At 40.4% G+C, this 854,855-nt stretch overlaps 5 protein-coding genes and 1 long non-coding RNA gene across 7 annotated transcripts; 4 read left to right on the forward strand and 2 right to left on the reverse strand.

Annotated features, from left to right (window-relative positions):
- The first annotated feature begins 50,437 nt into the window (after positions 1 to 50,437).
- Positions 50,438 to 63,983, forward strand: LOC124150124. Its single transcript, XM_046522048.2, has one exon. The coding sequence runs from the start codon at positions 58,794 to 58,796 to the stop codon at positions 59,958 to 59,960; it is 1,167 nt and encodes a 388-aa protein (XP_046378004.1). The 5' UTR covers positions 50,438 to 58,793; the 3' UTR covers positions 59,961 to 63,983.
- A 27,694-nt stretch (positions 63,984 to 91,677) lies between these two features.
- Positions 91,678 to 154,528, forward strand: LOC124150125 (transcription factor Sp4-like). The gene is made up of 7 exons (XM_046522049.2): positions 91,678 to 91,812; positions 91,940 to 93,668; positions 97,242 to 97,452; positions 102,278 to 102,373; positions 105,347 to 105,447; positions 120,803 to 120,928; positions 149,216 to 154,528. The coding sequence occupies exons 1-7, from the start codon at positions 91,750 to 91,752 to the stop codon at positions 149,389 to 149,391; spliced, it is 2,502 nt and encodes an 833-aa protein (XP_046378005.1). The 5' UTR covers positions 91,678 to 91,749; the 3' UTR covers positions 149,392 to 154,528.
- A 48,416-nt stretch (positions 154,529 to 202,944) lies between these two features.
- On the reverse strand, positions 202,945 to 795,369 carry LOC124150126 (dnaJ homolog subfamily C member 13-like). The gene is made up of 56 exons (XM_046522050.2): positions 795,124 to 795,369; positions 790,995 to 791,068; positions 787,047 to 787,122; positions 784,280 to 784,429; positions 769,576 to 769,617; positions 762,787 to 762,933; positions 760,970 to 761,023; positions 753,464 to 753,606; positions 738,765 to 738,924; positions 736,453 to 736,544; positions 735,435 to 735,532; positions 729,068 to 729,136; positions 728,157 to 728,239; positions 714,691 to 714,863; positions 684,663 to 684,762; positions 683,730 to 683,837; positions 682,051 to 682,206; positions 660,991 to 661,047; positions 660,162 to 660,283; positions 649,094 to 649,169; positions 640,882 to 640,977; positions 639,298 to 639,405; positions 634,858 to 634,983; positions 634,597 to 634,741; positions 634,278 to 634,350; positions 632,802 to 632,961; positions 624,526 to 624,588; positions 623,780 to 623,881; positions 585,065 to 585,169; positions 577,722 to 577,924; positions 567,425 to 567,509; positions 562,751 to 562,951; positions 480,746 to 480,900; positions 447,120 to 447,321; positions 429,546 to 429,661; positions 419,912 to 419,990; positions 417,894 to 418,026; positions 402,190 to 402,374; positions 394,398 to 394,472; positions 393,810 to 393,926; positions 389,193 to 389,372; positions 371,425 to 371,598; positions 368,992 to 369,105; positions 368,102 to 368,218; positions 367,940 to 367,993; positions 365,639 to 365,765; positions 359,243 to 359,334; positions 312,568 to 312,667; positions 304,854 to 305,129; positions 297,598 to 297,679; positions 285,365 to 285,581; positions 270,063 to 270,242; positions 261,301 to 261,441; positions 229,851 to 229,991; positions 227,876 to 227,975; positions 202,945 to 206,500 (listed from the first exon to the last, which is right to left on the reverse strand). Exons 2-56 carry the CDS (start codon positions 791,060 to 791,062, stop codon positions 206,394 to 206,396), a joined length of 6,705 nt encoding a protein of 2,234 aa, XP_046378006.2. The 5' UTR covers positions 791,063 to 791,068; positions 795,124 to 795,369; the 3' UTR covers positions 202,945 to 206,393.
- LOC125372484 lies at positions 555,217 to 555,749 on the forward strand. Its single transcript, XR_007218150.1, has 2 exons — positions 555,217 to 555,252; positions 555,571 to 555,749. It is a non-coding gene; the product is annotated as an uncharacterized LOC125372484 (long non-coding RNA).
- A 36,028-nt stretch (positions 795,370 to 831,397) lies between the features above and the next one.
- Positions 831,398 to 832,639, forward strand: LOC124150114 (uncharacterized protein F54H12.2-like). The gene has a single exon (XM_046522039.1). It carries the CDS (start codon positions 831,398 to 831,400, stop codon positions 832,637 to 832,639), a length of 1,242 nt encoding a protein of 413 aa, XP_046377995.1.
- Positions 832,640 to 839,240: 6,601 nt separating this feature from the next.
- On the reverse strand, positions 839,241 to 842,101 carry LOC125372389. 2 transcript variants are annotated; one of them, XM_048382271.1, is made up of 2 exons: positions 841,275 to 842,101; positions 839,241 to 840,724 (listed from the first exon to the last, which is right to left on the reverse strand). In XM_048382271.1, exon 2 carries the CDS (start codon positions 840,348 to 840,350, stop codon positions 839,388 to 839,390), a length of 963 nt encoding a protein of 320 aa, XP_048238228.1. In that variant the 5' UTR covers positions 840,351 to 840,724; positions 841,275 to 842,101; the 3' UTR covers positions 839,241 to 839,387. The 2 variants fall into 2 exon arrangements, with proteins under 2 accessions (XP_048238228.1, XP_048238229.1); XM_048382272.1 differs by lacking the exon at positions 841,275 to 842,101 and adding an exon at positions 840,822 to 841,251.
- Positions 842,102 to 854,855: the final 12,754 nt, after the last annotated feature.

Consider the following 854,855-nt stretch of genomic DNA (forward strand, 5'->3'; position numbering starts at 1 on the left):
CCGTTTTTTCCCAAGCGCCTACGAAAAGTAGATCATAAAATAGAAAGAGTTATGGGCATTGAAATTATTCAAGGAGACTGCTATGTCAAGGTCTCATATAAAGATTATCCTAATCAATTCACATGCTATTTTGAAAGTGTTCCTCCCCACCTCATACAGCGCTACCTTGATGATAGCTGGAAGGATCTCAGTAAGTGGTCCTGTCTAGAAGATAATCCTCCATATGATCCAGAGGAATAAATCCAAAAGGGTTATTTTTCCACATAAAGACTTTGGAAACATCAACACCTTTTCCTACCGTATTTCACTCACAGACTGTATTCAACCATACCAGGATCAACTTGCCATACATACCGAAAGCTGCCAATTGAACATATTCTTGATCAAAATACCAAATCTCCTGAATAAACGGTGAAACAGCTACTAGCTGTATCTTGTTATGTTTTCTTGTGTCCAGTCTTTTCACTATGGGTTGCCAGTTGAGAACAAATGGCATCAGCCTGATCATCTGAGTTATTTGTATCACAGCAAATTTTGAGCATTGACCTGATCAACCAATCTCAAAAGCGAAGTGCAATGACACAAACCAAACCATACTGCGAATTGCACAGAAACCTATCGAAGCGAAGCAAACCATACTGCGAATCGAACCAAAACCGTACCAAAGCGAAGCAAACCATACTGCGAGACGAACCGAAACCGTACCGAAGCGAAGCAAACCATACTGCGAATCGAACCGAAACCGTACCGAAGCGAAGCAAACTGTGAATCGAACCGAAACCGTACCGAAGCGAAGCAAACCATACTGCGAATCGAACCGAAACTGTACCGAAGCGAAGCAAACCATACCGAAGGAAAATAAACCAAACCCTATCGCATTGAACCGAACAAAAATCAAAGAAAAGGCAAACCAAATAGTTACGAAAACTAACAAATAATTCTAAAAAGGATATACATAAGTTCTAACACCTTTTGTATACCTTATTAGTGTAATAAATCAATGCACTTGTTATATGCACATGCACATACATGTATATATAATGCGTCTAATGATTGTATCCAAAAATAGAAGGATATTTTATTAATATTTTTTTTTTTCATGATATACTTTTGTAATTTGCTGCCAATACATTCTTCCTGGCCATGACACCATTTAGTAATAATTATGTACTGATCTTTTACATCGTAATCATCATATTTGTTTTATTTTCTAGTTATTACAGAAAAACGGAGGAAGTATTTATATATGACATATTATTTGAACATGCTAACTCTCTTTTCTTTCTTTCCATGTAAAACCCCTAATGGACACAGCCAACTATCTTACAACCCCAATCCAGGATGTGGAACTCAAGGCCTCCTACATCACCCATAAAACCACCAGTACAGAGTGCCAAGACAAGCCAGCTCCACATCCAGAATCCCTGATGACAGCATTTTTATATTATGTTTCCTTATATCAAAGAGACTCTATAATAATTGTTATTTACTATACTACCAGTTTAACTTAATACATTGTCCATCTAAGCCATAATTATTTTAATTTTTACACGTTTGGGGTCCAAACTTTTTCAGACGGAGGCGAAGTTATCATGGTATAACATTTATACTAAGTTATCCTATAATAATTAGATCCACATCAAGTGCTTTTATGAGTTATCATGGTGTAATATTTATACATCATTTCATATAATTATAGTTTAGCAAGTAATATTTATCATCAGGTAAAATGTATATATAAAATATCAGTAGTTTCAGTTATAGCTTTTTAGATAGATGCTAGCCTAAGGTAATGGGAGCGCATCTAGACATACTATTCAATAAGACAAGAGTTACGTCTACATAGTTTAATAGATTTGAAGCTTTTAGATAAATGCTAGCCTAAGGTATCAAGATCCCATCTCCCAGACAAAGGATATGTCTACATAGTCTTATAGATTACCTGGAACTATTTTATTTAAGTATATCTGTCATCACCTACCGGGGTATATTAGAATAACATTACTTCAATTAAGACTCATTAAGGATTAGCCCCCATACAAGCTCGTCTACAGTGCATTAAGGATTAGCCCCCATACAAGCTCGTCTACAGTGTATTAAGGATTAGCCCCAACACAAGCTCATCTATAGTGACACCATAAACTCTTTCAAAACATCCAGTAAATATGTCAACAAGATTAGTGCCAGTCCAACAGGATTAACAGGATTTAGTATTCCCCTCTGTTTAGCCATCCATTTAGCATAGGGCACAACCAATCGTGTATCAACCAATCCTATTCCTTTTTATTGTTCAAATTTTTGTTAAATACATACTGTAGCCAGGTTTTAGGCAGAGAAGGGGTTTGACTCTCCTACCAAGCAGACCTCTCTCCCACAGCCCAGAGTGTGTACCGACTCACTGTGGCACCCTCAGTTATTTTCTAAGATATTGTAAATTGTTAATTGTTCTTGTAAATAAAATTGTGATTAGTCTCCTGTGACTCTGGCTCTTTGCTGACTAATTCCCCAAGAAAACCAGCACGCCATTCGGAAGGTATTGTTCACCCAGAACAGTTCCATGATAATTCTGTTAAAAGCCGGACTGGCTATAAGTTTCCTGAGTCTTTCTTCCTCATTAGATCTGACTAATTTAACATCAACACGCTTCCTTAGATTCTCCATAGTTTTACCAAATACTGAGTTATTCATGAGCTTATACAGATTCTTTACGAAATCGCTGGTAGCTATCTTTCTTAAATCTGTGTTCAACCTTATATAGGGCTCCATTCAAGGGCTTTGATCAAACTTTAGAACTCCGTGTATTTTCTTAAGTTTCATACCTAACGATAGATATAACTGGAGATTTCTGTAGTGAACTATATATTTTGTCTTATCCATCAAATTTGGTACGAGTTTTTCTACGTTAGCTAACCTACTATTACCCATCAAGGAGCGTTGATATTCCGACATCCAATCTTTATTAACCATTAATCTTTCGGGAGATAGCGGATAACTGTTATGATCTTTATGTAACCAACTTGGATATTCCAAGTCAACTTCTAGTATGTACCCTTTATTCACATCATTATTATGGATATCAATATCATCGACCCACTCAAAACCACCCGTGGGTAAAGGTTGACTCATAGCCCATCGATATACCACCTCTTAATCCTTTCTCAATAAACAAGTGCATATCGTAATCTGTGAGTAGTTTTAGGTCTTCTTCAACAATGCATCCCACGATAGTCCGGGACTGGAATAGTACCATGCCGGGTCCAAGCCGTATTGTTTTAAACATGTTTTTCTAAATATCTCGAATATATCGGCAAGTAACAGTACATCGGTTTTTAAGTACAGATCGTGATAATCGCCTAAATTCTTACAACCTAATTTATCCCAGACCGTCAGAGCGTGTTCATAATCGGCATCTGTTACTTTAGATTCTGTTAAGTTACTATAGAATGATTCGAGGGGTGGTAATTCAGTTTCTTCGAATCTAGACCAATCATCCATATATTCGTAAGGATATACACCTTTTCTCAGCAACAAATGACGTGTTATCTTATCGGTATATTTATTTGTTATCGCAAAGTCATCGGGATTGTTCGCATTAGCTAAATTGTCCAGGGAAGATAACAGAAACTGTGCGGAGTCTATGAATCTAAGCCCATTACTTTGCTTTATTCTAGATTTCCCATCCTTGTCCCTATAATGTATAGGTTTAGTCAACGAGAACGATATGTATTTTTCCATATTATTAGGAATGCACGTTAAACCGCCGTCGGTCTTTGAGATAGCTTGCACAATGAGATGTGAATCGTATCCCCTAAGGTTGTGAAACACAACGGGGATGGGTTTTGTTTGAGAATTCATTTGTAGTTTCAAGTTACACTCGATATGCGCGGCTCCCCGATAATTACCCGTGACGTGACAATGATCTCTTACGGAATCCCCATCCAGGGGTTTATTACAAACGTAACAACTCGTTGACTTCTTATGGGCCCTCCAATCATCCCTCGTCATTCGAATGGGTTTCTTACACGATAAATTTTCCCTTATTATTCTCTCTTCGTTTTGTAGATATTCTAGGAACTTTCCCGCTGCATCGGGACCTCTGTAAATCACGGGAGTGTTTGTTTTCCCATCATACCTAACAACTATATATCCAAACCCACAAGGAATATGTTCTTGAGTTTTGTACGTAAAACTACTATCTTCGGATTGCTTCCATTGGTATTTTCTATGGGTTTGATAAGCGCTTCGAAGTCGGCGTAAATTACGTACGGTACTGGCATTTGATTACAATAATGTTCAAATTTTAATATATTTTTTCCCTCTTTAGGCATATCGATCCTGATAGCGGTCTGTCCAACACCTCTACAGTCTTCTTTATGCGCTTCTAATAGATCTTGTCTGCTGTACCCATGTAGGCATCTTTCGCAGAAATATTTCTTTCCCTTATATTTAGTTTGATCGTATAATAGCCTGTTTAAACTCTTTATCCACGTATAATGATATTTTCCATCTTTTTCGATCAGAAATGAATTGATTCTGGGGATATGTTCCGGAGCGGAGCTTATCCTGTGTACAACAATTCCTTTAGAATTTTCGAAAACATTTATAGCTAAATTATTTTGCTTTTCCACCTTATCAATTTGTGATATTGGTGTAGGTTTGTCTATGCCATCGAAGTTGAGTCCATCGTTTTGGGGATAGCTAGAAGGTCTATTTGCAATTTTAGAATTTACGGGGAACAATGCAGATCTTATCATCATTCTGAAACAGTCATCAGATTTATTTTTTACGTTAATTATGGCTTATTTCTTCTTATAATACGGGGGTAAATCTATATAAGATCCACCTTTGAAGGGCATATAATTTGCTATATCTAAATATAAACTATCGATTTTATCCACACCCCAACCCGAACCCCTATTAGTCCAGCGTTCTAAAGTTTCCTGTATTCTCTGAATTGATGTATCTAATGATGCGTTTATAGTATCGGATTCGGTTATAACTTCTTGATTGCTTCGGAAATATGGTTCAGTATATTCGGTGCTATCGTCTGTGTTACTTTTACTCAATAACATTTTAATTGTCAGCTGGTATTTTATACTATGTAAATCATCTAACTCCTCGTTAATTTTACTCCATATGATGGGCTTAATATCGTTAACATCCATGTTGGAATTAATATCCATCTTCCAACCTCTTAGATATTTACCAACGTCGGAGGATGTGGGTACAAATATTAATTCTTGTTGTTTATTCTCAACATCATTATCAATATCAACATTATTATCATTATGTTCATCATCATTATTATCTAGTAAAGCGATCAATTCAGTTCTTCTCATTCTAGAATAACCTTTCAGCCCACTGTTTCTCGCTTGAGCTTTGAGTTCCCTAACAGTCTGGGGTTTGTTGTATTCCAAACCGAGTAAATCAATCAATTCAGCTTTTCTCATTCGAGAATAACCACGTAGGCCACTTTGCTTTGCCATAGCCTTAAACTCTCTGACAAAAACCATTGTGGTTGAATGGTATATGCAAAATGAGTCAAATGTCTACACGTATAGTTTATGTTTCCGCGCCTGATGTAATAATTGTGTATGCCGCACTAAATTTCAACACAGCGTCGGTTACATAGAGTCGTCTTACCCATGAGTGTAAATATGCAATTATTCATGGTTATACATCTATCATATCATTTGTCTAAATGCAAATCACATCTACACTGGTGAGATATTGATTAGGCTATTTATACATCACCTAACTCGGTCATGGTTTATTCGTAGCCACAGCTGTCACTCTGGTTATTTATGCGTAGCTATTGTATAACTGAAAATCAATAGAGCAGATAACCCCATAATCACAAATTTTACCTTGCGGTTCTTTTGAGCCTCTGACGGTGTATAAAACTGACTCATTGTTGGTCTCGGTATTGGGTCGAGTTTTTTCCCATAAACGAGGAAGTATTCGTGCATGGCAGATTCGACATCCTTAAACGTTTGAATTGAATGTCCTTCCTTAAGCAGTTTTTCATGAATAAAGTCTAATCTCTTCATTCTCTGCCAAGTATATTGTGACTGGGCTGCTTGGAGTTGTTCCATTGCTTCGTTATGTCGTTTACGCTCCTCTTCAACTTCTTTAGCGTTTGATTCCCTCATACTAGAAAATAAAAAATTACTCCCCGAAAAAGCTAGAGCATTAACAATAGCTCCACCGACCATCATTGTTGCCATATGTTTAATAATATAATATATTCAAATGTTTAATTAATAACTTCATTATGTCTTCCGGGATAAGCCCTTGTTTGATGAGCATATCCTTCGTTGCCATTGCTAATCCAATATCCAGAATCATCATACCAATATCATAACTATTAAAATCTAGCTTGGGAGGTGTGGCTTAAGTAATCATTTTAGCTATACGGGCATAGCTAATGGCAAAGCCGGTGACCACTGCTGAATGATACGTTGCGTTTACCAACATTTTACCATCTGTAACTGGAGTAGTCATGCTTCTTATAGCATTATATGGGGGCTAACCTCTAATTGAACTTGTTGTTGCATTGGGGGTGATGTTTTCTCTTCTCCGGTCTTATAAAAGAACCATACAGCCGCTATAGCAACAACTCCTACTAGTGCCCATGTTTTAATCGGATTAATATTTGAATTATTTATTAATTTCGCTTTCCTCGCAAGTCCTCCCTTTCTTCCAGCTGCTATTTTCAAAGGATTCTTTGTCACTCTGGCTTTTAGTATTTTCTCATTCACATGTGGTGCAATCGCTGGTGGTTCCTCATTCACTCGTTGTTCCTCGTCCACTTGTTGTTGCGTTTCCGGAATCTGTTGTGCAGTCTCGTTTACAATCTGTTGTGGTGTCACCTGTTGAGTCTCCATTATTTATTTGAACTTCGTTCTTTAAGTGGGCACGTATGTTTAAATTGACAATACCTAGCAGTTATTAAAGCTGTGGTGAACGGAGCTAAGAACATTCCGTATCTATGATAAAACTCACAGCTCACTGTGCTTATAGAGTGTTCAATGAATGGGTCGTTCTCGAGAGATTCGCATAAATACATGCGATGTTCTGCCGGGATAGGGAGAAACGTACTAGCTACGACTGTGTATAGTTGTAATATAGCCGAATCTATCGTTTTAGTCATGGTAGCTCCCAGTCTAGACTCGTAACGCTCGTACAGTTTTTTAATTTCTCCGTCGGTCATGTTATCAATTTTTTCGATGATATAATTTTGTCCCAAATATTGGGAACATTTTCCAAAGCCACGAGTCTTTCTCTATGTTTATCTAAAGATTTATCTAAATATTTATCTACATTTTGATCAGGCTCAGATTCTTTGAGCATTTGTTCGATGAGTTCGTCCCATTCCATAATGTAATACCTAAGGAGATATTTAAGTCTAACATAATATAATATGACATATCCAATACAGCCCGCAATAATGAACTGTTGCGCAAGAATGAGTATTTCGAACCACATTTTATGTCATATTAACCGCTAATGTTCAATTTGCTACATTTTGCTACATTTTGCTATATTTTGCTAAGCAATTGCATAAGCAGCTGGTTGATCAGTTTTTAATACGAGTTTACAGTGCTTCGTTGCCGCTAACAGTTTTCTGACTTTACCTCGCTTGAGCTTGGTATAGATAACGTCATTTTCGCGTAAACATTCCTCGAATGAATCTCGATCTTTGCAATGAAAGAGTGCTACCCATTTGGTTTGCTCTCTCAGATCTTTCAGGACAGAGTTGTATTTTAGAGTAAGTACCCAAACGCTATGCTGAGTATGCCTTCCGGAGAATGCTAAATACGAAAGCATATCTTTCTTTTTTGTGAGTTCTTTACTTGCGCTGCAGTCGTCTATTACGAAAAGGGTTGATTCTCCTTTGTATTTTTCGTGACATACTCGGAGGCAGTCTTGTAAACAATGGCCCAGATCGACTCTGTGTACCCCGTCGTCATTCATTACCCAATCTCTCGATAGGTATGTTTTATTAACGCTTATAGTCGGGCACAGAATAATGATATGATCGAAAACGTCCCTATAATGATTTTGTAAAATATCTAGAATAAAAGCTTTTTTTCCGCAGCCCGTTTGCCCGCATATGATAGTGCAGTGTGCGGATCTTTAGGTAAAAGATTATTAATAGATTGCTTGCACGAATCTTCCATTCTGTTTATTAAGTTGCGCATCCATAATGACGTACAAATATATGTTTAATTTACCAGCCGTTTCCTGGAGCTTCGTTATCTGTATAGTGACACCCTCGCTAGCATTTTCTATTCTCCTCCCACTGCCCTGTTGTTAGTCATCATCCGTTGTTCGCATGTCGAGCCATAGCGCGTACTTCGTGGTGAGGTATTCACCCATCGATACACTCCCGAGAGACAGATCTTTCACGACCGCGTTAACTTCCGGAGAACGTTTTATAGAAGGGAGTTTTTTAATCTCATCCCACTGGTGATACGCTAGCATTCCTTGGCTATATAGTTGATTAGGAACGCCCTCGATAGTCAATTCTACTTTTGTAATCTTGGGATGGTAGAACTTCTCGGTATTTCTTTTAAACGCATCGGAGGGGTCCTCGAACAACATTAAAATACCCTTCAGCGACCTCGAGGGAACGTTTAGATTTATATTCCACATCGTATCTTTTTTGTCCCTCGTGATCTTTCGATGTCGCAGCACGCAATCGTACAAAATGGCTAAACTTCCTGTATAATGATTACGAATTTGTCTGGCTAATTCGGGATCCGTTATCATATCATACTCCAGCGAGATATTGTCAGTGGAATAGCTAGCATCTACACCACCGGTTCTGATTACTCTACCGTAGTCATTAAAAGTGAGTTCGTATTCTAACCTATCGCCTAGGGATGCTTGATAAAAGGGCATGTGGGAATCTAGTAATTCAAAGTCTAGGGGAACATAGAATCGGTTACCTAATGCGTCGGCAACGGCCTTATCTTTTACGACGGTATCATCACCATTTTCAGCGCCCACTCGCAGTATCAATGTGTTCTTATTACAAATACCTTGGTACTGTAAGTTTTCCAGCTCTTTATCCGTTCTCCAGCTCTTTATCCGTTCTCCAGAGATCCATGTAACAATAGTATACATCGCTATCGTCGATACTCAAAACCTCATTACCGCTAATTTTAATGGCGATTTTCTTAACGATAGCACGACCTATGTTCTAAACTGGCTCCCTGTTAACGTCGGTAGAAGTCAAAATAATCGTAAATGCTAGTCGGACAGTTCCCAGAACTAACACATCAGTAGTATAGGTAATGATGGTTCTGGCTCACTTCCACTGGAGCCGTATTTATATACCTATACTGCTACTACAGAGGGAATTTTTTATGCCAAAATGATGATTTGATTTAATGATAGTCATGAGATTAAGCTAAATTGACCCCAGCTCACCAATACCTGGAGCCAATGATATAAATTTTTATAGGTAATGGGGGTTCTGGACCACTTCCACTGGAGCCAGATTTATATACCTATACTGCTACTACAGGTGGCATTTTTTATGCGTAAATGATTATGTGATTCAACGATAGTCATGAGATTAAGTTAAATTGGCTCTAGCTCACCAATACCTGGGGCCAATCATTGCTTTAGATGAGTCTAAATGGTAATAAAAATATTCTTTATTATTTTTATCGATAAAGCGATATTCAACATTTTTATTAAGTTCTTCGTTCATTTTACTAGGAGACCAGACAATATAACTACACTCTTTTTGTAAATTGATAAGAAACAATTGATAACCGTATTTGGTTGGTTTGACATCACTGATATAATAAAAACCTTGTGGTAATTCTTTCCATTGAATAGCTTTCTCCATTATCATATATTTATGTTAGCATTTGTCTAAATGTAATCACACGATAGTAAACAATCTATTTTTAATCTCCAACCGGTTCTTTGGTTTTGGCACGGAATAATTGACACGCTTGTTGCCTCCCCTGTTCTATGAACTTTTTTTTCTCGTCTTCACTTATACCACTGGTCTTACGAGATTTTGATCGAATCTCCTGCTTCATTTCGTTGTATTTGGTGAGTTCCGACAGCACTAAACGAAACTCATCCTCGGATATCTTACAATCGACCATTGCTGTCGAAATATGATCCTCAATGCTGTTCAACTTTGCTTCGGCGAGTATCCGAATACTATCGTGTTTTAATGCTTTCTTTTGTAACCTACGAGAAATGAATTTTATCGCTATTCCTGCCAGTCCCGAGACTACAGCGGTTATTTCCATGCCGAGCACGATAGGCGCGGCGATTATAGTTGATAGTTGATACCCGCTACAGCGAGTCCCATGCCAGATACTAAAAGCACGGTGTCAACTCCGTCCAGAGCATTCACGGCTCTGCGATACTTTTTATACAATCCAAGTCTCAACTCCCCATCCTTCCCTATTCGATGTTTTATGTCGCTTATTTGATGTAATCGAAATCCATCAACAGTATCCATCTTTTCAAATGCTTCACCGAGCGTCGGATATAAACTCATAGTGTATATTACGATCATATAATAGTCTTTAATTGGTCTTGCTTAAATGTTTTGAGACTATACATCAATCTTATCAAATGTATATTATACGGCAAGAATATCTTAGTAAGAGAAATGCTACCACTTTTAATAATTTAGACCCCCTCGAGGGTTGCAACGGGTGATGCTCTGATATGAATTATACTGCAACGTTGACGCTCGTGTTTCTTGAGCCATTTAATCGATAGACCTGGTAATATATCGAAGGCATCTTCCGGTGCATCTCCGAACAAGACTTCAATAATAAGCGTAGAAAGATTAGGTATTGCACTCAGGTTAACTTTAATATCTTCGAATTCAGTAACCAAATTTAAAGTAACATTTTTTAAGGCCGGACGACTATATAACATATGACCTGGGTTTTCTGGCAGGGGAGTGACCAACACACTTTTTCGTTTTGACGGGATATAAGCCGCGAGTACGATGCCACTATTTATTATCTTAGTTAAATTATGTCCCTTACCCATCATCACATAAGGTGGGGTAATGACGATATTCAGTAGCCACTCGATGTTTGCTTCGACCATAGCCCATTTATTATCATCGTTGCGAGTAATATTGTACGAAGTGTTTTTAAGGAGTCTACTAACGTCGACATCGCTTAAATCTTCTAGATTACACGTGAATGTGACTTCTTTCCGATTGTATACATTATCGTGTAAGTGTAAAGCGTATAACTTACCATTGGTACCGGGTTTATCAAATCCTTCTGTGTCTCCGAGATCGGAAAGCGCAATTGTATTACATTGTCTGAGCGTTCCAGGGCCTGATGCATCAACCATTATTTTTAATATGGAGTGTTACACTTAAGTATCCTATATGTACAGGTTGGTGTTTTACATCTAATACAGAAATTTTGAGGTCTGAAATAATACCCCGCTTTAATTTTTTATATTGAAATGACGAGAAAGATTCTGTTCTGCCGCTATTGTATTTTTCATTTTTCACTGGAACACTTCTGAGCAGAGTTGAAGGACTTTCTTGTTGAATATTATCCGTCGTGCTTATTTGATCAAGATGGATGAACAACTCTTTATAGGGAACTAAATCGGGTAATTTAACTCCCTGTGTTGTTATGTTGGGTTTTATCTTGTTTACCGGTATAGATTTAGAGTCGTCCTGAAATCCAAGTTTAGGTACTAAGTTGAGGCCAATAATTAAACCTTTTTCTCCAGTGGCTAATTTCAGCATCCCATTCGACTCATTTTGTGTGAGACTCATTCCATTAGGCTTAAAAATTTCATCATTGAGTGAGCATACGCTGTAATACCCATCAGGTATAGTAATTAATCTGTCAATTGTACGTTCGTTTATCAGTAAAAATATCTCATTATTTTCTTTTGCAGCACTTATATTGGTCCACAGTGGGTAATACGTTACGTCGCATAGAGCTACTTCGAGTTGTCCATCAGAGTTATCGATAGTATGAAGCAGTTCAATAGACTGACCATTTGTTATTCCCGGGAGTGTAACATACATATTAAATATACAATGATACTATATCATAACTTAAATATGAAATCGACTCACATTACTAATCAATCGATTATAGTAACTGCCTCCGGTGCTGAGTTTACGGTTAAATTCCACGTTATCTTTGAAAAATACAGTTTCACGGCAACTAACGATAAAATGATTGATGATTGGTTTAACCGTCCGATGCAATTTTGGCAGAATCAGTTAAACTTTGCCGTATGGTGTGCCACAACGGGATGTGGTGTATCTGTTAATGCCCCAGGATTTAAACTATATAAGTCTGTTATATTATTTCACGTGTACTACCAGATTAGACGTATACTTAAAGAAATTAGTGCTCCATTACCGATGGATCCAGCATGGAATCATGCAAATAATCATTATAATAAGAGGGCCTTCGAACGTATTTGTAATGAATTTAATGTTTCTACGAGTAAAGATTGGCGCATTAAAGGACCTAGCCATGGTCTAGGTATTCCGTACAATGGACAAAGAACTATTAAAGATAAAAGCGATTATTTAATTAAAGCGGGTGTGATCACTTCAGGCTTTGCTCTCTCGAGTAAACAGTTTAGAGCAGATCGTATGAACTTTGAGAGTGGCATCCAAACGATACAACAGATGCTTGGAATGAATTTCTTTATGATAAAACGGAAAATAATTTTACTAACCCAGGATTTGAAAGAGTTAATGAATCGATAAGAACTTATGTATGGGCAATTCTCGGAGCACAATCGCAAACACGAACGTCCATTATCGGTACTGTGACGGCGTTCGATGCGCAAAAACAGTTTGTCTCAAACGTGGAGGACGCCATTAATTCACCAGTTGACATACCATCGTCTATAAAGCGTTTTCAAGATGCATTACAGTACGCTCAATCCAAAGTGGACTTCGTTTATGCGCCGGGACTATACATGTCTCCGAGTAATATGGAACTTAAGATCGGTCAAGTGATAGGCTATAATAATAAAATTGTTATCGCTACCGATCAACAAAAACCAGGTATAAATTCAGATATTAACGTCGAATTAATAACGCAAACGATCACGGGCGAAAAGGGAATAGTCAAGCCGCAGACACCAACTATCGCACAACCATCTACTAACGCTCACGCACAAGTACCACCGCATATTGAGGCTAAAAATCAACAACATATCGATGAAAAAACAGCGCTTGTAGTGGGTGGAGTCTCGGTTGGCTTACTCATGATTTGGTGGTTAAATAGTTCTTAGCGAACTGATTTGGTGGATAAATAGTTCTTAGCGAATACGTACAACAGCCCTGCAATTGCTACGATCAGCCCCCACAAGTTTTGACTAAGCCAAGTGGTGGTCTTAGCTAATAAATTCAATAGCCAGGAAACAACACTCCCTATTATACCGGGAAGTGCGACCGCGGCTTTCTCAGCGAGCTTTCCCAGTGCTGAACCTAATGCTTTTAAATGCTTTTTTATCCACTCTTTTATACCATTTTTATCGTTAGGCGGTGATCCTCCACCACCTGTACTGCCACCTGTTAACAAGAGAGTCAAAGTCGATATATTAAATCCCAACGCGGTTAAAATACTGGCAATTGTTATTCCCTGTTCTCTGAACGATGTTTTAATTTTATCGGCCAGTGTAGTGTCATCGTTGAGTACTTGATCGATAGTTTCTCTAATACGACTGATTTGCGAACGAAGTGCCTTTCTATTACTGGAAGCTGCTTCGAGGCGGGCCGATCTTTCGTTACGCAATCTTTCCGCTACGCGGCGTCTACTGAACTCATCGCCCGCCTGTTTGAGTTTTGTTTTCTCTTTAGCTATATGCTTGTCGATTTCAGATATCTTGGCTATATTATTGATGAGTTCACCCCGCATTGTTCGCATTGCCTTGTCAAGACCTCGTAATTCCCTAATACTGAACTCTAATAGGTAATAGGTATCTAAGATTTCTCCGAGTCCGTTCGAGGCCACCATGGAGGCTGCTTCCAAATCATCTGTATTACCGAGTTCAGTACGCACGGTCCTAAGAACCTTAGTAGTCTTCGCGGAAAGTCGTCGGTAGTCCACAAAACCTAATTTATCACGAACAGTGCTGATGTCGTGTTTAGCGGCTATCGTAGACAAGGCTAGGGGCTTACGAGTAAGAGAATGCATAAGATCAATATCCGGAGCGCCACGCAGTCGCAATATTCCTTTACTATCTATCTCAAACTTTGAATAGTCACGACCTATTGGGGTATCATCTTTTAAGGCATCGTAATAATCATTGACGGACGATTGTAAAAGTTCATCGTTAAGATTCGTGCCACCAAAGTTGGTTTCATCAGTATCTTCGTTTGGGTTATCAAAGTCATCAAAGGTACTTAGATCAAAGTCATTAATATCAAAATCAGTCATTTTTATATTAAACATAGGGTACATAATTTCAATATAAACAATGTCTTCGCAATACGGACGCAAGTTAAACCCACAACGTAGACTTCGAGATCCATTAGGGGTCAAAGCAATTCGTCAGTCTGTAACTATAACTAATAACCCTAGTACCATCGATCAGAATCAAACGCTTCTGGTTCGCTTTCCTAATCTCGGCGCACACGATGTGTTAGTTCCGGGAACTGTCCGACTAGCATTTACGATTAGTTTGACTTCTACAGACGTTAACAGGGAGCCCGTTCAGAACATAGGTCGTGCTATCGTCAAGAAAATCGCGATTAAAATTAGCGGTAATGAGGTTTTGAGTATCGACGATAGCGATGTATACTATTGTTACATGGATCTCTGGAGAACGGATAAAGAGCGGGAAAACTTACAGTACCAAGGTATTTGTAATAAGAACACATTGATACTGCGAGTGGACGCTGATAATGGTGATAGTACCGTCGTAAAAGATAAGGCCGTTGCCGACGCATTAGGTAACCGATTCTATGTTCCCCTAGACTTTGAATTACTAGATTCCCACATGCCCTTTTATCAAGCATCCCCAGGCGATAGGTTAGAATACGAACTCACTTTTAATGACTACGGTAGGGTAATCAGATCTGCTAATGAAGATGCTAGATATTCCATTGACAATATCTCTCTGGAGTACGATATGATAACGGATCCCGAATTAGCCAGACAAATTCGTAACCAGTATACCGGAAGTTTAGCCATTTTGTACGATCGAGTGCTGCGACACCGAAAGATCACGAGGGACAAAAAAGATACGATGTGGAATATCAATCTAAACGTTCCCTAAAGGTCGCTGAAGGGTATTTTAATGTTGTTCGAGGACCCCTCCGATGCGTTTAAAAGAAATACCGAGAAGTTCTACAATCCCAAGATTACAAAAGTAGAATTGACTATCGAGGGCGTTCCTAATCAACTATATAGCCAAGGAATGCTAGCGTATCACCAGTGGGATGAGATTAAAAAACTTCCTTCTATAAAACGTTCTCCGGAAGTTAACGCGGTCGTGAAAGATCTGTCTCTCGGGAGTGTATCGATGGGTGAATACCTCACCACGAAGTACGCGCTATGGCTCGACATGCGAACAACGGACGATGACCAATTACACGGCAGTGGGAGGAGTGTCATGGAACTGTTCTGGGTGAACAATACCTTCCAAATGACGTGCTGGTTTTCTTGGGGAATTAGTCAGCAAAGAGCCAGAGTCACAGGAGACTAATCACAATTTTATTTACAAGAACAATTAACAATTTACAATATACTTAGATAATAACTGAGGGTGCCACAGAGAGTCGGTACACACTCTGGGCTGTGGGAGAGAGGTCTGCTTGGTAAGAGAGTCAAACCCCTTCTCTGCTTAAAACCTGCCTACAGTATGTATTTAACAAAAATTTAAACAATAACAAGGAATGTGATTGGTTGATACACGATGGGTTGTGTCCTAAGCTAAATGGATGGCTAGACAGAGGGGAATACTAAATCCTGTTTATCCTGTTGGACTGGCACTAATCTTGTTGACATATTTACTGGATGCTTTGAAAGAGATTAGGGTGTCACTATAGATGAGCTTGTGTGGGGGCTAATCCTTAATGCCCTATAGACGAGCTTGTATGGGGGCTAATCCTTAATGAGTCTTAATTGAAGTAATGTTATTCTAATGTACCCCGGTAATGTACCCCGGCAGATATACTTAAATAAATATCCTTTGTCTGGGAGATGGGATCTTGATACCTTAGGCTAGCAAAGCTTCAAATCAATTAAACTATGTAGACGTAACTCTTGTCTTATTGAATAGTATGTCTAGATGCGCTCCCATTACCTTAGGCTAGCAACCATCTAAAAAGCTTTAACTGAAACTACTGATATTTTATATATGCATTTTACCTAATGATTATTATTACTTGCTTAACTATAATTTTATGAAATGATGTATAAATATTACGCCATGATAACTCATAAAAGCACTTGATGTAGATCTAATTATTATAAGATAACTTAGTATAAATGTTATCCCATGATAGGAGAATAGAAAATGCTAGCGAGGGTGCCACAATACAGATAACGAAGCTTCAGGAAGCAGCTGGTAAATTAAACATATATTTGTACGTGATTATGGATGCGCAACTTAATATACAGAATGGGAGATTCGTGCAAGCAATCTATTGATAATCTTTTACCTAAAGATCCGCACTGCGCTATCATATGCGGTCAAACGGGCTGCGGAAAAACAGCTTTTATTCTAGATATTTTAGAAAGTCATTATCGGGACGTTTTCGATCATATCATTATTCTGTGCCCGACTATAAGCGTTAATAAAACCTACCTATCGAGATATTGGGTAATGAATGACAACGGGGTACACAGAGTCAATCCGGGCGATCGTTTACAAGACTGTCTCCGAGTATGTCACGAAAAATACAAAGGAGAATCGACCCTTTTCGTAATAGACGACTGCAGCGCAAGTAAAGAACTCACAAAAAAGAAAGATATGCTTTCGTATTTAGCATTCTCCGGTCGGCATACTCAACATAGCGTTTGGGTACTTACTCAAAAATACAACTCTGTCCTGAAAGATCTCAGAGAGCAGACCAAATGGGTAGCACTGTTTCATTGCAAAGATCGAGATTCATTCGAGGAATGTTTACGCGAAAATGATGTCATTTATACCAAGGGGGAACAAGATAAAGTCAGAAAACAGTTAGCGGCAACGAAGCACTGTAAACTCGTATTAAAAACCGATCAACCAGCTGCTTATGCAATTGCTTAGCAAATTATAGCAAAATTATAGCAAAATTATAGTAAATGTAGCAAAAATGTAGCAAAATGTAGCAAAAATGTAGCAAATTGAACATTAGCGGTTAATATTACATAAAATGTGGTTCGAAATCCTCATTCTTTCGCAACAGTTCATTATCAGGGTTGTATTGGAAATGTCATATTATATTATGTTAGACTTAAATATCTCCTTAGGTATTACATTATGGAATGCGACGAACTCATCGAACAAATGCTCAAAGAATCTGATGCAGATCAAAAAACACATCAACATGCTGAAGTAGTTACAGATAAACATAGAGAAAGACTCGCCGCTTTGGTAGCCGGTGGAAAATGTTCCCAATATTTGGGAGAAAATTATACCATCGAAAAAATTGATAACATGACCGACGAAGAAATTAAAAAACTGTACGTTCGTTACGAGTCTAGACTGGGAGCTACCATGACTAAAACGATAGGGTCTTCTATATTACAACTATACACAGCCGTAGCTAGTACGTTTCTCCCCATCCCGGCAGAACATCGCCTGTATTTATGCGAATCTCTCGAGAAAGACCCATTCATCGAACACGCTATAAGCGCAGTGAGCTGTGAGTTTTATCATAGATTCGGAATGTTCTTAGCTCCGTTCACCACAGCTTTAATAACGGCTTGGTATTGTCAATTTAAACATACGTGCCCACTTAATAATATAAATGGAGACACAACAGATTGCGGAAACACAATCACAACAGGTGACACCACAGATTGTGAACGAGGAACCACAGATTGTGAACACACAACAGATTGCGGAACAACAAGTGAATGAGGAACCACCACCAGTGAATGTGAATGCACCACATGTGAATGAGAAAACAAAAAAACAACCCAGAGTGACAAAGAATCCTTTAAAAATAGCCGCAGGAAGAAAGGGAGGGCTGGCGAGGAAAGCAAAATTAATAAATAATTCAAATATTAATCCGATTAAAACATGGGCACTAGTAGGAGTTGCTGGTATAGCGGCTGTATGGTTCTTTTATAAGTCTGGAGAAGAGAAAACGTCACCCCCGCCGCAACAACAAGTTCAATTAGAGGTTAGTCCTCATATAATGCTATAAGAAGCATGACTACTCCAGCTACAGACGGTAAAATGTTGGTAAACGCGACGTATCATTCAGCGGTGGTCACCGGCTTGGCCATTGGCTATGCCCGTATGGCGAAAATGATTACTAAAGCCATACCTCCCAAGCTAGATTTTAATGGATATGACATACCAATGATGGTTCTGGATATTGGATTAGCTATGGCAACGAAGGATATGCTCATCAAACAAGGACTTATCCCGGAAGACATAATGAAGTAATTAAACATTTGAATATTTATATTCATATAAAGATTTGAATATGGCAACAATTGCGATGATGGTCGGTGGAGCTGTTGTTAATGCTCTAGCTTTTTCGGGGAGTAATTATTTATTTTCCAGTATGAGGGAATCAAACGCTAAAGAAGTTGAAGAGGAGCGTAAACGACATAACTTTAGAACAATACCAAGCAGCCCAGTTACAATATACACAGCAGAGAATGAAGAGATTAGACTTTATTCATGAACAACTGATTAAGGAAGGACATTCAATTCAAACGTTTAAGGATGTCGAATCTGCCATGCATGAATACTTCCTCGTTTATGGGAAAAAACTAGACCCAATACCGAGACCAGCAATGAGTCAGTTTTATACACCGTCAGAGGCTCAAAAGAACCGAGAGGTCACATTTATTATTATTGGATTGACTTCTCTATTGATTTTCAGCTATACCATGCATAAGTCAGAGTGACAGCTGTGGCTATGATCTATAAATAGCCTAATCAATATCTCACAGTGTAGCTGTGATTTGCATTTAGACAAATGATATGATAGATGTATATACCATGAATAACTGCAAGTTTACACTCATGGGTAAGACTACTATTTGTAACCGACGCTGTGTTGATTTTTTTTACTGCGGCATACACAATTATTACATCAGGCGCGGAAACATTAACTATACGTGTTCTGTATGCGGGATAGGGGTCAAAGGTCGTTATTGTTTATGTAAGGAACACGGTGCTGATAGGGTCAGGAACCAGATTATTTATGCTAGGAAGAGAGATTACATCAATGAGAGGAATAGGTTGGGGAGAATATGTATTTAGATATATGAAAACAACCAATTAGACATTTGTCTCATTTTGCATATACCATTCAACCACAATGGTTTTTGTCAGAGAATTAAAAGCTATGGCAAAGCAAAGTGGACTGCGTGGATATTCTCGTATGAGAAAAGCTGAATTGATGGATTTACTCGGTTTGGAATACAACAGACCCCAGACTGTTAGAGAACTCAAAGTTCGAGCGAGAAACAGTGGGCTGAGAGGTTATTCTCGAATGAGAAGAGCTGAACTGATCACTTTACTAGATAATAATCAACCTAATGATAATGTTGATATTCAACCTAATAATGTTGATAATCAACATAATAATGATGATGATAATCAACAACAAGAATTAATATTTGTACCCACATCCGCCGGCGTTGGTAAATATCTAAGAGGTTGGAAGATGGATATTAATTCCAACATGGATGTTAACGATATTAAGCCCATCATATGGAGTAAAATTAACGAGGAATTAGATGATTTACATGGTATAAAATACCAGCTGACGATTAAAATGACATTGAGTAAAAGTAACACAGACGATAGCACCGAATATACTGAACCATATTTCCGTAGCAATCAAGAAGTTATAACCGAATCCGATACTATAAACTCATCATTAGATACATCAATTCAGAGGATACAGGAAACATTAGAATGCTGGACTAATAGAGGTTCTGGTTGGGGTGTGGATAAAATCGATAGTTTATATTTAGATATAGCGAATTATATGCCCTTCAAAGGTGGATCTTATATAGATTTACCCCCGTATTATAAGAAGAAAAAAGCCATAATTAACGTAAAAAATAAATCCGATGACTGTTTAAGAATGATGATAAGATCTGCATTGTTCCCCGTAGACAAAAATCCGGATAGACCTTCTAGCTATCCCCAAAACGATAGACTCAACTTCGATGGTATAGACGAACCTACACCAATATCGCAAATTGATAAGGTGGAAAAGCAAAATAATTTAGCTATAAATATTTTCGGACATTCTAAAGGAATTGTTGTACACAGGATAAGCTCCGCTCTGGAAAATATCCCCAGAATCAATTCATTTCTGATCGAAAAAGATGGTAAATATCATTATACGTGGATAAAGAGTTTAAACAGGCTATTATACAATCAAACAAAACATGCTAGAAAGAAATATTTCTGTGAAAGATGCCTGCATGGGTACAGCAGACAAGATCTATTAGAAGCGCATAAAGAAGACTGTAGAGGTGTTGGACAGAATGCTATCAGGATCGATATGCCTAAAGAAGGAAAAAATATATCAAAATTTGAACATTATTGTAATCAAATGCCAGTACCGTACGTAATTTACGCCGACTTCGAAGCGCTTATCAAACCCATAGAAAATACCAACCATAGCAATACTGATAATAGTTTTACGTACAAAACTCAAGAACATATTCCTTGTGGGTTTGGATATATAGTTGTAAGGTATGATGGGAAAACAAACCCGCCCGTGATTTACAGAGGTCCCGATGCAGCGGGAAAGTTCCTAGAATATCTACAAAATGAAGAGAGAATAATCAGGGAAAAATTATCGTGTAAGAAACCCATGCGTATGACGAGGGATGATTGGTGGGCTCATAAGAAGTCAACGAGTTGTCATGTTTGTAACAAACCCCTGGATGGGGATTCCGTAAGAGATCATTGTCACGTCACGGGTAATTATCGGGGAGCCGCTCATAACGAGTGTAACTTGAAACTAAAAATGAACTCTCAAACAATACCCATCCCCGTTGTGTTTCATAACCTTAGGGGATACGATTCACATCTCATTATGCAAGCTATCTCGAAGACCGACGGCGGTTTAACGTGCATTCCTAATAATATGGAAAAATACATATCGATCTCGTTGACTAAACCTATACATTATAGGGACAAGGATGGGAAATCTAGAACAAAGCAAAGTAATGGACTTAGATTCATAGACTCCGTACAGTTTCTGTTATCTTCCCTGGACAATTTAGCTAATGCGAACAATCCCGATGACTTCGCGATAACAAATAAATATACCGATAAGATAACTCGTCATTTGTTGCTGAGAAAAGGTGTATATCCTTACGAATATATGGATCATTGGTCAAGATTCGAAGAAACTGAATTACCACCCCTCGAATCATTCTATAGTACAGATGCCGATTATGAACACGCTCTGACGGTCTGGGATAAATTAGGTTGTAAGAATTTAGGCGATTATCACGATCTGTACTTAAAAAGCGATGTACTGTTACTCGCCGATATATTCGAGATATTTAGAAAGACATGTTTCAAACAATATGGCTTGGACCCGGCATGGTACTATTCCAGTCCCGGACTATCGTGGGATGCATTGTTGAAGAAGACCGGCGTAGAACTAAAACTACTCACAGATTACAATATGCACTTGTTTATTGAGAAAGGATTAAGAGGTGGTATATCGATGGCAGCTAAAAGGTATTCTAAGGCTAATAATAAATTAGTGGAAGGATACGATCCCAGTAAACCCGACACGCACATATTATATCTCGATGCCAACAATTTGTACGGATGGGCTATGAGTCAACCTTTACCCACGGGTGGTTTTGAATGGGTCGATGATATCAATGTTATTAATATTCATAATAATGATGTGAATAAAGGGTACATACTAGAAGTTGACTTGGAATATCCAAGTTCGTTACATAAAGACCATAACAGTTACCCGCTAGCTCCCGAAAGATTAATGGTTAATAAAGATTGGATGTCGGAATATCAACGCTCCTTGATAGGAAATAGTAGGTTAGCTAACGTAGAAAAACTCGTACCAAATTTGATGGATAAAACAAAATATATAGTTCACTACAGAAATCTCCAGTTGTATCTATCGTTAGGTATGAAACTTAAGAAAATACACAGAGTTCTAAAGTTTGATCAAAGCCCTTGGATGGAGCCCTATATAAGGTTGAACACAGATTTAAGAAAGATAGCTACCAGCGATTTCGAAAAGAATCTATATAAGCTCATGAATAACTCGGTATTTGGTAAAACTATGGAGAATCTAAGGAAGCGTGTTGATGTTAAATTAGTCAGATCTAATGAGGAAGAAAGACTCAGGAAACTTATAGCCAGTCCGGCTTTTAACAGAAGCAAGATATTCGATAACGACTTAGCCGCGTTGCATATGCAGAAGAGTAATATAAAATTCAACAGACCGGTGTACGTCGGTATGAGTATTCTCGACTTGTCAAAACATTTAATGTATGACTTTTATTACAACGAACTTAAGAAGCAATACGGCGATAGATGCGAGGTGTTATATACCGACACAGATTCTTTGTTGATGGAAATACAAACCGAGGATGTGTATAAAGATATGGCAGAAAAAATAGATATGTATGACACGAGCGATTATCCTAAAGATAATCCACTGCACAGCGTAGTAAATAAAAAGGTATTAGGTAAGATGAAGGATGAATGTGCTGGGACCCCTATAGCGGAGTATGTAGGATTAAGACCTAAGATGTATTCTATAAAGAAGTCCGATAATGGAGAGATAAGAAAAGCTAAGGGCATTAAGAAGTATGTTGTAAAAAAGCATATCAAACACGAACAGTATAAAGAATCATTATTTAACGGTAGAACGTTCAAACACGAGATGAACTCTTTAAGAAGTTACAATCATAGGATATATGGATTAAGAATGAACAAGACTTCATTATCCCCCTTAGATACAAAGAGATGGATTGATAATGATGGTGTAAATACCTATGCTTATGGTTATGGTGGTAATACCGTACCGTCGGGAACTATGAACAACTCTTCTCGTACAAATGCCCTACCCGGTCCATCTTGAGGATAATAAAGAATAGGCTCTCCTTCTTTCGTAACCAATCGACTAATGTTATACGTCTGAAGGGACCATATGGGATCGGTTGCGCGACGTAGGCCTCCTTCGAGTTCACCGGCCTGGTATAAATATCTTACCCTTACTCTATCCGGAAGTTTTCGTTCTTTGCCTCTCCTCGGTGCTGAAGATTCGGAAGTCACTGATTTCATTTTAATAGCATCGGATGGTTTCTTCCCTATTAATCTCGTTACTTCATTATTCAGCGCTGATACAACGGCTGATAATCGTGTCACCCATTCGGTTGATCTCAATCGTTCTGATTTCATTTCGATCCCATACTGATAGCCAAACAAACGTTCCGCTAATGTCCTGTTAAATTTTTCGACGATAGCTTGACTGCGGTGGGCCTCTCTTTCACCACGGACGATTTCGACATCGTTCTTTGTTAACAGTTTAGTTACCGATCCCATAAACTCGCGACCGGGATCTACTTGAAATAGCTTAGGCCATTTTAGCGGTCCGCGTTTATATATGCGACTCAGTGCATTAGCTACCTCTGTTGATTCTTTCGAGGTTAATGGCTCAGCCTCTTTGTATCGACTAGCCACATCCACTACCGTTAAAGCGTATTTATACGTTTTGCGTTTTACCTTATCGTGGGGAAGAAACAAGAGGTCAGCCTGATGAACTTCATTCGTCGTAAAAATATCAAACTTTTTCCTCGGTATATAACGCGGTGCCGGTAAATATATCTGCCACATCGCTTGTTTCTTTAACCAATCCTTAGCCACATCTTTATATACCTTAGCCGCGGTGGCTAATTTTTTTATTGCTCCTACACCTTTCCAATATCCTCGTGGGCTATAGTAAATTTTATCCATTATTAATTAATATTGATGTTTCTTTTAAAACGACTTTCGTTGAATCGCATCATCATTTTCATACTAATAGAAGCAATGATTGGCCCCAGGTATTGGTGAGCTAGAGCCAATCTCATGACTATCGTTGAATCACATAATCATTTTGGCATAAAAAATTCCATCTGTAGTGATGGTATAGGTATATAAATCCAGCTCCAGTGGAAGTGAGCCAGAACCATCATTACCTATAAAAATTTATATCATTGGCTCCAGGTGGTGGTGAGCTGGAGTCAATTTAACTTAATCTTATGACTATCGTTGAATCGCATCATCATTTACGCATAAAAAAATCCCCCTGTAGTGGTGGTATTGGTATATGAATCCGGCTCCAGTGGAAGTGAGCCAGAACCATCATTACCTATACTACTCATCGTGTGCGCCAAGATTAGGAAAGCGAACCAGAAGCGTTTGATTCTGATCGATGGTACTAGGGTTATTAGTTATAGTTACAGACTGACGAATTGCTTTGACCCCTAATGGATATCGAAGTCTACGTTGTTGGTTTAACTTGCGTCCGTATTGTGAAGACATTGTTATATTGAAAACATGTACCCTATGTTTAATATAAAAATGACTGATTTTGATCTAGATACCTTTGAATGAATGAATCTTAACGATGAACTTTTGAACCCAACCGCAAATGATGAACTTTTGAAACCAGCCGTTGATGATTATTACGATACCTTTAAAGATGATAGTCCTATTGTTCGTGACTATTCAAAGTTTGAGATAGATAGTAAAGGAATATTGCGACTGCGTGGCGCTCCGGATATTGATCTTATGCATTCTCGTACTTGTAAGCCCCTAGCCTTATCTACGATAGCTGGTAAACACGGTATCAGCACTGTTGGTGATAAATTAGGTTTTGTAGACTACTCACGACTTTCCGCGAAGACTACTAAGGCTCAAAGTAACACAGATAATTTGGAAGCTTCCTCGAACGTGGCCTCGGACGGACTCGAAGAAATCTTGGGTACCTACTACGATAATTCCACGGTACCATATTCGGAGTTCAGTATTAGGGAATTACGAGGTCTTGACAAGGCAATGCGAACAATGCGGGGAGAACTCACCAATAATATGGCCAAGATATCCGAAATCGACAAGCATATAGTTTACGAGAAAACAAAACTCGAACAGGCGGGCGATGAATTCAGTAGACACAGCGTAGCGGAAAGATTGCGTAACTTAGAAGACGAAAGATCGGCCCACCTCGAGGCTGCTTCCACTAATAGAGAGGCACTTCGTTCGCAAATCAGTCGAATTCGAGAAACTATCGATCGAGTCCTCAACGATGACACTACACTGGCCGATAAAATTAAAACGTTGTTCAGAGAACAGGGAATAACAATTGCCAGTATTTTAACCGCGTTGGGATTTATTATATCGACTTTGACTCTCGCGTTAACCAGTGGCACAGGTGGTACAGGTGGTAGCGGATCACCACCTACATCGGATGGTATAATAGAGTGGATAAAAAAGCATTTAAAAGCATTAGGTTCAGCACTGGGAAAGCACGCTGAGAAAGCCACGGCTGCACTTCCCGGTATAATAGGGAGTGTTGTTTCCTGGCTATTGAATTTATTAGCTAAGACCACCACTTGGCTTAGTCAAAACTTGTGGGCACTGATCGTAGCAATTGCAGGGCTGTTGTACGTATCCGCTAAGAACTATTTAACCAAATCAGTTCGCTAACCAAATCATGAGTAAACCAGCCGCGACTCCACCTAATACAAGCGCTGTTTTTTCATCGATATGTTGTTGATTTTTAGCCGCAATATGTGGTGGCACTTGAGCGTCAGTAGATGGTTGAGCGATAGTTGGTGTTTGTGGCTTGACTATTCCCTTTTCGCCCGTGATTGTTTGTGTTATTAATTCGACGTTAATATCTGAATTTATACCTGTTTTTTGTTGATTGGTAGCGATAACAATTTTATTATTATAACCTATCACTTGACCGATCTTAAGTTCCATATTACTCGGAGACATGTATAGCCCCGGCGCATAAACAAAGTACACTTTGGATTGAGCGTACTGTAATACATCTTGAAAACATTTTATAGACGATGGTATGTCAACTGGTGAATTAATGGCGTCCTCTACGTTTGCGACAAACTGTTTTTGCGCATCGAACGCCGTCCCAGTACCGATAATGGACGTTCGTGTTTGCGATTGTGCACTGAGAATTGCCCATACATAAGTTCTTATCGATTCATTAACTCTTACAAATCCTGGGTTAGTAAAATTATTTTCCGTTTAATCATAAAGAAATTCATTCCAAGCGTCATCGTTCAGTTGTACAAATTTCTTTCGGTTTTATACCGATTATCATATAATCTTGAGTAAAGTTTGCTGGTACTCCGCAACTTATTAAAATTAACATGAGTGAGTGAGTTGGTTTTAACGCCGCTTTTAACAGTATTCCAGTTATATCGCGGCGTGTCAGCTTAATGTTGGAGGAAAGCCCGAAGTGATGCAGGTCTCAGACGTTTACCACTTCGGTGAAACCCACGAGCACGGGTATGGTGCTGACAAACCTAGAAACATAATCGGGGCGAACCTGGATTCGAACCCACAATCATAGGTTTCTGGCGTGCCCAAGGGACGCAACTCTGCACAGCGAATCGTGGCGCCTTAGACGACTGGGCCACCCGTGCCGCCCAGAATTAACATGAAGTTTATTAAGTTCTTTATATACATAATCGCTTTCTTCTTTGACGGTTATTTTTTCCTCTGTGTAAGGAACTCCTAGACCATGGTTTGCTCCTTTAATACGCCAATCTTTACTCGTAGAAACATTAAATTCCTGACAAATACGCTCATACGCGGACCTATCATAATTATTATTTGTGGAATTCCACGCTCGATCATGCGGTAACGGAGCATTAATTTCTTTAAGTATACGTCTAATCTGATAGTACACGTGAAATAATATAACAGACTTATTTAGCATAAATCCTGGGGCATTAACAGATACACCACATCCCGTTGTGGCACACCATATGGCAAAGTTTAACTGATTCTGCCAAACTTGCATCGGATTGTGAAACCAATCGTGCACCATTTTATCGCTAGTTGCCGTGACCCTGTACTTTTCAAAGATATCAGGGATTTTAACGAAAAAATCAGTACCATAGGAATTTACCATAATCGATAGATTAGTAATGTGTCTCGATTTCATATTTAAGTTATGATATAGTATCATTGTATATTTAATATGTATGTTACACTCCCGGGAATAACAAATGGTCAGTCTATTCAACTGCTTCATACTATCGATCGATAACTCGGATGGACAACTCGAAGTAGCTCTATGCGATGTAACGTATTACCCACTGTGGACCAATATAAGTGTTGCAAAAAGAAATAATAAGATGATTATACCAGGTGAAAACAGGGGTATGGAAAAATACATTATTATACCTGATGGGTATTACAGCGTATGCTCACTCAATGATGAAATTTTTAAGCCTAATGGAATTAGTATCACACAAAATGAGTCGAATGGGACAGTGAAAATATACACTGGAGAAACAGGTATAATTATTGACGAGAACTTAGCAATTACACTTGGATTTGGACAGCCAGTAGTATTACCAGCAAACAAACCAGTGACTGTATATGCATTACCCGATTTAGTTCCCTATAAAGAGTTGTGCATCCATCTTGATCAAATAAGCACCACGGATAATATTCAACTAGAAAGTCCTTCAACTCTACTCAGATCTATTACAGTCAAAGATGAAAAATATAATAGCGGTAGAACGGAATCTTTCTCAACATTACAATATAAAAAATTAAAGCGGGGTATTATTTCAGACCTTAAAATTTCTGTATTAGATGTAAAACACCAACCTGTACATATAGGATACTTAAGTGTAACACTCCATATTATAAAAAATGGTTGATTCCATATTTAAGTTATGATATAGTATCATTGTATATTTAATATGTATGTTACACTCCCGGGAATAACAAATGGTCAGTCTATTCAACTGCTTCATACTATTGATAACTCGGATGGTCAACTCGAAGTCGCCCTATGCGATGTAACGTATTACCCACTGTGGACCAATATAAATGCTGCGAAAGATAATAATAGGATAATGCTATTATATCCATTTGGTACTAGCAAATCCATTACTATACCTGATGGGTATTACAGCGTAAGCTCACTCAATGATGAAATTTTTAAGCCTAATGGAATTAGTCTCACACAAAATGAGGCGACTGGGAGAGTGAAATTCGACAATGAAGAAACAAATATACTTTTATTGGACCCATCAGCTACACTTGGATTTACACACTTAATTGGCACAATATACAAGTTACCAGATCAGGAGGTTAAATTACCTGATTTAGTTCCCTATAAAGAGTTGTGTATCCATCTTGATCAAATCAGTACGACAAATAATATTCAACTAGAAAGTCCTTCAACTCTGCTCAGATCTGTTCCAGTGAAAAATGAAAAATATAATACCGGTAGAACGGAATCTTTCTCGTCATATATAAATAAAATTATAAAAATATAAAATATAAAAAATTAAAGCGTGGTATTATTTCAGACCTCAAAATTTCTGTATTAGATGTAAAACACCAACCAGTACATATAGGATACTTAAGTGTAACACTCCATATTAAAAATAATGGTTGATGCATCAGGCCCTGGAACGCTCAGACAATGTAATACAATTGCGCTTTCCGATCTCGGAGACACAGAAGGATTCGATAAACTCGGTACCAATGGTTAGTTATACGCTTTACACTTACACGATAATGTATACAAGCGGAAAGAAGTCACATTCACGGGTAATCTAGAAGATTTAAGTGATGTCGACGTTAGTAGACTCCTTAAAAACACTTCGTACAATATTATTCGCAACGACGATAATAAATGGACTATGGTCGAAGCAAACATCGAGTGGCTACTGAATATCGTCATTACCCCACCTTATGTGATGATGGGTAAGGGACATAATTTAACTAAGATAATTAATAGTGGCATCGTACTCGCGGCTTATATCCCATCAAAACGAAAAAGTGTGTTAGTCACTTTTCTGCCAGAAAACCCAGGTCATATGTTATATAGTCGTCCGGCCTTAAAAAATGTTACTTTAAATTTGGTTACTGAATTCGATGATATTAAAGTTAACCTGAGTGCAATACCTAATCTTTCTACGCTTATTATTGAAGTCTTGTTCGGAGATGCACCGGTAGATGCCTTCGAAATATTACCAGGTCTATCGATTAAATGGCTCAAGAAACACCAACGTCAACGTTGCAGTATTATTCATATCGGAGCATCGCCCATTGCAACCCTCGAGGGGGTCCAAATTATTAAAAGTGGTAGTATTTCTCTTACTAAGATATTCTTGCCGTATAATATACATTTGATAAGATTGATGTATACTCTCAAAACATTTAAGCAAGACCAATTAAAGACTATCATTTGATCGTAATATACACTATGAGTTTATATCCGGCACTCGATGAGGCACTTGAAAAGATGGAAACTGTTGATGGATTTCGATTACATCAAATAAGCGACATAAAACATCAAATAGAGAAGGATAGGGAGTTGAGACTTGGATTGTATAAAAAGTATCGCAGAGCTGTGAATGCTGTCGACGGAGTTGACATTGCGCTTGTAGCAGCTGGCATGGGACTCGGTGTAGCTGGTGTCGGTTTATTATCAACTATTTACGCCGCGCCTATCGTGCTCGGCATGGAAATAGCCGCCGGAGTCTCAGGACTGGCAGGAATAGCGATAAAATTCATTTCTCGTAAGTTGCAAAAGAAAGCATTAAAACACGATAATATTAGGATACTCGCCGAAGCAAAGTTGAACAGCATTGAGGATCATATTTCGACAGCAATGGTCGATTGTAAGATATCCGAGGAGGAGTTTCGTTTTAGTGCTGTCAGAACTCACCAAATACAACGAAATGAAGCAGGAGATTCGGTCAAATTCTCGTAAGACCAGTGGTATTAGCGAAGACGAGAAAAAAAAGTTCATAGAACAGGGGAGGCAACAAGCGCGTCAATTATTCCATGCCAAAACCAAAGAACTGGTTGGAGATTAAAAATAGATTGCTTACTATCGTTAAATCACATTTAGACAAATGCTTACATAAATATATATAATAATTGAGATCGAAAAAGCTATTAAATGGAGAGAATTACCACAAGGTTTTTATTATATCAGTGATGTCAAACCAACCAAATACGTTTATCTTTTGTTTCTTATCAATTTACAAGAAGAGTGTAGTTATATAGTCTGGTCTCCTAGTAAAATGAACGAAGAACTTAATAAAAATGTTGAATATCGCTTTATTGATAAAAATAATGAAGAATATTTTTATTACCATTTAGGCTCATCTAAAGCAATGATTGGCCCCAGGTATTGGTGAGCTAGAGCCAATTTAACTTAATCTTATGACTATCGTTGAATCGCATAATCATTTTGGCATAAAAAATGCCACCTGTAGTAGCAGTATAGGTATATAAATCCAGCTCTAGTGGAGTTGCGGCAGAACCCCTATTACCTATACTACTACTGGAAAGGATTCGTCGGTCCACTTGTTCAGGCATACAATAAAACAATTCACGAATCAATGGGCTACTCCCCATTTTACCTGATGTTTGGTAGAGAAGCACGACTACCCATTGACCTTGCCTTTGGGATTGAGATTAATAAGGACAAGCAGACACTGACGTCCTATGTCCAAGCCCTGAAGACAAGCTTGGAACAGAGCTACAAGATCGCCACATCTGCATCAAGCGAAGCCCAGAAGAAACAGAAGACAGGGTATGATGTCAAAGCCAGAGGTGCAACAGTCCAGTCTGGAGATCGCGTCCCGGTGAAGATATTAGCCTTTGAGGGAAAGCACAAGCTCTCTGACAAGTGGGAAGAGGATCCATACGTAGTTCTTTCTCAGCCAAACCTGGGCATACCAGTATTTGTTGTGAAGAAAGAAAACGGAGAAGGAAGGAACAGAACTTTACATCGTAACCTCCTCTTACCCACAGGATCTTTACCAGTTGAGAGAATTGAAGAAGAACTAACAGCTCCGACTCCAGGACAAGAGAACCATAAAGAACTAGAAACAGAGACAGAAACATCAGTGTCGGATCAAGATGAGCGTGGGTCCATCTCAAGCCTGCTTGTTGAATTTCCAACAGAGTCTGATGATACCGCTGTCATCAACGCAGGATCCTTGGAACGAGATTCTACCTCACAGTTGGAGGGTGACGATCTGACGACTGGAGAGGTAGGCAGCCATTCTTCTGGTGGCGACGGCCACATGCCACGGGAGTCAGAGAACCCTGGTACAGGAGAAGCGGATGCAAGAGAAGAAGCAGCAGATGCTAATGTCAGTGAAGAACAGGACACAGACCCAGTGGTAGGAGCCACTGCTCCTGTCCCATCAGATGACCGACCAAGGCCAAGACCAAAGCCGCCAACAAAGGAAATCACTCCGGCAGAGACGGCCACCGGAGTGGCAGCGCTCAGGAGATTATGTGATGAGTCAGACAACATCAGAGGACAGGGATGATCGAACTCAACTCATCGAACAGCTTGCGGCTGCTGCCATCTTTGAGCGAATTGGTGGTGTGATGTCACAGCTCATTGTCACTTTACTTAATAACACCAGCAAATGACGAGGACGTCATTTGGGTGCAGGGGGAAGTATGTGGCAGGCTCAAGTCCTTATGTACATAACTTTTAGTTAAGATTTATTAGTAGGTAGTAAGGTTATATTGCCTTGTTACCATTTTAACTGATTAGTTTATTACGATATTTACATTATAAGAATATATTATTAGTTATAATATTAGTTATGTTTTATACCTTAGTATTTTATACATTAAACATTTATTCCATTGCTCTGTAACATTAAGTAAGCTTACTCTCAGTCTAACTCCCACTAATTGTCACACTGCAAGCTTTTGACTTACAGCACTCTTTGCCCCAGTGTGCCCCGGCCCAGTCTATTGTCTTGTTGATAGGCCAAGCTGGCCATAGCTACAACAATGTTTGTTGTTGAATTTTACAAATTCAGTTGCTATTGTCACCTCATGGAAAGACCATATACATTCATTTCTTATGTGAGGATTTGGATTTGTGAAGGGATTTATTCATACTTAAGGTTAGTTGATTATTTATTTTAGGATGTTGTATATATGAATGGTTTCTAATTATTGCGATTAGAAATAATATATATTGGAGAATGCATTCTTCATTTAATTTATTAGAAACATAATGCATCTTGTATATATTTATAGTTCTTGATGAACTCACAGTTCAGTGAGTTATTATTATCTGTATAAAACAGTATTAAACACGAAACCTAGATATATATATAAACTAAGTATTATAAACCCCTCTGTACAGTAATGGAAAGTAAATGTATGTCTGTATGCTTGATGTATGTTGGTAAGTGCAGGTGTATGAGTGTTGTATGTCTGAAATGAGTGGCTGTTGTACTATATATTTTTATACACTATTTTACCATAGGATATCACTTGAATATAGTATTCTGCATTTGTATTTCTTTATTATGCAGATTTCTCAGTGGCAACGTTCACCGTACAATCATTGTTATGGTTTTACCAGTTCAGGTTTCACCTATCTGGTATGTAATGTTCATTATCACTTTATTATCATATTTATATATTTTGTATCTGTGTATTGATGTATTGTACGGATATGTTTGATGTATTGTGTAATGTAAAGTAAATGCTATTCATTTAATGGAGGTGATATGATAAATTTAAAGAGTAACTATAACGGAGTGTATATATTTATTTTACATTTGCTTATGTTGTACTTTCATTGTTTCAGGCTGAATTAAGTACGTACATTCGTACCTATAATAAAATTAACGTCATCAGCCTCACCCCCACAGCTGTTTGTGATTATTTGGCCAGTAGATCACCTACTCCACTATCGGCCAACGCAAGCATGGTTGCACTTAGAAGGCGTAACAGTATTTGGCGTCACGGCAGTCAACGAGACCAAAGTCTTATCTGAAAACATAACGGTAAGTCGGTTTGCGAGTTCAACTCCAAGCATGGTTGTAGCCACCTATCACAGTGTGCGGAGCTTTCACTGGTGACAGTAACGGCATATCGCTGTGAGGAGCATGCGATGTTTGTATTGACTAGGTTCATGTCTACCTGAACTCGTTAAAGCGGTATGCTTGCATCGCGTATCAACAGTGGAACCAGTTAAATGTTTGTATGCGCCGACTATGCTCCTGTCTACCTATAAGCTTGCGTCGCGTATTGTAGCGCTGTGGCCTGGTCTGGGAAAGGGATATATACTGATGCGTCTAGTCTGTCTTACAGACCCCGATACAAATATGTATCAAAATTAGCCCATGCAAGTCTATAATGTTTGACAAGTCTAGATTACTGCAGTATCTGAAAATGAAGAGAGTCACTGGGCTCCCTTTTATTATATTTTTATTAAGATAACTGAACAACTGGGTTTTTTCTGTACGATATGTTCATTTCAGAGAGGGGCGGTCGGGTAGCCTAGTGGTTAAAGCGTTCGCTCGTCACGCCGAAGACCCGGGTTCGATTCCCTACATGGGTACAATGTGTGAAGCCCATTTCTGGTGTCCCCCGCCGTGATATTGCTGGAATATTGCTAAAAGCGGCGTAAAACCATACTCAGTCAGTCAGTCATTTCAGAGACTAGATGTTAGTCTATGACGCGGCCGTATTAACAGGTAGTATATAATGCGCCACTACACGCGTCAGCGTTCGCTTTTGTTTATTCCAACTTTTGGTTGAACTGACACTTCCGGTTCGTCTGTGGATGTTATGGTTGCAGAATAAACTGCATTGAGTTGAGATTGCGGTGTTGACTAATCCTTGGCGTGGTGGCAGCGGTGGTATCCACGCCGGAATATCATTCCAACACAAAGGAGTGACTTTTCAACCGTACACCCTCAAATTATCTCAATCAGTGAGCAATTCATACATCAAACGAACTGTCAGTCAGCCGTTGTATCGTAGTGCACGTAAGTTCGTTATAGTAGATGCAAGTGTAGGAACTCGCATTGTGTCAGCATTATGGCCCAGCAACGTGCACCAAAGCAGTGGCGGTTAACGAAACGAGAGACTATCAATTCCTTTGAGAATTGGCGCCAGAATTTGATGTACATTTTATCACTTGATGAATACTTTGCCCCATTTCTCAGTAACGAATGTACTTGGGAGAATAGACAGCTACCAATCTAAACAGAGGTCTTACGGACGACAGTGAAAATGTCCATGCCGCTCTTAGAAAAACTGCAATTCAGAAAAATGCTCAGCTAGACTTGATGCTAGGCCAGATTGCTAATTTTCTGTCCTGTTATTTCACGAAATTCTATTACCAAAAACTCAACATCCGTTCAGGATATTTTGCAGAAAATAAGGCAACATTATGGTTTCCAGTCTACTGGTTCCCATTTCTTGGACATTGCTGATATTAAGTGTGGTATTAGCTAAACCCTAAGTGGGCCCCATCCTTAAATGGGCCCCAGCCAAAGACATGAAGGGAGATCACTCTCACGAGTATGCTGCTGGCTGGAAGCACATGGCTTCAGCCACACTCCTGTACACGGCTACACTTACAGTGAATAAACACACTTAACGAACGAAGACATCTTTGTCATATTGCCACATGGTGTCAGAAGAAGGATTTTGTCATGGCAAGCTTTCAAATAACTCCTCCTGAGCAATTTGATTTCTCTAACACGGGGGGATGGACAAGATGGATCCGTCGATTCGAGCAGTATCGCATCACCTCCAAGCTTGCTACAACAGACCAAGAAACCCAAGTAAATCAGCTCATATACCTGATGGGAGCAGAAGCTGATGACATTTTGCCGACTTTCACTCTCTCTGAAGAGGATCAGAAGAGCTATACTATTGTCAAAACTAAGTTTTATCAGTACTTTTCTGTTCGTCGAAATGTCATATTTGAGCGAGCTAAATTTAACTAGCGTGTACAGAGAGACGGTGAACCAGTTGATAGCTTCACCACAGATCTCTATTCTCTTGCAGAAAACTGTAATTATGGTGCTCTTCGTGATGACAGAATTGTCGTTGGAATCCGTGACCTCAAATTATCAGAAAAACTTCAGCATGACTCTGAATTAACATTACAGAAAGCTGTCACAAGTGCCAGACAATCTGAAATTATCCACAAGCAGCAACCTGTGATTCGAGGCAATGTGTCTTTGAGTACAGCAAGTGTAAATTCAAGAGTTGAAGAACTTGTCACTCCTAAAGGCAAAGGCATGTTCATACTGTGGTAGAGATTCACACCCAAGAGCAGAATGTCCTGCAACCAGGTCAACCTGTCGGAAATGTCGTAAAGTTGGACACTGGGATGTAGTATGCAGGAGTCAACGGTGGGGTCTATCAGAGATTTGTCCAACAATGAGTGTACTAACGAGAAGGAATATGCGTTCCTTGGTTCCATTAGTGCTGATAGTGCAAGCTCCGATCCATCACAGCCTTGGCTTGTAAATCTTGAGGTTAACTCACGACTAGTTCGTGACTTTAAGATTGACACTGGTGCTGACTTCACCGTCATTCCCTATGACCTTTATGTGTCTAAGCCTTTTCCAAAACTTCAGCAAAGTGGCAAGAGACTGTATGGTCCAGCCAACTCAAGTTTGTATGTTGTTGGAAAATTCAGAGCATAACTTAAAACTGTGTACGGTGATGTTGTGACTGAGCAGGACATATTTGTCGCCAGAGGTCTTACTCGTTCTCTGCTGGGTAGACCCGCAATTCAAGCTCTCAACCTTGTCAGCCGCATTGATAGCATTGTTGGGGACAAATGGAAAGACATGTTTCCCGAACTGTTCACTGGGCTAGGAAAGATGGAAGGTGAATATACTATCAGGCTCAAAGAGGATGCTAAGCCTTTCTCTATCTCAACACCCAGACGTGTGCCTCTACCTCTCATGAAGAAAGTGAAACAGGAGCTCCAATCAATGGAAAGCAGTGGTGTCATATCTAAGGTGGACTGTCCTACCGACTGGTGTGCTGGTATGGTGGTCGTCCCAAAATCTTCAGAGAAGGTCAGAATATGTGTTGATCTGACTAAATTGAACGAGTCTGTGAGGAGAGAATGTCACCCTCTTCCTGCTGTGGATCACACACTAAGTCAGTTGAGTGGAGCTAAAGTGTTCACAAAACTAGACGCAAACTCTGGATTCCACCAGATTCCATTATCCACAGATTCCTCACTACTTACCTGTTTCATCACACCCTTTGGCCAGTATTGTTTTAACTGCCTACCTTTTGGCATCTCGTCAGCACCAGAACATTTTCAGAAAAGAATGCAACAGGTTCTGGAAGGTCTAGATGGAGTTGTGTGCCAGATGGACGATATCCTCATTCATGGTCATGATGAAAGCAAACATGATCAGCATGTAGCAGCAGCCTTGTGCAGATTGCGTGATTCAGGCATAACACTTAATCATGAGAAGTGTCAGTTTTCAAAGAAGAAATTCCTTGGACACATAATTGACAGCACTGGCATTTATGCAGACCCAGACAAAATTCATGCTATTACCAGGATGAGAGAGCCACAGAAAGTCTCTGATATCAGGACATTTCTCGGTATGGTTAATCAGCTGGCAAAGTTTGTACCCAATCTTGCATCTAAAACACAACCTCTTCGCAAACTCCTTGGGTCTGGGAAGAACCACAGCGTTCTGCGTTTCAGTCTATCAAGGACCAACTGACATCTGCTCCAGTACTCGGACATTATGATCCAAATGCAGAGACTTGTGTTTCAGCCGATGCTTCCTCATTTGGATTGGGGGCAGTAATCTGTCAGAGAGACTGCAGCTGAGTATATAAAGCAGTAGCCTACTGCTCTAGATCAATGACCGAAAAAAGAAAGGCCCTACGCACATGTGGAAAAGGAGGCATTGGCAATTACCTGGGCTTGTGAACGTTTTCGTGACTACCTGCTAGGTAAACAGTTTCACATAAACACTGACCACAAACCACTTCTTTCTCTGTTGGGAAACAAGAGCTTGGACCAATTGCCACCTCACATACAGCGACTCAAGATGCGCCTCATGGCCAATTCCTGTACTATATCACATGTACCAGGGAAACAGCTTTGTTCAGCGGATGCACTCTCTAGAGCGCCCATGGATATTCCACTCTCAAGCCAAGAGTCTTGTCTTCTGAGGGACACAAATATCTATGTTGATTCTGTTCTTGCTACATTACCTGCAACAGATCAATGACTGGATGAGATACGTCTCAAACTACGTGAAGACCCGGTATGTGAACTCATAATGAAATACTGTACTGATGGATGGCCAAAATACACATCTCTGCCGGACTGTGCACGAAACTACTGGCCATATCAAGGGGATCTCACTGTAGTAGATGGGCTACTCATGATGGGAGTAAGACTGGTAATTCCAGCTTGCATGAGAATTGAAATTCTTGACATTTTGCATTCTTCTCACCAAGGCATTACTAAGTGCAGGGCGCGAGCAAACGAGTCAGTTTGGTGGCCAGGCATCAGCACACAGATAGAACATGTAGTTAAGGGTTGTCATATATGTGCGCGATTCCGACCAAACCCACCTGAACCTCTGAGATCTTCAGAAATTCCATCACGCCCATGGAGTAAAGTGGGGACAGACCTATTTGAATTGGATTCCATACCATGCTTACTTGTAGTGGACTACTACTCGAAGTATATTGAGATTGCAAAACTTGACAGTACTACCTCTGCAAGTGTGATAAACCATCTGAAATCTATTTTCACAAGACACGGTATTCCGGACATTGTGATTTCTGACAACGGTCCACAGTACTCGTCCTATGTTTTTCATAAATTTTCGGAGATCTATTGCTTCACTCATATCACAAGTAGCCCGAGGTACCCACAAAGTAATGGTGAGGCAGAGAGAGCAAATCAAACTGTGAAGCAACTTTTGAAAAAATCATCTGATCCTTACATGGCACTCCTCACCTATAGGAGTACACCGTTACAGAATGGATTCAGGCCATCTCAGCTCTTGATGGGACGCAACTTGCAGACAACACTCCCAGTTCGTACATCTCAACTTCAGGCTAATCAACCATCTTCACAGGAAGTGAAGTCGTCGTTTACCAAAATCAAACAGCATCAAAAATCAAACTATGACTTTCATCACAGATCACGCATTCTTCCCCAGGTGAAGGACGAAGATACGGTGCTTGTTAATGACAGTGGATTCATCAGAGAAGGTCAAATCCACAGGGAAGCTGAAACTCCCAAGATCATTCTACATCAAGGCAGGTGATAGCATTCTGCGCAGGAATCGTAGACACCTCACTCCTGTGCCAGAAAAGCAGCCAACAAACACAGACGCCAGGTCACAGCCCTTGGATGTCTCGTCTGGTGTGCCATCAAGTGTGCAGCGTGACATTCCACCTCATGTGACTCTGACCAGATCCGGAAGGGTTTCAGTTAAACCTGACAGACTTGATTTGTAGAAAAATGAATAGTAGTCAGTTAAGAAACATTATTGTTTCATGTTAGTAGTTAACAGTTCAGTAGATTTAAATCTACATTGTGTTTGATTTCAGTAAAAGACACTGAGGATCAAATGTATGTTTACTCCAAAAATGGAAAGGACATTATTATTTGTGATGTATAGTTTAACATCAACAGTTATTCTTTTATTACTAGTTTTTGTTGTTAGAGAACTCTCAACTTGCTTTTGTGTTTAACAAAGGGAGATGTGGTATTAGCTAAACCCTAGGTGGGCCCCATCCTTAAATGGGCCCCAGCCAAAGACATGAGGGGAGATAACTCTCACGAGTATGCTGCTGGCTGGAAGCACTTGGCTTCAGCCACACTCCTGTACAACGCTACACTTACAGTGAATAAACACACTTTAATGAACGAAGACATCTTTGTCATATTGCCACATGAAGCTACAAACGGATGAACGTCCTGAAGACCTGTATCAGAGGATCATGGCATTTTTCGAGGATAACCTCCTGACAACTACCTGTGGTATCAGACACCATGGTCAAGCAATAACTGTTGATGAGGATCTCACAACTACCATGGAAAATATGATAGTGACTTTGTGGTTGCAGTTTGTCCATCCAGGCCTCCCTTCTCTTGTGAAACAGAAATACGGGGCTGAACTCCGCAACCATACTTTGGCTTCCCTTAAGCCTGAAATCTCCCAGGCTTTGTCATCATTGCTCGATGAATTACGCAGTATTGAAGACACCAAGGCTTTACGAGCATACACATCAAGTGGCTACCCAAGGCAAAATACCCAATTTCGTGGAGGAAAGCCTGCATCCTCGAGTAAGATGTGGCAATGCATCCTCTGTAGGACGGCAGGGCGTCCTTCTTATAACACACACTCTCTGAAATATTGTCGGTTCCTTCTAGAATCTGACAGAGGTGCATTGTATGGCCGTTCCCGCCTTGTCCCCGATGAGGAAGAGGAGAATGCATACCGTATTGGTGAGGAAGAGACTCACGATGAAACAAACTTGCTCATTGACCACCATAGTATCAAGCGTGTCAATGTAGAGCCTTTGCCATACCTGAATGCATTCTATGGAAGTCATCCTGTTCGTCTTACTTTGGAAACTGGCGCTACCACGAATATGGTTCGGGCCTCTTTTGCATCGGCCATCAACCTCCCGATCACTAAGGCATCCCAACAAGCCTGTCAGGCCGATGGTGTCACCCCATTAGAAGTGGTAGGCCAGGTTCAGTGTACTCTAGGTCGTGGGGACTTAGATTTCCAACTGGACGCCCTTGTTGTGAAACAGCTGGATGTAGATGTTCTTGCAGGGAATCCATTCCTCAAGCTTAACGACATTGCGGCTAGACCAGCCAAGAACCAAATCGTCATTGGAGGATCCAAGGTTGTCTACTATGGCCAGCAATCGGACACCAGTGCTTCCGTGCGACGTACTCAGGCCTTCATACTGAGAGCCCCATCTAGACAGACAATCATACTGCCTGGGGAGTATATTGATGTGAACATTCCACATGATACCCCATCCGACTTACATTGGGCTTTGGAACCTAGACTGGACAGTCCTAGCAACGTGGGTGTTCCCACCTCAAAAACATGGCCCCCATATCAGGATGTGATGTCTATTGGTCACATGATTAGAATTGCAAACACAACTGATAATGAAATCACGCTCAAGAATCATGAGCACTTTTGTCAAGTGAGACCAATTATAAGTCCAACTCCCATGGGGGATTCACATCCTATGATGAACGAGCCAAACCCTCCACCAACTGCAGGTACCTCCAGACGTTTTTCCAAGTGTGTATCAATAGACCCAGATTCCATCCTTCCTGTTGACATGCGTCAAAGGTTTACCACCCTCCATGAAGAGTTCGATGATGTGTTCAACCCTTCAATCTCCAAGTACAATGGAGCAAGTGGAGACATAAAGGCTGTGGTTAACATGGGACCGACACTTCCCCCTCAACGAAAAGGCCGTTTACCACAGTATAATAAGGAAATGATGGACACGTTACAAGCAAAGTTTGATGAACTTGAGACACAAGGGGTATTCACCAAACCGGATCAGGTCAACGTCACAATTGAATACCTAAACATGTCCTTTCTTGTTTAGAAACCTGGAGGCGGAAGTCGGTTGGTTACATTGTTCGGAGAGGTTGGCCAATACTGTAAACCCCAACCTACACTGATGCCACATGTGGATAAAGTCCTTCAAGAGATTGGGAAATGGAGGTTTATTGTCAAAACAGACTTGCTCAAGTCTTTCTATCAGATACCTCTATCCCACAGTTCGATGAAGTATTGTGGTGTTGTGACCCCCTACAAGGGCCTACGTGTCTATACCCGCTGTGCTATGGGCATGCCAGGATCAGAGGCGTACCTGGAAGAGCTGATGAGTCGAGTTTTGGGGGATCTTGTCCAAGATGGTAGAGTGATCAAACTGGCAGATGATCTGTTTTGTGGTGGTCAATCTCCGGAAGAAACCCTCTCCAACTGGCGCATGGTCTTGTCTGCCTTGAAAAACAACAACCTCCACCTGAGTGCAACCAAGACTGTGGTATGCCCGAAATCTACCAATGTTCTTGGATGGATTTGGTCGGATGGAACCTTAAAGGCGAGTGCTCACAAGATATCCGCCCTTGTTGCTGTTCAGCCACCTCCTACAGTACGGGGGTTGGGCAGCTTTATTGGGGCATACAAGGCTCTGAGCAGGGTTCTGCCTGGACATGCATCCTTGATAAATCCCCTTGACAATGCCGTGGCTGGTAAACAATCCTCTGACAAACTAGTGTGGACTGATGATCTCAGGACATCCTTTGAAAGTGCCCCGTCTTGGCTGGCCTCCTGCCAAACTATTACCATACCTCGTACATCTGATCACCTGTGTATTGTCACTGACGCCTTTATCAAATCACAAGGAAATGCTGCAACTTTGTGTGTCAGCAGCGTTGGAAACCTTGAACTTGCAGGCTTCTTCATTGCGAAGTTGAAGAAACATCAGTTGCAGTGGTTACCATGCGAACTGGAGGCACTTGCAATCGCCTCCTCGGTCAGACATTTTGCCCCCTATATTACAGCCTCTCAAAAGCAAACTCATTAGACAGACAGTCATCCCTGTGTTCAGGAGCACAACAAACTGTTGCGAGGTGCCTTCTCTACAAGTTCAAGAGTGACTACATTTCTCTCTATCCTGAGCAGATATCAGATCTCAGTGGCACATATTTCAGGTGCTACTAACTTGCCGTCAGATTATGAAAGTAGACATCCTGTCGAGTGTACTGATCAGACCTGTCAGGTATGCAAGTTTGTCTCAGAATCTGTGGACTCTGTCATCATGTCACTCTCCGTTAAAGATGTTGTGGATGGTGGCGCCAAGATGCCTTTCACAAGTAGGGCAGTATGGCAGGCTACTCAACAGGAATGCCCATACCTCCGCAGAACTCACTCTCAGCTGTCACAAGGAACCAGACCGTCAAAGAAAATTACAAACATCCCGGATGTCAAACGCTACTTGAGGGTAGCTTGCATTGCCAGTGATAACCTTTTGATTGTGCCAGATGAGAAACCATTTCAACCAAAGCGTGATCGCATTATAATACCAAGGACTGTCATCAATGGTTTCATGACTGCCCTGCACATTCGCTTCAATCATCCATCATGCTACTGTGAGGTTGTTCCCGGTACTGGACAGCTTCGCCCGAACGCAACGGTCCCCAACAGTAGTGTGTGGCTGCACGTGGAATCCTAGACTACGACGCGTGATCCGATTTCGATTGTACCCAGTCTCGTTATTGTCCTTGTCAAGTAAACGTCTTGTGTTCGTACCTCTGTGTTGTATTTTATGTGGGCCAGAAGACCTTACAATGGTGGCAGCGGTGTTGAAGCTTGAACTCATGAAAGAACTTTGAAGAAAGTGCTACTTTAAGGAGAAATTCAAGGAATGTGCTCTTCATCGAACTGTAACGTGATTTTGTTCCATTTTGCCATTTTGACCTTGTGGTTGAACTTTTTCGTCTACTTTGTGATTGACTTTGAACATTTGAGCAAGAATACTATTCCATTCATCATGGCTGAATGTGGTACAAGTCAACAACATTCTGGTGATATCAAGCTCTTCCGAATTCCTTTGTTTGATCCAAAACAGTCAACTTTTGCGAACTTTATTGAAAATATGTATGAAGTGAAAGCTTGGGGCCTTAATTGGAACTCTGAGAAGAAGTTACGTGGTTTAGCTTTAGTACTTCCTGCAGGGTTTTGCTCACGGGTATTTAACGATATCCCTGACGATAACAAAGCTGATTATGCAACTCTGAAAGCTGCTTTGATTAAAGAACTTGATAAGGCTCAAGAGCGTACTCAAACTGCTGCTAGGGAGTTCAGAGACGTGTCAAAAACCCCATGAATCTATTGATGATTTTGCCCACCGTCTTCAGATCAAGGCTGATGAAGCGTACCCCTCATTCGCAAAATCAAACAAAAGTGAACTTTGTGCTCAAAGTTTTTTTGATGGCTTGTCTAGTAAGAAATTTAGAGAACAACTGAACGTTGCTATTTGTCAGCAATCTAAATCTCCAAAATTTGATGCTCTAGTAGACATAGCTAGACGTTTAGCGGGTTCTCTGTGTGAGGACAATGATAAGTCTGTGTTTCTCATCAAGTGTAATTATTGCAAGAAGCCAGGTCATAAAGAGCGACAGTGTTACAAAAAGAAACGAGATTTTGGTTCATCAAATAGTCACAGCAGATATACTTTTTCAAAATCAGCGGAAGCTGATGGTCGTGATTCAGAGTCAAGTGATATGTCAAGGTATAGAAACGTTCGGTGTTATAACTGTCGAAAATATGGACATATTGCGACTAATTGTCCAGGTAAATCCCCGGTACACTGTGTTTCTTCAGATACCAACAGTAACTTTTCCCCAAACCCTCAAAATTCACCAACCACCAAAATCAGTCTTGGTAGCGAGTCTTTCACTGCAGTCATAGAACCCTCAAAATTCACCAACCACCAAAATCAGTCTTGGTAGCGAGTCTTTCACTGCAGTCATAGATAGTGGAGCGAGTGTCTCGTGCATAAGTGTGTCTTTGCTTAAGAGAGCTTTTCCAAATGGTGTTTGTCTAGAAGAGACAAAATCTAAATTGACTGATTTGTCTGGTTCTTTGTGCATTATCGGTGTGTTCGATACAACTATACAGATTAGTGGTGATATCTATGATTGTAGATTCCATGTGTTGGATGTTCGTGATGACCATATGTTGCTAGGATGGGACTTTATGTGTAGGTTTGAGGAGATAGTGTTGACATCAAAGGAAAAGTCAGCCGACTTTAGAAATCTGGTTACTGATTGCAGTGTACACAAAGTTCATATTGCTGAAAGTACTACTATTCCACCTAGAAGTCAAGCAGTCTTGAGAGTAGCTATAAGTCAGTCAAATGTGGCCAACATGTTATGATAGAAAAACATTCTGAGTTTGAATCTAGAACAGGTTTGTTGGTTGGTAGGTGTGTTTCTAAAACAGATGATGCTCATGTTGTGTTATGAATCCCGATGTTGTCAGCAAGCGAGTCTATAGGTGTCAGCCAATAGGTCAGGCATCTAACATTGTCGGTAATCAGCCTGTGAATGATTCTGTGTCCTCGGATTCTTGTTCCACAAATTGGAAAATAGGTCCTATTGACAATGAACATAAGTTAAAATTATGCAGTTTGTTGAAGCAATATGAGAAAAACATATTTTGTGGGTTAGGTTTTGTGAAAGACTTTACTTATAAACTGAATCTTAAGGATGCTGCTGATCTCAGTCAAGTTAGACATGGTCGACGACAATTCGGTCCTCATATTGATGACATCATCGACAAACAGACACAATCTATGATTGAGCAGGACATAGTTGAACCAAGCAACTCTACTGTGTTATCACCAATAGTTTTGGTACGCAAATCTGATTTATCTCTGAGATCTACGTGCTATTAATAAGCAGTTAAAGATGAAATTTTCCCATTCATGTCTCCAACTGAAGCACTTAGGAGAGTTAGAATTCCAAATATTTCAGCACTCTTGATATGAATGCAGCTTACAATAAGATATATCTTGCTGAACAATCTCGTCCTCTCACTGCATTTCAGACAAGCTCAGGTGTCTACCAATTCAAACGAATGTGTTTCGGGTTAAAGACTGCGCCATTAGCCTTTCAGCGTATGATGCATGTTGTACTAGGTGGCTTAACTCGTGATCATGTATTGGTGTATTTGGACGATGTGTTGGTCCATTCCCCTACAGCTGATGAGCATTTGAATACTTTGCGACAGGTATTTGAAAAATTTGCATCCACTGGTGTTACTTTGAAGGCAGACAAATGTTTCTTCTTCATGGAAAGTGTCCAATATCTTGGTTATGAGATTTCTGCTTCAGGTGTTAGTCTGGGTAAGAAAGGTTTAGAAGCAATCATGCAGTTTCCGGTTCCGACTTCGTGGGAAGAGGTTCGTTCGTTTGTAGGTCTTGCAACGTACTTTCAGAGGTTTATTCCAAATTTTTCAGATCTTATTATGCCTCTCAGTCATATTGTTGAAAAGCGTGTCTACTGTTGGCAGTCGCCACATCAGGAATCTTTTGAAAGGCTCAAGTTGATCTTGACGTCTAACCCTGTTTTGAAACATCCTGATTTCAGTGCAGAGGCGTCGCAATTCATTATACAAACTGATGCAAGTAAGACAGGTTTAGCGGGAGTACTTTTGCAAGATGGCCATCCAATCAGTTATACTTCAAATACTGAACGAAATTATTCCACAATCCACCGAGAAGCACTGGCGATAATTTGGGCTGTTAGAAAATTTCGACCCTATGTGTTCGGGAAGATTTTTCGCTTGAGAACTGATCATAAGCCACTGACATACATTTTGACATCAAAATCTGAGAAATTCGCCAGATGGAGTTTAGAACTTTCTGAATACTCATTTGACATTGATCATATTCCAGGGAATGAAAACATTCTAAGTGATGTTTTGAGTCATATGCCTGTTGAAGATGACTTGCCTGTATTTGCTGTGACTAGAGGTCAAGATAAACGACATGCTATTATTCGTAAAGCTCATGAATTGGGTCACTTTGGTGTAAAAAGAACATGGCAATTAGCACAGAAAGGTGATTCTTCAATTACTCAATGTGAGGTAGCTGAAATAGTGGAGAAATGTACTGTGTGTATAGAGGGTCCACATGCTATACCTAGATCTCCTTTAGGTGTTACGGTTACTGCTTCGCGTCCTTGGGAGGTTCTTCATTGCAATTTTGTTGGCCCACTTCCACGTTCATCTTGTGGTTATGTGTATGTGTTTACATGTTTAGATGATCTGAGTAGGATGTTTTTCGCCTTTCCAGTTCGTACGGCGACGTCATCTAGTGCTGCAAAAGTGTTGGAACGTCTGTTTTCCATATTTGGTCCGCCCAGTGTTTTACATATGGATAATGGTACTGTCTTTACATCAAAAGAGTTTAGTATGTTTACTTCCAATTGGGGAATTAGATGTAGTTATACTCCAGTTGCTAGACCACAAGCTAATCCAGTCGAAAGAGCTCACAGAACATTAAAAACTTCGTTAGTGAAAACAGCAGAGTGTGAGAAAACATGGGACAGAGTTTTGCCAGAAATTGTATTAGCACATAATTCGCTGTTAAATCGCACCACTGGTTTTGCTCCGTATTTTGTTATGTTTGGTCGTAACAGTTTGATTCACCAGTTAGTGTCAGACGATTTTTCTTCTTTTGGGGAGGATATGGATGGCTGTGTAGAGTTATGGGATAAGTGTGTCGAATCTCATGAATCAGCTAAATTACATCGTGAAGAACAGACATCTGAAAGAGTTTCAAGGATGTTTAATGTTGGTGATCGTGTTGCTGTGAAAATATTAGGAGGACATAAGTTCAAGAAACAACATTTCAAGTCTGCATTTGTGATATCCAAGTGTAATGGTGAGTTCCTGCAAGTCAAGTCATCAGATCGTTCATCGAGAGAAACAGTCGCCGTAAGTGTTGATCAAGTCGTGCCAGACCTTTCTTGAGAGGGGAGGGATGTGAGGTTGTTCCCGGTACTGGACATCTTCGCCCGAACGCAACAGTCCCCAACAGTAGTGTTTGGCTGCACGTGGAATCATAGACTATGACGCGTGATCCGATTTCGATTGTAACCAGTCTCGTTATTGTCCTTGTCAAGTAAACATCTTGTGTTTGTACCTCTGTGTTGTATGTTATATGGGCCAGAAGACCTTACACTACCAACTGAAACAACTGTTTAACAGGTATTTCTATGCACTTGACATTGACAAGGCAATCACTGATGCTACTGCTTCCTGTCACCATTGTGCATCTTTGAAATCCATACCATCACAATTGTATCCACAGTCAACAACTTGTTCCCCGGACACTGTTGGCACTCACTTTGCAGCTGATCTCATTAAACGTTATGGACAGTTAGTGTTTGTGTTGAGGGAAGTTGTTTCATCCTTCACCCAAACCTGTTTTGTACAGAACGAATGACATGACCAGTTACGCAACGTCATTCTTATGCTTACTGCTGATTTTAAGCATTTTGGCCCAGATGGTTGCACAATCAGAGTGGATCCTGCCCCTGGATTCATTTCACTGGCCAAGGACCAGATATTGTCACAGCATGGCATTCACCTAGACTTGGGCTCCCCTAAAAACATAAACAAGAACCCTGTCGCTGAACGAGCTATTGAAGAACTGGGTGTCGAATATCTCCACTTGAGCCCAGAAGGTGGTCCTCTTTCTCCAGTTACTCTAAGCTTGGCTACAGCCAACCTGAGTACAAGGATTAGAAAGGGTGGGCTGTTGTCTCGAGAGGTGATCACTCAACGAGACCAGATAACTGGGGTTCAGCTCCCGTTATTTCAGCAGCTTTCCAGACAACTTAATCATCCTTCAAGCAGTAAGTCTAAGGCACATGGGCATCTCCGTTCAGACCCTGCCAATGTTACTATTGGAGATCTAGTATATGTCTAGTCGGACACAGACAAGACACATGCTGGAGACAGATACATGGTCACTGGACTTTCGGACCATGGCTTTCAGATCAGAAAGTTTACTCAAAATCAGTTTAGATCCAAGGTTTATGATGTTCGTCCCACTGATTGTTACCCTGTGAGACCCACAGTTCTTGCGTCTCAACCCAGAGACCAAATTAGAGTTCTTATGGAGAAAGATAATGTTGTTGAAGAGTTAAGACCACAATCATCAACTGCCGATGAACCTCCTTCAAACGGTGACAGTGATGCTTATGACATGACCATGAACACTGATGGATCTTTACCTGGGACCATCAGTTATCCCGAGGATGAAGAGAATACAGACCTTGGTTGTTCTGTTCCTCTGGACAGCCAACGTAGATCCCTGAGACAGCAGTCAGCACCATCGTGGCAACGATCTGGCGACTGGATAATGACATTATGACTCTAACATGCCATATACAAAATGACCCTTTATCAGTGTTATAAATGCACGATGTTGCATACATTTCATTTGGACTTTAATTGATGTTTTGTGTATTGTTTCAAACATTCTGAACTTCATTGTGAAGTTGGAGAGGGAGAAGAGTGGTTACGCCACTACACGCGTCCGCGTTCGCTTTTGTTTATTCCAACTTTTGGTTGAACCGACACTTCCGGTTCTTCTGTGGATGTTATGGTTGCAGAATAACTGCATTGAGTTGAGACTGCAGTGTTGACTAATCCTTGGCGATGTAAAAACTGGTGTGCATCCGGTAGCGGATTTACGATAAAATGTGCTCATCGGTTTTTACGTTTATAACTCCATAAGCTCAAAAATATATTGAAGTTACTTCGAATAAATAAATAGGCCAACAAAACAATAATAACTTCACATATTGCTTATTCATTCATTAAAACACAAACAAACTCGAGACAATGAACAACAATACAAGAAATCAGTGACATCGCTCAGCGCACTAACACAACACAAGCCCCTCCCGTTCTATTATCACCCAATCAGTGAACAATGGACATTAGTAGGCTTGGTCTAATTTATTTTTTCGGTTTAATGAAACATAAACACAAATGTTTTTGCTTGGTTAACCAATCAAATACCACGGAATCACTTGTTATTTATTGATGTGAAAAGCAATACTATTATCAACGAGGTTTTTTATTAGTTTTCATGAGACATGGCAGAAGTGACAGACTAATTTACTTAACCAGTTTCACGAATGTGATTTTCAAGGGTACAGTTATTCCGTTACGTTAGGGATGAGTATTCTTTAGAGAGAAGTAACTAAACTTTTAAAAGGAAACTTTATTTTTGTCTCACATATATTCTTCAAAAAAAAGGAAACGCAATGCCAGATTTATGTGAGGTAGGAAAATACATTTATACGAGGAACTGTACAAGGTATTGAGCCAAAATGTTGTGGAGGGGACACTTAGTGATTGTAGTCATCTCAGTTATGGGGAAATAGGAAAAGTCTAAGGTGAAGGTCAGCTACCATCAATAACGCGTAGAGATGAGTATGTGAATCATATCCTGGGGCATGGTAGCCCACTCGTCCTGCAACACAAAAGCCTGCAACGCAAAACTGCTGCAAAGTCTGGGGTTGTGATTGACGTCGGCATAGCCGTCTGTCCAATTCATCCCACAGCTGCTCTATCGGGTTCAAATCCACGGATCTGGAGGTCCAGGGGAGAGCATCAACGTTGTTGTTGTGTAGACAGGCTTTTGTGATCCATGCTGTATGCAGTCGAGCGTTGTCCATCTGGAATACACCGTTGCCGTTGGCTGCAATGGAAGGACTTGTGGTAGGAGAATTTTGTTGATGTATCGTTGCGCCGTAAGACTGCCCTTAATATGGACCAAACCTGTCCTTCCATGATGAGACATAGCTGCCCATGTCATAACGCTACCCCCAGTTGAACGCAGTTCGGCGCAAAACGCTTATGTCGAAGTCGGTATACACGTTTTCTTCCATCCCATCGTTGAACCAAACCAGTCGCCATTTCCTGAGATCCCATGCCTGTACTCTGTTGCACCACCGGACCGTCATTGACGGTGTAGACGTCACAAGCCAGGTCAAACTTTTGTTTGTCTCGCTCGAATTCCCACTTTCCTCAGACGATTTCTGATGGTTTGGTCAGAAATTCTTCGCATACAAGGCACCTGTCCTGCCGTGTCCGTTGCTGTAGCAAATCGATTCTGAAGGTGATGCAACCGGATGTACCAATCCTGAGCAGGGGTGGTCACTCTTGGTCTTCCACTTCTGGGATGACCTTGAGTCGAATTAGTGCGGGTATATCGATCCAATAGTCAGGATGTGGTGCTTTGGTGAACGTTGAAGTGTCTTGCAATGGCAGACTGGGACTCCGCTGCTTCCAAACGTCCAATGGCGATATTTTGGTCAGCTGCAGTTAATCTTTCTCCGTTCACGTCAGAAAATTTGTAATGAACTGATGAATTTTGTACGGTCTTTTATAGTCAGTGTCTCTACTCTTGTTTCCAACACTTTGCACGTGCATTGTGCTGAAAACTATTCCTGAAAGCAATTTCCGTGCATCCTTTGCATTTTTGCTGATAAACGTTTACAAAAAACATTTTGAGATGTGGTTGCACGCAATGCACATGACATGATTAACGGATATCAAACATAAGAATTGTCTGTATGACAATCTAATTGGAATTCTCAAAACTTCTATGCGTTTTTTTTTGAAGAGTGTATTATCATAAGCGAGGTAACTCTCACAGAGAAGTATGGTTCGTGGTTAAAAATACCAAATGCACTCACAACATTGTGGGTTTCAGGTTTAACAAGATCTGCATGACCCCACAGATCTACTTCATTATAAAATAATATTACAACAATGTAGATATTACTTTGAAAAGATGAATTACGAAAAACTATTTATAACTTTAACACTGTAGATATATCAATGTCAACAGTATCATGTATACCTCTATGATTGTGTCACCTAAATACCACCCCATGTTCCTTGAAAACAAATATTTCAGGAAATCATTGTTGTGAAAACACATCACTAGTTTTTCTTTCATAATATATTTGTTTTCTACTTTTCTATTGGATAAATGTTGAAACTTAATTTTGCCATATTCTTATTCCTTATTCTGAAGGTACCACATGCAAATTATATTTTTTTTATCTTCTATCTGACACCAATAGGTAGTAAAGGTTGTTTTGTACAACGGCACCCAGGGCAGTTGGCGACTCAGACGGAGCCTCTTGGTCAAAGTTCATGTCCTCATCACCAAGGTCAAGGATATCCTTGTCTGGAACATTGGTAGCCCTGGGAGAATTTATAAATTTGATTTTGTTAATTATGAATGTTTACATTTCGATATAATTGGCATAGGTGTAAATCAGAGATATCCATTTCCTATGTTATTACAACAATAACATGTCATATAAGTCTCGTTAGTACTAATGGTTGATCCAACATCTACCATTAGGAAAATAAGACATTATGTCTCATGCGTTCTAAATGGTCATTCTCTGGAATATCTACTGGAAAGCGTCCAACACACCCAAATTTTAAATCCAGATAGCATCAAGGATAAATAAATCAATAAGAACCAATTAACAGAACATACCACATCTCATCCATGTTTACACCTTGACATAGGCTATTGTAACTGCCTTTGAATTGTTTTATATGGTTTGGTTTTGCTTTTGTTTTCTAAACTAATTCTCATCTCTGAATGTTTCAGCATGGCTGACTGGGAGGTATTCACTCAATCTTTATACTCAGGAGTCCCCCATGTTGGTGGGTCATTACCCTCATACGGTAACAACCGGTCAACATGAACAACCCTGGAGGAACTATTTGGACCATTTTGAATACGATATGTGATGTCATCAATTTGCTTAGTGACAACCCAACCTTGACACCACTCCGAAATGAATTTGTAGCCTTTGTGGGGGTTAAACAACCATACTGGCTGTCCGACCTTTAGTCGTGATTCCTTGCTCCCCAGGTCATATCATTTTTTATGCACTTCAGAAGAATGTCTGAGATTTCTCCGAGCAGACTCAAAAGCATGTTCAAAATGTTGTTTGACCTCGCTGACATAGTCATCTCTTGTCAAAGGATTCTCGTTAGGATTTCCTGTGACCAGGTGGTAAGGCATTCCCACTTGCCTACCGAGCACCAACCGGTTTGGTGTATAACCTGTCGGCTCATGCTTTGAGCTTCGATTAGCAGCCATTACAAAAGAGAGATGTTTGTCCCAGGACCTTGGTCTCCCTTCAGTATAAATGCTAAGCATGACTGCTAATGTTCGGTTAAACCCCTCGACCTGGCCATTTGCCTGTTCTACCCGAACTATCACCACATGCATTAGTGTCTGTCTCGCCAGATGGTACAATTATTGCACCTGGCATCTTTGTCTCATAAGTCTGTCCTGACACCATACCACTCTTGGTCGAAAGTTTGTCACCTTCAACAATGTCTGTAGCGATTCTACCTCGAAGTTGATCAAAATGGCTACGACAACTCCTGTCGCCAACATCAACTTCATAATGTCTCTCTCCATATTTTGTCAAAACTTGCCCGGGTACCCATTTGTCATGTGCACGATAATCATGCCCCCATACCTCCTGGTTTACTTGCAGTTGTCTAGTCTCAGCTGGATCACTCATTTGACCTGCCAACTTAGATGACATAGCAGACTGAATGTCTTGTTTCAGCAAGTCTAACTTTGTCCTTAATTCTCGACCCAGAAACAACTTTGCTTGAGTTTCACGGGTAGTGCAATGAGGAGTCGACCTGTAAGCCAGCAGAAACTGATCAACCTTTGTCAATACAGATCCACCGTCTTCCTTAGCTGCCTTCATGGCCTGTTTGAATGACTGGACTGCCCTCTCAGCTTGTCCATTAGTAGCCGGATGATATGGAGCTGACAAAATATGTTTGACACCATTGCATTTCAAAAATGCTTCGAACTCTTCTGACACAAATTGCGGTCCATTATCTGTAACCACTTGATGTGGCAAACCGAACTGTGCACACAGCTTTCGTACTTCCTTCACTGTAGCACTAGATGTTGTAGAATTCATTTACTACAATTTCTGGCCATTTTGAGAATGCATCTACAATTAACAGAAACATGTGACCCATAAATGGCCCTGCAAAGTCAAGATGAATGCGGGTCCATGGACATGACGGCGGAGCCCATGGGTGTACAGGGGCTAACTGTGGATTGTTGTGGGTGTTCTGGTATGTTGAACATGTCTTGGCAATTCCCTCTATTTCACCATCTATCCCAGGCCACCAAATGTAACTTCTTGCTACAGATTTCATTTTCACAACTCCAAAATGTCCTGTGTGTAATTCTTGCAACACAGTCTGTCTCAGTTTAGAGGGAATTACTACTCTCATTCCCCACATCACACAGCCCATATGTACAGTGAGTTCAAACCTTCGACTGTGATATGCTTTCATCATGAAATCTTCCCCATGCTCTCATGTCCATCCATTCATCACCGCTGTGTACACTTGAGACAGTAGAGGATCACGTCTTGTTTTGTTTCTAACATCAGCAGTAGTAACTGGTAGTTGCTCAAACTGTCAGTTGTAAAACATCTCCACGTCATCTAGTGATTCTTTCTGCACCCTGGTAACATTGACAAGTGGAAGTCTGGATAACACATCAGCATTTGCATGCTTCTCTGATGCCTTATACTCAATCTCATAATCATATGCACTAAGGAAGAGTGCCCATCTCAGCATCCGAGCAGCCGCAATTGTAGGCACCGGTCTTCCAGCTCCAAACAAAACAGTCAGTGGGCGATGATCTGTGATTAATGTGAAATGTCTGCCATAAATGTACTGGTGAAACCGTTTTACACCAAAAATAATCCCCAAAGCTTCTTTGTCTATTTGAGAATATCCACTCTCAGCTTTCTTCAGTGTGCGGGAAGCAAATGCAATGGGCCTTTCCAAACCATCCCTTGTAACATGTGATAGTACTGCCCCAACACCATATGACGAAGCATCACATGCAAGGCGTATGGGTAGTGAAGGATCGTAATGACATACCACATCCGAGCTGGCAATCATGCACTTGCATTTCTTGAAAGCTTCTTGACAATGGGAAGACCATGCCCACTTCTTATCTTTCCTCAGTAAGTCATTTAGTGGATGTAGTACCGTAGATAAATGCTCCAAAAAACGCCCATAATAGTTCACATCACCCAAAAATGAACGTAGTTGCGATATATTCTCTGGTGCTGGAGCATCAGTTAAGGCCTGTACTTTATCCTTAGCCGTTTGAAGTCCTTCACTATCGATCACATGACCAAGATACTTGACTGAATCGACAAAAAACTTGCACTTTCCCCTCTTCACTCTCAAACCATATTCATGCAACCTTTTCAACACTGCCTCTAGATTTCTGAAATGTTCTTTATCACTTGATCCGGTCACTAAAATGTCACCTTGATGACACACTACTTTGTCCAAGCCTTGCAATATCTGGTCCATTGTGGTCTGAAATATGGCTGGTGCAGAGGCGATGCCAAAAGCAAGACAGGTATACCTGTAAAGTCCCTTTGGTGTGTTAATTGTCAAATATTTCTGACAATCTAAATCAACTTCCATCTGTTGATATGCATGTGCTAAGTCTATTTTGGAAAATGTTCTTCCACCAGCCAGAGTAGCAAAAAATCTTCCATTTGTGCAATGGGTACTTGTTAACATTCAACACTGGGTTCGGGTGTAGACTTGAAGTCCCCACAAATTCTCACTGATAGATCCCCTTTGATAACAGGTACAATCGGAGTTGCCCACTCACTGTGATCCACTTTAAACAATACCCCATTCTTCTCCATTCCTGTAATCTCTTCCTTCACCCTGTCCTGTAAAGCATAAGGTACAGGCCTTGCTTTCATGTCTTTGACAGACAGGTGAGCTTTAATACCTTTTATTCTAACAATTTCTTCTGAGAAAACATCTCAGTACTTCACAAGTATCTCTTCCAACTTTTCCTGACTTGAATATTCGCTACACATGTGAATGTCATCACCTAGCTTTTTCAATCAATGTCCACATATGGTAGCCATGCTCTACCTAGCAGAGGGGGCACTTCCCCTTTTACAACATGCAAATCCAACTTGTTCACGTCATTTCCATTTGCAACATCAACTTTCAGTATGCCAAAGTTTGTAACACGCTCACCTGTGTAAGTTCTCATAGGTACTGTGGCCTCGACCTAGTGACATCCGTTAAAACGATCCTTGTACACTTCTTCAGTAATGATGGAATTTCGCGAACCAGTATCCAGTTCCATTTTTAGGTCAGTACCGTTTATGTTGACTGTGACCCACATAACCCCAGAACTTCCGGGCATGGCAAACATCTGATTCAAACACTCTGATAGATCATCGACAATGAAATCATTATCATTGTCAGTTATGTCAATGGCATTTACGCGAGAATTTGGTTTCTTACTGCCATTGTTTACATTTACATTTCCAGTTGACCTTGAACTTGATCCTGGGTCACGACCCGAAATCTTCATCCGACAAACTGCCTGCAGATGGCCTCATTTGCCACAGAACGAACACACTGTATCCTTAAATCTGCAATTGTTCGCAAGGTGAAATGAGTTACCGCAACGATAACAGAACTTAGTATTTCCAGTCCTAGGTTTGCTGTTGAACGAAAACACTTCGGTGGATCCGTGTCTCTTGTCGCCGCCTCGGCTAAGCTCATCACAGACCTTGGCCGCTTATTCCATCGAATTTGCAATTGCCAATGCCTGGTCAACAGTCAGGTCATTTTTTTGCTAACAATTTCCTTTGAATCGGAATAGTTCTCAAACCAAGCACAAGTTGGTCCCGCAGCCTGTCATTTAATGTAACGCCAAACTCACAGTTTCGCGAAAGTCCCTTCAATGCAACCAAATATTGCGCAACATTTTCACTTTCACTTTGCATCCGTTTGTGAAATCTGTATCTTTCTGCAATGAATAGTGGTCTGGGCATGTAGTGATTCTGTAGACGTGTCACTAAGTAATCCAATCTGTGGTCTTGCGGTCTCGCAGGCAAAAGTAAAGCTTTTAGCACTCCATATGTTCTGCTGCGAGCATGGAAAGAAATCCGGGCACTCGTCGTTCGTTCAGAATTTCATTTGCGTCAAAAGAACAGAAATATTCTTTCTGCATACGACGACCAATCTTCCTTATTTTCGTCAAATTGTCCAACTTCACCGATGACGCCCGCCATTGTGATGATCATGAGCAGTCCCACTATCATTTGCCAAAAAAACCGCACTGCTGAATAAAAATGTGTATCAGCAAAGGCCAATTGTAAAATTCATCCTTGCACGTAATATTTCCGTAGTTTGAAGTTTTTATCCTCGTCGCCACTGTAATATATTTGTAAAACTGCACATCATGCTCAGGTACTTGTACGACCCGCACCTAGGCTGGGAGGAACATCAAGCAACAAGACGTCTGAACTGAACAATGATTTATTCCTAACTAACTGCAGGTACATAGTCATGACGTCACTCCCAATGCTGGGGCATGTGACTTATGACGTGGTAGTGCGTGCACATTGGCACTCACCATATGTAAACAAACATAACACAACAACACTGACACTGACCAATAATTCTTCCCTTAGCTAAAGTGTATTTGGTATCAAGAACATTGATAACCTTAACTGTAGCTGCCTAATTACAATTGGTGACTACTGAATTGCCAATGATTATACCATGTGTGAATAAAATCTCCCTGCAGGGTTCTATCAGGATCGAAGACCGTTCCCAATAACGTTTAGGCAAGCTCACTTGGATAAAAGATACAGAAAGGGGCGGCAAAGAGAGATCATCTGCAACGATGACAGTGGTTTCAGCCCAACAGTTGGTAACCACCTGCCCATCAACCAGATCCTGACCCAGGGATGTTGATCAGACCCTCCAGTCCATCCAGTACATCTATACCCAGAATGCCGTAAGTCGGCAATTTTCTCACTGGACTTACGGCTTCGCCTCATCAGCTCTTCATGTTTAACATCTGGAATACTGTTCCATACCGCCTGTGCAGAGTGTCTGAAAGTCACTGGTAATCCAGTCACTCCTGCTCAGGAAGGCCTGCATAAAACTGCTGGGCTACACCCTCCATAGCACATCCCAACATTTGGGCTGCCTGGGTATTATCCCAGCATGACTGTGCAGCCAGATTCTTAAACTGTGCTTCGAAAGCACGATAATCTCCTTGGCCATTAAATTTAGGTAATTCGAGAGATATTCTTTCAATTGAATGATCTCCCCTTGGGGGGTATCTGTCCAGAGTGTGCAAGACCCAGCACACTACTGGACAATTGTGACACTAGACCAATTAGATTTTTGTCTGAACTCACCATTGGTGGTGGAGCAAGTACTGGGTACGCGGTCTGACCAGTGTATGGGTAATTATAACTAGTCTGTGAAAACTGATTCTCAGGGTACACACTAGGAACATTTGGCAAACAATCTTCACTGTGTGACCTGGATGACAAGTATTCACTGACCCTAGGGTCAGAATATTCTGGTTGTCTCGTTACCTGCAGATCATCTTGAACTCTACCTACAGAAATAACAGCAGGTGAATTTTCTGGACTCACAGCATTGAGTTGCTCAGACAGTTCATGTCTGGATGGTTGAGCAAAGTCAACATCTGGAAACCGAGTGCTAGTTTTTTCACCAGAACTTAGCTCCGAAATATTGGACACATGGCTAGAGTGTAAATTTCCAGCCCGACCATTAACATGATCCACTCTCCTTGACAGGGACTTGATAGATAATTATTTTCCATTTAATTTTTCCATATAATTTTTTGTCACAAAACATTTATCTTATGGAATCTTATCAATTTGGAATATTTGTGAAATATTATTCTTACTTTATTTATATATGAGATCAACAACGGATCCCATTGCTGCCACCATAAAACTGTAATGGTTCAGGGGGTGGTTATTGGGGTAGAGCTTTGGGTAGCAAATGGTGGATCACTCCCAATACCACCAACCACACAGTTTTAATTATTTAACTTATTGTGGTTGACTGGGGGTTATTATGGGTATGGTATATATAAATATATAAATTTAAGAACGTAGTGGGAGGGTTAGTTTAAGAGGGAGTTGAACGGCTGACGTAGTACCTATCTTTGTAGTCCTTGTGTAGAAGCTTATGCCCACACGGGCGTAATGGCTAGGAAGACGTTACGATGCCACGTTTCTTGCAACCTCGGCTCGGCCATGATTGGGAGAGCCGAGATGTAAGGAGCGTGTTCTCCTGGTCACATGGTCCTCGTGTTGGCTTTATAAGCCTACCCTGTGTAGGGAATCGTCAGTCGTCACTAACCAGTATCTGGTAAGGAACGGTCGACTCCCGCATCCTGAACCAGGATCATTTATTATTTATTATAGGGCTTTCGTTGAGATGTTAGATTAACAGGTATGGGTAGGGGAAAAGTAGAGTATGTAATGAATAGGTTTGTTTTATAGACGTTTTACTTTTGGGAGTTAAGTTAGAGGGGTAGTTAAGAGTACAAGTTTAAGTCATAATGTTGAATAGGTTTTCGTAGGTAGGGAAGGGGGAAAATTACGTAGGTAATAGATAAGAGAAGGATTTTGCCCCTGTTGTTTTTTTTCCTGTTAAATAAACTTTAAATTCAACGTCATTCTTTGTGTTTTGTTTATAATTAGAACTGGTAAGCCGATCAGGAGCCTCCTAGAACGTATAGACAAAAGAATACTGCACAGGGAGAAAAGAACACAATGCAAAACACAGCAGTACCTTTTGTCAACTATCTCTATAAGTCTACTGTCACTGGGCACCTTTTACAGGCTTTAGAGGGCGCCCATTACAGATTTGGTGCCGAGACCAGGATTGGGTTATATTTTTCAATTTCTAGTTATAGTCAGCTTCTGAAAACTAAATTAAAATTCAAGTGAAAATATGACTGAAGGTTCAGGTTAAAATTGGTCAGTTTTGTCTGAGACTGATGATGATCATTTTCTTGGTAGTGCCGGTGTTAATCCACAGGAACCACTTATCGATATGACAAGTGAGTTACCACCACCTCGGCAAAATATGTATCCTACATCTACACTGTACACACCTCTACCTGTTGTAGGAGATGCTGTCGGTTTAAGAAGTGGACAGGCTGGCAGGGATACATATTTGGGGTCAGGCTATAATGCACCTGCACATCGGAACGCTGATTATCGGTGGTTGGGTCACTCTTTACCAGACGTTCATTTCAGTACACCAGAAATACCACAGGATAGGTCAAGGGTTGATTTTCAGAGTCCCAGAGGATTTGATAGTGTAAGGCCATTAAATACAGCAGGCACTGTTTTGTCAGAATTTGAGAAGACTAGGGTTTCTCATCGGGAAGTTAGACCTGACAAATTTGACGGGACGTCATGTGATTGTCAAGATTATATTGTTCATTTTGAACAAGTTGCTTCATGGAATGGGTGGACCGAGTATGAAAAGGCTCAACAACTTAGTATGTTTTTGAGAGGCGCAGCACAAAAACTTCTGAGTAATCTTACGTTAGGACAACTCAATAGTTATCAGGCAGTCAAAAGTGCATTGAGTAAGAGTTTCTACCCAGTAGAACATAATGTAGCCTATAGAAGTGAATTTCGAAATCGTCGACAAGGTCATGATGAAACCGTTTCGGATTATGGGTATCAGCTCCGTAGATTAGCAAATTCAGCTTATCCTACCAGCACTTATTCATCACTTGAGGTACATTTAATTGATCAGTTCTTAACTGGCCTGCATAGCTTTGACATGAGGAAACATGTCACCTTTGCACATCCCCAAACACTTGAAAATGCTATTTCATACGCCATTGAGTTTGAAGCTGTCGATGGTAGCAGGAGAAAGAAACCTGAAACTTTAGACAGGGGAGCAGGAATTAATCAAACAGTTCAACCAGTTGGTAGTACTGGGATGGCACTTGAGACAGTTGCTAAGATGATAGATGATCGTCTGGAAAGTTTCAAATGTAGCTTACGTAGTGTTACGCCCAATACCTGCTATGTCTGCAATCAACCAGGTCATTTTCGTGACAGGTGTCCTAACTTATCAACGCTTGGTTTACGGGATCAGTCTGTTACTAATAAACCTGAATCGGGAAACTACATGAGGCTGAGATCGAGGCTGGGATTTCAGCCAATGTTGGGCAGATGGGTAGGCCATGCGAAGATGTAGTTCCAGTGAAGTTATCTTCACCTGATGTGAAAGACAAACCCATTTTAACTGTTGATGTTGGAGTGCAAGTAGATTTACTAAAGTTGGTAGGGAATAGTGTAGATCCCTTGGTGAAGCAATCTTCACTCCATGGTGTTGGGTTGGGAGAGAGGTTATCTTTGTCAGCATCAGGTGTAGGGAAACCGATGAAGTCATCTTCGTCAACACGGACTGGTATGTCTAGTCCACGGGAGAAAATTGTTTTGCATTCTTTGAAGCCTCAGAAATATTTGTATATAGAACGTTCTGATAAAAGGGGTTACCTCAAGGCTGTTGTTCCAGTCTCGATTATCTCACAAGATGATGTCCTTAAACTGGGTTTACAGGATGATAAACTGAAGGAAGTTCATAAAGATTTCTTTACGGCCAATGGTACACCTATAGTTGTTCCAGGTTCTGCTTGTTTTGAGTTTTGTTTTGGAAACGTGCAGTTTCAACAAGAGTTTGTGGTTGCAGATTAGGGTACTATTGGTAGTATTCTTGGCATGGATTTCCTGGAGGATTATGATGGTGAGGTATATTTGAGACGAAAGACACTGTCTACATCTAGAGGTAGGCTCAAGTTGTACAAATTGAACACAAGCAATTGTGCACGGGTCAGAATTATTGATAAGGTTATTGTTCCTGAGAATTCTGAGAAATTAATCAAATGTATTGTTGACGGTTCATTTGGTGCTGATTTGGGTTTGGTTGAGCCAAAAATTATAGGAGATACAAGGGAATTTTTGTGGCTATGAGTCTTGTCCAACCTGACAAGGATGTAGTAGTCATTTCAGTGCTGAATATGAATAGCAAGAGGGTGACTGTAGATAGTTCATCAGTAATGGGTACAGTTTGCATGGTAGAACAGATGGTAGCATGTGAGGATGTTGTTACCGCTAAGGCTGAATGCCAGGGCTTACCAAGTCGCTTGCCGTCACTGGTTGATCACTGTTCCACTGATCTTTCAGAAAGCCGAAAACAGTCTGTTTCTGATTTAGTTGGAGAATTTCAGGATGTTTTCGTCGGTGAAGATGGTTTGTTAGGGCAGATGGATGAGATTACACATACCATCAAATTACCTGCTAGGAGGGTTCCTTTAACTAAGAAACAGTTAGTAGAGGAGGAAATTGACAAGATGTTGCAACAGAATATTATAGAGCCTAGTAGTAGTCCTTGGTCTGCTCCTGTTTTTCTAGTAACCAAGAAAGATGGATCCTGCAGGTTCTGTATTGATTTTAGGAAATTGAATGACGTCACTTTACAAGATGCCTATTGTCTGCCCCAAATAGATGAAACACTTGAAACGTAAGGTGGTTGTCATTGGTTTAGTACCCTTGACTTAGCTTGTGGATATTGGCAAGTCAAAATGAATCCGAAAGATAAGCATGAAACCGCTTTCGCAACTAATGTCGGACTCCATCAGTTCAATGTCATGCCGTTTGGTCTCACTAACGCTCCAGCTACTTTCAAGAGATTGATGGACAGGGTACTGGGAAAATTAAAGTGGAAAAAGTGTCTGTGTTACCTGGACGATGTCATCCTTTTGGGATCATATTTTCAGTCTGCTTTAACCAAGCTTAGGTTAGTTTTCATTCAGTTTCAGTTTCAGGCAAATTTGAAACTCAAACCTAAAAAGTGTATGCTCTTTCAACCTGAAGTTGCTTTTCTAGGACACATAGTCTCAGCCAATGGTCTTAGATGTAGTCCAGAAAAGGTAGAAGCTGTCAAAAATTGGCCTAGAACGGAAACCCGGTCAGATATTCGCAGTTTCTTAGGTCTTGTAGGTTACTATAGGCAGTTTGTAAATAACTTCTCGGATATCGCTTCTCTTATGGTGAAGCTCACTCGAAAGGGTATACCATTTCAATCGACTAAGGATTGTGAGAAGGCGTTTGATCAGTTGAAGCAGTGTCTCGTAACTGCTCCAGTACTTGCTTTTCCTCAAGACGAAGGACTTTATGTGCTTGATACGGATGCTAGTGGGTTCGGTATAGGTGCAGTATTGTCCAAGGTGCAGGAAGGAGATGAAAAAGTTCTTTCGTATGCAAGTCATACTCTGGGACCGTCACAACGCAACTATTGCACAACCAAACGTTTGCTTCTGGCAGTGGTAACATTCCTTAAGCACTTTAGACACTTTCTATATGGCAGAAAGTTTGTCCTTTGATTTGGCTGCAAAACTTCAAGGATCCAGAAGGAATATTAGCCAGGTTGCTTAGTGTTGTAGAAACCTATGATTTTGAGATCTAGTATAGGCCTGGTAGAAAGCATCAGAATGCAGATGCGATGTCACGTAGGTCACAGCAAAGGTGTACTTTTGAGAAGTGTCTTGATTGTGATTCTCCGGATTTGGCTTGTAGTCAGCATGATAGTCAGTTGGTCTCATCAATAGAGCCTATTGATGATCTGCAAGTTGCAGAAAGCCGTGTTCAGTCACCTGAACCTGTCAGTCCGGTAGAAGTAGAGGAGAGGAATGTTATTCCTACTGATTCGGAGGAAAATGGGAATTCTACAGATGACAGCTGGAGTAGGTTGTAGACTATTCAGTGACTCTGCAGCCCCTGGCAGTGTGGCTAACCGGTTACCAGTGTGGACTCGGGATGAGTTGCTCGATTGGCAACTAGCTGACATTGGCATAGGTCCACTATTGAAGTTGTTGTCAGTTGATTGTGAGCAACCTGAGAAATCAGAAATCATAGGTTGGAGTTCAGATGCACAGATGCTATGGGGACAATGGCAAGATCTTAGGCTGGAGAACAGACTGTTGTACCCCAAGGTAGAATCTGATATTTTTGGATCTCGTTTTACAGTTGGTAGTACCAACAGCTATATGTACATCAATTTTTGAATATTTGCATACTTCACGTACAGCTGGGCACTTCAGTTGAGATAAAACTATGACATCTATCAAAACCAGATTTTATTGGCCAGGAATGTCTAAAGACATTAAAAGATAGTTGAAATCTTGTGACTTGTGCGCACGCTGTAAACAAGGTCCAGGACGAGGCAGGTCTCCATTACAACAGTTTACTGTACGGGTTCCTATGGAATGTCTGGCCATAGATATTGTTGGTCCTTTACCTATAAGTAGAAATGGCAATGAGTACATTATGGTAGTTGGAGATTATTACCCCAAATGGAAGGAAGCCTTTGCATTGAGAGATCATACAGCATTAACTGTCGCCGACAAATTAGTGTCTGAGGTGATCTGTAGATTTGGATGTCCTGAGCTGATTCACACTGACCAGGTGAGAGAGTTCGAGTCCCATTTATTCAGAGAATTGTGCCATTTTGTTAGGGATTGATAAAACCAGAACTACCCCTTATAGACCTCAATCAGACAGGTTAGTTGAACACTTCAATAGGACCTTAAGGCAGATGCTGAGCATTTACTCTGATCAGGAACTCTCAGAATGGCACGACCATCTATCGTACTTACTCATGGCGTATAGAGCCTCCGAACACTGCTCACCCCACCTGCAACTGACTGTGACCGTTGCCCTATTCAATATGTGAAATGGTTGAGGGAGACCACGCAAGGCATATTTCAGTTTGCAAATGACCAGCAAGGTAGAGCCGCTCAATTACAGGAGAGAAACTATGACCACAAGTTGAAGGCAAGATCATATGAAGGAGGCTCCTTTGTTTGGCGATGGTATCTGCCTAAGGCCAATCAAAAGCTAGGGTTAGGATGGGATGGGCCCTATTTGGTAGTAGGCCATCTGTCCCCTACTACGTATCGAATTCAGAGGAGTCAGGAGAAGCCAGTTATCAGCGTCCATGTAGATCAATTAAAACCTTTTGAGGGTACTCCATGTCCCAGGAATTAGTTGAATCAACCAGAGGATGACCCCGCTGCTTCGGAGGTCCAAGACCTCACATTTGCGGATATGGAGGGATCCTATTCAGAGGGGGCAGTTAGAACACCAGTCGCTGTTAGAACTCGTGCGGGGCGGACGGTAAAACCACGGATAAGGTTTAGTCCCAGTTAGATGGGAGGGGGTTGGTATTCAGTAATTTGTAAATAGTTTCAACTGTTGTTTGATTGTGTTGCTTGTTTTTTTTTATTTGGGGGGGGGGGGGGGGTTCCTGATTGGCAAATTTTACCACTATATTTCGCACTGGGAATAAATGTGCTTATAAAGTTCTGCTTTCAGATGGAATTCCAAATAGGAGTCAGTCAGGCTGAAATGGCCGATTTTGCTGAAAAAGAGCGTCCCATCTGGCCTGATGAGGGCATGACTTGTGCCGTGCCGGGGTGCAACACGATACACTTTTATAAATACTGGCAGATGGTGGACCATTGGGTCTGTGCACATCGCCCCAAGCATAACCTCAGGGAGTGCTCCATCTGCCAGAGAGTGTTCCAACGGAAGCAAGAGGCAGAGCGGCACGCAAGGACTCATTCATTGCCAGGCATCATAGCCACCGTACAGAGACGGAACCGCCGATTCCACGATCCTCGACACTGCCTTCTTCCCCGGAGAGACCCTGTTTCAGGGACTAGAAGAACTGAAGGGGAACAGGCTGCCCAATCACGGTCTTCGCAGTCAAAACGACGCCTGAGGCGCGAGGCTCAGGAGGAAGAAGACCAAGAAACCTTGGCGAACTTCTCCAGTGATTGAGAAGTTCACATTGTCGCATTTTGACCATATTGTATGGGCCTGAATCCTTTTATATATTTTTAATATACTATACAGGTTTTTCTATATATTTACCCTTGTTGATCTATTAAGATTTGTTTTGTTCTTGTATTTTTGAAGGGGGCAAAAAGGGTAACTTTTTTACTTAAGGGGGGGGGGGGAGAATGTGGTCGACTGGGGGTTATTGTGGGTAAACATATATATATTTAAGAACGTCGGGCGTTGGTTGGTTTAACAGGGAGTGGAACGGCTGACGCAGTACCTATCTTTCTAGTCCTTGTGTAGAAGCTTATGCCCACGCCGACGTAGTGGCTGCGAAGGCGCTTCTTGCATGCTCGGCTAGGTGGAAGCCATGATTGGGAGAGCCGAGATGTAAGGAGCGTGTTCGTTGGTTGTGTCTGTTCTCCTGGTCACATGGTCCGCATGTTTGCTTTATAAGCCTACCCTGGGTAGGGAATTGTCAGTTGTCACTCACCAGTATCTGGTTAGGTACGGTCGACTCCCGCATCCTGAACCAGGATAATTTATTATTTATTATAGGGCTTTTGTTGAGATGTTAGATTAAGAGGTATGGGTGGGGGAAAAGTAGAGTAGGTATTTAATAGGTTTGTTTTATAGACATTTTACTTTTGGGAGTTAGAGGGGTGGTTAAGAGTACAAGTTTAAGTAATTAGGTTGAATAGGTTTACGTAGGTAGTGAAGGGGGAAAATTACGTAGGTTATAGATAAGAGAAGGATTTTGCGCCTGGTTTTTTTTCCCTGTTAAATAAACTTTAAATCCAACGTCATTCTTTGTGTTTTGTTTATAATTAGAATTGGTAAGCCGTTCAGGAGCCTCCTAGAACGTAGAGACAAAAGAATACTGCACAGGGAGAAGAGAACACAACGCAAAACACAGCAGTATAACATCTGACCTTTTGTCAACTATCTCTATAAGTCTACTGTACTGGGTGCCTTTTACAGGCTTTAGAGGGCGCCTATTACATTATCAATAACAATTTCACCATTAAGAAATACACAATAACATTTATTACATTACAAAAATATAATTATTCTTTTCAGTATTTCATTCAGTTAAGAAAATATATAAGAAATATAAAATACGTGAATGACAACTCACATCTCTCGGATCGAACCGGCAATCTCTCTCTCGCCTTTGAATTTTTACAACTGATAAAACTGTCAACAAAGTGACGTCAAACCGGAAGTAGTCTCTCGCACGAGGATACGGTCGTTGCAGGGACGTAGGAAAATTGCATTCCACCAGTGACAGAAGTTATCCTACTTCGTGTCACGGCTATGGCCATTTTGATGGTCTAGATGCAATTTTGTAGCCATATAGGCAGATTAAAGCCATTATGCTACAAGAAGTAGTTTCGTGGAACAGACTCACGAATATAGGTCACGTCACACGAACTATCATGTTGCCAAATCGAAATAGGTGATTTAGAACGTGTTCACATTTTGTTTTTGCACATTAAACAAACAGTCAGTAAGATCAGTGGTGATATGTGTTAATTCATGTGGCAAAAACGTATATCTTTACGGTTGTATGCTGTATCATGTACAACATGTACAATATGATTATCTCACTGTATACTGACCGAAATATACAAAAGGCTTGTACATTACATCCCCTTAATCATAAACCCCCTTTGGGCTGTGAAGCACAAAATGATTATTAGAATAAATAAGTGTGGAAGAGGGTATGTTGTCAGGGACAACCTTAGAGAGTCAATTGACATGCCCATAAACAAAAACGAAATCAAACTAAAACAGGATGCCCAAAAGTGGCTTAGTTATGTCAGGTGTGCTGTACAAAGATCACCAACGACCAGCTTTATCAAATTGTCTGTCAAAACCCAAAGAAAATCGCTCAACAATCCTGTCAGCGTTCAGGTGCAGATGAATGGGCACAACCAACACATGAGTAGTAATACTCACATTACTAGGTCAGTCAGTCCCCGACCACCACCACATTATGCAACCAGCCACCCAAGTGCAAAAACTGCTCCCGAGTTTCTTGCAGAGAAAACAGCAACATATGGTGTACAATCTGCAAGAAAGAGGGTCATTCATCCTTGGCGCCAAAATGTCCTAAACACATTAATAAAATGCCTACTCAGCAATCTGAATCTGAATCTGTCCAACCCAATGAGGTCTAAAAAAGCAAAGCAACTACTGATCACTGTACTGAGCAAACAATGGAATCTGCGAGCACTGAGCAAACAATGGAATCTGCGAGCACTGAGCAAACAATGGAATCTGTGAGCACTGAGCAAACAATGGAATCTGAGAGCACTGAGCGAACAATGGAATCTGTGATCACTAATCCGCTTGCTCACAGACACAAAGTCACTGCAAAACGCAAGGGGAAAAAGAGCCAAGCTCCCCACATCAAACCCTATGCCTTTTTAATACTCAAACTGAGGCACACAGCCAACAAGTCAGTCAAGGCAAAGAAAACAGCAGCTCATGGTAGACAAAAGGCTCAGAACACAAACAAAATTGTAGAGTCCATTGCCACGGCATTGATCCAAATTACAAGCGGGAAAATGAGTGCCAAAGCCAACTGCATCCTCAAACTGGCTTCCAAAATACTGAAATACAAAGGAACAAAGAAACAGTTCCAAAATAGTGTATGCCCTAAAACTCAATAAACGCTTATCTAAATGATCATGGACTTGCTTTTATTACAGTGGAACGCAAATGGCCTTTAGAGCAACGCCAATGAACTGAACTAAAAAAATAGGTGATAAAGCCGCATGTCATTCTAATACAGGAGACTTTACTCAGCGAAAAAGCCAAATTCACACTACCTTGGTACACACAATATAGAAAAGACAGAAAAAGACTTATGCCTAGCAACAAGGGAGTAGGGACAAGGGACTTATCAACCTTGTTCACGACAGCTGTACCGCCAAAAATATTAAATCAAACATAGGAAACCTTGAAACCCAAGTAATCTTGCTAAAACTGGCAAATGGAACCAGCTCAAATGGGATAATCCATGGTGACTTTAATGCCCACAGTCCTTTAGAGGAAGACAGGAATGATTCATGCAAATATGGCAAAAAACAGAGAAATGGGCTGAAGACGACAATCTCATAACTGAACAACAGCAGAGTCAACATTATGACCATGTCCAAAACATGTGGAGTTCAACTGACCTCACAATTGCAACCAACAACCTCGCCACACATTGCCGATGGCAAGTCCACAATGACACTTTGGAAGCGATAACCTTCCAATTATCACGGAACTGTTCTGGGTGAACAATACCTTCAAAATGACGTGCTGGTTTTCTTGGGGAATTAGTCAGCAAAGAGCCAGAGTCACAGGAGACTAATCACAATTTTATTTTCAAGAACAATTAACAATTTACAATATCTTAGAATATAACTTAGGGTGCCACAGAGAGTCGGTACACACTCTGGGCTGTGGGAGAGAGGTCTGCTTGGTAAGAGAGTCAAACCCCTTCTCTGCCTAAAACCTGCCTACAGTATGTATTTAACAAAAATTTAAACAATAAAATGGAATGTGATTGGATGATACACGATTGGTTGTGTCCTAAGCTAAATGGATGGCTAGACAGAGGGGAATACTAAATCCTGTTTATCCTGTTGGACTGGCACTAATCTTGTTGACATATTTACTGGATGCTTTGAAAGAAATTAGGGTGTCACTATAGATGAGCTTGTATGGGGGCTAATCCTTAATGCACTATAGACGAGCTTGTATGGGGGCTAATCCTTAATGAGTCTTAATTGAAGTAATGTTATTCTAATATACCCCGGTAAGTGATGACAGATATACTTAAATAAATATCCTTTGTCTGGGAGATGGGATCTTGATACCTTTGGCTAGCATTTATCTAAAAGCTTCAAATCAATTAAACTATGTAGACGTAACTCTTGTCTTATTGAATAGTATGTCTAGAAGACGCGCTCCCATTACCTTAGGCTAGCAACCATCTAAAAAGCTTTAACTGAAACTACTGATATTTTATATATGCATTTTACCTAATGATAATTATTACTTGCTAAACTATAATTATATGAAAGGATGTATAAATATTACGCCATGATAACTCATAAAAGCACTTGATGTAGATCTAATTATTATAAGATAACTTAGTATAAATGTTATCCCATGATAACTTCCCCTCCGTCTGAAAAAGTTTGGACCCCAAACGTGTAAAAATAAAAATAATTAAGGCTTAGATGGACAATGTATAAAGTTAAACTGGTAGTAGTGAATAATAATTATTATAGAGTCTCTTTGATATAAGGAAACATAATATAAAAATGCTGTCATAAGGGGTTCTGGATGTGGAGCTGGCTTGTCTTGGCACTCTGTACTGGTGGTTTTATGGGTGATGTAGGAGGCCTTGAGTTCCACATCCTGGATTGGGGTTGTAAGGTAGTAGGCTGTGTCCATGGAGGTTTTACATGGAAACAAAGAAAAGAGAGTTAGCATGTTCAAATAATATGTCATATATAAATACTTCCTCAGTTTGTCTGTAATAACTAGAAAATAAAACAAATATGATAATTATGATGTAAAAGATCAGTGCATAATTATTACTAAACGGTGTCATGACCAGGAAGAATGTATTGGCGGCAAATTACAAAGGTTTATCATGAAAAAAATAGTAATATCCTTCTACTTTTGGATACAATCATTAGACACATTATATGTGCATGTGCATATAACAAGTGCATTGATTTGTTACATTAATACGGTATACAAAAGGTGTATATCATTGTTAGTTTTCGTAACTATTTGGTTTGCCTTTTCTTTGTTTTGGTTCATTTCGGTTGTTAAGTTTGCTTTATTTGAATTTGGTTTGTTTCGCTTTGATTTTCCTTCGGTTCAATGCGATAGGGTTTGGTTTATTTTGCTTCGGTATGGTTTGGGTTCGATTCCCAGTATGGTTTGGTTCGCTTCGGTACGGTTTGGGTTCGATTCCCAGTATGGTTTGGTTCGCTTCGGTACGGTTTGGGTTCGCTTCCCAGTATGGTTTGGTTCGCTTCGGTACGGTTTGGGTTCGCTTCCCAGTATGGTTTGGTTCGCTTCGGTATGGTTTGGTTCGCTTCGGTACGGTTTGGGTTCGTGTCATTTCACTTCGGTACGGTTTGGGTTCGCTTCGGTACGGTTTGGGTTCGATTCCCAGTATGGTTTGGTTTGTGTCATTTCACTTCGGTACGGTTTGGGTTCGCTTAGGTACGGTTTGGGTTCGATTCCCAGTATGGTTTGGTTTGTGTCATTTCACTTCGGTACGGTTTGGGTTCGCTTAGGTACGGTTTGGGTTCGATTCCCAGTATGGTTTGGTTTGTGTCATTTCACTTCGCTTTTGAGATTGGTTGATCAGGTCAATGCTCAAAATTTGTTGTGATACAAATAACTCAGATGATCAGGCTGATGCCATTTGTTCTCAACTGGCGACCCATAGTGAAAAGACTGGACACAAGAAAACATAACAAGATACAGCTAATAGCTGTTTCGTGATTTGCACCGTTTATTCAGGAGATTTTGTATTTTGATCAAGAATATGTGCAATTGGCAGATATCAGAATATATGGGGAGTAGATCACCGTATGGTTGAGTGGTACCACATTCTGTGTAATTCAGATATGATTCACGGTAGAAAAAGGTGTTGATATTTCCAAAGTCTTTATGTGGAAAAATACCCCTTTTGGATTTATAAATTGGTGCTTCCTCTGGATCGTATGGAGGATTATCTTCTAGACAGGACCAATTTCGGAGATCCTGCCAGCTATCATCAAGGTAGCGCTGTATGAGGTGGGGAGGAACACTTTCAAAATAGCATGTGTGGACAGTATCAGGATGTTCTTTATATGAGACCTTGACATAGCAGTCTCCTTGAATAATTTCAATGCCCAGAACTCTTTCTATTTTATGTTCTACTCTTCGTAGGTGTTTGGGAAAAAACGGATGTGGTTTGACATTTAATTCTATGCATGGTTTGGTGTTGTCTTGCTTGACATTTCCTGACATTGTATTCCCTGACAGAACAATGACTGATTTATTGTCTAGTGCTGATTCCTTTTGGTCCAAAAACTTATGATTCTTCAGTGGACGTTTTCGTCGTTTTCCTGACATACTTCTTTTGAGGTGAAATTCTCTCCGAATGGAGTCTGGAATGCTGCTGCCATACTCCCTTGTGTTTCCTCTTTCTGGATCCTTCCATTTTACTCTGTAGTAGATTTTGCCATTAGCTCTCTTGGAACTAACAATTGAGTGGATGTCCTCTGGATTGAAGACCTGAGGGATGTCCTTGGTTTGATAACCTGATGTTGGACTTGGAGGTTGTACCTGGCTGTCGTCGGGTTGTTTTCTGGATTTGGGCTGGTGATGCTTACTATTCACTCCTCTTTTCCCTTTATTTACCTTTTCATTTACCTTGGTTGGAGCACTAGGACCTGGTGTGGCATGATTTTCCTTCATGGTTGCCGTGGGACTGGTAGGTTTTTCTGTTGTACTTGAAGCAGGGTTTTTCTTCTTTGTTGGGGTCTTTTGCTTCTGACTCTTGTTGCTGGAAGTACCTGCCTTTGTTTTGGAATTGACCTTCTTACCTTTCTGTTGTGGAGGTGATTGATCAGTAGCCTGGTAAGTTGAACTTGTTGATGGGGAATTGTTGCTGTCAAACTGAGTATCATTGACTGGTTCCTCGTTGTCATCCATGACTCCTGAATCTATGTCACTGGGGTTATTGAGGTATGGTTCTGGAGGATACTGTGGATGATCAGCAGGATCAAAATATGGCTTCAGACGGTTGGCATGGACCAGTGGTTTGTGTATTTTGTCATCAGAACTTCGGCGCAGTTTGTAGGTATAATTTGGACCTGTATGGATGATATAATAGCTACCATACCACTTTTTGGTTAATTTGTTGCAAAGGCCTTTTTCAACTTTTTGACAGTAAAGCCAAACTCTTTGACCTGGGGCGAATTCTGGTTCTTTAGCATTTCTATTATATTGTTCTGAATACACCTCCTTAGCCCGAGCAGTGTTTTCAGCTGCGATTGTTCTAGTGATTTCAAGCTCCTCAAGCAAATTGGAAAGATAACTTTTGTTATTGTGGCCTAAATTTTCTTTTGGAATTAATGATACATCTTGTGGAGCTCTCATTTCCCGGCCGAAAAGCATAACATATGGGGATTTTTGAGTTGATGAATTTGGAGCCATCCGATAGGCCATCATGATGCCAGGAATGAAACGGGGCCAATCATTTTGAGACTTGTTACAGTAGGCTCTTAGTGATTGATTGATATAAGAGTTGAGCCTTTCTACACAGCTGTTAGTTTGAGGATGGTATGGGCTGGTATGGGTAAATTTAATTGCCAAAAGTTCACAAATTGCTTTGATAAGTTTGGACATGAAGTTCTGACCTCTGTCTGAAATTAAGGTCCTTGGAGCGCCATACCGACAAAATATTTCTCTGACGAGAACATCTGCTACTTCTTTGGCTTCTTGGGTCCGAAGTGGAAAGGCTTCACACCATCTAGATGATGCATCTGTGATGACCAAAATGTATTTGTACTTATCTGGTGTTGTTGGCAGGGGACCGAGAATGTCAACGTGCCATCGGGTGAAGACCTCTTCTACAGGTAGTGGACGAAGTGGTGCCTTCTTGCCATGGTAGTGCCTCTTGGTCTGTTGACATACCTCACATGTCTGGACATAAGTAGCAATATCGCTGTACATTTTGGGCCAGTAGTACTTAGGTCTCATGGTGTTGTGCATCCTTTCTTTCCCATGATGGCAACCGCCAAACTGAGTCATGATAGGATTGCAGGACTTGATTTCTGAGGGTTCTTGGGACTGCCAGCTGTTTAATGAACTTGTCTGCGTGGCCTTTCTGTCTTTGTGGAACGAATCGGTATAGGATGCCTTCATCAATTTCAAAAGTATTGGCTTCAATAAGAATCTTTTGACGATCCTTTTCATTTTGTGGAAGGACTTCATCCTCTTTGTAGTCAAAGATTTGGATGAAATCTGGACAAATCCTTTGTAGGTGACGTAAATTTGGATGTTCTTTTATACTTACTTCAACCAATGTGTCTTGGGTAACATCAGCATTTGTAGCATGTAATGCTGCGACAACATTAACTGGTACTGACTGATAATCCTCTTCATATTCAAAGGTGACTGACCAATGTGTTGTCTGTGTGTCTGATTCTAAGTGATTGACAATAGGTGTGCAAATATCCTCAGTCTGAGTTGTCTGTGTGACTTGTGTGGATGAATGGGTGTTTGGCAAGATTGTGGTACTGCTAGTTGATTTGCTTTGCTGAGTTGAAGTTACTGAGAAGACTGTTTTCTCAGCATCTTCTTCTGTCTGATCATTACAGTTAATATTTTCCTCATATTCCCTACGTGAGAGAGCATCGGCATTCCCATTGGCTTTGACGCTGCGGTGAACAATGTCAAAAGTGTAGGTAGAAAGTTCCAAAGACCATCGTCCTAACCTACCTGTGGCATCCTTGATGGATTTCAGCCACTTCAATGCTATATCATCAGTGTAGACTGTGAATTTGGAATTTGCAAGGTATGGACGAAAGGATCTAATGGCTTCAACTAGAGCTAAGCCTTCCTTTTCTGTAATGCTCCAGTTCTTTTCGCTGCCATGAAGAGCTCTACCACCAAAAGCTATTGGATGTTCATTATTCTTCTCGTCTTTTTGACTCAAAACAAAACCTATGCTCATATCACTGGCATCAGTTGCGAGAAGAAATTCTTTGTCAAAATTTGGATAAACCAGAACAGGTGTATTGCTCATAGCATGTTTGAGTGTGTTGAATGCCTGATCACACTCAAGTGACCATTGGAACTTTGGTTTCTTTCCTACTTCTGCCTCTGAATGCTTCTTTAGCAAGGCATTCAGTGGAAGCGCTATGTGAGCGTAATTTTTTCACATACTTCCTGTAGAAGTTTGTGAGACCTAAGAAGGAGCGAATCTGCTTTTGTGACTTGGGCACTGGAAAGGTTCTAATTGCTTCAATCTTTTTGTCATCAACTTGAACACCTCCACATGATAAAACATGACCCAGAAAAGATACTTTGTCCGTTGCAAAATTGCATTTGGATGGCTTTAGTGTTAATTTTGCCTGTTTCAGATAGTAAAATACTTGCTCTAAATGTTGAAGATGCTCTTCAAAGTTTTTGCTGTAAATTATCAAATCATCAATGTAGATCAGCGCAACCTTAAAAAGCAATTTTCGTAGCACTTTGCTCATGAGCTGTTGAAAACAAAGTGGAGAATTTGTCAAACCTTGGGGCAATCGTTTGAATTGATAAAGGCCTTGATGGGTGACGAAAGCAGTTTTATGCTTTGAATCTTCATGTAATGGCACTTGGAAGAAGCCATTAGCAAGGTCTAAAGTTGAGAAGATCTTGGCTTGTGCATTGGCGATGTTATCAACAACATCATCAAAAACAGGAAGAGGCCATGACATTGGTAAAGTGACAGAATTCAACTTTCTGTAGTCACAAACAAATCTATATGAGCCATCACGTTTCTTGACTAGGATAATTGGAGCTGAATACATAGAAGTTGACTCCTCGATCAAATCATACTTCAGAAAATCATCTATAAGTTCTTCAGTGACTTTTTGGAGATGAGGAGATTGACGATATGGTCTACTCTTAACGGGTGGGTGGTTGCCAGTGTTAATGGTATGATGGTGCAGGTCAGTCTTACCTAAATCTGCAAGACTTGTTGAAAACATGTTTCTATTTTGTCCCAAAAATCTAAGTAGTCTGTGTCGTTGGTCTGGAGTCAGTTGTGTATTGGTCAAATCAAATCCCAACTCCTGTGCAATTTTGACATAATCCCTGGTGTCATTGTCTCTCTTCTCATTGTCGGTGTTAATGGTACTGATGAATGGTTGGTCAGAGCCGATTTCAAAAACAGAGTCTTTGTCAATGTAACTAAATTTGCCTACAACTGTACCCTTGTCAAGAACCTTTTCTTCTTGGGAGGGATTCATAAGCCTAAATGTAGCAGTCTTGCTTTTTGATTTAGAAAGAGTTCTACCGCCTGCTACATTAGAATGAGCAGTGAGGGAAGCAATGGGTTCAATGAGGATGAGGGAATCCTCTTTGGTCTCTGATAGTCTGACCTTGAAATGAATTTCACTCTGAGGGGGGATGTAAATCTGATCTATTGTTTTTGCTAATCCACTAATCTCACGCACTGAATTGGCTATGAAATTGATATATTGCCTATCTGAGGTGCTGTTGTTGAGTATCAAGGAATGACAGCTATAATCTAAGACTGCATCATTGTCATCAAGGAAGTTCTCACCTAGTATCACTGCCTTCGGCAGTGTAGGCAGTACATAGAATCTTTGAGAAAATTCCTGATCCTCAATGACAAAATCTAACACAACTGAACCTAACACTTTATGCAATTCGCCGCCAACACCTTTTACCTGTGGAAAGGGTGAGTTTCCAAGAGTAAGGTTTTCAAAAGCTGTGCTCAGAAAAGCAGACGAAATACAACAAATGGATGCCCCTGTGTCTACTAAACAATTTGTTGTTGTTGTGCCAAATTTTGCCTGAATTACACTTTTGGCAAGGGGCGTAACTAAAGACACTGTTGGAATTTCACTTTCAAAGTTACTTTCCATACCAGACTCCATATTTGCCATGACACCTATTAGTATGTACCGTACTAAATTAAAGGATGACAAGAAATCAACAATGTATTACTTACAATATTTGAAGACTTTTTCTTCCTTTGTTGGTGTCTTTGGAGGAGTTGGTTGTCTTTAATCCAGTGTTGAGGTCAGAGGTTGATGCAGCTTGCTTGTTATTCCATCAGATGATCACAGTTGGACATGTCCTCCAATGGGTTCTTGTAGCTGGTCGTAGTTAGTTCCTGGACTCTGTGGTTCCGAAAACGATGATTCTCCGCCAAATTATCACAGAACTGTTCTGGGTGAACAATACCTTCAAAATGACGTGCTGGTTTTCTTGGGGAATTAGTCAGCAAAGAGCCAGAGTCACAGGAGACTAATCACAATTTTATTTTCAAGAACAATTAACAATTTACAATATCTTAGAATATAACTTAGGGTGCCACAGAGAGTCGGTACACACCCTGGGCTGTGGGAGAGAGGTCTGCTTGGTAAGAGAGTCAAACCCCTTCTCTGCCTAAAACCTGCCTACAGTATGTATTTAACAAAAATTTAAACAATAAAATGGAATGTGATTGGATGATACACGATTGGTTGTGTCCTAAGCTAAATGGATGGCTAGACAGAGGGGAATACTAAATCCTGTTTATCCTGTTGGACTGGCACTAATCTTGTTGACATATTTACTGGATGCTTTGAAAGAAATTAGGGTGTCACTATAGATGAGCTTGTATGGGGGCTAATCCTTAATGCACTATAGACGAGCTTGTATGGGGGCTAATCCTTAATGAGTCTTAATTGAAGTAATGTTATTCTAATATACCCCGGTAGGTGATGACAGATATACTTAAATAAATATCCTTTGTCTGGGAGATGGGATCTTGATACCTTTGGCTAGCATTTATCTAAAAGCTTCAAATCAATTAAACTATGTAGACGTAACTCTTGTCTTATTGAATAGTATGTCTAGAAGACGCGCTCCCATTACCTTAGGCTAGCAACCATCTAAAAAGCTTTAACTGAAACTACTGATATTTTATATATGCATTTTACCTAATGATAATTATTACTTGCTAAACTATAATTATATGAAAGGATGTATAAATATTACGCCATGATAACTCATAAAAGCACTTGATGTAGATCTAATTATTATAAGATAACTTAGTATAAATGTTATCCCATGATAATTCTCACCTACATAGGTAGTTCACCTCAATTAGAGGAACAGCCCGCTCCTCAGCCCACATGGGAGTATGCAAAAGCTGATTGGCCCAAATTCAGGAAGGAATGTATATCATTAATTAATCGTTCTGATACAATTATTAATAATTTTGACCTAAAATACGGTCATATATCATGCCAAATTATCCACTGTCGCCTTAGGCTCGGCTGCAGTGACCTAAACTCTGATAAGTTTAGACGACATGTATCAGACATATCAGACTGCACTTGTGGGTATCACTTTGAAGACGCAATTCACTTTTTCTATACCTGTCAAAATTACCATAATATCAGAAACACTATGTACTTCTACACACATGGGTATGATTTAAAAACGGTATTACATGGCAATAGTTCAGTTAGCAGTTCTACAAACATGACTATTCTTAAATCAGTTCACGATTTCATTGTTAAAAGCAAAAGATTCGAGTAGCTTAATTTTATGCATGTAGTAATGGAAAACTGCTATATCTTATTTCACAGACACCACTTGTATTGGCTTCATATATTTCATTTGTGCATTTAGTATGTTTATGTTTAGGACTATTTTACATATAATCTGATATATAACCAGCTGTTGTAAAGTTATTACCTGGAGAGGTATTTACATAAGCAAGTTTTGCTTGTTTACCGATCCAGATATCTTTTGAAATAAAAATATGTTTAAACCAATGTATATCATGCAAATCCTCAGTAATTGCCTTGGAAAATCCTGATTTTATTTGCCGAAATCTCACCTCAGCATTTACTGCCGCAGCTGAAAAATCAATTTGTGGTATCATGGTGGGACAGGGAAATAGCAAAAGCTAGGAGAGTGAGAAAGAAAGCCCCTAAATAGGCTAAAAAGGGATAAATCAGCTTTTGCCCAAGTCTGAGCAGCCAGGACAAACGTAAGACAGCTCATAGACGATTCTAAAAAAGAGTTGAGGCAGACGTTCTGCAAATCTCTAAATGAAAAAACAACTGCTAAAACAGTCTGGAACAAAATAAACGTAATCAGGGGTAAGCGTAAACCTACAAAAATTCCCAAGTTAGCCAACGCCCATACAGTCCAAGAAAAGGCTAACATTTTATCTGTGAACTTATTTGCCAACAGCAACAGAAATTGCAGCAAAGAATTCAAACAGGAAAAATGCCTATGCTTTAGGCATCAAAAGGATTCAAACAGGAAAAATGCTTATGCTTAAGGTATCAAAACAGCCGCAAAGCAAGCATCTGGTATCAATAGACCATTTACCGATTTACCAATCTCACTCACCTCAAACATTTGCAAATCTATGGAAGCCATGGTCACAAAAAGGCTCATGCCTCACCTTGAATCTGGCAACCACATCAAACCTGATCAAAGGAGCTTAAGGAAGGGACACTCATGTCTAGATCATATTCTAAGACTGGAAAATGAAATAAAAAAAGCGCAGTTGAACAGACAATACCTAGATGCAGTATTTCTGGACTTCAGCAAAGTCTTCAACATGGTATGGCATGACAGACTCCTTACAAAACTATCACAAAATGGAGTAGAAGGGAACATGGCATACTTCATAGACATGAGACAATCAGTTAAAATAGGGAACGATCAATCTGATCCTATGTCACTTGACAATGGCATCCTACAAGGCAGTATTATAAGTCCAACCCTATTTAACATCATGATCAATTATCTCCTACCCAAACTTCTAAATTCGCTGATGACGGAACAAAATGTGTAAAGCACAGAGATATTTCACAAATCCGAAAATAAACTCCAGTCAGCCCTCGGCAGAGTAGATCAATGGTGCAATAAATGGGGGTTCACCCTTTCAAGTGAAAAAACTGTTGGAGTTTTATTTAAATGCAGGGGAAAGAAGCTATGATAACTTATCTTTCCATAAAAGGCAAACCAATCAAATTCGAAAAATATTTCTAGGGGTGATCCTTGATCAATACCTTACTTGGTGCAAGCATATAGAATATGTAGAAAACAGATTTGAAAAAGACCTGAACGAATTACGGGCACATTGAGGGACACTCACCTTGCCTTTCACTCAGCATCAAATAATGTCTTGAGCCGCCTCGACAGAATACAATACGAAGCACTAATGCTGGCCACAGGTGCAGCAACAGACATTTCACCAGAAGCACTACAAGTAGAAACAGGAGAACTCCCATTGAAACAAATAAGAGTGCAGGCAATATTATCATTCTGAGGACGCACATCAAACCCTTTGGTGAAAAAGATGTGGTAAGACAAAAACACCTAAGAGGAAGCCCTAGCTCGGAAAAAAATCCCTCACTAATATCACTGGGATATTATACTCTTCAAAACAAGAAACCCAATACGGATATTTTGGGCCATGCAAACCATTAGTCCAGAAACACGTACGATTCGGAAAAACGCACACAGTGCCTTAACAAAAGGGCCATGGAGCTGCATGTACTGCACGTGCAGCAACCCTTATGAACAGTATTTAAGTGTAGGGTTTTTGATTGCCTGGCATCTGCGTCAATCGAACAATGACAGTTCAACAACATGCCAAGATTAACAGAAGTGCAAAGAAACAACGTCAGAGGCCACTTGCAGGCAGGAGAATCCCGATCAGCTGTAGCTAGGGTTTATTTTAGCGCCCAGCACCATCACAAGGCTATTGGATCGGTTTCAACAGCATGGGTCAACACGTGATCGGCCAAGGTCAGGACGACCAAGAGTAGCCCAAGATTTTTACATCCCACTGCGCCACCTACGTGAAATGAGAACCAGAGCCACATCAACCACATCCCAAATACCCGGACTGCACAGAATCTTCAACCAGACCATATGAAACTGTTAAAGAGCAGCAGGTCTTCAAGCAAGACGTCCTGTTCGATGCATCATAGTGAGTCAACAACGACTGCATTGGTGTCGTCAACATAGGGTATGGCCTCAACTGCAATGGAAAGATGTCCAGATCAGCGACGAATCAAGATTTCTCCCCTGTCAAGGGGATTGAAGAGCACGGGTCTACAGACGTCGGGGAGAAACTGGAAACGCTGGAAACTGCGTACAGGAAGTGGACAGGTTTGGTGGGGTTAGCGTTATGACATGGGCAGCTATGTCTCATCATGGAAGGACAGGTTTGGTCCATATTCAGGGCAGTCTTACGGCTCAACGTTACATCAACTAAATTCTCCTACCACAAGTCCTTCCATTGCAGCCAACGGCAACGGTGTATTCCAGATGGACAACGCTCGACTGCATACAGCATGGATCACAAGAGCCTGTCTACACAACAACAACGTTGATGCTCTCCCCTGGCCCTCCAGATCCCCGGATTTGAACCCGATAGAGCGGCTGTGGGATGAATTGAACAGACAACCACCATAACAAACCCAGACTTTGCAGCAGTTAGCTTTTGCGTTGCAGGACGAGTGGGCTACCATTCCCACGGATGTGATTCACATAATCGTTTCTTTCATGGGCAGGAACGTTGCTATATAATTTCAATAATCTTGGACGCGACGTTAAACCCCATTTCACCTCACCTCACCATGGGCAGGAGATTTCAGGCCGCTATAGATTCCAACAGGGGACATACGCATTATTGATATTAGCTGACCTTTACCTTAGACTTTTCCTATGTACCGATAACTGAGATGACTGCTATCACCAAGTGTTCTCTGCACAACATTTTTGCTCAATACCTATGGTTCCTTGTATAAATGTATTTTCCTACCTCACACAAATCTGGTTTGCGTTTCTCTTTTTTGAAGAGTATAGTTTAACGTCAGAAGTCACTAAAAAAGACAACGCAACCCGACTACGATCAGTAGCTATCACTAAAATTCAAACTACCTGGGACAGCTGGGCCCATATATACACTGATGGATCCAAGAATTCTATCAAGAACAGTGCTGGTTACAAATTCATATCCACAGCTCCAAACCCCATGCGCGTTCGGTTCGCCTGCCTGATGGCCAGTCTGTATTCACTGCTGAATTGGAGGCAATTCATAATCCACTCAAAATCATACCGGAACTACCGAAAGCAAAGGCAGTCATCCTATCAGACTCACTATATGCACGTCAAGCCATCAGCGGCAGAAACTCAAACTCCAGGCCAAACAAAGTCAATAATATTCCATACGAATATACAAAACTATCGGACCAAGGGCAACAGGTGGAGCTGTGTTGGATTCCATCATTCCTGAAAATGAGAAAGCAGACACACTGGCTCTAGACAAAGCGGAGATACAGCCTGTTCCCTTGACATAAAAAAGCAAAGTTAAAGCCTCCATAGCCCAAAGATGGCAAACCCAGTGGGACGCAAGTAAGATCAGCAGATGGCTACACAAAATTCAACCCAAGATCCACCAGAAAAGCCATACTCATACTCAAATGAAAGGAAAGTCGATATTCCCATCTTACGCCTCAGAATCAGTCACAAAAAGTACTATGACAAGGTTAGTCCATCTTGCAATCAACCTGAATCCATTGCTCACTTGTTACTGGAATGTCATGACCATGTCCCAGCCCGGGCTTGGCTACAACAAGAATTGCATTTAGATCTGCTACCTGTCGTAGATCTCCTAAAGCCAAGAGATGCAATGGTGAAGTTGGAATGATACAAAAACTGCCGTGACTGATTTCCTGGAGAACACTTAGAGCTTGACAACTCCCAGTCCTATTGTCAAGTTCCGTGTCTATAAGGACTGGTCTCTGTGCTGGATGCTGCAAAACAGAAACTGACAGATAAAGAGGGACTGCGTGTTGCTAATGACAACACACAGAGAGTGATGTGAGACAAGAAGTGTGCTTATACCACACATGGTCAAGGCGAGGGAGGGGGGTAAGGCGGCGTACTTGACAAGTTGGTTATTGAGGACAAGATATACACACCAAACACAATGACATTACAGAAATGCGAAAACATAATTCCAACAGCACTGATAGTGTTCAGATAATGAATTCGACACAGGGTAAGCGCACAGCATACAACGTTTATTATCCCCCTGGCATATAATGCGTGGGATATAGCGATCAGCCAGTCTGTCTGTCCGTCCGTCTGTACGTCCGTATTCATTTCCTTTTCCGAGGCAGAACTGAAAACAATTCAGTGTAGTTTGCAAATCTATCAGTCACATACTGAAGTTATGCCTTTTGCTATTTAGGAATTTTAGAATTTTTTATTTTTTACGTTTCCATGTCAACAAGTTGGACTTAGGTTCTATACAAGTGGTGTTCATTTCCGGAGCGCAACTCAAAAACCGTTAAATACTTTCTTACAAAACTTTGCATGTCTACCAGGCACCTGCTGAACTGGTGCCTTTTGCTATTTAGGAATTTTAAAAGTTTTTATTTTTTACGTTTCCATGTCAACAAGTTTGACTTAGGTTCTATAGGGTTGAGTTCGTTTCCGGAGCATAACTTAAAACCCATTCAAAACTTTCTAACAAAACTTTGCATGTCTATCAGTCTCATGCTGAACTGGTGCCTTTTGCTAGTTGGGAATTTTATAAATTTGTATTTTTTACGTTTCCATGGCAACAAGTTGGACTTAGGTTCTTTTAGGGTGGTGTTCGTTTCCGGAGCGTAACTCAAAAACTGTTAAATACTTTCTTACAAAACTTTGCATGTCTACCAGGCACATACTTAACTAATACCTTTTGCTATTTAGGAATTTTTTATTTTTTTATTTTTTAAGTTTCCATGGCAACAAGTTGGATTTAAGTTTTAATATAGGGTGGGTTAACTTATGGAGTATGACAAATAAACTGTTAAATATTTCCTTTCCAAACATTACATGTCTATATATAAAGCACATACTGAACTGGTGCCATTTAATATTAAGGAGTTTTAGAAATGTTTATTTTAGAATTTCCATTGCAGCTATTTTGACATGGGCTCTGAGAAATGTTGGGTCAGGTACCTGGTTTGGGACCATAAGGTGTTAAAATGGGCGGGGGATATAGATGACCTCATTGACTATACGCTTGTTTAGTTATTGTTTCTTGTAATTTGTCATTTGTTTGCATAAAAACCCCACAGAAACACACTTATTTTACTTTCCATTTCATATTGATGCGACCATGGTGGATCTTTTATGGGTAAACAATGTATGTTTCTTCAAGAACATTCAACTCTTGACTCAATACATACAGAATTGCACATTTACTTGTGGTTACTTTACAGACAGCTGCCGGGGGGATATGTCATCTTTCTGATGACTCTTGTTTCAATTGCAATGTTGGTGATGAGTCGGATGTTGGCCTACTGCAGCTAGGTGACATGTATGCAACTGACACCTTTGGTAAACCTGGTGCAAGGCAGGGCCCTGAAAGAAATCGATTTGAATCGTGTCTGTTGGACGTGTGTTGAGTTGGGAAATTCACATTGTCAATGTATATCTAGTGGCTGTCAACGCATACAGTGGCGGCACGTTTAATCATGGCAACACAGTGATTACGCAATGAAGGACAATGAACATATCATACATAAATCGCTGAGGGGCGATGTGTGTGAGTAAGCTCGCCATACAGACTGACATGTGAATGTTACCATGAGTGTTCTCGGGTCCTACAATGTAAGTCATTCGACTTTGATAGTGTGGCTGCTGCCGCGAGAGAAGGCCAGAAACCACGTGCTTTCCATGTACAACTGTTCATAGAGGAGGCAGGTTTGCCAGCCGAAGTGGCTGATGTGTTAAATCATGAAGGTTTTGATACGAATATCGCTTTGCTAAACATAAAACAAGAAGATTTTGAACTAAAGGTAAAAAGGGGGCACATCAGGTGATTTCAAAGTTTCCTGACAGAGTCAGTGCCAGATAGGGTTTCGTTGGGGGTCAGAAGGACAGCATTTAAGTACAATGTATCTGAAAGAGAGGATAACGGCTGCAACTAAGCTTATGAAAGAGACAATAGACCAGTGAAACGTGGTGGTCGATCTCCAGTGAAGGAAGTGTGTGGACAGTTGAACAAGGGCAAGTGAGTGAGTATGGTTTTACGCCACTTTTAGCTATATTCCAGCATTATCACGGCTTCACACATTGTACCCATGTTGGGAATCGAGCCCTGGTCTTCAGCGTGAAAAGCGAACAGTTTAACCACTAGGCTACCTGACCGCCCCACAAGGGCAAGTGCAGCTATGGTAAGAGGTGCAATTTTGACCATGTATGCAATGTACCGGTATGTGGAAAAGATCATCCACAAGTTGAAAATGGCGGAAAACCACCCGAGGGTTCGGAAAAAAATCAATAGGATCCAACTGTCACTCCCTTATCTAATTTGGGACCCACTCACTACTAAATATCTAGGGAATTGTAATTCATTTTCTACAAAAGGTGAAACTTGGAAGAAAGAACTGGAGAATGGTCATGATCAAAACTATTTGTTAGATGGCAAATGTACGGATTTAAGATCACAGATTCAAACTCCACTCCAGTAAAGGTATCTTCGCAGTATGGTAAATCTGAAGTCAGTAAAGAACTTGTGGAGAGAGAATTAAAGGAACAAGTAAAAAGTGGACATTATGTTGTTGCCAATGAGAGTCCTACAGTGGTCATTCTTTTAGGGGCTATACCCAAAGATGGGAATCGTAACTGCATGGTTTCAGTGTTGTACGTCAGTCCCCATGGTGCTCTTAGACTTTGAAAATTCAATGTCTCTGCAGTCAATGATATTTTTGTATTGCAGATGGGCAGAGGCAATTGACAGAAGAGCTCACCCAGGAAGTTTCTGTGTATTGTGCTTCGAATTCGACTTGCTCAGAGAATACTGTAAGAATATACAAGTCTCATTTGAGTACATATCTGAAGTTTTGTGAGTTAATAGGAAAGGCTCCCATCCCAGTCACAGTGTGGCATATTGTGCGCTATGCCACCTTTCTAGCATGAAGATTGAGGCCTACTTAAATCAAACAGTATTTGATTATTGTGCGAATTTTGCATCTTGATTTTGGGAATGAGCACCCATTTCAAGATAGTTGGCTTTTGAAATCTACTCTCATGGCAATTTAAAGAATTAATGGATGTGTTGTACACATGAAAGACACCAATCATGTTGCTACAAGGGAGTGCTTTAACTCAGCAATATTTCACATGTTAACTTGTGGGCGGCTATGATGATCATGCTTTTTTGGATTGTTTTGCAAGGCAAACCTTTTTCGGGGCTCAGAGAAAATTTATTCAAGCACGAAGCATTTTTCAAGAGGAAGTGCCGTGTCATACTCAGACTGTTCAGTTGGAGTGAAAGTGAATTGGTCCAAAACGTATGTAGGGATACTACGATCTATTCACCCATATTTCCTTTGTCCGGTTAGAGCTACCCTTCACCAGTTTTCCTCAATTACCAGGGTAAACCAGTTGTAATGACCAGCTCAAAATTCACTACAGATCTCAAAGCTCTGCTTCCAAGGCCAGGGCAGAGGGAAATGTGTCAAGTCACAGCTTCAGGCGAGACCTTGTTGACAGGCTTATATAGTTCAAAAATATTTATTATGTATAACCTTTGAAAGTCACGATATGACTGAAAGACTGCCGATGTGACTTTTAATTTTAACTCACTCACTCACTCAGGCGAAGCGACGCTACCCTGGGTTTGGCTGTGATGTGCCTGCGAAATTGTGAAGCTCGTGGGTGATTGGAAAAATGCTGCTTACTTGGTGTACGTTTATCAAATTCCTGACATGAATAAAACATGTCGGAGAAAGTATTCGGCGTTGTGTTTTGTTTTAAATTTTAAATATAAACTGACGGCCAAAGAAACTTTACCACTTTAAAAATGAAACTGCAAAAATTTAAAAGCACAAGTACAAACTAAATCACAAAGTCACAACACAACAATGCTCAATGCAGAAAGTGATAGTGGGCAGCCGAAACTACACTTGCAATAAGTGTCTATAAATGATATGGACGGCATGTCCGACACTCACACTGATAAAAAAAACAACCCACAGAATTACCACGGCTGAAACCCGAACATCGCGAGGGGGCCCTGGGTATGATACAGATAGGGGCCACCCGTGGCCATATTGCTAGACCTTTTGGTTGCTCCCCTTTTGCTGTAACTAACCTGATGCAACGTTACAGACAGAGCGGGCAGACATCAGACAGGCCAAGAACAGGCAGACCCAGGCTAACAACGCCAAATGAAGACCGATACTTGCGTACTTTGCATCTCCCAACTCGATTCCTGACTGTGAAGTAATCAGCGACGAATACTCAAGGGCATCTGGTTAGTGGACAGACAGTGGCCAGGCTGAGGGAATGGGGGCTTACAGACCTTACAGAGGACAGTGATTGACTGAGCAATTTCAGATGTGTGTGCCCTTTGTCCATTACGTTGAAGGCTTACCCCGTAAAGATCCGCAGCAGAATTGGTCTTCAGCTACACATGCTTGCCGTAAAAGGCGACAAGGGATCGGGTGGTCAGACTCGCTGACTTGGTTGATGCATGTCATCGTATCCCAAATGCTTGGATCGATGCTCGTGATGTCAATCACTGGATTGTCTGGTCCGGACTCGATTATTTACAGACCGACATCATATAACTGGAATACTGCTGATTGCGGCGTTAAACAACAAAAAAACAAACGAAAGCTTAATTTTGCTACCCAAACTCAATTGAGGCAACTGTCATGCCAATATTGGATGCTGTATGACTGTCATTATAAATGTTCTTATTGTGAACATTTTGATTGTTTCACTACATTTTACTTTATCCATCTATCTTTCGTGGTTTTGAAACTAGAGTGATTTAAAACTATACACAAAGAAAAGAATTAAGCACACCCCTATTTCTGAATCATGACAAACGGCAAAAATCATTGCATGGGATGACTGACCACAGGAGCTGGGAGATACCAATGTAATCGGATAGGACAAACATTTGACAACAAATAAAGATATTGCTGAGTTGTGATTGAAATTTAATGGTAACACAGGTACTGTTTTTGACCTTAGACAATACCTCAAAAATGTATGGAGCTGCAGGATTAAGTAAACGAGTTACGTTTGATGTTTCATGTGAAAATGTTCCTTAAAGTCTCTACTTGACATGACACCGCCACGTGCCCGGATGACGCATTCGACCGGATGACGTCTCATGCCTCCAGTCAGACGTTGGATCTGTTCATGGGTCATCAACAACCACTCCTCATGCAATGCTGCTTCCAATTGGCCTAATCTTGTACAAGTGGCTCTCGTACCTGTATGCGCCGCCCCAGAGTATCCCAAACATGTTCAAGAGGGGTCAAATCTGGGCTCATTGCTGGCCAGGGTAGAGTCGTTGTTGCATTGGCCCTCATGGAATCCACGACTGCATGCGAACGATGAGGCCTGGCATTGCCATCCATGTACTGAGGTCGAGTAGCAAGAGGGTGGTTGTCAAAATGAAGAACTACGACTGACCTCAAAACGTCCCGTATGTACTGAGCCCCTGTTATGTTGCCCCTTTCGGTGACCAAATCCAACTTCCAACATCATGAGAGATACACCCCAGCTTTGTGGTGATCTCTCAACAAGGGACGCTTTATGACTCGTCTAGCACTCAGCCCTGCTGCTTTCAACCGGTTCCTGACGGTTCTGGTGCTGAAACGAAGAGGGTCCCTGTCTTCGCGATGTGTCGTCAGAGGAGGTCTTCCGGATCTGGGACGGTCCAATACATCACCGGTTTGAGCATGTTTCTCGACTAAACGGCTTATGACAGTGTGGTGATACCCCAAATTCCGACCAATGGCATTTCAAGACATTCCTGCGTTATGCATGCCGATTATTTGCCATCTCGTGGCGTTTGATAATCGCCTTCGTTCCATGGTCACACAATGTCATGGAATAACTATTTAAAACCGAGCTTAAGAAAGCAATTTTAACGTTTGGATATACTCCTTTTAGAGATACTCGAGGGTAGCATGCTGCACGGGCATACCATGCATGGCACGTGAGCTTGACTTATTACATCATCTCGAGAAAACATAATGAAATATATTAGGGTGTGCTTAACTTTTTTTCTTTGTGTATATGTTAAAGTTTCTTTTGGCCGTCAGTTTATATGCAAGAAAACTTTTGATGCTATGCATCAACACGGCGGCAAACCCTTGTTCGTTAAATTATATTTACAATAAAATCATTCCCCCAACATATTTAATCAAGATATTCAAACGAATTATTTCAAAATTTGTAGAAGAAACCTCTCGCTCTAACATACAGTACACTAAAATGACACTGTCGTATAAAAATCAGCATTAAGCACATACAGAAAGTATTAATTGGAAATTAAGGTAATAAAAATTACTTTGGAACAACCTTAATGAGTGACGTACATAAATTTTGGCTTATGAAACCAGATAGGGACTACATTTTTCCAATCCAATGTCTTCAGTTAAATACCAACTATATCAAAGCTGCTGTATGCAGCATATAATTTTGTTACAGCTACAAATCTTTACTTGAATACATAATCGAGACTTGACCAGACAAACCAGTAATTGATACTGTACGCAACGATCGACACCGTCAGGGTACGATGGCATACAATCAACCAGTTCACCAACCATGACCACCCCAACCATGCACGACAAGCAAAGGCCACTTTGGAATCCTCACAGGGTTTGAATATTAAAATGGTCTTACTATGTTGTTTGTATGTATTTAGAAGTATACTTCTATACATATCTGGACACAATGGATAAGACATTCCTCCATAAAGTTACTTTAATGAACACGTTTAAAATTCGATACTATTTGTTAACAAGTGAAAGTATATTTGCATTTGAGGCCCCATGTGTGCTGTTTATAAACGTATATATAGCATATATAGTGAATATTACAGGAATGGATCACTAAATATCAGCAAAAACCGTTTTAATGTACAGCATTATGGGAAATATCGCTTTCTCGCACCATCGCTTTCTCTAATGACTAAACAGTCTTATGAAAGAATCGGGTGTTCTTTAACTTCTTTTGAATAGTATGTACTGTAAATCTTGAAATTAACGTTAGAGTTAATTATAAAGGCAAAACAAGATAGTAGACTTAATTAATTAAACTTTGCATTTATGTCTCAGAAATGACTGTTGATAAGACGGCTTCACTGCACACTTTGAATAGCGGAAATACCAAGTTTAATATAAAACCAATCAACTATCTATTTCCACATTATGGTTACTGAGAACAAATGTCATCCAAAAACTAGAAATTACACAATGGACATCCGGTAGAATAAAAATTGCTTGGGTGAGGACTTCCATGTTGATGACATCTACTCCGCAAACAGAATAAACATTGATATAACCTAAGTGTTGTTTTTAGGAAAACACTATTGTATTTTAGGAAGTAATCTACTCAACGCTAATGAGCGGTGTTGTTTTGATAACTTGGCCTGGGAATCCAATAAAAACTCCTAAAATAGGGCCATACATCAATCAAATTCTTTTTTACGCAGAAATCCGTGGATTGTTATAACAGCACATATAACAGCATGGAGTTGCCCTCCATAGATTTCTTTGATAGAAAACAATTTTATTTGAATCATGAAAATACAAGTTAGGGACAAGTGATACTTGTACAAATATTGGCAATTGGGATACAATGCCATGCATCAACCAAATCAGCAAGCCTGACCGCCCGATCCCGTTAGTCGCCTCTTACGACAAGCGTTGTCGCTTTTATGGCAAGCATCGGTTGCTGAAGACCTATTCTACCCCGGATCTTCGCGGGTCTAGTACTTTTAGGGGTTGAGTCCCATCCAAGTGTCTGGGAAAACACCACTATCGAGAAGTGCATTGAATACTATTTCAAAATATGGTACCAATATTGATGCCTTCTTAATACATTCGGGAGTTTTTGAGTTATTCTGGATTGCATGTCTTTTCTGCAGTTATCGAAAAAATTACGTTCAATTTTGATTCTACGTCTGACAATCACAATCGCGGAAAACAGGATATACCAAATACGCTTTGTAATTATAGGATGTTGTATTACATGACTTATGTTTTATTTGCTTCCCCTTAGTCTTCAGAGCTACGGGAGGGCGGTGGGTGAGTGAATTTGGTTTAACGTCGCTTTTAACATTATTCAAGTTATATCACGACGTCCCAGCTTAATGAGGGAGGAAACCCCGAAGTGATGCATGTCTCAGACGTTTACCACTTCGGTGAAACCCACGATCACGGGTATGGTGCTGGCAAATCTAGAAACATAATCGGGGCGAACCGGGATTCGAACTCACAATCATAGGTTTCTTGTGTGCCCAAGGGGCGCAACTCTGCACATAGAATCGCGGCGCCTTAGACGACTGGGCCACCCGTGCTCCCTCCGGTGGGTATAGCCTTATGTTGAAAGCTGTCGCTCGTCACGCCAAAGACCAGGGTTTGACTAAGTTCCCTTCGTTCGATTCAACACATGAGTACAATGTGTGAAGCCTAGTTCCCCGTGTCCCTCGCCGTGATATAACTGGAATATTTATGAAAGTGACGTAAAACCATACTCACTCACTCAGAGCGAAGGGTGTGCAATTTATGAGGATAATCAACAAGCATAGTCTACATACACATAAACATTTTGGCCAAAATCGGACCTCTGTTTTCTGAATTACAGGTGGTTAAGAGACGGCGTATTTCAGACCCAGAACCCGTGTTTGATACATGAGCGGGTCGCAGAAACACATTAGAACAAGTTTTAGACACAAGGACACATTTTAAGTAGTTTTGTCTAGTTCCTCTTTATCAGGCTGTATCCGTTAGCCGTGGTTCTACGGCCGAAATAATTTGTAGTTCTGTCTTCGTCCGGATATGGGATATCTGACGCACAGAGGAGCAGATTTTGGCAGACAAGTACTAAGAGAAATGGTAAAATCCATGGCCAAGGGAAGTGGGAAGTCGAAGCTAAATTGATGGGCAAATGATGCTGCTGTGACATACTAAACTTGGAAGCCACCGGACTATTGGTTTATGATATAGCTGCTGCTAAAATTCGGTTTAGTGAATTAACTTTGCTTGATCTGCCCTTAGTGATTGAGCCTAGAGCCTTGAAACAATTGGATTGTTTGGGCATCACATTAGTTCAGATGGTCATAATTGTTTGGAGAGATTGGCTTGGACCCCTTAATATATTTGTGGATGAAGTCATTCGTTGTTCGTGACGTCACAAACAATGAAATATGAAGTTCAAAAAGAATACCGCATTTTTTACATTTTCTCAGAAAAAAGCCGTGGGTAATAAAAAGAATAATCTACTCGTAATTACGGATTATACATAATATATAACCACGAGCATGAATTAAGGCATGCCCTGTTCCACACAGATAACGTGAGAAATCGACTATATACCTAAAGCAGTTACTTCCCTTTGACGGCAAACGCATTGGTTACACTGATTGATGCTTATTCGGGACTCTCTGAAACTCCCCTACCGCCCCTAGCGCCTGCCTCTTAACGGGTAATCAATAAGCGTCACATCTATTTTTAGCAGATGACAACCCCACGATGGTTGAGTCGACCACAACAATAATATCCACATGATGAGGAAGTAGATCTACGGACAAACATTTATTTCCGTTGCTCTATCAAGACTAAGTGCTGTTTCTTAGTGCATGAAGAAATGATTTCAAAATAATCTACGGCTTTCAATATAAAGACGTCATTCCAAACATTTGCGGTATTTCCACATTCAACGTTTTCTCAGTTTGGTCTGTCACATGTTGTTTGCGCTGTAAGTACATGATGCTAGTGTTGACAATTAGACCGCATATATATATACCCTACATACATAGGGTCTCCATAGATCTACGTACATACACCGTGAACGCAATTTAGCATTACTCATAGTTATACATGTATATCGCTTGGGCTTCCAAACTCGTCAAAGAATATTTGAAACTTGAACCCTTCGTGTGTATTGTACTCTGCCCAGTATCACGACCCAAGAGCTGTTTTCGAACGGGCACGGCATTACTGTGGGTTGGCCTGTCAATCAAACTAAGCTTGCTGCTTCACGCATTGTGTTTATAATTTGTGTATGCGCGACTGAAAATAGTGCGCAAGGTACCGCTTCTCTCTGTGTTAATGTACTGCAAATTAATGTTCATTGTAACATTTGTTTCACTCTTATAACCATAGTTGTGCAACAATAACAGTCAACTTCAGCAACATGTTGATTTCGTCCTGCAAAATATATATCAAGACAGGTGCCTGTGTAGTAATACGAATTGTTCACAGCCCCTTCGAGTCGATACATATACACGATATGGGAAAGTGAACTGTCGATATTGAGTCAGTGGGACTACGATGTCCACATTAACTGTTCGAAATTCAAATCAAGAGTATGTAGTGCCGGCGAGTTCATCACAGGTAAGTCACGATTTTGTAGCTTTTAAGTCTTCTTAATTACTGCGTGTAATGGCATTAACCATTATCGTTCTACGTTGTATGTGACCGCCATGTTGATAACCACCCACTCTCTGGCTCCGCCTTTCAGGATGTCCAGCCGTCCCCTTTAGCCCTTCTGGCTGCGACTTGCAGTAAGATCGGAGCCCCTCCAGAAGCTGACGCCTACAATCAGGGAGGGGCCCAAACAGTGCGCGTGTTAGGGGCCGGACAATCAACTACAGCGCCAGGGGAAATTGTTGCTCCTAGTTGGGTGCAACTGCCAACAGGTGCAGTCGTGGACGCCAACGCTAGTAATGGAGGAAAACAGACTGGGACTGTCGCGAATCTTGCGGCGGCAGGACAGCTTATTCAACAAAGTCCGCAAGTTGTGGCAACGGTTGGACCAGGTGGCAGTATCACGTACAATGTTATCCCATCCTTCCAAACAGTTTCAGTGGATGGTCAGGAAGCAATTATTATACCAGCAGGGTCATCAGGGCAAGCTTTTTTTGCTGCTGGAGGGATTGGAAATCAGACTATGGTTACCCCTACAGGTCAGATTGTAAGAGCACAAGGTCTCTCTGGTGCCAATGTGATATCAAATGTGGGGTTTCCAAACCTTACAGGGAATGTTGTAAATCTTGGAGGTAATGTGCTTAACCTGGCAACCGCCGCAGGTATGCAGTCTGCAGTGCGTGCTGCTGCTCCAGGAGTGGTGCAGACAATGCAACTACCACTGAATCAGGTACAACAAGTTCCCAACATGATTCAAATTCCAGTGTCAGTTGGTGGGCAAACAGCAATTCAAACTATCCAGTTGCCTCTTCAGACATTCCCAACTGGATTACAGACCGGTTTACCCCAGGGTATGGTGGCAGCTACTGGGGCAGTAGGATCTTTTGGGACTGCTGCACAGGCATTGTCACAGAGTCAAATGACTTCCTCTACCCAGGTGCCACATTCTGTTTCAACTCCTACATGTGTGTCTGCTCAAACTGCATCAGAGGAGGTCCAGGCAAAGTCTGAAAAGGTGGTCGATGAAATAAAAATATCAGCTGGACAAACATTATCGTCAATTAATCAACAACAATTATCAGCAGCTCAACAGACTGCCAATAATATTCAAACTGCAATTGCAAATCAGGCAGTTGCAAATGGTAATTTTGCAAATATAGCTATTGGCCCTAATGGCATACCAACTTTAATTCCATTAGGAGCAAATATGCTTAACACAGGTACAGCTCAATTAGTGCTACCTGCTTCACAACCAGGTGCAGTTTCCCAAAACCCAGTATCATATGCTGTAGCTTGTTATCCCCAGGGTGGGACAGCAACCACAACTACTACAACCACATCAAGTTCTAATGGTAACCAAAATCTGAATTCAAATGTTGTTACAAACATTTTAAGCCCACAACAGATCATGCAAGGTGTAGGACAAAATATTAATGTAGCTAACCTTCAGCTGGCAGGACAGAGTCAAGTAATCTCTCAGAATATTTGGCAGCAAGCACTCAATGTAGCTAATGTTAGACCAACTAATCCACAGACTGTTCAAGTCCAGAATCTTCAAAGTCTTCAGAACATACAAAGTTTCCAGACAATACAAAATCTTCAAAACATGCAAGGTCTGCAGGCTGTTGCCCCACAAGGACAAATCATCAGTGGATCTTCTGTGCAGAATCTTGGTGCAGTGACACTGTCATCTACTGGGGCAATCACTGGTATAACTCAAACCCCCAACCTGCAACAGTTGAATCCCCAGGTACAGGCTATCCAGGGCATTGGCAGTCAACAGATGTCTACAACACAATCAGCAAATGGAACACACATTATTGGTGAGATATCTGTACAATTAACATCAGGGTTAGAAATTCTTTGAATTATAGTGCCTATGACACAGTTATGATTGCAGTGGCATGTTAAAAATGTGTTCCTGGTGCACAATAAAAACTTATATGTTTTTAACAACAAAAGTTTGTGTATAATATATGAAGCCAAGGATAAGTGTACTTTTGCAACAATTAAGCGTCAACACATGGAAAAATTAAGAAATTATGAGAAAGCAGGTAATGCTGTAGTTAACCAAATAAACATGGGGTTCCAGACATTATGAAGGGTGTTCTCGATCACTAGACAATTCTTTGCTTATACATTTGTATGGGAAGTATGCTTATTAGCCAAGATGTTATTGACAAAACAACTTTCTTTTCCGCCACTGCCAAATGGGGTTAGCCACAACCGTGAAGGTTCCTAATGAAACCATTTCTTAGGAGAAGAATCCTGATGCTTCATAGGTGCAGTACCTGTTACGAACCACTTTTATACATTGATGTAGACGCAGAGCTCCAGATAAGCTGCGTATCTGCGTGAAATACGCATCAGAAATGCAGAAATACACAGTAAAATATAATCCAAGCGTTTCAAATACGCAACGAACATTACAGATACGCTACAAAAATAAAACTTGTGCGTATCATCAAAATATTGTGAAGTAACCCTGCGTATTCGATTAGCAAATCAACAACTTATTTTGAAATTAGGGGCATTCCGTCAACCTTGCCAAACTCCACGATGACAGTTACATCATGATCATTTGCCATCACACTTCCTTGTGGAAGTATCGTGGTATTTTTGAGTCCTATAAAGCTCTCGAACCCACACAACACCAGTTTGCAGGGACCAGATGAATAGTGTTTTTGAATATTTAACTTAAATACCCACGTGTAAAAACTAGTGGGTAACAGAAATTTGAATACGCAGGTAGAATTACTGATACCCAATGATTTTAAAATGCATGGGTAAAATACCCACAACACCAAAAGCTTATCTGGAGCTCTGAGACACCTCCGTGGTCTAGTGGATCTGCCCGGAGAGCGGAAGGTCAGTGGTTTAATCCCTGGCTGCGTCATACCATTAGACATTTAGAGATGGTATTTTGTGTACCCTGCCTGGCACTTGGCATTTAGGGGATAAAGCAATGACTGATTGGCTTGGAGTCTAAGTGGGGTATTCATGTAAAAAAATGGTGGCATGGCATCTCATTATGCTTTCACTATAAAACTGTCAGTAGTCCTGACCAATACAACCAGACATGTCTGCACACATCAGTTCATAATTGCAATATTTTGAATGCAACGTTAAACTCCATTTCACTGCACCTCTTGCATTGATGAAGCATGCACAGAAAACCGCTTCAAAATCGGAATTGCCGCTGGAAGTTCTGCAATTTAGAATATTTAGCTTCTGAGATAGAATTCCAAGATAAAATGTTGGACAGAATTTTTTTAAATATTTACATTAATTGATAGATTAATAATGTTTATGAGATGAAGAATGCTGGTTCTGTATTATGGGACTGATGTTGATAGGTCAGGTCACATCATGTTTTTTAGAGTGTAACATGTTAAAAGGCTTTTTCAGTGCAAAACCTCATCAAAGAAAAGTTTCTACTTCCTGTGTAACATCAGGTATGCAACATGTTATATTGGGTATGGGAGTAATGATAAAAGGTGGTTCATTTTGAGAAAAGTGAAAATATGTTTAAGAATTTTGTTACACACATCTAGCTTTGTTGAAGTAACTGCTAATCAGTTGTTGAAGTAACTGCTGATCAGATCATCTTATCCGAGTCAACATGTCAATGTTTTATACTTGTTAAAAGAGAAGAGATGTCCAGATGTGCATTTTGACTGCAACATTTGCTCAAGGAATATGAACTTGTGAGAGTTGTGCTGTCACCCGTAACAGTATCGTAACAGTATAAATGGCTTCAGACACATTCTGTCTGAAAAGGGATAATCTTTTAAAAACAAATTTAGTTATCATGGTTATGGTTATATTTTTCTGATCAGAAATAAAAAGTTCAGACTGTCCATGTACAATTTTCCACTCTCAACATTTGCTGTGTTTTGTCTCAAACCAGGAAATATATGAACAGTAAGACTTCAGATGATGCACATTGCTATGAAGTCATATCACTCTTGGAATCATAAATGTGCTAGTATGAGACTAGTTTCATTCTTGAAGAACAAGATACTTTAACTGTCTGATCATTTTTACTGACAAGTGCAAATAAAGACAAGATGAATTTCTAACCCTGGGAAGTCTAGTGCAGGGGTTGAATTAACTGTTGGCCCATGGCCAGTTAAAATTACAAAGGGCTTGCTGGAACGTAAAGTAGATGGATTGCCTGGGTAGACAGAATTTCACCCTACTCCTTGTATGTTTAATTTTTTTTAATTGAACACTGCTCGTGAATCGTGTCATTTCAATGAGAACATTTTTAGGGGGGTGAGGTTGTGTGAGTGGTTAACCCAAAGAAAGATATATGTTGATCATCTTGGTAGAATGATAACCAGCCGCTTTTTTGTAATGTGTACAACAACAAATGAGGCAAATGGAAGCCAAGATTTAATCTTGGAGTGCAGGGAAAGGCTTTTCAGGTTTCAGAGTTCAAAAGTTTTAGAGCCCCGCTAGGTGGCTACATGACCACAGGTTTGTCCACTTCACGGTCTCCGTCGCAGTCATCTACCCCTGCAAGTGTTGTATGCCACCTGTCACAAGCCTTTTTTCTCAAAAGGTATTCGACTGCATCCATGGTCTCGTGGATAGAGTGGTTGGATCGGGTGGTTTGAACCCAGGCCGTGCCATACCAAAAGATATTAATAGATGTATTTTGTTAGCATTGAGAGGATAAAATAAGAAATGGTCTGCTGTCAATATGCTGGGGTATTCATGTTAAAAAATGATTGCATGATATCTCAGTCGGCCATCACCATAAACATGATTACATCAGCATTAGTCCAGACTAGTACAAACAGCCACACACACAGGTGCATGCATGTTGCTATATAAGTGCAATAATCTTAAATGAGACATAAAACCCCATTTCACCTCGCCTCAAGGTATTTATGCATTTATCATCAAACTTGGGATATACCTTCTCTTGGATTTGATTTGCCCCCATGGTCTGGTTGGTAGAATGCCAGCATGATAGAGAGCCTGTCATACCAAAAGGTGTTAGCATGGTTAAAAGCTGGTACTAGTTGTTACCCTCCATGGCGCTGGGCATTAAGGGGATAAAACAACGACTGGTCTCTGCTGGAATTTGTCTGGACTAGTACAAGCCGACACACATGCATACACTATAGAAGTGCTATGATCTATGATCTCTAGGATGGGGTCCTATCTTCAAAAGGTTTTGGTCAAGATTGAGATTAGTCAGAACGTGAAGCATTCAATTTTTGTGAAACATGGTTATGTAATTGTAAGTTTCTGATGCATGGTTACCTCTACATGCATGAAATTTATATATATTTGTATGCTTCTTCAAGCTTTTGTGTGTTGATTTTGATATTCATAAGTTTGTCTCATGATTCCCAGTTATAACAACTGAGCGTTTTCTGCAGCAACCACAGCTACCGGACAACAAGTTCCTTTCCAGCAGGATCCGAATGATCCAACAAAATGGCAAGTTGTAGCCACTTCCCCAGGGACACCTATCAGCACTCTTAGTCCAACACAAGTTTCGTCACAGTCAGTGGCTTCTGACACACCCACTCCAGGACGCAGACTGCGCCGTGTTGCTTGCACATGTCCAAATTGTCAATCTGACGGAAGGTTAGTTATTTTCATGTGTGACTTATCATTTCAGAGAAAGGGAACTTAATAGTCATCACTGCAGTGGTAGAAACTAACATTTTAGTCAAAAAGTCCTTATAATGATAACATACAGCAAAACCCCTAAAAATGGCAAATTTCTACTTCTCCTTATGATACCTTAACTATTGGACAGTTTGGTAATGGATTAGTGCCAATTTTTATCTCTGCACAGATGTATAAGATTTAATGAATTGATCACTGAAATCAAATGGAACCAATAACGTAACAGATTAATACATTCAATTATTATTCCAATCTGTCGGTCTTGCATGACATCACTGGCTGCTTGTATCATTATTGATGAATCCTGGCTAAGGTTCGTCTGTCCTGTCCAGAAGTTCTCAGCTCACCTGACTGAAGGTCAAGTAAGCATATGTTGTGGCATGTTGTCCATCCATCTTCTTCTGAACCACTTATAGGAAATTAATGCAATTTGACTGGAAGCATCCCTAGTATGTGGGGATTCAAAATTGTACAAATGGTGGGCTGAGGGGCAGGGACAAATTGGGGTAATTTCGCTATATTCCTTTAAACAACTTCTTCTCTGGACCTAAGTGATAGATATCAATCATATTTGGTTGGAAGCATCCCAAGGTGGTGGGGATTCAAAATTGTACAAATGGTGGGGCCAAATAGGCGTAATTTGGCTATATATATTTTTTTTTCTTTTCTTTTATTGTTTTTAGAAAGACGCACCTGTTACATAAATGGGCTTCCGCCCAGGGTAGCAGAAAGCCCATGACATAAAGCACAACTTATCAGTACATCTTACTTTGTTGTTTATTTTACAGAAAATAACATACTTCTCACTCACACATTCACTCTTGTTTATATATCATATTGCAGTTTAGGAAAGTACATGGTCTCAATTTGGCTATATTGCTTTAAACGACTTCTTCTCCTGAGCTAAGAGATAGATATCAACCATGTTTGGTTGGAAGCATCCCTAGGTGGTGGGGATTCAAAATTGTACAAATGGTGGGGTTCACCCTCCCCCCCCCCCCCCCCCCCCCCCCACACACACACACACACACACAAAGAAGTTAGAACCTTGACCATAACATGCAAACCGATATTATCCCACCCTATAATAAACATACATTATATACATTTGTTTGTTATGAAGAGAATAATACATTTATGCCAATAGGATTCGCCCTGGGGTCCAGCCTTGCCTCTGGAAACTTAGATCCTGGATCATAACATGGTTCAGATCATTATGCTACATTTGTATTGAGAGAAATACACATTCATGCTGTCAGATTTGCCATCCTACCATTTCAAAATTAGTCAAAATCAAGTAAAAATTACGAAATATTTGCAGTATTATATACCATGTATACATGTACAATGCACTTGTATATTTTGTCATGATTGCATAATATCCAGGTGAGCGATACAGGCCCTATGGGGCTCTTGTTTTTAATATGGCACTTGTCACCGACACAGTACATCGATATATGTTGTTGATTGGTATTTGACAACCTCCTGGTAGGGTGCGGAAATGGGTGTGACAATATTTTTTTCAAAATAACAAATGTTTACCTGATGTAATATTGGCAACTGCATGATGTATTTGAATAAGTACTCAATAAATATTTTCAGTTTTAGTTTGATATAAAAATTTGGACTTATAATGGTATTTGTTCTCACATTGAATGGATTTGAAAATTTATAACAATTCACAATCCACTTTGCGTAACCACACACCAGCTTCAGTTTCTTTTAAGACCTATAACATCATCTTGTTTCCGTCAGATTAGTTCCCCTCTGAACAGTGTGGTTCCCACTCCAGATCCGCATCAACCAACCTCTGCCTCGCTTCGCGATCCGGTACGAAAGGACAAGCTTCTCGGTCGTCACACTTCACCTGCCTCTTCCTTCAGCAGTTTTGACACTGCAGATCCGGCAATTGTCCCTATCTTGGTCGCGGATGAACTCCCATCTCCCAAAGAGTACTTCAACAGTGGAACATTTGTCCTCCTACGTTGTCCCTTCGGCTACTTCGCCTAGTATTACGCTTTCTCACAGGCTGGTCTTATCCGAGATTGTGTCTAATGTGGACACGACTTTTGGGTCTTGCCGTCGATTTCAGGATCGCTTTCAGTCTCCTCGTTTTGTGTTGACCGAGACAGGTACTCATGGCATCTCTACCCTGGCCCCTGAACTGGACGGGGATATTGCAACGCTGGAATTCAAACATTCATTCTCCTGTTCTTCAGTGGATGATTTATTTCACCTTGATACTTAGGTTCGTAGAACACTGCCCCTAGTCTCTACCATTGTTTCAATGGTGGAGGTTCTCCACTCGATACTGGATCACGCCTCTTTTCCTGAAGAAGCCTGCATTTTTCTTGGCGTGGTTAACCTCGTCAAGATGGCTGGGATTCTGGATCTTTTGGCCCATTATGCAGGGTCCATCACAACTTTACGTCAATGTGGTGTTCTCCCAACATGCTTCCTGGGATGACTACTTCAAAAATTGACTTTATCGATTGCCTTGGTCTATCCCCTCCTTGTTCACGGCATGCATCCAAGAGAACAATTTGTTGCATTTACAGAGGAATCAATTAGAAGAATAAAGGCAAGGCTGTAAGTGACCAATCCCACCAAATCGGATCTTCTAGAAGTGCTCAGTAGTAGATCCAGCTGCTTTCAAGGCCGGGGAAGAACAGGTGGACATTTTGTCTTCTTTTCTGGATGCAAAATGAGCGGCGAGTTTCCCCAAGAAGGGAGACTCATTATCAAAGTGACTTGGATTTTCTACACCTTTGGTTTCTTCCACCCCCAGATGTTCTGTTGTTCCCATCACCTGTCGGCAGAAGATTGGGTCTCTTAACAGAGATGCCCCTCATTGCGACGCCACCTACAACATGTGTGCCTCTTCCTTGCAAATATCCAGATAAACAGCATCCGATACTCAAATAATGCGTTATATAGATACGTTACTAACATAAGAACACCATAAAATGTCTGGGCATGGTGCTGACAACAGTGAATGCTTTTCTGTTCCTTTTCCTTGGCACCCCATTACCAATGGAAGGTGCTCCTGTTTGGAATTTCTCTGGCCCCGTGACTATTTACCTGTCTCACCAAAGCCATCATCAAATTCCTACACATTTAAAGAATCGTCTTTGAATCGTGAATCGTAATAGACGATTGCATTCAGGCCAACAAAGATCCAGACACACTGTATCTGCATCTAAATTTCACACAGCGTCTACTTCATCAAAAAGTCTGAAACAATCCCTGTTCAACATCTCCAGTTTATAGTGCCCTAGGATGGTTGGACAACACCAGGCGAGGTAAGCTCCATCTGCGACCCATCCAGTGTTTTCTCACACCCTATCTCCAGAATAACGATTGTCAGACCCCAATCTCCCTGCCAAACTATATACGTCCTCATCTCCAATAGTCATTGCTTCTGTAGAACGTCTGCGAATGGAGTCTCCTTGCTGCTGTTGAAATCAATTGCACAAATTTAACAATTTAAAAAGGTTCCTAACGTGAAACTCAAACCACCTTCAATAACGTAATTCAGGTAAGTTCAAGAAATTTTACATATTTTGTATTCGCTTTGGTCTCAACCTTTGAATGATTGAAAACATTAGGATATTTTTATGTGGTAAAGTGTAGTTTTCTATGAGGAATAAATGTGCCAAATATTTCTTCAGTTGGTCTTTTTTTCTATGAGGCACCGACTGTTTGAAATAGTCCACCCTCTATACAGCGCCTTATTCTAAAAGAATTCAACAGGTTAAACAGTTGCATTTTAAAAGGAAAGAATATAGATATAACTGTCATGATTAAGTTTGTTTGAAATAACTTCTTGCAAACATACTTCTCCTGCTTGTCATGTGACCTCTCGCTTCCTTAACATGAATAGCTGGAAATGCCAAATAAGTCAATCAACAATAAATGTGAAGCTTATGAGTATTGTTTCACAAGTTCGTATGATCTTTTGAACTTAAATCATATCAATGTGCGATGTTATCTGCTGATTGAGCATGGTCACGCCTGCTGTTAATGAACTTGGCAATGTCACTGCTTGTATTCACAGTATATTGTCTTCAGTGATAAGATTAGGCAAGCAGACTTTGTATTTATTTGGGCCGTATCCTGATTATATCGTGGGGTCGGCCTTTCTCAAAGGCAAATCATGTTGTTAGTGAGTCCAGCTTGGAGGTCGGCCTATTTTGGTAATATACATTATATTTAAGGTGCTTCAACAAAGGACACACAACAGAATGTTTAGTTGACAGCTAATTCAGATATAAATAAGAAATAAATGCACAATACCAAAAGTTACATGAAGCCTTATTCCAGGATTTATGACAACCAAGCACACAGTAAAAATTAATACCTGTAACATAATCAAACAAAGATGAATGTTAATAATAACAATATATATATATATATATATATATATATATATATATATATATATATATATATAGAAACAAGATGACTTGATTGAACCTGCTGGCCAGTCAGATTATTACAATTATTCATTCACGTTGAATGAGCACCATCTTGCTAAGATTTATTTCTAGCATATGGGATTTCCAAATTTCGATGAATTATTGCCTGTAAACTTTGATCTATTTCTTGAAATTTTGTGATGTGCTAAATACTATTGTTATTAGCATACAAAAAGCATTTGGTTGCAAAACACATGCAAATTATTTCATGTGTGTTTTGTTCTTTTTATGGATGAAACATACATGTTTCTGCGTTTACACTAACACTAGTTATCCTGATAATAATATTTTCTGATCTTTAGAAATACAGGAGAAAACAAGAAGAAACAGCATATATGTCACATGCCTGGATGCGGAAAAGTATATGGGAAGACTTCACATCTACGCGCTCACTTAAGGTAATCTATCGACACTCTTCTTAAATTTTTAAATAGTAATTATGGTGATTAAGCAGCACCCTGTAATTGTTACTGCATATGTATTTGCTCAAATTTGACAACCACTGCATGCCATTGTGGCAGATGGTAGAGACTTCATACCCGATATGCCTTCTTATACCCCTAAGTTAAGTATGATTGTATGACATTGAAGATCACTCAGTAGGAACTGTGTGTCAAAACATAATGTGTAGAAAACAGAGAGTATTTTTTTTTGGAATTTGATGTAACTTAATATGATTTCTAGGGTGAGATCATGATAAACATACAATTCTTGGGTGACCTCTGTAGAAGGTCGAGGTCACTTGAGGACATGGCTCAAATTTCAGGAAATGTTAGTTTACTTTATGAAAGATAGCATTGAAGATGAACTGAAAATTAATGCATTAACACAAACCATAACATTGCTATGTTAAATTAGATGATATTGAAGGTCAAAGTCACTTGATATGAACACAATATGCATGATCTCTATTGTGAGGTCAAGACAACATTCATTTTTGATGACCCAGTATAAGGTCAAGGTCACTAGAGGTCTAATTGTGAAACATGGTTCGAATTCAAGAAATTTCAGAATACTTCATGAAAAATCAAAGATGTCACTGTCAACTATCCATAACCAGTTGTGCAAGTTATAGTATCCTGCTCCCCAAGCATCTTGGGAAAGCATAAGGCCGGAATCCTTAGCTCTTTCCTGTGTGTGCTAGCAGCAACATCTGATTTTTCACTGAGTATCATCCAGCATGGTATTGGTAGTTTGTCACTCTGTAGTTAATCTGTATCTTCCAGTAACATTTACTAGTCGCTAGTAGTTAGGATGTGACATCTTGTGGGGCTGAGGTGGCGTCCCCTTCATTGCCAATGCCAGCTGCTGCAGGAAATGTGGTAAATACAAGATCTCTGGGGACTCCTGTTCCACCTGCTGTAAGTGCAAAGATACAATGTGCACCAGGCACCTCTGTGTCTGTTATTTGCAAAGTTGGCAGACTCTTGGAAGAAGGCCAAGAAGAAGCCTTTACGTCACTTTCTGCTGTCACTGCAGACATATGTGCTAGGCCGAAAGAAGAGTTGTCTAGATCAACTAAAGAGGCTCAGAATTATTCCCAGTCTGACTTCACCCGATGCTCTCTGTTGGTGTGCATCCAGAAGCATTCCCAGGCCAAGAGGCCATGAGGGGGACACATTGATTTGGGGGTCAGTGTCAAGGTCCACAGTGGCTTCACCTCTTAGACCTCTGGATGGGCACCTCAACCTCTCTACCCCCACACTCATCAGGACCACCAATGCAGCTCGTAGTTGTTTTTCAAGATCACTGCATGGACTCCGACGAGCTATATGTATACTAGAAGTAGCTGTAGATAGATCTAACATTACGGATACCAGGTATATCACATGCTCTGCAGGGAAGGCTAAGAAGCGTCCAGTCTCATTTACGGTCACCAGCAGAGAAGCTAGTCTTACATTAGACCCACAGCTTGCTTCATTCAATCATGAGAGACAACTGTCCTTGTAAATTGCAAGTACGAGGCAGGTCAGCAGTCCTCTACTCAAGCTTCTGTCTTGGCTGAAAGCAGGATTCAATCTGATCATGAACTGCACAGGGAGCAGCTGGATTACTCCCTGCAACTGGGTTAAAGACCATAATTACTGGTAGTTACTGCCACACAGAACTATCAGCTCCTGTGTTGGGATCATTTACAGCACACAAGATTAGAACTCTATTTACCAGCCAAGTACTTTGAAACTTGGTCTCTATAGAACAAGTGGTCTCCAGTTGCCAGTGGAAGTAACACAATCCGTTCACAAACTTCTACTTGCATGACTTTCAACCTGATCTGCTTAGTCGTTATTCCCTGGGTCCAAAAGTGTCTGCCCAGATTGTAAAATCTGACAGCTTGGGAAGGTGAGGTAACCTTTCAATCATTATTGTCAAATTTAGAGTAGGCCAGATCATAGGTTAGCAGCTGGAATCACACTTGGAGGTCACAGCCACTGGAAGTGATGTCTTCAGAGCCAGAAGGGACGTCACTGGCGTCAGGTCTGGAAGACATTCTGAAAGGTTCATCAGATGTCGTTGCAAGAATGATGGTAGATGGAAGTATCAGTGGAAGTATATTATATATTTTCTTATGTCCCTGACATCTTTATGAATTATTCCTTTTAAGGTGATTTGGTTACTATGTTTGCCTAATTTTACTCTCATGTCAATTTGAAGAACTTTCAAATTATTAGGTACCAATGAACAACTGTTAACTATCCAAGGGTTTGCTGGATGTCTGTATCCATCAATCTCCTGATGTAATAGAGATTTTGTTTTGCAGGAATTTTCGAACAATGATTGTTTATAACAATTGTTAATAAAAATAATAGTTGTTAGTAATTCTAAGAATACTACCTCTATTTCATCAACAGTAATCCCACCCACCTTCCCCAGTATCTAAATAGCTGATTTTGGAAAGAAGTGAGCTTTCGCACCGAGTGCAAAGTGGCATGGGCATCAAGATACTATTACTTGTACAACTGGTCATGGATAGTTGACAGTGAAGAGAACTTTCTTTGAAAATCTAAGTATTTCATAGTGTGAGGCATCCTAAGTAGAGGATTTATAGCTATGATGTAATAGATAACAATGAGCTGTTGAGTTGTTGGATAGAGACATTTGTCCATCATTCTGGCTACTGAACTCTGTAGGATGAAAGGAAAACTATTTTCCAAAACAAAGTAAAATACAAGATATTTAAAGTTTGAAAAATGGAAATCAGTACATATATTGGTACTTGATGTCCTGGAGCATGTGTTTTGACCATGTTGACTTTCTTATCATTGCTTAAAATCTAGCTAAAATATGGATCATAAAAAATTTTGGGAAAAAACAACAAAGCAGCTGTGCACAACCAAATAACTGGAGTTAAGATGTGATTGTTTTATGTGCAGATGGCATACTGGAGAACGACCATTTGTATGTAACTGGTTGTTTTGTGGCAAGAGATTCACACGTTCTGATGAACTGCAGAGGCATAAACGAACACATACAGGTAAGTGATGAATTTAGCTACCAATGATATAGGTAGATTATAATAACTCTGCAGACATAAGTTTCTGCAGCTTTGGAATTTTGAGATTTTGAGTAAATATATATTTTTAAACTTATCCTATCTCACACTATGCATTTCTTATTCTTTGATCTTGGTGTGGAAACTCCCAAAGTTTCCAGATAAAAAAACACCAATCACCCCAACACATCCCATATATCGCCAAATCACCACTGTGATCATAGGTCACATGCCACTAAAATCCCATGCGACACGACCCAAGCGACCTGATCACCTGACATATCCAGCACCCTCATTCTCAATTCTATCGCTATGGTGTTTGGATGCTATACTTGAACAGAGAATCTGTTGTTGTTTTTTCTATGTAAAATTTAAATACACGACTTCACTTCTAAAGTTTACCATTTACCACGAAGAGTGTGTGGTATTAAAAACGATGTTTACAGTGTTTTACCTCGTCAGAATTGAATTTTAACTTACTTTGCAAAGTGTTATGTATAGACGACTGTTCACCGGTTCAAGGATTTGTTTACGGTTTTAGTGAATGCCTTTTTCCTCCGCTTTGGCGCACAAACAGTTGTGTTAATCCTGCGGGCTGTGCCTTCGTCTTCTTGCTTAACAAGATATTAGTCCATTCGACGATGGTTACATCGCTTTCCGTTGAGGATCGCCCTCCGTCTCGTTTGACTGCCGTAATTACCGCTGCTGTGCGGACCATGCCCTGTGCTATTAATGGCCAGTGGACTGTTCTGTCGTCTGTATCTCTTAACCTAGACTATAGTCTGGAAGTTAATTTAAGGTACCGACGTTTACTACAATATCTGAAAAACTATTGAACCTACTCCAGTCAAAGTTGGTATGAGATTATTAAACAGTCATACATAACTGGATATTACATTTAAAGACAATCGGTGCATGAATAAAAAATCTGTCTATTTAGCTATCACTATATTTCATCAACAACCAGACCTGTTCCTCACTGCATAATGCTACCCCTGCGTCACAGGGCCATATGACACAGTTGAACCAATCAACTCAACTCGAAAGGCTGCATGGGAATCACGCACGCATGAATACGGTCTTAGCGTTGGGCGTCTCAAGCAGTTATTTAATAATATTTATCCAATTATTTTTGCATTTTTTTTCAGGTCAGTGTTATTGACTTGAATGTATCATTCCTTGCCACATTATTATATTTCATGCATCATGTTATTAGGTGTAATATATCATACATAATTATTCATTCAGACAAATCATTGCTTTATGGTTTCGAAGAAAATATTTTAATATTTTCGTAGATGATTTGATACTTTCGGGGCTGTTTCGGGTGAAAGAGAATCAAATTTTGAGCCAAGAATTGCACAAAGTGGACAAGATCTGATTACGACATGTACTACAAAGCCCGAACCTGAAATTCATAGACGATTCCTAGAAATTCTTTGATAAACAAATTTTTTCTCACGAACTACAAGAATGTTTGGCAATCAAATAAGATATATTTAAGATTCTTAAGAAATGATTAAGAATATGGATGAATATGTAAGAATTCATATCCATGGTAATTCGGGCTATTACATGTCGTAGTGAAACAGGGTTATATGTATTACACTATTCTTGGTCCCACGAAATGCCCTCGTCATCAGATTCGGAGTCTGTGCTGTCACCTAAATGAACAACAACAGGCTGGACAGTTTCTGGTCGGATACAGTCTTGTTTCCAATACTCTTCCTCAACTTTGATAACATGTTGGACACAGTTTGCCCAATGTACATCTACCTGTAATTTCTCCCATCCCTTTTAAGACAATCTGCTTGATGTCGGCAAGCTTGAAGGTCTTATTTTGCCGTGCGACCATATTTTTCAAATCACCCCAGATTAGTTCGATGGGATTCAAGTGACAATGGTAAGGAGGAAGTCTAAACACTTCGTGACCGTGTTCTATCAACATGTTGTCAATTAAATAAGAGGGTGGGGGTTTGTTCTGAAGAACCAGTTGGTAGTAGTCAGTTTTTTTGGCTGTCGTGGGCCGAGTAATGCGGTTGTTGTCCAACCACTGACATGTCTCACCTTTGGTGTAATTTGAGGTTGGACAACGGTTAATAGGATCTCGACAACTGTGATAGGGAGCATTGTCCATAACCACCAAGGATTTATCAGGCAGTGCTAAGAGGAGCTGCTCCTCAACATACGCAGTGAAAACCTGACTATTCATCTCGGTATGGTAGTCTCTGCCATCTGTAGATCTGGATCTGAACACTAGATCACACCCAGGGAGGAAACCTCTGTGGAAGCCTGCATGGAGGACAATCAGGCGGCCTTTACCAGGGGGGATCTTGCGCTGTGGCTCTCTGGTATCTGGGTGAGACCATTGGTAAGCCGCTGTGTGGCAGGCGTTAACCCAGGTTTCGTCCAAATAGACAGGCTCATAGCCTTCTTCTCGTTTCTTTTTAATAGTGCGCAAATAATTGATACGCAAACGAATGATATCTGGTCGTTCACACATTGCTAGTTTCGACTCTTTCGTCTTTTTGTACTGATATCCAAATTTGGAAAGGAGTTTACAAATGGTCCATTGGGAAATATCTAAGTCATTCTCTGTAAGGAGAATTTGTTTTAGTTCTCATGTTGAAATAAATTCATTTTCTCGTGTTAACCGCTGAATCACGTCCCTGACAACTTTCTTATCAAAGGAATCTAACTTTAATTTCCTATCCTGTTTTGAGATGCCCCCTAAGCGATGTGCAGGGGAGCATGTGTTTTTATGAGAGTTCAAAATCTTAACTACGGTTTGTTTGGGAAGCTGTAACGCATGAATTGTTCTTTTCATGTACTTTGAAATGTCAAAGAAGGGTGAACATCTTTCACTTTCAGCCTAAAAGTATTCAAATATTTTAACAACGAAACCATTCGCATCAGCGGAAAGATGCTTGCGCATAGACATCATAAAATCTAATGCTAACACTGTATTCGTGCGTGCGTGATTCCCATGCAACCTTTCGAGTTGACTTGATTGGTTCAACTGTGTCATATGGCCCTGTGATGCAGGGGTAGCATTATGCAGATGGCTGTTACAATGAATGCTCGTTCCATCCGTGACGAACAGGTCTGGTTGTTGATGAAATATAGTGATAGCTAAATAGACAGATTTTTTATTCATGCACCGATTGTCTTTAAATGTAATATCCAGTTATGTATGACCAACTTTGACTGGAGTAGGTCCAATAGTTTTTCTGATATTGTAGTAGACGTCGGTACCTTAAATTAACTTCCAGACTATAACTGCAAGTCTATGAAATCTTATTAAATCATACAGGACAACCATTACTCAGCTTTAGGAAGCTGCCAACTGAGGGTTACCTCTTCCCCCTACTAGCTTGTTACTCGGGTCATCATCACTTCTGCAGTGTTCCGAGGATACAGCTACACCTCTCTGGCCTACTAATGGCAAAAACCCTTATGACCGAAAACAGGACAATCGTCTTTGAGGAAGTTATCCTCGACTGACGGCGGATCTTCACTCACAGGATCGTCATCCTAGGTTGGATCGTAAAAGGCTGAGTGATCGAGGGATCTACAGATCACCATACTTCACCTTTATCATGGAGGATCGACAGTTTGCCTCTTCTACAGATGGATACCCAAAGGGGTCTCCACTCAACGATACAGACCAATACATCGACACATCGATTCATCGACCCATCCACTTGTACGACTTCAACTGCAGGTGGGTTAAGGCAGACTCACACGGGTTGGACCGTTGAATCGATATGCCGAATTCGACCGAGTTGTATCGTCTGAGTGATTAATCGAATTAGACAAAAGAGACAAATCGACCGCTTGAACCCACATCGATTGTGTCGTGAGAGTAAAGAGTCTGTTCTAGCTATTCGGCAAGTTGGATGTGTTGCTCACTATTTGAATCACGAAACCCTGTGGAATGTCTCAAGCAAGGATTATTCCAAAAGAGATGGCGTAAAATGTTGTAATAAATCTTATAATAAATCTTATGAGTGGTAGCAAATAGATTAGTCGATATTCGTTACAACCACCGAACATGTTGTACAATGTATGGGAATCGTCAGGTCATCATAAGACGTGTCGACCTGTGTGAGTCGCGCATTAGATCACTGACTCACAGACTCACTGTTTGCTGGCAATAAGGTCCTTTAGACAGTGTTGGTTCCAATCCCGGACGGGCATCTGTACTTTACTGAGAAAATGTTATCCTAAATATAACATTTGTTATAAAAACAGAAGAATGACGGATCGTCCTCAGTCATAGGATCGGTTTTCTTCCATGGTATCAACAGACATCTGTCCCATTGTGCATCGGACAAGGCCTTCGCTGCATTCTGTTGTCTAGATCTGACAATCCAGTGATTATCATCATGAGCATCAAACTTGGGATACGATGACCTGCAATGTCAGTGAACTTGACCAACAGGTCTCGTTGGTCTTCTCTTAAAGGCATAGTCACCTCGTAAAGTGAGCTTGAGATACGTCTCTTCTCTACAGGGATCTTCAGGGATCCGGTCCACCTGCCTGCCAGTCATGAATCATTTTACGATACTCTCCTTTGAGTAAATCACCATTACAGGTTATGAAGATCGAGACAATGCACTCCCTCTATTCAGATTTGAATTGTCAGACAGACGATATCATCCTGAGGGTCGATATCATCACAGCTGATATTTATCATCAACGCTCTCGATCTCATCTTGATATTCCATCATAGTTTTGGCACATGTCTTATCTGCCCTCAACTAGTCAACCTATACCATTCAAACAGAAGATTCAACGGGGGAGTTCGTCAGCTTTTCATTGGTACAATCGGCAGGTGTTCGATGTCTGAAGATGGTTTTTAACGTCATATGGGGCTCACCTTAGTACTACACCGATTCGCCCCATATTGTACAAGGAACTGACTGCCTACACAACGGTTGTTTTCGTTACTTGGGACACCACTTGTGTGTTGGGAGTTTTTGACCATGTGTTCGGAAAAACTGCCGTATTTCATATTCTGTGCATGGATGAATTACACATCACGTCGAGATTGCGGTTTGTAAGTAAGACTACCATGCTGACTTTGGTACAGACTGTACTCATGCGAGCCGTGCGAAGCATTTACAGTAGTAATCAATGGCTTTGTGTGCGGGCTTTCACATCTTCACAACTCTTTTTGTCATCACCTCGATACCGGAATGCACAGCACTTTTCTTGGGCCTACAGGATTGAATCCATCGTCTCTTTACCTATTCTACGCGTTGCCGATCAACCGGATAGGACAGGTCATCCCTCCCTTACTCAAGGCGAGACTTGGTGAATATCCACATTTGTTTCGGTATATGATCCTAATGTTCTCTACGTCACTTCAAGGCACGGTTTCTGCTACTACCGCACTTCCACGAGGTCCCGATTACCCTGCTTCGTACTATCAGTCAACCTGTGAACTATATCTTCAGCCTCGTCTTCTACTAGATACAACTTCGATTTTATCACAAGCACGACCGTCAAGATTTTACTCTGGCTTTAGAACACATTATTTGTGTTATGTGTGCTTGGATGTCGATCTACAGGCGAACTTATCTCCATGTCAACAACTCGGAAGTTCAACGTTCTACATATGGTAATAGCTATTACACTTCGGACGACCTCTCCGCTACCCTTTATTCCAACTGTCTCCAGTCAACAGACGACAGCTTGGACTTTCACAACTGGAAGGAGATACCACCCTTCATTGTCACTGCCTGAACACTACCCTTTGGAATTGCTTCGACCCCCTGGCTATGTACACAAGTGACTAAACCAATTGGATTCACACAGGAATCCTTGATACATTTTCCCTGGACGAAGGGATTTAAGCCCAAATATAAAAAAATACTCAGACTACAACTAAGTTTCACCCTGAAATTATTAACTCAACTACCGTATATCGCTGTGTATAAGGCGAGTTTTTCGTACCTAAAATGAGGGGGCTTATACACGGAGTCGAAGATCTCACATTTTTTTCCACTGGCGATGTCAACCGGCGTCCGATAGCCAGCCCAGCATTTGACAATAAAACTTCGCATTTCGTCCTAAATAACTGTTCCAATAACTATTTCCATACATAAACATGATTTGTATCTCTTTTCCTTGAATAAAGTTTAATAATTTCTGCAAATAAAGTTGAAATGACCCTCGCCTCGATGCAGATTGTCAAACCACCTGACACGGTAAAACAATACCTCCGTGAGTAGAGAGCCGGAAGTACCGGTAAGCATTTGCATATTGCACATGTGACCTAACATGTGATAACCGGTGAAGCTGAAATCAATTCCCGCTGTTTTTACAGTTGTATTAACAAGTGTTGGAGACGGTGTGTACAAGTGATTGTGGAATAAACACGCTGAATGTGAAGCAAACATAAGCCTAGTTAGTTACAACATAGTTAATTGGCGATTAAATTACTCACCATTGTCTCTTATATGTTATTACTTCATAAATGAATTTTATTTTACGGGCACCAATTTGGTGTCGTACCGTGTAAACACAAAATGGCGAAGTGTGCTGGAGTTACACACGCGACCTATCATTGTAGAAAAAAAACAACGCAAGATAAACATATTTTTATTGCATATATAAGGTTTGTGTGCGCACTTGTGATGTGAAGTATAGGATTTTGGGTTGATTTTTAAGGCGTGTACAGGGGGGTCGTCTTATACGTGGGGTCGCCTTATACACAGTGATATATGGTAGGTTGATTAATAAATTATCAGAAGTCCGTCTTACAACCGTTCCAGGATCTCCATTCCTTGGGATCAGGTTCCAGGTTTTTAAAGCCAGACTAACATCCCAGCAACAGAACACATTGAGGAATCACCTCTTGTGATGGACAGTGGAATCGATTGTGTGCGCAGGAACTTGTTTAAACAAGCCGTATTACAACAACCACCTAGCCATGGATGCCTAACTTCAAGGTTAGGGAGCTCACTTCAACTTGCGAGTAACATCAGGCCTATGGTCAGAAGCAGTAAAGCTCTACCACATCAGTTATTTGGAATACAAGGCAGCAGTCCGTGCAATATTTCATTGGGCCCCACCAACGTCTGATGATCAGGACACACAATTCAACTGTGGCATACACTATAAATCTTCAAGGCATGATGAAATCAGAGGCCCTCCTGCAGTAAACTTTTCACCTTAACTATGAAGGCAAGACATATACCTGGAGCGGCAAATGGATTAGCAGACACCTTATCCGGACCAGCCAAACCATCACCAACAGAATGGAAGCTACAGCAAGCATTCCAACTGGCAATAAAAAAAAAGGTTGTCCTCTAATGACCCATTTGCAGATAACAGTGCGTCACCAGTGCCGAACCCACTAGCCTGGTCAGTCGATGCTCTGTCAATATCATGGGAGGGCCTAAACATGTATGTGTTTCCCCCACCAGCCTTGATACAACGGATACTACAAAGATCCTGCACACGAGCTACCTACAACAGCTCTTGGTAGTGCCTTCTGACCGACAAGAACTTGGTTTCCAGATATAGATCTAGATTGAATTAGCAGGGAGTCCAAACTGGTCACATCTAATGCGACATCCTAACTCCAATCAGGCCAATCAAAGACCAGAATTATACGAACTTCACGTATGGAGCTTATGAAGAGCAGTCTCTATTCTATTAGAGCAGCTAAGGTAGATTCCTTAGCACTTCGTCAATCATCGAGAATCTTTATGATGATAAATTGAAAAGTTTTCACCAGTTTAAAGATCCCAGGTTTTTCTGCAGCCAATTTACCTACCACAAGTAGCAGATTACCTGTGCATTTATGAAGTACGAGGAATCTTCAAGTTCAACACTGGGCACTTACTTGGCAGCGATCAGATCTCACTACTACTCACTAATGGGATAAAACTTACTATATTTCCCGAACCAATAGATCTACTCAGATGTTTCAGACTGCGAGTATTTCAGTCGTTACCATGACTTCGAGCTCCAAGATTTCCGCTGTCTCTGACCTGCAGACAATGTTTCGCTCATACTGCCTTTAACTCTTTCATCCCTGGCTGCCCCAGAGTTATGTCCCTTGAAACACTGCAGTCCCTGACACTGACAAGGCCTGCACACTGGCCTCCCTGGCAGTATTATTGGAAAATCACACTATCATTTTTGATGCACTTTTTCTACCAGAAACTTGCTTTTAATATACATTTATCATATACCATTGTAAAGAGGATTAAGTATACTGTAATATTCTTTGTTGTTATTGTCTCTAACCTTTGTTATTTTCTAATTACAGGTGTTTACAAGTGAAATAAAACTTGAAAAAATGAAAACAGACAATGAATTTTCGCTCAAATTGTATTAAAAATCACAAAAATAAATCACAGATACAAGGTAAACATAACACAGTGGTCTTGTCATCTTGGACGGCACAGGTAAATTCTCTTCATGCACATCTGTAAACAAATAAACAAGTTTACAACTCTTGGTACTGACTTTGTTTTCTATACTGATGTCACATATTACTTATGATACACTTACAGCCTCTTAGGTAAACTCGTTAACACAGGTAAACTTGTTAAAGCAGGTAAACTCGTTAACACAGGTAAAAACACAAATATTTGATTTATTTTGTTCTTTTTCAGGATTTGAAACAAAAATTAAGTTTTTAAGTTTTTAAATAGTAATTTATCACATTACCTGAACATTGAACCACAACTACTATAAGAATGACATCACAGAGAAGATATCACAGATTGATCTGAAAGGAGGGAAAGATTGTAAAAGGACAGAAAGATCGTAAATTCAAGTTCTGCAAATATACAAGTTGTGATAACATATTTACAATACACTGCTATTTACAATTGCATAATAAATTAAATCAGTACTCTATTACATCAATTAATAAATAAATAATTATTACTGTTACTAAAATTTAAATTAAGATGTAAAAAACAAGAAAACAAACATGAATATGGAAATAAATTTTATTCAAATTGAGCGAAATATAAGGACATACAACAAACCGGCAAACTACAATTCGGATTGCGATCAGAAAATTAAATTTAAAAAAAAAGAAAGAGATACGTCATGCCACTCACCTTTGTTGTTGTTGTGATCGCTTGTTCACCTGTAGGCTGCATTCTCATTCGTCGCACTGATAATCTGTTCAAACACAGAATCATTGTAAAACAGTTGGAAAAAATCAATAGCACGATACTTCACTCACCGTGTCAATATATATTCTTGAGTCCGGTCGCCTCTTCAAAATCCCTCATGTCTCCACCGTTGTGGTCCCTCTGCCACTCCCATTCTTGAAAGTTGGCGGGGGGAGGGGGGGGGGGGACACCTCGTCGAAACCGTCAAAATCTTCACCAAAATATTCACGAAATTCCCTCTCCCCTTCGCGTAAATTATTCAAATCAAACACATTATTATTCCCGATAGAGTCGTTGTTAGTCATCTGATCGCTATCCGAATCGTAGTTGGCCGCCATTACGCTAGATTTACGATTCAAGCGAGAAAAATACCTGTCGATTTATCGGGCAGCCGTGTGTGGGACTTGGACAGTAGCCGCCCGATTTTTCGGGCAGCCGGGTACTGGGACACGGTTTATGCTGCCCGATAAATCGGGCAGTCGGGGCGAAAGGGTTAAGGGACTACCACCCCAGCTGCTTCCAATTCCCATGAGACAAGGGCAGTGACTTCCACCTTGGCGTTGCATAGTAATTGCACACTCTCAGCCATCATGGAGGGATGTTTCTGGTGTTCTGATATGGTCTTTGCCTCCCACTCCTTTTGGGAATCTCAGTCGCTGACGTCCAAGGTCACAGCAGCACAGATGAGGATGCCCAACGGACTCGACCCAAGTCTGGTATCCTGTATATACTGCAATAATTTCATTTATTGCTTATGTTAATCAGGTTTCCAGGACAAGCTCCGTCAGCGAGGGTATATATGCTTGTCTGTTGGGACTTCGGTCTGTCAATAGAAGCCACCATCCGGAGAGGCCATTGGTTAAATGGTGTCCCAATCTTCTACCTGCTCACCTCTGTCTTTGCGCATGTGATGTCTCAGTAGTTGATTGATGACCTGTGTGAAAAACGGGTATCATCGTTGAGTAGGTGTCGCCAGGCTCTTAGTTACGCGGTCGTTTCTTAAAACGGTGTCCTGTGTGAAACCATGGAACACATGATTCCCTGATGTCATGATGTATATCTCTTGGTAGCTTAAAGAGGGTTTTTTGAAGCAACCCTTACACGAGTTTATCACTAATCCTTGTAAAATCCTTTGAATTTTCTTGATTAGTTCCAGACGGTTGAGGTCCTTACAGGCTAGGATATCTGTGCCCCACCATCCAACTGTGGGGTAAATGTATAGGATAAGTTTAAAAATTTGTATATTTTCTAATAAATTGTTTATTTATATACTTATCCTATCTCACACGCTAAATGCCAACCCAACCATCCCAGCATCACAGTTACACCAGCCTGTACTCTCTAGATTGAGAATGAGGGTGCTGGATATGTCAGGTGATCCTTGTAAAATCCTTTGAATTTTCTTGATTAGTTCCAGACGGTTGAGGTCCTTACAGGCTAGGATATCTGTGCCCCACCATCCAACTGTGGGGTAAATGTATAGGATAAGTTTAAAAATTTGTATATTTTCTAATAAATTGTTTATTTATATACTTATCCTATCTCACACGCTAAATGCCAACCCAACCATCCCAGTATCACAGTTACACCAGCCTGTACTCTCTAGATTGAGAATGAGGGTGCTGGATATGTCAGGTGATCAGGTCGCTGGGGTCGTGTCGCACGGGATTTTAGTGGTGCGTGACCCATGATCACAGTTGTGATTTGGCGATGTGTTGGATGTGAACTTTGTTCTAGGGCGTTTCCACACCAAGATCGAAGAATAAGAAGAAATGCATAGTGTGAGATAGGATAAGTATATAAATATACAATTTACAAGTATGCTTAGTTAGTAACATGTTTTTTTATTATCCCCCGCCGCGCGAAAGCGCGAAGCGGGGGATATAGTATTCACGACCGTCCGTACGTCCGTCCGTACGTCCCACCTGTTCGTTGCCGCGATATCTCAAGAACTAAACACTGGATTGTCTTCATATTTGGAACTATGGTGTATATACAGACTCCGCAGACACCAGTCAGTTTTGGTGACCTTGACCCCATTTTAAAGGTCACAGCAGGCATATCTGCTTTTGGAGTTGGAAAACAGTGTTGCCGCGATATCTCAAGAACTAAACACTGGATTGTCTTCATATTTGGAACTATGGTGTATATACAGACTCCGCAGACACCAGTCGGTTTTGGTGACCTTGATCCCATTTTCAAGGTCACAGCAGACAAATCTGCTTTTAGAGTTGGAAAACGGTGTTGCCGCGATATCTCAAGAACTAAACACTGGATTGTCTTCATATTTGGTACTATGGTGTATATACAGACTCCGCAGACACCAGTCGGTTTTGGTGACCTTGATCCCATTTTCAAGGTCACAGCAGACAAATCTGCTTTTAGAGTTGGAAAACGGTGTTGCCACGATATCTCAAGAACTAAACACTGGATTGTCTTCATATTTGGAACTATGGTGTATATACAGACACCGCAGACACCAGTCGGTTTTGGTGACCTTGACCCCATTTTCAAGGTCACAGCAGGCAAATCTGCTTTTGGAGTTGGAAAACGGTGTTGCCGCGATATCTCAAGAACTAAACACTGGATTGTCTTCATATTTGGAACTATCGTGGATATACAGACTCCGCAGACACCAGTCGGTTTTGGTAACCTTGATCCCATTTTCAAGGTCACAGCAGGCAAATCTGCTTTTGGAGTTGGAAAACGCTGTTGCCGCGATATCTCAAGAACTAAACCTCTCGATTGTCTTCATATTTGGAACTATGGTGTATATACAGACACCACAGACACCAGTCGGTTTTGGTGACCTTGACCCCATTTTCAAGGTCACAGCAGGCAAATCTGCTTTTGGAGTTAGAAAACGGTGTTGCCGCGATATCTCAAGAACTAATCGCTGGATTGTCTTCATATTTGGAACTATAGTGTATATACAGACACCGCATACACCTGTCAGATTTGGTGACCTTGACCCCATTTTCAAGGTCACAGCAGGCAAATCTGTTTTTGGAGTTGGAAAACGGTGTTGCCACAATATCTCAAGAACTAATCGCTGGATTGTCTTCATATTTGGTACTATGGTGTATATGGCGGGGGATATTTCGTCACTCTGTGACAAATATTTGTTTGATTTTTAGTTTTGCAAACAGAAAATAAACATGGGGTGCCATGGTGGCTATTGTAGAAATCATCAAGGGTGATTTAAATTGTATGAAATTTTAATGAAGTTACTGGTAAATTTGACATGGATGCTTTGTTTTGGGCCATTGTTTAGAGATAACTAGTTTGTGGATATTGGCATACATGGCATACAAAATACTTGTATGCAAAATTGAATATCAACAAATCTTCAAACACAGTTGTTTCGCATTGCTTTTACTACAGGTTACTGTTGGTAGCAGTGGCAGTTTAATACACACAGTTAATACCGAATGATCTAGAGTTCCTTGGTGTCAAGTGCAATCTTTTTTTAGGAGAAATGCTTTTTTTAGTTTCTGTATCTGCCCAAACTATAACAAAGAAAAGTGATTCACACTCGTTGTTTTGAGGTAACATTCTTGCATCAATGTAGAAACATGGCTCCCAAAATGTACTTATCTATAACCTGTGCTTGCTGTGCTTGCTGTGCTTGCTGTGCTTGTCATAAGGGGCGACTAGTGGGATTGGGTGGTCAGGCTTGCTGACTTGGTTGATACATGTCATCATATCCCAATTGCGTAGGTCAATGCTCATGTCGATCAGTGGATTGTCTGGTCCAGATTCGATTATTTACAGACCGCCATCATACAGCTGGAATATTGCTGAATGCGGTGTTAAACAACTAACAAACAAACTTACATTTTTTATCCCAGGCATCTCAAAAAACATTATCAGCTGATCACAGCAAGCACGTAACACTAGAAATACCAGTCAACATATTCGAACTGAAGTATGCAATTTTAGTCCCTTAGTATACTATTTTGTTATAAAAACATGTTCATTGTGTATCTGGACTTCTGTTTGTAATATATTTTATTAAGTTTATTCAAAATTTCATTCAACATTGTTTCAATTCATTTAGGCGAAATCCTATGTGAAGTGATTGGAAGATCGCACAACTCACCGTTGTTTACAGCAACCATGTTCATATTACCACAATTGATGCTTTGAAATGAACTTTAGTGTATAGAAAATGGATATATACTAGTATATCATAAATGCCACACACTGACTCGCTGAAAGTCATATTTGTTGTAGTTTGACTATTATGTGTCAACAAAAAGTTATTGCGGGTGCGGGAGTGGGCGTGGGAGCATCGATGGTGATTGGTCAAATTGTTCCATACGAAAAAATATCCGGCAATAGCAATCACCTGTATCATAGTGCTACACTTATGGTTATTAATTTATTTTACATATATATATATATATAGTAAAGATGCAACTAAAATAACATGATATTGGAATAAATTCCTGATAAAAAAATAGTTTCAGATACAATTCTTTCGCTCATTGTATCAACATTTTTTAAAGTCATATTATTACCGTATCATCAGTAGATTCCGATGAACGTGTGTACAGCCGATTGCTACTTCCGGCTTAGTTTGCAAGAAAATACACACAGTAATCTTAATCTCTGCATATGAAACAATGACAATCAGAACAGGATATACAATTTAATCGATAAATCATCATGTCTAGTGATGTTTTATCTCAAATTTCAAATTTGAATTGACCAAGTTTGATTGTTATTATCTGTTCGTATCCCTGAATTCGCTGAAGGGATACGATGTAATATTTTTCTGCGGAAGACAAACACGTTTAAATTTCAAATGTTGGGATTTTGTATGCTTTGGTGACGTGCTTCATTCTGATTCGCTTTATAGACAGGGTATATAAATTAGCATCAATTTCACGCTAATTTTTACGAGACAAATACACATGTAAATCTTAACCTCTGTGTATGAAACATTGTCCCGCATACAGTACACAAATACCATTGAATATCTAAAACATCATGTCTAGTGATGTTTTATGGAAAATTTCATGTTTTCATTGACAAAATTTGCCAACAGCAAAACAAGCACACAAACTCCCATTGCCACCATGGCCATAACGGTGTCTAGCCGGGAGAGCCACATTTCAGAAATGGCTATTGCCGGTAGAGCCACATTTTCAGCTGAGAGCATTTCACCTATTCTAGCGGGTAATTAATTAATCCGATTACCGATACCTTTAAATGAGTGTCCCACATTTAAATTACATCCTCATCTTCACTACAGAAAAGAACATTGAACATTTCCTGGGACATTAGTTAGAGGGTGTTTCTTTCACTTCACCCAATGTATCTGGAGGAGGGTGCAGAAAGCAGGTCTGGTGATGGACTATTTAAGGAAGATAAGGAGGTGAAGAAGCTAGTGAGAAGAGCTGCTGTCCTCCCTCTAGTACCTCGTGACAAAGTGGATGATGTGTGGCTTGATCCAGCTCCTGAACCAACACCTGAGTGAGATGGAATATGCTGACCACGTGGACGACCTCCTTCATCTGCAGTAATGACATTAAATCCATTATGATATTCATATGCTATTCATATTCAACAATGTAAAGTTTTGATGAATATGTTATCCTTGTTGAATAAAAAATGAGAAAACAAGACTTGTTTTGTTATATACGGTAACCTGTTAGAATCACAAAGCATGTTTTGACAGCATAGCCGCGAGAGCCACATTATACACTCACGCAACCATAACCATTGCCGCGAGAGCCACATCAATTTGGGCTATCTATTTTCGAAATGTGGCTTTGCCGGCCTGTAACCGCCATAACACATGAGATGCGCAGTAAAGTAGTGCGCATGAAAAGGGAAGTAACTGCAAGCTGTAATGGATTGAATTGTTTTTAAGTATTGTAGCATTTCACTGTTGGGGTTGTGTGTTTAGGCGCAGAATATTTAAGGATTTTTATTTGTTTTGAAAATGGCAATTAAAACGAAACGTGTGGCGGACTTTGTGATGATGAGGCAGTGCCTGAGAACCAATAATATTTTTTTTTAGCCTTAATCTCTGCATATAAGACAATGCCTTGGAGAGGAGGAAAAACAATTTAAATGGTAAATCATGTCAAGTGATGTTTTACATCAAATTTCATATTTCTATTGACTATGGCACTCTAGTTTGCTCTCTCTATGATGCTCTTTCTTGTGTATTATAGGTGAGAAAAAATTCCAGTGTTCAGAATGCAACAAACGCTTTATGAGGAGTGATCACTTGTCAAAACACATCAAGACACACAACAACCGCCGCAGTGGTCAGCAGAATGCAGTATCTAGTACTCAAGGTAAATATTTCTAACGTCTCAAGTTCATTTGTTCTGGAAAGGTACCCCATTATTGCAAGCATCCATAAACTTTCCAAGTAATCCTAACATACTTTGACTAGTGGATAGAGTGGAAGGTAAGTGGTTTGATACCTGTTTTTTCCAGGCCTTGTGCTCGAAATTAAGGGATAAAACTGCAGCATGGTATCTCAGTGGGCTAGCACTGTAAAACTGGCATCAGCCACATTCACACACACACACAATCTGTTTTAATTAAGAAATTCATCAGTATAGGACATCTATAAGGTATTATAACACTTTAATGTATTTAGCAGCCTAGTTTAAGGTTTGCATGACTTCTGAGCGGGATTTTTCTCATGTCCACTTCACAAAGATTGACATTTCCTCTATAGACTTCTTCTAAATGGGGTTTTGAAAATGTTTTGGTGAAGATTTAAGTCAAAGGTTAAGGTCAGTGCTCAGGGTTTTGTAAAACACCTCTAGTCATAACTCATATTTTCATACCAACCTTTACGGGTCTAAATGTGAGCGAACGCTGCTAGGCCCAGCTAATGTGGCCAAAATTGCATTGCCGACCATAATTATTAATCCATAATTAACAAATGCTGAGGCCTAATTGTCGGAAACGTTGCCACCCAACCAACACTGTGTGTCTAAATGAGAGTGAACCTGGCAAATTGCATTGCCAAATTTAATTGTTACTAGATTCCAGAGTGAAAACCTTAGAAAGACTGGGTTCCAACTGGTAAGAAGGTAACCCAGCCTAATTATTATATATATTAATATAAATTAGGATGACATAGGAGGTAGCCCAGGAAAATCCCGCCCCTTATCCCTGGGCTGTGGATGATGATAAGCCTGTCCGTCATGATTGCCTCATAAGAGAGATGTCTAACTTTTATTTATGAACAGTCAGTGGCAACTGTTTTGGGATGGGGGATGGATGAAAAGTTTGTTATATCCCGGAGACGGTTGGCTAGCCGCCTGTTTAGCTTAGATCGGCTCATTGTCATAAGAAGCGACTAACTGCATCGAGTGGTCAGGCTCGCTGAATTAATTGAAGCATGTCATCAATTGAATTTAGCTGGAATATTGCTGAGTGTGGCGTTAAACAACAAACAAACAAACCAACCATTTCCACCTTACGTGGGTCACGGCATTGTGCCAATAATGGCATGGAAGAATATCCAAAAAACAAACAAGGGATATGGCAGGTGCGCCTGGATTCACTTGATGGATGTCTCCATATCAAGGAGGAGCTGGCTTGTCTTGATCATGTTGATGGTGCCCAGGTGTATAACCAGAGCTCAAGGGCTGCACCGCGTTTCCTCAACCTGAGCATCTATGAACTGGTCCAGTTCATTCCACCTCAGGCCACCCCTCGCCTGTAAGGCACCAGCTGAGGATGCTGTTAGGATAGCTGTTGCCTTGCCCTTGACATGAAGCTTGATCCCACCATCCAAACTAGAAAAAAGTGTACTGTAGTGGCATTTGGCAGTTATTAGCTATGAAGTGGAAAGGGGATATAGGAATGGGTGCCGTCCGTCCGTCACATTTCGTTTCCGGAGCAGATCTTGAAAACCGTACCATATTTCTTCACCAAACTTGGCACATAGATAGACCTAGTGGTGAACTGGTGCCTTTTGATAGTTTGCGATTTAAAAAAATAAAAAAATTTGAGTTTCCATGGCAACGACTTTGATTTAGACTGAAAATGGCGGTAGTCCTCGTTTCTGGAGCAGATCTTGAAAACTGTACCATATTTCTTCATCAAACTTGGCACATAGATAGATCTAGTGGTAAACTGGTGCCTTTTGATAGTTTGGGATTTAATTTTTTTTTTAAAATCGAGTTTCCATGGCAACGACTTTGATTTAGACTGAAAATGGTGGTAGTCCTCGTTTCCGGAGCAGATCTTGAAAACCGTACCATATTTCTTCACCAAACTTGGCACATAGATAGATCTAGTGGTGAACTGGTGCCTTTTGATAGTTTGGGATTTAAAAAAAAAATTTTTTTCGAGTTTCCACGGAAACGACTTTGTAAATATTTAGACTGAAAATGGCGGTAGTCCTCGTTTCCGGAGCAGATCTTGAAAACCGTACCATTTTTCTTCACCAAATTTTGCACATTGATAGGTCTAGTGGTGAACTGGTGCCTTTTGATAGTTTGGGATTTGTTAAAAAGTTATTTTTTTTAGTTTCCATGGCAACGACTTTGACATAGACTAAAAATGGCGGTAGTCCTTGTTTCCGGAGCAGATCTTGAAAACCGTACTATATTTTTTTACCAAACTTGGCACATAATGTCATCTCACAGTATTGAATACATTTCCTTTCTTGTTGGTAAGTTCTGCATTGCTTGAGTGTATGTTCCTCCAAAAGTGTCATGGACACAGTTGTTGCATTCACTGACTAGCTTTCATACAGAAACACAACTCATTACGAGTTCAACAGTGTAACTGATCTTAAACCTACTCAACTGTATTAACAATATATATTCTTGTCAACCATACTCTGTACTTCACTTGCTTGATAATTGTGTTAGAACCTACACCGAAACCATCGCTCCTAATTGTAATAAAGAAGTTGTTCATCCATATGTCTCATCCTTACTCATTACAAATTCAGTAACATATTCTATCATAAACTGCAGATGGAAAAACAACACCAGTAATATCTTTTTTTTAGTGCTGCAATTAGGCCATTTACAAAAAGGCCCAGTGAACATAGTTCACAGGAGCTAATGCATTGCACACACCCGATATGTCATATTGGCGGGGGATGTGAGTATTTCATGCTTGTTATTTCTGTCCTAATTATGGCCAACTAACGTGAAAAATTATTTCGCAGTTAGACATATATAGTCTCAAAGATGCTAAGCATTTATCGAGGTACAATTAACCTTCCAATTGAATACCCAGCAGTTCGAAATCATGTGGGTGCATTGGTATATTTCTGAATGCTGACTTGATGTAAAACTTTGCAAGCAGCACCCCCTGTCCCAAGTGTTGCACCATTTGTACGGCTTCTCTGAACTTGGCATACGAGATGGAACATGCTTGCAGATCTATGTGGCTGTTTATAGATCCCCCTTTGGGATAGGACAAATGATGAATTAGACGAAAATCATTGACTTACTCACCTTGGCATTGTTGTGAGTCTGACAGTTTCTTTGGGATGAGACCTATTGGAGAGACGTGCAAGTTAACAAAGGGCATAGCATTGCCATTCTGTTATGATCCAGTTCTTTTTTAAGCTTTTGTCTGACAATATCTATCCTATCTTCATGAGTCACTGACTGCTACGGGTTCGTGGGAGCCCCTGTCCTTGAAAGCTGGTCGTGGCACCATGAGACATCTTGCTGCACTTGCTGCATCTGTGGGAGTATTCATAGCTGTACTTTTTGCACCCATGATATATGTTGAATGTGTAGCATATGTTGAGTGCTGGGTCTGAAACACTTGCTGAATTAACCATGGACCTGTTGATGCCCCCGACTGCGGGATCATTTATAGCTCACCGTCAATTTTGTCCCAACATCAGAGAGGGTCTCTAGCCATTCTATGTTGGAATTGCTGGTCATATTGAACCCAGGCATCAGGACCAAATCTTAGTGCTGCTGAACAGTTTGTCTCAATGTAAGAGAGTAGACCTTGCACCATATGCAGAGTGAAATTTTGGCGAGGTATATATTCATTTAAATAGGGAATGCGCATGTCCAGCTTCCAAGTGGAATGTTTTTTCGTTGGCACTTTAACAGGTTTGAAAATCACCTTACCTGCTGTATCGGTGACCATTGTAAGAGCTTCACCCACTTTGATGCCACCGTCATTGTGTAGAAGTGTCCCGATGTCAACAGTCTCACGCGACCATACTTTTTCCCTGGTTTGTTGTTGCAACAATAACCTCGGAGTTGAAGGCAAAGGATTCCCCTGAAGGAAGATTTTCATTGGTTGACATGTACAGCATTGACACGTCACCGGGAACCTTGTTCTGAAAAGACGGGTTAACCCCCATGGCCTGCATGCAGAACGAAAATGCTCAGGAACACTAGCAGGGCCAATAATTCTTACAAATCCTCTACCTCTTTTACATCATTGCCATATATCCTGTATTTTGGCTGCAGTAACACCAATCTGAAACTTTAAGATTTTCAACTGGAGTCCCCTTCACTATACAAGATGTGTTGTCCCCAAAATAGCACTAGCAGCTCACAGCTCTTATGTGTGTAAGGTGGGAAAAACCTTCACTTCTTTCCTGTGTGTGCTGGAGTGAACACGTCCCAACAAAAGTAAATGATCTCTCTAGCACAGGGTTAGAATTTAATTTTTATAGGCACAAGCAAATTTTTGCTTGTGGTTTTAAAAGTTACAAGCAAAATCAAAAATCAACAAGCAATTATTTTTTCTCAACTCAAAACTTCAAAATATATATCACAAGATTGCATGATCATGATTTATGCTGCATATAAATAATGGCTGATTATGCATGTTATGACATTCAGATAACAAAGTAATTAAATTACACTCATAAAACATTTATCAAAGAAAATATCTGCATGTTTGTAAAACATCTTTGCTACCACATATTATACATCATTTCAAGTTCCAATCCTATTGTTTATAACATATGTTATGTTTATCACATTATTTAGATAATGCATTTACAACTTAATTATGTTCGTTGTAAATAATGAAAATGTAAACACATTCATAACGTCCAGATTAAGGACCAAGGAAGCGCAAAATTGACGATATTTGCAAACAGAATCTATAAGATTTCATAAAAAACGCAATTCGAAAAATATTTTTAAAAGAATTGTAAATACATCTGGTATCTGCCATCACCCATTTCCCGATAACAGCGGCTGTCCGTTCAGTAACATGAAGAGATACCTCCGTTTTCAAATAACACGTTCGTCGAAGACTGCCATGTGACACGTCGCTAGAAAGCTTCGATAAAATTGGTTTCTAATGACTCTGTCTTTGCCAAAATCTGCTACAAGGTTCGTGACTGGTCAAATCTGAGCACGTGACCTAAGTCGGCCAATCAAATTACATCTATGGTATGATAAATTTCAGAATTTGACGAAAGAATTTTGTTAAATCGTGTTATTCTGAACGTTTTAAGCAGGAAATTGCGATCTATATTAGAAATATGGAACTTCATAGATGTAATCGTGCCAGGTTACGAGCTGTGACAAAGATTTTTCATGCTTATATTTTTGCATTAAACATCGTCTCCGAACCGAGGAAATTGAGACGACGAAAGCCGAGATGTCATTTGACTTACATTACACGCGATCGCACGAAAAGATGGAAATAATAACTTATATGTAAGTTTGACAACTTTAAGATATATTTTTAAAATTGTATCTATTACTTTGTATAATATATAGCTTGAAATGTCTTTACATTGCTCTTTGACATGTTCGATGTGGACCCGTTGTCGAAAAGTGTTTTCGAGATTTTATTTTCAATAACATTGCGGGAAATAGCCTAGTGAATATTTTTTAATTTATCGATAAGAAATGATAAATTGAAATGGAATACGTATTTAAGACATTGTGAAATGTGATAGATTAAATAAATTAATCATAGGACAGGTAGGTTAATAAAATTATATACTATTTTGACGTGCCTACGGGTGTCGTCTGGGATTCGAGGATGGCATGTCATCTTAAAATAAGAAACGACCTTGGGTCAATTGAATAAATTACCGATGACATAGTTTTTACGGCATTTGATTGGTCTCCCGAAAATAGACATACGTCATTTGCATAATATTAATCTCCGTGCTATATGTTCATTGGTCAAAAAGAGCTCGGAATAGTCCGCGTTCACGTAAGTTGAAAAGAAGTAAAAGTTTTTCCCGGAAACGCGAATGGGGAGGTTACTCTAAATTGGAGGTAAACAAATCAAGGATAATCTTCGCGAAATCAAATGTTATCACGGTGAATTTAGAAATTTAGGTATTTCTCAACCAATTGTTAAACGGAAAAAAGCAAGACGCAAAAAATATCGTCTTTATTTTGATTTATAGACGCAAAATCATAAATTAAGACGCATTTTGCGTCTTAGCGTCCCTAAATTTCGAACCCTGTAGCACTTAGCTATTATCACATTCGTTGCTATACTTTCAGTATTTTGTTATTCTAAATTAATATATTAGTATATATTGGTTCTGGGCTCAATCCATGTGAGCATTGATTGTGATTGTGTTTGTTGTTTTCCATAACGACCCTTCACAATGGCGTCCTCTCCCCTTCAATCAGCCTGTCACAAGTGTGGCAGTTTTATGATTTCCGGCAACCCTCATCACAAGTGTTGGAAATGCAGAGAGCCTTCTTGTACAGAAGATGATAGTTGCACACTCTGTCTCCCACTCTCCAAGAAGGCATTCTCCAAGCTCAATGATGCGCTCACCACTGCCAAGGTGGAAGACGACATGTCGCAGTCTGACAATGAGACCCCTCCACCAAACAAACAAACCAATTGCCCACAGCTGTCTGTGACACCGAAGCAACCCACATTTCCAATCGCTGGCTGGAGCAGCTTTTTTGCTCAGCAGAAGGCCGAGATGTCAACTCTATTTGAATGTCGTCTTTAGGGCTCTATCACTGGAGGTAGAACGACTGAAAAGAATTGGTTGCGAACAGACACAGAAGAATCCCCAAGCCAAGAGGCCATACGGCAGATTCCCATCAACCTTCTACCTCCAGCGCTACAGTCTCTTGACCTCATACCGAAGTAACTAAATCCATGAATCTTTGCAGGTCTGAGTGACCCAGATTCCCTGTTGATCGGCATGCCAAGTGTCATTTGCATAAGGCCTTCCATATTTTTTGTATGCTTTTTCTCACCTCAAACCTCAACTCACTAGAGAGCGGGCGGACGAAATAAAATAAAAAAATGATAAAAAAAAATGTCTTTCAATAATTGAATAAGTTATTTTATGACATTTTATAAAAGTGTAAAACACTGGGTACTAGAACCATAGTCTATAAATTAATTTATGATGTAGATTCTAGATCGAGTCGCTTTGCTTCGGAAATGAATTTTTAAATAAACAACTGAAGAAAGATAAAGTTGACCTTGTTCATTTGTGACGGTGCAATGGTAGATCTAGATCCAGTAGAATTTTTTTTGTTAGATAGGTGCCCACTTTTCCACAATCTCATTAAAATCAGACCTTAGTTCTCACTACCGCTAAACAAAGATCTGAAGACATCCCATTAGGGGTCACGCCAGAACGACCTTTCATCCGACTAATCAGAGGGTCGCTTACCAGATTATGAAAGTGACAGTCGGAATGTGATTTCTAATCATGCAACCTCGAAAACTTTAACATGGTGTATTCCGGTGAATCCTTACAATCTAGACCATCTATTAGCCATTCCAGAATGTTTTGTAATCGAGAATTTGCCAAAATATGTTTCGCAGCATAGTTGCCAATTTGAAATTAGTGCCTTAAAGCAAGAGAAAGCAGCCTTCTGGTCATTCCATTGTTCGGTCTAAGTTCACGCAAAGGTCGGTCTGACGTGACCCGAAATGGGATGTTCTCGGATCATTGTTTAGCGGTAGTGAGAACTAAGGTCTGATTTTAATGAGGTTGACTTTTCCACAGCTTCATGAAAAATTGAGACACAGAAACTTTATATTATTTCACGTCGGAATAGAGATGGGGAACTCGGACAAAACACGGACAGCCTCACATACTTCAAATGTTGATTATGCAATTTTAGTATGGTGTGACTGCAGCCAAAAAACAGGTTTTATGGCAATGATGTAGTATAATATAGCTACGTGATAAATCACAAAGAAAATGAAGAACGGAGCGGGGTTTATTTCACGATCAAACATTGGTCTATCGTCATGTCATTTCTGGAGATTCGAATATGCGCTCCCGACTTGATGATGTAGTATAAATGACAACCTTATTTTTGAGAGAGGAGTGTCCAGTGAGTTGGTCACTATGGATCTAGATGGGTGACGAAGATGCATGCCAAACGACCAAACCCCAAAGTGTGAGAAATATGACAATCGGTATTGGGAGAAAAGGTACAGGTAATCGAGGATTCTGAGAATATCCGGAAATACCTACCTGTGCATAAAATGGACTTGTAGACTTTGCTGTGGTCGGATTCTATTGGGGGGTGGGATGGGGGGCAGTCATCGTTATTTAAATGTGAGTAAATATTTTTATAGCATATGAATTCTGTTTTTGTTTGTGCAGTGATAACATATATTTTCTACATTTCCCCATGTTCCTAGGTTCACAACGTCCCCTGCCATGTCCTGCCATAAATATATTTGCTCAATATCCACTTACGTATACATATCACTTATTCTCCATAGTAATTCCCAGCTCACTTCCAACTCCCCTCACGTTAAAGCCCCACCCTGACTATAAATAGCCCGCAAGGTGGCGGTGTTTCAGTTTCCAACAATGACTGACAATGTAAACACAACCGAGTGTCGGGAGACGTTTTTTGAAAACCATACGGGAACCAGATCACCATTGACCGTCAAACTTCGTATCAACTTGAATGACAAACCATGGATACAACAAATGGCTCCATATCAAGATATAAGTCAATAGATTTTCTGTAGTTTTATCATAAAAAATCGTATCGATCGTGTTTGGCGTCTGCATCAATCACAGTGGGCGGAGCTTATTTACGGTTGCGCTATAAATAGCAAAGCACATGGTCATGTGTACATGTGACACATTCAATGCATTTGTGGTCAAAGTGAATTGTGTTGCATATTTTTACTGCAGAACAGCAGCAGAACATCAGTTTCGGTTAATGTAACAGTAACGATATTTAAATACGAAATTGACGACGCGATTCTTTGAGTTCAATCCGAAAATTACAGATATTTGTTTAGTTTTGGTCATTTGCATTCAACAGTTAGATTTGTGCCACACAATAATCAGTTTATATTTATAAAACCTAAATTATTACACAGATTTTTCAACTAGTGTTTTGGAAGGGGCCTAATTTGAAGCACCAGAAGTTGCGCCAATATTTCTCAACTTGACTACAATAGATGAATATGTCACGTGTATCAACATAACAATGCACATAAGCAACTGGTAAATAAGTAACGAAATATACTTGTTGTTTTGACCTACTGAAGGCGTATCCGGATAATATTGTACTTACGATAAACGAAAACTCCAATACACATATTCCAAGACAACTTTAATTATGAATTTCCTTTTCTTTCACAGAATTTTCACACACAAAACTGAGTTTGATCATTAGATCCACACTTGTCCCATGTATTTTTTGTTCGGGGTATTTGGATACACTTCGCGCACAAGTTTTAAAATATAATCTGGGATCCCTTTCCCGTTTTATCCACACCGATCCTTCATCTGCTGCAACGTTTATTTCCGTTTCTTTAAGTCCAAGTATCTACGATCTCTCCAAACACTTCGTTTATTTAGCTCAGTCCAGAAGCAATGTGTTCGAATCTACGAATTTCTGCAACATGGTGGCCGCACCATTCCCTAACTGCGATTGCCTGTGCCGTGTCACGCATGGTTGACATAAAAGAAATGTGAACATACATATTCGGCTTCATCTGGTTCCACAATGAAATCTAGCTGTGACACGGATTCACTAATCCCAAGAATCGGCACTGAATTTATCAAAGTTTCTGTTGCACTTGCAAGGGCGGGAAGAGAGGCGCCATCTTGTCGATTCGAGTTGTGAATCGGAATGATGTCATCTTGAATTGGAACTTTCTCCACGATAAAGTCACCAATGTCATAATCGAAATTACCTAAGGCTCCCTGATTATCTTGAACAATTCTTCGTCAATTTAGGCTTCACATGAAAATGTTCTGTTGCTCTTATTGAAGACAAGCGAAATTGCAAAGTTCTTGACAGTTGTAAGCAGCAACTCGATGCGCTCATGGGGCGCGGTTGCTAGGAGATCGCGTGGTCAGAGAGGCGAAAATACAAAGTTTTAGAAAGTAATAAAAGAAATGCCCAGTGCAATCCAAAAGTACCATGTACAGAATATTTTTTTTAAAAATATTCACGAAAACAAATCTTTTTTAAAAATGCAAAATAATTTATTAATTTATCTCAAGGTCGTAACCCTGATCACGTGGTGGGTATTTTGAAGGAATCTTTGCGATGATGCCGTGAATGAGGCCGTGTGTATAACATTGTTGAAATCAGCTGCCCAGGAATGTTGAGGCATTGACATTAGGACAGAGGTTCGTCATGGATGGAGAGAAAAATGTATCTGAGAGAAACATTGTTGCTTTGAGCTTCGAGACAAAACATGTGTTAATGCCGAAGTAGCCAGCGACCTGAATGTAAGCTTGATGAAAGTAATGTTGAAACCCACTTTCACGCACATGACAGAATTAATGTGAACAAATATTTATTTGAACATCGTTTCGAAGTCTGTGAGGCTGTCCGTATTTGAATATTTTTATCTCCATTCCGACGTGAAATAATATAATGTCTTCGTGTCTCAATTTTGCTGCCGCTGTGGAAAATTGCGCACCGATCTAATAAAAGAAATACTACTTGATCTACAATTGCACCGTCATAAAAGAACCAGGTCAACTTTATCTTTGTTCCGTTGTTTATTAAAAATTCGTTTCCGAAGCAAAGCGAATCGATCTACATCATAAATTAATTCATAGACTAGATTCTAGTACCAAGTGTTGAACCTTTTTTTAAAATGTCATCAAATAACTTACACAATTATTGAAAGACATTTTTTGATAAGTCATATATTTTATTTCGTCCGCCCGGTCTCTGATTAGTTGAGGCTTGAGGGGAGAAACACAAATATGGATGGCCTTATGCAAATGACACTTGGCATGCCAATCATCAGGGATCTGGGTCACTGGGACCCGCCAAGTTTCACGGATCGAGTTACTTCGGCATGAGGAGCTTCATCGGACAAGTGAGACTTTGCCAAAATACATTGCTACTGGGCAATGAAAAAACGACAAGAAACTACTTTGATCACTTGAAAATATTTTTGACCATTACCAGGGTTTTTTACACGATCGTTGTCATCCAGATTCCAGATGAGGCAAGACGAACACAACGAAGAAAAACATTGTTGAAATCACCGATAACTGTATATATTGTGAGAAATGCTATTTATAAACTGCAGATATACCGTACACCACAGGATAGCGACTGGTGCCCCAACACATATTATGTTTCTTCATTTACACTGCTCATATGCATCACGACAAACGTATTTCGTTCTAGTCCAGAGATCTAGAACTATAATTTGTGTGTTGGATAAATCGTGGACATTCCACGGTATCATTTTATGAAGATGTGAAGACGACATGGCAGGTAGGTTTTGAAACCAAAGACGTACGCGTTTGTTGAAAAGTCTTGGAATCGTTTGGTAGATATTTATATTACCATTAAAACTTACGTCCTTGTTGTCAAACGACCCACGTGGGTGGGTGTTTACATGACGTCACCCGTTTACGCATTAACCAATGAAATGTATGTGTTATCATGACGTCATATTGACCTGTCAAATCACTTGTATAAGCTCCGCCCACTAGAGTGCGGTAGTTACTACCGCAGATGGGGCTTTAAAAATACTCTGTATGATGTTACATTTAAGCTATCCCACAATGCACCATTTTATCCTCTGCTCATGCCCAGAACTACGGACATGACATCACAATGTTTTCTTATATTAGCCCCAACAGCCTCGATATCGTTTACCTATATCTACTATTGTTTATACCAGCTGCAGTGATACTCCTAATCCCACGCAATTCATTGTTATCAGACACCATCCGTCAGCTATTCATGCCTTCATGTGGCTTTGATACCTCATCATGGCTGATAAACGATCCAACAAAGGTCGGATCACGAGATCAAGTTCAGCAACCCCCGCTAGAGTAAACAACAATGGTTTGATCTCTCAACCCGATCAAGATGGCAGCCAACCTGTACAGAACTGTATCAACCGAAGTGAACCTTATCGCACAACTGCAGATTTACGGGGGTTATTGGCCAGACGAGTTCTCGTACTGGCATCATGGAACAAACGTTTTTTTGCTGCAGTTGCTTATTGAGAACCTACACCATAGGTCGCTGGGGGACAGTACGATTACGACATCTGCCAACCATTCTGACCCACATCCGGCAGCAGAGCCTACACGCATGGAGATAACAGCGGCCGACGTAAACAGTCCATCTTTGCATCCTGACATGTTAATGAACATGCATGATCATGAGATCATCCAAACAGGTCAGACAGCCGTGCATAGTGCGACAGTTGAATCACTGCAACGTGAGATTGCTGAACTCAAGTTAATGGTGTATGGGTGCTGTCAACAAACCACAGGCCATTCACAAGTCAACCAGACAGAAAGTTGCAACTTTACAGGAATTAATCCTATCACCAATCCCCCCAGGATGGATGTGCCAACGGATTCCATGCCACATATCAACACAGTGGCACCAGCAGTTAAGAAGAAGATTCAAGAGGGTAAATACTGAAAGTAAGCATTGTTACTTTCTACCTACCCAAGACGCTGTAGAAGCCAGGGTGTCGGAATTTGATGGGAATGTGTACCAACTAAAAGATGACCTCAGGACTAACAGATCACTCACTTTGGGAGAATTATTAAGGCCTTCGGAATTGTGATGACTTTGGCAGCTACAACAAACACTTGGCTTTCCGGGGAAAGGTTGTATTCTCTCATTACATGTCAATACACTCAGTCAAGTGTAGTCGGCAGCCATGTGGTCTGCTAGCGCACAACACACACTTCCCGCGCTGTTACACGTGCGCACTCATTTATATAGAGACATCGTATGGATAAAGCGAGTGACTGGTTATATGATACTAAAACGCTACATTCCTCCCCCTTTAGTTAACAACTTGTTGTTTAAGCAATTAGTGAACAATGTTACTAACTCATCAGTCACTGAGAAAGAAATAGTGATCAACTCCAGAGGTTCAAAGGAAATTTTCCCATAAAGTTCACTGAAGTATTCTTGAACACTGAAATTCACAAACTTAATGTTCATTCACTTGGTTTCTGAAATAAATGAATTGAGCATGCACCTTAAAGTTCAATCTGAAAAAACCCAAAACACTTAACAATGAAATACAGTAGTTTACAGATTTAGTCTATCTGGAGCTCGACGCTCACGAGTCGATCTTCTCAACTCAACAGATGAGGACAGTTCTGGACTAGTGTCACATGAAAGTAACCTGGTACGCGGAAATGGCGAGTCTGCGGGTGATACTGGTACAGAACTAGGCTCTGGGAGCTCTGGTGAGAAAGTGATGACAGACTTCGACACTTCACTTTCTCCCAACAATTCTGGGGATTCTGGTTTCACAGCATCAGGGTCCACATAACGCTTGATGAGGTGATCTACATGTCGCCTCGCAATTTTGTTATTTTCCAAGCTGACTTTGAAGGAGATAGGACCTGTACACTGGATTATCTCCCCTGGTAACCATTTAGGCTTACCAAGAAAGTTCCTGACGTAAACAAGATCACCGACAGCGAACTCCCGTGACTTTGTATGTCTATTGTGGTAGTTTGCCTGCTTCTCTTGTTTATGTTGAACTTTAACACCGATGTCAGGGTGAAGCAAGTCAAGATGGGAACGTGGACGTCTTCCCAATAGTAACTGCGCTGGAGATGACCCTGTCGTAGTCTGCGGAGTGTTACGATACCTGAACAGGAATCTTGACACCCTGGTGTTGATGGAACCGCCGCTGAGCTTCTTAAATCCCTGTTTGAACGTCTGGACACTCCTCTCTGCCAGTCCATTGGACGCTGGATGGTAAGGGGATGTACAGATGTGTTGAATACCATTTCTCTTGATGAATATAGCAAATTCATCACTTGTGAAACATGTCCCATTATCAGACACTATTGTCTCAGGTAGACCATGAATGGAAAATGTTCTCCGAAGACACTCAAGAGTGGCACTCGTAGTTGCACTGTTGACAGGGAAAACATCCATCCACTTAGAGTGAGAGTCTACGATGATGAGGAACATTTGACCTTGTAAGGGACCTGCATAATCAATGTGCAGACGTGACCATGGTTTGGACGGCCAGTCCCACGGATGTAACTTTGCTTCGCAGGGTGAAGAACGACTCTCCTGACATATGGAACAAGTCCTGACCTTGTTCTCCAGCTCTGAATCAATGCACGGCCACCATACAAGACCTCTGGCAATAGCTTTCATCCTCGCTATTCCAGGGTGAGCTTCATGCAACACATCTACACACTGTTTCCTACCCTGAGGTGGAACCACTACTCTGTTACCCCACAGAATCACACCATCCTGAACACTTAGCTCAGTTTTCTTCTGAATATATGGCTTTAGCTCTGTATCTGGCTTCAGGTTTTCTGGAAAACCACATTCCACTAACTTCTTCACTCTAGCTAACAAGGGATCCTTCCTTGTCCAAAACTGAATTTGTCGCACATTCACTGGGAATTCTGCCATGTTCTCGAGGAGCATTATTGTGTCTCCTGGAACAGGCGGCACAGACACAGACGTTTGCAGAGGCAATCTGCTCAAACAATCTGCGTTTGCTAACTTTGAGCCTGGTTTATACACAATACTGTAATCATACGCTGCCAGCATCAAGGCCCATCTCTGGAGTCTGGCTGACGCCATCACTGGAATGCCTTTCTCTGCATCAAGTAGACCCATGAGGGGTTTGTGATCTGATAACAGCTGAAATTTTCGTCCGAACAAATACTGGTGGAATTTCTTTATGCCAAACACTATTGCCAGTGCTTCTTTATCAAGCTGTGAATAGTTCTTTTCTGCAGGTGACAAGGAACGTGACGCAAACGCCACAGGCTTCTCAGTACCATCTGGCATGATGTGTGACAGGACGGCACCTACTCCATATGGAGAAGCATCAGCTGCTAAGTTGAGAGGAAGGTCTGGATTGTAGTGAGTCAAGACCTTACACGAAGACAAGTGAGATTTCACCTTTAGAAATACCGTATCATGCTTCTTGGTCCATGACCATGGAGCGTCCTTTTGTAGTAACCCATGTAGTGGCACTAACGTCGTGGAGAGATTTGGCAGGAATCTCTGGTAGTATTGTACCATCCCAAGGAATGACTTTAACTCTGTCACATTCTGAGGAGCTGGTGCGGACACAATAGCGTTTACCTTCTCCTCTAATGGATGCAGTCCCTGTGCGTCAATCCGGTGTCCCAGGTAAGTGACTGAGCCTTTCTTGACGTGACACTTTGAAGCGTTTAGACGCAAACCTGCTTTCTGCAATCTGTCAAGGACTTCATTCAGATTCTTGTTGTGTTCTGCATCATCAACACCTGTGACGAGAATATCATCGAGGTAGACGCACACATGTGGCAAGTCGCTGAGAAGACATTCAATTGTCCGCTGGAAGATAGCAGGAGCTGCCGACACCCCAAAAGGTAATCGTTGGTACTCGTATAGACCTTTATGGGTGTTAATTGTGGTGAGTTTCTTGGAATCATCGTCCAACACTATCTGCTGGTAGGCATTACTCATGTCCAATTTCGTAAACTTGCGACCACCTGAGAGTGATGCAAATAAATCCTCAATCCTGGGTATTGGGTAACAATCTGGTTTAGCAACCTGGTTGACTGTTAGTTTGTAATCTCCACATATGCGCACTGAAGACTGATCCGACTTCAACACTGGTACGATGGGTGCTGCCCACTCTGAGTACTGCACTGGTTTTATGACACCCTGCTGCTCTAACCGTTCAAGTTCATTCTCAACCTTGTCCCTCAAGGCATAGGCCATGTTCCTGTGCTTGTGGAAGCGTGGTTGTGAAGGAATAGATATGTTAATCTTCACTTTTGTATCTTTCAACTCACCAAGTTCCTCCTTGAAGACATCGGAATGGGAGTTAAGGATACTTTGCACATCATCACAATCTACTCTGAGGATTGTTCCCCAGTCTAGACGAACATGTCGCAGCCAGTCGCGACCAAAGAGATTAACTCTTCTCCCTTTCACTACAATCACTGGCAGTTCTGCTGACTGTTTGCCGTAGTTCACTTTCACTGAGCATGAACCAAGCAGAGGTATCTTCTCACCTAGGTAAGTACGTAACAAGGTATGAGGAGGTCCTAGTTTGGGTGGATCTTTCCCTAACGATCTGTAAGTGTCCTCATTAATCACTGAAAATGTTGCACCTGTATCCAGCTCCATGCTTAATGGCTGACCATTAAGTGCTAAATCAATAAACATTGGTGGTTCCTTCTCTCTCCTCCCAACAAAAGGTGTAGAGCTAGTCTCCATCTTGTAAATGTCATATATTTCACTTTCAACATCATCATAGTTATCAGGAGTGACCTGATTTGTCGCTGAACGCTTGTGCTGACCCCGACTTCGACCTTGACCTCTAGATCGATACGAGCCACGTCCACAACGAGAACCTTTACTATTCTGTGACTGACGACATACCTTCCCAATGTGGCCAATCTTACCACAATTGTAACACTTTGAGGTACGAAAATGACAGTCCGGAGATTTGTGATTTCGTAAACCACATCTGTCACATGGCGGGTAGACAGGAGCATGTTGAGATGATGACATCTTGTGCATGTTACCCCCTGTAGCTGCTGAAACACTTGAAGCACCAACTTTAATATCTTCTACATTCTTTGCTGCCAATTCCATTGACTGTGCTAGTGTAAAAGCCTTATTGTAATCCAGAGCTTTCTCTGCTAATAATCTCCTCTGTATTGCATCATTATTAATGCCACAAACTAGTCTGTCTCTAAGCGAATCATCAAGAGTAGTACCAAAGTCACATGTACTTGCCAGTTTGCGCAACTCGGAAGCATACGCTGCAACACTCTCTTGAGACTTTCTATCCCTCTTGTGAAATTTAAGTCTTTCAACTATCACTGACGGTGTTGGGTGTTGATGATCGCGCATGACTTTCACTATCTCAGCAAACCTCATTTCCTTAGGTTTCGTAGGAGCGCACAAATTCCGGAGAAGTGTGTAGGCTGTCTTACCCATTTCACTAAGCAGAATAGCCCGTTTCATCACATCATCCTCGTCATCAACACCTCTAGCCGTAAAGTACAAGTCTAACCTCTCACAATAAATGTCCCAGCTGTCAGTCTCTGTATTAAATTCGTCGATCTTCCCGGAGGTAGACGACGCCATGTTTATGGAGCGAGTGAAACACGACGGACGTTAATCACACAAAATGTCCACAAAAAACGCTAAGACATCCAGTTTTACCTCGTCGCCAATTTATGTGATGACTTTGGCAGCTACAACAAACACTTGGCTTTCCGGGGAAAGGTTGTATTCTCTCATTACATGTCAATACACTCAGTCAAGTGTAGTCGGCAGCCATGTGGTCTGCTAGCGCACAACACACACTTCCCGCGCTGTTACACGTGCGCACTCATTTATATAGAGACATCGTATGGATAAAGCGAGTGACTGGTTATATGATACTAAAACGCTACAGGAATATTTAAGGATGTGTACTGTGAGTGTACTGTCTTCCCCAAACGTGATTTAGGTTCTAGCAGTCATCAGTTTACCGATCCAACACTGAGGCACAGTCTTGTAAAATATTGGACAAAATTGAGATCCAAGATTTATAAGTTTATTACTCCTTGCACGCCAGTGTGCATGGCTGTATTTGGTAAAAGGCTACAACAAGACAATACAAAGGAATTACCCCTTATGCAATAAGGAAAACACACATGTACGTGGGTACTTATACTACTGTGTGGTGGACTTCATATAAATCCGAATCATCCTAGCATAGCATTAATACTGAAAGAAGCATCAGAGCAATCATTAAGCTTCAGTGAACATCTATAAAAACTATGTGGTGATTTTAAGTGCGCATCATAAAATTTACACTTGGTTTCTGATGCTACACGACACAAGAATTTTCACATACTGAATAAACACAAAATATAACATCCAAAACATATCTAAAAGGTTCTTAACGATATAATTAATAAACTTACTCTATTGATGGCTGAAGTTCGACTTGATAAAGCATGCAATGCTAAAAACCAATGTGGTGAACCCACGTGACTAATGTTGCTGTTGCGACCGATGAACGTTCTAAAACTAGCACTTCCGGTCCTAAGTGAAGAGCATGATTGAGAACCACTAAACAAAAAATCACTGTTACTTGTAACGGCACACTCCCCGCTTGATATATTACAAATATATCACACATACAACCATGCATGAATAACACAATAGACATACTTGAGTACGTCGAGCCACACAATATAATGTTCATAAAGTCATTTGTTTGTCTTCTCTGCAGACAGCAGCACCATCATCTCTGAGATGGGACATGTATATGTTGTTGCTGATTTCTCTCGGATAACACGGACAACAGCCTTTTGCACTTTGCCATCTGTACTCGAAATAGCCTTCTCTATTACACCAATAGGCCATTCATAGTATTCTTTTCCTTTAAGAGAAAAACATTGTCTTGTGAGACATTACAGTTCATCCGAAAACCATTTGTGTCTACGCTGCAAGGTATGAAGATATTCATTCTACCAGAACTAATCAACAAGGGACTGCACTTGTTTCCATTGTGACTTATACAAGTCTTTTATCTCAAAGTCTGACACCATTTCCTCCACATGTTCAGTTTTCAGAGTCAACAGAGTAGAGGGTGTCAGTATGCCTGGCGATTCTGGGTCCGATGAGATAGGTACGATTGGTCGTGCATTCACAATTGCACAAACCTTAGCCATTAATGTTGTCAACACTTCATGTGTAAAGTTTTTCGATGACACATCAGTGAGCATGGAGTCGAGAATTCTTCGTGAAATGCCGATCATTCGTTCCCAAACTCCACTCATATGCGATGAATGTGGAGGATTGAAAATCCAACTGGTTTTGTTCTCGCACAAAAAGCTCTAAATCGGCTCATCCTCAACATTGATAACATGTACATTGAGAATGCCTGCTGCGCCAATGAAGTTGGTTCCGTGTTCTTTTACTCTACCTCTGATAAATGTGAAGCGCCTCAGAGCATTGATAAAAGCAGAGGTGCTCAGATCTTAAATAACTTCAATGTGAAATGCTTTCACAACAAGGCATGTAAACAGTAATGCCCATCTCTTACTGTTTGCTTGACCTCCTCTTGTGCGCTGTGTCAACTTGCAGATTGGCCATCTTCTGCTGGGCTTCTCGACCACGTAGTTTCCGACATTTCATACATTTGTAGATCAAAGAATTGATCAAACGTTTTCCACTTGTAACCCATAGACCTGCAATTCTTACAGCTCCTTCAGAAAAGTATCAGCCCTGATGTTTTACTTGTTCATGATAATGGTGAACGAGGAGAGTGGCAATGTGATGATGACCAGGGATAATAAGAGGATGTTTGTGACCAGTACACAAATTTACTTGACCGAGACGTCCACCTACTCTCAGCATACCTTCCTCATCAACCACTGGATTCAATGTCCTTATTGAACTATCCTTCGGCAAAGGAGATTTAGATCTGATGCAGTCTATCTCTGTTGCATAGACTTCATGCTGAACTTGTTGAATGATAAGACCTTCAGAGGCCATGTAAGCTTGGCTGCCAACAATACCTGTGCACACATGTTTTGATTCACGTTTCGATTTCCAGTTGTGAGTCCTCACCAATTGACGAAGAAATGCTATGGCTTCAACAAGTTTCTTCCAATTTGAGAATTTCTCATATCTGTGAGAATCTAGCTGTTCATGTTTGTGTACAACACTGGTAACACATGAGGTCACTTCTGTCAACAGTTCTGTGTTATTTTCCTCGTCTTCGCTAAACTCAGTGTGTTGATCTTTCTCAGGGAGTTGAGATTGACCTTGAAGCCATGAACTGTTTCCAACTAAGTTGGCTGGAATTGATCTTGCTGCACAATCTGAGGGATTTAAATCTGTTGTAACATAATTCCACTGTTGTGAAGATGACAATTTTCTGATTTTGGGTACTCTATTGGATACATAAACAGAAAAATCTCTGGGTCTTGTTAGAAATATACCCAAGTACAATTCTGATGTCTGTGGAATAACTGACAGATGTCAATGGAATGTTTAAGCACTCACACACCAAATTCTCAATTTCTACGGCTAGCAAGGCTGCGCTCAATTCAAACGAGGAATGGTGTGTCCATGGGTCGGAGCGACCTTCGTCTTGCCTAACAAAAATCCCATCTGTCTTTTTCCAGTCTTCTCACCCGCCATCAGATAAGCTACAGCCGCAATAGCCTTTTCGGATGCATCACAGTATACACATACTTCTTTCTTCTCATACTTTTGAAGAGACATCGGCAAGAATTTCCGAGGAATTTGTAACTGCTCGAGTAACTTCAAAGAATCTCTCCCGTTCTCCCATTCTTGTCAAAGTTCCTCGGGCAACATGTCATCCCATTCCAATTTTTGTGATATGAACTCCCTGAGGAAAGTCTTTCCTTTGATAATGACAGGGGCGACGGAACCCATTGGGTCATTCAGACTATTGATGGTTGAGAGCACTCCACGTTTAGTGTAAGGTTTTGCTTCATCTGACACTCTAAATGTAAATGTGTCAGATTTCACATCCCAGGACATCCCCAGGCTACGCTGTAGAGGCAATGTGTTTTCCTGAAATCTTTAGCAACATCCTCAGATTGGAATGCTTCCACAACTTGTGAGCTGTTGGATATAATTTTGTGAAGTCTTAGGTTTCCAAACTCTCGCAAGGTTTGCTGTGCTCTCTTCACAAGATCTACAGCCTGGTCCACAGTTGGTGTAGACGTGAGTCCGTCATCAACATAGAAATGAATGAATGAATACACATTCACCAGGATTGTTTTGGCAAAAGATTTACCATTGAAAGCTTCCCCACATATCTGTGTACATTTGGAGGAAACAGGACCTCTTATCGCACTTTTAACTATTGTCTAATCCTTCTCCTCGCTTTGTTATCCAGCAGTCTATCACTCTGGACAGGGGGAGGATAGTCTATGTGCAGGGCTGTTGCATGTCTAGGGTCATTGCACACTGAACATTTTCCTGGCTGTTTACACATCCTGGCAATGTGTGTTGTTGCCATGCAACATCTGTATCAAAGTCGATGTCTTTTGATAAACTCCTTCCTCTCTTCAATAGGTTTTTCTTGAAAAGCCTTGCATTCATTTAAAGAATGTTTCGTCTTGTGCAAGGAGCACAAGACTACTTCTTCTGTTCTATTTTCTTTCTGCGACTGTTAAACTTCTGTCTTCCTTGACGAGATCGCAGGCTTTACTGTTTTCTGTGTCGGGTAGGGTTTTTCTTTCTGGACTGAAACACTCTGGCCTGACTCATACACAAAACTCAGATCATTTCTGACCTTGTTGACTCCTGAACAAACTCAACAAACATCGAGAAAGGTGGAAAAGAGACACTGTTGCGTTCTTTATACCTGAATGCTTGAGTCGTCCATCTTTCTTTTAGAGAAATTCGTCAACTTGTGTACAATCGGATTCACCCCTGTGGATGAATCAAAGTAAGATAGCATTGAGCTATACTTCTCACAGTTCTTCACTGATTCTATCTCACAAAGTAAATCAGCAAGTTCATAAAGTCTCTTGTTATCTCTGTTCTTCAACTTAGGAAACTTGGTCAACCTAGATTTAAGAGATGCTTCCACCATCTCAGGTGACCCATATCGCTCATCAAGTCTTTGCCACAATCTTTCAAGTCCCTTCTGAGGGTCCTGAGCATTAGATGCTCTGAGACTAAGGGCATGTGTTGTTGATTCTGGACCCAACCATTTTGCTAATAAGTCCAGTTCCTCCAGGTGTGTAACTCTCAATTCGCCCATCACACTCTGAAATGCATACTTCCAAATACTGTATGATTCTGGCTGGTCATTGTAATATCGCAGTCTAGACAGCAGCAAATCTTTCTTTAAAAGAAAGCGTGATAATTCTTCAGCTTGACAGTCTTGAGTACTTACAAATGGTGCAGCTGACTAGAAAACTGGAGCTTTTGGGTCAAGTGGTCTATTCCTTGGTCTAGCACTAGCTTGACGATCGAGCAGTGACTCTGCACCAGCACGGTCACGTTGTGTCCGATTGTTCTGATCTTGTGTCATTTCTCTAAGCTGTGATACATACACTCGTGTCCGTTCCTGCAAGTGTTTTAGCAAGGAGTGAACTACCTCTTGACGAATGAGAATCAGAACCTTTTGACTTACCGATTTTGTTTTGCTAGTCCGATGTGAGAACTTCTCCAATGCTTCTTGAATACAGCAGTCAATGTGTTTAGCAACAGTCTACTTATAACCTCAAACTGTACACTTTCAGATTATGAGAATCTAAATCTTGCTTACTCTCTTCTGTACCTGTCCTGGAAAAAAAAGCAGCAAGTTCATTTGCAAGTTCTTGAAACTCCTCAAAGGATTTGGTTAGCTCTTTCTCACAAATTCTTAATAATATGAGGTCACCATAACTTGCATTTCTATTGTCAATTTGAAGTTGAACACCCTTCCATAATGTTTCCAGTTTAATACTGAGCTCTTGTCTGGTCGATTCATAAAGAATTTGTCCCTTTTCAGTCAATGTCCTCTTGCGCTTGTCATCTTGGACATCACTTTCTTCATCGGCTTTGCCTTTAAGGGTGTCTACACTCTGTTCCATAACTGTAGTTTCCATCCATCTTCAGCAGTAGTCGAAATCATTTCCTTGTACTGTCTTCCCCAAACGTGGTTTAGGTTTTGCAGTCATCAGTTTACCGATCCAACACTGAGGCACTGTCTTGTAAAATATTGGACAAAATTGAGATCCAAGATTTATAAGTTTATTACTTCTGCGCAGGCCAGTGTGCATGGATGTATTTGGTAAAAGGCTACAACAAAACAAAACAAAACAAAGGAATTACCCCTTATGCAATAAGGAAAACACACATGTACGTGGGTACTTGTACTACCGTGTGGTGGACTTCATATAAATCCGAATCATCCTAGCATAGCATTAATACTGAAAGAAGCATCAGAGCAATCATTAAGCTTCAGTGAACATCTATAAAAACTATGTGGTGATTTTAAGTGCGCATCATAAATTTACACTTGGTTTCTGATGCTACACGACACAAGAATTTTCACATACTGAATAAACACAAAATATAACATCCAAAACATATCTAAAAGGTTCTTAACGATATAATTAATAAACTTACACTATTGATGGCTGAAGTTTGACTTGATAAAGCATGCAATGCTAAAAACCAATGTGGGGAACCCACGTGACTAATGTTGCTGTTGCGACCGATGAACGTTCTAAAACTAGCACTTCCGGTCCTAAGCGAAGCGCATATTTGAGAACCACTAAATAAAAAATCACTGTTACTTGTAACGGCACAGTGAGCATAACGATGCTAAGAGGAAACAACTTGATGGCCATGTGCAAACTGTCTTTGAATTGTCTACTATTTATGGTGGTATACACATTATGACTATCATAAACTATTCACATCGAGAGTGGCATTGTATGCTGAGAAAGGAGTACACATTAGATGGGATATGTGACCAACGCCTGTACAGTTTGTGTTCTTTAGGACTGCGCTCTCGAGCATGTGCCATGTGTCACAGTATCACTCATGGAACGGATCTCTGTCCCAACATTGTCGAGAATTCCTATCGGAAACCACCCATAAAGCAGGAACGGACTATCATATACGACAGGGAAGCAGGGACTCCAGGGGCAGACCATGAGTTCAGAAATATGTGAAAGAACTGTGCAATAACTTCAATGACTTGGGGTGTTCACGCAATCCATGCCCCTTCCTCCACATGTGTTTGGCTTGTAATTCCGACAAACATGGCCACAAGAACTGCAAGCCTGAGAACAAGAAGAAGTATTGGGAATGGGCAGCATGGTATGCATCATTTCTATCAATTAGACCTTACGGCTGTCAATGTTGAAGCTCTTAAACATGAACTGCAACTACATCCTGACCAGTCATTTGCAACCTACCTGACGCAAGGTTTAAAGCACAGTTTCAATCCCATGATTGGATATATCCCGCAGGAGACTGTTGAGTGCCGAAATAATCTCAGTGCTAGGAAGGAACCTTTATCTGTGTCCGAGGCTGTTCAGAAGGAAGTTGATCAGTTATGTATCAGACCTTTGATGTATCACCTTACCCCATCTAAAGGGTCAGCCCTCTTGGTCTTGCCGAGGGCAAGTATTCGAAAAAGAAGCGCCTGATATTGGACTAATCAGCCCCTCATGACAATGTAGACATTTCTAGTATTAATGGACTTAGGATAATGAACATGACTCCTTATCGATATGTGACAGTAGATCATGCCATCTCAGTGATCTTACAGCTTGACTTACCTGTAAGCTGGAGTGACAACTCTGTTCAACGAGGGGGACGGTCGGGTAGCCTAGTGGTTAAAGCGTTCGCTTGTCACGCCGAAGACCCGGGTTCGATTCCTGACATGGGTACAATGTGTGAAGCCCATTTCTGGTGTCCCCCGCCGTGGTATTGCTGGAATATTGCTAAAAGCTGCGTAAAACCATACTCACTGACTCACTCACTCACTGTTCGACGAGGCCAGTTCCGGAGCCTTAAACAGACTACAAGCCTTGATGAGGGTATACAAGAAACTGCAGGCAACTTCTTCCAGGAAACACCTTCCTATCTTTATTAAGTAAGATTGTGTACCAACTAGTTTCAGGTATTTTCTGACCTCTTGATGGCTTTGTGTTGGAATGCGTGTGTGTGACAGCCTTCCTTGGCTTTCTTCGATGTGAAGAATTCACCTGCTCTACTAAGTTCCATCAACGAGTTCATATTATTATGGGCGACATTGAATTTGATCATTATAAGAGAAAATGTGTCCTAATGCTGAAAGCTTCTAAGACCGATCCCTTCCAGAAAGGAGTACCCATTTCCCTGTTTGGCTACAGTACTGGTATTTGTCCATATACTTGCTTGAAGAGACTTCATCACATTAACACACAGTGCCGAACCAAGCCTTCAGATCCATTGTTTGTTAAATGCAACCTTGCACCCATCAGCAGAGCTTCTTTCTTGTACTGGCTGAGCATAGACTTAGCTAGGACAGGTCTTGATTCCAAAGAGTACTCTGGACATTCTTTCAGAATTGGTGCACCTACTACGGCTGCCAGTGCATGCATCGAAGACCACCCCATTAAGACGATGGGCCGTTGGAGTTCAGATTGTTTTACTCGATATATACGGACTCCGGAAGCCACTCTGAGCCAAGCCCAGAGATCTTTGTGTAGAATGTAGACTTGTCATTACTACGGACTCTTGTGTTACTGTGTTACTTTATGCAATCTGTTGATAGCCTACTGTCCCTTAAAGTATAGGAGTCAGCATTCCACTAATTATAAGGACTATGTGTCACGCCTTTATGTTTGTGTACCATGGTGACTATCTTGTGTTTATACTTTGACTGTAGTCTACTCAATGCTGGACATTATGATTATAACGCTGTGATGATCATGTGTGGGCTTAGGCCCATATCCCTCGTACAGACTTACAGGACTGTGTTCGTTGAGACCCTTCATCACACCTTGGACTGTGCTAGACTTACCCTGGTGTGTTTAGACCCATTTAGTGTAGATTCCATGTGTAGATCATGATCTTCTCGAATTCCATCCTTTAGGGGTTCATTTGGGCTTCACAAATCATTCCATGTCCTGCATACTGCATAGGAATGGCTTGTGGCCCCCAAAGTACCTTTCTTCCAAATTTACAGTGCAGGGCCAGCACGGTCTCAGGACTTGTTCATTACCCGCAGGGTAACTAGCATTCATTTAATCAGGTCGGCATGACCCTTACCTCTTCATTCATACTCGCAGGGTTTTTCATTCATACCTGCAGGGTATGTCTTTTTATGTAGCAACTGAGTAGCCCCTAATAATATATTGCAAATGTTTACAAAATGTAAATTCTATATCGTCACGGTAGCGCTGTCCATTGAGATTTCCCTCTACCACTATCAACCAGGTCCTCTGTCTTGCTGTCATCCCACCCCATACCATAACGCTGCCACCCCTGAACCGATCTTCTTCCATGACACAATGATTGACGTAATGTTCACCTCGACGTCGGTACACTCGAATCCGTTCATCGCTGTGACTGAGGTGAAAACGAGACTCGTCAGTGAATAGAACATGTCGCCACTGCATGGCCGTCCAGCGCAGACGCTGTCTGCACCACTGTAGGCGTGCTTGACGGTGGTTTCCTGTCAAAATGGGACGTCTGGCGGGGCTTCTGCCGACAATCCCTGCACATCTGAGGCGACGATGTACGGTTTGTGAAGATATTCGTCGAAGGCCAGGGATGCTTCTTGCAGTCATTGTTGCTGGCTGGAATTGATTTTGTAGGTGTGTTGTTCGAATCCAGTTGTCTTGTTGATTATTGGTTACGCGATGCCTGCCACTCCGAGGATGGTCTATGACTGCATTCGTCTGTTGCCAACGTTGCCACAAACACCAAATGGTGTTTCTGTGGACGTTAAATTGTCTTGCAACATCACGTTGACTCGATCCTGCTTCAAGCATACCAATGACTCTCACACGCTCATTTTCGGACAGGCGTGGTATTTCGTAATGTTGAATAATTGTGTAATTTTGTTGTTTTTCTGAGTGGTTGTTGTCAGCACGATGCTAAACAATGCCTATGGAATCCCGTTAACGCACATGTTTTTATACCCATTCTTGGGTAGTGAAATGCATGGGGCTTGCATAAAAGTCAACATTTGCATGGAATGCATGCTTTTCTGTAGCAGTTGCGTTTTTGTGACATGATTCCATACATGTACTACAATATTGAAAATCAAACTTTACTTGTTTGAAAAATACACTAATATATTGGTGTCACAGGAACTTTTGTTGTTGAGTATATTTGCCCAATATCCACTTACGTATGCATAGCACTTATTCTCCATAGTAATTCCCAGCTCACTTCCAACTCCCCTCAGGTTAAAAATACTGTGTATCATGTTACATTTAAGCTATCCCACAATGCACCATTTTATCCTCTGCTCATGCCCAGAACTACGAACATGACGTCACAATGTTTTCTTATATTAGCCCCAACAGCTTCGATATCGTTTACCCATTTCTGTCATTGTTTATACCAGCTGCAGTGATACCCTCCGTCCATCCCCTGTCTCCACCTTTGGGCTATTCGGTCTCATATATTTATTCATTGTAAGAGCTTCAAAAGTCATGTTTTTCTAATAACTGTGCTACTAAAGGTGTACCAGCTAAGTTTTTAAGATCCCATTTATGCTTACTTCCGGCTTTCTACTGCCTGCCATATATTGATATTTTGCACCGTGTCAGCTGGCTAGGCAATCTAGATAAAGGCAAGGTTCATTTGAACTTTACTTTGCAGAAAATATATTGTATGAATAAGCATGAAAGGGAATAAGATACAAATGATGTATATATGTAAATAAATCACTCTGATAGTTTTTTTGGACGAAATGCAAAGTTTTACGATAAAAGAAATCAGTGCTGGTGCAAAAGACTGAAACATTCCCCACGCAAGTTCTTCCTCACCCCTGGCTAGACCTTTCCTCCTCAATTGAGGTGGGGGAAGGCTCATCCTAGGCCAGTTCTACCCCACCCCTGGCCAGACCTTTCCTCCTCAACTGAGGTGGGGGAAGGCTCATCCTAGGCCAGTTCTTCCTCACCCCTGGCCAGACCTTACCCCCTGAATTGAGGTGGGGGAAGGCTCATCCTAGGCCAGTTCTACCCCACCCCTGGCCAGACCTTTCCTTCTGAATTGAGGTGGGGGAAGGCTCATCCTAGGCCAGTTCTACCCCACCCCTGGCCAGACCTTTCCTTCTGAATTGAGGTGGGGGAAGGCTCATCCTAGGCCAGTTCTACCCCACCCCTGGCCAGACCTTTCCTCCTCAACTGAGGTGGGGGAAGGCTCATCCTAGGCCAGTTCTTCCTCACCCCTGGCCAGACCTTTCCTTCTGAATTGAGGTGGGGGAAGGCTCATCCTAGGCCAGTTCTACCCCACCCCTGGCCAGACCTTTCCTCCTCAATTGAGGTGGGGGAAGGTTCATCCTAGGCCAGTTTTGTGAGATAATTTTGTGTTTGTCTTGTTTTGAGTTGTTGGGTTCAAAGTTGATTCTATGGTATCCATTTGCTTCATTCCAGTGACTTTTCAATGTTCTGCCATTGTAAGTATCTACTGTTGTCCTTCATAGCATATAAATATGAAAGGGTATGCTACATGCAAACATTTTATGTTCTGATTGTTTTTCAGTGACAACAGAGGAGGAACCAGACATTGAGTACAATGAAGAACACGATTCTATCCAAAATAGTCATCAAGTGGAAAATGCAGAAGACGATGATGATGACGATGATGACGATGAGGATGAGGGCAGTGACTCTGCAAGCATGAAATTGATGGTTGAAGATGTTACACAGCAGCTTTAGAGTCAATACTGATTCAGTTCACCATGTGCGATCCAACTATAGGCATAACAATTACAGTCTGTGACTTAAGCCACTAGTCAAAAGCCAAGGTCTGAAAGTCCATGTAGTTCACGTTCAGACTGGTAGACTGAAGTTTTCTGGGCGGAGACTGCATTTGGCTCAGCTTTATGTATCAACCATATCTCATAAACATGAGAATAACTCACAAACTTATAAATATCTTCACTGACCTCTTGAGAATCTAGTGGAACTCCATTGTTGACGTACCACTGTATAAATAAAGCTGAAATGTGTTGTATATAATTCAAGCATTGTCATTACAGTAGACTGATCTTCTTAATAAAGACAGTTATTTTATCCCATTACGTACAGAAACGCATGCATTAAATGAAAAACTCTAAAAGAGCATGCATAATATAAACAGTGAAGCTTTTTCAGCATGCGTGCAACGGAGCTAATTTACGAAACACAATTACAAGCTAAAGTACTGACGGGAATGCTAGAAAAATGCTTTTTGTCCGTTAAAAAAGGATAGAATTTTTCACAGACTGTTGCTATTGAAGTATCGAGTAACTACCGATTAATCGACCTCTGGTTTGAAGTATTTCAGTCACAAGGAGTCCTATCGACAAGTTAACAGTAAGTTCACATTTATTCTAAGTCCAATGATGGCAATCTAAAATGGACTATAGAAATATGCGCTCATGACTCTGTTATAATGATAGTAATGTAGTCTTCATAAAACATCTTATCCACACAAAAAAATCATATCGAGAAAGTTCTAGATGTACAGCTTCTAAAATAACAAACTGTTCCCATGATGCATGTTACATTACACTTTCATAGCCATAGCCATGGTACACGACATAGAGTTTGTACTAGGAAATGTATACAAGTTCTTTACTCTTCAGAGAGATAGGTGAAAACCATTTATTAGTTAAGATAGGGTGATTTACCGAATTGCCCAAGCTGTTGGGTTTTAAATTCATGCCATCAAGTTTACGGTATGATAAGTAAAACAAAAACGGTATAGGGGTAGTCTGAAAAAGAAAACCGAGACATAAAAGGATATTAGACAGCTTTGATACAGGGTGATTAGGCGTGTAGTGTACAAGCTTGAATGAGCAGAAGGTACCCCTGACTTGTAGGAAAATTTGGGAGGAAAAAAGACATGATTAATGTTTCCCGGACTGCACTAACAATTGCTCTCCACGAGATGGGATTTCGATACACTGTGCGTGGCGATGACCAAGCAATTTTCAGGGAAAATTATTTCATCCTGTCTATGAGATCACATTCTCTCCGCACCATTCATAACTGTCGCAGTCAGGGCTTCCAGATCATTTACCTTGACAACAACATGTGACTTCATGTGGCTACCATCAGATGGACAAAAAGCACACATGGTACCATCATTAAAGGTAATCATTTCATTGTTTTGTATGCTGGAACCCCTGATCTGTGGCTTTTTGATGGCTAGTTTTCAAGGCAAAAACAACAACTGGTGATTATCATAAGGAATGAATAGTGATGTGTTCAGAGAGCCCATTTTAAACATACTCAGAGTAATTGTCATTGATAACACCAGTTAATATAACGTCCGGGAATCACATAGTGTCGCGCCAACCATCAGCAGTCTGAAGGCGACCATACAGGAATATATGACATAATTGACTTCAGACCATCTGAAACAAAACTTCAACTCATGGAGAAAATTCAGCTGAATAAGAAAACCAGTAAAGTACAAGACATATTTGCTGGCCGCACAACAAGGTCACGTTGTCTTACGTACGTAAGTCAGACATTGTGATCTCAACCCTATTGTGCAAACCAATTGAGCTAACTGTGAAGGCTTCATGGCAAGATATAACACAACATTCAAACTCACACATGTCAAAGATAGGATCAACGCAGTCTTTGCTAGATATCAGCATTGTTGAACCAGTTATCATACCTTTGGGTGACAGTACAGATTCATACACGTCATCAGTGTAGATAGATGCTACAACAAGAAATCATCTGTGGAACAACAAATACTTCTTGATACAAAAAACGCAACTTTCCAATACTCATCCCGTTTCATAGTTTTTGAGTATTCCATCATTTTTCTCAAACAAATATAATGCAGTACATATCCAAAATTGCTACCCCATCAAGGCACATTTCAATTAAGTACAATAACAGCAATATTGTGAGACCACCCCCAACTCTGGTGACATTTGCACCTGTGAGAATGCACGGGCCTGTGTGAGGCCATCACCTCGAGAAAGGTGTTGGGTAATTACCTCGGGTTTTTGGCTGTTTCATACATGCATAACAACACACGAATATTTTCTAAGTTTATCATCATTTTACCTGTAAAAGTACATCTTAAGGGTAATCACAGTGTCAGTTAGGATAGGCTAAATTAGGTCAATTTGCGTTTGCTTTGATATATAAATGTAGCGAACGCGAGGCCCATCAATATGTGGACTATATTTTGGATGAAGTTATTTCCATGTGTCCAAGGGGCGGTCGGGTAGCCTAGTGGTTAAAGTGTTTGCTCGTCAAGCCAAAGACCCTGTTTCGAATCCTGACATGGGTACAACGTGTGAAGCCCATTTCTGGTATACCCTGCCGTGATATTGCTGGAATATTGCTAAAATCGGCGTAAAAACCATACTCACTCCTTGTGTCCAATCTCTGACTGCTTGATAAATACTATTTTGAGAAAAGTTATTGACAAAGTGCACGGAAAGAAAAAAAGACACACCTGCGTTAGTACACGAACAAACGCAGAATGGAAAAGAAAGTTTCCAATTCTTTAAAATAAGGGTGAGCTGCAGTTTGGTTAATTTCAATGTCGTTTCATTAATGCGAAACATTGTGTGGGCTTAAAAAATTATGGAACCAGTAACATTCAAAAGTCAAATATTACTAGACACAATGAAATTACTTGTTTTGTTACTTTATTTTGAGTAAATGAATCCGATGAATCACCTCCTAAATAAAATAATGCAGTTGTCTTGGTCCGAGTTACTGAGCAGAACATTTTCAAACATAGTGCATTTTTGGCAATTACTTTTCTGCAAGTTTCAATGCAATCCAAATACCACAACATAAATACAGAAATTTTATCCTGCACTATACAGGGTACTGGCCTACTTGATATACTGAAATACAGTTGAAAGAGATTTTTTTCTTAAACAAAAACATAATTTAATTTTTTTGAAATGTTGAAATGTTGATTCATTTTGGGGAAAAAAACCCAATAATGATGAACAGATGAATAAAATTTATTGGCTACCCAATGAAAACTGTAGTAACCAAATTAAAATAGAAACCTTTGAGTAAAATCTCAATTGCTTAAAAATTTATCTGAAGCTCTGCATTGCTATGACCATTACTCACAGTTATCCAGAGTGACTACAAGAGAGAACTCAGAATGTTGACATTTACCTCACTCCCAATTAATTCCAAACATTAGCAACAAGTCGCCTCTGTGATTGATTACACTGCTATGGCATAAAAAGGGTATGGCAGTGGAAGGGAGGGGTGTCTTGTGGAGATGTGCTCAATCTATGGAACTAATCCTGGACGATTTTTGGAGACTCATTCAGTAAGCTTTTGCAATTGAGTATTTTATGGCTCACCAGTCCTTGAAAGGCAATGTGAGATATTGTCATCACATGTCGTCAGTTAACATCACAGTTTGTTTTTTTTAATATTTTCTGCTCCTTCCCTAAAATAGCTACATGGATGAGCTGCTCTTTTTGTAAAAAAAGGGGTTAAAGTTTGTACAAGGTATCAAAACTAGAATTTCAGGAAGGCCATTGGGTAGCATCTTTGGTTTCAAACAAGACAATATTTTAAATTTAGTCAAAAACTTAATGGGGGCTGCTCAAGGCATCTTGATTTGGAATCAATGTGGCTGCCAGCATCAATATTGTAAAATACAAACAAAAACAAAACCATCATTTATTTGTCATACATTATTTCATCATTCCTCAGAAACAACTTCATCAATGAAGCTGAAACTTAGCATGCTTATTCTTGCCAATGATGACACCTGAACTTGTTCAAGAAGTTCAAATCTGATGTTCAGTATGGAAGCCATATTGAAAAAGCTATTTATGTCCATAGTTCAACCCAATCGGCTCAGAATCTTCTCTGACCCGAGAAGATCCGGGGTAGAATAGGTCTTCAGCAACCCCCCCATCGCTGTAAAAAGCGACTGCTTGTCGTAAGAGGTGACTAACGGAATCAGGTGGTCATGCTCGCTGACTTGGTTGATGCATGTCATTGATCCCTATTGTGTGGATCGATGCTCATGATGTCAATCACTGGATTGGCTGGTCCAGACTCCATTATTTACAGACCACCGTTATATAGCTGTGATATTGCTGAGTGCGGTGTTGCTTGATGTTTGAAAAGTCCATTTATGGCCATTTCTCATTCTTGTTCAGAATGTCATGAAATGTGCATTTAGTAGTTTAGCAAACATATTTGTTCCAGTTTATGCAATATTTTATATTTTTACATGATTTGGCATTTGCACTTTCACCATGCTCTTACATGCTTGAAAACTTCATGTGCTTGTTCCCCCCAATAATGCCACCTGAAGTTGAAGTTGGAATATCAATACTGACAGCAACTTTTGTTAGTGTCTGTCTTAACAACATTTTATACTGTACTACATATTCAGGTGAGCAACAGTACCGTGGCACTCTTTTGTTCAAGCGAAAATAGCAATGGTATTCTGAGTGTGCACAATTCTTCTCTTTTAAGAAAGAAACAATATTTGTACAAATATGTTTAAATAGGACACAAGTTCAAGGATGTATATTTGGCCTGGCAAAACATCTTATATCTTTTAAAACAGACTTTAATTCCAAATTTATTCTTTGTTCATATTGTTTTTTTGCATATATGTTATATTAAATAAGTATATTATAATAAAATTGGAACGTCTATATATCAATAAATATTGATAAAATTCACTCTATATTGTCATATGTCTGTATTTCTTTCTTTTTTGAGCTCCCTGTAGAGTGTATGCTGGTATTTGTGCTCAGCCGCTTTTGGTTTTCTCAACCATGCACTTATGACAGATGTTGGAGACTTACCTGTAGTAAGTGAATTAAACTATGCATGCAGATACTGTTTTGTGCATTTTTTATCTCCAGAGGTCCATTTTCAACTCAACTCATGATTCAATTAAAGTAACAATGGCAATATGGGTTGCTGTTCTTGAAATACAAACAAATATTTGATCTTTGTTTAGAAATTATTTCATATATCCGTCAGTGTTGTTTTTCTACATGATTGACAGAAGGAAATAAACACAACATCTTTGCATTTTCTATTTCATTTGATTTCTGTCTCCAGCAACTTTTCAAATTGATGAGGGGGCACTAACAGTGACCCAGACATATAAAGCACAATTCACAGTGCAGAGCTGCATCTCTTAGATGTGCCTGAAACCAATGATTACGTTCCTACATTTGTCAGCACCATACCCCTGCTTGTGGGCTTCATCAAAGTAGTAAAGCCTTAGATCTGCAACACTTCAGGTCTTTCTTCCACATCAAGTTGATCAACCCAGGAATATTATCAAAAACAAGAGAATACATTTTCTCAATCGTAGCAGCTAGATAATATACATTGTACTAGTAAGTTGTAGCAGTACCATGAGGGGTACATGTGGTTTTATGCGTCCCTCGTTAGGTTTTATACAAGCCAGCTTACTTATTATTAGTATTATGGTGTGAACAAACTGTGTGAGCATACCGAGCATCATGTTTTATTTAAAGACTGTTGTCGGTGATTCAATAAATTCTGATCAACAACCCACTCAAAGCACTGCACTTAACTATGCCTCTTCACTCAATGTATTTGCCAACACCAGTCATGGTAGAATGGAGATAAACATACTGGGTTTTTCAATGTAGAGCTAGTTTACTTGTAGATTAAACCGCGTTAAATTTAACATTTGAATCGTCGCACTGCACATTTGGTTCCAAATTCAATTTAGCACCTTTAACTCTACAGGTAACCTAGCTCTACATTCAAAAGTATGTTTATCTCCTAATTAGATTTCTGAGGGATCTCATGAAAAAAAAGAAGAATTATATTACAAGCATTGAAAAATCTGTCTTTTTAATTTTTTTTTTTTTAAAGTTGTTTGCATACCAAATATTTTTGTGATTAATTTAAAATTTTCAAAAAAATGGCATTGCAGACTTATCTATGCAGATAACATTATTTTAGAGAAGTGCCATTTTTTAGATCACAACAGCCATATTGAAAAAACTATTCATGGCCACATTTCAGCCATGTTTGCCCAAAATTAACTGTAATGCTCTAAAATTAATTCAAAATGAATCTTTTCTGAATTTGTGCAACCACGGAAGCTGAATTTTGGCTTGACGTCGCTTGACAATAATTGTTCAATTCATAAGGATTTTGGTTGACCCACCAGGTAGTGACATCCGCTCCTGTTCACCTAAAGACAATCGTGCTCCTCCGTTGACCGTGGCGAACAAAGATTCTGCTGCTGATTGTCAGGGTTCATCTTCTACTAGAATTTAAAGAAGTAAAGATTGGTCCCACTCCTCGCCCAAGCATTGATGTTCCAAGGATAGACAATCGACGCACGAGGGACTGCTCACCCAGGGATCGACATTCTTCGGTTCAGCGTTATGGCTCTCGGGATCGGCACTCCTAAGATCAACATTTTCAGAATCGGCACTCAGGAGTTTGACATCTTCCAAATTTTTACTCGTGTTCATCCTGATCATTGTCGAATGCTACTGTGGTTGCTACCTGGCCTCGCATTATGCAGATCATCATCAGCACGGAATTCCTCTTGATAAGGCGCTTTTGTGTACCAAACACTTGGATGGGAGAGCTGCACCACACACTTGGCTTCGTCATATCCTGACTTACGATCCCACAGTGGATATTACCTTTCTCCTCAGGATCTACCTTTCGATCAACTTGACATAAAGAGCCTTGTCGATCCTCTCCCACTTGTAGACGTTCCCGTGATGCTCCCTCCACCTGTGCAGCCGCTCCCATCCTCATGGGACCATAGTTATCCATTACCGAACCTTGAATCGTTTATTCATGAAGTGAGCACTGCCTTCCAGCATCCTTACAGGCTACAGGCGGCTCCTGCTTTGGATTGCTGGACTCCCACACACGCTCCTCCTGGTACAATTGTTCCTGACATCTGAATCGTGTGCCAGCTAATGAAGATATGGATAATCAACCATCCCCTGCATCACCTGAGAGTTTTGAACCTGCTGACCCTTCACCTATCCTTCATTGGATTGTGGACCAACTTTGACTCCAGTTTAGTACTTCGTCGGATGATCGATTATTGTGCTTCCCTGTTTCCTCTCCGGGCTCTTCATACAGCGCTTTTGCGTCTCTTCGTGGATCATGCATTTGTCTGCAGTCCTCTATTCTCTTTCAGATTAAATCCTCCTTGGGGCACTTATTGGATTTCCTTGCTCAAGAAAATCAGCGTTTTTGTATGATATATGACCACCCCAAATGGGGCCTCATCCTCTACAGGCGACACACGCCAAAGGGAGAGACTCTCACCCAAATCACTTTTCCTTATGTCATCTGACTGCACAGACGTACTTCTAAGACTCCTGAGAATTTAACTTCATCCTACTTATCGTGGAATACCGAAGACATGGCTCAAACTGTATGTGTGGTATTTTTCCTTTTCTTTCTTGCAAAGGCGTAATTCCTCGCATTTTATGGTTTTTATATGTTGTAACTCGGCCGCCACGTGCACGTGCCACGTTTGTTTCACGTAATGGCGGCCACTGTGTAGCTTATTCTGTTCTGGTAAATTCCATGTTCGTGTACAACCGACATGGCTTTTTTATCTTAACATTATTTCACTACATTGTTTCCTTTTCAACCCGGCTGTAACTTTAATAAATTGCCCTGCGGGCGCAAGTTACTGTGTGTTTTTTTCCGCTCAGGGGAAGGTTTACTATGCTCCCTTTATATGTTACAAATGTATACACGGCCTTTGCTATCGATATTGCGTGTCGCATTTTCGTTACGCCTTTGCATATGTTGTGTTGTAATTAAGCATGTACTGCAATTTTCACAATTCGCACCGATACATATCCCCCCCCCCCACCGTTCCCATCCGCATCCCTTCCTGTTCCATCTACTTCCTCTCTCACCGAGGAGTCGGAGACTACCTTCGGCTCGGAGTCGAGGGATGAGGAGTGGATGGAGGAGGGAGGGGATGACTAGGAGGCTGCGGGTAGTTTTTCCTCCGCATTCTCGCGGAGGCATGTCAGGGATAAGATTGTCCAAGTACTGCCTCAGGTGGCTGCCCATATGTTCGTCTCAGATCCGTCTGAGTTCCGCCCTCCGGGGGGACGCTTTTGCTCCGTGCAAAGTGCCCCAGGTGCGGTTCCGCATTCTGTCCTCGCTGGTACACGAGGTCATCGGTCCTCTGCTGTCGGGAGGCCGTAAAAGGTTTGTTCTCCCCAAACTTACTAGTCGGTACCAGTTGGCAGAGGACTGTGACTTCGAGGTGCCTTGTTGGAGGTGCCTAGCACCAAGCTGCACAAGCGGGCCTCCCCCCTTGCCTCCTCCAATGCTGAAGCGCCAGATCGGAAGTCCAAGCCTGCTTGGAAGCAGCCGCTTCCTTCAGGCAAGGGCGTTGGGAGGGGCAAAAAGGGCAAGGGCCGGGGCAAGGCAGCCATTTTGCGGGGTTCCCAATAGCTCCTGCCCAGCCCCAGGTGGCCCCACAGTTGACAGTCCTAGGGCTGCCGACTGTTGCCTGAAGTTCCCGTGGGTGGCCGACTCTCTCTCTTCCTGTCGGAATGGGAGAAGGTGTCCTCCAATCCCTTAGTCATGTCCACACTCAGGGCCACTTACCTCAGTGGAAACTTCTTCCGCCACCCTTCTCCGGGACTCCGGTGCCCGCTACCCGAGAGAAGGCGGACATACTTCATGCCGAGATTGTAGCACTGCTAAACAAAGCTGCTATCGAGCCGGTTCCATTGGGACAGGAAAGCGAGGGCTACTACTCGACTTATTTCCTCGTCACCAAAAAAGACGGAGGGTTCAGACCTATTCTCAATCTTAGAAAACTGAACAAACTCATAGAGGTACCGTCCTTCAGGATGGAGACACTGCGCTCAGTGATCTCGAGACCCAGGAGTGGCTCATTGCACACCTTATGTGGTGGACCGAGGATGGGAATCTGTCTCGGGGGCTCCCCCTCGACACTCCCGTTCAATCTCTCACAGTTCAGAAAGACGCGTCACTCTCTGGCTGGGGAGGCGTTCTGAACGATAACACTGCCTCGGGACTGTGGTCCCAGCAGGAGATCGCGCTGCACATCAATGTGCTGGAACTGAGAGCGGTCAGGTTGGTGTTCCAACGATTCTTGGATCTGCTTCGTGGCCAGTTGGTTCGTCTAGAAATGGACAACCAGACGGCGATGACTTACATCCGGAAGCAGGGGGAACGGTGTCTCCGTCGCTTCTCCAAGAGACGTGGCAGTTCCTCCTATGTTCCCAACGTCCGCGCGGACGCTCTGTCTTGCCGGATCCTCGCTCCTCACGAGTGGAGGCTTGACCTGGGGATATATGGGATTATCTCCCGATTATACGGGTCGTTCCAGGTGGATCTGTTTGCGTCTGGGGTGAACCACCAGACACCAGTGTTCTGCTCCCGAGTCCCCGACCAGAGGTCGGAGGCACCGGACGCCTTCCAGCTAGATTGGACGGACAGAGTTCTGTGGGCCTTCCCACCAGTTCCTCTGATTCCCAGGGTCCTTTCTCAGCTAGCCACTCAGCCTGCGCGGCTTCTTGTGCTACTGGCACCTCTTTGGTCGGCGCAGAGTTGGTTTCCCGTAATACTCAGGTTTCTGGCTCAGCCTCCTGTTCTATTACCTTTACGACCAGACCTCCTATCCCAGAACAGGGCACTCCACCCGAATCCCAGGATTCAGTAGATGGCTTGGCCACTGTCAGGAATCGCCTCCAGGAGAGCGGTATTCCTGCACGAGTTGCAGACACAATACTGGCTTTACGAAGGGATTCGACAAACGTTTAATATGAGGATAGATAGGCCTGCTATGCGCGCTGGTGTGTCAATAGAGGGCATGCAGATCCCTTTTCTGCAGATCTAGTCGCGGTGTTAGAGTTCCTCCAATCACGACTTGATGCCGGCCTGGCAGTCGGGGTACTCGACAGCCATTGCGGCTTTTCACATCCCTATCGACGGGGCACTTCTGGGTGCACACCCTTTAGTGAAGCACTTTTTGGCAGGCGTGGTCAGGATCCCCCTTGGGACTTGTCAATCGTTCTTGATTGGCTGTCCGGTCCTTCCTTTCGGGATCTGTCGTCTCTCTCCCTTCAGCTGTTCAGCTGGAAGGCAGCGTTCCTTGTGGCGGTGACGTCAGGTAGACGGGTAGCGACATTCACGCAATGTCCGCCGATCCCGGGCTGACCGTCTTTCACCGGGACAGAGTCAGTATTCGCCTACCGGACTCTTACCGTCCCAAGGTCGCACAAGCTATCCACGTGACAGCTCCTATCGAGCTACCTGCTCTTTCACAGCCTTCCTCGTCGGGGACCTCTGCAAGACATGCTCATGTCTTGGATGTCCGCAAGGTTCTCAAGGTCTATATCAGCAAGGCTAAGGATATCCGTAAGGATAACCAATTATTCTGCTGTTACGGCAGTGGGAAGGCTGGCTCCCCTGCGAGCGTTTTATGATAAAGGCCAATACTGCGGCTTTTTCCATAGCATATGGTCAGACCACGCCCTGTCTCAAGCCCCCGGTGGTGCCTCATGATAAGGTGGGTTCCATTTTTTAAATTCTCTATAGTCTTGTGTGTTTTTTTACGCTTGTTGCAGACGGATGCCACTTCCTTTATTATCTTTAGGAGTCTATCTTGATTCAATAAGTGCCCCAAGGAGGATTTAATCTGAAAGAGAATCGTACAAACCTGTAAGGTTATGGATTCTCTGATAAAATCCTCCTTGGGGCACGGCCGCCCGTCTGCTACGAGACATTGGAAAAGTGATTTGGGTGAGAGTCGCTCCCCTTGGTGTGTGTCGCCTTTAGAGTGTGAGGCCCCGTTGGGGTGGTCATATATCATACAAAAACGCTGTTTTTTGTGTAGTAACATTTTTAATTAAGGAAAATGGTTACAACTATGTCATGTAGATTTTCTTGAGCAAGGAAAATGCAATAAGTGCCCCAAGGAGGATTTCATCAGAGAATCGACCACCTCCGTGGTCTAGTGGTAGAGCGTCCGCCTGGAGAAGAGCGGAGGGTCCGGGGTTCGATCCCCGGCCGCGTCATACCAAAAGACGTTAAAAGATGGTACTTGTTGTTACCCTGTCTGGCGCTCGGCATTAAGGGGCTAAAACAAGGAGTGGTCGGCTCGGAGTCCGTATACTGTGTCTGAGTGGGTTATTCATGTTAAACTGCGGCATGGTATCTCAGTGAACTAGCACTATAAATCGGCATTAGTCCGGACTAGTACAAGCAGCCACGTACACACACGTACATGCACGTCGCTATATTAGTGCAATAATCTTGGACGCGACGTTAAACCCCATTTCACCTCACCTCATCAGAGAATCCATAACCTCTACAGGTTTGTACGAGTTTTTCTGTGGAGTATTCCGGCTCCCATGGCATCTCGAAGACTGTTTCAGCTCCTGAACTCTATGGCGACCCTTTGCCCTAAACATTCGTTGACTGCATCGACTGTGGTGGATTGTAACTTGGCTCATCTCGATTCTACGATTAGGCAGATGCTCCCTCTGATATCCACCATCCTTTCGGTGACAAGGGCTCTCTTGACTTTGATGTCTTACGCAAAATCACACCAAGAGTCGGTACTTTTGATTGAGGACAAGATCACTGCTATCTTGGATCTCCCCTCCCATCACGTGGGTTCACTAACATTCTATGACGCAGAGGCGTTCTCCAACATTGTAATTTGGATGACACTTTCAAAACCCATTTGTCCCAGCTCTTTCGATCTCTTGTGTCTACAGAGACAACATGCACCCTCACTTTATTCCCGCCATACGGGACCTTCGAGAAGATCTCAGTGGACGATCTGGCTATTTTCGTGGCCATAGATGAGACCATCATTTGCTGGCAAGGGTCCCAAGTCCTCCTCCGGACATACTGTTTCATTCTCCAAGGACATCAGTGAGTCCGCCAGAGCAAATCGATTCCCCACATGGGTACAATGTGTGAAGCCCATTTCCTGGTGTCACCAGCCGTGATATTGCTGGAATATTGCTAAAAGTGGGGTAAAACCATACTCATTCACTCACTCCATGGGAGATAGTGTTAAGTCCTGTCTTGTAGCATCGATCGACTTGAGACCCTTTCCGGATCAATTGTAAGTGGTACACAGTATTGCACGTTTTTTACAGCTATGCGGTTGTTAATGTAACGATGTCATCCGTGAAAACACTTTCCTCATGCTATACTTATTCATTATTCCTAATAGATGACACTGACTAACATACCAGAATCGTATCACCAGTTTTAATGCGTTTTCTTACTCATGAGTTACCGGTACTCCCATTTACCACACAAGGCAGTGTTTTAGATAGTTTATTTATTACACTGTTTAGCACTAGTTTCCTCGTTTTATCATTAAATTTACACATATATATAGAGAGAGGGAAAACGCAAAAGAAACGTCACCCAAAGTAACATTGCATGAAAAGTTGTCATTTAAATATCAGGGTAATTTTTGTCAAAGTTTCTAAAATTAAACATTACCTTGTTTGGAAAAATGAAATTTGATTTTAAAAAAACAAAGCAGGTGACAATAAAACCGATCGCCCAAATGCATCGGGGCAAAGGCCATGGTAACCCGATACACGTGAGTTCCATGCAAATTGAAATGTACATGCGTTCCCCCATTTCTTGCCCTTTAAAAATCCTGCCAGATCGGATAACATTCATTCGTTATTTTACCACCCGACGTCAGGTTGTCAGATTGTGCAACAGCATCTTCAAGATCGCTTTGTTACTGCTGCGGAAACTGCTCGACAGAACATGGGGACACACCAGCGACACATTAGTGCGGCCACCTCCACTGTCACAGGCCACACTTGAGGGCCCATTCTGACACCACGTCATCGCCGGGTCTTCAGTGGGCAACACAGCACCAGCAGCGGAGAAGAGTCCTCTTCACAGACGAGAGCCGTAACTGTATCTCAACAGCAGATGGCAGAGAGTCTGGCGACGCCGTCGGGAACGTTATTCGGATGCTTGTGTTGTTGAGAGAGACTCGTGGGGTGGTCCGAGCATCATGGTGTAGGGTGGAATTGGTCTTGCACAGAGGGTCGGCCCTGTGGTCTTCAAGAACATCGGTCCAGGGAGAGGCAATGGTGTCACAGGAGCTCGGTACATTGATCAAGTCTTGAGACCACACGCCATGCTTCATTTAGCACGTCGTCGCAACCACGTGTTTCAGCATGATAACGCCCTTGCCCACTCTGCGAGAGCAACAAGAGTCTTCCTCCAGCAGAATGGCATCAGAACCATGCAGTGGCCTGCCCTCAGTCCCGATTTAAATCCCATTGAGCACCTGTGGGACGAGATTCAAAGACGGCTGAATGACGTCCAACCAAGGCCGACAACTGCAGCTGAATTGCGTCATTAGTTCCTCAGTGTGTGGGCTCGTGTCTATGGCCTTCATCAACCGCCTCATACATTCCATGTATCGACGTTGCACGGCAGTCATCAATGCACATGACGGACACACGAGATACTGACTTGTGATGCCATTTTCTCAGAGACTAGTGTTGTTTCACTTTAAGAACATTTGACACTTTAATTTCAACCTTGATGATCAGTTTTGCCAAGTTTCATCTATTTAATATGTCTCAAAGTATGTTTATAGTGTTTGGACAAATAGGTTTCTCATATACTGAACAACAAAAGTTCCTGTGACATTGAATAAGATTTAATGCAAAGTTATGTTTTTTACCAATCTGAAACAATTTTGGTTTGCAACCGATAAAAGACTCCTGTAAGTGTTCAAATGGTTTAATTTGCCATACTGACTTCAGAAAATATGTGATTTCATCAAAAAACATGAACATGCCAAAATGTCAATTTACAAATCCAAAGCGTGTGTGTCTCTGGTTGCGATGCAAGCAACACATCTTCGTCTCATGGAATGGACCAGGCATCACACAAAGTCCTGTGGGATATCTGTCCATATCTGCTGGAGCATGTTTCAAAGTTCCTGGAGTGTCTTAGGAACACGTGGTTGACGTCGAAGGCGCCGATCCATCTCATCCCACATGTGATGTGGTGAGAGATTAGGGGAGCGAGCTTGCCAGGGGATGACATTCACGTTGTTTTGTCGAACGGATTCCTGAACAGGTTGAGCAATTTGAGGCCGGGCGTTGTCATGTTGAAAGGTAATGCCTGGGCCATGACGACGCAAAAACGGTAAAACAGGACCGGTGTCTCGTCACGGTAGCGCTGTCCATTGAGATTTCCATCTCCCACTATCAACAAGGTCCTCTGTCTTGCTGTCATCCCACCCCATACCATTATGCTGCCACCCCTGAACCGATCTTCTTCCATGACACAATGATTGACGTAACGTTCACCTCGACTTCGATACACTGGAATCCGTCCAACGCTGTGGTTGAAGTGAAAACGAGACTCGTCAGTGAATAGAACATGTCCCCACTACATGGCCGTCCAGCGTAGATGCTGTCTGCACCACTGTAGGCGTGCTTGACGGTGGTTTCCTGTCAAAATGGGACGTCTGGCGGGGCTTTTGCCGACAATCCCTGCACATCTGAGGCGACGATGTACGGTTTGTGAAGATGTTTGTCGAAGGCCAGGGATGCTTCTTGCAGTCAGTGTTGCTGGCTGGAATCGATTTTGTAGGTGTGTTGTTCGAATCCAGTTGTCTTGTCGATTATTGGTTACGCGATGCCTGCCACTCCGAGGATGGTCTATGACTGCATTCGTCTGTTGCCAACGTTGCCATAAACACCAAATGGTGTTGCTGTGGACGTTAAATTGTCTTGCAACATCACGTTGACTCGATCCTGCTTCAAGCATACCAATGGCTCGCTGGCGCTCATTTTCGGACAGGCGTGGTATTTCGTAATGTTGAAGAATTGCATAATTTTGTTGTTTTTCTGAGTAGTTGTCAGCACGATGCTAAACAATGCCTATGGAATCCCGTTAACGCACATGTTTTTATACCCATTCTTGGGTAGTGAAATGCATGGGGCTTGCATAAAAGTCAACATTTGCATGGAATGCATGCTTTTCTGTAGCAGTTGCGTTTTTGTGACATGGTTCCATACATGTACTACAATATTGAAAACCAAACTTTACTTGTTTAAAAAATACACTAATATATTGGTGTCACAGGAACTTTTGATGTTGAGTATATATCTATCCATGGTGACGTTTCTTTTGCGGTTCAGTATACTAATCCTATCTCACAGGTCATGTGCCCTCCAAACCATCACAGCTACCCTTGTCTGTTAGCTCTTCGGAAAGAGAATGATGTGGCAGGGGTGATCAGAGGTGCGTTCAATAAGCCTTTGGTAGCCGATGCGCCAGCAAGCTCCAGCTAGTGCCTCCGAATATTTCCTAATGGACGAAACGCATGATGTGCGCGCTTTCTTGCGCCTCGGCGAATACTGAGGAGGAGGCAAGCCGAGGGACAAAGATGGCGAACTTGGACAAGTGCCGAGCCTGTAAACATTACATTTTTTATATGGAAGAACTTGTTAGACATACATGCCCTCTATGGTGAAGTTTAATACCTTCACATTAGTGATTACATTTATTGGAAGACTTGTCACTTGTTAAAACAAGTGAAACCCAATTGTTTAAGCTGCATTCAGAAGCCCCTCGCAACACGGGGTATTTTTCCTTGCAACCCATGATAATTTCAATACAGAAAAAAACCCTTTTCATGCGTCTGTTTGTGAACACGATACATGTATGATAAAATTTGGTATTAAATGATTTCTCTTTGTAAACATTGGACATATACTGAGAGGCATTAAACACGCACACCAGTCAAAATCATGCGACAATGACAAAGGTCATAAAGCCTGAAATGGAGGTCAATCTTGACAAAATGACGTTGTGACCTTCCATTGCACCTGCAGAGCTTGAGTTAACTCAGCGACAGTATGTGGTGGTTGCAACTGACGTCGAACCCTACGGCCAAGTTCGTCCCACAAATGTTCATTTGGATTCAAATCTGGTGATCGAGACGGCCAATTTAACACCTGAACATTCCAGGGTCACGCGGGCTGTATGAGGTCGGGCATTATCATGTTGGAAGACCAGTTGGTTTACACCACGTCGACGTCCTCTCAGCAACGGTAAGAGCGCTGATTGTAACGCTGGGCGTTGAGATTTCCACGAATCCCAACCAAGTCAGAGCGAAAGTTGGCATTCATTGCATCCCACAACATGACACCTCCACCTCCAAAACGATCATGTTCAGTAACGCAGTTTCGAGCAAAACGTTCATGGTTCCGTCTGTATACACGGATGCGGCCATCTGGGAAACTGACGTTGAAGCGTGATTCATCTGAAAAGATGACATTTCTCCATTGCCTGGGAGCAAGATAACCACCTGCAGCTGCCCAACGTTGACGTGCAAGGCGGTGTGCGTGAGTCAACATCTGGCCACCATAGTGTCGACGGCACCGGATGTTTCGTGAAGCAAGGCGACGTCGGACTGTGCGATCACTGATTGGTCGTCCCCTTGTTCCCATCATGCCAATGACAGTCTGTCGTGCTGTTCTGAAGCGATCCCTAAGGTGACTCACAATGATGAGTTGGTCCTGCCTCCGCGACGTCACAGGCGGCGTACCTGATCGAGGACGGTCGGCAACAGTTGTCCTGTGACGATGCTGCAGTCGGACAACAGTTGATCGATGGACGTTGAAGTGCGCAGCAATGGCTGTCGGCGTCTGGCCAGCTCCCAACATCCCTATGGCTTGGTTCCTCTGTGCGTTGCTTAACCGTGGCATCGTGAATATGCATGATACCCTGGCCGCACTGTTTTTTATAGGGCCCAAGTCCCAACTTTGCACGTGCATCATGACTTTTTTCAGATCTTCCTGATTTCCCACATTTCACCTTTATGGTTGCGTTTTAGTCGTCAAGCACTGCGTTCATGGCAGTTGGGATTCAAACTCAAACATTTGATGTTCGACATTATTCTGTATACCCATTTACTTCATGTCAGTTGTAAGACACACAGACACAAATAACGCTGACTTTTAGCATGATAATGGGCGTGCGTTTTTAATGCCTCTCAGTATATATCATTATGTGATATAAACCGTCATTTGTCGAAACTCAAAGAAAACGTAAATTCATACATTTACATAGGTGTTTGTCTTTTCTTAAATAAATCTAAAACATTGCAGTTTGTTGGTTTATTTGTTTGTTGTTTTGTTTGTTGACCGCTGTTGTAGAAAACTACTATCGTCAGCTATGACGTCATTTCTAGTTTAAGAATAAGACGCCAACAATATACCAGTGCGCGTGAACGATATTGCACCAGTGCACATACGATTTTTATTAACTCGGTTATTTGTAAAACTGTGGGTAATACATTATTTTTTATCTGATTTGTGACACGTTTTCGTGTCGTTTTGGCAGTATCGTGACATGTCTCACCCGTTGTATTTAATTTATTCACCTTGTCCCGAATATACTCAAATTCAATAAATACGAATATTAACATCAAACCTGGAATGCAATTTTAAGAAATAAGATTTTATTTGGTTTATTCAATCCACATCGTCGATTATAAGGCATCAATAATGTTTTCTTGTAGGCCTAATCATTTAAATTTCTCCCCGACGTCGGCAAATCTGGTGATTCATAATTTTATTACCCACCCATACACAGCGGAGGAACTCGATGATAGCGTGTAAAACATAACATAATATACTGAACCACAAAAGAAACGTCACCATGGATATATATACTGAACCACAAAAGAAACGTCACCGTGGATAGATATACTGAACCACAAAAGAAACGTCACCGTGGATAGATATATGAGTAACCTTATTTGTCCAAACACTGTAAACATACTTTGAGACATATTAAAAAGATGAAAAATAGCAAAACTCATCATCAAGGTTGAAATTAAAGTGTCAAATTTTCTTAAAGTTAAACACAACACTAGTCTCTGAGAAAATGGCATCACAAGTCAGTATCTCGTGTGTCCGCATGGTGCATTGATGACCGCCGTGCAACGTCGATACATGGAATGGATGAGGCGGTTGATGAAGGCCAGAGGCACTTGAGCCCACACTCTGAGGAACACCTGTTCAGCTGCAGTTATCGGCCTTGGTCGGACGTCATTCAGCCGTCTTTGAATCTCGTCCCACAGATCCTCAATGGGATTTAAACTGGGACTGAGGGCAGGCCACTGCATGGTTCTGATGCCATTCTGCTGGAGACTCTTGTTGCTCTCGCAGTATGGGCACGGGCGCTATCATGCTGAAACTCATGGTTGCGGCGACGTGCCAAATGATGTATGGCTTGTGGTCTCACCCAACAATTCTCTCTCAACAACACAAGCATCCGAATAACGTTCCCGACGGCGTCGCCAGACTCTCTCTCTCTCTGCCATATGCTGTTGAGATGCAGTAACGGCTCTCGTCTGTGAAGAGGACTCTTCTCTACTACTGGTGGCGCCAATTCTGGTGCTGTGTTGCCCACTGAAGACGGTCGCGGCGATGACGTGGTGTCAGAATGGGTCCTCAGAGTGGTAGCTCAATAACTACTCTCATATACAGATAGACAGATTAAATAAAAGTTCCCTCATCAATTTAGACTTAAAGTAGGAGTAAGATGATTTCTTTCGAATTTGTGGTGGCGGGGGGATTTGACATCTTCTGGTGACTCTTATTAATACTTCTGAACTCAGAAATGAATGCAGAAAGTATCTGAATAGCAATGCTGACATGAGCTTCAATTATTCAACTGTCTTTGTTGACATTTTCTGATGTGGCTACGAATTGAGGTAAGCTCCAGCGCTTTTTTTTGTAACTGCGAGACATTTGAGTCATTGCATTCAATGCAATAATATATAAATTCAAACCTTTTGCGCATTAATGGGCCTGTAATCAGTGTGATATTTCAATGTGCGAATTATGACACTAGAGATACGACTTGGAACTGAAAATAGGCCTATGAGAAGAACCACATAAATTCTTGAAGACTTCTCATTTTGAGAACACATCTGCCACTTATCTGTAATTAGGCTGGATGACATGATGTGACTTTGGGAGCCTTGCTTGCAATGGTGTTGTTGGGGCTCTCATTAATCTGCTCGACAGCCATCTTTTCTGCAGGAGGCATGACCCTTTTATACCTCAATAAGTTGAGGCTTCAAATTGTTGTTCAGGAGTGGACGTTTGTATGGGAGATTTTAGTGCAAACTCTGTCCTGTTTCACCAGGATTACCCAAATAGTGTGTTCACATGCAACTAAAATCTTCAGCAGATATTTGATTTTACTTAAGCCTGTGTCACATTTCTTTGTCCTTACATCATACCCAATGAATTATACCCAAAAGTCAGTTGCTATGTGCCTGACATCACTAACAAACATGTGACCAATAATCAGTCAGATCACCTGTCGAAATGAGGTGAGGTGAGGTGAAATGGGGTTTAACGTCGCGTCCAAGATTATTGCACTTATATAGCGACGTGCATGTACGTGTTTGTGTTTGTGTGGCTGCTTGTACTAGTCCGGACTGATGCCGATTTATAGTGCTAGCTCACTGAGATACCATGCCGCAGTTTAACATGAATACCCCATTCAGACACAGTATACTGACTCCGAGCCGACCAGTCCTTGTTTTAGCCCCTTAACGCCGAGCGCCAGACAGGGTAACAACAAGTACCAGCTTTTATCGTCTTTTGGTATGACGCGGTCGGGGATCGAACCCCGGGCCTTCCGCTCTCCGGGCGGACGCTCTACCACTAGACCACGGAGGCTGTCCCTGTCGAAATGAGAGCATCTGACCAAACCTGAAACGTTACAAAATGACAAAAACAAATTCATTGTCCAAAAACACAGTTCTCAATAGTGCTAATGTGATCCACTTGAGGCGATCACAGCCTCGCACTGTTATCTCATACTCGCAGTAAGTTTCTGGATAGTTGACAAGGGAAGATTGTTCCAAAGCACAGTAAGTGCATTGTCGAATTGCTGGATTTGTTTTTCGTTTGCTTGTTGTTTAACACCGCACTCAGCAATATTCCAGCTATATGACGGCGGTCTATAAATAATCAAGTCTGGACCAGACAACCCAGTGATTGACAACATGAGCATCGATTCACTCAATTGGGATACGACATGCATCAACCAAGTCAGCGAGCCTGACCACCCAATCCCGTTAGTCGCCTCTTACGACAAGCATAGTCGCTTTTTATGGTAAGCATGGGTTGATGAAGACCTATTCTACCCCGGATCTTCACGGGTCCCCGCTGTGTGATGGAAAGCTGTCGACCACTTGCTTGTTGCTGATTCAAAAATCTGGGTTCAATTCCATGTCCTGCTGATCACACTTTGCCTGACACCAAGGGCGTTTGCAACGTGAGGTGTTGACCCGGTTTCAAGCATGCCTATGCATCTGCCATATTCTTTGGTTGTCTTCAGTGCATTCAAGTGTTTCTATCTTCAGTAGCAAATGTTGTTGTGCCCTCTGAAAATGATGTGCAAAGATACATGTCAATTCTGTAACAACACATCCAAACAGGTTTGCAAGCACCTTGTGCACATCATGTTCATGCCTTTGTAGTTCATAATAAAATTGAGGCAACATAGGGGTTACCCAATTATTGTGTACCGGGATTTTTCAATCTTAATTTGTTGGATGATTTTTTTATATCATCAAAACACGATCCTTTGCCAGCTTGAGTGATATAGATGGCCGAGATTGTATGTCAGTACTTCTCGTGAGCTATGGAAAGTCTCTAATCCGTTTCAAATGTTTATGGCATTGCAGCCAGTGACAGACGATGATCTTAACGGAATCACCCATACAGTCCCGTACTGTCGTTTGGAATGTCTCGTGTAAACCCTTCACATGATTAGAAAACACGTTCAAACTTTCACTTTAATAGCACAATTGGTTTTCTCAACCACACGCTTAAAAAGACTTACTACTTGATATTACTTCCTATATGATTGGAAGACAAAGGTCAAGGTCACACAGTATAAGAATAGAAATGTCTAAAAAGCAACAAGGGAATGGCCATGTTAAGATACCTGGGACCAGAATACACAATACATACAGAATCCAAACACTATTGCGCTAAATAGACAGTGGTAGCCATAGCCTGCTACAGGTGCTGATGCTATTGTATATCAACAAAAACATGGATCCTGAAGAGCTAGGGTTAGGTTTTCTACCTAAAATATTGCTTAGTCAAATTAATTTGTCACATCAATGCTACAAATGCAAGTGTTGCCGCATCTGAACAGAAACAATGATCATGAGCTAGGGTTAGGTTTTCTACCAAAAATATTGCCGATAGACAAAGAACAATAGTTATCATTGTTAATAATTCTAAGAATACTACCTCTATTACATCTTTGCCATAAATCCTCTATTTTGGCTTCAGTCACACTAACTAAAATTTTCAGATTTTCAACAGACGTCCTCATCACGGTCAATCACGCACAACAGTTGTTCCCAATATAGCACTATAGCAACCCAAGCTATGACGTGCGTAATGGCGGGAATCTCATTTCTTTAATTTCCCACATCTAACCACTAGAGGTCGATGAATTGGGGAGGTTGGTGGGATTCCTTCTGATGTAATAAAGGTAGTATTCTTAGAATTATTAACAATGATAACTATTGTTTGATAATTATTGAGAATCCTCTACCTCTATTACATCTTTGCAAGAATATACCAGAGGGACCAGGAGGGATCTGCCTCCAGTAACTGTAATTGACAGTAATCCTCTTCTGGAAACCATTTCTTCACTAATTCTAATCCTGACTCGAGATAATTTCCTCTGAAATTCCTCCTGATGACTTGAAAATCAGAATGCATCAAGAATCAGTCAAATACGTGATACCTTCACATGAATTACCGTTATATTTACTGATCTTGTAAGTAATAGTGATGTCATTTCAGATCTAGTTCTACGCAATAACGTCATTTCTTGTTAAATTTGGATTTGTGACACTAATACCGGTGCTGACGTCACTTCTGGTTCTGAGGGTGCTTGCGGCTGTGACGTCACTTCAGGTTTGTCACTTCCCTTTTATTGGAAAATGACATCTCTTATGGTCTATCTCTACCAAAAGACGTCATTTCCTGATTAGATGGACTTTGTACTGCTATTTTCGCAGCTGACGTCACTTCCAGTCATGATCTCACTTCCGGTGATGACGTCACTTCCGGTTACTGCAGGCAGTTGATACTCAAGGTGCTCCTAATCTATCCTACACCTAATAGACAGGATAAGCAAGGGTGTACTCACCCCCTGATGCTGCTGGTGTTGGATTCTCTTGGTGGATGATAGTTTGCGCCGCCACAATGGCCCCAAGGGAACATATGCCCTCTAGGTCCGGTTGCACGTCACGCAAGCAAAAACTGGTGAAGGTGTTTTGTAAGGCCCACTGACAGCAAGAGACACTACTTATTCTACTGAGACGAATGTCCATGAAGCGAGACCCGTGGCTAGGGTTCTAATCGCATCAGCCGAGCAGGATCGAGACACAGAGTGAAATTCTGTGCCTTTGTATAACTCGCTGCAATGGTAGCCTTAAGCCAGCCTTTGTGATGTCCTTATTGGAATGAGGCTTGTAGGATATAAAAAGTCTCCTTCGATGGCATATATGTGGGTCTGTATCTGAGAGACATAAAAGTCTGTCTGGATGATCCACTGTCGGTCAGGAAGGTATAGTGCCTATGGCCCAAGGGTCCCATGGTGGTAGACTGACTTTTAGCTACAAAATCTGGGAGCGATCTTAGAGCGATGGAGGTCCAATGTTGATCATGGGTGAGACTAGAATAGTCCAAGGCATGGAGTTCTGAAACTCTAGCTGCTGTCGCCATGGCTAGGAGGAAGGATGCTTTCCTGGATTTTTGGAGTTAGGTGGCCTTAGCCATGGGCTCGGAAGGTTCCGTTAAAAGTGCCGAGAAGCTGGGGAAGATACGAGGTGTGAGTCCGTCATGTTGTAGAGTGAGTGACTGAGTGAGTTACGATTTAAAGTCACATCGGCAATATGTCAGCCATATAGTGACTAAATCAAGTTATACATTAATACATATAGACATTAAAATCTGTCGACAAAGGACAGTAAAAGCACGAGACTATCACAGATGTAAGTTTAAAACTAGCATATCATCATAAAATTTGAACTATTCACAACAGTACACAATAAAAATGGGCTATAGATCACCAATAACCAAAGGTAGGTCACCATACAAGGTACCATGGGGACTTACGGTACTTCTGCTACCTACATGGTACCTCAGCAGGATTTACACCATCCCCCTGGCCACCGATGATTGTTAGTAAGTTTTAGCCAAATCATTAAAAAAAAAAAGAATTCTACGATTAAAAACATACGTACCCTCTCAGGGGGACAATAATTTTACGTTACTTCAACCCTCTTTGAAGGCACAGCCACTAACAATCACAGTTATATCATCATTTTACCAAATTAAAACCACATGCTGTAGAACAGAGTGAAGAGCTATCGTCCCCTGTCAGAACTTATTGTCCTGACATATACTGAGTCAAATTAAAAACTTGACATTTTAAAAAGTAATCCCATATATGATTTACAACGGACAAATGTATCAGAGAAGGTAATTTTTAATCATTAATGTCCAAAGAAGGATTTTAATTAACGGTGGTAACCATAATTTGTTCCAAGCACCTACGGTATTCGGTAATCACATCAACAGTTTAAATCATAAGTCCCAAGCACGAGAATCTGATGGCACACAAGTTCAGTAGCGTGTATGGCCACCATGTGCGTTGACAACTGCCACACAACGCCTCCGCATGGACCTAGTGATGCTTGTGAACACATGATTGGGAAGACGACGCCATTGTTGCTGCAAAATGGTGCCAAGATCTTGCAAATTCTGTGGTTGGTTCTGGAGAGTGCGCAGACTTCTGCCAAGAGCATCCCAGACGTGTTCGATGGGATTGAAGTCGGGAGACCTTGACGGCCAGTCTGTAAAGCATACGGCGCGTCTGTAAATCATAAACAGTCCGTCGACTACAACCCATCGTCCTTGCGACTTCAGCTACGAACGTTCCCGTCTGCAACATGCCGATGGCACGTTCACGTTGCACATTTGAAAGGCGTGGCGTGACAAATGGCCGTAAAGACTTTTGTTTTCTTGTGTTTTTCTTTTTTTGTTAATGACTGCTAACAAGTATGGCTGAAAACACGTGCGGTATTATGGCCATGTGACCAGTTGCACGTGAAAAACAACACTATAGTGCTGTGCGCATGATTTTGATCGATTCACCTGCACAAAAACGGGTGTTATCTGAAGACAATACGTGGCCATTACTGTTTAAATACACAATAAGGGCCCACAATGATAACTGGTCAAAATGTTAAAATTTTAGGATTGTGTAGTTTTTAATTGGTTCAGTATATATGTAGTAGAAAGTCCGCTACCATAGGGATGGATATTGTATTAGTCATAATCCCTTGCCGTCTTCTCCACTTGACAAACTTGTCCCATCTGTTGTCATATAAAAGGGAGGATGAAGGTCTCCATGATCTTGCCACACCTTCTGAGGCAAGCTCAGAGTACCCGGATGTCTGCATCTTTTGCGTGATAACTTCCAGGCGGTTAGATGTAGGCTGGACAGATTGTCGTGGAAAATGCTGGGCTTGGGCTGTCGTAACAGATCTCAACGGAGAGGTAACTGGATAGGTTCCTCCATTAAAAGACTTAATAATCTGGGGAACAACGCTCTGCTGGCCAGATTGGTGCTATCAAGATTATCATGCAATCCGTCTCCTCCACCTTGTGGAGGACCTTGTCTGGGAGAGACCATGATGGGAATGTGTATGCAAATAGACCCGTACAATCCATCGATAGTGCATCGATCTGGTGAGCCCTTGAGTCGGGAACTGGACAGACATTGGGTTCATTGTTCTGGCAGGTGGCAAAGACATCTAGGTGTGATGTGTCCCATAACATGGTTATCCAAGCAAAGATCTGGTGATGTAAGGTTAATTTTGTTGCCACGATTCTCCCTTGCGAAAGGCTGTTGGCAAGGATGTTCAGCTTCCCGGGAATATGACTTGCTTCCATCTGGAGAGTGATGGAGTCTGCCAAGGCAAACAATCGTGTAGTCTCAATCATCAGAACACTGGATCTGGTTCCTCCTATTTCTGGATGTATGCCACTACTGTGGTAGTTGATCCATGTCTGTAGAGGACATAGCATCAACCTTCCTCTGAAGGTCATATCCTGTAGAGATGTTAGGTTGCCTTGAAGAGACATCAACCATCTTAGAGACCTGCTGGGTTGACTAGATAGGGATTGAATCATCCTAATAGTCTTGAAAACTCAATCTTCTGGTGGACATTTCTTGAAATGCAGTTTGTGTCCGTGAGCCAGGACGTCTAGAATCCAGCGGTTGGGTGTAATCTGCTTCCAATTTTCGGCGTATGACAGAAGACGCTGTCCCACTGGAAACGGAAAATACTCATGTTCCTTAATTTCTAAAAAATAGCAACTTTCGGTGTAACTAATTGTAAACAAAAACAATCTGAATCGTAACATCGTCGATTGGATGGAACTTGTACGATCATGGCAACGGTAGTAAACAAACAACTCCACATGCATAGTTACCCCGTTAGACTATATCAATTATTTTGTTACATCTAGCTTAATTTTCTATAATTATTGACACACATGTATAAATCTTTGCAAAAAGAATCATTTTTTAAGAGTTTGCAAATGATTTCGTTTGATCAGAGACTCTGGTTTGATAAACTTTCGGACACGTATTGGCGTGGCCTAACTCGCGATTTGTTGAGTTGAACAAAGTCAACAAACACTGCGAAAAATGACAAATATTGGATGATTCGCAAAATCTGAACTGATATACATTCTAGGTAAACCATTCAATAGCAAAATAATGCAGTTTACGAGAAATAATCAAAATACTTGCAGTTTTAGCTATCATTTCTGAAACCGGAAGCATGTGACACATAGAAGCAAAATATGCAAAAGTTGTTAAGCTATTATAAAGAAATTCCGAAATAGATTCAAATTCAAAAGAAAATACATAATTTACTATTTAACCGGAAGCATGTGACACATAGAAGCAAAATATGCAAAAGTTGTTAAGCTATTATAAAGAAATTCCGAAATAGATTCAAATTCAAAAGAAAATACATAATTTACTATTTATCGTCAACTATTTACTATTTATTGATCTGGAGAGCTGGCTTCACTCCTATTTGTTTCATATTTCTTCGTGATTGTCACCATGAAATGTGTCAGTCTAAATCCGAAACCGTAATGGATTTCACGCTCGATGATTTTAATTTAAAAATATTTTCTGAAAACGAACGCAACGGAGAGCGATATAACGTATTGATATGTCATAATAATAACAACATAATATCGTTATTGGTCTAACATTACAAAAAGAACAATTTAGAATATGAAAGATGTTGCTGAAAACTTTCTGAGAACCCCCCGTCCTCTGAACCGATTAAAATTTTGGTACACGACTGTATGGAGGTAGTGTAAATAAATATAGGCTCTTATATGTGATCGATTTTGTACCCAAAACAAATTAAATTGTACCCAAAATACTTTGTGAATTTGTACCAAAGAAAATAAGATCTATAGTTATATTTATGTTTTCATGTAGATGAACAGGACACATAATAAAATATGATTATGACTGTGATCCTTGAAATTGATAGTTTGGTTTTGAGAGAAAATTGATGTCTTGTCACTGAAAAAGAGGCCAGTTAAGTCGGTAAACCTAAGTTAGAATGTATTGTTTTGATAGGAAAGTGATATTATGTTAAGTTTAAGACACCAAAATTAATGTATATCTTTGAAATAATTCTAGGTAGATCTACAAAATCACATACCCATTTGGGTACCAAATCACTAGAAATTTTGGGTACAAAGGTCGCTACTGTACATTTCAATTGGTTTTCGTGAATCAATGGGATAAAAACAAATTCGTCTGAATGATTCCTTTTCTCATTTTAAGACAAGAATTTGTTTTACGTAACAAAACAGGCAGATCTAAACGGCTCACGTTTTGTCCTAAAAATATATAAAAATGTGAAAAATATGGACACCTCAGAAATGAGGGCTTTTAAAGTTATAATTCTACCTAACTTGTGACATGGTTTGACTTAGGTCTATCTAAGAAAAGTCCTTATGAAAATCTCTTTTTTTAATTAATTCTTATTGTGGCAGATACATATTATTGTATTATATAGTTATGTTAATATTAGTTTTAAGTCATTTAAGCGTTGCATTGATATTTGTATTATGACAATTGCTTTAAGAATTGCAGGTATATTATTTCCGATTTTAACTAATGAATGTATTTTTTCTATCAACAGGTTTAGTCATTTTTGATACAGACTATAATTATAAGAACACAGAAGGTTGGGTCTATTATTAGGTCTATAGTTAGTTTCATTCTAATGTGATTAAGGGTAGATAGGTAGGGCTACCACATTATTACGTGGCCTGATTTAATGAACACCGATTTGATCATTCAAACTCTTGCCCTCTTTCCTAATTCAAATCTGCACTTCACATTCACCCTTTGCACCATCAGGATTGTAATGGAGTCATAAACAGATGCAAATACCTCACAGGTTAGTTTAATCTTTTACATTGGTTTATGAGTGTGTACACTTTATATGTTATATTTGTATTGTGTGGGTATAAATAAAACCAGTAAATTCAACCTGACAATGGTAAATCTAACCTAAATGTAAATAACACTTTAGTCAGGTTTTAGTGCATTTAGGAGTATGGAATTCATACAAAAACTATCAAATAACTCATATAATTCATTCAGGTAATTATATTTTCCCTATGAGTGAATTGTTGCATGTTTGAGTGTTTGATTGATTGATTTCATATATGAGAGGAAGAATAGTGTATATGTGAATGTAAGTATGAATGTGATTTTAGCCTAAGTTGTTTTGATGTGTTCCATGTGTTTGTAATGATTATAGATATGTTGATTTGTAGTTACTGTAGAATTAATGTTGTATATTGTTTACACGGATTTTAGGTAGGCTTGGTATATATCTAAATTGGCGGAGCTTGGTGAACGTCGTGTGCACCCTAGTGCCATACACCGGGTAGGAACTATGTTATTTTGCATTCTCGTATGTTTATGTGATACTGAGTATCACATCTATTCCATTTGATATGCGTATTGCATTAAGACGTCTGTGTCATATTTAATTTGAAGATATTTTGAAGATATGAGTTAATCAAGGAGTTATCTCCCCTTGTTGTATTGTCATACGATCTGTCATTTATGTTTCACCTAATTTGTGTAATGGACTGTTTTTAAGCCTCAAGAATATTGCATGACGCTGTATATATTGAATGGTATATAATTGTTTTAGGGTGTGTTAATTGACCGGAATAAAACGTTCTCACCCCGTAACCAGTGTCTTGGACCTTTGATGTTGCCTCCACACTAAAATCGGTTACAAAATTGGGCCCCCAGTGAGGATCAGCATTCCATAGAAACGCACATCCAGTAGTACAGCCAGCCAAGCCAGTGTTGATTCCAGTCGAGTGATTGTTCATCCACAGAGATAATCGATACTGAGGAATATTCTTGACCCCATGTGACTGGTGCATGTGAATTGTGTTGTTGACAGTGTTGTTGACATTCAAGAGACAGTTTATATGACTCCCATGAAGGACATGCTAGCTATGTAACACTGCCATTATGCTTTTGTACCCTGGGTATACCTTTGTTTAGATAATTCATTGCTGCAGCTCTTGTTTGTATTGTAAATTATGCATCGCCGGCTTAAGATGTAATGTTTATGTTGGTACCAACACTTAGTTATTAGATAGCTTTCACCATATTAGAATAGATTTTGGACTTAAGTTTATTTCTTACCTCCTACCCAAGCCAAGCAATAAAGATGTAATTATTTCTGTTATTTAGTTGTTTACTTCACATCATGTGTTTAATTTAGACATAGGTCATCTACATCCATCATAGTTAGATTATTTCTTTGTGTGGTTGATTGTGAGTATGTGATTTAATTTGATTCCTCTTTACACCTTATACCTTGCCTACTTAAAATAATAATAAAAAACAACAACATATATTTATATATCAAATATTGCAAATAAATAAACATTAAACCATAGTAAACTATTGTTAGTAAAAATTTATATAGCCACCATATTATATAAGCAAATAACACTCCTATAACACTGCACTTGACTTTGCACTGGTATACCAATACTTACTCTATTCATATATTGCAGCTTTGGGTTGTGTGTATTGGTTGGTGATTCATTTAGGCTCAACATTGGTTCAGTAGATGCTGTGATATTTAGTTCTGTTTAACTTTGTTTGTCTTGGTGAGATAACATACATCAGTTGATTATTGCCAATGAGCTAGGTGTTCACTTAGTCTGCTACAGTCAAGTTTTGGGGTTTGGTTTCGCTGGTTCCAGTCTGCTTCCTTCCTTCCTGCATCAAGGTTGGCAACTGATGAATTTATTAAATTGTTTCATTCCAGGTGTGACTCCGTTGGGCAACATTAATGCTACTTGTTTTCTTTCAGCTTCTGTCTTGCTGTTACCATAGTGCCACTAGTTGTTTTAGGTGTTTACTGGTAGCTAGCTATACACTTATCTAACCTTATCTGAAACCTTCGTACCTGTATGTGGGTGTTGTCATATTACCAAAGGGTACGTAGCCCTGTGGATACAGTTCATCTTTGAATGAACCAGTTCATAGCATCATTTTGCTTGCCATTTCAAGCTTTGGTTTTTGGTAACAGTGAGTTACTTTGGGGTAATTGTGTGCTTTCAGTAAGCATTTGCTTCCAACTATTATATTAACCTTGTCTACCAACCTGCACGATGGAACTCAATCAGGAGGAACTTAAGAGCATGCTAACCATCTTCGAGAAGATGGGAATGGCACCAAAGATTGACAACACTGAAGAATTTTAAGACTTGGCTCAAGGACACGTCCAAACAGGAAGGTTTACTCATTGGACCAGATGTCAAGCCACCTCTTCCACCAGCATCAGTCAAGGAAGGACAAAATCCCACTGCTTCATTTCATTATTTTCCCAGGATACCCTTCTTCAGTGGAGAAGCAGGCAAAGATACTCCCTATGACTTATGGCGATTTGAAGTTGACTGTCTACTCCAGTCTAAGACCCACTCCCATGATGTCATTCTGCAGGCTATTAGGAAATCTTTAAAAAGGTGAAGCAGCTCTTATTGCCATGAAACTTGGAAGGAATGCTACAGTTGACAACCTGTTATCCAAGATGAAGAGTGCCTTTGGAACGTTACGGAGGAGAGCTACTCTCATGTCTGACTTTTATAGTTGTGTTCAAAGAGAGGATGAAGTTGTAGGCTTGAGAATATGTTATACCAGATAACGGAGCACCACCCTATTCAAGAGGAAGAACAGGATGAGATGTTGAGGACTCGTATGTGGGATGGACTCAAGTCTGGAATGAAGGGTGTTGCTGCTCATAAGTTTGATGCCATCAACAACTTCGATGACCTACGACTTTGTTTGAGAGAGATAGAGTTTGACCTAAAGAGAGACAAGTCTGGAATACCAACAAAGAAGCAGTCAGCCACAGCTAGGATGGTTACTACTTCGAGCGCTTCTGGTGCTGCAGCAACTAAGGAAGAAGTCACAGATCTCAAAGTCATGATGGAGGAGATCCGGAAAGAGATATCCGAGTTGAAGGAGCAGAGTCAGGCTCAAGCACAAGTAAACCAACAAGTTTACAACAACCCTTCCATACCTCAGAGACTTCATGGTCAGCCAGACAGACATCAAGGAAACATTACCAAGCCACAGCGGAAAGATGCCCATCCAAGCTATAGCCCTTCACCACAGGACAGGTACTTTCAACCTCAGTCTGCTTTTGGACCTTTTACACAGGTTGAAGGGGATCAACAGCAGCCAAGACGAGATGTCACTTATGAACCTGGTTCATATCCAAGCAGATACACACAAGTGCAAGGTCCACCTAGGTGCTACAGGTGTGGATATCTTGGCCATATCTTTTATTAAAAGATATGACGTAAACGGTGACGTCATCCACGTTAGCTTTCTGATTAACGCGCATCTCCGCTTGGATAACCGCCCGCTCCAGACGTGTTTTGCCCTGTCTCATTTTAGCAACTTAAAAGGACGCAAAGGGATTGAGGACTTTCAGTTCTTTTCAAATCAAATCGTAAGTACGATCCTTTCTAGCGTCTTAGTCTTGTTGGATCGTAATCATGGATGTGTAAAAAATTCAGCTACATAGAATGCCTGGGTCAGAACGTATTTTGATTGTAGGACATTCTTTTATTGCTAGGCTGAAAAAGCATATTGCTTGGGGACATGATCGTTTTAGATATGATTTTGGATTGACAGGGCAAAGTAGTGTGTATTGGTTTGGGATCGGGGGATTGACACTGAATCGTCTGAAAACCATTTATTTGTGTGATTTCGAGGAGAGATTGTATCACTACAACCCAGAAATTCTTGTAATTCAACTGGGTGGCAATGATTTGTGTCGTTCGGACGTTGACCCTCTAAGACTCGCTAGGGAGTTTGAGGACTTTTTTCAAGAGATAAAATCAAAATATAACATCATCAAGCTTGTCATCTGCGAAGAATTCCCTAGGTCTTCCGATAACGCTGTTGTAGTTGGGTATGAGAGAAAACGCCTGCAATTTAATCAGTACTTGAGTGTTATGCTACCGGAGAGAGGCATGTGTTTTTGGAAACATAAGAAAATTTTTCATTCTTCCTTGTCTATTTTCCGGAAGGATGGGGTACATTTGACTGATGATGGCAATTACAAGTTGTATAGAAGTTTGCGCGGTTGCATAATTGCATATTCGGATCTGAAGGGTTTTAGCTAAGTATGGCTATAAAAGCGAAGTCACGATATTTGTATATTTGTAAGACAAATTTGATAAGTTAGATGTATTTGACGTATTTGGCTATGAATTTGTACTAGCAGAAGTAAGCATACCTGTATTTTTTACTATTTAACCATTGCTTGTTAAAATGTTGAAAGATAATCTATTTAGTGTTCGCGGGGGATAACAGAAGTGTTGTCCTTCGCTAGAATGCAACTCTGCGGTTGATGCAATTTTCTGCCCTGTGGTGGCATTGTTTTTTAATCTGCCCTGTAGTGGCAGTGTGTATATTTTTGCTCTCGCGGTTAGATTGTTGAATGACAATCTATTTAGTGTTCGTGGGGGATAGCAGAAGTGTTGTCCTTCGCTAATGCTACTCTGCGGTTGATGCATTTTTCTGCCCTGTGGTGGCATTGTTTTGTTGTTGTTTTTTAATCTGTCCTGTAGTGGCAGTGGGTATATTTTTGCTCTCGCGGTCAAGAGTGTTGAATGACAATCTATTTAGTGTTCGCGGGGGATAGCAGAAGTGTTGTCCTTCGCTAGAATGCAACTCTGCGTTTGATGCAATTTTCTGCCCTGTGGTGGCAATATTATTCTAGTTTCCTACTTCAGTCTACAGGTTTACGTTGTCTTTCAAGGATTTTGCTAAATTGTAATATACAGGGTAGCAACTCTTAAATGCCTTTGATCACATTCACGTTGTAAAACATAATTAGTTAAAAGGTCTCAAGTTACAATAAGTCAGAGTTACTTCGTTGTGGGCGATTAGCTAAGCGTTCTCTTTATAATAGTGAGTTAATAAAGTAACTCACAGTATTAGTTCTTTTGCGCAAACCTTTGCTGGTTTTTGTACTTCGTTCCAAGGTCCATTCCGGTCTGAGATGCCCCTATCCGCTAGAAGTCGGAAACGTTCCAGTCAGACTCCGAACAACACAGTCGGCGACGTGGACCTCTGCCAGGATGAGCTTGCAGGTGTCAGTTCGTCCAAGAGACCCACTAATCGTCAGCGGCGGAGCGGGCGGGCGGAGATGACCGAGCATCCAGAAGAAAGGACTAATACCTCAGCTATCAATGACATCAATATTGGAGAGGGTGAGGCGGTCCTTAATCCTTTTGCGTCCAATAGTATAAACCAGACTGAAATGCAAGAATTCAAATCTACGTCCATACCCTTAGGCTTTGGGGTAGGAGACAAACTTAAAGCTAAAATTTGGCAAAACGAATTCGTTGAAATATCCTCACTTTTGTCAGGTGATACTCACGACCAAAATCTTACAATTAATGTAAATGGTGGATCTGTCAATGTCTCCGATTCATCAAAGAAAAGGTTTTTGTCTATTGACAAATGGGTTTCTGCAATCCACATTTTTATGTCGGTTCACATTCAGAAATATCCTGAGGATGTTCAGGCTATGTTAAAGTATGTTAGTACAATCAGAGAGCTATCCCAGAAAGGGGGTAACTGGTATGCCTATGATACCAAATTTCGGAAGTTGAGGTCAGAAAACAATTTGGATTGGGGAACAGTACACTGGGAATTATGGTTTAGTGCAATTACTTCAAATTTGTAGAATTTTCGTCCCTCAAACCAAAGGCAATTTAAGGCAAAGACCTCAGGGTCTGCCAAATCTGACATCCCAAACGGTTTCTGCTTCAGCTTTCATCTCGGACGGGAATGCAATGCCAAACCTTGTAGATACAGTCACTATTGTCCCCAATGCGGAGGTGACCATGGCTACAGTAAATGTGGGCAGAGGAAAGAATTTGGTAGACCAAACCGAGCAAACCAACCTCCCAACCCCTGTAAACGTGCATAAGCTAGAACATTGGCTTGAAGGTTATGATAAAGAAATCACTGATTATCTATTAGAGGGTTTCAAGTTTGGGTTTCGCATTGGATACGAGGGTAATTTAAAATCAGGAGATTGTCACAACTTAAAAAGTGCTTCAGATAACATAGACGTGGTCCAAAACAAAATCAGCAAAGAATTAAGACTACCGGTAGGTAGAATATCAGGCCCCTATAAACAGTTTCCACTGAAGGATTTTCATCTATCTCCCCTAGGGGAATGCCCCCAAAAAGTCCCAGGTCAATTTAGAATGATCCATCACCTTTCTTATCCTTACGGTAACTCTGTCAACGATGGTATACCTGAAAAGGCGAGCAATGTACATTATGCTTCCTTAGATGAAGCAATTGACATTATTGTTAGGATGGGCTCGGGGTCTTATATGGCGAAGTGCGACATTGAATCAGCTTTCAGAATTGTACCTATTCAGTGAATAGTATTCACCCTCACGATTATCACCTACTTGGTTTCACCTGGAAAGGAGAATATTATTTCGATAAGTGCTTGCCAATGGGTTGTTCGTCAGCATGCAAAATTTTCGAGACGTTTAGCACTGCGTTGAACTGGATTGCAATTAACAAGCTCGGGATAGGACATATGCTGCATATTTTAGAGGACTTCCTCATTATTTCTCAGGGCAGGGGCAAGTGTCGTGGAGAACTTGAAGCATTTTTAAACATATGCGGAGATATTGGGATTCCTTTTGCGCCGGAAAAAACAGTAGGGCCTGCCAACTGTCTCCAGTTTCTAGGAATCGAAATAGATACTATTGCTATGGAAGCCAGGTTACCTTCAGACAAATTAGTTAAGGCTAGAAGCTTGACCGCTGATATGTGCAAGAAGAAGAAGGTTAGACTTAGTGAGCTGCAATCCTTATTAGGCTACCTTAATTTCACTTGTAAAGTTGTGGTACCAGGTAGGGCTTTTCTTAGGAGATTGTATGATTTAACTGTCAGGACCCAGAGACCCCATCATCGGATACGGTTAAATAAGCAGGCTTGGGAGGATCTTAAATTGTGGCTGCAATTTCTAGGTCAGTATAACGGAATATCCGTATTGCGGAAACAGGCGTGGTTGTCGAATAGTGCGCTTCATCTCTTTACCGACGCTGCAGCGTCGTTAGGGTATGGAATTGTTTTTAGAAGCAAATGGGCGTATGGAGTTTGGCCAGGCTGTTTGAAGTTGTTTAACATAGGTGTCTTAGAGTTTTTTCCCATTGTGTTGGCAGTTAGATTATGGGCTGAAGAGCTAAGAGGAAAATGTATTCTGTTTCATACAGACAATATAGCTTTAGTGTCCGTTATCAACAAGCAAACGTCTAAAGAAGTCAAGTTGATGTCCTTGGTGAGGGACCTTGTTCTTTCGTGTTTGAAATGGGATATAATTCTCAGAGCGGAACACATACCGGGAAGACATAATAAGTTGGCAGACCTACTTTCTCGTTTACAGATATCAAAATTTCTCAGTCAGGCACCATGGGCAGACAAGCAGGAAACGCGGATTCCTCTGCCCCTACAACCCGAGAATTATCTATTCACTTAGATACTTTATTAGGGGCAGCTCTATGTAAGAATAGTCAGGCTACATATACCAGAGTGTGGGATTTGTACAATGAATTCTCCCGGGATTGTCTAGGTATTTCGCTGGCGCTACCGATAGCAACACCTAACTGGGCACTATTTTTGGCGTATATGTTACATTTAAAGTTAGCACCTTCAACAATGAGGACCTACAATTCAGCGTTAGGTTACATACATAAAATTCGCGGTTTAGAGGACAAATCAAATTCTTTTCAAGTTCAGAAGTTGTTACATGGGGCTAAGTGTCTAAACTCTTCAGTAGACCAGCGTCTACCAATCACAGATGACAAACTGGGCAGGATGATTGACTCATTACCTGTGGTGTTTTCCAACCCTTCAATCAGACTACTTTATGACACAATTTTTTTAATCGCCTTTCACAGATTTTTTCGGATTGGTGAACTGACGGTGCGTAGTTCGGATGAGGAAGCGGCCTTGCAGGTGCAGGACGTTTCACTTTCCAGCTCCGCGGCCTATCTTAACATATCGATGTATAAACACAACAGCGGTAAAGCTAGCAAGATCGTCACACAAGACAAGTTAGACAGTAACCTATGTCCAGTTGCTGTGCTCAAACGTTACCTACGACAAAGGTCTCTCTTCCCAGGCCCTCTGTTTTGTGACAGATGCTTTAAACCGGTAGCAAGATCCTCCTTTAACGAGGCACTCAGAGTTGTATTTAACTTCTTAAGGTTAGATTCTACTAGATACAAAGGACACAGTTTCCATATAGGTGCAGAATGCTCGGCAGCAAAGAAAGGCTGGTCTGACGCAAAAATCCGGCAAAGGGGCCCATGGAATTCAGATGCATTTAAAGCATACATTCGTGTTCAGCTGTAGAGAATAAGGGTTGTTGTCGGTAGCGTAGCTCAGCAGCAAAAGAGCCTATTCGCTGAATAGGACCAATTAGCAAGGGCAGTTTGGCTATCTAGAGTTTTATTTATCACTTAAATGTGGGGAAAATGCGATTGTTATTGATCTACTCTTACAGCTGCGATTACAGAGTAGAGTCTGTTGTTCAATGTATCACTTACTATGTTATAATGTGTGTTAACTTGTTATGGTTCATTATGCCAAGACAGGGAGTGTGGTGTTTCGCATGGGCAGACACTATGCTTCATGGTCAGGCGAGTTTGTTCAATTAAAGTCTGTCATTAACTATTTTTTTATTTTTAGTAGCTACATGTAAATATTTACACGTCCCAACTAGGGGCCTTATGAATTACATAGTAGAGTTGAGTGTTGTATGGTTGCATTTTATACCTTACCCTTATAATAAGTGTTAAGACAGGGGTGTGGTGTCTCGCATGAGCAGACACTATGCCTCAGGGTCAGGCAATTTGCTCAATGAGTTTCATTATTTAATTCTAATAATTATTAACATTAATAATTTCATGTTCCATCAAGGAATCTTTTACGATTTCCATTTCGTGCGGGCGATCTCAAGTATTGGTCTGCACCAATAATTAACTACAGCTGTTTTAGATTACATTGTTTACGAAATGTAGGCCTATATAGTACGTCATGATACAAAATATTTTATGATAAGCTAGATAAGAGATACTGCCACCAGTATTTACGTTTGCAGGCAACAGACGTTACCGAAGACGAATCCCCAGGTGGAAGTGAAGAGACTCGGGCGAACCGGTCAATACATAGCACTTTCTTTGGACCTGGAACTCTGTGCTATGTTTGTGTGTTTGTATCAAAGATACTCAATCAATGCAGATCAAGTTACATGGAACATTTTCCTTGAATCCGGAAACATTCTTGATCAAAGTTGCAGGACTCTTTGCGGGCCTGGTAAGGCAGTGAACAATAAACTTTCACAAACATTCCATACGTAATTTAATAGCTTGCACATATCATATTTCCTGCATAGAGTTAGGGAGGAGAAAGCTGCTTTAAATTTTATTGATACGTTTCTAAAACTCGTCCCGAGACTGTCGTCGGGTGGGGGCATAGTGTTCCACTATTGTGGCGTCGATTTCCTCCACCTTTGTGGCTTATTTCATACAATTTCGGATTGGCGAATTATACGCTTAAGCGTTTATATATACCTTGTAATAAATCTGTCCGCCTTTTGTGCGGGCCTAAACAACAATTTTCATTGTCTGTAATTTTTGCCACAAATGAACTGGACGTTCTCGGGTCTAAGGGTTTTTGAGTATAAAAGGGATTTATAGAAGTTGGAGTAACAGCTGCAGATAGAAGAGTTGCAACAAAAGAGGAAATATGCTGTTTATTTCTCATTGTACCAGACACAATATATAATGCTAGAGTCCCAGCTTTACTTGGAACAAACATTTTGAGATGTTTACTGGATGACTGTAAGAAGTCGCATGGACACCAATTTTTACAGAAAGCTGATTTACATACCCCATGGTATTTAGCATATCGGAGTATAGTCTTGCATGACAAGGATCTTTCTCGGAATGATGGGAAGTTGGGACTGGTTAAGAGTGCAGAGACAAGGAACATGGTGATTCCTGCGAACAATAATGTCATTATTAGAGGATACATTACAAGAGGACTTAGGTCACCACCCGTCTGTGCCCTTTTACAGCCAACTCTACACTCATACCTTCCAGATGATGTTGACATAGCCCCTATGCTCATTTCATATGATGGGTCAAGTTCAGATGTTGTAGAGGTTCATGTTGTAGTACCACCCAGGTCTTTACTTTGCGAGATACAGCCAGTCACTCTTCAAGGTCCACCAACTTGTCTGCCAGTAGACTCTACAACACTTATGGACCAAGTGGAGATAGAAAAAGAGGGACTTACGTCTGATGAATTCCAGAAAGGACTTGATGTCATCATGAAGTTTAAGGACATCTTCTCTAAGCATGATGAAGATCTTGGACACTCTGACTTAGTTCATCATGGAATAGATCTTGAGAATTCCACTCCTTTCAAGCAGAGACATAGGCGCATCCCTCCAGCCATGTACGAGGAAGTCAGAACACATCTACAGGAACTTCTATCAGCAGGAGTCATCAGACCTTCGCATAGTCCTTGGGCATCTAATGTTGTTTTAGCAAGGAGGAAGGATGGCCGCCTGAGGATGTGCATCGATTTTCGCCAGCTTAATAATTGGACAATTAAGGATTCCTATGCTTTGCCATGCATTGAAGAACTGTTAGACTGTTTGGGTGGGATGAAATACTTCTCTGTGCTGGATATGAAAAGTGGATATCATCAGGTTAAACTTGAGGAGGCACACAAACAGAGGACAGCATTTACTGTTGGTCCACTTGGATTTTTCGAATATAACCGGATGCCCTTTGGATTGTCCAATGCACCAGCCACGTATCAAAGATTAATGGAACAGTGTCTAGAAGGCCTACATCTCACGTTCTGTTTAATTTACTTGGACGACCTCATCATATTCTCAAGGACATATGAAGAACATGTAGAATGGTTGGAATTGGTCTTCCGGAGACTTGAGCAGTGTGGACTTAAACTTGCTCCGAAGAAGTGCAAGTTCTTTAAGCGCAAAGTCCGATATGTTTGATATATCGTCTCTGAGGATGGTATTGAGGCCGACCCAGAGAAAGTAGAAAAGATTAAAGACTGGCCAACACCAACAACTCCAGAGGATGTCCGACGCTTCTTGGGATTCGCTGGCTACTACAGAAAGTTTGTCAAAGATTTCTCAAAAATTGCAAGACCATTGTCAGAGCTTATGCCCAAGACTGGATCCAAGAAGTCACGTCAACAAACTAAGAAGGTTGATTGGAATTGGGGACCTGTCCAAGAGGATGCTTTTAAGACCCTGAAGACAAGACTTACTACACCACCGGTGCTTGGTTATGCCAATTATTCAAAGCCTTTTGAATTGCACACTGATGCTTCCACACAGGGTTTAGGCGCTGTTTTATATCAACGACAAGAGGACCATCTGCGTGTCATTGCGTATGCAAGCCAGAGTTTAACTCCTTCTGAAAGAAACTATTCGGCGCATAAACTTGAGTTTCTATGTCTCAAATGGTCAGTCTCTGAGAAATTCCATGACTACCTGTACGGACATGACTTTGAAGTAGTGACAGATAACAATCCTCTCACCTATGTCCTGACTACTGCTTGTCTAGATGCAACAGGACATTGATGGCTTGCAGCCCCTGCAAGTTACAACTTCAGCATAAGGTATAGACCAGGTTCAGCCAATACTGATGCAGACACGTTGTCTCATTTACCCGGTTGGAATGGATCAAAACAGATGGAACAGATTCCTACCGACTCTGTTAATGCCATTTGTGGAGCCATTCATACTACCAGTTTAGTGGAGAGTTTGTGTCTCTCAGCTTCTATAGTTGGAGATGAGTGAGTGAGTTGGGTTTAACGCTGCTTTTAACAGTATTCCATTTATATCGCGGCGTGTCAGCTTAATATGGGAGGAAAGCCCAAAGTGATGCAGGTCTCAGACGTTTACCACTTCGGTGAAACCCATGAGCACGGGTATGGTGCTGACAAACCTAGAAACATAATCGGGGCGAACCGGGATTCGAACCCACAATCATAGGTTTCTTGTGTGCCCAAGGGACGCAACTCTGCACAGCGAATCGCGGCGCCTTAGACGACTGGGCCACCCGTGCCCCCTTCTGCGATGTAAGACCGCTACTACAAGCCGTGCTCCACTAGTAAACATTCAGACATCACAGCCACTGGAGTTAGTGTGTATGGATTATCTTAGTTTGGAACCTTCCAAAGGTGGACAACATGTTCTGGTAATCACTGATCATTTCACACGCTACGCTCAGGCATATCCAACCAAGAATATGACAGCAAAGACCACAGCTGAAGCTTTCTTTAACAATTTTGTTGTACACTACGGATTACCAAGGAGGATTCATTCAGACCAAGGTACCAACTTTGTTGGGAAGCTGATGTCAGAGTTATGCCAAATGTTAAAAATCGACTAGTCACGTACCACCCCTTACCATCCTATGGGCAACGGAATGTGTGAACGTTTTAATCGCACGCTTTGCAACATGCTTGGTACTTTGGATCCAGACAGCAAGAAGAATTGGAAGGCACATGTAGGTCCATTAGTCCATGCTTACAACTGTACCCGCCATGAGACAACATCACTATATCCATTCTTCTTGATGTTTGGGAGACCTCCTCGGTTGCCAGTTGACCTCGCATTCGGACTTGATATCGATCCTGGAACATTTAGGTCAAAGTTGGATTATACCAGATCTCTAAAGGAACGTCTAAAACACGCCTACGACGTAGTTTCATCATCAGCAAGAAAGGCTCAGTCTAAACAGAAGACCTATTATGATCATAGGGCCAGAGCTGCAACAGTAGAGCCTGGGGACAGAGTTCTGGTGAAGATCGTTGCTTTCGATGGGAGACACAAACTGGCGGATAAATGGGAAGAAGATGTCTATATCGTTTTGGATCAACCTACCCCTTCCATACCAGTGTATGTTGTTGGTAAGGAGAATGGGGAGGGGAAGAAGAAGACACTACATCGGAATCTCCTGTTGCCAGTTGGGTCTCTTCCACTTCAAGAAATACCAGTTCCAAAGCATAGAAAACCTAGGATAACTTCACCTGAACCAGAATCAGCCACAGAAAAACCTACACCAGTTCCAAAGCCTAGGAAACAGAGGAAAACTTCACCTAAACTTGAACCGGATCCTGTTACATCTGATGAGGATGAAAATGGAGATGAGTCGGTCATCTATGAATAGACTGACGATACAGCTGACAGGCCAGCTGAAGATGAGACAGAACAGGCACCAGACTTGGGAGAAACGATAATTCTGTCATAGAAGGTGAAGAGGTTGATGAGGCTGACCATGACTCGCATGGACGGAATCCATCTCCAGAAGATGTTGATGACCCCGACCCTGACACCCATGGACAGAATCAGTCTCCAGACCATCTGATACTTACTGTAGATACAGAAGAACAGCAAGAACCTCTACCCCAGATGCAGACTCCTACTCCCCATCCACGGCGGTCTACCCGAGCTCGGACACAGCCTAGGTGGATGTCAGGAGGAGAGTTTGCCTTCTCTGCAGTGGCTCAACCGGATTGGCTTGTGCGAGCTATCTACCTCAGCTCACTCTTAGCTGAGGGCGTATTCGGCTGCCAACAACATGCTATTTTGGATCTCATCACCCGTAAAGGAAAATGACGAGGACGACATTTCCTTGTGGGGGGGAAGTGTGTGGCAGATACATATTATTGTATTATATAGTTATGTAAATATTTGTTTTTAGTCATTTAAGCGTTGCATTGATATTTGTATAATGACAATTGCTTTAAGAATTGCAGGTATATTATTTCCGATTTTAACTAATGAATGTATTTTTTCTATCAATAGGTTTAGTCATTTTTGATACAGACTATAATTATAAGGACACAGAAGGTTGGGTCTATTATTAGTTCTATAGTTAGTTTCATTCTAATATGATTAAGGGTAGATAGGTAGGGCTACCACATTATTACGTGGCCTGATTTAATGAACACCGATTTGATCATTCAAACTCTTGCCCTCTTTCCTAATTCAAATCTGCACTTCACATTCACCCTTTGCACCATCAGGATTGTAATGGAGTCATAAACAGATGCAAATACCTCACAGGTTAGTTTAATCTTTTACATTGGTTTATGAGTGTGTACACTTTATATGTTATATTTGTATTGTGTGGGTATAAATAAAACCAGTAAATTCAACCTTAACAATGGTAAATCTAACCTAAATGTAAATAACACTTTAGTCAGGTTTTAGTGCATTTAGGAGTATGGAATTCATACAAAAACTATCAAATAACTCATATAATTCATTCAGGTAATTATATTTTCCCTATGAGTGAATTGTTGCATGTTTGAGTGTTTGATTGATTGATTTCATATATGAGAGGAAGAATAGTGTATATGTGAATGTAAGTATGAATGTGATTTTAGCCTAAGTTGTTTTGATGTGTTCCATGTGTTTGTAATGATAATAGATATGTTGATTTGTAGTTACTGTAGAATTAATGTTGTATATTGTTTACACGGATTTTAGGTAGGCTTGGTATATATCTAAATTGGCGGAGCTTGGGGAACGTCGTGTGCACCCTAGTGCCATACACCGGGTAGGAACTATGTTATTTTGCATTCTCATATGTTTATGTGATACTGAGTATCACATCTATTCCATTTGATATGCGTATTGCATTAAGACATCTGTGTCATATTTAATTTGAAGATATTTTGAAGATATGAGTTAATCAAGGAGTTATCTCCCCTTGTTGTATTGTCATACGATCTGTCATTTATGTTTCACCTAATTTGTGTAATGGACTGTTTTTAAGCCTCAAGTATATTGTATGACGCTATATATAGAATGATATATTGACCGGAATAAAACGTTCTCACCCCGTAACCAGTGTCTTGGACCTTTGATGTTGCCTCCACACTAAAATCGGTTACATTATGACATATGTTTTTGATTGGAAATGTGACTTTCTTTTATAATTCTTGTTTCATGATGACAGGGGAACTTTTATACACACCAGCTGAGGAAGTTGTGAGACTGTGATTGCATACAAATGAAAAACAGGTTTGCAGCAGTACCTGTATATGCAAAATAGACCACATTAGGTGAATTAAAGTTATCGGGCGTGGCTGACCAGAAAAAATACATCTGGCAAGGGTAAACATGTATACAGGCACTTTTCTTTTCATTCCAACCAGAAGACTGAGATAGCATTTTCTTAGAAACATATGGCTAACTCACAAGCTTATGTGCCACCATGGTTCTTGTGATTAAACAAACAAAACTTTCATATACTGTTACACGTACTGTTACTGTTATAAATGTATCAAATTCCTATTACAATTATGTTTCAGAATTGTTTTATTTGGAAACAAACCACTTAATGCACAAGATTAATGTCCATATGAGTTTAGTATGTATATGTTTAGGATCTGATTAATGTATTCATTATTCATAGAATACTAAAATTAAAATGATGACATCAGAGAGTTACTTATTCACATATATGATTTTCAGAGTGAAAGATAATAATTGTTGAATAAATATGTTAAAACTAAAGATAATAATTGAAGTTTGATCAGTTACACTGTCCTGATGCAAGACCAATATTTAGTGTCCAAACACACAATCATTGCAGGAAAAAATAACTACTAAATATAACTTAAAATTTCAAGGTGAGGTGAAATGGGGTTTAATGTTGCGTCCAAGATTATTGCACTTATATAGTGACGTGCATGTTAGTGTTTGTGTTTGTGTGGCTGCTTGTACTAGTCCGGATTTATAGTGCTAGCTCACTGAGATACCATGCCGCAGTTTAACATGAATACCCCATTCAGACACAGTATACTGACTCCAAGCCGACCAGTCCTTGTTTTAGCCCCTTAACGCTGAGCGCCAGACAGGGTAACAACAAGTACCATCTTTTAACGTGTTTTGGTATGACGCGGCCGGGGATCGAACCCCTGACCTTCCGCTCTCCGGGCGGATGCTCTACCACTAGACCACGGAGGCGGTTTAAAATTTCAAAACCTGTAAACAGCAGTAAATAATTAAACAATTACAAATCTATCATCAATACGCAATCATGGTGGTCTTCATATTTTTGAAATAAATTTAGAAATGCTTCGTGAAATTGTTCTAAAATCATGCTAGAATCTATGAATGTATTCCTGAAAGGAAAAATATCCCAAATGTAATGTGGAACTAACACCGAAAATATGTATGTAGCATTTTATTGCTTATATATATCCTATCATATATTCAGCAACGAGGGGATATTATTTTAAAACACGTTTTGTCAAGCCCATTTTCGCGCACCTGTTGTAGAGGGTGATCTTGATGATCAACGATATCCATAGAAGTAGTTGAGGGCGACGGTACAAAACAATATGATTGTTTTATAGGGGAGGAACCGGATCGAAAATCACTGCTTCCTGATTGGTCCAAAACGCAGCGCACTGATTGGTCCATTCACGTGCCTGGCCTGCACCTCAGTATTCCAAAAAGACCCGACCCTTGTGTTTCTTTTCCATAGGAAATTTGTTTTTGCCATGGGAGAGAAAGCACAACTCGGCTCGGGTGCTGTCTTCTGATTGGTCGGTGCTGTCTTCTGATTGGTCGAAAACCCAAGCCTCTGATTGGTCACGTATCGATATTGTTTTGGGGAAGGGTTGTCTATAAATCTGACGTTCAGTCAATCTTATAGTGCAGACGTTCATCAGGCACTCATCGCCATCATGACGGACAAGCAGAGTACACCCTATCATTTGGAGAGGAAAGACACGACCCGATCCAGACGGTTAAGAACCTCTAACCATACGTATCGTTTGACATTCAACCCAAACTACTTGGAAACCGTACCACCAGACCTTGTTTCCATTGAACTGCCGTCTTTATTTGACAGGGTGATCGATGACTTCTATCAACAGATGTCAGGCCAGGAGGGAGATCGTATTGGTCTAGGTATCGACCACCCTGCTTTGAACACTCCCATATGGATTCCCTTTCGTCGCCTTGAAGATCTCCATGGGCTAGATATCTTGCATGCCGTGCAAAAAGTCCAACAGTCCAACAAAGCCCTGAACATCGATGCCACCATGGTTGTGACTTTAGTACACGTAGCAGATCCCGACAGGGTAGGATCAGGCAGTGGTGGTCCCCGTCTGAAAAACGTCGTTGGACTTAAAGTATTTTTAAAACGCAAAAGCGGCATTGTAAGAAGATCAATCCTGTTTGGCAAGGGCCCTTGTGGTGGCACAGCATTATGCCCACAAGCCCAACCCTCTGACCCAAGAATGGGACACCCAGAGAAAGAGACTGACGAGAACGGATCGAGGCAGGGACGTTCAAGGCAAACAGGGACGGAAATTATTTCGGCGCCTTGGCATTCCTGAAGGTCCCTGTCGGGGCCTAGACGACCTAGCATGAGTGGGACGCGCCTTGGCCCACATCAATTATCAACTGAAAGTCTACAGTCAAGAGATGGACCAGAGACTGATGTACAAGTGTGATGAGGCTCCACCCAACGCCACCGTGCTGCACTTATTCCATCATGATCACCACTACTATGTGATCACTTCCATGCCAGCCTTTTATGCGTCTAGCTATTACTGCCAACGCTGTGACCACCATTATGAACATCCCGAAAAACATCCAAGCAATACCGCTGCCACTGTTGCCTCCACTCTAGCTATTGCGGGCCCAAGGAAGAGCACGGGATCCCTTGTTTGACATGTCAACGTTGGTTCCCAAATCAACAGTGTTACACCTAACATCTCCAGTCACCGTCAGAGGGAAAACCTAGTGCCTGTCAATCGATTCACAGATGCCCGGCCTGTTTTCAGCTGGTCCGCGTCTTGGAGACCCTCATGGCTCATAACGAGTGCTCAGATGAAGAACATTCCTGCTTAGTGTGTCGAGAACCCATGACCCCAGACCATTGCTGTTACATGACGCCCCTCCGTGAAGCCCACGAGGAAGAGGAGGGGGAGGAAGAGGAAGAATGCTACAGCCAAAACCGACGAAACAACATCAAATACGTCTCCTATGATTTTGAATGCATGCAAGACACTAGAGAGCACATCCCAAATTTGTGCATGGTGCAGTTAGGACGTGGACGATGCATCGGTGAAGCGACCAAGGAGTTGTGCAAACACTGTCCATGGAGAGAAGAAAGTTATGGTCCCAGCCGCGAGATTGTGTTTCCAGACCCCACCACGCGACGCAAATTGTGTGTCTGGTTGACGACTCTGGCCGAAAAACCCAAGAAGAACCAAGAGGAAGAGGAGGGCAACACACGTTAAAGAAAACAGGATGGAACCCTCTCAACTCATTCACCAACAAAACGCCAGCGACGTTCTTCACCCCAGGAGGAGGAGGAGGGCAAGGGGGAGGAGAAGACAAAGAAGATGAAGAACACCACTGTCCAGAAGGAGGAGCTCATTTATGTGATGGCACATAATGCACGATCCTATGATTTGCACTTGATCCTGAAGGGTCTGTACCCACATCTGGTGAAACTCCACACCAAGATGCACTGGTTAAGTTATTTCATGGAGACTGACACCTCCAGCACGCCAGGAATCGAGGTGAAAAAGAGTTCACGTGTGGAGAGGGCAAACATCAGTACAGTGTGGATGGCTACGATCCAGCGACAGGCACCATCTACGAATTCCTGGGGTGTTTCTGGCATGGGTGTCAGACATGTCACAAGACCAAACGTGGAGAACCTCATCCTCTCCTGGGCACGTCGATCGGAGCACATTAAAACGACACCCACTACCGCCTGAGTCTCTTCAACCAACACTCCATGAAGCCGTGAAGAAGTATGGCTACAAGGTGCTTCAGATCTTCGACGTTTGGCATTTTGACCCCAACACCCAGCAAGAAGGACTCTTTGACACCTATATCGACCTTCATTTCAAGGATAAGCTCGAAGCCAGCGGATACCCCGAGGGATGTACCGATCATGACGCTTACATCCAGGAGATCTATGACAAAGAAGGCATTCGGTTGGACAAGGATCGCATCGAAAACACTCCAGGACTTCGCACTATTGCCAAGCTCTTTCTTAATTCGCTCTGGGGCAAGTTCAGACAACGGTTAGACTATAGTCAGAACGTCTATATGAACGATCCTGCGCAGTACTTTGCCTTTGTAGAGGGATGAATGAAATACCATCAAGGATGTCACCGTCGTCAACGAACACATTGTGGCGGTGACCTATACCCAGAAGGAAGAATTCCAAACCCCTCATTCTCATTTCAATGTCGCCATAGCTGCTTGGGTCACCGCACAAGCACGTCTCAAGCTGTACGAGACCCTCGCCCTGGTGGGTCGCAGGGTCTTGTACTTTGACACGGACAGCGTCATTAACATTCATCGACCCCACGACACGAATCCAGAGCTGGGCCATTCGTTGGGTGAGTTTACAGACAAACTGGACGGAAACACCATCAAGACATTTGTGTCAGGAGGCCCCCAAAACTATGGCTACGAGTTAATGAACCCCAGACCCGATGGAACGCGCACGACCAGCAAATGCGAGGGTTCACCTTGAATTACAGAAACCAACAACACCTCAACTTTGACACCATGAAAGGACTGATACTGGGACAACGGCCTGGGAAGGAGGGGGAGAAAATCAGCTTGGATTACCCTCATCAAATCATTTGTAAAGGACCTCGGAACGGGAACGCTCTTGTGGACCGACCCACCCCGAAAAGACTACCGCACCGTTAACGACAAGCCCTTTGGGTACAGAGACGACTAGATCATTTTTATTTCATACCATTGGGGTGTTACAACGGATCAAAAGTGAATCGACATGGACGCTAGAGAAAAAAAACAGGATCGAAATCTGACTAATCAGAAGCCTGGGTTTTCGACCAATCAGAGGGTGCCTTTGCCCTGGGCGGCCCTCTGATTGGTCGAAACAAGGTTGTGCTTTCTCTCCCATGCTACAATCCTGACCCTATGGAAAAGAAACACAAGGGTCGGTCCAGTTTGGAAAAATTGAGGCTCAGACCAGGCACCGGAACGGACCAATCAGGAAGCAGGGTGTCAGTGTCTTAAAACTGACAGACGCTATCCGGTCATCACTTTTCACTGAACGGTCCAAGCAACATCATCGTCCCTCTGTTTGATGTTCCTCACATTGTGTTGGCTGTTGGCGTTTTGTCTGGAAGAAACGTGTTTGGGGAGAGTACCATCAAGTGTTGACACACATCCGTGAAGACTTGGAAAGAAACAACGAACAGAAAATCCGGACAACATCATGTCGAAACTGATGAATTCCAAGACACGGAGCGACATGGGTGGTAAAGGGAGTGGAGATGGGAATGACTGCTGAAGTGTACGACATGTTGTGTGCGAAGATAAAGGCCGACCACGTGTACGCCAAGATACGTTCGAAGATGAGGAAACTGACTGAACCCAAGAAAGTAGCACCGAAGAAGACGATAAAGAAGACCCAGAAGAAAAAAACAAGCAAACCAGCAGCAGCATCAACAACAGCAGCAGCAGCAACCACCACCACAACAACAGCAGCAGACACCGAAACGAAAGCTACATCCTTTTTGAAACCTGCAACACCTGCAAAAAGACGACCATGGAAGAAATTGTCTCTGAAGATCCCTAATCAAGAACAGCTGTAAGAACCATGCTATTCTTTGGGATGTGTATGCCGTTATGATGATGATGATGATGATCTGGACACACCCATCCTGCTTGATGCTTCTTGGTCACGCGCATCACCGGTGGATTTTGATGTTCTCTCCTCAGGTATGCCCATGGTTTGCAACAACGACGACGACAACATTGACCAGGATCCTTTTGGAGACTCTCAACTCACTCCCCTACAACGTGAATGTAGTGTCTGCTGACACAACAACATGTTAAGATACATAAGCTGCAACAGTGGTCAAGTGATGTGTCATGTCTGTTTCAGGGAGGCCAAATGAGAAGAGAAGAGAAGAGTCGAGTGTCTTGTTCACCCCTAGTGACAAAGTTTCTTTTTTCCAAAGTTTACAGACGTTCACCCCCTCTTGGTCACCCTAGTGTTCACAAAAATCACAGGGACGCCCTAATCCTGTGACTTTTTGTTTTGTTGTGTTTGTTCATGTGAGCAGGGGAATAAAAAGTTGAACAAACATAAGTGTTGTGTTGTCTTTTTTTTAGGATGGAGAAAAAAACCAAAACAGGATCGAAATGCACACCAAAGAAAAAAACGGATCAAAATCTGACCAATCAGAAGCCTGGGTTTGGGACAAATCAGAGGTCGCGCTCGGACCGTGCTGGACTCTGATTGGTGGAACCGGGGTTGTGCTTTCTCTCCCATGGTAAAATCCATTTCCAATGGAAAAGAAACACAGGGGTCGGTCCGTTTTGGAAAACCGAGGTGCAGACCAGGCGCCGGAACGAACCAATCGGGGGCGCTGCATGGCGAACCAATCAGGAAGCGGGGTGTCAGTCCCTTTCCTATAAAACAAGAGCAAACTCACACACACTGCATTGTATGAAATCAACCATGTCATCTCGATACAACTGCATGAAGTGTAAGACCGACAGTCACAGTTACCTGTACTGCCATGAAGTGTCATGTATCGAGTGCCACACTCAAGGTCACCGCCACTATGACTGTCCGAAGATAAGCAGTCAAGATAAGCAGAAGACTCCCCAGGGCCCATGTTACAACTGTCAGGTGGGTCATTTCGCTGCAGATTGCCCAGAGCCCAGTCGAAAGAAGACTTCAGCAGCACTGTTCATGTCGACACCAGTAACACCAGTGACACCAGTGACACAAGTGCTTCATCACATAGAAGCCATGCATATTGATGTCCGTGCCCTAAAAGAATGCATTGCACAACTCCCTGCGGGCATCACACCACGTCTAGGGAAAAGAAAACGGGACAGAAGCCCCTCAAGAAAGCACTTGTCAAAGCGCCGACGACGTCATCAGTCTGAGGAGGAGGAAGAGGTAGAGGATGAAGATGATAGATCATCTGAGCAAAGTGACTAACGCATGGGACATGCTGCTCCACTGTTTTTCCAGTTTCCAATCGTTTCCAGTTTCCAGTTTGTTTTCCAACGGCCCTTTTAAGGGCCACCCATCTCTCCCGAAAGAACGCGTTCATCCATGGCTTTGACGACCCTCAAACCAAACCAAAGAACCCACCACCACCACCACCAACAACACCTCCCACCACCATCACTTCTTTTTCTTTTTAAAAAAAAGAAAAAAATGAACATAAAGGATTTTACATGCGCTTCTTTTAATTTTGATATTTTCATATTGTATGAGTGCTTCTTATCGTCGCCGCCTCCCCGGAAACGGATATGTCACCCTCTTGGAGGTGCGTGCGCCACCGGAAACGGAAGTGCCGCCATCTTGGATGTGCATGCATCACCGGAACCGAAACCAGAAGTGACGTCATTGCTCATGCGCAGGCCCGTGACTGGTCCTGTACCGCCGCCCTCAACTACTCTTAGACGTACAGTGGGATACACTTATAATAGTGATACTTATCAGGGTGTAAATCGCAGAAATATGAATCATGTCCCATTTATATTCACCTTAACATTGAATGGTGATTCTTAAATATCAACAGAAGTTCCAATAAAAGATACCGAGAAACTTGCATGTGGCATGTTGATTTATCGTCTACCGTTTCCGGGTCACGGGTATTGGCTGCCATTCGGTCAAAAAATACAAAGTTGAAAAAAAGGACGAAAGTACGCAATTAAGGTCAAATATTACGAATAAAGAACTAAATGTTACTACTTAAGGTCAAAATACAAAACAAACAGACACCGGTTAAACATACACGGGAGCATGCAAGGTCAAATGGATAAATAATACGCGAATTATATCGTCAAAGTCACATTTTTATTTCATGTTAGTGGTGATTACTAATACTATGTATTGACTTGTTTTTGCTGTATGTGATAGGCGAAATATTTCAAAATTTACTGTAATTGTTTTGTTACGAAAGATTATCAGCAGACTACCCGTCTGTGACATCACATCCGGTGACCTTTGCACTTACTGAAATATTGCTGTCAGAATTCACGATCTTTATTTTCGTTTTTCTCTCGTCATATTTATCGGAAAATGACGAATAAAACATTCTATGATTGAGAAGATCGTCAACTTTCGCCAAGGTATATCTAGAAAGGCAATGTAAACTTTGTTGATATTAAAATAGCAATAAGTTATGCAGAGGTCGGGCGAAGCGCGCCATGTTTGATTTTAGGACGTCTGCTAGCATCATGACACAGGTTTTCTATTTTTGTATATCGTATTTTAACAGTATTCCAGTTATATCACGGCGTGTCAGCTTAATGTGGGAGGAAAGCCCGAAGTGATGCAGGTCTCAGACGTTTATCAGTTCGGTGAAACCCACGAGCACGGGTATGGTGCTGACACAACTTTGCACAGCGAATCGCGGCGCCTTAGACGACTGGGCAACCCGTGCCCCCCGACTGTTTGAAATCAGCCACCCTCTTTAGAGGGCCTTATGCTAAAATTAATCCAGCAGGCAGGGGTAAAAGAAGTGTGAAAATAATTCAGCAGGCTAAAGGTTAACTTTCTTCTCAGCTGCTTCACGCCTTCTAGCTTCAGCTAGCTTGGTGAAGGCTTTCTTGGATAGCTTTGAGCACTGATATCTTGCCTCATCTGTACATATAGCCTCTCTGCACTCCCAGCAGCCGCTATGAGGATCTCCCATGATTACAAAATGACAACACTTCTTGCAACCAGGAGTAGGAGACTCCATTATGACCTCACAACATTTTATACTTACGTGAGTACGATCGTCACTACAGGTAGCAGCACTGAATATTGACTAAATGTGTCTGTTTTATAGAAAACTATTAGAACAATCTTCGACTAATGTGACTACTACCAAGTGCAAGATCGTTACAACTATAACAATAGGTGTTGACTCGAGCACACACAGGAAAGAAGTGAGATTCCCTTCATTATGCACGTCATAGCTTGGGTTACTTTATTGGGAACAACCATTGTGTGTAATTGACAGTGGAGTGGACGTCTATTGAAAATCTGAAAATTTTAGTTCGTCTGACTGAGCCAAAATATAGGATTTATGGCAAAGATGTAATAGAGGTAGAGGAATTGCAAGAATTATATTTATTTGTCTAAGCTAGGCTTCCGGTTTCTACAGTTTTCTTGGCTGCCACCTTCTTCTTAGCCTGTTTTACGAACCTGCCATCGTGGCAAATAACTCCATATTGAGCACATCAGATCTCTGCACTCCCAGCAGGGGTTATGGTATGATGATGGCCAAAATATAGGATTTATGTCCATGATGTAATACAGGTTTGGTATTTGCAGGAATTATACTGCCTATGAGACATTAAATTTTAACTTGAAGCTTCATTAAACCCAACTCAGTCATTATTACCAATTCTGACTTCAAGGTATATTACACCAGAAAGGCAATAAACAACAAACAATGTATCACATATGTCAACAAATTTATATCTTTGATGATTTTAACATACTTGATGCAGTACTAACAAATTTGTACATTGGATCATGTCCAGTCCCTAACAAACACACTTCATAAAATAATTGTATGAAAGCTAAAGAGCTTGCGCATGTTCCTACTTCAATGAATATGAATGGACATAATCATGACAGGTATCATCTATCAACAGATAAACTGCATCATTTTGCTATACACAAAGTATATACAAGATAAAGGTAATAGTCCCTGTTTTACTAGAACCAAATTCTCAATCTCTATTACGAAATGAGTCGGGCCTTGCTCGTTCCCTTACATCCTCTATCTTGACCTACAAAAACAGGATCATGTGGACATGATTCTATGATGTGTACGTATAAAAAAAACAAAGTCACAAGTAGCCTACCAACAGTAGATAGAAATAGAGAAACAAAATACTTGAAATTTATCAGGAGCCTCTTTGTGATACTGTCCTAAAATGTGTTCAACATCAATAGTGTCATGTACTGTATTTTCTTGAGTATAGTGCGCACTTTTTTTCCAAAAAACACAGCTGTGTGGAAGGGGGTGCGCATTATACACGAATTATGAGTTTGGATGTTTTTTTCCCCCATGGAAAGACATTACCGTGAGCACGAAACACCGGAAATACCATGTCAACAAATCCATACTGAAGTACGCAAAATAATCATGTAATTACACTGTCTGGCTATAAAAAGTGTTATTTGTATATCGGGACTTATGTTTGTAACTTATTTCATTAATTTTATTCAAAATTCCTTTTAATATTGTTTTTATTTACCCGTTCTTTTCTCCATGTACCAAGTCACAGACCTACACATAGTTACTGTCAAGTCGGTTTGTTACCTTGTGTTTGTTGTCTAAATACCAGAATATGGTAACCACAACTGTTATTGTATTTCACACAATTACTATCAGCAGACAATTTTAACATTCATATTAACATGTAAATTTAAGACAACAGTTCAAATTTTGTTGTTTTTCAAGGTGTTATTTTTTTTTTGCAAGTCAAGTGATGGATCATTTATTACAAAACATGAAACATGACCTCAAAACCTTTCTTGAAAATGACCATGAAGGGCAGAGTTCATCCATGCACAAAAAAGGAACAAATGCTGCATGCCTTGCTTAATTTACATGAATTTTCAATTTGATAATGTTGCACAACCTGACAAGTGAGGAGGGATCCAGCTTAAGACCTTATTGATTATTGATTTGAAGCAAACATTTTATTACAGTTTATTCTTGAACAGTTTTATTTGATGCATAATACACAGAGTAGTTAAGTTGAAGTGAGGTTCCACTGTGGGAACAACTGGAACTGTAAAGGTAACTGCCCTGCAGATAAATACATATACAAACATTTAACAATGGGATATTCTGATAATCTGTAACTGTTCATTGGCTTGTAGGAATATGAAAAAATTGCCTGGAACTGTACCTCTCTTGGATATATAGATTAAAATGTCAACCACTTGGACGTATGAAGTGAGATACCTGTGTATTTCCTTAAGAATGCCCCACCTAAAAGTCTGGACATGTTATTACAATTATTTGATGCAGTATTCATAAGTGGCTCTTATCCAGATCAGCTGTCTTATGATGTCATACTTCCCATCTTGAAGAAGGGTAATCCAAATGATCCCTCTAATTCTATTACATTTTTTTAAGTACATGTAGCAGGCACATTTTTTGCAAAATTTGTTTGTAACAGACTAAGAAAGTGGTCTGCTCTTGAACATTTTATAACTAACAAGCAAGCAGGTTTTAGAAAGGGTTTCCAAACTTCCGACAATATTTTTATTGTTAATACTTTATTAGATAAATATCTGTCTCAAAAACGTGGCAGGACGTATGGTGCCTATATAGATTTGAAAGGAGTGTTAGGCTCTGTGTATAGGAATGGCTTACTCTTTACATTGTGGATCTTTCAAGTCCTGTATTTCTCTAGAGTGTGTATATACACAGTTCTTCAGGTGCTACTCTGGTGTTAGACAGGGATGCCAACTGTCACCTTTTTTGTTTTCATGTTTCACTAACGGTATTGTGAAATATTTTAATTGAATTGTGAGGGAGTTCATGGTGCAACTACTAAGTCCATTGGAATAGTTTATTTTATTGTTTGCAGATGACATAATCCTGTTAGATGTAACAGCTAAGGGCCTACAAAAATGTCTTGACCAACTCTCCCTATATCGTGATAAATGGAAATTGACTATTAATATTTAAAACAGCCAAGTGATTGTATTCAGAAATGGAGGCAAACTTAGATATTATGAAAGGTTTAGGATTGGAGATTCCGTCATTGACATAGTCCCTAGTTATAAATATCAAGGTGTGCAGTTATCGTCCTCTGGTTCTTGGTATCTTGCTCAAAAGACTTTGGCAAGACCAACATTGAAAGTAGATTGACTACTACAATCAACACTGGGAAAATTCTCAACAATCCCAGCTGGTGTCAGTTTTCATGTTTTTGACATAAAAGTATTGCCAATCTTAAATTATGGAGCAGAGGTTTTGGGATTTCATCCTTCACCTGATATTGAAAATGTAAACGGTTGTTTCTGTAAACTTGTTCTGTGCTTGAATAGAAACACCCCTAACATAATTGCAAGAGGAATTGTTAAAAGAACATGAATCAAGGTTTTGCATTACATAAAAGTTATAACATTCTGGTTAAGGTTATTGTCACAACAGGTTAATGTTATCGTGAAAGGTTCTTATGATCTTCAGTATAGAAGGCAGAAAATGGTAAAGCCTGTTGGGCTACTAATGTTAAATCACTGCTGTATACATATGGTTTTGGGGAGGTTTGGTTACAGCAGGGTGTTGGAAATATAAATGCATTTATATTGTGTTTTAAGCAAAGATGTAAAGATATCTGACAACAAACATGGAATAATAATCTAGAATGTTATTCTAAGCTGGAATATTTTTGCTCTTTCAAGGAAAGGGTATTATGAACATCTAACCAATTGTATTGATATAGCCATCTATCAAACAACACTTGTTAGGTTTCAGTGTTCTGGTCATAATTTATTGGTAGAAGCAGGTAGGCATTATACAATACCAAGGCCAGAACGTCTATGTCCCTTTTGTATTGTGCCATTTTGGAAACTGAATTCCACTTTTGTCTCGAGTGTTCATTCTACTCAAATTTGAAGGAACATGTACTTCCTAAATATTATTACATATGTCCAACTCTTGATAAACTAAAACAATTATATAGCTGCAACCTCTATGTTATAAGAAGATTTGCAAAGTATATATTTCTTGCTCTCAAGAAAAGGAACTCTCTTCTTAAAGATGTGCCAGTTTTGTTGTACGATGTCACTGTAACAATGTTAGCCTAGTTCGGCAAGGGTGGAAACTGGACTTTTAAAGTCAGTTAACTCTCTTCCCTCGGGAAGATGTAATAGTTAGTGCTCTGTACAGGTGAACTGATCAAACCAATGTACTTAGTATAATGGGCTGGTGGCCCTTTACAGAATGAACTCATTCATTCATCACCAATGATCAAAGTACCATGGGTACTGAGTCTTATCATACACTCATTAGAAACATTTACCTTCCATTGCATAAGATACTGTTATTTCGTTTAGCGATAAGAGAAGAAAGGCCTTTTATCTCACATAAATAAAAGAAATAAGAATGTTTTACATAACATCTATCCTGCATGTACATTAATACACACTGATACATGAACAACTGACTGAGTAGAGGAATAAAATTAGGTCAAAGGTTGAAGCTTGGCCAAAACCAATTAATGAGCAAAGAGCATATTGATTCACAGGTATCTTTGTGCAGGTGCTGCAACTGGGCAACAAGTAATCAGGAGATATTCCTATAAATCATATTTAAGTGGCGCTAAGTGGAAATGTTTGTCAATACTTATTGAATTCTATGTAGTTGATTTGACTTACACCAAATAACTCTGATCAATTAGAACCATATTCTGTGCCATGTTCATTATTCAACCTTGCTTGACAACAGCATAAGGATCATTACCAAATGTTTCCATTACAGTAACATAAAGAAGTTGTTACAATATATTATGTCTACTTATTCAGAACATATATACTTGTAACTAACTATAAGAGGACACATGACATACTATGTCAAATTTACTGCCTTTGCATTTCGTATAAAATAGTCCATCACATCCAAGAGGGTAGCTTATTATATAAGTCAATTAAGAAATAATATTGGCACTGATGACATAATATCCAAACTTATGACAACAGCATTTCACCTCAATATTGTGTGTGATATGATAAACATCCTACTGTTGTTAATGACTGAACAATGAATTTGGCATAGTAATTTATCAGAAAGTTATTGTTCAGTGGTATTTCAAGGGACTGCAATTAGTGCAGGTCATCTTGGTGAACAGTGTCGAGAGGGGGTGGGACATCTGGCATTGTCATCTTGGTTCCTGCAGTCAAGTAGCCTGCAACACTTGGTCCTGTAGGCCCTGTAAGAGAAATAACTCTGCATTACAAATACTGTAAAGTACAATCAGTAACATCAGTACATTAAAAAGTTATATATTTTAATAGCTGACCAGCACATCTCCACATCATAGTAACTGATGTAAGATGTGATAATTGAGTAACTGACAAGCACACCTCCACATGGTAGTAACTGATGTAACATGTGATACTTCAGTAACTGACAAGCACACCTCCACATCGTAGTAACAGAAGTAACATGTGATACTTGAGTAACTGACTAGCACACACCCACATGGTAGTAACTGATGTAACATGTGATACTTCAGTAACTGACAAGCACACCTCCACATGGAAGTAACATGTGATACTTGAGTAACTGACTAGCACACCTCCACATGGTAGTAACAGAAGTAACATGTGATACTTGAGTAACTGACTAGCACACCCCCACATGGTAGTAACTGATGTAACATGTGATACTTCAGTAACTGACAAGCACACCTCCAAATCGTTGTAACAGAAGTAACATGTGATACTTGAGTAACTGACTAGCACACCTCCACATGGTAGTAACTGATGTAACTTGTGATACTTGAGTAACTGACAACCACACCTCCACATGGAAGTAACATGTGATACTTGAGTAACTGACTAGCACACCTCCACATGAGAGTAACATGTGATACTTGAGTAACTGACAAGCACACCTCCACATGGTAGTACCATGTGATACTTGAGTAACTGACTAGCACACCTCCACATGATAGAAACATGTGATACTTGAGTAACTGACAAGCACACCTCCACATGGTAGTAACATGTGATACTTGAGTAACTGACAAGCACACCTCCACATGAGAGTAACATGTGATACTTCAGTAACTGACAAGCACACCTCCACATGAGAGTAACATGTGATACTTGAGTAACTGACAAGCACACCTCCACATGGTAGTACCATGTGATACTTGAGTAACTGACAAGCACACCTCCACATGATAGAAACATGTGATACTTGAGTAACTGACAAGCACACCTCCACATGGTAGTAACATGTGATACTTGAGTAACTGACAAGCACACCTCCACATGAGAGTAACATGTGATACTTGAGTAACTGACAAGCACACCTCCACATGAGAGTAACATGTGATACTTGAGTAACTGACAAGCACACCTCCACATGAGAGTAACATGTGATACTTGAGTAACTGACAAGCACACCTCCACATGGTAGTAACATGTGATACTTGAGTAACTGACAAGCACACCTCCACATGATAGAAACATGTGATACTTGAGTAACTGACAAGCACACCTCCACATGGTAGTAACATGTGATACTTGAGTAACTGACAAGCACACCTCCACATGGTAGTAACATATGTAACATGTGATACTTCAGTAACTGACAAGCACACCTCCACATGGTAGTAACATGTGAAACTTGAGTAACTGACAAGCACACCTCCACATGATAGAAACATGTGATACTTGAGTAACTGACAAGCACACCTCCACATGGTAGTAACATGTGATACATGAGTAACTGACAAGCACACCTCCACATGAGAGTAACATGTGATACTTGAGTAACTGACAAGCACACCTCCACATGAGAGTAACATGTGATACTTGAGTAACTGACAAGCACACCTCCACATGGTAGTAACATATGTAACATGTGATACTTCAGTAACTGACAAGCACACCTCCACATGGTAGTAACATGTGATACTTGAGTAACTGACAAGGATACCTCCACATGATAGTTACATATGTAACATGTGATACTTGAGTAACTGACTAGCACACCTCCACATGGTAGTAACTGATGTAACATGTGATACTTCAGTTACTAACTAGCACACCTCCACATGGAAGTAACTGATGTAACATGTGATACTTGAGTAACTGACAAGCACACCTCCACAGGATAATTACATATGTTACATGTGATACTTGAGTAACTGATAAGCACACCTCCTCATGGTAGTAACATATGTAACATGTGATACTTGAGTAACTGACTAGCACACCTCCACATGATAGTAACATGTGATACTTGAGTTACTGACAAGTACACCTCCACATGGTAGTAACATGTGATACTTGAGTAACTGACAAGCACAAATCCACATAGTAGTAACATATGTAACATGTGATACTTGAGTTACTGACTAGCACACCTCCACATGGAAGTAACTGATGTAACATGTGATACTTGAGTAACTGACAAGCACACCTCCACAGGATAGTTACATATGTAACATGTGATACTTGAGTAACTGACAAGCACACCTCCACATGGTAGTAACATGTGATACTTGAGTAACTGACTAGCACACCTCCACATGGTAGTACCATGTGATACTTGAGTAACTGACAAGCACACCTCCACAGGATAGTTACATATGTAACATGTGATACTTGAGTAACTGACAAGCACACCTCCACATGATAGTAACATGTGATACTTGAGTAACTGACTAGCACACCTCCACATGATAGTAACATGTGATACTTGAGTTACTGACAAGAACACCTCCACATGGTAGTAACATGTGATACTTGAGTAACTGACAAGCACAAATCCACATAGTAGTAACATATGTAACATGTGATACTTGAGTTACTGACTAGCACACCTCCACATGGAAGTAACTGATGTAACATGTGATACTTGAGTAACTGACAAGCACACCTCCACATGGTAGTAACATGTGATACTTGAGTAACTGACTAGCACACCTCCACATGGTAGTACCATGTGATACTTGAGTAACTGACAAGCACACCTCCACAGGATAGTTACATATGTAACATGTGATACTTGAGTAACTGACAAGCACAAATCCACATGGTAGTAACATATGTTACATGTGATACTTGAGTTACTGACTAGCACACCTCCACATGGGAGTAACTGATGTAACATGTGATACTTGAGTAACTGACAAGCACACCTCCACATGGTAGTAACATGTGATACTTGAGTAACTGACTAGCACACCTCCACATGGTAGTAACATGTGATACTTGAGTAACTGACAAGCACACCTCCACATGATAGTAACATGTGATACTTGAGTAACTGACAAGCACACCTCCTCATGGTAGTAACATGTGATACTTGAGTAACTGAGAAGCACACTTCCACATGGTAGTTACATATGTAACATGTGATACTTGAGTTACTGACTAGCACACCTCCACATGGAAGTAACTGATGAACAATGTGATACTTGAGTAACTGACAAGCACACCTCCACATGATAGTAACATGTGAAACTTGAGTAACTGACAAGCACACCTCCACATGGTAGTAACATGTGATACTTGAGTAACTGACAAGCACACCTCCACATTGTAGTAAGGTATGTAACATGCGATACTTGAGTAACTTACAAGCACACCTCCACATGGTAGTAACTGATGTTACATGTGATACTTGAGTAACTGACAACCACACCTCAACATGGAAGTGACATGTGATACTTGAATAACTGACAAGCACACTTCCACATGGTAGTTACATATGTAACATGTGATACTTGAGTAACTGACAAGGACACCTCCACATGGTAGTAACATGTGATACTTGAGTAACTGACAAGCATACCACCACATGGTAGTAACATGTGATACTTGAGTAACTGACAAGCACACCTCCACATGGTAGTAACGTATGTAACATGTGATACTTGAGTAACTGACAAGCACACCTCCACATGGTAGTAACTGATGTTACATGTGAAACTTGAGTAACTTACAACCACACCTCAACATGGAAGTGACATGTGATACTTGAATAACTGAAAAGCACACTTCCACATGGTAGTATCGTATGTAACATGTGATACTTGAGTAACTGACAAGCACACCTCCACATGATAGTAACATGTGATACTTGAGAGACTGACAAGCACACCTCCACATGGAAGTAACTGATGTAACATGTGATACTTGAGTAACTGACAAGCACACCTCCACAGGATAGTTACATATATAACATGTGATACTTGAGTAACTGATAAGCACACCTCCTCATGGTAGTAACATATGTAACATGTGATTCTTGAGTTACTGACAAGCACACCTCCACATGGTAGTAACATGTGATACTTGAGTAACTGACAAGCACAAATCCACATAGTAGTAACATATGTAACATGTGATACTTGAGTTACTGACTAGCAGACCTCCACATGGGAGTAACTGATGTAACATGTGATACTTGAGTAACTGACAAGCACACCTCCACAAGATAGTTACATATGTAACATGTGATACTTGAGTAACTGACAAGCACACCTCCACATGATAGTAACATGTGATACTTGAGTAACTGACAAGCACACCTCCACATGGTAGTAACATGTGATACTTGAGTAACTGACAACCACGCCTCCACATGGTAGTAACATGTGATACTTGAGTAACTGACAAAGACACCTCCACATGGTAGTAACATGTGATACTTGAGTAACTGACAAGCACACCTCCACATGGTAGTAACATGTGATACTTGAGTAACTGACAAGCACACTTCCACATGGTATTAACTGATGTAACATGTGATACTTGAGTTACTGACAAGCACACCTCCACATGGTAGTAACATTTGATACTTGAGTTACTGACAAACTCAGCTCCACATGGTAGTAACATGTGATACTTGAGTAACTGACAAGCACACCTCCACATGATAGTAACATGTGATACTTGAGAAACTGACAAGCACACCTCCGCATGGTAGTAACATGAGATACTTGAGTAACTGACAAGCACACCTCCACATGATAGTAACATGTGAAACTTGAGTAACTGACAAGCACACCTCCACATGGTAGTAACATGTGATACTTGAGTAACTGACAAGCACACCTCCACATGGTATTAACTGATGTAACATGTGATACTTGAGTTACTGACAAGCACACCTCCACATGGTAGTAACATTTGATACTTGAGTTACTGACAAACTCAGCTCCACATGGTAGTAACATGTGATACTTGAGTAACTGACAAGCACACCTCCACATGGTAGTAACATATGTAACATGTGAAACTTCAGTAACTGACAAGCACACCTCCACATGGAAGTAACTGATGTAACATGTGATACTTGAGTAACTGATAAGCACACCTCCACAGGATAGTTACATATGTAACATGTGATACTTGAGTAACTGACAAGCACACCTCCACATGGTAGTAACTGATGTAGTATGTGATACTTGAGTAACTGATAAGCACACCTCCACATGGCAGTAACATATGTAACATGTGATACTTCAGTAACTGACAAGCACACCTCCACATGATAGTAACATGTGATACTTGAGTAACTGACAAGCACACCTCCACAGGATAGTAACATATGTAACATGTGATACTTGAGTAACTGAGAAGCACACCTCCACATGGAAGTAACTTATGTAACATGTGATACTTGAGTAACTGACAAGCACACCTCCACATGTTAGTAACTGATGTAACATGTGATACTTGAGTAACTGACAAGCACACATCCACATGGAAGTAACTGATGTAACATGTGATACTTGAGTAACTGACAAGCACACCTCCACATGATAGTAACCTGTGATACTTGAGTAACTGACAAGCACACCTCCACATGATAGTAACATGTGATACTTGAGTAACTGACAAGCACACCTCCACATGATAGCAACATGTGATACTTGAGTAACTGACAAGCACACCTCCACATGGTAGTAACTAATGTAACATTTGATACTTGAGTAACTGACAAGCACACTTCCACATGATAGTAACATGTGATACTTGAGTAACTGACAAGCACACCTCCACATGGTAGTAACATGTGATACTTGAGTAACTGACAAGCACACCTCCACATGATAGTAACATGTGATACTTGAGTAACTGACAAGCACACCTCCACATGGTAGTAACATGTGATACTTGAGTAACTGACAAGCACACCTCCACATGGTATTAACTGATGTAACATGTGATACTTGAGTTACTGACAAGCACACCTCCACATGGTAGTAACATTTGATACTTGAGTTACTGACAAACTCAGCTCCACATGGTAGTAACATGTGATACTTGAGTAACTGACAAGCACACCTCCACATGATAGTTACATGTGATACTTGAGAAACTGACAAGCACACCTCCACATGGTAGTAACATGAGATACTTGAGTAACTGACAAGCACACCTCCACATGATAGTAACATGTGATACTTGAGTAACTGACAAGCACACCTCCTCATGGTAGTAACGTATGTAACATGTGATACTTGAGTAACTGACAAGCACACCTCCACATGATAGTAACATGTGATACTTGAGTAACTGACAAGCACACCTCCACATGGTAGTAACATGTGATACTTGAGTAACTGACAAGCACACCTCCACATGGTATTAACTGATGTAACATGTGATACTTGAGTTACTGACAAGCACACCTCCACATGGTAGTAACATTTGATACTTGAGTTACTGACAAACTCAGCTCCACATGGTAGTAACATGTGATACTTGAGTAACTGACAAGCACACCTCCACATGGTAGTAACATTTGATACTTGAGTAACTGACAAGCACAAATCCACATAGTAGTAACATATGTAACATGTGATACTTGAGTTACTGACTAGCACACCTCCACATGGAAGTAACTGATGTAACATGTGATACTTGAGTAACTGATAAGCTCACCTCCACAGGATAGTTACATATGTAACATGTGATACTTGAGTAACTGACAAGCACACCTCCACATGGTAGTAACTGATGTAGTATGTGATACTTGAGTAACTGATAAGCACACCTCCACATGGCAGTAACATATGTAACATGTGATACTTCAGTAACTGACAAGCACACCTCCACATGATAGTAACATGTGATACTTGAGTAACTGACAAGCACACCTCCACAGGATAGTAACATATGTAACATGTGATACTTGAGTAACTGAGAAGCACACCTCCACATGGAAGTAACTTATGTAACACGTGATACTTGAGTAACTGACAAGCACACCTCCACATGTTAGTAACTGATGTAACATGTGATACTTGAGTAACTGACAAGCACACATCCACATGGAAGTAACTGATGTAACATGTGATACTTGAGTAACTGACAAGCACACCTCCACATGATAGTAACCTGTGATACTTGAGTAACTGACAAGCACACCTCCACATGATAGTAACATGTGATACTTGAGTAACTGACAAGCACACCTCCACATGATAGCAACATGTGATACTTGAGTAACTGACAAGCACACCTCCACATGGTAGTAACTAATGTAACATTTGATACTTGAGTAACTGACAAGCACACTTCCACATGATAGTAACATGTGATACTTGAGTAACTGACAAGCACACCTCCACATGGTAGTAACATGTGATACTTGAGTAACTGACTAGCACACCTCCACATGGTAGTAACATGTGATACTTTAGTAACTGACAAGCACACCTCCACATGATAGAAACATGTGATACTTGAGTAACTGACAAGCACACCTCCACATGATAGTAACATGTGATACTTGAGTAACTGACAAGCACACCTCCTCATGGTAGTAACGTATGTAACATGTGATACTTGAGTAACTGACAAGCACACCTCCACATGATAGTAACATGTGATACTTGAGTAACTGACAAGCACACCTCCACATGATAGTAACATGTGATACTTGAGTAACTGACAAGCACACCTCCTCATGGTAGTAACGTATGTAACATGTGATACTTGAGTAACTGACAAGCACACCTCCACATGGTAGTCACTGATGTAACATGTGATACTTGAGTAACTGACAAGCACACCTCCACATGGTAGTAACTGAAGTAACATGTGATACTTGAGTAATGACTTAGCACACCTCCACATGGTAGTAACTGAAGTAACATGTGATACTTGAGTAACGACTTAGCACACCTCCACATAATAGTAACTGAAGTAACATGTGATACTTGAGTAACGACTTAGCACACCTCCACATGGTAGTAACTGAAGTAACATGTGATACTTGAGTAATGACTTAGCACACCTCCACATGGTAGGAACTGAAGTAACATATGATACTTGAGTAACGACTTAGCACACCTCCACATGGTAGTAACTGAAGTTAAATGTGATACTTGAGTAACGACTTAGCACACCTCCACATGGTACTAACTGAAGTAACATGTGATACTTGAGTTACGACTTAGCACACCTCCATATGGTAGTAACTGAAGTAACATGTGATACTTGAGTAACGACTTAGCACACCTCCACATGGTAGTAACTGAAGTAACATGTGATACTTGAGTAACGACTTAGCACACCTCCAAATGGTAGTAACTGAAGTAACATGTGATACTTGAGTAACGACTTAGCACACCTCCACATGGTAGTAACTGAAGTAACATGTGATACTTGAGTAACGACTTAGCACACCTCCACATGGTAGTAACTGAAGTAACATGTGATACTTGAGTAACGACTTAGCACACCTCCAAATGGTAGTAACTGAAGTAACATGTGATACTTGAGTAACGACTTAGCACACCTCCACATGGTAGTAACTGAAGTAACATGTGATACTTGAGTAACGACTTAGCACACCTCCAAATGGTAGTAACTGAAGTAACATGGTTTCTTAAGTCAGCATGATGACTTTTGGATAAAATGATCATTCCAATGTGCAAACTAACTTGTTTCAAGACATTTATTTAATTTACTTGACGCATGCTCATTTTACCACCAAAAAACATGTCTGCCATCAAAAGAAATCACCACAACCAGCATTTCCTAATGCATAAATGACATCTTGAGAAGAAAAATGTGGCTGTGCTTTGTTCTTCTGTGGGGATCTGTTACTCCTTAAATGAGTCTGCTTTTATGGGTTGGCCACTACTCTAATATACATGTAGTATACAAGTGAATATAAACTATATGAAAGAGACCTAAAAAGCCTAAAGAAGAGACAAGCACTTAGGTGACATTTATTTCTTGGTTTATGGATGCGCCGCTCTTTCAAAGTCCAAATGTTAAAAAAAAAAAAAATGAATTTTTTTTATCATTTTTTAATCTATAGATTAAAAATGTATTCACTTGACACTATTTCCCGCAATGTTATTGAAAATAAAATTCTCGGACACACTTCGACAACGGGTCCTCATCGAACATGTCAAATAGCAAAATAAAGACGTTTCACGAGCTGAAACGTCTTTATTTACAAAGTAATAAAATCATCAAAAATATATTTATAAAAGTATTATTTCCAACTTTTCGTGCGATCGCATATCGTAAGTCAAATGACATCTCGGCTTTCGTCGCCTCAATTTCTCGGCTCGGACACGATGTCTTAATGCCAAAATATATGCATAAGAAATCTTTGTCACAGCTCGTAACCTAGCTCTATGCATCCATAAAGTTCCATATTTTTAATATTGATCGCGATTTCATGCTAAAATGTTCAGAATAACATGATTTAACCCAAACCTTTCGCCAAAATTATCGTTGCTGTAATTTGATTAGCTGCCTTAGGTCACGTGCTTAAATTTGACCAATCACGAACCTTGTAGCAGATTTTGTCGGTGAAACAATATAAGTTTTTTTAATGTATACTGACATGGCAGGACGTATGTGTTATTCATACGAAGCTTTGAAAACCGAGGTATTTCCTCATGTAAGTGAGCGGACAGCCACTATCATCGGGAAATGGGTGATGACAGATATTTTTTGTAATTCTTTTTAAAATAATGTTCCAACAACGTAAACAAATGAAAATTAAAAAGAAATAGGTACTGGTAAGTGGATTTTATGAATTCTTACATTTGCCGAAAAAATCGTTAGATTTGCGCTAAATTTGGACGTTATGAATGTTTTAGCTTACATTATTATTTATTTAAAACGAACTTTATTTAGCTGTTCATGAATTATTTAAATAATGAAATACACATAACTTTCATATTTATAAACAATAGGATTAATTAGACCTTTCAAATAGTGTATGGCCAAACATGTAGTAGCAAAGATGTTAATTTCAGCAGATAATTCCTTGATACATGTTGGTTTCATCTATCACACAACAGTCTCTGGGAACTTGGTGTCACAGCAGTAATCTTCTGGTTGGCTGGTGTTGAAAGAGTTAAACGTTGCCCATGCTGCCAAAATAGCAGCGTCTTTCATGCATTTCCACCCATGACATGAATATTAAATTGTTATGTTGCCATCCTTGCACAAGCTGAGTGCCAGGGATATAAAAAAAATGTTCTTGAAAAATTGAGTTATTTTACTTTTATTACGCCAGGATATTTTTTTTCATACCTACCTAACTTTTTAGGACAAAATTCAGGTAAAAAAAATGTGAGAGGCTTTTTTTTTTTTTTTTTTAATTGGCCTGCCTCACTTTTGAAATGAGTTTGAAATCCGTAAACCAAGAAATAAAAAAAGTGTCGCCTTAATGTCATCAGAAAAAATTGTAAATTTTCTAATAAATTGTATATTTATATACCGTATATCGCTGTGTATAAGGTGACCCCACGCCTTCAAAATCAACCCCAAATCCTATACTCCGTGTATAAGGCGACCTGGAAGCACATCACAAGTGCGCACACAAACCTTATATATGCAATAAAAATATGTTTATCTTGCGTTGTTTTTTCTACGATGATTGGTCGCTTGTGTAACACATCCCACACATCAATGTGATCATGGTTCACGCACCACTAAAATCCTTTGCGACACGACCCCAGCGACCTGATCACCTGACATATCCAGCACCCTCATTCTCAATCTAGAGCGTACAGGCTGGTGTAACTGTGATGCAGGGATGGTTGGGTGGGCATTTAGCGTGTGAGATAGGATAAGTATATAAATATACAATTTATTATAAAAGTTACAAATTTGTAAACTTATCCTATCTCACACTATGCATTTATCCCACGGTTGGATGGTGGAGCACAGAAACCCTAGCCTGTAAGGACTTCAACCATGAGACATACACGAGTAGGCTGGAACTAATCAGGAAAATTCAAAGGATTTTACAATGATTAGTGATAAAATCGTGTAAGGGTTGGTTAAAAAAACACTCTTTGTGCTACCAAGATATATACATCATGACATCGGGGAATCATGTGTTCCTTGGTTTCACACAGGACGCCGTTCCAAGAACGACCGCGTAACCATGAGCCAGGCAACACCTACTCGGTCACAACTTAACCTCACCCCGGCTAGCAGGAGGTGTTTTGTTTCAAACACCCAGTACCCGGCGCAGGTTCTACAAGACAGACCTCACACATACGCTCCCAAGGACATAAGGTGGACCAGCTTGGGATCTCTTTTATCGCTCCGTCAATCTATCAAACTCATGTAGAGATTGAATAAGGTAAGAACGAGAAGAGGAACGATTGACGATACCACTTTATCACACAGGTTGTCAATCAACTACTGAGACATCACATGCGCAAAGACAGAGGTGAGCAGGTAGAAGATCCGGACACCATTTAAACAAATGGCCACACCGGATTGTGGCTTCTATTGACGTAGACCGAAGTCCCAACAGACAAGCATATATACCCTCCCTCTGGTAGCTTGTCTGGGAAACCCAATAAACAAGCAATAAATGAAAATATTGCAGTATATACAGGAAACCAGACTTTGGACTTGTAGTCTGCTGGGCTTCCTCATCTGCGCTGTGTGGCAGCTGTGACCTTGGACGTCGGCAACTGAGATTCCGAAAGGAGTAGGAGGCAAAGACCATATCAGAACGCCAGAACATCCCTCCATGATGGCTGAAAGTGTGCAATACTATGCAACTCCAAGGTGGAAGTCACTGCCCTCGTCTCATGAGGATTGGAAGCAGCTGGGGTGGTAGTCCCTCAAAGGTGTAGACCCCGAGGATAGTAGAACGTAGCCAGTGGAGATGGTGGTTCAAGATACATCAGAAGTTGCAGCCGTCGACAAGTGTATGAAAACATGCTTGCGACAGCGACAGATGGTCTGAGATGCCTTCAAGTAGGACTTGTAGGCTCAGGCTTGATAAAGTGAGACGTCTTCCATGACATCAGCTCTCAATCAGTGAGAGTGGTGGAGGCTGAAAAGACGATCCGGTTCTCTTTGAATGCTATCCTATTGAAGACACTGGAACCTGCCTCAACCGACGTCTGAGCACGAGTCCCTCTAACACGAGCTGTAGGAGCCAGCGCAAGCAGGAAGACTGTCATGAACTTAAAGTTTGAGGTTTTATCAACAATTGATTTATAGTCAGTCAGGAGAAGTGACGGAGGAATACAGGGAGATCCCATGCTGGAGGGCCAAATCTGGAAGATTGGTCCATAAGGTGGTATGAGCGAATCAATGTCCAAGGTCAGCGACATCGGAAACCTTGGAACCTGAAGTCATGGTAACGCCTGAATTACTCACAGTCTGAAAGATCTGTGTAGATCTATCGGTTCGGGAACTGTAGCAAGTTTTATCCCATTAGTGAGTAGTTGGTACAGAACTGATCGCTGCCCAGTAAGTGCCCAGTGTCGAACCATAAGATGCCTTGTACTTCATAGGTGACATAGGTAATCTGCTACTTGTGGTATAGTAGCTTGGCTGCGAAAACCCCTGGATCTTGCAAACTGGTGAAAACTTTTCCATTTATCGTCACCTAGATTCTCATTGATTGACGAAGGGCTAAGCAAATCCTCTTATGAGACTGCTCTTGATATACTCCATACTTGAAGTTCGTATAATTCTGGTCTTGGATGGACCTGATTGGAGGGAGGATGTAGCAGTAGATGTGACCAGTTTGGAAGTCTTAGCGGTGGAATCCCTGCCAGTTCGATGATCTCTGGAACCCAAGTACTTGTCGTCAGAAGGCGCTACCAACAGCAGATGTAGGTAGCTCGTGTGTAGGATCTTTGTGGAATCCTTGGTATCAAGCCTGGTGGGGGCAACGCAAGGCAGTCAGGTCCTCCCATGATATCGTCAGACCATTGATTGACCAGATTTGTGGGTCTGGTGTTGGTGACACAATGTTATCTGATGCAAATAGGGTTACTAGTAGACAACCTCTTCTTTTATTGCCTGTTGGAATGCTTCGGCCGTAGCTTCCATTCTGTTGGCGATAGTCTGGCTGGTCTGGATAAAGTGTCTGCTAATCCACTTGCCGCTCCCAGTATATGTCTTGTCTTTATCTGTAAGTTGAGCTTGTCTACCAAAGGTGAAAGGTCAACTGCAGGAGGGTCTCTGATTTCATTGTGCCTTGAAGGTGTATGCCACAGTTGAAATGAGTGACCTGATCATCAGACGTTGGTTTCTTGACTGTTTTGTCTTATATAATAAGTGCATTTATAATGCGTCAGATTCCATTCACCAAGTGGATGCTCATAGCCCTACACTATTATTATCCCGGTCAATGGATCAGTGAGCACTCGATATTCATTCTCATCTCCCTGGGGAGTATACAACCCAAGCTGCCTGTGAGGTGCTAGAAGGTTAACAGCTACATTACCATCTCATCCTACCGGGTACCCACTCACTGCTGGGTGAAAAGAGGCACATTGCGAACAAAGTCACTTGCCTAAGGAGACACCACATGTGGTACATGTGCTTCAGTGAGGGGCAGGATCGAAGTCCTAGAATCTCTCAGGAGTCAAGCTGCTTAACGTGGTCACCAATCCAACTACTCTCCGAGACTGACGTTGCTTAACTTCACCTGATTGTGATCTGTGCGCTGTGCACAGGACCACGTGCCACCACTGGTCCAAAGAAATACTGTCCGGATTACAGCCTCATATTCGAGATAATTGATGTGGTGGAGCTGTCTGCTTCTGACCATAGGCCTGTTGTTACTTCCAAGTTGAAGTGAGCTCTCCGACCTTGAAGTGAAGCATCCATGAACAAGTGGTTGTTGTAGTCCGGCTTGTGTAAACAAGTTCCTGCGCACACGATCGATTCCACTGTCCTTCACAAGAGGTGTTTCCTCCATTTGTTCTGGTACTAGGATGTTAGACTGGCTCATTAGACTTGATCCCAAGGAATCGAGATCCTGGAATGGTTGTAAGTGGGACTTCTGATAATTTATTAACCAACGTAGTTGTGTTAATAATTTCCGGGTAAAAATGGTAGTCTTGAGTAATTGTCGATATCCTGTGTGACGAACAGCAATTGGTTTAGTCACTTGTGTACATAGTCATGGGTCAAAGCAATTCCAAAGGGTAGTGTACTGCCAGTGACAAGAAGGGTGGTTTCCTTCCAGTTGTGTTAGTCCAAGCTGTCGTCTGTTGACTGGTGACGGTTGGAATGGGGTAGCGGAGAGGTCGTCCAAAGTGTAATAGCTACTACCATACATAGAACGTTGAATGTTGATGTGGAGATGAGTTCGCATGCAGATCGAAAAATTGTTTTCTAAAGCAATGGTAAAATCTTGATCTAGTATTTAGTAGAAAAAACGAGACTGAAGATGTAGTTTACCGGTTGATTGTACGAAACAGGGTAATCGGGACCATGTGGAAGAGCGGTTGTAGCAGAAACCGTGCCTTGAATGGACGTGGAGGACATTAGGATCATATACCGAAATAAATGTCGATATTCACCAGCTCTCGTTTTGAATAAGTGAGGGATGACTTGTCCTGCTAGGTTGATCGGAGACGCGTAGAACTGGTGAAGAGACGATGGATCCCATCGCCTTAGCACCGGAAAAAGCGCTGTGCATTCCGGTATCGATGCGACAACAAAGGGAGTTGTGAAGATGTGACAGACCGTACGTATAGTCATTGACAACTTCTGTCAATTCTTCGCACGGCTCGCATGAGATCAGCCTGTAACCAAAGTCATGATAGTCTTGTTTACAAATAGCAATCTCGGGGTGTGAAGTGCGCAGAACAGGAAATACAACAGTCTTTCCGATCACATGGTCAAAAGCTCCCAACACATGAGCGGTGTCCCGAGTAACGAAAAACACCGGTGTATAGGCAGTCCGTTCCTTGTAGAATATGGGACGCTTAAAAACATCTTCAGACATCGAACAACTGCCGATTGTATCGATGAAAGACCGATGAACTCCCCCGTAGAATCGTCTGTTAGAATGGTGTTGGTTGACCATGGATAAGGCGTGCCAACTAATATGGAATATCAGGCTGAATTCGAGGGCGTCGATGTTAAAGGTCGGCTGTGATGATATCGTACCTCAGGTTGATGTCGTCCGTCTGACAATTCAAATCTGTATAGGGGAGCGCGTTGTCTCCAGCATCATCACCTGTTATGGAATATCAGGTTGAAATCGAGGGCGTCGATGCTAAGATTTTCGTCGAGCCTCAGGATAATGTCTGTCTGATGATTCAAATCTGAATAGGAAGGCGCGTTGTGTTGAGCTTCAAAACCTTGTAATGGTGATTTCTCATAGGAGAGTATCGTAAGACGATACATGGTTGGCAGGCACGTGGACCGGATTCATAAAGATCCCGGTAGAGAGAAAAACATCAGTATCTCAAGCTCGCCATACGAGGTGACTATGCCTGTAAGAGGCCAACGAGACCAGTTGGCCAAGTTCGCTGATATGGTTGGTGCAGGCCATCGTATCCCAAGACCTAGACGGATGCTCATGATGACAATCACTTGATTTTTCTGATCAAGACAACGGAATGCAGCGAAGGTCTTGTCCAAGTAAGCGACGATTGTAGTGTTTTCGGTCAGAGGGGTTGTCATTAGAAAGCCGGAGAGGTGTAGCTGTATCCTCAGAGCGCTGCAGAAACGATGACCCGAGTAACAAGCGTGTTGGGGGAAGAGGCAACCCTCAGTTGACGGTCTGACTTCCCAGGCTGAGTAAAGGGCCATAGTCCAACACGATGAACTGGCCATTTAAAAACGGGATGAATGTAGAAGCCAGGGAGCGGGCACGTGGACAGGGGCTTGGTCCGCACATAGGCGGGAGTCGCAGTAGTCAAACGAGACCGAAAGTGATCCTCCTCTATGTAAAGCGATGTAACCATCACCAAAAATGACTATAATATTTGGTTAAGCAGGAAAATGAAGGTACAGCCACAGGGGATAACACAATCGTTTGGGTTTCAAAGCAGAGGAAAAAAAACATGCACGAAAACCGTAAACAACGCCTTTAACCGACGAACAGTCGCCTTTATCGAACACTAAGCTAAGTAAATTGAGATCCAATTCTGGCAAGGTGGTACACAGTAGACATCATTAATAATACCACTCTCTCTTCGTGGTAATGGTAAACTTTAGTAGTGATGCTGTGAATTTTAATTTTATACATAAAAAAAACCAAACAACAAAACAAACAAACAAAGATTTTCTGTTCAGCATATGTGCATTCCTCTCATTATACTCAGCAATAGTACATATGGTTATACGGTTGGGATCTTAACTGTGTCTCAAGTTACAAACTCTTTTTGGCCCCGCCCCTCAGCCCCTGGGGGGTTCAGCAAATCTGTTTGTACAACTGTGAATTCCCACCACCTGAGAATACTTCCAACCAAATATGGTTGATGTCCATCTCTAAAGTTCCACAGAAGAAGTCGTTTAAATCAATATTGCGAAATTACCTTTTTAGCCACGCCCCACAGTCCCCGGGGGTACTGGTGGGGTTCAGCCCCTCCATTTCTCTAATTTGAATCCCCACCATTGGAGAATGCTTCCAACCAAGTATGGTTGATATCTATCTCTTAGTTCCAGAGAAGAAATCGCTTTAAGCAATATAGCCAATGGCTGCTGTTTCTCTGATCCTGCGGAGTTGAAAACGAATGCATTTGGCAAAATGCAGATGTTGACATTTCCATTTATTGTGTTGTTAGACAAGATATTAGACAGGAAACTTAGTTTTGCCATTCGGTTTGATGTGATGTGCATGGAAGTGGCTGTGCTGGAAGCTGACATTCCTGATGTGACAGTTGATGAGGCACTTGGGCCGCTTAATGTCATCAGAAAAAATGATTGAATGTCACAGTTGATGAGGCAGTTGATGTGTGCACGTTGGACAATATCTGCTATACTTTCTCCTGCTGCCTGTGCTTCATGTAGAAATATTTCCTGATGGAGTTGGTATTCTTGTGACCTGAAGGGAGTTTAATACATGTATTTAGAATACTACTTTTATGTTTCTTATAGTATATAGTTTTCTAGTATTGATATGAACACAAAAATCTATATTTGTTGTATTTATGTCTATGTATGATGACATTTCAAAGTAACTTCATGTCAGTTAACTTTGTAAAGCATGACTGTTATTGGATAGCTAAGAAAGACAAAAATTGTTATGTTTAACTGCTATTTCCATTGTTTGATTTGTGGCAACTCCTTCATCCAAAGGTTTCTTAACTATGTGCTTTCTCATGCTGCAAAAAATAAGTAATTGATGCAAATTCATTTGTTTTTCTTAATGTGTAAATTTATGAATCATTGAAAATTTTACAGTAAATTTTATATTTATATACATATCCTATCTCGCTATGCATTTCTTCCTTCTTCTTTCGATCCATGTATGGAAACGTCCTAAAACAAATTCCAGCTTCTAAAACCATTTCGCCTGAACTCCCCTCACACCATAGTTACCACCCAAACAATTGGGTCACACACTACAATCCCATGCACTGTGACGTACATGGTTTGATCACCTGACACCCTATGCCAGATCATTCTCTCTCTTGGAGTTGACACGCTTGGATGGTTGGGCAGGGTTGGTAGTCGTAATGGTAACTGTAGTCGGGGTAGCGATGTCTATGGCCCCTACTGTGTGTTTACCTGGAGTAAATGATAGACGTTGATGGTGATACAGGTGCTGGGGTTCAGGCAAAATGGTTTTAGAAGCTGGAAACTTTGTTTTAGGATGTTTCCACACAAGGATCCAAAGAAGAAGGAAGAAATATATAGTGAGATTAAAATAAAAGTTTTAATTATGTATTATGATATCATTTATTGCCTTCAATATTACTTAAATTTTAATTTTAATCATCTGACATAAACATGACAAATAACTAGATTATTTATTTATTTAAATTATGATTTTTTTAAAGTATATTTTTTGTTAAATGAGTCAATAGTAGGTATAATTTATTAAAACTTATTTTGTGAGACATTTGTTTTTTGTGATGTTTGTTCCATCCTACATGTCATTCATGATACTGTATAATTTGTTCAAGGCCATCAGTGAACTCTAGTACCAGGCACAGTCGACTTTCCCGAAGTGGTTGATTGGCAAGAAGTGGATGTGTGTCGGTTGTACCTGTACTTGTTGAAGCAGGCCACTGGATTCTGATCGGGTTCATCAGGGATGGCAAAGCGGTGTCCTGCGAATGTCACTTGTGTTTTCTCCAGAATGGGTAATCGAGATAAATACCAAGTACTCTTCCTTGTTGTCATCATCTTTAATTTTGACACACACACACACCCATTTTGTCTGATGTACCTATTTCCTAGTTCTCATCCCAAAATAGAAATGTACAGAGAGCCCACATTGAATGTATGAGGCTGATTCTGTTGGACAAGCATTGAGAACCTGCTTGATACATGGTATCAAGGTTCTCATCTGTTATCTCATCAGAGGCCTAGGATTTATTTCCCTTTCCTTGTGCTTTAAGAATATTTTGTTCTGCTTTCAGCACTGATCTCGACTTGGAAATTCATCACTTTTAAATGACACTGAACCCTTATGCTTTCCTTTTAAGGTGACGCTCAAAGGAAGACAGAAAATTTCAAAAGAGATGAGGGTTCATACTCTGAAGCATCTTTCTTGCGAATTGAGATGAGGAACTTGCATATGAGGTCATCGAGAACAAGGGGCTCTATTTCTTCAACTGGTCTTTCCTTCCCCAGCAAGAGAAGCAGCAAGAATCTTCAGGTACGTTGTAAGCAGTCTTCTTTTTTTTGGTGTTTTCATTTTCTTGCTTATCAAGAAATCTGTCAACATCTTTGTAGAAATGTTTGGGAGGAGCTTCTTGATGTTGTTCGAACATACTAAAATCCATTGAAGTGAGTAAAAGGTCAATATAATCCATCTTCACTTTGATGTTCTTTGATTAGCATTAGCATAAGATAATCTGTTTCAGGGGGAGATAATTCAAGTACAGGGTTAAGGGAAGTAACTCTTGTGTGGAAAGTAGTTCCGTCAAAGTATTTTTTTCACTGCAGAGACACTTTTCTGTCACTACTGTGGAATATCACTTTTCTAAACTTTAGAATTCTCAGTCTTTCACACTTAAGAATACACATAAAAAAAAGTTAAGCACCCCCTAATATTATGTATGATAATACACTACCATAGTGCTTAATGTTGATGGCAATACTAATTACGATATTAATGTTGTTTTGTCCGAATAATGTGACTGTTCATGCGTGATGGTGACGTCCCAATTTCCTGTGTTTTGCACGTGCATCATGCCTCCCTAGCACTCAGCAAAAGACAGTATGTCCACGCAGCAAATACTGGTACTGAAAACGGTGTAAATTGATTTGTGTAGTCGTCAAGACAGAAATGGCAAGGAGGAGAGTATGTGATGCACTAAGATGGAGAATCATTGGTATGCATGCCGCTGGGATGTCTATCAAGGGGACTGGACCTCAACTGGGTTACCATTACTCAGTAATCAGCCAATGAGTGTGAAAACACGCCCAAACCAATTCCGTAAAGTACCTGCCACGTACGGGACGCCCTCCTGTGATGTCTGGATGTGAAAAAAAGGATATTACTGCGATTAGTGCGAAGAAATCCATTTGCAACGAGCACCTACCTGAGGCGTAATTTGTTACCCAATAGACATCTGTCTGGCCAAACATTGCGGAATCGTTTAAGAGCTGCTGGAATGAGGGTCTGAAGAGTCGTCAAACACCACAAACTGGTACAACGTCATTGGAGACTGCGATTACAGTGGTGTTTGGCACACCAAGGGTGGAGGTGAGGTGAAATTGGGTTTAATGTCGCGTCCAAGATTATTGCACTTATATAGCGATGTGCATGTTTGTGTAGCTGCTTGTACTAGTCCGGACTGATGCTGATTTATAGCGCTAGCTCGCTGAGATACCATGCCGCAGTTTAACCCCACTTTGACAGAGTATACGGACTCTGAGCCGACCAGTCCTTGTTTTAGCCCCTTAATGCCGAGCGCCAGACAGGGTAACAACAAGTACCATCTTTTAACGTCTTTTGGTATGACACGGCAGGGGATCAAAACCCGGACCTTCCGCTCTCCGGGCGGACGCTCTACCACTAGACCACGGAGGCGGTCCACCAAGGGTGGAACCTCAGAACATAGAGACGTATCCATTGGTCAGATGAAAGCAGGCTTCAGCTGCATGTGAATGATGGCCGAACGAGAGTACTTCAGTAGTTTCTGAGAAGAGTTGTCCCCATTCAAGACACTATGTACAAAGTAAAATAACATGGATCAAGGACCATAACTCAGTTAAAAAAGTATTTACGACACCAATTTGAGTAACATCAGCGTGTAAAATTTTATTTCTCTAACTTGAATAGTTTTTTAAAAGAATTGTCCCCTGTGAGAAGCGGACGGACAGACGGAAGGAAGGATGGACAGACGGACGGACGAACTCTGTTCCTATATCCCCAACCCCACTTTGTGGCAGGGGATAAATACTGTTTGGTCAGGATGTGTTATGTTATACTTTTTGAGCCTGAAACTTCAGTTCACTGCTGACACATGCAAACATGCAATGCTGTGACGTAGTATAAAGGGAAGTAACCGCATTGCAATCACATTCAGTTCGTAGAACATTCGTAATTCAAGAAATCATTATGCAATTGAGTTCAAGGCAAATGCCGGTTTAAGGCCTTTTAAAGACAAACATTAGAATTCAAGGGCAATTTCCATACCATGATATCACATATAGGGTGAATTATTTTAAATTTGTGCTCTCCTCCCTATTCATCATTATCACCAGAAGTGGGCTGCAGTGGCAACCATATTGAAAATTTGATTCTAACATTTTGGGTTGTCATCAAAGGTTGGAACAAGCATGTGAAGTTTTATCTTTATTGTCAAGTGGTTTCTCAGGAGGATGACAAACACTTTTTCAATAAACAACAAACTTAAACTTAAACTTAAAGAACAAAATATTATCATGACCATCTGGCCATCCAAGTTTCAGGCTTCAGGTCCTTTATGTTATTTTCCTTTGAATCAAAGATGGCTTGCTACCTGGCTGCCGCAATGAAATTTAAATATTGAAGTTTGGAACAAACTTGAACCGCTTTATAGTAACAAACATCCACACAAAATTTCATCTGAATCATGGAAAATGTTTACTGGATTACACCAATGACCTGTGGCTGATGGACTCACTGAGCACCACTGTTCACATATATATGCAGCTTCCATAAAAGTCTCAATGGGCTAGAGAAAACTATGTCATACCTGTGAGATAGCCTGATATGTTGGAGTCTGTGATGAATAGGTCATGCCTTTGATCTTTGTAGTCCTTCCATACTGCTGACTTTTCAAGGATTCCTGTAATCTGTGGACACAATAGCAAGCAAGGTCATAGTACACTCCAACACAGAACACTAATTCCATATCCAAACAAATTATTATAAACTAGAAATGTTTTATAACATGCGAAAACAGAAGCAGCCTCATCCCCACCCTTTGCTAAATTCCCCCAACAACATTAACAACGACGTTATAAGCACTTCCTGTAATGACATCATTTCAGAATGGGAAAAAATATGCCAAATCTGGTACAACTTTTAAAAAGAGAGTCTTTCTCTAGTTATCACAAATTTATTAACACTTACAAGCACAGACAATCTGCGTATGGTTATTTATTTTTACGTTTTCCACTGTAACCAAGAGAATTCGTTTGGAATGCAGATAAATACTGTGGTTATGTATTCAAAGAAAATGTACTATGTTCTAGTTCAGTCAAAGAAAATATTATTATCATTTGGAAATCAAAACCATGTGTCTCCCTTATACTACCACAGATCAGATCAGCTATTTGATGTTATGTCATCCATGTGAGAACCATGTGCACCTATCAAGACAACAATTCACAGGGGCGGGAAATCACAGACTATTAGCTAGTCTATTAGCCTACACAAATACAATTACAAATTGTAACGTCATTGAACGAAAAACCAAAGCTTTTAAGCTAAAGATAGATAGTCATACAATAATCAAGAGTACACACTACATCAATAATTTGTAAATCTAATATTAATAAATATCCATTGCAGAATGTTGGAAGTATGAATATTTCCTGAAGAGATTTATAGGTGAGGTGAAATGGGGTATAACATCATATTAAAAATTAGTGCACTTACATTGCGATGTGCATGCATGCGAGTGGCTGCTTGTACTAGTCTGGAATTATGCTGATTTTATAGCGCTAGGCCACTGGATACCATGCCACAGTTTAACATGGATACCCCACTAAGATACAGTATACTGACTCCGAGCCGACCCGTCCTTGTTTTAGCCACTGAATGCCGAGCGTTCTACCTCTATACCATGGAGGCGGTCAGGATATTTAGAATGTGTATTAGATAACATGTATTTACAAATATCATTAGCTATCAGTTCTCTTGTACAATTACAGCATATTACCATAGTACCATATAGCATCAGTATCAGAGTTTCAATGAATGGAAAACAAATCAAACTAGAACTTTACAGCAGTTGACTCAAACACAAAAAGGTGAAGTTGACATCATTTTGGATGTTAAGTTAATATTTTCAGTTGTTGTATTATTGTTGCATTGTGTGTATCATCAACAGAAAGTAGGGATGAGGTACCACATGCGAAACTCACCTTGACACAATGTGTTTACAATATGGCAAGATGTCGTGGCCATGCTGTTGATTACCTGCAGATTGGCCATTTAATGTTTATTTTTTTATTGTAAACCTACTGCCTCCAAACATTTCTTGTACCACATTAATATCAAAGATCATAGCTGTCTTTACATAATTTTATCTTAGATTAGAATATTTTTTGACAATAAGCCTCATGAAAAGACTAACAAACCTCAATATCATTTAGTCTCTGGTGCCGTGCTAAATTGCCATGCCACACAGTCAATGAAAATATGCAATACGTGTAAATAAACCTTTCCTTGCAGACTCACATCAATAGCATTAACCAATAACTCTACAGCTGGAAAAAGTAAATCTTTTTTAAATTGGTCGTCTGATACCAATATACATAGTTACATGTATGTGACAAACGCATGAAGTTCAAACTTACCGGTAGAAGAAAAAGGTTGCCAAGTGCAGTAAGCACATATTTGGTCTGGTTGGCACTAAGGGGGTGTGAATAGTGAGGGGCCATATATTGTCCAAGAAGTTAAAGATAGTTCAGTGCTCCCAGCAACCATATGATCAACCATACCTGCTCTCCATAAAGTAAACTCCTCTGCATGGCTTTCAGTGCTTTCACAATCTGAGCTTTAGTAGCTGCAGGGTTCTCAACAGCCTCAAGGCCTCCTTCCAAAAGTCGAAGAAGGAATGGCAGCAAATCATTTTTTAGTGCCTGAAGAAGAAAAGGTAATACCTCAGTTCACATAACTGTATATGTTCCCAGAGTAGTGTTACTGAACAGGGAGAAATATACTCAAAGAGATACATCCATGTCTACACTTCACAACCATGCAGTTAGTTGGAAGTAGTATGCATGAATGTGTCTAACATACAAGTAAGAAAAGTGTAGTTATACAAACAATTACATTGATTCATCATTTTGCTGCATAATGTAATCTTTTTATACCATAAACTTCCGCTTTTAAGACAAGCTTATTGGCACCAGAACAGGTGCTGGGGGCTGGGGGCTGGGGGCTGGGGGTTGGTATGATGGGGCAACATAATACACATGAGCTGCAAGATCTCATCCATTTCTTCCAGTAGTTACAGGTTCCACCGACAATGTCAACTGGAACATGATGTTTGACATTAAAACATCACAGCATTATCACTATCCCCTGCCATGGGGCACATTAGAATTGTGTTTGTACATATAGTAGTGAATACTAGGGAACTTAATGTTAACTATAAAACAAGTATCTCTCATAAGCATGCAAACTTTCATGTAGTTTCTCAGGAACCTTGTCCCCATTGAAGATAGGAAGCAGAAACTTGAAGCAAGTGAAGTAGCTCTGAAAAAATCATTTAAGGCTTCAATTTTCAAAGTATTCTTGATAAGTATCTCTTGTATAAGCTTCCACAGTTTCATTCAAGTAACTTCAGTTTCAGAGAAAACTTGTCCCCATTGCAGACACTATGCACTTAGTAAATAACATGGATGAAGGGCCATAACTGTGTAAAAGAATAATTTACGGCTTCTATTTTTGAACTCAAGTCTTGACAACTATCCCTCATATAAGCATGCAAACATTCATTAATATAACTGTTTCTGATAAAACATTTTCCTTTTCCATTTCATGCAGTAAATTAAAACACTGCATTCATGACACCAATTTTTCTTTTTTATCTCATTTGAGATCATGACCAGTAAAATCAATGTGAAAATTTTCATTTCTCTAACTAAAATAGTTTTTGAGAAAATCTGTCCCCATTGAGAAGCTGACTAATGGACGAACTCCATTCCTATATCCTTCTATGTAATAACTATTACTGGAGCAAATTTTGTAAAACAAATGCCATTTTTATCAGATCTATTTATTTCATGATGTATATACAATTTATAAATTCTGCAAATAAAGTCTAAATATGCATTCGGCTCACCTCGATCTAGACTGCCTAACCAGCTGGTGAAAAAAATTAATCAGGACAAATTGTCACCAAAGCTGCTTGGCGAAAATGGCACCAGATTTAGTTGGCGAAAACGCAACCACAAAGATATATTGAGATGTTCTGAGTAAAAAGGGAAAACTAATAATGATTCAGCATTCGCAATGTACTAAAGCAATGACTGTTCTCCATTTAAACACCTTCCTTGAAAGTATGCAGTCCATCTCAGCATTCACCAACAAATTTAGCATTTTTTACTTGTGCACTTTCTACGTTCTCTATTATTTCTCACTCATTATTCTTTCAGTCAATATTTATTCATATGTACAAACATTTTCTGGTTTTTCTTCTCATACCAATCAGTAAACTGTTGTTGGTTCAATTATTCTATGGCCTTTGAACTTCCCTAATACCAGTCAACAGAATAAACATATAAACTGTGTGTTGTTTTTAGGAAAACACTGTATATTGTTGTTGTAGAAGTGCTCTACTTGGTGCTAAGGTTCTGGGCCGGAAGAGACGAAACCTAGCCATAATCAACTCTAAAATCTCTTCACTTTCGTGAGGCTACAGTAAGACTGGTCACGCTACAGTAAACATGGGATAATGCTATACCGGGACTCTCAAATTACAAGAAAAACACAGAAATGCGTATACCGTAATCACAGTAGTAATTTATTAGATGCTGAAGTATAGTATAGTTGCTCAAAAGTACTTTACATTTAACAAATTTAATAACTCCAATACTTTAATATTTCATAGATGTACATTATAATTTCTACAAAAACAACAATAACATATCTTAAAATATAATGGTAAATACATAAATACACTCTATAATAAATTTGCGGTTGCACTGGCATACACGTTGTGTTCAAGTCATTCACTCCAAGTGGATCAGGTCACCAACGTGATCTGTGTACTCAACTTCGCCGATGACGTTGTTGACGAGATTGTCTTTCAGAGCCTGAAGACGGTTGTCAATCAGCCGGTATCTTCTCTTTCTCGGTGGTGCTGACCAGTGGGCTCCAATTTTCGTTGAATGGCGACTTCTACGTTGGATTGTTCTCTTTGAAATAGCGTAACAACTTCAAAAATGTTTGGATGGCTCTTCCTGGCAAGTTTGTTGATATTCCACCCATCGATATTATTGTTAGTGCGATGCCCTTGGTTACCAAAATGGTTCCAGATCTCAGGTCAGAATTGGCCTCCTTCCACCCACGTTGTCATGACGTAGTCCATGAAGGCTGCGACCTTGGGACCCGCGGGACTGTCAGCGATGGCTTGGAGCCAGACGTCGTCGACCTTGTCCAAGGGAAGCAGAGGCAAGGCTGCGGCTCTTCACACCAGTCGTTGCACTTCATCATCGTTCTTGTAGTCCGTAGCCAGACCTTCCTTCTGTACTCGACGCCAAATGCACTGGGTGAAGTGAAAATAACAGTCCCTGATCAAAGTGTTGGGAAAGGCACTCCGTACAGCATTGTGGGCAGCGATTTCAGAGTCTAACTGGAAAGTTCTTGGATTGAAGTAACAATTCTGCTATTGAGCCATTAGACGTAAATGTTCAAATGCCCTGGTGTACGTATCTTCGGACTTGTTCGGAAGCAGACAGTACACAAGCGGGAACATGTGGCCTTGGAATTCAGCATGTAGTGTGTAGATCTGCTCAAACAGTCATGAAGCTGAGGAGAAGGTGCCGTCACCAAACACTTCATCTGCTGCACACAGGTGCTCAATGTTCTTGCTTGTGGTGAAGATGAGAATGTCGTTGTCGATGCGATTAAGGAAGTGTTCTCCTGCTTCGGTCAATGTCCACTGTCTTTCAAGATGAATCTCAGGTCGGGTGGCAGGAAGTTTAGGAAGGGTCTTGTGGCGTTGTCGGTACAGAATGGTCTTCAGGGATGCAAAGGAAGGAATTTCCTTAAGCAGGTCGTCTGGAACTACGTCGTGGTGGCGGCGAAGTCTGGAAATCTCATCTCCGTATATGGTTGGAATCAGCGTTGTGTCCGTCTTAGCACGGTGGATGAGCTTGGACTTGAAAGATTCCACTTACATCTCATATGGGATAGTTTGGTGGGTATGGTTCACCTGCAATTAAATAATTGCATTTTAACTAATATTAACTATAAACAAATACATACATGTGACAAATACCTGTGGTATCTAAAAATAAGTAATAATAATAAGTAAAATAAATAACTGAATAGTTTGTTAAGCAAAGTCTTTTGAGTTTATGTCTTTAAGATTATTATCATCATGATCATGTGCATTATTTTCTTACCTGCAAAGCTGCTTGAAGAATGCCGTTTTCAGTGATCACCGATGCTCTGCATGCAGCAAAAACGCAGTTCCAATACTTCTTCTCACGGACCGTTTTCTTACAACAAAACTTGAATCCCTCATAAAACAAGTGCTGACCACCTCGCACAGTATCAACCATGTTCAATCAAACTTGTGAGTTAGCCATTTTGACCATAGATAAATAAGTTGCACTCTTTATATATACCATCAAATACATACTGTATGTATTCTTAAGAAACGACTCTCCTCTAAACTCATCGGTATCATAACCCATATCAACTAAGAAACTAATTGTTTGTTCAATTAAGAAACTGATCATCTCTTCTCCTGTGTTTAAACATGTATTATTTTTTACGAAACGACTCTCTAGTAAATCTCCTCTCCTCTCCTCTCCTCTCCTCTCCTCTGTTTGAACAGCACGGGCGCTAATCTTAACTACGGTAATCGGGTGTTTTTATAGCAATTACTCATTTCTCGCTTTCGTAGGACAAATACCCCAACTTGGGTTTTCGCTTTACTGATACTAGGGAAAATTGGATTTTCGCTAACCAGGCACGACACCGGTGCTAATAAGTGGTGCTGTTTGCTGTTTGACAGGATTAAGGTAAGGTTGGATTAAGGTAAGGATTATAAGTATCATTCCACTGGGGATGGGGAGGGGGGAGTCGCATTGATATTGAGTCGAAATTTAAGCTAAAGGTCAGCAGTCATATAAATTTGGAGACCCAATAATTTCAAAGGAAGAGAATATATGGATCTCAACTTCCTTATTATGAGGAACACAACAGTTTGGACTATGGCACGGGCATAGGGCCCCTGTCGAGTAGTAAGAAGTCAGCACAATAGGGTTAATGTTCTCGGCATCGCAAACCATGATGTAAACACAAATAGCCTCGAAGCCAGCCAAAGTGCTGGCAGTTCCAGACAAAATACAGTGCAATCCAGCAATCAGCCTTATCTCACAGTATCTAAAAGTTACGAAGACAACATGGTGTTTGTGTACCGAAGAATTGGCCAAGGAAAACCTTGTTGCAGTTGCTTCAAGAAAAGCCACACACGAGGCCAGTATCAGCGACTGTGACCTCTTCTTTTCTAGTCAGCTTACTCTACAGGTTTCCAGTGTTATCTTAAGTTTATGCTAAAGTTTGTTTTCCATGCTGGGTGCTAACAGTGTACTGCCACCTATGAATGAAGCTTACCATCAGTACTTCAAAGCCCATTGTTTTGGCATCCTCAAACCTGACACTGTTAACACTTACCTGGCAGGTATCGGATTCATATATCTGCAAGCGGGCATCAGGACAGTGTTTGATGGCATCTCAACAGGTGCATTGAATAGGATTCAAACCCTACTAAGAGGCTACAAACATGCCCAAAGACCAGAGCAGAGGAAGAGACTACCCGTGACTTACCACGTGTTAAGTATCATTGTCAAGCGGCTCAGGGCTGTGTGTTTGCTCCTTACAATGATTTTGTGATGGAATGTATGTGTCTTACAGGTTTTCTTGGATTCCTTCACATGCTCTGCAAACTTTGATCCCAATGTGAACATCACCATGAATTATATTAGTTTTGATCTTCACAAGAAGAAATGTACCATTACCTTAAAAGTTTCCAAGACTGATCCCTTCCGGCATGGTGTTTCTATTTCACTCTTAACTACTGATACCATAACAAAGGAAGCCAACAGATGATTGGTGCTGCTAGGTGCTTATCAATAGAGAATGGAATTAGCCAACACTTAAGTTATCATAGCTAGGTAATTGGTAATGGACACTGGGCAAATGGGGTGGGGGTGGGGGGTAATTAGCACTGATTGGTGTAAGAATGGACATAGAAAGGGGCAAATTGAAGCCAGCTAGGCAATTAGCCCCGACAAAGATCAAAGTAATACATCCCATGCACTAGGCAGATAGGTTCTCCCTGGTCACAGTTCATGGCTGACTGGTGTCTCCTGATGTCAATGGCTTCTAGTAGTTTCCTTTGTGGCCAGTCGTTGTTGGTAGACAGGTGTTTTGTGGCTTCTATTATGGTTCTGTTCGGATGAACAAAACCTTCCAAATGGTGTGCTGGTTTTCTTGGGGGAATCAGTCAGCAAAGAGCCGGAGTCACAGGAGACTAATCACCATTTTATTTACAAGAACAATGAACAACTTACAATATCTTAGAATATAGGTGAGGGTGCCACAGAGAGTCGGTACAACCCTCTGGGCTGTGAGAGAGAGATCTGCTTGGTTAGAGCGACAAACCCCTTCTGCTTTACATTTTGCTTCTGTGTGTATTTAACAAAAATTAGAACAATAAAAGGAATATGATTGGTTGATACACGATGGGGTGTGTCCTATAGTTAATGAATGGCTAGACAGAGAGGAATACTTAATCCTGTTTATCCTGTTGGACTGGCACTAATCTTGTTGACATATTTACTGGGTGCTTGGAAAGAGATTATGGTGTCACTATAGATGAGCTTGAATGGGGGCTAATCCTTAATGAGTCTAAATTGAAGTAATTGCTGAATGTTCTGATGATGATGATGATGATGTTTATTCTCATAAATCACGGCAGTGATACAGAGATGGAATTAGATACAATAGGAGAAAACATGTCAGTAGAACATTTTCATACATGATCTTATATAATTTCCCTGTTTTAATAGAATTGGCTTATAAGTAATGGACATCAAATGAGAGAATTTTATGGCAGAAGGATACATACAGTAGTATTGAGGCAAAAACTTGTTTCTAATTTCTGAGAGTTTTGGACATTCTAATAAAAAGTGCATTTCATCACATATCAATTTTTTACGCAATGTACATTTTCTTTCCTCTCTTACAATATTATACCATCTTCCTGTTTCAATTGGTAATCTATGATTTACTGTTCTAAAACGAGCAAGAGAGATGCTTAAGGTGATTGGTAGTTCTAGGAAATAAGGTTCTAGGGATGGTAACTCTTTACACATGTTATAATAGTAACCTTCAGATGAATTTTCCTTTGATTCTCGCCATCTTTGCAGAAAATTATCAATGAGAACATGTTTCACATTTTGTTTCAACCAAGCGACACTAATAAAGGTCTGAGACAACCAAATGTAATTGAAGCCTATATTTTGAAGAACACATTTTACTTCTTTTAATAGTGGGAAATGGTAATTTGGATTTGCAATGGACATTTGAAAGTTTAACAGAGGTGAACAGAAGTAATGAGGCCAGGAAAAGACACATCACAACAGAGGGTAGTGAGGTATATGGAGACACAACATGTAAAAAGCAGAAAGGTGAGACGAGTGATTTTCCTGTGCCCGATCGTAATGCAACTGAAAACTTGAACTATTCGCCATCGTGTTCGAAATCAATCAATGATGTGTTGGAGGCAATACAAACACTAAAGCTACGTGTTGATGAACGTTTTAATTCTATGGAGGATAGGATAACTGCCAAACTGAAAACTAGTTTCGAGGAAGAGATCTCAAAGGTGAGAAAAGATTTTGAATCAGACATTGTTGATGCGAATAGACAGTTGACCCAGTTGTCTGATCAGGCCGTGGAGAACGAGAGAAAAGCATAGACAGCCTGCATAGCTCACAGTCTTATGCAGACGCGGCGAGTTCAGAAGCAATACATCTGAACATTGCTATTAAGAATCTTCCCGAATCTAGTAACGAAAATGTGGTGAATAAAGTTCAGTCTCATTAAGGAAGGGCTGAGTTTTCGTAACATAAGCATTGTTATTGCGGAGAGGAAACAGTCAACTAACAGAAGGTATGCAGGAGTGATCATTGCTAGATGTCGTAGTTTGGATGATAAAAAGCAAATATTGAGTGACAAAATGAAACTGAAGGACAGTAGAAATTACAGGGACGTGTTTATTGTGAGTGATAAACCCCTACATCAGAGAATTCAAGAATCAAATCTGAAAAAACTGGTTGATGCAGTGGGAGGAAACCTGAAGATGAACGGAGGAAGGATCCAGGTAATACACAACTGGGAGAACTCTAGTCAGGACTCGAGGCCGAGGCGAGGAGACAATTATTCCCAGGGTAGGAGGGACAACTACGACAACAAGCGGACACACAACGGAACCGGTGATCTCAACGGTGAGAGGTGACAAACCGACGTAAACAACACTACCGGGCATTGGGAGTACAGGCTTTGTTGACAAACAGCGACCACGTGGACTGCCAGCTTATCGGGTTGGAGAACGCCATCGGGACAAAGGTGAAAGGTCTGGTCGTGACACCTATACCCACCGTAACTCCGTGACAAGACAATAACAACTAGGTTGTATGCTGGTTTTGGAATGTGGCCGGCTGGACAACTGATGTTTTAAGTGATAATTTTATTGTACGTGAATCGTTCATCAACTTTCTATCAACTGTCCCATCTCATTAGTAGCACTGAATTACATGTTGATAACTATACATGGTTTGGGCACAACAGAGTACTACTTCACAGAAGTGCCAAATGTGGTTCTAGGGGGGTTGTTTTTTTAGATAAAAACACTGTATGTGATTTATTTGATGTCAAGTTATTAGACAATATGTATGAAGGTATCCTGTGGTTGCAGTTGAATCATAAAGTAACTTTCTGTGTGTGTTACTGGCCGCCTAAGAACTCCACTCGACATGTTGATGCGTCAGAGTTTTTAGATACCTTACTGTCTCAGGTGTACCTATATCAGACTCAGAAATTCTGAGTCAGAATATTAGGTATATATGCGGAGACTTCAACAGCAGGTGTGCAGATCTACGCGACCACGTGGAAGGTGTCGACTTGCTGCCTGAAAGAGACTGTATTGATAACACACTGAATAACCATGGGCGTTTGTTTTGTGATTTTCTTTGTAATGCTAATATGTGTATTGTGAATGGACGGAAAGGAGTGAATGATTTTACGTTTGTAACCCCGAGAGGTAACTCTGTTGTTGATTTTTGTATATGTAACTATGAATGTTTAGAGAGCATTACTGATTTCTGTGTTGTGCATCCTAGTGTGTTGGTTGAGGAAGCGAGGCTAGTTGGTGTGTTAGACACTGAGGCAGTGAGTAAACTTGACCACTCTGTGTTAGTGTGGACTATGAACTTGGACTCCTTTGTATATAATACCCCTGTAACAAAGGAGGATAGTGGATCAGGTTTTACACTCAAGTGTGATTCTACCAATATACCCGACAATTTCCTAAAATCTGGAGAGGTTCGTGATCGGATACTGGACGGATAGACAGTATCATATCAGTGCTAGAATCATCTAATCAAGAACAGTGTGACATGGACAATGCTTTTAACCTATTTCAAGAAACTGTTTTAAGTGAAATGTACAATGTACTTTCAAAGAAGCATGTTTTATCTTCCTATGTAAACTCTAAACAGAAAAAGACGAAGAAGGCGTGGTGGACAGAGACTCTGACTGAGCTATGGAACGATATGTGTAGAGCGGAACGCACTTGGTGTAAATCCCGTGGTCCAAGATTTGTTAGTCTGAAAGCTATATACGTGGGGAAACGTTCAGTGTTTGATAAAGCGGTTAAACGTGCTAAACGTGAATACAGAAACAAGACTATTAGAGAGATAGAGGACATGTGTGATTCGGGGACAAGAGAGTTTTGGAAAAAGATTGGAAGAGTTGGGGTTGGGAATGATAGAAGAAAACAGATTCCTATGGAAGTAGTTACAGAGGATGGAAGGGTTGTAAGAGACAGAGAGGCTGTGTTAAACACATGGACACAAGCGTACTGCACACTTCTCAACACTAACTCTAACAGCACCGAGGAGGAAGTTGTGCACCATAGTGACGTCACTGACATTAACCCCCATCTTAATGAAAAAATAACGCTACAGGAGATACACCATGTCATGATGCAAGCAAAGAAAGGTAAAGCTCCGGGATATGATGGTATACCTGTGGACATTTTGAAAAATGAAGAAAGTCTTAAGTTTTTATACAGAACTTTTAACTTGTGTTTTCTTACTGGTAAAGTTCCAACTGACTGGTCAAAAGGAATCATTAATCCCATACCGAAGTCAGCAACAGATGACCAACATAATCCACTCTCATATAGAGGCATAACGCTTGCCAAATCATCTTATGAATTGTATTGTGGAGTTTTAAGCAATAGATTGACAGAACATGTGGAAGGGGTTGATATTTTATGTGATGAACAAAATGGTTTTAGAAGAGGACAATCAACTACAGAGCACATTTCTACTGTGACATCCGTAATAGAGACACGTAAGAGTATGGGGAAACAAACTTTTGCTGCTTTCGTGGACTTCAAGAAAGCTTACGACTGTATTGATCGAGGTATTCTATTTAGTAAATTGAGTCACATCGGGATCCAGGGGAATATGTTTAATGCTATTGTCTCACTGTATCGGAATGTTCAGGCTTGTATGCGGATTAACAGGTCGTTTACGTCTTGGTTTAACATCAAGAGTGGTCTATGCCAGGGATGCCTACTTTCTCCACTGTTATTCAACCTGTACATCAATGACCTCATAACTACGCTGAATGCCTTAGAAGTTGGTGTAACTGTTGACGATGAATGCATTTGTGTTCTGGCTTACGCTGACGACATCATTCTTCTGGCTGAGAGTGATCAGGACTTAAATATACTTCTTAACGGGCTTGGGCAGTGGTGTACGACAAACAAGATGTCAATTAATCCCAACAAATCGAAGATTGTGCATTTCCGGAGCCAGGCAGTGACAAGAACGGATAGTTTATTCCAGTGTAGCGGCATTAGTTTGGAAATAGTGGAGAGTTACTGTTACCTCGGTTTGTTACTAACAGAACATCTGGACTACACTCGGATAGGGAATGCCGTGGCAAGTGCTGCAAGTCGTGCTCTGGGACTTCTCATATCAAAGAGCAAGATTCTAGGAGGGATGGAGTACAAAACATTTACCAAGCTGTATGACTCCATGGTGTGGGCAACAATAGACTATGGAGCTGCGATATGGGGAGCTCATCACATTCCAGCTATCAGCACCGTACATAACAGGGCCATGAAGTATTTTATGGGAGTGAGGAAGTCAACCCCAAACAGCGCTGTATCAGGGGACATGGGATGGGAGCCACCGGTTGTATGGCTATGGAGAAGTGTAGCAAGGTATTACAAGTGATTGTGCGACGTGAATCCTGACAGACATGTATTTAAAGTGTTCAAGTGGGCAGACTCAGCGGCGTCATTAGGCACACGTAACTGGAATCTCCGTGTCCACAAGAAACTACGAAGTTTACAGTTAGACCATTTTATCCCTATTGGAAACACTTTTTATATACACTTTTTAACGAGTAACGTTGGAGAGAAGATAAAGCAGAACTTCATACAGGAATAGAGTAAGTCAGTCAGACAGGAGGAAAGTAGACATGGAACAGGAAAGAACAAGCTCCGACTTTATCGACATTTTAAGACAAGTTTTGAAGTTGAACGGCATTTGCAGTTTCCCCTACACTGGTCTCACCGCTGTGCTCTAGCTCTATTTCGCTGTGGTGTTGCCCCGCTCCGTGTCGAGACAGGTCGCTACAATAATATACCATTGAATGAACGGGTGTGTTTTAACTGTCATGAATGCGTGGAGGATGAAAGCCATGTTTTATTTCATTGTCCTTTATATAAAAACATTACTGATAGCCTTTTAACTACATGTGCGAATCTCAAGTTCTATCTGATGTTGATAAGTTCTCTTTTATTTTGTCCAATGATGATTTGTTGTTTCTAACGGCCAAAACCTGCAAACTTTTACTTGAAAAATGCAAGAATATTTTATATAATGCTTAGATTTACCTTTGTGATATATTTTATCACTTATATATTCTACTTGTATTTATTTTTATGTGACCTCGTCTCTCATAACTCATATTGAGTGGTTCTGTACTTTTATCTTTGTTCTATGTATATAAGTATGTAGTATGTTGTACAGAAGTGAGACGTTAATAAACAATTGTCTTGTAAACGATTATTCAATAGTGTAGTGAACCATTTACCTAAACAGCTTAGGATAGAAATACCTCTGTAATTGTCTGGGTCAGCTTGGTTTCCTTTGTTTTTGTAGATTGGTTTAATTTACCAACAAGCCAAGCTTCAGGTAAAACTCCAGTGTCAAAAACGAGGTTAAAAAGCCTTACGTAAACCGGCATCATAACATGAATAGAGCTTTTAATGTACTCATTGTAAATACTATCCAACCCACAAGCCTTATTGTTCTTCAATGCACTGACCGCTGACATAATTTCTTCTTCTGTAATCCTACAATCTAAGATATCATCATGATCATCATAATTTATGTTATTGACAAAAACATCGTCATTATCATCAGAACTTTGATAAAGATCTTTAAAAAATTCAAAAAAATTGTCCATACTGATTTTTTCTGCTTTTCTTTGGTTCAAATGATTTTAAAATTTCCCAAAAATTCTTAGGGCTACTATCCTTACATTCCCTCAGTTGTTGGACACATTTGTTTTGATATGTCTTAAACGCCTTCTTTAGGGTTTTACTATAAGCTCTACTTGCTGAAATGTACATAGCTTTGGTATTACTGTCTTTAGTCCTTCCATATATACGTTTACGCTTGTGGTAAAATCTACGTGATGATTTACATTTTTCATCAAACCAGGGTTTATGCTTGTGCTTATGTACAGAGTGTCTAGAATTTTTTACAGTACCTAGAGTAGTTTCAGCCGCAGTAACCAGCGTCTGAGAGATTTTATTAACAATTTGGTTAATGTCATTTGGCTCTATTTGGTCTTTACATGCATCTAATTCTGTACACTGATGGGTAATGGCAACCTTATCGATATTACATAAAAATGTTTCACTTTTATCAGGAATCCATCTCTTTACAAATTTATGTACATGTACATCTTTGTTATCATCTATAGCTGGAGACAGTTGTTGTGATGTACAATCTAACGTAAACGATAAGCCACAGTGTACATCGGACGAGATCGGGTCAAACTCCTGCACCTCAAAATCTATTAATAATGGGAATGTTTCTGCTGATGCAATACAATAATCGACAACACTGGCATTTCTGCATGTCAGTTTACCAATACCCTTGTCTTTGCCTAATCTCCCATTTACAATATACAATCCGTTATTTTTACATAAATCCAGAAGTTTATACCCGTTACAGTTTGTTTCAGTATCCATTGATATTCTATCTAACTTTACACCGTTGTCAACTAGATGTTGAACATTTGAAAACCACAATTCCTTGCAATAATATCCTTGTCATATTCGTCCAAAATGATAAAATCCGGAAGATTTTTAGTACGACAATTCATATCACCAACAATACACATGTACTGTGAGCAGTTTGACATACGAATGATATCATTTTCTAGTGTTGTAAATATTTCCGGTGAATGAAATCTACTTTGCTCTGGTGGTATATACACAGTTCCTAGGATAAGGTCATCGTTAACATGCAGGAAATCACTTGGTATCCTACACCATAAAACAATATCATGTATCTTTTCGATGACGCTCACCTTGTCAAATAGTGTCTTTTTGATGGCTACAATGATCCCGCCAGATACACATGTGTTCAGTACGTTAGTTCTGTTATTCATATGAACTGAAAATCCTGGGATGTTCACAGCATCTAAATCACACGTTTTAGTTTCAGTCAGACACAGTATATCGTATCTGGACACATCGTTCACAAAATTGGGGTTCAACAGCTTTGTCCTAATACCACACACATTAAGAGACAGTATCTTAAGTTTCTTGTGGGAAGTAAGGTTTTCACTGTTAGACGACTCACGGGTTTGCTGACCTCCGTTATCTTCCTACCGCAGCCTGTTTTCTCCCGTGTCCTCAGTCCTGGCCATCTTGTTGGGTTGTCTGTTGTCTGACCGACCGACGGCACTCGCGTATGATCTCCTGCTGGGGGGGAGCGCCTCGTGGGGTGAGAACTATAAACGGGTCGTCTCCTGGGTACACACATCTCGCGTCTATATACAGTCAGTCTACTGTAAGGTTAGACTTCAAACCACGCCTCCTTGCTTCCTTGATAATGGGGAGTAGATCTCTTCGTCTCTGCACAATGTCTTGAGGAAACTGTTCACTAACACCGAATTGCGTTTCTCTCAGCTGTCAGGATTTCCCACCGTTTGTCGGGATTTGCAAATTTTGCCACTATAGTATGTGGTCTGTTAGATAAGTGAGGGCCAATCCTATGTACACGTAAGAGGTTGATGTCTGTGTCACACTTCATTTCTTTCTTTAGGAAACCTTTAATTACCTCTTTAGGTTCTTCTCCAGGCATTTCCGGGATCCCGTGAAAGAGTAGATTATCTCTCATAGAGCGTGTTTTCAGGTCAATAACAGATTCTTTCAAGTCTCGCTGTTGCTGGTATATGGAGTCTATTTCATAAAACACGTCTTCTACATCTCTCGACAACCTGTCCCTATCATCGGTACTCTGTGCTGTAAGCTCCCGTAGCAGTTGTTTCAGCTTTTTGTTTTCTGATGCAGTCTCTCTCACACAGGCTTCAAGCTTATCAACGCGAATTATATGAAATGATGTATAAATATTACACCATGATAACTCATAAAAGTACTTGATGTGGATCTAATTATTATAGGAAAACTTTTAAAACGTATAAATGTTATATCATCATACTTCCCACATGATGTTATGGTTTATGTTCTTTGTAAGCTTGTACCCTTTGTTATTTTCCACCTTTTGTTTTCTTATTAATTTTGTTGTCCTTACATGTACATATATATGCTCTCTGCCTCATGGCATTCATTCACCTGATGAAGGAGTAAGCATACACTCCAAAACGTTGTGTTCCTCATAATAAAGAAGTTGACATCCATATATTCTCTTCACTTCTAAATGCCTTTCAAAGACCCATTAATTTCAAGATTTAAAGTAATACACACGGATTGGTGAAAGAAATCCATATGGTAAAAACATGTTGCACAAGTAGCTGCACATCAAATGTCAATATAGTTATTTAGTAGTTTATGCAACAATAACATTCCTACTGCATCTATACTTTCGTATTTGCCATATTATCTTTCTTACTTTCAACCACATGTGTCACATAGAGTTACGTCCCTTCTTTACCCCATTCCGTCGGGTACTAAACTTACTTGTTTGTTTATACATTGCAGCTAGAGTTTCTTTTTTTTATTTACCTTCATGCCACATGCATCATGTACATTACAATTCACTATGGCCTAATATTTCTTGTATTCCTGTCTCTATTAATAAATAATTACACTGGAACATTGTCCCATAATGCACTGCATTTCCGCCCAGCCTCGTCTTCACATTCCATTGTTGTTTCACATCGCCATCTTGTCTATACGTACACTGCTAACACTTGAAAAAACGTGACACATGACTGTAAATTTTCTCGGTGATCGTTATCAGGCCATCAATCTAACTGCCCCACAGCTGACGCAAAGCTGTCGGAAGTACCAGCTAGTGCATTCCGGCTACGAGCAAGTCTGCTTAGCATGCATGACCTCGTTTTTAGGTCACCATGGAAGGGTCGTCAGGTCGGAGAGGCAGAACCCGCTCAACACGAAACCGCAGACAGAGGAATGCGCCTACACATCAAGACCGACCAGTCGACGTCTGGGATACCGACCGACCAGAAAACTGGACAGCTGCCCAGTTGAAGGATAAATTGAAAGAACTTAGAGTATGTGTTCCTGACAACATGACAAAAAAGTTACTGTTACAAATGTATGTGCTCAACCAGCCAAATCCAAGTGATAGCCAAACACGAAAACCCTCCACAACAACAAACCCCTCAACGTGTAAGCAGACGACAACCAACAGCTACCATTTCCAGGGCAGAATCTGATAACCAACAGGGGCAAGGAGGCGTGACTCCACAACGCATATCTGGAGATACTCAGCATGCTGACCTGAGTCTCAACAACTCGGACTATGTGGTACACTCCCCGCCAACGCCTGGGACTTCTTCCAACATTACCCCGCCTAACAGCCTACATGATGACCCTAATTACACGATCAGTGAGGTAGTCAACGAGATGAGACAACTCAGACAGATGGTACAGAGCCTACAACCTTCTCCACCAGGTAATAATATACCCGCATCGGCTAGCAATCCACCTGATTTCTACAGAAACTCGAATGCTCCGATACAGGGCCAGCCTGTAACATCAGACACTTTACCCCACATCGACAGTGTCAGCCCAGCCCTACGACGTCAAATTGTGGAAGGTAAAGCCATTAACCTAGCCTTGCTCCTGCGACCATCGGCCGAAACAGGAGAATATCGAACGACACAAATTGCAAGTGCAACAGGCGAGGACGACAGTGTGTCTATTAGAGACGACCTACGACACAGGAGTCTATCCTTAGGTGAATTTATTAAGGCTTTTGGAATTTATAAAGCAATCTTCTGTGAAGCCTATCCTCAACGCAGAGAAGAAATGGACAGGTATGAGAGATTACTAGTCGACATGGCATCACACTATGGAGGAACTCTCTTCTACGAGTATCATAGAATGTTCGCAGCTAGATCAGCAGCCTATGTGTGCAAAGGTACTATCATCGACTGGAGTATCTTGGACACCCGAATTTACACCACTGTTACTTCAGGGCGTGGCACAAGGGCATGTGGTATATGCCATAGTTTGTCTCATTCTACTGACACTTGCTTCATGGCCGTTTCTCGTCCAGCAGAACGTGGACAAAGGTACACTCCTTACCAATCAGATCGTCCTAGAGACCATAGAGATCCGAACACCGATTCCCATGGCAGAAATAGAGTGGTTTTCAACGGTGTCGAGGTCTGCAACAATTACAACGACCGAGGCTGTAGCCGAGACCCGTGCCAATTCGCCCACCAGTGTATCATCTGTCGCCAAAGAGGACATGGCAAACAAGAGTGTCCCAGAGACAAGGAGAGCCGGAAAAAACGTGACACAGGACTATCACCATCCACACCCATTGACACCTGTAGATTGGCAACAGACCTAACAGGCCATCAGGACAAACAGTTTGTTCACTCTCTAATCACCGGACTGACAGAGGGGTTCAATCCTCTAATCGACCCTGTACCTCGCACCTCATTCGAATGTGTTAACAATTTTAGTGCCAGAAAACAACCGGACATCGTCACAGAGCTAATCGCAAAAGAGGTGGATAAGGGGTATGTTACCGGGCCATGGTCAAAACCACCCTTTTCCTTGTTTAGAGTCAGCTCCCTTGGTGTAGCTGAGGGGAAATATAGCAAGAAGCAAAGACTTATTTTGGATTTGTCAGCTCCACATAATGCAGAACAGCCTAGCATCAAACAATTAATAGACAAAGATTCATGTTCTTTAACATATGTGACTATTGACCACGCCATAAATATCATCAAGAAATGTGGACAAGGTGCATGGTTATGCAAAGTGGACATTTCCGATGCCTTCAAACAAATCCCAATCAATCAAGACTTTTGGAAGTTTTTCGGCTTCTAATGGCAGGAAAAATACTACTTTTACACAAGATTAGCATTCGGTTGTAGGTCCAGTCCTTGCCTATTTGATATGTTATCTACAGCTTTAGCTTGGATAGCTGAACACAAATATGGCATCAAACACATACTGTGGCTGTTGGATGATTTCTTAACCATAGACCCTGTGGACTTTGAGGCAGAGCGTACCATGGCACTATTGTCACTTCTGTTCAACAGTCTGAAGGTACCACTGGCTACGCACAAAACGGTCGGCCCTGTCCAAGAACTGGAGTATCTCGGCATCATTTTGGATACGGTGAGAATGGAGGCTCGATTACCCGTCAACAAAGTACACCGCATATGTGAATTTATCACAGGATTCTTGCAAAAATCTGCTTGCAAAAAACGAGAACTGCTTTCGTTATTGGGACACCTAAATTTTGCATGCAAAGTGATAGTGCCAGGACGCTCTTTCGTGGCTTTCTTGATTCAACAATCAAAGAAAGCATCTGAGCTACATCACTATGTGACCATTGGCAAAGAGCGCATCAAAGACCTACAAATGTGGTTAAGATTCCTATCTGGTTGGAATGGAGTTTCCTTCTTCCTTGACAGTCACACAACAAGTCAAGTCAAATTGCAATTATTCACGGATTCTTCTTCCGTAGGATTCGGCGGAATTTATGGATCCCGATGGTTTGCAGACACCTGGCCGGTCAACTTGCCACTGAAGAAAAACACAGGACTTGCTATGTCATTCCTAGAATTATACCCTATCGTCGTAGCTGCAGTACTGTGGGGTCATGAATGGCAATCCAAGCGTATTCTTTTTTTGTGCGACAACAGTGCGACAGTTGCCATTATCAGGAAAGGCAGGTCTAAATGTACTAACATCATGCAACTCATGCGTAGACTTACCTGGTGTGCCGCTAATCATAACTTCATTATACTAGCCACACATGTACCTGGTGCCTCAAACAATATAGCTGACTCTCTCTCTCGATTGCAGATGGCCAGATTCAGGCGGCTGGCACCACTAGCAGACATCACCCCCCACGAGTGCCCACCAACTCAGCAAGTACTTTGGAATTAGATACCACACTACAGACACTCTGGGACGCAGCAGTAAGTCGTCGAACAAGAGATACCTATGCCGTAGGATATCAGTGCTTTGTGAGATTCCTCATCATGTGCCAGCTACTGAGATATTCCAGAAATAATCTTCCGGATCTGAGTGAGAACGTACTTATCCTATTCGTAGCCTACTGTTTCAAAACACTCCAGTTAAAATATGCAACTGTCAAAACTTATTTGGCAGGGATCAAGTATGAGTATATGGTTCATGGTGTGCATTGTGTGTTTGACGAAGCTAGCTTTGGAGCTATCAGTAGACTTTAGACTGTCCTCAAGGGATACAAAAAATTGAATTCAGCTCCTACACTACGACGTCTCCCTATCACTTATGAAATCCTTTGTGATATGGTCGACACACTACGAGGAGGAGTATTCGGCCCATTTAATGACCTCATCATGGAAACCATGTGTACAATTGCTTTCTTTGGCTTCATGCGCTGTAGTGAGTTTACTTGTACCTCTGACTTCGACCCGGCAGTAAATATGTGCATCAGTGATGTCAGCTTTGATCATTCAGTGAAATGTGCCAAAGTATTCCTGAAAGCATCAAAAGCTGACCCATTTCGGAAAGGTGTCTTCATTACCTTATGCCATACAGGCAAACGTGTGTGTCCATATACAGTCCTCTACAAATGTGTCAGTGTAAGACTAGCTAGCAATGCTATACAAACCGATCCTTTGTTCATTAATTCAGATGGTCAAACGATTAACAGAGCTAAGTTCCTGCAATCGCTCAGAAGCTTACTTCGAAGGATCCGTATAGATTGTGATCTATACAATACACATTCCTTTCGGATAGGAGCTGCATCCTCCGCAAGTCAGGCCCGTTTAGAGGGCCATCTGATTCAAACGCTTGGACGCTGGTAATCGGAATGCTACACGAGATACATTCACGTATCTCATTCTACAATACAGTCTGCACAACAAGCCATGTGAGTGTACTCGCACCAGTAGACTTTGCTTGAATGCATGCCAGCGAACAAACTGTATATCTATTATCATACCTACAAGTGATGCAAGAGCTCATCTGTATATTTCTATGCATATTCTATGCATACCTACTATAATACCTACTATGATGCAAGAGCTCATCTGTATATTTCCATGCATATTTTGGGGGGCATTCATTACATTCAATCTCCATCAATTTCATTCATTCTCCTGGGCCTCAAAACATTCTCCCCTGGAGAAACTGTTTTGGCCCCCCCCAAAATTCACAAGTAATCGGGTCGCTAAAGGGTAACCCTAGGACACAGTCTGGCGCGTTACCACTTGGCCCCAGGGTACCATCTCACTTTTCCTGCATACAGCCCCCCATGTATGCCAAACTTGTATATATGTACATCTTAATAAATCATAATTTACTTTACATCTGTTGTGTTATTGTTGCATAAAATGTCAATATAGTTATTTAGTAGTTTATGCAACAATAACATTCCTACTGCATCTATAGTTTCGTATTTGCCATATTATCTTTCTTACTTTCAACCACATGTGTCACATAGAGTTACGTCCCTTCTTTACCCCATTCCGTCGGGTACTAAACTTACTTGTTTGTTTATACATTGCAGCTAGAGTTTCTTTTTTTTATTTACCTTCATGCCACATGCATCATGTACATTACAATTCACTATGGCCTAATATTTCTTGTATTCCTGTCTCTATTAATAAATAATTACACTGGAACATTGTCCCATAATGCACTGCATTTCCGCCCAGCCTCGTCTTCACATTCCATTGTTGTTTCACATCGCCATCTTGTCTATAAGTACGCTGCTAACACTTGAAAACCCACCCACCTCCCTTACAACTTTACACTTTTTCTACACATGGCTCATGTACCAGACGCCAACAGCATTCAAACCTTACAACTCTCATTTTCCCACTATGCATCTACTACTTGCCATCCTCCTCCCATCCAAAGTTCAACTACTTAATTTGGGCACTCATGGCAGCAGCCAGCACCATTCATCTTATTGATTAATCATTTCACATTTTCTTGTAACTACCTCTTACTTCGGGACTGTATGCAGATATGGGCCTCAAAACATTCTCCCCTGGAGAAACTGTTTTGGCCCCCCAAAAATTCACAAGTACCCGGCGCGCTACAGGGTAACCCTAGGACACAGTCCGGCGCGTTACCACTTGGCCCCAGGGTACCATCTCACTTTTCCTGCATACAGCCCCCCATGTATGCCAAACTTGTATATATGTACATCTTAATAAATCATAATTTACTTTACATCTGTTGTGTTATTGTTGCATAAAATAACAAGAGTCATCAGAAAGATGACATATGCCCCCGGCAGCTGTCTGTAAAGTAACCAAAAGTAAATGTGCAATTCTGTATGTAATGAGTCAACAGTTGAATGTTCTTGAAGAAACATACATTGTTTACCCAATGGAAAGTAAAACAAGTGTGTGTGTGTGTGTGTGTGTGTGTGTGTGTGTGTGTGTGTGTGTGTGTGTGTGAAACAATAACTAAACAAGAGTATAGTCAACAAAGTCATCTATATCCCCTGCCCATTTTAACACGTTATGGTCCCACCAAACCAGGTAACTGACCCAACATTTCTCTTAGCCCATGTCAAAATAGTTGCAATGGAAATTCTAAAATAAACATTTCTAAAACTCCTTAATATCAAATGGCACCAGTTTAGTATGTGCTTTATATATATACATGCAGTGTTTGGCAAGGAAATATTTAACAGTTTATTTGTTATACTCCATAAGTGAACCCACCCTACATTAAAACTTCAATCCAACTTGTTGCCATGGAAACGTAAAAAATAAAAATTTATTAAATTCCTAAATAGTAAAAGGCACCAGTTCAGTATGTGCCTGGTAGACATGCAAAGTTTTGTAAAAAAGTATTTAACGTTTTTTGAGTTACGCTCCGGAAACGAACATCACCCTTTTGAACCTAAGTCCATCTAGTTGACATGGAAACGTAAAAAACAAAAATTCCTAAATAGCAAAAGGCACCAGTTCAGCATGAGTCTGATAGACATGTAAAGTTTTGTTAGAAAGTATTGAATGGGTTTTGAGTTATGCTCCGGAAATGAACTCTACCCTATAGAACCTAAGTCCAACTAGTTGCTATGGAAACTAAAAATTTCTAAAATTCCTAAACATCAAAAGGCACCACTTCAGTATGTGACTGATAGATTTGCCAAGTTTTGATCAAATACACTGAACGGACAGACAGACAGACAGACAGACAGACTGGCTGATCGCTATATCGATAAAATGTGTCTGATTGGATGCAGTCCTGTCATATCCATATGCATCATGATGACTGATGATGCCAGAGGCCCTGCACATCTGTGGTAATGAGGTCCACCTGGCACCGCACAGCAACGTCCAAGTTCTACATTGTAACACAGATCTGCATCATGTCAGTAATACAAGGTATGGCCCGGTACTGTCTGTCAATAACTATGTGAACAGTTACAAGCGACACATATACTTCTAGGTTTGCACTAAGGTGGCTTCTGAACTCCTGATATACCTTGCAAAACAGTCTGAATTCCACCTGCCTGTTGTCTTGATAAGTTTATCTTCAATGTTTATTTACTATGGCTGCCGTCATAGCCTCCTCATTTAAGAATTGAACGTCAGTTTGGATGTTCAAACAGTTTAATAGGGCTTCAACGAGTACTCGAGTACTCGGGGCCGGGTCGGTTTAAGTGGGAGTCGAGTCCGTTATCAAGGACTTGAGTACTCGATAAGGGGAGATCACTCTGTTTTAATATCGTTTGAATAATGTTTTCTTTGTAGAAAGTAGATGCACATTAGAACAAATGAGAATGTCACATAAAATAGACGTAATTATTGTTTTTCCTTCCCGACTTTAAGAAATTGAATGTATCAAGGCGATTATTGCTTCTTTGCTCCGACTCAAATGCCAAGTGTATTCCCTTACACAGATTAACAACTGATTAGCTGGTATATATGTGCTATTTCAGTGCTTACAAATCAAGTGACAGGTCGACAGTTTGGTACAGTTCGAAAACGTGACCAACTCATGAATGAATGAACTTATAGTACTACATTTCCATATTTAGCGGCCTTAGTCTTGCAGTCCAGCAGCTGAGTATACGTGTATGTCACGTGATGCACATTATCGATTTTCTTCCTGCGAATTATTGTTCATGCTTGTTGGCAGGTGTGGAATGAAACGCTGATCGTCAGAAAAAAAACTTGGTTTGTGTTCAATATGTATTGTAGTATTTGTAGAAGTGACGTAATGTTTTTTAAGGTTGTGATTAAGATTAGTGCAGTTACAAGCAAACATTAACACTGAACACTTCCATACACTTGGACAGATAAACTAGTTCCATGGACGCTTTCTATTTACATTTCAGTGCAGTTCAATTACACTTATAACATGTTTTAATAATTTTAGATGGCAATTTTGATCTAATGAACCAATATTCTTAAAGGACGTCCTATTTTCGGGTACTCGAGGACGAGTCGAGTTTCACCCCTTAAGGTACTCGAGCCCAAAAATTTGGACTCGTGGAAGCCCTACAGTTTAACCAGCGCTTTTAAATCGTTCACACTTCAATGAACTCATCCAAACTGAAGTTCAATTCTTATAATTTCATACTTTGTACCAATGTTTGCTTAAATTTGAAGTCCTCTGGTTTCGCCGAAGAACATTACAACAATGTTACTTTATCAGTATTTGCCGGCTCTTGGTCATATACGTTTCCCCACTCATACTCAGTTACGCAAAGAAAAATAGTTCTTTGATTATATACAATTTAATCTAGAAATATATCAACATAATTTCATTCTCTGAACAAATTTACAAACAATAATTGGGATTATCAAATCTTAAAAATAGGTTACAGGAAGTTGAACAAAAATATAAACATGACCTCGATGCGTCGCGACAAGGTGAGGTCAATTTTCAAGCACAGATTTATACATGATGTCACATAAGTTTGTAAAGAGGTGTATTTCAAGTCGAATGGGAGCATGAGGATGTAATTTATAATTTATACTTACTGCTGTTGAAAATGATGTTCATGGAGCAGTTATGGAAAACACCCCGACGTGTGAACCCTCTCATGGCACTAGCAAATGTGGAATATCACCGATATATGAATGTGTTGCTTGTGTTTCGATAATCGCAAACTTATTCGGATGATGCGGAATGGACTGGTGGGGGTTGAACCGAGTGCTCTGAAACTTGTGTGTTTTTGTGTTAATTTTCAACGTCAGGGTGTGTTATATTTGGAGTTTGGGATTTGTCGTGTGTGCTGTAATACTATCCTTGGCTGGTGTTTCTTGTCACCTGAGATGGACCTACTGTATGACCTGATGCCAGCTTCATTACTGTGCCACCGCTTCTCGGCCTAGAATGCACGCAGATGGTCGGCCAACTCAGAAACTGGAATAGTAGATTTCTAATTCCGTCTACGGATATTTTCTCGACTCCGATGACCAATCGATAAAACAGGTAGGCAAGTTTTGGATTTTTTTTAATTTAAGTTTCTTTCCTTACCTTTTTATGTTTTATGGTTTCTCAAAATCTTAGATTTTTTCCCCGATACGATAGTAAATTGGATTTTAGTTTGGGATTGATCAGGAGCAGTCGCGTTTGCTCTGTCAGCGGCCACATCTGAGCAGGGTACGATATTGTTTTCATTGGTGCAAGATTCCTGTCATTTCCGAAAACAAGGTGAACAGAAGGATGACAAATCATTCAAATACATTCGCGGGAACGCACCACTTAAGCTTGTTAAGGTGTGGTGTTCTGGACAGCAGCACATGGCACACGGGCGGCATGCGCAAATGTGTGCGGAGGGGAGCTCTGTCCCTAGCCTTGTCACTTTTTAATCATGCTTGGTAGAGAGCAGCCACGTTGCCGGTGGCTGCCTCTGACAGTGTCAAATCAGGGCACAATTGTAGTATTTGTAAAGTCAAATGAGGACTTTAATAAAACCAAAAAAGGGTTTTACATAGTCAAATAAGGACTCAAACATTGTCAAATAAGGACAAATCGTGGTAAGTAGTGATTTTAGAAAACGTTTCTGAAATCGTGGGTTAATTCAAATATGGTGTAAATTTGAGTTTCAGTTATTAAACAGACATTAACTTTAAGTTTTGTTGAGTAATTTTTTAAGACTTCCACTGTGTATAACAAGGCATCAAAGTCAATATCCCCCAACAAATCAAATTCGTTCACCTCAGTAATTTTACAGCATTAGTTTTTCTTCACTTGCGTTATTAGTATTGAAAAATAGCCATTCCATATCCAAATCATCGCATGGACAATCCATTTTGTTTCATGTAGCAGCTAGACGACATCAATCACTAGAACCAAAGCATTTATTTATTTATAAGTCAGATGAAATGTTACAAGACCAGGCAAAAATACTAAATTAATTATATTGCTGATAAATGCAGGTATTAAGAAGAAAATAGAAAAACGAGTTGATCGTAAACACGATCGAGAATTTGGGGAAACCCCGGAAAGTAGTTCCAGCAAACTTTCACACGATCAATTTCACAAAAAATTGTTCACATGATGTAAACCTTTTTTGGTCCGTTCACAGGTCTGTGAACTCCAAATATCAGATCAGGTGACTACCCCTTCACCCAATCACCATGAAAGAAACAGTGTAAACTTCAAAGTATGAAATTATTCTGTAATGAATGTCCCCTCACAATCGACAAATAAAGGATCATTGTTCACATCACTGCACTGCATTCTTATAGAGGACAGTCTGCACAAGGAAAATAAGGACATGTCATGGTATCAGTAGTTAAGAGTGAAATAGAAACACCATGCCGGAAGGCATCAGTCTTGGAAACTTTTAAGGTCATGGTACATTTCTTCTTGTGAAGATCAAAACTAATATAATTCATGGTGATGTTCACATTGGGATCAAAGTTTGCAGAGCATGTGAAGGAATCCAAGAAAACCTGTAAGACACATACATTCCATCACAAAATCATTGTAAGGAGCAAACACACAGCCCTGAGCCGCTTGACAATGATACTTAACACGTGGTAGTCACGGGTAGTCTCTTCCTCTGCTCTGGTCTTTGGGCATGTTTGTAGCCTCTTAGTAGGGTTTGAACACCAAACAACAAACACCATGTTGTCTTCGTAACTTTTACATGCTGTGAGATAAGGCTGACTCCTGGATTGCACTGTATTTTGTCTGGAACTGCCAGCACTTTGGCTGGCTTCGAGGCTATTTGCGTTTACATCATGGTTTGCGATGCCAAGAACATTAACCCTATTGTGCTGATTTCTTACTATCCGATGCCCGTGCCAAGTAAATTTTAGATGTCAGGCGAGTAATATGCGTTTTCTAGCATGCCCATGGACAAGTAGAGCACATAAAATGAACTGGGTCAAATTTCATGAGAATGTAATCATGTCATCATGTTACGATATTTCATTGGCTAATGTTTATCTAGTGTCCCAGACTGGCAATCTAATTTGCATAGAGTTACACCAGTCAACCAATGGATTGATATAACACTTCGATGTCAGGCAGGTCAACAATGAGAACCAGGCTTATTTCATTGATAAATCGTAGTAACGCTTCCATATATGGCACATGCTTCTTGGAAATTGAATGACAGACAGTCTTCGTTTATTTGATACACCAGCCACTGCGAGGCTCACGCGCTCTCAATCACGAAAACTTTGTTGACACAAAAGTCAAACTACAACAAATATGACTTTTATCAAATTTGACTTCTGTTAACAAATTTAAGATATCACGAAATGAATTAATGATATGGTGAAGCTTATTACTTATATCTTGAAAAGAATTGCTGATATCTTAAATTCCATTAATGATTTCAAAATATGATTTACAGATATCAAAAAGTCATGTTTTGTTATATCAGTAATTCAATTCCTGATATCTAGAAACTAAATACAGATATCAATAATAATAATTTCCATTATAAAAAACTTTCGCTTATTTATAGATTTCTTCAAATACTTCAGTCTGTTAAATACTATGGGTAATGTTTCTAACCATGGCGGAAAATTTCTTCTCACTACGGAGACCATGTTTTCAATTTGATCACTGCTGTCATGGTCAGTCCCATCAACTCCTCTGTGAATAGCTTGGCGTGCTGTTGAGACTAGTTCCTGCACAAGTGGGGCATTGTTTGTTGCCATTTTGGAACCGGAAGAATTTACGGATATTCCGGAAGTATTTGAAGATATCTGTAAATCATTTCCTGCACTATTGGGGACTGAAATAATTCTTTTACCGTTCCTTCATGTCACATAAATTATATTACAGATATCAACAATTGATGTAAAGATATCTTCAAAATTATCAATGATATCTTTAATTTGAACTTTGATATCAGTAACGGTCAGAATTAATGATATCTCTAATTGAATTAATAATATCTTAAACAAATTAATGATATACGTAACACATTTGTGGATATGTATAACTTATTTCAAGATATCTTGAATTGAATTTAAGATATCTTGAATCATTTCTAATATGATTATGTACAATAGGATGGTAACACCGGAAATACCTTGTCAACAAATCCATACTGAAGTACGCAAAATCATCATGTAATTACACTGTCTGACTACAAAAAGTGTTCTTTGTATATCTGGACTTATGTATGTAACTTATTTCATTAATTTTATTCAAAATTCCTTTTAATATTGTTTTAATTAATTTTGGTGAAATCGTGTGTGAAGCGATCGGAAGATCGCACAACTCACCGTTATTAACATCAACCATGGTCAGATTACCGCTACTGACGCCTTGAAACGAACAATAGTTGACAGAGAATGAATACATATATCCTAAATGCCATACTTTGACTCGTTAAAAGTCATATTTGTTAAAGTTTGACGATTCTATGTCAACACGTAGTTCTCGCGATCACGCAATCACGTGAGCCTTGACGGTGACTGGTGAGACTGGTTCCATCAGAAAAATAATAACCGGCTTCGCTTAGGTTTATTATTATTTAAAATATGTTTAGTAAAAGCTGCAACTAAATTAACAAGATATTGGGATATATTATTCCTGCTAAAAAAAAACAGTTTCAGATACAATTTTTGCTGATCCTTGCATTAAAATCCTGTAAAGTTATATCATTGGGTGTGTCTTGACTGAATCACCGGTAGATTCCAAGAAAACGTGTGTAAAGCTGATTGCTTTTTCCAGCTTAGTTTACGAGAAAATACACAAGGTCATCTTAATCCCTAGATGTAAAACAATGCCTAGCAGAACAAAAAATACAATTTAAACGGTAAATAAACATGTCTGGTGATTTTTTTGTCAAAATTTCAAATTTGTACTGACCAAGTTTCTCATCACACGTTCATTTACCGGAATTCGTTGAAGGGGTAGATCTACGGAATAATTTTTTTCTGCACTTGACATTTGATTTAAGCACATTTGATTCGAAATACTGAATCCGCTATAGGGGGGTGCGCATTATACATGGGTGCGCACTATACTCAAGAAAATATGGTACCACTATAACTATAACATTGAAACCTGTGGTTGAGCATCAACCTTAACCAGACACAAATTACATGCCCAAGTATTAGGAGCAACTACCCGCATATAGTGCTGCATGTATAGTGAGTGAGCATCACCGGAATGAGAAGCTGCTTGACTGAGCATTTGTCATTAGTTACACCCATCGGATGCAGTCGAGTATATGACCTATGTTTCTGACCATCAGAAGAACACATAAATATGTACACCAATGAATTATGGGGGAAATATCCCCAGAAACATTATGGATATTTAACTACCACAATGATCAGAAATAACTGTGTTATTAACTGAGGATACCCCTAACATGAAGGAGATGGTTATGAACAAAATTACAATGATAAACATGTAGGACAATCGCTATTATTCCAGCGAGCACAAATAATGACTTGCAGTGTACCTGCTAACATTTATGACAATCTACTTGGCATGCTACACATAGCTTTTTGAATGTGAGCTATGGTATTCTGGGAGGTACCGTACATAACAATCTGAGGACCAATGTCAAATGGTTCTGATATAGGTGGGATCTGCCTCTAATAACTCCCTGTGTAGTTGACAGCAATCCAATACTGCCTGCTGGAATGACTATATTCGGTACCAGATCGTTAGCCTGGTCTCGATGGTCCCATGAAGTAGGTAGCAGCTGTGTGGATAAAGGGAATGTCACAGGAGTGGCGGAAGAGGAGCGGCTTGGAGAATGAGCGACCGACAGAGACAAACCTCTACAAGAAGGAGAGGGACATGGATGCTCTTCATTGCAATGGTGATCAAAGGGTCGATAAGGAGAGCTGTAATAATCAGTGAGAGGATGAAGCATAAGGATAACCACGCCAGGGAGGACATGATTCCAAGTGTGAGGGTTAGCTCTCCTAGCCACCTGGGCAGGGGTCCGGAAACTTTATAATCCCAATCAGACATTTGCATCTAGGCCACGTCCCCTTCAAATAGTGTATTTTAGTACGACTTTTCACACACATTACAAGTTGTTACGTTCAGTGTTCCCTTGTTATTGCACGCTTCAATATTTTGCTAACTCGGTTATAGCAACACTGGAAATACCAGTCAATAAATCCGAACTGAAGTATGCAATTTAATCCTATTATGATGATATCTGGTAATACAAAAATTGTTCATTGTTTATCTAGACTAATGTTTGCAATATATTTTATCAATTATATTAAAAATTGAATTCACTAATTGTAATATTGTTTACAATAATTTCGGCGAAATTGTATGCGAAGTGAACGGTAGATTGCACAACTCACTGTTTATTCCTGATAAAAAAAATAATTTATATCAAATTTCATACTTTTATTGACAAAGTTTGTTATACAGTCGTGCCTCGTTTATACGGACACTTGCGTCATGTCACAATTTGTCCGTATAAACGAATTTCCGTATAACTGAAACCAGCTTATTACTGGAAGAGTTACTTCCCTTCAATTATGCAACTCATGACAGATGACAGAGCAAACAAATACATCCACTCAATCGTTATTCAAGACATACACGATCTCACGAATAAAAGGATTACCACCAGCGGAAGTGTATTGTCCGGGTAAGTGAGACAATTTTGTGTGCATTTCAGTGTTTTGTGTATGAAAATGACCATCCGGTTCCGGAAACTTTATATAGTAATTATTTCGTTTTGAATGAAAATCGTCCGGGAACCGAGGATTCCGGATATCTGAAATCCGTATAAGCGGGACATGACTGTACCTGTTTATTCACCTGAATTTGCTGAAGGGATACGATAACGCTCATCAATTATTTGGACCCTGTTTGTTTTTTAAAATGTCTGGACAGAAAAATTTAGATGTCCAGTAAGCAACATTTTAAACCAGACATTTGAGATTCCCAATCAGACATGTCCGGCACATATGGCCTGTTTCCGGACCCCTGAACGTGGGTTGTCTGCATAATCGCTGTACCAAAAGGGATCTTAAGCATGTTTTAAGTCCAGTCAATGATGATAATCATCAACTGGCACAATCTCGATGAAGTAACTGTGTAACTGGAGGACACGGAGCTACCAAGTAGAAGAACATTCAGACAAGACTGTACAGGAACTATCATCTGAGTCATGTTAAACAGGAGTGATACATGAAGAATCCGCAGTGTCCTTGCAAAAGAAGGTAAATCCTGAGAGAGTTGATCTCAAGAGATCGTGAGGTTAGCAATCTTTCGTGGAGCGATTGTGTGATTGTGTGTAAATACATTTTGAAGGAATCTTCCGTTAGATGTTCACACTTTGAACAACACTTTTCAACACTCCACCAGCCACAGCAGTTACAACATAAGTCATGATGGTCAGAGTTGGAAAAAGTATGCCTACACCTCCGACAGGGAATTTTCTTTGTTCATCCTCCCTCAGAAAGGAACATAAATCTATATGATGTTGTCTCAAATCATCAAAAGGCACCAGTTCAACACTAGACTGATCTGCATAGAAAGTGTCAACAAGAAATATTAAACAGTTTAGGAGTTCTGCTCTGGAAATGGAAACGGGCAGCTTGACATGCTGATCACTATATTCCCCCCATTTTTTAAAACAGGGGGATAATAAGGATCCAAAACATAATCCCAATTGAATTTTGGTCCAAGTGATGTGGCTAATTGTAAACAACACGCAGCCACGTTACCTGCTTTGGCTATAGTCTGTTTCATAATCAATAATTATATTTAGTGAATAAAACATTTACACCTGATTATTATTCCTGCTGACTATTTTACTTGAAATATGACATTGTTATTGTAAATAAATAATAACACTAAATAATAAACATCTCCAGGGGAGTACAATAAATTGATGGTATTAATAACGCGTGGGGTCTGACGTGACGTTGATTAATGAATAATTTGCATACTCGTATATGCAAGGGGCCAACGTATGGTTCTCAGTAGGAAGTGACAACTTGGTGACGATGGCTTGCGGTATATACAGTTTTACTTTATACATGTAGATATATACATACAAAACGCACTATGTGCCAGGTCAGCACATAGTGGTAGTGGTTGTTGTCTAGGTGCCCCGGAGCACCCAGCCTAACCCTAGCTACGCTAAGGGTAAGACCTTTCTTTTTTCTCTTTCTTTGGACCAAGGCTTATATAGCCAAGGTCACCTGACATTTAGTAAGTAATAAATATAAATGTAAACAGTAAATCATCAGTGACATACTTGCACATCTGGCTCAGGATGGCAGACGGTCGATGTACACAAAAATTGGGATTAACAAATAGGATTAGCATCTTATAAATAACAGCAATTAAGTGTTTCAAGGCATAAAGATGTCATGGCTCCAGGGTAATGAGCCTTTGCAATTAAATGTTCTTCAGACGATGGGTGTCGTAAATCAGTTGCTTTGACAGTATCTGGAAGCCATGGATTCAAAACAACAGTTTGTCAAAGCTTATTGTATTGTTCATAAAGGAAACAAAATGTTTTCTTATGTTACTGTACCATCTCTTTACCTTTGATAAAATATTTATTTATCATTTCAATTTATCAGGCAGTTTAATAAAATCCAAAGATCTGCATTTAAATGAAGTGATTGCACTTTATATATTCATACAAATAAAAATTAATTCCAGCTTGTATTTTCTTCACATGAAAGCTTTCATAATGTTTGCAATATACACAGAAGTGAATATATTACAGGGACCTACATTAATAACTGTTCAGGTAGGAGACAAACCTGTGACACCAGTTCTTCTTCCCCCTTGTCAAACATCTTAGACAAAGCTTCTGCAGCCAATGCGATCATGTCTCTTCTCACTTTCATTGCAAGCTTCATGGCACCAATGCAATCTGTGGCGGCCATACTCCGTATGCAGAGCTGACATTAGAACAAAAACACAAGAAGAAAGACATTTAAGGAAATCCTTTATGACTTCTTATATGCTTAATGAATGAACTAGGAAGATGTTTGCATTACATGCAAGGATAACAAAGATATAAATAAACACTTCTGGTTTAAAAATCTCAATGCTTCTGTCAAACCCTTTTTGAAGAGTGTGTTGCTAGCCGTGCATCTGCAGTCTCTTATATTACGTAAGACATGTTCAATTTTCTAAATATCAAAACCTTCAGAAGTTTATGTTCCTCAAAAAGAAAATCCTGCGAGTTTCTTGGCATACACCCACCAATAACGGCCATTGTTGACTTGAGGCACTTCCTTGAGTGGCATGCATTCCAACGGTTTCTATATAATGTTATCATTTTTTCTTCATTTGACCATAAATTTGTATCATAGTTATATTTTAGCATTGTTTTGTTTGGCAACAATATCGAACAATAGTTATAATTGTTAACAATTCAAAGAATACTACCTCTGTTACATCTTTGCCATAAATCCTGTATTTTGGCTTCAGTCACACTAACTAAAATTTTCAGATTTTCAACAGACGTCCTCTTCACTATCAATCACACAACTAGTTGTTCCCAAATAGGATTGTAGCCAATCAAGCTATAACGTATGCAATGGCGGGAATCTTCACTTCTTCCCACATCTAACTACTAGAGGTAGATGAATTGGGGAGGTGGGAGGGAGTACTTCGGATGTATTGTAATAGAGGTAGTATTCTTAGAATTATTAACAATGATAACTATTGTTTGATAATTCTTGCGAATCCTCTACCTCTATTACATCTTTGCCAGAAAATATCAGAGGGACCCTGTGGGATCTGCCTCTAGTAACTCCCTGTGTAATTGACAGTATTCTCTCCTGGAAACCATTATTCTCTGATTCCAATCCTAACCCGAGATAATTTCCCTCTGAAATTCCCCCTGAGGATTATCGTTATATTTCCTGATCTTGATGATAAAAATATAGTCATTTCTGGTCTATTTTTACCCAATGGCGTCATTTCATGTTAAATTTGGATTTGTGACACTAATACCAGTGCTGATGTCACTTCCAGTGCTGACGTCACTTTCGGTTTGTCACATCCGTTATCGGATAATGACGTCTCTCAAGGTCTCTTTCTACCAAAGATGTCATTTCCTAATTAGGTACTTCCGGTTATGATATCACTTCTAGTGATGACGTCACTTCAGGTCACTGAAGGCAGTTAATACTCAAAGTGACCCTAATCCATCCTACACCTTCTATTAATAGACAGGATAAACAAGGGTGTACTCACCCTCTGATGCTGCTGGTGTCGGATCCTGGCCCCCCTCCCACACATTCTATTTCGATAGAAGGGGGAGGAAACTATTGGTGGATGATACTTTGCGCCGCAACGATGTGCCCCAGGAAATATATGCCCTGTAGGTCCGGCTGGACGTCTCACAAGTAAAAGCTGGTGGAGGTGTTCTGTGAGGCCCACTGACAGCTAGACACCACTTGTTCTACTGAGACTGATGTCCATGAAGCGAGACTCGTGGCTAAGGTTCTTATCTCATAAGCTGAGCAGGATCCCAAACATGGTTTGGTATTATGTGCTTGTGTGTAACTCTCTGTAACCGTAGTTTTAAGCCATCCAGCTATTGTAACCTTGGTGATGTCTTTGTTGGATTGAGTCTTGCAAGATATAAAAAGTCTCCTTCGATGGCGTCCATGAGGGTCTGTAGCCGAGAGATAGAATTTTAGAGCTCTGATGGGACATAAAAGTCTGTCTTGGTGATCCACTGTTGGTCAAAAAGCAGGAATGGTAAAGTATCTATGACCTAACAGTCCAATTGTAGCAGACTGATTCTTGGCTACAATGTCTGGGAGTGATCTTAGAGTGACTGAGGTCCATTGTTGATCATGAGTGAGACTAGAATAGTCCAAGGCATGGGGTTCTGAAACTCTTGCTGCTGTTGCCATGGCTAGAAGGAAGGATGCTTTCCTGGATTTTTGGAGTAAGGTGGCCTTAGCCATGGGCTTGGAAGGTTCCGTTAAAAGTGTCGATAGTACTACAGATAGCTGGGGAAGATACAAGGTGTGCGAACATCTTCGAGTAGTAAGGATCTCATTAGTCTGTTTAGAATGGGATGGTTTCTGATTGAGAGTCTGTCATGCTGTAGAAAAGAATGAAGAGCCGATCTGTAACATTCTATCGTCCCATGTCAGAATTTATTGTCCTGACGTAGATGTATTAGAAAATCTGCTACCATTGGGATAGATATAGCATTAATTTCAATCTCTTGTCGTCTTCTCCAATGGACAAACTTTTCCCATCTGTTGCCATATAAAAGTGAGGATGAAGGTCTCAATGATCTTGCAACACCTTCTGAGGCAAGCTCAGAGTACATGGATGTCTGCATCTTTTACGTGATAACTTCCAGGCGGTTAGATGTAGGCTGGGCAGATTGTCACGGAAAATGCTGGACCTCGGTTGTCTTTGCAGATCTCGACGGAGAGGTAACTGGATGGGTTCTTCCAGCAGTAGTCTTAGTCTGGGGAACCACGCCCTGCTGGGCCAGATTGGTGCTATCAGGATTATCATGCAATCCGTCTCCTCCACCTTGTGGATGACCTTGTCTAGGAGGGACCAAGGTGGGAATGAGTAAGCAAGTAGACCCGTCCAGTCCATCGATAGTGTGTCGATCTGGTGAGCTCTTGGGTTGGGTACTGGACTGACATAGACCGGAAGTTGACGATTCAGGCAGGTGGCAAACAGATCTTGGTGAGGTGTGTCCCATAACGTAGTTATCCAAACAAAGATCTGGGGATGTAAGGTCCATTTTGTTGCCAATATTGTCCTCTGGCAGGAAAGGCTGTCTGCAAGGATTTTCAATTTCCTGGGTAAATGTCTCACTTTCATCCGGCAATTAATGTAGTCTGCCAAGGCAAACAATCGTGTAGTCTCCGTCATCAGGGAGCTGGATCTGGTTCCTCCTTGTTTCTGGATGTAAGCCACTACTGTGGTGTTGTCCGTGGCTGTGAGGATGGATCATTGAGATAGACGTATCTTTCATGCTAGGATGGCGTAATAGATGGCCTTCATTTCCTTGCAGTTGATATGAAGGTTCTTCTCTCATGTGCTCCAAGATCCCTGTACCGTGAAATTGTCCATATGAGCTCCCCATCCCGAATCTGACGTGTCTGTGAATAGATGGTGTTTGGGCATAGGATAAGTCAGAGGGATGCCCTTCATCACATGTTCTCTGTGGGTTCACAAATGCAGGTCTCGTACTACTTTGGTAGGTGACTGAGTCTTGAATTCTTCCTTCCTCTGAAGGTCATATGCTGTAGAGACGTTTAGTTGCCTAGAAGAGACATCCACCATCTCAGTGACTTGCTGGGTTGACATGATAGTGATTGAATCATTGTGATGGACTTGATGAATCGATCCTCTGGTGGGCAAAGATATCCCTTGTTTAGTTGGAATCTTGCTCTGATGTATATGATGTCTTGAACCGGAGTAGTCTCAGACTTGGATGGATTGACTAGGATAAGGTGGGCCAAGAATATCATGTTCTGGTGTAGCTGAGCTTTCTCTTGGTCTACAGCCAGGAAATCGTCCAGGTATCCTTGGATTCAAACCAGCTGGGGATGGGCAAACCTGATGACTGGCGCTGTAATCCTGGTGAATAGCCAAAGGGCTATCGATATTGCGAATGGTGAGACCTGGAACTCGTAACGTCGACCATTGATTGTGAAGCGTGGATATTTGCGTGATGATGGGTGTATCGGGATGTGAAGAGAGGCATCCTGTGGATCGAGGATCTGGAATTTTGGCGGAGGTACCAGGAATTTTGTGTTCAGGATCTTTAGGTTGATTATCATTCTCAAGTCGGTCGTATTCTTCTTCGGGACTAGGAATACCGGAGAACAAAAGCCCTGGGTGTTGTTGGTCTCCGCTTGTCTCTGAATGGCTCACTTCTTTAGAAACTTCCTGACGACCAGATCTGCTGCCGCCAGCTTGGCTCTGACTAGATGAAATCTGCATCCGACGGCTTGGGTCTTCAAGATAGGATGTTTCTTGAAGTGCATGTATCTGTCAATTAATCAGTCAGGCAAAGTTTGCTTCCAATTTTCGGGTTATGACCACCTCTCACTGGTCCCGGAGTCGGTATTATGGTGAAAGACGGTAGGCGTAAATCTCAATCCATAGACATAACCAGGTCGAAAGGGTCTATAATGTTGGCGTGGGTGGCAGGGAAGTCAGAATCTGCGTTTGCCTTTTTCCACTAGATCTAGATCACGGCGATAGGATCCTTGTTTGTTGTAGTCTGGCTGGCGAAAGGATTCCTGAGAAGACTGGCGCTTCCCGGAGGGGAAAAACTTCTTCTTAGGAGGCTGTTTGTAAGATGAGTCTTTCTGGTCCCAGGAATGCTTCTGGGGGTGGGAATTTCCATGAGCCTTGGCAGCTAGGCTGATAGTTGGTGCTTGGAATCATTCGTATCTTGTCTGACTTCATGTATTTCTTGTCCCAAAATCCTGTTGAATGTTGTGGGAGCTGATATGGGCTGTGACATGATCAATTTCTTGGTTTGGTTAGAAACATCTATAGAACGAACCTGAGCTAGAAGTTGTTGACGCTGCAGCCATAGTAGCTGTGAAGACATCTAGACTTTGGTGGAAAGTAAGTCTTCCTGCATTTTTGCAATAGTATCTAGTAGGCTGTGAATGAGTCCGACTTGATAGTCATGGGCATATCTCTGCTTATGCCTTCATATGATGTCTGTAATGGTTGAATGATGTGTCTGATTCCGGCGACATAATAATAATCATGGTAGTCTGCCATGTAATCCCTGTGTGGTTCATCCGCTGCCAGTGTCCAGGAATTTCGGTATGATTAACATCCATGCGGCTTGTGATGGCTGCCCGTGAGTAACAGGTCCCGTACGGTGATCCTCCTCTCGTTCAGTATAACGGTTGGCTGGACGGTCCCGTGTGGTCCGTGTGGCTGGCTTGAGTGACGTCTGCTTATGAAGATCATACGGAAGGCGGATCGACTGGACGGTAGGTGGATTAGCCATAGAGTCTGTGCTGTAGTTGGTTGGCCAGCTGGGTTATCCTAGCGTCCGTGTGGTGGCCGTAAGGTGTCTTAACGGTTGGCTGTGTGGACAGCCGGTTGGACAGTGTCATGTGGTCCATGTGGCAACCGTACGGTGTCTTGACTGGGACCCAAGAGTCAATCTAGCTGTCCGTGTAACACGGTAAGGAAAAGCCTGCAGGCTTATACCCGGCTGGTCGCCAGGCTGATCGGACGGCTGGTCAGTCAGCAGGCTGTACGGCTGATCGGTTGGTTGTACTGGCTAGTTAGTTGTCTGGATGGTACGGTCCACTGGGGTAGGCCCTATGGTCGTAGCAGACGGCTGTGCCCATGTGGTCTCTTGACCTGGGGACTCTTCTTAGCCAGAGGTGCTTGCTTAATCTTCTTCATTTCTTTGTTGATTTGTGAGAACTTCGTCTCAAACATTGTCTTCATCATAACTTGTTGCTGTTGGAAGAGATCATGTATAATGCTCATAGAGAGTGTAGGAGATGGTTCTGCTGGCGGTCGACTTTGGGTAGAGGGAGGATGCGCTGGGGAACAGTGTCAGTAGCCATGATACCCTCTACTTTCTTCTTAACCACTTCCCGCCTCTCAGCCTTCATGATAGCCTCAGCCTTCTGGAAGGCCTTCTTTGAAGTATGGGCGCACTGCTCACACCTAACCTCTTCAGTACATACAGTACCTCTGTACCTCATGCAGTTAAGATGAGGATCTCCTGTGATCATGAATCGACCACGCTTCTTACGACCTCACAGCAACACCAAACACCAGCTTATACTCACATGCGTGCGATCGTCACTCCAGTAAGCAGCCTTATAAAGATCTACTTACTGTGTCTGTTTTATAGAAACAGAATTAAAATAATAGCAACTATTAGAATAATCTTAGATTAATGTGACTAAATACCAGGTGTCAGATCGTTACAACTATATAATAGGTGTTGACTCTAGCACACACAAGGAAGAAGTTCCTGACATTCCTTTGATTGGTTACGATGCTATTTGGTAACAACTAGTTGTGTGATTGACAGTAAAGAGGACATCAGTTGAAAATCTAAAACTTTTAGTTAGTGTGACTAAAGGCAAATACAGGATTTATGGAAAACATGCACGTATTGAATATAAAGTCTTAAATTAACTTTGATGTATGGTAGGACTTTAAGTAAATGTAATGACATTCCATGAAAGAATATGACTCGAAAATTCAATAAATAGTACTGTTTAAGTGATGTCCGGGTACTACCTCGATGGAAAAAAGTGGAAAGGGAGTACTGAGACATGTTTTTTTTAAATTTATCAATTAAAGATAGTCACATTTTAACATATAATACTTTATCTTTAGTATACATAGTGACATATAAATAATTACTACTTAATGCATGATTTATGAAAAAAAATGGAAATTAAATCTTTATTTGCGTATATATCATAAAGGAATTATATTTAGATGTCTAAATTCAACCTATTCATAAAATAAAGTAGATTTTCTTTGAAAACATTCTTAATAGTCTGTGTGTCATTATCTATTATTGCATTTTAATTTTATGGATTTTTAAAATGTGTATAGAATCTCTTCTATTTATTTCGATATACTAACATATTTTACCATATTTAGTAGGGTTGGGAATTGGACCAAAAAGTGTATTGCGATATATTGCAATATTTCAAAAACATATTTCAATATTATTGCAATATATTGGGAAATAATTTCTACCAAGAAAAAAGCTTTTTTTCATATCCCTTTGACAAATATTAATATGAAAGCTGCAATGTTAACAATTTGGTCAAAATTATGAACCAATTTTAATAAATTGTACTATTATTTTTATCTACAATCAAATAAAGAGTATGAAGCATTTGTTTTGTCTTTGTTTTGATTTAATAAGGTAAGACTATACATCATGGCAAATACATGTCAGTCACAATTTGAATAATGAGGGAAAAACCGATAGGCCAAAAACGTATCGCGATACGTATCGTGATGAATTTGTATTGCAATATACCGGTATACCAATAAAACCGCACATCCCAAATATTTAGTAATTTTGAGCCAACTTAACGTAAACCTTTGTTTGAAATCTAAAAAAAGGACGTTGAAGCAGTAACCGCTTGCTGTGTCTTATGTTATTCCTCAAACTAGACTCTGTGATAAATGATACAAAAAGTGGGAATGGAATATCAAAAAGAGGAATAGGATCAACACGCCCACTGGGTTACACAAATTTCAAAGATTGGGTATGGTCGTGCCAAAATAGACTCATTATAGTGTTGGTCATACATGTATGTCAGGTATATCAAGACACATATACACGTATCTATCATATATAGATAACTGTAGTATTTACATTTGCATCTTACATTTATATGAATTACCTAACATGATTATATTGCGGCATATGTATGTTGTGTGCGAGATACAGCTGAAACACTACTCGTTATTATAAACTTAAATACTTGTATATTTTCTTTCTTTCGATAGGTATTGTTTCATTTTCTTCACTTGTTCCCCCTATATTCATGGCCTTGATGGTGGTTCTTGAACCCGACATCAGGTTTGACAGGAATGCAATGTAAAATCATGATGCAGAGGTGCGACCACCATCACAGAGACTAGTAGTCTGAGATATTGCTGGCGTTATGTCGGTTGTGTAACAAGACAGTTGTTAGCTCAATATTTAGGACAACATTATCAGTATAACCCTATTGTACACCGAGAGGGTGACTCAAATTCATTGTTTACCGCATGTACAGTCAATTGATGAACCAGCTATGTTAAACTAAGGCTAAACAAAATAATAGTCTTGGTTCTCAGGCAACACCCGCATCATCATAAAGTCTGCAGCACGTTTTGTTTTTATTTCCATATTAAAAAATATATATAAAAATCCCAATACTTAAACACAATGCACAAAAAAAATTGAAAATGGAAAAAAAGACGAAACATGCAATGAACTTTATGATGATGTGGGCAGTGCCTGAGAACCAAGACTATTATTTTGTTTAGCCTAAGCGTCTGTAAAATAACCAGTCATGTATGATAAGCCATTCAATTTTAATTCCATTGCAATTAATAAAAAGCAACTTATGAAGTGTCTGACTTCTGACTCTGCTGTCCGGGTACAGCCGACTGTGTCCAAGTACTACCGAAGCTGTCGTCAAGTTAACAGTATCCAGGTTCAGGCCTGTTGGTCAATTTTGAAACCACCAGCAGTTGTCTCCCTTTATATCAGCAATTTTCCATTCAAAGCTGATGATTAGTTCATGTGTTGCATTGCGATGATTGTTATGTGTCTGGGTATTGCCTCCCCTGCACTCTATATATACCAGTATATTGCATTTTTGTATTTCTGATAGACACAAGGATATGCCAGGAATAAAATAATTCTTAAATGTCTTTCCATTTTCCCAGCAGAAGTATTTTGCTGTGTTCGAGAGATCTATAAACCTAAAACTCAAAAATGCGTTCCCTGTGCCTACTTTAAGAAATATTTGTTGTGTTGGAAGCTTTTAATAAAAGAAACACTTACCTCATTACAAGCCAGCTGATAAGCAACCTGGATAGCTGCTTTGGGGATTGCATTATTTCTTGAAGACATCACCTGGAACACCCTTGGCACATAACCCAGCTGTGGCACTTGATCTAGTAATGCCTGTTGAGTTTGGAAGAGACACACCACTGCAGTTGTCACTGTTTCAAGTACCTCTCCCTGAAATACACACATTAACACATTTTTCACAAGAAGAACAAGGATTAGATGATACGGTTCTACTTTATGGCAAAATGTAGGCCTACCTTGGGGGCTCTTGGTTGAATGCTACCTCGTTTTGGGGGATTTATAGTCCTTTCCATATCAGTATAATGTGGAATGGACTATAGGTCCCTCCAAGTAGTGGTAGGACGCCACATCTGGGATGGTCCAGGTCCACGACCCCAGGATTTACACATTCCAGGGATATTCCTGCGTTCATGATCCAGGACAAATAACATTCCAAGAGACCGTCCGAGTCCACGACATGAGGCAACATGTCTCCACGCATTGAGTCCTACTGCTGCTTCATGGTTCATGACCTCCGACAGTTCATGACCACTGCATTACTATGCAACAGAGTCAGCCCCCTAGCACCAATGAATTTCCTGTTAATAAATATTTATATGTATTATCACATTATGTTGTTGCGGAACAAGGGGACACGGGTGGCCCAGTCGTCTGAGGCGCCGCAAGTGCTGTCCAGAGTTGCGTCCCTTGGGCGTACCAGAAACCTATGATTGTTGTTTCGAATCCCGGTTCGCCCCAATTATGTTTCTAGGTTTGTAAGCACGATACCCGTGCTCGTGGGTTTCACCGAAGTGGTAAACATCTAAGACCTGCATCACTTCGGGCTTTCCTTCCACATTAAGCTGAACACGCCACGATATAACTGGAATAGTGTTAAAAGCGACGTTAAACCCAACTCACTCACTCACTCACTGTTGCGGAACAAACCGGTGAAACAATGCCCTATTACGTCAGCCTAGCAACAGAGTTGCTGGGGTCATCGAGTGTGCATAGGCTCCTCTCAGTGATCCATCACCTCTCCAGTGTCAGTGAATAAGCCCAGCGATGTTGAGAGTTTTGAATATTTATTAACTAAATATAGCCTATGGCGGAGCATTTTTTTAGCAAGCACTAGTTTATGAAAGCAATTATACTTTCAAATAAATTTAATACTTCGGTTGTAACTTATTATATGGGGCGAAAAGGATTATAAAATGGGAACTAATATACATAGGAGTAATGTATATTTTGATTCATTAATTTTCATTATTATGCACAGGATTGGAGTTTATTAGGTATATTATATTGACACTACACACTTCCAAATGTTGCCGGTCCTAACACTACCTTCGGAAAACTTTTGAAATTTACATATTACATTGTTGCAATGCAGAACAGTTAACTACAAATTATACAAAGTTTCAACTCTGATTCTGTATGTGCCTTTTGAGATTTATTTTTCTTATGCCATAAAATGTTTCCAATCATTTTATTACTGATAAATGTATGATCTTAAGGCTTTTCATTGAACTAAACCTCATAAAAAATATGGATATTACAGTCTGCAGTATCTAAGAAAACAGAGACTAGAAATGTTACACCCCAATCACCACCTTTCTTCTAACACTGACCAAAAGTTTTTCAAAGAGGAAGGTATATCAGTCAGGTTTTGAGGCGTACAAGGATGCATTTAATGGACACTCGTTTTGGATCTGGGCAGCGGTGAGGGCCAACATTCCAGATCACATGATCCAGACCTTAGGGCAATGGTCATTTCAGTGCTATACATGGTATATCCACACATCCAGAAACTCCATTGCCAACGCCCACAGACTTATGGTTATTATCTCTTGAATTTCCTCTCAGGAAGTCATATGCTAGGGGACCAGGGCATACTACATGTCATTCATGATAAGATGATCGTTTACGTTTACCCCTCATGTCAGTGTGTACACTCAGAACTTGGTAAGGCTCTATGCCGCCTATTGTTAGGGCACATTTGTCTGCATGTGGCCAGGGCATAACTAACTATTCACACATATCTCTGTTATCATTCTTATCATGATATTCAGGTTTGTGTACACATTCAGTTTATTCCATCCACGCACATCTCAGTATTCATGATTTAATATGTTTTCTTGTTTTAGTAGGTGCTTGTCAGTATAGGACAAGCCGTCTCAGTATTCATATGATTGACCCTGTTTTCTTGTTTAGTAAGTACGAGTCAGTAGGACGAGCCGTCTCAGTATTCATATGATTTACCCGGTTTTTCTTGTTTAGTAGGTGTTTGTCAGTATAAGACAAGCTGTCTCAGTATTCAAATGATTTACCCTGTTTTCCTGTTTAGTAGGTGCTAGTCAGTAGGACGAGCCGTCTCAGTATTCAAATGATTTACCCTGTTTTCCTGTTTAGTAAGTATGAGTCAGTAGGACAAGCCGTCTCAGTATTCAAATGATTTACCCTGTTTTCTTGTTTAGTAGGTGCTTGTCAGTAGGACAAGCCGCCTCAGTATTCAAATGATTTACCCTGTTTTCGTGTTTAGTAGGTGCTAGTCAGTAGGACGAGCCGTCTCAGTATTCAAATGATTTACCCTGTTTTCGTGTTTGGTAAGTACGAGTCAGTAGGATGAGCCGTCTCTGTATTCAAATGATTTACCAAGTTTTCTTGCTTAGTAGATGCTTGTCAGTACAAGACAAGCCGTCTCAGTATTCATATGAATTACCATGTTTTCTTGTTTAGTAGGTGCTTGTCAGTAGGATAAGCCATCTCAGTATTCATATGATTTACCATGTTTTCTTGTTTAGTAAGTACCAGTCAGTAGGACGAGCCATCTCAGTATTCAAATGATTTACCCTGTTTTCCTGTTAAGTAGGTGCTAGTCAGTAGGATGAGCCATCTCAGTATTCAAATGATTGACCCTGTTTTCTTGTTTAGTAGGTGCTTGTCAGTAGGACAAGCCGTCTCAGTATTCAAATGATTTACCATGTTTTCCTGTTTAGTAAGTACGAGTCAGTAGGACGAGCCGTCTCAGTATTCAAATGATTTACCCTGTTTTCCTGTTTAGTAGGTGCTTGTCAGTATAAGACAAGCTGTCTCAGTATTCAAATGATTTACCATGTTTTCTTGTTTACTAAGTACCAGTCAGTAGGACGAGCCATCTCAGTATTCAAATGATTTACCCTGTTTTCCTGTTTAGTAGGTGCTAGTCAGTAGGATGAGCCATCTCAGTATTCAAATGATTGACCCTGTTTTCTTGTTTAGTAGGTGCTTGTCAGTAGGACAAGCCATCTCAGTATTCAAATGATTTACCATGTTTTCGTGTTTAGTAAGTACGAGTCAGTAGGACAAGCCGTCTCAGTATTCAAATGATTTACCATGTTTTCCTGTTTAGTAGGTGCTTGTCAGTAGGACGAACCGTCTCAGTATTCAAATGATTTACCCTGTTTTCCTGTTTAGTAGGTGCTAGTCAGTAGGACGAGCCGTCTCAGTATTCAAATGATTGACCCTGTTTTCTTGTTTAGTAGGTGCTTGTCAGTAGGACAAGCTGTCTCAGTATTCAAATGATTTACCCTGTTTTCCTGTTTAGTAAGTATGAGTCAGTAGGACGAGCTGTCTCAGTATTCATAAGATTTACCATGTTTTCCTGTTTAGTAGGTGCTAGTCAGTAGGACGAGCTGTCTCAGTATTCATATGATTTACCATGTTTTCCTGTTTAGTAGGTGCTAGTCAGTAGGACGAGCCGTCTCAGTATTCAAATGATTTACCCTGTTTTCCTGTTTAGTAGGTGCTTGTCAGTATAAGACAAGCTGTCTCAGTATTCATATGATTTACAATGTTTTCTTGTTAACTAAGTACGAGTCAGTACGACGAGTCGTCTGAGTGTTCATAGGATTCACCATGTTTTCCTGTTATTGGGTGCTAGTCAGTAGGATGAGCCGTCTCAGTATTCATATGATTTACCATGTTTTCTTGTTTAGTAGGTGCTTGTCAGTAGGACGAGCAGTCTCAGTATTCATATGATTTACCAAGTTTTCTTGCTTAGTAGATGCTTGTCAGTTTAGGATGAGTTGTCTCACTATTCAAATCATTTACCATGTTTTCTTGTTCAGTAAGTACGAGTCAGGAGGACGAGTCGTCTCAGTATTCATATGATTTACCAAGTTTTCTGGTTTATATTTTGTATTTATGGTGATATGTACTGAAATTGAGTGTAATGTATTAATGTATTTATCACCATTCTCCAGCTATTGTTAAGTTATGTTTGTCAATTTATTATGTGACAAATATTCTTTAATATTTAGAGCAATATAAGATAAAACTAATTACGACTGATCATAACAATGTATATGATCATATATAAGATTCTAATAATTGTTAATAAGTTATTATGTAATGTAATGTTTTATTTGTATGTGTAGGTATTGTGCAGATTTTAACTCTGTGTATTTATTTTCACAGGGCCTCTGTTCATTACTTCAATTAAACAACTGTCATCAACAAATCAACCTGTGTTTAGTGATTCATTCACCTAAACCACTCCGGTTACATAAGCACGTGTACGGATGTAGTTAAAATTATTAACATGCGCAGTCACCCAATTCCAAGGCAAGAGCATGCGCACGCATCCACTTCCGGAAGCAAGCGCATGCGCAGTCAGCAAATTCCGGTGCTTTTTTATCGTACCCACCACCACCCTCATGCTCTTTTGTGATCTGATTACTGTTTTGTTTCATATCATGCCATATCCAGGCTTTTCATTGTGTTAGGGTTTTCAAATAAATTATTAGTCGGAACTCATCCTCATTACATCATGTGGAATACATAGGGAGCACTTATCCACATTACATCATGTGGAAAACATAGGGAGCACTTATCCACATTACATCATGTGGAAAACATAGGGAGCACTTATCCACATTACATCATGTGGAATATATAGGGGGCACTTATCCACATTACATCATGTGGAATATATAGGGGGCACTTATCCACATTACATCATGTGGAAAACATAGGGAGCACTTATCCACATTACATCATGTGGAAAACATAGGGAGCACTTATCCACATTACATCATGTGGAAAACATAGGGAGCACTTATCCACTTTACATCATGTGGAAAACATAGGGAGCACTTATCCACATTACATCATGTGGAAAACATAGGGGGCACTTATCCACTTTACATCACATGGAATATATAGGGGGCACTTATCCACATTACATCATGTGGAAAACATAGGGGGCACTTATCCACTTTACATCACGTGGAATATATAGGGGGCACTTATCCACATTACATCATGTGGAATACATAGGGAGCACTTATCCACATTACATCATGTGGAATAGATCACCCCCATATGTTCGTCACATACATTCGGTCATTCCAACCATATCGTTAATTCCCCATCAGCATTCCGGTCGACCAGGACCTGGGTTATCAACAGGCTAACAGGCTAATGATCAACACGACTGAATTCTTTCAACACCGAGTCCACAGACACCGCGCAGCACGGTAGACCAGCCAAGATGTAGTCACGTCAAAATAGTATTGAACTAGATTCTATATGAACCTACCTGTCATATCATTCACTAATTACATCTGTCACATTCACAATGTCTGATATATGTATTTAATTTTATTTTATTATTTTTTATCAATAGATTAAAATATTATTCACTAGATCTATTTCCCGCAATGTTATTGAAAATAAAATTCTCGGACACACACTTCGACAATGGGTCCACATCGAACAAGTCAAAGAGCAAAATAAAAATGTGTCAATCAAATCTTTAAATATTTTATACAAAGTAATAAATAAAATCAACAAAAATATTTATAAAAGTTGTCAAACTTACATCTAAGTTATTATTTCCATCTTTTTGTGCGATCGCTTGTAATTTGAGTCAAATGACAATGCGGCTTTTTGTCGCCTCGATTTCTCAGTATGGACAATGTTTTTAATGGCAAAATATATGCATGAAAAATCTTTGTCAAAGCTCGTAACCTGGCACGATACATCCACAAAGTTCCATATTTTTAATATCGACCGCGATTTCCTATTTGAAATGTTCAGAATAACACGATTTAACAAAAACCTTTCATCAAAATCTGAGTGAGTGAGTGAGGGAGTTTGGTTAAACACCGCTTTTAACAGTATTCCAGTTATATCGCGGCATGTCAGCTTCATGTTGGAGGAAAGCCCGAAGTGATGCAGGTCTCAGACATTTACCACTTCGGTGAAACCCACGGGCACGGGTATGGTGCTGACAAACCTAGAAACATAATCGGGGTGAACCGGGATTCGAACCCACAATCATAGGTTTCTGGCGTGCCCAAGGGACGCAACTCTGCACAGAGAATCACGTCGCCTTAGACAACTGGGCCACCCGTGCCCCCCATCAAAATCTGAAATTCATCATACACGAGGACGATACAGTTGCTGTAATTTGCTTTGCTTCCTGAAGTCACGTGCACAAATTTGACCAATCACAAATCTTGTAGAAGATTTTGGCAAGAAAGTGTCATTAGAAACCAATTAAATCGCATGTTACAGTAATGTAAAGACTCTAGGTGAGTTACTAGATGACAAAATAAGCTTTAAAGATAATATGATGTGTCCCATGGCATGTGTTATTCAGATATTTCTGCATGCTACAGAGTGGACAGCCACCGTTAAACCGGGAAAATGATGACAGATACTATCTATAATTCTTTTTAAAATAATTTTCCGATTACATAAACAATAAAAATTAAAAAAACAAATAGGTAAGTGGATTTTATTAAATCTTATATTTGCTGAAAATTGTCAAATTCAAATGGTGTATATCATGTAGTAGCAAAGATGTTTTACAAGCAGATAGACTGAAATCCTGGACTCCTGTGTGTGTGTGTGTGTGTGTGTGTGTGTGTGTGTGTGTGTGTGTGTGTGTGTGTGTGTGTGTGTGTGTGTGTGTGTGAGAGAGAGAGAGAATCTTGAGACTATTTTAATTGGTATTGCAGTATTTAACTTAGATTCAAAGGCAAGAAGTAACCAGAAAGGAGTAACTTTAGTGATGTGTGTTTGAATTTTCTGATTAATCATTCATTCTAAGTTACATTTGACTTGAATAAACACTATGACAGTCACTTGACTTGTATTTGAATTATGATTAACCATTAAAACAGCCAATCATCTAACAATAGTTATCATTGTGTATAATTCTAAGAATTCTACCTCTAATACATCATAGCCATAAATTCCTGAGAACCACACTACAAATTTAAATAAATTTTCAACAGACGTCCTCTTCACTGCCAACATATCTAATAGTTGTGAGGAAAACCCTATCCCTCGTCAGAGATGCCACCGTGCATTTGCAAGGCGGGAATCACCTCACTTCTTTCAACCCATTATCCTCATCAACTAGATGCAGATATTTGGGGAGGTGGGAGGGATTAATTCCTGATGTAATAGAGGTTGTATTCTTAGAATTATACACAATGATAACTATTGTTAGATAATTCTTGTGAATACCTTACCTCTATTACATCATAGCCAGTATACACCAGAGGGGCCGGTGGGATCTGGTATCTAGTATCCCTTAGATAGTTATCTGGTATCTAGTATCCCTTAGATAGTTGGCTTTTGTGAAGTGGGAATACATGAAATGTATACAAAAGGGACCAAAATGGAGTATGTCTAATAACCTAACTTCAAGGCTTGACATAGAAAACACGTCATAATACACATATATTTAGCCATTAATGTGATACTTAGACATTTTATGACATCACTTCCGGTGATGACATCACCTGTGACATCACTTCCGGTTGTCATTCTATGACCTCGTTTGTGATTATATGTCTTCTATGACTTCATATCACTTCTCATGACGTACATGTAGTTTCCGTTATGCCTTTTTGGGCAACAATGCAGTTTACTGGGCGCACCCCGAGCTCTACCATCCGCTCAGTTACCGCGCTATAGTGCCACCGCTGTCTCGTTATACCATTACCGTGCTTCACGATCCAACACCCGTTCTCGGTCTTAGGGAAACTTACACGTCTTTATGATCCAACACCCGTTTTTCGGTCTCAGGGAAACTTACACGTCTTTACGATCCAACACTCGTTTTCAGTCTCAGGGAAACTTACACGTCTTTACGATCCAAAAGCCCTTTTCGGTCATTAGGGTAAGCTTGCTTTGGGCAAGGGTTAGCCATAAATTCTTACCTTTTCAAGCGTTAATCCGGTTAATCCCATTGGTCGGTCATGTTGACATAAACAATTGCGGGTGCGGTTTTAAGAAAAGATGAATGGGAGAGCGGACCATGACGTCACACGCATGTGCAATTCATTGTTTACTGAATTACGCATGCATGTCAATTGGGATTCTAATGACCCATTAAACGAGCACTGATTACATGTGATAGCGCCTGTGGTCCAGTGGTTGAGCGTTGGCTAATTAACGCATTAATTAGCAAAGCAGGTGAGCCTGCGAAGCGCGTTCGAGCCCCCACAGCGCTTATTGGATCTGAAAAAGTGCGCCCGGTAAAGGGCACTACTCCCCCTTTTGGGATAGTGATATTTAACATATTTTGACGTGAAGTCTCCCATGACGTCACTTCCGGTGGTAGTACATCATACATCCTAGGTTAATTATCATGTACAGACCATATACATCACTTGTATCCCTTCGATCTATGATTTCAGTGTTGTCACTTGACTTGCTTACTATCCAATAGCAAACTAAGTACAAAGGTCAACTTACCCTGAGTTCATGAGGTATTCTGAAATCTTCACCCCAGCCACATCCCCCTCCCCAATGTTCCCGAGAGAAGAAGGGGTGGCAAGGCTACTTGGAGACCATCACCTGGGCTGCCACCAAGGGTCCCAGTGTGTATAGCCCTTCCAGATCGGTCTGTATGTCTTGTAAGTAAAAGTTTGAGAACGTGTTATGGGACTTCCACTGGCAGCTAGCTATGACTTGTTCAATGGAGACTGTATTCCATATGGCTAGACTTGTTGCAAGGGCTCTGATCTCATGAGGCCTGCAGCTTCCCGAAATTGGTGTGGAGACTTGTGCCAGTCTGTAGCTATCTGCAATCACAGATCTGAGCCATCCCGCTACAGTACCCTTGGTTATCTCCTTTTCTGACGAGGGTTTAAAAGATATAAAATCTAATTGTAATATCGCACTACTCTTGGGTTCTTATAGATAGATAGATCCCATTTTGGAAATATCTGTGGTTTTTTAATGTCTTCGAGTGCAAAAGACCTACATGAGTCTATTCAGTACTGGGTGTGTACCTATAGATATGCCATCATGTTGTAATACCAATGCCAGGGCGGATCTATAGCCTTCGATAGTGCCATGTCGAAATTTCTTGTCTTTTCTGAGATAGCGCAAGAATTCGGCAAGAATTCGGCAACTATAGATATAGTTATCTCCACATCTAAAGAATTTCTTATTCTCCACTTGACGAACTTGTCCCATCTGTTGTTGGTAAGACGATGCTGGTCTCCATGCGCTTGCCACTCTTTGTGCAGCTGATTTAGAGTAACTGGTGGCTTGCATCTTATTCTAGATAACTTCCAAGCGTGAAGGTGGAAATTGTCGAGGCGGCTGTAAAATATGTCCGTTTTCGGTGTCTCAGTAAATCGTGATGTACTGGGAGTTTCAGAGGTTCTTCCATTAGGAGGGGTAGTACACCTTGGAAAGCAAGCCCTGTTTGGCCATGCCGGGGCTATTAGAATTATGACACAGTCTGTCTCTTCTATTTTCCTCAGAACTCTGTCTAGAAGAGCTCATGGGGGAAATGCGTAAGCGAACATTCCCTCCCAGTCCATAGAAAGAGCGTCGACCTGGAGAGCTAGCGGGTCTGGTACCGGGCTGATGTAGACTGGTAGTTTGTTGTTGAGAAATGTGGCGAGTAGGTCTAGGTTTGGAGTATCCCATAGGGAGGTTATCCACTTGAATATTTCGGGATGTAGTGACCATTCCATGGGTACTATCTTGTTTTTCCGGGATAGGTAATCTGCTAGGATATTCAATTTGCCCGGTATGTGTCTTGCTTCGATCCTGCAACTCACTGAGTCTACCAAGGCAAATAAAAGTGTAGCCTCCTTCAATAAAGGTTGAGATTTTGTGCCCCCCTGGTGCTGTATGTAAGCAACTATGGTCGAGTTGTCTGTAGCAATCTTTACTGACGAGTGGTGCAGATGATCTCACCATGCTATTAGAGCCAGATATATTGCTCTCATTTCGAGGCAGTTGATGTGTAACTCCTTTTCTCGGGTGGACCATTTTCCCTGTATTGTAATATCGTCCATATGGGCACCCCAACCCTCTCCTGACGCATCTATGTAGAGTTGATGTAGAGGGGGGGATATGAGAGTGGAATACCAGGCATGACGTTCTGACGAGTTAACCACCAATGTAGTTCTGAGATTCGAACTGGTGGGGGTTGAATTAATGTTTCTAGCTCTAGGTCTTTGGTGGTGTTCATCCAATTTTGCAGGGGACGTAACTGTAGTCTGCCTCTGTAGGTTAGATCTTGGATGGAGGTGAGTGTGCCTAGGCAAGACATCCACCAGCATCTTGATTTGATGATCTTGTCGAGTGCACTTGATATCATGTCTTTTACTTTGAATATCTGTCCTCTGGAGGGGCTACTATGCCCGTGTTGAGTAGAAATCTTTCGCCTATGTAAGTGATGTCCTGTGTGGGTACCAATTCTGATTTTTGAGGGTGAACCAGGAAACCTAAGTGCATTAGTAGCTGAATAAGGCATATTGTATTTTAATGTGATTTGCGACTTGTCCTGATCAGCCGATAGGAAGTCGTCTATATATCTGTGTAACCAAAAGCTTTAGATGGGCGAATCCGATGATGGGATTGGTGATCCTGGTGAATAACCATGGGGCGATGGATATCCCGAATGGCAGTACTCTGAACTGGTATCTCTGACCGTTGACTGCGAAGCACAGATATCGACGATGACTTGGATGGGTGGGGACGTGAAGATAGGCATACTGGAGATCTATGCTTATCATCATATCTGCTTGTCTTAAGGTATTCTTCAACAACTTCTTGATAGATTCCATCTGGAACTTGGGAGGTTTTCCCAGATAATCTTTGTCCAGACCTTTTAGATCTATGATTAATCACATCTCTGAAGAATTCTTCTTTGGTACCAGGAATACTGGGGAGTAGAATCCGTGACTCTTTTAAGATGCTGATAGCTCTCTTTGCAAGTAACTTGCGTATGGCCACATCTGCTGCAATTAATTGTCATCCTGATAGATGGAATCAAGGTCCAGTAGGATGGATAACTAGTCTTGGGCGTTTTAAGAAGTGAAGTAACCTTTTCTTACTACTTCGAGTAGACATGAGTCATCTGTGATGGCTTCCCAGTTGTCTGCTTACTGCATAAGACGACCTCCGACTGGTCCCGGAATAGGGGGAGTGCTGAACTTGGGCAGTCTTGACTCCATGTCTATGAGCTAGGCTAGTTCGACGGGATTCAATGTGGTTGTAGCCTTGATCTTCTGAAGTTCTAAATCGTTATCCAATGGGCAGGTAATGTCGGCAGGGTCTGAAGGAATCTGTAGATCTCTGGTTGAGTCATTTCCGGCAGTATATCCCTCGGAGACCTCCTCTGCCTCTACCTCTTCTTCTTTGTGAAGTGGGGTGATCTTTGGAGTTTTATTCTTGGAGTGAAACAATCTGTCCTTCCGTGTAGAGGCCCAAAAAGAATCCCGACCAGAGTTCACATGACGAGATTTAGGATTCTGTTGTTGATGCTGGAAATCTGCAGGCCATTTCTGGATCTTGGATGCCAATGAGATTGTGGATTCTTGAAACTTCTGACTAGTTGATTATGCAATGGCTTCTTCCACTGACTTCAGTCTGCCGTTGAATATCTGTGGAGCTGTAATAGGTTGTGATAGCATGGATCTTCTTAGCGGCTCTGGAATCATATGATGAACTTGTTGTAGCAGATGATTTCTTTGCATGAGCAGGAACTGTGCTGACATCCAAACTTGTGCTGATTGAAGATCTTCCTGCATCTTCAGCATATGGTTCAATGAGCTGTGAATAAACCCGGCCTGCTGTAGTGTCATCTCCATGGGGGTGTCTAAGGGGAGACCTTCGCTCTGATTGTTCGGGGGGATGATGTGGTGAATTCCAGCTGCAATCCAGTTAATATATGAACTGATATGATTCATCTGTTTATTGATGTTGTCGAAGTCCCTGATTTTGGCCATGTCAATGTGCATCCTGGTGTTAGGTTTCTTAACAAGATCATAAAAATCTTCATGAATACTAGGCTGTTGTGCTAAAGGGGCATCGTGTGTCTTGTAAGCACTTTTATTAATAGCAGGCATACCAGCACTGATATTATGCACTGATGAAGCGTTCAATGATGCTTCGATTTTCTTGATGATGTCATCAATGTATGATGGACAGGGAGGGTATGAAATTCTTCAGTTTTGCTGACAGGCTCTTCATACCCAGCATGTTCTAACAAGGGTTTGGTAGCCGTTTTATCTTTGCTATCTGGTTTTAAGGCCAGCATCAGATTATAAAGTTCTGCAATGATGTCTTTAATGGAATAATTATTTGGTTTGTAATTATCCCCCGTAGTAGAGTCCCCATTGCATGAAGAACCAGTGTTAGCGATAGAACCGCAACCCCTGTTCAGGCTGCGCTGGGGATAGGAAATATGGGGTAGAATAATCCCGGTCATCTGATGTATGGCTAGTGGAGCGGGAATCACGTGTTCTATAACTGTATGATTGTGACGTAACATCCGCTTCGCTTTCCCCGCCCGTATAACTGGACTGTGTGACGGTATGGGATGGAGCACGCTTGGGAAATCTATCATGATTTGCACGAGTTTTGTTATCAGCTCATCTATCATAGTGGCTAGAAGATGACTGGTGTGTATTTCTGTGCTCACTGTGATGCGATGTCCGTGATTCACGATCTACCCTATGATGTGCGTGGTGCGTGGTAGGGAGGTAGGGAGGTCTTTTTATGACTCTCCTACTGTCCTCATAATAATCTGATTCAGCTTGACTGTGTGCGTGTCTGCTGTGTGAGGATGCCCTGTCATATTCAGCAAAGATCTCTTTTGAATCTCGTGTTGTGCGATGGATTCTTTTAGATATGAGATTTCATGAGACATTGCATACGTTTGGCAATCATTACAGACATGGAATTGGTTATTTTTTCCGTGAACTCATTTAAGTTAAAGGGGAAACGTGGCATAGAGGGGAGATCGTTTGCTTCTTCCAAGCCTAGATTATCCGCCTTACCAGATGCTTCCGGATGTACGTGACTGGTTACATTAAAACCTGAAAGGTACATCGGTTCCTTAGCTATATTGGGAGAGTGGGATGAGCGACACACAGGGTAGCTTTTTTACAGGAAGAAGATGAAGATTTTGCTGACGCTCTAGTGTTCTTTTTATAGTCAGGGTCATTGAGCCATGCCTTATAAAGTTTTTCAAACTTCCCCTTGGACAAAGGTTCGCAATAACTGCACCTTGATTTTTGCGTGCAATTGCTTTTCTTGCATGATAGGCACGTAGGGTGAGGGTAACCAGTGATTTGATATTGCCCACAGCCTGAACAGACAGGCAGGCGTCTGTTTTGGGGATAAAGTCCTCATCCCACAACACATTCTCTGACTAATTACTTACAAGAGCCTTCTGCAATCTTATACCCCTGTTCTCTGCTTGTAGAACCGCTCACTGCTTGTCTTTAGTGAAGCTTGCAATGATCTAGTGTGGCTTGTAAGTGTGGAACAGCAATCACGTGTACAGATGTATGTAACAAAAGAATGTCCTTGTTGTCATCTGGACAAATAGGAAAGAAGTTAGGTAATTCCTGCCTTGTGCATGCACGGTGGCGTCTCTGATGAGGGATAGGGTTTCCCTCACAACTATTAGATATGTTTGCAGTGAAGAGGACATCTGTTGAAAATTTATTTAAATTTGTAGTGTGGTTCTCAGCATAAGAGGAATTTATGGCTATGATGTAATAGAGGTAAGGTATTCACAAGAATTATATATTTCGTGGCACACCTAAAAATGTGATGGCACACTTAAATTTAGCATAACTCTGCCCATTGGCACACTTGAAATAATTTTAATTTCGATCACTGTATTGTCTGGAAAATGTGTTTAATAAGTTTTCGTTTTCTAAACAACAAGCAACAAGTGCATCTTAGAACTCTTGTACCTACTGACAGAAATATAATTATACACTGCCATTTTATATATCCTTCTCCATGTATGCATAGTTATAAATTTATTATAATAAAAATAGTTATAAACTGATAGTATCAGAGCTCCAGATAGCATTTTGTTGTGCAATGGAGTTTTCTTTACTCAAAGGTTTCTATTTTAATTGGGTTACTACATTTTTCACTGAGTAACTAATAATTGTTCACTCATCTATTCATCACTATTGGTTTTTTTTCTCCCAAAATGAGTAAACATTTTAAGATTAAAAAAAAAGGAAATTATGTTTTTGTTTAAGAAAAAGGTGTCTTTCAACTGTATTTCAGTATATCAAGTAGGCCAGTACCCTGTATACTGCAGCATAGAATTTCTGTATTAATGTTGTGGTATTAGGATTGCATTGAAACTTGCAGGTGCTGACAAGTAACTGTAAAAAAACACCACCTTTGAAAATGTTCTGCTCAGCAACTCGGACCAAGCCAACTGCAATATTTTTTTTTCTTTCTGTGCACATTGTCAATAACTTCTGTCAAAATAGCATTTACCAATCAGTCAGAAATTGGACAAATGGAAATAACTTCCTCCAAAATAAAGTCCACATTTTGATGGGCTTCTTGTTTTGCTACATATTTTTCTGTGTCGTTTGCTGCCATCGATTTTCTTCCATGGTGAATGGAACCCACCACTTCCCCCCAACATGTGTTTATAACAGGAAGTCACATGTCTGGAATTCATTTCAAGCTCGTGACAGCGAAGTATTGGCGATCATCAAAATAAGAGAAAGCACTATCATGTAGCATGAGTATGTAACGGCTAAAAATATAGGCTTGACTCGGAAAGGATATTGTAAATAAGCTCCATTGTATGAATGCTGAAAAAGCTTCATTAGGTATTATGCATGCTGTCTTTATACATTTGAGTTTTTCATTTAATGCATGTGTTTCTGTACGCAAGTTACTTGAAAGTAATTAGGTTTTGAATATATTTTTGTTTTTTTTACTCAAATACATAGATTATCTGTAGCTATGTAGTATAACAGCCCTTATCAACTCACGTCTGGGTTTGTCATGTCCGTTAACTGTGTCCACTTCTCCAGCAGCTCTGTCAGGAACTCCTTTGGTCGACGCAATACCCATCCTGGATTGGAGATGAAGAGTCGAAGAATCACTCCACCAACAATGAGCTCTCCCTCAACATCTGTATAAACCACTGCAAAGTCCTCTTTCAAGCTCCATTTTGTGTCTGCATCTTCTCGTTGGGCTTTGTAATGCCTATGGTTTCAGTACACAAAATATATAATATCAACAAGCAAAACATTTTGATCTCTCTTATTGATATAAGGATAAACATAATACTGGCATGACAGGAATATCTGCAGTGTGTGAGTAGAAACTATTTTGACAGAAAAGTAGCCTTGTTTCATCCATCTAAGTTTCAATCACAAATGTTAATATCATGATAGTCATTACAGCTCAACTAAAACATCATCTGCACAACTGTCAGCATTTGATCAGATTGATAAAGATTTATGGAAGCTAATAGTCATCATAGCACTTTTGAATCTAATTTCACCACTGTCTGCAACTGTTATGTCCCATCATGCACAGGATCAACGTGCTACAGCAGTCTGGCAGGGATATATTTCTAACCCACATGATTGTGGCTCACTCATAGTTGACCGTCAACAACAGGCTACAGGCAAGGTGGCTATGGATCCCAACTGATCTTACATGGATCTATCGCCAGTGGTGTAGAGGTGGCAGCACCTGTCTGTTTATTCCAACTGGATATACATTTATGGAATTGATACATTTATTGATTTGAGTTGTCATCCCGTAGGTCTGTACACCCAGAGTTCATGGACACACCATGAACATTCCACATTCAACCTTGACCTTCATGCACCAACAAAGTCATTCATCGTGCAAATGGACTTAGACGGATGACAAGTTACCCTTGTCTCCTAAACCACTCACGACTCACCGTTCACTCAATTACCAGATATTCACGATGACTTCTACAGTCTAGTGAAGACACCTTCTACCAAAATGAGCATCTCTGTTCAAGGAGATGGAGAGAGTCAATTGCCTCATGATGTACATTGGAGCATATGTTAATTGGTTTTAGTGATGTCAGAGAGGAGTGACATCATTCAGGAGTGCCAATGAAACGTTTTTTACTGTGCAAGTTTTTGCAAGCAAAATAGAAAAAAATCTCAAAGAAGATGACTACACAGTTTGAGCTCTCCACTTTTCTCTGTCTAGTTGTGACCACACAAACATCCCTTGCCAATTCAAGGACATGTAGAGGATGCAGGTCTGGTACTGGACTGACATGGACGGGGAGCTTGTTGAGGCAAGTCTCAAACAATTCGAGATGAGGTGTGTCCAAAGTCGTTGAAGACTTGCGAATGATATTGCTGGGTTTGTGGTCATGCCAAATATAAATATAGTCTCTTTCAAAGTGCTGAGAGAACTGTGGGGTGATGACTCGGGCATTGCAGATGGCTGTTAGTTAGGCAGCAGATGATATATTTCAATTCTATCAATTCCATGTGTGTGTGTGTGTGTGTGTGTGTGTGTGTGTGTGTGTGTGTGTGTGTGTGTGTTCAGTGAAAGTGGCCAGAGTGTGGTGCATGTATCTGTTGCGTGCATTGTGCTGCATGTGGTTTGTGTGCATGGTGTGCATCTATCTCATTGGTGTGGTGTGCATGGTCTGTGTGTCTTTGTCTCTGTGCAAAGTGTAAAGTTGCAAGCTCTGACAATCATACAGTTTGGCCCTCACTCTGTGAATGTTCATACTACAATGAACTCACACAAAGTGAAAGTCAGTTCTTAAATCAATTTAAGTTAAGTTTTTTTCACATACATTTCCGTATTCGCAACAACATTGCGACTTAGTTACGAGGAAGTGATGATCACATGACAGTGACTCCTTGGAACCAGCATTTTTGGCTCCCCGTCGGAAATGCAATTCGACAACTGCAGCTGCCATCAATGTAAACAGCCAAGATGGCAGACTTTGTTTGGATGTTCACAAGAGATACAAAAATCCTGACTTGGTAACGAATAAACATTGTAATAATCCTGCCAACTGGTATGTTGCGGAACTCCGAGAACACAACACACGTGACATCAGAATTTTACACCAGCCAAATTCCATGCCAAGAGGACATTCATTCTCATTCAGTTTTACATCAAGAATGTGCCATGAAACGTAACACTACCAACTTCAGCTACCAGCCAAGTCAGACAAGTTATATTCCGAACACTTATAATTCAGTGGATATTTGGGATGTCAGAGAACTAAATGAAATTCCAAATGAAGTACTGGGAAGGACTCTGCCTGTGACATAACCAATTGTCATGGCGTTGACCATACAACCAGACTTGCAGAGTTTAGTTGCGACTGTTCAAGCATTTCAACAGTCACGAGAGTTTCACTGCCACACAATATGCAGTCTACCCTGTCAATCACCATTGTCAAGCAAGCCGCCACCGCTACTCAACCATTGCAGTGATTGCACCCCAAAACTCTGTCGGGACCGGAGACAGTATCTTCAAACCTCCAACAACAGATTCACAAGGGTAAGGATATTAACTTGGCTTTATTACTTATCCCTGATGATGTTCACTGTGGTCCACGTAGCATTCACATAGCAGATGGACAATTACAAACAATCATCAAGTCAACAAATGACAGATGGCTACAGAAGGTGTTGGGTATCAGAGACTTCCTCAAAGCATTTGAAAGATTCAAAAAGATAATGTTGGAGAAATTCCCCAATCGCTCAGCCGAGTTGGACGAATATCAAGACATCATTATTGAACTCAGTAACGAAACAGATGACAATGTCTTTTACACATACGAGATGTTCTCGGCACAAGCAGCAGCAACCATCAAATTACTAAATAGACCCATATACTAGGGCAGACTGGACCAGAAACTATACTGAACAACAAAAGTTCCTGTGACATTGAATAAGATTTAATGCAAAGTTATGTTTTTCATCAAATCTGAAACAATTTCGGTTTGCAACAGATAAAAGACTCCTGTAAGTGTTCAAATGGTTTAATTTGCCATACTAACTTCAGAAAATGTGTGATTTCATAAAAAACATGAACATGCCAAAATGTCAATTTACAAATCAATAGCGTGTATGTCCACCTCTGGTTGCGATCTGATAAGAGTTTTAGCATGTAATGAAGCCTGATGGTGTTATCAATATTTTCGGTTGCATTTTGGAAGCTCCAAGTAAGGCGACATTTTTTTTATTTCTTGGTTTACGGATGCGCCGCTCTTTCAAAGTCCAAATGTTAAAAAAAAATAAAAATGAAAATTACCCTTTTTTTTATTACCGCCGATGTTTTCGACAAAAAGTTCAAACAAATTAAAAAAAGATTTCTTTTCCTCGTCAAGCGTAAAGCAAAGGTAAGTCACTCTGATATTTCTTGCTGGGAACCTTCTCTAATACCATCAAAGCTTGTCAAAGCAAAGCGCAGTGGTGACCAGTTTAACTATTTCAACACTGTTGGCCGTTCAAAGCCACAAGTCACACCGCACGGTAGACCGTCCAAGTCACGTCAAAATAGTTTATAATTATATTAACCTACTTGTCATATCATTCATTTATTAAATCTATCACATTTCACAATGTCTGAAATACGTATTCCATTTGATTTTATAATTTTTTTATCTATAGATTAAAAATGTATTCACTTGACACTATTTCCCGCAATGTTATTGAAAATAAAATTCTCGGACACACTTCGACAACGGGTCCTCATCGAACATGTCAAATAGCAAAATAAAGACGTTTCACACGCTGAAACGTCTTTATTTACAAAGTAATAAAATCATCAAAAATATATCTATAAAAGTATTATTTCCAACTTTTCGTGCGATCGCATATCGTAAGTCAAATGACATCTTGGCTTTCGTCGCCTCGATTTCTCGGCTCGGACACGATGTCTTAATGCCAAAATATATGCATAAGAAATCTTTGTCACAGCTCGTAACCTAGCTCTATGCATCCATAAAGTTCCATATTTTTAATATAGATCACGATTTCATGCTAAAATGTTCAGAATAACATGAGATTACCCAAACCTTTCGCCAAAGTCTGAAAATTATCGTTGCTGTAATTTGATTAGCTGCCTTAGGTCACGTGCTTAAATTTGACCAATCACGAACCTTGTAGCAGATTTTGTCGGTGAAACAATATAAGTTTTTTTAATGTATACTGACATGGCAGGACGTATGTGTTATTCATACAAAGCTTTGAAAACCGAGGTATTTCTTCATGTTAGTGAGCGGACAGCCACTATCATCGGGAAATGGGTGATGACAGATATTATTTGTAATTCTTTTTAAAATAATGTTCCAACAACGTAAACAAATGAAAATTAAAAAGAAATAGGTACCGGTAAGTGGATTTTATGAATTCTTACATTTGCCGAAAAAATCGTTAGATTTGCGCTAAATTTGGACGTTATGAATGTTTTAGCTTACATTATTATTTATTTAAAACGAACTTTATTTAGCTGTTCATGAATTATTTAAATAATGAAATACACATAACTTTCATATTTATAAACAATAGGATTAATTAGACCTTTCAAATAGTGTATGGCCAAACATGTAGTAGCAAAGATGTTAATTTCAGCAGATAATTCCTTGATACATGTTGGTTTCATCTATCACACAACAGTCTCTGGGAACTTGGTGTCACAGCAGTAATCTTCTGGTTGGCTGGTGTTGAAAGAGTTAAACGTTGCCCATGCTGCCAAAATAGCAGCGTCTTTCATGCATTTCCACCCATGACATGAATATTGTTATGTTGCCATCCTTGCACAAGCTGAGTGCCAGGGATATAAAAAAAATGTTCTTGAAAAATTGAGTTATTTTACTTTTATTACGCCAGGATATTTTTTTTCATACCTACCTAACTTTTTAGGACAAAATTCAGGTAAAAAAAATGTGAGAGGCCTGCCTCACTTTTGAAATGAGTTTGAAATCCGTAAACCAAGAAATAAAAAAAGTGTCGCCTAAAAACGCAACATAAAAAAATGAATCAAATAGTATCAAGCAACACATCTTCGTCTCATGGAATGGACCAGGCATCCCACGAAGTCCTATGGTATATCTGTCCATATCTGCTGGAGCATGTTTCAAAGTTCCGGGAGTGTCTGTGGAACACATGGTTGACGTTAAAGGCACCAATCCGTCTCATCCCACATGTGCTCGATTGGTGAGAGATCAGGGGAGCGAGCCGGCCAGGGGATGACATTCACGTTGTTTGTTGAAGAGAATCCTGAACAAGTCGAGCAATATGAGGCCGGGCGTTGTCATGTTGAAAGGTAATGCCTGGGCCATGACGACGCAAAAACGGCAGAACAACATGATCTCGACCCGGTAGCGCTGTCCATTGAGATTTCCTTCTACCACCATCCTCTGTCTTGCTGTAATCCCACCCCATACCATAACGCCCCCGAACCGATCTTCTTCCATGACACAATGGTTGACGTAACGTTACCTCGACGTCGGCACACTCTAATCCGTCCATCACTGTGGCTGAGGTGAAAACGAGACTCGTCAGTGAATAGAACTTGTCCCCACTGCATGGCCGTCCAGCGTAGACGCTGTCTGTACCACTGTAGACATGCTTGACGGTGGTTTCCTGTCAAAATAGGATGTCTGGCGGGTCTTCTGGCGACAATACCTGCACATCTGAGGCGACAACGTACGGTTTGTGAAGATATTCTTTGAAGGCCAGGGATGCTTCTTGCAGTCACTGTTGCTGGCTGGAATCGATTTCGTCCTTGTGTTGTTCGAATCCAGTTGTCTTGTTGATTATTGGTTACGCGTGGCCTGCCACTCCGAGGATGGTCTCTGACTGCATTCGGCTGTTGCCAACGTTGCCATTAACACCAAATGGTGTTTCTGTGGACGTTAAATTGTCTTGCAACGTCACATTGACTCGATCCTGCTTCAAGCATACCAATGGCTCGCAGACACTCATTTTCGGACAGGCGTGGCATTTCATAATGTTGAATAATTGCATAATTTTGTTGTTTTTCTGAGTGGTTGTTGTCAGCACGATGGTAAACAATGCCTATGGAATCCCGTTAACACACATGTTATTATACCCATTCTTGGATAGTGAAATGCATGGGGCTTGCATAAAAGTCAACTTTTGTATGGAATGCATGCTTTTCTGTAGCAGTTGCGTTTTTGTGACTTGATTCCATACATGTACAACAATATTGAAAAGCAAACTTTACTTGTTTGAAAAATACACTAAAATATTGGTGTCACAGGAACTTTTGTTGTTGAGTATATATATCAAGATCTCCACATCCAGGAAAGTGAACGCATTGTGCAGTGAATTGCATCATGCAACAGAATTCTGCCCGTTGTCACTCGACGACCAACTCAAATCATCCTTAGCACCCAGAAAGCTGCAGCAGACAAAGAAGAGCAACTCTGATAGAACAGAATCCACCAAGTATGTCATAACTTATTATCAACCATAGGACCCATCAATGCCAAAATTGTGACAAAACTTATCAATGAAGAAAAGGACAAAGGTTACTAAATTATGGTAATTGGATATTTTAGTTTGTGCAACAACAACAGTACGCGTTCATATTTAATATACCAATTACAGGTCAATCACCTCATTACGTTTATATTCAACACGATTTCTGAACTCTGTCACCCGAACATGTTTTTTTTTATGCCGTCTGGATCATGTTACAGTAATTACATCCCACAATGCACTTCTAAACAGTCTGCGCATGCCCAGTAAGACGGACATGACGTCACAGTGTTTACCTTTATTAACCCTGAAGCCCCGCACGAGGCTACTTTCTACATTGTCGCAAGCCACTCAACTGCGTTACTCTCATCTGCTTCGGTGCTAAATCACGAGTCCAGTCAAGCCATCCGATCTCAGGTTTAGCGATACTCAGCGAACCAAGACTAATAATGGCGGAGAGGAGACATAGACGAGCCAGAAGTCAGCGCAATCGGGTTAATGTTCTCGACTCCGCACAGCCTGAAGAAAATCCGGATAGCCTCGAACCCCGCGCCAATGCTGCCAGTGCCAGTCGTACTACAGGGAGAATCAGCAGTCAACCATATCTGACCGTGGCCCAGCTACGCAAACAACTGGCAGAGCGGGGCGTGAGGGTTCCAAATAATTGGCCTAGGAAAAGCTTGTTGCAGTTGTTCCAAGAAAACCAACAACAACGGCCAGCAGCAGCGACGGTGACCTCGTCGGACAGCTACGACCGGAGTGCCATTTCGTCTCCGGCGGCCACACTTCCGGGGGTGGGCGAAGCCAGCATACAGCACAGGAACCCAGATGCCCTCGTTAGCGGGACCACACTACCCTACAGTGTTGTTTCGGACTTTGGGGACGATGTTACCAATTCCGTGTCACCTGTTAGTGTTGCCAGTCTACAACGCAAACTTGCAGAGCTGAAACACATGATAGCCAACATGACCAGCCATAACGCAGTGACCACCGAGTACGCAGCTACAAGCCTACCGGATCAACTCAGCCATGATGTGCCGTCGGACTCGTTGCCCCACATCCACACAGTCGCGCCGGCGCTCAAGAAGAAGATAAAAGACGGCAAGTACTGTAACCTTGCCTTGCTATTGATACCTAATCAAGACACGCTAGACGCTAGAATGGCCGAATATGATGGCAATGTGTATCATTTAAAGGAGGATGCTAGGCTAAATCGCACTCTTACACTAGCAGAATTTATACAGGCCTTTGGCATTTACAAGGACATTCTGTGTGACATCAATAACGCCAAACGGAAACAATTGGATGGACACGAGCAAACTGTCATCGAACTGGCTACGTTGTATGGGGGCTCTGCGCACTATGACTACCACAAGTTATTTGCTGCCAGAGTGGCGTCCTACGCAGAAGAAGGTTGCAGCATTCGCTGGGATATGAGGGACACACGTCTGTACGGGCTGTGTTCTTCGGGGCGCCGTTCCAGATCGTGTGCGATTTGCCACAGCATCACCCATGGTACAGACTTGTGTCCTGAGCGACGTACTGATACAGTTAGGCCTACCCTGTTCTCGGACCGAAGTGGCAGCTCCGACAGGATGGGGGCGACGGACAAAAACGACACCAGGGGACGACCTAGAGTTAGGTCAAACGGAAGGGAGGCCTGCAATAATTTCAATCACCAGGGCTGTGTGAGAGTGAACTGTGCATACCTTCATGTATGTCTCAATTGTCATGCCCCAAACCACGGACAGGCAACTTGCGCCAAGGCTCCCAAATTGATATAACCAGAGAAGAGGACGCAGGCACCCTAACAGTCCAACTCACTCCCATCAATGTTCAGGCTATACAGGCAGAACTCGCCTCTCATCCCCATCCTCCATTTGCTCCATATCTCGTCAACGGCTTGCAACATGGCTTCGACCCCTTAATGTCGGATGTTCCACAGTCAACAACGGAATGTAACAACAATCGTAGTGCTACATTAGATCCAATAGTTGTGACTAAGGCAGTGCAAACAGAAGTCGATAAAGGATACGGGCACAACATGGGGGCTGCCTCGGTTGCCTAAGAGACCCTGGGGTCGTGGAGACCCGGGTAAGATAACAATGTCCTGGGGTCTTATGGACCCGGACTGTGTAGCTGTGAGAGGGATATGCCGGTCCTGGGGTCCGATGACCCGGACGATCCCTAGAGTTAAGCTAGTACTGGTCGTGCTGACCGGACAGTACCGAAATAGCGTAAGTTCTTTGGGGGCCACAAGCCTTCCATGCTCTGAGTATGGAGTGGCTTATGACGCCGAGGCAGCCCCAGGAGATAAGGTATATACACAATATATATATATATATATAGGCGCCTGATAAACAGCCATGGAATGGACGCCAATACATGAGTACTAGCGAATGCACAAGGAATCACGTTCGTGATGCTCGTGAATACATTGGCCATGAAAGTCAGGAGGAACTAAGGGGTGGCTGGAGGGTAACGCAGTTGAGTGGCTTGCGACAATGTAGAAAGTAGCCTCGTGCGGGGCTGCAGGGTTAATAAAGGTAAACACTGTGACGTCATGTCCGTCTTACTGGGCATGCGCAGACTGTTTAGAAGTGCATTGTGGGATGTAATTACTGTAACATGATCCAGACGGCATAAAAAACATGTTCGGGTGACAGAGTTCAGAAATCGTGTTGAATATAAACGTAATGAGGTGATTGACCTGTAATTGGTATCTTAAATATGAACGCGTAAGTACTGTTGTTGTTGCACAAACTAAAATATCCAATTACCATTTTGTGCCACAAACAACATGAAATGTATTACATAGCAGGAAGTTTTATTATATACAGATATTTACATAAACATTTGGCACAACATGGGGGCTGCCTCGGTTGCCTAAGAGACCCTGGGGTCGAAGTGACCCGGGTTGACACCCTGGGGTCGTGGAGACCCGGGTAAGATAACAATGTCCTGGGGTCTTATGGACCCGGACTGTGTAGCTGTGAGAGGGATATGCCGGTCCTGGGGTCCGATGACCCGGACGATCCCTAGAGTTAAGCTAGTACTGGTCGTGCTGACCGGACAGTACCGAAATAGCGTAAGTTCTTTGGGGGCCACAAGCCTTCCATGCTCTGAGTATGGAGTGGCTTATGACGCCCAAACGAGGTTAGCAACCGAGAGCCCCCAAAGAATTAATATAGGTAAATAACATGAATATGGTACTTAGTGATGGTGACACATAGCCTTGTGGGCTTGCCCTAAGGTGGATCAGTCAATACCTGGTGTGACCACCATTTGCATTGATCACTGCCACACATCTCCTGTACATTGAGTGGATCAGACGATTTGTGAAGGCCCTAGGGATCCTCCTGCACACATCCAGAGCAGCTGTGCGTAGTTCATTTGTAGGGACTGGGCGCTCACTGTGCAGACGCCTTTGAACCTCATCCCACAAGTGTTCGATGGGGTTCAGATCAGGGCTGAGGGCTGGCAACGGTAGAACAGGGATATTGTGTTGTTGCAGAAAGGCCATGGTAGCTCTGGCAGCATGGGGACGAGCGTTGTCCTGCTGGAAAATGTGTCGTTGATGTTGTGCAAAAAATGGAACAATGTGGGGTCTGATCACTTGGTTGATATACCGCTGAGCAGTGACGCTGTGTCCCCGACCTTGACCAACATTCAGAAAGCACATGGGTCCAAGTCTCACATTAAGTCCAATCCCTGCCCATATCATGACGCTAGGTCCACCCCATGGATCCCTTTCCACAACGTTTCTGTCAGCGAAACGATCACCTCGACGCCGCCAAATTCTGACTCTTCCGTCTGCATGGGAGACACAAAAGCGACTTTCAGCGAGAAGATGACACGCCTCCACTCACGATGACGCCAATTGTGATGACCCTGTGCCCACTGAAGTCGTGCTTGTCGATGCCGTGGTTGGAGAACAGGACGACGTGCTGGTTGGTGACATCTGATTTTGTTGGAATGGAGACGTCGGATCACAGTGTCCCGGCTAATGTGTCGATTATATGTTCCTATGGTTCTTATGGCACTTTCACTTGCAGTTAGGAACGGATGTCACTGGTGTTGAGGGGTAATCTGCAGATCTTGTCGAGGTGTGGTGACCCTAGGACGACCGCTCCGAGGAAGGTCATCTGTGGTCTGTGTAGCATTGTATCGATTCAGGAGATGGTAAATTGTGGTTATGTTAACCTTGAAATGACGGGCAACATCTTGGACGGACTCTCCAGCTTCCAAACGTCCGATAGCCTGGTTTCTCTGAATTTGAGTTAGGCATGGCATTGTTGACCAAGGAGTGGTGGGTCCAAGAATCGGACACAGTTTTATACCCACTACAGTTCGTGACAGTTTGTGCATTTTCGATTTTGCAAGAAATGGGTGCATGATACGCACATATTCATTGAAATGGCGCGTTTTGGCGATTCATTTTTTTATGTTGCGTTTTTACTTGGAGCTTCCAAAATGCAACCAAAAATATTGATAACACCATCAGGCTTCACTACATGCTAAAACTCGTATCAATTTATGGTTCCGTGTTGGGTACCTATTTGCTTAAAACCACTTGTGTTTCTTTTGCATGTGAGTATATGTTCGGTTGCCCATTACTAGGTCAATACGTACCAAGTTGTGTTACCTGGTATTTTTCGCATTCCTCAAAGATAGATTCAATTCGCATGTCAATTTGTGTTTTAATTCAGAAGTTTTATTTGCTAGCGATTTGTCACTCCTTACACTCACTGATCCATTCTGCAAAGGTGTTAACATTGTGCTGCACTGGATGAATACTGCAATTTGCCCAGTAACAAACATGCTGACCTACATGTATCACAGGAAACAATCTGGAACTTCCCCTCATGACCCCTTATTTGTGTCACCCAGTGGTAGTGCCTTATCCAGGAAGTTCTTTATTCAGTGCCTCAAAAACTTGTTAAATATGGCTGGGTACAAAGACAAAGTCTACAACGGACATTCGACCTCAGCGTGTTACACTCGCTATATCAGAAAATCCCAACCTTCCATATGTAAAGCCCAGATATCAATGGCACAAAGGTGACAATAATGTAACCATACTGACTATGCTAATGTGGTATTCATATGTGAATTTAACCAGTCATCAAATAGGATTTGCACAAGATTTGATTCTGTACCATTACATAATGTTCATTTTTTTATCTCTTCTGGTCTAATTACTTTTGGGGATTCTCATCAATTCAACTGCACAATTATCATTAATAATAATTTGGGTAATCTATCCACTCTATCAGATGGTAATTCAGGTGGATACTATTCCCCCCTCAAGTAATTTAACCTTAAGTCATTCATCATCATTCGTCTACTTGGGTATAATCTGGTATAATGTTCAACATCCACTTTCACATACTCAGTCAAGTCTCCCTACGCTCAAACAAGTATGGAGTGCGCAAGTCCTATTCAGGAATACGCTAAAGTAAAGTCTTTCATAGTAACCATGTACTATTTTAATGTGTATATGTATATAATGAGAATACCCATATGCCCCAAAATAATGAATGATACATTTTTTAGCTATTGTTGTGTTGATCTTGTCATTATCCTGTACTTACCCATCTTTGCGTTTGTGCACTGTATATAGGGCTAAAGAATCCTGTACTTACCCATCTTTGAGTTTGTGCACTGTATATAGGGCTAAAGAATCCTGTACTTACCCATCTTTGAGTTTGTGCACTGTATATAGGGCTAAAGAATCCTGTACTTACCCATCTTTGAGTTTGTGCACTGTTTCAGACACTTTCTCCCGTGCTTCATCATTCCAAATCAACTCTGGGTTTTCATGAGAGCCTAGAGAACAAAATCAAACCTACAGAACATCTTATGTATAAGTATAAATCATTACAAATGCATTTTCATTATGTTTCCTCTTTCATGTGACATATGTTTATGACCTAATATTGATAACTTAGTTTACCCTACCTGTTGCATATGCATCACTAATGATTTCCCTATTGGACAAATTAAATTGGGGCAGGGGGATGAGGCTGGAGGCTGGGGATAGAGGTGGGGTTGCTTGAAGCTCTCACTTCTTTCCAGCAACAGCTACTTTGATGCAGATATTGGGAAAGGATGTGTGTGATTACTCCTGATGTAATAGAGGTAGTAGAATACTTTAAAACAATGATAACTACTCTTTGATAATTCCTACAAATACAAAACCTCTATTACATCATTACCAGAATATACCTGAGGAATCAGTGGGTTTTGACATCCAGTAAAACCTTGGAGAGCTAGCAGTTATACTGAATTTACAAAGGAATTTTCACCCAAATTCCATGATTCCAGTCCCAATTTGGTCTTCTTTCTTTTAAATCCAGTATTTCGGGATACTTAATATGTCTCCAACCAAAACTCTTAGTTTCTATGGACCAATATTAGGTGAACATAATCCTGAAATCACCTCAAAAGGCCTGTATTCGGAAAAATGTGAAAGACACATGTGTTAAACTTCCAACAAACTACCTTTATATTTGCGTCCAATTTCCCAATTTATGTGACATCATCAATCCCTACTAATCAGTCAAGGTCCAACACAACATTCCAGACCACTGCATCACTTCCAGCAGCTTTGACATCATTGCTATGACTTCTGAGAGGGATATGACAGGAGATAACACCCCACCCAAAGAAGGAAGGGGGAGCTACTGGTTGAGGGTTGCATGAGTTGGGACCACTGGCACTGTGCTAAATATTCCTTCCATGCCTCGTTGTACATTTCCTCGACAGTACGTAATAAAAGTGTTTTAGGTGTGCCACTGACAGATGGAGACCTCTTGCTCAACTGAAACTGTTTCCACGAAACAAGATGTGGAAAATACTCTGATCTCATAAGGACTTAATGTACCAAACATAGGAGTGGGTATCTTCAGGTAATCATCTTCCTCTGTCAAATAATTCCTCTTTGATGTTGGAATCGGGTTCCAATATAAGTTGTCTCCTGTACCGGGTTGATCTCTGATTTGGTTGGATGTGCCATAAACCAGAGATATTACAAAAGTTCGATTTGGAAGATTCGATTTGGGAGAGTCTTGTCCAGAGTGGTCGAGGCTCATCATCCTCTCCCCAGTCCCGAGTGAGGAGCATTTTTTTTGTCTACTGATTCCATTTGGAATAACCACGGGCATTAACAAGTATTTCAGATTTATGATCATGCATATATCGGTGGTGTTTTATTTTTTGAAGATTGGAGAATAAAAACTATGGCTGTGATCCATATCTTCTGGTTACTGCATGACACACTTGTCCAGTAGTATCTGAATGGTCAAAGAGGATGCTGTTAGCTTGGAACCTTCCAGATGGAACTGGTGACCCAGTGGAGGAGATACAATTTCTGGTTGTTGATGCAAGTGTATCTTGTGTCATCCTCAAACAACTTGAAGAATCCTGGAGATAAGTATACCTCTGGAGAAAAGGTTTATTACAAACGTCGTGATAGCAGAAAATGGAAAGGACCAAGAACTGTGATTGGTCAAAACGGGGTGGTTGTTTTCGCTAAACAGGGTGGTTTATCTATTCGAGTACATTGTCAACTGCCAAGTGTCAAATAGGAGAAAGTCATCATGAAAATTTGATACCGGTGAATATGTCAAATGAAATCTTGAAATTGACAGTTCAAACCATGCAGATTCCTCTTGTCAAAATATCTGGCATGTCCGCAGCCTAAAAAGCGGCTATGCGTTGTACCAGCAGGCTCATTCCCAGACACACTGTGTGAGTAACCGTGATGTAGGTCAAGTTCTGCCACATCCAAGTTCTGGGTGGAGAGGCAATAATTTTTATTTTTTTGATTATTTACTGGGGTAATTGCTTACTACCTAATAAAACTTCCCCATGTAAAATAAATAGTAGAATGTTAATTCATAAAGTTTCTTGGAGAAATATATTGGTTAAGAATTTTTAATACTATTTCTACAACCTTTCACCCCTACAATGGAAATGGCCTACTCAATTTCCAAGAAATGACTTCTCTCGCTGATTTCCAAGAAATGACTTGTCGAGTCTGAATAGTGCATCTATCTTTGGACTAAGTTTGGTGGGTTATTTGTCATCGTCTTTTTGAACACATATTTTGAACTTTTCAAGACTATGGGTATTTCAATGTTGAACTTTATTTATTTGGTACACATATAATTACCTGTGGTCACAAGAATACAGGTATCCAGCAACCTATGCTTGTCTGCTGTGGGGATTCCAGGTAAGAATACAGGTCCCCAGCAACCTAGGCTTGTCTCCCCAGGTGGGGATTTCAGGTAAGAATACAGGTCTCCAGCAACCTAGCCTTGTCTCCGCATGCGGGGATTTCAGATAAGAATACGGGTCCCCAGCAACCTATGCTTGTCTCCCCATGTGGGGATTCCAGGTAAGAATACAGGTCTCCAGCAACCTATGCTTGTCTCCCAAAGTGGGGATTTCAGGTAAGAATACAGGTATCCAGCAGCCTATAATTGTCTCCCCAGGTGGGGATTCCAGGTAAGAATACAGGTCCCCAGCAACCTATGCTTGTCTGCTGTGGGGATTCCAGGTAAGAATACAGGTCCCCAGCAACCTAGGCTTGTCTCCCCAGGTGGGGATTTCAGGTAAGAATACAGGTCTCCAGCAACCTAGCCTTGTCTCCGCATGCGGGGATTTCAGATAAGAATACGGGTCCCCAGCAACCTATGCTTGTCTCCCCATGTGGGGATTCCAGGTAAGAATACAGGTCTCCAGCAACCTATGCTTGTCTCCCAAAGTGGGGATTCCAGGTAAGAATACAGGTTCCCAGCAACCTATGCTTGTCTCCACATGCGGGGATTTCAGGTAAGAATACAGGTCCCCAGCAACCTATGCTTGTCTCCCCATGTGGGGATTCCAGGTAAGAATACAGGTATCCAGCAACCTATGCTTGTCTCCCCATGTGGGGATTCCAGGTAAGAATACAGGTCTCCAGCAACCTATGCTTGTCTCCCAAAGTGGGGATTCCAGGTAAGAATACAGGTTCCCAGCAACCTATGCTTGTCTCCACATGCGGGGATTTCAGGTAAGAATACAGGTATCCAGCAACCTATGCTTGTCTCCACAAGGGGGGATTTCAGATAAGAATACGGGTCCCCAGCAACCTATGCTTGTCTCCCAAAGTGGGGATTCCAGGTAAGAATACAGGTATCCAGCAACCTATGCTTGTCTCCCAAAGTGGGGATTCCAGGTAAGAATACAGGTCCGCAGCAACCTATACTTGTCTCCCCAGGTGGGGATTCCAGGTAAGAATACAGGTATCCAGCAACCTATGCTTGTCTCCCCATGTGGGGATTCCAGGTAAGAATACAGGTCCACAGCAACCTATCTGTCTCTCCATGTGGGGATTCCAGGTAAGAATACAGGTCCCCAGCAACCTATGCTTGTCTCTCCATGTGGGGATTCCAGGTAATAATACAGGTCCCCAGCAACCTATGCTTGTCTCCCCATGTGGGTATTCCAGGTAAGAATACAGGTATCCAGCAACCTATGCTTGTCTCCCCATGTGGGGATTCCAGGTAAGAATACAGGTATCCAGCAACCTATGCTTGTCTCTCCATTTTGGGATTCCAGGTAAAAATACAGGTATCCAGCAACCTATGCTTGTCTCCCAAAGTGGGGATTCCAGGTAAGAATACAGGTTCCCAGCAACCTATGCTTGTCTCCACATGCAGGGATTTCAGGTAAGAATACGGGTCCCAAGCAACCTATGCTTGTCTCCCAAAGTGGGGATTCCAGGTAAGAATACAGGTCTCCAGCAACCTATGCTTGTCTCTCCATGTGGGGATTCCAGGTAAGAATACAGGTCCCAAGCAACCTATGCTTGTCTCCCAAAGTGGGGATTCCAGGTAAGAATACAGGTCTCCAGCAACCTATCTGTCTTTCCATGTGGGGATTCCAGGTAAGAATACAGGTCCCCAGCAACCTATGCTTGTCTCCCAAAGTGGGGATTCCAGGTAAGAATACAGGTCTCCAGCAACCTATGCTTGTCTCTCCATGTGGGGATTCCAGGTAAGAATACAGGTCCCAAGCAACCTATGCTTGTCTCCCAAAGTGGGGATTGCAGGTAAGAATACAGGTCTCCAGCAACCTATGCTTGTCTCTCCATGTGGGGATTCCAGGTAAGAATACAGGTCCCAAGCAACCTATGCTTGTCTCCCAAAGTGGGGATTTCAGGTAAGAATACAGGTCCCCAGCAACCTATCTGTCTTTCCATGTGGGGATTCCAGGTAAGAATACAGGTCCCAAGCAACCTATGCTTGTCTCCCAAAGTGGGGATTCCAGGTAAGAATACAGGTCTCCAGCAACCTATGCTTGTCTCTCCATGTGGGGATTCCAGGTAAGAATACAGGTCCCAAGCAACCTATGCTTGTCTCCCAAAGTGGGGATTCCAGGTAAGAATACAGGTCTCCAGCAACCTATGCTTGTCTTTCCATGTGGGGATTTCAGGTAAGAATACAGGTCCCCAGCAACCTATCTGTCTTTCCATGTGGGGATTCCAGGTAAGAATACAGGTCCCAAGCAACCTATGCTTGTCTCCCAAAGTGGGGATTTCAGGTAAGAATACAGGTCCCCAGCAACCTATGCTTGTCTCCACATGCGGGGATTTCAAATAAGAATACGGGTCCCAAGCAACCTATGCTTGTCTCCCAAAGTGGGGATTCCAGGTAAGAATACAGGTCTCCAGCAACCTATGCTTGTCTCTCCATGTGGGGATTCCAGGTAAGATTACAGGTCCCAAGCAACCTATGCTTGTCTCCCAAAGTGGGGATTTCAGGTAAGAATACAGGTCCCCAGCAACCTATCTGTCTTTCCATGTGGGGATTCCAGGTAAGAATACAGGTCCCCAGCAACCTATCTGTCTTTCCATGTGGGGATTCCAGGTAAGAATACAGGTCCCAAGCAACCTATGCTTGTCTCCCAAAGTAGGGATTTCAGGTAAGAATACAGGTCCCAAGCAACCTATGCTTGTCTCCCAAAGTGGGGATTTCAGGTAAGAATACAGGTCCCAAGCAACCTATCTGTCTTTCCATGTGGGGATTCCAGGTAAGAATACAGGTCCCAAGCAACCTATGCTTGTCTCCCAAAGTGGGGATTCCAGGTAAGAATACAGGTATCCAGCAACCTATGCTTGTCTCTCCATGTGGGGATTCCAGGTAAGAATACAGGTCCCAAGCAACCTATGCTTGTCTCCCAAAGTGGGGATTCCAGGTAAGAATACAGGTCTCCAGCAACCTATGCTTGTCTCTCCATGTGGGGATTTCAGGTAAGAATACAGGTCCCCAGCAACCTATCTGTCTTTCCATGTGGGGATTCCAGGTAAGAATACAGGTCCCAAGCAACCTATGCTTGTCTCCCAAAGTGGGGATTTCAGGTAAGAATACAGGTCCCCAGCAACCTATGCTTGTCTCCACATGCGGGGATTTCAAATAAGAATACGGGTCCCAAGCAACCTATGCTTGTCTCCCAAAGTGGGGATTCCAGGTAAGAATACAGGTCCCCAGCCACCTATCTGTCTCTCCATGTGGGGATTCCAGGTAAGAATACAGGTCCCCAGCAACCTATGCTTGTCTCTCCATTTTGGGATTCCAGGTAAGAATACAGGTCTCCAGCAACTAATGCTTGTCTCCCCATGAGGGGATTCCAGGTAAGAATACAGGTCTGCAGAAACCTATCCTTGTCTCTCCATGTAGGGATTTCAGGTAAGAAAACAGGACTCAAGGAACCCATGTTTGTCTCCCCAGGTGGGGATTCCAGGTAAGAATACAGGTCCCTAGCCACCTAGCCTTGTCTCCACATGCGGGGATTCCAGGTAAGAATACAGGTCTCCAGCAACCTATGCTTGTCTCCCCAGGTGGGGATTCAGGTAAGAATACAGGTCCCCAGTAACCTATGCTTGTCTCCCCATGTGGGGATTTCAAGTAAGACTACAGATCCCTAACAACCTATGCTTGTCTCTCCATGTAGGGATTTCAGGTAAGAAAACAGGACTCAAGGAACCCATGTTTGTCTCCCCAGGTGGGGATTCCAGGTAAGAATACAGGTATCCAGCAACCTTTGCTTGTCTCCCCATGTGGGGATTTCAGGTAAGAATACAGGTCCCCAGCAACCTATGCTTGTCTCCCCAGTTGGGGATTTCTGGTAAGAATACAGGTCTGCAGCAACCTATGCTTGTCTCCCCAGGTGGGGTTTTCAGGTAAGAATACGGGTCCACAGCACAAATACACAAGGTAATCTTAATCCCTGGATGTAAAACAATGCCTAGCAGAATAAAGAAAACAATTTAAACGGTAAATCAACATGTCTGGTGATTTTTATCTCAAATTTCAAATTTGTACTGACCAAGTTTCTTATCAACCGTTCGTTCACCGGAATTCGTTGTAGGGTAACAGTGTAATTTTTACTGCGCATATTTTTTTATTTTTCCCCCCGAAATACTGAATCCACATTATACTTGGGTGCACACTATACTCAAGAAAATATGGTAGGTGTTTGTCTCTCCATCGAGATTTCAGGTAAGAATACAGGTCCCCAGCGACCTATGCTTGTCTCCCTATGTGGGGATTTCAGGTAAGAATACAGGTCCCCAGCAACCTATGCTTGTCTCCCCATGTGGGGATTTCAGGTAAGAATACAGGTATCCAGCAACCTATGCTTGTCTTTCTGTGGGGTTTCAAGGTAAAAATGCAAGTCCCCAGTAACCTATGCTTGTCTCCCTACGTGTGGATTATGTCGTATGACACTGACGTGGAATTATGGTCATGATGTCAATTTCTAGATTGTCTGGTCAGAATTTGAATTTTTCATATCTCTGTCACATTGTTGTAATATTGCTGAGTGTGGTGTTAACAACAAACAAACAAATCTGACAATGTGAATTGATGAAAAGACACAGACAGAACCACAGACGATAATTCAGGTGACTATTATTTATGTTCAACCGGCTGTAAATTCTCAAATTTCTACTCACCTTCAAACATGTGCACACTAGCTTCAGGTGAATCACGCATGGCATCCATGAATATTGCAGGAAGGAACTTGTTGAGAATAATGCGGACCTTTGGACCAATGAGTTTGTCTGCTAACATCTTTGCAAACAGCTCAGCTGTTTTTTCTCGAATCTGTGGATGTGTAGCATTACAGAAGAGATCCAACAGATAGATAAGGGCTCCCTTGGACATAGCTTCTTTCACTATCTTTGTGCTTGACATTAGGGCGAACAAGCTCTCCAATGTCAATAAACGACCTGAAATTACAAGAATAAAGGACTATATTTACCAGCTTGTTTCACACATATATCACAAGTAATAAGGCCATGATAACAAATATCTGTTTCAGGCAACCAGACCCAGTAATTGGAAGTTGAACTGGTAGGTGGGGAATTAGTAGTAGATTATATTTTTTCAATCAGACTACTAAATGACCAGAAAAATGTTTGAAAGTACTTGCAGAAACAGAAGCAGTCCTCTCTGAGCCATTACTGGTTTGGTGAAATGCATGTCTACAATAACATCCTACCATATTCCAAGTACCTATAGCTAACATAATGAGGAACCTGAAGGGATTTCCCCTGTAATGACATCACTTCCAGTTTGGAGAAACACATGTCTAATGTAAGACAAATTGAAAACAGAAAGTACTGTCATGCATAGAGCTACCAAAATAAGACATACTTTGGTTGTGTCATAGCAACTGATTTGGGACAACCATTGTCTGAAGAACAATTGATTCCAAAGGCCAAGTACCCTGTAGCCATGACATATATATGTCTTCATAACTTAATTGTCGTTATGCATAAGGCGCTAATCCCTGTTGTTAATTCTCACCAACATTCCATTGTATATTGACTGTCAACCAACCTGGGCTACCGTATCACTTCCCGATAATTACTGTTATTTATTGTATGACAATTAGTGCCTTAATTGATCATTCCCTGAGCTGTGTCGGTTCATCACACCCGTATGTCCCATGTCCAGAGCAACGTCATTGTCTCTTTGTCTGTCCATTGTTGTTCATTACTATATATCTGTTATATGTGACATCATAGCCTTAACCCGCTGGATGTCGAGTTTTTTTTCTGACGCACATTTTCCTAAGATTGGAAAAGTCAAGGTTGTGCGAGAATTGTGCTCACGTGGCACTTGATCTACCTAAAGCTATAAAATTACGCAGAGGTGGAGAATATTAAATTTCCAGATATTAAAAGTTAACAGCAAATATAAAACCGGTTTTAAAAAAATACACTTCCAAGTGTTGTCCGAGAATTTATTCTGTGTTGAAAAACAGTAAATTTCTCCGCTTTTTATCGTACACCGATAAAAGTACTGTGCAACGATTTTTTTTATTTAGAAGCCTTACGGAAACTGTGAGTGAACAAAATACTGCCTAATATCTGAACGACATAGCTATATATCAAATGGAGTTATATGCGTATGTATAACGACATACATTCAATGCCAAAAATAGCATGCCGTAAATGACGAAAACTGATTTTTCTCTATGACGTCAAAAGGCGGCATAGAGGTTACACACGTATCAAGAAAAGGGGGCATAGCTCTGCTATGCTTAGCACTAGTTTACTGTAACTCAGGTCACTTGGTGAGAATTTGCTGTGGGTAAGGATAATATATTTTAGTGGTGTTTTTTTCACAAGGAACCAAACTATTCCAACACAAATATCGATAAATAAACTGTATACATTTAGTTATAAAAAAACCCATAAGAAATGATGAAATCATAAATTATAAAAAAGAGGTAATAGAGAAATGGATGGCCCTATGTAACCTATAACTTAGTCCTTAGATTCAAACATTCTTCTGAATGTGTAAGTGTAATTTGACTAATGTCGCACCATTATTAATGGAGCACTAGCCTTATCATCAAATGTAATGAAATACCAAAAACATAACACCATTCTATTTGACGTCATGGCTGGTTTTATGGCTTTGATAACATAGGAGAAAGACAACAATGGTATTTTGATTAATATATATCTCCCCTAATTTTCGTTCATGGTATGGAAAATCTCGATGTGTAAAACAGAATTTGACGCTTTTTCGACACAACATAAAATGACTGCTTTCACCAAGTAAATAATGTCTTAAATATGTAAACAATTAGATAGTTTATCGTGTATCTTAATTGGACCAGACATGCACCTGTTTGGCATCAATGTACGTAATGAAATACCCAAAAGAATATTTCAAAACAACCAAAATTATATTCAATATTGGACACATATTTGTTCATTACTATGTTATCATTTCTTGTCATCTCATCTCAGAATTACACAATAAAAGATGCGAAGAAAGCTCTATTGGCATAGAATTATCACGATTATCGTTTAAGGTTGAACCAATGGGGTACCTGGCATGGATTATATTTTTATACATTTTACAATTCCTGGAGAAATAAAGTAAACAGTATAATATCCTGTGATCACAATATTGAAAAAAGAATGAACCCATTGATTATATAATGCAAAACGAGAGGAATATATCGTAAATTGTTTGTGACTAACGCGCACCTGGCGAATCGTTAGATATCACTGTTCTGTGTATCAAACGACATAAAAAACAAGACCAAGACAATTCTTTCAGAAATGTGTGCATATATTTTAACGAAAAATATTATCCATTTTGTTAAAGTAATATATTCAGTTTTAGTTATAAAATAAAATGAAACAGCTATTCAAGGACATTGGTTATATGAACTTATAATATTGACTATTACACATCCCAAGAAATAAGTACATGCTGCAGTTACATTTACACTTCATCTTGTAACACTTGTCCAAAGGAAAGAAATATCGTATTCGACACTAAAAACCTATCAATTGTTATGTAAACAATGTTCAAACAAACAGGAGATTATCAAAGGTTCGTTCATACATGCTGTGGCCTATATTTACATATGATATTATTTTGAACATTGACAAATATCCAAAGTGAAATTAATTGTGTGAAAAAAATGTATAAAAGATATGCAAAATCTACATCATAACTGAAACTGTAAACAGCATGATACAATGATCGTATGCACTCTCATTCAAGGACCTTTACCGCAAAGAAATTACCAAATATATACAACAATGTTGACGTATGACATCACTACCTGTGACCGACTTTTACAAAATGGCGTGTTCACTGTCAACAGTACGCAGGATTTTATGAGGGGACTTTCGATGATTCAGGGATTGTATATACATAAATGTGACATGTAAGTAATCAGAAACATTCTGCCAAGCTATGTACTGTTATTTATTGTTATAATTTTCATTGAAACAAACTGAAATAGTCAAATATTCCGATAAATACCATTGTTGTTGTGCATGATTTTGCGTCAGTCATGGCGTCACACAGGACGGTAACTTTGACAATTTATGTTGCAAATAGCAAATCATTGCAATGTAACTATTTTATATTCCTTAATTTTTCCTACTATTCTCTTCCCATGCTTATTCTGAAAATGTTTAGCCAATATGTTGAAAGAATAAACAAATTGATAGCTCAAAATAGGAGAAAATGCTACACTGTGTAAAATCTGTATTTTGCTTTGTTTACATTTCAAACAAGTGCAGTTTTTCGAGCACAGCGTTCCTTTTCACACCTAACACATTTTGCTTCATTTCATCCAGCCACTTTGTATTAGTGACAAAGACCATTGGTCATTTGATTCTAAAATGTATGAGGAATTTAAGGATGTGTGTATGACAGCTAAGTTTGAAATATACATGATGTTACAGGCACCTCATAACCAGTGTACCTGAAACGTGATTTTGTAAACACTATCCAATATGGCGGAAAGTTCACTTCGGCGTTCGTGTTTGCGTATAATTATTGACACAGTGATGTAATTAAAATTTGTCACTATTCACAACTCCTATTTTGATTTTTCTATTGTTCAGTTGTATTTTCGATCAGTTTTATATGTATAAAAAATCTTCTCTAGTATTTATAAACCAAACACAGTTCTGTGTTGTGGGTAATGCTATGGCTAACATTACAAGCATGAGATGGAAGCCAGATGAAACTCTTGTCCATAGTCTCTGATCGAGTATATCCCACCTAATGCTGGTACCTTCCTCAGAAAAGGCTGCCACTCTTACTGTGAACAAGTGGGCTGTCCCACCATACTGCGTGGCCAAATCAATCACTGTCTGTTCATGGCCGTCCAGTTGACATCGTTTCTCTGCATTGCCAGCAAAGTATATATCCTCGTATATTCAAAATGCCTTGATGAATTCTCCAAGTGTTAATAAGCGATTAATCCTTAGTTCATCACATAAGTTGAAAGTCTGTCCATCAAAATCTGACACTCTGTCTAAATTGTCCTGAAGAAGCAAGGCTAAACTGACATATTTACCTTGTTGTACCCTCCTTTTAGAGTGGATGAAATGTGTGTATGTGTGGCAGTGAATCCGAGGCCACATCCCTGATTAGCTGTCTGGGAACATCACTACTTGCTTCTGTGGCTTGTCTTGACTCCTCTCTAGGGTTGTCACTGGTGGTGGTAAATGTACATGTAGGAGGTTGTAATTGTTGTCCCAAGTTCATGACAATAGACTTCAATTCAGCGATCTCCCTTTGTAATGAAAATACTGTCACTGTATTTTCTGTGGCACTAGCAGAATTTATCAGAGCAAAATCCTGTGAATTGTCTCTCTGTAGCGGCACATCACCGCCTTGATCTTGACTGACTGGAGCTGGTTGAGAGATAGTAGCGGTGGTGACCGTGTTGTTGGTGCCTATCATCACCCTCGGATTTTCATTGTAGAGCTGCATTAATGTCCGTCTGGACCAGGAAGTGGGCACATTACCACCCATGTCTGTCAGACGTTGAATATCAGCTGCTGTCAAATATGGAGAGCTTCTGTTTACATTCCTGTGAGAGGAAACTTGGCTGTCTGTCAGCCATTGTGACGATAGCAACAAACAGTTGTACCTCATAACACAACAGGATGGCAAAGGATTGTTGTAGATTTTCCTTGGATGACGGTGATTCATAATGACAGCTGAGAGAACAATGGAAACAAGCTGAACGACATTGAGGCTCTTGTTGTTAATATAGATAAACAAAATGACGTCACATCCGTAGTACTGAGCATGCTCTGCAGAAAAAATATTGCATACTGCATAGAAAATAGTAACTTGATACAGAGAGGAAATGTGATCGTTCACGGACGATTCTGAATGATAAATGACACCTGGAAATAAAAAGAAAAACCTTACGTAGGTGACAAATATATACATCTGTTGTGTAGACATCAATGTTAATAATAGGTGAAAGGCCATGTTGATCACTGCACAAACAAAAATATGAAATTAACATTTTCCAGATTTATCCCATTGATGTAATCTGATTCAGTGATTGAATACCTCTGGATAGGGAGACCATTCTGTTGCCACAACCCTGTTCTCCCAGGAGTAACTGTCTGCCACTCTGGTGGTGTCCGTAGCTACCAGAATTGAAGATAGGTCCAAAGATACTTCCATGTCTCGATGATGTGTTAGATTGCGGCAGTGTATCTCGAGGCAGTTGACCCTTCTCTTGAGACTGCCTAATGAACTGTCCATGTAACAGGTAGTTATCAGGCACTAGAAAAACTAAAGAAATTCCCATCATTAGTTCCACTGTGCAATTCCACCAATTTAGATCCATCATCAGGTTTGCCAGGAACTGACCGTAGGTGTCAAACTTGGGTGATCATGCAAAATTTATCCATGCATGGAGTGGTCTTAGCTGAAGTCTTCCCCAGTACGTTAACTCTTTCAGGGGCGTCCCCAGACAAAACATCCACCAACAAAGCAACTTGTTGGGACGATCCCATACTTTTGTGATCATGTACAGGGTCTGTAGGTATGAATCCCCTGGGAGACATAAAATTCCCTTGAGAAACTGGAATCTGGCACAGACGTAAATTATATCCTGTACTTGATTGACCTTGGACTTGGTTTGATGAACAAGGAAACCCTTTATGTGACAGTAGTGAATGCAACATGTCATGTATTAATAACTTACAACTTTGATAACCAGCTGTCAGTCATCATAATTGGAATTGTCGTTAGGTTGAAGTAGTAGTGGAGAATCTAAGCCAGGTCTATAGGATTTGATCCGAGATACGTGGTTTCCTCTTGCGCCGGGACTCCCTCTGTTGCCTCCGACTCAAACTTTCTGCTTAAAATGTCGAGGGCTATCCCTTGTTTCGGTGCTGATAGGTCATGGCTACTTCCCTGTGTCTCAGGTGGTGCAGTCAGAGGCTTCACCTGAGGGTGGGTGCAATACTTTGTCGAGGCTGTAGATGATTCAACCTCACTAGATCACTTTGCTGCCTACTTCCAGGCATCAGCCAGTTTGGCAAACAAATCCACTGAGAGCATCTGGCATCAACTAAACAGAGTGACCTAATGCTTCACACACTCTTTGCAAGCTGCAGGCGACAACTGTGAGGGTGATGCAATCCTTTCCCACAACACGCCAACAGTAACTCCTTATGTGACCAAAAGCGAGAAAAATCAGCCCAAAATAAGATATGGAGATTAACAACAGTGTCACAACTACCAAGGTGTGATTGACAAAAACATTACAAATGTTAACTCTAGCGGTGAGGTTTCCTGCCTTGCACACATGCAGGAGCAAGAAGCAGCAGAACAATATTGTCTGAACAACTTATTAGGGTTATTGACAGTGAAGAAGACTTCTGTGGAAAATCTAATGATTTTTATCGTCTGATGGCAGCTAAAATAAAGGATTTATGGCAATGATGTAATACAGATGGGATAGTCACAACACATTCTGTTCCTGATAAGCTGATGTGAGTCACTCTGTATGAAGATATGTACAGTAAGCCTCATTTGCAATCCAATATGGCAAATTGTAAAACAGGTCAATAGGTCACCAATGTGATAGTGATAGATCTGCAAATTGGGCCATCTTCCTCAGAGCATTGTAAAACTGCAAGTCGCCACAATCAGAGAGAATCTTTTGGGGGTTCTGAAGATTGATATCTTGTGACAGACTTACTTTAACTCAGCAAAATTGATTTTCACCATGGAACAAAAGGGAATCCAAATGCCTTTTCTTTCCCTTGTCAATCCTGACTGATATATTCTCTTAGATCTTACTTTTGGCACTGTTGGCGCATGAACTCATTCACTGAGGAAGCCAAGTAACTATGGGTGAGTTAACATAACCATCCACATCAAGAATAAGAGCTTCAAATTCCCAAGTTAGAGGGTCAGAGACAGGAGAGACAAACAGTGTGATAGGATTTCTCCCATACCAAGAATAATTCTCCTGAAAAAGCTGTGTCACAAGGCATGTCTGGATGGCTTCCTAGTCTTCTTCAAAATTGTCATAGCTCACTGACCTTAAATGAGAACATTTGTAAGTGTAGTCTGTAGCCAACCATTACCTTGTAGGACAATTACACTTGCATGATCAGTGTAAGAAGATCTGTACCAAAATGTCGCATAGGAAAGAATAATTAGGTTGAAAACAGTAAAGTCAAACATGCCTTTAGAGTTCAAGGCCTATTCAAGATTATTAATCATGAAGGGTCATACTATCAGTCCAAAAATTAAACTGCTAAAAAGCAATGTAGCATGTAATTGCACATGCCAACAAGTCATTAGGGCAGTTGATATATTTTCCTGCATTTGTACTAATTTGTTTGTTATACTCACACTGTGGTATGCTCTGCAGTGTAAGGAGGAGGTATGACAGCACCTCTGCTGCTGCAATGTCATTTACACACTCCTGACATCCAGTCACACAATTGATTACCTGAAAAACAAGCCACAATATATTATACAAAATGTCCCATGTTTTAAGTATTGTCAGTGAACCTTTGACATAAAAATAGTGCCATGACACTGCTCACCAGAACATTTCAGTCAGATGACAAGAAAAATAGAGCCTGTAGCTCACCTTAATTATGAAGAAACTTATTATGGTGACATAAATTAACAGGGAGTTAACAACATTGGTGCATAAGATACGAAAAATATCTTCATGTTTGCAATATCATCTGTGGCTCTTATCTTGAGTGCAACCTCTTGAAACTTGGTGTCATTGTGACTCCCTAGCTGTGGTAGTAATAGGTCTTTTGTGGGGGGTCAATTTTACAAAATATAAATTGATGTCAGAACTTGTAATAAATCTATTTTTTAATCTAAAAATATTATCTTGTTCTACCAATCCTGCTTTGGAATCAAGCTTTTATGCTTGTCACCCGCAATAATTTCTTTCTGAAGATATTGTCGGGAGTCAGGTCTGCAACTGGCGGGCCCTCAGATGTATTAATGCAGGATAAGTATGCAAAAGTAAAAACATATTTAGATTTTACTCAGTTTATCCTGCATTACTTCTTAATGCATCTATATCAGACGGTACTGTCAGATGTAATTCTCAATATGGATAAGCTCTCATAAGACACACGTGTCAAGGAAACTGTATGGTGTGTCAAGCGCCGATTGGTATTGCTTGCTCTATCCTGTCAACAGATAGAAAATGAGTGTTGACGATAAGTCCAGATAAAAAACAATCAGAAGAAAATAGCGAGTGCTAAACTCTTAAAACTGAATTACCGGGCCATTACCGGGCCATCCCCATAACAGGCATGTCTAAACACTGCGCGAGTCGGGTAAGACTGGCTCTGGAATGGAGTTCATTATTTGTGTAGGGGGTTGGTTACCTGCTGGGCTATAACCAGAGTGCTATATCTCCAGACAGTGCTGGACCTCCAAAAACATCATTCCATGATTGCCCTTATAGCACAATTGCTATACAGAGCCATGGTTGAGGTGATCGCCAGGATCTCACGAGGACTGTTCACTCTCGGAAGATCAAGGATAGTGATCTCGTATGCCAGAAGGATGACTGTGCATAACTATAGAGATATGGTGTTGCAACTGACTTGGGTCTTGGACATCTGGGATACTGGAATAAACAGCTGTTTATATGTACAACGACTAGTCTTGGAGCGACGGATAAAAACTCGTAGTGCATGCACAGTCACAGGGCACAATAAGAGTTCTTCCTCATCCCCCTCAATCGTAGAGATTGGTGGAATGGTGAAGGGCCTGTTGGGTTGTCCTGGTAGCTGATTCGTAGCTATAAAATCCCAGCACATCCTCATGTGAACCTTTCCCTGTATACCACGCTCGAAACGGACATGGATAATATCAAGTGTATGTTACTTGCTAACCTTTGTCACTGTTAGCGATACAAACTTAAGGGTAATTTTAAAATAGGGATAACTGTTAGGGTCAAGACATAAACATTATCATGCATAGCATTGTCCTGTTTTCGTTTATCTTCTGTAATAGGCACTTTTCCATGTTAATTTGTGGATAACATTTGTGTTTATGTCAGTATGAACTTAACAGTTTAGGGATTATGTTTATTTGCTGTAAATTACATCAAATTTGAATTTCGATGAGTTCATAGAGCGACATCCCAGGTTACTGGGCTGCGCCATTTTGAATTATGATGTCATTGTTGTTATATTAGTCATATGCATTGTTGCTATAAAATAATATCAAAGGCTGAGTGCATATTTATTTGATTTACCAACAAAAACTGTGACGGATCTAGGGGGTTCGATTAACCGGACATGGTATCACAGTTTGATTTTAGACGCCAGGAACTGCTGTATTGGGCGTATGTGCAGAGGCCTTTTATTGTCAAGTCCTGGGCTTATGTGTGCAATCCCGGCAACACTTGCCTCTAACAAGGTGTAAGCTGCTGTTGAAGAACAGGTAGCGAAATAGGATGTCTACAAGACTGTTAAGGTGAAAAATCTACTACAGGAGGGCTTCTAATTGTGTCTTGTCTTGAAGAGATGTGGAAAATTGTGTTCATATGTGAACCAATGCCAGATCCCATGTAGACTAAATAAATGCGCTTCCCAACCAATTGCCTATGTACAATGTCGTACAAGCGGTCTCAATCTTATATTGAGGTGATGATGAAGGGAGGTGCCTCGTTACTGCTCAAGTTGGCATCGGATGTCTACTGAAGTTCGTGACTTGGGTGTCGTTGTACAAAACAACCTTAGCACTACGACAGTCATAAGTCTGGAGTGGGAGTTATGATCACCTTAGTGCTAAGATTGCTTTGTACAACAGCACCTAGGTCACATTGATGTACAGCGACAGGTGTCTGATCGAATGGTTGCAGCATTAAGTACCAGTAAGCATGCAAACCAATCTGGTACAATGACCCTGCATGGCTAACATTAGGTCAGTTGACCTAATTCCGGTAAAGTCAGGATGTTCTCAGTTAGAGAGTCCTTGACCCGTGACATTTAAATCACGATGCACAATAACCTTGAATCCTGCATTTTGTCGGAGACGAGGTTTGAGCTCCTGGCAATCCACTGTGAACTGGGTGGTAGACAGAAATGTGGTGTCCCCAGTTCTGTGAAGGATGTGTGCCCTGGCTGGTGTTGTTACAAGTTGATGTCCATGAAAAAATGTGATATCTTCACTAGAATTACCGTTACATTTGCTGATCTTTTTCGCCATGATAAGTCATTTCTGGTCTATTTCTTGTTAAATTTGACACTAATACCGGTGCTGACGTCACTTCCGGTTTGTCACATCCTGTATTGGATAATGAAGTCTTCTCAAGGTCTCATTCCACCAAAGACGTTAATTCTTGATTAGTTAACCTTGTACTGCTATTTCTGCTGCTGACGTCACTTCTGTTTATGATCTAATCCATCCTAAACAGGATAAACAAGGTAGTTTGCGCTGCAACGATGGGCCCCAGGGCATATATGCCCCCTAGGTCCGGTTGCATGTCACGCAAGTAATAGCTGGTGAAGGTGTTCTGTGAGGCCCACGGACAGCTAGACACCACTTGTTCTACTGAGACTGATGGCCATGGCGCAAGACTCATGGCTAGGGCTCTGATTTCGTGAGCTGAGCAGGATCCAAAACATGGTGTGGAGTTCTGTGTGTGTATAACTCTCTGCAACAGTATTTTTAAGCCATTCCGCTATTGTAGTCTTGGTGAGGTCTTTGTTGTCTTGCACGATATGAAAAGTCACCTTCGATGACATCTATGTGAATCTGTAGACATGAGATAGAACTTTAGAGCTCTGATGGGACATAATAGTCTATCTTGGTGATCCACTGTTGGTCCCAAAGCAGGAATGGTATAGTGTCTTTGACCTAACGGTCCCATAGTGGAAGATTGATTTTTGGCTACAAAGTCTGGTAACGATCTTAGAGTGACTGAGGTCCTGTATGGATCATGAGTGAGACTAGAACAGTCCAAGGCATGATTCTGAAACTCTTGGTGCTGTCGCCATGGCTAGAAGGAAGGATGCTTTCCTGGACAATTGGAGTAGGGTGGCCTTAGCTATGGGCTCAATAAGGTTCCGTTAGAAGTGCTGGTAGTACTACGAATAGATTCCACTTGGGAATGATACAAGGCGTGCAAACATCTTCAAGTAGAAGGGATCTCATTAGTTTGTTTAGGATGGAATGGTTTCCAATTGAGAATCTGTCATGCTGTAGAACAGAATGAAGAGCCGATCTGTAACCTTCTATCTTCCCATGTCAGAATTTATTGTCCTGATGTAGATGTATTAGAAAATCTGCTACCATAGGGATAGATATAGCATTAGTTACAATCCCTGCTGGGCCAAATTTGTGCTATCAGGATTATCATGCCGATGTGGATGACCTTATCTAGGAGGGACCACGGAGAGAATGCGTAAGCAATAGACCCGTTCAGTCCATCGATAGTGCAACGATCTGGTGAGCTCTTGGGTTGGGTACTGGACTGACATAGACCGGAAGTTGATGTATCAGGCAAGTGGCAAATAGATCTTGGTGAGGTGTGTCCCATAACGTAGTTATCCAAACGAAGATCTGAGGATGTAAGGTCCATTCTGTTGCCACTATTCTTCACTGGCAAGAAAGGTTGTCTGCAAGGATGTTCAATTTCCCGGGTAAATGACTCACTTCCATCTGGCAATTGATGTAGTCTGCCAAGACAAACAATCGTGTAGTCTCCATCATCAGGGAGCTGGATCTGGTTCCTCCCTGCTTCTGGATGTTAGCCACTACTGTGGTGTTGTCCGTGGCTATGAAGATGGATGATTAAGGATAGACGTATCTTTCATGCTAGGATGGCGTAATAGATGGCCTTCATTTCCTTGCAGTTGATATGAAAGTTCTTCTCTCGTGTGCTCCAAGATACCTGTACCATGAGATCGTCCATATGGGCTGCCAATCCCAAATCTGACGCATCTGTGAATAGATGGTGATCATAAGTCGGAGGGATGCCGTTCATCACATGTTCTCTGTGGGTTCACAAATGCAGGTCTCATACTACTTTAGTAGGTAACTGAGTCTTGAATTCTGGGGTCTTGGATCGTAGTGAATTGATCCATGTCTGTAGAGGACATAGAATCAGCCTTCTTCTAGAGGTCATATCCTGTAGAGACGTTTAGTTGCCTAGAAGAGACATCCACCAACTCAGTGACCTGTTGGGTAGACTTGATAGTGATTGAATCATCATGATAGGAATCAATCCTCTGGTGGGCAAAGATATCCCTTGTTTAGTTGGAATCTTGCTCTGATGTATATGATGTCTTGAACCTAGGGAGCCTAGGGATGTCATTGGTTGGACCAAGAATATCATGTTCTGGTGTAGCTGAGCTGTACGGATTACATCTGGAATTTCGGTGGAGGTACCAGGTAATAATTGTTGAGGATCTTTAGGTTGATTATCATCCTCATATCGATCTCATACTTTTTTGGGACTAGGAATACCGGAGAGTAAAAGCCCTTGGTGTTGTTGGTCTGTGCTAGTCTCCGAATGGCTTACTTCTTCAGTTGCTTCCTGACGGCCAGATCTGCTGCTGCTAGTCTGGCTCCGACTAGATGAAATCTGTGTCCGATGGCTTAGGTCTTCAGGACAGAATGTTTCTTGAAGTGCATTTTTTTATCCATGAGCCACGACGTCTAGAATCCAGTGGTTGGGTGTAACTTGCTTCCAATTTTCAGCATATGACAAAAGGCTGGTCCCTGAGTCGGTATTATGTTGAAAGACAGTAGGCGTAAATCGCAATCCATTGACGTAACCAGGTTGAAAGGGTCTATAACGTCGGCATGACTGGCAGAATGTATGTTCGCCTCTGTCTCCAGGTCTTCCACGTCGATTGGATCCTTGTTTCTTGTTGTCTGGCTGACGAAAAGATTCCTGAGAAGATTGGTGTTTGTCGTACCACCAACTTGGTTGGAATGAATCCTTCCCGGAGGGGACAAACTTCTTCTTAGGAGGCTGTTTGTAAGTCGAGTCTTTTTGGTCCCAGGGACACTTCTGGGATTTGGAACATCCAAGAGCCTTGAGAGCTAGGCTGATAGTTGATGCTTGGAATCTTTCCGTTGTATCTTGACTGACTTTGCCTATTACACGTAGCAGTATTATGTTGAATGTCGTGTGAGCTGATATGGGCTGTGACATTATCAACCTCTTTGTTTGTTTGGAAATGGCCTTAGAACAAATCTTGGCTAAGAGTTGTTGACATAATTGCTGTGAAGACATCTGGAAGTAGAGCATCGTTTGTCTTATTTAACTTCCGTTTCAATGGGGGTAAGGGTAGTCGACCCTCATGTCTAAGCTTGAGCAGATTGTCAGACATCTGGTCTACAACCTTGCCTGCGTAGCTTGGCCAAGGTAATGTCTGGTGGATGTGTTGAGAAGACATGGGAGCATGATATCCCCCTTATTCCGGCATCTGAGGTGGCAAATTGTCTGTCACAGGTGCTTGGAGTGCAGGCATGAGGTGAAATAATTCCTCAATGAGTTCTACAAATGTATAACCCTCCGTAAAATCCTGCTGAGGTGTGTTGTCAGCCTGATTTGTATCTTCATAGTACTCCTCTTCCACCTCTGAGTGACCATGGGTAGCTCCCGTGGGGAGTAGTCCTCAACGTAATTCCCGTGTGGTTCATCCTCTGCCAGTGTCCAGGATTCCGGTATGATCAAAGTCCGTGTGGCTTGTGATGGCTGCCCGTGAGCAACAGGTCCTGTGCGGTGATCCTCCACTCTGTCTGTATAATGTTGGGCTGGACGGTCCAATGTGGCCCATGCTTCTGGCTTGGGTACAGTCTGCTGATGAACATCATCCAGTAGGCCTATCTACTCGGCAATGGATTAGCCGTGGAGTTGTGTAGTCATAGCCGCACGGTGATCTAACGGTCGGCTGGGTGAATGACTGGTCACCCGGCTTAAATATCCTGGTGTCCGTGCGGCGACAGTAGGGTGCTTGTGGTGCTTTTGGCCTTGTGGTACCCTGCTGGGACCGCAGATCTGTTGGCTGGCCATATGGCTGTACTGGTGTAGGCCCTACGTTGTTTTGAGAGAACTTCGTCTCAAACATCATCTTCATCATATATTGTTGCTGTTTGAGAAGATCGAGTATCAAGCTCATCAAGGGTGCAGGAGATGGATCTGCCTTTCGACTAGGGGTACCCCGGACCTTCAACTCTCCGGATGGACGCTCTACCATTTGGCCATTGAGGCAGTCTTAAGTCGCTAAATCAACATGTCTGGTGATTTTCTTTTCAAATTTGTACTGTCAAAGTTTCTTATCACCCTGTTGTTCCAAAATTCGCTTTCGAAGGGGTACGGTGTAATTTTTTTCTTCACATACTATTCGAAATATTTTTTTCTCCAAAATACTGAATCTGGAAACACCCCGTCCCCGGCGTAGGTTCTACAAACCAAACCTCACACATACGCTCCCAAGGACATAAGGTGGACCAGCTTGGCATCTCTCTTCTCTTCATCAACCTATCAAACGATACCAGTTTATCACACAGGTCTTCAATCAACTACTGAGACATTACATGCGCAAAGACTGAGGTGAGCAGGTAGAAGATCGGGACACCATTTAAACAAATGGCTGCACCGGATGGTGAATTCTGTTGATTTAGACCTGTTTATCACACAGGTCGTCAATCAACTACTGAGACATCACATGCGCAAAGACTGAGGTGAGCAGGTAGAAGATTGGGACACCATTTAAACACATGGCCGCACCGGATGGTGGCTTCTATTGACGTAGACCGAAGTCCCAACAGACAAGCATATATACCCTCCTAATGGGAGCTTGTCTGGGAAACCCGATTAACACAAGCAATAAATGAAAATATTGCAGTATATACAGGAAACCAGACTTGGGACTTGTAGTCCGCTGGGCTTCCTCATCTGCGCTGTGTGGCTGCTGTGACCTTGGACCTTGGCGAATGAGATTCCAAAAGGAGCAGGAGGCAAAGACCATATCAGAACGCCAAAACATCCCTCCATGATGGCTGAAAGTGTGCAATACTATGCAACGCCAAAGTGGAAGTCACTGCCCTCGTCTCATGAGGATTGGAAGCAGCTGTAGCAGGTGTAGACCCTGATGATGATAGAATGCAGCCAGTGGAGATGGTGGTTCAAGATACATCAGAAGTTGCAGCCGTCGACAAGTGGAAGAAAAACATGATTTCGACAGCGACGGATTGTCTGAGATGCCTTTAAGTAGATCTTGTAGGTTCAGGCTGGGCAAAGTGAGACATCTTCCATGACATCAGCTGTCAATCAATGAGAGTGGTGGAGGCTGAAAAGACGATCCGGTTGTCCTAGAAAACTTATCTTGTTGAAGACACTAGAACCGGACTCAACCGACGTCTAAGCACGAGTCCCTCTAACACGAGCTGCAGCCAGCGCAAGCAGGAGGATCATCATAAATGTAAAAATTTGAGGTTTTATCCACAAGAGGTTCATAGTCAGCCAGGAGAAGTGACAGGGAGATCCCATGCTGGAGGGCCAAGTCTGGAAGATTTGTCCATGTAGTATGGTGGTATGAGCGAATCAATGTCCGAAAGTCAGCAACAGCGATGAACCTTGGAGCCTGAGGTCATGGTAACACCTGAATTACTCGCAGTCTGAAAGATCTGTGTAGATCTAACGTTTCGGGAACTATAGCAAGTTTTATCCCATTAATGAGTTGTTGGTACAGAACTGATCGCTGCCCAGTTAGTGCCCAGTGTCGAACCATAAGATGCCTTGTACTTCATAGGTGACATAGGTAATCTGCTACTTGTGGTATAGTAGCCTGGCTGCGGAAACCCCTGGATCTTGCAAACTGGTGAAAACTTTTCCATTTATCGTCACAGAGATTCTTGTGCTAAGGAGGCTGCCTTAGCTGCTCTAATGGAAAATCCTCAGCGAGACTGTTCTTGATATACTCCATACGTGAAGTTCGTATAATACTGGTCTTGGATGGACCTGATTGGAAGGAGGATGTAGCAGTAGATGTGACCAGTTTGGAAGTCTTAGTAGTGGAATCCCTGCCAGTACAACGAGCTCTGGAACCCAAATTCTTGTCGGTCAGAAGGCGCTACCAACAGCAGTTGTTGGTAGCTCGTGTGTAGGATCTTTGTAGTATCCATGGTATCAAGGCTGGTGGGGGAAACGCATACGTGTTTAGGTTCTCCCATGATATTGTCAGAGTATCAACTGACCAAGCTAGTGGGTCCGGCGCTGGTGCCTCAATGTTATCTGATGCAAATAGGGTTACTAGTAGACCACCTTTTCTTTTATTGCCAGTTCGAATGCTTCGGCAGTAGCTTCCATTCTGTTGGTGATAGTCTGGCTGGTCTGAATAAGGTGTCTGCTAATCCATTGGCTGCTCCCGGTATATGTCTTGCCTTTATCGCTAAGTTGAGCTTGTCTACCAAAGTTGAAAAGTCAACTGTAGGAGGGTCTCTGATTTCATCGTGTCTTGAAGGTGTATAGTGTATGGCACAGTTGATATGAGTGTCCCGATCATCAGACGTTGACTGTGGGGTCCAATGAAATATTACCCGGATTACAGCCTCGTATTCCAGATAAGTGATGTGGTAGAGCTGACTGCTTCTGACCATAGGTCTGATGTTACTTCCAAGTTGAAGTGAGTTCCCCGACCTTGAAGTGAGGTATCCATGAACACTTACAGGTGGTTGTTGTATTCCAGCTTGTGTAAACAAATTCCTGTACAAACAATCGATTCCACTGTCCATCACAAAGGTGTTCCTCATTGTGTTCTGGTACTAGGATGTTAGTCTGGCTCATTAGACTTGATCCCAAGGAATGGAGATCCTGGAATGGTAGTAAGTCGGACTTCTGATAATTTATTAACCAACGTAGTTGTGTTAATAATTTCCAGGTAATTATTGTAGTCTGAGTAATTGTTGAATCCCTTCATCCAGGTAAAATGTATTACGGATTCCTGTGTGACGAACAGCAATTGGTTTAGTCACTCGTGTACATAGCCATTGGTTATAGGAATTCCAAAGGGTAGTGTACCGCCAGTGACAAGAAGGGTGGTTCTCCTTCAAGTTGTGGAAATCCAAGTGGTCGTCTGTTGACTGGAGACGGTTGGAATGGGGTAGCGGACATATTACCATATGTAGAATGTTGAACTTCCGAGTTGTTGAGGTGGAGATGAGTTCGCCTGTTGATCGACGTTCAAGTACACATTGCACAAAATTTGTGTTATAAAGCGATGGTAAAAACTTTACGGAGGTGCATGTGATCTAGTATCTCATAGAAAAACTATTCTGAAGATGTAGTTTACCGGTTGGCTGATCGTACGAAGCAGGGTAATCGGGACGACATTGAAGAGCGGTAGTAGCAAACACCGTGCCTCGAATGGACGTGGCTAACATTAGGATCATATACCCCCCCCCAAAAATGTCGCTGTTCACCAATCTCGGCTTGAATAAGTGAGGGATGACATGTCCTGCCAGGTTGATCGGTGATGTGTAGAGCTGGTGAAGAGACAATAGATTCCATCGCCTTGGCACCGGAAAAAGCGCTGTGCATTCCGGTATCGATGCGACGACAAAAGGAGTTGTGATGATGTGATAGACCGCACGTATAGTCATTGACAACTACTGTAATGCTTTGCACGGCTCGCATGAGATCAGCCTGTACCAAAGTCAGCATGGTAGTCTTGTTTACAAACAGCAATCTCGGCGTGATAGGTAATTCACCCTTACGCAGAACAGGAAATTACAGCATATTTTCCGATCACGTGGTCAAAAGCTCCCAACACACGAGCGCTGTCCAGAGTGATGTGTGTTGGGGGAAGAGGCAACCCTCAGTTGACGGCTTGACTTCCCAAGCTGAGTAAAGGGCCGTAGTCCAACATGATGAACTGGCCATTTAAATACAGGATGACTGTAGAAGCCAGGGAGCAGGCACGTGGACAGGGGCGTGGTCCGCACAGAGGCGGGAATCGCAGCAGTCGAGACGAAAAGTGATCCTCCTCTACAGATAGCGATGTAACCATTGCCAAATTGACTATAATATTTTGTTAAGCAAGAAAACGACGGTACAGCCACAGGGGATAACACAATCGTTTGGGTTTTAAATCGGAGGAAACACAACATGCACGAAAAACCCTAAACAACACCTTTCGCCATTATCGAACACTAAGGTAAGTGAGTTGAGATTCAATTCTGACAAGGTGGTACACAGTAGTCATCGTAATTAATACCACTCTCTCTTCGTGGTTATGGTAAACTTTAGTAGTGAGGTTGTGTATTAAATTTTATATATAAAAAAACAAAAACAAAACAAAATTCTCTGTTCAAGAATAATGTCCGAACACCATAGCGGTAGAATTGAGAATGAGGGTGCTGGATATGTTAGGGGGTCGTGTCGCACGGGATTTTAGTGGTGTGTGAACCATGATCACAGTTGTGATGTGTGGGAGGTGTTTGAGTGGGTGGTGTTTTTGAAGCTGGAAACTTTGTTCTACTACGTTTCCACACAAAGATCGAAGAATTAGAGGAAATGCATAGTGTGAGATAGGAAAAGTTTAAAAGTTACAGTATTCGGGTTCCCAGAATGAGGCTTCAATGGAGAAGCACACAAAAAAACTTATCTGTAGAGACTGTAAAAAAGACTACCATCACGAAGTTGGCACAAGACGAGCCCGTTTCGACAGTGTTCCAGTTCCATTATCAGCCCACATCTGCCTTGAGCATGTGACGCAGTAATGATTTGAAGATCCTCTTATGGATATTGTCAATCGTTTCCTCATCTTGTCAAAGCTATTCAATACTGCGACAGGATTGATAAAAGAGCTTCCACAAAGTGTAAAATGGGATGCCAAACAAATAATAGTCAATAGAGAGTACGGACAACTTTGTTTGTAGAACTGATTGACTGGAGACCCCTTCCGAATTGGTTAAAAGTCATGGCTCAATAGCTTGCCTAATTCAAAACCATGTGGTCGTCATTGTACTATGCGAAAACACACAAGCGTATGTTACACCCGAAGACATATTCATGTGTCCCAGTAGCATAAAGGGTTTTTCAAGATCACTCTATGGCAGTGATTCACCCATAGAAAACACGAGTAAATCTCCAGACGCGGATGTGTGACAGTCCCAGGATTGAAGCATGTTAGCACCAGCTTCCTCAGGTACATCTCATGGTTACAGACGAATACAGACTAGGGTAATCCAACCATGGGATAAATGTATAGAGTGAGGTAGGATAAGTTTTAAAATTTGTAAATTTTACAACAAATTATATATTTATAATACTTATTCTATCTCACACGATCTATGCCCACCCATCCGCCCCGCATCACAGTTACACTAGCCTGTCAGCTCCAAGAAAGAGAATGATGAAGCAGTCAATGAACAAGATTGAAGACAGCGTGCTGCATGAGATCCGGATGCACGACCTAGATACCAAGGTGGTCGTCATGGTGATGCATTGGTGGCTGGGCAAATGAGTGAGTGACTGAGTTGGATTTAACACCGCTTTTAACAGTATTCCAGTTATATCACGGCGTGTCAGCTTAATGTGTCTGATCCAGGTCTCAGACGTTTACCACTTCAGTGAAACCCACGAGCACGGGTATGGTGCTGCCAAACCTAGAAACATAATTGTGGGCGAACTGGGATTCAAACCCACAATCGTAGGTTTCTGGCGTTCCCAAGGGATGCAACTCTGCACAGCGAATCGCGACGAATTAGACGACTGGTCCATCCGTGCCCCCGATGGCCAAATGAAGCTTAGAAGCTGGAAACTTTGATCAAGGACATTTCCTCGCATGGGATTGAAAGAAGACGGAGGAATGCATAGAGTGAGATATGATAAGTATCATAAATATACAAGTTATTGTAAAATTTACAATATTTGTTTCTTTAAAATATATAGTGCTTAACACCTTAAATCTGAATGAGGTTTGAATATAAAAACTGGCTTGTATGTTTAATGCTGCTCTTAGCGATATTCCACCAATACGTTGGCTGCCCGTACATAACCGAGACATCACCAGGCACACCAGTAATTGATATTGTAAGCAACAATCCATGCGGTCGAGGTACAATGGTACCTGACTACCCCATCCACTGAGTTGCCTCTTACGACAAGCATAGCGCTACTTGGGAATCCCCACAAGGTTTGAATAATAACATGGTCTCACTCTGTTGCAGGTGTATGTTTAGAAATACTTCTATATATCTCTTAAGACATGGTGGATATGGCATTCCTTCATAATTTTATTGTAATTAATTCACATAAAATGTGTGTACTATTTGTTAACGATGTCCCTGAAAGACCAGATTCAGTCATTAAACAAATGAGTTTCAAAAATGTGTTTCGAGCTTTGAAAATACAATGTCAAATTTGCCACATTGCCATAATTAACTGAATATGTCAAAGAAATTCATTGTTGAAATTACTTAAATCCTAAAATCCAACCTTTTCTTTTGTCAGTTTTCTACATCTAATTTCATATCTTATTTCAAATTAATAATTTGCAAATAAAAGATGAACAGCTGGTAACGCCCTACCCAAAGTAGAGGGTTGTGTGGTGAGAACTGGGGATTGATGGCAGGAATCATCCTGCGAATCCTACATCCTTCTAGCGTGCATCTTCCCAAGGCAAGGGAGTTAACTGACTATAAAAAAGTCAAGTTTCCAGCCTTGCCGAACTATGTATCTCCTATTGACCAATCCTTCGGAAGACGTCTAGCATGCCAACAGGACTGCTGTATTAGGCTGCGTTCACACAGTGCCTCATATGGTTCCCATTTGAGATCAGACAGCACTACGACATAGAAAGTGAAAAGTCGTATTACTATCCTCAATGATCTGGAATGTCCTATAATTGTCTGATCGCATTCGTATACATTCGTAACAGAGTCCTACGGTTCAGGAAAGGTCCAGAGAGGTCGGCCAAGCACTCCCGACAGTATGGTGCGTCCCTTGACATTCGGGAAATGCAACCGATTTTGTCTAGTCGGATTACAACCTTGACTATGTCGTGACAGATTCTGCTGTATCTGATCAAAATGGTAACAATGTCCTGTGTTGTCTGGATGGTGTCCTGTGGATCGGGACGCTGTTGTGATAATTGGGCATGGGAGAATTTTTTTCACTACCGTTTCTTGTCGATTGAGTCCAGATTGTGTCCAGATCTTGCTGAATGCAAACCGTCTTTGTCGATCTCTGTTGGATCGAATTTACCATGCAGAAACAACAAATCAGATCCGATTCGGATTGAGAACAGGAGAATCGGGACGAATTCGGCTTGAAACGGCTAAATCGGGACACTTCCTGAACAATATCTGATTGCTGTCGTGATTAAATAAATGTTTTTACAAATTTGTGAATTTCCGCCACAAATCATAGGATCTTGATCGGTCTTTTGACAAATTTTAATCGAGAATGGTCCTATCAAGGAAGGCAGTAAAAATCCTGAATGTGTGACTGAGCCCTTATACATTTATATGAAACCTGTCTGTACGTTGAAAAACTTGATGGGGAGAGAGGTGAACAAAAGCTACATTTCAAATTCGGAGTGGAAATTTGAAGGCAATCCAAACAACATGGGTGTGGGTCTTTGCAATTTGCAACAACAGTTCATGCAACGCACAAGCGTAAATCATGCATGAAAATTGAAGTTGTACTGTGAAAGTAGTTAAATAAACCAAAGTTTAAATAGGAAAAACAGAGTTTAATGTGTTCAATAACAAGCATGAAAAATGCTAATATTGGCTAAAGTTATTTATAAAATGTACAACATAATGCCAAGCCAACAATTGAAAATTGTAACAACCACCCCGAAATTGAAAGCAATCCCAGAAGAAATTTAACGTGGAAGCCGTGGAAAACAGTTGGCCCAAACATTTTAACTGAAGCAGGGAAACATACTCTTACAATATAGATTACAAAACACAACCAGTCAACCAGAAGCAACATGTCAAACACCATTTAAAGGTCTAATCCTGCTGTTTATTAATACAAAAGTTATGTTTACAACGTTATATAAATATGCATTTATGATATAATTAAGTTCTTTTTTAATAAAAATTTCAGATTACACATTCATAACGTCCACCCTAAGAACCAAGAAAGGGAAAATAATGGCAATCTTTGGCAATTTAAATTTTTTTATGACAGAGCTATGCACTAACTTAATTCTTTTGATATTTTCATTGTTAAAGTAATCAGAAAATGATAAAAAGAATTTTAAGTACAATCTATCATCACCTATTTCCCGATAATGGTATCTTTCCGCTCAGTGACATGAAAAAATAGCAGGAAATACCTCCATTTTTGAAGCTTTGCATAAATAACATATTCGATGTTTGGTATTGTTAGAAGCTCTGAATATCAATAATATTACAATAACCTCGCCAGGAGTAATTTCGTAGTTGTAACATGCAATTTTACTGGAGAGAAATTGGTTTCTAATGACACTTTTGCCATAATCTAATATAAGGATCATGATTGGTCAAAAGCAAGCAAATTACCTAATGCTACCATCACACCAAAGTAGTTCTATCCCGTTCTAACCCGTTCTAAAGAAAATACTAGAACGGGCTGTGATCAGGGTAGAACAGTAGTTTGGCTTAAATACGATGCTAGTTTGTTCATAAGCAGTCCTCAATATGTCCATCTTGTTCTCATCTCGTTCTTGGCCAGTCTGCAGTCCGTTTGTATCCAGTTCAGATCATGTAAAAGTGCCTGATCATCTCATCTCGACAACATTTTGAAGCCATTCGAGCCCATCCATAGCCGTTCTCAACCTGTTCTTAACCAGTTCAACCTCGTTCTACCTCGTTCTACCTCGTTCACAATACATGTACGTCCAAGCCAGTTCTAACTAATTCTTAACCCGACCAACTCGTTCGCAGTACGTCCTCATCTCGTCCCAAATGCGTGTGTATTCGCGTCCTGGCCCGACTCCTATGGATACTGAGCGTGTTGTAGCCAGTCTTCATTCAAGTTTAAGGCTCCAAGCTGTACACATCATGCCTCCAAAGAGAAGTCGACCTGGTCGGTGTGCTAACGTACTGAAATTTATGTCCAACTGCACCACGTTGTAACACGTCCCTAGTAGATTCGAAGTACGGCAATTCTGTTTCGTAATACGTTTTTCTCGTTTTAAGGATGTTGTCAATCCGACTAATTGCAGAATGGGATGGACGGGATAAGATATTGAGCAGACTCAAAGTTCTAGAGCACCCTCCTTGTCTGAGCCCGTCCATAAAGTTCGTAAAAAGACTGTCAATAGTTTGACTGTATACAGTTGGACCCTGTTCGACAACATTTTCACGAATGTATTGAGAATTAGTTTGGAGTGATGGGGGTATAAGGCAGTCAATCAAATTACAGCAATTAATACCGTCATGTGTATGATATATTTCAGATTTAGATGAAAGTATTTGGTTAAATTGTGACATGGCTACGGTGTGGCTGGTACACTGGCATGCAGTGTCTAAAGAGATTACGAGCGGAGGCCCAGTTTCACCAAGCAATCTCAGTGTGATTCATTTGCCATATTTACAGCTCAAAATAAACTGCAGGCTGTAAAGGTCTGCTGGAACTATCTGCCCGAGAACAAATCTATAAGCCTCGGGCCTACTGGTCGATGTCTACTTCGAACACTGATACCAAACATCCATTAGTTGTAAATCTTTATTGAGGACTCCATAATTTTCAAACCTGTATTGTGTGTTCATTCATCTCTTGTTAAATCTATACGGGTATGTGTTATGGATGTGACAAAACACAGAGGTATGTGTGTAGGAGTGACGTAGATAACAAGATATTGTAAATCATGAAATAAGTGCGAGTATGAAAATAATGCGAAAAATGCAAGTGTACACATTCTTATTGAGACATATTGTAGTATATTGTCGTGTCTGGTTCAATTGGTAGAAACAAAGACACATTTAACAAAGCTTACAATAAACATTGAACATTGAGCACAATGATAACATGTCAGTTCTAACTACATTGTGTGATATATTTACATTCGAGTGTACTGGAAGTGACCTCTGAACTTGATGAGTAAGCATGCGTGAGCGGCACGGAATAATTGACGCGCTTGTTGGCTCCCCTGTTCTATGAACTTTTTTTTCTCATCCTCGCTAATACCACTGGTCTTATGAGATTTTGATCGAATCTCCTGCTTCATTTCGTTGTATTTGGTGAGTTCCGACAGCACTAAATGAAACTCATCATCGGATATCTTACAATCAGCCATTTCTGTCGAAATATGATCCTCAATGCTGTTCAACTTTGCTTCGGCGAGTATCCGAATACTATCGTGTTTAAATGCTTTCTTTTGTAACCTACGAGAAATGAATTTTATCGCTATTCCTGCTAGTCCCGAGACTCCAGCGGTTATTTCCATGCCGAGCACGATAGGCGCGGCGATTATAGCTACACCGTGTCCCATGCCAGATACTACAAGCGCGGTGTCAACTCCGTCCAGAGCATTCACGGCTCTGCGATACTTTTTATACAATCCAAGTCTCAACTCCCTATCCTTCTCTATTCGATGTTTTATGTCGCTTATTTGATGTAATCGAAATCCATCAACAGTATCCATCTTTTCAAATGCGCTGGATATAAACTCATAGTGTATATTACGATCATATAATAGTCTTTAATTTGTCTTGCTTAAATGTTTTGAGACTATACATCAATCTTATCAAATGTATATTATACGGCAAGAATATCTTAGTAAGAGAAATGCTGTCACTTTTAATAATTTGGACCCCCTCGAGGGTTGCAACGGGTGATGCTCCGATATGAATAATACTGCAACATCGACGTAGGTGTTTCTTTAGCCATTTAATCGATAGACCTGGTAATATTTCAAAGGCATTTTCCGGTGCATCTCCGAACAAGACTTCAATAATAAGCGTAGAAATATTAGGTATTGCACTCAAGTTCTGTTTAATATCATCGAATTCAGTAACCAAATTTAAACTAACGTTTTGGATTGCCGGACAACTATATAACATATGACCTGGGTTTTCTGGCAGGGGAGTGACTAACACACTTTTTCGTTTTGACGGGATATAAGCCGCGAGTACCATGCCACTATTTATTATCTTAGTTAAATTATGTCCCTTACCCATCATCACATAAGGTGGGGTAATGACGATATTCAGTAGCCATTCAATGTTTGCTTCGACCATAGTCCATTTATTCTCACCGTTGAGAATAATATTGTACGAAGTGTTTTTAATGAGTCTACTAACGTTGACATCGCTTAAATCTTCTAGATTACCTGTGAATGTGACTTCTTTCCGCTTGTATACATTATCGTGTAAGTGTAAAGCGTATAACTTACCATTGTAACCAGGTTTATCAAATCCTTCTGTGTCTCCGAGATCGGAAAGCGCAATTGTATTACATTGTCTTAGTGTTCCAGGGCCTGATGCATCAACCATTATATATAATATGGAGTGTTACACTTTAGTATCCTATATGTACAGGTTGGTTTTTCACATCTCATACAGAAATTTTGAGGTCTGAAATAATACCACGCTTCAATTTTTTATATTGTAATGACGAGAAAGATTCCGTTCTACCGCTATTATATTTTTCATTTTTCACTGGAACAGATCTGAGTAGAGTTGAAGGACTTTCTAGTTGAATATTATCCGTCGTGCTTATTTGGTCAAGATGGATACACAACTCTTTATAGGGAACTAAATCGGGTAATTTAACATCCCGATGTATGCTAATTAAGCGACTAAATTCCCATGTAGCTGATTGTTCCAATAAAATTATATTTGGATTTCCAGTGTCTAATTTCACTGTCCCAGTCGCCTCATTTTGTGTGAGACTAATTCCATTAGGCTTAAAAATTTCATCATTGAGTGAGCTTACGCTGTAATACCCATCAGGTATAGTAATGGATTTGACAGTACCACGTGCGGATAATAGCATTATCCTATTATTATCTTTTGCAGCATTTATATTGGTCCACCTCGGGTAATACGTTACATCGCATAGAGCAACTTCTAGCTGTCCATCCGAGTTATCGATAGTACGAAGCAGTTGAATAGACTGACCATTTGTTATTCCCAGGAGTGTAACATACATATCAAATATACAATGATACTATATCATAACTTAAATATGGAATCAACCATTATATATAATACGGAGTGTTACACTTAAGTATTCTATATGTACAGGTTGGTGTTTTACATCTAATACAGAAATTTTGAGGTCTGAAATAATACCACGCTTTAATTTTTTATATTTTAATGTTGAGAAAGATTCCGTTCTACCACTATTATATTTTTCATCTTTCACTGGAACACTTCTGAGTAGAGTTGAAGGACTTTCTTGTTGAATATTATCCGTCGTACTGATCTGATCAAGATGGATGCACAACTCTTTATAGGGAACTAAATCAGGTAAATCGAGTCCCTGATCTGATGTCTTGAGTACTGTTATTTCTCCTCTCCATCCAAGTGTGTTTGCTAAGTTCTCGTAAAGCTTTACATCCTTTTTTCCAGCGTTTAAAATCAGTATCCCATTCGACTCATTTTGTGTTAGACTAATTCCATTAGGCTTAAAAAATTCATCATTGAGTGAGCATACGCTGTAATACCCATCAGGTATAATGTATTTTTCACCATTTATTTCTGTCTCATTATTATAACCCCTCGCAGCATTTATATTGGTCCACCGTGGGTAATACGTTACATCGCATAGAGCTACTTCGAGTTGTCCATCCGAGTTATCGATAGTATGAAGCAGTTCAATAGACTGACCATTTGTTATTCCCGGGAGTGTAACATACATATTAAATATACAATGATACTATCTCATAACTTAAATATGAAATCAAGACACATTACTAATCAATCGATTATAGTAACTGCCTCTGGTGCTGAATTTTTCGTTAAATTCCCCAATATCTTTGAAAAGTACAGGGTCACGGCAACTAGCGATAAAATGGTGCACGATTGGTTTCACAATCCGATGCAATTTTGGCAGAATCAGTTAAACTTTGCCGTATGGTGTGCCACAACGGGATGTGGTTTATCTGTTAATGCCCCAGGATATATGCTGAATAAGTCTGTTATAACATTTCATGTGTATTATCAGATTAGACGTATACTTAAAGAAATTTATGCTCCATTACCGCAGGATCGAGCAAATAATAATTATGATAGGTCCGCGTATGAGCGTATTTGTCAGGAATTTAATGTTTCTACGAGTAAAGATTGGCGTATTAAAGGAGCAAACCATGGTCTAGGTGTTCCTTACACAGAGGAAAATATATCCGTCAAAGAAGAAAGGGATTATGTATATAAAACACTTAATAAACTTCCAGTTAATTTTGGTAAGTTGCGGCAGGACAGCAAACTTTACGCAAGAATATATGATCATTGGCATAAAACCGGTGATTGGTATAAAGGCTGGGAACTTTATAGTAACGATTGGAGAGGGGATATTATGAGTTTTAAGAGTGGGTCTATTTATATTGTTAAAAAATTTGTACAACTGAACGATGACACTTGGAATGAATTTCTTAATGATAAAACGGAAAATAATTTTACTAAACCAGGATTTGTAAGAGTTAATGAATCGATAAGAACTTATGTATGGGCAATTCTCGGAGCACAATCGCAAACACGAACATCCATTATCGGTTCTGGGACGGCGCTCGATGCGCAAAAACAGTTTGTCTCAAACGTGGGGGACGCCGTTAATTCACCAGTTGACATACCATCGTCTATAAAGCGTTTTCAAGATGCATTACAGTACGCTCAATCCAAAGTGGACTACGTTTATGCGCCGGGACTATACATGTCTCCGAGTAATATGGAACTTAAGATCGGTCAAGTGATAGGCTATAATGATAAAATTGTTATTGCTACCGATCAACAAAAACCAGGTATAAATTCAGATATGAACGTCGAATTAATAACGCAAACAATCACGGGCGAAAAGGGAATAGTCAAGCCGCAAACACCACATGTTTCACAAACATCTACTGACGCACAAGTGTCACCGCATATTGTAGCTAAAAATCAACAACATATCGATGAAAAAACAGCGCTTGTAGTGGGTGGAGTCACGGTTGGTTTACTCATGATTTGGTTAAATAGTTCTTAGCGAACTGATTTGGTTAAATAGTTCTTAGTGAATACGTACAACAGCCCTGCAATTGCTACGATCAACCCCCACAAGTTTTGACTAAGCCAAGTGGTGGTCTTAGCTAATAAATTCAATAGCCAGGAAACAATACTCCCTATTATACCGGGAAGTGCAGCCGCGGCTTTCTCAGCGAGCTTTCCCAGTGCTGAACCTAATGCTTTTAAATGCTTTTTTATCCACTCTTTTTTACCATTTTTATCACTAGGCGGTGTACCACCACCTGTACCACCTGTGCCACCTGTTAACGCGAGAGTCAAAGTCGATATAATAAATCCCAACGCGATTAAAATACTGGCAATTGTTATTCCCTGTTCTCTGAACAATGTTTTAATTTTATCGGCCAGTGTAGTGTCATCGTTGAGGATTCGATCGATAGTTTCTCGAATTCTACTGATTTGTGAACGAAGTGCCTCTCTATTAGTGGAAGCAGCCTCGAGGCGGGCCGATCTTTCGTTTTTTAAGTCACAAAATCTTTTCGCTACGCGGCGTCTACTGAACTCATCGAGCGCCTCGCCAAGTTTTCTTTCCTCTTTAGCTATATCCTTGTCGAGTTCGGATAGCTTGGCCATATTATTGTTGAGTTCTCCCCGCATTGTTCGCATTGCCTTGTCAAGACCTCGTAATTCCCTAATATCGGCCTCTAAGGATGGTGATACCTGTAACTGAGGATCATCAATTGTGGTCAAGATTTCTCCGAGTCCGTTCGAGGCCACCATCGAGGAAGCTTCCAAATTATCTGTGTTGCCGAGTTCTTTCCGCACAGTCCTAAGAACCTTAGTAGTCTTCGCGGAAAGTTTTGCTCGTCCGTAGTCCACAAAACCTAATTCATCATGAACAAATTTGGTGCCGTGTTTAGTGGCTATCGTAGACAAGGCTAGGGGCTTACGAGTACGAGAATGCATAAGATCAATATCCGGAGCGCCACGCAGTCGCAATATTCCTTTACTATCTAGCATAAAATTTGAATAGTCACGAACAATAGGACTATCATCTTTAAAGGAATTGTAATAATCATCAACGGCTGATTGTAAAAGGGCATCATTTACGGTTGGGTTCATAAAGCTGGTTTCATTAGTATCTTCGGTTGCATTATGGTTATCAAAGTCATCAAAGGTACTTAGATCAAAATCAGTCATTTTTATATTAAACATAGGGTACATGTTTTCAATATAACAATGTCTTCGCAATACGGACGCAAGTTAAACCCACAACGTAGACTTCGAGATCCATTAGGGGTCAAAGCAATTCGTCAGTCTGTAACTATAACTAATAACCCTAGTACCATCGATCAGAATCAAACGCTTCTGGTTCGCTTTCCTAATCTCGGCGCACACGATGTGTTAGTTCCGGGAACTGTCCGACTAGCATTTACGATTAGTTTGACTTCTACCTACGTTCAGAACATAGGTCGTGCTATCGTTAAGAAAATCGCGATTAAAATTAGCGGTAATGAGGTTTTGAGTATCGATGATAGCGATGTATACTATTGTTACATGGATCTCTGGAGAACGGATAAAGAGCGGGAAAACTTACAGTACCAAGGTATTTGTAATAAGAACACATTGAGACTGCGCGTGGGCGCTGAAAATGGTGTTGATACCAACGAAAAAGATAAGGCCATTGCCGACGCATTAGGTAACCAATTCTATGTTCCCCTAGACTTTGAATTACTAGATTCCCACATGCCCTTTTATCAAGCATCCCTAGGTGATAGGTTAGAATACGAACTCACTTTTAATGACTACGGCAGAGTAATCAGAGCTGCTGAAGATGCTAGCTATTCCATTGACAATATCTCGCTCGAGTACGATATGATAACGGATCCCGAATTAGCCAGACAAATTCATAACCATTATTTGGGAAGTTTAGCCATTTTGTACGATCGTGTGCTGCGACACCGAAAGATCATGATGGACAGAAGAGATACGATGTGGAATATAGATCTAAACATCCCCACGAGGTCGTTGAAGGGTATTTTAATGTTGTTCGAGGACCCCTCCGATGCGTTTAAAAGAAATACCGAGAAGTTCTACAATCCCAAGATTACAAAAGTAGAATTGACTATCGAGGGCGTTCCTAATCAACTATATAGCCAAGGAATGCTAGCGCATCACCAGTGGGATGAGATTAAAAACCTTCCTTCTATAAAACGTTCTCCGGAAGTTAACGCGGTCGTGAAAGATCTGTCTCTAGGGAGTGTATCGATGGGTGAATACCTCACCACGAAGTACGCGCTATGGCTCAACATGCGAACAACGGACGATGACCAACTACACGGCAGTGGGAGGAGAATAGAAAATGCCAGCGAGGGTGTTACTATACAGATAACGAAGCTTCAGGAATCAGCTGGTAAATTAAACATATATTTGTACGTGATTATGGATGCGCAACTTAATATACAGAATGGGAGATTCGTGCAAGCAATCTATTAATAATCTTTTACCTAAAGATCCGCACTGCGCTATCATATGCGGGCAAACGGGCTGTGGAAAAACAGCTTTTATTCTAGATATTTTAGAAAGTCATTATCGGGACGTTTTCGATCATATTATTATTCTGTGCCCGACTATAAGCGTTAATAAAACCTACCTATCGAGAGATTGTGTACCCCGTCATCATTCATTACCCAGAGTTGATCCGGGCGATCGTTTACAAGTCTGATTACGAGTATGTCACGAAAAATACAAAGGAGAATCAACCCTTTTCGTAATAGACGATTGTAGCGCGAGTAAAGAACTCACAAAAAAGAAAGATATGCTTTCGTATTTAGCATTCTCCGGACAGCATACTCAACATAGCGTTTGGGTACTTACTCAAAAATACAACTCTGTCCTGAAAGATCTCAGAGAGCAGACCAAATGGGTAGCACTGTTTCATTGCAAAGACCGAGATTCATTCGAGGAATGTTTACGCGAAAATGATGTTATTTATACCAAGATTGATCGATAAAGTCAGAAAACTGTTAGCGGCAATGAAGCACTGTAAACTCGTATTAAAAACCGATCAACCAGCTGCTTATGCAATTGCTTATCAAATTATAGCAAAATGTAGCAAAATGTGGCAAAATTATAGCAAAATGTAGCAAAATGTAGCAAATTGAACATTAGCGGTTAATATTACATAAAATGTGGTTCGAAATCATCATTCTTTCGCAACAGTTCATTATTACGGGATGTATTGGATATGTCATATTATATTATGTTCGACTTAAATAAGGTATTACATTATGGAATGTGACGAACTCATCGAACAAATGCTCAAAGAATCTGAGCCTGATGTAGATAAATCTTTAGATAAACATAGAGAAAGACTCGCCGCTTTGGTAGCCGGTGGAAAATGTCCCCAATATTTGGGAGAAAATTATACCATCGAAAAAATTGATAACATGACCGACGAAGAGATTAAAAAACTGTACGCGCATTACGAGTTTAGACTGGGAGCTACCATGACTAAAACGATAGGGTTGTCTATATTACAACTATACACAGTCGTAGCTAGTACGTTTCTCCCCATCCCGGCAGAACATCGCCTGTATTTATGCGAATCTCTAGAGAAAGACCCATTCATCGAACATGCTATAAGTGCAGTGAGCTGTGAGTTTTATCATAGATTAAGAATGTTTTAAGCTCCGTTCACCACAGCTTTAATAACGGCTAGGTATTGTCAATTTAAACATACGTGCCCACTTAATAATAATGGAGACTCAACAGGTGACACCACAGATTGTGAACGAGGAACAACAGATTGTGGAACAACAAGTGAACGAGGAACCACCACCAGTGAATGAGGAACCACCACCAGCAATTGCACCACATGTGAATGAGAAAACACAAAAACAAGCTAGAGTTACTAAGAACCCCCCAAAAATAGCTGCAGGAAGGAAGGGAGGACTGGCGCGCAAAGCGAAATTAATAAATAATTCAAATATTTATCCGATTAAAACATGGGCACTAGTAGGAGTTGCTGGTATAGCGGCTGTATGGTTCTTTTATAAGACCGGAGAAGAGAAAACGTCACCCCCGCCGCAACAACAAGTCCAATTAGAGGTTAGTCCTCATATAATGCTATAAGAAGCATGACTACTCCAGTTACAGACGGTAAAATGTTGGTAAATGCGACGTATCATTCAGCAGTGGTCACCGGCTTGGCCATTGGCTATGCCTGTATGGCTAAAATGATTACTAAAGCCACACCTCCCAAGCTAGATTTTAATGGTTATGACATCGGTATGATGGTTCTGGATATTGGATTGGCTATGGCAACGAAGGATATGCTCATCAAACAAGGACTTATCCCGGAAGACATATTGAAGTAATTAAACATTTGAATTTTTTATATTCATATACTATGGCATCAATTGCGATGATGGTCGGTGGAGCTGTTGTTAATGCTCTAGCTTTTTTGGGGAGTAAATATTTATTTTCCAGTATGAGGGAATCAAACGCTAAAGAAGATGAAGAGGAACGTAAACGACATAACGAAGCTTTAGAACAATTCCAAGCAGCCCAGTTACAATATATGCAGCAGAGAATGAAGAGATTAGACTTTATTCATGAAAAACTGCTTAAGGAAGGAAGGACATTCAATTCAAACGTTTAAGGATGTCGAATAAGCCATGCACGAATACTACCTCGTTTTGGGGAAAAAAATAGACCCAATACCGATACCAACAATGAGTCAGTTTTATACACCGTCGGAACAAAAGAACCGCGAGGTCACATTTGTGATTATTGGGTTATCTGCTGTATTGATTTTCAGCTATTCACTAGTGTAGATGTGATTTGCATTTAGACAAATGATATGATAGATGTATAACCATGAATAATTGCAAATTTACACTCATGGGGAAGACGACTCTATGTAATCGACGCTGTGTTGATATTTACTGCAGTATACACAATTATTACATTAGGCGCGGACACATAAACTATACGTGTTCTGAATGCGGGATAGGGGTCAAAGGTCATTATTGTTTATGTAAGAAACACGGTGCTGATAGGGTCAGGAACCAGATTATTTATGCTAGGAAGAGAGATTACATCAATGAGAGGAATAGGTTGGGGAGAATACGTATTTAGATATATGAAAACAACCAATTAGACATTTGTCTCATTTTGCATATACCATTCAACCACAATGGTTTTTGTCAGAGAGTTGAAGGCTTTGGCAAAGCAAAGTGGCCTACTTGGATATTCTCGTATGAGAAAAGCTGAATTGATTACCTTACTCGGTTTGGAATACAACAAACCCTAGACTGTTAGAGAACTCAAAGTTCGAGCGAGAAACAGTGGGCTGAGAGGTTATTCTCGAATGAGAAGAGCTGAATTGATCGCTTTACTAGATAATAATGATGTTAAACCTAATGATGATGATGATGATATTCAACATAATGATAATAATCAACAAGAACAAGAATTAATATTTGTACCCACATCCGCCGGCGTTGGTAAATATCTAAGAGGTTGGAAGATGGATATTAATTCCAACATGGATGTTAACGATATTAAGCCCATCATATCCAGCAAAATTAACGAGGAGTTAGATGATCTACATAGTATAAAATACCAGCTGACGATTAAAATGTCATTGAGTAAAAGAAGCGCAGATGATAGCCCCGAATATACCGAACCATATTTCCAAAGCAATCAAGAAGTTATAACCGAATCTGATACTATAAACGCATCATTAGATACATCAATTCAGAGAATACAGGAAACTTTAGAACGCTGGACTAATAGAGGTTCTGGTTGGGGTGTGGATAAAATCGATAGTTTATATTTAGATATAGCGAATTATATGCCTTTCAAAGGTGGATCTTATATAGACCCCGTATTATAAGAAGAAATAAGCCATAATTAACGTAAAAAATAAATGCGATGACTGTTTAAGAATGATGATAAAATCTGCATTGTTCCCCGTAGACAAAAATCCGGATAGACCTTCTAGCTATCCCTAAAACGATGGACTCAACTTCGATGGTATAGACGAACCAACACCAATATCGCAAATTGATAAGGTGGAAAAGCAAAATAATTTAGCTATAAATGTTTTCGGACATTCTAAAGGAATTGTTGTACACAGGATAAGCTCCGCTCCGGAACATATTCCCAGAATCAATTCATTTCTGATCGAAAAAGATGGAAAATATCATTATACATGGATAAAGAGTTTAAACAGGCTACTATACGATCAAACAAAACATAAAAAAAAGAAATATTTCTGTGAAAGATGCCTACATGGGTACAGCAGACAAGATCTATTAGAAGCGCATAAAGAAGACTGTAGAGGTGTTGGACAGAATGCTATCAGGATCGATATGCCTAAAGAGGGAAAATATATATTAAAATTTGAACATTATTGTAATCAAATGCCAGTACCGTACGTAATTTACGCCGACTTCGAAGCGCTTATCAAACCAATAGAAAATACCAACCATAATAATCAAGATAGTAGTTTTACGTACAAAACTCAAGAACATATTCCTTGTGGGTTTAGATATATAGTTGTAAGGTATGATGGGAAAACAAACACTCCCGTGATTTACAGAGGACCCGATGCAGCGGGAAAGTTCCTAGAATATCTACAAAATGAAGAGAGAATAATCAGGGAAAAATTATCGTGTAAGAAATCCATGCGTATGACGAGGGATGATTGGAGGGCCCATAAGAAGTCAACGAGTTGTTATGTTTGTAATAAACCCCTGGATGGGGATTCCGTGAGAGATCATTGTCACGTCACGGGTAATTATCGGGGAGCCGCTCATAACGAGTGTAACTTGAAACTAAAAATGAATTCTCAAACAATACCCATCCCCGTTGTGTTTCACAACCTTAGGGGATACGATTCACATCTCATTATGCAAGCCATCTTAAAGACCGACGGCGGTTTAACGTGCATTCCTAACAATATGGAAAAATACATATCGTTCTCGTTGACTAAACCTATAAATTATAGGGACAAGGATGGGAAATCTAGAATAAAGCAAAGTAACGGGCTTAGATTCATAGACTCCGTACAGTTTCTGTTATCTTCCCTGGACAATTTAGCTAATGCGAACAATCCCGATGACTTTGCGATAACAAATAAATATACCGATAAGATAACACGTCATTTGTTGCTGAGAAAAGGTGTATATCCTTACGAATATATGGATGATTGGTCTAGATTCGAAGAAACTGAATTACCACCCCTCGAATCATTCTATAGTAACTTAACAGAATCTAGAATAACAGATGCCGATTATGAACACACTCTGACGGTCTGGGATAAATTAGTGTAAGAATTTAGGCGATTATCACGATCTGTACTTAAAAAACGATGTACTGTTACTTGCCGATATATTCGAGATATTTAGAAAGATATGTTTAAAACAATACGGCTTGGACCCAGCATGGTACTATTCCAGTCCCGGACTATCGTGGGATGCATTGTTGAAGAAGACCGGCGTAGAACTAAAACTACTCACAGATTACGATATGCACTTGTTTATTGAGAAAGGATTAAGAGGGGGTATATCGATGGCAGCGAAAAGGTATTCTAAGGCTAATAATAAATTAGTGGAAGGATACGATCCTAGTAAACCCGACACGCACATATTATATCTCGACGCTAACAATTTGTACGGATGGGCTATGAGTCAACCTTTACCCACGGATGGTTTTGAGTGGGTCGATGATATCGATAATATCAATGTTATTAATATCCATAATAATGATGAGAATAAAGGGTACATACTAGAAGTTGAGTTGGAATATCCAAATTCCTTACATAAAGACCATAACAGTTATCCGCTAGCTCCCGAAAGATTAATGGTTAATAAAGATTGGATGTCGGAATATCAATGCTCCTTGATGGGTAATACAAGGTTAGCTAACGTAGAAAAACTCGTACCAAATTTGATGGATAAGAAAAAATATATACAGTGATCGCTCGCTATTGCGCTCTTCGATAAAGCGCTACCTCGGTTACTACGCGCGGTAACACATGGCTCCCCAAATTTATGTACACTTTTATTACTGAGAGTTTTACACAGACATAATTGTATTGTTGTTCGTTGTTCATTTGCACATAACGCTACTCATTGCATAATCAAACGTTTATCGCTGAATGGAGTTCTAATAATCTGTTTGAAAACATCCGCGGCAAGTCCCGGAAATACGATTGTTCAACTAGTTAACTTTTCACACTATACATCCTTTGATCTTAGAAGCGCATGCATGCAATGAAAGAGAACCACAAGCGAAGTTTATAATCTTAATTAGTGGGCAATCCAATTTAAGGCTAAACTGACACACACATGTAGTTGCTGTCACAACACGGCGGTCATTCATTTCGTAATCGCGCTTTCGTAACATCGCCTGGTTTTTTTCCGTAGTTATAACAAGCGATTTCATTGAATTAAAATTTGTTTCTAATGACGCTTTCTTGCCGAAATCTGCTACAAGTTTCGTGATTAGTCAATTTTGAGCACGTGACCTCAGGCAGCCAATCAAATTATAGCTGTGATACCAAGCTCGTGTTTGATAAATTTCAGAAGTTAGCGTAAGATTTTTTGTTAAATCATGTTATTCTGAACGTTTTAAGCAGGAAATCACGATATATATTAAAAATATGGAACTTCGCGAATGTATCGTGCTAGGTTACGAGCTGTGACAAAGATTTTTCATGCATATATTTTTGCATTAAACGTTGTGTCCGAGCCGAGAATTCAAGGCGACGAAAGCCGAGATGTCATTTGACTTACATTACACGCGATCGCACGAAACGATGGAAATAATAACTTAGATGTAAGTTTAATTACTTTTAGATATATTTTTGTTGATTTTATTTATCACTTTGTATAATATATTTAAAGATTTGCTTAAAATAGTCTTTATTTTGCTCTTTGACATGTTAGATGCGGACCCGTTGTCGAAATGTGTGTCCGAGAATTTTATTTTCAATAACATCGCGGGAAATAGTGAATAATTTTTTAATTTATTGATAAAAAATGATAAATTAGAATGGAATACGTATTTCAGACATTGTGAAATGTGACAGATTTAATAAATGAATGATATTACAGGTAGATCTAGGTCCATAAAAATATATACTATTTTGACGTGACGTGAGATAAACACATATTGATGATTTGAGATTTGCGGAGCGCGCTCCCCCGCCTCGGCCTCGGTTAAACGGCTCATCGTCTATAACGCCCACCAATTATTTGGACCCCATTGGTAGCGTTGTAGCGAGCGACCACTGTAGTTCACTACAGAAATCTCCAGTTGTATCTATCGTTAGGTATGAAACTTAAGAAAATACACAGAGTTCTAAAGTTTGATCAAAGCCCTTGGATGGAGCCCTATATAAGGCTGAACACAGATTTAAGAAAGATAGCTACCAGCGATTTCGAAAAGAATCTGTATAAGCTCATGAATAACTCGGTATTTGGTAAAACTATGGAGAATCTAAGGAAGCGTGTTGATGTTAAATTAGTTAGATCTAATGAGGAAGAAAGACTCAGGAAACTTATAGCCAGTCCGGCTTTTAACAGAAGCAAGATATTCGATAACGACTTAGCCGCGTTGCATATGCAGAAGAGTAATATAAAATTCAACAGACCGGTGTACGTCGGTATGAGTATTCTCGACTTGTCAAAACACTTAATGTATGACTTTTATTACAACGAACTTAAGAAGCAATACGGCGATAGATGCGAGGTGCTATATACCAACACAGATTCTTTGTTGATGGAAATACAAACCGAGGATGTGTATAAAGATATGGCAGAAAAAATAGATATGTACGACACGAGCGATTACCCAAAAGATAATCCACTGCACAGTGTAGTAAATAAAAAGGTGTTAGGTAAGATGAAGGATGAATGTGCTGGCACCCCTATAGCGGAGTATGTCGGATTAAGACCTAAGATGTATTCTATAAAGAAGTCTGATAATGGAGAGATAAGAAAAGCTAAGGTTGTAAAGAAGTATGTGGTAAAAAAGCATATCAAACACGAACAGTATAAAGAATCATTATTCAATGGTAGAACGTTCAAACACGAGATGAACTCTTTAAGAAGTTACAATCATAGGATATATGGATTAAGAATGAACAAGACATCATTATCCCCCTTAGATACAAAGAGATTGATTGATAATGATGGTGTAACTACCTATGCTTATGGTTATGGTGGTAATACCGTACCGTCGGGAACTATGAACAACTCTTCTCGTACAAATGCCCTACCGGGTCCATCTTGAAGATAATAAAGAATAGGCTCTCCTTCTTCTTTCATAACCAATCGACTAATGTTATACGTCTTAAGAGACCAAATCGGATCGGTTGCGCGACGTAGGCCTCCTTCGAGTTCACCGGCCTGGTATAAATATCTTACCCTTACTCTATCTGGAAGTTTTCGTTCTTTGCCTCTCCTTGGTGCTGAAGATTCGGAAGTCACGGATTTCATTTTAATAGCATGGGATGGTTTCTTCCCTATTAATCTCGTTACTTCATTATTCAGCGCTGATACAACGGCTGATAATCGTGTCACCCATTCGGTTGATCTCAATCGCTCGGATTTCATTTCGATCCCATACTGATAGCCAAACAAACGTTCCCCTAATGTCCTGTTAAATGTTTCGACGATAGCTTGAACTGCTGTGGGCCTCTCTTTCACCACGGACGATTTCGACATCGTGCTTTGTTAACAGTTTAGTTACCGATCCCATAAACTAGCGACCGGGATCTACTTGAAATAGCTTAGGCCATTTTAGTGGTCCGCGTTTATATATGCCACTCAGTGCATTAGCTTCTTCTGTTGATTCTTTCGAGGTTAATGGCTCAGCCTCTTTGTATCGACTAGCCACAACCACTACTGTTAAAGCGTATTTATACATTTTGCGTTTTACCTTATCGTGGGGAAGAAACAAGAGGTCAGCCTGATGAACTTCATTCGTTGTAAAAATATCAAACTTCTTCCTCAGTATATAACGCGGTGCCAGTAAGTATATTTGCCACAACGCTTGTTTCTTTAACCAATCCTTGGCCACATCTTTAGATACCTTAGCCGCGGTGGCTAATTTTTTTATTGCTCCCACACCTTTCCAATATCCTCGTGGGCTATAGTAAATTTTATCCATTATTAATTAATATTGATGTTTCGTTTAATACAACTCATGACTATCGTTAAATCGCATAGTCATTTTGGCATAAAAAATGCCACCTGTAGTAGCAGTATAGGTATATAAATCCGGCTCCAGTGGAAGTGAGCCAGAACCCCTATTACCTATACTACTACAGCTGTCAAGAGCTGCCAATGTTGTTGTTTATATTCTCCATGCCTCAGACAAGTTACACGAAGCAAGATGACAACTCCGATCTATGATGTGGTTCATCATTACGCTGTAGATTTACTGGGAATGAGCCTGATGCCAGAAGATTGCCAGTGGAACCGGAGCATGACTGAACAGTACTCTTTTAGGTGGCAGATGGGCAGCTATTTGGACATGTCAATTTCAAGATTTCACGAATTAGACGCCAGCAAGTGAAACAAATGTGACATTTGTGGCCCATAAACAGTGGTTCGTGTATGATTTGCTTAATTGTGTGTGTTCTGAAATGAATTTCATCAAGTTTGATTAGTTGTGCTGTGACTTCATTGATGTCTAGACATTGTCTTGTGGCTTTTCGAAGGGAGGAGTTCTTACTGGTGAGTTTTCAAATCCAAATCCTCACGATTTCCTGCCAAATCCTCACGATGGTGGTTGACAGAGATGGCAATGAATATTGATCACGAAAAGGTTTGTAAACAACACGTAGTCATGAATAAAGTTTTTTCAAACACTTATAAAAATGTTATATTTAACATTCATTGTTGGTAGTTTCAATGAGGAAATTGCCTGTTCCAAATCTGTTTGCCATTGAACATGTCACAGTTTCATAAACATTATAATTTGTAAGCTGAAAGATATGCCTTCATTATGTCTTGTAATCTCATCATCAAAGCAGACAGGGCTACGACCTAGAACATCATATTGTGACCAAATCATCCGATTTCAAACTACCATGTTTCCTCTAATAGACAATAAGCTGTCTATTACTTTCGCGAGAGCCGCTGACCCTGCGTTATTAGAGACCTGGCTTGTAATAGAGGTAATATCGATACATTTTACAGTTCCTGTGGGTGATTGATTGGCAGCTATTTTTTATGAATTGATTTGTAGGCAATCAATGTATTCATACACATGTTTTTTGTGCGAAAAGGTTTAATAGAATAATATAGACACCAACAATATTATCAATGCCAGGCATCATGACAGAAGTTCACTACATTTTCTTTCAGCTGGTTGAGCTGAGATCAAGTATTTGATTGTATCTTGACACCATCATGCAAATGTAAATTCTATTTTTGTTTGTGCAGTGATAAGATATATTTTCTACATTTCCCCATGTTCCTAGCTTCACAACGTCCCCTGCCATGTCCTGCCATAAATATATTTGCTCAATATCCACTTACGTATACATATCAGTAGTATAGGTAATGGGGGTTCTGGTTCACTTCCACTGGAGCCAGATTTATTACCTATACTGCTACTACAGGGGGGATTTTTTATGCCAAAATGATTATGCGATTTAACAATAGTCATAAGATTGGCTCTAGCTCACCAATACCTGGGGCCAATCATTGCTTTAGATGAGTCTAAATGGTAATAAAAATATTCTTTATTATTTTTATCGATAAAGCGATATTCAACATTTTTATTTAGTTCTTCGTTCATTTTACTAGGAGACCAGACTATATAACTACACTCTTTTTGTAAATTGATAAGAAACAATTGATAACCGTATTTGTTTGGTTTGACATCACTGATATAATAAAAACCTTGTGGTAATTCTCTCCATTTAATAGCTTTCTCCATTATTATATATTTATGTAAGCATTTGTCTAAATGTGATCAAACGATAGTAAGCAATCTATTTTTAATCTCCAACCAGTTCTTTGGTTTTGGCACGGAATAATTGACGCGCTTGTTGCCTCCCCTGTTCTATGAACTTTTTTTTCTCGTCTTCGCTAATACCACTGGTCTTACGAGATTTTGATCGAATCTCCTGCTTCATTTCATTGTATTTGGTGAGTTCCGACAGCACTAAACGAAACTCATCCTCGGATATCTTACAATCGGCCATTGCTGTCGAAATATGATCCTCAATGCTGTTCAACTTTGCTTCGGCGAGTATCCGAATACTATCGTGTTTTAATGCTTTCTTTTGCAACCTACGAGAAATGAATTTTATCGCTATTCCTGCCAGTCCCGAGACTCCAGCGGTTATTTCCATGCCGAGCATGATAGGCACGGATATTATAGTTGATAGTAAACCGACACCCGCTACACCGAGTCCCATGCCAGATACTACAAGAGTGGTGTCAACTCCGTCCAGAGCATTCACGGCTCTGCGATACTTTTTATACAATCCAAGTCTCAACTCCCTCTCCTTCCCTATTCGATGTTTTATGTCGCTTATTTGATGTAATCGAAATCCATCAACAGTTTCCATCTTTTCAAATGCATTATCGAGCGCTGGATATAAACTCATAGTGTATATTACGATCATATAATAGTCTTTAATTGGTCTTGCTTAAATGTTTTGAGACTATACATCAACCTTATCAAATGTATATTATACGGCAAGAATATCTTAGAAAGAGAAATGCTGTCACTTTTAATAATTTGAACCCCCTCGAGGGTTGCAACGGGCGATGCTCCGATATGGATATACTGCAACGTTGACGCTCATGTTTCTTGAGCCATTTAATCGATAGACCTGGTAATATTTCGAAGGCATCTACCGGTGCATCTCCGAACAAGACTTCAATAATAAGCGTTGAAAGATTAGGTATTGCACTCAAGTTATCTTTAATATCTTCGAATTCAGTAATCAAATTTAAAGTAACATTTTTTACGGCCGGACGACTATATAACATATGACCTGGGTCCTCTGGCAGGGGAGAGACTAACACACTTTTTCGTTTTGATGGGATATAAGCCGCGAGTACGATGCCACTATTTATTATCTTAGTTAAATTATGTGCCTTACCCATCATCACATAAGGTGGGGTAATGACGATAGCCACTCGATTTTTGCGTCGACCATAGTCCATTTTGTATCGTCATTGCGAGTAATATTGTACGAAGTGTTTTTAAGGAGTCTACTAACGTCGACATCGCTTAAATCTTCTAGATTACCCGTGAATGTAACTTCTTTCCGCTTGTATACATTATCTTGTAAGTGTAAAGCGTATAACTTACCATCAGTACCGGGTCTGCCGAATCCTTCTGTGTCTCCGAGATCGGAAAGCGCAATTGTATTACATTGTCTTAGTGTTCCAGGGCCTGATGCATCAACCATTATTTTTAATATGGAGTGTTACACTTAAGTATCCTATATGTACAGGTTGGTGTTTTACATCTAATACAGAAATTTTGAGGTCTGAAATAATACCCTGCTTTAATTTTTTATATTGTAATGACGAGAAAGATTCCGTTCTACCGCTATTATATTTTTCATTTTTAACTGGAATAGATCTGAGCAGAGTTGAAGGACTTTCTAGTTGAATATTATCCGTCGTGCTTATTTGATCAAGATGGATGAACAACTCTTTATAGGGAACTAAATCGAGTAATTTATTTCCAGAAGCTATTCTAGGTATTAAACTCATAGAACTGTATATACCACTTGGTGGTGTTGCAAATCCAAGTGTAACTAATAAGTTCTCGAGAATATATATATCTTTTTTCCCATTGTCTATTTCCAGTCTCCCAGTCGCCTCATTTTGTGTTAGACTAGATCCATTAGGCTTAAAAATTTCATCATTGAGTGAGCATACGCTGTAATACCCATCAGGTATAGTAATGGAATAACCATCAGCTAAAATAATATCTCTATAAACTTCCGAAGCATATATATTGGTCCACAGTGGGTAATACGTTACATCACATAGAGCTACTTCGAGTTGTCCATCCGAGTTATCGATAGTATGAAGCAGTTCAATAGACTGACCATTTGTTATTCCCGGGAGTGTAACATACATATTAAATATACAATGATACTATATCATAACTTAAATATGAAATCGACTCACATTACTAATCAATCGATTATAGTAACTGCTTCTGGTGCTGAGTTTATCGTTAAATTCCCCGATATCTTTGAAAAGTACAGGGTCACGGCAACTAACGATAAAATGGTGCACGATTGGTTTCACAATCCGATGCAATTTTGGCAGAATCAGTTAAACTTTGCCGTATGGTGTGCCACAACGGGATGTGGTGTATCTGTTAATGACCCAGGATTTATGCTAAATAAGTCTGTTTTATTACTTCACGTGTATTATCAGATTAGACGTATACTTAAAGAAATTAATGCTCCATTACCGCTGGATCGAGCGTGGAATGCATCAAATAATCCGTATAATAGGGGGGCGTATGAACGTATTTGTAATGAATTTAATGTTTCTACGAGTAAAGATTGGCGTATTAAAGGAGCAAACCATGGTCTAGGTATTCCGTAAGCTGGTGCACCCTCTGTTAAAGAAGTCAGCGATGATTTACTGAAAAGGGGTCGGCTCCTTCCGAGCTTTGCTCTCTCAAGTAACGAGTGGAGAGATGATCGTATGAACTTTAAGGGTGGTGTTGCTTTCACCATCCAAAAGGTTGAGCAACCACCTGGAGACGCTTGGAATGAATTTCTTAATGATAAAACGGAAAATAATTTTACTAAACCAGGATTTGTAAGATTTAATGAATCGATAAGAACTTATGTATGGGCAATTCTCGGTGCACAATCGCAAACACGAACGGGAATCATCGGTACTGGGACGGCGCTCGATGCGCAAAAACAGTTTGTCGCAAACGTGGAGGACGCCGTTAATTCACCAGTTGACATACCATCGTCTATAAAGCGTTTTCAAGATGCATTACAGTACGCTCAATCCAAAGTGGACTACGTTTATGCGCCGGGACTATACATGTCTCCGAGTAATATGGAACTTAAGATCGGTCAAGTGATAGGCTATAATAATAAAATTGTTATCGCTACCGATCAACAAAAACCAGGTATAAATTCAGATATTAACGTCGAATTAATAACGCAAACGATCACGGGCGAAAAGGAAATAGTCAAGCCACAAACACCAACTATCGCTCAACCGTCTACTAACGCACAAACACAAGTGCCACCGCATATTGAGGCTAAAAATCAACAACATATCGATGAAAAAACAGCGCTTGTAGTGGGTGGAGTCTCAGTTGGTTTACTCATGATTTGGTTAAATAGTTCTTAGTGAATACATACAAGAGCCCTGCAATTGCTACGATTAACCCCCACAAGTTTTGACTAAGCCAAGTGGTGGTCTTTGCTAATAAATTCAATAGCCAGGAAACTATACTCCCTATTATACCGGGAAGTGCGGCCGCGGCTTTCTCAGCATGCTTTCCCAGTGCTGAACCTAATGCTTTTAAATGCTTTTTTATCCACTCTTTTATCCCGTTTTTATCGTTAGGCGGTGTACCACCACCTGTACTGCCACCTGTTAACGAGAGAGTCAAAGTTGATATAATAAATCCCAACGCGGTTAAAATACTGGCAATTGTTATTCCCTGTTCTCTGAACAATGTTTTAATTTTATCGGCCAGTGTAGTGTCATCGTTGAGGACTTGATCGATAGTTTCTCGAATACGACTGATTTGCAAACGAAGTGCCTTTCTATTACTGGAAGCTGCTTCGAGGAGGGCCGATCTTTCGTCTTCTAAGTTACGCAATCTTTCTGCTACGCGGCGTCTACTGAACTCATCGCCCGCCTGTTCAAGTTTTGTTTTCTCTTTAGCTAAATGCTTGTCGATTTCGGATATCTTGGCTATATTATTGATGAGTTCTCCCCGCAATGTTCGCATTGCCTTGTCAAGACCTCGTAATTCCCTTATAATAAACTCCGATACCTGTAACGTGGAATTATCGTAATAGGTATCAAAGATTTCTCCGAGTCCGTTCGAGGCGACATTAGAGGCTTCTTCCAAATTATCTGTGTTACTGAGTTCTTCCCGCACAGTCCTAAGAACCTTAGTAGTCTTCGCGGAAAGTCGTCGGTAGTCGACAAAACCTAATTTATCACGAACAGTGCTGATGCCGTGTTTAGTGGCTATCATAGACAAGGCTAGGGGCTTACGAGTACGAGAATTCATAAGATCAATATCCGGAGAGTCACGCAGTCGCAATATTCCTTTACTATCTATCGTAAACTTTGAATAGTCAGGGCCTATTGGGGTAACTTCTTTTAAGACATCGTAATAATCATTGACGGACGATTGTAAAAGTTCATCGTTAAGACTACTAAACCTGGTTTCATCAGTACCCTCTTCGTTTGGATTATCAAAGTCATCAAAGGTACTTAGATCTAAGTCATTATGTTCAAAATCAGTCATTTTTATATTAAACATAGGGTTCATGTTTTCAATATAACAATGTCTTCGCAAAACGGACGCAAGTTAAACCCACAACGTAGACTTCGAGATCCATTAGGGGTCAAAGCAATTCGTCAGTCTGTAACTATAACTAATAACCCTAGTACCATCGATCAGAATCAAACGCTTCTGGTTCGCTTTCCTAATCTCGGCGCACGCGATGTGTTAGTTCCCGGAACTGTCCGACTAGCATTTACGATTAGTTTGACTTCTACAGACGTTAACAGGGAGCCCGTTCAGAACATAGGTCGTGCTATCGTTAAGAAAATCGCGATTAAAATTAGCGGTAATGAGGTTTTGAGTATCGACGATAGCGATGTATACTATTGTTACATGGATCTCTGGAGAACGGATAAAGAGCGGGAAAACTTACAGTACCAAGGTATTTGTAATAAGAACACATTGAGACTGCGAGTGGGCGCTGATAATGGTGTTGATACCAACGAAAAAGATAAGGCCATTGCCGACGCATTAGGTAACCGATTCTATATTCCCCTAGACTTTGAATTACTAGATTCCCACATGCCTTTTTATCAAGCATCACTAGGCGATAGGTTAGAATACGAACTTACTTTTAATGACTACGGTAGAGTAATCAGAGCTGCTGAAGATGCTAGCTATTCCATTGACAATATCTCGCTGGAGTACGATATGATAACGGATCCCGAATAAGCCAGACAAATTCGTAACCAGTATACGGGAAGTTTAGCCATTTTGTACGATCGCGTGCTGCGACATCGAAAGATCACGAGGGACAGAAAAGATACGATGTGGAATATCAATCTAAACGTCCCCACGAGATCGTTGAAGGGTATTTTAATGTTGTTCGAGGACCCCTCCGATGCGTTTAAAAGAAATACCGAGAAGTTCTACAATCCCAAGATTACAAAAGTAGAATTGACTATCGAGGGCGTTCCTGATCAACTATATAGCCAAGGAATGCTAGCGTATCACCAGTGGGATGAGATTAAAAAACTTCCTTCTATAAAACGTTCTCCGGAAGTTAACGCGGTCGTGAAAGATCTGTCTCTCGGGAGTGTATCCATTGGTGAATACCTCACCACGAAGTATGCGCTATGGCTCGACATGCGAACAACGGACGATGACCAACTACACGGCAGTGGGAGGAGAATAGAAAATGCTAGCGAGGGTGCCACCATACAGATTATATTATGTTAGACTTAAATATCTCCTTAGGTATTACATTATGGAATGCGACGAACTTATCGAACAAATGCTCAAAGAATCTGATGTTGATCAACATACACATCAACATGTAGATAAACATAGAGAAAGACTCGCCGCTTTGGTAGCCGGTGGAAAATGTTCCCAATATTTGGGAGAAAATTATACCATCGAAAAAATTGATAACATGATCGACGAAGAAATTAAAAAACTGTACGCGCGTTACGAGTCTAGACTGGGAGCTACCATGACTAAAACGATTGGGTCGTCCATATTACAACTATACACAGTCGTAGCTAGTACGTTTCTCCCCATCCCGGCAGAACATCGCATTTATTTATGCGTATCTCTCGAGAAAGACCCATTCATCGAACACGCTATAAGCTCGGTAAGCTGTGAGTTTGATCATAGATTCGGAATGTTCTTAGCTCCATTCACCACAGCTTTAATAACGGCTAGGTATTGTCAATTTAAACATACATGCCCACTTAATAATAATGGAGACTCAACAGGTGACACCACAACAGATTGTGAACACACAACAACAAGTGAACGAGGAACAACAAGTGAATGAGGAACCACCACCAGTGAACAAAGAACCACTACCAGCGATTGCACCGCAAACACAAAAACAACCCAGAGTGACAAAGAATCCTTTGAAAATAGCTGCAGGAAGAAAGGGTGGGCTGGCGCGCACAGCAAAATTAATAAATAATTCAAATATTAATCCGATTAAAACATGGGCACTAGTAGGAGTTGCTGGTATAGCGGCTGTATGGTTCTTTTATAAGACCGGAGAAGAGAAAACGTCACCCCCGCCGCAACAAGAAGTTCAATTAGAGGTTAGCCCGCATATAATGCTATAAGAAGCATGACTACTCCAGTTACAGACGGTAAAATGTTGGTAAACGCAACGTATCATTCAGCGGTGGTCACCGGCTTGGCCATTGGCTATGCCCGTATGGCTAAAATGATTACTAAAGCCACACCTCCCAAGCTAGATTTTAATGGATTTGACATCGGTATGATGATTCTGGATATTGGATTAGCAATGGCAACGAAGGATATGCTCATCAAACAAGGACTTATCCCGGAAGACATAATGAAGTAATTAAACATTTGAATATTTTATATTCATATAAAGATTTGAATATATTATATTCATATAAACATGGCAACAATTGCGATGATGGTCGGTGGAGCTGTTGTTAATGCTCTAGCTTTTTCGGGGAGTAATTATTTTTTTTCCAGTATGAGGGAATCAAACGCTAAAGAAGTTGAAGAGGAGCGTAAACGACATAACGAAGCTTTAGAACAATACCAAGCAGCTCAGTTACAATATACACAGCAGAGAATGAAGAGATTAGACTTTATTCATGAACAACTGCTTAAAGAAGGACATTCAATTCAAACGTTTAAGGATATTGTATGTGTCATGCACGAATACTTCCTCGTTTGTGGGAAAAAACTTGACCCAATACCGAGACCAACAATGAGTCAGTTTTATACACCGTCAGAGGAACAAAAGAACCGAGAGGTCACATTTGTGATTATGGGGTTATCTGCTCTATTGATTTTCAGCTATATCTTGACTACTCATAAATAACCACAGCTGTGGCTATGCATAAACCATGACCTAGTTTAGAGCGATCTATAAATAGCCTAATCAATAGTGTAGATGTGATTTACCTTTTAGACAAATGATATGATATGTGTATAACCATGAATCTATGCAAATATACACTCATGGCGAAATCGATTCAATGTCAGAAGCCATCGGTGGGTATTTACTGTGGCACTCACACTTATAACATCAGAAAGGGTTTTAAAAATTACGTTTGTTCTGTATGTGGGATTGGAGTCAAATGTAGTTACAGTTTATGTAAGAGTCACGGTGCTGATAAGGTCAGGAAGCAGATTATTTATGCTAGGAAGAGAGATTACATCAATGAGAGGAATAGGTTGGGGAGAATACGTATTTATATATGAAAAACAACCATTTAGACAAATGAATCATTTTGTATATACCATTCAACCACAATGGTTTTTGTCAGAGAGTTGAAGGCTATGGCAAAGCAAAGTGGCCTACGTGGATATTCTCGTATGAGAAAAGCTGAATTGAATACCTTACTCGGTTTGGAATACAACAAACCCCAGACTGTTAGAGAACTCAAAGTTCGAGCGAGAAACAGTGGGCTGAGAGGTTATTCTGGAATGAGAAGAGCTGAATTGATCGCTTTACTAGATATTAATCAACCTAATGATGATGATATTGATAATGATGTTGAGAATAAACAACAAGAATTAATATTTGTACCCACATCCGCCGGCGTTGGTAAATATCTAAGAGGTTGGAAGATGGATATTAATTCCAACATGGATGTTAACGATATTAAGCCCATCATATCGAGTAAAATTAACGAGGAATTAGATGATTTACATAGTATAAAATACCAGCTGACGATTAAAATGTCATTGAGTAAAAGTAACACAGACGATAGCGTTGAATATACGGAACCATATTTCCGTAGCAATCAAGAAGTTTTAACAGAATCTGATACTATAAACGCATCATTAGATACATCAATTCAGAGAATACAGGAAACTTTAGAACGCTGGACTAATAGAGGTTCTGGTTGGGGTGTGGATAAAATCGATAGTTTATATTTAGATATAGCGAATTATATGCCTTTCAAAGGTGGATCTTATATAGATTTACCCCCGTATTATAAGAAGAAAAAAGCCATAATTAACGTAAAAAATAAATGCGATGACTGTTTAAGAATGATGATAAGATCTGCATTGTTCCCCGTAGACAAAGATCTGGATAGACCTTCTAGCTATCCCCAAAACGATGGAATCAACTTCGATGGTATAGACGAACCTACACCAATATCACAAATTGATAAGGTGGAAAAGCAAAATAATTTAGCTATAAATGTTTTCGGACATTCTAAAGGAATTGTTGTACACAGGATAAGCTCCGCTCCGGAAAATATCCCCAGAATCAATTCATTTCTGATCGAAAAAGATGGTAAATATCATTATACGTGGATAAAGAGTTTAAACAGGCTACTATACGATCAAACAAAACATAAAAAAAAGAAATATTTCTGCGAAAGATGCCTACATGGGTACAGCAGACAAGATCTATTAGAAGCGCATAAAGAAGACTGTAGAGGTGTTGGACAGAATGCTATCAGGATCGATATGCCTAAAGAGGGAAAAAATATATTAAAATTTGAACATTATTGTAATCAAATGCCAGTACCGTACGTATTTTACGCCGACTTCGAAGCGCTTATCAAACCCATAGAAAATACCAACCATAATAATCACGATAGTAGTTTTACGTACAAAACTCAAGAACATATTCCTTATGGGTTTGGATATATAGTTGTAAGGTATGATGGGAAAACAAACACTCCCGTGATTTACAGAGGTCCCGATGCAGCGGGAAAGTTCCTAGAATATCTACAAAATGAAGAGAGAATAATCAGGGAAAAATTATCGTGTAAGAAACCCATGCGTATGACGAGGGATGATTGGAGGGCCTATAAGAAGTCAACGATTTGTCATGTTTGTAATAAACCCCTGGATGGGGATTCCGTAAGAGATCATTGTCACGTCACGGGTAATTATCGGGGAACTTGAAACTAAAAATGAATTCTCAAACAATACCCATCCCCGTTGTGTTTCATAACCTTAGGGGATACGATTCACATCTCATTATGCAAGCTATCTCAAAGACCGACGGCGGTTTAACGTGCATTCCTAACAATATGGAAAAATACATATCGTTCTCGTTGACTAAACCTATACATTATAGGGACATGGATGGGAAATCTAGAATAAAGCAAAGTAACGGGCTTAGATTCATAGACTCCGTACAGTTTCTGTTATCTTCCCTGGACAATTTAGCTAATGCGAACAATCCCGATGACTTTGCGATAACAAATAAATCTACCGATAAGATAACTCGTCATTTGTTGCTGAGAAAAGGTGTATATCCTTACGAATATATGGATGATTGGTCTAGATTCGAAGAAACTGAATTACCACCCCTCGAATCATTCTATAGTAACTTAACAGAATCTAGAATAACAGATATGCACTTGTTTATTGAGAAAGGATTAAGAGGTGGTATATCGATGGCAGCTAAAAGGTATTCTAAGGCTAATAATAAATTAGTGGAAGGATACGATCCGAGTAACCCGACACGCACATATTATATCTCGACGCTAACAATTTGTACGGATGGGCTATGAGTCAACCTTTACCCACGGGTGGTTTTGAATGGGTCAATGATATCAAAGTGAATGATATCAATGTGAAAGATGTGAATAAAGGGTACATACTAGAAGTTGACTTGGAATATCCAAGTTCGTTACATAAAGACCATAACAGTTATCCGCTAGCTCCCGAAAGATTAATGGTTAATAAAGACTGGATGTCGGAATATCAACACTCCTTGATGGGTAATAGTAGGTTAGCTAACGTAGAAAAACTCGTACCAAATTTGATGGATAAGACAAAATATATAGTTCACTACAGAAATCTCCAGTTGTATCTATCGTTAGGTATGAAACTTAAGAAAATACACAGAGTTCTAAAGTTCGATCAAAGCCCTTGGATGGAGCCCTATATAAGGCTTAACAGAGATTTAAGAAAGATAGCTACCAGCGATTTCGAAAAGAATCTGTATAAGCTCATGAATTACTCAGTATTTGGTAAACCTATGAAGAATCTAAGGAAGCGTGTTGATGTTAAATTAGTCAGATCTAATGAGGAAGAAAGACTCAGGAAACTTATAGCCAGTCCGGCTTTTAACAGAAGCAAGATATTCGATAACGACTTAGCAGCGTTGCATATGCAGAAGAGTAATATAAAATTCAACAGACCGGTGTACGTCGGTATGAGTATTCTCGACTTGTCAAAACACTTAATGTATGACTTTTATTACAACGAACTTAAGAAGCAATACGGCGATAGATGCGAGGTTTTATATACCGACACAGATTCTTTGTTGATGGAAATACAAACCGAGGATGTGTATAAAGATATGGCAGAAAAAATAGATATGTACGACACGAGCGATTACCCAAAAAATAATCCACTGCACAGCGTAGTAAATAAAAAGGTGTTAGGTAAGATGAAGGATGAATGTGCTGGCACCCCTATAGCGGAGTATGTTGGATTAAGACCTAAGATGTATTCTATAAAGAAGTCTGATAATGGAGAGATAAGAAAAGCTAAGGGCGTTAAGAAGTACGTTGTAAAAAAGCATATCAAACACGAACAGTATAAAGAATCATTATTCAATGGTAGAACGTTCAAACACGAGATGAACTCTTTAAGAAGTTACAATCATAGGATATATGGATTAAGAATGAACAAGACATCATTATCCCCCTTAGATACAAAGAGATGGATTGATAATGATGGTGTAACTACCTATGCTTATGGTTATGGTGGTAATACCGTACAGTCGGGAACTATGAACAACTCTTCTCGTACAAATGCCCTACCCGGTCCATCTTGAAGATAATAAAGAATAGGCTCTCCTTCTTTCGTAACCAATCGACTAATGTTATACGTCTTAAGGGACCATATTGGATCGGTTGCGCGATGTAGGCCTCCTTCGAGTTCACCGGGCTGGTATAAATATCTTACCCTTACTCTATCCGGAAGTTTTCGTTCTTTGCCTCTCCTCGGTGCTGAAGATTCGGAAGTCACGGATTTCATTTTAATAGCATGGGATGGTTTCTTCCCTATTAATCTCGTTACTTCATTATTCAGCGCTGATACAACGGCTGATAATCGTGTCACCCATTCGGTTGATCTCAATCGTTCCGATTTCATTTCGATGCCATACTGATAGCCAAACAAACGTTTCGCTAATGTCCTGTTAAATCTTTCGACGATAGCTTGACTGCGGTGGGCCTCTCTTTCACCACGGACGATTTCGACATCGTTCTTTGTTAACAGTTTAGTTACCGATCCCATAAACTCGCGACCGGGATCTACTTGAAATAGCTTAGGCCATTTTAGCGGTCCACGTTTATATATGCGACTCAGTGCATTAGCTACCTCTGTTGATTCTTTAGATGTTAATGGCTCAGCCTCTTTGTATCGACTAGCCACATCCACTACGGTTAAAGCGTATTTATACGTTTTGCGTTTTACCTTATCGTGGGGAAGAAACAAGAGGTCAGCCTGATGAACTTCATTCGTTGTAAAAATATCAAACTTCTTCCTCGGTATATAACGCGGTGCTGGTAAATATATCTGCCACATCGCTTGTTTCTTTAACCAATCCTTGGCCACATCTTTAGATACCTTAGCCGCGGTGGCTAATTTTTTTATTGCTCCCACACCTTTCCAATATCCTCGTGGGCTATAGTAAATTTTATCCATTATTAATTAATATTGATATTTCGTTTAATACAACTCATGACTATCGTTAAATCGCATAATCATTTTGGCATAAAAAATCCCCCCTGTAGTAGCAGTATAGGTAATAAATCTGGCTCCAGTGGAAGTGAGCCAGAACCCCCATTAGCTATACTACTATATCACTTATTCTCCATAGTAATTCCCAGCTCACTTCCAACTCCCTTCACGTTAAAAATACTCTGTATCATGTTACATTTAAGCTATCCCACAATGCACCATTTTATCTTCTGCTCATGCCCAGAACTACGGACATGACGTCATAATTTTTCCTTATATTAACCCCAACAGCCTCGATATCATTTACTATTTCTGTCATTGTTTATACCAGTGTTCTTCCTACTTTTGTTTTGTCCATTCCATGTGTAGATTTTAATCTTCTCCAATTCCATCCTTTGGGGGCTCTCGGTTGCACACAACCTCATTTGGGCTTCACAAATCATTCCATGCCCTGCATACTGCATAGGAATGGCTTGTGGCCCCCAAAGTACCTTTCTTCCAAATTTACAGTCCAGGGCCGGCACGGTCTCAGGACTTGTTCCTTACCCGCAGGGTAACTAGCATTCATTCAATCAGGTCGGCACAACCCTTACCTCTTCATTCATACCCGCAGAGCTATTGCCAATGTTATTAATAAATATTTTCATGAATCCTATTGTTTTGTTGTTACTGCACAAACCAAAAAAACTGTTATTCTGCCCACTAAAACAGTTCATACCTCAAGTGCAAACTGTTGTAATTTTGCACAGTCATCTAGACGAAGCAGGGCAAACAGAAGTTTGAAGTGTCCAATACACTGAATCTCAACACCTGCAATCAGAAGGTAAATAGACATTATGATTTAGCATTCAACCTTTTTCATAAAGAAGTCCATCAGAACGTGAACAAGGAGACAATGTCCTTAACATCCCCAATCTTTCAATTTTCACAAAATAATAAATATAGTATATATATATCATTATGCACAAAATGAAGACTTTGAATGGCATTTAGAAGTTATACACATAGGAGAGAAGATTTATGTATGTCAATTCTGAGTAAAAAAATGTTTAGTATATGCTTGCTCCTTATATTCCTGGCCTGTTAACAATCAAGACTTTCAGTCAGGTGAGCCAACAATTAGATGTAAGGGGAAATGTTGATATGTTTGTTTGATTCTAATTTTGCAAAAGTTAAGGTCTTGTGGGAAATAACACAGGGGTTTGTAAATTAAGTGTATTATTTTATTGATGTATTACTCCAGATTGTCAGTTGTTTTCAGACGTAGAAAGGCTGGGACAATACACAATTGTTCACAGTGTTATCCCCTTTTACCTTCCATCCTGAACAAAAGTTATCTTTGTTAATAATTCTAAAAATACTACCTCTATTACATCTCTGCCATTATTCCTGTATTTTTGCTTCAATCAGATTTTCAACATACATCATCTTCACTGTCAATCACACAATAAGTTGTCGCCAAGTAGTCTCGTAACTACTCAAGCCATGATGGCAACCTCACTTTTTCCCCTCATCTACTACTGGAGGTAGATGAATTGGGAAGGTGGGAAGGAGTACTTTGGATGTAATAGAGGAAGTATTCTTAATATTATTAACAATAACTATTGTTCGATAATTCTTACAAAACATCTATCTCTATTACATCTCTGCCAGAATATACCAGAGGGACCCTGGATCTGCTTCTAGTTACTCCCTGTGTAATTGACAGCAATCCTCTTCTGGAAACCATTATGTACTGATTCTAATCCTACTTGAGATAATTTCCTCTGAAATTCCCCTTGAGGACTTGAAAATCAGAAATGTGTCAAGAATCAGTCAAATATGCGACATTCTCACTAGATTTACCGTTATATCTGCTAATCTTAATTGTAATAATGATGTCATTTCCAATATATTTCTGCTTTATTACGTCATTTCTTTACCCTAATAACGGTTATGACGTCACTTCCGGTATGTCACTTTCCCCTTCTCAAGGAAATGACATCTCTCTAGGTCTAATTCTACCCAAAGATGTCATTTCCTGATTAGAGGATCCTGTTCTGTTATTTCTTGTGCTGACATCACTTCCGGTTATTCTCACTTCTGGCAATGACATCACTTCCTGGCTAATGGAGACAGTTGATATTCAAGGTGCTTCTAATCCATCCTACACCTAATAGACGGTTAGATGTAGGTTTGGCAGATTGTCATGGAAAATGCTGGACTTGGGTTGCCGTAGCAGATCTCACCGAAGAGGTAACCGGATAGGTTCGCCCATTAATAGTCTTTTTAGTCTGGGGAACCATGCCCTGCTTGACCATATTGGAGCTATCAGTCTTATTACGCAATCCGTCTCCTCCACCTTGTGGATGACTTTGTCTAGGAGAGACCATGGTGGGAATGCGTAAGCAAATCCCTCGATAGTGCGTTGATCTGGTAAACTCTTGGGTCTGGAACTGGACTTACATAAAATGGTGAGTTGGTTGTGTCTTGCAGGTGGTAAATATGTCCAGGTGTTGTGTGTCCCATAACTTGGTTTTCCAGGCAAAGAGCTGTGGATGTAAGGTCCATTTTGGTGCCATTATTCTCCCCCGGCGAGAAAGGCTGTCGGCCAGTATGTTCAGTTTTCCGGGTATATGTCTTGCTTCCATCCGGCAATTGAAGTAGTCTGCCAAGGCAAACAATCATGTAGTCTCTGTCATCAGCTGGAGCTGGTTCCTCCCTGCTTCTGAATATATGCCACAACTGTGGTGTTGTCCATGGCTATGAGAACAGATGATTGGTAAAGATGTATCTTCCATTTCAGGATGGTGTCATAGATGGCCTTCATTTCCCTGCAGTTGATATGAAGGTTTTCTATTCTGTGTTCCACAATCCCTGTACTGTGAGGTCGTTCATATGGGCTCCCCAACCTGAATCTGACATGTCTGTGAATAGATGTTCGAGCGTCTGATAAGTCAGAGGGATGCCGTTCATCACATGATCTCACTGATTCCACCAATAGATGTCTCGTAGTAATCTTGCAGGTAACTGGAGTCTGGAACTCTAATTCTGTGAGATCGTACAGAGTTGATCCTTGTCTGTAGAGGATGTAGCATCAGCCTTCCTCTGAAGGTCATATCCTGTAGAGACGTAGAGTTGCCTAGAAGTGATTGAATGATCTTGATAATCTTGATGTCTAGCTGGAATCTTGCTCTGATGTATATGTTGTCTTGAACTGGTGTAGTCTCAGACTTGGAGGGATTGTTGAGCTTTCTCTTGGTCTGCCACTAGGAAATTGTCCAGGTAATCATGAACTAACTGGAGGTGAGCAGATTTGATGACTGGCACTGTAATCCTGGCGAATAGCCAAGAGGCTTTTGCTATCCTGATGGTAGGACTTGAAATTCTTAGCATCAGCCAATGATGGCAAAGCGTAGATATTTATGTCAGGACGTGAAGATAGGCATCTTGTAAATCTAGGCTGTTAAGCCAGTCTCCTATGTTCAACGTCGACCATAACTTCCGTATGGATTCCATCTGGAACTTTGGCTGATGTACCAGATATCTTTTCTCGAGGGTCAACAGATCGATGATAATCCTCATTTCTGTTGTATTCTTCTTCAGGACTAAGAAGGCCAGAGAATAAAAAAAACCTTGGTGTTGTTGGTCTCTGTTAGTCTCTGAATGGCTCGCTTCTTATTAGCTTCCTGACAGTCAAATCTGCTGCCGCTAACTTGTTTCTTGAAATGTAGGTGATTCCTGAAAAGACTGATGGTTGTCATATCCCTGACTCGGTTGGAACTAATCCTGCCCGGGGGAAACAAATTCTTCTTAGGAGGCTGTTTATATGACGAGTCCTTCTGATCCCTGGTGCGCTTCAGGGGGAAGAAGATCCGTATCTTGGCAGCTAGGCTGATAGTCAATGCTTCGAATTGTTCCTTGTATCTTGTTTGACTTTGCCTATGATATGTCCCAATTTGATGGGTGAATGTCTTAGGAGCAGAAATTGGTTGTGACATCTTGGTTTACCTGGAAACAGCTCTTGAACGAATCTCTGCTAGTATTTGTTGATGCTGAACTCATAATAGCTGTGAAGAAATCCAGACTTGGGAACAATCAGGTCTGGACCCGACAATCCAGTGATTATATCACGAGCATTCTGTCTATGGTGTCTAGAAGGCTATGGATGAGTCCGACTTGATCAGTACTAATAGTCATGGGCATGTCTCCGGTTATTCCCTCATAAGATGGCTGTAATGGTGGAATGATATGTCTGATTCCAGCGACAAACCAATTTAATGTAAGTGCCAATATCCATAGAGTATCTGGAAACTGATGTCAGATCCTTAATCCACGAAGTAAGTAACATAATGCTAGTGTTGGGGTTACATACCAACTTGTAGATATGTTCGCCCATTCTTGGGAATTCCGTAAGTGGAGCCTTGTGCATCCTATATATCTTCCGCTTAATTGGAGGTAAAGGTAGTCGTCCATCATTGCTTGAACTTGTGTAGACTGTCAGACATCTGGTCCACTACCTTGCCAGCATCATTGGGCCAAGGTAATGTCTGATGGATGTGTTGAGACGATGTTGGAGCATGACATCCCCCATATTCTGGCATCTGGGGTGGCAAATTCTCTGGGTAGCCGAACGGTGTCTGTAACGGCTAGCTGGCTGGCTGGCTGGCTTGTCGGTCGGCTAGATTGCCATGAAAGGCAGGCCCATGGAGTCTGTGTAACCACCGTACGGTGTCTTAACCTGGCTGGTCAGAGGGCTGGGATGGCTTGGTTGCTGTGGAAAGCTGGTCCATGGATATACTGTGTGGCTCCCGTATTGTGTCATGGTAGAGCAAAGCCTGCTGGTTTATACCCAGCTGGTCAAATGGCTCTGGGTGGTCGGCTGGCTGGCCGTACGACTCAGCTTGCTGGTCATCTGAGGGGTGCCTTGTTTAAAGAGTGGACAGATGACATTCCCCTCTGTGGTCTTGTGACCGGGGAATTTTTCTTTGCCAGAGCTATCTCCTTGATTTTTGCCATTTCTTCGTCCAGCACTGAGAACTTTGTCTCTAACATGCTCTTCACCATCTCCTGTTGCTGCTGGAAAAGTTGGTAAATAAGACTCATACAGAGTCCAGGAGATGGTTGGATATCCGGAGAGGGAAGCGCTGGGGTGGAGACTGATTTCTCAGCCGTGATGTTTTCCACCTTCTTCTTAGCAGCCTTCCATCTCTAGGCCTTAGTTGCCAGTAGTGCCTCTGCACTTCGTGCAGCTTTCATGAGAATCTCCCATGACCATGAAGCGGCCACACTTCTTACACCCAGGGGTAGCGGGAGACTGCATGTTGACCTCACAAAGAGCACCAAACACCAGTTATACTTACGTGCCTGCTATAGCTTCCAGCAGCAAAATTAATGTATACTTATATGTCTGTTTATTCATAGAAAACTATTTGAATAATCTTAGATTAATGTGACTTACTACCAAGTGCTAGATCGTTACTACTATGATAATAGGTGTTGACTCTAGCACACACAGGAAAAAAGTGAGGTTGCCGCCATTGTGACGTCATGGCTTGGGTAGTTACGATACTACAGTGGTCCCTCGACTTAACGCTCCTCGATGTACCCCTACTCCGGATGCACCGCGGGGTAAACCATGGCTCCCAAAAATGCATGAAGAATTTTCCCCTAAAAGCGCGTTAATGCGCGTTAAAGCAAATAAAGTTACAAATAAACTGATGAAATTTAATTCCAAGTCGATGTACACGTGTGTGTATTTGTAAAACAATTACGTTCATTGTATCCGGCTGAATGTGATCGAAACCATTCTGCCTTTTGTTCCGGTTGTGAAAAAACATATCGTACACAGATCTGGCATTAAACTCACATAAAATCAAATCACAGCAACAACAAACATAAGCCGCATTGTTTCATTTAATACTCATCTCAGCTTGTTGTGATTGGTAAGACAACATATGAGATGTCTTCGAACTTCAAACCGGCCGCGTGTAATGCAATAACAACAATCGACACAATGGCTTCCGGTATTTAATCTGGACTTGAGTAACCGTGAGAGACCTATAAAAAAACATTGGAACTTCATTGTTTAAATAGCGTAATTACGAAGGGTATAAAATAAATCTTAGTTCATTTAATCAAACTGTCCCAAGATATTCATGGCCCTGACGATTTTCCCTTTGCAAAATTATCATTATTAACAGAACTAAATATATCTCTTATCCACTCAAATCTACATTTGTGTTTGATTTTTATAAATCGCTCAAATGACCGTACATTGTACATAAAGTGCATACAGAGAGCCGGCCGTGTCCGGGTTTTTCATAACTTTGACACGTCATTATTTATTAACCAATCACAGCCTTGGTTGCACATTAGTTTCGTTACAAGGCTGGTTTGGCTTTGTAATGTACTGTCATCGATCGATAATGTGAGTAGGTCGGTGATCGGACCAATTTTCTCCCGAAAAACTTAAAATATAACAACATTTATTTAGATTCTACATGTATAACATCCAGTCGTAAAATAATACAGACTACTTTGATTAATTTACACAAAGTATTTTTATTTTTTTACGCATGCAGTTTGAATCATCATCCACGATCGGTGTTACATAGATCTACATGTCCCATGCCACTGTGAAATAATTGCGCCACTGTTCCATTCACTACCATCATTACGTAATGTGAACCTCAGCAAGGAATATCTGTACACCGCTCTTTCCTACACCGCGGGGTCAGTTTCTTGGACCCCGATGACAGCGGTATATCGAGGGATCACTGTACTTGATGACAACTAATTGTGTGATTGACAGTGAAGAGGATGTCTGTTGAAAATCTGAACATTTTAGTTAGTGTGATTGAAGCCAAAATACAGGATTTATGGCAGAGATGTAATAGAGGTAGAAGTTTTGTAAGCATTATGTCAGCTGGGGGTTTATTTGCAGAAAGAACAAAAACTGCTATTTCTTGCAAATGGAAACCATTTACACTTGGTTTGGTCTCTGCATGTCTTTAAAGTCAATTTTGAGAACAATGAATAAGTCACCATGAATAATTTCTTGAAAAGAAAGGAGGCTTATGATGTAACAATAAGATTGACTGGATGACATGAAGTTGATTTTGAATCCATGTACCTGGGTTGTTCTTGATAACATTCCGCAGAGCTTCTAAGGCCATTTCTACTTTTCCCAGACGACCTCCCTGATCTGAATGAGTGGATGCTTTTTTCTGTTGTTGAAGCATCATCAGGGAATGTAAGTACTGAAAACATATGGATGACACGCCTGCAATGTAGCACTAATATAGCTGGAAAAGAATTCATATAAAGGCAAAAATATATGCCATTTCTTTAATAGTTCACCTGAATGTTCAGGAATATCTTAAACATAGAAAACTAGCATTTAATATAACTCCATTTTCTGCAATAGTCATAAGGGACATACAGTCACCTTGACACAACTACAAGTGCTTACAAGTATACCTCCAGAACCTTTTTTTAGGGATCCAAGCAGAAGGGTGGAAGCCCTATTGTAATTGTCAGATTTATTATTAGGGCTCCAAGCCAGAATGGAAAAAGAGCCTTTTGGTAATTGTTCTGTTTACCCTATTTTTATCATTATTAGGTTTCCAAGCCAAGATTTTACAAGAGGACAAAGTCATCTATATACCCCACAATGGTAAATACTTGTTGTGAATATGTCAACTAGTTATCTATATATTTTGTTGCAATGAAAACTTTGAAAATTAATTTTTCAAAAGTCCAAAACTATCAAAAGGCACCAGTTCACCACAAGACCTATCTATGTGCCAAGTTTTGTGAAGAAATATTGTACAGTTTAAATGATCTGCTCCGGAATCTTTCATGGACGGATGGATGGATGTCCATTTCAATTAGGAGAGAATTATACTGTGTTTTCAATGTAGAGTTAGGTTACCCGTAGATTTAACCATGCAAAATTGAATTTGGAACCGAACGCACAGCTTGAGGTTTCAAATGTTAAATTTAGTGAGGTTAAATCAACAGGTAACCTAGCTCTACATTGAAAACACAGTGTGTTTATCTCCATTCTACCATGATTAAATAAAACGTGAACTCTTTGGTCTTAGCAAATATACTGAGTGAAGCGGCATGGGTTGAGTCCAGTGTTTTGAGTGGGTTATCGATCTGAATTTAGGAATCACTGAACAAAATATGGCGCTGTATATTGAATATTGTAGTAACCATATCTGTGCATTTTGTAACCTGTAATTGTAGATATAATTATTTAAATATGCCTACCAACAATGACTGAAAATAGTACTATTCTATGAATATTAGCTTCTGTGGTCATGCGTTCGTCAAACCAGCTGTTTCAATCAGAGGGGGTTTATTGTGATTTAATAGCCTCTGATTGACCAATCACAATCTAGTAAATTCGAAATTCATGGTATAATTTCAATTATTATCATAATTTTTGTTATTCTGCTGATTTAGGACCAAAGATAACACAATAACCAGCTGCCAGATTCCATTCAAATTTTTTAAATGTATGTGGACTGTACAAGTTATCCCAAAGACCAAGGGCAGTAAAACTAAAAAGCAAATAATTTTTGAAGACATATTTTGCCCTATTGCTCCGTAACCGCTTGTCCGAATACCATCAAACTTTAAGTGCATTTGCCGCTTTAGGTGCTAAACATTTTATGTTGTTGAACTTTGGTCATTTGTCACATTGTTTGGCAGCCATATTGGATTCAACTTGTAAGGTATAGAAAATATTTGAAATTTTGCATGAACTTTGGATGCCATATGTTTCACATTTTTTGCTCTTGTTTGCATGTCAAAAGTAACATGGCACGATGGCCATATTGAATTCAAGATTTTCAGAGTATAGTTCACTTTTTTGGGGTACATGTCTTCAAAACCCTCCTCCTCTGAACCTACTGAATAAAATGCTCCTAACTTTCAGAGATTTATCTCCATACATTATTCATCAAACTATTTTGGAATATCCATTTTTGTTGTGACCATATTGGATTTTACTTCTAATAAATTTTTTCTCTTTAATTTACAAATCATATTTTGCTTCATCATAGAAAATAATGAAATTTTGTGGAAGTGGTGTTTGTGTGTGCATGCATTTTTGTGTGTGTGCTTGCGTGCGTTTGAGCGTGAGTTTGAGTGTGTGTTTGTGTGTGCACGTTTTTTTTGTGCTTGCAAACATTTTAGATGCGCTTATTACATTCAAGACACTGATTATTATTGTTTTTAAAGTGAAAGAGTTGGAAGAATGAGTGGATGATATATACACTCTCACCTTCATGTCTTTTGATATCAAATATATCAACACATGTCAATTAATTTTTATAAACCTTTGGCAAGACTCGGAAGTTCTAATCTCTTATATTTCAAAATAAAAGTCACTCAGGTGAAATTTCTCTCTATATATACTTACTTGAGCCTGTGATCCCAAATAATCTAATAAGTCAATGGTGAATCCCTTGGCATTCTGGAACAAAAATTGAGCGCTGTTAATTGTCAAGCGAAAAGGTAGAGATGAACATATCATCGATACATTATCACCTTTAAACATTTACTTTTCACAAATTCAACTTACATCCAGTAGAAATGTTGGTTGTTCGTTGTACACTCTTACAAATACTTCTCCAACAATCAGTTCCTTCGCATAAATATCAAACACAAAGTTAGCTCCATAGCTGCTGTCACATTCTCCCTGAAAAACAAAAGATAAAGATAGTGCAAGCTAGTTTTATTCCACAATGATGAGAGAAAAAGAAATGCACTCTCTTCATCTGATGACATCACAGCAATTTTATGGTATTAGGTGTAGCATTAGGTGTAAGATCTTTACAGTACATTTTGAGAAATTGTCAGATTTTAAATCGCATCAACACTTTTGAACAAATTGAGGTGTCAACAAAGGTGGGAACAAGCATGTGAAGTTTGAGATTCATTAAGAGATGATCTTTACAGTTAAAGGAAATTTTGAGAGAATTTAATTGCATGGTTCAAAGTGCAAAGGTCAAAAGTTTCAATATTAAAACAACTGGAACATATGTGCTGAGCCCCACTACTAAATAGGTTTTCCAACATCGCCTATATATTGGGATTCCAACCTTTTGAACAAATTTGGTTGTCATTTGTGGGAACGTGCCACAGGCTATACACAGTGGCCATGACATAAGCTCACAAGCTGACTTTCAGTTATGTGAGGAAAAATATCTAAATGTGCCCCAAAATGCTTGTTATTATTCTTTTTTTTATAAGGCTGGAAAAAGAGTTTTCAAATGCTAATAGACTGATGGGAAGATGGAGAGACAGCCAGACAGAAAAATGACAAATATCCATGTCATAAGCTCCTTTCTGGGAACAGTGTCACAGAATGTTGCGCTATTTGCATTACTGGTGAGTTAACATAGCAGATGGGAACATACACAATAGGACACAACACTTTGCTAAAAATTGCCAAGAAGAAATGGAACTTACAGTTTTGATCATCATTTGTTGCTGGTCAGCAAGGTACTCATTCAGCTGTGCACGTGTCGCATTGTCCCAGATAAGGTAGGGATTCTCAGTGTTACTGTTGAGAATCTTCAATAACTGCAGACAAGTATAAGGAACATGAAACTGCATTGCATCAATTTTTAGTATGCACACATTATACAATCAATATCTATATTCATTAAAATGTCTGGTTTGCCTATTGTTCTCACAGATCTTTGTGAATCTCAATTTTAATATTTATCGTATTTCTTCATATCAAACCAAAAAAAACAATTCAAAATAAGTATTACAAACATTTGAGACAAGAGTCAGATTCTGGAGCTCTTCTTGGTGTCATATAGTTGGTGTAATAGTTTAAGCTTTGGAGATTAACTGGTAAGGTGTTTGCATTACATTGATATACAAAAGCAGCCCCATCACTATTTTTTCCCAGATGCCCCCAAAACTCTCCCATCAGAAGTGTATCATGAATCATTTTGACTTGACCACCTCAGATGACCTTTTATGTGCCTGATGCAATATAACTATGAAACAGATAGCCTCTACCTACCTTTATCACAAAGTCATAAGAAACTTCTGGTTAAATAACATCACTTTCAGTTTGGGAAAACATATGCTCAATGATCAATGCAGTAAACTTTAAAACACAAAAGACAATGCCTGAAGCTACCTAAACAAAGTAAAAGCATTTTCGGTTTAATAACATTACTTCCGATTTGGGAAAACATATTCTCAATACAACTATATTCTATAAACAAAAAGGTGTGAGACGCTAGCTGTATGCCCTGATGCTATGTGTTCCCTCCATGTTTTGATAAGGTTTCCTTCTTATCTTCAGTTTCTGTACATCATAACACCTGTTAGTGTTTGGCTTTCAAATCTGACCAAACAGAGCCAAAAGTCTCAATCAGAAAAAAACATCTTTGGTGGTTAAGAAAAATGAAACTAGATAACTAACAATTATCTAACTACAAATAACTGCAACTTTGTGAACATATTTCAATCAAATGTATTTTATACATAATCTCCTGTAGCTTCATGTGTGAATTAAAAAGAACAAAAACAATTTCTGACAGAAGTAAACATGTGTATATGTTACTGTCAAAATAATATACAATTTGCATTTGTATTTTATTTTTTTCCAAATAAACCAACTAACCCAAACAACTAACAAGTTAGTTTGGAGTATTTTAAATCCCATTATTTCGGTCTGCTGACTAAACTTTATGACAGATACTGATATTCCAGTTAATGGAAGTAAATGATTTATTGTCTGAGTCTCAAAGCAGGGTTCCGACCAAACGACTCTACTGTTGATAATTTGTTTGTTTTACAAGCTCTTTGTTCTAAATATTTGTGCAAAACCAGAGGCCGTTTTTATTGTGTATTTACTGACTTAAAAATTCTTTTGACTATGTAAATAGGAAAGAATTGATGGATTTACTTATTACTAAGGGATGTCATGGTCTGTTCTTTTTAAAAACATGTATGCATCAGTATAAAGGTCAATAATGAAGGTACGGACTGCTTTACAACATCCTCCGACAAGGTTGTGTTTTAAGTCCGTTGTTGTTTATATTTTTTCATAAATGGACTTGCTATAGAACTGCAAAATAGTTGTTAACATGGGATATTTGTAACACAAGAAATAATGGACATTATGCTCGTTCTCTTTGCTGATGATGTTGTAATTATTTCCTATTCTGTAAATGGATTGCCAAAAAAGTTAAATGTGTTACAGAGCTACTGTTCAAAATGGAGTCTTGTAGGAAATCAGAATAAAATCAATGCTGTAGTTTTTATTCAAGGTGGTATTGTTCAAAACATGAAAAGTGTTTTCTTGTTTCGTCTGCCTTGAGTGTAATCACTAACTATAAATATTTAGGTATGATGTTTTCCTCTAGATTGTCATGGTCTATGGCATGTAAGCAATTAGCTGTTGAGGCATCGAAAGCCATTATATCTCTATATGATTTATTCAGGAAAAATAGTTGTGTGTCTTTTTTCACAACATGTACCATTTTTAAAGGCAAAAATATTCCTATACTTTTCATCCGGAGAAGAAGAGGATGAATACCATGTCTTGCTTATATGTGAAATGCATTTCAATTTAAGGTATAAATTTCTCCCCTTGCTGCAAGGCATTTTTAAAGAGCGTCAGTTAATGATAAATCTGCTAAACTCTGGAAATCCTGATATGATCCATGCTGTTTCTGTATTCTTAAACATGTCTTATAATGAGGAATGTGTAACTTGATTTAAAATCTAATCATATACATCACGTGAAAAATGTTAATATCCAATCTGCATTGTACTATGGGCCTTGATGCCTAAATTACTGAAAAAACTGTCTGTCTGTTTACGTTACAAATGGTACTAATGATATCCAGAAGGAGACAATACAGAACTGCATACCTCTGCTGGATGTTCATTGGACAGTTTTCTGGCCAAGTAGGGTGTCAACATAGCACCAAGTGACTTCTTGACTGTAGGGTTGTCGGGACTAGACAATGCGCTATCATTGTTGTAGTAGCCACCTAACCTGGCACATGCTTGGATACTGAGTCTAGCCAATTCATTTGCTATTTCCTGAAACAGATTTTGGTTTGATTAGATAAACTGAAGCCAGTAAACACAGAGTACTATACAATTACACAAGCACAGTTGAGCAATATCGACGGATAATTGGTAGCAGGAGAATTGCAGTGATGTATCCAAAGTATTCAATATGTTACAATGGATGCACAATGACTGCTTCATGTGGCCATTTGATATGCAGCAAAGATGTCCAGCAATATCCTCTATAAGAGGACTAGTCCCAGTATTGTGAAGGATATCTGACCATACTTTGAGGAACCACAGTCAGAACTTTTATCGTCAATTGTGTCATCAGTGGAGATAAGCACACACAGTATGGTCTAAGCAGCAATGGTCAAGTGTTCGGGTCTGCATGAGTCAAGATTATGCTGAATCAAGCTGATGGGTGAGCCAGGGTATACCAATGTTGGCATGAACGTTTAGCTGCCAGCTTCAAACAGGAGGTCAACAGATAGTGGCAGTGTTGCTATTGTTGCTTATTGTTGCTATTGTTACTTAGTTGCTAATGTCTAAAAGACCAAATCGTCGAATTCAGGTAGATTTAAAATATATTCTTAAAAAAAACAACAACTCTAAATCGAGATTGCAACTGGGTTTATTTTTCAAGTTTAGATTTCATAAACAGGGCTAGAAATTATCAGTGTCATCGTGCCGAGGACACACCTGAAACTATAATGGCACGGTGAATTCATTAGCTGCGTGCCCCTATGGCAAAATTAACTTATCGATGAAAGTGACTGATGCAGTATTTCTGTTGATAATTATGACTCATGAACAAACTGAATTTCTTTTTGTGAAAACGATGATCAACACTATTTAACTCTTTCAACACCATAGGCGGGTACACCGGCCAAGAAGTCTCTAGGCCAATAGACCAGCCAATCTAGCTGTAGTCACGTCAAAACAGTATATAATTTTATGAACCTACCTGTCACATCATTCATTCATTCAATCTGTCATATTTCGCTTTATATTTTTAATATAGATCGTGATTTCCTGCTTAAAATGTTCAGAATAACACGATATAACAACAACAACAAAAAATTCATCATACACAAGGACGGTACCATTGCTGTAATTTGATTGGCTGCCTTAGGTCGTAGCAGATTTCGGCAAATAAGCGTCATTAGAAACCAATTTTTATGCAATATGCATGTTACAGCTATGTAAAGACTCTAGGCAAGTTTAATATCATGTAGATGACAAAATAATTTTTGAAGATAATGTAATGTTCCGATTACGTAAACAATGGACATAAAAAAGAAATAGGTAAGTGGATTTTATGAAATGTGAAAATGTTCGCTTCCTTGGTCCTTAAAATCTGGACATTATGGATGTGTTCGCTTTGATTTTTTTATTTACAACACCATAATTTTAGTTTTAAATTATTTAAATAATGTGATAAACATAACTTGCATATGTATAAACAGTAGGATTATACCTTTCAAATGATGTACTGTAAATCATGAAATTAATACGTTTCCAAAAGAATGCGACCACTGGCCCCTAGCCAAAAATGTGACTCAATATGAATGTGACACCTCCCTCCTCTCTGTGGATTTGTATCTAAAGAAAATTTGCCTCTGTCAGGTTTAATCCAGTCATACACCAAATAGCACCGCTTATTAGCACTGAGTAGAGTACTTCTGCTAAAACAGTACATGCGCGCTGGCTCATGTCGGCCTTTGACGCAGTCGCAAAGAACAAAGACACCGTGTTGCGTGGGTGGCGTCTGTCTGGACTTGCAGGTGTGATCAGTGATGACATTAGTGAGTGGAACAATTCACAGGATGTAATTAGTGTTTGAATGACATTGTTCATATACTTGTTACAAGTGCTGCTCAATAAAAAGTGATGTGGAATACATGGTTGTTTGTTTTCAGTGTATGTCTAAGTTGGTATTTCTGCTATCCAAAATGTCTTATTGTTGATATAATTACAATGTTTAATAATGCGAGCAAAGACCACTTGCATTTTTGGCATTTAATTCACTCTCGCATTAATTTCAAGATTTACAGTATAACATGTAGTAACAAAGATGCAGATAGGCTGAAATCCCAGAGGAGAAGAGGGCCAGTTGGACCACACCCTATGGACCCAGAACAGCTACAACTGTAACTGATCAGTGCAAAGCTACTACCAGTTGTGAACAGGAGCTCTTAAATCTTGGAACTATTATAATTGGTATTACAGTAGTTAACTAAGGTTCAAAGGCAATGAGTAACCCATAATGAGTAACTTGAGTGATGGGTGTTTGAATTTTCTGACTGATCATTCATTCTAAGTATAATTTGACTTGAATAAACACTATGACAGTCTCTTGACATGTATTTGAATTATGATTAATCATTAAAACAGTTTAGAAGCCAATGTTTTTCCTGGCACACCTAAAACTGTGATGGCACACTTAATTTGGCATAACTGTGCCCATTGGCAAACTTGAAATAAATTTAATTTCGAACCCTGATAAATATTATGAACAGTGGAATGTATAGGTAAATTATTGCTGTACAATATGCACTTAACAAAAACTGGTGCAAAGACAACCGGGGTAGGTGGAAAGTCAGTAACGATTATGGCCTCCTCCAGCTGCTATCACCTTATGGCAGCGACTGACCATAGACGCGATCAAAGTCTGAATATCAGCCCGGGGGATGTTCTGCCACTGCTGCTCTAGTGTCACAAACAGTTCCTGAAATGTCTGTGGCGGTGGTTGATGTTGACGGGCACAACGATCCAGCATGTCCCACAGATGTTCAATAGGGGACAAGTCTGGCGAGCAGGCAGGCCAGGGTAGCGTAGGCATGTTGTTCTGACGCAGAAACTCTGTGCATACACGTGCAACGTGGGGTCTGGCGTTGACCTGCTGAAAGATGCCACCATTGACGTTGATGAAGGGGACAACATGGCGCTGCAGGATCTCGTCTCGATAACCATCCACCATCCACAAGTGCTGTCCGGCCTCTGTGATGAATGATTTCCCACACCATGACGCTTCCCCCTCCAAAACCATCCACTTGCTGAACACAATTTTCAGCTTAACGTTTGTTATGATGTTGGTACAACAGCATGTCTCAGCCCAAAACAGGACTCATCTGTGAACAGAACATGTCTCCATCTTGCTTGAGGCCATGTGACTCTCTGACAATACCACTGCAGATGTTCATTGAGGTGATGCGACCATGCCTTTTCAATTGTATGTGTCGTCCAGGTACTCTCTGTGTTTCTGATTTCCCATCATGCTGTTCCCTGAAGGCAATATAAAAGCACAGAGCACAATCAGTCCGCACTTTTCACTCCAAATCATTTTGTTGATAACATTGTTTGACACGAGGGACAGAGCGCCATTTTGTGTATGGGTGAGACAGGGGATGTGTCAGAGGGGGCCGTATCCAAAGGTAGTCAGCTGAGGGAACCAGCCAGTGACTCAACTGCGAGTTCTAGTTCAGAGTCAGAGTTGGCATTGGAAAGTGAAGAGAAGCACCTGACTAGATCCCGAAGAAAACAATGTCTCCAAGCTGAAATAAAGGAGCTACGTTCTTCAGTGGAAGGTTGAAAGTTCAGTAAACCGGCAAGGGAAACCGTTTCCACTAGACAGGTCAACCCAGAGGCAGAAATTCAACATGTCACCCTTGACCAACTTAGGGATATGGAGGACTTGGACTTGAAGGTCACCACACAGATGAATCTATGGGACTAGAGCTTTAAGACAGTGACTCTGATGACAGTGCATTGGAGACCAGACACAGGAGTGTTTCCAGAGGTTAGCAGTATTGGCAGGTATTGATGCCAGATCCGCTCAGTCAGTCATAGCGCTGCAGATATGGCCTAACACTGTCCTAAAGCTGGAGTAGGATACTCAGGTGGTTAGGTTTAAGGACTTAGACTTTAGACAGGAGAAATAGAATTTATTACAAAAGAGTACAGGAGAAACAAGAAAATGTTTGTGGCTAGAAGTCTAGTTCAATCTGACTAGGATGTAGTAGTCATTTCAGTGCTGAATATCAACAGCAAGAGAGTGCCCATAGATAGCGGTTCAGTATGATAGAACAGGTGGTTGCTGGTGATGATGACCTTGTAACCATTGATGCAAAAAGCCAGGACTTAGCAAGTCATTTGCAGTCACTAGTAGTCTGTTTCTGCTTTAGTGAGGAATTTTGTGATGTTTCGTCAGTAAAGATGGCTTGTTGGGGCAGACGGATGAGATTATCAAATTACCTGCTAGGAGGGTTCCTTTGACTAAGAAACAGATAGTAGAGGATGAAATTGACAAGATGTTACAACAAAACATTATAGAGCCTTGCAGTAGTCCTTGTTTAGCACCTGTTCGTTTATTAACAAAATATATGGATGCTGCTGGTTCTGTATTGATTTTCGAAAATTAAATTGACGTCACTTTAGGAGACGTCTATCCTCTGCCCTCAATAGATGAGGTTGTCAATCGTTTAGTACCCTGGACTTAGCTGCGGATATCAGCAAGTCAAGATGGATCCAAAAGATAAGCATAAAACTGCTTTTGCTACTCATGTAGGACTCCATCAGTTCAATGTCTGCTGAGGCTAAGTCTTGTCTAACATCTTCAAGAATGTAATTTTTAGGCATTTTGGTCGACACAAATCATCTTTCTCTTGAAATAGTTGAGGCCAGACTTATAGAATGCAAAGAACTCTTCAGCAGCTGGCTCGATAAAGGAAGAGCAACTCTGAAGGAAGTTCAATCCCTGATAGGAAAAATTCAATTTCTATCATAATGTGTTAGACCCGGTAGAGTTTTCTTTCCAGAATTTTGGCCTTGCTGTGTGTGTTACCAAGAGAGGAAGGGCGACCATTCTAGGAGCCTGAAGAGGGGACCCTTTTCTTCAATCCTGCTTACATCAGCTTTGCTTAATTGCAGCTATCTGCAAATTTGAAGTCCTTGCAAAAATTATCCCCAGAGTAGGGACCTGCTTTCAAAGGGGCACTTTGGAAAAAGCTTCCAAAGAGAATTCTGGCACCAAACAGAAGATAGACATTTCTCCTTTTGCGATCCTGATGGCCACTTGTTCTCCTTTGATCATGACTGGTGATAAATTTTCAATTTGTTGCAGGTTCCCAGCTGCACACACTTCACAAGAAACTAAGAAGTTCACAGAGGGCAGCCTTCGCACGAGGCGCCAGGAATAACATGTACAGTGGAGAAGTTTTATGTTATTTTGTACCTATTTCCAGTTTCAATTTTGTCCAGACGCAAAAAACACGGTGTGCCTTTATGCACAATTTTTGTTCAGGTCCTTTAAGGCACATTATCCATAAAGAATTACCTTAACGGAGTTAAACATTTACTTTTAGATGCTCCAATACATCTTTGGGACAACTTTGAACTCAAGCTGGCTCTCAAGGGAATGGCTAAAGCCCCATTTACCACGACAAGCTTTACCAATTACCCCACCCATCGTATTGCAGTTTCTTTCCTTTTTAGACCACTCCAGGCCTACAGATTGGTGTTTGTTTTTGTTATCCTTTTCCTGATGGCTCGTAAAACAAATTTAATTCCTCAATCAGCCACTGGGCGCGGTCATACTTCAAAGGTCCTGAAAAGGGAAGAGGTTCGTAAGCATGACCATGTGACTCTAGTCTCCATTAACTGGTCTAAAACAATTCAGTTTGGAGAAAGAAAACTCACACTTCCTTTGCTTGCAGCCCCAGGATCCCCTCTGTGCCCTGTTAAGCCTTTCATTGCAAATGGCACACAGCCTATCAGATACCCTATGTTGCATTACAAAATAAAAGCCTTGATTGCTGCCACAGGTCAGAACCCAGAAAGCGTTTCTTCCCATAGTTTCTGCAGAGGCGGGTCCACATGGGCCTTCAGATCTAAGGTTCCAGATGAGCTTATCCAGCTCCATGGTGACTGGCGCAGTGATGCATATAAAGTTTATCTACAGTACAAGTTGCAGGACAAAGCCAGGGTCTGTGTGGCCATGAGGAGCAATATACCCCTCTGTTAGGATGCTAAGATTGGCTGGTGTGGTTTTTCATCATGACTTTCCCATTGAGGATATCGGTGTCCAGGCCTGCTGACCCTTCCACTATTTGGCCTTACCGTTACTTTTATTGCCTTCAAAATACTTCACGACATGGGCTCAAAACACACATTAATTTTATCCCGAGTTCAGTTATCTGAATATGTCAGTCCCGTAGAGGTAGAAGAGAGGAATGTTATTCCTACTGGTTCGGAGTGAGATGGGAATTCTACGGATTTCAGTTCTGATAGTTTCGGAGTAAGTTGTTTATTATTCAGTGACTCTGCAGCTTCTGGTGGTGTGGCTAACTGGTTACCAGTGTGGCCTCGGAATGAGTTGTTCAATTGGCAATTAGCTGATATTGGCATAGATCGGGTATTGAAGTTGTTGTCAGTTGACTGTGAGCAACCTGAGAAATCAGAAATCACACTTGTGGACATGGATATGTCATATTCATGGGGAGGAATACTAACTCCAATCTCTTTGTAGAGGTTCTGAATTGGATACTGGGACATCAAAAAAATTTTGTTTGCAGCATTTAATAAATGGTTTCTGAATTAAAGCTTTCTTCTTCAAACTTCCTGAGTAGCTCATGAAATGAGAAGGTAATATGTCTCGAAATACTTTTGCCTGTACAGTAGTGGTGTAATGAAACAGCAATACGGTATCTTATCATGATACGAAACACACAATACTATAAATTGATTGACAAATCCTGTATCCCAATACATACGATACATTACATTTCAAGTTATATTGGAGTAAAACCCTGTGAATAACAACAAACTGTTCAGGAACCAGCTTACACAGATTCTCTAGTATTTGCCGGTTAGATATAAATAGCACAACATTCACTGCGTCCTCTAACCTGTAAGTTTTGTGCCCTACAATTTCCCATCTTTGCTCATGGAAAACTAGAAATGAATGATTCATGGTTGTGAATCACCTGGAAGTATTGTATTGGGATATGAGTTGTTTCGCACCCATAGTATCGGGATATGTACCGTGTCGCTGCCCCACTGTATTGTTACACTTCTACTGTACAGGTCAACAAGTGACTGGAATCGAATCTGTGTTGACTTGATCCTTCATCGATTTTTTGTATATTCCACCATCTTGTCGAGATAGCTGGGGCTTCTCTGTCACTGAGTCAAAGGCTTCTTCATTTCTCTGGCTTCAGTAATGGAGTGAAACTGCTGCTGCAGAATGTCGAGCATGTCGTGCATCAGTGTCAATATCATGTGTCGATAAGGACAGTTGCTCTGACATGTGAGGCCATTTTCAATCCAAACTAAATGCCAAACCGTTCCATGTGCAACAAGATCACCAGCTATTCCAGAGTATTCACCTTTTCCATCTGTGTTTATTTCACTTAGGGTTTCCTTGATGGAATCATAGTTCTCAAGGGCAGATGAAAGTGAACCTGTTCTCTCTGTCCAACGTGCTGGGCATAGCGGTTTCAGGTTGTGACTTACTTTCTACTTTTCCATCTGATAAGATTTCCTCAAATTGTGCACATGCTAATTTTGACAGGAACAGATATTCACATTTTGGGGGATTCTTTATCTACTTTGTGCATCCAATGTAATATTAACTGCATCTCTTGGTGGCTTACATTTTTTTACATCTTCCCCTGGAGCACAATATTAATGCAATGTGCAGGGCAGAATGATGGCAGAAGGTTCTGGAATGTGGCCAGAACAGTTTGTCGCTCCATCATAAACTAGATCCATTCCACAATGTATGTCTTTTATCATATGGAGAGAAGCATCAGTTTTTGGAACACTATAAAGTCCAATACAATCCATATTTTATCCACCCATCATATGCATATTACCAGTTTTCATTGTTGGCAATGTCACATGCTTTATCTGCCATGACAGCAAATCATATTGAGAGTTTAATCACCTCTAATATTTTGTTGAGGATGTTTGAGCCAAGAAGCAATAGCTGTTCATTCACTATGTCACGTGACACACAATGTTTATCATGGGGCCACGTCTTAAGCTCATGTGTCTGCCGTACTTGTAGTTTCATCAGCTTGATTAAATTGCTTTGGGTCACTGTAAATAAAGCAACAAAACCCTTTCTATACCCAATTAATCTTTGCATAAAGCAGAGTTGATTGTACAATGAGTATGTGTTTATGAATCACTATCAAATAGTAATGATACTAGGTGTTCGTGAAAAGGTGTGCATATCCTGCCCCACCAGTGGCACCTATCACATACACATGGAAAGGCAAGTCAATTGTTCATCTGAAAAAATATGGGAATATATGGTACAAGTCAAAATAGGGAATTGCATCTGACATCATTTTTGTTACTGATGCGTCAAATTTGGAAATGTCCTCAACATATCTAACTTTTTGAAAGCTTCACTGAGGCCTTGAATATTGTAACCTTGATCAAACAACTTCTGAGCAAGCGTCGTATGACGCTCTTTGAAATCTTGGTAGAAAGAGCATGCTGGATTGTATCTCAAAAGTTTGTGAAATGTAAACACCAAAGGCTGTAGCTGCTGGAATATTCCTCAACATAAAGGGTAGGTTGACCATTGGAGAGTTGAAGTCATCCCTCTTGTCATACAGTCTTGTGGAGAGTGTTTTGTCACTTTGAATATCTATGTATAGATATAAATATGAAACAGATGAGGCGGTCTCACTTGTTTCCTTTATTTCTAGTTCAGGTGGGTAAATCAGTGGAAGGGAATTGGCTATTTGATGGTTATTGGAACGATATCAGATCATCGATATACCTGAAGCTTAAGTTGAACATCTTGGGCAAATTACCTCATTTTGATGTTGCCAATCCGAGCAGAAATTCTGATTCATATCCATAAGGAAACAGATCGGCAAGAAGGGGAGCACAGTTGGTGCCCATGGGGATACCTTCTTCTTGCCAAAATGTCTTGCACACAAATCTCTTTTTTACATAGATGCTATCAATGAGGAAGTCCAGTATTTCACATATTGTATTCTCAGTAAACTTCAGATGGCATTTGCTTTCATTTTTCACAAATTGTCCTGAACCTCTGAATATAGATACGTAACTGGATCCTTAAGTTTGTCATGTGGGATAGTGGTGTACAAAGTTGAAAAATCAAATGTTTTGATAGAATGGAATTTGGTTGGTTTTTTTTGAGATTGCAAAAGTCAAGCAACTCCTTTGACTTTTTAAGAAACCACTTGTCTCAAATACTTTCTGTGAATATAAAAGAAGTCCTTTCTTGATTGTATTAAGGATGATTGTCAGTCTTTGAGACAGGGATTTGAGGATACATTTGCTGGACCCAGCAATATATCTGTTTGTATGGATTTTTATGGTGCTGTGGAATCCAGTACAAAAGAGGAATGGTCATGTCTTGAGGTTTAGAGTCAAGTCAAAAGTTGAGAGTACTGATTTATAGTTTTGACAGATTTCTTCCCCAGTTAACATACTGGCCTTATATGAGACATTATTTGATATGCCACTTCTGTACCAAGTTCTTTGATCAACAATTAATGTAGTGATGCCCACATAATATAATGGTTATGTTATCTGAGGCCTTGTCAGTGGGAACAACTACAAACCTTTCATGTAGGGCAGCCAGACTTTGGATAACAGCTGGCTGGGACAGAATGGGTTTATTCCAATTCCGTTTCCTCTCTTTAAGTTTGTGCATTCTACCAGTGACTTCACACACTGACTTAACCCACTCTGAAAGACATTCAATAGGTTCCTCTTCTCTTAATGATTTTAAAGTTGTGATCCCAATTGGCAGGAGTTTGCTCACGGTATTTTGGTCCATATTTGAATAACTGACGAAGGTTGTTATTGTCAACAATAGAGAAGTCCCCTGTGGTTATATAACCTGCAGGTTTATAGCAGTATGATGAGTCTTGGCAGCCACAAGTAGTGGAATTTACATCATGAGCTGCCAAGTCCACGTTCTGCAACACGTTCCTATAATGGAACAACCTGGGTGAAATTATGTTCGTATAGGAAAATGAAATTGTTGGGGGTTCCTGAAATTTGAAATATTTTGGGGCACTTTGGGAAACAGATCTTTGTCTGAGAATGTTACTTTAACTTAAAGTATCAATTCCCTTGTTTGCAAATTTAAAATTCAAGAAATTACACTCTCCTTGACATCTCTTCTTATTCTAACATGGCTGTTGACCGTAGCGATACAAACCTGGTTTCATCTGAACTATTGCCCAGTTTTGTCCAGTGAAATGGGGTCAAACGTCCCGGATGTGGCTCTTTGTACTAGTCGGAAATGATGCCACTTTTATAGTGCTGCAGTTTAACATGAATACCTCACTCAGACACAGTATACTGACTCCTAGCCAACCAGTCCTTGTTTTAGCCCCTTAATACCGAGCGCTAGGCAGGGTAATAACAAGTACTATCTTTTAAAGTCTTTTGGTTGACGCAGCTGGGGTTCGAGCCCCTGGCCTTCTGCTTTACAGGCAGACACTCTACCACTTGATCACGGAGGGTGGTCCTTGAATGGTATTGAGACTTATTGGCCTGTGGTGAGTTCCAAGAGTGTTTCTTGCTGTACTGGCTGCCTCGAAGAACTGATTCCGGAATTAACAATATAAGGATGCTCTTGGTATGACGTCGCTCAAGAGCAACTCCTCTGAGCACGGTTATTGACATTCTTTGTGAGGTCGTGACGTTGCAGGAGTCAGTAAACAGTTGACTGGTGAACTCCATATTGACGGGCAACACGTTGAACAGTCCACTTGGCCTCAATATTGCCCTGTTCCTGTCATCAGTGCTCAAGCACATGCATGTAGCAACACTAACTTTTGTCCACATTTATCACCCTGTGTATGCTTCTTCTCATGCTCATGATTTCTGAACTTTACACGCTAATCCTGCACAAATATTGAGGAGAATGAACAACAAAAGCATATGCTAATCTTGTAGAATTTTCCTATTCGGAATATTCTATAAGTAATACATTACCACTGTTAACCAAGGCTGTTGTCTCCCACAACTGCTGCTATAGCGAAATCTACCAGAGAGATCCCAATTACCTCATGCAGCACGTGCGTAAACCACCTAGCTGCCATGTGACACCCTTCGCTCTTGTCTCTTGCGAGAGCAAGTGCTCGGGGGATGGACGGGCGGGCAGCAGCCCAGTGGTAACGTATTACTTAAAGAATATTCTGAATAGGAAAATTCTACAAATTACATTAAGTAATACGTTACCACTGTTATACCGAGGCTGACTACCACAGTAGGCGGTGGGGAGTACCTACAACCCGAATCCTGACTCCTAGCGTCCCTTCCGACCAGCGGAAGTAAACACCAAGGCGGAAGCACTCGATGCGCATGCACCTAGCTAGGCGTTACCCTATAGGAATACCAAGGCACTGTCAAGCGCATTCCGTAAGGCTCAATCGTCATTGCCAAAACGATTGGTGACTCCAAACAGCCCCACTGGATAGGTATTTCATCGCCGCAGCGGATGAGAACACTGTATCCGAGTGAGCTAAATCTTAGATCAGGTTAAACAGTCGAAAGAGTGAAATTAATTTCATTCAGATCGTATATCCCAGAGCAAGCCTACTTAACATATGCATTAGGCGCGTGACCTAATTCCAGTATTCGTAAGCATGTATCGCAAGATTGGAATACACGACAGACAATTAAATGCATAATTGTCAAAATACAAATAAGGACAAAACACAAAAAGCCGCCTCACCTGCGGTGTGAGTGCGCTGGTTTGCAGGACCCCCACTCCTGTACCCATGGCGTGGGAACATTGGAGACGACCCAGATTGACCACCGTGCAAGGACTGACGACTGTGGAGTTTGGAATTGTGCTGGACACACCCCCTAGATGACCGCTTGTGCCGCGATCAGCGGCCCAAGACGGTGCACCCCCTCCACGTCTTCATCAGAAACCTTTCTGAGGTAATGATTGGCAAAAACCAAGTCAGAAAGACCAGTAACAACCTCGTAATATTCTGTGAACAGAGATATTCGAGTGTAGGGCAAATGTTGCCACTAGCGCCCTGATCTTGTGCGGGTTTGATCCCGCTACCGGTAACCCCCGAGACCAGTACCCAGACTGATGACAGAACGAAGCCACAATCGAGTTGCGAGTTATGTCAACCGTGCCATTAGGGTTACACGAAATGAACAGACGGTCACGCCCTTGTCTACGTTCATTCGAAGCCTTAAGATAATACTTAAGGGCCCTAACCGGACACAGCGCTCTGTCCTCAGTATCAGCAGGATGTAAGATTTCTTTGAGTGATCTTACAGTGAATTCTCTCTCCGTTTGCCCGATTCTCTGATTCTTGGCAACGAAGCCCATGAGCAGGCCCAGGCGGACCGCTCCTTCGTCACCCCTATCGAATCGTACCTTGGCGACATCGAGTGCATGAATCTCAGATACACGTGCCGCCGTGGCAAAGGAGAGGAGAAATGCTGTTTTCCAAGTCACATGCCGGAATGAAGCACTATGCAAGGGTTCATACGGAGCTTCTGTAAGTGATTTCAACACTAGGGAAAGATCCCAGGCCAGTGCCCAAAGGCGGCCCTTCTTAAGATCGTGCTGTTTGAAACCCTTGATAATACCCCGTATTACCGGCTCTTTGGAGAGACTGGTACCCATAGCAATGTCCCGTACCGTAGCAACAGACGAGACATAGTTGGCAATGGAACCCCCGGAGAGTTTCCGGGTCTCACGCAAGTGAGATATGAAACGAGCAATATCCTGCACAGATACCTTATCTGGCGAATGAATGTGGTGTTTACAACACCACTTCGTGAAAATAACCCAACGTGCATTATATACCTTCTGGGTAGAATCACGATGCATACAAACGTATGCCCGAGACGCCTGACGAGAAAAACCTTTACTCCTCAGACGCTCGGTGACAACAGCCACGCGTGCAGATTGAACTGCCCTGCGTTTGGATGAAGCTGACGGGTGTGAGGGTGGATCAAGAGATCCGGTCTCACAGGCAGTGGAAGTGGCGACTGCGTGACCTGGGTCAGCAAGTCAGGGTACCACGATCTGTTCGGCCACATGGGCGCGATCAGTAACTCCTCGGAGGCGAACTCCTCGGAGGCGAACTCCTCGGAGGCGGCTTAGAATGTGTGGTTTCGACGCTGTCGGCGGGTAAGCATAAGCGTCCAAGCCCGTCCAGTCTAACGCGAGAGCATCGTGATCGATGGCCCTCTGGTCCGGGACTGGTGATACAAACAACGGGAGTTGATTGTTGAACCGTGTTGCGAACAGGTCGACCATCGGACGACCCAAACATTCGCACAGCCACTGAAACACTACTGGGTTCAGCATCCACTCTGTTGGGCTCGGATCCTGAGGCCTCGATAGAGCGTCGGCCAGTACGTTCCGCACACCTGGGATGTGACGGGCGCGTATCTGGCACGGGACACTGTCCACCAGAGCGTAAAACTCGAACGTGAGATCGAGTAGCGAGTGACTGTGGGTTCCCCCCAGTTTGTTCACATAGGACACTACCGTCGTGTTGTCGGTCGCCAGCATGAGCCGGGCGTCGACGAGACGATGCTTCCAGTGATTGACTTCGTTTATCACTGCTGAGACAATTGATGTGAGGACCTAGTTCGTCTACGCACCACAGCCCCGAGCTCACCTCCCCCTCTAGATGGGCGCCCCAGCCCACTAGAGGCGTCTGCATACAGGTTCAACGTGGCCCGTTAGGGCCGCATAGAGACTCCTGATAAGACATTGTAAGGGACCGTCCACCACTCCAGATGCGGTCGGAGCCGATCCGGGAGGGCGACGGTCGCACTGTTCACCTCCTGTGCTAACAACTGGATTAAAAAACGTTGCAGCGGGCGGAGTTGGAGTCAACCCTGTTCGGTGCAGTCCTGGGCTGATACAAGTAGTCCTAACAGCTGTTCCCAAAAGTGAACAGTCTGTTGCAACTCTAAGACTTTGGCAATCATCTCCTGAATCTTGTGCCACCGGTCTGGGGGGACAAAGAGGCAATGGGACACCGTGTCGAACCGACCTCCGATGAACTGCAAGTTCTGAGAAGGGGGTTAACTCGCTCTTGGGGAGATTGATAATCCACCCCAATTGCTCCAAGAGCCGACGTGCGAAAACGAGATGGCGTGACAGGGTGTCCGTCATTCGATTTGCTACTAGCGAATCGTCCAGGTACGCGAAGTACCGGACACCCCTCTGGTGGAGGAACCCCACTATGGGGGTGGTTAACCGGGTGAACAGCCAGGGAGCAGATGAAAGACCGAATGAGAGGACAACCCACTCATAGTGCCTGCCTTGAAAGACGAACCTGAGATACTTGTGATGATCCGGGGGAATCGGAACATGCAGATAAGCATCCTTCAGGTCGATCGAAGCGAGCCAGTCGGCCGGCATGATCAGTGCTTTCAGGTTCGCCAAGCTCAACATTCTGAACTTGGGCGGCTTGCGCAGGTAGAACTCATTGAACGATTTCAAGTTGTGAATCATTCTGAGTTCGGCACTGTCCCTCTTGGGAACGAGAAATATCCTGGAGTAAAACCCCGGTGTTATTTCTGGTAGAGCTTACTCCCGAACTGCCCTCTTCTCCACCAACCTGCCGATGGCATCGGCAAGGAAGGGAAGATCGGTTTCCGAATAGAAACCTGCCGACGGGGCAACGGTGAGCAGTGGATTCGCTTTGAGATCGAGCCGATAGCCGTACCATATCGTGTTGACCACCCACGGGTCGTCGAACACTTGTTCCAAATTTCTCCCAGTAAGTCTGAAGTCTGGCTCCCACTGGGGAAGGAGAGGGGGGCCTGACAGGCTGCGGCAGGCACAACTATCCAGGGCCAAGTGACTCGGGTTCCCCGACGGGCGAACCGAAGTTGGTGCTGTCGGCATACGAACCCCTCCAATAAGAGTCACCTGGAGGGGCCCTTGCCGTCCTTAGACGTCTTGGGCTTCGCCCAGTTCCCCTTCTTCCCGCGAAAGGGCTGCTGAGAACCCTTACCGGAGCCCTCAGAGCGGGGCTTCTTCCCGGAGGAAGAAGAACCCGACCCCTTAGGCCTGCCGGATGTCACCCAGGCGCCTATGCAAGGACCCCACAAGATCCAGTGTGTGCCGAGAGGCCTCGGCAGACACAGCGGCCTGTTGTTATTTCAGAACCCCAGGGATCTTGTTCTTAAACAGGGTCCGAGCAGACCAAGGCTGCGAAAGTAGCATCTCCTGATTGGCAGCGTCCAACCCTGAGGCAACCAGATACGACTGGCGCCGGAGAAAATGGCACGTGCGGGAAATAAAGGCCGAAGCCCCAGCAACGTACTCCAGGGAAGCATTTAAACCGAGCAAGCAGTTGTAAATGCGCTGGTCTCGGTCCGTGGGAGAACCTTCGACCAGACTGGCCGCTGCAGCCAGGTATGTGTCTCCGCGAGACATTGCTAGCATGGAGTGTCGAGTGAGGGTGTCCAGCTGTTGCAAGGTACCTTGTGGTACCGTGGCAACCGGTGGGGCACGGACCCCCAAACGCTCCACATGGGCTTCCGCGGAAGGACCAGCCTCGGGAACGGCAAGGTCATGCACGGGGAAAGACCCTTTTCTCCACGACTGTGGAGGTAGCGGGAGACCCCGACCGGAGGCAGCCGCGAAGGCCTTTTCCAAAGAAGGCTTAATCCCGCGCAGCAAGGTTGATGCCGGGAAAGCCTTGTCGGACGTCTCGTCGTACACCTCGGAGGAACCCACGGAGCCGTGGATTCCCCGCGGTATCGGCAGGGGCTTGGGCATGTCCTCGAAGAGGTCATAAACCATGGCCACGCGGTCCTTAACCGATAGCGGAAGCAACGGTTCGGGGGAAGGACCGGTAGCCACGGCAGCCGCCGTCGTACCGGTGGACCCCGCGTCCGAACCGCGGCCACCGAAGAGGCCGCCAGCTTGGAGTCCACAAGTTTAGACAACAATACGGCGACGGAATCCCCGGAGAGCCCGAGGGCCGCTAAGGGATCCGACGCAGCCGAGGAGGTGGTACCCGCACGGTGACCCTGACCGGACGAACCGGCCACCACAGGGGTGGAGACGGACTGGACGTACAGTCGGTAACTCCGCAGGCCCCAGACCTTTGCACAGGATGCACTGGGTGTCCGCGCAAGGAACCCTGCACCGCGGGCAACGATCGTGGGGATCCCGGGACAACAAGAATTTGCGGCACACTCCGCAACACCGAGGAGCAGGGGTATTTCCATGTCAGACATGTTTGTTTAATTCTATGAACAAAGAGCAAAACATGGTTACAACGCACGCATCACAAACGAGCATATTCACAAGAAAATAAACGAACAATGTGAACATATAACATACACATATAACATATAGAGAAATAAGTGATGTTAACCCCCAAAACATACAAGAACAGGGGAAACGTAAAACACAATGTGCATACGCGAACCCCACAAGTATGTAGAAAAAAGGGCGGGAAAAATTCTCCGTTAGGTGGGAAAATTATATCCAAGCGTAGCTACCGCAACGCCCCATAAAAGCACAGTTTATTAGAGAATAAACTATAATAAAAATCACCGAATATTCGAGGAACGCTTCAGCAGAGGATTACACGTCTTGCTACGCAAGTGAAGGAGACAAGAGTGAAGGGTGTCACATGGCAGCTAGGTGGCTACGCACGTGCTGCATGAGGTAATTGAGATCTCTGTGGTAGATTTCGCTATAGCAGCAGTTGTTGGAGACAACAGCCTCGGTATAACAGTGGTAACGTATTACTTAATGAAATTTGTTCTTAACATGTAAGTTCTGAAGAGACATTTACCAAGGTGACATAGCTGCTTCACATTTTGAATGCTCTAAGTACAAGTTTAAAGACATTTTTCTATATAGGCATAAAATGGACACTTCATAACAAAATGAATTTCTTCTTCAATACAAATTATACATCTTTTTTCGAGAACATTAATACTGATACTTTCCATTTTCTATGCCAAATTGTGTGAAAAAATAATATATACAGTATCCCAAAGGACATACAATAATATTCATAGCACTAACAGTGCAATAAGAGCAGTTATGGGTATCTGTTTTTTCGTCCATCAATCATGACCATTGTCCACATGATAATTGATTCATACCAGGCTCTGAAGTAATCAACTCCACCTACAGTACACTCCACCATTTCATTACCTTACAGGACCCTCATATTGCCCATAAGGAGCCTTAAAATGAATTATCGGGGGTCCCCTTGAGCCCAACTTTTGTACGTTTAGGTAAAACCCTGAATGTATAAATATCAACAATATTCTAACCAAAAATTAACATCCAATGGGTGTCCAATGCCTATGCATATGATACAGGTAGTGATTTCCCTCGGTTAAATTGTAGGGGTCGACATTTACTCCACGCTGACAATGCGCCATAACATATGGTGTATTGAATCACGCACAGATAAATACTTCCTCACATGGCTACATAATGAGCCCGATTGACATGTCAAAGTGGCTGCTATGGTGATCACAAAATATTTTGAATTGGAATGTTATGAACAGATTTCACAGACATCATTCATCAGAATTACATACTCAAAAAAATACATGCACTGAAAGGTTGAAAAAGGAGTAAGGCAAACCTGTTGATTAGTCTCTCCACTCTTCTGCACACCACCTTCTTCCAGTGTGTAGTCGTAGTTGAAAAGGTACAGAAGAAGATGCCAGAGCACACCAGCCTGATGAAGGTTGGTTTGTAGCCAGAAGTCCACACAAAATGCACTTACACTCTCACAGACAACACAGCATAGCTTTGTCAGGTCCTGCAATAACAGAATGTTTGAATCAAACAGAACATGTAAAGTAAGCATTTGCAGTGTATATAGACCTGCAGCTGGCTACACATAAAAAATGTGTTTGGTCAAAGAAATAAAAAAACAAATAAAGCAAAATAGCACTAATGGTATATTTCCCATTCCATCCCTATCCTTAGGAAACTGATACAATTCGTTAAAGGGGCACTGATCTACAGCAATTCCCCGGGACTGGTTGTTGCCTTTGTTATTGTTTTTTTCCCCCGTGAGTACCCGGATGATACACAACACAACTGAGCGTGACAAAAGACTGGGCTACCGTCTGCAAGGACAAATAAAAAACTTGGAGCAAAGACCATATAATATATGGTGTCTGCTTGGAGGCAATATTTGTTTTACCCATTTTTGAACACTGATTGGTTAACCGCGATCTATAAAGATTTCGACAAAGGGCGCATGTTAATTAATTTCTAAAGCCTAAACAAACAGACAAAAAGAACGGTGGAGCTCATTGGTTGTCGTCATTTGGGAATACCTCTGATTGTTATAGTATCAATGCAGTGAAAGCATTTTCGGATTTCGGATTGAGTCGATAATACGATTACTACTCCCTTGTTGTCATCCAAGTTTTCTGGTATAACCCTACACTTGTGTATTTGTCGTCATTCACTTGATGCTCAGTTAATGAATTTATTACAGGTATAATTAGTGGTAGCACCACTCCGAATACCTGCCGAAGATTCCCATTTGGCATTTATTGTATCTGGGGTAATTATTCAATCTAAATCCAGGTTTGAAGTGAGGTGAAATGTGTATTATGTAATATGCATATGGCAGCCCAGCAAGAGATGAATGATCAGTTGATTTACTTTTTTTGTAAATCAGCGGATTGTTCGTAGTCATCAAAGGATTAACAGAAAATACATTGATTGATTAATCACTGTTATCTTTGCACCATGGATATGTCAAAAGTGAGTGTTTACATGTCTAGGTTTACTAAAACAAAGGGAATACACTCATATCCTTGCGTGAAGTGCTGATGTAAAAATAACATACATGTACTTTGTTCAAAGGGTTAACTGCTAATACGTTGATTAATTGCTCATTGTTATCTAACTCAATGGATTTTTTTAGGAACCGTGGACGTTATGAAAATAGTTGTCACGTGGGCTTTCTCAGCCGACCTTTGAGACTTGACACCTATGTGAAGCACCTGAAACAATCTAAGTGATCAGCTGAGAAATGAACACGGGTTATAATATCCCAAAACGATATATATATTTTAAAATATTTTATTGTTACAGAGACACGTGACATTGAATACGTTTCTTTGTACAGCTGCAGACGTGTGGGATATTTCCTTTGTGTGGATATTCATGGATACATTCTTCGAACATGGAAGCTGCCTAAAATTATACACATAAGTTTGGTAGGTTGTAATTATGATATTCGCATTTTGTTTTCCTTCATTTGCAGTAGCATTGGACAGATTTATTCTTGTTCCTCTACGTCTTGGTTGGGAAATTCTTCGATGCGCGATAAACATTGTTTTCACAAGTCCTTTCCTTTGTATATTACAGTCAATTTGTAAAATGTGAATCTCTCAGGCAATTTATAAAATGTGTAAATATTTCAGTCATTTTGACTGAAAAATCTGTCCATTTCTTTAACAGATTGATCAAAATTGATAAAGATGATCAATAGGGCCTAAAAACATCACAATAGATTATTATGTAGGATTAGAAGCCAAACAATAATAGAAATGTACTTTTCATCGCAACATTTTTAGTCTCTTGGTGATGATATTAAACATAAAAATGTTTGGAATTCGTTGTCATAATAATACAGAAGGACATATTTTTCAGTCAATTTGTAAAATAACTGAATATTCAGGCGTTTAATAAATTCCCTAAGTGAAAATTTTGCACATTTTGACTGTAAAAATATAAACATGATAAAATAAGCAATGCTCAGGAGAAATATTTACTTTGTGTTGCAAGTCAAAATAGTGTAAACGAAATTCGCACAATTACCAAGCAAGTGATTTATCAAAACTTCATCACCATTACCGATGCTACCCACAAATATACCTACATTTCCTTATTATTTCCAAAACTGTATTTCATTTTGTTGATCAATGTGACCATACGCCCTTATACTATCAATAAAAGTGACAAATGAGCTTACCAATTGTGCAGCACAGGTCGCGAACTAGTCTAGGTTTCTGCTATATCATTCGGGTACTCACAGGGAAAAAACAATAACAAAGGCAACAACCAGTTCCGGGGAATTGCGTTAGATCAGTGCCCCTTTAAGTGACGTGTTGGCTGATATGCTAGACAGGGAAACCATCCAATTACTGTATTTTCTTGAGAATAGTGCACACCTTTTCCCCAAAAAACACAGCTGTGTAGAAGGGGGTGCGCATTATACACGCCATTATGAGTTTTGATGTTGTTTCCTCAAAGACATTACCGTGAGCATATAACACCAGAAATACCAACAAATCTGTACTGGAGTACACAATGTTTTCTTGTAATTACACTGTCTGGTTATAAAAAGTGTTCATTGAATATTTGGACTCGTGTTTGTAACTTCATTAATTTTATTCAAAATTCCTTTTAATATTGCTTTAATCAATTTCGGCGAAATCGTGTGTGAAGCGATCGGACAATCGCACAACTCACAGTTATTACCAGCAACAACGGTTGGCACATTTTAAGGAACTTTAGTTGACAGAGAATGGATACATATAACATAAATGCCATACTTTGACTCATTAAAAGTCATATTTGTTGTAGTCACGATTCATGTCAACATGTAGTTCTCGCGATGACGTGCGTGGGAGCCTCGACGGTGACTGGTCAAATTTTTCCAAGTGAAAAAAACAACAACCGGCAATAGCGAACAGCTGCACTGAAGTGCTACGCTTAGGGTTATTATTATTTTAAATATATTTAGTAAAAGCTGCAACTACAAATAACATTATATTGGAATATATTATTCCTGATAAAAAAATAAGTTCAGATACAATTTTTCCCAAACCTTGCATCAAAATCCTTTAAAGTTCTATCATTGGGTATGTTTTAACTGAATCACCGGTAGATTCCAAGAAAACATGTGTACAGCTGATTGCTGTATCCAGCTTAGTTTACGAGGAAATACACATGGTAATCTTAATCCCTGGATGTAAAACATTGCAAAGCGGAACAAAAAATACAATTTATACTGTAAATCAACATGTCTGGTGATTTTTTATCTCAAATTTCAAATTTGTACTGACCAAGTTTCTTTTCAACCGTTTGAAGGGGTACGGTGTAATTTTTTTCTGCGCATAATATTCGAAATATTTTTTTCCAAAATACTGAATCCGCTGGAGGGGGGTGCGCATTATACTTGGGTGGCACTATACTCAAAAAATATGGTATACATGCTCAACTGGATGACAACCATTGGAGCTGGGGGGACAGGTAGCAAGATATTTTTAGGGTGCTTCATTGATTACACAATACACCACTTTCACATGGAATTCAATTCCACACTACCGGTATATTGAGGAATCCTTGATTATACACATTAACACAGGGACCAAACAGATGACAGGTGCCCAAAATGGGGTTTTCATTTTGGATGCTATGGCCATCTTACCTAACAATACAGACTTACCAAAATGGGCATGAGGGATATAGGTGACAATTCTTTTCAGTAATTCTCACTGACCATTATAATTTTTGCTTTATACTGATTGGCTAGTTTGTGACATTTCTTTTCACAGTTTGTGAAGAGGCGCATCACAACTTGACGTCATATGAACGCATTGTCGCCAACAATGAAAATAATGTTTCTAACAAACCAACGTCATAACAAACTGATCTCCATTAATAACTTTAAGAATAAACTTTGATACAAGTACAATACACTAGTCTCTATCAACTTGTCCAGCGTTAGAAATTGGCACTAGTTCTGTTGTCCTTACCCAACTGCCCAATAGTAAAGGTATCCTAAGGACTAGTAGAAATTGGCCCATTTTAAGGGTTTTGCTATATGTTATCATTATAAGGACTAGTGGACAAAAACTGTTAGTTTCTAACCCTGTTGTCCGCATTATACCATTAACCACATATAAAATAATGTATCTAGGCATACAATATAACATGTGAGACTGAATAGAGATAACGAACGAAATTATCACTTGACACAAAGACAAAGACCCTGATATTGAGTAATTAACATCCGGGAAGATAATTGCATGTAGAGTACATGCCATTCAAATATTACAATCAGTTCATAGGACTACAGTCATCCATTTTTCATGACATCACAAAAAAATGTATGCGAACTTACAACATTTATTCATTTGGGGCGATCATCCCTAATTCTGCTGTTATCGTCAGAGTATTCTACACAACTATTTTACAGAATATTGTTACAAAAACTCAGGTTTACCTTGTAATACAATATTCTGCAAAGATCTTTGATGATGGAAGACACTTCTTGAATCTTTTCCCTACAACCTTCAAACTGAGAGGCAACTGCATAGCACTTTCCAACATACATGCAGACCTGCAACAACAAGGAAGCATTTCTATCCATCTATGCTAGAATGGAACCTGTAATATGCATTGGTCATTTGAATCATCTAACATTTGGTTGTTTTGAAAATAAATCTCATCTGAAGTTGTACAAATAAGTTTCATTATTCTCAGATGACATAACATTTTATATTAAGATCAAAAGTGGGAAGGCACTGATGCCCACCAGATCCTTATAGTTATATACTTGACTTTCAATCAGGTGAGTCATAAATATTAAGTCACATACTACTGAACAAACTGTTGACAAATTTCGTCTTGTGTGAATGACCATAACAGTGATCCTGACCTTTATCTTGAAACAAGAATGGTAAGGTGTCCCAAAAAGGATGTGCCATGTTTCTTAATGTTCAACAGTCTCTATATCACAGCTGAATAATTCAAACATGGAAAACATTTGCATATTTCCAGAAGGGCTGCTGATAAAATCTGATATACTGACCTGAACAGCTGTGTCATCAGCCTTGCTTGACTGTGAGAGGACATTCACACAACGTGCAAATGCTTCTTGTAGCACCTTCAACACAGTATGAAGTATATGCCATAACTCTGATGTTTATGTGAAAATATCTTTGATAAAAATCATGGCACAAATTTTTGTGGCAGTGTTATAGGTTACAATCTAAGATATTTGAAACATATATCATTTGATTGTTTGTTTGTTTGTTTGTTGCACTCAGCAATATTCCAGCTATGTGACGGGGAGTCAGCGAGCCAGCCCCACCCAATCCTGTTAGTTGCCTCCTACGACAAGCATAGTCGCCTTGTATGACAAGCATAGTCGCCTTTAAGGCAAGCATGGGTTGCTGAAGACCTATTTTCAGTTGAAAATACATAACACGGAGAAGAAATGCATAATGCAAAGGCACAGAAGTTCACCTTCAATGGATGAGTTAGTTTTTGAGAATAAGATTTTAATAATATTAATGAAATTTGATTTTTAAAATATCTTTAAACGTAATTAAAATAAATAAAGTCAAGATGATTTAAACTTAACAAGATGTCTACATAGGAAACGTTAAATTTCAGCTTCATTGGTCGAGTGGTATCCGAGAAGGTATTAAGAGTAGGGTAGAAAAGCAACTGCAAAGGTCAGTGCTGGAGTTTCTGGGGTCACAGGGTCAGATGCCATTTAAGTAGTCTGTTATATGTATACATATACATATATTTGGAACGTGGAACATGGAACAGAGTCCCACTTCTAAAGATCCAAACCAATTCTACTAAAAATATTGTCACTGCACTGTAGAAAACCTAGATATCCAAATGTTGCAGAATCAATTGTTGGAAAAAAAATGTTTTTATCTATTTGAGGTCCTTGAGGTAATTTCTGTAATATTATGTTAAGCTGTTAGTAAAGTAGTTTCTTAGTTTAATATCTATTGTGGGCTCCTGGATGAGTTGACTTATTAAGTAGAGGGTGGTTTGGTTAGTCCATGTCTATGTCATTGTTTCTTCTCTTGCTCGAACTAAAGCACTTTTCATCAATCACACAACACCACTTTGGAAGTAAGCTAACATTTTGGACAATGAGAGATCTTTGGATAAACAATTCAATAATTAAGGAGTGTACTGATAGCTGCATTGCTACCACTAAAGGTGGCTGCTTTGAGTGGATAAACACCCCAGTGTCACCAATAGGGGGGTCATTATCTGCTCCACTAGCAAAAAAGAATCACACCCGTAGCCTGTGTTGGACAGTGTGTTTTCCATCACAAATTCGGTTACAAAATGGAGTCCCCAATGAGGATATTTGCCTTAGAAACGTCAGACAGCCTCTTTGAGAGATAGACAGCTCTCCCTCCTTTCAATGAACATCCACATGTAGTGTGATCTGCCAAGCCATGTGATTCCATAAACTTTAACGGAATCTGTGATTGACTTCTGTGTATTGACATTTGTGGATATTAAGTTGTGTATTTTGTTTCTATAATGTAACTTGTCTGTTATTCCCGTAAACATAGCATATTTCTCATACATGTATCTGACAGTTTGTAAATTTGGAATCAATCATGTAATTTATATTACTGCATAGTATCTTTTTGTAATATAGATCTACATCTTTGCCAGCTTAAGTTTTTCCCTATTGTATTCCAATTATCAGTATCCATGTAAGGTTTTCGTAATTGTAATTACATTCAACATTTATCTACATTTTTAATTCACGATATTTATCTGGGTACTAATATTTGTTATGATCATTTTTGGGTGATCACCCAGCTTGTATACTTTGGAATTATGTCTGTTTGCTTATGGCATGTAGACATAGTTTATTAAGATTAGTTTAGTTCAGTTAGTTTCATATTTAATTATAATCATGTGAGTATGTGTGTTGGAATCAGTTCTATTTGCTTTTTTTACCTCTCTACACTTATGTAAATAAACTTGGATAGGTATTGATTTAAAAATATAACGTAGGAATTAGTTTTTTTGACTGCCTTACGACTAAGTTTGAAAACATTATCCCAATCACTTATTTTCACATTTACTCAACAGCATGCTGTGATCTATTCCTTTGTGTTGTCTTGTGGGTATTATATTCATACCGGGTATTAGTAAGCTTGGGTACTTTCATTTATCCCAGATGTTGGTCTTTTTATTCTGAGATATATTATTGTAATCCATTTTTTAATTTTTTTATTCCATTGCAGCTGTATTTATTTCAGATTGCAGTTGTGACTCGGTCATCAAATCTATTCATTTTCAGATTTCAGTTATCAATGGGTGATCACATCGATCTATAAAATCTGCTCCTGTGCATTGAAACATTTCATAGTCTTTGCACATCTTGTTTACATGCTTTTGTGATCTTCATTTGGATTTTGTAATCCTTCCACTGAACTGCATTCAATTCTTTCATCATAAATCTTGAAGAATAGATGAAAAGTTTGTTGACTTTGTTAACAAAGATGGGGCTGTCTCCAAAGGTTGAGAATCCAGACGATTTTAAAGACTAGATTCAGAGAATGGCACAACAGGATGACCTATTGTAAAAGGCACCTCCTCAGCAACTTATCCTAAACTGACTGTTCCACCTTCAACATCTGGCATTACATACCACCACTTTCCCAAGATACCATTCTTTAGCAGTGAGACTTGAAAGGACATTCCAATTGACTTGTGGGAATACGAAGTTGACTGTCTCCTACAGTCAAAGACTCTTTTTCCAGATGTGATACTCCAGGTTGTCAGAAAATCTTTGAAGGGAGAGGCCACACTAGTTGCTATGAAGCTGGGACACACTGCCACAGTGGAGGACCTCTTGTTCAAAACCCATTCTGCTTTCGGAACTTTGAAACCCTGATGTCACAGGTTTAGATTACTTTCCAAGGAAATAAGGGAGATGTTACTGCATGGGGTTGCCGCCTGGAGAACCTGATGTACCAGATAGCCTCCCAATGCCAGATGAACTTAGAGGAACAGGACAAAATGCTCCGAAGCAAGATGGCCTGAAGCCTGTGCTGAAGAGCCTTTGCTGCCCATAAGTATGATAATATTTTCAACTTTGATAAGCTCCGGCTGTGTTTGAGGAAAGTTGAGTTTGATATGAAGAGAGATCAAACTCACAGCACAAGAAAGAAGACAGCTACCATCCAGATGGCCTCTATCTCTGACTCTTCTACTGCTGCTGCCACAACTCAGGAAGAAGTGATGGACCTTAAAGCCATGATGAGGGAAATCAAGACAGAGCTAGCCGACCTGAAGGAGCAACGTCAACATTCAGAACAAGTTTTTCTTCAACAGCCTCATCAACCATTACCAGCCTCTCAAGGCATTCTGCAGACTTCCTGGAAGAGGAACAGCAAACACTATAGGAAATGGAATAGACCATCACATTTGATAGCCTCGCTCCCTACGCATGATGCGATCTGTTATGCCTCAGCAACAGCCCTCTTACAGCCAGCATGTGCCCCTGAGTCCACAAGTGCCATATAAGCCCCAGCATATTCCACCACCACAACCACCTCAAGTTGATGGATATGGACTGCAGCCAGAACCACAGGAGCCTATCTATTTTTAATGCTGTGGATACCTTGGACATATTGCTGTTGGGTGTAGAGTGAAACTGCCAAGGGACCTGCTTTACTGGGAACTGATGTGTATTTCTTTGATGAGTGCAAACAACAACATGAAACACGTTTTCTTCGGAAGGCCAACCTTCACACTCCTTGGTACCTAGCCTACAGGACTAGAGCATTAGGAGATACAGAACTGGAGCGACCAGAACACTGCCTTGGATTTGTTGGCAGCACAAATAACAAGAACCTCACAGACATCTTCTCCAAACATGATGATGACATGGTAACATGGTGCATCACAGGATAGACATTGTTGATGAACTTCCCTTCATACAGAGACATTGTCGTATACCACCTGCAATGTATGATGAAGTCTTCAAACACTACTCTCAGCTGAATTTATCAGGAAGTCACACAGTCCTAGGGCATCCTATATTGTACTAGCTAGAAGGAAAGATGGACGTCTCAGGATGTGTGTGGATTTTCGCCAGCTTAATGACCAAACCATTAATTATTCCAATGCTCTGCCAAGGATTGAAGATTTATTGGATAGTTTGGGTGGAAACAAGTTCTTATCAGTTCTTGACATGAAAAGTGGCTATCACTAAGTGGAGACAAGGAAACTCATTAACAGAAAACTGCCTTCACTGTTGGACCTGTAGGATTCTACGAGTACAATTGTATGCCATTTTGACTTACCAACGCTCCACTTATCAGCATCTAATGGAACGATACATGGACTTCCTTTCCCAAGAACCTGTAAAGGAAGAATAGAACATGTCTTGGTTGTGACAGATCACTTCACTCACTTTGCCCAAGCTTACCCAACCAAGAAGATGTCAGCAAAAACAACAACAGAAACCTTCTTCAGCAACTTTGTCATCCATCAAGGTCTTCCAAAAAGAATCCATTCTGATCAAGGAGCCAATATTACAGAAGAGGTGATGCAGGAACTGTGCCAGCTTATGAAGACAGAAAAGTCCCGGACAACGCCATACCATCCAATGTGATATGCTTGTCACTTTGGAACAAATAAAAAAAAGAACTGGAAGGCGTATGTAGGTCCACTCGTCCAAGCCATGAGTCAATGACTATAACCCCATTCTTCTTGATGTTTGGAAGACATTCAAGACTGCCAGTTGACCATGTTTTTGGAATGGACATGGAAATTCAGGAGAGCAAATCCATAACTGAGTATACCAAATCCTTGAAAGACCGTTTGAGGCAAGCCTATGGCCAAGCAGAAGACTATGACCAGAGGGCCAGAGCTGCAATGTTGAACCAGGAAATCGAGTCCTTGTGAAGATTGTGGCCTTTGATGAGAGACATAAATTAGCTGAGGTGGGGGAAGATGTATAATGTTGTGCTGCCCAATCCCAAGCCATCAATACCTGTCTTTGAGGCTGGTAAAGAGAATGGAGAGGGAAGGAACAGAGTGATACATCGGAACCTCTTGCTGCTAGCTAGTTCTATGCATGTCAAAATGCCACCAGTAATTAAACCCAGAAAACGACAAGTACCTAAACCTGTGCCTAAGTAGAGGAAGAACATAGCTGTCGAAACTAACTAGGATCCGTCTGATGAAGCATCAGCAATTGGCTACACCCTTTCTTCAGAACCTTCAGTTCCTACTGAGATCCCAGGGGAAAGGCCAACTGAAGAAGAGTCATCAGAGGCTGAAAAAGGAGATGAATATCCTACTGAAGAAGGGGAGGAAGAAGAATAGCCAGCTGAAACTGTTGTTCACCAAAACGAGCAAGGTGAAAACAGATCTGAGACTGGGGCCACAAGTGGTGAGGATGACAAAAAACAACTTGCTTTGCAGCCAGAAGATGCTTCTCAGCCATGGCAGTCAACCAGAACCAGGTCACAGCCCAGCGGGATGAGAAGTGGAGAATATGTTCTTTCTGACATAGCTGATCATGGAAATCCAGAATGGCTTGCCCGAGCCAACTGTCTCAATTCTCTGCTAGCTGATGATAGATTCAGGGATTAGTGACACCGAGTGGCTGATACTCTCCTCGATCTTGTTAGCGGCAAGGTCAAATGATGAGACATCATTTTCCTGTGGTGGGAAGTATGTGGCAGACACAAGTAATGGCATACAGTTTGGTTGTAAATATGTTTTTATCTATTTGAGGTCCTCTAATTTCTGTAATATTATTTTAAGTTGTTAGTAAAGTAGAGTGGGCTTCTGGATTTGTTTACTTTTAAAAGTAAATGGTGGTTGGGTTAGTCTATGTTTATGTCATGGTTTCTTCTCTTGTTCTAACCCAAGCACTTTTCATCCATCTTGTACTTGACACAACACCACTTTGGAAGTCAGCTAACATTTTGGACAGTGACAGATCTTTGGGTAAACAATTCGATAATTAAGGTTAGTAATATATAGAATTGCTAGCATATAGTTATGTATGTATTTGTATAATAATATAACTTATGTTTTCTAAGTTATGTGTAATGTTATTTCAGTATCTTTGAAATCTCTGGTATGGTGATTGTGTCTCTATATTGATAAGTTACTAAGTAAATATGTCTGTGCGAACATTTTTAAAACTCCGCATGATTTTTTTTATATTTCTGTGTGTGAATGTTTATTGAGTGAATGTGTAGATTTTTATAATTGTGTAAATACAGGATTTGTATGCAATGTCAAACATTGTATGATAGTGTGTAGTTGGTATGGATTCAGTGACATTTTCTATGATGCTTCAACTGTATTATATATTGTATATATTTATTCACAGTTGATTGTATATATAGGAGTGTACTGATAGCTGCATGCATGGCTTCCACTCAGGGCGGCTGCATGGAGACGATAAACACCCCAGTGTCACCCACAGGGTACGAGTAATTTACATGTTTGTCATGTCTCTAAATATATATTGTAAATAGTGTATCATGCCAAATGTATGATCAGTTACTGATAGTAATATAATACTTACCAGAAAGTGGTAACTGTATTTGTAATCTTTAATGTATTTTACAACCATCTTTATAGTGTAACACATAAGTAAGGTCGGGATTGAGTTATTGCACTAGATGAAATGTTTGTTAAGGATTTTATATATCATTGTTTATTATCTTCCTGTTCATGTACAGGATATAGACATTTGTTTAAATGAAATGAATGTTCGCTTTGTATTATATGTATTTGTATTAAACCTGTGTACTATTGTTTTTATAAAGTTATTGTTTTGTACATTACAGGGTGTCATTATCTATTCTACTGGCATGAAGAATCACACCTGTAGCCTGCGTTGGACATTGTGTTTCCCATCACAACCCTGTTACACAAATATTTTCTGCACAATATGAGGATTATTTGATCAACATATTTGATCAACAAGAAAGTAATAATTATATTTCACCAATGCTTCTGAATCTGCAACAATATTTCTCTTTTTTTGTTTTTTAGAAAGTTATTTATTTTGTTGATTCAATCACTTCAACATGCCATGATGGAGGCAACATTTATGCTGAGTTCAGAAGGATTGGGTCATCTCGTTAAAACAAAAATACTTAATTGTTTTAGTGACTTCATAATGGTGTGTGTTTATGGGATACGAAGCCCACGATACAATACATCGATTTACAACCTCAAAATCACGATACATACAATACATTTCGTTACAAGTTATTTTGGTGTAAAATATGTGAATATTAACAGAAACTGTTCAACCTACAGTTTTCACAGATTCTCTGGTATTTCATGGTTTGACATAAACAGCATAATATTTACAGTGCCCTCAAAGCCAATATATTTCTGCCCTACAATATCCCATCTTTGTCCTATACAATTTAATAACACATGATTCAGGGTTGTGATTCAACTGCAAAATGAAAGAATATCAATTAGTGAAATAAAAGTACTGTATCAGGATACGAATAGTATCACATATATATACCAAATTTCATAATAAATTGTGAAAAAAATGTCTGAATAATGGCCTTAAAAGGATTTTTCATTTTCTTGAACAAATTCAGATGTGATAAATTAGTATTGTTACTGATAATTGGTGGGAACAAGTATATGAAATTTCAACTTGATAGTTCCAGTGGTTTATCAGCAAAAGAAAGAATCAGAACCTTTTAACATTTAGTGAGAAATAAGAAAATGGTCTTGATGCAATGGCCATATCAAGGTAAAACTTTAAAATATTGCAAAATTGTCGAATGTTTCAGCATTGTCAGGTGAGGTAAATTTATAAATACCTGAATTCCATTTTCCCTCCTAAGCTCCTCAGCATTTAGTGCTGAGCAATTGACTGTGTGGTAAGCCAGTTCACTGGCTGCTGCAAGGAGTGGAGCAGACTTGGAGAACAGCTGATCATCAGATGTCTCCATTTTGATCGTCTTAATTAGCATTGGGTAGCCAGCATACTTGTAAGGTTCCAGGTCTGGAAAAAAACATAATTTTTCTCATTGTGCAAATTAAGTCTATAATACAGTAAAATCCTTTTAAGTTTATGCCCAATATGCTGCTCAGGTTATTGTATCATTTGGATGAAATACTCAATATTATACCAGAGAGCTATCTGACCATGCCACACCTTAAACACTTGCATACCTGAAAGAGTGAAAACAGCACACAAACATTGTGACCTTTGAACTTGTTTAATAATCACTGACTTGGCAAGTTATCGCACTATGTATGATTTTACATACGACAGATCCACAACTGTTTATGGCAATTTTGACTTAAATTCATCAATATTTGTTGAAGCTGATGAGTGTTCTCATTCAGTTCAAACCTAACTCAAATGAGAAGCCCTTTGACGTGTTTAATATTATCTGATTTGGGGCTTTTGCATGGCCAGTTCCTCAAATTATGACAGTACAGTGAATCTGTAAAGATAACATTCAGACTTTTGTAGATCTCTATCAATGTTGACCAATATAAAAGTCCTGCATTTAATTGATAATTATCACCACAATTAAAACAATGGCTGTCGTTGTTGACAATTTTTTTAATACTACCTCTACTACATTATCGCCATAAATCTTGTATTTTGTCTGTAATCAAACAAAAACTAAACTTTCAGATTTTCAACAGAAATCGAACAATAGTTATCCTTGCAAATAATTCTAAGAATACTACCCTAACATATCTTTGCCATTAAATCCTGTATTTTGGCTTAATTTCACACTAACCAAAATGTTCAGATTTTCAACAGACGTCCTCTTCACTGTCAATCACACACAATTAGTTGTTTCCAATATAGTATCATGGGATAACATTTATACTAAGTTATCCTATAATAATTAGATCGACATCAAGTGCTTTTACAAATTATCATGGAACTGTTCTGGGTGAACAATACCTTCCAAATGGCGTGCTTGTTTTCTTGGGGAATTAGTCAGCAAAGAGCCAGAGTCACAGGAGACTAATCGCAATTTTATTTACAAGAACAATTAACAACTTACAATATACTTAGATAATAACTGAGGGTGCCACAGAGAGTCGGTACACACTCTGGGCTGTGGGAGAGAGGTCTGCTTGGTAAGAGAGTCAAACCCCTTCTCTCCTTAAAAACCTTACTTACTTACTTACTTATATTAGGAGATTTTACGTGCGCTTTCCGACTGGAGCGTATTTCGCACACGGGCCCGGCCGGGCCATTTAGTGGTATAAAAGTGGTAGCAAGAGGAGTGCAACCAAGGAGGGGGGTTTAGTGGTTGCTTATATAAAGTTTTGAAATTTTGAGATTTGGAATACATGCCTTGGGGGAGTGGTTGGGACTAAGGGAGTGTGTGGGGGTGAGTTGATGTTTTTTGGATGTTTAGTGTTGGTGGTTTAGTGAAGTTTTAAATACGGTTAATTAGTTCTGTTTTGGTTAGGTAAATGCCTAGGGCTTTGAAGTTTTCTATTTTATTTTGAGGGTTAAGGATTGCTTCTAAGGTAAGAGCGTTATTTGGATTTAGGTTGGTTTGTAATGTTGTACGTTGTGTGAGGTAGTGGGTGCAATGTAGTAGTACGTGGTCTATTGTTTCTGGGTGAGTGCAGTGTGGGCACTTCCCGTTTGCGTGTTTTTTTAGTTTTAGAAGGTGGTTATTTAGTTTGGTGTGTCCTGTTTGGAGTTTGGTGATTATTCTATCGATTTTTTTGGAGGGATGGAGGATTTTTGGTTTGGTGAGGGGTTTTTTGAGGGTTTTTAGGATTTGGGTTTTTGTGTTTTGATAGAGGTTATGCCATTTTTGGGTGATTTTACGTTTGTTTATACTTTTGATTTCTGCTTTAGATATTGGTAGCTTAAGGCTTATGTCTGGTATTTTTAGGGATTGTTTTGCGGCTCTGTCTGCGTTTTCATTCCCGTAAATTCCTACGTGAGCTGGTATCCAGATAAGTTGTATGTTTTTGCCTGCCTCTGTTAGTTTGTTTACGCTTTTGAGAATTTGGTTTAATAATTTGGGGCGGTTTTTGGTGTTTTTGTTTTGGAGGGCCTGAAGTCCGCTTAGTGAGTCTGAGAGTATTAAGATTTTTTTTTGGTTTTTGGTGTGATGGCTGTGGAGCGCCGTGGCGATACCCATGAGCTCTGCGGTGAATATAGATTGGTTGTTTGGGAGTCGGAAGGATTGAGTATTTTTGACTGGTTGGGCTATATGGACTCCGAAACCTGTGTGATTTGTGATCGGATCAGCGGATCCGTCTGTGTATATGTGACACCAATTTGGCCATTTTTGATGGATGTAAGCTAGTGATGTGCTTTTAGCTAGGTTTGGGTCGGTTTGTTTGTTTATTGTGTTGGCTAGGGATGTGTCTATTTTGGGGATTTTAAGTTTTGGGGTGAATACGTTTGATTGTTTGCAGTTTTGTTGTTGGTTTCCTATTTGGTGTTCGTTATGGTAGTTTATTATTCGTTGGGATATTGGGGTGAGTAGAGGGTGTTTTCTAGTTAGTGCCTGGTTTTGGGGACGTATGTTTTGGTTTAGCATGTTTTGGAGAAGGGGGTTTGATTGAGATGCTGCCCAGAAGTTTAGTGTTTAGTGTTGTCTACGTAAATTTAGTGGCATTTCTCCTGTAAGGGCCTGAAGTGATGTGAGGGAGGTGCCATGTTGAGTACGTGTTACTAGTTTGAGGGCTTGATATTGTATTGAATCTAGTTTTTTGGTTAGGGTTTCGTTTAGGGTATCGTATATGGCACAGCCGTAGTCTAGTTTAGATCTGATTAGGGATGTGTAGAGGCTGAGGAGGGTATCTTTAGAGGCTCCCCTGCCTACAGTATGTATTTAACAAAAATTTGAACAATAAAAAGGAATGTGATTGGTTGATACACGATTGGTTGTGTCCTAAGCTAAATGGATGGCTAGACAGAGGGGAATACTAAATCCTGTTTATCCTGTTGGACTGGCACTAATCTTGTTGACATATTTACTGGATGCTTTGAAAGAGATTAGGGTGTCACTATAGATGAGCTTGTGTGGGGCTAATCCTTAATGCCCTATAGACGAGCTTGTATGGGGGCTAATCCTTAATGCACTATAGACGAGCTTGTATGGGGGCTAATCCTTAATGAGTCTTAATTGAAGTAATGTTATTCTAATATACCCCGGTAGGTGATGACAGATATACTTAAATAAATATCCTTTGTCTGGGAGATGGGATCTTGATACCTTAGGCTAGCATTTATCTAAAAGCTTCAAATCAATTAAAGATGCCAGAACGGTCTGGCGCAAAATCCACGCCATCAGAGGCTTAAAACGACATAAAAAAACCCCTAACATTGACAACTTAACCAACCCCGCCCAAAAAGCAAATAATCTCGCCAACCACTTTTCGGCCGTTAGCAGTAACACCAACTTCAGTAAAAAATTCCAAGATAAACTTAAAACAGAAAACAAACCCACAAAAGAACCAAACAATAACAATCTAGAAATAAATCAACCCTACACAATGGAGGAGCTCCTCTACGTAATCCAAAACAGGAAAAAGGGCACAGCCCCAGGATTAGACCTAACTTCTTACCAAATAATTAAAAAACTCCCCCTAAAACTACTCCAGGCACTACTCAAACTATACAATCTCATCTACCTAAACGGACAGGTTCCTACTCCCTGGAAACAGGCCCTAGTCATACCAATCCCTAAACCTAATAAACCAGCTAATCAAGCTAACTCATATAGACCAATATCCCTAACTTCAAACTTATGTAAAGTAATGGAATCAATGGCTAAAAATAGATTACAACATTACTTAACCCAAAATAACATCATAAACCCAGATCAAAGTGGTTTCACTCCTGGCCGCTCAACCCTAGATAACCTCACCCGACTAGAACAAGATATTAAGACAGGACAGCTAAATAAACAATATACCACAGGCATCTTCTTAGACTTCTCTAAAGCTTTCGACATGGTATGGCACGATGGGCTAATACAAAAACTTAAAAAAATAGGACTCAAAGGTCAGATAATAAACTACATCCAGGACTTCCTAAACAATCGTAAAATAACCGTGGGTATAGACCAAACTCTATCGGACCAATGTCCCCTAGAAAATGGTACTCCACAGGGCAGTATCCTCAGCCCCACCCTCTTCAATATAATGATAAACGATCTATTCGAGGGCCTATCCCCTAAAGTAAACACATCAAAATTCGCGGATGATGGAGCCGCACTAAAAGCATGAACATGGTCCAAAATTTACTCCAAAAATCTCTTAATAAAATACAACAGTGGGCTGACAAATGGGGCTTCTCCCTTAACTCAGAAAAAACAACAGGAATAGTATTCAAACATAAAAACATGAAACCCGCCTCCCCAATCCTCCAGCTAAACAATCAAACAATCAAATTTCAAAAACAAACCAAATTCTTAGGACTTATTTTCGATGAACATCTCACCTGGGATGCTCACATCCAAAACCTAACAACTAAATGCAGTAAAGACCTAAACACCCTAAGATGCCTAACTGGCTCTAACTGGGGAGCATCCAAAGATACCCTCCTCTCTCTCTACATATCACTAATTAGATCAAAACTAGACTACGGCTGCGCCATATACAACACCCTAAACAACTCTCTATCTAAAAAACTTGACTCAATACAATATCAGGCTCTCAAACTAATTACACGCACCCAACATGGCACCTCCTACACCTCACTTCAGGCCTTAACAGGAGAAATGCCACTAAGTCTACGCAGGGAACAGCTAAGCTTAAATTTCTGGGCCGCGTCCCAATCAAACCCTCTCATCCAAAACTTAATAAACCAAAACATTAGCCCCAAAAACCAAGCTCTAGCTCCTAAACACCCCTTACTTACCCCAATATCCCAAAGAATAACAAACTACCTAAATGAACACCAAATTAAAAATCTTAAACAAAACTGCAAACAATCAAATATCTTCACCCCTAAACTTAAAATACCCAAAATAGACACAACACTAGCTAGCCAAATAAATAAACAAACCGACCCAAACATAGCTAAAACTACCACACTAGCATACATACATGAAAATTGGCCAAATTGGTGTCACATTTACACGGACGGATCCTCAGATCCGACCTCCAAACACACAGGTTTCGGAGTCCATACCACACAACCAACTAAAACCACACAATCCTTCCGACTCCCAAACAACCAATCAATATTCACGGCAGAACTAATGGGCATGGCCTCAGCCCTCCATAATCAAGAATCCAAAAACCACAAAAAAATCCTAATACTTACCGACTCCCTAAGTGGACTGCAAGCCCTCCAAAACAAAAATACCAAAAACCGACCTAAATTAATAAATCAAATACTTAAAAGCTCCAACGACCTAACTAAGGCAGGCAAACAAATAACCTTCTTGTGGATACCCGCCCACGTAGGAATATACGGTAATGAAAACGCCGATAAAGCAGCTAAACTATCCCTCAAAATCCCAGAAATAAGCTTAAACTTACCCATCTCAAAATCAGAAATTAAAAATGTAAACAAGCAAAAAATCACCAAAAAATGGCATAACCTATATCTAAACTCAAATAGCCAAATCAAAAAAGTGCTCAGCAAACCACTAACCAAACCAAAAATTCTCCATCCATCCAAAAAAATCGACAGAGTAATCACTAAACTCCAAACAGGACACACCAACCTAAATAACCACCTAAAAAAATTTAAAAAACACACTACAGGTAACTGCCCACACTGCAAACAACCAGAAACCCCAGAACACGCACTCATCCACTGCACACACTACCTAACACATCGAACCGCATTACAAACCACCCTCAATCTAAACAAGGCTCTAACTCTAGAAGCAATACTAAACCCACAAAATAAACTAGAAAACTTCAAGGCCTTAGGCGTATTCTTAATCAAAACGGAACTAATAAAACGCATCTAAAAACACAATAACTCACCAAATCAAAATCACATAAACAAACAAACATCCACCATACCAGACTCCCTTAGTTCTCCTCCCCAATCCCATCGGCATCTATTCCAAATCTCAAAATTCCCAAATTCTATATAAGCAACCCCTAAAACCCCCCTCTTGGGTTGCACAGACCACCTTCGCCCCTTTCGGAAACACATTAAATGGCCTGGCCGGGCCCGTGTGCGAAATACGCATCAGTCGGAAAGCGCACGTTAAATCTCCAAAGTAAGTAAGTAAGTAAGTAATCAATTAAACTATGTAGACGTAACTCTTGTCCTATTGAATAGTATGTCTAGATGCGCTCCCATTACCTTAGGCTAGTATCTATCTAAAAAGCTATAACTGAAACTACTGATATTTTATATATATACATTTTACCTGATGATAAATATTACTTGCTAAACTATAATTATATGAAATGATGTATAAATATTACACCATGATAACTCATAAAAGCACTTGATGTCGATCTAATTATTATAGGATAACTTAGTATAAATGTTATCCCATGATAATAGCACAAAAGCAACCCAAGCTATGACGTCCATAATGGCGGGAACCTCACTTCTTTCCAACATCTAACTAATAGAGGTTGATGAATGGGGTGGATGGTTGGGAGTACTTCTGATGTAATAGAGGTAGTATTCTTAGAATTATTAACAATGAATCATCGACCTCTATTACATCTTTGCCAGAATATACCAGAGGGTCGTGTTGGGATCTGCCTCTAGTAACTCCCTGTGTAAATGACAGTAATCCTCTTCTGGAAACCATTTAATCACTGATTCTAATCTTGACTCGAGATAATTTCCTCTAAAATTCCTTGTCATTTCTGGTCTATTTCTACTAAATGATGTCATTTCTTGTTCAAATTGGATTTGTGACACTCATGTTTCTTGTGCTGACGTCACTTCTGGTTCAGACATCACTTCCGGTTTGTCACTTCCCTTTTATTGGCTAATGATGTCTCTTATGGTCTATTTCTACCAAAAGACTTCATTTCCTGATAAGATGGATCTTGTACTGATATTTTCAGTGCAGACGTCACTTCCGGTTCTATCTTTAGGGGTCAGACTCACTTCCGGTCATCTGCACTTAGTACTCAAAGAACTCCTAATACATCCTAAACCTAATAGACCACCACTACACCCCATCCCCCACCCACTCCCTTTTTTTCGATAGCAAGGGGAAACTATTGGTGGATGATAGTCGTTTGACCCGCAACAATGGGCCTAAGGGAATATATGCCCTCCAGGTCCAGCTGCACGTCACGCAAGTAAAAACTGGTGAAGGTGACCGCTATAGACACTACTTGTTCCATCGAAATGGATGTCCATAAAGTGAGACTCATGGCTTGGGTTCTGATTTCGTGAGCTGAGCAGGATCCAAGACGGGGAGTGGAATTCTGTGCCTGCGTATAACTCGCTGCAATGGTAGCCTTAGGCCAGCCTGCTATCGTAGCCTTGGTGGTGTACTTGTTGGTATGAGGCTTGCAGGATATAAATAGTCTCCTTCGATGGCGTCTATGTTGGCCGAGAGATAGAATTTGGGAGCTCTGATGAGACATAAAAGTCTGTCGGGGTGATCCACTGTCGGCCCCGAGGCAGGAATTGTATAGTGTCTATAGCCCAACAGCCCCATGGTGGTAGATTAATTTTTGGCTACAAAATCTGGTAGCGATCTTAGAGTGACTGAGGTCCAATGTTGATCATGGGTGAGACTAGAATAGTCCAAGGCATGGAGTTCTGAAACTCTAGCTGCTGTTGCCATGGCTAGGAGGAAGGAGGCTTTCCTAGATTTTTGTAGTGAGGAGGCCTTAGCCAGGGGCTCGTAAGGTTCTGTTAAAAGTGCCAATAACACAACAGATAGATTCCACTTTGGGAAGATACGAGGCGTGCAAACATCTTCTAGTAGAAAGGATCTCATTAGTCTGTTTTGAATGGGATGGTTTCCAATAGAGAGTCCGTCATGTTGAAGTACAGAGTGAAGTGCCGATCTGTAACCATCTATCGTCCCATGTCGGAACTTTTTGTCCTGACTTAGATGTGGTAGAAAGTCAGCTACCATAGGGATGGATATTGTATCAGTTATAATCCCTTGTCATCTTCTCCCCTTGATGAACTTATCCCATCTGTTGTCATATATAAGGGAGGCTGAAGGTCTCCAAGATCATGCCACAGTTTCCTAGGCAAGCTCAGAGTACTCAGATGTCTGCATCCTTTCCATGATAATTTCCAGGCCGTTAGATGTAGCCTGGGCGGGTTGTCCTGGAAATGTTTGACTTGGGCTGTGTAAGAGATGTCAATGAATAGGTTCTTCCATTAATAGACTTAATACTCTGGGGAACCCCGCTCTGCTGGGCCAGATTGGTGCTATCAAGATTATTGTGCAATCCGTTTTCTCCACCTTGTAGAGCAGAGCCACTGGATCGGGAACAGGAATGACATAAACCAGAAGTTGATGGTTCTGGAAGGTGGCAAAGATATGTAGGTGCGGTGTGTCCCATAAGGTGGTTATCACAGCAAAGATCTGGGGATGTAAGGTTCATTCTGTTGCCACTATTCTCCCCAGGGGGAAAAGGCTGTTGGCAAGGATGTTCAGTTTCCCGAGAATATGTCTCGCTTCCATCTGGCAACTGAATGAGCCTGCCAAGGCAAACAATGGTGTAGTCTCCATCATGAGAGAACTGGATCTGGTTTCTCCTTGTTTCTGAATGTATGCCACTATTGTGGTGTTTTCCGTGGCTATAAGGATGGACGATTAGGAGAGACGTATTTTCCATGCCAGATTGGTGTAATAGATGGCCTTCATTTCCTTGCAGTTGATATGTAGGATCCTCTCTCCGGTGATCATTGTGCCGTGAGATCGTCCATATGGGCTCCTCACCCCGAATCTGACGCGTCTGTAAATAGATTGTGTTCAGGCGTCGGAGGAGTCAGAGGAATGCCGTTCATCACATGCTCTCTGTGAGTCCAACAATGCAGGTCCTTTAATAGGTTGGGAGGTAACTGAGTTTACGTGAGGGATTGTAGTGAGTTGATCCATGTCTTTAGAGTACTAACATCAACTTTCCTCTGTAGGTCTCATACTGTAGAGACGTTAGGTTGCCTAGAAGAGACATCCACCACCTTAGAGACCTGCTGGATTTCCATGACTAGGGTGTTTGGGGACGTGAAGATAGGCATCTTGGAGGTCAAAACTGAGCCAATCTTCTGTCCTCCAAGTCGACCGCAACTTCCGTACAGATTCTATCTGGAACTTTGGAGGAGGTACAAGGATTTTTTTGTTGAGGATCTTTAAGTCGACTATCATCCTCATGTTGGCCGGATTCTTTTTCAGAACCAGGAATACCGGAGAATAAAATCCTTTGGTCTTGTTGGTCTCTGATAGTTTCCGAATGGCTCGCTTCTTTAGTAGCTGACGGACAGATCTGCTGCCGCTAGCTTAGCTACGACTAGAGGAAATCTGTGTCCAATGGCTTGAGACTTCAGGATTGGATGCTTTTTGAAATTCAGTTTGTATCATGAGACCCAGCGGTCAGGCGTAATCTGTTTCCAATTTTAGGCGTATGACAATAGATGCCCTCCCACTGGCCCCGGAGTCAGCATTATGTTGCATGACGGTAGGTGTAAATCGCAGTCCATAGACATACCAGGTCGAAAGGGTCTATAACGCTGGATAGGGTGGCAAAGACGTCAGAACCTGCGTTCATCTCTGCCCCTGGATCTGCCTCGGGGATAGGATCCTCATTTCTTGTTATCGGACTGATGAAAAGACTTCTGAGAAGACAGACACTTGTCGTACCTCCAACTTGGTTGTAACGAATCTTCCCCGGAGGGGACAAAGTTCTTCTTAGGTGGCTGTTCATATGACGAGTCCTTCTGATCCCATGAACGCTTCTGGGGATAGGTAGATCCATGTGCCTTGCCAGCCAGGTTGATAGTTGATGCTTGAAATCGTTCAGTTATATCCTGTCTGACCTCGTCTAAGACATGTCCCAATTTGCCGTTGAACATCTTGGGAGCAGATATTGGTTGTGACATTATCAATCTCTTTGTTTGGTTGGAAACAGCTCTTGACTGAATTTTTGCTAGTAGTTGTTGATGCTGTACCCAGAGTAGCTGTGAAGACATCCAGACTTGGGTGGTGAGTAAGTCTTCCTGCATTCTGACTATGGTGTCTAGCAGGCTGTGGATGAATCAAATTTGATCCGTCCAAATATTCATCCGGTTATGCCGTCATATGATGTCTGCAACGGTGGAATGATGTGTCTAATTCCGGCGACAAAACCAGTCAATATAAGCACCAATGTGCATTGAATGTCTGGAGGCCATAGACAGGTCCTTGATCCGTGAAGCAGGTAACGTGACATTACCGTATATGACCGCAGATAAGCCAACCCCTGGCCCGTAGATAAGCGAGGTATTAACTTGACCATAGAAATATGAAAGAACATGATATGACCCGTAGATAAGACAAACCAGGAAGTGAGAGGAAAAGATTGTTTGTTTGTTTGTTGTTTAACACTGGGCAATATTACAGCTGTATGACGGTGGTCTGTAAGTAAACAAGTCTGGACCAGACAATCAAGTGATTGATATCATGAGCATCTATCCACGCAATTGGGATACGATGACATGCATCAACCAAGTCAGCATGCCTGACCACCCGATCCCGTTAGTCGTCTCTTACGACAAGCATAGTCGATCATCACTACAATTAGCAGCTCTTAATATGACTTAATATATCTGTTTTAAGAAAACCATAAAACAATCTTTGATTAAATGTGACTAAACCAAATGCTAGATTGTTACAACGATAACAATAGGTTGAGGTTCTCGCAATTATGCACGTCATACCTTGGGTTGCTGTAGTGCTATATTGGGAACAACTAATTGTGTGTGATTGACAGGGAAGAGGATGTCTGTTGAAAATCTGAAAACGTTAGGTAGTGTGACTGAAGCCAAAAATACAGGATTTATGGCAAAGATGTAAGTGAGGTAGTGGATTTGCAAGAATTGTCCTCTTTACTGTCATCCATACATAACTAGTTGTTATGTTACAGCAGCTGTTCTGTAACAAAGGCAGGAAAATCCTCACTTCTTGCCAAACTTCAATCAAATAGAGACAGATGATTGGGGAGGTGGGAGCACTCTGAGCACTCTGAGTATTCTGAGAATTATTAACAATGATGACTCATGTTTTAATAATTATTACAAATCCTCTACCTCTACTAGTTCATTGCCAAAATATACCAGGGATAAAAGGCGGGTCTACCTCCAGTATACTCCCTGTATAGTTGACAGCAAATCCAGTAAATTCTTATTATACTATCTATGAGATGACTTCCAATTATTTACCTCCAAAGGACTTGAAAATCGCAGCAGAATAATCAGTAATATGTGGGAACTTCTCTTGAATTACCATTATATTGCTGATATTTTATTAATGATCACCTTTAAACCTTTCTAAAACATCATTTTGCTAATTAATTTTGATTCAGACATCACTTCCAGTCGTTCTACTTCAGCTTTTGATGTAGTTTCAGTTCAATGCTGCCTGTTCCTTCCTTTGACTTCATTTCCAGTTCTCTTTGATTTCTTTGATGACATCACTTCCAGTTTACATGTTGTCATTGATGATGTCACTTCCAGTTATGATGTCACTTCTGGTCTCATTTCTCTTCTGATTGTGACATCACTTCTGTTGTTAATTTCTAACTGAATTGATACATGGAATTCCTTACTATATGTTTCACTCAGAAGATAATGAATAAAAAGTGGACATACCTTCTGTAGCAGCTTGCAAAATCCTCGATCAGCTTCCCCGCCCCTTTTTTTTTCCATAGTTGGGAGGAAAACTAAGGCCTGACAAATGACTGATCTGTAACAGCCTAGCAAGTATATGCCCTGAAGGGCTTCTGTCTCTCAAGTAAAAGCTAGAAATGGTGTTGTGTGAAATCCATTGATATCCTGCAACAACTTGTTCTACAGAAACATGATGATAGGCTGGTAGCCAGAGCTCGAATCTAGGCAGAACATGAGCCTAGAATACATGAGGAATCCTGTGCTTGTCATTAGCTTGAGGTTATGGTGGACGTAGCCATTCCTCAACAGTAGCTTTGTCGGAATGGCTCTTTCATGATAAAAAAAGTCTCTTCAGACAGCATCAACAAGGGTCCCTTGCAGCCAGATAGAATATCAAAGTATGTATAGGACATACTAAGGTTGAGCTACAAAATGTCCAAGTGCAGGGATGGAGTAATGTCTAAGACCTAGGGGACCATAGTAGTAGACTGGTTCTTATGAAGAAAGCGTAACGTGATAGACTTCCAATCTTTATCATGAGTGATGTTCGAATAGTCCAAGGCATGAATTCAGAGACTCTAGTGGCAGTCGCCATGGCTAATAGAAAGGCAGCTTTCTTAGATTTTTGGAGCAATGTAGCATTTGCATCAGGAACATCCTAGGGGTGTGAAGTCTTCAAGGAGGAAAGAACGCAAGGTGGTACATGGAAAGAGCTATCCCAGGAATGCTCACATGGTCTCTTAGATAAGAACGATGAACAATGAGCCTTGACAGCAAGCTTAATGTTGGAAACTTGGAATCACTCGGACGTATCCTGTCTGACCTTGTCCATAACTTACCAAGTTGGTTGTTAAATCCTTGGCCTGAGTTGAGACAGCCTTGGAACGGACTTGTGCCAAAAGTCATTGCATCCACCGGAAAAGGGAGGAAGTGCAAACATGTGTAGAGAGTAGTTTCTCTTGCATGTGCACAACAGCATCCAGGAGACAGTAGATGAGGCCGACCTGATCCATGCATATCGATAAAGGCATGTCTCGATGAGCATCATCATCATAGGAGGGATAGCATGGGAGTATTTGTTTGCCATGGATAAGTCTTGAATAGCAGGTAAGAAGAGCTTCATATTAGGATTCTTTATCAGTTTAAGAATCATCATCCACAACTTTTGAATCCGGGAATGATAAGTCATGTGTTTGATATAACTTTCTCTTCAAAATGAGTAGAGGAAGTCTGTTGTCAAGACAGAGTTTCCTGAATTTATCTGGCAAGTGATCAACAAGATACAGCATTATTACTATCCCCCGCCATAGGGCACATTAGAATTTTGTTTGTTTGTATAGTTGTGAATAACATGGAAGTTAATGTTAACTATGAAAAAAAAGAGTCCTTTACATCCTAAGAAAAGAGGATGCTTTATGTCATGAGAAAATCTGATTTTCGAACTCAGTCTTGATAAGTATCTCTTAGATTGGTTTGCAAAGTTTCATTCATGTAACTTATATTGTTGTTTCTGAGAAAACTTTCCCCATTGCAAACAAAATGCACTAAATAGAAAAAAAATACATGGATCAAGGGCCGTAACTGTGTATGCACAAAATCTAAAAACATGTAGCAAGGGATGTTACTCTGCAAAAATAATAATTTCAGCACTAACTCAGTCTTGACAAGTATCTCGTATATAAGCATGCAAACTTTCCTTCATGGAATTTCTGTGAAAAATTAAAAAGCACAGAACCCAGGCTATAACTCAGGACACCAATTTACAAAGTCATTTATGATCATGACCAGTAAGATCAGTGAGAAAATTTCATTTCTCTAACTTCAACAGTTTTTGAGAAAAATTTTCCCCATTCAGAAGCGAACAGATAGATGGACAGACAGAAAGACAGAAAGACAGATGGACAGATGAACTCCGTCCCTATAGTAACCTTCTGGGTATAGCTTGGCCACGGCAGGGTCTGGCAAACTTTGAAAGACAAGACAGGGTTTGGGCAGCCCGCAGATTGAGGCATCTAAGGAGGAGCCACCTGGTCCCTACGGGATGGAAGTGATGGAATAATGTGGTATAGTGCTTCAAGCAAATCTACAAAAGATAGAGTCTGAATCCCCTCAGCGGTGAGGTATCGGTTGGGGTAATAATCATCCCCATATTCCTGAACAGAGTTCGTAGTTGGTAGGAGAGCCCAAAGCAAGAGCCATGTGGATGCTGATAATTCAGGTATTCAAGAGGATCCACGTATTCCCTTTGCTGGTTGTCATCTAACAGTGTCCATGACGAGAGGTGTCCGTGCGGTGGTCATGTGAAAGACTAGACGATAACCCTATGGCCGGGAAGCACGTGCAGGAACCGCACTATGGCCTTGATGATCCTTTAACCATAGAGAAACCTGTGTGATATGAGCAGTAATCCAAATGGCGAGCTTCTGACGGTTGATCCATATGGTCCAGAAGATTACTTTCTTCTTGGCCACTTCATTCCTTGCTGATGGATTTGGAGCGCTTGGAAACAGTCTTCTTACATAAAGAGTACAGAGTTTGCATCATTTCTCCACAGTGCAGTTCACATCTCTGCATTTCTTTTATAGGCATTTAGAAGTTGGAGTACTAAGTAAGGATAAGAATTTATGGATGAACAACTTCTTTACTACAATTAAGAGCGACGTTTCGGTGTAGGTTTCACTTGCTTGATAACGGTGTTGGAACAGGAAGCATGAGGGTTTTTGATACCATGAAGTGGAACAAACGCCAAACACCAACTAATACTCACATAAAACGTGCCCCAAATAAAAAATCAAATAAATTACTTTCAGCAGTATGAATAGTAATAATACACAGCGGTCAAGAATTAGTGTGACTACATAACCATGTGCCAGAGCGGAGCAACTATATAGGAGATGTTGACTCTAGCACACACAGGAAAGAAGCGACGTTTTCCCTGCCTTTGCACACAGGAGAGCTGTTAGCTGATAGTGCTATTGCGAGAGCTAGTTATGTATAGTTGACAGTGAAGAGGACTAAATTAGTTTTAGTGTGATTGCAGTCAAAATACAGGATTTATGTCAATGATGGAATAGAGGATTTGTAAGAATGATTTTAATCCAGACTTCATTCAACCTGGATTCTGGATTGAAATTGAGGGGCCTAAGAACCAATTGATCATGTAATTGATGCTCCCCAATCAAGACTAACATTTTACGAACGGTACTTACACATCTAGTAAGCAGTTCTCATCAATCAATCAGCTGCTGTATATTAAGGGGGTATTGCCAAAATATTACGCTAACTTGAGCAACAACGCCTTACAATGTTTGGAGGTTGACCTGACCCGTCTCATATAAATATTCATGTAGCATATTTCACCATTCCTGCCATTTTCTTTATACAACTGAGATCACAGGTCAAGCTAGCAGGAGGGATTTAAATGCTATTATTAATCTCATTTACTTTCTTTTCCTATCAATATAACCATCTAAGATAAACATAACAGACAGACAGATGATAGCGAATCATGCCTCAGACTCAGTTGGACCTGCAGTCCTTTGGTGGGCAAATAAAAGAAACATCATTATAATGTTTTTGTTTACTTTCAATCTTAAGTGTATCCACATGCTTTGTAAACATTACAATGAAAGTAACATTCAGATTATTGTATGCAAGTAGGCCCAGGCCATTATAACACCTCAGTCTCCTAGAGGTTGAACTAATCACAGCCTCCACCAGAATATTAGATAAATAAATAATGAACCTTACCTTCTCTGTACCTACTGAAGAGAATGGACTGGGCCTTGAGTATCAGCACTATGTTCTGAGGGTCAGGTCCCTCTTTCACTTTAGATTTACTACACAAGAATTCATAAGCTTTGTTCACTCGTTCAAAGACATCCTGAAAATACACAAATAATAGAAACTATAACACATAAAGTTGTGCCACTATGACTTAAAATGTTCACAAAGATTGCCACTTCATACAATTGTTGTTTTGAATGTTGCATGAATATTTTACTGTCTTTGAGTTATATGTCCATTTCCACTAAATTATAGGTTGCATCGACACCTAACAGTGCATGTGTTATAAGTTTTACGTATACAAGACAGCAAGGTTAATACTTCTTGATACGACTCATCAGGTCAGTGATCAAGTTCATAAGAAAAAAACTGTATTGGTTACATTTCTTCCTTAAGTATTAAAGTTATTGCTAAACTTGGAAATTACTTCATACTGAAGATAGGATAACTACTTACATGAAAAGGTTTTGGTCAAGATGTGAGATAAGAAGGTGTGATGATGGGGCTACTCCTGTATTTGCACGTGCTGTTACATTTCTAGAATTTATTGTCCCTATCATTCAAATAATATTTTGACTCTCTTCTGAAAACAGGTTGTTGAGTAAGGCTGAACTCTTCTATTTGTCTTGCTATTTTAATGACATAGTACATGTTGGTTTGATGAAGCTTCAACCTTATAATGGTGACAAACATCCAGGCTCAGCAAGGTGGAAGCAATGGGTTGAAGGAAAAATAGTAACATCATCAATGTCAACATTCTTTCAGAACAGTAAGTCCATATAATGTAACACTTCTTTGAACAGCATTCCATTCTTTTCATAGGAATATCTAAGGAAATCCTGATGTGATACAGGTCTTAGCATAATAAATGCTTACCATATAATAATGGTGAACCCATGACATGGCTACGATGTTGCCAAATCAAGGAACATAATCAGGGCAAATCTGCAATTCGAACCCACGATCATAGGTTTTTGGCTTTGTACAGAAAAATTCAGTGCACTACACGACTGGGCCAATTGTGCCTCTTTGCAGAACATATAGTGCAATGTACTACATATAGTTTTGCAACATTGTCTACCACACTGAAGTTGAATGCTGGTCCTGACACATACACCTTTAACAAACCTGAATCTACTTACAGCAATGAACATTCATTCTAAGTTTCAGCTTTCTAAGCATTGTAGTTCTTAAAGAACTTGTGAAATTTGATTTGTATAATATTTATGACAAACAAAACTAAAGACGAAATAAAAATTATTTGAACAAAATATCATTCGAAGGAACATGCATGCTAAACTTCAACTTGAGCAGTGGAGGAGTTTCCCAGAAGATGTTTACAGAGCAAAGAGATACTTCCAGGGCATTGTAAAAGTGTATGGGTTGAATCAAGGCCAAAATTCAATAATATTGCAAAAACCTTGAACATTTATGTGAGTTCCCTCCACTAACTCTACATACCATACTTGCCATATTAAGTGCACAACTCCAATAATGTTTTTAAGTGCTCCTGACTTAAGTCTACATTTTCTTGTGTACATGACAGCATTTTTTTACAAAAAAGGTATAGAAGTGCCAGGTAACTAATATAAAAAAAAGTTGAAGTTTCCTCAATTTTTTTTCTCTACTGCTCAGTTTCTGAAAATATATTAAACTTGTTATTTATTACTTTGAATATGCATTTCCCCTTTGTGAATATTTTTAGCACCCAGGTCTCTTATGGCAAATACGGGGCACCAAATGTCCATTGAAAGCTGATATCTAGTTATGGCAATTAATGGGTTTCTCAATATGTCTGCCATGGCGGTTTGGAGCCTCTTGAACAGATTCAACATTGCTTGGAACATGAATGTCATTTTTCAAATTTATTTGTCCAGCGGTATCCGAGATATTTACAGATGCAGCTGTGGATAATGATGGCCATTGGACAAATAGGCCAGGACATATACCTAATAAAGTAGTCTAGTCATTCCAATACTTACTCGTCCCTCCGGATTTTTGTCTGGATGGTATTTTTGGGCTAACTTAAAGTAGGCCTTTCTGATTTTAGCCTCATCATGCCTGAAATGAAAATAAATTTGGCATTAAAATGAGAAAGATTGGAATATAAATCTGAACAAGATTTCAAGAAGTTCAACTATACTGGAAGAACTAGAATTTTCAAGTACCGGTACTTGAATTCATTACAAACTATTGAAAATTTCAAGTTTGATGAAAACACCTTTGATGAAATACAGTTGGTCTACTTAACCCCATCCAGGTCTCCAGTTAACATACTGAGGAACCTGAATACATCTCTGGTCTAATGACATGTCTTGTAGTCATGGCCTGGAAGGTCCCATGGCTCTCACTACTGCCATAAGAAAGTCATGTGCCATTTTGGTCCAATACTATCACTTCCAATCACATTTCTGATTTGTGAAATCAAGGACATGCCCAATGTGGTTCAGATTTAAAGTCCTACATAAGTTACACAGCTACATTTATAAGAAAGTAAAACAGAAGTCATATATTGTTTATTTCGTAACAATGTAGGCCATCAGCAGAAATTCACAGCTTATCATTGGTCCAACAGTGACCAAATATGGTGTACAGAACAAATTCAAGAAATACAGAACATAGTTTGCTTATAACCTAAGCTTATTGCTCATATGTACATAGCAAGGTTTTTAATTACCTTTACATTGGATGAAGAGATTCATGAATTAAATTTAAACAGTGTTAGATGAATAACAAATTTATTTGGTACATATTTTCCTCATAACAAACTGGAACAAAGCTATGCTAAATTTTGCAACGGCAATTTCTTTCTGATATTAATTCTACATTAAGAAGTGGTTGAAATGTGGTTGAATATATTTGTGTTTTAGATTTGCTTGACAATAAGAAATGCCAGTCCTGTTCAAAAGTACATTTAAGTCTCATAACAAATTCTGAAAGAAACTATTCTTTTAATGTAACATTTTGATCTTCCCATACATATCCAAATGCAAAACGATATAACAGGGATTTAAGTTTGGAAACCCATTTATATGTAAAGGGTGAAGAAAGCACATTTCATTCACCTTGGACAACATAATTTGGAGTACATTTCTGTAGCGATGGAGAGGTCTTGATGATAACAGAGACCATTCACTGCCGTGTGAGGCCAAGCAGCATTTTCATGTGAGACTGTGTGATATTGGGAGATTTACATGCAAGGATTTCCTGTGTTTACTTAATCAACTGTTTATCCCTTTACATATTTGTAAACATTGAGTTTTATCAGTTTTCTTGATTTGGACATATATCACTCATAAATAAATATATGTACACAAAGAAACTATTGGACAGTATCACTAAAATGATTACCTCATTAATTTTTTTCAACCACACTTACCCTACATCTTACAGTATATGTATCTTGGTTAAACATTGTTGTAATAAACTAAAAGTCTATTTTAACATTTGACAATTATTTTGTGCATGCTCCTTATGAAGGATAATAGTAATAGCATATTAATAAAACTTAAATTGTTTTTTTAACCAATTAAAGTTTTATTAAAATGCTATTACTATTACTATTAAAAATAAATTGAATATTTCAGGTGAAAATCATCTTGAAGAGATAGTCTTTTCTGACATTTACATTTTAAAGACCTTATGTTTGGATTATTTTTTTATCAGATTTATTTTGTTTGTTAGTTTGTAGTTTAACGCTGCACTCAGCATAGTCCAGCTATATGACAGCGGTCTGTAAATAATAGAGTCTAGACCAGACAATCCAGTAACTGACACCATGAGCATCAATCCAAGCAAATTGAGATACGACGACATGCAGATGTCAACGTGCATGTTGTGCAACAAATATACCTATGCAATGACGGTATGAAAGTGATCATCTAGCCAATTTGATTTAGTGCCAGTTTGAAAGTGATCTTTGTAATGTGCAATTTCACTACAAGGTAATTACCGTTTTGAACAGATTCAATAAATATATCACTGAAGGTTCTTTGAATTCAGGAGTCTGGCTTGGCGGTGCGACTCAGTACCGAATTATGATAATGAATAATGTCATAATAAGTACAAATTAAACATCTCAGCAAATATTTCCCAAAATGAAATTTGTAACCAGGAGTCTAACTTTACCCCATGACTCAAACGGTACTTGTGGGTACTTTTGCCCTTTTAAGTACAATGGGGGTCTTTGACGGAGCTTGCCCAGATATTGTGGTTGCAATGCCCAAGAAAAAAAATAATCCTTAATTCCGACATCAAAACTGAAATGCTGAATACTGCTGTGCTGTTTATTACTTAATACTGACAATATACATATGTGTGGGGGTGGCTTACCCAAGAATATCCCTATTCTGAATTCAAAGTCCTAGACAATACATTCAATTTTGTACTAAACTGTGCACATTAATAACCTGTAACAAATTACAAATTTCGTCATTTAGATTTTTGAAATTACGAGTCTAGCTTTAAGGTGTGACTCGATAACCCTACAGCTTAGGTTTGTCTGGGCCCTAGCTGTATCTATATGTCTGGCGTGGCCTGGGGACATTTCAAAGATTCCCTACACAATAACTTAAAAAATTTAGCTTGAATAAACATGGAATTTGGAGTATATTGCACATATACCAAAATGAATTTTGGAAAGACACATTTTGGCATTAATATACTTGCTGTGATCAAACATACCTCATTGCACTTAGCAACAGTCACACAATATATATATATATATGGATTGAGTCCATGTAAGTAAACACAAGTTAGTAAGTCCCAATGAGATATATTGTACACAGTGTCCATCTTGTAGGTGCCTGTAAGGCGGTTTCTGTATGATGCAGGGTCTGCATGATGATGGCTGTGATCAGGATGTCTGTGGGATAGGCGTGTGTACTTCTTTGGTCCTGTGTAGGAACGAAATCTTGAAGGGGAAATCTCATCAGGAAAGTTTGCATCGGAGAGATTCTTCTTGTTTTCTTCAATCTTGTTTCTTTGCTCTTCATGACTTGAGTTGATGATTGTTGATGATGGTAGGCATATAGAGAGGTAACTGGATCGGGAGTAAACTCAAGAGTTACTCCAGCCAGGTTCTAACACCAGATGTCAACAAAGATGTTGACAGGGAATTAGCTCTTGGGGGAATAAAGGACAAAATCGACATCACTGTCCTGGAACGCTTTATGCACAACATGTAAACAATAAACAACAATTGCACAATGAGTGGAATACCTGCTCTGACAACACAAACACAGCGATGAGCAGACCTTCCAGCTCAGGCATACAAGAGATGAGCGGAGCGCCAGCTCAACCTCAGGACGTTTCCTACTAGTGGCACATCCTGCTCGAGGTCGTCCCTACACCAGCACTAGGAATACCAAACTGACTAACAGTGTGATGGTAACACATATATAGTAATGAACAACAATGGACAGACAATGGTGTTGCTCTGGACATGGGACTTCTGGGGGTGATGAACCGACACAGATCAGGGGATGAACAGTAAAGGCAATAAATGTCATACTATAAATAACAGTAATGAACGGGAAGTGATATTCACGGCTGAATTGGAGGCAATTCATCATGCACTCAAACTCATACCGGAACTCCCGGAAGCAAAGGCAGTCGTCCTATCAGACTCGCTAAGTGCACTTCAGGCCATCAGTGGAAGAAACTCAAACTCCAGGCCAAACACAGTCAACAATATTCTATACGAATATACAAAACTATCGGACCAAGGGCAACAGGTGGAGCTGTGTTGGATCCCCTCTCACATAGATATTCATGGAAATGAAAAAGCAGACTCACTGGCGAAGCTAGCTCTAGACAAAGCGGATATACAGCCTATTCCCTTTAGTAAACTAGAGATAAAAAGCAAAATCAAAGCCTCCATAGCAAAAAGATGGCAAACCCAATGGGACGCAAGTAAGATCGGCAGATGGCTATACAAAATTCAACCCAAGGTCCAACAAAAGCCAAACTCATACTCAAATGAAAGGAAAATTGAAACTGCTATCTCACGCCTCAGACTTGGTCACAAAAAGCACTATGACAAGGTTTGTTCATCTTGCAATCAGGCTGAAACCATTGACCACCTGTTACTAGAATGTCAAGACCATGCCCCGGCCCGGGCTAGGTTAAAACAAGAATTGCAGTTAGATCCGCTATCTGTCATAGATCTCCTAAAGCCAAGAGATGCAATAGCGAAGGCCAAACTAACTCTATTTCTGAGAGATGGACAGCTGCTCGAACGTATATAAACAGAGCAGCCAAGGATAAAAATGAAATCATATCAATATAAGAAAATAGAAATCATATCAATGCAAAAACAGAAATTATGTGAACACCGAACTCACAATAGATATGTGAACCCTTCTCACACACAGGAGTCCCAAAGAGGGACAGGTCAGCCGAAATTGCCTAGGCAGAAGGCGACCTCTTAAACACCTAATGCAACAACAACAACTCTATTGTTCTCATTTGGGATTCAATCTCATAAACAGGGACGTTATAATATCCCCGGGATATTTGCTGTATAATATGTTATAACATCCCTGGGATTTTATACAATATCCTAGGGATTTTATTAACACAACTTCCGTTTAGATTGTAACATATGAACACAAGGTAACGAAATGTAAAATCAATGACAAATGTTTTCTGAAAATTCCTGAGGATCGAACACGCGCCCTTCGTATCTGTAGCCCAGTGAGTGTACCACTAGGCTACAGATACACTGATATATCACAATGCTTTTAAGAATGTCTTTTTTGAGTACTATAAGCCAGCAACAGATATTTTATGCACGTTTCCTTAGGTTCATGGAAAGTATGTTTAAAACAAAAATATGTTGATAAAGTTTCTTTTTTCAGTTTATAAGTTAGATAAAACACTTCCCCTCATGTTTTTATGAAATTTAAACCCTTAAATTCCTGGGTTATAAATATCATAAAAACCCTCAGATGTGCTTCATCCTACATATAGCACATGTTATCCAGATATTCCTGCTCAAGAGCGATAAGTCATATTCTCTTTTAAATAAGATGGTCGTGAGTGTTATTGAACGGAAGCTGCTGATATCCCAGGCCCTCCTGACAGCCACTGAAAGCTTATTCCATAGAGCAGCGGCAGCTCTGCTACAGGTTCTGTTTCATTACATTGTTGTTCAGGTTGGCGGCACCACCATCTGTTGTGGGCATGTACATTGTAATGCTCGAAAAACCAATGCAGTTCTTCAAGGACTGGTGTTATATGTTCACACATTCAACTTTGTATGATAAGCCTGGCAGCTGTATTCTGATTGCTTTTCCTGATGAATTTGCCGAATGCCATGCAGGAGACTGTTGCAATAGTATAATCTTGACCTGACAAATTCAAGGACTAAGCATTTGACAGAGTATATGTTCACATATCCACTGATTTGCGTGATGCTCCTTATCTTATAGTATGCACTTTTGCAGATGCTATTCAAATGGTTTCAACTGAATGTTGAATCAGTGATCATGCCTAGATTTCTTGTGCGACTGCTTGGCTGAACAATACTGGAAAGTTGGATCTTGGGCTACATGATGATCAACTGATGATCAACTGATGATCAAACTTTCAGCTTTGTCATCATTCAGTTTTAGATAGTTTGACATCATCCAACTTTCGATATCAAGGCTGGCTTTGAATGTCTGGAATGTTTCACAAACTGATGATGGTGACAATGGTTTGAATCCTGGAAAGGACTTAGTATCATCAGCATACAGATGAAAACAGAGCTCCCGAGATTTTGCAATTCTTCCAACTCATCGGGTGTATATATAGTGAAAAGTATTGGGACAAGAACAGATCACTGTGGCACTCCAAATTTCAGATTGCTCCTATCTGAACTGACTTCATCAAAAATCACTTACTGGTGGCATCCTTTGAGATATGATGTGAACCATGATAGAGCCTCACCAGTAACACCCACCTCTGTAACCAGTGTCATGAGAAAAGTTGAGTGGTCTGTTGTGTTATATATGCTGCTGACAGATCAAGAGGACAAGAACTGCTGCTCCCTTGGTATCAACAGCATGAAGTAGGTCAATATGCACACATAGCAGTTTGTGTGCAGTGACCTGTCTGGTAAGCCGATTGCAGGACATCTCCCAGATTGTTGTCATGCATGTGTCTATGCAGTCTAGCCGATTCTACTTGCTCATTCAACATGAAAAGGAAGGATAGATTTGAGACTGGGTGACAGTTCTTAAACAGTTCTTGATTGAAGATTGATAATACACACATACAATGAGATTTGATGTTTAAATTTTCCCAATGCAAAACCGGGAATAGAATGTCAGCAAATCTGGTTTTCAACAGAGTTCATTGTATATGTATATCTGACCCTTTTTATTCAAAATCTTTCAAATTCTTTCTTTTGAAACAAACCCTGGTTCATTTGTTTTTGCTTGTTCGTTGTTTAACGCCGCACTCAGCAATATTCCAGCTATACGACGGCGGTCTGTAAATAGTTGAGTCTGGACCAGACAATCCAGTGATTGACATCATGGCCATCAATCCACGCAATTGGGATACAATGACAATTGCATCAACCAAGTCAGCAAGCCTGACTACCCGATCCCGTTAGTCGCCTCTTACGACAAGCATAGTCGCATGCTTTACTGCAAGCATGGGTTGCTGAAGGCCTTTTGTACCCCGGATCTTCGCTGGTGAATCCAAGTTGACAGAGAATTGATACATGCATCATATATGCCATATTTTGAACTGTTACACATCATATTTGTTGTACTTTTACTATTATGTGTAAGCATCAAAGAATAGTTATTGTGTATAACTTCAAGAATACCACCTCCATTACATCATAGACAATCCCTGTTTTGGCTGTCAATCACACCTTTTCATGACATATACCAAAGGAATTCCCCTTATTTAATCTATTTGTTTTAACTAAAGTACAAAAGATTTTACTGTAGAGCATATGCACACATCATGTCTTAATTTATAGAGCTTTCTTCGTGTTTGGGAACAGATGGAAGTTTGGCGGCATATCATGAGTACTGAAGGAGTTCAAAGCCACACTCGTGGATTGTAGCCATGGCTATGACTGATTTCTGCACTAGCACATTATCCTGATGGAAGAGCGAGCCTTTTCACAACTTCCAAAATCCTGTGGCCTTAGTTTCATCCCATAATTGCCTCAAAAGTGCAGCAAAATAATTTGACCATTATTTTGTGCATGCTCCTAAGATAAAAAACAATTTGAGCTTATTTCTAATTTTCATGTGATTTTTAGAAATACATGTACATACTGAATATTTCAAGTGAAAATCATCTTGATGAAATGTTTTTTGACAATTACCTTTTAAAGATGTAATGTTTGGGTTATTTTTAATAATAACAATTAGGTAATCAGTGAAACAAATTGGTTTGGTTTAAATACACAAAAAAATATGTTATCAATTTTACCATAACACATGGTGGAAGAGCACACTTTTTCGCATGTTCCGTTTATTTTCTGGCCTCTTTGAAGATAGTCCACCATGATGACACCCTCGGCATAACATTTCCAGCTGATGGGACAGTCTTTGCCTTCTTTAGTTAGATTATCAAAGACAGGGGCGTAATGTGATTTTGAAGCTTTTGGAACCCTAAAGAGCTGATATTTTCTTCATTGCCAAAACTTCTGGGATAATGGAATGTGTTCTCTCCTGGGAAATGCCTACTGAACTAGCAATAGGACACTCCATCATTTGCTAGTTGGTCATCATGATATGGATTCTCTGGATCATTCCCTGTGTTGCTGATGTCGCAGGCTTTTCAGGACGGATTTATCTTCAAGGCTCTCTCTGCTGCCCATCTCTTAATAGTAATCTTGAGTTGTACTCATCATACCTCTTTATGGATGTCTTTTGGCGAAAAGCCCTTTTTCTGCAAGTACCTGATCACGGCACATTCCTCGATTATTTATATATTCCAGTGGTCACAGACCCCTGATTATTTCCTGAATTGTCACAGGAAAACAATTGGCTCAAACTGACTCAAGTCTTTGAAGATATTGGTCTGTATGAAGTAATGTCCACACCAAAACATTTAATTTTATACAATTCCTTCAATGTGAGGCTCAGAACCAATCAGTCAACCCTTGTAATATTCACATTGATCCCTTAACACAGAACCCCAAATCTCCCACTTCATGTGTTGGCAGTTTCAGTCACCTTTACTGGATCCCATATTTTTCTCTCATCATAGAGTTTCTTGTATATATAGAGGATATTTCATGAAAGGGGGGAAGGAGATGAAAGAAACATGATATTTCACTTGACACATGGAATATGCTATTTATTATGTACTTTTTGTGAAGTTGTCTACCAAAACTTTTGTTGTTGTTGTTTCATTACACATGTAAAACCTTGAAACTTATATTCTCCCTACCTTACACACAGGGACACCACCCCTTGTAATTGCTTAAAAGTAGTTCAGATTCTGCAAAATCTTTAAAAATATAAACAAAAGTCTAAAAATATATTTAGGGTCATTAAAATTCTTAACCATAGATTTGAATAAGATTATATAGAAAATCAAATCTTGAAAGCTACGAGACTGCTGTTGGAAGCGAAAGAAATACACACTGGTCAAGTAACAAAAACGGTGCTTTGCGAAATGAACAGTCTCATGAAATTTGCAGTTTATAACGACACATTTTTGACAGAATAACAAGGGCAAGAAGCAATATTAACTCCACTACTGAACATCTGTCCTTATTTTGCCTTGTCAAAAGGACGTCAGTTTGTGTCCGGGGTAGACACTTACGGTAAAGGGAGATAATTTGAGGGGAGTAACTCTTGTATGACAATAGTTCGATCAAAGTGTTATGTTCACTGCAGTGAAATATCAAGAGTTATGTTCGATTCAATAAAAATATCACTTTTCTCAACTTAAGAATATTCAGTCTTTCACACTGAAGTATATAATAAATATTTACTTGTATAAAGCAAACTTGTATATACAGCATGCCATCGACTCCATGTTGTCACTTCCTAATGAGAACTGTACACTAACCCCTTGCACATAGGAATATGTAAATAATCTTATCAACGTCATGTGTGTCTGTAACCAACATATTCACTGCTGTTGTTAGCTCTGTGAAACCTCAGAAAACGATTTTAAATTTTCCTCTTTTTGAAGCTTTTGACACAAGACGTTTTCTCATCTGGCATCTGTTACTTACTTAAGACAGCTGTTGAAAATCTGAAGATCTTATAGTGATGACAAAATTAGTGGCACTGATGTTTTGTATTTGCAAGAAGTATGCAAAATTTCAATATATTTTGAAAAAAAGATTGCAGAGTAACTGCCATGAATTGTTTTGATTTTTAATATTTCAAATCTCTTGAATAAATTAAGGTGTCATCTTTGGTGAGAATAGGCATGTAAAGTTTCTTTGGTCCAGTAGAGAAGATGTTTCAAGATAACTCAGGGGAGTAATTTTGGCCACAATTAAATTAATTTTGATTCAAGGATAGTTCAACTGATAGATATAGAGTAACATATGATGGATGTGAGCTCTACCTGTCAACAAACCAACTAATGAAGCTGCTCTGACATCAAAACATGATACCAAAATAATATTCTTTGTCTTACCCTCCAACTCCCTTTTGAAGATTGAGAACCTCATAAGCTTCATCATTTGACATAGTGGGAGGTTTCTTCTCAACCTCTTTCTTCCATGCATCCAAAATATTCTTCAGGAGTCGAACCTGCATGAAACAATATAGCATTTTTAAGTTAGCATGGACATTCCTTCCACATATCCTACAAAAATAAAATCAATGCGATAAAGGTTTCCAGGCTTGAAGCAAATGGTGCCACAACCTCTGTTGCTCACCATTGAGCTGATGGTATGTGTAGTGAAATTTCTAGCCATCAAGTGAGGACAGTGTTGCTATTAATTGGCTTTGTGATTTAGTCTGTCTGATGTGAATGGACATTGTAATGTTCCTCAGAAAACCATTGTTATGGTACCAATAATTCACGTACCATTATCACATTAATTTTGGTAAAGTAGTTTCTTGGATGCTTAATATGTAATTTTCTAAATATTGTGAACAAGTTGAGTGCAGATGATGGTACCTGTTTAATCTTAATGCCATTATTAACTCTGAACCCTATTGTCCCAGTGTTACAAAACCTACCAAATCAGCAGCTTCCTGGGCCATTTGGTGAATACTATACATGGACGTTTCATTTTCTAAAAATGTTAATAGACTAGCGGAGTTAACATGTACTTGCAGAAGCAGCCCCATCATATATGTACATATAATGTACCTCAAGACACTGACCTAAACCAAAACAACTTATTACTCTCAAATAATGACCCAAATCTGAAGATTATACAGGTAAATGTGCAACAGTAACTGGCAATGGGTATGTAATAGCCTTGGTCACAGTTGATTGACAGCTGGAGTCTTTTGATGTTGATGGCTTCTTGTAGTTTCTTGATCTTGAAGTCTTTAAGGTTGGTGGTGTGGGCTGTGACTCTCTCCCACTGAATGCTGTGGCTTGGGTTGTCACGGATGTGGTCTGATAGAGCTGATTTAGAGTCATCTTTGGAGACAGAGCTTTGACAGTTGTAGTTTGTACTCCAAGCGAGCAACACCTCCCAAGCCAGCACAGAGCATTGCCTGATAGCCAGCCAAGGAGAAATCCATCATCGGTAATTATCACGTTATCCTTTCAGCCTTATTCACATACTCTTAAAATCACTCTCATCGTTTGTTTGTTTGTTGTTTAACGCCGAACCTAGCAATATTCCAGCTATAGGACAGCGGTCTGTAAATAATCGAGTCTTGGCCAGACAATCAGTTGCAGTTTGTACCCCAAGCGAGCAACACTTCCCAAGCCAGCACAGAGCATTGCCTGATAGCCAGCCAAGGAAACTCCATCATCGGTAATTATCACGTTATCCTTTCATCCTTATTCACTTACATCACTCTCACCGAATTAATCACAAAACCCCTAAATCCTTAAAAACAACAACACTCAACTCTTATAAATAACCAACACCTTATCCTCCCCCATCTCCCTAACACAGCTCGCACTCATTTCTACTCACAACCCACGCCCACCACTCAAACACACCCTTTGACCCAACTCCTAAAAACAAAAAAACACCTAATCCCCCCTTCTCCTTAACACAACGCACGCTCTTTCCTACTCACCACCCACGCCCACCACTCACATACCTCCACTCCTTCAACTAAATATCTCCTAATCCCCGCTTTCCACTTGTTTCACCTAATCCCAGCCTTCCAGCAACAAAATAAATCTTTAATAATTAATCCATTTCCCAAACCCTCCTACTAAAACCAACAACAAATAACCACCGCAACCTCCTCCGCCTCCTAAACACAACTCACCCAGTAAAAACAACAAACCAACTCACCTCCCCAAAACACCACTCCCACTCCACCACCACTCACCAAAACACACGCTCTCCAACTCTCCAACGCAACACCCAAACAACATGACTGACACCCGCAACGCCACACTCGCAGACATTCCAGCTCCTTACTCACCCACGCCTGCGGAAGCGCACAACACTTCCGGGAGGTCACTCGAAAACATTGTCCCGACCGAGTATGGCGAAAACACGACACACACCACCCCCACCAAACCAGCAAACTCACCACCTCAAAACACCAAAAAACGCAAACTCGACACATCCACTCCACCTCCATCGCCCACACCCTCCCCGGCCGCCTTCCTCACCCCCTTCGCCCTCTACTTCTTCTCAGCAGGCTCAGGCACCACTCTCTCACTAGAACTTTCAGCAGATAAAATAGGACTTTGTTTTAAAAGAGAAAAAATAAATTACAACAATATTAAAAAAAGCCAACAAAGGATACCAGATAATCTTCCCTAACCGAGAATCTTACAACGCAGCAAATAAAATAACTCAAATATTCCACGTCACGGTAATAAAAAAAACACCTAATTGGCAACAATATACACGAGGCGTAATTAGGGTTAACCCAAGGGAAACAACTGAGGACTTACAATTATACTCTCTAGAAGCTAACATAAACCAAGACCAAAACCCTCAACCCCTAATCACCAGCACGCGTAGAATAACCTCAACTAGAAAAAACAGAAAAACGGTCCCAACCTCCATTGTCATAATCAACTTCAAAAAGACCGCTAAATTCCCTGAAGCCCCCAAACACATATCCTTCAGAGCCCACACCAACTTAGAAGTCAAACCCTATATAAAGCAGGTTAAGCAATGTTCAAAGTGCCTCAAATACAACCACACTGCCTCCCAATGCACATACCGTAAAACTAAATGTAAAAAATGCGCACAAACAGACTGCCCAGGCACCTGCACACCCTGGTGCATCCACTGCAAATCCACCCAACACACTTCACTTTCAAACCAATGCCCATACAGACACACACTCACCCAGCAGGCCAACAAACACATAAACATAGACACGGCTAAAATCCAAACACGAAAATTTGCTACACCTGCATCTAAACCACTCCTCCCTACACCACACCCAAACACCATCCCACAAACAAACACCACATCCATAACCGACAGCGATGTCTGGGCTGGGGTACCGTCTGCAAGGACAGCTAAATAAACTTGGAGGCTGGAGGCAATATTTGTTTTACACATTTTTGAACACTGATTGGTTAACTGTGATCTATAAAGATTTCGACAAAGGGCGCATGTTAATTCATTTCTTCAGCCTAAACAAACAGACAAAAAGAACAAGGGAGCTCATCGGATGTCGTCATTTGGAAATACCCCAGATGGTTATAGTTTAATACTAAAAACAGTATCCATGCAGTGAAAGCATTTTCGGATTTCGGATTGCGTCAATAATACGATTACTACTCCCTTGTTGTCATCCACGTTTTCTCGTATAACCCTACACTTGTGTATTTGTCGTCATTCACTTGATGCTCAGTTAATGAATTTATTACAGGTACAATTAGTGGTAGCACCACTTATGTTACCTGACAAAGGTTCCCATTTGGCATTTATTGTGTCTGGGGTAATTATTCAATCTAAATCCAGGTTTGAAGTGAGGTGAAATGTGTGTTATGTAATATGCACGTGGCAGCCCAGCAAGAGATGAATGATCAGTTGATTTACTTTTTTTGTAAATCAACCACGGATCGTTCCTAGTCATCAAAGGATTAACAGAAAATACGTTGATTGATTAATCACTGTTATCTTGCAAAGTGGATATGTCAAGAGTGAGTGTTTACATGTCTAGGTTTACTAAAACAAAGGGAATACACTCATATCATGGCGCGAAGTGCCGATGTAAAAACAACATACTTTGTTCAAAGGGTTAACTGATAATACGTTGATTGATTGATCATTGTTATCTATCACTCAATGGAATTTTTAGGAACCGTGGACGCTATGAAAATAGTTGTCACGTGGGCTTTCTCAGCCGACCATTGAGACTTGACACCTATGTCAAACACCTGAAACAATCAAAGCGATCAGTTGAGAAACGAACACGGGTTATAATATCCCGAAACGATATATATCTTTTAAAATATTTGATTGTTACTGAGACACGTGACATCGAATAAGTTTCTTTGTGCAGCTGCAGACGAGTGGGATATTGTTCCTTTGTGTGGATATTCACGGATACATTCCTCGAACAAGGAAGCTGCCTAAAACTTATACACACAAATTTGGTAGGTTGTAATTATGATATCTGCATTTTGTTTTCCTTCATTTGAACCGATTCGTTCTTGTTTCTCTACGTCTTGGTTGGGAAATTCTTCAATGCGCGATAGACGTTGTTGTCACAGGTCTTTTCCTTTGTAAGCGTGTATATATTACCGTCAATTTGTAAAATGTGATTCTATCAGGCAATTTATAAAATGTGTAAATATTTCAGTCATTTTGACTAAAAAATCGGTCCAGATTGATCAAGACGATCAAAAGGGCCTACAAACATCACAACAGATTATTATGTAGGATTAAAAGCCAAACAACTTAGAAATGTACTTTTCAACGTTACATTTTCAGTCTCTTGGTGATGACATTAAACATCAAAATGTTTGGAATTCGTTGTCATAATAATACAGATGGAAATGTTTTTCAGTCACTATGTAAAATAACTGAATATTTAGACGTTTAATAAATTTGTTACACATTTGACAGTAAAAAAATATACACACTATAAAAAAAGCATATGCTCAGGTGAAATATATACTTTGTGCTGCAAGTAAAAATAGTGTAAACGAAAATCGCAAAATTACCAAGCAAGTGACTTATCAAAACTTCGTCACCATTACCGATGCTACTCACAAAGATACCTACATTTCCTTATTATCTCGAAAACTGTATTTCATTTTGTTGATCAATGTGACCATACGCCCTTATTACTACCCATAAAAGTGACTAATGCGCTTACGAATGGCGCAGCAGAGGTCGCGAACTAGTCTAGATTTCTGCTATACATCCGGGTATTCACTGGGAAAAAACAATAACAAAGGCAACAACCAGTCCCGGGGAATTGCGTTACATCAGTGCCCCTTTAACCTCCATCTAAAAGAACTCACCGAATAAAATAAAAAATAAAAAATAAAAAATAAAAAATAAATCACCAATCACCCGAACACAATAATGGAAGGACTAAATATTTTTCAGTGGAACGCCAACGAACTCACCTCCCACGGCCATGAACTAAAAACTTAATTTAAACTAAATAAAGGCCCTCACATTGCTTGTATACAGGAAACCAAATTCTCAAAAAAATCCAAATTCACACTACCTAACTACAACTCAGTTAGAACTGACAGAGCTAAACCGAAAACAAAAAGCGCCGCAGGAGGACTAATCATATTTATCAGGGAAGATATAAATTACGAAGAAATAAAAATAGACACGCCAAACCTGGAAGCCAACGGCATTAAAATCACATTAAATAACCGAAACATAAACATCAAAAATATTTACCACTGGGCCGAACAAAAAGTCCAACCTGAGGATCTAAACAAACTACTCCAAATAAGCGATAAATCTACTATATTCCTAGGAGACTTTAACGCTCACCATCCTACATGGAGCATAGATGATAAAATAGATAATCATGGCAAATTAATCTCCGAATGGATAGAAACAAACGACCTAGTACTCCTAAATAGCAACCAACCCACGAGGTACGATAAGATAACCCCAAAAATGTCGGCTATCGACCTAACCATATGCACCGCAGATCTAGCCCAAAGTACTCAATGGGAAGTGCACGATGTCCCGCTAGGTAGTGACCACTTCCCCATAAACATAACCATAGGAAATACAAACGTACCAATCCAAACAGAAATCCAAGAACCAAAATTCCATTACAACAAAGCTAACTGGGACCAATTCCAAGATATCTGCAACGAAGCTAACTTAAACGAAATAGAAAATAATGATCCAGAAACCTATTGTAAAAACCTAACAGACTATATAATAAACGCAGCCAAAACCTCCATCCCCTTCAAAACATCTAAGACAGGCAAACCGACGGTACCATGGTGGAATGAGGAAATAGAACAGACTAGACGAAAACGTAAATCAGCCTTCAATAAAGCAAAACGCGACTACAAATATTTAAACATAGCCCACGAACTAAACCACCAGGTTCAAAAACTAGTCCAAATAGCCAAAAGTAGAGACTGGAAAAAATTCTGCGAAGGTATAAATAACCGTACAGATGCCAGAATGGTCTGGCACAAAATCGACGCCATCAGAGGCTTAAAACGACATAAAAAAAACCCCTAACATTGACAACTCAACCAACCCCGCCCAAAAAGCAAATAATCTCGCCAATCACTTTTCAGCAGTAACACCAACTTCAGTAAAAAATTCCAAGATAAACTTAAAACAGAAAACAAACCCACAAAAGAACCAAACAATAACAATCTAGAAATAAATCAACCCTACACAATGGAGGAGCTCCTCTACGTAATCCAAAACAGGAAAAAGGGCACAGCCCCAGGATTAGACCTAACTTCTTACCAAATAATTAAAAAACTCCCCCTAAAACTACTCCAGGCACTACTCAAACTATACAATCTCATCTACCTAAACGGACAGGTTCCTACTCCCTGGAAACAGGCCCTAGTCATACCAATCCCTAAACCTAATAAACCAGCTAATCAAGCTAACTCATATAGACCAATATCCCTAACTTCAAACTTATGTAAAGTAATGGAATCAATGGCTAAAAATAGATTACAACATTACTTAACCCAAAATAACATCATAAACCCAGATCAAAGCGGTTTCACTCCTGGCCGCTCAACCCTAGATAACCTCGCCTGACTAGAACAAGATATTAAGACAGGACAACTAAATAAACAATATACCACAGGCATCTTCTTAGACTTCTCTAAAGCTTTCGACATGGTATGGCACGATGGGCTAATACAAAAACTTAAAAAAATAGGACTCAAAGGTCAGATAATAAACTACATCCAGGACTTCCTAAACAATCGTAAAATAACCGTGGGTATAGACCAATGTCCCCTAGAAAATGGCACTCCACAGGGCAGTATCCTCAGCCCCACCCTCTTCAATATAATGATAAACGATCTATTCGAGGGCCTATCCCCTAAAGTAAACACATCAAAATTCGCGGATGATTGAGCCATCTGGATCCGCACTAAAAGCATGAAAATGGTCCAAAATTTACTCCAAAAATCTCTTAATAAAATACAACAATGGGCTGACAAATGGGGCTTCTCCCTTAACTCAGAAAAAACAACAGGAATAGTATTCAAACATGAAAACATGAAACCCGCCTCCCCAATCCTCCAGCTAAACAATCAAACAATCAAATTTCAAAAACAAACCAAATTCTTAGGACTTATCTTCGATGAACATCTCACCTGGGATGCTCACATCCAAAACCTAACAACTAAATGCAGTAAAGACCTAAACACCCTAAGATGCCTAACTGGCTCTAACTGGGGATCATCCAAAGATACCCTCCTCTCTCTCTACATATCACTAATTAGATCAAAACTAGACTAGGGCTGCGCCATATACAACACCCTAAACAACTCTCTATCTAAAAAACTTGACTCAATACAATATCAGGCTCTCAAACGAATAACACGCACCCAACATGGCACCTCCTACACCTAAATTCAGGCCGTAACAGGAGAAATGCCACTAAGTCTACGCAGGGAACAGCTATAAGCTTAAATTTCTGGGCCGCGTCCCAATCAAACCCTCTCATCCAAAACTTAATAAACCAAAACATCAGCCCCAAAAACCAAGCTCTAGCTCGTAACCACCCTTACTTACCCCAATATCCCAAAGAATAACAAACTACCTAAATGAACATCAAATTAAAAATCTTAAACAAAACTGCAAACAATCAAATATCTTCACCCCTAAACTTAAAATACCCAAAATAGACACAACACTAGCTAGCCAAATAAATAAACAAACCGACCCAAACATAGCTAAAACTACCACACTAGCAATCATACATGAAAATTGGCCAAATTGGTGTCACATTTACACGGACGCATCCTCAGATCCGACCTCCAAACACACAGGTTTCGGAGTCCATACCACACAACCAACTAAAACCACACAATCCTTCCGACTCCCAAACAACCAATCAATATTCACGGCAGAACTAATGGGCATGGCCTCGGCCCTCCATAATCAAGAATCCAAAAACCACAAAAAATTCCTAATACTTACCGACTCCCTAAGTAGACTGCAAGCCCTCCAAAACAAAAATACCAAAAACCGACCTAAATTAATAAATCAAATACTTAAAAACTCCAACGACCTAACTAAGTTAGGCAAACAAATAACCTTCTTGTGGATACCCGCCCACGTAGGAATATACGGTAATGAAAACGCCGATAAAGCAGCTAAACTATCCCTCAAAATCCCAGAAATAAGCTTAAACTTACCCATCTCAAAATCAGAAATTAAAAGCGTAAACAAGCAAAAAATCACACAAAAATGGCATAACCTATATCTAAACTCAAATAGCCAAATCAAAAAAGTGCTCAGCAAACCACTAACCAAACCAAAAATTCTCCATCCATCAAAAGAAATCGACAGAGTAATCACTAAACTCCAAACAGGACACACCAACCTAAATAACCACCTAAAAAAAAAAAAAAACACACTACAGGTAACTGCCCACACCGCAAACAACCAGAAACCCATGAACACACACTCATCCACTGCACACACTACCTAACACATCGAACCGCATTACAAACCACCCTCAATCTAAACAAGGCTCTCACTCTAGAAGCAATACTAAACCCACAAAATAAACTAGAAAACTTCAAGGCCTTAGGCGTATTCTTAATCAAAACGGAACTAATAAAACGCATCTAAAAACACAATAACCTACCAAATCAAAATCACATAAACAAACAAACATCCACCATACCCAGCTCCCTTAGTTCTCCTCCCCAACCCCATCGGCATCTATACCAAATCTCAAAATTCCCAAATTCTATATAAGCAACCCCTAAACCCCCCTCTTGGGTTGCACAGACCACTTTCAGCCCCTTTCGGAAACACATTAAATGGCCTGGCCGGGCCCGTGTGCGAAATACGCATCAGTCGGAAAGCGCACGTTAAATCTCCAAAGTAAGTAAGTAAGTAAGTCAATTAAGACTCATTAAGGAGCTCGTCTATAGTGCATTAAGGATTAGCCCCCATACAAGCTCGTCTATAGGGCATTAAGGATTAGCCCCACACAAGCTCATCTATAGTGACACCCTAATCTCTTTCAAAGCATCCAGTAAATATGTCAACAAGATTAGTACCAGTCCAACAGGATAAACAGGATTTAGTATTCCCCTCTGTCTAGCCATCCATTTAGCTTAGGACACAACCAATCGTGTATCAACCAATCACATATCTTTTTATTGTTCAAGAAGGGGTTTAACTCTATTACCAAGCAGACCTCTCTCCCACAGCCCAGAGTGTGTACCGACTCTCTGTGGCACCCATTAGTTATTATCTAAGTATATTGTAAATTGTTAATTGTTCTTGTAAATAAAATTGTGATTAGTCTCCTGTGACTCTGGCTCTTTGCTGACTAATTCCCCAAGAAAACCAGCACGCCATTTGGAAGGTATTGTTCACCCAGAACAGTTCCATGATAATTTGGCGGAGAATCATCATTTTCGGAACCACAGAGTCCAGGAACTAACTACGACCACCTACAAGAACCCATTGGAGGACATGTCCAACCGTGATCATCTGATGGAATAACAAGCAAGCTGCATCTACCTCTGACCTCAACACTGGATTAAAGACAACCAACTCCTCCAAAGACACCAACAAAGGAAGAAAAAGAATGATGACTGTCAGCACAATATCAATAGCCAAAATGATCTTACATATGATGACTCACAAGAGTGGATGAAATACACATGGAATGAAGATAGACATTTAGACTTTTGCTTGGACTTAAACAAACCTATTCCAGAAGAAGAAGTTTATCACTGCATTAGAAGTCTGAAAAATAATAAAACTCCTGGACCAGATGGGATTGCAAATGAATTTGTGAAGTCAACCAGAGACTATATCACTCCACTACTTACAAAACTCTTTAATTACATGTTTTTTACTAACACATTTCCAGATCTTTGAGGTCAGAGCATTATACATGTATATCAGCTTCATAAAAGTGGACCGGTGCAGGAGCCTGGAAACTATAGAGGCATATCTCTCATTGACCCCTTTTGTAAGGTATTAATAGCAGTGATAAACAATTGACTCAAAGACTGGTGTGACTGTCACAACATGCTATCAGAAATGCAAGCCGGCTTTAGATCTACATATTCAACAGCGGACCATATTTTCACTCTGCAAGCAATGATAACAAAATATCTTTTGAAGAAAGGGGGGAGATTTTACTGCATCTTCATAGATTTTAGTAAAGCGTTTGACTGTATAAATCATGATGTTCTTTTTCAAAGTCTTCATGATGTAGGGCTCAGAGGAAACTTCTTAAATTTTATTACATCTATGTACACCAAACTTTCTGCTCGTGTGAGGACGATTCTGGTTTGTCTGATTATTTCAAATGCAGCACTGGTACCCGTCAAGGCTGTATAATGAGTCCTCAAATCTTTGTGATTTTCATTAACCAACTTGTGATAAAATTGGAGGAAAAGAGTAGAAGAGGAATTTTTATAACTAGTGATATTCAAGATATATTCGCATTGATGTATGCAGATGATGTGTCAGCTGTTTCAGACTCAACAAATCAACTTCAACAGAAAATTAATGTACTAGAAGAATTTTGTAATTCAACAGGAATGAAGATAAATCTCAATAAGACTAAAATTATAGTGTTTAGGAATTGTGGCCCACTGAGAAAATGTGAGAAATGGCATTTTAAAGGTGAACAAATAGAAACAGTGAGTTGTTATAAATATCTGGGAACTCTCTTCACAATGAAACTTTCATGGACTGAAAACACAGATATGTCTAGCCGCTCAAGCCACTAAAGCTTTATTCTCACTTCAACAATTTCAACAAAAGTTTGGATATATATTCCTGTTGGAGAAGTTTTTAAAATGTTTGACTCAATGATAACTCCCATTTTATGCTATGGATCTGAAGTATGGGGAATTAACTACTGTAACACTATTGAGCAAGTGCATCACAGATTTTGCAAAAGATATTTGAAACTTTATAAATATAGTAATAACAACATGGCTCTAGGAGAATGTGGGAGAGTTCCGCTTCAAAATCATTATATGTCCAGAGCAGTGAGTTACTGGTGCAGAGTGATCCATATGGAGCCTCAAAGATTACCATATCAGTCCTGTTGTATGCTCAAGTCACTTGATGACTCTGGTAAAACCACATGGGCATCACACATCAGGAATATCCTGTTTCAACATGGATTTGGGTTTATTTGGATATATCAGGTGATAGCAAATTATTGATGATGAAATTTAAACAGAGGTTGTATGACTGTCTTTCTCAAAACTGGCATCTCTCCATAGAGCTCTCATCTAAATGCAAATATTAATCACAGTACAAATCTCTCCTTAATGTAGAAAAATACTTATTATCATGTGAAATCTCTGCTTATTATAAAAGATTAATATGTATGTTCAGGTGTAACAACTTTAAACTTGCAGTTGAAACTGGAAGACATTCTAAAATCCCATATGAAGAACGTGTGTGTTTGTATTGCCACTCCAAAGGTTTAACTCTAATTGAGGATGAGTATCATGTATTGTCAATCTGTGACAGATACCGAGCTGCAAGAAGAGAATGCTTTGCTGAAAGTGAAATCAACTTTAGCACATTTCAACAGTTTTTAAACCTTATGTCAACAAACTCCACAAGAACTTTAAAACACATTTGACTATTTCTATCTAAAGTTATGAATATACGTAACTCATGACTGTTTTAACGTATTCTAAAACTATTTGTCTTAACATATCGCCATAGTATATAAGCATATATGATCTACATTATGTCAACATGTATTATGGGCTGGAGGCCTGATTACTGAATAAATCTGTCTGTCTGTCTGTCTGTCAACGGAGAGGTTTACTGGATAGGTTCCTCCATTAAAAGACTTAACAATCTGGGGAACTACCCTCTGCCGAGCCAGATTGGTGCTATCAAGATTGTCATGCAATCTGCCTCCTCCACCTTGCGGATGACCTAGACTAGGAGAGACCATGGTGAGACCAGTCCAATTCACCGATAACACATCGATCTGGTGAGCCATTAGATCGGGAACTGGACTGACATAAACCGGAAGTTGATGGTTTAGGCAGGTGGCAAAGGGATCTAGATGTGGTGTGTCCCATAACATGGTTATCAAAGCAAAGATCTCGAGATGTAACGTCCATTCTGTTGCCATTATTCTTCCCAGGCAGGGAAAGGCTTTCGGCAAGGATGTTCAGCTTCCCGGGAATATGTCTCGCTTCCATCAGGTAACTGATAGAGTCTGGCAAGGCAAACAATCGTGTTGTCTCCATCATCAAAGAACTGGATCTGGTTCCTCTTGATTCTGAATGAATGCCACTACTATGGTGGCAATGAGGATGGACGATTGGAAGATATATTTTCTATGCCAGGATGGTGTAATAAATGGCCTTCATTTCCCTAGAGTTGATGTGTAGGATCCCCTTTCCGGTGTTCCCAGATCCTTGTTCCGTGAGATCGTCCATATCGGCTCCCCATCCAGAATCTGACGCGTCTGTAATAGTTGTTGTTCGGGACAATCTAGTGGTTGACATCATGAGCATCGATCCAAGCAATTGGGATACGATGACAAGCATCAACCAAGTCAGGCTGCCTGACCACCCCTTTCGTTAGTCACCTCTTACAACAAGCATAGTTGCCTTTTCGGCAAGCATGGTTTGCTGAAGACCTATTCTACCCCGGATCTTCATGGGTCCTCCTCATATAGGTCTGTTTCCGCCTCAGAATGACTGTGGGTAACTCCTGGGAGGGGTGGATGTTTGACATAATCCATACACTCAACATGTTTCCCGTGCAGTTCATCATCTGCTGGTGTCCAGGACTCCTCTATGAGTGAGGTCCGTGCGGCTTGTGCTGACTGCTCGTGTATAATGGAACCCGTACAGGAATGATGGTCCTCCATCAAACCTGCTAGGCTGACCCATGATGTAATCTCTTGTCTCGGTCAGTAGATCCTCAATGGTCCCGTGCTGTCGACTTGGGTTCCGCCGATTGATGGTGACTATGCGGTTGAAGTGACGCTCCTGTAACGGTCTGCTGGCTACCATGGGGTTCAGTGCGGACTGTACAGTGGCTTAGATGAGGAAGAAGGCCTTGCGGTACCATGACTGGACCCAAGCGGAGATTTAGATGCCCTTATCTCACGGGAGGGTAAAGCTTGGAACTTCTACCTGGCTGGTCCTTATGGTCATCTGGGGTAGGCTGTACAGACGTCCCACATGCGGCCTCTTGGTCGGAGGACTCTTCTTAGCCAATACTTTCTGCTTCTTACATGTTCATAGAGAACATAGAATTAGGTTCAATCGATGGAGTAGAGATGCTGAACTCTTCTTAGCCAATACTGTCCTGTGAGGATCTCCTGTGATCGTAAAATAGCCACACTTCTTACAAGCAGAAGGAGGGGGAGACTCTATGGCGACCTCAAAAACACCTCACACCAGCAATACTTATGTGAGTACGATCGTCACTACAATTAGCAATTCTTAATATGACTTTATATATATATGTTTTATTAGAAAACCATAAAACAATCTTAGATTAAATGTGACTAAACCAAGTGCTGTATCATTACAACTACAACAATAGGTGTTGACTCAAGCAGACACAGGAGAAAAGTGATGTTTCCTGCCACTACGCACGTCATAGCTCTTGGGGAACAAATTATTGTGTGTGATTGACAGTGAAGAGGACATCTGTTGAAAATTTCAAAATTTAGTGAGTGGGACTGAAGCCAAAATAAAGGATTTATGGCAAAGATGTAACAGAGGATTCGCAAGATGGATTCGAGGATTGGATATAAAAGTCCTTGTGCAAGGAATGTGTACATGAGAGTCAGGGGCTATACAAAGGTACCCAAGCAGGGAGGGTCTACATGAGAGTCAGTGACTATAAAAAGGTACCAAAGCAGGGAGGGTCTACATGAGAGTCAGTGCCTATACAAAGGTACCAAAGCAGGCAAGGTCTCCATGTCAGTCAGTGGCTATACAAAGGTACCAAAGCAGGGAGGGTCTACATGAGAGTCAGTGGCTATACAAAGGTACCAAAGCAGGGAGGGTCTACATGAGAGTCAGAGGCTATACCAAGGTACCAAAGCAGGGAGGGTCTATATGAGAGTCAGAAAATATACAAGGTGAGGTGAAATGGGGTTTAACGTCGCGTCCAAGATTATTGCACTTATATAGGAACGTGCATGTACGTGTGTGTGTTTGTGTGGCTGCTTGTACTAGTCCGGACTGATGCCGATTTATAGTGCTAGCTCACTGAGATACCATGCCGCAGTTTAACATGAATACTCCACTCAGACACAGTATACTGACTCCGAGCCGACCAGTCCTTGTTTAAGCCCCTTAATGACGAGCGCCAGACAGGTTAACAACAAGTACCATCTTTTAACGCCTTTTGGTATGACGCAGTCAGTGATCGAACCCCGGACCTTCCGCTCTCCGGGCTGATGATCTACCACTATACCACGGAGGGGGTCAGAAAATATACAAACGTCCCCAAGCAGGGAGGGTCTATATGAGAGTCAGGGTCTATACAAAGGTACTAAAGCAGGGAGGGTCTACATGAGAGTCAGAAAATATACAAACTTCCCCAAGCAGGGAGGGTCTATATGCGAGTCAGTGACTATACAAAGGTACCAAAGCAGGGAGGTCTACATGACAGTCAGTGGCTATACAAAGGTACCAAAGCAGGGAGGTCTACATGACAGTCAGTGACTATACAAAGGTACCAAAGCAGGGAGGGTCTACATGAGAGTCAGTGGCTATACAAAGGTACCAAAACAGGGAGGGTCTACATGAGAGTCAGTGGCTATACAAAGGTACCAAAGCAGGGTGGGTCTACATGAGAGTCAGTGGCTATACAAAGGTACCAAAGCAGGGAGGGTCTATATGAGAGTCAGTGGCTATACAAAGGTACCAAAGCAGGGAGGGTCTACATGAGAGTCAGAAAATATACAAACGTCCCCAAGCAGGGAGGGTGTATATGAGAGTCAGAAAATATACAAGGTGAGGTGAAATGGGGTTTAACGTCGCGTCCAAGATTATTGCACTTATATAGGAACGTGCATGTACGTGTGTGTGTTTGTGTGGCTGCTTGTACTAGTCCGGACTGATGCCGATTTATAGTGCTAGCTCACTGAGATACCATGCCGCAGTTTAACATGAATACCCCACTAAGACACAGTATACTGACTCCGAGCCGACCAGTCCTTGTTTTAGCCCCTTAATGCCGAGCGCCAGACAGGGTAACAACAAGTACCATCTTTTAACGTCTTTTGGTATGACGCGGCCGGGGATCGAACCCCGGACCTTCCGCTCTCCGGGCGGATTCTCTACCACTAGACCACGGAGGCGGTCAGAAAATAGGAAAACTCCCCAAGCAGGGAGGGTCTATAAGAGAGTCAGGGTCTATACAAAGGTACCAAAGCAGGGTGGGTCTACATGAGAGTCAGTGGCTATACAAAAGTATCAAAGCAGGGAGGGTCTACATGACAGTCAGAAAATATACAAACGTCACCAAGCAGGGAGGGTCTATATGAGAGTCAGTGACTATACGAGGGTACCAAAGCAGGGTAGGTCTACATGAGAGTCAGTGGCTATACAAAAGTATCAAAGCAGGGAGGGTCTACATGAGAGTCAGAAAAATACAAATGTCCCCAAGCAGGGAGGGTCTATATGAGAGTCAGTGGCTATACAAAGGTACCAAAGCAGGGAGGGTCCACATGAGAGTCAGAAATTATACAAACGTCCCCAAGCAGGGAGGGTCTATATGAGAGTCAGTGGCTATACAAAAGTATCAAAGCAGGGAGGGTCTACATGACAGTCAGAAAAATACAAATGTCCCCAAGCAGGGAGGGTCTACATGACAGTCAGTGACTATACAAAGGTACCAAAGCAGGGAGGGTCTACATGAGAGTCAGTGGCTATACAAAAGTACCAAAGCAGGGAGGGTCTACATGAGAGTCAGAAAATATACAAACGTCCCCAAGCAGGGAGGGTGTATATGAGAGTCAGAAAATATACAAGGTGAGGTGAAATGGGGTTTAACGTCGCGTCCAAGATTATTGCACTTATATAGGAACGTGCATGTACGTGTGTGTGTTTGTGTGGCTGCTTGTACTAGTCCGGACTGATGCCGATTTATAGTGCTAGCTCACTGAGATACCATGGCGCAGTTTAACATGAATACCCCACTCAGACACAGTATACTGACTCCGAGCCGACCAGTCCTTGTTTTAGCCCCTTAATGCCGAGCGCCAGACAGGGTAACAACAAGTACCATCTTTTAACGTCTTTTGGTATGACGCGGCCGGGGATCGAACCCCGGACCTTCCGCTCTCCGGGCGGATGCTCTACCACTAGACCATGAGAGTCAGTGGCTATACAAAGGTACCAAAGCAGGGAGGGTCTACATGACAGTCAGTGGCTAAACAAAGGTACCAAAGCAGGGAGGGTCTACATGACAGTCAGAAAATATACAAACGTCCCCAAGCAGGGAGGGTCTATATGAGAGTCAGGGTCTATACAAAGGTACCAAAGCAGGGAGGGTCTACATGAGAGTCAGTGGCTATACAAAGGTACCAAAGCAGGGAGGGTCTACATGACAGTCAGTGGCTATACAAAGGTACCAAAGCAGGGAGGGTCTACATGAGAGTCAGTGGCTATACAAAGGTACCAAAGCAGGGAGGGTCTACATGAGAGTCAGAAAATATACAAACGTCCCCAAGCAGGGAGGGTCTATATGAGTGTCAGTTACTATACAAAGGTACCAAAGCAGGGAGGGTCTACATGAGAGTCAGTGGCTATACAAAGGTACCAAAGCAGGGAGGGTCTACATGAGAGTCAGAAAATATACAAACGTCCCCAAGCAGGGAGGGTCTACATGAGAGTCAGTGACTATACGAAGGTACCAAAACCGGGTGGGTCTACATGACAGTCAGAAAATATACAAATGTCCCCAAGCAGGGAGGGTCTACATGAGAGTCAGTGACTATACGAAGGTACCAAAACCGGGTGGGTCTACATGACAGTCAGAAAATATACAAATGTCCCCAAGCAGGGAGGGTCTACATGACAGTCAGTGGCTATACAAAGGTACCAAAGCCAGGTGGGTCTACATGACAGTCAGAAAATATACAAATGTCCCCAAGCAGGGAGGGTCTATATGAGTGTCAGTTACTATACAAATGTCCCCAAGCAGGGAGGGTCTCCATGAGAGAGTCAGTGACTATACGAAGGTACCAAAGCCAGGTGGGTCTACATGACAGTCAGAAAATATACAATTGTCCCATAACAGGGAGGGTCTCCATGACAGTCAGTCAGGGGATATACAAAGATACCAAAGCAGGGTGGATCTAGCAGTCGGGCTATACAAAACTCTCAGAAAACAGGTTCTTACAGACTGTCAAGGTGAACCAGCAACGCCCTTAAAATTCAAACAGTATTTTATATCTAACTCACCGGATCTTTGATAGGCCAGTTTGGGAACCTGACTGTATCACACAGGTGTTTGAGGTAGTAGATGTTACAGAACAGCTCATTCTCTAACTGTGGGAAATTGACAACAGGGATGGGGCAGTACTGATACAGGGCCCGAGTGTTGCTCTGCAGGCGTGGACTGAAGTCAGCCAGGTGAGATGCAATCTTTTCAATCATCAGGCGTCTGTAAACAAAGGATGATGCACAACATATATCAGCATTATGAACCCTCATCTTCAGAAGACAAAATATAAAGATGGTCATATTAATTCAAACATGATTTGATAGCACTTATACACCTATTTCTTGTTGACATCTATTTCAATGTCATCCCCAGCTCAGGCTATTTTCATCATATTCCGTTGGAATTGGCCAGAAAGAGATGGTGGTTCAATGGCTGCTATTGACACAAGGATGGCCTGCACACATGATGAAGACACTGCCTGAACAATCTGGGACACATTCTGAAACATTCTGAAGCCTAATTCAATGTGTGTGTGTGTGTGTGTGTGTGTGTGTGTGTGTGTGTGTGTGTGTGTGTGACCCTCTGAACAACATGAATGATTGAATGACCCTTGTACATGACAGTCTGAATAACATGAATGATTGAATGACCCTTACATATGACAATCTGAATAACATGAATGATTGAATGACCCTTATACATGACAGTCTTAATAACATGAATGATTGAATGACCCTTACATATGACTGTCTGAATAACATGAATGATTGAATGACCCTTACATATGACTGACTGAATGACATGAATGATTGAATGACCCTTACATTTTCAGTCTAAGTCAAAGTCGTTGCCATGGAAACTCAAAATATGTTGGGTTTATTAAAATCCTAAACTATCAAAAGTCACCAGTTCACCACTAGACCTTTCTATGTGCCAAGTTTGGTGAAGAAATATGGTATGGTTTTCAAGATCTGCTCCAGAAACGAGGACTACCGCCATTTTCAGTCTAAGTCAAAGTTGTTGCCACTGAAACTCAAAATAGGTTTTCTTTTTAAAATCCTAAACTATCAAACGTCACCAGTTCACCACTAGACCTTTCTATGTGCCAAGTTTGGTGAAGAAATATGGTACGGTTTTCAAGATCTGCTCCAGAAACGAGGACTACCGCCATTTTCAGTCTAAGTCAAAGTCGTTGCCACTGAAACTCAAAATAGGTTTTCTTTTTAAAATCCTAAACTATCAAAAGTCACCAGTTCACCACTAGACCTTTCTATGTGCCAAGTTTGGTGAAGAAATATGGTATGGTTTTCAAGATCTGCTCCAGAAACGAGGACTACCGCCATTTTCAGTCTACCCGGTAAGTCAAAGTCGTTGCCACTAAAACTCAAAATAGGTTTTCTTTTTAAAATCCTAAACTATCAAAAGTCACCAGTTCACCACTAGACCTTTCTATGTGCCAAGTTTGGTGAAGAAATATGGTACGGTTTTCAAGATCTGCTCCAGAAACGAGGACTACCCCTATTTTCAGTCTAAGTCAAAGTCGTTGCCATCGAAACTCGAAAAATAATTTCTTTAAAAATCCCAAACTATCAAAAGGCACCAGTTCACCACTAGACCTATATATGTGCCAAGTTTGGTGAAGAAATATGATACAGATTTCAAGATCTGCTCCGGAAACTAAATGTGATGGCATTCCTATATCCCCCTTCCACTTTGTGGCGGGGGATAATAACGTGAATGATCCAATGACCCTTATACATGACAGTCTGAACAACATGAATGATTGAATGACCCTTACATATGACAGTCTGAATAACATGAATGATTGAATGACCCTTGTACATGACAGTATGAATAACATGAATGATTGAATGACCCTTACAAGTCTGCAGCAAATGTCAGTAAAAAAATCCCAAATTGGAATTTAACATTTCCCAATTCATGTTGATAAAGTTACAACTAACGATAAGACTTTGTACAGGTGACTTGTATTTCACAGGGTCAATTAAAGAGGAAGAAGCTTAATGCTCAGCAATACAATACTATATGGAATGCAATGTCAAAATACCCCAGAAGTTAGGAAATTTCAACTTTAAAAAGTCCCAATTTTGAATAAATTTTTTTTTTTCCCCAATTTGCTTCCCAATGGTACCCAGCTATATGGCTATCTGAAACCTACATTAATGACTACATGATGCCTAGATACCCAGCTATATCAAACAATAGTTATCATTGTGTATCATTCATAAGAATACCACCTCTATTACATCAGTGCCATAAATTCCTGTTTATGCTGAGAACCACACTATAAATTTTTATAAATTTTCAACAGACGTCCTCTTTTCTGCCAACATATCTATAGTTGTGAGGGAAACCCTCTCCCTTGCCAGGTGCGCCACCGCACATGCGCAAGGTGGGAATCTACTCACTTCTTTCAACCCATTATCCTCATCAACTAGATGCAGATATTTGGGGAGGTGGGAGGGATTAATTCCTGATGTAATAGAGGTGGTATTCTTAGAATTATTCACAATGATAACTATTGTTTGATAATTCTTGCAAATACCACACCTCTATTACATCAGTGCCAGTATACACCAGAGAGACCGGTGGGTTCTGGTATCTAGCATCCCTTAGATATTTGGCTTTGTGAAGTGGTAACCCAAGGAATATATGCCAAAAGGGGTCTCAAACGGAATATGTCTAATAGTACTAGTCTACTTACAAGACTAGACAAAGAGAATTTTCAAACGTCATATGATCGGTATATATATATCCACCCCTGTGATAAGCTTGGCCCCGTCTCTAATATCACAATATAGGAGCCGGTACAGGCCAATGAGATGATGGCTGTGAACGCCTTCGAAATATTAGACATACACAATGTTATGTAATTGTTATGTCGACATATACTGAACCAAATTAAAAACTTCACAATCCTAAAATTTTAACATTTTGAGCAGTTATCATTGTGGGCCCTTATTGTGTATTAAAACAGTAATGGCCACGTATTGTCTTCAGATAACACCCGTTTTTGTGCAGGTGAATCGATCAAAATCATGCGCACAGCACTATAGTGGCAAAAGTGTTTTTTCACGTGCAACTGGTCATGTGGCCAAAATACCGCACATGTTTTCAGCCATACTTGTTAGCAGTCATTAACAAGAAAAACACAAGAAAACAAAAGTCTTTACGGCCATTTGTCATGCCACGCCTTTCAAATGTGCAACATGAATGTGCCATCAGCATGTTGCAGACGGGAACGTCCGTAGCGACCACGTCGACCACGTGTGACGTCACATGCAGAGGATCTAAAGATTGTCTTACGTCACCTCCGCAACCGATTTTTGACGGCTACATCAACCAGAAATAAACTGTTTAGGGGTAGACTGAGTGCGCAAACTTTTCGAAACCGTCTGAGAACTGCTCACCTTCAAGCACGACGGCCATACTGCGGGCCGATTCTGACTCAATTACACAGACGTCAACGTCAATTGTGGGCACAGCGACACTTACGATGGACTCAGAGGAATTGGAATCAAGTCGTCTTCAGTGATGAATCCTGATTCAATCTTCGATTTGCTGATGGTAGGGCGAGAGTGTGGAGGTGCCGTCATGAACGTTACGCCCAGTGTTGTGTACAGGAAGTTGACAGATTTCGAGGCGGAAGTGTCATGGTGTGGGGTGCTTTCTGTGGCAATGCACGTTCCAGGCTTCTTGTCATCCGTGGCAACCTCAACGCTGCTGCTTACCGCGACCAGGTACTGGCACCAGAACTTCTGCCTTTTATGGCAGCACATGGACCCGGTTTGATCTTCCAACACGACAATGCCAGACCCCACATAGCAATTTTGACAAGGAATTTCCTTCAGAATGCGGGAGTCAATGTCATGGACTGGCCGTCAAGGTCTCCCGACCTCAATCCCATCAAACACGTCTGGGATGCTCTTGGCAGAAGTCTGCGCGCTCTCCAGAACCAACCACAGAATTTGCAAGATCTGGGCACCATTTTGCAGCAACAACGGCGTCGTCTTCCCAATCATGTGTTCACAAGCATCACAAGGTCCATGCGGAGGCGTTGTGTGGCAGTTGTCAACGCACATGATGGCCATACACGCTACTGAACTTGTGTGCCATCAGATTCTCGTGTTTGGGATTTATGATTTAAACTGTTGATGTTATTACCGAATACCGTAGGTGCTTGGAACAAATTATGGTTACCACCGTTAATTAAAATCCTTCTTTGGACATTAATGATTAAAAATTACTATCTCTGATACATTTGTCCGTTGTATATCATATATGGGATTACTTTTAAAAATGTGAAGTTTTTAATTTGACTCAGTATATATAGAGCCACGCATACAATATAAACTTTGCCTTTCCATTCCATGACGTCAAAAATGTTTATGTTTAAGTGGGTTTGTGTTCCATTTAAGGAATAAGGAATAGCTCGTTATAAATTTATATATGATGTGACTCTTCTGACTGTGACAAAATAGAAATGTGTTGTACGACTCGTATATTTATAGCATGATTACGTTTAAAATGATGAAACTTCTGTTGAAAACATTGAAATTGGAATAGAATAGCAATAGACCATGGCCGATGTTGATATTTTCTAGCTATACTTTTTTAAATAACATTCTAATGCAAAACAATTATTAATACCAACGAAATAAATCAATGTCCATTACTCAACAAATGGGCAGAATCATAATGGATGGTTTCTATTCATTCACCCAGTCATCACTTCTAACTTTGTACAACATGGTAGCTGAGTGACAGCAGTATGAAGGTGACATTCATTTTCAAAGTGTTACAAATAATACCATAGTAGTAATGTAGTCTAAGATTGCACCTGGGTGGGGTCAGGTATTGATTTTCTTTTAAACATGGATGGTATTTAGTAACTATTTACATAAATCAAACCTGTGATTATGTTGATAATTTTCAAGATCGTTGGAAAGATGGTATGGGGTCTTATGGTATCCGTTTTAGAAAACTGCTTTCCATCATACTGAACATGACAGACATGGGCATCCTCCTCAAAAGGAGTTATCTCTGTGACATCGAACCTTTTATTAATGCATTACAACTATCCACAAACAATCAGAGAGAAGAGGTTCTCTTACCTCGTCTCGGGCATTGCTGTCTTGCTGCATATGTCAATAGCATTATAAAGACATTTCTGCACATTGTACTGTTCATTATAACTGCATTGTCAAAAATATGTGGCTCAAGGTAAGGTAATGATGTAACACTTGTCCAAATTAAAAAAATGTGGTATACGACACTATTAACTGATCAATTTCTCATGTAAACAATGTAAACAAACAGGAGATTATCAAAGGTTCATACAAACATCCAAAGTGAAATTAAATATGTGAAAAAATGTATAAATATGCAAAATCTACATAATAATTATAACTGTAAACAGCAGGATACAATGATCGTGTGTGCTTTCTTTCAAGGACCTTCACCTCAAAGAAATTACCAAATATGTACAACAATGTTTGTGTATGACATCACTACCGGTGACTGACTTTTACAAAATGGCGTGTTCACTGTCAACAGTACGCGGGATTTTACGAGGGCACTATCGTTGATTTAGGGATCGTATATACATAAATGTGACATGTAAGTAATCAGAATCATTCTGACAATCGGTGTGCTGTTATTGTGATATTTTTCATTTAAACCAACGGAAATAGTCAGAAATTCCGATAAATACCGTTGTCGTTGTGCGTGATTTTGCGTCAGTCATGGCGTCACACGTACAGGATGGAAACTTTGACAATTTATGTTGAAAATATCAACCATTGCCATGTATCTATTTTTAGTTCCCTAATTCTTCATACGATTCTCTTCCCTAGCATATTCTGAAATTGTTGAGCCAATGTATATTCAATGAATAGATGAATGGACAGTTCAAAATAGGAGGAAAAGCTACACTGTGTAAAATCTGAATTTTGCTTTGTTTACATTTAAAACAAGTGTATTTTTTCGAGCACAGCGTTCGTTTTCACACCTAATTTATTTTGCTTATTTTCTTCTAAACACTTTGTATTGGTGACAATGACCATTTGTCATTTGCTTCTACTCGGTATGATGAATTCAAGGATGTATGTATCGCAGCTGAGTATGAAATTAAAGTGATGTTACAGGCATCTCATAACCGGTATACGTGAAACGTGATTTTTTAAACACTATCCAATAAGGCGGAAAGTATACTTCGTCGTTCGTGTTTGCGTATTTTCAAAGACATTCTAAACGATTCTAGGGCTATCGGCGACGTTTTGGAATGATCATTCGGGATTTGATCAAAGACAGATACCCGTGATTACTAATATGCTACTTTTTAAATTCATTTCTCCGAGTAAATATCCGAAATTATTAGATTTCTATTTCAAAACATGCTGTAAATAACGCCGTTAGTGGTAATTTAGTAATGTATAAGAAAATGGCGACATTTACTATGTACCTAATTTTCAGAGGTCATTTTCAGTACTTTTACTTGGCCCAAAATGCCAATGGATGATATGACCAAACAGAGAAATTCCCACAGTATTCAAAACTGTGAAGTGTATCTAGATCTATGTGGTGCAGTTTGAATTTTATTCGACTTCAATGTGAGGGTTGAAGAGGAGGGACATATATGGCCATCTGGCAGGTTTTCTACTTCATAACATTTTTAGGAATTTTGTAAGCCTTCATTATGGACAAGGTGTAAATGGACCTCGTTGCCGAAAATCTATAAAATCTTCAAAGATCAATCAATCAATCATTAATCAAAGATTGCAGTCTACTTTTTATATAATATTTACGTTAACTGTTCTTAGGACTGTGTTGCCCTGTGTGATTTACGACGCATCTTAGAATAGCGACCGTGACAGTTACATTGTACAGTGGTGGTATGGTAGAACTATCCATGAAACGTGATAGCTTTCTATATTGTCAATGGAACATAGATTTTTTAAGAATTGACTTCAATAATTCAGTTTATGCAGTTATTTGAAAACGAAACAGCTGGAGTGCAAACTTTGTGTTAATCCGCAAAAAAATATAGAAATGAATTCTTGTAAATAAATATGTCAACAATAATAACTTTGCAGCTATACTAGCCACATAAAGAAACTGTGCACGGAGAAAATATATTCTGGATTAAAATACAACACAGCAAGAACAAAATGATGCAGACGCTGTAGCAGCTGAATGATCGGACCATAAGAAAATGTCAACGGGACCTGAATAACATCTGTTACGATGACGTCAGAAGATCAAAATGGAGTAGGGGGTCAAACGACAAAGTCACAAAGTCAATAACGGGTATGACCACCCTGTGCGTGAATCACAGCAGTGCATCGGCGACGCATGGAGTCCACCAAATGGGCATGGAAGGCCTGGGGAATGGCCTGCCATATCCTCCTCAAATCCTGTGCCAAGTCACGGACGTTATCTGGAGGATGTGGAAGACGACGCAGACGGCGCTCCATTTCATCCCACACATGCTCTATTGGGGAGAGATCTGGAGAAATTGCAGGCCATGGCAGTAACATGACATTGTTATGGTGAAGGAAATCCAGTGCGACCCTAGCCGTGTGAGGACGAGCGTTGTCCTGTTGAAATGTCAATCCCGGGCCATGACGTTGCAGGAAAGGAATGACCACAGGCCTCAGAATCTGATCTCTGTAGCCAACACCGGTGAGACTGCCCTGAACAACCACCAAAGAGGTTCGGTGCCGTGCTGTTATCCCACCCCAAATCATCACAGAGCCACCTCCAAAACGATTCCTCTCCACAATACAGTTGCGTGCATAACGTTCTCCCAAACGCCGGTAGACACGTTGGCGCCCGTCACTGTGGGAAATGTTGAACCTCGATTCATCTGTAAAGACAACATTTCTCCACCATATTCGAGGTTGGCGAACATGATTTCGACACCATCTTAGACGGTTGACTCGATGACGGTGTGTCAGGATGGGACGTATGGCAGGGCGTCGTGGTCAAATCATGTACTGACGTAAACAATTCCTGACAGTGTTGGGATGGATACGGCGCAGTCGAGGAATTGTCTGGGACGTCGTTACTGCCGTTTGGAACCTGTGTCTGAGATGTGTAACTCGAATCCATCTGTCCTGTCTTGGCGTCGTTACTCGGGGACGTCCTGAACGTGGGTGGTCGGCAACGTCATTTGTGTTCTGATAACGCCTCACCAATGCCGATATCGTGTTACGATGGCATTGGAAATGTGTTGCCACCTGTTGTTGCCTCATTCCTGCTCGGATCATTCCAATGGCTTCATGACGCTGTGCAGCTGTCAATCTTGGTATGATTTGCTTGTGATATGCTTGTGTCCATAGGCCCCCATCAATGACGTCATATCGCATGGCACGTGCATGAGCGTTTGAATGTCTCCAATCATTGCTGTGTTCAAACCTATCTTTCATATATTGACGGTGTGCCCTTATATCTATATTTTCTCTGTGCACAGTTTCTTTATGTGGCTAGTATATTTTAACCATTTAGAGGGCATGATCTAATTGTTTTAGGTTTATGGGAATATACAAAAGCAAACAAAATCATCGAATGTCAGAAATACATTTTTTTTTAATTGTCTGTCTTCACTTCAAATTCAACCCATGAACCACTTTTAATGCGCCGTAGCACTCCAAAAGATTAGCGAGACTGTTCTCAGTTGGATTTTGTTGGTCTAGTTTCCACCCTATAAAATTGCCTGCCATCAGATTTTGGTTTTCGACAGCAAACGCAAGATGACACGCTTTTCACAGGTGTGTCGCTCCCCTGTATCGGCATAAGCGTAGCCATTTTAGAAAATCACCGGATGTGACGTCAAATAAACACGCTGAGTGTTTTTAATTTTGGCCTGTACCCGCTCCTAGCTTGGCGCAAGTTGACGACGCGCATAGGGAGCCGGGAACCAGCTTACCCCTGTGATACTCAGACATATTATGACGTCACTTCCTGTGATGACGTCATCTGTGACGTCACTTCCGGTGTCATACCATGACCCTTGTGGTATATGTCTTCTATATTCTCGTATCACTATGACGTGGTTTACCATTATGCCCTTTTGTATAGTGATATTTAACGTATCTTGACGTTAGTCCGGTGCGATGTCACCTTTGACGATACCTCACATCATGTAGATTACCGTATATCACTTAATCCTTCGATTTCAGTGTTGCCATTTGCCTTGTTTACTAATTCAATAGTACAACCCAGTACAAAGGTCAACTTATGAGGTTCATGAGGTATTCTGAAATCTTCACACACACACACACACACCCTCTTTTTCCCTTTGTGGAAGAGGAAGGGGAACAAGGTTACTTGGAGACTATCACCTGGGTCAGCCACCAAGGGCCCCAGAGTGTATAGTCTTTAGATCGGTCTGTATGTCTTGTAAGTAAAAGTTTGAAAAAGTGTTGTGGGACTTCCACTGGCAGCTGGCTACGACTTGTTCAATGGATACTGTATTCCATGTGGCTAGACTTGTTGCAAGGGCTCTGATCTCATGAGGCCTGCAGTTTCCCCAAATCGGTGTGGAGATTTGTGCCAGTTTATAGCTATCTGTGATAACTGATTTTAGCCATCCATCCCGCTACAGTGCCCTTTGTGATGTCCTTTTCTGACGAGGGCTTGCAATAGATAAAGAGGCATTTTCTCTGCTTTCTTTGGGGTTGAGTTGCTGTAATGAAGTATCGCAAGGCTCTTATGGGACAAAGCAATCTGTCCGGGAAGTCTACACTTTTACTTAAGGCTGGTATTGCATATTGCCTGTCCGAGTGGGCCGAAGGTTGACGACTGGTTTTGGCAATAAATTCTGGGAGCGATCTGAACGACACTGATTTCCATTCTTGGGTATGAGTTACAGTGGAGATGTCAATAGCGTGTAATTCTGACACACGAGCCGCCATAGCCATGGCTATGAGAAAAGCAGTTTTCCTGGAGACTAATAGTAATGTCGCACTACTCATGGGTTCATATGGTGCTTTCATCAATGCTGACAATACTATAGATAGATCTCATTTTGGGAAAGTACGTGGTACTTTAATGTCTTCCAGGGCAAAGGACTTTATGAGTCGATTAGTACTGGGTGGGTACCTATATATAGACCATCGTGTTGTAACATGGATGTCGTAATTTCTTGTCGTTTCTGAGATAGAGCAAGAATTCAGCCACTATTGGTATCGTTATTTCCCCGTTTAACTGCTTTTTCATTCTCCCTTCGACAAAACTTGTCCCATCTGTTATTGTATAGGGCAGATGATGCTGGTCACCATGAGCTTGCCACTCATCATGCAGCTGATAGAGTAACCTTGCATTTTATTCAAGATAACTTCCAAGTGTGAAGATGGAGGATGTCGTGGCAGCCGTAAAATATATCCTTTGGTCTCAATAGGTTGTGACGTACTGGGAGTTTCAGAGGTTCTTCCATTTAGGAGGGGTAGTAACCTTGGAAAGCAAGCCCTGTTTGGCCATGCCGGGGATATTAGAATTATGACACAGTCTGTCTCTTCTATTTTCCTCAGAACTCTGTCTAGAAGAGCTCATGGGGGAAATGCGTAAGCGAACATTCCCTCACAGTCCATGGAGAGCGCGTCGACTGAGACCTAGTGGGTCTGGTACAGGGCTGACGTAGACTGGTAGTTTGTTGTTGAGACTTGTGGCGAATAGATCAAGGTTTGGAGTATCACATAGGTGGGTTATCCACTTGAATACTTCGGGATGTAGTGACCATCCCGTGGGTACTATCTTGTTCTTCTGGGATAGATAATCTGCTAGGATATTTAGCTTGCCCGGTATATGTCTTGCTTCGATCTTGCAACTCACTGAGTCTACCAAGGCATATAAATGTGTAACCTCCTTCAGTAAAGGCTGAGACCTTGTGCCTCCTTGGTGCTGTATGTAAGCGACCACGGTCGAGTTGTCTGTAGCGATCTTCACTGACGAGTGGTGTAGACGATCTTGCCATGCTTCTAAGGCTAGATATATCGCTCTCATTTGAGACAATTGATGTGTATTACACATTGTGTAACTCTTTATCTTGGGAGGACCATTTTCCCTGTATGGTAACATCATCCATATGGGCACCCCAACCCTCTCCTGATGCATCTGTGTAGAGTTGATGTAGTGGGGTGGGGTAAGTGAGTGGAATACCTAGCATGACATTCTGACGATTCAGCCACCAAAGGAGTTCTGAGATTCGAACTTGTGGAGGTTGGATTAAGGCTTCCAGCTCTAGGTCCTTGGTGGTATTCATCCAAATCTGCAGGGGCCGTAATTGTAGTCTGCCTCTGTAGGTTAAGTCTTGGATAGATGTGAGCCTGTCTAGGCAAGACATCCACCAGCGTCTTGATCTGATGGGCTGATCGAGTGCGCTTGTTATCATGTGCTCTACTCTTGCATATCTGATTTGTGATTTGTTCTGATGGGAAATCGTCTATGTAACCGTGTAGCCTTATGAGCTTTATATGGACGAAACCGATGATGTGATTGGTGATCCTGGTGAATAACCATGGGGCGATGGATATGCCGAATGGTAGTACCCTGAACTGGTATCTCTGACCGTTGACTGCAAAGCGACAATGACTTGGATGGATAAGGACGTAAAGATAGGTGTCTTGGAGGTCTATGCTTATCATCCAATCTGCTTGTCTTAAGGCATTCTTCAACTTCTTATAGATTCCATCTGACATCCACCAGCGTCTTGATTTGTTTGGCTGATCGAGTGCGCTTGTTATCATGTGCTCTACGCATATCTGTCCTCTGGAGGTGCCATTATGCCCTTGTTGAGTAGAAATCTTGCGCCTATGTAGGTGATGTCCTGTGTAGGTACTAGCTCTGATTTTTTAGGCTGAACCAGGAATCCTAAGTGTGTTAGTAGTTGGATGAGGCACACTGTATTTAATCTGATTTGCGATTTCTCCTGATCAGCCGATAGGAAATCGTCTATGTAACCGTGTAGCCTCTTGAGCTTTATATGGGCGAACCCGATGACGGGATTGGTGATCCTGGTGAATAACCATGGGGCAATAGAGATATGCCGAATGGAAGTACCCTGAACTGGTATCTCTGACCGTTGACTGCAAAGCGTAGGTACCGACAATGACTTGGATTGATAGGGACGTGAAGATAGGCGTCTTGGAGGTCTATGCTTATCATCTAATCTGCTTGTCTTAAGGCATTCTTCAACTTCTTTATAGATTCCATCTTTAAACTGGGTGGTTTCTCCAGATAATCTTTGTTCAGGACTTTTAGGTCTATGATTAATCGCATCTCTGAAGAATTCTTCTTTGGTACCAGGAATACTGGGGAGTAGAACCCGTGAGTGGTGTCTGACTCCTTTAAGATGCTGATAGCCCCTTTTGCAAGTAGTTTTTGTATGGCTACTTCTGCTGCAATTAACTTCGGTCCTGATAGCTGGAATCAGGGTCCGGTAGGATGGATGACTTGTCTTGGTCGTTTTAAGAAGTGAAGTTTGTATCCTTTTCTTACTACTTCGAGCAACCATGAGTCGTCTTTGATGGTCTTCCAGTTGTCTGCGTACTGCATAAGACGGCCTCCGACTGGTCCCGGGGTAGGCTAGTTTGACTGGATTCGATGTGGTCGTAGCGTTGATCTTCTGTAGTTCTAAATCATTGTCCATTGGGCAGGCGATGTCAGTAGGGTCTGAAGGGGTCTTTAGGTTTCTGGTTGAGTCACTTCCGGAGGAATCCCCTTCGGAGACTGCCTTTCCTCTGCCACGCCCTCTCTGCGAAGTGGGATGATCATCTTTGGAGTTCCTGTGCCTGGGTTGATCCGATCTGTTCTTCCATGTAGAGGCTCGAAAAGAATCCCGGCCAGACTGTACATGACGAGATCTAGGATTCTGTTGTCGATGCTGACTAGCTGCAGGCCATCTCTGTATCCTGGACGCCAATGAGATGGTAGATTCTTGAAACTTCTGGCAAGTTGACGATGCGATGGCATCCTTTACTGACTTCAGTCTTCCGTTGAATATCTGCGATGCTGTAATAGGTTGTAACAGCATGGATCTTCGTAACTGCGCTGGCATCCCATGAGGAACTTGCTGTAGTAGATGTCTTCTTTGCATGAGCAGGAACTGTGCTGACATCCAGACTTGTGCTGATTGAAGATCTTCCTGCATCTTCAATATGTGGTCCAGTGAGCTGTGGATGAATCCGGTCTGCTGTAGTGTCATCTCCATGGGGGTGTCTAAGGGTAGACCTTCGCTCTGGTTGTTCGGGGGTATGACGTGGCGAACTCCTGCTGCAATCCAGTTAATGTATGAACTGATATTAATCATTTGTTTGTTGATACAATCTAAGTCCTTGATTTTTGCCATGTCAACGTGCATTTTGGTGTTGGGATTCTTAACCAGTTGATAGTAGTCTTCATCAATGCTCGGCTGTTGTGCGAATGGGGCATCGTGTGTCTTGTAAGCACTCTTATTAATGTTGAGCATACTCAGTCTAACTGCATGTTCCGATGAAGCATTCAATGAATTTTCAATTTTCTTGATGATGTTATCAATGAATGATGGACAGGAAAGCGTATGGAATTCTTCGGTCACACAAACCGGTACCTCATACCCGGCACGTTCCAACAAGGGTTTAACTGGCATTTTGTCATTGTTATCTGGTTTTAAGGAGGGCATTAGATTATAAAGTTCTGCAATGATATCTTTAATGGAATAATTGTTTGGTCTATAATTATCCTCCGTAGTAGAGTCCCCATTGCATGAAGAAACAGTATTAGCTATAGATCCGCACCCCCTCCTCAGGCATAGTGCGATGCGATGCCCGTGATTCACGATCTGCCCTATGGTGTGTGTGTTAGGGAGGTAATCTATGAGATTCTAGATCTCTTTTAATGACTCTCCTGCTGTCCTCATAATAATCTGATTCAGTGTGACCTTGTGCATGTCTGCTGTATGAGGGTGTTCTGCCATATTCAGCCTTAGATCTCTTTTGTATCTTGTGCTTATCAATCCCTGTTTGGCCATGCCGGGTTTGTGCAACGGAATCTTTTAGATATGAGATCTCTTGAGACATTGATTGCATACAATTGTCAATCATAACAGACATTGAATTTGTTATTTTCTCCGTGAACTCATTTAAGTTAAAGGGGGAGTGTGGCAGAGGGTGGGAATCAGATGCTTCTTCCAAGCCTAGATTGTCCACCTTACCAATCACTGCCGGATGCGCGATGCAGGCTACATTAAAGCCTGGACAGTACATCTGCTCCTTAACTTTATTGGGTGAGTGGGATGAGCGACGCGATCTCTTCTCCTCTTAAGGCGAGATGGTATCCTCCCGCGACACTCGCTTGTTACCCTTGTGATTACTAGTAGCCACAACCTAATCAATTTTTTACTTGATGCTCTAGTTTTCTTTTTGTAATCGGGTTCGTTGAGCCATGCCTTGGAAAGCTTGTCAAACCTCTCCTTTGACAACAGCTCGCAATAACTGCACCTTGATTTTTGCGTGCAATTGCTTTTCTTGCATGCTAGGCATCTAGGGTGAGGGTCACCAGGTAACTGATGTTGCCCACAGCCTGAACAGACGGGTGTCTGTCTTTGAGATGAAGAACTCATCCCACAACACGTTTTCTAACTAATTACTTACTACAACTTTCGATCTTCTTATACCCCCGTTCTCTGCTTGTAGAACTGCTCACTGCTTGTGTCTATTGAAGCTTGAGAAGATCTAATGTGCTTGTAAGTGTGGAACGCAATCACGTGTTCAGATGTATGCAACAAAATTTTTCCTTCTTGTCATCTGGACACACAGGAAAGAAGTGAGGAGATTCCTGCCTTGCGCATGCGCAGTAGCTCCCCTGGCAAGGGATTGGGTTTCCCTCACAACTATAGATATGTTGGCAGTGAAGAGGACGTCTGTTGAAAATTTATAAAAATTTATAGTGTGGTTCTCAGCATAAACAGGAATTTATGGCACCGATGTAATAGAGGTGGTATTCTTAGAATTATTCACAATGATAACTATTGTTTGATGTTGTTTACACAAACACTTTCAAGTTGTGGGTGCTTAGCGATTGTGTTGGGAGTAGGGGCTTAACCCTCTTGGTGCCACGGGACCATATATGGTCCCTCACTTTTCACACCTGCATAGTGCCAATGGACCATATATTGTCCCGAGAAAATGCCCTTTTTAAACCGTGAATTTAGATATCAAACACTGAGTGCACAAAGTCAAAATTATGACCATCATCACCCCAATCATCTTAGCTTTAACATCATGCAACTCATACTTTATACAATGCTACGGATTAGTAAAATGGCTACCGCGCTTCTCAGCCTTTTTCTGCCAGGTTTGAACACCAAGCGAAGGACGGCGATTTTTTATTATGCACCAATGTCACATACACGTAAATATTTTCAGACAAAATCCTTGTTCATAAGAAATAATATGACCAGAGTGGTCAGAAAGACATGTTTCTCACAACTGTATACTTATTCACATAAATAGATTTCTGTTCACTCCTTTACGAACAAGTTTATTTACACGTTTTGTATATTTTTATCAACTATAGGTAATGGCGGAATGGTCGGTACACATGAGAAAACAACAGTGTATATTTCAATTACATTTATGACGTTCATTGAATGAAATTATAACCATCATCACCCTTATCATCTCAGCGTTAATATTGTGTAACTCATATTTTATGCAGTGCTACAGATTGCGAAATATGGCGAGATTAGTAAAGTGGTTACCGCGCTTATTGATCTTTTTCTGCCATGTTGAATTTTTTATTATGCACCCATGTCACATACACGTAGCTATAACTATATCAGACAGGCAATTTGAAAAAGAAATCTGATCGGACTCGTCAGAAAGATTTACTTGTCCCCACTGTACAGTTATTGGCGTAAGAGTACTACTAACGTTTAGTCGGCCACGGAAGTATTGCATATGTTTATCTACTGTGTGTCATGGTGATTTAGCACGGCGCTAGAGACGAAACGACAGTGCAGGTTGTCTTTTTGTTTATGATGCTGATTTACAGAAACTTTTCAAATCCAAGATATGGAAAGATAGCTATAATCGGTAATATTAAGATGGTATAGTGTATATTTATGGGCAGGAAGTTCATGATCAAAACCTAAACACTGAATGGCCAAGCCCGAAGTGATCGACACGGCACGTTCGAATCACATCTGTGCCGTGATTTCTTGTCTACCGGTTGTCCTACATGCTCGCCTGTTCAGACAAATAACTGCTTCCTTTTTCACATGAAATGACTAAGAGTCATGCGTGATTGCTCAAACTACCTGACCGTGTGAGTGACTTGCCCTAACTGTTTCACATTTTGTCGCAAATGGAGATTTCAAAAGTGTGGCCACGACATCTAACGTGAGTCGACGCCATATTGTAAACAAATTGTGTCAAGGTCGGTTCCACATGTAGTAGCTCGGCACCCGTTTCTGTCCATGGTACACGCGATACAAACATAATACAACTACTGAAAACATCAACATAACTTCTACAATGATGACAGCAATACCTTTTGTATTTGGGTTAACCGCTTATGGATACGCTGTGCTGTTAAGTTCGATTTCGATTTGTTTTTCCTTTCATTGAAACTGTGATGATGGCGCAGTGATTGGTTTGCTGAAATAGTATTTTCCGTGAGTCTAATGTACATGGTACATGCTGTGATTGTACAAGACAATTGATAACCAATTGTGTATGCATATATATATTCAAATACACATTACTAATCTCTTCAGAAAATGAAATATATTATCAGCTCGTATTTCCAACATGATGCCATGGATATTCGATCTAATATCAATATTAGATTTACAAATTATTGATGTACACTGTACTCTCGATTAAAGTATGATAATCTATTGCAAGTCTTCAACTCTTATTTAATATGTCATCTGAAATTTTATTTCGTTACAATCTGAAATTTTATTCGAATAGGCTTATAGACGGTCGGTGATTTCCGGCCACTGTGAATTTGTCGTCTGGACAGGTGCGCGTGATTTGACCTCGCGTGTTGTGACGTGGATGACGTCACATGAAACAGCTGATCTAATGTTGTGGTAGAGTAATGGATACAGGTGGTTCCAAATAACAATATTCTCTTTGACTGAACTAGAAAGCATATCTAGTACATCACGATTGGAAAATGACTACGAGTGAATGAGACCACTTATCATTTGACTAACAGTGTTAGAATATTTGGCGCAGTTTTCTAATTTTTGCATGTTGACATGTCCTTTTCATATCTGTTTGAAGGCTTGATATTCCAAAAATATAATGTGCATTTAGTTGCGTAAGGGAATGTATTTTTTTACAGTGAGAAAGCAGTCAAAATGGATCCAATATTAAACAACCTAGATTTTTAATATTTTAGCTTCATCTATTAGAATCTCGAATGGTTCAATTTATAACATCAACAGTAAAAGTAATTAGATCTACTCACAATATATAGATAATCGATTTCTGAAATTTGTCTAAGGGCAAAATCAAAGCATTCTTGTGGTTCTTTTTTCACCATGTTAATTTGTATATAACTTCCCTCCAAGTTGTAGTTTAGCTAGGCAAAAATTAAGAAAAAAAGGAAAGACATAATAACTGATAACCTTTTATATTAAGGATTTTGCTGGTTAAATTTTCGAAGTTCAATACCAAGAATATATTTTTCCTTTTATGACAAATAATTCCATTACTTTCATTGACCTATGATCATTATCTATTTCAAACTTTTCCTTTAGTAGAATGGGATGGAATGGGAAACTAGTGGAAATAAACTATCACGTATGTCCTTAAATGTACATGTACATACCTAGCTAGGTGTAAATACACTTCTAAAGTCGTATTTATAAATCAATATGAAAGAAAAAGTGGAATTTCTTTGACTGGCCATACAAGTATATTTTGAGCAATGGTCTAAGTAAGGCAGCCAAGTGCGAAATACTTGCTGAGACGAGGATGTGTTTTCTGGTGGTCATAGTGAAACAATGACATATGGCGCCCAAGTTGTGAGTGATCGAAAATAGGTTTGTTGAATAGATTTGCTGCCCATGAAAACGTTTCAACAATTTTGATTAAATCTACATGTACTTACTCTTGGGTGTTATTATGTTAGTATAATCTTGTTAATTATTAAGAAATAATAATGATGCCCGATATTGAGCGATGTCAATTTGAATATTGTGAGGGCTGTTTAGCGATCTTTCACATTTTGTCCATTGAAAATGTACGATGTCAATTTCCCCGAAGTTGTGTTTTATCACTAATAAAAGAGCACGGTCATTGAAACATACATGGACGTAACGAGGATTTCTTCAAGAGATACATTCCAAACTGTCATTCGTATTGTGACATAATCTTTGAAACAGTCTGCGTATGAATTAATCTCGACCACTTCTGTCAATTTTGTTTTGACGTCAAAAACACACACAATTTCATCGGGATTTTTCATCGGTAAATTATAACTCACGGAAAATTCTCAGTGAATGTGTACTTCAACATAAATGTCATATGTCTATCACTGTTAGGACATGTACTTGCCAATGATATGAATTATTGGTCATTTAGATTTCAAACAAGTGCGCTTACTTGACTTTGCTTGCCATATTCAGGTGCGTCCATATTACGATTAATGTGGAAAAGTAGGAAACTTATAATACCAGCACTTTTATCGATGGCTAGGCAGTGCATATATCTTTTGGATTTGGTGACTTTAGATACTGATGGAAAGACAATCAACTCGAGTCGCAGGTTATACAATTTGGTTACACTGTGTGAAGAAATAAAGACGTTGTAACACTTTTGATACAATGTATACATTTTTGAAACAGCAACATCATCACAGTGCGGCACTGAGGGGTATGCAGGCTGACTGACGTCCAGGTACCATGAGGGTTAATTCCTTTGTTTTCGAGAGATTAGTTTAATAAACAGGAGAAGCTTGTGGGTATAAAAGTTGGTATATATTTACTGTCTGACATTTCATCATGAGTTTGAAACGAAAACGCCATGCTTACGATGCTGCATTCAGACTGCAAGTGGTCGCTCTAGCTGAGACATTTTCTCACGGGTTCATAATCCTACATACATCGATTCACAAAATGGCATTTTATTGTTGATGGCAACATAATGATCATTATGACGTTAAAAAAAGACAACAGAAACAGCTTCCCTCATTAGGGGAGTGGATGACTGGTTTGTTAATCTTTATTAGAAATTATAATGACTTTTTCAATATAATTGTTTTTCATCTTATATTACTGAATATCTGCAAGTACTGGTACAGTCTTGCAGTCAAACTTCACAGTGTCTTTGCCTTTCACTTCCTGGTTCTGCTTATCTATGGGTCATATGATGTTCTTTCATATTTCAATGGTCAAGTTAATATCTCGGCTTATCTACAGGTCGGCTTATCTGCGGTCATATACGGTACATTAATGACCCTTACATTCCCAGCTATATGACTCTCTGAAACCTACATTAATGACTAAATGACCCTTACACCACAGAGCAATATGATTGTCTGATACCTACATTAATGACTAAAATACTCTTACACACACAGCTATATGATACTCTAAAACCTACATTAATGACTAAATGACCCATATTTAACCAGCCATATGACTCTCTGAAACCTACATTTAGGAGATAAACCTGTGTTTTGAAATTTGATGCAGTCTCACTGTAGAGTAGATACCTCTTTAGTTTAATTTGGAACAGAGGTATCTACTCTACAGTGTGACTACATCAAATTTCAAAACACAGTAGGTTTATCTCAATTCTACCGTGACGGCAACACCTCTTTGAAAACGGCGCTCTCTTGCAACGCGTAACAACACAGGTACACAGGTTTGCAATCTTAAAACATTATGAAAAGTGGTCACAGGTAGTTATATATGTAACAATTATTACTAAAGTTCAAGATTAGAAACACCATAGTCGTGAGTAGTTCAAAATAATTGTTCAAAACACATAGTTTTTCAAAAGAAGTTGACAAATAACACTCCAAACTTAGTCTAAAGACAGCTGTTTTCATTTCTACCAAGCTGTTGTACAGTTTGGACTGACTGCCATTTCTTGGAATTTTGCGAGAGAGGTCATTTCTTGGAAATCGAACATGCCATCATTTCTATTGTAGGGGTGACAGATTTTAAAAATGGTTTTAAAATGCTTAACGAATTTTATTGTTACAACAAACTTTATGAATTAACATTCTATTATATATTTAACATGTGTAAGTGTTATTAGTTAGTTAGCAATTACACCCAATAAACAATAATAAAATCAAAATAAATGCCTCACCACCCCGAACTTGGATGCAAACTTGGATGCGTCAGAAGTTGACCTACATCACGGTTACTCACACCTCACAGCTGTCAATGGCTGACAATCTTGTGTTTACATTCTCCGTAACTAGTTAAACAAAGCAAGATGACAACCCTGATCTATGATGTGGTTCAACATTAACCTGTAGATTTACTGGGGTTGATCAAGCCTGCTGGTACAATATAATTACCAATGGAATTGAGTATGAGTGAACAGCGGCTTTTTAGGCTGCAGACGAGCCGGATATTTTGAAACGAGGAATCTGCATAGTGTGACCGGTCAATTTCAAGATTTCACCGATCCAAAGCCAGAAAGTGACAAAACTTAGACATTTTTGGCCCTGAAATTATGGGTCATGTATGATTTTCTTAATTGTGCGTGTTCTGAAATGAATTTCATTTCAGGTTGATAAGCTGGCACTTCAGTTGGGACATTTTTTTCGTGGACTTTCGAAGGGGGTTGTTTTCTGATTGACTTTCAAATCCCCTCCTGCCAAATTCTAACGGTGGACGGAGATGGCAATGAATATCGATCACAAAAAGGTTTGTAAACAACATGTTGTCATGAATAAAAAAAATTTCAATTTTTTACTTTCATTGTCGGTTGTTCCAATAAGGAAATAGCTTAAATTGTTCTGATTCTGGTCACCATAGAACATTTCCCTAACAGTTTCATAAACATTTCATTTGTATGCACAAGATATGCCTTCGTGAAATCTTTTAATGTCATCATCAAAGCACTCAGGGTTGTGGCCTAGAATGGCCAAAACATCGGATATCAAACTACCATATTTCCACTATTTCATCCAAGTGGCTTGTTAATACATAACATCACGGTCATGGGTGACATCATCCGAAGAACTGTTTACTACTCATAAATAAGGTGATCCTTCACAAAAAGGTTTCCGTTATATAAGAAACGATTAAAGAAAAAGCTGGATGCTGAGTTGATCATTTTTCACCTAAAAAATTTACCACTTCTATGTACACTTCTGTTTGACATCACTACCGGTGACCGACCTACAAATTGGCAGTACACAGGCTTTTCAGAGGAGGATTTTCTTTGATTGAGGAAACAATCCTGTTTTCCAATACAACCAAGAGAATTTGTCAGAAACGCACACAACTACCGTCGTCATCGTGACACACAATGGAAACTTTCATGATTTCTGTTGAATTTACCTGATCATTGTAATGTATATATTTCTGATTCCATAATTTATGCTAAGATACTCTTTGCAAGAATATTCTCAAAGGCATGAGCCAATGTATGGAACAGTTTGAAGAATGGATCTCTCAAAATAGGAGAAAATGATGCACTGTGTAAAATCTGAATTTTGCTTTGTTTACATTACAACAAGAACTGTTTTCCAAACACACTGTTTGTTTCCACACCTATTTTTTTCACTTGATTTCATCTAAATAATTTGCATTGGTGACTAAAACCATATGCCATTTGCTTCTAAAATGTATGAGAAGTTTAGGGATGCATGTATTGCAGCTGAGTTTTGAAATGTACGTGATCTAAAAGGCATCTCATAACCGGCATACATGAAAAGTGATTTTGTAAACACTATCCAATATGGCGGGATGATCCTGTTTGCATATTTTCCAAAACATTATTTGATATATCAGCGATGTTTCAGAAGTATCATGGGTGATTTGATAAAAAAAAAAAATACCCGTGATCACTACTATTTTTGATATTCAATTCTTCAAGTAAAAATCTGATATTTAGATTTCTCAAGACACAGTAAATAACGCTGTGAATGGTGATTTATTATTGTGTCAAAAATGGCGAGATTTATGATGTACCTAATTTTCAGAGGTCAGTTTCAGTAAGTTTGCTTTGCCTAAAATGACAGTGAATTATCACAGAACAGGGAATTTCCCACAAAATTCAAAACTGTGAAGTGTATTAGTGTGTGTGATGTTCTTTTAATTTGATTAGACTTCGAAGTGAGGTTTGAAGAGGAGAGACACATTATCTCGCTGTGGCATCCAGGGGTTTTACAAAAAAACCATAATGACGTAGGTGAACATGCAACTGAAGCATGAGCAACTTATCAATGATTTGCAATCAGGAAAGTAGTCCGTCATAATCTGACCCCAGTTCATCACCATGGAGTAGCCAATCACGGGCCTGGCTTGATGAACAAGCCTATGTACGTAGACTTGGTCGTCACATGCATATCACCTTTGGCACTCTTTCATAGCCATTTGAATTCTGTAAGCCATGCAAACTGGAATTTACAGGCATATTTAGACCTCTTGGGTAGTTTTTTGCTTGGAGAATTCTTGTGTTTCAGCATAGTGAAATTCAACTGATGAAAATATCTTTCGTTTGTCATTTATTGCATAATTGAGAAAATCATGCCATACTCGACTAACTTTCACATGTGTATCATATACGAATTTGTGATTTTAACAATTAGTGCTTCTTAATATAATAGTAGCTGACGTAATGTTGATCTACTTGTGTCGCCATCTAGGCCTAGTGGTTACCACACAAGACACCTTTCCAACTATATTATTTAGTTTGTGAGTAATATTTAGATGTACTTTTTGGCTGTATTTTTCCCGATAGAAGACATGTGCATCAGAAATATAACAATTTTCTATAATGAAAAAAAAGTACTTGTCGCCAGGACGACATTGAGTGACAGGTGTTGTATGTTGTATGTAACTTTTACAGGCTTCGCTTAACATTTATTCTCACTAACTCCATGAATTCCATGAATCTTAATTTCCACTTGTATTTCCCACAATCCAAGAACAAAGCCAGCACAACCTAGCAATATTACTTTGATCAAAGATTATCCCAGATAAACGCAAACAGCTATATTAAAAACAAACGAAGGGTAGCTCGATCAATGATATGTTCATTCCAACCAATGATGTATTTCATTGTTATTTTGACTACCAAATCAACCAATCACACATCATGTCAGAGCTGGTGCATGCTGGTCATACTTCGTTTTTATTTCCGAGAGTTAATGGCATTAGTTTGAAGGTTTAAGTTACCACGGTTTCTGATACATTTTATAACAGTAAAGTCATCAAACAATAGTTATCATTGTTAATAATTCTAAGAATACTACCTCTATTGCATCTTTGCCATAAAACCTGTATTTTGGCTTCAGTCACACTAACTACAATTCTCAGATTTTCAACAGATGTTTTCTTGACTGTCAATCACACACCTTTAGTTGTTCCCAATATAGCACAAAAGGAACCCCAGCTATGACGTGCGTAATAGCGGGAAACCTCACTTCTTTCCAACATCTAACCACTAGAGGTAGATGAATTGGGGAGGTGGGTGGGAGTACTTCTGATGTAATAGAGGTAGCATTCTTAGAATTATTATCAGTGATAACTATTGTTCAATAATTCTTGCGAATCATCGACCTCTATTACATCTTTGCCAGAATATACCAGAGGGACCCGGTGGGATCTGCCTCTAGTAGCTCGCAGTGTAATTGACAGAAATCCTCTTCTGGAAACCATTTAATCACTGATTCTAATCCTGACTCGAGATAATTTCCTCTGAAATTCCTTGTGAGGACTTGAAAATCAGAATGCATCAAGAATCAGTCAAATACGAGATACCTTCACTAGAATTACTGTGATTTTTGCTGATATTGTTAGTAATAATGATGTCATTTCTGGTCTATTTCTACCAAATGACGCCATTTCTTGTTAAAATTGGATTCATGACACTATTTCTGGTTCTGACCCCACTTCCGGTTGTGATGTCAATTCCGGTTTGTCAATTCCCTTTTACTACATAATGACGTCTCTTATGGTCCATTTCTACCAAAAGACATCATTTCCTGATTAGATGGATCTTGTACTGCTAGTTCTGGTGCTGACGCGTCACTCCCGGTATGATCTCACTTTCGGTGATGATGTCACTTCCGGTTCTATCTCCTTCGGTTCGGACATCACTTCCGCTCATCCATCTGCACTTAGTACTGTAAGCAAGGTGTTCCTCATGCATCCTACACCTAATAGACAGGATAATCAAGGGTGTACTCAGCCTCCTATGCTGCTGCTATAAGATCCTCCACCCCCCCCCCACCCCCGGTGGAAAAGGTTGTCTGCAAGGATGTTCAGCTGTCTCGCTTCCATCCGGCAACTGATGGAGTCTGTCAAGGCAAACAATCATGTAGTCTCCATCATCAGAGAAGTGGATCTGTTTTCTCCATGTTTCTGAATGTATGCCACTACCGTGGTCGTGGCTATGAGGATGGCCGATTGGGAGAGACGTATCTTGCATGCCAGATTTTTAAAATAGTGAAGATAAGATAATTTCCAACTTTTATTTTTATTAATGTTATTAAGAAAACCAGATATTTTAAAACAATGAATAATTAAAAACTTCTTATAAATTTCCGTTTGCATTTTCCTCCTCCAAGAATAAACCTAGCACAATCTACCCATATCACTTTCGTTCAAAGATCATCTCAGATAAACGCAAACAGATATTGAAATTTAACAATCAGTAGCTTGACCAGTTGATGATGTGGTTAATCCGACCAGTTGTCAGGTTTCGTTTTGATGCAGGTTTTCTGAGTATTCGGCACGAGTTTGGTTACAAAATAGGCCAAAGAAATATCAAGTGCATTTATCCTGACGCAACGTGATCGCCCCTAATTTCAATAAGATATATTGTTTATTTCTGTCTGTTGACAGTCCCATTACTTCACTAGAAATGTTCACATTATTCCATGCCAAGAAATGTATGCCATATTTGGAAGCACTATTACGTTTTACTACAATTAGTGAATGAAATGAGTCTCTTTGTCGTTGTTGACCTTCCTGACCTTGACGTGTATTAATCTCATTTGTTGACGAGTACTTTTGTATGCAAATTTGATCTGGGACGCTAGCAAACTATTAGCCAAATTGTGTAAAATATATCACAGAATACATTCTCGTGAAATTTGATAAAGTTCTATGTATTGATATTTCTGTGCACACAAGTCACGATGTCAGTCAAAAGGAAATTTATAAGTTTCACTTTAAACTTTGACTTTGAAACCCTAGTTATGTGGAAGCCTGATCGTGTAACACATTTATTTCGACTACAGAATCAACTAATCACGCATAGTGTTGTTTCTGAAGATGGCGCTTGCAGGTTATATTTTGTTTTCATTTCCAAGAGTTTAATGACATAACTTTGAGGTATATTGATGTTTTGACAAAGTTTCTGACAAATCTAAAAACCAATTAAGTCATGTATAACTGGACGTTCTTAAATTATGGAAGAATAAACACGCTAAGAACATGAAGACAACAGTTCATTTCATGAAGTGATAAATACTCGGCTGATTATTTATTTAAAGTTCAACCCTTCAGGTACCTGTTAGGACTATCTGAGGTTTCTTTACAGTTTAAATTGTTAAATCATTCACCATATGAATTCAATTACCGGTACCAGTTGATTACTAGTCAAAGGCCCATCTGGGTCCCCCTGTGGGTGGCCGTGATAGCAGTCGCTAATCTGGAAGCCTACTGGACAGATCGGGATGTAAACTTCCCGTTCTTTGTTTTTACTCACAGGACAATGGAGGCGAATTTTTAAAATAATGAAGAATTCTGTTTTGCGAAAGAAATTGTCCATCATGCGGGAGACTGGGAGATTTCATCAAATTGCGGGGTCCGGTAATAAGTTGGGAGGTAACTGAGTCTTGAACTTTAGGGTGTGGGATCATAGTGAGTTGATCCATGTCTGTAGAGGATCTTACATCAACCTTCCTCTGAAGGTCATATCCTGTAGAGACGTTAGGTTGCCTAGAAGACCTTAAGAGACCTGCTGGGTTGACTTGATAGGGATTGAATCATCGTAATAGTCTTGACAAATTGATCCTCTGGTGGACACAGATATCCCTTGTGTAGTTGGAAACGCGCTCTGATGTATACGATGTCTTGAACCGGAGTGGTCTCGGAGGGATTTACTAGGAAGCCTAGGTAGGTCATAAGCTGGAGTGAGTGAGTGTGTGAGTGAGTTTATGCTTTACGGTGGAGTGGGTGGCAAAAAGTCAGAACCTGCTTTCACCTCTGCCCCCAGATCTGCCACAGCGATAGGATCCTCATTTCTTATAATCGGACTGACGAAAAGACTCCTGATAAGACCAACACTTGTCGTACCCCTGACAAACTTCTTCTTAGGTGGCTGTTTATATGATACGAGGGCTGGCTGAAAAGTTCTAAGCCTAAGTGGGATATCTCAATCGGATTGAAACAAACTTTTGCCACCAACAAGTACAATCATTTAATAAATCATAGACATAAGAACTGCAACTGTAATGTTATTATTGTCTTTGTACCAGACCATCTTGTGAACATACCCATGAAATCACCAGAAATGGACAAAACTGGCTATAGGGCAGTCATCAAGTACCTGCAACTGAAAGGGCTAACTCCAACACAGATGCCCCTTCTTTTTCCACTGTAAAGAAGTGGGCTGCGGAATTCAAGTGGGGCAGAGAGAGCCTTGACAATGACCCGCGTCCAGGAAGGCCTTCAACAGCAACCATTCCGGAAAACATTACCTGGGTGCATGACATGGTGATGGCTGATCGACGATTGACCACTCGACATATTGCCAGTGTTGTGGGCATTTCTCATGAGAGGGTTGAGCACATTATCACCAACGAGTTAGGAATTACAAAATTTTCTGCAAGATGGGTGCCAAAGATATTGACAATGCTCCTGTTCACAAATCGGTGGTTGCCATGTTGGCGATCCATGATTGTGGCTTCAAACTCATTGACCATCCCCCTTATTCACCCAATTTGGCCCCGTCAGACTTCCACCTGTTTCCCAAAATGAAAAACTAGCCGGTCGCCATTTTCCTAGTAATGATGACGTCATTTCCGCTGTGAATGACTTTTATAGGGTGGCTGAAGAAAATGTCTTCTTGACCGGCATCCAGGCCTTGCAGCATCGCTGGCAAAAGTGTGTAAACCTGGAAGGGGACTATGTGGAGAAATAAATGAAAACCATCGACTTGGTACGGGTCTTTCACAGTTAGGCTTAGAACTTTTCAGCCAGCCCTCGTAAATTCTGATCCCAGAGCGCTTCTGAGGATATGAAGATCCATGTGCCTTGGCAGCTAGGTTGATAGTTGATACTTGAAATCGTTCCTTGTATCTTGTCTGACTTCGTCTATGTTATGTCCCAATTGCCATTGAACGTCTTAGGAGCAAATATTGGTTGTGACATTATCAAACTCTTCGATTGGTTGGAAAACAGCTTTGAACGAATCTGTGCTAGTTGTTGTTGATGCTGAACAGGTTGGAGTACAGGCATAAGATGTTATAACTCCTCAATGAGTTCCACAAAGGTGAATAATCCCACTGGGGTGAATTGTCAGAATGATTAACCTCCTCATATAGGTCCGATTCCGCCTCAGAATGACCGTGGGTAGCTCCCGGGAGGGGTAGATGTTCATCATAATCCATACACTCAATTGGAGGGGTGGATGTTCGTCATAATCCATACACTCAACATGTTCCCCGTGTGTGTCATCATCCACTGGTGTCCAGGATTCCGCTATGAGAGAGGTCCGTGCGGCTTGCGCTGACTGCTCATGTATAATGGAACCCGTACAGGAATGATGGTCCTCCATCAAACCGCTAGGCTGACCCATGATGTAATCTTCGTCTTGGTCAGTTTGACAGTCCCATGCGATCCGAGCAGTCGCCTTGGGTACTGTAGGTTGATGGCAACCATACGGTTGAAGTGCTCCCGTACGGTCGGCTGGGTTACCATGGAGTCCATGCGGTGACCGTACGGTGCCTTAGCTGGGAAGCTTGGCCTTGTGGTACCCTGACAGGACCAAAGCGGAGATCTAGATGCCCATGTATAATGAGAGGGTAAAGCGTGAGAGCTTCTACCCGGCTGGTCGGTATGGTCGTCTGGAGTAGGCTGTACAGCCATGGCTTTGGCAAAAACAGATGGCTGTCCCCCATGCGGCCTCTTTGCCGGAGGACTTTTCTTAGCCAATACTGTCTGCTTCTTTTATGTTCATAGAGAACGTAGAAGTAGAATCATTCGACAGAGTGGTAGGTAGAGACGCTGTGGTCTGAACAGATGGCAGTCCCCTATGCGGCCTCTTGGCCGGAGGACTTTTCTTAGCCAATACTGTCTGCTTCTTTTATGTTCATAGAGAACGTAGAAGTAGAATCATTCGACAGAGTGGTAGGTAGAGACGCTGTGGTCTGAACAGATGGCAGTCCCCTATGCGGCCTCTTGGCCAGAGGTCTCTTCTTAGCCAATACTTTTCTGTGAGGATCTCCATGATCATAAAACGTCCACACTTCTTACAAGCAGGAGGAGGGGGAGACTCCATTACCACCTCACAAACACCTCACACCAGCTTTATACTTACGTGAGTACGATCGTCACTACAATTAGCAGCTCCTAATATGACTTAACATATCTATTTTAAGAAAACCATAAAACAATCTTAGATTAAATGTGACCAAACCAAGCGCTAGATTGTTACAACTGTAACAATAGGTGTTGACTCTAGCACACACAGGAAAGAAGTGAGGTTTCCTGCCCTTACGCACGTCATAGCTTGGGTTGCTATAGTGCTATATTGTGAACAACTAATTGTGTGTGATTGACAGTGAAGAGGACGTCTGTTGAAAATCTGAAAATTTTAGTTAGCGTGACTGAAGCCCAAATACAGGTTTTATGGCAGAGATGTAATAGAGGTAGAAGATATGCAAGAATTATGTATATTAGGCTGGTCTTATATATTTATACTTGTGTAAATGTATTACATTTTGCAGGAATAAACACGCTTAAAAACATGAAGATGAGAAACTGTACAATTGAGAAGTGATAAGTACTTAGCTGATTATTCACTTCAAGTTCAACACTTTATGAACCTGAGCTTTTGTTACATTGTTAAATTGTTCACCAAATTGATTAATTAACCAATTAATTAAACAGGCCAACCGGCAGAAGACTGTTGTACGGGTTGCTAACAGCAGACTCCCAGACATATCAGGAGATAGCACATGTATGCATTGGCCTTTCACTGACCTTATTGTCTGTCAATATATACAGCAGCAGGCATTACGATGTAAGGTATGTGGTCTTACATAAAGACCATCCTCACAGCTGCTCTCAGATTTGGCAGGGATGCTTGGTCTTCAGTCAACAATTCTGTTTCAGAGGAACCCATCCAATGGTGGATGTCCAAAATTAATTATGGTTCTCAGTGGAATGACACCCTGGCTGCAAAGTTATTCAAAGATTAATCATAAAGATCCACAAGTCCCATGACAATCCAGGATTTCTCCAGGCAGGTCAAGAATGTTTCACTGGTCCCTTTGAAACGGAGGTATACTGATAAAAAAAACGTAGGGGATATTAAAAAAAATAACAGAAGATTACAGAAATACTAAGATGTATGGTTCGATAAGAAAAATGGTCAACATGCAATGTTTCAGGCGTTTGGGGCACAAGGTTTTGGTTTCCGAAAGCGCTCTCAGGCAGTCATTTTTCAAAGGTGATCTTTCTTTTGACAATCAATCATAACATTTACTGTAAATATGGATAGTTTTGTGTTTGAAATTGCTGCAAGTGGCTAACAATAGCCTTAACTGTGTCTGTAAAGCTTTGTGACGCCCTGTTAAGATTGGCAAATATCAAAGCAGGAAGTAGCATGATGAAATGGTAACTCAGTGTCAGTCAGTGATTTTTCAACTGTTGTTGTTGTTGTTGTTTAAGTGTTTAAGAGGTTGCCTTCTACCTTAGCAATTTCAGCTGACCTGTCCCTCTTTGGGACTCGTGTGTGAGTAGGGTACACATATCTATTGGTCCGTATTGGAAGTTGTGGTATTCATAGAATTTCTGTTATTGTATTGATATCATTTCTATTTTCGTATATTGATATCATTTCATTTATCTTTTGCTGCTCTGTTCATGTACTTTTATCATTTAGATGCATGTGTTGTTGTAGTTGACAAGGGAGGTGGGAGTAACAGTGGCAGGCGTATGTCTGCATTACTGGGCGTTACGTTAACAACTTGATTAGATGTGGCAGGTTAGTGAATTAGACTACCGTATTCGACGTAATCAGCGCCCAGCGCGCTCTCAAAATTAGAAATAGGGGGCTCTTATTAGAATATTATTTCGGTGAAAAAAACGGAGTTGAAAGATAAATTTCGTGGTTTATGCCGACAGCCTGAAATGTTTATGTACGACAGATATATTTTTCCAGAATTTAATTGCCAATTACAAAGGGTGCATATATCACACGAGTGCGTATTATATGCGAATAGGGGAAGGAAGCGGTGCATATTATATGCGAAAAGGGGTCGGAAGGGGTGCTAATTGGGATTGTTCACTCGCCAATATATTAGCAAATCTTGACGTGGGCAAGCTTGACAAAATGTGAAAGTGAATTCAAGAAATATCAAACAATAGTTATCTTTGTTAATAATTCAAAGAATACTACCTCCATTACATCATAGCCATAAATCCTGTATTTTGGCTGCAGACACACTATAACTAAATCTTCAGATTTTCAACAGAAGTCCTCTTCACTGTCAACAAAACACAACTAGTTGTTCCCTTAATTGCACATCTGGCTCACCAGCTCTCCTGTGCAAAAAGGCAGGAAAAAGCGTCACTTCTTTCCAAAAACATCTAACCACTGAAGGCAGATGAGCTGGGGAGGTGGGTGGGAGTACTTCTGGTGTAATAGAGGTAGTATTCTTAGAATTATCAACAATGATAACTATTGTTTGATAATACCTGCCAATCCTCTACCTCTATTACATTATAGCCAGAATATACCAGAGGGGTAAGGCGGGATCTGCCTCAAGTAACTCCCTGTGTAGTTGACAGCAATCCAATCCTGTCATAAGAGTTCTTGTATATTACCGGATCCAAAGGAGGTAATTACTCTAGAATCTCTCTTAGAGGACTTGAAAACTGGTATTATGATGATATCAGTCAATATGAGATACCTTCACCTGAAGTACCTCATTATTTGCTGATAATCATAAAATGATTTAGTTCTATTCTAACTCATCATTTATCTCCAATTATGAGATTGACGTCACTTCCGGTTATGACGTCCCTTCCAGTCTATATTCCTTCTGATTGTGACGTCACTACTGGTAGATCTGTTTTTCAGCTGTACTAATAGGTAGCCCTTGAATTCCTTACGTATGCTAGTAAATCAAGGTAAAAGGTGTACTCACCTTCTGTAGTTGCTACTGTCAGATCCTCGCTCTCACTCTCTCTTTCCCCCCCCCCCCCCCCCTTTCTCTTGAATGTAAAAACTTGTGAAAGTATTGTGTGACCCCCATTGGCATCCTGTTACAACTTGTTCGATGGACAACAGATGACCAGGACGCCATACACGTTGCCAGAGCTCGGATTTCGTGGGCAGAGCTAGAACCCATACTAGGAGGTGTATCTTGTGCCTGCCGATATGCTGCTTACGGAATTTTTGGAGGAGAGTAGTGTTTTCACAAGGTTCGTATGGAGCGGCTAGTAGAGCAGACAGGACGACTGATAAATTCCATTTTGGAAAGATCCGGGGAATACGAACACCAAAGTGAGTTCCAATCAACAACCCATCGAGCTGGAGAACGGAAAGGAGGGCAGATCTATATATCCTTCAATGGTTCCATGTCCAAGTTATCGAGCGGCTAGTAGAGCAGACAGGACAACTCATAAATTCCATTTTGGGAAGATCCGGGGAATACGAACACCGGAGTGAGTTCCAATCAACAACCCATCGAGCTGGAGAACGGAAAGGAGGGCAGATTTATATCCCTCAATGGTTCCATGTCCAAGTTATTATCCTGTTGTAAGTGTAGAAGGAACTTAACAACCATGGGAATGTCAGCTGTGACATTTGTTAGACCACATCTGTGTCTCCACTGGACAAATTTGTTCCATCTGTTGTCATAAAGTTTGGTGGATGATGATCTCCATGATCTTGTGACAGCAGTATAGGCAGCTTGAGAGAACCCGGAGGCCTGCATTCTCTGCGAGATACTTTACGAGATACTTTACAGGCAGTTAGATGGAGACTGGGAAGATTGGTGTAAAATAGGCTCGACCTGGGTTGATGCAGGAGATCTTTGCGATGTGGAAGAGCAAGCGGCTCGTCCATCAGGAGCGACAGTAGTCTGGGAAACCATGTCCTGTTTGGCCAATTTGGAGCAATGAGGATGACTGTGCAATTGGTCGCTTCCAAATTCTGTATGACCTTGTCTAGGAGAGACCATGGAGGTAATGCGTAGGCGAACAGGCCTGTCAAATCCATGGATAGTGCATTTATCTGGAGAGCTCTCGGATCTGGAACCGGACTGACGTAGACTGGAAGTTGATGGTTGAGGCAGTTTGCAAAGAGGTCCAGATGCTGGGTGTCCCAAAAGGAGGTTTTCCAGGTAAAGACATCTGGGTGAAGAGTCCACACAGTGGGTATGATCCTCCCACTCCGGGATGATAAGCTGTCTGCTAGTATGTTCAGTTTGCTGAGCTAGATGTGCAATTTGGGGGACAACTAGTTGTGTTTAGTTGACAGAAAAGAGGACATCTGTTGAAAATCTGAAGATTTAGTTATTGTGTGTCTGCAGCCAAAATACAGGATTTATGGCTATGATGTAATAGAGCTTGAAGATTCGCAGGAATTATGCGACTATTGTTGGATGTCGGACTGCCAAAATAACTGCATCATGAAACAAATGCGAGTTTGCAGCTCACAGTTGTCGCAGTACTTTCAGGCTTGCAAAACTTACCAGATTTACAGATTTTACAGATTTATATTTCATGATCCCCTACATTTTCTGGAGTGTTTGTTGAAATTTTGGCCTATTGTAATTTAAGTGGCAGTGGTTTTAGAAGTACAGTTATAGCAAGTACAGCAACATAAATGAATCTTCTATTTAAGGCAAATGTCTGCAGGATGCTACTTTGTCACACGGACATGTTCTCTTGGGCCGTCTACTCTGTAAACAAATTACCATGCAATAATTTTATACATCTTCCTTGTGTTTGGTACCTGCTTTTCAGTGGAAAACTATTCTGGGTTCCCTACTTCTGAGGATAAATCTGGTTCTTCAGGTGCTTTTTAGCTGGGGAATCCCAAGGTCCTTATGACAGTCTGCTTAGTTAACACTTATGTTTGGCAATTTGTAATTCAGGCCAGCATATTGTACAACCCAAAAAGAGAGCAAAAGGAGTACAAGCTGTGAAATAACCTCATCTGTAAACATGTACAGCCCAAACCATACTGACCTCATTTCACTGTTCCAGATAGCCTCTGGTGTGTCAAATTCTCCAAGGAAGATCTCAGAAAACTTCTCAGCAGAATAGTTTTCTAGGTAGCATACCATTGCTTCAGGTAATACATGGCCACATATACTTCGCAGCATTATGTCTGAATTCTGGTTCTGGAAGACAAATATCAGTAAGAATGACAGCATATACACCACATATGAACATGGATTTTTTTCAACTGAAATACATACAGGTACATCTGCACATCTGCAAATGACTAAAATAAAAAAAATATATATATTGCCACAGCACTGTAGGTCTCCTGGATATTTACCAGTAGTCAAGATTCGAAAATGTGAACAAAAGTTTCTCAAATATTTTCTGAAAAAATACTGAGCACAAAATTATTAACAAACATTATTAATATAACTAACTTTTGACAAAGTTTCTAATTCTGCAAGCACAAATGTATAAAAGTAGAACATTGTTGCAAGAAAGACCACAGGAAAATTGACTTTATACACATTTTCAACTCTGAGATTAATACTCCATCTAGGGAGAACAATTTATCTAATGCCAAACAGTTTTGGAAGTATTTCCCCAAATTCAGAATATATACCCTCCAAAAGTAGTCAAATAGTAAATATCTGACAAAGTGTTGACGATATCCATATCAAATTAATACCAAATATGAATTGGTCATTCCTTCATGGATTGGAATGAGTTGTTTGAAAAAATGATGTACTGCAGAAATTTGAAAAATCTAAAAAACACAACCATGTGAGAGCCCTGTTCTGAAACACAGCAACATGACATGCACGTGCAACTTCATTTGCCGGGCTATAAAAACCTTGGGTTATCATTTGCATGCCATCACAATCATACAGCAAGCGAACAGTGAAAACATGCCACTACTGATGGAAGCCCAATGCAACAACGCCATCGGCTGACTGCATACAGGCGAATAATCTTTGGCCGTAGCTAGGTTTTTTCATGTAGCCCCAAGCACCCTTACAAGACTGTTGAACCGTTATCTGACACACAGGACTACATGTGGCCTTCCTAGATCCGGTCGACCACGTATCACTACTAGAGCACAGGACAGATTCATTCGGCTATGTCATAACAGGAAAAAAACCACCATGGCAATCTATACAACTACGGCAACATCAGGAATTAGAAGGATATCAGACCAGGGAGGAGTCGTTTACACGCTGAAGAAATTCATGCTTAACGACCAGTTTGAGGGGTCCTTTTGACAGACCAAAATCATCAGCTGCGAAATCATTGGTGTCAAGGTCATTGCATATGGCCACAACTGCGATGGAGACAAGTTTGGTTTAGTGATGAGTCACGTTTTATGCTTCGCCATGCGGATGGGAGACGTCATGTTAACAGGCGTCATCGGGAACGTTATGCCCGAAACTCCATACAAGAAACTGACAGATTTGGTGGTGGAGGTAGTGTGATGATGTGGGCAGCTTTCTCCTACACTGGAAGGACAAACTTGGTGCAAGTTCAAGGGAATTTAACGGCAAAATGCTACCCGAATGAGATTCTTCGACCACATGTCCTTCCCAGCTATATCACAAGCTAACAACATCCAGGTCCTGCCAGGTCCCAATCGAACATTTATGGGCTGCACTGGATCAAAGACTGGGAGCATGTCAGCAACAACCACAAGCACTGCAGGAAGAGTGGGTGAACATTCTTCCCCAGACCAATATTTGGGAGTGCTTCAATGCGACGATGATGCCAGTAATTTCTTGCGCTCTAATGGTGGCCATACAAGATATTGAGCACAGATGAACCTCACCTTGAAAATGTACTGTTCCATGTGTGACTAGACTAAAATCTAGTCTCTGAAATGAACATATCGTACATAAAAAAACCAGTTGTTCAGTTATCTTAATAAAAATATAATAAAAAGGAGCCCAGTGACTCTCTTCATTTTCAGATACTGCAGTGATCTAGACTTGCCAAACATTATAGACTTGCATGGGCTGTATTTGATATATATTTGTATCAGGGTCTGTAAGACAGACTACATGTGTGACATATGGGTCAATGAGAATGATATGTGCACACTTTGAACAATTGATTAGGATCTGTTGATTATTCATATGGTATACAAAATATACATCAAAAATCACTTTTGCTGGGTTGTTTTGTAGAGTATATAAAAAAATCCTAATGATTTGAACAAAATATGTGACCTGTAATGGGATGTCCTCGGAGAAAGCGAGAACTTGTATCTGATTTTAATGAGACTGAGGTAATCAAAGATTGTGATTAATCCTGTTTTCTTTATTTAAAGCATTGTTTATTGTTAAGCAAGTTTATCTCTGCAGCCTTTGTCATATGCAGCTACCAGCCGTCTCGCATCAAAACATGGGCTGTGTACTTGCGCACAGATGACCACGGCGTACGCTGATCACTCGGATTAACGAGACTGATTAATGAGTGATTTCGATAATTTGTTGCAAATTAGGTGTGTCAGAGTCGGAGTGTGAGACTGTCGGAGTGGTTACAGGCCGGCAACGCCACATTTCGAAAATAGATAGCCCAAATTGATGTGGCGCTCCCGGCAATGGTTATGGTTGCGTGATTGTATAATGTGGCTCTCACGGCTATGCTGTCAAAACATGCTTTGTGATTCTAACAGGTTACCGTATATAACAAAACAAGTCTTGTTTTCTCATTTCTTATTCAACAAGGATATATATTCATCAGAACTTTACATTGATGAATATGAATAGCATATGAATATCATAATGGATCATAACTGCAGATGAAGGAGGTCGCCCACGTGGTCAGCATATTCCATCTCACTCAGGTGTTGGTTCAGGAGCTGGATCTTGAGGGACGCAATACGTGCATCGATTGCCTTGTACTTCTTTCTTCGTGAAGGTTCTGACCACTGGTGAGAGAGTCTCAGGACTGCAACCTCTTTGAGTGACTGCTCTCGCTGAAATAGCTTCACTACCTCGTAGATGTTCGGGTGGCACTTCTTGGCAAGTTTCTTTATCTTGTTGTGCCACCCTTCCAGGTGATTGTTGGTACGGTGGCCTTGGTTTTCGAAGTGATTCCAAATCTCTGGGATGAAGGCCTGTCCTTGAACCCAACTGGTTGTCACGTAGTCCATGAAAGCAGTCACTTTAGGGCCAGCAGGAGAGTCAGTCGTTTCTGTCCTCGCTCTCTCCATCAGTCTTGCCTTAAAGGCATCAACCTCAAACTCGAATGGTAGTGGGTCGTTGGAGTGACCCATGATCTCAATGGCGTGGAGCAACTCACCCAGAGTTGTGATCCTTGCAGTGCACTCCTTGACAATACAGGACCAGTATCTTCTTTCACCACGACTGCTCTTACACCGAAACTTAAAGCCATCATAGTATAAATGTACGCCTCCTCTGACACTTTCAATGAACTTTATTTGAACTTGTGCGTTTGCCATGGTTATGATATGGAGTGAACACGACATCACTTAAATATGTTATGAATAACAGGATGAACTCAATATCAATTAAGACGGCCTTTGATCTCTAAAGAACACCACGCTTAGTAATTTAAATGTGGGACACTCATTTAAAGGTATCGGTAATCGGATTAATTAATTACCCGCTAGAATAGGTGAAATGCACTCAGCTGGAAATGTGGCCCCACCGGCAATAGCCATTTCTGAAATGTGGCGCTCCCGGCTAGACACCGTCGGAGTAACGGGTCTAAATAGCACTGATTTAATCAGTTCCCATCATAAGTGTCGGATAAAGCCGATTGTCGAATTAACGAGTGTTGGATTAACGAGAAATGACTGTACGATGTTATCATAAGGAGAAACATACAGCTTTCCATTTTACGTATGGAACAGTTTTATAGCGAATGTCGCTACATGACAGTCAAACTACAACAAGTATAACCTTTAACAAGTCCAAGTGTGGCAATTATGATATATCCATTCTCTGCCAAATTTATTTCTGACAGAAAACTACACATTACTACATAGAAATATAACCTGCTGTTACCAAGGATAAGACCAAAGCAAACATAAAATTTGTAAGTTTTCTTGAACTTACTGAATTAGGTTATTAAAGGTGGTAAGCGTTTTGTATGTTAGGAACCTGTTTAAATCGTAAAATTTGTGCAAATTGATTTCAATAATTATGTCTCCAATATCTTGAGTATCAATAAGTGAGTATAAATATGATTTCTTTTTTAATGGCAAATATCAGCGAGATGGTAAATTATGAACTGTTTCAGTAAATTCATTATTCAAAGGTTAAACAGATTAAAGACTTAATTTTCAAGGTCATCATGTCAGTTGCAGAAATAAGAACATTAGGGTTAATCTAATGTGTCATGTTATCAAATTTGCAGGATATAATAAATGACTTATAAATATTAACCGATCCTAATTCCAAGGGTTTTCGTTGAATATTTACGATATACTAAAATACAAATCCCACGTTGTGATGCTAGCAGACGTTCGAAAATCAAACATGGAGCTCTTTGTCCAACCTCAGCATAACTTACATTATAAATCAACAAAGTTTACATTGCCTCCATATATATGTCTTGCCGAAAGCTGACGATCTACTTAATCAAGGAATGTTTCATTTGTCATTTTCCGTTTCATATGACGTGTGAAAATGAAAATAAAGATCATGAAAATTTACAGCAAATTTCAGTAAGTGTAATGGTCACTATGGTGTCACAGACTGGGGTAGTCTGCTGATAATCTTTCATAACAAAACAATTACAATAAATTGTGAATGATTTTGCCTGTCGCATCCAGAATAAACACAAATCACTACATAGTATCAGTAATCACCACTAATATGAAATAATAATGTGACTTTGATGGTATAATTGGTGTATGATTTAATCCGTTTGACCTGATCTGCCTCTTTGACCTGGAAACAGTAGACGATGAATAAACATGCCACTTGCAAGTTCCTCAGTACCTTTTATTTGAACTTTTGTTGATATTTAAGGATCACCAATCGATGTTACGTTGAATGCGATTTACATGCTAATGATTTTGTGTTCACTATAATAATTGTGTCCCATGCAATACATCTATAGATATCGCCGATCGGCAATGATCACACTCCACAACTGGTGCAAAAAACAGGTTGTCACAAAATGTGTTTAAAAAAACCATTCATGCGTTGCTGAATATAAGATATAAGCCACTGCGTGATGTACATATCAATAAAATACTATACAAATATTTTCAGTGTTATGTTCGAATTAAATTTGGGATAGTTAAAGGAGTTTTGCTTTTAAATTCATAGATATATTTTTTTATTTAGTATTTATTTTATCCACAATGACTAGGTGTATATACACTAAATATTGGCCAATGTATCAGCACAGCGAAACTGATCAATCTTCAATTATTATTTTTCACCTGATCATCAAATATGTGAAAAATCGAACAACAGTTATCATTGTTAATCATTCTAAGAATGCTACCTCTATTACATCTCTGCCATAAACCCTGTATTTTCAGTGTGGCTTCAGTCACACTAACAAAATTTCAGATTTTCAACAGACATCCTCTTCACTGCCAATTACACACAACTAGTTGTCGCCAAGCAGTCTCGTAACTACCCAAGCCATGATGTCATATAACTGATGGGAGGGAGTACTTCTGATGTAATGTAATAGAGGTAGTATTCTTAGAATTATTAACAATGATAACTATTGTTCAATAATTCTTATGAAACTTCTACCTCTATTACATCTCTGCCAGAATATACCAGAGGGACCCGGTGGGATCTGCCTCTAGTAACTCCCTATGTGAGGTACATCCCTTGAGCGAGTAGGCACCTTGCTCGAGCGGTCCACAGAAAAACATCAAATATACAGAGAGCAAAGGCAACTATAACATCTGGTTGGTACAAATTGGTTTCTAACTTAACCGTGACGCGTCGTAGATATCTACCGAAACATGGAGAGTTGGAGATCGAGAGTTGGTCAGTTTACTCACCCTCCTGGGACTCGTCAAATCAGCCATGTTGGACAGTATACACCATGGACGAAATGGTCGCTAAACACTTTTTCATTTCTATACACTATGGTGCAGTTACGTGCTGTAGCATTAGTGATTCAAAAATGCTTGCTACTGTCTGGTGATGTGGATCTAAATCTGGGCCCCTCAAAAGTTGATAAAAATCAGATAAACATCGACATCATGCAAGAAATTCGAAAAATGAAAAATGATCTGTCAAGAGAGATTCACGATGTCAAATCCGACACACGAAAATTAAACATTAGTATGGATGAGTTGCAGTCAAGTTTAGAAGAAATGAAACAGACGCAACACACTATGAGACTTGTTGATATAGATGCCATATGGACCGTCTTGACATCGTGGAAGAACATGCCGATTCTGCTATCAATGACACCGTTATATCAACAAAATTACATGCTGTAGAAAACAATATTGACCGCCTTGAACAGTACAGAAGAAAACAAAATGCTCTCCTCTATGGTGTTTCCGATTCAAGCATTGAAAATACAAAATCTTTGAAGTCAACTGTATGTGAGACCTTGAATTCTGTAGATAGTGATTCACTTTTTTTTACTGTCACTGATATTGTGAATGTGCATCATATGAAAACATCCGGGTCAAAGCGACCTCACCCACTCATTGTTTGTTTCACAAATCTGGATCGTAAGATACAAGCTATTTCATTACGATTCTGTACTCAAACATTATGGAATAGGAATTTCAAATAATCTTACAAAACACCAGAGACAAACTCTTCAACAATTGAAACCACGAAACAAAAGAGGTTATTACAAAAACGATGGGTTAATAATCTCAGGCTTAACACGCCACAAGACTGGCTCCAATGTGCCACCAGAAATGTCACAGTCGGCTTTGTGTCAAACACCAGCGTCCATCCCATCCGACAACGTGGAATTGTCAACTTCTAACACAGACCACAGCTAGGGGTGTGGCCGCGGCCCTACACGCTCTGATGACCACAGACATCCCATCAACATATTATTTTGAAACATATCCGGACTTTCGACCAAAATTGATGATCTACATTTCATCAAACTCATTAAACGGTATGATTTTATTTCACTTAGTGAAACATGGTGTAAGAAACCGCTTTGCGATCAATATTTTTCTGATTATCAGCAATACGTTCTACCAGATAGTAAAGTTTCTTTATTTGGAAGACTGTGTGGGGGTATTGTGGTATTGATTTAAAACTCACTTATTCAATACATGAAAAGCCATGCTATCGTCCTGAACTGCATATTCTTTATCTGAGATAAATCTTTGCTCAATCTGGAAAAGGATATTTTGATGGCATGTACTTATGTAAGACCTATTGGGTAGGTCTTGGTATACTGACAAGCATCCACGTGTGGTATAAGCCTACTGTTGGAGTCTCTAATAAATGTACTGAATGACTATGGTGATTTACACCTGTTGCATGGAGGCGACCTCAACGCCAGAACAGGTACAGATCCAGACTTTTTCTATGATGACATTGCTGAACGGTTAGGAATAGAAGATTTCTCTGATCTCAGTGACAACGTTAACATCACATGATATTCATGTGATAAAATAGTGAATCATTTTGGATAAACACTATTATACTTTTGCTGTGCCATGAATCTAAATATATTAAATGGCAGATGTGGTGATGATGCTGGCAAAGGTGAATATACATTTATTGGTGCGAATGGAACAAGTGTCATTGACTATATCATTTCAACAACTCGTTTGTTTGCATTGTGTTCTCGCTTCAATGTTGAAACTAGGTCAGAATTGTAACACGCGCCAATCACTTGTACATTGCAGTCACGTGACCTTGATCAACGGGAGCATCTTGAACAAGACGCACATGCAAATAATGCAGTTTGTGCAGTAACAACAAAACAATAGGATTCATGAAAATATTTATTGATAACATTGGCAATATATTAGGGGCTACTCGGTTGTTACATAAAAAGACATACCCTGTGGGTATGAATGAAAAGCTCTGTGGGTATGAATGAAGAGGTAAGGGTCATGCCGACCTGATTAAATGAATGCTAGTTACCCTGCAGGTAATGAACAAGTCCTGAGACCGTGCTGGCCCTGCACTGTAAATTTGGAAGAAAGGTACTTTGGGGGCCACAAGCCATTCCTATGCAGTATGCAGGGCATGGAGTGACTTGTGAAGCCCAAATGAGGTTGTGTGCAACCGAGAGTATAGCTTCATCTGGAATGACAACAAAGAATCTATATTTAGAGATAATCTCTGTAACACTGATTCAGCATCCCAGTTTGAAAAGTTCACGGAAGATATGTTCTGGAAACTTTGATAATGCGGTTCATACTTTATCTGAAGTCATCAGTTCTGCTGCAGAGTGCATGAAAAGACCTTGTGGTACTCACGTTTATAATCACAAAGACAAAGACTGATGTTATCACCGTTCAGAGATACTCAGACTACTTAAATCCTTTAAACGAATGTTACTCATGAAAAAAAGAAACATTATCAAGAAGACATCAGAAGCGCAATAGTTAATAACATAAATAATGGTAAATTGTTCAGGTCTTCGTTGAAGCGTTTATCTAATACTCAGCCTACACCAAAACCGGACATTAACATAAACCAATTGATCAAGTACTTTCATGGTATGTTTACAACTAAATCTGATACAGTCACCGAAGATGAACGTATAAATACGAACACCGATCAGCTTGCAGAGTCTATTCTTGACTCTCCCATTCTCCAAGAGGAAGTTATTAATTCTATTAATTCATTAAAATTCTGTAAATCAGCTGGTGCAGATAAACTAAAAACTGAAATGTTTAAATATGCCCAGGATATACTTTGTCAAATCTTGACTTTATCATTTAATGCAATGCTTGATGCTGCATATTTTCCTTCTATGTGGACACATGGAGTTATTGTTCCCCTCCAAAACAAGGGTGATACTAAAATACCAGCCAACTACAGAGGTATAACAATACTGAGTACTTTTAGTAAAGTCTACACTAACATATTAAATAAGAGATTATAGTTTTGGGGTGAATCATGTGATAAATTTGTCGAATCCCAGGCTGGCTTTCGTCGGGGCTACTCTTCAGTTGACAATATTTTCATATTGCAATCTATCATTCAGCGATATTTAGGTAAAAAGAGAAGCAAAGTGTACCGTATATCGCTGTGTATAAGGCGAGTTTTTCGTACCTAAAATAAGGGGGCTAAGAAGGGGGGTCGTCTTATACACGGAGTCGAAGATCTCACATTTTTTTCCACTGGCGATGTCAACCGGCGTCCGATAGCCAGCCCAGCATTTGACAATAAAACTTCGCATTTCGTCCTAAATAACTGTTCCAATAACTATCGGTGTGTACAAGTGATTGTGGAATAAACACGCTGAATGTGAAGCAAACATAAGCCTAGTTAGTTACAACATAGTTAATTGGCGATTAAATTACTCACCATTGTCTCTTATATGTTATTACTTCATAAATGAATTTTATTTTACGGGCACCAATTTGGTGTCGTACCGTGTAAACACAAAATGGCGACGTGTGCTGGAGTTACACACGCGACCTATCGTTGTAGAAAAAAAACAACGCAAGATAAACATATTTTTATTGCATATATAAGGTTTGTGTGCGCACTTGTGATGTGTGCGAAATACGCATCAGTCGGAAAGCGCACGTTAAATCTCCAAAGTAACTAACTAACTTCTGATGTCTGTGTGCGAAATACGCTACAGTCGGAAAGCGCAGGTTAAATCTTCTATATCAGTCAGACTTGTGATGTGTTTCATTCCCGGTCGCCTTATACACGGAGTATAGGATTTTGGGTTGATTTTAAAGGCGTGTACAGGGGGGTCGTCTTATACGTGGGGTCGCCTTATACACAGCGATATACGGTATACATTTTTTGTAGACTTCTCCAAGGCGTTCGACTCTATTGATAGATCAAAATTGTGGCACGTATTAAACGTACACAGAGTCTCGCCAAAGATGTATAAAAATATCCAATCTATATATAAATACCGGTATGTCATCTCCTGCGTTAAATATGAAAACAAACTTTCAGATTTTTTTCCGTGTAATGTTGGAGTCCGTCAAGGCTGTATACTAAGCCCCTTTCTGTTTAATATGTTCATTTATGACTTGGCTCTAGAAATTGAATCTTGAATTGAATTGATCTTCAACTGTTTTTATTATTGTTTGCGGACGATGTTACTCTAATTTCCGATACTGTATTTTGCCTACAGAAGCGCATTGATGTTATTAAAGATTTTTGACATAGATATTCATTAACTGTTAACTTTGATAAAACGAAAGTAATGGTGATCAGTAAAGGAGGAATATTGTCTAAAAATGAAAAATGGTATTATGGAGATGTTTGATTAGAATGCGTTTCTTCTTACAAATATTTAGGTGTATCATTCTCAAAAACTTTAAATTGGTCTAACCATGTCTGCAATGCTGCACTTCAGGCCAAAAAAGTATTGTTTGGTAATTTAAAATCAATCAGGAATGTAAAACCATTTGATTATAAAGTATTTTTCAAGATATTTGATACCAAAGTAGCACCGATATTGTTATATGGAGCTGAAATTTGGGGCTTTAATATAAACAAAGAAATTGAACAGATCCATTTATTAGCATGCAAACAATTTTTAGGCGTTAAGTCTTCGACACCTGATCATGTCATATGAGGCGATTGCGGTTGATATCTTTTGTACATTTCAGCATTTAAGCGTTGTATTACTTACTGGTGTAAGGTTATATCTATGCCTAATAGTCGTTACCCAAGGAAAAGCTATAATCTGTTGTATACTCACACGCAAAAGAAACGCAAGTCGAGTATGCAGTATACATGTTATTTATTTTCAACAGTAAAGACAAGAAATACTAACAGGGCAAGATTGACAAAAATTTGACTGAAGACAGTTTAATGGATTAAAAGGCAATTGACATAATTGTTTTTTTTCAATTGTTAAAGGCTTACACGGTTTCGGGCAATACCCAAAATGTCAGTCAATACCTGGTGTGACCACCATCAGCATTGATCACTGCCACATATCTTTTGTACATTGAGTGGATCAGACGATTTGTGAAGGCCCTAGGGATCCTCCTGCACACATCCACAGCAGCTGTGCGTAGTTCATCGGCAGTTGTAGGGACTGGGCACACATTGTGCAGACGCCTTTGAACCTCATCCCACAAGTGTTCGATGGGGTTCAGATCAGGGCTGAGGGCTGGCCACGGTAGAACACGGATGTTGTATTGTTGCAGAAAGGCCATGGTAGCTCTGGCAACATGGGGACGAGTGTTGTCCTGCTGGAAAATGTGTTTTTGATGTTGTGCAAAAAATGGAGCAACGTGGAGTCTGATCACTTAATATATGAGCAGTGATGCCGTGTCCCCGACCTTGACCAACATTCAGAAAGCACATGGGTTCAAGTCTCGCATTAAGTCCTGTCAGCGAAACGATCACCTTGACGCCGCCAAATTCTGACTCTTCCGTCTGCATGGGAGACACAAAAGCAACTTTCATCAGAGAAGAGGACACGCCTCCACTCACAATGACGCCAATTGGGATGTCCCTGTGCCCACTGCAGTCGTGCTTGACAATGCCGTGGTTGGAGAACAGGACGATGTGCTGGTCGGCGACATCTGAGGTTGTCGGAACGGAGACGTCAGATCACAGTGTCCCGGCTAATGTGTCGATTATGTGTTCCTATGGTCTGTCGAGCACTTTGACTTGCAGTTAGGAACGGATGTCGCTGGTGTTGACAGATAATCTGCCGATCTTGTCGAGGTGTGGTGACCCTAGGACGATCGCTCCGAGGAAGGTCATCTGTGGTCTGTGTAGCATTGTATCGACGCAGGAGATGGTAAATTGTGGTTATGTTAACGTTGAAACATCTTGGACAGACTCTCTAGCTTCCAAATGTCTGATAGCCTGGTTTCTCTGAATTTGGGTTAGGCATGGCATTGTTGACCAAGGAGTGGTGGGTCCAAGAATCGGTCACAGTTTTATACCCACTACAGTTCGTGACAGTTCGTGCATTTTGATTTCGCGAGAAATGGGCGCATGATACCCACATATTCATTGAAATGGTGCGTTTTGGCGATTCGTTTTTTATGTTGCGTTTTTACTCGGGGCTTCCAAAATGCAACCCAAAATATTGATAACACCATCAGCCTTCACTACATACTAAAACTCGTATCAATTTATGGTTCCGTGTTTGTTACCTATTTGCTTAAAACCACTTGTGTTTCTTTTGCGTGTGAGTATATAAAGAAGCTGTTACTGGCAAGATTAATTGGGTATCCAAGGTTAAAATCGCCTTATATAAATTGGTTTCAGCTATGTTTGGGAAAACCAATCAGTTTCTTATCCAAAACTAATTTTTTTTTGAATTTGTATCATGATTAAAATATATGCATGAAGAAGAATGGCATTCAGATATTGCTAGTAGTCCAAAAATGCATACTTATTCTTTATTTAAATTACATTTTTGTGTTGAATGTATCTTCTAAATATCAATATCAAATTGGCGATTTCCATCCCAGACTATTCTTTCAAAAGTATTTTGAATCAGTTATACAGTCCATAACTGTAGTTTTTTTAGTTAAACTGTAGTGGTTGCATGATTAGAAAACATATTCCGCTGACAATATAACACAACAATATGAATATTTCATTTTCCTACGTGTTAGCATTGTTATCTATCGTGTAGTTGTCCAATTTTCGATCACGAACGTTTATACTACCTAATTTTGTTTATCCGACATACTCGTTAATCCGAGATAATCATATGCAACCAACAATGTCGGATTAACGGGACTTGACTGTATAACAATCTTAGAAACAAATATATTCTGGGAAAATATTATGTCCATCCTACATTACATAAAATTAACATACTGTTGTCATCATGCCATGCTGAAACAATGAAAAACCTCTCATTATATACTCAACAACAAAAGTTCCTGTGACACCAATATTTTAGTGTATTTTTCAAACAAGTTAAGTTTTGTTTTCAATATTGTAGTACATGTATGGAATCAAGTCACAAAAATGCAACTGCTACAGAAAAGCATGCATTCCATACAAAAGTTGACTTTTATTCAAGCCCCATGCATTTCACTACCCAAGAATGGGTATAAAAACATGTGCGTTAACGGGATTCCATATGCATTGTTTAGCATTGTGCTGACAAAAACCACTCAGAAAAACAACAAAATTATGCAATTATTCAACATTACGAAATGCCACGCCTGTCAGAAAATGAGCGTCTGCGAGCCATTGGTATGCTTGAAGCAGGATCGAGTCAACTTGATGTTGCAAGACAATTTAACATCCACAGAAACACCATTTGGTGTTAATGGCAACGTTGGCAACAGACGAATGCAGTCAGAGACCATCCCCGGAGTGGCAGGCCATGCGTAACCAATAATCGACAAGACAACTGGATTCGAACAACACAAGGACGAAATCGATTCCAGCCAGCAACAGTGACAGCAAGAAGCATACCTGGCCTTCGACGAATATCTTCACAAACCGTACGTCGTCGCCTCAGATGTGCAGGGATTGTCGCCAGAAGACCCGCCAGACATCCTATTTGACAGGAAACCACCATCAAGCATGTCTACAGTGGTGCAGACTGCGTCTACGCTGGACGGCCATGCAGTGGAGACAAGTACTGACCAGTCTCGTTTTCACCTCAGCCACAGCGATGGGCGGATTCGAGTGTACAGACGTCAAGGTGTGTGTGTCTTGGCAGCTAGGCTGATAGCTGATGCTTGGAATCCTTCCTTTGTATCTTGTCTGACTTCATCTTTGATATGTCCCAATTTGCCATTGAATGTCATGGGAGCAGAAATTGGTTGTAACATTATCAACCTCTTGGTTTTCCTGGAAACAACTCTTGAACGAACCTCTACTAGTATTTGTTGATGCTGAACTCATAATAGCTGTGAAGACATCCAGGCTTGGGAATAATCTGGTCTGGACCAGACAATCCAGTTGTTGATATCACGAGCATCAGACTTGGGTGGAGAGTACTAGCTTCATAAAGTCTTCGTCCAAACTTTGATAACCTGGAAGTGGAGTATCATGTGTTCTATACACCCCCGCTTCAATGGCGGTAAGGGTCGTCATTCATCATGTCTGAGCTTGAGTAGACTGTCAGACATCTGGTCTACCAGCTTGCCTGCATAACTCAGCCAAGGCAAATGTCTGGCGGATGTGTTGAGATGATGTGGGAGCATGACATCCCCCATATTCTCGTCATCTGGGGTGGCGAATTCTGTGTCATAGGAGGCTGGAGTACATGCATAAGATGGTAGAGTTCTTCAATCAACTTAGGAAGGGTGATTCGTGAGCCTGATCTTTGGACTCCGTTGATGTAATAGAGGTAGAAGTTTCGTAGGAATCAGAGACTTTTTGATGTTTTAATTATATTAGGTGGTGAGGTGAAATGGGGTTTAACGTCGCGTCCAAGATTATTGCACTTATATAGAGACGTTAATTATATTAGTATTCCATGAATAATAAATGAATACATAAAATCCTTTACATATACAAAACTCATATATAGACGTGAATATTATGTATTGAGTGATTTGTTTCCAAACAAAACAATTCTAAACTAAAATTGTAAATATGATACATTAATTTCTTGTAACAGCACATGAGACAGTGACTCTCATGCATGTCCCAAAAGGAACATGAACCATTGTGAAATGTGGTCAACAGGTTTTGGTCTATCAGTCAATGTGATGTACAAAAATTCAAACTAAATGCAGATCATTACCAGTCTTGCTTCTGACTCGCTTGATTATTTGATGGGTTTTTGAATATCTTTGATGGGTTTTTGAATATCCAGTCAGTGTATATCATGTTCTGTGTGTCTCAGCCTTCTGGGTGGAGTGAAAAGAAATGTCCCTGTATACATGATTACCCTTGTCAGATGTATTTTGTCCAGTCAGCCACACCACCTGACTTTATGTCACCTTATGTGGTTTATTTTGTGCATACATGTACTGCTGCAAACCTGTTTTTCCCTTGTATGCAATCACAGTATCACACATTCCTCAGTTGGTGAGTACAGTCAAGTCTCGTTAATCCGATACTCGTTAATCCGACAATCGGCTTTATCCGACACTAATGATTGGAACAGATTAAATCAGTGCTATTTAGACCCGTTAATCCGACAATCTCGCACTCCGACTCCGACACACCTTATTTGGAACGAATTACCGAAATCGCTCATTAATCAGTCTCGTTAATCCGACACAGTGATCAGCGTACTCCGTGGTCATTTGCCCGCGAGTACACAGTCCGTGTTTTGATGCGAGACGAATCGGCTTGTAGCTGCATATTACAACGGCTGCAGAGATAAACTTGCTTAACAATAAACAATTAATGCTTTAAATAAAGAAAACAGGATAATTCACATGCCTAGACTACCTCAATCTTATTAAAATCAGACACAAGTTCTCGCTATTGACGGGGACATCCCATTACAAGTAGTAGTATAGGTAATGGGGGTTCTTGACCACTTCCACTGGAGCCGGATTTATATACCTATACTGCTACTACAGGTGGCATTTTTTATGCGTAAATGATGATGCGATTCAATGATAGTCATAAGATTAAGTTAAATTGGGTCTAGCTCACCAATACTTGGGGCCAATCATTGCTTTAGATGAGCCTAAATGGTAATAAAAATATTCTTCATTATTTTTATCAATAAAGCGATATTCAACATTTTTATTAAGTTCTACGTTCATTTTACTAGGAGACCAGACTATATAACTACACTCTTCTTGTAAATTGATAAGAAACAATTGATAACCGTATTTGGTTGGTTTGACATCACTGATATAATAAAAACCTTGTGGTAATTCTCTCCATTTAATAGCTTTTTCGATCTCCATTATTATATATATGTATGTAAGCATTTGTCTAAATGTGATCAAACGATAGTAAGCAATCTATTTTTAATCTCCAACCAGTTCTTTGGTTTTGGCACGGAATAATTGACGCGCTTGTTGCCTCCCCTGTTCTATGAACTTTTTTTTCTCGTCTTCGCTAATACCACTGGTCTTATGAGATTTTGATCGAATCTCCTGCTTCATTGCGTTGTATTTGGTGAGTTCCGACAGCACTAAACGAAACTCATCCTCGGATATCTTACAATCGACCACTGCTGTTGAAATATGATCCTCAATGCTGTTCAACTTTGCTTCGGCCAGTATCCGAATACTATCGTGTTTTAATGCTTTTTTTTGTAACCTACGAGAAATGAATGTTATCGCTATTCCTGTCAGTCCCGAGACTCCGGCGGCTATTTCCATGCCGAGCACGATAGGCGCGGCGATTATAGTTGATAGTAAACTGACACCAGCTACACCGAGTCCCATGCTAGCCGCTACAAGAGCGGTGTCAACTCCGTCCAGAGCATTCACGGCTCTGCGATACTTTTTATACAATTCAAGTCTCAACTCTCTATCCTTCTCTATTCGATGTTTTATGTCGCTTATTTGATGTAATCGAAATCCATCAACAGTTTCCATCTTTTCAATTGCTTCATCGAGCGCCGGATATAAACTCATAGTGTATATTACGATCATATAATAGTCTTTAATTTGTCTTGCTTAAATGTTTTGAGAGTATACATCAATCTTATCAAATGTATATTATACGGCAAGAATATCTTAGAAAGAGAAATACTACCACTTTTAATAATTTGAACCCACTCGAGGGTTGCAATGGGAGATACTCCAATATGAATAATACTGCAACGTTGACGCTCGTGTTTCTTGAGCCATTTAATCAATAGACCTGGTAATATTTCGAAGGCATCTTCCAGTACATCTCCGAACAAGACTTCAATAATAAGAGTAGAAATATTAGGTATTGCACTCAAGTTCTGTTTAATATCTTTGAATTCAGTAACCAAATTTAAAGTAACATTTTTTAAGGCCGGACGACTATATAACATATGACCTGGGTTTTCTGGCAGGGGGGTAACTAACACACTTTTTCATTTTGATGGGATATAAGCCGCGAGTACGATGCCACTATTTATTATCTTAGTTAAATTATGTCCCTTACCCATCATCGCATAAGGTGGGGTAATGACGATATTCAGTAGCCACTCGATGTTTGCGTCGACCATAGTCCATTTATTATCGTCGTTGCAAATAATATTGTACGAAGTGTTTTTAATGAGTCTACTAACGTCGACATCGCTTAAATCTTCTAGATTACCCGTGAATGTGACTTCTTTCCGCTTGTATACATTATCGTGTAAGTGTAAAGCGTATAACTTACCATTGTTACCGGGTTTATCGAATCCTTCCGTGTCTCCGAGATCAGAAAGCGCAATTGTATTACATTGTCTGAGCGTTCCAGGGCCTGATGCATCAACCATTATTTTTAATATGGAGTGTTACACTTAAGTATCCTATATGTACTGGTTGGTGTTTTACATCTAATACAGAAATTTGGAGGTCTGAAATAATACCACGCTATTATATTTTTCATTTTTCACTGGAACAGATCTGAGCAGAGTTGAAGGACTTTCTAGTTGAATATTATTTGTCGTACTGATTTGATCAAGATGGATACACAACTCTTTATAGGGAACTAAATCGGGTAATTTAACATCCTGATGTATGCCAATTAAGCGATAAAATTGAAGTGTAGCTGACTGGTCCCATAAAACTATATATTCTTCTTGGTCGAATTTCACTGTCCCAGTCGACTCATTTTGTGTTAGACTAACTCCATTAGGCTTAAAAATTTCATCATTGAGTGAGCTTACGCTGTAATACCCATCAGGTATAGTAATGTATTTGATAATAGTACCAGATGAAGTTATTAGTATTATCCTATTATTATCTTTTGCAGCATTTATATTGGTCCACCGTGGGTAATACGTTACATCGCATAGAGCGACTTCGAGTTGACCATCCGAGTTATCGATAGTACGAAGCAGTTGAATAGACTGACCATTTGTTATTCCCAGGAGTGTAACATACATATCAAATATACAATGATACTATATCATAACTTAAATATGGAATCAACCATTATTTATAATATGGAGTGTTACACTTAAGTATCCTATATGTACAGGTTGGTGTTTTACATCTAATATAGAAATTTTGATGTCTGAAATAATACCCCGCTTTAATTTTTTATATTGTAATGTTGAGAAAGATTCCGTTCTACCACTATTGTATTTTTCATCTTTAACTGGAACACATCTGAGTAGAGTTGAAGGACTTTCTTGTTGAATATTATCCGTCGTACTGATCTGATCAAGATGGATGCACAACTCTTTATAGGGAACTAAATCAGGTAAATCGAGTCCCTGATCTGATGTCTTGAGTACTGTTATTTCTCCTCTCCATCCAAGTGTAATTGCTAAGTTCCTGTAAAGCTTTGCATCCTTTTCTCCAGCGTTTAAAATCAGCATCCCATTCGACTCATTTTGTGTGAGACTAATTCCATTAGGCTTAAAAAATTCATCATTGAGTGAGCATACGCTGTAATACCCATCAGGTATAATGTATTTTTCACCATTTATTTCTGTCTCATTATTATAACCCCTCGCAGCATTTATATTGGTCCAACGTGGGTAATACGTTACATCGCATAGAGCTACTTCGAGTTGTCCATCCGAGTTATCGATAGTATGAAGCAGTTGAATAGACTGACCATTTGTTATTCCCGGGAGTGTAACATACATATTAAATATACAATGATACTATATCATAACTTAAATATGAAATCGAGACAGATTATTAATCTATCGATTATGGTAAATTCCTATGGTGATGATTTTTTCGTTAAATTACCTGATATCTTTGAAAAGTACAGGGTCACGGCAACTAGCAATAAAATGGTGCACGATTGGTTTCACAATCCGATGCAATTTTGGCAGAATCAGTTAAACTTTGCCGTATGGTGTGCCACAACGGGATGTGGCGTATCTGTTAATGCCCCAGGATTTAAACTATATAAGTCTGTTTTATTATTTCACGTGTACTATCAGATTAGACGTATACTTAAAGAAATTAGTGCTCCATTACCGCAGGATCGAGCGTGGAATTCCACAAATAATAATTATGATAGGTCTGCGTATGAGCGTATTTGTCAGGAATTTAATGTTTCTACGAGTAAAGATTGGCGTATTAAAGGAGCAAACCATGGTCTAGGAGTTCCTTACACAGAGGAAAATATATCCGTCAAAGAAGAAAGCGATTATGTATATAAAACACTTAATAAACTTCCAGTTAAATTTACTAAGTTGAGGAGTGACAGCAAACTTTACTCAAGAATATTTGATCATTGGCATAAAACCGGTCATTGGTATAAAGGCTGGGAACTTTCGAGTAACGATTGGAGAGGGGATATTATGAGTTTTAAGAGTGGGTTAATTTATATTGTTAAAAAATTTGTACAACTGAACGATGACGCTGTGAATGAATTTCTTAATGATAAAACGGAAAATAATTTTACTAACCCAGGATTTGTAAGATTTAATGAATCGATAAGAACTTATGTATGGACAATTCTCGGTGCACAATCGCAGACACGAACATCCATTATCGGTACTGGGACGGCGTTCGATGCGCAAAAACAGTTTGTCGCAAACGTGGAGGACGCGTTTTCAAGATGTATTACAGTACGCTCAATCCAAAGTGGACTACGTTTATGCGCCGGGACTATACATGTCTCCGAGTAATATGGAACTTAAGATCGGTCAAGTGATAGGTTATAATAATAAAATTGTTATCGCTACCGATCAACAAAAACCAGGTATAAATTCAGATATTAACGTCAAATTAATAACGCAAACAATCACGGGCGGAAAGGGAATAGTCAAGCCACAAACACCAACTATCGCACAACCATCTACTGACGCACAAGTGCCACCACATATTGAGGCTAAAAATCAACAACATATTGATGAAAAAACAGCGCTTGTATTAGGTGGAGTCGCGGTTGGTTTACTCATGATTTGGATAAATAGTTCTTAGCGAACTGATTTGGATAAATAGTTCTTAGCGAATAGGTACAACAGCCCTGCAATTGCTACGATCAACCCCCACAAGTTTTGACTAAGCCAAGTGGTGGTCTTAGCTAATAAATTCAATAGCCAGGAAACAACACTCCCTATTATACCGGGAAGTGCAGCCGCGGCTTTCTCAGCGAGCTTTTCCAGTGCTGAACCTAATGCTTTTAAATGCTTTTTTATCCACTCTTTTATACCATCCGACGTAGGCGGTGTCCTACCACCTGTACCACCTGTGCCACCGGTTAACGCGAGAGTCAAAGTCGATATAATAAATCCCAATGCGGTTAAAATACTGGCAATTGTTATTCCCTGTTCTCTGAACAATGTTTTAATTTTATCGGCCAGTGTAGTGTCATCGTTGAGGACGCGATCGATAGTTTCTCGAATACGACTTATTTGCGAACGAAGTGCCTCTCTATTAGTGGAAGCAGCCTCGATGCGGGCCGATCTTTCATCTTCTAAATTAAGCAATCTTTCCGCTACGCGGCGTCTACTGAACTCATCGTCCGCCTGTTCAAGTTTTGTTTTCTCGTAAACTATATGCTTATCGATTTCCGATATCTTGGCCATATTATTTATCAGTTCTCCCCGCATTGTTCGCATTGCCTTGTCAAGACCTCGTAAATCCCTAATACTAAACTCCAAGGATGGTACCTGTAACGTGGAATTATCGTAATAGGTATCAAAGATTTCTCCGAGTCCGTTCGAGGCCACATTAGAGGCTTCTTCCAAATTATCTGTGTTACTGAGTTCTTCCCGCACAGTCCTAAGAACCTTAGTAGTCTTCGCGGAAAGTCGTGAGTAGTCTACAAAACCTAATTTATCACGAACAGTGCTGATACCGTGTTTACCGGCTATCGTAGACAAGGCTAGGGGCTTACGAGTACGAGAATGCATAAGATCAATATCCGGAGCGCCACGCAGTCGCAATATTCCTTTACTATCTATCTCAAACTTTGAATAATCACGACCAATAGGGGTATCTTTAAAGGTATCGTAATAATCATCAACGGATAGTTTCAAAAGTTCATCATTGACGGTTGGGTTCAAAGTTTCATCGTTAAGATTCATAAAGCTGGTTTCATCAGTATCTTCGATTGGATTCTGGTTATCAAAGTCATCAAAGGTATCTAGATTAAAATCAGTCATTTTTATATTAAACATAGGGTACATGTTTTCAATATAACAATGTCTTCGCAATACGGATGCAAGTTAAACCCACAACATAGACTTCGAGATCCATGAGGGGTCAAAGCAATTCGTCAGTCTGTAACTATAACTAATAATCCTAGTACCATCGATCAGAATCAAACACTTCTGGTTCGCTTTCCTAATCTCGGCGCACACGATGTGTTAGTTCCGGGAACTGTCCGACTAGCATTTACGATTAGTTTGACTTCTACCTACGTTAACAGGGAGCCCGTTCAGAACATAGGTCGTGCTATCGTTAAGAAAATCGCGATTAAAATTAGCGGTAATGAGGTTTTGAGTATCGACGATAGCGATGTATACTATTGCTACATGGATCTCTGGAGAACGGATAAAGAGCGGGAAAACTTACAGTACCAAGGTATTTGTAATAAGAACACATTGAGACTGCGCGTGGGCGCTGAAAATGGTGTTGATACCAACGAAAAAGATAAGGCCGTTGCCGACGCATTAGGTTAACCGATTCTATGTTCCCCTAGACTTTGAATTACTAGATTCCCACATGCCCTTTTATCAAGCATCCCTAGGCGATAGGTTAGAATACGAACTCACTTTTAATGACAACGGTAGAGTAATCAGAGCTGCTGAAGATGCTAGCTATTCCATTGACAATATCTCTCTGGAGTATGATATGATAACGGATCCCGAATTAGCCAGACAAATTCGTAACCATTATACAGGAAGTTTAGCCATTTTGTACGATCGCGTGCTGCGACACCGAAAGATCACGTAGGACAAAAAAGATACGACGTGGAATATCAATCTAAACGTCCCCACGAGGTCGTTGAAGGGTATTTTAATGTTGTTCGAGGACCCCTCCGATGGGTTTAAAAGAAATACCGAGAAGTTCTACAATCCCAAGATTACAAAAGTAGAATTGACTATCGAGGGCGTTCCTAATCAACTATATAGCCAAGGAATGCTAGCTTATCACCAGTGGGATGAGATTAAAAACCTTCCTTCTATAAAACGTTCCCCGGAAGTTATCGCGGTCGTGAAAGATCTGTCTCTCGGGAGTGTATCAATGGGTGAATACCTCACCACAAAGTACGCGCTATGGCTAGACATGCGAACAACGGACGATGACCAACTACATAGCAGTGGGAGGAGAATAGAAAATGCTAGCGAGGGTGTCACCATACAGATAACGAAGCTCCAGGAATCGGCTGGTAAATTAAACATATAATTGTACATGATTATGGATGCGCAACTTAATATACAGAATGGAAGATTCGTGCAAGCAATCTATTAATAATCTTTTACCTAAAGATCCGCACTGCGCTATCATATGCGGGCAAACGGGCTGTGGAAAAACAGCTTTTATTCTAGATATTTTTGAAAGTCATTATCAGGACGTTTTCGATCATATTATTATTCTGTGCCCGACTATACGTGTTAATAAAACATACCTATCGAGAGATTGGGTAATCAATGACGACGGGGTACACAGAGTCGATCCGGGCGATCGTTTACAAGACTGCCTCCGAGTATGTCACGAAAAATACAAAGGAGAATCAACCCTTTTCGTAATAGACGACTGCAGCGCGAGTAAAGAACTCACAAAAAAGAAAGATATGCTTTCGTATTTAGCATTCGTCGGATGGCATTCTCAACATAGTGTTTGGGTACTTACTCAAAAATACAACTCTGTCCTGAAAGATCTTAGAGAGCAGACCAAATGGGTAGCACTGTTTCATTGCAAAGACCGAGATTCATTCGAGGAATGTTTACGCGAAAATGATGTCATTTATACCAAGCTCGAACGAGATAAAGTCAGAAAACTGTGTGCGGCAACGAAGCATTGTAAACTCGTATTAAAAACCGATCAACCAGCTGCTTATGGAATTTCTTAGCGAAATGTGGCAAAATTATAGCAAAATGTAGCAAAATGTAGCAAAATGTAGCAAATTGAACATTAGCGGTTAATATTACATAAAATGTGGTTCGAAATCATCATTCTTTCGCAACAGTTCATTATTACGGGTTGTATTGGATATGTCATATTATATTATGTTAGACTTAAATATCTCCTTAGGTATTACATTATGGAATGCGACGAACTCATCGAACAAATGCTCAAAGAATCTGATGCAGAACAACATGTTACAGATAAATCTTTAGATAAACATAGAGAAAGACTTGCCACTTTGGTAGCCGGTGGAAAATGTTCCCAATATTTGGGAGAAAATTATACCTTCGAAAAAATTGATAACATGACCGACGAAGAAATTAAAAAACTGTACGCGCGTTATGAGTCTAGACTGGGAGCTACCATGACTAAAACGATAGGGTCTTCTATATTACAACTATACACAGTCGTAGCTAGTACGTTTCTCCCCATCCCGGCAGAACATCGCATGTATTTATGCGAATCTCTAGAGAAAGACCCATTCATCAAACACGCTATAAGCTCAGTGAGCTGTGAGTTTTATTATAGATACGGAATGTTTTTAGCTCCGTTCACCACAGCTTTAATAAAGGCTAGGTATTGTCAATTTAAACATACGTGCCCACTTAATAATAATGGAGACTCAACAGGTGACACCACAACAGATTATGAACGAGGAAATAACTGCACAACCACAACAGATTGCGGAACAACGAGTGAATGAGGAACCACCACCAGTGAATGAGAAAATACAACATGTGAATGCACCACATGTGAATGAGAAAATACTAAAACCCAGAGTGACAAAGAATCCTTTGAAAATAGCAGCTGGGAGGAAGGGAGGACTGGCGAGGAAAGCGAAATTAATAAATAATTCAAATATTAATCCGATTAAAACATGGGCACTAGTAGGAGTTGCTGGTATAGCGGCTGTATGGTTATTTTATAAGACCGGAGAAGAGAAAACGTCACCCCCGATGTCACAACAACAAGTTCAATTAGAGGTTAGCCCTCATATAATGCTATAATAAGCATGACTACTCCAGTTACAGACGGTAAAATGTTGGTAAACGCGATGTATCCTTCAGCGGTGGTCACCGGCTTGACCATTGGCTATGCCCGTATAGCTAAAATGATTACTAAAGCCACACCTCCCAAGCTAGATTTTAATGGTTATGATATAGGTATGATGATTCTGGATATTGGATTAGCAATGGCAACGAAGGATATGCTCATCAAACAAGGGCTTATCCCGGAAGACATAATGAAGTAATTAAACATTTGAATATATTATATTCATATAAATATGGCAACAATTGCAATGATGGTCGGTGGAGCTATTGTTAATGCTCTAGCTTTTTCGGGGAGTAATTTTTTATTTTCTAGTATGAGGGAATCAAACGCTAAAGAAGTTGAAGAGGAGCGTAAACGACATAACAAAGCAATGGAACAACTCCAAGCAGCCCAGTCACAATATACGCGGCAGAGAATGAAGAGATTAGATTTTATTCATGAAAAACTGCTTAAGGAAGGACATTCAATTCAAACGTTTAAGGATGTTGAATCTGCCATGCACGAATACTACCTTTGGCAAAGCAAAGTGGCCTACGTGGATATTCTCGAATGAGAAAAGCTGAATTGATTACCTTACTGTTAGGGAAATCAAAGCTTGAGTGAGAAACAGTGGGCTGAGAGGTTATTCTCGAATGAGAAGAGCTGAATTGATCGCTTTACTAGATAATAATGATGTTGATGATAAACAACAAGAATTAATATTTGTACCCATATCCTCCGACGTTGGTAAATATCTAAGAGGTTGGAAGATGGATATGAATTCCAACATGGATGTTAAAGATATTAAGCCCATCATATCCAGCAAAATTAACGAGAAGTTAGATGATTTACATAGTATAAAATACCAGCTGACGATTAAAATGTTATTGAGTAAAAGTAACGCAGACGATAGCACCGAATATACCAAACCATATTTTCGTAGCAATCAAGAAGTTATAACCGAATCCGATACTATAAATTCATCATTAGATACATCAATTCAGGGGATACAGGAAACTTTAGAACGCTGGACTAATAGAGGTTCGGGTTTGGGTGTGGATAAAATCGATAGTTTATATTTAGATATAGCAAATTATATGCCCTTCAAAGGTGGATCTTATATAGATTTACCCCCGTATTATAAGAAGAAAAAAAGCCATAAAAAAAGGTAAAAAATAAATCCGATGACTGTTTAAGAATGATGATAAGATCTGCATTGTTCCCCGTAGACAAGCATCCGGATAGACCTTCTAGCTATCCCCAAAACGATGGACTCAACTTCGATGGTATAGACGAACCTACACCAATATCACAAATTGATAAGGTGGAAAAGCAAAAAAATTTAGCTATAAATGTTTTCGGACATTCTAAAGGAATTGTTGTACACAGGATAAGGTCTGCTCCGGAACATATCCCCAGAATCAATTCATTTCTGATCGAAAAAGATGGTAAATATCATTATACGTGGATAAAGAGTTTAAACAGGCTACTATACGATCAAACAAAACATAAGGAAAAGAAATATTTCTGCGAAAGATGCCTGCATGGGTACAGCAGACAAGATCTATTAGAAGCGCATAAAGAAGACTGTAGAGGTGTTGGACAGAATACTATCAGGATCGATATGCCTAAAGAGGGAAAAAATATATTAAAATTTGAACATTATTGTAATCAAATGCCAGTACCGTACGTAATTTACGCCGACTTCGAAGCGCTTATCAAACCAATAGAAAATAATCAAGATAGTAGTTTTACGTACAAAACTCAAGAACATATTCCTTGTGGGTTTGGATATATAGTTGTAAGGTATGATGGGAAAACAAACCCGCCCATGATTTACAGAGGTCCCGATGCAGCGGGAAAGTTCCTAGTATATCTACAAAATGAAGAGAGAATAATCAGGGAAAATTTATCGTGTAAGAAACCCATGTGTATGACGAGGGATGATTGGAGGGCCCATAAGAAGTCAACGAGTTGTCATGTTTGTAATAAACCCCTGGATGGGGATTCCGTAAGAGATCATTGTCACGTCACGGGTAATTATCGGGGGGCCGCTCATAACGAGTGTAACTTGAAACTAAAAATGAATTCTCAAACAATACCCATCCCCGTTGTGTTTCATAACATTAGGGGATACGATTCACATCTCATTATGCAAGCTATCTCAAAGACCGCGGCGGTTTAACGTGCATTCCTAATAATATGGAAAAATACATATCGTTCTTGTTGACTAAACCTATACATTATAGGGACAAGGATGGGAAATCTAGAATAAAGCAAAGTAATGGGCTTAGATTCATAGACTCCGTACAGTTTCTGTTATCTTCCCTGGACAATTTAGCTAATGCCAACAATCCCGATGACTTTGCGATAACAAATCAATATACCGATAAGATAACTCGTCATTTGTTGCTGAGAAAAGGTGTATATCCTTACGAATATATGGATGATTGGTCTAGATTCGACGAAACTGAATTACCACCCCTCGAATCATTCTATAGTAACTTAACAGAATCTAAAATAACTGATGCCGATTATGAACACGCTCTGACGGTCTGGGATAAATTAGGTTGTAAGAATTTAGGCGATTATCACGATCTGTACTTAAAAACGGATGTACTGTTACTAGCCGATATATTCGAGATATTTAGAAAGACATGTTTAAAACAATACGGCTTGGATCCGGCATGGTACTATTCCAGTCCCGGACTATCGTGGGATGCATTGTTGAAGAAGACCGGCGTAGAACTAAAACTACTCACAGATTACGATATGCACTTGTTTATTGAAAAAGGATTAAGAGGTGGTATATCGATGGCAGCGAAAAGGTATTCTAAGGCTAATAATAAATTAGTGGAAGGATATGATCCCAGTAAACCCGACACGCACATATTATATCTCGACGCTAACAATTTGTACGGATGGGCTATGAGTCAACCTTTACCCACGGGTGGTTTTGAATGGGTCGATGATATCGAAGTGAATGTTGCGAATAAAGGGTACATACTAGAAGTTGACTTGGAATATCCAAGTTCGTTACATAAAGATCATAACAGTTATCCGCTAGCTCCCGAAAGATTAATGGTTATTAAAGATTGGATGTCGGAATATCAACGCTCCTTGATGGGTAATAGTAGGTTAGCTAACGTAGAAAAACTCGTACCAAATTTGATGGATAAGACAAAATATATAGTTCACTACAGAAATCTCCAGTTGTATCTATCGTTAGGTATGAAACTAAAGAAAATACATAGAGTTCTTATGTTTGATCAAAGCCCTTGGATGGAGCCCTATATAAGGTTGAACACAGATTTAAGAAAGATAGCTATCAGCGATTTCGAAAAGAACCTGTATAAGCTCATGAATAACTCAGTATTTGGTAAAGCTATGGAGAATCTAAGGAAGCGTGTTGATGTTAAATTAGTCAGATCTAATGAGGAAGAAAGACTCAGGAAACTTATAGCCAGTCCGGCTTTTAACAGAAGCAAGATATTCGATAACGACTTAGCAGCGTTGCATATGCAGAAGAGTAATATAAAATTCAACAGACCGGTGTACGTTGGTATGAGTATTCTTGACTTGTCAAAACACTTAATGTATGACTTTTATTACAACAAACTTAAGAAGCAATACGGCGATAGATGCGAGGTGTTATATACCGACACAGATTCTTTGTTGATGGAAATACAAACCGAGGATGTGTATAAAGATATGGCAGAAAAAATAGATATGTACGACACGAGCGATTACCCAAAAGATAATCCACTGCACAGCGTAGTAAATAAAAAGGTGTTAGGTAAGATGAAGGATGAATGTGCTAGGACCCCTATAGCGGAGTATGTAGGATTAAGACCTAAGATGTATTCTATAAAGAAGTCCGATAATGGAGAGATAAGAAAAGCTAATGGCGTTAAGAAGTATGTTGTAAAAAAGCATATCAAACACAAACAGTATAAAGAATCATTATTCAACGGTAGAATGTTCAAACAAGAGATGAACTCTTTAAGAAGTTACAATCATAGGATATATGGATTAAGAATGAACGAGACATCATTATCCCCCTTAGATACAAAGAGATGGATTGATAATGATGGTGTAACTACCTATGCTTATTGTTATGGTGGTAATACCGTACAGTCGGGAACTATGAACAACTCTTCTCGTACAAATGCCCTACCCGGTCCATCTTGAAGATAATAAAGAATAGGCTCTCCTTCTTTCATAACCAATCGTCTAATGTTATATGTCTTAAGGGACCATATGGGATCGGTTGCGCGACGTAGGCCTCCTTCGAGTTCACCGGCCTGGTATAAATATCTTACCCTTACTCTATCCGGAAGTTTTCGTTCTTTGCCTCTCCTCGCACAAGACCAAATAGCGTCCATTCCAATTTGGAATGAACGTTGGAATGCTTTGGAAAGATCGATCATTCCAAACTTTCCAAAGCTTGGAAAGATCGATCTTTCCAAAAAATCCAAAATTGGAATGGCAACATTTCCAAACATATTTCCAACACTGGAAATGTTTGGAATGACTTGGAATGGTTTGGAATAGTTTGGATTTGTTTGGAAATATGGTTAGAAGGAACAAGTTAAAATATGTTTTATCAGTAATTTGAACAATAAAAAGACTATGAATTAGGGTCTTTAGGGGTTGCTTATATAGTAATTTTGAAATTTTGAGATTTGGAAAGAATGCCAAGAGTGGGTGGGGGACGAACTAAGGGAGCTGTGTGTGTTGGGTGGTTGTTAGATAAGGTAGGTTTGGTTTTATGATTTTATTTGGGGTTTAAATGCGACTAATTAGTCCTGTTTTAATTAGGTATAAACCTAAGGCTTTGAATTTTTCTAATTTATTTTGTGGATTTAGGATTGATTCTAGTGTAAGTCCGGTTTTAAGATTTAGGGTGGTCTGTAGTGTTGTTCGGTGTGTTTGGTAGTGTGTGCAGTAAATGAGTACGTGTTCTGGTGTTTCTTGTTGTTTGCAATGTTGGCAGTTTCCTGTTGTGTGTAGATTAGCTATTTTACGGTGATTATTTAGTTTGGTGTGGCCTGTTTGTAGTTCAGTAATTATTCTTTCAATTTTTTGGGATGGGTGTAGTATTTTTGGTTTATTTAGGTTTTTTTGAGTACTTTCCTGATTTGGCTATTTAAGTTTTGGTATATATTTTGCCATTTTTTGTTGATCTTTTGTTTAGTGAGACTTTTGATTTCTGATTTTGAGCTGGGTAAGTTTAAGCTTATTTCTGGGAGTTAAAGGGATAATTTTGCTGCTTTATCTGCCTTTTCATTTCCAAAGATTCCTACGTGGGCGGGGGTCCAAATGAACTCTATTTGTTTACCTGCCCTAGTTAAGTTGTTTGAGCTATTGAGTATGGATGGAGTCGGTTAGGATGATGATTTTTTGTTGTTTTTTAGATTGCTGATTGTGTAGTGCTGAGACAACTATTGACTGATATAGAAGATTTAACGTGCGCTTTCCGACTGCAGCGTATTTCGCACACGGGCCTGGCCAGACCATTTAGTGTATTCCGAAAAGGGTGAAACAGGTGTGTGCAACCCAAGAGGGGGCTTTTAGGGGTTGCTTATATTGAATTTTTGAGATTTTTAAATTTGGAATAAATGCCGAGGTGGGTGGAGGAGGGAACTAAGGGAGCCGGGTGAGGTGGGTATTTGTATGTTTATTGGATTTTGGATTGGTAGATTAATTATATTTTAGATGCGCTTAATTAGGTCTGTTTTGATTAGGAATACGCCTAGGGCCTTGAAGTTTTCTAGTATATTTTGAGGGTTTAGTATTTCATCTAGAGTAGGAACCTTATTTAGATTGAGGGTGGTTTGTAGTGTGGTTCTGAGTGTTTGGTAGTGGGTGCAGTGGATGAGTGCGTGTTCTGTGGTTTCGGGTTGTTTTTGTTTGTTTACACTTTTAATTTCTGATTTTGAGATGGGTAGGTTTAGGCTTATTTCTGGTATTTTAAGAGATAATTTAGCTGCTTTATCGGCGCTTTCGTTGCCGTAAATTCCTACGTGGGCGGGGATCCACAAGAAGGTTATTTGTTTGCCTGCTTTTGTTAGGTCGTTGGAGCTTTTAAGTATTTGGTTTATTAATTTAGGTCGTTTTTAAGTATTTAAGTTTTGGAGGGCTTGTAGTCCACTAAGGGAGTCGGTGAGAATTAGGATTTTATTGTTGTTTTTAGATTGTTGGTTATGCAGGGCTGAGGCCATGCCCATAAGTTCGGCCGTGAATATAGATTGGTTGTTAGGGAGTCGGTAAGATTGTGAAGATATAACTGGTTGTGTGGTATGGACTCCGAAGCCTGTGTGGTTGGAGATCGGGTCTGAAGATCCGTCAGTGTATATGTGACACCCATTTGGCCAATTTTCGTGTATGTATGCAAGTGTGGTGGTTTTAGCTATGTTTGGGTCGGTTTGTTTATTTATTTGGTTAGCTAGCGTTGTATCTATTTTGGGTATTTTGAGTTTAGGGGTGAAGATATTTGATTTTTTGCAGTTTTGTTTAAGATTTTGAGTTTGGTGTTCATTGAGGTAGTTAGTTATTCTTTGGGATATTGGGGTGAGTAAGGGGTGTTTGCGAGCTAGAGTTTGGTTTCTTGGGCTATGTTTTGGTTAATTATGAGACAACTAATAGGTCTCAAGATTAAGTATTCGGCTGGATGGCAGCTGCCATTTAATTACAAAACAGACAGTCGTCTAGACGGCTCACATGTAAGTGCGCCGACATGTGCCTAAGATCATAAAATGGACAATCTTTGGTAGCATCTAATTTATTGTTGTCTCACGCCAGAGCTGTGAATAATTCTGTTCATTGAACAATTGGAATTCAGGAAGTTATCAATAATTGTTTTACTTAACATAAGATAAGATAAGTTGTTTACAATATAATATTATGATGTCAGGACGTACTACAGTCAAAACCATATATTTTAAAATCAATTTAATGACAGACTATGATTTCCAAGTCCCGATTAGCAAATCAATGAGGTATCAGTTTCACCACATGTGCACAGACCGCCTATACTTATATATATATTTTTCATAACTATTCTCCAGTTAAAGTCCTATCCTCTTACAAAAAAATCTGTGAGAGTGATCATCATTAACGAAACTCATTCTCGTCAAAGAATACAGAACAAATGAAGAATCAGATGCATACATTTATTGCCATGCTTCATTCATCACGAAGTAGATTTACATACATTTGTGAATAGCACTTAAACTGTGATAATGAATTTTACCATTGTCCATATTATATTATAAATATTAACCATAATATGGATTTCCGAATATATAAACGACTCCAAACGTTGATATTTCAGACAAAAACAAAGTCAGCTGTCTTTTAATGTTCAAGGGAAAAGGGTTTGCTTTCACAATTGAACATTTGTTTTCACCAAAGGACAATCAAATCAAGCCAAAAACAGTAAAAATACACATATATGGTTAGCGACCGTCATTATACAGCGAGGGGGGAAATTCGTCTGCTCTAGGTGCCTTCACAAAAACATTCCAGCCCTTAATTACCGAGGCAGCTGTGACGTAGTAGCATTACATTCGCTGCGTTTGCAGCATATAAGATGTGTAATCTGTGGAGTGACTAAAGTAATATTACGGCTGAAATCTTACTTGCATGGTTGTTTTTATAGAAAACTTACGGTTTAAAAACACAATTGTTCTTATATAATGTTTTTAGGTTTGGTTTATAAATACAAGAGAAGATTTTTTATACATATAACACTGGTCGAAAATACAGATGAACAATAGAAAAATAAAAATAGGAGTTGTGAATAGTGACAAATTTTAATTACATCACCGATTGATTCCGTCAAACAACTGTCAAACCATTTATTGCCATGTACGTACATGTACACAGGAAGTCGGCGCTGTCGGAGGCTCAAGGTAAATAAACATCGTGGTTTTATGACGGGAGATCAGACGAACCGTGAACCAGGGGCATGCGACGTAATTACACCTAAAGGTGGTAGAACCAGGGTATTGTCTCTATGACTGGCTACCTGACCGTACGTATAATTGGTAAATTTATTCGTTTTGACACCCGTGTTTCATGCGCATCCCGGCTCATAAGCAGAATACAGACAAATGAGGCCCCGTGATCAGCGGAGCGTGAACAACATGGATGCCGCCTTTCGGCCGTACCGAACAGTCAAGCTGCAATCTCGGAACTGAATCCAACTGCAAGCGGAGACAAGATTACTTCCCTTACCCAAACATGATCGTTGCTCAGAAATGTTCAAATCTATCTTCAGTAAATCATGAAATTAATGCGAGCATGACATTTATACGAAAAATGCGATCGTCAGTCCCTCTGATTATTTTAATATGTTTCATTTCATCATGATAAAAAAGTTAGTCACTTATAAGGTTACCACGTTGAAAATGGAAACGATCGTTAACAAAAACAACAAAATGTATTCTCTCATCACTCAGCCTAACAGTGATATAACTGCAAATTAAACAAGTATTTGTCACAGAGTGACGAAATATCCCCCGCCATATACACCATAGTACCAAATATGAAGACAATCCAGCGATTAGTTCTTGAGATGTTGTGGCAACACCGTTTTCCAACTCAAAAAAACAGATTTGCCTGCTGTGACCTTGAAAATGGGGTCAAGGTCACCAAATCTGACAGGTGTATGCGGTGTCTGTATATACACTATAGTTCCAAATATGAAGACAAGCCAGCGATTAGTTCTTGAGATATCGCGGCAACACCGTTTTCTAACTCCAAAAGCAGATTTGCCTGCTGTGACCTTGAAAATGGGGTCAAGGTCACCAAAACCGACTGGTGTCTGCGGTGTCTGTATATACACCATAGTTCCAAATATGAAGACAATCGAGAGGTTTAGTTCTTGAGATATCGCGGCAACACCGTTTTCCAACTCCAAAAGCAGATTTGCCTGCTGTGACCTTGAAAATGGGGTCAAGGTCACCAAAACCGACTGGTGTCTGCGGTGTCTGTATATACACCATAGTTCCAAATATGAAGACAATCCAGTGTTTAGTTCTTGAGATATCGCGGCAACACCGTTTTCCAACTCTAAAAGCAGATTTGTCTTCTGTGACCTTGAAAATGGGATCAAGGTCACCAAAACCGACTGGTGTCTGTGGAGTCTGTATATACACCATAGTTCCAAATATGAAGACAATCCAGTGTTTAGTTCTTGAGATATCGCGGCAACACCGTTTTCCAACTCTAAAAGCAGATTTGTCTGCTGTGACCTTGAAAATGGGATCAAGGTCACCAAAACCGACTGGTGTCTGCGGAGTCTGTATATACACCATAGTTCCAAATATGAAGACAACCCAGTGTTTAGTTCTTGAGATATCGCGGCAACAAACAGGTGGGACGTACGGACGGACGTACGGACGGACGGACGGACGTACGGACGGTCGTGAATACTATATCCCCCGCTTCGCGCTTTCGCGCGGCGGGGGATAACAATCAAGTACGCTAAAGTATTACACATGGTGGGTGGAGGACCAGGGGCACTTTGAGTTTGACAGGTGTCATCAACTGGTCAAGTAACATCACGGTTTGTATATTCACGTTGATTGGACAGTCTAGACTGGCGCCAACTAATCATGACGGCGTCTTCAGAACAGAACAGAACTTTATTTCTCCCAGGTTTAGGCTTACGTGGATAACGGAAAATTTTGTTTTAGTGATAGCACATTTTTAATTCAATCTAATATACTTTCCTTGATTGAGTATATGACTGCGGTCGTAGATCCGGATGTATCTAAATATGCTCAGTAAATACACAGGATTTATTGTTATACTATTAGGATTAATAGATACAATTGAGTATTTACACCCTTGATCATAAAGTTAGTCACTACTTTTATTTTCACATGTTCGATTTGTATGATTTGGGTTATGGTTAAATTGACAAAATAAGAAATCATTCCGTGTATATGTGTATTATATTTGTACCCCAATACGTAATTAAATTGTGTATAAATAAAGACACTAGGTTAATTACTGTAATTGATTATTTGATAAACATATTCACCTTTAGTTGCGTAATATGTCACAGAGGTAAAGCTAATTCATAACAACTAATTGTCCCATTTATTTGGCTTCTATCTTTTATTTGAAACAAATGCTATAACGTGGGGTGATAAACTTCATTGGCAATAGACGTAGCATATAATTGTCCACATGAACAGTCTACTCTGTTCCAGATATGTTTATTCATTTTGTCAGCATTTAAATCGTTGCATTCCTGGCTCAATGATTCATTTGACGAAATCTTGTTCCCTGTTTTGAATTACCGTCAGATAGTTCCAGAACAATTATAAAATTTTCAGCCCTATGTGTTGCGCATAATTCCGAGATAATTCGAAGTTCATATTCTTGTACGGCACTTATCAAAATTCATTTATACCTAGTACTATTATGTACATATGTATATTAGTTCAAATTATAATAATGAGGCCCTCTATATTCTCGAAACGGTCTTTGTTCTACGACAACCGTAAGTCGGTATGGGAAAACAAAATATTTGTTTAATTGTTCAAAGTTCAAAGTCAATGTCATATGATTATAGACAAGGAAGATAAGAAATTAAATATAAAGAGTAGCCACTTTAAATGACAGAATTTCTTTTAGTTAACTTTGCTCATGATTTGGTCTTTTCGTGGTACATAGTGCCAAAATACTCTTGATTATTTACTTTCATGTCATTACTAATCTCACATAAGGTCAAAAGTTGTACAACTTTTAACAGATATGATTATGACATGTTGTATCCAAACATTTCCAAACAAATCCAAACAAATCCAAGCTTGGAAATATGACCTTTCCAAATATTGGAATGGTCATATTTCCAATTGGAATGGTGGTATTTCCAAGTTTTGGATTTTTTGGAATGGATGATATTTTGTCCAGTGTCGGTGCTGAAGATTCGGAAGTCACGGATTTCATTTTAATAGCATCGGATGGTTTCTTCCCTATTAATCTCGTTACTTCATTATTCAGCGCTGATACAACGGCTGATAACATGTCACCCATTCGGTTGATCTCAATCGTTCCGATTTCATTTCGATCCCATACTGATAGCCAAACAAACGTTCCGCTAATGTCTGGTTAAATCTTTCGACGATAGCTTGACTGTGGTGGGCCTCTCTTTCACCACGCCTGATTTCGACATCGTGCTTTGTTAACAGTTTAGTTACCGATCCCATAAACTCGCGACCGGGATCTACTTGAAATAGCATAGGCTATTTTAGCGGTCCGCGTTTATATATGCGACTCAGTGCATTAGCTACTTCTGTTGATTCTTTCGAGGTTAATGGCTCAGCCTCTTTGTATCGACTAGCCACATCCACTACTGTTAAAGCGTATTTATACGTTTTGCGTTTTACCTTATCGTGGGGAAGAAACAAGAGGTCAGCCTGATGAACTTCATTCGTTGTAAAAATATCAAACTTCTTCCTCGGTATATAACGCGGTGCCGGTAAATATATTTGCCACATCACTTGTTTCTTTAACCAATCCTTGGCCACATCTTTAGATACATTAGCCGCGGTGGCTAATTTTTTTATTGCTCCTATACCTTTCCAATATCCTCGTGGGCTTTAGTAAATTTTATCCATTATTAATTAACATTGATGTTTCGTTTAATATACAACTCATGACTATCATTGAATCTCATAATCATTTTGGCATAAAAAATGCCACCTGTAGTAGCAGTATAGGTATATGAATCCGGATCCAGTGGAAGTGGTCCAGAACCCCCATTACCTATACTACTCAAGTCACGTCAGAACAACCTTTCGCGAACTATGACCTACCAGTGAAATTACCAACAGGAAGGCGACGTTAGCCACTTAGAAAGCAGCTTTTGTAAGCTTTGGGAACCAGTTTCAAAGTTGCGACTTCCATTCCAGACTATGCTTTTTAAAGTATTTTGAATCGTTCATACAGTCCGTAACAGTTGTTTTGTGTTAAACTTTAGAGGTTGCATGATTTTTAGAAAACATATTCCGCCAACAATGTAACATAAGAATAAGAATATTTATTTTATATTTTTTATTACGTGTTTGAATCCTTATCTATTGTGTAGTTGTCTGATTTTCAATTACGTCCGTTGATACTACTAAATTTCGTTTATCCGACATACTCGTTAATTTGACATAATCCCATGCAACCATCGATGTCGGATTAACGGGACTTGACTGTATATATGTTATATATGTGCCATCGTGAAACAAGAATTGCCACCCCCTCCCCCCACCCCTCTCCCTTAAAGTTGTATTTGTAATACAAAAAAATGATATGTCATTCCTTAAATACTCTTTGGTTAAGTGCTTGAAATTTTCAGTGTTATAAAAAAAAATAATTCAATTTCATAAGGATTTTTTGCTGTTAGACATACATCAAATCAAAAGAATTATAACATTAAAAGCCCTCATTTCTAAGGTGTCCATATTTTTTCAGAAAAAATTCTTTTAGGACAAAACATGAGCCTTCTGCAAAGTAGGGATAATTAATGGATAACAACATATATTTAAAGGCCACATTTCGGTACAGATCCTTATATTGTTGTGCCAAGGCTGAACCTAAGGATCTATACAGAAACATCACCTTTACAGTAAGTGAAGAAGTTGTTATCCATAAATTAAAATTAATCCTAAAAGTGCTTCTATGAGGGTTTATGTGAATTATGTGATGACGATCCTTGGATCGCAATGCATGCCATCCTATATCAAGGAAACCTTTAAGCCAAAGGGTAATGAAAATATTCTCTAATATTGTCACTCAGATGCATACCATTATTACGGACATAGTGATATTCAACATTTTTACTGAGTTCTTCGTTGACTTTACTAGGATACCAGCATTACCAGACTGTATACTATTCTTCACAATTGGAAAGAAACAATTGATAACTGTATTTGGATGGATTGACATCCATGATAAGATATACAACTTATGGGAATTCTCGCCATTTGAAAATGTTATTCTGGAGCATAAATGCTTCGATAGCTTTTTAAAGCTCTTCTTTTGTTGGCTTGATATTACATTTCTCTAAATGGAAATATTTCGTTGTATTAAAGAAACATTAAAATTAATAACATTTACTGTAGCCCATGAGGATATTGGAAAGGTATAGGGGTAACACAAAAACTAGCTGCAGCGGCTAAGATATTTAAAGATGTTGCCAAGGATTGGATATAGAAACAAGCAATATGGCAAATATACCATATATTGGTCATTTACCAAGGGAAAAAATTTCTATTTCCATAACTAATGAAGTTTATCAGGCTGACATCAGCATGATAAGTTTAGCCACAAAACATATAAATATGCTTTAACCGTAGTGGATGGAGCTAGTCGGTACAAAGAGGCTGAACATTAACCTGAAAAGATTCAACTGAAGTAGACTCATGCCCTGGACCCCATGCATATATACACATGCACAAAAGTTAAGTGCCACCCACCATATTGGTGAGCTGTTACTTTTTGCACTGAATGATGACTATTATAACGAGTTGTACAATTGTTATAAGCCGTATATGTAAACCTCATGTGATGCAAAAGTTGTCCAAAGGCAAGTTTATCTTGTGTTCCAAAAGAATATGAGCAGAATGGAATTTTAACGAAGACCAGAAATTGAAGGATAAGAAAACATTGAAAAACTTTTTTTGTCATGTAACTGTCATTATATCAGCAGACCATATAGACACCCTAGGGAGTGCAGAGTCTATTGCAAGACAGAAACGTCAGTAACGTGTGTATGATCCACGGACATTGACCACAGCTTCAACCCTATGCCTCATACTCATTACAAGTCATTGAATGCTTCTCTGAGGCAAACAGATCCATTCTTCATGAAGTGCGGCTTCAAGTCCAGCAAGATTTTGAACTGGGGGATCATGATGTCTGATTTTCCGGCCAAGAATGTCCCAGAGACACCCAATCGGATTAAGATCCGGACTACAGGCTGGCCAAGGAAGAGTGGCAATAGCTTCTTGACGCAAATAAGCCAAAAATGCCCGAGATCTGTGTGGTCTAGCATTGTCGTCCATGTAAACAGGTCTGGTCTGAAGAGGATGGTTGTCAAAATGAGGGACTACCACTGGACGAAGAATGGCATCTTGGTATTGTTGGCCATTCAGGTTTCCATGAATTGTCACCAGCGGATGTTTGCAGCCGAAGGAAACACAACCCAATATCATGACAGACCCCCTGCCACATGCTAAGGTCTTCTGGATGTTCCTTGGCGCAAAACGAGTGTTACGTTGCCTCCAAACACGTATTCGACCATCATCAGTTCGTAGCAGCATTCGACACTCGTCAGACCAATGGATCCTTCTCCAGTTGGCCAAGTTCCATTGACTACGGGCACGACACCATATCAGACGATTCCGCATGTGCCTCTCAGTCAGTTGAGGACGTTTTACTGGTCTTCTGGCGTTATAACCAGCCGCTCGTCGAGAGTCTCTGATGGGTAATCCACTGCAGTCTTAAATCTGTTGAAGTGGCAAATGGATTTCGTCTCACTATCCTGAAAAGACGTCTATCCTCTCTGTTAGAGGTCTTTCTTGGCCTACCAGACCTATGCCTGTCATTGACATCATTGGTTTGACCATGTTTGACAATCAAACGAGTGATAACACTGTGATGACGACCCATTTGTCTTGCAATGGCCCTGCATGACATGCCATCATTTTTCATGCCTATCACTTGCCATCTTTCAGCGTTCGTTAACTTTTTCCTCACCATGGCTGTTTTTCAACCTCTATTGGAAGGGGAATCTCACACAGGAGCAAAATGCAACCACGTGTCTGAAACTTGAATTTCACTATTCATAGGGTAGGGGAACTGCAGCAACACATAAAGCACGCTTTCCTTGTGATATCTGGACAAATTTGGGTTCATGAAACTATGGAAGCCTAATTCAGTCATAAATCATCATATTTCGTATTTCCGATTCCCACACGCGAAATCAAGAGACTATGAATATGGTGGCACTTAACTTTTGTGCATGTGTATATAAACGTATAATGACCTAAGTTATTTCAAGTAGATCCTGGACACGAGTTTATGGGATCAGTAACTTAACTATAAACAAAGCATGATGTTGCAATCAGGCGTAGCAAAAAAGAGGCCGATAGTAGCCCAGCTATTGTTGAAAGATTTAACCGAAAATCAGCAGAACGTTTGTTTGGATATTAGTATGGGATTGAAATGAAATCAGATCGGTTGAGATCAACGGAATGGGTGACAAGATTATCAGCTGTTGTATCAGCACTAAATAATGAAGAAACAAGATTAATCGGGAAGAAACCATCCAATGCGATTAATATGAAATCTGTGACTTCCAAACCTTCAGCACTGAGGAGCAGTAAAGAACAAAAACTTCTGGACAGAGTTAGTGTAAGATATTTACACCAGCCCGGAGGCCAACAGCGTGCAACTGATCCTGTGTGGTCTCTTAAGCCGTATAACATTAGTCGACTGAATAGGAAAGAAGGCAAGCCTTTTCTATATTATCTTAAAGATGGGCTGGGCAGAGGATTTGTATGAGAAGAGTTGCTAATAGTTCCCAGCGATACAGTATTACATCCTTCAGTAACCATATGCATAGGTAGTTATCCATCTTTATCAATCCATCTCTTTGTATGTAAGGGGGATAATGGTGTCTTGTTCATTAATTCTTAAGCCAAAAATCCTGTGATTGTCAATTCTAAAAGTATTCATCTCATGTTTGAATCTTCTACTGCGGAATATTGCCTCTTTATACTGTTCATGTTTTATATGCTTTTTTACCACATACTTCTTTACACCTTTAGCTTTTCTTATCTCCTCATTATCAGACTTCTTTATAGAATACATCTTTGGTCTTAATCCAACATACTCTGCTATATGGGTCCCAGCACACTCATTCATGCTTAGTCTTACCTAATACCTTTTTATTTACTGTGTTGTGCAACAGATTATCTTTTGGGCAATCGCTTGTATCATACATATCTATTTGTATGATACAATACATTTGTATTCGTCTGTTGAATTTTATATTACTCTTCCGCATATGTAATGCAGCTAAGTCGTTATCAAATATCTTACTTCTGTTTAAAGCCGGACTAGCTATAAGTTTCCGAAGCCTTTCTTCCTCATTTGATCTGACCAAAGTAACATCAACACGCTTCCTTAGATTCTCCATAGTTTTACCAAATACTGAGTTATTCGTGAGCTTTTATAGATTCTTTTCAAAATCGCTGGTAGCCGTCTTTCTTAAATCTATGTTTAGTCTTATATAGGGCTCCATCTAAGGATTTTGATCAAACTTAAGAACTCTGTGTATATTCTTCAGTTTCATACCTAATGATAGATATAACTGGAGATTTCTATAGGACTATAAATTTGTCTTTCCCATCAAGCTAGGTTGATATGCTGACATCCATTCTTTATTAACCATATATCTTTCAGGAGCTAGCGGATAACTGTTATGGTCTTTATGTAACTCTGTTGGATATTCTGTCAGAATTTTTGGGAATATTATTCACATCAATATTGTCTACCCACTCAAAATCACCTTTGGGTAAAGTTTGACTCATAGCCCATCCGTACATATTGTTGGTGTCAAGATAAAATATGTGTGTAGTAGGTTTACTCGACCACCTAAATTCTGACTGCCAATTTTATCCCTCACATTGAGAGCATGTTTATAATCAGCATCAGTTATTTAAGATTCTGATTCTGAGTGACAGGTGGTAATTTAGTTTCATCAAATCTCGACCAGTCATACATATATTCGTAAGGATATATACCTTTTCTCAGCAACAAACACCAAGTTCGCTGATCAGTATATTGATTTGTTATAGCAAAGTCATCAGGATTGTTTGCTTAAGCTAAATTGTCCAGAGAAGATAACAGAAATTGTACGCTGTCCATGAATCTAAGTCCATTACTTTGTTTTGTTCTCGCTTTCCCATCCTTGTCCGTCTAATGTATAGTTTTCTTCAACGAGAATGATACGTATCTTTCCATATTACTAGGAATGCATGTTAAACCCCCATCAGTCTTTGAGATAGCTTGCATGATGAGAAGAGAATCATAAGCTCAAAGATTATGAGACACAACGTGCATTGGTATTGTTTGAGGATTATTTTGAGTTTCAAGTTACACTCATTATGCACGGCTCCTCTGTAGTTACCCATGACGTGGCAATGATCTCTTACGGAATCCCCATTCAGGGGTTTATTACAAACGACAACTCATTGACTTCTTATAGGCCCTCCAATCATTCCTTGTCATACACATTGGTTTCTTAAACAATAAATGTTCCCTGATTATTCTCTCTTCATTTTGTAAAGATTCTAGGAACTTTTCCGCTGCATCTGTACCTCTGTAAATCACAGGTGCATTTGTTTTTCTGTCATACCTTACAACTGTATATCCAAACCCACAAGTAGTATGTTCTTGGGTTTTGTTTGTAAAACTACACTCAGTACTGTTGTTCGGTATTTTCTATCCATTTCATAAGAGTTTCAAAGGCAACATAAATTATATATGGCCCTGGCATTTGATTATAATAACCATCAAATTTAAATATATCTTTATCTTATTTGGGCATATCAGTCCTAATAGCAGTCTACCCAACACCTCCACAGTCTTCTTTATGCGCTTCTAAAAGATCTTGTCTGCTGTAGTAGTATAGGTAATGATGGTTCTGCCGCAACCCCACTGGAGCCGGATTTATATACCTATACTGCTACTACAGGTGTCATTTTTTATGCCAAAATGATTATGCGATTCAACGATAGTCATGAGATTAAGTTAAATTGACTCTAGCTCACCACCACCTGGAGTCTATGATATAAATTTCTCTATTATTTTACAAGTAGGCCAGATTATATACTCTTCTTGGTAATTGATGATCGTATTTGTTTGGTTTACTGATATAATATATACCTTGTGGTAATTCTCTCAATTTGATAATTTTGTCTATGAACATAAATGTTTTGTGTTCTTCATTTGTTGGTTTGACATTACGCATATAATAATTTTGTCCATGAACATAAATGTTGTAATTCTCCATTATTATATATTTATGTAAGCATTTGTCTAAATGTGATCTAATGATAGTAAGCAATCTATTTTTAATCTCTAACCAGTTCTTTGGTTTTGGCACGGAATAATTGACGCGCTTGTTGTCTCCCCTGCTCTATGAACTTTTTTTTCTTGTCTTCGCTAATATCACTGGTCTTACGAGATTTTGATCGAATCTCATGCTTCATTCCTTTGTATTTGGTGAGTTCCGACAGCACTTAAACAAAACTCCTCCTCAGATATCTTACAATCAGCTATTGCTGTCAAAATTTGATCCTCAATGCTGTTCAACTTTGCTTCGGCAAGTATCCGAATCTTATCTTTTTTTAATGCTTTCTTTTGCAACCTACGAGAAATGAATTTTATCGTTATTCCTGCCAGTCCTGAGACTCCGGCGGCTATTTCCATGCCGAGCATGATAGGCGCAGCGATTATAGTTGATAATAAACCAACACCTGCTACACCGAGTCCCATGCCAGCTATTACAAGCGCGGTGTCAACTCCGTCCAGAGCATTCACGGCTCTGCGATACTTTTTTTACAATCCAAGTCTCAACTCCCTATCCTTCTCTATTCGATGTTTTATATCGCTTATTTGATGTAATCGAAATCCATCAACAGTATCCATCCTTTCAAATGCTTGATCGAGCGCCGGATATAAACTCATAGTGTATATCACGGTCACATAATAGTCTTTAATTGATCTTGCTTAAATGTTTTGAGAGTATACATCAACCTTATTCAATGTATATTATACGGCAAGAATATCTTAGTAAGAGAAATGTTGTCACTTTTAATAATTTGGACCCCCTCGAGGGTTGCAACGGGTGATGCTCCAATATGAATAATACTGCAACGTTGACGCTCGTGTTTCTTGAGCCATTTAATCGAAGGCATTTTCCGATGCATCTTCGAACAAGACTTCAATAATAAGCGTAGAAATATTAGGTATTGCACTCAAGTTCTGTTTAATATCATCGAATTCAGTAACCAAATTTAAACTAACATTTTTTACGGCCGGACGACTTAATAACATATGACCTGGGTCTTCTGGCAGGGGAGAGACTAACACACTTTTTCGTTTTGATGGGGTATAAGCCGCGAGTACGATGCCACTATTTATTATCTTAGTTAAATTATGTGCCTTACCCATCATCACATACGGTGGGGTAATGACGATATTCAATAGCCACTCGATTTTTGCTTCGACCATAGTCCATTTTTTATCGTCGTTGCGAGTAATATTGTATGAAGTGTTTTTAAGGAGTCTACTAACGTCGACATCGCTTAAATCTTCTAGATTACCCGTGAATGTAACTTCTTTCAGCTTGTATACATTATCTTGTAAGTGTAAAGCGTATAACTTACCATCGGTACCGGGTCTACCGAATCCTTCTGTGTCTCTTAGATCGGAAAGCGCAATTGTATTACATTGTCTGAGCATTCCAGGGCCTGATGAATCAACCATTATTTATAATATGGAGTGTTACACTTAAGTATCCTATATGTACAGGTTGGTGTTTTACATCTAATACAGAAATTTTGAGGTCTGAAATAATACCACGCTTTAATTTTTTATATTGTAATGATGAGAAAGATTCCGTTCTACCACTATTATATTTTTCATTTTTCACTGGAATAGATCTGAGTAGAGTTGAAGGACTTTCTAGTTGAATATTATCCGTCGTGCTTATTTGATCAAGATGGATGCACAACTCTTTATAGGGAACTAAATCGGGTAAATCACGTCCCTGATCTGATGTTTTGATTAATGTTATATCTCCACTCCATCCAAGTGTAACTGCTAAGTCCATATCAAACATTACATCCCTTTCTCCAGGGTCTAATTTCAGTATCCCATTCAACTCATTTTGTGTGAGACTAACTCCCAAAGGCTTAAAAAATTCATCATTGAGTGAGCATACGCTGTAATACCCATCAGGTATAATAATGTATCTTTTACCAGGTAAAATACCTGATTAAAAAAACGGGTTATTACCTCTTGCAGCACTTATATTGGTCCACAGCGGGTAATACGTTACATGGCATAGAGTGACTTCGAGTTGACCATCTGAATTATCGATAGTATGAAGCAGTTGAATAGACTGACCATTTGTTATTCCCGGGAGTGTAACATACATATCAAATATACAATGATACTATATCATAACTTAAATATGGAATCAACCATTATTTATAATATGGAGTGTTACACTTAAGTATCCTATATGTACAGGTTGGTGTTTTACATCTAATACAGAAATTTTGAGGTCTGAAATAATACCCCGCTTTAATTTTTTATATTGTAATGATGAGAAAGATTCCGTTCTACCGCTATTATATTTTTCATCTTTGACTGTAATAGATCTGAGTAGAGTTGAAGGACTTTCAAGTTGAATATTATCAGTTGTACTGATCTGATCAAGATGGATGCACAACTCTTTATAGGGAACTAAATCGGGTAAATCACGTCCCTGTGCTGATGTCTTGAGTACTGTTATATCTCCACTCCATCCAAGTGTAATTGCTAAGTTCCTGTAAAGCTTTACATCCTTTTCTCCAGCGTTTAAAATCAGCATCCCATTCGACTCATTTTGTGTGAGACTAATTCCATTAGGCTTAAAAAATTCATCATTGAGTGAGCATATGCTGTAATACCCATCAGGTATAATGTGTTTTTTACTATTTATTACTGTCTCATTATTATATCTTGAAGCACTTATATTGGTCCACAGCGGGTAATACGTTACATCACATAGAGCGACTTCGAGTTGACCATCTGAATTATCGATAGTATGAAGCAGTTCAATAGACTGACCATTTGTTATTCCCGGGAGTGTAACATACATATTAAATATACAATGATACTATATCATAATTTAAATATGAAATCGAGATACATTACTAATCAGTTGATTTTAGTAACTGCCTCTGGTGCTGATTTTTTTGTTAAATTCCCCGATATCTTTGAAAAGTACAGGGTCACGGCAACTAGCGATAAAATGGTGCACGATTGGTATCACAATCCGATGCAATTTTGGCAGAATCAGTTAAACTTTGCCATATGGTGTGCCACAATGGGATGTGGCGTATCTCTTTATGCACCAGGATTTGAACTGAATAAGTCTGTTTTATCATTTCACGTATACTATCAGATTAGACGTATACTTAAAGAAATTAGTGCTCCATTACCGCAGGATCGAGCATGGAATTCCACGAATAATCCGTACAATAGGTTCGCGTATGAGCGTATTTGTCAGGAATTTAATATTTCTACGAGTAAAGATTGGCGTATTAAAGGAGCAAACCATGGTCTAGGTGTTCCTTACACAGGGGAAATAACCATCAAAGAAGAAAGCGATGATTTATTTAAAGAAGTTAATAAAAAAGAACCATTTAATGCAATTAATTTGTTGTATACCAGCAAACTTTACATAAGAATGTATGATTATTTTATAAAAATCCATCATTGGTATAAAGACTGGGAACTTTAGAGTAACAATTGGAGAGGGGATATTATGAGTTTTAAGAGTGGTTTAATTTATATTGTTACAAAATTTGTGCAACTGAATGATACCGCAAACGCTTGGAATGAATTTCTTAATGATAAAACGGAAAATAATTTTACTAACCCAGGATTTGTAAGAGTTAATGAATCAATAAGAACTTATGTATGGGCAATTCTCGGTGCACAATCGCAAACACGAACGTCCATTATCGGTACTGGGACGGCGCTCGATGCGCAAAAACAGTTTGTCGTAAACGTGGAGGACGCCATTAATTCACCAGTTGACATTCCATCGTCTATAAAGCGTTATCAAGATGTATTACAGTACGCTTAATCCAAAGTGGACTACGTTTATGCGCCGGGACTATACATGTCTCCGAGTAATATGGAACTTAAGATCGGTCAAGTGATAGGTTATAATAATAAAATTGTAAAGCAACCTATCACTTGACCGATCTTAAGTTCCATATTACTCGGAGACATGTATAGTCCCGGCGCATAAACGTAGTCCACTTTGGATTGAGCGTACTGTAATACATCTTGATAACGCTTTATTGCAAGTTTTGTTTTCTCATAAGCTATATGCTTGTCGATTTCGGATAGCTTGGCTATATTATTGATGAGTTCTCCCCGCATTGTTCGCATTGCCTTGTCAAGACCTCGTAATTCCCTAATACTGAACTCCGAGGATGGTACCTGTAACGTGGAATTATCATAATAGGTATCCAAGATTTCTCCGAGTCCGTCCGAGGCCACCTTCGAGGATGCTTCCAAATTATCTATGTTACCGAGTTCATCACGCACAGTCCGAAGAACCTTAGTAGTCTTTTCGGAAAGTTTTGCTCATCGTGAGTAGTCCACAAAACCTAATTTATCACGAACAGTGCTGATACCGTGTTTACCGACTATCGTAGACAAGGCTAGGGGCTTACGAGTACGATAATGTATAAGATCAATATCCGGAGAGCCACGTAGATAGTAATATTCCTTTACTATCTAATTCAAACTTTGAATAGTCACGAACAATTGGACTAACATCTTTAAAGGTATCGTAATAATCATTGACGGTTGATGGTAAAAGTTCATCGTTAAGATTCATGCCACCAAAGCTGGTTTCATCAGTACCCTCTTCAATTGTACTCGGGTTATCAAAATCATCTAGATTAAAATCATCCATTTTTATATTAAACATATGGTGATATAACTTCAATATAACAATGTCTTCGCAATACGGACGCAAGTTAAACCCACAACATAGACTTCGAGATCCATTAGGGGTCAAAGCAATTCGTCAGTCTGTAACTATAACTAATAACCCGAGTACCATCGATCAGAATCAAACGCTTCTGGTTCGCTTTCCTAATCTAGCCGCACACGATGTGTTAGTTCCGGGAACTGTCCGACTAGCATTTACGATTATTTTGACTTCTGCCGACGTTAACAGGGAGCCCGTTCAGAACATAGGTCGAGCTATCGTTAAGAAAATCGCGATTAAAATTAGCGGTAATGAGTTTTGAGTATCGACGATAGCGATGTATACTATTGTTACCTGGATCTCTGGAGAACGGATAAAGAGCGGGAAAACTTACAGTACCAAGGCATTTGTAATCGGAACACATTGAGACTGCGTGTGGGTGCTGATAGTGGTGATAATACCGTCGTAAAAGATCTCGCTGTTGCCGGCGCATTAGGTAACCAATTCTATATTCTGCTCGACTTTGAATTACTAGATTCCCATATGCCCTTTTATCAAGCATCCCTAGGCGATAGGTTAGAATACGAACTCACTTTTAATGACTACAGCAGAGTAATCAAAACCGGTGGTGAAGACACGGCTAGCTATTCCATTGACAATATCTCGCTGCAGTACGATATGATAACAGATCCCGTAACCAGTATACAGGAAGTTTAGCCATTTTGTACAATCGCGTGCTGCGACATCGAAAGATCACGAGGGACAAAAAAGATACGACGTGGAATATCAATCTAAATGTCCCCACGAGATCGTTGAAGGGTATTTTGATGTTGTTCGAGGACCCCTCCAATGCATTTAAAAGAAATACTGAGAAGTTCTGCAATCCCAAGATTACAAAAGTAGAATTGACTATCGAGGGCGTTCCTAATCAACTATATAGCCAAGGAATGCTAGCGTATCACCAGTGGGATGAGATTAAAAAACTTCCTTCTATAAAACGAAGCCCAGAAGTTAACGCGATCGTGAAAGATCTGTCTCTCGGGAGTGTATCGATTGGTGAATACCTCACCACGAAATACAGGCTATGGCTCGACATGGGAACAACGGACGATGACCAACTACACGGTAGTGGGAGGAGAATAGAAAATGCTAGCGAGGGTGTCAATATACAGATAACGAAGCTCCAGGAAACGGCTGGTAAATTAAACATATATTTGTACATGATTATGGATGCGCAACTTAATAATGGAAGATTCGTGCAAGCAATCTATTAATAATCTTTTACCTAAAGAACCACACTGCGCTATCATATGCGGGCAAACGGGCTGTGGAAAAACAGCTTTTATTCTAGATATTTTAGAAAGTCATTATCGGGATGTTTTTGATCATATTATTATTCTGTGCCCGACTATAAGCGTTAATAAAACATACCTATCGAGAGATTGGGTAATGAATGACGACGGGATACACAGAGTCAATCTGGGCGATCGTTTACAAGATTGTTTACGAGTATGTCACGAAAATACAAAGGAGAATCAACCCTTTTCGTAATAGACGACTGCAGCGCGAGTAAAGAACTCACAAAAAAGAAAGATATGCTTTCGTATTTAGCATTCTCCGGACGGCATACTCAACATAGCGTTTGGGTACTTACTCAAAAATACAACTCTGTCCTGAAAGATCTCAGAGAGCAGAGCAAATGGGTAGCACTGTTTCATTGCAATGATCGAGATTCATTCGAGGAATGTTTACGCGAAAATGATGTTATTTATACCAAGCTCGAACGAGATAAAGTCAGAAAACTGTTAGCGGCAACGAAGCACTGTAAACTTGTATTAAAAACCGATCAACCAGCTGCTTATGCAATTGCTTAGCAAAATTAAGCAAAATGTGGCAAAATTATAGCAAAATTATAGCAAATGTAGCAAAATTATAGCAAAAATACGATAAATTGAATATTAGTGGTTAATCTGACATAATGTGGTTTGAAATCCTCATTCTTTTGCAACTGTTCATTATTACGAGATGTTTTGGATATGCCATATTATATTATGTTAGACTTAAATATCTCCTTAGGTATTACATTATGGAATGCGACGAACTCATCGAACAAATGCTCAAAGAATCTGATGCAGAAGAACCTATGACAGATAAATTTTTAGATAAACATAGAGAAAGACTCACCGCTTTGGTAGCCGGTGGAAAATGTTCCCAATATTTGGGGGAAAATTATACCATCGAAAAAATTGATAACATGACCGACGAAGAAATTAAAAAACTGTACGCGCATTACGAGTCTAGACTGGGAGCTACCATGACTAAAACGATAGGGTCTTCTATATTACAACTATACACAGTCGTAGTTAGTACGTTTCTCCCTATCCCGGCAGAACATCGCATGTATTTATGCCAAATCTCTAGAGAAAGACCCATTCATCGAACACGCAATAAGCTCAGTGAGCTGTGAGTTTTATCATAGATACGGAATGTTCTTAGCTCCACTCCACAGCTTTAATAACGGCTAGGTATTGTCAATTTAAACATAAGAGCCCACTTAATAATAACGGAGACTCAACAGACACCACAGATTGTGAACGAGGAAATAATAACCCCGACTGCACAACGAGTGAATGAGGAACCACCACCAGCGATTGTGAATGAGAAAATACTAAAACACAGAGTTACGAGGAAAAACCCCCCAAAAAATCTCTGCAGGCAGGATGGGAGGACTCGCTCGCAAAGCGAAACTAATGAATAATTCAAATATTGATCCGATTAAAACTTGGGCACTAGTAGGAGTTGCTGCTATAGCGGCTGTATGGTTGTTTTATAAGACCGGAGAAGAGAAAACGTCACCCCCGATGTCACAACAACAAGTTCAATTAGAGGTTAGCCCTCATATAATGCTATAATAAGCATGACTACTCCAGTTACAGATGGTAAAATGTTGGTAAACGCAACGTATCATTCAGCGGTGGTCACTGGATTGGCCATTGGCCATGCCCGTATGGCTAAAATGATTATTAAAGCCACACCTCCCAAGCTAGATTTTAATGGTTATGATATCGGTATGATGATTCTGGATATTGGATTAGCAATGGCAACGAAAGATATGCTCATCAAACAAGGGCTTATCTCGGAAGACATAATGAAGTAATTAAACATTTGAATATTTTATATTATTGAACATTTGAATATTTAATATTCATATAAACATGGCAACAATTGCGATGATGGTCGGTGGAGCTATTGTTAATGCTCTAGCTTTTTCGGGGAGTTATTTTTTATTTTCTAGTATGAGGGAATCAAAAGCTAAAGAAGTTGAAGAGGAGCGGAAACCACATAATAAAGCTTTAGAACAACTCGAAAAAGCTCAGTCACAATGGGCGCGGCAGAGATTGGAGAGATTAGATTTTATTCATGAAGAACTGCGTAAGGAAGGACATTCAATTCAAACGTTTAAGGATGTCGAATCTGCAATGCACGAATACTTCCTCGTTTATGGGAAAAAAATTGACCCAATACCGAGACCAACAATGAGTCAGTTTTATACATGTAGCAGGTGTATATATTTGTATTTTAGTCTTTTTGTAAATAAATCTATTTCAAGTTTTGTTTCTGTTGAACTTTATTCAACAGAGGAGTGTGTTTGTTTTTATCCCATCATTCTAAGTCCAGGCCTCAGTGATCAGCACAACCCAAGCTCAACTACATTCTTTGTCCAGCCCTCTGCTGATCAATCACACCCCAAGCGATCCTGTGATAGGCCAAAGTAATTATATTTACATTGAATCATATATTTCTATTAATGTTGATGTTTTGAATGAATGTGGTTTAGAGGCTGAACTTTAAACCTAAGCAATAGTGTATTTTAATATTATCTTGTATACATGCTAAGTTATATCTACATTACTGGAATTGCATAAACTATGCATTTTGTTATTTATTTCATTGTATTTAGTCACAGTATTTATTCCTGCTCTTTCTTCTGCAGGACAGACCATGAACGGTGACATTTGAAGGGTGTCACGTTTCACACCCTTGTGCCACACATAGGGTATGTTTAACCATTTTAGTTAATATGTATTGTAAGCCATTTCTATCATATCATCTAATAATACTTAGTTGTAAGTAATAATAGAAATGATTGTATTGCTTTGATGATGATATGATATATATTATGTTTTAATATGCATATACTATATTATCTGTTTCTTATTACAGGGTGACTATCGTGATTATCAATAAACATAAGCCTCACACCCCGTAGCCGTCTTGATGTCATCTGTTTAAAATAATGGATAAAGCCAAGAAAACCCGGTTACATACACCGTCAGAGGCTCAAAAGAACCGCGAGGTAGCATTCGTGATAATCGGGTTGACTGCTGTATTGATTTTCAGCTACACAATAACTACGCATAAACCATGACCTAGTCATAGTGACAGCTAATCAATAAATCACCATGACTGCTAAACTATAAATAGCAGTGGAGATGTGATTTGCTTTGCATTTAGACAAATGATATGATAGATGTATAACCATGAATCTATGCAGATTTACACTCATGGGGAAAAAAATTCAATGTAACCGACGCTGTGTTGATATTTACTGTGGAATACACTCTTATTACATCAGGCGGGGAAATATAAACTATACATGTTCTGTATGTGGGATAGGGGTCAAAGGTCGTTATTGTTTATGTAAGAAACACGGTGCTGATAGGGTCAGGAACCAGATTATTTATGCTAGGAAGAGAGATTACATCAATGAGAGGAATAGGTTGGGGAGAATACATATTTAGATATATGAAAAACAACCAATTAGACAAATGAATCATTTTGCATATACCATTAAACCACAATGGTTTTTGTCAGAGAGTTGAAGGCTATGGCAAAGCAATGTGGTCTACGTGGATATACAACAAACTCCAGACTGTTAGAGAACTCAAAGCTCAAGCAAAAAACAGTGGGCTGAGAGGTTATTCTCGAATGAGAAGAGCTGAATTGATCGCTTTACTAGATAATAATGATGTTGATGATAAACAACAACAACAAGAATTAATATTTGTACCCACATCCGCCGGCGTTGGTAAATATCTAAGAGGTTGGAAGATGGATATTAATTCTAACATGGATGTTAATGATGTTAAGCCCATCATATCGAGTAAAATTAACGAGGAGTTAGATGATTTACATAGTATAAAATACCAGCTGACGATTAAAATGTCATTGAGTAAAAGTAGCACAGACGATAGCACCGAATATACCAAACCATATTTCCGAAGCAATCAAGAAGTCATAACCGAATCCGATACTATAAACGCATCATTAGATACATCAATTCAGAGGAGTAGTATAGGTAATGGGGGTTCTGGACCACTTCCACTGGAGCCAGATTCATATACCTATACTGCTACTACAGGGGGGATTTTTTATGTCAAAATGATGATGCGATTTAACGATAGTCATGAGATTGGCTCTAGCTCACCAATACCTGGGGCCAATCATTGCTTCTATTAGTGATGTGATTCAGCGAAAGTCGTTTTAAAAGAAATATCAATATTAATTAATAATGGATAAAATTTACTATAGCCCACGAGGATATTGGAAAGGTGTAGGAGCAATAAAAAAATTAGCCACCGCGGCTAAGGTATCTAAAGATGTGGCCAAGGATTGGTTAGAGAAACAAGCGATGTGGCAGATATATTTACCGGCACCGCGTTATATACCGAGGAAGAAGTTTGATATTTTTACAACGAATGAAGTTCATCAGGCTGACCTCTTGTTTCTTCCCCACGATAAGGTAAAACGCAAAACGTATAAATACGCTTTAACCGTAGTGGATGTGGCTAGTCGATACAAAGAGGCTCAGCCATTAACATCGAAAGAATCAACAGAGGTAGCTAATGCACTGAGTCGCATATACAAACGTGGACCTCTAAAATGGCCTAAGCTATTTCAAGTAGATCCCGGTCGCGAGTTTATGGGATCGGTAACTAAACTGTTAACAAAGAACGATGTCAAAATCGTCCGTGGTGAAAGAGAGGCCCACCTTTTAGACAAATGATATGATATGTGTATAACCACCATGAATCTATGCAAATATACACTCATGGGGAAATCGATTCAATGTCAGAAGCCATCGGTGGGTATTTACTGTGGCACTCACGCTTATAACATCAGAAAGGGTTTTAAAAATTACGTTTGTTCTGTATGTGGGATTGGAGTCAAATGTAGTTACAGTTTATGTAAGAGTCACGGTGCTGATAAGGTCAGGAAGCAGATTATTTATGCTAGGAAGAGAGATTACATCAATGAGAGGAATAGGTTAGGGAGAATACGTATTTATATATGAAAAACAACCATTTAGACAAATGAATCATTTTGTATATACCATTCAACCACAATGGTTTTTGTCAGAGAATTAAAAGCTATGGCAAAGCAAAGTGGACTGCGTGGATATTCTCGTATGAGAAAAGCTGAATTGATTGATTTACTCGGTTTGGAATACAACAGACCCGAGACTGTTAGAGAACTCAAAGTTCGAGCGAGAAACAGTGGGCTGAGAGGTTATTCTCGAATGAGAAGAGCTGAATTGATCGCTTTACTAGATAATAATCAACCTAATGATAATGTTGATGATATTGATAATGTTGATAATGATAATGATGATGATAATCAACAACAAGAATTAATATTTGTACCCACATCCGCCGGCGTTGGTAAATATCTAAGAGGTTGGAAGATGGATATTAATTCCAACATGGATGTTAACGATATTAAACCCATCATATCGAGTAAAATTAACGAGGAATTAGATGATTTACATAGTATAAAATACCAGCTGACGATTAAAATGACATTGAGTAAAAGTAACACAGACGATAGCACCGAATATACCGAACCATATTTCCGAAGCAATCAAGAAGTTATAACCGAATCCGATGCTATAAACTCATCATTAGATACATCAATTCAGAGAATACAGGAAACTTTAGAACGCTGGACTAATAGAGGTTCGGGTTGGGGTGTGGATAAAATCGATAGTTTATATTTAGATATAGCGAATTATATGCCCTTCAAAGGTGGATCTTATATAGATTTACCCCCGTATTATAAGAAGAAAAAAGCCATAATTAACGTAAAAAATAAATCCGATGACTGTTTAAGAATGATGATAAGATCTGCATTGTTCCTCGTAGACAGACACCGTCAGAGCGTGTTCATAATCGGCATCTGTTATTCTAGATTCTGTTAAGTTACTATAGAATGATTCGAGGGGTGGTAATTCAGTTTCTTCGAATCTAGACCAATCATCCATATATTCGTAAGGATATACACCTTTTCTCAGCAACAAATGACGAGTTATCTTATCGGTATATTTATTTGTTATCGCGAAGTCATCGGGATTGTTCGCATTAGCTAAATTGTCCAGGGAAGATAACAGAAACTGTGAATCTAAGCCCATTACTTTGCTTTGTTCTAGATTTCCCATCCTTGTCCCTATAATGTATAGGTTTAGTCAACAAGAACGATATGTATTTTTCCATATTGTTAGGAATGCACGTTAAACCGCCGTCGGTCTTCGAGATAGCTTGCATAATGAGATGTGAATCGTATCCCCTAAGGTTATGAAACACAACGGGGATGGGTATTGTTTGAGAGTTCATTTTTAGTTTCAAGTTACACTCGTTATGAGCGGCTCCCCGATAATTACCCGTGACGTGACAATGATCTCTTACGGAATCCCCATCCAGGGGTTTATTACAAACGTGACAACTCGTTGACTTCTTATAGGTACTCCAATCATCCCTCGTCATACGCATGGGTATCTTACACGATAATTTTTCCCTGATTATTCTCTCTTCATTTTGTAGATATTCTAGGAACTTTCCCGCTGCATCGGGACCTCTGTAAATCACGGGAGTGTTTGTTTTCCCATCATACCTTACAACTACATATCCAAACCCACAAGGAATATGTTCTTGAGTTTTGTACGTAAAACTATCTTGATTATTGCGTTTGGTATTTTCCATGGGTTTGATAAGCGCTTCGAAGTCGGCGTAAATTACGTACGGTACTGGCATTTGATTACAATAATGTTCAAATTTTAATATATTTTTTCCTTCTTTAGGCATATCAATCCTGATAGCATTCTGTCCAACACCTCTGCAGTCTTCTTTATGCGCTTCTAATAGATCTTGTCTGCTGTACCCATGCAGGCATCTTTCGCAGAAATATTTCTTTTCTTTATGTTTTGTTTGATCGTATAGCAGCCTGTTTAAACTCTTTATCCACGTATAATGATATTTACCATCTTTTTCGATCAGAAATGAATTGATTCTGGGGATATTTTCCGGAGCGGAGCTTATCCTGTGTACAACAATTCCTTTAGAATGTCCGAAAACATTTATAGCTAAATTATTTTGCTTTTCCACCTTGCGCATTCCGTATCTATGATAAAACTCACAGCTAACTGCGCTTAAAGCGTGTTCGATGAATGGGTCTTTCTCGAGAGATTCGCATAAATACAGGCGATGTTCTGCCGGGATGGGGAGAAACGTACTAGCTACGGCTGTGTATAGTTGTAATATAGAAGACCCTATCGTTTTAGTCATGGTAGCTCCCAGTCTAGACTCGTAACGCGCGTACAGTTTTTTAATCTCTTCGTCGGTCATGTTATCAATTTTTTCGATGGTATAATTTTCTCCCAAATATTGGGAACATTTTCCACCGGCTACCAAAGTGGCAAGTCTTTCTCTATGTTTATCTAAAGATTTATCTGTAACATGTTGTTCTGCATCAGATTCTTTGAGCATTTGTTCGATGAGTTCGTCGCATTCCATAATGTAATACCTAAGGAGATATTTAAGTCTAACATAATATAATATAACATATCCAATACATCCCGTAATAATGAACTGTTGCGAAAGAATGAGGATTTCGAACCACATTTTATGTAATATTAACCGCTAATGTTCAATTTGCTACATTTTGCTATAATTTTGCTACATTTTGCTACATTTTGCTACAATTTGCTAAGCAATTGCATAAGCAGCTGGTTGATCGGTTTTTAATACGAGTTTACAGTGCTTCGTTGCCGCTAACACTTTTCTGACTTTGTCTCGTTCGCCCTTGGTATAAATGACATCATTTTCGCGTAAACATTCCTCGAATGAATCTCGATCTTTGCAATGAAAAAGCGCTACCCATTTGCTCTGCTCTCTGAGATCTTTCAGGACAGAGTTGTATTTTTGAGTAAGTACCCAAACGCTATGTTGAGTATGCCGACCGGAGAATGCTAAATACGAAAGCATATCTTTCTTTTTTGTTAGTTCTTTACTCGCGCTGCAATCGTCTATTACAAAAAGGGTCGATTCTCCTTTGTATTTTTCGTGACATACTCGGAGGCAGTCTTGTAAACGATCGCCCGGATCGACTCTGTGTACCCCGTCGTCATTCATTACCCAATCTCTAGATAAGTATGTTTTATTAACGCTTATAGTCGGGCACAGAATAATAATATGATCGAAAACGTCCCGATAATGACTTTCTAAAATATCTAGAATAAAGGCTGTTTTTCCGCAGCCCGTTTGCCCGCATATGATAGCGCAGTGCGGATCTTTAGGTAAAAGATTATCAATAGATTGCTTGCACGAATCTCCCATTCTGTACATTAAGTTGCGCATCCATAATCACGTACAAATATATGTTTAATTTACCAGCCGCTTCCTGGAGCTTCGTTATCTGTATGGTGGCACCCTCGCTAGCATTTTCTATTCTCCTCCCACTGCCGTGTAGTTGGTCATCGTCCGTTGTTCGCATGTCGAGCCATAGCGCGTACTTCGTGGTGAGGTATTCACCCATCGATACACTCCCGAGAGACAGATCTTTCACGACCGCGTTAACTTCTGGAGAACGTTTTATAGAAGGAAGTTTTTTAATCTCATCCCACTGGTGATACGCTAGCATTCCTTGGCTATATAGTTGATTAGGAACGCCCTCGATAGTCAATTCTACTTTTGTAATCTTGGGATTGTAGAACTTCTCGGTATTTCTTTTAAACGCATCGGAGGGGTCCTCAAACAACATTAAAATACCCTTCAACGACCTCGTGGGAACGTTTAGATTGATATTCCACATCGTATCTTTTTTGTCCCTCGTGATCTTTCGGTGTCGCAGCACGCGATCGTACAAAATGGCTAAACTTCCGGTATACTGGTTACGAATTTGTCTGGCTAATTCGGGATCCGTTATCATATCGTACTCCAGCGAGATATTGTCAATAGAATAGCTAGCATCATCATTAGCAGATCTGATTACTCTACCGTAGTCATTAAAAGTGAGTTCGTATTCTAACCTATCACCTAGGGATGCTTGATAAAAGGGCATGTGGGAATCTAGTAATTCAAAGTCTAAGGGAACATAGAATCTGTTACCTAATGCGTCGGCAACAGCCTTATCTTTTTCGTTGGTATCAACACCATTTTCAGCACCCACGCGCAGTCTCAATGTGTTCTTATTACAAATACCTTGGTACTGTAAGTTTTCCCGCTCTTTATCCGTTCTCCAGAGATCCATGTAGCAATAGTATACATCGCTATCGTCGATACTCAAAACCTCATTACCGCTAATTTTAATGGCGATTTTCTTAACGATAGCCGACCTATGTTCTGAACGGGCTCCCTGTTAACGTCTGTAGAAGTCAAACTAATCGTAAATGCTAGTCGGACAGTTCCTGGAACTAACACATCGTGTGCGCCGAGATTAGGAAAGCGAACCAGAAGCGTTTGATTCTGATCTATGGTACTAGGGTTATTAGTTATAGTTACAGACTGACGAATTGCCTTGACCCCTAATGGATCTCGAAGTCTACGTTGTGGGTTTAACTTGCGTCCGTATTGCGAAGACATTGTTTATATTGAAATTATGTACCCTATGTTTAATATAAAAATGGCTAATTTTGAACATAATGACTTAGATCTAAGTACACTTGATGGCTTTGATAACCCAAACGAAGAGGGTACTGATGAAACCAACTTTGGTGGCACGAATCTTAACGATGAAATTTTACAATCAACCGTCAATGATTATTACGATGCCTTAAAAAATGATAAAAATTATGTTATCCCAATAGGTCGTGACTATTCAAAGTTTAAGCTAGATGATAAAGGAATATTGCGACTGCGTGGCGCTCCGGATATTGATCTTATGCATTATAGTACTCGTAAGCCCCTAGCCTTGTCTACTATAGCTGGTAAACATAGTCGCGAGTTTGTTCGTGATAAATTAGGTTTTGTAGAATACGGACGAGCAAAACTTCCCGCGAAGACTACTAAAGTTCTTCGAACCGTGCGTACTGAACTCGGTAATACAGATGATTTGGAAGAAGCCTCTAATGTGGCCACGAACGGACTCGGAGAAATCTTAGATACCTATTACGATAATTCCACGGTCAGTGTATCACCATATTCGGAGTTTAGTATTAGGGAATTACGAGGTCTTGACAAGTCAATGCGAACAATGCGGGGAGAACTCATCAATAATACAGCCAAGATATCCGAAATCGACAAGCATATAGCTCAAGAGAAAACAAAACTCGAACAGGCCGGCGATGAGTTCAGTAGACGCCGCGTAGCAGAAAGATTACGTAACTTAGAAGACGAAAGATCGGCCCGCCTCGAAGCTGCTTCCAGTAATAGAAAGGCACTTCGTTCGCAAATCAGTCGTATTCGAGAAACTATCGATCAAGTCCTCAACGATGACACTACACTGGCCGATAAAATTAAAACATTGTTCAGAGAACAGGGAATAACCATTGCCAGTATTTTAACCGCGTTGGGATTTATTATATCGACTTTGACTCTCTCGTTAACAGGTGGCAGTACAGGTGGAGGTACACCGCCCAACGATAAAAATGGTATAAAAGAGTGGATAAAAAAGCATTTAAAAGCATTAGGTTCAGCACTGGGAAAGCTTGCTGAGAAAGCCGCGGCCGCACTTCCCGGTATAATAGGGAGTGTTGTTTCCTGGCTATTGAATTTATTAGCTAAGACCACCACTTGGCTTAGTCAAAACTTGTGGGGGCTGATCGTAGCAATTGCAGGGCTGTTGTACGTATTCGCTAAGAACTATTTAACCACCAAATCATGAGTAAACCAACCGAGACTCCACCCACTACAAGCGCTGTTTTTTCATCGATATGTTGTTGATTTTTAGCCTCAATATGCGGTGGTACTTGTGCATTAGTAGATGGTTGATCGATAGTTGGTGTAATGCGCCAATCTTTACTGGTAGAAACATTAAATTCATTACAAATACGTTCGAAGGCCCTCTTATTATAATGATTATTTGCATGATTCCATGCTGGATCCATCGGTAATGGAGCACTAATTTCTTTAAGTATACGTCTAATCTGATAGTACACGTGAAATAATATAACAGACTTATATAGTTTAAATCCTGGGGCATTAACAGATACGCCACATCCCGTTGTGGCACACCATACGGCAAAGTTTAACTGATTCTGCCAAAATTGCATCGGACGGTTAAACCAATCGTCAATCATTGTATCGTTAGTTGCCGTGAAACTGTATTTTTCAAAGATATCGTGGAATTTAACGGTAAACTCAGCACCGGAGGCAGTTACTATAATCGATTGATTAGTAATGTGAGTCGATTTCATATTTAAGTTATGATATAGTATCATTGTATATTTAATATGTATGTTACACTCCCGGGAATAACAAATGGTCAGTCTATTGAACTGCTTCATACTATCGATAACTCGGATGGACAACTCGAAGTAGCTATCTGTGATGTAACGTATTACCCGCTGTGGACCAATATAAGTGCTGCGAGAAGAAATAATAGTATAGATATAATAGGTGAAAACAATGGTATTGAAAAATTCATTACTATACCTGATGGGTATTACAGCGTATGCTCACTCAATGATGAAATTTTTAAACCTAATGGAGCTAGTCTAACACAAAATGAGTCGAATGGGATAGTGAAAGTCGACTCTGGAGAAAACGTTGTAGTTCTTAGACCATACTTAGAAGTTACACTTGGATTTCATCATAGAATAGGAATTATAAATTCTAACAAACCACGACAGGGAATTAAATTACCCGATTTAGTTCCCTATAAAGAGTTGTTCATCCATCTTGATCAAATAAGCACGACGGATAATATTCAACTAGAAAGTCCTTCAACTCTACTCAGAAGTGTTCCAGTGAAAAATGAAAAATATAATAGCGGTAGAACGGAATCATTCTCGTTATTACAATATAAAAAATTGAAGCGTGGTATTATTTCAGACCTCAAAATTTCTGTATTAGATGTAAAACATCAACCTGTACATATAGGATACTTAAGCGTAACACTCCATATTAAAAATAATGGTTGATGCATCAGACCCTGGAACAGTAAGACAATGTAATACAATTGCGCTTTCCGATCTCGGAGACACGGAAGGATTTGATAAACCCGGTGACAATGGTAAGTTATACGCTTTACACTTACAAGATAATGTATACAAGCGGAAAGAAGTCACATTCACGGGTAATCTAGGAGATTTAAGCGATGTCGACGTTAGTAGACTCCTTAAAAACACTTCGTACAATATTACTCGCAACAACGATAAAAAATGGACTATGGTCGAAGCAAACATCGAGTGGCTATTGAATATCGTCATTACCCCACCTTATGTGATGATGGGTAAGGGACATAATTTAACTAAGATAATAAATAGTGGCATCGTACTCGCGGCTTATATCCCATCAAAACGAAAAAGTGTGTTGGTCACTCCCCTGCCAGGAAACACAGGTCATATGTTATATAGTCGTCCGGACTTAAAAAACATTAGTTTAAATTTGGTTACTGAATTCGAAGATATTAAAGTTAACCTGAGTGCAATACCTAATATTTCTACGCTTATTATTGAAGTCTTGTTCGGAGATGCACCGGTAGATGCCTTCGAAATATTACCAGGTCTATCGATTAAATGGTTCAAGAATCATGAGCGTCAACGTTGCAGTATTATTCATATCGGAGCATCGCCCGTTGCAACCCTCGAGGGGGTCCAAATTATTAAAAGTGGTAGTATTTCTCTTTCTAAGATATTCTTGCCGTATAATATACATTTAATAAGGTTGATGTATAGTCTCAAAACATTTAAGCAAGACAAATTAAAGACTATTATATGATCGTTATATACACTATGAGTTTATATCCGGCGCTCAATGAAGCATTTGAAAAGATGGAAACTGTTGATGGATTTCGATTACATCAAATAAGCGACATAAAACATCGAATAGGGAAGGATAGGGAGTTGAGACTTGGATTGTATAAAAAGTATCGCAGAGCCGTGAATGCTCTGGACGGAGTTGACACCGCTCTTGTAGTATCTGGCATGGGACTCGGTGTAGCGGGTATCGGTTTACTATCAACTATAATCGCCGCGCCTATCGTGCTCGGCATGGAAATAACCGCTGGAGTCTCGGGACTGGCAGGAATAGCGATAAAATTCATTTCTCGTAGGTTACAAAAGAAAGCATTAAAACACGATAGTATTCGGATACTCGCCGAAGCAAAGTTGAACAGCATTGAGGATCATATTTCGACAGCAATGGCTGATTGTAAGATATCCGAGGATGAGTTTCGTTTAGTGCTGTCGGAGCTCAACAAATACAATAAAATGAAGCAGGAAATTCGATCAAAATCTCGTAAGACCAGTGGTATTAGCGAAGACGAGAAAAAAAAGTTCATAGAAGAGGGGAGGCAACAAGCGCGTCAATTATTCCGTGCCAAAACCAAAGAACTGGTTGGAGATTAAAAATAGATTGCTTACTATCGTTTGATCACATTTAGACAATTGCTTACATAAATATATAATAATGGAGAAAGCTATTAAATGGAAAGAATTACCACAAGGTTTTTATTATATCAGTGATGTCAAACCAACCAAATACGGTTATCAATTGTTTCTTATCAATTTACAAAAAGAGTGTAGTTATATAGTCTGGTCTCCTAGTAAAATTAACGAAGAACTTAATAAAAATGTTGAACATCGCTTTATCGATAAAAATAATCAAGAATATTTTTATTACCATTTAGGCTCATCTAAAGCAATGATTGGCCCCAGGTATTGGTGAGCTAGAGCCAATCTCATGACTATCGTTAAATCGCATCATCATTTTGACATAAAAAATCCCCCCTGTAGTAGCAGTATAGGTATATGAATCTGGCTCCAGTGGAAGTGGTCCAGAACCCCCATTACCTATACTACTAGAGGATACAGGAAACTTTAGAACGCTGGACTAATAGAGGTTCGGGTTGAGGTGTGGATAAAATCGATAGTTTATATTTAGATATAGCAAATTATATGCCCTTCAAAGGTGGATCTTATATAGATTTACCCCCGTATTATAAAAAGAAAAAAGCCATAATTAATGTAAAAAATAAATCCGATGACTGTTTAAGAATGATGATAAGATCTGCATTATTTACCCGTAGATTCTAAAATTGCAAATAGACCTTCTAGCTATCCCCAAAACGATGGACTCAACTTCGATGGTATAGACGAACCTACACCAATATCACAAATTGATAAGGTGGAAAAGCAAAATATTTAGCTATAAATGTTTTCGGACATTCTAAAGGAATTGTTGTACACAGGATAAGCTCCGCTCCGGAACATATCCCCAGAATCAATTCATTTCTGATCGAAATAGATGGAAAATATTATACATGGATAAAGAGTTTAAACAGGCTATTATACGATCAAACAAAACATGCTAGAAAGAAATATTTCTGCGAAAGATGCCTACTTGGGTACAGCAGACAAGATCTATTAGAAGCGCATAAAGAAGACTGTAGAGGTGTTGGACAGACCGCTATCAGGATCAATATGCCTAAAGAGGGAAAAAATATATTAAAATTTGAACATTATTGTAATCAAATGCCAGTACCGTACGTAATTTACGCCGACTTCGAAGCGCTTATCAAACCCATAGAAAATACCGAACGCAATACAGATAGTAGTTTTACGTACAAAACTCAAGAACATATTCCTTGTGGGTTTAGATATATAGTTGTAAGGTATGATGGGAAAACAAACCCGCCCATGATTTACAGAGGTCCCGATGCAGCGGGAAAGTTCCTAGAATATATACAAAACGAAGAGAGAATAATAAGGGAAAATTTATCACGTAAGAAACCCATGTGTATGACGAGGGATGATTGGAGGGCCCATAAGAAGTCAACGAGTTGTCATGTTTGTAATAAACCCCTGAATTGGGATTCCTTTAGAGATCATTGCCATGTCACGGGTAATTATCGGGGGGCCGCGCATAACGAGTGTTACTTGAAACTAAAAATGAATTCTCAAACAATACCCATCCCCGTTGTGTTTCATAACCTTAGGGGATACGATTCACATCTCACTTTACAAGCTATTACAAAGACCGACGGCGGTTTAATATGGAAAAATACATATCATTCTCGTTGACTAAAACTATAAATTATAGGGACAAGGATGGGAAAGCCAGAATAAAGCAAAGTAATGGGCTTAGATTCATAGACTCCGTATAGTTTCTGATATCTTCCCTGGACAATTTAGCTAATGCGAACAATCCCGATGACTCTGCGATAACAAATCAATATACCGATAAGATAACTCGTCATTTGTTGCTGAGAAAAGGTGTATATCCTTACGAATATATGGATGATTGGTCTAGATTCGACGAAACTAAATTACCACCTCTTGAATCATTCTATAGTAACTTAACAGAATCTAAAATAACCGATGCCGATTATGAACACGCTCTGACGGTGTGGGATAAATTAGGTTGTAAGAATTTAGGTGATAATCACGATCTGTACTTAAAAACGGATGTACTGTTACTCGCCGATATATTCGTGATATTTAGAAAGACATGTTTAAAACAATACGGCTTGACCCGGCATGGTACTATTCCAGTCCCGGACTATCGTGGGATGCATTGTTGAAGAAGACCGGCGTAGAACTAAAACTACTCACAGATTACGATATGCACTTGTTTATCGAGAAAGGATTAAGAGGGGGTATATCCATGGTAGCGAAAAGGTATTCTAAGGCTAATAATAAATTAGTGGAAGGATATGATCCGAGTAAACCCGACACGCACATATTATATCTCGACGCTAACAATTTGTACGGATTGGCTATGAGTCAACCTTTACCCACGGGTGGTTTTGAGTTGGTCGATGATGTCGAAGTGAATAATATCAATGAGAATAAAGGGTACATACTCGAAGTTGACTTGGAATATCCAAATTCCTTACTTAAAGACCATAACAGTTATCCACTAGCTCCCGAAAGATTAATGGTTAATAAAGATTGGATGTCGGAATATCAACACTCCTTGATGGGTAATACAAGGTTAGCTAACGTAGAAAAACTCGTACCAAATTTGATGGATAAGACAAAATATATAGTTCACTACAGAAATCTCCAGTTATATCTATCGTTAGGTATGAAACTTAAGAAAATACACAGAGTTCTAAAGTTTGATCAAAGCCCTTGGATGGAGCCCTATATAAGGTTGAACACAGATTTAAGAAAGATAGCTACCAGCTATTTCGAAAAGAATCTATATAAGCTTATGAATAACTCAGTATATGGTAAAACTATGGAGAATCTAAGGAAGCGTGTTGATGTTTAATTAGTCAGATCTAATGAGGAAGAAAGACTCAGGAAACTTATAGCCAGTCCGGCTTTTTAACAGAAGCAAGATATTCGATAACGACTTAGCAGCGTTGCATATGCAGAAGAGTAATATAAAATTCAACAGACCGGTGTACGTCGGTATGAGTATTCTCGACTTGTCAAAACACTTAATGTATGACTTTTATTACAACGAACTTAAGAAGCAATACGGCGATAGATGCAAGGTTTTATATACCGACACAGATTCTTTGTTGATGGAAATACAAACCGAAGATGTGTATAAAGATATGGCAGAAAAAATAGATATGTACAACACGAGCGATTACCCAAAAGATAATCCACTGCACAGCTTAGTAAATAAAAAGGTGTTAGGTAAGATGAAGGATGAATGTGCTGGGACCCCTATAGCAGAGTATGTCGGATTAAGACCTAAGATGTTTTCTATAAGGAAGTCCGATAATGGAGAGATAAGAAAAGCCAAGGGTGTTAAAAAGTATGTGGTAAAAAAGCATATCAAACACGAACAGTATAAAGAAGCATTATTCAACGGTAGAACGTTCAAACACGAGATGAACTCTTTAAGAAGTTACAATCATAGGATATATGGATTAAGAATGAACAAGACATCATTATCCCCCTTAGATACAAAGAGATGGATTGATAATGATGGTGTAACTATCTATGCTTATGGTTATATAGGGCGGTAATACCGTACAGTCGGGAACTATGAACAACTCTTCTCGTACAAATGCCCTGCCCGGTCCATCTTTAAGATAATAAAGAATAGGCTCTTCTTCTTTCGTAACCAATCGACTAATGTTATATATCTTTCGAGACCAAAAGATCAGTTGCGCGACATAGGCCCCCTTCGAGTTCACCAGACTGGTATAAATATCTTACCCTTACTCTATCCGGAAGTTTTCGTTCTTTGCCTCTCCTCGGTGCTGAAGATTCGGAAGTCACGGATTTCATTTTAATAGCATGGGATGGTTTCTTCCCGATTAATCTCGGTACTTCATTATTCAGCGCTGATACAACAGCTGATAATCGTGTCACCCATTCAGTTGATCTCAATCGTTCCGATTTCATTTCGATCCCATACTGATAACCAAACAAACGTTCCGCTAATGTCCGGTTAAATCTTTCAACGATAGCTTGACTACGGTGGGCCTCTCTTTCACCACGCCTGATTTCGACATTGTGCTTTGTTAACAGTTTAGTTATTGATCCCATAAACTCGCGACCGGGATCTACTTGAAATAGCTTAGGCCATTTTAGTGGTCCGCGTTTATATATGCGGCTCAGTGCATTAGCTACTTCTGTTGAATCTTTCGAGGTTAATGGCTCAGCCTCTTTGTATCGACTAGCCACATCCACTACTGTTAAAGCGTATTTATACGTTTTGCGTCTTACCTTATCGTGGGGAAGAAACAAGAGGTCAGCCTGATGAACTTCATTCGTTGTAAAAATATCAAACTTCTTCCTCGGTATATAACGCGGTGCCGGTAAATATATTTGCCACATCGCTTGTTTCTTTAACCAATCCTTGGCCACATCTTTAGATACATTAGCCGCGGTGGCTAATTTTTTTATTGCTCCTACACCTTTCCAATATCCTCGTGGGCTATAGTAAATTTTATTCATTATTAATTAATATTGATGTTTCTTTTAATATGACTCATGACTATCGTTGAATCGCATAATCATTTTGACATAAAAAATTCCCCCTGTAGTGGCGTATAGGTATATAAATCCGGCTCCAGTGGGGTTGCGGCAGAACCATCATTACCTATACTACTGCTGTATCCATGCAGGCATCTTTCGCAGAAATATTTCTTTTCCTTATGGATGGTTTGATCGTATGATAGCCCGCTTTAACTCTTTATCCATGTATAATGATATTTACCATATTTTTCAACCAGAAATAAATTAATTCTGGGAATATTGTCTCTGGGGACAAAATTATTTTGCTTTTCTACCTTATTGATTTGCCAGACTGGTGTAGGGGCACCTATACCTTCAAAGCTGAGTCCATCGAAGGCCTATCTGGACGTTTTTAAGAATCTGCAGGAAACAAGGCAGATCTCTATGCCCAGTTATCATCATTATTTGTAACGTGAATTATGGCTTTTTTCTTCTTATATTCTTCAGTATATTCAACGCTATCATCTGTGTTATTTTTACTCAATGACATTTTTAACTGTTAGCTGGTATTTTATACCATTTAAATCATTTAACTCCTCATTAATTTTGCTCGAAACAATGGGTTTAACATCATTAACAGCCATGTTGGAATTAATATACATCTTCCAACATCGTACATATTTACCAACGGCATGATCTGTGTGTACAAAATCTTAACTCTTCATTTTTAATAACTGGTTCATTGAGTAAAGCAATCAATTCAGCTTTTGTCATTCGAGAATAACCTCTCAGCCAGCGATTTCTCACCTGAACTTTGAGTTCTCTGACAGTCGGGGGTTTGTTGCAGTCCAAACCGAGCAAGGATATCAATTCAGCTTTTCTCATTTGAGAATAACAATGTAGACCACGTCGTTTTGGAAATGAGAGAAGATGCAAAAAGGAAAACCTGAATAGGTGACAAGAAATAGAATGAGGCGGGTAGCCAAAAACCAGAACTGACCTAAGAGCGAATGTGGTAGAGCCCTCTAGTCTGGGTGTTAAACACCAGAGAGGTTGACAGGCCCCGCTCAGGGTATCGCAGTATCAGTGGCATCAGGGATTGGTGACCTGTTGGGCTACAACCAGGTGACCAAAACTGTGAACGCCGGCGACATCTTCCAAGACTACATCAAGGAGGTAATGGCTGGCGAAGTCGGTGTCAGATCGCCAATAACAGCCTTCCATGATCGACTTGATGGAGCAGTTACTGTGAACAGCCATGGTAGATGCGACCGTCCTGATCTCGTGTGGGTTGTTACAGCCTAATAAAAGCTCCACCTCATCATCGGCGAATGATCTATCAGGATGTCCTGGGAGTTGATTCTTGGCTATCAAGTCCCAGCACAGCCAAAGATACACAAGGCATGAGTACTGCGTTCGAACCAGACACCTTGGGGGCATGAAGCTCACTGACCCATGCAGTGGGAGTCAGAGCCAGTGGGAACACCATCATCTTCGTAAGGTCATAGAAGGAAGACGAGTGGTTCGAAGGCAGCTGTCTGAAGAGCCAGTAAAACCACATACAGATCTCACGCAGGCGGTGAACTTGAAAAGCACAGAGTTAATAGTGACCAAATACATTAAGATGGTAGAGCCTTTCAACAAGGTGATGCACAAATAAAGGAGAAACTCAGACAGAAACTGTGATGACGCTGTCAACGGATCCTGGCATTTGTCTGAGCAGAGGGCATGGAAGAAGAAGCCTTTGTCGAACGGCTAAAGCAAAAAACTTGGCAGTTCAAGCCGAGTAGCCCGTGGCTAATAGGGCTTTCGGCAGAAGCGTCAGGTGTGCATAAGGAACCAGGCGGGGTTCGGGTGTGGCAATCTGCTGTGATGGTGTAACAGGAGGTTGAGCCACACTGGAAGGTCTAGGGGGTTGCAAGGGCTCAAAGGACAACAAACCAGTTCTTCCATGGCTACCAGGGCACGACCAAAAACAGTGATCGAGGGCCTGGAACATATAAAGAACCCTGAGAAGGAGAGCTGGAGGCAGAAAAGCGTATGTAGATAAACCTCCCCAGGGAATGCAGAGGGATGGAATGGTCGTGGGAAGAATTAGAAAATCAATGCTGTTTCTGGAAGCCAAGGCTGAAGATATAAAAATGACATAGTCTGAACGATCATACCGTATGAAGTAAGACGATCTTTTCTATCCCTTGAAAGCACTCCCGTTCTAATAGCGAGGGGGTGAAGAAATGTGGTGCCTCGCGACTGTCGTGTTGGTAGCAGAGGTCTACGGTTTCCATCATCTGCACATGGATGCACTACTACAGGCATCTGATTGAGTGTTTGCACCATGCCTTCAAGTTAGCGTACAAACCAATCTGTAGAAATACATTGCACTGCTCCCAATAGGTCAGTTGACCTAATTAAGCTGTTTACTGTTTACAGTCAGAGTACTTAAGCTTGACATGTTACATGTAAATCACCCTGTAGCCGAAAAAACGCATTGTAGCCGGAAATGAGGTGCGAAATGACCAGTCAACGATTATCCCGAAAAGTGGGTGCCCGGTAGCTTATGACGATTGGGTCAAACAGGCTAAATGAGCGTGAACTGAAGTTCTCTGATACAGATGCTGTCCACCAGGAGCCATGTGAACCCATTTTGAGAGAACTGATTACTGATGAGACAGGACAGGCCAGGAATCATTACCACACCCTCACCACGAGGCCAGGGTTACGTATTCGATTGAAACCGAGCATGTTTCGGCCAAGTGGTGTAGGAGGCTGTGAAGAAACATCTTCAATGAACATGTGAGCTCCTTCAGGAACTTCCAAGAAGTGAACCTGCAGGTCATCTCTCCTAAAGCATGGTGCTTTAAACGATGGGGGTTAAGAAGAACGTCGCAAAACAAAACCTCGTCATGACAACCAGTCGGCATGTTGAATAAAACTAAATGTCTACTGGTTTGAAAAGATTACTTTCAGGAAGTTGAATGATAGTCACGATCCCGACGACGGACAGGGGAGCAGCTACAGGAGTGGTGGCGACCAAAATGATATGGTTTCTCCTTGCTGTTCCATCTTGACTATCTTGACTGATGAGATTCAGTAATAGAAGGAGATGCCAGTGGCACTGGTGAAGCAATTCCCGATGGCGCCATTGGAGCTGTGGAAGCCAAAGTAGCTGATGGTGAAGTAGAGTAAAGGATAGATGTGCCGGAGAGGCTGAAGCTGAGATACCAAGGCAGCATTGGTGCCGAAGAAGCCGTGGAAACGCTTCTCTGGAGCGCTGGTAGCATTGCTTTTCTGGAGCGCTGGTGGCATCGCTTCTCTGGACGCTGGTAGTGTTGGTTGGTGATTGAGTCTTATACTCTAGAATGTGGGATCGTAGTGAGTTGATCCATATCTGTAGAGGACATGACATCAACCTTCCTCTGAAGGTCATATCCTGTAGAGACATTAGGTTGCCTAGAAGAGACATCCACCACCTTAGGGACCTGCTGGGTTGACTAGATAGGGATTGAATCATCGTAATAGTCTTGACGAATCGATCTTCTGGTGGACATAGATATCACTTGTGGTGTTAGAAACACGCTCCGATGTGTACGATGTCTTGAACCGGAGTGGTCTTGGACTTGGAGGGATTGACTAGTAAGTCTAGGTGGGTCATAAGCTGGTGTAACTGAGCATCTTCTTGGTCTGCTGCGAGGAAATCCTCCAGGTACCCAAGTATTCGGAGATGGGCAAACCTGATGACAGGCGCTGTAATCCTGGTAAACAGCCAAGGGGCTATTGATATCCTGAATGGTAAGACCTGGAACTTGTAGCGTCGACCATTGATTGCAGGTCGAGGCTGATGTCCTGTCCTCAAAGTTGATCGCAACTTCTGTACGGAATCCATCTTGAACTTTGGAATGTTTTGTTGAGGATCTTTAAGTCTATTATCATCCTCATGTCAAGCGAATTCTTCTTCGGAACTAAGAATACCAGAGAGCCGGAGCGTAAAAACTTTTGGTCTTGTTGATCTCTGATAGTTTCCGAATGGCTCGCTTCTTTAGCAATTTCCTGACGGCCAGATCTGCTGCCACTACCTTGGGTCCGACTAGACAAAATCTGCGGCCGACAGCCCAAGATGCCAGGATGGGATGCCTCTTGAAATGCAGTTTCTATTCATGAGCCACAACGTCTAGGAGACAGTGGACGGGCATAATCTGCTTCCAATTTTCAGCGTATGACAGAAGACATCCTCCCACTGGCCTACGAGTCAATATTATGTTGAAAGATGGTAGGTGTAAATCGCAGTCCATAGACAAATCCATGTCAAAAGGGTCTATAATGGCGGAATGGGTGGCAAGCAAGTCAGAACCTGCATTCACCTCTGCCCCCAGACTTGCACCAGCAATAAGATCCTTGTTTCTTGTAGTCAGGCTGACGAAACAAATCCTGAGAAGACTGTTGTTTGTCGTATCCCTGACTCAGTTGGAACGAATCCTTCCCAGAGGGGCAAACTTCTTCTTAGGTGGCTGTTTATACGATGAGTCTTTCTGATCCCAGGAACACTTCAGGGTAAAGGAAGATCCATGTGCCTTGACAGCTAGGTTGATAATCGACACCTGGAATCGTTCAGTTGTGTCTTGTCTGACTTCGTCTATGACACGTCCCAATTTGCCGTTGAACATCTTGGGAGCAGATATCGGTTGTGACATTATCAACCTTTTCGTTTGGTTGGAAACAGCTCTTGAACGAATCTGTGCTAGTAGTTGTTGACGCTGAACCCAGAGTAGCTGTGAAGATATGCAGACTCGGGTGGAGAGTAAGTCTTCCTGATGTCTATGATGTCTGCAACGGTGGAATGATATGACTGATACCGGCGACAAATCAGTTGATATATGCGCTAATGTCCATTGAATGTCTGGACGCCATAGACAGGTCTTTAATCCGGGAAGCAGGTAACGTGACCTTAGTATTAGGTTTGCGTACTAGCTTCATAAAGTCCTCGTCCAAAACTTGATGGTGGAGAATCATGGGTTTGATACAAGTTCCGCTTCAATGGAGGTAAGGTTAGCTGGTCATCATGTCTGAGCTTGAGTAGACTTTCAGAAGCCTGATGTACCAGCTTGCCTGCATAACTCAGCCATGGCAATGTCTGGTGGATATGTTGAGATGATGTAGGAGCATGACATCCTCCTTATTCTGGCATCTTATGTGGTGAATTTTCTGTCATTGGAGGTTGGAGTACAGGCATAAGATGATATAACTCTTCAATGAGTTCCACAAAGCTGTATCAATCTGTATAATCCCGCTGGGGTGAATCGTCAGAGTGATTAACCTCCTCATATATGTCCAATTCCGCCTCAGAATGACCGTGGGTAACAGCGCGGGAGGGGTGGATGTTCATCATAATCCATACACTCAACGTGTTCCCCGTGTGGTTCATCATCCGCTGGTGTCCAGTAAGGTCCGTGCAGCTTGTGATGACTGCCCATGTATAACGGAATGACGGTCCTCCATCAAATCGTTAGACCATACGGTGTCTTAGATGAGGAAGATGGTCTTGCAGTACCCTGACAGGACCCAAGCGGAGATCTAGATGCCCATGTCTCACAGGAGGGTAAAGCTTGGGAGCTTCTACCCGGGTGGTCTGTATGGTCATCTGGGGTTGGCCGTACAGCCGCGACTGTGGTCTGAACAGATGGCTGTCCCCAATGCTGCCTCTTTGCCGGAGGACTCTTCTTAGCCAATACTGTCTGCTTCTTCCTAAGTATCTACATCTCATGAGACACAGCCGAGGAGCGGGACTCAAACAGCGACTCAATCATCTTCTTCTGCTGGTTGAAGAGCTGTTCCAACATGTTCATAGAGTACGCAGAAGTAGATTCATTCAACGGAGTAGTAGGTAGAGACGCTGAGACAGGGTCAGAGGCTAGGTCTGTGTCAATAGCCGCAATCACGTCTACCTTCTTCTTAGCAGCTTCTCTTCTTCTAGCTTTAGTCAAGGCTTCTGCTAGTTTGTTGAAGGCCTTCTTAGACAGAGTAGAGAACTGATCACATCTTGCCTCTTCAGTGCAATTGGCCTCTCTGAAATTCCAGCAGTTGCTGTGAGAATCTCCCGTGATCATAAAATGGCCACACTTCTTACAAGCAGGAGGAGGGAGAGACTCCATGACGATCTCTCAAACACCTCACACCAGCAATACTTATGCGAGTATGATCGTCACTACAATTAGTAGCTCTTAATATGACTTAATTTATCTGTTTTAAGAAAACTATAGAACAATCTAAGATAAATGTGACTACAACCAAGTGCTAGATCGTTATAACTATAACAATAGGCGTTGACTCTAGCACACACAGGAAAGACTTGAGGTTTCCCGCCATTGCACACATCATAGCTAGGGTTGCTGTAGTGCTATGTAGGAGATAAATTTTTCGTTTTGTAAGATTTGTGTGATGTTATGCTGAATGGATGTACGGGAATTTCATTTAAACACGACGCCGTAAGGCAGAGTGTTCAAATGAAAAATTTCCGTACATCCATTCAGCATAACATCACGCAAATCTTACAAAACGAAATGTTTATTGACATTGTAACATGAACGTTAATTAAATCGATATTAAGGAGGAACTAATTTACTGAGCGCATGACACAACAAAACTGTCATTAGCAATACGTCTCCTCATGCTCACCTTCGAAAGGATGCATGATATGGGGTGCCGCGAAACCGATCAACGGTTTCGAGGTACTCCAATAATGATGGTTCATTTTACGAAAGGAGTCCACATGTTCAAGCCCATTTCTCAGAAAATAAACAAACAACAGGAAATATCACAAATTCAATTCTTTATCACAGTTCCTCATCTTACTTGTAATTTGTAGTTATGCGTATCTATAAAATACAAATAATCAAAATTAGAAAAGCCGTACATACTGTTTGGCCCCTATACAAGAAAGTGTCAACTCGCTGAAGTAGTGACAAGAGAGGTCAAACATGTGCGAGATTTTAGATATGCAGCTTAGCTGGGATGGAAAAAGTTGTTTACTGTCACAGTGGAATTACATATGTGAAAGAGACCATGGGAATAAGCAGAAGAATTAACCTGGAAGTTATTCACGGGAGCAGTGGACAGTGGCAGGATTTTTGTATCTTGGACAGGTACCAAATTACGTACGTTAGCGAGCTGCTGCTGTCCCTGAAGAATGTTCGAATAATGTCGTTTTTGAGCCGAGCTCGAGTCAATCGGTTTTGTGGCCGGTAATTTTGCAAATCTCGCGATTTTCAATGCCTGCATTTGACAGCAAAGTAACAGCAGTTGCCCGAAGACAATGGTTTGTATACACTTTGAGACCAGCGTTGGTAGAAATTTCTTTCATCATGTTGCCAATGACATTTACACCAACTGGCCTCGTGGTGTACCATTCGGTGTCGTCGACGTGGACTCGTCTCTTGGGAGCCTGGTAAAAAGCACCATTGTTGGGATTGAGGAGAGACATGTATTTTTTTAATGAAAGTACAGGACAGAATTGGTCCGATGTTGCATAAATGCGTTTGTTGGGCCCATTTGAGTCTTTGAGGTCCCCCCTGTGATTTTTTGTGACTTCGGAGTGTGTCATTTCAATGAACTCAAACCCCTGTTCATCGGTGGATACACGAAAGGAACATGCAGTTAATTCCCTTTGGTTTTCTTTACCACGACGAGCGAAACCGAGTGTAAGGTAGAACCACACTTTACGAAGCAAGCCAGAAGGAGTTTCCATATCCAAATGTTCACGAATTTTTATTAAATCATTCTCGGGGATAGCAGCATGATGTGTTGTCTGGTCAAGGCCATCGCGCTTAAGTTTTTTTATCATGGACAGAAAAACATTGTTTGCAATGTGAAATTCCCGGTCTTGGATAATGTTTATGCTGCGCTCAAATGGCGGTCCCGTGATGTGCCTGTGTATGGCAGCACGCAACCCAACAAAACTCGATTTTCAGTAAAGATCTCCCTCAGCATTTCTGACTTCGGCATAAAAGAACCTCAGTCTCTCATTCAGTTGAGAAGCAGGAAGCTCTTTGAACTTAGGTTCAAAACCTTGGAAACCAAGCCATTCTAGAAGTGAAAAAGATTGCCTTGTTCAGGGTACAAATGTGACAGTAAGTGGGAGTAATTTGTTATTAGTCCTATTACGGCGACATGTTTAAATGAAATTTCCGTATATCCATTTAGCATAACATATCTCAATTCTTACAAAACGAAATATTTAATTTACGTTAAGATTTTGGTCAATCTCGTTATATTATTGCCAATTTTTGCGATGACACATTGGTCACGCTTTACATTGCTATCATGGCAATGGTGTAAGGGAGGTAACTCTCGCTGATGTTGATCGAATCTGCGTAGGAATTTTAGGTATTAGTTTATGTATTCTTTTATGTTTCAATGGCTTACGTCGAAATATTTTAACTCCCCAGGAGGTATTACGCCCAGTAGATTTGGAGAGGTTCCCATCCACGATGTCCTGTACTGCATTTGCATCAAGGGACGCGAAGCGGTCACTGGACACTTGAACTTTTGGCTCTACGGAAACACTGGCTGTATTTCCTAGTTCAGGGGCCATCTCAGAACGGTTTTCAGCTTCAACAGCTGTTGTGAGTGATAATAATAACAAAATTATGTGGGTGTATGAAAGTCATAACTATAATAGAATTGCAATAAATGTTTTTACTCTGTTAAAAAATGATTTGATTTTATTTTCCCTTTGGCCAAGCCCAAGAAAATTACATCATTTATGATTATGATTGGGTAATTAATGAAAATAGGTAAATTTCATTTACCTTCAAATTCTTGAATTATCTCAGAAAATGTCTCGTCGTCCCAATCACTCAATATTTCATCGAAATCTCCGATGTGGAAGTCAGGGTAAATTTCCATCTGTTCCTCCATGTTGATGATTTCAAAAATAGTTCCATTAATTAATGTATACATACACGGTGATGAGACCCCAAAAATTCAGCGATGTTATGCTCATTCGACAACAATTTTTAACCAATCAGATCAGAGAACATACCTACTTTTATGTTACAATCAAGAACAACTAATTGTGTGTAGTTGACAGTGAAGAGGACAACTGAAGAAAAAATTAAAATTTAGTTTGTGTGACTGAAGCCAAAATACAGGATTTATGGCAAAGATGCAATAGAGGTAGAGGATTCAGAAGAATTTTCCAGTATACTGGTTACGAATTTGTCACACTAATTCGTGATCTGTTACCATATCATTCTCCATATTATCAATGTAATAGTTTTTTGGTCACCAGTGGCTTTGATTACTGCATTGTAGTCATTAAAAATGAATTCATAGTCTAATCTATCACCTAGAGATGCTTGATGGAAGGGCATGTGACAAGTAATTCAAAGTCAAGTGGACTGTACAATTGGTTACCAAATGCATCGCCTATAGCCTTTTCTTCTAAGCCACTATCACCACTAGCAGAACCTTCAAGCAGTCTGGTAGAATTCCGATTAGTGCTTGTGTCAACACCTTGAAAAAGTAAGTTTTCCCTTTCTTTTGCTGTTCTCCAGAGATCCACGTAACCAAAGTATACATCGCTGTTGTCAATACTCAAGACCTTATTACAAAAAAATTTAATCTTGATTTTCTTTATAATTGCACGACCTATGTTCTGAAGATGCTCCCTGTTAACATCATCAGAAGTCAAACTAATTGCAAATGATACTCGGGCAGTTCCTGGAACTAACACATCATGAGCGCTGAGATTTGGAAAGCGAACCAGAAGTGTCTGATACTCGGGTTACTAGTTATAGTTACAGACTGGCGAATTGCTTGGTGTCCTAATGGATCCCAAAGACTACATTGTGGATTTAACTTGCGCACATTGTGAATACAATGTTATATTAGAATTATGTTTTCTCATGTTTAACATAAAAATGGATGATATTAATCTGATAACCTAACAGATATTACTACAAATGAAGGAGAGACTGATGACACCAGCTTTATTTGACAAAGAATAAATCTTAATGAGGAACTTTTACAAATTAACTGTTAATGATTATTATGATGCCTTAAAAGAAGATAAGAAATATGTTACTCCTATTGGACATGACTATTCTAAGTTTACAATAGATAGTAAAGGAATATTGCGACTACGTGGCTCTCAAGATATACAAAAGTTTTCATTGTTAATAATTCTAAGAATACTACCTCTATTACATCATAGCCATAAATCCTGTATTTTGGCTACAGACACACTGTAACTAAATCTTCATTTTTTCAACAGAAGTCCTCTTCACTGTCAACTACACACAACTAGTTGTTCCCCTAATGGCACATCTAGCTCACCAGTGACCCGTGAAGATCCGGGGTAAAATAGGTCTACAGCAAATCAGGCTTGTCGTAAGAGGTGATCTTACGGGATCAGGTGGTCTGGCTCGCTGACTTGGTTGAAGCATGTCATCAATCCAAATTCGATCGATGCTCATGATATCAATCACTGGATTGTCTGGTCCAGACTCGATTATTTACAGACAGCTGTCATATAGCTGGAATATTGCTGAGTGAGGCGTTAAACAACAAACCAACCGACCAACTGTGCATAAAGGTGGGAAAAACAGCACTTCTTTCAAAAAACATCTAACCAGTGGTGGTAGATGAATTGGGGAGGTGGGTGGAAGTACTTCCTGAAGTTATAGAGGTAGTATTCTTAGAATTATTGACAATGATAACTATTGTTTGATAATTCCTGTGAATCCTCTACCTCTATTACATCATAGCCAGAATATACCAGAGGGATAAGGCGGGATCTGCCTCAAGTAACTCCCTGTGTAGTTGACAGCAATACAATACTGTTGTATGAGTTCTTGTATATTACCGGATCCAAACCCTCTCAGGAGGTAATTACTCTAGAATCTCTCTTAGAGAACATGAAATCGGGTATTATGATGATATCAGTCTATATGAGATACCTTCACCTGAAGTACCTCATTATTTGCTGATAATCATGAAATGATGTCTTTAGTTCTATTCTAACTCATCATTTATCTCCGATAATTAGATTGACGTCACTTCCAGTTTATCAACTTCCGGAAAAAAATAAGTGCTGATAATACCACAAATAGATTCTACTTGGGGAAGATACGAGGGGTCCTAATATTTTCTAGTAGAAAGGATTTCATTAATCTGTTGAGAGTGGGATGGTTTTCGATAGTTAATCCATCATGTTGAAGTACAGAATGAAGGGCTGATCTGTAACCTTCTATCGTCACGTGTCTGAATTTATTGTCTTGACGTAGATGAAGAAGGAATCAATCCCTATCATAGGGATTGATGCAGCATTATCAATAATCCCTAGTCACCTTCTCCACTGGACAAACGTGTCCTATCTGTTGTCATATAAAAGGGAGGATGATGGTCGCCACGATATTGCCACAGATTCCGAGGCAAGCTCAGAGTAACCGGATGTTTGCATCTTTTGAGCGATAACTTCCAGGCGGTTTCATGTAGGCTGGGCAGATTTTGCATGGAATATGCTGGACCTGGGCTGTCGTAGCAGATCTCGATGAAGTGGTAACTGTATGGGTTCCTCCATTAGAAGCTTTAATAGTCTGGGGAACCATGCCCTGCTGGGCCATACTGGGGCTGCCAGTATTATTACGCAATCCGTCTCCTACACCTTGTGGATGACTTTGTCTAGGAGAGACCATTGTGGGAATGCATAGCCGAATAGATTCGTCCAATCCATCGACAGAGCGTCGATCTGGTGAGCTCTTGGGTTGGGAACTGAACTGACATAAACTGTGAGTTGGTTGTTCTGACAGGTCGCAAATAGATCTATGTGTGGCACGTCCCATATCTTGGTTATCCAGATGAAAATCTGTAGATGTAATGTCCATTCTGTTGCCACTATTCTCCCCCGACGTGAGAGGCTGTCGGCCAGTACGTTCAGTTTCACAGGTATTGCGGGGCTGTTGTATGTAGACGCTAAAGACTATTTATCCCGCTGTGACTCCACCTAAGCGCCTGTTTTTTCATCGATATGTGGTTGATTTTGAGTTACAATATGTGGCTGTTGTTCAAGTACTTCTGTGTTTGGTTTAATTACAGTCAATGACTGTGGCTTGACTATTCCTGTTTTGCTTGTGTTTGCTTGCGTTATTAATGCAGTGTTAAGATCTGTATTGATATCAAGTGTTTGTTTGTTGGTAGCAATTACAATTTTATTATTATAACCAACAACTTGGCCAATCTTGAGTTCCATGTTACTCGGTGACATGTACAGGCGTATTTCAAAAACATAGTCTACTGACAGTCTGCTGAATTTAAAAAGAAAAATAACCCAAACACCATGATTCCAATCCAAATTGGGTCTTTTCCCTTAAATCTAGTATTTATAGGGAACCTAATTCTTCCAAACAAAACAATTCTAGTTGTTTTGACCAACATTAGCTGCACATTGTTCTGAAGATCTCCTCAAAAGGCTCGTTTTCGGAATAATGCCAAGGACATATGTAAATATGTCAATTAAATTACCATGATATCACATCCATTTCCTCAACTGTGACATCATCAATCAATCCTTGGCGGCTTTGGACCCACATGACCTACCAGACCGTAACGCCCATGACATATTACTTCTGGTTCTGAAGACGTCATTACAAGTTATGACATTAACTCCAGTGGCCTTGCTAAACTGGAATGGAATTTATTGGCTTGATTGTAGTGAAACTAATGGCTACTATGAGTTATGTCCCTTCTATGTCCTTCCTATTGACCAATCAGGTTCTACCTCTCATATCAATAGCATTTGCTTCAAACAAAATGGCGGCATCCAGTCAAAACAATCTGATCAATAATCAAGATCTTTATTGTTATAAAATTGGTCTTTAATTGAAAACATGCAATGATTTGGAAAGTACTTGTCAATACGCATGAATTTTGCAATCCTGCAATCAACCAAAATCTTCTCAGCAGTCACCAAGGTTTTTTTTAACTGAATGTCGATTTCGTTATGTGATTTTGATTGTACTATACATAGACTCACTAGTCCAGCCAAAATATAACTCCATAATTTCAGCAAATGTGAAAAATGGACATTTATAGTCAGTTAACTTCCTTGCCATGGGGCGAGCCTATGACCTCTCCTACACCTAGTAGACAATATGGTTCAAAAGGTTAACCTACCTTCCCACACTGTGGCTGCTTGAAACTTATTGTGGGAGTGTCACTAGCAACTTAAAGGGGCACTGATCTAACGCAATCCCCAGGGACTGGTTGTTGCCTTTGTTATTTTTTTTTCCCAGTGAGTACCCGGATGTATAGCAGAAATCTAGACTAGTTCGCGACCTCTGCTGCGCCATTCGTAAGCGCATTAGTCGCTTTTATGGAAACCGGTTAGAATAAGGGCGTATGGTCACATTGATCAACAAAATGAAATACAGTTTTCGAGATAATAAGGAAATGTAGGTATCTTTGTGGGTAGCATCGGTAATTGTGACGAAGTTTTGATAAGTCACTTGCTTGGTAATTTTGCGATTTTCGTTTACACTATTTTGACTTGCAACACAAAGTAAATATTTCACCTGAGCATTGCTTTTTTTTATAGTGTGTATATTTTTTTACTGCCAAAATGTGTAACATATTTATTAAACGTATAAATATTCAGTTATTTTACAAAGTGACTGAAAAACATTTCCATCTGTATTATTATGATAACGAATTCCAAACATTTTTATGTTTAATGTCATCACCAAGAGACTGAAAATATTACGTTGAAAAGTACATTTCTATATTGTTTGGCTTCTAATCCTACATAATAATCTGTTGTGATGTTTGTAGGCCCTTTTGATCATCTTAATCAATCTGGACAGATTTTTTAGTCAAAATGACTGAAATATTTACACATTTTATAAATTGCCTGAGAGAATCACATTTTACAAATTGACGGTAATATATACACGCTTACAAAGGAAAAGACCTGTGAAACAACGTCTATCGCGCATTGAAGAATTTCCAACCAAGACGTAGAGAAACAAGAACGAATCGGTTCAAATGAAGGAAAACAAAATGCAAATACCATAATTACAACCTACCAAATTTATGTGTATAAATTTTAGGCAGCTTCCTTGTTCGAGGAATGTATCCGTGAATATCCACACAAAGGAACAATATCCCACTCGTCTGAAGCTATACAAAGAAACTTATTCGATGTCACGTGTCTCTGTAACAATCAAATATTTTAAAAGATATATATCGTTTCGGGATATTATAACCCGTGTTCGTTTCTCAACTGATCACTTGGATTGTTTCAGGTGTTTCACATAGGTGTCAAGCCTCAAGGGTCGGCTGAGAAAGCCCACGTGACAACTATTTTCATAACGTCCACCGTTCCTAAAAAATCCATTGAGTGATAGATAACAATGATCAATCAATCAACGTATTATCAGTTAACCCTTTGAACAAAGTATGTTGTTTTTACATCGGCACTTCACGCCATGATATGAGTGTATTCCCTTTGTTTTAGTAAACCTAGACATGTAAACACTCACTCTTGACATATCCACTGTGCAAGATAACAGTGATTAATCAATCAACGTATTTTCTGTTAATCCTTTGATGACTAGGAACGATCCGTTGATTTACAAAAAAAGTAAATCAACTGATCAGTCATCTCTTGCTGGGCTGCCACGTGCATATTACATAACACACATTTCACCTCACTTCAAACCTGGATTTAGATTGAATAATTACCCCAGACACAATAAATGCCAAATGGGAACCTTTGTCAGGTAATCTATGTGGTGCTACCATTAATTGTACCTGTAATAAATTCATTAACTGAGCATCAAGTGAATGACGACAAATACACAAGTGTAGGGTTATACGAGAAAACGTGGATGACAAGGGAGTAGAAATCGTATTATTGACGCAATCCGAAATCCGAAAATGCTTTCACTGCATGAATACTTTTTTAGTATTAAACTATAACCATCTAGGGTATTTCCAAATGACGACATCCGATGAGCTCTGCTGTTCTTTTTGTCTGTTTGTTTAGGCTGAAGAAATGAATTAACATGCGCCCTTTGTCGAAATCTTTATAGATCACAGTTAACCAATCAGTGTTTATGCAAAAATGCGTAAAACAAATATTGCCTCCAGCCTCCAAGTTTATTTAGCTGTCCTTGCAGACGGTAGCCCAGTCTCTGGTCACGCTCAGTCGCGTTGCGTATCATCCGGGTACTCACGGGGAAAAAAACAATAACAAAGGCAACAACCAGTCCGGGGAATTGCGTTAGATCAGTGCCCCTTTAAGACGATTTGGGTTTTTTCCAAGAAGCGAGACTGGTAGACAATGCCCTGATTTTATGAGCAGTGAAAGAAGCGAACATGGGAGTTGCCAATTGGGCATGCTGGTGACTATCTGTCAGAAATGTCAAAAGCATGAGGTTCAGAAACTTATCAAACCATTCTCTCACACGGGACCATGCATACATAACATTTGGTTAAAATCCTTTGATATATGTTAGAAAATCAAACTACTTTCATAGATCTACAGGTTTAAATACTGCTTTCATTTGGTCATGTAGCCAACAAACAAGTCCTGTTACCTTCAGAATGTGGCAAGTTTGAACCTACCTCTTCGGATCTGAAAGCCTGTTTGAGGTGTGTGTACTTGAGGAAGCGAGAGATGGGCAGAACATTTGAGCCAGTATACATGAGTATGAAGAAGAAGACACCAGTGAGGTAAAGTCTTGAGATGTTTGGGTTGTCCTGCATGATCTCAAACAGAAGTGTTGCCACCTTCTCCACCAACACAGGGTCAAATGTCAAAAGGAGCTGTAATACAAATAAAACATCTTCAAAAACCAGGAAGCACCTGTAAAATGCATCCATTTCAAAAAGACAAAATAGAAGCAAGCTGATATACATGATATAGACTAGTTACACTCATGCAAAACCAGCAGCTCTTCTTTGCACTCAGGAGGAAGGCAGTTACAACTTGCCCCTAGAAAACCTTTTGAACAGATTCGGATCAACAACAAAAACTTTTACAAACCTGTAGAAGTTATGAATTCTCTGATGAAATCCTCCTTGGGGCACTTATTGCATTTTCCAGGCTACAGAAAATCTACATGACATGTTGTAACTATTTTGTTCCTAATAAAATATTACCACACTAAAAAACAACGTTTTTTTGTGTATGATGTACGACCACCCAAACAGGGCCTCTCCCTACTTTGGCGCCAAATGCCATGGGAAGCAACTCACACCCAATTCACTTTCCATATGTCTTCTTGCAGACGGTATGTTGGGCGGTGGGTGGCCGTGCCCCAAGGAGGATTTCATCAGAGAATTCATAACCTCTACAGGTTTGTAAAATTCTCTTTCTGATTAAATCCTCCTTGGGGCACTTATTGTATAAAGACAGACTCCCAAAGATTACTTAGGTAGCGGCATCCGTCTGCAACAAGCGTAAATAACACATGGTTTTAATAAGAGAGTTCCTTTATTTTTTTTAAAACCAACCTTATCGTATAGCTCCACCGTTGAGAGGCGGGGGCTGAAGACAGGGCGTGGTCGTAACCAAAGTTGATAATTATACTTTAGTAAATATTGAGAACTCAAATACACACCCCCCCTTTTTTTTCACCGTATAGGAGTGAATTTTACGGGGACTTCGAAAACTATAGAGAATCCCTAAGTCAGACTAGAGGGTCCCCGTAGTATCGAACGAGTGCTTTTAGAAACGAGTGTAGATCGTTGAAAGATGACGTAATAGATGGCCAGTTTAGTATAAAAACAGGCGTCGTTGAGTCAAAATAATATATGACTGAGAACTTTACCATCACGAAGGCTCAATCGGCTAGAGACGTAGAGTTCCTTCCAGTGCGGAGTTTGTCGAGTTGGTAATGCTTGATGAACGTGCTCGGACGGCTCCAAATAGCCGCTGAGCAGATCTCCTCAATGCGCAGAGCCGCGGCGTACGCTTTAGATGTAGCTACTGCTCTAACCGAATGAGCCTTCAACCCCTCCGGGGGGTCCCTCCCTTTGTGTTTATAAGCCATACAAATAGTGGAGACAATCCACCGCGAGATAGACTGTTTGCTCGCAGGGGAGCCAGCCTTCCCACCGCCGTAACAGCAGAATAATTGATTATCCTTACGGATACCCATAGTTCTGCTGATATAGACCTTAAGAATCTTGCGGACATCCAAGACATGAGCATGTCTTGCAGAGGTCCCCGACGAGGAAGGCTGTAAAAGAGTAGGTAGCTCGATAGGAGCCGTCACTTGGAAACGTGTGCCACCTTGGGACGGTAAGAATCCGGTAGGCGAATACTGACTCTGTCCCGGTGAAAGATGGTCAGCTCAGGATCGGCGGACATTGCGTGAATGTCGCCTACCCATCTACCTGACGTCACCGCCACAAGGAACGCCGCCTTCCAGCTCAACAGCTGAAGGGAGAGAGACGATAGATCCCGAAAGGAAGGACAGGACAGCCAATCAAGAATGATTGACAAGTCCCAAGGGGGGCTGATCCGCCGGACAGTCGGTCGGATCCTGTCCACACCTGCTAGAAAACGCTGCACTAAAGGGTGCGCACCCAGAAGTGCCCCGTCGATAGGTACATGAAAAGCTGCAATAGCCGTGGAGTACCCCCTTACTGTCGATGCGGCCAATCCGTCGTCTAGTCGTGACTGGAGGAACTCCAGGACAGCTACTAGATCCGCAGAAAAGGGATCTGGAACCCCCCTATCGACACACAATCGTGCATAGCAGGCCCATCTATCCTCATACTGAACGTTTGTCGAATCCCTCCGCGAAGCCAGTATTGTGTCTGCAACTCGTGCAGAAATAGCACTCTTCTGGAGGCGATTCCTGACAGTGGCCAAGCCTACCACTGAATCCAGGGATTCGGGTGGAGGGCCCCGTTCTGGGATAGTAGGTCCGGTCGTAAAGGTAATAGAACAGGAGGCTGAGCCAGAAACCTGAGAATTACGGGAAACCAACTCTGCGCCGACCAAAGAGGTGCAAGTAGCACAAGTAGTCGCGCAGGCTGAGTGGCTAGCTGAGACAGGATCCTGGAAACCAGAGGAACTGGTGGGAAGGCCCACAGAACTAATCTAGCTGGAAGGCGTCCGGTGCCACCGACCTCGGGTCGGGGACTCAGGAGCAGAACATTGGTATCTGGTAATTCGCTCCAGATGCAAACAGATCCACCTGGAATGACCCGTACAACAGGGAGATAACTCCGAATATCCCCGGGTCGAGCCTCCACTCGTGAGGAGCGAGGATCCGGTGAGACAGAGCGTCCGCGCGGACGTTGTCTACCCCCGGGAGATAAACAGGTATCACCCTGATGTCGTGGGTATCGCACCACAGGAGGAACTGTCACATCTCTTGGAGGAGTGACGTAGACACCGTTCCCCCCTGCTTCCTGATGTAAGTCATCGCCGTTTGGTTTTCCATCTCTAGACAAACCACATGGCTCCGAAGCATATCCTGGAAGCGTTGGAACACCTGCAGGGGTCTCCGTGCCTTCCTCTCCCTCCTCCATCGACTCCTCATCCCTAGTCTCCGAGCCGAAGGTTAACTCCGAATCCTCAACCCGGGAGGAAGTAGACGGTATCGGTAGCGGACACTCAAAGGCCTGCGACCTCTGATCTCCCGGCTGTCCCCGGCCCGAAGCCGAATCCCGGTCCCGAGGTGCTGGGGGTTAGGAAGAACCCACCTGACCACTGGGCGTGGAACCACAGGTCGAAGCCTCGGCCCCCGAGAAGGCTTCCGGCTCCACCTGGGAAACAGGCACGGAGGAAGTGAACGGGCCGGCGCCCGCCACCCCTCCGCTGGAGAGCGATCTCGATCCCGAGCCTAAGCCCGGTCTCGAGTCATCCCCAAGACCAAGCCGCCTGCCACGGCCGACGCCGGGCATTCCACAAGGCCCCGAGGCCGCTTCTGACACCCGATTTTCAGGAAGCCCTGCCCGTAACTCCTTGCGGAGCTGGGACTTGACCTCCTCGAAAACATGGATGTCATCTGCGACCTCAAGATGGCAGAAATATCCGCCAGATTAACAGAAGGTGCAGGTGTAGGTGACTGTTCTACGGGAACCCTACTAGACTGAAACCCCGACTTCTTAGGCTCCCCCGAGGAAGAAGACGCTGGACCTTTACCCTTATTTCCCCTACCCTTACCCCCTTTACTTTTGGAAGGGGGGGGGGACTGACTTACCCCTTATGTCTGCCCCTGCCTCAAGAAGTCTCTTGTAGTGCAAAAGATCAGCATGGCGATTCTTGGACGCCTTGGGGGTGAAGCTGAGACAGACGGGGCAAGTTTGGTCATCGTGACCTAGTTCCGCTAGGCAGCGAATACACTTGTCATGATTGTCCTGAGTGGGGATACTGGCCTCACAGCCGGAACACAATTTGAAGGCCTGTAAGAGACCGTAATTTATTTGAGCCGGTGTGCATGTATGTTTCATGTATAAGTGCAAGAGATATAACAGAAACAAACATTAATGTGCCGTGCAAAGGCGTAATGTAATATACGATATAATATATATACATTATAAAGGAGCTAGTATTTAAAAAACAAGCTTCTGACGTCCGATATACGGAGAAAGCCTGAGTTAATTTATTGAGAAGTTAAGGGTCTCCTATTAATTTAAAACTTCAGGTTATAATAGGAAATACGTAGTTTACATTGCAATGATAATGAACAACCATGTCGTATTTATAAACGATCATGAGTTAGAGTATCAAAAAACAATGATGACTACCAAGCGGCGGCCATTACTTGAATGGACGTGCCACGTACGCATGGACGCCGAATTTACAACATCAATCTTAAAGGAAATGCGAGGTGTTACGCCTTTGCAAAAGAAAAGGGAATTTACCACACATACAGTTTGTTCAGCCATGTCTTCAACTCTTGTGATCGTTCAATCGATTTGTTGACAGAAGAAAAAATTTTCTGAGCTCTCTCATGTACGTCTTCATTGACGGATGACATATGGAAAGTGAATTGGGTGTGAGTTGCTTCCCTTGGCGTTTGGCGCCAAAGTAGGGAGAGGCCCTGTTTGGGTGGTCGTACATCATACACAAAAAAACGTTGTTTTTTAGTGTGGTAATATTTTATTAGGAACAAAATAGTTACAACATGTCATGTAGATTTTCTGTAGCCTGGAAAATGCAATAAGTGCTCCAAGGAGGGTTTAATCAGAAAGAGAATTTCAAGTTGTACAAGATAGTTCAGGCTTGTCAAGTGACCATGGATTATAATCAATTCCAAGAAACAGGTAATACTGTACCTGTACAATATGTGGGAGACAGGTTGCTTCAGAAAGAATCCTCTTGACTCTTGGAAGTGGACGAACAATAGCACCATCACAATCTCTGGAATAGTAGCAACACTTTATCAGCATGCAGTAAAGTGTCTATCTGCACACGTATGGGATACAGCCCAGTGGAATCTGCAAGAAACTCATCTCACATGATAGATTTTTCATGTACAGTTTACCACTAGAAAAGTGTTTGCAAGTACATCCTGCCATGTCTTCTAATTCCTTGAAATTACCACAATCACATAAAGCATAATCCTCTTGATAATAAATCTCCAACTAGCCGACTCATGACTTAAATGCAGCACTACAAATCTAATGTGGTTTGAAAAAAAGAACATTTAAAATATACAGCTTATGCATCTAACTACCTTAAGTAGAAAACTATACTGAACAACAAAAGTTCCGGTGACATTGAATAAGACTTAATGCTAAGTTATGTTTTTTACCAAATCTGAAACAATTTCAGTTTGCAACAGATAAAAGACTCCTGTGGGTGTTCAAATGGTTTAATTTGCCATCCTGATTTCAGAAAATGTGTGATTTCATAAAAAACATGAACATGCCAAAATGTCAATTTACAAATCAATAGCGTGTGTCCACCTCTGGTTGCGATGCAAGCAACACATCTTTGTCTCATGGAATGGACCAGGCGTCGCACCAAGTCCTGTTGGATATCTGTCCATATCTGCTGGAGCATGTTTCGAAGTTCCTGGAGTGTCTGTGGAACACGTGGTTGACGTCGAAGGTGCTGTTCCATCTCATCCCACATGTGCTCGATTGGTGAGAGATCAGGGGAGCGAGCCGGCCAGAGAATCCTGAACAAGTCGAGCAATATGAGGCCGGGCGTTGTCATGTTGAAAGGTAATTCCTGGGCCATGACAACGCAAAAACGGGAGAACAACAGGGCTGATGATCTCGTCGCGGTAGCGCTGTCCATTGAGATTGAGACCACTATCAAACAGGTCCTCTGTCTTGCTGTAATCCCACCCCATACCATAACGCTGCTGCCCCCGAACCAATCTTCTTCCATGACACAACGATTGACGTAACGTCGGTACACTCGAATCCGTCCATCGCTGTGCTGAGGTGAAAACGAGAGTCGTCAGTGAATAGAACTTGTCCCCACTGCATGTCTGTCCAGCGTAGATGCTGTCTGCACCACTGTAGACGTGCTTGACAGGTGTCAAAATGGGACGTCTGGCAGGCTTTCTGGCGACAATCCCTGCACATCTGAGGCGATGACGTACGGTTTGTGAAGATATTCGTTGAAGGCCAGGGATGCTTCTTTGCAGTCACTGTTGCTGGCTGGAATCAATTTCGTTGGTGTGTTGTTTGAATCCAGTTGCCTTGTCGATATTTGGTTACGCGTGGCCTGCCACTTCGAGGATGGTCTCTGACTGCATTCGTCTGTTGCCAAGACTGCCATAAACATCTGTGGACGTTAAATTGTCTTGCAACATCACGTTGACTCGATCCTGCTTCAAGCTTACAAATGGCTTGCAGACACTCATTTTCGGACAGGCATGGCATTTCGTAATGTTGAATAATTGCGTAATTTTGTTGTTTTTCTGAGTGGTTGTTGTCAGCACGATGCTAAACAATGCATATGGAATCCTGTTAACGCACATGTTTTTATACCCATTCTTGGGTAGTGAAATGCATGGGGCCTGCATAAAAGTTAACTTTTGCATGGAATGCATGCTTTTCTGTAGCAGTTGCGTTTTTGCGACTTGATTCCAAACATGTACTACAATATTGAAAACTAAACTTTACTTGTTTGAAAAATACACTAAAATATTGGTGTAACAGGAATTTTGTTGTTGAGTATATATATATGCATTTCTTTATTTGTTTAAAGCAAAACAATGCTCCAATGCTTGGCCGTCTAGTTGACACGGTATAATCACCATAAGCCAGTTAGCATTAACTACCCCAAAACCCTGTGCTGCGGACCAGTGAGTGAGCACCTCGTTCAAAGTCAATCTTCACATTTGATTGGATGATGCTTACTTAAACCTTTAACCTTACAAATTTGTCTGTGTTTGTAAATGTGTATGTACAATTATGTAGTTATGTACGTCTATGTAATATTTTCGAAACAATGAAGTTCAGTTCATATACTCAAAACAGCAACAGCCCTTATTTTTCAGGCATATTGCATAAAACAATTACTACTCCCTTCATGCATGTTTCATGGTGTAAACCCTACACCTGTGTATTTGTCATACACAGTATGAGAGTATAATTAGACCAAGAACCACTCAGATTACCTGACAAAGACTATGCAAAATAACTCTATAACTATCACACCTGCCTCTGAGGGTGGCAAGAAGAAATAGCAATCAGTAGTTCGCATTTTTCATTTCTCGCGTCTGGGGTAATTATTTAATCTAGGATTGGGTTATAAATCTAGGTCTGATGTAGCGAATGTATTATATTTTAGTATATGTAATATGCATGTGGCAGCGCAGCAATAGAGGAACAGTCAGTTGAGTTGCAAATACATTGATCAAAGGATTAACCGATAATACGTTGATTGACTGATTATTGTAATCTTGCAAAATGGAATTGTCAAAAGTAAGTGTATCCTGGCGTCATCAGTTTTCGCTCGGATAAGACACACGTGCTCATAAAATACAAACTCATTTTAGAACAGTTATAATATGTTACGTATCTGTTGATATGGTCAATGTCATTTTATTCGAATGTTTAATTTGAAAGTCTATGAAGTGAAAGTCCTTATCGATGACTTCCGAAGTTCCGAGCGGGGCCATGACACTTTGTTAACTCTATATGAATGTTGAGGGAACAACATAGATCAACATGAGATCTCTTCCACAGCTGTTCACAGTATCATCTCAATATATCCTTGGTATGTGAAAACCATCTGTGGTATAGTATATATCTTGAAAAGATGGCATATGTCCCTTACTATCATCCAAAATAGTCTCTTATGTTTCCTGTTCTGGCATTACAATGACCCACAATCACAAGCTGCATGTCATCCCTGTCAGTATGAGATGCAAACACATAGCTCTCCAATAGTCCCTCCCCTTCATAGCTCTAGTATCTGTCTTCAGACATCATGTCAGCAAGACAACCATATTTGGTTGGTGCATCTACAGAAATGATACCAAACACGATTGATATAGAAACACATTATTAGTTCTATTGGTCTCATCTCAACATATAAGATAGCTACGCAATAAATCACAAAAAAACATGAAGAACGAAGCATGGTTTATTTCACGATAAAACCTTGTTCTTTCATGACGTCATTTCTAGTGATTCGAACATGAGCTCGCAACGTGATGACATCGTAAATTTGATCGTGTTATTTTTTAGATGGAAGTGTCTAAAGAGTTGTTCCCCATAGATGTTGCTGGGCAACGCAATATGAATGCAGTGGCTGAGTGATTCACATTCAAAAGTAGGAAAGATATGACAATCGTTATTTGGAGAAACAGTACAGATAATATTCGTGAAACTTGTGGGAACATCAGGTAAATACAAACGTAACAACCCTGTTAATAAAATAAACTTGGCCGACATTGCAGAGGAGGAACATACACAAAAGCAATGTAGAACCTGCCAACAAGAAAGGAAATGTATTCAATACTGCGAGATGACATTACATCACACTGTTCTTGAAACTTGTTGAAACATACACAGCAATGCCATGTGTTTTGTCTCCTGGATAGACGTGATATCCTGGCAGGTCTCTTTCATTGTAATCATTGATGTGTGTTTCTGTGAAACACAAAACATCAAGCACACCAACAAACTTGTCCTTCTTCGCATTTTTTAAATGAGCACTGAGGGATCGAACATTCAAGTGAGCCACCTTGAGTCCATCGCCATGACTGTTCTCTACAGGGTGTGTCCAGGTGAACAGTCTTTCATTCTACAATCTAGTCATCTCATCCAAAGCTTTTTTGTTTATTACAATTTTGGGTTCAGCAAAACCTACAAGTTATAGGCCTTTCCTTGATTTGACCCTACCGAGCATCATATACACTTGACCAGGCTAGGCTTTAAAATTACTTCCTTGTGTATTTGTCATGTTCCCAATCATCTGCTCACAGGTGCTCCCTTGAGACTTGTGGATTGTGAGGCCCCATGCTAAAGTTCCTGGATACTGTTTTCTTTCAACCATGACAGAATATTGTACGGTTTTCAAAATTTGCTCTGGAAATGAGGACTACTGCCATTTTCAGTCTAAGTCAAAGTCGCTGCCATGGAAACTCGAAAAATATTATATTTTTTTTAAATCCCAAACTACAAAAGACACCAGTTCACAACTAGACCTATCTTTGTGCCAAGGGTATGACCACCCTGTGCGTGAATCACAGCAGTGCATCGGCGACGCATGGAGTCCACCAAATGGGCATGGAAGGCCTGGGGAATGGCCTGCCATATCCTCCTCAAATCCTGTGCCAAGTCACGGACGTTATCTGGAGGATGTGGAAGACGACACAGACGGCGCTCCATTTCATCCCACACATGCTCTATTGGGGAGAGATCTGGAGAAATTGCAGGCCATGGCAGCAACATGACATTGTTATGGTGAAGAAAATCCATTGCGACCCTAGCCGTGTGAGGACGAGCGTTGTCCTGTTGAAATGTCAATCCCGGGCCATGACGTTGCAGGAAAGGAATGACCACAGGCCTCAGAATCTGATCTCTGTAGCCAACACCGGTGAGATTGCCCTGAACAACCACCAAAGGGGTTCGGTGCCGTGCTGTTATCCCACCCCAAATCATCACAGAGCCACCTCCAAAACGATTCCTCTCCACAATACAGTTGCGTGCATAACGTTCTCCCAAACGCCGGTAGACACGTTGGCGCCCGTCACTGTGGGAAATGTTGAACCTCGATTCATCTGTAAAGACAACATTTCTCCACCATATTCGAGGTTGGCGAACATGATTTCGACACCATCTTAGGCGGTTGACTCGATGACGGTGTGTCAGGATGGGACGTATGGCAGGGCGTCGTGGTCGAATCCCGTACTGACGTAAACGATTCCTGACAGTGTTGGGATGGATACGGCGCAGTCCAGGAATTGTCTGGGACGTTGTTACTGCCGTTTGGAACCTGTGTCGGAGATGTGTAACTCGAATCCATCTGTCCTGTCTTGGCGTCGTTACTCGGGGACGTCCTGAATGTGGGTGGTCGGCAACGTCATATGTGTTCTGATAATGCCTCACCAATGCCGATATCGTGTTACGATGGCATTGGAAATGTGTTGCCACCTGTTGTTGCCTCATTCCTGCTCGGATCATTCCAATGGCTTCATGACGCTGTGCAGCTGTCAATCTTGGCATGATTTGCTTGTGATATGCTTGTGTCTGCGCCTGAGAAGTTTTGAATTTTTGAATGACCACAGATCATGCTTTCCAAAGTGACAGCGAATTTTGAGTTGCACATGCTGTGTACAGCTGAACAGGATGCACGTGCAGTAACACATTGCACGTCCATAGGCCCCCCATCAATGACGTCATATCGAATGTCTCAAATAATTGCTGTGTTCAAACCTATCTTTCAGATATGGACGGTGTGCCCTTATATCTATATTTTCTCCGTGCACAGTTTCTTTATGTGGCTAGTATAGATAAACCCTTATCGTTAATACTCACTCTATCCTGTGTACAGAAAGAAAATGAGAGTTGTGGATGAGTCTAGCTAAAAAACACTAAGAAGAAAATAGAGAGAGCTAAAATCTAAAAACTGACTTACCAAGCCAAGGCTATGAGGCTATGAGCACAATAATCCCCCTAACGCGCATGTAAAAACACTGCGCAAATCGGGTAAGATTGGCTCCGGACAGGTGGAGTTCATTATTTACGTAAGGCTGTAACCAGGGGGACAAATCTAGGAACACATTTGAAGTTTTCAAGTGCCACATCTCTTGGGTAATGACAAGCGAAGACAGTGTCGGACCTCCAAAAAACATCCTTCCATGATTGCTCTAAAAGCACAAATGCTATGTATATACATGGTTGAGGCTATCGCCATGATCTCATGAGGATCGTTTGCTCTCGGATCAAGGTTAGCGATCTTGTATGCTGCAAGGATGACTGCTCATAACCATAGAGATACAGTGCTGTAACTGGCTTGGGTCTTGGACGTCTGGGATACTGGAATAAACAGTTGTTTCCGTGTACCACGACAAGTCTGTCTTGGAGCGGCTGAAAATACTCATAGTGCATGCACAGGGAACAATATAGAGATTGGTGGAATGGCGAAGGACCCGTTGGTTGTCCTGGTAGCTGATTCTTAGCTATAAAATCCCAGCACAGCCTGAGGTGAACCGCTCCCTGTTCAAGAACGGATAGGGGTAATATCCAGTGCATGTAACTCCCTAACTCTTGCCACTGTGGCTAAAGTCAAGAGAAAAATTGTCTTCTTTGTGAGGTTGAAAAAGGATATTGCATGGATGGGCTTGTACAGAGGCCCACGCACACCCCGAAGTACCACATACAAATCCGCTGCAGGGAGACGAAATCTGGTCTTCTGATCTTCAAGCCTGAATGAGCATGGGAGGGCCTGTATTTCCCGAACTTTGATCATCTTATGATCCTCCAGAATGGCAAAACACTGAATTAAGAGCCACCAAGTATGTAGTTATTGTGCTACCATTCAAGTGTCGTTTGGTATGCAAGTGAAGGAGGTAACCGGCCAAGAATTGTGGTGACGCTGTAGATGGATCTTGATTTTCCACTTCACAGGAGGTTTCAAATAATCGCCACCAGGTCCGACCATATCATAGTGAGGCTCTTGGTTGCTTTTATTCTGTGTATCACTCTAGGAAGTAGTACAGCTTTTAGCCCTTCCCAGGAGATGCAGAATGTGTAACATCATTCGCTGGTGGTTCTGGTGCGTGACAAAGAGGTCGATATTGGTTTGACCGAACCGCTGATGCACCAGTTGAAACGCCTTTGTTTCCACTCCGTAAGAGCCACCCTGTCTGGTCTGGATAATGCATCTGCCAGAATGTTCCAACATTCGGGGATGTGCTGGACTAGAAATTGTAGATCCAGTCGATCCACCAGATGAAAGAACAGAAACGGCTGTTGAAGCAAGGAGTGAGAGTGTGTTGTCCCTTGGTTGCGCAGGCACCAAACACAGTGTCCGTGGAGATGGGGAGTTGAGTGTTATGGAAATGCTCCTGCCAATGTGAAATTGCCAGAATGTGCACCTTCAAGGTTGTTGATGTGCCACATGTGCTGTGCGGCAGACCACAGCCCTGAAGCTGTCTGGTCCTGAAGATGTGCACCCCATAACTGTAGAGAGGAGTCTACGAACAGGTGTATCATTGGGAGTTAGTTTTATAAAAGGAGACGCCTCCTTAGACGTTCGACTCCAACAACTGAGATGTGTTTTGAGGTGAGATGACAGACTGATGGCAACGTACAGGTCCTGACATCTGATGTAAGATGCCAGGAACTGCTGTACTGGGCGTATGTGCAGACGCCCTCTGATTGTCAAATGCTGGGCTTATCCTGAGCAATCCCAGCAACACTTGCCTCTGACAATGTGTAAGCGGCTGTTAAAGAGTGGGTAGCAGATTAAGATTGGGTTGTTGACAAGGCTGTAAAGTTGAAAAATCAACTGCAGGAGAGCTTTTGATCGTGTCATGTCTTGAAGAGACAGGAAAAATTGTGTTCATATGTGAACCAATGCCAGATCCAATGTAGACTAAATAAATGCACTCCCCAACCAATCGCCTGTGTACAATATCGTACAAGCGCTCTCAATCTTATACCGAGATAACAATGAAGGGAGGTGCCTCGTTAAATCTTGTGTTGTCATCGGAGGTCCTTGTAACAGTCGTGGAAAGAATTATACAGTCGGCGCTCTATCTAGTAGATAAAACCGAATAAAAATAATTCTCAGGTTAGAAAAGATCTTATGAAGTAAGAACGTTTGCATCCTCTTGGCATCGTATAAGTGCTCCCGTTCTTATACTGAGGTGACCATTAAAGGAGGTGTCTTAATACCGCTCATGTTGGCATGGGAGGTCTACTGAAGTTAGTGACTCAGACACATTGATGTACAGCGACATGTGTCTGATCGCATGGTTGCAGCATTATGTACAAGTAGAAATGCAAACCAATCTTGAACAATTACCCTGCACGGCGAGCATTAGGTCAGTTGACTAATTCCGGTAAAGTCGGGATGTTTACAGTCAGAGAGTAATATTTAAATCATCCTGCGCAGTAACCTCAAATCCCGCATTTTGCTGGAGACAAGGTTCGTGCTCAACAAAAGACAATCCACTGTGAACTGTGTGGTAGATAGACAAGTGGTGTTCCCAGTTCTGTGTAGGATATGTGCCTTGGCCGGTGTTGGCTCAAGTTGACCTCCATGAAATTGGTTACGACTTATCCTGTGTACGATGATCCCAACAGGTAGCATATGATGATTCTGTCAAATGTCTACTTGATTGTGAATGTGAGATGATCTTCCAGTTTGGTACAGATCATGTCTACCAGAAGGCACACGAAAAACAATTAACCTGAGGACTAAGGCCTCTCCGTGGAATAGATTAGCCAACGTTGAACGTACATCGATAGACGGGAGAATTGGTGAACTTTCACAGAACCCTCACCATAAGGCCAGGTGCTGCTGAAGGCTGAAGGTACGTCTGACCTCTGTTGTATGCAAATTAATCATGTGTCCGATGTCTGGTGATTCCTCATATGGTCTATTTGTCTCTGCTGAAAGTCTACCACTGTCTGTTAGTGGTCTAGGTGAATGGCTTTGGTCTCAGTCAGGTCTTGTTCCAGCGAAGGCTGACAAAGGCTGAAGTGAGCGCCTGACCTCGGTCTTGATAATGGCAAACCTAACATCTGGGATCTTAAGCATGGTCGGCTTGGATGAGCTACTCATCCCCTGGGGGTCCTCCTCCAAGATATGCAATTGGTCAGCCACTCCAAAGGCATGATTAGGAAAGTCTTCTTTAATGCTGGTGCAAGTGTTAGCTTGGAGAAATCTTCATCTATCGCCTTGACAGTATTCCTGAGCATGGGATCCAGTGGTATCGACGTAGGGTGGGACCAAATGGTGTCTTTCTTGTCAACTGTTCTTGTCAACAGACAGCGTTCAAGTCGACGTGGAAGGCGCAGATGGTATCACAGGCATCTGATGTACGGCAGGCGCTGATGTCATCATAAGCGCTTGTATTGTCTCCGGCACTGGGGTAGCTGGTGGCGCAGGTGGCTGATACACAGGCGCAGGATACATCTGTGTCATAGACTGCTGCCATATGGACTTCATGAAGTTCTACATCCATGCAGTATCCGTGTAATGGGAGGCGTTGCCAGGAAAATGGGAGGCACAGCAGCAATCTGACCTTGTGCAGACAACAGCGCAGGTGTGGAAGGCAACCTTGAAGATATAGACATCATATGTACTAACAGTAAGGCATTCCTCGTGGGCGCAGTCGGAGTAGACATTGGGTCAAGGCACCTGAAGGCATTGACAGTGTTGAAGGGTGGGCTGGCGGGGATAAGATGGGGAGTGAGGTGAACAAAAGTTACATTTTAAATTTGGAGTGGAAATTTGTGCGCAATACCAACAATGTGGGTGTGGGTCTTTAGCTGACTTTTTGCTGACAGTTAATGCAACGAGCAAGCATAAATTATGCATGAAAATTCAAGATGTTTTGTGAAAGAAGACATGCAAACACCGATGTATAAACCAAAGTTTAAATCGGAAAAACAGTGTGTTAAATAACAAGCATGAAAAACCACTAGTGGCTAAAGGTATTTATAAAATGTAGAATATAATACCTAGCCAACAATTGAAAATGTAAATGGCTGTCACGAATTGAAGACACATATAGCCAAATCAATATGGCTGGAAAACAACAAGTCACGTGAATAAAGAAGACAACGGTCTTCCCACATGGAATAAATACATATTATTACATTAGATAAGATATACCCCACCCGTCGCAGGAGAAATTTAACGTGGGAGGAAAGTACAAGCCACAAAATTGAAGCCAAATATTGAGGACCAAGGCAAAACACATGACTGTATGGTGACAATTTAAGCGGGAATGTGGTGGGACGTGACGTCTCTCCAGTCGATCATGTGACAGCTGTCTGAGTTGGTCCTCAGACAAGTAGATTTGAATGGAAACAACTATTTCTTCAGTTTTTGTACTGTGATTTGTACAGACTAACCACATACCAGCTATTGGTGGTGTACTTGGCATGACAACACATAAGACCACAAGTGTCTGTGAGTACCCACCTGCTAGGATAGTAGGCAGCCATTTTGATAAGCATGTTGAGTATGAGAGTGGCAAGGTCACTTTCGTTCATGACAGCTTGACCAGAGGCCAGCAACGTCCACTTAAGCTGCGACACTGATTGCAAAGGTCGCCATCCGTCCATTCCTTGTGCCCAGCAACGTGTCTTGGCATGGATAGTTCCTTCAGCCCAAAACTGCTTCATCTGAAGTTGAGATAAAAGCATGCACATTCATTAGCATCAACATTTGTCAAAGGGCACTGGTGAACCTCCTTAATTTTTAAGCAAGAAATCAATCCTTTCAAAAAGTTATATGTACTGAATTGTTTTGTATTAGGAAATATAGTGTCACCTTTAAACCTTCTTAATTTAGTTCCCCTTACAAAAAGAATATAATGCAGCCTTGTCAGAAAGTGTTTCTGATTAACGAAGGACCTTCAAGTTTCACATAAGTCTTTAACGTGTCTACAAAAGAAAATGATTCAGAGTTTCTGAATATTTATTTAGATCTTATACACTACAAATGACTCTCAACAGGCACGTCTGGACAAGCTTCAGCTCATTCAACCTTTGTGGATGCCTCTTTCAGGCGATCACAGATTACTACCACATTACACACACTTCTTATCATAACTGTAGATTTGCTTCAGTAGAGTTTGTCACAAAGAGCCACAAGTAAGAACTGAATCCATGACACATACACACAGGGGATGCCACAAGTAAGAACTGAATCCAGGACACATACACACAGGGGATGCAACAATTAAGAACTGAATCCATGACACATTCACACAGGGGATGCCACAAGTAAGAACTGAATCCATGACACATTCACACAGGGGATGCCACAAGTAAGAACTGAATCCATGACACATTCACACAGGGGATGCCACAAGTAAGAACTGAATCCAGGACACATTAACACAGGGGATGCCACAAGTAAGAACTGAATCCAGGACACTTACAAACAGGGGATGCCACAAGTAAGAACTGAATCCAGGACACTTACAAACAGGGGATGCCACAAGTAAGAACTGAATCCAGGACACATTCACACAGGGGATGCCACAAGTAAGAACTGAATCCAGGACATTTACAAACAGGGGATGCCACAAGTAAGAACTGAATCCAGGACACTTACACACAGGGGATGCCACAAGTAAGAACTGAATCCAGGACACATTCACACAGGGGATGCCACAAGTAAGAACTGAATCCAGGACACATACACACAGTGGATGCCACAAGTAAGGACTGAATCCAGGACACATACACACAGGGGATGCCACAAGTAAGGACTGAATCCATGACACATACACACAGGGGATGCCACAAGTAAGAACTGAATCCATGACACATACACACAGTGGATGCCACAAGTAAGAACTGAATCCATGACACATACACACACGGGATGCCACAAGTAAGGACTGAATCCAGGACACATACACACAGGGGATGCCACAAGTAAGGACTGAATCCATGACACATACACACAGTGGATGCCACAAGTAAGAACTGAATCCATGACACATACACACACGGGATGCCACAAGTATGAACTGAATCCATGACACATACACACAGGGGATGCCACAAGTAAGAACTGAATCCATGACACATACACACAGGGGATGCCACAAGTAAGAACTGAATCCATGACACATACACACAGGGGATGCCACAAGTAAGAACTGAATCCATGAGATATATATAAACATGGGATGCCACAAGCACTGAATCCATTAATTTAAAAACAGGAGAATCCACACACTATTTCATTACATAGTTTATTACTGACTATTCTTTACCTCATCTACATTTTAATTTTGAGTCATTTCAACATTATCGATAATAAAATCAAATATAAAAACAGAAGAGGAAAATAGAAATGATAACAAAGGAGGAAAATATAATAGATCTTTTACCTCCTTCTGTGGGATATGAATTATCTAGCAAGTTAAATAATACACAGATGGGGTAGCCAAGTGGTTAAACCATTTGATTGTCAAGCTGAAGGCCGAGGTTGAATATGTAAAGTCCATTTCTGGCGTCCCCAATCTTGCTGGAATATTGCTTGAGGTAACATAAAACTATATGCACTGACTTATACTACAGTAATAAGCAGTTTCGGTCAGATGATGCTACTTCTGGTTTACACAAAAACTTTCTGCATTCCAACCTAAGACTGAAAATCCACTATATATTCTATAGTCACTAACATACGCTGCTGTCCATACTAACTCAAAACCTTCATCCATAAATATGAAGGAATAATAAAATTAATAACAAGGAGAATTCTGATGCATGATTTAACTCCCCGCACAACTGGCATGCATTGGCTTTCCTGGATTTTAAGATCTTACTATAAAGTTCTCGGTCCAGGCTGCCCCAGTATACTTTGTTTGTTTCTTGTTGTTTAGTGCGGCTCTCAACAGTATTCCAGCTATATGAGGACGATCTGTAAATAATCAAGTCTGGACCAGACAATCCAGAGACTGATATCACTTTGCATCGATCTACGCAATTGGGATATGATGACATGTATCAACCAAGTCAGCGAGCCTGACCACCCGATCCCATTAGTCGCCTCTTGACAAGCCTTGTGACAAGCATAGTCACCTTTTACAGTAAGCATGGGTTGTTGAAGACCTATTCTACCCCGAACTTCACGGGTTGACCCAGTATACTGGTCGATTGAGTAGTTCAATGGCTGCAGCCGCTTGTGCCGAGAACATCTTGTGGTAAGTGTAGAACCCATTGTCGTCTGTTTCGTTACTGAGTCCAATAATGATGCCTTGATATTCGTCCAACTCGGCTGAGCGATTGGGGAATTTCTCCAACATTATCTTTTTGAATCTTTAAAATGCTTTGAGGAAATCTCTGATGGCCAACACTTTCTGTAGTCGTCGGTCATTTTTGGTTTTTAGATGTAATTGTTTTTAGATGCTATTTCAATGCTATGTGGGCCACAATGAACATCATCCAGAATAATAAACAGAGCCAAGTTAATATCCCTATCCTCATGAATCTGATGCCTGAGATTTGCAGAAACAGGGTCTCCAGTCTTGGCAGTGTGTAGGGGTCCAGTGGTTGCGTAGCAGTGGCAGCATGGTTGGCAAAGGCAATTCACAGGGTGAATTTCCCGTGTACTCTAATTTCTCCTCTGGCTGTTCAGATGGTGACATTACATTCCCTGGCACATTCTTGGAGTAAAACTGAATGAGTTGTCCTCTTGACATGGACCTTGGAAGGTGTAAAATTCTGATGTCCTGGGCGATGTCCTGTCAGAGCTCTGCAACTTACCAGTTGGCAGGATAATGAGAAAGTTTGTTTGCTGCCGAGTTCGGATTTATTTCTGGTATCTCCTGTGAACATCCGAAGAATTAGACCGAAGTCATGTTGGTACAGCGGGTCAGCCATCTTGGTTGTTTACATCAAATGCAGCTTTGTTTGTTGAATCGTGTTTTCAACGAGGAGCCATAATATTTGTTCCGAGGACGGTCACCTCCTAGTTACTAGGTAGCTATGTCGTTGCAAATCCGGAATGTATGTGACAAAAACTTCAGTTAAGACCCGACCATTACGAAGCATACTTGAATAAAACCATGCGTTGTGATCTAGACAAATGAATTGCTAACGACTGACTACGCATGCACTATGGCATAATTAAGTTTGGGCATGTGAGAGAAATGGAATACGATTGTGACTTACTCAAGTTTTCTAAGCTGAATTAACTACAAATAAACTCCAATTGGAGTATAACCTGATAACTATAACAGTATACATATGCATTGCACAGGTTAGCCTGTTAAAATTAATATCTAAAATGGACAAAAGTTTTAATAGAAAATTATCATATGGTATGGTGCATGTAATGAATAACATTCGATGGTATGACATAAAAACTAAAAACAAACAGTTGTGTACAATCATCCTGGAAAGGGCCTCCCTACATAATAAATACACACATACAATGATTTTGATATTATTTCACAACAAAGATGTTATCGTGAGCACACGTACAACACCAGAAGAAGCATGTCAATAAATCCATAAGTACACAAGTCAGTCCTGTTATTACACTATCTGGCTATAAAAGTGGTCATTGTGTATCTGGAGATTTCAATCAATATTGTTCACGTTAATTTTGGCAAATTGTGTACCAACTGATCGGCAAATCACATCAACTCACCATGAACTCACCTTGAAACGAACATTAGTCGTTAGAGATACAAAGTCTTCTTTTCAGTAACCAATTGGCAATGACATTAAGTATTTTTTAAACTAAATAACCATTAGATAGGGGAGTAAATGTGTGAACAGCTGACGGCTATATCCGGCCATTTACGAGACAAATACACATGTAATCTTAATCACTGCGTATGAAACATTGTCCGGCATACAGTACATAAATATAATTGAATTTGTAAATAATCATGTCTAGTGATGTTTTATGGAAAATTTCATGTTTTCATTGACCAAATCTCCAAACAGCAAAACAAGCACACAAACTCCCATTGCCGCCATGGCCATAACACATGAGATGCGCAGTAAAGGAGTGCGCATGAAAAGGGAGGTAACTGCAAGCTGTAATGAATCGCATTGTTTTTATGTATTGTAACATTTCACTGCTGGGGACGTGTGTTTGAGACTTTGAATATTTAAGGATTTTTAATATTTTTTAAAAAATGAAATAAAAATGAAATGTGGGGCAGACTTTATGATGATGCGGGCATTGCCTTAGGGCCAAGACCCTTACCCTTTGTTTTGCAAGCGTTGCAGAAAACTTTTACTTTTTGGGGCCATATAATGTTGACAACAATTAATCATCCACATCAAGTATCAAAATATTTCAGTCAACTGTTCGTGACAAAATATCAGAAGCTAGAAAAGTGTTTTATTACATAACATTTGAAAATGGCAGAATTTCCACCAATGTCCCTTCCTGAATAAACCAAAATTCATGACACATATCATGTCTAAAGCTTATATAATGAGAAGTTTATGTGTATTTGAATTTCCATACCAAATAAACATGACTACTAGGACATCAAACCAGTGTTCCAATACTTCTTGCTTACTCAATGTCATATGCATCAATCCTCTCAAACTGATGACATGACTGCCTGGTTTGGAATACATCTGCAACTGTGTGCCTTGCAAACTTAACTAGTTTGACAATATAGGCACTGCATGAAAAGGACCCAAATAAACATCACTTACTTATGTGAAATTCTAAAGATGAAACAACTACCAATCAGCTTGTGCCAAAACCTTTGGAGTCTACTACCCAGAACAAGGCTCTTAACATAATTTTCAGAAGATTTAAGTGTTATCATATGGACTACTTGTAACCTTACTAGACCACACGGAGTTCTACTAGATTCGGGCTTTGGACTAGTGGCTAAAGTTGCAGACGACCAAGAGTGAGAGAGTCATTTGGTCTTAAACTTCTAAATGCTATTCAACCCATTCATTGGGATTGTTCTTAGTGCAATATGTAAAGGTGGACCCATTTGATGAGTGACACTAATAGGATAAAAACATGACCAAATAATTAAATTTTTCGACTGTTCATTGTAATTTCTGCATTCTGATTAGCTGAATTGATTATATGTTATTGCATTCATTTCCCAATGAATGTAAAACAATAAGCCACGCCCACCAAGCAAACTACTTTTATTATTATGAAATGTTGGAGAATCCCAACATTACAGTCGAGGGAATTCCCTTTCTGCTCACGTGTATCTTCATGCACAGGACATTTAGCGAAATTCATGCATACCGATATTCATTGTCCCAAATACCATTTGAGACCGAAGGCCGAGAAGGAATGAAACAGCAAACTTGCAGGCTCACGCGCCTCTTTGTCTCCGCTCGTCTGGGTTCCACACATTTCATTTCTTTGGGTGTTATTTCTAACCCACATTTTTCCAACTGTGTTTTCCTGTTCTCAGGGCACTAATGTACGAGTCTGGCGGTAACTAACAATGTCATTTGAAACAGCTGCCTTCTCCCGGACATATTTGTTCCAGTTTGTTAGTCTGACAGTTGCAGTTCTTCTCACCTCTTGCTTTGATTGACAGATCCCATGAACTCTGTTTTGATCCTACTCTCCGTTGTTGATTGGCTTTGTGGGCGTGTCAAGTTATGTGCATAAATCAGAGTTTCAGATGGACATTGGTCACCAGTCATAGACCGATAAAATTTCAATTTGACTGATGGTTTGTTTAGGTTGTCGGACTATTGACTGATAGAAGTGCTAAGCAAGGAATCACATGTTTCATAATTAAAAAGTAAGTAGTAAGGATTAGTCCTCCTTACAGTATCAATTACAGTATCTTACAACAAAACAATGCACAGCCATCAAACTTCATAACTGAAACTCTGGGCAGCACATGTCTTTGCATCATACTTTCTGTATCATAGAGAAACGCTTTCAGGAGCTATAGTGACTTAGTGAAGCACTTTACTTTTTGTATATATTCATCCAATCACAAACTGTATTGCATTGATTTGTTGTTATGGTCCATCCGCCATTTTTGTTTATTTGACTTATTGACTTTTGCCATTGACGTATTACATTTCTCTTGAGTCCAAGTCATTGACCTAGATACAGCCTTTTGTGTCAAAATCACTGTAAATTAAACAATCACCTGATTCATGTCACATCCACAGTATGTATTCCTACACCTTGAATGTTTATCAGTCTCGTCAACTGTGTCTGCTTTGATATATACGACTGTTTTTGGTTAAACTATTGTAGATTGTTTGCACATTGATTTTTCGATTCAAACCTCAATGAAAAAAAAATCCACAGTCAATACTTAAATAAAACACATAGAAAAAATACATAATGAACTGAATAAAAAATGATGTCATCCAAATAAGAAACATACATGCCAAAGTGTGACAATTTTAGAGAAAAAGATAACCGACAGATATGCATTATGAGATAAATTAAGAACTTAATTTTGATCAAGGTCAAAATGTAGAAAACCCACAACAAATATGTTTACTACACATAACTAACTAAACAAATACTGAACTAATGCCATGTCATGGTCATAAATTGCTTAGTTTTAATGAGTTCGCAAATGATTGTGTAACAAAATCCCATGGGTATTCGACATGTCAGTATCCACATTGGCTGCACCCCTGGATAGGATATAGGATAAATGTTTCAGTTTCCTGTCATCTCTCTGTAGGATAGGTCTGCAAGATTTTGGCTTCTATTGGGCATGGTGAGATTATTGAAAGTAAGTATAGTGACACCAAATATCTTAGATAAGCTGGACTCATATCCCAGAAGACAAGTTTGTGTCTTTGCATAGAACTTACCTCACTAAAGCTGTATGGCCCCAGTCTTTCCTTGTCTGCATTTCCAAAGTACCACTCCTTCTCACTGTCACGCCTCATGTCAGGCGAGGCCTCGATCACATTACTCTACAAAACATAACACATTATTTTCCAAAGGTTAAACAAATATACATGTTTGTCCACCAACACAACCAACTGAATACCTACAATATACCTACATTAGACTACCTTTAACGCTGCCGTCTTTATGCATCACACACATCAGTGTTTACTCACTACCCTATCTCCAGCTATTTCTCCTTTCTACCCCATTTATTCTTTTGGGAAATGTTGTCGGAAAAAACAGCACAGGGCAAAAATATAAATACCATCAATACCGTTAACTTAGTGCATTGGCACTGTAGCTCACTTGACATGTCAAAATGTCACCAAAGACAGATTTAAAATAAGTTGTAGTCAGCACTGCTATTGAAATATTTTCTTCATACTGAGGTTAAAGAATTAACAAATATAAAACAAGTAACTCAATTTCCACAATCTTCAAGAATGAATGTACTATTGGAGAATATTGTTTCAACACAAAAAAAACTTACATTTACTTTCCATAAAGTTTCAACTCTGTTGCCTAATGTACCTGTTATTACTTTTAAGAAGACTTTCAGATGCAACAAAAACAATTCAATTGTTTCATGAAGACCATATTAAAATCCCAAAATTTTGACAAAAATAGGATGTCATCATAAGGCCAAACATACACGACCAAGTTCAGTTTTCTCAGTCTGGCTTCATTTTGAGAGCATTAAATTACATTTTGTGCAACAACAACAAAACAAGTAGTATGATAAAAATACAAATTTATTAATATTTTAGCAAAAATGGGGGCGGACTCGGTTGCTGCTAATGAGAAAGATGATTTGGAAGAGAGCGCCACAGAGAGGTGTCGGTGTCCTGGGGTCGACATCTTCCCGAGGCAAGAGAGTTAACTGACTATAAAAGTCCCGTTTCCACCCTTGCCGAACTAGGCTGGTATTATGGAGTTACATTTTGTCTGAACTAACGAGTCTATGCATAGTCCAATCAACATCGCACGCCGAAATCGAAATCCGGTTCATAAACTGTAGTGCAGATTTCGGTTGATTGCAGGATTTGCAAAGCATGTGCACCACCAACTCGTTATCAGCAGATATGTTCCAAATCTTTTCGTATTTTTAATCAAGGTGCTCACGTGATTTGATGCATTTCGCGATGTAAGACCCGTTTTATCACAATATAGATCTTGATTATCGATCAGATCGTCCTGACTGGGCGCCGCCATTTTATGTGAAGCAAACGCAAGTGATACGAGAGGTGGAATCTGATTGGTCCATAGGAGAGGCTTAGAGGGGACATAACTGGTAATAGCAACTGGTGGCGCTGCGATCTAGCCCAGTAATTCCAGCCTAGTTCGGCAAGGGTGGAAACTGGACTATTAAAGTCAGTTAACACTCTTGCCTCGGGAAGATGGGGGTCGAAGACCCGGAAAACCTCTGCATTGTGACCTGGGGTGCTCCTGACACGGACTAGGGATATCCGGACCTGGGGTCACAACAACCCGGTCATCCCAGGGATCTTCCGGTCCTGGGGTCACAGCGAACCGGACTTTCCCGTGGTGTGAATGTGGCTGCTCCCTATGAGTTTGGAAGTTTGTAAGAATGAGCAACCGAGAGCCCCCAAGGAATAAAATATAATAGAGAAAAACATGGTAGAAGAAATATATATACAGTATAATAGAACAAGATGTAGGTGAGTAATGGCACGATGAAGCCTTGAGTAAAGGCTGATGGGGCATAGTAATGCAAAATAAATAGTGGTGAATGAAATACTAAAATTACACATGACTAGTAGATTGCTGTAAGTCCTAAAGGAGTATACTAGGGCATATTACACATTGCTAGCTATGTTTGCTTGAAAGCATAGCCTGAAGTACAAATGTACCTATTGAAACAATCAGACGACCAGTGCCCTAAAGTCTTGATGAGATGAAGTTGCAGCTCCTTTACAGGATGAACGCCCTGTAAAGCCTTGCGAATTAAGTCCGGAGCGACGCAATGTAATGGCTTGCCAGGATAAAAAATTTGTCCTATTGACTGGTACAGACTTTAAGTCCACGAATAATGGGGCTGTTGAACTAGCCCCATGTACGTGCCTGATCTTGATAAGCCGTTGCATACAGCGGAAAGGACACACATAAGCTTGTGTGGCAAAGAGTCGAATGTCAACTCCTTTCTGAAATGGATCTGTTTTTGAGGCTTTCAGTCGCAATGTAAAACACTTACGAGTTGTGTCCACAATTATGGCGTTCAAACACAAGTTCGCTTCTGGGTCAAAGGTCTGAGAGCATGTGAACTCTCCACATCTGAAAAAGGCGAAAAAGGCCAGGGCACACATAGTTTCGATCAACAGATCCACATAGGGTCTGAAGAGACCTCTCCTGAGTGTTTAAACAAGCCTGCACAAAATATGGTAGGTAATTGGTAAGCGCTTGGTTTTTGACGGTGGACTTTGCATCTTTTTATATCCCTGAAGGATAGTTTGTAGACGCTAACCATCCAAACTAAACACCGGCTAGCTAACATTTGACAGTTGAATATTGTTGTTTGAGTGTTCCAAATCTGTATGCCACAAAATATTCAAGTAGTGTTTCATTCACTGGCAGAGACCGTATGCTGTAACGCATGGATATGATGACGTTGAAATGCACAAGAAAGTTGACGTAAGCTTGTAGTCCTGTATTGTAGGTTGTCCGTGTCTGACGGCTGATGGATGCTGACCATAGGTGCTGGAGATGAGAATTCACGGCCACATCACTTCTGAGCTTGGGGGGAAGGTGTCGGTCGTAGGTTGGCCAGAGGCGCTAGGGTGTGGAACTTGGTGATCTGGAAACGAGAGAGAGCATTGGCTATAGCGTTTGTTGCACCAGGCACATGAGTAGCAGTCACAATAAAGTTATTAGAAGCAGCTTTCCAAGTCAGCGTACGCATAAGCACCATTATTTGTAAACACTTTGATCTGCCCTTATTGATAATGTGGACAGAGGCAAGATTGTTGCAGCGAAACAAAATTCTCTTCTTGGACCAAGAATGGCCCCACAGCACAGCTGCAATGACTATAGCTGATTTGGATAGTTCGATGAGATAGGATATGAAAGATCTTGCATTTGAAATTACTGAGGAGATTGGCTATACGAGATAGCTTGTCTTCTAGAAGTCGTGCTGTCATTGTTACAGAGTTCAAAATGATACCCAGGTACTCGACTTCTGTAGTCGGTCCCGTTGTTTTATGGGAAGCCACGCCGCTGCGGGATCTAATGTTGGAGAGTCGATTGTGAGGAAATCATCTAGTAGGTGCAGGATGAAGTGGACGTTGTGGTTTGTTTGTAGGAGCCAGCAGATGGTAGACAGTTTGTCGAAGATTACAGGGCTTGATCGGCAACCGAAGGCCAGACGAGTATGAAAATAGTACTTCTCAGGCCACTTGAATCCGAAGAACTGCCAACATCTGGATTGAGAGGAACTTGCTTAAAGGCAACCGAAATGTCAACTTATACACATCCAAGCGCCGATACCTGAAGGTTTGAGTTTGGTGATAGCATGGTCTACTGATACGTTGGTTGACGAGCAAGCCTCTTTATCAATAAGTTCATTGATACTTGGAACATAAGCATTGTCATGGGGGGCCTGATAAATCCAGTATCAGCCTCTTCAATAGCAATACCAAGTGGGCTAACTCGGTAAATTAGGAATGGGGTCTTGGTAAAGGGAACCAAATGTAGAGCAGTATCTGGATCTTTTCTTGCACTGAGATTGTTACCACATTCTTTAACAGTGTCAGGTAGGGGATAGACCATGGGGTCGAATCCATAGGTAAAACCTTGTATAATGTAGTTAACGAAGTTTGTTTCTGGATAATTGACTCATTCAGCAGACAACCTGTCGACCTTCACTGGTGTTAACACAAAACCGTCAGGCACTATACTGGGTAGTCAGTTGCTGAATGAATGGGCTTTCTTGCATTGGGAAAGACTGTGTCGTGCAAAACAATTGAGGCATAGGTGGGAATATTGGCAGTTCTCACGATTGCACCCGGAGTAATTGAAATTATTACACAGTCCTTCATGGCGCACTCTACGGCAACCTCATTTCCACTCTGCATTTTGGGTATGGGTTGCCATGGTTGCTTGGTACTGGGTTTCTCGAGTGCTCGTTGATGTTAGGACACATTTCTGTTTGATGAGAAAGACTGTTACATACACCACAGGCTTTGGCTTTTAATCCAGCTGTACAAATTGTCCAAATGTTTTGATCTCACACACCCAAATCAATAGGTTCGTCAAGCTCAATGTATGCTGCTACTCGTTGAGCGAACATCATGTGATAACTGTAGAAGGCTGGGCCTTCGAACAGTTTAGCCAACTGGATGACATTTCTCTGGTGTCCGTCTAACTGTCTGCGCAGTTTGACATCTCTGCCACAGAAAATGTCGTGATAGATGTCTAAAGCCTCCAGAAATTCCCTCAACGTTAGCTGTCTGGTGAGGCGACTGTCTCCTTTTAGATGGAAGACTTGGCCATTGAATTCGGTTGTATGTGGCCCTACAAATTTCTGATTGGGTAACAACAGTAATGCTAAGTTGACATAAGTACCATCCAGAATTTTCTTTTTGAGAGCTGGAGAAACTGGATGAATGAAGGCTAGAGAATCAGATGGGACCGCCCTCTTGTTTCCAGGTCGTTAAGTGACATGTCCAAGTAACAGGTGGGACATTTTGCCGGGCTGTGTGGTTACTTGCGGCTTGCACAGAAGTCTTGTCTCTTTCTCGGAGGTATTGCCTCAATTCTTGCAATTCATTGTGCAGGTCGGCAACTGTGTGTTGCTGTGATAACATGCATGGCGAGAGATCTAAGCTGTTCTCTTGAGGTGGCACGGTGTTGGAAACGGGAGGGTGCGGCCTGTTAAATAGTTGCAGATCTTCGACATCAGCCCTGGAGCTGGTGACCGCATCTAAAGATGACCCCTGGCTAGGGAGGCGACTGATCTCCCTCTCATCAGAATTGTCGCTGTTTTGTGATGTCATGGTTGCTGTTGGCTGGCTTTGGCCTTTGTAGTTTTCTTGGTACAATTGGATAATCGTACATCGAGTCCAGGACGCTGGTACTGACACGCCCCATGTAGATAGTTTGGCTTGCAACTGTGCGGTGGTTAAATAAGGATCAGATCTGGGCGTGCAGATCAACGTGTTTGTCTAATTGCCCCTTCCACTGACAATTGGGGGTCATTTGGTGTGACTTCACAGTTGCTGGAATTTTTACTTATTTTCCGTGCTTTGATCCGATTAGAAGTATGTGATGCCATCTTGTGTGCTAAAGATCACATTCGTTGAATGAAAACGCATCGATGGTGAACTGGGACACAGATAAATAAAAGATTTTATAGCATGAGACAAATGTGTCTAAATGGCGACACAGCATGAACAGGAAGGGATACAGGAAGGATACCTGCGCATGTGCCGGCTATGTAAACACAAGGATGCTGGGAAATGATATTTATAATAATAGAAATCATTGCTAATAAAACAATGAAATAGCCTTATTCAGATGTACAAGAAAAAGTGGTAATATTTTAAAACTAAAAGACATAAGTCATGAATAGGAATTTCTCAGTAGGAGAATATGAAACTGACTGGTTAAAAAACGGAAGTTAGATACCATACCAATTACGAGCGATGAGGTTGATGGAGGGAATTAAGATGAATGAATATTTAAAGTGTTTTGGGGAAGAGATATGTAATGAGAAGATGAATATATATTTTGGTGAAAGGTGAGGTAAAATTGATGAAGTAGATATGGAGAAGAAATATAAAATTGGATGCTTGACAATTGAAACATGCGAGGACACAGGTGTCAACAACGGTGGGAGCATACAAGACCTTGCATGATGGATGACTGATTCTGGATATGTCCTCTAGGGTAAATGTGAAAGGAAATATATGAAACCATTTACTGATTTTTCATTATGTGAGTGGCCCTAAATAGGCAAGAAAAAATCCTTTGACACATGGATACTGTAAAAGTTTGTTGTGTGTTATCTTAATATATTACTTAAGTTGAGTATCATGCAACACTATGGTCTCATATTAACACTCCCCTTGTCTGGTCAAGGTATTTATCAAACTAGGCAATTGTTCAGATATGACTTGCAAAACAAATTACATTTAGCTGAAATATTCCATCATTATTTGTCAAAGCTATCATATAGGAACATTAGACAAATCATTTTTATGAAGAGAGATCTTTTACATTGCTATTACAGACTGATTCTGTTGGTTAACAACATTTGACATATGTTAAACATGTAAAAGGAACTTACAGCAATAGTAGTATAGGTAATGGGGGTTCTGCCGCAACTCCACTGGAGCAGGATTTGTATACCTATACTGCTACTACAGGAGGAATTTTTTATGCCAAAATGATGATGCGATTTAATGATAGTCATAAGATTAAGTTAAATTGGCTCCAGCTCACCACCACCTGGAGTCAATGATATAAATTTTTATAGGTAATGATGGTTCTGGACCACTACCAATACCTGGGGCCAATCATTGCTTTAGATGAGTCTAAATGGTAATAAAAATATTCTTGATTATTTTTATCGATAAAGCGATATTCAACATTTTTATTAAGTTCTTCGTTCATTTTACTAGGAGACCAGACTATATAACTACACTCTTTTTGTAAATTGATAAGAAACAATTGATAACCGTATTTGGTTGGTTTGACATCACTGATATAATAAAAACCTTGTGGTAATTCTTTCCATTGAATAGCTTTCTCCATTATTATATATTTATGTTAGCATTTGTCTAAATGTAATCACACGATAGTAAACAATCTATTTTTAATCTCCAACCAGTTCTTTGGTTTTGGCACGGAATAATTGACGCGCTTGTTGCCTCCCCTCTTCTATGAACTTTTTTTTCTCGTCTTCGCTAATACCACTGGTCTTACGAGATTTTGATCGAATATCCTGCTTCATTTTATTGTATTTGTTGAGCTCCGACAGCACTAAACGAAACTCATCCTCGGATATCTTACAATCAGCCATTGCTGTCGAAATATGATCCTCAATGCTGTTCAACTTTGCTTCGGTGAGTATCCGAATACTATCGTGTTTTAATGCTTTCTTTTGTAACCTACGAGAAATGAATTTTATCGCTATTCCTGCCAGTCCCGAGACTCCAGCGGTTATTTCCATGCCGATAGGCGCGGCGATTATAGTTGATAGTAAACCGATACCCGCTACACCGAGTCCCATGCCAGATACTACAAGAGCGGTGTGAACTCCGTCCAGAGCATTCACGGCTCTGCGATACTTTTTATACAATCCAAGTCTCAACTCCCTCTCCTTCCCTATTCGATGTTTTATGTCGCTTATTTGATGTAATCGAAATCCATCAACGGTATCCATCTTTTCAAATGCTTCACCGAGCGTCGGATATAAACTCATAGTGTATATAACGATCATATAATAGTCTTTAATTGGTCTTGCTTAAATGTTTTGAGACTATACATCAACCTTATCAAATGTATATTATACGGCAAGAATATCTTAGTAAGAGAAATACTATCACTTTTAATAATTTGGCCCCCCTCGAGGGTTGCAACGGGCGATGCTCCGATATGAATAATACTGCAACGTTGACGCTCGTGATTCTTGAACCATTTAATCGATAGACCTGGTAATATTTCGAAGGCATCTACCGGTACATCTCCGAACAAGACTTCAATAATAAGCGTAGAAAGATTAGGTATTGCACTCAAGTTATCTTTAATATCTTCGAATTCAGTAACCAAATTTAAAGTAACATTTTTTAAGGCCGGACGACTATATATCATATGACCTGGGTTTTCTGGCAGGGGAGTGACCAACACACTTTTTCGTTTTGACGGGATATAAGCCGCGAGTACGATGCCACTATTTATTATCTTAGTTAAATTATGTCCCTTACCCATCATCACATAAGGTGGGATAATGACGATATTCAGTAGCCACTCGATGTTTGCTTCAACCATAGTCCATTTATTATCGTCGTTGCGAGTAATATTGTACGAAGTGTTTTTAAGGAGTCTACTAACATCGACATCGCTTAAATCTCCTAGATTACCCGTGAATGTAACTTCTTTCCGCTTGTATACATTATCGTGTAAGTGTAAAGCGTATAACTTACCATTGTAACCGGGTTTATCAAATCCTTCTGTGTCTCCGAGATCGGAAAGCGCAATTGTATTACATTGTCTTACTGTTCCAGGGCCTGATGCATCAACCATTATATAATATGGAGTGTTACACTTAAGTATCCTATATGTACAGGTTGATGTTTTACATCTAATACAGAAATTTTGAGGTCTGAAATAATACCACGCTTCAATTTTTTATATTGTAATAACGAGAATGATTCCGTTCTACCGCTATTATATTTTTCATTTTTCACTGGAACACTTCTGAGTAGAGTTGAAGGACTTTCTAGTTGAATATTATCCGTCGTGCTTATTTGATCAAGATGGATGAACAACTCTTTATAGGGAACTAAATCGGGTAATTTAATTCCCTGTCGTGGTTTGTTAGAATTTATAATTCCTATTCTATGATGAAATCCAAGTGTAACTTCTAAGTATGGCCTAAGAACTACAACGTTTTCTCCAGAGTCGACTTTCACTATCCCATTCGACTCATTTTGTGTTAGACTAGCTCCATTAGGCTTAAAAATTTCATCATTGAGTGAGCATACGCTGTAATACCCATCAGGTATAATAATGAATTTTTCAATACCATTGTTTTCACCTATTATATCTATACTATTATTTCTTCTCGCAGCACTTATATTGGTCCACAGCGGGTAATACGTTACATCGCATAGAGCTACTTCGAGTTGTCCATCCGAGTTATCGATAGTATGAAGCAGTTCAATAGACTGACCATTTGTTATTCCAGGTAGTGTAACATACATATTAAATATACAATGATACTATATCATAACTTAAATATGAAATCGAGATACATTACTAATCAATCGATTATAGTAACTGCCTCTGGTGCTGAATTTTTCGTTAAATTCCCAGATATCTTTGAAAAGTACAGGGTCACGGCAACTAGCGATAAAATGGTGCACGATTGGTTTCACAATCCGATGCAATTTTGGCAGAATCAGTTAAACTTTGCCATATGGTGTGCCACAACGGGATGTGGCGTATCTGTTAATGCCCCAGGATTTATGCTAAATAAGTCTGTTTTATTATTTCATGTGTATTATCAGATTAGACGTATACTTAAAGAAATTAGTGCTCCATTACCGCAGGATCGAGCGTGGAATTCCACAAATAATAATTATGATAGGTCCGCGTATGAGCGTATTTGTAATGAATTTAATATTTCTACGAGTAAAGATTGGCGCATTAAAGGAGCAAACCATGGTCTAGGTGTTCCGTACAGCGGACAAAGAACTGTTAAAGAAGTCAGCGATGATTTAGTTAAAAAAACTCATCAACCATTCAATCCATTTAAATTCTTACAGAAAGACAATCTTTTTGTAAGATTGCATAATCTTAATCATGGCTGGGAACTTTCGAGTAACGATTGGAGAGGTTCCCTTATGAGTTTTAAGTGTGGTTTGGCTTATATTGTTACAAAATTTATACAAATGAACGATACAGCAAACGCTTGGAATGAATTTCTTAATGATAAAACGGAAAATAATTTTACTAACCCAGGATTTGTAAGATTTAATGAATCGATAAGAACTTATGTATGGGCAATTCTCGGTGCACAATCGCAAACACGAACGTCCATTATCGGTACTGGGACGGCGCTCGATGCACAAAAACAGTTTGTCGCAAACGTGGAGGACGCCATTAATTCACCAGTTGACATACCATCGTCTATAAAGCGTTTTCAAGATGCATTACAGTACGCTCAATCCAAAGTGGACTTCGTTTATGCGCCGGGACTATACATGTCCCCGAGTAATATGGAACTTAAGATCGGTCAAGTGATAGGCTATAATAATAAAATTGTTATCGCTACCGATCAACAAAAACCAGGTATAAATTCAGATATTAACGTCGAATTAATAACGCAAACGATCATGGGCGAAAAGGGAATAGTCAAGCCACAAACACCAACTATCGCTCAACCATCTACTAATGCTCAAGTACCACCGCATATTGAGGCTAAAAATCAACAACATATCGATGAAAAAACAGCGCTCGTAGTGGGTGGAGTCTCGGTTGGCTTACTCATGATTTGGTGGTTAAATAGTTCTTAGCGAACACGTACAACAGCCCTGCAATTGCTACGATCAGCCCCCACAAGTTTTGACTAAGCCAAGTGGTGGTCTTAGCTAATAAATTCAATAGCCAGGAAACAACACTCCCTATTATACCGGGAAGTGCAGCCGCGGCTTTCTCAGCGAGCTTTCCCAGTGCTGAACCTAATGCTTTTAAATGCTTTTTTATCCACTCTTTAATACCATTTTTATCGCTAGGAGGTGAACCTCCACCTGTACTACCACCTGTTAACGAGAGAGTCAAAGTCGATATAATAAATCCCAACGCGGTTAAAATACTGGCAATGGTTATTCCCTGTTCTCTGAACAATGTTTTAATTTTATCGGCCAGTGTAGTGTCATCGTTGAGGACTTGATCGATAGTTTCTCGAATACGACTGATTTGCGAACGAAGTGCCTTTCTATTACTGGAAGCAGCTTCGAGGCGGGCCGATCTTTCGTCTTCTAAGTTACGTAATCTTTCTGCTACGCGGCGTCTACTGAACTCATCGCCCGCCTGTTCGAGTTTTGTTTTCTCTTGAGCTATATGCTTGTCGATTTCGGATATCTTGGCTGTATTATTGATGAGTTCTCCCCGCATTGTTCGCATTGACTTGTCAAGACCTCGTAATTCCCTAATACTGAACTCTGAATATGGTGATACCTGTACCGTGGAATTATCGTAATAGGTATCTAAGATTTCTCCGAGTCCGTTCGAGGCCACGTTAGAGGCAGCTTCCAAATCATCTGTATTACCGAGTTCAGTACGCACGGTTCGAAGAACCTTAGTAGTCTTCGCGGGAAGTTTTGCTCGTCCGTATTCTACAAAACCTAATTTATCACGAACAAACTCGCGGCTATGTTTACCAGCTATAGTAGACAAGGCTAGGGGCTTACGAGTACTATAATGCATAAGATCAATATGCGGAGAGTCACGCAGTCGCAATATTCCTTTACTATCTAGCATAAACTTTGAATACTCACGACCTATTGGGATAACATAATTTTTATCATCTTTTAAGGCATCGTAATAATCATTGACGGTTGATTGTAAAATTTCATCGTTAAGATTCGTGCCACCAAAGTTGGTTTCATCAGTACCCTCTTCGTTTGGGTTATCAAAGTCATCAAATGTTCTTAGATCTAATTCATTATGTTCAAAATTAGCCATTTTTATATTAAACATAGGGTACATAATTTCAATATAAACAATGTCTTCGCAATACGGACGCAAGTTAAACCCACAACGTAGACTTCGAGATCCATTAGGGGTCAAGGCAATTCGTCAGTCTGTAACTATAACTAATAACCCTAGTACCATAGATCAGAATCAAACGCTTCTGGTTCGCTTTCCTAATCTCGGCGCACACGATGTGTTAGTTCCGGGAACTGTCCGACTAGCGTTTACGATTAGTTTGACTTCTACAGACGTTAACAGGGAGCCCGTTCAGAACATAGGTCGTGCTATCGTTAAGAAAATCGCCATTAAAATTAGCGGTAATGAGGTTTTGAGTATCGATGATAGCGATGTATACTATTGCTACAGGGATCTCTGGAGAACGGATAAAGAGCGGGAAAACTTACAGTACCAAGGTATTTGTAATAAGAACACATTGAGACTGCGCGTGGGTGCTGATAATGGTGTTGATACCAACGAAAAAGATAAGGCCGTTGCCGACGCATTAGGTAACAGATTCTATGTTCCCTTAGACTTTGAATTACTAGATTCCCACATGCCCTTTTATCAAGCATCACTAGGCGATAGGTTAGAATACGAACTCACTTTTAATGACTACGGTAGAGTAATCAGATCTGCTAATGATGATGCTAGCTATTCAATTGACAATATCTCGCTGGAGTACGATATGATAACGGATCCCGAATTAGCCAGACAAATTCGTAACCAGTATTCGGGAAGTTTAGCCATTTTGTACGATCGCGTGCTGCGACACCGAAAGATAACGAGGGACAAAAAAGATACGATGTGGAATATCAATCTAAACGTTCCCACGAGGTCGCTGAAGGGTATTTTAATGTTGTTCGAGGACCCCTCCGATGCGTTTAAAAGAAATACCGAGAAGTTCTACAATCCCAAGATTACAAAAGTAGAATTGACTATCGAGGGCGTTCCTAATCAACTATATAGCCAAGGAATGCTAGCGTATCACCAGTGGGATGAGATTAAAAAACTTCCTTCTATAAAACGTTCTCCGGAAGTTAACGCGGTCGTGAAAGATCTGTCTCTCGGGAGTGTATCGATGGGTGAATACCTCACCACGAAGTACGCGCTATGGCTCGACATGCGAACAACGGACGATGACCAATTACACGGCAGTGGGAGGAGAATAGAAAATGCTAGCGAGGGTGCCACCATACAGATAACGAAGCTTCAGGAAGCGGCTGGTAAATTAAACATATATTTGTACGTGATTATGGATGCGCAACTTAATATACAGAATGGGAGATTCGTGCAAGCAATCTATTGATAATCTTTTACCTCAAGATCCGCACTGCGCTATCATATGCGGGCAAACGGGCTGCGGAAAAACAGCCTTTATTCTAGATATTTTAGAAAGTCATTATCGGGACGTTTTCGATCATATCATTATTCTGTGCCCGACTATAAGCGTTAATAAAACCTACCTATCGAGAGATTGGGTAATGAATGACGACGGGGTACACAGAGTTGATCCGGGCGATCGTTTACAAAACTGCCTCCGAGTATGTCACGAAAAATACAAAGGAGAATCGACCCTTTTCGTAATAGACGACTGCAGCGCGAGTAAAGAACTCACAAAAAAGAAAGATATGCTTTCGTATTTAGCATTCTCCGGTCGGCATACTCAACATAGCGTTTGGGTACTTACTCAAAAATACAACTCTGTCCTGAAAGATCTCAGAGAGCAGACCAAATGGGTAGCTCTGTTTCATTGCAAAGATCGAGATTCATTCGAGGAATGTTTACGCGAAAATGATGTCATTTATACCAAGGGCGAACGAGATAAAGTCAGAAAAGTGTTAGCGGCAACGAAGCACTGTAAACTCGTATTAAAAACCGATCAACCAGCTGCTTATGCAATTGCTTAACAAAATTGTAGCAAATTATAGCAAAAATGTAGCAAATTGTAGCAAATTGAACATTAGCAGTTAATATTACATGATATGTGGTTCGAAATCCTCATTCTTTCACAACAGTTCATTATTACGGGTTGTATTGGATATGTCATATTATATTATGTTAGACTTAAATATCTCCTTAGGTATTACATTATGGAATGCGACGAACTCATCGAACAAATGCTCAAAGAATCTGATGCAGATCAAAATGCTGATAAATCTTTAGATAAACATAGAGAAAGACTTGCCGCTTTGGTAGCCGGTGGAAAATGTTCCCAATATTTGGGGGAAAATTATACCATCGAAAAAATTGATAACATGACCGACGAAGAGATTAAAAAACTGTACGCGCGTTACGAGTCTAGACTGGGAGCTACCATGACTAAAACGATAGGGTCTTCTATATTACAACTTTACACAGCCGTAGCTAGTACGTTTCTCCCCATCCCAGCAGAACATCGCCTGTATTTATGCGAATCTCTCGAGAAAGACCCATTCATCGAACACGCTATAAGCGCAGTGAGCTGTGAGTTTTATCATAGATACGGAATGTTCTTAGCTCCGTTCACCACAGCTTTAATAACGGCTAGATATTGTCAATTTAAACATACGTGCCCACTTAATAATATAAATGGAGACACAACAGATTGCGGAGACACAATCACAACAGGTGACACCACAGATTGTGAACGAGGAACCACAAGTGAACACACAACAAGTGAATGAGAATGTGAATGCACCACATGTGAATGAGAATGTGAATGCACCACATGTGAATGAGAAAATACTGAAAGCTAGAGTTACTAAGAACCCAAAAAAAATAGCTGCAGGAAGAAAGGGAGGGCTGGCGCGCAAAGCAAAATTAATAAATAATTCAAATATAAATCCGATTAAAACATGGGCACTAGTAGGAGTTGCTGGTATAGCGGTTGTATGGTTCTTTTATAAGTCCGGAGAAGAGAAAACGTCACCCCCACCGCAACAACAAGTTCAATTAGAGGTTAGTCCTCATATAATGCTATAAGAAGCATGACTACTCCAGCTACAGACGGTAAAATGTTGGTAAACGCGACGTATCATTCAGCGGTGGTCACCGGCTTGGCCATTGGATATGCCCGTATGGCTAAAATGATTACTAAAGCCACACCTCCCAAGCTAGATTTTAATGGATATGACATACCAATGATGGTTCTGGATATTGGATTAGCTATGGCAACGAAGGATATGCTCATCAAACAAGGACTTATCCCGGAAGACATAATGAAGTAATTAAACATTTGAATATTTATATTCATATAAACATTTGAATATTTTATATGGCATCAATTGCGATGATGGTCGGTGGAGCTATTGTTAATGCTCTAGCTTTTTCGGGGAGTAATTTTTTATTTTCTAGTATGAGAGGTTCGGAGCAGAAAAGACATAATAAAGCTTTAGAACAATACCAAGCAGCCCAGTTACAATATACACAGCAGAGAATGAAGAGATTAGACTTTATTCATGAACAACTGATTAAGGAAGGACATTCAATTCAAACGTTTAAGGATGTTGAATCTGCCATGCACGAATACTTCCTCGTTTATGGGAAAAAACTAGACCCAATACCGAGACCAACAATGAGTCAGTTTTATACACCGTCAGAGGAACAAAAGAACCGAGAGATCACATTTATCATGTTGGGATTGACTTCTGTATTGATTTTCAGCTATACCATGCATAAGTCGGAGTGACAGCTGTGGCTATGCATAATCAATATCTCGCAGTGTAGCTGTGATTTGCATTTAGACAAATGATATGATAGATGTATATACCATGAATAACTGCAAGTTTACACTCATGGGAAAGACTACCCTATGTAACCGACGCTGTGTTGATTTTTTTTACTGCGGGATACACAACTATTACATCAGGCGCGGAAACATCAACTATACGTGTTCTGTATGCGGGATAGGGGTCAAAGGTCGTTATTGTTTATGCAAGGAACACGGTGCTGATAGGGTCAGGAACCAAATTATTTATGCTAGGAAGAGAGATTACATCAATGAGAGGAATAGGTTGGGGAGAATATGTATTTAGATATATGAAAACAACCAATTAGACATTTGTCTCATTTTGCATATACCATTCAACCACAATGGTTTTTGTCAGAGAATTAAAAGCTATGGCAAAGCAAAGTGGACTGCGTGGATATTCTCGTATGAGAAAAGCTGAATTGATGGATTTACTCGGTTTGGAATACAACAGACCCCAGACTGTTAGAGAACTCAAAGTTCGAGCGAGAAACAGTGGGCTGAGAGGTTATTCTCGAATGAGAAGAGCTGAATTGATCGCTTTACTAGATAATAATCAACCTATTGATAATGTTGATAATGATAATGATGATAATGATGATAATGATGATAATGATAATCAACAACAAGAATTAATATTTGTACCCACATCCGCCGGCGTTGGTAAATATCTAAGAGGTTGGAAGATGGATATTAATTCCAACATGGATGTTAACGATATTAAGCCCATCATATCGAGTAAAATTAACGAGGAATTAGATGATTTACATAGTATAAAATACCAGCTGACGATTAAAATGACATTGAGTAAAAGTAACACAGACGATAGCACCGAATATACCGAACCATATTTCCGTAGCAATCAAGAAGTTATAACCGAATCCGATACTATAAATTCATCATTAGATACATCAATTCAGAGGATACAGGAAACTTTAGAACGCTGGACTAATAGAGGTTCGGGTTGGGGTGTGGATAAAATCGATAGTTTATATTTAGATATAGCAAATTATATGCCTTTCAAAGGTGGATCTTATATAGATTTACCCCCGTATTATAAGAAGAAAAAAGCCATAATTAACGTAAAAAATAAATCCGATGACTGTTTAAGAATGATGATAAGATCTGCATTGTTCCCCGTAGATTCTAAAATTGCAAATAGACCTTCTAGCTATCCTCAAAACGATGGACTCAACTTCGATGGTATAGACGAACCTACACCAATATCACAAATTGATAAGGTGGAAAAGCAAAATAATTTAGCTATAAATGTTTTCGGACATTCTAAAGGAATTGTTGTACACAGGATAAGCTCCGCTCCGGAAAATATCCCCAGAATCAATTCATTTCTGATAGAAAAAGATGGTAAATATCATTATACGTGGATAAAGAGTTTAAACAGGCTATTATACGATCAAACAAAACATAAAGAAAAGAAATATTTCTGCGAAAGATGCCTGCATGGGTACAGCAGACAAGATCTATTAGAAGCGCATAAAGAAGACTGTAGAGGTGTTGGACAGAATGCTATCAGGATCGATATGCCTAAAGAAGGAAAAAATATATTAAAATTTGAACATTATTGTAATCAAATGCCAGTACCGTACGTAATTTACGCCGACTTCGAAGCGCTTATCAAACCCATAGAAAATACCAACCATAATAATCAAGATAATAGTTTTACGTACAAAACTCAAGAACATATTCCTTGTGGGTTTGGATATATAGTTGTAAGGTATGATGGGAAAACAAACACTCCCGTGATTTACAGAGGTCCCGATGCAGCGGGAAAGTTCCTAGAATATCTACAAAATGAAGAGAGAATAATCAGGGAAAAATTATCGTGTACGATACCCATGCGTATGACGAGGGATGATTGGAGTGCTCATAAGAAGTCAACGAGTTGTCACGTTTGTAATAAACCCCTGGATGGGGATTCCGTAAGAGATCATTGTCACGTCACGGGTAATTATCGGGGAGCCGCTCATAACGAGTGTAACTTGAAACTAAAAATGAATTCTCAAACAATACCCATCCCCGTTGTGTTTCATAACCTTAGGGGATACAATTCACATCTCATTATGCAAGCTATCTCGAAGACCGACGGCGGTTTAACGTGCATTCCTAATAATATGGAAAAATACATATCGTTCTCGTTGACTAAACCTATACATTATAGGGACAAGGATGGGAAATCTAGAACAAAGCAAAGTAATGGGCTTAGATTCATAGACTCCGTACAGTTTCTGTTATCTTCCCTGGACAATTTAGCTAATGCGAACAATCCCGATGACTTCGCGATAACAAATAAATATACCGATAAGATAACACGTCATTTGTTGCTGAGAAAAGGTGTATATCCTTACGAATATATGGATGATTGGTCTAGATTCGAAGAAACTGAATTACCACCCCTCGAATCATTCTATAGTAACCTAACAGAATCTAAAATAACAGATGCCGATTATGAACACGCTCTGACGGTCTGGGATAAATTAGGTTGTAAGAATTTAGGCGATTATCACGATCTGTACTTAAAAACAGATGTACTGTTACTCGCCGATATATTCGAGATATTTAGAAAGACATGTTTCAAACAATATGGCTTGGATCCGGCATGGTACTATTCCAGTCCCGGACTATCATGGGATGCATTGTTGAAGAAGACCGGCGTAGAACTAAAACTACTCACAGATTACGATATGCACTTGTTTATTGAGAAAGGATTAAGAGGTGGTATATCGATGGCAGCTAAAAGGTATTCTAAGGCTAATAATAAATTAGTGGAAGGATACGATCCCAGTAAACCCGACACCCACATATTATATCTCGACGCTAACAATTTGTACGGATGGGCTATGAGTCAACCTTTACCCACGGGTGGTTTTGAATGGGTCGATGATATCAATGTGAATAATATCGATGTGAATAAAGGGTACATACTAGAAGTTGACTTGGAATATCCAAATTCGTTACATAAAGATCATAACAGTTATCCGCTAGCTCCCGAAAGATTAATGGTTAATAAAGACTGGATGTCGGAATATCAACGCTCCTTGATGGGTAATAGTAGGTTAGCTAACGTAGAAAAACTCGTACCAAATTTGATGGATAAAACAAAATATATAGATCACTACAGAAATCTCCAGTTGTATCTATCGTTAGGTATGAAACTTAAGAAAATACACAGAGTTCTAAAGTTTGATCAAAGCCCTTGGATGGAGCCCTATATAAGGTTGAACACAGATTTAAGAAAGATAGCTACCAGCGATTTCGAAAAGAATCTGTATAAGCTCATGAATAACTCGGTATTTGGTAAAACTATGGAGAATCTTAGGAAGCGTGTTGATGTTAAATTAGTCAGATCTAATGAGGAAGAAAGACTCAGGAAACTTATAGCCAGTCCGGCTTTTAACAGAAGCAAGATATTCGATAACGACTTAGCCGCGTTGCATATGCAGAAGAGTAATATAAAATTCAACAGACCGGTGTACGTCGGTATGAGTATTCTCGACTTGTCAAAACACTTAATGTATGACTTTTATTACAACGAACTTAAGAAGCAATACGGCAATAGATGCGAGGTGTTATATACCGACACAGATTCTTTGTTGATGGAAATACAAACCGAGGATGTGTATAAAGATATGGCAGAAAAAATAGATATGTACGACACGAGCGATTACCCAAAAGATAATCCACTGCACAGCGTTGTAAATAAAAAGGTGTTAGGTAAGATGAAGGATGAATGTGCTGGGACCCCTATAGTGGAGTATGTGGGATTAAGACCTAAGATGTATTCTATAAAGAAGTCCGATAATGGAGAGATAAGAAAAGCTAAGGGCGTTAAGAAGTATGTTGTAAAAAAGCATATCAAACATGAACAGTATAAAGAATCATTATTCAACGGTAGAACGTTCAAACACGAGATGAACTCTTTAAGAAGTTACGATCATAGGATATATGGATTAAGAATGAACAAGACATCATTATCCCCCTTAGATACAAAGAGATGGATTGATAATGATGGTGTAAATACCTATGCTTATGGTTATGGTGGTAATACCGTACCGTCGGGAACTATGAACAACTCTTCTCGTACAAATGCCCTACCCGGTCCATCTTGAAGATAATAAAGAATGGGCTCTCCTTCTTTCGTAACCAATCGACTAATGTTATACGTCTTAAGGGACCATATGGGATCGGTTGCGCGACGTAGGCCTCCTTCGAGTTCACCTGCCTGGTATAAATATCTTACCCTTACTCTATCCGGAAGTTTTCGTTCTTTGCCTCTCCTCGGTGCTGAAGATTCGGAAGTCACGGATTTCATTTTAATAGCATGGGATGGTTTCTTCCCTATTAATCTCGTTACTTCATTATTAAGCGCTGATACAACGGCTGATAATCGTGTCACCCATTCGGTTGATCTCAATCGCTCGGATTTCATTTCGATCCCATACTGATAGCCAAACAAACGTTCCGCTAATGTCCTGTTAAATCTTTCGACGATAGCTTGACTGCGGTGGGCCTCTCTTTCACCACGGACGATTTTGACATCGTTCTTTGTTAACAGTTTAGTTACCGATCCCATAAACTCGCGACCGGGATCTACTTGAAATAGCTTAGGCCATTTTAGCGGTCCGCGTTTATATATGCGACTCAGTGCATTAGCTACCTCTGTTGATTCTTTCGAGGTTAATGGCTCAGCCTCTTTGTATCGACTAGCCACATCCACTACGGTTAAAGCGTATTTATACGTTTTGCGTTTTACCTTATCGTGGGGAAGAAACAAGAGATCAGCCTGATGAACTTCATTCGTCGTAAAAATATCAAACTTCTTCCTCGGTATATAACGCGGTGCTGGTAAATATATCTGCCACATCGCTTGTTTCTTTAACCAATCCTTGGCCACATCTTGAGATACCTTAGCCGCGGTGGCTAATTTTTTTATTGCTCCTACACCTTTCCAATATCCTCGTGGGCTATAGTAAATTTTATCCATTATTAATTAATATTGATATTTCGTTTAATACAAATCCGGCTCCAGTGGAAGTGGTCCAGAACCATCATTACCTATAAAAATTTATATCATTGACTCCACCTAGAGCCAATTTAACTTAATCTTATGACTATCATTAAATCGCATCATCATTTTGGCATAAAAAATTCCTCCTGTAGTAGCAGTATAGGTATACAAATCCTGCTCCAGTGGAGTTGCGGCAGAACCCCCATTACCTATACTACTGCAATACTAAGTATGTCATACATTATATATACTACCGACAAGAAATACGGGAAATGATGAAAGGAAAGTGAAGATGTTTTGACGATAAATGTCTGTAAAAATAATTTCAGGGGTGTAGATCAATATCTGGTGTGTCCACCATGTTGTGTGATACATGCACAACACCTTGATCACATCCTAATTAACGTGTGTATGTTTGCCCTTTGTATTGACACCAGTCTGCCTGAAGAGCTACCCCAAGTTGGGCCATGTTGTCGGGTGCTGGGTCTCTGGCGTACACTCTTTGCCTGAGAACATCCCACAGAACGTTGCAGGGATATGTCAGGGGACTTAACGGGCAAGTCAAAATTATGTGCGCCTTATTTTCAGAGATAATTGGTGAAGATTTGGGCACGAAGTGTTCTGGTATTATTAACACAAAATTTCGGCATTATTGCACAATTGCCAAATCAATTATCCTGTTGTATAAGAAACAATCCCCCTATGCTGATCATAGTCAAGAATTGTTGCCCTTGCATACAACGCGCTGTGCACAGCCCATCCCTTGGTTTCACTAGTCCATCCCCTTCTTTGCCGCCTATGGTAAGCTGTTAGGGTCACACCCTTCACAGGACACCTTGCTTTCAGACAGGCAAATTTGCCTTCATTAATGTACATGTACAGCAGTCTCTTTTGAAAAAAAAGCAGATTTGGTTTATACAGTTTCTGATGTAGTTGAGATCATCATGGTTTACAGTTTCTGATGTAGTTGAGATCATCATGGTTTACACAGTTTCTGATGTAGTTGAGATCATCATGGTTTACAGTTTCTGATGTAGTTGAGATCATCATGGTTTACACAGTTTCTGATGTAGTTGAGATCATCATGGTTTACACAGTTTCTGATGTAGTTGAGATCATCATGGTTTACACAGTTTCTGATGTAGTTGAGATCATCATGGTTTACACAGTTTCTGATGTAGTTGAGATCATCATGGTTTACACAGTTTCTGATGTAGTTGAGATCATCATGGTTAACACAGTTTCTGATGTTGATGAGATCATCAAGGTTTACACATTTTGGCTGCAGACACACTATTACTAAATCTTCAGATTTTCAACAGAAGTCCTCTTCACTGTCAACTACACACAACTAGTTGTTCCCCAAATAGCACATGTAGCTCTTCAGCTCTTCAGCTCTTCTGGAGGCAGATGAATTGGGGAGGTGGGTGGGAGTACCTCCTGATGTTATAGAGGTAGTATTCTTAGAATTATTGACAATGATAACTATTGTTTGATAATTCCTGTGAATCCTCTACCTCTATTACATCATAGCCAGAATATACCAGAGGGAAAAGGCGGGATCTGCCTCAAGTAACTCCCTGTGTAGTTCACAGCAATACAATACTGTCGTATGAGTTCTTGTATATTACCGGATCCAAACCCTCTCAGGAGGTAATTACTCTAGAATCTCTCTTAGAGAACTTGAAATCGGGTATTATGATGATATCAGTCTATATGAGATACCTTCACCTGAAGTACCTCATTATTTGCTGATAATCATGAAATGATGTCTTTAGTTCTATTCTAACTCATCATTTATGTCCGATAATTAGATTGACGTCACTTCCAGTTTATCAACTTCTGTATTGTGTGACCCCCACTGGCATCCAACTACGACTTATTCGATGGACACAGATGACCAGGATGCCAGACTAGGAGAGACTATGGAGGGAATGCTTAGGCAACCAGTCCTGTCCAATCCATGGATAGTGCATCTATCTGGAGAGCTCTCGGATCTGGTCAGGCTGAATTAAACCGGAAGTTGATGGTTGAGACAGGTCGCGAAGAGGTCCAGATGCAGGGTGTCCCAAACAGGTGAAAATATTGGCTGAAGAGTCCACTCCGTGGGTACAATCCTCCCTCTCCAGTATAAGCTGTCTGCTAGTATGTTCAGTTTGCCTGGAATATGTCTCGCTTCCATCCGGCACATGAATGAGTCGGCCAAGGGAAATAGCTGAGTGGTTTCCGTCATCAGTGAACTGGACTTGGTTCCGCCTTTCTTCTGAATGTAGGCCACCACTGTTGTGTTGTCTTTGGCAATCAGGGCGAATGATTTGATGAGGCAATCTTTCCAAGTCTGGAGAGCATAATACATTGCATTCATCTCTCTGCAGTTTATGTGTAGAGCTGTTTCTGTCTTGGTCCATAAACACTGAACTTGGAAGTCGTCCATGTGGGCTCCCCAACCTGAATCGGACGCGTCTTTGAACATGTGGTGTTCTGGAGCTGGTAGGGTGAGAGGAATCCCAATCATAACATGATCTCGTCGAGTCCACCAGACTAGATCTTGGCGTAGGTGGAGAGGTATGAGTACCTGTGTATCCAGGGTCTGAGAATGTACGATGTTGATCCAATTCTGTTGCGGACGTAATTGTTATCAGCCTCTGTAAGTCATATCTTGTAGAGAGAGAACAGCGTTCCCATGAGAGACATCCATCCTCTCATCGATCTGGTAGGTAGGTCTTTGGCTGAGTTGATCATGACGATGGACTTGTTGAACCGGTCACCCAGGGGGGGGCAAAGATATCCTGTATCTGGCCCTGATGTAGACTATGTCTTGTACCAGACAAATCTCTGACTTGGTCGGATGGATGAGGAATTCGAGATGAGACATGAGTTGGGTTAGGATTGTCACATGGTGTGTTTCTGATTGGCAGACAGGAAATCATCTAGATATTCATGAAGTCGAGCCATCTGTAAATGGGTGAAGTTGATGACTGGCGCCGTTATTCTGGTGAATAACCAAGGGGCTACTGATATGCTGAATGGTAGAACCTGGAACTCGTACCTTAACTCGACTGCTTAACCACAACTGGCCTCATCTGGCCGGGGAAGACTGCTGAGCCTGCAACTTCTTCAGTGGATTTAAAACCGAAGTGATGGCAGCTAGACAGGTGTTAATCATCTCTTCGATGGAGGCCTGTTGTTGGGCGAAAAGTTTCCCAAAGCGCTGATCTCAAATCCCAACCTGGAACTGATTGGGGAGATCGCTAAGATAGAGTCAACTTTCTTCCTCGCGGCCTCCTTGCGCTTCGCCATGAGTATGGAGGCATCTAACTTCATGAAAGACTTGGATAGGGGAGAACACATGTCACATCTCGACTCTACCGTACATGAAGCCTCTCTACACTTCCAGCAGAAGTCATCTGGATCTCCAGTCAGCATGAACTGGCCACACTTCTGGCATGTCAGCGTTGAAGTGGAAGACGCAATCATAAGAGATACACAAAAAAACAACCCTAGTATACTCACGTATCCAGTCAGATCGTAAAAATATTTCTGAAGAAATTAATAAACAGTGTGACTACCTTATACCAGGTGCTAGAAAGACAACACACCTACTCACATGAGGCACAATGGACAAGAAGTACAGACATGGTGTACAGGTTGTTGTTGTGTACAACGCTACTGCTGTCTGTGGTGGTTTCAGGTACGTCTTCTGCAAATCCTAGGAACTATACCTTATCAACATTGTCTGTGAATAACTCACTGTGTGTAGAAAGTGAGTATTGTGAACAATTCGTACTGTTTGGGACGTTGTTTACAGAACGAAATATGAACATAAGTGCTGGATCCCAACCACACATAAAATCACTGCTCTTCCAATCAGGGGATTTAGAGTTAAACCCTGGCCCCTCTGATAATGGCATGGAGGAATTAAAGGCAGCTATCATTCAACACATAAAAAACTAGAAAGTGTCTTTACTCGTAAAAACATATGTCTCCCCCCACTCCCCTAACCCCCATTCATTCGTTTACTTCACGTTAAACCCCATCTCTTCATTCCCACCCTCCATTACTAAATAACAGAGACAAAAATAGAACTCCTAGAAATTTCAAACAACTAATGGGCACCACTTCAGCGTCTAATCAACACCACTAATCCCTCAATCATTTACCCACCTGACAGTGTAGTCATCTAAGTAGCACAGTTTTCTTGTTACTGAAGTATTTGTAGAAAATCCACTTAAAGTACTAATAGAGTTTGGACACAAATATATTAATATCCCCAACATATCAGAAATGATGTAGCAATGTTATATGGCACAAAGGAAAGTCTCTGTGATGTAATTGCCCGTGTATCTGACTCTGCAGGTCTTCTACACAATGACATATGTGATGTCGTGGAAACTGTAATAGCAATTTTAGCACCACACCAGCTCTCTGATGTGAAAGATCCTTGACATAAATATGGTCAATAACAGTTTCTTTCCTGGTAGTGGACACTTCAATCAGCTGCGTGAAGGGTTCTTGCAGAAGAGGTTGCGCTTTGTTTGTATTGAGGTCAATGTTGAAATCTCCCAGAAGAACTGTACTGTTAGTCGGAGATAGGTCCAACATTCTGTTCAACTCTTGTCTGAAGTAGGGAATGGGAAGGGTTGGTGGTCTGTACACAGAGAAAACAGAAATTGATGAACACTGCAACTGGATGCCAAGGCATTCCAGTCCTACACATGAAGTGTCAATGACTTTGTAGGAAAGATCCTGATGGATGAACATAGCTACTCCACCCTTTCCTCTCGTTTTCAATGAGTCTGGTACACTAGAGGCTGAGTTGTACTGATTTCCCCTGCTACATGTCAGAACATTGTGGGTAGGCAGTGGGTTAGTAAATGACTGATTTGGAAGAAGCCATGTTTCTTGAAGGGCTATGATGTCTGCAGCTGGCAGAAATCTATTTGCTGTGAAATCTTTCAAGTGAGGGAGAAATCCTTCAGTGTTGTGGCCCACAAGCACCAGGGAATTTGCATAATCAGGAATGTTTGGTGGTACTAGGTTATTCCATCTTGGCAAACTTGTAGCAAGCGGCATTTCTGAAATGGCATTTTCTACCCTGCTGTCTGCATAGATTCCACTTGGTTTATAATCGTCCTTAATGAGGAACAAGCCATTGAGTGATGTCACTCTACTTAGCGCAACATAAGCCATCCCTGCTTTAAATATTCTGTCTAATGAAACAACAGCCTTGTCTGTGGTCATTCCCTGCACTTTGTGCACAGTCACCGCCCATGCCAATTTAAGTGAATATTAAACGGTTTCTGAGTTATGGTCAGGAAACAAAGCTTACCCCCATTCAGAGCCTATGTTCAACTTATCTCCATGGAAACGAGAAAAAATAAAAATGTCAAAAATCTCTAAATAGCAAAAGGCACCACTTCAGTGCTGGGTTAATGTGTATACAAAGTTTCGCGTAAAAATATTAAACGGTTTCTGAGTTATGGTCCGGAAACGGTGGGAACGCCGACGCCGACGCCGACGCCGACGCCATTTAAAAGAAATGGGATTTGGGATTGCTAATGATCTGACAATGTTTCAGAGAAAAGAACTCAACAGGATAAGAACTGAGAACCCCAACAAGCGGTATTACCATAAGGGGGCAGGATAGTGGAGAGTGAGAGACAACGCCTGGAGCCACCAGCACAGGAAAAGAGTGAGTCCCAGAACTTGTGAGAGAGACACCGAGCGTTTACACCTCATCTAGTGAACGTAATCGACACCAAGGAAAGAGTGCACAGCAATCCAGACAGAGCAACAGCCCACCCCCTAAGTCTGGGACGACATAGGGGTGTGGCCAGGGCCTGGACGATTTAACGACGCATCAACATCAATTGTCCCAAACAACATATGTTAATGAGATAGGAAATAACATTAGTTTTTTATTTTGGAACATTTCAGGATTAACTTCAAAGATTGCGGATACGGATACAATGAACTACTTGAACACGTTTGATGTGGTAGGCCTAACTGAAACATGGATTAAAGACATACCACAAGAACTTGACAATGTTGAAGATGACATAATTGAACACATTCAGGGCTATGAACACAACCTTATGGACTATGTGCTTGATCATTTTCGTATCAGGCGATATTCACGTGACACTACTATTAATAAGTTCGGCAAATATTTGCTGTATTTGTGCCCAGTACTTAACGTTCACATAATGAATGGGAGTTGCGGCTCTGACTCGGATGTTGGTGATTTTACGTACGTAGGTCATAATGGGACTAGTGTCATTGATTATGTTATATGTTAACCACAACCTTTTCATTGCTGTTCTGACTTTTACTATTACATCAAGAGCTGAATCATCACATCTACCTGTCACCGTCAGTCTACAATCAGCAGATGTCACATTTCCTAGACATTTAGGTAACACAGCTAGTAATACAGGTGACTGTTTCAAGTTTGTATGGGACAATGATAAGAACGAGCAATTTCATGATGCTTTTTACTCTGATACTGTACAAGAACTACTTCACAGATCAGAGGAAGTGGCATTAACTGACATCAATAAAAGTGTGCAATGTTTGGTTGAAGCATTGTGTAAGTCTGGTATGTGTATGAGAAGGAAAGTTGGTCGAAGTATTACAGATAAGAAATGGTTTGATATTGAGTGTGAATTCCTCAAAAAGGAAATATATTTAGGAAAACTAAAGATGCAGTATCCTTATCAATTTACAACCAGGCTAGAAGTAAGTATAACAGTACATGCAGAAGTAAAAAAAAAAGGAATACAAGGCGAGATAACGAGAAAAACTAGAAAGTAGCATAAATGATCCAAAAAAGATCTGGTCTACTCTCAAACACTTGATTGGTAAAAGACAGGTTTATAAAAATGACATAAACATAGATACCTGGTGTAAACATTTGAGACTTATTTTCTTTTGACAATAACAGTGAAGATTTGCAGGAAGACATCGAAATAGACAGTGAGGAGGCTAGTTTAGTAGCTGATATATTAGATTTTCCTATAGAGAAGAAATCACTTCAAGTATACAAAGATTGAATAATGAAAAGTCTCCTGGTATTGACAACGTAATACCCGAGTTTATTAAGAATTCATCAGATATAATTGTCCCATATTTAGAAGTCTTGTTTAATGCTATTTTTGAAAACTCCAAATTTCCCAAAGATTGGTCAGTGGGCATTATCATTCCTCTTCACAAACAAGGTAATGTAAATGATACCAATAACTACAGAGGCATCATATTATAAGCATACTGAGTAAAATATTCTCAGATATCATTAATAGAAGATTAGTATTTGGGGCTGAATCACTTAAGAAAATAGATGAGGCACAAGCTGGTTTTAGAGAGGGGTACTCAACTATAGACAACATTTTTGTGTTACATTCTTTAATTCAATGTTATTTATCAAGTAAAGGAGGGAAACTTTACGTGCTTTTTGTAGATTTTTGTAAAGCATTTGACTCAGTTAACCGTGATAAACTTTGGGCCTTGCTTAAATTACGAAGAGTAAGCAGCAAGATGTTGAAACTATTAACAAGTATCTATGAACAAGTAAAGGCTTGTGTAAGAAGAAATGGTAAGTACTCAGAAGATTTTGAATGCAATGTAGGCGTTCGACAAGGATGTATATTTAGTCCTTTTCTCTTTACTTTCTTTATTGACGAGCAGCAGAAGAAATACAAAACAATTGTAAAGGTGGAATACTGCTACACCCAGATATTGTTAAAATATTTTTCCTTCTGTTTGCCGATGATGTCGTAATGATTCTGAGTACTGTACCCGGACTAAGTCAGATAAATGTGCTGGAGCAATTTTGTGAATTTTGTGGTTTAAGTGTTAACACAAAAGAAGACCAAAGTTATTGTATTTAAAAATGGCGGTATGTTATCAAAAAGGGAGAAATGGTTGTACAAAGACAGTTATCTGGACGTAGTTACAAGCTATGAATATTTGGGAGTACATTTTTCTATTAAATTATCTTGGAATTTTCATTCAATACAGGCTGCAACACAAGCAAAGAAAATTCTTTATGGGATACTTAAACGTCTCAGATCTACTGAGAGTGTAAATTTTAATCTATTTTTTTAAATTTTTGACACAAAAATAAAGCCAATTCTATTATATGGGGCTGAGGTTTGGGGAGTACATCAGCTAGAATTGATTGAAAGGGTGCATGTTTATGCATGCAAAAGATATTAAGGAGTAAAGATAAACCACCCCCAATGTAGTTGTATATGGTGAATGTGGTAGGCTTCCATTATATATAAATTGTATTGTTTGTTAGCTTTAACATCAAAATGTCAGTACTTTAGTGTGTTTAAAAAACATTTTATAACCCCAGAATATCTTTTGAAACCACTCTTGTACAAATATAGAATTGCATTTTCTAGATTCAGATGTTCATCAAATGAATTAAATATTGAAACGGGAAGATATTTCAAAACTCCAAAGGAAATTAGATTATGTAAAATGTGTAGTCTACAGCTAATAGAGGATGAGTACCATTTTGTTCTCATTTGTCCATTTTACCAGAATTTGCCAATTAGAAAGTGTAACAAATGTTATATTTGGGATAACACTTTCTTAGTAAAGTACAGATTCTCGTACTTTTTGGGGGTTAAGTCCCGTGCAGGATTCGAAACCACACTTACATTTGACCACTTTCTATTTGGCATTGTGTATTCATAGCTTTCGGCCATGGGAGCCGTGTCAATTTACATTTGTCAGAGGGTACTCAAAGTAAGTGATCTAGACTACCAGTTGTCGGATTTTCATTTTTGTGGAAGTCTCGGTGGCTGAGTGGGTTAGATCGCCGACTTTGTGTGCTGGCGTTTAGGTGCCTCACTCTGGCAAGTGTAGGTTCGAAAGTGTTATCCCAAATATAACATTTGTAACTATTTGTTACAGTATATATGGAATACTTTTTGAGTGTGCTATGCCATTCATAATCAGCTTTCTTAAAATATCATGGCTAAACAGATATATGTAACACTATATAACATCATGGTGAAGTTATTTTGGAAATATTGTTTATTAAATATTGATAAGTTCCTTTTGTATATTATTCAGATTTTCAGCACTTAAACTTAAATATTCTTCATAAATACACTATTTCAGAGGATTGACAATCAGACCAGTTGTACTTATCTTAGGTGTGAAATTGTTTTCTTAATTTTCATTTTCTTAACCTTAATTCTAATTTATGTCAGGAATTGCTGGAAACAATTTTGTCAATGTATTGGTGAATCTTCCCTTAATATTTGTAAAGTAGGTAGTGAATCAACAAATGATGTTTGCATGTATTCCACTTCCAGTGTTATAGCCAGTGCCTGTAACTTTTCTGCCTCTCACTTGTAAATGTAGTTGTCTTGTGTCATCTTGTTAAGAATAAAAAATCGAATAATAGTTATCATTGTTAATAATTTTTAGAATACCATCTCTATTACATATCTGCCATAAATCCTGTATTTTAGCTTCAATCACACTAACTAAAATTTTCAGATTTTCAACAGATGTCCTCTTCACTGTCAATTACACACAATTAGTTGCCACCAAGTAGTCTCATAACTACCCACACCGTGATGTCATAATGCATGGCGGTCATATAACTTTTTCCCTCATCTCCAACTAGAGGTAGATGAATCGGGGAGGTGGGAGGGAGTAATTAGTATGTAATAGAGGTAGTATTCTTAGAATTAATAACAATGATAACTATTGTTCGATAATTCTTATGAAACTTCTATCTCCATTACATATCTGCCAGAATATACCAGCGGGACCCCGGTGGGATCTGCCTCTAGTAACTCCCTGTGTACCGTATTTTCTTGAGTATAGTGCGCACCCATGTATAATGCGCACCCCCCTCTAGCGGGTTCAATATTTTGGAAAAAAAGAAATTTGAATATTATGCGCAAAATTTTTTTACACCGTACCCTTTCAGCGAAGTCCGGCAAATGAATGGGTGCTGAGAAACTTCGTCAGTACAAATTCGAAGTTTGAGATAAAAAATCACCAGACATGTTTATTTACCGTTTAAATAGTATTTATTGTTCTGCTAGGCATCGTTTTATATCTAGGGATTAAGATTACCTTGCGTATTTTCTCGTAAACTAAGCCGGAAACAGCAATCAGCTGTACACACCCAATGATATAACTTTATAGGATTTTTAATGCAAGGACTGGCAACAATTGTATCTGAAACTATTTTTTTTATCAGGAATAATATATTCCATTATTTTCTTAATTATATGCAGCCTTTACTAAACATATTTAAAATAAAAATAACCCTAAGCGAAGCAGCTGATCGCTATTGCCGGGTATTATTTTTTACATGGAACCAGTCTGACCAGTCACCGTCAAGGCTCATGCGCACGTGATCGCGTGATCGCGTGATTGCGAGAATTTCATGTTGACATAGAATCGTCAAACAAAAACAAATATGACTTTTAACGAGTCAAAGTATGTCATTTATGATATATGTATCCATTCTCTGTCAACTAAAGTTTGTTTCAAGGCGTCACTAGCGGTATTCTGACCGTGGTTGCTGTTAATAACGGTGAGTTGTGCGATTTTCCGATCGCTTCACACACGATTTCGCCGAAATTAATAAAAACAATATTATAAGGAAGTTTGAATAAAATTAATGAAATAAGTTACAAACATACGTCCAGATATACAAAGAACACTTTTTATAGCCAGACAGTGTAATTACATGACTAATTTGCGTACTTCAGTATGTATTTGTTGACATGGTATTTCCGGTGTTTCATGCTCACGGTAATGTCTTTCCGAATGAGTTCAGAACCACGTGCACACTCATGCACAGTGATGACTTCGCATTGCACCATTGCCATTGGCTAATTTCCATATCACAATCACGTGACTGAACTTTCGCGTGTTTGTAAACAAACCCGCTTATTCTGAAAACAGAACAGACTGGCTTAATGCAAACCTTATTGGTGAACTTTAGATATTGTTTTTCAAAATAATATAGATCTAGATATGCTACCACAAATGCGAAAGGTGCATGACAAAATATTTTTGGGCTCCATGTGCCTACGGAGAGGTATATTGTGATGTGGTCATTTTAATGTGTAAATATCATATGTATTGTCATGCAACTCACTGTCGCAGTTGTAGTAGCGTATCCATATAATTATGCAAATCAATATGTAAAGCGCCCCCCAAATACTTGCATTAGTCTGTTCTTTTCTGATTTCTTAAAAAGCGTGTTGGTTTACAAACAAGAGAAAAGTCCGGTGACGTGATATGCAAATTAGCCTTTGGCAGTGGAGCGATGCTAAGTCATCACTGCGCCAGAGTGGGATCCAATGTGAACAAAGAATAAATATGCAAATAGTGATAGTTTTTCACATTTCATGATATTTTCTCAATGAAACTTACTTACACAATCTAAGACATATGTCTATCTAAATAGATAGGCTAATCAAACATAAAAAAGATGAAATACATATGCAATATCTTGAATTAAAGACGTATATATATACGTCTTTGCTTGAATGGAGATGTGACGAATCATCTGAGAGGACCTATGCTGACTGCATGGAACTCTGGGTAGGAGGGTGAACCACGTGTAACTGCAAGCTCTGATACCTTCGTTACGTAACATTGTGATAGGGGCTGTTGCTGTGGGGAGCTTGAGCATGAGTGTACTGCTGTAATAATGGCGGGCAAGCAGACGACACTGTCATCATTCTTTGGGGGCAAAAACAGTACGCTTGGGAACGGAGGGTCTAAATCACCTTTTAAAAGTAAGAAAATTGTCCAGGAGACTGACAAAGAGGGTGACAAAGAAACGGGCACTGGTGATTGTAGTCCAAATGTTGCTCAAAAACGTAAACTTGATTCAATGTCTGAGACGGGGTCAGATACATCAACTGTCAGTTGTCAAAAGGCCAGCCAAACTAAAATTCGGAAATTTAATTCTGAATGGTTGCAGGAATGGCTACGTTATGAAAAGGAATGTGGTAGAATTATGATGTACTGCAAGATATGTGAGGCAGCTTGTAAACAAAAAGGATTTACAAAAGGTTGCATTAATATGAAGAAGTCGGCATGGAAAGAGCATCGCGATAGCGCGGCGCATCACCATGCTGTTACCACAATGTATCAAAGAACTTCCATGGCAACTCATATGAATGCGGCAACGGAAAAAAATGATGAAAAATTGACTGTGATGATGAGAACTGTATTGTTCATGGCAAAAGAAAATCTTGCTACTAATAAATTTTCTAGTCTCTTGGATTTGCAGGAAAAAAATGGATGTACCAGTTTAAGTGGTGTGGTATATACACATTCTGATTAAGTGTAAGAAATGGAACATGCTTTAGTTGAAAGCACTATTAAGGATCTAAAGGAAAAAATAAAGGAAAGCCGGTTCGTTGGTTTAATCATCAATGAGACAGTAAACGTTACTGTGGAAAAAAAACTGATTATGTCTATCAGAGTAGTGCTTAACAGAAAACCTGAGACAATATATCTTGGTAATTTTATGGTACACAGTGGGACGGCCGAATGAGTCACAGAGAAGGTTAAAGAGGAGTTAGTACAGTGGAACATTCCTATCGAAAAAGTTATCGGTCTTGGGTCTGATGGCGCAAGTGTGATGACTGGACGGCGAAGTGGGGTCGGTGTTCGACTGCAACAAGGTGGCAGCCCTTTCATGATTCATGTGCACTGTATCGCCCACAGGGTGGCTTTACAGTTCAGAAATAAAAAGAGAAAACTCTGATCGAAAGGTATGTTTTTACACAGCAACATGGGGGACCGTCCGAAAATGATAAGGACCGGTATATTTTTAGTCAGCCAGTCCAATGACCGGCTGACAAAAAAGCTAACGGAAACACTGAGTCCTCTTCTGGAAACCATTATTTACCGATTCTATTCCTACTTGAGATAATTCTCTCTGAAATTCCCCTTGAGGACTTGAAAATCAGAAACTATGTCAATAATCAGTCAAATATGTGATATTATCACTAGATTTACCGTTATATTTGCTGATTTTGACCAAAATAAACCTTGATTAGTGACCTATAATACTGGCGATTACGCCACTTCCAGTTTTGACGTCACTTCCGGTTATTTCTACCCCAAAGACGTCGGAAGGGCTTTGTTCAGCTATTTCTGGTGCTGTCATCACTTCCAATAATGACATCACTTCCGGTTAATGGTGATAGATGACATTTAAGGTGCTTCTAATCCATCCTACACCTAATAAGCAGAGTAATCAAGGATGTACTTACCCTCTGATGCTCTGCTGGTGTCGGATTCCCCCCCCACCCCCCAACACCAACACCAACACCAAGATAATACATGCCTTGTTGGTCCGGCTGCACGTCACGGAAGTAAAAAAGCTGGTGAAGTGGTGAAGGTGTTTTTGAGGCCCACTGACAGCACAAAACTACTTGTTCTAGTGAGACTGTAGTCCATGATGCTAGAGTCTCCTTCGATGGCATCTATGTGGGCCTGTAGCCGAGAGATAGAACTTGAGAGCTCTGATGGGACATAAGAGTCTATCTGGGTGATCCACTGTTGGTCCCACTGCCGGGATTGTATAGTGTCTATGACCCAATGGTCCCATTGTAGTAGATTGGTTTTAGGCCACAAATTCTGGAAGTGATCTTATTGTTATAGAAGTCCAATGTTGATCATGTGTAAGACTAAAATAGTCTTACTATTGCTGCTGTAGCCATGGCTAGCAGAAACAATATTTTCCTGGCTTTTTGAAGTAAGATAGCCTTCGTCATGGGTTCGTAAGGTTATGTTAACAGTGCCGATAGTACCACAAATAGATTCTACTTGGGGAAGATATGAGGGGTCCTAAAATCTTCTTGTAGAAAGGATTTAATTAATCTGTTGAGAGTGTGATGGTTTCCAATCGATAATCCATCATGTTGAAGTACAGAATGAAGGGCTGATCTGTAACCTTCTATCGCCACGTGTCTGAATTTAATGTCTTGACGTAGATGAAGAAGGAATCAATCCCTATCATAGGGATTGATGCAGCATTATCAATAATGCCTAGTCACCTTCTCCACTGGACAAACGTGTCCTATCTGTTGTCATATAAAAGGGAGGATGATGGTCGCCACGATATTGCCACAGAATCCGAGGCAAGCTCAGAGTAACTGGATGTTTGCATCTTTTGAGCAATAACTTCCAGGCGGTTTCATGTAGGCTGGGCAGATTTTCGTGGAATATGCTGAACCTGGGCTGTCGTAGCAGGTCCCTACAAAGTGGTAATTGTATGGGTTCCTCCATTAGTAGCTTTAATAGTATTATAACACAATCTGTCTCCTCCACCTTGTGGATGACCTTGTCTAGGAGAGACCATGGTTAGAATGCGTAGCCAAATAGATTCATCCAATCCATCAAAGAGCGTCGATCTGGTGAGTTGGTGGTTCTGGCAGGTGGCAAATAGATCAATGTGTGGCACGTCCCATATCTTGGTTATCCAGCTGGAGATCTGTGGATGTAATGTCCATTCTGTTGCCACTATTCTCCCCCGACATGAGAGGTTGTTGGCCAGTATATTCAGTTTCCCAGGTATATGTCTCGCTTCCATCAGGCATTTGAAGGAGTCTGCAAAGGCAAACAATCATTTAGTCTCCGTCATCAGGGAGTTGCATCTGGTTCCTCCCTGCTTCTGAATATATGCCACTACTGTGGTGTTGTCCGTGGCTATGAGAATTGATGATAGATGAAGTAGTGTTTTACATTCCAGAATGGCGTAACATATGGCCTTCATTTCCATGCAGTTGATATGAAGGTTTTTCTCCTCTGTGTTCAACGATCCCTGTACTGTGAGATCGTCCATATGAGCTCTCCATCCCGAACCTGATGTGTCTGTAAATAGATGATGATGTTCTGGCGTCGGATAAGTCAGAGGGATGCCACTTATAACATGTTCTCTGTGATCAACCAATGGAGGTCTTATAGCAAAGCGGGAGGTAACTGAGACTGGAACTCTAGGCTCTTCAATCGTATAGAGTCTACCCATATCTGTAGAGGATGTAGCCTCAGCCTTCCTCTAAGGTCATATCCTGCAGAGTTGTCAAGTTGCCTGGCAGAGACATCCACCACCTCAGCGACTTGCTGGGTTGACTTGAGATTGATTAAATCATCTTTATAGTCTTGTCAACTCGATCCTCTGGTGGACATAGATATCCCCTGTCTAGCTGGAATCTTGCTCCGATGTATGTAACGTCTTGGACCGGAGTGGTCTCTGACTTGACTGGGCTGACTAGGAAACCTAGGTAAGTCATAAGTTGGACCAAGTGGTTCGGCGTAACTTGCTTCCAATTTTCAGCGTATGACAGACGGCGCCATCCCACTGGGCCCAGTGTCGGCGTTATGTTGAAAAACAGTAGGCTTAAATCACAATCCATAGACATAACCAGGTCGAAAGGGTCTATAACGTCGGAGGGGGTTGTAAGGAAGTCAGAATTGTTTTTCTCCTCTGCCGCTTGATCTTCCACAGCAGTTATATCCCCTTGGCTGGCGAAAAGAGTCCTGTGAAATTTGTGGCTTGTCATACCTCCACCTCGGTAGGAATGAATCCTTCACGGAGGGGACAAACTTCTTCTTTGGAGGCTGTTTGGACGCAGATGACTTATGGTCCCAGAGTCGCTTGTGAGTGTGTGATGACTCATGTGCTCTTGCCGCAAGGTTGAAGTCTGGGAACGCTCCTGCTTGATTTCATCTATCATAATTCTGCTTGCCCTTGAAAGTTGTAGTTGCTGACTTTGTGGTGTTCTTCCCATGTACAGTAGGAAAATAGTCCCCGATGTCTCATGGCAGTAAAAGTTCCCATTTGGTGAGTAATTAGCTCCATCACATCCTGGAACTTGCTCTGTATCAAGTTGACAGTCCCTCTGATATAAGCTTCATCCGAAGTATTAGTGTGATGAACTAATATGCCTATCGCTTCTATGCCCGGCAGAATAGTGGACAGTAATGGCAGGGTCCACCTAATAGCAAGATCCAGATGACCCTACTCCTTATCATCTCCAACAGATGTAACCTATGTGCGCTTCGGGGCAATAGATGCAATGTTTCCATCTAGTTCCGGGGTCGTGGCTAGATGATAGCCACTGGCGGTTAGGTAATGTGAGAACCCGGGTTAGATGTCATCACGAAACCTGAGTTGATGTCGTCCTTTAAAGTTCTACAAGGTAGATGGAGAGTGTCTGCGATCCAGGTGAGGATTAGGGATGGGATGACTTGGGCAAAACTGCGATGACGGAGGGAAAGTCTGACTTTCAGGAGTAGCATCCAACAGAGTAGATGTATTATTATCTCTATTCCTTATCTTGGTTCCATGTGTCATTGTAGGAGCGAGTCCTGTATCTGTCCTCGACTGTTCGGTGCCTTGTTGTAAGACCGTCAAACGGATTAAAGAAAGATCTGATTTGTCCAGACAAATCACTCTGATCCCGTGAAGTTGATAGGGGATTCGATACTGGAGGAGCCGTACTGTACCCGGTTCAAGAGGGAAGTGTCACAACTGGAGGGTGTGACTTTTCTGGAGATTGTTGGTCTGTGTGCGTCGCTATCAGTAACTCAGAACGTGAGTGTGAGGAGGGTCGATCTCATTTCATCTGTCGATCTCGATGTCGATGGGGAGGAGCAGCGTATCAATAATAGTCTGCTGTCAAAGGATATATTGGGTAGAGCCAATATCAATGGTCTCTGTATCGATCAGTTGTCAGATAAGGATAGTATCTCATAGGTTGGTATTGGTGAGATTGAAATCAATGTCGATCCCAGTCGACATCTCTATAGTAACTGAAGTGTCAAGGTTACATTCAACATGAGGAATGACGACCCTTGGAGGGTGGATTGTGGTTTGATGTCAACTTCTCTGTAGAATGTCAACCCTTCAAAGTCGACTCTGAATGTCGACCCGCTGAATGTCAACCTGGAGAATGTCAACCCATGGAGGGTTGATCGTGGTTTGATGTCGACTTCTCTGTAGAATGTCGACCCTTCGAAGTCGACTCTGAATGAACCTGGCGAATGTCCTTGGGTCGAGACTGCTCTCTACTCTCTCTGTGTCTGGTAGGCGATGTCAATGCCTGGTTTCTACTAGAGTCGATAGTAGTCACAGTAGATTATTCCGGAATAGCTTGGTCGATCAGAGTAGAGGTATGGCTGGTCGATCTCCGAAGTCGATACATGATTTCTGTAGATCGGGTCTGAGAAGATATATCTCGGTCGACTGGTCAAAAGTTACTGGCAGTACCATTTGTTTGTGATGTACTTGTTGACCGGGAGTTTGTTGTAGTCGGTGGATTCCTGTTAAGACTGAAGAACCAGTGCGAACTTTGTCGTGCAGAAAACTGTGGGAATTGTATCTTCTTCCACTGACACGGAAGTATCGTGGCTGTAGTGGTTGATTCACCACAAATTTCACACTTGAATGACCGCGAGTCTTGGTCACACGTTTAGGTTCTTGGACGCAGAGTGTCCATGTTCAGTATCCTTGGTTTCAGATGGGTGATCAATCCCTCTCTTTTGGCATTTTTTAAGATAGTCCATCAATGCCTCAAATGAGAGCATTCGGAACACTGTGAACCCGAAAAAAACAGACTCAAATACAATCACAGCTTAATTGAGGAGGATCCACTGGAGAAAATATGTGCGCACACTTCATGCAGGTTTTTATGCAATTAGTGCCCCCAAACTCCCGTCATTTGGAGAAAAATATATGCCTTAATATTCTCACCCCAAAAATGTATGTCTCCACAGAGGCGAAAAGAAAGAGAATGATGAGGCAGTCAATGGACCAGATCGAGGACAGCGTGCTGCACGCACGAGATCCGAGTGCCTGACCTAGATACTGGAGTGGTCGTCATGGTGATGCACGGGTGGCTGGCAAATGAAGCTTTAAAGCTGGAAACTTTGAACAAGGGCATTTCCACGCAAGGGATTGAAAGGAGGAGGAATGCAAAGAGTGAAATAGGATAAGTTTAAAAATTGATCCTTATTAATTTATGCACTATCTAAACTGTATATTGTAGATAGTTTTATTACTTAAATTCTGTTTCAGTCTTTTTCTTACTGGTGCTGACACACCAGTTTTATCAAAAATAAAGTAATGGTTGACATGAGACCAGATGTTCAAGAAGTTTCAAGCCTTTTTAATGTTTATCCCCAATGAAACAAAACAATTCATGCAAAAATGCTTTGAATTAAGTATCGGAATATGTATGGTATCAGGAGATACTTGTATTGTGACATCCCAAGCAAAGATACAATATACAATTTCTGGTTAGGGGTTGTATGAAATATCTCAAATAACACTTGTGTTGTATGGTTGAAGTCATGAAAAGAATGAAGCCAAAGAGTGGACAGACAGGTGGCTAGGAAGGCAAATACAGGCTAATAATGACATCAGAATGTGTCCAGTACCTGTAGAGGCACCGTGGCTCTTGAAGTGTGTAGGTGAGCTAGGGTAAGAAGGTCCACAACCACCTTGATGCCATTGGAATCCATAATTTCTTTCACATTTTTCTGGAACAAAACAGTATGACAATTAGATAGATCATTGAAACCCATCATGAAACAAAGAATTTGTGACACTTAGCTTTGAACTGAATGAACATAATGATATTAAGTTCAAACCTTACATTGAATCAATGTTTTTACAAGGATTCTGTTGTAATTGTTAAATTTCAGAATACTTGTTAATTCATATTAGCATATCCTATATTCCCAAAAGCCACTGCCTTTAAAAGACAACCAGGTTCAATCACAGGATTAATCCACACAAACTCAAATCATGTAAAGCATAGTAAAGCAGTTGTTTTCTGATTTAGTACATTTTGCAACAAAGCTTATCAAGCCCCAAAGAAGGTAATAACCCTCACAGTCAGTATCAGCTTGAGCTCTGTCACATTCTTAAAAATAGTGCCTCAAGCTGGAGCTCACCAGGATATGTTTTCACCAAAGAGAGACATTTAAAAAAGACTTCACATCACTTACACATGTGAACTTCCAAAGATGAGACAACGACCAACTACTCCGGCCAGCTTTATCAGTATATCAGTAAAAATTAGTCTAAGTATATGGGCTAGAGCAAGCTGATGTTACTGGACCACAAACATTTGTACTATTCACAGGCTTTGGACCAGTGGATAAAGCTGCAGACTGCTCACCTGATGGAGAATAAGTTTGTTCAAAAACAGAATCAAACGGTCTCTTTCCAAACGATCTGTGCACTGAAAATGAGCAGAAAATAGTTTAGAATTCTGGTTGCTTTGATGGTGCTAAAAGTTTTCTGTACTAACTGGCTGAATGATCTCTGGCTTGATTTGGAAGATTATCAGGGTATCAATGTATGTTCAAATAGACTTTAGAAAACAATAAATTGTTAAAAAAACCATGTCACATTATGGTCCTATATATCTCCACAAGGTTTCTGCACTACAGGCCTTGTGCTTCCTAAAATGTCTTAGCTTTTCAATTTTTACAAACAGAATTTCTCATTTTTTATTTTATATGCATGAACAAATCTCAACTCTACTGTGATTCTACACATTATATTTATATTCCTAGGCCTGAAGGCTTGCTGCAAGAATATGCTTCAGGATATTTCACAGTGTGTTAATTTTTTTCATACATTTTTCAGCTTCATTGGCCCAGTGATTTCAGAGGTGATGTTTGTTACAGCCATTGAAATAAACTAACTTGATTTTCAGTCAGGTAAGCGAAAAACACAAACTATAGTGTTTATCTTAATGCCAGAACTAATTGGGTCCTAGTTATATCCTCATGTTACAGGTTCATCCTTTCAGTCAGTTTGGGGAAGAATCAAGGTGAAAGTTAACAAATGAAAGACAACACACCACACAACAAGCCCACTTTGACATTTGGACTTAAAGCTAAAAGGGATTTTCAATAGAGTGGCCAAGAAAATCCAAATACTTCAGCAATTATTGGTAAATTACAAACATCAAACAATAGTTATCACTTTTAATAGCTCTTAGAATACTACCTCTATTACATCACTGCAATTAATCCTCAATTTAAAAAACAACAAAAATAAACCAAGAAGAACACTATGAAATCATCAGATTTTCAACACAGGTGCTCTTCACTGACAACTATCAATAAACAGTTGTGCAAGAAATAGTATCTTACTGCCCGAAGGCTCTTGCACTTGAGTTGGGAAACCTAATTTCTTTCCAACAATAAGCACTCCAGAGGCAGATAATTGGGGAGGTGAGTAGGATTACTCCTGAGGTAATTCAGGTTGTATTCTTAGAATTATTAACAATAATAATAATTGTTTGGTAATTCCTGGGAATATCCTACCTTGATTATATCACTGCCAGAATATACCAGAGGGACCCGCATGTTTTGACATCTAGTTATCCTTGAGATAGTTAACTGTTGAGTGCCTAATAAATCTAAAGCCTCTTCAAAAGGGGATAGATCAAAGATTAGGTAAATATCATAACCAAATTACCTTAAAAGGACTAATCCAGAATATATCAAGGAAATAAGCAAATACATGATAAATTTCCACTGAACTACCATTAAATTTGCATCCCGATTACGCTCATGACATCGTCAGATGACCTGACAGATAGTCTTTCAGATGTGACAACACTTTCAGGTTCTGGTAACGTCACTTCCAGTTCTGATGATGTTACTTTTGGAGAGGCGTGATTTCAACCAGTCAAACCATCATGCTGAAGCAGTGAGCTTAAAGCTGAACTGTATCCCTCTATAGTGCTATGACAAAACTGATTATATTGTCCAAGATGGAGTTAGAAGTCTGCAACCATGAGTATAGTTACATCATCATATCCCAATCCCCATCACCTTTTCCACTGACAGAACCGGTCCCATCTATTGTCGTAAATAGTGATGAAGAAGGTCTTCAAGATTGTGCCAGTGCTGCAAATGCAAGCTTGAAGAAGCCGTATGTTCCAAAACAAAGACATACACCAATAAAGTGAATTGTTTGGATGATCCCATACTTTTGTGATCATGTACACAGTGTTTAGGTGTTGAACCTCTGGAGGACATAAAATTCCCTTCAGAAGCTGGAATCTGGCGCCAATATAAATTATATCCTGTCCTGGCTTGACCTTGGACTAAGTCAGATGATCAAGGATACCCAGATGTGACGACAGTAGTAAATGCAGGATGTATAATCTCTTACAACTTCAAGAATCCAGCGGTTTGTCATGGTGTCATGGCAAAATTCCTCAATGACTTTGTGTGACTTTTCATTAAAGAAGAGTTGTGCAGTGATAGGTTGAGACAGAACAACCTCCACAACTGTTCTGTAACTGCTCTATTCCGTACTTGTGAGAGAAGATGATGTCTTGGAGACAATAACAATTGGGTCCATATCCAAACTTGGAAGACAAGAGCACCCCCTGCATCTTCACTATGCTGTCCTACTGCCAATGAAGCCACAGTGGCTGGCAAGATGCCCCATAATATTCTTAAAGAAGTGTTATGATGTGGAGTACTCCAGCCAAAAACCAGCTGACATAAATAGCAATCTCCAGGGTGTGTAATTGTGAGAGTGAGGGTAGAAATCCACATGGTTCACATGCGGTCCATGCTGCAATGGAGTCCATTTTCAGGCAAAACAAAAGCCTTTGAAGGATAATAACGGCCCGTCTCACATGAGTATTTACCTGGACAATGGTGCACAGTGGCTACCATGGCCAAAGTACCACCCATATGACCTTCAGCCGTCCAGTTCTCTTGATTGATTGAAGCAGGCTGAGGGTCTGATGTACCGGTAACTGTGAGCTCTTTAGTGAAGGTAACTGAGCCGTTGTCAACAGAATCCATAATGGAGTGATCTTCTTTACTCCTATTCCTAGCTTGTGCATTAATGGTCCTGATCAGCTTGGGTGATCGAGGTTCAGGAATTTGAATGATTTTCCTGCTGCAAGGGGACCATGCTGGTCGAGTGACGAGAGATCAACCGCCAGACAGATGCCATTTCTTCAGACGTCTCTCTATAAAGAGCTGCATGTATTTTGCTGCTTCTTCATTAATTGCTCAAAGGGAGAGGGCTGGGGTAGAGTCAGAGTGGGTGCACATCTGAGTCTCTGGCGTAGTTGTAGGAGACATCTCCAGAGTGTGGGTGCACCTATCTTCAGATGCTGTAGAAATAGACAGAAAAACTCTCTATGGCTTTCTCAGCTGCCTGCTTCTTCCGGGCCTTCTTCCAACTCTCAAGCTTGGCAAACAATTTGACAGAGAGGGAGGCACACTGAGAGCACCTGGCTTCAGCTGAGCACAACAAATTTCTGCAGTTCTCAAAGGAGGTGTGTGGTTCCCCAGCAATTTTGTACTTCCCACACTACCTGCAGGCAGTTGGCGATGACAGTTAAGGAGATGCCATCTCTATACACAATAAACCACCTCTCACTACTTATGTAAACAGATCGCAGAACTACTAAGATAGAAATAAGATACTAATAGTGAATATTAAACATTAACTGATGACATAGATTAACTACACCGTGACAAACTACCAAACTGTGCTTGATAATGCTAAGAAAACTTTTCAGAAGTTGTTGCTAGGAGAAGCAAGATAGAAGTGAGATTTCCTGCCTTGCACATGTGCAAGGGCCTTTGGGTGGCATGATACTATTTCTTGGACAACTGATTATGGATAGTTGACAGAGAAGAGAACTTCTGCTGAAATCTGAACATTTTAAAGTGTGATGACAACCAAACTACAGGATTTATTGCAGTGATGTAATAGAGGTAGGATATTTGCAGGAATTATAAGGCTGACTAGCTCAACTGAATTTGTCCGGAATAATATAAAAGCTCATACAAAGTTAAAGAAGATTCAGCAAAATAAATAAGCTTCTACACTCCGTTTGCTGCAAAATCGTACAGATGAAATGTGAAATAGATATAAATCAGAAAGCATCAATTTGTCTTAAATGGCATGAATGTTATTTACCAACTTGTCACGATCATTTCAGACATTGCCACAGAGTAGAGAAAAAGTTATTTAACAAACTATCATGTAATTGTTGGTGTTTTAATTCCTGTTTTTACAAGGGGCTTGGCGCAATAAACATAACAGCTGGAGGGAACACAGGGATATTTTAATTGTCACTGTTACTGTCAACTGCAATAACAATTTGACTGACAGAAGCATGATCTAAACCATCTCTTTTACAATATCAATATATATTCTGGTCTCAACTTTGTCAATGCACCCCTCCGAATTGCTATAATCATAAACGTGAAATACCATGGTTTTCATCATGTACCATATTGTAATGACATATTGAGTTCATAAAACATTAATACTTTATAAAGAAATGTTAACAAACATTTTCCTGAGCAGGTTTTTAAAAAGTGACCTTGACCTCTGACAATATTAATTGTATATTTCACGTTTCCATTCTCTCAGCTATGTGAAACCAAATTGTTTAATATAATTGAATTCTTAATAGTTTTCTTTATATACTACTGGACAAAACATAATTAAGCTTTGTATAAAGTGGTGTAAATGTTATGTTATCATAAATAACAAAAACATATTTGGTCTCCTGTCTGATCAATGTCGTCGGGAAACATACCCCATTCAAATTGCCATTAACAATGATAATTTGTGTTCCAACTTCCGGCCCCAAACTGAAGATGTTGAGTAAACATGGCTAAAACATTCTCCTGGATGCATATAGAACCTTGCACGACCATCAGAGGTGTCCAGATGAAACCTGTACTCATCTGTGAACAGTAAACTGTCCAGGTCTTGTCTTATGAACCCTAGAGGCTGTCTAAACCAATCTGTGCTTGTCTGAGAATGGAAGCAAAACTGGGCCTATCACTGGACGATGGGGTCAGAGGTTGTGTTCCCTCAATGGTTGTGCCACTAATTTGTACCACCCAAGGAATTGTCTGAGCTGTTAATGTAGCAGTTTGGTATCGATTCTGTAGATGCACCAACAGAATATGGTTGTCTTGTTGTTGTGACATATCATGTGTACAACTGGTCCACAGTACCAGTGTTGACCTGCAGTAGATAACTTCTCCAAAGAATTATTGTGTTTTGATAAACATTAAAATAAATGCCTGGTTACTTCATTTTAGGACATTCCTGTTTGCAGCATACCCAAGATATGCAGACTTTGATTTCAGAGGTTTTGTATTATTTATGGTTAAACAAGAGTGTTTTGACACACACCCCCACACACACACAACCTTTGACTTTTCATGGGATTTGAACCATGTTTTATAATGTGACCTCCAGTGGTCATGTCCCTCAATGAGTGGATGGGTGGGTGGGTGGGTGGGTAGGTGAGTGCATGAGTGAGTGAGTGAGTGAGTGGGTGGGTGGGGTGCGGTGAATGGGTGGGTGAGTGAGTGAGTGAGTGAGTGAGTGAGTGAGTGAGTGAGTGAGTGAGTGAGTGAGTTGGGTTTAACCCCACTTTGAACAGTATTCCAGTTGTATAACAGCATTTCAGCTTAATCTTGGAGGAAAGCCCAAAGTGATGCAGATCTCAGATGTTCACCTCCTTGGCAAAACCCATGTACTTAGACATATGAGACTTATCTTCAATGAACTAATTAGAGTCACATCTGTTATTTGGTATTTCAAAATGGCTATAAGAAAAGTGTTTACTAGGGCTGTTACGATTCACTTGTGTATTCGGTGAATTGAACCATATCCATTCATGAATTGATTTCGTTATTCGTGGCCACAAGAATCGAATATTTATGAATATGCAATCGTGTACATTTACATACCCTGTACCTAAAAATATCCATAAAAACATATTTTATGAAGATTTCTTCAAAGACAACACTCTCATAATATTCAATTTGCCAGTATTGTGGCTACTGGTCATTGTCGCATTTGAGCAGATACTAGTACCTGGATAAGTGGAGTATATAAATCATTTATGTACATTATATTATCAAATTAACAAACCATGTCAAATAATTTATGTTGTTCCCTCGTGGGCAGTTATTGATGCAACTGTCAAACAACAAACCAAGGAAAAGGTATTCCATATTTATTTGAATATATACCTCGCCAAACATTTCACTCTGCTTATGGTGCAAAGTCTGCTCTCTTACATGGAGACAAACTGTTCAGCAGCACTAAGATTTGGTCCAGATGCCTGGGTTCAGTATGACCAGAAATGTCTAGAGACTCTCTCTGACTTTGGGACAAAATTAACGGTTAGCTATACATGATCCCGCAGTGGGGGGCATCAACAGGTTCCTGGTTCATTCGGTCAGCTGACTGCTTCAACTGTTTCTGACCCAGCACTCAACATATGCTAATAGGAAATCACAGCTCAAATACGGCACATCCTTGCCACATCCAATTCAAAGGCAATGGAGAAAGAGTTACAGTCTCTCATTGGTAAGCTTAATTTTGTGTGTAGGGCCATCCCAATGGGTAGAGCATTCAACCGCAGACTCATCGACCTCCTCTGCCAAGGTAAGCAACCACTCCATCATATTCTAATCACAGTATTGGTAAAACAGGATCTTCAAATGTGGCTTACATTTCTCATGAACTCTATCAATAATGTAAGTATATTGGGTGAACCGAGGAAAGCTACTTTCCACCTCCCACACCTCAAAGGTGACCAATGTGGGTACAGCAATTCAGTAGTTGTTGAGACGGCACCAGGTAAATCAATCTACCCACTAGCGGTCCAAAGGCATACTTAAACATGTACCCATCCTGCCAGGCCCCAGCATTTATCCACTTTGATCATACATCGCTAACCAGGTAACTTCCAAGCTGTTCTCAAAAAGGCCTTTGTCCTCTGCTCAAAAAGTACTGAAAGTTTCTTCCCACTCTTTCCCAATCGGAGCAGCAACTACAGCAGCTATCAATGGGGTACCACCACATCCCATCCAGCAATATGGCAGGTGTAAGTCACAATGCTATCAGTCTTACTTATATACGTCTACCTGTGAACTAATTTTTCATGTTAGTTAACCATAATTAAGACAGAAATAATAACTGCCAAATGCCACTACAGTACACTTCTTTCTTGTTTGGATCATGGGATCAAGCTTCATGTCAAGGGCAAGGCAACAGCTATCCCAACCGTATCCTTATATGGGTGCCCCACAAAAGGAACTTGTGGTCGGTGAGGGGTGGCCTGCGGTGGAATGAACTGGACTGGGTCAGAGATGCTCAGGTTGAGGCAACGCGGCTCCATCAAGACAAGCCAGCTCCTCCTTGATATGGAGACATCCAGGCGCACCTGCCGGATCCCATGTTTGTTTTTCTGACATTCTTCCACTCCATTATTGGCACAATGCACGTGACCCATGTAAGGTTCAAAAGAGACGATCTAAGCTAAACAGTTGGCTAGCCAACCATCCCTGTCAATTAATGAACTTTTCATCCATCCCCCATCCAAATATAGTTGCCACTGACAGATTCTGGTTTCAGTGGGAGGGAATTCACCTTAGCTTTAAAGGAATCCAAGCATTCATCAGTGATATCCATAATGCCTTGAACCAATTTTAAGTAAGTTACGAGGCAATCATGCCGGGCACACATATCATCATCAGCAGTCATGGGCTGTAGGGCAGCCCTTCTGTGCTAAATGGCGCTGTACTTCTAGGCTACCTCCCATATCATTATAATTTATACCAATGTATATACATTGTACTATTTAAGGTTTCGTGTCCCTACTTGCCCATTTAGACCCCAAACGTTGGTTGGGTTGGGATGTTTCCATCATTTGGGCCTTAGCATTAATTATCTATGAAGAATTATTTTTGGCGACGCAAGTCGCCACATAGCTAAATTTGGCCTTGCCTTCATAGCCATTTTGGCCTTTAATAGCATTATCATTATTTTAAATTTGGGTAGCCCTTCAGAACCTCCACATCCATTAAATCCACTGTTGCATCTTTGTCATTCTTTCAATAAAGCCCACCTTCCTCAGGTAGGTGGGCTCTTCCTGTGATATCATGCAATAAACGCCTCCTACGGCAAGCATGGGTTGCTAAAGACCTAGTCTCTCCTCTTATATTCACTGTTCTACTGAAATACGCAGTAAGAGTGGTGTATTGAGCAAAAATGGCTCTTAAAAATTCTTGCAACTGCAGGAAAGTTAAAAATCTGATCAGATAGACTTCGGTGTGCACTTGTGGGATTACTAAAACTGGATACACAAACATATTGTTTCATAGGCCTTGTAGTTTCAGAGGACTGGACCTAACCAGACAATGACCCACAAAAAAAAAGCTCACTTGATTTTCAGTCAGATGAGCTTAAAAACCAATTGGTGGTTACAAAGTTACAGGTTTTAAGTGGTTTAAGTTAGGAAAGTTAACATACTGCATGATGGACAGAAGGAAAGTCAAGTTGTGCTGACAATACATAAAAAACAACAACAGAAAACATGATAAATTCAAAGGTAAAAATTATAGGCCAAGAAAGTAAACCTACCCTTTCAAGCATTCCAACAATGTATCGGGTATCATTGAATGCCCCGATCTCTTCATAGCATCGACCATACACAATGGTCATTGCTTGTAAACACATACATTTCATGTTGGTTTTGGGTGTGAGCAAAAATCTGTGATACAAATCGTTGAAGAATTCGTACCTAAAAAGAAGAACAAATCCAATGTTCAAATACACACAATGTCATACTTACAAAACTCAATTTCAGTGTCATTTCAATATTGATATGCATCTTCAGGGAAACATTTTTTCACAGGTGATGACAAAAGGCCCTAATTGTATATCTGTCTATGGTCTGATGGAAACACGATATCACCATGTTTCAGGTTCAGTGCCGTGTTAAAAACCAGACAACCAGCAAAACAGAATAATGAAATAAATCTTGATTGTGTGCTTATAACTAGCTATCTGGTTTACCACATGACCAATCACTTGGACATGGTGAGTCAATGTTGGAAATTACTGCCTGCTCGACCACATGGGACCAATCTCGAAATGTGAGGTTATTTTCATTTTGCAACTCTAATGGACAGGAAATTTTTCTGATGCTCATTGCCAAACTTTAATCATGTTTTTAATTATGTTTTCAAATATTTATCAGTCTACTTCCATAACTAGTGAAAATGATAAGTAACGTATGTGATATATGTCGTGTCAAGCATCACACGTTTCAGGCATCTGGAACATCTATCTGCAATCAGCTTCATGCAAAATCTTCAGAACATTTAAAGGCAGGTAGAAAGGTCCCTACATGTGCTAAAGTGGAGGTAAATATTGTCCTGAATTACAAAAATATGCAAAGAACAGGCCAGATGAGCTAAATATCAATACTCATTGTCTGCATTGATAATACCCCCACTCTACACAGCTGCAATTATTTTTTACTAAAATATGCATTATACACCACAAAATATGGTATAGTAATATGAACAAATATCCTTGATGTTTTTGCCATGTTTCATGACTTGAGTTGTGGTTTCAGATCTAGATCCAAACAAAGAGATTGTGCAGGTAAAGCTAGGTCCAGACTGTGTCAAAAGTTATGATGCCAAACCTTTTAGTCTTTAATATTCATCGAATTTGACCTTAAATGTCAGACAATCATATGCTATAAAGATTTGCCAGGAGTACATGAGAGATATAAGTAGAAAGTCCCTAACATGTAGTGACTAATGTTGGGGAAAACAAACTGTGTCGACAGTCAGGTAAAGACAAACACGTTGCCACGAATGCTTATAATAAATGTACTATCTAAGGATAGAAAAATATACAGTATCCAATCGCACATTCAACTATAATGTATTATGAACAAAATATGCAGGAATATATTTTCAAGATTGAATGATCTTGCAGATTTACAGACACTTTTGATAGCAGGCAATGCCTACTTCTTGCACAAGTTGGATGTAACACTGGCCCACCAATATTAGCAATATCAAAAGTCTGTAAAATACATACGACTTTTTGATTGCATTTGTTTCTTCACTTTCATCTTCTTCTTCCTCGAGGAGAAGACGAAGGTAGTAGTCGCCTGGAAAACAGAATCACACGTCTGAGGAATTCAATGGTCATTTGATATAACCGCACTAACATACTCCATAGAAATACACCTGCTGTGAGAAATTAACAATGTTTGAACCTGTTCAGTAAGTTCCTCAGGCACCTGAGACACCGCAGAAAAAATTGACTTCAATCAAGCACTAAATTTACCTGGCACTTTTACATACTCTTGTGGCTAAATCTTTGTTCAATATGATATGCTAACAAAAAGAATTACCTATTTTGATTTCCTCAGATAGACAATGGTAAGGCACCTCAAACTCGGCATGGTTCCAACCCACTATACAACTGGCTCCAAGTTCCTTGTCTACACTGAAGGCTCTCATTTCATTCTCCAAGGACTCTCTCAATTCTTCCCTCGTCTATTAAGAAAATGATACATGAACGTCTCTTGATCAATGTGAACCAAATGGCATAATGACAACCAGAATTGTTCATATCAATGATGAAGTATATAATAATCACATATATTTCATACCTTGTAATTCCACAGAAGATTTGGTTTTGCATGGTCTCTGTTGAATTGGTAGTAGAACAACACCCAGTTTGCCTCACTTTTGATGCGCTGACGACGGTTGCGTAGCACTATTGGACGATCATTTTGCTAGTTAAGAAAAAATCACACTCAAATATCAGTATAAATAGAATTAACATTGTCCTAAGTGAAAAGAATACAAGTTAAACAGTTATGTTTACAAAGTTGTTATCAATAATAATATATTCAGGGATGGAAATGAACTAAGAATGTCTACCAGCCTGAATAGTGATAACATGTAGCTATCACCCCCCAAAATGTTTGAAATTCTACTGGCCCTTCAGATACCTTGGACGAAACTTGTCTGGGGTTATTGGGCTAATACTCATATCTATCCTTGAATATGTAAAAGATGTAGTTATCCATCTCTTTTGGTTTTGGCATTTGGTTTGGTTCTACAAATGTACAGATTTCTGAACCAGATTGGTAATTCATTATTGTATGATGACCTCAGGATAATACCAGTGAGCTGTTTCAACTTCCTCCATAGCCAAACCTTTTGTGTAATTTCTTATGGAAGGGAAAATTGAAACACTTGACATGGGTGCCGCCATCTTGGATGCTGTCCTGTAACCCGCATATTCACATCAGCAGGTATCTGACTTTGCACCAGGTCCACTTTAACCAGTAACTCAATCAAAGGGGGTGGGCTGGGCCAGAATACTAATAGATTCGACATATATATTGTTATCCTTACTTCTAATACCAGTGAGATTTAGATTTCAGCATATTGGAAGGCAGTCTCAAATGGAGTCATCTATAAAGTTTGAAGTACTGTCTAAATGCTAGAAAAATGCTTTTCTGGCTTCATTTCATAAACACGAGTCATAGGGCTATGAAAATAGTATATATCAAAGTTACGCAAATTGACCTAATCCAGCCTGTCCTAAATGACACTGTGATCACCCTTAAAATGTACTTTTACAGGTAAAATGATGATAAACTAGCAAATATTCATGTATGAAATGGCCTATAACACCTGTCCCAAAGGGTGGTCTCAAAATATTTCTGCTGTTGTACTTAATTGACATGTGCCTTGATGGGGTAGCAATTAAGTATATGTACTGCATTATATTTGCTTGGAAAAATGAAGGATTAGCTAAAAGCTATGAAACGAGATGAGGTTGTGGTTTTGGAAGTATTTCATGAAGTATTTGTTGTTCTACAGATGATTTCTTGAGGTAGCATCTATCTCCTCTGATGACGAATATGCATCCGTACTATCACCAAAAGGTATGATAACTGGTTCAACAAGGCTGATGTCTTGCGTTGATCCTTCGTTTAACATGTGTAAGTTTGAATGTTGTGTTATGTCTTGTCGGGTACCCTTCACAGTTAGCCAAGATAGGCACAATAGGTTTGAGCTCACAATGTCTGACTGGCATACTTAAGACAACGTGACCGTGTTTTGCTGCAGGCTCATATGTCTTGTACTTTACTAGTTTCGTATTCAGCCAAATTTACTCCATGATGGTCTGAAGTCGACAATGTCATATATTCCTGTATACACAGCCTTCAGAATACTCATGGTTGGCGCAACTGTATCTGATTCCCAGACGTTATATTAACTGGCTTTAACCATGACAATGACACTGAGGTTAACCAGTCTATGAAAACATCACCTATCATTTCCTTATGAAAATCACCAGGTTTTTTTTTCGGCCTCAAAAACTAGGACACATCCATCAATTAGCCCCATGACACGATTATCTTTACCTGATGGTACCATGGGTGCTTGTTTGTCCATCTGTCGATAGCCACATGTAGTCAGTGGAATGATTTATCAAAGTAAAGGATCTGGAAACCTGACTGCAATGAATGGTGCAGAGATAATGTGACCTCATTGACAGGATGAAATATTTTACCCTGAAAACTGCTTGGTCATCGCCACGCGCAGTGTATCAAAATCGGCAATATTTAGTGCAGTCCAGGAAACATTAATTGTATTTTAATTTCCTCCCGAATTTTACAAGTCGGGGGTACCTTCTGCTCATAAAGCTTGTACACTTTATCTTTTTACGTCCAGGTTTCGTTTTTCAGACCACCCGTAAACCTTTTTGTTTTATTTATCAATCCATAGACTTGATGGTATGAATTGAAAACCCCATAGCTTGGGCAGTTTGGTAATTCGCGCTAATTCTAAACTAATAAATGGTTTCCGTCTATCTCTCTAAAGTGTAAAGAACTTTCCTAATACAGACTCCATGTCGTGTACCATGCAAGTGTAATGTAACATGAATCATAGGAGCAGTGCTGACAAAACAAATGCAGCAGTATTTTGTTATCTTAGAAGATGCACATCTAGAATTTTCTCCATATGATTTCTTTTGTGTGGATTAGATATTTTATGAAGACTACATTATTATCATAATGGAGTCACATGCTCCTATTTCTATAGTCAGTTCTAGGGTGCCATCATTGGACTTGAATAAATATGAACTTACTGTTTCTGTTCGAATTTTTCTCCTGTAAACTTGTCGAAAGGACTCCTTGTTAATGAAATACTTCCAACCACAGGTAGATTGATCGGTAGTTACTCAATATTACAACAGCAACAGTCTGTGATTTTTTTTTATCTCTTTTTGATAGGCAAAAAGCCTTTTTTTAGCATTTCCGACAGTACTTTAGTACAATTATCAAAAACTCTTTATCAACTCATATCATAGAGAGAGAATAAAATACCCCTGGGTGACCCAACCAGTCAGGTGTGTGACAATAATACAAGGGGTTGGGACACAACCAGGGGCATTCTCCGCAGCACAATCCCTGATGGAAAATAGGCAAAAGGTGGTGTAATGTTGCAATGGTGCAGCTCAAGGTAGGGCATCCATCGTAACTGCAGAGGAGAGACAAGCGAGGCAGAAATCACTCTGATTTCGTGAGTCCTGATGGAAGTCTGGTGATTCTGTTCACCTCATCGAGTGTGTCATAAGCAGCATTGATAGTCCCTTCTAGCCATCTTGACAGCCAAGTGTTGGAAGCAAAGACCAATGTCATGTGATGTTATCAATTTTTTTGAGAGGTTTCTGATATTTGTATAATGACATGATCCTTATGGCCAGGTTCAACAATGTTTGGTGCCTCTTTCTAACATGTTGTACCACTTAAATAGGCCTTTACAAACAACTGTTGAAGGTGTTGAATTATTTGCAAAAACAGAAGCAACTATATCTCCTTTCCCTGAATAAGCCTCCAAAAACCAAACCAGGTGACAGCTAACCTCGTCAATACCCAGAACTTCAGAAAAGGTGTGTATTTGCTTAAAATATGCAACATAAATCACCATTATCTAGTTTATTTTGAGATGCTTGTATATTTTAAATATAACAATAATATAACAACATGGACAGACATTTCTGTGTTTAGAAATGTCTCCAATGCACGTCTTGATGAAGGGGGATGAGCTCTAGATATGACCTGTCTAACTCCCAACTCATACATGACCTGCTGAAACAACCCTGACATGAAATTCAACCCTTGATCAGACTGAACTACTTTGGGTATGTCAACAATGGTGAATTTTTTTTATCAAAGCCTTAACTGGCACAGTAATCTTCCTTAATGAAATGACTTCTGGGAATCTGGTTGAAGCACACACAATTGTCAACAAATACTGGTTGCCAGACTTTGTTTTAAACAAGAGAAAACTGAAGATACAAACTAAATACAGTGTGAAACCTACTGATGATGTGAACAAGTTCTTTTGACACTAGCACACACAAGTGGGGGCTTCCTGTCTTTCGCATGTGCAAGAGCCTTAGGAAGCAAGATACTATAAGTTGCACAACTACCGGTAATTATGAAGTTGACAAGGAAGAGGACTTCTGAAGATTTTTATAGTGTGATGACAGCCAAAATACAGCACTTAGGTAATGATGTAATAGAGGTTTTGTATTTGTATGAATTACTGCCTGTCATTACCCTGGGCACAAAACAGACCAACATGGAAGTACATGGGCTGTATAAACTACAGGAACAACATAGGGGAGAACATGTCACACACATCCAAACTGCTTGTGCTAAAATTGAACAGATTGGGGGTTGATGTGCACAGGTGACATTCACTCCAGTGAAACAACTCCAAGGACAGTAAAGAGGTACAGTAAAGAGTGTGGCTAGCAAAGAACCTGTTGCCAGAACTCACTGGTATCAGTATGGCAAAATAAATAACTTTGTTAAACTGGTAAGATCAAGAATTGAGTTTAGAAATATCTGGAGTATTGGTCTATCCAGATTCCAGACTGATAACCTAGAGCATCTTAGGTTGGGGATAATATGGCACAGGATACATTTTTGTCCAATGTAAAAACCTCCTTTGGACGAAAGTTTGACATTCTACATCAGGCATGCATAATGAAAATTTTATTATTACTGTCTTTTTACCTGCTTTGTTTCAAGTCCAATTCGAGATCTCCAGTGCTGTAGAAATCCATCAATTCTTTTTTCAAACAATTGAAGCTGTGGGTTCTTTTTATTCTTGTTTTGATGGTCCTTGAATGGAAAACCATAAATGTGACTTATGCTGGATTACTTTTAAGCACCTTAAAGAAAGTCTTAAAATATCCAATTAATATGTCCAAAACTGTAAACTTCTAATCACGGTTGTTATTTCAGTGGTCTAAAACCTATCCCAGCTGTTCGCACATGGGAACTGGTAATGTAACCATGTGGACCATTTGCTTGTAATGAAAGGTCCAAACTGTCTTTCTAAGGAAAAGGAATTGTTTGAAATTATTCAACATTATTTCTGTAACACAATTTAAGAATTGTCTTGACACACTTCGTCCGAAGTACCCAGAGACTGTCTTGTTTTAATTTGTCTTTAGACATACATTGATCAACAAGCTCTAATTCAATGGTAGACTGTGATATCAACTTTGTATTTAAAAGACATACTTGTCGCTAAAATTAAAGAAAGAGATGATAAATTGTAAAATATTACCCATCTACCACATGCAGTCACTAGTAAATAAGTATGAACTTAATGATATCGATACCTATTCTGCCTTTTTGTTATTCCATGAAAAAAATGCAATGGCAGGGCAGAGGAAACAAGTGTAAATAACGTGAACAAATTTTTCACATCAAAAAGATGTTCTCATATATGATCACAGGTACCTAGGTTATGGTTAATAACAATTGAAAAACATTATCACTTCTATGATTTAATGTACTGATTGGTCCTGGGTACCAACATTTGATATTCTTGGGAGGGCCTGGGATATTGTCTGGAATTGTTTAGCTACAGCTTTGAATCAGATATTTTATAATTAGACTTAAATTAGTTTTATAAATAGTTTGAAACATAATAAAAAAAACTAAGCAGTTTCTAAAATGTCAGTATATCTAATACAATATACATTGTATCCCATTACTTAATTGCAAAATACCATTTGTTTTATTGTGAATGTATCTTCACCATTCAGGTGAAATAAAGATTATCTATCTATCTATCTATCTATCTATCATTTATACTCAAGTAAATGTATATACCAGATGTTTTAAAGACTGATCCACATCAAATACCTTGACCTTCAATGTCATCTTATCACATGAGAGAATGTCTTCAGAAAGAGATGATCCTCTACTGTCTAGATTTCGAGTCTAGGTCTAGACATTGTGATTAGTGTCAGCTTAATAGGGTCTCACAGTTTTAGATTAGCAAATGTTTACAGATGACAATCAAAATGGACAAACTGGCAATGACAAAATATGGGATTTGATTTGCCCAAGTAAGCTAATAAAAGATAACTTAATGCACCCCATTACAAAATGATGAACAATGAAGAAGTAAGTATACATGAGGTATACAATTCCAATCAAGTGAAACTTGATTATCAAGAGTAGTTTGTCTTAATGACACTTTTCTTCTTATCTAACAAAACGGAACATACTGGTTAATAATTATTCTAATTTTGGTATTATGTGACTGAATGAAAAAGCATTGACTAGGCTAAGCATTCTTACCAAGGCCAGCTTGACATTATCTCGTACATGAAGTTTGTCCTCTTCATTCACAGGGACATCAGCAGCAGAATCCAGGAAGGCCAACAATCCACTGGGCTGAAGGAGGAAATACAGTTACATCAGTCTCAATGGGATGATGTGTAGACAGTACATTTCTTGAAATCAAACATTATCTTGAGTTTTATACAGTTAGATTGGTTGATGGAAAGATATTCTTTCCCACAATACCAGCATTGTAATGTCAGTGTTCACACAATATAATATCCCAAATACATGAATAAAATTATTTCTTCAATCTCACTCTTTCATTTTCAATTCTGCTGTTTACCCTGAAACACTTCCATTACACACTTATCTGACAACACAAATATAGCCATCAGCTCTGTAGCTCACCTGAATTGATCTGCTGAATGAGATCAGATTGATCATAATAATGTTACGAGCAGGATTGTGCACATCAACAATTGTTTGTGAGTTCCAGGATGACTATGGCAATTAGACTACTGTGAGAACATGGGGGATGTTACTCGCAGGGATAAAGTGAACTTGCTGTTGTCAAATAGAAGATAATGTATGATAAATTGTCACTGAGAATCCCAGAGTTAAAGTATGAACTAAGGAACAGGACATGGTGAGTGAATAGAAAAGCAAATTATCAATATAGCTGCAATGTGTGACATTTCTACATACTGGGTTTTCCAATTTGACATATATGGATGGTCTGTCATTTGGCTGTACAGACAACGAGCACTGAACCGAATCTCTCCATGGCTTTAGCTCACTTACCATTTAGACATTTATACATCTGGTCTTATAAAGTAACTTCCAGTTTGAGAAAACACATGCTTACTTATTAGATGTTAAAACCAAGAAGTCTAATGGTTCAAGCTCCTTTCTTTCTTTCCTTACTTCCAGTTTGTATCATGTCATTTCAGGCTTTGGAAAACACTTCCTACTGCAATTGGTTTGTCTGTTGTTAAACGCTGCACTCAGCAGTATTCCAGCTATATGGAGGCGGTCTGTAAATAATCGAGTCTGGACCAGACAATCAAGTGATTGATATCATGAGCATCGATCCACGCAATTCGGACATGCATCAACCAAGTCAGCAAACCTGACAACCTGATCCTGTTAGTCGCCTCTTACGACAAGCATAGTCGTCTTTTATGGCAAGCATGGGTTGCTGAAGACCTATTCTACCCAGGATCTTCACGGGTCACCTACTGCAATTGAACTTTAAACAAGAGAGTCCCATGTGTTCTAGCCCAAATTATTACAAAGTATATTAGTATTTCCAGTTTGTGTCATGTCAATTCAGGGTTTGAAATACACATTTTTACTTCATTAGAATTTCAAACCAGAAGAGACCCATGATTCTAACACAGTCCTCAGTACTTCTAGTTTGAATCATGTTATTTCAGGTTTTGTAAATCACGTCTTACTGCTATCAAACTTTAAACCAAGGAGGTCCCATGGTTCTAGCTGCTTTTGTATCAAAGAACATATATTTTGGATTACCTAACTTCCGGTTTCAGAAAACATATTCTTTAAACCAGAAAGTCCCATGGTTCGATCTCAGTATGAAGTGAAGAAATTTGTACTTATGATACTTATGAAAATTTGGCTTCCTGCAGTAAAAGTAAACCACATATAAAGCATCCTATAACTGCAACTTAACAAAAAGGTTTGTTGTCTTGGCAACTGGAAAACATTTACAAAAATTCCGAAACAGAACTGGAAAAAATAAACATTTCAAACAATCCAAAACACCAAAAGGCCCAAACACAAACCCCACAATCGTTTCAACCTTAGTCCTGGTTGTTGTCTTGGAAATAGGAAAAAATAAAAAATAAATTCTAAATAGAACAAGGCTTAAGTTCATTGTTAGACTGTTATGTGTAGAGTTTGGTAAAAAAATATTAAATTTCGTTGAGTTATACACGGTAACAAAACCTAGCCGCATTTGAAAGGCAGTGAATGTGAATTATTCTCTTATTTCACCAACGCTTCTTTCAATATTATTAGGTGGCATCTTGAACAGGAAATTGGATAATTATTCCATTTGGTTAAATATACATACAAATATACATACATTAAAAGGAATTCAGCATGCAAGAGAAATAAATGTTTATCAACTTTGTCAAATGAGGAAGTTTGTGTCCCCATAATTGCAGAAATGTTTGGCATTAACAAATCTACATTGGCAAACTTCCTACAACGATATAAAACCATGGAATCACTGTCAGAAAGAGAAATGCTTGGGGAATAAACATCGAGAGACCAAACTAATATCTTCAATGCACAGCAACTTGCCATATTATCTCAGACATCTGTTACGAGATGTTTAAGGTTTCATGGTAACAGAAGAAGATTATAAAAAAGAAAATTGTCATATCCACACATAATCCTCCCATGACCAGGCTCTCATGATGGGGTAAATTACACTGAGACGATTTTGCAGGATGTCCTCACATGTGGCCTGAATGACCTCGAAATCCGATTAGACCTCCTTGGTGATAAAACCCAGACATGACACTTGAGCAGGTATTCATGTTTGTGGAAGCCAAAGAAGCTGCTAAGCATCTGCATCACGACTTCTTGACTCTCAAGACGCTGAAGCAGTCGGCAGCACTTACCTATGCAGCAGGAATGCAGCTCACAGTGAAACTCAAAAGTTTAACAAATCTGGAGTATGCCACTACTGTGGCTAAAAGGGGTAGAGAAAGTCCACAGACCCAAAATCAGAAAGAAAGAGAATGCCCAGCCTATGGTCACATTAATGTTATATGTGGTTAAGTTGCATGCGATGCATGGAGTTGGTATTGTGTGTCAGGAGCTAGAGTAGTCACATGACCTAACATGGCGACGTCCATGGATTCGTTGCGAGCTATCATTCATTCTAGAGTAAGTATTCCAAACTTGGTAAGTTGATGACATAGGAGTGTGATAGCAGTTGAGGCGACAGTTGTACTATGGCAATGGTGTAGTAAAGACCATTAAAGTAAAGAAAAGTGTTTGTTGAGTTTGAGTCAAATCTGGGTTGTCAACAAGTGAGCATAATGCCAGGCCAAGATACAACACTTGCATGCTGTGCAGTCAATCCAATCACTTTGAATCTGTGTGCCGCAGCAGAAAAAAAACAAACTTGGAGACACCTAATAAAACACCAGAAGAACATGGAGGTGCAATCTTTGAAACACTATGTGCAGTCACAAAAATTTGGCTTGCACCCTGCTAAAAGAGCTATCACCCTTACCCACCTCCTGTATGACCAACTGTCTGACACATGGGTTACACAAGCCTCTCATTCTCAGGCTTTTATTAACCTTATGGCAACAACCTCAGGGAAGACTATGACCAACTGGACATCAGACCCATCTTCGCATTTAAACCAAAATCATCTTTCCTTGCCATCACCGCTGGCACTGGCTGCCAGAGTTGTCTCGCTGGCATCAAGATTATATATATATCAACTTGGGCTCCGGAAGCGTGACAATGAAGATGCACGCTGCAAACAACAAGGGCATCACCATCCTCCAATCATCATGTGGTTATCAGGCAAAGACCCCGATAGTAATTCAGTTGAGACCTACCAGTTGGTATACACTACAGACAATTCCGACAAATTCTTCCTTAGCGAAGGAACAGGAACCACAAGTGAAGCTGTTGACTCTACAGAGGAAATCGTGACCAAGTCACGTTGAGAACTGCCTCAGCATAGAATGAGTGTCCAAGACACAAGATACCACCCCCCTTTCCTACTAAATTTCCATATCCTGTAACCGAAGCAAAACAAGCAATTAGAGCAGCACCTACCGATACTTGATTTTTACAAGTACAGTCAACACTTGTGACCACTCCCCTTCATGGAGGCCCTCCAATGAAGCATGGTTGACCCCGATGCTGCATCAGTTGCTCACCACATTTATAAACCTATTCATTGGGATCGCCATTAAGTAAGAGACTTCTTTCTATAGGCATTAAAACCTATTGTGAGGTTTTACTTTCCAGTCGGGTTAAATCTCATAAACAGGGACGTTGTAATGTCCCTGGGATTTTATATAATGTCCTGGGTATTTTATTTATACAACTTCCGTTCAGATTATAACATGTAATGAAATGTAAAATCAAATGACAAATGTTTTCTTTATATTCCCGAGGATCGAACTCGCAACCTTCATATCTGTAGCCCAGTGAGTGTACCACGAGGCTACAGAGGTGTTGATAAACTACACTGGTTTTTAGAATGTCCTTTTCAAGATCCGTACGCCAGCAACAGATATTTTACGCGCGTTTCCTAAGGTTCATGGAAAGTATGTTCGAAACATAAAAATGTTGATAAATGTTTTAAGTTGTTTTTTTCGGTTTATAAGCATGGAAAAACACTTTCCCTCGGTTTTGGTAGACAGAGCATGCCCTGGGGGTCGGGAAAAACCGCGGGGGCTTCGCCCCCTTGGTTTTTCCCTCTCCCCAGGGCATGCTCTGTCTACCAAAACCTCGTGAGCGTGTTTTCTCCAATACATATAAACCTCTGATGACATAAAACAAAAGTAACAGAAGGTTCTTCTAAATGTTGATAAACTTACAAGGCAGGCAATATCAACAATGTAATTCCTGTGTAATGCCCGGTGCGTTCCTGTGTTATGCCCGTGGAATTCTGGTGAAATGCCTGACCCTGATTACATTTCAATTGTAATACTAAGGGTTTACAATTAAAGTTCCGATAACTTGACTCTTGATGTGAACACAATTGTGTTTGATGATTGTTTAAAAGTCACAATTTTTTTTAACATGAAAATTCCATGAAACTTCATATCATGTTAAGTTTTGCAACCCACTGTTTTCCCACTGAACTATCAGGGCAGGTGATGAGAAGTTGTTAAGTTTATCATTTCATGACTCCAGCGAGTTCATACTTGCATGGTTTTTTTTCTCTTGCACACTTTGAGCGAATTCCTTTTATACTGCGATACACAGTATTATTTCACTATATGGTATGTCAATGTTTTCTTATTTTTCTGGGTTTTTTTCTTGCATTTAGTCAGTTCATAAGTTTGATAAAACATGTCTCCTCAGTTTTGGTTGAAAATGTAAAACCTGCTTTACTCTATACATCTGTACCAGTTCCCCTCCACTGGCAAGATGATGTCAAGGCTGGCTTGGATCAAGACGTCAGGCTAGGTGTGATCGAGCCAGTACTGATAGCTGATCCTGTCACATGGTGCCATAGAAGGGTCGTTTGTCCCAAGGAGAACGGCAAACCAAGACGCACTGTTGACATTTCAAGTCTGTATCACATTGCAACAAGAAGACTGTATTTGATGCTTGGAATTGCTACCATAGTGTACAAATTCTGGATGAAGACAAACATCTGACGACATTCATCACACCTATGGAAGATAAAGATATCTCACTGACCCTAAATAATACATTTCCTCAGGAGATGGATACAAACAGCGTTTTGATGAGATTGTTGCTATGTACCTAACAAAACCAAGTGCGTAGATGATGCACTCCTCTGGGCTGTTGACATTGCAGAGTGCTTCTTAAAAGCCTATGGATGGCTTGACATCTGTGTTAGAAATGGCAACATGCTGAACCCTGAGAAGTTTGTCTTTGCTCAGGATACAGTTGAATTTGTAGGCTTTGAGTGAGTGAGTGAGTGAGTGAGTGAGTATGGTTTTACATCGCTTTTAGCAACATTCCAGCAATATCACGGCGGGGGACACCAGAAATGGGCTTCACACATTGTACCCATGTCTGGAATCGAATCTGGGTCTTTGGCGTGACGAGCCAACGCGTTAACCACTAGGCTACCCGACCGCCCTGTAGGCTTTGAGATAATATATGACTGTGTTTGGCCCTGTAAAAAGTACCTCCAAGCCATCCTGGACTTTCCCACACCAAGAAATATTTCAGACATGCAGTCATTGTTTGGCCTAATCAACCATGCCTTCAGATGCCTTCAACATGGCAGAAAGGATGCAACCATACCCTCTGGGACACCTTTACGACGGGATGGTAACTTCAACATTTTGTTTCCAAAATCAAAGGCAGTTATCGTCTGTGAGATTGACGAGGGCATATGAATATTTGACATATGCAAGCTGACATGCCTTGCTACTGACTGGTCAAAAGGTAGAAAAAAGTGGCTATTCCAAAAACATTGCAAATGCCTGAAGACAGCGCCTTACTGTTGTCACGGTGGTTGGAAGATCACTCTGGTTGGCAGCCGATTCACCCATACAGCTGAATCCCGCTACGGCCCTGTGGAAGGAGAGGTGTTGGCAGTTGCTGATACACTGGACAAAGCCAGGTACTTTGTTCTAGGCTGTAACGATCTCACTGCTGTGATGGACCACAAGCCACTGCACAAGATACTTAGAGACCGATCCGTTGAACATATCTTAAATCTCGACTCCAAAACCTAAAGGGAAAAACATTGTACTACAAATTCCAGATGGTTCATGTACCAGGTGCAAAACACTGTGCTGCTGATGCTGTGTCACGCCATTTAACAGGCCATCATGAGAAAATGGTGTTAATAGATGATGTCGCAGCCATTTGCCATGATGGCGACTTGCTTGACCTCAAATCTCAGTCACATGATCCTTGCCTCAATAAGATGCAGCGAGAAGCCTGATGACAGCATTGAGGACTCAGTTATACACTCGTCGTCATCGTCAATCAGCTCCCTCCAGTCATGGGACTGGATAGCAACCGGATAGCTACCAACAGCTACAAGGATATGGTGAAGCTGGTGGAGATGATAGAATCAGGGATGCCAGAATTGCACTATGAGTTACCAGCATCACTTCGCAGTCACCATCAGTCTCATGAACATCTACATATTGATTGGGTTGTCATTTACAAGGATCGAATCGTTATTCCCCCATTACTACGACCAGATGTCCTGACTGCACTCCATTCTGCTCACCAAGGAGGGTCATCGATGATGTCAAGAGCTGAAGCATCCATCTTCTAACCCGGAATCACTCCTGTTATCAGAGCCCTCAAAATTGATTGCAATCACTGGCCCCTCCCAACCTTGTGTTGCACCCACCCCACCAGTCTACCTTGTCTACCCAGTCTACCCATTTTAATGCGTGTTTGTGTGCCGACAACATCAAATTAGTTAAAGTTAAAGAACCCAGATGTTCTACTCTGAGAAAGATTGCCCCCTCCTGGCTTAGTGACTATATCCATGCTATTTTGGCGGAATAACTCCTGGACTGTAGGGCTGTAAATCTGATAAAGATTATCAGACATGAATGTGTTACATGACATTCCTGTCATCCTTCTCTTCCATAGAAATTGAGGATTTGAACATTTATAACATGTGACTTCAAAACACTTGAAAACATTTCAGTTCATATCATGCCCGTCAGGCTTCATCAAATCACAAGTATTTCATAGTTACTATTTCAGGGTTTCTTTTGTGTCTTTGTCATACTATACCAGTTTGACCTTTAATGCCATCCAATGATATGTCACAAAAATACCCAGCCCTCACAAGAGCTATACATCAGGTGTGAAATCTTAACAAGAAAATGTGTAAGCTTTCAGTGGGGAAAAACTGACATATAATTTTTAAACACAGCTGCAGCAAAAACATGAAGCAGCTGGGCATCTGCTTAATAAAACATGTTATTACTTGCCCATGAAGAGATCACCCGTTTAATAAACATACAGCTGTATTACACATTGAGTAATACCAAAATGCGTGCTAATGTACTCTCGGAACATGTTTCACGAACAAATATTGAAAGCTCTTAACATCCCTTGGCTTATTCAACGACATTGCATGTGGAGATGATAGATCACTGAGAGGAGCTTATGTAAACTCGATGACCCCTGCAACCTTGTTGCTAGGCTGATGTCACATGACATTGTTTCGCCGATGGATCTTGCAACACAATTCCAAAAATTTCGTCATCGGGTATTGTGACGTTATTGTAAACTTTGAGGTGCAAGGCCCCGTTCCACAAGGCGATGAAACTCGTGAATAGTTGTGGTATCTGACTCGCGTTCCCTCGTCAGATACCAGAACTATTCACTCGTTTCATAAAATTGGTATTACACAGGGGCGAATTTAGTATTCTATACACATGACGCTCAACTACTATCTGAAGCTTACTCACAACAAAGCTTACAGACTGACAAGAAAGATCTCAGTCAGTTTCTTAGTATATATATGAGCTTCTGCACTAACCAATATTCTTCTGAGGAGTCCCATTGCAGTTGGGTGTCCTGTGACCCACAGACCTACCAGGTGGCGACTCAGCTGTCTGCAACAGGAAAACATTAGATATAACTGACAGATTATTGATGTTGTATAGTCTTAGTTGTTGGTGAGGACAACATAATTAAAACTGTTGCGTTACAATGATGCACAATCAGTCCTTTGTCTCCACTTTGTAATTTGCAACAACAGTAACACAGGAACAAACATACAAAACCAGAGTAACAGAGGGAGAGAAGCACATAGTTGATGAATTTATCATTTTTTTATTCTCCTAAATTTTCCACTAGAATGCTAAATGTTTTTTCATACCTCCTGATAATATAGACCCCTAATTCTGGGCGGATGTCATGCAAGTAAAAGTAGGGAAGAGCACTGCATGTCAGTAACTTTTGGAGATAGTGGTTTTCACCCCCTGGATACAAGAAGGACATGTCCCTCCTCTTTAACCCTCACTCAAATAAAATTCAAAATAAATCATGCACACAAATAGACTTCAGAATTTTTAATTCTGTGGGAACTTCCCTGTTCTGTGATATCATCCACTGTCATTTTAAGCAAAGCAAAATTAGTGAAATTGACTTCTGAAAACTAGGCACATCATAAGTCTTGCCATTTTTGACACATACTAAATCATCATTCACAGCGTTATTTACAGGACCCTGGTATGTTTTGAAATCTAAATTTTGAATATTTACTAGGATAGATTGGCTTTAAAAAATGGCATATTAGTGATCATTGGTATCTGTCTTTTTATTTACTCATTAGTGATCAATCTAAAACGTCGCCAATGACCCGAGAATCGAAAATATGCAAACACAAACGCCGAAGTGAACTTCCAGCCATAATGGGATAGTGTTTATAAAAAATGGCGGTTATGAGTTGCCTCTTACATCACATATGTTTTACACTCAGCTGCAATAAATACCCGGTACATCTCTGAATTCCTCATACATTTTATTATTTAATGACAAATTGTCTTTGTCAACAATACAAAGTGTCTAGATGAAATAATGCGAAATAAATTAGGTGTGAAAACAAATGCTGTGCTTGGAAAACTGCACTTGTCATAAATGTAAACAAAGCAAAGTTCAAATTTTGAGATATCCATTTATCTATTTGTTACATATATTTGCTCAATATTTTCAGAATATGCATGGGAAGAGAATGGTAGCAAGAAATAGGGAATGACAAATCATGCACATGCAATGACAACTGGACTTCTGACTTTTTTCTTGTTACAATGAAAAACAAGTAACAATGTCAGATTGTCAGAATGTTTCTGATAACTTACCCGGTACATGACATATTCATGTATATACGATCCCTGAATATATGAAAGTCCCCTCGAAAATTACGGCATACTGATGTTCATGAATATGCCATTTTGCAAACGTTGGTTTCCAGTAGTGAAGTCATTCGTCAACATTGTTGTACATATTTGGTATTTTCTTTGAGGTGAAGGTCGGTGAATGAGAGTTCACACGATCATTGTATCCTGCTGCCTACTGTTTCAACATTATGATGTATATTTTGTGTCTCTTTTACATATTTTTCACACAATTAATTTCACTATGGATATATATCAATATTCAATATGATATCATACATAGGTATAGGCCACACAATTTATGAACCTGTTTACATAAGAAATTGAGATGTTTATAGTGTTGTATCCGATAATTCTTTCCTTTAGACAAGTGTTAAAAGATGAAATGTAAATGTCACATGTACATATTTCCTTTTGGGTGTAATATTAAAGAGAGAGAGAGAGAGAGATTGTAGTTGGTGTTTTTACAGGCCATTTACTGGTTTTTCCAAGGAAATTTTGGGGAAATTTGGAATTTTGAAGAATGACGTGCTATAGGTGGGGGAACTAAGGTAGTTTGGATAGTGGAAATATCAAATTGAATATATATATACACAAACACAGTATATTGAGCAGCAGTTGTAACAAGAACATAACAATATCATTAAAGAATAGGTTTACACAATAGGGATCCGGTGAGTTATGATGGACACTGCTGGGGTCAAGAATTCTACGCACTCGTATCAACCTATAGGCATCATTGACCACTCCAATCAGTGAACTGTTGTTAGTTCAAGTATTTTATTGCCTTTGAACTTCCTTAATGCCAGTCAGCAAAATAAACATATAAACTGAGTGTTTAAGGTAAGGATAAACAATTCACTAAATAAAAAAACTAAACTCCATCCAATATCAAGCCCTAAAACTCCTCACCCGAAAGCAACAAGGTACCTCTCTCACATCACTCAAGGCTCTAACAGGAGAAACCCCACGTGAATTACGTAGGGAGCAACTTACCCTAAACTCCTGGCCAGCCACCCAATCAAACCCCATAATCGAAAACACCCTTAAAAGTAACATCAGCCCTAAAAACCAAACATTAGCAAAAAAATACCCCCTCCTCACCCCAATCTCACAAAGAATTACTCATTATCTAAAAGAGCACCAACTCTGTTATGTTAGTTATTCCTTCAAAATCAGGACGGACGCAGGAGTGTGTTTGAGACATGTTTATTTGTGAGTGCTACATCATGACAACTGTGGTTGTCTCCCTTTGTGCAAACCACTACATCTCCCCTTCCAGGAGAAGGCAAGTTAACAATACTGTTAACTTTCAACTGTGCCTTGACAATGAAACATTATAATGCATATAAACAAAACAAATCAAGATTCACTCACACAACATTGTGAACACAGCTTTAGCATACCCATGACCTCAGGGTTACAGAATAATAAATCTCTCAGCCATACACAATGGATACTGACTCACTTGTCAAACTTTAAATGAGAGAAAGTCTAGCTTAGTATCTATCTGGCTTTCTTGAGACTCTGCCAGATCGTTTTATGTAAACTGAGGAGTCATTTGTTTGTTTTAGACATGGATGAGGATTTGGTTCAGGTGAGTGTTCTTTTTCAGGCACATTCGGAACTTGCTTTTCAGGAACATTTGGTAACAAGTTAATGTCACGTCTATTCCGCCTATAGGTTCCATCGTCAGTCTTTATGAGGTAAGACCGAGGACTTAGCTGTTTGAGCTCAGTACCTGTTTCTTTCCTGTCTGGTACCCATGCATTATCTCCCCTTTGCAAAACAGTAAGTGAGCTCACAGCATGGCGACGATTGAAGTTATATTCCTGCTTTTGCTGTTGATGTTTCTCAAAGTTTACAAACTTTTGTTTCACAGGTGGATGAACTTCAAGTTTCTTTTTCATGATTGGCAGTTTTGTGCGCAGTTTCCTTGACATCAGCAGTTCAGCTGGGCTGTAACCACAACTGAGTGGGGTTGATCAGTAGCTGAGAAGAGCTGAATACGGATCTTCTGCTGAATGTAACAGAGTCTTTATAGTGCGCACAGCGCGTTCAGCTTCTCCATTCCCAGATGCATGTCCAGGACTGCTGGTAACATGAGAGAAACCATAGTCTCGACTGAAGTTGTCAAACTCTGAAGAACTGTACTGAGGACCATTGTCAGAAACTAGAGTCTCTGGCACACCATGTCTTGCAAAGATACTTTTAAGCGAGTTGATTACTTCTTTTGAAGATGTACTTGACAGTCGGACAATTTCTATGAAACGGGAGTAATAGTCCACCACGAGAACATACTGGTTCTTTTTAAACTCAAAGAGATCGGAGGCAACTTTTTGCCAAGGTCTTTCAGGAGTTTCAGAAGTTATCAATGGTTCAGGGTGGTTGTCCATTTTCTTACAGCACACATGACACTTTGACACAAGTTCAGCAATCTGTTTGCTTAAATTTGGCCACCAAACACATTGCTTTGCACGTTCACGAGTCTTTGTGATGCCTTGATGTCCATCATGAAGCTTTTCAAGGATGGTTGGCCTTAGTGTTTCAGGAATCACAAGCCTTTCACCACAGAGCAAGAGATCATCTTGAATGGTAAGTTCAGCTTGATAAGGCCAGTAGTGTTTAGCAATGCCTTTGATCATGTGTTTTTCAGGCCATCCTTCCAGACAATATCGAGTGATCTCCCTGCAGATGTCATCCTCTTTCTGATGAAGTCTGATTTCTTCCAGTCTCCGATCTGAAGCTGGAAAAGAGGGGGAGAATGTGTTCAACATACACTTGTCCATCTGCTTCAAGAGTCTTGTCTGAACTAGATTGAGATGCTACTGGAGCTCGAGATAGAGCATCAGCTGTATAGAGATCACGACCAGGCACATGTTCAACGGTATATTAGTCTCATCCTGAATCTTTGGATCCTTGGAGGGAGTTGATCAAGATCCTTCAGACCTAGCAGAGGGACGAGAGGTTTGTGATCTGTTTCGAGAAGAAAGTCTATACCAACAAGAAAGTCCTGAAATCGTTCCCACGCCCAAGTCAGATTCGGCTTCAGAGAGGGACCTTGATGCATATAAGACTGGTCTCCAGCCACTTGTGGTCTTCTGAGTGAGGACTGCACCAAGACCAAACGAAGATGCATCAGCTGTAACCTTGGTTGGTAAGTTCGGATTGAAGAGTGCTACTGAGGGCTTGCTTGATGCGAGTGAATGATTATTGTTGAGGCTTATCCCATGTCCAAACAGATTTCTTGTTGAGAAGATCTCTGAGTGGCTTTGTCATATCAGCTAGATTGACGACAAACTTTCCAAGTTGATTGACCATTCCAAGAAAGCGCCTGACATCGCCTACATTCTTAGGTTCTGGCATGTCTTTGATTGCTGAGACTTGTCCTCACTGACTTCGATTCCCTTGGCACTCACAGTTTGTCCTAGGAACTGGATCTGTGGCTTTCCAAATTCACACTTATCCTGGTTGAGTGTGATGCCAGCTTCACGAAAAGCTGTCAGAGTGTCCTTTAAATGTTTATCATGCTCCTCTCCAGAAGCACCATATATTATCACATCATCCATGATGCCAGCTGTTCCATCCAAACCATCAAGAGTTTTCATCACTTGCTTCTGGTAGTATTCTGGAGCGGAAGTTATTCCGAATGGGAGTCTTTTATAGCAATATCTCCCGAAGGGAGTCATGAAGGTTGTCAACAGTGCGGATCTCTCAGTCAGCTTCACTTGATGAAATCCTGAGTTAGTGTCTATCTTCGAAAAGATCTTGGCACCAGCTAACTGACCTAGTGTGTGATCAACTGTGGGAAGCATGTGACGTTCCCGCTGCACAGACTGATTCAAACGACCTAAGTCCACACATATCCTGACATCCCCTCGAGGCTTAGGCACTACTACCATAGGAGCACACACAATTCTTCCAATTTCTGCAGACTTTCCTTGACCTTAGGGAGAACTGGAATTGGAATACGCCTTGGTGTGGTGACTGCGTAAGGTATGGCACCTTCACGTAGTTTGATGTTGTACTCGCCCTTCATTTCACCTAGACCTCGGAAGAGTTCTGTGAACTGAGACTTCACCTCTTCAGTTGTGATACTGCTTCAAAACTTCACTAGACCCAGCTGTGTACTTGCATTGCAGCTGAGAAGTGAGTGTGTCTTTCAACAGAGAACATACACCTTGTCCTCTAAGGTGTTATCTCTCCACTCGAGCTTGACACTGAAGTAACCAAGAACGTAGAGTTCACTCTGGATTCAATGAAGGATCCTCTTGGTTTGCATTAGAGGTTTGTTGGGGAAGTACTTGTTATATAGTTGTTCAGATACAACGTTCACGTCAGCACCTGTATCCACTTTGACTTTGACCTTTGTTTTGTCCATGAGTATATCGACAAAGTGGTTTTCTCTTCGGTTTGAACTGGTACCATCAACCGAACCCAAGAACTGTGATTCTTGACTTTCAGATGCATCACTAGAATAGGTGACATCATCATCTACAGTTCTGACGTAACTATGAGACCTGCACACTGATGAGTAGTGTCCACGCTTCTTGCACGAATTGCAGATAGCATTCCTAGCTGGACAGGCCCTTCTATCATGTGCGTCTTTGCCACAATACGAACAGCTGTCGTTTCGTTGCCTATCATTCTGGTTGACGAAGGGCTTATCTCTACTGCTTGCCTTTGATTTGTGACCTTGAGAATGGCCTGTAGTCTTCTTCTTGAGAAAGCCAACAGCAGCAGGAGTTTCTTCTTGTAAAGATTTAGCATGTAGCTCACTCATTTCAGCAGTTTGACAAATATCAAGGGCTTTCTCCAGCGTTAAATCATGTTCTCTAAGAAGTCTAGATCGAACTTCATCACTTATAATCCATAGCACAATCCGGTCTTTAACAAGTGAATCACATAACTGACCAAATTCACAAGTTGCACTTTTGTTTCTAATATCAGTGTAGAAAGTATCAAATTTCCCTCCTGGAGCCTGGTTTCGACTTCCAAACACAAATCTTTCATATGTAATGTTCTTTCTTGGATTACAATAATCCGTGAATTTCTGCAGAAGAACTCCGACTGATTCATGATATGTCTCGTTTTCAAATTCAAAAGTATTATACACTTGTCTGGCTTCTTTTCCAATAACATGTAGAAATGTATTAGCTTGAATTTTCTCAGGTTTCAATAAATTTCAAATTCTTGTTTAAATGTTCTGAAGTTTTCAGCAATATTTCCTGTCAATTCAAGTTCACAAGGTGGTTTCAAATCATTCATTATAACTCAAAACAGCACAAGTTAACAGTCTATAAAATATGCCTGGTGAGAGAGCACTTCAAAGAGACTGCCAGACGACGAGTGAGACAAGTTGTAAAAAAATGTTGGAAGTCTAGTGAGAAAAGCGTGCAAAACTTGAGCCAGTGAAGCCTTGCACCAGGACGATGACTGCATGCGAGAGAGGCGATCCACATAAGGCAAACCCCAGGACGATTGTTCACGTTGTGTTATGGACTGTATAATATTGAGTGTGCTGAAGGACGATCATTGGCAAGCCACTTGAAATATTGAAACAGTTATTGAGTTCAAAATAAAGTTTTTGACACAGAACTTTCGAGTACCTTTTTGGTATGATGTCCGTTAGGTCCTGTTTTGACACCATCCCACTCCTAACACCATGTTATGTTAGTTATTCCTTCAAAATCAGGACGGACGCAGGAGTGTGTTTGAGACACGTTTATTTGTGAGGGCTACATCATGACAACTGTGGTTGTCTCCCTTTGTGCATACCACTACAAACTCAATAATCATAACAAAACACCAAACCCCCAAATGCCTTCACCCCTAAACTCCAAATACCAAAGATAGATACATCACTATCCAACATACTAAACAAGCAAACAGACCCCAACATAGCCAAAACCACCTCACTCCCATTACATTAACGAGACTTGGCCAAATTGGTGCCACATCTACACAGATGGATCTTCTGATCCGATCTCCAAACACACAGGTTTCGGAGTACACGCCTCACAACCAAACAAGCAAATCAAATCATACCGACTCCCAAACAACAAATCCATATTTACAGCCGAACTTATGGGCATGGCCACGGCCCTCCATAGCCAACAAACTAAAAACCATCAAAGCATCCTCATGCTAACAGACTCCCTCAGTGGTCTCCAGACACTCCAAAATAAACACATTAAAAACCGCCCAAAATTAATTAACCAAATTAACCAAATTAACCAAAAAGCACAAGCGACCTAACTAAAGGTGGGAAAAACATACAGTTTCTTTGGATCCCTGCCCATGTAGGTATTTTTGGCAACGAAAAAGCAGACGAAGCAGCTAAACTATCCCTTAAAATCCCAAATATAAGCCTTAACCTACCAATCTCTAAATCTGAAATCAAAAGTATCATCAAACAAAAAATCTAAAAAAAATGGCAAACTAAGTTCTTAAACTCAGACTGTCAAGTTAGGAAAGTATTAAAAATAACCTTAAACAAACCAAAAGTACTACACCCCTCCAAAAAAATACACAGGGTCATAACAAAGCTTCAGACAGGCCACACAAAACTTAATAACCACCTTTAAAAAACTTATACGACACGCAACAGGAACCTGCCCACACTGCACCTAACAAGAAACCCCAGAACACGCTCTCATACACTGCGCTCATTACCAGACACATAGAACAACTCTACAAACCACACTAAACCTACAGCAAGGACTAACTCTATATAAAATCCTAAACCCAATAAATAACTTAAGCATTTCAAAGCCCTAGGTGTATACCTACTTAAAACAGATCTACTAAACCGCGTTTAAAAACCATCCAACTCACAAACACACCCAAAACTACATAAACAAACAACCATAAACCCAACACGGCTCCCGTAGTTCCCCCCAACCTTGGCATCCATTCCAAATCTCAAAATCTCAAAATTACAATCATAAGCAATACTTAAAGCCCCACTCCTGGTTGCACACACCCTTTCATGTTCCCTTTTCGAACTTCACTAAATGGCCTGGCGGGCCAGTGTGCGAAATACGCTCGTAAGTAAATTTTGGGAGCCATGCTTTACTGCGCTATAACCGAGTTAGCGCTATATTGAACAGCGCAATAACGAGGGAACACTGTATATGCAGACATTTTTAGAAGAATTGTCTTGGTCTTGGAATTGTTTTTTATGCAGTTTGACAGGCAGAATGGTGATGTCTAACGATTCGCCAGGTCCACATAAGTCACAAACAATCCACAAATTATTTCTCTCGTATTGTATTACCGTATTCGACGTAATAAGCGCCTAGAGCGCTCTTAAAATTAGGAATACAGGGTTCTTATTAGAATATAATTTTGGTGGGGAAAAACAGACTTAAAAGATCATAAATTTCGTTGTTTATGCGGACAGCCTGAATGATATAAAAGAAAAGTCTATCATTTTATACACGACAAACATATTTTTCCAGAAATTAATTGCCCGTAATTAAGGGTGCATATAACACATGAGTGTGTATTATACACGAATAAATAAGTCTTGTGTGTACATTGATCAATCGGATTGGGTGCAAATTGGGATTGTTCACCAGCCAATATATTAGCAAATATCACCATGGGCGCTTATTACGTCGAATACGGTATATGATCAGTGGGTTCAGGTTCACCCTTTATATAAAAAAATATTGTGACCATAGGATATAAACTGTTTACAACATTTCTCCAAGAATTTTAAAAAGTATGGATAAATATAAACCGGGCCATGTACCCCGCTGGTCGAAACGTATACAATTATCCTGATTATTCTATACTAAAGGAACTTTCCTCACTTCTTTTAATGTAGAATTTGGAGACGGGAATAATATAATCACATAATAATAAACAAGTACACATCCAATATTGAAATTATTTTGGTTTGTTTTCTTTTGGGTATTTGATTACAGAAAATTCATGCCAAACAGTCATTGATGTCTTGTCCAATTAAGTACCACGGTAAAACTATCTAAATGTTGTTCTATTCAAGACAACATTTTCAAGGTAAAAGTCATTTAATGTTGTGTCGGTAAAGGGTCAAATTCTGTCTTACACATCGAGAATTTCCATACCATGAATGAAAATTTAGTTGAGATATATATTGATCAAAATATCAATGTCGTCTTTCTCTGACATTGTCAAAGACATAAAACCACCCATGATGTCAAAACATCACGAAATCAATATCAAATTCTCACCAAGTGACCTGAGTTACAATAAACTAGTGCTAAGCATAGCGGCGTTATGCCCCAATTTTTTGTACTTGTGCAACCTCTCTGTCGTCTTTTGATGTCATAGAGGAAAATCAGTTTTCGTCATTTATGACAAGCTACGTTTTGTTTTTAATGTACTGAGGAGGAGTCAATAGCATGGAGCTCAGACACTCAAGCTGGTGATGCCATAGAAAGCAAAAAGACGGTTTTCTTAGAGACTTGAAAATGAATTACCTCATACATATGTTGATATGGTGCTACCAAAAGAGTAGACAGACAAATTCCACTTGGGGAAAGTGCAAGGCACTTTGACATCTTCCAGTTGAAATGGCTTCACAATTCGATTTAGAATTGGATTGAAGAACCATTAATTGAGAGCAGCAAAATTGACGTGGGTAGATTATCTCCCACACAGGTAGAACAAACCCATTCTCGGCAGCTTTGAGGTCATCATTGTCATCATAGTGCTTTCAACGAAACTGTTCTTTCAGTTTAGGAAACAGGTGGAAATCACTTGGTGCCAGGTCATTGATTAGTTCATTTTGTTATAGCCCATACTTGAAAGTTAGTCAGGCTTAGAACTTTTTGACCAGCTCTAGTATGATCTCAATTAGTCTCCCTGATATTGGATTATGACAAATCTATGTTTATGTACTGTAAATCTGGAAATCAATGCATCTCTAAATGGATACGACTGCTGACCCCTAGCCAAAAATGCGACTTAAAATCAATGCGACTCCCCCCACCCAATCCCCAGTGGAATGATACTTAACCTTACCTCAACCCAACAATAAACAGTGTCTTCCTAAAACAACACACAGTTTATATGTTTACTCTGTTGACTGGGATTAAGGAAGTTCAAAGGCAATAAAATAATTGAACCAACAACAGTTGGCTGATTGGTATGCGGAGAATGTGTCCACAAGCTTGACATGAGTGGGTAGAACGTACTATTGACCCCAGCAGTGATAACCCATTGTGTAATTTCTATTCTATTCTATGACATTGTTATATACTTGTTACAGCTGCTGCTAAATAATCTGTATTTGTGTTTATATTCAAGTTGGTATTTCCGCTATCCAACGTGTGCAGTGAGGCCGTCTTATTGTTGACATTTGTCATTTTGGAGACATAAAAGCAAAGACCACTCACAATTTTTTGCAATTAATTCACACTCACGTTAATTTCAAGATTTACAGTATGAATTGCGTAATACTTCCTGTTAGTTCAAATCAATTAATATTTTTCAAAGTTGGCGCCTGAAAACTAGTTCGAGACTGGAATTCTAGTTGAAACCATGACAGTTTGAAGATGAAGATGGTTAATAAACATGCCCCATGTTTTCATCCTACATGCCTATTTATTCAATTTGGTTCATTGAAAATTCATTCACTTGGCAAGACATACATAATGTCACTGGCTGCTGGCAAGCATGGTCTTGAACAGTGCCTGTAAGTTTTTCCAAACTAACCTGTTTGTGAGCATTCTGTTGTCTGTACTTTGTGTGAACATGGCAGAATGAAGGTGTTTTGGCAAGGCCCCTTCAGCCAAAGCAAGATCCTGCATCTTGGCCGCTATTTCAGCATCTCCTTCCTAAAGAAACACACATAAATACGGATAAAATCCCCTTTTCTAAGTACTTAAGAGAAAAAGGCTTGTAATGTGACTGTTTATACATTGTAGACGCTATACACACCACAGTCATTGAGTGGAAAGCATGACAACCTCACATGAAGGAAAGGACCTCCCTTTTGAAATGTATGGATGGAATGTAACACAATTATTAAGTTTTTGCACCCATTCTTAATGTCCTTGCATTGTGCAAAGCGTATCCTTAGGCAGCAGCAAAATGTCGTCCTTGAACATGCTGATCAGTTAGTGAAGCACAATACGGAGTGCCAAAGATGGATTTCAACATCTCCACAACATAATATTCCAACATGGCTGCAGTCCTATGACTTGACCACAGTTGAGTCAATTATTAAATATTAAAATATCCAAGCATGTTTATCTTCACTGAAATATACCAAAGAAAGCAATAATTGTCCTACATCCTCATAGTGTGCTTGTCTAAACAGCATGGTGCTACATTGTTTCTCAAAGTTAAAGAACTATGCAAAGACTATACAAGCACTAAAGCGCAAGAGAAACCACATCATGATTATGAAGTCCTTTCAGAAATTAGAAAAAATGAAATGAGAATTCTATTTGTGCAAGGCAATAACTTGTCGAAAACAACTCCAACCATTTAGTAGAACCATGATGGATGACCTGGGCCCAGAGTTCCTACGATTCATTACCTCAATGATTGCTTTCATCACCATCCCTGCTCCCTTGACAATTGCCATGGATGGATGCTGAAAGAGAAGATAACAGTCATTATTTCCTGTGTAAATGGAAAAGGAGTGGTCAGGTTCTGTGACATGGCTGATCCTACCCTGATGGCATGGATCATTGTTCATGCTTTCTGTCTCTGATGTAAAACAAACATGTTTCTTCAGCACTCATGAAATGAATTACTTCACAAAGTCATGAGTGCTTTATGACATATCTCTTTAGTTACAGGATGATTATACAAGCTTGATCATGTGATATTTCAAGATGTAGGAACGACTTTTGCAACTACAGTCCTCTTTGGTTAAAGTGCCATTTTTTGTCCAATGGGCATTATAACCAGGGAAGACTGTACTTTCAGTCCAACACCATTTTTAGGACATGTGAAATGTGGTTATTATTGTTAGTAATTCAAAGAATACTACCTCTATTACATCATTGCCATACTCCTGGTATTTTGGCTGCAAGCACACTAAACTAAACTTTCAGATTTATAATAGAAGTCCTCTTCACTGTCAACTACACATCCCTAATTATATTCCTTAAAGTACTTTGGACTGACTCGGATGTAATACAGGTAGTATTCTTAGAATTAGTAACAATGATAACTATTGTTTGGATGATTTTACCATTCCTCTACCTCTATTACATCAGAGTATATATACCACAGGAACAGCAGGTTCTGCCCATAGAACACTCTCTTGTAATAATTGGCAGTAATCTAGTAGAATCATATTCTGACATATTCAGCCTGCTTTAGATCCTCCTGAGTTGTATTTCTATACTTCACCTCAACAGAACTTGAAAAATCATGCTGTAGAATAAATAGACAATACGTGATACCATCACTTTGAACTCTCATTGTAGTGCTGATATTCTTGTTAATGATTGTCTCTAAAATCTTCTAAGACCTCACTATCTGGTTGTGACATCACTTCCAGTCCCATTCTTACTGGGTGTGATGTGACTTCTGGTCTAAATGACTTCATTTCTTTTTTGGATGTCATTTCCGATCTCCTAAAAGCCATAATGATATCATCTCAGCGTCACTTCCGCCTGTGACATAACTTCCGGTCGCAATATTTTTTTCCGATTGTGACGTCACTTCCGGTCATTCTGTGATACATGTAGACAATGACATGTGTTCTTCTATAGATGATGAATAAAGGTGTACTCACCTTCAGTAGCTGCTGGTAGAATCCTCTCCACCCCACCTCCCTTTTTTTAAAACTATTGCTCAATGGTAGCCTGAGCAACTATGACAGGATGTAGCGAGTATATACCCTGAAGATCTGGCTGTACGTCTCGTAAGTAAAAGTGAGTTAAGGTGTTGTAAAAACCAAACTGGCATCCTGCAACAACCTGTTCAACAGAAACAGAAGTCTATGACACTAGACAGGTGGCCAGAGCCCTGATCTCATGTACTGAACAGAAGCCCAGAATGGGAGGGGCGTTCTGGGCTTGGTGATAAGCTTGACGTTGATGGGGGTCCGTAGCAGCCAGGTAGAATTGGGTTGACTGATAGGACAGAGTAAGCATTCTGGATGATCTACCGTAGGTCCAAGTGCAGGAATAGAGTAATGCCAAAGACGTCTTGCAGAAGAAAAGATCGCATGAGCCTGTTCAAAATGTGGTGGTTGCTAAGACATCACTTTTTTTATTTCTTGGTTTACAGATTTCAAACAAAAGTGAGGTAGGCCAATTTAAAAAAAAAACTCTCAGATTTATTTTACTTGACTTTTGTCCTTAAAAGTTAGGGAAGTATAAAAAAAATATATTCTGGAGTAACAAAAGTAAAACAACTCAATTTTTCAAAAACCATTTTATTATATCCCTGGCACTCAGCTTGTGCACAAATGGCAATATAACAGTATGCATGCCATGGGCGCCACTATTTTGGCAGCATGGGTGGCGATCTTTCAACACCAGTCAACTGGTCAAGATTTTACTGCTGTGATTTTACTGCTGTGACACCAAGTTCCCAGAGACTCTTGTGTGATAGATAAAGCTAACATTTATCAAGGCAATTATCTGCTTGTAAAACATCTTTGTTACATGTTTGGCTATACACTATTTGAAAGGTCTAATTAATCCTATTGTTTATAAATATGAAAGTTATGTGTATCAAGTTATATAAAAAGTTCATTTACAACTTAATAAAGTTTGTTTGATAAAAAAAAATGTAAGCTAACACATTCATAACATCAAAACTAAGGACCAAGGAAGCAAATATTTAACTATTTTCGACAAATATAAAATTTCATAAAATCCACTTACCTATTTCTTTTTTATTTTCATTGTATATGTAATCGGAAAATTATTTAAAAAATAATTACAAACAGTATGTCATCACCCTTTTCCTGATAATAGTGCTGTCCGCTCACAAACATGAGGAAATACCTCCGATTTCGAAGCTTCGTATGAATAACACGTACGCCGAAGGGTGCCATGTCAGTAGTATCCATCAAAAAGCTTATATTGTTTAGCCGATATAATGATAATTGTAACATCAATTTGAGTCTATTCGTCACTGTAACATGTGATTTTATTGGATAAAAAATTGTTTCTTGTGACGCTTTCTTGCCAAAATCTGATTGGTCAAAGTTCAGCACATGACCTAAGGCAGCCAATCAAATCACAGCAATGGTACCGTCCTCATGTATGATAATTTTCAGATTTTGACAAAGGTTTTGGTTAAATCATGTTATTCTGAATGTTTTAAGCAGGAAATCGCGGTCTATACTAAATATGGACCTTCATGGATGTATCCTGCTAGGTTACGAGCTGTGACAAAGATTCTTATGCATATATTTTGGCATTAAACATCATGTCTGAGCTGAGAAATCGAGGCGACTAAAGCTGAGATGTCATGACTTACATTACACCTGATCGCTCGAAAAGATGGAAATAACTTAGATGTACGTTTGACAACTTTTAGATATATTTTTGTTGATTTTATTTATTACTTTTGAATAATGTATTTAAAGCTTTGCTTGCAATGCTTTATTTTGCTGTTTGACAAGTTCGATGGGGATCTGTTGTTGAAGTGTGTGTCCGAGAATTTTATTTTCAATAACATTGCGGGAAATGGTAAAAAAAAAGTTTTTAATCTAATGATAAAAAATGATAAATTGAAATGGAATACATATTTCAGACATTGCGAAATGTGATAGATTTCATAAATGAATGATGTGACTGGTAGGTTAATAAAATTATACACTATCTTAACTTGACTACGGCTTGACCGGTCTATTGGCTGGTGGTGTCTGGGGACTCGAGGTTTCTTGGCCAGTGTAACGGCCTACAGTGTGAAACTGGTCGTTGCTACATTTTGTGTTGACACACTTCGATGGTATTAGAGAAGGATCCCACCAAGACATATCAGAGTGACTTCCCTTTGCTTTACACTCGCAGATGAAACGAAATCTTTACTTGCTTGAACTTTTCATGCATTTTTTAAAGTAAAGATCGGAGTAAGGAGTAATTTGTATTTTTATTTCTTTTCAACATTTTGACTTTGAAAGTGTCGCGCATCTGTAAACCAAGTAATTGAAAAAAGGTCGCCTAATGATCAATCTGTCATGTTGAAGAACAGAGTGAAGAGCAGATCTATATCCCTCAACCATACCATCACAGAATTTATTTTCTTATCTGAGATGGAGCAGAAAATCAGCAACCATAGGGAAAGTGATGTGCGAGTCTTCTAACCTGCATCGTCTTCTCCACTTGATGAAACTTGTCCCATTTGTGGTTGTACAGAAGGGACGATCATGGTCTCCATGATCAAGCAACAGCTGAGGAGGCAGATTTAGAAATTACCGAGGCTTGCATCTTCCATGTGATAATTTCCAGGCAGTTAGGGACTGGGAAGACTGTTGTACAGTACGTCCGACCTGGGTTGTCGAAGAAGATCTCTGCGAAATGGCAATGGGAGAGGTTCTTCCATCAGAAGAGAAAAAAATCTGGGAAACCATAGTCTACTGGGCCAGATTGGTGTGATCAGAATGATAATACAATATGTTAGTTCTATTTTTTCAGATCACTTAGTCTAGAAGAATTCAGGTGAGAAAGGCATAGGCCAAGAGGTCAGTCGAATCCATTGACTAGGGAATCTAGATGAAATGACACCGGTTTGGAGCCTGGCTGACGTTAGTGGGAAGCTGATGATTCAGACAAGTTGCAGCCAAATCCAAATGTGGAGTGTCCCACAGCACTGTGATCCATTGGAAGACATCTGGATGGAGGGTCCATTCCGTAGACACGATCCCGTCTGTCCAGGAGAAACTGTCAGCACTTGTAAGCGTCTGCCAAGGCAAATAGCCAAGTAGTTTCTGCCATCAGGGAATGGGACTTGGTTTCTCCCTGTTTCCCACTGTGGTGTTGTCTGTGGCGACTAGAACTGACTAGAATCAACATAAAACATGGCTTTCATCTCTCGACAATTGATGTGGAGGGTCCCATCTCCCAAAGGTCTGTGATCCCTGTATCTGTCATCCATGTGGTCTCCCCATCCTGAGTTCGAGGTGTCTGTGATGAAATGATATGCTAGTGGCGAGGGAAATGAGGGAAATGACCGACAGTCCGATAGACCTCCAGTGGAGGCATAAATGTAAGTTGGTTGGTAAGGACACTCGGCTGTCAAGAAAAAGATCCCGTATGGCATTGATCTAGTATTGTAGGGAATGTAACTGTACCCTGCCCCTGTCATATACAAGTCATATACTGCAATGACTTGCTGAATAGGGACATCAACCATCTGATTGGCCTTCACTGGTAAGTTGATGGTAGAGACATCAAAATGCTCGGTGGTATCGTGTCTGACTTCATTGATGATGTTCCTAAACTGGTCGTTCAAAAGTTTGGGGTCCGCAATGGGCTTCGTCATCACTATCTTTTTGGCCTCAGACGAGAAACTCTTCAAGAACAGATTGTGATAGAAGTTGTTGCCGTTGCATCCATAGAAGTCCTAACTTGTGTAGGGAGGCGCTCCTCTTGCATACGCACAATAGTGTTGAGCAAATCTGTAAATTGGGCCAACTGGATCAAGACGCGTGTCGGGGGATACCTTGTCATATGAAGCTTGAAATGGTGTGATAGCGTGACGAATGCCGGCCACAAATCAATTGATGTAGGTGCTGATACCCATTGAGTATTTATTTACTTTGGATAAATCCTTGACTCAGTTGGCTGGGAGAGTGAGCTTCATGTTTGAATTCTTAACCAGAGAACAGTGGAACTGCGAATCAAGAGTCTGATAACGTTTCCTCTTCATATTAGGTAGAGAAAGCCTGGATTTTACGTATCTGGTCCATGGTCTGATCGATAATCTTTTGTGTATAAACTAGGCCACAGGAGAGTCTGATGAACGTGGATGACATAACAGGGGCGTGGCAGCCCTAATACTCTGGCATCTGAGGCGGAGTCATGTGGTCCGTACAGGATTGAGCATGGGAAATGTAATGGTAAATGGCATCTAACATATCCACAAAGGACAAGTTAGACCCATAGACCTGTGGACGGGACCTATGTGGACGAGAAATACTCCTTCCAAATCCTCCTGGCGTAAGGAGGTGTCCGGACAAGAGCCGTGTGGTTGTTGTGATTCCAGATAGTCACTGGGTCATTCTCTAATTGGTGTCCATGACTCCAGTAAAATGTTGAGAATGGAAGAAGATGACGAAAACCCGTGAGCAACGGGCTACATATGAACATGTTGATCAGCTGTGCACCTACACGAACATCAGTGTTGGTGCTGAGATAAGTCAGTAAAGGGGTCACGGGGTCACGTGGGTAAGCATTGGCGCCCATAGCTGAGACGATCCAGTGACTGCAGACTCACAGTCTGTGTGGTCCCAGTGAGTATCGGGTGGAGTCTTGTTGTAACTTGTGTGGGAATCCAAACGGTGAATATCCTGCTGAGGGTCTGCACGATGTCGAAACCAGAGTGGCAACCGTGAAGGTTGCACATCCCATGGGGGGGTAAGCTTAACGGCTGGCCGGCTGAGGGATTCAGATCTAAAGCTCTGGTGGCCTCACGGGTGTGGCTCTTGGAGCAGATGATGATCTACGTGGCTCAAGTGGAAGCTGTCCCCCCATGCAGCCTCTTGGCCGGAGGATTCTTTGGAGCCTGTTGTGAGGCATTCCACTGCAGCTGTTCAATTTCCAGAGCTAGAACCAATAAACAGGACTCAAACAACCTTTTCCAGTGAGATCTTTTTGGGGCAGAAAATTCAGCAAATTAGGTTTTCTGACAAAATTTGGTTTTCTTGATTTGTACCAGCATTTTCAATCCAGTTGTTTCATAGCAGATGATGTTTACTTAGTCATGAGTACACTTTGAAAGAATTTATGAACATCGTCAAAGGTCAAAAAAGGTCAAACTTAAAAAGAGTGCAAAAAGACAGAACATGAGACCCACATAAATCTACACATTTACCACATTAACTACATTTTGAACGAAATACAGCCTTGTTTCTCACCTGAATTATGAACAAACAATGGTGGGATTGTTTAAACAAAGTTCCAGATCCATAGGCCTTGTAGTTCCACAGAAAATATAAAAAACATTAATACTCGAAAAACAGGGGGTACATGAAGGGCAAGGTCATAGCTTATTCAAAAATCAAAATATGCCAATAATCAAAGATCTGAGGGCATCCCATTACGGGTCACGTCAGAACGACCTTTTGCAAATTTTGACCGACCAATGAAATGACTGACAAGAAATCGACATTAGCCAATCAGAAGGCAGCTTTCTCGAGCTTTATGACACTAGTTTCAAACTGGGGACTACACATCGATACATATTTTGACGTATTCTCGATTAATTAAAACTGATAAGAAGAGCATTCTGGAATGGCTTATAGATGGCCTAGATTGTATGGATATAATCATAAAACCCGTAACTGTCCTTCGGAATACCCCGTGTTAAATATTTTGTGCTTGCCTGATTAGAAAACACATGCCGACTGTAACTTTCATGATCTGGTAAGCGACGCTCTGATTGGTTGAATGAAAGGTCGTTCTGATGTGACCCTTAATGATCCTCAGATCTTTGTTCAGCGATAGCGAGAACTAAGATCAGATTTTAATGAGATTGATTACATCATAGCCACAAATTCCCATTTTGGAAAAATCACACTATAAAATCTTTAGATTTTTCAACAGACGTCCTCTTCACTGCCAATTATCCCACAGTTTTGAGGTAAACTCTATCCCTTGTCAAACTGCATCTGCGCATACGCAAGGCAGGAAAAAATCACTTCTTTCCAACAACCCTTCATCGACTAGATGTAAGATATTTTGGGGAGGTAGGAGGGACTATTTCCTGATGTAATAGAGGTAGTATTCTTAGAATTATACACAATGATAACTATTGTTTGATAATTCCTACGAATATCCTACCTCTATTACATCATAGCCAATATTTACCAGAGGGACAGGTGGGATCTGTCATCTAGTACTCCCGGATAATTGGCAGCAGTGAAGTGAGGGAAACATAGGCGCAACAGGGTATGAACCAATGCCGGACTTCTTGATTTCACCCTTAGTAAACCTCCAGAAGACTTGGCACTTGTGGCGTCCTTCCCGTTTTAACTGACCTCATAATTGTTACCTGTTTTGGGTGATATATGACCTCATTTTTTATGTTTCTCTCCGATTTCTGACGTCACTTCAGGTTCTGAGAACATCTATGACGACACTTTTGGTTCAATCTCTTGTGACATCATTTGGGTCACTATGACGTCACTTCCGGTTCTGAGGTCATCTATGACGTCACTTCCGGTTCATCTTTCACTGTGGCGTAGCTATATACTTGTTGCTCTATAGCCAACAGCATATATACTTATCGCACCTCACGTATGAAAATGACAAACTTTTTTATTCCACCCCACGAGTCTCTCTCAACAACACAAGCATCCGAATAACGTTCCCCATGGCGTCTCTCTGCTCGTCAATCGTCGACGCACGGTGTCCTCACTAATGTGTCGCTGGTGTGTCCCCATGGTCTGTCGAGCAGTTTCCGCAGCAGTAACAAAGCAATCTTGAAGATGCTGTCTCACAATCTGACGATCCTGACATAGGGTGGTGACCCTTGGTCTTCCACTACGTGGTCGGTCATCTGTAGTGTTAGTGGCCTGGTACCGTTGCTTGGCATGTCAGCAATTGGCAATCTTGGCATGTTGTAGCAATTCATTAGCAAATGAATGTTATCTGATGTGGGTGGATTTTTGTAGGGCAAGAAATGGGGGAATGCATGTGCATTTCAATTTGCACGGGGCTCAGGTCATCGGGTTACCATGGCCGTTGCCGTGATGCGTTTGGGCGATCGGTTTTATTGTCATCTGCTTTGGGTTTTTTTATCATCAAATTTTATTTTTCTGGACAAGGTAATGTTGAATTTTAGAAACTTTGAATAAAATTACCCAGATTTTTAAATGACATTTTTTCATGCAATGTTACTTGGTGTGATGTGTTTTTTGCGGTTCAGTATAGTATCTCAGAGCTCTGATGGGGCATAATAGTCTATCTGGATGATATGTTTTACTGAAGGATGGGATAGAGTATTGTCTATGTCCTAGAGGCCCAAACGCTGATGCCTGCTTTTTGGCGATAAATACTGGTAGTGATCTGAAAGATATTGTGCTCCAGTCTTGTGAATGCATAATAGATGCGATATCAATTGCGTGAAGCTCAGACACTCTAGCAGCTGTAGCTAACGCTAAGAGGAAGGCAGTCATTTTAGACACTGTTAAAAATGTAGCCTCTGCCATTGGTTCATATGGAGCTTTCATCAGTGCAGCGGTACGATGGATAAATTCCATTTCGGGAAAATGCGTGGGTTTTTTATGTCTTCCCGTGAAAAAGATTTCATGAGCCGATTAACGACTGGGTGAGATCCTATGGATAAATCCAAACCCTTTCTCGTTTCTCAGTTGAAGAAGAAAATCAGCCACTATAGGTATTGTTATATTTTCGTCACGCAAACCTCATTCTATTCGCCACTGGCAGAAATTTCTCCATCTGATGTAATAGATAGCTGAGGAAGCTGGTCTCCATGAGCTAGCAACCACTTCTTAAGCTGATTTAGAGAAACCAGAAACTTGCATCTTTGTCGCGATAGTTTGCAGTCGTTAAGGTGGAGATTTGTCAGATTGCCGTAAAATATGTCCGATTTTGGTTGGTGGAGGAGATCGTGACGTTCTGGCAGTTTGAGAGGCTCTTCTATGAGAAGTGGAATCACTCAATGGAAACCACGCTCTGATGGGCCACGCTGGGGCCATCAGAATTATGATGCAATCTGTGTCCTCGATCTTCCTTATTACTCTGTCCAGGAGAGACCAAGGAGGGAAAGCTTAGGCAAACATCCCTTGCCAACTCATGGATAGGGCGTCGACCTGAAGGGCTAATGGATCTGGTACTGGGCTGACATAAACAGGAAGTCGATGGTTTAGGCATGTGGCAAACAAATACAGGTGAGGGGTATCCCACGTTGAGGTTATCCACTTGAATACCTCGGGGTGGAGAGTCCATTCCATGGGTACAGTCTTGGCAGTCTGCAAGTGTGTTCACTTTTCTCAGTATGTGCCGGGCTTCTATCCTGCAACTCACTGAGTCTGCCAAGGCAAACAAGAGTGCTCTGAGAGCACAACATCCCCTGCATGAATGTTTTTAACGAGTTTACATTTTCTTTGTATTTTATGAAATAACAACAGTAGATGGCACTGCATTGGAAACAAATTGTGCAGAACATTTTGTTGGAAGTAATCCAGTCTGAATGCTAATGCCATAAGGATGTAGCTCACCCACAAAAGCCTTATACAAGGAAACTAACTATAGTTATAGTTATAGTTAGATATTGTGATATTCTCTGGAAACTGGAGGAGGAGTAGATTTCATGAAGCTCCGTAAAACAGGGGCAGTAATGCAGTAAAATTTGTCGAAATGAAGCGGGACTGCGAAAGGCGTATCATCAACATGTCGACATCTTGTGTGTAGAGTGTCAGGGATATTCTCTGGAAACTGTAGGAGGAGTTCATTTCACAAGCTTAGCACCCTCTCTCACAATTAGGCAAATGAAGCTCCGTAAAACAGGGGCAGTAACTGTCAAAATTTGTCGAAATGAAACCGGACTGCGATATGCGTATCATCAAGATGTCGACATCTTGTGTGTTGAGTGTCAGGGATATTCTCTAAAAGCTAGAGGAAGAGTTGATTTCACAAGCTTAGCACCCTCTCTTACAATTAGGCAAATGAAGCTGAAGCTCCGTAAAACAGGGGCAATAACTCTGTCAAAATTAGTCGGAATGAAACAGGACTGCGATATGCATATCATCAACATGCTTAGTACCCTCTGTGGGACGGACAGACGGATGGACTGACGGACTGCGCCACGACATAATCCCCCTTCGGGCCATTCTGGCCCGGCGGGGGATAATAAAAGCGTATACTCCCTCAACAAAAGTGCTGACCTCGTGCCCCCTTGATGTTGTATGTACGCTACCACCGTGGTGTTGTCTGTAGCTATCAGTACCGACAAGTGGTGTAGTAGGTGGGCCCATGCCTTCATTGCTTGGACAATAGCCCTCATTCCCAGACAATTTATGTGCAATTTTTTGTCTTGATTTGACCACATTCCTTGGATTGTGACATCGTCCATATGTGCACCCCAACCTTCGCCTGATGCGTCTGTATATAGATGGTGTAACGGTGGGGGGAACATGAGAGGGATGCCTGGCATGACGTTTTGACACCAAAACCACCATCGTAGTTCCGATAGTTGGCTGTGAGCCGGTTGTATTGCGTCTTCCAGATCCATATTTCTGGTGGTGTTTATCCATGCTTGTAGTGGACATAACTGAAGTCTCTCTCTGTAAGTAAGATCTTGGATTGATGTCAGTGTGCCTAGGCAAGACATCCACCAACAATGTGACCTGCTGGGTTGGTTGAGAGCACTCTGAATCTTCTCTATAGCTCTTAGATATCTGTCCTCTGGGGATTGTAAAATGCCTTTTGAAAGTTGAAACCTCGCCCCTATGTACACGATGTCTTGAGTTGGTATAAATTCCGACTTGACGGGATGTAGCAGGAAAGCCAAGTGAGATAGAAGTTGAATTAGAAATATTGTGTTCTGCAATAATTCTTGATCGGCAGAGAGGAAATCGTCTTTATAGCCGTGGAGTCTTATAAGATTTAGATAGGTGAAGCCGATGATGGGATTGATAATCCGTGTAAAAAGCCATGGTGCTATTGATATTCCAAATGGAAGCATGTTGAATTTGAACCTTGGACCGTTTACTGCAAAGCGTAGGTTGGGTTGACAACTCGGGTGAATAAGTACATGCTGGTAGGCATCCTGTAGGTCCAGACTGACTAGCCAGTTTCCTAGTTTGAGGTAATTGCGTAACTTTTTTACTGATTCCATTTGAAACTTTGGTGGACGTACTAGGTAATCTCTGTTGAGAACCTTTAGGTCTATTATCATGCGTATCTTTGTAGAGTTCTTTTTGGGGACCAGAAAAACTATAGAGTAAAACCCCTTTGTAGTGTCTGACTTTTGTAAGATGCTAATGGCCCCTTTGTCTAGTAGTTCTCGTATAGAGAGTTGTGGCCGCTAACTTGGCCCCTACTAGAAGAAAACGTCGTCCTTTGGGGTGGACTACAAGCTCCGGATGCTGTTGGAAATGGAGTTTGTACCCTCTTTTTACTACTTCAATCAGCCAAGGGTCGCCCGTAATTGACTTCCAATTTTTGGCATATAGTGACAGACGACTGCCGACTGGTCCCGCAGTAGGCGTTTAGATGAACTTGGGTAACCGGGAATTGAGGTCCATTAACATCGCAAGGTCGACAGGGTTTGGCTGGGAGATTCTTGGGTGTAGAGAGTCACGCCCGGCGGCTACTTCTACCTCTGGTATAGAATTGACCACGACCTCTGCTTCTTTGGTACTCATGTCTCCCTCGGCATGGTCTGGAACAGGATGAGCTTTTCAAAGTGGAGGCACGAAAAGACTCACGTCCTGACATAACATGTCTGCGCTTAGGCGGATCCGTGTGACTCTGGGTGTCAGCCGACCGTTTTTCATTAAGCTTTGAAGCCAATGAGATAGTGGAATATCTGATTAGTGGTGCGTGAAATCTCATCAATCACAGAGGTTAGTCTGCCGTTGAAGAAATGGGGCACCAATATCGACTGAGACATCAAACCTAGTCTAAGTGGATCTGAGATATTGTGTCTAACCTGTTGAATAAGATGATTCCGTTGAGAAAGCAAGAATTGTGTGGACATCCATACCTGTGCAGATTGCAGATCTTCGTGGGCATCTTCAGTATGTTATCCAGCACACTATGAATGAAACCAACTTGTTCCAAATTCATCTCAACTTTTGTGCCACAAGGTGGGCCAATAAATTCCTCACAGTTAACAGGGGGAAGTACATGTCTGATGCCTGCTGCAAACCAGTTCATATACGTGCTAATATTTATCATCTGCTTGTTAACACTGTCAAATTCTTTGAATTTGTTCATCTCAACATTCATCCTGGGTGTCTGACCAGATCAAAATATTCAACATCAATGGTAGGAGATGTGGGGAATGGACAATTGTGAGTTTTATAACATTGTCTCCCTTCGTGAGGATAAGGAATGCTAAAAGCTCTACTGGTAGAGGCATTTAAATCTGCATTCATTTTTGTGACCACATTATCAGTGAATGATGGATATTATTGACTAGGGACCAGCGGTCGCATTCTTTTGGAGACGCATTAATTTCACGATTTACAGTATTTAATGTGACACTATGTGACACTCTGGCATAGTTTATCATGATGATCTGAATGCATTAAATGCAAAAGCATTGACAAATGTTGTGGTGACAGTTTCAAGTCATATCACAGATCAACAAGAACACAAGACATCTTTACTCACTCCAAAACACTAGTCTGAGATTGAGTACATCACTGACACATGATGCAGAACAGTCAGAGAAGTGACTCACAGATGTTCAACTAGATCGTCCATCATCTAAGGCAGGTCTTGAAATTATCTGGCAATGGGACTATCAAATCTGGCTTGTCCTGGTTGAGACAAAGGCTCGACCAGGCTGAAGACGTCCTTTCCTTGCAGAATCCTGCAGACACTGCCAGCCGTGGACCTACAAGTCCTGACTGAGAATCTGCAAGAGTCAATGATTGTATCTCAGTGGAACCATTGGGATGCCCTTGTTGGTGTTGAACAGGCCTCCCATTAACTGAAGTGACCAAAATGGGACTGGATACAAACTTCTTGTTTCATTTGAATGCTCACTGGTAATTCTTAGAGTTGCCAGTCAACCGGGACTGACAGTTTCAAACGCTAGCAGGAACACTTAAGAAGTCATTCCTTCTTTCTTGTTGTTATCCTCAATGTAACATCGGGTGGAACAGGTCTCATATCCATCATATCCCAATGACGACCATGATTTGGCTGGAGAGACATAGAGGGTATTATATGAGTGTTCATGTCATTTCCCGAGCAAATTTAGGCATGAGTGTCGTAAACATTGTATGACATGAACACAAATATAATGCTTTATTTATCACGGAAGAAGCTGTCAACATACAAAGACAAATTTTAGTGTTTACCTTTAAGGATAGCAAGTTGCAACGGCAGCGGAACCACAATTTGTTGAAGGACGTCTACAATCTTCAGCTATGACCTCACATCACAATAAGATTTGAAGGACAACAAAATGGTGTCTGGATGACGGAATCAATACACTGTTGTCTCATGACATGATATGATCCAAGGGCACATATGCATTTTATGAACCCCCATATGTTTGACCTCGTATGTAATATATTATACATATATTTTCTCCCCTGCACACAAAGTGAAGCGTCACTAAAATAACCAAATATTGCCAGAATATTCTAGTCTGTTGATGTGCTGTCCCCTCATATGGCGACTGCACTAAATGAACAAGATTTAGTAGATAAACACACTGTGTTTTCAATGTAGAGTTACTAGGTTATCTGTAGATTTAACCACTCCAAACTGAATTTGGAACCGAACATACATACTCCTTAATGCATATCACTGCTTGTTTTTGACAGAGAAAAGAGCTGTGTGAAGGTCTTCGCTTGAAGAAGTTGTTCCAACTAGCTGAATGGCCAGCCCATCACGCAGCTCCCACGTGACCAAAGGAAGTCATGTCATGGATCCTCACATTACTCTGGAATCCGGACATCAGAAGGCATCATGGGGAGGTAGATCTGCAATGGGTGGGTCCCTTTAGACGCAGTAATGCAGGATAAGTATACAAATATAAAAAATATCTAGAATTTTACTAGATTTTTTACTTATCCTGCATTACTTCTTAATGCATCTTTATCGGACGGAACCAGAGCCGGGCATACCTTCAGATGTGAACTTTCATCTTTTATTTCCAGACTCTGTTCCCTAGCCAATCCTTGGCTGTGTGGTCGGCTTCGGGTGACCACTCCATGTGTGGGAACCTCCAATTCCCTCAGCCCGTCCTCGGCAGTGTGGTCGGCATCAGGTGACCACTCCATGTATGGGAAACTCCGTTTCCGTCAGCCTGTCTGCGGTTGTATGGTCGGCCTGGATGACCATTACATGGAAGGGAAGAGTCAGGTATGCGTTGTGTCCTGGTACTGCGCAGCCTGACAATAACTCTGGGTTAGGTCGAGACTGGAGTACCGAGCCGTATGCAAGTTGGGCATGAAGTCCAGGGCTTACGCCAGGGGAGGTCGAAAGGCCGGCTCTGGACTTGGAGGTGAGGTCAGTGACGTGTAGTAGAGGAGCCTGTTGGGCACTACTAACGGACCAAGTTGTGCGTTCCTAGCACATCCTCCAATACAACATCTCGCATATGGTGACTGGCGACGAATGTGTTTGATAGCCAGGACACCTCTCCATGATGGCAAGTAGAGCTCATTTGGTGGAGGCAATCACCCGGGTCTCATGTGGGTTGTTGGAGCCTGGGGGTCCAATCCTGCGGCCTCATAGGCCTGGAGAATGAAGGCTCGTAGCAAGAGAGCAATCATGTTGCGGCTACCTTCCGCTTGCGAGGTCGCAGCTCTATACCGGAATGAAGAGGCGTCGTCATTGTCTATGGCGTTCCTTGGATCGTCTGATATAGCAACGGAGTGCTCTAACGGGATAGGGGAGGGATGAGGAACGATCTATCTGGCTGTCATAGGAATTGATTCTTGGCGAAGCAGTCCCAGCACAGTCCAAGATGCACGGCTCCGTGTGCTCCATCCTCAAAGTAGACGCGCATGACGTCCAAGGTGTGTAGCTCACTGACACGGGCTGCTGTGGCGAGCGCCAGTAGGAAGACCATTTTCTCATCAGATTGTAGGATGAAGTCGCTTCGAGTGGCTCGAAGGGCGCGTCTCTCAGCGAGGTGTGAATGACATTCAAGCCCCAAGCTGGTGTACGAGATTTCGCCTTTTGGTCTTCCAGCCTGAATGAGCTGTCCTGGCAGTTCCGGAAGATCGGCGCATGACGTAAATCCCGGACCTACCAGGACGGAGTTGAGCGCCACAAGGTAGGGGATGATGGTACTGCCATTGAGCTTACACTTGTGACGCAGATGGAGCATGAACTCGGCCAGGAATTGAGGCGATACAGATGTGGGGTCTAGGTGCTTGCCCCTGCAATAGCTCTTGTAGGATTGCCACTTGTCATCATAGAGGCTCCTGATGGTTGGGCGATGTGCCATCGCGATGTCCCTAGCCGCCCTGGCTGAGTAGCCTTTGGCGTTCAGTGCTTCCTGTAAATGGACCAGACGTGAAGACATAACCTGTCTGGTCGTGGATGTGGCTGTCTGCTGTGAGCAGATGAGCAGATTTGGCCAATCTGGGTGTGGCATTGGGTTGACGTTGGACAGCTCTCTGAGGTTGAGGAACCAAGCCCTCGCTGGCCACCAGGGCGCGACCAAAGTCAGATTGAGGTTCGATGTCGATCTGATCTTCTGGACGACTTTTGGAAGGAGTACAGGTGGCGGAAAAGTGTACGCTTTTAGTCCTTCCCAGGGGACGCTGAAAGCATCGACTGCCCAAGCCAGTGGATCCGGCACCGGAGATATGTAGGTCGGGATCTGGTAGTTCTGGCTGGTGGCGAATAGGTCTATGTTGGGGAGACCGTGGGAGCCACTTTGTCTGGCTGAGAGAGGGCATCCACTAAGATGTTTTGGCAGCCCGGGATGTGGTGGACCCCAGATGATCCACCAGGTGAAACAATTGGAACGTCTGTTGAAGGAGCAAAGTCGAGTTCCGAAGGCACCATAAGACAGTGATGTTGTCTTTTGAGATGGAGAGCCGGGCCTGCTTCCAGTGAGCGATGGCCAAGGCGCTGATCGGCGAGCCACAGCCCCTAGGCAACCTGTCCCTCCAGGTGTGTGCCCCATCACTGCAGGGGCATGTCTACAAATAGGCACAGAGAGGTCATAAGAGAGAGGCTGCCTATGACATTCGATTCCACCGTCCACCACGGTAGATGCTGCTTGAGATGATCCGGGAGGACGATGGAACATCTGAACTGGGCGCCTTGGAGCCTTTCTCTGTAGGTCAAGTCCTGCGCTGAGGTTAGGAGGCCCAGGAGGACTTGCCATTGGCGATGAGTGCGTGGAAGGTGGAGAGCTGGAGTCAGATGCACCTGCTGCGCTCCCACCGGTCTCCGAGAAGAGATCAAGCTCCGTTTGGAAGAGGAACTGAAGGCGATTTGAGGGTGTCAACTCTGACATCCTGAGGTTGATCTTCCACCCCAAAAGGTACAGGAGCCAGGAGTCCCTGCGGCGAAGTAGAGTGACGGTGTCCCAATGATTCAGGAGACAGTTGTCTATGTATGCCTCGAACTGAATATTTTGGAGATGGTGGTAAGCTGTGTGAGTAGCCACGGTGTCGAAGAAAATCCAAATGGGGGAACCGCCCATTGGTAATGGACCCGGTCATCGGGATGTATAGGAACATGTCAATAGGCGTCCTCGAAATCCAGGCTGATGAATACATCCTGTGCCTGGATCCGGGATTGCAGCAGCCTGAGGTGGTCATCCTGAATAAGGTTGACGCCCCAGGTAGCGTTTGTTGAAAGTGGTGAGGTTGTTGATCATCCTGTGTTTGAGTCCTTCTTGGGGACAAGGGAGAGAGGTGAATAGAAGCCTGGTGTTATGGCTGGGGCGCGTATAACCTCTATTGCTTTCTTGTCCAGCAGCGCCGAGATGTACTGGATTGGTAGGGGGGTAGGTGGCTATGGGCAACAACGTGAGCGGCGGGTTGTCTATAAGTGCCAGCTTGTACCCATGTAGCGGTGGGTCGTCTATAAGCGCCAGCTTGTTCCCATGTCGGATGATGTGTGTGACATATGGGTCCCCCGGGATCTGCCAGCAACAACCCAGTCTGGAGTGTCGACAACTTGGACGACTGGAAGTCTCGTGCTTGTCTGGCTATTCACTTGAAGTCCCTGCAGTCGGCGTTACCTCCCTTGGAGTGGCCACGGCGGGACTGTTATGCGCCCGATGCCATGCCTTTTCCTCTACCCCGAGAGGTTGAGGTGAGGCTGTGCCACTGGGGCTGGAGGGTGTTGCATCGCGGCTGGTATGAGCCAGACTGGGACGCCTCAGCGAAGACTGGCTGTGACACCCTAGCCAGGGTCTTGAGAGCTGTCTCGTCTCGGGCGAAGGCTGAGACTCGGTATTGAGTCATTGATGTACAGTGACAGGCGTCTGGTCGAGTGGTTGCAGTGTTACGCATAAGTGATCATGCAAGCCAGTCTGTACAAATACACTGCACCGATCCCATAAGGTCGGTTGACCTGATTACGGTTGACGATGTTTACAGTCATAGTTCTTGACACGTGACATGTATGTCGTCCTGCGCAGTAAACTGTAACCCTGTATGCTGAGTGGACTAGTTCAAGCTCCACACACAGCTAATCCCCTGTGAACCCTGTGGTTGGCAGACCAGTGGTGTGTCCGAGTTCTGAGTAGGAACTGTGACGTTGCCGGTGTAGGGGCAAGTTGATCCTCATGACAAGAGTGACAATTGGTCCGGTGTTGTGAACGATGACCCAGTTGGGTACCCGGAAGCATATGACGATTCTGTTGAATACCGAATCGGTCATGGGGTTGTGATCGTCAACTGTGGTGCAGATAATATCTACCAGATGCCTCGGGTAGGGATATCTTTGAGAGTATGTTCGCTTTCTCCGAGGAAACGTTCAACCAACGTTGATAGAAGAGGAATAATTGGCAGGAGATTTCCACAGAACTGTCACCACGAGGCTAGGCACTTGCAGGATCTTGGGAAGTGTTGGAGCGCCGTTGTATGGACGCCAATCAAGTGTCCAGCGACCGCTCTGGTCTCCGTAGGTAGTTGGCCCTGGGGAGCTGACAATCTCATAGGCCTGTAGAATGAGAGCAGGTAGCCACAAGGATATCCTGGAATGGCTATCGTCTGTCTGCACGGTTGTCCCGGGTGTGCATCTGTAGAGGGGCACTTGGGAGAGGCACAAGGTTAGGCTCAACCATAGACGCTAGGATAGACGCCTTCAAGGACGCTGTAGACGGTGCTTTTGTATAGGCGTCTGTATAGGTGTCCGAAGAGGCACAGGCGTCTGTATAGGCGCTGTTTAAGGATAGGCGCTATCTGTATAGGCACTAGTAGAGGCGTCTGCAGGGGCACTGTAGACGGCGCTTGTAGAGGTGTCTGTATAGGCGCTGAGGCAATAGGCGTCAGCGTCTGTTGCATGGCTCGCAAGTACTGATGTACTGGAGGAGAGGGGCGTCCATCATAGGCGACTGGGCCATAGGGTGCCATGCGTCTGTCCGGTGGACTGGAAAGGCGCCGTTCAGATAGACGCAGTAGTGGTCGCCAGGGAGCTCTGGGTAGAGACTGAGACCATGGGGCCTGACATCATGGTAGTAATGGAGGTCGTGAAGTATCGCCCGTGATAGCCGATCTGGTTGTGGGCGAATACTCGGAGAAGTTTACCATAGTTTTCTTCCTGAAGAAAACGCCAGCAGGTGTACAAAAGTTATGCACATGTTTAAACATACAATGTTTCACAAGATACAAACCGTGTGCACACAACACAAGCACAATGAACATTAACTCAAGAAGCAAAACACGTAAGGGTTTGAACAAGTTTATGCTACAGATCTTCTCTCAGCAAGTGACAAGAGTAATGTGAGGATCTGTGACGTCAATTCCTTTGGTAACGTGGTAGCTGCGTGATAGGGTTGGCCTCTCAGCTAGTTGGAACAACTTCTTCAAGCAAAGACCTTCACACAGCTCTGTTCTCTGTCAAGAACAAGCAGTGATATGCATTAAGGAGCAATGCAGGATAAGTAAAAAATTGTACAGTATTTTCTTGAGTATAGTGCACACCCAAGTATAATGTGCACCCCCTCTAGTGGATTCAGTATTTTGGAGAAAGAAAAAAAATCGAAGATTATTGGTATATCTCCTATGACTAAGTAAAACACAAACTCTTTGGTGTTAGCAAATATCTTCAGTGAAGCAGCAAGGGGTGAGTCCAGTGTTGTGAGTGGGTTGTCAATCAGAATTGGCGCTCCAAATGCTCAAGCAGTTCATTTACACTGTAATACTTCACTCAAACTCATGACAGGCACTGAGAGCATGTAGCACGGCAACTTTGTATGCTAACATGAGGTGGGCACCTCCAAAGAAAACTAAGCAAGCCTTGTAAAGCTTACGTTCTACACCGCACGTCACTATTATGCCGTTATATTGCTCACTGTGACACAAAAGATATGACATCACAGTCGTATATCGAAAAGCGCCAAATAGAAAGCTCTCAGTTCTCCTTAAAAGTTGAATTTGAAATACATTCTCTTTGTAGATTTCTATCGTGTCTTCTGCACGAAATGTATTGCTACACATCCTTTGAATATTTTAGGAACAGCAACTTTGCATAATGTAGCCTATGATTGTACATAAATACAATAATGGCTGTAAAAGAAGTACTATTCTACAAATATCTGCAACTGCAGTGATGAGGCCTTCAAAATTGGCTGTTTCAATCACAGGGGTTTTGTTGTGATTTGATAACCACTGATTGACCAATCAAAATCAAGTATTTTCCAAATTCATGGTAGAATGTATGATCAAGTTAAAGAAATGGGCATAAATTGAGACAAGGCTGGGTTGCCTTCAAACAATACACTCCTTTGTGCTTCCTGGTGTGAGCTGAGCCTGTAGATGCCTAAAGACGATGTAGTAAATGGAACAGGCTCCGCTCCTGTATGTCGAGGCGATACCCAGTCTTTAACCTGCCACTTACGGGAGACAGTATCATTGTGACAGGTCAGCAATATCAGGCCCCATTAGTCCTGTCACTCATGATAAAATAAGCTGCCTGCTATAATGTTGTAACATCTTTCTGATAGCCATAGGCCATAGCATCTCCACTTAAAGTTGGCTCCAGCACCTGAAAACTGCAGAGTAAAAGGCTGTGTGCCGGTCTTCGAATAAATGCCAGTCTCGCTTTGAAGGTTGTTTTAGCAGATTCCAGGATAGACGTCAATCATAGAATCCTGCTGATCGCAGTTGAAGCACCAATCCTAGTCAAATGCAGATTGCCGAAATACTACCGCCCCAGACCAAAACATTCAGGGTAAACGCTGCAGTGATCGTGGAGGGCATCACAATGCTGGACTGCATAAAATTAAACCCCAGGTAGGTGCCAATGTATAAAAAGACTAATGTTAAAGGACATAATTACCCAAAAGCAACTATATATTATTCCTCTTTTGTGATCAGAAGGAAAAAGAGGGATTAAGCACAGATAACTGTGAGTGGTAACCAAGGGCAATGGACATCCCAGACGTAGACGAGGCACATTTTGGGCTCTGTGTCATGTGATCGAAGAGAAGAAGGAAATTGCACAATGTTGTGTTAGGACAAGAAATAATGTAATCTGACACCAGCCTGGAAATGAAGCATAAAAGATAGAAAAGGAAATAGGGGGACAACTGGATTGAACTCCCGACGGAGACCCACCTGGAACAGTTTAAAGACAATGCGGCCATTGGCTGCAACCATCTCCAAAAGGACATCAAAATGGCCACCATCTGTAGTCTCGCTGTATGGGGCACAGAGTGCAAAGGTGAGGAAGTCCAACAAGGCTGATATCACAAGGGCCCCAGTGCTGTGGACCTACAAGAAAGTGGCAATATTATCATATCATGTGATACTTAACCAGTTCAGCGAACAAAAGTAAATGTTTGCATCTACAGGTTTTTTTAAAAACACATAACTGTTCACATTGTCTTGGATGTACTAACAAATAAAAAAAGCACAATTGTCTTGTAAGTCACATAAAGTCAAATTATGGGACATAAACTTCAAGTATTACACAAGGACCAAGTTCAAGGCCATTTATCCACGCTTAAAGTCTTCAGGTACCATCATGTACTTTAAACCATTACTTACCTTGACCTTAATCAAGATAAATTCTAAAATCCAACAATGGTGACCCACCAGGAGATAAGGGGCATTATGGGTGAAAAATCTCATTTTGACATTTCATTATATTTCAAAACTACAGCATCTTCGGAACACAAAAATACAATTAACAAGCAACGATTCATATTTATTACAGCGATACATGACATCACACATGGCTATCTTCACTGAAGTAAGTTGACGTCAAATGTTAAACAGTAAAGCTTTCTTCATACAAAGGCTCTGTGGCTCCCCTGACTATTGAAGTAATAATTTGAAGGCACATTAACTGTATTTTGGTGACAAACATCTGTACCTCAATTAAACCCTAGCCATAAATCCTGTATTTTGGCTGCCATCACCTACATTTCCAAAAGTCATCCTCTTCATTGCCAGTTATCCTCTAACTTGTTAGGCAGACTGACTCTGTGCTCAGCGACTCTGCACATGTGCAAGGCGGGAAAATGTTGCGTCTTATCAATAATCAACATCAACCTAGATGCAGATAAATTCGGGAGGTGGGTGTGATTACACCTGATGTAATAGAGGCAGTACATTAACTCTATTACATCATTGCCAGAATAGACAGGGACCAGTGGGAACTGACATAGAGTAATCCTAGATAGGTGACAACAGTGAAGGACTCATGGAAATGATATTTTAGGTCACTGACTTGATAGTTATGGGGATAGTTATACTGATTAACAATATTTCTGACGTGAAATCTTTCATGTGCTGTTCGTGTTTTTGGAGTGTCAGTTGGAGTGACACAGTTTAAACAAAAAGAATGTAAATGTTTGAACATGAAACAGATCATCTGAAATCCTGTTTACACTTTCTGGCAACATTTTGTGAAGTATGCTCAGGGACTTCTTGTAGCTGGTCTGGATCAATGGTAAATTTTCATTGTAGCCTACAATGATCTTTGTCCACAATTGCTTTGTGCAAGTGGATGGTGAAACAGCCCAAACCTAAGATCACAATGTTATGGATTAACAATACATGTTTTGATGAGATCATTTTGTGCAATTGGACCCATAAAGAACTTGCAGGTATTGAGATTCACTGACATCCAATTGAGGTGAAAGAAGTCTGTCTCAGTGCGCATGGCTTATGTTTGCTGACATTATTAGGACATCAATGCAAAACAAATTACCCATTCAGCCAATCAGATTGCAGGAATTAAAATGAACACACACAAAACTAAATTATGTGGAGTTAATTCAGCAACCTACCACATGTTGGTTAAAGCGCTCTAGGAGCTCCTGGAGAAACTTCCTTGAGGACAGCAATGCTTTCTTGTTAAGCTGCTCTTGTCGCAAATCATAGTTGTCATGCATTGGCTTAAAAAATATATAAAATATATGATAATACAGGATATTCAATGATAACCACAACAATGAATGCACATGGATGTCATGGTGATACCAGGGATGCATGGTCAAAAGGTTTGAAGCCTAACATACAAATCCAACAATTGTGAAAGTGTTTTTAATTTTATTTTTCAGTACAATCTCCCTGCTTTTCAATACACTTCTCATATCGTTAGAGAATCTTTTCAATTCCAGTCAGGAAGTTTTCTGAAGCCACCCTGAAAAACCCAGCTTTGAGGTCATCGTTGTCATCATAGCACTTTCCACAAAAGTGTTCTTTCAGTTTAGGAAACATGACCTGCATCAACAAAGTCAGCGAGTCTGGCCACCCGATCCTGTCAGTCGCCTCTTACGACAAGCATAGTCGCCTTTTACAGCAAGCAGGGGTTGCTGAAGACCTATTCTTCCCCGGATCTTCATGGTTCACCTCAAGGATGAACTGAGATTTCACATGCCAATGTGCTAAAACACAATCCCAATAATGGAGATTGACATAATATCATATTCTTGGGATGTCCAAACACCATGTTGTTTCAAAACAGAGTGATGCTGACTGTCAAATTCAGACAAAATCTTAAAGCATTCTCATTTACATGCAGCTGCTTAATAATGTAAATGCAATTCCTTAATTTGAAGAAGGAAGATAATGTTCTTATTTCAAGACATTTTATATGGCATGAAATATATATAACACAAAAGAGTCATAGAAAGGCAGACCATCATGATTTGAGTTCATTTGTTTCTAGGACTGATAACTCTTCCATATTAATTGCCTGGCCGACAGCTTGTACTGACCTGCATGAGTGCACACAACATGTCCAGTGCGGCATGAGTAACTCCATTGTCATTCCTCTTTAAAGCTTTCACTATCTTCAGACCAACTTTCTCTCTCATCCTGCAAATGGACCACATTTAAAAGTTTTTGTTGTAATAACTAGTTAGATATCTTTCATATACTGACACACCTTGAAAATGCATATCGATTTTTACTCTTGAAAAGTACCAAGTTACCAAGCTTACATCCAGGCATCAAAATGTGAATGAGGATTCAAACTCAGACAAATTTATTGCAAAGTTACCTGCCTTCAAGCCTCACTACCACATACCTTTTTCTTTGTTTTCTGTCAGTTTATTGAAACCTATTTTCCCGAATTCCACTCTGCATTTCATTGTGTGTCAGTGTCCTCATGGAGAACAAATTAAGAAGCTAAAGCATCCTCCTGGTCTGACAATGTCCTTTCTAATTTTAAATTTATTTGCAATGTCATGTGTGAATCATGTCCTGACATTTGTACAACAATAATCCAATAATACATACTGCATCAACAAGACACATTCAAACATTTCAATCACTCCAACATTGTCTTGACTTTGACATTGCTCAATACCAGGTCTTAGTACACAGTATAAGTAAAACTGTTCCAGTAATACCATTTTCCTAAAGTCACCTGAACCACAACCTTGACATCACAGACTTTCTATTGACATCTATGTGGTAGAACTTGTTTAGACAGATGTGGTTATATAACATTTTGCCTTTGCCACTGACTAAAAAGTGCAGTTTTTTATTGGCATTTAGAAGTTGGACATGAAGACATGAAACATTGTAATAATTACAATTTCTTTATTGTGACTTGTCAGAGGGGTACACAAAGTATCTGATCTAGACTGCCAGTTGTCGGACTTTCATTTTAGTGGAAGCCTCGGTGGATGAGTGGGTTAGATCGCTGACTTTGTGTGCTGGCGAGTAGTTGCCTCACTCTGGGAGTGTGGATTCGAGTCCAGGAAGTGACTCAGCCCAAAAAGGTGCGAGAATCTGTACTTTACTAAGAAAGTATTATCCCAAATGTAACATTTGTTACATTTGACAACTTTCCAAATGGCATTTTGTCGTCCTAACTTCTTTAAGGTTTGTAACTATGTATCGGGGCTGTACTTCTTGCCCATTCATCAGAGGAATGAATCTGCTGATCTAATGCCAGGTCTCAGCAGTTATAGCCACCCTCAACTGAAGAACAATGGCCTTCTGCAACCTAGTTTGAGCTAAGAAAGCAGGCACATTAAACACACCTCACCTTCCTCAATGGCTCTTCCAAAACCTTAAGAAAGTATGAAATGGTACCACTTTGGTAGAATACTTACGAGAAGAAAAAATCTCTTTAAAAACATAAATACTTAAAATAAATAGAAAAATATTTGAAAATGTTAATTATCAAATACAAAATTACCCAACCAAAGTGGCAACATTAGACTTTTGTAAAAATGTCTGTGGCTGAGGAGAGACATGTCAATTGTCACAAAGACAATCAGGCATGAAATCAACCCTATCGGAACACCATATGTACAATCATGACCACAATATCTCATGCCAAGAAACCTAAAAAGAAACAACACTGGACATACACAAACCACGACAGTAGTATAGGTAATGATGGTTCTGCCGCAACTCCACTGGAGCCGGATTTATATACCTATACTGCTACTACAGGTGGCATTTTTTATGTGTAAATGACTATGCGATCCAACGATAGTCATGAGATTAAGTTAAATTGACTCTAGCTCACCACTACCTTGAGTTAACCAATGATACCATTAGTACAAAAATAAAACAATGATGAGACTAAACTAAATTGTAATGAAAATATTCTCTATTATTTTTACTATATTATACCATTATTTTTAACATAGTGATATTCAACATTTTTACTAAGTTCTTCGTTCATTTTACTAGGAGACCAGACTATATACTCTTCTTGGTAATTGGAAAGAAACAATTGATGACCGTATGTGGTTGGTTTGACATCACAAATATAATATATACCTTGTGGTAATTCTCTCCATTTGATAATTTTGTCCCTGAACATAAATGTTTCAATAGCTTTTTCGAGTTCTTCCTTTGTTGGTTTGTAATTCTCCATTATTATATACTTATGTAAGCATTCTTCTAAATGTGATCTAATGATAGGAAGCAATCTATTTTTAATCTCCAACCAGTTCTTTGGTTTTAGCACAGAATAATTGACGCGCTTGTTGCCTCCCCTGTTCTATGAACTTTTTTTCTCGTCTTCGCTAATACCACTGGTCTTACGAGATTTTGATTGAATCTCCTGCTTCATCGCGTTGTATTTGGTGAGTTCCGACAAAACTAAACGAAACTCCTCCTCGGATATCTTACAATCAGCCATTGCTGTTGAAATATGATCCTCAATGCTGTTCAACTTTGCTTCGGCGAGTATCCGAATATTATCGTGTTTTAATGCTTTCTTTTGCAACCTACGAGAAATGAATTTTATCGTTATTCCTGCCAGTCCTGAGACTCCGGCGGCTATTTCCATGCCAAGTACGGTAGGCGCGGCGATTATAGTTGATAATAAGCCAACACCTGCTACACCGAGTCCCATGCCAGCTGTTACAAGCACGGTGTCAACTCCGTCCAGAGCATTCACGGCTCTGCGATACTTTATACAATCCAAGTCTAAACTCCCTCTCCTTTTCTATTCGATGTTTTATGTCGCTTATTTGATGTAATCGAAATCCATCAACAGTATCCATATTTTCAAATGCCTCATCGAGTATTTGTATATTATGGTCATATAATAGTCTTTAATTGATCTTGCTTAAATGTTTTGAGAGTATACATCAACCTTATCAAATGAATATTATACGGCAAGAATATCTTAGTAAGAGAAATGCTGTCACTTTTAATAATTTGGACCCCCTCAAGGGTTGCAACGGGTGATGCTCCAATATGAATAATACTGCAACGTTGACGTTGGTGTTTCTTGAGCCATTTAATCGATAGTCCTGGTAATATTTCGAAGGCATCTACCGGTGCATCTCTGAATAAGACTTCAATAATAAGCGTAGAAATATTAGGTATTGCACTCAAGTTAACTTTGATATCATTGAATTCAGTAACCAAATTTAAACGAACATTTTTTTATGCTGGAAGACTATATAACATATGACCTGGGTTTTCTGGCAGGGGAGAGACTAACACACTTTTTCATTTTGATGAGATATAAGCCCCGAGTACGATCCCACTGTTTATTATCTTAGTTAAATTATGTGCCTTACCCATCATCACATAAGGTGGGGTAATGACGATATTCAGTAGCCACTCGATGTTTGCTTCGACCATAGTCCATTTATTATCATCGTTGTGAGTAAGATTGTACGAAGTGGTTTTTTTTATTACATTGTCTGAGTGTTCCAGGGCCTGATGAATCAACCATTATTTATAATATGGAGTGTTACACTTAAGTATCCCATATGTACAGGTTGGTGTTTTACATCTAATACAGAAATTTTGAGGTCTGAAATAATACCACGCTTCAATTTTTTTATATTGTAATGATGAGAAAGAGTCAGTTCTACCGCTATTGTATTTTTCATCTTTCACTGGAACAGCTCTGAGTAGAGTTGAAGGACTTTCTAGTTGAATATTATCCGTCGTACTGATTTGATCAAGATGGATGCACAACTCTTTATAGGGAACTAAATCGGGTAATTTAACTCCGAGTGTTGTTATGTTGGCTTGTATTAATCCTTCGTGTGCATATCCAAGTGTAATTGCTAAGTTCTCGTAAAGAATTACACCCTTTTCTCCAGCGCTTAAGAGGGCGACTTCAAGTTGACCATCCGAGTTATCGATGGTATGAAGCAGTTCAATAGACTGACCATTTGTTATTCCTGGGAGTGTAACATACATATTAAATATACAATGATACTATATCATTTTTTTGGTTAAATTCCCTGATATCTTTGAAAAATACAGGTTCACAGCAACTAGCGATAAAATGCTGCACGATTGGTTCCACAATCCGATGCAATTTTGGCAGAATCAGTTAAACTTTGCCATATGGTGTGCAACAACGGGATGTGGTATATCTCTTTATGCCCCAGGATTTGAACTAAAAAAGTCTGTTTTATCATTTCACGTGTACTATCAGATTAGACGTATACTTAAAGAAATAAGTGCCCCATTACCGCCTGATCGAGCATGGAATGCATCAAATAATCCGTACAATAGGTGGGCATTCAAACGTATTTGTCAGGAATTTAATATTTCTACGAGTAAAGATTGGCGTATTAAAGGAATTAACCATGGTCTAGGTGTTCCGTACAGCGGTAAAAAAACTGTTAAAGAAGAAAGCGATGATTTAGTTAAAAAAAACTTATAAACCATTCGATCCATTTAAGTTGTTACAGAAAAACAATCTTTTTTTAAGATTGCATAATCTTAATCATGGCTGGGAACTTTGGAGTAACGATTGGAGAGGTTCTCTTATGAGTTTTAAAGGTGGTTTGGCTTATACTGTTACAAAATTTGTACAACTGAACGATACCGTAAATGCTTGGAATGAATTTCTTAATGATAAAACCGAAAATAATTTTACTAACCCAGGAGTTGTAAGAGTTAATGAATCAATAAGAACTTATGTATGGGCAATTCTCGGTGCACGATCGCAAACACAAACAGGAATAATCGGTTCTGGGACAGCACTCGATGAACAAAAACAGTTTGGCGCAAATGTTGAGGACGCTATTAATTCACCAGTTGACATACCATCTTCTATAAAACGTTATCAAGATGTATTACAGTACGCTCAATCAAAAGTGGACTACGTTAGTGCGCCGGGACCATACATGTCTCCTAGTAATATGGAACTTAAGATCGGTCAAGCGATAGGCTATAATAATAAAATTGTTATTACTACTGATCAACAGAAACCAGGTATAAATTCAGATATTAACACCGAATAAATAACGCAAACAAACACAGGCGAAACGGGAATAGTCAAGCCACAAATATCTACTAACGCTCAAACATCTACTAACGCACAACCACAAGTGCCACCGCATATTGCGGCTAAAAATCAACAACATATCGATGAAAAAACAGTGCTTATAGTGGGTGGAGTCGCGGCTGGTTTACTCATGATTTGGTTAAATAGTCTTTAGCGGATACGTACAACAGCCCTGCAATTGCTACGATCAGTGCCCACAAGTTTTGACTAAGCCAAGTTGTGGTCTTAGCTAATAAATTCAAGAGCCAGGAAACTATTCTCCCTTTTATACTGGGAAGTGCAGATGCGGCTTTCCCACCGAGTTTTCCCAGTGCTGAACCTAATGCTTTTAAATGCTTTTTTATCCACTCTTTTATGCCATTTTTATCACTAGGTGGTGTACCACCTCCTGTACTGCCACCGGTTAGCGTGAGAGTCAAAGTCGATATCATAAATCCCAATGCGGTTAAAATACTGGCAATGGTTATTCCCTGTTCTGTGAACAATGTTTTAATTTTATCGCCAAGTGTCTCGTCATCGTTGAGGACTTGATCGATAGTTTCTCGAATTCGACTGATTTGTGAACGAAGTGCCTTTCTATTACTCGAAGCTGCTTCGAGGCAGGCCGATCTTTCGTCTTCTAAGTTACGCAATCTTTCTGCAACGCGAGGTCTACTGAATTCATCACCCGCCTGTTCAAGTTTTGTTTTCTCATATGCTATATGCTTGTCGAGTTCGGATAGCTTGGCTATATTATTGATGAGTTCTCCCCGCATTGTTTGCATTGCCTTGTCAAGACCTCGTAATTCCCTAATACTGTACTCCGAGTATGGTGATACCTGTAACGTGGAATTATCTTAGTAGGTATCCAAGATTTCTCCGAGTCCGTCCAACGCCAGCTTCGAGCTTTCTTCCAAATTATCTATGTTACAGAGTTCAGTACGCACAGTCTGAAGAACCTTAGTAGTCTTTTCGGAAAGTTTTGCTCCTCATGAGAAGTCTACAAAACCTAATTCATCACGAACAGTGCTGATGCCGTGTTTACTGACTATCGTAGACAAAGCTAGGGGCTTACGAGTACGAGAATGCATAAGATCAATATCAGGTTTGCTACGCAGTCGCAATATTCCTTTACTATCTAATTCAAACTTTGAATATTCACGAACAATAGGACTAACATCTTTAAAGGTATCGTAATAATCATTAACGGTTGATTGTAAAAGTTCATCGTTAAGATTCATGCCACCAAAGCTGGTTTCATCAGTACCCTCTTCAATTGTACTAGGGTTATCAAAATCATCTAGATTAAAATCATCCATTTTTATATTAAACATAAGGTTACATAATTTCAATATAATAATGTCTTCGCAATACGGACGCAAGTTAAACCCACAACATAGACTTCGAGATCCATTAGGGGTCAAAGCAATTCGTCAGTCTGTAACTATAACTAATAACCCGAGTACCATCGATCAGAATCAAACGCTTCTGGTTCGCTTTCCTAATCTTGGCGCACATGATGTGTTAGTTCCGGGAACTGTCCGACTAGCATTTACGATTATTTTTACTTCTGCCGACGTTAACAGGGAGCCTGTTCAGAACATAGGTCGTGCTATCGTTAAGAAAATCGCCATTAAAATTAGCGGTAATGAAGTTTTGAGTATCGACGATAGCGATGTATACTATTGTTAAATGGATCTCTGGAGAACGGATAAAGAGCGGGAAAACTTACAGTACCAAGGTATTTGTAATCGGAACACATTGAGACTCTGTGTAGATGCTTCTAGTGGTGATAGTACCGTCGTAAAAGATCAGGCCGTTGCCAACGCATTAGGTAACCGATTCTATATTCCCCTAGATTTTGAATTACTAGATTCTCACATGCCCTTCTATCAAGCATCCCTAGGTGATAGGTTAGAATACGAACTCACTTTTAATGACTACAGTAGAGTAATCGAAGTCACTGGAGATGAACCGGCTAGCTATTCCATTGACAATATCTCGCTGGAGTATGATATGATAACAGATCCCGAATTAGCCAGACAAATTCGTAACCAGTATACAGGAAGTTTAGCCATTTTGTACGACCGCGTGCTTCAACATCGAAAGATCACCAGGAACATAAAACATACGACGTGGAATATCAATCTAAACGTCCCCACAAGGTCGTTGAAGGGTATTTTGATGTTGTTCGAGGACCCCTCCGATGCATTTAAAAGAAATACCGAGAAGTTCTACAATCCCAAGATTACAAAAGTAGAATTGACTATCGAGGGCGTTCCTAATCAACTATATAGTCAAGGAATGCTAGCGTATCAACAGGGGGATGAGATTAGAAAACTTCCTTCTATAAAACGAAGCCCAGAAGTTAACGCGATCGTGAAAGATCTGTCTTTCAGTGGTGTATCAATCGGTGAATACCTCACCACGAAGTACGCGATATGGCTCGACATGCGAACAAGGGACGATGACCAACTACACGGCAGTGGGAGGAGAATAGAAAATGCCAGCGAGGGTGCCACTACAGATAACGAAGCTCCAGGAAACGGCTGGTAAATTAAACATATATTTGTACATGATTATGGATGCGCAACTTAATATACAGAATGGACAATTCGTGCAAGCAATCTATTAATAATCTTTTACCTAAAGAACCACACTGCGCTATAAAATGTGGGCAAACGGGTTGCGGAAAAACAGCTCTTATCTCTAGATATTTTAGAAAGTCATTATCGGGACGTTTTCGATCATATTATTATTCTGTGCCCGACTATAAGCGTTAATAAAACATACCTATCGAGAGATTGGGTAATGAATGACGACGGGGTACACAGAGTCGATCCGGGTGATCGTTTACAAGACTGTTTACGAATATGTCACAAAAAATACAAAGGAGAATCAACCCTTTTCGTAATAGACGATTGCAGTGCGAGTAAAGAACTCACGAAAAAGAAAGATATGCTTTCGTATTTAGCATTCTCTGATCGGCTAACTCAGCATAGCGTTTGGGTACTTACTAAAAAATATAACTTAGTGCTGAAAGATCTTGGAGAGCAGACCAAATGGGTAGCACTGTTTCATTGCAAAGACCGAGATTCATTCGAGGAATGTCTACGCGAAAATGATGTTATTTATACCAAGCTCGAACGAGATAAAGTCAGAAAACTGTTAGCAGCAACGAAGCACTGTAAACTCGTATTAAAAACCGATCAACCAGCTGCTTATGCATTTGCTTAACAAATTATGGCAACCGCCAAACAAAATTATAGCAAATATAGCAACTGCTAAGCAAAATTATAGCAAAATGTGGCAAAATTATAGCAAAATGTGGCAAAAGAAATGTGAAGAAATTAAAAAACTGTACGCTCGTTACGAGTCTAGACTGGGAGCTACAATGACTAAAACGATAGGGTCGGCTATATTACAACTATACACAGTCGTAGCTAGTACGTTTCTTCCTATCCCGGCAGAACATCGCATGTATTTATGCGAATCTCTCGAGAAAGACCCATTCTTCGAACACGCTTTAAGCTCAGTAAGCTGTGAGTTTTATCATAGATACGGAATGTTCTTAGCTCAACTCACCACAGCATTAATAACGGCTAGGTATTGTCAATTTAAACATGCTTGCCCACTTAATAATAATTGAGACTCAACAAGTGACACCACAACAGATTTCGAACGAGGAAATAATAACCCCGATTGCACAATCACAACAGATTGAGGAAATACAATCACAAACACAAAAACAAGCCAGAGTTACTAGAAACCCTCAAAAAATCGTGGCTGGTAGAAAGGGCGGCCTCGCGCGCAAAGCGAAACTAATGAATAATTCAAATATTGATCCGATTAAGACTTGGGCACTAGTAGGAGTTGTTGCTATAGCGGCTGTATGGTTGTTTTATAAGACCGGAGAAGAGAAAACATCACCCCCGATGTCACAACAACAAGTTCAATTAGAGGTTAGCCCTCATATAATGCTATAAGAAGCATGACTACTCCAGTTACAGACAGTAAAATGTTGGTAAACGCAACGTACCATTCAGCGGTGGTCAGCGGCTTGGCCATTAGCTATGCCCGTATAGCTAAAATGATTACTAAAGCCACACCTCCCAAGCTAGATTTTAATGGTTATGATATCGGTATGACGATTCTTCATATAGGATTGGCTATGTCAACAAAAGATAAGCTCATCAAACAAGGGCTTATCCCGGAAGATATAATGAAGTAATTAAACATTTGAATATTTTATATTCATATAATATGGCATCAATTGCGATGATGGTCGGAGGAGCTGTTGTTAATGCTCTAGCTTTTTCGGGGAGTAATTTTTTATTTTCTAGTATGAGAGGTTCGGAGCAGAAAAGACATAATAAAGCATTAGAACAACTCGAAGCAGTCCAGTCACAATGGACCAGAAATAGGATATTAAGATTAGATTTTATTAATGAAGAACTACGTAAACAAGGACATTCAATTCAAACATTTAAGGATGTCGAAATTGCCATGCACGAATACTTCCTCGTTTATGGGAAAATACTTGACCCTATGCCGAGATCAACAATGAGTCAGTTTTATACACCGTCAGAGGCTCAGAAAAACCGCGAGGTAAAATTTATCATGTTGGGGTTGACTGCTGTATTGATTTTCAGCTACACAATAACTACGCATAATAAACCATGACCTAGTAACCGAGTAAATCGATCAATTCAGCTTTTCTCATTCGAGAATATCCACGTAGACCACGTTGCTTTGCTAAAGCTTTCAGCTCTGTGACAACATAAGTCATTGTGATATATAAATACATGTGAACTAATGTCTAATTGGTTTGAATTCTACCCAATCTATTTATCTCATTTCGGTAAGCCTTTTTCCTCTCATAAATAATTTGAAACCGTTTCTTGTCAGCACCGTGACTCTTACATAAACAGTAACTACCTTTGACCCCAATCCCACATACAGAACACGAATCTTTAATGTGCCCTTTTCTAATTGCAATGTAGTGGATTCCACAAAAATCTGACATACAGCTCTTTCCACAAATTTGTGATCAGCCCATGCGTATGAATTTATATGTTGATGTGCCTCTCGCCATTGTGATAAATATACACTTCTAGTATCATTTGTCTAAATGCATGCCCAGCCTAACATAAGCAGTCAACGCCATTTATAGATTAGCAGTCATGGTGATTTATTGATTAGCAGTCACTCTGACTACAACAAACCCCAGACTGTTAGAGAACTCAAAAACAGTGGGCTGAGAGGTTATTCTCGAATGAGAAAAGCTGAATTGATCGCTTTACTAGATAATGTTAATAATGAACATGACGATGTTGATAAAAAACAACATGACGATGTTGAGAAAAAACAACAAGAATTAAAATTTGTACCCACATCCGCCGGCATTGGTAAATATCTAAGAGGTTGGAAGATGGATATTAATTCCAACATGGATGTTAACGATATTAAGCCCATCATATGGAGCAAAATTAACGAGGAGTTAGATGATTTACATAGTATAAAATACCAACTGACGATTAAAATGTCATTGAGTAAAAGTAGCACAGACGATAGCACTGAATATACCGAACCATATTTCCGAAGCAATCAAGAAGTTATAACCGAATCCGATACTATAAACGCATCATTAGATACATCAATTCAGAGGATACAGGAAACTTTAGAACGCTGGACTAATAGAGGTTCGGGTTGGGGTGTGGATAAAATCGATAGTTTATATTTAGATATAGCAAATTATATGCCCTTCAAAGGTGGATCTTATATAGATTTACCCCCGTATTATAAAAAGAAAAAAGGCATAATTAATGTAAAAAATAAATCCGATGACTGTTTAAGAATGATGATAAGATCTGCATTGTTCCCCGTAGATTCTAAAATTGCAAATAGACCTTCGAGCTATCCTCAAAACGATGGACTCAACTTCGATGGCATAGACGAACCTACACCAATCTCACAAATTGATAAGGTGGAAAAGCAAAAAAATTTAGCTATAAATGTTTTCGGACATTCTAAAGGAATTGTTGTACACAGGATAAGCTCCGCTCCGGGACATATTCCCAGAATAAATTCATTTCTGATCGAAAAAGATGGAAAATATCATTGTACATGGATAAAGAGTTTAAACAGGCTATTATACGATCAAACAAAACAAGCTAGAAAGAAATATTTCTGTGAAAGTTGCCTGCATGGGTACAGCAGACAAGATCTATTAGAAGCGCATAAAGAAGACTGTAGAGGTGTTGGACAGACTGCTATCAGGATCGATATACCTAAAGAGGGAAAAAATATATTAAAATTTGAACATTATTGTTATCAAATGCCAGTACCATACGTAATTTACGCCGACTTCGAAGCGCTTATCAAACCTATAGAAAATACTGAACGCAATAATCGAGATAGTAGTTTTACATACAAAACTCAAGAACATATTCCTTGTGGGTTTGGATATATAGTTGTAAGGTATGATGGGAAAACAAACCCGCCCGTGATTTACAGAGGTCCTGATGCAGCGGGAAAGTTCATAGAATATCTACAAAATAAAGAGAGAATAATCAGGGAAAATTTATCGTGTAAGAAACCAATGTGGATGACGAGGGATGATTGGAGGGCCTATAAGAGGTCAACTAGTTGTCATGTTTGTAATAAACCAGTGAATGGGGATTCTGTAAGAGATCATTGTCACGTCACGGGTAATTATCGGGGATCCGCGCATAACGAGTGTAACTTGAAACTAAAAATGAATTCTCAACAATACCCATCCCCGTTGTGTTTCACAACCTTAGAGGATACGATTCACATCTCATTATGCAAGCTATCTCAAAGACCGACGGTGGCTTAACGTGCATTCCTAATAATATGGAAAAATACATATCGTTCTCGTTGACTAAAACTATACATTATACGGACAAGGATGGGAAAGCCAGAATAAAGCAAAGTAATGGGCTTAGATTCATAGACTCCGTACAGTTTCTGTTATGTTCCCTTGACAATTTAGCTAATGCAAACAACCCCGATGACTTTGCGATAACAAATAAATATACCGATAGGTTAACGCGTCATTTGTTGCTGAGAAAAGGTGTGTATCCTTACGAATATATGGATGATTGGTCTAGATTCGACGAAACTAAATTACCACCCCTTGAATCATTCTATAGTAACTTAACAGAATCTAAAATAACCGATGCCGATTATGAACACGCTCTGACGGTCTGGGATAAATTAGGTTGTAAGAATTTAGGCGATTATCACGATCTGTACTTAAAAACCGATGTACTGTTACTGGCCGATATATTCGAGATATTTAGAAAGACATGTTTAAAACAATACGGCTTGGACCCGGCATGGTACTATTCCAGTCCCGGACTATCGTAGGATGCATTGTTGAAGAAGACCGGTGTAGAACTAAAACTACTCACCGATTACGATATGCACTTGTTTATTGAGAAAGGATTAAGAGATGGTATATCGATGGCGGCGAAAAGGTATTCTAAGGCTAATAACAAATTAGTGGCAGGATATGATCCGAGTAAACCCGACACGCACATATTATGTCGACGCCAACAATTTGTACGGATTGGCTATGAGTCAACCTTTACCCACGGGTGGTTTTGAATGGGTCGATGATATCGAAGTGAATGATGCGAATAAAGGGTACATACTAGAAGTTGACTTGGAATATCCAAATTCGTTACATAAAGACCATAACAGTTATCCGCTAGCTCCCGAAAGATTAATGGTAAATAAAGATTGGATGTCGGAATATCAACACTCCTTGATGGGTAAAACAAGGTTAGCTAATGTAGAAAAACTCGTACCAAATTTGATGGATAAGACAAAATATATAGTTCACTACAGAAATCTCCAGTTATATCTATCGTTAGGTATGAAACTAAAGAAAATACACAGAGTTCTAAAGTTTGATCAAAGCCCTTGGATGGAGCCCTATATAAGGCTGAACACAGATTTAAGAAAGATAGCTACCAGCGATTTCGAAAAGAATCTATATAAGCTGATGAATAACTCAGTATTTGGTAAAACTATGGAGAATCTAAGGAAGCGTGTTGATGTTAAATTAGTCAGATCTAATGAGGAAGAAAGACTTAGGAAACTTATAGCCAGTCCAACTTTTAACAGAAGCAAGATATTCGATAATGACTTAGCCGCGTTGCATATGCAGAAGAGTAATATAAAATTCAACAGACCGGTGTACGTTGGTATGAGTATTCTCGACTTGTCAAAACACTTAATGTATGACTTTTATTACAACAAACTTAAGAAGCAATACGGCGATAGATGCGAGGTGTTATATACCGATACAGATTCTTTGTTGATGGAAATACAAACCGAGGATGTGTATAAAGATATGGCAGAAAAAATAGACATGTACAACACGAGCGATTACCCAAAAGATAATCCACTGCACAGCGTAGTAAATAAAAAGGTGTTAGGTAAGATGAAGGATGAATGTGCTGGGACCCCTATAGCGGAGTATGTAGGATTAAGACCTAAGATGTATTCTATAAAGAAGTCCGATAATGGAGAGATAAGAAAAGCTAAGGGTGTTAAGAAGTATGTGGTAAAAAAGCATATAAAACACGAACAGTATAAAGAATCATTATTCAATGGTAGAACGTTCAAACACGAGATGAACTCTTTAAGAAGTTACAATCATAGGATATATGAATTAAGAATGAACGAGACATCATTATCCCCCTTAGATACAAAGAGATGGATTGATAAGGATGGTGTAACTACCTATGCTTATGGTTATTTAGGGCGGTAATACTGTATCGCGGGGGACTATGAACAACTCTTCTCGTACAAATGCCCAGCCCGGTCCATCTTTAAGATAATAAAGAATAGGCTCTCCTTCTTTCATAACCAACCGACTAATGGTATATATCTTAAGGGACCAAATCGGATCTGCTGAGCGACGTTGGCCTCCTTCGAGTTCACCAGGCTGGTATAAATATCTTACGCTTACCCTATCAGGAAGTTTTTGTTCTTTGCCTCTCCTCGGTGCTGAAGATTCGGATGTCATGGATTTCATTTTAATCGCATTGGATGGTTTCTTCCCGATTAATCTTGTTACTTCATTATTCAGCGCTGATACAACAGCTGATAATTGTGTCACCCATTCAGTTGATCTTAATCGTTCCGATTTCATTTCGATCCCATACTGATAGCCAAACAAACGTTCCGCTAATGTCCTGTTAAATCTTTCGACGATAGCTTGACTGCGGTGGGCCTCTTTTTCACCACGCCTGATATCGACATCGTGCTTTGTTAACAGTTTAGTTACCGATCCCATAAACTCGCAACCGGGATCTACTTGAAATAGTTTAGGCCATTTTAGTGGTCCGCGTTTATATATGCGACTCAGTGCATTAGCTACTTCTGTTGAATCTTTCGAGGTTAATGGCTCAGCCTCTTTGTATCGACTAGCCACATCCACTACGGTTAAAGCGTATTTATACGTTTTGCGTTTTACCTTATCGTGGGGAAGAAACAAGAGGTCAGCCTGATGAACTTCATTCGTTGTAAAAATATCAAACTTCTTCCTCGATATATAACACGGTGCCGGTATATTTGCCACATCGCTTGTTTCTTTAACCAATCCTTGGCCACATCTTTAGATACCTTAGCTGCAGTGGCTAATTTTTGTATTGCTCCTATACCTTTCCAATATCCTATATTATATAGTAAATTTTATTCATTATTAATTAATATTGATGTTTCTTTTAATACGACTCATGACTATCGTTGAATCGCATCATCATTTACGCATAAAAAATTCCCCCTGTAGTGGTGGTATAGGTATATAAATCTGGCTCCAGTGGAAGTGGTCCAGAACCCCTATTACCTATAAAAAATTATATCATAGAAGCATTGATTTACTCCAGGTGGTGGTGAGCTAGAGTCAATTTAGTTTAATCTCATGACTATCGTTGAATCGCATGATCATTTACACATAAAAAATTCCCCCTGTAGTGGTGGTATAGGTATATAAATCTGGCTCCAGTGGAGTTGTGGGAGAACCATCATTACCTATACTACTCACGACCACATGAAGAAAGGACACCACAGGAATGTAAAGAGGGAGTAAGAAAGGTTAAACATTGCTTTAAACTGTAATTGAGTATACCAGTTTGTTGTGGGAGGAAAGCCGGGAGTAATGCATTTCTTAGACGATTACCATTTTGGTGAAACCAGTGAGCATGAGTATGGTGTTGAACCATAATCAGGTCATACCTAGGGGTTTTACCCACAATCAAAGGTTTCTGCCACTACTGGGCCACCCATGCCCCCAGATTCACAGAGACTAGTCCAAGGCATCAACCTACCCAGTATATACACAAACTCTCCAGATGGACACTTTTATTGTCATATTGTTATCAAACCCAGCATAATCATCACCTCTTTATTGGAAACCAAACATCAAAGAATCACAGGGATTTTGAACACAGTGATCAAAAGAAATTACTTTGTTTACTACTAAATTAAAAGTAAAGACATATTCCGACATCTGTTTGTAAGTATGTATTAAAAACTAGAAAGATCTTTGCATCGCAGGAATCAGCTTTCCCATCAGAAACATATATCATTAACCATTTTGACTTCACATCAGGTGACAGCTGATCTCACCCATTGTCAATGCAGTACAAGTTGGAAACTGAAAAGTGTGTGCCTCAAGCTACCTTCATAACATATTACAAGCAATTCTGGTCGAATAACATCAATTCAATTGGAAAACACATGGCTAATGTACAACTTTGTAACAGAAAGTCCCATGTCTCCAACTAGCTTAATAAAACAAAGTCGAAAGTACTTCTGGTTTAATAAGAACTTTTTGAAATAACCTTTGAATTTTCATGATTTAATCCGAAATTTCATGAAATTTGAACCATGTTTCATAATTTGACCTCCAATGACCTTATCCCTCAGTGAGTGAGTGAGGAGTTTGGTTTAATGTCACTATGAACAGTATTCCAGTTATATCCTGGCGTGTCAGTTTGATATGGGAGGAAATCCAGAAGTGATGCAGGTCTTAGACTTACCACTTTGATGAAACCTATGTGTCCAGAAATTTTGCCCATAATTTTAACTTGTAGGATTTTCTTTTTGAGCTACATAAAATTGTAAAGTTTTTATATTTTGAATGCTCATCATACAAAGTTTTCTTGGCAGTGATTCTGTTTTGATTGGCTGGGATCACTCCATCAATCATGCCGTCCTCAACAGCAAAATCAAACAACAGTTATCATTGTTAATAATTCTAAAAAATACTACCTCTATTACATATCTGCCATAAATCCAGTATTTTGGCCTCAATCACACTTTCTAAAATTTTCAGATTCTCAAGAGACGTCCTCTTCACTGTCAATTACACACAATTAGTTGCCACAAAGTAGTCTCGTAACTACCCACGCTGTGACGTCACAATGACGGCCATATCACTTTTTTCCCTCATCACCTTCTAGAGGTAGATGAATCGGGGAGGTGGGAGGGAGTAGTTTGTATGTAATAGAGGTAGTATTCTTAGAATTATTAACAATGATAACTATTGTTCGATAATTCTTATTAAACTACTACCTCCATTACATATCTGCAAGAATATACCAGAGGGACCCCGGTGGGATCTGCCTCTAGTAACTCCCTGTGTAATTGACAGCAATCCCCTTCTGATACCATAATGTACTGATTCTCATCCTACTGATATAATTTCCTCTGAAATTCCCCTTGAGGACTTGATTATGTCAATAATCTGTCATAGCGACTGATTTACAACAACCATTGTCTGAAGAACATTTGATTCCAAAGGCTAATTACCCGTTGTTAATCCTCACCAACATTTCATTGTATATTGACCGACAGCCAACCTGGGCTACTATATCACTTCCAATTAATTACTGTTATTTATAGTATGACAGTTATTGCCTTGACTGTTCATCCCCTGATCTGTGTCGGTTCATCACCCCAAGAAGTCGCTGTGTCGGTTTATCACCCCAAGAATTCGCTGTATCGGTTTATCACCCCAAGAAGTCGCTGTATCGGTTTATCACCCCCAGAAGTCCCATGTCCAGAGCAACATCACTGTCTGTCCATTGTTTTTCATTAATATATATGTGTTACCATTACACTCTTAGTCAGCTTGGTATTCCAAGTGCTGGTGTGTGGACAACCTCGAGCAGGATGTGCCGCTCGTAGGAAACGTCCTGAGGGTGAGCTGGCGCTCTGCTCACCTCTTGTATGTCTGAGCTGGAAGGTCCGCTCATTGCTGTGTTTGTTGTTTATTGTTTACATGTTGTGCATAAAATGTTCCGGGACAGTGATGTCGATTTTGTCCTTGATTCCCCCAAGAACCAATTCCTCGTCAACATGCACGTTGACAAATCCATCAAATATGTGATATTATCACTAGATTTACCATTATATTTGCTGACTTTGACCATAATAAACCTGGATTAGTGACCTGCGATTACGTCACTTCCATCTCTGACGTCACTTCCAGTTCTGACATCACTTCCGGGTATGACATCACTTCCTGTCTGTCACTTCCCCTTTTTGGTAATGATGTCTCTTTAGGTTTATTTCTACCCAAAAGACATCATTTCCTGGTTAGAAGGGCTTTGTTCAGCTATTTCTGGTGCTGACGTCACTTCTGGTTTCTCTATCACTTCCGGTAATGAGTGAGTGAGTGAGTGAGTGAGTGAGTGAGTGAGTGAGTGAGTGAGTGAGTGAGTGAGTTGGGTTTAACGCTGCTTTTAACAGTATTCCAGTTATATCACGGCGTGTCAGCTTAATGTGGGAGGAAAGCCCAAAGTGATTCAGGTCTTGGACGTTTACCACTTCGGTGAAACCCACAGGCACGGGTATGGTGCTGACAAACCTAGAAACATAATCGGGGCGAACCGGGATTCGAACCCACGATCATAGGTTTCTGGCGTGCCCAAGGGGCGCAACTCTGCACAGCGAATCGCGGCGCCTTAGACGACTGGGCCACTGTGCCCCCCCTTCCGGTAATGACGTCACTTCCAGTTAATGGTGATAGATGACATTTAACCCTCTGGACTTTTTTTTCTGAAGCACATTTACCTAAGATCTGAAAAGTTAAGGTTGTGTGAGAATTGCACTCACGCGGCACTGGATCTACCTTCGGCTATAAAATTACGCAGAGATGTAGAATATTAAATGTCCTATCTGATGGTGTAAATCTAACTGCAAATATTAAATCGGTTTGAAAAAAAGACACTGCTAAGTGTTGTCCAAAAATTTATTCTGCGTTGAAAAACAGGGAATGTCTTGCTTTTTATAGTACACCGATAAAAGTACTGTACGACAATTTTTTTAATGAAGCAGTTTTACAGAAACTGTGAGTGAACAAAATACTGCCTTATATCTGAACACCATAAATATATATATCAAATGGATTTGTATGCTTATGCATAACGTAATACATTCAATAAAAAAAATAGCGTGCCATAAATGACGAAAACTGATTTTCCTCTATGACGTCAAAATGATAACTCTGAACTCCTTCTGGCTTCTGTAGCATTTAATATACACCACTCAACATGACGTTACACAGCCATGTGCGCTTCTTGACTTCGCTTGGGGGACACACAGACAGACTCGGTATGTCACATACAAAATTAGTTCACGCAACTCATGATATTGGTAGTTGCATATCTGAGGTATGTTGACAGATTCTCCTCTTCTTTGAAAATGACGAGCAAGCTCACCAATTTAAAATATGGTTATTTACAGTGACATTGATTTAAAAATACTAAAATAAAGTCCATATATTTCTTCTCTTTTCCTTTTTTTTCTTTTATTGTCACAAACATGATCAAAATAACTTTCAGTAATTGTTCAAGATTAACCAAGTCTATGTTGTTGTGATCATAAGTTGTCCACTCTTGATGGTTTCAAGGAGCTTCATGTAGGGTGCACCTTTCTTTGTCAGTCAATCTGACAACTAGTAACAGGATTGAACCCATACTACCTTTGAGATCTCACCTCTCTGTAGCATCTGTTTGATGCATTCAATATCTATCAGGAGACGCTTCTCACTGACGGGTCTTGGTGGAATGTACATTTTCATAAAGTGACTTGTTGTCAATGTAACAGTCAATTGGCACAACATTTTTCTTGGATCCATTGTGCAGGATGATGGCCTAAATAACGTACAGAATCCAGACCAACCACCATGGCCAGGGCCTCGGCAGCAAGAGTACTCCTCACTACTCTCCGTATCTTTGTAGTTTTCCATGCAAGAGGACAGCATTTTCTATCTTTTCCAATCAGAAAGATGATATATCCACCTGCACTGGATACTCCATTACTAAGATTTCCATATCAGGCATCCCTGAAAACGCCAAGTCTCAGATCACATGGCATACCCATGTTTTGGAAATGTAACTTGCAGTCTTCAGACTTCAACATTTTCACAATTTTGTTGGCTTATTGTTTCCTATTGTTGGTTCTTTGATGCTTGTGCTCAGCTCCAGGGAATCAAACATGATGTCTGGCATGGTTTGGTTAGCAATTAAACTGATCTGACCAATAATGCTTTGCATCTGTGTAATTTCCGTATCTGTCAGATGAACACTTTTCTGAGAGGCTCGTGCTGTGCTTATTGGAATCTTTGTCAGACTCTCTACATAGGACAGCTGGTCCATGATGATGGTTTCTTCCTGCTGATGCATCTCAAGTCTGATGTATCTAAACATTCCATGTGCTTGTTTGCTTATTTGAAACATCCATCACAATTCGTCAATCAGTCCCTTCTCAAACTATTCTGTTCCCGCCCATATAAAATCATCCACATGCATAAGAAACAGACCAGAAAGCTTTTCATTGTCATACCAGTAGAATAACGCAAGGTCAATTTCTGATTTTCTGCAATCCAGTTTCTTTAATTCTTCACAAACTCTAAAATACCAGGTTCTTGAAGCATCGCTCAGACCATAAACACACTTTTCTAGATTCCACAAGCAGCCGTCATCATCAAATTCTCTTGGAGGTTTCAGGAGGATTTCTCTGTCCATCTTTTTTTTTGTAGGAAAGCAGCTTTAATGTCTATTGTTTTTCACTGCCATGACACTAAGCATGCCATAGCCAAAACTGCCCTAAGTTTGTTTTACACAGTTGTTGGCAAATCACTCTGAATGTTTTGTTCTTCTTCAAACCCACGAGCTACCAGTCTTGCTTTCACTACTTTTCTGTTACCACCCATCTATCGGATATTGCTGACAGCCCTTGATCAGGTACTGATCACTGACACTTTGAATTATTTCCGGTTTTCAAGCTCAAATGCCTTGGCGCGTGTGATATACTGATCATCTTGTCGAGAGGATGCAACATTCACTTCTTCAATGTTGCTTTAGTTTCCCTTTCAAACTCCTGAACCTTTTTCAAAGTTCACTGATTTCATATCTAATTCACCTCTCTCTCAGACTTTAAACCACTAACGGTATTTTCCAGTTACTTTTCCTCCTCTACAAATAACTTCGGCTTTCCTTCACATATGATCTTCCTTGAAAAGATATTTCACCTTGTCCTTGACCTTTTGTAGATTTGTTGAGCCATCAGCTGTGTGATTTTCAACTACCTCAGGTGGGCTATTTGAGACACAGTCATCAACCACAGCATGGTTTCTTTCACAGAGCGCATTTTGCCAAGGGCTAAAGCTAGCTGTATTTATTACTTCCACATTCAGGTTTTCCGCCATGACCTTATATTCTTCATTAGCGAATTCTCCACCATTGTCAGCTGGGAACTTCTTGGGTGTGCCTAATCCGCTCCCCATCCATAATTTCAAAATTTGATCAATAACGACCTCTGGAGTTTTCTTTCTTATGACAGCAGCCAGACTAAATCTTGTGACCATGTCTATGAGATGGAGGAAGTAGACACCAGTCTTCCAAACTTTCAGATCCATTGCCACCACTTCGTTAAACTTTGTCGCAAGAGGGAGAGAAACGACTGGGCGAGCTGGGGTCTTCTTGAATTTAGACAAACATCACATTCCTGGGTTACCTCATCAACCAGTGCCTGATTAGTATCATCCTTGATCCCAGCATCCTCCAGCAGCATTAAGAGTCGTCTACTTGATGGATGCGCAAACTGTCTATGCAATTTCAAAATCTTTTTCTTTTTCTCTTGCCTTGACTGCTTACTTTGGGACCTCGAAGGTTTGATTCACGTGCATTGTAGATTGTAATATTGGGATACAGTAGTGCCCTGACGACGTACACTCCAGATTGATCTCCTTTCCAAAACTTGAAGCTCTATCATTTTCTAAATCCAGAACCACTTTCACCGCTTACATAGTTGGTTTTCCAAGTAGAAGAGGAATATCACTTTGTACCACATCAGTAGTTATTGTACAGTTGACACCTGCTATTTCACACGGAAAAGTTACTTTTGCAATAGATTTGAGAAGTCTTCCTCCCCAAACTTGTAGATAGAGTCACTTTTGTTTCTGTTCACTTGTCTTACTTTGTCATCCTCAAGTGTATATATATAACAGTTCATCCAAGCTTCACCTGTAACTGTAGAACTGCATGCACTGTCCAAGACTGCAGAGTTTAAAGATTCATTAACTAGAACTTGTAATTCCTCGCCTTTATTGCCAGTAAACAACACAAATTCTTCTTGTTTGTCTTGAAACTTTCTCTTTTTCACATTTTATTTATATGAGTTGTGGCAGTCTTTGGTAAAGTGATAAACTGACTCACAAACCTTGCATAGAAGAGGAGGTCCATCATGTCCAGACAGATTCTGTACTCGCTGGTTGTCATATGGTTCACTTCGGAACCTGCAACAATGATTATTTCTTGCCTGTGATCTGCTGGAATGATTGTTGTTTCCTCTGCCAAAGAAACCATATCCACGTCTACCCCTTTTACTTTGAGGAAAGTAAGCAGTTTTCTCTTCCTCCACATTGGTTGTGTTGGTTGCCACATATGTTGGTTCTGTCTTTTCTGAATACCACCATACCCCTCAGATGGCGGCATCGCTTGCTTGCCAAAGAATTTCTTTAAGGACATTGCTGTCTGTTTAAACAATGTTGTATGATTTTCATAGTTGACACGAGTGATAACAAATTGTCTGTCCTTGTACTCAAGACAAGCATTTTCAAGTAACTTGAAAGCAAGAACTGATTCTGGAAGGGTCATGTTAAATTTTTTTGTTTTAATGTAAAACTTTTCAAATTCAGTGACATATAATTCCATCGACTGATCTTTCAATATCTTGTACCAGTCAAACTCTGTGTAAACATCATATGCTTCTGAAAATTCATCTTTCTTGTAAATACCATCCATAAAAGTTATCAGTGTGTTGACCGCTTCCTTTTTCTTCAACATTCCAACACCCAGTTCATTGAATACCTTGTCACGTATGAAAATAACACCCTCATTCTCTGTATAATGATAAAGCTATGGCTGGCCCTGTCTGGCACACTCTGACTTATTCAACCCACCTCCTGTATGGCTTAGATTCTGTAAACAAGGGTGGCACTCTGTAATTGCCACATGCCATTTTCTTTTGTTTGTTTACTCATGCTGTCACTGTAATTCTCCAAGCTTATTTGGTCACACTATCACGGAACCACGCTCTGCTACGATGATAACTCTGAACTCCTTCTGGCTTCTATAGCATTTAATATATTATTCATTTTGTTAAAGTAATATATTCAGTTATAGTTTTAAAAAAGAATGAAACGGCTGTTCATTAACCTGTTTTTAAGAAATTACAAAGGAATACGTACATGTTGCAGTTACATTTACATTTCATCTTCTAACACTCATCTAAAAGAAAAAATTACATAGTATCCAAAACTACAAACTAAATTTCTTATGTAAACAATGTTCAAACAAACAGGAGATTATCAAAGGTTCATACATTGTGTGGCCAAAATGTACCTATGATATCATATTGAACATTGATAAGTATCTAATTATAGTGAAATTAATAAGTGTGAAAAAATGTATAAGGGTTTGCAAAATCAACATCAGAATTGAAACTGTCCACAGCAGGATACAATGATTGTGTGTACTTTCATTCAAGGACTTTCAGCTCAAAGAAATTACCAAATATGTACAACAATGTTGACGTATGACATCACTACCTGTGACCAACTTTTACAAAATGGCGTGTTCACTGTCAACAGTATGCAGGATTTTATGAGGGGACTTTCGATGATTCAGGGATTGTATATACATAAATGTGACATGTAAGTAATCAGAAACATTTTGACAATCTGTGTACCGTTATTTGTTGCTATATTTTTCATTGAAACCAAGCAAAATAGTCAGAAATTCTGATAAATACCGTTGTCGTTGTGCGTGATTATGCCTCATGCATCATGCAGGACTGAAACTTTGACAATTTTTGTTGAATGTATCAATTCATTCATGTTTCTATTTTCAATTCCCTAATTCTTCCTACGATTCTCTTCCGCTGCATATTCAAAAAATGTTGAGCTAGTGTAAGCAATGAATAGATAAATGGATAGCTCAAAATAGGAGAAAATGCTACACTGTAAAATTTGAATTTTGCTTTGTTTACATTTCAAACAAGTGCAGTTTTCCCAAGCACAGCGTTCATTTTCACACCTAATTTATTTTGCTTGATTTCATCCAGCCACTTTGTATTGGTGACAAAGACCATTTGTCATTTGATTCTAAAATGTATGAAGAATTCACGGATGTATGTATTGCAGCTGAGTTTGACATATACATGATGTTACAGGTGTCTCACAACATGAGCATGTGGAAACATGATTTTGTAAACACTATCCAATATGGTGGAAAGTTCACTTCGGCGTTCGTGTTTGCGTATTTTCCAAAACATTCTAAATGATTCTTGGGTTATCGGTGACATTTTGGAATGATCATTGGTGATTTCATAAAAGATGGATACCCGTGATCACTAATATGCTATTTTTGAAAATCATTTCTCAGAGTAAATACCTGAAATTTAGATGTTAAAACATGCTGCAAATAACGCTGTGAGTGGTGATTTAGTAATGAGTAAAAAATGGCAACATTTACGATGTACCTAATCAGAGGTCATTTTCAGTACTTTTGCTTGGCCTAAAATGCCAGTGGATGATATTACAGAACAGGAAATTTCCCACATTATTCAAAACTGTGAAATGTATTTGTGTGGGTGATGTATTTTGAATTTTACACGTAAGGTTCTGTTAACAGTGCCGATAATGCCACAGATAGATTCTACTTGGGGAAGATACGAGGGATCTTTATATCTTCTAATAAAAATGATTTCATTAATCCGTTGAGGATGGGATGGTTTCCAATAGATAATCCATCATGTTGAAGTACAGAATGACGGGCTGATCTGTAACCTTCTATCTTCAAGTGTCTGAATTTATTGTCTGGACGTAGATGAAGAAGGAAGTCCGCTATCATAGGGATTGATACAGCATAACCAATAACCCCTAGTCGTCTTTTCCACTGGACAAACTTGTCCCATCTGTTGTCATATAAGAGGGAGGATGAAGGTCACCACAATCTTGCCACAGCTTCCGAGGCAAGCTCAGAGTAAGCGGATGTTTGCATCTTCTGTGCGATAACTTCCAGGTGATCTGGTTTCTCCCTGCTCCTGAATATAGGCTATGAGAGCTGATGATAGATGAAGCTATGTTCTCCATTCCAGGATGGCGTAATATATGGCCTTCATTTCCCTGCAGCTGATATGAAGGATCTTCTCCTCTTTGCTCCACAATCCCTGTACTGTGAGATCGTCCATATGAGCTCCCCATCACAAATCTGACGCGTCTGTGAATTAATGATGTTCTGCATCAGATAAGTCAGGGGAATGCCACTCGTCACATGTTCTCTGTGATTCCACCAATGGAGGTCTTGTAGCAAATTAAAGTGTGAAGTAACTGAGACTGGAATTCTGGGCCCTTCGATCGTATAGAGTTTACCCATGTCTGTAGAGGACATAGCCTCAGCCTTCCTCTAAGGTCATATCCTGTACAGATGTCATGTTGCCTAGCAGAGACATCCACTATATCAGCGACTTGCTGGGTTGACTTGAGATTGATTGGATCATTTTTATAGTCTCGTCGAATCGATCCTCTTGTGGACATAGATATCCCTGGTCTAGCTGGAATCTGGCTCCAATATATATAATGTCTTGTACCGGAGTGAACTCTGACTTGGCTGGGTTGACTAGGAAACCTAGGTAAGTAATAAGCTGGACCAAGAATATCATGTTCTGATGTAGCTGATCTTTCCCTTGTTCTGCCGCTAAGAAGTCGTCCAGATAACCATAAACAGTTGGAGATGGGCAAACTTGATGACTGGCGCTGTAATCCTGGTGAATAGCCAAGGTGCTATTGCTATCCCGAATGGTAGGACATGGAATTCGTAGCGTCGGTCATTGATTGCGAAGCGTAGATATTTTCGAGATGATGGGTGTATTGGGACGTGAACATATGCACCTGTAAGTCTCCCTTCTTTAATGTCGACCGCAACTTCCGTATGGACTCCATATGGAATTTTGGAGGCAGCACAGATATCTCTTGTTGAGGGTCTTTAGATCTATTATCATCCTCATCTCGGTTGTGTTCTTCTTCGGGAATAAAAAGACTGCGGAGTAAAAACCTTTGGTGTTGTTGGACTCCTGTAGTTCCCGAATGGCTCGCTTCTTTAGTTGCTTTCTGATGGCCAATTCTGTAGCTGTTAACTTGGCACCAGTCAGGTGGAATCTTTGGCCAACTGTGTGTATGTTCAAATCGCAATCCATAGACGTAATCAGGTCGAAAGGGTCTATAACATCGGAGGGGGTTGTAAGGGAGTCAGAATTTTCTTTCCCCTCTGCTGCTTGATCTTCAACGGTGATTATATTCCCATTTCTTGTAGTCTGGCTGGAGAAAAGAGTCCTATGAAGATTGTGGCTTGTCATACCTCCGCCTTGGTTGGAACGAATCCTTCCAGGAGGTGACAAACTTCTTAGGCGCAGATGAGTTATGGTCCCAGGGTCACTTGTGAGAATGTGATGACTCATGAGCCCTCCTTGATAGATGATGCTGAAAACGTAATGTTCATGTCAGGATTGCGCACTAATTTGTGAAATCCTCATCCAAGTGTTTGAACTCAAATCTTGTCTAACTTTCGTTTCATAGGTGGAAGAGGTAGATCCGTCACTGGGTCTACGACCTTGTTTGCATAGCTGGGCCAAGGTAACGTATGATGAATATGCTGAGATGGACTTGGCGCATGACATCCCCTGTATTCCGACATCTGGGGTGGTGAATCCTCTGTCACATGTGGCCGAAGTGAAAGCATAAGGTGGTAAAGCTCTTCAATAAGTTCGACAAAAGTGTAACCTTCGCTGTAATCACGTTGGAGTGAAATGTCTATCTCCTCCAAACCCTCGGATTCCAGTTCTAAAAAGCCATGGCTAGTCGGCTGGATGGCTGGCTAATCCTGTGGAGTCCGTGCAGCTGGCTTGCGTCCTGTTGGACAGTCAAACGGTAAGCAGTGGTTGGTAGGCTGGGGTTTTTTCACAGCTGGCTGGCCGGATGGCCTGTCCCTGGATACCGTATGGCTACCGTACAGTATTATTCTCTGGTCTAGTGCTGGCTGGCCAGCTAGCTGGCTTGCAGATATGTAATAGAGGTAGAAGTTTTGTAAGAATTTTATCTACCTTGAGCATATTTCGGCTTATTGTTTGCGTCAGCTCCCCTGTGCTCAACTATGGTGTTTTGATGGTCTCATTTGCATACTTATGTCATTGGGGTATGACATACATTTTTATGTCATAAGCTTATGGCAAGGATAAATGCTTTAATTAAATGATGAATTTCCATTATGATTGGATGACAGCAAAAAACATGCCTCTGAGCCTTCCTCCTTTCATACACTCTGTCGACAATGTTGCATTGCAGCCCGGGTCTTCCTTGGGTGCATTCCACCAGCACCCAGTAGGTTGTATTTTACTGGGATTGTAACTTAGAATGACATATGTTTTTGAAAGAGACAGGACCTGGGATGTTCATTGAATTTCCAAGCCCTTCTGATCCGAGGTCAGACACCTTGTCCACATGACGAAAGAGGTTAACCCCGTGAACAAGCTGACAAGGTAAGGATGTCATCTGTGGGATGACTCCATGCTCTGCTACATACTCCACCGTCAACAGAAGGCATGTTCCAGGCCGCAGAGTTGTGCTGAGACTTATTTTGCTTAAATTCAAAATGAATGTGCTCAGCCCCACGTCGAGCGCCAACATAGCGGCCATACAATTCTAATGATGGGATTCAAACCACAGACCTTCTGATCCGAGGTCGGACGCCTTGTCCACATGGCCAAAGAGGTTAACCCCACTAGCAAGTTGACAAGGTAAGCATGTCATCTGTGGGATGACTCCAGGCCCTGCTACACAAGGTTGTGACTACAGTTGATTGTTTTATGGTGCAAAGGGCACTCTTGTCAGTGTTGGCACTAATTACTACCATAAATGTTAGAAAGCAATAGCTGTGGGTTAATATGAGTTTTTTTAACATAAGTGTCAAATGTCTGTCATCAGACAGGTACTTTCCAATGATATCAATTATTAATCATCTAGATTTCAAAACATTACTTTCCTTTCTTCACTTAGAATACCATCACTTTCACCCATGACAAATCACTGCATATCCCTTCTGGAGGATTTGGTGAATGAAGATATTGTCGGGACGACAACTCAAGTTAAACATTATACAGTTTGGTTACACTGTGTGAATAAATAAGAGACACTTTAAAAAATGTAGGGGGTCCTGAGATCCCGGAGTGTTCAAACTATAGGGTCCTGAGATCCTTGGGCTATGCTCCTTTAGTATTTAAATCTTGAGAAATCTTAAGATTTGGACATTAGGGCAATGACAAGGACCCCTTGACTTTCATGCCTAATTTCAATCATTGAATATCAAACAATATGTGGCTGGTTATTGAACTTGATTTGTGTTTCATGAGATACTGTCCATCGCAATATTTGGTCAAAATCTGTTGATGTACGTTGAACAAGATCAGGAAGACCTTCAACTACCACCATTAAGCAAGATGTTGACAAAATACATGATTTGGTTATGCATGATCGACGACTCGCCACACGTCACATTGCCGATACAATCGGCATCTCATGAGAGTCGAGAACATTCCGAGAAATCAACTGGGCATGAGTGTTAATATGCTGGGTTCCCAGGCTTCTGACTCCTGATCAGAAATGATCCGGGTTCATCACCTCTCATGAGAATTTACACCCTTTTGCAGCAGTCCCAGCAGATATTGTTCTAACCATTGATCAGTCATGGATTCACCACTGTCAGCCAGAGACTAAACTAAACAACAGTGAAAGCAGTGGTAACATCCAACATCTCTTATTCTGAAGGAGGAATAACCTGTTCCATCAGCTGGCAAGGTGATGGTTTTGGTTTTCTGAAATTCCAAAGGAATCCTAGTCGTAGATTACCTCCTTCAAGGTCACATCATTAATGGCTAGTATTATGCTAATCTGCTTTGGCAGCTGCACAAGAATATCTAGGCTAAAAACCTCAGGGAAAACTCACTAAAGAAGTGTTGTTCCACCACGACAAAGTACCTGTGCACAAGTCTGTTGTCACCATGGCTGCAATGCATGGTTGTGGATGTGAAAACATTGAACATCCTTCGTATTCACTAGATTTGGTGCTGTCAGATTTCCACCTCTTCCCAAACTTGAAGGACGAACTGTCTGCCAGCCATTATCCAAATGATGATAATATGCATCCATGTAGTCAATCATTTTTAGGCTCAAAACTCTTCAGCCACCCCTAATACATTCGGGGTCAATCATAATTTTTATGTAGTGAAATCTTTAGCAACCAAGTAGGAAAGGTGTGCTTGCTTGAAATGTTATTCTTCTGTAATGTGGTCTGCTTGAGAGGACAGCATCAGTCAGGAACTTATCTGGGTTGATTTTATTTGTGGAGATTCTCAGGAAAGTGGGAGTCGAAAACAAGAATGCATTCATCTGGCTCTCAGACAAGTTTTAGTTTTTACAAATTCTAACTAATGGTTAGAGCATGAGGACCTACTGTTTAATCATTGAAATGGTGAGCAAAAGTCAATGGCACGGAGCGCCAATGACTCCAACTAACTATTTCAACAATTAAACATCATGTGCTCTAACCTGTATAACCTGTCCATTCAAAGAACCCAAGCACCTAAATTGTGTTTCGATATCGATATCCATATCTTAAAAAATATTAAAAAACTCTATGATTAACTGTGCCCTTGCATGACGCACATGAAATATGTTCCCTGTGCCTTTCGCACATGCACCTTACACTTTGACGACTCGGGTAATGAAATGCATGTCCCCTGGGAAATTACAAACATACACAAACATATAGGGTATAGTTCGTGGAGCTTGAGAATTTGCCTGTGCTCTTACATGGATGAAGGACGAGTGTCAGTACTTTATCAGAATACAAATATACTGCAACCAAGCCCTTTGTTCTTGTGACAATTTGTTTTCATCTCGATGAAGTAGTGGCATTCATCCTATATCTATTACTTACTCCTATACACCAGCTATGATCAATCTTCTCACAACAATACTTCAGCTCGAAAAACTAGTTTCACAACAGTGATGACATCTATTTAAATATCATGTTTGTATTGATAATGTTTTGCTATGTATGAAATGATGGAGAGCAAACATTGGGATAATCAAGTACTATCCTATCTGACACCAGGCTGTGATTGTCCACTGTCATGTTGTTCTAACCTTGTCAGAAAATGGCTAAAAAGTGACCAAGTAATTGGATTGGTCTCGCATGAAGGAAAACAACTGCTTCCCATTGTTCGGCTGATTACCCTTCTTACTTTCTGTTTAAACTTCTGGAACCAGACAAATCAGCAACACACTGCATGTTTGTTCTACGTACCATTAGAAGTTCAATAAAAAATGTATCCTATTACTGTTTCATTAGTTGATGTTACTCTATACTTACCCTTGTAGTGCTGTGAAGGCCACAAAGCCTGCTTTTGATGCAACGAGTCTGCGCAGTGCATGAAACTGAGCCTCCAAAGTGAGGGATGAGATATTAGACTGTTCTCCTTCCCTTTCCAGCAGCTTGGAAAGTGTCACATTGATTAGCTTCTCCTTGTTTTGAGCAAACAGGCCCTGTCAAACAAACATGTAATGTTGTCAGGGGTTATCTGGCACACTCTGATGGTCACAGATTCATCACAGCTTTTAAAGGTAAGTCATAAAGGTAAGCAATAAAGGTAAGCCATAAAGGTAAGCCATAAAGGTAAGCCATAAAAGTTTATGCTTAAGTCACCATCCAATTTAGGAATGTAAGTAAGTGAAAAGTTTTCTAATCTTACAATATCTTCAACTTAGATACCATGCATAGAAACTATGATGCAGACATGGGACAGTACAGAAAAGCCAAAACTAGTAAAATCCTAGATATTTTTTATATTTGTATACTTATCCTGCATTACTCCTTAATGCATATCACTGCTTGTTCTTGACAGAGAAAAGAGCTGTGAGAAGGTCTTTACTTGAAGAAGTTGTTCCAACTAGCTGAGAGGCCAACCCTATCACGCAGCTCCCACGTGACCAAAGGCAGTGACGTCACGGATCCTCACATTACTCTGGAGTCCGGACATCGGAAGGCATAGTGGGGAGGTAGATCTGCGGTGGGTGGGTCCCTTTAGACGCAGTAATGCAGGATAAGTATACAAACATAAAAAAGATTTTACTAGATCTTTTACTTATCCTGCATTACTCCTTAATGCATCTTTATCGGATGGAACCGGAGGCGGGCATACCTTCAGATGTGGACTTTCATCTTTTATTTCCAGATTATGTTCCCTAGCCAATCCTCGGCTGTGTGGTCGGCATCAGGTGACACCCTCCATGTATGGGAAACTCTGTTTCCCTCAGCCCGTCTTGGGCTGTATGGTCGGCCTGGATGAACATTACATGGAAGGGTATGCGTCAGGTTAGGTATGCATTGTGTCCTGGTACTGCGCAGCCTGACAATAACTCTGGGTTAGGTCGAGACTGGAGTACCGGGCCGTATGCAAGTGGGGCATGAACCTTCTAGCCCAGGGCTTACGCCAGGGGAGGTCGAAAGGCCGGCTCTGGACTTGGAGGTGAGGTCAGTGACGTGTAGTAGAGGAGCCTGTTGGGCACTACTAACGGACCAAGTTGTGCGTTCCTAGCACATCCTCCAATACAACATCTCGCATATGGTGACTGGCGACGAATGTTTTTGATCGCCAGGACACCTCTCCATGATGGCAAGAAGAGCTCAGTTGCTGTGTAGCGCCATGGTGGAGGCGATCGCCCGGGTCTCATGTGGGTTGGTTGAGCCTGGGGGGCCAATCCTGCGGCCTCATAGGCCTGGAGAATGAAGGCTCATAGCCAGAGGGCGATCGTGTTGCGCCTACCTTCCGCTTGCGAGGTCGCAGCTCCATACCGGAGTGAAGAGGCGTCGTCGTTGTCTATGGCGTTCCTTGGATCGTTGGATATAGCTACGGAGCGTTCTAACCGGATATAGACGTAGCTCTAGTTCATCTTCCGCGCCCACAATCGAAGATAGGGGGGGGATGAGGAACGATCTATCTGGTTGTCATAGGAATTGATTCTTGGCGAAGCAGTCCCAGCACAGTCCAAGATGCATGGCTCCATATGCTCCATGTGCTCCATGCTCAAAGCGGACGCGCGTGACATCCAAAGCCTGTAGCTCACTGACACGGGCTGCTGTGGCGTGCGCCAGTAGGAAGACCATTTTCTCATCAGATTGTAGGATGACGTCGCTTCGAGTGGCTCGAAGGGCGCATCTCTCAGCAAGGTGTGAATGACATTCAAGCCCCAAGCTGGTGTACGAGATTTCGCCTTTTGGTCTTCCAGCCTGAATGAGCGGAGCAGAGCCTGTAGTTCTGGGATTTACATCATGCGCCGATCTTCCGGAACTGCCAGGACAGAGTTGAGCGCCACAAGGTAGGGGATGATGGTACTGCCATTGAGCTTACACTTGTGACGCAGATGGAGCATGAACTCTGCCAGGAATTGAGGCAATACAGATATGGGGTCTAGGTGCTTGCCCCTGCAAAAGCTCTCAAAGGATTGCCACTTGTCATCATAGAAGCTCCTGGTGGTTGGGCGATGTGCCATCGTGATAGCCCTGGCCGCTCTGGCCCAGTAGCCTTTGGCGTTCAGTGCTCTCTGTTAATGGACCAGACGTGAAAACATAACCTGTCTGGTCCTGGGTGTGGCTGTCTGCTGTGAGGCTGGATGAGCAGATTTGGCCAATCTGGGTGTGGCAGTGGGTTGACGTCGGACAGCTCTCTGAGGTTGAGGAACCAAGCCCTCGCTGGCCACCAGGGCGCGACCAAAGTCAGATCGAGGTTCCGGACGACTGGACGACTTTTTGAAGGAGTACAGGTGGCGGAAAAGTGTACGCTTTTAGTCCTTCCCAGGGGACACTGAAAGCATCAACTGCCCAAGACAGTGGATCCGGCACCGGAGATATGTAGGTCGGGGATCTGGTAGCTCTGGCTGGTGGCAAATAGGTCTATGTTTGGGAGACATGGTCTCAACAAACAAGAGCGAAGGCATCTTGGTGAAGTTTCCACTCTGTGGGAGTAGCCACAGTGCTGAAGAAAATCCAAATGGGGGAACAGTCCATTGGTAATGGACACAGTTATCGGGATGTATAGGGACATGTCGATAGGCGTCCTTGATATCTAGGCTGATGAATACATCCTGTGCCTGGATCCAGGATCACAGCAGCCTGACGTGGTCATCCTGAATAAGGTTGACGCGCCAGGTAGCGTTTGTTGAGTAGGGGGGTAGGTGGCTATGGGCAACGACTTGAGCGGCGGGTCGTCTATAAGTGCCAGCTTGTTCCCATGTCGGATGATGTTGGTGACATATGGGTCCCCCAGGATCACACAATTCTGCCAGCAACGACCCAGTCTGCCATGTACTGGAGTGTCGACAACTTGGATGGCTGTGGGTGGAGTCATGCTTGTCTGGCTATTCACTGGAAGTCCCTGCAGTCGGCGTTACCTCCCTTGGAGTTGCTGATGCCATGCCTTTTCCTCTACCCCGAGAGGTTGAGGTGGTGCCGCGCCACTGGGGCTGGAGGGTGTTGCGTCGCGGCTGGTATGAGCCAGACCGGGACGCCTCAGCGAAGGCTGGCTGTGACACCCTAGCCAGAGTCTTAAGAGCTGTCTCGTCTGAGTCGGGATTGAGTCATTGATGTACAGCGACAGGTGTCTGGTCAAGTGGTTGCAGTGTTATGCATAAGCAATCACGCAAGCCAGTCTGTACAAATACACTGCACCGATCCCATAAGGTCGGTTGACCTGGATACGGTTGACGATGTTTACAGTCTTAGTTCTTGACACGTGACATGTATGTCGTCCTGCGCAGTAAACTGTAACCCTGTATGCTGAGTGGACTAGTTCAAGCTCCACACACCGCCAATCCCCTGTGAACCCTGTGGTTGACAGACCAGTGATGTGTCGGAGTTCTGAGGAGGAACTGTGATGCTGCCGGTGTAGGGGCAAGTTGATCCTCATGATAAGAATGACAACTGGTGAGGTGTTGTGAACGATGACCCAGTTGGGTACCCGGAAGCATATGACGATTCTGTTGAATACCGAATCGGTCATAGGGTTGTGATCGTCAACTGTGGTGCAGATAATACCTACCAGATGCCTTAGGTAGAGAGATCTTTGAGAGTCCGTTTGCTTTCTCCGAGGAAACGTTCAACCAACGTTGATAGACGAGGAGAATTGGCAGGAGATTTCCACAGAACCGTCACCACGAGGTAAGGCGCTTCCAGGACCTTGGGAAGTGTTGGAGTGCAGTTGTATGAATGCCAATCAAGTGTCCGTGTTGGAGCGCCGTTGTATGGACGCCAATCAAGTGTCCAGCGACCACTCTGGTCTCCGTAGGTAGTTGGCCCTGGGGAGCTGACGATCTCATAGGCCTGTAGAATGAGAGCAGATAGCCACAAGGACATTGTGGAATGGCTAATCGTCTGTCTGCGCTGTTGTCCCGGGTGTGCATCTGTAGAGGCGCACTTGGGAGAGGCGCAAGGATAGGCGCAACCAGAGACGCTAGGATAGACGCCTTTACGGACGCTGTAGACGGTGCTTTTGTAAAGGCGTCTGTATAGGCGTCCGACGAGGCACTGGCGTCTGTATAGGCCTCCAACAAGGCGCTGGCGTATGTATAGGCGTCCGACGAGGCTCTGGCGTCTGTATCAGCGCTGTTTAAGGATAGGCGCTATCTGTAGAGGTGTCTAGTAGAGGCGTCTGCAGAGGTGCTGTGGACAGAGCTTGTAGAGGCGTCTATATAGGCGCTGGGGCAATAGGCGTCGGCGTCTGTTGCATGGCTCGCAAGTACTGATGTACTGTAGGAGAAGGTGTCTGGGCTGTAGGCGGGGTGCCTGTTGGGCGCCATGCGTCTGCCCGGTGGACTGGAAAGGAGCCGTTCAGATAGACGCAGTAGTGGTCGTCAGGGAGCTCTGGGTAGAGACTGAGACCATGGGGCCTGACATCATGGTAGTAATGGAGGTCGGGGAGTATCGCCCGAGATAGCCGATCTGGTTGTGGGCAAATACTCGGATAAGTCAGACATCTGGCGCCGGTGTTTTCCTGGCCTGTTGCGTTCTCCGTTTCCTGGACATAAGGACCCTGGGGACATTTAGATGTACAATTAAGGCACAGGGGGTGGGTATCCCACGCCGACATATTATGCCGGCACTTTGAGCATGAGGGCATGATATCTGCAATGAAGCAGTGTAAAATCACAATGCATCCCCTCCCAATGATGTATGCTATAATTTGTTTATCCCACTGCGTGGGTTTATAAAACAATTATTACGACAAACGTAAGACAACATACAAAACGAAGACAAAATACTTGCAAGGGTACGCCAATGGTGGGGTACAAAGCAAGAAGAATATAAAATGCAAGCCAGTTAATAACTGGCCACGTAAAATATTCAAGATGGCTATTTGAAACAACAAAACACCTGGGTTTACCATAGTTTTCTTTCTGAAGAAAACGCCAGCAGGTGTACAAAAGTTATGCACATGTTAAAACATACAATGTTTCACAAGATACAAACCGTGTGCACACAACACAAGCACAATGTCAAGAACAAGCAGTGATATGCATTAAGGAGTAATGCAGGATAAGTAAAAAATCAACTGAATACACAGTATCAGTTTAATGACAAGAAAAAATTAAGAATTTAGAATTGTCATTCAACTTATTACATATCTTGTAACTACTGTTTAGTGTGAAGATTGTACCAAGACACCCCTGCTCATCAGCTACCTTCTGTGTGAATTAAAAGTTATATCTACTGCAGCCATCAAGTAGGAAAAGTGGGTCTGCTAAAAGAGTTTAAATGTTATTCTTGTCAACTTGTTGTCAAAGGTGGTCTGCTTGAGAGGACAGCATCAGTCTGGGATTTATGTGGGTCAATGGTAAGTGTTGGGACTCTCAGGAAGGTGGTTGACCACTGTGACTTTTTTGACTGGTGGCATGTTGCACACTTGACTTGAAAGAATGTCAATGACATTATAACATATTCTGAGTCCTGCACTACTGATATAGTGATGTCCTTGTTTGAAACAAGAAAAAACAAGAAGACAAAGTCATAGATATCCCATACCCTTCTTAAAAACGTTTATAAACACAAGATAAAATATAAAAAAATAAAGTATAAATCTTTAACGGCCGGTCTCTGTCACAAAATAGCAAAACTTGATTTAATCCTGAAGCTTTGAGTACAACTGACATTATGTTTGAACCTGGCAATCAATTGTTCGTGGCAACTTACCGTAAGACAACACCGTATGATTCCCTCTATGCCATAATGCTTTCTATACCTTCCAAGAACAAGGATTAGAAATAGTACTTTTCAACAGAACTTTTCACTTGATAGCAATGTTTGATATAATATTTTCAAAACTCTCATTATAATTCCACAACAAAATGGAAAACAATTTCTCAAGGGATGTATGATGCTTTGTTTGCTTGTTCTCTAATAAACATTGTATAATGGACCACATTCCACTCTGTCAGGGCACAATGCTGCATAAACAATCAAGTCACTAAGCCTGACCACCCAATCCATGTACCGGGTAGTCACCTCTCAAAACAAACAAGGCTGGGGGCCTATTCTGACAGAGTTGTATGACATATGATATCTGATGTGCTTACAAAGTTTCATAAAGAAATACTGAGGAGTTTATGAGTTTTATTCCACAACATGAAAATCTCATTTGAAATCTAAAAACTGCCTACTTAGTTTCATGAAGAAACAGTTTATGAGTTCTCCACTATCCATGGCAAAAGAAAAAACACAATTTGTTGACATAACAAAAAGGTATTTGATTTCTTGTACCCGACTTTACATCCTCTCACTTCATACACTGCAGTGTTCAATATGTTGTAAATGAGTGAGTTAAAATTTAATGCCGCATCGGCATTATTTCAGCCATGTAGTGATTCAATATGTTGTGAATAGATCTCATTAGTTCAAGCTAAAATAAACAAAATATTTCCACTGAGTCCAGGTATTAAAATATCATATTATAATTTTTAATTTGAAGTAGAAAGGATATGTCATTTCCATTGGACTAGAGGTCAGTGACATGACCACGAAATTGACGTTCATAAGAGTATGAACGACACAATTTGACATTCATACGTTTTTTCATGAGACCGTGCTTTTGAAATGACATAAACACTAGCGGACTACTTCCACATTCCTTGGGAGACCGAGAATTCCCTAGCTTGAATACACACAGAAGCTTTGTTTCTCATCATTTAGACCCTTAATCTTGAAACTAGTGTTTTAGCATATATTGGGATAAGTCAGTGTTTGACTGCATGTTCGTTCAAGATATCCTTGCTACAACCCATCCTGAAAAATAAATGAAGAAAAGCACATCCAAACTACCGTAGTATCAACTCGATCCGTGTCTAAACTACAGTGACAGTCTACGGCAAAATATGAATACACCCTAGTATCTATTTGACACATCTTTACAATCATCTTTCAGTGATTGGCCAATCGAACAGTGATGACTAACACTTGTAATAGCCACAGGTTCATTAAACAATTCGGAAATCTCTCCCGTCGCATTTATCATGTCAGCCATTTTGACGTCTTGTTCCTGATGTAAATGTATTACGACGCGCTGTCATTGTGGCGGACTAACTAAGAGTGAGTGAGTGAGTGAGTGAGTGAGTGAGTGAGTGAGTGAGTGAGTGAGTGAGTGAGTATGGTTTAACGCCACTTTTAGCAATATTCCAGCAATATCACGGTGGGGGACACCAGAAATGGGCTTCACACATTGTACCCATGTCGGGAATTGAACCCAGGTCTTCGGCGTGATGAGCGAACGCTTCAACCACTAGGCTATCCGGCCGCCCCTACTAAGGTAACAGACCTTTCTCATCTAATGGTGATATTTATTTGTACATTTGTTGTACAGAAACTACAAAAGTTGTCCCTGTAGAGCATGTTGAGCATACATAAGCTCATGTCACTTCTCGTTTTGAGGAACTATTTTATTCCGCGATACAGCATCTTCCCGAGGCAAGAGAGTTAACTGACTTTAAAAGTCCAGTATCCACCCTTATCGAAATAGGCTGGAATTACTTGGCTCAATTGTAGCGCCATCAGTGGCTATTACCAGTTATGTCCCCTCTAAGCCTCTCCTATGGACCAATCAGATTCCACCTCTCGTATCACTTGCGTTTGCTTCACACAAAATGATGGCGCCCAGTCAGGACGATCTGATTGATAATCAAGATCTATATTGTGATAAAACGGGTCTTACATCGCGAAATGCATCAAATCACGTGAGCACCTTGATTAAAAACATGAAAAGTTTTGGAAAATATCTGCTGACAACGAGTTGGCGGAGCACATGCTTTGCAAATCCTGCAATCGACCGAAGTCTACACGACAGTTTACGAACCGGATTTGGTGCGCGATTTTGATTGGACTATGCATAAACTCGTTAGTCCAGCAAAAATGTAACTCCATAAATCTCATAAACCCGTCTGTTCCAGGAAATGACCTAGCCAAACGCCACATCTTTCGAGGTGTGTTTTCATCCATCACTAACATAATGTCACCGACACTCATGTTCTCACAGGGCTTTACCATTAAGATTTCTGTCATAACTGTAAGCTTGGTAGATACTCTTTCCTTCACCATTTCCCAAAACTATCGGAGAGAAACAGTACATGTCTCCATGTTTGACATTAAACATCTTCCTTTCTAAAGTAGCAGCAGGTGATTCGGAGTTATAGGTTCAAATCATTCACACTATCTGACACAACGATGATTTGTCATCTATCAGGTTAGCTTCACAAAACAATGTGTTGAGACCTTCATCACTGAAGCCATTCTGTTTGCGAAGCAGAGCAGACAAAATTTTGTGAACTATCCAAATTTGTCTTTCCCACACACCTGCCATGTGTGAGGCTGGGGGGGATAAAAGATCCACTGTATGTCTCTCTCCAGCATAGAATTGTAGATCTTTGTCTGATCCAACTCCTGAATAGCTTGTCTAAGCTCTTGATGTGCCCCTTTGAAGTTTGTCCCGTTGTCTGATCTATTAATCTCTGTTTTCCTCTGATGTGCCTCGAATCTTATCAATACATTGATTATGGAATTTATATCTCACTGTTAGGCACATAAACAAGCATCCATATCTTTTACCAAACTTCTGCCCCTTTTCACAAGAAATGGGCCAAAATAGTCTCTCTTTTTTTGTTTTGTTTGTTGTTTAACGCCGCACTCAGCAATATTCCAGCTATATGACGGCGGTCTGTAAGAAATTGAGTCTGGAACAGACAATCCAGTGATTGACATCATGAGCATCAATCCATGCAATTGGGATCGATAACATGCATCAACCAAGTCAGCGAGCCTGACCACCCAATCCCGTTAGTCGCCTCTTATGACAAGCATAGTCACCTTTTCGGACAAGCATGGGTTGCTGAAGACCTATTCTACCCCAGATCTTCATGGGTCCCAAAATAGTCAACCCCAACAGAAGTGAATAGCGGGTTATAAGGAGTCACCTGTTCCTTGGGTAAACTTGCCATTTGCTGTGAACGCTGGATGCTGTGATGTCTCCGACAATGGACAAACTTCCGCAATGTCCTATCTATTGTGGTACATGCGTTGATAAGCCATAACTTCTGCTGCATGTGAGACAAAACATGTTCTCGTCCTGAATGTTCAAGGATCTCATGGTTGTGAGATTATATCAGATTTTCAACATGATGATTCTTCGGAAAATAGGGTGTTCAGATTCTTCTGGAATGGGTGATATACTCAAACCACCGCCAAAGCACAAAACACCAACACTATTCAAAACAGGCTCAAGTTTGTAGAGTGTACTTGATTTTACTTACTACTGAAAATGACATGTCTGCAAATACTTCTGAACCTCAACTTCTGCAATCTTCAGCTCTTTTACTGTCAGATGATGTGGGGAAACATTTTAATCAAATTTTGTACCCTTTGTTTTTAGAAGCAACCACAGTTTGAATCTATCTCTGCGCAACAGTTGATCAATTCTAACTGCCATGACAACAGCAGATACTTCAAGCCAATGTACTGTCAGTTGTCAGGGATTTATTCATGATGTAAAGCAGAACTGTCATACTATCTGATCAGAAAATGGACTGATCAATTTCCAATCTCAGTTCTCAGTTGATCAATTCTAACTGTCATGACAGCAGCAGATAATTCCAGTCAAGGTACTGTCTGTTGCTTCAAAGGCGCAAGTCAAGCCTTTCCCATCACAAAAGCTCAATGGATCTGTCCTTCACTCTAGACTATTCGCAGATAGGATACTGTGCCATAACCAAACAATGATGCATCAGCAAAGTGATGCAAATCACACTCAAAGTCTTCAAAACTCTAAGGGTATTCAACATCGGTCAGCCATGAAAGTCTCAATCATTGGCAATTTATCCAGCCATGTTCAGGCATTGTCTTGTTCCAGTGGCTCATCCCATTCTTTGTGTTGTTGGCATTCACTTTGACAGATAATCTTTGCTCATAGGTTCAGAAACTGAAACAATGATGCTCATTCTACCTCTCTTGGGGGTTGGTTTTGTTTTACAGGTGATTCGAAAACCAGGCGTATCATATTCTGTGCCCTATTTTACTCCAAGAGCTTGATCTTGAGGTGGAAGGATGCTAGTAAGGTCAATGTTCTTTATTTCTTTTGCTCTCTCTTCACAAGGAATTGAATCCAACACAGTTATAACTGTTTCCTGATCAAACTCATTAGCATTATCTTCTGCTGTACGCCTAACTGCATATGAAGAGCAACTAGGACCCCATACCCCACTGAATAGATGTATAGTTCGATATATTTGAGGAGGTTTAGTTCTGTCCATATTGGGCCACCATAAAAATCTCTTTCCACTAACCTTCACTTGGTGAAACATGGGCTCTTTGTCCCATAAAAGCCACTCGGTATTGACAAAATCTCAGAAGTACACCAGTACGTTTTGTTGGTGATACCAGGTCCCTGTTAAACTTCAGTGTTTTAAATTGTACCTTCACACTGTGCTGAACAATCAAACACAATTCTTCGCTTGTCAGGCTTTTTTTGAGTAACTACAGCATGATTTGGAATGTACCAAACTGGCCTTCCTTCTGCAATGATTTCATCATTGGGCACCTTGTCTGCATATCCCCTTTCCAATAAGTCTGTAACTCAACCCCCCTAACTCTGGATTATCAGATTTGAATTGAATGTCCATTTTACAATGTCCATTATCAATTTCTACACTTTGATCATCATGAGCCCGAGTCCATCGGCTTCCACTATAGTGCAACAGTCTCGAATGCTTGTGTGTACATCCATCCACACATTTGCTTGGCTATAAACAATTGTATGACATATGTTGATTGGAGAAACAGTTATGGCACAAATGCTTCTTAGCAACAAACTCATGCCATTTTTCTGGTCTCATCTTTTTGAATTCTTCCGAACTGTGGTTGCCATCCATTTCCTCTGTAACCAGCTTTGGTTTGAATATCAAAGTTAGAAGCAACATTCCCCTTTGAATTCTTCTTTGTTTCCATTTTATCATCTCTTGAAATACTGATTGTTTCAAAGACTGGGTTATTTGCTTCCTCCGCAGCAGTTTCTATGAATCCAGCCAGGTGTGTAATATCAGGGTAATATCCAGTAGCCTTCAGAACACCAACAGCTTCTTCCGCCATCTTCCTTGAAGAAAGGGCAGTAACACAATCTTTCTCATTTGCATTTGATTATCAATTTTGTTGCGCCAACCCACTGTTGTCAATGTCACAACACAATTCTGTACATTGTCTGCATATAGTCGCCAAACCTCAGACAGGATCTTTCAGTAACCTTCTGTATCCAGGCCTTCAAGATGACCAACTGATTTCCAAAGGACTCAATTCAACGGTCTCCTTGCTTCAGAATACCCAACTTCAGTTTGTTTTACATTACTGCACAACATTCAATGAGAGATCGCCATCAAATGTCATTAGTTCTGTCTTAAGCAACTGAAGAAGGTTAAGCATCTGCCTGAATCACTATTGCTCACCACTATTATGACTATCAGACTCATCTCACTTCTCGTCAAAGCATGTCAAACATTTGTAAACTCACTGCACTACACACAGTCTCATCATTTAGCATAACCGAATCTATGCAGTACTGCATTGAGCTACTAAACTGTCCATTGACACATACGATAAGTGGGGTCTTATGAGTTTCATGGTGAACATGAAACTGGTGATAGAGAAAATGGCAGAGCAAATGTTATCTATGTTTTGTTTAGTCCTAAAATCTGTGTGTTTTCCTCTTAGATTTGTAGTCTGTTTTTTATTCAAAATTCGTTGTAACTATGGGACATAGTGGGAGTAAACAGGTGGATGGAAAACTCGTCATGATAAATGCATACTTGACTTTCAGTCAGGTGAGCTAAAAATAGTATATTCTACTCATTAAAAGTAATGTATAATACAACACTGTCATCAGCCACTACGGGATATGTAATCAAATTTGGTAAAATCCAAATATCTTTTTACATTTGTATACTTATCCTGAATTACTCCTTCCTTAATGCATTTACTGCTTAACTTATGACAAAGCTGAAAAGCTTGAAAAGTCATAGACAGTACTTCCCTGATACAGGTAAAACTGGCTCTGGACAGGACAAGTTCATTATTTGCGTTGGAGGTTAGGTACCTTCTGGGCTACTACCAGAGGGCCAAAGATACGAATGCCTTTGACATCTTCGAGTGCCACATCACGAGGATAATGGCTGGCGAAAACCGCGTAGGACCTCGAAAAACATCCTTCCATGATTTCTCTAATAGTACAGTTGCTATGTTGAGCAATGTTTGAGCATAAGTTACATAAAACTTGAAATAGTAGTTGAAGTGGACTTGAACATACCGATGACAAACACAAAGTTTCAAATTAGCAAACATTTACAGGTTTTTAAAGTGTATCAAAATACAGGCCTGAAACTCTATATAATGCAAAAGGCTAAAGGTATTTAGATATACATGAAATGTTAATACAATGCCGAGAATTGCAAACAATAATGACTACCTCGCTCGCAGGTAAACAAAATGTGACCGAAATTCAAAAAAAGACACAGTTTTATCTAGTGATGTCAAGTTTTTGTGTGGTTTCCAAAACAATATAGCACACACAACTCATTGAAAATAGGTCACAGTGACCTACGTCTGATAGCAAAAGCTTGTGATAACTTTTTATACCTAAGACTGTCTGCAGTAAAAAATATTTGAGTGGAAATGGAAAACATACTTTACAAATGACCTTCAGTGTGACCTTGACCTTATACATAGGTCACTCAAAACCTTTCAGACCCCAGCCCTGCCCCAAAATATGACATGTCAAAGCACTGAATGGTTTCAAAAAGTAACTGGCAGTACCAAATTCAGACAAACCCTGAAGGCATCCCTATTACATGTTACCTTAAATACAAGCAACAGCCACTAATAGGTTGTCAAGAAAACTCCTGACGTCACAGTAGATGAATTGATCATAATACAGAAGACATTCAAATGTTTTTATGCCCTAAGAATGACATGTACAGTCGACTGCCGGTTTAGACAGAGTGGGGACTGCTTGTCAAAACAAATCATGGGTTCAGAAGTTTGGCTTAGTACAGTACAAGTCTTGCAAGAATATCTCAGTCTGTCAGCATAATGTGGGACAAAAGACTTAAGTGCAGCACATCATAGAAATTAACTGCTCTGGTCAATCTAATTAAAATCAAATCTTTTGCTCTGATTTGAAACCTGCTTTTGTAAATGTCGGACAACTTCTCCATACAATTCCTCAAACTCCCAAACAACCAAATGCTACAGTACCAACTTACATCTTGTGTAACAGCATGCAACAGGCCGCTGTAGGAAATGTTGGCATTGAAACGAGCCACAGCCTCCTCATATGTCATCCCAACTGAAACATGTAATGAAGAAACTCACTTAAAAACAGACAATCACAGTCTTTAAATACATCATAAAAATTCATATTGTGTGCATTTTTTACAATTTTCAATTGAACATATAAACATTCCAACTTGGGTAATCATAGATGTGTTACATAACTTGAACGGATGCCATTGAAAGCTGTGACCTACATGAAAGGGCATTATTTGAATGACATGAGGGTTATCAAGGTGCCATAAGATGGAATATTGTTGTTCAAGATCTTTCATATGACAGTTACCTTGACATATGACTTAAGTAAAATGAATGTCCATAGTCATTGAAAAGAAATTTGCTATTAGAATGTCTGAAGTTGTTTACCTGGTAAATTCAATTCAACATGGTCAAATGGAATAAGAAATTCCCTTATATCTGCATAGACCATGTATCATGCATGAATTATCAAAGACACGTACATTGAAAAATTTGCAAAATACATAGTTTTCGATAGTCACTATACATGATTCCAAGCATGCTTTTTCATTTCTATTTCATCTTAACTGCCAAGCAGTGATGAGAAGAATTTAAGGGAGAAGTTTATTGTGGTTATTTTTGGATTGGAAACTCAAACAAAAGTAAATGCTACGAGAAATAGTTTATAAGGCATTAACTATTAACACAATTGCTTAAAATGACATCCACACAAACAAGTCTAAATTTTAAGATTTTTGTAACAGCCATTCCCATACTCATCTCAGAGATGACACAATCAAGGCAGACTGCACTGGAATTGTGTTTTGGAATAAAGGTGAACAAAACAGCTATATGAAGATCTAATTATTAAATGTTTTGAGCATACCTGGGGGTGACTGAATGTGCTTCATGTGCTGGGACTCCACCTCCTCATCTACCGGTACAGTGAAGGGGCCTAGAAACAAAGACGTACAGAAGCTTGCCTTTATGCGGTGACATTAACCTTGACAGGTGACGATGTGACAACCATACAACCAACACTGTATGGATTCATTATTATTTTACCAATATGTTTTTTTTTTTATAGCTCTCTTGAATGACCTCATATTTCATTGTCTAAACAGAAGAAAATAATAAAAAATGATTACTAAGTTTGCCAGATGTCTGATATATATCTGATATTGCAAAGTTGCAGCTCAACATAAAGCATCGATCAAAAGCTAGAGAAACAGAAATTGCTCTCATTCCATGAGCTCTGCTAAGTGTGTGAGTTGGGTTTATTGACTCTTTGAACACTGTTCAAGTTATATCACAGCATGTCAGCTTAATGTGGGAGGAAAGCCCAGAGTGCTGCAAATCTCAGACGTTTACCACTTTGGTGAAACCCACAAGTGCGAATCGGGATTCGTACCCATGATCATAGGTTACTGGTGTGCCCAAGTGATGCAACTTCCACAGCGAATTGTGTTGCCTTAGATGACTGGGCCATCCGTCCCCAGAGCTATGATTGAAGAAGCAGAAAATCTGTCATCCAGGGCAATGATGGCCCAATGATGGCCCAATTTAGTCAATTTCAGATACCAATTCAAGGCATGAAATGGACATAAATACCTATCCCGTACCAGAGTAAGAATCCAAGGAGGACACAAAGCTTCCTGCCAGCACATCCTCTTCAAAGCAAGGGCATGGAAGCTCACCTCTGCACTAAGCTGAAGCTAAGGCCAAGAAGAATGATTTCTCTAATGACACAAGCATCAAAGAAGCTGCATGACAGGTATCCAGTGGGGCTTTCGTAACAGATGGTAAATCGCAAAACATATAGTCATATAGTCAAGCAAAAGTAAACAGTGAGAATTTCCATTCATGCTTGGTCTGAAGTTCCAAGATGTATTCCATTGACTCCTCAACCATCAGACAAGATCCATTTCTCTTGACTATGCTAATCCTGCCAGCACTTTGCAACCGATACACTCTCTCAGTTGATTTGCATCTCAGAAGAAGAGCCATAATTGGAATCCATCCTGGGGTAACACTCACTACTGACTGTTTTGAGACTGGTATTCAAGGAGTTCAGAAATTTGGAAAATTTATAATGGAGTGTTGTAGGCTTGTCCTTGTCCAGCTGAGGGCTTGCCCCTTGACGACTCTGAGTACTGTCTAAGCCCTCATCAGGTGTGGTATACTCGAAATCCGAAAAATCAGGTACCAGACTGTACTGAAACTTCATCTTCCATTCCTAGAACTGCACCAATTAGCTGTGCCATACCCAAACCAGTTATCAATCTGAAGACAAAATCTGATCTGATCAGAGGAGAACACAATGCAAGCTGAGCCTGGATGGGAACAACTTGCCTGACAAGAGGAGAGTTCCCAGACCTGGTCAACCTGCCTGACAAGAGGAGTGTTCCCAGACCTGGTCAACCAGCCTGACAAGAGGAGGGATTCCAGACCTGGTCAACCTGCCTGACAAGGGGAGAGATTCCAGACCTGGTCAACCTGCCTGACAAGAGGAGAGATTCAAGACCTGGTCAACCTGCCTGACAAGGAGAGAGTTCCCAGACCTGGTCAACCTGCCTGACAAGAGGAGTGTTCCCAGACCTTGTCAACCAGCCTGACAAGAGGAGAGATTCAAGACCTGGTCAACCTGCCTGACAAGGGGAGAGATTCCAGACCTGGTCAACCTGCCTGACAAGGAGAGAGTTCCCAGACCTGGTCAACCTGCCTGACAAGGTGAGGGATTCCAGACCTGGTCAACCTGCCCGACAAGAGGAGGGATTCCAGACCTGGTCAACCTGCCTGACAAGGTGAGGGATTCCAGACCTGGTCAACCTGCCTGACAAGAGGAGGGATTCCAGACCTGGTCAACCTGCCTGACAAGAGGAGTGTTCCCAGACCTGGTCAACCTGCCTGACAAGAGGAGAGAGATTCCAGACCTGGTCAACCTGCCTGACAAGGGGAGAGATTCCAGACCTGGTCAACATGCCTGACAAGGGGAGAGATTCCAGACCTGGTCAACCTGCCTGGCAAGAGGAGAGAGATTCCAGACCTGGTCAACCTGCCTGACAAGGGGAGAGATTCCAGACCTGGTCAACCTGCCTGACAAGGGGAGAGATTCCAGACCTGATCAACCTGCCTGACAAGAGGAGAGCTCCGAGACCTGGTCAACCTGCCTGACAAGAGGAGTGTTCCCAGACCTGGTCAACCTGCCTGACAAGAGGAGAGTTCCCAGACCTGGTCAACCTGCTTGACAAGGGGAGAGATTCCAGACCTGGTCAAGCTGCCTGACAAGAGGAGGGATTCCAGACCTGGTCAACCTGCCTGACAAGAGGAGAGTTCCCAGACCTGGTCAACCTGCCTGACAAGAGGAGAGATTCTGAGACCTGGTCAACCTGCCTGACAAGAGGAGTGTTCCCAGACCTGGTCAACCTGCCTGACAAGAGGAGAGTTCCCAGACCTGGTCAACCTGCCTGACAAGGGGAGAGATTCCAGACCTGGTCAACCTGCCTGACAAGAGGAGGGATTCCAGACCTGGTCAACCTGCCTGACAAGAGGAGTGTTCCCAGACCTGGTCAACCTGCCTGACAAGAGGAGAGTTCCCAGACCTGGTCAACCTGCCTGACAAGGTGAGAGATTCCAGACCTGGTCAACCTGCCAGACAAGAGGAGAGTTCCCAGACCTGGTCAACCTGCCTGACAAGAGGAGAGATTCCAGACCTGGTCAACCTGCCTGACAAGAGGCGAGATTCCAGACCTGGTCAACCTGCCTGACAAGAGGAGAGAGATTCCAGACCTGGTGAACCTGCCTGACAAGGGGAGAGATTCCAGACCTGGTCAACCTGCCTGACAAGGGGAGAGATTCAAGACCTGATCAACCTGCCTGACAAGAGGAGAGTTCCGAGACCTGGTCAACCTGCCTGACAAGAGGAGAGATTCCAGACCTGGTCAACCTGCCTGACAAGAGGAGAGTTCCCAGACCTGGTCAACCTGCCTGACAAAAGGAGAGAGATTCCAGACCTGGTCAACCTGCCTGACAAGAGGAGTGTTCCCATACCTGGTCAACCTGCCTGACAAGGGGAGGGATTCCAGACCTGGTCAACCTGCCTGACAAGAGGAAAGATTCCAGACCTGGTCAACCTGCCTGACAAGAGGAGTGTTCCCAGACCTGGTCAACCTGCCTGACAAGAGGAGTGTTCCCAGACCTGGTCAACCTGCCTGACAAGAGAGATTCCAGACCTGGTTAACCTGCCTGACAAGAGGAGAGATTCCAGACCTGGTCAACCTGCCTGACAAGAGGAGAGTTCCCAGACCTGGTCAACCTGCCTGACAAGAGGAGAGATTCCAGACCTGGTTAACCTGCCTGACAAGAGGAGAGTTCCCAGACCTGGTCAACCTGCCTGACAAGAGGAGAGATTCGAGACCTGGTCAACCTGCCTGACAAGAGGAAAGTTCCCAGACCTGGTCAACCTGCCTGACAAGGTGAGAGATTCCAGACCTGGTCAACCTGCCTGACAAGAGCAGAGATTCCAGACCTGGTCAACCTGCCTGACAAGAGGAGAGTTCCCAGACCTGGTCAACCTGCCTGACAAGAGGAGAGTTCCCAGACCTGGTCAACCTGCCTGACAAGAGGAGAGATCCCAGACCTGGTCAACCTGCCAGACAAGAGGAGAGATTCCAGACCTGGTCAACCTGCCTGACAAGAGGAGTGTTCCCAGACCTGGTCAACCTGCCTGACAAGGAGAGAGTTCCAAGACCTGGTCAACCTGCCTGACAAGAGGAGAGATTCCAGACCTGGTCAACCTGCCTGACAAGAGGAGGGATTCCAGACCTGGTCAACCAGCCTGACAAGAGGAGGGATTCCAGACCTGGTCAACCTGCCTGACAAGAGGAGACTTCCCAGACCTGGTCAACCTGCCTGACAAGGAGAGAGTTCCCAGACCTGGTCAACCTGCCTGACAAGAGGAGAGATTCCAGACCTGGTCAACCTGCCTGACAAGAGGAGTGATTCCAGACCTGGTCAACCTGCCTAATAAGGAGAGAGTTCCCAGGCCTGGTCAACCTGCCTGACAAGGAGAGAGTTCCCAGACCTAGTCAACCTGCCTGACAAGAGGAGAGATTCCAGACCTGGTCAACCTGCCTGACAAGAGGAGAGATTCCAGACCTGGTCAACCTGCCTGACAAGAGGAGGGATTCCAGACCTGGTCAACCTGCCTGACAAGAGGAGAGTTCCCAGACCTGGTCAACCTGCCTGACAAGAGGAGAGATTCCAGACCTGGTCAACCTGCCTGACAAGAGGAGGGATTCCAGACCTGGTCAACCTGCCTGACAAGAGGAGAGCTCCCAGACCTGGTCAACCTGCCTGACAAAAGGAGAGAGATTCCAGACCTGGTCAACCTGCCTGACAAAAGGAGAGAGCTCCCAGACCTGGTCAACCTGCCTGACAAGAGGAGGGATTCCAGACCTGGTCAACCTGCCTGACAAGGGGAGAGATCCCAGACCAGGGCCCACTTGCACGAAGCGATCTTAGCGCTACAACTATTGTAAGCCTATGTTAAAGTATGGGAGTTACGATCATCTTAGCGCTAAGATCGCTTTGTGCAAGTGGGCCCTGGTCAGCCTGCCAGACGAGAGGAGGGATTCCAGACCTGGTCAACCTGCCTGACAAGAGGAGAGTTCCCAGACCTGGTCAACATGCCTGACAAGGGGAGAGATTCCAGACCTAGCCAACCTGCCTGACAAGGGGAGAGATTCCAGAAGAATCCATGAAGTGTGAATTTTATATATGACGTCACATAAGTTTGTGAAGAGGTGCATTTCGAGTTGAACGGGAGCATGAGGATGAAATGTATACTTACTGCTGTTAAAATGAAGTTTATGGAACAGTTATGGAAATACCCCGATGCAAGAACCCTCCCATGGCACTAGCAAATTGGGAATATCAACGTTTTATGAATGTGTTGCTTGTGTTTAGATAATCGCAAACCAATTCGGACGATGTGGAATGGACTGGTAGGAATTGAACGGAGTGCTCTGAAACTTGTGTGTTTTTGTTTTAATTTTCAACGTCAGGGTGTGTTATATTTGGAGTTTGTGATTTGTCGTGTGTGCTGTAATACTTTTCTTGACTGGTGTTTCTTGTCACCTGATAGGACCTACTGTATGACCTAATGCCATCTTCATTTCTGTTCCCCGTCCTTCCTCATGTGCTTCCGCTTCTCAGCCGAGAATGCACGGATAAGGTCAGCCAACTCAGAAACCGGAATAGTAATTTCGTCTACGTGTATTTTCTTGTCCCCGATGACCAATCGGTAAAACAGGTAGGCAAGTTTTTTGGTATTTTTTAATTTAAGTTCCTTACCTTTTTATGTCTTATTTTTTTAAAAGCTAGATTAATTTTATTTGTCTTACCATTGAACATTTTCAGCGCCTATTAATTTAATGTTTTTCATTTTAGATTTGCTGTGTCTTGGTTTCTCAAAATCTTGGGAGGTTTTTTTTTCCAATACGATAGTGAATCGGGTTTTAGTTTGGGATTGATCAGGGGCAGTCGCTTTGATCTGAGGGGCGGCCTCATTTAAGCAGGGTAGATCGAGTCTACAACATTGTTTTCATTCGCAATTGTCTTGGCGCTAGATCCCTGTCATTTCCGAAAACAAGGCATGAAAGTCAATATCGCTCAATAAATCAATTTCGTTCACCTCAGTAATTTTACAGAATTCATTTTCTTCATTTGCATTATTAGTATTGATAGATAGCCATTCCGTATCCAAGTCACCGTAAGGACAATCCATTTTGTTTCATGTAGCAGCTAGACGACATTAAACACCAGAACCAAAGCATTTATTTATTTATAAGTCAGATGAAATGTTACAAGAAAAGGCAAAAATACTAAATCAATTATACTGCTGATAAATGCAGGGATTAAAAAGAAAATAGAAAAACGAGTTGATGGTATACACCGACTGAGAATTCGGGGAAAACCCCGAAAATAAGTTCTGGTAAATTATTCACATCGTGTGAACTTTTCTGTCCGTATCAGATCACATGACTAGCCCTTCAGCCAATCAGCATGAAAGAAACAGTGTAAACTTTAAAGTATCAAATTGTACGTTAGTAACCTCAATCACTTTTTTTTCTTAGTGGGAAGACTTTGCAATCACCATGAAAAGCGGAAAAGCAGATCTACATCTTCAATACTCAACCCAAATAATCCTGTCCAACAAGTACACATTTGAACAATTTAACAAATACACTTACCAAGCCTGAATCCCCTGTCAGTATGGGTCATCTTCACACAGACATCTCTGTTGCCAGATGCACGAACACCATCAAGTAAAGATGCTATCAATGCATCTCTGAAAACAAAAAATATTAAGTAAAATCACATGCACATGTATGGGAATTGAAAATGACCTTCTCATAGTCAACAACTGCATTTACTTTACAGGTGAAATAGTACCATGTCTGGTGCGGAAAACAGACACCCAATAGAGTACAAGATTAAAACAGAAAGTTCCATGCCTCTGATCCAGGGATTTATTTAGGCCTGGTCAGGGGCCAGTATTCAGCCCCAAGTCTGCAACAAATATCAGTAAAAATTCCCAAACTGGAATGATAAATTTCCAAATTATATCAGGAAAAGAGGGAGTAACTTTGAAACAGAGTCTTATAACGTTTACTCCATAAAGTTACAGTCATAAATACTTTCAGATTAATGAAATCACTTCTGTGTTTGGGAAAACATATGCTCAACATTGTACAAGACATATCTTTGAAAAGAAAATCTCATGCCTCCAGCCAACCTAATAAAGAAGTTGTTAGCACTTCCAGCCTAATGACTTGAACCTTCAATCTCAGCCAGAAAACATTGAACTGAAAGCATATGTCATTACAAATGTAGAGTCACTGCAGCACATTGTAAATACACTCTGAACTATTCTGCTTGCATGAATGTGTGAATAACCTTGACACATTGCAAGTGTAGAAGAAAGTGCTTAAATGTTATTAATCACTGAAAATGGTTTTGTATCATGTTCATTCATGTTTTGGCAATAGGTTTCTGATGACACTGACCTTCACGGTGGTCATCAAAGCTCTTCTCTTCCCCTCTTACAGGGGGACACTTCATCATAATGGGGCATTAGATTGAAACAATGGATTCTGATACAGCTGACAGATTACAAGTTACTGACCCTTTTTCAGTTATTTTCAGATCTTCAAAACAAAACGTAATTCTCATTGGCAGCTTAATGATGATCTTTTTATTAGAACCTACCGATCTGTTGAAAGATAGTATCGTATGGCACCTTTCACATACTCCACAGAAAATTTTTGTGGATTCTCTTGGTCACGAACAATTGCAAAAATCTGAAAATAAATATAAAAACAATTTGGTATTTAGGGATGAAGAAGAGGTTGCATATTTGATACAAGTTGTACATGATCTATTTAGTGAATTTAACCTTCTTGGCAGGTCACTTGAAATCTTATCACTTCAATGCAGAATCCTAAGGATGATATGTACTAAGTTTTAAGTGGCGATACCTTTTTTTTAATAAATCACCATTAGAGAGCATTAGGCCACGTATATAAGTTATTCCCATGTGCTAAACAATACATATAAACCAAACATAAAATTAAAAAATGTTTTTGCATTTTTTAACATAACAAAAAATATTGCATGTGTAGCATTGTATAACTGCATTAAATTTCTGCTATTCATAGACACACATGACTTCACTTGCTTGATAACTGTGTTAGAACCTACACTGAAACGTCGCTCCTAATTGTAATAAAGAAGTTGTTCATCCATATATCTTATCCTTACTTACTCATAGACCATGTCTTGTAAAATGTGAAAATGACCCAAGGACATTAATACCAAATTCAATTAAGGTAATGTGAAATGAGTAACTTTGCTGTAGGTTATAATGAAAGGGCCCACATGATATATATATAAATGATACACATGACTTATAAAAAGTCTTCACACTGGCCTTAAGGATGACATGTAAGAGATTTTCAATGTGTGGCCCAATGCACCCAAAGAAAGACAAGTACTAACAGAAAGTGATTCTCAAGGTATCAATTAAAATCACATAAACAGAACATATAATATGAGTGTCTGTGACACACAATATTAACAACACAAGTGCAGACATTATAATATTTCCTTAGCGAGAGTGAGAGAAATATTACAACTTCTGCGCAATTGTCGTAAATATAGTACCACATGGATATGATATCTTATTTTTTACTATAGCAAATATAATTTTTTGAAAACGAAAAGTGGCTAACCTTAATCTGTATACACTAAGAAAACAGTGCAAAGCTGTTTGGTATTTTGAATAAGAATAACAAAAATATCATGACTGCAAAGTTTTGAAAGTTTCACCAATATCAAAGTGTAGCAGGGATGAATTCAGTGATTACATATTGTGTACTTAGGTGTATATCTAATCATTTTAATATTATTTCAGGTTCTAGTGATCTGGAAGACGACGACTTGTTCATATGTAGGTAAGTTGCAATCAGTTGTCAGTCCGGCAGCCTCTTGTCTTTGTGTTTACAGCACAGATCTCAAGCTCCTTCCCAGCATGTGACACCTTCGCCAGGATGGGTGTGGCCATTAAAAGAATTTTGAACCCTTTAACCCCAAATGTGGTGACATTTGTACTTTTGTTTAAGTCTTTGAGAATCATAGTGAATTTTTAAAAGGTTTACAGCTTATCATGTTTCCCAGATGAATTTACCTTTTTATTTAATTGATCAGATTGGTTCGAGACTGCAGACGAATGGAAAATCAACCAACTTCCCCCTTACATTCTTACTATGTTAATTATATGATAGTTATAATGAAACAGAAATTCAAATTGACAAACAAAGAAAAGTATTCTGCGTCACAGCATTCATTACTTGTTTGTAAACATAACGGTCAGTCAGCTGCGAGTTCAACTCCAAGCATGGTTGCCACCTATCACAGTGGAAGTTTTGACTGGTGGCAGTGATAGAATAGATTGCTCTGCGAATGGGCTATCGCTGTGAGGAGCTTGCACAGATCTGTGTCACAGGGCTGGTTCATTTTAGGCTTAAGGGTATTAGATCTAATTGGGTTCATCTATTTTTGTATCAATGTTTTGGTATCTTAACAACAGCCCAGGCCAAGCTTTTCCAGTTGATTGGAACTCTTTCAAACATACATGTCATTCACCCTGTTACTAATTAGTTGCACCACACTGTCACTGCATGATGACTTTACTCAAGATTTAGAGTTATCCAACTCAAAGCTTAGTGCTTACACATTTGGTTATATCACATTGCATATAACACACATAAATAATTTCATGATCACCATAATGTAAGAATATACGCATCTTCCATTTTACTTGTATGAATTGGTGTATTGTTTGTTTTCTATGTTTAATCTGGTCAATATGATTTGTTGTCAACACTTTGAGAACAATGTTATGGTTACAATGACCTCCCTAGTGTAAAGTATCATTTGGTACTGCAGTTTCTAAGATGTAAGACATCTACACAATAAGTCACATGGGCCTTCTGTCCTGGTTAGCTAACATTTTGACTTACATCACACAGTGGTTTACAAGTGACAACATTGTATGTTGCTGGGTCCCTCTCAACAAAACATGTTTCTGTGAGACACAGGGTACGTCTAACTGAGTCTGTATGGCGAGGAGTTAGCTTTTGCACAGTAAATTCTGTGTATGATGTCAGAGCTTCATCAGTGCTGAAATAAAAGCAAAATATCCCCAATTATAAGAGATTGTTGAATACAATTTGAATTCCTCATGTGGTATGTGTTGTCAGGTCAGGTGAGCTAATAGATCATGTGTAATGCCAGCCTAAATGTAACTCATTACAAACTTAACAGCAGAAGAATGGACGAGCTAGTTCAGATATTCAACACAACACAACATCTCACTGACCTCACTACAGACCTTAATACTGACCAAAGGGGCTTGTTATCAAACTCAACTTTCTTTTTGAGCAACTGCTCATAAACCAAATTCCATCTAAATGTTGTCGTTAGAATTTTAAAAGCAGATGAAGCCCATGTTTTGTGACCACTAAACACATCTTTTTCACTAAACGCATTCAGGTTAGATACATTCATATATCAGAAAGTTATGAGCGTGGCATATAACTTACTATGTTTATGTGTGACATTACATGTACCGATATTAGTATTGACCTGTGTTTGTTGAGTCATCTTTCCCAATCTGGCATGCTTCAGTCCAGTCATTTGCTGATCATTGACATGGACTCAAAGGTAGCCTACTCATTAGCATCGAGATGATCAAAACTGTAGAGCAGTCATCATATGTTTAACATGAGTCACATTAAATATTGATGGAATTTCAGTGAGTGTGAGAGTTTGGAAGGTGTATTGAACTGCAAATGGTGTAAAAAGTTGTAAAATCAAATGTATTGAGAGAATTGGACTTGGTTCTTTACTCAGAATGCAAACATTCAAGCAAATCCTTTGAGTTTTTGAGAACCTACATGGTATTACATAACTAATTCCACTTGTCTCAAATACTTTCTGTGAATATAAAGAAAGTCCTTCCTTGATGTATTAAGGATCAGGAATATTAGGTCAATTTTTATATACTTATCCTGCATTACATATTGCACATTGCTCTTACAAACGAGTGAACTACTAGGCTACCCCACTGACCCTTAGGTCTAAAAAAAATTAGAAAAATTAATGACATATTTAACTTATCCTGAATTACATATTGCATATTGTTCTTACTAACCAAGTCCTACCTAGAAATGAGTGGCGATCTAGTTGCGTCTTCGGGACTCTTTTGCCCAACATGACCTCTGTGACATCCAGGGTCGGAAGACACGCCCCCTATATGTCATTATCTCTTCTTGGTTACCAACGAAGGACATAAAAGACAGTCACTAACCTGATTTCTGAAGAATCTATCCTTTCAAGCCCAGGTGTTGGAAGGCACACACCCAATATGGCATTATTGCCTTCAAATGTCCCTCAGGACTGATGGTTGGGCTTGGAGAAAGATGTCTGTCATAGGAGGGCCCTTGGGTAATGCAGGATAAGTATATAAAATAAACATAATACCCTGATTATGGAATACGTTTAACTTATCCTGCATTACACATTGCACTTTATCTGACGGAAGGTGGCTTGTGCAATACCTTCAGTCCAGTGCTAGGATAGCTGTCACGTGTCAAGGCATCATAGAGTGGTCCTGTAGGTTGGGCTGGCCCGAGGTGGTTAGTCTCTGCTGCTCTTCGGCAGCAGGCATCTGCAACAGTAGCACATGTGAACGGCCTGACAACTTTCAGTTCTCTCAAGGAGACCTAGGTTCATTGTTGGATAACCGAGTCCAGAATTGGCGACCCAGTAAAATGGAACCGAAACCAAGAGCTTAGATAAACTGGGAATGCTTACTACAACTCCTCCCCTCCTCAAATCTGTGAACAGTCTGATCGGGGGGGGGGGGGGGGGGGGGGGGGGATGGGGGGGTGGTAGGCTGCATTGCTGGCTACTGTCGTTTTTTTGGCATGGCCATCTGCTGAGTGACCACCAATGGCCCAAAACTATGTACGGCATCCACATCTTCCACGGACATATCATAGGAGCTCATGTAGACAGTGGTAGAGCTCCAGAAGCACCCCCTGCATAATGGACTGGATGGAGCTCATGTAGACAGTGGTAGAGCTCCAGAAGCACCCCCTGCATAATGGACTGGATGGAACAATTTCTGTGGAAAGCCATGGTTTGAAGCCTGCGCCCAGATCTCATCGGGGCTGCTGGCCCTGGGCTGCTCCAATCCTGCTGTGTCATAAGCCTACAGGATTGTGGCTCTTAGCCAGAAGGAGATGATGATCCTGGATAATCTCTCCTTTATAAGTGAACTTCATGGTTAGACCAAGTTCTGGGGTATGCACCATGACCCTTTCCACAAAAGGAGTCCTTCCTGTCATGTCGTTCCTTGGCTGTTTTGGTGAAGTCCCGACGTAGCTGGTAAGCGTCTGAATGGACACTGAAATGGTCTTTCATCGGTAAGCGTCTGAATGGACACTGAAATGGTCTTTCATCGCCCTAAGGGTAGAAAGTGTGGCTTTTCTGTCCTCTGTTCTCTCCACTTGCTCAGCGACTGGGGCCATGGCGTTGATAAATAGAGTTGATGATGTCCATGGTTGGTTGATCAAGATCGCTTCAAAACGTGGATCCCATGTAGAAGCGGACAGGTGATCCTGTCTCCTTAGTAGAGTCAGACACTGCAAAAAAAATCCATCTATACAAGCTTGCATATCCTTTGGAATGATGATATTTCCAAAGCATATACAAGATTGGAATGATGATATATACAAAAATATACAAGTTTGTATATACAACATATACAAAAATATACAAATTTGTATATATGGTGTATCCAAATTTGTTTTCTTTGTATATATTGGTAAAGGGAGATAATTGTTATGTATTTGTGTGTAATTATTATATGTGCGAATTGAAGTGTTTTAAGTTGAGAACTGTGTTTCTTTGTATGTTGGTAAAGGGGGATAATTGCAATGTATTGTTCTATAATTGTTTTGTATGTGCAAAATAGTATCAGCAAGTTACAAAAAAACTGATAAAGTGGCGTGTAACATTACTGGGATGTTTAATTAATACTCCACACTGTTAGCGGGAGTACATACTCTCCTTGCAATGATATTGACGGGTAAGCGATTGAGGGGTCTGGTACTTTTCCTGGCGCGGTGCTTGGTATGTGAGTAGACTTTATGGTCAAATGCACAGAGAGGATAAGCTGTCGGGGGTGATTACATTGGCGGTGACTTCTGTATTGAAAGTGTTGAAATCGATTTGTGCTGAGCTTGGATTCGTTTGTACGGGGAGGCCGCGATGCTCTCATGCACATGGGAGATTAGCCAACAGAGTGGATTGCACAGAGGATGAAAACTATTTTATTATTAATTTAAAGTGTTGAATTTGGTTTGTTCTGAGCTGTCGGTTTAATTGTAGGGTATACATTGTTATAATGTCAAATCTCGGCGGAATGCGGAAGATCGCGTTTTTTAAAACGGCAGTCCTTGTAAAAATCCTCTTCAAAATATAATCAAAGATTTTTTTTTAAAATACTCAGAAAATATTGTATTGCCGGGAGAACCGTGGCAGATTGTCCTGTTTTTGAGCAGAGCTATCAGCATCAAACATGCCTTTATTATTATTCCTAACACAATCATGGGATCTTAAGTTTCCGGACATCATACGTTTTCTATCACAGAAATTGTTAATACTCCAATAATGACTTTTTTAATGGTAAAGTTGTCTTTTATAAGTGAACGAGATGTTTTACAGTTGTTCATGTGAAAAAACTATGAATGTGTATTCAGCGTCCGAAAACCCATAACACGGGGATTTATGTTGTATTAATGTCTTATGTTTTACAAAAGATAAGTAAGTACAGAGGTAAGCTTTTCTCAATATGCTTCAACAAGGGAAAAAGGACATTGCACGTTTATGGCAGTATTGCTCCAAGGTGGCAGCGGCATCCACTAATGCCTACATCCACTAATGCCTACAGTCTACAATAAACAAAGTCATGCACCAGTGATTTTCAACAACACCTGCTATCAGTGCTACCCAACCTCTAACTGGACAAGTCCACTTTAGTGGAATAATGCCTATAGGCGACAAAAGACAGAAAATTGTATGAAGTCACTTTTTATGTCACATTGCCATAACACTAACAGTAATAATTTATTTCTGCATCATTGCATTAGTTCTTATAGTATACACCAGCAGATATTTGCTGATTTCAAAGAAATCTAATATTGGAAGAGTTCATTCCTAGCATGGGTATGGTTTTTTTTCATTTTGTAGGCATTATTCCACACTGCTTTATTGTTTTGTAGGCAATAGTAACTGAAGGCAAAAGTGGACGTAGTCATTATTGGCTGGAACCCAGGTGGCCGGGTGCGCGGAAGCTATTCCCGATTTTTTAAAAGTACTGATTTAACTGCAATTTGAATGCATCCGCCATCTTTGATTATTTGACTTAAGCCACTGTTACATTTGTTGGTATGAATATTGTCCAAACGGTACGAAATTGCTTAAAATGCAATCAAATGTTTACAAACATTTCTGGGGGCTCAGCCTAATATCGTTAGCAAAGTCAACAAACTACGACCGTAAATGTAATGTACAACAGGCGCAAGAAAATTTAAAAAATTCTTACAAATACAAATGATAAGAAGTCGAATATGAATACTTATACTTGTACTTTTTGGAACAAAAAATTGACACATTGACGTACATGTATTCAGATTAAATTGATATTTTCTTTACTGTAAAAAATCTTCAACAGTGAGATACTCACAAGCAATCATATAATATATCGCAACTGATAGTTCTTAACAATCAGACCATCAACATTATGACGGTATCATCGTGGTATTTGAAGTTAAAAAAATGATAACACATGTCAGCAGTCAAGTAGAGTTATACACGGCATCTTGACAATGAACAAAAAGAAGAAGAAGAAGAAGAAGAGTTTATTAAAGTGTCACTATTGAAACAACCAACCATTTCGGCTTACGAGACAAAATACACATCACACCCCCATAGAAGTACCAAGAACACAAACATCCGCAAATTCAGTCACTAACCCACCCACATATATTATGTTACACGCCACGCCACGCCACGCCACGCCACGCCACGCCACGCCACGCCACGCCACGCCTAAGGGATTCCATACTCGGTATTGACCCATGACAGATCCTTCTTCATGTCAGGGAATGGGTTTTTGGATGGTGGTCAGCAGACACGTCTTGCCTTAGGGAAGGCTGCTGTACTGTCCAGCTTCTTCATGTATGTCTCATCTGCGAGCCTCTTTGCCATCTGCAGTTCCGTTGACTCGTAGTTCTTTGGTCGTACTGTTAAAAATCTGTATGCCGTCTTCGTCATTGTTACTTTCCTCGGAGGACATCAACTGAGCTATCTTTAACGCGTCCTCGTACCTCTGTTTCTTCTGGACGGGATGGCGTATCCCGAGGACTCTTCTGAAGAAGGACAACAACTTTACTTACAATTGCATTTCAAATTTATAATGCATATGCAAGTATATCCATGTATATGCTCATGAGCAAAAGAGGGAAATATGTTAAAATCAAATTCAAATTTATTCCGATAACCCTTAAGCAACATGTCAGTATTATAGCTTGATGTATTAGAACAACACTATTTGTGAATGGCAGGTAGTACTGGTAGTGTTGGGTATGCTTACCCTTTTTGAAGATTCACTCTTTGTAATCAAACGGATTACACCACACTCTAAGTAAACAATCTCATGTAACCCTTAATTAGTTAATTAATCTTGTTAACCTGCAGTATACTCTATCACTTAGTACTGCCTTAACGATGATTAATCCCTTGTCAGTTATTGGTGAGTGATCAATTAATGTCTGGAGAAAGGGATTAGCCTTAGTCACAATAAATTAACATTCCTCACTGCAACACAAGAGATTATCGATCATTATGCCTTAATAAGAAAGTGAGAAAGATAAAGTTTGAATGATACATAACGGGCTGTGCCTGCATTTTATAGCCTGCAAGAGGATTAATTTCAATTATACAGAATATTCAACTGCTAAGTATATGATAAAGTGTTGAAGTAGCATTAGATATGTTTGAGATTACAGTTTTCAATTAATTGTATTATGTACCTTGCTGTCTTTGAGAGAGTCAGTGTCTGTATTGGTCTAATTGGTATTCACTCCCTGGGACGCAAATATTGGTTACTAGCATTGTATTGTGAGCAGCCGGATGCGTAAATAATATGTAATATATTTCCGTATTATATTTTATAGTACTTGTTGTTTTCATATTGTTTTAACCGAGAGAACGAAGATTATTTTGAAAAACCACAACAACATGCATATGTTCTAGCAAAAGGAAACTTAATAAATATTCATTTTGCTTAATTTCTACTTTGGAAAACTTAGTCGGCGCTCTGAAAGCTTGACGCGCATGGTTGGATGCAAACCAAATGTTTAATTCTCGCAAATTAAGACACCAACGGCGATATGGGAGCATATATCTAATATCATTCAATACAGAATAATACATCAAGATGGCAGTTTCAATGTAAAGATTAAGTTTTTCTAAAGATATGGAAAATAAATCTTGATAACTGTTTTTAATCTTTGATCTTTTGGAAAAGATCTGACTGACGCATTCTACATTAAAAGTGACAGGTACGTGATTTACATCCTTAAAATATAAAATAACACAGTGATACAATTATAAGTGAGGGTTGTGATTTATTTAGGAACAAAGTCAGTATTTGGGGATTTAACTTGCGCTTTCCGACATTATGCGTATTTCTCATGATTAAGAAAACAATGTAATTCATTTATTTATACGAAGTACGAATGCATCAATACTACATCAGCGGACTAAGTACCCAGTTTGCTGAATGTTATTTCGCGAATACACAAATTGCATAACACATTCCCTGAGGACAAACCCAAATGGCCCGTCCCTTTGTGATAGGTGTTAATTAGAGAATGTATTGCCACCATATTATGTCCCGTCACTTTTATGACATGTAATGAACCTAGTCAGTCCCTGGGTCTGTAACAACAACATTGGTCTTATTCAATCAAAGTAACAAAAATGTTACGTAATTCGTATTAAAAAAAGACTGAAAAAATATAACATGAATATAATTGCCCTTTTCGGGATAATATAATATTGGGAAAATATACTTAAAAGTACATGATTAAAGAATTTCAGAATCAACTGTTTCTTGTATTTATGGCCGACTTCACACAAAAACTGAAAAATTAAACATATGTTTATAAAGCTATAATTACATGCATGACACCTAAATTAACATGAAATAATAATGTTGGTCATGTTTGTTAATTTGTACATTTCGTTGTTATTGGTATCCTGAGGATGTTGTAATTATACACGTGTTCAAATCTTATTTGACATAGAATACATGAACTGGTTGAGTGACTTTCTTCCATCAGTGTGAAAGGATTGCCCAAACATAAACTCTAAATCCTTTGTCAGACTACTAACAAATCACTCCCAATCACCTCTGATAACAAACTGTTACATTTAATATCCCCAAGCACAAAAAACCATTATGCTCATGGAGTAATTATCAGAAACCCAAATAATATCCTGTCTACATGGCCACACCCGGTGATTGTTAAGACATTCAGACAATATGGCAGTCTGTATTCATTTCTTATATCCCAAAAGTCCCCACCAAGCTTCATTATATACAAAATTGTATCAAATAATACATATATACATTAAAACAGAACAAAAACGATTGGTCAACAGTTTGCAGCGGTCGATGGAAAGGTGTTCAATTACTAAGAAAAGCTATTTACATTTAATACTTAATACGTGACTTAAAATATGAATTAATTCTTAAGTTATTACATTAGTGCAAATCCGCCCGAACGTAGGATGTACATGGACTGATTTCAAGATGTTTTCCATCTTGTAAAAAGGTGTAATGGCTTTGTCTATAAATTTTCTCGTGGCCTGTACCCCTTATCGCCCCACAAATAGTCCGTATAGTCCGAATTGAGTGAGTGAGTTTAAATTTAACGTCTCATCGGCATTATTTCAGCGTCCGAAATGAATCTTAGTGTAAACATTCTAGGATTAATTCTTGTTCTTGGTAGAATTATCCAAAATATGGGCATTATATGCTTGAACATAACTTCTAACGATTAATGTGAAAGGAGTTATTTAACTTAGTCTGTCTTACAGACCCTGATACAAATATATATCAAATAATGCCCATGCAAGTCTATAATGTTTGGCAAGTCTAGATCACTGCAGTATCTGAAAATGAAGAGAGTCACTGGGCTCCTTTTTATTATATTTTTATTAAGATAACTGAACAACTGTTTTTTTATGTACGATATGTTCATTTCAGAGACTAGATTTTAGTCTATTATTTAACTGAGTGAGTGAGTATGGTTCACGGCGGTGGACACCAGAAAGGTATCTAAGACTTCTAACTATAAGGCAATTAATCAAAGGGCTTTCCTTTTTAACTCTATCGTCAATATCAGAATCTGACTGAAATACAATGTATTATTCCCAAAGTCATAAATATTAATTCCTTTCATTTTAAGATTAGGTTTTGCACTTGGGAAGACTTTAACGTGAAATAGAAAATTATCTGTTTTCTCTGGATTCAATTTTACTTGCTTTCATCCTTTTGGTAATTTTCTCCAAATCGGCATTAATATTTTACGCAGTAGTATTTGGAATTGTCCATTTGGGGAATTGTCTGGACCCAACCGCCAACACGGTAAACCGAAATTCCAATGTGAATAATATGTACAATAGTTTGTTGGCTTGACATGCAAGACTGCATAATTTTAGTTATAATGTAAAAGTCATAGTAATATTAAATTATATTTTAAAAAATCATTAATGTATTTGACATGGAAGACGATTCGACACACATTGTATTTTATAATAATGCACAATTTTGAATGCTTTAAACCTGTTGCATTAAAAATACTGGATTTGATGTTGTCATATAGTGAATCAATATGTGTCTAGTCTTCCAAATGTTCTATTGCGAACACATATAGTGTCAGCGCTCATGATCGCCATATCTCTGAATGAATGAAAATATCATCATTAATAAACTCACCTGAGCACACTGTGTGTTCTGAAGACAAATCGCTGTAAGGCATCCTGCACGGCTTCGTTCACGTTCACCCTCAAATGTACGATAGAAATCTGCGATTGTGTTCAATGTTAGAATGCATTTTTGTGACAGGCGTTCGTTTATTTGTCAAAATTCCACTAATTCATAAATCACCTCGCCTCTTCTCCAGTTGCTCACACTCTCAACTGATGTAGCTGCCTTGATTAACTGGAGTCCGGATGTAACTCATTACAAACTCTGTTAATTATGCTAATCGAGGAAGTGCATTATACTGGATGACAAACTTAGTAATCCTTTCACACCAATGATCCTTGTTCACAATGAACGCATGTCAATTGACTAAACAAACATCCCTTAAGTAGAAGTATCACAATGGACGGTTTGTACAACTGTTTGTCAAACAATATCACCCAATATTTTATATTTAGAATCACCATTACATGAAATCAATCACAGAAACATATATATTTAATTTTACTTTGAAAACTCCAGAACTAATGTCGTGAACGTAATATAATAGGAATTTATTCCAACAAAGTATTTCCTATATATGTTTCCTTGTACAATTTTAAATTCATGGATTTTTTATCTATTATTTTGCAATGATCGTGACAATCGCTAAAAGGCTACTCTCTTGCTATTCCGTTTATTGGTTATTCTAGTTTAGACAGCGACAGCCTCTCGTTATACAAACAGTGCTTTACTAACCCCGATTTATTTAAGACAGTGTCAGTCATTCGCTATACAGTGTTTTTTCTAACCCCGATTTAGTTAAGACTGCGGCAGCCTTTCCCCATACAAACAGTGCTTTTCTAACCCCGACCTAGTTAAAACAGCGGCAGCCTTTCGTTATGCAAACAGTGCTTTTTCTAACCCCAATTAAGTTTATACAGCGGCAGCCTTTCGTTATACAAACAGTGCTTTTTCTAACCGCGATCTAATTAAGACAGCGGTATTATTTACATTATCTGTTACTAAAATCTGCACAAATGTTCTATTTCTTATGTAAAATGCTGTCAACTTAAAGAAATACAAATTATTTCATAACACTCCAAATATAGTTGCCATAATGAAAATAGTATTAACGTATTATTGTCACGTGCAATAATACTCTTCGGTAACATTGTAACATATTTAACATATTTTCAAACCCCAGGAATACCTCTTACGGACTCAGAAAATTCAATGAAGCAGTGGTAAAATCTATCCATATATACAAAATTGTATAGTTTTGGATATACCAACTATACAAATTTGTATATTTTGGAAATACCAAATATACAAAATTGTATATTTTGTATATATTGGAATTTTCCCTTGTGAGAGATGCCAGTGTGAGGAGAACGTGGTCCCTCAGGTTCCCCAACTGCTTCAGTTGCCAGGACAGTACAGACTGTAATTGCTATTTCTCATCTGTAGGGTATTCACCCAAATGCGCGTCCATGGCTGCAAAGGAGGATGCCAAAGCTGACATGTGGAGAAATGTCTTCCTTAATTTCCCATCTAGGGACAATATCTGGTGACCTGTGACCTTGAAGGATCCAACTCTAGAGGGACGGCACATTTTCCGTGTACACCTGGCGATCTTGGCGGTGGTCAGAAGGAAGTGGAAAGACTGTCTAACCCCAAGAAATCCTTGTCCAGGTTAACCAATGCCTCTTGGATGAATGTGTCTGGTGGCAGAGTGATGGACTCTAGGCTCCCACCCTCCAAGTGACACGCTTCTGGGTGTCTGCGCCTTGCGTGGATGATGCCTGCCGTCAGTAGAAAGTCAGCTATCCTTGGTACAACTTCTGAAAAACTGAGGCGGCCGTCCGGTACCTCTTCTTCATTGTCTAGCTCCGAAGATGGTTCACTCTCTAGAACGAAGGACCCCGAATTCCAAGAGTGACGGGTAGTAGAAGCTTAACCAAGTGCTGCCTTGAGGTGGAGGTGCTATGAGGTGATTACCTATGAGATCCATGCAAGCACCTGACAGGGAAGAGGCTGTGTCTGGCAGAGGAGTGTCTGTGCCTTGCATTCTTGCTAGCAACTACCTCAGCAAACAAGGTATGAAATTTTTCCAATGAGGTCTAGCCCCCAGGCGGGAGGAAGTGCTTCTACTTGAGGCTTCACTAGAAGCGCCACTGCTTTAAGCACAGGCATCTTGACAGACATGGGAGTCTTAGTCTTGGGCTCAATCGTCCTATCATTACGGGGCGATGAAGCAGGAAAGGTCAGATATCCTGCGACAAGCCTGTTGTTGTTTTCTTTTGTTAACTGCTCTGAGTTAGGCAAGAAAGTCTGCGTCGGAAAGATAGACACTTGCTGGATGGGAGACACTGACTCTTGCGATCCGAACAGCGTAGATGAGGGTCCTTCGCCAATTTCTTACCTTTACAGAGATCTCACTTGGCAGAAAACATCTGTAACATGGGAATACATGCTAAACCCCATAAACACTTTAAAAGCCTGCTCAAGTCTAGCCATTTAAACTGTGATGTGAAAATTGAGCGAGTTAAACCATATTTCACAAGGTAAATAGGTTTGATTACACAACAATATGAAGGAAAACCGCAACTAAAGGTAAAAAACATTCATATTAAACATGTGTCTCGCTGATGAGAAACATTCATGACAAAGTCAACTAGGGAAAAAATGGCTGCCAACATGAACACCACAAGCCGCGGTAGAAGCAGGGAAATTAATCCCATGCGTAGAAAACACTGAATACCCAACTCTGCCGAGATGAAAAGGATGGATAACACACCAAACGAACTCAGAGCAGTTTGAAACGCAAGCATCGAAGGATGGATTCTTCTGAAATCATGTAAGTGACATATAAGGGGAGTGTCTTCTGACACCTGATGTCACGGAGGTCATGTTGGGCAAAAGAGTACTGAAGACGCTACTAGATCGCCATTCATTTCCAGGTAGGACTTCGTTAGTAAGAACAATATGCAATATGTAATTCAGGATAAGTTAAATATATCATTAATTTTTTAGACTTAAGGGTCAGTGGGGTAGCCTAGTCGTTCACAGTGAATACCCAGGTTCGATTCCCCACAAGGGTACAATACCGTATATCGTTGTGTACAAGGCGAGGGTTTTTTTACCTAGAATTAGGGGGCTTTTAAGGGGGGTCGTCTTATACACAGGGTTGAAGAGTTTTGATGTTTTTCCCCCCAACACAGATATTACTGTGAGCACATAACACTAGAAATACCATGTCAACAAATCCGTAATGAAGTATGCAAACTAATCATGTAATTTACACTGTCTGGTCATAAAAAAGTGTTCATTACATATCTGGACTTATGTTTGTATTCTATTTTATTAATTTTATTCAATATTGTTTACATTCATTTCGGCAAAATCGTATGTGAAGTGATCGGAAGATCGCACAACTCACCGTTATTTACAGCCAAACATGGTCAGATAACCGCTACTGACACCTTGAAACGAACTTTAGTGGATAGAGAATGGATATATATATCATAAATGCCATACATTGACTCAATGAAAGTCATATTTATTGCAGTTTGACTATCATATGTCAACATAAAGTTTTTTTCGCTATCATGAACACAGGAGCATCGACAGTGATTGTTCCATACCAAAAAAATCTGGCGATAGCAACCAGATGTACCAAAGTGCTTATGCTTATTGTTATTAATTTATTTCAAATATATACAGTAAAGCTGCAACTAAAATAACATGATATTGAAACAAATTATTCCTGATAAAATAATAGTTTCACATACAATTCTTCCGATCATTCAAAAGTTATATTATTGGGTAATTTTTAACCGAATCACCGGTAGATTCCGAGAAACGCGTGCACAGCTGATGGTTGCTTCCAGCTTAGATAACGAGACAATACACAAGATAATCTTAATCTCTGCATATAAAACAAAGCCTAGCAGAACAGGAAATACAATGTAATTGGTAAATCATCATGTCTAGTGATGTTTTATCTCAAATTTCAAATTGTATTGACCCAGTTTAATTGTTATGATCCCTTTGTTTCCCTGAAGGGATACGATGTAATTTTTATCTGTGGAAGACGAACAGGTTATTATTGCAAATGTAGGGATCGTTTATGCACTTGTGATGTGCTTCATTCCGAGTCGCTTTACAGACGGGGTATAAAAATTAGCATAGATTTTTAGGCTTTTACAGGGGAGTCGCCTTATACGTGGGGTCGCTTTATAGTTGGCGATATACAGTATGTGAAGCCCATTTGTGGTGTCCCCCGCCGTGATATTGTTGGAATATTGCTAAAAACTGAGTAAAACCATACTCATTCACCCACTAACTTAGAGATTTGGTGGTATATTTGCTGGACTGAGCAATATATAGCTCTTTGTCATGATTCTCATGGAACTTTGGAATCCAGCACATAAAAAGAATGGACATGTCTTCTGTTTTAGAGTCAAGTCAAACTTTGATAGTACTGATGCATGGTTATGGCACATTTCTTGCTCAGTCAACATACTGGCATTATATGGTGTATTTTCTGATAAACAATCAACGCACGCAGGATATTGCACACTCTTACATAATGTTGTATTATCAACTTTGTATTATTTGAGTGAGTGAGTGAGTGAGTGAGTGAGTGAGTGAGTGAGTGAGCGAGCGAGTATGGTTTGTTGCTGCTTGTAGCAATATTCCAGCAACATCACGGTGGGGGACACCAGAAATGGGTTTCACACATTGTACCCATGTTGGGAATCGAACCCGGGTCTTCTGCGTGACGAGTGGACGCTTTAACCACTAGGCTACCCGACCGACCTGTATTATTTTGAAGTTGTTACAGAGACATGATAAAGTGATAATACAATGTATAATCCCAAATAGCTTTTAATTGTTGTTTGTTGGGTTTTTTCAATGCATCTTAGCATAGTGAGTTGCCTGCTAGCCTAGCAACCAGTTGTTACGTGGCTGACTGGCCTGTTTTTACCCTGTTCCCTACAGTTTATCACATGTTTTACAAAAAGCTGAATGCTGACATTGACCTTTGACTTAATTTTGACCTAAGACTTTTCAAAGCAGTGCCCCATCCTAGAGAAGGTATATACCAAGTTTAATGATACAAGCATTAATACTTTTTGAGGATGTGTATCCACAAACTTAAACTTTTGTGAATGTTTTCTATTTTGTCATCTTGAACACCTCACTGTATTTGCCAGAGAATGTTTCATGGGAAATTTGAAAGATATGGAAGTCCATGGAAGAATAATCTCTTTATGCCAAAGTCCAACAAAACCTCCAAACAGTCCCATTTCATAGGGCTGCTGTATACTTACTTCAGAACTTTATATTAAAAGAAGACACAGGCTTCTCCCTTTCCTACTTTTCAAGAACTATGTTATAAATAGTGAAAAAGTCTTAATAAAGAAACAGTTGCATACTATAGGGAGGGGAAAAAAATAATTTGTGTTCAATTATGGGAAATTGTATTCAATTGCTTGGTCATTTGGACCTTCTGGTTAAATTTTGATTATTTCAAACCAAAAACAACTAGTACATACATCAACAGTATGTATATTGTGTAACGCTGCTTCAAAAGGAGGACTGTACAACCTGTATTTTCCTAGTCTGTTCAGCTGAAACTGTTCAAAAGTTATTGGTTCCTTCCTCTGTTTGATGGCGACGCCCACACAAGTAGCGCCTGCTTCTGACACACATTTCATGAGTTCATCCTTTTGTTCGAGTGCAAATAAATGCTGCAATAAAGAGCTACAGTGAGTAGGATTTACCATTCATTTATCACCGAAAGGATTATGTACTGCAGAACGCTGTTGAGCGTGTAAGCACCGATATAGAAACAACTAGATATTCTACAACTAGATATGAATGCTGTATGTGCACAGGTGATTAATGTTCATTCAACTGTAAATGATGTCTCCGATATATACATGACACTCTTAGAAACAGAATTGAATTATTTGTGAACATAATGCCACCCATAAGAATATACATGATCTGAAATTTTAGATGTAGATATGTTCACATATCAAATGAAATTGTTAAGTTTACATAAATTTGATATTTAATACTTATCCTGTCTCACATAATGCATTTTGTCTCTTGTTTTTCCCAAACCAAGAAGGGGAAACTTTGCTTGCAAACGCAACTTTTTGCAACTTGAAACATGTCACCCAAAGTACAGTTAGACGAGACAATCCTGAGAGGGGTACAAGGTGGGTAATACATCTTGTGAGACAGGGTCAGTTTTAATATTACATTTAATGTAAAATTAACCAGTTTTTACTTATCCTGTCTCACACTATGCATACCTTAAGGATAGATGGAGGTCGATTCAACCACTAACATCTGGTAGTGGAAATATAAGCCTCTCACATGCATCACACAAATAGATTTACATCAGTAAATGATGTAAACTCAATAGGTATCCAGCACAAATTTCGATGAAATAAATTTACATCAAATAACTGGTGTACTTAATTAGACACCTGTGCTTATGACTTTATAATTCTCAGTTGAGAATAATCATGTACACAAAAGAAATGCATCATCGTCAATCAAGAGTTCAATGTAGATTCTTCAGTGTACAGCATTAACGTATGTGGAGGAAAATTCATCTTTATTGATGGGACGCCGTCAAGTACCAACAGGCCAAATCGGTGAGGGCCAATAACGTCTTTGACGAAGACATCTCGTAGGTATAGTGACCAGCAAAAACAGACTCAAGCTGTCATAAGTATTGCTCCTGGATGCTAGTGACAGGGCTATAACAGTGAAGAGCCCATGTAGAAGCTAGCACATCTCATGCGTCTTACCGATACCGGGAAGTAGTAATTTCACAGCAGCATAAACCCGGAAAATGGTAGAACGATTCAAACAGCGACTGTTGTGGATGAGACCTCGTGTCATTGGTGACATTGGAATAAACAGAAAACAGTGGCTTCCAATTACGGCAAAGCTCTTCATAGTCCTGAATGGACAAAGTGCCAATACCCACTGATCTGCTGATCCGACAAACAATGTTAGTGGTGGAATGGTAAACATTCAATCATGTTGACCAGTAGATAATTTAAGCGATGAAATCCCATCTGAGACCTGACTGCGCTGTGCCTTGCCTGTGTCTATTGAAGTTGATCTTAAGAAATCTAGTGTGTGGCTAGATAGAACATGTCTGAGGTGAGATGACTCTGTCAAATGGAGGGTGAAGGAGGAGACTTCACCAGGCTGCTAGTCGGAAGATGGGATTGACGGGTACTTCAAGAAGGGTGTGAACCCAAATAGGGTGCAGCCAAAAGCAGTCATAGAGTTTTCAAAGGAGCAACATCCACTGAGTTATGACGGCCACAAACTTGAGGTTGTTGATGTACCACAATCAGTGGTCATCCACATCCTCACTGCCTCCTGGTCCAGAAGAGGGGTGCCCCAGCCCAGACAAAGGTGAGTGGTGGTAAATGTCATTCAGCAGACATGGCAGGCATACATTGGCTGACTCCACCAGTCCCATAATGGTGGGATGAGGCGGGATGAAGTGGCAGTTCAACTGTTGATGAGGGAGGAACCACCGGAGCTTAGCATCCAACGTTGGTTGTTTGGACGAATTCAAGGCCGACAGCTGCCAGATGACTCTCTGGGCTTGAGTCTGAGCAATCAACTAAATGCTCACTTGGAATCTGATCCCCTTCAGGTGGAGGTAGGAGATGACAGGCTTTGTGATTCTGGTAAAACAGACGGGCCATTAAAATTCTTAAAAGTAGAGTAGGGAATCCAAGAAGTATGGGTACATGTAGATATACATTCTGTTGATCTGTGGATGGTCCCAGACCAGGAAGTTGAAGATGCATATATTGGACAGGCGTCTGTATGGGTCCACAGCACACTTAGGGGTGGGTAATGGATGACATGTGGCGTTACAGAAAGCTGATGCCTTTCCTTCGGGAGTGAAATGATGAGTGGGTTGTCCAGGATAGTGAACTTGGGCCAGAACTGCTGCAATCTGCCACTTAACGGGGTTGGTGTCACCTGAACAACTAGGGATGGAAGGTCCCAGTCATCCAGCACAAGAGAATGAGACTGCCGTTCCCAGTCCCATCCTCTATTAGAGGCTGGTTGAAGGTGGATTGTCAGTCATTGCTAGTAACAAACAGTTGAACATTTACTTACCGCTGTGTCGTGTCATAGAGTTTCTGCGGTACATCCTGGATGATGTGATTGAAAAGCACGGGAACTGACAATGGCTGCTTCAAGAATCATATTGTGTAGTCAAAGTCCTATGAACTCTGAGTAATGTATCCCTGATGCCGAAGGAAGGTGCATGTACCTGAAACATGTGCATGTGCATGTTAGCAAGGTGTGCCTCATTCAACGTCATTGGGTGATTGAGGGCAGCTGAAACGCCTGATTTGCCAACATGACAAGGGAGTCACCCAGGGATGATGATATGGAGCCAATCACAGGCTCAGGTGGCAGCTTTAAAACAAGCAGCTAAATTGTCACCTACCATGTGAAACGTTGACAATGAAGGGCCAGCTTTCTGAGGGGAATCCTGAGACAGCTTGGATACCATTCAACATAATATACTGTCATACCATGAAGATCTGCATTAGAATTGACCTTCTGCAACTCATGCTTGTCCTTTGAGTCGACTAACTAGTGGTGAGTGAGTTTGGTTTAACGCCGCTTTTAACAGTATTCCAGTTATATCACATCGTGTCAGCTTAATGTGGGAGGAAAGCCCGAAGTGATGCAGGTCTCAGATGTTTACCACTTCGGTGAAACCCACGAGCACGGGTATGGTGCTGACAAACCTAGAAACATAATTGGGGAGAACCGGGATTCAAACCCACAATCATAGGTTTCTGGCATGCCCAAGGGACGCAACTCTGCACAGCAAATCACGGCACCTTAGACGACTGGGCCACCCGTGCCCCCAGTCGACTAACTAAATTCACCCTATTCCAACTGCATTGATCGATGCTCATGATGTCAATGACATATAGCTTGAATATTGCTGAGTGTGACGTTAGACAACATCGAGGCAACCTATGGACACTGCTTAGATCCTTGTGGTAGTCTGGGGCAAGGGAGCTTTCCAAAACCGTTGAGGGAGCACAATGACGGCTGAACGGCTGCACCAGGTGAGGAGACGTCAAACGCACCTGAGCTTGGGGAAGACTGAAATTTACCTGCCTGATGTGAGGTGTTCCGAAGGTGAGGGACACACAGGATACACAGGAGGCCATTTATGAGGTAGAGCAATTTTCTCGACTGATATGTCCAAAATGTTGTCAGTCATTGTTGAACTGTAGCATAACCTAGGTAGAATATGGATCCACTGTGCACAAAATGATGACCTGAAGTAGCCGTAAAAAAACATGTAGGTCTAGGCAGAATATGGATCCTCTGCAAAACACTTGGTGAACTGTAGTTTGGTATAACAACCACGTAGGTCTAGGTAGAATATGGATATCCTCTGCAAAACACCTGGAGAGCTGTAGTGTGGTATAACAACCATGTAGGTCTGGGTAGAATATGGATATCCTCTGCAAAACACTTGGTGAGCTGTAGTGTGGTATAACAACCATGTAGGTCTAGGTAGAATATGGATATCCTCTGCAAAACACCTGGAGAGCTGCAGTGTGGTATAACAACCATGTAGGTCTGGGTAGAATATGGATATCCTCTGCAAAACACTTGGTAAGCTGTAGTGTGGTATAACAACCATGTAGGTCTGGGTAGAATATGGATATCCTCTGCAAAACACCTGGTGAACTGTAGTGTGGTATAACATCCACGTAGGTCTAGGTAAAATATGGATATCCTCAGCAAAACACCTGGTAAACTGTAGTGTGGTATAACAACCATGTAGGTCTGGGTAGAATATGGATATCCTCTGCAAAACACCTGGTGAACTGTAGTGTGGTATAACAACCACGTAGGTCTAGGTAAAATATGGATATCCTCTGCAAAACACCTGGTGAGCTGTAGTGTGGTATAACAACCATGTAGGTCTAGGTAGAATATGGATATCCTCAGCTAAACATTAAGTGAACTGTAGTGTGGTATAACAACCATGAAGGTCTAGGTAGAATATGGATATCCTCAGCAAAACACTTAGTGAACGGTAGTTTGGTATAACAACCATATAGGTCAAGGTAGAATATGGATATCCTCTGCAAAACACCTGGTGAACTGTAGTGTGGTATAACAACCACGTAGGTCTAGGTAGAATATGGATATCCTCTGCGAAACACCTGGTGAGCTGTAGTGTGGTATAACAACCATGTAGGTCTAGGTAGAATATGGATATCCTCAGCAAAACACTTAGTGAACAGTAGTGTGGTATAACAACCATGTAGATCTGGGTAGAATATGGATATCCTCTGCAAAACACTTAGTGAACTGTAGTTTGGTATAACAACCATATAGGTCTAGGTAGAATATGGATATCCTCTGCAAAACACCTGGAGAGCTGTAGTGTGGTATAACAACCATGTAGGTCTAGGTAGAATATGGATATCCTCTGCAAAACACCTGGTGGGCTGTAGTGTGGTATAACAACCATGTAGGTCTAGGAAGAATATTGATATCCTCTGCAAAACACTTGTTGAACTGTAGTGTGGTATACAACCATGTAGGTCTAGGTAGAATATGGATATCCTCAGCAAAACACTTGGTGAGCTGTAGTGTGGTATAACAACCATGTAGGTCTAAGAAGAATATGGATATCCTCAGCAAAACACTTGGTGAACTGTAGTGTTGTATAACAACAATGTAGGTCTAGGTAGAATATGGATATCCTCTGCAAAACCTGGTGAAATGTAGTGTGGTATAACAACCATGTAGGTCTAGGTAGAATATGGATATCCTATGCAAAACACCTGGTGAGCTGTAGTGTGGTATAACAACCATGTAGGTCTAGGTAGAATATGGATATCCTCAGCAAAACACTTGTTGAACTGTAGTGTGGTATAACAACCATGTAGATCTGGGTAGAATATGGATATCCTCTGCAAAACACTTGGTGAACTGTAGTGTTGTATAACAACCATGTAGGTCTAGGTAGAGTATGGATATCCTCAGCAAAACACTTGGTGAGCTGTAGTGTGGTTGACAACCATGTAGGTCTGGGTAGAATATGGATATCCTCAGCAAACACTTAGTGAACTGTAGTTTGGTATAACAACCACGTAGATCTAGGTAGAATATGGATATCCTCAGCAAAATACTTAGTGAACTGTAGTTTGGTATAACAACCATGTAGGTCTAGGTAGAATATGGATATCCTCTGCAAAACACTTGGTGAACTGTAGTGTGGTATAACAACCATGTAGGTCTAGGTAGAATATGGATATCCTCAGCAAAACACTTGGTGAGCTGTAGTGTGGTTGACAACCATGTAGGTCTGGGTAGAATATGGATATCCTCAGCAAACACTTAGTGAACTGTAGTTTGGTATAACAACCACGTAGATCTAGGTAGAATATGGATATCCTCAGCAAAATACTTAGTGAACTGTAGTTTGGTATAACAACCATGTAGGCCTGGGTAGAATATGGATATCCTCTGCAAAATACTTAGTGAACTGTAGTTTGGTATAACAACCATGTAGGTCTAGGTAGAATATGGATATCATCAGCTAAACACCTGGTGAGCTGCAGTGTGGTATAACAACCACGTAGGTCTAGGTAGAATATGGATATCCTCTGCAAAACACTTGGTGAGCTGTAGTTTGGTATAACAACCATGTAGGTCTAGGTAGAATATGGATATCCTCTGCAAAACACTTGGTGAGCTGTAGTTTGGTATAACAACCATGTAGGTCTAGGTAGAATATGGATATCCTCAGCAAAACACTTGGTGAGATTAATGTGGTATAACAACCATGTAGGTCTAGGTAGAATATGGATCCTCTGCAAAACACTTGGTGAGCTGTAGTTTGTTATAACAACCATGTAGGTCTAGGTAGAATATGGATATCCTCAGCAAAACACTTGGTGAGCTTTATTTATTCTGTATGTGTATAGAAGAAAGTTACTCAAGTTTGGTATAACAACCATGTAGGTCTAGGTAGAATATGGATATCCTCTGCAAAACACTTGGTGAGCTGTAATGTGGTATAACAACCATGTAGGTCTAGGTAGAATATGGATATCCTCAGCAAAACACTTGGTGAGCTGTAATGTGGTATAACAACCATGTAGGTCTGGGTAGAATATGGATCCTTTGCAAAACATTGATGAACTGTTGCATGGTGTGACAACCATGTAGGTCTTGCTGCAAAGGGAAGGTCGATGAAAGGAAGCATGTCAAGTAGTCCGTTTTCCAGCTTTTCAGCTTTTCATGAAATGTCTCACGGAGCACACCTACATGTATTGATAACACAGCGAATAAGACATGAAAGAAGGCTTGGGCCTCATATGTCATGAACAGGTGACTTTAGAGTGAGATGTTTCAAGTTGCAAATGGTTGCCCTTGAAGCAAAGTTTGAACTTCTTATTCGGAAATGAGACAAAATGCCCAGTGTGAGATGGGGAAAAGTAAAACTTTATTTATTCTGTATGTGTATAGAAGAAAGTTACTCATGTAGATCTGCAAGGTAATGCTAAATATGAACAAGGCTGATCCATTAAATGCTTAAAATTCAATTTCTGCCTTCTCATTGTCCATCTTAACAATGGTAATCTTTATGAATGTAAATGTTTCCGAGGCAGTGAATTATTAATTTAGTACTGATATTCATAAATATGTATCAATACATTATTGACATAAATTGTTTTTACAGATACATCGATATCGCAATATACAATGACATCCCTACTGTTGATACGTACTATTGTTAATTCAAAATTGTAAATCTTTCACAGCAATACAAACGATAATGTGTTTTCTCATTTTTCTTCATGCCATCGTTCATTGGCAAACATCACCGGAAATCCTTTAATTTTCTGTATAAATTGGACTATCAACTAGAGCAAGGATACCAACGAAACCAAATAGTTAACACCTTCCTGAACCCTATATAACTGATGATAGTTAATTCAGTATCTATCATATTTATCCACTGCCGGGGTACTGCCTCTTTATGCTGAAGTATGTACTTACCAGCCGGCTGAATCCACCAGATATGATAGCTACACCCCCAGGAACATCCGACACCTGATCACAAACATAAAGCAGTTCCTTAGCACAACAGTAATGTGTGATAACATCAGAAAAAACAGGCAGGTAAATAAACATCCCTGTTACATGACACCGTATAATGAGACAGGTGTGTTTAACAAGCTTCATATAAATACTGAAACCTACCATACTGCAGCCTATATTAATAGTACAGGAACATTTAACTATTGAGAATATTAGGGGTAAAACGATACATCGGTGCACTGGTGCATATGATACACAATACCTTTTTTTACGATGCACTTGCTAAATTATATCACAAACTATTCATTTAATAACCCCCCAGCATTTTTGTCAGTCAAATATTTGCTAAATCTGGTGTAATTAGTAGTCCAAGTTTTTTTACCTGCTCTGAAATATTTCCAAGAAGTTTCCATGCGATTTGACGTATATATGAGTATGGACTGTGATACGTATCATATCGTATCGTATCGTATCGTATCGTGACCTTCCTGTATCGTTTCAATGCTAGAGGATATGGTCAAACTACTTAATATTTATCGATGGCAAAAGTCCAAATATAGACAAAAATAGCACAAATGTTAACCACATATGATTACATGACACTTTTTCCCTATGGATAACAACTTCTTTTACTCTTTTGTAACAATATTTCACAGCTACTTCTTGCCCCTTCATCAGGTGAATACTGAGCTGGCTGATGAAGGGGCTAGAAGTAGCTGTGATATGTTGTTACAAAAGAATAAAGGAAGTTGTTATCCATTAAAAAGTGTCATGTAATCATGTGGTTCCAATGGAGTTTCACCTTGTAAACTAAAGACGAGCTGACTTATAGATGTCAACTTGTTTCTGTCAAAGCAATGTCCCAATACAGGTGATAGTACAACACCCTAGAACACCTTACAACACCCTAGAACATCTTACAACATCTTACAACACCTTAGAACACCTTACAACACCCTAGAAATTGTCTTCCTAAAGTACTACCAGAAATGATAGAAAAACAGTTTTTCGCCTGTTAAAACAAAATGGGATGTTTCACAGGCTGATGCTATCCAGTAACTACTGTTCTACCTCCAGTCAGTTTGGCCCCAATAGAGAATGATGAATTGCAAAATAACTCAAAATCGGGAATACATGTAGTCCATTAAATTTCAATATAGTACATGACTATGAATACCCTGTACTCCCAGAGTAATTACTCAGGAGATCAAGGAAAGGTTCTCCTTACAAAGTATTTATATCTTCGTAATTTTAGTATCCCACTTCAAATGATGACTGACAAGAAAGCAGTTGGCACAGATCGAAATCATCTCGTTATCCATGTTCTAGTTAGCTAGTTTCAGATAGAAAAAGAATTGATTGCATTAATAAGCTTTTTCTTCTTCTTTCTTTACATATATACTGTGGGAAACAAATAAGGGAACACATGAAAGTACACGTTCCTTTATTCTTTTCCAGGTTTCTTCACATGCTTTGAATTGCTCTGTGGGTGAAAATTTGGAAATAAATAAAGGAATAGTGTGATAAAGTGGTGTTCCCTTATTTGTTTCCCTCAGTATAATTTGATCACTATAGTGGACAAATATCCTGGAAGCAATTATTTTTTTACGATGTTATTAAATTTGCAATTCTGCAAAGGGTGATATGATTAAAAGCTGTCCCTGAGTGATTTTTTCAAATTGTTAAATTGTTGAATTAATATGGTGACAAACATTTATGCAATGTTTCAGCACATTTGTTTCCATTCTTATTGAAAGTGTACATGACATATGAACCTGTGTGAGTCCCTCAATGTTGTTGTAATCATATGATGCCAGGACTTGGTTTGTGGCTGGGTGGATCTGATCTAGCGATCCCTGGTTCACCTCCAAGATCACTGGGACTCGGTCATCAGACCAATGGTGCTTATAGGCATTGAATCTCTGGAAATAGACACACACATAATAACGCCATATAACAGAGTCTGTTCAAAACAATTTTTAAAGTAAAAAGTTTCTAATACCATCAGCAACAAACCAAGAATCATCAAATATTTCCCACACACAGTGGAAATTAGAATAACAAGTCAAAAGTGACATATTTCGAGCCAGCCTAATTTGAAACCTTATTGCACTTCTATTATATTACCTGTGGCCTGAGAAAACAGCTTTAAGGTTACAAGTCCCATGTCCCTCCATACTTAAAAGACCTGTGAAGATCGGGGGTGAAAGAGGTCTTCAGCAAGCCATTGTTGGGAACGTCCGGAAGAATGATACTTAATGATAAAATGTATTCTATATAATTGTGTTTGTGTATTAATCATAATAAAGTGCCGTCAATGAGGGTGCCACCCCAATATTTCTTACCTTGATACTTGTACCTTTTTTTTTTTCTTTGCTGTGTTCTGTTTATTTGTACGCCAAATACGATCTAACCAAACTGAGAAAGACATGTTTTATTGACTGACTGCACTGCATTATTATACCCCCCATGCTTGCTGTAAAAGGCAACTATGCTTGTCGTAAGAGGCGACTAACGGGATTGGGTGGTCAGGCTTGCTGACTTGGTTTGATGCAAGCAGTGTCAACAAGCACTGTCCCGCTACCGCTCCAATGACAAAATGCTCAGAATCAAACTACAAAAGGTAAGTTATTGATCAAATTTGAGAAATATATCAGTTTGAAACATAGATCACTAAGACATGACCATCACTTGATACTCTCGCTAAAAATAAAATGTATGGAAAGGCAGTGGGGCAATCTCTTATAACATGCATACTTTCTGTGAATATTTTCATGATGTTTTACGTTATGTCATGATAGCTTTATTGTAATTTTAGTGCTCCATCAGATCAGGGAAGGGCAATTATCGGCAATATCCACCAGAAAGCATGGAAAAAGCTTATGAGGCTGTCCTTAGCGGTGAAGGGCTCAAAAGTGCAGCAAGGCACCGTCGGTGAAACAGGTTGGTCCAACATGGAGATCTTTCAGAATTATCTTGAGAACCACTTCAGCACGTACTGTGTTGAGGCTACAGCAGATAATCCAATCCTGGTTCTTTATGATGCCCATAAATCACATGTATCTCTGTCACTTATCGAGTAGGCAAGGGAAAAGCACATCATTCTTCGTATTGCCCGTGCACATGTCACATCTCCAGTCTATGGATGTTGGATGTTTTGGTCCTTTAGAGAGAATTTACAACGGCCTCAGACACAAATTCATCAGGGTACATGTAAGGTCTGGGATTGACAGGTATTCAATATGCAAAGTCGCATGTAAAGCCTATTGTGCTGCACTCTCACCAATGAATCTGCAGTCTGCATTCAAGAAATGTGGCATATACCCATTAAACAGGGATGTAGTTAAACAGGGCACATTTCTTCCATCAACTGTTTTCACGACAACTGCTGACACGTCTACTACACCTTCCACAACAACAATTTCTTCAGGTGACAACGTCGATGTCAGTACCACCAGGTGTACCAGTTTCTTCAAAAACACGTTCTGACAACAGATATTAAACCCACAAAGAAAAAGAAAGGTCCTGAGTTTGGTTGTTGGTCGAAAAGCTATAATGGAGGACAATATCTTTGCCAAAGTTGTGGCACATAAAGAAAGCCCAAAGATTACATCAACACCAGTGACCTGTACATATAAGTCCAGAAAGTCTATGACTTCTACTGTTCCAAGGAATACCCTGTCCACTTCACCAACTCCGGGTACTTCTTGTGTCAGTAGCACAGAAGTCCTTGATGCAGACTCGACAGATATGGAAGGATCACAGAATCATGAGAGTGAACTTTGCTGCAAGTGCGAAAAATGGCAACCAGAAGAAGTACGGCAATGTACATATTTGTGAAATGGGCACAATGCACAAACCCTGCATGTGCACGCCTGTCAGATGTGTGAGACGAAACGCAGAGTTTTGGTCCCCCTGTCACGATGAGCCAGAGGAGTCATGTGCATTATTATGTCGTTTTGTGATGGGGATTCCCCCACTGTGCATGTGACAAGCTTGTGTGAGGCTCAGTGGACATAAATAGCAAGCCAATGAGGCGAGTGAAAACGTATGACGTCATTACAAAGTGTCATGGCCGTACTCGGAACTTCGGAAGTGATCGATATGGACTTTCACTTCATAGACTTTCAAATTAAACATTTGAATAAAATGACATTGATCATATCAACAGGTACGTACCATATTATAACTGTTCTAAAAAGAGTTTGTATTTTATGAGCATGTGTGTCTGATCCGAGCAAAAACTGATGACACCAGGATAATAACTATATGTGAGTACATGACACTATTCTTATGGAAAACTTCTTTTACTCTTTTGTAACAATATTTCACAGCCACTTCAAGGCCCTTCATGAGGTGAATACTGATCAGGCTGATGAAGTGGCTAGAAGTGGCTGTGATATGTTGTTACAAAAGAGTTATCCATAAGAATAGTGTCATGTATTCATGTTCATCCAAATTCTAAATACCTATCAAAGATTATTAGATTTAATATAACAGAACTTTGTGTGATACACAAACAGTAAGGACAAGGTAGGAACACCAGGCCTGTACAGTAGCAGGACAAGGTAGGTACACAAGGTATGTACAGTAGGTACACCAGGCCTGTACAGTAGGACAAGGTAGGTACACCAGGCCTGTACAGTAGGAGGACAAGGTAGGTACACCAGGCCTGTACAGTAGGACAAGGTAGGTACACCAGGCCTGTACAGTAGTAGGACAAGGTAGGTACACCATGCCTGTACAGTAGGACAAGGTAGGTACACCATGCCTGTACAGTAGTAGGACAAGGTAGGTACACCAGGCCTGTACAGTAGGACAAGGTAGGTACACCATGCCTGTACAGTAGGACAAGGTAGGTACACCATGCCTGTACAGTAGGACAAGGTAGGTACACCAGGCCTGTTCAGTAGGACAAGGTAGGTACACCAGGCCTGTTCAGCAGTAGGACAAGGTAGGTACACCATGCCTGTTCAGCAGTAGGACAAGGTAGGTAGGTACACCATGCCTGTACAATAGGACAAGGTAGGTACACCAGGCCTGTTCAGCAGTAGGACAAGGTAGGTACATCATGCCTGTACAGTAGGACAAGGTAGGTACACCATGCCTGTACAATAGGACAAGGTAGGTACACCATGCCTGTACAGTAGGACAAGGTAGGTACACCAGGCCTTTACAGTAGTAGGACAAGGTAGGTACACCAGGCCTGTACAGTAGTAGGACAAGGTAGGTACACCAGGCCTGTACAGTAGGACAAGGTAGGTACACCATGCCTGTTCAGTAGCAGGACAAGGTAGGTACACCATGCCTGTACATCCGTAGGACAAGGTAGGTACACCAGGCCTGTACAGTAGTAGGACAAAGTAGGTACACCATGCCTGTACAGTAGGACAAGGTAGGTACACCATGCCTGTACAGTAGGACAAGGTAGGTACACCAGGCCTGTACATCTGTAGGACAAGGTAGGTACACCATGCCTGTACAGTAGGACAAGGTAGGTACACCAGGCCTTTACAGTAGTAGGACAAGGTAGGTACACCAGGCCTGTACAGTAGGACAAGGTAGGTACACAATGCCTGTACATCAGTAGGACAAGGTAGGTACACCAGGCCTGTACAGTAGAGGGAAAGGTAGGTACACCATGCCTGTACAGTAGTAGGACAAGGTAGGACACCATGCCTGTTCAGTAGTAGGACAAGGTAGGTACACCAGGCCTGTACAGTAGGACAAGGTAGGTACACCAGGCCTGTACAGTAGTAGGACAAGGTAGGTACAACAGGCCTGTACAATAGGACAAGGTAGGTACACCATGCCTGTTCAGCAGTAGGACAAGGTAGGTACACCATGCCTGTTCAGTAGTAGGACAAGGAAGGTACACCATGCCTGTTCAGCAGTAGGACAAGGTAGGTACACCATGCCTGTACAGTAGTAGGACAAGGTAGGTACACCAGGTCTGTACAGTAGCAGGACAAGGTAGGTACACCATGCCTGTTCAGCAGTAGGACAAGGTAGGTACACCATGCCTGTACAGTAGTAGGACAAGGTAGGTACACCAGGCCTGTACAGTAGTAGGACAAGGTAGGTACACCAGGCCTGTTCAGTAGTAGGACAAGGTAGGTACACGAGGCCTGTACATCAGTAGGACAAGGTAGGTACACCAGGCCTGTACAGTAGTAGGACAAGGTAGGTACACAAGGTATGTACAGTAGGATAAGGTAGGTACACCATGCCTGTTCAGCAGTAGGACAAGGTAGGTACACCATGCCTGTACAGTAGGACAAGGTAGGTACACCAGGCCTGTTCAGCAGTAGGACAAGGTAGGTACACCATGCCTGTACAGTAGTAGGACAAGGTAGGTACACCAGGCCTGTTCAGTAGTATGACAAGGTAGGTACACCAGGCCTGTTCAGTAGTTGGACAAGGTAGGTACAACAGGCCTGTACAGTAGTAGGACAAGGTAGGTACACCATGCCTGTTCAGCAGTAGGACAAGGTAGGTACACCATGCCTGTTCAGCAGTAGGACAAGGTAGGTACACCAGGCCTGTACAGTAGTAGGACAAGGTAGGTACACCAGGCCTGTACAGTAGCAGGACAAGGTAGGTACACCATGCCTGTACAGTAGGACAAGGTAGGTACACCAGGCCTGTACAGTAGTAGGACAAGGTAGGTACACAAGGTATGTACAGTAGGACAAGGTAGGTACACCATGCCTGTTCAGCAGTAGGACAAGGTAGGTACACCATGCCTGTACAGTAGTAGGACAAGGTAGGTACACCATGCCTGTTCAGTAGTAGGACAAGGTAGGTACACCAGGCCTGTACAGTAGTAGGACAAGGTAGGTACACCATGCCTGTACAGTAGGACAAGGTAGGTACACCATGCCTGTTCAGCAGTAGGACAAGGTAGGTACACCATGCCTGTACAGTAGGACAAGGTAGGTACACCATGCCTGTACATCCGTAGGACAAGGTAGGTACACCAGGCCTGTTCAGTAGTAGGACAAGGTAGGTACACCATGCCTGTTCAGTAGTAGGACAAGGTAGGTACACCATGCCTGTTCAGTAGCAGGACAAGGTAGGTACACCAGGCCTGTACAGTAGGACAAGGTAGGTACACCATGCCTGTTCAGCAGTAGGACAAGGTAGGTACACCAGGCCTGTACAGTAGTAGGACAAGGTAGGTACACCATGCCTGTTCAGCAGTAGGACAAGGTAGGTTCACCAGGCCTGTACAGTAGAACAAGGTAGGTACACCATGCCTGTTCAGTAGTAGGACAAGGTAGGTACACCATGCCTGTTCAGTAGTTGGACAAGGTAGGTACACCATGCCTGTTCAGCAGTAGGACAAGGTAGGTACACCATGCCTGTTCAGCAGTAGGACAAGGTAGGTACACCATGCCTGTACATCAGTAGGACAAGGTAGGTACACCATGCCTGTTCAGTAGCAGGACAAGGTAGGTACACCAGGTCTGTACATACGTAGGACAAGGTAGGTACACCATGCCTGTTCAGTAGTAGGACAAGGTAGGTACACCATGCCTGTACATCTGTAGGACAAGGTAGGTACACCATGCCTGTACAGTAGGACAAGGTAGGTACACCAGGCCTGTACATCCGTAGGACAAGGTAGGTACACCATGCCTGTTCAGCAGTAGGACAAGGTAGGTACACCATGCCTGTTCAGCAGTAGGACAAGGTAGGTACACAATGCCTGTACAGTAGGACAAGGTAGGTACACCATGCCTGTACAGTAGTAGGACAAGGTAGGTACACCATGCCTGTTCAGCAATAGGACGAGGTACGTACACCATGCCTGTACAGTAGGACAAGGTAGGTACACCAGGCCTGTTCAGTAGCAGGACAAGGTAGGTACACCAGGTCTGTACATATGTAGGACAAGGTAGGTACACCATGCCTGTTCAGTAGTAGGACAAGGTAGGTACACCATGCCTGTACATCCGTAGGACAAGGTAGGTACACCATGCCTGTACAGTAGGACAAGGTAGGTACACCATGCCTGTTCAGCAGTTGGACAAGGTAGGTACACCATGCCTGTTCAGTAGTAGGACAAGGTAGGTACACCAGGCCTGTACAGTAGTAGGACAAGGTAGGTACACCATGCCTGTACAGTAGGACAAGGTAGGTACACCAGGCCTGTACAGCAGTAGGACAAGGTAGGTACACCATGCCTGTACAGTAGTAGGACAAGGTAGGTACACCAGGCCTGTACAGTAGGACAAGGTAGGTACACCATGCCTGTTCAGCAGTAGGACAAGGTAGGTACACCATGCCTGTTCAGTAGTAGGACAAGGTAGGTACACCAGGCCTGTACAGTAGTAGGACAAGGTAGGTACACCAGGCCTGTTCAGTAGTTGGACAAGGTAGGTACACCATGCCTGTTCAGTAGTAGGACAAGGTAGGTACACAATGCCTGTTCAGTAGTAGGACAAGGTAGGTACACCATGCCTGTTCAGTAGTAGGACAAGGTAGGTATACCATTCCTATGTATACAATTGTTTAAGCTAAAAGTACTGATGTTATTGAATGTTTATAATCCCAGTTACCTTTATCTTCTGGTTTTCATCTGCAAACTGATTCCTGAATCTCTGCAAAAAATAAGAATTATCAGTCATGAAAACCATTCCTAAGAATGATTTTGTTATTCTTAACATTTGCAACATCAAAATTCTAAAGATATATATCCTTTTGGATTTGAGATGAAATGAAAGTGTGTTGTGTACAAGTTGAATTTGGTTCAGATCCATCCTCATTTGCTGTTGTTATCATAATGATATATGAGCCTCCTGGAGAGATTATCCATTCACCATATTTTGAAACAAACATGTTCATGGAGGATGCAGGATGTTGCAGTAGACAAAAGTTGCTTCAATATTGTAAAAGCTCTCGAGGCTAATGCCTAACTGAGGTAATAATTTGAAATACTTTTTTGATTTAGTCAAGAAGATTGAAGTTATCGTCAGCTTTGAACATGTTCTATGGTTTTTAAATTTGCATCTTGATATAGTCATTGAGAACCTTGAAAACATATTTCATGTTACCTTGAGTTCAAGAGAAGAATATTAGACATGTTTTGCTTCCAGTAATCCAGAAATTCTATGATGTGATTCAAGTGTTTCCAAAACAGCCACACGTCATCTTGCAAGTGTACCCTTGGATGGTTTTACTAATGTATGGAGTAGGAAATATTTAAAGGGGCACTGATCTAACGCAATTCCCCGGGACTGGTTGTTGCCTTTGTTATTGTTTTTTTCCAGTGAGTACCCGGATGTATATCAGAAATCTAGACTAGTTCGCGACCTCTGCGCGACCATTCGTAAGCGCATTAGTCGCTTTTATGGGTAGTAATAAGGGCGTATGGTCACATTGATCAACAAAATAAAATACAGTTTTCGAGATAATAAGGAAATGTAGGTATCTTTGTGGGTAGCATCGGTAATGGTGACGAAGTTTTGATAAGTCACTTGCTTGGTAATTTTGCGATTTTCGTTTACACTATTTTGACTTGCAACACAAAGTAAATATTTCACCTGAGCATTGCTTTTTTTATAGTGTGTATTTTTTTTTACTGTCAAATGTGTTACAAATTTATTAAACGTCTAAATATTCAGTTATTTTACAAAGCGACTGAAAACATTTCCATCTGTATTATTATGATAACGAATTCCAAACATTTTTATGTTTAATGTCATCACCAAGAGACTGAAAATGTTACGTTGAGAAAAGTACATTTCTATGTTGTTTGGCTTCTTATCCTACATAATAATCTGTTGTGATGTTTGTAGGCCCTTTTGATCGTCTTAATCAATCTGGACAGATTTTTTAGTCAAAATGACTGAAATATTTACACATTTTATAAATTGCCTGAGAGAATCACATTTTACAAATTGACGGTAATATATACACGCTTACAAAGGAAAAGAACTGAAAACAACGTCTATCGCGCAATGAAGAATTTCCCAAACAAGACGTACAGAAACAAGAACGAATCGGTTCAAATGAAGGAAAACAAAATGCAAATATCATAATTACAACCTACCAAATTTATGTGTATAAATTTTAGGCAGCTTCCTTGTTCGAGGAATGTATCCGTGAATATCCACACAAAGGAACAATATCCCACTCGTCTGCAGATGTACAAAGAAACTTATTCGATGTCACGTGTCTCAGTAACAATCAAATATTTTAATAGATATATATCGTTTCGGGATATTAGAACCCGTGTTCGTTTCTCAACTGATAACTTGGATTGTTTCAGGTCTTTTACATAGGTGTCAACTCTCAATGGTCGGCTGAGAAAGCCCAAGTGACAACTATTTTCATAACGTTCACGGTTCCTAAAAAATCCATTGAGTGATAGATAACAATGATCAATCAATCAACGTATTATAAGTTAACCCTTTGAACAAAGTATGTTGTTTTTACATCGGCACTTCACGCCATGGTATGAGTGTATTCCCTTTGTTTTAGTAAACCTAGACATGTAAACACTCACTCTTGACATATCCACTGTGCAAGATAACAGTGATTAATCAATCAACGTATTTTCTGTTAATCCTTTGATGACTAGGAACGTTCCGTGGATTTCCAAAAAAATAAATCAACTTATCATTCATCTCTTGCTGGGCTGCCACGTGCATATTACATAACACACATTTCACCTCACTTCAACCCTGGATTTAGATTGAATAATTACCCCAGACACAATAAATGCCAAATGGGAACCTTAGTCAGGTAATCTAAGTGGTGCTACCACTAATTGTACCTGTAATAAATTCATTAACTGAGCATCAAGTGAATGACGACAAATACACAAGTGAAGGGTTATACGAGAAAACGTGGATGACAACAAGGGAGAAGTAATCGTATTGTCGACGCAATCCGAAATCCGAAAATGCTTTCACTGCATTGATACTTTTTTTAGTGTTAACTATAACCATCTTGGGTATTTCCAAATGACGACATCCGATGAGCTCCGCTGTTCTTTTTGTCTGCTTGTTTAGGCTGAAGAAATTAATTAACATGCGCCCTTTGTCGAAATCTTTATAGATCACAGTTAACCAATCAGTGTTTATGCAAAAATGCGTAAAACAAATATTGCCTCCAGCCTCCAAGTTTATTTAGCTGTCCTTGCAGACGGTAGCCCAGTCTCTGGTCACGCTCAGTTGCGTTGCGTATCATCCGGGTACTCACGGGGGAAAAAACAATAACAAAGGCAACAACCAGTCCGGGGAATTGCGTTAGATCAGTGCCCCTTTAACCATACCTTAAATTGATAATTAAATGAACTTAAACAAAATGGAGAAAATATTCACAAATTATTATTTCCATAGAAACTGTTCACATTTGTTTTCAACATGCAAAAGCTAGTTATTCTGTTGTGAATGCTTTATGTCAATCAATCTTTATTTCGTACTCAAGAGGCCACAGGCCTTTAGTACATAATACAATTCAACATAATTAATCATTACAATAGAACATCAAATTGAAATAAATTATCTCCCACATAGATACATCATGACAACCATAAATATGCTCATTTTATTCTGGCATAGATAGTATTTAATTAACAGTTAACAATTTCATTTCTATGGTCAAAAGCATGGTTAATAAACATCGATAAATTCTTTACAACCTCTGTTCTCTCACATTTGAATAAACTTATAAATTTACATATGTTTGGTTCACTGTAATAGCATTTTGGTAAGCATTTTATTCTTAGTTCTAAATATAATGGACATCTGAGAAGGAAGTGATACTCGTCTTCTATTTCATTTAAGTTACACATGTTACATTTTCTTTGTTCTCTTTGGGTATTTATCTGCCTGTTTCAATATGTAGATCATGCGACATGCAACAAAACCGTGCCAATGCTTTTCTATATTTTGGTATGGTAATATCAACGAGATAGCATTCTCTATAAATGTAAGATTTAAAAAGTTTATAATAAAAATGTTTATTTGATAATGCTAATGAAACATTCCATGATTGTAAATAAATATCTTTTAGTCTATGTTTCAGTGACTGGATAAACTCAGCAGTATTATTGACCCGTTGATCATACCAAGCATTACCAAAACCAGATTCAAATAAGAGTTCTCTAATACCAGTTGCCCAGTTTCTTTTACCATTTGAATCAAACAACAATAACATATTATAACACTTTTTTGGAAATCTATACAAAGGCATATTTAAAATTCTTAACCAATATTTGATAACTTTAATATATGCAAAAATATACAGTGGATAGCGACCACAATCACCATAAACCATAACCCCGGGTGTATTAACTTTTACACCTAAATATTTCTTACAGGCATACAAGTGAATCTTTTCTATAGCATCTACTTTTGAGAGTCCCCAAATCTCTGCACCATACAATAAAATTGGACTTATTTTTACATCAAATTTTTTTAAAAGTGTATTATAATCAAAGTTTAGACCACATGCATTTCGTTGTATACCAATGAATACCTTTTGAGCTTGTAAGGATGCTTGGCTTACATGATATCTCCATGAAAGACAGTTAGTAAAATACAATCCTAAATATTTATAAAAACTTGTTATCTCCAATTGGTTACCTTTATAATACCATTTTTCATATTTTGATAAATTACCGCCGTTTTTAAATGCAACAATTTTTGTTTTATTTCTATTTACTTTCAATTTCCATTCATCACAGTACTTTTCTAAATCATTAATTTGTGACTGTAGACCTTTAATAGTACTTGAAAATAGTGCAATATCTTCTGCAAACAAAAGTAAAAACAATTGTATTTCTTCTGGGTGTAGTTGAATTCCATAGGAACAATTATTATATATTTGCATTGCAAATTCATTGATGAAAAACGAAAACAGGAACGGGCTTAAGATACAACCCTGTCGTACTCCTAAATGACTTGAAAATGTAGGAGATAAACTTGGTTATTTCTAACACAGACTTTGATATTTTCATAAATGCTACATAACAATTTATTCATTTTAGAACTTAATCCATGAGTCTTAAAAAGATTCCAAAGTTTATTTCTTTGCACAGAGTCAAATGCTTTAGAAAAATCTACAAAAACTACATAAAACTTTCCACCCTTATTATTAAGGTATCTTTGTATTAAACAATGTAATATAAATATGTTGTCCACGGTACTATATCCTTCTCTGAATCCAGCTTGTGACTCATCAATTTTGTTCATTGTACTAGCCCAATACATTAATCTTTTATTAATAATACAAGAAAATATCTTGCTAAAAATGCTCAAAAGAGTTTTACCCCTATAATTATCAGTGTTGTTTATGTCCCCGCTCTTAATGAGAGGTACAATTATTCCTACCCACCATGAATTCGGAAAGGTTCCGTTTTCTAAAATGACATTAAATATTAGTTCAAGATATGGTACTAACAGGTCTGCTGAATGTTTGAAAAATTCAGGCATTAGATTATCAATGCCAGATGATTTATTGCACTTAAGTTGTTGGATGCTTTCTAAAATTTCTTCTCTCGTAATTGGGGATCAAGGATATCAGCTACAATTTCATCAGTTTCATCGTTGTTATCATCCTCATTTACATTATCATTACATTCTAAAAATGATGCTTTCTCATTCTGATGTGACATATCATACATATTTTTGAAATGACAATACCAGTCATCAATACTTATGTTATTCATGTTTTTTTGTTTTTTATTCATGCTTTTTAATTCTGACCAAAACAGTTTTGAATTATTTATATTTTTCTCTAACCATTGTTTCCTCTCCATTAAATATTTATTTTGTTTATATTTACAGATGGCAGTATATTTGTTTCTAGCGGCATGATATTCTTTTAGGTTACTTTCATTTTTGCAATTTCTAAATCTATTTAAATATTTACATCTTTCTTTTTTAAGCATTTCACACTCGTTATCAAACCATGGATTTCTTTTCACCCTTTCTCTAACTCGACTTACTTTTCGTTTCATATCACTAGCGGCTACACATAGAGCATCTGCAATAGCATTAACACTTTTGTTTATAAGAAAATACAAAATCGACACATTATCTAGAAGCTTTTGGATATCGTCTGTAAGTAAATTCTGTCTGAATGTGTTTAACATATTATCATTCCAAACAAACTTATAGCTATTATTTGCGCTTGCGCTATTATTAGGTGAAGTTCGGGTTCTATTACAACTCCTTAGCTTAATGCAAAGGGGGGTAGGTGGTCAGATTCGGTTCTAGACTGAATTTCAAAATCAACTATATAATCAAATAAGCGAGGCAAAGCAATTGCATAATCAATTACACTTGTACCTTTTGCTCCAATGTAAGAAAAGTCTCCAATATTTGTGTCTTTTCCACATCTTCCATTTAAAAAAAGAATATCTAAGACTGAGCAAAGATCTAGTAGACTTTTACCGAAGGTATTTATACACAAGAAGATCACTCTTTGTTGAAAGAGTCAAACATAAAATCCCATGACGTATCTCCCTTGATGTGTTCAATTATATCGTCTGCTACATAGTCAGGTTTTATACCAGTTTTAGAATTAAAATCACCACCTAGTAACAAATATTTACAATGATGTTTAGATAAAATATCACACAGTGTTTCTCGTAACAAATCAATACCATTTTTACATTGCTTTAATCATTCATCTAATGATGGTATTATTCCAGATGCCAGATTTGGCTAGATTTTCCATATTTGCTTTGGAGTTAGTAACACAGTGAATGAATGATGAAGATTTATAAAATGGAACAAATCCTGGGAAACCAATGGAGCCTCTCCCTGTGGTTGCAGCCATATACAATTACTGTATGTTTATCAGGCATGGCTGATGGAAGTAAAATCATACCCCTTTCTTTTCTGAGAGCTGAAACTGCCAATCTAATATTGACTAAATTTGACTGAAGTCAATGTTGGCGAATGAAAAGTTTAATTTGTTCTGGCTCTGCGATATCTAACTCATACAATCTGATAATCTAGATGTTTCTTTGCAAATAAGATTTAAATCCACTAGAACTTTAGTTTCAGATGATTACTAAGTACCAAGCAAATTTATGTGTGAAAAATGGGGTCAGGAAACATTGTAAGCATAATAAATTTGAAGCATAACAATATTTTTGATTAAATTATATCATAAAACTGTAAAAATTTAAATTTCGTGAGTTGACGAGTTCTTCTGATCCTTGTGTGGAAACGTCCTAAAACAAAGTTTCCAGCTTCTAAGCTTCATTCGCCCTTGCATCACCATGGCGACCACCCGTCAATCAGGTCATGCACGCGTATCTCGTGCAGCCTGACATACATGCACTGATCACCCGACACTCTCTACCTCATCATTCTCTTTCTTGGAGCTGACAGGCTAGTGTAATTGTGATGTGGGGATGGATGGGTGGGCATAGATATTGTAAAATAGGATAAGTATTATAAATATATAATATACTGTAAAATTAATTTTTTTTTAAACTTATCCCATTTCACTCTATACATTTACCCCATGGTTGGACGGTGGGTCGCAGATTACCCCAGCCATATCTTATAACCGTGAGATATACATGAGGAAGCTGGTGCTAAACATGCTTCAATCCTAAGATTGTCACACAATCGCGTCTGAAGACAGTGACTCAAAGTTTCATGAGTGGATCACTGCACTTTGAGTGAGAATACCCCTTTATGCTACTAGGACACAACATCATGCCATCAGGTATAACATGCGTTATAGGACATCGTACTATGACGACCACAAGGTTTTGAAGTAAGGTAACCTCTTCAACCACGACTTGTAACCAATCCAGAAGAGGTCTCCAGTCAATTAGCTCTACCAGCAAACTCACCCATATGCTCTAATGATGTAGGCCTCATTTGCTTGGCATCTCATTTTACGCTTTGTAAGCTATCAATCCCACCGTAGGATGGAACTTGCTAAGACAAGACTAGGAAACAATCAACAATATTCATCTCAAGAGGATCTTTAACCAATACTGGTACTTCACATGTTCAAGGCAGAGGTGAGCAGGTAAGGGTTTGGAAAATCCGCCAAAATGGCCTCGCCATACAGCTACTTCATAGTGGAAGACTAATGTCTCTACAGATGAATTCTTTGCCTCTCCATTGAAGCCTCAATCTGGGAACCCTGATTAAGTATAATAAACAACAAAGGAGTGGCTCTCAATTATTTATTCATGTAGTACACAACATGATATACTTGACTGCGTGAGTGGTACTTGCATCTTATCTGCGTTGATGGGCCATCATTAATTATTGAGCAGGGACTAGAGGACCGAAGTGGTGAAGCCCTTGGACATCAGTTACGGAGATATCTCGTAAGTAGTGGTAGGTGAAGACTGTGTCAGACTTCCAGAAATATCCTTCCATAAAAGCGCTAAGGGAGCAATTACTATGCAGAGCCATTGTGGAGGCGACAGTTCTCGTCATGTGAGGATTCGATGTCTGAGGTGGAGGCAATCCCGCAAAGTTGTAGGCATGGAGGATTGCAGACAGTAACCAAAAAGAGACCGCTGTATCCCTCGAAGGCTTTTCATTTATGGTCGCACAAGGTTTTGGTCGAAGTAAGATGAGCCTCAGTAATGGTCTTTGCTTACTAGCCTTGAGTACCCTTTGGCGACTAAGGACTTCTGGAGATGAGCCAGACACATAGATAAAGGGTGTCCAGCGATGGATGTAGTAGGCTGGAGTAAGGTTGAAGGAGGAGATCTCTTGCAAGGGAAGTGGATGATGGCTGAGTCGTGGCAACCACCTTCTGAATCACCCATGGTAGAAGCGCTGTTGGTGGAAAAGCGTAAGTGTCGAAATTCTCCCATGATATGGCCAAAGCGTTGTACTCCCACGCCTCTTGATCCGGAATCGGCGAAACGAATCTGGAGAATAGTCTGTCAATCAAAATTGGCGCATGCGTCATTTTGAGCCAATCAGAAGGCCGGGCGCGCTTTGCGGATTTGTCAGACTTACTTCCGAGGTCAAACGACACCCGAGAAGCGACATGGCTACAGTTTGTGCTATTTTCACCTGCGACATCCATCACGTATCGCTGGGATTAGATGTATACCTTTACCCAAAACCACAGGGTCGGGAGAAAAATGTTTGAGGCTGATCAAGATGTGCGGTAGGCCTCACCATCAGTTAAACGTCGCCACCATCCTCCATGGGACCCACGTCTGCTCGAAGGTGAGTATTTGCACGAATTTCCGCACTTTTGCACATATGCATACTCAAATTGGGTAAATGACAACACGTAGAAAGTTATGATTTTACGCATGTTATAAACAAGGATAATGCTTGTAACTACAAAATCATTTTCGAGTTATGTATTTTGGCAACATCGGGCATTGAGTTAGCAGGTCATATTGCTGAAATGTGACACGCGAGACGGCCGTGACACACTGTAAACAAATATGAAAAGGGATCTGATTTCGGTTAGTGCAGAACGAATTCTGCTATAATTTACATTGAAGTACGATCTGGTGGAACTTGTATTCCTCTCTCTTAGATATGACTTATTTTGTTAGATGAGTCAAGACGACCGAAGCACTTCTGTCCAATGAGAGATCACGAGAGTGACCGCCTTGAATTCGAGACTGTTGATGTTGAGGGTAGATTCTATTGCTGACCAATGTCCTGATGTCTGACGATACTGCAGGTGTGCTCCCAAACCTACTGTCGATGAATCCACAAACAGGTGGAGCATGGGTTGAAAGGGTTCCAGGAGCAGACGTTCATCTTGGATAGCCTCCATTGCAGATGGTTGTACAGGCACCACGGGAGCTGAATTGGGACCTGACAATCGTCAAATTGAAGATAAGGTCTCAGAAACCGCTAAATTCGCCTCTCTAGGAGAGAGCTACACTGATGTCAATAGACTGAGCAACTGCTGCCATTGTCAAAGATGTAGAGACTGTGTGAGTGCTAACAGTTGTTGTATATTCTTCCACCTGTCTAGAGGAACAAACATCTTCCCGAGATCGGTGTCAAAGAGAGCTCTGATGAACTGCAGTTGTCGAGGGGTGTTGTTTCTGACTTCTCTGTGTTGACTAGCCAACTGAGGTGATGACATAATCTCTGCGCAAAGGTGAGATGCTTGACAAGAACGTTCCAGTCGGCATGGGCCTTGATGCAATCATCGATGAACGACTCGAACACAATTCCTCTGGCATGTAGAAACTTCTGGATGGGCTTTGTAAAGCAGGTAAAAAGCCACGGGGCCAAAGAAATTCCAAATGTGAGCACATTCCACTGGTAGTGACGACCTTGGTAAAAAAAACAGAGGTAATGGTGGTGCTCTCGAAGAATGGGTACATGCAGGTAAGGCTGACCATGTAGTCCTCTTGTCGAATGATGGAGCGTAGTAGCATGTGACGTCATGTGAAAATGAGCTAGCTTTTGTAGGTACTGTGCGTTGAGCAGCTTCATGTTGAAAATCATACAAAATTTCTTGCTGTCTTTTTTTGCGATCAAAAATATCAGTGAGTACAAACCCCAGGGTTCTGGGACTGACGCATGTTTTGAATTTAACATACCAATCGTTCTTGCAGTCAACTGTCTGGCCCGATACACCCTCTGGAGTGTTGGAGGGACTCCTATGAGTTGCAGCTGGCAGCCGATACCCCTCTCGAAGTATCTGGGACATGAAGGAGTCATCCAGGATGGTCCACTTGGCTGCGATTTGATCTAGTCTTCCACCTACTGGGGTGAGAATAATGGGTACAACTGGAGGCGGAAGTTCCCAGTCGTCACGGAGACGTGAGGAGTCACTTGGAGGAGACATCGCCCCTCTTTGGCGATTCTCCGGAGTCCTTCATGATGGTGAAGATGACTGTCCTGGCCATAAAGACTCTGTAGCCTTGTCCTCTGCCATGAAAAGAACCAGTTTTTCCGCTAACGACGTTGCTGAGATCGTGTAGGGATGGATTGAATTGGGGACGTCTATGATTGTGTCTCTGCTGGTCCTCCAGTTGTTGCCTCTGAAGGTCTACCGACACTTGGAGATGAGTCATCTTGGTGACTTCTTTGAGTAACGTCTTGGATTCTGTTATCGAATAGATAGGGAGATCACCAGGGCATCCGGAAAAGTATGATGTTCCTCCCAAGGACAGTAGCTAAGTAGACCTCTACGCCATAGTGCGGTAATTGATACCAATTGATGTATGAGAAGATCCATAAATTTGCTTTGGATTAAATTCAGGGTCCTCTGATGCAGGCTTCCTCTGGGTCACAGACATCCCCATCTAGAGGCATGAGTTCCTTATCATCAATAATAGATGTATTAGAGGAACGCTTTGGGGCTATGGTGGCGATGTTACCGTCCAACTCCGGAGAAGAGGCCATGGTAGTCATCCCATGAGTCCCTGTCTCGCCAAACGTTGAACCGTGGTGTAGATGTCCTTCTGCTGGCGGAAAGCTGCGAAGGCCAAATCAAGCTTCTTTGAGAGGTCCGTCATGATGGCCACTGGAGGCAGCGTGATGGGAGAAGCTTTGTTAGCTGGCATCGCAAACCCCTTTAGTAGATCATCCAAAGATGTACTACGAGGAAGGTGAGCATGCTGTCTAGGGAAGAATCAGAGAGGGATCCATCTGGGCGAAACTGCCCGTAGATGACGGAGGTGACGTCTGACTTTCAGGGGTAGCTTCCAGAGGAGTAGGAGTGTTATCGATCCTATCTGTAACCATAGTACCTGAAGTCGTTTGTGCCGTTATTGTGGTGGTCGCATCCATATGTTATCTCCAACTGATTGGTGCGTTGCTGTAAGGCCGTCGATATGGACCGTATTAGAGATCCAATCTGTGAAATCGAGAGTGTGTTCTGATCTCTGTGATCCCATGATGTCGGTAAGGGATTAGTCACTGGAGGAACTGAACTAGTAGAAGGGTCTATCACCGGAGGTTGGGAGGGATGCGTCACGATCAGGGAGTGCGACCAGGGAGTGCCTCTGGAGGCTCGGTCCTGAGAGTGACGGTTCGATGTCGACCTCTCCTGAGAATATCGACCCTTTGGGCGAGATTCGGTAGTTTGATCTCCTGAATGTCAACCTCTGAAGGCTGGATCCTGAGAGTGACAATTCAATGTTGACCTGTCCTGCGTCTTTGAGGGTCGATCTATAGGATGTCGACCCTTCTCTCAATGTTGATCGTCCGTAGTTGGTCGAATGTAACTCTTCTTCTGTTCTGTCCAGAGGATGACATCGCAATCGTACTTTTGGTAGATTTGACGTTCGTCGCGGTGGTTACAACTGGGATAGCCTGATCCAAGTAGAGTCAACTGGTCTAACTGCGACCTCTGTAAATCAGTAGACTGGTCCTTGTTAATAGCCAGTACCATACATGTGTCCGACGTATCTTTGGCCTGGGAGTTCATGATAATTGGTAGATCACTAGTATTAGTCGATTGGGAAGAAGCGGCGGGCGTTTCTTCGTCCAAAAAGCTGTCCGAGACAGCATCCTCCTCGACCTACAGGGATGTCGTGGTGGCTGACGGAGGCTGCTTGACCACTGATTTAGGGTCAGGTGGATGCTAGCCTTTGGTTTTGTCGACGAGGAAGGTCCATGTTCTGTGTCCTTGGAATTAGATCTGCTATCTATGTTCCTTTTCTTGCATTTCTTCACGTATTCTGTGAACGCCACTTGTGAATGATTCTGAACACAGGAACGTTGGTTTACAGACTCCCTGACAGTCACAGCAAAAACTGTGTGGATCCACTGCAGAAAAGATATGTCTGCACTTCTTACAGTTTGGGCGTTTTTGTTGGTCTTTGCCCATTCTTGATGCAAGAAGCATGCCTAACTCCTGTGAAAATTTTGAGAAAAAAAGGCCAACATTATTCTTTCAAAAATATTGTCAGGGTGGTCTCCATGGTGATGCAAGAAGTTGGAAACTGTGATATTTACGCGAGATATTCAGATATACATAGCGTATTTTCTTGAGTATAGTGCACACCCATGTATAATGCGCATCCCCCTCTAGCCCATTCAATATTTAAAAAAAAAAAAATTTGAATACCAAGCGAAGAAAAAAAATTACTCTGTACCCCTTTTGCGAAGTCCGGCAAACGAACGGGTGATAAGAAACTTGGTCAGTACAAATTCGAAATTTGAGATAAAAAATCACCAGACATGTTGATTTACCGTTTAAATTGTATTTTTTGTTCTGCTGGGCATTGTTTTATATCCAGGGATTAAGATTACCTTGTGTATTTTCTCGTAAACTAAGCCGGACACAGCAATCAGCTGTACACACGTTTTCTTGGAATATACCAGTGATTCGGTCAAGACACACCCAATGATATAACTTTACAGGATTTTAATGCAAGGATCGGCAAAAATTGTATCTGAAACTATTTTTTTATCAGGAATAATATATTCCAATATCTTGTTAATTTAGATGCAGCTTTTACTAAACATATTTAAAATAATAATAACCCTAAGCAAAGCAGCTGATCGCTATTGCCGGGTATTATTTTTTACATGGAACCAGTCTGACCAGTCACCGTCAAGGCTCCCATGCACGTGATCGCGTGATCGCGAGAATTACGTGTTGACATAGAATCGTCCAACAAAAACAAATATGACTTTTAACGAGTCACAGTATGGCATTTATGATATATGTATCCATTCTCTGTCAACTAAAGTTTGTTTCAAGGCATCAATAGCGGTAATCTGACTGTCGTTGCTGTTAATAACGGTGAGTTGTGCGATCTTCCGATCACTTCACACACGATTTCGCCGAAATTAATTAAAACATTATTAAAAGGAATTTTGAATAAAATTAATGAAATAAGTTACAAACATAAGTCCAGATATACAAAGAAAACACTTTTTATAGCCAGACAGTGTAATTTCATGATTAATTTGCGAACTTCAGTATGGATTTGTTGACATGGTATTTCCAGTGTTACGTGCTCACGGTAATGTCTTTCCATGGGGGAAAAACATCAAAACTCATTAATTCGTGTATAATGCGCACCTCCTTCTACACAGCTGTGTTTTTTTGGAAAAAAAGTGTGCACTATACTCAAGAAAATACGGTAGATATTTTGGACTAAACATATTTCTTTATTTTTTGTGCAGCTTGAACCTACACAACTGTACTTGACGGAACGGTACTCGTTTGTACACAAGGGTAAAGGTAAAGAAACTCGTATATTGAAGTTCAAGAGAGTAAAGAAAGTGGTCAGAGTAAAGGTTTGATGTTACAAGGAAGTCCCATGGATGTTACATGAAAGTCCCATGGATGTTACATGAAAGTCCCATGGATGTTACATGAAAGTCCCATGGATGTTACATGAAAGTCCCATGGATGTTACATGAAAGTCCCATGGATGTGACATGGAAGTCCCATGGATGTTACATGAAAGTCACATGGATGTTACATGAAAGTCCCATGGATGTTAAATGAAAGTCCCATGGATGTTACATGAAAGTCCCATGGATGTTACATGAAAGTCCCATGGGTGTTACATGAAAGTCCCATGGATGTTACATGAAAGTCCCATGGGTGTTACATGAAAGTCACATGGATGTTACATGAAAGTCCCATGGATGTTACATGAAAGTCCCATGGATGTGACATGGAAGTCCCATGGATGTGACATGAAAGTCCCATGGATGTTACATGAAAGTCCCATGGATGTTACATGAAAGTCCCATGGATGTTACATGAAAGTCCCATGGGTGTTACATGAAAGTCCCATGGATGTTACATGAAAGTCCCATGGGTGTTACATGAAAGTCACATGGATGTTACATGAAAGTCCCATGGATGTTACATGAAAGTCCCATGGGTGTTACAAGGAAGTCCCATGGGTGTTACATGAAAGTCCCATGGGTGTTACATGAAAGTCCCATGGATGTTACATGACAGTCCCATGGGTGTTACATGAAAGTCCCATGGATGTTACATGAAAGTCCCATGGATGTTACAAGAAAGTCCCATGGATGTTACATGAAAGTCCCATGGATGTTACATGAAAGTCCCATGGATGTTACATGTAAGTCCTATGGATGTTACATGAAAGTCCCATGGATGTTACATGAATGTTACATGAAGCTTATAATAGTTGAAGATATAAGAAGCTATATGACTGTGGTTGTATTTAAAAAGTTTACCATTGATAAACTCAAATGTATACTGATGTGTCAGAAGAACAAGGGAACATTAAAACACGTTTTGAGTTCAAGATTCAGCTGGCCTTTCTTATTCCCACACAAGGTATTCACGGTCAGTTTAGTTTGAATCATTGGAATAAGTGACAAGACTTACGAGTGCTTCGGTGAGAAGATCTGCTCTGTGATCTGTAGAAAACTTCATTGTGTCTGTTTTCTTCACACCTTTCTTCATTGTAATAATGAACTCTGTGTTGGTGGGTCCACGCACATTGGGTACAATACTGATGAACTCACTGTAGGGCCACTGGAACATAAACTAACCTAGATCAAACACACACTGTGTTGGTTGAAATACTAGCCAAGATTACTTCGTTCATACATTAACACAAAGAGACTGACCTACTTCCATCTGATTCCAATATGCAGTCTATGCGTATGGAGTTTTGAGACTCAATTTTCTGGCTGATTTGAATAATAAGCCCAAAACTCTGTTCTCTTCGATCATATAACACATACCTCAAAACATGCCTTATTTACATCTGTTGTCTTTGGTTACCAATCAGAGTTATCTGTCCTTGATCCCTCACTGCCTTTTCATCAGCACCTAGCCTGATCTCCAGACAGGGGACATACAGGCAGGCCTCAGACTTGTGACAGGATAAATGGACTGATATCCAGACAGGGGACATACAGGCAGACCTCAGACTTGTGACAGGATAAATGGACTGATATCCAGACAGGGGACATACAGGCAGGCCTCAGACTTGTGACAGGATAAATGGACTGATATCCAGACAGGGGATGTACAGGCGGGTCTAAGACTTGTTGTGACAGGATAAATGGACTGATATACAGACAGGGGATGTACAGGATAAATGTACTGATATCCAAACAGGGACTGAATGGGGGCCTCAGACTTGTGACAGGATAAATGGACTGATATCCAGACAGGGGACATAGCGGGCCTAAGACTTGTGACAGGATAAATGGACTGATATCCAGACATGGAACATACAGGCAGGCCTAAGACTTGTGACAGGATATATGGACTGATATCTAGACAGGGGACATACAGGCAGGCCTAAGACTTGTGACAGAAAAAATGTACTGATATCTAGACAGGGGATGTACAAGCAGGCCTAAGACTTGTGACAGAAAAAATGTACTGATATCTAGACAGGGGACATACAGGCAGGCCTAAGACTTGTTGTGACAGAACAAATGTACTGATATCTAGACAGGGGACATACAGGCAGGCCTAAGACTTGTTGTGACAGAACAAATGTACTGATATCTAGTCAGGGGACATACAGGCAGGCCTAAGACTTGTGACAGAAAAAATGTACTGATATCTAGACAGGGGACATACAGGCAGGCCTAAGACTTGTTGTGACAGAACAAATGTACTGATATCTAGTCAGGGGACATACAGGCAGGCCTAAGACTTGTGACAGAAAAAATGTACTGATATCTAGTCAGGGGACATACAGGCAGGCCTAAGACTTGTGACAGAACAAATGTACTGATATCTAGACAGGGGACATACAGGCAAGCCTAAGACTTGTGACAGAAAAAATGTACTGATATCTAGACAGGGGACATACAGGCAGGCCTAAGACTTGTTGTGACAGAACAAATGTACTGATATCTAGACAGGGGACATACAGGCAGGCCTAAGACTTGTGACAGAAAAAATGTACTGATATCTAGACAGGGGACATACAGGCAGGCCTAAGACTTGTTGTGACAGAAAAAATGTACTGATATCTAGTCAGGGGACATACAGGCAGGCCTAAGACTTGTGACAGAAAAAATGTACTGATATCTAGTCAGGGGACATACAGGCAGGCCTAAGACTTGTGACAGAACAAATGTACTGATATCTAGACAGGGGACATACAGGCAAGCCTAAGACTTGTGACAGAAAAAATGTACTGATATCTAGACAGGGGACATACAGGCAGGCCTAAGACTTGTTGTGACAGAACAAATGTACTGATATCTAGACAGGGGACATACAGGCAGGCCTAAGACTTGTGACAGAAAAAAATGTACTGATATCTAGACAGGGGACATACAGGCAGGCCTAAGACTTGTTGTGACAGAAAAAATGTACTGATATCTAGACAGGGGACATACAGGCAGGCCTAAGACTTGTGACAGAACAAATGTACTGATATCTAGACAGGGGACATACAGGCAGGCCTAAGACTTGTTGTGACAGAACAAATGTACTGATATCTAGACAGGGGACATACAGGCAGGCCTAAGACTTGTGACAGAACAAATGTACTGATATCTAGACAGGGGACATAAAGGCAGGCCTAAGACTTGTGACAGAAAAAATGTACTGATATCTAGACAGGGGACATACAGGCAGGCCTAAGACTTGTGACAGAACAAATGTACTGATATCTAGACAGGGGACATACAGGCAAGCCTAAGACTTGTGACAGAAAAAATGTACTGATATCTAGACAGGGGACATACAGGCAGGCCTAAGACTTGTTGTGACAGAACAAATGTACTGATATCTAGACAGGGGACATACAGGCAGGCCTAAGACTTGTGACAGAAAAAATGTACTGATATCTAGACAGGGGACATACAGGCAAGCCTAAGACTTGTGACAGAAAAAATGTACTGATATCTAGACAGGGGACATACAGGCAGGCCTAAGACTTGTGACAGAAAAAATGTACTGATATCTAGACAGGGGACATACAGGCAGGCCTAAGACTTGTGACAGAAAAAATGTACTGATATCTAGACAGGGGATGTACAAGCAGGCCTAGAAGGGTCTACAACTTGCAGTATTGGTAACAATCGTTTGCTGTACAAAAAGCTATTCAACCACATACCCATGCACACAAAAATACCCTATCTGCTAACCATGAAGGGAAGTTATACAGCTAATGTACCTGATTTGTCACCTCATATGTGTTCGGATTGTAGGTCGTGATTCCATGTGTCCCAACAGAAAATATTCTCTTGTATCTGAAAACAAGACAAACATTTAATCTTATATATTGAATTGGCACTTAGAGCAGATGAGGGTCAAACTTTTCACACTGAAACTTTGGAAAAACCTGAGAAACTGTCATCCTTATTTTAAACCAATCTCACTATTGTGTATACATGTATATGCAACAAAACACAAAGAAAGAAGCATCCAAATTGTACACTGTCATTGTATGTCCCAGCAAGAGACCACAGAAGGTTCTAAGATGACCATCCCTGGTCCCACAACATGCTGTACCACAACTCACCTTATGATGGTGTCACAAAAACATACTATCTGTAGCTTGATACAAGTTCTACACACTTTAGATAACTTTGACAAAAGTCAACTGAAGACCATAAGGCTTAAAATACAAAAACTGTTTGTCAGGTAAGACTTTTGGAAAGGTGGTTCCATCAGACTGTTGTTGTATTCAATTGGTCTTAGGATGGCATATATGGTCTCTTTGCATTAACATGTAACATACAGTTTCCACCACTGCTTGGAGGAAAATACAACCCCTATTTCAGAAACCTGCCCGTTTGATTTTTAAAAAAATCAGAACATCACTTCATTATAAAGTGCTGATACACATCCCTTAAACATTTGTTAAACATTTAAAAGCAATATTTTCAATGATTTATGAGAAGAGCTTGGTGTGAAGGCTGTATTCTTGACATGTGCTGTTGCTGTGACTGTTTCTTATTTTTCAAAACAAAAACTCTACTTAATATACTTGGCCTCCTCCTAAAGCTTTGGGTTCGTGTTATTAGCCGGTCCAGGGAAGTTTATAGATAGATAACAGGACAGGAAGGACAGACAATGTGTCATGACAAAATAGGCTCACTTTGACCTTTTATCTGTTGACCTAGCATAAAATAAAAATTGTTATGTTCTAGTTGAGTGCAAGGCTCAAGCCCCTTAACCACAAAAGCCCCCAGGGATTTGTTTGAAAAAGAGTCAATGGATCTCCATGGGTATGGTGCAAAGATCGACAGAAATTAATTTGCAACCCCTATCAAACCACAAATAAAACACAGACATAGTTAATGGATATGTATTAAAACCAGAAATAATATCACTTAAGGATTGAAGTTGTATTTGTTGACGTTCATCAGCTGATGAAGACGCGATGAACGTCAACAAATTCAATTTCAATGCTTATATTGACAGATACATAAATCATTACAAAACAATCCATTAAACATTAAAAATTAATCTTTAAATATTTAAAGCGAACTATATCAATGCGGAGAGTCATGATGTCATCCGTCCCAAACATTCCATTTGGAGTGACATCCCTTCGTTTTACCAACAGCAGAAAATGGCAGCTACAGCAATGTCATTCACTTGAAATAAAAGTTGCACCCAGTAAAGTTAGTGTTGGAAAGAAATCCAGACCCAGCTGATGCTGAAAATGGATTGATATTAACGTTCTGTGAACTTTGGGTGTGTGTTTAGACATACTACGGCTGCTGAGGATGGCGATTACCACTTGAGGCGGCGCAGTTGGATTTCCCAAAGCAATACACAACAGTGTGGAGCTCAGTGATTTCTTTTGGTGAGTCGAGCATTTTCTGTTATAGCTTGGAATGGACGCTTCATTTCGGTGACCCCACATATACATGATCTGTCTGGCTTCAAAGCCTGCATCATTCATAGCCTGATTCAATGTCGCTCTCAGTTTTTCCCTTATGACTTTTAATGTTATTTTTAGACATTGAGGAATTCACCTAAAGTTGTTCTGCATGTCTCCGCTCCATTGACAATGTAAGCACATGACATACTGACGTACATCAGGAAATAATTAAATTTTCATTGTGTTTATTGAAATTCCTGCATTCTGATTAGCTGAATTGGTCATGTGTTACTGCATTCATTTCCAAATGAATTTTAAACATTAAGCCGCGCCCACCGAGGCATACTACTTTTATTACAGCGGAATGTCAGGGAATCCCAATATTACAGTCGAGGGAATTCCCTTTCAGCTCACATGTATCGTCATGCAAAGGACACTTAGCGACTTTCATGCATATTCATTGTCCAAACTACCCTTTGAAACCGAAGGCCAAGAATGAATGAAACAGCAAACGTGCAGGCTCGCTCGCCTGTTTTTTTCCCTCTCACCTAGGTTCAACTTTCATGTCTTCGGGTTTCATTTCTAACTAGCATTTTTCCAACTGTGTTTTACCATAATCAGGGAAGTGATGTTTGAATCTGGCAGTAACTGACCATGTTATTTGAAACAGCTGCCTTCTACCAGACTATTTCTTCCGGTTCGTTACAGTCTGACTGTTGCAGTTCTTTTCGCCTCTTGCCTTAATTGACAGGTCCAAAGAATATTGTTTTGATCCTACTCTCAGTTGATTGGCTACTGACTGTGTAGGCATGTCAAGTTATGTGCATAAATTAAACGATCACTAGATTCATGTCACGCCACAGTATGTATTCCTACACCTGGAATGTTTATCAATCTCGTCATTTTTGTCTGTTTTGATATATACAACTGTTTTTGGCATTGATTGTGTATTTTTTTTTATTCATACCTCAATGAACCAAAAAAATATACACAGTCAATCCTTATAAAAAAAACAGTCAGCTTGGTAGTGTTCACCTAGGTGAGGTCACCCGCTACTGTCAATATTGATTTATAAATAAGCATTAGCATCACCGGATAGTTTTGTGAGTATTGTAAAGCACGATGGGTCACTGTTTGATATCGACCTATGAGTGATCGCGTTATGGGAATCGTCCTAAAGAGACGAATTGAGTAACTATTTTTAAATGACATCAACCAAAATCTAGCCGATGTGAAATGCTGGCAATTAGGTAAACGTTCTGTGACAAGTAAGGTTTGTTTCACCAGTAATGTCTGGTCAGTGTTGTAAATACAACACAAATATGTGGTGTGATTACCAAATCAGTTCCCACATGATTTTGACGAAAATTAAATAAAGTATAAGTGATTAATTGTTGACTAATACTACTACATTAATATAAAGGACCACAGATAAAACAAAGATATAGTGTTCACCATCTTATAAAATATGGAGCACATCTGAATACATTTGTTGAAATGCCAATGGTAATGTTTTTGCTTTGGAAGGAAAGTAGAAACTTAATGCATGTCTGTATATTATGCAACCCTGTTTTAAACCAAGTGTAGAGACTATCATATAAACTTTCAGGCTTAGTAATAAAAACAAGTTTCAAAACTTGCTCTAAGTATAGACAGAAGGTTAGACAGACAAGTTCTGCAATAAACTCACTTGGACCTTCCACATCCTGGTGAGCTACCCATTCATCCATTCATGTTCAAGTGAACACAGACAAACAAGAGTCATCAGGAGATGACATATCCCCCTATTTTGGTGCGATTTGGAAATGGAGTTAAGCTACTTAGAGCCCACTTTTGGTTCATTGCATTTGGATACTTTCAGTTCAATGAAGAAAAACATAACGCTTTTCAGTATTGTTCAAAATACCAAATCATCGAAAGGCACCAGATTTGGAATTCTGTTCCAGAAACGAGCACTGACCTCATTTTCAGTATAAGTCCAACTTGTCATGAAAACAAAACAAAAATTTATTTATTTTAAATCCCAAAATCTTCAAAAAACTGCAGTTCACCAATAGACTGATCTGGAAAGCAAGTTTCAACAAGAAATTTCAATAATTTAGGAGCTCTGCTCAGAAACGGAAAATGGAAGGAGGACAGAGGAACAGACATGCTGATCGCTATATCCCCCTGTTTTTCAAAACCCGGGGGAACAATTTAGTGAAAGTGACACTGGGTGCTGTGCCATTGTATAAGCTGTATTGGTCTACATGACCTAGGGCCTGTAGAGCTAGTACTGGCAGTACCTACTTTCCTTTCCATGAGTGCTTTGTGATGAAATAACAGGCAACATCTGTGTTGTCCTTTATAGATGACATAGCTGGCTGAAACACAAAAATATGCAGTGAGACACCATGAGCAAAGGAAAACATAGTGCCATGACAATGTAGGTACAACACAGCAATGTTGCTGTAACGGTTTCAGCAATGATATTCAAATATTTTGTACATAAATCATGAAATACTGTTAACAAACTGACAACTATGAAACAACTAAATTCAACAAAGTTTCTTAATTTGCAACAATGAATGTAACATATTGTATAACATAGCGGCAATGCATTTTATCAAAATGAAGTTTAAACTCTGGCCGACAAGATTAACTCCACTGGGTCATGCTGTGGTATGTTTGCAATAGTTTTCTCAAAAGTCTATGGGACTTATAGGTATTGGAAATGGGAATTGAATGGAAAGTTCATTCATTTCCATTTTCTTAAACATTTGTTTATAACATATCACATTTGGTCTTGTTGTTCTCAAATGTCTTGGTATGTTGTCAGATGTTCAGTTTTAGTATTATTTGAACCCTGAAATACAGGATACATGTCAGAAAGACTACCGCAGTAAAGAGAGGGTGACAGTGCCTACATACCAGTTCATCACAAGCAGAATGTGGCTCGACCTAGTGTTGGCCTGAAAGGGCTACTGCACTCATTTACAGAGGCAAGACATTGTTTATCAAATTAAGTGTGTAAGGGAAGTAATCGCATAGTATTCAAAAATAGGGTTTAAGTTGTAAAAAACAAGAGTCTTCAGAAAGATGACATATCCCCCCGGCAGCTGTCTGTAAAGTAACCACTAGTAAATGTGCAATTCTGTATGCAATGAGTCAACAGTTGAATGTTCTTTAAGAAGCATACATTGTTTACCCAATCAATGGTTTTTCGAATTCTGGCCCGGAAACGAACACGTTCCCCAATGGAGTCTAGGTCCAACTTTTTCCATAAAAATTGTAAAAAATAAAAATTCGTAAAAATAAAAATATCAAAAGGCACCACTTTGGTATGTGCCTGATAGCTTTGCCAAGTTTCGATCAAATACACTGAATAGTTTTCGAATTCTGCCCCCAAAACGAACCCCATCCACAATTGAGTCTATGTCCAACTTCATTCCATAAAAATTTAAAAAAATAAAAATTACAAAAATCCCAAAATATCAAAAGGCACCACTTCAGTATGTGCCTGATAGCTTTGCCAAGTTTCGATCAAATACACTGAATGGTTTTCAAATTCTGCCCCGGAAACGAACCCCATCCACAATTGAGTCTGTGTCCAACTTCATTCCATAAAAATTTAAAAAAATAAAAATTACAAAAATCCCAAAATATCAAAAGGCACTACTTCAGTATGTGCCTGAGAGATTTGCCAAGTTTCGATCAAATACACTGAATGGTTTTGGAATTCTGCCCCGGAAAGGAAATGATTACGGACGGATGGACGGACGGACGGACGGACGGACTGGCTGATCGCTATGATTCAAGCACGTTCCCACATAGGATCGAAGAAGAAGGGAGAAATGCAAAGTGTGAGATAGGATAAGTTTCCAGTTATATCACAGCGTGTCAGCTTAATGTGGGAGGAAAGCCCGAAGTGATGCAGGTCTCAGACATTTACCACTTTGGTGAAACCCACGAGCATGGGTATGGTGCTGACAAACCTAGAAACATAATCGGGGCGTACTGGGATTCGAACCCACACTCATAGGTTTCTGGCGCGCCCAAGGGACGCAACTCTGCAAAGCGAATTGCGGCGCCTTAGACGACTGGGTCGTCCGTTGAAAAAGAAATATTTCAGAGTAATTGTGCTTGGTGTTGTTTGTTGAACAGCACGCCAACAAACACTGCACATGTAAGAAGATAGAATCACACACCTTTACCTGCACCATGTAAAACAGGTCTAATAAAGTCTTATGATGTCATTCCTTTATCAATTGGCACCAATGACGTCATATTCCAAGGGGCATAAGCCATGGTGTGTTTATTATGGACATAGAATGTGAAAAATATGAACCGATTTAATGAACAAAATGAATTAGATACTTGTAATATTTGTATTGTTTTGGCTATGAAACTACTTTGTAAATATTTTTCATGATAAAAAAGTACAAGAAAAATGGGTTTATTTTGTTTGAACTTGCCTTAAAATCTACACAGAAATTCATCCACAAATGATGTTTCCCTTTGAAATTGATTGACAAAACAGCAGAAACGCAGAAGTGATTTTCTCTCATGTTATCTCCCCTGTATTCATGATTACAAATTGGTGCCGACTGACCATGCCAACGTTGTCATTTTACGTTGTTAACTTGAGGCCTAAAACATTCTTGTGGTTTCAATCACCTGACCTACCCTATAAAATGCTTCAGACCCTAATGGGTTTTTTTCACAATTATTAACTTGACATTGGCTCTGCCGTTTGCTCGCTTGTCAGTTTCCTGATTACAGTGAACTGCACCATATCATATATGCACTTATCATCTGTGTCACTGAACATTTCAATAGGTCCATGCAGCAGCGCAAGGATTCAGTTAGGCAGTGCAGTGCCTCAAGTTTATGAACTTCTGACGTTCATAGACCATCTACTTGACAATATCAGGGTGAAGTCCTTTTCCATCTTCGTATAGTATAAAAAACTATGATGCCATCAAAATTTGTAAGTGAAAATGACGATGACAGTAATGTTGGAACTAACAATAGTGATGCTGGTCAAGATTCTGAAACAATGGACCCAAATGAAGACACAGAGCAACCGTCTAAGCAAGCGACATTCCAAAGTAAATTAAAAGGGAATGGAAAACACGATTTTAAGACTAAATGCTATGACTTGCACATATTGTTCTGCACAACCTGTATATGCTGACAGAGTTCATATTTGGTAGTTCAATTTTAAAAAAGGAAAGTCTGGTCATACATTCACTAAGTGTGAAACACTTGTATTGCAGACATATCTTTCCAGAAAAAGAAACCCCTCAATGGAAAGTTTTAGAAACGCTTTAAAAAATGATTTTACAAGATAATTTCAAATGATTTTGGCTACTTATAATATAAGCTTGACATTTTACCAGTGGCTACCCTGAAAAAAGTTTTTGTAGCCTGAACACTTGGTCAGAAATCAAATATTCAGGCCTGCATTTCCAAAGAAAAGATCAAGAGGTGAGAATGTGAAATTTTGTGTGTACAAATTAGAATGCAAAATTATTAAATACAAATATAAAAGTATAAAATATATATTTGAAACTCAAATTTTAGAAAAGAAAAGTAATATTATACAAAAAAAGTTGTTCTGTCAGTTGAAACTTTAAGAAACAATACAAATGTAGACATTTTCCTCTCACTCTAAAAAAAAGAATCTTGTTTCTCAAATAAATCTTAATTTCCCAGACGATACAGTACATTTCATGAAACAATACACTGAATGATACAAGATTTTATGGTGCCACAGGGCATAGCATTCACTGTTTATTGAATTTAGATGGCTTGTACATGTGTATAGATCATGCAGTTGTCTATCGATCATGGGTCAGAAATGTGTTTGACAATAAGCGTTTCATAAACAAATCAACCTGAATATTTATGTAAACAAAACCAGCAAGATGGTGAGTGACATTCTTTTTTCTCTACTGACATATAGGGGGTATATATTTTGATTTACTGACCAATAACTAGTACCTGTGGTTCAAAGCTACATACAACATAAACATTATTGATATCAAGATTTTTACTCTCATTTTAATCTCAATCATTACCTAGAAATTGGAACGTCTCGTTAACTATAAGGTTTGAGCGAGTGTGTGAGATATATGGCTACTTAAATAGCAGGCTGGTCGGTGTGTAATTGCAAAACAAGAAATCTTCCTGATTTACAAGTAGCACTGGTGGTCTTAGCTAATTTAGTGTCGGATCACATACCAATTAGAATACAAGTCTATGAAAAGAGTTCAAGAACTGTATAACTTTTATTACATATTTTGAGTCCTTGATTTAATTAGGTGTGATATTGTTTACTATTGTTGTGTGAAAAAAAAATATCAAGTGTGTAGTGACAATACATCACATGATGTATCAAGTCACAAGGCGAAGGGGGAGTGGTCAAAAACAGTACCTTTTGATGTCGATCAGTGTCCGCTTGACAAGGAAACACGTGCAACGGCGTCGTGAAAACGCATCGATTCGAAGCAAATTTCAATGGCAGTAAGACAAGGATGGCGTTTCTAAACTTGTATTCTCGACACAAAAGAGTTCTCAGGATGAAAAGTTCTTCTCAGCTTCCCGTTTTCGCAGAAGCTGCCATGTTGGGTTGATTACTTCCGCTAAGCACTTCCGTAAGCTCATATTTACACGTGCTACATCATTTTACCTTCCTTCTGATCTAAATGCGAGTTAAAATGTCGCTGACGGGAGCTTATGATAGAATTGACTGGTTCCCCCGTTGGAGTGTTTGGTTTTCTGGCCGCACAAGTGTCCAAACTCCCACTGTATGCTCGGCAGTTTTATTCTTGTTTCAGAAGAGTCATTCGTGACCAACTTGTCCAATTCCGGGACAAGCCGAATGTAGACTCGTGTCCCTCTCGAAGGATTCCATATCGGAGTATGAACACGCGAACTTCTTCAAACAAGAACGACAACTCTTAGTCTACCCGCGTCTTACAGTAAGATTGATGTAGGCGTTGCAGCAGCGCTCGCGTATTCCTGTTGTTTGTTTGTTATTTAACGCCGTACTCGGCAATATTCCAGCTATATTGACATCTCTGATATAAATATTAGTATATTCGTTTTTACAAAAGTATATTTGGCAAGTTATTCAACCCATTCCTTCTCAACTGTTCTTCTTTATTTGGAAATTAGTAAGGTGTTAAGAAAAAAAGCAAGAGTTACAATATCTTATCAGCGGATGTAAAGACATGCAGCTGAGTACAAAATATGTCCGTGCTAGATAAAACATAAACATCTTTAACTGATGAAATTGTGTGGGAGTAACATATTAGTCTCTTACATGTTAGAAATACCAGAATATATGTACGTCACCTATTTAGGTAGATTTCTAATTAAAATCTATAATATTATAAAGTTTTCATTAACAGTTTCTGTCAGTATTTAATGCTGGTCTCTACTTTTACAAATTTAAAAATTTTAAAATAATTCATTCAAATCATATATATTTTATGATTTGTGGTAAACCAAAGACGTATATACATCAGGGATGTGAAATCTCCGCGGAAACGCGGAAAATCGCGTTTTTTAAAACAGTAGTCCTCGGAAAAAATCATCTTCCGCGTAAAAATTTAACTAAAAATTAAAAAAAAACACTCCGAAAAATATGATCGAAAACCGGACATTTGGCGCGGATTGTCCTGTTTTCGATCAGGGTTTTCACCAGCATAGGTTTTCGGGCATCATACGTTTTCTGTCACGAATACTTGCACTATAACGTGGGGTGTGGCGTCACACAGAAATTGTAAATACTCAGCGTCAGCTGATGGCTTGTTTTTAAGATAAAGTTGTCTTTTAGCCTGTAAGTGAATGAGATGTTTTACAGTTGTTCATGTGATAAGCGAAAAAACTATGAATGTTTCTTCAGCGTCCAAAACCACATGTCATGGGGATATATGTTGTATTAATGTCTTATGTTTGCAATGGAGTTTTGTTTTTTCCATCAAAAGGTAAGTACAAGGTAAGTTTTTTTCAATATGCTTCAACATGGGGAAAGGGTCAGACATTGCACACTTGTGACAGTTGTCCTTGTGTCTGGGGGATGGGGGTTGAAGTTTATGGCAGTATTGCTCCCAGACCTGGCGGGTAGCCAGGTGCGCGAAAGCTATGCCCGATTTTTTAAAAGTACTGATTTAACTTTGAAATTTTACTGCATCTGCCATCTTGTTTATTTGACTTATTGACTTTTGCCATTGACTTATTACATTTCTTGGTGTGAATGTTGTCCAAACTGCACGAAATTGCTTAAAATGCAATCAAATGTTTTAAAAATGTCTGGGGGGGCATGCCCCCAGACCCCCCTAGACTTTTCCTCTTTTTTTCGGGAAAACCTGCTCACATCCCTGATACATGTATATGTCTTTGGGTAAACCATCATATGGTTGTGAATGTTTGTTGAGAAATCAATTTTTCTTCTTGCAATCTGTATTTTTTGTTCAGTTATCGCTTGTTAATGTAATAAAAGTATGTGACGCGGACCTGACATAACACAGAGGAATCTTAGAAACCAGATAATCACCCAAATATATATTAATTTATACCAATTTTAAATCCGTATAAAATATATTACCTCTTCCCTAATTTTGACATTTATAATCCATCTACACGAATCCCCCCCCCCCCCCCCCCCCCTGCCCGTTTTTATGCCAATAAAGCGAAGTTAAACGGCACTGTTAAAGCGCTAGTTATGGAAGTGGGGTGTCTCTATATATGTCAGTACTAGCTGGTATGCTTTAAATCTATACCCCAGAGCAATGTCCAACAAAGTCACATTTATTGATAGTTAATAAAAGCTAGCATTTGGTACACAAACAAAACTTAGCTGAGCTGACATCGACCTTAAATGGGTCATGAAGACAATGTAAAATATGAATGACCCGGGGAAATTCAGCCATCTCTATCATGTCTATAGTTACATGTTCACTTTACTAATTCTAATATTTTAGGAAAACATATATATTTTGAATCAGAAATATGAAATTTTCTTATATTTTTGTTATCTTTGTGGAGTTGTGAGTTAATTTGGTCTGTCACAAACATGTTGTTTGAAATATATATTATATGTGTGTGTGATATTGCGTGTGAACAGCTAATTAAATGATTTTATATTTTAATAGGTGATAAGATAATAATTTTGTTTAATTGTTGACGTCTCGGTATACCATCAAAATGGCTATTACACTGACTGTAGTTTTGGAAAGGCAAGACTTGTGACGGCTCAAATGAATGGACATGACAGTCAAGGGAGCTATGTCCTAAATGTAAACAAACGCACATGTACATTTGAATCTGTCAACCAACATGGACCTGCAAGTAACTACATTAATTTATATAACAATTCTGTTCTCCATATACACTGCGGTTCGGGACCGACAATCTACATTTTTCCACATTTTATAAACAAAGACGTATTCCCAAAATTAATTTAAATACTCGATCGAGGTCACCATATCCTGACGCTCTTCCTGGTTGCCCAGCGCTGTTTGGACGCATGGCTGTCTTGGAGAGGGGGACGAGCCTTGTTGAAGGTTACGGAAACATGCAAGTGGTAACAAATGACAGAAGAGTCATGTGAATGTATACCATTTTGTTACTAGATTCTACCCCCTTGTGAACGCAAAAGTTCATTTATTATTACCAAACTTTTAACCATGATAAAACAGTAGATATATATACTCTTCAAAAAAAGAAACTTGACATAGATGTAAAACCACTTTTTGCCAAATATCTAAAATAATTACATTAAATGAGAACCAAATAAGTCAAACAGAGAGATGATGTGTCTATAATTCGCGAAAACACATGCAAAGCACATAAACGTAGTGTTTGGGGATCAATTTTACAGCTTCATCCTAACGCAACCGCGTGTAAAAAACGTGCAGCACAGGATCCTGCATTTTGGCATGCAGGCCCCCCTGCTGAATGGGTAAAAAAATCCACATAAACGGCTGTTCATACAGTCCTTATAACGGCAGTAGAGGCGGTGACAGAATGCCAAGACTGAATGCAGCTCAACGGAACAACGCCATTGGGAGATTACAAGCTGGAGCAACTCAGCAAGAAGTGGCCAGGCACTTTGGCGTATCCAGACAGACAATCTCCGCACTGTGGACCCAATACAACAGCACCAACAGAGTTGATGACAGACCAAGGTCAGGAAGACCAAGGGTGACAACCCAAGCACAAGATCGATACATTCGTCTGCGACACCTCCGAGACCGCACTACGACAGCCACGTCTACAACCACACAGATCCCTGGGGTACGCAGAATATCAGATCAAACGGTACGCAACAGACTGAGGGAGGCTGGACTTTTTGCACGAGGACCTGTCCGACGTCATGTATTGACCGTCTGCTTTGGTGCCAACAGAGGGTTAGATGGGCACGTGCAAGGTGGAGAAAGGTACTGTTTACTGACGAGTCCCGTTTCCTACTCACAAGTGCTGATGGGTGCGCACGTGTCTACAGACGTCGGGGTGAACGTTACGGCCCCAACTGTGTGCAGCAGGTTGTCCCATTTGGCGGGGGGAGTGTCATGGTGTGGGCCGGAATTCATCACGGTGGTAGGACACCTCTCGTGCATGTGGCAGGTGCATTTACAGGTGTGTGTTACAGAGACTTGATCCTACAGCCTTACGTTCCTCCTCACGTCAACGTTCATGGCGGACAGTCCCAGAAGGACAACGCTCGACCACATATTGCACGTGTTTGTCAGGACTTCTTACAGCATAACAACATCCAGACATTACCTTGGCCAGCCCGGTCACCAGATTTGTCCCCGATTGAGCATCTGTGGGACGAGTTGGATCGACGCGTTCGCAGAAGGAATCAACAGCCCCAAACACTTCCAGCGCTTCTTGATGCACTTCAGCATGAATTGCAGCACATCCAACAGCGTGTTATTGACAACTTGATTGCATCTATGGGTCATCGGTGTCAAGCGGTGATTGATGCATGTGGTTGGCACAACCGATACTGACATTTTCTGTACCCCTGTGACATTAACTGTATCGTGTACGTGTGTCTGTCTAGGTGACACGATTAATGTTTTGAACATTGTGTATATATTGTGGCCGGATATATACTGAGTCAAATTAAAAACTTCACATTTTTAAAAGTAATCCCATATATGATATAAAACAGACAAATGTATCCGAGAAGGTAATTTTAATCATTAATGTCCAAAGAAGGATTTTAACGAATGGTGGTAACCATAATTTGTTCCAAGCACCTACGGTATTCGGTAATAACATCAACAGTTTAAATCATAAGTCCCAAGCACGAGAATCTGATGGCACGCAAGTTCAGTAGCGTGTATGGCCACCATGTGCGTTGACAACTGCCACACAACGCCTCCGCATGGACCTTGTGATGCTTGTGAACACATGATTGGGAAGACAACGCCATTGTTTTTGCAAAATGGTGCCAAGATCTTGCAAATTCTGTGGTTGGTTCTGGAGAGTGTGCAGACTTCTGCCAAGAGCATCCCAGACATGTTCGATGGGATTGAGGTCGGGAGACCTTGACGGCCAGTCCATGACATTGATTCCCGCATTCTGAAGGAAATTCCTTGTCAAAATTGGTGTGTTGGGTCTGGCATTGTCGTGTTGGAAGATCAAACCGGGTCCATGTGCTGCCATAAAAGGCAGAAGTTCTGGTGCCAGTACCTGGTCGCGGTAAGCAGCAGCGTTGAGGTTGCGACGGATGACAAGAAGCCTGGAACGTGCATTGCCACAGAAAGCACCCCACACCATGACACTTCTGCCTCGAAATCTGTCAACTTCCAGTACACAACACTGGGCGTAACGTACATGACGGCGCCTCCACACCCTCGCCCTACCATCAGCAAATCGAAGATTAAATCGGGATTCATCACTGAAGACGACTTGATTCCAATTCCTCTGAGTCCACTGTAAGTTTCGGTGTGCCTGCAATTGACGTTGATGTCTGTGTAATTGAGTCAGAATCAGCCCGCCGTCGTGCTTGAAGGTGAGCAGTTCTCAGACGGTTTCGAACAGTTTGCGCACTCAGTCTACCCCTAAACAGTTCATTTCTGGTTGATGTAGCCGTCAAAAATCGGTTACGGAGGTGACGTAAGACAATCTTGACGATCCTCTGCATGTGACGTCACACGTGGTCGGCCTGGCCGAGGGCGATCAGCGGTGGTACCGGTTTGCTGTAGACGCGTCTGTAAATCATAAACAGTCCGTCGACTACAACCCATCGTCCTTGCGACTTCAGCTACGGACGTTCCTGTCTGCAACATGCCGATGGCACGTTCACGTTGCACATTTGAAAGGCGTGGTATGACAAATGGCCGTAAAGACTTTTGTTTTCTTGTGTTTTTCTTTTTTTGTTAATGACTGCTAACAAGTATGGCTGAAAACACGTGCGGTATTATGGCCACGTGACCAGTTGCACGTGAAAAAAACACTTTTGCCACTATAGTGCTGTGCACATAATTTTGATCGATTCACCTGCACAAAAACGGGTGTTATCTGAAGACAATACGTGGCCATTACTGTTTAAATACACAATAAGGGCCCACAATGATAACTGGTCAAAATGTTAAAATTTTAGGATTGTGAAGTTTTTAATTTGGTTCAGTATATTTAAAGTTATTTTAACATTCCAAGAGTTATTTCTATTTCCTTTTACGTACGATTCTTCTCTCACAACATCAATCAATATTGATGTTATTTGTATCTTCTACAGAGAATAAATCGTTTTAAACCATCTTCACCGCCTCAGACAATTTAATTACATCGTCGGCCAGGACGATATATACATACACTGACGTCCAAAAGAAACTTTACCAGAGTTTGAAATCACTCTTGCTCAAAAACAACAAAACATACATGCATGAAGTAAAGTGTATTGAGAAGATCAATATATCAACATAATCAACACTGAAAATGACAATATTACCCGACCGAGAATGACGTCAGAGCCCCGCAAAGTTGGGTGTGGTACAAAACTAGAGCTTTCAGAATCGTGGACAATAGGCAGAGTACATAAACAATCGCTCAATTTAAAATAACAAGTCATTAGTAGCGTGTGTGACCACCAAATTCCACAATATACGCAAAAACTCTTCGACGCACAGAAAAAGTCAGTCGTCTGATGAGGTCACGTGGCATTTGACGCCATTCTTCTTGGAGGGCCAAGATCAGTTCTTGCCGGTTGGCTGGAGAGTGTGGCCGTTGTCGAACACGACGAACCATCAAGTCCCAGAGGTGTTCTATGGGGGACATGTCGGGTGAGCGTGCAGGCCACGGCAGGGCGTTGACGTTGTTGGCTGCGAGGTAGTTAGTGACAATTCTGGCTGTATGGGCTCTAGCGTTGTCATGCTGATAAATGACACCACGTGGCTGCTGTTGGAGAAATGGTAGGACAACTGGACGAAGAATGTTATCCATGTAACGCTGAGCTGTCAAGTTTCCGTCAACGATGACCAGTGGTGTTCTCTCCTGCCCACAGATCCCTCCCCACACCATGACACTCCCTCCACCATGTGGTACGACCTCCTGCACGCAACACGCCGCCCGCCGTTCGTTCACCCCTTCGGCGGTAAACACGTTGTCTCCCATCAGCCCTAAACATACAGAATCGACTTTCGTCAGAGAAGACAACCCTCTGCCAGTCACGTCGTTGCCAACGTCGTACAGTCCGGCCCCATCTCAATCGCAGACGACGATGTTGCGCTGTCAATAGCTGTCCTCTGTATGGTCTAAAAGCCCTGATTCCATGAGCCCTGAGTCTCCTGGCCACTGTCTGTCGACTAACCCTGTGACCTAAGGCATTTGTCGCCGATGACGTCACTGTCAGGAAGCGATTTCGGAGGTGCAAGGTACGCAAGCACCGGTCATCATGGGGCGTGGTCACCCTGGGTCTGCCTGTTCTTGGCCTGTCAGCGGCCCGCCCTGTCTGTCTGTAACGTCGCATCAAGTGGGTAACGGCAACACGGGAGCAACCGAAGGTTCGTGCAATATGGGCGTGGGTGGTTCCCATCTGTACCATACCCAAGGCTCGTTCACGTTGTTCGACTGTGAGTCGTGGCATTTCTTTTGTGTTTTTTTATCACTGTGGATGTCTGACTTGCCGTTGCAATCGTTTTATACCCTTACCCGCACGTGCATTTGCAGTTGTCCGTGGTGCACGTGTTTTTCACTTTTTCGCGTTATCTCGCAAACATGTAACAGACGATTAACTTTTTCTGCATACACTATTGTTGTATTTAAGTTATGTGTTTTAGATAGACTTCATTGGAAAAAAAATTATACTTTGTCTGAAATTTATATTTTCAGTTGGTAAAGTTTCTTTTGGACGTCAGTTTATATATGAACACAAACTTGGCTGTTTGATTGACGGAGCATGATGTCTAAGGTTTCACCAGGTGTGCGTTAGTCACAAACGATTTTTAAAATACTCCTCTCGTTTTATGTAATATATATGATCAATGTGTTTCATCCTTTTTAAAATATTGTAATCACAACATTCATTTCTTTTGAATTTTAATAAATGAATATAAAACTGAAATGAAGAGAACTGACAAATATATACTAGCCACATACAGAAACTGTGCACGGAGAAAATATATTCTGGATTGAAATACAACACAGCAAGAACAAAATGATGCAGACGCTGTAGCAGCTGAATGATCGGACCATAAGAAAATGTCAACGGGACCTGAACAACATCTGTTACGATGACGTCAGAGATCAAAATGGAGTAGGGTGTCAAACGACAAAGTCACAAAGTCAATAACGGGTATGACCACCCTGTGCGTGAATCACAGCAGTGCATCGGTGACGCATGGAGTCCACCAAATGGGCCTGGAAGGCCTGGGGAATGGCCTGCCATATCCTCCTCAAATCCTGTGCCAAGTCACGGACGTTATCTGGAGGATGTGGAAGACGACGCAGACGGCGCTCCATTTCATCCCACACATGCTCTATTGGGGAGAGATCTGGAGAAATTGCAGGCCATGGCAGTAACATGACATTGTTATGGTGAAGGAAATCCAGTGCGACCCTAGCCGTGTGAGGACGAGCGTTGTCCTGTTGAAATGTCAATCCCGGGCCATGACGTTGCAGGAAAGGAATGACCACAGGCCTCAGAATCTGATCTCTGTAGCCAACACCGGTGAGATTGCCCTGAACAACCACCAAAGGGGTTCGGTGCCGTGCTGTTATCCCACCCCAAATCATCACAGAGCCACCTCCAAAACGATTCCTCTCCACAATACAGTTGCGTGCATAACGTTCTCCCAAACGCCGGTAGACACGTTGGCGCCCGTCACTGTGGGAAATGTTGAACCTCGATTCATCTGTAAAGACAACATTTCTCCACCATATTCGAGGTTGGCGAACATGATTTCGACACCATCTTTGACGGTTGACTCGATGACGGTGTGTCAGGATGGGACGTATGCCAGGGCGTCGTGGTCGAATCCCTACTGACAGTGTTGGGTTGGATACGGCGCAGTCCAGGAATTGTCTGGGACGTCATTACTGCCGTTTGGAATCTGTGTCGGAGATGTGTAACTCGAATCCATCTGTCCTGTCTTGGCGTCGTTACTCGGGGACGTCCTGAACGTGGGTGGTCGGCAACGTCATTTGTGTTCTGATAACGCCTCACCAATGCCGATATCGTGTTACGATGGCATTGGAAATGTGTTGCCAGCTGTTGTTGCCTCATTCCCGCTCGGATCATTCCAATGGCTGTGCAGCTGTCAATCTTGGCATGATTTGCTTGTAATATGCTTGTGTCTGCGCCTGAGAAATTTTGAATTTTTGAATGACCACAGATCATGCTGTCCAAAGTGACAGCGAATTTTGAGTTGCACATGCTGTGTACAGCTGCACAGGATGCACGTGCAGTTACACATTGCACGTCCATAGGCCCCCATCAATGACGTCATATCGCATGGCACGTGCATGAGCGTTTGAATGTCTCCAATAATTGCTGTGTTCAAACCTATCTTGCATATATGGACGGTGTGCCCTTATATCTATATTTTCTCCGTGCACAGTTTCTTTATGTGGCTAGTATATGTCCAATATTAATAAATATATATACTGAGAGGCTATGAAAACGCAATCAGCATTTTTTTATCATAGAATAGTAACAGAGTAGAAAACAAAGTGATTAGTTATTGAAAAATGTTACTTAGCGTGATAATTATCTTCTGTCGTCGTGTGTACAGACATGATTGGTTGTGTGCACACCATCCTGAACAAAACGCCAAAACACATCTTCAGCTTGCAGTCCGAAATGCACGTGCACGACATGAATTTTGAATTGCATGCAAACAGTACAAGTTGCTCCCCTATAAAATCACATCATGATTTGAAACTGGTGTCCATATGCACCATGCCACGGTTAACCCAAGATCAGCGACACCAGGCCATTGGAATGCTGCGAGCTGGCACTCCACAGACTGACGTTGCACAACACTTTAATGTCCATCCATCAACTGTCAGTCGTCTCAGAAGGCGCTACCAAGTCACAGGCAGGGTGGAGGATCGGCCACGCCCAGGCGTTCAACGGGTGACAACAGGACGTCAGGATCGCTATATTGTCATGCAACACCTCCGATGTCGATTTCAGACAGCTGTACAGACTGCTAACAACACTATCGGAAGCAGAGGAAGATCCATCAGCAGTCAAACTGTGCGTCGACGTCTTGCTGCAGCAGGGATACGGTCACGTCAACCGTACCAAGGTCAGATCTCAACGCATAATCACAGACTTCAACGACAGCGATGGGCTGCAGCAGGTGGTTTTCTGGACAACGTCGGTTGGAGGAATGTTGTTTTCTCTGATGAGTCTCGCTTTAACGTCTCCTTCCCAGATGGACGGATCCGTGTGTACCGACGTCAAGGTGAACGTTATCTGCGACCTTGTGTTATTGAACAAGATCGCTTTGGCGGTGGAGGAGTAATGGTTTGGGGAGCCATAAATGCTGTGTTTAAATCACATCTTGTTATTGTGCAAGGTAACTTGACGGCACGACGTTACGTGGATACTGTTCTACCGACAGTTCTTCTTCCTTTCTTACGACAGCATGGTGGAAACCGGCTAGTGTTTCAGCATGACAATGCTAGGCCCCATACTGCCATCCTGACACGGAATTTTCTTCAGAGAAACAACGTGGAGGTCATGCAGTGGCCCTCAAGGTCACCAGACATGAACCCGATTGAGCACCTGAGGGACGAACTTGGTAGGCGTGTGAGACGACAGCAGATTCCGCCCCGCAATGTTGCTGAGCTCACTCAGGCATTGCAGTATCACTGGAATGCAATCACGGCTCATTTCATCCGTCGTTTATGTGATCCCCTGCCAAGGCGTTTGCAAGCTTGTGTTCGTGCTCAAGGTGGACACACCAGATACTGAGGGTCTGTTCAATCTCTCTCCTGTAAATGGGGTTGGAACTGATGATATTGGACACTGCTTTATGCAGAATTTCTCTATCGTGATCAGTCTTTGCTAATATACTTAATACAAGCTTTGAACTTTTCTTATGTTAATAAAATTCACGTTTGAAAATTGGATTGCGTTTTCATTGCCTCTCAGTATATGTTTGTTTTGAAATATTATTTTGAGTACTTGATGTGTAACAGGAGTTTGTCAAATTAGGATACAAGGTCAAAATATACATTTTCTAATCAAGGCATTGTTTACATAGTAAGACATAATTTATGTTATCTCTACATTGAAAACACAGTATGTTTATCTCCATTCTACCATGACTAAATATAACGCGAACTCTTTGGTGTTAGCAAATATACTGAGTGAAGCGGCATGGGTTGAGTTCAGTATTTTGAGTGGGTTATCGGTCTGAATTACGGAATCGCCGAACAAAATATGTCGCTGTATATACTCAAGCAGTTTGTTTACACCGTAATACTTCTCACGAGCATATGACCGGCATTGAAAGCATATGAGCACGGCAACTTGGTAAGTTAACATGAGGTGGGCATGCCTAACGAAAACAAAGCAAGCTTTGCAAGGCTTTCGCTCTACATCTCGCGTCACCATTATGACGTCATATCGCTCATTGTGACGCAAAAGATATGACGTAACAGGTAAATAGAAAAGCGCCAAACTTCCAAGCTCTCTGTTGTCTACAAAACGTAAATACATTCCCTTTGTAGATTTCTATCGTGTTTTCTGCACAAAATGTATTGCCACACAACCTTTGAATGTTTTAGAAACCGCAACTTTGCATTTTGTAACCTATAATTGTAGATATAATTATGTAAATATGCCTACCGACAATGACTGAAAATAGTACTATTCTATGAATATTAGCTTCCGTGGTGATGCGGCCGTCAAACCAGCTGTTTCAATCAGAGGGGGTTTATTGTGATTGTACAGCCTCTGACCGACCAATCAGAATCGAGAAAATTCCAAATTCATGGTAGAATAATCAATATATCAATGTCTTCTTTCTCCGACGTCGCCAGAGACAGAAAACAAGCCATGACGTCAAACAAAAACGTGTCAAATTTTCAGTAATGACATGACATATGATAATCTAGAACACCATTAATGAGGTTCTACATTTTTAAAATCAAACTTGTGGGAATCTAAGGACTAATTTATATGTTTTATAGGGCCATCTTTTTCGCTATTACTTCCTTTATTATGCAGTGCAATCTCATAATCTCTTATGATTTGTGGTAAAACCAAAACGTATACGCGTAGAGGAAAATCGGATTTTCTTTATTTATGCAAGCAATTTTTCGTATCAAATGTACTTATGCCCCTCGTGACTTATTCTCCCGTTGCGTGACACTTGGTGGACCGCTCACTATACAACTACGCGTGTATGTAGAGTATTAAATTTCTAAACTCATGGTGTAAACTTAACTGCAATAATGAACTGGTTTGAAGAAAAGATAGTGCTTATCCGAAAAAAACATTTTGCGTAAAAAACAGCAAATTTCGCCACGTTTTATCATACACCGACAAATGTTGATAGTTAACAGCTTTGTGGAAACTGTGAGGGAGCAAAATATTGACTAATATCTGAACGACATAAATATATTTCAAAAAGATTTGTTTGCTTATGTTTAACGTTATATAAGATAGCTACGCGATAAATCGTAAAGAACAACGAAGAACGAAACGTGGTTTATTTAAGAAATAATTAATTAAACGACCCGTGGTCGTTGTTTATGGTACAATAAAACACGGCAGGGAGAATAAACCACGAGGGACGCAGTATGTACATTATCTCCTTGCAGTATGTACGATGAACAACGACCACAAGTCGTTTATTTCTTATTTGAGATATCAACATTATGTACTGTATTTTATTACTTGCCCGTGAAGAGATCACCCGTTTAATAAACATACAGCTGTATTACACATTGTGTAATACCAAAACGCGTGCTTATGTAGTCTCGGAACACGTTTCACGAACAAATATTGAAAGCTCTCAACATCCCTTGGCTTATTCAACGACATTGCGTGTGGAGATGATAGATCACTGAGAGGAGCTTATGCACAATGGATGACCCCAGCAACCTTGTTGCTAGGTTGACGTCACATGGCATTGTTTCGCCGAAGGATCTTGCAACAAAATTCCACAAATTACGTCATCGGATATTGTGACGTGATTGTAAACTTTGAGGTGCAAGGCCCCGTTCCACAAGGCGATCGTACGGTAGCGCGACGACAGTCGTTGGTCAAAGTTAAAGTATATGAGTTGCGATAACCTTAACGCTACGATAATTTTGTGGAACGGACGCCTGAATTCTAAAGGTGGGCCGTGGGATGGTATTAAATTCATACGTTTCAACTTTTGACGTATTTGAAGTATTACTGTGTTAAACTCAGTTGGATTATGCCGTGGTTCGTGTAGGTGTCAGCCTATTCACACATTCGTGAACAACTCGTGTTATTCCGGGACAAGCCGAATAGCGACTCGTGCCCCTCTCGTGGCCATTTTTGCAACCGGGTTCCGTCTTAGCGCAAACGGGCATACCTAAAACAATTGTCAATTCGTTGCGCAATGGTTCACATATATTTCCCCATATATTATTTATATTTCAGATGCAATTTAAAGCACATCAGGACATGCGAAATTATACAGAATGATTGAACACATTTAACTGTGTCTGGGGTATTTTTAGATGCAAGACATATGTAAAAACAGAAATTATTTCTGAGGGATCATACGCGTATTCTGATTGGTTTGTCTTATTTTCGCACATAACATTCATCGATAGGGGGACGAGTCTTCTTGCAGGTTACGGAAAGGGGCGAGTGGTGACGAATGCCTATTCACACTCAACAGTATAATTCTAAAAACGTTACAAATGGCCAGTAATAAATAAAATACTTAACTCGCTCCCGTGTAAAACCAATTTTATGAAACTCGTGAATAGTTGTGGTATCTGACGAGCGAAAGCGAGTCAGATACCAGAACTATTCACTCGTTTCATAAAATTGGTATTACACGGGAGCTCGTTTAGTATTCTATATTTCTTACACACCTGTGGGAGAGAAACCCATTTGAGATAACTGTTATCAAACATATGTGTGAGATCGAATTCCAGGCCCGTGATTGGCTAATCCATGGTGATGACCTGAGGTCAGATGATGACGGACTACTTTCCTGAGTCATTCATAAGTTGCTCGTGTTTCAGTCGAATGTTCACCTACGTCTGTATTGAACCCACACTCCGTCGCACACTCTGTCGCAGTGGTGACTCAGCATAACACCACTGCCACAGGCTAATTTGCATATCACGTGACCGGACTTTTCTCTTGTTTGTAAACAAACGCGCTTTTTCAGAAATCAGTATAGAACGGACTAATGCAAGTATTTGGGGGCGCTTTACATATTGTTTTGCATAACTATATAGATATGCTACTACAACTGCGACAGTGAGTTGCATGACAATATATATTTATGCATCAAAGTGACCGTGTCGCTAGCTCTCCGTTGGGCTTCGATGACATCACGTGGAGCCGTACAACCAATGTAAACATAGGATAACTACGCAAAAACAAGTAGATTTTTACGTATTTGCATACTCTCTCAATGAAAGCTAACCATTCTTTGACATTTGTTTATGAAAATGTGTAGACTTGTCAAACATGAAACGGATGAAAAGCATATTCAATATCTTGAATGGACTGTGAAAGATGTGAAGAATCGTCACATGGCGCTGGCCTGTGGCAGAGGTACTATGCTAGCTGGCTGCCGGCCTCATGGAACTCTGGGTAGGAGTGTATTGAACCACAGCAGGGCCTAGATTTTCGAAACGATCGTAGCCCTAAAATCATCGTAAATTTATCGTAAGAAATCGTAGGCTATCGTAGCATATTTTCGGAACTATCGTAGCTCTAAGATATCTTAAGATTGTCGTAAAACTAAGATAGCCACATACCTGTCGTAAGTTTATTTTATCTTCATCCAAGATGGCGGCATACTTTTCCATAGATATTTTGCCAAACAATCAATCTCATTAAAATCAGATCTTAGTTCTCGCTACCGCGGTAGCGAGAACTAAGATCTGATTTTAATGAGATTGCCAAACAATAAGTCTGCCTTATGTTTAAACATTGACATTTCATTTTGTAAAACTGAGTGATTCAAATTGACACTTCGAAACCACGAAGAAAGCATCAAGGATTTCACGTCAAAAATGTTCTTAATCGCGACAGCGATCCACATAACTGTGGAGTCGATAGCTTACAATATTTTTCTATCCGAGTCCATGCTGAAGAAGTGTGAAACAACATACCTTTTCGATAATTTGGGAAGGATAAAAACGGAAGGTGTCGGCAGGCTACAGTAATGACCGTGACCTTATTGATAACTCAGGGGGTGCTAATCTTAGTTCAAACTCTAGTTGAGAGTGGTTTCCCTTTGTATTCGCCCGGGACACCTTGCTCTATGTTACAGTTTTCATAAAGCGCAGAGTTCCGCTGTTACATTTTCTGGATCGCATTTGTGTCAATACTTTAGTCTTTATTTTCGCATTTTATAAAATTATATGACTCTACAAACGTAAAAAAAAACAATAAAGGTTTCGCATAAGTTTTGTACATCTAAAATCGTGTGGGACGGGTGGTTTTAATAATTGAATTTTAACTAAAAAGTGTAGTATTTATTAACTTAACAAGGAAATATATGTGGTCAAATATTTCTATACAATATTCAATATTTTTCTTGCAAAGTAATTGTAATTTGTTCCGTTTTAAATTCAATACCTATGTTATCTATATCCTCTTGCTGAAAAGTGATTAAAGAGTCTGTTGAACAATTGCGTTCTTTAAAAACAGGTCCAAAATTCACTTTCGAATATATGTTTTCGCAGAAAAAATATGATCAATATAAAATACACATTTTCAACACAATAATCTTTGCATTCAATAAACCGGTTTTAAAATATGTTGGTCTTTTTAATATTTAAGACTACATCTACCCGTTTTATGTTTAAATTATATCTAAACTAGTGTCCAAAAGAAACGATACCAACTTATTTTCAAAATTGTTTTTTACTAAGTGAATTGTCTAGTATGAAAACATGCCAATTCGTATTGCACATCCCAAACACAGCATAGTCGATAAAAAATACCGGGAACACGTGATCACTTCCGGGAAAAAACGTAAATTTCGTGAAAGTGACATTTCCCTCTCTAGCATGTTCTGCACGTGCATAAAAACTGTATAAAACGGCTGATCAGACACGTTGATATCACAGCAACAAAAAGAACACAAGATATGCCACGTTTGACAGCCATCGAGAGAGACAGAGCCGTTGGAATGGTCAAACAAGGAGCGTCACACGTCGACGTCGCCAGAAGGTTGGGCTGCGCACGCATCACTATCACTAGGTTGATGCAGCGGTTACGTCAGACAGGTCAGACGTCAGACAGGCCCAGGAGTGGAAGACCACGAGTAACCACGCCCCGTGAAGATCGTTACATCCGGGTAATACACCTGAGGAACCGCACCGTAACAGCGACGTCCACGGCGGCTACAGCACTGGGACACAGGATCAGTCGACAGACCGTCTACAGGAGACTAGCATGGTATCCGGCCACGTCATCCCTACCGCGGACCGCTCCTGACGCCTCGACACCGGAACAACAGACTGATCTGGGCCAGGCGAGTTCGACGTTGGCAACGGCGGGACTGGGCACGTGTTATGTTCTCTGATGAGAGCAGATTCCTCATCTTCAGAAACGATGGACGGCAGCTTGTATGCCGACGATTTGGTGAACGTTTGGCGCCTAACTGTATCCAACAGGTCCGGCCGTTTGGAGGTGGAGGGTTAATGGTTTGGGGTGGCATATGTGGTGACGTCAAAACGATGCTTGTCGTAATTCGTGGAAACCTGAATGCACAGCGTTATCTTGATGACATCCTACGGCCTGTTGTGGTGCCCTTTATTCAGCAACAGCCTCGTGGACTCATTTTCCAACATGACAATGCAAGGCCACACACAGCAAGATTGACACAGAACTTCCTTGCCAACGCTAACGTACAGGTTTTGCCATGGCCCGCATGTTCACCGGACATGAATCCCATCGAGCACTTATGGGACCACCTCGATCGGCAAATCCGACGTCGCCGTGTGCCTCCAGTCAACGTCCAGGACTTGGAACGATGTCTCCTCGAGGAATGGCAACGCATCACTCCCAACGTCATCAGACGTTTGACGTCATCAGTCCGTAGGCGTGTTCTGGCTTGTATTGATGCTCACGGTGGACATACCCGCTACTGACTTGACTTTGAGACGTGTGGTGTGACATTTCCCGTTGTTTCTGTGATCAGTGCTCTAACGAAATGTTCATTTTTCGACCCCACCCATCTTTAAAGGCTTGTCATATTGGTTGTACAGATTTTATTGAAATGAAATTTTTGTACAGATGTTGTGAATGGATTTCTCAAAAGCATAACACCAATCCTAAACTTCTGCATTGTTTAGTTTTTCTTTTATGTCGTTGCAAACAGGTGGTATCGTTTCTTTTGGACACTAGTTTATATATATACTTGAGATCATTCAGACAATAAAATCGTTGTACAGGGTCTTCGGAAAAATACTAGTAAATGATCCTCAGCAATTCCTTCAGACAAGCCAAACATCATTGAACTACATTCTGGAATAGATTTGACACATTACAAAGTATTTCGCTCCTCAGCCAGATTTAAATGAAATCAGACAAATCAGTTTATTAGCTCTACTTAATTTAAAAGGATAGGAAATGACTACATATGTATGTTCACGTTAACTTGTGGCGTTCCATGAGACAACATAACTTGACAATTCCTAAATTATCTCTCTTTGCGAACGAAAATTAGAGTCACTTTTAAATTTTGAAAATAATTATGGATCTAGATGGATAAAAAAATAATTTCATCATCTAAATACTAATAGCTTGATATTGAATTTAAGTAACAAAACAAACTTAACAAGCTTAGATTGTTATAAAAACCTGCTTGTGGGTGCGCTGCGTCCTGAACAATTTTTGTTTTGAGTGTTTCCACGTATAATATGTTGGTGTTTACACTAATATAAACTTGACTTTTTACATATGTTTTCGCACATTATTTCAATTCATATAGATAGAGTGTGATAACACTACACTTATTGATTATAACATTTATTGGTTTTGAAAAATGCTATTGCATGGCACACGAATGCTATTTGTGTTCGGGTAGTCATGGTATCTTTAATCATAAGAACAAAACGTCTACATGTAGGATTGTACAGAATTTCACTAAAATATGTGCATGTTTAACAATGTGACCTGACAATGTGATCATGAATTCCCTGTCACTTATCTATGTTGTTATTGTCAGCAGCTGGGAAATCCCAGTGACGTCATTGGGAAACACCCCGCTTTTTCAATCTCTAACACAAATGAGTTCTCTGTCAGAGTTACGATGGGTATCGTAACTCTGAACGATCTGCGACAGGTTTACGATAGTTTCGAAAATCTATCTTATCTTAACCTTAAGATATCTTATCTTTGAACGTAAGGTTTACGATAGTTTCGAAAATCTATCTTATCTTAACCTTAAGATATCTTATCTTTGAACGTAAGTTGTTAAGATTTATCTTAGCTAAGATCGTTTCGAAAATCTATCGTGTAATTAATAATAATAATAATAATAATAATAATATACAAACTCGTCTGCGAGTTTGTTTGTAATTATTATCAGTTACATTATCTGTTATGTCAACGTTATCGTCTTGTAGAGTGTAATGTCCCTCCTCTTCAACACTCACTTCGAAGTCGAATAAAATTCAAATGACACGTCACGCAAACTAATACACATCACAGTTTTGTATTCCCCCTTCTGTTTATCATTTACGGTCATTTTAGGCAAAGCAAATTTACTGAAAGTGACTTCTGGAAATTAGGTACATCGTATAGCTCGCCAAATCACAAATCACGGCGTTATTTACCAGAGAGTAGATTTCTACATACTGTACGTGTGTTTAGAAATCTAAATATCGGATATTTACTCGAAAAATTAATGTAGAAAAATAGCATATTAGTGATGTCGGGTATCAAATCAGTAATGATAATTTTGAAACGTCGCTGATAGCCTAGATTCGATTAGAAAGTTTTGGAAAATTCGCATGTACACGAACGCCGAAGTGTACGTTCCGCCATATTGGATTGTGTTTACAAAATGCCGGTTATGAGACGCCTATTCGATAAGGTATATTTCAAACTCAGCTGCTATACATGCATCCCTGAAGTCCTCATATATTTTAGAAACATATGTCACCAATGCAAATTATCTAGATGAAATCATGCGAAATAAATTAGGTGTGGAAACAAACACTGTGCTCGGAAAACTGTACTTGCTTAAATGTAAACAAGCAAAATTCAGATTTTACACTGTGTAGCATTTTTAGAGGTACTTTCGTCCAATTGTTGCATACATTGGCTAGATCACGCGTTTGAGAATATTCATGAGAAGAGAATCGTTGCACTAATTTCAAATATATACATTACAATGATGTGGTAAATTCTGCCCTGTGTGACGCCATGACTGACGCTAAATCACGCACAACGACGACGGTAGTTATCTGCATTTCTGACTAATTCTCTTTGTTACATTGGAAAACATGGTAAACCAATAACAGTACACAGATTGTCAGAATGTTTCTGATTACTTACGTGACACATTTATGTACACACGATCCCTCAATCAACGAAAACCCTTAACTCGAAATCCCGCGTACTGTTGTCAGCGAACACGCCCTTTTGTAAAAGTCGGTCACTGGTAGTGATGTCATACGGAAGTAAACATTGTTGTACATATTTGGTAATTTCTTTGAGGTGTAAACTTTTAACTCGGCATCCAGCGTGTTCTTTGTTTTGTCATCGCCTTGATAATCCACAATTATGGCGGAAACCTTTTTGTGTAGGGTCACATTATTTATGGATAGTAAGCCAAACATAGGATGACGTCACTTATGACAGTGGTGTTATGTATTAATGCGCTGCTGCGGTCATGAGAATTAGACAAAATGCATCGATTCGATGCAAAAAAGGTGCGATTTTTAGGTGTGTAAGAAACAGATTACTACACGAGTGTCTGTCAGATACCATTGATCTTACAACTCGTTGTAAGATCAATGGTATCTGACAGACACTCGTGTAGTAATCTCTATTTAGGTTTTGGGGACAACAGTGAGCTTGAAATTTGCCCTTTTATATATACGACTGTTACGTCATATTTTTTGCGTCACAATGAGCGGCATGACGTCATAATGGTGACGCGCGGTAGAACGAAAGCTTCAGGGTGCCCACCTCATGTTAGCTTATATGGTCTGAAGGAGCGCCTTCATTCGTCACCACTCGCCCCTTTCCGTAGCCTGCAAGAAGACTCGTCCCCCTATCGATGAATGTTATGTGCGAAAAAAAGACAAACCAATCAGAATGCGCGTATGATTTCAAGTTCTTCGTCAAAGAATCCCTCAGAAATAATTTCTGTTTTTACATATGTCTTGCATCTAAAAATATACCCCAGACACAGTTAAATGTGTTCAATCATACTGTATAATTTCGCATGTCCTGATGTGCTTTAAATTGCATCTGAAATATAAATAATATATGGGGAAATAAATGTGAACCATTACGCAACGAGTTGACAATTGTTTTAGGTATGCCCGTCTGCGCTAAGACGGAACCCGGTCGCAAAAATGGCCATGAGAGGGGCACGAGTCGCTATTCGGCTTGTCCCGGAATAACACGAGTTGGGTCACGAATGGGAGCGCCTTTAGGATACAGTACCACAACTTCTCGTGAGGACGATCTCTGCCGTAGGTCACATGTCTCAAAGACAAGTAATCAGTTTATGTGAGAATCCGTCGGACGCCAACTTGCGACCTTCGGATTGTTAGCCTGACAGCTAACCGACTACGTGAAACTTAGTGCAAATTTACCTCGTCATGCCTACGACATTACGGAACTGAACGAAAAGGGTCGAATAGGTGACGGACATTTACGAAGGTTACGGGTACTTAGTCTACGGACAGTACTAATGATCCCGATGCCATTTGGCATACTCGTCCCATTCCGTAATCTACAATTAAAGATACCGAGTGATGAGTAATGAGCCGATATGGCGCGAACTGAAAACGGCTCCAGGCGTCAGATGTCAGACGTCGAACTCGCATGAATGACATGGTATTTAATTATTCGTCAGGTGATTTTTGTGACAGAAAAGTGGGGCAGGGAACACTATAAGGATTATGGGGATATAAGGAACGAGGGAGGCATGAGCATGGCTAGTGACGACAAATCTTCCCGAAGCAAGAGAGTTAACTGACTATAAAAGTCCAGTTTCCACCCTTGCCGAACTAGGCTGGTATATTATGGAGTTACATTTTGGCTGGACTAACGAGTCTATGCATAGCCCAATCAAAATCGCGCACCGAAACCGAAATCCGGTTCGTAAACTGTCGTACAGATTTCGGTCGATTGCAAGATATGCAAAGCATGTGCACCGCCAACTCATTGTCAACAGATATTTTCCAAACCTTTTCATGTTTTTAATCAAGGTGCTCGCGTGATTTGATGCACTTCGCGATGTAAGACCAGTTTTATCACATTATAGATCTTGATTATCGATCAGATCGTCTTGACTGGGCGCCGCGATTTTGTTTGAAACAAATGCAAGTGCAAGCTCCTTCCCAGCGCGTGACACCTTCGTTACACTCTCGGTAACATCGCTGGTACAAGAATCTTGAAATTTGCCCTCCAACCCCGTATGTAGTAACGTTTATACTTTTGTTTATGTCTTTGGGAATGCCATCATATTTCAATGTGAAAAGGTTTACGACTGACCATGTTTTCCAGATGAATTTACTTTGTTGCTTTGATAATCAGATTGGTTCGAGATTGCAGACTAACGGAAAATCAACCAACTTCTCCCTTACATTCTTACTATATCAATAGTTTTAGTTTAATGAAACAGAAATTCAAATTGACAAACGAATAAAGCAATTTAGCAGCGATAAGTGTATTCGGCGTCACGACAGTCGACATTCGTAACTTGTTTGTTAACATAACGGTCATTCGGTTGCGAGTTCAACTCCAAGCATGGTTGTGGCCACCTATTCACAGTGGAGAGTTTTGACTGGTGGCAGCGATAGTATAGAGAGCTCCGGGAACGTACTATCGCTGTGAGGAGCTTGATGCAAGTGATGGGATGGGATTAGTCCACGGGAGAGGCTCAGAAGGGACATAACTCATAATAACCACTGGTGGCGCTACAATCGAGCCCAGGAATTCCAGCCTAGTTCGGCAAGGGTGGAAACTGGACTTTCATAGTCAGTCGACTCACTTGCCTCGGGAAGATGGTGACGGCACAACGGTACTGAAAAATAATATATGCATATTAGTTCCCATTTATAACCATTTTAGCCACTTGAATTACGAGAAAAACCAAATAAGAAAAATAAAAATAAATAAAAGTGATTTCTAAACTAGCGCTTGCTTTAAAATGCGCCGCCGCAGGCTATATTTAGTAAACAGATATTCAAAACTCTCAACACAGCTGGGCGTATTCAATGACATTGCCATCAATTTTGCCCTACTAAATAAAAACTGCCATGCTTTCTGAAGTAGTATTAAACGTTTATTACAGTATCCCAGTCGAAAATTTGGGGTGCCACCGTCTATATGGGTTCCTTACTTTTATGAACTTTTAAATCCTGAACAAGTTTCTAATAATGAGTTTGATAAATCTGTTGCAGATTTTATCAAACATCATGATCCTCCGAATTGTGAGAATTGTAACGATACTGATATGAATTCAGATATGATAACAGATGAGGCAATGAAACAAGTACTGAAAACTTTAAATTTGGTTAAGCACCTGGATCGGATGGAATACCACCCGAGTTCTACAAATATTGTATGAATATAATCCCATATTTAGATAAACTTTTCAATGCCGTTTTAAAGACAGGGACTTTCCCTTGTGCCTGGAATATTGGTCTTATACTTCCTTTGTTTAAATCTTTTGAGTCAACAAATCCTAACAATAATAGAGGAATATCCCTCCTAAATGTAAAGGGAAAAATATGTACTTCTGTTGTTGAATATAGACTTAGATACTGGGCTGAAATCAACGAGATTTTATCGGAATCCGAAGCTGGATTTAGAGAGGATCATTCAACAACTGATAATATTTTTATTTTGGAGGCATTGTGACAAAAGTATTTAAGAAAACCGAAACATCGCTTTTATGCCGCCTTTAAAGATTTTAGAAAAGCGTTCGATTTTGTTGTTAGAAAGAAACTGTTTTATGTATTTATTCAAAAAGGCGTTCATGGTAAAACGTATAAAGTTATTAAAAATATGTATAGAAATGTTTGTGCATGTGTGAAAATAAGTAATAGCAGATCGGATGTCTTTAACACCTCGATCTTGTGGTGTAAGACAGGGCTGTATGTTTAGCGCATTATTGTTTATCCTCTTTATTAATCACATTAGTGAAATTGAGGCAAGTGAATGCCGGGATATTTTGTAAGTGAAGTTATTGAAACAATTAAGATGCTGCCCTTTACAGATGTTGTCCTACTTGCAGACTCTGTGATAGAATTGCAAAGAAACTTAGATATATAAGAATTATTTTGCAATACATGGGCAATGAAGGTAAATATGGAAAAATGAAATATTATTGTTTTCAGAAATGGTGGGTATCTAAAAGTGGACAATCTGTGGAAATGTCAGCAACTTCACATTATAAATACCTGGGCATTAAACTTTCTTCCAGGTTTCTTCCAGGCTATTTCATTTCAAACTAGAAAGTCATGTTTCCCGTTATTTCAACTTATGAAAACTTATCCAGATATATCTTTGAACACAATTGTTGCTTTGTTTGATTAAAAACTTGCACCCATTCTACATTATAGTAGTGAAATTTGGGGATATACATACAGAGGATCTCTAGAAAGAGTACAAAGTTTATACTTTAAAAGATGTTTGAAAACTGGGAAAGCAAGCACCTTCAAGTGCCGTTTTGGGCGAAGTTTGGGCCGCAAAGACTTATTCGTATGAATCCGAAGCCTTACCCCTAGGCCTGTTATAAAATGTTACAGTCACACGATGCGATTGGGGCTTTGAATTGGATTTCACATGTCAGGATGTTATTATTTCAAACATGTTTTGCTTATGTCTGGATTACACAGGATTGAGGAAACACGAAGGGTTTCACAACGATGTTTAAACAGAGATGTGTGGATATGGAGATACAGAAATGGTTTCAAAAGATTACAAGCTAAGATTTCCTGTCACATTATAATTCATACACTTCATTACTAGCGCCAGAGATGTATATCACATCGGGTGGGTTTTTTTTAGAAAGACTTGATCTGTGTATTAGCTAATTTCCGCACTCTTTCTCATATATCCAAATCACCATAATCCATTTTGTTTCATGTAGCAGACGGCATCAAACACAAGAACCAAAGCATTTATTGACGAGACAGATAAAATGTTACAAGACTAGGCAAAAATACTAAATTAATTATATTGCTGATAAATGAAGGGATTAAAAAGAAAATTTTAAAAAACCCGAGTTGATTGTAAACACCGATCGAGAGTTCGGGGAAACCCCGGAAAGTAGTTCCAGCAAAAGTTCACACGATCAATTTCACACAAAAAAGTGTTCGCATCGTGTGAACTACTATTCTGTCCGTTCACAGGTGAGTGAACTCCATAATATCAGTGACTACTCATTCAGCCAGTCAGCATCAAAGAAACAGTGTAAACTTTAAAGTATGAAGAATTGACTTTCACTTTGTGTGAATTCATTGGAGTACTAACCTTCATAGAGTTGAGGGCCAAACTGTATGAACGCCAGAGTCAATTCTTATAATTTTTTATTTCACTGTTTTACCTGGAATGAAATAGGCCTACATCTACACACAATTTAATTTAGAACGTATTTACTACAAATGTATTCAAATAATATCATCAATGAATGAGAAAGGTCAGAATGGCAGCGCGACGTGATACATGTACGTCAAGTACCAGACGTCAAAAAAGATTTCCGAAGTTGTTAATGATTCTGTGGCGGTTACATGTGTTGGTCATCACTGATCAATTGGCCGACCATTGATAGGTGGTTTTAAAGATACAAAAGTAAATTCTAGATTGCTGTAGACTATCACTGTCATTCAGATACGGATTGAATCGATACTACAATAGTTTAGATGTGCAATTCTTCGTTTTGTTCACTAGGATGGGTCGTAGCGAGGATATCCGTAAACGATCATACAGACACTCTCTGACGTTACTCAATGTATACTAAACGGTGAGTTCAAGATTAAAGCGTATAGATGATCGGAAACAAAGCTTCTGTGTGTACTCGTGCTTGGGAATTTCAAGGAATGTGGAAGTAGTCCGTAAGTGTTATCGTCATTTCAAGAACACGGTCTAGTGAAAAACGTATGAATGTCAAATTGTGTCCTTCATAATTTATGAACTTCAATTTCGCGGTCACGTAACCGACCTCTCGTCCAATGGAAAAGCCGGCCTGACGGGCTACTTACACATTCCTGGGGAAACCCCTTGGAGTTCCCTAGCACGGACACATACAGAATCGTTGTTTCTGATCATTTAGATCCTTTAATCGTGAACACTGCGATTTAGCATACATTGAGAAAAATAGGAGAGTTTGACTGCATGATCGTTCACGAATACCCTCGACCATAGACCATAACATTTTATAGTCTCTGCTACGTCTAATTCTGGTGAACATAGCGAAGAAATCCACATCCAAACTATCGTAATACCTATTTGACACATCTTTAGAATCACATTTCCATGATCGACCAATTGAACTATGACTGGCGCTTCCTTTACAACTTCGAAAATCTCTCCCGTTACGTTTATCGTGTCGGTCATTTTGACGTATTGTTTACTTCATATAAATGTATTACGAAGCGCTGTCATAGTGATCGACTGACTTCCCGAGGTTGTACTTAACAGCCCTTTTTCTACTATGATGATATTATTTGAATATAATTGTTTTTAACAAACTACAAAGATGTCTCTGCAGAACACTGTAAGCGTATACATACATTCATGACACTTCTCCTTTTGACGAACAAATTCAATCCGCGATACAGCTGTTTGGCTGTTGTGTGGCTATCGGTGTGAACTTGAAGTCACACATACTAACTAAAATTGTGTATATATCTAGATCTACATCTTTCGAGGTAAAAATGGTGATATAAAAATTATAAGAATTGACTTTCACTTGTAAAAACGAGAGAAACTTCAGAGAGTTTGACTGCATGGCCGTTCACGAATATCCTCGCTGTATACGACCCATCCTTGTGAACAAGACGTAGAAATAGAGAATCTCACCCTCGTGTCTTTTGATATCAAATATATCAACACGAGTTGGTAAAAGTGGAAAAATTCCGAGGCTTGCCGAGGATTTTTGCCACTTTTATCAACGAGTGTTGATATATTTGATATCAAAAGACACGAGGGTGAGATTTTATTTATCATCCAACATCATTTTTCCAAATTTTTCAATTTGTAGACAGTAATTAGCAGTGTCGTCAGTGTAAAAAGTACTGCTAACAGCTTCAGTAGCAGAGCCATTAGTGATGTCATTTGTTTGTGACGTCATGGTAACCAGTGACGTCACAATGGTCTGCAAAGCATTGTGATGCAATTTCATTGCAGCGATATCTACAGTGTAGATATCGCTTGATCTAATCCAAGCGATATCTCCTGTGGGAGCCACTTTTGGATGATAAATTTCCATCCACTATCGTAGTATCGTAGTATCGACTCGATCCGTGTCTAGACGGCCCGTTACAGCCCACAGCAATCTATGAATTTACCTCAGTATCTATTTGACACATCTTTATAACCACCTTTCAATGACCAGCCAGCTGATCAAGGATGACCAACACAGGTAACCGTGACAGGTTCATCAAATTCGGAAATATCTCCCGTCACGTTTATTGTGTCGGCCATTTTGACGTCTTGTATAAATGTATTACGACGTGCTGTCATTGTGACTGACTTACTGAGGTAGTTGTTAACAGGCCTTTCTCACACATTGATATTATTCGCATACATGTCTTGTAAACAAATTACAACAGATGTTCTTGTAAAGGAAGTTGCGCATACATACACTCACGCCAATTCTCTGTTTAGTGAACTATTTTAATCCACGATACACCTGGTTGTTGTATGGCTGTAAATGTAAACATGAAGTGACAAGTATAGATCTTGCGCTACAATTTAGCCAGACAGATAACTTACTAAGCTACGTTCACACTGTAAAACTAAGTGCAATTTTACCTAGTCATACCCACGACGATATGGAACTGAACGAAAAGGGTCGAATAGGTGAGGGACACTTACGAAGGTTACGGGTAGGCATCTCGTGACTTTAGTCTACAGAGACTTACGAGTGATCTCGATGCCATTTGGCAAACTCGTCCCTTCCGTAATCTACAAGATACAGAGTGGTAGGGACTGAGCGGTATGGTGCGAACTGGAAACGACTCCAGGCGTCAGACGTCGAACTCGCGGGTACGCATGAATGACATGGTATTTAATAATTCGTCGGTTAATTTTTGTGACAGAAAAGTGTGAAAAGACACAATAGTGAGTTCGCTTTTGAATCAGTACTGAATAAATGTAGCGGGTGAAAGTGGCTTGTGTGAATGTTCCAGGACAATTTCTAGTTGCCAAAATATTCGGCACTAAACCATTTCAACCTGCTTTCTTGACATTTTATATGAAGAATATTCGGAGCCCCTATAGAATCTATAAAATATTAATAGCCACTAAACGGGTGCCTCACCCTAATGATCGTAAAGTTAGGGTTGATTGATCGTAAAGGGGATCCAAGGGCTAAGGATAGAGTTCGGGTTATCTAAGAGCCACTAAACAGGTACCTAACACTAATGATCCTAAAGGGGTGATTGATCGTAAAGGAGATACAAGGGCTAAGGATAGAGTTCGGGGTAACCTGCATGCCCTAACACCAGTGACATTCGGATGTGTTCAGCGTCAATAAGATATACCTAATAAACTGCATTCCTGTGCATAATAATGAAAATATATAATAATATATGTATATTAGTTCCCATTTATGATAATTTTTGCCATTTGAATTACGAAACAAAACGAAATAAAAAATATATTGAAAATAAAAGCGGTCCTGCTAAATAACGTCCGGGGGCGTCCGGGCAACTCCAAGGAGCGTCCGGGAGAAATATAATAAATAATAAAATGTGTTCTATATCGTGTATTTAATATAATAAAGTGCTGTTTATGAGGGTGCCAACCCCCTCCTCCCTTGAAACAAGGATACCGTCTAATTTTTCACTCTGAGTCTTATTGCTCACCTCTGAATCCCGAATACTATCTAACACAAATTTCAAAAGCATTGAGATAAGGGGTGTGTGAGTGAGTGAGTTGGGTTTGACGCCGCTTTTAACAGTATTCCAGTTATATCACGGCGTGTCAGCTTAATGTGGGAGCAAAGCCCGAAGTGATGCAGGTCTCAGACGTTTACCACTTGGCTGAAACCCACGAGCACGGGTATGGTGCTGACAAACCTAGAAACATAATCGGGGTGAAACGGGATTCGAACCCACAAACATAGGTTTCTGGCGTGCCCAAGGGACGCAACTCTGCACAGCGAATCGCGGCGCCTTAGACGACTGGGCCACCCGTGCCCCCTAAATTACTACTGAAACAAATATCGAAAATATAACATATAGCAAGAAAATACACGATTTTATTTTATTCGAGACGACGCGGTGGTCTTAAACTTTCAAGGATACAATGAAAATTTGCTTATGGAACAAAAATAATGTACATTTATATTGTCATATTCTGTATACTATTTCAAAAATAATATTGAAAGACAAACATTTTCAAAAGTTCAAGCGCGGCCCCAGATGTTTCACTGGGTGTAAAACGTCCGGTATACTATAGCGTACCGGCAACGTCGGGAAGCGTCCGGGCAACGTCGGGGAGGATCACTAAATGGAGTTTGTGAGGTTGTGTGGCTGTGTGTTGTAAGATTTTTAGAATTGTTGTAGTTTGTTGTAGTTTTTAGATGCGGCCGAGGAAGCCTGTTTTGATTAGATAGATGCCTAGTGCTTCACGGGTTTGTAAGTCATTCAGAGGGTTCAGTAGCGTTGCTAGTGTCATTTGATTGTTGTAGTTTAGTATGGGCTGGAGTGTTGTTCTGTGTTGCAGGTAATGTGTGCAATCTAGTATTTCGTGTTCAGGAGTTGCCGTGGGGCCATTTACCGGTTTGGTGTTTTATAATTTGGTGTAGGTGAGAATTTAAGGTAGAGCGGCCTGTTTTTAATTTGATTTTTTTTGTTTTATGATGGATTTTTTTTTTTTTTTTTTAGTGGCTTTTGTAGCAGGTGTTTTAGTTTGCAGTCAGATTTCTGTTAGTTATTTTGCCAGATTTGGAAGATTTTCTCCTTTAGGATACTTTAATTTCGTTTTTTTTAGGTTGATGCTTACGTTTTCTGATTTTAGTGCTTATTTGGCTGCTTTGTTGGCGTTTCCGTTGTCAAACACTCCAACGTGGGCAGAGGTCCAAACTATTTCTATGTCTTTACCTAGTTTACGTAGATTGTTGGCGCTTTTAAGTATTTGTAGTATTAGTTTTGGATATTTTTTGTTGTTGTTTTTTAATGGCCTGGAGCCCACTTAATGTGTCTGAAAGGATTAGTTGGTTTTTTTTGTGTCTTTTTATTTGAGCGCTGTGCAGGGTTGTTACTATCCCAATTTATTCGGCAGTGAAAAATGATTGATTATTTGGGAGTCTATAGGATTTCGTTTCTTTTGGAGGTTTGTTGATATGGATGCCGAATCCTGTGCATTTTGAGCCCGGGTCAGAGGGCCCGTCTGCGTAAATGTGACACCAATTTGGCCATTTTTCGGGTATGTATGCTTGTGTGGTGGATTTAGGGTGTCCTCCCATTAGTTAGACGTCCCAATAGTTAGACAGCTTATAACAACACTTTAAACGGTTGAGTGTACACTAATCCTTATGCTTGTTACCTCAGACTTTAAAATGGAATAGTCCAGATAAGATCTGACAAACAAAGCAAAGCAGCTTTAAATAGATACTTTGATACTTTAATATTATACTTAACATTTAATGACACTTTACGTTTGATAAATTTTATACAGTTTGTAACAACACTTTGTGACAGTTTTTGGTAATGTACACTTTACATTTAATAACTTTTACAGTTTATTTATCCCAGACGAAGCAAGTGTGCTAGGTGACAGAGGTCTGTTGAGTCGCTCTTGAACTTCTGTCTTCAGTTGTCGAAAAAGCCAGCCATAGGTTGTTGCTTGTCGATCTGGCAAAAGGGCGAACACTAGAGGGAAGGTGTTGAGACCAACTCTGGCATGAATGATGTATACTTGATCCCATAAACCTGGACATGCTGTGAAGGTACAATCCATGTAAAGGGTGTCAGCTTCCTGGAGGGCTTGTATCTGTTCTGCAGTGGAGAAAGCCAGGATCTTGTCATCGTCGCCGTCGCTGAACAGTAGAAAGGGACGTCCATCTGTTGTCTCTGACCATTTGTCTTCAATGTCTACTGTTGACCGGGACCTGGGTAACGCTGGAATGTAACGCCCGAACAAGAGCAAAGGAACAGTTACACATGTACATATGTTACATGAAATATTGATAATGATTTCATTAACTTGAAATGTTTAAGAGCGAAACAAGTTATGTGGGACCTAAAAAAAACAAAAAGTAAATTCTAACCAAGTCAAAAATACGGTATGATTTTTACCTGTAAAGTGCACTTTTCACGCTCTGAAATGATGGCATCGCCACTGGGATGTTGGCTTCATTTACTTGAGTGACTTGCTCCTCGTACAATGCCTGCATCTGTGTGGTTTCTTCTCGCGCTCTTTTACGAAGATTGCTGACAAAGTTCACTCTGGTTTCATCTTCAGGCGGATGATTATGTTCCGACTGATTGCGAAAGAAGTCACCGACAGTCGTACATTTCCCATTGAACGTCTTGACGACACATCTCAAATTTGGGCAGGTTTGCCTCTTGCGGTTTCTGTTGTAAATATATCCATCAACTGCTCACTTCCACGCCGAGAGGTGATGTACTCCACTTTCCTTAAACCAGCCATATCGATACTGATAATGATACGTACCCCAAGATTATTTTTATTAGTTTGATGGGTAGATAATCTAAACTCAACTCCTTCAACTGATCATACAGTAAGACAATTAAGCTACTCCATAGATTACATAGTTAATCTCATGCCTATTGAAGCTGTGCTGAGAGTAAGGTAATTTAGGTTAATTTAACGAAATTATAACATATATACTCCCTAAACTGTGAGTCCCCTATCCCTACTCAGTACTTTAATCTAACTAGGACTGATCCATTACACCTGTAGGTATATTCCCTCTTTGCCTAAATAAACATGTCTAACAATTGGGACGTCTAACTAATGGGACGTCTAACTAATGGGATATACGGATTTAGCGGTATTTGGATCAGTTTCTTTATTTAGTTGGGTGGAGAGAGATATGTCGATTATGGGGGCTTGGAGTTTGGATATGAAGGTGTTATTTGGTGCTGTGTTTAGTTTTAAATGATTAAGGTTGTGTGTATTTAGGTAGCTTATAATGCTTGAGGGTTTTGCAAATTAGCGCTTAAATTGGAGTCTGGGGCTTATATGTTGGTTTTAAGGATTTGTAGGTTTTGTGGGTGTTTGTTGGGTTGAAGCCCAGTAATATATTGTTAGATGTTCTCGGCGTAGATCCAGGGGGATTTCGCTTGTAAGTGCCTGTAGCGATATGCGCGGCGTGCCATGCTGAGTGCGTGTGATTATCTTTAGTGCTTGAAATTGAATTGAGTTTAGTTCATGGCTTAATGAAGAGTTTAAGGTGTTGTATATTTGACCTCCATAGTCTATTTTTGATCTAATTAGTAATTGGTAGAGTGATAGAAGGGTTTTCTTTGGAGGCCACACAGTTCGAACCTGCCAGGCTGTGTTTTTAGGTCTTTAGTGCATCTATTTGTTAGGGTTTTGTTAGGGTGAGCACCCCAGATGAGGTTTAGTCCTGGAAATTTGTTTGTTTGTTTTTAATTTTATGTGTGTTTTTGTTGATGTTTTACATATTTCTGTGTTGAATGCTATGCCCGTAGTCTTTTCGACATTTTGTGAGAAATCTTATTCATTTGCCAATCTTTTAATTTTATTCTGTGCATTCTGCAGTAATCTTTTAGCCATATTTATGCTTCTGGTGTGGATCCAGAGGGCTCCGTCATCCGCGTGTTTGAAAGTTTGAATTTTATTGGGTTTTTTCCTCGAATAGGTCATTAATCATAATGTTGAAAGTAGTATAAAAGTAATACCTTCAGCACCTTCCGTGGAAGGTGCCCTATGAATATTCATGAGCCTATTGTTATGCTAATAGACATGCATGACGTCACAATGAGAACGGCGTCATTAGGCATGCATGTTAAGAATGTCAAGAATGCGGCCTTTGTTAAGAATGTCAAGAAGGCGGCCTTTGTTAAAATGTCATGGTTGAAGAATTCTTTAGGAATCCCAGCTATGTGGAATGTAGTCGGGGTTGATATCTTCACATGAGTAAACCAGAATGAATGAATGAATATTGTTTTACGCCGCATCAGCAATTTTCCAGCATCGACAATATCTATTATACCATATTTAAACGTGCACAAGCCTCTCTCGTTATTTAGTCACGAGTCACTGATTCACTCTTGGTGGTAGAAGCAATAGTTTTCTTTCACATCTTTAGATTATTTTATATTTCCTGTTTCATTAAAAGGCAGCTTGTTCACTTGAACGCACACGCTAAACAGCTGATGGGTCGTTAAGTACGGTATTCAATCGCCGAGGTAGAATCGACTTTATCGTTTCGTTGTAAAGTAAACATACTACAGCGACTGTCGAACATTGAAATAAACTATGTTTAAAAGTGAACGATCAGTCCAGTTTGGTTCTTGACTTAGAGTGGAAGCAATATTCGCCGTCTCCCGTTGAGATTCACGTTTACATCTTGTTTTTTGGTAACTGAACGAAAATTGTACAACATGTCATCTCCCGATGGACATTGCGCCCGAGATTTATTGGTGAGATCTGAGGTTAATCGTCAAGTCGCTGACGAACGCAGAAGAGGCATATGTATCAGACCCTTTCACAGGGAGGACGCTGTAGTCGGAACTCTGGTTGGTTTACTGATGTTAGCAATCACCATTTTGACCATCGTTAATGCGGTTACTATTTCGAATAGGAAAAATAAAACTTCACAGCAAATAGACAGTGAACTATTTTTTTGACGACCCTCCTATTGAACCAACCCTCAGTCTACAGTCTATCAACGCTTCTTCACAGTGCTCGAACACTCAGTTTGTCTTATCCTATTCAACACGAGCTGTCGTTTGTCGTAGCGAAAATCGCACCGTGCTTGACGTCAGACAGTTTCTGAATGAGAAACCAACAATAAAAGGTATAACGCTAACTCAGGGCGAATGGAAAATGATGTTAGTCTGAAACCTTTCATCCGTGCACAAATCAGATCCATGAATGAACGGACAATGAATAAACGAACACTGCCTGTATGATCTCCACGAACAATTTAAAATTATATATTTGGGCTATCAACAATGGGCTTAAAGACGATGAAAAGAAGAAAGTACTCGAAGTTTACTACACTCATCAATGAAAACCTGCATGCCATAGAATATAACAGTTGTAGCGATATGTACTCGAATAAAAATACTTTCATCTAATGATAGCAGAAATTGCTTGAACGGTAACGGTAACGCGAAAGCCGAAGGTCCTAAGGAGCGGAAAACGACACCAATAAAATATCACATCGATACGCTACATGAGGATGGTGTCGATATAAGAGTATGTCATACGTTGAAATATGCTTTGTTTTATAGTTGAACATTCATGTGTTTCTGATTCTCTGTGAACGAGTGTTTACATGAATAATATACGTTGTGTTTACATGAATAAAATACGCTGTTTATCACGCTCTGATTGTTTTGTCCTCATTGCTTATCGTTCTTAGATATCGTTAGTTTATCTTAACATGTATTTATGCGGAGACGAATATCGCTCTCTCGCAGTTGAATCATGGCTACAGACACAGCACATTCCTCTACGGAAAAGGCATTAGAAAATTATTATTTTAACCCTCGTAATCCGGGTGCATTCTATGGTCCAATAAAATTCAAACAAGCATTGCAGAAACAGGGAAACAGCAAGTATAAAGTCAAGAAAATAAGACAATTTTTGAATGACAAAGATGCTTATTCGCTGCATAAGCCGGTGAAATATAGGTTTCCACGTTTGAGAGTTCGGGTGAACAGCCGAGATGAAATGTGGGATATTGACTTGGCAGATGTGAGTCGTTATGCTAAGAAAAATGATGAAATACGATATTTACTAATCGTTATTGATATCCTCTCTAGGTATTTGTGGGTTGTCCCATTACTGAATAAAAAGACTATGACGGTCACCAAGGGGTTGAGAACAATCTTCAAAGAAGGTCGTTTTCCGATAAAAATTCGCGTTGACAAGGGCAAGGAATTTTCTGGAGAGTTTAGAATGTATGTGTCTAATCAAAACATAAAGCTGATTGTGACTCAAAACGAAGATATAAAGGCTAATTATGCCGAGAGAGTCATTAGGACGTTGAGAATGCTCATGTCTAGATATATGACACACAACAACTCTGAAAAATATATTGATGTGTTACAAGATTTAGTGTATAACTATAATCATAGTCAACATAGAAGCCTCGGACATTGGGCCCCTGCTGATGTGACTAAGACAAATGAACTCAAAGTGTGGAAGCACTTGTACGTTAGACCCATGCTGATACATGTAAAAAGCAAGAAGCCTTTCCATAAATTTGAGTATAAGGTGGGTGATATTGTACGTGTAAGTTATTTGAGAAGAACCTTTAGTAAAGAACACAACCTACGCTTGACTGAAGAATTATTCAAAATTGCTTCGCGAACACGACGACATGGTATACCTATCTACACATTGAATGATTTCCATGATGAGGCCTTAAAAGGTCGATTTTACGAGCAAGAGCTTCAAATGGTAAACAAAGACTGAGACCACGTATGGAATATTGAAAAGGTGTTGAAGAAAAAGCGAAAAAAAGGAAAAGAGTATTATTTGGTGCGTTGGACTGGATGGCCATCCAGTTTCGATTCGTGGGTAGAAGAAAATCAGGTGCAAAACATTCAATGAACATTGGTTGTCATTATGGACAAGTATGTGGTCTTCAACAGTTCAGATTCCAAAGACTATTTTAAAAACACACCCTATCGCTTCCGCGTCAAATTGTCACATCGTGTTCGATTCGAAGGTGTTTGGATGGTAGCATTAGCTGACTTAAAATTTGGTAAATTGGATCTGACAAATATTAATAACCCTTATATAGACGTGTTGTGCAATTTGTGTGACAGTACATGCGTTGGGGAAGAGTTTAGGCCCTTACTTAGACGTGTCGATTTAAGAGATGGACCCAATTACCAATTTGAACATTTGTGGTTTATGCCAATAATACTAAAAGATGCCTCTGAGATTGAAATATACATAAACAGTGCACATGATATGGCACATTCATTTCTAAAAGAAGACGTGAACGTGTCACTTCTCCTACGACATTATCCCTTTATGCATTGAGTATGGAGCGTCGTCTGTACATTCCTGATACACAACGGTGGATACAGTTCTTTGAACGTCGATCTAAAGCTATCAAAGCTGTAGTGAAAGGTCGTCCTCAATCCACCATGATTCCCATCTTATCTACTCTAGAACGCGCAGCAGCAATAACGAGTCGAGGATCTCCTAAAATAGAATTGACATCACAAAACCAGGATGTGGTCGAAAGGGCCGAGGCTTCTCAGATGCGAGACAAAACTATAAAACGAAAAGCTGGTGACAGGATTGTCACAACTAAGAAAGTGCGGCTTGAGGGTAAGAAGACTCTCCAGTTCAAGAACACTGCCACCATTGGAAAGAAGGATATATTCACTGACTAACCATGTCCGTTTTGACAGAGAAGAATTTTATCGAGGCGTTGCCATCAAGTTTAGACCTATTCGAAATGCCACCTTATCAAACGAGCATCAGTCAACATTACTACGTGAACGTACGACCCCTCTCTGCTATCACTGACGGTAGCCCTGTGGAATTTCTTATCTCTAACGGCGGAAGTGACTACATAGATCTGAGACGAACTCGTTTACATGTCAAATTGAGAGTCACTCATGACGATGGAAGCGTGCTGACTGATAAAGAACACATAGGGCCAGTCAACCTGTTCATGCAATCTCTCTGGTCTCAGGTGGCTGTGTATCTGCAAGGACAGTTAGTCAGTTCCAACAATGGTGGCTATCCCTACAAAGCGGTCATCCAAACGTTGCTTGGATACGGTGCTGAAGCCAAATGCAGTCAACTCCAATCGCAGCTGTTTTACAAAGATACCGGTGAGACTGCTGCTGACCTTGATTCTACAAATCCATTGGGTGGAGGAAATGATGGTCTTTTCAATCGAGCACAATTTATTGCTGGAAGCAAAACTTTAACCATGTCGGGTCCGCTGTTGGAAGACGTGTTTAAGCTTAATCGTCACTTTGTCAATGGAGTCGATGTCAGTATCAAACTCTTCAGATCCAGTCCACAATTTACACTTATGTCTGGAGCTAGTGACAAAGAGTACAAAATAGAACTGCAAGACGTGTATCTGAAAGTTTGCAAGCTGAGAATGAATAACGCACTGGTTCTGGCTCATGCTAAACAGTTTGAGACTGCCAATGCACTGTATCCTTACATGAAAACGAGCATCAGACAAGCTAGTATTAGTGCATCACAGATGGGATACACCTTTGACAACTTATTTCTAGATCACTGTCCCACTCGCGTCGTTGTCGGTTTCGTCAGTGGGGAGGGCGTGAGCGGTTCTTACGCTCAAAACCCGTTCAACTTCCAGGGTTCAATCATTAAAACAGTGGAACTGTACCTAGATGGGGTTAGTGTACCTGGTGGTTCGGTTGAGGCAGACGACATAGAAGCCTTTGTCAACTTGTTTGAAGGAGCCAACACCTGGAGAGAGGACAGAGGCAACCATATAGAAAGAACAGAGTTTCAAATCGGCAACGCCCTGTTCGTCTTCAATTTAGAACCACTCTCTATCGATGATAGTTATCTAAACTTTATCAAATCGGGTAACCTCAGACTCGAAGTACAATTCAAGACGGCTCTCACAAAGACACTCAACGCTATAGTACTCTCTCAGTCACTTGCCCTTCTAGAAGTCGATCAAACGCGTAATGTGTTTATCAAGTAAACTACAACACGAACAAGGAACAGCTACGGTGTGCCATTGACAACGTGATTACGTATGGTGGAAGTGTATGCATGAGACACTTTCAAGTATACAGCAACCATATTCACAGCGAGAATGGGATGTATACTCATCGCTCATCGTTCCCGTTCAGGAGTACTTTGGGTGACCATGCATTTTGCAAATAATAATGCAGAAGTTTTTGATATTTTTCTGACACCCACCTAGTTACTAATATCAAGAATTTAGTTCGTTTTATGAAACAGCATCGTATTACATTTAAAGATAACACCCAAATGCTACAGCAGTCTAACTCGAGTGTCTGCGGATTGTATTGCTTATATTATTTGCTGCAGAAATGTAGTACAGATATATAACTCGAAGGTATTGCGTCTACCTTTACACTCGATAAACTTCCAAATGATATCTATGTATAATAAATATATATGTCAATATTTACAAATTGTATGACTTCAAATGTCCATTGTATTCAATAAACTGTTTTGTATTGAGAGAAACATCTATGTAATCTGTTTGTTTGAGCTCATGTTTTCATTCTAAAGTGAGACGTCGTAAGCGAAAGACCATGGCGCGATACGTGTTAAGACATTACGATTTTCTGAGACACATATTAGCATTCAATGACAGACGTGATATTTTAGAAGATATTATAGGCATGACCAGGGAGCAGATATTAGCGGTGGTAGCCATTGTCAGACGGTTACTTGAAAACCGGTTAGCCGTGACTAGAAATGAGAGGCGGAGGTTTCTTCAAAGAAACCCCAACAATCCCTATTTATCCGTATTGAGACAATTTGTACGTTTGAGTACAACCGACTCCAAACGCAAAATATTGTTAATTCGACACACGCTGCTCATACATTTCATCTTAAAGCCAAACCATATTAATGGTGTAAGAGATGAAGCGGTCAGACGCGCTAGGCTTCTAGCTCGTGCTACGGCTTAAATAAGCAAGCATATAACCTTGGTATTTAGTTCTGATTGAATGTTAGCGTATACAACATGTCCCGACAGATGAGTAGTGCTACGATGTGTAAGCATACAGACTCGACGAGTGAGACAGAATGTCTGTTACCTATACAAACACCCACTACTATTTCGGTAATTGGTGGTACCTGCAGTGGAAAAACCTGTCTGACTAAAAGAATCTTGCAGAATGCTGATGTGATGTTTAATAGGCCACCTAACTTGATCGTGTACTGTTACGCAGTATGGCAAGACATGTATACCGAAATGCAAACGTCTCTAACGAACGAATTGTTTCACGAAAACCTACCGACGGAAACGGAACTGTACTCTTGGTCTGAACAATCTGATAAAAATATGGTCTTAGTGCTGGATGATTTAATGATGGAAGTATGCAAAAGCTGTCTCATGCTAAATGTATACACAACCTTGTCCCATCATCTCGGCATCACCGCCATTAACATACAACAGTCGGCCTATCCTAAAGGCGAATGCAATAGAAGTATATCCTTGAACACCCACATGTTTATTTTAATGTCTAACCCTCGTTCAGCACACGAGTATAAAATTTTAGCCGCTCAGATGTTTCCCGGACAAGCTAAATATGTCTCTGAATCATTACGAGATGCTGTGGAATGTAGGAAATACGGCTACCTCGTCATAGACGCTAGTCCTTACAACGACCCTCAGTACGGACGACTGCGTACGGGCATATTTCCCAATGAAATATGTACTGTGTATTTACCAAAAGACTGAAGTACTATAAAAAGTCAAGATGATTCTGAAAGATTGTCATTTTACTACATCACTGACATGGGAAAAGTCTATTCCTGGTGCAGTGTAGCCTACCCACCCGGTGAATCAGAGACGATTTTGTCAGCAGAGTCCACAGTGGTATAAGCCGAAATCGGAGTGTATCGAATCGTTGAATCATGTTGTCAAACGTTGGGTTGACCTACCAGACTGTTGGGACGGACCGTATTATTTTCTATTAAGCAGGACGACTTTCGCTACCTAAGCATGAACGCTCTCATACGAAACAACATGACCTATCTGACTATGCTCAAAGAAGGTCATGTAAAACAGAGACGAGCCATGTTATCTCATGCTTCCCCTAATCAATTCAAATCTATCATCGAAATGATATATAACCTATTGCGTGGAAATATACCGATACAGGAAAGTGTTAAAAGAAACCTACATCGCTATCGATCCGTCATTCGTGCTTTGGCTGACAAGGCAGTCACTAAGAAGCACAAGTTGCAGATGTTAAAATCTCACCAATATATACTACCACCTTGTATTTCTACACTACTCGACTACATACGAGCGGATAAAGATAGTGGAGAGAGCGAACCTACCAACAATGAGCAAGCCGATGATTCTGTTATCGAGGGAAACTTATCACAGACTGATTCAGAAAGTGAATGGGAAGGGTGACAATGAATTGGAGAAGGCAACCCCACCTTTAACACAGCCGAGCCTTACACACTATAAACTAGTAACTCGCAATACATCAACTTTTGATGATTGGTCAGCGTGTCCGAGAGACATCGAATTAAACATCATAAGAGATATTGTACAGAATGCAACCGATGCTCATTTGGTTGGACGCATGCTAGCTTTGTGGAACGTTTTAAAACAAAATGACGTTAAATGGAATGAGACGGATAACATCATAACGAGTGAGGGACGCGTGATACCAAGGACGAGTCTAGCGAATTTCATTCGCTATACAATATTGTCACCATCAAAGATACCCACCCTTCCTCAACCCGTGGGCTACGAGACTTTTCTGCAGCTAATGAAACAGTATCACGTTCCAACATATTTCTTTCAGACGAAGGAAGGAAAATCACGAACATGAACAAGAAATGATAAAGATATCTATTTAAAACATAAGGTTACACATGGTGTGCCTGGACAGAAAACATTGAAGAAAATGAAATCGCTGGAAAAGTTTTCATTGTGAACGATTGTCCATCACTTTAATCGTAAATGTTAATAGAGATGGGAATAAAACTACATTTTACATTCACACGGTCTCTCGTTGTTTGTCTTGATGTTGTTATGCTACATTCGATGATGCAGTCCTTCTTGCAATAGCTCACCCAGGTTTGAGTATTTTTGCACACAGCAGCGTCTACATGAGAGTATGTTAGAACATTAGAACACGTAACTATAGTCACTACATGTTCTTCTTCTTCTTCGTCTTCTTTTACACACGATATGCATAACTTGTATTTATATATTTTGTCCATCACTGAGTTCACATTGCTATCCACACGGGTTCACATTACGAGAAGTAGTGGTTGCAGCTGTAGTCATTTTAGGGTTGTCATCAGTGTTATACAAACGTGGTTCATCGGTACTGCGCTCCCCTCTTCATTGCTGTCATGTCGTCGAGAGCCAAAACTATAAAAAAAAAGAATTATTGTTTTGTTTTATATGCATGTTGACTGAGTGACTACAGACTTCACGAACGTTAATAAAACCATGATACGAGAATAGAAACTAATTTTTAAAACATATAATACATTTTCAACCAAAAGATAAATTATAAAAATCTAAAGTAAGTGAGCGAGTTAGTGAGTGAGTTTTAACGGCGCTTTGAAGAATATTTAAGTTATATCACGGCATGTCAACATAATGTGGGAGAAAACCCCGAAGTGATGCAAGTTTTAGACGTTTACCACTTTGGTGAATCCCACGAGCATGGGTATAATACTTATGCAGATATAATCCTCAATTATCCCGCGATATGCCAAGGAGAGGCACGGGCCACCGAGCTGTGGGTGCCTGTGCCTATAATAAAAACAGAAGATGAGGTTGGGTTAAATGGCCGAGGGTGTGCAGGTACCAGTGGGCTACTTAGCTGCTAATTGTGTATACCAAAATGCTACCGTTGCCATGGCCACGCGCGTGGCCGACGGCGATTGCAGCTAGCGCTGCTGGCCTGGGACTGCTACCGCTGTCCGGCCCCCACGGTAGCATATTTAAACGCTACCATTGCTTGGCAACTCCCACGCTGCCAAAAGCAGCTCCACGCTGCTGGCCTAAGTCAGACTACCGCTGCCCGGCCCCAGGTAGCCGGCCAAAGCAGATCACACTGCCCGGCCCCATTAGCAAAACCATTGTGCGGCCCCCGCCGCGGACCCAACTGTCCGCTACCGCTTGACAAGACGACTTCCGCCGCCGGGCCCATATACGTGGCAATTGTTTGCCCCAACGTATGTTATTTTACGATTCCCCGGCTGAAAAGTCGGGAAAGACAAGGTTCCCACTGAGAAGCAGGTAACCCCGGAAAGGTTCCCGCTGAAAAGCAGGTAGCCTTAAGCACGAGTATTAATTTGGAAGCAAGTTAATTTGTTACTAGCAGTGTAGCCCACAAGAACCCCGCCACAAAGCACCCGAGTGCTACCCCACACCCACGGCCACGCGTTGCGTGGAGATAGCATTGTTGCCCGGCTTGCCTATGTACTGAAAGGAAACACTAACCTGTGGAGATAATATCTTTACTGGCGCAAAACGAGCGCCAGGGCATGCAATAAATTGTCCGTAAACACACACAGTCCTTTGTCGCTGAGGTGGACGCCCTCCCAGGCGTACCATGTCTTGTCTGATGCCAGGATCTGGGGATGTGGCACCATTGTACCGCCGAGCTCTTTGACTCGGTTGGCCAGTCGGCGGTTGCGGTCTTCCGCATCCCCTCGATCTTTAGTGGGTCCCTGGCATCGTGCCAGTAGCGCCTGGGCAGCATTGAGGATACGATGATCCTGGTGTCAGGAAGCTGGAGTTGTATCCGAAGGGTTGATGCCACCATGTCAAGGTAGAGTTGGCTGCCCTTGACCGCGCACAGGTCGTTGGAGCCCAGGTGAATGATGAGGGCTCTGGGGCTGCGCCGTGTCGCCTTGACCTGTGCATCCAGAATGGTGTCCAGCTCCTTCCACCTCATCCCCCCTCGTGCCAGCCATAGCATCCTCGGTTGGTTCGGACTGGTGCCCTTCAGGAGCAATTACTGCCGTGCCCTGGCCATGAAGCTGGATCCCACCATCCAAACTGTAAACAATAAGAAGTGTAGTAAGTACCATGAAAGACTATTTGAATTAGTTGTGCAACAATGAATTTGTTGGTAGGCGTATGTAAGCGTTGTAGCAATCTGATTTCCACCTGCCGTATTGTTGTATGAGGTGTTCGGGCACCCCGTTCATGGCTGCTGATGTGGCTGCCCCAATGCGGAAGGAGTGCGAAGAATAGCAGGCCGTGTTTATGTTGCTGTGTGCTAAGGCCTTTTTTAGGAGTGCCTGGAATTGGTACCTTGTAACGGGGGAATGGTCAAAGTGGACGAATGCATGTTGTGGGCCGGAGGGGCGCGCCTCCAGGTAGTGCTTGATGGCGACTACCGGACATAGCGGATTACCTGGTATAGATGACATTGTAACTGTTGTCCCCATCCTGTACTGATCGGACTTTGAGTGTGGTAAATGGATTGAAAGCTGCTGGGGGTTGCCCGAGAAGCTTAGATTCTGGATGGCGCAACCTGTTTTTGAGGGTCCAGTTTGGACCAGTTCGCTAACCCTAAAGAAACCGAAGAAGGCTGTGCAGTTGACTGCCTTGAACAGCCTGGCTTCGTATGCTGATGAGCCTAGAGGCAGATTGTTGGTTACTACCTGCAGCAGATCTGCAGTGATCGGTTTTCTGGTGTCTGGTCGGCCCGCTGATTTGTGTAAGCCGGTTACAATCTTGCCTACCAGGAAATGGTTTGTACAGTCGGTGAGCCCGTGGAATTTGTGGTGTGAAGACAGCGCTGCAATGTAAGTCTTGACTGTGTTGGGGGAGTGGTGAGTGACTGACAGATAAGCAATAAAGTTTACGACCTGATCCAGCGGGACTGGCCACACCTCTTGTAGCTGGTGTGCGGACCGGAACTGGTGCAAGGCATTGATGCCTGTTTGGTAAGTGGCCCATGTATTAGTAGACAGAGATTGTTGTAGGAGTCTGCCGGCTTCCTGCCTCAGATCAGCCATATGTTGCACGGGATAGGTGTGGGGTTCTGGTCCGCGGCTGGTGCTGCCTCTCGGAAGCGTTTGAGCTGAAACCTCGAGAGAGCATCGGCAATAGTGTTAGCAGTGGAACATACATACTTCGCCTTAAACATAATATTAAATCGGAGACACTGCAGGATTAGGCGACGGAGTAGGCTCATCACTCTGGGGGCCTTGGTTGACTGCTTGTTGATTATTGTTACGACGGCTTGGTTGTCGCAGTAAAAGAGGACCTTTTTGTTTGCGAGTTGCTTGCCCCAGATTTGGATGGCCAGTGTGATGGGGAACAGCTCCAGGAGCGTCAAGTCCCGTGTAGTTCCATCCGTCGCCCACTGGGTTGGCCATGCGCCGTTAAACCATTTGCCCTGCATGTAGGCCCCAAAGCCGGCGCCGCCCGCTGCGTCTGAAAACAGCTGGAGGAAATCGCTGTCCACCCATAGTTGGTCCTGAAACACTGAAATGCCGTTGTAACTCGTAAGAAATGTTAACCACATTTGTAGGTCTTCCTCGACCCAGCTGGTAATCCTAATGTGGTGAAATGGTTGCTTACCTTTGCTAAGCAGGTCGATTAGCCTGCGGCTGAATGCCCTAGCCATTGGTATAGCCCTGCACATAAAGTTAAGCTTGCCTATGAGGGACTGAAGGGCCCTTTTTGTGACCTTGATGTTACCTGTTGACAGGATGTCATGGATTTCTCTTGTTGCCTCCTTGATCTTGGGCTATGGGATTCTGATCTGCATTGCAATGGTGTCGATTTCCAGCCCTAGGAATGTCAGTTTGGTTGTGGGGCCCACCGTCTTGTCCTGCGCAATAGGAACCCCAAGCTGTTCAAGTGTATTCACGCATCCGTTGAGGTTGTCTGAGCAGTGGCTGGTGCCTGCTGTGCCCCCCGTTAGGAAGTCATCCAGGTAATGCATGATCGGACGCGTTGGAAGATGCGGTTGCATGCACCATTGCAAGAAGGTACTAAACGTTTCAAATATGGCGTAAGATATGGAGCAACCAAATGGTAAGCATTTATCGAAATAGAACTCACCTTCGAATCTGATGCCTAGCAGCTCGAAATCGGATGGGTGGACTGGTATAATTCTAAAGGCCGACTGAATGTCGAATTTTGCTAGAAGTGCTCCCTTTCCCAGTTGTTGAACCATATGGGTAGCTTCATCAAATCTGGCGTACACAACGGAGCAGGCCTCTGTGTCTATGAAGTCATTTATAGATTTACCCCTGGGATAGGATAGATGGTGAATTAGACGGAATTCCTCCGCATGCTTACCCAGGTGCTGACCATATCCTGGCTGCTTCTTGGGCACCAGGCCTATTGGGGATACTTGGAGGTTGTCTAGGGGGGTGTCCTTGAAGGGGCCCGCCATCCTGCCAAGGTCGACTTCCTTTTGTAGTTTTTGTTTCACGTAGCCTGCCGTGTCTTGGTGCGTGGCTGATCGCAAGTTTCGTGCCAGGCAACCCGTGCGGCTTCCCTGGAACTCGAGCTTAAAGCCAAAGCTAAAACCTACCCATAAATAATTTGCATCTCTGTAATTGACCCTAGCATATTGGCGTAACCAAGGTGCCATTTCATTGAGGTCCACGGGGGAAGGGGCCATTGAATTTACCTGCCTTGCCGGCTTGTTTTCTGTTAGGAAAAGGCTGATTGGGCTTGTATGGGGTCGGTTGGACCCCATTCCCTCGAAAGCAGGTCCTAGAGCTATGGGAATGTTTGCCACACTTACCGCATTTGTGAGTGTACTTACAGTTAACCCTGCTACAGCCAAATTTATTGAAATCCCAGCATACCTGAATGGCGATGTCCCCCTGTACGCGTGTCATTGCGCCCCGTCCGCCCGATTCTGGTTGTCGTACCGGCTGTGTTACCATGTACTTCAACCACAACTCCCCGTCGATGTTGTCCCAGCGTCGTGAGGGGTCCCTTGACATTCTGTGTCGGAATTGTTGGTCGTAGGTTGACCAGGCATCCCCCCCGAATCGAAGTGCCGCCGTCCTTATGGTTTCCATGTAGGACAGCAACCCCTGGGTTGTGCGGACCTCGGAGTGCCTACTAACATATATACACATGAAAATGTGGAAAGCTGAAGTCCAGCTTGCCAGGGACAGACGCTTTGGTTGCTGCTTAATTGGTTTAAAAATTACCTTACCTGAGGAGTCGTACGCCATGGTAATCGTACCGTCCTCGTGACCTCCCTCGTTGTTTGGTAGTATTGTGCCGAGGTCGACATACTCGCCACGCCAGATTTTTTCCCTCACCTGTTGTTTGACGTGCGCGTCTATCCCGTCCGCACGGAAAGAAAGGGAATCCCCGTATCCTGCGGTGTGATTGGCTGGCCAAGCCGCGTCACCGTCGGCCTCGTTGAGAGCATCGGGGATTCTCCCTATGTTGGGCGAAATGGCGGGAGAACTAAAACCACGCCTTACCTGTTGGTTTGCGCTAACCGGGCCAGGCGCTGAATGTTCCAGCAACTGGAGTATTTTTTCCAGTTGCTCGTTTACCTGGGTAGCCGAGTTGGCAGCCTGCGCGGCATTTACAAGCTGCGCCGATTGCACGTTAATTCTGTTGCCACCTTCGATAGTGCCGTAATTGGCAGACTCACCATCAGCTGTTGCCTCCTGTACAATGTGTACTCCAGGGGTTTGTCTTCTGGTTGTCCTGGGCTGCTTGGCTCCCCTCACAAGCTTGTGGTTGACGGTTGCTCTTCTCTTGGGAGGCATCACGAAAGGTCGAGGTGGTGAGTTGGTATTCCACAAGCGTAAATTGTCCCGAGGGTGAAGTTCGGGAGTAGAACGGAATAAATGCGATACGGCGAGTGCTGAAAATAGATGGTATTTAAAGCGTAATCGGCGAAACGGTCGCGATTGTGTAAATGCGATACGGCGAGTGTTGGAATAGATGGTATTCGAAGCGTAATCGGCAAAACGGTCACGACTGGGTACAAAAGAAACGTCCAAAGCGAAAGCGATTAGATACAGTGACACACGTGTGTACTCGGGGAAGGGTTGCTCGTGAATGCCGGACTAACAAAGGGCGGGATGATGCTTGCGCGGGATTATTCCCCGGGCACGGTGCCGAGTGGTGGCCCGGGGTGATTGGGTTACGAGGGGTGGTTGGGTTACAGACGTAATTAGCCCATGGTTTGGATACGCGCGATAAAGTCATTTAGTCGTTAGTACTAAATGTAAGTTTGTTCGTGGTTGACTTGCACAAGGTTGCAGGTGTAAGCATCATCATCATTGGAGTACGTGTCTTTTGTTTTGGTGTAAGCAACTTCATTGGTGACTAGACTTGCGTGGTTTCTTTGTTTGATTTTTGTTTGTTTTTAATATCACAGATACATAAATGTTAAATACATAGACGTTGGAACATAGCTTAAAATTTCTTTTCAATACATGGGACAGAGGGAGGAGAACAGCATACAACAGCATATACCACCACCACCACCCCACCCCCCACCCCCACCCCTCTCTCTCTCTCTCAAAATTATAGACCTGGGTTGTAACCGTATGGTACCGAACTGATGCCGTCATTTAATAAATATCGTCCAGTGGGGTGAGAGCTGTTTTGGTAGTTTTGATGGTGAATAATTCATTGTTAAAACTTCTTATTTGATGGAAGGTGGCCATCGTTTTAGAATGGTTAAATAAACAGTCCTTGAACATTTGATGACGCATATGTTTTTGAATAAGGTTTTTCTGAATACCCTTTGCTGTACGCTTTTCAGCGATGACACCTGGTGCTTTGTCAAAGATGAATGAATAATTCTTGGCACGAATTCCCACAAACTCCCTAATCACTTTACCACCCGCCTCATCTTTCATGACACCGATGGCCTTATGTCGGATGGTAGAATGAAGGGGGTGGTCTTTGGGATAATTGGACGTGTCAAAGAGCTCCAGGTGAGCTTGCATGAACTCGTAGGGGTCTCGGAGAAATGTCCCTACCGGAGATGTCAGCTGGTAAAATACGCTGTCCGTGTCCGTCATCAGTAACTTTAGTTGATCGCCATATTGTTTCACCATAACATCATAATGAAATGACGAGAGAATTTGTTTGGCGTGTTCTAAAATGACGAAGCCAACAGACACTGGCTGATCTAATGTTACGGATACTTTATCCATATTCACCGACACTAAATTTTCTGAAAATATTTTAAAGTTTTTGAAATTTGCTTTTGAACTGTATCGTCTCAGTCTGTTTTCGTCCGTGATCAGTTCAACTTGTTGATAATTTCTAACATTTTGTAATTGTTTTCCATAGACCGCATTGGAGAGAAGTTTAAATAAATCTTTCAAAAAATCGTCGGTGGCCTCTTTAAGTTTTTGGGTGTTAAAATCGATGTAGGATGCCATCCATTTTTCTTGTGAAAATGTCATAACTTTATGAATTTTTGTGAGTTTGAGACCCAAACGTAGATAAAGCTTTAATGTTTCAGAGTGGATGATATAGTTTGTTTTGTCCTTTAACGTCGAGAAAAGTTTGGATCCAGAAGGTTTTTCTCCTTTCACCCCGAGTTCAGTCAAAAGAGCTTTGAGATGGGGAGAGAACTCGGCATAGGGTATGCTCTCACGTGTTGGGGCAACGGGTAGGGAGGCATGAACATGGTGTAGTTCCGAAGGGTAATGTAGGTCAACCTCCATAATGTAGCCATCAGTTCCCTCGATCAGAGCCAATCGATGTCGTCAATCTCTTGCTCCGATAACCATTTAAAGTCGCCACGTGGTAACGGCTTAGACATGGCTGCCCCGTACAAATTGTTGACGTCATAGTACATCAGATAGGACTCGTCCTTGCTGGAGTCAAAATCAGCCATGTACTTATTGTTGGCTTCGGCGTGACGATGACCTATCATGGCCACGCGTCCACGTATACCTCTCTTGATAAAGGTGTACATGTCGGGGTCGGTGAACAAACTCAGAGACTTTCTCGTCATGCGTAAACAAGCATCCATGGCCATGCCTGGTAACGTATAATATTGAAAAGGGTCCAGCCCGTAATATTCCAGACTCATGGTTCGAAATGCCTCCATGACATCAGTCAGAATGAGCGTGTCCACAGCCACATATAGTTTCGTGAAGTCTTTGATCGACTGTATTTGAAACGTGTCCCAGAGTTGACGTGCAAAAGCGTATTCTTCCTCTGAGACTGTTTCCTCGCGAAGAGATGAATGAAACTGATCCCGTGTAGGAAATTTAGTTTCATCCAATACAGCAAAACTCGAGACATATTCGTAAAAGTACGGTAGTTTGCGAGTCAGCGTGTCTACGTGATGAGGAAACTCTTGTTTCAAATGAACGAACTGATTCTGACCTTTATTTCTCAGATTTTTGGCCAACGTATCTAGTGAGGTGTTGAGAAATTTAAAAGAGTCTAGAAACATCAGATCATCAATGCGAAACATGAGAAACTGTTCTGTGTTATGAGGGATGCAGGACAGTTTTCGATCCCTAAACAGTTCTGCAGCCTGAAGAATGAGATGGTTGTCGTATCTGCTTGCATTGTGACATATGCAGACTACTGTCTTGTTTTCCTGGTAATTCACATTACAATAAGAATGACACACCCCTCGAAATGCACCTGTCAAATGATCATGATCGAGATGTCTCTCAAATTCGATTTCGTGTCCGCATAAATAACAACAACTGGTGCTGTCTATCACTTCGCGGTCTGCAGATGTTAGTTTCATAGAGACTGAGTTATCTAAAATATCTTGCATTTCATCGTAATCGTTCAAAAGGTTTTCCATGAAATGTTCAGCTGCTTTCTCACCACAAAACACTTTCAAAGGTTTCGAATATTTCTCAACCCTACATACGATTTTGTAAGCTAGCCACATGGCACGTGATGTTGAATGCGTTGGGTACCACCACCATGATGGTTTGAGTCATTTACCGGATCGAGAATACATTCAAAATCGGCATAGACGACAAATGAGGTCCGTTTGGTTTTTGACATATGAAAAAGCGAAAACTCTCTCACGGCTTTATCTGGCTCGGGCATTTTGATTGTCTGAGCTTTATGGTGACAATAGGGCTTATGCTTTTCTAAACAGTGATTCGAAGTAAACGTCCACAAACATTTGCGACAGATAACTTTATAGTTATGATCCCCTTTCATTCTTACCAAACCAGACAAACTTGTGATGAGTACGAAGTGAGACGTCCCAACATCATTGGATGGTTCTTCATCATCAATATCGGGCGTCAGGAGTAAGAGATCTATCACTCTCTCCTGTGCCACAAGATTGCTTTGATCGCTAATACGAGCAGGGAACACGGTGTCTTCCTCGTACCCGTACACGTTTACAGCTAAATGATTCATGCGTTCAAAACGACCGATATCTTTCAACGGCATGGGAAAGTTAAAGCCCTTGACGTGAAGTTTAGATTCATGTGCCGTGTAAGAATGCACTTGTTCTCGCACATGCTCTGACCCAACAGGGTACAGGTGAGCCAGTACTCAATACAGAAAACATTTCTTGTCCTCTGTGTTTTTAATATTCAGCAGAGAACGTTTGCATTGCAGCTGACTGGGAGGGGGAATGTAGGAAGAGCTGCGAAAAGGTTGAAATTTCACAACGGATAATTTCACACTGCTGACCTCTTCAAAGTTTAAATTGGAACTATCCCCTTCAAAATTGTCTAAATCTCTCATGATTTTATTCATATATGATAAGGATTGCGTGTCTAAATCGTCGGCCACAGTAGCTGGTTCCATTCTAGTTCTAAAATAAGGCGTGACATAAGTTTTCTCGCCTGTTGGTCCGGTCTTACTCAGTTTAAAATTGACGCATAAGCCCCATTTGATGGCACGTTTTTGCGCCAATTCAGATTCTAAATGTTGAATAACATTGGGTTGAATTTTCAATAAATAGAAATATGGATCGTGGCCTTCCGGACCATGAGGAATGAAATCATATTCCCTAGCCCGGCCTCCTAATGCTTGTCGGGAATAGCACCCCTGCGGAGCCTCGTTGGGTCTCCGGCGTTTGGCTGCCGAGTCTGCCCCACGACCAGTTTGAGAAGACAGATGGTTTCGTTTTAAGTGCGAAATGAGAGCTTTTGTGGAAGGAAAAGATTTGGAACACGTTCTACAATTAAACGTTTGATTGGTAGAAGCAGAGCTAGTACTCGCAGATTGAGTACTGTTTGAACCACGATGACTGTGGGAAACATGACTTCTATAGGTGGGATAGTCCGGAAGAACGGTATGACAAAATTGACACGTCAAATTATCTCTGTCATGTAAATGATACGTTTTCGTATGCGAATCTAAATTGTCTTTACGATTGAAACTTTGGAACAGGTGTTACATGTAAACGCTTGAGACAAAGGTCCGCAATTTCTCTGATGTCTAACTAAAGCTCGTTTGGAGCTGTATACCTTCTGACAAAACACACAGGTATAAACAGGGGTGGTAAAAGGGGACGACATGATGAAGTCCAAAAACACCCAAATAAGAAACCAACACAAATGTCTAGTTGCTGAAACAGACAAACGTAAATATCAAGGACAAGAAAACGAGTGAGCACGTATGTTACAAAACGTCTTGAACAGTATACCGTGTTTCACGATTTACAAAATGTTCTTTGATTACAATTTCACATTACTAATACCTTGACAACGTTTCTTAAATTTGAGAGAAACTAAGATAAATAGACGTGACTTACTGTATCATTGACATTTGACTGTAAAGTGAGAGTTTTGTTTTTCCTATCTATTTTCATAGGTCTTATCAGCAGCAGTGCCTACATGCGCATGTGTCACGAGCCGAGATCATTTCGCTTTTAAAGCTGAACTTCTTGTGAAATACTAAGGGTTCGCGCACTCTTTTAACCCTTGAAACGTTTGATAGATGTCATTTAAATGCATTATAATATCGTTGAATGAAAAGGGTTAATCTCACGATCATTTGCTTCCAACGAGACAAGTCTGCGTGGTTGACTGGTCAACACTTCAGTCTAGAGAGAACTTTAGAATTCCTGATAAACTATTCAAAGTGACATTCCACTTCGCTCAGCCGCTCAACATGAAGAGAAAGTTGGAATTTTGATTAAACTATTCAGAGCGACATTCCAATTCATTTAATGAATACTATTTTCAAAATGATAAAACATGTGTTCGACACGGGTGACCCACATCGTCTCCCAACAGCTGCAGCCTAAATTCACGCACGGTTTAGCAATGCCTGATGTAATGTATCCATCTAGGTCAATCAGTACAACGCGTGTCTCGCCCATTCATACAGCTTAATGTCGGATGGGGTAAACATTATTTTCAGAGTACATACTAACGTATTATCTCTAAACAGGGTACTGTAACTTATACATGGGTTACCATAAGGGGGACGGATATTTCTATAAGACCATTTACGGTGGTATATCACAGCGTAGGGTTGAGGTGGGTAAAAATTCTTAAAGCCGATACATGTTGAAAATTGAGATTGAAAATAAGAACAAGACTGATTTTTTACGACGAAATATATCGCAGAGTTGAAAATTGAGATTGAAAATAAGAACAAGACTGATTTTTTACGACGAAATATATCGCAGAGTTGAAAATTTAGATTGAAAAAAAGAATAAGACGGACTTTTTACGACGAAATATATCACGGCGTGAATAAAGTAGAGACATATTTTATAAAACTAAACTATTTTTGTATTCATTTATTTGAGTGAACATGATTAATGGTATTGGTTGAATCATGGATTACGACGGTTAAAAAATAATTTCTAAAACCTTATCCATAGAGGAATGTGTTGTGTCTGTAGCCATGATTCAACTGCGAGAGGGCGATATTCGTTTCTACATAAATACCTGTTAAGATAAACTAACGATATCTAAGAACGATAAGCAATGAGGACAAAACAATCAGAGCGTGATAAACAGCGTATTTTATTCATATAAAAACTCGTTCTAATTGCAACATTTTTACAACGCGTTTTCTTAACTCTGTTACCCAAAGGGGAGTTTTGAAGTAAACATCTCGATAGTCTTTGCACTGGTATTGACACAAAGTAAAAGATGGCATAGAACTTAAATTCGAATCATCGTGAATCAATTTTAACCAGTTTTCAATCACATGATCATCATTGACTTCAGATAAAGCCAAGTTAAAATATTGATTGGACAAGTCACGACAAGTGTGAACTTGTTCTCCTTCTCCGTCAAACATACAACCAAAACAGAATTCAATACACAAACGCTTGATGATTTTACTGTGTTCAAGTGCATAACACAATGTCAGCAAGGATTCAATGTACTGCATGACATCGCCAGCTTCCACTTCATCTACTAGAACTTTCTGTGGGCGGATTTTCTTGACGATGACCCGTTTGCTTGCTTTCACGTTGTCATGGAACTTGATCTTCGCATCTTGCACGCATTGGTCTCTGTCTTGAAACCATTGGGATGACTGCACAATGACTGTTTCGTTGAGCTGGTCAGCTTCACGCAACACGTATTTCCACGTGTAAAAGTTAGCCTTTTCAATGGTCTTTCTGTACAATGCAACATATATTTTCTGACATGATAATGTCTCTGACTTCCATTAATATTTTCCCTAATAAATACGCTCCTCTCCATTTCGATGGAAATACAATGTTCGAGTCATATAGAGATAGTCCAACACCCCATCGCCTATCATAAGGACTAGCCTCTATTAGAATTCTAGGGTCAGAGTTGATCAGAATGTCTTTTAAATAAGCAGACTGATGATATTTTGCAAGAGATGCTTTTCGCACTACGTCACAGCTAACTCTGTCCCACTTCAATTGGTTAAACTGTCCCACACGTTTACCCAATCGTTTCTCCTCTGCAGGTGATGAACATTTTAATATCTCCTCGGCTGTGTCCCAATCTTCAAACGTTACTGCTTTGCAATACATTTAATATTGTTCAGCACAGTTAAATTCTTTATCATTGATATGAATGGCAGAAGCATAGTGTTGACAAAATGGAGAGAACTTGGAATAAAACAATACGAACCTATCTGCTATCAGTGTTGCCATGATGAGACGTTCACACACAGACGTTTTCCCAACTCAACTCGACAGTTGAAAATGGAAGGACAAACGAATGTACGCATGCATTATATCTAGAAATAAGTTTTAAACTCATTGGCTGTTGAAAGGGAAAAGTGAGCTGATTGGTTAGATAACCTTTTGGCATCATGTCTATAATTAACATTTAAAATGATTGGTTCTGGTTTATTATCTTTGATATCATACTTTTATGGTTGTTCTTTATTAATACATGTTTGAAAATTTTAACTGGTTCTTGCCGTGAATAGCTGGAAAATTGCTGATGCGGCGTAAAACAATATTCATTCATTCATTCTGGTTTACTCATGTGAAGATATCAACCCCGACTACATTCCACATAGCTGGGATTCCTAAAGAATTCTTCAACCATGACATTTTAACAAAGGCTGCCTTCTTGACATTCTTAACAAAGGCCGCATTCTTGACATTCTTAACATGCATGCCTAATGACGCCGTTCTCATTGTGACGTCATGCATGTCTATTAGCATAACAATAGGCTCATGAATATTCATAGGGCACCTTCCACGGAAGGTGCTGAAGGTATTACTTTTATACTACTGTTGAAGAATGTTGGGCTTAAAATGCTACCTTGGGGTGTGCTATTTTCTAAGGGACTGGTCCGATAGCATTTGGTCTACACCCATGGTTATTTTGTGATTAGTCAGGAAGTCTTGGATATAGTTTATTATTTGGCCTTTAAGACCTGCTTTATTTAGTTTTTGAATTAGCCCGTTATACCATACCATATGGAAAGCTTTAGAGAAGTCTAGAAATATGCCTACTGTGTATTGTCGGTTTAGTTGGCCCGTTAAGATGTCTTGTTCTAATCAGGCAAGGTTGTCTAAGGTTGAGCGGCCACTTTGATGCTGGTTTGTTACATTGTTTTGGTCCAGGTAGTGTTGGAGTTTATTTTTGACCATTGCCTCCATGATTGTACATACGTTTTGAGGTTAGGGAGATTGTGGTCTGTAAGGGTTTGCCTCCTCTGCTGGTTTGTTCGGTTTTGGTATTAGGATGACCAATGCCTCTTTCCGTGAAATGCGAGCCTGACCGGTTGGTAGATGAGATTGTATAGTTTATAGTAGTGATTCCAGAAGATTTTTGGGTAGTTGTTTAGCTATTTGGTTGGAGGTTAGGTCTACTCTGGCTGTTCCTTTTTTCTATTATTTAGTACATGGAGTAGTTCCTCTAGTGTGTATTGTTGGTTACTCTGATTGACCATGTTAGTCAGGTTTTGTAGCTAGAGGTATTACATAAGGTGGGGCAAGGTCAGTGATCCACATGCATGTACATCCATTACATCCAGCGACATGAGGTGTTAACTGACATTTATAGATAGCGATGGGGATTTAAGGGTTCTGCCCGGAGGGGGCTTATCATAGAGGGGATGCGCTGAGTGTTTGCTGTATACTTCAACTAGACAAAGCGGAAAGAAGTTTGGCGCACTTCTGTTGCAGTTACAGGTTTTGTTTAACTGTCAACTAACCAGTAATATACCAGTAGTATATAGTGTTTATAATACATAGTGTAGTTAGTATTAGTATTAATATTAGCATTAGTTATTTGTGTCAGTATTAGTATATAGTGTATGTAATACATAGTGTAGTTAGTATTAGCATTATTATTATTAATATTAGTATTTAGTATTAGTATTTATTATTAATATTAGTATTTAGTATTAGTATTTAATATTAGTATTTAGTATAAGTATTTAGTATTAGTTTGCAGTATGGGTTTTGGGGATTTTAATGAAGATTTGATACAACACCTTTTAACTTAGTTATGCTTGGGTCAGTCACTACCCTATCAGCTCTTTTGTGTCAGCCAGGGCAAATGTTCTGGTTGAGTGGTTCCCTATTGTTTTCCTTAGGGTCAGCTTTGCATGCTTTTTAACCCTCACTTGCACCTCAGTCACTACACAGACAAGTCACTGACAGGCGACAGCAAGTGGACACATTTTTTTAGATTTTGTGAAGTCAAGGTATGTTTCCAATTAAATACTCAAACATATATAAACCTATTTTTTCATAAATAAGATTATATAAATAGGTGTACGTTAAATAAGGTATTTGTTATGATGTGTGTGAGATTTAGTCAATGTCTGATTCTCCTGGACAGGGTGTTGTTTGAATATGTTTATGAGGCTATTATCATATATGTGTTAAATGTATTGTAAGTGTGTGGACATTTATGATAGTTTTAGGATGTTTAGTAATTTATTGTGTTTTATGGTAGTGCTGTGTTCAGATCTGTAAATATGTATAAACAATGGCTGACACAAAGGAGCTGATAGGGTAGTGACTGACCCAAGCATAACTAAGTTAAAATGTGTTGTATCAAATTTTCATTAAAATCCCTAAAACCCATACTGCAAACTAATACTAAATACTTATACTAAATACTAATATTAAATACTAATACTAAATACTATTATTAATAATAAATACTAATACTAATACTAATACTAAATACTAATATTAATAATAATACTAATGCTAATACTAACTACACTATGTATTACATACACTATATACTAATACTGACACAAATAACTAATGCTAATATTTATTATAATACTAACTACACTATGTATTATATACACTATATACTACTGGTATATTACTGGTTAGTTGACAGTTAAGCAAAACCTGTAACTGCCACACTTTGGGAACATATTGGAGCAAAAAGGAATTTTAAATAAATGAAGTTTTAAAGAAAAGTATTGAAATAGTTTGCACTAAAACACTGTCATAAAACGCACACGTGTGACCCAGAAGGTGAAATAAATTGTAGTTTGCATGTGGTACCTTCAGAATCAGGAATGCGAGCATGACACATTGATTTTCAATACATATGTGATAAAAATATTTGAAAACAAACTTATGAAAACATAACTAGCAATATGTTTTCACAACAATGACTTCTGAAACAATGTCAAACAAGGCTGGAATTTCGTGGCTCGATCGTACCACCACCAGTGCCTGTCACGAGTTATGTCCCTTGTATGTCCTTCGGATTGACGAATTAGCGTTCCTTATTTGTTATAGGTTGGAGAACATTACATGGCGCGTGGGCAGGGGGCAACTAGGCTAATATTTAGTGAATGCAAAACCAATTTTATGAGGGCGTGAAACGGCAACTCGGCAGTTCCTTCCTCTAGAAAAGTCGTCTATCACTTTGTCAATGTCCTTGTGGATGTGGATGAGTGTCAAAGAGCTCTCGTTGGTCATTGTTGACCTGAAATATGTCTTGAACGACCGTTCTGCAGCAACAGAACTGACTGGCATTGTGACCAGGGTTTTCACAGTTATGATAAACCATCTACCACTAAAATCCCGAAGTGCTCAAGATTCCGATTTTCAACATATATCATGTTCAACCGTGTTGTGTTTAAATAAATAATTTACTGCACAGATGGTAAATTGAGGGTTACTTATTTTCTTAAAAAATGTTATTTTTGTTGGTGTAAAACAAATTGTGTTTTTTTCTTAGGTGTAAGCAATTGCTTTTCTGCTACAATTGTAGTTTCGCCGCCGATGCGCCACGAGGATGAGTAATCGTTGAAAGATGTAACAAAACCTTTAAAAGAAACTTTATCTTTGTCTCACATATGTAATATGTGTGTGTATGAATGGATGAGTGTGCGCCTGTGTCCATGTGGACGAAATGGAATACATGATGTACATAGACTACTTGGATATGCCTGGAATAGTGGTGTGTGCAGTGTAATAGTGCGTGTTCAGGTGTTTCTATTAGGTTACAGTGAGAGCATTTATCTGTTTGGTGTTTTCTGATGTTGTGTAAGTGAGAGTTTAGTTTAGTGTGTCCTGTCTGTAATTTGATTATTGCCCTGTCATTTTCTTTTTATTTATGAAGGATTTTTTTTCGAGTGGCTTTTGGAGCACCTGCTTTAGTTTACAGTTTGATTTCTGATATTGATTTGATCCTTTTGAAGATTTTACTCTTAGTGATCTCGTTTTTAGATATTGGTTAGTTTATGCTTATTTCTTCAAATTTTAGTTATACTTTGACTGCTTTGTCGGCATGTTCGTTACCAAACACTCCGACGTGGGCAGAGATCCATATAACTTCTATCTCTTTACCGAGATTGCGGAGTTTGGTGGAGCTTTTCAGTATCTGCTGTATTAGTTTAGGTCGGTTTTTTGTTTGTTTTATTTTATAGCTTGTAGTCAGTCCACTAAGTGAGTCAGTTAGGATTAGTTTTTGTTTGGTCTTTACTGCATCTATTAATAAGGTTTTTAATGTGAGAAGTCCAGGTTAGATATTCATCAAGGATTAGTCCTAGAAATTTGGTCTGTTTTTGGAAATTTATAGGATTATTGTTCAGTTGTAGTTAGAGGGTATTTGCGTGTATATTTTTCTGTTTGAAAACTACCCCTGTGTTTTTTTCGCCATTTAGTGAGAAGCCCTATTTATTTGCCCACATTTGTATTTTGTTCAACGCCTTTTGCAATAATTTTTGTGCCATATTTATCCGTCTGGTGCGGATCCAGAGGGCTCCTTCATCAGCGTATTTAGACGTTTGAACTTTAATTAATATTCCCTCGAATAGGTCGTTTATCATAATATTAAAAAGTGTTGGGCTTTGAATGCTGCCTTGGCGTGTGCCATTCTATAAGGGACACTTGTCTGATAGTGTTTGGTCGATTCTCACGGATATTTTGCGAATTGTCAGGAGGTCTTGAATATAGTTTATTATGTGGCCTTTGAGGCCTACTTTTTTTTGTATTAGTCTGATATGCCATTCCATAAAGAAAGCCTGAGAGAAATCTAGGAATATGCCTATACTGTGTATGGTTTGTTCAATTGGCCCGTTTTTATGTCTTGTTCTATAAGAGGGCGAGGTTGTCTAAGGTTGAGCGGCCTGGGGTGAATCCGCTTTGGTCCGGGTTTGTTATTTTGTTTTGGTCTAGGTAGTGTTGGAGCCTATTTTTGACCAGTGCCTCCATGATTTTACATAAATTTGAGGTTAGGGAGATTAGTCTGTAAGAGTTTGCCTCGTTTGCGTTGGCGTTCTGGGTTGGTATTGGGATGACCAAAGCCTCTTTCCATGAAGTCGGAACCTGATTGTTTTGGTAGATGAGATTGAATAGTTTAAGAAGTGATTCAAAAATATTTGTGGGTAGTTGTTTAATTATTTGGTATGAGGTTAGGTCTAGACCGGGGGCTGTTTCGTTTTTTCGATTGTTTAATACATGGATTAGTTCCTCTATTGCGTATGGTTGATTAAGTTCTAGGTTATCGTCTTCGGGTAAATTTCGAATTTATTTTCATTTTTTAATTGTTTCTGGAATTCCCCAGAGAAAGTACTATCGGTACTAATGGCCGAGAAGTGTACTGTTAGGTTATTTGCTTTTTGTTTAGGGTTTGTTGAGTAATTTATGTTTGGTGTTTTTTTTGGTTCGTTTAATGCCTCTGATTGCGTGTATTTTGCGCCATAATGTTCTTGCGTGTGTGTGGTGGTTTATTTCTTCGCTGATTTTTTTTCCGGTTTTTAGTTTTTGCTGTTTTGACGAAGTATTGTACTTGAAGATTATTGTACTTATTTAGCTTTGTTAAATTGGGGAGGTGGGAGGGAGTACTTCGAATGTAATAGAGGTAGTATTCTTAGAATTATTAACAATGATAACTATTGTTCGATAATTCTTACGAGGCTTCTTCCTCTATTACATCTCTGCCAGAATATACCAGCGGTACCCCGGTTGGATCTGCCTCTATAGTTACTCCCTGTGTAATTGACAGCAGTCCTCTTCTGATACCATAATGTACTGATTCTAATCCTACTTGAGATAATTCTCTCTCAAATTCCTCTTGAGGACTTGAAAATCAGAAATGTGTCAAGAATCAGTCAAATATGTGATATATTCAGTGAATTACCGATATATTTGCTGATCTTGATCGTCATCTACCACCACCGCAGCAGCAACAGCTGTCCGCTGCCATCACTTCAACCAGCACCACAGGTACCACAACAAACGGAACGGGGTGCACAATTAAGATCTATTTATTGTCTTTGGTGGTAATTAATACAGAAATAAAGATTTTTTTCGAAATAAAAAGGGGTGGGTGGGGTGGGTGCGCACCCCCGCATCTGTATCCGCCCATGGACTTGAATA

This window comes from Haliotis rufescens, unplaced genomic scaffold, assembly GCF_023055435.1.
Source record: "Haliotis rufescens isolate VD_foot unplaced genomic scaffold, xgHalRufe1.0.p SCAF_4, whole genome shotgun sequence".
NCBI lineage: Eukaryota > Metazoa > Mollusca > Gastropoda > Lepetellida > Haliotidae > Haliotis > Haliotis rufescens.

What these genes read in the sequence shown, in the direction of transcription:
- LOC124150125 (XM_046522049.2), top strand. Translation starts at nt 91,750, where the DNA reads ATGTCCACATTAACTGTTCGAAATTCAAATCAAGAGTATGTAGTGCCG. An exon ending in TGCCGGCGAGTTCATCACAG is followed by an intron (nt 91,813 to 91,939) that starts GTAAGTCACGAT and finishes TCCGCCTTTCAG; the next exon opens with GATGTCCAGCCGTCCCCTTT. An exon ending in GCATAAACGAACACATACAG is followed by an intron (nt 105,448 to 120,802) that starts GTAAGTGATGAA and finishes TGTGTATTATAG; the next exon opens with GTGAGAAAAAATTCCAGTGT.
- LOC124150114 (XM_046522039.1), top strand. Translation starts at nt 831,398, where the DNA reads ATGCCACCTTATCAAACGAGCATCAGTCAACATTACTACGTGAACGTA.
- LOC124150126 (XM_046522050.2), bottom strand. Translation starts at nt 791,062, where the DNA reads ATGTCATCTATAAAGGACAACACAGATGTTGCCTGTTATTTCATCACA. An exon ending in TGTTGTGTGCACTCATGCAG is followed by an intron (nt 683,838 to 684,662) that starts GTCAGTACAAGC and finishes ATATTTTTTAAG; the next exon opens with CCAATGCATGACAACTATGA. An exon ending in ATAATGTCAAGCTGGCCTTG is followed by an intron (nt 639,406 to 640,881) that starts GTAAGAATGCTT and finishes TTTCCATTCAAG; the next exon opens with GACCATCAAAACAAGAATAA.
- LOC125372389 (XM_048382271.1), bottom strand. Translation starts at nt 840,350, where the DNA reads ATGGGGTCCAACCGACCCCATACAAGCCCAATCAGCCTTTTCCTAACA.
- LOC124150124 (XM_046522048.2), top strand. Translation starts at nt 58,794, where the DNA reads ATGACAAGTGAGTTACCACCACCTCGGCAAAATATGTATCCTACATCT.